Source organism: Loxodonta africana, chromosome 2 (genome assembly GCF_030014295.1).
Source record: "Loxodonta africana isolate mLoxAfr1 chromosome 2, mLoxAfr1.hap2, whole genome shotgun sequence".
Lineage (NCBI taxonomy): Eukaryota > Metazoa > Chordata > Mammalia > Proboscidea > Elephantidae > Loxodonta > Loxodonta africana.
In genome coordinates, this window is record NC_087343.1 from 13,243,122 (window position 1) to 14,396,554 (window position 1,153,433).

The window sequence follows — 1,153,433 nt, forward strand, 5'->3', positions numbered from 1 at the left end:
TAGGCTTAAGTCCATTGTTGCAGCCACTGTGTCAGTCCATCTTATTGAAGGTCTTCCTCTTTTTTGCTGATCCTCTACTTTACCAAGCATGATGTCCTTCTCCGGGGACTGGTCCCTCCTGACAACATGTCCAAAGCATGAGACATAGTCTCACCATCCTTGCTTCTAAGGAGCATTCTGGTTGTACTTCTTCCAAGACAGATTTGTTCCTTCATTTGGCAGTCCATGGTATATTCAATATTCCTCACCAACACCACAATTCAAAGGCATCAGTTCTTCTTCAGTCTTCCTTGTACGTCATCCATGCATATGAGGCGCTTGAAAACACCATGGCTTGGGTCAGGCACACTTTAGTCTCATCTTTAGTGACACATCTTTGCTTTTCAACACTTTAAAGAGGTCTTTTGCAGCAGATTTGCCCAACGCAATGTGTCTTCTGATTTCTTGACTGCTGCTTCCATGGGTGTTGACTGTGGATCCAAGTAAAATGAAATCCTTGACAACCTCAAACTTTTCTTTGTTTATCATGATGTTGCCTAAGGTCCAGTTGTGAGGATTTTTGTTTTCTTTATGTTGAGGTATAATCCATACTGAAGGCTGTGGTCTTTGATCTTCATCAGTAAGTACTTCAAGTCCTCTTCACTTTCAGCAAGCAAGGTTTCGTCATCTGCATAATGCAGGTAATCTTAATGAGTCTTCCTCCCATCCTGATGCCCCATTCTTGTTCATGTAGTCCAGCTTCTCAGATTATTTGCTCAGCATACAGATTGGATAGAAATGGTGAAAGGAAACAACCCAGACACACACTTTTCCTGACTTTAAACCTCAAAGAATCCCCTTATTCTGTTCGAATAGCTGCCTCTTGATCTATGTACAGGTTCCTCATGAGCACAATTAAGTGTTCTGGAATTCCCATTCTTCCCAATGTTATCCATAATTTGTTATGATCCACACATCTTTTTGGTATTCTCTGCTTTCAGCCAGGATCCCTCTGACATCAGCAATGATATCCCTGGTTCCATGTCCTCTTCTGAACCCGGCCTGAATATGGCAGTTCCTGGCCGACAAACTGCTACAGCTGCTTTTGAAGGAGCTTCAGCAAAATTTTACTCTCATATGATATTAATGATATTGTTTGATAATTTCCACATTCGGTGGGATCGCCTTTCTTGGGAATAGGCATAAACATGGATCTCTTCCAGTTGGTTGGCCAGGTAGCTGTCTTCCAAATTTCTTGGCATAGACAAGTGAGCACTTTCAGCACTGCCTCCATTTATTGAAACATCTCAATTGGTATTCTGTCAATTCCTGGAGCCTTGTTTTTCGCCAATGCCTTCAGTGCAGCTTGGACTTCTTCCTTCAGTACCATTGGTTCCTGCTCACATGGTACCTCCTGAAATGGTTGAATGTCGACCAATTCTTTTTGGTATGGTGACACTGTATATTCCTTCCACCTTCTTTTGATGCTTCCTGAGTCGTTTAATATTTTGCCCATAAAATCCTTCAATATTGCAACTTAAGGCTTGAATTTTTCTTCAGTTCTTTCAGCTTGAGAAATGCAGAGTGTGTTCTTCCCTTTTGGTTTTCCATCTCCAGATCTTTGCACATGTCATTATAATACTTTACTTTGTCTTCTCAAGCTGCCCTTTGAAATCTTCTGTTCAACTATCTTCATCATTTTTTCCTTTCGCTTTAGCTACTCTACATTCAAGAGCAAGTTTCAGTGTCTCTTCTGAAACTGTTTTGGTCTTTTCTTTCTTTCCTGTCTTCTCAATGACCTCTTGCTTTCTCCATGTCTGATGTTCTTGATGTCATTCCACAACTCGTCTGGTCTTCGATCGTTAGTGTTCAATGTGTCGAATCTATTTCTGAGATGGTCTCTAAATTCAGGTGGGATATACCGAAGGTCGTACTTTGGCTCTTGTCGACTTGTTCTAATTTTCTTCAGTTTCAACTTAAACTTGCATTTGAGTAATTAATGGTCTGTTCTGCAGTCGGTCCCTGGTCTTGTTCTGATGATATTGAGCTTTTCCATTTTCTCTTTCCACAGATGTAGTTGATTCTATTCCTGTATATTCCATCTGGCAAAGTCCCCGTGTATAAGTGCCATTTACGTTGGTGAAAAAATTATTTGCAATGAAGAAGTTGTTGGTCTTGCAAAAATTCTATCATGGGATCTCTGGCATCATTTCTATCACCAAGGCCATATTTTCCAACTACTGATCCTTCTTCTTTGTTTCCAACTTTTGCATTCCAATCTCCAGTAATTATCAATGCATCCTGATTGCATGTTCGATCAATTTCAGACTGGAGAAGCTGATAAAAATCTTCAATTTCTTGTTCTTTGGCCTTACTGGTTGGTGTGTAAATTTGAATAATACTCGTATTAACTGATCTTCCTTGTAGGCATATGGATATTATCCTGTCACTGACCACGTTGCACTTCAGGATAGATCTTGAAATTGTTCTGATGATGAATGCAACACCATTCCTCTTCAAGCTGTCATTCCTGGAATAGTGGAACTAAGATTGTCTGAGTCAAAATGGCCAGTACCAGTCCATTTCAGCTCACTAATGCCTGGGATATCAATGTTTATGTGTTCCATTTCATTTTTGATGACTTCCAGTTTTTGTAGATTCATCTTTGTACATTCCAGGTTCTGATTATTAATGGATGTTTGCAGCTGTTTCTTCTCATTTTGAGTCATGCCACATTAGCAAATGAAGGTCCATGGAATTATTCAAAATTTCCCATAGAATCCTTCAAAATTGCAACTCAAGGCTTGAATTTTTCTTCTTGAGAAATGCTGAGTGTGTTCTTCCCTTTTGATTTTCTAATTCCAGGTCTTTGCTCATTTCATTGTAATACTCTACTTTGGGTTCTCAAGGCACCCTTTGAAATCTTCTGTTCAGCTCCTTTACTTCAAAATGGATACCATATTTTTTATTGAGATAAAATTCATATAAAATAGCAACCATTTTAAGGTGTATACTTCAGCGGTTTTTAGTATATTCCCTATGTTGTGCAATAATTATCAGTATCTAAATACAGACATTTCCATCACCCCCAAAAGAAACCCCATACCTGTTAGCAGTTAGTCTCAATTTCCCTCTGCTCCCATTCCCTGGCAACCACTAATCCACCTTCTGTCTCTTTGGATTTGCCTATGCTGGACATTTCATATTAATGGAATCATACAAGATGTGGCATTTTTTGTCTGACTTCTTTCATTTAACATAATATTTTCACAGTTCATTAATGTGTCAGTGCTTCATTTGTTTTTATTGCTGAATAAAATTTCATCGTATGTATATACCACATTTTGTTTATCCATTCATCAGTTGATGGAATGGTCACCATTTTGAAAATTCTAAAAGTACTTTTGAATTCTTGGTCAAACATGTACCATATTTTACACCACCATAACCTATAATCATGGTCTATCTAGTGCTTTTTAAGTATGTTTTCCTTTAATATGATTAAAAACATTTTCTATATTTCAATATGGCCATCCCAATTACAATTTTAATAGGAACATAATTGTCTGTTATGCAGAAGCACCATCATTTATCAACCTGAACATTTATTTTATGCTTTTACCCCTTCTCAGTTTCCTTTTCTCCCCTAGTATTGACAAAACTTCAGTGAATAACTTCACATTGTTGTATTTTTTCCTCCTGTTGACATATGTTCTTGGATTATATTCTCTTGAGCGGATCAAAGGTACAGGAATGATTGGTGTTCTTTCAGTGTTGTCTCCTTTCTTTACAAAATGCTGCTCCTGTTTGCGGAGCTATCTTGGTGAAAAGGTTTAGCGCGTTATCTTTCTTTTTGGCTCTGTTGTGGGGTATGTTCTTTCTCTCCCTCTTTTATCTCGATACCTCTTTCTGTTCCTCAATCTTTATCCCAAGTTTGGGAAACCCTCTGCTTGGCAAGCATTTACAATATACCCATCTTTGGTTGCTAACCAAAAGTCGGAGGTTCGAGTCTACCTGGCGATGCCCCAGAAGAAAGGCCTGATGATCTACTTCCAAAAAATCAGCCATTGAAAACCCTCCAGAAGACAGTTCCACTCTGACACACATGGGGTCGCCATGAGTCAGAATCAACTTGACAGCAACTGGTTTTTGGTGTTTTTAACTCTCTGATGGGAGCATCGGATGAAGGGCAGGAGGGATGGCAGGCAACCAGAGGAAGCCGAGTGGAGGCTGGAGCCTGGCTGGGGTGCTTTCAAGGGAGAAGGGCTCTCACTCACATTGTGTATATCATATTCTCAGGCTCCCCCTGAACAAAACTGCATTGTTCACTAATGCCTGGTGCAGTCAGTTTTTCTTTTTGAGGAATGTGAGCACCGAATACAACTCTGGGTTGGCACCAGATGACATTGTGGGACAGCCACATATGGCTACATGGGTACATGCCCAGCCTCAGGAGCCCACATTGGTGCATGACCAGCATGGTAGAGTCAACAATACTGGTGGATTGGGAGGCTCTGCTTTGGATTTGCTATCATTCTTGTGAAATATTTCCCTTGAGTCTTTCCTATTTTTCTGCATTTAAATTCATTCTAATAGACATTTATTGAGTCCTTGCTATGTACTAGAAGCTGAAGGGATGACCAAGATAAAGGTAACTAATGCTTGTATTCGTCTTTAGAGCTTAAAAACGCTGTTGCATGTATTAATCCCTTGGATAGGATATGGGCTCTGCTCTCAAATAAATTATGGAGACATAATAAAAATGCGTTAATTCAAGTCAGGAGTTTGAGCAAAACGAAACCGTATTGAGAGGTATAGGTGTTAGCTTCATAATGACAAGAGGCTTTTAACTGAACAGAGCACCGTTCTTCAAAATGGCAGAATGGATTAACTGGTGAGACTTAATGCCTTGCATTAATGAAGGAATTCCAGAATAGAGGGCATATATGTTTTATAGACTAAGAACAATATTCTATTCAAACAATGAAGAATTAAAATGATTAACAGCCTTACTTGCCTAATTTTTGTCCTTTTGTAAATTTACTTCTTTATGGAGAGAAGAGCAGCAGACCCTCCAGAAAATGATGGGTCCTTGGGGTTAAATGGGTTTGCTTTGGGACTGCCAGGAAAGCTTTTGTGTGGATTTGCGGGTCTGGCCTGCAGCAAAGCAAGCCTGTAATTTTAGCTCTGGAAGAAGTGTTCAGTTTAAGGTAAGTAAAAAAAATATTATGCATTTTGTCTCTTCTGAATACATGCTTTTTTTTTTTTTTTACAAACTGTTCTCAGTTTTGTTTTTCAGATGTTCTTAGGTTACATGGAGCTACATAAAGGTCCTCGATATTCTTAAACTTTAAAGTAAATAAATGAAAAGAGGAAGTTCACAATGAAATGAGAGCAATATGGAAAGAATGTGTCTGCTCAGTGGCCCTTAGAATATATTTTTTTAATTGTTTTATAATATAAATGAAAGAGGGCATACCATGGCAATTTATCATAATGCTATTTCTCCGTAATGATGATGGGCTGTGTTTCAATTTTGAAATCTTCATGAGATTCTGGTCACAGGCTCCCAGACAGAATCCAGTGGGAGTGGCTGCCCCAAGAAAGGCTTCCGAATTGCTTAGCCCACTTGTAATCCAATGGCAATTTCCAGAAAACTTCAAAATCTGGGAACTCTGTTGAATATAGAAAAGGAGGAACACAATCAATTCCTCTGTGAGTTGGAAAACTCTCATAGTTACAATGTAAAGGGAATGCCATTTATATATTCTATATCTATCTTAAAAATTCTTCCAGTTTCAATATACCAACAAGAAAAAGATTCATTGATATGCTGATGACACCTGCTGAAAGTAAAGAGAACTTGAAGCACTTACTGATGAAGATCGAAGACCACAGCCTTCAATATGGATTACATCCCAGCATAAAGAAAACAAAAATCCTCACAACTGGCCAATAAACAACATCATACTAAAAGGAGAAAATATTGAGGTTGTAAAGGATTCCGTTTTACTTGGATCTACAATCAACATCCACGGAAGCAGCAGTCAAGAACCAAACAACTCATTGCATTGGGCAAATCTGCCACTAAAGATCTCTTTGAAGTGTTGAAAAGCGAAGATAACACTTTAAGGACTAAGGTGTGCCTGACCCAAGCCATGATGTTTTCAATAGCCTCATATGCACATGAACGCTGGACAGTGACTCAAAAAGACCGACGAAGAATTGATGCCTTTGAACTGTGGTGTTGGAGAAGAATATTGAATATACCACGGATTGCTAGAAGAACGAACAAATCTGTCTTGGATGAAGTGCAGCCAGAATGCTCATTAGAAGCAAGGATGGCAAGACTTTGTCTCATGTACTTTGGACATGTTATCAGGAGGAACCAGTCCCTAGAGAAGGACACTGTGCTTGGTAAAGTAGAGGGTCAGTGAAAGAGAGGGTGACCCTCAAGTAGATGGATTGACACAGTGCTTGCAACAATGGGCTCAAGCATTACGACGGCTGTGCAGGACTGGGCAGTGCGGGACTGGGCAGTGCTTCTTTGCGTTGTGCACAAGGTTGCTATGAGTCGGAACTGACAGTGGCACCTCACAACAGCACCTGACTAAATGGGAGACAAACAGAGAACTCGGTAAAAGGGAATCCAAGAGAGTTTCAGATATTATTCAAATGTCTATTGAGTGTTTTTCTACATCCAGCCTAACTTCAAACAAAGTACCAATATACTTTAGATACACTGAGATAGAATGCTTCTACAAGAACAGTGACTCACTCAACACCGCTACTATTCCTCTCAAGGCGACCTGAACATGAGAAAATCCACAATAATTCACCCCCACTCCCCATCTTCTAGCCTTCCAATTTGTTTCCCAAACAGTAACGGAAGAAGGAAGAGAATGAAGATTGCATTAAGAGATGCTATCATTATCAAGTGCTGTTGAGTCAATTCCATCTCACAGCAACTCTACATACAACAGAACAAAACACTGCCCAGTCCTGTGCCATGCTCACAATTGTTATGCTTGAGCTCATTGTTGCAGTCATGGTGCCAATCCATCTCGTTGAGGGTCTTCCTCTCTTTTGCTGACTCTCTACTTTATCAAGCATGATGTCCTTCTCGGGACTGGTTCCACCTGATAACAGGTCCAAAGTATGAAAGATGAAGTCTCACTATTCTTGCTTCCAAGGAGAACTTTGGCTGTATTTCTTCAAAAACAGACTTGTTCGTTTTTCTGGCAGTCCATGGTATACTCAATTCTTCACCAACACCATAATTCAAAGGTCTTTCTTATTCATTGTCCAGCTTTCACATGCATATGAAGTGACTGAAAATATGGCTTGGATCAGGGGCACCTTAGTCTTCAAAGTGACGTGTTTGCTTTTCCAAAGGTTAAAGAGGTCTTTTGTAGCAGGTTTGTCCAATGCATTAAGGGATAGATAGGTACAAAAATGAAAGTTAGAAAGAGGATGGAATGAAAGAGAAATCTTTCTGGGATCAACGGAGACCAGAGAGGAGGAGTCGTTGGCTTAAGAGGAATTGTTGTATCTGTCTGGGTTTGCCTCGCAAGTGTTACCCATTTCTTCTATGGGTCCTTTCCTGGCCAGCCCTTCTGTCTAAATTTTTTTCTTTTCAGAGAAATGCATGACTCCTCTGTAATAGTAGAGGAACAAGTCAGGATTGTTACAGAGTTTTGGTTGCTTAATTATCAGGCCGCCTCAGGTATTTCAGTGTTTCTAGTGTCAGCAATTCTGAGTACATTTTGCTTTTCTCACCAGGAGCAATTTTTTAATTAAGTTAAAGTTGTCCACTGCCTCATTGTTGCTTTCCCTTTTTTTAAATTATGCAAGGCTTCCTGTAAGCAACTTCAGAATCTTTTCACATTCAATGTGGCAGTCATTAGACCCAGATTTGCCAAGCCCGTGGGAATCTTGCAACCAAAGTCATCTTAATGGCGATTTAATGTCTGAACTCTTCTGTTCTTACGTGTGAGGTCACTAAGTTGATGAAAGAAATGGCTTTGACATCCTGGTGGTTATTGGAGTCTGGAAAATGCCCCTTAAAGGTGGAAGTTTTATGAGTTTCCCTTTGCTAATTGAGAGACAGTTAAACCACTGAACCTGTATTGGTACCCACAATCTGTTGTGTTTTTTGGTCTCTTCCTATTTCAGGTGCACTGAGGTGTTTTGGGTAAGCTCTTACATCTGAGGAAGCGCCAATCTTAATGGATGACAAGACCTTGAAAATCAGGATGGGGTGAAAAAAATGAAAGCACTCAATAGTCTATACTAGGAGGTATGTTGTGTCTTTAAAGGAGAGGTATGTATTCTCCAAATAGAGACAATGAGTAATGTTTTTGGCTTATTTGGTGATGCTTTAGTTAAGATTACTTTATAGACTCTTGTAAAAGAGCCAGTTCATAAAACGGAGGTCATTTTTATTGGTGTTACCCGTGCATATGATTTCTGACTGAGGGTCTGAGTAAAATGGAGAATGAGCCAAAAGAAATTGACCAAAGTTTTAAATCATCATTGTTTTAGACCATTTACCTTACTTAAAATCTCTCCTATTTTAGGGGCCCAGGAACTGTCACCTGGCCTTTCTCTGGAAGAATATCTCAGTCAACGCTGCTCCTACTCCCCATATCCTACAAAATTCCCTCTCAATTCACTAAGAGTAAAATTCTTCACTGATTGGTGCTCCTTTGATAAACCCAAGTCTTTTCCAAGTTTGAGATCATTTCTGAGCATAAACCCACCTCATTATAACCAGTCCATTATCTCAGTAACTCCCTTGCCCAGTAATTACATGGCACATATTGATACCACCATATTTATAAAGCACCCATTAAGTGCCAGACATTATGCCAGCAGCTGAAGACTTAAAGTTGCCCAGGATGGCGCTCAAGTTGCTGTTCTCTTTTGGGAAGTCTGCAAAGCAAACCAACAAATGATTATAAGACAGTGTAATGTTGACTTAATAGAGACATGCAGCAGGAGCTGTGGGAGTTGAGAGGAGAGGTAGCCGAATCAGATCGTAGCATCAGAGAACCCTCCCTAGAGGTGAGGATATTTAGTCTGAGCCTTGAGGGATGTGTAGGAATTAAACAGTGGGCAGTGTGCATGACAGATAGAAAGGAGAGTAGGTCACAAAGACTTTTTTTTTTTTAAGTAAAAAGAAAATTTTGTTTGGCATATATTCAAAAAGGCAAAAGTGGGAAGCAGACAACCATGCTTCCAGAGCCATGTCTGCCCGAGTCCAAAGAATGTTATAGAATAGATAAGAATGGGAAAACTGACAAGCATGCTGCCACAGCCATGTATGCCCGAGTCCAAGGAATGTTACAGAATCATCAGTATGTATTTACATTACAAATAGGCAAAACCACTGAAAACTTCACTTTTTCATACATTGGCTAGAAACTGTGATCCTACATTTTAAATTGCCTTTCTTAACAATCACTGGTACAGGTTTCAGTAATTACAGTCAGGAGGGTCTTCATTGGTCCAACGAAATTTCTATTCACTAAATGCTAATAGAAAAAGAGTGGAAAGTCTTTTGTGTTCTGTTTGATTGGCTTATGTGAAAGGTTTCCTAAAAGATATTTTCCAAGATTATCCTAGCTATTACTCTTTATTACTCTTTATACTTCAGGGCCCACTTGATGTGTCCTTATGAGTCTAGCTCCAGCTGGGTCACATTCCCTATGCTCAAGGACAGGGAATAATGATTCCAATATTATTTCATTAATCATTCCTTCCTTTTGATTGGCGATTAGAGATAACACGTCTGGATTTAGTTGAGCTCCTAAATGGCGTTCGTTGCAGGCTCTTTAAACTCATGGTGCTGATTTTCCACTGGATACCACCTGGTTCTTCACCGAGATCTTCATCGCATTGCTGAAGTAAGCAGACTCAATGTACATCAACATTTTAGCCCGAGGCTTTTTGCCTTTTAAGTGTGTAAGACAATAGAAGATAAGTTTTATTATGCCTGATACTGTCAGGATACAGACTAAAAATACTACCATCCCTTGCAATAGTGGTCTAGCTCATGTACTTACTGTTGATGATAACCAACCAAATAAATGTGGTGTTTGTACGAGTGTTATAGTGTGCAACCAAGTAGCTTGCTGTCTAATGCTGTATATATCTTGTTCTACTTCTCCTGGTCACAAAGACTTTATGTAATGGCCAGTAGTTTGAGATGGATGGAGGGGAAGGTATGGGCAGGAAGTTGCAGGAGAAACAGTGAAAGATCTTGAGGTCAAAACTTTATCTTGAAAGTTCTCAGGAAGGAACTGAATCAAGGCAGAATATGATTGGATTTATATTGGAAAAGGATGGACCTGGCAGAAGTGTGGAAGATAGGTTGGAGAGGGATTATTCTAGAGAAAGGGAAGCCACTGAGAATGCCATTGTGGTAATTCAGGTGAGAAGTAATAAGGGCTTGATCAAAGCAGAGATAGTAGGAAGAAAAGTTTAGAATGGAGGAATATCAAGGCAGTAGAATTGGTTACTGATATGGATGGACAAGGACTGGACGAGTTTAGAGTTACTCCCATTGCTCAGTGGGTTGTGGACCATATTCTGAGCTGGAGGATGTAAAAAGGGAGGTCAAAAGTGGACAGGAGGGGAATGAGCCTGATGTATACATGTGAGAGATTCATAGGGGGTGTTTAGAAGACAGTGTCACATTGAGTCTGAACTGCCTGTAGATACAGACTTGAGGGTATTCAGAAAACAAATGATGGTTGAAACCATTGATTTATATGAGGGGAAGGCATGGAGCAAGAAGAGGAGAGGACTGAAGAAGAGCAACATTTAGAGAGTGTCATGGCTTGAATTGTGTCCTCCAAAAAGTTACGTTGAAGTCCAAACTCCCAGCATCTGTGTGATCTCATTTGGAAACAGAATCTTTGAAGATGTTATCAGTTAATACTGGAGTAGGGTGTGTCCTAATCCAATATGACTAGTGTTCTTATAAAAGAGAAGAGACACAGGGAAGACAGTCATGTGAAGACTGAGGCACAGAGTGAAGTAACGAATCTATAAGCCAAGGAATGCCAAAGATTGCTGGAAATCACAAGAAGCTAGAAAGAGCAGAGGCATAGTGAGGGGGCGCAGAGGGAGGCGCTTGCCCCCAGGCGCAAGTCCAAGGGCGCACCAGAAGAGGCAAAGAATAACATTCTGCGTTGCCACAAATATGAAAGGCACCTGACTGAGGCAGCTGGACAAGAGAGGGGAAGGCATTTCTGCTGACTTGTCGCTACTATCAAAGTTTATTCATGCTGAAATTGGTGTGGGGTGGGGACAGAAGGAGAGGGAGAGGGGGCCACCACTTACAGACTGCTCCTGGGTGTTCAAACTAGGGAAGGGACACAACTTAGAGATTGTCTCTGGGCATTCAATACCCTCAGTACACCTCTCAGGAAGAGGCAAGGCAGGATTTTCCCCTAGACCCTTCAGAGGGAGGTGGTCCTGATGACACCTTGATTTCAGACTTCTGGTCTCCAGAAGGAGCCCTGGTGGCGCAGTAGTTAAGAGCTCAGCTACTAACCAAAAGGTTGGCAGTTCAAATCCACTAGCCACTCCTTGGAAACCCTACGGGGCAGCAGTACTCTGTCCTATAAGGTGGCTATGTGTTGACTCGACGCAATGGGTTTGGTTTTTGTTTTTTGTTGGCCTCCAGAACTGTAAGACAAATTAAGTCACTCAGGAAACTAATACAGAGACTGAACAGTGGAAGAAGAATCCAAGGCAGCACGAGGAAAGGAGTTGTCAGGGAGATGGAGAACTAAGATTGTTCCAGAATCCTTGCTTCACATCCCCTGGAGCTGATGTGCCTCTTCTCGCTGTTACCAGCTCCATCTTGTTTTCTAATAGGAGTTCCTTAGGAAGAATGGAAATAGTTCCTTCAGCTACAGAAGCTCCTCAACCTAGTAAACATTCCCAATAATGACAGACTCTGCGTTTGAATGACGTAATGAATATGCAGCTCCATATATTCCTGTGTCTTTGAGTTCAGTGCCCTGAAGACTATTTCTTCTTAGACTTGAGATGGAAATAAAATTAACTTCAACAGGAATAACCTAGACACACAAATTTCTGATTACCTATAAATGTTTTTTTAAAGTATGATGCAGCTTAGAGAAAATTTGAATAAAAACACTCAAGTGCAATTAGATATCTTTTCTATTTAACTTGTAAACTTTTCCAATCGCTATTCAACATATTCATTTTCAAGCAGGTTTATGAAGAATGGACCCTTGTATGATTTTACTCCTTAGTCTTTTATTGAATAATCCTAAATCAGTTTTTCAGGGTAACCTTTCATTTGCTTTCACCTGTCCTGATTTTTACTATATCAGGGAGCTCTCATTACATTATGTTGTAACTTCCTTGGGAACAGGCAACTTTCTTTTACTTCTTCCTTACATAACCCTTTCTGCTGATAAAGTAGTTGACTTCTCAGTGTTCTTTCTTGTTTCTCCTGTCTTTTAGTAAACAGTATAAATGGTCTAGTCCAATTCAAGGCCAATCACTTTTAAAATTTCACAAAGGCTCTGTGATGGGGAAATTTCTTCCCACGGTGATATTAATGAAGACAGGCACATACAAAAAATGGTCAACAAATATATACTGAAAAATTGACCACTAACAACTTACCAGGGAAATGACCAGTTGATCCTTGCAAGATTCCAACTCTTTCTCTACTTGCTGGTTCATTTTCAGACCCAGTGGAAACGTAATAGCAAAATCATACCTTAAGATCTGCTGGTTTATGTAAAAGGAGCCCTGGTGGCGCAGTGGTTAAGCCCTGGGCTGCTAGCCAAAAGGTCAGCAGTTCAAACCCACCAGCCACTCCACGGGAGAAAGGTGTGGGAGTATGCTTCCATAAAGATTTACAATCTTGGAAACCCTATGTGGCAGTTCTCTGTCCTATAGGGTCTTTATGAGTCAGAATGGACTCGACAGCAACAGGTTTGGTTTTTGGGGTTGGTTTATGTGAACATCCCCCAAAGAGTCTTTTTTCCAATAAGAATGGAGCTTCAGATGGATTTTACCAATTATTTTAAGGTTCTATCTCCTATTGATTAAAAAATTCCATAACGTTGTCCTTCAGTATTGGAGTCCACCATTTTGGGGTACATACAGAACTGACTTTGGAGGCTGGCATATTTTAAAGCTTGCTCCATCCTTTTCATAAAATGTGCCCTTTGAAAACATTTAACCTGAGCCTAGTATTTGGAACAGAGATATAAAAACATTTCCCACTACTACTTAATATGTTTTAATGTCCTCTAGGCAAATTATCAAAAGTTTGGCAGTTTGAATCCACCCGTTACTTCTTGGAAACCTTATGGGGCAGTTCTACACTGTCCTATAGGGTCACTATGAGTCAGAATCAACTCAATGGTAATGGGTTTGGGGTTTTTTTTAGGCAAATTATTAATGAAGACAGACACGCACATAAGGAGGTCTAATGAGCCCAGATGGAATGATGTCTGTATTCATTTCCTTCTGTTGCTGTAACAAACTACCATAAATTTAGTGGCTTAAAACAACGCGATTTATTATTTTATAGTTCTTGAGGTTGGAAGATTGAAATGAGTCTTACAAAGCTAAAATCAAGGTGTTGGCAGGGCCACCTTCCTCCTGGAGGCTCTAGAGGTGAATATTTTTCCTTCCCTTTTCCAGCTTGGAGAAGCTGTGGACATTCTTTGGTTCATGAATCCTTCCAGTCTACAACTGCATCACCCTGACCTCTGCTTAAGGAGCCCTGGTGGTGCAGTGGTTAAGCACTCACCTGTTAACTGAAAGATCGGCAGTTCAAAGCCACTAGCTGCTCCATGGTAGAAAGATGTATGATCTACTTCCGTATAGATCACAGCCTTGGAAACACTACGGGGCTATTCTGCTCTGTCCTATAGGGCTGCTATGAGTTGGAATCAACTCGATGGCATTGGGTTTGGTTTTGGGCTTCTGCCTCCATTGTTGTGGCTTCTTCTTTGACTGACGTTCCTGCCTTATATGGACTCTTGTGATTCTATTTGGTCCACCTGGATAATCCTGGCTAGACTTCCCATCGCAAGGTCCTTAACTTAATCACATCTATGAGGTCCCCTTTGTCATGGAAAGTAACATATTCACAGGCTCTGGGGATTAGGATGTAGAAAGCTTTGAGGGGGCATTTTCTAACCTACCACAATGCATTCGTGACAAGGGTCCCCAGTCAGAAGGCCCTCTGAAGCTGTGTTATGTGTGCCCAGAGTGGCCTGATCTACTCTATTCCCACGTTTCCCTCCTTTCTCCTTTTGTTCTACATCTGTTTCTCTGCTCCCACCTTTTACTTTTGCACATGCCCTGTTCTTAGTCATTTTAAAGGGAGTGGAGCAGGAGTAATGATTTTATGCTTTTAATGTATCAATGGAATGTACAATCTGTACATGATAACATGGGCTCTCATTTCTGGATGAGTTATGAGACAAGATAGGAGAGGATACAAGTGATCCTGGCAACCTGAAAAATGCCCCATTGTGCAGCTGGCAGCGGCTGTGATAAGTGGCACAATGTGAAGTCTCCATTGCTGTCCCAGAGTGAACTCATTGTATTGATCTTTAGCTTAAAAGTCTCATCTGTTCAAGTAGCATATTCAATGTTACAAGTAAGAGCAAAATAAGTTAAAACCCCAACAAACAAAATGAGTCCTACCATATATTGCAAAAGCTGGAGCAAACTGGGTAATTACAAGTTTATTGATAAGTTGACTTCTCAGCTCTCTTCCTTGTTTCTTCCCTCTTTTAGTAAACAACATAAATGCTCTGGTCCAGTTCAAGGACAATCACTTTTTAAATGATACAAAGGCTTCGTGCTGGGGACATTTCTTCCTACAATGATGATTTTAAGATATGAATTAATTTGTGAGAAAGACCTCGGTTAATAAATGTTTTTAAAAATCATGTATATCCACATTGAGAGATGATTGTCCCATTACCAACAATTTTAACAGGACATGCAAATCTCTATTCATCTATTATCCCCAAGGTTTGTCTTAAGCATAATGGTGAAGCACTTCCTTCTCTCTGTTCTCCTGCTTTTTCTGCCTCTTTGCAATTCACTGGGTGCCCAATGCGGTTATGCAGCCCCCAGGCTCTCAGAATCCCCGATGCAGTGCCTCAGCGGGGCTCACCCTCCTTAGACCCTACCTGCCTTCTGGCATCTTCCATGAGGAGGACCTTTTCTTGAGAGCAATGTCATCAGGTTCCTATCAGCTACCTGAAACCTCATAATCCAGTTCTTGCTAAAGTATCCTCTCGGGAATGACTGGAAATAAAATGCTTTAACCAGAATATCAAAGTGAATTCTTCAGAACACAAGTTTCATGGTATGTTAATAGTTGTTACTATTAAAGATATGGTCAGTTGCCAAGTAAACCTTGGAAATTCATTATTCATATTGGCATATGAGAAAACAAAATACCCATATAACATGTCTTAATGTGTCCAAGAGCCCTAGTGGCTCAATGGTTAAGTGCTCAGCTGCTAACTGAAAGTTTGACGGTTGGAACATACCCGGTGGCTCTACAGGAGAAAGACCTGAAGATCTGCTTCCATAAAGATTACAGCCTAGAAAGGCCCATGGGGAAGTTCTACTCTGTCACATGGGGTCGCTAGGAGTTGCAATTGACTTTATAGCACAACACCAACAATACAGCATTTCCCATGATATTGTCAACAGGATCCACAGGCAACCTGAGGCCATACTTAGAAGTAAGGATTGAAAAGATGAGTTGTCTTCCTCTGTGGGAAGCAGCAGTGAAACAGTTTGGGGAAAGTCAGCACAAAGAGGAGGAGAGAGGCTACTTACCAGGTAGGTATACTGGTAAGAACACTTTCAATAACAAGCATCAGAAAACTCATCCCAAACTTAGGCAGAAGAAAGGAAATTGTTGGTTCATTTATTGAAACTCAAGAATAGAAATGTTTCAGGTGGGCTTGGCCCTTCAATAACAAGTCATAGACAACTCAAATTTAGGCAGAGAAAGGGAAATTGTTGGTTCATTTGCTAGAAAACTGAAGGTGAAGCTTGGCCCAGGAACTCCAACAGTCATCAGGGCTGGCTGTCTCTCCAACTCCTGGCCCTGACTTCTGCCTCCTTGGCTTCATTCTCAGGATGCCACGTGGTGGTCTCTGTCAGCCCCTGATTCATATCCTCTTTGTTGTTGTTAAGTGCCATCTAGTCAGTGTAGACCCACAGCGACCCTATATGACAGAGCAGAACTGCCCCATAGGGTTTCCTAGACTGTAATCTTTACAGAAGGAGATCACCAGGTCTTTCCTCTGTGGAGTTGCTGAGTGGGTTCAAACTAGTAACTTTTGGTTAGCACCCAAACTTTAACCATTGTGCCATAATTTTCTTACTGCTAGGAAAAAGTCAGGAAAGCTCCCTTGTATTTCATTGGTTCTGACTGGATCATATGACCATCTCTGAACCAATCACAGTAACCAGAGTGCTGACATGTAGTGATTGGTTAGGTCTGAGTCCTGTGGTCAGGGAAGGGCCAAATGCCCCCACGCACATGGTAAAAGGGTGGGGGAGGCACTGGCTCACCAGAGAACAATTGTAGCATTATTGCCAGGCTCAACTGACCCCATGGCAATGTTTTTGTTTGTTTGTTTATTACCAGAAGCTGAATGAATAGGCACTTTGTGAACAGAACACAATGAATGTCCACTGACATCAAGAGGAAAATTAGCTGGCACGTGTCTTGGTCTCTACTTATTTAAAGCAATTCTATTTCCTATATGAGTACAAAGTTGTTACTGAAAGTTTTTGGAGTGGATTAGTTGGTTAGTGTGGCAGAGAGTCAAGATGCATGCAGTTATTATAGAAAATGCTACAGAAGAAAGATGTCCTTAGGTCATGGAGTGAAGGTTACCTCCTGAAAATGTGGCCTTCCAAAACTTGTCACAGACTAAGCTGCACCTGACCCAAGCCATGGTGTTTTCAGTTGCCTCATATGCATAGGAAAGCTGGACAATGAATATGAAAGATCAAAGATGAATTGATGACTTTGATTTGTGGTGTTGGTGAGGAATATTGAATACACCATGGACTGCCAGAAGAATGAACAAATCAGTCTTGGAAGAAGTACAACCAGAATGCTCCTTAGAAGCAAGGATGGCGAGACTATGTCTCATACTTTGGACATGTTGTCAGGAGGGACACAGTCCCTGGAGAAGGACATCATGCTTGGTAAAGTAGTGGCTCAGAGAAAAAGAGGAAGACCCTCAAAAAGATGGATTGACATGGTGGGTGCAACATGGTTTTAAGCAAAACAATGATTTGAGAATGGTGCAGGACTGGCCAGTGTTTCATTCTCTTGTTCATAGGGTTGCCACGAGTTGGAACCAACTCAATGACACCTAACAACAGCAACGAAACTTCTCACGTGCTGTGTGAGCCAGCTCTGTCTTCCTTGCTAGGTGACTTCCTTAAGGGGTAAGGACATCCCTTGACATCTCTATCACCTAGCATCAATGCTTGGTGCAGAAGAGCAGGCCAGACAACTGTTTTAGACTAACGTAATAAACTTGCAAAAAATACCTCCAGGGATGACTTTTAAAAAAATATGTACTCTAGGATGCTTGGGAAACACGCTTTTTCAATCAAAAGATGATTTTGGACTAGATGGTGCTAACTGGGGAACGTTGTTCCTTGTCATGTCTGATGATTGTGTGAAAATAAGGGTACTGGCCTATGAGGGGAAACCCTGGTGGCGTAGTAGTTAAGTGCTATGGCTGCTAACCAAAGGGTCGGCAGTTCAAATCCACCAGGTGCTCCTTGGAAACTCTATGGGGCAGTTCTACTCTGTTCTATAGGGTTGCTATGAGTTGGAATCGACTGGACAGCACTGGGTTTGGCCTATGAGGAGTCCAGGAAGAGCGGACAAAGGTCTAGAACTTTCCAGTATCAATGGGAGAGGGGTCTTGCACAGCTTCCTTTTCTCCTGTATCTGTTCCAAAAATCCAGGTGACCTTGGCCTTCTCACACTTTGGGCTCAATGTTTCCTTGATTCAGCAGGTTCTGTTTGTGTCCTTCTCTGCCTCCAGGCAGTGGGTGGGGCAACCACAGGGCTCAGACTCCCCCTATTTTCTTCCCATCAGGGGTCACAAACCTGTGCAACCCTTTGTCCAAAGCCTTGTTGTACATATTTTGTCCAGTGTTAGAGTTGTTTAAAGAGAGAAAATCCAGCCCATTACTTCATCTTGGCCTAGAACATGCACAGTGGAACAGTCAGTCTGGTTTGGGGTGAGGGCCAATGGAGAAGTGGAGAACGGGTGAAAGAAGAGGGAGAATCTGATTGGCTATAGAGCTCTGACTCCTGGACAACTTCCGCACAGCCTCTCCTGGTTATCTGGTGAATGTCCATGGATAAAATGCTGTTTTAATCCCCAGGGATGTCCTAGTGGACGTTTGTCATGTTTTCTGGAGACACAGCACAGTTAGGATATCTTGGCTGGTATTGGCCTAAGTCCAGCCTTCCAGGTAGACACCAGAACATCCGAATCTTCAGCCTTCTTTGAGACAGTGATGCAGACGTATGACCTGGGCTTGGCCAATCAGCCTCAGCTATGCAATACTGCAGTTCGGAAGTGGGTGACTTGGGGAAGGAGGTGGTGATGGCAGAACTGTCTGGCAAGATCCATTCCTGGAGTAGAAGTGGCTTTAGGTGGGCTGTGGCAGCCAAGGCAGTCTCCTCTGACACCCATGATGTAGCCACAGAGGCAGGATTTCCTCATCAGGGCAGCTCTGCAGCTGCTTTTAATGACTGTGCCTGGAAGCTGGACCTCTTGTCTGTTTCACCACCCCTCCAACAATTCTTAAAAACCTCCTTTTTCTCCCTAATCATCCAGAGCCAGCTACTCTTATTTGGAAGGCTCGTTATCTTGGTTGTATTATTTTTTACTAAGTATCAAAGTATTAGTTACTTTCCTCTGAGTATTAATCTGAACATTTAGGAAAGAATATGATGATCTGTTTTGCTTTGGTAAGAGAACGGGACGATTTTATATCATGGAGCAGGAAGAGGCCGGCAGGCCCAGGCTTGGCATATGGGATTTAGATAGCTACAGGAGAACGGTAGTCTTGGCTTCTTGGAGAACAGATTAACAATTTCAGGCAGCCATTCCTGAATGTGTGGGACAGGAAGGCAGGAAGGAAGGGGAAGTGTGTGAAATATACTTGCCTATCATGGAGATGGCCCTGGGTGGTACAAACAGTTAAGCACTTGACTACTAGCCGAAAGGTTGGTGGTTCCAATCCACCCAGAGGCACCTTAAGAGACAGGCCTGGTGACCTGCTTCCAAAAGGTCACAGCTTTAAAAATCCTGTGGAACAGTTCTACTCTGTACACATGGGGTCACCGGGAGTTGGAATAACCTCATGGCAATTAATAGCAGCAAATTACAACCAAAGATATAACTGAAAACTAAGATGTAGCTTTATCAACTAAAGGAATTTAAATAGCAGCTTCCAAGTAGATTGGAATACTTATGCGTCATCTGTGTGTGTGTCACGTCCTGATACCAAAGACCAGAAAAAAGCACAGGCATTCATTATTCCAGGTCTTATCTCTCCCTATTACTAACTATAACAATTTTTCTCTTTGAAAGAAAATCTTCTGTTAGTCTAGTGATTGCTATTGGGTATTTTAATGACCTGTGTCGGCACCATACAAATCATATATTTTCTGAACAAGTTTGCAGGCTTCGTCAACATTTCCATAGATGAACATTTGCCATCAAGGTATAGGATGTATTAAGTTGACAAATGGCTTTTTCTCGTAAGAGATTTAGAAACAGCATCTGGTTTCATTAATTTTATAACTTGCTATTCCTTTATAAGCCCACCATGTACCTGCTATACCTGTAATTCATTCTTTTGAGCGTTGAGTATGCTTGGCAGGGTGCAGAGAATACGGCCTTTTTTTATGGGTAAATGCGCATCCTTTTACAGCAGTGTGGGGAGTGGTAGATTACGACGGAAATTTTGATAGACTTGTGTGTCCAAGTGAGCCATGATGTTAGTGGAGAAAGTAGCTCCCAGGAGTCCAACTAGATAGGATGTGGTCATGGAAGATAGGAAATGCTATTTTACTAAAATGTCATTGGCTCCTTGTCTTTTTAACAGAAAATAGCCTATTCCTGGCCTATAATCAAAAGCATATCATTTGCAGTTTCTGGTGGGAATTGCTTAGAGTTGAAGTGTGTATTCAAATGTCTGTATGATTCACTTGACTCATCACAGAGAACTACCTGGTGAGATTTTTATGGACAGCCAAGAAGCTACTTTGCTGTACAAACCTTTTAAAAGAGGTGAGAGAGAATGGAAAAAAAAAAAAAAAAAGAAATCAACGAGCAAATAAAGGATGGCCTACGAAATAGGTAAGGCATTAAACTAGCTGTTGTTTGTCCTTGCAAGACATTTTGAGTGTGTTTTGAAAAAAGAGACTAGATTCAAAACCAAGCTCTTATAACAAGAAGTGGAAGCCTCTTTGAGTTTTTTGTTGTGTGAGAAGTAAGACTATAGACATCAGACAGTAAGGCTGCGATAAGGGGAGGCGCCCTAGATGCCATCTAGTTCAATACTCCCCTTTGTCAATGGGGAAACTGAGCTCCAGGCAAGAATGTGAGCTTCCAAGGTCGTTTTTTTAGGTGAGAGAGTGAGAGCTTAGAAGTCCCCTCATACAAAACAAAGCATGGTGAGAATTTTAAGACTGAGATGCTGATAGTTGTATGACGTGGCTATTGTGATGATTAAATATTTGGGGGCTATTTGTGAACTAAGGCACACCTGGCTCCTCCATGCTGCAAAAAGCACAGTAAGTAATATTCTCTGCAGATAAAATCGCTTGACTCTGAGATGTCTCCTGGATTTCCAGATCCCTGAATGGGCATCCTCCCTATTCAACATGGAACTTGGATGAAGCCCTATAATGAAGTGCTTCTTGCGCTGATCCCAAAAACCAGTGCCGTCGAGTCGATCTGATAGCCACCTCAAAGCTGGATCAAGATACAAAAAGGATAGAAGGCAGGGTTGGAATACCAAGATGAAATTCAAGTACAACTGAAAAGATCAAATGCTTAGATGCACTAAGAGACAGACCTAACAACAGTGATTCGTATCTACAAAAACAAAGAACAAAAATGATCCAGGGTTTTAGCTGACTCAAGCTCAGGAGACACCAAAAGAGTCACGTGGCTGTTGAATAAATGAACAGAAATCTTGGACTGAATTAATCAAGCTCCATGTGCAAGAGATTTATTGAGAGGAACCTGGGGGAGGAACAGATGCCAATACTGTTGTCATTGTTGTTAGGTGCCATCGAGTCAGTTTCGAGTCATAGCAATCCTATGTATAACAGAACAAAACACTGTCTAGTCCTGTACCATCCTTGCAATTGTTGTTATACTTGAGCCCATCATTGCAGCCACTGTGTCAATCCATCTCCTTGAGGGTCTTCCTCTTTTTCGCTGACTCTATAGTTTACCAAGCATGATGTCCTTCTTCAGGGACTGGTCCCTCCTGATAACATGTCCAAAGTATGTGAGATGCAGTCTCGCCATTCTTGCTTCTAAGGAGCATTCTGGCTCTACTTCTTTAAATGCACCTGAGTCCAGACCCCAGCATCACCCTCCAAGTCACCCACTTACTGTGCGACCTCAGGCACGTTATTTAACCTCTTTGAGCTTCTCTTTCCTTGGCTCTAACATCAGGAGTTGCTATCAGTCGGAATCGACTTATGGCAATGGGTTGTTTTTTTTTTTTTTTTAACATCAGGTGTATCGAACATATCTTTCAGGACTGTTTTAAAAATCCATTTCAGAAATGCACATTAAAGGGTATATTCTATCTATAAGAACTCATTCAGGGGTAAGCATGTGACCTCACAACAACTAATGAGATGCCCTGAGACATCTGCCGGGGCATCTTGGAGTTATTCTTGCCTATTTTTTTAATGGACTTAAGGACGAGAAGACAAACTTCCTGAAGATCTTATTAACCTGAACCAGGAAATCTCAGCCAGAGACAGTTGAGAGATGGAGAGAAACAGGCTCGTGATGACTTTGGTCCCTGAATCTCGCCATGCCTGAAGTCTGCTTTACTTCTAGATTTCTTATTTACATGAGTCAAATGATTCCATTTTGCTTACCACAGTCTGGGGCAAGTTTTAAGTCACGTGCGACAAAAGAACCATCACAGATACAGTCCTCTGGAGAGACAATCTTGCCTCTTTGTGTTTTTCTATTATTGTTTCGTATGAAGACCCGACCTGGCAGCTACTTTTCCTGTATCACCTAAAAGGAGCTATGGAACCATTGAGAACACTACTTTCCCCAAGCACCTCTGCTGAGAGCAGCTGACTTTGATACTCAAGGACACATTCACCTGAAAAGGCTACTTGTTACCTCTGGCAACTCTCAGCTTGGAGATGGCACCTTTAAAACCACAGCTGCTGCTTTAGCTCCCCCTTTCTGTGCCAAAAGCTTAGTCAATAATGAATACCTAAGTGTCTTCAAAACTAATGCAGCATCTGGCCTGAGGGGGTGACTGCCAAGTCGGGGTCTCATGACACGCCAACGTTGAACAAAAACAGCAATTGCTGAGGAACATTCAGTCACAATGGACGGTAATTCACAGGGGTTTTTCTTTCTGTTTTATGTCACAATTCTGCCATCACCTGCTTGCTAATTAAGTTAACCTTGTCAAAGGGTGCTACAAAATTGGGATAAGGCTGAAGTGAAATGATACCGAAGCTACGGTGACATCACTGAAAAAGCTTATTGAAGTCACTATTCCTGCTCTTTCTGATGTCAGTTGCCTGAATGGCCCCCAGAGACCTTGCTGAAGTACTTCAGAGCCACTGACGTGAATCTGAAGGTTGGTGACCAAGGTGCTCGAGGAAGACCTTTAAGAGCTGACTGGGTTCTGCAGATGTCTTTCAATATGGATGCTTTTTCTGGAGGTGCCTCTTGCCTCTGTTAGATAGAATCTCTCAATGAAGTTATTTATCAAATTAAAAAAAAAAATCATCTCTCTCCCACATTTATCAATTACTAAATTATTGCTGAGTCGTATTTTTTTAAGGTTTAAAATGCTTGGGTGAGTAAGTCCAGCTGCCCCTCAGAATCTTTTGTGGGTCTTGGGTGAACAGAACATCTGGTTGGGTTTCCTTGAGCATATCAGCTGCCTCAGTCAGCGAAGCCGGCAGTGGGTGGACGGATTCTAGCTCCAGGTGTTGGGTGTCTGGCAGTCAGAAGCCCCAGCCATTCTCAGGATGCAACCCTTCGTTAGCTACAGACGTTCTTTATGTTCAATGAAGCTGGAGGAACGGGGGCAATGACCTCACCTGAGAGGCTTCCCCTGTCTGCTGCGGAAGATGTGGGGCTGGGAACTGTGGACACAGAGATGGCTGTAATTACATCGCACTGATAATCTGGGTGGTGTGTATTAGCAGAAGAGGAAGGGATGAAGGACGATGTAATTTGAGATGTTAGAAACTCCTTATTGCTGAAGACAACCCAACTCAGAAGAAAGCTGTATCACTGCTCAATACACAAGGCCTGCCTTACCTCGTTTTTTCAATCCTTTGATCGTTTTTCATTTGCTCTTTTTTTTTTTTTTCACTCTCTTTCACCTCCTTTAAAAGTTTTGCACAGCAAAGTAGTGTCTTGCCTGTCCATAAAAATCTCGCTGGGTAATTCTTGGTGAGGAGTCTAGTGCATCAGGGATATCCAGGGCGGGGGGCCAGCGAAGACTTCCATCATTGCGGAGAGAAAGAAGCCACTTTCAAACGCAGCTGAAGCGACCTTTCCACCAGAGATTTTATTTTTTAAGAAATCAGTTTATCTGTTTTTTAAAAAATTAAATCTAATCCAACTTCTCACCTTGGGGTGTCTCTCTCGAGCAGAGGGTCCCACAGCTGCGCCCCTCAGGACTCACAGCGATGCCTTCTTGAACCTGACCTGCCACCACTGCTGCCTTGAGGCCCAAGACAGAGCGAGCTCCAACCACAAGCAGGCTTCCTTGTACCTTAAAACCCTGCATGGGGCGGTGCCGCCTGGCTGGTGTTGGGGGTGAGGGCAGGGCCGTGGCTCCGTGTCAATCACTTACTGACGCCTGGGAGTCTACAAGTGCCCCCACCCACCTGATTAATCAAAAGATGCAATTCCCCCTCCCCGCGGACCCCCATGGGCAAGGTGGCCGGCTCATCCTTGCCCTCTTGTGTGATACTTACGGTAGAGACAGCTGTGCCCAGCAAAACTTCCAGCTGACCAAATACTCTCATCTCTCTTCATTTACATGCAAAATAAATACTTGTAAGAAACATTTTATAGCAAGATCAAGAGGGTATATCTAAGCTTCCTGCTAGCGTTACCTTGCATTCTGTACCCTTATTCTTTGTAACTGAGAGACGTCACAGGCAGGAATCCCATTCCCATGGAGCAGACTGGGTGGGGCCAGTGCTATCTGGCCAGGGTCTCAGTGGCCTTATTACATATCTAACTTGTGATTTGCCTAGAGGTACAGTGTCCTTACACTTCTTCAGGATTCCTCCCCCTCCCCGCCCCTGGCAAATTGTGGACCAAAGTTGTTTTCTGTTGGCCTCAGTGCTAGGACCCAGACGGTGGGGGTGGAGGCCCTCCTCTTCACTGTCTGCCTGCCCCCTGGGACTTGCCCCTGCCTTGTGTTCTGGCGGCAGCAGGGACCTTGGGCTCTGCAATGGGGCGGGGGGAGGGGGGCTCTTAGTCATCTAGTGCTGCTGTGACAGAGATATCACAAGTGGGTGGCTTTAACAAAGGGAAATTCATTTTCTCACAGCCTACTAGGCTAGGAGTCCAAATTCAGGGCATCAGCTCCAAGGAAAGGTTTTCTGTCTCTGTCAGCCCTGGAGGAAGGCCTTTGTCATCGGTCTTCCTCTGGCCAATGAGCTTCTCAACGAAAGAACCTCGGGTCCAAAGGGGTCTTGCTTTCTTGGTAGTATGAGGTCCCCATGTCTCTCTGCTCCATTCTCTTTTATAACTCAGAAGAGATTGCCTTAAGACACTATCCAATCTTATAGGTCTCATCACTATAACTGCCATTAATCCATCTCATTACATCATAGTGATAGGGTTTATAACACATAGGGAAATCCCATCAGATGACAAAATGGTAGACAATCATACAATACTGGGAATCATAACCTAGCCAAGTTGACAGACATTTTTTGGGGGACACAGTTCAGTCCATGATAGGTGGTCTCTGAACCCCAAGGTTTGGTATAAGAAGTGTAACAAGGCTGTTGATATTTGTGACTTTTGTACCTGTAAGACAGGAGAGGCAGACAGCGTGGTTTTTTATGATGACACAGACGTATATTTTGATAGCAGCAATGACAGGCGCAGTATGGTCACCGGGCAGGGACGGTGACCATGGGGTATTCCAGTGCCTCCTGACGCTGGAGTGCATGAGACCGAATTAAACGATTTTATAACAAACTGTCCCTTTTCTGTAGACCTCTTTCTTTGCTGTTAACGTTGTAGAAGCCTGCTGGTCATCTATACTTGGACTTTGAGTAAATTTCTTCTGTATCTTGTGAAAAGGAAAAAAACCCAGACCTCACAAGAACATACGGCCTTGGCGAGCAGGCAGCCGGGTGCCTGGAGTTTCCCTTCATGAGCAAAGAATGCAAATGCTGAAGGAAGACGCTTGAGGAACTCCTTAACTGCAGTTGAAGTCACACCTACTCACTTCAGAAAACCATCTCCCAGAGTGGAAGGATTGGCCCTGCAACAGGAAGCCCCTGAGGCATGGGGACAAGACCCTGAGACCCGCGCTCAAGGAGCCGAGCCGGAGCCCGCCGGCTGGCCTGGGGTCAGGGTCCACACCCAGACTTCTTAAGCCAGGGCTACTTGCTATCTGCTTCCTAGATGCTGAAAACGCTCAGAAAGTTACAGCAAAGTTGGAAGAAGGCAGAAAGAGACTGGAGAAAGAGAAAAGAAAGGATTGGCCCAAAATGATGATGCTGAAAAAGTGGCTGAAGATTGGAGGAGAGCAAGGAGAACACCAGGCTCACGGCATCTGAAGGTGAGGGGGTCAAGGAGAAGACTCAAGAGAAGCAATACACTGTCTTATTTTCTTTTCCTTCCTTTCTTTTTCCTTTTGCCCCACCCCTTCTTTTTGGTTTATTTTTATTCTTTATATGAAGAACTAGAGCCCTGGTAGCAGTGGTTAAGAGCTCCAGCTGCTAACTAAAAGGTCAGCAGTTGGAATCCACCAGCCATTCCATGGAAACCCTATGGGGGCAGTTCTACTGTGTCCTGTTGGGTTGCTATGAGTCAGAATTGACTAGACGGTAATAGGTTTTTTTGTTTTGTTTTGTTTTTAGGGGAAAAACAACTCCAATTAAAAAGAAAGCAAGCCCTTATTTTGCTCAAGAATTTACAATCTGGGCAGAGCTTGGTGGGAGCAGCTCAGCTCTACTTCACTTAGCATCAGCTGAAAGGCTGGAGGTTGGAATCACTTGAAGTCTCAATCAGTTACATGTCTGGCACATGAGCTGGGAAGACTCAACTAGCTGTGGGTCAGAACAGCTGGAGCTCTTTGGCATCTCTCCACATCATTTCTCCAGCTGGGTGGCTTTAGAGTAGACCGACTTACCTATCATCTCAAGGATAGTGAAGTATATGTCCCAAAAGAAGGAGCCAGGCAGCAATGTCAGGAAGCATTCTTTTAGTCATGGCAGCCACAAAATATCCATGTTTCAGGAGGGCGGGGGTGGGAAATAGACTCCATTTCTTGATAAAGCAGTGGTTGGATTAGTGGTTGGATTCTGCAAGAGCATGCCAAATCAAACACTGCTGGGGGCTTTTTGGATACAACCTATCACAAAACTCATTATATTTTTGGCTTAGTAGGTTCAGCTTTCTCTATCAAACTTTTAGCCAGTATTTCTTAACAATTGCGAAAGTGATGAACTTTATTGTAAGATAAATATTTATAGGTAACAAAAATGGGAGAAAAAGATATCATTGTGTCAGAAGGAATGGTTTGGGGTCTTGGTCTTGTTTTTCTCCACAGCTGAATGCGAAAAAGGAGGCTTATCATGACTGCTATCTGGTAGTCATATCATGACCGTGAAGGGACCTGGAATAGACTGAAGCCACAGCCAAAGAGAGCAAACAGAGATGGAAAGAACCTGGGTCCTGTATAACATCACTGACCCTGAAGCTGGCCTAACTCTGGTCTTCCAGGGGTGTATAAAAAATTCCCTTACTGTTCAAGCTGCTTTAAGAATTTTATTTTACTGAGAACTGAGAGCACTCTCAAGGCACCAAATTCCCCAATTATGCCATGAGGGACAACTGTTAAGTATTCGTGCCCAATTTCTAGAACATTCCTCACAGACTCTCCCCTTCCGTCTCCTAGGAGATAATTGTAAGCAATTATCAACTGAACCAGACCGATGAAAGCAACCTCCATGCAAAGGGCTAAATATTCATATCATTATTTCCCTGGAGTAAGGACACAATGTTCTGAAGAGTTAGAAAAATGGAATTATTAAAAAAATAACCCCATACCAATTTTGGCAAACAAATGAGTTCCATATATACTTTCTCTTGCCATCATTTTAATGCATCTTATTCTTTCAAAAAAAATTTTTTTTTCTATTCTTTCAAGCACCAGTAAAATATGCTGTGAGTTCATAACAGAATGGGCCTGAAATTGTATCACTGCCTCAATAGATTATCAATATTACCATAATTTTAGGTTGCTAAGCAATTACTTTCCCCATCTGTTCACAATCCTTCACCGTGGAGGGCGAGCAAACAGCCTCTCTGAGCGGCAATCCTGGCTCCTTACCTCCGTGGGTGGCCCTGAGGCCTAACCCTGACCTGGCCCCGACTCTTGACCCTGCGACAGGAGAGGCCGCTCAGTTTCTTTACATGACCAATGATTTGGGTTGTAATTCTCCTAAAGGCCAGGTCACTTTGCTCTTTGACTTCAGTGTGTGATTACCTCATAAACGACTTCTCTAGGAAAGCATGAAGACTCTTTGCCACCATTTGGAAATGGACACCTGGCTTCTCTGTTGAGCTTGTGACTAAGGGAGACTGTGGCAATGGTGTGGACTTCCACCTGACCAAGAACCTCCTGAACAAAACCATAGTGTTGACCATGGAGGTCAGGCTTCAGGTAGTTAAAAATGAGGTGTAAGTAGCCTGCAGCAGACAGGGGTGCAATGGAGTGTTAAGGAAGAAGATCTGCAAGAGAAATGCTTAAAAACTGACATGGCAGGTACGGGTTGTGTAGGATGTGTGGTGAACAAACAGACTTCTTCGGGGAACCAGAAGACAGACCCATCCTTGCTAAGCTTCGTGTCCCATTGCCTGAGGATTGGACTTGTTCCATTCTTTCCCTATATACATCGTGATACTGGGTAAAGTGTGATGGACTTCTAATGCTCTCTTGAGATACTGCTCAATGGTTAATTTCTCTTCAGGTATTATGGTTCTGAGTTGAAATGCTTCAATTTGAGTTTCAGCTGCAAAATCGGCTAGCTATGTGATTCACTGTACCTTATTTCCCTCATCTCAAAAACAGGCCTGATTATAATACCTGTCGACATCATGTTGTTGTTGATAGGTGCTGTCAAGTTGGTCCCAACTCATAGCGACCCTATGTACAACAGAACAAAGCACTGCCTGGTCCTGTGCCATCCTCACAATCATTGCTATGTTTCAGCCCATTGTTACAGCTACTGTGTCAGTCCATTTCATTGAGGGTCTTCCTCTTATTTGCTGACCCTCTACTTTATCAAGCATGATGTCCTTCTCCAGGGACTGGTATCTCCTGAAAATATGTCCAAAGTACATGAGGTGAAGTCTTGCCATCCTCACTTCTAAGGAACATTCTGGCTGTACTTCTTCCAAGATAGATTTGTTCGGTTTCCTGGCAGTCCATGGTATATTCAATATTCTTCACCCACACTATAATTCAAAGGCATCAATTCCTTTGGTCTTCTTTATTCATTGTTTTGCATGCATATATGGCTATTGAAAATGCCATGGCTTGGGGTCAGGCGCACCTTAGTCCTCAAAGTGACATCTCTGACATTTTAACAAGATCCGCAGGTGATTTGTAAGAGCATTAAAGTTTGAAAACAATGATCCAGAAAACACATAAGGGTCTGAACTAAGAGAATGGCAGGTGAAGGGAACAAAACAAATGTGAAATAGTATAGACTTCTATGTCTTAGGTAGCAGGAAAAGGAAAGCAAACGTTAAAGCGTGATAATAGCAATAAAATGCTGTAAATATAAGGCATTGTCTTTGCACCATTTGCATGAGCATGGGCCATATTCTCCTTGGTTGACAAGTTTACTCTGCTGCCCTAAAATAATTTTTCATTTCATTTGCAATGTCTTGGGCCGTGGTCTCCCAGCAATTGATTGTCCATTGCCAAGCTTCTTGTAAGAGCAGGCTCTTCTCATGGCCTCTCCCTCCTTGACTTCACTCACCCTTACCTCCTTATCAGAACTATTCTCTAAGGCCCTGCATGGTCTTTTTATTAACCTATTCGAAGGTTTCTTCTCAGCTGTCTTCCTGCTCCTCACCCTCCTGATCACCAGGCAGCACTGGCTATTCTTTTTTTCCCCTGGCTTTGACAACAGCACACTCCACCTGTTCTTAACTTCCACCCTTACCCCTCCTTATTTGCTTTCATTTCTCTTCCAGACTCCTTTTCTGAAAGGTGCTATCATGGATTGAATTGTGTCCCCCCAAAATACGTATATGAATCTGGTTAGGCCATGATTCCCAGTACTGTGTGATTTTCTACCATTTTGTCATCTGATGTGATTTTCCTGTGTGTTGTAAATCCTATCTCTATGATGTTAATAAAATGGGATTAGTGGCAGTTACGTTAATAAGGCAGGATTCAATCTACAAGATTGGATTATACCTTGAGCCATTCTCCTTTGAGCTATAAAAGAAAGAAGTGAGCAGAGAGACATGGGGACCTTATACCATCAAGAAAGCAGAGCCAGGAGCTGGGTGTGTCCTTTGGACCCAGGGTTTCTGCACTGAGAAACTCCTAGACCAGTGGAAGATTAATGACAAGGACCTTCTTCCAATGCTGTCAGAAAGTCTTCCCAGGAGCTGATGCCTTGATTTTGGACTTGTAGCCTACTAGACTGTGAGAGAATAAATTTGTTTGTTCCAGCCATTCACTTGTGATATATTTGTTATAGCAGCACTAGATGACTAAGACAGGTGCTGCTTCTCCATGGGCCTTTTTATGGGCACTCTATCCACATCCATTTTTTCAACTCTCAACCCCAAATAGATGATCCCCAACTCTATGTTTCTAGTTCAGAGTCCCAATTGCATTGCTGCCTGCTGAAACATTCTCCCTGGATTTCCCATCAACATCTCTAATGTATGTCCCCAGTAGAGGGTTTTTGCCTTTACTGGAATGGTTCTTTCTTCTTATGGATGGGTATCCACTGCTAGACTTCCGGTTACCCAGGCCTCATGGCTCAGAGGACTCTTTGGGTCTCTCCGTCATTTACCAATTTTATCTCTACAGTATTTCACGTTTGTTTTGTTTGCTTCACCTGCCATTCAGATCCTTCTGTGTTTTCTGGATCATTGTTTTCAAACTGTAATGTTCCTATAAATCACCCAGGGATCTTGTGAAAATGCAGATTCTGATGCTGAGGGCTGGGTGCACCACATATTCTGGATTTTTAATAAGGTCTTATGTGATAGATGGCTCTGGTCCCTGGACTACTTTGAAGAGAGAGATTCTAGACTCATAAGTGACCTCTCTCAGACCAGTGACTTGCAAAGTGTGAGCAACATCGACGTTGTTTGGGAATTGATTAGTGTAGCAATAGTGTTGGACCTCGTCTCACTTTAGGCAGCATGAGAATCGGCATCAGCCCAAAGCTGATTCCTGTGAGGGGGAGGCCAGGCATACCTTTCCCAATTCTGACACCCCATGGCACTCTCTACTTCTCTGCTGGCTTCAATAATTTGTTATAATTGCCACGCAGAATTCACAGACCATACCACCGAAACCCACTGCCGTTGAGTCGATTCCGACTCATAGCGACCCTATAGGACAGAGTAGAAGTGCCCCACAGAGTTTCCAGGGAGTGCCTGGCAGATTTGAACTGCGAACCTCTTGGTTAACAGCTGTAGCACTTAACCACTATGCCACCAGGGTTTCCTCACAGACCATATTCACATTTATATAGTTTATTATGAAAGTAACATGGGATCAGGATTAACTTGGAAGTAACAGGAATAACTCAGGATACAGCTTTTCAATCAGGACAGCTCCTTCTTGGCTCCTGCCACTGGTCCCTTGATCTCAGCTTAGGCCCTGCCCTACCTCGCTTCTGCCCCTGCTTGGGTCTAACCTCTGCCCTGCTTGGACAAGTGTTACAGCTCTTTTAGCTCTACCCTAAAATGCCCGGATGTACCCCATTCTGCCAGCAAGCCCGCCCAAAGGCCCTCAGCTCTCTTGCTCGCTCCGTGGGTTGGTAAGCCCCTTTATCTTCTCCAACAAGTGCCCAAGACACCTCACTCCACCAGCAAGCCTCATGCCCAAAGGTGCTTAGCTCTCTTGGTCCATGTGTTGGCAAGCCCACTGTAGCCACCTCCCTCTGCGAGTTAGGAAGCTGACCATGCCATCTTGTACTGGTCTCCTGGTTCTTCTTCTACCACTCCAGTGTTAGAGCTCTGTCTGGCTCCTGGGTCTAAGAGCTTCTCAGCATAGGGACTCTAGGTCCAAAGGATAAGCTCTGCTCAGGCTCTTCTTCTTGATGGTAGTGAGGTCCCCCTAACCTCTGTGGGATGCATGCTTATATAGGCAAGTGGCTCAGTCCTACTGGGCAGATTTTATGTACTGTATTTGCATAATAACTGACAAATCCCCTGTCTGAACTAAACTGGCCAATCCCCTCACAAGTGGCTCCATCTATTTGCATAATAACTGACATTTTCTGCTGGCAGGGACTGGGTTCTACCCTGGGTAAAAGTTAACAAACTTCTCCTAAGAACTAGGGCAACTATAACAAGGGCAACTGTAACAACTCCTCAGGACCCAGGGGAAAAATCTCCCGAGCTGTTTTCTTTTTCTCTCTTTTTCACAGAACCAAGGCAGAAAGCCACATAAAGAAACTCATTTCCCTACAGTTAGGTGTGCAAATTCTCAGCCCATCCCAGCCCCATTGGATCAGCAACTCGGCTTTGAATGAGCCCTCCAGGTGACACTTCCCAGGTGATTCTGATGCATTCTACAGTTTGAGAACCATTGACGTAGACCTCACCATTTACAACCACCATGCACACCCCAGAATCTTGGCAAAGGTTCTGTGGTGAGATTTGTGACAAACCTTCAATATTCCCATAATATGGTTTTTAACCCCCAAGTGTCAGTTTGTTGTACTGTGGGGGCTTGTGTGTTGCTGTGATGTTGGAAGATATCAATCTGTATGCTGAGCAAATAATCTGAGAAGCTGGACTATATGAAGAAGAACAAGGCATCAGGATTGGAGGAAGAGTCATTAACACCCTGCGTTATGCAGATGACACAACCTTGCTTGCTGAAAGTGAAGAGGACTTGAAGCACTTACTGATGAAGATCAAAGACCACAGCCTTCAGTATGGATTACACCTCAACATAAAGAAAACAAAAATCCTCACAGCTGGACCAATGAGCAACATCATGATAAACGGAGAAAGGATTGAATGAAGTTTTCAAGGATCTCATTTTGCTTGGATCCACAATCAATGCCCATGGAAGCAGCAGTCAAGAAATCAAACAACATATTGCATTGGGTAAATCTGCTGCAAAGGACCTCTTTGAAGGGTTGAAAAGCAAAGATGTTACCTTGAAGACTAAGGCGCGCCTGATCCAAGCCATGGTATTTTCAATTGCATTGTATGCGTGTGAAAGGTGGCCAGTGAATAAGGAAGACCGAAGAAGAATTGTAGCCTTTGAATTGTGGTGTTGGCAAAGAATATTGAATATACCAAGGACTGCCAAAAGAACAAACAAATCTGTCTTGAAAGAAGTAAAACGAGAATGCTCCTTAGAAGCAAGGTTGGCGAGACTGTGTCTTACACACTTTGGACATGTTGTCAGGAGGGATGAGTCCCTGGAGAAGGACATCATGCTTGGCAAAGTACAGGGTCAGCGGAAAAAAGACCCTCAACGAGGTGGATTGACACAGTGGCTGCAACAATGAGCTCAAGTGTAGCAGCGATTGTAGGGATTGCGCAGGACCAGGCAGTGTTCTGTTCTGTTGTACATCGGGTCGCTATGAGTCAGAACCGACTGGACAGCACCTAACAACAACAACAGTGGTTTTCAAAGGCCTCAGAATTTTGTTCCCAGCCTGACTCCTCTCTCTTTACATCATCTCTCTGTTCCTAATTTCAGAGTTAAATTGGTTGCATGATGTTTTCTGCCCACTCCCTGTGTATCCCACATCTTCTCCTTCATTCTTGTTTCTTTTTCCCAAAATGACTTCATTATTGCTCACTGAAAGCCTATCAGTTCTAGTTCTAGCCAAACACTATCTCCTCTGTTGTATTCCTTAGGTCACCCAGCTACGAGCACTTTCGTTTGTTTGTTTGTTTTTGTCCTTCCTTGTGCTAGGTGGTGGTTAGCACATTGCATATTGCACTAAGCAACAGTTCTCCACCAGGCTGATTTGGCTGCCCAGGGACATTTGTCACTGTCTGAAGACATTTTGATTGTCACAACTGGGAAGATGCTACTGGCATCAAGCAGGTAGAGGCCAGTGTCTTAGGCTGAGTTCTCTAGAAAAGCAAAAGCAGTAAAGTATATAAATATAGATAGATAGACAGATAGATAGATGATAGATATCTAGATAGCTAGATGATAGATAGCTAGATGATGGATGGATAGATGGATGGATAGATGGATGAATAGATGGATAGATGGATAGGTAGAGATATTTATATCAAGGAAATGGCTCAGGCAGTAGTAGAGTCTAGAATGTTTCAAGTCCATGAATCAGGATAGAAGCTTCTCCTGCTTTACACAGCCACAGAGGCTGTTGAGCCAAATATTGTCAGGTTGGAGAGCAGAGCTCTTACTCACAGGCTGTGAAGATCGATGAATCCCAAGATTGGCAGGCAATACTGCAGGTAAGCTGCTAGCTCAAGTCCCAAGAGCCAGAGGTCAGATGAACAGGAGCCAGCTGTAGGATCCAGAACAAGCAAAAACCCAAAAGGCTTGCCAGAATATCCAGTTATATTCAATGCAGGCCACCTGTCCAAGGAAATTCCCTTTCAACTGATTGGCTACTCACAGCAGATCCCATCATGGAGGTGAACACATCATATCATATCAAATCTCAGAAGTGATCATGACATCATATGACTGTCAAACCACTGACAATCATGACCCAGCCAAGATGACACACAGCCTTAACCATCACAGCCAGGGATGCTGTTCGACATCCCACAATGCCCAGGGTGGCATCTTGCCCCCATCATTAACCAAAAAAAAACCGAACCCAGTGCCTAGTTTCCAGGGAGCGCCTGGAGGACTCGAGCTGCTGGCCCTTTGGTTAGCAGCCGTGGCACTTGGCCACTACGCCACCGGGGTTCCCCCCCTCCCCCGCCATCATTATACAAAGCATTATCTGGCTGAAAAAGTCAATAGTGCATCGGTTGAGAAACCCTGCCCTAGAGCAGCCCAGGCATATTGTATCTTCTCTAAAATATTGTTCGCAGCACCACCTGGGATCATACCTTTGTTATGCATGCAAGCTCCTGGAACTTCATCAAAGCTTTCTGGGTTTATTTTAGTGAAGTCCTGAGCAATTAAGGAGCCCTGCTGGCACAGTGGTTAAGAGTTTGGCTGCTAACCAAAAGGTCAGCAGTTCAAATCCAGGGACTGTTCCTTGGAAACCCCGTGGGGCAGTTCTGCTCTGTCCTGTAGGGTAGCTATGAATTTGAATTGACTCAGTAGCAATGGGTTGGTTTTTGGTTAAGCAATCAAATATTATAAAATATTAGTAAAATTTAAAAATGTGTGATTGATGCTAATATGGTCATTGTAGAAGCCTGTGTCAAGAATTCTGTTGTCTTACTGAGGGCCAAACCCTTGACTTTAAAGTCCATTTTCAGCATTTCCTGGTGGGCTGAGGGACTTGGCAGTGGGTTTTTTCCTCCTTCATCCTCTGTGGCTGATAAGACACTAGGTGCAGCCCAGGTGTTTCTTATTCAACTAAGGAGACTGAGGGTCAAGTGCCTGTTTGTCAGCTCTGAACAGGGTGTCTGTGTCAGGCACTGGCAAAGACCATGGATCGATTGTGCGTGTTCTATTTGTTGAGTGGTCTAGTTGTTGTTTATAGGCAACCAGAGGTCCCCATATTGCCATTTTGCAAAGCCAAGGGCTAGCTAGCACACTCCATGTTCTCCTTGCTATTTAACCCTACAGATTGCAAGGCGATATGTTGTATTGTGATGAGGTGATTTGCTCCAGGTTTGCTTGTCCACAGAGACCTCTCTGAGGGACAGAGGTCAGTGTACTTTAATAAAGATCCTAATCTGAGATACCCCACCTCTCTTCTGAAGGGCCAGAATCGCAGAACAAGAAGGAAATTCATTTCAAACCTGAACAAGGTCTTGGAAACTCAGAAGCCCCATTCTGTAAGTACACACACCTTGTTGTTGTTGTTAGCTGTCAACGAGGGGTTGTCAACTTATGGCAATGCCATGCACAATGGAACAAAATGCTGCTCAGTCCTGGATTCGTAAGGTTTTCATTAGTTGATTTTTGGAAGTAGTTTGCCAGGAATTTCTTCCTAGTTCATCTGACTTGGGAAGCTCTGCTGAAACCTGATCAGCATCACGGCAACATGCAAACCACCACCAACAGATGGGTGGTGGCTGTACATGAGATACATTGGCCGGGAATCAAACCTGCGTGGGAGGCAAGAACTCGACCACTGAACCGCCTGTGCTTCTATGCACATGTAGTAGTTCACTTTTCCTTGTATGAAACCCTTGGGGCAGACTGTATTCAGAAATCTCCAGATTTAAGAAGGCAAGACAGGTGTGCTCCGTAAATCCCAAAACACCCCAGCAGACTGTGGGTAGCACCAAGTGTGATAGAGACAATTAACAGTCATGTCAGTTCAGGTAGGTTTTGGCTGCCAAGTGAGTTATGCAAAATCTTTTGGTTTTTAGAGGTTTCTGGATTTCAGAATTGTAGGTGAGAGACCGTATACTAACACCCAGGGTTACTAGGCTGAAGGGAATTAGTTTGGCCTTGTTTACATGTGGGCTCACCATGAGTTTCAGTCCAGATGTTGTCCTGGGCACAGTTTTAAAATGAAATGTTCAGCCACCTAGGACAGCAGCAATTCTTGACATGGAATCTCTCAGCAGAAAACCTTATTGGGTTTCAGCAGGCGCCCATATATGATGTAGCGATCTCTAAAACACACCACGCGTCCTCCTGAGTTCATTTTTTTTTTTTTCTCCTTGTCTTACAGAGGTTCCAGAGTGGACCTCCTGGTCTTGAAATAAAGGGGTGGTGGTGAGGTCAGTTTTCCACTAACCGGCTGCCACAGCCTTCCTCTCCTGCTGACTGAGGTAGCAATAAGCAAAGTCGTCTGGGTCTTCATATTTGGTTGGGGAGAGACCTGGGCAGCGTGGAGGGAACTGTTTGTAAACAGCATGTTCTCAGACTTTCATTTCCTCTTCTCCTAACCTGTGGCCATAGAGTCGATTTCGACTTACAGCGACCCTAAAGGACAGAATAGGACTGTCCTGTAGGATTTCCAAGGAGTGCCTGGTGGATCTGAACTGCCAACCTTCTGGTTAGCAGCCATAACTCTTAACCACTATACCACCAGGGAAACCTCCTCTCCTAAGTGGGTAAAAATACTGTCTTCAGACAGTGGTACCTCACTTTGCAGGGGGTACAGTTCTCAGGGACAAGAGAGACAGCCTCAGACACTAAAGAAGAACTGAAGTAAGGGAAACACCATGACAAATAGAGTTTTTTTTTTTTTTTTTTTTTAGCAGCAGCTCCATACTGGGTTTTATTAACATGAAACTGGCCATCACTGGCGAACCTTCACCTAGGTGAGCACCAAGTAGGTTGTGGCATCTCATGCCACCCTAATTTTAGAACTTGTCTGGTATTGTATAGTCTAATGCATGATTGCTCACCAGAAGTGAAGCATTAACGTGTGGTGTTAACATTAATCAATATTAAAAGGTCATAGTGTAAAATGTTAATACTGTTCTTAGTAACAGTTTAAGTATTCTCTAATCAGTCCCTGGGGTGAAGCAGTCTCAGTTTTTTAAAACCGAGTCTATTTTTCACTCAGAATGCTTGGACTTTACATCCTATTAAATGCTTTGGGTGTGTTTATGGTTTACCACAGGGACTGAGTAGAACAAGAAATTTCAATTTTCTTTTCCTCTGAAGAACACCATCCCATCTCAGTAGGACATTCAAGGGTCTCGAGGCTCCTGTAGACCCCAGAGGTAGCCACTTGGGGGATTACACTTGGGCACTTCAGCACAGTGAAAGCAAGACAAACAAAATTCCTGCCACTTGCTGCTTTTACCTACTACATGCCACGGTTTGAATAATAAATCACCAGCTGATCAACCTTCATTTGAGGGCTTCAGGCCATTTCAGTTTCAGTAAAACCCTATCTATCATCTGTCTGTCTATCTACCTACCTGTCATCTTTCTGTCTATCCATCTATCTAAACACCCACCCACCCACCCACCCACCCACCCATCCATCCATCCATCCATCCATCCATCCATTTATCATTTGTCTAAGACAAAGTATTATAATGACATGGACAAAGACCTGGAGATAGAAAACCAAAAGGGAAGAACACGTTCGACATTTCTCAAGCTGAAGGAACTGAAGAAAAATTCAACCTTCGAGTTGCAATATTGAAGGATTCTACAGGAAAAATATTAAATGAAACAGGGAGCATCAAAAGGAGATGGAAGGAATACACAGAGTCACTATACCAAAAAGAACTGGTTGACATTCAACCATTTCAGGAGGTAGTATATGATCAGAAACTGATGGTACTGAAGGAAGAATTCCAAGCTGTACTAAAGGCACTGGCAAAAAACATGGTTTCAGGAATTGATGGAATACCAATAGAGATGGCTGTTAACCAAAAGGTCAGCAGTTCTAATCCACCAGGTGCTCCTTGGAAACCCTATGGGGCAATTCTGCTCTGTCCTTTAGGGTCACTATGAGTCAGAATCAACTCTACAGCAATGAGTTTTGGTTTGTTTTATTGTTAATATCACATGCAAGTAAAATTTTTCTGAAGATCATTCAAAAGCAGCTGCAGCAGTATATCGACAGAGAACTGCCAGAAATTCAGGCCGGATTCAGGAGAGGACGTGGAGCCAGGGATATCATTGCTGATGTCAGATGGATCCTGGCTGAAAGCAGAGAATGCCAGAAGGATGTTTACCTGTGTTTTATTGACTATGCAAAGGCATTCAACTATGTAGATCATAGCAAATTATGGATAACATCGCAAAGAATGGGAATTCCAGAACCCTTTATGGTGCTCATGAGGAACCGGTACATAGATCAAGAGGCAGTCGTTTGAACAGAACAAGGGGATACTGCGTGGTTTAAAGTCAGGAAAGGTGCACATCAAGCTTGTATCCTTTCACCATACCTATTCAATCTGTATGCTGAGAAAATAATCCGAGAAGCTGGACTGTATGAAGAAGAACGGGGCATCAGGATTGGAAGAACTCATTAACAACCTGCATTATGCAGATGACATAACCTTGCTTGTTGAAAGTGAAGAGGACTGGAAGCACTTACTGATGAAGATCAAAGACTACAGCCTTCAGTATGGATTACACCTCCATATAAAACAAAAATCCTCACAACTGGACCAATAAGCAATATCATGGTAAATGGAGTAAATACTGAAGTTGACAAGGATTTCATTTCACTTGGATACACAATCAACACCCACAGAAACAGCAGTCAAGAACTCAAAACACACATTGCATTGGGCAAATCTGCTGCAAAAGACCTCTTTCAAGTGTTGAGAAGCAAAAATGGCACTTCAGGACTAAGATGCATCTGACCCAAGCCATGGTATTTTCAATCACCTCACATGCATGTGAAAGCTGGATGATGAATAAGCCAGACCGAAGAACTGACCCCTTTGAATTGTGGTCTTGGTGAAGAATATTGAATATGCCATGGACTGCCAAAAGAATGAACAGATCTGTCTTGGAGGAGATACAACCAGAATGCTCCTTGGAAGTAAGTATGGCAAGACTATGTTTCACATATTTTAAACATTTTATCAGGAGGGATTAGTCCCTGGAGAAAGACATAAGGCTTGGTAAAGTAGAGGGTCAGCAAAAAAGAGGAAGACCCTCAATGACATGGATTGACACAGTGGCTGCAACAATGGGCTCAAGCATGATCATGAGGATGGTGCAGGACCTGGCAGTGTTTCGTTCTGTTGTACATGGCGTTGCTATGAGTCAGAACTGACTCGACAGCACCTAACATCCATCCATCCATCCATCCATCCATCCATCCATCCATCCATCCATCCATCCATCCATCCATCCATCCATCCACCCACCCATCCACCCATCCACCTTAATAAGAAAAGCCATTTTTTCTTCCCAATATATAACTGAGAAAAATGCTGGGTTTGCATAGCTATGAACACTTTTCTTTTCATTGCCTCTACCTCTTATGCCAGAGACTCCCAGCTGACTGAGCTCATCACAGCCTGATGTGATGCACTCTCAAAAAATCATGGCAGTCAAGATTCCCTTGGTCTCCAAGAATTGCAAATGTACAGCACACATTGAGACTCAGTCATTGCTAGAAGTGCTTTCTTAGGGCATGTGTTCATTTCCCCCTGCGTGGCTCAGTTCATGGAATGTATCCTGTTTACGTTTGGGAAGGTTAAACCAGCTATGCTATTAACCAAAACCAAAACCCAGTGCCGTTGAGTCGATTCCGACTCATAGCAACACTACAGGACAGAGTAGAACTGCCCCATAGAGTTTCCAAGGAGGAGCGCCTGGCGGATTCAAACTGCCCACCCTTTGGTTAGCAGCCAACCCTTTGGTTAGCAGCCGTAGCACTTAACCACTACGCCACCAGGATTTCTGCTATGCTATGAGGTTGTGGAAAAGTCATGTGTACACCAACATTTTTGCCTCAATGAACTTAGATTCTATGGTACAGATGACGTGCAAACATTTCCCTTGATGTTATGTATTTATTTCGCTATAGGGGCTGGAGAGAGGCTGTACAGCAGCATTCTCACGAAGGAATCCAGAAATATGGTGTCCTACAGCAAATGACACAACAAGGTTAACCTTTTATGTAATTTATGGGAAAATCCATATGTACATCTCTATCTATTGCTGTGTTCCAGAAATTAGCTTTTACTTTCCAAGCTTTGCATGAATTTAGTGTCTTTTGATTGTTGCTAAATTTGGAAAAAGAACCACTGATTTTAAAGTCTGAGCTTAATTAAACTATAGAGTGAAGGGCAGCAAGTTTTAAAGGAAGATGGCAGCCAATTTCTTTCATTACGTAATGTTTTATTTTTTTCCAAGAACAGTGAACATTTACTAGGCACCTATTGGCCTCAGTCACTTGTATCTAAAGAGCAAAGCTAATATACCCCCCTCCCGTGTTCTTTTAAATGGTTAGCCTTATTTCTCAGTTCTGTGAACCACTATTCTATCATTAGCTTCAAGTTTAATAATCTAATCCATTATTGTCAACTGCTCCCTGCCACATGAAAAAAAGAATTTGGGGGTGAGGGGTCGTCTGGTGAGCAGTTGATGTTTTCTGGGGATACTTCAAGTAATTGGCCCTAAAGTGAAATTATTGATTTGGCCATGGTTTATTATGTTCTGAGGGCATAAAATGTGGAAGAAGATGGCCCCATGGAAAGGGTTGGTATCGAAGAATGTGCGAATGCATGAAAATTCTATAACTTCACTTCAACCGGCCTGATATCCTGAGTCTCTAGATGGTCGAAGAGTAGAATACAGTACAAAAGGAACAAACCAATGTACATTTATGCTAAAAAACAAAAACAAAGTTTGTACAAGATGAACAGCAAATGAAATTACTTCTATGAAAAAAGAAATCCCATACAGGTTGTTGGTATACGTACGTGGACATACACACACTCACACACGCACAGACACACAAGCAAGAATGTGTATTTTGTCAGAGAGACCCTTGGAAATAGACATTCTTAGCAAATATGGATGACAGATCAATTGTAATTTATTTTCTTTTAACACTGTATCATCATAAAGAAAACTGGTATAAATGAAAAAATCTATTTCAAATATCTACATCTAAAATTTTAGGCAGTGAAAAAGCACTTGTTGACAAGGAGTGTGGAATGATGTATGTTAATTGTCAGAAACTGCTGAATGCCTTGTTTAGTTGCCACAAACAAATTCACATATCAGAACGAACAATACTGCTAAATATTCCTTTTTTTTTTTCCCCGATTTTTTTTTTTTTTTTTTGTTAAAACATACTGGGAGAAAGAAAAGAAAAGAAAAACTGGAAATCCATACATCTTTCAAAAGTCTGAAATCGAAGCAATATTTAGAACCATAGATGAGGAAACACGGTGGCATTGATGTAATATACACAATGCACTTTTCTTCTTTAATCTGTAATGTACATCAAATACTTTACAACAATGCATTAACAAAAGGCAAGAAACATCTTGCTGTACAGAGGAACCCCAATGCAACTTGAAGCCTAGAGTCACAACGGATGAAGAGGTTAAACAAAGTGTGAGAAGCCGTCCCCCATAAAGTGTGTAAACTATTCTGTGTCTTGTGCTTAACGATAACCTCCACGGCCCACCACCCAACCGTTTCCTCTCTCCTTCCTTCCTCCACGTCCGGTATAAAGCACTTCTTATACTCTACAGCTCAAACTAGAACGTCGTTGCACACGGTCCTATTCAGGATTGTTTTTGCTCTCTATTAGACTCCCAAGTTAACTTTCAATTCATTTAGCGCTCTAAAATAGCTCGTAAGATTGCCTTACTGGTTATCACGGCCTTCCTACGGAACAGGCTTTGACAAACTAAATTTGCAGGGAAAAAAGAAATGTCTCGTGATATGCATGCACATGCACGGCTCCCGGAGCGCCTCGTCCCACCCGCTCCTCACTCCTCACACCCAGGAGTCGGGGGACGCTGGGTAGTGGCTCGTTTCATAGTTCAGTTCGCTGTAGGGACGGGCAGCTGAGTAGAAGTCGACGTAGTTGCCAGTGGATTTGAGTCCCAGGTGCATGGTGTACTCGCTGGCGGGAGGGCGATGGTGAACCTGGTCCTCGAAGAAGGACTCGTCGTAATTTCTTGTGGAGTTCTGAAACGGCTGGTAGGTCTCGTAATCTTTTCTGCTGGGCTCCTGTGGGACTGGTTGTGCTGAAACCTACAAGGAAAAGAAGATCCGTGCTGGTTAGTTAGCTTCTCCTTCACCCAACCTTCCTTGTTGCCAAGGTACTAACCTTCCCTCCCAAGAAGACTAGCCTGCGTACGTCACTCACGCCTTCACAGCTGTGATGCTTTTCCTCCAAGTATTGTCAAATGCTTTTTGGTTTTCCTTTCAAAAACTGGTTCCTGGGTCTACTTACTATCATTCCAAATAATATTTCTTGATGAAAGAGGAGTAGACTAGCAGCTAGAGAACACAGTCATTTATTTTCATCTTTCCTGCATTTTCAGTATTACCCATAGGTGTTTGCGAGCTCAAAGAGACAACGAAGATGTACAAGATCTACTGGTCAGGCAGGTATCTTCCTGTCAGTGCAGAGGGCTGGGATCAATATGTCCCTGATCCACTTCCTGGTAGGAGGGTCATTCCATCACACCTACTTAAGTGACCAGGTACCAGATTCCTAGACAGATAAGCAGGTAAGCACAGGAGAAGAAGAGAGAGTCCGCTCAAAGCATTTTACACCCTGGAAAAGCAAAGTGTTTCCAGCCTTGGTTCAATTAAGCATTGCTTAAACCCAAGAATACTGCAATTATAATGTCTTTGATTATGTGAAACAGGTCTTTAAGAACTGTCTGGTGTCAGACTGAGTCCAGCACAACTAGATGGTACCTGGCTACTACCACTCACTGCTCTGTTAGGGATCCCAAGAGAGGGTTCCAGACAGAGCTGGAGAAAAACGTAGAACAAAATTCAAGCTCACAAAAAAAGACCAGACTTACTGGTGTAACAAAGACTGGAAACAAAGTATGGCCCCCAGACACCTTTTTAACTCAGTACTGAAGTCACCCCTGAGGTTCCCTCTTCTTCGAAAGATTAGACAGGCCCATAAAACAAGCAATAATACATGCAGCTCAACCATGTATACAAGACTAAACGGGCACACCAGCCCAGGGGCAAGGACAAGAAGGCAGGAAGGGACAAGAAAGCTGGAAGAATGGAAATAGGGAACCCAAGGTCGAGAAGGGGAAAGTGTTAACACATTGTGGGGCTGGCAACTAAGTCACAAAACAATGTGTATATTAATTGTTTAACGGGAAACTAATTTGCTCTGTAAACCTTCATCTAAAGCACGATTGAAAAAAAAAAAGAAAGAAAAAAGAATTGTCTGGTATCTCCAAGCCAATCTCAATGATCCTGTGACGGTTACAGTCTGATGTAGAGGGCCTTGAAGGGTTAAATTGATCATGGAAACCTTCGGGATATGTGAAGTCAAGGATTAGTTCTCTCTGCTTGGCTTCAGGATGGCAAGAAGAGTGTTCGAGGTTCATGATTATATACTTATTAGCATTAGTATTTGGGGGCCAACGTATCCCCATCCCATCTAATTCCCTCTGGGGTCCCTGCCCAGGCACCCTAGTCCTGCTGTGAACAGACCCTCTGCAGACATAGGGTAAGGCCCATCCCCAAGGCTAGCACACACCGGGATGTACAAAGCTCTGCTAATGTGCACTAACTGGGGAGGGAGCTGGTGTGAATTAGAAAACAGTGTTAAAAGAAACACCATTTGATCACTTTCCAGGAGATTTAGTAATTCCCTATTAATTTAACTAAAGATCAGCACGGCAATGTCCTGTAGAAACTGGTCTTAGTTAATAGATAATGATTTGTAATTAGCACATTGTGTGTAAATGAATGCCTTCTAATGGCCTGCGTATAATTCTTCCTTCGAGTACGTGAAAGTCCCTCCTTTATATGCCATTATTTACACTAGTAATCGACCTGTTCTTCACAGAAGTGGTGAACTTCATCATAGCTGCTGTCTAGTACGTCTCACGCTTTAAGTTAGTGGTGTCTGAACGAATGGGCTTTCTTTCTACCTGCTAAAGTCCTTAGAACATAGATATTTGTTGGCCTAAGAGCCTGGGGATGATAGGGATTTTTGGAACTCTGCAATTAAATTTTGCTAAGACCAGGTCTACCAAACCATGTGGATGGGCTGAGGTATTCCTTGCTATTCTTTGAACAGTTGTGTGCTGTGTCTGCCATCTTCCTCCTCCAGTACAACACTGCTACCCAAGTGCAAAGGATACCAAGGGTTAGAGTGAGAGGTTGGGAAAAATTACACAGGATTACTGTGTTCCTATTTCACTAGGCACCATGTTCGACAGTTCACAAATTCTTCTTTAACTCATAAATTAATATTCATGTATGTTTATATCTAATCTATCTCTACCACCCATCTGTTAGTTTGTGGTAGGGTGGTGGCCTGCGTGTTGCTGTGATGCTAGAAGCTATGCCATTGGTATTTCAAATACCATCAGTGTCACCCACGGTGGACAGGTTTCAGTGGAGCTTCCAGACTAAGAAAGCCTAGGAAGAAAAACCTGATGACCTACTTCCAAAAATTAGCCAATGAAAATATATGGATTACAACACCATATTGCCCAGTATAGTGCTGGAAGATGAGCCCTCTAGATTGGAAGGCAATCAAAATACACAGTGGCTGCAACAATGGACTTGGGCATTTACTGAGAATGTGACGGGAGTCCCAGGCAGTCCCATGGGGAGGGCTATACATAGCTGGAAAGCCACCTGGTCTCCCTTCTGCTGAGTCGTGAAAAGCCTGGTCTACTGCTCTGGTCCCAGTTCCTACCATACTTGGTGATCCACCCAGTGCTCTTGTCTCATTCTCAGGTTTAACTGTCTTTTGCTTTGTCTCAGAGATCCACTTGAAACGCTATTCCCTCAGAGAATCGCTTCTTCCCCAAGGTCAATCACTATCAATCCTTTGCTATGAAGTCCTTGAGGCCCCACTGGAAAGCTAAGACATCTAAAAGACTAGAGCACTCAGCAGAGGACAAGCTTGGGCACGGAAGCTGCATGGACCTTGCATACCCCTCTTGGTTAGACTGTTTATGCTTCAAGGTTGTGAGGTCACTTTTAGCCCAGAAAAGCTCTGAAACCAAAGCATTCCATCTGGAATGGCAAGCTATACCCACACGGCCAGAAAATCCAAATCACGGATGCCGTTTAAAAGGCCACCTTAGAACCACCCAACTGGGAGGAAAAAAACTCCTCTTTCAAATGGTCATGACGGTAGGAGTTTACTGAGCTCCAGAGAGGGAAAGACGCAAGTGAAGCCAAAATTTATTCCACTAACATAACTGAAAAGAAGTCAGGTGCTTTATTCCCTTCTCTCCAAGTTCACTGGAGTGTCATAATGATTCCCTAGGAAAAACCTCTTCCGCAGACGTTTTAAATGTTGGTTGCTATTAGGCTGGGATTAGCAATACCAAGACCCACTGGACCCCTCAGGGATAAATGACAGCACTGTACCATCACCATGGCTCAGCTCTGCCAGTGGCCTGCCTACAACATCTCCCTGATGCTAACAAGTGGGGCACAGTTTGCTCTCCATCCACACTGGGTTTCCTCACCATTCACCTGAGACCAAGTGGCCTTCAAGTTCCACACTGAGATGGAGTCCAGTACATTCTGGGGCATGCTGGGAAAAACACTACACAAGGCCGTGCTCAGTGATGCCACCTCGACGTATTAATTCTAATTTGCTGAAATGCTCAAAACATGTTTTGTTGTTGTTAGGTGCCATTGAGTCAGTTTCTGCTCTCATAGCGGCCCCATGCACAACAGAACAAAACACTGCCCGGTCCTGTGCCATCCTCACAATCGTTGCTATGCTTGAGCCCATCGTTGTAGCAACTGTGTCAATCTATCTCGTTGAGCATCTTTCTCTTTTTCACTGACTATGTTACCAAGTATGATGTTCTTCTCCAGGGACTGATCCGATCCCTCCTGATAACAGGTCTAAAGTATGTGAGACGTAGTCTCACCACCCTTGCTTCTAAGAAGCATGCTTAGGTCAAAATAATATGCCTCTTAGAACCATTATGGACTGCCCTCCAAATCTACTATGTCCCACATACTTTGGACATATTATCAGGAGGGATCAATCCCTGGAGAAGGACATCATGCTTGGTAAAGTAGAGGGTCAGCAAAAAAGAGGAAGGCCCTCAATGAGATGGACTGACACAGTGGCTGCAACAATGGGCTCAAACATAGCAACGATTGTGAGGATGGCACAGGACTGGGCAGTGTTTCGTTCTGCTGTACATGAGGTTGCTATGAGTAGGAACTGACTTGATGGCACCTAACAACATCTCTAAATCTAAATCTTAAGCCATCCTTTCCATCTAGTGCAGCTACACCTGTAAGATGCCAAGGATCCCTGGGCGGCACGGGGGGTTTCTTCACTGCCAACAGAGCGGTAGTCCATAGAGGTGAAGGCTGGTGCACCATAAGCTGGTGCTGGTGATGAGCTTCTGTCTACCTAGGGAGCCTAACGATGAGCCTTCCACTCTTGGATGAGCAATCGGGATCTGACCACACTCCCACAAGTAGCTAGAGATGGTTTGCTCCCTGCCCCTATAGAATTTTACGGCATTTGCTAAAAGAAAAATGGTTTATTTCAATAAACGGAGTTTGCTCTTCCAGTGCACGTTGCCTCTATTTTCTATTTGGAAAGACATGTCACATGAGTAGCTTGGGATCACCCCAGTGACCTTGTCTAGTGTTTATGACCCTATTTATTTGTTCATCGATCTCTTTGCTTTTAGCAAAGACTGGCACTGAATTGAGACCGATTAGGTGTTAGCAATGTGTCAGGCAGGCCATAGGGCCTGTATGCTCACCAGGGATTGAAAACAACACTGGATGTTGTCCAGTGTGGCTGCAGAAGAGCTGAGAAAACTGAGGGCAAGAGGAGAACTCCTCTGTGCACTACCATTTCTCCTGCTGATGGCTGATTAAAGAGAAAAATAATTTAAGGTGAGGAGATACTTTGTGTCTCCTCCTCCTCGTTCTTTCCTTAGAAACGGCCCCGCAGAGAGTATCTGCCCAGGATATTTCTACCCTCTAGAAGGGGGTTCCCTTTCCTTTTCAAAGATGCTCTCTGTTGGGTATTGAGAAATGTTCACAAACAACACTGTGCATATGAAGACATCACACTCTGTTTGCTATCCTAGGGGTATGGTGATCAAGCCAACAGCTTTCATGTTTCTTCAGCCCAACTGTCCTGATGCATGGCAGGAAATTTAAAGCCTCAGCAAAAGCCAGTTCTGGCAAGAGTTATTAGTAGCAATAAGGAGATAAGATAATAACAATGCTATGATAATATTAAACCAAAAAACAAAACAAACCCATTGCCATTGAGTCAATTCTGACTCATAGCGACCCTCTAGAGCAGAGAAGAGCTGCCCCATAAGGTTTCCAAGGAGCAGCTGGTGAATTGAAACGGCCAACCTTGTGGTTAGCATCTGCAGCTCTTAACCACTGGCACCACCAGGGTTTCCATGATAATACTAGTCTGACTGTTACAATACTATGGTATAGTCTATAATATAATCTCTTGGCAAAAGTACAGCCAGAATGCTCCTCTCAGAAGCGAGGATGGCGAGACTTCATCTTGCTTACTTTGGACATGTCAACAGGAGGGACCAATCCCTGGAGAGGGACATCATGCTTGGTAACATAGTCAGCAGAAAAGAGGAAGGCCCTCAACAAGATGGACTGACACAGTGGCTGCAACAATGGGCTCAAACATAGCAATGACTGTGAAGATGGCGCAGGACCGGGCAATGTTTTGCTCTGTTATACATAAGGTTGCTAGGAGTTGGACCTGACTCGATGGCACCTAACAACAACAAAACCATAGTATAGTATGATAATAACACTACAATAATTCCATGACAATAATAGTACCATGAGCATAACTCATAGTAGTTATGAGGGATGGCAGTCTTTCTGTGATGACCACCACTGGAGAGAAAAGTATAAACTTGTTGATCAGTGCAAGGGCACAGGCTGTGCCTTTTTGTTTTTAAAGTTCCCATGGAATCACTGAGATGACAAGCCTTCAATGAAGATTTGCTCAATAAAACAAACCAGCAAACTCAGATTGGTTCTTCTGTCCCAGCTGTCCTCAAACCTGACCTTGTACATGAAACACCTGGACTTCCTCTTAGATGAAACTGTTTCAGAAGATCCAGGTAGGCTGGGGAAGGCTTGCTCCTGTATTTTTAACCAGCTCCCGGGTGATGCTGATACTTCTGGTGCCCTGACCAGACTCTGCATAGCAAGGCACTCCACAATGCATTCAGCTTGCTGTTTATATTTAACTTGACGTCTCTGTTCTGTTGGTAACTGTGATGTATAATTGGTGCCTTAACTTAATCCCTGCTGAGTAATGATTAGAATCACACCCACATCTTACACTTGTTTATTTGGGACCTTCTTGTAGTTCTGCACCATGGCAGGAAACTTCCTTTACCACCAGATAAAGCGTGACATTATAGTGAAACCAAAGACTGTATTCAAATTGGAGGCTGTTCTGCCGACTACCATCACTCAACTGACACGTGTGCCATGTTACATGTAAAGGGAGAACGCCAGGAAACATCATCTTCTTTTCCAGCTCTTCACGTATGTGTCATGCGGCCAGCTGATGGCCTATATAGTTTGCTGCCCTGGCATCCAGGAATTCCTCCTAGTTGCCCTTTCACCTGTTTTCTAACATGGCCATTCCCATCCTGTCTCTCAACAGTTGTAGTTACTCCTTGCCCCTCCCCAGTCATGCCCCATCGGGGTTCCTTTTCCCAGCTCTGGTGACGCAGTGGTTAGGAGCCTGACTGCTAACCAAAATGTCAGCAGTTCAAATCTACCAGCCACTCCTTGGAAACCCTAGGGGGCAGTTCTGCTTTGTTCTATAGGGTCGCTATTGGTCAGAATTGACTTGACAGCAATGGGTTTGTTCTTGGTGTGTAGTGCACTAAAAATTTTTAAACTGACTAAAAGACTTCAGTGCAGTTACCCTGACACCCCACCCTGCTTGCCTACAGTCCAGCTTCCTATTTCCTTGTCCCACGTACAACATCCGTGTGGTCCTGCATTGACCGTACTGCAGTTTTCTCTTTGGGACCTCTGAGTACTAAATTCTGTTTGTTTTCTAGCCTTCCTGCATGAGTCTCACTTCCTCGATCCATAACATCACAGACCCCCTTTGAGTCATAATTAAGACAGTATGTTAGACATTTTACTCGACTCAAATGAACAAATGAAGCACAATGTGTTGCATGGACTTTACCTGGTTATGTTTGATGTCTTCAGCGGGCGCACCATATGAATTCCTATACAAAGTTGAAATTCCAGTATTTTGAGCTGAAAGCAAAAAGGGAACAAAACTATTAGCAACAAAAGCCAGATGCCAGATGAGGAGTCACGGTTTTCAAGGCACGTTCTTGTCCTAATGGAGCTTGGTTTCTGGTAATCCATGCCAAGTGGAAGAAATTTCTTGGCCCTGAACACTTCATTTTACATACAGATATGAAGAAAGAAGAACAGAGAATCTATAAAGTCCCCATGGTGCATCAGCCTCTCACCATAACGTGTGCGTTGTAGACAGGGTCAGGGCAGGTGCAGCAAACAGATGGTAATCTTGCAAGTTTTATTGCCTTTGGTGCTGGTGGAAGCTGGCAGATAATAAAAGCTTGTCACCTGCACTGAAGCATGAGGGAATCTGTATCAGCAGCTGAGTTTTTAGCTGGAGAATGACAAGAATAAATTTCTAATGTGAGCTCACAAAAGTGCTTGATCATCTTCCAGACAGTTCATTGCTCAAAGGCCCATGGAGGAACAGGAAGCACTCTCTCAATCTCCCCTTCGTGTCTGGAGCCTGTGGCTGTGGAATCCTGTTAGGTATAGAGACAGGAGCCCCCTCTCAGTCTTCTGACCAGCTTCTGGTCTGGTGGAGAGGAAGAGAGGCCTCCTCCATTTGCCAGCAGCTTCTAAAGGCCTGGTCAGCAGCGCCTCACTGCCTACTTCCTTACCTGGAACTCCAGAAAAAGGGCCCAGAACACCACTCTCCACATAGCTGCTAAATGGTCATGGATTTAAGGAGGATCTGTCAGTGGGGGTCTAAAACATTCTAGAAACAAGAAGGGCTTATATTTTGCTTTAGTATCTATGGGACCTACCACCTGTCTGTTAGTGTTGTCTTGCAGTGGCCTGTGTGTTGCTGTGATGCTGGAAGCCATGCCACTGATATTTCAAATACCAGCAGGGTCATCCATGGTGGACAGGTTTCAGCAGAGCTTCCAGACTAAGACAGAATTGGAAGAAAAGCCAGGTGATGAACTTCCTAAAGTTAGTTAATGAAAACTCTATGGATCACAACAGAATACTGTCTGATATAGGACTGGGCAGTATTTCATTCTGTTGGACATGGGGTTGCCATGAGTCAGAGCCAACTAAACATCAGTTAACAACAACTTCCATAGGATAATGAAATAGAATGACACTCCACTTATTGCTCATAGATCTAAGGCCAAGAGAGACACAAATCCAATGTAACCTAACAAGGTTTAAGTTTCCTTCGTTCATAATTATGACCTGTTATGGGTTGAATTGTATCCTCCAGAAAGATATATTGAAGTCCTAAGACCTGGTAGCTGTAATGGTGACCTTGTTTGGAATAGGGTCTTTGAAAATATTATTAGTTAACATGAGGTCATACTCCAAAAAAACCAAACCCATTACCGTCGAGTCAGTTCTGACTCATAGCGACCCTACAGGACAGAATAGAACTGCCCCATAGGGTTTCCAAGGAACACTTGGTGGATTTGAACTGCCGACCTTTTGCTTAGGAGCCACAGCTCTTAACCACTACGCCACCAGGTATGGTAAATCCTGATCCCATCTGAGTGGTGTCCTTATATGGGAAGAGAACAGACCCAGAGGGGCAGAGAGGGATGACGGCCATGTGAAAATGCATCTATACACCAAGGAACACCTGGGGCTACCAGAAGCTTGGAGAGACAAGAGAGGATTTTCTCCTACAGCTTTGGGAGAGAATGTGGCCCTGCTAACACCCTGAATTCAGATTCCTAGCCTCCAGAGCTGTGATATATTTCTGTTCTTATAAGCCACGTAGTTTATGGTATTTCGGTATGGAAACCCTAGGAAACTCATCTATTACCTAAAAGTACATTAATTGCTGTGCAATAAAACTTCTGTTGGAAAATTTTGCTTAGGAAGTGAGGGCTATGAGCCCCTTTTCAATTAAGAGAAAAAAAAAAAAATTCTGACATGCTTTCTGGTCTGAAAGCACACCCTGCCTGTCTCTATTATTGTGAACACCACCATCTCACCTGGACCACAGACTCCATGATCTCTGGGCTTCCCCTCTGCCAAGCCTTGTTCCACAGTCTAACCCACGCCCAACAGCCAGCGTGATGGCTTCATTGTGATTATGGTAAAACCCAAACTCCCCATTACGGTCTAGGAGGTCCCCATGATCTGGCCCCTTTCTGCCGCCTTGCCCACTCCCCTTTCCCTTGTTAATGGAGCCCTAGTTATGTGGCCTTCTCTCCTCACTGTAGTATACAGAGTTGTTTTGCTTCAGGATGTTGTATTTGCTGATCCCTCTCTCTGGGACTCACTTTCCTCAGACTTTGGACTGGCTGCCTCCTTGTTACTGTTGAGTTTTCAGTTCCTATGTCTTCTCCTTGACCACGTGAGCTAAACTGATGCCCTTCCATGCTCCATCACCCCCTCCACGCCACCATCATCTCCACCACCACCAACTCTGCTCATTACTTTCTTCATCATACTCAACACCATGCGACAGTACCCTGTTGGTAACCGTGTGTTCTATTTTTTCACTTGTGTCTTGCCTGTCTTCACCTACTAGAGTGGATGCTCCATGAGGGCAGAGATAGGTCTGTCTTGTCACCATCTGTCTCCCCAGAGCCTGGAACAGTGCCTGGTCCACAGTGAATACCCACAGATGGGGTGCTTTATTTCCTGAGTGAGTGAACCTTAAAATAAATCTGCTTTAAGAGCTGTAAAATGCTGATGAAAATGTCACTTCAAGGACAAGGTGAAGTTTTGTTTTTTCTGTTGCTTGGAATAAAAGGCATTTTTTGGGGAGTAGAAAACTTGCGTTAGCAAAGTCTTGGCCTCGCTTCCTGCCACGTTTGTGGTTTCAGAGCTAATGATGTTACTACTGGTTGGTTCGCTGCACCTGTTTACAGGCGGTGGTGTAGTTGAGATTGAACTTGTGACCTGTGCAGACACATAAGGCAGCCGCCTTCACAGATGCTCTGCCCTTAAAGGTCGGATCTGAGAGGAGACTCATTGAGAAGAAACTTTTTTTTCATACAAGTCCTCAAGCTCCCAATTTCAAACTTAATCAACGTTCTGAAGATTAACCCAAACCCAGTGCTGTCGAGTCGATTCCGACTCATAGCGACCCTATAGGACAGAGTAGAACTGCCCCACAGAGTTTCCAAGGAGTGCCTGGCGGATTCGAACTGCAGATTAGAACAGCTTTAAAAGGCCTAAGAGATACACTGACAAAATGGAATATACCATTTGATGAAAAGGCATTCAGGAAGCTCAGATGAGTGGGCAAAATTCCGCAGAGGCATTTAAAAGTCAGGCTGTGTAACTACTAGGATCCCCCTAGCCCTCCTCTATGCGTGCTTCTGAACATGTAATGTTCCTAGGGAACCATGACGGCAAGAAATAGCCATATGAGTCTGGCATGCCTGAATGAGCAGCTGACTTTGCTTTTTGAGAGCTCCTCAGTGGCTGAGAAACACTAATGAGAGATGGCATTTTAAAAGACTCTATCTAAGCTGGAAAATGGATCCAGAAAAGGTGGGTAGGGGAAAGCCTGGAATGAAAGCCTAGATGGATCTGAATTTCTAAGAGCTAAAAAATTTTTTTTAGGTAGAGGAGATGATCACCCAGGCAAGGAACTTATTGTGTTTTGAGGGTGAAGTTTCTCATGTTTCCCCTAGCAGAGGTGATGCTCCATTCGCCTTACAAACAAGGAAGATGGCAGTTTTTCAAAATTTTTCCAGTGCATTGAACTTTAAGTGTCCCCTGGCTTTATTCTCAAATGAGCAAAAAGTACTGTTTTTGATGTTGAGTCCCCAAGAAAGTTAATTTGCAAATAAACTCTGGAATGGTGGGTGTTTGTTAAAGTGTTGGAAAGTAGAGGTTGCCAACTCAACCTTTCCCTTCCTATATGCCATATGGGCTCCCCACTGGCTGGGGACTTACTTATCCTACTACAGAATGCAGTAAACACACCATCAGCCTGTATACCACCATTTACCCTCACCACCACAACCACCGTCACCTCCACTAATCTCACCACCACCTCCTCCATCCTCACCACCAAACCAGATTCACCACCACTACTGCTACCACCTCCATCACCCTCGCCACCACCATCACTAGTACCAACACCATCATTTCCACTACCGCCATCACCCTCACCATCATTGCTATTACCGCCGTCACTCTCATCACCACCATCATGCCTACCACCACCATCGCTACTACCACTACCCTCACCACTACCACTATCAGTTTCTCCACTAACATCACCATCATCACCACTACTACCTCCATCACCACGACCACCATCACCATCACCACCATCCTCACCACCGCCAAAACCACTCTGACCACCACTACCGTCTTCATCACCACCTCTTCCCCACACCATCCTCACCACCATCACTACTACCACCACCATTGCTGTGATAACAGGGCTTCGAACAAGTTCCCAGGAAGTTATACATAAGAATCACCTGGGGAACTTATTAAACTATGGATTCTGATTCAGTATATCTGGGGGTGGAAATGGAAATTCTCAGCAGGGAATCTGTTAGACATGCAAACTCTCAGCAGGGTTCTCAGTGTTTGAAGCCCTGGATAATAACAACTAACATTTACACGGCACTTGGAAACCCTGGTGGTGTAGTGGTTAACAGCTATGGCTCCTAACCAAAAGGTTGGCAGTTTGAATCCCCCAGGTGCTCCCGGAAACCGTATGGGGCAGTTCTACTCTGTCCTACAGGGTCACTATGACTTGAAATCGACTTGACAGCAGTGGGTTTTGGTTTTTACATGGCACTTACTGGCTAAAAAGGAATTTTGTTACGTGTACGTATTATTCAGTAAAGATCTCAATGTTCTCCTAGGCTTGCTTCATGATTGATATGGTAGTCTTGAATTTCATTTTTAACTAAGTTAGAGCAAAGCTGTTTAAGCCTCTAAACAAGTTTGAAAAATTACATGTATTTCAATAGGGGGGTTGTCAAGGTCCCCGGCATTTTCTAGGAAGATTAAACATCAGGACCATGTTAGGTTTTATTTTTTAATTTGTGTGCATAGCACAATCTTGCACCACTGGAATGATTTCAACGTAAACACACCCACATTTAAAAGCCTTAAGTAATCCTACTGGGCAAGAGAATGTGGGAGAAAAATTAAACTTAAATGATAATAACACAGTCGGTTTCACAATTCTTGTCATTACTGCCTCAATTTGTCGTCCCAGACTAATGGTGATATGTCTGCATGGGGCAATGCTAAGTGCAAAATTAATGGGTCAGGTGAACTGGGGTCATTCCTGCTTCCAAGTAATCAGTATAGATTAGATTCTCCACCAAATGTCTCGACTCTAGAGACTCAGCTTTCAGACTCCTAACTTTCTTTGTCCATGCTCATCTGGGTAAGGCAACACTTACGGGAAAAGCACCGGGAACGAGAATACTAAGCTACATCCCACATAGCGCGTCCAGGACTCCCATTCAGGGGCGTTTCAGGGGTCAGGGCAAGATGCTCCCTGTGGGTGCTGCATTGGAGGAGTGTCCTGACCCGGGGGGTGGGGATCAGAAATGTCTGTTTATTAGGCTTTGCTTTATTCAGCATTGTAGAGTTAAACACTGCTTCGGGGGTGGGTACATTTACCATTAGAAAAATATATCTCACATTTCCTGGGTCTGCAAGAGCTCTTAATAAATCGTCCCATTTTTCTATTTGGCTTCCCTGCAGGCCTACATGTCAATAATGTTAGAGTAAATATCCCCCATGCTTTTAAGATTCTTCTGACAAGCAGGGCTGCACTCTTTGCGCCCTGGTATTATGAATGACCTAATCTGACCCAGCTCTACTAAAGCCCTATCTCCTCATGGCCTATTATCAGGAGGGACCCATTCTCTATGTCCATATGGAGAAGAAGGGTGTGGAATCCCCCAGCATGGGTCCTGTTGGCTCTGGCATCACTACTTTCAAAGCATAACCCCCCTGTAGCAATACATCCAAGTCCAGCTTCTTGGAGGAGGAGCTGAACAGAGGGGTTGAGAGCCTGGTGGGGTCGTAAATGGGAACAGCAGCCCCTGCCCCAAGGAGAGTTGTCTGGAGTGTAAGGCAAGTTAAGATCAAGACAGGTTATTAGACAAGGTGGGTAGGGCAAACTGGAGGGGTAGCTGAGAGGCACCCATTATGGCCCCCACGGAGTCCCAGCTGATAATAAAGGAGATTCAATGGGTGTGGCTGAGGTAGGGATGGATGAAGGGCATAGAAGATCTTGCCTCCTTAGGGAAAGGGTGGGCATTGGGTCTAATGAAACTTCCTGGGAGTTTGCCCCAGTAAGGGGTTGGTATCACTGCAAGGAGAAAAACTGTCTCAACAGAAGTCTGTGGGTTTCCCTTGAATCTTTTTACTTTGCTTCAGTTCACTTCCCTTCCTTTCCCTTCTCTTCCTTCCTAAGAACAAAGCCTGGATATGTACCACCCACCATCTTGGGATCCCCTCCACCCTGGGCTATGTCAATGTTGACTTCTCTCTCAAATTTGATGGAATATTTGCAGCTGGGAAAGCAAGAAGGGGGAAGGTAAAGAAAGACTGAGGATAAAACAGGTGTTGAGAATATTTTCTCTCTCAGCTATTCTCAAGCTCTCAGTGACCCAAGAGCTGTGACATCCTGTTGAGCTGCAAAGGACAGCTTGAAGCCTGGCTGCCCCAGACCTTTGCCCCATCCCAGATCTAGTGGCCAACTCTAGGAGAAAGCTCACCTGTCATGGTGTCTTTTCGGGAGGCGTGTTCTCCTTTAGTTCCGTGGTAAGCGGCGTTACTGCCAGTAGATTCATAGTCTGTTTTCCTTTCCTTGAGGCTGATCATTTCCCGAGGTGAGGCTGGGGCACTTGCTAAAGAAAGAGATCAAAGGGACAGTTTCCATTTCTCATTGCACAACATGTCTGTCTTCTCACAAAAAGCATCGAGGTTGCAAACACTCACGTGTCAATATCTATGCGTGAACCTTGTGATTTTGGGGGGTAGATTTGGCTCTTGTCTTCACCCCCCTTCCCTTACACAGTGACATGTGGTGCTTTAGAGTTAAGGGGACATGCAACTTGGAGGCAGGTAATAAGAAATATATCTCAGGGCCTGTCTTTTTTAGAGACACATCCTTGGGGGAATATGACCTGCCCAAGGCATATGGGACAGTTTTAAGAAAGAGACTGGTCGTGGTTTCTTTCTTTCTCTTCTTTCCTTTTCCTTTCCCTCCTTCTTCCTTCTTTCCCTCCTACTTTCCTCTGTTAACTAGATGTGTTTCAGAGGTGGCATCACGCATACTGAGGAATCCCTCATTAAAATAAACGCAGTGCTACTTAGATATGGCGTCACCCAGAAACCGCCCTAGGGAAGGTGAGGAAGCACTTTCCACGTAGGGTGGTCTGTGCGGCTGAAATAACCAATTCTCCTGAGATCTTCTCCATCAGCCTGCTGGGGTGGGCTCAGGACAGGATGTAAAGACAGCTCCTTTTCCTGATAGGGCTTCCTTGCTTTAACTCTTTGGAAGAACGCCCCAATGACCTCTCACCACCCTACCACTTGCTGCCAATCAGACCCGGTGAATGAGCTCTGCCATCCCTGTGTGTCTCCATTCCTAAAATGTTGAGCTGCATTTGGAAGACTTGCCTAGGAAATTCCTAAGGACTCTAAGAAATTGGTACCAGAATAAAGGAAAAGCTGGACTTGGAGATAAAGAAGCACACTAAAAGAGGTTTAGTTCTCCTAAAAAATCAAATTGATTGGGAAACAACTGAACAGCCCTGCCAATGCAGAGATGTGTTGGGAGAAACAGGGTAGAACATATGATACAGTCGTGATAACTGTGTGTGCTGGTAATGAGACGGCCAGCCAGGCAACCCATCACGTCCGTCAGCTGTCCTCGTATCAATGTCCTTGCTCCTAGCTGATGCCACTTCTATTCAGAGGTTAGTCATTTGCATTCAACTCCACATGTGCTCAGGCACAGAAGTCCTGTGCCCCAAAGCCTTCCCTAGATTCTTGGCCCCACAGCAGGGTCTCCTAGATATGGTGAATCAGAAGACCCACCTGGGAATGCAGAGATGCCAGGGCCCCACAGATGCCTGGACATTGAGTCAGAATCTTCAGGCAAGTGGCCTAGGAATTTGTATTTGACAAGTATACCTGGCAATTATTAAGACTAGGAACCCGGAAGGAGCCTTGGTGGTACAATGGCTGCTAACCTAAAGGTTCTGTTCGAACTTACCCAGCTTCTCTGGGGAAGAAAGACTTGGCGATCTGCTCCCGTAAAGATCACAGCCTAGAAAACCCTACAGGGCTGTTCTACTCTGTCACGTGGGGTTGCTAGGAGTCTGCATGAAGTTGATGGCACCCAATGACAACAACCCCGGAATACTCTAATTTTTAGGATAAAGCCCACTTCCCTTTGCTAGTATGCAAGCCCCTCCCTGACCAGGTCTTAGTTTACCTTCCAGCTTATCTCTCCCATCTTCAGCAGAAGCCTACAGATCCAGTCACCTTGGCTTGCTTGTTTCCTGAAGGGACCCTCTTCTTTCACTTCCTGAGGCATTTGAATCACTTTGTCAAACTTAGCATCTTCTAGATGCAAACCCGTATGCTAGACACCTGGGAAGGAGCCCTGGTGGCCCAATGGTTAAGCACTCGGCTGCTAACCCTGGGCTCAAGCCCACCAGTGGCTCTATTCCTCTGGGGCAGTTCTGCTCTGTCACATGGGGTTGCAATGAGCAGGAATCAACTTGATGGCACCCAATGCCAACAACGACAGACATCCAGGAGACAGAATCTGAATTATGTCACTGTTTCTGAACTTTTTCTCTCAATCACATGCAGAAATGGATGTACAAATAAACTAGAGTAAGAGGCAGAGGGGAGTAAGTGCTCGGTAAGTCACGGCTGAGTGCTTTGAAAGTAAACAGACAGAGCTTTTGTCCACCCTTTTCTCATTTCTTATAAGGCCCTCCACCCACTTCTCAAAATGATCCAAACAAAACCCAGGCTCACTGCTCAGCATTCAAAGCCCTCCGAGGTCTCCTATCTTGGCTGCCCATTAGAATTAACTACCTGGAATCCTTTGAAAAATAGCAATGCTTTAGGTCCACCCCTAACTGGCTTAGCCCGATTCTCAGGGTATAGATCCGTGCAGCGGCCAGGGAAGAGGCCTACATCAACACAGACACCTTGCGGCTCTCATGGCTTGTGGACAAACCTCAAATCGCAATGCTAAGGACCAGTGTTTAATCTCCCTGCTATTTGATGAGCCTTTGCAGGTAGAGGAGAGAAGGCCAAAGCTTTGCTTTTAGGAAAGAGTACCACTGGCTGCAAGGACAAGACATAAAGATCTAAGGCATGTGCCATCTCTTTTCTTGATGGAGTAGGTATAGGGGAGGGTAACAATGACAGGGCCGGGGACATGTGTGGGGCGGCCACTGCAACTCATTAAGAGTTGAGGTTCTGGTGCTTAAAGGTGTGTCTCTGCAAAAACAACTGATCTCTTCACAAGCCCCCCAACTCAACTGTGCTGGGGGTCTGGCCCTACCTGCTCCCAGAACATCGCCGCCCATGGCTTGTTGACCTCCTCCACCTTCTGCCCCCTCCTCACAGTCTTGCTTCTTCCAGGAAATTCCCTTCTCCTGCCCTTGCTCTTTTGCTTCTGGGTCTTCTCACACAAAGGCTAGCTTTTTTAGAGACGCTGGCAGACAATCATGAAAGGACAATATATTGGAGTCTCTTGACCAAAGCTTTTAAAATTAGAATCTAATATTGCACAGACGGTGGTGTTTACTGAAGTACTTCAACTGTGTAATTATCTGCAGAGACCTGATACACAGTGCTGCCCTGGGTCTCCAGTCCACCAGCACGATGCTCTGGGAAAAATTGCATCACCTAAACAAGTGTCCATGTGGTGGCTTTGATGTGTCCAGCCCAGGAAACACCAAGGCAGCACTCTATCTGAGTGACTGCGTGGCAACAGCCCTCACTGTTCCCGACAGAGCGCTTTCTCTCCTTCCATGCATCTTCCAACCTATTATATTATTTCATTTTTGTTACACAGATTGGTTCACCGTAGTTCTTAGTAATTAGAGCTTTTAAAGAGGCACCCTCCTTGTGCTTTATCGACTCAAGGCTCTTTATCTTTTTAAGTCTGCTAGAATTATAGAAAGGAGCCCTAGCGATGCAACAATTAAGTGCTTGGCTGCTAATTGAAAGGTTGTTGGTTCAAACCCACCAGTGCCTCTGTGGGACAAAGACCTGGCAATCTGCTCTTGCAAAAATTACAGCCAAGAAAACTCTTTGGGGTAGTTCTACTTTGTCACATAGGGTCAGTATGAGTCGGAATCAATTCGATGGCACCTAAGAACAACAACAGAGTTACGGAAATAAGCAGAATAGGAGGCCATCGCCTCGATTCTCAGATAGGCAGAAGTTTCTCCACAGTCACCTGGGGTTTCTGGACTCCTGTCTAGTGTTGGACTTCATGTTATAAGCAATAATAACACACTGAAAACCCAAAATTTCATGTGGCTGGGAGAGGGGAATTTATTTCTGTCGAATGTCCTCCATTCATTTCTGATTTTCCTCATCAGTCAGACAGTAAAGTCTTGTGTAAATTTTTATGACAAACCTCAAGGGCAGAAAGGTCGCTTTGCTGGGAATGTTCTTTACCACGCTCCCTGAGACTTGGTTTCAGAAAATATTATTTCCTCAGTGAGCGGAGGGAAGGAAAAGGAGGGAGAAACCTTTCCTAAATAAAAGCTCATAGAGATAAGTGCATAGGGCTGTGTGTGCGTGCATGCATGTGTGTATATACTTATCCATCTGTCATGGATTGAATAACGTCCCCCCAAAATATGTGTCAACTTGGCTAGGCCATGATTCCCTGTTATTATGTGGTTGTCCGTTTTATGATCTGACATAATTTTCCTATGTGTTGTAAATCCTAATCTCTGCCTATGGTTAACCAGGCAAGATTGTGTTGTTGTTAGGTACCATCAAGTTGGTTCCTGGACTTGGTCATGTTAAAGAGGATTAGGGTGGATACAACATCCTTACTCAGGTCACAGCTCTGATCCGATATAAAGGAAGTTTCCCTGGGGTGCCACTTGTATCACCTTCTATCTTACAAGAGATAAAAGGAGAGAGAAGGAACAGAGAGAGGAACCTCACACCACTAAGAAGGAAGAGCCGTGAGCAGAGGGTGTCTTTGGACCTGAGGATCCTGTGTTGAGAAGCTCCTAGACCGAGAAAGATTGATCAAGGACCTTTTCCCAGAGCCAACACAGAGAGAAAGCCTTCCCCTGGAGGTGACACCCTAAATTTGAACTTCTAGCCTCCTCGACTGTGTGAGAAAATATTTCTCTTTGTTAAAGCTACCCACTGGGGTATTTCTGTTACAGCAGCATTAGATAACTAAGGCAGAATTATAACTAAGACACTATCCTTCACTTTCAGAACGCAAAAAATGCAGAAAAGATTTTTACAAAACGATGCCTTGAGCAAACAACTAAAAAACCCATGCCACTTGTATTATTAAACGATGTGTTCACAGTTTGCCTTTAATTTTTCTCTCTAGTCTTCAGCATTACTTAATATGACCAAAAAGGGTATTAAAAGAAAGTATGTCTTATACGTAAATAAAGAAGGAAACTCAACATTTAAGCAATAGGAATATGATAAAATGAGAAAAAAATTAAATTAAATGCCTTAAAAGAGTTGGTTGTATTAAGAATGCATCAACGATGTATCTGTTGGTTTACAGGTCATGGTAAAAGGCATTTGGGGTATGAACTACTGACCCAATCCTCAATGATATGTTTCTAACGTGCGTCACACTAAGCGAGGACAGAGCACACCCCCTCTCCACCGCTCTGGAATTGCTGGGTGCCGTCGCGTCGGTTCCGACTCACAGAGACCCCGTGTGACAGGGTAGAACCACCCACGGGGTTTTCTTCACTGTTATCTTTACGGAAGCAGGTCACCAGGTCTTTCTTCTACAGAGCCACTGGGTGGGTTTGAACTGCTGACCTTTCAGTTAGCAGCCAAGCACTTAACCATTGTGCCACCAAGGCTCCTTCCCTACTCTTTCACCCCGTTGATCATAAGCAAAACGCAACTCAAGTAATTTTAAGTTGGAAAAACCTCCATGGGAAGCCCTGATTTTCAGTTTTTTCAGTTTTCTTTATAATTCTCACTGAACCCAGATCCTGGGAACACCTAAGAAACTTGTTAGGGACATCTGGACTGTTCTGAGTCTGTGTATGTTGTTGTTGTGTGCCTTTGGGTCAATTTCAACTTATAGCAATCCCATGTCACAGAGTAGAACTGCCCCATAGGGTTTTCTAGGCTGTAATCTTTATGCCAGGTCCTTCTCCTGCGGAGCTGCTGGTGGGTTCGAACCGCCAACCTTTCAGTTAGTAGCCAAGCGCTTAACCACTGCACCACCAGGGTTCCTTAAGTCTCTGTATATGAAGCACTGAGTCGCCCCCACAGCAACAGGAGACAAGATTCATTGCATATTTTCAGCCAAAGTCTGGCTCAGGACCCCTCTCCTCCGTGTGGGGTCAGCTAAGGGGCCGGGAGTCCTGGCTGCCCCTGAGTCCTCTTACCTGAGCGGTTGTTGGGAGACACGCGCACCGGGGAGATGGAGGGCGTGCGGGAGGAGGAGTAGGGCCTTTGCCGATCCCTCTCGATGGTGGAAGATGAGGCTACAAAGTGATATTGTGACCATCCATCCTGCAAAAGACAGCACGCGCCTGGTAAGTGGGGAAAGCAGAGTGATTTTTCACCTCCTGACATTCTGAAGTTCCAAGCATTTGAATTTGCAAACCATTTCAGTGATATGTCAGAACGGCTCGGCACCATTGTCAAGGTTAACAGAGACAGGTGTGAGTTGATACACACCTCCTCCTGCCGCCAGACAGCGCCACAGGGAGGGCGGCTTTTAGTGCTGCGTTTTTGTTCCCAAATGTTGACTAAATGGTCTCTGTGCAATTTGCTTTGGCCAGATGCTTCTATTGAAATGAAAAGACGATGCTCAGAATGTTAGATGACCCCGAAGCTGTCTATCTTTTCCTACTCGACTCCAGTTCTGTCTGCCCGCTTTGCAAACGCCCTGCCCTGCAGGCTTCCAAAGCTTTGTTCGTTTGTTCCCAGGACCGATCTGCTAGCAATCAGAATAGCGTGCAGCACCCTCCCACCCTATTTATCTTGTTACATGGTTCAAACCTCCTTCTCTGCCCCAAATACCTGTCCCCAACTGTGTCTGGGTCCTCGGCGAGACTGTCGCCAAGTTCTCGCACCCAGACTGGTATGTGCTCTGGTTTGCCCTGAGAAGTACATGTTTCAATTTATAACATAAAAAAATGCATCCTACCAATCTCCCATTAGTCTTCTGACAACAGGCAGTATAGTAAAAACACATTTACTGTTTTTCATTATGAAAACCATATAAATACACTTTGGACCATTTTGTGTATTTAAAAAGTATAAGGAAAAAATTAAAATAGACAAAAATCCCAAGCCCCAGAGAGAGACCCGGTTAATAAGTCACTGTATCTCCTTCCAGTCCTTTTTCCTTTTTAGTGCCATTTCATTTCTATTAACGTAATATGTCAAATAGTACTGATGTTATAACACAGAGGCGCAAACACCTTCCCCTCCCCCAATGCCTGCTTAACAGAGACAAACATTTTCAACTTTTACATGTTTTTTTTTCCCTAATAATATTCAGACATTTAAGGGACTCAGTGCTCAATAAAGGGTTGAAAACATAAATAGATGAAAGTTATGAAATAAAAGAATTCAATATTTGAATTGCTTACAGTTACTAAAGAACACACTACAATATTTGTATCTGTTTATCTAGTTCTCATCATTATTCCTGGTCTATTTAACTGGTAGGATAAAATAAAGCCAAGGTAGAAGTATGTTATGTTAGAAGATGATGTTGTTAGTTGCCATCTAGTCAGCCCCCAACTTATGGTGACCCTACGCACAGGACTGGACTGTTCTGATCCACAAGCTTTTCACTGGTTGATCTCTGGAAGTAGATCACCAGGCCTGTCTTCCTAGTCCATCTTAGTCTGGAAGCTCTTTTGAAACCCGACAGATGAGTAGCGGCTCTGCTTGAGGTACACTGCCTATAAATCAAACCTGAGTCTCCCACATGAAAGTCAAGAATTCTACCACTGAACCAACACTACCCTCTTAGAAGACATTAAAACCCAAACCAAGCCCACTGCTGTTGAGTCAATCTCGACTCATGGAGACCCCATAGGGTTTCCAAGGCTGTAAATCTTTACAGAAGCAGACTGCCACATCTTTCTCCCATGGAGCTGCTAGTGGTTTCCAACCGCCTACCTTTTCGTTAGCAGTTGATCACTTTAACCACTGCACCACCAGGGCTCCTAGAAGACATTACCTAGCACTTACTGGGCACTGGTGGCAGAGTGGTTAAGCGCTTGGCTGCTAGCAAAAAGGTTGGCAGTTGGAATCCACCAGCAGCTCCTTGGAAACCCTATGAGGCAATTCAACTCCATCCTATAGGGTCGCTATGAGTCGAAGTCCACTCGACAGCAATGAGGAGTGGTGATGGGTTGAGCACTTACTACGTGTCAAGATTCTTTCAACCATCTTATGAGCTGAATCTTATTATTATACCCAATTTAGAGATAATAAACATGAGCCTTCGAAAGTTAACAGGCTGCCTGAAGTCAAACAGTAAGCAAATGAAAAAACATATAAACTTTAAAATTTGGTATAAGTACACTACAGAAAGAAAGGAAAAGCGAGAGGGAGAGGAAGAGAAGGGAGAGAACAAGACAGAATACAGAAAGGAAGGGAGGGAGGAAGGGAGGGAGGAAAGGAGGGAGGGACGGAGGGAGAAAGGGAAGAAGTCTGTCTAGAGAATAGAGAAAGGGAGGTTAGACAGTACTGGTGTTGCTATTCTATGGGGCGTGGTCAAGGAAGTGTTCTGAGAAGATTTCCGGTTTTAGCAGGGACTCGTGGAAGTCAAGGAGTGAGAAGACACAAGGTGGGGCTTCCAAGCCAGGGGACAGCAGACGTGAAGGTCCTGGGGTGGGAACAGACAGATCAACGTAAAGTTCACTGTGACTGAGGAGGGATGAGCAAGGGGAGACCAGGAAGACAAGAAGCCCTGTGATTGTCCAGGACAGTTTGGGGAGCATCAAATAGAAGCAGGAAGACCAGTTAAGAAGCTGGTTTGCAAGCTGCTGTGGTAAACAGTTTGGCAGTTCCTCAAAAAGTTAAACACAGAATTATCATATGATCCCATGATTTCACTCCTAGGTATCTACCCAAAAGAACTGAAAGCAGGGACTCAAAACAGACACTTGTACACCAATGTTTTTGGGGGCATTATTCACAGATGTCCATCCACAGATGAATGGATAGACAAAACATGGTATATATACACAACAAATTATTATTCAGCCATAAAAAGGAATGAAGTACTCATACATGCTAATGTAGATGAGCCTAAAAAACACTATGCTAAGTTAAAGAAACCAGACACAAAAGGCCATTATATGATTCTGTTTATATTAAATATAAATCAAAACCAAACCAGTTGTCATCAAGTCCATTCCAACTCATAGTGACCCTACAGGACAGAGTAGAACTGCCCCCATATAGTTTCCAAAGAGCACCTGGTGGAATCAAACTGCCAACCTTTTGGTTAGCAGCTGTAGCTCTTAACACTACACTACCAGGGTTTCCATATTAAATATACAGGATAGTTAATTCTATAGAGACAAAAAATAGATTCGTGGTTGCCAGGGGCTGGAGAATGAGGAGGGATGGGCAGTAGGTGCGTAATGGGTGCGGGTTCTCTTTTCAGGTGATAGAAATATTCTGGAACTAAATGGAGGTGATGATTGCATAATACTGAGAAGAAACTAAACGTCACTGAATGGTACACTTTGAAATGGTTACTTTTATGTTACGTGAATTTCATCTCATTTAAAAAAAAAAAGCAGAGGAAAAAAGGAAGCTATTGCACTAGAACGAGTGAGAGGCTGGCTTGGATGGGGTGTTGAGAAATGGGCAGATTTGGTATCCATTTTGGAGGATTTACAGATGACTTGTTATTGGGTGGAAACCCTGGTTGCGTAGTGGTTAAGTACTACAGCTGCTAACCAAAAGGTCAGCAGTTCGAATCTGCCAGGCGCTCCTTGGAAACTCTATGGGGCAGTTCTACTCTGTCATTATGAGTCGGAATCGACTCGATAGCAACAGGTTCGGTTCGGTTTGTTACTGGGTGCGGGAGAGAGGAATTAAACATTACTCTAGCACTTCTTGTATGAACAACAGAAGACTGGAGGTGCCATGTACAGAGATGGGGATACAGGAGGAGGAGCAGATATAGGAGATGAAATCAATGCTGCTGTTTGGGACACGTTGGGCTAGACATGCCTGTCAGACATGAAAGAGGAGAAGATGAAGAACAAAGCCAAATGTATAAATCGAGATCTCAGGGGTGATGTTTGAGCTAGAGATAAAATTTTGGAGTTCAGCATATAGATATTATCCAAAGTAGAGAATGGATGGGAACCTTACGAGTGAATGTGAACAACGGAAAGCAGAAGAGTGAGGACTGAGCTCTGGGACACACCAATATTTGGAGGTCACAAAGAGTAGGAGGAGCTTCAAAGGAGATGAGAAGGAATAGAGTAAGCTAGAGGGAAAAACAGGCAAGACTAACAGAGAGGTGCACAAAGGAGGAGAAAGAGGCCAACTGAATAAAATAAGGACTGAGAACTGACCATTGGGCTTGGGAACATGGATGTCGTCACGATTGGCACACTCTTTCTTTGGTCTGGCTAAGAAAGTCTAACTAGAGTGGACCCAGATAATAATGAGAATTGATGAGTACAAACAGCCTTTACCCATAAAAAACCAGGTGCTATTGAGTAAATTCCAACTCATAGCGACCAATAAAACATAGGTAAACATCTTTCTGGTATTCCCTGCTTTCAGCCAAGATCCATCTGACATTAAGCAGTGATATCCCTCTTCCCACTTCCTCTGAATCTGGCTTGAATTTTTGGCAGTTACCCGTTAATGTACTGCTGCAACCATTTTATTAATTACTTTCAGCAAATTTTACTTGCGTGTGATATTAATGATATCGTTCAATAATTTCTTCATTCTGTTGGATCATCTTTCTTTGGAATGGACACAAATATGGATCTCTTCCAGTTGGTTGGCCAGGTAGTTGTCTTCCAAATTTCTTGGCATAGATGAGTGAGCACCTCCAGACTTGAGTCTGTTTGTTGAAACATCTCAACTGGTATTCCATCAATTCCTGGAGCCTTGTGTTTTGCCAGTGTCTTCAGTGAAACTTGGACTTACTTCTTCAATAACATCAGTTCTTGATCATATGCTACCTCCTGAAATGGTTGAATGCCTACCAATTCTTTTTGGTATACTAACTGTGTATTGGAAACCCTGGTGGTGTAGTGGTTAAGTGCTACGGCTGCTAACCTAAAGGTTGGCAGTTCATATCCACCAGGCGCTCCTTGGAAGCTCTATGGGGCAGTTCTACTCTGTCCTATAGGGTCGCTATGAGTTGGAATTGGCACGGGTTAACTGTGTATTCCTTCCATCTTCTCTTGATGTTTCTTTTGTCATTCAGTATTTTGCCCGTATAATCTTTCAGTACTGCAACTCAAGGCTTGAATTTTTTCCTCTGTTCTTTCAGGTTGAGAAATGCTGAGCTTGTTCTTTCCTTTTGGTTTTCTAATTCCAGGTCTTTGCACATTTCTTTATAACATTTTATTTTGTCTTTCTGAGCTGCTCTTTGAAATCTTCTGTTCAGCTCTTATACCTCATCATTTCATCCATTCATTTTAACTACTCTGTTCACAAGCAAGTTTCAGAGTCTGTTCTGACATCCATTTTGGTGTTTTCCTTCTTTCCTGTCTCTTTAATGACCTTTTCCTTTCTTCATGCATGATATCCCTGATGTCATTCCACTACTCATCCGATCTTCGATCAGTAGTGTTCAATGCATCAAACTGATTCTTGAGATGGTCTCTAAATTCAAGTGGGGTATACTCAAGGTCATACTCTGGCACAACTCCAGTTTTGTTTTACCTACCTAGGTATCAATGGGTTACTCAGCATTTCTCCCCATGCAGGCAATTGGAGGTGCGTTTTGTTCAGCATTTCATATTTCATGATGCTTAGATTATATTGTGACCATGTGAGTATGTCTCTGGAAATGTCAGGGAAGTGGATGTAAAAATAAAACTGCTTGCAAAGGTGGTCTTATAAAGATGCATCAAAAAAGCTTTGAATCCTTTATCAGGACCCAATCCTGAAAATGTTAATACATGCCAGAAATGTGATGTTGCAGACGACTTGTTTATGGACGACGGGATTAGCAGAAACCTGACCATGAGAGAGAGAGGAGTGTGTAAGAGCCACTCAAAATGCCAGCCCTGGGTCAGACCCCTCTGTGTAGGGCCGGAAGCTTTGAATGGAAAGTCATAGAAAACAGCATAACACCAGCGTAAAAGCCCACCTCAAAGTAGATCAGGCCAGGGTATAGATCAATCAGTACTCATTAAACACTATTTATATTGAATAATTACTGTTAAGGATTGAATTGTGTCCCCCAAAATACCTGTCAACTTGGCTAGTCCATGATTCCCACTATTTTGTGACTGTCTACCATTTTGTCATCTCGTGATTTTCCTATGTGTTGTAAATCTTATCTCTATGCTGTTAACGAGGTGGGATTAGTGGCAGTCAGGTTAATGATGTAGGACTCAATCTACAAGTTTAAGTTGTATCTTAAGTCCATTTCTTTCGAGATATAAAAGAAGTGAGCAGAAAGACAGGGGTACCTCATATCACCAGGAAAGCAGCTCTGGGTGTAGAGCATGTCCTTTGGACCTGGGTTCCTGTGCTGAGAAGCTTCTAGATCAGGGGATGTTTGATGATAAGAAAGTTCCTCTAGAGCCGAGAGAAAAAGAAAGCGTGCCCCTGGAGCTGATGCCCTGAATTTGGACTTCTAGCCTACTAGATTGTGAAAGGATAACCTGCTTGTCGAAGCCATCCGCTTGTGGTATTTCTGTTATAGCAGCACTAGATAACTAAGACAATCACCTTGAAGATAAACTTCATGCCCCTCTATGTCTTTTGTTTAATGATATCTTTAGTCTTTCTATTGAACAAAATGTTTGGCTTTCTAATAAAAATGGAAATGAAGATATGTTTTCTTTGCGGTTCTTTATAGTTATTGCTAAGCTGATATCCCTTCGATATAATTAGCCATGTACATATGTCTTATCTACCCAGCTAGCGATCAATTTATGATTCATCCACTTCCCACCGGCACTCAGAAAGGCTCAAATGTTGTTGTTGTTAGCTGCCCTCCAGTCAGCTCTGACTCATGGCGACTCCAAGCACAAGGGAATCGGAGTGTTGTGATCTCTAGGGCTTGCACTTGCTGATTTTTTGGAAGCAGACCACCGTCTTTCTTCCTAGCCACCTTAGTCTGGGGAAAAATACCACCACCATCAAATCGATACTAACACACAGTGACCCTAGAGGACAGCATAGAACTGCTCCATAGGATTTCCAAGGCTGTAATCTTCACAGAAGCAGACCACCACATCTTTCTCTAAGTGGCTGGTGGGTTCAAACCACTGATCTTTTGGTTAGCAGCTGAGCTCTTTAACACTGTACCACCTGTGCTCCTGTCTTACTCCGGAAGCTCTACTGAAACCTGTTTAGAAGCATAGCAACATGCAAGCCTCCACTGACAGATGGTGGTTGGTGTACTTGAGGTACATGGCTGGGAATCAAACCCAGGTCTCTCGTGTAGAAGGTGAAAATTCTACTATTGAATCTCCACTGCCCCCTAGAAAAGCTTGAAAGATATAAATACAGACAACTTGGGGAAGTATCTTTTAAATCATTTCCATCTTTGATCATTTTTTTCTTGTTAAATTTTAACTCACTTCTGGCCAGGGTTTTTTTCCTGAACTCTATTACATTCAGTGCTTAACCATAGTCCCAGAGCCCTCATGGTGCGGTGGTTAAGAGCTCAGCTGCCATCTAACAGGTCAGCAGTTCAAATTCACCAGCTGCTCCTTGGAAACCTTATGGGGCAGTTCTACTCTGTCTTATAGGATCACTATGAGTCAGAATCGACTTGACGGGCAGTGGGTTTTAGGTTTCTAACCATAGTTCCCTCTTGCACCCCATCGCTAAGGCTTGCAGGGGTTAGATAAGAAAGTTCAGGGAAGAAAAACAGAGAATGAAGAATAGCCAGAGTTACCAGGGAAGGGCAGTTAATCCTTAATATCGACGATAAGGAACTCTTTTAATACCTCTCCTTCACCTCTACGGAACGGCCCAGAAGCAGTGCCCTTCAGCTCCAGACCCAGCCAAGCTGTCAAAAATGTGATATGATATCTGTGCCTCAAATTGGTTTTTATTTTTAACACATTAAACTTAAAACTGGAGGTTGTTAAACTGTTCCAAGTAGATAGAGATAGAAATCCAAAGGAGGAGTTCAAAGTCATTGAACTTTAAATTGCCACTAGGAATAATCTGATTTTCTTTATCTTACCCTTTTACTGTCCTTCCACTAGCTTCAGATTCTGTTTTAAAGTTTCAGACGTGTTTCTTTATGAACTTGTATTATCCCCCAAAGCTACTCTCCTCTACATTGGTGTTTTCAATGGCCCTAGTCAGAAAATCAAGGTCACGTTCTTCTTCACAGCCTCACAAGCATTGATCTTCTAGGCCCGTCTAGGTGGTGTCTATTTTGTTCCTACAGATGTCCCCCTTAAATATTTTGTTGTTGTTGTTAGTTGTGGTCGAGTTGATTCTGACTCATGGTGGCACGCACGTGCTCAGGGTAGAACTGCCATATATGGCTTTCAGGACTGTGACCTTTTAGAAGCAGTTGTCCAGGCCTGTCTTCCAAGGCAGTGCTGGGTGGGTTCAAATTGCCAACCTTTAAGCTAGTAGCTGACTGCTTAACTGTTTGCGCCACCCACAGACTCCTTAAATATTTTGAGGTACTAGTTGGCAGTTCCTCAATAATAGTAGGAGACTTCAATATACCACTCTCGGTAAAGAACACAACATCTAGAAAAAACTCAATAAAGATAGAGAAGATCTAAAGGCCACAATTAGCCAACTTGACCTCGTAGCCATATATACGACACTCCATCCAGCAGCAGCAAAGTACACATTCTTTACCAACACACATGAGATGTTCTCCAGCATAGATCACATCTTAGGCCACCAAGCAACCCTCAAAAAAATCCAACATCACTAAGATAATACAAAGCATCTTCTCTGATCACAATACCATAAAGTAAAAATTAAAATAGGAAAATAGTCAAATATGTGGAAACTGAATAACACCTTGCTAAAATATTTTGAAATACTAGAATTTCTAACAATCTCCATCTTATATTTTTTGGAAGTTCTGTAAACATCTTCAAGAATAATTCAGAGAGACTTTCATGAACAGAGTTTCGAAGAAGGGACAACCCTGCTTTCAGATTAAGTTTATATGAGGTCAGTAGAACTGTTTAGTAAATCTTGTTAGGTCCAAAAAGGAGTCATTCATGCTAAGCCCTACGTCAGCAAACTGAAATTTAACTTTCTGTTTCTTGTTAAGTCTCCACTTTCCCGGAAATGGAAACCCAAGCTAGCCAATCAGGACTTGCCTGCTTGGTTTAACCTAGTTCAAAATTTCCCCTGAATCCCAAATAAAGAAAGAAAATACCTGCCAGCCAATCGAAATTTGCCCAGTATAGCTTCCTCGTTCCTGTGTGTCTATGCTTAGATAAACCCTTCTGTTCTCTGAAGCTCCTGACTTCCAGACCAAACGCTTCCCAATTCAGGAAATGCAAGTAAAACTTAAGAGTTTGTATACAAATTCAATCTTGTGGAAATTTTATTTTTACCGTAAAACCTACACTCTCCTCACAGATTCCTACACAGGATTCAATTCAGGCCAGGCCATGAGCTTGTTAGGTTTGTGTGCTGAGAAGCTACAGCCGGTTGTCAAGGCTCGATGCCGCTTTCACGAAAACCTCACCGCCGTGACTTGCTGACTGGTTCCAGGTGTCTCTGTAGATGGAGTTGGAGTTAAAAGTTCTCGGGAGGCAGCCCTTCTCTCCCAATGCTGTAATTATTGGTAGACTGCATCTCAGCTTCTTTTCCAGAAATTAAAGGTGACGTGACTCAATCAGCTCGGGGAGTTGTAAAAATAGCAATGCCTGGGCCCCACTCCTTGAGATTCTGTTTAAATTGTTCTGGGTAGGTCCTGGACAGACTCCCTGGTGGTGCAGACAGTTAACATGCTCGGCTGCTCATTAAAAGGGTGGAGGTTCGAGTCTACTCATCAGAGCCTTGGGAGAAAGGCCTACCCAAACTCATCACCGAGTTGATTCTGACTCATACCAACCCTATAGGACAGAGCAGAACTGCCCCCATAGGGTTTCCAAGGAGTGGCTGGAAGATTCGCACTGCTGACCTTTTGGACAGCAGCTGAGCTCTCAACCACTGTGCCACCAGGGCTCCAAGAAAGGCCTAACAATCCATTTCTGAAAAATCAGCCATCGAAAACCCTATGGAGCACAGTTCTACTCTGTCACACGTGGGGTTGCCATGATTCAGAACCCACTCCACAGTACCATTACAGGAAACATCCTGGGCCTCAGTATTTTCAAAAGCCCCTGGGCGATATTAATGAGTAGCTTAGGCTGCAAACCACTGGCTTGGAGTTTCTCTGCATAGTGACAGTGATGAACGGGAATACGCAAATACATTTTTTAAAGTGCGAAGTTCTGGAAGACCTGGATGTCTCGTACTTCATTTGGGAGTATCAGATGAGGCATTTTTAAGATTGACTTCTATAGGAGCAAAAATAGATTACAACCTCAGGGCAGTGCGGAGCCCTGCTCCCCGAGCGCCAATCACTCCTGATTACCCAGTGCCCACCGGCTGTGTGATACAAGTTCATACTCCCACGCCATGATCAGGTACTACAGCGCTTCCCCTTTCTACCTGCCAAAATCTGCCTCCTGCCTCCTCCTGCTCAGCTCAGTGCTAGGGAAACGGTCCACACATGCTCATGAAATCACTACTGCTGAATGAATTATGCCTCTGAGGTTTTGGGGGGCTCTTTGTAATTAGCAACACCTTCTTCCCTTGCTACTAACAGAAATGCTTCTACACCACAATACAGTCTTTCGCGGAGATTCTGCATGGAACAAATGGTTAAGCGCTCAACTCCTAGCCCAAAGTTTGTAAGTTCGAATCTACCCAGAGGCACTTCAGAAGCTAGGACTGGTGATTTGCTTCCAAAAGGTCACTGCTTTTAAAACCCTATAGAGATGTCCTACTCTGCACAATGAGGTCCATATGGGTTGGCGTTGACTCGAAGGCAACTACAAAACTATCCTTTGCAATCCCAGCAAGCAGGCAGGGATGGAGCCTTGTTTACTTCTGAAGCCCTGGTACCTAATAAATGCTTGCTGGGTTCCCGGGTTTAAGAGGACTCTATTAGTGATTGTAAAATAGCATGACAATCAATTTCAGAGGTTAGCAGCTAGCCTCTACAATTCTTACACTCTGTTGTTCCATACAGAGCCCTGGTAGAGCAGTGGTAAGAGATAGGCTGCTAACTAAAAGGTCGGTAGTTTGAAGCCACCATCTGCTCCGTGGAAACCCTATGGGGGCAGTTCTACTCTGTTCTATAGGGTCGCTATGAGTCAGAATTGATGCAATAGCGAGGGGTTTATATAACAAATAAAGATTATGATTTTTTTTCATTTTAGCTTAGAGCAACCTCATCAGAATCATCTTCTGCTGTCGGTATTTCTGTCTTTTATGACATACTTGCAGCTGAGCTGAGGGCAATGTTAGTTTAGGCAAATGCCATCTTTTAAAAAAAAAAGTGACCTATGGTGTGCCTGCTCCATTTTAAATGGTGATCTATCTCAGCTGGCTGTGTTTGGATGTGAGGCGTATCAAATGGCTTTCCCATTAACCAATCTTGTAAATAGTTGTAAAGCATCATTGTACCTGCCACTGCCCCTGGATTGGTGCCATATCTCTTAGAGCGCCCTCCCACCCCCATCTCTACTGCTTCCTGCATCTTGAGGCTCAGAAAACACAAGCATCTGCCCATAGCAAAGACCCTGAGTTCTCCCCAAACACAAATTTTTAGGAGAGCCAGATAAAAAGAACGAGCAGAGAATACATCACATTTCCTGTTAGATACATTCGAATTTCTTTTAGGGCTGGGCACAGGGGCCACACCTACTGCCGGAAGGTGCCTGGACTGAAGGGGCTGGTTTCTGAATGGGTCCTGTGTCGGACCATGACGGAGCAGGAACACTGATGATGGGGTCACCACTCCAGAAAGGTGCAGTGCATTCCAGCAAGGTGTGTTGGAGAACTCAGGTGAGACGGAAAGCAAACGGTCCACATGCCATTGTCCACACTGCCCCCGACTGCCAGAGAAAACACTGTCATTGCCAGTTAAGCACATCCTTTCACTGCCCTCTCCCCCAAGGCTTGCCGTACTAAATCAGAGAAAGGATAGAAGAAGATGTTCTCAGAGGAAGCAGGAAGGAATGTAATCAGGGAGAGAAACTGGCTACACAATAAAGCCACCATCCCATGTGTCAGTTTGTCACACTGTGTGTGTTGCTATGATGCTGGAATCTATGCCACCAACATTTCAAGTATCAGCAGCTTCACTCATGGTGGACAGGCTTCAAAAGAGCTTCCAGACTAAGAGAGACTAAGAAGAAAGGCCTGGGGGTCTACTTCTGCAAATTAGCCAATGAAAACTCTATGGATCACAACAAAATGCTGTCCGATTAACTTGCTTTGGATGTGTCATTAGGAGGGATCAATCCCTAGAGGAGGACATCATGTTTGATAAAGCTGAGGGCCAATGAGGGCATGGGAGACCCTCCTGAGATGGACTGCCACAGCGGCCACAACACTGGACGTGAGCATGCTGGCAGTTATGAGGATGACTCAAGGCTGAACAACATTTTGTCCTGTTGTCATGAGTCGTGAATCAGAGTGAACTCAACTGCAGCTAACAATCTATGATAAAGAGGTTGGAGAGAAGGTGGGAAGGAAGAACACGTTATCTTGAGGGCTGGTGAAAAGCAAGGTTTGGAGGGACTTGGTGGTTACAGAGAGAACAAAGACGTTAAGACAATCTCCTTTAATGTGCTTCAGGAAACAGTATGGGTGTTGTTAGTCTCTGACCTCTGCTTCTAGAACAAGGCACCCTAGAAAGTAGACCAAGGTGGGGGGGGGGTCTTAGCTAATAGCCACAGCTATGATGATAAATTAAATTAATAAATGATAAATGAAATGTTGATGGTCCTATTTAAAATTCTGTTTCCAAAGCTAGTCTTGGAATTTTTGTCTCCTATACTTAGAATTTAGACTTAACAAATCTTTTCTAATTTGTGCCTCAGGCAAAGCTTTGATAAATAATTAACCTTGAAAATAAAGAATGATTATTTATTTGCAATGGGAATGTAACCTGGAACCCAAAACATATACTAGGAAACGGTTAGCCAATGTATGTCTGTTTTTTTTTTTTTTAATGCCCTGTTTTTTAAATAGCTCTGGAACTTCCTTCACCTGCTAAGATTGATTCCACCTCTAAGCAAGGATTTCTCAGTAGGCATACTGATGCGGAAGAAACAAATACACATTTCTGGTGTTAGCTGTCCTTGAAGGCTCTCCAGCCCATAAAGCTTGTCAATTATAATTTGCTCTGAGTGGCTGGAGTTGTAAGAGTGGCAAAACCCTTTGGGCGCTTTGGAGTCCAAGCTCGTTCATTCCTTTAACCTAGAACACTTACGGCTCACTGCTTACATTCACTAACAAGACTGCTTCGTCAGGAACCAATTCTTCAGCTGAAAGTCAAAACGTGGACCCTTGCCATATTCTGGAAAATGTAGCCACCTAAGGCATTAATGCTCACTGCCGAAAAACACGATTGCTTAGAATTGGGCTTCCAAACCGAAAACCCGAACCTATTGCCATGGAGTCAATTCCGACTCATAGCAGTCTACAGAACAGAGCAGAACTGCCCCACAGGGTTTCCAAGGCCGTCATCTTTACGGAAGCAGGCTGCCACATCTTTCTCCAGCATTGTGCTCCAGTCGTTTTTAAATGGAACGAACCTGTTGACGTAATCACATTAAGCAGAGACAGAAAGGATGCCAAGTAGTGGTAGCTATGCATATATCCTCTTTACTCCCATGCACAGTACGTGTGACTGAAGAACAAGCCAGACTCTGCATATCAATGACACCTTGGGCTCCTCTTTGTCGCAGTAAAACAAGCTTCCATCTATTTTTAAGGTAAACTGTTTGTTAAAGATCCATTAAAACTAATTCCATCAACAATTCTAAAAGCTATTATAGTTAAGTATTTAAACGAACTTTCAAGGGCCAAAAGGAAGGGCTTGCACCTTAATGCAGAAATAAATACCACCTGACACACCAGTTGCTGTCATGGCTTTGTTTCAGCTCCGGTGCTTCTAATCACATTTAATTAAATTGATTTGGATACTTCAAGGTACAGAATATATGAGGAGCTCCTGAAGAGCCATCTTTTCAAAGCGAAGACTGGGTAAATCCATTTCAGGAATCCAATTTACTGCCATTGGTCTAGTTCGAAAGAACCAGTATCACCAAGAAGACTTGACAATTGGAAAGAAATTATATATAATTTGGTTGCAGAAAGTATACCATTGTTAATTGCCAGGAGCTCACTGGTACCAGCCCAACGCAGAAAAACCACTACGGCAATTGAAACAAGACCAAATCCGTTCTCTTATCTCCCTGACTTCGTTTTTGAAGCTTTAACACAAAGACCTAGCTTAGCTGATCTTTCACAATGTCTTTTGTGTTCCAATTAGCACTGCAAAGTTACACTGGGGGTGAAACTAAACAACGCCCAGTCTTCAGGTTTATAAATCTAAATGTCTGTCTTCTAATACTGAAGTCATTGTGACATGTGACGTGTCAGGTATGGTACATACACAGTCAGCAGCAGCTCCTTAAGTTCAGAGCTCACCCTGGGTTCCGACTCAGAGGTCTGCACATTCAACCTTACTTCAAAATGCTCAGACAATGGAAACCAAGGCAGAGTCATGCGCATGTCCCCTAAGAAGCTAAACCCTGGCGTAGCTGCACTAATGCTTTGATTCGATAAACATTTACTGAATACCTGGCACTGTGCTGGGCACAGGGAAGAGAGGAAGGTAAGAGGCAGGCAAGAGAATGGAGGGGAGATGGATATTTAACAACTGATCAACACACATCAATAGCCGTATTGACATATTTGTGGTAAGGGCCACAAAGGAAAAGGACAGGCTGCGCTGAGGTGTCTTTACTAGCCTAGGAGAGTTAGGAAGATTTCCCTGAGGAAGCCATGGTTGAGCTGAGATATAAATAGCTGGGCTTGGAGGACAGAAGGGAAGGGGTCCCTGGCTGAGGTATTAACCTGTACTCATGCAAAGGCTTTGTCTTCATTTCCTAGGGCTGCCATAAAAAAGTACCACCAACTGGGGGACTCAGAACAACAGAAATTTATCTCTGAGTTCTGAAGACTAAGGGAAGAGCAGGGGAGGTAAAACTCATTGCTGTAAGAGGTACAATGTTGCTGTTGTTGTCAGGTGCCGTCGAGTTGGTTCCGACCCATAGCGACCTTATGTACAACAGAATGAAACCCTGCCAGTCCTGTGCCATGCTCACAATTGTTGTTATGCTTGAGCCCATTGTTGCAGCCTCTGTGTCAATCCATCTCATTGAGGGTCTTCCTCTTTTTCTCTGGCCTCCTACTTTACCCAGAATGATGTCCTTCTCCAGGGACTGATCCCTAGACGTCTAAAATCAAGATGTCAGTGGGACTATTCTCTTTCTGAACGCTCTAGGGTAGAATCCATCCTTTCCTCTTCCTTGCTCCTGGTCTTACATACTTTGGAAAAGTTGTCAGGAGGGGTCAGTCTCTGGAGAAGGGCATCATGCTTGGCAAAGTACAGGGTAAGTGGAAAAGAGGAAGACCCTCAACGAGGTGGACTGACACAGTGGCTGCAACAGTGAGCTCAAGCATAACGATTGTAAGGATGGCTCAGGACTGGGCAGTGTTTTGTTCTGTTGTGCACAGGGTCACTACGAGGTGGAACCAACTCGACAGCACCTAAGAACAACAACAACATATATTTGACCAGCAGGAATTCTGTCCTCTGGTTAAATGGAGCACTTCCGGCAAGTGTGGCATGAATGGCCCCTTCAATGGAGTACAGGGATCCTAGGAGTGAGGTCAAGTTTCAGTAGATGAAAACCATGGCAGCCTGTCAAAGGCAGCAAGCAATCACAGGGCAAGAAGCAATAACCAGAAACATCTGAGCTATGTCCACATTCCATCACCTCTTCTCTTGGTTTTAAGGTTCTTTATATTGTTCAAGCCTTAGAAAGTACACGGTCTGAAGATACACAGTTCTTCGTCTTTTACTAGTCAACTGGCCTCTCTGTATAAGACTAAGGAGTCGTGGATTTGGAATGGTTTTCAACATGGAAGCAAATTGGTAATGACTGTAGAAGCGTTTTCAATTAAATGAAAGCATCGCTGGCTCTCTCAATCATGTGGTTTCTATAAAAAGTGGGCCTGGATATTTGAAAAGAATATTGGTGTTAGTGTTTCTGCAACGTGATCACTGGGGGCATAAACCCCTTGATGGCTGTCGTTCCCCTTTTCAGCCTCGTCATGGAACCTCTGCTTGTCATTTGGACCCATTTCTCAGCCTTCCTTGCAGGGAAATTCAGCCACATGGCTAAGGTCTGGAAGTATTTACAAGGGTGTGCCCCTAAAAGGAACAGATGTGCCCTTCCAGACCTTTCCCCTTCCAGCTGGCTGGAATGTGGATGGATTGGGAGCCAATGTGGATAATGCAAATGGGGGCAACACTCTAGGGATGGTGAGCGTTGAATCGGAAGGGGCCAAAATGCCTGACTCGGGGAGGCATTATATCAGGTCTCGACTGCTTACACTAGACTCTTAAGTGAGAGGTGAGGTGGGCTGGGTAACAGCCCAAAGACCTCCACTTCCTAATCCTTGGGACCTGTGAACATGTCATCTAACATGTCACCTAACATGTTAAAGGGACTTTGCAGATGTGATTAAGGATCTTGAGACTGGGAGATGATCCTGGGTCATCCAGGTTGGCCTGATGTGATCACAAGGGTCCTTAGCAGAGGGAGGCAGGAGGGCCACACTTAGACAAGGAGATGTGATCACAGAAGACACAGAGCTGAAGATACTATGTGCTGGCTTTGAAGATGGGATAAGGGACCATGAGCCAAGCAATGCAGGTGGTCTCTAGAAGCAGAAAAGGCAAGGAAACAGATTCTCCCCTAGAGCCTGTGGAGGGCATGTCTCTGCCAACCTTGATTTTAGCCCCAAACCCATTGCCACCGAGTTGACTCCAACTGGAAGTGACCCTATAGGACAGAGTAGAACAGTCCCATAGGGTTTCCAAGGCTGTAATCTTTACGGGAGCTGAATCCCGCTTCTTTCTCCTATGGAGCACCTGGTGGGTTCAGACCACCAACATTCTGGTTAGCAGATGAGTGCTTAACCACTACACCACCAGGGCTCCTTTGATTTTAGCTCAACGACATCCATTTCAGACTTCTGACCTCCAGAACTGTAAGATAATTTATGTTGTTTTAAGCTACTGAATTTGTGATAATTTCTTATAGCAGCAATAAGAAATAAATACCGAGGGTAATATACTTCTACCTTTTTAAAGCCACATTTATTTTGGGTTCGCTGGACAAAATTTATTAGCCTTGTGGAAAACCTGTCTGTGATAAGGTACTAAGGCAGGATGCTAAATGGGGTTTTATCTAATGTCTCCCTTTTGGCTAAGGTCCTAAGGTAGAGAATAATAAATGCCCCTTGCTCTACTAACCTCACTCCCAGGATCCATCACTATGCTTTCTCCATCAAAGTAAATTATAGCTCTCACAGACATAACCCCATAGAATCTACCAAGGTCCACCAAAGAAGGAGGGGGTGAGTTTGAGTTATGCAATAGCCCAAAGTAACAAGAATAGCCTTACAACACACTTACTGAGTTTTCTAGATTTTGATCTAATCCTTTGTTTCTGCCTTTGGTCTCTGGGGTATTTTTGTAGGCTTTGATTTAAAACATTATGGGTAAGGGCTTGTTAAAGAGTAGAGGCAGAGAGGAAACATTTAGTTGGGCGCCGCTACAGGGGATTTCCTCTGACTTTGGGATCACTCCTAGCAATAACTGTAACTTAACCACTTCTTGTTTAGCAACTGCCATGGACATCGATTTCTACTTGTGCGCCATTGATTTTTCCTTCTGTTCCCATTCGTGCCTTTAATTTTGGACAGGTAGCACATGATGAATGTGTGAGAATTGTCTCAGGGAGGTCAGAGGACCTCATGAAGAAAGACTTCATTTTTCTATACCAATATCAACAAATATCCTGATTTATGGACGAGACAGGATTGTAGCTAAGTTTAACCTCAGCCTTTTAGTTTTCTACCCTAACTTGACATCAAGTGATTTAGAAGAGAAAGAACTTGAGGAACTACAGTTGTAAACCTGGAGAATACTTGACTGGGGGTTGTTTAGAATTGGGCCAAAAGTCCCTATGTTCTTCCAATCATTTCTTAGTGAAGAATATTCCAGCACAGTAGAAAGATTCGTAAATTCCTGGTAAGCAATTTCCTTGATAACATGACAGCTCTAAATTCAGTAGTTTAATTTATTTTTATAGAGGATTTACTACTTTTCCAACCCTATCTTAGATACCCAGAAAGTGAAATCTATTAATTTTCAAAATGGCAACATACCAAAAGAAGTATCAAAGTAGTTCTCACACCTCTTTTCTCAAAGCTTAAAGATCAAAATTTTGAATTTTGATCATGTTGTGGTTTTTTTTCTTTTCCTGAAAATGTTTCCATGTATTTTTCCAGTTCTCTTTGGAGTTCAGTATTGTTTTTTAAAATGTCCAGCCAATGAGAGTGATGAGGGATGTTAAACCTGAGTCCACGGCTTCAGTGGAGCTCTTGGCTCCAAGTTGGTATGATGGTTTTTCTTGAAACCAGGGCTACTGGCTGATCTGTGCAGAATGTCTAGTCTCCTGCAGATAGCATGAGACTATACTAGGGCTGTGTCCACTCTTTTGACCATTATGGTTTGGGCATTTGAAGAAATCTGAAGGCATTAACCTTGTCTATTTGTAATTACTTACTGATTTCTTGCTTTGAGAATACAGGGGTGGCAAGATCCAACACAATGACTACAGCAGCAGTAAGAAAAGAGCCCTCTGTGAGACAAGGAGTGAAGTGCATGACTCCACTCCTACCAAAGCTCATCATTCATCTGCTGAATGGTCCCTGCAACCTGACAGTCCTTCTTCCCAAACAAGGACATTTAAAAATTAGTCTCATGTTTTGTTTCTCTCATTAAAATGGCAATAACAAATACAGTATCTCTACCCAGGGAAACATGACCTTATTCAGTTGCAAGAGCAGGCTGCTTGGTATTGTTTGAGGCATCAGGTCCTTGCTCAAGATACCAAAGCTGCATATGGGTGCTGCGAGGGTGGAGGACACTCTTGGAACATAACAATAAAAACACTGGACCATGAACACAAGTGGGGAGGATTTGTCTCGTTCCTAACACAGCTGATTGTCAATAAGAATTTGATTCTGACCTCTGACCTATTGATTTGATCCCTGTATTTATGAACTAAAGATTTTGATTTAATCTTAGAGAGGGCTGCTTTCATAGAAGCATCGAATTTCTCAGAGCAAAATGATGAGTTTTGGAACCATCGGCCAAGCACTGGAAAAATCATCTTCACCCACTTGACAACAGGGACCGCCTAGTCCAAGGCCCAACATTTTTCCTAGGGATCAGCACCTGAAGATGCAAGTGAATCGAAGACAGAGGCAGCATCCCTTCCACTCTGAGTGCCTCTGTTGACACCCAACACTCAGATGCATTTTTATCCCAGTGCCCTGAGACTTCCTGTTTCTTCTGCTCTTGATCCCAGAACCATTCTGGTGCTTCAGAGGACCAAGAAAACAAAGGAAGTGCCACTGAGTCGATTCCGACTTGTGACGACTTCATGTGTTACAGAGAAGAATGCCCACAGGTTTTCTTGGCTGCCATCTTTAAGGAAGCAGATCACCAGGCTTTCCTTCTGTGAAGACACTGGGTGGGTTTGAACTGCCAACCTTTTGGTTTGCAGCCAAATGCAAACTGATTGTGCCACTCAGGGACATCTTCCAAGACAGAGCAAGGTTCATTGTTCCTGAAACTCCACAATTTCCCATAGATTAATTATGCTGAGAAGGTTCCCCATGGAATACACAGGATGGCCTGGGGTAACACCAACATGGGGTGAAGGGTTTTCTCAGAGCCCTCTGGGCTAGCCTGGAATTCCAAGAAGCTTTGGTGGGCAGAGAAGCCCCAGCAGCTGGGTCCCACAGAGATCCGGAGACCAGTGCATGGGTCTGAAGGAGCAAACGTAAGCTGGGGGACAGGGGAAGGCTGCTGTGTGGAGTGGTGCATTCACTTTGGGAATCTATGGGTCTGGGAATGGCATACAGAGACAGATGTGATGGGAGGGGACAGGGAACCTCCTGGAATGCAGCTTGAAATAGGGACAACTTGACCCCAATCCGGCAGAAATTAACCCTGGGCCAGTGAGGGCTTCAAAAGTGCCAAGTGTAATTCTTGAACGACAGATGGTTTTGCCCCAAGATAAGAGTGAGTATGAAGATCTTGTTTGCATTTTTTAATAATTAAAAGTTAACTTAGTACAATTAACTATAATTAAAGGAGTATTCTGAATCAAAGCCCAGAAACGTACTAAATCCTCATCCCATCTGAGTCCAAGTGATAAGCAAGTTCACATTTTAAGTGACTATTATTTAAATATGCACGCGAAAGCTGGACAAAGAATCAAGAAGACAGAAGAAGAATTGATGCCTTTGAATTATGGTGCTGGTGAAGAATATTGAATATACCATTGACTGCCAGAAGAACGAGCAAATCTATCTGGGAAGAAATACAGCCAGAATGCTCCTTAGAAAGGACAACAATACGAATTTGTCTCAAGTACTTGTCTCAAGTAATCAGGAGGGACCAGTCCCTAGGGAAGGACATCATACTTGGTAATGTATAGGATTAGTGAAAAAGAACAAGACACTCAACGAGATGGACTGACACACTGGCTGCAAGGATGAGCTCAAACATAGCAAAGATTGTGAAGACAGTGCAGAACCCAGGCAGCATTTTGTTCTGTCATACATAGGGTAGCTATGAGTTGGAACTGACCTGACAGCACCTAACAATAACTATTCAAATAGAACTTTGCAAGCAAAATGGACCACATAAATTTCAAAACCAAACCCTGTTATCAAATTTGTGTTCAGGAAGATCCACAAAATTGGTCATGAACCTAAGGCCTTATGAAGACCAATAAAATAGTGATCCTTACTGGCTGGTAATGAGATGAACTTCAATTTTCCACATCATTAAGCTGAGGTATGTCTAAAGCCTTTACAGACACTGGTATCCAAAAGGGGAATTTATAAGTTTGGGAAACAGTAATCAAAGTAGTTCAAGTAAATTAAAAACTTGTTGTTGTTGTTAGGTGCTGTCGAGTTGGTTCTGACTCATAGCGACCCTATGCACAACAGAACGAAACACTGCCCAGTCCTGAGCCATCCTTACAATCGTTGTTACGCTTGAGCTCATTGTTGCAGCCACTGTGTCGATCCACCTCGTTGAGGGTCCTCCTCTTTTCCGCTGACCCTGTACTCTGCCAAGCATGATGTCCTTCTCCAGGGACCGATCCCTCCTGACAACATGTCCCAAATATGTAAGACACAGTCTCGCCATCCTTGCCTCTAAGGAGCATTCTGGCCGCATTTCTTTCAAGACAGGTTTGTTTGTTCTTTTGGCAGTCCACGGTATATTCAATATTCTTCTTCGCCAGCACCACAATTCAAAGGCGTCAACTCTTCTTCAGCCTTCCTTATTCATTGTCCAGCTTTCGCAAGCATATGATAAGATTAAAAATACCATGGCTTGGGTCAGGCGCACCTTAGTCTTCAAGGTGACATCTTTGCTCTTCAACACTTTGAAGAGGTCCTTTGCAGCAGATTTGCCCAATGCAATGTGTCTTTTGATTTCTTGACTGCTGCTTCCGTGGCTGTTGATTGTGGATCCAAGTAAATTGAAATCCTTCACAACTTCAAACTTTTCTCCATTTATCATGATGTTGCTCATTGGTCCAGTTGCGAGGATTTTTGTTTTCTTTATGTTGAGGTGTAATCCATACTGAAGGCTGTGGTCTTTGATCTTCATTAGTAAGTGCTTCAAGTCCTCTTCACTTTTAGCAAGCAAGGTTGTGTCATTTGCCTAACGTAGGTTTTTAGTGAGTCTTCCTCCAATCCTGATGCCCTGTTCTTCATATAGTACAGCTTTTCATATTATTTGTTCAGCACACAGATTAAATAGGTGTGGTGAAAGAATACAACCCTGATGCACACCTCTCCTGACTTTAAACCAATCAGTATCCCCTTGTTCTGTCTGCCTCTTGATCTATGGAAAGGTTCCTCATGAGCACAATTAAGTGTTCTGGAATTCCCATTCTTCGCAGTGTTATCCATAGTTTGTTATGATCCACACAGTCGAATGCCTTTGCATAGTCAACAAAACACAGGTAAACATCCTTCTGGTATTCTCTGCTTTCAGCCAGGATCCATCTGACATCAGCAATGATATCCCTGGTTCCACGTCCTCTTCTAAAACCAGCCTGAATTTCTGGCAGTTCCCTGTCGATATACCGCTGCAGCCGTTTTTGAATGATCTTCAGCAAAATTTTGCTTGTGTGTGTATTAAAGGCATCGTTCTATAATTTCCACATTTGGTTGGATCACCTTTCTTGGGAATAGGCATAAATATGGATCTCTTCCAGTCAGTTGGCCAGGAAGCTGTCTTCCATATTTCTTGTCATAGATGAGTGAGCACCTCCAGTGCTGCATCTATTTGTTGAAACATCTCAATTCATATTCTATCAATTCCTGGAGCCTTGTTTTTTGCCAATGCCTTCAGAGCAGCTTGGATTCCTTCCTTCATTCAGTACCATCGGTTCCTGATCATATGCCACCTCTTGAGATGGCTGAATATCGACTAATTCTTTTTGGTATAATTGCTCTGTGTATTCCTTCCATCTTCTTTTGATGCTTCCTGCGTCATTTACTATTTTCCCCATGGAAGCCTTCACTATTGCAGCTTGAGGCTTGAATTTTTTCTTCAGTTCTTTCAGCTTAAGAAACGCCGAGCATGTTCCTCCCTTTTGATTAAAAACTTACAATTAAAAAAAAAAGATTAAAACTACTTTTGCTGAAGATATAAAAACCAGTTACCATCCAGTTGATTCCAACTCATGGCAACCCCACATGTGTCAGAGTAGAACTGTGCCCCACAGGGTTTTCAATAGCTGATTTTTTAGAAGTAGATCTTTCTCCTGAGGCACTTCCAGGTGGACTCGAACCTACAACTTTTCAATTACCAGCTGAGTGTTTTAACTCTCTGCACTTCCCAGCGACTCTGCCAAAGATTTATATATATGGTGGATTTCATTAAAGGTCCTTCTTCATTCCTATTTTTTAGCACATAGTAAGGCAGTCTCTTTCAGGCAACATTTCTTCATTTTGCATGACAATCATTTATGATACTCTTTAATTCAGAATTCTGTTAATAGGAATTAATTGTACCAGAGTTGGGGGCAAGTTTCTCATTGCTTTTTTTTAATAAAGACATTAATTGCTAAGGAAGTTCATTCTGTAAATCCTTTCACGATAAATATTTGAACCAAGAAAGGAGACAGTTTTCTAATTAAAGGATAAATAAAATTTATCTAAAACCCATTGCCATCCAGCCAATTCCAACTCATAGCGACCCTATAGGACAGAGAAGAACTGCCCCATATAATTTCCAAGGAGCACCTAGTGGATTCAAACTGCTGACCTTTTAGTTAGCAGCCATAGCACTTGACAATTATGCCACCAGGGTTAGCGCCATGACACTGTGACATTTTTAGCTGTGGCTGAAGCTATTCTTAATACTTAAACTTTTTTTTTTTAAATTAACCATTTGCATTTAAACGTCCTTATTCATTCAAACTAACCTGCTTTACAAGTATTTCAGATTAATAAGTGAGCTGTAACTTAGAATTGGGGAGAGGCTAGAAAAAGGTTTTTCAGGGGAAGTGAGATCTAAAATCTGTCAGGAAAAATGAAGGTTTAGATGAGCAGGTGTCCCTGGGTGGTGCAAACAGTTACCGTGGTCAGCTGCTAACCAAAATATAGAGATGGTAGTCAACCAGCCCCATTGCTGTCAAGTTGATTCTGACTCATAGTGACCCTACAGGACAGAATAGAACTGCCCCATAGGGTTTCCAAGGAATAGCTGATGGATTCGAACTACGAACCTTTTGGTTAGCAGCCGCAGCTCTTAACCGCCGTGCCACCAGGGCACCAGTCAACTCAGAGGGGCATGAAAAGAAAAGTTTGGTGACCTACTTCTGAAAAATCAGCCACTGAAAACCCTATGGAGCATGGTTCTACTCTGACACACATGGGGTCGCCATGAGTCAGAATCAACTGAATGGCAACTGGTTTTGTTAGGTGGGCAAGTGGGGCAGAGGTGTGTAGTCACAGAGGTACAGCCTTCTGGAAAGGCTTCAGAAGGTGGGGAGAGGAACAGTCGGCTGGTGGCTACAGTGCTGGCAGAAAGCAGGGGCCTCACCCAGAAAGACTGGCTGTGGCTGCTCTTGAAAAGTCTCCTGAGCTGTGCTAAGGTGTTTGCCCTCTATCCTGAGAACAATGGGGAGGCACTGAAGGGTTTGGTGCTGAGGAGTAATTTAACCAGATTTGCTTTCTAGAAAGTTCACCCTGGCTGCCCTTTGGAGAATGAAATGGAGGAGAACCAGCTTGAAGGTAAGGAGACCAGTGAGGAAGCTGAGCCAATAATCTGGAAGACAGAAGACAGCTGTTCATAGCCATGAACACAGAAGTGGATGGAGACAGAAGTTTGGGGTTTCCTGGTGGCTTGGATGTGAGTGTGTGAACGACAGGAAACAGCTGGGGATGGTCCCTGGGGACTGGTGTGGGGAGTGGGTGGACAGAGGTGCTGATCTCTGAGTGGTGGTGCCAGAGGAGGACCTGTATCCAGGGTGGTCTGTTGGCACCTGATTTCATCTGAGGTGCTGGGGACCTCTGAACAGGTTATCTGGCATGTGGCTAGATATATGGTGAGAGATGAGGGCTCAAGAAACAGATTTGGGAATCAAGCACATGGGGTTTGTAACTGAACCTGGGGGAAGAGTGGAGGTCACCCAGGAAAAGCCTGTGTGTGGAGCCAGAAAGAGCTAAACATGGAACCCTGGTGGACATCAGCTTTTAAGGAATGAACAGGAAGACGAGCATGTGGAAGGATGGAGAAGGACCAATCAGAGAGCTAGAAGGTGATGCAGGAGAGGGGATGTCACAGAAGTTAGGAGAGGACTGTTTTTGTGAATGATGTTATTTTACAATAACGTCTTCAAAACAGAAACATATGGGATCATGGGAGGCCTCTTATTGGAGAAGCATGGCATGTCATTTAGGGATCCAGGGCTCTACCTCTCGTCTTCTTATTCCAATCCTATCCTTCTCCATGATGCTCAATGTAACACACACTTTCAGCATACCCAACTTTCCACATACACAAACTAAACACTGGAATGAAATATAAGCATTCAAACCCCTTTTAAAACCAAGGGCAGAGCAATTAATTACTTTTCTGTGTGGCCTTTCTAACCATGGTCTTGTAACTTCCACCCAGGTGATTGGGCAGGACTGCGTGATAGGGTAATTGTGGCCTAAGGGGATTGGTCATTTTGCCTTAAAAAAGAGCCAATTCCAGAGCAGAGAGGAGGATTCTACCACCACCAAGGAAGAAGAGCCAGGAGTAGACAGCGCATCCTTAGGACATGAGATGACTCTGCTGAGGAGCTCCTGGAAGCAGGAGACTGACAGAAAGAGAGAGTGAGCTGTAACCTTGAAGACGGTGACAGGTGGTGGCAGGAGGGACCCAACAGTGGGAAAGGTGTGGTGGGCTTTCCCGGCCATGGAGAGAGAAGGCTGAGTGCCTCTGGGGAGAGGCTTAGGGCCAGGGAAAGGTGTGCCTGTGAGCACAGCTGGGGAGAGGCTATCCTGATGGAAGAACTATATCCTGACTGTTCCTGAGCCTGAATTTTAACTGTTACTTCCGTAATAAACCCCATAATTTGTGAGTATGGTCTGTGAGTTCTGTGTGGCCATTGCAATGAATGATTGAACCCAGCAGAGAAGTTAGAGGAGGTCTGACACTGCCCCCACACCGTTGTTACACTAAGAACGTGGAAGCTTTCATTGTCATTAATGGCCTTCTTCAGAAACCCTATGTTTGTAACTTGAATTACCTAAAGAAGAATGAACAAATCGTTTATGGAAGAAATACAACAGGAATGCTCCTTAGAAGCAAAGATGATGCGACTTTGTTACTCTGGGCACGTCATCAGGAAAGATCAGTGCTAGAAAAGAACATGTTTGGTAAAGTAAAAAAAGTAGAGGGTCAAAAGTAAGGGAAATCCTCAGTAAGATGGACTGACACACTGGCCTCAACAGTGGGCTCACACATTCAAAATGACAAAGATGGTGCAGGACTAGGCAACTTTTCATTCTGTTATACACAGAAGGTCGCCATGAGTTGAAGCCAACTCAGTAGCAACTAATGACAACAATACGCTCCACCCTGCAAGATTCTTCCTTTTGGGACTCTTTACTATGCAAACATCATTGGCAGACACAGCTGCTTTGGAGAAAAACTGTGGTACAGGGACTCTGGGTAGCACCTAGGGACTGCGAGGGACAGGGTAAAGAAACCAGTGGGAGACAGAGCCATAAAAAATGTATGTGGGAGCGAATAATAGTAATTATGGCAATAAAAGTGAAGCCCTTCTATCCAAACTTCCAGGTGCCTGAGGATGGATGGCAGACAGTGTTTGTCAGGCAAGTGATCTGAAAAAAAAAAAAGTTTTATAATCAACAGCAGCCATTCCCACCGGTCTATTACCTTCCGCTTTACAAAGCACTTTGATGATTGCTGTCACCCTTGAGACTATCAGCAATCCAGTGAGGCAGGTGTTATGGCTTTGTCTTCATGGATAAGAAAACCAAGCTGTAGGCATGGGATTGGTGGAGATGCCTGCGGTGCTGATGGAGGACGCGAAGGTTCTTTAAGGCCAAGGGTGGGAAAGTCCCGAACAGTCTGATGCGCCTCTCGGACCCACATTTGATGCTCAGCTTTATTAAGTGGAGTTGAGTGCCCTGCACCAGGAAAGCATAGTCTCACTCTGTTCTCCATTCCTTCAAATAAACTTGGAGGAATGTACTCATTTGGGGTTCTGGTTTATAAAAGGGATGCTGACAAACTCGCATGCATATGGTCAAAAGCGACAGCAAAGCTGAAGGCTGTGGACATGCTGATCTATCAGAACGGAGTACATCTGGCCGGGAGAAGGATGGCCTTGTGGAGACATGATGGCTAGTTTCAGAAAAGGGACAGCTGTCAAAGAGAGGAGTCCCTGGGTGGTGCAAACAGTCAACGCACTTGGCTACTAACTGAAAGGCTGGAGATTCGAAACCACTCAGAGGTGCCTTGGAAGAAAGGCCTGGTGATCGCCTTCCAAAAAATCAGCTATTGAAAAGCACACTTCTACTCTGACACACATGGGGCTGCCATGAGTGTCAATCGACTCAATGGCAACTGACTTTTGTTTTTGTTTTGTTTTTGTCTTCTGGTCATAGAGAAGAGAAATGAGACTTTCTCAGAATAGTGTTAGAGGGTAGACGCTGCAGATAGATTCTTTGCTTAATACAAGAAGTTGTGAACAATGACAGCCACCCTAAAATGCAACAGTATGCCTCATTAGGTAGCGATTGCTACAGACATTAAAGATATTTGAACAGACGGAAATGACTCCTGGAACGGAAATTGCCCTTCTTCTTTTAGTAAAACAGCCACCTCCCTCCTACCACAGTTTTCTTCTTGTTGTTGTTAGCTGCTGTTCACTTGGCCCCTGACTTGTGGTGGACCCATGTGTTACAGGGTAGAACTGCTCCATAGAGTTTTCTTGGCTGTAATTTTTATGGAAGCAGATTGCCAGGCCTTTCTTCCATGGAGCTGCTGGGTAGGTTGGAACCGCCAACCTTTAGGTTAGCTGCTGATTGCCGACAGCTTGCACCACCCAGGCTCCTCAGTTTTAGCAGGGTTCATGGCCACCGGCTTTTCCTATCCTCCTTTGCAGCTGGCTGTGGACACGGACCTGAGTTCTTGCCCCGGGCTGTGAGCGGAAGTGACGTGCCCAGCTTCTGTATCTCTTCCTTAAAATGACATTGCTTGCCCTCACGTCCCCCCTCTCTTCCTATGAGCTGAGATGAGGAAGAGGAAGGCCTAGCCAGCTTTGCCCTCGCAGGTGAGGGCAGTACCTGGTATGGATTGAATTATGTCCCCCAAAATATGGACTGTAAATCCTAACCTCTATACGGAGCCCTGGTGGCTCAGTGGTTAAGAGCTTGGCTGCTAAACAAAAGGTTGGTGGTTCGAATCCACCAGCTGCTCCTTGGAAACCCTATGGGGACAGTTCTACTCTGTCCTATAGGGTCGCTATGAGTCAGAATCTCAACTCAATGGGCAATGGGTATACCTGTGGTTATAATCCCATTTGGGAAAGGGTCTTCTTTATGCTAATGAGGCAGCATTAATGTAGGGTGTGTTTTAAGTCAGTCTCTTTTGTGATTAAAAAAAAAGAGCAGATTGACCAAGCAAGCAAGCAGAGATGGGGGAAGACGGATGCCATATCACATGAGGATAGCCAAGGAACCAAGGGACAGAAGCTTGAGAGACAAGGACCTCCCCCCAGAGCTGACAGAGAGAGAAGAGAACGCCTTCTTCTAGTGCTGGTGCCCTGAACTCAGACTTCTACCCTCTGAAACTGTGAGAAAGTAAATTTGTTTGCTAAAGCCACGCTCTTGTGCGATCCCTGTTATAGCAGCTCTAGAGAACTAAGGCAGCCCCCCAGTGGATGGCACAGCAGCCGGACAGGGCTCAGGAGGACCTGCTTCCCTGGGCCACCTGCCTACCCAGGTGTAGTTTCATGAGAGAAAAAGGAGGATCTGTTTAGTTTTAGCTTCTATATATTTAAGTCTCTTTGTTAGAGTGGCTTAGCCTGTATGCCAACCAATACGACTGTATCTTGAAGATGCTGTAGAGATTATTAAGGTATTACATGTCTGTATTCAGTGATTTCTATAATCTTATAATTCTATGCCCCCACCTCAAATTCATCGCTTTCTTCCAGAACCAGCTGTCACCAACAGTCCCCCACCATAGACAAACACATTGTTGTTAGGTGCCGTCGAGGCGATTCCGACTCATAGTAACCCTATAAAAGAGAGAACTGCCACATAGGGTTTTCTAGGCTGTAATCTTTACAAGAACAGACTGTCTGGTCTTTTTCTCCTGCGGAGCCGATGGGTGGGTTTGAACTGCCAATGTTTCAGTTACCAGCTGAGTGCTTAACCATTACACCACCAGGGTTGCACAACTGGGCTCCAGTCAAACTTAAGCACCCAGTTATATCCTTGCCTCCACTAAACTACCCAGGCTCTAAAGAGTCAAGCCTTTTTTATTTCATGCTTCTGTTTTACCCCTTATCCAGTTTACTACCAGGGCTCATCGTCTTTTCCTTGAGAAAACATGCTCTGCGACGACACAGATGATAATGACGTTTTAAAATTCTATTTGAGGTCATGAGAGCATAGGTGGTTCAGCGGTAGAAGTCTCACCTCCCACGTGGGAGACCTGGGTTTGATACCTGGCCAACGCACCTCGTGTAGCCACCGCCCCGTCACTGGAGGCTTGTGTGTTGCTATGGTGCTGAAGAGGTTTCGGCGGAGCTTCCAGACAAAGACAGCCTAGAAAGGAAGGCCTGGTGATCTACTTCTGAAACTCAGCCAGTGAAAACCCTATGGATCACGGCGGTAGGATTCACAACGGATCACAGGGATGGTGCAGGACCAGGCAATCTTTCATTCCTTTGAGCATGGGGTTGCCACGAGTCAAGGGCAGCTAGCAACAAATATAAGGATTGGACTTGAAAAGGTTAAACACTATTTTGCCTGCATGAGATAACATTCTTCTGTAATTGTTTATTTTCCCCTAGGGGAATAACCCAGAAGGCCAGGCCTCACTCAAGCTGAGGGTTTGGATAATGCAAATATGTTTCAGTTCAAAATGTATCATGAATCAAACATAATTTTTATTGGTCAGCACAGCCAACCAGAAGAACATCCTGATTTATTGAATGTGCCTCTTTAAGTAAAATAAAGTAGTTAGGCTAATGCAATGAGATTCCGGCTCCGTGCCTCGATCCTGGGAGGAAATCAGCCAGTGATAGATGGGCCCTTAATTCTGTCCCATAAACAGGCTGCTCTCATTGCAATTTGCATCTCTTTCCTCCCATTTTTCTCCTTACCCATAATGCCTTAGGCTTTCCCCTAATTTATACAAGCCCTATAAATCCTTCAAGATTCTGCCCTATGAGTTTCTTTCCCTTAATTCATCCTTTAAAATCTGTAGTACGTAACCCAGAATCTCAAGAAGCTGCAAATAATTGTTCGTATTTCCTTTTAATCACAGTAGCTGCTTCCCGTATCTTATGTTTTTTGGGGGAAACTCCTCCTTGGCTCAGCCAACAATAGGTGTTTCATAAATAGGTTTGAGGCATGGATAATTAAAAGATACGGATCAGACATTTGTTTTCAATGACGTATAAATTGTAAGGAGCAAAATAGAAATCAATTTCCCCGTTGAATTAAAAACAATTCACAAGCATGAATGAATTTGGTTTTCTCACAAACGGACTTTTCAAACGGAAAGATTTTTTTGATATTTGAGCTACGCTACTAGCAGCACTTCTGACCCTGAGCAGAAAGGTCTTCGTTCCATTTCACAACTGCATAATTTGGAAATTATTAAGAACAGCTCTTCATATTTTCTAATCACGGGTCAACAAAAACCATCCCCATGGGTTTCTCCAGCCCACCCTTTCTTGGATCTCCTCACATGAGTCACATTTTATGCCATCTTGAGCTCCTGAGTTCCAGTTCCATTAAATTCCTGCCAACACATTCTTTTTTTTTTCCCCATGGAAATAGAAAGACAATGACACTTTTTGAACCCTACTACCAACACAGAAAAACAGTTGGAAAGCTCAGGCTAGTATTCAACAAATAGTATGAAGCGTCTAGAAGATGTTTCCCTTCGATGCACACACGTGTCAGAAGGTGCATCTCAGCGAAGGAGAGCTGGGCAGGATCTGAGGGAAAGGGGTGTTCACTCGAGGGAGGCAGTGACACTTTACCCAGCTTCTGTAGCCACGGGTTCAGCTTCACCAGCTCCTTTCTAATTTATAGCCTGTTCAGCCTGTTCAGCTGCCTGGTTAACCCTTTCCTGGCAGAGGCTTCATTTGGCTTCTGCAGGAAACCAAGAAGGAGCTAAGTAGGCACACTGGGACATGAACTTCAAAAAAGCAAGATGGAACCCAAAGCAGCGTAGACAAAAGGCTTTGCCTAACGTGCAAAATACTTAGGAAAGCCTCTAATTAATCTAGAATCTTCTTCAAATACTTAATTTTGCAGTCTCTTTTTCAACTTCAACCTACCTCTTTCTCGGGAATAGGAACATTTTTGAAGGAGAAATACTTGGGCTAAGCTGTATAAACTTAAAGTGCAAAGTAACGAATGCGTACGGGAGTAGGAAGGCCTTGGAGAGATCTAGAAATAGATTAGAACTTAGTATAGACAGTTATGAAATATTTACTTATTCCCATTGGCTTGGGAACAGACAAATTTCCCTCAGGCAAGATGGGTCTCACTCATTATGATGTGAGCCTCTTGCTACCACCCTGTAACCCCCACTGCCCAGTCAGCCGGGAGCATACCAAAGCTGGTGGGTGGGTGGTGAAGGCCCCAACGGCCTTGGCTTCCTCTTCTCTTTGGGTTAGTAGCAAAGAGTTGCTGCAGGCAGTTGTTGATACAAGGCCATACTTCCCTGGCCTGATAACATGCCTTCTGAATCCCTGTCCTGCCATCAACACCTGCTCCATCCTTCCTGCAGATCAATAGTGTTCTCCACCCCCAATTGTTAACGTGAACCTGGTGGAATAGCCAGTTTCTGGATGAGGCTGTTAAAAGAATTCTCTCTTCTTAACACATGGGGTCTCCATGAGTCGGAACCAACTTGATAGCAACTAATGACAACAGCCAAAAAAGGGAGTCCCTGGGTGGTGCAAAGCTTTAACATGCTTTGTGGCTAACCAAAAGTTTGGAGGTTTGAGTCCACCCAGAAGCACCTCAGAAGAAGGGCCTGGAGATCAACTTCCAAAAAATTAGTCAGTGAAAACCCTGTGGAGCACAGTTCCACTCTGACACACAGGGGCTTGCTGTGAAAACCAGCTGACTGGATGGCAACTGGGTTTAGCAGCAACAAAGGAAGTTATGTAACTTTTATTTAGCAACATATAAAAGTAAGGTACAGAATCAAAATTTCTAGATGTGACATTTTCATCTTTAGGTTTTATTTTTAAGTCATTCTGGGGATGAAAAGTCCTTTGAAACCTATGCTGTAAATTCCTGCCTGCTTCGGGAAAGTGTATGGGGCAACTCTTCCTCCTGACCTACGGTCCTCACTGGGACCATCAGCTCCTTCATCCTGTGCAGTGGGGCAGTGGTAGAATTCTCACCTTCCATGTGGGAGACCCAGGTTCGATTCCTGGACAGTGTGTCTTATGAACAACCACCACCTGTCTGTCAGTGGAAGCGGTGTGTTGCTATGACGCTGAACAGGTTTCAGCAGAGCTTCCAGAATACAACAGACTAGGAAGAAAGACCTGATGATCTACTTCTAAAACCAGCCAATGAAAACACTGTGGATCACAAGGATCCGATCCCATTGTGCATGGGGTTCCCGTGAGTTGAGGGCAGCCAACAACAACAACACCATGCAGTGTCCCAGTGAGGGTCTTGGGGCCCGGTAGCCAGGGTCAGGCTGTGGGGTCTTCTACTCAATGTCCCTGAGATACTATACTTCTCTTCTTCCTGAATTACACTTCGTATTTCTTTGTCTCCTCTCCAAAATTACTTACTGACACTTTTTGATGCTTCTTTCTGACAAAATCTCTCAGTTCATTGTTTTTTAATCTACTGCAGACTAAGCCCTGAAAACCAAGCTCGTTTTCCTTTATGTAGAACGAGCGCACATAGGTCCAAGAATGTAGGTCCTTCTGGTCGTGAGAGTCCATGGGTCTCAGTGCACGTCAGGGACACTTAGCTCCTTTTGCTTCTTTGTTGATGCTCAAGTTTCAGTCGTGTTTCGGTTACTGAAGCTGTAAGACCTGTGCCCTCCTTATCTGTGATGTATCTCAGTGGGGCCGGCGGTGCGTCTCAGGGCTCCGCGTCTGTGTGTAACTCCTGAGCCACAACGGTGAAGCCAGCCTTACCTTTTTGTAGAGACTCCTCAGGTCTCGGTACTGCCACATACTGTTGAGGACCTGAGATGCTGCCTTGACCACCTTTGGAGAGTGTCTGGTGGAGAGAAGACAGAAAAGGCAAGGTGGTGAGTGGGCAGCTGGGCTCCAGTCTGACATAGTTTTTAGTCAAGAAACTTTTGGCTCTTTTCCTCTCTGCAAAGGTTTTGTCCTACTAGTCTCCAACCTCACTCTCATCGACACATTCATGAGGCTGAGAGACAGGGATGCATTACTCTCTGGGCAAAGTCTTTTCCAAATGCAAACCTAAGAGCATTTAGGGGCATCTGGTCAGAATGCAGGAGTTCTTGAGTGGAACACATGGTTAAGCACTCAGCTGCTAACCACGAGGTTGGAGGTTTGAGTCCACTCAGAGGCACCTTGGGAGAAAGGCCTGGCAATCTACTTCCAAAAAATTGGCCATTGAAAACCCCATGGAGCACAGTTCCACTTTGTTGCATGTGGGGTTGCCATGGGGGTTAGTTCCTACCTTCCTGTGTGAAGACAGGCACCTGAGATTGGCAGTGAATGCAGACGTGCACACGCTGACACACACACTGGCACACGCTGGCACACACTGGCACACATGCTGGCACACACACTGGCACACATGCTGGCATAGACACTGGCACACACGCTAGCAAACATGCTGGCACAGCCACTCTCTCACGAGCATCTGCACATAAAGCCCTGCAAACACTTTAAGTTCCACACTAGGAACTAGAGAGAGTAACCAGGGTCACATAAACCTTCAACTATAACTACTGTAAATATTTTGCCTTTTGGTTTGGTGCCGATCTACACCTTAAAAACAGAAACGTGTGTTGATGTAATTCATTCAAATTCTTGGAAGTCACTTCAACTGGTGGTCATGGAAACGCTTAGCTACTGGCTGATTCTGTGTTCCCGTGGGATGGCTTCACGGGGCGTCACACAGTGCTCCACTCTAGATGCTGCCATTCGCATTGTGGCTCTCCCGGGCCTGCAGCACGGCTTTTCCATAAAGAACCAGATAGCAAATATTTTTGGCTTTGTGGGCCATAAGGTCTTTGTGGCAGCTTCTGGACTCTGTCATTGCAGCAAGAAAGCAGCTGTAGACAAGACTACAGGGATGGGTGTGGCTATGTTCCAGTAAAACTTAATTTACAGAAAGAGGCAGTGGGTAATTTGTGGCTGTAGTCTGTCTGCCCCTGGTCTCTCTGAATGGTGACCCCTGGGGTTGGGCAGAATGCAGCCTTTCAGAGAGCCCCCAGTGTGAATGACAGCCCTTGAAACTGGTTAGGACAGTGACCCCCTGCAGAGAATACCTGCATTGAGACCAAAAAAGCCTTTGAAATAAAATGACCTTTGAAATAGGAGGTAAGTGTATGGTTAGATGGGGTGAGGTTGAGGTCGGATTTGAGAGCCAAAGTAATGGCTGCTGCAAGGACGTGCATTCCGCAATGAAATTACGGCATGAATTTGACTCCATGGCAACAGGCAATACATGGCAGATAAAGTGGCTATTTTTCTGGACCTTCACATTGGTAATTTAGACCAGCTAAGGTGGAGCCCTGGTGGCACAGTGGTTAAGAGCTCGGCTGCTAACCAAAAGGTTGGCAGTTGGAACCTACCAACTGCTCCTTGGAAACCCTATGGGGCAGTTCTACTCTGTCCTATAGGGTCACTGTGAGAGTCGGAATTGACTCAATGGCAATAGTTTTTGGCAAGCTAAAGGTTTTTTCATCCGTTCATTCCAGGACAACAGTACCAGTCATTTTTTTTTTTAAGGTGGAGCCCTGGTGGCACAGTGGTTAAGAGCTCGGCTGCTAACCAACAGGTTGGCAGTTGGAACCTACCAACTGCTCCTTGGAAACCCTATGGGGCAGTTCTACTCTGTCCTATAGGGTCACTGTGAGAGTCGGAATTGACTCAATGGCAATAGTTTTTGGCAAGCTAAAGGTTTTTTCATCCGTTCATTCCAGGACAACAGTACCAGTCATTCATTATTAGTATTATTGGGATGGAATTCAACTCTGGTTGAGTTTGAAAGTCTATTGGTTATATCAACTATTTTGGGGGAAAAAAAATACTTTGCAGTTCTTATAAATTCCAAAAAAAGTATCCCTGAAAGACTACCTATATGAAGGTAACATGTGTATTTTCTGTTAATAAAACTGACTTGCTAAATGACTGGCCAATTAGCAGTGGTGTTTTTAATGCAACACTGAATTCCTATGCCTTAAAGGCTGAAAGTTCTAGAATATGGGCATAGACACGTTATTCTTACAGGATCAACGCTGGACAATGGCTACATGCTACACGTTGCTGCATTTTAGATTTCTGAGCTCGATATTTGTCCATGAAAATAGTCAAGCAATTCTAGAGGCAGATGTATTAATATTCAGGTGGTGATAAGTGTAGCTGAAACGTATTTAGTATGCAGGAAGTCCTCTGACACAGAGTAATTTTTGTTTTTGCATTTTGCTTAGTTATGAAATAGAAAGAGGCTGTGAACATCTATTGAAGAGAAGGTTTGAACCTCTCAATTAAAATGCCCAGACATTGGAGTGTTACAATAACATTGGAGGTTAAAGAATTATTTGCTTTCTTTTCAGCCTTTAATTTTGATTCAACTAGATTGATACCATGGCAACTTCTACTTGAAGTACTGTAACTATTGACTAAAGGACTTTACCAACCGACTGTTTCTACTGTGACAAGCAATTATAATCCAAGCCACAATACACAGTTCCTGGCTGACAAGTCACAGTTGAGACTGTTAATAGCTTTTCTGTCTTATGACAAAATACAGTGACACATTCCATACTCTTTCGTATATAACTGTTAAAATAGAAAAAAAAAGTATACTTTTTGATGGATGTTACAGAATGTCTGTAACGTGTGTTTAAAATGATGAGAAGAAAATAATATAAAGTTATCAAGACTCTGAAGTGGTGAGTATAAGACTCCTGTAAGAGTCAGTAACGACTACACCATGCCTGGATCTTTGCCAAAGTTGTGCAATCAGGGTGACTGAAGGTGTCTGCTGGTACAATTCCTGGTGGTTTCTCAACACAGGTGTACCAGCAGCAGGGGATCCAAAACGCCAGGCCCAGGGGTTTCATTTTCAAGATTCAGTGAGATGGACTTTCCAACAGTCATCATCAGCAACTTGCCAGTCTGACCTGTTCATACCACAGAATGTTTACGCTTGTATGTGTTTAAAAATAAACGCATATAAATGCACAAAATGGAGAATCATAGCAAGGCACGTTTTTTCCACCTGTGTTTTCCTATGTTATCTCCAACAAAAATCAGGCTTGAACTACACTGATGGTTGGAAATAATTTTCCAAGAATGACTCAGGGAAGACGGCTTTGTAAGCATTTTATAAATTTATTAGGGCAAATGGATATTGCTCTTGTTTCCATATTAAATTATCCCCAATTTCAAAAATTCTATTCTCAATAAAGAACTTCTGTGATATTAAAACACATCTACAAGGCCATGGAGCCTCTTTGTCTACTGTTAAAACAGAGCTGAGTGATAAGTGGTAAGTCCACGGCTAAGACTGGGGGAAATTCTCCCAGGTGTAGGTAGGAGATCAGGGAATAATTTTGAGAATTTCTGAGGTTATAAAACCTTGTTTTGACCCCCAAATTAGTCAGTGTATAAAAAAGTGATATATTACATGAAATAACAGATGAGAATGACTAAGCAGTAAAATTAGAACTTTGAGGATGCTTGATTCAGCCCAATTCAACACTTCTTATTAAACTCATAAATCCAAGCTGTTGACATTTGGAAAAAAAAAAAAATAAAGGAACAATAAGATGAAAGAAACGACTGAAGAAATTTTCAGTCAAATTAAGGGTATTTATGAGCTCATCCGTAGGGGAAGAAGCCTCCCTTATCAACAATTGAGATTGGCCCCCATTTCCCAGGACCATTTTCTGGGTTGGCAATAAGGAAAAACATACATACAGATGATTTTCCCAAATGATTTTTAGTTAATTTCACCACGTAATTTTCTTTCACCATAGGGCTGATGAAAGCATCTTTTCTCTTGAAGGCTCATTTGGTACTTATTGGCGACTGGTTTTTGGAAGAAAGGCCTCGTAATCTATTTCCAAAAACTCAACCCCCGAAAACCCTATGGAGCACAGTTCGACTCCGACGCACATGGGGTTGTCGTGATCGGAAGTGGATGGACAGCAACTGGTTTGTGGTGGTTTTTAGTGATTCTTGCTGCATTAGGGATTTCCACGTAGTTGGAATATGTGAATACATCCCAAACCACCCTTCAAAGCTCCCTAGTCATACATTTTGATCTTCAAGTGACTCATAAAAATGGATAACTATATCAGAGGGTTGTGTGGACTATGTTTTTATTTTGTGTGTATGTGTCTACTTGTGTTTGCTTCAAAAACACTAACATATTAAGTTCCTAATACTCAAAATACATAAGCTCTTCAGTTAGAAATTTCAGAGGTCTTGGAAACTGTAGAAGGAAGAGAACCATATGGCTTCCTGCCTAAGCAGAATAGCATTTTATTGTAAGTTCAATAAACCAAACTCATTGTTCTCGAGTCGATTCCAACTCATAGCGACCCTATAGGACAGAGTCGAACTGCCCCATATAGTTTCCAAGGAGCACCTGGTGGATTCGAACTGCAGGCCTTTTGGTTAGCAGCCGAAGCTCTTAGCCACTATACCACCAGGGTTTCTGTAAGTTCACCACCACCCAGAAAGCCCTCAGTGGTGTAAATGGTTAACGCACTCGGCTGCTAACTAAAAGGCTGGAGATTGAAGCCCACCCAGATGTGTCTTGGAAGAAAGGGCTGGTGGTTGCCGCTGAAAAATCAGCGACTGAAAACCCTATGGAACATGGTTCTACTCAGACACACATGGGTTTGCCACGAGTTGGAATCGACTCAATGTCAGGTTTTTTGTTTGCTTGTTTTTTTTTACAATACCATAAAATATAATTCAAGCCAACAATCTACACTGTGAAATTATCACACCTAAGCCCAGTGGGGCTTCTCTACTTAACACAGAAAAGAACCGTATTTTTATGCAAATAATGCGTGTCTTCTGCGTTTGTTTGTCAGCTGCGCCTTCCCACCATGAGGCACCCTCACAAATGCTGCCAGGACATTTATCTTCTACATATTGCTACAAAAAAATGAGGATAGTGCACTTAGGAAAACACCTCCCAGGAGGAGAACGCAGTCGATAAACACAGAAGGTGCGCATCGTTTGCATAAAAATACGGTATTCAAATCCTAAAACTGAATTGTAGTTTGAACCTGTCTGGAGGTCTCAGAATACTTACCAGAAACCCTGAAACTTCTTTTATACTATGATGGTAAGAAATGGAATTAAATAAAAAGAATAAGAATTTCCAAAAGTCTCAAAGTGAATCCCTCACAGACTTTAATTATAAAGGAAAAATTATTTTGCCTTTAGATATAAAGGAACAGAGTGGGGAGAGGGAATGGAAATTCAAGAAACAGACTCTTGACAACTAAAGGTTTTACCCTTTTACTTTTCTTTGATTACATTGAGGGATTTCCAGGAGGCGAAATTTAATTAAGGTTAGTGGACGTTTCTGTTTGACTGACAGCTCCCTGATAAACTGACACTCTGTCTTGTGAAGATATTTTTCTGGGACATATAGGAAGATACCAGTGATTCTTGAGTCAAGCTGGGGAGACATTCTTATTTGGGGAGGTGCAGAGGCTTTGACATGGAGCCTTACCTCTTTTTATTCCATTCATGGGAATGCTCTTCTCCTCCCCACTCCCCACTGCCCTCTCTGCCTTCTTGTAGGAGGTATGACTGCCCCACTCTTATTTGGAGATTAGAATTTACAGGCATCATCACTTGTTAAATAATTTCCGCTACCCCGGGAGGGTGCCGGAATAGAACTTGGTTCTCTCTGATTCCAAATCAGAAACCAAACCAGCTGCTGTCGATTCCGACTCGGGGTGACCCCATGTGTGCAGAGTAGAACTGCTCCACGGGGATTTCAAGGCTGTGACCTTTTGTGACCTGTCTTCCAAGGCATCTCTGGGTGGGTTCGAACTGCCAACCATTTGGTTAGCAGTCAAGTGCTTAGCCATTTGTGCCACCCGGGGACCTCTGCCTCCAGTATGCTTCATTTTCTCCCTTATGCGTGTTGCACGCTGACTTGCTATGCAGAGCTGAGGAGGAGCACAGCAAAGGAAAGAGATATGTCAGTGACATGCGCACATGGAAACACAGAGGAACAAAAAATACCCTACTGTGTGCTGACTAAGCCGGTTGTCTTTTCCACATTGAAGGAATACCCTTAATATAGTCACTGGTTGTCGAGTCCACCAGCGCTGCAATGGTCTCCAAGTGATGAGCTATTTGTCCAATGAAAAGCCTAGTAAGATCAGTTTCACTGTTGGCGTGGAGACTGGAAACCAATTACTGGTTTCATTCTCTTGATTACCACAGACAAAGGCTTTTCAGTGACATTCAAGAGGTTACCCTTCACCAGGAGAGAGCAAGCAAACTTCGAACCGATTCTACTAAGCCAAGGCTATGAAGTCACCGCCTAACTTACTTGTCTCCTTTACTTTTGGAGATGCCGACCAACTTCTCGATGCCACCGGCGTCCCGTAAGGCCTTGGTGTTCTCCATGTTTTTGGTGATCACCTCGTGCAGGGTACAGCAGACAGCTGTCACTGTGTCATCCGACATGGCCTTGCTCGCAGCATTGTTACTGTTCCCGCCTGGCAGCCTGTGGACAAGGTCTCGCATGGCGTATTTGCCTTTGGAAAGAAAAGGAAGAGTTGAAATGAGGTCAAGGTGGAAGCAGAGGGCAGAGAAAGAGACAGTGACAGAGGAGCAAAGGAGAACAAGAGTCCATGTCCGTGCAGAGTGGCCTGTTCCTCAGCACTGGATGTTCTCCATTGGGTAACTAGACACATCAACAGAGAAAACAGTACTTCATTATGGTGAATGCATGGCCTTTGATGCTAGAAAAGGTGGGACTGAATGTCTGGGAAAATAACTTCACCTTCCTCAGCCTCGGTTTTTAATCTGTAAATCAAGAATGAGCGTGGTGCCCACCTTACAAAGCTATTGTGAAGGTTAAAGGAGCAAACGTGGGGAGGCATTTAACACACAGTCATTAACGGGGGAGTCCCCAGGTGGCGCAAATGGTTAACTTGCTGTGCTGTTAATGGACAAGAAAGGAGATGGTTTTATAAAAGGATAAATAAAATTTATCTAAAACCCATTGCCATCCAGCCAATTCCGACTCATAGCGACCCTATAGGACAGAGAAGAACTGCCCCATACAGTTTCCAAGGAGCACCTGGTGGATTCAAACCGCTGACCGTTTAGTTAGCAGCCATAAAAATAGCACTTAACAATTACGTCACCAGGGTTAGCACTATGACCTTGTGGCATTTTTAGCTGTGGCTGAAGCTATTCTTAATACTTAAACGTTATTTTTTTTTTTAACTAAATTAATCATTTGCATTTAAACGTCCTTATTCATTCAAACCAACCTGCTTTACAAGTATTTCAGATTAATAAGTGAGCTGTAACTTAGAATTGGGGAGAGGTTAGAAAAAGGTTTTTCAGGGGAAGTGAGATCTAAAATCTGTCAGGAAAAATGAAGGTTTAGATGAGCAGGCTTCCTTGGGTGGTGCAAACAGTTACCGTGGTCAGCTACGAACCAAAATATAGAGATGGTAGTCAACCAATCCCGTTGCCGTCAAGTTGATTCTGACTCATAGTGACCCTACAGGACAGAGCAGAACTGCACCATAGGGTTTCCAAGGAGCGGCTGGTGGATTTGAACTGCGGACCTTTTGGTTAGTAGCTGAGCTCTTAGCCACTGTGCCACCGGGGCTCCGAGGAGTTATTTATGTGTTCTTGCTTGATCAAGAAAATGTATGGTAGTTCTGCCACAATTTCAAAAATACTTTAAGGGGAGCTGTGTTGGTACCAGAAACCCTGGTGGCATAGTGGTTAAGTGCTATAGCTGCTAAACAAAAGGTCAGCAGTTCAAATCCGCCAGGCACTCCTTGGAAACTGTATGGGGCAGTTCTACTCTATCCTATAGGGTTGCTATGAGTTGGAATCGACTCGACGGCAGTGGGTTTTTTGGGTGTTGGTACCTGTTATTTAACAGGAGTTAAACCACAAACGCGCAGAGAAGAAGATCATACATCAGACTGCTAACTTCTTACCTCTCTGTGAGGCAAAGACAAACACTGAAAGCAGGGGAGAGGGGCTTTACACTTAAGATATAACTAGGTGTCCTCTGAGAGGGGGTCGGCTGAGGATCTGCTTGCCTCGGGATTTATTGCATGGCTCTACCATTTAACATTTACTAACTTGGCATGTTGTTCTTTGTGTGAAAAAATAAACTCCAACTCTGCTTCCTTAATTCACTTGATCAGTATTAATCTCGCCCCTCCCAGCGATAAAGGTTCTTAGGATGACCTATTCGTGGACTACTTTTAGTTTACAAGCACTTCCCACATTACCAATAATTCTGCAAGACAATTATTTCGGCCCACCTGCGGCCTCCAAGGCCAGTCCCTTCATTTACATCTGGAAGTAACTAAACAAGAGCCTATAACAAAGTCAGTTGTCCTAAAACTATCAGATGGAGCTGGCAAGTGTCCAAAGTTGAATTCCTTCCTCATTCCAGTCCTCCAATGAGATATATTTAGCTAGCTTCTAAAAGCTCTTTGAAATATTTTACCTCCGCACATATCTTTAAATGATTTCTTCTTTTGCTGTATAATTCTGCGGTGTCTGGCGCCCGGGGTAGGAAAAGGAGCCCCCAGGGAGAAGGTGAAGCTATCTTCATTTCAGGCAGTAATAAATAAAACCTGGGTCCTTTTAATTTTGGTATCTGCTCTTGTCCTATGTTTAGGTGGCTTATTTTAGCTTGGGCAAAAATTGCTGAGCTCTAAATTACTGAAATAGGGAAGGCTAAGTATCTTCACTGACTTGATGATAACTGAGGAAGTGGCTGACAAAAACGGTTTGCCTTAAAACCCCCAAATGTAGCATATTTATTTTCTAATGATGGCATTTAAAATAGTTTGGAGACGAGGCTTTGTACATGGAAGTCCTCTGACCAACTTGCTTTATCACTTTATCATTAAAGCAGACTTAAAGCCAGCCAAGATTACACTTTTGTTGAGCTCAGCATACTGGGAACTTTATCAGCTCATTAACCCCCATAAACCATTAGAAGACAAATCTGAGTTACACACAAGTGAGATGATGGATGCTCTCTCTCTTCTTTATAAGGGAAGTGATAAAAGAAGGGCAATGGAATTGAAAAAAGTATTTCATTTACTGTGCATATGGTGACAGTCACACTCTGATGGCATATGAAGACTGGTTCTGTGACCTTGGACATTTTCAAGGTTGAAAGCAAAAATGAGAGAGAGGACTGGCTGAAGCATCTTTTATTTTTATTTGTTAATACCCATCTTTTTAAAATTGTGGTAAGAATATATGTTTTGTTTTGCAAGAGAGAAATGAATGGAAGTGGCTGGGTCACCAGAAGGTTGCTGTCTTTGTACGAACCTGGAGGAGAAACAAACTGCAGGTTTTGCAAAGGGTCCTGGAACCTAAAGGGTGCTTGGGGCTCAGCAGTGCCCCCATGGTGGACTGCGACACTGGGTGGATTCAGAGGAGAATGTAGGAGCATACCTCACCCTGGGACTGAGCCTGGGCTAGAAAGAGCAGCTGCCCAGCTTAGAATGAACATCTAAAGCCCCAAAGTGACCACTGCAGATGGAAGGCCACTCTCCTTCTTTTGGGTATTATTTGGTTGAAAAATCGGAAAAGATAGGACATCTGCAACCTTAATTCTTTTTTGCTATTGCAATGTAACATGTTCACAGATTGTGGAAATTAAGATGCAGACATGAGGAGCCCTGGTGGCACAATGGTTAAGTGCCTGACTTCTAACTGTAAGGGTGGCTGTTCAAACCCACCGGGTGGTTCCAAGGGCAAAAGACCTGGTGATCTGCTTCCATAAAGATTACAGCCATAAAAACCCTGTGGGACAGTTCTGCTCTGTCACAGGGGGTTGCCATGAGCTGAAATCAACTTGACAACACCTAACACCACCAGCAACTCTGTCTACCACACTATACTAGGTACAACAGTTGCAAAAATTGAGTGTATCTACAATGTAATGGATGTGTTCCTGTCTATCAAGAGAGAAACAAAGTAAGCTTATCTTAAAATAAAAATGTCTGGTTGTGTGCTAGTATGTGAAGGAAGATAATAAAAGACACATTTGTAAGTTGATAAGTTTACAGGATTTATATGTTATATAGTTTATAACATTTATAAGTTGTAGAAAGCTTAAGGGAAGTAAACTTTATTTTTGTGAGTTTATAACACCTGCAAATAATGAATCTGAAAGAGTGAAATGTGTTGAAATTTTGACAATGTTCGCCTGATGTTGTTGATTGGTCTATCCACAGGATAGAGAAAAGGCTTGTGAACTCTTTACTGTGAATGTTACATGAGTGATGTATAAAAATAAGGAAGTTAGAATTTGCTTTTCTCCTTGTTAAAATGACAAACTGATCTTTGAATACACATTCTTTTCTTAACAAGAAACTGTGAAGAGTTTTCTGCATACAAATAGGAAAAGTTTTTTGTTTTTTTTATCCCCTAAGTACTCGAACTTGAAACTCTGTTCATGTTGGGTGCTTCTGTCGATTTCTTAGATCACTTTCAGCAAAAGTTCCTAACTTATGAAAATGCTAAAACAAACAAACTAACCAAAAAACAGTTGCCATCAAGTTGATTCTGATTCATGGTGACCCCGTGTATGTCAGATTAGCACTGTGCTCCACAGGGTTTTCAGTGGCTGATGTTTGTAAGTAGATTGCCAGGCCTTTCTTCAGGATCTGAAGAGTCCACCTCTGGGTGGACTCTAACTGACAGCCTTTTGGTTAGCAGCCAAGCCGGGATTCCTAATAATCGCTGTTTTTTGTTGCTCTATTATTTTAATTATGATCACTCTGAACGAAAACTTGGAGTTATTTCTTGTCTTTAAGCATTTGCAACTTACACTTATATCTGTGTTCTCTGGTAACTCTTTTTGGAATTGTCTCCCCAAATCTACACTCCGTATTCAAACTAATAAAAATTTTAAAACGTATTTCACATCTAAACTGTCTTTGAGGTTTCCCGGAAAGCTGCTGGGCAACACCAAAGATTTTTCTCCCTCATCTTATGAAAAGAAAAGATGCTAGAAATAATTAGATACCTTCAACCTTCTGCAGATTTTTAATTGGTTCAATACTACTGTGAGAGCTGCCCTGTTTATCAAGCCAGGGAGACAAAAACAGCTGGCAAATGAAAATAACAGGAAGCTCAGCCTCCACTTAATTATGACAAGTGAAATACTATCACAAAGATCGTATTTATGAACCTTTCCGTTTAGACAGAAGCACGCTCGCTTTCACATTATAGAACGGCATGGTAACGGTCAACAATATATTTTGAAAGGAAGAGTCCATTTCTACATCTGAGAGAGACTTTTCAGCTGGGGATAATGTCAAACACACTTTATGGGATACATTAAAAAGCTCTGGGGTTTTTCAGTGCCCTCATTACTCATAACGTGTTCTTACTCTCACGGTAATCGCTGACGCTGTATGAAAACTCACTCACCTCAATTTTGATATTATTGGTTATTATGATTCAATAACAGGAGCCCTGGTGGTGCAGTGGTAAAGCACTCGGCTGCTAACTGAAAGGTCAGTAGATCGAGCCCACTAGCCACTCTGCGGGAGAAAGATGTGGCAGTTTGCTTCTATAAAGACTATAGCCTTGGAAACCTTATGGGGCAGTTCTACGCTGTCTTGTAAGGGTTGCTATGAGTTGGAATCTTTTCGATGTGAGTGTTTTTCTTTTTAAGGTTCAATAACCAGAGCTCTTTGGTCATATCAACAGGTGGATCCTGAGATTGTCTCGCATTTGTCTGAAGTCCATTGCTACGGCCACAGATGAGCAATCTTGTCAGCTGGAAGGGACGTCAAAATAGCCTGGCAACAGGACATTAACAGTACGTTTGACGTTTGGTAGAAAACAGGCTCTGGTTTACAGGTGTCCCTAGGTAAGCTGATAAAAAATAGCATCTCACAAATGAACACCTCCCAGACTAGCAAGGGATTGAGGTGGGATGTCCAGAATTTACTGCAGAAGCAGGTGACTCTGAGATACGGCACAGCCAGCTAACCCAAGTCAGTAAAACAAGGATTAATTACCTAGGACTACATGAAACAAAGGAGCCCTGGTGGCGCAATGGTGAAGCACTCTGCTGCTAACTGAAATGTCAGCACTTTGAATCCACCAGCCATTCCATGGGAAAAGATGTGGCAGCCTGCTTCCGTAAAGATTTTCAGAACTATAGGGCAGGTCTACTCTGTCCTATAGGGTGGGAACCGACTTGACGGCAACGGGTTTGGTTTGGCTTTTTTTTTTTTTTTTTCCCTTAATGAAAAAAATTTAATTGTGGTTAATGTTATATTTTGGATTGGGCATATTCGAAAATTCTTTTTCTTTCTAGTTCCTCTATCTTTAACCCTTAATTTAACATGTGATGTTTGTAAAACGAGAATAAAATATTCTTCAGAATTCAGGAAAAAAATCCTTTGAAAATTCTTAAAATAGATTATAAGATAATCCATTACCAGGAAAAGTTAACTAATAATAAAAAAAATCCTGTAGTATGTAAACATGATAACATATTGATTGGTCTTGTCTACACAACTGAAAGGCATAGTCAAATATCACTCAAAGTGCCTTTGCCAGCCTGTTCACATAGGTTTTCGTGACATAGATTAAAGAAGCATCTGCCTCCCTTCCTACAAAAATATCACTGACTAAATCTAATCTGTACCCACGGCCATGCCAGAGATGTCACTGTAAAGGCAAATATAATTAGGTATGACAAGCCCACTGAAGAGCAAGAAGTGCATTTCACATGTGGAATTGACGTCTCCAGCATCTTCCCAGGACGCTGGCTTGGTTCATGCTGTATGGCTTGAGGAGTCCCAGCCCTATAGGTTGTTGAGCCAGGAGTGTGGTGAACTTGGGAAGCACAAACAGAAGAACCCCTGGGTTACAGGAACTGCAGGTGAGACCTGGTAGAGGTGAATCAGACAATTCTAGGATCCTGATCCCAGCGAAGGAGCTTAGAGAGAAAGAAAACATTTCTGCCCCTAAAAGTGATGACAGTGACCATCCTATGGGCTTTGTGGATGTTCCAGATAGAAATTAACCCATCACCCACCGCCTGCCTGTCAGTTTGTCATACTGCGGTGGCTTGCATGTTGCTGTGATGCTGGAAGCTAAGCCACTGGTATTTCAAATACCCCAGCAGGGTCACCCATGGTGGACAGGTTCAGCAGAACTCTCAGACTAAGGAAGACTAGGAAGAAAGGCCTGGCAATCTACTGAAAATTACACAATAAGATCCGTTATGGATCACAAGAGAATATAGTCTGATATAGTGCTGGGAGATGAGTCCCCTAAGTTGCTTGCAAAATACACAGTGGCCACAACAATGGACTCGAGCACACCAACGATTGTGAAGATGGCGCAGGACCAGGGGACATTTTGTTCTGTTGTATGTGGGGTCACCGAGAGTTGGAGCCCACATGATGGCAACTAACAATTAGCTTTGATAACCAGGCACATTGGTCTCTGTGAATTAATCAACACTGCTTGCTATACAGAGGCCTTGGTGGCGCAGTGGTTAAACATTTGACTGTTTGTCCACTGTGAAATGAATAATAACTCAGTGCTGTAAGTGAATAATACTACCTTACAAACCTTCCATTTTAAATGCGGAGAGCCAGTTCTTCTTCACTGGGCTCCTGCAACAGTTTGCAATTAAACAGCCCTGTCTCTTAGTCTTTTTAACAAATGGTGCTGGCATAACTGGATAACCATCTGCAAAAAATGAAACAAGACCCATACCTCACTCCATGCACAAAAACGAACTCAAAATGGATCAAAGGCCTAAATATAAAATCTAAAATGATAAAGATCATGGAAGAAAAAATAGGGACAATGTTAGGAGCCCTAATACATGGCATAAACAGTACACAAAACATTATAAAGAATGCAGAAGAAAAACTAGATAACTGGGAGCTCCTAAAAATCAAACACCTATGCTCATCCAAAGACTTCACTGCAAGAGTAAAAAGACTACCTACAGACTGGGAAAAAGTTTTTAGCTATGACATTTCTGATTAGCACCTGATCTCTAAAATCTACATGATACTGCAAAAACTCAACTACAAAAAGACAAATAACCCAATTAAAAGATGGGTAAAAGATATGAATAGACACTTCACTAAAGAAGACGTTCAGGCAGCTAACAGATATATGAGGAAATGTTCATGATCATTAGCCATTAGAGAAATGCAAATCAAAACTACAATGAGATTTCATCCCACTCCAACAAGGCTGGCATTAATCCAAAAAACACAAAATTATAAATGTTGGAGAGGCTGTGGAGAGATTGGAACACTTCTACACTGCTGGTGGGAATGTCAAATGGTACGATCACTTTTGAAATCTATTTGGCATTTCCTTAAAAAGCTAGAAATAGAACCACCATACGATCCAGCAATCCTACTCCTTGAAACATATCGTAGAGAAATAAGAGCCTTTACAGGAACAGATATATGCACACCCATGTTTATTGCAGCAGTGTTTACAATAACAAAAAGATGGAAGCAACCAAGGTGCCCATCAACGGATGAATGGATAAATAAATTATGGTATATTCACACAATGGAACACTACGCATCGATAAAGAACAGTGAGGAATCTGTGAAACATTTCATAACATGGAGGAACCTGGAAGGCATTCTGCTGAGTGAAATTAGTCAGTTGCAAAAGGACAAATATTGTATAAGACCACTATTATAAGAACTTGAGACACAGTTTAAACTGAGAAGAAAACATTCTTTCGTGGTTACAAGAGGGGGGATGGAGGTAAGGTGGGAGAGGGGGAATTCACTAATTAGATAGTAGATAGGAACTACTTTAGGTGAAGGGAAAGACAGCACACAATACAGGGGAGGTCAGCAAAACTGAACTAAACCAAAAGCAAACAAGTTTCCTGAACAAACTGAATGCTTCGAAGGGCAGCATAGCAGGGGCCGGGGTCTGGGGACCATGGTTTCAGGGGACATCTAAGTCAATTTGCATAATAAAATCTATTAAGAAAACATTCTGCATCCTACTTTGAAGAGTGGCATCTGGGGTCTTAAACACTAGCAAGCAGCCATCTAAGATGCATCAAATGGTCTCAACCCACCTGGATCAAAGAAGAATCAAGAACACCAAGGACACAAGGCGATTACAAGCCCAAGAGACAGAAAGGGCCACATGAACCAGAGACTACATCATCCTGAGACCAGAAGAACTAGATGGTGTCCGGCTATAAGTTATGACTGCCCTAACAGGGAACACAACAGAGAACCCCTGAGGGAGCAGGAGCGCAGTGGGATGCAGACCCCAAATTCTCATAAAAAGACCAGACTTAAGGGTCTGACTAAGACCCGGTGGTCATGTCCCCCAGACCTTCTGTTGGCCCAGGACAGGAACCATTCCCGAAGCCAACTCTTCAGACATGGATTGAACTGGAAAATGGGTTGGAAAGGGATGCTGGTGAGGAGTGAGCTTCTTGGATCAAGTGGACACTTGAGACTATGCTGGCATCTCCTGCCTGGAGGGAGATGAGAGGGTAGAGGGGATTAGAAGCTGGCGAAATGGACATGAAAAGAGAGAGTGGGGGGAGAGAGCAGGCTGTCTCATTAGGGGGAGAGTAATTGGGAGTGTGTAGCAAGGTGTATATGGGTTTTTGTGTGAGAGACTGATTTGATTTGTAAACTTTCACTTAAAGCACAATAAAAATTATTAAAGAAAAAAAAAAGCCCTATCTCTTCATAATGCTTTTGTGCCTGCCTCCTCCTTTTACAGATGGAAAAATGGCTGCCGCCACCCCCAGCTTCCGGTCTGCTCATGCCCGTCCTGTCTCCTTTTCCCCCAACCAGGTCTGCTCAGCTCCTCACTTGACCCTGTGCTCCTCCAGATCAGAGTCAACATTTCATGAGATGCACTGGTTTTTAGAAAATGAACCTTCTTTTCTGTATCTACCAATTGTTTTAATTGGTGAAAGATTTATCCAAATCGAGGAGGAAAATCAAAAACGGCCACACTAAGAGGGCTTCAGCCTTGAGCCAGGGAACCAAGTGCTTGCTGGGAACAGAAGTACTAGACAAATTGTCAAAGAAATATTAACGTGCCTTAAGCTTTTTTCCTTAGAACTATGATTTTTAAAAATTTGTCCAGCCTTCGACACATAGAAGAAATTTCACGGGGCAGGATTGCTAAGCAGTTGGTCCTAAGACAATGAGCCAAACAGTACCTCAGCTCTCAACAATACTGCACAAAACAGTCTTAGAAGTTTCCGGTACACGGTTCTCTCAAGAGTTAAAACCAAAAAAACCAAACCCAGTGCGGTCCAGTCGATTCCAACTCTTGGCGACCCTATAGGACAGAGTAGAGCTGCCCACAGAGTTTCCAAGGAGCGCCTGGCGGATTCGAACCGCCGACCCTTTGGTTTCATAGCACTTAACCACCACGCCACCACGGTTTCCCCTCAAAAGTTACCACCCCTAAATAAATAACCTATTCCATCTGTTAGGAGGACAAAAGGAATTGTGTTTTTCAGCATGTGAAGTCCTATCCAGAAGAATTCACACCATTTGATTCTTAGAAATTCTCACACCGCTGAGGTGTCAAGAAGTAAGGTGGAGACATGGGAGGACGTATCTCATATACGCACACACGGTCTGTAGAAGAATGACTGGCACTTCATTAACAGGAGGCTTGCCGAAGCACCTTTTTGAACTAGGAATAAATTGATTTTTGAGAAATATTGGAAGTGAGGCAAGCAACTGATACGAGACAGTTTAAGAGGATTTAAATAATTTGGTTGCTTATTAAGCCTGAGAGCCAAAAAATAATTATCTCAAGTCATTGCCTAACTTCAGAGGAAAGAAAAGGAAGGTGAAGACTTTAAACTTACGGATGCTATCTTCAGGGGAGAAACCTATGAAATACTCTTTTTTTAGGTCAAGATGGGTATGTAACAAAGACTCAAGACTCCTCTAAAATGAGATTTTCTGAAGACTGTGCTGGGCCTGAGACAAGAGCTCGGTGTTTCTTTAGGAAGAACATGTTTCCAGGAATGGAACCTGAAATTAGTCCTCCGGCCCGATGTTAGCCAACTGAGGTAAGAGTGGTAAGGTGATGAGCGCAAGTAGCCCGAGGGGAATCCACACTGCCTCCCTCCGTTCTTGCTTTCTCAAGCTGACCTATATATCTGCTCAAATAAAATTTAGCCTCAGTAAAGGGCACTCTGAGAGGGAGCTGGAGCCCTGGTGGTACAAAGGTTAAGCGCTCAGCTGCTAACTGGAAGGTTGGCGGTTCAAACGCAGCAGCAGTTCCACGGGAGAAAAGATCTGGTGATCTGCTCCCATAAACATTACAGCCTCGGCAATCCTACGGGACACTTCGACTCTGTCATATAGGGTCACTGTAAGTCCGAATGAACTCAAAGGCACACAACAATAACCACACAAGAGGGACCATCTACAGGTTTTCTTTATATGTTACTACTCACACGTTACGTTGTATAACAGCTTAGTTTTTAACATTCACATCTATTGTTTAATTTTTGCTTTGCAGTTCCCTAAAATATATATCGATATCTATATCTATATATCTATATATCTATATATCTATATATCTATATATCTATATATCTATATATCTATATATCTATATATCTATATATCTATATATCTATATATCTATATATCTATATATCTATATATCTATATATCTATATATACAGTTGCTGTGAGGTCAATTCCCATTCATGGCAACCCCACATGTTACCAAGTAGAACTCTCAATGAGATGGATTGACACGTGGCTGCAACAATGAGCTCCAAGCATAACAATGATTGTGAGGATGGCACAGGACCGGGTAGTGTTTCATTCTGTCGTACATAGGGCATGGGGTGGTACTGACTCAATGGCACCTAACATCAACAACAGATGTGGGAGACCTGGTTTCTATTCCTGGCCAATAAACCTCACGTGAAGCTACCACCCATCTGTCAGTGGAGGCCTGCGTGTTGCTATGATGCTGAACAAGTTTCAGAGAAGCCTCCAGGCTAAGATAGGCTAGGAAGAAAGGCCTGGAGATCTAGTTCCAAAAATCAGCCAATTAAAGCCCTGTGGTCACAGTGGCCCACAGCAGATCATGGCAATGGTGCAGTATGGTCACAGTGGCCCACAGCAGATCATGGCGACGGTGCAGTATGGTCACAGTGGTCCACAGCAGATCATGGCGACGGTGCAGTATGGTCACAGTGGTCCACAGCAGATCATGGCGACGGTGCAGGACTGGGCAGCATTTCACTCCCTTGGGCGTGGATCACCATGAGTTGGGCCAACGCACAGCGGTTAACAACAACATAATTATAAGCTAGGGGTTTGAACTTGTTTTAGGTATTATAAAATCCATCTCCACCATATGCTCTGGAAATAACCCTCTTCCCTAGATACAAAAGGATTTAGGGAGTTATTACTAACAAAAGTAATAATACTTTTTCTTTTAAAAAGTTATTTTCACCATTTGTCCACATTTTGGGATTGATTTTTAGTAATATTAGTTCATATAACTTGATGTCGAGGCCAGAGCTGGTATCTTATTTTTCGCTATAGATTTAATTGATTTTTTTCAGGATAAAAATATTTAGTATCTTTTGTATTTTTATAATACACATAATTTCTATTTCAAGAGTAAGAACATCAGAACTCTGAATATTGACAAATTATTTTAATAAAAACCGTTTGTGTTTTAGATATTTCTCCAAATTCCCTCGCAAGTTAGTGGGAACATTTCTTCTGTGAATATAAAAATATCCCAGGATAGATAATATTGACAGTTCATTAACTAACTACAGTGGGTATTTTATATGGAATCACTGGCATTATTAATCTATCCAGAATTCTAGTGTTTATATCATAGGCTTATATGTGTGTATAAAAGCAAAACGTAACTCATTGATGAGTTGAAACCTTTGTTGTGTGTCTTTGTGCTATACTAAAATAATAACTATCATAATTATGTGGACTAGTCACCAGTTGTCTTAGGCTGGGTTCTCTAGAGATGAGAAACCAGTAATGCGTATAAATATATAGAGAGAGAGATTTATACCAAGGAAACAGCTCACGCGATTGTAGGGGTTAGAATGTCCCAAGTCCTTGGATCAGGACAGAGTCCTTTCCCGATTCATGAAGCCGCAGAAGCTGGTGAACTCAAGGTGAGCAGGCTGGAGAGCAGGAATCCCTCTTACAGGCTGCAACAGCCGAGGAATCCCCAAGGTTGGCAGGCAAGACAGCAAGGTTTCTCCTGAGCCACTTAGCTGCAGCAGCTGGAGAACCCAAGATGGGCAGGTCGGGGAGCAGGGATCTTGCTCACAGGCTGTGAAGATTGCCGAATCCCAAAATGGACAGGTAAGCTGCTAGCTCAAGTTCCAAGAACCAGAGGTCAGACAAGAGACAGCTAGCTGCTAGATCCAGAACAACCACCTTGGCAAGGCGAGAAGGAAGGAAGTAGGTGGCAGAAGGTGGAGAGATGAAGGCTGAGGGGGCAGTGAGCTGCCACAGGCCCCACCCCCACCGGTACCACTCAGCAGATTCCATCATGGGGGTGATCACATATCAAATTTCAACAGGAAAGTGATCACAACATTGTACAACTGCCAAAACACTGAGAGTCATGGCCCAGCCAAGTTGACCCACAATCTTAACCATCATACAAGTAGATAGATAGAAAGCAAGAAAAGACATGAAGATAAAGAATACAGACCCAGTCGACATAAAGGCAGAGGCAAAAATGGAGCTTGGAATGTCAAAAATGGACCATCGTTTATTTCTGTGTATATTAATCAAAATTACTAAGTTACTAAATATTAGATCTGGTCCCAACTGGTGAATCGCTTATTACAAGCAATATTTAATACTGTGTAGTTCTACGAAAAGACAAGATGCTGGACAGTCCTTTGACAATTTCTTTATTGTGATGGGATTTGACTCGCAGCAGCGGAGAAACTTATTACGGCAAAGGGAAGAGACTGCATGGAAGATTAAAAAAAGCAGGAAAATAGGAGAAACAGAGTTTCACTACATCAGTGACACGAAGCCCAGCAAAGTGACTGGTGTTTGGTTTTTCTTACCTAAATAGTCCAGGGTTGGACTACTGTAGGAAGCGTGTGGCTGTCCCCATGGAGCCGAGGCAGGGGAGGGAGTCTGCCATACCAGTTTGTCTGAGTGTAATGGTCCAGCAGACGTGGGCCCTGACTCCTCCGAGAAGAGGCACAGGGTGACAACCGCTGCCACCCTGCAGGAATCTGATTTTCCTGGCAGTGGGCTCCTCACTGCAGGGGGGTACAATGACACGTCCACTCCTTTGGTAAGCGTGGCTTCTTAGCAGTGTTGCCTTCCAAAGGGTAGACACCAGGTGTTCACTGCAGGCTCTGCCCTGGTAGTCTGTGGAGCCCGATTCAGCATGATCAGAATATCTGCTATTTGACTGATGAGAACAAGGCAAGGTATTATCTGCATGGGTCACTCAAGAGCCCATACTGTGATCTACAAATTACCACCAGTTGCCTTCCAGTTGATTCGGACTTATGGCAACACCACGAGTGTCAGAGTAATGGCTGATTTTTCAGAAGCCATTGGGTGGACTTCAACCTCCAACCTTTGTTAGCAGCTGAGCACACTAACCATTTGCACTACTCAGGGACTCCAGTCTACAAACAGTTAATCTTTATGATTAGGTAAGGATTGTGGCCAGCGCTACCAAACCAAACCACGCGAATGCAAAGCAAGCATTTAGCAACGACAGTTGGGGATCTCTGCCTAATAGAAATGTTTATATGTTACTTTTTGTAATCAATGTGACAAGTCCCTACTCCCTTCCTTTAAAAATTGTTAGAAACTTTGCATATGTTTCCGAGATCTGATGGGCTGTTAGCTTGTTTGAAAGTACCAAGATTCAGTAATGTTTGCTTGGCCTAAGTTAATTCCATTAGCTAAACGGCTTTCTCGAAGCAACCATTTCCCACCTAGAGAGTGTGCGTGTGCTTGAATCTAGATACCAGAGCGAGAGGTGGGTGGAGGCTGGATCACAGAGGGATGTGGAGGGAAACTGAGGCTCAGAAAAGGGCACAGGAACCACGTGGGAGTTCCACGCTTCCTCACACGAGCTGAGCTACAGCAAAGCTGGAATGTGGGATTTGAGGCAGGGATGGATTAAGGCATGAGGGCCCTAAACATGATCATCTGTGGTGTCCCCTCTTCTGCTTACTCACGGATTGGAACAGGTATGTGAGTTAGACATGTACATGCATATATGTGTGTGTGTCTTAGCAATCCATGACGTAACTTCTTCTTAAAGGCCACTATACTATTAGCAATTGAACACAAAAGTGGCATATGCATTTTTAGCAAAATGAGATGAACTCGATTATAAAATTTTTAGTGGATGCGGGGTACTAAAATTTTTGCTATATACCACACTTTCTACAAAAACAATATCCCACATCTACGACAAAGAAAACAAGTCAGTGAACTTAGTGGTTTCAACAACCAGTGTTGTTGACTTTCACCAATGGCACTTTAAATGGCTCATACTTCAATTTTGATGCTTGTCTCGTAATAAATGCTATAATTATAAATGAAGAAATGAAGAGATGTCATAAAAGAAAATCTGATGATCAGAAAACAAATATTACAACAAATTACTATATTTTATTATTAGATAGATCTTTTACATCTAACATGTTACAATTAAAAATATTTTTCTTTATTCTTTGCTCTTGCAAATTCTTCAATGATTTTATCACAGTTAGGCTGCTGAACAGTATCTGCTTCCATACATAATAAAGATAATGAATCGAGTCTTTCTTGAATCATTGCACACTGTGATTTTTAAGTCTCTTTAGGATGCAAATGAGCATTCTGTTGTGCAGTTTGTGATCACTAATGTTAGTTGTCAGGTAAGAATGAAAGTGTTGCACTTCTCCATAAAGGTCTGCATTTAGGTCATTGTGATAAGCCTGCACTAACTTCTGCGATGTCTTCATGCATTCTTCATCAGGCATACCCACATTGTTTAAAAATGAAAATCCATCTGGAAGAACTTCATATACTTTTGCCCTTCTTTTCATGGAAGATTCATCATCGTTGCTATGCTTAAGCCCATTGTTGCAGCCACTGTGTTAATTCCTCTCATTGAGGGTCTTTCTCTTTTTTGCTGACCCTGTATTCTACCAAGGATGAAGACGGCTACCTGGCCAACTGACTGGAAGAGATCCATATTTATACCTACTCCCAAGAAAGGTGATCCAACCAAATGCAGAAATTATCAAACAATATCCTTTGTTATGTGATATTAAATGACATATGTTATATTAATGCTATCAGTCAATCATTTAGTGCCCAGCCAGTTCCCTTCCACTGCGGTGCTTGTTTTCCCTTGTGTTCTGTCTGCTTGATATCTATGGGTCTTTGCTTTAGACAACTGGTGCCCCTGTTTTGTTGATGCCCTAAGCACATGCTTACCTCGCTTATTGGGTTATCTGTCCCTGCCCTTAGGTAACACGCAGGATCCCTACAAATCGCACTTACTTCTGCATTCTGTATTACATTCCTGTGGCTGCTGTGACAAGACAAACTGGGTGGCTTAAAAAAAAACAACAGACATTTATCCTCTCACAGTCTTCGAGGCCAGAAGTCCAAAATGAAGGTATCAGCAGGACCATGCTAAGTCTAGAGGCTCTCGGGGAAAATCCTTCCTTGATCCTTCGGCTTCCGGCGGCTCCAGGTGTTCCTTGGCTTGTGGCTGCGTCACTCCAATCTCTACCTCTGTCTCCACACCACCTCCTCTTCCGTGTGTTTGTGTCTTCAGTCTCTCATAAGGACACTTGTCATTGGATTTAGGGTCTACCCAGTTAATCCTGAATGATCTCATCTCAAGGTCCTTGACTCAACTACATCTTCAAAGACCCTTTTTCCAAATAAAGAAATATTCACAGGTTCCAGGGACTTGGACATGGATATATCTTTTTGAAGGTCACCATTCAGTCAACTTAGTCTTCCTTCCCTTCTCCCCATCCCTCATTTTTCTTAGATAGTGTTCCTGTCCCCTTTCTGTCTTCTCTCCTTTCTTCCTCTCTTTAGTGTGAGACTCGGGCCTGTCCACCTTGCTGGCTTTAACAGAGATACAGAGTTGCTGACTGCATCCTGGGCAGAAGGGCAGAGTGGTAGCTTGTTTAGTGGCTTCTTAGTGTGAGGTGGGGTGAAAATGGAATCCCATTCCACATTTGGGTTTCAGGCCTTGTTGACAGCAGCTACTTTGAAAATGAGGCCACAAATAACCGTTAATCCTCTTCTGTTTTACTTGACAAATAATGACATATCATCACAGTCATATATAATTCCATGTAATCTGTAATGGCATTTTTAGCATTCTTAAAATCTCCATAAATGACATCCTCACCCACCAAGTTTCTCACATTTAAGATTAGTGTTTACGACAAAATTGTGGCTGTTGTTAGCTGCTATAAAGTCAGCCCCTGACTCATGGTAACATCATCTACAAAAGAACAAAACCCTGCCTCATCCTGTGCCATCCCCATGATCACTGTGGATTGGATAGCTGTGATTCACAGGCTTTTCATTAGATTATTTTCAGAAGTAGATCACTAAGCCTTCCTTCCTAGTCTGCCTTAGTCTGAAATCTTCCCTGAAAAATGCTGAGCATCACAGCAACACGCAAGCCGCCAGTGACCGATGAGTGGTGGCTGCACATGAGGTGCACCGGCTGGGAATTGAACCTGGGTCTCCTGCATGGAAGGCGGCCCAGTGAACTACCAATGTCCCCTGCGATAAAATAAGCAACAGCATATAAACTTTGTTTAAACAGAAACGGCAATGTCTCTCGATTCTGCTTTGTTCTAATCTGTTAAAAAGAAAACATGCTTTGGGTTCCTCAGCGTCAGCTAGGCACAGGCCCAGCACTGGCAAAAATGGCAGCACAAGGCCAATTTCTTTAGAACGTCCTTGACAGCGACATGAAGCCCAGGTGTTTTCATGGGGATAATTTCCAACATAACTGAGAATGGACAATAAAGTTTAAAATTCTGTCACAGGTGACTCCTCTCAATGGAGCCTTCACATGAATTTCCGGAGGGTTAATTACATAGGTTCATCACTGCTAATACTTTTTGGAGGAGCTGTGATTCTCTCAGGGCAATGAGCTTGCCTGCAGAGTCTTTATTTTGGAAATTACAGATCCCTTGCATACTGCACTCTGGCTGCTTCAGAGAAGCAGGGAAAACCACCAAGACACACCTGTACCTGTCTGAGCAAGATGATGTCCCAGGAAGGGGGGGGTACGGTGACATCGGTTATAAAGGATTACATGGAAATTAATTACATCACATACAGTCTACCAATAACAATGACAGAAAATGATTTTTTTCCACATGAAAGGCATTTATCCAGGCTCAGGGCTTATAACAAAGATAAACAATTATCCGTCAAAATGTTTACTGTCTGCTATGGATTAAATTGTGCCCCACTCCCCCACCCAGCCCCCCCCGCAAAAAAAAGAAGCATGTATGGGAATCCTAACCTCTCTACGTGTGGATGTGATCCTGTTTAGAAACAGGGTGTTCTTTGTTATGTTAATTAGATCATCTCGAGTTATCCTATCACGAGTTCTATGTCTTATCACTTCTGAGTTATAAGGAGAGCTGATTAAAACAAATGTGTACACGCAGGGGAAGACAAACCCCATGTGAACATCGGCTACAAGCCAAGGAACCAAGGAACACCCGTGGCTACCGACAGACACCATGTGAGCACTGCCTACAAGCCAAGGAACCAAGGAACACCGATGGCTACTGACAGACACCATGTGAGCACTGCCTATAAGCCAAGGAACCGAGGAACACCCATGGCTACTGACAGACACCATGTGAGCATTGCCTACGAGCCAAGGAACCAAGGAACACCCAGGGCTACTAATAGACACTGTGTGAGCATTGTCTACAAGCCAAGGAACCAAGGAACACCCACGGCTACTGACAGACACCCTGTGACCATCGTCTACAAGACAAGGAACCAAGACCCAGGGCTACTGACAAGAAAGAAATCGGCATGGCCAAGACCCTGATTTGGGCCTTTAGCCTCCAGAACTATGAGAAAATAAATTTCTGTTCTTTAAAGCCACCCAGGTGTGGTATTTGTGTTACAGCAGCACTGGGAAACTAATATGCTGTCTAGCTGAGGGAGGGACAGAAGTTATGCATGTTTAGATGTAAGGAGAATATACAGCTATATGCATGCATAGGAGCACTGAAGCGCTGGTGGTGCAGTGGTTAAGAGCTCGGCCGCTAACCAAAAGGTCAGCAGTTGAATCCACCAGCTGCTCCTTGGAAACCCTATGGGGCAGTTCTACTCTGTCCTACAGGGTCGCTGTGACTCAGAATCAACTCAATGGCCACAGGTTAAAAAAAATATGCATACGATATATAGGAGTATACATAAATGCTGTGACTTTTGTTCATTTACTGACTCCTTTTTTTTTAGTTGGTAAAAACAGAAAACTCGATATATTTCAGTGCTTCATACTGCGTTAATAAATACAAAGCAATTATATTTCAATCCTAGCAGAATTAAACCGAGTTGCGTGCGACCGTGTGTGTCACTCTTCTGCTGACCATATCCGTGGCTCCCCATCAACAGAATAAAGCCTGTGCTCTTTGGACTGCAAGAAGGACCACCCCCACATTCAATTCTGCAACAACAGTAAAAACAACCAAAAAATACATGCGTGGTTACATAGGTAGATACGGACGCATACGTGTGTATAGGAAGGCACATGCGAGTAAATGCATGTGCATGTACCAAATAAATAAAACCAAGCCCATTGGCTCGAGTCAATCCTGACTCATAGCGACCCTATAGGACAGAGTAGAACCGCCCCAAAGAGTTTGCAAGGAGTGCCTGGTAGATTCAAACTGCGGACCTTTTGGTTAGCAGCCATAGCACTTAACCACTACGCCACCAGGGTTTCCATGTGCATGTACAGGTGTATCTTTATGTATATACATTTTATGTGTGCTGCATATATATCCACACACATGATAAAACACATAGGGGACACGGTTACGGAGGCTTCCTAGACACAGCCGAACAACCCGTGGGACTGGTTTACTTGGTCAAAAGGCTTGGGACCACAGTCTCTGGGGACAACTTAGACACTTGGCATAACATAGTTCACAAAGATAATGTTCTGCATTCCGGTTTGGTGAGTAGCATCTGGGGTCTTAAAACCGTGTGAGCGGCCATCTAATATACAACTATGGGCCTCTACTATGGAGCAAAAGAGAACGAAGGAAACCAAAGGCTTGAAGAAACTAGCCCAGGAGCTAAAAGCCCACAAGAGCTACAATCTCTTCTAACCTGAGACCAGAAGAACTAGATGATGCCTGGCTACCACTACCAACCTTTCTGACCACGGACACAATAGAAGGTCCCGGATAGAATGGGAGAAAAAAGTAGAATAAAACTCAAATTCCTAAAAAAGGACAGAACTACTGGACCAATACAGACTAGAGGAACCCCAGAGGCTATTGCCCTAAGATACCCTTTGAACCTGGAACTGAAGCTATTTCTGCAGGGTACTTTTCAGGTAAATAATAGATTGGCATATAAAATTAAAAAAATCACCTGTGAGTAATGTCTTCCCTTAAACAATCAATTATATGAGACCAAATGGTCAATATTCACCCAAAAGCAAAGATTAGATGGCAAGGGGCGGGGGGGGGGGGGGGCAGGAGGCATAGAGAAGCTAGATTAAGGGGAACAGAACAAACAGAGTGGAAACAATGAGAATGTTGACACATTGCAAAAATTGTAACCAATGCCAAGGAACAATTTGTATAAAAATTGTTAAAGGGGAACTTAATTTGCTGTTTAAACTTTCACCTAAAACACAATAAAATATTATTAAAAAAAAAAAAGGAAGGACCCCTGCAGGTCTCAGGAGCCTCTTTCTTCCCACAAGGCTGCTCTGATTGTAATTTTGTGAATATTCCACAGGAGTTGAGGTTAACAACAACAACAACAAAGAAACACAAGCCCATTGCCGTGGAGTTGATTCCGACTCAGTGGCCCTATAGGACAGAGTAGAGCTGCCTCATAGGATTTCCAAGGCTGTAAATCTTTATGGAAGCAGACTGTCATATCTTTCTCCCACGGAGTGGCTGGTAGGTTTGAACCAATGACAATTACTCAGTTTTAACTCCTGTTGTTTTGCTTTCTGTACCGTTCTCTCCATTGTCTGGTTAACTCTGACTTCTCCAGGCTCAGCTCAAAAATCCATCCATTCATACATACATAAAACCAAGCCAGTTGTCACTGCGTCAACTCTGACTCATGGCGACCTTATGTGTGTCAGAGTAGAACTGTGTTCCATCCAGGGTTTTTGATGGCTGATTTTTTGGAAATAGATCTCCCCACCTTTCTTCCGAGCACCTCTAGGTGGACTCTAACGGCCAATCTTCTAGTTACCAGCTCAGCACTTAGCCGTTTGCACCACTCAGGAAAGACCAATCACTAGAAAAGGCTCAGCTCAAGGGTCACATTATTTTGGAAGGTTTTCCTAAATCTCTTCTTTCCAAAACTGCTTTAATTGCCACGCCTCTGCCCTCCTTTCCTCTCCTGCCCCGCCAATGTAGGTATGCTTCTATCAGAGTACTAGGGTCTTATTTGCCTCAGTAATCTCCCAGAGGCCAGGGGTATGGATGCTTATCCCCTTTAGTTCCTAGTACCTGGAACCGGCTTGGTTCAAATAAGCATTGTGCTAAACCATGCATCATCTATATCTAAAAAGTCACCATGAACAAACAAACCAGAAACCAAACGAAACAACAACAAAAACAAGTCAGACATCCCAAAATAATACTGAAAACTGAAGAGTAAGCTATTCCCTGAGCAAAGTCAGCTGCCTTCGGCAATTGAAATGATGTTCAATATTAGTCAGTCTTAAATTTAGCTTTCATCATACTTATTCAATCTGTATGCTGAGCAAATAATCCAAGAAGTTGAACTATGTAAAGAAGAATGTGGCATCAGGATTGAAGGAAGGCTCATTAGCAACCTGCGTTATACAGATGATACAACTTTGCTTGCTGAAAGCAAAGAGGGCTTGAAGCACTTACTGATGAAGATCAAAGACCACAGCCTTCGGTATGGATTATACCTCAACATAAAGAAAACAAAAATCCTCACAACTGGACCAATAAGCAACATCATGATAAATAGAGAAAATATTGAAGTTTTACCAAGGACTTCATTTTACTTGGATCCGTAATCAACAGCCATGGAAGCAAAAGACACATTGCATTGGGCAAATCTGCTGCAAAAGACCTGTTTAAAGTGTTGAAAAGCAAAGGTGTCACTTTAAGAACTAAAATGTGCCCGACCCAAGCCATGGTATTTTCAATAGCCTCATAACACATGCGAAAGTTGGACAATGAATAAGAAAAACTGAAGAAGAATTGATGCCTTTGAATTATGGTGTTGTGAAATATATTGAATATATCATGGATTGCTAGAAGAATGATCAAATCTTTCTTGCAAGAAGTACAGCCAGATTGCTCCTTGGAAGGGAGGATGGTGACACTTCATCTCATGTATGTGAGACATGTTATCAAGAGGGACCCGTCCCTGGAAAAGGACATCATGCTTAGCAGAAGGTCAGTAAAAAAGAAGAATATCCTCAGCAAGATGGAGTGACACAGTGGTTGCAACAATGGGCTCAAGCATAGCGACAATGTAAGGATGGTGCAGGACCGGCAGTACCTCGTTCTATTGTGCATAGGGTCACTATGAGTCATAATCAACTCGATGGCACCCGACAACAACAACAAATTTAACTTTAGGTTGCTTTATGTTCACCATAAAACTTCTGCACGCATACATTTTATGCTAATGCGGTTAGTTACCTGGGAAACCGAGAGGGTCTGTTCAGAGTGAGATAAATAGTTCTGAGAGAACTGACCACAGAAGCATTTCTGGAATATTTCTCTCATGGTGCAGTCATCTGCCCCACCAATGCACAGCATACAGAAGTGAGCAGCTAGAGCCTTCCCCTGCCTCCACCATGGCTCGCGTGCTGAGCCAACAGGTAGAGTCACCATGCCTCTAGAGCCATCGTTTGAAGGAATCGCACCGCAGCTATTTTGAACTAGTATCATCTGTTCCACCAGGTGCTTTGGGTTGATTTCCTACTTGTGATTTTCAGATGTATGTAGATGCATTTATGTCTGCTTTAAAAGATAGGAAAGGATAGTCCTGTTGAGGAGAGATGGAATTTGCCAGGTTTCCAGGGATTCTTGGGAGACATCTATGTGAGATCTAGAGAAGGTTCCTCAACTACTGACATTTGGGGCTATATAATTCTGTGTTGAAGTGGGGCTCTCCTGTGCACTGTGGGGTATTTAGCAGCACCCCTGGCCTCTGGATACCAGTAGCCCCCCATCCCCTAGTTGTGACAACCAAAAATGTCTTTTCAGGCATTGCCAAATGTCTCTTGGGTGCCAAAATCGTCCCCGTTCGAGGACTGTTCTAGAGGTTAGGAGTGAGGGGAGAACAAGTAACTGGAGCAACTGAGTTGAAGGCAAGTCCTTTCATAAAGGCACAGCGTATGGCTTCAAGGAACTAAAGGGAAGATCCTTCTTGCTACAGTCTCCCACGTCTACTCTGTGCTTCTCTTGGTGCTTCAGTAACCTCATACGCCTCTGGACCTTCATGCCTCGTGGGGTTTTGGAGGCTTTTGCACGATTACAGGGGCTAACTAGGGCTGTGCTTCAGTTTAGCAATACAAATTGGTTGTCACATTTCCCGTCTCACTGTCTGCAGAGTGCAACAGTGGGTACATGTGTGCAGAGAAAAAGAAATATCTAAATGTGTCTCAGCATGGATGGTACACTAACCCTAACCTGACGAGTGAGAACGTATGACTTGTCAAGTGTGTTACGATAACTTATTTGCTCACCATTGGCAAGGAAATGTAACCTCCCCATGGAGACGCTGGTAGGCCCTTGAGTTTGTACTATTCCTGGGGCGCACTTACCACGTACGGCTGCCCTGTAGTTGTACGATCCTTTATCTACCACAAAACCAAAAACCACATCTGTCATTGTTAAGTCGATTCCAACTCATAGTGACCCTATAGAACAGAGTAGAACTGCCCCATAGGGTTTCCAAGGAGCAGCTGGTGGATTAGAACTGCCAATCTTTTGGTTAGCAGCTGAGCTCTTAACCATTGAGCCACCACAGCTCCCTTATCTACCAGACTTCCTAAAATTCCTTTACGTCTGGAAATACTTTCCATTCTCCAGACACCCAAACCAGTCCCTTGTGCATGGTATGGGTTCAATAAATATTTGCTTTCAGTAAGTATTTTCCTTAAGAAGATAGACAGATAGGTAGTTAGGTAGGTAGACAGGTAGGTAAATAAAGTAGATAGCAACATGTTGTTGACAGTTGCCGTGGAGTTGATTCTGACTTGTGGTAACTCCATGTGTGCAGAGTAGAACTGCTCCACGCACAGCAAGATGGACAGCAGTGTAGACCTTCTGGTAGTTAGTCATTTATCTAAACACTAAGTTTGTGTGTTACTTTCCCAGGACTGCAATAACAAGGTACCAGAATCGGGGTGGTTTGAAATAAGAGGAATTTATTCTTTCATAGTTCTGGAGGTAAGAGGTCCAAATTCAGGTTGTCAGCAGGGCTATGTTCTCTCTGAAGGCTCTAGGCTCTCGCCTCTTCCTAGCTTCTGGTGGTTACTGACAATCCTCAGCATTCCTTGGTTTGTGGCAGCTCAGCTCCCATCTCTGCCTCCGTCTTCATACGGACCATCCCTTCATATGACCACCATCCCTCTGTGTGTCTGTCTCTGTGTTCTTCTCTTCTTATAAGGACACAGTCATATTGAATTAGGAACCATCCTAATGGCCTCATCTTAACTTCATACATCTGCAAAGTCTATATTTCCAAATAAGGTCACATTCTCAGGAATCAAGTGTTGGGACCTCAACATATTCTTTTGAGGGGGGGACATAATGCAACCCACAAGAGTTTGGAAGCCACAAGCAATTCACTTTCTTAGTGAAAATATATCCTATTTCTCCGCCCCCATGTAGTTATAGACTGCTGTTAACAAATAATAAAGATTTCCAGCGCTTATCACAGAGCCCAAGAAATGCTCAAAGAGTCTAGTGAAATGAATGAATTATTCTCAGCAATTTATTCTTAAAATAGTTTAGATTATTCAATTATACATGTATTTTTTTAGTCCATGGAATTTTAACTTCATCTTTTTTCTTCTTTCCTCCATACTAACTTCGATATATTTGCTTCCTCCTTCAGCTGTGTTCTTTCTCCACCTAAGTTCACAGGTCCCTGTATGCTTAGACTCACGGCGACCCCATATGTTACACAACCACTCCACAGGGTTTTCTTGGCTATAATCTTTACATAAACAGATCACCAAGTCTTTCTGCTGTGGCACCACTGGGTGGGTTCGAAGCTCCAACCTTTAGGTTAGTACCCAAGTGCAAACCGTTTGTCCTTATCATTTCCACAATGCTCTTCTTTATAATTAGAGCCCCTTGCTATGACTGGTCTCTACATTTAAATGCTGGAGGCAAAAAAACCTACAGAGAAAATTTACCCCAAATTACCTGGATCATCTGGTTTTATTGCAAATGTAACTAAAAAGCAATTTAAAAACAGCTTGAAATCAGACCTGTTACAATGTTTGCACACATCCTGCCCATGCCACCACAGTGAGAGTGTGCATCTCCCTGGCTTGTTGGTGGCTTTCCTTCTCAAGGGTCTCCAGGAGGTTCTTCATTAAAAACTCTTGCCATATCCAGCATGGAGCACATATGCTCAATGGCCAGAGCGCCATTGGGTACCATGGAGAGCAGAACACTCAGAGGGATGCAAGGGCTAATTGAAAGGGAGGAGAATTTTGGATGGGGGAACAGTAACTAGCTGTAATGGAATTTGGCCAGGGCAACGAGCTTGTGAAAAATGGAGACGCAACTCACTGGTTAATGACATGAATCTTGGAAGGAATTTGAGTTGAAATGACAAGAACCTTGGCCTTCACTGACAAGAGCTTTAACTAAGCCACTGATTCAATCTAGGGCATTTGGACCTTCTCTCGCTCTTGTCTGCCTCTATTAGAACAGTAAAGGAAGCAAGGGATAAAAGATATGGACATTCGTCACTAATAAATAGGATGCTCTTCTAAAAATTGGGAAATCAGAAATGCAAAAGATTGTGAGCTGAGTCATTTTCCTCCCACTTACTTAGACGTACACTTTTGTTATTCTTAGCTATTATGGAATAGGAGAATTAATAACAGATGCTTTACTTTGATTTTAAGGTTTTTCTTATCCAGGAAACTAAATATTAACCCTGAATAGCAGAACTGCAAAAGCCTGCCAGAGCTGCTCTATTAAAAACAAAAACAAACAAACCCTAAACCTGTTGCCATCCAGTCAATTCTGACTCACAGGGACCCTAAAGAACAGAGTAGAACTACCCCACAGGATTTCCAGGGAGCAGCTGGTGGATTCAAACTGTTGGCCTTTGGGTTAGCAGCCTTAGCTCTTAACCACAGCTACACCAGGGCTCCTACATTCTCTAAGGCAATGTAAACTTGCCTTATCCCACTAAAAAAGGATAGCTGTGAAACCATTACCTCCTAATTTAAATCTCAAAAAGCCTCATGGCTGCAGGTGGGTGGAGGGCCAAAGTATTACCAGCCACACCAGAAGTAACCTGATACGAGTGGATCTCAGTAAAGGAGGAAGAAGGTGCAAACAATCACGCTAAGATTAGCCAGTAGTTGATCTACACTTCTTCCTCCTGTTCTCTTTATAAGCCCCACTGTACCTAGATCCTTCTAGCAATTTGCTTTGCTGAAATCAAAATGACCTTCCTATATGCAGAGAATAACTGCTCAGAATAAACCTTATGTCCAAATTTCAATGATATTTTAATTATTTTTAACACTGTTAAAACAAAAACAAAAAAAACAATTGACATCGACTTGATTCCAGCTCGTGGTGACTCCGTGTGTGTCAGAGTAGAACTCTGCTCCACAGAGTGTTCAACGGGGCATTTTTTGGAAGCAGATCACTAGGACTTTCTTCCGAGGTGCCTCTGGGTGGACTCAAACCTCCAGTCTTTCCGTTAGCAGCCAAAAGTGTGTTAACCATTTCCGCTACCCAGGGACTCCTTGTTAGCTATAGATGTGTTCTCTATGACACTGAAATTCTTTCTCTCTGAGTGCAAAGCACAAATATCAACTGTTTAAACATTCAATAAATATTTGATACTGACATTTTGTAGCCCATCAAAGTGATTGGTCAGTTTTGCCATCTCACTGGCCTTGAAACGAGCCACCCCAGAGGTGGGGAAGGGAGCATCCCACTACCACCAAGGAACAGCCAGGAGCCAGCGTGTCCTCTGGACCTGGGATCCCTGCACTGAGAAACTCCTAGAGAGAGAGTTGTAACACTGAAGAAAGTGAGAAGTGGCAGCAGAGACCTGGCAGCAGAGACCTGGCAGCAGAGACCTGGCAGCAGGTGGGCTTCCTGGCCCACAGATCAAGGAGGCTGAGTGGCTTTGGGCAGAGGCCAAGGGCTAGGGAGAGGCATGCCTGTGAGCACAGCTGGGTAGCGGCTGTTCTGATGGAAGAACTGTATCCTGAATGTTTCTGAACCTGAATTGTAATGTGTTACTTCCCTAGTAAATATCATCATTGTGAGTATTGTCCGTGAGTTCCGTGTGGCCACTGCAAAGAACTATAGAGCCCAGCAGAGGAGTAGAGGAGGTCACCGGACGAACAGTTGGTGTCAGAATTGGTAAAGATGGCGGAGAGAGGAGGCATGTCCGAACTCTGCCTCAGAATCAGGAGCCTTGGGCTGTTGATCTTGATTCTCCTTCTACCTGGCGAAGTCAGAGGGGGTTGGACTCCACCCCCATGCCATTTTTTCTATGTACAAAAGCAACTGAGAATTGATAAGGAATAAAAACAAAACGGAGGCATCTGACCTATTTGCAAAATGACTGAACTAACTCTGAGAACTCAGTGTTACTTCTCCCCAGACTCTACCTGTGTTGCCTAGGAACCAACCCCTGTTATTGTTAAGGAAATGTTTCATTGTGATCAGGCTAAAGAACGTGAATACCTCATGGAAACTCACTTGTTTTCTGATGGAAACTCTTTGTTCCGATATCCTCTGGAGATTGACGCTGTGAGCAAGGTAACTTTCAACAGACCATTCCCGAAAATTTCCGTCAGGTCATTGCTTTGTAACCAATTTAAAGCCCCCCCTTAACCCCATGTCTTTCAATTACGTCTTTTAGCCAATCAATGTGTTCATGTAACCAACAGTGTCAAAGATTATGCTTTACTTTTTCTTGCCTTTAACTGACCTCAATCATTGTAAACCAATCAGTATACCGTGTTTTATACTTTCTTCTCCAGCCCTATCATCGCGGGCCCCCAGCTCACCCGTGGATTTGTGTGTTCCATTTGTTGGGACTCCATGTTTCCCCACTGCAATGTTCTTTTGTGCTGCACCTGTCTCTATTCCCTCAATAAAACTCCTTACTTTCACTTTTAACCAGCCTTTGTGATTTTACTCTACAACATTACTTGATGTCAGATACAAGGGATTTTGTATATGTCCTGCCTTCTACAACCCTGGGGACATAGAGAATGCAGGCCCAGCCAGCAGAGATTTTTGGATCACTGCCTCCCCAGATTCCCAGAGGATATCTAAGCTGAAGTCTGTCGAATCCAAGTTCCACCTCCATTTGCGTAGAGCTCTGTGACTTTTATTGATGATTTGTCTTTACTTTCATAATTCAGTTCACTCTGAACGTTCTGATGAATGTGTTGTGAAATTCTCTGGGGAGATCAAGGTTCTAGCCCACTGGTCTGAGTTCACTTTCTCTTTCTCAGTGCATGTGCTAGTTCAGCACGCGTTCTGGTTTCAGTGAACACTTAGTTCCCCGCCCCCCCCGCCCCCCCCGCCCCCCCCGCCCCCCCCGCCCCCGACAAGTTCAGGTTAGTTTGTTTGACCTAGATCTGAAACAGGCTGCTCAGCCATATCTTGAACAGTACCTGCTCCATTTTTTTTCTCCTCTTCTTTCTTTTCTTTCCTTTCCCTAGCGCATCTCTGTCTCCAAGTATGATTTTGCTGTTAACCCCTCTAAAAGTTAAATGTTAACCAATGTTTCCTCCAAGAACAGTAGAAAACAAGTGATATCAATCTATGCCTGTCAGACGAGAGGAAGGATGGCACCAGCCACCTCCTGGGCTGGCGAGATAGTGGAAGGAAAAGATCAACATGTTTGAGATACAAACACCAAAACCAAACAGAAAGAGAATGCACATTCCACAAGTTCCTTAAACCTATGGCCCCTCTTGCCTTTAAAACCCCAGCTGGACTGCAGTTCCTGGAGACAGACAGCTTTAGGAGGAGATCATTCCCCTCTATCTCCATTACCGGTATATATAATAAAGCTCTTGCTACCCACCTTGCCCGTCTCCAGGATTCACTGTTCGTGGCAGGCGGCTCTAACTGGCAAAATTGTGGTAACAGGTCTGGTGCACATTTGAGGTTGCTCCTTGCAACCTGGCATTGTGGAAGTATTTTAAAGGCTGAGAGACCGAAAGTAATTCTTCTCACAACCACTTATGTATTTGTTTTTTATTGTAATTTAGATGAAGGTTTATAGAACAAACTAGCTTTTCATTAAACAATTAATACACATACTGTTTTGTGACACTGGTTGCTAACCCCATGACATGTCAACACTCTCCCCTTCTTAACCTTAGGTTCTCCATTACCAGCTTTCCTGTTCCCTCCTGCCTTCTCGTCCTTGCCCCTGGGCTGGTGTGCCCCTTTAGTCTCATTTTGTTTTATGGACCTGTCTAATCTTTGGCTGGGGGGTGAGCCTCCGGAGTGACTTCATTACTGAACTAAAAGGGAGTCTGGGGGCTATTCTCAGGTTTTCTTCAGTCTCTGTTAGACCAGTAAGTCTGCTCTTTTTTTGTATGTGTGAGTTAGGATTTTTGTTCTACCTTTTTCTCCAACTCTGTTCAGGACCCTCTATTGTGATCCCTGTCAGACCCAGGCACCATTTAGTTGTGCTGGACTCAGTCTGGTAAAGGCTGTGGTAGTTCTGGTCCATTAGTCCTTTGGACTAATTTTTCCCTTGTGTCTTTGGTTTTCTTCATTCTCCCTTGCTCTGGGCAGAGTGACACCAGTGGAGAATCTTAGATGGCCTCTCAAAAGCTTTTAAGGCCCCAGACGCTACTCACCAAAGCAGAATGCAGAATACTCTTTATAAACTATGTTATGCCAATTGAGCTAGATGTTACCCAAGACCATGGTCCCCCCAGCCCTCGGCCCAGTAATTTGGTCCCTGAGGGAGTATGGATGTGTCTGTGGAGCTTCCATGGTTTTGCCTTCATCTAGTACTACCTCACCCTTTACAGAAGCTGCCACTTACTGTCTCGTTAGTATTTTTCCCTCCCCATGACTCCCCTCCCTTGTAACCATCAAAGATTGTTTCATTTTCTGTGTAGATCTTTTCATGAGTTTTTATAATAGTGGTCTCACATATTTGTCCTTTTGTGATTAACTTATTTCACTTAGCATAATGACCTCCAAATTCATCCATGTTGGGAAATGCTTCACAGATTCATCATCGTTCTTTGTTGTTGAGGAATATTCCATTGTGTGTATGTACACATAGTTTGTTTATCCATTCATCTGTTGATGGGCATCTAGGTTCACAACTACTTTGTTTTTCTGTGTACATATTTGTTCTTTATTCTACAAGTTTTTCAGGTTAGCTGACATTATAGACAATAAATTATGTAGTTTGTTTTATTTTAACTTGCTTCAAGTGTAATGTCTGGGTGTCTGTCTTGTGTCAAATTAAAAGTCATATCTAACAATTACTATTTTTTTTATAAAACAGTTTTTGCCTGCCCTATAATCTAAAAAAAAAAAAGGCAGCTACTCTAAGAAACTTCAAGATAAATTAGTCTATATGAAAAGTACACTGACCATTTCTGTGTTACCAAGCAACCAGGCTGAGCTCATGCTACTTGTGTTTGAAAGGTGGAGGTACAGCTCCACAAACGACAGCAGCTTTGCCAGCTTTGCCTAAATCTTCTAACTTTGAAAAATGAAAAAATTATGTCTTAGATACCATTACACAAGTGACTATAATTTTTATAACACCTGACACCAAGGAAACTTTTTAACTGAGGTAACCATTGAGTCCCTTGCCTAAACATGACTAGATAAGTCCCTTCCAAAACCTAACAAATCCCTTGGTATTCAGGATGTAATCTATTATCATATTATACACCTTTGTAAACTTTTGCCTCCAAGCCTTGATGAAAAGTGCTGCAATTAAAGTCATTTTTTTTTTTTTAGAATACGTAGAAACTGTAACATAGACCATAGCTAACAGCCTGGCCATTCAATCTGGTCACTAAGGACCCTCAGGCTAACATACAGAGCAAGCCCTTATGAGGATAAGACATATAGACAACAATCACTTCTGCTCCTGATAAGTTTTCGTTAGTCACATAGTCACCAAAAAGATTCCTAGAAACCAAATAAAAAAATTTTTTAACAAAAGAAATAATAAAAAATTATATAGAGATATAGATTGATTAGAGGAGCTTTCTTTCAACAGTGATTATGTTTTATAATATATATGCAAAAGAAGGAAAAAAAAAACCCATTGCTGTCACGTTGATTCCTACTCATAGCAACCTGATAGGACACAGTATAGCTGCCTGTAAGAGTCCAAGGCTGTACATCTTTATGGAAGCAGACTACCAGATCTCTCTCCTGTGGAGAAGGTTGGTGGGTTCGAATTGCTGACCTATCAGTTAGCAGCTGAGCACTTAACTGCTGTACCACCTGGGCTCCTTTTTATAATATATAGACAGAAACTAACTTCTATAATTTTTTGAGTAACTTAAATTGGGTTGGTGGATGTTCATTATAATTAAAATTTATAGCCTCTTACTTTTTATGTCACAGGGGAAGAATATATTCATTTTTACATAAATTTAAAAGGTTTATTAAAAATAAAATTTATTTGGAATGGTTAACGTTCTCATTCACTAAAGCTGAAAGTTTAATGAATTTGATTTATAAGAAATTTTAAGAGCTTTAACATTAAATAATATATAATCTAAGAATTGGGTTTCTCATTGTTAAAATAATAAAATTTCCTTTAAAACTAAAATATTAAATTTTTTAATGCAATCTGCCTCAAAAACAAAGGTTCAACAAAATGAATTCCTAAATCAAAAAAACCAAGCCACATGGCTCTGGAAAAACTAAGACTTTTATCTTTAAGATCTTTAATCAAATAACACAAATATTGTTTCTCAGTAGCCTATAATACTCTCCTGACAACTGAGAAACTTCATAAAAAGCCACAAAAGATTTATTTCAGTTTCATAAAGAGAAAAGGACTCCCCCAGATGCTCTGTTAACCCAGAACTAAAAGTATTCCCAAAGCCAACTCTTCAGAAAAATATTAACCTGGGGTACAAAACATAAAATAATACTTGTGAAGAGTGTGTTTCCTAGTTCAAGCAGATACACGAGACCAAATGGGCAGCTCCTGTCCGTCCGGAGGCAGGATGAGAAGACAGCAAGGGATAGGAGCTGGTTGGACGGACATGGGAAACCCGGAGTGGAAAGGGGGAGTGTGCTGTCACATTACAGGGATTACAACTAATGTCACATAATAATATGTGTATAAACTTTTGTATGAGAAATTAACTTGAGCTGTCAGCTTTCACCTGAAGTACAATAAAAAAAAAAAAAGAAAGAAGTAAGTACTAAAAAAGTTTATTTAATATAAGTTACACAAAACATGTTGTCAAATCAAGAGAAATGCCAAATTTTCTTTCGGTTAAAGTTTTATGTGTTGGTGTTTCCTCTTATACTTTTTGCCTGGTATTAGACAATAAGTTCGTTCTATCATATTAAAATTTTATATTCTTTCATTTATTAAGTTGGTCACAAATGTATTTCATTTATAATCTAGCATCATCAAAGCCAATAATTTTACCTATTGAGTATTTATTATTTATTCTTGGTACTGATTCTTTAAAAATGAGGTTAATCAATATTCTTAGAGATATTTTTGTCTCAAATTTTTATTAGACTTTAACTTTGCACTACTTTTGTAGTTAATTACCATCAAGTCTTTTCACTTTTAAAAATTATAAATTATTATAAGCTAAACATTTTTTTTTTTGTTTAAACATAGCCATTGGTTGATATTCAACCATTTCAGGAGGCAGCATATGATCAAGAACAAATGGTACTGAAGCAAGAAGTCCAAGCTGCACTGAAGGAATTGGTGAAAAACAAGGCACCAAGAATTGACGGAATGTCAATTGGTATGTTTCAACAAATAGATGCGGTGCTGCAGGTGCTCACTCATCTATACCAAGAAACCTGGAGGACAGCTGTCTGGCCAGCTGACTGGAAGACATCCATATTTGTGCCATTCCAAAGAAAAGTGATCTAGCAGAATGTGAAAATTATCATACAATATCATACACAATTAAAATTATGCTGAAAATCATTCAAAAATAGTTTCACAGCAGTATATCGATATGGACCTGCCAGAAATTCAAGCAGGTAGAGGGCCACTGGCACACAGCTTCCTGGAGTCTGCCTGCCCCCCGCCAAATCCTATGCCACCATTTTATTTACATTTTTTCCTTCATTCTTTTTTTTTTTGCTTCTGTTTCTCTTATTTCTCTTCTTTCTCTCAACCACTTAGCTCCACACATCATGTCCTCTTCTTTCCCTCCTATCTGCACCATGCACCAAGTGCTGCACCCCTGAGTGGCACCGGTGTGGACCCCGGGCCCCCGCCCTGCACTACTCCCCAGCCACACCCTGTCAGCCCCAGTTTGTGCTGCAGATGACCAGTCCTCACCTTTTCTCCTCTGCTGGACGTGCACTGCTGTACCATAGCTGAGCGACTGGGCCTGCCCATTTGGCTGAGGTAGTGAGAAGTATTGTGCCCACAGATTAGCAAGCAACAAAATATGCCCAGCCCACCTATGCAGACATAACCAAATAAAACAAAAAATGAAGGAAGAAACAAAGAAATCTACAATCAATAAACAAAGAAAGTAAATTCCTGAATGTCCTGGAGACAGCAGACAATATGAAAACACACAAAAACCAGGACAGGATGGCTCCAGAAAGTGGCCAGAATAAAACAACAGATGACCTTCTGGTAGAAGATAAGGCACTGAAACTAAATGACAGGGAATTCAAAAGTCTAATATTCAGGGCTGTCCAAGAGATTATGAAAGAGATGAAGGAAAACACAGACAAAAATAAGGAAAAAAAATAGGCAAAATCATGGAAAATACACACAAAATCAGGGAAAACACAGATAAAGCAATGGAAGAATTCAGGAAAATAATACAGGAACAAAAGGTCAAAATAAATAAAGAACTAGAAATCATACAAAAACAGCAATTAGAAATTCAAAATATAAACAAGATTTCAGAAAGGGACAGTGGAATAGAAGGTTTTAGGAGTAAATTTGAAACAATGAAAGACAGGATCAGTGAAACAAGACAAATCCTTGGGTACCACTTTGAGGAAAAATCAGAGAAAAGAATGAGGAAAAATTAAGAAAAACTGAGACCTACATGGGACACAATCAAAGGCAAAAATCTGCGTGAGATTGTAGTTCCAGAACAGGGGGTGAAAATGGAAAACACAGAGAGGATCATTGAAGATTTCCTCATGGAAAACTTTCTTAATATCACGAAAGATGAAAAGCTGACCATCCAAGAAACTCAACGAACCCCATACAGGATAGAGCCCAAAAGAAAGTCACCTAAACATATCATAATCCAAAAAACAAACAAACAAACAAACAAACCAAACCCCGCGCCATCAAGTCGATTCCGACTCATAGCAACCTCATAGGACAGAGTAGAACTTCCCCATAGAGTTTCCAAGGAGCGCCTGGCAGATTCAAACTGCCAACCCTTTGGTTAGCAGCCGTAGCACTTAGCCACTACGCCATCAGGGTTTCCATACCATAATCACACTTGACAAAACAAAAGACAAAGAAAGAATCCTGAGAGCAGCTCAAGAAAAACAAAATGTCACCTACAAAGGAGAAGCAATAAGACTAAGCTCTGATTACTCAGCAGAAACCATGCAGGCAAGAAGGCAATGGAAAGACATATAGAAAATCTTGAAAGAAAGAAAACTGCCAACCAAGAATAATATATCCTGTAAAACTCACACAAATATGACAGTGAAATTAGGACATTTACAGATAAACAGAAATTAAGGGGTATTTGTAAAAACCAGACCAAACTTACAAGAATTATTAAAGGGAGTCCTTTGGTTAGAGAACCAGTAACATCAGACAACAACCTGAATCTAGTACAAAAGACAGCCTTACCCAGATACTAACCTAGATAATGAACTCTAAGGATAAAACAAAACTGAAAAATTTACAACAGGGAACCACAGAGGTCAATTTGTAAATGACAATGTCAGAATAATAGAACTTTTAAATGGAGAGGAAGTCAAGGCATTATCAAATAATAGAAGACTTGTTTCAACTTAGGAAGATAGGGGTAAATGTCAAGGTACCCATGAAGAAAGTTAAAAAACCTACTCACCAAAATAAAGAAGAAAAACATAAAATCTCAGTAAATACAAAATCTGCAAAAATGAAACAAACAAAATCCATAAACAAAAGGAATTCAGCCCAGAAGAGTAAGAGGAACAAAGAAAACGTCAGCACCACACACAAAAAATGCTGTACAAAATGACAGCAATAATCTGTCAATAATCACCTGTCAATAATCACACTGAATGTAAATGGCTTATATGCACCCATAAAGAGACAGAATGGACAAAAAGAGAGGACCCATCAATACGCTGACTACAAGAGACATACCTTAGAACAAAGACATAAATATATTAAGAATCAAAGGATAGAAAAAAATATGTCAAGCAAACAGTAAAATGAGGAAGAGCAGGAGTGGCAATAATAACTTCAGATAAAATAGATTTTAAAAGAAAATCTACCATAAAAGACAAGGAAGAACGTTATATAACGATTAAAGGGACAATCTACCATGAAGACATCAAAAACAAAACCACAGTAAATATCTATGCACCCAATAACTGGGCTCCGAAATACAAAAAACATACTCTAACATCACAGAAAAGAGAAATTGACAGTTTCACAATAGCAGGAGAGTTTAACACACCACTCTGGGTAAAGGTCAGAACATCTAGAAAGAAACTCAACAAAGATACAGCAGATCTAAAGGCCATATTCAACCAACTTGACCTCATACGTATGTACAGAACACTCTACCCAACAGCAGCAGCAAAGTATACATTCTTTTCCAATGCACATGTAATGTTCTCCAGAATAAACTACATCTTAGGCTACAAAGCAATCCTCAACAAAATCCAAAAGACTGAGATAATACCAAGCATTTTTTCTGTTCATGACACCATAAAGTAGAAATTAGTAACAGGAAGTGTAAGGAAAAAAACCAAATACATGGAAACTGAATAACACCTTGCTTAAAAAACCACAGAATAATAAATCAGAGATGGTGTAAAAAATTCTTAGAATCAAAAGAAAATCAAAACACATGCCAAAACCTTTGGGACACAGCAAAGGCAGTGCTCAGAGGTCAATTTACAGTAATAGATATATACACATCAAAGAAGAAAGGGACATAATGAAAATATTTGCTATACAACTTGAACAAATAGAAAGAGAAAGCCAAACGAAGCCCATAGCTACCAAAAGAAAGGAAATAATAAAGATCAGAGCAGAAATTAATGAAATAGAGAATAGAAAAACAATAGAAAGAATCAACAAAACCAAAAGTTGGTTCTTTGAAAGGATCAAAAAAATAGACAAACAACTGGCCAAACTGACAAAACAGGAGAGAATGCAAATAACCCAAATAAGAAATGAAATGGGGACATTACAACAGGCCCAAATGAAATAAAAAGCATCATAACAGAGTATTACAAAAAACTATACTCCAACAAACTTGAAAACTAGAGTAAATGGACAAAAATCTGGAAACGTACTACCTACCCAAACTAACACAAAATGATGCTGAAAATCTGAACAGGCCCATAACAAGAGAAGGTATTGAAAAGGTAACAACAACAACAAAAAAAACTCCCAACAAGAAAAAAAGCCCCGGCCCAGATGGCTTCACTGGAGAATTCTACCAAACATTCAGAGAAGAGCTTATGCCAGTGCTACCAAACTATTTCAGAACATAGAAAAGGAAGGGATACTGCTGAATTCATTCTATGAAGCCAGCATAACTCTGATACCCAAACGAGGTAAAGACACCATAAAAAAAAAAAAAAAAATTATAGACCAATATCTTTCATGAGTATAGATGCAAAAATTCTCAACAAAATTCTGGCCAACAGAATTCAGCATCATATCAAAAAAAATAATACACCATGACCAAGTAGGATTCATACCAAATATGCAAGGATGGTTTGACATTAGAAAAATCAATCAACGTAATCCACCACATAAATAAAAAGAAAGAAAAGAATCACGTGATCATCTCAATCAATGCAGAAAAGGCATTTCACAAAGTCCAACAACCATTCCTGATAAAAACTCTCAATAAAATAGGTACAGAAGGGGAATTTCTCAACATAATAAAGGGCAACTAGGCAAAACCAATGGCCAACATCATTCTTAATGGAGAGAGGCTGAAAACATTCCATACTGAGAGGAGGAACAAGACAAGGATGCCTTTTATCACCACTCCTATTTAACATTGTGCTGGAAGTTCTAGCTAGAGCAATAAGGAAAGAAAAAGAAGTAAAGGGCATCCAAATTACTAATGAAGAAGTTAAACTATCCATATTTGTGGATGATGTGATACTATACATAGAAAACCCAAATAGAAAGATTCAGCAGAGTGGCAGGATACAAGATAAACACAAAAATCAGTTGGATTCCTATATACCAATAAAGAGAACGATGAAAAGGAAATCATGAAAATAATACCATTTATAATAACCCCTAAAAAAATAAAATACTTAGGAATAAATCTAACTGGGGATATAAAAGACCTATACAAAGAAAACTACAAAATACTACTGCAGGAAACCAAAAGTTACCTACATGAATGGAAAAACATACCATGCTCATGGATAGATAGAGTCAACATTGTGAAAATGTCAATTCAACCCAAAGCAATCTACAAATATAATGCAATCCTGATCTAAATACCAAAACCAAAAAACCCAGTGCCGTCGAGTCAATTCTGACTCATAGCGATCCTATAGGACAGAGTAGAACTGCCCCATAGCGTTTCCAAGGAGTGCCTGGTGGATTCGAACTGCCGACCCTTTGGTTAGCAGCTGTAGCACTTAACCACTATGCCACCAGGGTTTCCAAAGCATTGTTTAATAAGATGAAAAAGCTAATCATAAACTACATGGGAAGGAAGGAGGCCCTGGGTAAGTAAAGCACTAACGAAGAAAAAGAATAAAGTAGGAGGTTTTATACTACCTAACTTCAGAACCTACTATACAGCTACAGTAGTCAAAACAGCCTGGTACTGGTACAACAACAGACACCTTGACCAATGGAACAGAATCGAGAATCCAGAAGTAGACCCATCCACCTATGGTCTCCTGATCTTTGACAAAGGCCTGAAGTCCATTAAATGGGGAAAAGACAGTCTTTTTAACAAATATTGCTGGCAAAACTGGATGTGCACCTTCCAAAAAATGAAACAGGACCCATATCTCACACCATGCACAAAAATTAACTCAAAATGAATCAAAGATCTAAATAAAAAAACCAAAAACTATAAAGGTCATAGCAGAAAAAATAGGGTCAACACTAGAGACTCTCATACACAGCATAAATAGCATACGAACCAGAACTAACAATACTGAAACAGCAGAAGACAAGCTAGCTAACCGGAATCTTAAAAATTAAACACTTAATGACCATCAAAAGACTTTGCCAAAAGATTAAAAAGAGAACCTACAGACTGGGAAAAATTTTTGGCTATGACAAACTGACAAAGGTCTAATCTCTAAAATCTATAGGAAAATCCAACCTCTCTACAATAAAAAGACAAATAATCCAATTAAAAAATGGGCAAAAGATACGAAGAGGCACTTCACCAAAGAAGACATTCGGGCATCTAAAAGACACAGGAGGAAATGCTTGTGGTCACCAGCCATTAGAGAAATGCAAATCAAAACTACAATGAGATACTATCTCACCCTGACATTACTGACACAAATCAAAAAACAGAAAATAACAATGTTGGAAAGGCTGCGGGGAGATTGGAACTCTTATGCACTGCTGTGGGAATGTAAAATGTTACAACTATTTTGCAAAAAAATATGGCTGTTCCTTAAAAAGCTAGAAATAGAAATACCCTACAATCAAGCAATCCCACTACTTGGAGTATATCCTAGAGAAATAATAGCCATCACAGGAATAGACATATGCACACCCGTGTTCATTGCACCATTATTCACAATCGTAAAAAGATATAAATACCTACGTGCCCATCAACAGATGGTACATACACACAATGGAATACTATGTGATGATAAAGAACAATGATGAATCTGTGAAACATCTCACAACACGGATGAATCTGAAGGGCATTATGCTGAGTAAAAGAAGTCAATCACAAAAGGACAAATACTGTATAAGACCACTATTGTAAAAACTCATGAAAAGGTTTACACACAGAAAGAAACAATCTTTGATGTCTATGAGGGAGAGGAGGGGTGGGGAGAGAAAACACTAAATGAACAATAGATAATTGGTAACTTTGGTGAAGGGTGAGACAGTATACAATACTGAGGAGTTCAGAACAACTTGACCAAGGCAAGGTCATGGAAGAGTCATAGACACATCCAAGCTCCCTGAGGCACTGAATTACTGGGCTGAGCACTGGGAGGACCATAGTCTCGGCGGACATCTAATTCAATTGGCATAACATAGTTTATATAGAAAATGTTCTACATCCTACTTTAGTGAGTAGCGTCTGGGGTCTTAAAAGCTTGTGAGCAGCCATCTAAGATACTCCACTGGTCCCATTCCATCCAGAGCAAGGAAGAATGAAGAAAACCAAAGACACAAGGGAAAGATTGGTCCAAAGGACTAACGGACCACAACTATCACAGCCTCCACCAGACTGAGTCCAGCACAACTAGATGGTGCCCGGCTACCACCACTGACTGCTCTGACAGGGATCACAGCAGAGCGTCCTGCAAAGAGCTGGAGAAAAAAGCAGAACAAAATTCCAACTCACAAAAAAGACCAGACTTACTGGTCTGACAGATACTAGAGGAACCCCAAGAGTACAGCTCTCACTCTTTTAACTCAGCACTGAAGTCACTCCTGAAGTTTACCCTTCAGCCAAAGATTAGACAGGCCCATAAAACAAATAATAATACGTGCAGCTCAACCATGTATACAAGACTAAATGGGCACGCCAGCCCAAGAGCAAGGATGAGATGGCAGGAGGGGACAGGAAAGCTGGATGAATGGAAATGGGGAACCCAAGGTTGAGAAGCGGAGAGTGTTGACATGTCGGGGGGTTGGCAATCAATGTCAGAAAACAATATGTGTACTGTTTAATGAGAAATTAATTTGCTCTGTAAACCTTCATCTAAAGCATAACAATTAAAAAAAAGAGAAATTTAAGCCAGATTCGGAAGGAGACGTGGAACAAAGGATATCATTTCTGATGTTAGATAGATCATGGCTAAAATCAGGGAATACCATAAAGATGTTTACCTGTGTTTTACTGACTATGCAAAGGCATTTGACTGTGTGGATCATAACAAATGATGGATAACTTTGAGAAGAATGGGAATCCCAGAACACTTAACTGTGCTCATGCAGAACCTGTACATAGACCAAGAGGCAAATGTTCAGACAGAACAAGTGGATACTGCATGGTTTACAGTCAGCAAAAGTGTTATTCGGGGTTGGATCCTTTCACCATACCTGTTCAGTCTGTATGCTGAGCAAATAATCTGAGAAGCTGGACTACGTGAAGAAGAACGGGGCATCAGGATTGGAGGAAGACTCATTAACAGCCTGTGTTATGCAGATGACATAACCCTGCTTGCTGAAAGTGAAGAGAATTTGAAGCACTTACTGATGAAGATCAAAGACCACAGCCTTCAGTATGGATTACACCTCAATATAAAGAAAACAAAAATCCTCACAACTGGACCAATAAACAACATCATGATAAACGGAGAAAAGATTAAAGTTGTCAAGGACTTCATTTTACTTGAAGCTACAATCAACACTCATGGAAACAGCAGTCAAGAAATTAAAGGACACATTGCATCGGGCAAGTCTGCTGCAAAAGACCTCTTTAAAGTATTAAAAAGCAAAGATATCACTTTGAGGACTAAGATACGCTTGACTCAAGCCATGGTATTTTCTATCGCCTCGTATGCCTGGGTAAGCTAGACAATGATCAAGGAAGCCTGAAGAAGAATTGATGCTTCTGAATTAAGGTTTTGGTGAAGAATATTGAATACACCATGGACTGTCAGAATGAACAGACCTGTCTTGGAAGAAGTACAGCTGCAATGCTCTTTGGAATTGAGGATGGCAAGACTTCGTCTCACATATTTTGGACATGTTATCAGGAAGGATCAGTCCCTGGAGAAGGACATTGTGTTTGGTAAATTAGAGGGTCCTCCCAAAACATGAAGACCCTCAACAAGTAGCTGCAATGATGGGCTCAAGCATAAAAATGACTGTGAGTACGGCACTGGACCAGGCAGTGTTTTGTTCTGTTGTACGCAGGATCACTGTGAGTCGGTACTGTTTTGACAGCATCTAACAACAACGGTATTGCCACTTCTGAGCTTGTCATTCACAAAAAAGTTTACCTTACTGGCTCACTGAAAACCAACAAAAATAGACTATATCAGACTCATAAAAAGAACTAAAATATTCTGAATATAAATGCCATTGGGCTGAATCAGTATTTTTAAAACTCATGTAGAAATTGACAAGGTTTTTCAAGTTGTGACTGATCCAGAATAAAATGAAACCAAAATTGGCTACATATAACTAAGTAAACTGAAAAAGATTATTATAAGATTTATATAAGAATATCACTAATATATGCTATATTTCCTAGATATAAGAAATCATTTTTTTCTCTCTTCCTTCTTTACTTTTATTAATGTAATTAATAAAAGCTATTTCAGGAACTAATAATACTATACTGGTTATAGAATATCCTATTAATTAAAAAAAATGTTATAGCTCATGTCGAAGTTCTAACTAAAATATATTCAGGAATGCCACAGACCCTAAGAAATAAATACCTAAATAACTACGGTGAGAGAAGTAGTTTTTCAAAACCAAATGGCCCTCCCTTATTTTTTTTTTTTTTATATTACTTATACCAAGTCTACAAAAAAATAGTCATTCTTTAAACCAATACTCTAAGGAATGTTTTCACAGGTTAAAAGAGTCTTTGATGACTGAAAACCAAAATTCCAAAATCTGGCTGATATTCCAGGAGACTATATATATGTTAGAAAAAACATCAGCTAAAAAGATTCCCTTGAGCCTTGTTGGAAAGGACTCTATGTAGTGCTCCTCACTAATCCTTATACCGCTAAATTGCAGAGAGTTAAGACTTAGATATACCTCTCCCAATTAAAGAAGACTGTGGCTTCTTTATAAACTCTCCAGCCAAATAAAGCACTCAAACTGAAATTCATTCGCCCTGGTAGGCAGAAAAAAACGGCTGAGGCAGAAGCAAACAACTGTGACAGGAGCAAATTGTTCTTCCCAAGATTACAGAACAAGACTTCATACAACCAGCTAAGCTTTTTCTACAGTGCTTTATAATCTTAACTTTCCTATTTATCTTAATTATCCTTCACCAAGTTCATATCCTCCCCTAGTAAAATAGCTGCACAGAAACCTCTGAAGTAGTTACTCTTCATTTAATACTTACAACTTTTAAGGTGGCACTGTTTTATCAGCTGGGATTTATAGACTGGTAATTTGCCACCTGTTATTTTCTGATTTATATCCACTCCTTTCTTTCCCACATATATACAGGTTATTAAAAGTCGTTAAGGAGCCCTGGTGGCGTAGGGGTTAAGAGCTCAGCTGAAAACCAAAAGGTCAGCAGTTCAAATTCACCGGCTGCTCCTTGGAAACCCTATGGGGCAGTTCTACTCTGTACTATAGGGTCGCTATGAGTTGGAACCAACTCAATGGCACCTAACAACAACAAAGTCCTTGAACTTCTATTCTTATTGCCGTATGTGAATCTTATAGAATTACATTTAGATTGCCTTATCCCTCTATCGGGTAATTTTCCTCCATGGTGTTAATTCTTTGTTTCCACCAGGTGTCATTACCTCTGCCTAACACTTACAGCCTTTAAAACTGCCTTATTCTATACAATAAGATTCATAGATTAGAAATCTGTAACAAATTGTTTTTGTGCTAGATTTATTAGCAGACTAAAAAGGAGGAATTAAGGAGAATAAATTTAGGGTCTTCTGCCAATTTTTCTTCAAAATTTTCAAAGTTCAATTTCTTGAAAAAGATAAATCAAGTGAAGTTGAGCTTGGCAAAACTTAGCCCAATATTTCTTGATCTTTTCCATTTTCTATACAACCTTTGGAAGTAATAGGACTCATTCTATTAGTAGTTGGAGTCCTTATTTTGTCTAAATATTTATGGTATTGCTTGTTATATTTTTATAATGATCCCTGTTGTTGCGTTTATCCCGTATGGTTGTGCTGGTGCTAAGGAGGTGGATACTGACATTAAATGTAGAAACCAAGATTATATTGGGCAATACCCCTTTGTTAAACAATATTCTGAAGAAGCTGGATTATATTCTCCATCATATAATAATTACTTTGAGGCATCGAATAGAAGTATTAAACATTATGATAACCCGTGTACACAAAACTATACCCGGTGGGAATTAAACTTTGAAAGGTTATCAGTTTATAATAATGTCCACATAGAAGCTTGACTGGAAATGAAAATATATCTATCCCCAGTTCCTCTGATTTGAAACAGGCCCTGTGTGCTCTCCATGGTTACTTATTCCTCTGTGGAGGTTCACTATAGATGACCCCCACCCTAAAGATTTTCCTTATGCATAGGCCACATCATGCTTAGATAGTTGGAGAATAAAAGGTCAGTGTACACTGAGAATCTTGGGAGTTACTATAGATATTCACACCCATAATGAAAATCTTCATTGAGCCAGTGATTTAAAATTTCATTTCTTTAGCCCAATGTAGCCTAACACCAGCAATCCTACTGCTGACTGCCCTGGCTGGGACTGATCCTTTTTGCAAGCAACCATTCCTTGGTTTAGCACGATATGATTAGAACACTCTATCCGTAACCTGTCAGCTACCACAGCTAAAAGAGTTGACAATCTTGCAGATGGAATGGCAACACAACGTCAATCCCTTAATTCACTGGCTAAAGCAGTATTTAGTAATCCAGTAGTTTTAGATTTTTTACTAGCCCAGCAAAGAGGGATTTGCATCACTGCTAATATCTCCTACTGCTCTTGGATTAACACCACTGGAAAAGTTAAGCAAGATATTGCTAAGATTCATCAAAAAGCCATTTGGTTACATTCTATAGCCCCTATAAGTTACCATCCTTCTTTAATATCTTCAGTTGGCTACCTCATAGAGCAGATTAATAGTTACAGGCTTTGTTGCAAACCAGGTTGATTATATTAATATTAATAATCCTTATTATTGGAATTATAAAATGTGTCATAAGATACACACCTACTATAAAAATCAAATCCATTGTCGTCAAGTCGATTCCAACTCATAGCGACCCTATAGGACAGAGTAGAACTGCCCCATAGAGTTTCCAAGGAGTGCCTGGTGGATTTGAACTGCTGACCTTTTGGCTAGCAGCTGTAGCTCTTAACTACTACATCGCCAAGGTTTCCAACATCTACTACAGGAACTGGAAACTATGCTTCATCTCATGCTCAGAAAATTATGTATATCAACAATGCATTTGAAAACCCAAACTAGAGAAGCTTTATGACTTAGTTATTTGAAAGTAGGTCAGGATGTTCCTCCAACTTGGCCACACCCTATCTATTCCCCACACCAAGGACAATGAAGATGGCTGCTCAGCAATAGCTTGGTAAATTGAAACTGTCCCACTACCAGAAAAACCTTGCAGAAGATGAGTTACTCATTTGTGGGTGACATGAGACCAGCTCACGCTGAAGATGAGAACTCTCCTATAGCAAGACAAAAATACATAACGGTATCTAGCCACTTCTATCATGTAACATCTAGGGACTTAAATACTTGCTGGTTCAAGCAGCCATTAAGGACAATTTAAAGTCAAGCCCCTGTAGAAGAGAGTATGCCCACAGTGTGATCAAAGGATGTTCTTCAAAATTCTTGATTAAAAGGAGGGAATAAAGAAAACCTGTTGCCATCGAGTCAATTCTGACTCCTAGTGACTCTATAGGACAGAGAAGAACTGCCTCATAGAGTTTTCAAGGAGGAGCTGGTAGATTCAAACTGTCAACCTTTTGGTTAGCAGCCTGAGCTCTTAACCACCGTGCCACTAGGACCCCAGGGAATGATAAGGATAAAATAAAAAAAGGGCATCTGACCTATTTGTAAAATGACTGAGGTAACTCTAAGAGCTTAATGTAACCTTTCCCCCAGACTCTACCTTTGTTGCCTAGGAACCAACCCCTATTCTTATTGAGGAAATACATTTCATTGTGGTCAGGCTAAAGAATGTGAATACCTCATGGGAAATTCATTCATTCCCTGATGGAAACTCTTTGTTCCCAATATCCTCCAGATATTGACAGTCTGAGCAAGGTATCTTTTAACAGACCACTCCAGAAAATTCCCATCATGTCATTGTTTTGTAACCAACATGAAGCCCCCACCCCCTTGGTCTCACGTCTTTCAATTATGTCTTTTAGCCCATCAATATTCGTGTAACCAATAATGTCAAAGATTATGCTTTACTTTGTTATGCCTTTGACTGACATCAATCACCACTCAGAATATTGTTTTTATTTCCTCCTCCAGCCCTATAACTGTGTGCTCCCAGTTGTTCCCCTTTCGGTTAGTGTGTTCCATTTGCTGGGACTCTGTTTCTCCGTGGCAGTCTTTTGTGCTGCAGCTGTCTCTATTCCCTCGATAAAACTCTTTAGTTTCAATTTTAGCTAGGCTTCGTGATTTTGCTCTACGACAGAATAAACTTCAAAATAAAATATGATTAAAAATATACTCTATCTTTGCCTATTATTTCTGCATAACTTTCAGCTGTGCATTAGATAAGCATTCTTGTTCTGGTGTGCTTGTCATCTGCAAACCCCCACAGCACTCTCAGCGCATGCTGAGGTTTGAACGATTGTGCACATGTGTGTGGTTTCAAATGGACCAGTGCGTGGTCTCCAGATGAATGACTAGCTCCTTAAGAAAAGATCTCTCAGTAGAGACACCCTGTCCCAAGTGTGGGAGTAATTAAGTGAGGGTAAGGAGGTGAAGGCACTGAAGCCCAAATACTGTTAAAGTTAAAAGAAGTAAATTTTGGATAATTGATAGCTTTACATTGCCTATGCCTCTATTTCCACTCAATATTATCTGGCAACTTGACCATAATGAAATACAACCATTTTCAAGATGTGTTTTTCAGGCCATGGAGAACCAAAAACCATCTACCCACTCCAAAACACATGGCTTACTAACTTCATTAATGCTTCACTATTCCACTGTCCTCATTAACATTCATTAACACCACTTTATTATTCTAGGAGATTCCTGCACAGCCAAATACAGAAACTTCCATACAGAAACTTAAAGACCCATCAACTCTTCAGAAGAAAGCATCAACAGTTTATACCTGGAGACTCTAAATTTTTGTTTCTTCCAATCCTGGACTTTTGCATCACTGTAATCCTCAATCAGTTCTAACCAAGTCCCCTTCTAATCAAGACCTGCCTTAAACCAGACTTCAAAATCTCAACAACATCTGACCTTCCCTGATTCCCTTCAAGACACTACCAAAGCTCTGTTGAGTCGTGTTCTTCCTTACTGTTGATAACGTTGAATTTTACCTGAATCCTGTGATCTTGGAAAACAGTAACGATTAAAGAAACACCCTACCCTTTTGTGTTTCTGAAAAGGGTCTACTGCAAAGAACCACCCTTCCTTATATAAGTTATCTAAGACTGGTAGATGCCCCCTTGCTAACCCATGCCATAAGCCAGACACAGGTCCTCCAAATTCCCATTCTTAGCCCGTAAATGATTAACTGAACTGCTTGTCCTCACTGATCAATCAGGAGGAAAAAAAAAAAGCTTGTTAATCTAACTTTGGTTAGGCTTCTCTTCTTCCTCCAAATCCCTAAACTTTGCCCCCCTCCTGCCCCCTTAGCGTGAGCCAATTTACAACCCCTCCTTAAGGGCCTCTCAGTTAGAATGTTCTCTTATCTACTACCTGATCATGTCACCCTCGCAACCCACTTCCTCACACCTGGTTCTTTCTAGCCTTGTTTACTCTCCTCTATAAAGACAAAACATTTCCTACCTAACTCTTGAGATACTTGCTGATCTTACAATGACAGCATTCTCCCTATTGCAATAGTGCCCCATCCCTAGATAGCCCCTCCTCCCCCTCCGTAACAGTCCTCTGGAACAAAGCCTCTCTTTAAAAAGCCCAGATTTTTCTTTTTTAACCATCGTTATTAATAAACTCAGTTTTGTGTTGGTGATATTTTGGAAGGCAGCATTGGGCACCATTCAAGGACCTTTTTTTTTTTTTCCCGTTAGAAATAAGGGCATTTGAGGTGGCTAGGCTTTTGACCCTGTTCTTCATTAGATTTGCTATAAGAAATTACTACAAACACTTAACCAAACCAAGCCAAACCAAACCTATTACTATTGAGTTGATTCCAACTCATAGCAACCCTATAGAACAGAGCAGAACTGCCCCAGAAAGTTTCCAAGGAGCACCTGGTGGATTTGAACTGCTGTCCTTTTGGTTAGCAGCTGCAGCTCCTAACCACGATGCCACCAGAGTTTCTGTAAACAATTAAGGTTTGTATATTTAAATTAATAAGCCCATAATGCTTTTTTCCTCATGGGTTGATTACTTTTTTATTTTTTCTTATTTCAAATAAATAAGAAATAAGGCAGTAGCTAGTTCACCGTGAAATTCAGTCAGCCTCCCTTAATGACCTCACATAGGCAATTTACGTAAAAGTTTCAAAGAGAAATTAGAGTAAGAAAAGAAAGACCTGCCGTAAGATTACTGCCCAGTCAAGTTAATCTCAGATGACTAATCAATTTGGTCTCATTTGAAGCCTAAAGTAAATGTGCTTTTTCTCTTCTCTAATAATTCCGCCCCCCCCCCAACCAGGCTTTGAAGTTTTTATGAGGCAAGCTTATCAGAGAAGTCTAAGAGAAAAAAAAGAAAAAGCTTGAATGGGGTCATGAGTGAATAGATGAATTTCAATATCTATGGGAAGAGGTTGAGCTCTTCATTGTAAGGCAAAGCATATTCAATATCAAGTCCAAAGAAAGAATTCAACTATATTGGACTGTACACAGAAATCCTTTCTGAGAATGCTCATCTCAACGGATTTGCCTAAAAATGTAGTTTTTACCTGAGATTTTTCATGGTTTACTGGAAACAACATAAACTGGCCCTTTTCTGGTGCACCATTTAGACACTACTGGTGGCGCAGTGGTTAAGAGCTCGGCTGCCAACTAAAAGGTTGGCAGTTGAAATCTATCAGCAGCACCTTGGAAAACTTATGGGGCAGTTCCACTCTGTCCTACAGGTTTGCTATGAGTTGGAATTGACTCGAAGGCAACGGGTTTTATGGTGTAACACATATCAAAGAAGACAACATCATTACCACGGAAGATAGAGCCCCTTGGAGGGCAGGGCTTGCGTGTGTGTGCGCGTGCACTGGGTTGAAAACGTACTTGATCGTCTACTTTGTGTTCATGTGTTTTGAATTTGCTTAAAGCAAGCTTGTTTTAGTAACTGAAGCCTAGGGTCCTTGGCAATTTTTTCTTCTTAAAAATTAAGGAGTGACAAAACAGGTTCTCTCTCTCTCAGGACTTCTAACTGGTTCATTCTGGTTTGACCCCCTGCTGAGAACCTGCATTTGCACCCCAGATATACTGAATCAAAATCTACATTTTAACAAGACCCTCAGTTGATTTTTATGAATACATAAGAATTTTAACAAGCTATCCAGGTCTTGTTAAAATGTAGATTCTGATTCAGTATGTCTGGGGTGGAAATGCAAATTCTCAGCAACTGTAAATTCTCAGCAGGGGGTCAAACTGGAATGAACCAGTTCAAAGCCCTGCTCTTTATCAAATTCTGTACATGTGTAGGAGAATATAATCACAGGTACTTGGGATTCCAGCTACTAGTGTCATTGCAGGTAGCTCTTTATGGTCAACAGTGTCCTTCTTCGTTCCATTATTTACCAGTGGGCTTCTTGGAGGGATAAGATGTTCAGTTATAAAATCTTGGTGAAAGGAGTATGTTTCTTACTGGGAAAAAAATAGACATTTGCATAAAAAAGATTTGTGCCTGCAATAAAATGAAAAACATGCTTTGGGAAAAAAGGTCTCATCACAATAGGCTTGAGGTGACTTTAAATGTGCTAAAATTTTTAAATCACTTCCTCACATAAAAGAGGTATTGAATAACCTTTGCTTGGGAGCTACTAATACTGGTACTAGTACTACTGCTACAAAGCATAAGATTTATGATAGCAATGAGCGTTAACTCGACGCCTGTCTAGTCCCAAACACTGTTCTAATTACTCCGCGTATCTTAATTCATTTACTTCTCACAGCAGTCCTGTGAGGTCAACACTATTATTATTTCCACTTTTGGTATGGAGAAACAAAGTACAGAAAAGATAAATAACTTGCCCAAGGGATTCAAGCTGCAAACATGTACAACAATGCCCAATGCTAAGACAGAAATAAAAGGCAAGCAAGGTAAAAAGTACTAAAAGAAATATTTGTAATATAGAGGGAAAGAGTAAGATATTGTTAAAACAAAAATCATATAGGCCAATAATAGAAATTGATGGGAGTTTATTTAATATATAATTTGCAAATCCGGGCAGCACTTTGGCTAAAAAAAAAAAAAAAACCATTGCTGTCCAGTGGATTCCGACTCATAGCGAACCTATAGGACAGAGTAGAACTGCCCCATAGGGTTTCTAAGGAGTGTCTGGTTGATTCGAACCATTGACCTTTTGGTTAGCAGCTTGAGGTCTTAACCACTGTGCCACCAGGGCTCCGGTATTTCAACTAAAAAAAAAAATTTCAACTAGGGAGTCAAAAACGTTCCAAAGAGAAATGAACTTCCAAAAATTCTAATATCCCATCTTATTGACGTTGCCATGGGAATGGGACTAGAACAGTGTTTATACAATAACAAAATTTACCCTAAAACACAGTCCTAGTCTGACCTTGGAGTTTCTGCTTCTCGAAACTGACCACACACAGATAATTCTTTGAAAGTGCACAATGCCCAAAGCCAAAGGGGTGACTTTAGGAAATCAGTTCTCTGAAGGATCCAGTTTCAAAGCTCATCCCAAGGCGAAAGCTTGGGTGGAACATCCCAACTGCCACAGAACCCAGAAATCTGGATTTTACAAGAATTAAAACTTTGTTTCTCAAAATACATGTCATAGTACCCTCATCAATGGTTCTCTGCAACCCCAGCACATACTTGGGGTCCACTTATATCAACTCTCAAGCCCGTCATCCTTACGGCTGCACACGGATCCACACACGCTCTGGCTCCTCCTGAAGACAGTGCTTGCCCTGTACCTGGAGCTGTCCTCAGGGCAGTTCAGGTCACCTTCTCTGTGAAGGCGTGCTATACAGTAAATATAACTTAACATTTTCTCCGTAAGTCAGTGTGCTTGTTAGGAGCCTATTTATTGTTCTGAATTATAAACTATCCTAGATAGTTCTATGTTTATATTTAAAATCATTAAATTCCATCCTCTAATATTGCCTGGAAACCCTGGTGGCGTAGTGGTTAAGTGCTACGGCTGCTCACCAAAAGGTCGGCACTTTGAATCCGCCAGGCGCTCCTTGGAAACTCTATGGAGCAGTTCTACTCTGTCCTGTGGGGTCGCTATGAGTCGGAATCGACTCGACGGCCGTGGGTTGGGTTTATACTCTCCAGTGTAAACCATTAGACAGAGAGTGTTGGCGTGCCTTCTGAGAACACGTGGCCTTAGACAGAGAGTGTTGGCGTGCCTTCTGAGAACACGTGGCCTTCATGACAACTATCTGCCTGGCTGAAGTTTAGCAACTGTTTTAGTTTCCTAGAGCTGCTATAGCAGAAATGCCAAGAGTGGGTGGCTTTAACAAACGGAAATTCACCTTCTCACAGTTTAGGAGGCTGTATGTCTGGGCACTGGCTCTAGGGGGAGACTCTCTCTGTCTGTCCACTCTGGAGGAAAATTCTTGTCTCAGCTTCTCCAGCCTAGAGTTCTTTGGTTCCTTGGCAATCTCCATGTGGCATCTATCTTGCCATGACTTGTCATTGTTTGCTTCTGTGCCTAATCTGCTCTTTTTATATCTCAAAAGTGATTAGGCTTAAGATATACCCTATACCAACATGGCCTCATTAACATAACAAAGAAAACCCTTTTTCCAAATGGGATCACAATCACAGGTATAGGGGTTAAGATTCTAACACAGATTTTTGGGAGCACAATTAATCCATAATAGCAATGCTAAGGGTCATATTATCCAGCTGTCATCTGAATGCATGCTTGATGTCTGGCAAGGCCTAATTCATTTCTTATACTATAGACTTGCTTGAAGAATGAAAAAAGTAAAAAGGTCTCAGAAAGTAGGCACCAAGTCAAAGGACTGGGTGAGGAAGGCTACATAAACCAGTACTGTCGAGAACTTTAGGCAGATGCTGAGTGTGCCAGGGTGATGAGGGTCAAGGTAGCCAGTGCCGGCTGCTTTAGAGGTAAGCTGTGCTTTGTTGCACTGTGCTCAGTGGTCTTTGGATCTAGGTAGATAGAACACACACAGGGAGGGGCAAGGAATAGAGAGAACAGGCTACTGGCCTGCACCCACAATTGTTGTGTACAATGAGTCCTGACTAGAAGCACAGTGGAAGTGCCATGAACCACGTGGCCAACTAAAATTCAAATGAATTAAAAAAAAAAAAGTATAAAGGTATTCATTTTATAAGAAAAAGTACCACAAAAACTCTGCTCCTTCAATACTCATAAACAGAAATAGAATTATGGTCTTATTGAGCCTTACCTAGGACTGAAAAAGAAGAGGGAAGCAAAATATTTTTTCCTGCAAAGTAAGATGAGCTTGACTACGAGGTGTCCCTGATGGTCTTCTATCAATTAGATTTATATCTCCTGGAAGCATCTGCCTCACAGCAGGCTATCCTCACTTCTAAATGTTTGACAAAGTCTCCTGCCAAGACCAGCACATAGCTGAAAAATGGAAGACCGGTTCACTCTGTTTCGAGTGGTGGTAGTTACCCGTGCTGTGTTTACAAATGTACTAGGAAAGAAGCCTTTCCATTCATTTTAATTATAATATATTCCACGGATAAATAACTCGGCACTTCACATATGGGTCCCTAAAACAATTTCTGCCACGTGGAAACTTGATCAAGACAGAATGACTAGGTATGCTGGTGCATTCACAGGTATTCATCAAGTCCTAGAAGTGCTATAATAAGGATGACTACACACACACACAAATTATCTGACACATACAAATTTCAGTAGTAAAACGTAACCCTGCAGAATAACGAGCCTAAGGAAATAAAGGCAAAACAAATCATGTCCAACAAGAGAATCTGAACCAGTGGACGGAAATCGAGACTGCTCATCTGTCCACTGACTGATCCTTCCCATTCCTCTCCACCCCGTAATTTTTCCTGGGCCATGTAACAGACACATGGCTGAACTATAGCTCATGAATAGGCTGCAGTTTAAGCACTGTACTCAGGCAGTAAGGCAAATTTAAAAGTGCTTTGCAATCTGACCTACGGTTAGTTTCTAAAATTATTTGAACATACATGGTCTTATGTTTTTCAGTAGGACTTAACCAAGCAACATTATCTGCAGTCTGCTTTAAAGAAAAAAAAAAAAGAAAATTATGCAAGGAAACTGTCTTCGTTTAATGAGCCAGGAAATGCTTGCATACCTGTGGCTAGACATTTTATTTTAAGATTAGACTTCCTGTAGATGCTTCTGTATTTAGAAAATTAAAATAATTGAAGCATGACTATATGTGTTTTTTCTACTAATGGCATACTGATTAAGACCTCCATCTTAAGCTTCAAAACAATATTTCCTACTTCCTACCTGGTGTCTACCCATTCATGTCCAATAGACACTCAAACTTTCAGTCCAGAACTGAACTCCTGATTCTATCAGTACCTCCCCTCCTCTGTCCTTCTCCTATTTGTAGTATTTTCCACTCCAACCATTAGCAACTCAGCTGAATCCATCTTCAAAATACTTTTGCCCACTCCATCTGTTCTGGCTCTGGTTCAGGGAAGCACCACCTTCTTCCCAGTCTCTTAAAGTCAGGCCTCCCCTGTTCTTTCTTCTTATCTACAGTCTAGTCTCAAACCTGTACCTAGAGTGGACTTAATTGTTCTTGTTAGTTGCTATTGAGTGGGCTTGGATTCATGGTAACCTCATGTACAATAGAATGAACCACTGTTTGGTCCTGTGCTATCTTCAAGACTGTGAATTGAGTCCACTGTTGTGGGCACTGTGTATTTTCAGTACCTTTCAATGTAGAGGAGGTCCCTACGTGATGCAAAGGGTTTGCGCTCGATTGATAACCTAAAGGTTGGCAATTTGAACCTGCTCAGCAGTTCTGCAAAAGGTCTGGAGATCTGCTTTCACTAAGATTACAGCCAAGAAAACCCTGTGAAGCAGCTCTACTCTGTAACACATGGGGTTGCTATGAGTCGGAATCAGCTAAAGGACATCTAACAACAACCTCGGGGGCTCACCTTCCAGCACTATATCAGGCAGTAGTCGGTTGTGATCCACAGGGTTTTCACTGGCTGATTTTTAGAAGGAGATCACCAAGCCTCTCCTTTTTAGGCTGTCTTATTCTAGAAGCTCCACTGAAACCTGTCCCCATGGGTGACACTGCTGGTATTTGAAATACTGGTAGCATAGCTTCCAGAGTCACAACAACCTGCAAGCCATCACAGTCTGACAAACTGACAGACGGGTGATGGAATGTGAACTTTAAATAATGTCTTATCACACTCTTCCTGCCAAAACTCTCAGAGAAAAGTCCAAATTCCATATCTGGCTTTCAGGCATCCATTGTTCACCACGATCATCTCTGACCTTGCCCTGCCTGTCTACCAGCGGCAATGACACAGATGTTATTGCTGTTATGTCACCGAGATCCCTCAGAAGCCAGGGCTTTTCCCTTGCATCTCCATTCCCCCAGAAATCTCTTTCCCCAGAAGCTTGCATGGTGGCCTTCTTCCTGTCCAATACTCAGGATTCAGCTAGAATGTCATCACCTTATTGCCAGTGCCTGATCACCACATCAACCTCCTCACTTTGTAATTCATCCTTGCCCTACTTTATTGATATCCAAAGCCAGATGTAAATATTTGCTTATTACTTTCTTACTTTTTAGATTGTTTCCATTAATGAACCACAAGCTCCATGTAGCTGATACGTTGATGCCGTCCTGTGATTTGCACATAAAAAACCAAGCCCATTGCCCTCAAGTTGATTTTGACTCACAGCGACCCTATAGGACAGAGTAGAACTGCCCCATAGAGTCTCCAAGGAGCGCCTGGAGGATTTGAACGGCTGACTTTTGGTAAGCAGCCGTAGCACTTAACTACCACACCACCAGGGTTTCCTTGCACATAATAGGCAGTCAGTAATCATTGATCAAATGAATGAGGCAGCAAATTAATCCCACATCTTGCAAGTCTACAGACATGGAGAAAATTACACTAAACTCTTGAAGCAGCAGCTAGCTTTTAGGACAATATCTCGGCAACAGTATTAAACAATCACATTAAACTTTCTTTTACGGTAGGGGAGCTAAAATGGTGGGGGCTTCTGGTCTGAAAGCTGGACTTCTGTATATTTAATTAGTCCCCAGGAAGTTTTAAATACTGTACTCATTGTCTCAATAATGATACGCTATACGTAGATAAGGAATTATGATGCAGCATAAAATTCGTTCTGTAGTCTTAATTAGCTTCAAACCTAATCCCTAAATCTTGCCTACTGTTTCACACCATGCATTCGGCTGCTTTTCTCTGTGTGGTAAACTCTCTCCAGGGAAATGTAGCTCAAAAACTGGTAAGTGTGGAAATGGCTTGTGAAAGCCGTAGCTAAGTCACAGGAGAAATGCATTCTTCTAAGGTTAACCCTTGGTGTGGGGATAACAAGAAGGTGATAACGACATTCCGTCAAGGTCAGGCTACCCTAGGGCCGGTTAAAAAACCAGCTGCCGCAGAGTTGACTCTGACTTGTGGTGCCCCATGTGTGTCAGAGGAGAACTGTGCTCTAGACGGTTTTCAGTCGCTGGTTTTTTGGAAGTAGATCTCCAGGCCTTTCTTTTGAGGTGCCTCTTGGTGGACTTGAACCTCCACCCTTTCGACTAACAGCCCAGCGTGCTGTTTGTACCATCCAAGGACTCCTGGGGGCAGCAGTCTTCAAACAGGGCCCTGTATCACATGAAGACTTATTAAAGGGACTATATGAGGCCCTGGGTGGCTCAAACAGCTAAGCGCTCAACTGCTAGCCAATGGGTTGCAAGTTCGAATCCCCCAGAGATACCTCAGAAGACAGGCCTGGTGATCTGCTTCTGAAAGGTCACAGCTTCAAAAACCCAATGGAGTTGTTCTGCTCTGCACACAAGGGGTTGCCATTGAGTCGGATTCAACTCCATGGCAACTAATGACAACAGCAGGCTTCCCTACGCACCCTGACAGCAACACTGATCTGCTTGAAAATGTGCCTCTGTGACCTTTCACAGCCTCCAGGAGCCCTGGTGGCGCAGTGGTTAAGAACTCAGTTGCTAACCAAAAAGTCAGCAGTTCAAATCCATCAGCTGCTCCTTGGAAACCCTATGAGGCAGTTCTACTCTGTCCTACAGGGTTGCTATGAGTCAGAATCGACTGGATGGCAACGGGTTTTTTTTTTTCTCTCCGCCTTTACAAAGCAAAGGCGATGCTCTCCTCACTCCAGAATGCAAACATTCCTTGAGACCAAACCAAGGGGCACTGATTGCAAAATGCTGGTATCTGTGTTGAGAAGGAAATGACCTTAATGATGGGGAAATTCATCTTTTTTTCTTACAAAGGTAGTCTCTCAGTCTTTGCCTTCAGCAAACTGCGGGACGATGGAATCAACTTGCCTGTTGATAATTAAACGTAACTTCTGATGACAAGGAAACTCTGGTGGCTTAGCGGTGAAGAGCTACGGCTGCTAACCAAAAGGTCGGCAGGTCAAATCCAACAGGTGCTCCTGGGAACTCTATGGGGCAGTTCTGCTCTGTCCTAATAGGTCACTATGAGTCGGAATCGACTCAAAGGCAATGGGTTTTTTTTTTTTTTTTACGGTCTGATGATGAATCACAATGAGATTTTCAAAATAAGACGAAGAAAGAGTTCAAAGGATCCAGTAACAGAGTGAAGGTCCTTCTATTTTTACACCTTATGTACATGAATGTTGTTTCTAAGCATTTAAATCTATAAAAACAACAAAAAATGAGAATAGAATATGATACTGAACACTGTGCATTCAAGCAATAAGTAATACTCATTTTGGAATATATGAATTGATTAGGAAGAAAAGGCTCATCCATCTAACTCAGGGATACGTTTGCAATACAAGTTTTCTTTCTGTATTTCATCATTTTAATCAAGATTTATAATGCACATGTTTTCTGATGTACTGTTGTAATAACTCAATCCTTAAGAAATTTTTAACTTAATACCTAATAGTCATAAGAAATATTAAAAAAAAGAAATTGTACTTTGTATACATTTTGCTTGCAGAGACAGTGATCAATAAGAAACTTCCAAGCCTAACAATACATTTTATTAGGGTAAAATTCCTGGGGGATATGGAATGGTCCTTGATTCAAGGAGCAAGATGAACAATGTAACATACAGATTCTAACATTAGTGAAGGCCCTGTCGACATACTATTAAAAAGGATGGTGGTAGATATAACATCTCTGTGGTATTTAGATTTCTTAGATACATTTGAAAGAGAGGTGTATGGGTTTTCTTTTTAAAATGCCACACGGAAATCTTCATACTTGGCAACAATTTACACTTAAAAATGTGAGAGGAAGTACACAGTTTTCCAAAATTCTTTCAGAAAGTTCACAAGCAGTAATAAATCACAGACCACAGTTCTCAATAACTCTATGAATGATTAGCAATCACTGAGGCAATCAATCAACCTCCTCTAGCCCTGACATGGTCAGACCACGCTCAGGAGTCATACCGGGTTCTGCGTACCTGCACTTGGGGAGAATACCAGGGTGAGGAAAGGAGACCCAGCAAAGGCGAGCGGCAGTAGGAAACTGAGCAAAATCACTTCAGAATTAAGGGACCGTCAAGGGTAAGAGAAACTAAGTCCTTCCTCAGACAGTTAAAGGAAGGCCTAAGGGGAAGGCAGGCAGGTTTACTTCCATTTCATTCCCAAGCTTGCCTCCAAGTAAGGAAAGCTTGGTTCAGCTCAGTTACTGGGCTATTCTTATGCACATATTTGAGCCCTGTTTTTCTGTGTTTAAAACAAGGAATCTCACAGTCTTTGGATTTAGAAAGAAAACTGAGTAGAGGCTAGAAATCCAGTCTTCAGATAAGAGCTAAAGATTAGATAACCATCTAGACTATGAAAGGACACAAGCCCACAGGTATCAAAACAAACTACCGGTGGCTCCCACCATCCATAGACGGGAAGTGAGGAAGGAGGGACAATGGAAGGATGAGGAGATACAGGCTTGGTAGAAAGTAGAAGATCCACCAGAAGACTTGTCTCCATGATGAAAACAAACAAAACCAAACCTGTTGTCTGACTCATGACCACCCCATGTATGTCAGAGCAGAATTGAGCTCCGTTGGGTTTTCTTGTCTGTAATCGCTTATGGAAGCACATTGCCAGGCCTCTCTTCCACAGCACTGCTGGGTGGTTTGAAACACCAACCATTTGGTTAGCAGTTGAGCGTAAACTGCTTGTGCCACCGAGGGACCTTGTATCCATGACAAGCAAGTACATTTCCCATACTTCCTTTTCCTTTTCCCCTTCCTCCTTCCCCTCATATTGAGGAAGGGTTTCCTGGAATTGTTAATGAGTTCTCCCTGGAAGACAAGACCTTCTGTAGCTGTCCTCTGGCTGTCTAAATTCCCAACACCAAGCTGGGTCTACGTGGCTCTGGCTCCATGATCTATAATCGTCCCTCTCACTCTTAAGAAAGGAAAACAATGTCACAATCTTTCCTGAAAGTTCAGCTGAATTCTTAGAGTAACGACTTTAGCAAACTTATAGCAAAGTTTGGATGCATTTCAATCTCACGATTCCTAGTTAGACTAACTGATTTTTATGCCAGTTAAACTAACTGGTATTTTAGGCAGTTGACATATATATATATATCTTATTTTGCACACAGTCTCTTTTAGTTATCTAGTGCTGCTCTAGCAGAAATACCACAAGTGGGTGGCTTTAACAAACAGAAATTCATTTTCTCACAGTTTGTTGTTGTCGTTAGGTGCTGTTGAGTTGGTTCTAACTCATAGCAACACTATGTACAACAGAAGGAAACACTGCCTGGTCTTGCGCCATCCTCATGATCGTTGTTATGCTTGAGCCCACTGTTGCAGCCACTGTGTCAATGCATTAAGTGAGGGTCTTCCTCACAGTTTAGGAGGCTAGAAGTCCTAATTCAGAGTGCCAGCTCTAAGGGAAAGCTCTCTCTCTGTCAGCTCTGGAGGAAGGTCCTTGTTTCTTCAGCTTCTGCTCCCTGGTTCGTTGGAGATCTCCATGTGTTTTGGCATCTATCTTACCCCATCTCTGCTTGCTTGCTTGCTTGTTTAACATCTTCTATATCTCAGAAGAGATTCCTCAAAACACACCCAACACTAATCCTGTCTCATTAACACAACAAAGATAACCCACCCCCAAGTGGGGTTATAACCACAGGCATAGAGGTTAGGATTTACAACACATATTTTTCGGGAACACAATTCAATACATAACACAGCCTAAGCCAATTTCTCGGCTTCTTTCAAGCCTCCCTGGGAGCTGGCAGTTTATAGATTAACCAGTGGGAGTAGAGGCTGGGCTTGTTATCATTACTGTTATTAATATTATCTCTTGTCTGGAATTCTCCCTTACTCCCTCAGCACTGCTTTCCAAATATCACTCCTGTTTCACCATGCCTAAATCCTGCACCCCAGCCCTGCTTTGAGCCCACTAGGCTTGAGCTGTGCTCTTGGCAGCCAGCTGAGGGTAAAGTACAGGGCTGGTAACAGTGCCTTCAGCCCAAGTGGAAGAAGACAAGGCGTGACTCAGTCCGTCTGCCCCTTCCTACTTGTGCCTGATTACCTTGGATGCAGTCATGTTGATACATGCTGTGCCACTGCCCATTTAAGCTGGGCTTTGTGGCAAATGTACTTAATTATTGAATGCTTTTTTTTTTTTGGTATTCATTGATTGTTGCTCATAGTTCGTTACTATCCAATCAGGTAACATAGTCACATGGTTACAATTTAAACCACCGATCCAGAGGAGCCCCTCTACTCTGTAATTCAAATGACTTTTACCTAGTTCTAGTCCTTTGGGCAAGTTGTCAGGAAGGATCAGTCCCTGGAGAAGGACATCATGCTTGGTAAAGCAGAGGGTCTGTGAAAAAGAGGAAGACCCTCAACAAGATGGATTGACACAGTGGCAGCAACAGTGGGCTCAGGCATAACAATAATTGTGAGGATGGCACAGAACCCGGCAGTGTTGCGTTCGGTTGTACATAGGGTTGCTATGAGTCGGAACCAACTTGACTGTACCTAACAACATCTGTCCTTATAGAATGGAAAGAGGTAACGGAAAAATTCTTCTACTTTCCCCTATTATGATATACTAAAAACTTTACTTCTTATTCTTTAGTCAACAAATTATCCTCACCAATATTCATTGCCTATCCTACCTCTTTTTCTCCACTACTTTTTCTCCCTCGGTCTGGACCAATAGTGAGAACTAATGGGAGTGGAATATGATTCCAATATTGCTTTTTCGGGTAAATGAGATGTCATAGCATGATGATTTAACGCTTGTATTATGGACTGAATTGTATCCTTCCCTCCCCCCAAAATCTGTGTTGAATCCTGGCCTTTGTACCTGTGGATACTATCCTATTTGGAAACAGGGATTTTCTTTAGTTATGCTAATGAGGACATACAAGTGTAGGGTGGGTCCTAAACCTAATCACTTCTGAGTTATAAAAAGACCTGACTCGACACAGAGACCACACATGGGGGAGACAAACACCACGTGAGGAGGGTCTACAAACCAAGGAACGCCAAGAACCAAGGAATGCCCAGGGCTACTGACAAGGAAGAAATGTTAACACTGAGACCCTGATTTGGACTTTTAGCTCCAGAAGTATAAGTAATGACGTTTTGGTTCTTTAAGGCCACCCACTTTGTGGTATTTGCATTGTAGCAGCCCTAGCTAACTAAGAAAGCTTGGACGTCCCATTGTCTGGGATTCCTTAGCTCAATAAATTAGCATCCTGCCAAAAATCCTTGGTCGAAGGTTTGATTTTCAAGTGAACTAATCAGTATCTCCCAGTAGTTCGCACAGCCTCTACACCAAACCCCAAAGACACCCTGAACACAACGGGCACTGGCAGTCAGGGGTGAGGATGGAGGCAAGATGGAGGAGCAATGGAAACTCCTGCCTCAACAGATTCAAAAGCAGCTCAAGGCAGCTGCAGTCTAGCATCACCTCTGCCTATAAAAGACCAAAAACACTGTTAAATCACTCAGGCACAGGGTAGCATCAAAGAACAATATATTTGGGAAGTAGTAGGTAGCTTTAATTCAAGAATGGCAGCTCACAGAAATGTATTGCTGAATACCCTAGAGTTTTCAGAGAATGGTTGTGAGGCAGGTTTGTATCATAAAGTATTAATTGGTATGTTTTCTGCGTATTTTTCTTCTCTTCGGTTTGCCCACTGGTACCCCCAAAGGCATTTTTTAACCTTCCCATCCACACCTAAGTAGAGGCACAGTTTCAGAGAAGCCACAGGCTTCAATATGAGAAGGAATATTGGGATGCCTTGTGAAGGGCTGGGGTTTTAGGTCCCAGAGCTGAGCTAAGGCTGGAGCTGCGGGACGGTGGTACAGGGAGGAGAGCAGTGCTTGCAGCCCATGAAGCAAGGACAACCTGCCATATGACCTTGCTTGATACTAGTGTGTTGTTGTTAGTGGCCATTGAGTTGATTCCAACTCATGGCAACCCCACGTGTACAGAGTAGAACGGCTCCATAGGGTTTTCAAGGCTGTTACCTTTTGGACGTAAAGCAGATCCCATCCTTGTCTTCCAGGGCACCTCTGGGTGGTTTTGAACTGCCAACCTTTTGGCTAGTAGACGAGTGCAAATGGTTAATTTGTGTCACCTAGGGGCTCCCACTGGACACTCTTAATCCAAAACTCATTGCTGCTAAGTCTATTTTGAGTCTTAGCAACCCTATAGACCCAGTAGAACTGCCCCAGAGGGCTTCCAAGGCTGTAATCTTTATGGAAGCAGACTGCCACATCTTGCTCCTGTGGAGCAGTTGGTGGGTTTGAACCACTGACCTTTCGGTTAGCCGCAAGTGCTTAACCACTGTGCCACCAGGACTCCTCACAGGTCCCTGAATGGTGAGAAACTTAGATACGTTGAGTAGGGAAGGGAGGTGTCAAGGGGAACCTGTCTCCATTAAAGCCAATCGAGACATTCCCCGCAGCCTTCCCAGCACTGAACGCTCGTCAGTGTTACACCACATTTAATATTTTCAACAAGCTCTGCAAAATCGTCCTCTTGATTAAATCGGTCTTTAAACATAAGGGGCTTTATTAAGTGGAAAGGTAAAGTTAGAATCCTTTGCTAAACTGAAGAGGCTCCTGGTGTCTTCATGTAAGTGTGTGTTATGAAAGATTATAGTAAAACAAGGGACTAACAGCCACTTGACATTCCTACTATGCATACACATTTCTAACAATTTAAGCTTTGTTTTGAGTCTAGTGACAATGTTGGCTGAAATAGGCTATTCCATCAGAAACAATTACTCATTATGTATAACAATGTAAGGAGTTAAGTTTGGATTGGAATAATTTCTGGAGAAAAGTTTTTGTATCTGTTCCAACCAAAGAAATGGAGTATCTCCAGGAAACATACTTAGGTTTAAACGGTAATCATTTATAAAATATTTCAAAACTGGAAGAAGACAGTTCTCCAGGAGATTAGTAAGCTTTTTCCATTATAACAGGGCATACAGAGCTCCAAAGGGGGTACTTCTCAATCTTGATTATGTATCAGAATCCCACTGGGAGATTTTAAAATTGCCAACATGTGAGCAACTCTGGAGATGGGCTCAGGAGACTGGGATGTACAGCCAAGGCTAAGGACCACATTCTAAATGGTGCTCTTCCATTGCTTTGGTTTACGCAATAAAAATAAGGCCTGTGGTTCTATTTTGGGGGCATGATGGTGATGTTCACAGTAAGAAACGATGGAGAGGGAGGCAGGCATCAGACGTCAAAGAGGCTGTGGTACAGGTTACAACAGCACACCAACTGGGAGTAACTAGGTAAGTAAGACAGCGGGTATTGGTTTATGAAATCACAAGATGATGACTTCACTTTACTGTGCACTGAAATAAAACACAAAAGCACTTATATATGCCAGGACAGGCCCTGGTCCAAGAAGACAGCAGCCAGCAGGGACGATGGTATCATGGAGTTCATATTAGCATAACAGCAACTACACAACACCTGCCTGTGGCTCACATCACATCAACAATACGCTAGTCACAGCTGGGGCTCCTAAAGGAGCAAAAAAAGTAAAAATAGGGAAACGTATTTCCTTGTTCCTAAAGAGCTATCTGCTTAGCCGAGGAGACGACACTACTATCCCTGAAACATTATGGACTAATGTAAGTGTTGTGCCCAGCATTCCTTAAGTGGTAAACATCAGCAGTTGGCCCCCAACTCATGACCACCCCATGCACAATTGGCTTGCACTTGTTGTGATCCATGGGGTTTTCATTTGCCAATTTTCCTAAGTGGAACACCAGGCCTTTCTTCCTAGTCTGTCTTAGTCTGGAAGCTCTACTGAAACCTCTTCAGCATCCTAGCAACACGGAAGCCTCTACAGATGGGTGCTGGCAGTGCATGAGCTGCTTTACAGGAGTTCAAATGGGGGGCAATTAAATATAAAGTTACCCAGGAAAATTCTGTGGAAAGGGTGGGACTGAATTTGTCTTGAAATATGGGTAAGGAGTGGATAAGAAGGGAGATGAAAGAGCAATTAGGGTGGGGGAAATAGACTAGATAAAGTTCTAGAATTGGAGCAAGTGTGATATGAGAAGGGAAAGTGAAAGGGTGCTCAGATGGAAGGAAGGCTATGAACTTGGAAATGGTTAAGGATTGAGGTTGGCTTGAAATGGTGAGAGTGAAATTATTTAAGGTGTGAAAAATGTAGGTAGTACAATGATCCAAAAACCTGACAGCTAAGCTTCAAAGTAGAGAGAAAAGCGAGAGATTCTATGGCTCAGAAAACTGATAACCGGGCTACAAATAGAGAAATCTCTGGAATCGGAAGGTATCAACTCCCAAGCCCAATTGTACATTAAGTGCTGATCATCCTCTCAAAACAGCTGAAGTCAGTGTTAACCTGAGTTTAAATGAAGCAACAAAGCCCCAACCCAGCTTATCTATATATTGGATTAACTCAGCCCACCACCCTAGCAACCTGACAGAAGAAGTGGCACGCTCTTTGGGGGAGGTATGTGTTATCTGCTTCAGAGTATACAGGAAGTCCCTGAGTTAGAAACTTCTGACTTACAGACAATTCTTACTTGTTCTTTAATGTTCTGTGAAGTTGCCCTTGCTTGAAAAGACCGAACCAACCCCTACTCACAACAAATTCTTTATCACAGTCACCTTCACTTGCTGCACGTGAAGCTGTTAAATCTCAAAACACGGAAAAGGCTTCGAGCATATTCTTTCAGTAATAAAAACAAAAAAATCCATTGCCGTCAAGTCAATTCTGACTCATAGCGACCCTGTGGGACAGAACAGAGCTGCCCCATAGGGTTTCCAAAGCTGAAATCTTTATGGGAGCAGACTGCCATATCTTTCTCCTGCAGAGCGGCTGGTGGTTTCCAATGCTTGACCTTTCAGCTAGCAGCCAAGCACTTAATCACTGAGCCTCCAGGGCTCCCTTGCACTAAAGTAAGGCTAAATAACAACTGTACGCATCTGTTCTGACTTACCCACAAATTCTTAAAGACACACTCAGAAATGCATCTAGTGCTTAACTCAGGGGCTGCCTTTACTAAGCTTTAAAAAAAAAAAAGAAAAAAGTCTGACATACGATTAAAAAAAAATCAAAAGATAGGCAAGGAACTATAACATGTAACTAAAAATTAAGAGAAAAGACAGTCAATACAAGCAGATAATCCAGCTATTAGAAAAAGTAGATAAGAACTTTGACTGTGATATATTAAACTATCTTGCAGAAAAGATGAAAAACAAGCACGCATAAAATAGGCAAATTCAGCAGATAATAAAAACTCTAAGAAAGAACCAAAAAGGAATTCTAGAATGGGAAAATACAACATCAGAAGCAATGAATCTATACAGTGGCCTTTACAGCAGATTGAAAACAGCACAAGAAAGGACCAGTGAACTTGAAGACGGATTACTAGAGACAATCTAAATTAAAGCACAGAGAGAAAAGAAGAATGAAAAAACCCGAATGGCGCACGTCGGACCTGTAGGACAATGTCATACAGTTTATCACATAGGTAACTGGAGTCCTGGAAGGAGATGCAACAGGGACATGAGCAGAAGAAATATTAAAAAAAAAAAAATGACCAAGTACATTAAAAGCAGCCAGCATAAAAAGACAATGCATGTGGGCAACGGCAATGAGAATAATATCTGTCTTCTCATCAGAAACAGTGGAGACCATAAGACAATGAAATAGAATCTTTAAAGTGCTGAAATAAAAAAAATATATATATATGTGTGTATACATATATATGGAAACCCTGGTGGTGTACTGGTTAAGTGCTACAGCTGCTAACCAAAGGGTCAGCAGTTCGAATCCGCCAGGCACTCCTTGGAAACTCTATGGAGCAGTTTTACTCTGTCCTATAGGGTCGCTATAGGGTCGCTATGAGTTGGAACCAACTCGATGGCACTGGGTTTGGTTTTTGGTTTGGATATATATATATATATCATTTAGAATTCTACTCAGCAGACATATCCTTCAAGGATGATGGCATAATAAAGACATTTTTAGACAGAAAAATGCTGAGAGACTAATCTTCAGTAGGCCCGTAATGTAAGCATGCAGACGAGTAGTCATCAGGCGAAGGAAAATTATACCAGATGGAAGCCTGGATCAGCAGGAAGAAAAGAAGAGCATAAAAAATGAAATAAGGTGATGGGTGTCTTAGATATAGTGTACAGATGAGGAGAAGGGAAGGGGAGAGGAGAGAAAAAAACCCAGGACAGAACCTTAAGGAAAACTGAAGGAGAAAAAGCTCCCCCATTCCCCTAGCCTCCTGTCTCCCCCCACCCCCACAAAAGAAAAGAAAAAGGAGACAGAAAAGAATACGAAGAAAACTAGAAAATTTTATCCTAGCAACCAAGAGAGAAAAAAACAAAAATTAAGAGATAGGAGCATGTCAAATGCTGCTGGGAGGGTCGAGAAAGATTAGAAGGGACACATATTTATTGTACTTGCGTCATGAAGACTGTTTGGTGCCTTAATAAAAACTGTGTTGTTGAAAAAAATTTAAAAAACAGTGGAGTTCTTTTTTGTGTCATTCATATTGCGAGAACACTAAATATTGTTTATGTCCAGAATTCTACAAAGGTCACAGTGACAGCAGTCAGTGATGTGGGATGAAAATTTCAGAACGATGGGGAGGGGTGAAGAGAAGGGGCCCATTAAGAAGCCAGGGGTGAAACTGGACTTGACGTGCTTTGGACTGAAGTTGAAAGGCAAGAATGAGTGGGGAGAATTCAAGAAACTCCCTGAAGAAGTATCAACAAGGCTTCAAGAGGAATGTGCTGCATAGGAATAAAGAAAGAAAAAAACCCAAAGTTTCTGTCTATTACTATCACTAGAAAAGAGGGCAACTGAAAAATTAGGGTTTAGGTTAGGATTTGAGGAGCAAAGGAGATGATGACTTGAAAGTCAAGTCTCCTTAGTTTTAGTCAGAGCAACACAGTGAGGGTGTCTTGGATCTGGGAGTGTAGCTGGGAGACCTGTCTCGGGCAGAACTTCTCAGTCTTTTCCTCATCACAACAAATGTTATTTTTAGTTGCCGTTGAGTTAGCACTGATTCTTGGTGACCCACAGGCAACACAGTGAAACGTTGCTTGGTCCCGTGGCATCTTCAAGGTCTTTGGTATGCTTGAGTCCATTGTTGAGGCCACTGTGTATTTTGAGTACCTCCCAAGGGGGCTCACCTTCTAGCACTGTATCGGACTGTTCTGTTGTGATCCACACGGTTTTCATTGGCTATTTGCAAAGTGGATGGTCAGGCCTTTATTTCTAGCCCATCTTAGTCTGGAAGCTCCACTGAAACCTGTCCATGATGGGTGACCCTGCTAGTATTGGAAATACTGGTGTCATAGCTTCTAGCATCATGGCAACATGCAAGCCACCAAAGAATTGCAAACTGACAGAGGGGTCATACATAGAACATGGGGATTCCAGTAATGTGTCCTGGGGTAAGAGGCTGTGCCCTGTTGGTGACTACAGGTCCAGGTGCTTGGGCAGACGCAGGTGCTCCCTGACTCCTGGAGGATGAGGGCATGAAGATTCCAGCACACCTGTGACCCACTCATGGCACACTGCAAGGGACCTCCGGTTTACAGGAGCGAGTTGCGGTCTTGTTCTCTGCAGCATCCTCAATGGGACTGACCATGGGTGGGCACCATAAACAACTGCTGGTGAGAGAGACCTGTGGTCACCTCTTACACACAACCTACATTCTAATCTTTTAAGAGTAACAAGGGCATCTTCAAATAATTTGTCTTTCCTGCAGACACTAAGGTGCATTAGTCTGTGAAGCTAACATTCGATTAAAAAAATTTAATATCACCACTTTCCCTTTCCTTTCTGACTAGTAAATTAAACTGATCAAGCCTCAAGGTGAGGACCACGGACATTTCTATCCTTTAATTTATCTGGAATGCTGAATAACCTCTAATGTTGATGTTGGAATACTCTGAAACCCAAGACCCACTGTGTCGTGTTGATTCCCACTCACAGTGACCCTATAAGGCAGGATCTTCTGGCAGTCCACAGTATAGTCAATATTTTTTGCAAATATCATGGTTTGAATACAGCAATTCTTCTGTCTTTTTCATTGTCCAGCTTTCCCATGCACATGAGGAAATTGAAACAACATGGTGCCAGCCAACACCCTTCTTTTTAGTTGAGCCCCAGTTACAGCTGTCTTTGCCTATCCTGTCCTGTAATCTCAAGACCCAGCATAATAATATAGAATCAAACACCAGCCAGAACGGTTAGATCCTTAGTAATTCTTAATCCGTTATTTTAGCAGATTAGAGAGCAAAAATAACAATCTTTCCATAGGATTAAAACTATTTTTTTTTTTCCCCAAGAGAAAGATGACAGTCCGCATGTAGAAAGATATACAATTTAAAAATATCATCCTGCTAAAATCCTTGTTTCTATTCTTAGATTCTCAAATCTGGGATGTTTGAAGTGGGCTCTTTCATTTCTCACGCCTCATCTTCTCCAAAGCTTTGCCTTGAAAACTGTTTGGCCAGGAATAAAAGAGTACCTAAACAGTCAAAATAAAGTTAGGTGAGTTTTTTTTTTTTTTTTCCCCTTCTTTTCCTCTACTTTCTGAGGTCTTTAAACAGAGGTTCTGAATTTAAGTAAGACCGAAATTTCTTAAAACCCTCCTCCGTGTGGAGGATTTCCAAGGGGTGAATCATTATGTCTTGTTTCATAAAATAATAATTGGCTCTCTGATTGATTTACAACTCTCCTTCAAAGGAATTCTTATCTTGGAGACCCAGACTCTAAAAATCCCACAACAGGTATCTGAAGTTAATTAACAGAGAGCCCAAGGCTCTGCTGAACAAGGGCCGTGTTCATGGGATTAGGCCCTGGGGCTTGGGAGGCAGCTGGTCTAACGGGGCACCTGCTCTAAAGGTTCCAAGTTTCAGCCAGAGGACAGGGCTTTCCTTCTGTGCAGAATTTGGCTCGTAAAGTCAAGCTATTAGAGGGAGCCAACAGAGGGCGATCCCATACATCACCTTGTCTGGGAAATCAGGCTTCTTTTTAAAATACTAATTGAAATGGCTTGTGTTTTAATGAAAACAACATCTGCTTGGGTCTGCAGAAACATGTTTGGAAAAGCAGAGGTCTGTCTCTACAATCTTCTCAACAATATAGTGAAGCTTGCAAATTCTCAGGAATAAACATAACATATGGTCTTCCCGGTTTGCACTGAGAAGGTTTCAGGAGCCCCAGGTCTTTCCCTTGGTACAGGAAAACCACCCAGTGTCATGAGTGGCCTGCGAGAGCCGTGCTTCCAGAATGGGGTGTCTGTGTGCCAGCCACTGGCATGAGCTGAGAAAATAATCACACGCACACCTGATGGAGTCCTGGTACATACTTCAAGGTCCCTGGGTGCCACAAATGGTTTGCACTTGCCTGCTCTTATGGACTGAACTGTGTCCTTCCAAAAGATGTTTTGCAAATGCTAACCCCTATACCTGTGATTATAACCCCATTAGGGAATGGGTTTTCTTTATGTTTATGAGTCCGTATTAAATTAGGGTATGTGTTAAATCAATCTCTTTTGAGATGTAAAAGCAGATTAAGCAAGCAAGTAAGCACAAACCAAATGGGGGGGGGGGGTGGGAGGGAGAGAGAGAGGAGGAAGACAGATGCCAGGCCACATGAAGATCACCAAGGGAAAATGAGAGACAAGGACTTTCCCCCGAAGCTGACAGAGCGAAAATGCCTTCTGCAAGTACCAGCGCCCTGAATTTGGACTTCTAGCCTCTTAAACTAAATTTCTGTGGGTTAAAGCCACTAACTTGTGGTATTTCTGTTACAGTAGCACTAGATGGCTAAAATACCTGCTAATCTAAAGGTTGGCAGTTCGGATGCACCCGGTAGCCTGGCAATCTGATTCCATAAAGATTATAACCAAGAAAAGCCTACAGTTCTAATCTGTAACACATGGGGTTAACACATTGAGTCAGAATCAACTCAACGGCAAGTGGCTTGGTTAATGGTTAAATGTAACCAGCAATCATTGTCTCTAAACAATAAATGTATAGAGTGGCCAGAAAAATCTTTTATCTGAATATTTAAAACAGATTGTGGCAAGAGAAAAAATCTAGGACGGGATGGCCCTCCCCACCCCACTGTCCTCCCCACATCTCTTTTCACCCCAATAAATAAAAAAGGGAAATTTATAAGCCCCGTGTGGGAAAAGAAACAGCAATGGATTTTGTGCTTTAAAAAAACAAAACAAAACAAAACTAACTTCCAGGCAAGAAACTACCCTGATTTTGTTCATGATTCCATTAATTAATCTAGCAAAGCCTGAGATGCCAGGGTGCTAGGTACACCTTGAGGCTTGGGCTCTTTGCTCTTGCATCTCCTGGTGGACACCAATGTTTGGGAATCAGCAGATTCCCCTGGGAAATGACCCCATCCTGGGCCTAGAGAACATTTGGATTGTGTTTGGAGGTTCCCTTGAGGTTGGACTGGGGAGAGTGGCCAGTAGCTTGGACCAATGATCAGTTGATGAACTCAAAAGGTTAGGCAAATGCAAAGAACGGATCCTATAATATGAATGTATAGGGGCATCGATCAAAGGAAAATTCTTACAGATCATTCCAGATGTGGTGAGCCAACTATCCAATCACAAACAGGAAAGCTCTTAGCAGCGGCTCCTGTCTAATACAAGGAACACAGGGAAGTAGCAGGTAAAGCAGAGAAGGATGAGGCAAAGGACCCCCGAGTCTATTAGTGGGTACCATGGGCGTGAGGGAGGGGAAATGGAGAGCCAGTGCTTGGGTGCGCTGAGCTTCTGTTAATGGGGACAGAAAAATTTGGAAATGGATAGTGGTGATGGTCAAACAACACGATGAAAGTAATTTAATATCACTGAAATGTTTTGTTGTTGAGTCAAGTCGATTCTTACTCACAGTGGCCCTATGTACGGCAGAACGAAACACTGCCTGGTCCTGCGCCATCCTCACAATTGTTGCTATGTTTGACCTCATTGTTGCAGCTACTATGTCAATCTATCTTGCTGAGGGTCTTCCTCTTTTTCATTGTCCCTCTATTTTGCCAAGCATGACGTCCATCTCCAGGGACTGGTCCCTCCTGATAGCATGCCCAAAGTATGTGAGATGAAGTTTTGACACCCTTGCTTCTAAGGAGCATTGTGGCTGTACTTCTTGCAAGACAAATTTGTTCATCCTTCTGGCAGTCCATGGTACATTCAATATTCTTCGTCAACAGCATCATTCAAAGTCATCAATTCTTCTTCGGTCTTGCTTATTCATCGTCTACCTCACATTTGCATACGAGGTGACTGAAAATCCAAGGTTTGGATCAGATGCACCTTAGTCCTCAATGTGACATCTTTGCTTAAGAACACTTTAAAGCCGTCTTTTGCAGCAGATCTGCCCAAGGCAAAATGCCATTTGATTTCTTAACTGCTGCTTCTGTGGGCATTGATTATGGATCCAAGGAAAATGAAATCCTTGACAACTTTAATCTTTTCTTCATTAATCATGATGTTGACTATCGGTCTGGTTGTGAGGACTTCTGTACTGAACTGTACATGTAAAATATGTTGAAATGACAAATGTGTTATTTTATATATATACTCACCACAATTTAAAAAAAGGATGGGGGCAAATTGGATAAGGGCCAGGTTCACGAAGCCATGGTTAAGTTCTTCCCTTCAGCCTAAGGAGGGGTGTGAGGGTGTCTGGGGTGCTCACAGCATCCCAGACCTGGCTGGCCTTCCAGAGAGTGTGGCAAGCAGCTACCACCAGAAGGTGAAGGGGCGGGGCCCCGTCAGCTCTGCCAATGCAACCACGGGTGTGGCGGCTAGGCCAACACAAACCCTGGGCAACGAGCAAGTCACAGACAGAAAGTTACTCTTTCCTCCCTAGTCTCAAACTTTTCCCAAAGCGGCAGCAGAAGGGGTTTGATGGGAATCCTGGATTTGAAGGAGCATGTAACTTGTCTTTCCTTGATTCCCTGGACGCTGTAGAGAAATTGAAACAGACGTGGCCCTGTACTCCTTCACTGTCTATTTGGGATCCCCCAAACCTCGTCTTCACCACCCATCTGTCAGTTTGTCACAGTGCGGCCGCTTGTGTGTTGCTATGACGCTGGATGCTATGTCACCAATATTTCAAATACCAGTAGTGTCACCCATGCTGTAAAGGTTTCCGCAGAGCTTCCAGATTAAGAAAAACTAGGAAGAAACCCCTACTGATTATAAAAGGACATTGTCACATGCAGAGCTGGAAGATGAAACCCCTAGGTTAGAATGCACTCAAGATACACAGTGGCCGAAGACCGAACAGCACCAGGCAGTGTTTTGTTCTGTTGAACATGGGTTCACCATGAGTCGGAGCTGATTTGATGGCAACTAACAAACAACAAACCTCCCCTAGATCTGTTCTTCAGGATAAATAATATGTGTTATTCATTCATCAGTTAATTAGGTCAGCAAATATGTATTGAGTGCCTGCCGTGGGCATAGCAAAGTGCTGGGCATTATAGGACATGAAAATAAAGATGACACTTGATCCCTGCTCATCATCAGCTCGGAGGAAGATGTGATGCGCACACAACAGCGTAAAACACAACATAAGATTAAAACTACACAATGGCAATCCAAGATAAAAGATTTCTTATCAAATAGGTGCTACCACCCGAGCTCTGAGTTCAAACAGAAGCCTTCACTGGGAAAGCCACCCACACCAGCTGGGCTTTGATGCTGGCTGGTAGATCAGTGGAGTCCTGGTGGTGCAGTGGTTAAGACCTCAGCTGCTAACCAAAAGGTCAGCAGTTCGAATTCACCAGCTGCTCGTTGGGAGCCCTATGGTGCAATTCTACTCTGTCCTGTACAGTCGGTATGAGTCAGAATCAACTAGATGGCAATAGGTTTGGTTTGGGCTCAGTAGGTCAGTAAGTGCATGGAGATGCAAGGGCTTATTAGGGAGGGAAACAGCTTGGACAAAGGTTTAAAAGTGAGAATGATGGTACCAGCAGTACCAGTTCTGCCGAAGAATTCATGAAAAGGAGTAGTTAGAGATGAGAGGCAGGTTGGGATGAGCGTGGGCAGGGCTTTGAGTGTGATGGCAAGGCACTCATAGAACAGAAAATCTTGCTCATTGTGGAGATTTCCTGCAGTGCCCATATTATACTTAGTAATTGTTTTGATAGTCTTTTGATTTTCTGTCTGTCTGAAATTGCAGAAAAACAAAACAAAACAGCACATATCATAAAAGTCCTCTTATTGGGATTATTCTCCTAGGATAGGTTGCAATGGGTTCATGATCAGTATCTGCCAAGTGGAAGACATCTCTCCTCTCTAGTTTGTGTGTTGTTTTGTTGTTCATGTGGTTGTTTCACATTTATTTGTGTTTTGGTGGAGAGGAGGGGTTTGGCTAAAATGAATGTCTGCCATCTTGCTTGCTGAAAGTGAAGAAGACTTGAAGCACTTACTGATGAAGATCAAAGCCTACAGACTTCAGTATGATGTTACGTAACATAAAGAAAGCAAAATCCTCACAACTGAACCAATAAGTAACATCATGATAAATGGAGGAAATATCAAACTTGCCAGGGATTTCATTTTACTTGGATTCCCAATCAACGCTCGTGGAAGCAGCAGTCAAGAAATCAAACAGAAAACAAATTCGCATTGGGCAAATCTGCTGTGAAAGACCTCTTCAAAGCGCTAAAAAGCAGAGATGTCACTGTGAGGACTAAGGTGTGCCTAACCTAAGCCATGGTATTTTCAATTGTCTCATGTGCATGCAAAAGTTGGACAATGAACAAAGAAGAACAAAGAAGAATTGGTGCCTTTGAATTACAGTGATGGCGAAGAACATTGAACATACCACGGACTGCAAGAAGAACGAACAAATCTGCCTTGGAAGAAGTGTAGGCAGAATGCTCATTAGAAGCAAGGATGGTGAGACTTTGTCTCACAAACTTCAGACATATTATCAGGAGGCACCAGTCCCTAGAGAAGGTCATCGGGCTTGATAAAGTAGGAGGTCAGTGAAAAAGAGGAAGACCCTCAATGGGTGCAACAATGGGCTCAAGCATAACAACTATCATGAGGATGGTGAGTTGTTGTCTTCTGATGTACACAGAGTCATTACGAGTTGGAACTGACTCGATGGTACCTAACAACGACGACAACAACATCTTCATCAGGAACTACTGATATGCTTAAATGTATGGCACTTTGCTAAACTTTTTAAGGCCCTAAAATAATTTTTTTTCTTTTACTTAGTTAATTATTGCTATTATTTAAAAAACAAAACAAAAACTTTTTGAATGGTTAAATAACACCCTACTCAGAAGGGCAATTAATATTCTTTGAAAATTTCAAAGAAATGTATGATGTACATTACCCTTGACTTCTGTATCTTGTCATTAAGAACACAAAAAGCATACTTACCACCAGTTTGCTGAGACATACATAGAACCATGGAAACAGCCCAACGGGACAATAAAGTAGAGGCGAGCAGGTTACCTTCTTATAGTTCTACTGTATGATTCTCATTAGACCTAATGGGATAAGGGGATTATTGCTTAATAGTTTATTTGGGGTTTTCCTGACAATGGGGTCCAAAGAATATGAACCTTTCTTTAAGTGCAGTGTGTAGCCAACCACCAACCCCTAAATAAAGGAATGATCAAAGAAGCGTTGATTTGAACTGAAACCTTAAAGCCAATAATGGAAAAAAACTGGATTCCTTCTGAATTCTCAGTGTCTGTATACCTGTAGCCATTTTTAGTAGGAAATAAACAGTCTGTTTATTTTCTTTATTAGTATAAATTCTTTTCTTTAGAGAATGCTTTATTTAATTTGATTCCTTGATATTTTGATAATTTGGGTTTATTTTAAGGTGATAGTTAGACAGTAAAACTTTTAGTTCATTCATCATTCAGCAAATACATATTAAATCCTTACTATGTGTCAGGCACTAGTTTTTTTTTTTTTTTATGTGTCAGGCAGAGCCCCGGTGGTGCAGCGATTAAGAGCTCGGCTGCTAACCAGAAGGTCAGCAGTTTGAATCCACCAGCTGCTCCTTGGAAATCCTCTGGGGCAGTTCTACTCTGTCCTATAGGGTTGCTATGAGTCAAAATTGACTCGATGGCAAAAGGTTTGGTTTTTTTTGGTCTGATGTGTCAGGCACTGTTCAAAGAATGTGCGTTTATCCACAAACAAGACAGAGCTTCCTGTCTTCATGGAGCTTCCATTCCAAAGGGGAAAGATGGACAACAAACAGGATAATACATTATGTATTAGAAGGTGATTGGCATGGTGGAGAAAAATAAAACAGGGAAAAGAGTTGGGGGTTGTAATTTTAAAAAGGATGGTCAAATAAGGTTCTATTGGGAAAGTAGTATTTGATTAAACACCTGAGTAAAGTAAGGATTGAACCATGGGGACACCTGAAGGAGGAGGACTACAGGCAGAAAGAACAGCAAGTTCAAAGGTCCTGAGGCAGAACTGTGCCTCATGTGACCAAGGCACCACAGTGAACCAGTGACTGCAGCCAAGTCAGTAATGGCAAGAGGCAGAGAAGTTGATGGTGGAGTAGTAACAGAGACCTGGGTCCGGGAGAGCTGTATCTGCCTAGCAGACTTGATTTTACACCGAGCAAGATGAGGAGCCGTGGGAGAGTTTTGAGTACAGGAATGACATGATTTGACTAATGGTTCAACAAGACCATTTGGCTGCTGCACTGGGAGTAGATGGTAGGGGTGAGGCTAAAAACAGAAGAGAGAGGCCAAAAACACCAAACCCAGTGCCCTCGAGTCGATTCCAACTCATAGCAACCCTATAGGACAGAGTAGAACTGCCCCATGGAGTTTCCAAGGAGCACCTGGTGGATTTGAACTGCCGACCCTTTGGTTAGCAGCCGTAGCACTTAACCACTACGCCACCAGGGTTTCCAAACAGGGAGAGGCTATGGTAATTACCCAGTTGTGAGATGATGGGAGCTCTGGACCAGGGAAAGAGCAATGAAGATGATGAGAAGTGTCAGATTCTGGGACAATTTGAAAGAAAGAGGAGATTTGCGGATGGACTGGATATGGTGGGGAGGAGCCGAGGAGGACCCTGGATGTTTGTCCTGGGGCACTGCAAGGACAAACTGCCATCTGCTGTCATGAGGAAGACTGCAGAAGGCTCAGGTCTGGGGGGAAGATGAGGAATTCAGTTTCGGCTCTGCTATGATTGAGATGACCATTAGCTATCCAAGTGGACATGTTCAACAGGGAGCTAGACAAAAAGATCTGGAATTCACGCCAAACGAAAAAAAAAAAAAAAAACCCAAACACATTTCCATTGAGTCCATTGCCACTGAGCAACCCCAAAGGAAAGAGCTGAACTGCCCCATAGGGTTTCAAAGGAGTGGCTGGTGGCTTTGAACTGCCCACCTTTTGGTTGGCAGCTGAGGCATCTATCTGGGAGTCTTCAGAATACAGATCAACTTCAAAGCCAGGAAACCATGTGAGGTCACCAACGCTTTGAGTGAGATTTGATAGAAAGGAAAAGAGGTCTAGGTTTAATTTTTTTTTTGTTCTTAGTTCCAAGTCATTGCAGCTTTCTGTTCAATATATAAAGATCTGTGTAGCATATCCCTATAAAAATCATTACAACGTTTAAAGTGAAGGGGTTGACAAAATTTCTCTCTCTTTTCTCCTAAATAAAATGAAATACTGGCTTTGTAATTAAATTCTGCTTTTCTCATTCAAGAAAAAATTCATTGATGCCCATGACTCAGATATTTTCACTTCTGTTTTAAATGGTTGGCTCCATTTCCTGTCTGGTGACATTTGATGGTAAAGGCTGAATTTAACGCGGGCAGTATGGAACTCCAAATGTTCCTGCCTCGCACACACCAACAGATAACCACCTTCCGAGGAAGAAGGGATGCCTAGAAGCCACAAAGCCAATTGACAGTTCAGTATTTTGCTATATTTTAATCCACCACGAGAAATAAAACACGCAACCCCACAATGCCTAGTAGTTAGTATCCAGGCAGTAGACTGATTAGCTATTGATTTTTCCTCCACCTTATAGAGGAAGGATAAGATTTTATCGGAAGCCCCAGCACTGCTTGCCTGAAACAAAGGCACAAGAGAAGAAGTGAACATGGAGAGGATGTCTTGACCTTTTGAGGTAACAACCTAGCTTAAATATACAAAACCCATAAATAGTATTAAAATTAAATTCAAAATAAGTGTTGTTGTTCTTAGGTGCTGTGGAGTCTGTTCCGACTCAGCGACTCTGTGTACAACAGAACGAAACACTGCCTGGTCCTGCGCCATCCTCACAATCGTTGCTATGCTTGAGCCCATCGTTGTAGCCACCATGTCCATCTATCTCGTTGAGGGTCTTCCCCTTTTTCACTGACCCTCTACCTTACCAAGCATGATGTCCTTCTTCAGGGACTGGTCCCTCCTGATAACATGTCCAAAGTTCGTGAGACAGAGTCTTACCATCCTCGCTTCTAAGGAGCACTCTGGCTGTACTTCTTCCAGGACAGATTTGTTCATTCTGGCAGTCCATGGTGTATTCAATATTTTCGCCAACACCATAATTCAAATTGAGTATAAATGTTAAATTGTGAGTTCACTTCATGCCTTTTAATGTACTATAATTTACTGAAAATACATACATGTAGTAGACACCGGTTGAAGTCTGGTTTTTCTGTGAATAAATAAATGGCTGGGGACCTGTGAATAGTTTGGTTTTTACTGGAGGATAAGATGGGTATTGTGAAATGGCAGAAGAGACAGTGGCTGGTTCCATGATCACAGAAGCCTTAGTGTACCATGCTTAGGAAGTGGGAAAGCAGAAGCAGACCTATGTATCTATGAAAAATTGTGTATGAAATGTAGACCCATGCTGGCCATTCCAACTGGCCTTTCAATTGTCCCAGGAATGGAATCTTGCCCCTGTGCCCACTCCCATCTCATTTCTCCTGGTCCCCCAGAGTCTTCATCATCCTGGACCTTTGCCGTAGGGGATGGTCCAGTTGCCTGCTACCTGGCCTCCAGCGGCCATCCATCAATACCTGTTACCTACAGTCAGGCTTCATGACCTCATGTTGCCCCTGACCAATACACCCACCAACATCATCTTATACTAGTCTGGACATTCTGCTGGGAGGCTGATGCTGCTCCCCTGGCATGTCCCTGTGGGTTGTCAATCAGCCTTGACCTGGGCATTTTTCCATCTAGAAAGACAGGTACCAGGAAGCCTCTCTGACCTGGGCTCCCATCATTCACTCTGCACCAGGCACTCTAGGCTCCGTGAAGGCTGAAACCACTGGCCATTCCCAGCTCCCACTCCAGCAGACCATGAGCAGCTCAGAATGTTCTTCCCCAGATATCCACATGGCACGCTGCCTCCCCTCCTTCACGTGTTTCTCAAACACTACCTCCCCCAAAGCCCCTATCTTGACCACTCCTTTAAAATGGCAACCCCATACCCCACCAATTACAGTCTCCTTTACCCAGCTCTGTTTTCCTCATGGTGCTTTTCTAACACCACAATTCATTTCTGCTTATCATACAACTTCTCTCTCTCTTGAATGCAGACTTCACAAAGAAGGCTTTCTGTTTTGCTTACTGATACGGCGACAAGCCTAAAACAAATTGGGTCATGAATAAATATGTTTTGAATAAATAAATGAATGTATTACCTCTTTAATGCTTCATTAGTAAAAGAATCTCTGTGTTTCTTGCATATCAAACTAAAGGGATATAATTTTTTGAAAAAATGGGATTAAAGAGCCAGTATGGTGGTCTATGAGTTGGTATCGACTTAATGGCAACGGGTTTGGTTTTTTCATTATATGGTGGTTTAGTGGTAGAATTGTTGCCTTCCATGCTGGAGACCCAGGTTCAATTCCAGGCTAAGGCACCTCAGACACAACCACGACTCATCTGTCAATAGAGGCTTGCACGCTGTTATGCTGAACAGATTTCAGTGGTGCTTCCAGATAGACTGGGAAAAAAGGCCTGGAGGTCAACCTTCAAAAATCAGCCAATGGAAAGAAATTCTGTGGAATACAACAGTCTGATTTAAAACTAATCATGGGGATGGCACAGGACTGGGGTCACCATGAGTTGTGGATGGGGTCACCATGAGTTGGAGGCTGACTGGACAGCAGCTAACAACAGGAAGAACATGGTCTCATCCAAAGTAAATTTAACAGTAGAAAAGGGAAGAAGAATGTCACGGATCCCATTGTATTCCAAAGTTCACCACGTGGGGCGCAAACAGTCTAATAGAGACACAGAGGACCTTGGCGACTGTATCAAGTGCTGAGCATTTTTAATTTGCAAGGATTACTGATGTCAGCCTCTTGTTCCCCATTTTCCTCTAAATTCTACAAGACAAATCAGTGCATTGGATTTCAACTAGAAGGAGAGCTGGAGAAACGAGTCCTCTAGGAAAGACACTGTTTCCGTTCTGCGTATGCGCCCAAACATGCAGGCTGCAAAAAACAGTCTCATTTCAAAACTGAGCCAATATGAATCTTACCGATAAGTTCCTTATTTCTGACGTCCAAGGCCATGTTCCGCAGGGCTGTGGCCACGGCACACACCACACGATCATTGTCTATTCGCAGCAGCTCCACGAGGATGGGCAGCCCTTTCTCTTTCCGGACAGCAGCTCGGATGTACACTGACCACTGTAGAAAGAGGCAAAGGACATTAGAAACGGAGGCAGCAAATCCTGTAATAGTACACGACTGGGTTTTTAGATTGCTACTTATAGGAGCCACAAAGGTTGAATTACCAAGACCTAGTTGTCGGCTGAATCCCTGGGTGGTGCAAATAGGTAAGGTGTTTGGCTGCTAACTGAAAGGTTGGAAGTTTGAGTCCACCCATTGGTGCCTTGAAAGAAAGGCCTGGTGATCAAGTTCTAAAAAATCAGCCACTGAAAACCCTGTGGAGCACAGTTCTACTCTGATACACACGGGGTCTCCATGAGTGGGAACTGACGTCATGGCAACTGGTAACTTGTAGTCGTAGAATAGGTTGAATATGTTAGATATAGATTTAAAATTTTTAACTTTATTTTCTGTCTTCAACATATGATACAGGCTTCAGGGTTAATCGGCTAACCACAGTTAGCGTCTCTTGGGCCAGTGTTTTCAGTGCGTCAGCCTGAAAGCCATTTATGCGATCTGTATGCTTCATTCTTTAAGATATAGAGCTTCGGGACAGGAAGGATTGGGTATTTACATTAAGAGATATAAAAAAATATCTAAAAATAACCCTGAGAAAGTAGACAATGAGGAAAGGCTGAGTGCGGGTGATTTTTTTAAAAAAGGGATTTGAATTTGGAGGCAGGACATGGAGGAGGTTGCAGGAGATTTGTTAAGTCATTTGCTGAATAATAAAGAGTAACTGTGGCAGAGAAAGGCAGGGGTGAGGAGAGGAAAATATGGCCCTGAAAAGCAAGAATGCAAATTTTAAAAGACTTTGTAAAAAATTAAGATTAAAATGTATCATGTCTGGGTCATAATTCAATCTCTTATTTTATTGAGTAATATATGCCATTTGTTTTGGGATGGCAATCGCTGAACTTCACGGAACACAAACCATAAAATAAAAAAAACAAGCCAGTTGCCATCAAGTCAATTCCAACTCATAGCAACCCTACATGCTTCAGAGGAGAGCGGTGCTCCACAGGGTTTTCAATGGCTGTGATCTTTCAGAATTAGATTGCCAGGTATTTCTTCCAAGGTGCTTTTGGGTGGTGTCAAACAGCCAGCCTTTCACTTAGTAGCTGAGCACTACCTTTGCGACACCCAGGGACTCCTAATGGAACACAACTAATGCTCGATACGGAAATGTACTTTCAATTTTAGGATGAGGAAACATTCAGGTTCATTTAATGGAATGCAGTTAGCTATGCTTTATACTATTATGCAGTGTTCCAGAGGAGAGGGTGGGGTATAAAAATCAACGAATATAAGGGTCTAATCTATTGCAATTTCATTTACAATCTAAGAAAATTACACTCATGAAATGAGGTTTTGGGGTCTATGGCAAGGTCCTCCTGTGGACCACCTCTGGTGGAGCAGAGCCCTCCCACCCCTCCCCACTGGCCCTCTCCGCCTCCCCTTCCCAACAGGGCAGGCATCCCAGAGCTGGCTCTCACCTGTGGCAGGCAGGGAGCCCCCTCTGGCAGTGACCGTAGGGCATACGCCATGCCTGCCACATCCTCAGCCCAGCCCTGCATGAAATATGAGATTAAAAAAAAAACAAACATCTTCATCCCATCCTACATCAGAAGTTACATTCACATAGTTTCTCATCACCATCAACTCGCACCGAATACTTTCTCCAGCTCCTGCTTTGTGTCTCAAGCCCTAGAGAGCCTGAGGTGGTGGGGAAGAAGCTAGGACTCACTGAAGTATCTCTGGATTCCAGACCCACTCTCAGGGAGCAAAGATAAACATTGGAGCTTGGGTATCTGGATGTGATGTCCCTTCCCAGAAAGAAAGGTGCTTCCTGCCCACACCAAATGGCAATTTCCATCATTGCTCTTGACATGCTGAAACAGGATGTTCTCTTTACATATCTGCCTCCCCGCCCCCCTTGTGCCCACCCAATAAGGAATGGAAACCTGAGCTTACCCAGCCCTGGCATTGTTGGGTTCTTCCCTAAAGCTAAGGAAGGAATCTAGGAAAGTGAAGAGAGCAGAGTTCAGAGTATGGGGTCAACGTTCACATACTGGAAGAGGAATATCAACAATACATTTTAATACTTGGGAGATAGTCTTGGCCCTTTGAAGAGCCTTGGGGAATATTCTGGAGAATTTAGGCAGGCTGACACATGAGTTCTAAAGATGGCTTCCATCCAGTCACCTCTTTCCAAGCCCCAGCTACCGGCTTCTACATCTGTAACCTCTTAGCTCTTCAAATCCCAGCATCATTCTTATTTTATAGGCAACTGAAACACAAAGATGGTGAATAACCTGCCCCCAGAACTTCCGTTCCCCTTCTCCAGTCTCCAGCTCCTGTTACTCCAAATGGTTCTCTTTGTGCTGTTGACATTATTTCCTCCTCTGCCATCATCTTCTTCCCTCTCACGTAATCCTTTGTGCTCAGTCTTCCAGACATTGCCTGTCCCTCTCCCTCCATCCTTCCAAACTCGGACAGAGGAGAACCTGGTCACATCTGAATAAGCTTGGAAGGGCAGGATATGACTTTGTTTTTCCTTCTTAAAAGTCCAGCTATTACCTCCCCTTCACATTGGATGGAAAGAAGATTTTGGTGTTTGGAGAATAATGAGATGCCCTCAGCTGTGCTGGGAAATGACTTAAGAGTAACAACAAATGGCCACGTATAGCCGAAAATGCACACAAGTTATCAATACACATACTTGATATGAGGAAATGGTCAACAGTGATATGTTCTCCCGAAGTTAAAAGGAATAACCAGACAGTAGATGTGATACTGAAATTATTGATGCAGAGCAAAGGGGAAGTCTTAGGTAGGGGTGTGTGTGTGTGTGTGTGTGTGTGTGTGTGTGTGTGTGTGTGTATGGTGTATGGAAAACTTCCAATACTACCTCAGTATATGACTTGCTATGTGTTGGAATCGACTCGATGGCAGTGAGGTGAGGTTTTATATAACAGCTCAGAATAAATTATTTACATTTCATTCAAAAGATGTTGCAAGTTTCCACTGTTTTCTTGACCTGCATAGCCTACCAATCCTGGAGTAGGTCATGTGAATCAGGGCCCATGTGATACCCATGTGGAAGCCAGGAAGGAGTTCAAGGATAGACAAGATTTAAAGAGAGAAAGGCATGGCATGGACTAGGGTATCTGGGAAATGGAGGCCACTCAACATAGAAATCCAGAGGCTCATATGCAGTTCTTCCAAAGCAGAAGCCTGGTGGGAGTCTTTTCAATGAACCTTGGGCTTTTACAAGCTGAATGAGGGCACCATGCCCTGAGTACATCAGTTGCAGATGGGAGGGACAAGCCAGGTATGGACCAGGATGCCCTTCAGAAGAATGGTCCATGGGCTAAAGACAGGATGCTTGGTGACTCAAAAGGAGGAGAAAAAAGAGCAGGAGAAGGTGGGGGGAGGAGAGGAGGAGGAGGAGGAGGAAGATCTGGCCAGAAGAAGAAGACACAGAACCATGATCCAAGCTGTTCCTGGCTTTCACAATGAGGGTTTCAGGAGGCTTATGAACCCCAAAATAATCCCAGTTAACATTTACCTAACTTTTAACACTTGCTATGTGCTAATCAGTGTTCTAATTGTTTTACATTTATTGGTCCTTTTAATTCTCATATCAAGTCCTTGTGGTAGATACAACTGTATCTACCACAAGGACTTGATATGAGAATTACAACAGATGAGAAAACGGAGGCACAGTGAGGCCATACAGCCTGCAAATGTTCTCCCAGAGCCTACGTGCCTGACCACCATTCTGTTCATCTCTCAGAAAGACATACACTATAAACATCTGCACTTATAGCTGATAAAATCCCTGACAAATTAACCAATGAACCTTCGTCTAATAATTCATTTTATTGTTTTCATCCTGAAGTATCCCATTTGGCATTCCTCTGAGTTAAAGATGTTTTAAGTACTATTAACGGAGCTACTAGACATTTCAATCGTAAGCCTTAAGAAGAACTTGTCAGGATTTAGTATACTTCATACAAGAAGTCATGTACAACTGGAGTGACATGCAGGAAAAGCTTGTTTGTATCAGGAAAGGATGACTTCTATTTGTAGGTGATGGGACATGTTGAGATATCAGCTACTGTGTTTCTTCTTCTCCTCTTTGTCCATCCCTCTTCCTGGGGAGAGGCTTGCGGTCATCACTGGGGACAGAGGACAAAGCGGCAGACTCTGAGTGTTTAAAGTTAAAAGGCACAGATTCAGGTGAAAGATGGTATCTGCTTGTAAGGGGATGAGAATGGGCAGGAAAAATATTTTCCCTCAGGGGAGAAATTGGATAGAGTTTAGAGAGGAAGTAAGGGATGCAAAAAGCATTGTGGGGACCCCAGCAGAACCTTGAGTGCCCCTGGATAAGTGCCCCTGTATGTGTGAGGGGGCTAATGAGAAAGTCTCCACAAAGATGGGAGATCGGATAGTCAACAGAAACTCTGCTGCCCTTTGTAGAATACAGCGAGAGTCAGCAAAAGCCGCCATCATGGAGTGGCGGCCACAGAGCAGACATGGCAACATGGCTCACTGTCCGAGAGGGGAAGGGGCTCCTGGAACCCCCATGTGGCATAGGGAGCCCCTGAGTGTTTCTGTGGTCTTGTGTGCATGGGGTATATGTGAGTGGAGGAGGAAGGGCTAAGGACTGACTGTTGTGGAGCAGTTTCCTGGCCAGGATGTGGGATGTCCATCAGGATGATGGACATGGACAGTATCCAGCTGGGTAAAGAAGAGGATGTCACTGGCTGCATCTCAGGGAAGTTCCTGAGTGTTCCAGAGGGCAGGTGTGAGCCAAGCAAGCACCTGCAGATGATTCAGTCTCCAATCACCATGACCCCCGCTGAGAACCCAATAGGATGAAGAGGCGTGTCCCAGACAAAGGGCAGGATGGGAGAGAGATGATTCCAGAATAAGAAAGGGACATTCTGTCTGTACTCCCTCTGCGGAGATACTGTAAGGCCCACTGGGGGTCTTAGCACCAATTTTAGCGGGAAGGGGAGTATAAGGTAATTGGGAAATTACTATGTTCGATTAAGTTTACCTAGAAAAAAAATATATATATACATATTCTTTTCTGCATCAGGCAAAATGAAGGCTCAGATGAAATTAAACTGAGTTACAGAAAACAAAGAAAGTTAAGCTACTTGCACACAGGGTTGTGTCCCGAGGAGTTCCTCATTGTATGCATTAAAAAAAAAAAAAATAGGTTTGGTAATAAAGGGAAGTCAGTAACTTTTTAACCTCTCAAGCCTAGGCATTTTAATTTGGATCCTCAGGGCTTGACTTTAGGAACCCAGTCCAGCTGTGAAGAGGATTGGTAGCTATAGTTGTTTTAAAAGTTTCTCGCTGCCTAGGTTTAGGTGATTCACTTAAGGCTGACTTATGTTCCTAAATGGAGATTAACGTTGTAATTAAACTAGTTTTTCCCTCTTCAAAATCTTAATAGCTTGCTAAGTAACTAGAGATACAAACAAACAAAAAACGAAACCCATTGGTATCGAGTAATTTCCGACTCATAGCAATCCCGTAGGATGGAGTAGAACTGCTTCATGCGTTTCCAAGGCTGTGATCTTTATGGGAGCAGACTGCCACACCTTTCTCCTCCGGAGTGGCTGGTGGGTTTAAACCGTCCATCTTTCAGTTAGAAGCCAAGAGCTTAACCACTGGCCACCAGGCCCCCTAACTAGAGATAGTTATCTCTTGTAAGTACTGAATATTCCGTCATGAGGCGGAACCCATCATAGTGCTAAAATTCAGAATTTGTTAATATCTATATACTTTAAAAGTTTTCTTGCTGTACAAGTATGTTGTTGGCAGTTATCGTCGAGTTGGCTCTGACTCATGGCAACGCCACACACGGTGGAAAGAAAACAAATATTCTGTTGTGATCCACAGAATTTACATTGCCTGATTTTTTTTTTTTTTTTTTTTGGGAAGGTCTTTTTTCCTAGTCTGTGTTAGTCTGGGAGCTCCACTGAAAATTGTTTAGCAGTATAGCAACACACGAGACGAGTGGTGGCTCTGTATGAAGTATACTGGCCAGGAACCAAACCTGGGTCTCCCTCAAGGAAGTCAAGAATTGTACCTCTGATGTGCCAGTTCCTCACAGTCTACTATTAAATTATCAATTTCTCATTGACTTCCTTTATCAAATTAGCAATTTCCCCACCCTTCCTTTTGGTATGGTAAAGAAAAACAGCATTTTTAGACCAAACTCTTCCAAACATAATTGAACCTTACAGAAGGTACTCTGGCATCTTGTGGTGAACAGGGTCACAGCATGCTGAAAGTCCTACAGCTGCAAAATGACTAATTCATTAGCATGGACTGGGACAGACAGCATGAGATTCTAAATCCATTTGCAATACTGTATTATTTACTGTGGCATCTCATTCTCATGATGAGAGCAGAAACCAACTAAACAACCATGCTTACTTATTCAATCTTATTTTGCTGACAGTTTGCTGTAAAAATAATATTCAGAAATGTGCCTTTTGCTACGTTTCTCACATTATTCTCTTTAGGGTGGATTATTATCTGACTACCAAATTTGGCTTTAAAATATCTACTCAAGGAAAAACTTTGGTTGATGGCTCCAACAGGATTTATGGAAGAGATAGACAGTGTTGGTACACGGTCCTTGGAAAAACTTTGGTTGATGGCTCCAACAGGATTTATGGAAGAGACAGACAGTGTTGGTACACGGTCCTTCAAACACTGGGGTTACCATGTAATAGATTTAGGATATAGTTACCAGCTCTTTAAATTCAGAGTTGTATTACAGGATTATTTATTTTTATTTTCAAAATTTATTTTGGCAAGTGGTATTTCTAATCAAGAGGGCTGATGAAGAATTCTCTCATTTTAGTAAAGAATTCAATTAAATAAATAAATGTTTTGGTGAAGATAATGGTAGCCATTGCATATTTAAAATGGTTTTCCTTTTTTTTTTGGTTGTTTTTTGAAATTTAAGGTTAGTGCAAAGACTGAGTTTTATTGTATATGTTCATGTAATGCTGAAAATATGAATGTCCAAGCAAGAGAGTTTCCTGGGAGAAAAAGAATTTAAATGAGATTTTGTGGTAAGAAAAAACAAAGAAGGTCAAGCTCAAGTAAAAGTGACCTAGAGGACGCAATCACTAAACAAACAATAACAAATATGCCTACCCTCTAACTCTCAAACTATCTCCAGGATCAGTAATTTTCTATTAAAAAATGTGTCTTTAAAAATGAACATTTCTGAACACAGGAATAGTTTTTTTTAAATGTGAATATTATGAAATATTAGAGATGTCATTACTATGTGCAACTGGTATTTAGAAATGCCATTGGGGGAACTAAATATGGCCCTGTTAGATGAAAAGCATTGCACAATATGGGACTAAGACTGATGGAGGTCATAGTCTGAGACCTCTGCATGCTCCTTACTGACAGTGCCACATCCCCATACCACTGAGAAGGGAGACTGACAAGAAGAGAGGTTCAAAATGAAACTACTAATACCTGTGGCCTCTAACCAAGGAGGAGAGCGATCATGAAGTGCAGACTCTGCTCTTTTGGTACTGTGTTGCTGTTGCTGTTGTGTGATGTTGAGTTGACTCTGACCCATAGTGACCCTCTATGACAGTGCACAGCTGCCCCATATGGTTTCCTAGGCTGTAACCTATGAGTTGGAATTGACTCCATGGCAGCAGGTTGGTTTTTGTTTTTGTTAACCTTTACAGAAGCAGATCACCAGGCCCTTTCTCCTGTGGAGCTGCTGCTAGATTTGAACTGTGGATCTTTCTGACAGTAGCTGGAAATGGAGGCAGCAATCTTGCCATTTTCAGGGATTTTTAAGCAAGCAATTTCTTCCTTTTGGTGGTGGGGAGAAGGGAGTTTAAATTGATTTTTGGGACAGATTTTGGAAGGATCATATAGATGAGTCCTTTTTCATCTTGCAGGTATAAGCCATTAAAACAGTAAGATAACTCAAGTACAAGGATTTTTTATTAAGATATATTTTATTTAGTAATATAAATTGACTACGTTAGCAAAACTTTGTCCCTTTAAGATATAAAATTTTATTTTTCTTGAATCTGGATTTAGATCACCTCTGCCTACAAATTATTCTTTATTCTTGGTGGAGTATGGTGTTTTGAACATTTGTCCATTGGAGGCTAGAAGCTGACCTCAGGCTTGTAACAGGACCTGATAGGCATAATCTTGACTTTCATAGGAGAACATTTCTGGCCGTGTACTTGTGTTCCTTTCCTGCTTCCTGCTAGCTTCTTATCAGGGTTGTGACCACAACAGCAAAACCCATTGCCATCCAGTCAATTCCTACTCATATCAACCCTATAGGACAGAGTAGAACTGCCCCATGGGGTTCCCAAGGCGAGGCTGGTGGATTTGAACTGCTGACCTTTTGGTTAGCAGCCACAGCTCTTAACCACTGCACTACTAGAGCTCTGACCACAAGGGCAGCCTTGGAAATCACATGTTGAAGATGACAGAACAGTTGTCAGCCTGGGTGAATGCATTCACGGAGGGATCTGCCCTGCTTAAACACCTGCCCTTAACTGTTACGTCATGAGAAACTTCTATCCTGCTTAAGCCCTTGAATAGTTGGAGTCTCTGTTATAGTCCCTAGAATTGCCCTAAAAAATAATTTTGCTAATGTGTTTAAATGAACTCTAGATTACTGAATCTAAGGTTTCAACTGGGGATATTGGAGGTGTGCTTCCTCACCCTTCACCCCTTTCCTTGTACAAATGACTTAGATATCCCTGGGCCATGTACATATTTCCATCCTAGATCTATCATGATTTTTGAACTTCTTGTCTACACGTTTATAATACAGTAAGGTTCCTAACGGAAGAGACCAAGTAATTTTTCTTATCTCAATTGTCTTCCAGCTTCTGGCTTACAGTTGGAGATTAAAAAGTATCTAATTGATGAAATAAATGCCAGATGGATTTATAACATCAAGTGCTTATTATTTAAGAACAATGTTCTCTACTGAGGCAAATGATGCAAAAGAAACAAAGCAACTGCAGGGCCAGGGAGTTCTAACCATGCCCACAAAAGTGCTGTTAGGGTTTGAAGTGATGCCATGTTCCTTGGAGAATGTCTGCTGAAATCAAACTAATCTCTTAATTCTGTGGCCTCTGTGTGTGGTGCTAGCCTGGACTCAAGGCTTATGACTGCTTGCTTGTCCACAGGACTGGAAGAACGGAATATTAAGGCAGCACGTCCTGAGTTACTGTAGCTCTGATTATGTTGAGCTAATTCAACTGAACTTTTTATGTGAGAATTCCTCTCCGACTCGACTTCTCAGATAATTAACCATGCTGGTTCCAATTTTACAACTGCTGTACACGAAGTGCACTTGGTGACCTGGAAGTTTCTTTTGGGCATGGTTTTTCCGCTAGATACCAAACCAAAATCAAGTGAATACATGATTGGGCCAAGCCAGGTTCAGCTTTTTTTTTCAGTACTTTGAAGATGCTGTTCCATTGTCTTTTCACAGCATTGTTGCCCGCTAGAAATCCACTGTCATCTTTATCTTTGTACATGTCTTTTTTCCTCCGGTTGTTTTTAAGATTTTCTCTTTATTACTGATTTTGAGCAATTTGATTATCATGTGTTGGTACAGTTTAGTTCATGTTTCTTGTGCTTGGGACTCCTTGAGTAGCTTGGTTGGATCTGTGGTTTTATGGTCTTTATTACATTTGTAAAATTTTTAGCCATTATTTCATGTAATATTTTTTAGGTCCTCTTTCTTCTTTCTCTCTCTTCTTTGGGGATTCCAGTTACACATATATCAGTTCATTTGAAGCTCACTGATGCTCTGCTAATTTTTTTTCCCCTCTGTTTCATTTTGGATCATTTATATTGTTGTCTGTAAATTCATTAATCTTTTCTTCTGCAACATCTAATCTATTAATCTCATCATTTGTATTTTTCAATTCGGATATTGTATTTTCAATTCTATATGTTTTAGTTGGGTCTTTTATATATTTTCCATATCCTCTACTTAACTTTTTAAACATGGAATATAGTTACAGTAATGGCTTGTCTGCTAATTTTAACATCTGTGTCAGCTCTGTGTTTGTTTTGACTTTTTTTCTTTATTACGGATCATATTTTCCTGTTTATTGTTTGCAGAATAATTTTTGATTGGATGTCAGACATTCTTAATTTTAATTTGTTGTTTGCTGGATATTTTTGTATTCCTATAGTTTTAAGCTTTGTTCTGGGATGCAGTTAATTTACATAAAAACTTGGTCTCTTTTGGTCTTGCTTTTACAATTTTATAGTACGGACCAGAGCATTGTTAAGTTTGGGGATAATTATTTGCCACTATTGAGGCAAGACTCTTCTGAATAATCCACCCAATGGCCCATGACTTATGAGGTTTTCCTGTCTGACTGTTGGGAATATGCACTATTTCCACCCCTGTATGTGTGCTGAGTATTCTTCCCTCTAATCCTTTCTGACAGTTGTTTCCCAGGTCTTGGGTACTTCCCTCACACATGTGCTTATCAGTTCTCTACTAGATATTCAAGGAAACCTGTGCAGATTTATGGAGTTATGCAGCAGTTTCCTCTTTGATACTCTGATCTGTGAACTTTAGCTGCTTCGTTCTCTCTGAACTTTCAGCTCCATCTGGTCAACTCAGGGATCCTGCTGGGTTCTGGCTGGGCTACTCCCTCCACACTCCACGGCCTGGGAAATGCTCTCAAGTCAGTGAGGTGGGGCAGTTGCAGGGCTCACCTCATTTGTTGTCCTGTCTCTCAGAAATCACTATCCTTTGTTGCCTAATGTCTAAGGTTTTGAAATTCATTGTTTCATATATTTTTTATTTTTTGTTGTTGTTCCTTGAAGGAAGGTAAACCAGGCCCTAATACTCCATCTTGGCATCTTGGCTAGAAGTAGAAGTCTCTGAGGTGCAGCTGTTTGTACAGCCTCAGACTCAGGCTGGAGACTGTAATTTAGGACTGCAGAAATCAGACTGTTCAATTAAAAGGATTAAACACTAAACCATTGAATTACAGGTTTATTCTACAGTCAATTTGGATGCATATGGCATTTACAATATAGGTACAGTCCTTGCTAACAGGACTACTTACTGGGTCCTTATAGGTAAGAAATCAGTAAGTCATGTGTGATTAGGTCCCATGATGTGGCCATGACCCTACTCCTTTCTATCTCCTCTTTAGGTTGGGACCATCCTTGTCCTGCTTCAGGCTGGTCATCATCTCCATCTGAGTTTATTATTTCTAGGAGCCTATAGGGTTGCTATGAGTCACACAACAACAGCAACAGGAGCCTTCTGGTTGGGCAGAGTTCTCAGATAACCTCTGGTTTTAGTCAGACTCAATTTCTTATCCATTAGGCATTGGGCTTCATGCCCCATTTTCGGCGTAATCTTTAAAAACTCTGTTTCTTTGCATTTAAACTGTATGCCTTGCAGTGCACTGTTAACTAGGACAAAGACAATTCTCTTTTTCTTAGACGTCAAACCATGATTCTTACTTTTATTTGTTACACTCCACTAATCTTCCCTGATTCACTTTTACATGATACACTGACTGCTAAGCTACACTAAATTCGGTGTCCTTCTGGAGGCTGTGGCCCCTGTCTCTAGGGACAAGTTTCAAGTTTCCCAGTTATCTTTGATTACTTTGGGCCGCATGGTCAAATATTGTTTCCTTCTTCATTAAACCCATGTCAGTATCATGTTACCTCATTAAATATTAATAGATTAATATCCAAATATTGCTTTATTCAGTCTTATTTAAAAATAAATGGGTAATTAAATAGATTGAGAATAGTCAGATTTTAGGAGAAAACTGCCTATACAAAGATACCTAAAATAGGTCTGGTTTGCTAGCAAGTAAGACATATTTCTATAGTTTAAAACTTGGGTTTTCATCATGTTCAGTTACAACAGAATGAATTCATAAATGAGAGTTGAAAGCACATTTATTCAAGTTTTAGAAATCTTCAAATTATTACATCCAGTTGTTTTAGTATTATTCTGTGACCAAAAAAAGTACTGTAAATAAGAAAAATGTGGCTATGAAAACATCTGTCATTTGCTTCTGCATAATACCATTATGTTTTTGTGATGCTCATAAACCAAGTAACGAGTGTTTTAAAGTTTAAAAAGTATTTACATCCATTATGAAGATGCAGTTTGCTAGTCAATTTCCCCATGAAGAGTCCGTATGATCTTCCCATAAAGAGAAGTTACTGTTTCAGATGATGAGGTCTATAAAAAGCTGTCTCCCTGCAAAATTCTGGCGTTTTACCTCCACATCTCTGCTTCTGTTTTCGCCATAAAAAGCTAAGGATACTAAACACTACCACTACATTTCAACAGTTACCATAAGGACACATTTTTAGGACTCTAGATTTCAGATGTTAACGCTGTCCACGTGAAACATGATGTCACTGTGTATCTTAAATCAATCTTTTAATTGTTCAAGATTTTTCTAAAACCAAGTCTTTTTTAATTGAGAATTTCTCTAGTTGCTGGGTAAGTCATTCTGAAATATTTTTGAAGTTATAATAATCATTGCTTGGCTTAATGACAATCTTCTCAAATCTTCCCTAAGGATTATCCATCCTTCCTCCCCATATAATATGGCAAATTAATAAATTACACAATAGATTTAAAAGAAGTGATGAACTTTTATGTATGTTCGTGTATCTGTATTTTGATAAGAAAACTCTCATTTCTGTATGTATACTTATAACTACATAGAAATATGCCTTAGTGACGCCTTGCCTGGTCTGAGGACTATCTTATCTTCTGTAATTATTATGGAAGCCAGTACTTCTCATCAGTGAGGGTGACATCATGCAGAGTCAAAATTCTAACTTGCTGGGATGGAAATTTTTCTAAAATGCTTTCTGCCTTCTAAAATTACTAGCAGTGTTTTAGCCTTTTTTTTGTTGACAAAGGGTCAGCATTATAAATATCAGTTAGTATAATATTTGGGACAGTCAAAACAAGGAATACACTGACAGTTTTCTTTTTTTGCATCCTCATGTTTATTTTAGAAAATCTCCTCTTTTTTCTCTTTGCGGTCAGGGTACCCACTGCCCCTTATTATGGAATGTCTCTATGTCTGTATGTTTGCTTCTAGGAGGTGCTCCTCTGTTTTCTAATGTGTTGTCTGTAATTTGATGTGGACTGGGAGTGACCACGGTTGTTAAACTTTGCCTAAAACATTAATAACTGCATCTGGGGCGTGCACTGAGGGGTTTTCTGCATAAAGGAAGGCGCTTTAGTGAAAAGTTTTCATTTCACGATGTCGACTTTGGCTGTTCAAGGCCGTTCTGCTTCTTTCTTAGTAGTCTCTGTTGGTAATAGAAGAATTTACTAAGTAAAGTACTGTCAGGGGCTGAGCCGTAAGAGCTGAGATGGCACACCCAAGAAAGAAGGAAGTGCTACAGCTGGGACTGTAGCAATGCAAAAGATGGATGGCAGAAAGAGAGAGAGGAGACAAGAAGGCAGATTTGGGAAGGTATCATAAGAAGGGAGGGTGCAGTTCCATCACAACGCTGGGACCAGTATATGTGGTGCCTATGACACTGAGCTTCTGAGAATTCTCTAGCTATGTGTCTATATTAACATCGTTGTGAAGAAAGTGAGTATTAAAGAAAACTGAGTTATGAATTATTCCCAAGCCTCACTCTTTGATACTAATGAATGGAAAATGGATAGCAGAGGTCCAAGCTTTCTCTTTAGATATCTCCCCGTATGTCTTCATTCTTCTAGGAGGTTACATTTTTGTGTGCGTGCAAGAAAAGTCAGTGACCCAACTTTATAATTCTTCATTACAATGAATCTCTTTTTTTTTTGGAAAACTTTTTTTGCGGAAAAGTTTGTGGAAACTTTCCAGGAAAATCAATCAGGAATCAGTGTGTGCTTATAAGGACTCAGAGACAAAGGCCCTCCCAGGTTCCTCCCCAATCATATACATGGTTTACTTTAACATTTTTGCCAAGGATAACTAGCAGTACTAGTCTTCTCTGTAAGCCCATAATTCAAACATACATTGGGTTCTTTCCCTTTGGGGACCTTCAAACTATGGGGACAGAACTTCTCAAACTGTGGGGATGGAACCTGGTACAATATGATAAAGGTTCGCATCGACTTGTATACATCTTCACAGTCAATGATAGTGCTTTGAACAAATTCAACATGTTATAAGCTCCCCCTGAAAAAGAAGTGGGGCAGCTACACAAATGGAATGGAAAGCAAAGCCCAGCGTTTTCAATGACTATACTCACGTGTACTCCTCTGCGTTCTGCAGTGGTTGTCTTCAAGGACCCCCGAACCCTTAAGAAGATTTTTTTGGAAAGGAATACCTTTTAAAGTACAACAGTTCAGAATAATTGGTCTTCCTCTAGTATCCTTAAAAACTCTATTAGAACTGCATTTTTCAAAACTGGACGTCTATTATTTTCTAAGGACTGGGTCCTAATTCCAGATTTCTTTTTATTGCAACGAACTGGTCATACCTTCCAGCTCCCTGCAGCCAGGTTCTGCAGGGCGCCTGCCGCCCCCTCCAGCGTGTCTGGATTTGAGCACTCAGAGAGCAGTGTGAGGTAGGGTTTGACTATTGATGGGTGCCACAGCATCTGGATCCCTTTTGGTGGTTCTGCACAGTCTGGAAGAGGTCCTACTCCATCCCACTGGTGGAAGAAAAATGAGAGAGTAAACGCCTTTAACATTTTTACGTTTCTCAATATTGTCTTCTGCAAACATTAAAGATGAAACAAGAGCAGGTGTCATAACACTCGGTGAGCACGAAATGTACCGCATCAGCCATCCAAGGACCACTAAGAAAGGGGAGAGCCATTACTGCCCACTGAGTGCTTACGATCCAGGGTGGAGGGAGTTGGTATGTGGACAGAAGTTGAATGTAACTAGCAGTGAATAGTATAAGCTCTTTGAGAATGATACTAACACATTGCTGTAGGAAAGGAGGAAATAAAATGGATTAATTTTGATTGAGCAGGGTAGACGAAAGTCAAGATCATCGTAGGTTTTATAGTTAGTATACTTCAGGCATTACATACTGACTGTTGTTGTGTGTCACTGATTCAAGCTTATAGTGACCCTGTACCAAAAAAAATCAAACCCATTGCTGTCCAGTCAATTTTGACTCATAGCGACCCTACAGGACAGAGTAGAACTTCCCTGTAGACTTTCCAAGGAGCACCTGGTGGATTCGAACTGCTGACCTTTGCATTAGCAGCCAAAGAACTTAACCACTACACAATCAGGGTTTCCCCAGAGTGACCCTATAGACAGTGCAGAGCTCCCCTCTAGGGTTTCCTAGGCTGTAATCTTTATAGGAGCAGATCACCTGGTCTTTCCTCCTGAGGAGTCACTGGGTGGGTCTGAACCACTAACCTTTTGGCTAGCAGCTAGGCACTTAACCATGGAGCCACCAGAGCTCCTTAAACAGTGGCTACTAACAATCTAAGGCTCTCACTTACTATGTATAATTTTTAACTATGAGAAATTCCTATATAATTTATGAAGTACATGTTTGTTTAATTTGGGGTACTGCAGTTGCATATACGATCACCAAAGAAACAAATGACAGAATGGACAAGAGAGTGAAAATTGGTATAGTTTATCGTACATCCTGATACGAGCTGTAGTCGTATCTAGATCTTGCAGCAATCCTGAGAGTTACATTTGCTTTGAATTGAACCTAATGACTAACAGAAGGATGCGTTAAAAAAATGATGGCTTCTATATACAAAGGAATATCCTTCAACCACTAAAAACGATCGTTATGACGATTATGTAGCAATACGGACAAATTATTAGGATACAACTTAAATGAACAAAGCAGGTCGCAAAGTAGTATGGGGTTTGTGCTTTAAGCCAAGTAAAATGCATCATCAAAATATCTCATGGTAATAAAAATTAATGAAATTGTTTGCCTTTAATTTTTTCTATATTTCAAATTTTCTGTTCTCTAACATTTATAATTTTAAAACATTAAAAAATGATTCCAGTCTTTGATCACACAGTTTTTGTCTTTGGTGAAAAAGGAAATCAATGAGGATAATGAGGGTAGGAATGAAGAAGTAAACCATATGTTTATAAAAAATATTCCCATACTCACCTCTGAGTAAAACAAAACAAGTCCTTAATAATTTTTGAGTGGAGGTATTAAGCTATTAAACTGCTTATTTGTGTTTACAGATGATTTCTTAAAATAAGTATAGCCTAAATCACTACATACGCTAAGCTTTCTTGCAGATATTTTATGGACTTAGATACGTGTGTATGTGTGCATCTCTTTCTATATGTGTGTGTCTACATGTTTGTGCAAATATGTGTAGCTATATATATATTACTGTATATACATGGAAACCCTGGTGGCGTAGTGGTTAAGCGCTACAGCTGCTAACCAAAAGGTCGGCAGTTGGAATCCGCCAGGCGCCCCTTGGAAACTCTATGGGGCGGTTCTACTCTGTCCTATAGGGTCGCTATGAGTCGGAATCGACTCGACGGCACTGGGTGTGGGTATATGCATGTATATGTGTGTGTGCGTATATATATACACACACACAAATATCAGAATCTGAGTAAGTTCCTTTGTTCTAAAAATATTATTGTAAGAAAATAAAGGCTTACTTCGTATCTTTGCAGCATAAAAGATTGACATGTTGTTAGAGATAATGGAACTGTCACAAATAATTTCAAGAATTTCATCATTTATTTTTTGAGAAAAAATAAAAAACGCATGCCTTCTTCCTCTCAGTTGTGATACAGCTTGGTTTAAGTCACGGCTAAAGCTCAGAGATGAATGACAGATTGTTGGACATCCCATTCAAGGTCATTTTCAATGTGAGTGTCACTTAATCTCAGCTTTATAACAAGGACATTCATTGTGGGAATCTCTTTGTTCCTTTAACCAAAGCCACTTCTAAGCCATTCAATGATGTCTTTGCACCTGCGTACAGCCTCTCAATGAAACCACTGCATCGCTTTTAAATATAAAAAAACAGAATTGAAGGTGACCCAGCCTTGTCACCTTGCCCTTGGTTCATTATTTGAGAGAGGCTTGCTGCACTGGGTAGAATGACAGAACCAGGCAAACCTAACAGTCATTTTGTGGGTCTGTCAGCTTTGACAAAGCAGTAGTAATACTGGCTTCTTAAGGGACACCAGTTTGGGGTCCAGAATCTATCTGCGGGTATAACAGGAAATGGAAAGTTATTTCATTTATTGGGTTTTTTTTTGTTTTGTTTTCATTTTCCATTTTGTCAACTCCTTAAGAATTTTAAACTATCACTCCTGTTAACAATACTTGGAAATATCAGGGTATGAAATCTATGAAACTCAAGATGGATGAGATTTTCCTCTCATGTAAGAGCTAATGTAGTAGCGGGAGGTATACAGGGATCGTATCTACATACTCATTACAAAATGTGATAGCCAAAGTACAAAAACAGTGCAAAGCAGCATGTCATCTCTTTCTGGGTTTCATCTTCTTCTCCTTTCGAAACTTCTGCACCATAAAGTAGGATGAATGGTTAAGTCGGTAGACAATTTTCTTCTTCTCTGACATGTAATCTACCCAGCTCTTAAACACCTTTTATTACAATCCTTTCTTAATGGCTACAGAGAGAATCTGAAGGAAATAAAAGGACCACTGATGTGAATGCGGGTAATCTTTGATGGCACCTAGAGATGGAGTTCAAAGGGGCTCCTTTGTTATTTCATCACCTTGATGGCACCCTGGCACATTAACAATGAAGAAAAAGAACCTGTGCCAAAGCCTGTCAATGTATCTGACCTTTATGTCTGTATTTTATTCAAACTTTTATTGAGTTAATAGGAGGGAAAAGTATCAATTGTCCATTAAAAAAATACATTTTCACCACCTTTAAAATGACTGGGCGTCTTCTTTAAGAGTTCTGTTGCCATGCCTGGCATTACTTTGCCCAGCTTGGCATTACTTTGCCCAGCTCATCAATATCACCACCACTTATCTGTCAGTTGGTCATACTGTGGTGGCTTGCATGTTGGTATGATTACGGAAGCTATGCCACCAGTATTTCCAATACCAGCAGGGTCACCCACGGTGGACAGGTTTCAGCAGAGCTTCCAGACTAAGACAGACAGGGAAGAAAGGCCTACGATCAACTGCCAAAAATCAGCCAATGAAAACCCTATGAATCAGAACAGAATATTATCCAACATCCCAGTCAAACCCAGTGCTGTCGAGTCATAGTGCTGGAAGATACAAACATGCCAAGCATCCTAGGATGCCTCAGGACTGGGCAGCTTTTTCTGTTATAAATGAGGTTGCCATGAGTTGGAGTCAACTTGATGGCAACTAACAACAACAACCAACATCAACAGGGCTGTTGTGCAACAGTGATGTCAAGATCAAAATGAAGTAGGTGAAACAGTTCTGCACAGCAAGCCCTCAAGGCTAACCCTCTTCCAGAGTGAGGATCCATGGGGAATCATGGCATACGCAACTCTTTCACCAAAGAAGGGATACATCATTAACATATTTAAATATAAGGCACATCTATTCTAAAATTTCTGTAAAACTAGCATGCTGGTTGTAGGCAAGCAGCGGCTGAGTCTTTGGCACCATCAAAACACTGAGCTATAGTGATTTGTTCTTAACATTTATGAGCACTAGACTAAGTAGACAAACTTTGTGCAAACTGTGTTTGTTTGGAGCTATATCTTGAGGCATAATACCAAAAATTCTTCAACAGCTTGAAATGTGCAAATAACACATAAAAAAAGGAAAATGCACTCAAGACAGCAGCACCTATTTTCTAGGTAACAAAGAAAGGGCTCAACTGAGAAGACGAAATATTTCCACAAAACAAACATTTTGTACTAGCAGAGTCTTTTTTGATTATATTATCTACGTTATCACCAAATTTTGATATATGTACATTGGAGCCCTGGTCAGCAGTTCAAATCCACCAGGCACTCCTTGGAAACCCTATGGGGCAGTCCTACTCTGTCCTGCAGGGTCACTCTGAGTCAGAATTGACTTGAAGGCAAAGGATTTGTTTTTATACACAACACACACACACACAGACACACATAAACAAGTACGTGTGTGCATATGTATATATTTATACATCTTCATTCCTCAGGCTGAAGTTTAAAAATCAAGCAGAGATTAGCTAAAAGGAAAGCAAAAGAAAGAGGAAAAGGGCATTTGTTATTTTTAAAAGTTTTATTTCGGCTTGGGGATAATTTTCAGTGAAAAGGTGCTTCCTCCTCATAGTTTCACACCTCATGCTTGAGAGTTAAAAAAAAAAAAACAACAACATTGCTGTCGCGTCGATTACAACTCATAATGACCCTAGGACAGAGTAAAACGGCCCTATAGAGTTTCCAAGAAGCACCTGGTGGATTCGAACTGCTGACCTTTTGCTTAGCAGCCGTAGCTCTTAACCACTACACCACCAGGGTTTCCCTTCAGGATTAATGCTCCTAATTCTGTATGATATTTTTATTTTCCTCTGCCATATTTTAATAAGTAAAACTTGCCAAAGTTCTGGCAGCTCTCAGTTCTTAAAAGTATCACTTCAGTGTTTCAATTGTACTTTGGGCAAGTCATTCCTAGGCTGCTCAACAGGACAAAAATACAAGGGAATCTGTTTCTAGTGTTAATCCTCTTCTTATTAACTGTTTTACTTATAGGAACTTAAAAGTTCACATACATATGTAGGGTTAATGAAACTAACACGGAGTGAGTTATAATCAGTGTTTTTAAGGTTTTTTTTTTTTTTTTAATAACTTTTATTAAGCTTCAAGTGAACGTTTACAAATCCAATCAGTCTGTCACATATAAGTTTACATACATCTCACTCCCTACTCCCACTTGCTCTCCCCCTCTTGAGTCAGCCCTTTCAGTCTCTGCTTTCTTGACAATTTTGCCGGCTTCCCTCTCTCTCTATCCTCCCATCCCCCCTCCAGACAAGAGTTGCCAACACAATCTCAAGTGTCCACCTGATATAATTAGCTCACTCTTCATCAGCGTCTCTCTCCCACCCGCTGACCAGTCCCTTTCATTTCTGATGAGTTGTCCTCGGGGATGTTTCCTGTCCTGTGTCAACTGAAGGTCTGGGGAGCATGGCCGCCGGGATTCCTCCAGTCCCAGTCACACCATTAAGTTTGGTCTTTTTATGAGAATTTGGGGTCTGTATCCCACTGATCTCCTGCTCCCTCAGGGGTCCTCTGCTGTGCTCCCTGTCAGAGCAGTCATCGATTGTGGCTGGGCACCAACTAGTTCTTCTGGTCTCAGGATGATGTAGGTCTCTGGTTCATGTGGCCCTTTCTGTCTCTTGGGCTCTTAGTTGTCGTGTGACCTTGGTGTTCTTCATTTTCCTTTGCTCCAGGTGGGTTGAGACCAATTGCTGCATCTTAGATGGCCGCTTGTTAGCATTTAAGACCCCAGATGCCACATTTCAAAGTGGGATGCAGAACGATTTTATAATAGAATTATTTTGCCAATTGACTTAGAAGTCCCCGCAAACCGTGTTCCCCAGACCACCGCACTTGCTCCGCTGACCTTTGAAGCATTCATTTTATCCTGGAAACTTCTTTGCTTTTGGTCCAGTCCAATTGAGCTGACCTTCCATGTATTGAGTGTTGTCTTTCCCTTCACCCAACGCAGTTCTTATCTACTGATTAATCAATAAAAAACCCTCTCCCACCCTTCCTCCCTCCCCCCCTCGTAACCACAAAAGTATGTGTTCTTCTCAGGTTTACTATTTCTCAAGATCTTATAATAGTGGTCTTATACAATATTTGTCCTTTTGCCTCTGACTCATTTCGCTCAGCATAATGCCTTCCAGGTTCCTCCATGTTATGAAATGTTTCAGAGATTCGTCACTGTTCTTTATCGATGCGTAGTATTCCATTGTGTGAATATACCACAATTTATTTAACCATTCATCCGTTGATGGACACCTTGGTTGCTTCCAGCTTTTTGCTATTGTATACAGAGCTGCAATAAACATGGGTGTGCATATATCTGTTTGTATGAAGGCTCTTGTATCTCTAGGGTATATTCCCAGGAGTGGGACTTCTGAGTTGTATGGTAGTTCTATTTCTAACTGTTTAAGATAACGCCAGATAGATTTCCAAAGTGGTTGTACCATTTTACATTCCCACCAGCAGTGTATGAGAGTTCCAATCTCTCCGCAGCCTCTCCAACATTTATTATTTTGTGTTTTTTGGATTAATGCCAGCCTTGCTGGTGTGAGATGGAATCTCATCGTAGTTTTAATTTGCATTTCTCTAATGGCTAATGATCGAGAGCATTTTCTCATGTATCTGTTGGCTGCCTGAATATCTTCTTTAGTGAAATGTGTGTTCATATCCTTTGCCCACTTCTTGATTGGGTTGTTTGTCTTTTTGTGGTTGAGTTTTGACAGAATCATGTAGATTTTAGAGATCAGGCGCTGGTCGGAGATGTCATAGCTGAAAATTCTTTCCCAGTCTGTAGGTGGTCTTTTTACTCTTTTGGAGAAGTCTCTAGACGAGCATAGGTGTTTGATTTTTAGGAGCTCCCAGTTATCGGGTTTCTCTTCATCATTTTTGGTAATGTTTTGTATTCTGTTTATACCTTGTATTAGGGCTCCTAGGGTTGTCCCAATTTTTTCTTCCATGATCTTTATCGTTTTAGTCTTTATGTTTAGGTCTTTGATCCACTTGGAGTTAGTTTTTGTGCATGGTGTGAGGTATGGGTCCTGTTTCATTTTTTTGCAAATGGATATCCAGTTATGCCAGCACCATTTGTTAAAAAGGCTATCTTTTCCCCAGTTAATTGACACTGGTCCTTTGTCAAATATCAGCTGCTCATACATGGATGGATCTATGTCTGGGTTCTCAATTCTGTTCCATTGGTCTATGTGTCTGTTGTTGTACCAATACCAGGCTGTTTTGACTACTGTGGCTGTATAATAGGTTCTGAAGTCAGGTAAGGTGAGGCCTCCCACTTTCTTCTTCTTTTTCAGTAGTGCTTTTTGCTTATCCGGGGCTTCTTTCCCTTCCATATGAAATTGGTGATTTGTTTCTCTATCCCCTTAAAATATGACATTGGAATTTGGATCGGAAGTGAGTTAAATGTATAGATGGCTTTTGGTAGAATAGACATTTTTACTATGTTAAGTCTTCCTATCCATGAGCAGGGTATGTTTTTCCACTTAAGTATGTCCTTTTGAATTTCTTATAGTAGAGCTTTGTAGTTTTCTTTGTATAGGTCTTTTACATCCTTGGTAAGATTTATTCCTAAGTATCTTATCTTCTGGGGGGCTACTGTGAATGGCATTGATTTGGTTATTTCCTCTTCGGTGTTCTTTTTGTTGATGTAGAGGAATCCAAGTGATTTTTGTATGTTTATTTTATAACCTGAGACTCTGCCAAACTCTTCTATTAGTTTCAGTAGTTTTCTGGAGGATTCCTTAGGGTTTTCTGTGTATATAATCATGTCATCTGCACATAGTGATAACTTTACTTCTTCCTTGCCAATCCGGATACCTTTTATTTCTGTGTCTAGCCTAATTGCCCTGGCTAAGACTTCCAACGGGATGTTGAATAAGAGTGGTGATAAAGGGCATCCTTGTCTGGTTCCCGTTCTCAAGGGAAATGCTTTCAGGTTCTCTCCATTTAGAGTGACATTGGCTGTTGGCTTTGCATAGATGCCCTTTATTATGTTGAGGAATTTTCCTTCAATTCCTATTTTGGTAAGAGTTTTTATCATGAATGGGTGTTGGACTTTGTCAAATGCCTTTTCTGCATCAATTGATAAGATCATGTGGTTTTTGTCTTTTGTTTTATTTATGTGATGGATTACATTAATGGTTTTTCTGATATTAAACCAGCCTTGCATACCTGGTATAAATCCCACTTGATCAGGGTGAATTATTTTTTTGATGTGTTGTTGGATTCTATTGGCTAGAATTTTGTTGAGGATTTTTGCATCAATGTTCATGAGGGATATAGGTCTATAATTTTCTTTTTTTGTAATGTCTTTACCTGGTTTTGGTATCAGGGAGATGGTGGCTTCATAGAATGAGTTGGGTAGTATTCCGTCATTTTCTATGCTTTGGAATACCTTTAGTAGTAGTGGTGTTAACTCTTCTCTGAAAGTTTGGTAGAACTCTGCAGTGAAGCCGTCCGGGCCAGGGCTTTTTTTTGTTGGGAGTTTTTTGATTACCGTTTCAATCTCTTTTTTTGTTATGGGTCTATTTAGTTGTTCTACTTCTGAATGTGTTAGTTTAGGTAGGTAGTGTTTTTCCAGGAATTCATCCATTTCTTCTAGGTTTTCAAATTTGTTAGAGTACAATTTTTCATAATAATCTGAAATGATTCTTTTAATTTCATTTGGTTCTGTTGTGATGTGGTCCTTCTCATTTCTTATTCGGGTTATTTGTTTCCTTTCCTGTATTTCTTTAGTCAGTCTAGCCAATGGTTTATCAATTTTGTTAATTTTTTCAAAGAACCAGCTTTTGGCTTTGTTAACTCTTTCAATTGTTTTTCTGTTCTCTAATTCATTTAGTTCAGCTCTAATTTTTATTATTTGTTTTCTTCTGGTGCCTGATGGATTCTTTTGTTGCTCACTTTCTATTTGTTCAAGTTGTAGGGACAGTTCTTTGATTTTGGCTCTTTCTTCTTTTTGTATGTGTGCATTTATTGATATAAATTGGCCTCTGAGCACTGCTTTTGCTGTGTCCCAGAGGTTTTGATAGGAAGTATTTTCATTCTCGTTGCTTTCTATGAATTTCCTTACTCCCTCCTTGATGTCTTCTATAACCCAGTCTTTTTTCAGGAGGGTATTGTTCATTTTCCAAGTATTTGATTTCTTTTCCCTAGTTTTTCTGTTATTGATCTCTAGTTTTATTGCCTTGGGGTCTGAGAAGATGCTTTGTAATATTTCGATGTTTTGGACTCTGCAAAGGTTTGTTTTATGACCTAATATGTGGTCTATTCTAGAGAATGTTCCACGTGCGCTAGAAAAAAAAAGTATATTTTGCAGCAGTTGGGTGGAGAGTTCTGTATAAGTCAATGAGGTCAAGTTGGTTGATTGTTGTAATTAGATCTTCCGTGTCTCTGTTGAGCTTCTTACTGGATGTCCTGTCCTTCTCTGAAAGTGGTGTGTTGAAGTCTCCTACTATAATTGTGGAGGTATCTATCTCGTTTTTCAATTCTGTTAAAATTTGATTTATGTATCTTGCAGCCCTGTCATTAGGTGCGTAAATATTTAATATGGTTATGTCTTCCTGATCAATTGTCCCTTTTATCATTATATAGTGTCCTTCTTTATCCTTTGTGGCGGATTTAAGTCTAAAGTCTATTTTGTCAGAAATTAATATTGCTACTCCTCTTCTTTTTTGCTTATTGTTTGCTTGATATATTTTTTTCCATCCTTTGAGTTTTAGTTTGTTTGTGTCTCTAAGGTGTGTCTCTTGTAGGCAGCATATAGATGGATCGTGTTTCTTTATCCAGTCTGTGACTCTCTGTCTCTTTATTGGTGCATTTAGTCCATTTACATTCAGGGTAATTATAGATAAATAAGTTTTTAGTGCTGTCATTTTGATGCCTTTTTATGTGTGTTGTTGACAATTTCATTTTTCCACATATTTTTTTGTGCTGAGGCGTGTTTCTTAGTAAATTGTGAGATCCTCATTTTCATAGTGCTTGACTTTATGTTAGTTGAGTCGTTACGTTTTTCTTGGTTTTTATCTTGAGTTATAGAGTTGTTATACCTTTCTGTGGTTACCTTATTATTTACCCCTATTTTCTAAGTAAAAACCTAATTTGTATTGTTCTATATCGCCTTGTATCACTCTCCCTATGGCAGTTCAATGCCTCCTGTATTTAGTCCCTCTTTTTGATTATTGTGATCTTTTACCTATTGACTTCCATGATTCCCTGTTATGTGTATTTTTTTTTTTAATTAATCTTAATTTGTTTGTTTTTGTGATTTCCCTATTTGAGTTGATATCAGGACGTTCTGTTTTGTGACCTTGTGTTGTGCTGATATCTGATATTATTGGTTCTCTGACCAAACAATATCCTTTAGTATTTCTTGTAGCTTTGGTTTGGTTTTTGCAAATTCTCTAAACTTGTGTTTGTCTGTAAATATCTTAATTTCGCCTTCATATTTCAGAGAGAGTTTTGCTGGATATATGATCCTTGGCTGGCAGTTTTTCTCCTTCAGTGCTCTGTATATGTCATCCTATTCCCTTCTTGCCTGCATGGTTTCTGCTGAGTAGTCAGAACATATTCTTATTGATTCTCCCTTGAAGGAAACCTTTCTTTTCTCCCTGGCTGCTTTTAAAATTTTCTGTTTATCTTTGGTTTTGGTGAGTTTGATGATAATATGTCTTGGTGTTTTTCTTTTTGGATCAATCTTAAATGGGGTTCGATGAGCATCTTGGATAGATATCCTTTCGTCTTTCGTGATGTCAGGGAAGTTTTCTGTCAGGAGTTCTTCAACTATTTTCTCTGTGTTTTCTGTCCCCCCTCCCTGTTCTGGGACTCCAATCACCCGCAGGTTATCCTTCTTGATAGAGTCCCACATAATTCTTAGGGTTTCTTCATTTTTTTTAATTCTTTTATCTGATTTTTTTTCAGCTATGTTGGTGTTGATTTCCTGGTCCTCCAGATGTCCCAGTCTGCATTCTAATTGCTCGAGTCTGCTCCTCTGACTTCCTAGTGCGTTGTCTAATTCTGTAATTTTATTGTTAATCTTTTGGATTTCTACATGTTGTCTCTCTATGGATTCTTGCAACTTATTAATTTTTCTACTATGTTCTTGAATAATCTTTTTGAGTTCTTCAACAGTTTTATCCGTGTGTTCCTTGGCTTTTTCTGCAGTTATCCTAATTTCATTTGTGATATCATTAAGCATTCTGTGAATTAGTTTTTTATATTCTGTATCTGATAATTCCAAGATTGTATCTTCATTTGGGAAAGATTTTGATTCTTTTGTTTGGGGGGTTGGAGAAGCTGTCATGGTCTGCTTCTTTAAGTGGTTTGATATGGATTGTTGTCTCCGAGCCATCACTGGGAAACTAGTTTTTCCAGAAAATCCGCTAAAAAAAAAATGCAGTCAGATCCGTATCAGAGTTCTCCCTCTGGCTCAGGCTATTCAGATGTTAATGAAGCCGCCTGGGGAGGGTGGGGGAGGGAACAGAGAGATAGGAGAGTAGCACCTCAGAATATAGCCAGAGTTGCTTGTCTTGCTTGGAATGACTATTATATCTGAGATTCCCGTGGGGCACGTCGCCTATGTGTGCTGGCTGTGTGGAGATTGCCCCCGGGGAGTCTGGCCTGCTGGAGTCACGGTCAGATCCTCCGCTTCCAGCCCCACGCCCAGCGTCAAGGCTCCCGTACTGGGACGGTGCACTCTCGACTCCAAAATCAGTCGCTGCCTCCCGGGGACTTCTCGTCCCTCCAGCCGCGTGGCCGTGCCGCCTCCGAGAACCAGTTGGGCCTCCTCCCGGGGTTAGTTCAGATGGGTGGAGCAGCTCCCCGCGCTTGTGCCGTGACCGAGTGTCCCGGCTGGGACGCTGTTCTCCCCGCTCCAATACCAGTCGCTGCCTCCCGGGGACTTCTCCTACCGGCTGCGTCCCACGCCGCCCGCGCGACCCGGCTGGTCCCCTTCCCAGGGTTAGTTCAGGGGGGTGGAGCAACTCTCCGTGTTTATGCCGTACCTGCGTCCAGTCCAAATCCCTGCGGGACGGTTCCCCAGCTCGTACGCTGCTCTTCCTGCTCCAAGACCAGTCACTGCCTCCCGGGGACTTCTCCTACCGGCTGCGAACCGGCTGGTCTCCCTCCCGGGGTTAGTTCAGGGGGTGGAGCAGCTCTCTGTGCTTGTGCCGTACCTGACTGGTACGCTGGCTCCAGGCTCTGGAAACAATCGCTGCTTCCCCGTATTAGTTCGTTCTCCGTCTCTAAATCTGTGTTTGTTGTTCAGGGTTCGTAGATTGTTATGTATGTGATCGATTCACTTGTTTTTCCGTGTCTTTGTTGTAAGAGGGATCCAAGTAGCGTCTGCCTAGTCCGCCATCTTGGCTCCGCCCCTCCGTTTCAAGGTTTTTTTTTTTTTAATGGCTCTCATAGTGTGTGCTAAGATAACTTTGTCAGGAGGTCGCTTGAGCTCCACCATGGCCTTCTGGTCATGGAGCTCTCTTGGGGACTTGGGGACAAGCTGGCACCAAAGCAGAGTACGTGTGGCAGGAACATGTTGACAGTAGACAGGTCACAGAGCAAGCCAATAAATGGATTTGTTACCTCAAAATGTACCACATTCAATAACACATTATCTCATAATTTTTTCTGTACTGACTTTACATGTATGACCATACAGCTAAGTTCAATGAAAAAAAAAATACATTGAATGTTTTATATTGTCCAATTTCTACAACTCTACAGAACAGAAAATAGGTATTCTCTCTTCAAGAAGGTGAAGCTCAAATGCTCAAAACCTTTCTGAGAAGAGAATTAGCAAGCTCCCCATGTCAGAAGTCAACAGGCTGCTGAAATGTGGTCATGATGATTTTTGGTTCTGTTGTGGTCAGGGAAACCAAAAAAAACCAAACCCATTGCCGTGGAGTCTATTCTGACTCACAGTGACCCCACGGGACAGAGCAGAACTGCCCCATAGGGTTTCCAAGGAGCGGATGGTAGATTTGAACTGCTGACCTTTGATTAGCAGCCGGAGCTCCTAACCACTGCACCACAAGGGTTCTGTCATGGTCAGGGAAGAGGATGTCAAATGGCCACAGTGAGGAAATGTCAGCCTAGGAGGAAGATAGCACAGCTGTGGGATGTGTTCAGTGTTCAGTTAAAAGAAAAAAAATTAAATTAAAAAAATCTTTCTTTGGACTTGCTTTTAATACTTTTGCTTCCCCATGTTGTTGTTGTTGTTGTTAGGTGCCATCGAGTTGGTTCTGACTCATAGCAACCTTATGCACAGCAGAACCAAACACTACCCGGTCCTGCGCCATCCTTACAATCGTTGTTATGCTTGAGCTCATCATTGCAGCCACTGTGTCAATCCACCTTGTTGAGGGTCTTCCTCTTTTCTGCCAACCCTGTACTCTGCCAAGCATGATGTCTTTCTCCAGGGACTGATCCCTCCTGAAAACATGTCCAAAGTATGTAAGACGCAGTCTTGCATCCTTGCTTCTAAGGAGCATTCTGGCCACACTTCTTCTAAGACCTATTTGTTCGTTCTTTTGGCAGTCCATGGTATATTCAATATTCTTCGCCAACACCACAATTCAAAGGCATCAATTCTTCTTTCGTCTTCCTTATTTGTTGTCCAGCTTTCACATGCATATGATGTGATTGAAAATATCATGGCTTGGGTCAGGTGCACCTTAGTCTTCAGGGTGACATCTTTGCTCTTCAACACTTTAAAGAAGTCCTTTGCAGCAGATTACCCAATGCAATGTGTCTTTTGATTTCTTGACTGCTGCTTCCATGGCTATTGATTGTGGATCCAAGTAAAACGAACTCCTTGACAGCTTCAATCTTTTCTCCGTTTATCACGATGTTGCTCATTGGTCCAGTTGTGAGGATTTTTGTTTTCTTTAGGTTGAGGTGCTTCCCCATAGGGTTTAAATTCTATTTAAAAGATTTCTATCTTAGCGGGATAGACGATGGAAGAGTAGAACCTGTTTGCTTCTTATATGAAGAGAAAGATGTGATTTACAGATAAAAATCAGAAAGTTCAAAAAACCAGAAAGTGCTGAGAATGTCTACATACTTCGCAAAGAGACTCTGTAAACATGGGGTGCTTTAAGGAACAGAGACTCATGGGACTACTCTAATTATTTCATTCATATAGGACCCTATTGAATGAGTAGGGCAGACAAGAAAGAGAATTTCAGCTTCTCGCCCCAGAACCAGCTTACAATTGTCCCCGTCTCTGATCTCCAGAACACACTCCGCGGCACCATGGAGATATACACAAGAGCCTCACCACGTTCAGAGAGGAGTTTTGCATTTCAGGAGAAGTCCTACAATGCACTCCTCCTCTCCACATTATGTCATAGCCATCGTCACAGTCTCTGCCAGTCAACTCTAGATACATAGCTGAGCTGGTACTGCTGAGAGCTGTATCTTCAGAACATAAACAGAAAAGGCTGCTTCACCAGCTGAATGCCTCTCCATTATGGATGTTTCTCTACCAATTAGCAAGCATTCACAGCCATTACTCATTTGCAGGCTAACCAAAACCAAACCACCTGATTCCGACTCGCAGCGGCCCTATAGGACAGAGTAGAACTGCTCCACAGGCTGTAATCTTTGCTGAAGCAGACTACCACGTCTTTCTCCTGCTGGTGGGTTAGAACCGCCGACCTACCGTTTAGCAGTCTACCAGATAACTACTGCACTACCGGGGCTCTTGGGGCCATTGGTAGTTGAGAGGCAGAATTCTCACCTTCTGTGCAAGAGGCCCAGGTTTGATTCCTTGCCAATGAATTTCATACACAGCCACCTACCCATCTGTCGGTGTAGGCCTGTGTGTTGCTACGACGCTGAACAGGTTTCAGTGGCGCTTCCAGACCAAGAGAGACTAGGAGGAAAGGCCTAGTGATCTACTTCTGAAAATCAGCCAGTGAAAACCCTGTGGATCACAACAGTCTGATCTGTAAGCCACCTGTTGTGCATGGGGTCGTGTGAGCTGGGGGCCAACTCAATGACCACTCACAACAACAATTTTGTTTTTTGAGAGATTTCAGCTAGGTGGGTTTCATGTGGCTTCTCCTGGGTCACTAAAATTAACAAGAGACCAGAGACACTGATAAAGGGAGTGGAGCTGTGACAACAGGGAGAACGTCCTGTTTGGAAAATTCCACTCTCTTCCATGTGAAGTCACACACCACAACATGTCGGATGAGAAGACTCTAAGTTAGCGAACCTTCAGGGGATGTTCTTTGAAGCAGGGTTTGGTTTAATTAGGCTGCAGCCAGTCCTCACCACATTAAAAAGTAACACCAAAAACAGAAGCCAGCCACCTCCTGGCACCCCCCCCCCAGCTCCCTTTGAACAGCAGAATTACTAATTGATTTGCCTTTACAGCGTTTCATTATCATGTCTAGCTTTTTCTTGGTTTTGGGGAGGGGGGTGGTTGGGGAGGCGACAAGTGTTAAAAACTCCAGGCAATTGTAAAAAGCCAGAGGAGAAATGGTTCTTTGTGCTGACTCTTGGGAATATGGAAGAAAAGGGTAGCTTGAATGTCTCAACTCCCCCAGGAGCTGTTCAGAAGAAATTGGCTCCAGCTGGTGCTGAGTGGGACGAGGCGATGATGGCTATCAGCTGTATTTAGGTGGCACCGCGCTGTCTCCCGGCTCTCCCTCACAGCCTCCTTACTGAGGACGCCAGGGGTTTGCATTTGAGAGATTAGAAGTCTGAGTTAAAGAAGAGGCTGGATACAGTGGTTTCGGAGCAAAGCAAAGAGGTCACCTTCTCAGGTACGGCCTTGCTGGTTCACCTCCCTGGTATGATCAGGGGCTGTCAGCAAGTCCAATCCTTGGGAAAATGGTGAAGGGGGGCTGGGGATGCTGCCTGCTCCAGGGACTGCCACGATGAAGCACCTCTGTTGAACCCCACCTGGGAGCACCCCCAGGCTTGCCTGCCTCTCCTCGAAGTCGCTGTGATGGAACCAGGGGGAATGCCATGAATGTACATCTAGAATTCTCTCTGCTCCTAACTCTCCTGCACATCCAATGGGACCAGGGCCATGGTCCTCCCGTTACCTGCCTGCTGATGGGGTCTGATCCTAAGATGCCAACAACTTTCAGATACTCCTGTAGTCCTTGCTGGTTCATTTTTATCTTTGGTGATACCAAAACCCAAACCTGTTGCCGTCGAGTGGACTCCAACTCATAGCAACCCTGTAAGACAGAGTAGAACTGTCCCATATGGTTTCCAAGGCTTCCAATCTTTAGGGAAGCAGATTGCCACACCTTTCTCCAGCGGAGCAGCTTGTGAGTTTGAACCACTGACCTTTAGGTTAGCAGCTGAGTGCTTAACCACTACACCACTGGTGATATGTTCCTTCAAAGTATAGCCCAATTCTAGTGGTTTCCAACTGGGTGATTTTACTCCACAGGAGACATTTTTGGTTGTTAGATACGGGGTGGGGAGAGTTGCTTCTGGGAACTTGTGGATAGAAGCCAGGAATGCTGCTAAACACACTACAATGTACAGGGCAGCACCCCCCTCCTCCAATAACGAATTATCCACCCAAAATGTAACAGTGTGGAGGTTGAGAAACCCTATCTAGCAGTATAAGACACAGAGCACTGCCGCCGTGCGAGTTCCTAGGTGGTGCAAACGGTGTAAAGCACTTGACTGCTAACCGAAATGCTGGAGGTTCAAGTCCACCCAGAGGTGCCTCAGAAGAACTGCCTGGTGATCTACTTCCTAAAAGCCAAGCGCTGAAAACCCTGCGGAGGGTCGCCACCAGTCAGAATTGACTCGACGGTGCTGTTTTTCTGGTTTGGAGTACTGAATGGTAAAAGGCAATTAAGGCGACTAACAGAGAAGACTAAAAGTTCTGAGCCTGTCAACTCATGAAAACAAACGAGGAGCCGTCTTAGGTGACGAGCTCCATTTTATACCAGAGGTGAGGACGCAGCACAAGAACCGCATTCATTTATGGGTCTTGGCAAAATAGATTCACTACAAAAAACGGGCAGCGGCGACCTTTGCAGGCTTGTCTGATTTGCTGCTTCCAGGACATCAATATCCTGCCCTGGGACAAGTGGCTGGTGTGTGGCGAGGGGAAAGCAGGGAGTCTCCTGGAACCGCAGGGAGGAGAGAGCAGAGCTGAAACAAGCAGATGGCAGAGAGGAGATGGTATTCAGCAGCAAAAGAAGAAGTATGGTTACTAATAAGGAAACAAAAACTGTTGGGAAAGAAAAGAAAACAACCTGTGTTATTAGGAAATGAGAACTCGAAATCATCAAGAATGCCACGAAGGACTGATCTCCAATATGGTACTAAAAAAGAAAAATCGATTTAGGCACTTAAACTGTTATTTACATGTAGAGTGATTAGGCTAAATCGTGGTGCCTGTACCCAAAGCCTTAAAAACATTCGTTTGATCTAGATATTTCTCTGTGCTCTTCCAAGATCTCTCTATAGGGGATCAAATGAACAACAGCACCTCGAAAGATGACAGAGGAAAGCTAGGGGACAGTGGATTTACATTCACGGGGAAGGAAAACACTTGGGAGAGGAGGAGGAGAACGGCCGCACGACTCAGAGAACGTAAGCAGTATCACTGAATTGTACACGTAGAAATTGTTGCATTGCCGTGTGTTCTGCTGTGCGTATTCTCAAAAACAGAAATAAATTAAAAAAGAAAATCTATCCTTAGGAAGTAATTAAGGATGTAGGTGAGATTTAACTACACAGATGTTACAGTTTACACTAGTAACAAATTCGGAAACAACACAATTTTCTAATTTGTTGTTGTAGTTAGCCGTCGTTGCATCAGCCCCAAGTCGTGGGGACCCCGTGCACAGTGGAAGGAAATGCTACCTGGTCCTGTGGCGTCCCCACGATCTGCTGTGTACCAGACCATTGTAACCCACAGGATTTTCATTGGCTGATTTCCAGATTGCCAGGCCTTTCTTCCTAGTTCCTCTTACTTTGGAAGTGCTGTTGAAACGCGTTTAGCATCATAGCAACATGCAAGTCTCCACTGACAAGATGAATGGTGGCTGCACACGAGGTACCTTGGCTGGGAATCAAACCTCGGGTGAGAATCTACCCTGAACCACTACTGCCCTCATTTTCTGTTGTTAGGTTATTGTTAGATGCTGTTGAGTTGGTTCCAACTCATAGTGACCTGATGTACAACAGAACGAAACACTCCCCATCCTGCACCATCCTTACAATTGTTGCTATGCTTGAGCCCACTGTCGCAACCACTGTGTCAATCCATCTCATCGAAGGTCTTCCTCTTTTTTGCTGATGCTCTATGTTACCACGCGTGATGTCCTTCTCCAGGGGCTGGTCCCTCCTGATAACATGTCCAAAGTACACGAGATGAAGTTTGTCAATTTGTGGTACTGTGGCGGCTTGTGTGTTGCTGTGATACTGGAAAATTTGCCACCGGTATTTCACATTCCAGCAGGGTCACCCATGGTGGACAGGTTTCAGCTGAGCTTCCAGACTGTCTTAGTCATCTAGTGCTGCTGTAACAGAAATACCACAAGTGGATGGCTTTCACAAAGAGAAACCTATTTTCTCACAGCCTAGTAGGCTACAAGTCCAAATTCAGGGCATCAGCTCCAGGGGAAGTCTTTCTTTCTCTGTTGGCTCTGGAGGAAGGTCCTTGTCATCAATCTTCCTCTGGACTGGAAGCTTCTCAGTGCAAGGAGCCCAGGTCCAAAGGACATGCTCTGCTCCTGGTGCTGCTTTCTTGGTGGTACGAGGTCCCCCTGGCTGTGCTCATTTCTTTTATATCTCAACAGAGATTGGCTCAAGACACAACCCAATCTCGTACATTGAGTTCTGTCTCATTAGCATAACTGCCACCTATCCCACCTCGTTAAGAGAGGTAGGATTTACAACACGCAGGAAAATCATATCAGATGACAACATGGTGGACAATACTGGGAATCATGGCCCAGCCAAACTGATACACATATTTTGGGGGGACACAATTCGATCCGTGACACAGACTAAGACAGGCTAGGAAGAAGGACCTGGCAGTCTGCTGCTGAAAAAATTAACCAGTGAAACATGAGTTCTCGTTCTCTACTTTCTAATAACAACAACAACAACAAAAAAACAGATCAGTTAATTGCATGATCGTGTAGCCTGACAATTCATTTTTGGCAGTGCTTCAACATCCTGGTGGTAATAAGTACTCATGGGCAAGGAAAGAGGTTTTGCTGTGTTAAGTGATAAAAACCTGTTGCCATTGTGTCGATTCCCACTCACACCAACCCTACAGGACAGGGCAGAACTGCCCCACAGGGTTTCCAAGTCTCTAATCTTCACGGAAAAAGACTGCCCATCTTCCTCCCGCAGAGTGGCTGGTGAGTTCGAACCACCGACCTTTTGATTAAAAGCTGAACACTTAACCACTGAGCCACCAGGGCTCCTGCATTAAGTGATAAACTGTCATAAACCAGTATGTGGAGTGGGGCGGAGTGGGGGTTGTGCTCACACCTGTTCTCCCCGTCAGTGGGTGCCAAGGTGGGCACTGAGTGAAGGCAGAAAAGGGGCTGCATTGCTTGCAGAGAATTTATAAACAGTAACATAAATAAAAATCACTGTTCTTTTTTTTATGACAGTGTGCTATCAATTCCAAACAATTTCAGTGACAAAACATCCCTCTTTGTAGGGACAGAGGATGCCTGCCTTATCCTCTTAGTTTGCTACTGTTTCCCTTTCTCCTTCAGTTAAGAGAATGCCCGAAGTTTACCTACAGTCATGGTTCTGGATCATAAAGACTACACTTCTGTTATGGACTGAATTATTTCCCCTCAAAATATATGTTGAAATCCTAACTCCTGTACCCGTAAACTGGCCCTGTTTGGAAATAAGGGTTTTCTTTTGTTATGTGAATAGGATCATACCAGAGCAGGATGGGTCCTAACCTAATCACTTCTGAGTTATAAAAAGAGCAGAATAGACAGGGAGACACAGGGGGAGGGAGCCCATGAAGAAAGACAGACACACACACAGTGGAAAGACAGACATCAAGGAATACCAAGGATTGCCAAGGATGGGTGGCAGACGCAAGAAATTAGGACAGAGGCTCACAGGGTGAATCAACACTGCTGAGACCTTGATTTAGCCTTTTAGACTCCAGAAACGTAAGAAAATAAATTTCTATTCTTTAAAGGCATCCACTTGTGATATTTCTGTTATGTCAGGACTAGAAAACTAAGCTTCCCAGCCTCCCTTGCAGCTAGGTTTGGTCATATGATCAAGTACAGGCAAAATGGACGTAAGCAACAGTGATGTGTGTGTAACTTCTGGGCAGGTCCCTGAAGAAAGGGCACTTCCTGTCTTCTTTCTCCCTTTCTGCTCCTGGAATATGGATGTGGAGAGCCATCTTGGACAAAAAGGAGGAGGCAGCATCCTAATATGAGAGCATAATACCTTACAAGGAGCCCATCCCTGGTGACTCCACAGAGCAGGGCTCCAGCAGCTCACACTTCCGCATAGGTGGGAAATACACTTTTATCTACTCTGCAACACTATGAATTTGGCTGTCTGATGTGGTCTCTAACTCACACTCTAACCAACACAGGACAATTGAATTTTGAAGGGTTACACAGCACAATGCATAAAGGTGGACTAAAAAAGGTCTGAAAGATACATGCTAGAGTATTGTGACTCTTCCTATGAGGCGGATAACGGGTGTGTGTATTTTTTTTTTTCTCGTAGGTTATTGCAATTTTACTTATTTAGTATTTATATATCATATGTGTATGTATAGGTATATAGATATGTAGATTTATAATTAACATCTATCTTGTCTGAAATAAGGAGAAGCAGTTGTTTAAAATTCAAATCACTGGTAAGGTGATTTTAGCTGTTAATAAAAGTTCTTTTTGATGCTGTTTGGATTGGAATCTCATTTTTGGGCGTATAGTTTTCCTATGGTACTGTGTGAAATGTGTGACGCTCCTGAAGAAGTAATACCCAACAACAGAGCCCTAAATATCCAAAAACCTTTTAGGTGATGGGATTTCATGTGTTGTTGATGTTGTTAGAAGCCATTAAGTCAGTTCCAACTCATAGCAACCATACGACAAACAGAAGGAAACACTGCCTGGTCCTGTGCCATCCTTGCAATTGTTGTTATGCTTGAGCCCACTGTTGCAGCCACTGTGTCAATCCATCTCATTGAGGGTCTTCCTCTTTTTTGCCAACCTACTGCTTTACCAAGCATGATGTCTTCTCGAGGGATTGGTCCCTCATGATAACATGACCAAAGGACGAGAGATGAAGTCTTGCCATCCTCATTTCTAAGGAACGTTCTGGGCGTACTTCTTCTAAGACAGACTTGTTCATTCTTCCGGCAGTCCACAGTATATACAATATTCTTTGCCAACACCATAATTCAAAAGCACCAATTTTTCCTTATTCATTGTCCACCTTTCCTGTGCATATGAGGTGACTGAAAATACCATGGCTTGGGTCAGGTGCACCTTAGTCCTCAAAGTGACATCTTTACTTTTGAACACATTAAAGAGGTCTGTTGCAGCAGATATGCCCACTGCAATATGTCCTTTTATTTCTTGATTGCTGCTTCCATGGGCATTGATTGTAGATCCAAGTAAAATGAAATTCTTAACAATGTCAATCCTTTCTGTTTATCATGATGTTGCTTATTGGTCCAGTTGTGAGGATATTGGTTTTCTTTATGTTGAGGTGTAATCCATACTGGAGACTGTGTTCTTTGATCTTCATCAGTAAGTGCTTCAAGTCCTCTTCACTTTCAGCAAGCAAGGCTGTGTCATCTGTATAACACAGGTCATTAATTAGTCTTCCTCCAAACATCCTGATGTCACGTTCTTCTTCATATAGTCCAGCTTCTTGGATTATGTGCTCAGCATACAGATTGAATAAGTATGGTGAAAGGATACAACCCCGATGCACACCTTTCCTGATTTTAAACCACACAGTATTTCCTTGTTCTGTTCGAAAGACTGCCTCTTGATCTATGTAAAGGCTCCTCATGAACACAATTAAGTGTTCTGGAATTCCCATTCTTTGCAATGTTATCTATAATTTGTTATGATCCACACAGTCGACTGCCTTTGCATAGTCAATAAAACACAGGTAAACATCTTTCTGGTTTTCTCTGCTTTCAGCCAGGATCCATCTGACATTAGCAATGATATCCCTGGTTCCACGTCCTCTTCGGAATCTGGCTTGACTTTCTGGCAGTTCCCTGCCAATGTACTGCTGCAACCATGTTTGAATGATTTTCAGCAAAATTTTACTTGTGTGTGATTAATGATACTGTTCGATAATTTCGGTATTTTTTTAGTTGGATCACCTTTGTTTAGAATGGGCAAAAATATGGGCACAATCTCTTTCAGTTGGTTGGTCAGGTAGCTGTCTTCCAAATTTCCTGGCATAGATGAGTGAGTGCTTCCAGTGCTGCATCCATTTGTTGAAACATCTCTATTGGTATCCTGTCAATTCCTGGAACCTTGTTTTCTCCAACGCCTTCAGAGCAGCTTGGATTTCTTCCTTCAATACCATTGGTCTTGATTATATGCTGCCTCCTGAAATGGTTGAATGTCAACCAATTCTTTTTGGTGCAGAATACTCTGTGTATTCCTTCCATCTTCTCTTTGGTGCTTCCTACATCTTTCAATATCTTGCCCCTAGAATCCCTCAGTATTGCACCTTGAGGCTCGATATTTTTTTCTTCAGTTCTTTCAGCTTGAGAAATGCTGTGTTCTTCCTTACACATTTCATTATACTACTTTACTTTGTGTTATTGAGCAGTCCTTTCAAATCTTCTATTCAGCTCTTTTACTTCCTCATTTCTTCCATTCGCTTTAGCTACCCTAAATTCAAGAGCAAATTTCAGAGTCTCTTGTGACATACATTTTTGTCTTTTCTTTCTTGCCTCACTTTTTAATGACTTTTTGCTGTCTTCATGTTTGATGTGCATTATGTCATCCCACAACTCTTTGGTCATTAGTGCTCAATGAGTCAAATCTATTCTTGAGATGGTCTCTAAATTCAGGTGGGATATACTCAAGGTCATATCTTGGCTCTCGTGGACTTGTTTTAATTTTCTTCAGCTTCAATTTGAAATGGCCTAGAAGCAATTGATGGTCTTTCTGCAGTCTGCCCCTGCCCTTGTTCTGACCAATGATAATGAGCTTATTATGATTTGATTCCTGTGTATTCCATCTGGCAAGGTCCATGTGTGCAGTCACTGTTTATGTTGTTGAAAAAAGGTATCTCCAATGAATAGGTCGTTGGTCTTGCAAAATTCTATCACGCGATCTCCAGTGTTGTCTCTATCTATAATCAAGGCCATACTGTCCAACTGCAATCCTTCTGTTTCCAACTTTCACATTCCAGTCACCAATAATTATAAATGCATCTTGATTGCATGTTTGATCATTTTCAGACTTCAGAAGTTGGTAGAAATCTTCAATTTCTTCATCTTTGGCATTAGTGTTCGGTGCATAAATTTGAATAATTGTAGTATTAACTGGTCGTTTTTATAGGCATACAGAGATTATCCTATTACTGACCAGGTTGTACTTCAGGATAAATCTTGAAATGTTCTTTTTGACAATGAATACAACACCATTCTTTAATTTGTCATTCTTGGCATAGTAGACCCCTATATGATTGTCTGATTAAAAATGGCCAATACCAGTCCCTTTCAGCTCATTAATGCCTAGGATATAGATATTTATGTGTTCCATTTCATTTTGACGATTTCCAATTTTGCTAGATGGATACTTGGTGCATTCTAAACTCCTCTTATTAATGGGTGTTTGCAGGTGCTTCTTCTCATTTTGAGTCGTGCCACATCAGCAGATGAAGGTCCCGAAAGCTTTACTCCATCCACGTCATTAAGGTTGACTCTACTTTGAGGAGGCAGCACTATATCCGGCAACGTTCCACTGCTATTCATAAGGTTTTTACTGGCCATTTTTTAGTAGATCGCCAGATCCTTCTTAGTGTGTCTTAGTCTAGATGCTCTGCTGAAACTTATCCACCAGGGTGACGCTGCTGTTATTTGTAATGTTGGTGGGTGGTATGGCTTCCAACAACACAGCAACATGCAAGCCACCACAGTATGACAAACTGACAGACTAGTGGGGTGATGTCTAATACCATTTATGTATATCATATGTTAATATCTGCAGAACGAAGAATTATTTAGTTTGTAATGGTGAAAAGTACTGCTTCTCCAGGGAAACTCTGAGTTACATATCTTATGTGCATTTTAAGTTCTTAGATGATAATAGTGATTTAGAATGTCCATTAGGCTTGGTGGTGATTGCACATTCAGAATATTGATGGATAATATAATAAAATGCAAAATTCATGAGAAGGTTGAGAACAGTCTGGGTTATAAGAGGAAGGAGAAGGATTACGGAATACACTGGGTCACAGAGGGCCCTGGAGAAAAAGGATAAAGCTGAGACATATCACATCTGTGAATGTCTACCCAAAGTAACCCCATGACAGGAGCTAGAGGACACTGTGGACCAGAGACTGACCATCATTCAACATTAACTGGTGCCTGGCACTGGGCTATAAGTCAAAGACAAAAATAAGACCCACACAGTCCTTCCCTCAGAAATTTCACTCTCTATGGGTCATACTCATAACATGATAAAGATTAGAAGATACATTTCAATTTAATTAACCAGAAGTTTTTTTTTTTTTTTTTTCAGATTACCAAGGGGGGAAAAAAAAAAACACCAAAACAAACCAGTTGCCATCAAGTCGATTCAAACTCATAGTATTCGGAATAGAACCTCTCCATAGGGCTTTAAAGGCTGTGACTTCTCAGAAGCAGTTGCCAGACCTTTCATCCAAGGTGCCTCTGGGCGGCTTTAATCCACCCACCTTTGAATTAGCAACTGAGCGCTCAACCATTTGTGCCACCCTGGGAGACTCCAGAAGTAGATTAACCAAAACCACTGCCATCAAGTCGATTCTGACTCACAGCCAGCCCACAGGGTTTCCAATGCTGTAAATCTCTAGGGAAGCACACTTCTCCTGTGGAGCTGCTGGTTGTTTCAAACTGCTGACCTTTCAGTTAGCAGTTGATTGCTTTAACCACAGTGTACCAGGGCTCCTTAGAAGTACACTAGAGAGTGATTAATTTTCTACTTGGGGGAAATCTTGAAAGGTTGGAGGTGACATTTTATTGAAAGATGATTGTCCAGGCCATGGAAGGAGGGGAAGGGCGTGCCAGTCAGAGGGTCCAGAGGGTCGGCGTGGGCTGAAGCCTACAGGATGGACTACAGCCCCTTAGGGCGGCTGGAAACCTGTGCATGGAGAGAGCCATGGTGGCTCTGCTACTATGTGTCTGAGTATGGAGAGTAAGGGGACATTACAGGTTTACACAGAAGCCCGCTCCTATTGCTTTGTGTATAAAATATCACAGTAAGTATCCTACGTGAAACCTCCTGCTAATTTATGCATTTGACATCTGCAACTTAAGAAAGCGGAGAAGAGCAATTATATTTACTCTTAAATGGACTACAGCTCGTTAGGCTGTGAAACCAAGACCATCCTGAGAAGAAATCTATGTATCAAAATACTGGGTGAGAATCAGCTTTGTATATTCACCCATGTGAATACCCTGGAGATTGTTTTCATCCACATGAATCCACACATTCACCAGAGATTCACGAGTGGAAAGGAGAGATTTTGAGTTCTAGGGGATTCTGTTGGTTTGGGTTTTGTTTTTTTCTTGGTGGGTTTCCCTGTAGATGGTCCAGCTCCCACTGAGCAGGTCCTGAAGACTGGGTCTGCTCTGGCCAGCACCAGCTGGGCGGAAGTCCTGGTACTTCTAAGCCACATGTGAACACATCCCAGGAACCTTGGCCACTTTCCAAATTGGAAAACACAAATGTTTATTTCAACAAAAGGGGAAAAAGGAGGAAAAGCAATTTGTGTTCACCTATTTTTATTTCCCTGGACCCCAGTCTTCGGGCTGCCATCCCAGCCCTGCAGGGACAGTCTGTAGGCACACAGCCCTGCTGGAGACAACGAGGACCTCACCAGAGGCCATGCAAATGGCTTTGGGAGAGGTTTTACCAGAAAAAGGCTAGAGAAATGAAGACTTTCTTATAATTCAGCGACAGGCACTGAGCGCAGAGTCAGAAATAAATTTGCAAAGTCCTTTTTTTTTTTTTTTGAGATCAGAATGTGATACACGGAGGTGGGATGTGGGCCCCTAGTCTGATGGTTCTAGAACTTTCCAATCGCAACCACTTCTTGAAATAAGAGCATGTGTGCAACCTATCTTTGATCAGATATATTCTCGAATCATCCCTTTTGTTGGTTTAAAAGGTTTCAAAAATTTTTATTACAACTTCCTTTGACCTGCAAAGTGTTACAGTATTTTCCTATAAAGCACAGAATAAAAATGTCTAGGAGTCATAAATCCCTGAAAAATGGCAAGCTTCAGAGGAAGTTATTGAGCCAATGATGATTTTCCTCACTTTGGTTTCCTGTTAAAATCTTAATTCCTGCCTCCCTCTCCTCTGTCCTGAGTGGGCTTTGTTATGAAATAGAAAACCTTTCATTCTACATAGTCCCTTCTGCCTTTCTCTGTGGCGTCCTAAATTCAAGAGGAAAAAAAAAAAAAAAAAGGCATACATTTTTATAAGCAAACATTCACTTAGCCACTTAATGCCTCTTTGAATATTATTTTAGGTGACATTATAAAAGATTATACATGTCATGTCCAGGGTAGAAAACTTGTAAATACATAGTACAAAAAAGAATCAATCATTATATTCCCTCTTTGATGCTACCACACTTCTTCTAGAAACACATACATTTTATACAAGCATATATTTTATATGTACACTTTTCTATATCATCAGTATGTGTATATCTGTATCTCTCTCTCTCTATGAACTCCCTGGCTCTTGCAGTTACGTGTTTTGACTACTAGCTGAAAAGCTGACAGTTCAAACGACAGAGAGGTGCCTTGGAAGACAAGCCTGGCAATCGGCTTCTGGAAGGTCACAGCCTTGAAAACCCTGTGGAGCGGTTCTACTCTGCACACATGGGGTTGCATGAGTTGAAACCGACTGGACAGCATCCAGTAACAATACTTTTCTCCTCCAAGCTCCCTGATGAAAAACTCCAGGCTGGCTAGGATGCCAGCCTTCCCCAGTAGGTGGCGCCATCTGGACGTCCAGTGCGGAAGAACGGATGGTACCACCCGTTTCCCCTCTTTCTTCATCTAACGTTCTACCCCACCTTCCCTCCCTCCCCATCTCCCGCCCCTTTCTGCCTTGCCTCCCTTCCATCGGGCTTTAAATGAACACAGTTTTTACTTTTGACTGTTTTAAAATATACTGAACGTGACAAAAGACACTAAACAGCTTTTAAAACAAGCATAATTGTTATCTGTTCACATCCTCATTTTCCTTGACATTGCATTTCCTGGCACTAAAAAATATTTTTGTCTTATATTTAATATACACTTAGTTTACTTAAAAATTTTTTTTTTAAAGTATCCTGGCTGAGTCACAGCTTCAACACCTCTTTATAAATAAGAACATTCTGTTGCATTTTAACTATGGCAAAACTTTGCTAGGAAATCTTGCTTTTTCCTAAAAGAATACTGTACGAAAAAAAAAAAAAGGACATATTAACCATGTGTATTTTCATCTAGACTTTTGGCAAAATCATAAAACCTATCAATGATTTCACCTTAGTCAAATTAGAAAAGAGTGCCTAGGTGCCATAACATATGGTTCAAAGTGCAGCTTTCTAAGCAGAGGAAGTCCTCCACCACAACATTCGTGGAGGTAGGAACACCTGGGAAGAAGGGCTGGATTGCAATGGGGTGAAGTCCTTCTAGGAACCCAATCAATTCCTAATCTCAGCTGTCACTTGAAAGATTTAAAGCCACGATGCATTTTTGCAGAGCTGGGGAAAAGGTTCAGTGTTGGGGGAGGATCTTATTAAATAAGATCCCAGTGATGGGCGCAGGCCATCAGGGAGATGCAGCCCAGAATCTGAGCAATAGATCAAACGCTGAAGATAAAGCCTTGATATCAGAGTGAATTCAGTCTCAGATAAAAGTTTCTTCATCCCCATTGCCTGTCGAGTCAATTCCTACTCATCGTGACCCTACAGGATGGAGCAGAACTGCCCCATAGGGTTTCCAAGGCTGCAATCTTTACAGAAGCAGACTGCCCCATCTTCCTCCCTCAGAGCAGCTGGTGGGTTTGAACCGCTGACCTTTCAGTAGGCAGCTGAGTACCGAAGCACTTCGAGGCCAGGGCTCCTTAAAGTTTCCTTAGTCGAGGCTAATGTTGTATTAATGCAATGTCCCCACCCTGCCTTCTCAAGTCATCTGGGTTCCAGGAGCAGACTCTGAGTGCTTAGGTCCTGGGCCAGACCCCGTGGGGTTATCGCTACTGGGGGAGCTGGGAAGCACGGGATTCCTGCCCACAAGCCACTCTTCCTTCGCACCTTTGTTGTGCTGCATCGTATCTGCAGGTTTAAGCGGTAGGGCCTGGGTCCCGTGGTGAAATGCTGCAGCAAGAGGACATAGTGAAAAACCCACTACACCTTTGTCCAGCCATGTTTTGTCTGATTTCACACTGAAAATGCTCCCGGAAGTTGCCCTTGTTAGCCACCTTCGAGTACACCCTGCTGTATGGCCACCTCAAGCACGTGAGACGCTGCGGGATCCTCCACCATTCCCATCACCGCCTGCAGATCGGACCGCTATTATCCACAGGGTTTTCATTGGCTGATTTTCAGAAGCAGATTTCCAGGCATTTCTTCCTAGTCTATCTCAGTCAGGAAGCTCTGCTGAGACCTGTTCAGCATCCTAGCTCCCTCAGGTACCAGGTAGCAAAACTGAGCAATCAGGCAGCAGCTGGCACAATGCCTGGCACAGGGCAGCTGTCCGATAAATACCAGCTACCGAGCAGTGCATTCCCCTGGACAGTGGGCGAGTTAACAACCACAGCTCACTGCTTCCTAAAGGGGCCCTCCAATGCAGGGAGAGGACAGAAGACACGGCACTGACCTACGACAGAAGAAAAAGCCAGGCTGGGAATTTGGTTCTCCGAGTAGAAGACAGTGATCAGAGAGGAAACAGGCACCTATCTCCTAAATCATAGGCTCCTTTAAGCTGGGACACGTAGATACAGAAGTTGTAAAAAGTACAAACACCCAGAGAGCCAGAACCTAAAAGAAATTGTTAACATTGACACATTCAAGTACTACTTAGGAATTATATTTAAGAATGCATCCCCATTAATACTCATGAAACCCTCAATCAACACCCCTTCCCCTCCTTTCTTCGCCTTGCTAACCACGAGCCTGTTTTGAGCAACATTTTTCAGGAAATTGCAGCAGGTAGTGGCTCTGTCCACTAAACCGGCCCAAGCTAGACCTTGGAGCACGTGCAGATTGAGGAGATCCCCTTCTTCACCCAACCCCGGACCCGACTGTCACTGGAAAGAACACTATTTCCCAGCCCACAGTTTCATCAGATTCCATTTGAGAAGCGAGGGGTCCCACCACATCGACATCTGACAGAAGGTGATTTAACGTCCAGACCTCCAAGTATGGACATGGGAGGGCTAAGGGCAGAGAGTTCCGGGTACCAAACCCAACCCCTGGATGCCACTGGAAACGTAAAGTACCCCAGCCCCCTCAGATGGGGAACATGTGGTCGCTAGGCCCCGTGTTGCTCCTTGTCTACGCAGACAATTAACCTGCCACTTCTGTTTCCCTTGCAATGAGTGTCCGTCTTATTTCGACTGGCTAAAAGCACAGGACAAGAACCCGAGCAGTGTTCTGTTACAGTTACTCTAGGTAAAATACTTCCTTTATCCCTGACTTGAAGGAGCCCTGATGGTGCAGTGGTTAAGTGCTCGGCTGCTAATTGTAAGATCTGCAGTTTGAACCCACCAGCCACTCTGTGGGAGAAAGATGTGTCAGTCTGCTTCCGTAAAGATTTACAGCCTTGGAAATCCTGTGGAGCAGTTCTACTCTATCCTACAGGGTCACTATGAGTTGGACTCAACTCAACAGCAATGGGTTTGTTTGGTTTAACACTTACTGGAGATAAATTATTTCTAGAATACTTTAGAAAATAGAGCGCTGCAATCCAAACAAATACTTCTGCATGTTGACAATAAATTAAAACCAGGAGAGAGAGAGAAAGCCAGAGAGAGTGAGTGAGCGAGTTTTGGGTCCTGTCCCCCTTCCTCAGTGGTCTGTTCCCACCAACAGGCTGATCCTGAGTCTGTAAGACCCTCAGAAGCTGGAGGTCCGACCACAGTACCCAGGGGAAATGGGGAAAACCCTGGTGGTAGTGGTTTTCGGCTGGCGGCCCAATGGGCAGCATCCTCACACTACACTCATACCTGGTAGGGCAGTCTAGGTGAGAGGCTCACCTACCAGAGGCTCTGGGGAGAGGGGTGGAGGCAGTTCTGATCCCCCAGGGTAGAGAGAAGCTGCCTAGTGGCCTTTATGTCCCTGCAGAGCCACCTGTTTCCAGCTGCACCAGGTAAAAGGCCATCCTGTTTGGAAGGACTCTCTAGCTGGACATCTTCCTAAATCCACCTGAATTGCCCTAAAAGCCAGGCTTCTAATGGCATTCTGTTGGAACAGTTGTGAATTCTCAGATTGCTACCCCACTTCCAATGGTAAGTACAAGATTGCACATCCAAATGTCATAAAACACGCCATAAAAGGTGTGTTGGACTTGAATTTTGTGCTGCTCTCCTCAGCCTCCCTCCTGACACCACATCACCTACTTGGTGCATCCCTGCTGCTTGCATGGGGCCCTGGTGGGTGCCGACAAGGACCTCAATAAACCTGTGAACCGACACACAGAAGAATCACCATTGGGGTCTAACTTGATTCAAGTGGCTTTTTCTGTTTTTGCAATTTCCTATCTTGGCTCTCCTGCAAGACTTGGGGTGGGAGTGGGGGAGTCGTTGAACGTTCCACTGTCTCAGCTGTGAGATCCCCACAGGAAGACCACGCAGAGGAGCCAGCGAGGTTCACCCACGCTGCCGGGAACGCAGAGCCCTCTGCTTTGGCATGCAGACAAAGTGTTAATGCCGTAATTAGGGAAGGGGTGGCTGCATGCAGCTGCCGGTAGCCCGCATCACCTGGTCTTGGGACTTCTTCTTCTTCTTCTTCTTGCCCCAGCACCCAGAACTTTCCGTGTCTTTGCCACCAGCCTCGCCACACAGCAGCCCGTCCAGCTCATCCGTGCCCATGTGCTGTCCCTGAGTGGTCTCCGCGGCCAGCCGGTACGAGAGGTTCCTTAAGATGCACACACAGTTTTCAACGGTCTGAAGGACCCGGGGAAGGAGAAAAGGAACACAGGGGAGGAATGAATAAACACTTACCAGCACTGTGCTGCCTAGAAAAGCACTCAGTGCCCAAACATACACTCACACACACATGCATGCGTGCACGCACACACCCACACTCACACACAGTGGAAAGAATTTAGAAAAGCTTGGAAAGGTCTGAAGACCTCTTCTGCCCCAAAGAAACTACATATCAGCAACAGTTACTTCTATAAACATCTATCATTGTTAACTGAAATGCACTTGACATTGGGGGAAAAAGGTACGACCACAAGATGTTCCAAATGTCCGTCCATTTACAGACGGCTCCTGCTCGGGAACTGGGGCTTGGCGTCATGGAGAGGAGGAAAATCTCATTTCAGTCAGCTCTGGGTAGGTGACACTAACATTTGCCACTCACCAGGACAGTTCCTGGGAGGAAAACGGGGCAACAGGTACAAACAGGTGGTCCCAGGCACACCAGGAGCTGTGGTCACCCAGGGGCATCAAAGTTTTAAGCTCACTGTATTCTCTGGAGATGGCTGAGGCTCCTGTTTTTATTGCACGGGAGTCAGACAGAGGGTAAGGGCACATGCTGTAAAGCTCCGGGTCTGTGACTGATTGGCTGTGTTACTTTGGCTAACGCACTTAAACTCTCTGTGCCTCAGTCTTCTCCTCTGTAAAAGGGAGATGATCATAATAGCACCTGGATTTTTAGGGGTGTTGTGTGCATTATGTGAGCTAATATATGTATGTGTGGTAGGCAGGGCAATGCCCCTTCAGAGGTGTCCATGTCCTAATCCCTGGAGCCTGTGAACATGTTTCAGAGTAAGGGGGGCTTCACCTCGCAGGTGGAAGTAAGGCTGCTCTTCAGATGAACCTGAGATGGGGCAATGAACCTGGGTTATCAGGTGGGCCTAGTGTAATCACAGGGTCCTTATAGGTGGGAGAAGGAGGCAGGAGAGTCAGCGTCAGAGTCATTCGATGCGAGAAGCGCTTTGTGATGGTTAATGTTGTGTGTCAACTTGGCTAGGCCATGATTCTCAGTGGTGTGGCAGACACCGTGTAATCACCTTCCATTGTGTGATCTGATGGCAGCCAATTGAAAGTGGGGTTTCCTTCGGAGTGGGGTCTGCCTCTAGCATATAAACGGATGTTCGTACTTATATACAAAGCTTCCCCACTCTCTCTCTGGATCCCACTCCCTTCTCATCACCTGACCTCCGGTTCTTGGGATATAAGCCTGCAGAAGTTTCTGGCATGCCACCTGTCCGGCAGGTTATGGATTTGCCAACACCTTCAACCCCATGAGTCAGCAGACCTGCAGATTCTGGGTTCGTCAGCCCCTGCAACATGAGGCAGCAGGGGCCACCAGCCTGTCATCTGCCCCACAGATTTGGGACTAGCCAGACCCCAAACTGCATGAGCCATTTCTTCACTACCGAGTGAGCCATTTCCTTGAAGTAAATTTCTCTATGCATTTATACATGCATCACTGGTTTTGCTCCTCTGGAGAGCCCAGCCTAAGACAGACATGGCCAGCCACTGCTGGCTTTGAAGATGGAGGAAGGGCCATGAGCCAAGGAATGTGGGCGGTCTTTAGAACATGGAAAAGGCAAGGAAATGGATTATCTCCTAGAGACTCCAGAAGGAATAAGGCCCTGCTGACACCTGGACTTTAGCCCAGTGAGACTCATTTTGATTTTGGACTCCCAGAACTATAAGACGATGAGCTTGTGTTTCCAGCCACTAAGTCTGTGGTAACTTGTTACAGCAGCAAGGGGGACTCACAGAGTGTCAGTGCTGAGGAGAGGGCATGGTGCACAGTGTTACAGCAGCAAGAGGGACTCACAGAGTGTCAGTGCTGAGGAGAGAGCCTGGTGCACAGTGTTACAGCAGCAGTAGGAACTCACAGAGTGTGTAAGTGCTGAGGAGAGGGCTTGGTGCACAGTGTTACAGCAGCAAGGGGGACTCACAGAGTGTCAGTGCTGAGGAGAGGGCATGGTGCACAGTGTTACAGCAGCAAGAGGGACTCACAGAGTGTGTCAGTGCTGAGGAGAGGGCCTGGTGCACAGTGTTACAGCAGCAAGAGGGACTCACAGAGTGTCAGTGCTGAGGAGAGAGCCTGGTGCACAGTGTTAAAGCAGCAAGAGGGACTCACAGAGTGTGTAAGTGCTGAGGAGAGGGCATGGTACACAGTGTTACAGCAGCAGTAGGAACTCACAGAGTGTGTAAGTGCTGAGGAGAGGACCTGGTGCACAGTGTTACAGCAGCAAGAGGGACTCACAGAGGGTGTAAGTGCTGAGCAGAGGGCCTGGTGCACAGTGTTACAGCAGCAAGAGGGACTCACAGAGTGTGTACGTGCTGAGGAGAGGGCCTGGTGCACAGTGTTACAGCTGCAAGAGGGATTCACAGAGTGTGTCAGTGCTGAGGAGAGGGCCTGGTGCACAGTGTTATAGCAGTAGTAGGGACTCACAGGGTGTGTAAGTGCTGAGGAGAGGGCCTGGTGCACAGTGTTACAGCTGCAGTAGGGACTCACAGAATGTGTAAGTGCTGAGGAGAGGGCCTGGTGCACAGTGTTACAGCTGCAGTAGGGACTCACAGAATGTGTAAGTGCTGAGGAGTGGGCCTGGTGCACAGTGTTACAGCTGCAGTAGGGACTCACAGAATGTGTAAGTGCTGAGGAGAAGGCCTGGTGCACAGTGTTACAGCTGCAGTAGGGACTCACAGAATGTGTAAGTGCTGAGGAGTGGGCCTGGTGCACAGTGTTACAGCTGCAGTAGGGACTCACAGAGTGTGTAAGTGCTGAGGAGAAGGCCTGGTGCACAGTGTTACAGCAGCGAGAGGGACTCACAGAGTGTGTAAGTGCTGAGGTGAGGGCCTGGTGCACAATGTTACAGCAGCAAGAGGGACTCACAGAGTGTGTATGTGCTGAGAAGGCCTGGTGCACAGTGTTACAGCAGCAGTAGGGACTCACAGAGGGTGTAAGTGCTGAGCAGAGGGCCTGGTGCACAGTGTTACAGCAGCAAGAGGGACTCACAGAGTACGTAAGTGCTAAGGAGTGGGCCTGGTGCACAGTGTTACAGCAGGAAGAAGGACTCACAGAGTGTGTAAGTACTGAGGAGAGAGCCTGGTGCACAGTGTTAAAACAGCAAGAGGGACTCACAGAGTGTGTAAGTGCTGAGGAGAGGGCCTGGTGCACAGTGTTACAGCAGCAAGAGGGACTCACAGAGTACGTAAGTGCTAAGGAGTGGGCCTGGTGCACAGTGTTACAGCAGGAAGAAGGACTCACAGAGTGCGTAAGTACTGAGGAGAGGGCCTGGTGCACAGTGTTACAGCAGCAAGAGGGACTCACAGAGTGTGTACGTGCTGAGGAGAAGGCCTGGTGCACAGTGTTACAGCAGCAGTAGGGACTCACAGAGGGTGTAAGTGCTGAGCAGAGGGCCTGGTGCACAGTGTTACAGCAGCAGTAGGGACTCACAGAGTGTGTAAGTGCTGAGGTGAGGGCCTGGTGCACAGTGTTACAGCAGCAGTAGGGACTCACAGAGGGTGTAAGTGCTGAGCAGAGGGCCTGGTGCACAGTGTTACAGCAGCAAGAGGGACTCACAGAGTACGTAAGTGCTAAGGAGTGGGCCTGGTGCACAGTGTTACAGCAGGAAGAAGGACTCACAGAGTGCGTAAGTACTGAGGAGAGAGCCTGGTGTACAGTGTTAAAATAGCAAGAGGGACTCACAGAGTGTGTCAGTGCTGAGGAGAGGGCCTGGTGCACAGTGTTACAGCAGCAAGAGGGACTCACAGAGTACGTAAGTGCTAAGGAGTGGGCCTGGTGCACAGTGTTACAGCAGGAAGAAGGACTCACAGAGTGCGTAAGTACTGAGGAGAGAGCCTGGTGCACAGTGTTAAAACAGCAAGAGGGACTCACAGAGTGTGTAAGTGCTGAGGAGAGGGCCTGGTGCACAGTGTTACAGCAGCAGTAGGGACTCACAGAGTGTGTAAGTGCTGAGGTGAGGGCCTGGTGCACAATGTTACAGCAGCAAGAGGGACTCACAGAGTGTGTACGTGCTGAGGAGAAGGCCTGGTGCACAGTGTTACAGCAGCAAGAGGGACTCACAGAGTACGTAAGTGCTAAGGAGTGGGCCTGGTGCACAGTGTTACAGCAGGAAGAAGGACTCACAGAGTGCGTAAGTACTGAGGAGAGAGCCTGGTGCACAGTGTTACAGCAGCAAGAGGGACTCACAGAGTGTGTACGTGCTGAGGAGAAGGCCTGGTGCACAGTGTTACAGCAGCAGTAGGGACTCACAGAGGGTGTAAGTGCTGAGCAGAGGGCCTGGTGCACAGTGTTACAGCAGCAGTAGGGACTCACAGAGTGTGTAAGTGCTGAGGTGAGGGCCTGGTGCACAGTGTTACAGCAGCAGTAGGGACTCACAGAGTGTGTAAGTGCTGAGGTGAGGGCCTGGTGCACAATGTTACAGCAGCAAGAGGGACTCACAGAGTGTGTACGTGCTGAGGAGAAGGCCTGGTGCACAGTGTTACAGCAGCAGTAGGGACTCACAGAGTGTGTAAGTGCTGAGGTGAGGGCCTGGTGCACAGTGTTACAGCAGCACTAGGGACTCACAGAGTGTGTAAGTGCTGAGGTGAGGGCCTGGTGCACAATGTTACAGCAGCAAGAGGGACTCACAGAGTGTGTACGTGCTGAGAAGGCCTGGTGCACAGTGTTACAGCAGCAGTAGGGACTCACAGAGTGTGTACGTGCTGAGGAGAGGGCCTGGTGCACAGTGTTACAGCTGCAAGAGGGATTCACAGAGTGTGTCAGTGCTGAGGAGAGGGCCTGGTGCACAGTGTTATAGCAGTAGTAGGGACTCACAGAGTGTGTAAGTGCTGAGGAGAGGGCCTGGTGCACAGTGTTACAGCTGCAGTAGGGACTCACAGAATGTGTAAGTGCTGAGGAGTGGGCCTGGTGCACAGTGTTACAGCTGCAAGAGGGATTCACAGAGTGTGTCAGTGCTGAGGAGAGGGCCTGGTGCACAGTGTTATAGCAGTAGTAGGGACTCACAGAGTGTGTAAGTGCTGAGGAGAGAGCCTGGTGCACAGTGTTAAAACAGCAAGAGGGACTCACAGAGTGTGTAAGTGCTGAGGTGAGGGCCTGGTGCACAATGTTACAGCAGCAAGAGGGACTCACAGAGTGTGTAAGTGCTGAGGTGAGGGCCTGGTGCACAGTGTTACAGCAGCAGTAGGGACTCACAGAGGGTGTAAGTGCTGAGCAGAGGGCCTGGTGCACAGTGTTACAGCAGCAAGAGGGACTCACAGAGTACGTAAGTGCTAAGGAGTGGGCCTGGTGCACAGTGTTACAGCAGGAAGAAGGACTCACAGAGTGCGTAAGTACTGAGGAGAGAGCCTGGTGCACAGTGTTAAAATAGCAAGAGGGACTCACAGAGTGTGTCAGTGCTGAGGAGAGGGCCTGGTGCACAGTGTTACAGCAGCAAGAGGGACTCACAGAGTACGTAAGTGCTAAGGAGTGGGCCTGGTGCACAGTGTTACAGCAGGAAGAAGGACTCACAGAGTGCGTAAGTACTGAGGAGAGAGCCTGGTGCACAGTGTTAAAACAGCAAGAGGGACTCACAGAGTGTGTAAGTGCTGAGGAGAGGGCCTGGTGCACAGTGTTACAGCAGCAGTAGGGACTCACAGAGTGTGTAAGTGCTGAGGTGAGGGCCTGGTGCACAATGTTACAGCAGCAAGAGGGACTCACAGAGTGTGTACGTGCTGAGGAGAAGGCCTGGTGCACAGTGTTACAGCAGCAAGAGGGACTCACAGAGTACGTAAGTGCTAAGGAGTGGGCCTGGTGCACAGTGTTACAGCAGGAAGAAGGACTCACAGAGTGCGTAAGTACTGAGGAGAGAGCCTGGTGCACAGTGTTAAAACAGCAAGAGGGACTCACAGAGTGTGTAAGTGCTGAGGAGAGGGCCTGGTGCACAGTGTTACAGCTGCAGTAGGGACTCACAGAGTGTGTACGTGCTGAGGAGAGGGCCTGGTGCACAGTGTTACAGCAGCAAGAGGGACTCACAGAGTGTGTACGTGCTGAGGAGAGGGCCTGGTGCACAGTGTTACAGGTGCAAGAGGGATTCACAGAGTGTGTAAGTGCTGAGGAGAGGGCCTGGTGCACAGTGTTATAGCAGTAGTAGGGACTCACAGAGTGTGTAAGTGCTGAGGAGAGGGCCTGGTGCACAGTGTTACGGCTGCAGTAGGGACTCACAGAGTGTGTAAGTGCTGAGGAGAAGGCCTGGTGCACAGTGTTACAGCAGCAGTAGGGACTCACAGAGTGTGTAAGTGCTGAAGAGTGGGCCTGGTGCACAGTGTTACAGCAGCAGTAGGGACTCACAGAGTGTGTAAGTGCTGAGGTGAGGGCCTGGTGCACAGTGTTACAGCTGCAAGAGGGATTCACAGAGTGTGTCAGTGCTGAGGAGAGGGCCTGGTGCACAGTGTTACAGCAGCAAGAGGGACTCACAGAATGTGTAAGTGCTGAGGAGTGGGCCTGTTGCACAGTGTTACAGCTGCAGTAGGGACTCACAGAATGTGTAAGTGCTGAGGAGTGGGCCTGGTGCACAGTGTTACAGCTGCAGTAGGGACTCACAGAGTGTGTAAGTGCTGAGGAGAAGGCCTGGTGCACAGTGTTACAGCAGCAAGAGGGACTCACAGAGTGTGTCAGTGCTGAGGAGAGGGCCTGGTGCACAGTGTTAAAACAGCAAGAGGGACTCACAGAGTGTGTAAGTGCTGAGGAGAGGGCCTGGTGCACAGTGTTACAGCAGCAAGAGGGACTCACAGAGTACGTAAGTGCTAAGGAGTGGGCCTGGTGCACAGTGTTACAGCAGGAAGAAAGACTCACAGAGTGCGTAAGTACTGACGAGAGAGCCTGGTGCACAGTGTTGAAACAGCAAGAGGGACTCACAGAGTGTGTAAGTGCTGAGGAGAGGGCCTGGTGCACAGTGTTACAGCAGCAAGAGGGACTCACAGAGTGTGTACGTGCTGAGGAGACGGCCTGGTGCACAGTGTTACAGCAGCAGTAGGGACTCACAGAGTGTGTAAGTGCTGAGGAGTGGGCCTGGTGCACAGTGTTACAGCTGCAGTAGGGACTCACAGAGTGTGTAAGTGCTGAGGAGAAGGCCTGGTGCACAGTGTTACAGCAGCAAGAGGGACTCACAGAGTGTGTCAGTGCTGAGGAGAGGGCCTGGTGCACAGTGTTAAAACAGCAAGAGGGACTCACAGAGTGTGTAAGTGCTGAGGAGAGGGCCTGGTGCACAGTGTTACAGCAGCAAGAGGGACTCACAGAGTACGTAAGTGCTAAGGAGTGGGCCTGGTGCACAGTGTTACAGCAGGAAGAAAGACTCACAGAGTGCGTAAGTACTGAGGAGAGAGCCTGGTGCACAGTGTTAAAACAGCAAGAGGGACTCACAGAGTGTGTAAGTGCTGAGGAGAGGGCCTGGTGCACAGTGTTACAGCAGCAAGAGGGACTCACAGAGTGTGTAAGTGCTGAGGAGAGGGCCTGTTGCACAGTGTTATAGCTGCAGTAGGGACTCACAGAATGTGTAAGTGCTGAGGAGTGGGCCTGTTGCACAGTGTTACAGCAGCAGTAGGGACTCACAGAATGTGTAAGTGCTGAGGAGTGGGCCTGGTGCACAGTGTTACAGCTGCAGTAGGGACTCACAGAATGTGTAAGTGCTGAGGAGAGGGCCTGGTGCACAGTGTTACAGCAGCAAGAGGGACTCACAGAGTGTGTCAGTGCTGAGGAGAGGGCCTGGTGCACAGTGTTAAAACAGCAAGAGGGACTCACAGAGTGTGTAAGTGCTGAGGAGAGGGCCTGGTGCACAGTGTTACAGCAGCAAGAGGGACTCACAGAGTACGTAAGTGCTAAGGAGTGGGCCTGGTGCACAGTGTTACAGCAGGAAGAAAGACTCACAGAGTGCGTAAGTACTGAGGAGAGAGCCTGGTGCACAGTGTTAAAACAGCAAGAGGGACTCACAGAGTGTGTAAGTGCTGAGGAGAGGGCCTGGTGCACAGTGTTACAGCAGCAAGAGGGACTCACAGAGTGTGTAAGTGCTGAGGAGAGGGCCTGGTGCACAGTGTTACAGCAGCAAGAGGGACTCACAGAATGTGTAAGTGCTGAGGAGTGGGCCTGTTGCACAGTGTTATAGCTGCAGTAGGGACTCACAGAATGTGTAAGTGCTGAGGAGTGGGCCTGTTGCACAGTGTTACAGCAGCAGTAGGGACTCACAGAATGTGTAAGTGCTGAGGAGTGGGCCTGGTGCACAGTGTTACAGCTGCAGTAGGGACTCACAGAATGTGTAAGTGCTAAGGAGTGGGCCTGGTGCACAGTGTTACAGCAGCAGTAGGGACTCACAGAATGTGTAAGTGCTGAGGAGTGTGCCTGATGCACAGTGTTACAGCAGCAGTAGGGACTCACAGAGTGTGTAAGTGCTGAGGAGAAGGCCTGGTGCACAGTGTTACAGCAGCAAGAGGGACTCACAGAGTGTGTAAGTGCTGAGGAGAGGGCCTGGTGCACAGTGTTACAGCAGCAAGAGGGACTCACAGAGTACGTAAGTGCTAAGGAGTGGGCCTGGTGCACAGTGTTACAGCAGGAAGAAAGACTCACAGAGTGCGTAAGTACTGACGAGAGAGCCTGGTGCACAGTGTTGAAACAGCAAGAGGGACTCACAGAGTGTGTAAGTGCTGAGGAGAGGGCCTGGTGCACAGTGTTACAGCAGCAAGAGGGACTCACAGAGTGTGTACGTGCTGAGGAGACGGCCTGGTGCACAGTGTTACAGCAGCAGTAGGGACTCACAGAGTGTGTAAGTGCTGAGGAGTGGGCCTGGTGCACAGTGTTACAGCTGCAGTAGGGACTCACAGAGTGTGTAAGTGCTGAGGAGAAGGCCTGGTGCACAGTGTTACAGCAGCAAGAGGGACTCACAGAGTGTGTCAGTGCTGAGGAGAGGGCCTGGTGCACAGTGTTAAAACAGCAAGAGGGACTCACAGAGTGTGTAAGTGCTGAGGAGAGGGCCTGGTGCACAGTGTTACAGCAGCAAGAGGGACTCACAGAGTACGTAAGTGCTAAGGAGTGGGCCTGGTGCACAGTGTTACAGCAGGAAGAAAGACTCACAGAGTGCGTAAGTACTGAGGAGAGAGCCTGGTGCACAGTGTTAAAACAGCAAGAGGGACTCACAGAGTGTGTAAGTGCTGAGGAGAGGGCCTCGTGCACAGTGTTACAGCAGCAAGAGGGACTCACAGAGTGTGTAAGTGCTGAGGAGAGGGCCTGTTGCACAGTGTTATAGCTGCAGTAGGGACTCACAGAATGTGTAAGTGCTGAGGAGTGGGCCTGTTGCACAGTGTTACAGCAGCAGTAGGGACTCACAGAATGTGTAAGTGCTGAGGAGTGGGCCTGGTGCACAGTGTTACAGCTGCAGTAGGGACTCACAGAATGTGTAAGTGCTGAGGAGAGGGCCTGGTGCACAGTGTTACAGCAGCAAGAGGGACTCACAGAGTGTGTCAGTGCTGAGGAGAGGGCCTGGTGCACAGTGTTAAAACAGCAAGAGGGACTCACAGAGTGTGTAAGTGCTGAGGAGAGGGCCTGGTGCACAGTGTTACAGCAGCAAGAGGGACTCACAGAGTACGTAAGTGCTAAGGAGTGGGCCTGGTGCACAGTGTTACAGCAGGAAGAAAGACTCACAGAGTGCGTAAGTGCTGAGGAGAGGGCCTGGTGCACAGTGTTAAAACAGCAAGAGGGACTCACAGAGTGTGTAAGTGCTGAGGAGAGGGCCTGGTGCACAGTGTTACAGCAGCAAGAGGGACTCACAGAGTGTGTAAGTGCTGAGGAGAGGGCCTGTTGCACAGTGTTATAGCTGCAGTAGGGACTCACAGAATGTGTAAGTGCTGAGGAGTGGGCCTGTTGCACAGTGTTACAGCAGCAGTAGGGACTCACAGAATGTGTAAGTGCTGAGGAGTGGGCCTCGTGCACAGTGTTACAGCTGCAGTAGGGACTCACAGAGTGTGTAAGTGCTGAGGAGAAGGCCTGGTGCACAGTGTTACAGCAGCAAGAGGGACTCACAGAGTGTGTCAGTGCTGAGGAGAGGGCCTGGTGCACAGTGTTAAAACAGCAAGAGGGACTCACAGAGTGTGTAAGTGCTGAGGAGAGGGCCTGGTGCACAGTGTTACAGCAGCAAGAGGGACTCACAGAGTACGTAAGTGCTAACGAGTGGGCCTGGTGCACAGTGTTACAGCAGGAAGAAAGACTCACAGAGTGCGTAAGTACTGAGGAGAGAGCCTGGTGCACAGTGTTAAAACAGCAAGAGGGACTCACAGAGTGTGTAAGTGCTGAGGAGAGGGCCTGGTGCACAGTGTTACAGCAGCAAGAGGGACTCACAGAGTGTGTAAGTGCTGAGGAGAGGGCCTGTTGCACAGTGTTATAGCTGCAGTAGGGACTCACAGAATGTGTAAGTGCTGAGGAGTGGGCCTGTTGCACAGTGTTACAGCAGCAGTAGGGACTCACAGAATGTGTAAGTGCTGAGGAGTGGGCCTGGTGCACAGTGTTACAGCTGCAGTAGGGACTCACAGAATGTGTAAGTGCTGAGGAGAGGGCCTGGTGCACAGTGTTACAGCAGCAAGAGGGACTCACAGAGTGTGTCAGTGCTGAGGAGAGGGCCTGGTGCACAGTGTTAAAACAGCAAGAGGGACTCACAGAGTGTGTAAGTGCTGAGGAGAGGGCCTGGTGCACAGTGTTACAGCAGCAAGAGGGACTCACAGAGTACGTAAGTGCTAAGGAGTGGGCCTGGTGCACAGTGTTACAGCAGGAAGAAAGACTCACAGAGTGCGTAAGTACTGAGGAGAGAGCCTGGTGCACAGTGTTAAAACAGCAAGAGGGACTCAGAGTGTATAAGTGCTGAGGAGAGGGCCTGGTGCACAGTGTTACAGCAGCAAGAGGGACTCACAGAGTGTGTAAGTGCTGAGGAGAGGGCCTGGTGCACAGTGTTACAGCAGCAAGAGGGACTCACAGAATGTGTAAGTGCTGAGGAGTGGGCCTGTTGCACAGTGTTATAGCTGCAGTAGGGACTCACAGAATGTGTAAGTGCTGAGGAGTGGGCCTGTTGCACAGTGTTACAGCAGCAGTAGGGACTCACAGAATGTGTAAGTGCTGAGGAGTGGGCCTGGTGCACAGTGTTACAGCTGCAGTAGGGACTCACAGAATGTGTAAGTGCTAAGGAGTGGGCCTGGTGCACAGTGTTACAGCAGCAGTAGGGACTCACAGAATGTGTCTAAGTGCTGAGGAGTGTGCCTGATGCACAGTGTTACAGCAGCAGTAGGGACTCACAGAGTGTGTAAGTGCTGAGGAGAAGGCCTGGTGCACAGTGTTACAGCAGCAAGAGGGACTCACAGAGTGTGTAAGTGCTGAGGAGAGGGCCTGGTGCACAGTGTTACAGCAGCAAGAGGGACTCACAGAGTGTGTAAGTGCTGAGGAGAGGGCCTGGTGCACAGTGTTACAGCAGCAAGAGGGACTCACAGAGTACGTAAGTGCTAAGGAGTGGGCCTGGTGCACAGTGTTATAGCAGGAAGAAGGACTCACAGAGTGCGTAAGTACTGAGGAGAGAGCCTGGTGCCCAGTGTTAAAACAGCAAGAGGGACTCACAGAGTGTGTAAGTGCTGAGGAGAGAGCCTGGTGCACAGTGTTACAGCAGCAAGAGGGACTCACAGAGTACGTAAGTGCTAAGGAGTGGGCCTGGTGCACAGTGTTACAGCAGGAAGAAGGACTCACAGAGTGCATAAGTACTGAGGAGAGAGCCTGGTGCACAGTGTTAAAACAGCAAGAGGGACTCACAGAGTGTGTAAGTGCTGAGGAGAGGGCCTGGTGCACAGTGTTACAGCAGCAAGAGGGACTCACAGAGTGTGTACGTGCTGAGGAGAGGGCCTGGTGCACAGTGTTACAGCAGCAGTAGGGACTCACAGAGTGTGTAAGTGCTGAGGAGACGGCCTGGTGCACAGTGTTACAGCAGCAAGAGGGACTCACAGAATGTGTAAGTGCTGAGGAGTGGGCCTGTTGCACAGTGTTACAGCTGCAGTAGGGACTCACAGAATGTGTAAGTGCTGAGGAGTGGGCCTGGTGCACAGTGTTACAGCTGCAGTAGGGACTCACAGACTGTGTAAGTGCTGAGGAGAAGGCCTGGTGCACAGTGTTACAGCAGCAAGAGGGACTCACAGAGTGTGTAAGTGCTGAGGAGAGGGCCTGGTGCACAGTGTTACAGCAGCAGTAGGGACTCACAGAGTGTGTCAGTGCTGAGGAGAGGGCCTGGTGCACAGTGTTACAGCAGCAAGAGGGACTCACAGAGTGTGTCAGTGCTGAGGAGAGGGCCTGGGGCACAGTGTTACAGCAACAAGAGGGACTCACAGAGGGTGTACGTGCTGAGCAGAGGGCCTGGTGCACAGTGTTACAGCAGCAAGAGGGAGTCACAGAGTGTGTACGTGCTGAGGAGAGGGCCTGGTGCACAGTGTTACAGCAGCAGTAGGGACTCACAGAGTGTGTACGTGCTGAAGTGAGGGCCTGGTGCACAGTGTTACAGCAGCAAGAGGGACTCACAGAGTGTGTACGTGCTGAGGAGAGGGCCTGGTGCACAGTGAACAGCACACGAGGGCTCGGATCATGAGCACCGTGGCAGGCAGCATAGCCTCAGGTCTCTGACATGTGACCCAGAACTAGTTGGCTCTGTTTCGAGTCTGGTCTCTGCCACTTGATGAGGTGGGTGGGTAGTCTTGGGCAAAGTTCTAAATCTCTCCCCTAATCCTCAGAGCAACCCTGAAATGCAGATGCTATTATGATCATCTCCATTTTACAAAGGAGGAAACTGAGGCACAGAGAGTTACAGTGTGGTTCTAGTTCTTCATTTGTAAACCAGGGACAATGATAATAGTTCCAACTTCATAGGGCTATCCTGAGGATTAAATGATAAATTACACAAATAAACAAACAAACAAAGAAACAAACAAAACCAAACTCGTTGCCACTGAGTCAATTCTGACTCACAGAGACCCTACAGGACAGAGCAGAACTGCCCTGTAGGGTTTCCAAGGAGCGGCTGGTGGATTTGAACCGCTGACATTTTGGTTAGCAGCAAGCTCCTAAGCACGGTGCCACTAGGTCTCCATTCTTAGGACAGTACCTGATATATAATCAGTGCTGAGAAATTATTTGCTATTATCATCAGAAATAAAGTTTGCTATTCTGGAAATGGCCAGTTCTAACATCTCCTGATTGTAAAGGGCAGGGGTCAGCAAACCTTGGCTGCTGGAACAAATACAGCAGATAAAGTTCAGTGGGAAAACAGCCACACCCACTTGTTTATGCACCGCGTATGGCTACTTTCAAGGAGCCCTGGTACGCAGTGGTTAAAGGCTTGTCTGCTAACCAAAACGTCGGGGTTTGAACTCTCCAGCTGCTCCCTGGGAAAAAGAAGTGGCAGTCTGCTTCCATAAAGATTTACAGCCTTGGAAACCCTGTGAGGCAGTTCCACTCTGTCCCGTAGGGTCACTCTGAGTGGGAATCGACTGTACAGCAGCAGTATGGCTGCTTTTGAACGACAAGGGTAGAGTTTAGTTATGATAGACACTATATGGTCTAAAATATTTACTATCAGGCCCTTTACAAAAAAAAAAAAATTGTTGACCCTCCCAGATTAAGAGGGAAACTGACCTTTTACCATTTGTTCTGATTTGAAGAACCATGGGAAAAAGAAAAAAATCACCAACTTAAAGAAATGGGCAAAATAATGATGGAAGAAATTAAATTGCGCTAAGTTTTATTTTGGAGTCCTCGGGTGGTGCAAATGGTTAAGTGCATGGCTACTGAGAGGTTGGAAGTTCGAGTCCACCCAGAGGTGCCTTGGAAGGAAGGCCTGGGGATCTGCTTCTGAAAAATGAGTCATTGAAATCCCTCTGGAGCACAGTTCTACTCTGACACACATGGGGTCGCCAGGAGTTGGAATCGACCTGATGGCAACTCTTCTAAGTTTTATTTTTAAAATCATAACTTGACTATCACATTTTCTGGTAGTATATGGCAGCCACCCTTCAAGTCAGGTAACATAGTTCCATTTTACAGACAAAGAAAAGCAAGTCCAAAATTGAGGGTAACTTGCTCTAGGCTGTGCCATTTCTTTGTAGTCCTGGGGCCAGAGCTGAGGCCAAAGGGCTTGGTCTAGGGCCTGGACTGAGGCCAGGCTGCCAGAGTTCAAAGCGGACTCACGTTTCCCTCATATAACTGAAATCTAGTAATAGGAAGTTTATTTCCTTGACTTGATTACTTAAAACAACAACAACAACAAAACCCAAACCAAACCTGTTGCCATCAAGTGGATTCTGGCTCATAGTGACCCTATAGGACAGAGTTGAACTGCCCCATAGGGTTTCCAAGGAATGGCTGGTGATTTTATTAAAGGGAGTTTGCAAATCAATGAGGAAAACCAGTTCTCAGGATGGGTCTCTGGAGCCTTTCTGTTCCCGTCCTGTCTGTCAGCTCTTCAAGGTTTCATGGGCTGCTAACCCCATAGGCTTTGAGTCAACCTGATTTTCTATTTCAAGCATCCTCTCCCAAACCCACCTAGCATCCTCTTAGCATAAAAAAAAAAAAAAAAAAGGGTCCAGCATGAAAGCAGGTAAACACAGGACCACACATGAAAGAGAAAAACGTCTCTCTTTGAAATAAAACTGTTATGGCATAAGTCAGAACGATTTTTAAATCAGCTCAAACTGATTTTTCTTACATCAAAGACTTGGAAGGAAAAAAAAAAATCCTTTCTCATCCAGCTGTTCATGTTTTAACAAACGACAGCTGGGGAATAAACCCGCAGTTTCCAGTGCAATGCCTTATAATCTGTCTGTGGCTGGAGAGACAGTCTGGGGAGAGGAAGTGGGGTGGCGGGGAGGAGGAGAGAGAAGGGGCTGCACAGAGGCAGGCTGAGGGAGGGCCCAGGAATTTAACTGTCCCTCTCATGAAGCTTCCTGGAGCTTCGCACTCTGCCCTGGTTTGGGAAAGCTACCAATTCAAGGGTTTTTCTCTAAAGGGGTGGGGACAAAAGACAAGAAAAATACAGCCTCTCCCCTTCCTTGGGGTACCAGCAGAAGCCGGGTGGCAGGCAGCTGGTCATTTTGTTTTTGACATCCATTCATGTCATCGGCACTTTCAGCAGTCCTCTTGGTCACCGGGTCATTCTGATTCCTTTTTCTATTAGAAAGGGCTAATATGGAAGCTGTCTCTGGAGCACTCTACCATACTGTCTCCATTCAACAAACTGTCCCAATTACAGGAGCTGAGCAGGCGCTCCCTGGAATACGGGTTCTTTGATTCTTTAACTTTACTGGCCTTAAGGGGAACATGTACTCATTTTCCCCTCTAACTTGTCATTGTGAAAGCTCAGAAGTGGCCGGGCAGAGGGCTGAGTGGAAAACTATGGTACGATAATAACACATTAAAACTCAACAGCACTTTCTGGCCAACGAAGCACTGAGCAATTTATTACATTTGATCCTTTCAACAGCCTTGGGATTCAGCTATTATCATCCTCATAGTCTCAAAGTTGAGGTCCCTTGTGGTTGGGTCTATAACCAGCTGGAGGTGGGGCTGGCACGATCTACCAGTGCTATCCTGACTCTAAGTTCATTGTTCTTCCTACTCAATCAGGAATATTGAACTCCAGCCCTGAATAAAAAATAACTCCATCGCCTTTGAGCTGACTCCAACTCATGACGACCCCCTGTATATCAGATTTAGAACTGTGACTGATTTTCAGTGGCCGATTTTTCAGAAGTAGATTTCCAGGCCTCTAGGTGGTTTTTTTTTTTTAGGTGGACTTGAATTTCCAGCCTTTTTGTTAGCAGCTGAGCGTGTTAACCGTTTGCACTATCCTGGGATGCCTCCAACCCTAAAAGGTCCCAGTTATTTCAGTTTCTTCTTTGGAGGGAAATATGGACATTAAAAGGATGACCCCCAAAGTCTCCGAAAAGTTCTAGGAGTCTGGTCATCCCCGGGTGCTCTGCCAGGGAGCACTTTGGTCCCGAAACCTTTCTCCCAAAGGCTACTGTAACACCAGCAATGGCGGCGTGGGCTCTTGGCCAATGGGAGATCCTATCAACTCTTACTTTACTGTCATCTGCAAGGCCCACATTGTAGTAAAGCTCTTTTGGAATCCATCTTAGCCAGAGGCCTAGTGTCCCAGTGCCTCAGTCTGTATTATAATCTCTGAATATTAAGATTCTCAGCACTCCTGCTTCCGCGAATTTCCTTCAGCAGCCCTTAGCAAAATTATGTGTCTAATATGCTAACAGGCATCTGTAGGTACTCAAGACATCTTGACTGGACACTTTCTTATAGATTTAACTTTCCTGTCAATGATGTTAAAAAAACCTAAAATGGCCATGAAAGCCTTTTACAAGAGGGGTATGTTTAAGCCATTATCACATTATATTTGGTCTTTGAAATTGATAAAAATAGTAAATTAATGGATGTAAACTTAAAGAGTGTTCATGACTGGAGTAAACTCCTACTCCAAAGGCTGGAGTCCCAGCAGATATTGTAGACTGAATCCTAATCTTTGGCAGGTAGGTAGGGCTCCATCTTCAGTAATTTTCTGAGGCTCTCTGTAATCCTAATGCATAGTCAAGGCTGAGAAGCGCTATGCTAAATCATTCCCAGTGCCAACTAATAATGGAATGGATGAAATCACTCTTCTTCGTTCTTTAACTGACTTTACAACTAAACTATGTTCTACCAAATCTGCCCCAACTAAGTCAGCATTCTTAATCCAAAATGCACATCCAATCAACTACTGGACTTGAGCTAGATACTCGGGTTCAGACGGGCTGTGATGGGGTCTGGCACAGACATGCACTGAAGTCCTACCAGCATTTCTGATGCAGAGTTGGAGTTACAGACCATGGGGTTAAGGCAGTGGTTCTCAACCAGGGCCAACAGTGCCCCTTCTAGGACGTGTGGCAATGTCTGGAGACATTTTTGATTGTCATGGATGGTCGAGGGGAAGGGGGAGGAAGTTGCTCCTGGCATCTAGTGAGCAGAGGTCAAGGGTGTTGCCAAACATCCTACAATGCACAGGACAGCATCCTGCAACCAATAACATAATGGCCCAAAATATCAACAGAGCCACTCTTGGGAAACTCTGTACTGAAGCACCACATCTATCACAAAGATTACTTTCCACCTTCTGGTAAAGTCTGCATTTATATCAGGATATTATGAAATTACTGTGTACACTTATATTCAGAGTAGATTATAACTAACATAATTAAGATAAAATGAAATAGCTTAAGCACTAGCAAAGTCCACCTGATTCTGTTTTGACTGAGAACTAAAGTACTAAATAGACATTGATGCCCGAACAGTCTGGCAGCCTCATTTATTTAGATTTCGCCAGGTATTTTTAAATGGCGTTTGATACAATTGACGGTTGTTAAAAAGCTAACTTATAAAAATATTGGATTATTCAACTCTCAGGCAGCTTTAATATCTCTTTTTTCTTCTGAAAGTGCCTTCTGTAAAATAAAAACTAGAGACTTGTGGGTACTGTGGTATGAAAAAGTTAATATACTTCATCTGGGATGCCTGTGGTTTGGGTAACTTAATATAAATGATTACCAAAAACCAAACCAAACCCATTGCCGTCAAGCCAATTCCGACTCATAGCGACCCAGAAAGACAGAGTCGAAGGCCCCATAGGGTTTCCAGGGGGTGCCTGGTGGATTCAAAGTGCCGATCTTTTGGTCAGCAGCTGTAGCTCTTAACCACTACGCCACCAGGGTTTCCACTATTACTAATAAAGAGTTAGGGCATTACCTATCTGCTTACACGCTAGGATTGGCACCCCTGTCTGGAATATACTGGATGCACGCAGAGGAACTATGCGTAAAAGAAAAGTATTAAATATTACATTAGCTCTCCATTGTTGTTAGCCAGTTTAGTCCCTTGGGCACCCTTATTCTCACACATCCTCAATCCAGGCAAATACAACAAACCTTGCTATCGATCTCGCTGCTGCCCAGAGCCGACTGAATCACGTACAGCAGGGCGTCTGTGAGTCCATCACACTCCCGCATCCTCCGGCGGGCCTCCTCTCCAGCAGAACTCACGTTCCTGCAAAGCAAAAGGACGCATCGGCAGTCAGCGCATGCTCAGCTGTCACTGAAAAGAACCTTCTTCCAGACCTGCCCCTTCCAGATTTTGCAAGAAAACACTTTGTTTTTTCCGAAGGTTTATCAAGAATATAGTTGTGATGCATGTGATGGCTTCAACAAATACATCCTCGAGATGGCAAGCCTCGGTATCTCCAGCGCAACTCACAAAATGGAGAATTGCTAACAAGGAGACAGTTGCATCGCATATAGAAGGTTTCCACAAACACATCCTAGAAATGGTAAGACAGAGGTATCCCTAATGCAACTCGCAAAACAGTGAACGCAGACTTCCGAAGGAGAATACAGTTGTGATGTGTATGGACGGCTTCAGCAAAGAGTTGTGGCTGACCATCCCTGTATCCTCCTCTGGAAGTCTGCACTCTCCATTTCGAGAGTTGCGTTGCAGACACCTGTCGCTGTATCTCCAATGCAACACTCGAACGAGACGGTGCAGAATTCCTAACACGTGGTCTCTGAGCGCCCTGCTACCGCTGAGAACGGGAGACTTTCAGAAAGTCTTCAAGGTTTCCTCATTTACAATCGCCTGGGGAATCAGAAGCTTTTTGATTCAAAGGACTCTTCTTTGAGAAGTTTGAAACATTTTTCAAAGTGGAAGTTTCCAACTTACTGAAATATTTTAGAGATCTGAAATGCACCTGCCTCAAAAATTTTTGGGGCCCAGGCAAAAGCAGACTAACAGAAACTTGTAAGGACATAACCAGGTTTTGTGTGCGTGTGTGTGCATATGTGTTTGTTTTTGTGTGTGAAAATTTAGTCATTGGGGTGTGCATGGTACCCCTTATGGCAGAGGTGCCCCAAGCTCTTTCCTATGCTGACACAGGTTGAGCTAAAGGCAATATGAGGCAGCCTATTTTAATGGAGAGCATAGATGAGAAGCAAAAGTATCTTCTAGGCCTACCAAAGACGTGAGATAATCCTAGAGGAAGGGGAATCTTTTGTGTTTTTTTAGTTACTCCAACACCTGGGGTATCATTTTCCTCACCTCCTCATTGGTTAGGATTTGATTCCACTGGAAAATTACTTTGGGGGCTGACTTCTGGACAACATAACCTAGAGAAAAGATGCTAAAGGAGGTGGGTTAACGGAAGGTGGAAAGGGATTGAAGGAATTTAGAGACTCTGGGAAAGGTGCTAGAAAGAGAGAATGATCTAAATAGGGCAGTGGTTCTCAAACCTTCACGTGGAAGCCCTATTAAAGCACAGATTGCTGGGTCTCACCCCAGAGTCTCAGACTCTTGACAGTCTGAGGCAGAGTCAGAGAACTTGCATTTCTAGAAAGTTCCTTGTTGGTACTCTTGGAGTAGGGCTTGGTTTAGAAGAGGATGGTGCTCCTTGGTCACTGCTGGAGCAGACATGGGGCAGATCCTAAGAATGGTGATGTAGGACCCATTCTGGAGGAGATGCTGAATGGGATGACTCTCTACCCCTCACAAAGGAACAACATAGGTATTCCCATATGGTTGTTACAACATCCCCCTGCTGTTGTACTGAATTCTATTTTACAGGTGAGAGAATTGAGGTTCAGAGATGTTGTACGAGGGACGTAGCTAGTAAGCGGACGAACTGGAACAAACCCAAGCCTATGGGACAGGGGAGAGCAAGGGCTTCAGATATGATGTAGACTGGGGGTGGACTATATTTTTAGGAATTAAAATAAAATCAGCCTGATGCTAAAATGCAAACTCTCGTGGCGTAGTGGTTAAGTGCTATGGCTGCTAACCAAAAGGTCGGCAGTTTGAAGCCACCAGGTGCTCCTTGGAAATTCTAAGGTGCAGTTCTACTCTGTTCTATAGGGTCGCTATGAGTTGGAATCAACTCGACGGCAATGGGTTTTTTTTTTTTTTTAATGCTAAAATGGAGCCCTGGTGGCACAGCGGTGAAGAGCTCGGCTGCTAACCAAAAGGTTGGCAGATCAAATCCACCAGCCACTCCTTGGAAACCCTGTGGGGCAGTTTTACTCTGTCCTATAGGGTCGCTATGAGTCGAAATCGACTTGACGGCAAGGAGCTTGGGTTTATGGTTATAGGGTTGCTATGAGTCAGAATCTAAGAAAGGTTTTTTTTTTTTTAATGCTACCAAGCATAAAGGTGTTCTTTGATACCAAAAAAGTTCTACATAACGTGTTTAAAGAAGATTTATTGGCATTTTAACGAACACTGGGAGAGGCTGTTCAATTCAAATGAGCATTTTTGGCATTTGCTGATCTTACTGCTTTTGGAAAATAAACAGAATTCTTCAGTTCCTCAGATAATAATAACTATCGACAGTATTTTTATGTAAAGTGTTACAATTTCCACCTTGGGGTGGCCAACCTTCCTTTCTGACAGGATCTCTAGGGAGAGAAGAAACTACCTTTCTGCTAGGGACAAAGGATGAGAGGCGTATCATTCTGAACTAGGAGGCCGGCCTTTGTACAAGAGCATTTTTAGAGCACTGCTCCATGAAATGATTTTAACTAGGTTGAGCCTGGAAGCTATTATGATAACAGGTTTGCCAAAAATTCCGGTTAGAATACACTGGCTAGAAAAGAATACTGGGTGATTGTGTGAGATCCCGTTTCTTAAATCTGGACTCTTTGCACTTTGACGAGGCAGTATTTCCAAATGGGGAATCCTGGGATTTAGACGTGAAACAGCGTTAGGGATAGTTCATGTACACTATAGTCTGAAATATTCCTCACACACTTCTCTTAACTCATGCGAGCTCAGAGCTTCCTTTGAGTGATGGGGGTGGGCTGCCTCCCGATTCACAAATAAACTGTATAATGGAAATCAATGAATGGGCAGAGCTAACCAATAGGAAATAAAAGCAATTAACCACTTTATTGACATCATAAGCGTTCAATATTAATCTTAGCATTTTCCTTTATTCTAGTGTTTATTCAATTCTAGGATAACCTCCTCCAAATTAAGTTACTAATTGGCAAAACAAGTATTAATTGTCTGCTATATTAAAATGCCTAAGATTCTGAGAAATGAGAAAGATGAACAGGTTGGGATTCCAGGTGCGAGGGATACGGACAGACAGACAGACAGACAGACAGACACACACACTGAGGACACAGGACAGGAGGAAGTTATCATAGTATCTGTAGGTATAACAAGAGTAAATATATATATATCCATAAAATGACCGAAGTATGTACATATCTCTTTTTTGATGCACATTAATGTCCTACAAACCTTTGTGGTTGGATTCCCATTTTTAATCAACTGCTCTTAAATAAGTAGATACCCATCTTAACCCCCATGTGTCTGTCAGTTTGTCGTACTGTGGGGGCTTGCATGTTGCTGGAAGCTATGCCACCGGTATTCAGATACCAGCAGGGTCACCCATGGAAGACAGGTTTCGGCTGAGCTTCCAGACTAAGACAGACTAGGAAGAAGGACCCAGCAGTCTACTTCTGAGAAGCATTAGCCAGTGAAAACCTTATGAATAGCAGCAGAACATTGTCTGATATAGTGCTGGAAGATGAAACCCCCAGGTTGGAAGGCACTCAAAGATGACTGGGGAAGAGCTAGCTGCCTTCTCAAAGTAGAGTTGACCTTAATGATGTGGATGGAGTAAAGCTTTCGGGACCTTCATCTGCTGATGTGGCACGACTCAAAATGAGAAGAAACAGCTGCAAACATCCATTAATGATTGGAACCTGGAATGTACGAAGTATGAATCTAGGAAAATCAGAAATCTTCAAAAATGAAATGGAACACATAAACATCGATATCCTAGGCATTACTGAACTGAAATGGACTGGTATCGGCCATTTTGATAGTCTAACTGTGCTGGGAATGACAACTTGAAGAGGAATGGTGTTGCATTCACTGTCAAAAAGAACATTTCAAGGTCTACCCTGAAGTACAATGCTGTCAGTGATAGGAAAATATCCATACACCTTCAAGGAAGACCAGTTAATACAACTATTATTCAAATATAAGCACAAACCACTAGGACCAAGGATGAAGAAATAGAAGATTTTTATCAGCTGCTGCAGTCTGAAATTAATTGATCAAACACGCAGTCAAGGTGCATTGATAATTACTGGCAATTGGAATGCAAAAGTTGAAAACAAAGAAGATGGATCAGTAGTTGGAAAATATGGCCTTGGTGATAGAAACAATGCCGGAGGTCAAATGATAGAATTTTGCAAGACCAACGACTTCGTCATTGCAAATACATTCTTTCACCAACATAAACGGCGACTATACATATGGACCTCGCCAGATGGAACACACAGAAATCAAACTGACTACATCTGTGGAAAGAGACGATGGAAAAGCTCAATATCAACAGTCAGAACAAGGCGAGGGGCCAACTGTGGAACAGACCATCAATTGCTCATATGCAAGTTGAAGCTGAAACTGAAGAAAATCAGAGCAAGTCCATGAGAGCCAAAATATGACCTTGAGTATATCCCACCTGAATTTAGAGATCATCTGAAGAATAAATTTGACACATTGAACACTGGTGACCAAAGGCAGGACGAGTTGTGGAATTACATCAAGGACATCATACATGAAGAAAGCAAGAGGTCATTGAAAAGACAGGAAAGAAAAGACCAAGATGGATGTCAGAGGAGACTCTGAAACTTGCTCTCGAACTTTGAGCAGCTAAAGCAAAAGGAAGAATTGATGAAGTAAAAGAACTGAACAGGAGATTTCAAAGGGCAGCTCGAGAAGACAAAGTCAAGTATTATAATGACATGTGCAAAGAGTTGGAAATGGAAAACCAAAAGGGAAGAACACACTCGGTGTTTCTCAAGCTGAAAGAACAGAAGAAAAAATTCAAGCCTCGAGTTGTAATAGTGAAGGATTCTATGGGGAAAATATTAAATGACGTAGGAAGCATCAAAAGAAGATGGAAGGAATACACAGAGTCATTATACCAAAAAGAATTAGTAGATGTTCAACCATTTCAAGAGGCACCATATGATCAGGAACCGATGGTACTGAAGGAAGAAGTCCAAGCTGCTCTGAAGGCATTGGTGAAAAATAAGGCTCCAGGAATTGATGGAATATCAATTGAGATGTTTCAACGAACAGATGCAGCACTGGAGGTGCTCACTCATCTATGTCAAGAAATATGGAAGACAGCTTCCTGGCCAACTGACTGGAAGAGATCCATATTTATGCCTATTCCCAAGAAAGGTGATCCAATCGAATGTGGAAATTATAGAACAATAACATTAATATCACACGCAAGCAAAATTTTGCTGAAGATCATTCAAAAATGGCCGCAGCAGTATATCGACAGGGAACTGCCAGAAATTCAGGCTGGTTTCAGAAGAGGACGTGGAACCAGGTACCATTGCTGATGTCAGATGGATACAGGCTAAAAGCAGAGAATACCAGAAGGATGTTTACCTCTGTTTTATTGACTATGCAAAGGCATTCGACTGTGTGGATCATAACAAATTATGGATAATGTTGCGAAGAATGAGAATTCCAGAACACTTAATTGTGCTCTTGAGGAACCTTTACATAAATCAAGAGGCAGTCGTTCAGACAGAACAAGGGGATACTGACTGGTTTAAAGTAAGGAAAGATGTGTGCCAGGGTTGTATTCTTTCACCATACCTATTCAATGTGTATGCTGAGCAAATAGTCCAAGAAGCTGGACTATATGAAGAAGAACGGGGCATCAGGATTGGAGGAAGACTCATTAACAACCTGCGTTATGCAGATGACACAACCTTGCTTGCTGAAAGTGAAGAGGACTTGAAGCACTTACTAATGAAGATCAAAGACCACAGCTGTCAGTACGGATTACACCTCAACATAAAGAAAACAAAAATCCTCACAACTGGACCAATGAGCAACATCATGATAAACGGAGAAAAGACTGAAGTTGTCAAGGAATTCATTTTACTTGGATCCACAATCAACAGCCATGGAAGCAGCGTTCAAGAAATCAAAACACGCATTGCATTGGTAAATTTGCCACAAAGGACCTCTTTAAAGTGTTGAAGAGCAAAGATGTCACCTTGAAGACTAAGGTTTGCCTGACGTAAGCCATGGTATTTTCAATCACATCATACGCATGAGAAAGCTGGACAATGAATAAGGAAGGCCAAATAATTGAAGCCTTTGAATTGTGGTGTTGGTGAAGAATATTGAATATACCATGGACTGCCAGAAGAGCGAATAAATCTGTCTTGGAAGAAGTACAACCAGAATGCTCCTTAGAAGCAAGGACAGCCAGACTGCATCTGACATACTTTGGACATGTTGTCTGGAGGGATCAGTCCCTGGAGAAGGACATGATGCTTGGCAAAGTACAGGGTCATTGGAAAAGAGGAAGACCCTCAACGAGGTGGACTGGCACAGTGGTTGCAATAATGAGCTCAAGCATAACAACAATTGTGAGGATGGCACAGGACTGGGCTGTGTTTCTTTCTGTTGTGCATGGGGTCACTATGAGTCGGAATCGACTCGACGGCACCTAACAACAACAACCCATCTTAACTGTAAATTTGGTTTTCACTTTATAGGAGAGCAGGTTTCCTTTCCACCATCTTGCCCCCAAATACAATATCTAGTCTTTCAGTTATGATTTTCAACTTTGTGTGTGGTTTAGGACTTTTGATGAACATGTAATGTAAGCTCATGGCAGTTGTGATCAAAACATTATAACCATGTTAACAGCGCATTACGAAGCTATAAGCATAATGACTTCAATGCAGTTTGGTTTTTACATATTTATCTACATATTTACAATGAAACCTAACTGCATACTTCACTCTTCACAAATTAAAAATAAATAAATAAATAAATAACCTCCTGTGTTGACCGTGGAACAGTTAGTTTCAATCAGGATCCTAAACGAGTGTTATGGGTCAATGTCCAATCCATAAAGCTGTACCCCACCGTTGCAGTTAACACATCTTCTGCGCACCTCGAGGGAGGTGTTTTCTATGTACAGTTAGAAATCTGTGCCGCAAAACTCTTGACTAAACATAGCATTAAAATAAACACTTGAAGAGAACAGGTAAAAAGCACAAAGGTTTGTATAATATCTGTTCCTTATAAACCATCTTTACGATCTTGACTGAATTGTCCGTTGATGTGGCAATTGAAAGTGTCTGCTTAGAGTGGATTCTAAAATATTTTTAGCTAATGGTGAACGCATGAAACAAATTATTTTTATATCTTCCAATTAAAAAGACCAATCTCTTTTATTCAAAATGCAACTAGCTATACGGCTTTATTTCCTGTGTCTTCAGTGCTGGTTGACGTCTCATTTCTCGAAGTTTCCATCACTCACTGTGCTTATTTAAAACAAATTCAACATATAATGCTCTCCCAGGGTCCAAAGTGAAACTTGCATGATGTGTTCAATTGAATGACTACAGTATTTTACAGGAGCGAAGCAGTTCTCCTTCAGGTGGGAGATCAAATCACAGTGAAAACCAAAGGGTGAGATCTTAGGAACCAATCCATTTATAATTAGCTTCTCCCTTCTCTACACTAGGAGACCTGGTAGTGCAGTAGTTAAAGCATTCGGCTGCTAACCCAAATGTTGGTGGTTCAAAGCCACCAGCCGCTCCTTGGGAGAAAGATGTCGCAGTCTGCTTTCATAAAGATTTACAGCCTTGGAAACACTACAGGGCAGTTCTACTCTGCTCTACGGGGTTGCTATGAGTCAGAATTGACTCAAAGACAGTGGGTTTGGTTTTGAGCTTTTACACTGCCTTGGATATTTGAACCTCCATTATTGATCACCATCGATTTTAACTGGAATTATTTAGCCTGTGACCTTATCAGTGTTCTAGAACCGTCTGGAGGGTGGAAAACATGTCATATTCATATCTGTTATTTGTATATCCAGTATGCAGCTGAGTGCCTGACATGTAATATGTGCTCAATGCAAGTTGGTTTTGTATGTGCCGTTATGGATTAAATTGTAACTCACAGATACATGTGTCAGAATCCTAACCCTTATACCTGTGGATGTAATCCTCTTTGGAAATAGGATATTCTTTGTTACGATAGATCATACTGGAATAGGGTTGGTTCTAAATCTAATGACATCTGAATTAAAAAAGAAAAACAGAGATGCACATGCCATGCATGTGAGGACTAGTATACAAGCTAAGGAACCAAGTGACACCTGGGACCACCTACAAGGAGGGAATTGACACTGCTGAGACTGTGATTTGCACTTTCAGCTTCCAGAACTGTGAGAAAATAACTTTCTGTTCTTTGAAACTACCCACTTGGGGTATTTGTGTTACAGCAGCCCTAACAAACGAAGATGTGCCATCAGCTACCCCACTGGGTTGGAATTCAGGAAGGCAGGGGCATGCCTAGCCTCGTGTCTGAGTTCCCTCTGCATTCCACACGTGGAGGATGAGTGTTAGATGTTTGTGAAACAATCTGAATGCAGGCTTCTCATGCTGTGGTTTGTATTCTGAAACAACCACCACCTTACATTATCCAGGGAGCCTCAACTGGTAAAGAAAGAAAAGACACTTGGAAGGTAGTGTATAATATTGACAGCAAGCTTGTTTGGTTTAAGGTATGAACATTCCTGTAAACACTAATCAGGCACGCAGACACTGTTTTGTGGACAGGAGCCAACCTAGTATTCAGCTGTTTCATACCCTCCTTCACCTCCAGGCTCGGAGGGATAGTCTTCGGGCTCTGGTTCGAGGCTAATTTCTCTTTCCGCGCTCTCTGTTCTCCTCCCCTTTCCCCCTGACCTGCTCCTTTGCCTTCATAATCTGACCTCTGTGGGAGTTATTTTATCCCAGGCCTGCTCCACCCCCTGGAGACCTGGGTTCAGCCAGGCTGACTTGCTCACAGTCCTTCACTGGGCCTGGCTCTTCCACGTTCTGTCCTGGGCTCAGTGGGAGCCTCTGTCTCAGTTCTTAATTTATAATCAGCAGAGCTCAGACACTGGGTCTCTGCAGAACCTGGGCTGGATCTTGAGGCCACACTTTGGGGTGAGCGGAAGGGGTGAGGATGCCTAGAGGGCTGCACAGGGCAGAGCTGAGACTTTTCCAGAAATACAGTAGTCCTGAGACAAAGCTGCATGCTCACCGCAGCCTCCACACCAGCCCAGCGGGGTAGGCAGGGAGAGGCAGAATCCACCACAGGGTGGCAGCACAGATGGGGGGCCAGGCCAGGGCCTGGGGGCACCCCTGGGACCCTGTCTTGGATTCCTAGTGTGCCATAACAAACTACTACAAAGTGGGTGCCATAACAAAACACTACAAAGAACAGATATAGATTAATAAACTCAACTACTAACCAAAAGTTTGGTGATTCGAGCATACCCAAAGGCACCTTAGAAAAATGGCCTGGTGATCTACTTCCAAATAATCTGCCATTGAAAACCCTGTGAAGCACATTTCTACTCTGACACACACGGGGTAACCATGAGTTGAAAACTCTGTGAAGCACATTTCTACTCTGACACACACGGGGTTACCATGAGTTGAAAACCCTGTGAAGCACATTTCTACTCTGACACACACGGGGTTACCATGAGTTGAAAATCCTGTGAAGCACATTTCTACGCTGACATACACGGGGTTACCATGAGTTGAAAATCCTGTGAAGCACATTTCTACTCTGACACACACGGGGTTACCATGAGTTGAAAACCCTGTGAAACACATTTCTACTCTGACACACACGGGGTTACCATGAGTTGAAAATCCTGTGAAGCACATTTCTATGCTGACACACACGGGGTTACCATGAGTTGAAAACCCTGTGAAGCACATTTCTACGCGGACACACACGGGGTTACCAGGAGTTGAAAACCCTGTGAAGCACAGTTCCACGCTGCCACACACGGGGTCACCATGAGTTGAAAACCCTGTGAAGCACATTTCTACTCTGACACACACGGGGTTACCATGAGTTGAAAACCCTGTGAAGCACATTTCTACTCTGACACACACGGGGTTACCATGAGTTGAAAACCCTGTGAAGCACATTTCTACTCTGACACACACGGGGTTACCATGAGTTGAAAACCCTGTGAAGCACATTTCTACTCTGACACACACGGGGTTACCATGAGTTGAAAACCCTGTGAAGCACATTTCTACGCTGACACACACGGGGTTACCATGAGTTGAAAATCCTGTGAAGCACATTTCTACTCTGACACACATGGGGTTACCATGAGTTGAAAACCCTGTGAAGCACATTTCTACTCTGACACACACGGGGTTACCATGAGTTGAAAACCCTGTGAAGCACATTTCTACGCTGACACACATGGGGTTACCATGAGTTGAAAATCCTGTGAAGCACATTTCTACTCTGACAGACATGGGATTACGATGAGTTGAAAATCCTGTGAAGCACATTTCTACTCTGACACACACAGGGTTACCATGAGTCAGAACCGAGTTAGTGATAACTGTTTTTTTTCTGGAGGCTAGAAGTCCCGATTCAGGGTCTTGGCCATGTTGATTCCTTCTGTGGCCTCTCTCCTAGGTTCTGGCGGCTCCCAGCAACTCTTGGCGTTGCTTTGTTGCTTATAGATGCATTTGCCTCCTTCATTGCATGGCATGTGTCTCTCCCCTCCTCACTCCCACACTGTCCCCTCCCCCCCCTGGGTGTGACACCCTTTTTATAAGACACCACTCAGAAGGGGTGATTAGGAACAGGGCCCATGCTACTCTGGTATGACCTTGTTTAAATTAATGGATAATAAAAGAAAAATCCTATTTCCAAACAAAGTCACATTCAGAAGTGCCAGGGATTAGGACTTCAGCACAGCTTTTTGGGGGACACAAACCAGTCCATAACAGGCCCCAGAGGCAGAGCTGTGAGTCCCTGCAGCCTGGAATACAGATAAAGAGGGGACGTCCGGGATCTGAGGCTGCACTGATCCCGTGCCTGCAGTGTCCTTCCTTCTGTGTCTGAGCCCACCAACTCCGAGCAGGCCCAGTGCTGGTTCCCGTCTCAGCCTTGCCTTGGCCCCACAAGTTGCAGGGCCCCCCACCTCCCTCCCTCCTGGCCCCGACACAAGCTGCTCTTACAGCACTGTACATTGGATGTGTGAAGGGTGGAGGGTGGTCCCTCCCTGAGGTGAGGCCTTGGGAGGATCGTCTTGTTTTGTTACTTGCTCCCTACTGTATAGCACTTAGTAGGAACTTGGTGAGTGATTGCTGAGTGCCAGCGTGCATGGCTGTTTTCAGACCTGTTGCTCTCTAGGGCAGTGGTTCTGGGCCAGAGATAATTTTGGCCCTCAGTGTCTGGAGATTATTTGTGGTTGTCACAACTGAGGGGGTGCTACCGCCATCTACTGGGTGGAGACCAGAGATGCTGCTAAACATCCTATAATGCTCAGTACAGCCCCCACCATAAAGAATGTCAACAGTGCTGAGAACGAGGTCAGAGTGCTGCTCTAGGCCATCTAAGATACAATGATCTACCGTTATTTGCTGGGAGCGACAGAGGAAGGAGACCAGGAATCAGAGAAAGAACTTGACTACAGAGTTAACTGCATCCATGAACTACTGCCTCTTCTGTCATGAGACCAGAAGAACTGGATGGTGCCTGGCTACCATTACCAAACTTTTTGATCAAGGACAACGGATGGATTCTGATCGAAAGAGAGAAAAATGTGGAGCAGAATTTCAAATTCTTAAAGATTCCAGAATTACTGGATGCATGCAGACTAGAGAAACATCTGAATCTATTGCCCTGAAATATTCTTTAAGCCTTCAACCAAAACTATCCCCTGAAGTCACCTTTTAACTAAGCAACAGTTTAGCTCAATTAGTAAAGAATGTATACCTTGAATTGTGCTTTTATAAGACTATATATATATGAAGCCAAATGGACAATAATAACTCTAAAGCATAAATGAGAAGTTAGGGGGCAGTGAGTCTAAGTTAATAGTGGTGAAACAACTGGAGCAGAAATAGTGAGACTGTTGACACACAGCGAAGGATGTAACCAATGTCACCAAACTGTACGTATAGAAGTTATTCAGTGGGTGTCATGTTTTGCCCGGTATATTTTCATTCAAAAATAAAATAAATATTAAAAGAAAAAAGAGGGAGACAGTGCTGCTCTAGAGATTAGGCTCCTTGATGACCTAATTGATGTGTGTTTCCCCAACAGCCAATATGTGCTTAGCCCAGCGGTTCTCAAACCTCTGTCGAATAAGAATCACCTTTGCAACCTGACAAAAATACAATGGCCCAGGCCCTATCCTACTTCAATGACCCTGCGCCTCAGTGTGTTCTATTGGCTCTTCAGGTGGTATCGATACACACTAGACCGTGAGAACCAATGTTTCAGCCCGCAGTAGGAAATTAAACACATTTTATTGAAATATTTATTGAATGAACATAAAGTCACGTGTTACAGATTGAACTGTGTCCTCCCAATGTGTTGGAATCCTAACACCTACACATATGGATCTAGTCTAATCTAAATGCAATGTAATCACTTTCCATGACAAAATCTAATGAAATGTAATCAATCAGTCGAGGTCATACCAGTGTAGGGTGGATCCTAAACGTAATTGCCTCTAAGTTATGAAAAAACCAGAACAGACACAGAGACAAACACAGGGAGAAGGCAGGTGCCATGTGAGAGTCCTCTACAAGCCAAGGAACAGAGGAATGCCCAGGGTTACCAACAAGGAATGAATCCTCACAGTCAAAGCTGATTTGGACAAAATTGATTTTTAGCCGATTTGGCTAAAAAGCCTCCAGAACTGTGAGAAAGTACACTTCTGTTCTTTAAAGCCACGCTCTAGTGGTATTCCTGTTACCGTAGCGCTATGAAACCAAGACAGTATGTAATTGTCCACCATGCGCTACACTTTGTAGATTCAGGAGCCTAACACACTACTCACATCAAGGCCACTGCTTGATTGGAGGTTTGAATGGCGTCTACAGGCTCTTCACAATACTCAGTCATCTCTTGCTAACTGTGAAGGAGGCATTGTGGCCCCCACACATAACGGTGATGGCATTTTCCAGTTGGCTGTAGATTCCTAATAGGTACACTGTGAAAGACTACAAACAACACAGAATTTGTGGATCATCTTAATTCCTTGACCATGTAATTACCTCCTCAGGAACTAATGAAATTAGTGGTTTATCATAAATTATCTGATCTGAGTAAGCGTGGGAATGGGAAATTATACCAATCACGCTCTAGATTTAGCTCCCACGAAGTGTGCTCATTTCTGCTTTGGTTAAAAACACTATATTAAAGAGATCTTTCTATCAACGAACATCTAACTCAGGAGTCAAAAAACTTTTTTCCATAAAGGGTCAGGTAGTAAATATTTTAGGCTTTGAGGGCCATATCGGGTCTCTGTCTCTTCCTCTCCTTTTCCTTCTTCTGTTTTTGTCCCTTGCACCTCACTGTATAGCACTTAGTAGGAACTCAATGAATAATTACTCAATGTAGGCGTCCACAATTCTCTCCAAGCCCATGTCTGTAGAGCAGTGGTTCTCAACTAGGAGCGAATTTGGCTCCCCGGGCATATTCATCAATGTCTGGTTGTTTTACTTGAGGGTCAATGGAATTCTTCTCAACACCGTCTCTAAATGTTTCACTCCCCTATGCTCCTCATCCCAGAAAACTGTTTATTTGTAGGGGGTTTATGCACGTTTCAAGAAAGTATTTGTATACCACTGAATGACAGTATTGATTTGATCAAGACCAAAATGCCAACTATATAAGAAAATCGGAATTCTTTCTGGGATATGTGTAGCGGGTGGGTGATACCATACGAAGCAACTGCCTTCAGCTCTGCAAGGCCCTCTGCGTCAGAAACATTGACTTGATGTTCAGGTGATGCACTTAAAAAAAAATTATTGTGGTAAAATATATATATAATGAAACATACAGCATCTCAACAACTTCTACATGTACAATTCAGTGACACGGATGACATTTATCATGATGTGAAACTATTCTCACTATCCTTTTCCAAACCATTCCGCTACCAGTAACATAAACTCAATATTCCGTAAGCAAAAACTCCCCCTTCCCCCCTCTCACCTACTTCTGGTAACCACTAATAATCCATGATTTCTGTATGTTTGCTTATTTCATATCAGTGAGATCAGACAATTTTTGTCCCTTTGTGACTGATTTATTTTGTCCAGTATATTTTCAAGGTTCATCCATGTTGTGGCATGCATCAGGTCTTCATTTCATTTTTTTTTTTTAATAATAATATTTTATTGCATTTTTGGCAAATGCTTACACAGAAAGTTAGGTATCCATTTGACAATTTCTGGCACAAATTTTTCAGTGACATTCGTTACACTTATCACAATGTGTCAATATTCTCTTTGTGTTCTGTTTGTTCCATTTACAGTACTCTAATTTCCCTACCCTCATATCTTCTCATCTTTACTTTTGAGTAATTGTTGACCTTTTGGTTTTTAAGTAGAACTCTGATCTTATAGGTAATATTCTTTATTTGGTATACCACTCTGCTATTTTGCTAAAAGGTGATCTCAGGGGATAGGCTTGGTTCTAGGTTTGAAGAGTTCCTCAAGGTTGATAATCTCAGGGAGTCCTCTGTTCTCTACCATTCTAGTTTGCCTGGCTTTTTTTCTTTAAGAATTTGAGCTCTGCTCCACATTTATCTCCCATTCTATCCAGAACCATCTATTGTGACCCTGGTCAGAACAGTCAGTGCTGGTAGTTGGGCACCATCTAGTTCTTCTGGTCTCAGGGTAGATGAGGTCATGGCTTGGGTAGACTTGTTTCTTCTCTGAGCTTTTCGTTACCATCTTACTGTTTTATTCCTGGTGAGTAGAGAGCAGCATTTGTGCCTTAGATGACTGCTCACAAGCTTTGAAGATCCCAGACAGTACTCACTTCACTAGGATGCAGATCATGATTTTTGTGAACTATTAAAAAAAAAAAAAAAATTTTTTTTTTTTTTTTTTTTTTTTATGTCATGCCAGTTGACTCTGGGTTGTCCCATGAGGCTACAGTCCTAAGCTTTTGAACCCAGAAAACCAGTCTTGGAAGGTGTTTGGTTACGTCTGAGGAGTATTATGTCTTCAGTGCACCCACATCTTTGTATTTACACATACCTACAGATTTTTTTTTTATAGATACTCCTGTTTTCACCTATGTACACGCCTATACCTACCCACATACCCATACGCCTATATCCATCCATATGTGCTCAAACACTCATTTTTACTTCGGTTGTGCTGTGCTCACTAAATCCACATTTGGTGCCACTATTTCCATCACCAAAAATAACAAGTCTCTACAATCTAAAGTGTACCTTCCCCTATACCCCTCGTCTCCCCAGTACCCACCAATGAACACTGGTCTCTATCTTTTCTTGTCTTCTTATAAAAGAAGGATCGTACAATATTTGTCCTTATATGTTCGACTTATTTCACTTAGCGTTATACCCTCCAGGAGGACTTCATTTCATTTTAGGCTGCAGAGATGATACACTTTTTGAGGCAAACGTGTATTGCTTCAATTTATTCTCTCCAAACCCTCACCTTATTAGCCACAAGACTACCACCAGATTTATGGACACTGCAGTGGCTTTTTTTTTTTTTTTGCAGTGGTTTAGAAAGCTCTTCTGCTTGGTTGATATTTTCTGGTTCTGCCAGTTCTCTTTTTGACAGAAGAGGCTCTCTGAAACCCTCAGTCTTCATGGTTTCTGGTGAACCTGAAGTGCAGGCGCTGGTGTTCTCTATCTGTGTGAAAATGAGTATGCTGCTTTATAACCATAATAAACCCACTGCCGTCGAGTCGATTCTGACTCATGGTGACCCCAAAGGACAGAGCAGAACTTCACCACAGAGTTTCCAAGGAGCACCTGGTAGATTCGAACTGCCAAGCTTTTGCTTAGCAGCCATAGCTGTTAACCACTACGCCACCAGGGTTTCCCACTGGGTTATAAGGGGAGAGGAATGAGGCAGCTTCCTAGCTCTGGTTGAATGACATCTATAGTGCGGCCTCATTATTTAAGGGAATTCCTAGAACATTATCTAGAACACCGTCTAGACATACCAAAGGGTATTCATACTATTATAATTAACCACACCTCCGTAAGCTCTCACTGGGCACAAGTAATGGAGAGCTGAATTTATTTCAGAACGCTCTTGATGTTTCTCTCTACATACCTGATTTTAAAACTGGTTCATCATCACAGCCAAGTCAGAAACAATTTCCAGAGAAGTAAGTTTCCCCTTTTTTTTTTTTTTTTAATAGCACAGTCTTGCTGTCTGGACCACTGCTATGCACCTTCTCGTCTTCTCCCGAGGAAGGCAATTTCTTTATAAATCGGGACAGTGATGGCTTGGTAACTGCTTTGCAGAGCTGCAGGAACAGAATGCTTGAGTGGCTTAAAGATGAACTACCTACCAGGGCCGCCAGCAAACACCGCTGCTGTCCTGTGCTCGGCACGGTGGTAGTCCCCACATCAATACACACCCACTCCCACTCTTAAGTGTAAACCATCAGAAGGAGAGGGGTGAGCTCCTCTTCCATAGACAGCTCAAACTCACCCCTTTTTAGGAATGATGCATGCCTTCTAGAGTGAGCCACGCACCAGGGCACATTGTTCCGGAGGAGCCCAGAGCGGAACCAGAAATACCTGAGTTAAAAGATACCCTATGGCTGTCAAGTACTACCTAGGGTTTTAGCTACAGGATTCCAATTAAAATTGATGGATGCCACAGAGTTAACTGCTCTATGAAATGTCTGCTAAGTGTTTCCCATCAGGCTAAATTACAAGGAAATCAGAAGGAAACAAAGAGCGAATGTTGTGTGGCTAACACCATTAACTGTGAACCTAATTGTGCATGTGGTACTTTGTGTCACAAACATGCAATGGCTTCTGCAGCCTTTGCTTCCTAACTCACAGTACTCGGGGAGTGAACTATGTTCACCGTGCTTGATGCTTTAGTCACCAGACTACTTCTAGAACTTGTGGCAGTACCACATGGCCTAACCTCTGGGGCAATGCCCACCTCCCCTGTATTCTGCCAACACTGGTAACAATTTCTCTGACACATTTGGGGTGGGTTCCACTTTCTACTGTGCTAACTCAGAGACTTGAGGTGCATCCCATATTAACAGCCTCCATATTCAATACATTTGCACAGCTTGCAACTTTTGTACCCCAAGGGGGGCTATCTTACTTTCCCAGGGTGGCTGCAAAAAAATCCAACAAAGTCAGAGGCTTTAAAGGACAATAATTTCTTATCTCACAGTTCTGGAGGCTAGGAGTCCAAATCAGGGTATCAGCCATGTCAAATCGTCTGAGAGCTCTGAGAGAGGAGCTGTCCCAGGCGTCTCTCCTGGCTTCTGGCGGCGGCCAGCAATCCTTGGTGTTTCTTTGCTGCTTGTGTATGGAGCTTCACAAGGCAACTCTGCCTGTGTGTGACTCTCCATGTCTGTTCTCGCTTTATGTAAGACACCACTTTGAAGGGATTATAGCTAGGACCTACCCTATTCTGACTTAACTGATACCATCTTCAAAGAAAGACCCTACTTTTCCAAACAAGGTCGTATTCACAGCTGCAGGGGTTAAGACTTCAACATATCTTTTCGGAAGACAAAATTCAATCTGTAACAGGGCTATCCATCAAGTCTATCCAACTACCATCAGTGCTACAGCAACCCTCTTCATAAGACACACAAATTTGCCAGCCATGGTCCAACTGCAAATGCAACAAGAGCAAAATGAAAATGTCATGGGACAAAATGCAAATTAAGTTCAGAAATGAATGAAAACCAGCGTTTATTTTTCTTCTCTGCTAAACCAAATTATTCATCATCAACCAGACATGATTTAATATATCACAAAATCAGAGCTTTAAAATATGTATATAATAATGTGCTAGAAAACACTGTAAAATCACTTTCCCAAGCAGGTGGCTTCCAGGAAAATGAGCATTGTGGCTAAGTAAACAATGAGCAATACTGCCAATACGATATAATTTCTGACACTTTGAGTCCTCCATCTTCTCAGAAAAAGGAGAACAAAGCTGACTAATAAGGGATTATAGGTAGTTGGCTACCTGCCTTTTAAATGTCAGATTGTGGGTTTGAAGACTTTCAAGGTTTGGCATTATGTTCTATATTATTAATAGCTATTATTAAAACAACTAACTTTCATTCCAATTCATCACCTAATTCCCCACATGTAATCTTTCAATTTATTTACTTGCAAAAACTTCTAACAAATCATATTTCAAAGGCTTTTAAAAGCTGGGAATCCATGTGATTTGTTAAAAGCTCATTTATCTTATTTCAATGAGAAGTTTTCCTTGAGGTACATTTCTTGTTTTCTTGAATACTTTGATCCCTCACTGATAGCTTATTGAGTAGCAATAACAGCAACCAAAACATTGGCAATATCTTCATAGGCAATTGACTGCATTTTATTTCTGATTTCTGTTTCATTTCCTTCCTCTGGTTCTACCCCATTATGCTTTATGATTCCCAGCCCTTTCAAAATACTGTTTTATTCTGGGTCTTTACAGTAGGGCTGCTCCCATGAGCACAACTCTAAGCTGACCACTCATTTTCCATGCCCGGGAGAAGAGTGAAGTGACTGCAATAGGTAATGTCTTAAGCTGGGTTCTTTAGAGAAAACCAGTGAATTATACACACATACACACACAGACACAGACACACACACAAATTTATATGAAGGAAATGACTAGCACAGTTGTGAAGGCTAGCCAGTCCCAAATACATGGGTCAGGCATCAGGCTGGAGGCTTCTCCTGACTTGTGGTTGTAGGGGCTGACGAGCCTAAAATCAGTAGGTCAGATCATAGGCTGCTGGCTCATGGGGCTTCAGAGCTGGCAAATTCCAGAACTGGAAGGTCAGATGGCAGGCTGCTAGCCCACAGGATTGTAGAAGCTGGTGAATTCCAGAATTAGCAAGTCAGATGACAGGCTGCTATTGGCTCAAGTCCCAAGAACCAGAGGTCAGAAGATGACAAGCTGGATGTTGGATCTAGAGTGAGAGAGCTTTGCCTGAGCATCCACATGTACTGGATACAGGCCACACCCTCAAGGAAACTCCCCTTACATCAGATACTTGAGTAAGATGGTGACTTGAGTAAGGGTGTGACTCGAGATATACCCCACACTAATCCTGCCTCATTAACATATAGAAGTTAGGATTTACAACACATAAAATGGAAGATAATTACATCAGATCACAAAATGGAGGATGATTACATAATACTGGGAATCATGGCCTAACCAAGTTGACACATAACATTAACCATCACAAGTAGGCACACAACATTAACCATTACAGGTAGCTAGCAGTTGGGGAAGGAGGAACAGAACATTCACCCCTGCATCTCTGTGTGAGACTCCAGGCCAGCCTTGCCTGCTGGTATCCACCCTCTCTGCTACTTGGTCTTCTTACATGTCTTCCTTGGAATATTGTTGTTGCTGTCAGCTGCCTTTTAGTTGGTTCTCAGTCATAATGACCTTATGTATAACAGAATAAAACACAGCCTGGTCCTGTGCCATCTTCATGATCATTGGTATGTTTGAATCCATTGTTGTGGCTATAATCCATCTCATTGAGCGTTTCCCTTATTTTTGCTGACCCTCTACCAAAAATGATGCCCTTTGCTAGCGGCTGGTCTCTTCTGATGACGTGTTCAAAGTAAGCCAGCTTAAGTCCCTCCGTCCGTGCTTCTAAGAAGCATTCTGATTGTATTTCTTCTAAGACAGAGTTGTTCGATCTTCTGGAAGTCCATAGTATAATAAATAATCTTTGCCAACACCACAATTCAAATGTATCAGTTCTGTCTTCTTGTCTCATTGTCCAACTTCTGCATGCATATGAGGTGACTGAAAAGACCATGGCTTGGGTCAGGCACACCTTAATCTTCAAAGTGACATTTTTGCTTTTTAACACTTTAAAGAGGTCTTTTGCAGCAAAAAAAAAAAATTTTTTTTTTTTTTTTTTGCAGATTTGCCTAATGCAATGCATCTTTTGATTTCTTCACTGTTGCTTCCATGAACACTTAATTGTTGATCAAAGAGGAATGAAATTGTTGTCAACTTCAGTTTTTTCTCCATTTATCACGATGTTGTTTATGGGTCCAGTTGTGAGATTTTTTTTTTTCCCATATTCAGGCATAACCCATACTGAAGGCTGAAGTCTTTGACCATCATCAATAAGTACTTTGATTCAACTTTATGTTTGGCAAGCAAGGTTGTGTTATCTACATATCAAACGCTGTTAAGGAGTCTTCTTCTAATCCAAACACCTCATTCTTCATATAGTCCAGCTTCTCAGATCATTTGCTCCATGTACATATTGAATAAGTATGGTGAAAGGATACAACCCAGGCACACAACTTTTCTCATGTTAAAAAAAAAAAAAAAAAACAAACCAAACCCAGTGCCATTGAGTTGACTCCGACTCATAGCGACCCTACAAGACAGAGTAGAACTGCCCCATGGAGTTTCCAAGGAGCGCCTGGTGGATTTGAACTGCCGACCCTTTGGTTAGCAGCCGTAGCACTTAACCACTATGCCACCAGGGTTTCCTTCTGATGTTAAACCACACAATATCCCCTTGTTGTACTCAAATAGGGTCTTTAAATTTGCGGCAAAAATGCCAATAAAAACAGTCTGTGGATGACGAAAACACTTCGGATTGGCTAAGTGTGATGGCTGAACAACACGATCAGTAGAATTACTGTCACTGAGCTCTACATGTGAAGGCTGTAGAAACGTCAGATGCTTTGTTACATACATATTTGCCACAATAAAGAACTGTAAAAACAAAAACAAACAAACCAAAAAAATGGTCCCTGGATCAAAACAGCTTAAGCCCCATGCCAAAATTGGAAGGCAGTAATTAAAAATAAAAATCATCTTTCTTTTAATCTTTTAGAAACGTACCCATTTCTCCTAATTGCTACCTTACAAACTTAGAAGTTTTGATAACTTGGTTTTCTTTTACTTGGTCCGAAGAACATGAAAAAGGATGGAAAATCTAGACTCCAATGAACTTGGCCAGTGACTGTTGTGTGGTTGTAGTTAAGTGAGATTTGTATCAAAGAAACTTTATTATTATTATTTTTTTGGTTAAAGTTTAATTACAACTGCCAAGGGTGTCTGTGGGCTATTCTTCCTTGCTCCTTGTTTTTAAACAAAACTATCTGGTGTGGGGGTAGTGGAGGAGAGGAAGAAAGAAATAATAAGAATATATACATTACTTTGTATAACAAAATACACAAAAATGTTGTTGTCGGCTGTTGAGTTGACCCCAGATGAATGGCAACTCCACTCACAATTAAATGAAATGCTGCCAGGTTCTGTGTCATCCCCGACAAGTTGTAGATCAGAACACTGCGGTCCATGAGGTTTTCATTGGCTAATTTTGGAAGTAGATCTCCAGGCCTTTCTTCCTAGTCCGTCTTAGTCTGGAAGCTCTGCTGAAATCTGCTCAGCATCACAGCAACATGCAAGCCTCCACTTACAGATGGGTCGTGGCTGCACATGAGGTGTACCCTGGTCTCTCCTACAGAAAGCAAGGATCTCTACCACTGAACCATCAATGTCACCATATACAAAAATACGTAACTATAAACTAAAAGTGCATCTTAATTACCAGCAAAACTAAGATTACTTGACCTTTTTTCTCTTTCCTGTCTGAGCGGGAAAAGGGTTTACGTTTAATCTAATTACTGAAATGTATTAAAAATGTCTGTAAGAAATCTCTGGAAAACTTATAAAAGAAAGCAGGAACCAGTTTTGGCAAGGAGGAGTACTGATGAGATCTCTCAAGTTTATGCACTGGTCTTAGTTGCTGCTTGGGAATAATGTTGGAAAAGTTTGCACTAGAGCAGCTCAAAAGATTCTTTGCATGTACACATCAAGGGTGGTACCTATACATTTTAATCATCTTACTCTCTATTATTTTCACGACTGGACTTTTTCTTCTTCATCATTGTAGGCAGAATTCTAAAGACATCCCCTCAAGATTCCCATCCCCTGGATATTTAATCAAACACTAATCTCAGTACTGCTCTGAAGAGACTTTGCAGGAGGGATTAATGTTGCTAATGAGCTGACCTTAAAATAGGAAAATTGCCCTGGAGTATTCCGGTAGGCCCACTGTATCACAACCACCAGTGGTCATCACGTCAGACCTTCGGGTGACCTTAAGGTGCACTTTTCTCTTATTGATACTATCAGTTGCCATCAAGTCGACTCAGACTCATGTATGTCAGAGTAGAACTGGGCTCCACGGGGTTTCCAATGGCTGATTTTTCAGAAGTAGATCACCAGGCCTTTCTCCCAAGGTGCCACTGGGTGGACTTGAACCTCTAACCTTTTAGTTGACAGCTGAGTGTGTTAACTGTTCGCACCACCCAGGATGCAAACCTTAAAAGCAGAAGAGGAAGAGTGAAAAGTCATTCAGAGGGATGTTCCTGAAGAAAAAGCAGGAGAGTTGAGGTAGAGAGAGTCAAAATGTGAGAAGGACTCATGACTGCTGGCTGTAATGTCACATTTTGAAGGAAGGTAGCCACAAACCAGGGAATGTGGCATCTTCCAACCAAGAGCCAGCAAGGGCATGGAGACCTCAGCCTTTTGGAACCGAATTCTGCCAACAACCTGAGTGAGCCTAGAAGCAGACTCTTCTCAGAGCCTCCTAACAACTTGATCTCTGCCTTGTGACACGTGGAGCAGTGAACCCAGCTGGGCTCACCAGTCTTCAGACTTACAGAACTCTGAAACAATCAATTCGTGTAGTTTTAAGCCACTAAGTCTCTGGTGCTACAGTGCTTAAGTGCTCAGCTGCTAAACGAAAGGTGGTTTGAACCTACCAGCTGCTCAACGTGAGAAAGATGTGGCAGTCTGCTTCTGTAAAGATTTATAACCTTGGAAACTCTCTGGAGCAGTGCTACTTGGTACTGTAGGGTCACTGTGAATGGGAACTGATGGCAGTGGGTATGGTTTTTTGGTTTGGCAAGTCTGTGGCAATTTGTTATGGCAGCAATAGTACTACTGTATTTGTGGGAGAAAAAAAAAAAAAACTCTCCATAACATTTTTCATAAATGTTCTATTTTGGCAATTCTGCTAAAGCCTTTCAAAAATTTTGGATGAACTTTTTGCTTCTTCAAGTGGGGGTATTTTAGATGCTCTGAATGAGAAGATGTGCCATAGTCATAAGGACTTTTAGATGACTCTTATTGCAGGATTGGTAGGCTAATGAGTTTCTCATCAGCTCTAGGCAACACCTAAGAGTGACTTTTCCTGGTTTACTACTACCAAGTGGCTTGCACTCAATATGAACATAGCACAATCGCACCGCTGGGTGTACCATTTCTTTTTAGTGTTTCCGTTGTGACAGGAGTAATGCTTCACAAATCCTAGAATTATAACGCTGCACAGAAAGGTCAAATAGAAAAGGCACATCAAGGAGCCATGGCGTATCATTAAAAGCAGGTCGCAAGGTGGCCATGACGAGTTTACTTTCAGGGTCTATCCTCACTGCACTAAGTAAGGCTGTGACCCATGGGCTCTTAATCTCTTTGTGTCACTCCTGTGGTTTTGAGCAAGTGCTGAGGTTTTATTTAAAAGCTGGGCACTTAACCAGCTAGGTGGCCACCCTGAAAATGACAAGAAAACAAGAGAAAAGCCTTGTGCCCTCCACCATTAGCCCAGGGTACATTTCTCACTCTGACTTCACTGTTCTTCATAAATGATAAAGGTTCTGGGAAGTCTGGCACAAACTACATAAAAAGACTTCATGAGAAAAATGTCAAGATGTCAATTGTACTGATAAAAAAAAAAAAATCTAGAAAATGTAATCCAGAAACTCAAGAGTTTTGTCAAGCTCATCATATCAGAAACAATTACTCTTATTACCAGTCTTTTTATATGCGCTTTTTTTTTAATATGGAAAGGGAGTCTCTGGGTTGTGGAAACGATCAAAATGCTTGGCTGCTAAATGAAAGGTTGGAGGTTCGAGTCTACCCCGAGGTGCCTCAGAAGAAAGGCCTCGTGATCTAGGTCTGAAAAATCAGCCACTGAAAACTCTGGAGCACAGTTCTACTGTGGCACACGTGGGGTTGCCGTGAGTTGGAACTGACTCGATGACAACTTTTTTTTTTTTAAGTATGGAAAGATTTTGGAGATTTGTTGATGCGGTAAAGAAAGACCAGTTACAGAAAAGACAGTAGGATGATTCTGTACAAAACGGAGGTGGGAGAGGACTCTGATCCATCAAACAAATGGACAGCTACTACATCAGTGGGTCCAGGGACCAAACAGCTTCACTTAATTTAGTAATTCCCTAAAACTCTCCAAGAAACACACTGAAATACAGTATTTTCATGTTGGTCATAAATACTTGCCATGAAATGTTTTCATAGAATATGCTGAAATTAACACATATAGTGTAAGTTTATCCCAACTCCACAGAAATTTGGACTAGCTGCAGACTTCAAGTGATGGTTCTCTTTTCGCCACCTGGACACACCTGGAGGATGATGAGTTTGTGGCTGATGCTCCCCCAGCAGCACTGGCCACTCACGGGGGTGAGAGCTGGTGGGCTGTGGGTTACATGCAGCTATTAGCTAGCTAGCCAGAATCTCACCCTTGCTTTCCATTCAGTCCACGTGTGGTTAGGTGGAGACATCTAACTCTAAATTAGTCAGGTGGGTTTTTCTTTTTGTAATTCTGAATTTCCCTCCCTGAGGATGAATAGATATTGTATAGGATCTTTGCTTCATGTGTGTCTGACTCCACTCTGTCCTGTGTTTTATCTCACGTATACAACAAATGTTCCATATTCTGTTAGATTTGTAATTGTTGTTAGGTTAGGTGCCATCAAGTCAATATTCCACTCACAGTGCCCCCATGTGACAGGGCAGAACTGCCCTGTAGGGTTTCTAGTGCTGTAATCTTTATGGGAGCAGACAGTCAGGTCTTTCTCTCGAGGAACCAATGGGTAGGTTCGAACCACCAACCTTTTGTTTAGCAGCAGAGTACATAACCATTGTGCCATCAGGGCACCTTAGATTTGTAATTATGGATTAATAGTTTTTCCTAGAAGAGCTAGTTTTGCTAGCAGCCATACAGCAGGTCCAAGGCTTCTGTCTTACTCTATAATTTAGGTCATGAGATATTTCTAGGTAGACGTCTCAAGTACGGATTGAAAGGTGTGGTATTGCTGTTTTGATCAGCCATGGAGAAGTTTCTCCCTGTGTGTTCCTGCAAAATCAAACCATTAGAATCATCTCCCCAAGAATCTGGCATTGATTTTTCCTTCTCTGTCTTCTGAGGAGTCACGAAGTGAAGGAAATAATTCTCTCTGAAAACCAGAATTACCCAAGATGGGTGAAGTATCATATTACCCACGGAGCTTGTCAGTGTCCCACTATAATGTTGGAGTTAAGTACAGTGTACGAACTTACTGACAGTGGCTGGCCTCATTTCACATTTGTTTTCTCACATCTAAGACTAAAAAAACCCTCAAAACCAAACCTACTGCCATCGAGTCGATTACTACTCATAGTGGACCCACAGGACAGAATAGAACTGGCCCAAAGGGTTTCCGAGGCTGTAAAACTTCACAGAAGCAGACTGCCCCATCTTTCTTCTATGGAGTGGCTGGTGAGTTCCAACTGCCAACCTTTGGGTTAGCAGTCAAGTGCTTAACCACTGTGCTACCAGGGCTCTTACCTCAGACCAAACAAATTACTACAAACTTAGTGGCTTAAACAACATAAATTTATTATCTTACAGTCTTGGAGGTCAGAAGTCTGAAATGGATCTCACTGATTATTGTGGATTGAATTGTGTCCCTCATAAATATATGTTGTAAATCCTAACACCTATACCTGTGGTTATACTGTATTTTTATGCAAATAATGCAAACGCTCTACATTTTGTTGCTGTAAAAAATTTAGCATAACGTGCTTATAAAAATACCTCTCTGAGGGAGTATGTGTTTGGCAGAAAAAAAAAAAGTAGAATCCTAGTGACATCTGCATAAAAAAAGGTAATTCCTTTTGGGAGTGGGTTTGTTTTGCTATGTTAATGAGAGTATTAGTGTAGGGTTTATCTTAAGGAAATCTCATTTGAGATATAAAAGAGATTAAAACAAGCAAGTGAACAAGCAGAAATAGAGGAACAGAGATGCCAAGCCACTTGATGACTGCCCAGGAGCAGAAGCTCAGAAGAGACAAGGACTGTCCCTCAGGGCTGAGAGAGAAAGCCTTCCCTTAGAGCTGGCACCCTGAATTTGGACTTCTAGCCTCCAAATTATGGATAACATTGTGAAGAATGAGAATTCCAGAACACTTAATTGCGCTCATTACCCAGTGCCGTCGAGCTGTGCTCATTAAAAAAATTAGGAAGGGGCAATTGTTAGAACAGAACAAGGGATAAGGTCAGGAAGGGTGTGCATCCAGGTTGTGCCCTTTCACCATACCTATTTAATCTGTACGCTAGGCAAATAATCGGAGAAGCTGGACTATATGATGAGCAACCGGGCATCAGCATTGGAGGAAGACTCATTAACAAGCTTTGATATACAGATGTCACAACCCTGCTTGCTCTAAGTGAGGAGGATTTGAAGCACTTGCTGATGAAGATCACAGCCTTCAGTATGGATTACGCCTCAACATAGAGAAAACAAAAATTCTCACAACTGGACCAATAAGCAACATCATGATAAACGGAGAAAAGATTGAAGTTGTCGAGGATTTCATTTTACTTGGATCCACAATCAACACCCATGGAAGCAGCAGTCAAGAAATCAAAAGACACATTGCATTGGGAAAATCTGCTGCAAAAGATCTCTTTAAAGTGTTGAAAAATAAAGATGTCACCTTGAAGAGTGAGGTGCACCTGACCTAAGCCATGGTGTCTTCAATCACCTCATATGCATGTGAAAGCTGGGCGATGAATAAAAAAGACTGAAAAAGAATTGATGCCTTTGAATTGTGGAGTTAGCAAAGAATATTGAATATACCATGGACTGCCAAAAGAATGAACACACCTGTCTTGGAAGAAGTGCAATCAGAATGCCCCTTAGAAGCAAGGATGGCCAGACCATGTCTCACATACTTTGGACATGTTTTCGGGGGGCGGGGATCAATCCCTGGGGAAGGACATCACGCTGGTAATGTAGATGGTCAGAGAAAAAGAGGAAGACTTTCAATGAGATGGATTGACACAGTGGCTGCAACAACGGGCTCACGTATTTAACAACGATCGTGAGGATGGCCAAGAGACTGGGCAGAGTTTCGTTCTGTTGTACATAGGGTCACTATGACTTGGAACCTATTTGACAGCACCTAACGACAACATAACAAAATACCATAAATGGGTGGTTATAGCAGCACTAAACTGAGAAAAAAAAAACTGAGACATTGGGCGAAAGTCAAGGTGTCGGCAGGGCTACATTGCTTTTGGGTGCTCTAAGGAAGAGTTTGTTCTTTGGCTTTTCAAGCTTCTAGAGACCACCTGTATTCCTTAGCTTGTGACCCTTTCCTGTTTCAAAGTCAGCAAGGGCTGGTTAAGTCTTTCTTGTGATGCCATCTCTCTGGTTCTGGATCTTCTGTCTTTTCAAGATTTGGCACAAGTGGTTAAGCGCTTGGCTACTAACTGAGAGGTTGGCACATGGAATCTCCCCAGAGCCATCTCGAAAGAAAGTCCTGGTGATCTGCTTCCAAAAGATCACTGCCATTTGGAAACCAAGTTCTACTCCGATACGTGTGGGGTTGCCCTGAGTCAGAATCAGCTCGACAGCTACTAGTTTTTTTTTTTTTTTTTGTGTGTGTGTGTGTTGTTTGTCCTTACTCTGGCCACATCCAGATAATCCAGGATAATCTCCCTATTTTAAAATCAGCTGATTAGCAACTTGAATATCATCTGTAACCTTAATTCCTCCATCTCATGTAACATAAACATTTACAGATTTTGGAGATGAGGACACGGACATCATTCCAACCAAATCAAACCCACTGGCCATCAAGTGGATTCCAACTCATAACGACCCCATAAGGTTTCCAAGGCTGTAAATCTCTATGGAAGCAGACTGTCACATCTCCCTCCCGTGGAGCTGCTGGTAGTTTGGAACTACTGAACTTTCAGTTAGCAGTTGATCACTTAATGGACATCATTATGGGGTCACGATTCTGCCTACCACAGGAAGTCAGAATTTTTGCATCACAGTTGGGCATAAATTGGTACCCAAAGGAAACATGACAACCTCTTGCCTTTCTTCAGCATGTCCAGGGGAAAGAGGCAGGGTCAAGAGACCCCTACAAACAATGGATGTATTTTATAATTCAAAATATGATGGAGTGGAAAGGCTTTGGGGTCAAATTTCCACTCTGTCATCATCTGCCTGGCCTTGGGGAACACATTTAACCTTTCTGGCCCTCAGTTTCTTTATCTATAGTGAAATTGTAGAGGGGTGCCCTGCAAAGTACCCCCGGGTTCTTCTCTGAATACTTTTACTGAAAAAAAAAAGTGAAAGAAATTATCTGTTCTACTTATTAGTCTTGTATTGGTTAATCTGCATTCAATGTTATCTAGTTACATTATAGTAATTGTTTTTGGAAGCCAAGCACTGAAGTTGCCTTCTAACATTATACATGCTAATAAAGTGCAACCTTACTCGGAATGGTCTAGTAATGGTTCCACAGAACTAAGTGTTGAGTGGGCATCTGATTGTGTATTTTCCAACCATTCTATTTCCCAGTGTGAGGTAGATTCACAAATATCAAACACACACAGGAGGAAAGGACAGGAGGAGAGCCTATTTGCTCCCAGTTACAAAGAAATTATTGGATGCCACTTAGGATATGCAACAGAAGGAAGTATCTGGAAAACTCCCATCTCTGCCTAAAGCCCATGCAAAGTCTAGGAGAATCTATCTATGTGAAGAGCTGGAGAGAATATGTTCACAAATGTCAGTAGCTATACACTGGATTTGAAAATAAATAAACAAAAACATTTTTTGGAAGTAAACACAGTTTACTGTGTTCACCTTTGGGTGGGCCAGGGATGGGAGAAAGACTCATTTTAGTTCTTTTGTATTCTCGGATTGCTTTTGAAACCACATCCAAGACTTTTTCTTTTTTTTTCTCCTTCCAATTTTGTAGTGTTGGTGGACACAATAATAGAAAAGGTCAGAGTAATTAATGATAATTGCATGTTTAAAGTAATTAACTTTACCTCTCTCCTAGGTGTTCCAGAGTCTCCTTTTGAGGGTTCTTGATGAAAACGGGAGCTAAAGCTAGAAGTTAAAGGCCCCAGTCCTTAGAAAAGCATACAACCGTCTCTTGAAAGCATTCTTTAGAGGTGCTTAATTATTCTATGAGCAGCCACAGACCCAGTGGAAATTGTCTTTGAATAGACTGAGTTTGAACATGCAAGGCAAGCTGTGGGAAGAGTGGGCAACTATGCAAGCTGATAAAGTGGGGACAAACTTTAATTAGGGTTACAAGGAACCAGACAGGTGCCTTTGGCCAGCAGTGTCTACACTTAGGAGCCCAGGCTGGCAGCAGGCAGCGTTCAAAGCTTTCATATCTCCATCCATGAGCAATTGTGGTCTGAGTGAATACACATGGCTTCTTGCAAATGATTTCTTTGCCTGTCAAAGAGATGATAACTTGCTTAAATGGAAAGGAGACAGAAGGATTAAATGATACCAATACTAACATGCTCTAGTCACGGAAAGGCAACAAAACTGAAAGTCAGCAATAGAATGGTCTCCTACCACCTACTTCTTCTTTAGCCCTATCCCACTGAGAAATTAGAGACAGACCAGATAGCATTCTTATCTCAAGCCTGTGAAACGAATTTCAAGTAAGAGGCTTTGCTCTCCCTTGATTATTCCCAATAGCTCCCAAGACTTTGGTTATGATAACACAATGGCTGCCTCAGCAGAAAGGCTGTGGCCCAGTGCCAACAGCCCTAGTTGAAGACAGCTTCCTTTGGGCCAAGTCCTGTGCGAAGCAACTTACATGCATGACTGCAGGGCAAGGAGTAGGGTGAGCTGCTCACCTTGGTGCAAAATTAAGAAGGTGCCAATAAACCAAGTAATCAAAGTAAAACCAAAAAACAAAACCAAACCTGTTGCCGTTGAGTCAATTCTAACTCATAATGACCCCATCGACTGAGCAGAACTGCCCCACAGAGTTTGCAAGGCTGTAATCTCTATGGAAGCAGACTGCCACATCTTTCTCCCTTGGAGTGGCTCGTGGATTTGAACTGCAGACCTTCAAGTTAACAGCTGAGTGCTTAACCACTGTGCTACTAGGCACTGTCCTAATTAAAAACTAATGTAAAAGAAACCCATAATAAACAAAATACCAGAATTTTAAATAAAGATAGGATCCAAGCCTGCATAGCTTGGCCTCACTCACCTTGCCCTTGTTTTAGCCCCGCATCACTGACCCATACTTATTTACAGATGAAGAAACTGAAGGTCAGAGAGGTTACCTCAGTTACCCAAGATCACACAACTAGTGGGTGTTCCAGTTAGCTCTGGAGTTGAGTGCCAGCTCCTCTACATTTGGATTTCACACTGAAATGCTATCTCATCACAGCATCACATCTATCTTCGTTTGAAGCTCCTGGCACAACTCCTGGGACATGGTCAGGGATCAGCAAATGGAACCAGTACTATTAAGGCTCCACCTGCTCTTTCTGCCATGTTTTCAATCCCCTCCCTCTAGTCTCTTCTCCCCTCTCTAATCCTCCCTCCACACTGCAGCAGAGCTGCATTTCTGCAGCATGGGGAATAATGTGTCTCCTTGTTACAAAGCTTGTACGGTTCCATGTGGCTCCATAAATAATTAAAGAAAGGAACCTCCCAGCTCCCTAACACTCTTAACAGCCCCTCCCCTCTCAGGGACCTCTCAGGTTCTTCCCTGTCAACTGCCCCCTGGTTAGACACAATGAGCCACCTGCCCATCCCCAAATGTGCCTCATGTTCCTCTCGCATGTGGATCCTTTGGACCCCCCCCCCACTCTGCTCCTGCCCCTGAACCTCTCCCTCATCCTGTGGGACACATCTTGGGGGTCTTCCTTGAGTCTTTCAGGTACAGTCCACAGTTCCATCGCTGGATCCTTCTGTCAGTTCTGCACAGATTATCATGGTACCTAGTACATGCATTATGCACAGGGTTTGGGTTTTCTTCCTCTGGTCTTTTAGGCCATAAGCATCATACCTTATTCATCTTTGTTTCTCTGGTACCTAGCCAAGTCAGGGAACATGACAGAAGGTCAATATATGTTTGTGAATGAGACATGATCCACTTTTACCTAACCTGTTGATTGAGCGCTCGGCCAACCAAGAGATGATATGACAGTTATGGCTGGTCTAATTATTTACCAGAGGCTGACTGGCTTTGAGTTTAGTGCTGAAAGCTTAGCTCTAAGGCAGCAGCATGGTGGGAACAGAATTACCTGATAGGCCAGGTTTGAATTCTGGCCTGTAGATTTCTACTATGAAACTAAAGCAAACCTCTAAACCCCTCCAAGCTTCAGTTTTGTCATATTTGAAATTAGAGAAAAACATGTCATTGATAAAGCTGCTCTGAGAAATAAGTGATGAATAACAGTGTCAAGGATTTCATTCTACTTGGATCCACAATCAACACCCATGGAAGCAGCTGTCAAGAAATCAAAAGATGCATGGCACTGGGCAAATCTGCTGCAAAAGACTCTTTAAAGTGTTAAAAAGCAAAGATGTCACCTTGAAGACTAAGGTGCACCTGACCCAAGCCATGGTGTTTTCAATCGTCTCACGCACATGCGAAAGGTGGACAATGAATAAGGAAGACCGAAGAACTAACGCCTTCGAATTGTGATGCTGGTGAAGAATACTGAATACACCACGGACTACCAAAAGAATATACAAATCTGTCTCAGGAGATGTACAGCCAGAATGCTCCTTAGAAGCAGAGGTGGTGAGGCTATGTCTCGTGTACTTTGGACATGTTGTCAGGCCATCCCTGGAGAAGGACGTTATACTTGGTAAAGTAGAGGGTTGGTGAAAAAGAGGAATATCCTCAGTGAGATGGACACAGTGGCTGCAACAATGGGCTCAGGCATAACGACTGTGAGGGTGATGCAGGGCCAGGCAGCGTTTCGTTCTGTTGTACTTAGGGTCACTATGAGTCAGAACCGACCCAACAGTACCTAACAACAACAACAGCAACGGTATTAATGAGTTTGTTGTCCATAAAGTTCTGTAGCGGTATTACTTATTCATCATTTAACTGTGCTGACAAGTGGATAGCCCAATAATTTCTCCCAAATGAGGTAGATGACTCAGTGTCTTAAGAACCAGGGATAGTGCAAGCAAACAGCAAGAACGAAATGTACTAAACAAGCCAGCAAAGCTGGCCAACGAAAAAGACATTCTGCTGTTTGATAAAACTAACACAACAGTAGAAAGTGTTGATGCGGTGGCTTCAGAAATATCCCAAACACCCACACAGGAAAACAAATGAGTATATGGCTCTAACCGAGAAATTAAATTCCACGTAGACACTGATGATCACGCAAGTGAAGTTCTCCCTGCAACCAGGAAGGCTTTGTGAGTAACCAGGAGAGTTCCAAGTCTCCATGATTTGGTAGTAATTGGCAGAGCTCAGTTACCGGATGCCCATCATAGCAGCAGTTGGTGGGCCATTCATTTATTCATTCACTCATGCATTCATTCACTTAGGAGGTATTTATTAGTGGTCCACCAGGTACCCCCTGTTGTTCTAACAATGGAGGATTGGTGATAATAAGACAGATAAGATCCTCATGTGGATGGAGCACAGCTAGTACATCAACTGGCCTTAAGTAGCATTAGAGGAGGCCTAATTTATATTTGCGGGGTAGGGTGGAGGAAGGTCTCTCTGCATAGGAGACGTTTAAGCTGAGACATAAAAGGTAAAGGAGTCCCTAGGTGGTGCAAACGGTTAGTCCTCTTGGCTGCTAACTCAAAGGTTGGAGGTTCTAGTTCACCCAGAGGTACCTCAGAAGAAAGGCCTGAAAATCGACTTCTGGAAAATCGGCCATTGAAAACCTTATGAAACACAATTCCACTGTGACACATGTGGGGTTGCCATGAGTTGAAGCTGACTTGACGACAACAGATTCATGTAAAACTAGAGAGGAGAGAAGAAAGTTCTCCGAGTGCTAAGAGTCACATATGCAGATACCGAGGTAGGTAAAAAAACAAAAGTGAAAACAAAAACCTGAGTGTCTAGGGGAATGGAAAGGAGGCCAGTACCGCAGACCTAGTGAGTGGAGGCAGAGGGACTCCACATGTGGCATGAGACTCAGAGAGTTTGGCCAGCTTTGTCCACCCAGCTACCATGAGTGGACATCAATCCTCAGGGTTTTAAAATAAAACTGTAACATTCATGTAGTACCTTTCCCCTAAGGACTCGGCAGCGTAGTACAAACGGTCATAATAATTCAGGAAAAACCAAAATGCAAACTTGCTGCTGTTCAGTCCATTCTGACTCAGAGCAACCCAAGTTAGAGAGAAAACTTCTCGGCAATGAAGGAACAAAAGAAAGGGAAGAAAATGTGAGAAAACCAGAAATGTCTGCACCAGAAGATGTAATGGAGGTGGGCACACATTAAAAAGGGTAAGGAAGGGCTCCAGAAGACATTCTTGCGGTCCCTTAAAATGTTAAACAGATTTTCCACATAACCCAGCAAAAAAGGTATATACACAAAAGAATTAAAAAACATAGAATTAAAGGTGTATATACAAAAGAATTAAAAACAGATACTTGTACAGCACTGTTCACTGCAGCATTATTCACAATAGCCAAAAGGTGGAAACAATCTAAGTGTCCATCAGCATGAGACTGATGGACAAAGTGTGGGCTATCCATACAACAGAATATCACTCAGCTCTAGGAAGAGATGAAGTGCCAATACAGGCTTCGACGTGGATGAACCTCAAAAACATGCGGACTGAAAGAAGTCAGAAATGAAAGGTAACGTGTGATTCCATTTATATGAGATGTTCGGAATAGGCAAATGGATAGAGAGAGAACACAGGATGGTGGGTGCCAGAGGCGGGGGTGGGGCAGCAGAAATGAGGAGCTACTGTGTACGGGTACAGGGTTTCCTTTTGGGGTGATGAAATGCTTTGGAACTAGATAGTAGCGGTAGTTGCACAACACTGTGAACGTCCCAAATACCACTGCTCACTTTACAATGGCTAGTTTTACGTTACGTGAACTTCACCTCAATTTAAAAAGAGAGAGAGAAACAGAGAGTAGGGACAGAAATGCCTGGGAAGGTGGGGGTTATGCTACATCAAAACAGAAGGTAGGGTAGACTACCACCTGTCTGTCAGTTTGTCGTACTGTGTTGGCTTCTGTGTTGCTGTGGTGCTGGAAGCTATGCCACTGGTATTTCAAATACCAGCAGGGTCACCCATGGTGGACAGGTTTCAGTGGAGCTTCCAGACTAAGACAGGCTTGGCAGAAAGGCATGGTTACCTACTTCTGAAAACTAACCAAGCTTACAGATCACAACAGAACATCATCCAATATAGTGTTAAAAATGAGCCTCCTAGGTTGAAAGGCACTCAAAATACTCAGTGGCTGCAACAGTGGACTTGAGCATAGCCACAATGGTGAAGATGGTTCAAGAGGGGGCAACGTTTTGTTCTGCTGTACATGGGGTTGCCAACGAATCAGAGTTGATTCAACAAGTAGGGTAGCAGGACTTACTTTTGCTGGTAGTTAAACTGACTCTAAGGCTAGGTTTTTCTGATCTCTGTGGCTCATTGTGCTCTCTGGCCTTTGGCTTCACCTGAATTAATGTCCTGGAAGCTCAGTAAGTTTCTAAAGAAAAGAAGAGGAAGCCAACAGACCCTGAGAGCTGAGAGGTAAGGAAGACTCGCCTCTCAAACAGCCATTCCCGTCCCTGTAGTCACTCTGCTGCTTCGATGATGCCTTTTGAGCTGCTGTCCCCCGTGGGCTCTGTGGGAGGATGCTCAGACACGTTGTCTTCAGAGGTCTCTGTCTACACTCGCCTAGGCTGGCCAGTGCCTTGAGAAGAAATAGGAGGATAATCAGCCTCAATGATCTCCCCACAAATAAAAACAAGCCCTGGAAATCCGCAATAAACCCCAGTATCAGCTCCTTTGTGAATTAATCATGGCAGGTGCTGGCAAAGAAGCACAAATTGATCATGGCAGGTGCTGGCAAAGAAGCGCCGGGCTCCTAATCTACTTCAGCAGTTTAGGAGCGACAAAGGTCAAGGACGAACAGCATTCAATCATGCTTCCAAGCCAGGATGACAGAGCTGCCTGCAGAGGAGGAATACGCAAAGCTCCTTTGTGTTCTAGGAAGAAGCTTATCAGTACTCCTTTCATTCATGCTCAGAGAAATCTCTGCCCTTCAAGGTCTGTCAGGATTCTAAGCCAAGGACTGAAACTGGTTTCCTCTAAAACATGGGAGTCCTTACTCAATGCCACAGACCATAAATCACACTTTCTGTCAGGCCTGGAAAGTACACAGTTATGGGTTGAATTGTGTTCTCACAAAAGGTATATTCAAGCCCTAAATCCTGGTACCTGTAAATTGGGAACGTCTCTAGAAATCAGGTCTTTGCAGCTGTAATTCGTTAAGATGAGGCCATACTGGAGTACGTGGGCCCTAATCTGACTCATGTGCTTATAAGTAGAGAAGGGAAAAAATAGAGACACAGAGAGAAGACGGCCACATGAAGACAGAAGCGGAGAGTGGAGTGATGTTGCCATGGACCAAGGAGCTCCTGGGGCCACCAGAAGTTGAAAGAGATAAGGAAGGATTATCCCTCAAGCCTCCGTATGGAGAATGGTCCACTCACACCCTGAATTCAGACTTCTGGCCTTCAGAACTCTGAGAGAAGAAATTTGTTGCATGACGCCACCCTGTTTGCTCAGGCAGCCCACGGAAACCGTCCAAGCATGAAGCTCTTTGTTGCTTGAAATAATTATTTTTTGCAGTCAGCTCCATTTGCTCTAACCACTTGACCCAAATTTGTGCAAAATAGAGAGCTGTAAGAGCAGGAAGTCCCAGCCGTGGTGACAAGGCTTCCACTCGGCAGAGCCCTCCTTTGTTTATACAAATTAGCCCCCAATTAGCAATTACATTGTTTGTCCAAAATAAGGTCAGGCAAAATGGAACCCCAGGAAGAGCAGTGCTCTGGACATGAAAGTCTAGACAGGACTATTACGGAGAATTATGGGGGATGATTAATCAGCCTGCCTCTTCATGGGTATTGCCGTTCTCACATAAAGTCTCTGTGCTAACACAGCTACTTTCTGGTAATAAGTTACCTTCAGAGAAGTGTAATTAGCTGTTGGGAGATTCATTAACTCTAGCCTGAGCAGCAACAGCACACTCTGTTCCTTGCTAGTTTAGTGCCTGTTAACGGGGAATAATGGTGTATTTGCACCTCTGTGGCACAATTACAAAGGACAGAGAGTTAATCTGAAGTCCAGGAAGGTCTGTCCTTTTACTTACCAGACTGGCAAACTGAAAAGTGGATTTATGACACAGACAGGAAAGCCCAGTGTCCTGGAGATCCAGGGTTGAAGGCTGTCAACCTGTGAGCATGTGTTATTACTAAATATTGCTTCTTTCTTCTTAAACCTTTTGGAGATAAGACAACATAGAGATCAAGTATGAAACCTCCACAGGGATGCCCACCCTCTGGGTCTTCTTTGCTTTCGCAAAATATTTTAGTTGGTGCTTTTAGAAACCTCTGCCAGGTCAGAAGAACAACTTTCTGGTAAGAGCTAATGGATAATGATTTTTACTTTTAGTCATTTCCCAAATTCTCTTTGTTTCCAGGATGAGAAACTTCCTATGACATGATGAAGATTCCATCAGAGAGATGCGGCCAGGGGTTCCGTGATGAAGTACAGGGATGCTCCCTGCTCACCCCACCTGCATCGCTGCTTCTGATAACCCCCTGCTGCCAGCAGCATGCAGCGTTCGCAGACCCCACAGCTCATTCCAGGACCTGACTTCCTGATCTGCCTTCATCCAGCAGCTCACGTCAAATGCCCCGAAGTAAATAATCATGACCCAAGCCATGGTCTTTTCAATTGTCTCATATGCATGCAAAAGCTGGACAATGAAAGAATAATGATGTGATCGTTAAGACTGTGTGCCAACTTGGCTGTCCCATGGTTCTTAGTGTTTATATATGATCACTCCCATGATGGGATCTGCTATGAGTAGTCAAGCAGTTGAAAGGGAGTTTCCTTGGGGGTGTGGACTGCATCCGAATAAAAACAGACATTCTGGCTTTTTGCTTGCTCTAGGCCCTGTGGCTACCTCCTGTTCATGTGACCTCTGGTTCTTGGTACTTGAAGTTTCAGCTTATCTGCTGATCCTGGGATTCATGGATCTTCACAGTCTTTGAGTGAAGCCCTGCTCTCTGACCTGCCGATCTTGAGTTCACTGGCCCCTGCAGCTACATGAATCAGGAGAAACCCTGTGGTCTTGCCTGCCAATCTTGGTCAATATTCACGGCCTATGAGCAAGAGCCCTGCTCTCTGACCTGCCAATCTTGGGTTCACAAGTCCCTGCAGTTACGCGAATCGGGAGAAGCCTCTATCCTAATCCAGGGGCTTGGGACGTTCCAGCCTCTACAATCTCATGAGCCATTTCATTGATATAAATCTCTCTCTATAAATATTTATCCACTTTACTGGCTTTGCTTCTCTAGAGAACCCAGTCGAAGATAATTGAATATACTGTGGACTACCAGAAGAACAAATAAATCTGTCTTGGAGGATAAACAGCCAGAGTGCTCCTTAGAAATGAGGAGGGCGAGAGGGGGGCGAGACTTGCCTTACTTACTTTGGATCCGTCATCAGGGAAGACCAATCGCTAGAAAATGACATGTTTGGTAAGTAGAGGGTCAGTGAAAACGAGGGAAACCTTCTATGAGGTGGTTTGACACAATAGCTTCAACGATGGGCTAAAGCATACTAACAGTTGTGAGGATGGCACAGGACTGGGCAATGTTTTGTTCTGTTAAATGTAAGGTTGCATGAGCCTGAGCTGACTCTGTGGCAGTTAACAACAATAACAAATGATCATGGGCTTCTTATGGCTGCACAACAGTGTGATAAAGTCCTTAGCCCAGGAAAGGGGAACCAGTGGGAAGAGAATGGAAAATTGAGACTTTTCTACTCTTTTATTATTTCAAATATTCTTGGTCAACTAAGAAACAACTGAAATTTATTTTAAATATTCCTGGTTATTTATGAAACAAGAGAGGTGCCTCAGAAGAAAGGCCTGGCAATCTACGTTCAAAAATTCAGCCTTTGAAAACCCTATGGAGCACAGTTCTACTCTAACACATGTGGGGTCACCATGAGTCAGAGTCAACATGATGGTAACTGTTAGATTCAAGAAAAAGAAAGGGGGGGAAGAGAATTCAGAGATATGCTGTTCAATGCAAACATTGTTATATAGCTGTTGACTCTTAAGTGACAAGATGGTGGGTTGGAGGCATGTTCTCTGAATCGGTGCACCATGAATATGTTTTTTGAGGTTCTAATTGGTTATATTTCTCTTTCTTCCAAGAAGAATCATATCTGAGGGTTTGCTATTTTCATTTAACTCTAGACTTCCACCCAAACATAGCTAGCTGTCATGTGCCCTCTGTTGTGATCTTCTGTGGGCTATATGTATCTCGTTGGGGGTTTGTCCCAACTCTGGTAAATGCCAGCTTTACTATCTTTAAAATAAGTGCCACTTTGAAAAGGCAATGGAGGAATAGTATTAAAATCAATGTGTTGAAATATTGGAGAGACTTAGTACATAAGCAATAACTGACAATGCTTGGCTAGCTTCTCCTTCTCCAATTTATGGCTAATAGTTTTGTTTCACTGCTTCTCCTCCAGGGAAGTTACTTCTTAGGCAATGTAATGCAATTTGGAAGGCAGTGGGAGGAAAAGTTATTTTTTAATATCGAGAAGTTATGAAGACTTTTAAAAATGAGCCAACTCTTACAATTTGCATTTTGTTTATCAGGGAGCTAAAGCCCTGGAACCCAGTGTTTTAATTCTTTTATCTGATTTTTCTTTGAATGCATTGGTGCCAAGTGTTTTTTCTTCAATCTCACTAATTCTAACTTCCATTTCCTCAATTCTGCTCCTCTGATTTTCTGTTGAGTGGTCTAATTCTGAAATTTTATTGTTAATCTTCTGAATTTCTGTTTGTTGTCTCTCTATGGATTCTTGCAGCTCAGGTGTCCAGGTAGTCGGTCACCAAGTGTGTGGTGCAGGCTCTCACCTATGGTCTTGCAGGAGCAGGGTGATTCTTGTACACACAAGTATCTAGCTGCAGCAAGGGGTCACACTCTGAGCAAAGCAGGGGCCTGACAACCATCCCATCTGTGAGGAAAGTGTGTCCCTGTTCCCTAGAGCTCACAGGTGGGTGGGTTCTGCAGCTGAGCAGTGGGCACCCACCCAGTGCTTTTGGATGTAAGGACTGGGAGACACCACTTACCCCTGGAACCCTGTTATTGGTGGCTAGGTGGCATGGGTGGAGCCACCAGTCCTGAGGCCCCTGATGTGGGTAGGTAAGGACCCTGTTTAACAGGCAGAGCAGTGTCAAATGTCAAAAACCCGCCTCTCCACCACACAGCTGAAACAGTTAAAGTCAGACCTCGGGCACATACACGATTGCACTGTGCCAATGAGGGCCTAAACTGCTGAAGTGGGCCCACACAGGTCCATGCAGGGATGAAAGGCATTCAAAGTCCGTGGACTCCTTGTGCATGTGCCCAGGCAAAGGGGCCACTTCTGCCCTGAGCTCCCACCTTAGGGAAGCTGGCAGATTATTTTTTCCCCATTTGTTAATTTGTTCCTTCTCCAAAGCTGGGGGAATGGCTCAGGGCACACAGCAGAACCTATCTCAGGCCCAGAGAAAGCAACTGCCACTGAAGCCAGCTTGGGGGCTGAAGTAGAGGGGGAGGGATCAGATAAATGGGAGAGAGTTCCTTCAAAAAGGGTGCTTTTTGGTCCATGTGGTAAATTAGATGCAAGTACTTATCTTCTGCCGGGAGCGCTATCCTTTGCCGATTCCACAGGCATGAGTAGACTCTGTGCCACTGGCTACCACCCGCTGTGGAAAATGCATCCTAAGTGCTACCGTCAGCCCCGCCGCGGTCACGCCAGGGGATCGGCGCTGTGAGGTGCTGGTTCCCGCCAAATCAGGTCTGGCAGCTCCTTGTTGCTTCTGAACCGTCTCTCCTTCCACCTTTGGCTCAGTCCGATTACTGAACTTTGCCTTTGAAGTTCAGGGCTCTGAATGTTCATACATGCAATTGATTCACTTGTTTTTTTGGTTCTTTGTTGTAAGAGGGACTACTGGAAGCATCTGACTACCCTGCCATCTCTTGGCCCTGCCTCAGAACCCAGTGTTTTATAGGGATAAATATTAAATACCATTGTACACCAAGTGGGAAGTAATGAAACTTTTCCCTTTGATTATTTCTTAAAGGAAGTAATTTGCTCATACTAATGGAAGGATTTAAATATTCATATTCTAATAGAAAGGATGACTTTCTATATTGAAAAGATAAAACATAATATTTGCTCATCCTTTTAGAAATTATAGGATAAATAATTTAAAGCAATTTTTAGTTAAATCCTGAAAATTTTCATAATTAAATCGACCACACTTTGCAGAAACTTTAAGGGACAAGTGACAGAAACTTTCAGAGGGAATAACACAATTAGGTATTGTGATCATTTATATCAAAGATGAAATTATCATACTTCCACTTTATATAGGTAAGGAAAACACAATATTTGGGGAGATATGATTCCCCATTCCCATTTCATAAATGCCGGGAAGAGCTAGAGAAATTAGATTTAGTCCTCATGGGAGACAGAAAGGCCTTCAGAAAGAACTGGGAAGTGAAGGTTTTTTTTTTTTTTTTTTAACTCTTCCTAACAGAAAAGGTAAGAGAGATGCAAAACCCTGAAGAGACAGAAAGCTCAAAAGCTACAAGATAAAACTGTAAACCAATTAAAGGTAAGAAGCTTTTATATATAAAGAAAGAACATATCAGTAAGAGGGAGTTCGATCAGGCATGTTGTTGTGGTTAGGTGCCCGACTCATAGCGACGCTAGGTACAACAGAAGGAAACGCTGCCAGTCCTCCATCGTTCTCACAATCTTTGTGCTTGAGCCCATTGTTGCAGCCAGTGTGTCAACCCATCGCATCGAGGGTCTTCCTTTTTTTTGCTGGCCCTCTACTTTACCAAGCATGATGTCCTTCTCCAGGCACTGGTCCCTCCTGATAACATGTCCAAAGTATGTGAGACAGTCTCACCATCCTTGCTTCTAAGGAGCATTCTGGCTACATTTCTAACAAGGCAGATTTGTTCCTTCTTTTGGTAGTCTGTGGTATATTCAATATTCTTCACCAAAACCATAATTCAAAGGTGTGAGTTCTTTGGTCTTCCTTATTCACTGTCCATCTTTTACATGCATATGAGGCCACTAAAAACACCATGGGTTGGGTCAGGCATATCTTAGTCCTTAAAGTGACACCTTTTCATTAGAGAGATCTTTTGCAGCAGATTTGTCCAATGCAATGCGTTTGTTTGTTTTGTTTTGATTTCTTGACTGCTGCTTTATGGGTGTTGATTGTGGATGCAAGTAGAATGAGATCCTGGACTTGTGAATCTTTTCTCTTTTTATCGTGATGTTGCTGACTGGTCCAGTTGTGAGGATTTTTGTTTTCTTTATGTTGAGGTGCAATCCACACTGCGGTCTTTGATCTTCAGCAGTAAGTGATTCAAGCCCTCTTCATTTTCAGCAAGCAAGTTTGTGTTATCTGCATATCGATGGTTGTTAATGAGTCTTCCTGCAATCCTGAAGCCTCATTCTTCTTCCTACAGTCCAGCTTTTCAGATTATTTACTCAGCATGCAGACTGAATAAGTATAGTGAAAGAGATACAACCTTGACACACAACTATCTTAACTTTAAACCACACAATATCCCTTGTTCTGTTCGAATGACTGCCTTTTGATCTATGTACAGATTCCTTGTGAGCACAATTAAGCATTCTGGAATTCCCATTCTTCACAATGTTATCCATAATTTGTAATGATCCACACAGTCGAATGCTTTTGCATAGTCAATGAAACACAGGTAAACGCCTTTCTGTTATTCTCTCCTTTCAGCCATGATCCATTTGACATCAGCAATGTTATCTCTCATTCCATGTCCTCTTCTGAACTGGGCTTGAATTTCTGGTAGTTTCCTGTTGATATACTGCTGCAACCGCTTTTGAGTGATCTTCAGCAAAATTTTACTTACATGTGATATTAATGATATTGTTTGATAATTCCTGCATTCTGTTGGATCACTTTTAGAATAGGCATAAATATGGATCCCTTCCAGTTGGTTGGCCAGGCAGCTGTGTTTCCCAATTTCTTGGCACAGACAAGTGATCAAGCATGGAAAAAAAAAATTCTGGTCTTCTAAGCCATTAGTTAGGAAAAATGCACGCAGACTTGTCTTGTTGGGGGGCAGCCTAATGCGAACGTAGACCTATCAGGTTGTCTTTTTCTTACCAACAGGCTTTGCATTCAACTGCAGACTCTGTGAACTCTGCACATTTGCTCTCATTCTAGCACTAGGACCTACCACAGGACGTGGCACAGAGTAAAAAAAAATGTTACCATTGAGTGAACTCTGACTCATGGTGAACCTATGTGTGTCAGAGTACAAGTGCTCCAGAGGGTAGATGTCCAAGCTTTTCTTACAAAGCACCTCGGGGTGGACCCGAACCTCTAACCTCTGGGTTAACAACAGACCGAGCTAACCATTTGCGCTACCCAGGGACTGTGTAGTAACACCAAAACCAAACCCACTGCAATCAAGTTGGGTCCAACTCATTGTGACCCTGTAAGGCAGAACAGAACTGTGCCATAGGATTTCCAAGGCTGTAAACCTTTAGGGAATCCAACTGCCACATCTTTCTCCCATGGAGTGGCTAGTTGGTTTGAACCGCTGACCTTTTGGTTAGCAGCCAAGCTCTTAACCACAGGTCCACCAGGACTCCTAGACTCCATACTAGAGATTAAAATATATATATCTCGAGAGAATGAAACTTTCAGTTGATATAACTAACTCCTCTTGGCTGGATTCCATACCATCAATGACTTCCTGATTATAATATGATTTTTATATGGCTAGCCCATAGAGGATGAGAGCACTGGTGGAAGATTAGGCTTATGTGACGGCCATGATCATGCACCACTCAAAACCCTGACTACAAGGCATAGTACTACCAAAGCTCCTAGCTGTGGTTCCCTGAAATCCGCCACCATTCATCTTTATGCTGAGGTCTCATTTCCCACTGGCTCAGCAGCAATTCTAAGGTAGGCTCATTCCTCCAACTAGTAACTTGGGCTCAAGGATTCCCCCCCACCCCACCCCAAAGATCTTGATAATCTCTCTTAGTCTTAACATGTTTATACCCAACCTTTGCTTCTTCATTCTTTCCCTCTGTCCTTCACTGAGTTCAGACCTGCACTGAGGACTCTGATCTTCCCCTGCCCCTCTCCCATTTTCCCTCATGCTTGTTGCCCTAATTAAATCTCTGACATGGATTGCTAGTTCAGTCTTGTGTTGGCATTTCAGAGGACTGAGGCAGCCAGCCCTCCTGTACACCACCACCTGTTTGTCAATGTGTCATACTGTGGTGGTTTGTGTGTTGCTATGAGCTGGAAGCTATAGCATGGGTATTTCCAATACCAGCAGGACTGGCCATGGTGGACAGGTTTCAGAAGAGCTTCTTGACTAAGAAAAAATTGGAAGAAAGGCCTGGCACTCTTCTTCTGAAAATTAGACAATGAAAACCCTGTGGATCACAACAGGGTATTGTCTGATATAGTGCTGGAAGACGAGCCCCCAAGGTTGGAAGGCACTCAAAATGCACAGTACTGCAATGATGGATTCAAATGCACCAGAAATTATGAAGATAGTGCAAGACTGGGTAACATTTAGTTCAGTTATACGTGGGGTCGCCATCAGTTGGAGCTGGCTTAACAGCAACTAAACAACAATCTATACTTAGTGTTAAAAACATGTGGTCTGCTCCTCATGTCTGTCTTAGGGAATGTGGTGCAATGGAAAGAACCCAGCTTTGGAGTCACACAACCTGGGATTTATATCCCCACTTTTCCACTTGCTTGCTATATGACTAAGGCAAGTTACACTTATCCTAATGAGCATCAGCTTCCTGCTCTGTAACATAGAATAAGAATTCCTGCCTCATTGGATTATTGGACCAACTGCATTAAATAGCATGCATACTGAGGAAACTGAGCATTATAACTGGTTTATAGTAGGTGCAGAAACCCTGGTGGCATAGTGGTTAAGAGCTATGGCTGCTAACCAAAAGGTCGGCAGTTCAAATCCACCAGGAGCTCCTTGGAAACCCTATGGGGCAGTTCTAATCCACCAGGCACTCCTTGGAAACCCTATGGTGCAGTTCTACTTTGTCCTTTAGGGTTGCTATAAGTCGGAATCAACTCGACAGCAATGGGTTTGGTTTCAGTTATAGCAGGTGATACACCAGAAGTTAATTTCCTCCTGATGGTCTTTCACAGACCAGTTTCCAACCAAGTAAGGCCGAAGGCCAGGACTTACAGACTATGTATGGTGTTCAACGGTGTGATGGCCACTTGAGGAAGGTTGAAGGGTCAGCAAATTGGCCCCTTGCTTCTGCTCTGCACTTCCTCTCACATCTCATCAAGAACATCAAGCTCAAACCTGCTTATTATAGCCACTGTCTTAGTCCTCTAGAGCTGCTATAACCAAAATACCACAAGTGGATGGCTTTAACCAAGAGAAGTTTATTCTCTCACAGTCCAGTAGGGTAGAAGTCCAAATTGAGGGTGCTGGCTCCAGGTGAAGGCTTTCTCTCTCTGTCCACCCTGGAGGAAGGTCTTTGCCATCAGTCTTGATCTGGGAGCATGTCAGTGCAGGAACCTCAGGTCCAAAGGACAAGCTCTGCTCCTGGCACTGCTTTCTTGGAGGTATGAGGTTCCCATGTCTCTCTGTTTGCTTCTCTCTTTTATCTCTCAAAAGATTGGCTTAAGACACTATGTAATCTTGGATATCTCATCAATATGACTGCCACTAATCTATCTTATTTCATCACGGTGATAGAATTCACAACATATAGGGAAATCACATAAAACTGTGGACAATCACCCAATACTGGGACTCGTGGCCCTGCTAAGTTTACAGACATTTTTTGGGGACACATTTAAATCCATGACAGTTACAGAACCTGAGGCCAAGACGATATAGCCAATGGACAAGCTGGTAGCAGAATTAGGGCTCATTTCATATATACATTCAATAATTATCATCAAAGGTCATTTCATATACACATTCCATAGTTAGGACTGAAGATAAATATTTTTAGAGATATTCTAACAGCCAGTTTTTCTTGTTAAAAAAATTATGATTTCATCAAAGTATAAGACTTTAATATAGTCAACTATATGAACCACAATTCAAGAATAATTTATTTAATTAATTGACCTTTATAATTCTCGTGCTGCTATGTAGGGAATTTCTTGAAGTTCTGTTAGTATCTACCACTCCTTGGGAGGAAAAAAAAGGAGGGTGTCAGCCCGCATATTGAACATTTTCTATTGAATATTTTTGTGATCATCTCCACTTGGAAACAGAAGAAAAAAGTTAACAGTAGCTTTTTATTTTTAGATTAGGTAAGTGTTATAGATTGAACTGTATCCCACAAATACATGTTGAAATCCTACCCCCTGGACCTAAGGATGTAATCCTGTTCATAAACAGAGGCTTCCTTTTGTTACATTAATGAAGTCATATCCCAGTAGGGTGGGTCCTAAACCTAATCACTTCTGAGTTATAAAAAGAGCAGATCTGACACAAACACACACAGAGGGAAGACAGAGGACACACAAGGATCCTCTACAAGCCAAGGTACCAAGGAACACCTGCAGCTACCCATGAGGAAGAAATCAACATAGTCGAAACCCTGATTTGGACCTCTAGCCTCCAGAACTGTGAGAAAATAAATTTCTGTTCTTCAAAGCCGCCTACTTGTGGTATTTGTGTTACAGCAGCTCTAGGTAACTAAGGTAGGGGGTAAGTATTATTTTGATTTATATTGCACAATGAATCAAGATTTACTTCCTAAGAGAAAATATTCTTTGATGGTTCCAAGAGTGGGGAAGGAGGGATGAAGACAGTATTCACTAATTAGATAGTAGACAAGAACTATTTTAGGTGAAGGGAAAGACAACACACAATACAGGAAAGATCAGCACAACTGGACTAAACCAAAAGCAAAGAAGTTTCCTGAATAAACTGAATGCTTTAAAGGCCAGAGTAGCAGGGGCAGGGGTTTGGGGACCATGGTTTCAGGGGATATCTAGGTCAATTGGCATAATAAAATCTATTAAGAAAACATTCTGCATCCCACTTTGGTGAGTGGCATCTGGGGTCTTAAACATTAGCAAGTGGCCATCTAAGATGTATCAATTGTTCTCAACCCACCTGGAGCAAAGAAGAATGAAGAACACCAAAGACCCAAGGTAATTATGAGCCCAAGAGACAGAAAGGGCTACATAAACCAGAGACTACATCAGCCTGAGACCAGAAGAACTAGATGGTGCCTGGCTACAACCCATGGCTGCCCTGACAGGGAACACAACAGAGAATCCCTGATGGAGCAGGGGAGCAGTGGGATGCTGACCTCAAATTCTCCTAAAAAGGCCAGACTTAATGGTCTGACTGAGACTGGAAAGACCCCAGAAGTTATGTTCCCCAGACCTTCTGTTAGCCCAAGACAGGAACCATTCCCAAAGCCAACTCTTCAGACAGGGATTGAACTGGACTATAAGATAGAAGGAAACCCTGGTTGCATAGTGGTTAAGTGCTACGGCTGCTAACCAAGAGGTTGGCAGTTCAAATCCACCAGGCGATCCTTGGAAACTCTATGGTGCAGTTTTACTCTGTCCTGTAGTGTCGCTATGAGTCGGAATTGACTCTATAGCAATGGGTTTGGTTTTTTTTTTTTTTTTTTATAAGACAGAAAGTGATACTCGTGAGGAGTGAGCTTCTTGCTCAAGTAGACACATGAGACTATGTATACAGCTCCTGTCTGAAGGGGAGATGAGAAGGCAAGGTGAACAGAAGCTGGCTGAACGGATACGGGAATACAGGGTGGAGAGAAGGAGTGTGCTGTCTCATTAGGGGAGTATATTAAAAAAAACCCAGTGCCATTGAGTCGATTCCGACTCATAGCGACCCTGTAGGACAGGGTAGAACTGCCCCATAGAGTTTCCAAGGAGTGCCTGGTGGATTCAAACTGCTGACCCTTTGGTTAGCAGCTGTAGCGCTTAACCACTACGTCACCAGGGTTTCCAACTGGAGTAGATAGCAAGGTGTATATAAATTTTTGTATGAGAGACTGACTTGATTTGTAAACTTTCACTTAAAGCATGATAAAAATAAAATAAAAATTTACTTCATACGGGTCAATGTGACCTGGTTAGGAGAATGTACTAATTTATTAAAATTATTTCACTGAAGTGAGATAAATGGAGCCTGGTACAGTTCAAGCAACTATAACACAGTGAAACCTGTGAGAGCTGGAACTTGAAGGGGCTGCCTTGCTTTTCTGGGTTTTGAAAGTTTCGCGCCTTTGACAGGGTGTGGTCCTACCACTTTCCTAGCGCCCATTTTAATGGTAAATATTTGAGTTTTCCTTCTCTGACAAGTCTGCGTCTTACATAAGCCCCAGCTTTCGCAAGTTTTACTGTAGTATAAACTGCTACCTCCTTCTGGCTGGTCTGGGTGGAGGTGAGCTGGAAGTGCTGGGGCATACCAAGAGAGGTATGAGCCCTTGTCACCGATGGTGGGAAGCCCAACCATCCTCTCTGATGTGGCTCTAAGATGCTCTACTTCTGAACTCTTCTACTCCACTGCTCTCTGTTCCCTCCCTTCATCGCTGAGCCAGGATCCAAGGATACCACTCACGTCCCATCCACGACAGATACAGAGATCAGGAGCGGCAACCTGCTCAGGGAAGGAGTTTACTTTGTTTTGGAACCACGTTTGGGGACATGGGCTACAAGTGGGGTGAGTGAGTACAGTCTCATTTGTTCACAGCATCTGCATAGGCTAGGTCTCGACCTTTCTAAGTGCTTGGATAGAGAGTGTCCTTTCAGCCAAAACCCACCCCAGGGCAGGAGGAAACTGGGGTAAGCTACCTTTTAAAAATACTCCACAAAAAAATCCTTTTTAATAGATGATTCACGCTGGCAGCCAACTGAAGTTAATATAAAAATAATACCAACCCCTCTTCTTACCTGTGGCTAACGCAAGAGCAAAGCAGATAAAACAATGTCCTTGGCACTCTCCAGCCAGTGTGCTAGTCACTAGCGTTACTTTGTGATGGGGTTTTCCCAAGGTCACTCAGAGAATTAGTGGTGCTGTGGGACCAAGAGCTCATCCATTATATGGGTTAAAATGACTAATTGGGGGTGTGTGAGTTTAATTACACTCATAAGCAAAGGCGCAGTGCAGATCCTTTGGCAGGCTTGATAATATTCTTGTATGCACAAAGATAGATGGGAAAAATTAGGACTGTATATTGTTGTCCTTCAGGACAAGATGCTACAGTGAGAAGAGAATAATAAAAATAAATAAATGATGCAGCGGCGCTGGGAAACGAGCTGTGGAAGTTAGCAAAGCCAGTCTTATGCAAATACGGTGGCTGAAGATAAAGTCCTAAGTATCCTTGACTAAATATAACTCTACAGGGATGGAGACCAGATTGTCTTATTGAGCTAATGGTAGCCTACAAACTAAAAAAGGACGCTTAGAGGCCTTACCCAGCGCTCACTCTGAATCTTTAGGATATTAATTTGTGATATTTTAAATGGGAACCCCAGTCATGTTTCACAAGAAATACTGAAAGCGTTCATTCTGTAAACAGCTGCCCGAGTTAACTTCCTTCAATGACACTTGTACCACATCACATCCCCCGTTGACAAGTCCAGAATGACCTCTGACTACAAATCCACTCGAGGTTACCCAGGGGGATATTCAGAAGCTAGTCAAAGTCAGGAGGGACAGGAAAGCCTGGATCATAAACAAGAGCAGAATACGCAGAACTGAGTTCCACACAAAGAGCCTCTTGTTTAACTGCCACTCACGCGCAAGGTTGGATTTGAACCTTCTTTAGCTGAGGCAGGAACATCTGAGCTTGCAGAGCTCAATCCCCCTACAGGTAGTGTTTTGTTTTGTTTTATACCTATGATATGGAGGGACATTGGTGGTTCAGTGGTGGAATTCTCACCTTTCATGCAGGAGACCCAGGTTTGATTCCTGGTCAACACACAGCCACCAATGCAAGCCTGTGTGCTGCTATGATACTGTACAGGTTTCAGCAAAGCTCCTATACTTCTAAGATTAACATGAAAGGCCTGGTGATCTACTTCTGAAAATCAGCCAGTGAAAATGCTACGGATTACAGTGGTCCAATCCATAACCAATCACGAGGATGGTGTGGACCAGAGAGCATTTTGTTCCACTGTTCATGGGGTTGCCGTGATTCGGGGCTGGCTTGATGGCAGCTAACAGTAACAACAACATGGAGGGGAATAGCCTGTGCACAGAGACAACTCCCCCTCTGCGTTGTTTGGGAACACAGGGCTTCTGTGAGTTATTTATCCCTCTTCTCTCCCTGTCCTGTGTCCTCAGGTGGCTCCCCTGGCTTTGCTGGCTCCCTCTCCGTATCTTACTGGGTGACCTTAGCCAAAATCAGCTCGTCCATAAGCTGAGCCAGTCTGACTGGCACGAGCCAGTGTTCAGGCCGGGGTCTGTCAATACCCGATTTTGGTAAGCCAAGAAAGACATTTAATTGACCATTGTTCAATGAGACAATCCTGAGTCTAGTACTCACGCCATCTCAAGGTCTGAGGAGCCTGACTGTTGCTCTATGAAAGCAGTTTCTCTGGAGGAGTGGAGAAACTCTAATCACACAATGAAGAAAAGACAAACAAAATAACTTACTCATATTTATGCTCTAAGGCTTGCTAACACTGTACTACATTTATTTTAGATCATATTTAAAAATGGTCTTTATTAAAAATTAAAGCTTCTATGTGATAGAATTGGAGCAAAAGGCAAAATTAGAAAAGGGGGGGAATGAGGGAGACGGTGATAGAAGTGTGTGTGTACGTGCATGAGTGTATGTATATGTGTGCATGTATGTATGCGTGTGTGCATGTGTGTATGAGCGTGTACATATGAGTATATGTGTATGTGCATGCACACGTGTGTATGAGTGTGTGTGTACGTGTGTGTATGTGTGTGCATGTGTGTATGAGTGTGTGTGTATGAGTGTGTGTGTGCATGTGCATATGAGTGTGTGTAGGGGTGTGAGTGGACAACAAGGAAGATTCTAGAAAGCCTTTCCCCTTTCTACTCACCCACAGCTCTAACATCCATCGTCAGCACCTGCCAGCACTTCCTGGCATGCTACAATCTGGTCACCCTCATTCTTATCAACTCACTCCTCCAACAAGTGTTAAGAAATTTCATTTTTTTCATTTCTACCCTCTTTCCTCAGTGACAGACAGTTCAGAAACAGAGACACTTTTGAAAAATTCCATTTCCTACCCCAAAATGAATTTTAAATAGAAAAAGAACTAAGGGCATTGACTTTTCATTTTGTTTCCTATATACTTACATTTTTGCTATGTCAACACAGTATGACACCTTTCCGTGCAGATTTACCATGCCTACTTAGAGTGTCTGTCCTTCAGAAGGCTCCCCAGGAGTGGGCCCTCTTCTAGAGTCTATCTGGGGGGCACAGCTTTCGATTTTGGCACAACATCTACTGCCAAAGACAAGGCCCAAGAAACTGGACAGACCTTATGAAACTGTCTCAAGATGAGACCATGTCAGCTTTCCAGATTTTAGCTTACCATGTTTTAGACATATTTTACTAACTTCAATTTATCTTTGCTATGCTTTTGGACATTTAAGAGTGGTACGATCCACATACATAACATTTTTTTTTTCTTTGTGAAAAATAAAAAGGCAGTCTCCTTTAGGACGGCAGTTGCTCAAATTCATTATCTTGATTTTCCACCCTGAAATGCCACAAACAAGTCTGTATCCTGCTAGGAATAAAAATCAAAACCAGTAACTCTAATAACCAAAAACCAAACCAGTTGTCATCGAGTCGATTCCGACTCATGGTGATCCCCTGGGTTTCAAAATACAACTGTGCTCTATAGGGTTTTCAATGGCCACGATCTTTTGAAAGGCTAGGCCTTTCTCCTGAGTCGCCTCTAAGTGGATTCAAACTGACAACCCTTCAGTTAGTAGCTGAGTACTTAACTGTCTGTGCCACCCAGGGGTTCCAATAACTCTGATAACGCCCTGATAAATTTGCTTTTCCTGACCATAAGCTCTTTCTACTGGATTTATAAGCTACACTAGCTTAGGAAATACCATCCTAGCAAAAAAGTTTCATTTTCTTTCACATTTCATTTTCTTTATGTATTTCTGGTTACAGTTACAGAAACAAGCCAAAAATACCAACTCCTGTTAAAGAAATCAGTGAAAGAGTCTGAATACTGGAAAAGTATCAACTTCATCATCTAGAATAAAACTTAAAGATAATCTTATCTGAAAAAAAAAAAAAAGGGTACCAATAAGTCTGATTGTCTGAATCAAGATTTAAGATGGAGGTGGGCAGAAAGGTCTTATGGGGGGGCTACATGACTGTGCCCAGGCCACCTACCCAGCCCCTAATTGGGGCCTTAGGAGAGGAGGATGGGAAGTTAGAAAGGAGGGGAGGGAGACGACAGCTGGCAACTAAAGGCAAAGGGACGTTGGCCAAGTGGATGACGCCCAGTCAGTGGGTCCACAAGCAAATGAAAGGCAGAAATACAAAGGAAAGTGCTGTCACTCTTTATCTGGTTCCTTGCTGTTTTGTTCAACTATCTATACCATATAACATTGTGTTTCCTCCCTCTGCAGTCCGGATCGAGAGTCAGGATGAGGGCTAGAGTAACGGCTCCACGACTTCCTAAAGACAAGCTTACTGAGCTTATAATAAATATGAGAATAAACACTACATTTGAAGCAGAACTTTTAGCTCCTTGGAAGACAGGAGTTTTGTCACTGTAAACACTCATTTTAATTTTATTTAACAATCGAGTTTCTTGAGAATTATGAAATAATTTAATACACATCTATTATGTTGCTAGTTCAAACCCTGGAAAATATGAATGAATGAATAAATGAAGGAACACACACACACACACACACACACACACACACACTGTAATAAACCCCCACATATCCCTCCACTTTCAACAGTTCACAATTTATGGCCAGTCTTGTTTCACGTAGATCCTATCTACTTCCTCACTTTCCTCGTGATTTTGAAAATTTCATAAATTAGAGGCTTTCTCTACACTACTTGAGGAAGAAGACACTCTGTTCCAACCCAGTACCAGGAAAAACACCCCTCAGGACAGATACTGCATCCAATGTAACTCAAAACTCACATATCAAAAATATTTACATAGTGACCTTGTACTACCTTACTACTTTTTTTTTTTAATACAAAGAATTGTTTGATAGTGAATAATAATAAAAAAAAAAAACCAAACCCATTGCTGTCAAGTCGATTCTGATTCATAGCAACCCCATAGGACAGAGAAGAACTGCCCCATAGGGCTTCCAAGGAGCGCCTGATGGATTTGAACCACCGACCTTTTTTGATTAGCAGCTGTAGCTCTTAACCACTACACCACCAGGTAATGAAAAACACATAATCTCAAAACAAATTTATAAAATGTATAATTATGGCAAAGATTTACTCACAGTTAACTCCTAAGACTTAAACATGTATGTAGGAATTTCTATAAGCTGAAGTATAAAAAGGAAAATAAATGAAAATAAATATAACAGAATGGCCCTCAACAATAACACCTTAGTTTTTTTAAAATGTTTTCCTAATAAAGAATATACCTAAGAAAGAGAGGTTCACTACTTAAGAAACATTTTGTATTTTAGCATATATATTTAATTACTCATTTTCTTTGCTTCAGCACAGTAGAATCTCCATAAATCAAACCAAGGGACTTGAAGTATTTACCATTCATGACACTTAATTTGGTTTATATCAAACGAGTCATAATTCTCTCCAGAGTCTTATATTTTCTTACACACACACACACACACACACACACTTTTTCTCTGTTGGCCAAATACAACTTGTTCTCTGTTACAAAAAAAAAAAAAAAATCCTGAATCATATACTTACATTTCAGCCTGACTTCATAGGATATGGCATATTGGAAAAGAAATTATAACATGCAAATATGGGACTTTTATACAATTAAGGTAATGAGGAAGTCTGTCTTGGAAGTACAGCCTTAGTGCTCCTTAGAAGTGAGGATGGCAAGACTTGCCTCACATACTTTGGACATGTTAATAGGAGGGACCAGTCCCTGGAGAAAGACATCATACTTGGTAAGGGAGAGGGTCTGCAAAAAAGAAGGAGACCCTCAATGAGATGGACTGACACAGTGGCTGCAACAATGGGCTCAAACATAGCAACAATTGTAAGGATGGCACAGGCCTGGGCGGTGTTTCCTTCTATTGACTCCAAACTTGGTCAGGTACACTGCCCCCAGGGGTAGCTATTTCCTTCCCTTGTTCAGAGATTCCCCAGTAGCTCTCCTCACAGACTCAAGTCCATTCTCCTTAGCCTTGCTTTGATGGCCCTTCATCATCTGTGATGGAACTACTTTGCAAGCTGTATTTCCTGAAGACGCCCAGGGTCACAGAGCACATCCCCATCCTCCAATAGGGCACAACTTCTCTCACATCTGTGCGAGAGCCTGCCTGCCCCTCTTTCTGGCCATAACACTTTCCAGTGCACTATTCTTTGACTGATGAGGTCCTTTCTATGCTTATCCCCAATATCACCTGTTCTTTGAAGTCTTCTCTGACCACCTTGGCTGAGTTACTTAATCCTCACCCCCCAGCTTTTCCTTCTGTACTACCCTAATCATTTCACTAAAATACCACTAAGATTTTGAAGACTAAGGTGTTCCTGACCCCAAGCCTCATATACATGCAAGAGCTGGACAATGAATAAGGAAGATCAAAGAAGAATTGATGCCTTTGAATTATGGTATTAGTGAAGAATATTGAATATACCATGGACTGCCTGAAGAATGAAGAAACTTGTCTTGGAAGACATGCAGCCAGAATGCTCCTTAGAAGTGAGGATGGTGAGACCTCGTCTCATGTACTTTGGACATGTTATTGGGGGGACCATCCCTGGAGAATGACATTGTCATGGACTGAATTGTGTCCCCGCAAAAATATGTGTATTAACTTAGTTAGACGATGATTCCCAGTTTTTGTGGCTGTCTTCCATTTTTTTAATTGTAATTTTATGTTGAAAGGATTAGGGTGGGACTATAACACCACTCTTACTCAGATTCAGTGTAAAGGGAGTTTCCCTAAGGGTGTGGCCTGCACCACCTTTTATCTCTCAAGAGATAAAAGGAAAGGGAAGCTAGCAGAGAGTGGACCTCATAACACCAAGAAAGCAGCACCAGGGGAAGAGAGCGTCTTTTGGACCCAGGTCCCTGTGGCTGAGAAGCTCCTTGACTGGGGAAGATAGAGGACAAAGACCTTCTTCCAGAGCAGACAGAGAGAAAAAGCCTTCCCCTGGAGCTGACGTCCTGAATTTGGACTTGTAACCTATTAAAAATTAGACTGTGAGAAAATAAATTTCTCTTTGTTAAAGCCATCCACTTCTGGTATTTCTGTTACAGCAGCACTAGATGACTAAGATAGACATCACGCTCGGTAAAGTAGAGGGTCAGCAGAAAAAAAGAGGAACACCCTTAATGAGATGGATGGACACAGTGGCTGCAACAATGGGCTCGAACATAACAACTGTGAGGATGGCGCAGGACTGAGCAATGTTTTGTTCTGTTGTGCACAGTGTTGCTACGAGTCAGACCTGACTCAGTGGTGCCTAACAACAATGACAAATACTAAGATATTTTACTGGATAGGTCGCCGGGTGATGCAAGTAATTTATGATGGGTTACTAACCTAAGGGTTGGCAGTCCCAACCCACACAGCTGCATCATGAAAGAAAGGCCTAGCAACATGCTTATGTAAAGATTACGGCCAAGAAAACCCTACTTTTTGACACATGGGGTCACCATGAGTTGGAACTGACTCAACCACAATGGGTTTGATTTGTTTGGTTTTTGTTTTTCTTTTTTATTGGTTAATTGTACGGGTGTCATGTTCTTCTACTTGATTATGAGTTTCTGACAGGCAATGGCCACCATGTTTATTTCTGCTTCCCTGCATACAGCAGGCACTCGGCAAACCATCATGGGATAAAATGGGTGACAGGCAGAAGCAGCATAAGAGATAATTTCTTTAACATAAATAACGATCTAGGCTTTGTCAGATAAATCATGAATGTAAACAGTCCAGACTCTTCCATGATGATATAAACATCTGTGGTTATGGTAATGTGTTTCCAACACTGGTTCTAAGAATAAATGACGGATGATAGTGACAGCTCTTGAAACCTTTCATCTGCCAAGCCTTTATTTGATAAATGCATTTTAGCCCCATCTTAGGGCTGTCTCCTCCTCTCCTAGTCCAATTTGCTCATCAGTGTAGAATTATTTCATAAACATATTCAAATAAAAGGACAGGTGTTTGATGAATTAAGGGAGAAATTAAATATTCAGTATATGTGAATCAATTTTGCATTGTCACTCACATGATAAACTCAGAAAAGTAGGAAAATACTAAACCTGGTTGTACCCTGGTTAAAGAAACCTGGTTTGGGCAACATGTAACTCTTTCCAAACCACATGCCCTCCTTTTTTGTTTCCTATGATTTTTTTTTTATGATATAGGGTCACTATGAGTCGGAATCGACTCGACGGCAGTGGGTTTTTTGGTATGATGTGGCCACTCCTGGCCCGGTGCAGAAGACGCCAGGGAGGAGCCACTCTGTTTGTGAATAGGGAAGGATGGTTATTCATCCCGGTCTGCACTAACTTTGCTCTGGGTCATGTCCCAAACACCACACTCAGGCTGACAGCTTACAAAGGGGACCCAGGGAACTACACCAGTCCAGCTTCTTCATCTGACTTTTCAATAAATCATGTTGAATATACTCTCATAATGCTGGTGGCCTACACCTTTAAGCCAGACTTCATGAATATGTAATTACACTACTATATTATTCACAGAGGACTCTAACTATCAGAACTAACCAGGTCTTCACTGGCTATACTTCTATGATTGATTCGGTGGCACTCCCTCCCACGATCCTTGCCTTAGTACAACGCCTTGCAAGTAGGGGAAACTAGAAGGAGAAACAATACTCAGGGCAGTTGCAAATAACTGAAATAGAAAACCAGTTATGAAGTGTCAGAAGTGCCTAGTTTTAGCTTAACCTGTTGCCGCTGAGTAGATTTCGACTCACAGTGATCCTATAGGAGAGAGTAGAACCACACCATTGGGTTTCGAAGGAGTGGCCAGTAGATTCAAACTGCCGACCTTTTTGTCAGCAGCCAAACGCTTACCCACTGTGCAACTGTAGCTTTAGCTTAGGAAGAGTTGTATTTCATCTGACGGGGGAGGAGATTTCTGAGAGTCAATAGAATTTAAGAGATTATAAAATGGGTGCCTCAAGAGAGGGCTTGGGAGAACTGTAAATCTGGCTTATGCTATAGCCTGGTCCAGAGAAGTCATATCAGAGTTCATTATTTCCTGACCTGGAGGAGAAGTAATCTCGTCAGAAGTACCCACTGATACCCGGCCATGCCTACAGATATTTATGGTGGTAAACTCTTTCCTCATCTTGCTTGCATATACACATTCACAAACTCAGACACACCCAGCTCAAGAATGGAGCCCAGGACATTGTTCTACACAGTCATGAGCTCGTGATGATGAATGCCACTGATGGGACTGAGCTCCTTCTCAGGGGAGACTGGATTTACACCTAGAAACTGACCATCTACAGGACAAACTGCAGCCTTGAGCCACGAGCTAAAGCAATCACATACATTTTACTTCTGAAATACAGACTCTTTGACTAGGTGTTTTAAATTACACTCTTTTGCCCCAACCCCTTATTAAGTTTACCCAGCAGAGATTTCCAACTTTGGTACAAAATACAACACCCTTGGGTACGTAGTGTCCAGAGTTTAAGAAGCACTGAATCTTGATTATTGCTTTTTCTTTTTCTTTGTTAAGAGTAAAATTTAAATAAAACACTAAGATGACTCTAAGAAATCTTAACAGACTTTTGAGGAAGCATTTTTTTTTTCTTTGTAAAAATGCATTAGGAGAGAATTGCGGCACATATGCTACTTCCATTATTTAAAAAGGGCTGAACACAACCGGCCTTATGAAAGAGCTCTTTCTAAGAAGTAGAGGCTTTTGTAGTCACAGAGAGAATTACATGTAGGGTAGTAGAAGATGCCTATAGCTCTTTAGAACCTGATCGGAAGTTCTTTTTTGCTAACTTCTTATACTCCCTTGCCATACCCATATTCATCTCTGCAGAACAGTCTCGTCCTTAGTAAACCAGCGACAGAAGTTACGGAAGCAGAGGGAGTACGAGGTGACGGAACACCATGGGGAGCCTGTAGAAGGGGGCGTGTGGGCACGGAGCGGCTCCGTCAGGACCCTGAGGACTGACCTTAGGCACCCAGTAGCATTTCGCAGCACCTGTGATGAATGCAGCTGGATTTTCCGATCGTCCTGAAGAGCCGAGTGTTCCCAGCCGGAGTGGGGGATGATCACCGCGTTGGTCAGCACTGCCAGGGCATCCTGGATGATGGGCATCTTGAGAGCATCGCATGATGAGAGGTTCCAAAGGACTCCTGCAAGAGACACAGAGGAGCTTGTTGGTGGCCAGTATTTTTTCTCATCTCAAAACAGTTCTCCCTGTTCTAGTTAATGAAAGCTGGCAGGGAGGTCTAAGAGTGTGGATGGACATCCTAGTATGGGCCCTTAATTTTAGAGCATCTGTGTGCACCCACTGGAAACCAGACAAGAGGGCAGAGAACTTGTGATATGACTGTCTTTGTTTCAACACGGAGAGTAACCAAGGCTGAGAGATCTGATTGAACTGAGGGTACCAACCAAGTTTCCGTTTACCATTAATACGATGGATGCGAATTCCCAAATTCGAGCCAAGAGACTTAAGGGTCATTTGAAGCAGGCCAGAAAGGTCTGGTGATCTGTTTTCAAAAAACCAGGCACTGCAAACCCTATGAAGCAGAGTTCTACTCTGACACACACGGGGCGCCATGAGTTGAAATCAACTCAATAACCACTGGCTATTGAAAAAAAAAAAAAAAGTAGAGCAACGTGTACACGTGGTCTCTGTTTCTCTCAGCTTCCTTATTAAAGCAGCCGCCAACAGGGAGGACCTTAGAAGAACCAGCATCAGCTCTGATGACAACTGGCCCAATTAGAAATTAAAATTTACTGTCACTTTCAACAGCTTTGTCAGCTTTTCTCTGAAAGCAATGCTCCAAGAGAACCTATAGAATGTTCTGCCTTAAATAATTTCGAAGGGACCAGGAGAAAGTGGAGGGCATATTTGCAATGGACAGAGTATAACAATGATTGATATCGGCAGAGCAAAAGCAAAATTTTAGGCAAGATGAACTGTTCGAAGCCTAATTTTCTTAAAGAGAACTTATGATTGGACTAAATTGTGAAAAGGTCAAAAGTATTCCATACACATTATAACAACATTTGAAAATGCCTTTTTAGATAATCATTCCATATGTTGTTCAAAACAGTACACAAAATGGTAAAAAGACAGAATAACATTCTCTTTTCCCATGAAAGAAAGACTATATACTCCCTGAAGACCAACCTGAAAAGATACCATCACTGCAGCTATTGTGAATAAAATACTGCGGTTGTCTTTAGAAAGACACCTTCAAACTTATTTAACAAGCTTTCAATATATTCTACTCAGATGAGGTTTTGTTTCATCAACAGGAGTGCCATGGGTAAAATAAACAGCACGCATCTACTTCTGAAACTGTGTTATTAATTTCTGGTATTGCACATGGCGAGCTATCCAAAGGCCTTAATACTATGAAGTGGAAAGTTGATAGTGTTTGCCTGTTAATAACTAAATAAAGTGACTAACGGTGCCATGAGTCGGAATTAACTCGACAGCAACTGTTTTGTTGTTGTTGTTTGCTTGTCTTTGTACCCAGACTAGTTCCTAAACACTTTTGTGTGCGTTTTTGTATTGCTTTTAGCATCCTAAAGTAAGTATACGAAAACACTCAAGGATAAACAGAAGGTACTCAAACGTATATTCTGAGTTGGGCTGAACAGAAATATTAGAAATATTATCATAAGCAATTATTTTAAATAAAAAAAGAAGCAGTTTCTTTATTAATCCCACCAAGAACATTTTTACTAAATTTTGGAGAATTTAAATAATAACAGTGATGACCTTCATTCTTTTGTAGTCTCACAAAAGTGTTATTTTCTGTAGTAAACTAATCGGTTTTTCCTTTTTAAAAAGCACATTAAGGCTCTAAAGCAAGGTGGTAATGACAGGAGAGCCTGTCGAGGGAGGAACGGGCAAAGGAACTCTTTTCTGGGCAATGTTTCTATAAACTGAAATAGTTCTAAAAAATAAAGCCTATCAAAAACAAACAAATCACATTAAAATAAAATGAATGTCTACCCTAGCATTTTAGGATAACTTTTAAGAATATCATTTCAAAGTTTTTGTGTCTGTTCTAAGTATACAATGTAGGATATACAGAAACCAACCATGAGTTCTTTCGTTTCCAAACTATAATCTGAAAACACCCATACAAGAAAATTAGCCTCGTAGATGTTGAAAATATGTGTGATATGTTTACTGTAAGACACATTTCCTCTAAAAGCTAAATCAGTAAAATAGAAACGTTTAAATAAAATAGTTAAAATAGTGGCGTAAAGTAACACAAAGCCGTATCCTGAAGTTCTGGAGGTCAGAAGTCTAAAATGGGTCAATGCTGTGTTTGGCCAGGTCCGGCACCACCCCTGTGAACAGCTGTGGATTGGACCATCGTGATCCATAGCGTTTTCATTGGTTGATTTTTGGAAGTAGATCACCAGGCCTTTCTTTGTAGCACATCTTCGTCTGAAACCTGTTCAGCACCACAGCAACACGCAAGACTCCACTGACAGACAGGTGTTGGCTGCGCATAAGGTGCACTGGCTGGGAATCGAACTGGGGTCTCCTGCGTGGAAGGCGATAATTCTACCACTGGACCACCACTGTTTCCACATGCGGCCTTACATATGCTACAACTGGAGAAGCTTCTCCGAATTGGCAAGCACTCAGTCTAAACTATCTTCCCAGATACCTGCTGTCATATCTCCTATTTTCATTTTCAGCAGACCTTGTTGCTAGCTAACATTTCTCATGCTTTTTATTTACTTGTTTACTTTCTGTCATCTATTCCCTGCCCCCTCTCTAACATACAGACACATGCACAGGTCCTGCTCACAGAATGAAAGCTGGGATGTCTGTCATGTGCTCATCAGTGAATCCCCAGCATACTCCCTGACACCCATTATGTGCTCACCAAATAGGAGCCAAATGAATAGAAGCCATAATAAACGGATGATATAACCCTGACAGAATGCCATGGGCTCCAAGCATTAAACAAACATTCTTTGAATATTATGGCACTAGCAAAATAAGGAAACCCTGATGGCATAGTGGTTAAGAGCTATGGCTGCTAACCAAGAGGTCGGCAGTTCAAATCCACCAGGCGCTCCTTGGAAACCCTACGGGGCAATTCTACTCTGTCCTAAAGGGTTGCTATGAGTCAGAATCGACTCGATGGCAGTGGGTTTGGTTTTTTTTTTTTTTGCTTTAGCACAGTAAAGCAATGATTTGAAAGAATAAGAGAGCAGATGCCAGATGTGATGTTATAAATAATAAATCCAAATGAGAATAAAAAATGTTATTTAAATAGGATTATATACCTTGATTCTATAGAAAGTCTGTTTCTAGTTAGTAGAGAAAAGTGGAGGTCATTAGAAAACATTCATCAGTTTAGCATTGGAAGGCTTATCTTTGGTGTGACATTTGGGTGGTTGTCTTATATTAACTCGCTGATAATTCTAAAGGAGCCAAGGTAACGCTAAAGTTCAATTCATCAAAAACTGTGGAGTAAGTTGAGTTTGCACTGGCATTCAGCATTCCTAAAAAGCAAACCCTTTTATTCTTACCTGAAGGTAAAATAAAATATTTTAGTATTTCGGCTGGTGGTCACTAGCAAATTTTAATCTGCCTGATGAAAACATGCCAGCGTCTTCCAGATGACTGTCTGGGATATAATCTGCCAAATGCACGATTTTATTTTATTACTTGTATCAATAGCTTTCCCTTATCAAATGCAAAATTACTGCCGTTTCAAATATAATTTTGACAGTAGCTTTAGTTGAGAAGATATTTAAATAACTAATTATGTATATTAAATATATTTAAAACATAGCCAATTTTTGTTTCAGGCACAGGATGGCTCTTTTCCTTGTGATTATCCATATTCATGAGCAGTAATTGGCTCATTAAAATTGCTTTAATAAAATCTTAATTACTTTCATTTGATCCTTTACTTTGTTGTAGTAGAGGGTAATTGTGGTTTCTTTTATCCTGAAAGAGATAAAAACTATCTTTTAAAAAAAGATTAAGGAAAAAAAAAAAAGAATTTTAATAATAACCAGTAATCAGTTACCAGCGAGTCGATTCTGACTCATGTCAGAGTCGCACTGCACTCCATAAGGTTTTCAATGGGCGATTTTTTGGAAGCGGATCTCTAGGTCTTTCTTTTGAGGAGCCTCTGAGCAGACTTCTAACCTTTCCATTAGCACAAGCTGGTTAACAGTTTGCATGACTCACTTACTCTTACTTAATAATAAACTAAGCCAAACCCATTGCTGTCAAGTCAATTCCGGCTCATATTGACCCCATAAGGCAGAGTAGAACTGCCCCATAGGGTTTCCAAGGCTGTAATCTTTGTCCAAGCAGACTGCCACATCTTTCTCCTAAGGAGCGGCTGGTGGGTTTGAACTTTGGACCTGTCGGTGAGCAGCTGAGCACTTAACCACTGCACCACCAGGGCTCGATAACATCAAATATTGCCTTGTGGCCCTGCAATTCATTACCATAAGCCCTTGATTTGCTTTCAGCTTTTTGTTTCAATTTTTAGACCTAAACGCAATCTCCTAACATGGGTGATGCACATTCCAAAACCCACAGGAAAATGGCTTAATTTACGTTAAACGGATGTTTTTAAAATTTATTTTACATTAACCAATTAATTATAAATTAACTTAGTGTACTCATTGAGAGTTATTTTCAATAAATCAATCATTTATTATATTCAGAGCGTGATGGTTTGCGTACCTCAGGAAGAGTGAAAAGACAGAAAAAAAGTCAAGGTTAGGTCGGGTTGGAGGTGGAGGTGCCGTAAGATCAAGCACAATGCCCAGCACTACCTTCTTCCTCCCTACCTGTTTACACCTTGAGTCTGTCAATGGTGGGGGTGTCTGATCAAAACCTGGAACCCATGACACCCTGATTCCTGTTGGGCTGTGTGTGTGCCTGTTTATGCATACAACATTTGGGTACATGTATAGGGGTGCTTTCACGGAGGGGTCAGCTACGAGCATGCACCTAAGAAGTAATGACCTCTGGGGTGTGGCTATGAATTGGAACTGTCTCTGAGGGTCCTTCCAGATGGTTTGTACGCTACCCCCGAAAAGATCTGCATGCTACATAATCCGATGCTTTTAAACATAAAAGTGTTTATCTTGAGTCCATATTAAAGTTTACCAAAATGTTGCTAAAATAAGGAGTAGTCAATGAGGCCAAAACTCAGATTTCCTTTTTTGGAGTCCCAGTAATGTGGTGACCAGAACAAATACTGACAAGTTCTCCTCATAAATACTCCAGACGAGGAAGCTGCAGTGACTACAGGGGTTAGCTGAAGTTTTGACCTTTTGGGATTTGGACTTGCTGAACCATTCTGAGAGTCTTGCAGTGATGCTGATGAGATGATGCTAGGACTGGCACATGGGAAGGGAGGGAAAGAGGAATTGGATTGTGATAGTCAACCATACACCGGAGCCCTGGTAGCACAGTGGTTAAGTGATACAGCTGCTAACCAAAAGGTTGGCAGTTTTAATCAACCAGCAGCTCCTTGGAAACCCTATGGAGCAGTTCTACCCTGTCCTATACGGTCACACTCAATGGCAATGGGTTTATTTATTTATTATTTATGTCATCTTACTATGGCCGTTTAGAATTTCTTGTCCAAATGCAAAATACTTTTTAAAATAACCATATATACATAAATGCTGAGAATGAAGCAGAATTGTTCTCGTGTATATTCACAATGTGTACGGAATTTGGATAACACCAGTACAGACGGAGAGTGAGTTGTCCTTTAATTTGAAAGTTCATCTGATCTTTGCTGTTACACACCAGGCAAGTTCTGATTTAAGCTGACTAAATCCACCCGGGTCCCATGAGATGTTTTCATTTCTGAAGTTCAAGAAAAAACTTTGTTGTAAGATACAGCCATCGATATTGAGGTGTTGTCTGGTTCCAAAGCCAAAAGTGATCCCAGAAAGACTTTGATATTCAGATTTTAGCGCCAGAAACATACATTAAAAATCGAGACCAAGCTGGTATAGATTAGCATATATAAGAGGTCTATGTTCGACCTAAAGTTTTGATTAGATTTAAAAAATTGTCCTCAGTGTTGTTTTCAGAGCCTAGATTAATTTTACTTAGAACTAAGTTTAAAGGCAAAAGCTAACTTTCTTTGAAGAAACAATTAAAGCTCAGATAACGCTATGTATGATCTCTCTGTCTATTCTATATTGTAGTATGAAGAGTCAAATCATCTGCAAATCCTTCGATTAAATTTTCACAATAAAGGAGTAAGAGGGCAAATGTTAGTCATGGAAAACGATGCTCGTCACCAGCTGGGGACAAGGTAATACAGCTACTATCTAAGAAGGAAGGCACTCATCCTGTGTTAATTTTTTTTTTTTTTAGTGATTGCACTTGAAAATAATCTGGATGTCGCTGTCTGGTAGTAGCCATCTGTGAAAGTCATGGGTTCATCTTTAATCATGGCGTTTTATAAATGAACCATACAGTTCTGCAGTTCTCAATTCCCAGGAGACCAACAGCTAGGAATATAAAATTAGGTTTGCCTGGAACTACTGCCTTCTAAATGACCTTGGGTATGCCAGAACTGGAAAAAGTGTCATCAAAACACCCAGGCTGAGTTTTATACTCTCTAAAAACTAGCCCTGGTCTATTGTTATTTTTGTTATTAGGTGCCATTGAGTCAGTTCCAACTCATAGCAACCCTATGTACAACAGAACGGAAGACTGCTCTGTGCCATCCTCACATTCATTGCTGTGTTTCCGCCCATTATTGCAGCCACTGTATCAATCTATCTCATTGAGGGTCTTCCTCTTTTTTGATGACCCTCGACTTTATCAAGCATGATGTCCTTCACCAAGCATGGTGTCCCTCCTCATCAAAGTATGTGAGATGAAGTCTCACCATTCTTGCTTCTAAGGAACATTTTGGCTGTACTTCTTCCAAAGCAGATTTGTTCGTTCTTGTATTCTTTGACAACGCCACAATTCGAGTGCATCAATTCTTTTTCCACCTTCCTTATTCATTGCCCAGCTTTTGCATGCATATGAGGCGATTGAAAAAAAAAAAAACAAACAAACATGGTTTGGGTCAGACACAGCTTAGTCCTCAAAGCGACATCTTTGATTTTGAACACTTTTCAGACCTTTTTTGCAACAGATCTGCCCAATGCAATATGTCATCTTATTTCTTGACTGCTGCTTCCATGGGCATTGATTGTGGATCCAAGTAAAATGAAATCCTTGACAGCTTCCATCTTTTCTCCATTTATCATGATGTTGCTTATGATAAAGTCCCATTGTGAGAATTTTTGTTTTCTTTATGTTGATGTGTAATCTATACTGAAGGCTGTAATCTTTGATCTGTATCAGTAAGTGCTTCAATTCCTCTTTACTTTCAGCAAGCAAGGTTGTGTCATCTGCATATCACAGGTTGCTAATGAGTCTTCCTCCAATCCTGATGCAGCATTCTTCTTCACATAGTTTAGTTTCTCAGGTTATTTGCTCAGCATATAGATTGAGTAAGTATGGTAAAAGGACACAACCCTGACACACACCCTTCCTGATTTTAAACCATGAAGCATCCCCTTGTTCTGTTTGAATAACTGCCTTTCGGTCTATGTACAGGTTCTGCATGAGCACAATTAAGTGTTCTGGAGTTTTCATCCTTCACAATGTCATCCCTAAGTTGTTATGATCCATATAGTAGAATGCGTTTGCATAGTCAATAAAACACACGTAAAATTTTTCTGGTATTCTCTGCTTTCACCCATGATACATTTGACATAAACAATGATATCCCTTGTTCCATGTCCTCTTCTGAATCTGGCTAAAATTTCTGTCAGTTCCCTGCTGATGTACTGCTGCAACCATTTCTGAATGATCTTTAGCAAAATTTTATTTACGTGTGATATTAATGACACTATTCCATAATTTCTGCATTCTGTTGGGTCACCTTCCTTTAGAATGGGTACAAATACAGATCTCTTCCAGTTGGCTGGCCAGGTAGCTGCCTTCCAAATGTCTTGGCATAGATGAGTCAGCACTTTCCGAGTTGCATCCATTTGTTGAAACATCTCAAGTGGTATTTTGTCAGTTCTTGAAGTCTCGTTTTTTGCCAGTGCTTCTGTGGAGTTTGGACTTCTTCCTTCCATATCATTGGTTTTTGATCATATGCTACCTCCTGAAATGGTTGAAAGTCAACCAATTCTTTCTGGTACAGTGACTCTGTGTACTCCTTCCAATTTCTTTTGATGCTTCCTGCATCATCCAACATTTTGTCCACAGAATCTTTCAATATTGAAACTTGAGGCATTAATTTTTTTCTTCCATTCTTTCAACCTGAGAAATGCCAAGCACGTTCTTTCCTTTTGTTTTTCTAACTCCAAGTCTTTGCACGTGTCATTAAAATACTTTGTCTTCTTGAGTTGCCCTTTGAAATCTTTTGTTCAGCTCTTTTCTTCATTTCTTCCATTCACTTTAGCTATTCTATGTTCAACAGCAAGTTTCAGATTCTCCTCTGACATCCAATTTGATCTTTTCTTTCTTCTCTTTTTAATGAGCTTTTGCTTTCTTCATGTATGATGTCTTTGATGTCATTCCACAACTCATCTGGTCTTCTTTGGTCGTTAGTGTTCAATGTGTCAAATATACCCTTGAGATGGTCTCTAGATTAAAGTGGGATATACTCAAGGTCATATTTTGATTCTTGTGGACTTGTTTTAATTTTCTTCTGCTTTAACTTGTACTTTCACATGAGCAGTCGGGCCTGGCCTTGTTCTGGCTGATGATATTGAACGTCTCCATTACTTCTTTCCACCGATGAAGTCAATTTGATTCTTGTATATTCCATCCAGTATTCCATCCAGTGAGGTCCATGTGCAGAGTCGCTGTTCAAGTTGTTTAAAAATGGTATTTGCAATGAATAAGTCATTGATCTTCCAAAATTCTATCATGTGGTCTCCTGCACCATTTCTATCGCCACGGCCATATTTTCTAACTACTAATCCTTAATTGGAAACCTGGTGGCGTAGTGGCTAAGTACTACAACTGCTAACCAAAAGGTCAGAGGTTTGAATCTGCCAGGTGCTCCTTGGAAACTCTATGGGGCAGTTCTACTCTGTCCTATAGGGTCGTTATGAATCAGAATCGACTTGACAGCAGTGGGTTTAATCCTCCTCTGTTTCCATCTACTATAGTTAGCACATACACCTCATTCCACATGTTGGAGACAGCACAAGAACTGAAAATAAATTTTGAAGAGCATCCTTTGCTAAGAATCCTTGCTAAGAATGGAAAGAGGACAGCTGGGGACATTCTTTACTAATGAAGCCATTTTAATGAGCACTCTTGGTTCCCACTGCTGTCAAAGGACAGCAGGCATAAAGAAGACATGGTGGCAGAGTAGAAAGGGCCACAGTTGGGAAACAGTGAATGCGGTTTTAACTTCAGTGCTCACATAATCAAGATTAAAAATAGTTCAGAATTTAGAAGGCTATCAATAAGTGTTTACTGAATGGATGAACAATCAAATGAAAGAACCAATAAATGAATGAAGTTGTTTGGTCATGATAATGTTACAGTATGAAAATCTCAAATTATCACAGGGCATGCCTGAGCAAGGTTTCCAAAATAAGACCACACTGAAAATTAATAACAGGCCAAAATTCCTAATGTTTCTGAGTTCTTATTATGTACTAAGGTCTTTGCTAAGCATCTTACAGTAACTCTTCAACCAATCTCATTGTACAGATGAGAAAACTGAGACACAAAGATGTTCAATCACTTGTCCAAAGTCATTCAACTAGAAGACGAAATTGAAGGTTGGAGATAGTTTTGTCCATGGTGCCTATGAACAGTCAGACAAATGCCCAAACCCGAACACCAAATCCACTGCCATCGAGTTGATTCTGACTCACAGTGATCCTGTAGGACGAAGTAGAACTGCCCCATAGAGTTTCCACGCAGTGCCTGGTGGATTTGAACTGCTGACCTCTTGGGTGGCAGCCGCAGCACTTAACCACTACGCCACCAGGGTTTCCAGGCACATAAATTTGCTACTTAAAACTGGAGACAGGTGATGTGGTTCGTAATCCTTTGAAATAGAATCCATGAACACAAAAGGATGTTCTGCTTTTCATCTTTTGCCATTTTCTTTTTAGCCTTAGTTAATGTACCTTGAGAAATTTCAAGAAGTCATTTGAGTTTATAGAACGAATAACAGTCTGCTTTGAAACAACTTTTACAAATATTTTCTCTTGCAGTCAATTCTACTGAGCTCTACCAAAAAACAAAGCACAGCTACAATCTGTGAAAAACACTGAACAACACCAATTAAAAAAAATACACACAAATTGAGATGAAGGATAATTGTAAAACTAAATCCTTCTCTTATCCACCACCCTAATTTTAACATCAAGTCTCATTTTCAGTTAAAACAATGTTCGATATTGATATTCCATCATAATAACACCAGTCATAATCATAAACTCTCATTTACTGAGCCATTCTCATATTGTATGTATTATTTTGTTGGATCCTTCCTACCACCCCATGAGATAGGGACTGCTCCTTATATCCTGTTACAGATTCCTAGCTAAAGATTAAAGAGGTTACAAAGTCCTCCAAGGACAGGCAACATCTGTGAGAGGTGGGGCTGGGACAAAAACACAGGCTCTCATACTCCAAATGATCTTGTTTTCTAGAGACACTGTATTTAGAGGTTATTTTTTCATGGAAAATATGATGACAGTAGATAAGAAAATTAAGACTCAACTATAATCTCTGCTGATCATGCTCAAATTTAGATTTCTGAGCTTCCTTCTCAGAACTCCAAATGTGAACATCTATTCTTGCAGGTTTATTTTCTTTTGCCTCATATTCCCCAATCTGATCCACTATCCAAATTATACATTTGGGGAAAATTCTAACTACTTCCTTCTGCCACTTGCTGTAGTTTTAATTTCTCAGTAGATGTTTAGTGAGCGCCTATCAAAGCACAGTATCACTAGGCACTCTGGGGAGTATACAGTAAATTAAACAGAGTCCACCTGGGAAGCTAAAAAATAACACTTGCTCAATAAAAAATGAAACTAGCACTACCCAGTGTATATGATAAATTCCATTAACAGTCCAAAATGATATGATGTAAAATTTCAACAGAAGATCGCTGTGGGAGGGTGTTGTGGGTTGAATTATGTCTCCTAAGAAGGTATGTTGAAGACTCGACCTCCAGTATCTGTGAGCGTGACCTTATTTGGAACAAGGTCTTTGCAGATGTAATCAAGTTAAGATGAAATCATACTGGAATAGGGTGGGCCTTACACTCAGTTTCTGGTATAGTGGAGGACAGACATACAGAACACTGAAACACACACAGGGGAAAAAGGTGATGTTAAGACAATGGTAAAAATTGGAGGAATGCTGCCATAAGCCAAGGACAGCCAAGGATTGCTGGCAACCACCGGAAGCTCGAAAAGGCAACCGAGGATCTTCCTTAGAGCCTTTGGAGGTAACCAACCCTGTTGACACCTTGATTTCAGACTTCTGGCCTCCAGAGCTGAGGGAATCAGTTTCTGTTGTTTTTAGCCACCCAGCTTGTAGTGCTTTGTTACTGCAGACCGAGGAAGCTAATCTAGAGGGTATCATAGAAGGTTCTATGGTAGAGAGGGTGTGTTTGGCCCTTGAGTGGTGGATAGAACAAGCAGAGATGGGGAGAGAGGCATTCAGGTGTCCAGGAAGAGAGAGAAAAGGCTTGTTGGTATGAATGAGCAAAGGATGACTGTCTTAATATCCATGGACTTACCTGTGTAGTAAAAAAAAAAAGAGACCCACTAAAATGTTAATTCACGGAGAACACATTTCTCATCAATCAAAAGTGACTTAGCATTTGGACAACCACAGTTTTGCACTACAATAGTGGTTCTCATCCTATTCACCACAAAGAACTTATGAAAAATTTCCATGCTAATGCTCTACCCAAGATGTTCTGATATAATGATGTAAGTGGTCTGGGATGAGCCACCAGAGTGCTTTTCTCATTTTTTTTTTAAAGGGTAGTTGGAGTGAAGAACCACTGGGGTTGGAATTATTATAGCTTGTAGCATTAGCAGCTATATAACAAACCCCGATCTTGACAGCCACCTGCTGAATAACGTCCCCCTGCACTTAAGGATAACATTGAAACTTCTTATCCTGGCCGACGGAGTCCCTGAGTGGTACAAGTGGTTAACATACTCGGCTCCCAACCAAAAGGATGGAGTTGGAGTCCCCCAGAGATGCCTTGGAAGAAAGGCCTGGCGATCTACGTCTGACAGATCAGCCACTGGAAATCCTGTGGAGCACAGTTCTACTCTGACACACATGGGGTTGCCATGAGTTGGAACTGACTCCACGACAGCTGATTTGGTATCCTGGCCTAAAAAGTCCTTCAGGCTTTGCGTCCTGCTCACCTGCTCTCCTGAGGGTCCCAGCAGGACACAAAAGGCCCACCCAACTGGGATTCTGGAGAGAATATAATGAAGCAACTCTTCTCCTAGACGTGGGTAGAGCTCAGGGGCCTACCCCAGGGTAGTAAAGTATCTAGTGACCAGCAACAGTGGGAAGCCATGGCTGCCTGACTGGGCAAGGGCAGGACACGGTGTTTCCATCACCCTGGAAGAATGGGAGCCTCAGCAGGAGAGCCATGGTCACAAATGTTCTCAGCCCTGCTGGCAGGACAGAGGGGTGGGAGGGCAGGGAGGGGAAACACACCTCTCTCTCTTTCCTGGCGCTCTCTGGCTTATAGATATCTACCTCAGGTGTTGGCTTTCTTGTTTTGTCTCTCTCCACTAAAACCTCTTGAGGCTTGAGATCACTTCCGTTCTTTTTCATCACTGGCTACCCAGCTCTACAAAGTACCTGCTGAGCGTTTGTGGAACTGAATTCTTAGGTGGCTTGCTTGCTCAAATATATGAGAGATTCTGCAAGACAGAGAATATTGCCTCATATGAAGCTTACTAATCACGTCTCTCTTCTTCTATCCTATAGTTTATCTGTGTTCATCACAAGGAAACATAGTAGAGGGAGGTGGGGCCAAGACGGCAGAATAGTCAGATGCTTCCTGTAGTCCCTCTTACAGCACAGACCAAAAAAAAAAAAAAACAAGTGAATGGATTATATATGACAATCTAGGAGCCCGGAACATCAAAAACAAAGGTGAGGAGTTGGACTGAACAGCAGGGGGAGGGAAAGACAGTTCAGAAGCAGGGGGATTTGCCAGACCTGACCTGGCCAGAACCCTGCAGGGTGGATCAGCTGGCGCATGCAGGCTGAGGCAAATGGTAGCACTTGGGACGAATTTTCCGTATTGGGGGTAACCGAGCAGTGGAGAGTCTACACAAGCCCCCAGAGTCAGGGGAAGCCACCCTGGATCTGTTAAAATAAAATGCAAGCCTACCTACCTTGTGGGATCCAAACTACCATGTGGGATCCAAATAACCCTTCCTCCTCTGGGGAAGTGCCTCTTTTCCCTTTACCCATGACCTCCCTGCTCTGCTCTGGTCCCAGTCTGGCTTCAATGATTGCTGCATCCCCTGGGCTGGAAGTAGGACTTATCGTGCATGCCCAAGCCAGCCTCCTGGGTTTGGAGAAGGAACAAATAAAAAAACAAATAATAAACAGGAAAAAAAAATCTGCCATCTTCCCTAAGCCGGAACCTAAGGGCAGGCACTGCCCCTTTGCCTAGGTACAGACATAAAGGGTCCGGGGACTTCGAATGCCTTTCACTCCTGCCTAGAACTGTGTGGGCCCATTTCAACAGCATAGGCCCTCATTAGCATAATACAACAGGGTATATACCTGAAGGCTATTTTCAACAGCAATAGCTAAGGGGAGTGGCACATTTGTGACATTTGACACCACCCTGCCCATTAAGCAGGGTCCTGACCTACTCACATCAGTGGGCCGAGGACTGGTGGCCCCACTCATGCTACCTAGCCACCCACAACAGGGGTCCTAGAATAAGTGATGCCTCCCAATCATTACAGCCAACAGCATTGGGTACCCAAAGTCTGGCTTTAAAACACACTCACCTATGTGCTGCTCTAGGGAACAATGACATGCCTTCCACTTAGGCACTCAGGGTAGCTGTCAGCCCCCTACCTTGCTGTCAGATACCTGTGCCTACTCCAATCACCCCTATGTAGCCTTGCCTGTCTAGGACTGTAGGTGAGAGCCTGCACCACACCCTTGGTGACTGACGACCTGCACACCTGAGCTGAATCCACACAAAAAGTAAATGGACTCCTGGGCTCACATACCTAGTAGCAGCTCTAACTGCTTGGTGACAGGATGCAAGAGCTTCATAGACACCAACAATCAAAGCAACTCACATGAGCAGCCTACTTGGGCATATCAAAACAAAACAAACCAAAACAAGAAGCTAGGACACAGTAAGCCAACATAAAATAAACATAATAACTTGTCAATGGCTCGGAGACAACAGTCAATATCAAATCACATAAAGAGGCAGACCATGGTGGCTTCAGCAAGCGACCAAAGCAAAGAACCAGGAAATCTCTCAGAGGAAGAGAAAGTCTTGGAATTACCGGAGGTAGAATTCAAAACATTAATATACAGAGATCTTCAAGAGATCAGGAGGAAGATCAGGCAAAATGCAGACCAAGCCAAGGAACACACAGAAAAGCAATAGAGGACCTTAGGAAGGTTATATAAGGGAAAAACAACAAATTTAACAGGCTGCTAGAATCCATACAGAGATAGCAAATAGAAATCCAAAAGATTAACAATAAGATTTCAGAATTAGAAAACTCAGAAGAAAGTCATAGGGGCAGGATTGTGGCAATGGAAGTCAGAATTAGTGAGACTGAAGACAAAGCACTTGACACCAATTTTCTTGAGGAAAAATCAGATTAAAAACTAAAAAAAAAATGAAGAAACCCTAAGAATTATATGGGACTCTATCAAGAGGAATAACCTACGAGTGATTGGAGTACCAGAATGGGGGTGGGGGTGGGGCGGGGTGGGGAATAACAGAAAATGCAGAGAGAATTGTTGAAGATTTATTGGCAGAAAACTTCCTTGATATTGTGAAAGATGAGAAGATACCTATCCAAGAAGTTCATCGAATCCCACACAAGGTAGATCCAAAAAGTAAGTCACTGAGACATAATCAAATTTGCCAAAACCAAAGATAAAGAGAGAATTTTAAGAGTGGCTAAGGGTAAATGAAAAGTCACCTACAAAGGGGAGTCAATGAGACTAAGCTCGGACTACTCGGCAGAAACCATGCAGGCAAGAAGGCAATGGGATGAAATATATAAAGGCTTGAAGAAAAACAAAACAAAATAAAAAAACCCTGCCAGCCAAGAATTATATATCCAGCAAAATTTCTCTCAAATACGATGGTGAAATTAGGACATTTCCAGATAAACTGAAATCAAGGGAATTTGTAAAAATCAAACCAAAATTATAAGAAATACTAAAGGGAGTCCTCCGGTAAGAGAATCTATAACATCAGATAACAACAAAAGACTACAACACAGGACAGAGCAACCAGATATCAACCGAGACAGGGAAGCCACAAAAATAAGCCAAAGCACTGAAAATATGGGAACATAGACAACGATATGTGAAAGATGACAACATTACAACAAAAAGGAGGAACTAAATAGTGTAGTCACAGAACTTTCACATGGAGAGGAAGTTAAGGCGATATCAAGAAATAAAAGATCGGTTTAAAGGAAGAAAAATAGAGGTAAATATTCAGGTAACCACAAAGGAAACTAATAATCCTATACATCAAAATAAAAAAGAAGAAAAACATAAAGACTCAGTAAATACAAAATCAACACAGTGAAAAAGATGAAAAGAAAATACATAAAGAAAAACAACTGAGTACAGAAAATTAAGTGGAACAAAGAAACCATCAACAACATACACACACACACACACAAAACCATCAAAATGACAGCACTAAGCTCATACCTATCAGTAATCACACTGAATGTAAGTAGACTAAATGCACCAAAGAAGAGACAGAAAGTGGCAGAATGGATAAAAAACCATGATCCATCTATATGCTACCTACAAGAGACACACATTAGACTCAAAGACACTAAACTAACTAAAACTCAAAGGATGGTAAAAATATATCAAGCAAACAACAATCAAAAAAGAGCAGGAGCAGCAATGTGAATCTCTGACAAAATAGACTTCAAAGCAAAATCCACCAAAAGGATAAGGAAGGAGGTTATATAATGGTAAAAGAGTAAATACACCAGGAGGATATAACCTTAATAAATATTTACACACTCAATGATGGGACTCCAAAATACATAAAACAAATTCTAACAGCATAGAAAAGAGAAATAGCTCCACAATAGTAGTAGGAGACTTCAATACACTACTTTCGGTAAAGGACAAAACATCTGGAAAGAAGCTCAATAAAGACACAGAAGATCTAAATGCCACAATCAATCAACTTGATCTCATAGACATACATATGGCACTCCAGCCAACCGCAGCCAAGTATACTTTCTTTTCCAACACACAGGCAACATTGTCCAGAACAGACCACATATTAGGCAACAAAGCAAGCCTCAACAGAATCCAAAACACTGAAATATTACAAAGCATCTTTTCTGACCATAAAGACATAAAAGTCGAAATCAATAACAGAAAATGCAAGGAAAAAAAAAATCAAATACATGGAAACTGAACAACACCTTGCTCAAAAACTACTGGGTTGTAGAAGAAATCAAGGACAGAATTAAGAAATTCAGAGAATCAAATAAGAATAAAAACACATTCTACTGGAATCCTTGGGACACAGCAAAAGGAGAGATGGGAGGTCAATTTATACCAATAAATACACACATCCAAAAAGAAGAAAGGGTCAAAATCAAAACATTAACCCTATAACTCCAAGAAATAGACAGCAGCAAAAAGAAGCCCTCAGGTACCAGAAACAGGAAATAATAAAAATTAGAGCAGAAAAAAATGAAATAGAGAATAGAGAAATAACTGAAAGAGTTAACAAGACCAAAAGCTGGCTCTTTGAAAAGATCAATAAAACAGATAAACCACTGGCCGAACTGACAAAAGAAAAACAGGAGAGGAAGCAAATAACCCAAATAAGAAATGAGATGGGAGATACTACAACAGATCCAAATGAAATTAAAAGAATCATAAAAGAATACTATGAAAAATTGTACTCCAACAAATTGAAAACCTAGAGGAAATGGACAAATTTCTAGAAACACACTAACTACCTAAAGTAACACAAACTGAGGTAGAAAAACTAAGTAAACCTATAACAAAAGGAGAGATTTAAGAGGTAATTAAAAAACTCCCAACAACACCAACCAAAAGCCCTGGGTCTGACAGCTTCACTGGAGATTTCTACCAAACTTTCAGAGAATAGTTAACACCAGTACTATTAAAGATATTTCAGAGCATAGAAAAGATGGAATGCTCCCAAACTCATTCCATGAACCCAGCATAACCCTGATGCCAAAACCAGGTAAAGACACCACAAAAAAAAAAAAAAAAATATATATATATATATATATATATATATATTTTATATAGACCAATATCCTTCATGAATACTGAACAAAATTCTAGCCAGTAGAATTAAATAACATATCAAAACAATAACTCACCATGACCAAGTGGGATTCACACCATGTATGCAGGGATGGTTCAACATCAGAAAAACAATCAGTGTAATCATCAAAGGAATAAAACAAAACAATGACTGCATCTTATCACTTGATGAAGAAAAGGCATTTGACAAAGTCCAACACCCATTCACCATAAAAACTCTCACAAAACAGGAATAGAAGGGCAACTCCTCACCAAAATAAAGGCACTTATACAAAGACAATAGGAACATCATCCTAAATGGAGAGAGTCTGAAAGCATTCCCCTTGAGAACCAGAACCAGACAAGGATGCCCCTTATCATCACTCTTATGCAACATTGTGCTGGAGGTCCTAGCCAGAGCAGTTAGCCTAGATAAAGAAGTAACAAAAACCCCAAAAAAGGGCATTCAAATTGGTATGGAAGAAGTATCTCTGTAGATGATACGATCTTATACACAGAACACTCCCCAACGATCCACAAGAAAACTCCTTGGACGAATAGAAGATTTCAGCAAAGTATTAGGATACAAGAAAAACATACAAAAGTCAGTTAGATTCCTCTACACTAACAAAGAGAACTTCGAAGAAGAAATCACCACATCAACACCGCTTACAATAGCTCCCAAGAAGATAAAATACTTATGAATAAATCTTAACAGAGACATAAAAGACCTATACAAAGAAAACTACAAGACACTACTGCAAGGAACCAAAAGAGACCCACATTAAGTGGAAAAACACTTTGCTCACAGATAGGAAGACTCAACATTGTGAAGATGTCAATTCTACCCAAAGTGATCTATACATACAATGCAATCCTGATCCAAATTCCAATATTTTTTTTAACAAGGTAGAGAAACAAATCACCAGCTTCATATGGAAAAGGAAGAGGTCCAAGATAAGTAAAGCTTTACTGAAGAAGAAAAATAAAGTGGAAGGCCTGGCAATACCTGATTTTAGAACCTATTATACCGCCACGGTAGGCAAAACAGGCTGGTACTAGTACAACAGATATACAGACCAATGGAAGAGAATTGAGAATACAGATGTAAATTCATCCACCTATGAGCAGCCAATCTGTTTCAACGAACGAGTGCAGTGCTGGAAGTGCTTACTCATCTGTGCCAAGAAATCTGAAGGACAGCTACCTGGCCAACTGACCAGAAGAGATCCATATTTATGCCTATTCCCAAGAAAAGTGATCAAACCAAATGAGGAAATTATCAAAAAATATCATTAATATCACACACAAGTAAAATTTTGCTGAAGATCATTCAAAAGTGGCTGCAGCAGTATATCACAGGGAACTGCCCAAAATTCAAGCCAGATTCAGAAAAGGATGGGGAGCCAGGGATATCATTGCTGATGTCAGATGGATCCTGGTTGAAAGCAGAGAATACCAGAAAGACGTTTTCCTGTGTTCTATTGACTACGCTAAGGCATTCTACTGTGTGGATCATAACAAATTATGGCTAACATTGTGAAGAAAGGGAATTCCAGAACACTTGATTGAGCTCATGAGGAACCTGTACATTGATCAAGAGGCAGTTGTTTGAACAGAACAAGGGGATACTGAATGGTTTAAAGTCAGGAAAGGTGTGCATCAGGGTTGTATCCTTTCACCATACATATTCAATCTGTATGCAGAGCAAATAATCTGAGAAGCTGGACTATTTGAAGAAGAATGGGGCATCAGGATTGGAGGAAGACTCATTAAGAACCTGGGTTATGCAGATGACACAACATGCCTTGTAGAAAGTGAGGAGGACTTGAAGTACTTATTGATGAAGATCAAAGACCATACCCTTCAGTGTGGATTACACCTCAACATAAAGGAAACAAAAATCCTCACAACCGGACTAATGAGCAACATCACGATAAACAGGAAAAGACTGAAGTTGTCAAGGATTTCATTTTTCTTGGATCCACCGTCAACACCCATGGAAGTGGCAGTCAAGAAATCAAAAGACACGTTGCATTGGGCAAATCTGCTGCAAAAAACCTCTTTAAAATCTTGAAAAGCAAAGATGTCACCTTGAAGACTAAGGTGAGCCTGACCCAGGCCATGGTGTTTTCAATCATCTCATATGCATATGAAAGCTGGACAACGAATAAGGAAGACTGAAGAATTGATGCCTCTGAATTGTGGTGTTGGCAAAGAATATTGAATATGCCATGCATTGCTAAAAGAATGAACAAACCTGTCTTGGAAAAAGTACAAGCAAAATGCTCCTTAGAGACAAGGATTGCAAGACTATATACTTTGGACATGTTATCAGGAAGGACCAGTCCCTGAAGAAGGACATCATGCCTGGTAAAGTAGAGGGGTCAGCGAAAAAGAGGAAGATCCTCAACGAGATGGACTGACACAGCGACTACAACAATGGGCTCAAGCATAACAAGGACTGTGATGATGGCCCAGGATAAGGCAGTGTTTTGTTCTGTTATATTTAGGGTCACTATTGAGTCAGAACTGACTTGACAGCACCTAACAACAACTACAACATGAGCAGCTGATATTTGACAAGGGCCTGAAGTCTGTTAAATGGGGATAAGAGAGTCTCTTTAACAAATCAGGCTGGCATAACTGGATATCCATCTGCAAAAAAATGAAACAAGACCCACAGCTCACTCCATGCACAAAAACTAACTCAAAATGGATCAGAGACTTAAATATAAAATCTAAAACAATAAAGATCACAAAAGAAAAAATAGGGGCAGCCCCAGAAGCCCTAACACATGGCATAAATAGAATACAAGCCGTAACTAACACTGCACAAACACCAGAAGAGAAACTAGGTAACTGGGAACTCCTAAAAATCAAACACACTCATCAAAAGCCTTCAGTAAAAGAATGAAAAGACAACCCACAGACTGGGTGAAAAGTTTTGGCTGTGACATATCCGATCAGGGTCTAATGTCTAAAATCAACAAGATACTGCAAAATCTCAACAACAAAAAGACAAATAACCCAATTAAAAAATGGGCAAAGTATATGAACAGACAGTTCACCAAAGAAGACACTGAGGCCTCTAACAGATACCATCTTACCCCAACAAGGCTAGCGTTAATCCAAAAAACACAAAATAAGAAATGTTGAAAAGGTTGTGGAGAGACTGGAACACTTATACACTGCTGGTAGGAATGTAAAATGGTACAACCAATTTGGAAATCCTTTTGGTGCTTCCTTAAAAAACTAGAAAAAGAAATAGCATATGATTTAGCAATCCCACTCCTTAGAATATATCCTGGAGAAAAAAGAGTCATCACATGAATAGATATATGTACACCCATGTTTGTTGCGGCACTGTTCACAATAGCAAAAAGATGTAAACAATCTAGGTACCTGTCAATGGACAAATAAATTATGGTACATATACACAATGGAATACTGTGCAATGATAAAGAACAGTGATGAATCCTCAAAACATCTCACAATGTAGAAGAATCTGGAAGGCATTATGCTGAGTGAAATTAGTGAGTTGCAGAAGGAGAAATATTGTGTGAGATCACTATTATAAAAACGCAGGAAAAGGTTTAAATGTAAAAAAAAAAATTGATGGCTGTTATGAGGGTTAGTATCTAGTTAGTATTCACTAACTAGATAAAAAAAAAGATAGTAGACAAGAATTATTTTAGGTGAAGGGAAGGACAACACACAGTACGGGGGAAGTCAGCACAACTGGACTAAACCAAAAGCTAAGAAGCTTCCTGAACACAACCAAACACTTTGAGGAACAGAGTAGCAGAGGCTGCAGTCTGGGGACCGTGTTTTGGGGGGACATTTAGGTACACTGACATAACAAAGTTCATTAAAGTTTATTAAGAAAATGTTCACTTTGGTGACTGGTAGCTGGGGTCTTAAATCTTGCAAGCAACCATCTAAGAAGCATCAATTTGTACCAACCCACTTGGAGCAAAGGAGAATGAAGAACACTAACCACAGAAGCAACACATTAGCCCAAGAGACAAAACGGCCACAAAAACCAGAGACTCCATCGGCCTGAGACCAGAAGAACCAGATGGTGCCTGGCTACCACCAATGACCGCCCTGACAGGTAACACAATAGGAAGTCCTTGATAGGGCAGGAGGAAAAGTGTGGTGCAGAGCTGAAATACACGTTAAGACCAGACTTAGTGGTCTGACTGAAACTGGAGGAACCCTTGAAGCCATGGTCCACAGATGCTCTGTTAACCCAGCCTGAAACCATTCATGAGGCCCACTCTTCAAAGATTAGATTGGAGTATAAAACATAAAATAATACTCATGAAGAGTGTGCTTCTTAGTTCAAGCAGACACACGAGACTAAATGGGCAGCTCCTGTCTGGGGGCAGGATGAGTAGGCAGAAAGGGACAGGAGCTAGTTGGATGGACATGGGAAACCTGGGTGGAAAGAGGGAGTGTTCTGTATCTTATAGGGATTGCAACTAGTGTCACATAACAATATGTGTATAAATTTATATATGAGAAATTAACTTGAGCTGTACGCTTTCACCTAAAGCACAATTAAAAGAAGGAAATGTAGTGGCAGAAGTTAGCGCTTTACCAGGGTAAAGACAGTTCCACGGTAGAATTCTCATCTTTCACGCGTGAGGCCCAGGTTCCATTCCCAGCCAACGCACCTCATGTGCAGCCACCGCCCATCTGTCAGCGGAGGTCTGTGTGTTGCTATGATGTAAAGTAGGTTTCAGTGGAGATTCCAAACTAAGACACACCAGGAAGAGAGGTCTGGTGATCGACTTCCAAAAATCAGCCAGTGAAGACCCTATGGAGCACCACAGTCTGACCTGCAAGTGATCACAGAACCAGGCAGCATTTTGTTTTGTTCTACACGGTGTTTCATTCCTTTTTGGTACATCTATGGCACTACAAAGGATCCTTGGTAGATCAGTGGTTAAGTGCTCGGTTGCTAACCAAAAGATTGGTGGTTCCAACCCACCAGTTGCTCCATGAAAGATGTGGCAGACTGCTTCCTAAAAGACTACAGCCTTGGAAACCCTATGGTTCAGTTCTATTCTGTCCTATAAGATGACTATAGGGTTGTTTTGAGTCAGAGTTGGTTTGATTTGTTTTATCTGACACTAAAAAAAAAGTACAAGATAAATTTTCAGTTGGTCACCCAGCTACAAGGGCATTTTTTTTTTTAAATCTTTTTTTAATCAGCGGCATTTAGTACATTCACAATGCTGGGCAGCCATCCCATCTACCTAGTTCTAAACCATTTTTGTCACCCCAAGAAGAAGACACCCCTCTGGAGGCATTTGGTGAGAAGGGGCTGAAGCGAGGTGAGGAGAGTGAAGAGCCCAGTGAGAGTGCCACTCCAGAAACCCAGAGAAGATGTGACTGGGTCAGTAGAGATGGAACTGGTAGAGTCTGGATGAAACACTGTGTGGACTTGCACCTTGGCTGGATGTAGGGGTGGAGAGAAATGGGGACGCTCTGGCCATGAGCAACAGAGGTGAAGAAGATTGGCCAAAGGAAGAGGTTTGGAGAGGTTATGGATTCCCAATTTGGATGTATTAAACTTGAGACCCTGACTAGGCTTATTCAATGGAGATGTCCACTGGCAGCTGGATGCAGAAGTCTGGAGCACACTAGAACCTTAAATTTAGAGTCTGCCGCAAGTAGGTGGTATTTACAGCCGGGGTCTGAATGAGGTCACAGCAGTAGAGCTCAGCAGAGAACTGAGAGCCCAGGCCTCTTCCTGCGCACCCCTACTTTTCCAGTCGGCTGGTGAAGCGAGCTAGCATAAAGAAGAAAGACACTGTAAAAAACGTAGCTGTACAAACTATTAACCTTGGTGTACACTGCTCCCCCTGAGTCCCAGCTAACACTTTTCTTTTTAATTGCTGAGGATTTATTTATTGTTTTATATATCACAAGTAATCCGAAAGTTCAAGTTCTGTTTTTATTAGGTGCTCTCATGAAAAATTGAATTGCAGTTCTCATTTAAAAGCATCTGTTTTAGGACCATCAGTGGTTTGATGGAGGACAAATGAAAGTGAGTTTTTCAGTTGATCGTTACAGCATGTATTCAGTGACTATAAGCTGAACAAATGATGTCGGGGGTAAAATCACTTATTTTAGGCATTTCCTGAATCAAAGCGGTAGCGACATAAGCAGAGCGTGGCAAGGCATGCAGAATGGGGTGGCCTCTATTATGATTGGAATATAAAGTGTAATAGGATTTTCAGAAAACAATTTAGGAAAAGTGACAATCTTGCTTATTTAAATGCATGTGACAGTCGGTATTACTCCTTCAGGTAAAATTGCAAAAGTGATAAAATGACTTTTAGAGATATTGTTGAATATGCGCAACGCATGTAATGCATTTATCTGTTGACTAACCCTGAGGTACGTGTAACACCTACATTCTCTCCTGAGAACTAAAGGGGCTTTTACTGAGTCATTAAGCCAAAGCTTGGGAATTTCTACGCTTCATCTGTTAAAAAGCCAAATTACAGAATGCCATTATTTTTTGACACAGCGATTTCTCCATATGTGTATAAATGGTGTAAATTTCATTTTACAGAATGACAGATTTTTATCAAATTTTAAGTTCACAAAAAGTTCATGCTTTTATATATACATAATTTAATGTCTTCTAAGCAAAAAAATTTTTTTTCTGGTTATAAAATAATAGATGGTCTATGAGTTGGAATTTACTCAACAGCAACGGGTTTGGTTTTTCATTTTAACTTTAAGATCATTAATCTATTTTAGAAAAGTATAAAGCCCCAAATCAGACTTGTTGCCATTCAGTTGATTCCGACTCTCTTGCGACCCTACAGGACCAAGCAGAACTGCCCCAGAGGGTTTCCAAGGAGCGGCTGGTGGATTTGAACTGCCGACCTTTTGGTTAGCAGCCGAATGCTTAGCCAGTGCGCCGCCAGGGCTCCAGAAAAGTATAAAGGATAAAGTAAAACAAACAAATACCCAGAGATCATCAAATTTAGGGGCAGATTCTTTATACCTTTCTGTAGGCTTTGGCCACCATACTTTTTGGACAAGTCATCAGGAAAAGAACAATCGCTAGAAAAGGACATCATGGTTGGTAGAGTGTTAGCAAAAACTAGGGAAACCCTCAATGACATGGACTGACACAACAGTCAGAACAACAGACTGCAACATACCAATGATTTTTATTATAAATCGTATTATGTCCCTCCAAAATACTTACTGGAATACTAACCCCTATACCTGTGAATAAATTGACTCAACAACAACCAACAAAGATGACAGCAAAAACAACAATATACCTGTGGATATTCCACTTTGGAAGAGTTTTACTTGTTACTTTAATGAGGCCGTATCACTGTAAGGGTTGTCTTAAACTCAGTCGCTTATAAGATATAAAAAGAAGCTTAGGCATAGAAGCAAGAATGCATGGACAGGGAAAGGTAGATACCACACCACATCAAGTTCACCAAGGAATTGATAGTGTTTTTTTTTTTTTTTTTCATTTGATGTACTATTTTCATCCAATTGTATACTGATAGACTTTTACGTTGTTTCTAGGTTTTTGGCTGACACTGACTCTTTACTATACGTCAGAGACTGTTTTAAATGCCTTCCATGTGCTCTTTGAAGATTTTCTTATTAGTTCCTTAGTAAGTGTTTCCTAACACTTGAATCACTGGGTAAAGAGTTTGCGCAGTTTAAACATTGAAGCATATAGTCAAAATGCTGCCCAAAAAGCTTCTATTCCTCCTACTTTCAGTAAGCATACCGTTTGTGATTCCTCACCAACACTGGGCATTAGTTAGCAATTGTTTTCATGTGTGGACATCAGGTCACCATGGTGTCACCTTCCCATTGGCATTGCTGTCAATTAAACTTATTTTTATGATCCTATTAGCTGCCTTCATTTTCTGAAATGCCAGTCCAAATCTTTTGTTATTTTATTTCCCAACTGAGTCATGCATGGGGGACAGAATCATACACAGAGCTAGTAAATGTCGCAGAGTTGTAGAGACCCTAATGAATTTAGAAGGAATCAGAACAAGTATTGATGCCTACAATCATTATTTTTCCTTTTTTCTAATCCTCTCTGTGTGTGTGACAGTCTACTGACACCTACATTTCACTTTTTTAACATCTTGTTTTGTTTCCTATGATTAAGCCTCTTTTTAAAACCCAGATGACATTTATCTTTCTGCTATTGTTTCCCACAGACCTGATTCTTCTACCATGTGTTCTGGTAGGAGCAAGATTAAACAATGACAAACAGAATTTCAAAAAAAGGCTTTGGGAACGTGTGGTTTACAAAGACATCCGTTGCTGACAACGCACATTAACATTTACACACTGTTCCAATGACAAGCTCTCTTTTCTGTTGCTGAGGTGTAAGAATCTAAAGCTCTAGCCATTCGCTGTCGTGAGCACATGAGCGGCATTGTGCTTATAAGCCGAGGGTGGCACAACTACCAGTAGCTGAAGGGTAGGATGGATTTCCATATGGAATGAGCTCCGACTGCTCTATCTCACAATATCTACCTTCCCACCCACACCCCGGCCCTACTCTGTGAGGCCAAGTTTCACTTCTTCAGCCTGCAATAATGGTCTCCTCATGATCCAATGCTGTCCTAACTGGACTCTATTGCCACAACTCTGATTCATCATTTCTAGCTTGGTATACCACAATGATCCCCTAACTGTTCTCACCACCTGTTTATCCCATGTTGGGCTATTTATTCCAATCCATCACGTCACTGCTGTCAGACTCCTTTTCCTTCTAGGCAGTAGGGATTCATGCCCCCGCCCTCCTCAACAGCCATCTGTTTATCCCCATTATATACAGACTTATACACAAATGACACAAAGCAGAGCACATCAGAGACCCAGTTGGTAGAACTTGCTGATACGGTTTTCATACAAGTATCTTACATAAACACTTTATAAAAGTAGAAGTACTAAACATGAAAACACAACCTGTCTTCTGGGGGTTGTGCAATGAGGCACAGGTACATATTATCTTGTGATTGAACATTATAGACAGAAGGAGTTTGTAACATCTGCAAAAATGGATGAGTGTTATATCCCTTAGCTAGCCTCAGCAAATCCCAATGCGCTGAGCTGGGTTTTCAGCAAGGACTTTAAGCTGAAGTTAAGGCTCCCAGAGTCAAGTAGAGATATCCTGTTTTGGACACAAGTGAAATCCTTGTACTTTTGTTTCTAGGAGCCTGGATAGGAAAATGGATATCCAATTAGAAAATTCAAGGCATTTGATTATTAGTCTCCGATCAACTCCATAAGAAGCCCTAGTGGCACAGTGCTTAAAGCACTTGGCTGCTAACCTAAAGGTCAGCAGTTTGAACCCACCAGACACAACACAACACCGTCTGCTTCTATAAAGATTTACAACCTTGGTTGTCCGGGGTCTTAAAAACTTGCAAGCAGCCATCTAAGATACTCTACTGGTCTCGCCCTGTCTGGAGCAAGAAAGAATGAAGAAAACCAAAGACACAAGGGAAAGATTAGTCCAAAGGACTGAAGGACCACAAGCACGACAGCCTTTACCAGATAGAGTCTAGCACAGTTAGATGATCCCCAGCTACCACCACTGACTGCTCTGATGGCGATCACAACACAGGGTCCTGGACAGAGCTGCAGAAAAATGTAGAACAAATTCTACCTCACCAAAAAAAAAAAAAAAGACTAGACTTAGTGGTCTCACAGACACTGGAGAAACCCCAAGAATATAGCCCCCAAACTCCCTTTTAACTTAGTACTGAAGTCACTGCTGACGTTCACCCTTCAGGCAAAGATAGGCCAGGCCAATAAAACAAAATGAGACTAAATCCCAGGGGCCAAGATGAGAATGCAGAAGGGGACAGGAAAGGTGGTAATAGGGAACCCAAAGTTGAGAATGGGAAAGTGTTGACATGTCGTAGGGGTGGCAATCAATGTCACAAAACAATATGTGTATTAATTGTTTAATAAGAAACTAATTTGCTCCAGCAAGGCCACCCATGGTGGACAGATTTCAGCTGAGCTTCCAGACTAAGACAGACTAAGAAGAAGGACCCGACAGTCTACTTCTGAAAAGTATTAGCCAGTAAAAACCTTATGAATAGCAGCAGAACATCATCTAATATAGGGCTGGAAGATGAGCCCAACAGGTTGGATGGCACTCAGAAGATGACTGGGCAAGAGCTGCCTCCTCGAGGTAGAGTCAACCTCAATGACATGGATGGAGTAAAGCTTTTGGGACCATCATTTGCTGATGTGGCAAAATGCAAAATGAGAAAAAACATCTGCAAACATCCATTAATAATCAGAACCTGGAATGTATGAAGTATGAATTTAGGACAATTGGAAATCTTCAAAAATGAAATGCAACGCATAAACATCGATTATGCATTAGTGAGCTGAAATGGACTGGTATTGGCCATTTTCAGTCAGATAATCATATGGTCTGCTATGCTGGGAATGACAACTTGAAGAGCAATGACTTTGCATTCACCATCAAAAAGAACATTTCAAGATCAATCCTGAAGTACAACGCTGTTTGTCGGTGACAGGATAATATCCATATGCCTACAAGGAAGAACAGTTAAGATGACTATTATTCAAATTTACGCACCAACCACTAAGGCCAAAGACAAAGAAATTGAAGATCTTTATCAACTTCTGCAGTCTGAAATTGATCAAACATGCAATCAGGATGCACTGATAATTACTGGCGACTGGTGATGGGCTTAAGCATAACAACAATTGTGAGGCTGGTGCAGGACCAGGCAGTATTTTGTTTTGTTGTACACAGAGTCGTTATGAGTTGGAATTGACTTGACAGCACCTAACAACAACAACAATATCAGATAATGTATATAAGGTGGCACTTACTGATACCTGCTATGGTGCTGGTTGTGGCAGCTGGCAGAAGCGATGGTGAAATAAAGAAATAGAGAAGAAGTCTGAAGAAGGCAGTTGGCCTAAGATTTACTCTGGTCTTACATTGTGTGAGATGCAAACAATATCTCTTATTGCATGTGCTTGCAATGGTACTACGACATTCTCTACAGAAGCACTGATACACTGTCACCCATGACAACACTCATAGCAAGTTCTCACCATGAAATCAAACACAGATAGATGCGTGACACGTGAACACAAACAAGTCTGCCTTCTCAGCCTTCTTCTACAATTAGCTAAATGAGAACACAACAAAGGTTATTAATGGAGGGGTATTTCTGACCTCTAGACATGCAGCTTAGAAGGGGAAACTGGGTTAGAATTTATAATAAATTAATCCAAGAGGGACTGATGGAGCTCCTACTAGGGCCTAGGACGAGCACGTGGAACTATCTTGGCCCTCAAGAAGCTTAATGTTTGTGATAGATGGGATATCAAATCTCTGCAATACAATGTGAATAGAAGCCTGTCCTGTGAACATGATACCTCACAGAGAAAGATAAGCCAAAAAAAAAAAAACACCAAACTCATTGCTGTCAAGTTGATTCCGATTCATAGAGACTCTATAGGACAGAGTAGAACTGCCCCACAGGGTTTTCAAGAAGCAGATGGTGGATTCAAACTGCTGACCATTTGGTTAGCAGTTAAGTTCTTAACCACTACCTGACCACTGCCATGGTGAAAAGACAGTACCACGAAACTGAAGAAGAAGGCAGGCAGCTGAGGGAGACTGGAATATTTGAGCCTAGCGGAGTTTTACTCTTTATAAAAGTGCATATAAAACTGAAAATTTACAGTGCATAAATTTTTGTTGTTAAAACTGAGTAGGCTCAGAGGGATCACACATGTAATCATTTCAAGCCAGGAAAGAATGTAATGAATACTATCAACTTAGTGCACGAGGAAGAAAAACAGAAGATGCTCTTGACCCTGTATTTAAATTTAGTTGTTAGAAAGACATGTGTTTTAGTGGTCTTTTTAAAACTCGAAAAATACAATTGCTCAAAGCTAGATAAGTTTTACTTAAAACACTCCAATGAGATGACTTAACTCAGATAGTTTTATTTATTCATTATGGAGATGGTATGTTCAGCAGTGAACAGGCCATTTTTCACAGTTTGATGACATTTTCTCAGACGGCCACATTTTTGTGAATAGACACATTTCAAGACAGTGCAGAAATGATTCTTGTAAAATAGTAAAACTGAGTACAAGACCATACTTTCTAAAGCAAGGCTACCATTTAAACTACGGACTATGCACTTAAACATACCCAGTGCCGCTGACACATTTATATATACCTCACGCGGCCATTCTATAATGTCTCCACTGTTAATTCTTTCCCTCAAAGGGGTATTTTGTTATAGGAGATATGGTTAAAAAAATTATATCCTTATGTAAACTAATAAATGTTGCAGTCTGAGGTCCATATCATCTAATTTATATCCTTCTATTAAAGACTCAAATTACTCTTAGAATAGGTAGCCTGGAGAATGCGTGACTTTTATTTTTTTTAAGTATACATATGTAACTGATTTGGAAAATACTGCTGCAGAAAGCATTTATTTGTATTCTAAAATGATTATGTTTAAACAAAGAAGGACCTCTGGTTTGAGACATATGCCTTTAGCCTTTAAACGCTTCCTTCTCCTCCCAAGGTAGGGATCATGGCATTGACACTTTAATGGAAATAATGAACTAAAGGCTCTTTTGTTTGAGGAAACAACTGAGAGCAGTGACCTTCCTCAAGGGACATCAGTGCCTTGGGCATTAATTTTGTAACTAGCAAAGGGAATAGGGCCATGTGGGCTCAAAATACATTTATTTTGAAAAGAGAATTCTAGGTTGATTTTTAAAGCATTCATAAAAGATGACTGGGATTGGTTGAAAGTTCATTTTTTTAAAAATTGTGCATTAGGTGAAAGTATACAGAGCAAATTAGTTTCCCATTCAATAGTTTGTATATAAAGTGTTTCATGACCTTGGTTCCATTCCCCACAGTGTGTCAGCACTCTTGCCATTTTCCACCCTGGTTTACCCATTTTCTGTCTTCTTGATTCTCTACCCCTTCCTGCCTCCTCATTTTATAACTGATTGTTCTAAGGAGTACGTTCCTCTGGGGTGTTATTGTTATCTTACGTGGTGGTTTATTGGTCAGCTAGGAGGTGGTCTCCGGGAATGGCTTCACATTCAATTTTACATACTGAAAGCCTCAGTGACCTTCTAGTGCCTCACGTATTGTAGGATCTTAGCATAGTGGGGCCTGTAAGGAGAGGGGCTGCTCTGTTTACGTCCCTGGTCCCCATGGCAGGACTTAGGGCGAGACGAGACTTTCTGACATTGGGTACAAAAGAGGCCAGCAGCATCAGTCTCTTAATGATCTTCACCCAAGGGCTTACCGGGGCAACATGCTTTTGGTCCTGCTGTAGGGGGCAGGCATGGTTCAGTGGCAGAATTCTCACCTTCCATGTGGGAGACCTGGTTTCAATTCCAGGCCAATGGTCCTCATATGTAGCCACCACCCGCCTGTCAGCAGAGAGTTGCGTGTTGCTATGATGCTGAACGGGTTTCAGCAGAACTTCCAGCCTAATAGAGAATGAAAGGCCTGGTGGTCTACTTCTGAAAAATCAGCCAGTGAAAACCCCATGGATCACAGCAGTTCAATCTGCATGGATCATGGGGATGGTTAGGACTGGGCGGTGTCTCTTTCTACTGTGCGTGGGATCACCATGAGTCAGGGCCCAATTTGATGGCAGCTAACACAGCAAAAACAACTCATTAGCAAAGGTGAAAACGTGACCTGACTCCTCCGAGAACCCAGCTGGAATACGGCACTTTTATGATTTAAACTGGTACCTCGTGGAAAGAGCCCCAGATAGGTAGCAGGGAGGCCCGCTCAAACAGGAGCTGATAGCCACACGTGGTGCTGGAGCACGGCGGGACTGGGCACTCAGGGAACCTGGACAGAAGCGGCTGACAGAACCCACGTGGGCCTAGGAGGCTCTGTGGGGACCTGGATGTACTTGAGTGGGTAGGGGGGCTGGGGCAGTGGGCTGACAGGTGGGACAGAAGAGCCTCCCAGGAGAGAACTTACGGGAAGGAAAAACAGCAGCCAGGTACCACAGCTGGATGCAGAAGTGACCTCTTTATCACCAGAGGGGAGCGTGGATTCAGGGGAGGAAGCAGACCTATCTCCTCCATCTGTGCCCAGCCCTGCAACCCAGGGAGGCAGGCCTCCATCTCAGGGAGACAGTTATGCAGAGAAAAATGGAAACAGCTATGTTTGTAACACCCAGTGCACAAGCAACACTGCTCAGGAATTCCTGCAGGTTGTAGCACAAAGAGCAGTGGGCCATTCCTCCTCGCAGGGTCACAGGCTGCTTCACAGAGAGTTCAGGGCAGGCCCCTGCGAGGGGAGAGGGGTCTCTGCCTGGGAGCAGCAGGTGAGACTGTGATAACCAGCAGAGCAGCACATAGCACGTCCAGAGGAGCAGTGGTGAGCATTGATGGAGAACTGCAAGGCCTTGGTGGAGCACCAAGGAGGGGCCTGCCGTACCCGGTGTGTAAAAGGGATGCACCTAGGAGGCTGGGGACAGCAGTCCTTCTGATGCAGAACTGTGCCCGCCAGAGCCGCATCTAGGGCTGTGTGTGGGAGATATGTGTGCAACAGCCCTGGGAGTTTCCTGCATGCCGCATGCGTGCCTGTGTGCACGTGCATGCCTGCCTGTGTGTGCACGTGCCGCCTGCATGTGTGCACAGTTATGTGTGCATACCTGCCTCTGTGTGCATGTGCAGTGTGCACGTGTGTGCACAGCTGTGTGTGTATGCTTGTGTGTGTATATGCATGCTGACATGTGCACGCTGGTACCTTTCATTTTTCAGAGGAGAGGCGCGGGTGAGGGAGATTTAGTTTTTAAGTAAATTTGCCTTAACTTCTCCAATCTCTCTCTTCCTGCATCCATTTCTACGTAGTTTTATTTCTCTAAAACCCACAGATGTCCTCAAAACTCTTACTGCGGGTGACTGCCCTCAAACTTCCACTGCTGGGGACATGCTAGAGGATTCAATAGTATCATCTCTGTATAAAACAGATATAGCAGAAGGAATTGGGGAGCCGGAATGCCAAGGGTACCTGTGGGCTTGAGTCTTTGCAAATTTGAAATGTCAGATAAGACATTTTGTGGTCTAATGATTTCTTAAAACGTAATTTGCATACATATAGCTGTTTCCATAGCAACTCAGTATTACATGACACTGTGGCCCAAATGGAAGCTTTAGCAAAGCTATCTGGAGATGGCCAGGAGACTCACTGGAGGCCAAGGGCCTTCTAATCAGACCCTGGTGTTTCGAGGCCCATCAGCAAACCGTGGAGAAAGACTGCTTTCCATTCACAGATCACGTGGCTTACTTAATCAGCCTTAGTGCTTGCTTTCAGCAGAGTTCCCACTTTGGACTCACAGGATGCTTTCTTGCTTCTCACTCACATTTTCATTAGGTCCAAGTTACAAATACCTAGTCATACCCAATGTGAAGTTTATACACGACAATAAAATTTCACATCTGTGTTTACACACTCTGGTAACTAAGTTAATAGCCAGGGCAGTTTTGCAGAAAATTATTAAATTGATGAACTGCTTGAAATCCGAAATGATCTGTGTTTATCTTGTAACCAAGACTGAGTGTTAAATACAAACGTCTATTCCTGTTAATTTAAGAAAGCATTAGGAAGTCTCTTGGAAAATGGCAGGGAAGAGAAAACACTTTAACACCACTGCGCCCAGAAATATCGTTAATGAAGGACGGGTACATCAGGTCAAAGTCTCTCACTCAACACATCTCCAGGGTCGAGAGGAGAGAAGCCCTCTCCACCCACCTGGGAGACAGCCTGAGGCCGAGGCCCCACTGCCAAGGAAAAGCAAGCCATTAGTTTCTTTTTTGTTGGTGTTACTTTGATTTTTTTTAACTCTTTTCTTTCGTTCCCCACAGCTTGCACGGAACCCATATAAATTAAACATCTGCTCCAAGAAGACTATAAAACCACTCAGAAAGTAAAAGAAGAAATGAAACAAAACAAACACAGTTACAGTTACTGTCCAGGACCTCTTTTCATTAGTTTAAAAAAAAAAAATTCTGAATGCTTTGGAACCAGTATTTTTCAACCTTAGATTTCCAAGCCTATCATTGCCTCTCGCTATCTTTGTTGTTGCTGTTAAGTGGCAGGAGTCGATTCTGACTCACAGACACCCCACAGGGTTTTCTAAGCTGTAATCCTTAGGGGAGCAGATCACCGGGACCCTTCTCCTGTGGAGCTGTTGGGTGGGTTCCAACAGCCAACCTTTTGATTAGCAGCCGAGCATTCAACTGTTGCAGCACCAGGGATCCTTCTCACTATCTTTAGAGGCAAAGGATTTCAAATGAAGACTAAAACAACGGAGGATGGTGTTTTTTAATCTAAAAGCACAGTCTCTTGCATAAAATGTAAGGAACAGAAGTGGCTGTTTTACTACCGGAACTTAGGAATGCAAAATATCTTGAACTGTTAACTACATGTGGAAACCAGTGCACGCTCCTGTTTGCTTTTAATTACATGACTGCACGCAGCAGCTCTGGAAACTCTATCTGTGAACAGAACCGCTATGGCACTTGAAAATAACAAACAACAACAAAAAAGATGAGCTTATGAATTAAAATCCATTTCTTCCAAAAAGAAAAAAAAAAAGTTCAGCCTGCGTGGAAGCCAAATGGAATGGAGGACAAGCGACTGTTTTTTTTAATACATACCATTATTTTAAGTACTTTAAATGCGTTTGTTACAGGACTGCACTGAAGTACTGAATGCTCTTATGGCCAAGTGCCTATGGTTTTAAATTATTACTTGAAAAAATTCTCAAATTTTTAAGTTCAGTAGTTATCATTTAAGCAGTAGATTAGTCCCTGTTCACTGTGGGTTAATAGTGCGTGTAAATTTTTTCTCATCAAAGACAGCGTGGCTGACCCTGCCAGTGTTTCTAGCAGTAGCTCCATGAAATGAAACAAGTAATGCTGTGACTTATAAAGCATCACCTTTATTATTTCTTCCCTGAAAGGTGCTTGGCTTCCAGGGGTATGCAATTAAAAGACAAGTACGACTGGGAAGTGAAGACCAGAACTGCTGGAAGCAGGCAGTGTTCAGCTTTGATGCCCGGACGGTGACCGTAGTGGGTTGGATGGTGCCCCAAAAGATATGTCTGTGTTCCAACCCACAGAACCTGTGAACTAACCTTTTTGGGCAGAAATATGTTTGAGGATATACTTAAGTTAAGGAGCTCAAGAGGAGGTCATTCTGAATTACTCAAGTTGGTCCTGAATCCAATGACGAAGAGACACAAGAGGAGAAAACACAGACACAAAGAGAGAAGGCATGAGAAGATGGAGGCAGAGATTGGAGTGATGCAGCCTCAAGCCAGGGGACTCGTGACGACACCAGAAGCTGGAAGAGGCAAGGAGGATCCTTGCCTAGAGACTTCTGAGGGTGTGCAGCCCTGTTGACATCTTAATTTCAGACCTATCGCCTCCAGAACTCTCTTAGTTACCTATTGCTACTATAACAAAAACACCACAAGTCGGTGGCTGTAAGAAGCAGATATTTACTTTCTCCCAGTTTAGGAGGCTAGACTCTGAATTCAGAGCACTGGGCTCTAGGGGAAGTCTTTCTTGCTCTGTCGGCTCTGGAGAAGGTCCTTATTCCTCGGTGGCCTTCATGTGCTATATGGCATCTACTCCCATCTCTGCTTCTTTCCTTCCTTTCTTAATCTGCTCTTTTGTATCTCAAGAGAGATTGATACAAGACACACCATACATTAATACTGTCTCATTAACATAACAAAGAAAACCCATTTCCAGGTGGGATTATAACCACAGGTCTAGGGACAAACAGATGCAGCACTGGAGGTGCTCACTCGTCTATGCCAAGAAATATGGAAGACAGCTTCCTGGCCAACTGACTGGAAGAGATCCATATTTATGCCTATTTCCAGGAAAGGTGATCCAACCAAATGTGGAAATTGTAGAACAATATTATCACACACAAGCAAAATTTTGCTGAAGGTCACTCAAAAACGGCTGCAGCCATATATTGACAGGGAACTGCCACAAATTCAGGCAGGTTTCAGAAGAATACGTGGAACCAGGGATGTCATTGCTGATGTCAGATGGATCCTGGCTGAAAGCAGAGAATACCAGCAGGATGTTTACCTGTGTTTTATTGGCTATGCAAAGGCATTCGATTGTGTGGATGATGACAAATTATGGATAACACTGTGAAGAATGGGAATTCCAGAACACTTAACTGTGCTCATGAAGAACCTGTGCACAGATCAAGAGGCAGTTGTTCAGACAGAACAAGGGGATACTGATTGGTTTAAAGTCAGGAAAGGTGTGCGTCAGGGCTGTATCCTCTCACCATACCTATTCAATCTGAATGCTGAGCAAATATTCTGAGAAGTTGGACTCTGTGAAGACGAATGGGGCATCAGGATTGGAGGAAGACTCATTAACAACCCACGTTATGCAGATGACACAACCCTGCTTGCTGAAAGTGAAGAGGACTTGAAGCACTTACTAATGAAGATCGAAGACCACAGCCTTCAGTATGGATTACACCTCAACATAAAGAAAACAAAAATCCTCACAACTGGACCAATGAGCAACATCCTGATAAATGGAGAAAAGATTGAAGTTGTCAAGGATTTCATTTCACTTGGATCCACAATCAACAGCCATGGAAGCAGCAGTCAGGAAATCAAAAGATGCACTGCATTGGGTAAATCTGCTGCAAAGGACCTCTTTAAAGTGTTGAGGAGCAAAGATGTCACCTTCAAGGCTAAAGTGTGCCTGACCCAAGCCATGGTATTTTCAATCACATCATATGCATGTGAAAGCTGGACAATGAATAAGGAAGACCGAAGAAGAATGGATGCCTTTGAATTGTGGTGTTAGCGAAGAATATTGAATATACCATGGACTGCCAAAAGAACAAACAAATCTGTCTTAGAAGAAGTACAACCAGAATGCTCCTTAGAGGCAAGGATGGCGAGACTGCATCTTACATACTTTGGACATGTTGTCAGGAAGGACTGGTCCCTGGAGAAGGACATTATGCCTGGCAAAGTACAGGGTCAGGAGAAAAGAGGAAGGCCCTCAACGAGGTGGACTGACACAGTGACTGCAACAATGAGCTCAAGCATAACAATTGTAAGGATGGCCCAGGACCAGGCAGCATTTCATTCTGCTGTGCATAGGGCCGCTATGAATCAGAATCGACTTGACGGCACCTAACAAAAACAACAACATAGGGGTTAGGATTTATAACCCAGATTTTGGGGGGACACAATTCAATCCATAACAAGAACTGTGAGAGAGTAGTTTCTATTGTTTTAAGTTACCAAGCTTGTGGTTATTAGATCTGTTTCAGGGACGTATTCGTGTGTGTGTGTGCACATGTGTGTGCTGAGGGTACAGGCTCACGCGTGTACGCACAGGGATGCTTGATTTCAAATTCATTCCTATTTACTCTTGAGTGTGTATGGGGACTTTATCCTCAAGATTTTCTTTACTCGTGTTTTGTTCTCTTGTTACCATTACCTGGATGCCAAACCCACGTCTAAAAAAATATTAAAAAAAAAATTACTTACCAAATCTTTTTTGATCACCTTAGTTAAAGATTATGATTATTATTTTTTTTTCTCCTCTAAGCTCTTCTGGCTGTTTCTCTGTGTGTGCCTTGTAGAACGGCTACTCAGGTGTGCCTTCCCTCACTAAGGGCATTGGTGGTTCAACGGCAGAATTCTCTCCCTCCGTGAAGGAGACCTGGGTTCGATTCTTGGCCAAGGCACCTCATGCGCAGCTATCACCATCTGTCTTTGGTGGACTGTGTGTTGCTACGATGCTGAGCAAGTTTCAGCAGAGCTTTCAGACTAACATGGACTAGGAAGAAAGGCCTAGAGATCAGCTTCCAAAATATCAGCCAATGCAAACTCTATGGATCCCAATGGTCTGATTCACAACCAAACACGTGATGGTGCAGAACTAGGCAGCACTTTGTTCCGCTGCACACAGGGTCGCCATGAGTCAGAGGTCAACTTGATGGCAGCTAACAGCAACAAAGACAACACCTTCCCTTGTATTCCATTGACAGCTCACGGCATACAGAGCACGTGCTCATTTTTACATCTTCTGCCGCACTTTGCTAGGAGTGTGCTTTCCACATATATTGCAGAACAAAGGAACGAAGGCAGGTAGACAGGAGGCTGGCTAGTAAGAACGCTTTTCTTATATCTCTGTGATACAGGTTAAGAAATCATTTCACAGAGATGATACTGCTGGGCATTGCCTTGAGGAAGTGCACACAGCCAATGGCACTATAAGTCATCATGGGCAACCCACTGGAAGAGCGAGCTGCTAAGTGAAGATAGTCTCGCGTGTGCGAGACTCAACTGAAGCTTTTCTCCGCCAGGCTGAGTTTCAGCCTCTAGGGGACAACCAGGAAGAGACTTTATTTTGAACATTTCATTGGGAATAACAAATAAAAACATCTGTTGGAAAGGAAGCCAGGTGTTGGGCAAGGATACAGACATTCTTTAATTCTTCTGTCTCCTCTAGGATTCAGTGGGGAGTTCTATGTTGTGTTCGTTAACACTAGTTAATGTAATTTTTGTGATAATTGTAGAGCAAATAGAGCAAACTCTAAAATATAATTAGGGAAAAGTGTTTCTAATTAACTTGTAACTCATGAGTCGCAAAGTAGAGCCACGAATCAGTTATGCATTGTCAGACCTAACAAGTGAAAATGCACTGTACATTTCAATCTTGGCAAATAAAGAAAGCAAAAGGCCCCCCGGGGCAACTCTTTTCTTTGAAACTTTATCACATTTCGACATGGTTTGAAACTTAATTTTAGATAAATGCAGGTGTGTTGCACATCACCAGCACTAGTGCTCACAGAGATTTAAAAAAAGAAAAAAAATTGCAAGTATTCTCAGAAGGTTCAGGAATATCTAACATTTTACCTCGATGGAGTGTAAAATGGATGATGGCCATGCAACACACTCTGATGAGTAGACAGAGGTCAGGGTTCTCCATATGTCGGACTGTAAATCATTAGAAAAATCATGCAGTTCTTTTGGAACGTAGCTCACCTCCTCACAGGTCATACTTTGTACCTACCCTTCGGAGCCTCATGGGACTTGCATCTCTAAGTGGTGCAAACGATTAAGTGCTCAACTTCTAACTGGAAGGTTGGTGCTTCAAACCCATCCAGAGGTGCCTTGGAAGAAGGGCCTGGTGATCTGCTTTTAAAGGTCACAGCCTTGAGAACCCTATGGAGCAGTTCTACTCTGCATGTATGGTACTCACTAAAAGTCGGAACTGACTCGACAGCAACTGGTTTGTTTGGGAACTTGGGCCTAGTTATAGGTTTAGAAGCAAAGATGGGTGGTGGGGTGGATGGGTCCTGAGGACAGTCGTCAGTGTCTTGTTAGGCAAGTACCTCACGTGAGGCCATTACAGGTTCCTCATGCTCATCAGGTTAACCTCCTTAGATGGGGGTAGAAGGGCTGTGTCTACTGGCAAAGAAGATTCAGCAGAATTTAGGGATTCATCTGGACTAACCACTTGTCCCATTCCAATTTTCTGGATCCCATTCTTCCCAGATCAATGCCCTCAATTTAACATCAGACACTATGTGAGGTTGTAATTCAGCCACTTCCAGGATGACAGTACTTTGGTTTTCAGAAAGCTCAGTAGCTAGAGGAGATGTTTTCTTTCAGGGCAGATGTAGAAACTTCCAGTTAATTGATTTGCCACTTGAGCTGGGAATTTTTCTTTCCCACTTTGTCCAGTACAAATGGGAACAACAAGACCCTTTCATTCATTACACTTGTTAGTTTGAAAAAAAAAAATTCTAAGGTATAAAATACATGCTCACTCAGAACCTTGCCTCTTACAAGTATTTGATTAGGAGTGGCCGATGGTGATACTTTGCGTATCTCTACTGCCAAATTATTCCATGGACTATGTTGTTAGGTGCCATCGATTCAATTTTGACTCATAGCGACCCTATATACAGCAGAATGAAATACTGCCTGGTCCTGTGCCATCCTCACAATCCCTGTTATGCTTGAGCCCTGGACTATAGCGCCCTCTTTACTACTGGATACAGAGTCTTTAAAAAAACAAAACAAAACTAAACTAAACCCATTGCCATCAAGTTAACTCTGATTCATAGTGACCCAATGCACTTCAGAATAGAACTGTGTTCCACAGGGTTTTCTTAGCTGTAAATTTTGCGAAACAGTTTGCAGGCCTTCCTCCTACGGCACCACTGGGTGGATTCGAACAGCCAACCTTTCAGTCAGTAGCTGACAGCAAATGGTTTGTGTCACCAGGAACCTTAGAGTCATTAAAACAAAGACCCGTTGCAGTAAGTTGATTTTGACTCATAGCCACCCTATAGGACAGAGTAGAACTGCCCCATAGGGTTTCTAAGGAACACCATTAGTGCCTTGAAATCTAATCAGATAAATAACTAATTCCAGAAACCCCAGGTCCAATTCAGAAAACTCATCTCTAAGATCCTGTTCCTCTAGAACTGCTTTTAACACCGAACCTTTGATATGAAATCTCTATCAGTCAGGGTCTCCAGAGAAACACCTGCATGTGACTCCCTCTTTTCCTCTTATAAAAACCCCAGTGATGTTGGATTAGGGCCCATCCTACCCAAGCATGACCTCATGTTAACCTAACTAATTGCATCTGCAAAGATGCTATTTCCGAATCAGCTCACATTCACAGGTACTAGGGGTTGGAAGCCTAACATTTCTTTTCAAGGGGACACAATCAAACCCATAACTAGAGGTTTTAATGAAATCCCAAATGATTTTGTCCAGAAGTAGAGGGCTATGGGGTGGCTATGAGTCGGAATCAACTCGATATTATACAACAACAGAAGGCTAGCCCCTCTCCAATTAAGAGTAGCATCATTAACAGTTGCTTACAGCTGGTTGTAAGTTACGAGGTCCCTTATAGGTAAATTCTGCTACTTTTAAGTCACTCTTTTTTTTCTCTCTCTCTCAAACAAGTATATAGGAAAAAGAGGTGACTTCGAATTCATTCTGAATTGCAAAAATGATAAATTGGCCATACTTTTTGTTTTGATCATTTAACTACTATTATCAACAAATTACGTCGGTATCTCTGAAAGCCTATCAGCGTCTTTCAACCCGCACCACTCTGTTCCACAGAGTAACTGGTGCCCTCATGGAGGTAAAGTGGTGTTTCTCAAAGGGGCATGACCAAAGCACCACCAGCAGCTCTTGTTGAAAATATGGACACCCAGGCTTTTACCCTAGAGATGCGGGGCCCAGAAATCTGTATTGTTCATCAAGTGTTGATCCATTAGAATACCAATACTGTGTTAGCAGAAAATGATCCTTCCCCAGCTCTGCTGTCTTCTTCCTTGAATGGAACACTGTTGGCATAACTCCAGACCTCTACCATGCCTGCACTTGCTCTGCCCCTGGGAGGTGGATGGGCTTTTCTGAGGAACCCCTGTGCTGGTGTGGCCTGGTTTAACTCTGTTCTTCTTCCTCAAGGGAATGAGTGGCTTCAGGGAGCTCAGGTTCCCCCGGTCTTCACAGGATGTGCCCTGAGGGGTGGTAAAGGTGGAGGGAGGCTGCCCTCATCCAACTGGTACCTGTGCCATGGTGGATAAGGCTACCTCATTCAGGTTCTGTGTTAGCAAACTACTTGGCTGACAGGCCTAGAGCCTGGTCTTCAACTTGGCCTCTAGCAGTTGTTGTTAGTTTGCATTAAGTCAGTCCCCAACTAACCGCAGCCCCATGTGACAGAGTAGAACTGTCCGTAGGGGTTTCTTGGCTGTAATCTTTATGGATTGAAAATACCATGGCTTGGGTCAGGAGCACCTTAGTCCTCAAAGTGACATCTTTGCTATTTAACACTTTCAAGAGATCTTTTGCAGCAGATTTGTCCAATGCAATATTTAGTTTGATTTCTTGACTGCTGCTTCCATGGGCACTGATTGTGGATCCAAGTAAAACGAAATCCTTGACAACTTCAATCTTTTCTCCGTTTATCATGATGTTGCTCATTGGTCCAGTTGTGAGGATTTTTGTTTTCTTTATGTCAAGGTGTAATTTATACTGAAGGCTGGTGCTTTTGAATTATGGTGTGGGAGAAAAATATTAAGTATACCATGGACTGCCAGAAGAATGGACACATCTGTTTTGGAAGAAGTACAGCCAAGATGCTTCTTGAGATGGTTGAGAGTTGGCATTGGAAAAAAGAATCTTCTGAGGCCCTGAAACAACCTCACCAATTTCAGTGCAAGAATCCCTGGCTGCAGCTGCTGAAGGAACCAGAACCCCACAGAGGCACAGAGAACCCTGCTAGCTGAGATTGCGCAGAATGAAAAAAACAAAACAAAACAAAAACAAAAAACAGGGAAGATGGTTTTTACGCTTTAGCTAACTTAAGAATTGGGGACTTTGAACTTTAACACATAATGGCAAGAGATATTGATTTTTAGACTTTAATTCCTTTGAACTTTAATGTCTTTGGACTTCAACATGAAAGTGGATTTAAACTTTGATTTTTAATCTCTCCTTGGGAGTTTGATATTTGGAGGGGTTTACATTAAAATTCTAAGAATTTCTACATTGCTGGAATTTTATTACTAGAATGTATTCATTTTTATCTTTACAGTATTATTTAATCTGACTCTAGAATCTCTGATATGCTATGTTGGACAACCTGGTTGCACATTATTTGGGATGAGAAATATAATTGGGATCTAATTTTAAGTCTTAGGAACACTGTGATCTTGGATTTGATTTAAACAATAAGCTACTCTGGCCCATTCCAGAGGTCTTTGGTGTAAACTCCTGTCCACTAGGAGTTCCAGGTGGTCCTCCCAAATCCCCTGGAAGATGGGAGGAAGAGTATCCTGACAAACTCTCTTATCTTCTCCTTTGTAGCACAGTGGTTAAGAGCTCGGCTGCTAACCAAAAGGTTGGCAGTTTGAAACCACCTGCTGCTCTGTGGAAATTCTATGGGGCAGCTCTACTCTGTCCTATAGGGTTGCTATGAGTCGGAATAGACTCGATGGCAGTGGGTTTGGTTTGAGGAAATAAGCCACACCCCCGGCAAATAGGATAAGAGAGAAAAGAGGCTGGAGGTGTTAATAGGGGAATGCTTTCTCTCTGCTCCTGTATCTTCTTCTATAAAGGGTTTTCAGTTAACGATACTCTCAGACCGCTCTTGAATTAGCAAGCTCACTTGGTTAATAGGCCTAAAGTAATGCTATTAACTTAGCTTCTATCAGCAGCAGAAATAATATTTAGCGGTATTTATACTTTGTTTTATTTTTTGAATTGCTCAGAACTCATGTAGAGAGGTAGTTATTTATTAGAGACATATGGGAATAAAGAAGAGTGTGGAAGGAGTAACTCTCCAAGATGGGAACCCGATGGAGGTGGTTGGCTGGTAAATCTGACTGGAAGCCAGCACAGCCCTGGATATGCCCAGAGGGGAATCCGTGCCAATGAGTGGACTGACTCTTCCATCAGAGCCCCAGGAAAGAGCCATAGTCAGTGAAGGCAGGTGTATGGGATGCGGAAATGAGATGTAAGGCTAAAAATGGGTGATTGATTGAGTGGGATAGTTACTTACCCTTTCATTCTCCATTCCTACTTAGTTGGAGAGAAGAACCAGCAGCCAGAAATTACTGACCCCTATCCCCACGTCAGGCAAACAAACAAAACAAACTACTCAGAAGATTCTTCTACAAACAAATTGATTCCATTACAGGAGAACTAAAGAGCTAACTTGGATATATGAACCTTAGAGAAAAGCCTTCCTCATTAAGGTGTTTATAGGACTCCCCATTACAACAGCTCACTGCCACCTGCTCACACTGGATTAAAGCTTCACAGTTAACAAGCTTCACCCAGGGGCACGAAGCTCAGACAAATCCTATAACCCTTCAGTCTTACAAATGGGTAGAAAACTGAGGATCACCACACATTTAAATTAAACTGGCAAACTCACTGAGGAAGACCACCATAAGAAGAAACAGAAAAAAATGAAGCAGAGGAAAATAAAACAGATACAATTCAAAATAAAGAGAAAACAAACCCTATATCTAATAGCCTTAGAGAAATTCAAGAATATTTTACATTCACAAAACAAGAACAGAAGCTGTTAAAAAAAAAGCACAGCACAACACTGAATTCTTAAAATTAAAAATAAAAAGATGATTTCCCATGATGCCTTGCCAAACAAACAAATAAAACAACACTCATAATAAACAGGCTGGGGGAAAATACTGGCTATTGGAGAAATCTCTCAGAATGTATTACAAAAAGACAAAGGGTTCCAAACGATATAACAAAAGAAAAGAGATAGGAACAAATCAAGAGGTTCAAAATCTGACTAATAATAGTTCTAGATAGGGAGGGCAGAGAAAAGGGAGATATGAAAATTCTTTTTTAAATGATAAAAGACAATGTTCTAGGGCTGAAGAAGGTCATGGCTCTAAATCGGAAGTGTCCAACACCAATAACAATAAGACATACTACCAGATATATTATCATAGAACTTCAAAGTATCAAGGAAAAAATTACAGAAAATATTCCTAAGGAAAAAGATTTTCTATCTAGAATTATTATCTAGCAAATTATCTACCAGGTGTGAGGACTGAATACTGACATTTTCAGAATTTCATCTCCCAAGCACACTTTCGTAGAAGTTTTAAGGAAGTTAACCAAAAGAGAGGAGGGTATGGGATATACGGGATAGAGGTTCCAACCCAGGAGGCCTGTAGCAGCTCTAAAGACTAGTCACCCAAAAGGCAGAGGATTTTGGGAGGAATATCTACGGGGAAAAACCAACCCAGTTGCCTTTGTGTTGATTCCAACTCACAGCGATTCCATGTGCTCCACAGGGTTCTCAATGGCTGACTGTCCAGAAGTAGGTTCGCTAGGTCTCTCTTCTGAGGCACCTGTGGGTACTTCGACCTGGGTGAATCAAAACTCTAACCTTTGATGTACCAGCCAAACATGTTAACTACTCACTGAGGGACTCAATGAGGGAAGAAGGGAGAATTAATTACAACTGCAATGATGAAAAAGGTTGATGCTGTGGCCATAGCAACAGATAAGAGTGTAAAAACGGAGGGTCCATTCACATGTGATGCTGGAAACATTTTTCTTTGACAGATATCGTCAATGGCAACCCAGGGAAAAAGAAGAGCAATTGTAAAGTACCACATGTGACTGCTCTTCCATCGTGACTCCAGGGTTCTTCTCTAGCTTTCAATTTTTAGAATCAAGCAACAGAAAAACCTCGGGAAGGTTGACTATGGCTACATAATCAAGTGCACATATTTTCAACTCTGACAATGTAAAAGTGAAAGTATGATGACAGTTGATGAAGGAGAAAGGAGAAGAAATAGTGGGACTAATATCCTTATCTTACAAAATGGTTGGTCATGAGATAATGACTGTATTTGATGGGAGAAATGGAGGCTTATGTTTGAGGTTACTGACTAAAGTGGCAGAGGAACTAAGGATAATGATCCCATCATTTTGGATTTCACAAATGTGAAAAATCCTCCTCCATCATAATGGGATGCCAGTGCCTGTGATGGTTAATTTTATGTATCAACTTGGCTAGGCTATTGTCTTAGTCATCTACTGCTGGTATAACAGAAATACCACAAGTGGATGGTTTTAACAAACAGAAGTTTATTCTCTCACAGTTTAGGAGGCTGGAAGTCAAAATTTAGGGTGCCAGTTCTAAGGGAAGGCTATCTCTCTCTGTCAGTTCTGGTGGAATGTCCATGTTATCAATCTTCCCCTGGTCTAGGAGCTTCTTTGCACAGGAACCTTGGGTCCAAAGGACACATACTCCTCTGGCACTGCTTTCTTGGTGGATGAGTTCCCCCATGCCTCTCTGCTTGCTTCTCTCTTTTATGTCTCAAAAGAGATTTGCTTAAGACACAATCTCATTTTGTAGATTGAGTCCTGCCTCATTAACCTAACTGCTGCTAATCCCACGTCATTAACATTATAAAGGTACGATTTACAACACATAGGAAAATTACATCAGATGACAGAATGGTGGACAATCACACAATACTGGGAATTATGAACTAGCCAAGCTGACACACATTTTTGGGGGAACACAATTCAATCCATAACAGCTACCGTGCCTAGTCATTTGGTTCAACACTTGTTGAGACTGTTATGAAGTAGTTACATGTGATTAAATCAGTTGGACTAAGTAAAGGTAATTACCCTCCATGATGTGAGTGGGCCTCATCCAACAATTTGAAGGTCTTAAGAGCAAAATGAAAATTTTCTCTAGGGTGTATTTTGCCTCCAGACTACAAACAGACATTTTTCCAGAACTCCTTCACTCTTCCCTTTGCCTGACCTATGGATTTGGGACACAAAACTGTAGGGATCTTCAGCCTGTCACCTGACCTACAGATTTTGGACTTGCCAGCCCCTCTCTCCATAGTTGCATAAGTCAACTCCTTACAATCACTCAAACAGTTAGCGCTCTCTTTCTCCATATATGTAAACACACACATATATGTCTCACTGGTTCTGTTTCTCTGGAGAACCCTGACTAAAACAGTGTGAATAGCCTAAGATAATTGATTTGGATAGAATAAAATAAGCATTAGCATTTAAAGGGATGAAATAACCACAGGCAAACTAAGAAAAGCAAAACTTAACACTGACCGCCTCAGAGGGAATGGTGGGGAGGACAGGCAAGCCATGGGACCATCGCTTTCATTATAAGCATTTGTATAGTGTTTCATTTTTTAACCATATATATTTATCACTTTGATAAAAAAATTAAAAGAAAACAATACATTTAGCTATCATCCTTGCCAATTCCAATCCCCCACAAGTAGTTGCTTTAAGAAGATGAATTAAGAAACCAGGCCACTGAGGTCCTATGTATTTTAGACAGAGCAGCACTATTAAACCCTCATGCTTCTACACGTATTTGGACTGCTTTATTTCCCTGAACGATAGATGTGTTTCCTAACATCTGGGAAAGAGTGAAGGATTTGGGTCCTTTGGAGATTAGGCATTTAATCAACTGGCCTAATGCTGATAGGTGCTTGGCTGCTAACCGAAAGGTCAGCGATTCAAACCCACCAGGTGCTTCACAGGAGAAAGATGGGCCAGTATATTTCTGTAAAGATTTGTTGTTGTTCTTAGGTGTCATTGAGTCAGGACCAGCCAATAGCGACCCTAAGTGAAACAGAATGAAACGCTGCCCAGTCCTGTGCCATGCTCACAATCATTGTCACGTTCAAGCCTATTGTTACAGCCACTGTGTCAACCCATCTTGTTGAGGGTCTTCCTTTTTCTTGCTGATTCTCTTCTGTACCAAGCATGATGTCCTTCTCCAGGGACTGGTCCCTCCTGATAACATGTCCAAAGTACATGAAACGAAGTCTTACTATACTTGTTTCCAATGAGCATTCTGGCTGTACTTCTTCCAAGACAGATTTGTTCAATCTTCTGGCAGTTCATGGTATATTCAATGTTCTTCGTCAACACCGTAATTTGCAGGCATCAATTCTTCTTCAAGAATTTTCCTTATTCATTGTCCAGCTTTCACATGCATATGAAATGACTGAAAATACCATGGCTTGGGTCAGTCGCACCTTAGTCTTCAAAATGACATCTTCACTTTTCAAAACTTTAAAGAGGTCTTTTGCAGCAGATTTGCCCAATGCAACGCCTCTTTTGATTTCTTGACTGCTGTTTCCATGGTCATTGATTGTGGATCCAAGTAAACTGAAATCCTTGACAACTTCAATCTTTTCTCTGTTTATCATGTCCAGTTGTGAGGATTTTTGTTTTCTTTAGTTGAGATGTAACCCATATTAAAGGTTGTAAGATTTACAACTTTGGAAACCCTATAGGGCAGTTCTACTCTGTCCTATAGGGTCTCTAAGAGTTGGAATTGACTCAATGGAAATGGGTTTAGTTTTCTTGGTTTTTCAATAAAAATAAAGGTTTTCCGTTATTAGCTCACTTTGGACATATCATCAGGAAAGACCAATTGCTAGAAAAGGATATCATGTTTGGTAAAGTAGTAGTTGTTGTTGTTAGTTGCTGTCTAGTCAATTCTGACTCATGGTGACCCCATGTGTGCAGAACAGAACTGCTCCATAAGGTCTTCTTGGCTGTGAGTTTTTGCAAGCAGATTGCCAGGCTTGTCTTCTGTGGTGCCACTGGGTAGTTTGGAAAGACCAGTCTTTCAGCTGGTAGGCAAGTGCTTAACCGTTTGTGGCATCCAGGGACTCCGTGGTAAAGCAGAGGGCCAATGAAAATGAGGGAAAACTTCAATGAGATGGATTGACACGTGTCTTGGTCATCTAGTGCTGCTATAACAGAGATACCACAAATGGATGGCTTTAACAAAGAGAAATCTATTTTCTCACAGTCTAGTAGATTACAAATCTAAATTCAGGGCATCAGCTCCAGGGGAAGGCTTTCTCTCTCTGTTGGCTCTGGAGGAAGGTCCTTGTCCTCAATCTTCCCCTGGCTGAGGAGCTTCTCAGGTGCAGGGACCCTGTGTCCAAAGGACGTACTCTGCTCCTGGTGCTGCTTTCTTGGTGATATAAGGTCCCCCACTCCTGCTTGCTTCCCTTTCCTTTTATCTCTTGAGAGATAAAAGGCGGTACAGGCCACACCCCAGGGAAACTCCCTTTACCTTAGATCAGAGAGATGACCTGAATAAGGGTGGTGTTATAATTCTACCCTAATCCTTTCAACATAAAATCACAATGACAAAATGGAGGACAACCACACAATACTGGGAATCATGGCCTAACCAAGTTGATACACACATTTTTTGGGGGACACAATTCAATCCATGACAACACAATAGCATTAACAATGGACTCAAACATACCAATGATCAAGAAGATGGCTCCGGACTGAGCAACATTTCCTTCCGTTTTATACGGGGCTGCCATAAGTTGAAGCTGACTTGACGGCAACTAACGACAATAACAATGCCAAAAAGTAAAATAGTTAAAATGAAGCCTGCCTCCTTAATTAAAAGGAAAGATGGTTTGGACCTGTGAAGCTAAGATGAAAGAATACACTCTACGCTTGCAAAAGTAGAACTCTCAAGGACACTTGCTTTAATGGAAATACAACTTATTTATTAAGTTCTATGGTTTCATAAAAATGGTTTTATTATGATTTTAAAACATCCTGAAATCTTTAGTTGGGCATTTCAAAATTTAGGTTGATTATCTCCATATTTAGGGAGAGAAAAAACATATTAGGCAAGCCCAAAAGACTTGCAGCATTTCTAATCAAAGTTTATTTGCTTAGGAGGATTTCAAGTAATGGTGAGCATATAATAGCTTCAACTGGCTTTAAAAAAAATTCTGATCATCATCTCGTAGCAATTATTGCCTAGGAAGAAAATTATTTATTGAAAGGCCTGGCAGGCAATGGCTAAATATATTCTGCTGTGAATAGATCGTGCAGTGCAAACAGGCAGCTGCTGCTTTAAGCATGCGTGTTTATCGTGTTGAATGTCAGTGCATGTAAATACCTCGATTTTAACATTTTATTATTGTTCAAATGGTTTGCCAAGCAATATTCAATAAATAATTTAAATCTTTTGCAGGATCATTTCTTTTTGTGTTCTATTACTTATAACTCGGTGCTCTCGACACTGTCGGTCCTGCTGGATAGAAAGACTAGGTCTAATCTAAAATCGGGTAGATTTTTAAAAAAATCACGCTTCGCCTTTTAAAACATCTGTGAAATGCTTCTCTTGAATATTTGTTTACAAAACATCTTAGTGTGGAAACACCTACAGGATGTTATTCCCCCCATCCTTTCATATTGTTTCTCAGCACACTCATTTATTCTCATGCATTTGCTAACAGGCAGGAAAGAGAAATCAAGAAAAAATGCTTGTGTGCTGCTGGGGCTCCCTGTGGTGTATGAGGTGGCTCCTTGCTGAACTCTGTATTGTGTTCTCTGGAGAATCACAATGGAAGTCATTGCAATTAAGTCACTGTTTCATTTAATCCATGTATAAATATCTAAACTAATTCCAAAAAAAAAAAAGGATTCGAGACAAATACAAGTGGAGACACACTTCTCACTCATACATGCTCATCATCTGCTCCAGTGTCTAGTGCTCCAAGTCCTTGCTGCTGATGTAGTTAAGTTTCTAAAATGTAGACACACTTATCAGAGACATCACTCTAATTATTTAACAGCCAGTAAGGGCCTTTTTTTAAGGGCCAGGCAGTGATTTGTTCCATTAGGCATGGAGTTGCCATAAGTCGGAGGCCCACTCAATGGTAGCCAACCATTCAGAACCAGGGCTCTGACTCACTGCAATGGATGCTGGCTTAGCATCAAAGTGGCTGTGCTCATGGAGATCAGCTGAATGTCAAACCTGTCCATGAAGATGTCCCAGGCTTAGTATAGCACCTGACATCCTATAGAAATTCAAAGGGATTTGCTGAACATATGAGTAAAGAATGGAGCAAGTGCCTGAATTCACACAGAATGGCTTATTGTACTAGAAAGTTCATCAGACTTGAGCCTACAGGAGTCTTGGAGAAGGAGTGGAAAGAGAATAATAGAAAAGATGAATGGATTACCTTGAGGTTAAACTGGAGCCCTGGTGGTACAGTGGTTAAGAACTTGGCTGCTATCCAAAAGGCAGGCAGTTGAAATCAACCAGCCGCTCCTTGGAAACCCTATGGGGCAGTTCTACTCTGTCCTATGGAGTTCCTATGAGTCAGAGTTGACTCAACGGCAATGGGTTTGCTTTGATTTTGAGGTTAAACCAGATTACCTGCGCTAAAAACCAGATACCCAAACTGCCAGAGCTGACAGGACCCAAGCTTTCACAGCTCACTTGCTGGACAACCATGGACAGTGCTGAAGATTAAAAATAACTAATGTTCTTTGAAGTGTATGTATTTTGGCATATTTTATTTTTGCTTCAGTTTTTAGCAGGGCCACCTTTGGTTAGATGTGTACCATCGATGCTGTGTTAAAACAGTACCATCACAGTCCTTCAGGTTTCCCGGCATCCACACTTTTCTACCAGTATGGATATTTAGGATGAGAAGCAGCTCTGTTCGCAGCAGCAACTTCTTACTTGCTGGAATGTTCTCTTAGATGTCCGCTGCCGATTTCCTTTTCTAGAGTGGTAGCTTGATCGAGGTGCTTATTGTTTTTCAAGAGTACCCAGATGGCAACTCCAGAAACCATGAACTTCACCCTGGCAAAATTTTCTGGTGACACACTTTTTTTGAAAAAGGTGAAACTCATGCCAGAAGTTCAGCCAACCTCAACAAGGTCCCACCTCTAAGAAGGTAGAAAACACCTTTTAAAACTACAACCCCAGTAACTCTTGGTCAGTTCTCCTTTCTTGGTACACATACTGTGGCTCTGATGGTCTGGAAGGCATTTGTGGCAGAAGACAGCACTTCTTCTAGAAGGGGAGGTGGAGAGAGCGTCAGCCACCAGCCCATGTGCATAAAGAAACTTCAGGTCATGACATGACCATGGGTACAAAGACTGCCTCTTCTCAAAAGGAGCAGAAGCAGAGGTAAGCTCCTGCCTGTATATCAAGTACTAACATCTTTCCTACAGCCAACATGCTACCATGAAAATCTTGGCATTATGAAGAAGTTATCTGCCTTTGATGTGTCCAAAAGTGGCTCCCATAAAAATCCATGACATTGCCCAGGTGTACACAGATGACGCTCGGGTTTATCTAATGGATGACACCCAGGATCTGTCTGAACCCATACTCAAGGTAATAGAGTAGCTGACAGTTCCTTTATAGTTACTTCACATATGAGACACAGTGTGGGCCACGCTGCAGTGGGAGACGTCACAGAACAGGGGCGATGCTTCCATTTCCTTTCCATCTTAAAGCCATCAATCAATCATCTCAACCTTCTGCATGTGGCTGAGTTGTCTTGGCCATGAGATAAGTCATCAAACAGGAGGCTTCCACACAACGGTTTTGCATTGGAGAGGATTTAAATTTTGGTAAAATCCAAGTCTTTTGAATCATGACAAAGATGCATAAGACAAACAGAAGATAACTCCTTCAGTTCTGTTGACACCATATATCCACTGGCAAGATCTTAACACACAAGAAGCACCATAGATTTTTGTTTTTTTTCCATGACATTCAGTCAGTCTTTTATTTTGGGCATTTCCAACCTAAACCCACGGACCCACAGAGATGAGGACAGATGGATAATGGCAGGGTATGTTTCATTTATTTAACTCACTCAAAGTATCCCAGGCATCATGTGGGGATAATAACAGTTTTACCTTACCTGACCCATGTCAACCCACATTTGTTTAATGTAAAACACTACTTTAGTAGCATTGTAACCCTTTCTTGCTGTTATGTTGTTAGGTGTCATCGAGTTGGTTTTGACCCCTAGCAACCCTCTGTACAACAGAAGGAAACACTGCTCAGTCCTGTGCCATTCTCATGATCGTTGTTATGCTTGTGCCCATTGTTGTAACACACAACAATAACAATTGTAACTCACAAAGACAATTCTCCAGCTTACAGAAAGAATATAAGAAAAAAAGGAGAGGTCTGATTCTAATTGAACTAAGAATGTGAACGAGCTGTGACAACCATCCTGTCGAGTTGATTGTGACTCACGGGGACTCCGAGGACCCATAGGGTTTCCAAGGCTGTACATCTTTACAGAAGCAGACTACTACACCTTTCTCCCATAGAACAGCTGGGGGGCTCAAACCACTGACCTCTCGGTTAGCAGCTGAGCACTTAACCACTGCACCACCAGGGCTCTTGACAATAATCTTAAAGGTATAAATTTGAGATATGCTAAAGCTGGGAGCCTTGGCTCAGGAAAGAACAAACACTTATGACTCTCTGGCTTAAGTAGTATATTGTCTTAATAAACAAATCCACATATTGATCACCAGCATGGCTACAAGGAAATTTTAAGTTGAGACAAGGAGAGTAGAATCATGGATATTTAAAAAAAAGATCCTTGTTTGAGAGTCAACTTTGTAACCCATTTGGCAAATACCTGCTCAAATACTTGGATGAACCCCAAAACACTTAACACCTAGAATGGCAATAAGCATAATGAAAAAAGGGTAAACATTACAGTAATTTGAAACGTTATTTTGCAATCACTTATATCACTGGCACTCCAATAAGTGAGACTGCACATTTCAAAAGAAAAGGTTGGCAGCTAACAGCTACCAAGCACTCACACATACTCCAGTGAAGGCAGGTGCTAAGTGCTTGACACACTCACATTTATCAAATCCTCACAGCTCTATGAGGTGGGTATTATTACCTCCATCTACAGAACTCAAAAGTTCTATGGTCACAGAAAGGCTTTCTTTCCCGTTCAGCTTCGTAAACTTCTTCAACATTGAATAATGTAACTTTCTGACATTTAATAGGCATAAATATTTTATTCAAGAGATTAACTGTAATTCCCTTACGCTCTCTGCTGTGAGCCACACTATAACCAGAATTTATACCTTATTACCAATACCTCTAGTCTGCACGAGTCAGAATCAACTCGACGACAACTAACAACAACAAATACCTCGCACACCTCGTCCTTATATCAATACATGTGCTTTACATTCGATACCATTTTATTCACTTGTTTATTCATTTGTAAACACATAATGAGGCCCACTGCGATGTTAGCACTCTGAAAGGTCATGAGCCTAATACTCAGCACATCTGCTACCATGCTGGATAATGACACACTGATCTTGAGAGTCAACCACGATGTTAACAATGGTCTCTAACCTGTGACCAGCTCCCGGATCTCCAGGTCTGTGGTCTTGCGCAGCAGCCTCACCAGCGCTGGGATGCCACCGCAGTTTTTCAGGGCAATTTTATTATCGTCATTGGCCTTCCCATACACCAAGTTCCTCAGAGCTCCACAGGCACTACGGTGGACTTCCGTCATCCGGTGATCCAGCAGGTCCACCAGGAGCTGTATGCCTCCTTGTCGCCTTATCTGAAAGAGCAAAGACACCACTTTTGCTTTAGAGAAAAGGAATGAACAAATCAGCCTTAGAAGAAACACAAGCAGAATGCTCCTTAGAAGCAAGGAAGGCAAGCCTTTGGTTCACTTACTTTGGACACATCTTCAAGAAAGACCAATCACTAGCAAAAGGATATATTTGGTAAAGTAGAGTGTTGGTGGAAATGAGGGGAAACCCTCAATGAGATAGACTGACCCAAGAGCCACAACAATGGACTCAAGCATTCCAGTGATCACGAAGAGGGTGCAGGACCGGCAACATGTTGGTCTGTGATACATAAGGTTGTCATGAATCAAAGTGGACTTGACAGCAACTAACAACAACAATAAATAACATCTAAACCAAAACGTATTTTTCTTATATTTGCTACAATTAATTGCACTGAGTTGAATTAAGGGACAGAAAGGAAAAAAAAAAAAATGTTATCTTCAGCTTTCATTGCCTTTACTTTGCTTTAATATCCTACCAATAAAAATTCAAATGCATTTTCTTTTAAGCTATGGAATTTTGGAAAGGTGATTTTAACTTTTTGATGGGTGTCTTGGACATTTCTCTCCATAAAAATATGCCACCCACCTGTGGCATGAACCAGATGGAGGAGCAAAAGGCATCAGAGTCTTTCTCATTCCTTAGATTTATTAAATTTAACCAGTGTCTTAAAGGTCTGCAGGACTGATGTACAAAATGTGAAAATTATGCTTAATAGGGTAATACTTCAAACATTTCAAAGGAACTAGAAGCTAAATGAGAAACCAGAAGAACTGATACAAGGATATTCGTCCGAGAAGATATGGGAAAATAAGAAAGTCACTTGCAATGAGAGTCAAAATATTAAGACTAAGACATGCTATATGCTTATTTGATAACAAAAAATACGTTAAATTTTAGTGTTTTTTTAGACAGTATTTTTATCATAAGTGAATGAAAACCAAATGGCAGTATGCTTCCAGGTGCATGTCTTTCCTACTGTCCCTTGAATTTTAGATCAATTTTAAAACTTAAGTTGGAAACAAAAAAATAAAGTGGCTAGTTAACATGGAGTAATTCAACAAGTTTTTAACAGCATAGCTGCTTTTGAATAGTTCTGTGTTTTATATGAAAATGGAAACACTGGTGGCATAGTGGTTAAGTGCTATGGCTACTAACCAAAAGGTCGGCAGTTCGAATCTGCCAGGCACTCCTTGGAAACTCTACGGGGCAGTTCTACTCTGTCCTATAGGGTCGCTATGAGTTGGAATCGACTCGAGGGCAGTGGGTTTGGTTTGGTTTTTTTTTTAGGATGACTAGAATAAAAAAGTCAGATGATAACAAGTGTTGGCGAGGACAGAGGGCAATCAGAACCTTCACACACTGCTGACAGGAAGGTAAAATGGTGGTGCTGTTGCTTTAGACAACAGTCTGGCATTCCTCAATCGGCTAAACATAAAGTCACCATGTTTTTGTTGGTGTTGCCAGTTGCTGTTGATTCACTCATGGCGGCCCCACGTGTGCAGAGCAGAACTGCTCCAGGAGGTTTTCAAGGCTGTGACCTTTTAGAAGCAGATCACCAGGCCTGTCTTCAGAAGCGTCTCCAGGTGGGTTTGAAATGCCAATCTTTCGACTAGTAGTCAAGTGTTAACCGTTTACACCATGCAGCGACTCAGGCCCTATACGACACAGCAGAACTGCCCCATTGGGTTTCCAAGGAATGCCTACTGGATTTGAATTGCTGACCACTTGGTTAGCAGCCGTAGCTCTTAACCACTACACCACCAGGGTTTCCAGAGACCTTAGAGTTACCATATAACTCAGAAATTCCACTCCTAGGTATATGTCTATGAAAAAATGAAAATATATGTCTACACCTTTTGGTTAGCTGCCGAGCTCTTCTTAACCACTGAACCACGAGGGCTCCAACATGAAAGAATCTTGAAAACAATACCCTAAGTGAAAAAAGTCAAATACAAAAGACCACATATTGTATGATTCCAACCATAAACAATATCCAGAAGAGTTCAATCCTTAGAATTATAAAGTAAATTAGTGGCTGCTTAGGGTTTTTTTTTTTTTTTTTACGGTTAGGGAGGATGGGAGCTAGGGAGGTTAATGGACAAAGGGTATGGAATTTCCTTCTGAAGTGATGAAAACTGTTCTAAATTTGACTGTGGTGAGGTTGCACCTACCTGCAAAAATACCAAAACCACTGAATTGTAACTTTAAACGGAAAAAGTGTATGGTATGTGAACTATATCTCAATAAAGCTGTTAAAAAAAAGTAACAGTCTGAACCAAAGCTACTTTCCAATCCAGCATTCTTGTTTTATGTTAACCTGTTATAGAATTCTTCCATAGAAAGTAACACCTTGTAACTTGCTTATTTCTCATGTTTTTTGTTATGTCTTTTTCTTCTAGGGTATATATTCTGGGAGGGCAATCTCCGTGCTTTTTTCACAGATACATGCCTATCCCAAGTGCCTACAGCAATGCCTGGAACACAGAACTATTTGTTGAATGAATATATTTGCTGAATATATATTTGTTGGCTGAATGGGGGAGGATAATTCATAACCCGCCATAGTTAATATTTCTCAGATCAGCTAAAACAGTGCTTTTCAAAACTGAGTAACATCCCTCTTGAATGAAAAAAAGAATCCTTTTGTAAATGGAGAGAATGTACCCAGGGGCTAGGACAGCTCTTCCTGCATCAACTTACACACATAATGAGTCATTCACACTTGGTGGATACCTAGACGATTCGGAATATGCTTATAGGAATTAGTCTCCACTATCAACAAAATGTAAGCCTAAGAAGTTGAAATCCTCACAGAACTCATGGACGCTCCTTCCCTAACTTGCAGAACATGAATGTGTATATCCATGTTGCACCTCCTGTGAGAATGGGACCAGGACAGGAAGGGGAGGAGGACTCAGAGGAGGGACAGGGCTTGTAAGCAGGGCATTAATGTAAGCCTAAGAAGTTGAAATCCTCACAGAACTCATGGACGCTCCTTCCCTAACTTGCAGAACATGAATGTGTATATCCATGTTGCACCTCCTGTGAGAATGGGACCAGGACAGGAAGGGGAGGAGGACTCAGAGGAGGGACAGGGCTTGTAAGCAGGGCATTAGCTTTCTGTAAAGGAACTCTGGTGGTGCAGTGATTAAGTGCTTAGCTGCTAACTGAAAGGTCGGTGGATTCGCACCAGCAGCTTAGCAGGAGAAAGAGGTGGCAGCCTGCTTCGGTAAAGATTACAACCTTGGGAACACTATGGGGCAGTTCTACTCTGTCTTATTGGGTTGCGATGAGTCAGAATCAACTTGAAGGCAATGGTTTTCTTTTTTTTTTTGGTTTTAGCTTCCTATGGTGCCTGCACAGCCCGTGAGCAGTTAGGGTACCTGGAGAGGGAGGTGGCTAAAGGGATTATTGGGTCAATTAAAAAAGGATCAGAAAACAGTTTTGTCCAATTTACAGTTTCACCTAGGGCCTGCCTGGAAATCACCCAAGAGAAATGAAGTTTGTGTCTTGAACATAGAAATCTGAATTATAACAACATCCACTTCATTATAACACTTCAGAAGGGATATTCCATTCATATGAAAAGATTAAGACATGAATGTCATTTCTTCTTTGCCTGTGTATTTGCTTTAAAATTCTCGGGGTTTAGTTTTCTGAATAATGATGAAGCCATTAAAAAAGATAATAAATCCATCCTTACAGTGAACCTGTCAGTTATATACTTAAAAGTGGATGGTACAGGAAATCTATCTGTCCACCTATGCACTTATCTACCTACCTGCCTACCTATCCATCTGGTCTGTTCTATCCATAGATATATATTCTAGCTATACGTATAATTTAATTAATATTTCTAATTCATGATAATATAGATAATATATTCCATTCATATGTAATGAACTAAGCTATTAAAATATTATTCCAAAACATTCAAAGGGAAAATAAAATGACCGCAAAATGACCTCATAAATGTATAATGAGAACACAAGTTTTACATTGTGAGCCTAATTAATGTGATACGCCCAAATTTATAATGAGATCTTAGGTTCTATTTTAATCTATTTAGAGAAACACAAACATAACAACAAATCCTTCTGCTGTTGTTTTGAGTCACCAGATCACCTATATTAAAATCTTTTGGGTTCCTGGGGCTGAATTCTATCTAGTAATGTGAGACTCCTTCTTCAGTGTTCTAACCAAACACCTGTCAGAGTTGAGTTTTAAACATTCATATATATGAACTGCGATGATCTGGTCCTTGGCTCCCCCCGCTTCTCCTGTTGCCCCTCAGCAGGACTAGACCAGAAGATGTGAAATAGACTTTCACTTCTCTTATGCAGAGCCTTTATTGCATTGCAGGAGTCCCTGGGAGGTACAAACAGTTAACATGCTCAGACGCTAACCAAAAGGTTGGACGTTCGAATCCACCCAGAGGCAGCTTGTAAGCGGGGTGTTAGCTTACAAGAAAGGCCTAGTGATAAAGTTCCAAAAAAATCAGCCACTGAAGACCCTACGGAGCGCAGCTCTACACTGACACACAGGGGACTGCCATGACTTGGGATCGACTTGACAGAAACCGGTTTTATTTCATTGCAGGACTTCTGGGTGGCTGTGGCATGAGTCTGAACACTATCCTCTACATGTCCCCTCTGCCTTGCTTTTCTCCCAAATCCTGCTTGCTCTCCAGCCCCTCTAGTGTCTTCTCGTATCCAACCTTAAATCAATCTAAGCCTCCAAACCAGCATTTCTTAAGCATATGTAAAGTAAACCTTCTATCTGGAAAAATAACAGGGGAAACTATCTTCTTTGAAATGGTGTCTTTTCCTCCTCTCCCTCTAAATGAGAGAGATCCATTGCCTACTTCTCCTCCCCACTGATCCCTCTGTGTCCAACAGGCAGAACCCTCGTTTTGGTCCCCACACTGTCATTTCTGATGTGTTTAGCCTCTCACCTTACTCCCCTGCTCATCATTGTGCGGAATGACCCCAAACTCCAATCTTGCCACTTGTTCTTTTCCTTCTAAGACTGCCTGTGTGATTCAGGTTATATATGGCAATACAAATGATTTGAAAACAAAACAAAACAAAAAAACAATCAATGTTACCTTGTAAACATTATGCTAAGTGAAATGAGCCAGACACAAAAAGACAAAAATTGTGCTATTCTACCTACATGAAACATTTAGAACAGGCAACTGCATTACAACAGAAAGTGGATTGGTGGTTACTAACAGTTGGGGGAGGGAAAACGGGATGTTTAATGTGTTAATTGTTTGACGGGTACAGAGTTTCTGTTTGGGGTGTTGCAAATAGTTTAGAAAGGAATAGTGGTGATGTTTAAAAACAAAAGCAAAAATCCATGTTGACATACATATAGGAAAAGGGATAGCTGGGATTAAACCTAGAATAAATAAATTTCGTACCTGCTATTTTTCTGAATCTGACAGAATCTGAATAGACAGTCTTAAATTGGTTATCACATGATTCCTAAGATGATCCATGTTAGTCAATGGTCCTATGTCAATGGCTCATCTTTATTTTCTGCCTGGGTATGAACTTCAGAGATCTAGACGGAGAGACGGTCTATAAGGTGTAAGAAGATGGAGGCGGATAAAGCCCATCCACACCCAAGAGAAACCAAAGAAGATTTAATCAACCAAGTCGAGTAAAACCATGGCCTACTGCCTACCTGCCAGGTGCACTGCAGAGCAGGCACTGTTAACCCGAGTATAGACAATCTTGAGAAGCAGGCTGGGTGGACGTGCACAGAATTAGTGAGGGTCGCCCACTTTGCACTGGGGGATGGGGGGATGAAAACTGCTCTCCCCACTCTCCACATCATCCACGACTTTGAACTAATTTCCAAAGTCAAACTGCAGGACTGAAAGTATCTAAAAATCATCGAAAAGTAAGATGCAATAGGTGTTCCCTTGCCCTTTCCTTGCAAGGCAGAATGTGTATAAGTCTTTTAAATCAGAAAACAAGCGGGTGGGCAAGTAACACAACAGAAGGAAAACGCAAGGGATGCAGTATCACCCACTGCAAAGCACGGGGCCTCAACATTTCATGGATTTGTTGCTCTTAACATAACCTGCGTTTGCTGAAAATAAAAAAAATATTTGCCAATGAATTAGCTATTATCATTAATATCAACATCAATAAATAATTTATAACATACGCAATTATAATAATGTTTATATGTTCAGGAGAGTCTTCATAAAGTTATAATAATGATGATGTATATATAGTGGGTTAAAAAATGATTTTTACAGCTTATAACATGATTCCTCTTGGGAGGTACCTGTCTCCATTTAGAAAATACCATGAAAAGTTGCTTTGAGGATAGTGAGGCCCTGAGGGCATGGGCTGCTAACTGTTGATGGCAACGAATTATTTCAAAAATAATTTCAAAACCTGCAGCATCAATGTAAACCAATGAGACATTTTGCTCTGCATTTGAAAGGAGGAGGCATTTGGAACTGGGGGGTGAGGAGGACAAGAAGAGAGAAGAAACTAAAGTTTTGTCAGAAGACTTTGACTCAAGCCCTTTCATGTTTGTAAGAACTATATGATCTTTCGACACCAAATTTAGACAAGTGACCCAAGCTTTTTAAATATAGATATGTAAATCTTCCTAATGAATCATTTGAACAAGTACACTGGGTTATGGACTATAAGACATGTACATAAACTATATAACTGTTCATGACGTTAAATTTCAGCTGTGGTCTTTTTCATTCTTTCATTTGTTAAAACAAAGCCACCATGTAATGGACTAGCGACATCCTGAAATACCAAAGAACATACAGGAGATCAACAGTAAGAAGTGGCCATCTTTAAATGAAACGTTTTCAAACTAGTTTGATTACAAAAACATCAAAAAGACCTTGTTATTAAACAGTCTTACCTACTGGATGTGAAATAAGACCCTCAAAACAGTTATGGACCATTTCTATACCTCTCACTGATGGATTCATTTTAATCAAAATGGGCTTTGAGCTTTGGGCTTAGGGCTAAAAGAAACAAAACTGGATTTGAGACTCAGTAAGTTTAAATGAGTTTGCAGGAGAAACAGTATATACAGGTATTATGGACAACCAAGTCACAATGTCTGAGGACTGGTTTATAGAAAGAACTAATTAAAAAAAGAAGTGGATGGTGCCTGGCTACCATTATTGAGCATTTTGATCAAAGATTCTATAGAAGATTCCTGAACAAAAGGGGAAAATGTAGAAGAAAATTTCAAATTCTCATGAAATCCAGATAAGTTATTGCCCTGGGATAACCTTTAAACCTTAAAACAAAAACACCACTTGAAGTCTCCTTAAAACCAAACGATAGTTTAGTTTAACTAGTAAAGAATATCTGCCTTGAGCATTATACTCTTTTAAGATCTATTTAAAAAAAAATTATATGAGATAAATAGACAACAGCAACTAGAAAGAGTAGATAGGAAACTTACAGAGCAGTGAGTTTATGTCAATGGGGGAGGAACACCTCAGAGAAGGAGGGTGAGAATGATTGGACATCTTAAAGAATGTAATCAATGTCACTGAATTGTACCTGTAGAAATACCTGAAGTAGTGCATGTTCTGTTGTGTATATTTGCAACAACAACAAAAATAAAATAAATTAGAAAAAAAAATTAAAAAGCACTTGAGGACTCAGCGATTTTACTAAATTTCCAATTAACTGCTATTTTTCAATGGTGTCTACAAAATAAAGAGATATAATTGCTATAGATTTCTTATCAATACTTAAATAATTTTCTCTGCTTAAAAAGGTTATGGAACATACAAAATTTGTGGATGCAAAACTAGAGCTTTAACTTGAGGTAACTGAATATCACTTTCAAATTTAAGGTAGACCTTACAGTTATGTTTGTAAAATGCATATTTTTACCTCAGTGAATCACAACCGTTTCCCTTATAGTAAAGCCAATGGAACAATGAAGGTCTCCATATAATCTGAATTGATGTTTCTTCATGTAGCCACCCCTGAATAAAACGGAAGTACATTTCTACTGTAGTTTTAGAGTAGATACCTTTTTGAGAATTTTGAGAGGTAATATAACTGTCTCTGCAATCCCTGAGAAGGACATCATGCTTGGTAAAGTAGAGGGTCAACAAAAAAGGAAGACCCTAGACAAGATGGACTGACACAGTGGTTGCAATGGACTGACACAGTGGCTGCAACAATGGGATAAAGCATAACAACGACTGTGAGGATGGCTCAGGGCTGAGGAGTGTTTCTTTCTGTTGTATACAGGGTCACCATGAGTCAGAACCAACTTGATAGCACCTACCAACAATTTAACAATACGGTTTGCAGAAATACCTGCTCTCTACATTCAACAGAGGAACCAGGATGAACTATGCTTCATTTCTAGTTGTGTTTACAGAGGTAGGGTATCACAGTGGTTGCGGGGTGGGAACTCTGGAGCTGGATCACCTGGTTTCAGATCACAGCTTCTCCTCTTAAACCTGTGGCCATTCAGGCAAGTTACTTAAATGTCTATCAAACGTAAATAAGTGTGAGCCTACCTCCTCGGATTGTTCCGAGGATTAAATGAGACTTCAAATGCAAAGTGGTTAATAAAATGCTCAATAAATGTTATCTGTCAAGGAACTGCATCAACTTGTTAAAGAATAGTCTTAACTTATTACTGGGTCAAAATGCAAATTAATTTAATAATATGCTGGTACAGCATAGGATAAGGCCAGTGGAAGTGCACAGTTCAGAGTTATAACTTTGTAATAAGTCTCAAGTAGTGTGTAAACTATTACTTAACAGATCATGAATTCAATCTGGTAGATAATTAATGGGATTAAATAAGGGAAATATTTACTCTAGAATGAATTATATGGATTGTATAAAAATTCATATTTTTATATAAAAATTAAAAGCCTGGTGTATCATTATCACAACAATGACATATATTGCAAGATATATTTCCAGGACAAGTATAGTAAATGAATTACTGTAATTTCTATTTTTAAAAAGAATAGGCATGTAATTCAATGGGATAGTTTCTCTCAATTAACAAAAAAACAAGCATTCATAATGTAATAATTTTGAATTGATATTAGTACTTGGAAAAGAGGAATTATTCTTCTGAAATATATATAGTATTAATAGAAAAAAAGACAAAAAAAATTAAAAAATTTCATTAATAAAATTGGTCCTAACAGACAAAAAATGCAACTAGCAACAAAATATACAACCAGTTACCACTGAAACACGTGTGACTGGACACAACTTAAATGGCTCTGAAGGTTCCACTTGCACATAAATTTCCCAGATGCTGCTCACTCGCCATGATGTAGGCTATGTAAGCATTTTAGTTTGATCTATGTTTAGCAGGAAGCTACTCTGAAATATCCCCTGCCTACTTCCAAAAATTATTAAAGGGATAAATGACAACATATTGGAACTCATATGGAAAGGATAAAGAAGTCTACAAACACGTTGTTATTATTTTATTTCCCTTATTCTTTCCCTTAAGTGTCCAGTCCAAAGGCTTCCACAATTCCCCCAAACTTTCTCATCCTATTGTGGTTGTTGGGTTCCATTGAGTCTATCCTGACTCATGGCGACCTCTTGTGACCTTTTGATTAGGAGCAAGTGCTTAACTATTTGTGCCATGAGGCTCTTTTTTCTCATCCCATACAGATTTTAAAACCAGCTACCATTCAATTGAACATGGCCTTAGATGGCACTAAAGTTGGGTAAGACCACTTCAGAGGTGCCTACATGAACATATAACAAAATGAATATTACAAAGGAGGAAACTGGATTTTTTTCCAATCTTCAATTTAAGAGAAGTAGCTGATACTGTACTAATTATATGTGAGTCACAGGTTCTGTGGTTGAAGAAGGATCAGTAGTTGAAAAATATGGCATTGGTGATAGAAATGACACTGGAGATGGCATGAAAGTATTTTGCAAGACCAAGGACTTATTCCTTGCTAATACCTTTCTACAACAATATAAACTGGGACTATACCTGTGGACCTTGCCACATGGAATACATAGGAATCAAATCGACTACACCTGTGGAGAGAAAGGATGGAGAAGCTCAATATCATCAATAAGAACAAGGCCAGGGGCTGACTTTAGAATAGACTATCAATTATTCATATGAAAGTTTAAGTTGAAGATGAAAAGAATTAAAACAAGTTCATAAAAGCCAAAGTATGACCTTGAGTACATCTACCAGAATTTAGAGACTATCTCAAGGATAGACTTGACACGTTACCCAGTAACGACCAAGACCAGGTGAGTTATGGGATGACATCAAGGACATCATACATGAAGAAAGCAAAAGGTCATTAAAAGACAGAAAGAAAAGATTAAAATGGATGTCAAAAGAGACTCTGTAACTTACTCTTGAATGTACAGTAGTTAAAGCGAAAGAAAGAAAAGATGAAGTAAAAGAGCTAAACAAAAGATTTCAAAGAGCTGCTGGGGAAGACAAAATAAAGTATAATAACAAAACATGCAAAGACCTGGAGTTAAAAAACCAAAAGGGAAGAACACACCCAGCATTTCTTAAGCTGAAAGAACTGAAGAAAAAATTGAATTCTCAAGTTGCAATATTGAAGGACTCTACGGGTAAAAAATAAAATGATGCATGAAGCATCAAAAGAAGATGGAAGGAATACACAGAGTAACTGTACCAAAAAGTACTGGTCAACATTGAACGATTTTAGGAGGCAGCACATGATCAGGAACCGATGTTACGGAAGGAAGAAGTCCAAGCTGCGCTGAAGACATTGGTGAAAAACAAGGCTCCAGGAACTGGCGGAATACCAACTGACAACAAACGGATGAATTGGTGGAAATGTTCACCGATCTATGCTAAGAAATTTGGAAGACAGTTATCCGGCCAACTGATTGGAAAAGATCCATATTCGTGCCCACTCCAAAGAGAGGTCACCCAACAGGATGTGAAGATTATTGAACAATATCGTTAAATCACCCATAATTAAAATTTTGCTGAAAGAAATACAAAAATATTTGCAACAATACATAGACAAGGAATGGCCAGAAATTCAAGACAGATTCAGAAGAGGACACAGAATGAGAGATATCATTCTGATGTCAGATGGATCTTGGCTGAAAGCAGAGAATACCAGAGAGATTCATGGCATAGGCCAGTGAGCACCTCCAGTGCTGCATCTGTTTGTTGAAACGTCTCAATAGGTATTCCATCAATTCCTGGAGCTTTGTTTTTCATCAATGCCTTCAGAGCAGCTTGGACTTCTTCCTTCTGTACTCTTGGTTCCTGATCATATGCCACCTCTTGAAATGGCTGAACATCGACTAATTCTTTTTGGTATAATGACTCTGTGTATTCCTTCCATCTTCTTTTGATGCTTCCTGCATCATTTAATACTTCCCCCATGGAATCCTTCACTATTGCAACTTGAGGCCTAAATTTTTTCTTCAGTTCTTTCCACTTGAGAAATGCCGAGCATGTTCTTCCCTTTTGGTTTTCCATCTCCAGCTCTTTGCACATGTCATTATAATACTTTATCTTCTTGAGATGCCCTTTGAAATCGTCTGTTCAGTTGTTTTACTTCATCAATTCTTCCTGTTGCTTTAGCTGCTCGATGCTCAAGAGCAAGTTTCAGAGTCTCCTCTGACATCCATCTTGGTTTTTTCTTTCTTTCCTGTCTTTTCAATGACCTCTTGCTTTCTTCATGGATGATGTCCTTGATGTCATTCCAGAACTCGTCTGGTCTGCGGTCGCTAGTGTTCAATGTGTCAAATTTATTCTTCAGATGGTTTCTAAATTCAGGTGGGATATACTCAAGGTCATATCTTGGCTCTCGTGGACTTGCTCTGATTTTCTTCAGTTTCAGCTTGAACTTGCATATGAGCAATTGATGGCCTGTTCCACAGTCGGCCTCTGGCCTTGTTCTGACTGATGATATTGAGCTTTTCCATCGTCTCTTTCTACAGATGTGGTCAATTTGATTTCTGTGTGTTCCATGGCGAGGTCCATGTGTATAGTCGCCGTTTATGTTGGTGAAAGAAGGTATTTGCAATGACAAAGTCGCTGGTCTTGCAAAACTCTATCATTCGATCTCCGGCATTGTTTCTATCACCAAGGCCATATTTTCCAACTATTGATCCTTCTTCTTCATTTCCAACTTTCGCATTCCAATTGCCAGTAATTATCAATGTATCTTGATTGTGTGTTGGATCAATTTCAGACTGCAGCAGCTGATAAAAATCTTCTATTTCTCCATCTTTGGCCCTAGTGGTTGGTGCGTAAATTTGAATAATAGTCATATTAACTGGTCTTCCTTGGGGGCGTATGGATATTATCCTGTCACTGACAGCGTTGTACTTCAGGATAGATTTTGAAACGTTCTTTTTGACAATGAATGCAACACCATTCCTCTTCGAGTTGTCATACCAAGAAATATGGAAGACAGTTTCCTGGCCAACTGACTGGAAGAGATCCATATTTATGCCTATTCCTAAGAAAGGTGATCCAACCAAATGTGGAAATTATAGAACAATATCATTAATATCACACACAAGCAAAATTTTGCTGAAGATCACTCAAAATGCAGCAGTATATCGACAGGAAACTGCCAGAATTTCAGGGCAGTTTCAGAAGAGGATGTGGAACCAGGGATATCATTGCTGATATCAGATGGATCCTGGCTGAAAGCAGAGAATACCAGAAGGATGTTTACCTGTGTTTTATTGACTATGCAAAGGCATTCGACTGTGTGGATCATACCAAACTATGGATAACACTGTGAAGAATGGGAATTCCAGAACACTTAATTGTGCTCATGGGGAACCTTTACATAGATCAAGAGGCAGTTGTTCGGACAGAACACGGTGACACTGATTGGTTTAAAGTCAGGAAAGTTGTGCGTCAGGGTTGTATTCTTTCATCATACCTATTTAATCTGTACACTGAACAAATAATCCAAGAAGCTGGACTATATGAAGAACGGGGCATCAGGATTGGAGGAAGACTTATTAAAAACCTGCGTTATGCAGATGACACAACCTTGCTTGCTGAAAGCGAAGAGGACTTGAAGCACTTACTAATGAAGATCAAAGACCACAGCCTTCAGTATGGATTACACCTCGACGTAAAGAAAACAAAAATCCTCACAACTGGACCAATGAGCAGCATCCTGATAAATGGAGAAAAGATTGAAGTTGTCAAGGATTTCATTTTACTTGGATCCACAATCAACAGCCACGGCAGCAGCAGTCAAGAAATCAAAAGATGCATTGCATTGGGCAAATCTGCTACAAAGGACCTCTTCAAAGGGTTGAAGAGCAAAGATGTCACCCTGAAGACTAAGGTGCACCTGACCCAAGCCATGGTATTTTCAATCACATCATATGCATGTGAAAGCTGGACAATGAATAAGGAAGACCGAAGAAGAGTTGACTCCTTTGAATTGTGGTGTTGGAGAAGAATATTGAATATACCGTGGACTGCCAAAGGAATGAACAAATCTGTCTTGGAAGAAGTGCGGCCAGAATGCTCCTTAGAGGCAAGTATGGTGAGATTGCGTCTTACATACTTTGGACATGTTGTCAGGAGGGATCAGTCCCTGGAGAAGGACATCATGCTTGGCAGAGTACAGGGTCAGCGGAAAAGAGGAAGACCCTCAACAAGGTGGATTGACCCAGTGGCTGCAACAATGAGCTCAAGCAAAACACCGACTGTAAGGATGGTGCAGGACTGGGCAGTGTTCCATTCTGTTGTGCATAGGGTTGCTATGAGTCGGAACTGACTCGACGGCACCTAACAACAACAACAACCAGAAAGATATTAATCTGTTTTATTGACTATGCAAAGGGATTCAACTTGTGGATCATAACAAATTACAGATAACATTGTGAAGAATGGGAATTTCAGAATACCTAATTGCGCTCATATGGAACCTGTATATAGACCAAGAGGCCGTTGTTCAAACAGAGCAAGGGGATACTGCATGGTTTAAAATCAGGAAAGGTATGTGTGAGCTTCTATCCTTTCACCGTACTTATTGAATCGTATACTGAACAAATATTCTGAAAAGCTGCACTGTATAAAGAAGAATTTGGCAACAGTATTGGAAAAACACTCACTAACCACCTCCACTATGCAGATGACATAACCTTGTTTGCTGAAAATGAAGAGGACTTTAAGCACTTACTGATGAAGATCAACGACTACAGTCTTTAGTATGGATTACTCCTAAACATAAAGAAAACAAAAATTCTCACAAATGGACAATAAGCAACAATATGACAAATGGAGAAAAAATAGAAGTTATCACGGATTTCATTTTACTTAGATTCACAATCAGTGTCCACAGAAGCAGCAGTCAAGAAATCAAAGGAGGTATTGCATTGAGCAGATTTGCTGCAAAAGGCCTCTTTAAAGTATTAAAAAGCAAATGTGTCACCTTGAGGACTATTGTGAGCCTGACCCAAGCCATGGTGTTTTTAATCGCCTCATACGCATGCGAAACCTGAGCAATTAATAGGAAAAACTAAAGAAGAATTGATGCATTTGAATTATGGTGTTGGAGAAAGAATATTGAATATACCATGGACTGCCAGAAGAACAAACCTGTCTTGGAAGAAGTAGAGCCAGAACACGCCTTAGAAGTGAGGATGGCAAGACTTCATCTCATGTCTGTTGGCATGTTATCAGGAGGAACCAGTCCCTGGAGAAGAACATCATGCTTGGTAAAGTAGAGGGTCAGAAAAAAAGAGGAAGACCGTCAGTGAGATGAACTGACACAGTGACTGCAATAACGGGCTCAAATATAAGGATTGTGAAGATGGCACAGTACTGGGCACTGTTTCTTTCTGTTGTATACAGTTTTGCGGTGATTCGGAACTGAATCAACAACACCCAACAACAACATAGCCTAAAAAAAGTACTCATTGTCTACAAGGGTGGACATGGTTTAAAACATTTAAGGAGACCTGGGTGGTAAGTGCTAAAACTCCTTTTCTCTCACTTCTGTAGATCCTGGTCCTTTTGGCTTCTTTCCACAGCTGCTGGACAGCTCTCATCTTACCCCACTAACCAAGCTGTGGCCTTTCTTTGTTTCTGGTTGTGAGTACTTGCCTTCTAGCTAAATGAACATAGTATTTGAACTTGGCTCATAGAACCTCTGTGACTACAATGGCTCTAACACTAGAAAAAAGCCATTTAAATCCAGAATAAAGCAAGCACGCCAATTATTGGTCTTCTTGTTTTACTTGTGGCTGTTATGGTCAGTACAGTAAGACCAAAAACCAAAGTAGGGAGGTAAACCTACTGGAAAAAAAGACACACGGTTATCAAAATTGGCTGGAAATCTAACAGAATCAATAAAAGATTTCAGTACAATCTAAGCTAAATATTAAAATATTAGTTTCCATAGGAATATACATAAATCTATAGTTTTCTCATTATATGCTAAAAATAATCCATTAAAATGTGAATAGAAAAGTTTTCCATTCATTAACAGGAAGAAAGTATATAAAATGGGAAATAAACATAAAAAGAATTGCGGAGTTTCTGTCCAAGGAAAGTTGTATAACTTCAGTGAGGTACGTAAAAGCAGACCTGGGGAGATATAGAGGTAAGCCATGATCCTGCATAAGAAAATGCACCATCATAAAGATTCCTGTTGTCCAAAGATTAATTTAAAAAATGCAAACAGTTCCAATGCGAAAACCAATATGTTTTAAAGGCTTTTTTTGGACATGACTCCAAAGTTCATCCAGAAAATGAACCTGGGAAAAATCACTGCGTAATCAAGAATTACAGAAGAATGACTATCCTAAAGCACCAAAAATAGATCTATCTGTCTTGGAAGAAGTACAAATCTGTCTTGGAGGAAGTACAGCCAGGATGTTCCTTAGAAGCGAGGATGGCAAGACTTCGCCTCACATACTTTGGACATGTTATCGGGAGGGATCAGTTCCTAGAGAAGGACACCATGCTTGTTAAAGTAGAGGGTCAGTGAAAAAGAGGAAGACTCTCAATGAGATAGACTGACACAGTGGCTGCAACAGTGGGCTCAAAGATAGCAACGATTGTGAGGATGGTGCAAGACTGGGCAGTGTTTTGTTCTGTTGTACACAGGGCTGTTGTTAGTTGGAACTGACTTGCTGGCACCTAATAACTACAAAATAAATAGAACAATGAGGCAATGAATGGCTCAAGAATCAACCAACCAGAATGGAAGAAAAGAAGAAACCCAGCAAAGGTCTACCCGTCGTTTATGAGATTTTGGCGTACGATCATGAGACAGTGGGGATTCAGTAGCTAGAATTAGTGAAAACAGTCTCCTCTCATCAGGAGAGGATGGACATTTGATTCTTTTTTTACAACTACACAAAAATGAATTAAAGGTGGATTCGAAATTTAAATGAGAAATTTAAAACAAAGAACCAGAAGAAAGTATAAGTGGATATTCATACATTACTGGGATGGGAAGATCTAAGCCTGATAACAAAGTCATAACAATACAGACACACACACACACAGAGGTAAACACTGTGTGAAAAAACTATTAAAAAAATACCTTCAAAGTGAGTGACAAATTAAGAATTATCATTGGCATTGACCATTACAGAAAAAAAAGCTCACGTATTTTCTTTAGAGAGAAGAAACGAAGGCACAGAATGCTCAGGTGCTTGCCAATCTCAAGGCAACAGGCAGTAAAGCCAGCACCCAAACCCAGGTGAAGCCCGGCTCAGAGCTCATCACTGCCACACAACAGTGCCTTACTCTGCAAGTATTTATCCACACACGGTCCACAGAATGGGTGTGGATTTTTATAAGCTGTACAAGTGGTATCACACTGCATTTTTCCCTTCACTTGCTTTTATCACACAACATTAAGCTTGTGATATTGATCCAAGTTAATACACATAGCATTTGGTCACTCACTTTTACTTCTGGGAAGCATTCCTTTGAATGGACACAATTTACAGAACTTATTGACTACATTTTGTAACACAATTTATTTATGGAGTCTTATGTCAACAGGTATTTGGATGCTTCCAATAGTTTGCTTGTATCAGCAATGGCGCTGGGTCCGTTCTCAGGCGCAGTGTGGCAGTTCCTCTAGACAGATACTTAGGATTCCTGGGGCACAGGTCTTGCATGAATTCAACTACATGATATTGCCAAGGAGTCTGTACTAATTAACACCTGCACCAGCAGTGGATGAGTCCCCTTGCTGATCCTTGGCATTGTCGATTTTTTTTCTTTTATTTTTACCAATTTACCAAATGTAAAATGATGCCTCTTTTTACTTTCAATTTGCATTTTCTTGATTACTAGTGAGGCTGAATCTTTAAATAAACTCTTCACCAAAGAGGTGCAGCATCTACAGGGATGAAATTAGAGCACTTTACCAAGCAAGATATACAAAAAAATTAGTATCTTGTTCTTGAATGACAAGAATGAATACTGAAAAATTTATTTATAGTTTTAACTCAATATCAGTCAAAATTCAATAGGCATTTTTTTGGGGGAACATGACAAAAGGATTCTAAATTTTATCTGAAATTGTAAGTAACTGATAAAAGCTAAGAACATTTTGATAAGGCAGAATTTGAGAAGAAAATTATTTTATCTCAGACATAGATCTCACATAAAGCCTCAATAATTAAACCAATTTGATAATGATATGAAAATAGAAATAGCTCAATAGAACAGGTAACCAAGATAGATTCTAGGGTATTTAGAAATTTTCATGTGATAAAAATAATTAAAAAGCAATATCGAAGGGTTGAATTATAAGAGAAGCTCTTAAGGAAGTTGGCTATTCATCAAATACGTTCCAAGAATTTAAGAACTAAATATACCAATTAAAGGTAATAATATTTAAATGAATATTTGTATCATTTCAAAGATGAACGAAGTATCGCTGATCACAAACAACTTTTTTTTCAAAAATAATAATTATATACAGACAAAAGGTGTTTTTCCAGCATGAATGTCAGAGTTATATTTATTTTAGAAGTTATTTAGAAGTATTAATACCTACTTTTTAGATTAACAACTACAAATCTAAGTTTATCTCTTAATTTGAACAAATTTTGCAACACAATTTATATACAATTATATATACTATATATATATATATACATACATATATATATATATATATACCTAACACATAAAAAAAAAAGGGCAACACCAGTCCCTTTCAGCTCACTAATGCCTAGGATATCGATGTTTATACGTTCCATTTCATTTTTGGTGATTTCCAATTTTCCTAGATTCCTACTTCATATATTCCAGGTTCCGATTATTAATGGATACTTGCAGCTGTTTCTTCTCATTTTGAGTCGTGCCACATCAGCAAATGAAGGTCCTGAAAGCTTTACTCCATTGACATCATTATGGTCGACTCTACTTTGAGGAGGCAGCTCTTCCCCAGTCATCTTTTGAGTGCCTTCCAACCTGGGGGGCTCATCTTCCAGCACTATATCAGACAATGTTCCGCTGCTATTCATAAGGTTTTCACTGGCTAATGCTTTTCAGAAGTAGACTGCTGGGTCCTTCTTTCTAGTCTGTCTTAGTCTGGAAGCTCAGCTGAAACCTGTCCTCCATGGGTGACCCTGCTGGTATCTGAATACTGGCGGCATAGCTTCCAGCATCACAGCAACACGCAAGCTCCCACAGTATGACAAACTGACCCAAGCCATGGTATTTTCAATCGCGTCATATGTGTGTGAAAGCTGGACAATGAATAAGGAAGACCGAAGAAGAATGGATGCCTTTGAATTGTGGTGTTCGTGAAGAATACTGAATATACCATGGACTGCCAAAAGAATGAACAAATCTGTCTTAGAAGAAGTACAACCAGAACGCTCCTTAGAAGGATGGCGGGACTGCATCTTACATACTTTGGACGTGTTGTCAGGAGGGATCAGTCCCTGGAGAAGGACTTCATGCTTGGCAAAACACAGGGTCAGCAGAAAAGAGGAAGACCCTCAGTGGAGTGGATTGACACCGTGGCTGCAACAATGAGCTCAAGGATAATGATTGTAAGGATGGCACAGGACTGGGCATTGTTTCGTTCTGTTCTCCATAGGGTTGTTATGAGTCAGAACTGACTCGACGGCACCTAACAACAACAACCTAACACATCTGTGGCAAGTCTAAATTCATATATTGTTCAACATCTGAGAGAATTTTAGATGAGCTCACAAATTTTGAAAATACAAATCACTTCAGGTAGATATATAGTTTAATTATTTGAAAAAAAAATTAGAACATTTCATAATGTAAATAAAGATGCCAAAAAATATTACCCCAAAAGCCTCCATTTTTTTTAAGGATCAAACATCACTAATCCAACAAATATTTACTGAGTACTTAGTGTGTTCAAAGAGGTAGGGCTCAGAGGTGGACAAGACGGGCTAAGTCCCTCCTGGAGGGAGCTAATATACCCGTGGATGACTCAAAAATTAAGAAACCAACAAAATAATTATGACAGTTTCAAGAGTAAAAACCAGAGGTAGCTATATCTGGAAGAGGCCATTCCAATTTTTTATTTGGAATTTTGTATTCTTTTCCTTTAAGAGTGTATTAGTGTCCTGAGGCTGCCATAACAAATGACCACAAACTGAGGGGTTTAAAACAAACGAAATTTATTCTTGCATAGTTCTAGAGGCCAAGTCCAAAATCAAGATGTCAGCAGTGTTGGTTCTTTCTAGAGGCTCTGAGGAAGAATCCATACACGCCTTTCTTCTAGGTTACTTGGTATTATAGATTCAAGTGTGTCCCCTCAAAAGAAGTGTTGGAATCCTAACCACTATACCGGTGGGTGTGATCCTGTTCAAAAACAAGATTTTCTTTGTTATGTTAATTAGATCATACCCGAGTAGGGTCGGCTCTAAATCTAACACTCCTGAGTTTAAAAAAAAAGGCAGATTAGACAAGGAGATACACACACACACACACACACACACACACACACACACACACACACACAGAGGCAGAAAAATAGCCCATGAGGATAGCCAAGGAACCAAGGAATGCCTATGCCTACCAACAAGGAAGAAATCCACACAGCCTAGACCCTGATTTGGACTTTCAGCCTCCAGAACTGTGAGAAAATAAATTTCTGTTCTTTAAAACCACCCACCTGTGGTATTTCTGTTACAGCAGCACTAGAACAGTTGGTGTTCCTGGGCTTGTAGACGCATCACTGGACTCCATCTCCTCTGAGTCCGTCTTCAGACTGCATTCTACTCTGCCTCTCTTTGTGTCCTCTGCTGTCTTTATGGAAACCCTGGTGGTGTAGTGGTTTAGAGTTTGGCTGCTAACCAAAAGGTTGGTAGTTGGAAACCACCAAGCACTCCTTGCAAACCCCAGCAGTTCAACTGAACAACAGTCATTGGATTTATGGTCCACCCTAAATCCAGAATGATCTCATCTTGAGATCCCTGTCTTATTACACCTGTAAAACCCAATTTCCAAATAAGGTCACATTCACAGGTAGTCAAGATTAGGACTTGATATATCTTTTCTGGGGACACTACTACAAAAATTATGTAAGCTTTAGGCCCCTTAAAACCTAGATCCTTTCCAGTGACAAGGACTATAAAAAAGATGAAGCAGAAAAAATGGCTAGAAAGTGGGGGGTGATATTGTGGGGGGTCTTTTAGGTACCATGGTCAGAGGACATTTGAACAGAGACCCAATGACATGAGAGAGCAGGCCCTGTAGATTCTCAGGGTTTGCAGATGAGGATCCCCAAGGAAGAGCAAGAAGGCTGGTGTGGCTGTAACTGAGTAAATGAGGGGGTGAGTCAGAGGACATGAGGTGAGAGCATCTGGCCAGTGGGTGAGGGACTTGATCTCAGGGCTGTTTGCCCTGTACAGACTGTGGGTTTTACTTCGAGGAAGATGGGAATCAGAAGAGACCTAAATTACTTGTTAAAAGACTGACATACGTGGTATGTGAAGAACAAACAGTAGGGGCACAAAGGTAGAAGCAGGGACACCAGTCAGAGGCCACTGGAATTCTCCTGGTGAGAAAACATGGTGGCTTTGAAGCAGATAGGAGGAAGAGGGCGGTGTAAGTGCTGGGAAACAGTCAAGTTCTAGCTTTCTTGTTCAAGTTGGGCTGCAGATATGGGATCTGACTGAGGAAAAGGGATCAAGAAGGACTAAGATTTTTGGCCCTTCATTTTTAATAGGCAATACACTGATGATCAACACAACTGTGATTTTTGGTTGACTGACAGATGACAAATAATTTATGAAAGATGCAGCTCCTCATTTAAATTTCCATTTTATAGGCATTAAAAACCACACATTTAAAAAACTGCTGTTCTTTTGTTGTTGCAAAATGGGAAATAACACCTTTCTCAAATACTGTAAAATGATGCCAAATATGGGCATAGAAATAACAGAGAAATTGTTTTATATCTTAGATGGCCTACGGTTATGACAAATAATGAGCACTATAGTAATATATTCCATCGAAAGGAGTTATGACAGATATGTGGAGAAAAATTTTCTATTCATTTCTTTTAATTTTAAATTAAATATCTAAACTTTAAAAAAATTAAATCTACCTCAAATAAGACTTCCACTGTACTTAGGAAAATTGTACAGTATAAAAGATTTGCTTTATTATATGAATTTTTTGACAGAAGCTGTTTTCTTTTTTATGTACATAATTCTTTTTTTTCCTCCTATTTTTCAGTTATGAAGTCACCTAAATGTTCCAAAGATATATCTTCTCATACACTCTTCGGTGGTAATAGCCAATGCTTCTAAAGTTCAACTCTGGCTGAGAAAAACAAATCAGTTTTGTCTGGTTCAGCTGGTATTCATTAAGCATTGTTCTGTGTTCCCTGAGGACCTCACAGCCTAGTGAAGAAAACAAGGAAATAGACAGGAACAAATAAGATACTATGAAAGCCACAGGATGTCACGTAACCAGCTCCCCGAGGAAGTGGAGTAGGTCATCACTTCCAGAAGAAACAGTAGCTGAACTGATGTTTAAAGAAGTCTGAAAACTGATGAGCAGTACATGATTAAACCCTAAAACGTTTAGGGTATAGCAGATGCATGCTTTTGAAAGTGGGGTGCATTACAGCATGGTTGAGGTGATAGGGTGAGCATCAGTGTGTTAAGACGGTGGCACATCTTAGCCCTTAAATTTGCTCAAAGTTTGAGAGGTGGGGAAGCATTCTTCTTCTTTTTTTTTTAATAATCAGATCCGGACACTTATGAGGTAGAATGAAAGATTTGTAGGGCTGTTAAAGACAAAGCACACAATTTAAAGAACTGGCATGTTTGTAGAGAACTTCCTTGGCTAAAAGCCCATCCCTGCATCTCCATAGATGAAGATGAGCTCTGGAGAAAGGTCAGGAGTGGAAGGTTGGAGAGAAGATGGGAAGGTGGTATGGGGAAGGGCACTTGCCTGGAGGTGGAAAGACAAGGGAGAGACCAGACTAGGGCTGACACTCAAAGCCATGTAAATGAAGAAATATTTGAGGTGATAGGGTATGGGGACTATCATGGATTGAACTGTGTCCCCCAAATATATGTGTATCATTTTGGCTAGGCCATGATTCCCAGTATTGTGTGACTGTCCAACATTGTGTCATCTGATGTGATTTTCCTACGTGTTGTAAATCCTATCTCTGTGATGTTGATGAGATGGGATTAGCGGCAGTTATGTTAATAAGGCAAGACTCAATCTCCAAGATTGGATTTTGTCTTGAGCCAATCTCTTGAGATATAAAAGAGAGAAGTGAGCAGAGAGACATGGGGACCTTATACTACCAAGAAACCAACGCTGGAAGAGTTTGTGTCCTTTGGACCCAAGGTTCCTGCACTGAGAAGCTCCTAGGCCAGGGGAAGATTGAAGACAAGGGCCTTCCACCAAAACTGACACAGAGAGAATGCCTTCCCATAGAGCTGACACCCTGAATTTGGATTTTTAGCCTAAAAAAAATTTTTTTTTTTTTTTTTAGACTGTTAGAGAATAAATTTCTCTTTGTTAAAGCCATACACTTGTGGTATTTCTGTTGTAGCAGCACTAGATAACCAAGACAGGGACCTGCCCCGTGACTTTTGACTGGAGGAATGACATAGGAAGTGTGGCAATGGAGATTAGGGGATACGTTTGAGATACAGTTCAAAACAAAGACATTATGGAATGTATAAAAATATATATATTTCTACTCAGATCAACAATCAACATCCATGGAAGCAGCAGTCAAGAAATCAAACAACCTATATCATTGGACAAATCTGCTGAAAAAGACCTTTTTAAAGTTTTAAACAGCAAAGAAGTCACTTTGATGACCTAGGCGCATCTGACCCAACGCATAGTCTTTTCAATCACCTCGCCAGCATATGAAGTTGGATAGTGAAAAAGGAAGGCAGAAGAGGAACTGATGTTTTGAAAATGTGGTGCAGGTGAAGAATACTGTATATACCATGGACTTCCAAAAGAATGAACAATCAGTCTTGGAAGAAATATAACCAGAATGCTCCTTAGAAGCGAGGATGGTGAGACTTTGGATCATTTACTTCGGACCCATCATCAGGAAAAGACCAACCACTAGAAAAGAATATCACGTTTGGTAAAGTAGAGGGTCTGCAAAACGAAGGAACCCCTATGAGATGAATGGACACAATAGCCTCAGCAACGGACTCAAACATACCAGTGATCGTAACAATAGAGCAGTCTGGGAAATACTTGATTTTGCTGTATGTTAGATTGGCACGAGTCAGAACCAACTTGACGGCAACTAACAACAGAAACATATCTTAGGTATCGAACATTCTCAACCATTTTCCTGAGAGCTGGGAATTTACAGATGGTTTGACATGTATGTGCGGTTTTCCACACATCTTACTTGTTTGTTTAAATTGGCTTTGTACTTTCTTATTTTGCTGGCTTTGTGCTTAGAGCCTCGGGAAGGTAACTGGTGAAGCCCATCATGTGAATGACCGTAAATCAGAGGATTGAGGCTGCAGGGGAGCCCAGAGGCTATGCAAAAGGGAAAGCCTTAAGTCCTACCACTAAGAACTTCCTGGAGCTCCCCACAATGTCTGCCAGATTCTACCACTGCAACCAGCTCTTCTGAGAATCCACAAACTAGAACATGTCACCCTTATTTTCTCACGTTATTCCTGAGCCCAAAGAAAGCTGTTACTAGGCAAATCCGTCCTAGCAAGGGATCTTGAAATATGATACTGCTCTGCTGGCGAAATTTCATTCACTCTTCATTTTGTCCTTTGGCCCAAGCAGAACACTGACACGATGCTTGGATCTTGGTGTAAGAGGAAAGTACATCGTCTGGTGCCTCTGTGACCTTCGAAATTCTAAAAATTAAGCACTACGAAATTCCATCAAATATAATGTAGCACGTTCTCAACTGTACGTGCCATCTCCAATGGAGAAGGAGACTTCCTGCATCCTGTGAAAGGTTATCTCCAAACTTCTGAGAGTGTAACAGCTCGTCGAGCAATTTTTGTGAGTTAGTGTGCCACGTCACACAAATGTCTATAGTTAGATACAGATAGATATTGATGTATAATGATACATATATATGTATACATTATAAATACAGCAACAAGAACAGCAAAAAAATGGTAGTCGTTGAGTGCATTCTGACTCATGGCAACCCCACGTGTGTCACGGTAGAACTGTGTTCCAGAGAGTTTCCAATGGCTGATTTTTTTGGAAGTAGATTGCCAGGGCTTTTTTCCAAGGCACCTTTGGGTGGACTCAAACCTCTAACCTTTCTGTTAGCAGCCATTTGCACCACTCGAGGACTCCATTATAAATATATATAATCATATACATGATATAATGATACAATAAATAATATATATTTAAAATATTTATACAGTTTAAAAGAGAAAGCATTTCAGAAATTTCTCCTCCCCCATCCCTACCAAAATGGGTGTCATGGATTGAATTACGTCCCCCCAAAAATGTGTGTATTAACTTGGCTAGGCCATGATTCCTAGTTTTTTGTGGCTGTCCTCCATTTTGTGTTGTAATTTTATGTTGAGAGGATTAGGCTGGGACTCTAACACCACCCTTACTCAGATCTGTGTAGAGGAAGTTTCCCTGGGGTGTGGCCTGCACCACCTTTTGTCTCTCAAGAGATAAAAGGAAAGGGAAGCAAGCAGAGAGTGGGGGACCTCATACAACCAAGAATGCAGCACCAAGAGCAGAGAGTGTCCTTTGGACACAGGGTCCCTGTGCCTCAGAAACTCCTCGACCAGGGGAAGATTAAGGACAAGGACCTTCCTCCAGAGCCGATAGAGACAGAAAGCCTTCCGCCGGAGCCAATGCCCTGAATTTGGACCTGTAACCTACTAGACTGTGAGAGAATAAATTAAGCCATCCACTTGTGGTATTTCTGTTATGACAGCACTAGATGACTGAGACAATGGGATTCATTCAGTTCTTTAAGTTATTTTATTCTAATTTAAAATTTACAGCACTGATTTTTCTTTTATCTTATTACCTATCACTTGTGGGTTCAAAGAACTTGTCCCACAGGTCATTAACCTTCCAATTAAAAAGCCACAGATATTGAGAATATTGTTATTTCTTTAAAATAATAATTTCACTTAAATGATTTTCAGTTCTAGCGTGTACAGGATTAAAAGACTGGAAACTCTCAATGATAAATAATGAAAAGCTCTAGTTTTACTCTGTTTCGTTCAACATAGCTTATCAGTGAATTCTTTAAAATACGTTCAATGTGTGAAATATGAGGTTAAAATAATCAAGGTTTCTGACTTTCTGTCTTACTTACTGCTTATGCATTTAAAAGTACACTGGCCACTTGATAAATTGGTTTGCATTTTTAATTCCTTCAGAATTTTAAAATACAGTATGTGTGTTATTTCCTACACTTTGTTTTCCGGAACAGGAGGAAAGCATTGGTTCTACTTTCGGTTTTTAATGGGCTAACAAGCGCTGAGGACTGACAGCGAATCAGGAACTTAGGGAAGAGCTTTGTTTTGCTTTAAATTCTACACACACAGGTGTCAGAGTCAAGTTTTAAAAACACAAATTATCAGATCATGTCAATTCCAGCTCAAATCCTCTAACAACGTCGCTCAGGTTTAGATCATTAACCTTGGTCCTCAAGGCCCCAAATGAGATGTCCCTGTTTTCTCTGACCCCACCTCTCACCTCTCTTTCTCACCTCTGACTTCAGCCGCTCTGGGCTTCTGGCAGTTCCTGAGCAGCCCAGCATGTCCACCTCCACATCTTTTCTAGGTGGAATTCCAGACTCTGCAGCGTGGTTTCCTGCACATCGTCCAGTCTCCCCTCAACCTGATTAACCATCCAAAAGGGCACACCCACCTGTACCTCTTCCCCTCTTAGTCTGTCTCCCTTTCTTAGATGGATGACTCTTCACTCTCATTTGGGGGGGGGGGGAAGTTGCCCTTTCATCGGCTCCGATTCATGGGGACCCTACGTGTGTATGTGGATTAATTACTCTTGGATGTGGCCTTTCTAGCCAGGGACTTGTAATTCCTCCAGGTGATTGTGTGATAGGGTAACTGTAGCCTACCAAGGGGATTGATCAGTTTTGCCTTGAAAGAGAGCCAATTCCAGAGCAGGGAGGAGAAGTCCACCACCACCAAGGAAGGAGAGACCCAGCAGCAGAGACCCCACAGCTGGAGACAGCGCAGTGGGCTTCCTGGCCCATGGAGAGAGAAAGCTGAGTGCCTTTGGGCAGAGACTGAGGGCCAGGGAGATGCGTGCCTGTGAGCACGGCTGGGGAGAGGCTATCCTGATGGAAGAACTGTATCCTGAGGATTCTTGAGCCTGAATTGTAAGTGTTACTTCCCTAATAACCCCCCTAATTGTGAGTATGGTCTGTGAGCTCTGTGTGGCCACTGCAATGAATTATCGGACCCAGTAGAGAGTGCTATGGGAGAGATGGTCGGTGTCAGAGTTGGTAAAGATGGCGGAGAGGAGGCACGTCTGACCTCTGCCTCATAGGAATCAGACTTGGGCTGTGGATCTTGATTCTTCTTCCCCTTCCTGAAGTTGGAGGAGGTCAGACACTGTCCCCAAGCCATTTTTACAGAGTGTCACAGCAGAACTGTGCTCCACAGGGATTTAATGGCTGATTTTTTGGAAGTAGATCACCACGCCTTTCTTCTTAGGTGACACCGTGTAGACTCCAACTTCCAGCCTTTTGGTTAGCAGCTGAGTGCATTGACCGTTCACACCACCCAGGGACTTGCAGCTAGCTCTCTTCACCACCTGATAGGTTTTACCTGTCTATACTTGTCCATTTTCTGCACCCATCCACACCCAGTGGCGTATAAGTGCCATGAAGGCAGCAGGGATCCTACTGAATTTGTTCAATGTTGAAACCCAGGAGGACAGGAGCACCTAGCAGACAGCAGTGATTCACTGTTATTTTTTGACTGAATGCAATTTTGATGATGGACCCTGAAATCTCAAAATGAGGCCAATTGCACAGCCTGTCCTTCAGGAGAAATGTCATATGCCAAGCAAGTTACTGCTTGTCGACAAAGATTTCTGGTGCTTAAGAAGCTATCTTAAGATACCGTGAATATAATGGCACTAACTGCCCCCAAAACCAAACCCATTGTCCTGAGTTGTTTCCAACTCATAGCGACCTTACAGGACATAGTAAAGCTGCCCCACAGGGTTTGCAAGGGTGAAATCTTTACAGAATCAGACTGCCTTATCTTTCTCCTTCTGGAGGGTTTGAACTGCTGACTCCGGTAATGGCAGTAGAACAACAGAAGTATGCACATTTAAAAACAATTTCTTATAAATTTCTCTTTTCATTTCATGAAGTGAGAGGAACATTTCCCACAAATAAAAGCCAGTGCTACCCACAAACGCTTCAGCGCTACTTACACCTGCATTTTGTTTACGGGAGCCAGTGGTGAATATATTAGCTAATTATAGATATGCAAATATCTTGTTTTCCTTAATGCAGAAATATATAAAAGCATGTGAAATAGTGTAGCACTCAGGGCCATGGCTGAATATCCGATTTTCATTATATGAACTGGGGTTAAATGGTAAAGAGACGGATAAAAGGCAGAACAATGAGGAATATTATTCATAATTCACAATCTTTCCATTTTGCTGTCACTCTTCAGGGCTTAAGAAACCAAAATGGAAAAATCTAAATTGCAAAACAAATTATCATCTATTGATTCACTTCTTTGGGTGTTCATTACAGAAAAAATTAAATCTAGAACCTAAAAACCTAGCAAAAAGGAAAAAAAAAATTAGCTTTGTGAACTCTGAGACAATGTGAAAAACCATGAGGTCCTTAATAATACAAACATCCATGCTTATAGGTGTGGGGAAATGGGAAATTTGGATTACAAAATTAAGGAAATTAGTACGTACTAATAGCAAGAACTGAGACTTGTTCAACACTGAACACAAAATCAACACACTTGCTTTTGAGAGTTGCCGAGGGGACTCCTGGTGGTGCAATGGCTAAGCACTCTGCTTAACAGAAAGACTGTGGTTCAACCCCCCCACCAGGGGCTTCACAGGAGAAATACCTGGCAATCTGCACTTATAAAGATTACAACCTAGAAAACCCTATGGGGAAGCTCTACTTTGTCATGTAGGGTTCACTATGAGTTGAAGCAGACTTGACAACACCCAACAACAATGGCAAGGAGTGTAGAACTTTATATGCAGGGAGACAGCTACATAAAGCAGGAGAGAATGGGTAGCCCATAGTAGGAGGTACAGCTATCCAGGGTTTCTAAGCCCTAATAACAAAGAATTCTTGCTTTACTAGATTGTAGTCAGTAAAATAAGGCCTTCAGAGATGCACTGAACACTAATGACTGAAGACCAGACGAGTTGTGGAATGACACCAAGGATATCATACGTGAAGAAAGCAAGAGGTCATTAAAAAGACAGGAAAGAAAAGGCCCAAATGTATGTTAAAAGAGACTCAAAAACTTGCTCTTGATCACTGAGTAGCTAATGCAAAAGGAAGAAATGATGAAGTAAAAGAGCTAAACAGAAGATTTCAAAGGGTGGCTCGAGAAGACAAAGTATTACAATAACAGGTCCAAAGAACTGGAGATAGACAACCAAAAGAGAAGAACACGCTAAACATCTCTCAAGCTGAAAGAACTGAAGAAAAAATTAAAGCCTTAAGTTGCAATACTGAAGGATTCTTCAAGGAAGATATTAAACGACGCATGAAGTATCAGAAGAAGATGGAAAGAATACACAGAGTCACTATACCAAAAAGAATTGGTCGATGTTCAACCTTTTCAGGAGGTAGCATATGATCAGGAACCGATGATACTGAAGGAAGAAGTCCAAGCTGTACTAAAGGCATTGATGAGAAACGAGTCTCCAGGAATTGACAGAATACCAACTGAGATGTTTCAACAAACGGATGCAGCACTGGAAGTACTCACTTATGAATGTCAAGAGGTTTGGAAGACAGCTACCTGACCAACAGACTGGAAGAGATCCATATTTATGCCTATTCCCAAGAAAGGTGATCCAACTGAATGTAGAAATTATTGAACAATATCATTAATATCACATGCAAGTAAAATTTTGCTGAAGATTATTCCAAAGTGGCTGCAGCAGTGTATCAACAAGGAACTGCCAGCATTCAAGCTGGATTCAGAAGAGGACGTGGAACCAGGGATATCATTGCTGATGTCGGATGGATCCTGCCTGAAAGCAGAGAGTATCAGAAAGATGTTTACCTGTGCTTTATTGACTATGAGAAGGCATTCGACTGTGTGGATCATAAAAAAATTATGGATAACATTGCAAAGAATGGGAATTCTAGAAAACTTAAATTGTGCTCATGAGGAACCTGTACATAGACCAAGAGGCAGTTGTTTGAACAGAACAAGGGGATACTGTATGGTTTAAAGTCAGGAAAGGTGTGCGTCAGGGTTGTGTCCTTTCACCATATTTATTCAATCTGTATGCTGAACAAATAATCTGAGAAGCTGGGCTATATGAAGAAGAATGGGGCACCAGGATTGGAGGAAGACTTGTTAACAACCTGTGATATGCAGATGACACAACCTTGATTGCTGAAAGCAAAGAGGACTTGAAACACTGATGAAGATCAAAGACCACAGCCTTCAGTATGGATTACACCTCAACATAAAGAAAACAAAAATCCTCACAACTGGACCAATGAGCAACATCATGATAAACGGAGAAAAGATCGAAGTTGTCAAGGATTTCATTTTACTAGGATCCACAATCAACACTCATGAAAGCAGCAGTCCAGAAATCAAAAGACGCATTGCATTAGGCAAATCTGCTGTAAAAGACCTCTTTAAAGTGTCGAAAAGCAAAGATGTTACCTTGAACACCATGGTGTGCCTGACCCAAGCCATGGTATTTTCAATCGTCTCATATGCATGTGAAAGCTGGACGACAATAAGGAAGACCAAGAACTAATGCCTTTGAATTGTGTTGGTGAAGAATATTGAATATACCTTGGACTGCCAAAAGAAGAAACAAATCTGTTTTGGAAGAAGTACAACCAGAATGCTCCTTAGAAGCAAGGATGGTGAGACTATGCCTCATATACTTTGGACATGTTATCAGGAGGGACCAGTCCCTGGAGAAGGGCATCATGCCTGGTAAAGCAAATGGCCAGCAAAAAAGAGGAAGACCCTCAACAGATGGACTGACACAGTGGCTACAACAATGAGCTCAAGCATAACAAGGATTGAGAGAATGACACAGGAGCCGGCAGTGTTTTGTTCTGTTGTACACGGGGTTCCCATGAATCAGAACCAACTCCAGGGCACCTAACAACATCAACTGAGATACCCATGTCTTAATTCCTGGAATCTGTGAATATGTTATGTTACTTGACAAGGGGGGAATTCAGGTTGCAGATGGAAATAAGGTTGGTAATCAGCTGACCTTAAAATAATATCCCATTGGGGCCAATGTAATCACAGGGTCTTCAAACATGGAAGAAGGAGACAGAGAAATCAGAGCCAGAAAGATGGCATCCTGAGAAAGACTGGAATGGCCATTGCTGGCTTTGAAGATGGAAAGAGGCCCTGGGCCTAGGAGTGTCAGCAGCTTCTAGAAGCTGGAAAAGCCAAGAAAGTGGATTCTGCCCCAGAGCCTCCAGAAAGGAACGCAGCCCACCTGGCACCTCGCTTTTAGCTCAGTGAGACCCCTTTTGGGCTGCTGACCTCCAGAACTCTAAGAGAATGCATTTGTGTTGTTTAAGCTATTAAGTTTGTGGTAATTTGTTACAGCAGCTATAGGAGGTTGGTACACAGGCAGACCTGTCTATCTGCTGACAAGCTATGCACTCATGAGCAGCATTTAGAGCTTCACTGGATAACAAGGCAGCCACTTCTATTAGCCCACTTGCTGAACGAAGAGGCTGTTGCGTTCACCCCTTTCAGATGCCCAAGCTGCCTTCCTCATGGTCGTGACCAATAGACCACCTTCCTGCTCTAATCTCTTCCACACCCCCACCCCTCCCACCCCTCAAAAAAAAGCCCAATTCCTTCAAGTCGATTCCGATTCACAGTGATCCTATAGGACAGGGTAGAACTGTCAATCGGTAGAGACATCTCAGCTGGTATTCCGTCAATTCCTGGAGACTTGGTTTTCACCAACGCCTTTAGATTTACAAGGCTGTGAATCTTTACAGAAGCTGACTGCCACTTCTTTCTCCCGCTGACTGGCTGGTGGGTTTGAACCCCCGACCTTTCTGTTAGCAGCCAAGTGCTTTAACCACTGTATCACCAGGGACCCTCTGCTCTAACCACAGGGCTTATTCCTTGGGTGTGGCAGCTGAGGAGTCTGTAAGTCACCTGCCCAAATTTAAACGGGGTAGGACCAGGCATTCTTAGCATTTGCTCTCCATAAAGAGGTCTTAATGACTGGGCATGGCTGTGTGTCCACGTTCCCGCCTGAAGGGTCAGCGCTTTAGCCATTTCCCAGGAGTCAGTATTAAATGATCCTCTTTCAGGTCATTTCAATGAGGAAAGGCAGGAAAAGTCTTCCCCATGTGGCAGGTTGCACATGGGGTAGCTGACCTGCCTATACAACTAACAGATGACTCCGTATAACTAGAACTAGTACTTTTTTTGGATGTTTCATTGAAAAGAACCAACCTGACCAACTGAGATGGTTTGCTCTGGTGTTTTTGTGGTTTTGTTTCTTGTCCTCTCAACATCAATTTTTCTATAAATGAGGGTGGAAAGAGGCAGCCTTCCAAAAGTATCCCTTCCCCATAATTTCAGTACTTCTGTCTGCACGTTCTGCTATGTGGCCCTTGTTGTGATAAGGATTCATAGGATGGGTCCATTTCACTATCATAGAGGACAAAGGAGGCAGAAGGAAGGAGGCAGGGGACTTTGGCTTCTGAGGCTGCTTATTCATGCCTTCAGGGGTCACCTCCAGTTTAACCAGCCTTAGTGTGTTCTTGAGAACATCTCTGCACTTAATCAGAGAATTGTGGAGCAGACCCTTGCCTATGTCAGTGTTTTTGGATACCCCTAAGGTGTAACAGGAATCCCAGGACTCAAATGTCCTCCAGGGATATACACAATCTCTATCAGTGCCCGGAGCTAGCCATTAATTGCCCTAAATAAAGGGAAATATCTAGCGGTGGAGTATGGTAGTATGTTCATGACCTTCAGGTTGCCTTTCTGCTGACCCTACAGGCTTTTGTCACAAACTCCAATCTGTTTGGATATTTGTAGCTGATACCTTCAAAACCGAAGCACTGTGTGGATCACAGATATTCAAGGATGTGCCCAGAACTATTGTCCCTTGAAGACCTTGACGGTGTCACAGTGCTTGGGGTCACTTTCAAAAATGGCTTTCTTTCCTTTTTCTCTCCTCAGTAATATCCCAAACAGGAGAGATGATTTCTCCAGGATCCAAGGAATTCTACCAAGTATTATGCTTCTTGTACATTTCAGGGAGGCATCAGGGGAACTATTTTTCACTCCAGTTGAGAAATAGCCCTGATTCTTCAAGTTTTATATATTGGCCGACCCCTTATACTTCTGCAGAACTTTCTTGTCAGCCTCACCTTGTCACCTCACCTTATGTCAGTCTCACCATCTAGTTCCAATCCTCTCTCCCTGCTCTTTCTTAGGCCTGAAATCATCACATCATCAAACATCAGAGTATGTTTTATCAGCAGCACAGGTGGGTCCCTTCATATAAGTGTTGACAATGGGTAAGGGAATCAACATAACGTTGTGTGAAATCTACTAAGATAGATTGAACGGTCTCTCAGATAAGGGCAAATTGAGATGGGCTTTTCCCAGAAACAGGACTTGATAAAAAAAAAAAAAAAAAGAATTTTCCAGATCAATGACAGCAATATAAATCCCTGGTGTGTACTGAGCTTTTTATTAGCTGGAACTATACTGGGTACTATCAAAGCCACAGGTAGTGCCACTTTATTTAGGCCCTGATAATCTATAAAGTCAACCTAGAAAAGTCCATTGCTTTGGTCAAATAAGTCTTTTGTATAGAGAAGTGTTGTGAGCTGGGGACCCGTCTCTACTATTTTCTTTATTAAAATAGATACTTTGAGTACAACCCCAGGAAACCTATCCTATTTTCAGTTTTTAAACGTTTGGATGTTGGCTGGTCAAGAGGCTCCTATTTATTGCATGCAATTATAACTGGCATATGCTGGGTGTTCCAGCGTGGTAGAAAAGGTTAAGTGCTCAGCTACTAGCTGAAAGGTTGGCAGTTCAAACCCACTCAGAGACTCCTTGGAAGACAGGCCTGCCAATCTGCTTCCAAAAGGTAAGGGCCCTGAAATCCCTGAAGAGCAGTTCTACTCTGCAGTGTATGGGGTCGCCGTGAGTTGGATCTGACTCAGTGGCAAGTGCTTTGGTTTGTGCTGCCATTCTCACAACACATCCTCTTCTCATGAATTACGGGAGGGCCAACTCACCATGGTCTGCACATGGGGTATGTCTGGTGCAGTTGGATATGAAAAAAAAAAAAGGCCTTTTGCTTTTGAAGAGACGCCTTTCAATACTCCCTCCAGATACATTCTGATTCTTTAGTACAATGGTCAGATATAATCACACTGATTAAGTCCAGAGAATGGGATTTCCCAGTCTTTTGCCAATAAAGGCAGCATCAGCACGTGGTCCCAAATCTCCTAAACGGACTGTTCGGAGAGCAACCCAGCCAACTTCTCCACATGCCATGGGGTCACCTGGCTGCTCCTCCTCACCCCTTCACTGGTGTGATTCCTCTCACCTGTATCTGCTCCTTCAGCCATTACATGAATTGAATTAAAATCCTTTTCTCAAGATATCTTGCCTCATCTCTTCCTGAGCCTCCAAGGGAGTTGTTTTCAAATTGGATAAATCAAGCATAAATACTTCAAATTTCCTAGAACCCTGGTGGAGTGGGAAGCGTATGAACTCTAAGCGCCTCCCCTCACCCCGCAAGGTATTCACATTTATCTTATTAGCATCTACCTTCTGCTTCCCTTGAGCAACTGTTTTTCCATTTCTCTCTCAATGACCATACAAACGCCTCCCTTCAGTCTGATCTGTCGTAGGTTCCCCTGCCCATTATTGCCCAGTCTCGTTCCATTGTCTGTGACTCCTCATTTTCTTGTGGTCAAAAGACCTGAGCTAGTTTAATCATAGAATCCACCAGCCCCATCACAGACAGTCAGGCAGGAGTCTTCCAACTGCCTTCTGGACATTTCAGCTTATTTTAACACTAAAGAAATATGGGGTCCTCTCAGACAGGGCTTCCAAATCACATGCCATCCAATAGTTGAGTCGAAGTAATATCTGGTCCCATTTGATCTGGGACCAAATTGTCTTGATATGCCCCAAGTTGACTTCAGAACTGATTTCCCCCGAGTTGACTTCAGCAGTCAATATTGCTACTGCTTTATAGGCAATACTACGGGGTTGGAGGTAGTGTACATAATTACACCTTTTGGGGTAAGCATCACCTATCAAGGGTTTTCCCCAGGCCAGTGGATCATAGTCTTGGGTTAGAGGCAAACACATCAGCCTATAAAGCTACTATCTGTGAGTTAATTTATGCGTGAACTTGGCTAGACTATGGTACCCGGTTGTTTGGTCAAACACTAATCTAGATGTTGCTGTGTAGGTATTTTGTGGAGGTGACTAACATTTACTATCAGGTGACTTTAAGGAAAGGTGATTACGCTCAATCATGTGGGTGGTCCTTATCCAATCATTTAAAGGCCTTAGAACAAAAACAGAGGTCTCTGGGAGAAGAAGAAATTCTGCCCCAAGACTCAAACACAGAAATTCTGCCTGAGTTTCCAAACTTCTGGCCAGAGTTATAGATTTTGGACTTGCCAGCCCCCACAATCACATGCCTTAAAATGAATCAATCTGTCTGTATGTTGTCATTGTTGTTAGGTGCTGTGGAATCGGTTCCAACTCATAGCAACCCCATGCACAACAGAAAGAAACACTTTCCAGTTCTGCACCATCCTCACAATTGTTGTTATGCTTAATTAATTGTTGTTAAGCCCATTGTTGTTATGCTTAATTAATTGTTGTTAAGCCCATTGTTGCAGCCACTGTGTCAACCCATCTCGTTGAGGGTCTTCCTCTTTTTTGCTGACCCTCTATTTTACCAAGCATGATGTCCTTCTCCAGGGATCGATCCTTCCTGGTAACATGTTCAAAGTATGTGAGATGGACGAAGCCTCACCATCCTGGCTTCTAAGGAGCATTCTGGCTGTATTTCTTCCAAGACAGATTTGTTCATTCCTTTGGCAGTCTATGGTGTATTCAATATTCTTCACCAACACCGTACTTCAAAGGCTTCTTCTTCGTCTTCCTTATTCGTTGCCCAGCTTTCACATGCATATGAGGCTATTGAAAACACCTTTGCTTGGGTCAGGTACATCCTAGTCTTTAAGGTGACATCTTTGCTTTTTAACATTTTAAAGAGGTCTCTTGGAGGAGTGCCCAGTGCAATGCGTCTTTTGATTTCTTGACTGCTGCTTCCATGGGTGATGATTGCGGATCCAAATAAAATGAAATCCTTGAAAACTTCAATTTTTATGTTTGTCATGATGTTTACTGGTTCAGTTGTGAGGATTTTTGTTTTCTTTATGTTGAGGTGTAATCCATACTGAAGGCTGTAGTCTTTGATCTTCATCAGTAAGTGCTTCAAGTCTTCTTCACTTTCAGCGAGCAAGGTTGTGTCATCTGCATAATGCAGGTTGTTAACGAGTCTTCCTCCAATCCTGATGCCCCGTTCTTCTTCATACAGTGCAGCTTCTCGGATTATTTGCTCAGCATACAGATTGAACAAGTATGGTGGAAGGATACAACCCTGACGCACACCGTTCCTGACTTTAAACCACGCAGTACCCCTTGTTCTGCTTGAATGACTGCCTCTTAATCTATGAACGCAATTAAGTGTTCTAGAATTCCCATTTTTCACAATGTTATTCATAATTTGTTATGATCCACATAGTCAAAGGCATTTGCATAGTCAAGAAAACAGGTAAACATCTTTCTGGTATTTTCTGCTTTCAGCCAAGATTCATCGGACAGCAGCAATGGTATCACTCGTTTCACGTCCTCTTCTGTACCCAGCTTGAATTTCTGGGAGCTCCCTGTTGATGTACTGCTGTATATCTATATCCTATTGGTTCTATTCCTCTGAAGAAACCTGGGTAATACAGCCACATAAATCTTGACATCACTATTATTCACTGGGTGAGTACCAGTCTTTTGATCACTCAGTCTCAATATGCCTGGTCATAGCATTTTACCTGAATCATTGCTGACATTTATTGGAAAAATAACCCAGTTACTTTGCCCAAAATTCTCTACAGTCCTCTGACCATGGACATATCTAATAACTATAGAGATCAGACTAAGAGAAGACAGATTCTTCTTTGAAGAGAACATTCTACTAACAGGCAAGGTCACCCATCACATCTCTGCCCCATCTGTCTGCAGCCTGGATATTGGCATCCCAATTTCAGTTCTCACATCCTTCTTCAATCTTATTTTTTTATTGTGATAAAATATGTAACATACAATTTTCCATTTTAACAATTTCTAGGTGTACAATTTGGTGGCATTAATTCCATTCATCATATAGTTTTCATATCTTTTGTATATTAGATTTTATTTACTTGTTAAATATCCCAGGTATCTCTGATTTTTTCGTAAAAGCCACTGAAAATAACCCTTTCCTTCGGATTGTAATTCCTACACAGTAGAAAGTTACAAATTACTTTGAAACAAGGAGGCAATGGACATATTGTACCGAAATAGTTACTTATGTTTCAGACGTTAAGTTTGTCTGGTTTCATACCAAGAGTGGTCTGGCCACCATGATACTGTCTCCAATACTTTCAGTTTTCCTACGTGTTATGGATTGAATTGTGTCCCTGCAAAATATGTGTTTAAATTCTAACCCCTGTACCTATAAATAAGGAGCCCCAGTGGCACAGTCACTAAAGTGCTTGGCCACTAACTGAAACGTCGGCGGTTCAAACTCACTAGCTGTTCCACAGAAGAGAGATGTGGCATTCTGCTTCTGTAAAGATTTACAGCCTTGGAAACCCTATGGGGCAGTTCTACTCTGTCCTATAGGGTCGCTATAAATTGGAATGAACTCTACAGCAGTGGTTTGGTCCTTATGAATATGACCCTGTTTAGAAATAGGGGTTTCTTTTATGTTAATGAAGAGTAGGGTGGGTCCTAAACCTAATCATTTCTAAGTGATATTTCATAAAAACAGTAGAAGAGACACAGACACACAGGGGAAAGACAGTCACCATGTGAAAACCCGTCTACAAGCAAAGGGACATCAAGGACTGCCAGCAGGAGCAAGACCACAGAATGAATCAACAGGGCTGAGATCCTGATTTGGACTTCTAGTATCTAGGACTTTGAGAAAATTAATTCCTGTTCTTTAGAGCCACCCACTTTTGGTACTTTTGTTATGACAGTACTAGGAAACTAAGACACTCTGCCCCAAATCATCTTAATAAATAGTATATGAAGTCTGAGTATCAATCCCATTTTGGACACCTAACTGCATGGTTGTTATCAATAGCAGCTATGAGTGCCCATGAGAGACCAGGGAGCTTAGGACCAGTTCCAATAACTAGAAATGTGACACATTTTTCTTCTTTTTTGTGTGACCATATTTCTGTGCAATTAAAATAGATGTCAAGGAATTTCAGCTTAAATGGTGCCCACTGATGGTATTTAGACATATTTGGGTATGGTTGACACGATTTGGAGCCCTGGTGGTGCAGTGGTTAAGAATTCGGCTGCTAACCAAAAGGTTAACAGTTTGAGTGCACCAACTGCTACTTGGAAACCCTATGGGGCAGTTCTACTTTGTCCTATAGAGTTGTTATGAGTCAGAATTGACTCAACAGCAAGGGGTGTGTTTTTGTTTGTTTGTTTTTGGTAATAGGATTTAAGGGGTACGTTCTAAAACATGATTTGTAAGAGGAACTGAGAGAAGAAAGATTTAAGGAGACTAGCTGGACATAAGAAGCCTTGGTGGTGCGATGGTTAAGCACTCTGCTGCTAACCAAAAGGTCAGTGGTTGGAACCCACAATCTGCTGTGCAGGAGAAAGATGTGGCAGTCTGCTTCTGTAAAGATTTACTACCTTGGAGGCCCTATGAGGCAGTTCTACTCTGTCCTATAGGATTGCTATGAGTCAGAATTAACCTGATGGCAACGAGATTTTTGGGTGTTGGGTAGCTAGACATAGTACAAAGCTTTAACGGTTACAAAGACAGACAGAGCACGGTATTTAATCCTTGGATTCATCTCCCTATGAATCCTGTGTACCACACAGACAAAATATGTAGGCTACAAATAAAGTTTCCAGTTTCCTATACTGAAGGATTCTATGGGCAAAATACTGAAAGATACAGAAAGCATCAAAAGAAGATGGAAGGAATACACAGAGTCACTATATCAAAAAGAACTGATGGATGTTCAACCATTTCAGGAAGCAGCTTATGATCAAGACAGATGATACTGAGGGAAGAAGTTCAAGCTGCCCTGAAGGCAATGGCGAAAAACAAGGCTACAAGAATTGATTGCTGCAGTCAATTCCTGTAGCCTTGTTTTTTGCCATTAGCTTCAGTGCAGCTTGCACTTTTTCCTTCAAAAGTGGTTGCAGCAGTATATTGACAGGGAACTACCAGAAATTTAAGCAGGATTTAGAAGAAAATGTAGAACAAGGGATATCACTGCTGACGTCAAATGGATCTTGGCTGAAAGCAGACAATACTAGAAAGATGTTTACCTATGTTTTATTGACTGAGCAAAGGCATTTGACTGTGTGGATCATAACAAATTATGGATAACACTGTGAAAAATTGGATAACAATTGTGCTCATGAGGAACCTGTACTTAGATGAAGAGGCAGTCATTCGAACAGAACAAGGGAATACTGAGTGGTTTAAAGTCAGGGAAAGTGTGTATCAGGATTGTATACATTTACCCTTCTTATTCAATCTATGTGTTGAACAACTAATCTTAGAAGCTGGACTATATGAAGAAGAACATGGCATTAGGATTGGAAGAAGACTAATTAACAATCTGTAATATGCAGATGACACAACCTTGCTTGCTGAAAGCAAAGAGGACTTCAAGCACTTACTGATGAAGATCAAAGACTATAGCCTTCAGTACGGATTACTCTTCAACATAAAGAAAACAAAAATTCTCACAATTGGACCAATAAGCAACATCATGATAAACAGAGAAAATATTGAAGTTGTAAAGGATTTCAGTTTATTTGGATCCACAATCAAAGCCCATGGAAGCAGCAGTCAAGAAATCAAAAGACGCGTTGCATTGGGCAAATCTGTTGCAAAAGGTCTCTTTGAAGTGTTAAAAAGCAAAGATGTCACATTGAGGACTAACATGCTCCTGACCCAAGCTGTGGTATTTTCAGTTGCCTCATGTGCATGCCAAAAATGCCTCTGAATTATGGTGTTAAGAGAAAAATGGACTGCTGGAACATGGACTGCCAGAAGAACAGTCAAATCTGTCCCAGAGAAGCACGGCCAGAATGCAACTTGGAAGTGAGGATGGTGAGATTTTGTCTCAGGTATTTTGGACATGTTTTCAGGAGGGACCAGTCCCTGGAGAAGGACATCATGCTTGGTAATGCAGATGGTCAGTGAAAAAGAGGAAGAGCTTCCAAAAGATGGACTGACACAGTGCCTGCAACAATGGGCTCAAGCATAACAGCAATTGTGAGGATGGCACAGGACCAAGCAGTGTTTTGTTCTGTTGTACAAAGGGTCACTATGGGTCAGAACTGACTCAATGTCACCTAACAAGAGGAATTGATGGAATACCAATTGTAACGTTTCAACAAACGGATGCAACGCTGAAAACACTCACTCGTCTATATGCCAAGAAATTTGGAAGACAGCTACCTGGTCAACCAACCGGAAGCGATCCATCTTTGTGCCCATTTCCAAAGAAAAGTGATCTAACAGAATGCAGAAATTATTGAATAATATCCTTAACATCACACAGAAGTAAAATTTTGCTGAAGATAATTACAAACAGTTGCAGTGGAACATCTAAGGGAAGTGCCAGAAATTTAAGCTGGATTCAGAAGAGGATGTGGAATGAGGGATATCATTGCTGATGTCAGATAGATCTTGGATAAAGGCAGAGAATTACAGAAATATGCTTACCTGTGTTTCTTTTTACTATGCAAAGGCATTTGACTGTGTGGATCATAACAAATTATGGATAACTTTGCAAAGAATGAGAATTCCGGAATACTTGCGTTCACGTGGAAAGTGTACATAGACCAAAGGCTGTCATTTGCACAGAACGAGGGGATACTGAGTGGTTCAAAATCAGGAAAGGTGTGCATCATGGTTGTATCCTTTAACCATACTTATTCAATCTGTATGTTGAGCAAATAATATAAGAATATGAACTATATGAAGAAGAACAGGACATCAGGATTGGAGGAAGACTCATTAACAACATGGGTTATGCACATGACACAATCTTGCTTGATGGAAGCAAAGAAAACTGGAAGAATTTACTGATGAAGATCAAAGACTACAGCCTTCAACATAAAACAAAAATTCTCACAACTGGACCAATAAACAATATAATAACGGAGAAAAGACTGAAGTTATCAAGCATTTAATTTTACTTGGGATCCTCAATCAATGCCCATGGGGACAGCAATCATGAAATCAAATGATGTATTGCACTGGGCAAACCTGCTGCGAAAGACCTCCATAAAGTGCTGAAAGGCAAAGATGTCACTTTGAGGACTAAGGTGCGCCTGACCCAAGCCAGGGTATTTTCAATCGCCTTATGTGCATGCGAAAGCAGGACAATGAATAAGGAAGACCAAAGAAGAACTGACACCTTTGAATTATGGTGTTGAAGAATACTGAATACAACATGGTCTGCCAGAAAAATGGTCAAATCTGTCTTGGAAAAAGTGTACCCAGAATGCTCCTTGGAAGCAAGGATGGCAAGATTTCATCTCAGGTACTTTGGACATGTTATCAGGAGGGACCAGTCCCTGGAGAAGGACATCATGCTTGGTAAAGTAGAGGGTCAGGGAAAAAGAGGAAGACCCTCAGTGAGATGGATTGACACAGTGGCTGCAACAATGGGTTCAAGCATAACAGTGACTGTGAGGATGGTGCAGGACCAGGCAGCGTTTCGTTCTGTTGTACATAGGGTCGCTATGAGTCACAACTGGGTTGACGGCACCTAACAACAACAACATAAGTAAAACTAGATAACTTTTTTTTTTTTTTTTCACCCATAGGAAAACAGAAACACTAGATGAGAAGTGGTACAGAGGCATTCCCACCACTTTAGTGTAGTTTGCAGATTCACAGACTGTGATGGATTTTGAAAAGTCTACCACGCGTGTGGCAGGAGCCATGGTTCATGCAAAGAGAAGGTGGTATCCATTAGAAGGGGCAATGGTGCCTGGCAAGGGTTGCAGAGCTTGCTGTGATACAGTTTGAGAGTGTCAGATATGCTTGGTGTCCAAGTCAGGAAGGAACAGTTGGTGGGCACCACCATTCCCTACTGTGGGCATCAAGACCCTGTCTGTGCTAGCATTAGCAGCAATACAGGAAGGCAGTGGCACCTTCCAGACTAAAGCTTACAGGGCATGTGTGTGAACACATGGGAGATACTTTGATTGCGACCTCTGGCAATAACTGGATGTGTCAATGTTTGGGTATAGGGGATGATTCTGATACGTGTTTATGAGAATGTAGAGGGAATAGCCAGTGAAACAAATCCAAATACATCATTTACTAAAAAATCTTTGATATAAATTATTAAGCACCAAAAGTTAAAAGTCTCTATTGATAGAGTTCTTGTTTTTATAATTTTAGCATCATTAGAATAAGGGTAGGTGTTACAGTGTTAGCTGTGTCCCCCCAAAAGGTATTTTCATGTCATAATCCCCAGTACCTGTGAACATAACGGGAGGTCATACTGGGGGAGGGTGGGTTCTACTCCAATTCTAGCTAGCTAACCTGTTGTCCTCAAGTCAATTCAGACTCCAATGCTAGTGGTGTCCTTATAAAACACGAAGAGGCCCAGACAGACAGAGGAAAGACAGCCATACGATAATAGAGTTAAACTGCAGCTGCAAGCCAAAGAATGCCTGGGGCTACCACAAGCCAAGACGGGCCAGAAAGGATCTTCCCCTACAGCCTTGGGAGATAACTTGGCCCTGGTGACTGAATCTGGGCTCCTAACCTCCAGGACTGAGACAATAATTTCGTGTTCTTATGGTACCAATTTATGGTATTTTGTTATGGTAGCCCGAGGAAACTAGTACAGTAGGGTTATTGGAGCTTCCAAATACGGGATCCAGTTTTACTTCGTTACCCCACCTCCTCAGCTCCAACCAGCTTCTCACCAGGCGTCCCTAACCAGATCCATTTTGAAAGGTGAATTCAAGACAATCTGAGTGACCCTTTCTGCTTAAATGCACAAGCTACCACTTTATCATGTATATGTAGTATTATTTATGTCTTCAAGATAGAAGTGAAAAAACAGAAGGGTGATATTTATAAGGGCAACATTTTATTCCTGGTATGCTTCACCATCACCTGTGAAGGCAGTTAAAATCTTCACAAAATATCAAAACTGAGTGTTTGCATTACATATAAGAGAATGGGGGCATCTGGGAGATTCTTCCATGGTGGGTCAGGAAGAGAAAAACTGGCTTAAAAGCTACAAGTGGGAACAATGGAAAGAATAGTAGTTAATTTAGTAAAATTAACTAAGGGTGTGCCAGGGAATCAGAGAAGTCTGAGAAGATTCTTCGTGAGTTAAGAGTAACGCGGACAGGAGTCTCCACTCCTCACATCTTTTTATTCCCAAATCTCCTGGAATCTTCATCCCATCACTCTTCATTCAGCTCATATAATGGAGTCCTAAAACTGGAATCACTTCCCCAGTAACAGCACTATTATTGTCTCCTCACTGCCTTTCATTTGTCTCTATTTTCTTTCAGCCCTTGCCCCCCAGACAACAGATTCCATTACTTGAGGCTGGTAGCAAGGACAGTTCCCACTCCCACTCCAGAGCCCACAAGGAAGAGTATGAGCAGCGCTTCATTCTATGGAGGTGGAATGCTGAAGATGAGTTCCCAGCATTCCTAGTGAGTTCCCAGCATTCCTATTGGAACCACTGTTTGCCTTTCCTCAGTAATGCACAGAGATTGGGCATTACAGTATCATTCTCATGCTACACTAGTTCAGGGATATTTTGGGCTAAAGGGGCTTTTGTGAGCTGTTCTGTGGAGTCTGGTGTTTTCATACAGATCACTGTTTTAAGAGAAAATACATTCTGAATTGTAAGATTCTTTCTTTCAAACAATCTTTGAAAATTGGAGCCAGCCTGTATAGATCCAAAGGAAATACAGAAATCATTCTATACAATTAAATACAAATAATAAAAGAGCTAATGTCTACTCAGTACTTTACTTTTTATTCATGAGACAAATTAGTTAAGAAGGATGGTAAGTGTGGGAGGAGCCCCGGCGGCATAGTGCTTAAAGCTCTTGGCTGCTAAGCGAAAGGTTAGAGGTTTGAACCCACCGGCTGCTCCATGGAAGAAAGATTCTTTCGTAAAGATTACAGCCTTGGAAACCCTATGGGACAGCTCTACTCTTTGCTACAGGGTCTCTATGGGTTGGAATCCACTCGGTGACAGTGGGTTCGGTTTTGGTTTGCAGGAAGGCAATTTGAATTTTGAAGAGCTCTTAGCAAAATCAATGCTTTCCTTTCACTTTCATTAGGGATTTTGTTAAAAACTGCACTGGAACTACCAAATCAGAGTAGTCTTCATATAACGGTCACCTATGACTTTCCTTGCAACATTGAAAACAACATTCGCAATGATGGAGGACCCATGTGACAAAACATCTACAGCACAGTTTGGGTACAAAAAATCAGAATCTGATATGCAACAACTGAAATGTGGCTTACCCATAAATTTGCATGAATAAAAATAAGTCAATTGAGGCTCTTCTTCAAGTCAGGGAGGCTCCCGCACTTTATGATATCTGACTCCAACAATGTAGAACATTTCCAAGATGGTGCACACACGGGTGCAGAGAACAGCGTCATTATGCAGATGCAGGTGGCGAAGATTTGACACTTTGGATTTGGAATTAAATGGAAGAATGACCTCAGCGAAGTTGGAAAAGTCATCAGAGGTTCAAAGCGGCAAGCACAAGATCATTTACTCAGGGTGGATTAATGAAAAAGAAGTTGCAGAAATAGAGAAGCAGAGAGGTGCAATGAAATCTTAGGCAGCACCATCATAGAAAGAAGTGTGCATTATAATCTAGGTATGGAAATAATAAGAAATGTAGGATTCTCGTGTTGCTTCTATCAGTATTTTGACAAAGTGTTCTCTTGAACTCTGTGTCAGAAAACTAGGAGAATGTTTGGAAAGGAAAAGTCAAAAGGATGACAGGATAAACAAGATGACTCTTCCTCAGTTCAACGATGCAGAAATTTTTCATTTAGTAACACAGCCTAAAGACAGTGAGTCAGCGGCAGTGAAGAAGCAAAGTGTTACAGGGAGGACAGAGGCTAGACTTTTCCTGCCACCTCGCCTACAGACTGAAGAAAAGGAAATGATTGCAAATGTTAACTGAAGAAGTTTAGGTTGGATACAAAGTTGGGCTATTTCCCTGAGAGGGGGATTAGCTCTTCAGGTATAAGGCTTCGTTTCTAAAATACGAAGCTGGAAATTCCATTGAGAAACATGCCAAGAGAACCAAGTGTGGTGATAAATCACCGGACAGACCCAGGTCCTCTTCCTGGGATGCAGATGTGAAAGGGCCAATGATTTTAGACGGATCTAGTTATTAGAAAGAATTTGTTACGGATTGAATTGCCTCTCCCCAAAATACATGCTGAAATCCTTCCCCCCTGGTATCTCTGAATGTGACCTACTTGGAAACAAGGCCCTCAAAGAGGTAAGCAGTTAGGTTAACATGATGTCCTACTGGTGAAGGATTTTATGTGTGGAAGGGCCACTGGAATTTTGAAGAGCTCTTAGCAAAATTGATGTTTTCCTTTCACTTGCACTAGGGATTTTGTTGAAAAGTGCGCTGGGGCTACCAAATCAGAGTGGTCTTCATATAATGATCACCTATGGATTTTCTTGGAACATGCAAAAAACCATTTGTAATGATATGAGTAGCATCCTTATAAAAGAGGAGAGGAGACACAGTGACAGGAAATGGGAAGGGTGGTCATGTGACAATGGAGGCGGGAGCAGCTGCAAGCCCAGGAATGCCAATGATTGCCAGGAGTCACCGAAGCAAGAAGACAGGCATGGGATGGTTTCTTCCTAAGACCCCTTGGAAGCATCAACACGACTGACACCCTGATTTGGATTTCTGGTCTGCAGAACCGAGAGACAATCCATTTCTGTTCTTATAAGCCCGCTACTTTGTGGTGGCTTATACACACAGGAAACGAATACAGAATACAAACCATCTACTGCAGGGGTAGGGGAGACAGATTAAAAGGCAACCCATTAAAATAAAAGGAGAACATGGCCCAAGGAAGAAATAAAAATTAAAATAACCCAAAGTGAATTTTAGCAAACCAAGAAAAGAAACTTCAAAGAAATTAAAAAAAAAAAAAAAGCTGCTCCATTGTCCCGGAGTCATGACCCAGTTTCATAGATTGCACTCTCACCCATCACTCTCTCGCACAGAGAGCCTTCTGTACCTGGTGGTTTTAATCAGGAGTCTCGCTGTGGGACAGTGACATTTTATCATGGCATCCGTCTGATTCCTTGACTTTCATTCACTTTTCGTTATTAAAATGGTCTCATGCCAGTGCAGAGAATTAAGCCTGTGCATTTTACAACTTCAGCTCCTCGCCCTCATCCTACCACCCCAAGCAGCCACCTGGAGGGCTCCTCTCACCCTCTTCCTCCTTCACTGTTCTTCCTCCTCTGCCTTTGGGGGTGGGAGGGAGAAGGAGGAGATGTTTCCTTACAATTAGCTCATGTTCACAGGTACTGAGGGTTAGGATTGAACATATCTTTCTGGGGGACTCAAGTCAATTCCCAGTAGGAGGAGATGGAGCAGAAGGGCAGAGAGGTAGGTGCCACTAGGGAGTAACAGTGCCACCAGGGAGTACGGTGCCACCAGGCCCCAGGTGTTCTCACAGCCTCATCAGTCCCATCTACCTTTCGGTAAAACACGCCACCTAACACCACCTATTTGGTGTCTCTGTATAGTTTTGTCTCTGACTCTCTGTCCATATTCCAAAAGACCATGCTTCTGTCTTACCTTCCCACCGCATGGGAAAGAGGTTCACTTTCACATAGTATCAGTATATTTATTATTTAGGTCTTTTAATATTTTCTTTTATGTTGGCATGTGAGAATGGTTCATTGATTTCATCTTCCAACAGGCAGCGGCTCACTTGACTTCTTTAAACAATGGCCCAGCACAGAGCTATACACAGTGTGTACTTCTGACCTCCTTTAGATGATAAGGCCAAACCAAACCAGCTGCCACCAAGTCAGCTCTGACTCACGGCAACCCCGTATGTGTCAGAATACAGCTGTGCTCCTTACCGTTTTTAATGTCTGATTTTTTGCAAGTGGAGTGCCAGATCTTTCTTACAAGGAGCCTCTGAGTGGACTCGAACCTCCAACCTTTTGGTGAGCAGTGAGCGTGTTAACTGCACCATGCAGGAACTCCATAGACGACAATAGTAGATCTCAGAATGAACAGGATGAACAAGAAAAATAACGTGTAATACATAAAAATATTGTCTATAAAACTGAGATTGATTTTACATTTAACATTACTTTATATTTCCAATATATACTAGCAATAACTCACATTCCTTAACCACTTCTTTGTATTGATAATGTACGTGCTTTCTCTCTGCGTGACACTGATTCCCCATGATGGGCAGGCCGTTTTACAGACTGGGAGACTGAGGCTTAGAGAAGTAAAGCAACCTGCCCAAGGTCACAGAGCCAGAAAGTAATAGAGCATCCAGGTTCAAGTGCAGGCAGCCTGGCTCCAGAGCCTGACACACAGCCACATACTACTGTCTGCTGATCCCTAGCAATTAAACACGGTCTCTCTTTCAAAACAACGTGGAACAATTTATGATGCAGGAAAGAGAAGATATGCTTCAAAAGCCGTCAACTAAAGAGATGGAAAGCACCCTCTCTTGAACTACATGAGGCAGAAAGAGCCAAGAATCAAGCAGAAATTATGAGCACTTTAAATGCAGTAGACAGGAACAAGTTTGAATTTTTTTTAACATATGAAATACTCAAAATTGGTCTGAATAAAAGAAAAATTATGGATGAGGGAAAAGATGCATATCTTTACATAAAGTTGTCAACTTCTGTTTTCTAGTTAATATCACTAAAAAGAGAGAATACCATTTTGGAAAAATATTAGTATAAATGATACAAACATATTGAAACCTCACAGGCACGTGTACGTACGTACACACACACACACACACACACACACACACACACACACAGAGACAATTCTAAAGGACTAATACCCTTAAATCTGAGCCTGATTCCATCAATTCCAAGTGGGTGTGTCTGCTGTTACTCTCACGGCAACTTCTAATTTCAGATTGAGCACAGTCATCATGCAGGATGCAGGGAGCTTTCTCTGACTTGGTGAGGCCAGGTGTTATGCATCTTGTCTGCACTCTCACAGATTGTGGATTTCCTTTTCCGTTGTGATTATTTTATTAGCAAATGGCATTGTACTACTTGCTTTACACAGTGTCTGTCTAGCAGGTGGTAGACACCTTGATGGTAGAGACCATGTATTGCTAATATTCAGACCCCTCTACTAACAAAGAATATTGAGTACTGAATATACCATGGACTGCCAAAGGAACGAACAAATCTGTCTTGGAAGAAGTACAGCCAGAACGCTCCTTAGAAGTGAGGATGGCAAGACTTTGTCTCACATAGTTTGGACATGTTATCGGGAAGGACCAGTCCCTAGAGGTCATCATGCTTAGTAAATTAGAAGGTCAGCGAAAGAGAGGAAGACCCTCAAGAGACGGATTCACACAGTGGCTACAACAATGAGCTCAAGCATAACAGCAATTATAAGGAGGGCACAGGACCAGGCAGTGTTTCTTTTTGTTGTACACAGGGTCACTGTGAGTTGGAACCGACTTCATGGCACCTAACAACAACAACAACTACTAACACAAAGCCAGCTATCAATGATCACTGGAACAGGGACCTCCATTTCTTTAAAAACAAAAATACATTATAGGAGATAGGATGATAAGATGGTGCAAATGGTTAAAGAGCTTGGTTGCTAACGGGTTCACCAGCTTCTGTGGCTCCACGAATCGGGAAAGGACTCTGTCCTGACCCAAGGACTCCGGACGGTGCAACCCCTACAATTTCGTGAGCTGTTTCCTTAATATAAATCTCTCTCTCTATATTTATATGCATTACTGGTTTTGCTTCTCTAGAGAACCCAGCCTAAGACACTTGGCTTACATTTTATGAAAACAGTTATGTCCAAAGCACTGTAATAAGGAATTAGAAAAGCATGATTTATGGCCCTCTGCATATAGGAGATTTAATTCTGCCTTTTGCTCAATGGCCTATCCATTGTGTGAACAAAGTCAATATCAATAATGAAATGTAGACCGAAGGGCTAAATCAATTCAATAAAATGCAATAGAAAGACGAGAAGACTGAGTAAATTTGGGAAGGCTAGTGCTGGCAAGATTAGTATTTGGACAACAGGTAATTACAAAAATCAATACCTATATATGAAAACATGACAGGCAGCCATCTGCCAAGAAGGTAGAACCAATTACTAACAGTTTGGGGCCTGAGTTAGGATGAGACAACAAAATAGGCCTGTACAAAATCCCTATTAGAGGTTCTCTACCCATGTGTGTGTATCCGTGTGGGTCTATGCGTAAGAGTACATATGTGTCTCCCTGTGTGACTGGGGAAGGGAGAGAAAGGGAAGTCCAGATTCCTCACTGTGTATTTTATTTAGGCCTTTCACACTTCACCTGATTCTTTGGCTAACTTTTAGTAACTTCGATCTCACTTCGTCTGTGGTGTCAGGCTGTGTCCTCCAGCCTACTTTGCTCTTCCTGTCCCTCTCACCCAGCCTCCAGTGTACAGGTGACCCCATTCTCAAGAGGTTCTGGTGATGTCTGGAGCCTCTGAGAGCTGGAGGAGAATAGCATCCATAACAGGGACCATCTGCTCAGAGTTGGGAGAATCTTTGTAGTGAGAGGTGATATAGCCAATGTCAAGGACCAAACCAAAAACCCAATCAATTGCTATCGAATGGATTCTGACTCATAGTGACCCTACAGGACAGAGTAGAACTCCCCCATAGGGTTTCCAAGCCTATAAATCTTTATGGAAGCAGATTTCCAGGTCTTTCTTCCAAGGAGCGAATGGTATGTTCCAGCTGCCGACCTTCTGTTAGCAGCCAAGTGCTTAACCACTGCATCACCAGGGCTCCTTACCTCAAGGACACCCACAGCAAAAAAAAAAAAAAAATAAACATGCTTATATACATGAAACAAAATCATAACCTAAGAGTCTTAACTGTTTCCTGATTGGTAATTCTAACTAATATTCCAGTGCTACGCAGTTTTCATGCAGTTGCTGTTAGATGTTGTCGAGTCAATTCCGACTTATAGCGACCCCATGTGATAGCGGAGAAGCACCCCACAGGGCTTTCTTGGCTGTAATCTTTATGGGAGCAGCTCACCAGCTCTTTCTCCTGTGGAGCCGCTGGGCGGGTTTGAACTGCCAACCTTTTGGTAAGCAGCCAAGTGTTTAACCACTGCGCCACCAGGGCTCCTTGAGGTTTTCATACATTAACTTATTTAATTCCTATAAAGAATGTACAACAGAGGTATTATAACCTCCATTTAAAGATAAGAGCCTTGAGAGGACAATTAGCTTATTCAAGGTCACATTGCTATTGGTGGGGAGAGGGCATTGGGAGCTACATCTGTGGGACACTGATCTGTAAACTGCTCACCACTCTACTCACTGTCCCCCAGAGTGAGGGCAACCAGGGAATGGGGGAGTGGATGGGAGCTGGGGAGTGGGGGTGCTTCTGATGTAGCAACAAACAAGTCTATCACCTTCAGTCTGGGTGCCACCACTAATGAGAGGCCTTAAGGCCGCTGACTGCAAACTTCCCCAGGCTGCGAAGCTTGTACCGTCACTGGGCAAGTCCTAATAATAAACAGATGGACTCCATTTTTTTTTTTTAATTTTATTTTGACTGCTCACAGCTTTTAAGCCTCACCCATTCCTCTTCCCTCTTTATCCCACATCTGGGCAAGCAGGTAAGAAAGCCCAGATGCTCCCCCTGGGCAAGGGTTTCAAATCACGCAAGGTCCCGCCCACAAGCAGAAACCCTTTTCCTGGGGCCACCCCATAACCACCATCAAACTCCAAGCTGGCCTCCTTTCCTTGATCTCTTAAGACATGCTTGGGAACCACCCTGCTCTTCCCTGAAAGCCTTGCTATGTGAGCAATAAACTTTTGCATACCCTGTTGGTGCACGTGGTGGTGGTGTGATCAGTCTCAGCATCCAAAGCAAGTTTTAGGGGGGGTCCATCCCAGGGCTGCAGTGACCACCACACCCCTGAGTCGCCTTAGGCCAGCAGTACAAAGAAATGCTTCTGCGACTGTGACAGAAACCTTCAGAGTTGCAATCTTCAAAAAAAATGATCCCATAATCATAGTCAGTCCTTCATTTTGAATGGTCATTTTGCATTTCTATTAAAATCAGAGAATGGCTATGATGACTTTCATTTGGGACAGGAGCCACATAACTTTCACCTGTTTTTTGGTCATTTTAACAGTTAGCATTTTTTGACATTTTAGATTTATCTTAGATGGACTACACTGGAAACCCTGGTGGTATAGTGGTTAGTGCTACGGCTGCTAACCAAGAGGTTAGCAGTTCGAATCCGCCAGGCGCTCCTTGGAAACTCTATGGCGCAGTTCTACTCTGTCCTATAGGGTTGTTATGAGTTGGAATCGACTCGACGGCAGTGGGTTTGGTTTTGGTTTTGGACTATGTTATTCGATATCAGGATTTCTCAATCTTGGCATTACTGACACTTTGGGCTTCAAATTCTTTGTTTTGGGGGCAATCCTGTGCATTATAGTATGTATTGGGGTGTCCTTTGTCTCTACCCACTAGATGGCAGTGGCACCCCTACCTCCCAGTTGTGGTAACCAAAAATGTCTCCCCTGGGAGAAGAAATTGGACCTGGTTGAGAACCACTGTTCTATACTAATTCCACAAAGAAATATGGCTTTTCTGATAAGGAGACACAAGAACCACGTGCTTTGTGGTCCCAGTGGAAGAGAGAGAGAAAAAAAAAAGAGATAAAAAGCCACTAGGCTATATCCATCTCAGTGCAAGCAGGCAAAATCTATAATAAATTATAATTATATCTTCGGATGTTTTCTTTCCACTCCTAAACTAATTTAGACTCATCTTCAAAATTGCCTGCATGCTATGGAGATGATTCTTTATAGCTTACAAAATCTTTTTTAAAAATTTGACTACTCAGCCACTTGTATGCAAATACTAGTCTTTTGTCTGGAAAAGTAAAGTAAGCTGCACTGACCACTGGGATATTTCAGAAGTGTCGCACACCACAATGAATGCACTTTTGGAAGTTGCAAAAAGTTTAAGTGAGAGGCCACTGGGCCAGGACCAGAGGTGAGAGATAGCACTGTCTGTCTGGCATGTGACTAGCACAGAAAGCCAAGAGATCTGGCAAGGCAGGAGTTGGCCAGGTCCTGCAAGGCCAGGCAGCCACCAGAACAGTCGGGTCTTTATCCTAAAGACAGGCGGAGCCACTGAAGGGTTTTAAGTAGGAAAGGGACACCTTCAGGACTGTGTGTTTAGACAACTTAGATAGCGGAGGGTGGTGAGGTGGGAGGTGACTGACATGGTCTGGGGGTGAAAGGTGATTTACCAAAAACACAGAGCATCTTAACAATTATTTACATTCAGGTCACAGACAAGAGAGTCTTTAATGAAATACATACACCTGCATTATGTCTAATGGTACCTTTGTAAAGAACTCTGAGTGCTTGCCTGGAGCATGATTTCTGGTCTGAAGTCTCCTTCCCATCAATAAGCTTTCCAGGACGGAGAGGACAGACCATGTGCTGACCGTAATCATTTTGTTAAACTAAGAGATGTTTGTATTCCTGGAGAACTGAGGAACAGAGATGATTCCAAAGATGGGATACATCACGCCAAAAGTTTAGCATTTGACCAGCCAACCTCTCTCCATACTTGCATGTGTTTTTGGTCCTCTAATCCTCAGTATTCAAATATTTAAAAAATATCTGGATAGGCATGACAGATGAAAAGTGTATGTTTCAGTCTTAAATACAGATCTGCATTTTGAAAACACAGCTTTAGTTTTCCTACTTCTTTTCCCTTTCAATCTTACTCTAAAAAACCTAGGTGACTGCGATGGATTGAATTGTGTCCCCCCCAAAATATGTATTGTAAATCCTAACCCCTGTAGTAGGCAGAATCTCATTTGGGAACGGACTGATTTTCTTTGTTACGTTTATGAGACCTTGTTAGTATCGGGTGCATGTTAGGGCGATCTCTTTTGAGATACAAAAGGGGTTAAACAAGTAATCAAGAGAGCAGAGACGGGGGAAGACAGATGCCATGACAAATGAAGATCACCAAGGAGCAAAGGGATAGAAGCTGAAGAGATAAGGACCTTCTCCCCTAAGCTGTCAAGGAGAAAGCCTTTCCCTAGAGCCAACACCCTGAATTTGGACACCTAGCCTCCTAAACTGTGAGAAAATAAATTTCTGTTTGTGAAAGCCACCCACTTGTGATACTTCTGTAATAGCAGCACTAGAGAACCAAGACGGCGATCGTGAATCTGACTTCGGTCATTTCAGAATTCAAGTAGCACTTACCTCGGCTTTAATTTTATTGTCTCCAAAGCACAGGTGCTGTAAATAGGCTGCAGCATTCGACTGGACCGAGGGAAACTGATGTTGCAACATCTGGATCACTTCCGGCAGTTCCGGGTCTCTCCATCCAAACTCTCTGAACAAAAGGAAGGCGGGAGAATGTGAGAGAGACATCCCACCACACTGCTAACGTATGGACAACTCAGGGGAAATCACTGAGAGTTTACGTGGCAATGGTCCACAGATGACGGTGCTGGTGTTCTTACACACAAACCCACTTAAAAGAGGGTTTTAAAAAGGCTTCCTTGAGTAGACAGTTCAGAAGTTTATACATATGTACACATACATATATAAAGACCATATACATGTGTGTGTCCGAACTGACAGGTTTTTGAAGATTATGAAAATATAAATTTTTAAATGGTACATGATTTTATATACATTCATATATATGTGTATATACATATATATGTTTAATGCCACCAGGGTTTCCATATATACACACAGAGATATATAATTCATTTAGGATTAAATGGACTTTTTATGCCATATTAAATTTGTAATATATTATTTTGACAGTTTGACTCAGGTACAGCACTTAGTCAAAGTACCACAGTACAGAAAATATAACTGGAATCATCTATCCAAAACGTTATGATAGCTTTGCTGTTATTATTATTGCCCTTGTTATTATCATAACCACCTCTTTAAAAATAAACAGATTCCCTGAATGATTCTCTGGGGATAAAAGGATAAGAACAAGAAAACGTCATAAAAGAAAAACATTTATTTAAAGAGCTAGGCTTATTCGCGCAGTGTTAATAAATCTTACGCACTGCACATCCTTTTCCCACATCTTCCTTTTTAATCTGAGCTGCTCTAGGAAGCTTGTTGTCTACAGAACCTTAAGAAATATGCAAAAGACATTTAGGTCCATTTTGAAATACAAGCTTGATTGTATTATTATGCAAATAAATATCCTTTGATGAAATCAATCAGCTAAGTCTGTTAAAAAACGGTGCTAACGAGGCCAACTGTATTGACTTCATTCCTGGAGCAGGGAGCCATTTTTTAACAGATAAATAAAAAAGAAAGCAACCTCTGAGACTGCAGATAAAAACTTGACCCCACAAGCTATGAAAGGGCACCATTTATCTAAAGGATAGGCTGGCAGAGAAATGAGAAGGGTTTGCAACAACCCATCTCTCCTCCTGGTCAAACAACTCGGAAGCACAGACCCCACTGATGCCAGGTCAGTGTAGCTGCCTGGGAAGAGTAGTCATGAAAAATGGACAGAGACACAACAGGTAAAGGTTCAAAGTTTCTTCGTAGAGTCTAATGTGGCCTCTTCATCCTTCCTTTATTATAACTGGTAGTGTTGTCACGTAAACCTTGAATCATGTTGCTACTTCCCCTCATGGCGAATGGCGACACCACGACATCGGATGCCTTTTGAATTCGCTTGGTTTTTATTCAAAAGATAAAGCATTCCCATTTAATTTGCATTAAGTATTTAAAACATTTATATAAAATCTTAGGCAGAGACATACGTTTTCTTAAAAGGGCATACGGTATAGTGATACTGTTGCTACAAAATGTATTTAAGTGATTGCTGACAATGGATGACCCACTGAATTCTTCCCGGCTATGTGATCACAGCAGAAAACAATTATGGACTGAAAATCTCAAAACCTGTTTTTCTTTTTAATTTTCTTTTATTGCATGATTCTAAACTGCCTCTGCACCTCCTTATAACAGCACCCTACAATTATATTCCGTGTACAAATTAAATCAATACCTACAGAATAACTGTGGAAAGACAGTGGATGGTTAAGATAAATGTAGGCAAGCCTATGCTTTTGGAAAGCGATTAGTAAAGAATCCATTTCAGTCTATTTTATGAACCAGATGGTAATTGCTCTATTAGGGAAGGGTTTACATGGCATATATCAAGAGCATCTTTTTAACAAGAGCTCTAGAGAGACATTTTTAGGAACTTTTTACACATATGCATGCATGGGTGCGCACACACACGCACGTGTGCACACATACACACACAAATCACATCAAATACAATGAATGGGCATCTCAAAGAATCATGGGTCCAGGAGGGATCCAAATGGCCATCCCATCCAAAGCCAACTGCTTCTATCAAAGGGTCTGCTTGCAGACCTCCAGAGACAGAGGGCTCCCCACCTATCAAAGACAGGTGAGCGCTATGACCACTGACCGAACCAAAACACCAAACCGGTTGCCACTGAGTTGATTCTGACTCATAGCAACCCTATTGGACGGAGTAGAACTGCCCCATAAGGTTTCTAAGGAGCAGCTAGTGGATTCAAACTGCCTACCTTGTGGTTAGCAGCTGTAGCTCTTAACCACTGTGCCACCAGGGCTCCTTTTTACAGATTGGTAGATAACCCAGCACCACTGGGAGGGTCATATGCTCAACCTCCTTTGGGCAATCCAGGAAGGTAGGCCCAAACGGCAATTTTTAATTATAGGTTTTTAACTAATCAATTATAATCTTTAACATAAACCACAGAGCAAACTATTGTCAATCAGGGCACCTGTAGTCACCATCTGAATGATGGTAGAGATGGAGATAATGCAGCTTCTGGGTTTTTACCCTCTTCAGTAAGGGGCTGGACTAAGAATTTATCTTCCAGCCCTCCAACAAATTTACCATAAAACAACTGTTGTTAGATGTTGTCAATGCTGACTCATAGCAACCCTACAGGACACAGCAGAACCTCCCCATAGGGTTTTCTAGGCTGTGATCTTTACAGGAGCAGATCGCCAAGTCTTTTCTCCTGTAGAGCCACTGGTGGGTTCGAACCACCGACGTTTTGGTTGGCAACCAAGAGCTTAACCACTGCTACCAGGGCTCCTTATAAACAACTAGTAGGAACAAAAGAGAAGCAGTAGGGGCTTAGGGCAGAAGCCATAGTCCCTGAAGCCGAGTCCCGTGCTTCACGTGTCTGCAGGGGTGGCAACTTCCAAAGCCCAGGGGCCCTGATGGCCAGCTGAGTGCACCTGTCTCACCATCTACTAGCCCAGACCAAGCTGCCTCATAAATAAACTTCAACTTTTACTGACAAATTTGCTTTTGATCGGAGTCTTGCACATAATAAACCAGTTGTCACCCAGTCGACTTCGACTCATGACAACCCCACATGTGTCAGAGCAGGGCCATACTCACAGGGTTTTCAGTGGCTGATTTTTTCGAAAGTAGATCACTAGACCTTTCTTCTGAGGGCCTGTGGGTAGATTTGAACCGTCAACCTTTCGGTTAGCGGTACATAACGCTTTACACCACCCAGGGACTTCTGTATGTAAGAAGATCAATAACCATTTTGTGGTCTAGACTATGCTTTAATTCAACACTGATAGTTTATTTTGCTCCTTGCAAATCATCTTGTATTTTTCTTTGTTATTTCTACTGATCTGAACCTGCTAATTCATTGTCTTTTTTGGGGGAGAGGTTTGTTGGTTACACCAGTTGAGCTCTTTACCTCCATGGCTCCAGCTTCAGGAGGAAGAGGAAGCTGAGGTACAGGGTGATCTCCTAGTTGTTAGCACCCATAGCCTCTAAATCATAGGTCAAAAGAACGGCTGTTGTCAGCTTTTCCTAATGCCTATGGAGTCCCAAGCTTCCTCTCCAACCCCGCCACTATCCACCCAGACCTAGTTACTGCCTTTCACTCCACAGACCACGTCAGTCACCTCCCACCTCAGCACTCTCCCCTACCTAAGTCATCTAAACACACAGAACTGATGGTGTCACTTTCCTGCTTAAAATCCTTCAGTGGATCCCCCCGTCTTTAGGATAAAGACCAGACTGTTCCCATGGCTGCCTGGCCCTGCTTGACCTGGCCGACTCCTGCCTCGGCAGCTCCCTTGGCTCTCTATGCTAGTCACACGGGCAGATGGACAGTGCTCTCTCCCACCTCTGGTCCTAGCCTAGTGGCCTCTCAAACTCCTGGTGTCAGGCTCTTTGCAACTTCCACAGGGGAGCCTCCTGACTCCCAGACAAGCACTGTTGAGTTGGTAGATACACAGTTACATGGGCCATGAACCAGTATCATCTCTCTCCCACTCTGTGGACATTTGAGGGCAGGACTACCATTCTTTTGGTCATCTTTGTTCTGCAGCACATAGAACACTGCCTGGCACATAACAGACACTACACAAACATATTCTGAAAGAATGAATGGAGGAAGGAAGGCAGGCAGCAAGAGAGGGAGGAAGGGACCATCCAGGCAGAGAGTGCTCCCTGAACTCTACAGGAGATTATAGGAAAAGCAAGAATCGTCACTCTCTCCACGGGTTCTCCAATTAGTCTGCTACTGGCCTTCAATGGTCTCACCTACTCCTAGCATGATGTGTGCGCATGTACACGCATGCATACGCACCACGCATGCATATTCTCACACACACACGCACGCACCACGCATGCATTCTCCCTCTCACAGGCGTGCGCGCACACACACACGCACACACGCAGGCATTCTCTACACCGCCCCCTGCAGTATTTTCCACGCATCCATAGGATCCTATCACTCTATGGCTTAAGGCTTCCAGTGCCTTCTAACTACAATCAGAAAAATACCCACCTCCTCAGTCCAGCCTGTGGGGCCCACAGACGTGGCTCCTGCCTGTCTGACAGCCTCTCCTCACACCTCTGGGCCTCTTCACCAACCTCCCTGCCCTGGCTGCCCGCCCCCCCCCCCCCCCAGTACATTGGTCCTTTCTTGTGCCACAGGCAAGTCCTGGAGGCCTCTCCCTGGGGTCTATATCAGCCTCTTTTCTTCACTGGGTCTCAGCTCACATGTCCTGGAGGGAATCTCCTTGCAGCTCCCAGCCAAAGGAGCCCCACTGGCCTATTTCACCCACCATGCTGACTATTTTGTGAAATTCTCTTCTGTTGCCTTTATTATTACTACATATAGTTAGCACTCCTCCTCCCCCGCCAACAGCAATTTGAGCTCTAGGAGAACAAAGGCTTCCTGGCAGTGTAGATGAGTGCCCCCACCTGGGTGCCCCGTCCTCACTGTGTTGGTAACAACCTGGGAGGACGATGTGAAGGTGGGCATACACAGGTGAGCTACCCTGCAACAGACAGAAAGTGGGTGAGGGAGAGGAAGGAAAGTCTAGATCAAAAAGTGGATTAAGACAGAAGGCAAAAGTAAGTTAGCGTTTACAATGACTCAATTGTCCTCTTGCCTTGTGCCAGCTTTCCAGGAACGGGTGGCGGCTGATTTCCCCCAGGCATCTTACTTCTGGTTTATGCTAATCAGCATCTGGTGCAGGTCACAGCCACTGCAGCGTAGGAGGTATCCTCTAAGAAAATACTAAGGTTTTCAAAGGCCTCTCCTCTGTCCCACAAAATAGATGCTAAAGGAGTCCCCAGCAGAACGTTTGGGGGAATGATGCATCTCCTCCAAGTCTCTTCCTAGAGCGGTTCCATCTCAATTAGAAGAGATTTGGCTTGGAGTTTTTTCTTCCCATTGATGTGCCTCAGCAAAAGGTCTAGAACTCAGCGTATGATATGGCCACTTCACATAGGGCCTTAAACCTTAAAGACAAGGAGCCGCCTACCAGACAAGAAAATGCTGGAAGGACAAACGCTGGCCGATAAACGGCAGGTTCTCAGGCACGGAGTCACAAAAGGGGCTGCTGGATGTGTGAAGGGCAAGATGCTCCTCTTGGCTGGAAAGCAAGTTTGGGATGAAATCATAACAGGCTTTTATTCAAATGCAGAAAATATGGACCTGGCCTTTGGTTGGTATTGTGATAAAGAAATCTAAGGAAGGTTAGATTTGTTTAGATTTGTAACAGGTGGAATCCCTGGGAGATGCAAACAGTTAATGCGCTCGGCTGCTAACCGAAAGGCTGGAGGTTCCAGTCCACTCAGAAGTGCACTGGAAGGAGGTGGAGCCAAGATGGTGGAATAGACAAATGCTTCCAGTGAGCCCTCTTTACAACAAAGACTCCAAAAAACAAGTGAAACTAGTACATTTGTGACAAGCTGGGAGCTCTGAGCTTCAAAGGCAAGCTTAGAAAATGAACTGAGGGGCGGGGGGGCCAGGGGAAGAGACAGCTCAGAAGCGGAGAGGAGTTACCGGACCTGAATCGCAGGGAGCCCTCAGGCACCATTCCCAGAGCTGCGGTGGCAGCGGGCTGGTACTAGCATTCAGCCACAGTTTCTTAAGGGAGAAGCAGCCAGCCACACAGCCTACTCACACCTCCAGAACCTGAGAACAAAGGTGTTCTCGGCAAAAGCTAAGTGCTTGCATATATTTTACTGTGCCCCCCCCACCCCACCCCAAGCCGGCTTCAGCGGCTGAATTCCCTGGGCTTAAGATAGGCCCTGTTGAGCACCTAGAGCCATCCTCCCGGACTTGGAAAAGGAAAAAATTTGCAATTGGGGGAAAAGATAATTTGCCAGCTCCACTAACTGTTGGAGCTCAGGACAGAAGCGGCTCCTGTCCAGGCATAAACAGTACGTGGACTTTGAGCACCTTTCTCTTCTGCATGGACCTGTATGGGCCTATTTTGGGAGAATAGGCCTTGTTGGCAGACTCCAACCATTTCAGCTGTGTGGTGGAGAGGTGGGTGTTTGATGTTTGACATTGCCTATTAAACAAAGTCCTCACCTACCCACATCAGGGACCTAAGGACTGGTAGCTTCACTCAGGTCACCCAGCTACCTGCAGCAGGGGTCCAAGGATAACTGGTACCTCCCAGTCCTTACAACCAAAAACTTTAGGTGCTCATGGTCTGTCTGCAGAACCCACCCACCTGCATGCTCTAGGGAACAGAGAAGCACTTTCCTCAGAGACACTTGGGGGTCGGTTCTCAGTTCCCTGCCTTGTTCAGAGTGTGACCCCCTGCTGCAATCAGATACTGGTACATACACCTATCACCCCTGCCCCTCTAAGACGATAGGACAGAGCCTGTACCACACACTTGATGATAAGCTACCTGGACACCTGAGCTGAATTCATACAAGAAAACTGAATGGACTCCTAGGCTGATATACCTGATAACAGCTCTAGCCAGCTGGGGACAGGACACCACAGCTCCAAAGGCGAAAATAATCAAGCTAGCTCACTCAAGCAACCCATCTGGGTATATCAAAACAAAACAAAGCAAGCAGCTATGACACAGTAAGCAAGCATAAGCTAAAACAATAACTTATAGATGGCTCGGAGACAACAGTCAATATCAAGTCACATAAAGAAACAGACCATGATCACCTCAGCAAGCTCTTGAAACAAAGAATCCAGGGATCTTCTAGATGAAAGTGCTCTGCTGGAATTACCAGAGCCAGAATACAAAAGATTAATATACAGAGCCCTTCAGGACATCAGGAAGGAAGTGAGGCAATACACAGAAGAAGCCAAGGAACACACAGACAAAGCAAATGAAGAAATTAGAAAGATTATTCAGAAACATAATGGAAAATTTAATAAGCTGGAAAAATCCATAGAAAGACAGCAACCAGAAATTCAGAAGATTAACAATGAAATTACAGAAGTAGACAACTCAATAGAAAGTCAGAGGAGCAGAATTGAGCAAGTAGAAGCCAGAATTTCTGAACTCGAAGATAAATTAATTGGCACTAATATATTTGATGAAAAATCAGATAAAAGAATTTTTAAAAAATGAAGAAACCTTAAGAATCATGTGGGACTCTATCAAGAGAAATAGCCTACAAGTGACTGGAGTACTAGAACAGGGAGGTATAACAGAAAATACAGAGAGTTGTTGAAGATTTGTTGGCGGAAAACTTCCCTGATATTGTGAAAGATGAGAAGATATCATGCTCATCGAACTCCACATAAAGTAGATGTTAAAAGAAAGTCACCGAGACATACTGTAATCAAACTTGCCAAAACCAAAGATAAAGAGAATTTTAAGAGCAGCTAGGGATAAACAAAGAGTCACCTACAAAGGAGGGCCAATAAAAATAAGCTCGGACTACTCGGCAGAAACCATGCAGGAAAGAAGGCAATGGGATGACATATTTAAAAAACTGAAGGAAAAAAATTACCAACCAAGAATCACATATCCAGCAAACCTGTCTCTTAAATATGAAGGTGAAATTAGGAAATTTCAAGATAAGCAGTTTAGGGAATTCGTAAAAACTAAATCAAAACTACAAGAAATACTAAAGGGAGTTCTTTGGTTAGAAAATCAATAATACCAGGTATCAACCCAAGACTAGAACACTGGGCAGAGCAATCAGAAGTCAACCCAGACAGGGAAATAAAAAAAAAAAGCAAGATTATAAAAAAAGAGCTCAAAACAGGGTAACAGTGATGTAATTACATAAAAGTAGACAACATTAAAAGAATAAAGAGGAACTAAGAAATGTAATCATAGATCTTCCATATGAAGAGGAAGATAGGGTGACACAGAGAAATAAAAGTTAGATTTAAATTTAGAAAAATAGGGATAAATATTAAGGTAACCAGAAAAGAGACAAACTATCCTACTCATCAAAATAAAATACAAGAAAAACATAAAGACTCAGCAGAAACAAAATCAACAACAACAATATGAGGAAAGGACAATATATAAAGATAATCTACTCAGCACATAAAATTAAGTAGGAAAAAGAAACTGTCAACAACACACAAAAAAAGACATCAAAATGATAGCACTAAATTTGTACCTATCCATAATTACGCTGAATGTAAATGGACTAAACACACAAATAAAGAGACAGAAAGTGGCAGAATGGATTAAAAAACAAGATCCGTCTATATGCTGCCTACAAGAGACACACCTTAGACTTAGAGACACAAACAAACTAAAACTCAAAGGATGGAAAAAAACATATCAAGCAAACAACAATCAAAAAAGAGCAGGAGTAGCAATATTAATTTCTGACAAAATAGACTTTAAAATTAAATCCATCAGAAAGGATAAGGAAGGACCCTATATAACGATTACAGGGACCAAGAAGATACAACCTTATTAAATATTTATGCACCCAATGACAAGGCTGCAAGATACATAAAACAAACTCTATTGGCATTGAAAAGTGAGACAGACAGCTCCACAATTATAGTAGGAGACTTCAACACACCACTTTCGGTGAAGGACAGGACATCCAGAAAGAAGTTCAATAAAGACACGGAAGATCTAAATGCCACAATCAACCAACCTGACCTAACAGGCATACACAGAACACTCCACCCAACAGCAACCAAGTATACTTTTTTTCTAGTGCACATGGAACATTCTCTAGAATAGACCACATATTAGGTCATAAAGCAAGCCTTAGCAGAATCCAAAACACTGACATAATACAAAGCATCTTCTCTGACCATAAGGCTATAAAAATGGAAATCAATAACAGAAAAATCAGGGAGAAGAAATCAAATGCTTGGAAACTGAACAATACCCTGCTCAAAAAAGACTGGATTATAGAAGACATTAAGGATGGAATAAAGAAATTCATTCAATCCAATGAGAATGAAAACACTTCCTACCAGAACCTTTGGGATACAGCAAAAGTAGTGCTCAGAGGCCAATTTATATCAATAAATGCACACATCCAAAAAGAAGAAAGGGCCAAAATCAAAGAATTACCCCTACATCTTGAACAAATAGAAAGAGAGCAACAAAAGAAACCCTCAGGCGCCAGAAGAAAACAAATAATAAAAATTAGAGCAGAACTAAATGAAATAGAAAACGGAAAAACAATTGAAAGAATTAACAAGACGAAAAGCTGGTTCTTTGAAAAATCAACACAATTGATAAACCACTGGCCAAACTGACAAAAGAAAAAACAGAAGAGGATGTAAATAACTTCAATAGGAAATGAGATGGGCAATATTACAACAGACCCAACTGAAATGAAAAGAGTCATATCAGATTACTAGAATAATAGCACTCTAACAAATTTGAAAACCTAGAAGAAATGGATGAATTCCTAGAAACACACTGCCTACCCTAAACTAACACGAACAGAGGTAGAACAACTAAACAGACCCATAACAAAGGAAGAGATTGAAAAGGTAATCAAAAAACTCCCAACAAAAAAAAGCCCTGGTCCGGACTGCTTCACTGCAGAGTTCTACCAAACTTTCAGAGAAGAGTTAACACCACTACTACTAAAGGTATTTCAGAGCATAGAAGAGGACGAAATACTCCCAAACTCATTCTATGAAGCCACCATATCCCTGATACCAAAACCAGGTAAAGACACCACAAAAAAAGAAAATTACAGACCTATATCGAATCCGCCAGGCGCTCCTTGGAAACTCTTTGGGGGCAGTTCTACTCTGTCCTATAGGGTCGCTATGAGTTGGAATTGACTCGACGGCACCGGGTTTGGTTTTGTTTTTTTTATCCCTCATGAACTTAAATGCAAAAATCCTCAACAAAATTCTAGCCAAGAGAATTCAACAACATATTAAAAAAATAATTCACCATGACCAAGTGGGATTCATACCAGGTATGCGGGGATGGTTCAACATTAGAAAAACAATTAATGTAATCCATCACATAAATAAAACAAAAGATAAGAATCCCATGATTTTATCAATTGATGCAGAAAAGGCATTTGACAAAGTTCAACACCCATTCGTGATAAAAACTCTCAGCAAAATAGGAATAGAAGGAAAATTTCTCAACATAATAAAGGGCATTTATACTAAGCCAACAGCCAACATCGTCCTAAATGGAGAAAGCCTGAAAGCATTTCCCTTGAGAACAGGAACCAGGCAAGGATGTCCTTTATTACCGCTGTTATTCAACATTGTGCTGGAGGTCCTAGCCAGAGCAATTAGGCTAGACAAAGAAATAAAGGGCATCCAGATTGGCAAGGAAGAAGTAAAATTATCTCTATTTGCAGATGACATGATCTTATACACAGAAAACCCACAGGAATCCTCCAGAGAACTACTGAAACTAAAAGAAGAGTTCAGCAGAGTATCGGGATACAAGATAAACATACAAAAATCACTTGGATTCCTCTACACCAACAGAAAGAACATCGATGAGGAAATCACCAAATCAGTACCATTTACAGTAGCCCCCAAGAAGATAAAATACTTAGGAATAAATCTTACCGGAGACGTAAAAGACTTATACAAAGAAAACTATAATACACTTCTGCAAGAAACCAAAAGCAACCTATATAAGTAGAAAAACATACCTTGCTCATGAATAGGAATACTTAAAGTTATAAAAATGTCTTTTCAACCAAAAGCAACCTATACATTTAATGCAATTCCAATCCAAATTCCAACGATGTTCTTTAACGAGATGGAGAAAGAAATCACCAACTTCATATGGAAGGGAAAGAGGCCCTGGATAAGTAAAGCATTACTGAAAAAGAATAACAAAGTGGGAGGCCTTACTCTGCCTGATTTTAGAACCTATTATACCGCCACAATAGTCAAAACAGCCTGGTACTGGTACAACAGCAGATACATAGACCATTGGAACAGAATTGAGAATCCAGACATAAATCTACCCACATATGAGCAGTTGATTTTTGACAAAGGCCTCAAAAAACTTAAATGGAGAAAACACAGTCTTATTAACAAATGGTGCCGGCATAACTGGATATCCATCTGCAAAAAAATGAAACAAGACCCATACCTCACTCCATGCACAAAAACGAGCTCAAAATGGATCAAAGACCTAAATATAAAATCTAAAACAATAAAGATCATGGAAGAAAAAATAGGGACAACATTAGGGGCCCTAATATATAGCATAAACAGGATACAAAACATTATTAAGAATGTAGAAGAAAAACTAGATAACTGGGAGCTCCTCAAAATCAAACACCTATGCTCATCTGAAGACTTCACCAAAAGAATAAAAAGACTACCTACAGACTGGGAAAAGTTTTTAGCTATGACATTTCCCATCAGCGCCTGATCTCTAAATCTACACGATACTGCAAAAACTCAACTACAAAAAGACAAATAACCCAATTAAAAAATGGGCAAAAGATATGAACAGACACTTCACTAAAGAAGACAAGCAGGTAGCTAACAGATGCATGAGGAAATGCTCGTGTTCATTAGCCATTAGAGAAATGCAGATCAAAACTACAATGAGATTTTATCTCACTCCAACAAGGCTGGCATTATTCCAAAAATCACAGAATAAAAAATGTTGGAGAGGCTGTGGAGCGACTGGAACACTTCTACACTACTGGTGGGAATGTAAAATGGTACAACCACTTTGGAAATCGTTTGGGCACTTTCTTAAAAAGCTAGAAATAGAACAACCTCCTTATAAAGCTATAAACAACCACAGGATTCAGCAATCCCACTCCTTAGACTACATCCTAGAGAAATAAGAGTCTTTACATGAACAGATATATGCACATCCATGTTTATTGCAGCACTGTTTACAATAGCAAAAAGATGGAAGCAACCAAGGTGCCCATCAACAGATGAATGGATAAATTATGGTATATTCACACAATGGAATACTATGCATCGATAAACAACAGTCAGAACATTTCATAACATGGAGGAACCTGGAAGGCATTATGCTGAGTGAAATTGGTCAGTTGCAAAATGACAAATATTGTATAAGACCACTGTGATAAGAACTTGAGAAATAGTTCAAACTGAAAAGAAAACATTCTTTTGTGGTTAGGAGCAGGGGGAGGGAAGGGGGCAGGAGAGAGGTATTCACTAATTAGATAGTAGATAAGAACTACTTTAGGTGAAGGGAAAGACAACACACAATACAGGGGAGGTCAGCACAACTGGACAAAACCCAAAGCAAAGAAGTTTCCTGAAAAAACTGAATGCTTCGAAGGCCAGCGTAGCAGGGGCAGGGGTTTGGGGACCACGGTTTCAGCAGACATCGAAGTCAATTGGCATAATAAAATATATTAAGAAAACACTCTGCATCCCACTTTGAAGAGTGGCGTCTCTGGTCTTAAACACTAGCAAGCGGCCATCTAAGATGCATCAATTGGTCTCAACCCACCTGGATCAAAGGAGAATGAAGAATACCAAGGACACAAGGTAATTACGAGCCCAGGAGACAGAAAGGGCCACATGAACCAGCGATTACAGCATCCTGAGACCAGAAGAACTAGATGGTGCCCGGCTACAACCGATGACTGCCCTGACAGGGAACACAACAGAGAACTCCTGAGGGAGCAGGAGAGCAGTGGGATGCAGACCCCAAATTCGCATAAAAAGACCAGACTTAATGGTCTGACTGAGACTAGAAGGACCCCAGTGGTCATGGTCCCCAGACCTTCTGTTGGCCCAGGACAGGAACCATTCCCGAAGCCAACTCTTCAGATATGGATTGGACTGGACGATGGGTTGGAGAGGGGTGCTGGTGAGGAGTGAGCTTCTTGGATCAGGTGGACACTTGAGACTGTATTGGCATCTCCTGCCTGGAGGGGAGATTAGAGGATAGAGGGGGTTAGAAGCTGGTGAAAGGGACATGAAAAGAGAGAGTGGAGAGAGGGAGCAGGCTGTTTCATTAAATTTTTTTTTTTCATTAGGGGGAGGGTAGTTGGGAGTACGTAGGAAGGTGTATACAAGTTTTTGTGTGAGAGACTGACTTGATTTATAAACTTTCACTTAAAGCGCAATAAAAATTATTTTAAAAAGTGCATTGGAAGAAAGGTCTGGCAATGTATAGCCTAAAAAATCACCCATTGAAAACCCTATGGAGCACAACTGTACTCTGACACATGTGGGGTCACTGTAAGGTGGAGCTGACTCAACAACTGGTTTTTCTTACAGGCAGAATCATAAGCTTAATAACATAACATAAGCATGTACTAAAAGCCAGTTACAAAGTTTCCTTACTCACACGCTTTATCTCATTAACACTGAGCTAAACTTATGTGGCTGTAAGTATTATTATTTTTATTTTATGCTGTTATTATTGTTGTTGTTGTCAGGTGCCTTTGAGTTGGTTCCAACTCATAGCGACCCCATGTAGGACAGAATGAAACACTGCCCAGTCTGGCACCATCCTTGTGATCGTTGTTATGCTGGAGCCCACTGTTGCAGTCACTGTGTCAACTGATCTCATTGAGGGTCTTCCTCTTTTTCGCTGACCCTCTACTTTACCAAACTTGAGGTCCTCCTCCAGGGACTGATTCCTCCTGACAACATGTCCAAAGTATTTGAGATACAGTCTCGCCATTCTTGCTTCTGAGGAGCATTCTGTCTGTACTTCTTCCAAGGCAGATTTGTTCCTTCTTTTGGCAGTCCATGGGATAGTCAATATTCTTCACCAACACCACAATTCAAAGGTGTCAATTCTTCTTCGGTCTTCTTATTGTTCAGCTTTTGCATGCATATGAGGCGACTGAAAACACCATTCCTATGGTCAGGCGTCCCTTAGTCTTCAAGGTGACATCTTTGCTTTTTAACACTTGGAAGAAATCTTTTGCAGTAAATTTGCCCAGTGCAATGTGTCTTTTGATTTCTTGACTGCTGCTTCCATGGGTGCTGACTGTGGATCCAAGTAAAATGAAATCCTTGACAACTTCAATCTTTTCTCTGCTTATCATGATGTTGCTTATTGGTCCAGTTGTGAGGACTTTTGTTTTCTTTATGTTGAGGTATAATCCATACTGAAGGGTGGACTCAGAAATGTTAACTAGTAGGGCTGAAACAAAACCCTAGAAGTCTGATTGGAATCAATAAACCTAACCATATAACTACGTTACCTGCTGTAATAACTGTCTTAATATAATGTCTAAAACAGTGATTCTAAACTGGGGTGACTGTGCCCTCCAGGGGATTGGTTGGTAATGTCTGGGGACATTTTTGGTTGTCACAGCTGGGCAGTAGATACTACTGGCATCTCATGGGTAGAGGCCAGGATATGGTTAAGCATCCTACGACGCACAGGACTGCCCCCACAACAAAGAATTAACTGACACAAAATGTCTTTAGAGCCAGGATTGAGAAACTCTGGTCTACAAAAGGTACTGTATTTGATCTTTTTTACTGAACAAGCATGTTAGAAGTCTTTCACTACTTCATTATTGTAGCATAACAAGCCTAGGATTTGATATTGAGTAATTGGGTTCAAGTTCTAGCTTTATCCCTTCTAGACCATAAACACAGCATAATGCCTTGGTCTTAGCTGTCCTTAGCGTCCATGGATTCAATATAGAGAATAATATTAATTTAATGGGATTAAAAAAAAATGACAACATAAAATGGTATGTGTGACAGTGCTTGGTGAACTATTAAGAGCTAGATATATTCCAGGTGATACTACTCAAACACTGCTACGGGGGGCATCTTTTTCTTTGAAAAGTTATACAATACCATTTAAAATTTTAAAATCTCATAACCTTTTACCAGTGTGTACTCAATTGGAAATTATATTTATTTGAAGAAATTTAAACATAAGGAGAGACACCACTTTAGCCTGTGGTAAAAATTACGCATTAAACTTGGCATTTTTGAAACAATTTCCTCTCTCCCCCTTTTGGCAAAGCTCTTTGGAGGCAGCCAGACTGGGTTCAAACCTGCTCCACCATTAACTTCCACTGTAGCCTTGGGCACATGGGTGGCTTGTGTGCTGTTGACTCACCACTGCCTGGCATACCGTATATGTTCCATTGAGTCATCTGTCATATTGAGATGGTAATTTCTGCCTTGGGTATTGTTGGGACGATTAGAAATAATATACATGAATCCCTTAGAGTGTTGTTGTTAGGTGCCGTCAAGTCGGTTCTGACTCATGGCGGCCCTATGCACAACAGAATGAAACACTGCCCGGTCCTGCGCCATCCTTACAATTGTTGTTATGCTTGAGCTCATTGTTGCAGCCACTGTGTCAGTCCACCTTGTTGAGGGTCTTCCTCTTTTCCACTCACTCTGTACTCTGCCAAGCATGATGTCCTTCTCCAGGGATTGATCCCTCCTGACAACATGTCCAAAGTATGTAAGATGCAGTTTCACCATTCTTGCTTCTAAAAAGCATTCTGGTTGTACTTCTTCCAAGACAGATCTGTTCATTCTCCAAGGTGTATTCAATATTCTTCGCCAACACCACAATTCAAAAGCATCAACTCTTCTTCGGTCTTCTTTATTCATTGTCCAGCTTTCGCATGCATATGACGCGATTGAAAAATACCACAGCTTGGGTCAGGCGCACCTTAGTCTTCAAGGTGACATCTTTGCTCTTCAATACTTTAAAGAGGTCCTTTGCAGCAGATTTACCCAATGCAATGCGTCTTTTGATTTCTTGACTGCTCCTTCCATGGCTGTTGATTGTGGATCCAAGTAAAATGAAATCCTTGACAACTTCAATCTTTTCTCTGCTTATCATCATGTTGCTTACTGGTCCAGTTGTGAGGATTTTTGTTTTCTTTATGTTAAGGTGAAATCCATACTGAAGGCTGTGGTCTTTGATCTTCATCAGTAAGTGCTTCAAGTCCTTTTCACTTTCAGCAAGCAAGGTGGTGTCATCTGCATAACGCAGGTTGTTAATGAGTCTTCCTCCAATCCTGATGCCTTGTTCTTCTTCATATCATCCAGCTTCTTGTATTATCTGCTCAGCATACTGATTGAATAGGTATGGTGAAAGAATACAACCCTGATGCACACCTTTCCTGACTTTAAACCAATCAGTATCCCCTTGTTCTTCACCCCTTAGTGTCTGGTATATAGGGTAGGCCCTCAAGAAATGTCAGGTGTTACACTCAACTAGATGAAAAGGAGGATAAGAAATGAGAACCATCTACAATTTCCTACAGAAGCGTACCCACTGCTTTCACGTGTTATCAGGCTTCACTTGAGAAACATTAATGGAACTGGAGAATATGCAAACATAACCTTTTCTCCATTAAAGCCTGTCACATGGACCAACAATGTTGTGACTAAATCCTCAATTTTATAAGGACAACCTGAGTTGTGAAAATCCCACCGGTCAGTATAGGGCTAAACAGTTTGAAATTTGTTACTAGGTTGTGTTGATGCTGGAACCAAAGAGGTGACGGCTATCATAACATTCTGTCCAGTTTACCTGCTCTCTATACCTGCCCCAATATTTGTGTTAGCTCTCTGGGTAGGAGGCCGTGGTCAGTAAAGGAATGACAAGGATTGCAAACAATTACCAGAAACTAGGAAAGGCTTGGGATTGTTTCTCCCCCAGAATCTCCTAACCCTTCTGACTCCTCCATTTTGGACTTCTGGCCTCCTCAACTTGAGAGAATAAAATTATATAGTTTTAGGTAATCCAGTTTATAGGTAATTTGTTACAGCAACCTTAGGGAATTAATACAATTGTGATGGAAAAAAAATAAAGCAGGACAGAGAGAAGAAACACCAGAGTGCCTCTCTGTGGGGGGAAGGGGGAAAGGGGGTGTTATTATAAATACAGTGGCCAGCGAAGAAGAAGGTCTCTCTAAAAAGGTTGTCACCTTCTGCAGCAGGATGAAGTGTTCCAGACAAGGGTTAAAAAGGGAAAAATGATGTCAAATGATTACTTGGAATTTACACTATTAAACATTTTTAACCACAAGTAGCTTAAGTCCTAAAAATTTCTGCTTCTATTAAAAATATAAATATTCTAAAAGACCATTCAGTTGCAAAGGACATTATCAATTATATAAAAATACCCATGCAGTATCAATTCATTTTAAAATACTATTTATCTCTTAATACTAGACTTTTTGAATAAAAAGATGCACCACAATGAAAAAATCAACTTCATACATATAAGAACTTAATTGCCGTGAAATTCTAACAGGCTCTGTATAGTGGTAACAGCCCAAAGGGGAGAAAAACCCTGCAAATTAGTACTCATCAACTTTACTTTGTAAACCATAATGACTTTATGGAAAATGTTTATATTCTATGACTATGTTCCCATTTGAAAATCAACAGCCCCTGATGCTTCTTAGACCGTCACCTGGACTGGGGAACCTTGAGCAAGAGGGAGACATGGATTTGATGCTGAAGACCCTGCGTTTAGGAGTGCACGATTCGAATGTGTGTCAATCAGCAGCTTCTACTTTGCCGATATCAGAATAAGGTCAGGATTTTGCTTCAGGATTGGATTAGGAATTTCTCTGAGAAAATGCCACAATAGCCTTGGTCATCTTCAAAGGGTTTAATTATAGGTGTCTGAATCTCTTTATCTGTATGTGTGCCTAATATGTAAACTATATATGTATGGACATTTTATACATATATATACACACCCATATATATATATTACATATTTGTGGAGTACATATATGGAGATAGATATGTGTGTATATATATATTTTTAAGGGAATTTAATGCTAAGTAAACAAACAACCCACTGCCATCAAGTTGATTCTGACTCACAGTTACACTGTAGGACAGAGTAAAACTGCCCTAAAGGGTTTCCACAGAGCGGCTGGTGGATTCAAATTGCTGGCCTTCAATTAGCAGCCGAAGTTCTTAACCACTGTGCCAACAAGGCTCCTAATGCTAAGTAATAAAATCAAAACATGCTGTGTATAAACCAAAGGTTGGATTTTAAGGCATACACTTCCTTAAAAAATATGTAACCGTATCATTTGACTATTCTCTGTGGAAAAAAAAAAGTGTTGTTTTTGATGCTTATGAACGTCCGATAAAAGCCACCATTATATAGGTAGGTGTGTTCTAAACACAAGAATACCAACCCTTAAGAGTCCGTACAAGCTACGTGAGAACCTGCCCCCTGGTCCTGTCATGGTGTCTTCACAGCTTAGGCAGTAAATACATATTTGGGGGTTGATGGCTAACCAGACTCCAGTCTTGGCTATGACAATTACCTAACAATATTCATTGTTAATTTTAGTCCTGTAGTGTGCTTCACAATTTTATCATCTGATTTTCATTCTTCATATAACATCAACACCATTTATTCTAGATAACACTGAAGAGATACCTCCTTTAAAAAAAAAATCTTTACAGAATCTCAAAAAGTTAGTGTAAAAAATGTAACAGGTGAGAAAGATGTTTGAAGATGTTCTATAAAATGAGGTAACAAACTGTCTGAGAGTAGCACCCAAGCACTCTTGCCTTCCAGGGATGTTTGAAGTAAATGAATCAGGATATGTTCTAGTTCCTGGGAATACAAATATTGAGTCCTACCTTTAAACTGCTTACACTTCAGTGGAGGAGAAAGACCATAAATAGGCAATGACCAGTGACCATACGGAAACCCTGGTGACACAGTGGTTAAGAGCTATGGCTGCTAACCAAAAGGTGGCAGTTTGAATCCACCAGGCTCTCCTTGGAAACTCTATAGGGCAGTTCTGCTCAGTCCTATACAGTCGTTATCCGTCGAAATCAACTCGACAGCAATGGGTAATGACATGAGGTACGAGACATGATTCAAAAAGTGCTAGAGCTGTATTCAAAACCTGTTCAACTTATCTCTTGGCTTTTATAGTGCTGGATTCAAATCAAATGAAAGAATGGGGGAAAAATTACGGTTGTTAGATGCTGTCAAGTCTATTCTGATTCATAGCAACCCCATGTGACAGAGTAGAACTGCCCCGTAAGGTTTTCTAGGCTGTAATCTTTATGGAAGCTGGTCTTCAGGTCATTTTCCTGCAGAGCTACTGGGTGGATTTGAACAACCAACCTTTCAGTTAGCAGCTGAGCACCTACCCATTCTAACACCAGGGCTCCTGTCATCATGATTACTCATAATAATGGCTAATAACTTCCAAATATTTATATATATATTTTTTTACTTGATTTTCTCTAAATTGTAGAGCTGAAAGGGGCTTTAGCAGGCATCTCCCATCCTTACTGTGCAGATTAGCTCCGACAGTTTAGTTACTTGACCAACTAAAACCAAAAACTGAACCTGCTGCTGTTGAGACAATTTCAACTCATAGCGACTCTATATGACGGTGTAGAATTGCCCCCATAGGGTTCCCCAAGAGTGGGTGGTGGATTCGAACTGCCAACCTTTTGGTTAGCAGCTGAGCTCTTAACCAAGTAAATCAGTGCAAGGAACCTGATGATAAATTGTCAAGACTTGAAGCTTATTCAAAGTTACCTTTAACCAAAATGCCTCATCCATCAGTCTACTTCCTAGTGTGCTCAGCCTCCAGGTGCACACGTTCATTCTTGCCCTTGGGTTGCAGCGGGCAAGGAAGTGGGAGCAGAATTCAGAATCATCTAACAGAAAGAGCATGCTATCTAAGCAGGAAAAGAGCATTGAGGTTTCTCCTTATCATTTTATGGATTAATTTCCCAACCAACATAGGGTTATATGGTCTTAGCAGGTGGTATTCAGGACCAGTAAGCTTCAAAAAAGATGATGGTAAACACATCAGTGCTCTCCGGCCAAAGATTACATCTGTGGATGAAGAAAACTGGACTTTCAGCTCATAACAAGGAAGAGCCCCAACCATGGGGAAAATTAGGCATTTTTAACAAGATAGCTGTCATGGATTGAATTGTGTCCCCCCAAAAGTCTGTCAATTTAGCTGGGCCATGAGTCCCAGTATTGTGTGATTGTCCACCATTTTATGTGATTTCCCTATGTGTTGTAAATCCTATCACTACAATGAAATGAGATGGATTCGTGGCAGTTGTATTGATGAGATATACACAATTAGATAGTGTTAGAATAGACTTCCATCACATGCCTGTCAGCTTGTTGGAGTGTTGTGGTCTGTGTGTTGCTATGATGCTGGAGGGTCTGTCACCATTATTTCAAATACAAGTAGGGTTACCCATGGTGGACAGGTTTCAACAGAGCTTCCAACAAAGACAAAATAGGCAGAAAGGCCTGACGATCTCCATCCAAAGTAGAAAGTAACCAATGCAAACCCTAAGATTCACAACTGGACGTTGTCCAACTTGCTTGCTTTTGACACGTCATCAGGAGGGATCAACCACTGGAGGAAGACATCGTGTTTGGGGAAGTAGAGGGCCAGTAAAACTGAGAGAAACCCTTGGTGAGATAGCTTGGCACAAAAGCCACACTGATGGACTTGAACATGCTGGCAATTGTGAGGATGACACAGGATAGGGCAAAATTTTGTCCTGTTGCACATGAGGTTGAAATGAATCAGAGTCAACTCCATGGCAGCTATTTATTGATCTGAGAATGAAAAACCAAACCAAACCCATTGCTGTCGAGTCAATTCCAATTCACAGCAACACTGCAGGACAGAGGAGAACTGCCCCATAGGGTTTCTAAGGAGCAGCTGGTGGATTTGAACTGCTGACCTTTGGTCAGCAGCTGAGCTCTTAACCACTGTGCCAACAGGGCTCCTCAGAGTAGACTTACAGGATTTGGGCATGTGGAAGGTGCCTTTGGGAAGGATACAGGAAGCCTGGCTTTGTTCTAGATTGGATGCTACCAGAAAAGCCAAAAAGCCTGTTGCTCTCAAGTCAATTCTGACTCACAGCAACGCTGCAGGACAGAGCAGAACTGCCCCATGGGGTTTCCAAGGAGCCACCGATGGATTCCAACTGCTGGCCTTTTGGGTAGCAGCCAAGCTCTTAACCACTGTACCACCAGGGCAGGGCAAATCTGTGATTGGGCATCTCAGTGACCGTTATCGAGAAGGGAGGGATAAACAGACAAAGCTGAAGCTATGATTGGTAAAAAAGCAGCAGTCTTTCACATCAGCCAGGTTAGGGGCTGTCTGGTCATTTTTGTGGTTTGGAAAATATTCATGTTTTTTGCCTCTGCTCAGACATGACTACGAAGTGGTCTTGATTTTGTCACAACTGATCATGGTCACAGACGGCCTTGTCAGAGGTTGGTCACTGTGAGATAGTTTGTGCTCAACAGGGGGACATCAAGGGCCCAGTTGTGGGTGCCAGGCCAGCTCCTGGCTGCCAAGGGTTGCTTTTCCTTGTCTTCATCAGCCACAGGGCATGGAGCTGCCCAGTGAAGGGACCCAGAGAACCACAAAAAGGGAGCGGAAGCAGCCAAAGACAAACTTCCCATTCTGCCTCCGGCTGCCTCTGCAGAAGAAGTATCCTTCCGAGGGGTAAAATACCGTTCTTAAGCTCTGTCGACGTGGTACTAAAATTGCAAGTTAAAAAAAACAAAAAACCAGGCAGTTGTTTTGTCTACATGAAGCCAACACTCTGTTTGCCTAAGTCTCTATTTGTATAGCTGACTAGTTATTTTTGAATCTTGTCGACAGCCAAGTCTGACACTGGAATATAACTACTGAAGAATGACTTGGAGGATTGTGTCTCTCAGCTTTCTTATTTTTTTTAACTAAATGCATTTAGAATAGCAGGAAGCTTTTGGAGGATGGTGAGGGTGGTGGCAGTGTTTTGTACCAGAAAAGCAAAAAAAAAAAAAAAATGCAGCCACTTAGGTGTGACCTTATTAGAAAGAGCCCTGGTGGTACAGTGGTTAAGCTCTTGGCTGCTAACTTTTCGAAATGCTGGGGGTTTGAACCCACCAGCCACTCTGCAGGAGGAAGATATGACAGTCTATTTCCATAAAAATTTATGGCTTTGACCTCAAAGAGTTTGGAGAAACTCTGAGATTATGGCCCTGGACACCCTTTTGGCTCAGTAATGAAGTCATTCCTGAGCTCACCCTTCAGCCAAAGACTGGACAGGCCCATGGAACGGAACAAAACTGGAGGTGCACACTAGCCCAGAGGTGGGGACTGGAAGGCAGGAGGGGACAGAAGAGCTGGTAATAGGGAGCCCAAGGTCGAGAAGGGAGAGTGTTGACATTTCATGGGGTTGTTAACCAATATCATAAAACGGTATGTCTACTAACTGTTTAATGGGAAGCAAGTTTGTTCTATAAACTTTCATCTAAAGTACAGTTAAAACATTTATAGCCTTGGAAACCCTACGGGGCAGTTCTACTCTGTTCTGCAGAGTCGCTATGAGTCGGAATCAACTCTATGGCAGTGGGTTTGGTTTACTTTTTTGGATAGTTACTGGAAGGAGCCCTACTGGTGCAGTGGCTAAGCACTTGGCTGCTAACTGAAAGGTCAGCGGTTAGAACCCACCAGCTGCTCTGCAGAAGAAAGGTGTGGCAGTTTGTTTACAGCCTTGGAAGTCCATGTGGCAAATCTACTCTGTCCTATAGAGTTGCTGTGAGTCGGAATTGGCCTGATGGCAATGGGCTTGGCTTGGTTTTGGTTTATAGTTACTAGACTAGTCTTAGAAGAAATACAACCAAGATGTTCCTTAGAAGAGAGGATGGTGAGATCTCAACTCCCTTGCTTTGGAAAGACCAACTGCTAGAAAGGAACACCATGTCTGGTAAAGCAGAGGGTCAGAGAAAATGAGTGAAACCTTCTAGAAGATGGACTGACATAATAGCTTCAACAATTGAGTCAAAAAACCAATGACCATGAAGATGAGGCAGACCTTGGGAATGTTTTGTTCTGTTATATGAAAGGTTGCTGTGAGCCTGCACTGACTCAATGGCACGTTACAGAAAAACAAAAAACCAAAACTTCCTAGTGCCATGGCATTACAAATAGCCCAAACACACGTATCAAGGGCTATTGTTTCACTTGTGCTGAAAGGAATTCTAAAGAAAATAGGAATTCTTTGGGTATACTCTTAATGTTACAAAAAAGAGCTGCAGATTCCCAGTGCCCATTAACAATGATTTCTCATTATTAGACATTAAATGCAAAGATATTCCATAAAAATTTACCTTTATTACATTCCACAGTACTTGAGCTATTAATTTATCCTCCATTTATTAATTTACCTCCATTTCTGATGTCTGGATTTTTCTAAGTATAAAACATGAAGGATATTTTCACTTTCAGTTAGATACAACAACCCACAATGGGTATTTATTGACAGCTTTTGCAGACCATGGGTGGAAGCGGTGTGAAGGGCCAAGTGTATACCATTATGCTGGATGGTTCTATATCCGTGCAACTGAATACATGAGTAAGCTTCTTTTTAAAAAAGATATTGTCAAGAAAATAGTGTCCAATTACCTTTAATTTCTACCCACTGATAAAATCTTAGACTACGTTTTTATTACATCAGTGTCTGCCTAACTCTCGGAAGAATGGTTGTGATTAATTTGAAAATTAATTGAAAAGTTAGCAGTGAGTTTAAAGATGTTTTCTGTTACTGCTGCCACAAGCCTTTATAATTTAGACTGGAGTTGGAGACCAGACAGGACACAACGGATAGGTCTGATTGCAGTGAAAAGAGCAAGTGGGAAAGCCATAGTTTTATTGATGCAAATAATAAAAGCAAATTCTATTATCCTTTTCACTAATAAAGAAAGATGATCTTCATTAAGCATTTCTTTATTTCCGATAAAAGCACTGTTTTAAGTTCTATCTCCCCAGCAGCAAACTGAAGCCAGTGGGATAAAAATTTGGGTCTTTAAAAATAAATAACGCTGATTTAATATTTAATTCTTCCATGAGTTTATTTTTTTAATTAAGAACATTTTTTTTTTCTTTGTGAGAAGTGACCAAAAAGAGCAAGTGGACAGAGGTACTGCAGCTGTTTGAGTTTATATAACTTCGGTGGTACCCAAACTTGACCGGTACACAGTGCCCTTTCTGTCTCCATAAATTTTCACAGTGCCCTGGGCCACAAGAAATGCCTGAGCAGCCCATTTATTAAGTAGTTAGGTCCGAATGCCTTACGAATTATCTATGTGCTGACAAGTTAGCGTCTAGTGGGCACTGCACAACTTCTCAAATCTTGGAATCAAACACCTCCACGTTCATTTCCTTGTGTTCACTGATTGTCACACGGTACGTACTTTTTATCATGAAAGCTCTCAAAGTGTAGCTTTGCAAACATAGGGAATCATGAAAAGGAGTGTGACGCGATCTAACGTGGAAGCCGTGAACCACTTCGAGGTCTTACACGCAGGTCTGCAGGTGTCCGAAAGATGTTGTGTTTCCCTCGAACATTTAAAACGTCCTAGGGAACCCCTCTGAGATTGCTGTGTCACCTGGGGAACCCTGGCACACAGTTTGGGGACAGCAGTAAACGGTCTTTACAACAGCTAAGGAGCCCTGGAAGTGCAGTGGTTAAACGCTAAGCTGCTACCCAAAAGGCCAGTGGTTTGAATCCACCAGCCACTCTGCAGGAGAAAGATGTGGCAGTCTGCTTCTGTAAAGACTACAGCCTAGAAAACCCTAAGGGGCAGTTCTACTCTGTCATATAGGGTCGTTATGACTTGCAACCGACTCAGCGTCAATGGGTTTATGACCTAAACCAAAGAGCCCCAGTGGTACAACGGTTAAGAGCTCAGCTGCTAACTGAAAAGCAGGCAGTTCAAAGCCACCCAGTGGCTCCACAGGAAAAAGATCTGGCAACCTGCTCCCACAAAGATTTACAGCCGAGAAAACCCTATGGGATAGTTCTACCCTATCACATGGGGTTGCCATGAGTCGAAATTGACTTGACGGCACCTAACAATACAGCAATAACATGAACTAAGCCTAAGTATAAAACGTTAGCATCATGAACAATTGCTGTGGAAAGGGCAGGTCATACATACAGGAACAGGAAGTTTATCTTGTTAAGGTTTAAATTCAGAATTCCAATTAAGCGAGGTAGTAGATAAGTCAAAAATACTTGTCTCTGAGATAATAGATTCTTAGTCATTTCCAACAATTTTCTTTTGTAAATGTTTTATTTTATGACTTTTAAAAATGTAAATCACAGCACTCTTTAAGAGTTCTTTATGCATTTAAAAGATGCTTTCAGCAGAACTGGAGCCCTGGTGGTACAGTGGTTAAGGCTTGGCTGCTAACCAAATGGTTCGAATCCACTAGCTGTTCCTTGGAAAACCTACGGGGCAGTTCTACTCTAACCTATGAGATCGCTATGAATCGAACTCGCCTCAAAACCAACAAGTTTTGTTTCAACAGAATTTAGAGAAAATACCAATACTTAAAATTGCCTTCTCTTTTTATCATCTTAGCAATGGGATAGTACAGTAGACTCACGCAATGCTCTGAACAGAAATACTACTTCAGTGGCCTTACCGGCAATCATGCTTTCGTTATATTCAGCATGTTCCTCACTGTGTCAAATTGCTCTTAAGGTCTTTGGGCTTGTACTTGAACTTCAGGGACCTCCTTCATATCCATTTCTGCCCTTTCTCCAGGGCCTCTGTTGGGCTGCTATGAATTTAGGCTGCAGAATGAGCCATCAGCATGGGACATGAAAGTCACAGAAGGCAAAGAAATTCAGTGACGAGAAAACTCTGCTCTCTAGCGCATGGAGCTAGCACCTCTATCTAGATTTGACTGCACTAAGTGATCAGAAACTTTGAGGAGATCCTGGTTTACCCACACCTCCAGAGACAATCATAGACTTAATCATCACAGAGACTATCTCCTAAACTTCACATTGCTTTACAATAAGCACTGGATAAGTTCCATTACTACGGCTAGCAGTCAGTATACTAAGAACTGGTATTTGTTGAGCACGTCCTGGGTGCCAGAAACTGCTCTGGATGAATTTGTTGCTGTTAGCTGTTGTCAGGTCAGCCCCTGACCCATGGCAGCCCCACGCACAATGGAATAAAACGCTACCTGGTCCTGCACCGTCCCCGTGATTGCTTGCTGATCAGACCGCTGTTATCCATAGGGTTTTCGTGGGCTGATTTTCGGAAGCGGATCGTCAGGCCTTTCTTCTTAGTCTGTCTAGTCTGAGAGCACCGCTGAAACCTGTTTAGCATCTCAGCAACATACACGCCTCCACCGACAGATGGGTGGTAGCTGTGCATGAAGCGTAGTGGCCAGGAGTTGAACCCGGCTCTCCCGCATGGAAGGCAAGAATTCTACCACTGAACCACCAATGCCTCACCTGGATCAACTACCCAGGTGATACTCAGCACATTACCATCAGGGCAGTATCATTAATACCCCCATCTCACAGGTGTTGCAACTGTGGCCCAGGGAGGTTCAGTACCTTGCCTGAAGTCCCAGAGAAAACCACACGGTGGGGGCAGAATTAAAACTCAGATGGATGGTCTTCAGAGCCCACACTCTTAACCACTATGTTACGATATCTAACTAAACATTCTTCATTATCATTTTATACAAAATACTAGAAGTTAGGCACAAGAATGACTGTCTACCCCCTCAGAAATTTCATTAAAAAACAAATACAAGAAAAAAACAAACCAGTTGCCATCAAGTCAATTCCAACTCACGGCAACCCCATGTATGTCAGTACACAAGTGTGCTCCGTAGGGTTTTCAATGGCTGTGATCTTTCCAAAGTAGATCGACAGGCCTTTCTTCCGAAGCACCTCTGGGTAGACTTGAACCTTTTGGTTAATAACCAAAATGTATTTAACTTAGGACTAACACCATGTCTATTATGTAGCTTTCAAATGTAACTGCTTTCTCTCTTGAAATCAAGAGAGGAGTAATTAAAAAAAAACAATAACTAAAAAAGATTTTTTTATTATTTACTGCTGATGTTTAATAAGCAATAACACTGTTTTCAGACAAACGTTGCTGTCATGCCTTCTCCACTTGTAGTTTCAACACGCCTCACTCTAGGATTCCACGGTCCAGATAGGTGATGGATGACATCATCCACTGGAAAACCCTACAGAGCTCAGTTCTATTCAGACACACTTAGGGTTGCCATGAGTTGGGATCAACTAGACGAACACCTTTTTTTTTTTTTTTTTTTTTAAATAAATGAAGAGACTGGAGGTCAGAGAGCTTAAGCTACTTGCCCAAAGTTGGTAAAAGGAAGCCCCAAGAGTCAACCAACGTCTCAATGATTCTATACACCGTGTTCACTACAGAAAGCAGGGCCTACCCCAGCCTTGGCCATGGTTCTCAGGGATGGTAAAAGAAGCTGCCTATAACTCCTGAACTTGTCTGGGTACAAAGGAGTAATTTAATCAAAGGAAGTGAGAAGAACACTGCTCCTATGTGGCATAACAGAACTGAGTGCACTCCAATTTTCAGGTGCTCACCAAGGGGTTTTTGACTTCCACTTGAACAAGCATCAGAAGTGCAGGCTGTCCTGAGGCAAGATCTCAAGGAAGGCTCTTCTTCCACTAGGTCGCAGGAAACCCACATTTCCTGGAGTTAGGAGAGCACTCCCATGCGTTCTGTGCTAGTGGATGGAAAAATAAGAAGGCAGAAGACCAGGTCTTCATCATCTTTTTTCTTTTAATTTCACTTAGAAGTGTGAAATATCTTTATTTTTCTGAGCTAGCAGAAGTCAGCTCTCAAACTCAGCTGCAAACTAGAAAATATTTGATCAACTAAAATATTTCGAACATTTTAATAGCCCAGAATAAACACTGAACTGCAAGAGACACTACATTAAACCAAAATCCTAGTCGATTCAGCCCAATGTCTTCACGTCTCAGAGCAGTGCCAAGTGGTTTGGGTGGCTGTTGTCATTCCAAGTTTGTATCCCGGGGGATGCTAAGCGAAAAGCTTGGTGAAGCATTTTAAACACCTTCCCTTCATCATCTATTATGTATGTGTCAGCTGTGGGTTCTTCTAAATATTCCTTGACCTATTTCTGTTTTAATTCTCTGTAAGAGTTGAGATCTTAAGTTTCCTGCTTACTGTGTGATTTAATGCTTCCTTTAAATTTTTTTTTTTTTATTTATGGTTAAACAAAAAAAAGGAAAAGAGTCTTGAATTGGTAACACAGAAGGGAAAAATAAACGACTAAACCTTACTTCATGAAAAATGTCAGTCTATTCTGCTCCCAGTGGGGCTGCGCCAGGTCTGGGGTTGCACTGGCACCCAGGGGCCTCGTATCTACACAGTGGGCTGGACTCCAGTTGTTTCTGAGTGCCATTCCCAGAGCTGACTTTGTACTTGCTGGCTCTACACACAAGCCCACCAGTGCTGCACGGGCAAATGTGGCAAACGTCTGTGGATCCCAGCATTTTTCATGTTCGTTTAGTACCTAGGGAGGTTTCAAATACTTTTCCAAAAATATTTTCTTAAAATAAAAATCACTATAATATGGTAAAATAAAGAAACATTGTCTTGTCTCATTTTCCTGAAATGCAAAATCCTTAACGCTGTCAGAAGCATACAGATGATCAATCCAGCAAAGTGCCGATGAACGGAAAGCAGGCACTGGAATCTTGGACAAACACAAATATTTGTAAGGGACCATTTTTTTCATTAAGGAGTCCTGGTGACACAGGGTTACACACTCGGCTGCTAACCCAAAGGTCGTCGCCGTGAACTCACCCAGTGGCCCCACTGGGGAAAGATCTGGTGATCTGTTTCCATAAAGACGACAAAGAAAATCCTATGGCGCAGTTCTAATCTGTCACACAGGTCACTAAGAATCAGAATTGACTAGAAGGTACCCAACAACAACGTTTTTTCATTAATTGCCTGAAAAAAATTACTGGAAATAAAAGAGTGCTTTCGAAGTCCCTCCTTCTCCCTCAACAGCCCTGCATCCAACCGGCCACAATGATTATAATTTGATTTTCATAACATGCCAGTAGCTGGCGCCATGGCTCAGGGCCTCATTATCTCTTGCTTTGAAAACAAATAGTTTGTTGAAGGGGTCCCTGGCTCCAGGCTGTAACCCCCCTTCAGTTTATTGTGCACGCCATGGCCACTGCCATACTTGTCAATGCAAACCTGAGCATGTCACTAACCTTTAAAACCGCTGCTGTCACTCACCAGATTTGGCTCCCGAACAAGCTGTGCTGAACAGCCCTTACGTTCCAGCCCCTGCCTCTGGCAAAGCCACCACCTGTGTGTCAGTGGATGCTTGTGTGTTGCTACGATGCTGAACTGGTTTCAGTGGAGCTCCCAGGCTAAGACAGACAAGGGAGAAGGGCCTGGCAATCTACAGCTAAAAAATTAGCCAGTGAAGACCCTATGGACCCACAACCAATCATGGGGATGGTGCAGGACCAGGCGGCATCTCATTCCGTTGTGCATGGAGTCACCGTGAGTCTGGGGCTGACTCGACAGCAGCCAAGAATGAGAACCCTCCCCCTTCTCCTCTCGCTTTGCTGCTTGCTCTGTGGACCTTCTGTGCTCACTTTGTGTCCAGACTGAAGTCTTTGTGGGTCCCTACCTTGGTGGTGCGAAGGTTAAGCACTCAGCTGTTCACTGAAAGATTGGTGGTTTGAATCTACCCATCGGCTCCACAGAAGGAAGACCTGATGATCTGAAGATTACGGCCTAGAAAACCCTATGGGGCAGTTCCGCTCTGTCACACGGGGTTGCAATGAGGCTAAACCAACTTGACAGCACCTAAAACAGCAACACGCAAGCCAAGGAGTGTCACTTTCTCCTTTGCTGACTTGGCCCCATCCCTACCTGCCTGCCTGGAGATGCTGGCTCTTCTGAAGCATTCACACCTGCAAAAACCCGGAAGGTGAAAATACCCAGAGGCTAGATTAGTGTGTTAACGTAGATACTTAAAATACCATTCCCGGTGTCCAGCTACTCTAGAGAAAATGCTAACTAGTTCCTGATACCATGGGAACATCCCTGGCCTCTCTTGTGCAAGTGAGCAGAACTTGGAATGCTTGTCACACTAAAATTTTACCCTTTTGTGTGTAATTGCTCAATGACAGTTTCTTCCACTAGAGGGTGAACTCTAGGGAGCAGGGCTCATGCTATCTTTACTCATCACCACACTCCCCACCCAAGCACACTGCCTTGCATACAGTAGACAATAAATATATTTTTTTAAATATACAAATGAAACTATTCCAAGGTAAACACACCACACAGAGAAAGGCAACAACCATGATGGAAAGCGTATACATGTAAACGTTACAGGAGTGAAAGGCTTAACAGTCACTCACTTCTTTACTTACCATGCCTCCCTGACTCATTATTCATCCACTAACTAATTCTAGCAAGACAGAGTGAATAATACAAGGTCACTGGACCGCAGGCGCTACGGTCTGGGAGGCTGAGGGAGAGCATAAGGGGCATGGCTTGGTGTCAGGCAGGGACTCGCAACCTCAGCACTACTGACATTTGGGTGGAGTAATTTTTAGTTCGGAGGTGGTGGCTGTCCTGGGTATTGTAGGATGTGTAGCAGCATCCCTGGCCTCTACCCACTACATGCCAAGATCATCCCTTAGTTGTGACAACCAAAAACGTCTGCAGATATTACCAAGTGTCCCTGGAAAACCAAACCAAAAACCAAACCCAGTGCCAGTGAGTCGATTCCAACTCATAGCGACCCTAGAGGACAGAGTAGTACTGCCCCATAGAGTTTCCAAGGAGCGCCTGGCGGATGTGAACTGCCGACCCTTTGGTTAGCAGCTGTAGCACTTAACCACTACGCCACCAGGGTTTCCAGTGTCCCCGGAGTGGAGGACAAAATCACTTACGGTTGGGAAGCACTGGTGAAAGGTAGTATTTCTTTTTCTTTTATCGTGCTTTAGAAGGGTTAAAAGAGCAAACAAGCTTGTCATTAAAAACTAATACACGTATTGCTTTGTGACATTGGTTGCCAACTCCATGACATGTCAACACTCTCCCCTTCTCGAGCTTGGGTTCCCCGTTACTAGCTTTCCTGGCTTTCCTGGTCCCTCCTGCCTTCTCGTCCTTGCGGCAGGGCTGGTGTGCCCACTTAGTCTCCTTTTGTTTTATGGGCCTGTATAATCTTTGGCTGAAGGGTGAACCTCAGGAGTGACTTCATTACTGAGCTAAAACGGTGTTGGGAGGGGTGCCGTACTCTTGGAGTTTCACTGGTCTCTGTCAGACCAGTAAGTCTGGTCTTTTTAAAAATTTTTTTGGAGTTAGAATTTTGTTCTACATTTTTCTCCAGCTCTGTCTGGGACCCTCTATTGTGATCTCTGACAGAACAGTTGGTGGTGGTGGCCGGGTACCATCTTGCTGTACCGGACTCAGTCTGGTGGAGGCTGTGGTAGTTGTGGTCCACTAGTTCTTTGGACTCATCTCTCTCTTGTGTCTTTGGTAATGCGGCAAGAGGAAAGTCACAGGAAGTCAACTACCTCTAGCCACATTTCACAGGTTGCCTTCTCCTTCCTGCTGCTGATGGTTCCTCTGGTGGATTCCAGTGAGTTCTGGTCGACCACTGTGGGCGTCAATGGGAGAGCAGAAGGGCGGGCAGTGACCATGTCTGGTTACTTTTGGTCCAGGCACCTAAGGGAATGACTGGCAGCCATTTGGGCATAAGGCATAAAGAAAATCAAAAGCCATAAGGAGGCAGGTGGAAAGGGGAGGTTCCAGGCATTCATCAGCTGCCCTAATGGCAACCTGAAGGCGGAAGGAAGGGCCCCTCCAGCAAGTTGTACCTCTTAACTGGTACCAACCCATTACTCTTGAGTCAATTCTGACTCATGGCGACCCCAGGTGTGTCGGAGGAGAACTGCTCCACACGGTTTTCCGTGGCTTTGACCTTTCAGATACAGACCACGAGGTCTTTCTTCTGAAGTACTTCTGCATGGACTTGAACAGCCAACGTTCCAGCTAGTAGTTGAATGCTTAACCATTTACACCATCCAGAGTCTTCAGTGCCTTCTTAGTGCTCAGGAAGGCTCGTTCGGTGATTGGGTGGCTATTTTATTCTGCTTCTTGCAGGCTGTTCTGCAGTGCGTGTACCTGTTCGCGAGAGAACGTGCCTGAGAGCCCCAGCACCCGACTCTGCTCATGCATTTTAGCACTATCATCATTCTCTGGTTACCCCGGCAGGTCCTCTTACATCACAGAGTGGAGCTGGCAGAGCCTTGTCAATCGTTACGTTCCTGGGGACGATAATGCTCTTCAACGGACCAGGCGGTTCAATCACACTTAGGTTTTCTGAAAGTCAGATGCTTTTAGCACAGCTTTCAGGAGCCCAGAGACAGCAGGAAGCCAGACTTTTACCTTCGGCTTAATGGATTTCTTCTAATAAATCCCAGACACCATTGTGGTGCAAAACCCTTCCCGCTGGGGAGCCCAGCACATGCTGCATCTTCACAAGTCCACAGGCCAGGAAGGCAACAGACATAAGGCCCAAGTGGGGAGCGTGGGCCAGGCTGGAAGCCCGCAGAGGGCTGGCTCGGACTCCTCTCCTTTCCTCTATCTCCCTAGCAACACAGTGGCTTCCATCTGGTCACTCCAAACCTTGAAAACATTAACTCGTCAACACCGCAACTGTTCCTTCACAAGTGAATATTCAGGCACCAATTGGGGTGATTTCATGTCAAAGAGACACATCTTAAAAAGCTGGAAAAGACCTCCATGTTCCAATTCCTCCACAAAGGCAAGAAGGTCTGGCGCTCACTTCATCCTGATTAACATAAGGTGACCCCATCTTGGTAGGTCCCACTGTGGTTGACCATTTTCATGTTTGCACTAAAAAGGGTGCTCTTTTTTAATTTTTATTTGAAGAGGGTATGAAAAACACCAGTAAGTCCTGTTTGGGGTTAGAGAAGGTGATTTCATTTGGGGTGAAGAATACAGAAAGAATGAAGGTGACCATCTTGAAGCTCAAGAGAAAAGGCAGTTATGTTTCTGCAATTTGGGAAACTTGAATAAATAATAAAAATCCATGAATTTTAGGTAATTTTTAAACAGTGTTCCTGTTTTTAGATTTCATAAAGTTTTGTCCAAGGTGCATTTAAATAAGTGTAAATGTATATTCTCTTTAGATCATGTTGTTCTTGTTGTTAGTTGCCTTCAACTTGATTCCAACTCATGGTGACCCCGTGTGTGCAGAGTACAACTGCTCCATAGGGTTTTCTTGGCTGTGACCTTTCAGAAACAGATGGCCAGGTTTGTCTTCCGAGGCACCTCTGGGTGGGTTAAAACCACCATCCTTTCAGCTACTAGTCGAGCACTTCACCATGTGCAGCACTCAGGGATTCCAGTGGACATTCTGTATAATCAATTTTCTTTTAACTTCTTATTTCCCTTCACACAAAGAAGATCAGCCTATTAGACAATCCTTATCCCTCTCCCTTCCTCTTTTTTCTATTCCCAATATATGAATCAGTGTATTTTTTTTTTTATAGACATCCTTCTTTTAAACTTTTTTTTTTTCTTCTTTGTGGCAACTAAAAGAAATCGTTAAGAGAGACTAGGAGTCGTGTATCTTGGATCTCAAATAAATATCTCTGCTAGTTGTGGTATCTGGTAGGTAACCAAAGATGCTGTCACCAGTTCCTCCCCTTCCTGTCCTCACATGCTGTTCCTGACATCTAAAGGAGAAGCCTAATTCCCTCCCCATGAATCTGGCCTGGGCCAAGTGACCTGCCTGCACTAATAGAAAGTGGCAGAAGGAATGCTTTGGGACTTCTGAGGCCAGGTCAGAAGAAGCCTTGCAGCTCCCACCTGGATTTCTCAGAATGATGACTCTTGAAATCCAGCCATCATGCTGTGAGAGGCCCAAGCCATGTGGAGAGGCCAGGAGTAGATGCTCTGGTCAGTTGCCCCTGCTGAGCTCCCAGCTGACCACCAGCATCAAGGGCCAGCTGTGTGAGCACGCCATCTTGGATGTCCAGCCCTGCAGACCTTCTAGTTGACCACAGCGCTGCTGACATCTGACTGCATCCTCAGGAGACTGCCCAAGCAAGAACCCCTCACTGCCCAGTCAAACTCCAGGACCAACTGCCTCGAAGGCCTAGACAGGAGTTCATTTCCTATATTTCTTCACTATCTTTAATAAAGGGTAGACATACATTTTATATCAACTGGAAATTGTTCTAAAATGGAGATGCTGCAAATCCTAACTTCTCTGACTCAACTATGGCTCTCCCTGCGGGGCTTTGCATGTGGTGAGTGAAAGAACCTGTCCAGCTTTTTCATTACACGCTGAGACGATCCTTCCTGTTCATCTCTAAAACTGACTGCTCTGCAGTGACACAGATAGGAGTAAAGAGTAAAAACTAAGGATGAGAAGAAACATACAATGATAACTGCAAAGAAAAACAGAGCCCCAAGACCCATTACAAATTAAAAAAAAAAAAAAAAAACACATTGCTGTCAATTCCAACTCCCAGCGATCCTACAGGACAGCGCAGAACTACCCCAAAGGGTTTCCAAAGATTGGATGGTAGATTCGAACTGCTGACCTTTTGGTTAGCAGCCATAGCTCTTAACCTCTATAGCACCAGGGCTCCAAGATCCATGAAAAGAGGGTTAAAAACACAAAACAGCATCCTGGTGGTTAGACCTGTTTGTAAGGCTTGGTACCTAAGCTACCTTAAACAACAAATCATCACTGTAATGTACAAAATAATGGTACATCTTAAAACTGTCATATCTTCTAATAGATCTGCCTTATACACTAAGAAAAGGGCTTAAGAACACAAGGTCTCCAGGGAAAATCCAATGAGAAAACAATAAAATCATTTTTTGTAATATTTTTTATTTCCTATACGTATTTTTAACGTATAATAAAAAGAGCAATCAATGTTCTGGAAAATTAAGGTGACAAATAAAGATTATTATTTTATTGGCCATCATTTAACAAGTAACACTAAATTTAACTATTACTGGGAAGTATAAAAGAAAAACTAGTGGTCAAAGAACTAATCTGTAAGAATGGTATTAAGATGATTCTGAGTATCCATAATTACAACTGGCCCAAGGGCAGGACTGTAAGGGGTTCACCATTAAAACAAACATCTTGGAAGGATGAATCTGCTTCCACGTATGCAGGTTGATGTCAGCAGGAAGGGGGCTGACATTTTCAACATAATACAGAGCTGTAGGGTCAAACAAACACATGTATGTACTTACACTTCACCTTGGCCCAAAAAACACTGGAGGCATTTCCCTCCATGTCTTCGTTTCTTAGGGCTGCAGTAATAAAATACCACAAAGTAGGTGGCCTGAAGAGCAGACATTTATTGTCTCACTGTTCTGGAGGCTACAAGTCCAGATCAGGGTATCGGCAGTGTTGATTCCTTCTGAGGGCTCTGGAGGAGGAGGTGTGCCATATTCTCCGAGCTTCTGGTGGCTGCCTTAGCTGCTTATAGATGTTCATCTGTGTATGACTGTCTCTGTCTCTTCTCCCCTTTTACAAGACACCACTCAGAGGGGATAAGGACCTACCCTGCTACAGTATGACCTCTTTAAATTAGCTCATCCCATTTTCAAAAAAGGACTCTATTTACAAACAAGATCACACTCACAAGTACAGGGGTTAGGACTTCAACATATTTTTTTGTGGGGGGATACAGTTCAATCCGAGGAGCCCTGGTGGCACAGTGGTTAAGCACTTGGCTGCTAACCGAAAAGGTCAGCAGTTCGAACTCACCAGCTGCTCCTCACGAGAAAGATGTAGCAGCCTCCTTCTATAAAGGTAACAGCCTTGGAAATCTTATGGGGCAGTTCTACTCTGTCCTATAGGGTTGCTATGAGTTGGAATCGACTTGATGGCAGTGGGTTTGGTTTGGACAGTTCAATCCATAACACTCCCCTCTAACAAAAATTAAAAAAAAAAAATTAAAATTACGGCTCTTAATATGGGGCAAAATGGCCTAGTAAGGACTAGAGACAGTAGCACTAACTCGCCATCCCCCTGACCTTTTACTGATCCAGACTGCATCTCATGGAACTGCTTACGCAAAACAACGGGACAAGCCTGAGCCTCTTTACATTCTGGGAGTGCCTCCCATGGGCCCTGCTGACAAAACACTTTATTTGTTACTTGTTGCAGGCTGACACTGTGCCGAGGGCCTGGCAAGCTACCCAGTGTCCTCCTGGGAGGTTTGCAATCGAGACTGACAAATACCCAGTTATAAAATCCACCAGCTGAGAATGCAGTTAACTCTCCAGGGGACAGAGTTACTTAGCATTTTTGTTTGGCCTCCTTCTCAGACATTAAGCAGTCTCTCAGGAGTCTGTTCCAGATCCTGCTGGACAAACCAAGGGCCATTTGTTACTCCAGCTCCAGATGGTGGAATGCCCAAAGGGCAATGTGGGGGATGCCTGGGTCCCTGGTTTCCATGGGCCCTGAGGCAGACATAGGCTGTGGGGACCCCTCCATGACTAAGCCTGGGGCATTCCAACCTGTATCTAGTGTTGCTAGGGGAGAAAGGAAGCCAAAGCTTGGAGTCCAATTGATTTTTCAATTATACTTGTAAGTGACTGGACACTTGATCGTCCCTTCCTAAAGGCTGGCTTAGAGCCCTGAGTAATACAGAGGGTTAATGTGCTTGGCTGCTAATTGAAAGTTTCAAGGTTTGAGTGTACCCAGAGGCACCTTGGAAGAAAGGTCTGGAGATCTACTTCTGAAAAATTAGTCATTGAAAACCCTACGGAGCACAGTTCTACTCTGACACACACAGATTCTCCATGAGATGGTATTCCATCAATTTCTGCTTTTTGCCAATGCCTTCAGTGCAGCTTGGACTTCTGCCTTCAGTACCATCAGTCCCTGATCATATGTTACCTCCTGAAATGGTTGAACACTGACCAATTCTTTTCGGTATACTGACCATGTGTATTCCTGGCATCTTCTTTTGATGCTTCCTGTATCATTTAGTATTTCCCCTGTAGAGTACTTTAGTATTTCAACTCAAGGCTTGTATTTTTTCTTCAGTTCTTTCAGCTTGAGAAATGCTGAAATGTATTCTTCCCCTTTGGTTTTCTATCTCCAGGTCTTTTCACACGTCATCATAATACTTTACTTTGTCTTCTCGAGCTGCCCCTTGAAATCTTCTGTTTAGCTCTTTTACTTCATGATTTTTTCCTTTTTCTTTAGCTACTCAATGTTCAAGAGCAAGTTTGAGCGTCTTCTGACATCTATTTACGTCTTTTCTTTCTCTCCTATCTTTTTAATGACCTCTTGCTTTCTTCATGTATGATGTCCTTGATGTCTTTCCACAACTTGTCTGGTCTTTGGTCATTAGTGTTCAAAGTGTCAAATCTATTCTTGTGGTGGTCTCTAAATTTAGGTGGGATATACTCAAGGTCATATTTTGCCTCTTGTGCCTTGTTCTAGTTTTCTTCAGTTTCAACTTGAATATGAGTAACCGATAGTCTGATCTGCAGTCAGCCCCTGGCCTTGTTCTGGCTGATGATACTGAGCTTTTCCATAGTCTCTCCCCACAGATGTAGTTGATTTGATTCCTGTGTGTTCCATCTGGTGAGGTTCATGTGTGTAGTCGCCGTTTATGTTGGTGAAAAATGTATTTGCAATGAAGAAGTTGTTGGTCTTGCAAAATTCAATCATGCTTCCTCCAGCATCATTTCTATCACCAAGGCCATGTTTTCCAATTTCTGATCCTTCTTCTGTTTCCAACTTTCACATTCCAATCACCAGTAATTAATTATCAATGCATCCTGATTGCATGTTCGATCAATTTCAGACTGCAGAAGTTGGTAAAAATCTTCAGTTTCTTCATCTTTGGCCTTAGTGGTTGGTGTGTAAATTTGCATAATAGTCATATTAACTGGTCTTCCTTTTAGGCATATGGATATTACCCTATAACCTACAGCATTGTACTTCAGGATAGATCTTGAAATGTTCTTTTTGACAATGAATGCGCGCCATTCCTCTTCAAGTTGTCATTTCTGGCATAGTAGACGATATGACTGTCTGATTCAAAATGGCTAATACCAGCCGATTTCAGCTCACTAATGCCTAGGACACGGAAGTGTATGTGTCCCATTTCATTTTTTACAATTTCCAATTTTCCTAGATTCATAATTTGTACATTCTAGGTTCTGATTATTAATGGATGTCTGCAGCTCATTTTGAGTTGTGCCACATCAGCAAATGAAGGTCCTGAAAGCTTAACTCCATTCATGTCATTAAGATCAACTCTACTTTGAGGAGGTGGCTCTTTCCCAGTCGTATTTTGAGTGTCTTCCACCCTGAGGGGCTCATCAGACAATGTTCTGAATGCTATTCATCAGGTTTTCACTGGCTAATTCTTTTAGAAGTAGACTGCTGGGTCCTTCTTCCTAGTCTGTCTTACTCTAGAAGCTCAGCTGAAACCTGTCCTCCGTGGGTGACCCTGCTGGAATGTGAATACACGTGGCATACCCTCCAGCTTCACAGCAACACTCAAGCCCCCACAGTATGACAAACTGACAGACTTTCTAGCCACGATCTTGTAACTCCCACCCAGGTGACTGGGTGGGACTGTCTGATAGGGTAATTGTGGCCCACCAAGTGGATTGGACAGTTTTGCCTTAAAAGAGAGCCAATTCCAGAGCAGAGAGAAGAGCCCACCATGACCAAGGAAAGACAGACCAGCAGGAAAGACCCAGAAGCAGGAGACAGCATGGTGGGATCCCCGGCCACAGAGAGAGAGAAAGCTGAGTGCCTTTGAACAGAGACTGAGGTCCAGGGAGAGGTGCGCCTGCAAGCACAGCTGGAAAGAGGCTGTCCTGATGGAAGAACTGTATTCTGAGTGTTCCTGAGCCTGAATTGTAACTATTACTTCCCTAATAAACCCCATAATTGTGAAAACAAACAAAAACTTTTCAGATGCCTGTATTGTCTTTGCAAAAGAAATGCCATTGCCTTCAGTTAGAGGCTACATGGATGCCGTGGTGACTTAGTGGTTAAGCACTATGGTTGCTAACCAAAAGGTCGGCAGTTTGAATCTACCAGATGCTCTTTGGAAACTCTGTGGAGCAGTTCTACTCTGTCCTGTAAGGTCGCTATGAATCGGAATCAACTCGACAGCAACAGGTTTGGTTTTTTGATTCAGGTTTAGAGGCTAAACAAAGAAAGGCTAAATTTTAATAAGTCAAAAAGAAATTGCTGTAAATATTCTAAAACACATACACACAAATGTTTCAGAAAAGATTTAGGAAATTGAAATGAAAATTCATCTTAGTTTCTAATGTCTCAAAGAATCTGTATATAAGATCTGAGAAATTTATATATATTAGAAAGGGGAAAAGAAAATAGTTAAAGGAATCTGTAAAAACTAAATGCACATCTCAATGTTTCTTTTGGTTTTCTAGCTGAGAAATGAAATTAGAAGAATTTCTTTAAAGGTTCCTAAAAATAGAAGCAGCAATGGACTCAAGCATAACAAAGGTTGTGAGGATGGCACAGGACTGGGCAGTGTTTTGTCCCACTGTATACAGGGTTGCTATGAGTCGGAACCAACTCCAAGGTACCTCCCAACAACATCAACAAAAACAGGAAGGTAAAGTGTGATGCAGCATAGACGTGCTTCTTTATTTTAGAGTACAGTCATATTCTCTGTGAAGCTTCCCTCTGTACATCACAGATATGGCTGTACACCAGGTCAAATCACACCCTGTTTGCACTTAATAGTTGGCTTCAACTGTGTACCCCCAGAATATGTGCTGGAATCCTAACCCCTATACCTGTGGATACATGGAATCTAATGTAATCACCTTATATGTGATGTAATATAATCTTCCACAATGCAATCTAATGGAATGGAATCAATCCATCGGCCGAGGTCATACCAGTGTAGGGTGGGTCCTAAACCTACCAATCACTTCTGAGTTATATGAACAGCAGCACAGACATAGACACACACACAAACATGGGAAAATAGACACAATCCGATGGCAGAAGCAGATGTATCTATAAGCTCAGGAATGCCAAGGATTTTTGGGTACTAGCTGCAACTGTTATGTGCTAGGGTGCTAACTGAAAGGTTGGTGGTTCAAAGCCACCTAGACACTCCACAGGAGAAAGACCTAGTGATCTACTCATAAAGATTACAGCCTAGAAAACCCTATGGGGCAGTTCTACGCTGTCACAGGGGGTTGCAATGTGTCTAAATCAACTTGATGTCACCTAACAACAACAGAAGCTGAAATACACAAAACAGGATCTCCCCAGAGAACCATACCACGAATTCAGACTTTTAGCCTCCTGAATTTAGAGGAAATAAATCTCTGTTCTTTAAAGCCACCTACTGGTGCTATTTGTGTTACAGCAGCACTAAGGAGCTAAGGTAATAGTGCTTTGGGGAATACTTTGTTCTGTACTATGAAAATAGCCTAATGTCTTTAATGATGCTTGACTAGGTGTCAAACCCTTCTGCTTGGAGGACATGTGAACATTCCATTTTCTGATATTAGCTAAATATCACTCAACATCACAATATGCAGTTTCTGTGCTTAAATAAACGCACATTTTCAGTACAGGTGGCTTTGATCTACGTACACAAGATGCCCACTGGTATGGACTGTATTGTGTCTTCCCTCAAGCATGTGCTGGAATCCTAACCTCTATACCTGTGGATGTAAACCCAGTTGGGCGTAGGGTTTTACCTGTTTTGTTAATGAGGCAGGATCAGTGTAGAGCGTGTCCTAAACCTCATCACTCCTGAGTAATATAAACAGCTGACTATGCACAAAGGAAGCACATAATGGGAAGGCAGATGGAAGCAAACCACAGAACTCCTGGGCTACCAACAAGAGAGGAATCAACAAGGCTGACACCCTGATTTGGACTTAGGTTCCCAGAGCTGTGAGAAAATAAACTGCTGTGCTTTAAAGCTACCTGATTTTGGTATTCTGTTACAGCAGCACTAGGAAATTGAGACACCTGCCTTACTGAGAAACTTCAGAAATCTTTAGCTGAAAGGGACAACCACAATTCCAGCACTAGGCCCCTCGCGGCTACTGACGACAACAGTACGATGGTGCCTCTCCAATTCTCTGAAGCAACAACTTTGGAACAACAGGCATATAACCACCACTTGGGCTTGTTTAAATTCTAAGTAAAGAAGCATTTATTTCCCCAAATGCATCTCTGGTTGGGTATGGAGAAAGTGCATGAGAACAACGAATCCTTGCCTGATTTTCATAATTATCATAAATACACAGAAAAGTGTAAATAAAGAATAAAGAATTAACTCCACAAATAGTCTTGGCATAGGGCAGAAAGCTGCACGGTGCCGCCATATTTAACTCTCTGATGTAATAAATGCCACAGGCCAATAGAGTTAAATGGGTTAATTAGTCAGCGGTGGCTATTTTAATTGCAGTATGGAAAATGAGGGACAAATCCTGGAAGAATTCTCATTTCAGCGTTACCTAGGCTTTACCGGGAGAGTTCGCCTGGGACAGTGGCATCTCTAGGATGTCGGGGAACCGCTAACACCTCTTCCTCCCCTTTACCTTCCGTAATTAGCTGCACACTATCTACAACAGTTCAGACTGCGAAGGAATCTTTCTAGTCTATAATTACACTCCAGCTTAATGAGCATAATTTCCACTGCACATATTTTAATAAAGAAGCTGCCATTATGCGTTGGCTTCCCACGTGGAAACTCTTCCAGGGAACATCCCAAGGAGAGACAAATGCCTCCTACTTTTGAAGTGGCACGAATGCAGGAAGACAGTTTGAAGTCAACTCTCAACGAACAAGGGATGGGGATGGCAGGCTCCTCAAGGAGTGGAACCTGGTGGAATCTCCCCACCTGCCATTGCTCACGGAGGGTACAAGCAGCAGAGGGCTCCCCATCGACGGTTACTGTGGGCCCGGATGATGGGTGACTTGGCCGTCATGCCACGCAGTGCTGGGCTTAGAATTCATTAGTCTGTAAATGTCTAGTCTGAAATGAGAAAAATTCCTTTAAAGTTTATTTTGGATCAATATAAGGAGCCCTGGTGGCTCAGTGGTTAAGCCCTCAGCTACTAATCAAAAGGCTGTCGGTTAGAAACCACCAGCCACTCCACTCCATAGGAGAAAAAAAATGGAGATCTGCGTCCATAAAGATTACAGCCCAGAAACACCATGGGGCAGTCCTACTCTGTCCCATAAGGTCGCTATGAGCCAGAACGTATTCCACAGCACACAACAGCATTCCCACTGGAAAACCATCCAAGTGCTGAAATTCAGCCACCCACCACTAGATGTCACCAGTGATTAACTGGGACACAAATAAATGAGACCGTTGAAGGAATTTTATTAACTTGAAAGACAATAGGCAATTGAGTTCTTTCTCTACACCTGCCTGGTAAGAGACTGATGGACAATGAGAAGAATCCATCCTATTTGTCCAGCACTGGAATGGCCTACCATATGATTTAATAGGATAGTACATACTTTGCAAATATTACAAATTCGTCCTGCTAGTAAATAGAATTCCCCATTGAAAGGAAAATCTCTGATTCTAGCTTATCTTATTTTGTTCAGACATTCAACTATTAAAATGACTTCACAAAAGGTTTTCCTAATGTTGTTGGTGTTAACTTTTGAATAGGTCCCTCCGTGTGTGTCTCTCTCTTAGTTACTCAGAGAAAAGAATGAGAGGCATTCAACCCCTGAGTTTGCAACACTGAAGGGGAGTCAACAGCTCCTCACTGGAGAAGATGCCCAGGAAAGAGGGCGAGTCATAAAAGGAGTGAGACATCCACGTTGCCCTGCAGAGAACTTCTAAGTGAGAAAACTATAGAGGAAGGGAAGGTACCAAACCAAAGAGCAAAACTCAAGAGAACATTGCTTCTAACGTGAAAACTCCAATGGCAGAAGGTAAGATTCAGAGACCTTGTATGAAGCAGGTTTCTAGACACACTTGACCTCAGCATCTTTTCTGGAAAATCCATGAAGGCCATGTATCTCTTCTGCCTTAAACATTTCCTGTTTCCATATGTACGTTGGAAGCTTATAGCGCACGCACACACACACGGAACCCTGGTGGCTCAGTGGCTGAGAGCGCAGCTGGTAACAAAAAAGTCGGCAGTTTGAATCCACCAGCCGCTCCTTGGAAACCCTATGGGGCAGTTCAACTCTGTCCTATAGGGTCATTACGAGTCAAAATTGACTCTATGGCAAAAGGTTTTGGGTATACACCAAAACAAACAAAAAACCTCAAACCAGTTGCCTTGGAGTTGATTCCTACTCACAGTGACCTTAAAGGTCAGAGTGGAGCTACCCCATAGGGTTTCCAAGGAGCGGCTGGTGGATACCAAGTGCAGACCTTCTGGTCAGCAGTCATAACTCTTAACCACTGTACCACCAGGGCTCCTATGTGTATAAATATATATGTGTGTGTGTATATATACTCTGAGCTTAGAGAGTAATTTCAGCAAGGTATCCATTCACTTTCTCAGTCACCAAAGGCACAATTTTAAAATAACAAATGCATATAAAGCATTATCACATTATAAAAATTACATAAAGACGGCTCGTTCATACCGTTGCAATCTGCAGTTTCTTATATCGACACTTTTCTACCATTTAGGGCTCCTGTGCCTATGAAGCGTGACTTACATTTGTACTTATTTCTTCCAAATTATGGGTAATTTTTAAAATTCTTTTAAAACAGGATTTCTATAACAGTGAGCAATACACGTACCACACGGAGCCTTTACGGCTTCTGTACTGCTGACAAGGTCTCCCAACAGTATTCTCAGAGCCCCTAAAGGGATACAGGTCATTAGTTAACAAATCTGGCCTGTCCTCATGTCAGCCCTTGGCATTCATGCTCACTTTGTTCCCCTTCTTTTTTTATCAAAACATTTCATTTAAAAATACAACATCATGGCTCAGAGTGTGGCCTTGGGAGCCAGCCAGCCTGGGTTGAATCCCCGCTTCCCTGCTTACTGACTGTGAGACCTTGGTCAAGGTGGTTCGTCTTCCTGTGACTCAGTTTGCTCAGCTGCAAAACGGGGATGATAAGAATATCTAGCCTATAGGGTGGCAGAGGATTGAATCAGATAAGGCGGGCCAAGTGCTTAGAGCAATGTCCTCACCAAGCAAGCCCTCGGGAGTATGTTAGCTACTTACACTGAGTTACTGATTTTAATTGTTCCTTAGCCTTCAATACCCATGGAAGCAGCAGTCAAAAAATCAAACAATATATAAAAAAATAAAAAAACCAAACCTGTTGCTGTCGAGTTGATTCCAACTCATAGCTACCCTACAGAACAGAGTAGAATTGCCCCATAGCTGCCACTTAACCACTATGCCACCAAGCAACATAACAAAAAAATAAAATAAAAATAAACTCGTTGCACTCGAGTCGATTCTGGCTCATAGCCACCGTATAGGACAGAGCAGAACTGCCCCACAGAGTTTCCAAGGAGCCTGGTACATCCGAATGGCCAACCTTTTGGTTAACAGCCGTAGCTCTTAACCACTACGCCACTAGGGTTTCCAAACAGCATACAGCATTGAGCTAATCTGCTGCATAAGACCTTTTTAAAGGTAAAGATGTCACTTTAAGAACTAAGGTGCACCTGACTCAAACCATGGTGTTTTCATTTGCCTCACATTCATGAGAAAGCTGGACAATGAATGAGGAAGATTGAAGAAGAATTGATACCTTTGAATTATGGCATTGGCAAAGAATATCAAACATACCATGGACTGCCAGAAGAATGAACAAATCAGTCTTGGAAGAAATACAGCCAGAGTGCTCCTTAGAAGCAAGAATGGGGAGACTTCATCTCACATACTTTGGACATGTTATCAGCAAGGATCAGTCCGTGGAGAGGCATATCACCTTTGGTCTCTTGATCAGCAAAAGAGAGGAAGACCCTCAAGGAGATGGAATGACACAGGGGCTGCAACAATGGGCTCAAGTATAGCAACGATTGTGAGGATGGCGCAGCACCAGGCAGTGCTTCCTTGTGCTGTACACAGGGTCACTGTGAGTCGGAGCGGACTCGAAGGCACTTAACAACAACAACCGGCCTTCAAAAAAAAATATAAGAGAACAATTTCATAAGTTTGGGGCCCTGAAATCTGAAAACCGCATTTGAAATTTATTCAGTGCTATTATAATATAAAAAAAATGTTAGAAAATAGCTGTCTCTGATTTGTTGATTTGGGCCAAAATAGATACAATCTGCAATTTCAAAACAATACATCGTTTCTTGACTTAAGAAGGACTTAACTTTCAACCTAAATTCACACTGTGTCCATACCTTCTATTCAAATGACCACAACATATATATAACTCACTGCACCGCAATAGGGTCAAACGTTTAATATAAAGAAACCAGTAGTCCTGGTCTCTACAAGGACGCTATGGACAAGAAGTTCACAATATACATTTGGGATAAATGTAAATACTTACGAAAAAGGTGCCTCTTTTTGAAACTGTTGCCAGAATTCCTCTCTAGACTTGCCCTTTGGAACTCTGCAGAATGATTTTCACAGGAGCAAAGCCCTGCCCCACGGAACACGCAGGTTTTACAACAGCAATACTCACGTTAACATAACATACATCACAAGGAGACACGCCCAGAAAAATGCTTATCCATGAACTACAAAATACAGACAGCAGAAGAGTGATTGGAAAATTATAAAACATGGAGCCTCGAATTCTATGATTATGTTAACCTTGGGAATATTAATTACATGACAATTATCTTTCAAAAACTTACATGCTACTAAAACATCAATGTTCACAAATTGTATATTCCACTAAGCCTTCACTCCTAGTTGGACAGAAACAAAATCATGTGGTAAACTTGAATGAAATCTGTATCTAAACCCTCATTTTCAAGTTCGCTCCCCATTGATGTTGGAATTTACCAGAATGAATTCCTTCTTGAAGCACTTCCCATAAGTGGGGCTGTTTTTATGCTTATTTGGCTCAAAAACAAAAAAGTATGAGCATGGTAGGATTTTCCCTCTTTACGTTATTTCTAAAGATCTAACTTACTCCCTGAAGTTCTAATCCCTACGTCCAGGGACCGACACATTAAGCAATGCGTGTATGTGTCATTAACACATACTGACTAGTAACAACTGGTGAAATAGCACACAGACAACTACACAACTTGTCAGGTACATTGTTCTATTTCTATAAGCCTATTCTCAGTAAGTATACATTTCAAGGAAAACGATATGGTTAAAAAAAAATCCAGCCATCGTGTAACGTTTCTTCTGTGAGAATTCTCAGGCTTTTGAGTGTCAGATTTTTAATTGGCTTGGTTTTTATTCAGCAGAGACAATAGATTATGCAATGCTCATAAAAATGCAGGATTGCTGCCCGAACACATGGCACCATCAGACAGCATTAGCGAGGATCAAGCTTTTTCCCCCTAAATCAGTGTTCAACATTACACTTTTACACTATGTTTCTTAATACTTTCTTTGGTTTGCATTATTGGATTATAGGAACTCAATCCTTATCCTTTAGTGCTGCAAGAAAGCTTAAAATAGCTTTCTAGATAATAAACGTTCAATAACCAACGGATATAAGAAGCTAACAAAATAATAGTTTGTGTGAATGTCATGTGGAGCCAGTCATAAGAAATATTTATCCAAATTAAAAGTGTACAATGCGTTTCTAGTAAGTAACCTACTTATTACTATGCTTTAGGCACTTGGCAATAAACTAAAAAGTATCTAAGGAGAAAAAAGGAGAGTGTTAATCAATGCTGCCACTACGATTTAGCACCATTTTTTAAAAATTTTAACTAGGGGCCACAGTGTGAAATATTGACACTGCAACTCAATACATATACCTGCGCACACATAACTAAGTGGGGGGGGGGGAGTTATCCTTGCTAAAGTGGATATATTTTGATAGGTTCTTTTCTGCTCTATTCCATTCCATTTCAACATGTAAAAAATGCAGTTCGTAATCAATGAAAGTATTCTCTTAGGTGCTGTTGAGTCTGTCGTGACTGACGGTGACTCTCTGCACAACAGAAAGAAAGAACTTTACTACCAACTAATAAACTCACCTAGAGGCTCTAAGGAAGAGAGGCCTGGCAAACTGCCACTGTAAATACTACAGCTAAAATAATCCCACGGAGTAGTTCTACTCTGTGTAACACATGGGGGCACCATGAGTCAGGGGTTGACTCGATGGCAGCTAACAACAACAATGGTCGCAATCTGCATTAAGAAAAAAAGTGACTATAAATAAGGAGCTCTGCATATGGCTAAGTAAGCGCTCTGCTGCAAGCCAAAAGGGTGGTAGTTTGAAAGCCCTTAGCGGCTCCATGGGAGAAAGAGCTGGTGACTGCTTCTTTAAAGATTACAGTCAAGAAGACCCTATGCGTCAGTTCTATGCAGTCACGTGGGGACGCTAGGAGACAAAATCAGCTCGGCTGCACCCAACAACAACATATAGTCTATACATACACAGACACACACACACATATATAATAACCATGTTGTTGTTAGGTGCATCAAGTCAGTTCTGACTCACAGAGACCCTATGGGCAACAGAAGGAAACACTGCCCAGTCCGACACCATCCTCACAATCTTTGCTATGTTTGAGCTTATTGTTGCAGCCACTGTTATCAATCCATATCTTGTTGAGGGTTTTCTTCTTTTTGGTTCACTTTCTACTTTACCTAGCATGATGTCCTTCTCCAGGGACTGGTTTCTTCTGATAACATGTCCAGAGTACGTGAGATAAAGTCTCCCCATCCTTGCTTCTAAGGAGCATTCTGGTTGTACTTCCAAGACAGATTTGTTTGTTCTTCTGGCAGTCCATGGTATGTTCAACATTCTTCATCAACACCATAACTCAAAGGCATCAATCTTCTTCAGACTTCCTTGTTCACTGTTCAGCTTTCTTTTGCATGTAAGGCAATTAAAAGTACCATGGCAGGAGTGAGACCAGAGAGCTGTCTTCCAAATTTCTTGGGATAAACGGTGAGTGCTTCCAGTGCTGCATATGTTTAATGAAACATCTCGATTGGTATTCTGTGAATTTCTGGAGTCTTAGTTTTCCATCAATGCCTTCGGTGCAGTTGGACTTCTTCCTTCAGTACCACTAGTTCTTGACCATATGCTACTTCCTGAAATTGTTGAACACTGGCCAATTCTTTTTGGTACAATGACTTTGTATTTCTTCCATCTTCTTTTTGAGGTCTTCTGCACTGTTCAATTTTTTGCCTATAGAATCTTCAGTACTGCAACTCAAGGCTTGTATTTTTCTTCAGTTCTTTCAAATTTTGAAATGCTGAGTGTGTTTTTTCCTTTTGGTTTTCTAACTCCAAGTCTTTGCACATTTCATTACAATACTTTGCCTTTTTGAGCCACGCTTTGAAATCTTCTGTTCATGTCTTCTACTTAATTTCTTCCACTCAAACTATTTTACCTTCAAGAACAGGATTCAGAGTCATCATGGTCTTTTCTTTCTTTCCTGTCTTTTTAATGACCTTTTGCTTTCTTCCCGTATGATGTCCTTGATGTCATCCCACAATTCCTCTGGTCTTTGTTCATTAGCATTCAACACATCACATCCATTCTTAGGATAGTCTCTAAATTCAGGTGGGATTTACCCAAAGTTGCACTGTGGCTCTCATGGACTTGTTTTAATTTTCTTCAGTTTTAAGTTGAACTTCCATATGAGCAATAGATGGTCTGTTTCATAGTCAGTCCCTGGTCCTGATCTGACTGATGATGTTGAACTTCTCTATTGTTTCTTTCGACAGATGTAGTCGATTTGATTCCTATGATTCCATCTGGTGAGGTCCGTGTGTACAGTCTCTGTTTATGTTGGTGAAAAAGGGTATTTGCAATGAATAAATCATTGGCTTTGCAAAATCCCATCACGTGACCTCTGCCCAGCATCTTTTCTATCACCAAGGCTATATTTTCAACTACCGATCCTTCTTTGTTTCCAACTTTCGCATTCTAGTCACTAGTAATTATCAATGCATCTTGATTGCATATTTGACTAATTTCAGACTTCGGAAGCTAGTAAAAATCTTAAATTTCTTCATCTTTGACATTAGTGGCTAGCGCCTAAATTAGAATAATGGTTGGATTAACTAGTCTTTCTTGTAGGCGTATGGCTATTATCCCATCACTGACAGCGTTGTATTTCAGGATAGAGCCTAAAATGTTCTTTTTGACAGTGAATGTGGTATTGTTCCTCTTCAAGTTTTCATTCCCGGCTTGTAGACCATACGATTGTCCAACTGGAAATGGCTAATACCAGTCCATTTCAGTTCACACTGCCTAGGATATCTATCTTCAAGCGTTCCATTTCATTTTTAACAACTTCTGATTTTCCTTGATTTGTACTTTGTACGTTTCGTGTTCCGATTATTAATGGATGTTTGCAGCTGTGTCTTCTCATTTTGACTCATGCCACATCACAAATGAAGGTCTCAGAAGTTTTACTCCATCCACATCATTAAGGTCGACTCTACATTGTGGAGTCGCATTTTCCCCAGTTGTACTTTGAGTGCCTTTTGACCTGAGGGGCTCATCTTCCAGCACGGTGTCAGATGATGTTCCGCTGCTATTCGTAAGGTTTTCACTGGCCAATTTTTTCAGAAGTAGACCTCCAGGTCCTTCTTCCCAGTCTGTCTCAGTCTGGAAGCTCCACTGAAACCTGTCTACCATGAGTGACGGTGCTGGTATTTGAAATACCAGTGGCACAGCTCCCAGCATCATAGCAACACGCAAGCCCCCACAGTACCACAAACGGAAACTGACAGATGAGTGGTGGACTATAAACGCACATACCAAGCACATACATAAAGTACTGCCTACAAAAAAGTACTGCCTACAAAATATTAACTGTCTGACGGTTTGTATAATAATTAGCTTTAAAACAAACAAACATACAAACCCATTGCCATCTAGTTAACTCCAACTCATAGTGACCCCATAGGAAGAGTCCAACTGCCCCATAGGCTTTCCAAGGCTGTAAATTTTTGAGAAAGCAGTCTATCACATCTTTCTCCTGTGGAGCAGCTGTTGGGTACAAACCGCTGACCTTTTGGTTAGCAGCGGAAAGCTTCACTGTTGTGTCACCAGGGTTCCTAATAATTGGCTTTAAAGTCTAAAGTTGGACTGGGGGGAGGTTTTTTTTTTTTTTATGATTTTAATTTTATTTAAATTCCTGGTTTGCTCAGCTTTCCTTGCCTCTTCCTTCTTCCACATATATGGTATACTTTTCATACACACCTGAAGACGACAAGAATGCCAGCATTACTGAGAACATTACCCACTTTAATCTTGGCACTTATCTCAATTCTTTGGGTGAAACCACAACAGTTATGAAATATTTTACATTCAAACAAAGAGGGAACACTGGGCTTGGATCAGACCCTTTGAGTATCTCCTGTCACTTCCAAATTCAGTTCTAATTACCAGGTTCATCTTCATCAAGAAATGAATGGATCACTGACATAGAGAACATTAAAAAAAAAAAAAAAAAGATTTCATTCTGAGACATGAATCACCCCACTTAACATAAGGAGTAAATAATGTCTACTGGGAAGACTGTAAATTATGTAACATAAATTTCCAGAGCTGTTTTCATAATGCAAACTAACACAAAAATATTTTCTTTACAACTCTAGTCTTCCTTTTCCTAGTAAAATGTGCTGTCACAATTTTTAAAATACCAATTCTTGCAAAATCAACAGAGACAGAATTTTGATTACTTTTGCCCTAAAATTTGTGGATTAATTCAGATATCAATTGTAGCACTGTAAGGTTATCTTCCTCGCCACCTATCCTGAACCACACCACTCCACTGCCGTTCACATTTCCGATGCCCATCAGTTTCTTTTTTTTTTTTTTAATCAGTTAGTACATAACTGACTTGCATTGAACAGCTGTAGACATTTGACAATGTCGTTCTTTTGTTTGAGTCTAGGAGATAATAATAATTATTCTTATTTTTGGTATTTTTTAGGGGAAGGGTAAATTGTTCTAAATCAGTGTTTTTCATATATTTTGAATCAAAATACACATCTCAGACTCTCCACTCTAAAAAATAAATAGAACAAAACTTTCCTTAGTATGGGCATTATAATGTATTATATTCTCCTGTTCTGCTCTGTTTGGTTTCATTTTGAAAGTGTTCATCTAGACCTCTAAACTGGTTTTACTACTCACCGGTGATTGGGTCGTCCTAGAGCTCTGGTGGCATAACGGTTAAGAGCTACAGCTGCTAACCAAAATATTGGCAGTTCGAATCCACCAGTTGCTCCTTAGAAAGCATGAGGGGCAGTTCTACTCTATCCTACATGGTAACTATGAGTCAGAATACAGTCAACAGTGATGGATTTGGGTTTTTTAAAGAGCCCTGGTGGTTTAACAGGTAAGTGCTGCCTGCTAACTGAAAGGCTGATGGTTAGAATCCACCAGCCACTCAGAGGGAGGAAGGACCTGGTGATCTGCTCCCATAAAGATTACAGCTAAGAAAACACTATGGGGCAGTTCTATCTGTCACACGGGGTCATTGTGAGTTGAAATTGACTTAAAGGCGCCTAACAAGAACAACAGTAGGTGGTCCTAGTTAAAAAAAAAAAAAATGTAGTAATCCAATCAGTCATAGACACTTGAACTGTGATGTGTCTAGCTGATAGAGATATCAAAGAATTTAATTATTCTCACTTTGACTCAAAGGGGTATCTTACTGAAACATAGTTGGGCAAAATATCTGCTTTTTATATTCCAAAGAATACTAGAAATTAGAGAATACCCATGCCCACATAAAATTAACGACCTATGAGTACAGAGGTCACGAAACTACAGCTCCTGAGTCAAATTTGGCTGACCACCTCACTTTGTATGGTCCATGAGCTAAGAATGGTTTTCACATATGAATCACTTACAACTGATTTCATGATACAGATCACTAACTCAGGACCCTAATTAGGCAAAATGTTACCCCGGCCAAAAGAATTCCATTCTCACTAGCAGAAGTGTATTACAAATCAGTGCGCTCATTTATTATGATAGTTAGAATTTCACTAACTAAAACGTGCATGGGAATTTGTTTCTCTTATAAGTACTTAGAAACCCTGGTGGCATAGTGGTTAAGAGCTATGGCTGTTAACCAAGAAAAAGATCGGCAGTTGAAATCTACCAGGCGTTCCTTGGAAACCCTATGGGGCAGTTCTACTCTGTCTTACAGGGTTACTATGAGTTGGAATTAACTTGACAGCAATGGGTTCGGTTTTTTGGTTATAAGCACTTACGTAATAGCCTTGATTTTGCCACTCGGTCCAAAAGCCTAAAGTATTGACTCTTTGGCCCTTCTGCCAACCTATGTATAACAGCTTTAATTTAAGTTGCTATTATTGTTCTCACCTATCACATTAGAGGGGCATAGGGGTTCGATCTTAACCATACCCTGGAGCCCAGGTGAACCCACAGGTGATATGTACACCAGCTGTATGAAAGGCTGAGGGCTTGAGTCTTAACCTCCTCCTTGGTTTTAGGCAACACTGCTTCTTTGTTAAAAATAACTCTGCAGCTGTTTTATGTTAAGAGCCATAACAGAACTTTCAAAGGAAAATTGGGCTATTTATCCAATGAAATGGCTTTTCACCTAATTCCTGTGATGCCATGGGAAGGTGCACGGTGCTGCAGTGAGCGTATCCTACTTAATTGGCGTCCAGGTAAAGTGAGAACTTAACTGTGTCACTCAGATTCCAAAACTTTCAGTTTTCCGAAAAAGATTTTTTGCCCCTTTGGATATTAAGGATTTTAACATTTAGCACTGGGGGGAAAAGAAAAAATTGAACGAATAAATAGTCTTTCTAGGGAGTGTTACGCTTTTTGCTTTCTGAAATGAATTTTAACTTTTACCATCTTATCTTGCGTGCTGCTGCTTCTTTCCTGCCTTTTCTCCCACCCTCCTAAATGCTTCTCTCTAGTACAGGCTTAACTGAAAACCTTCAACAACGCTCCACATCAAGCAACCATCACTCGCTCTCACGTGAACTAGAGGATGAGCAAGGTTCCTCTCAGTGGTACCCAGTGCTGATAGCTGTGCTTATCATAGAAGTAACATTTTATGTGACATACATTAATCAAAACCCTGTTTCTTAAGGCCTCCGAGTTTATGTATACAAAGCAATTTGGATTACTGCTTTGCACCATTATTTAATTTGTTGACTCAATGTCTGTTTTAGCAATGACAAATAACTTTTCATATGAAACTCATTATGCGTTTAGAGTTGGGATGAGAGCTGAAAGGGAGGACTGTTGCACCCCTAAATAAATAAACCTAAGTGTGCTAAGATTAGGATGGAAACAAGAGTCTTCAACAGGGCTGGCTCAGTGCCAGGTACTGCTGTAACTGCTCTATGTAGGAATCACTTCATCTAATCCTCATACAACCATCTGAAGTAGGGGCTATGATTACCCCCACTTTATAGGTGGGAAAACTGCAGCAGAAAACAGTGAGTCACTGGTTCAAGGTCAAGCAGCTAGGAAGTAGCAGAGATGGGATTCAAACCCAGGGCATTTGGTGCCAGAGGCTGTGCTCTAACTACTTCACGGCATTGCCTTTTGAGCACTGCTGGAATGAACAGCTGGTGAGTGGCAAAGTCAGGGAACAGGCTCTTCTGGACTTCCTGAGGGAACAGGCTCTCCTGGACTCCCACTCTGTCTTGACACTCTGCCAGCCAGTGAGGTGACTGTACCAAGGCAATGGGATGAGACAGATACGCCGGGTTGAAATGCTACACCTATTTATTCCTCACTGCATGCTGGGGCATTTGATATATGCGTCCCATTCCTTAATGGCTTCAACAAAAAGTGAAGTGAAATCCAATCCACCTCTGTGGGTTATTCTGAAGACGAATGAGATTTCACCATGAGAGCAATTTTAATGAAGTTACCACCAGTTTACCAGTTGCTGTCAGTTCCAACTCATGGCGACCCCATGTGTTTCAGAGTAGAACTGGGCTCGATATGGTTTTCAATGGTGGATTTTTCAGGAGGAGATTGCCAGGCCTTTCTTCCAAGGCACCCCTGGGGGGACTTGAACTTCCAACTTTTCGTTTAGCAACCTAGCCTGTTAATTGTTTGCACCACCCAGGGATTCCTTTTAAGCAAGGAGATGCTTAATAAATATCCATTCCCTCCTTCACACCACTTTTCTTAAACCTTTGTTTCCAAATTACTCATAAACTCCTAAGACTTTATATTCAAGGGAAACAATAATTTGAAACAACTGGAATTAAAGTTTGTCATGACTTCAAATTAATCAGGATTCTTATATTGTGCCAATCCGTGGGGGAAGACATTAAACAAAATGTTATTTCTTCAAAAGACATTTTACTAATTGTGTTTTCTAGACAATTTGATGCCGGCAAAAGACGCAGACAATTTATAGATTGCTGAATATCTGATTTTAATTACCAAGTCATCCATTACTTGCACACAATCTAGAAAATACAATTAAAAAATCGCCTTAGTCGTTTCTTGGAAACTCAAAACAACTTTACTTACTAATGTGATTATTTTAAGTCATGCTACTTTCTAGAACACAAAATAATGGCTGCACTGCTTTAAAAAAATAAATGAATCATGCCTCAAATTACAAACTATGGAAGTGGGCTGAGCCCACTGCGGTCAAGTCAATTCTGACTCATAGTAACCCTATAGGACAGAGTACAACTGCCCCCTGGGGTTTCCAAGGCTGTAATCTTTACAGAAGCAGACTGCCACAGCTTTCTCCCGTGGAGCAGCTGGTAGGTTTGAACCGATGACCTTTTCAGTTAGCAACCGAGCGCTTTAACAACTGTACCACCAGAGTTCCTGGTGGGCTGAATACTGGTTCCCCAAAAGATATATCCATGTCCTAACCCCCTGGTACCAGTGAATGGAATCTTAATTGAACATTGAATCTTCACGGATATAGAAGTTAAGGATCTCAAGATAAGGTTATTCTGGATTTAGAGTAGGCCCTAAATCGAATGACTGGTGATCTTACAGGTGAAAGGCAGAAGGAAATTTGAGACACACAGGGGAGGTCCCTTTGAAGATGACACAGAGATGGGAGCCATGATGCCACAAGTTAAGAGATGCCAGGAACCACCAGAAGCTGGAGGAGACAAGGAAGGATTCTCCCCTTGGACCTCTGGGGGGACGCTGGCCCTCAGAAGTTTGGTGGAATAAGTTCCTGTTGTTTTAAGCCACAAAGTTTGTGGTAATTTGTTATAGCAGCTCTAGGAAACAAATAAACTATATTTTTAAGAAAAAAGAGAAAAGATGTTGAATAAAAAATGTTCCTTAATGTATAGAACCATCTGACAGAGCCTTCGATGGCCTCCCCCCGGCCCTTTTTTTTTCCTTTCTGGAGCAGTCATTGAAAACATTTTAAAGATAATTCTAAGAACATTATCTAAGTATACAACAGCTTAGTTCTGTAACATTACTGAATAAAATATAAGCTTTTAAAACTAACATTTTTATTAAGAACAACAGAAACCACTCTTTTATTTTTCAGATTTTAAAACTTCTTCAGTGAAGAATAAATAATTGATTGTCAGAAAAGTTCTATTTTATGCTCACTTGTTTATTAAAAAATAAAAGCTATTCCACAGCTCTTTTTTTTTGTTTGTTTATTAAAAAATAAAAGAGCTGTGGAATAGCTAGAGTCCAGGACACCCCATGGAAGTTTCTTCATTCTACTTCAGGACATTAGGAAGCTAGTCTGGAAAAATGGACTTTGGTCTGACTTGGAGGACAGCAGCTCCCTAGGGCACCTTCATACCCAGACTCCCAACCTCACCCAGGCTGTTCTCCCTCCGCACAAACTACCAAGTATACAACTTTGCGGCAAAGCTTCTTTCTCTCATTTCTATGTATCTCAATGCCTTCTGTCTTACTCCAACACTGTCCTAAAAAGATCCTGCAACTCCACAACCATATTCTATTCAACAATGATGACCTCATCAACTTCCTGTAAACCCTGTTCTCATGTACTGCACCTGGACGTCTCCATCTGGGGGCATGAGGTAGGTATCACTCGAACGGCTTCTAGTCAGTCCTCCTTCTACTCAACCGCTTGGCGACCCCCATGTCTGCCCCTGAACTGTTGCTGCCTCCCTCCTGCCTCTGACTGCTCACTTAGCTTCCTTCCCAGCTCCTGTTTCACCTTCTTTCACTTAGTAATTTGACAAGAATCATGGAGCACCTATTACAAAGCTTACATTTTATGGGGGAGCACTCTTTTTCTTTCATTGTGCTTTAAGTGACGGTTTACAATTCAAGTCAGTTTCTCATACACACGTTGTTATGTGACCCTAGTTGCTCTCCCTACAACGTGACAGCACACACCTTCTCTCCACCCTATATTTCTGGTGTCCTTTCAACCAGCTCCTGTGTCCCTCTGCCTTCTCATCTTGCCTCCAGACAGCAGCTGCCCACATAGTCTTACGTGCCTACTTCAGCTAAGAAGAATACTTCTCACCAGTACCATTTTATGTCTTATACTCCAGTCTTATCTTTGTCTGAAGAGTTGGCTTCGGGAATGGTTTTAGTTTCAGGCTAACAGCGAGTCTGGGGGCCATGATGTCTGGTGTCTCTCCAGTCTCAGTCAGACCATTAAGTCTGGTCTTTTTACTAGAATTTGAGGTCTGCATTCCACTTTTCTCCTGTTCCATCAGGGATTCTCTGTTGTGTTCCAGGGAAGGCACTCTTGAGACTGAAAGGGGGTGATGTTAATAATTACACTGGGAGAAAGGCATAGGAAGATCTGTGGTTACCCGATGCCATACTCAAGTGCCCCTAGAGTTTATATCTCCAATCCAGAACCCGCCCCTGTTTTCCGGACTTAGGTATCTGTGCCTGTGCAGTGTTTCCACATGGATGTCTAGAGACATTTCAACCTTAACAGGACCAAAACGGCAACAGTGATCTCCCCTCCAAAACGGATTCGCTCACCATCTTCAGGATCTCCGTTAATGGCAACTCCATCCTTGAAGTGTCCTGGATTAAGAGCTTCCATCCAACCATCAACAATTTCTGTCACCTCTATCTTCAAAATATATCTGTAATCTGACCTCTTCTGACTTCCATGCTCCCGGTCACACGCTGGACAAGCCACGGTCATCTCTCTCCTGGGTAACTGCAACCACCTCTTAACTGCTCACCCTGCTTCTGAACTTGCCCCCGTGACTTTACTTGTAAGACAGCAGCCAGAGTGATCCACTCAAATGCTGAGCTAGACGGTGCCACTCCGGGGCTGAAACCCTCCAGTGACTGTTACTCTCCCTTAGAGATAAGGGTCAAAGTCCTCGCCCTGGCCACACTTGATTTAAAGTCCGATGTTTGAAATTATATAATTTATTTGGATTTCTCTTCCTCTCCCCAGCTCCATAAACAGCATTTATTGGGAAGGTCAGACACTTAAAATCCAGCAATATGTTATCTCATATGGAAAGGGACACATGCCAGTAGGTCTTAACACCAACCTACTGAGACCAGACCAAATATCAGCATGGTGGGGTGCTATACTAAAGCATTTATCTGCAGGGTTCCCTCCTACCTACTCCCTTGCAATCACAGAAATCCTTTCAGCTTTGCCCTGAGGGCCTTTTTTTTTGCCCCTAGGTTTTCCCTGAAGGTTTCTTCCGGCCCCAGCCACTCAAGATTCTATTTATCCAGTCCAGTTTCCTCCCCACATCATAGACACCATTCAACAGTGTCATCGAATTCTTGCAAACAACAAACAACCAGAGGGTAAGGGCTGTGGGCGGTATGCGAAGCAATGGTGGTGAGTAGGGAAAGCCCCACTCCTGGCCAAGGTGGGGGGCAGATACAACAGCTCAGCCTTGCCCAAGGAATGGTGGCACTGGAAAAAGAGATTAAAATGAAAAAGCCAAAAGGAAAATCCTGGTGTGTTTTCATTGAGTTACATATACCAAAAAAAACCAAACCCGCTGCCGTCAAGTCGATTCTGACTCATAGCAGTCCTATTAGGACAGAGCAGAACTGCCCAATAGAGTTTCCAAGTAGTGCCTAGTGGATTCGAACTGCCAACCTCTTGGTTAGCAGCCATAGCACTTAACCACTACGCCACCAGGGTTTCCTGAGTTATATATAGGATGTATGTATATTATAAAAAATATATATATAATATAGTATATTATATACTATATATAATGAGAAACAGCTGCAAATATCCATTAATAATCAGAACTTGGAATGTACAGAGTGTGAATATTAGAAATTGTCAAAAATGAAATGGAACTCATAAAGATCAATATCCTAGGCATTAGTGAGCTGAAATGGACTGGTATTGGTCATTTTGAATCAGACAATCATGTGGTCTACTATGCTGGGAATGACGAAGAGGAATGGCATTGCATTCATCATCAAAAAGAACATTTTAAGGTCTATACTGAAGTACAGGGAACCCTGGTAGTGTAGTGGTTAAGTATTGTGGCTGCTAATCAAAAGGTCAGCAGTTCAAATCCACCAGGTGCTCTTTGGAAACTCAGTGGGGCAGTTCTACTCTGTCCTATAGGTCACTATGAGTCAGAATTGACTCAACAGCAATGGGTTTGATTTTTTTTTTTTTTTTTGGTACTGAAGTACAACACTGTTAGTGATAGGATAATATCCATATGTCCGCAAGGAAGACCAGTTAACATGACTATTATTCAAATTTACACACTAACCACTAAGCCCAAAGATGAAGAAATTGAAGATTTTTACCAACTTCTACAGTCTGAAATTGATCGAACATGCAATCAGGATGCCCTGGTAATTACTGGAGATTGGAAACAAAGTTAGAAACAAAGAAGAAGGATTGATAGTTGGAAAATATGACCTTGATGATAGAAACAATGCCAGAGATCGAATAATTGAATTTTGCAAGACCAACAACTTCTCATTGCAAATTCTTTCTCACCAACATAAATGGCGACTATACATGTGGACCTTGCCAGATGGAATACACAGGAATCAAATCGACTACATCTGTGGAAAGAGACGATGGAAAAGCTCAATACCATCAGTCAGAACAAGGCCAGGAGCTGTCTGCGGATCAGACCATCAATTACTCATTTGCAAGTTCAAACTGAAATTGAAGAAAATTAGAACAAGTCGATGAAAGCCAAAGTACGACCTTGAGTATATCCCACCTGAATTTAGAGACCCTCTCAAGAATAGATTTGAGGCACTGAACACAAATGATCAAAGGCCAGATGAGTTGTGGAATGACATCAAGGACAGCATACATAAAGACAACAAGAAGTCAAGAAAAAGACAGGAGAGAAAGAAAAGACATAAATGGATGTCAGAAGAGACTCTGAAACTTGCTCTCGAATGTCGAGTAGTTAAAGCAAAAGGAAACAATGATGAAGTAAAAGAACAGAAGATTTTGAAAGGCGGCTCGAGAAGACAAAGTATTATGATGACACGTGCAAAGACCTGAAGATAGAAAACCAAAAGGGAAGAACACTCTCGGCATATCTCAAGCTCCAAGAACTGAAGAAAAAATTCAAGCCTCAAGTTGCAGTAGTGAAGGATTCTATGGTGAAAATATTAAATGACACAGGAAGCACCAAAAGAAGATGGAAGGAATATACAGAGTCAGTACACCAAGACGAATTGCAACATTCAACCATTTCAGGAGGTAATATATGATCAGGAACTGATGGTACTGAAGAAAGAAGTCCAAGCTGCACTGAAGGCACTGGTGAAAAAAAAGGCTCCGGGAATTGACAGAATACCAATTCAGGTGTTTCAACAAATAGATGCAGCGCTGAAGTGTTCACTCGTCTATGCCAAGAAATTTGGAATACAGCTACCTGGCCAACCGACTGGAAGAGGTCCATATTTATGCCTGTTCCCAAGACGGGTGATCCAACTGAATGCGGAAATTATTGAACAATATCATTAATATTACATGCAAGCACATTTTTGCTGAAGATCATTAAAAAGTGACTGCAGCAGTATATTGACAGGGAACTGCCAGAAATTAAAGCTGGATTTGGACAAGGACATGGAACTAGGGATATCATCGCTGGTGTTGGATAGATACTGGCTGAAAGCAGAGAATACCAGGAAAATGTTTACCTGTATTTTATGGATTATGCTATGGCATTCACCTGTGCGAAACATAACAAATTATAGATAACATTGTGGAGAACAGGAATTCCAAAACACTTAATTGTGCTCATGAGGAATCTGTACATGGATCAAGAGGTAGTCGTTCAAAAAGAACGAGGGGATACTGCATGGTTTAAAGTGAGGAAAAGTATGTGTCAGGGTTGTATCTTTTCACCATACCTATTCAATCTGTATGCTGAGCAAATAATCCGAGAAGCTGGACTATATGAAGAAGAACGAGGCATCAAGATTGGAAAAAGACTCATTAATAACCTGTGTTATGCAGATGACACAACCTTACTTACTGAAAGTGAAGAGAACTTGAAGCACTTACTGATGAAGATCAAGGACCACATCCTTTAGTATGGGTTCCACCTCAACATAAAGAAAACAAAAATCCTGACAACTGGACCAGTGAGCAACATCATGATAAACGGAGAAAAGGTTGAAGTTGCCAAGGATTTCATTTTACTTGGACCTGCAATCAACAGCCATGGAAACAGCAGTCAAGAAATCAAAAGACACATTGCATTGGGTGAATCTGATGCAAAAGACCTCTTTAAAGTGTTGAAGAGCAAAGATGTCATCTTGAGGACTAAGGTGTGCCTGACCCAAGACATACTGTTTTCAATTGTGTTGTATGCATGGGAAAGCTGGACAAATGAATAAGGAAAACTGAAGAAGAACTGACACCTCTGAATTGTGGTGTTGGCAAAGATTATTGAATATACCATGGACTGCCAAAAGGATGAACAAATTTGTCTTAGAAGAAGTACAACCAGAATGCTCCTTAGAAGCAAGGGTGGTGAGATTGCCTCTCACATACTTTGGACATGTTGTCAGGAGGGACCAGTCGCTGAAGAAGGACATCATGCTTGGTAGAGTAGAGGGTTAGCGGAAAAGAGGAAGACCCTCAACGAGGTGGATTGATACAGTAGCTGCAACAATGGGCTCAAGCGTAGCAACAATTGTGAGGATGGCACGGTACTGGGCAGTGTTTTGATTCAGCGGCACCTAACGACAACAACATGTACATATATAACATAAAAAAACAAACAAAAAAAAAACCATTGCCACTGAGTTGATTCTGACTCACAGAGACCCTATAGGACAGAGTAGAGCTGCCCCACAGGGTTTCCAAGGTGCGCCTGGTGGATTTAAAATGCCAACCACTGAACTCTTAACCACTAAGCCACCAGGGTTTCCGTATTACATATAATATTTGTTGTATACAGTACTGTATGTGGAGCCCTGGTGGGTTCAAACTGCTGACCTTTTGGTCAGCAGCCAAATGCTTAACCACTGCACTACCAGGACTTCATATATTATATATAATATAATTAATATTATGTAGAATATTATATATGCAATATATAGTATATACAATTAATGTTTTATAAATAATATTGTATAAATGACATTATATATGCACAGTATATATAATGTGACTTATTCTATAATTACAATATATAATGTGTTCACAGCATGTCAAATCCTTAAGATAAATCAGAATAAATGAGTGTATAGCTAGTCTACTGCAAGAAACAATGTATCAAACATTTTATCTTACTGGACTTTTAACAGGAGATTTTTACTCATTGGGGCAAATGTTTTCTCCACCTTTTAAAAAGAATTACACAAGCCCAGTAAATTCCAGAGAAGACAAAGTACGTGAGTAAAAGAAAGGTAAGGTATGTTTACATTACTGGCTCAAAGAGGTTTGGATAATCATGTTTTAGGAAAAGTTTAAGAAATCCATCAGCTTTTAGAAAATGTTTCCTTTACCTGACTGAAGTTGTTAATCCCATGAAAGGAGTTAGTGCTACTGAAATCAAACAATCTTATAAATAATATTCTATGAAGCAGTAGGAAAATGATGGCCAATGACAAAAATCTGAAGGACTGTACAGAATAAAGCCAGCCCTTGGAGCTTGTATTTGTTGTCTATTAACGCTTAACAAACCACCCCAAAATTTAGCAGCTTGAAATAAATCACTTATTTTGCTCGCAGATCTAACTTGGGCAGGTCGTCCAGGTACGGCTCGTCTCTGCTCTGGGCAGTGTTATGTGGGGAGGTGCAATTGGGGAATGAAGGGATCCATTTTCAAGGTGGTTCAGTACCTTGGCTGACATACTGGTGACTGTCAGCTGAAAGCTCAACTGGGGCTAGGGGCTTGGGACCTCAGTTTTTCTCCACAGGGGTGGCTCCACATGCTGCTTGAGCTTCCTCACAGTATGGTGACTGGGTCCCAAGAACACGTATCCCAAAAGAACAACGTGTAAGTGTCATGACATTTTTATAGTCTAGCTTTGGAAGTGACATAGCATCACTCCTGCCATACTCTTGGTCAACGCAATCACAAAAACAAAATGAAGCAAACAAAAAAACACCAGATTAAGGGGAAGGGAAACAGGCTCCACCTCTTGAGAGTGCAAGGTTCTCGGTGAGCATGTGGTTTGGAACTATTATTTTGGCTATCTTTGAAAAATATATCTGCCCTTGAGATCAAGTCCGATTTTTGTCATGATGCTTTAGTTGACTAGTATTTATTTTAGCATTTATTATACCATCATCATCGACGTTAGGTGCCGTCGAGTCAGTTCCGACTCACAGCAACCCTGTAGGACGGCACAGAACTGCCCCATAGGGCTTCCAAGGAATGGCTGATGGATTTGACCTGGCAACCTTCTGGTTAACAGCTGAGCTCTTAACCACTATGCACCAGGGCTTCTTATTTTACCATAGAATATCCTACATGTTGAGACGTGAGATTTTAATCCAGCTCTGAATGTGTCCACTTTTCACTAAAAACAACAACAAAAACCAGACGGCAAATTGATTGATGACTCTCTACCTCCTTTAGAATCTCTTCCTTGTGTTTCAGCTTAAATGTCCCCTCTTCAGGGAGACCTGAACTGACTACCCAGTTTAAAGTAATGTTCTCTCATCTTGACACTCTTGTGTTTTAATTCTTTGCCATGCCCTAATCAGTATTATGTCTTACTCATAAACTAATTAAACAAAACTTATGAGGGTAGGGACAAATTTTATTTATAATATTTTACATTATACATTAAATTATTAAATAATATTATATTATTATTGAAACCTTTTCTAAATAAGACTAGAGGAAGACCACATATACACATTCAAATGGATAAAGCTCAACGACAATGGTTAGTCAAAAGAGCAAGTTTTAGATGGGTGTGTGTGTGTATATCTATATATCCATCTGTCTATCCATCTACCTGTTACGAATTGAATTACGTCCCCCAAAAACTATGTGTTGTAAATCCTAACCTCTATGCCTGTGGTTATAATCTCATTTTGGAATGGGGTGTCTTCATTATGTTAATGAGGCAGGATTTGTGTAGCCTTATCTTGAGTCAATCCCTTTTGAGATATAAAAGAGACTAAAAAAGCAAGCAGAAGGGAGATGGGGTAAGACAGATGTCAAGACACAAGGAAGCAGAAGCTAAAGAAACAAGGACCTTCCTGCAGAGTTGACAGAGAAGGCTTTCCCCTAGAGCCGGGACCCTGAATTCAGACTTCTAGCCTCCTAAACTATGAGAAAATATATTTGTTTCTCAAAGCCATCCACTTGTGGTATTTCTGTTATAGCACTAGATAACTATGACTCCATGTATCTGTCTATGTATCCATCATCTGTGTATCTAAGTAGGTATGTACGTATCTGTCTTAGTCATCTAGTGCTGCCATAACAGAGATACCACAAATGGATGGCTTTAACAAAGAGAAATTTATTTTCTCAAAGTCTAGTAGGTTACAAATCCAAACTCAGGGTGTCAGCTCCAGCGGAAGGCTTTCTCTCTCTGTTGGCTCTGGAGGAAGGTCCTTGTCCTCAATCTTCCCCTGGTCGAGGAGCTTCTCAGGCGCAGGGACCCTGGGCCCAAAAGATGCACTCTGCTCCTGTGCTGCTTTCTTGGTGGTATGAGGTCCCCAGCTCTCTGTTTGCTTCCCTTTCCTTGCATCTCTTGAGAGATAAAAGGTGGTACAGGCCACACCTCAGGGAAACTCCCTTTACCTTGGATGAGGGATGTGACCTGAGTAAGGGTGGTGTTACAAGCCCACCCTCATTCTCTTAACATAAAATTACAATCACAGAATAGAGGACAACCACACAATACTGGGAATCATGGCCTAACCAAGCTGATGGACGCATTTTTGGGGGGACATAATTCAATCCATGAGAGTACTCATCCATCCATCCACCCATCTTAGTATGATGCCCACGATGCAAACATTTAAAACACACGCAGGAGTTCAGGGGCACACCCATATGTGAACAACATTCCTTGGAGCTGTGCAATGACATCCTGTGTAATTCTAGATAAGCACACACAGTAGGACATATATAACCTTCACAGCACCACAGAAGGATGGTTTAAAAAGTCATATTAACATGCAAGCAGTGCTGACGGCCAGACTTAGACAATTCTGAGAGTTGCACTCAGAGTGAGTTTCATTCTCAGGAAAATGAACATGCTTCATTTTCTCATATAAGAAGATGAATTTATTTCCCTCAATTACAATTTGCATCTCTGGACCAGTTCTGAAATCTATACAGAACTGTTGTATCAGAATAAAAACCCACATCCATCAGTTGATAAAATAAATGCTAAATTACCCATTTTCCTGAGCTGTAGTTTTGTTTTTTTTTTTAAACAGCAAATGATTTATATTCTCATGTGCGTTATAATTTACAATGTGTTTTTTCATTATGAATTAGAGAAAAATAGGCTGTACTGATTTCTGGACCATGTCAGACATCACTCAGGTATGACACAAATAATTCAACGCATTCTAACTTATCATGCTATGGCAGGTAGACCTATGGCTGCCGGTTATTTCTCTTTTTGCGTGAAATATTATACCAATATTTTAAGGTGGTGTAGCAAGGGAACCATCTGCTGTATATTTAAAGTCCTACGAGACTAGGATTCCAGAAGAAACACAAATGTTAAACGACACTGATACATTAAAAATCAGCTACATTCCTGTGCTTTTCTTTGTATAGAAACGGCTCATAAAACGTTTCAAGTATTTTTTTTTAAGTATAACTTAGGAAAAACAATTGCTAATTAATTTTCACACCATGTCAAGTATGCTAACAAAATTTTAATTAAAACCCCCATAAATCAGTTTTTTGCGTATGTCTGCGTATGTGCATGTGTGTGCGTGCGTGCGTGTGTGAGTGTGAATTACGATATAGGTTGTGAGACACCAGGCCCTCCTTCCGAGGCTCCTTTAGGTTGACTTGCCTCTCTAACTTGTTGGTTAGCAGCCAAGCATGTTAATTTCAATGGCTGATTTTTCAGAAATAAATCGCTGGGTATTTCTTTCAAGACGTCTCTGGGTGGACTCAAACCTTCAACCCTTTGGTTAGCAGCCAAGCATGTTAACTGATTACATCACCCAGAGACTCCTAGTGTTTAGGGGAGGGACTTTAACAAGAAGAGAGGGTGAAAAGAGAAGCAGGAACAAAATTATGACTAGGCTTAAAGCCCATCTTAAGAAATGAGGATTTTAAGTTGAAAATTGTCCTGTTTTACGTGCAAAGGCATTTCTAAGGCACGGACTGGCCCTGGTTAAGGGGCAGTAACATTTGATTTCAGGGTCCTAGGCATCCACCCCCATTGTGTGGGATGGGGGGGTGGTGGCAGGATGGCAACATGGGCAGAAGGCCTGGTACTCCCAAAAGCAAACCCTTATATGGATAATTGGGTATCCATGTGGATGGAAAAAGTATTTATTTTTACATCCAGAACAGAAATCAACATAAACCTCAGCCTGCCACTGGTCCCAGGAGTCTTGGAGATACCGTAATAATGATACTAACCCCCCTGCTTCTCAGTTCTCTGAGTGCAATTAGTGAACCAAGCTCTGTCTAAAAAAGTGAGCTCCAGAAAAGTACCTACGACACACAGTTGCTTATAAATCTGAAAAGTCTATAATGAGGATTTTGCCACTTTCGAATTCTGCTGAGGGAAGGAGAAAGTCTGAAACCTAATCAAAAGCAGAGATGGATTCTAAGGCACTCAGACCCCTCTACATTTATGAAAACACTTGTGTTTGAGCCCTCATTTCACAATAGGGCGAGCCTGATGGATGTGTGCCCTGGGAAAGTCCACGTGAACACGGGCCTCGTAAGGACGAGGGGCTGGAGCACTGCTGGTTGGTGCTTCCTGCCCTTGGCACGTAGAACTTCCAGGCTGCCTGGATTCCTGAAGGGTTCAGTTATGGCAAGTTGGGGATGCACATCAAACTTTATGCTCAGCCATTCTTCAAAGAAAAATAAATAATTCAAATTGGACAGAAGGAATGGTTTTCTGTAGTAAAAAAAAATATATATATATATATATATTTTTTTCCCCTTGTAAATACAGTGTCCTGAGCCCTGGTGGCACAATGGTTAAGAGCTATGGCTGTTAACCAAAAGGTCAGCAGCTCTAATCCACCAGGAGCTCCTTGGAAACCCTATGGGGCAGTTCTAGTCTGTCCTGTAAGGTCACTATAGGTAGAAATCGATTTGACCACAATGGGTTTGGCTTTTTTTTTTTTTTTTGGTACTATAAAATGTAGATGCTGCTGTTTTTGTTGTTAGCTGCCGATGTGTTGGCCCCAACTCATGGCAACCCTACCATGCATGGTAGAACAAGTGCTGCCTGGTCCTGTGCCGTCTGCATGATCAGCTGCACATCAGACTGTTGTGACCCATAGGGTTTTCAATGGCTGATTTTTGGGAGCAGATTGCCAGACCTTTCTTCCTAGTCCATCTTAATCTAGAAGCTCTGCTGAAGTCTGACCAGTGGCTGGGCATGAGGTGCACTGGCCTGCAGATGAACCCTGGTGTCCTGCAAGTGGAGCCCTGGTGGCGCAGTGGTTAAGAGCTTGGCTGCTAACAGAAAGGTCCGTAGTTTGAACCTTCGAGCCACTCCTTGGAAACCTGATGAGACAGTTCTACCCTGTCCTGTAGGGTTGCTATGAGTCAGAACTGACTCAACAGCCACGGGCTTGGTTTTGGTTGTTTTAGTCTTGCATGGAAGGTGAGAATTCTACCACTGAACCATCACCGCCTCCATAAAACATACATACTCAAAGGAAAAATTAGTCTAAAAAAAGAGGAATAAGCTAAAAAATTCTCAACTGAAAGATATGGCAGCAGCATGTGAAAGCTGGACAATGAAAAAGGAAGACAGAAGAAGAACTGATGCATTTGAATTGTGTTGTTGGAGAAGAATATTGACTATATCACGGACTGCCAAATGAAGGAACAAATCAGTCAAGGAAGAAATACAATCAGAACGCTTCTTAGAAGAGAGGATGGGGAGACTTCAGCCTGCTTACTTTGGACCTGTCATCAGGAAAGACCAGTCACTAAATAAGTACATCATGCTTAGTCAACGAAAACAAGGGAAACCATCCATGAGATGGATTGACTCAACAGCTTTAACAATGGTCTAAAACATAACCAACAATCATGAAGACAGGGCAGGACCAGGCAACGGTTCACTCTATTATACATAAGGTCACCATCAGTCAGAGCCAACTTGACGACAACTAACAACATCTACAGCTGTGTGGAATAGTGGCAGAAGTATACCATGTTAGCAGTTGGATCCTGGACTCCACTCCTGGTTCTATCATTTCACTAGGTGAAGAGCACCCAAGTGCTAAACTGTGTGGCGGAGATTATGAGTGCAACAGGGGGAATTTACAGAAACTTTCTGGTGCCTCGTGGCCCAGCTATAATCTCTTCTGCTGCTGCCGGGGACCCATCCCCTAAGCTGAAGTGGACACTTCAAGCTCTACCATGGTCTGTTAGGTTTCTGCCTGGGCCTTTGCCAAAGCCATGGGAGTCCACTTGGCTGCAAGTAGGCACAGCCCAGAAGTGCAGGGAGGTTAATGTCCCCCAGGAAACCAGACCACTGGGAGCAGTCCACAGACAGTCCACCTCCCTGGACCGCTACACAGTCATTTCCGTGTGCTTCTGAGCAGTGCGGGCAGGATCAACTCCTCACTCTGCAATGACTTCCATGATGCATCCCTAAGTTATTTCTCCTCCTTCCCTGGCTCTCTCTCCCAGCTCCCTCTTCCTACTTCCTGGGATTCCTCCTACATACATGACTTGTCCCCAAGCCCTTGTCTTAGGTTCTGCTTTTAAGGATCCCAAATTAGGACAGAGCTAGAGATGAGAGTTGACAAAACTCGGCTAGTAAGGATGCATGGCAGAAGTAGGATGGTCAGGGCGGTGGGGGGGAGAAGGAATATCGACTCAAACAAAGGAAGCATTAAGAGAGGCTGCTGGGAGGTGCGGATGAAAGGGATGGGCTCCTGGGATAAGAAGGTGCCAGCCCGTGGGTGGCGTAAACCTTTAAGCACTGAACTACTACCCCAAAGGCTGGTGGTCTAAACTCACCCAGAGAAGCCCTGGAAGAGGAAGATAGGCCTGGCGACATGCTAACAGAGGGTCACAGCCTTGGAAACCCTATGGAGTGCAGTTCTACTCTGCTCACTTGTAGTAGTCATGAATCAGAACAGACTTGAGGGCAACTAAGAGCAACAACAGCTCGACTGCAATCAGAGCTCCCTCTAGACCACTGAGCATCCCCTTGGGTTCCTAAGGATTATGACACTTCCAAAGCAGCTGAGTGGCTGGAGGACGAAAGCTTCAGTTGGCACGCTGGGTCACGGTGCCCAGGCCATTTATTTTATTTTATTTTCTTGCAACCTCTAGCAAGAAATAAATTTTACTGTGCACCCAGAATGCACGTACATATGCATATCTGTATTTGCTATTGGATATATAAATGAAACAAAAAGTCATAAAAACATTACTTACTCTCACTGCAAGTTATACAACCTGATGTCTTCTGCCAAAGTCTTTTTTTTTTTTTTTTTTTTTAATGCTGGTTGTGTTTTATAAAATTGCTTTTGTAATTCTTACTAAGAGGTTGCAACTCACAGCTTGAAAATCACTAGCCTTGATTCATCTTCCTAGAAATCTGAATATGCCGTTCATCCTCTCTGGGCCTCACTGTCTTACTGGTAAAATTATAAAGAGAAGATGAAACGATGATGAAGTCCTTTCTGCCTTTCGGGGAATTTTCCCATTCCATGCCAAGTTCAGAAAAAAATGCTGCATCACATACTCCATATTTTAGTAGTTTTAATAATTAATGAAAGATACAATTTACATAGAAATGATGTTTTATTTTCCCAGAAAGTATGTTTACTATGATGTTATATGTTGCTGTTGTGTGCCATCCAGTTGATTCCAACTCACAGTAACCCTATAGGACAGAGTAGAACTGCCCCATAGGGTTTCCCAGGCTAAAATCTTTATGGGAGCAGACCACCACGGAGCTGCTGGTGGGTTCAAACTGCTGACCTTTCAATTCGCAGTGGAGTGCTTAACCATAGCACCACTAGAGCTCCTTATGATGTTGTATATCCTTTTAATAATATTATATTTTTACATTCAAAATTAGAATATAAGTAAAAAGTCATAAAACAGTTACAGAGATACAGCTTTAATTTGTCTTTTGGAGCCCTGGTGGTGCAGTGGTTAAGTGTTTGGCTGCTATCCAAACAACTGGCAGCTTGAATCCACCAGGCGCACCTTGGAAACCTTATGGGATAGTTCTACTCTGTCCTATAGGGTCACTATGAGTCAGAATTGATTTGACAGGGTTTGGCTTTTTTTTTTTTTGGTTTATTATATACTATAGACATTTTTTTTCTTTCAAATCATCGGTTCTTCAGCCTACACCACATTCTTCTTGCTCTATTACCCTAGGAGTAACTACTGATACATCTCTGCACCAAGAATTCCATCCTGCCCCTTGTCTACCTGTAGCGCCTAGTCAGTCCCGGCTCTGATGGTCCTCCCCCCAGAAGCCTCCTCCATGCTGCCCTGCTCCCTGCCCGGGTTCCCGTGCTATGGTCTGTGTGCCTCCAGCACAGGTCTCAGTAGGGCGCTGTGCAGTCGTTTGCGTGGATCTGAGCGCTTCAAGAAGAAATGCTTTATTCTTCTCAGTACCCACAGCACCTAACACGGTACAGGACACAACACAGGGGCTCATCGAATGTTGACGGTCTGAGTGAAACACATCTTTTACATCTTCCCTGGGGTGATCGTAGGAGCCCAAAGTCTGACCTCAGGCTCTGACGCCATTTCCCACACACAGGGCAATGAAGTGGTAGCACAAGTGAGCACGTCCTACACTTTCTCACTGCACCGCACATGGCACCTCTCCCTTGCCAAAGTGAACGTGGCCACAAGGACAGCAGTTGAGCACTGGGGAAGTCATTAATCATACATTCACAAATGACCAACTCTTAGCCCTCAAAATAGTGCTCTGCATGCTGAGTACACATGTCCTCTCCCGCTGGTCCGCTTTCTAAGGAATTCCTTTTCTATCAGGATCCTCTGAATGCAAGTGACAACAACCCAGGAGAAAATATACAAACAAGCAAAAAATCCAAATCCAAAACCAAAAAATGAAGATCAAAAAAGCCCCGGTGGTGCAATGGTTAAGTGCTCAGCTACTAACCAAAAAGTTGGTGGTTTGAACCCACTCAGTGGCTCCATGGAGAAAGACCTAGCCATCTGCTCTTGTAAAGATTACAGCCTAGAAAGCCCCATGGGGGTAGTTTACTCTGTCACATGGGGTTGCTCTGAGTCAGAATCAATGTGAAGGCACCCAACGACAACAAGAAGGCCCAGGGGAACTTATTAGAAGTCTCCTGTAACCTCTGGAAGAGCAGGAGCAGGGTCTCTTCCCCTACTTGGCGTCTCTGCTTCTCTCTGAATGCTGCTCCTAGTCTCTTCCGAGGCTGCTCAAGCTTCCAGTTCCTCAAATCTTTACCTCTAGTTCAAAAGGTCCAGGGAAGGACTCTCCTGGGCTCAGCATGGGAAGGGTGCTGAATCCTGGAGCAATGCTGATCACCAGAAGGTAGGGTGCTATGATAGGCCACCTCTATCTAGAAAGATCACTATGAGCAAGAAGTATCAGAAAATGGCAGCTCCCTAGCAACCACATGGATATGGTAATGGAGAAAAACATTTTCCAACAGACAAGGAGGCACTGTTCTGAACTCACAAACTGAAGGACGTCTATCTACTACACCCTCCTAAAGAATATCTCCATTTTTATATGGTTTCACTTTACTAATACGTAGCGACTTCCCTATTAGTGAGGAAAGATCCTTTCTCCTACCACGTAAGTCTCATTAAGTCACTTAAAAGCCTTTATATTCTGTCTTTTGAACTAGATTATAAGCTGTTTGAGAAGGTAACCGACTTTTAATGATCTTTATAACTACCTGTGAGGCACCTAACAGGATACTCCTTGCTCTGTAAGAGCTAAAGGAGACACACCTGCGGCCGTGTTGTCCTCTCAGCACTGCTGCTTTGCTTACACTAGTCAATGACACGGCGCATTCCGTACTCATCTTCTAATAATAAAATGATTGCATGCTCTTCTGGGTTGACCTGTGTCCCCCGCCCCCCGCCAAAAAAATTTAAGATATATTCAAATCCTAACACCCCCAGAACCTGTGGATGTGAACTTATCTGGAAATAGGATCTTGGCAGATACAATTAGTTACACTCACATGAGGTCATACTGGACTCGGGCGGGCCCTCATCCAACATGACTGGTGTCCTTATAAAAAGAGGAGAGGCACACACGGGAGATGGCCATGTGAAGATGGAGGCAGAGATTCGAGTTAGGCTGTCAGAAGCCAAGTGCAGGATACGGAAGCCCTTTCAATGAACGGAGTTCTGGTGGTGCAGTGGTTAACAGCTCTGCTGCTAACCAAAAGGTCAGCAGTTTGAATCCACCATCTGCTCCTTGGAAACCCTATGAGGCAGTTCTACTCTGTCCTATAGGGTTGCTATGAGATGGAATCGACTCCATGGCAACAGATGGCAATGAATGATTTGACCTTCGGTCCTGGTTCTGAAAGAGGACCACAACTGAGGCCAATGAGTGAGGACTGACCCAACTAAGAGGGACAACCTGGGGACCAATGCTAACTAAGCCTCGGGAGGTCCGCGAAGAGGCCAATAAAAGCCTAAGAAGCTGGAGGCTCACAGGCTAGACAGCCTAAACAGAAGTTCTGCCAAAAAACAACCCCTCTGTCCCAATTCTTGTCCCAGGAGATGAGAGACTGGAAGATTCACCAGAAGGGGCTGACACCAGAATGGCAGAAACCCTGGACCCAGTAAAATGCAGAGCTGGGACAAAACTGCGGGAGAGGCCAGGGGATAAAGCTGTCGTCTGCTGAGCAGAGAAGCGGCAGCAGAGGCATCTGAGGAGGGGGCTGAGAGCTGTAACAGCAGCATTAGAGGGAGCTGGGATCATGAACAGCCCGGCAGCTGCAGACACCCCAGCTGAGAGTGAGAGGACAGTGGAGGTGCTGGAGGGCCTGACCAAGGCTTGGTGGGAAGAGGCTGCCCACAGCACAGGGGGCATATCCGCCAAGCCTGGGTGCACTCTGCGTACAGGTTTCCCTCAGAGCAGTTCTGTGTTAAGAGATGCCAGTGCAGGACTGTCCCGAGGCTGGTGGTTGACAGCCAGAAACAGCAGCAAAGGGGGCAGAGCCAGGAGATGTGCCAGCCCGGTGATGTAAGAGAAAACCTCAACTCCTCACCACGGAACAGTTATTTATGTATTGTTTCCTACCTACCTTCCATGTGCTAACGCTCTGGGAGCATCTTGTGTGCTCTGGTTCTGATCCAATGAATGTGATATTCTTAGTGAACAACCTGTGTGTGCATCACAATAATAAATTTGTGTTGTTTAAATAACCAGTGAGTGCATCACAGATAGGGTGTGCGTGCACCGCACCAAGGAGTATTTGGGGCCATCAGAAGCTGAGAAAGACAGGAAGGACCTTCCCCTAGGAGATTCTGAGAGAGCCTGACCCTATCAATACCCCAGATTTGAACTTCTAGCTTCCACAACTGTGAGAAAATAACTTGTGTCATTTAAGCCACCCACTTTGTGGTGCTTTGCTACTGTAGCCCGAGGAAATGAGCACACTTGCTTTTGCTTCTTCTACCTCCAGCATGTCTTTATTCCTGTAACTATCATTCTTACATTGAGAATTATATTCTATCTATTTATAGATGCCACCATGCCTCTGTCAGTTTGTCATACTGTGGGGGCTTCCATGTTGCTGTGATGCTGAAAGCTATGCCCCCAGTATTTCAAAAGCCAGCAGGGTCACTCAATAAGCAACACCATGATAAACGGAGAAAACAGTGAAGTTGTTAATGATTTCATTTTACTTGGATCCACAATCAACACCCATAGAAGCAGCAGTCAAGAAATCCAGCGACATATTCCACTGGGCAGATCTGCAGCAAAAGACCTCTTTGAAGTGTTCAAAAGCAAGCTGTCACTTTGACGATGAAGGTGAGCCTGACCCTAGCTATGGTATTTGCAGCCACCTCATATGCATGCGAAAGCTGGACAATGAATAAAGAAGACCCAAGAAGAACTGATGTCTTTGAATTTACAGCGTTAGTGAAGAATACTGAATATACGGTGGACTACCAGAAGAACAAACAAGTCTGTCTTGAAAGAAATACAGCCAAAATTTTCCTTGGGAACGAGGATGGCGAGACTTCATCTCACATACTTTGGACAAATTATCAGGACAGACTAGTCCCTAAGAAGGACACCAAGCTTGGTAAGGTAGAGGGTCAGCAAAAAAAAGGAAGAGCCTTGACAAGATGGATTGACACAGTGGCTGCAACAATGGGCTCGAACACAGCAACAGCTGTGAGGATGGCACAGGACCAGGCAGCATTTCCTTCCGTTGTACGCAGTCACTATGAGTTGGAACTGACTCAACAGCACCTGACAACGACATATATGAATGACCTCATATCAACAAACACCATAATTCTATGGTTTCAGCTGAACAAGTGATCCTGAATGTAATCATAATTGACCTTCAGGGAGGGCTTTTTATAAACTATAAAAGAAATATATAAAAGGATGTGTTTCATTGAGAACATCTGTTTTATCCATTATTGGTCCTTTTACTTGATCTATGAAGCTGACTTAGAGCTTTGGTCTGAGTGTCAGGCTTTCTCAGATCCCTCTTTTACATGAAAAGAGATGAATCAAAATCTGAAACTTTAAAAAGACCCTATGGTTTAACAAAAACATTAGTTGTTTCTTCTTTAATTTAAAATAGTAAAGGCGACCACACCGGACCCCTGATAAGGGACATGGGATGGCAGTTGGTTTTGTGAAGTTTCATTAAACTGTTGATTTCAGCGGCTGTTATTGTTGTGTGCTGTTGAGTCGACTCTGACTCATAGTGACCCCGTGTGACAGAGTAGACTTGCCCTATAGGGTTTCCTAAGCTATATTCTTTATGGGAACAGACTGCCAGGTCTCTCTCCCACGGAGCCACTGGGTGGGTTCAAATTGTTGACCTTTAGGTTAGCAGCCTAGCACTTAACCGTTGCACCACCAGGGTTCCTGATTTCAGTAGAGTTCTACAGAATTAAATTTAGCCTGTATTGAGTCTTGACCTATGACTTCAGTCTTCTAGGGGAAAGAAGCTGGTTTCCACTGGGGAAACAGAAGAGAAGGTAAAATAAAGTGATCGTGTATTAACCATCTTCAAGGAATGGCATGTTCCCTCGCTGGTATAAAGTGCTTTCCTGCCATCAATATGGTGCCTCTCCTGTCCGAGGTCTACCTTGGGGATTCCTCCATCCAGTTTGGCTGTCGACTACACATAAGAGGTTTAAACTAAAAAATAACCACCTCTTCCCACAAAATCTCTTCCTCTCTGGATTTCCCTTTCCTTGTGTTTTGTCAATGATGCTGCCACGTTACCATGATCCTAAGCCAGAAACCTTACAGTAAATGTTGGTTGTCCTCTCATTGTTCACACCCAGTCTCCAAATATCATCATGTTTTCCTCCGTAATTTTTCTCCTTTCATTGTCCCAAAGTTTTATTATTTTCTGGTCCAAACAAACCCAGTGCCGTTGAGTCGATAGCGACTCATAGTGACCCTATAGGACAGAGTAGAACTGCCCCACAGAGTTTCCAAGGAGCGCCTGGTGGATTCGAACTGCCGACCATTTGGTTAGCAGCCACAGCACTTAACCACTACGCCACCAGGGTTTCCATATTTTCTGGTAGGTGAATGCAATCATCTTCTGGATTCACAGCATCCAGTTTCCATTGCTTCCTGTCCGTTACGCAATTACTTTCGGTATAAATCTTCCTAAAATGCAGCTGTGTACATGCTGTTTTTCTGCTCGAAAAGCCCCCACTCTTCCCATCATCTTTAGAAAAAAAACGAAAACTTTTTTTTTTCATTAATCCTGATATTTAAGATTCTCCTAAATCTGGCACCAGTCTATCCTTCCAGATGGATCTCTTGAGCTCCCTTGTGGCTCTTGTCAAACTAGTCTATTCCTTTTTCTCCAAACATCTCTCCTGCTTCATATTTGTCAGCTTTCAAAATCTCCCAAATAGCCAATCACTTAGAACAAAAATGACCTAAATATCTGGTACAAAATATAGCTAATTAATGTTTGGTGAATGAATGAAAATATACATAACTTTCAGACAAAGTATCTATTTTCTGATAATTTACAAAAATATATCTTAATCCTACATTTCTCTCCAGGTTTGCATTTACAATTTTTCCTTGGTATACCTACTGGATATGCAGTCTTCCCAAATTAACAAACAGGAAAAAGGCCACACCCTGATCCATCTTCCCCACAGACCCTGCTCCTCCTTCAGTTTCTTTCTCAGGAAATACAGCATTCTGTATCTATTCGGCTGTCAAAACTAGAAACTTCAGAACCGTCCTTAACTCCAATCTCTCCTACTCATCACTGTAGTTATCTGAATTGGTATATAACAACAACAACAAAACAATAATAACAAAAGCTTACCTTTACTGAGGGTTTCCTAAGTACCAGCCAGTGTGCTGATATCCTTTTCTGACTTAAAATCATTTAATCCTCACAGCAGCCATGGGGTCATCTAGGGTTAGAAGTCCATATAATTTTGTACCCTCTTGTACCACTGTGCAAAAAAAGGCTTAGAAAAATGAAGCTCCTTGCCCAAGTTCACCCAGATAATAAATGGCAGAGCTAACCAAAAATGCCTGTAATTCTACAGCCCAAACATGTAACCACTTTGTTCCCTGCCCTCTGGAGCACCTGTCCTACCTAACACCCTTGCAGGCTGGAACGGGTTATACAGGTGGCCCTCTTACAATTCCAGTGCACTTTTATACCTATAGAGTCGCTATGAGTTGGAATCGACTCAATGGCAATGGGTTTGTCTGTTTGGATACCATAGAGGTCCCACTTAAGATAGTCTTTGAGTTGCTAGCCCAGCCCTGTAGAAACAGGAACTTAAACATAATAATTCATTTTATTTTCGATCAGAATATGTTCCGAAAGGGTCTCAAAGGGGACCTTATTTTTATCTATTTATCAGAGCTGTTATTTAACATGAACTGACTCATAATCAAATCCAACACACTTGGCTGCACAATTTTACTGCTTCTTTTATGATGCAAACACGGGGTAACTATTGCTGAAAGACATTAAGATCACAGCATCAGGGAGTGCACAAATAATGAAAATTAAATTCTGAAAACATTTCAGACACTTAAATTTATATTTAATACACTGTGAGCAACTGAATGGAGAAGCATTCCACAACCCAAACATCTCTTGGCTGTTTCAAAGAGTGGGATTCTGTAAATCAATGAACGCAAAAACAACTTCCTTTTCTATGCTAACAGGTAAACACTGCTCTAAGAGACGCGTGTTGTTTTTGAAAAGTTACTATGAGCTGGGGTGGAGTTCAGAGTTGTCTTAGAGACTTGTCCTTGTATCTGAAGCAATAACTCAATCAGCACAGCCCAGGTCTGCTACTAGAACAGTGATTCTCAAAGTTTAGTCCATGGAGCCCTGGACTCATTCAGAGGCTTTACAGGTCAAAGCTATTTTAATAACGATACAAGATATTGCTTGTCCTATGAGCTGTGTTGACATTGTTTTGTGGAAGCAGAATAATGAGTAAAACCATGGTCAAGGTAGACACAACAAAGTGTACTCGCAGTCACTGTATTCTCCACCATCAAACCAAAAAAAAAAAAAAATTACCGAGTTGATACCGACTCACAGCGACCCCACAGGAAACAGTAGCTCTGTGCCACGGGATTTCCAAGGAGTGGCTGGTGGATTCGAATAGCCGACCTTTTGGGTAGCAACTTGGCTCTTAACCACTGTGCCCCCAGGGCTCATCTCCACTACCACGTACTTAAAATTTAAAACAAACAAAAAAAGCCAGTTTCAATGAAGAATGCCCTTAATATGACAGTAAAAAATGATTAATTTTACTAAATTTTGACTCTTGAGTGTATATTGTTTACATATTCTAAGGGGTGAGATGAAAAATACACATGGGACACTTCTGCTTTATGATGGCTTTCTCACAGAAGAGCACCCATGTGACGGAGCTGGGACTGGAAGTAGCCGAGTTTTTCATAGGACGCTTATTTTATTTAAAAGAATAATCAACTGTGGGTTTTCAATCTTGGGTATTTGCAGACATTTTCTTGAAAATGCACAAGGTGAGTTTGCTTCTTTAAAGAAAACAATTGACAGTATCTATCCACTGTAATGGTAAAATGTGAACTTTCAAGCAAAAACTATAAAGCTGGAAGACTTTTATCTGAAACCTTTAGCTTGAGCTTCCTAATGCTTGAAAGACTTCCAGATGAGATTGTTGGTAATATCAACAAACGTGACTTATAAAAAAATACATATTGTATAACGAAATGTGTCAACCTTTAGAAGGCCTGCATAACTAGTACATTGGAACATATATTTTATAGTACATAATGTGTTCACAATATGTCAATATATGCCCAAATCGCTCATGGGTAAAAGGTCCCTTTGAAGTGCAAGACAGAGCAAAGGACTTTAAAACAACGGTGCATGAAAAATTCATTGCTATACTTTTTAGGTTTCATGTTTCAACTGACCTTTAAGAGACTACAACTTAAAAAGTTTCGGTTTAGTATCAAAACCATCCACAATTACAGAAACAGTTACGAAAATACTCCTCCTTTTTCCAACTACAAATCTGCATGAGGACAGATTTTCCTCAAGCATTTGGAAACTCTGGTAGTGCAGTGGTTTAGAGCTACATCTGCTAACCAAAAGGTCAGCTGTTCAAATCCACCAGGAGCTCCTTGAAAACCCTATGGGGCAGTTGTACTGTGTCCTATAGGGTTGCTATGAGTTGGAATCAACTCGACGGCAATAGGTTTGGTTTTTGCGGTTTTATTTCAAAGCAAACAACATATTGCAGCAAACTGAAGACAGAAGCAGATATGAGAATGCAGTAGGCTTCCTATTAAACCAGAAAATAAGATTTCCAAAATCATAAAATAATGCCACCATTCTCGTGTTTTGAAAAATACAGCCATTTTTCATAAAATATGTCAGTATGTAATGAGTTTTTAGTGCCACTTTAAAACTAACACTGAATATACTAAATTAACAATTTAAACATTTTTCAGTTTTAATATCCAGTACAAGTCAATATTCCACCACCCGTCTCTCAGTTTGTCGTACTGTGGTGGCTTGCGTGCCACTGTGATGGTGGAAGCTATGCCACCGGTATTTCGAATATGAGCAGGGTCACCCACGGCGGACAGGTTTCAGTGGAGTTTCCAGACTAGGACAGAAACACCTGGAGATCTACTTCCGATGTACTTAGCCAAGGAAAACCTTATGGATCACAGCAAAATAATGCCTGATTTGCTTGCTTTGGATACATCATCTGGAGGTGCCAATCTTGGAGGAGGGTATCATGTCAGGTAAAGCAGAGGGCCGGTGAGGGTGTGGGGGACCCTCGCAGACATGGATTGGCACAACTGCCACAAAGATGAGGTCCAACATGCTGGCAATTGTGAGAAAATCACGGGACCAGGCAACATTTCTGTTGTACCTGGGGTTTTACCTGAGTCAGAGTTTATCTGTGGCAACTACCTATTTATCTACAGTAAATATTGATAGATGTAATCCAGATAGACAAATGCTCTCTGAAGCTTTCCCTAATTGCTAAGAGTGCAAAGAGACGTTGGAAGGCCTGTAAGTTGGAAAATCATGGCCCTAGAGACTCGTGAATGGGAGGAGTGGGTAAGATTGAATGATGGACCAAAGTGGGCATGCTTTTTATCCCCAAATGCAGAAATTTATCCCACCTACCATCTTCTAATACATTTCCAAAGGATCACATTTTTGGTTATTTTCACCTCAACATTCATGGTGATAACCGCAACAAAACGAAAACACCATCGTCCTAATGATAAAATACTAATTAGCACCTTAAGCGTGGTCTACGTTGGCTGATAAAGTATCACAGTAGTGAGCACAGCCTCCAAACATCCTCTTTGCTTAGTTCTTTCCAAATAACATCACATTTTCAACTTAGTAAATTCTACAAAGGGACCATGCGCCTGTAACTGTGTCACCATCAACGAAGTTTCATTCCTTACCAAGACTATGACGATTTTAGAATTATAACTAAATCCTCAGGAAGTGAATGGCCGTATTTTGTTTCATCACTAAATGCTAAAGTTTGGAAATGTATGTGTTCATCTGGATAACAATTTCTTTTCTCATAAACTCTGCTTTGAAAAGTCTAAATAATTGAGTTCTCTTTCATTTAGTTTTATCTCTCATTGAGCTAGTTCTATTAATTCTATATTCTTGGTTTCTGGGGATGGTATCTATAAACATACTCCCTAAGGGACATTTTTAAATTGCTCACTCACTTCTTATTTGAACAGTCAATACAGCAACGCAGTTCGGAGCATGGGCTATAACCATGAACCCAAACTCCGCCATTTACTACCTGGGTAATGCTGAGCAGGTTCCATATGCCTCAGTTCCCTCAGCTATAAAATGGGGCTAATGATAGTACTTCAGGGGGTTTCATGAAAATAAAATGAGTTATTTTTGGAAAACACTTTAGAACAGTGCCTGGTGATTGGTAACCATTATTATTACAATACGATTGATAAACACATTTATGTGGCTTATCCCTTTATTATCAATGTGCATAAACTCTTGTGGTACAAATGTATAAACACCCATTCTATATATGAGCTGAGGAGCTCCACCGTAGTGAGTACTTTTGCAGAAAATAAAATGACAGTAATGCATATCTGTCAACTCTTTAGATTATCTTTCCACTTGCATCTTTTCTTAACTTTGGTAAATATGTTGTTTATCTGTCAGTTCCTAGTGTTTGAAGAGCTTCTAGGCATTATTTTGTCTAAATATATCATTTCGATGCCCAACTTATGAAGGTTTAGCTGCCACTTGTGTATTTATCAGATGCCAAGCTTATGCCAAGCTGTTTTCTATATTATCTCAACAAGCTAAGACCTCAACACTGCCAGCCCCATTTTATAGTCAAGGAAAATGGGGCTTAGGAGATGCAGTATCTTGTCCACAATCACAAGGCTCAAAGTAGCAGGACTGGAACAGAACTTGGGCTCTCTGACTTTCAAATCCACAGCCACAAGGAAGTGTCCTTACCGTATGTTCTGACTGTACTCCTAAAGAGTAAAAATCATTCCTAATCACACCATTCTTGATCCCTCTGCAGATGTTTCTAATCTATGTGCTCATCGTTTTGAGAGAAATCACTTTCTACTAGCAGGTTCTTTGCGTTGTCCAGGGTAGAAGTGACTCCAATGACCACATTATCCCTCACCTCTGTGAACTCTTCTCTGCTGAGCTATGACTGGGGTGGTTGATTCCTTGCTGAGGGTGTTTCCAGGCTAAGCCCACTAAGGAAGACAACTGCAAAGCCACAGTACTTAGAACCTCTTGAGCCTTGGGCAGCCACAAAGAAACCTTGAGGTCTTGGACTTTCAGGCTGCTTGTTGCTGTTGTTAGGTGCCATCGAGTAGGTTCTGACTCACAGCGACCCTAGGTACCACATAACAAAATGCTGCCTGGTCCTGTGCCATCCTCACAATCCTCGTTATGCTTGAGTCCACTGTTGGAATCACTGTGTCAATCCATCTCACTGAGGGTCTTCCTCTCTTTTGCTGACCTTCTACTTTACCAAGCATAATGTCCTTCTCTAGGGACTGATCCCCTCTGATAACATGTCAGGTTGCTTGGCTCCTTAAATAATTGTGGGACTGGTGTGGGTGACTCAGGAAGGCTGGGTACCACCAGTGTGTCTTATTACTCTGACGTCTCACATAAAAACGGTGGCCATTTATATTTGCTAATTGATGGGCACGAAATGTATGTGTGGATACGTAATAATGAGACTTCCTGGGTGGTGGCTGTAGTTCATTTGCACACTTCTTAGTTTCATCATCTTAAGTGTTATGGAGTCTATAGCTTCTGGGGGAGCTTAGACCCTGCTTTTAAGTGAGATCCTCATTGCCCATGCCCATGACCGTGAACGCTGTGGATAACTCCAGGTTACCTGAATGGGGAAAACTTGTCGAGAAGGGACTAGAAGTGGTCTCTGCAGAAGAGAGCAGGCATTCCTGGAAATGGGAAAGTGGATAAGAACCAACCCTGCATCCACTGAAAGATAAATTAGAGGAGACACAAGGCTAAATAACAGCTTGAGAGGTTTGAAAACACAGAGGAAGATATTCTGGCAGCCTTCTGGTCTTTAGTCACCACTGGTAACCTCAGAGACGGCCACTGTTCATGCCTTCTTGATCCCCTGGGGTCTGGCCCAGTGCCTGGGGCTGCCTTCCTTAGGGCTCCAAACGGCTATTTCTCCTGAAGGTTCTGCTCCCTCTGTCTCACATGGAGGGTCAGGCTTGCGACTCTAGTGTGTACAGAACCTGAGATGTCTGCCCCTCCGGGGGTTTCCACACATAGCAAATAAAAATACAGGATGCTCAGCTAAGTTTGAATTTCAAATAAATAACAAACACACTTAAAAGAATTTTGTTGTTTATCTGAAATTCAAATTTAACTGGATGTCTGGTATTTTATCTGGCAACCCTAGTCCCTCCTCACTGTACCTTCTCAGCCTCTCCTCTTCTGAGAAGCCAAACCTCCCCTGAAGGTGTCCGACTTTCAGAAATGGAAAGGAGGAAGCTATCTTCAGACCATACTGGCTTTGAGCTTGCAGCACCATCTACCCCTGGGGTGAGAGCACAAGAGATGCTGGAGGGAGAAGAGAATGAAACAGCTCTAAAATCTCAGTACGTGATCCTTCTACTGCTATCTCTAGTTCCTTACTCTCATTGCTACTCTAGGGTGCCAATGATTCAATTCAAACTCATAATAACTCTACGTGACAGAGTACAGCTGCCCCATACTGTTTCCTAGGCTATAATCTTTACAGGAGCAGACTGGCAGTCTTTTTCCCCCATGGAGCCGCTGGGTGGGTTTAAACTCCTAACCTTTTGGTTAGCAGCCAAGCTTTTAAGCATTGCACAACCAGGGTTCCTCCAGGGTCTAGCAATCAGGAAGATGCTTTTCTCCTTAGATGGAGGAGCTGAAATGAACTAGGAGATAAACAAACACGGTAGATTCCAAAGCATGTGGTTCCAAGGCTATGGGGTGTGGTGTAGGCCATGATGGGTTTGTATCATTTTTAAATTTAATATGAGACCAGAAGAACTAGACGGTGCCTGGCTACCACCGATCACTGCCCTGACAGGGAACTCAACAGAGGATCCTTGATGGAGCAGGAGAGCAGTGGGATGCAGACCTCAAAAAAAGACCAGACTTAATGGTCTGACTGAGACTAGAGGGACCTTGGAGGCCATGGTCCCTGGACCCTCTATTAGCCCAAGACTGGAACCATTCTTGATGCCAACTCTTCAGACAGGGATTGGACTGGACTATATGACAGAAAATGATACTGGTGAGGGCTGAGCTTCTTGGCTCAAGTAGACACATGCGACTATGTGAGCAGCTCCTGTCTGGAGGAGAGATAAGGCAGAGGGGGACAGGTGCTGGCCGAATGGACATGGGAAATACAGGGTGGAGAGGAGGAGTGTGCTGTCTCATTAGGGGGAGAGCAGCTAGGAGCACATAGCAAGGTGTATATAAACTTCAGTATCAGAGACTGACTTGATTTGTAAACTTTCACTTAAAGCACAATTAAAAAAAAAAAAGACATATATTACAGACCAACTAAATGGAATAATCCAAAATGTTCCTAATTTAACTTAGTCAGAACTTCGAAAACCTACAAATGTAATCAGCTATGTACTAAATGCCACAGCAATGGAAAATATTAGTGTTTTGCTCTCAAATACATCTGTATTTGTAAGAGAGAAAACTAATAATTATATCAATATTTTAAAAAAAGTTTAATATGAACAACCTGAATGGCTTGTTTATGCAGCTCTGCCATCTTTCACTCTTTTGTTTCTCTCCATCACCCCCAAAATATCCAACAGGTCTTTTGTTTGCATATTTTTTCCCTAATGTTCATTGTCAAGAGAGAGGGAATCACAGCATTTCTAAATCCTCGCTCTCAATGCAGGACCAAAATAAAGGACACTTAGCAAGAAGGCAGGCAGCACTTTAAACCCATTTTTTTGTTTTAATCCTAAAATGTGCATTTTTACATTGAAGTCACATGCTACATCTCCACTATAACCACTGAAAATGGTACCCTTCTTTGCCCCTTCTACCCTGGGGAAAAAGGAAAGCTTCCATTCTTTGGAAACTCAATTGCCCTCATTTTTCCTTTCATCTCTACTTGGTAAATGACCCTTTTCCTGGAACATGCTGACATTTTTTTGCTCCTTTATTTTCTATTCTGGGTCAGTTTCAACTTGAATGACTGAGATGTGTCCTCAGGAAGAAGTAGGCAAACGAGAGGAGGGGAGGGACGATCATAAGAAGTAAGGTAGGCACCTGGGAGCCAGATCCCTGGAACACTGGTAGCTGAGACTGGTTTGGCAAGCACATCATTGTTGAATCAAAAACTTGTCCTGAAGGTTGCTTTCCTAAGCTTGTGATTCTTTGTTATTAATTGGTATCTGTTCTCTCTGTTGTTTTTGGAAAAAATTCTTTCTCTGGGTGGTGCAAATGCTTTGTGTTTGACTGCCGACCTAAAGGCTGGTGGTTTGCAAACACCCAGTGGCTTTGCAGGAGAAAGGCCTGGCAATCTGCTTCTTTTTTTTTTTTTTAATCTCGTAAAGGTCTTTAATATCCAGGGGAGAAGGGATGTAGGTAAGAGTCGCCAAAACCCTATAGACCTCAGTTCCACTCTATAACATGTAACACACAGAGTCGGTTGCCATGAGTTGGAATGGGCTCGTGGCAATGAGTATGTGTGTGTATCTGTTTGTTCTTTTGGCAGTCCGTGGTATATTCAATACTCTTTGCCGACACCATAATTTAAAGGTATCAATTCTTCAGTCTTATTCATTGTCCAGCTTTCACATGCTTATGATGCAACTGAAAATACCATGGCTTGGGTCAGGCATAGCATAATCCTCAAGGTGACGTCTTTGCTTTTCAACACTTTAAAGAGGTCCTTTGTAGCACATTTGCCCAATGCAGTGAGTCTTTTGATTTCTTGACTGCTACTTCCATGGATGTTGATCGTGGATCCAAGCAAAATGAAGTCCTGGACAACTTCAGTCTTTTCTCCGTTTATCATGATGTTGCTCATTGGTCCAGTTGTGAGGATTTTTGTTTTCTTTATGTTGAAGTGCAATCCATACTGAAGGCTGTGGTCTTTGATCTTCATCAGTAAGTGCTTCAAGTTCTCTTTACTTTCAACAAGCAAGGTTATATCATTTGCATAATGCAGGTTGTTAATGAATCTTCCTCCAATCCTGATGCTTTTTTCTTCATACAGTTCAGCTTCTCAGAATGTTTGCTCAGCAGACATATTGAGTATGGTGAAAGGATACAACCCTGACACACTCCTTTCTAGACTTTAAACCATGCAGTATCTCCTTGTTCTGTTTGAAAGACTGCCTCTTGATCTATGTACAGTTCTTCATGAGCATAATTTAGTGTTCCAGAATTCCCAATTTTTCAAAACATTATCCATAATTTGTTATGTCCCACATAGTCGAATGCCTTTGCATAGTCAATAAAACAGAGGTAAACATTTTTCCGGTATTCTCTTCTATCCGCCAGGATCCGTCTGACATCAGCAATGATATCCCTCATTCCATGTCCTCTTTCGAATCTGGCTTGAATTTCCGGCATTTCCCTGTCAATATATTCCTGCGGCAACTTTGGAATGACCTTCAGCAAAATTTTACTTGCCTGTGATAATAATGTTTTTGTTCAGTAAATTTTCACACTTGGTTGGATCACCTTTCTTGGGAACAGGCATAAATATGGATCTCTTCCAACTGGTTGGCCAGGTAGCTGTCTTCCAAATTTCTTGGCATAGACAAGTGAGCACTTCCTGCAGTGCATCCATTTGTTGAAAAATCTCAATTGGTATTCCGTCAGTTTCTGGAGCCTTGTTTTCCCCCAATGCCTTCAGTGCAGGTTGGGCTTCTTCTTTCGGTGCCGTTGGCTCTTGATCGTATGCTAGTTCCTGAAATGGTTGAACGCTGACCACTTCTTTTTGGTATAGCGACTCTGTGTATTCCTTCCATCTTTTTTGATGCTTCCTGCCTACAGCCTAGCAAAACCTGTGGGCAGTTCTACTCTGCCCTGTAGGGTTGCTATGAAAGGAGTCAAGTTAATGGTACCCGTCAACGAGAGGATGCTGTTCAGTGGCTGATTTTTCAGAAGGCAATCACCAGGCCTTTCTCCTGAGGTGCCTCAGAGTAGACTTAAACCCCCATCCTTTGGGTAGCAACTGAGCATATTAACTGTTTGCACCATACAGGGACTCCAATATCAGGTTAGTTTTTCTAGAATATCTAAAATTTCAGTGTTCTGCTCTCTAAAATGGGGATAACGCTGGTAAATCACCTATAGGTTGTCGAGTATTAACATTTTGCTAAGATGCTTTGTGAAATGTAACAAGCAATTTTATTAGTTTTTCTTTTTTTAATTGGCTTGTCTTAAACACGCACATGTGCACACACACACACACACAGGCACCCCTTCCAGACAGCACCCGCACACCACAGCTGTCTTCCCTTTTATTCCCTCAGGGTTGCTCAGCAACACATTTCTCATTCCACGCCCCCATGAAACTAGGTCTTTGTGGACCTGAAGTTTATACAATAAATTTAGATCTCTCTATAAAAAATACAGAACTACACACACTAAATTAATTTTTTAAATTTTTAAAATAAATTTTTATTTATTTAACATGAGAACAGGGGCAAGAGGTATTGATGGGAGAGTGGGTTTCTTGGAAGTGAGGGGACCTGCATTTTGGCTCCAATATGGTCCCCCATTCACCACGTGCTTATGTCTCCCCTTTTCTTCCAACCCCTGCCTTGTTCCTACTCGGCTCTGCCCCCTGCAGGTGAGCTGCCTCCTCCTGTTTGCTGAGATCAAGGATCAGTCAACCTCTTTTCCCTTTTTAACATGTTTCTTACATCCATCCATTCCCTTCACCCAATGGACATCTCACGTGCTTCTACTATTCCAAGCTCAATGATGATAAGGACTGAAGTTAAGGACCTCTGTATCCCTGCCTGGTCCCTTGTCCTGTGACGGGGCTACACTTGCCTAAGGAATGAATGAATTGTGTCCACTCAGGCAGCTGAGAAGCACCTCTGGTCCCCAGGATTGCTTGCACCAGCAGTCTGCTCCCTTACTTCTTTGCTCGCTTTCAGAGTTTGTGATTTATTAAACATACACTGACATGCTCTTACCACACAGGAGGCATTGTTCTCATGCCTTTCACACATTAACTGCTTTCATCTTTATAGCTAGCCACCTGACAGGGTACGGGCCATTATCATCACCTCCACTGTCTGACAGAAGAGGAACCTGGAGCCTACAGCATCTAAGTGAAGTCCCAGGATGGCACAGGAAGGCACGGAGCCACGTCACCACTACAAACACCTGCTGCCTGAGTCTCCAGTGCTGTGGCCCTCTCTGCTCCCTGTTTCACCCCACTCCTGTCACCCTTGGTCAGGTGCTCCAGCTTTCACCTATAGCATGGCACCACCTCTCAGCATGCCCTCTGTGAAGCCTGCCCTGCAGCCTCTTCCCCAGGTGGGTCAATGTGCCCTCATTATGTAGGAGGCTCTCATTGTCTTTACTGTATCCTACTGAGCTCTTTGTTTATGCATGTTTCCCATACTCAACAGCCTCCCTCCTACCTTCCCTTTCCTCCACAAATATGTCCTCAGGGTCTGCTCTGAGGCATGTGCAGACAGGTGACACCAACAATGAGGCACACATACCTTAATGTCTGACATCCCAGTTGACAATAAACGAAGGAATCTGAGGTACGTTTGGAGGACAGTCTTCAGCGAATGGTTGTTTTCAATAAATATATGTGATGGGAATTAAAGAATGCTCTCTTTGTTTCGTCTCTTCCTTCTTTAATCCACACCCTGTTCCTAGATTTCTAATTCTAAAACAGAAGTCTGATGATATCTCCATCTGCAGAATAACGTTCACGTTTCCTAGAATGACAGTATCTAAAATCTCAATGCTCTCCCCAACCCGTCCTGTCCTTCTTTCCCTTTATATCACTAACCACCCCCTACGCAAGCCATAGTTAAAACCCAAAACCCATTATCACCAAGTTAAGTCTGACTCGTGTCAAGCCCGTGTGTTACGGAGTAGAATAGCTCCACAGGGTTTTCTTGGCTGTCTTCTTTATGGAAGCAGATCTTCAGGTCTTCCTTCTGTGGCACCACCGGGTGGTTTCACTAATCATTAGGTTAACAGTCATACACAAACTATTTGTGCCACCCAGGGACATAAGCGATAGTTACTCACATAGAATTCCTCTAGTCGCTCTTCCACTGCCACCACTGACCACCTTTCTCACCAGTGCCTGTCGATTCTACCCATCCTTCAAGGCTCGGCTGAAGGGCTGCCTCACCTGTATCCTTTCTGGCTCAACAATGGGAATTACTTGCTCTCTCTCATCTTTCTTCATCAGCATATTTTCTCAAGGATGTATGAAGCGATTAAGTACGGCATTAGAACCAGTCCCATAATGCAGTATGATAATGCACTGTATACAGTTATCATTTTGGCTCTTTTTTCTGCCTTTTTTGGGGCAGCAGATCAGAAACTGGATGGTGTGTCCATCAATGTCGTAAGGTGATTCAGGAGGGCATGCTTTGGTTAGACTATCAGGAAAACAGCTCCTGGGGACAAAGTGAGGTGAATCCAGGGATGTCTATTTTCCTAGAGTCACTCATAATAGAAAATGTACCAGAATCATAGCATCCACTGGAGTTAAGAACTAAGCTATTTGTAATTCTGTTGCCTTGGAAACTGAAAGAATTTTGCTCTCTTGATCTGCTATCTCTTCAAAACCCACAGGTTCACTTTGGGCCCTGTTACACAAGACCCAGCTATCTTTAAAAGGTACGGCTGTACTTCCATGCACATGTATGCATGTGAGAGTCGGGTGCTTTGATCTTTGACCATGTTGTTGAGTCAAAAGGCCCAAATGCCTCAAAGATGGGGACTGAATTGTGCCCAAATGAAAAGGCCCAGAGAGCCGAGCTCAACCTGAAATCATGCAATCCAGTCTCTGTCCTTGGTGACAATGCCCACTGTCTGCCTCGAGGTAGGGGACTAGCACCTTCCTCAAGGCTGCACCCCTTCTGTGTATCATTCTGTGGGGAGGTCCATGGTTTGAATGCAGGGGTCAACTCTGGAGCCTAAAGACTGAGTGTTAGTGAATGTTCCAGGAGGCACTCGCTGGAGTGATGCTGTCCTTTCGATGGTCCTCCAAGGAGGCCACGTGCTGAGTTAAATGAGTTTACTTTGCTCAAAGTACGATTCCAATGCTTTATTTCCAAATTGCCTTCAGAGTCGCTTATCAGTCCCCAAGGTCAAATTAGTTTTTATGGCTATCGTAGTTCATTCCACAGGCCGCATCCAAATGGTTTCATCCCCTATTTCTCTGCTCTGGCGTCAGTAATGAAGTGAGAGTACATCAGAGGCCGGTTGTTGTGTGCTGCTAAGCTGATTCTGACTCAAAGCGACCCCACATGACAGTGACAGAGTAGCATTGCCCCATAGGGTTTCGTAGGCTATAATCTTTACGGGAGCAGATGGCCAGGTCTTTTCTTCTGTGGAGCTGCTGGTGGGTTTGAACTTGCTGGCCTTTCGGTTAGCAGCTGAGTGTTTAACCACTGTTCTTTCTGATCAGAGGTCTATGCCTCCTGAATAATGCCCAAACCACAAAGGGATGTGTGTGTGTGAGTGCCGTGTGCAGGTTGTGTGTGTGTCCTGTGTGCCACGTGGGTACCGTGTGTGTACCCTGTGTGTACTTTATTTGTGCATGCTATGTGTGTGCATGTATGTTTGCCATGTGTACTATGTATGTGCTGTGTGGGTCACATGTGGGCCATATATGTGGTGCGTGTACTGTGTGTGCATGTGTACAACCGGGGTGTGAAACATAGGGCCCAATTGGGGGAGGTGACCTAGTAGAAGAAACACCTTCTTATTCCCAAGATGTGACAGACCATGTGAGGACCACTTTCGAGACACATTGTAAAAGAGTAACAGGGGCCCAAGGGGCTCAGTGAAGACCTGCTAGTCCACCTCTTAATATGTTCTTACTGATAATAATTTGCATGACATTAACTCACTGTCTAATAGGACCATTTTAGGCTCATTTTAACTGGTGCTTACTAAGTGACTTTCTAGAAAAAAATCTTGGGTCCATAAGAAAACATCAGTAGTTTAGTCTAGCGATGTAAAAAGTGTGAATTAGAGAAGATTTTCAGAGTAAGTGGAATTGATGACGTTTAAGTTCAGCTATTCATGAGTACAAGAGATGCACCGTGCTGCCTAATAATGCACCGACTTTACCAGACACAGAGGTATCAACATTAGCCTCTGTTTAGATTACAATTACATGTCTTCTTTTTTTTCTTTTTTGAAGCAAGTGATCAATTTATTGCATTTGCAACCCTGCTCTTAGCTTATTAAATACTGTTTTAGAAGCAGGCACTGACAAACTTTTTCTATAAAGGGTCAGGTAGTAAATATTTCAGGCTTTGTGGGACAATCTCTCACAAATGCTCAACTGTGCCGTACTATGAAAGCAGCCACAGACAGTACATAAAGGAATGAGTCTGTCTGCGTTCCAATAAAACTTTACTTACAAAAACAAGTAGTGGGCAGGACTGAGTCCGGCGACCACAGTTTGCCAATCCTGACTTAGGGAATGTAGGTTCACTTCACTCTAGATTCCATTACTTACAAACTCAAAATTAGCAATGTACTACACTTAATGTGAAGTCTATACTCACTTCTTACATGTGTTTTATTTCTTTAAATAAATTTAGCTTCATTTAAGGCCAAAGCAACTGTTAGCTGTTGTTAGGTGTAGTTGAGTTGGTTCCAACTCATAGTGACCCTAAGCACAACAGAACGAACACTGCCCGGTCCTAAGTCATCCTCACAATTGCTATGCCTGAGCCCATTGTTGCTGCCGCTGTGTCAGTCCATCTCATTGAGGGTCTTCCTCTTTTTCACTGACCCTCTACTGTACCAAGCATGATGTCCTTCTCCAGGGACTGATCTCTCCTGATAATGTGTCCAAAGTATGAGACGTAGTCTTGCCATCCTAGCTTCTAAGGAGCATTCTGGTTGTACTTCTTCCAAGACAGACTTGTTCCTTCTTTTGGCAGTCCATGACATATTAAATACTCTTCAGCAACACCCCAATTCAAAAGCGTCAATTCTTCAGTCTTCCTTATTCATTGCCCAGCTTTCAAATGCATATGAGGAGATTGAAAACACCATGGCTTGGGTCAGGCGCACCTTAGTCTTCAAGGTGACATCTTTGCTTTTTAACACTTTAAAGAGATCTCTTGCAGCCAATTTTCCTAATGCAATGCACTTTTTTATTTCTTGACTGCTGCTTCCATGGGTGTTAACTATGGATCTAAGTAAAACGAAATCCTTGACCACCTCAATCTTTTCTCTGTTTATCATGATGTTGCTTATGAAGAAGCAATTAATACTGATGCAAATCCACGCAAGACTTCCAACTACTTAGACCTTTCCACATCTGTGCCACCATCTGTCTGTATCTGTCTTTACTGGTTAACAAATAGTTGAGGTCTTCCGCTGAGCTGGGTTCTGTACTAGACAGTGGCCAGATAGACAAAAGACAACTAACGCCTAATGGGGTCTTGCCTTCATGGGGTTTGACTACTTTCACGGTCTGGTTCCTTACAACTCCGGGGCTGAGCACAGGCCTGGCACCTAGTAGGTGTTCAAACAATACCTGTTGACTGAGTAAATGCCATATCATACTTCGCCACATGGAAAGTGAGTTCTTATCTTCCCCTCAAACTTAGTTCTCCTCCTGCTTTCATCATGCCTATTTATACTCCTATTTTATAATCGTGTTTTCTGAAGTTGAAAATTGCAGAGTCATCTTTTGTGACAGCCTGCAGATCCATTCCTTCACTCCCTCCTACACGTTATAATCACTGTAATCTTCCTAAAACTCAGATCTGATTCTGTCAGTCCTCGTCCATAAAACCTGGGGAGTTGTCCTGTACTTTCAAAAACAACGGCCATGCTCCTCCTGTGGAAGCCATGCATGAAGCCCAGACTTACCCTGTCTGTTTTCAAAGTCACTTTGTCCTATGACTTCCCCCAGCGGTCTCCCATCTCAAGGGGCCTCCTTCCCCACAAGACACACATGCACACACACACACACGGACACACATATATGTGTGCATACCTGTACATACCTGCACATATGCACATGTACATGCATGTGTGCACACACCAGTATACATTAAACACCCGCCACACTACCCTAGACAACTTGCTTTTTCTACATGAGCTTCTGCTTGTGGTGTTTCATGCTTCTAGAATACTTTTATCTGCATTTCAAAACACCATTAAAATCTACCAAAATCTTCCTTTCTGCAGAAGTGCAGGGCCCTGTTAAGTGCCTACAGGTTAGAGTTCCTCTGTTGTTGTTAGGTGCTCTCGAGTTGGTTCTGACTCATAACAACCCTATGTACAAAACAACATAACACTGCCCAGTTCTGCACCATCCTCACAATCATTGCTGTGTTTGAGCCCATTTTTTGCAGCCACTGTGTCAATCCATCTCATTAAGCGTCTTCCTATTTTTCACTGACCCTCTACTTTACCAAATATGACATCCTTCTCCAGGGACTGGTCCCTCCTGATAACATGTCCAAAGTACATGAGACAAAATCTCACCACCTTCCTTCTAAGTAGGTCACAAGCAAACTTTACCAATCTTCACTTTAGAAACAGAGCTTTTTTTTCTTTCTAACTCAACCCGTCCTTGTTCTGGAGCTTCTATTCACCTAGATCTGACACTTTCTTCCATCACATTCAGAATCCGGTGATTTTTCAGTTAGATATGACTCTGACAGACACGTCTCCTTTTAATCTCTGCCACGAAGAATCTTCACGTTGCTCAGAGAATCTTCCCCTCCCTCTTCCTTCCCTCTGCCTGAGTAGGATCTAGGTCAAGTGCAGGAAGCAGGCTGAGATTTGACAGGATCTTTAGGGCCCTCAGCCTTGGATGCTCAGGTCATCAGTCCTTCCAAAGACTCCAGGGACAAGATCCTTCCAGATCCTGAAATCCTCTTCCAGGTTCCTCACACTCCAGGGCTACCCACAGGTATCCTGTGGAAACATCTGAACTTGCTGCTTGTGAAGGGCAGCCTGAGGGAACCGGAGGTATTAGTTCAGGCTCCTCTCCGCTGAACAGCATCTCACTGGCTTCGTACTCACTTCTGGTGGGGCTGGTTCCCTGGAAGATGGGCCTCCCAGACTTCCCAGTGGAAGCAGCCACCAACCCCTTAATCAGGGTTCTAATCACTCAACTTCTACCTACGCTGGTTGAAACTCAAGAGGTGGGTCTGCTGGGCATCATGTTAGAGGCCCATTAGACATGTAGTTCCTTTGGACATGTTGTCAGGAGGTGTTAGTCCCTGGAGAAGGACATCATGCTTGGTAAAACAGAGGGTCAGCGAAACAGAAGAAGACCTTCAACGAGATGGACAGACACAGTGGCTGCAACAATGGGCTCAAGCTTAACAATGATTTTGAGGATGGTGCAGGACTAGGCAGTGTTTTATTCTGTTGTGCATGGGGTTGCTATGAGTTGGAACTGACTCAACGGCAACTAACAACAACAATAACAACAGCTTTCTGAATTTCCTGACTTTCTGACTACTGTTTGTTCCTTCCTCTTTTTTCCCCAAATTCAGAAAATCTGCTATTATGTTATGTCTGGATTCTTCCCTGCTCTCTGGTCAGCCTCCAAGCTGTGGTTCGTGCTACCCTGTTAAGTCTTCTTTCCCCACTGCCATCACTACCTGAATTTTTAAATCAAAGAATCTTGCTTTCATACCCAAATATGGCTACATGTTAGAAAATCTCTGTTTTGAAGCTCAAACCAGAAGTTGGTTCCCTCTCCCCCTGAAGAAATGAATGCATTGGCTGCAGTGACGGGAGAGGTAGACAGCAGTGGGTAGGGTTGCCAGATAAAATACCAAGCCCATAAAAAACCCATTGTTGCTGAGTCAATGCTGACTCCTAGTGACCCTATAGGACAGAGCTGAACTGCCCCATAGAGTTTCCAAGAGGCGGCTGGTGGATTCCAGTTGCCGACCTTTTGGTTGGCTGCCATAGCTCTTAACCACTGTACCACCAGGGCTCCAAAATACTTAACGCTTAGTTAAATTAGAATTTCTGATAAATGTTTCAATATTTGGGACATACTTACACCCCCTCAAAAATATTTCTTGTTTATCTGAAATTCAAATTGAACTGAGTGTCCTGCATTTTTATTTGCTGACAAAAAATTGTTATTTATTACAATTTCTCATTTATTAGGTTGTGCTAACAATGAGAACTCTAAATAAAAACTGGCAACCCTAGCAGGTGGAGGTGACCAGGAACAAAATGCATCAGCTTAACGTTTTCAAAACCACAACACTCTCTGCACCGTCTTGTACTCTGAGGAGTGAAGCAGATAAAGGAAGAACCCAATACGACAACAGACAATAAGTTAGAGGAGGACAGCTTTTGGTTATTATTTTCTTAGTTTAAAAATAAAGAGTGCGAATTGACTCGAAGGCAACAGGTATTAGTAAAGTGGAGCCTTGGCGGAGCAGTGGTTAAGAGCTACGGCTGCTAACCAAGAGGTCGTCCGCCAGTTTATCCACCAGCCGCTCCTTGGAAGCCCTATGGGGCAGTTCTACTCTCTTCTATAGGGCCGCTAGAAGTCGGAATCGACTCAATGGCAATGGATTTGGTTTTGTTAGTAATTTATGAATAATTCTTCTGATTCCTTTTTTTTTTTTCATTTCTCTAACTTTTACCAGTAAAAACTGATTCCAAGGCAGTTTTTATTTAGGGTTCTCAGCGTTAGCACAACCTGGTAGGGTAACTGGGAAATTTTAATCCATGCTATTTTTATTTAATGTTGTTGATTAATATACGAGGATATATTTTTTATGTTAAACACAGTGGATTTCAGGATCAATTGGTTTTTGTACTGGCTAATGGAAATGTAAGGAGCCCTAGTGGTGCAATGGTTAAGTGCTCAGCTGCTAACTGAAAGGTCAGCAGTTCCAACCCACCAGCGGTTGCACTGGAGTAGAGACCTGGTGATTGACTCCATTAAGGATGACAGCCTACGAGACCCTACGGGGCAGTTCTTCTCTGTCCTACTGGGTTGCTGTAAGTCGAAATCAACTCGACGGCACATGACGATGACAATATACAGCTTTTTGACTTTTTCCTCAACGGCTGTGAGAGCTAATGAACTTTGTGGAATGGGCGGGAGCTCAATTATTGACAAACTACTTGGGTTTTCAGTATTCTAGCTCAGCGACAAAGGCACTGGCCTAGGTGGGTAGGCTATGGGAATAAAAAAAAAAAAAAATGGGAATACGTGGTTAAAATTCCTAACCTTCAGCTGTTCCTACACGGTGAGTTTCGCAGCAGAGTTTGACTTGAATAAACCTGTAAATAGCATTGTGCTAGAATACCCAGATGTCTCATAGCTAGCACACAAAAATTAATTTAATATAATACCCTGAGAAGTTACTAAAAAAGACATCTTTGGGACATTACTGATCTAGCTTCCAGAGGTCAGGAGGTAAAAGACATTTGATTCCATTAATTATGATTTCTTTTTACAATCTTTTTTTTTATTAACAAAGTCTCTAAAAGTCAAAGCTGATTCCAGATCACAACTAAAAGGTTACATCTAAGAAAAAATAGAATAAAATATATGTACATATATATGTATATATATATATGTTACCACTGGAATATTAGTTTTTTGTTTTTTTTTTTTAAGTTTAAAGTCAGGATTAAGTTACCATTGCCTAAGACTTACATATATATATATATGTTACCACTGGAATATTAGTTTTTTTTTTTTTTAAGTTTAAAGTCAGGATTAAGTTACCATTGCCTAAGACTTACAAGCTTCCAGAAACATCCTAAGCACTTTGGATGTATTATCCCATTTAATCCTTAAAAGAGCTCCATGAGGTAGGTACTATTATCCCCATATTACAGATTAAGAAACTGAGGCTTACTGAGGTTTACTACCTAGAGGCACCCAGCTAGTTAGTGAGTAATGAGGATTGGAACTCAGTTTCACTCTAGATCACACAGTTTTAGCGTTTTTTTTTAATACTATAAACTACACTTCTCTTCACTGATAACAATGCATCATTGACTACCGTAATACATTGAGCAAAAAAAATAATATTTTTAACACCCAGAGAAAACACACTTAGGTAGGTACACACTTGCTTAATTTCTGAATATCAGTACATCTTGTTTTGCTTTTTCCCTACAGTAGACTCCAAATTATCCACTGGGCTGAACTCTGAACATCTTACAAACCTTCAGAGCATTCTATCTCTTTGTCTTCGTACTTACTTATTGTCTCTTCCCCCTACTATATAAGCACACTCCAAGAGAATACAAGCCTGGCTTGTTTTCCAACACCTACCACCGTGACAGATTCAGGGTTGATGCTCACTAAGTATCTGTTGAATAAAGAACATTAAACATCTACACCACGATTTTATTCTACATTTGGGTTTAAAAAAAAGTCTCCAAATAAATGTAAATTCCAACATATATTAAATGGCATATTATTTAAAATAGCCCTGTCAAATCGTCCACTAACTCTGTGTGTGACAAATCATAGAATAGGTCCATAGTCATGTTCTATTGTTCATGTTTGAATTTGATTGAACTGACATCAGAATCCCTTAGCATACCATGTTTGCCTCTGAAATTGATAACGTGTTTCCTTTTTCCACCAAGCTGCAGCAAGCTCACAAACGCAATCTGCACCCACACATGTACGGACCCAGTATTTTAGAACATCAATCACGTGTGCAATGGAAATGGCACTGAGTGGTTTTTACCATTCTACATGGAGTCTCCACTCAAGCTCATCAGTCATCAGGCGGGGCTATACTGCATTCCGCTGGCACAGTCCACTTAGAAGACAAATGCCACAAGGAAGTAAAATTCACGTCCAAATACATTTTGTTTAACTCTTCTTTTTCTTTAGTTTTTGTAAACTCGGTCGACAGATTTGGCAAGAAAAAGGTTCTTCTAGAATACTGATATATTTCAGTCTCATAAGTAGAGTTACTTCAGCTTTTTTTTTTCCCCCTTCTTTTTTAAATTTCACTGGGTGTTTTATTTACATATTGGTGCCCTCAGACAAACTGGCGACTATGTTACAGTTTAAAAAAAACCTCTGTGGGTGAGGAAACAGAACAGAAGATTAAGCACTTAATCAGCTGAGGAAACGAAAAAGGAAATATTATCTTAAAGCAAAGAGTCAAAAATGGCACTCTTTGATCTTCAATATTTCTGAAAAGTGATGTTAATTCCTAAGACGAAAGAAACAGAATTTAACACAACTTTATGTAATCTATGTTTTGAGCTTGACAAACATGAAGATGCTTTCAAAATCCTACATAATAAATTTCATGTTCTAAGTTAAAAATTCACAAACATTATTCTTTTTCCACCAGGTGCAGAATCAAGAAAGTGGGACATACTTGGTGTCTTTGTTGATGGGCTATAATGTATTTGTTTTTCAGACATGTTGGGTTTGAAGTGTCCGGAACAACTCACCAGTAGGCAACTGGCAGTGTGGATATAGCCTTCAGGAGGGAGCTGCTGTTGGGGAAATAGAGCTGGGCAGGTGGCATTGGGCAGGTAAGCAGAAGACATCAGGGAATTCTGACCTGCAAGTAGCAAGGTCCTAGCCAAAGACAGGATTCCTCCAGGGAAGAAGGGGAATCTCCAAGGCAGAGTGAGTGCCTTGCCTTCAGGGTGCAAGATCCTGGGGACTTTTCTTCGCAGCAGCTCAGATCTAGGGAAGCATGCTGGTATCTGGTCACCAGGTGTAAGTAACAAGATGGAAAGTGGCAATCCAGAAAAGTCAGAAGCCCAGGTCCTAGTGACAGGTGGACCAGCACAGGGTTGGAGTTGTGTCTTTGGAACAGAACAGTGACCTGCACTGTCTTAATGTTTTCTGAGTACAGTGTAGATTGAGTCCATGGCCTGGAGGGGGCTAAGCCCTCAGATGGGGGCAGAAGAGCCCTTGGACAGTCCCTGGAGACCCCTTTCTCCTGCTTATAAGCCAAACACCAAAATGACCAAAACAACAATCAAGAAGAATGACCAAACCATTTTACAAGAAACCATCCCTACCAGATGGAAATCCTGCTGCATAATACCAACGTGGGCTGCTCACCCGCAGGCACACAGTAGAAATTTTCTAAGGCACAGCCTGCATGTCTGTCTCCAAGTGCCACCACGTGAAACAGTAGGGAAGGCCTTGAGGAGCATATTTTACAAAGCGATCACATGCTCCTGTTTTGTTCAGAGCTACCAGAGAAACATTTCCCATCGACTGCAGTGATCATCGAAAGAAAACATACCCTCCACTTGTATTAGCAACCGGGAAAGTATCTGCAAATATTCTCCTTTGCTAATAATGACAAAAAAACTAAAAGGTGTCTACTCTAACAAGGTCAGGGGCGTATGAGGTTACTGGCCCGGGAGAATTCTGGCTTTCTTGAAAAGATGAAATGCCCAAGCCTTCTCAGCCCAAGGGCAGCCTGCCACTGCAGGGACAGTGTGCCATTGACCGTGGGAGGGTCACAGGATGGGAAAAAATATAGTTGGCCCATTGTATAAAAAGGACTCCAGACATCCTGACTTGCTGTGCATTAATTGAAAGAAACCGTTTGTTTTACAGCGAAAATAGTTTGCTTCCGAAATTTGCTACGAAATGGCGGCTAGTTTCTCAGAAAATTCAAGGCCAAGTTTGATTTTTCCAGCTTTCAACCTAACGTATTATCCTTTTTTTTTTTTTCTAAAGAGTGAAAGCCTTAAGTGGAAATCAAAGCCTGCAGCCCAAGAAGTAACCCTCTTTACCAGAACAGGGGATTAATAAGAGCCAAGATTCTGCATTCCAAGTTCGGAGAAACCGGTTCAAAGGTCAAGCCTAACGGAACTCTTCACAAGTTTTATTTTCCTTTGTAGGCTTAATGAAAGGTTCAGCGCTTGATCCAGGAAAATTCAGATTGTGAGGTGATCTCAGTTGTTAAACTTGCCTGGCTTTTCCCCTTAAAATACTCATATAAAGGAGATCAAATGATAATGCTATGATATTCATTAGAAAAACACAGGTCCACACCCATACTGACACCTCTCAGGCCCTAATAGTCACTTTTTTTTCTTTTAGATTGGGTTATCATCGTGGTTATTTATGAGTTAATTACGAGTACACAACCAACCACACTATGCAATTATTAAAACATACAAATGTTGACGCACAATTATTGGACATAAGACATAATTTTATTGAAAATGCATCTCTTTATGAGATGGATGTGGCTTTTGAAGATATTTAGTTTATGTCTCCATAAAGGCAGAGTCCCTGGGTGCTGCAAAGGCTTAGCACACTTGGCTGCTAACCAACAGGCTGGAGGTTTAAGTCCACCCAAAGGCACCTCAGAAGAAAGGCCTGGCTATCTACTTCCTGAAAACCAGCTGTTGGAAACACTACAGAGCACGGTTCTAGTCTGATACACATGGAGTCGTCCTGAGTAGGAGCTGACGTGACAGCAGCTGATAGGAGTCCTTGGCGGGGCGGGGCAGGGGTGTGTGCAAATGGCTAAGACACTGACTGCTAACCGAAAAGTCGGAGGTCTGAATCCTCCCAGAGGTGCCTCAGGAGCAAGGCCTGATGATCTAATGCCAAAAGATCGGCCCCTGAAAGCCCTACGGGGCCCAGTTCGACCCTGACACACACGGGGCTGCCCTCAGTCGGGGTCGACTTGACAGCAGCTGGTTTTTATATCTGTAGATGAATATTCCTTATTGTTAGAATGAGACGGGTCAGCAGCAGTCTATGGATTTCTATAGAAACCGACTATTTATACACTTGGTGTTTATACATTCAGGTATTGAGAAACTCTGCTCATATAAAATGCGGTGAGGTTCTGGATGAGTGAGAAGTGGCCTTTTTTTTGGGAAGTGGGTGAAGAGACCAGTGAGAGGCAGGTGGATTGGAGAATCAAGGAAAGGCAGGTAGATACCTGTGAAGGTGAGCACATTGAACTGGATTGCCTTGGAACTCTCAGAGCCCCTCAGTCCCTGGACACACAGCTGCATCTGAAAAGCCACTAGTCTAGAAATTAGGGGGTACAGTTCGTATGTAAACCCCAGGTAGCACTGTGACCACTGAACTTTCATCACTGCTGATTTCCAGGTGTGTCTGGCTTTCCTTCTCCTCCCACATCACTGCTACGATTAACTGTTCTCCAAATGCTTAGTCCCATGCGGGGTGCAGGGTGCGGGGCGGTCCACACAATGCCTAAGAGATGGTGAAGTGTCTTATTAACGAAGCAGGAGGGAAATGGCTGGGTAGATCAAAACTTCAGATAAGGGCTTCTTAAACTTTAAGTAGGTCTGGGGTGGGACCTGGGATTCTGCATTTCAAACAAGCTCTGAGCTGCCAGATGACACAGACTCATCACCTGGAATGTGCTTTGGCCACAGATAGTGGTCTGGCACTGGCCAGTAGTGGTCGGCACTGGTGAGGTGTGTATAACCCATGCACAGAGGAACCTCCCTCTGATTTGTAATGAGCACACACAATGCGTCATCAAGGTCATTACTGAGTGATAACAGCACAGAATACATACATACTCACTGGGGGATCTCAGGCTAGCGGGGATGCTATTGGCTGAAGTTAATCAGGGAAGACTCTTTGCATGTGGCTGAGTATTACGCAGGGTTCTGATGAAGGTCAAGGGTAGGCAAAGACAAAGAGAGGTAAAAGGTACTACATCCAGAGAAAGAACAAACTCGAGTCTCTGAGGCAAGTCTTGGCAATTCTCCACAATGAGTCCAGATCAGCTCGGTAGAAGAAAAGAGAGAGATGACATTAGAAGGACTTTGCTGGGGATACAAAAGGGGAAGTAATTGTTGAAAACTCTGAAAGTCAAGCAGAAAATTTTGACTGTTTAAAGGCAATAGATAATGTGCATTTTTAAAAGCAAATTATGTTTTCAAAAGTCCATACTGTAGCATTTCAGAAGTGATTTTAAATTACATAGATCATGTGATCAACTCTATTGGACACCTGGGCTCTTAAATTGACTTTTGATCATATAAAACAGACTTTGAAGACCACAAAAGTCAAATGACCACAGGGCTTTCTTGAGCCACTAATGTTTTAAAACAATAAAAAGCACAGTTGTGAGGTCAAATATGCTTAACATCTTAATGTCATAGCTTTCATCTCCAACTTCTGAAGGAAACCAGATGTGGTAGCTGGAAGAAGTTTTGATGACCGATCAGTGATTCTCTAGCTTCACTGTGCACACAAATCATCTTGGGATCTTGTCAAGATGCAGATTCCAGCACAGTAAGGGGGAGGTAGGGCCAGCCTTCTGCATGTCTAACAAGTGCCCAGGCTCCCAGACCACACTACGAACAACAAGGTCCTACAGAAGGTTCTAGCAAGCTCAAATGCTGGTCATTCCAGTATTTGTAATTTTTTTTAAGTACCATGGTATAATAATTTTAATATAAAACCCAAAATAGTGTAAACTGAAAGCTTTGCAGTAATTTTCAGGAATTAAAAACAGAATAAAGGAAGTGGAAGAGACAGCGATTCTTCTGTTGAAGAAATCATTCGTAAGTGGATGTGTCCAATTTATATACTAGCATTGTTTTATTATGTTAGGTTGATTTATTCATATGCTAATGATTTACGTGTAAAACTAGTAAAAAGACCTTTTTGTTTCAAATCTCATTTTCTGTAAGCTACGCAAACCTTTTCAAACTGAGAACAGAGATATGTACGTATATGCTGACTTGCATGTTATATTTTAAACACTACGCAAAACTCACCTTCAACAAAGTGACTGGCCAGCTAAAATGCCTCCCTATGGGACTCCCAAGAGTATCTCTCATACCCGCAATGGTCCCCCCTTAGGGACACTTGTGTATACATGATATAATAGTTTCTCAGTGCTACTATAACAACTATCACAACTGGGTAGCTTTACTGAACAGAAATTTATTTTCTCACAGTTTAGGACGGCAGAAGTCCAAACTGAGGGCGATGGCTCTAGAGAAAATCTTTCTCTCTCTTTTGGCTCTAGGGGAAGGTCCTCATCTCTTTTCAGCTTCTATTCCTCAGTTCCTTGATGATCTTTGCATGGTATCTATCTTACCTCATCTGTGCTTCTGTGACTAGTCTGCTCTTTTTCCATCTCAAAAGTGACTGGGTTTATGACACACCCTAACCGATATGGCCTCATTAACATAACAAAGAAAACCCTATTCCCAAATGAGATCATATACACAGGTATAGGGGTTAGTATCCCAACACATATTTTGGTGGTAGTGGTGTGGGGGGATAGGGACACAATTCAATCCATAACACATGATGACAGCAAAATCCTAGCACAGTTGAATGTCACTGGGTTCACCATTTACCCAACAGCAGCTATGCCTACCGGGGGTGGCAGATGAGGGAGTCTCTCCTTCAAGCAGCTCTAGCTCCAACATAGACTCTGAGAAAATCTGAATCCAAGACATTGTAGAGAGACAAGAAACCGGAGAGAGAAGCCGAGAAGCACAAGGCAGGAGCCCTGGGCAGCAGCAGCCCCGGCTAGATAGCTAGACAGCACTGATAGAGGAGGTGGAGGTGAGCGTGTACGGCACAGACGGGTGCAGCGTGGCCGAGACCCCACACAGCAAACTCTGCACTAGGGCCAGGACACGCTCACTTCTCAGCATCATGCTCTGAGTTCCTGTCATGGCCCCAAAGCAGCTTTTGTATCCAGGACTGTGATCTGGTTTTCAATGAGACCTGGCTGCGGCTGCTGAAACAGTTTCCTGTCTCTTTCATACCCTTCTAGAAACTTACAACAAACTCCTATTGACTGAGATAACTGGAGTGCATTTTTATTCCTTGCAACTTGTAAGTGCCTACTGCAGTGAATGAGCCGGCGCTGCTGTCTATGTGCAGGTGCTTTGGTGGGCACTACAGGCTTAAATGGTATGTGCCTTACACGAGGATACCCGTACGGGCACTAATACATGTTGAGTGTTTTGCCTTCATTTTTATTAAGGCAATACAGTAGGGTAAGCAAGCAGAAACTCCCTTCCTTCTAAGGGATAGAAATAAAAATTATAGTCATCAAGAGCTCAGAGATACTTGTACAGCGCAGGTCCAGGTTGTGTGCACCGCATGTGTGTGAGTGTATGCGTGCGTGTGAGTGTGCATGTATACAGGTGTGTATAGGTGCATGTGTATGTGTTTGGGTGCTCTACATGCGTGCAAGGACTTGTCTATCAGTTTGTCCTACTATGGTGGCTTGCGTGTTGCTGTGATGCTGGAAGCTATGCCACCGGTATTTAAAATACCAGCAGTGTCAGCCATGGCGGACATGTTTCAGCGAAGCTTCCAAACTAAGACAGACTAGGAAGAAGAACCTGGTGATCTACATCTGAAAAAACTGGCCAGTGAAAACCGTATGAATAGCAGCAGAACATTGATAACAGTGCCGGCAGATGAGCCCCTCAGGTTGGAAGGCACTCAAAATACGACTACGGAAGAGTTGCCTCCTCCTCAAAGTAGAGTCGACCTTAATGACGTGAACAGAGTAAAGCTTTTAAGGCCTTTATCTGGTGACTGACACAATACAAAATGAGAAGAAACAACTGCAAATATCCATTAGTAATCGGAAAGTGAAATGTATGAAGTATGAATCTAGGAAAATTGGAAGCTGCCAAAAATGAAATGAAACACTTGCAGGAAGCTATATTAGGCATTAGTGAGCTGAAATGGACTGTACTGGCCGTTCTGAATTAGACAATCATATGGTCTACTATGTCGGGAATGAAAGTTGAAGAGAAATGGCATCATATCAATTGTCAAAAAGAACATTTCAAGATCTATCCTAAAGCACAACACTGTCAGTGACAGGAATAATATCCACACATCTACAAAGAAGACTAGTTAATATGACTATTATTCAAATTTATGCACGAACCAGATTTTTATTAACTTCTGCAGTCTGAAATTGATCAAGCCTGCAATCAAGATGCATTGATAATTACTGGTGATTGGAATGTGAAAGTAAGAAACAAGAAGGATCAGTAGTTGAAAAACATGGCTTTGGTGATAGAAACGATGCTGGAGAACGCAAGACAGATTATTGCAAGACCAATAACCTATTCATTGGAAATATCTTTTTTCAACAACATAAACAGTGACTACACATGTGGACTTTGCTGGATGGAATACACAGGAATCAAATTGACTCCATCTGTGGAAAGAGACAATGGAAAGCTCAATATCATCAGTCAGGCCAAGGCCAGGGGCCGACTACAGGACAGATCATCAATTGCTCTTATGCAAGTTCAGCCCAAAGCTGAAGAAAACTAGTTCACAAGAGCCAAAGTACAACCTTGAGTATATCCCACCTGAATTTAGAGACAATCTCAAGAATAGATTTGAAGCATTGAACACTATGACTGAAGACTAGAAAGAAGAGTTGTGGAATGGCATCGAGGACCTCATACATGAAGAAAGTAATAGGTCATTAAAAAGACAGGAAAGAAAGAAAAGACCAAAATGTGTGTCAGAAGAGACCCTGAAAGTTGCTCATGAATGTAGAGTAGCTAAAGCAAAAAGAAATGATGAAGTAGAAAAGCTGCAAAGAAGATTTCAAAGGGCAGCTCGAGAAGACAAAATAAATTTTACAATGAAATGTGCAAAGACTTGGTGATAGAAAACCTAAAGGGAAGAACACACTCGGCATTTCTCTAGCTGAAAGAACTGAAGAGAAAATTCAAGCCTTGAGTTGCAATACTGAAGGATTCTAGCAGGAAAAAAAAAAAAAAAAAGATGCAGGAAGCATTAAAAGAAGATGGAAGGAACACACAGAGTCACCGTACCAGGAAGAATTGGTGGGTATTGAATCATTCCAGGAGGTAGCATCTGATCAAGGACTGATGGTACTGAAGGAAGAAGTCTGAATTGCACTGATAGCACAGGTGGAAAAAACCAGGCCCCAGGAATTGACGGAATACCAACCGAGATGTTTCAGGAAACGGATGCAGTGCTAGAAGCGCTCACTCTTCTATTGCAAGAAATTTCTGAGAGAGCTACCTGGCCAACCAACTGGACGAGAGCCATATGTGTGCCTATTCCAAAGAAAGGTGATCCAATGGAATGTGGAAATTATTGAACAGTATCATTAATATCATATGCAAATAAAATTATGCTGAAGATAGTTAGAAAACCTTGCAGCAGTACAGTGACAAGGAACTGCCATAAATTTAAGCTGGATTCAGAACAGGACTTGCGAGGGATATTGCTGACGTCAGATGAATCTTGGCTGAAAGTAGAGAATACCAGAAAGATGTTTATCTGTGTTTTATTGACTCTATAAAGGCATTCCACTTGTGAATCCTAAGAAATTATTGATTAACACTGTGAAGAATGGGAATTCCAGAACACTTAATTGTGCTTATGAGAAATCCGTATATAGACCAAGAGGCCGCTGTTTAAACAGAATTAAGGGGATGCTTCATGGTTTAAAGTCAGGAAAGGTGTGCGTCAGGGTTGTATCCTTTCACCATAGCTATTCAATCTGTACACTGAGCAATTAATCCAAGAAGCTGGACTATACGAAGAAGAACGCAGCATGAGGATTGGAGCAAGACACATTAACGACCTTTGATATGTAGATGCCACAACCTTGCTTGCTGAAAGGGAAGAGGACTTGAAGCACTTACTGATGAAGATCAAAGGCTACAGCCTTCAGTATGGATTACACCTCAACATAAAGGGAACAAAAATTCTTACAACTGGACCAATAAGCAACATCATGATAAACAGAGAAAATACTGAAGATGTCAACGATTTCATTTTACTTGGATCTATAAGCAATGCCCATGGAAGCAGCAGTTGAGAAGTCAAACTATGTATCACATTGGGGAAATCTGCTACAAAAGACTTCTTCAAATTGTTAAAAAGCTAAGATTTCACTTTGAGAACTAACATGCACCCGACCCCAAGCCATGGTATTTTCCATCACCTCATATGCACATGAAAGCTGGACAATAAATAAGGAAGACCAATGAAGAATTGATACATTTCAACTATGGTGTTGACAAAGAATACTGAATATACCATGGACTGCCAGAAGAAGGAATAAACCTGTCTTATTTTTACAAGAAGTACAGCTAGAGTGCTCTCTGGAGGCAAGGATGGTGAGGCTTCGTCTCACATACTTTGATAACATTATCAAGAGGGACCAGTCCCTGGAGATGGACATCATGCTTGGTAAAGGAGAGGGTCAGCAAAAACGAGGAAGATTCTCAAAGACATGGACTGACACAGTGGCTGAAATAATGAGCTCAAACACTGCAACAACTGTGAGGATGGCACAGGGCTAGGCAGTGCTTTGTTCTGTTGCACAAAGGGTCGCTATGAGTTTGAACTGATTCAATGGCACCTGAGAACAACAACACACGTGTGCACTTGTGTGTATGCATACATGTGTGCGTGTATGTGCATGTGTGTTGGTATGTACAGTCCTCTGTTTGGGTTCATGTGTATGTGTATATGTGTATGTATGTACACATACATGTGTGTATATGCATGTGTGTGTGCTCCTAACACAGTAATTGTGTTCCTAATGGCCACTTTTAATATATTAGCATTACCGTCCCTTATTTTCAAGCTGATTTATGATAAATTTAAATCTGTTAATGTTTCAGTAATTTTCAAAACCAAGGGCAGCAAGTAATATTGTAGGCTCCCCTGCAGAAACATTTCAGTTAATCTAAAAAAGCCTTGATTTATCTTCTTCTTTAATGTCAGAAGCACTTTTGCTGCAGTATAGATGTTAATTGCTACTTATCTTAATGAGCTCTTTTCTAATACAAAATAGCCTGGCTTGAACTACTGCAGACTTCTTTGCAAAGAAGAGATATAAAATGGGAGCCTTGTTAGTTCCTGGGAGAAATGGGATGCTTTCCTTTCTGTCCAGCTTTCTTCGTGCTGGTTGAAATCTTTTTGATTTAGGGGCACTGAGGTATAAGCTACTGTCCTCATCCTCAGTGTGAGGGGAAACTGACCCTAGTCAAATTCATGAAACAGAACTTTTACTCAGAAAATTAAAAAAAAAACAACAAAACACAGAAGGGCCGCCTCAGGTCACTAATGTACAAATGTGCAGTATAATCAGTGATGGGGGAGCAATTTTTAAAATAAAAATGTAGCAGAGAATTTTCATTTAAAGTTTGTTTTTAAATTTATGCTATTACCCATTATATTATTACTTATTTCACAGTCTTATGGAATGAAAAACCTGTGTTGTAAATCCTACTTTACCTGTGGTTATAATCCCACCTATGAAAGGTTTGGTTACGCTGATGAAGCAGTGTAAGTATAGGCGGTATTTTAGGTCAATCGCTTTTGAGACATGAAAGAGTAGATTAAGCAAGCACCAAAAAAGCAGAGATGGGGGAAGACAGACGCCGTGCCACACAGAGACCAACAAGGAGCCAAGACACAAGACACAGAAGCTGAAAAGAGCCAAGGACATTCCCTCAGAGCCAACGGAAAGTTTTTCCCTAGAGCTGGAGCCCTGAATTTGGACTTCCAGTCGCCTAAACAGTGAGAAAATAAATTTCTGTTTTTAAAGCTTCTCATGGAGCCTTGGTGGCACAGTGGCTCAGAACTCAGCTGCTAACCAAAAGGTCGGCAGCTAAAATCCACCAGCTGGTCCTTGGAAACTCTATGGCACAGTTCTACTCTGTCCTTTAGGGTTGCTAGGAGCCAGAATCGACTCGCCGCTAAGGGGTAAAGCTAACCCACTTGTACTGTTTCTGTTACAGCAGCACTAGATAACTGAGACACATAGCTAAAAACTCCTGCCTCATCTCCACTATCCAAAAAGTTTCCAGTGCACAGAAGAGTGCCTGGCTATTGCTACTCAATAATGTTTGCTGAATTAGGAAGGAAGGATGGAATGCAGGAAGGAAAAAAGGGAGAAACTTGCCAATGATCACCATAAGGCACAATTTCTCCAATAATGTTAATAACCATTTTTATCCTATGAAATCATACCGTGCCATCTAAATTAAAAAGCTACTTCACATTATTTTCACTGAGTCTTATAGTTAATATAGCATTGTAATATGTTGTTCACCTTTTACCATGAATAAATATGGGCAGAAGATTAAAGAAGTCTCTTAAGGTAGCATAGTTAGGAAGAAATACATGGGAAAGAACACTGCATATGTTCTCTTTAAAGGTGGGCTTCAAAGCTTCCTACAAAGTGGCTGACCATGCCTTTGAAAGAAGTCCTGCTCAGTATTCCTGGGGCCACTTCCATTTACTCTGTCCCCTGTGGCTCCCTTCTGCCGCTCCTCTGTATGGCCTGGATTTCTACCTATAAAAGTGGTGGCTGACCAGCCCTCAACTGGCTTTTTTTCTTTTTGGCAAGAAAAGAATAAGGGAGTGTCTTAGTTACCTAGTTCTTCTGTTACACAAATACCACAAGTGGGTGGCTTTAAAGAAGAGAAATTTATTTTCTCACAGTTCTGTAGTTTAAAAGCCTCAGCTGCGTCAATTCCTCCCTTTATGTAGCCCTGGGTGGCCCTTGGGTCCTTAATCCTCATCTGGCTTCTGTCTTGCCCAGTATGTGTGGCAGTGTCTAATGGGTTCTTTTAATAACTCAGAAGTGATTAGACTTAGAGCCCAATCTACACATCTATGATCTAATTAATTAACATTACAAAGAAAATCCTATATCCAAACAGGATTGCATCCACAGGTATAAAAAAAGAAAACCAAACCCCCGACATCGAGTCTATTGAGACTTACAACGATGCCATAGGTATTAGGGGTTGGGATTACAACATAATTCAGTCCCTAAGAGGGAGATCCACAGGACTTCGGAAGGAACTGTTGATAATACTGGTGAGATGACAACTCAGTGGTCGAAAGGAATAATCACCACTGTTTCTTTGCACAGGAATTGAAGACAAGGAGCAGTGGGGACAGCCTGTCTCTGCTCTACCTTATCTAGCGTCTAAGCTGGAATGCCTGAAGCCTTAGTCTTGACTGGTGCTGGAAGAACTGCTACAAAGCTGGCTCGCTCACAGCACTGGCAAGTTGGTTCCTCACCATGCGGCTTCTCTGTGGGGCTGCTGAAGTGTCCTTAGGACGCTGAACTGGCTTCCCTCAGAGTGAATGAGCCCATAAAACAAGGGGAAGAGGGGCTGCAACATCTCCAATGGTCTCAGAAGCCACCTGTCACTTCTGCAGTATTCTACGGGTTACATGAGTGGGGACCATACAAAGATGTGAGCACCAGGGGACAAGAGGCCAGTGGGGACCATCCTGAAGTCTGGATATCTCAAACCACAGGACTCTACATCCTGTGAGTATGATATATATATATATATATATATATTAAATGATGATGATTTTGAACGGTATTGCTGCTTTGAAGAACTTCAAAATATTCAAAAGAAATGTTATAATTCTAGTCTATTTACTCAGCAAATACATTCAAAACAGTACACAGAGGCAAAGTAAAAAAGGCCAACATTTCCTTTTCGAACTCATCAGGACATGTACGAATAAAAAAGGCTAATTTTATGTTACCAAGACTAAAACCAAACCCATTGCCATCGTCTGTTCCAACTCATAGCGACCCTAAAGAACAGCATAGAACAAACTCCACAGGGTTTCTAAAGCTATAAATATTTACAGAAGCAGACTGCCATATCTTATACTCGTGGAGTGGCTGGTGGATTCGAACTACTGACATTTTGGTTAGCAGCTGAGTGCTTAACTACTGAGCCGCCAGGGCTCCTTAATTCTACTTTAAAACAAAAAAGAACAAATCCACTGCCCTCGAGTGGACTCCAACTCGCAGGAACCCTACAGAGCTGAGTAGAACAGCTTCATAGGGTTTCCAAGGCTGTAAACCTGCCCAAGATGGCCACGTCTTTCTCTCACAGAGTGACTGGTGGGTTCCAACCACCAACCTCTGGTTAGCAACTGAGTGCTTTAACCCCTGTGCCACCAGGGCTCCCCGCTAATTCTACATTACTCGCAATACCAAGCATTCAGAGAGGCAGTCACTGCCTCATTATGGCTTTCTAAAAAAAAAAAAAAAAAACTAAGTAGTTTCAAAGCATTCCTCTGCAAATCAACTTTGATCTGTGTGTGTGTGGTTTTTTTTCATAAGGCCTCTTGGATTCAATTAGAAGGATTGTCCTATATTCTGAGGTTATTTCATGTCTGCTTTTACTTTGTATTAAAAGTGATTGGAGGTTCAAGAAAGTCTGGCCACCCTATGCTGGCACCACACATTTCTTGTGAAATGTAACTAGTGTTTAAATTCCGAAAACATTGGAAACCACTGTGCTACATTTCAAAATCAGGGGGACTGCCCCAGGGTCATGTTTTAGCACTCTTCAGGACACAGCAGCAGAGGGCAACTGAGGCCCTCCCTGCAGGGGTTTCGCTGCCAATGGCACAGTTATCCAACACAGTCCACGCTTTCTGAGTGTGCGGGCCCATCCGCATGGAGGCCTCCAAACTGGTGCCTTGTGAACATGCTCTAGTATGAAATTTCAAAAACTAGACAATTCAAAGAACAAAGCAGTTATTGGAATGTCCCTAGAAAAGGGAGTAAAGAAATGAAAAACTGAGGGTGTGTGTTTTATCTCACACTTGGATGCATTCTGGAGCCCTAGTGGTGCAGTGGTTAAGAGCCTGGCTGCTAACCAAAAGGTCGGCAGTTTGAATCCACCAGCCGCTCGTTGGAAACACATGGGCCATTCTACTCTGTCCTATACAGTCGCTAAGAGTCGGAATCAACTCGACAGCAACGGGTTTGGTTTGGTTTTTGATGCATTTTAGTACATAAAGCATTCTGTATGTGTAGGAAGACTGCCCATTCAATTTCCCACTAGAAATTCTCCTCATTCTTCCTCTTCCTCCTCTTTCTCTTCTTCATTCTCCTCCTACTCCTTCTTCTCTTTCCAGTAGAATTCAGTAAACGCTAGATCACACTTGTTTTGGCAACTCAGGGTAGCTGAACATGATCTTCAGTAGGTGAAAGAACTTAAGTTAATAAGCTTGTCACACTGTTCTGTGTCATGAGCAATGGAATTTCTGTTCAAAGGATTTTTTTGTTATTATAAAATGCTAATGCTCTCTCTTTAGATGTCGCACCTCCAAATTAATGACCACCATTAGCTGCAAAACATCTCAAGAAGCAATGGAAATTAATGTCCATTAGTTACAAATTGACCATCAACTACCATCTACCTTTAAGACAACAAAAATTTCAAGAGCTCCATTTTCATCAACAATTAAAACATTCAAAGTCAGACGATGAAGAAAAGTGAATTCTGACATTGAGCGAAATATCGAAGCTGGTTTACACATGTAATGACCAGAGAGGATTTCAGATTATGGCTTGTGGTGGAATACACAAGGAGGGCTGTCAGGATGGATTGATATATGCTGAAAATGAAATCGGTTTCCCATGGATACGGTGGCATAAGTTGAAAAATAAAGGAAGTCCTTTTAATTAGGAACTGACCAAGTTTTGTGAGAGGCACAGACCACTTTGAACAGCATGTGATTTCAAATCGTTGAGTATACCTATGTGGATGCCAATCAAATACATAGCCAACCAACCAACGAACCAGAAATGTGCTTTTCCATACCCTCATAGATACTATGCCTGATTCATAGTTGTGGAAGGGAAAGAAGTGTCTGATTTTATGAGTTTTTTTTTTACAATTTTACAAATGTTTCATTTGTAATATCCTATCAGAACAGATTTCAAGAATGCAAAATGTTCACCATGCCTTTAAAAAGAGTAAAAAAGGCAGAGTCTGATAAAACAGATAAATGGATAAATATATGAGAAAGAAAATAAGTATCTTGTTATTGTGTGTCTTTTGTCACATTGATAACTATGTAGTTATGCAAGTTTTGTACCCCCACATGTATGTTGGTTTGTCATACTGTGGGGGCTTGTGTGTTCCTGTGATGCTGGAAGCTAAGCCACCAGTATTTACACACCAGCAGGGTCACCCATGGACAACAGGTTTCAGCTGAACTTCCAGATGAAGATAGACTAGGAAGAAAAACCTGGCAGTCTACTTCTGAAAAGTATTAGCCAGTGAAAACCTTACGAATAGCAGCGGAACACTGTCTGATATAGTGCTGGAAGATGAAACCCCCAGGTTGGAAGGCACTCAAAAAATGACTGGAGAAGAGCTGCCTCCTCAAAGTAGAGTTGACTTTAATGATGTGGATGGAGTAAAGCTTTCGGGACCTTCATTTGCTGATGTGGCATGACTCAAAATGAGAAGAAACACCTGCAAACATCCATTAATGATTGGAACCTGGAATGTACGAAGTATGAAACTAGGAAAATTAGAAACTGTCAAAAATGAAATGGAACGCATAAACATTGATATCCTAGGCATTAGTGAACTGAAATGGACTGGTACTGGCCATTTTGAATCGGACAATCATATAGTCTACTATGCTGGGAATGACAACTTGAAGAGGAATGGTGTTGCATTCATCGTCAAAAAGAACATTTCAAGATCTATCCTGGAGTACAATGCTGTCAGTGATAGGATAGTATCCATATGCCTACAAGGAAGACCAGTTAATATGACTAATATTCAAATTTACGCACCAACCACTAGGGCCAAAGATGAAGAAATAGAAGATTTTTATCAGCTGTTGCAGTATGAAATTGATTGAACATGCAATCAAGATGCATTGATAATTACTGGTGATTTTAATGCAAAAGTTGGAAACAAAGAAGGATCGGTAGTTGGAAAATATGACCTTGCTGACAGAAACAATGCCAGAGATCAAATGATAGAATTTTGCAAGACCAACGACTTCTTCATTGCAAATACCTTCTTTCACCAATGTAAACGGTGACTATACACATGGCCCTTGCCAGATGGAACACACAGAAATCAAATTGACTACCTCTGTGGAAAGAGATGATGGAAAAGCTCTATATCATCAGTCAGAATAAGGCCAGGGGCCGACTGTGGAACAGACCATCGATTGCTCATATGCAAGTTCAAGCTGAAACTGAAGAAAACCAGAGCAAGTCCACGAGAGCCAAACTATGACCTTGAGTATATCCCACCTGAATTTAGAGACCATCTCAAGAATAGATTTGATGCATTGAACACTGGTGACTGAAGACCAAACGAGCTGTGTAATGACATCAAGGATATCACCCATGAAGAAAGCAAGAGGTCATTGAAAAGACAGGAAAGAAAGAAAAGACCAAGATGGATGTCGGAGGAGACTCTGAAACTTGCTTTCGAACGTCCAGCAGCTAAAGCAAAAGGAAGAATTGATGAAGTAAAAGAACTGAAAAGAAGATTTCAAAGGCCGTCTCAAGGAGATGAAGTATTATTAGGACATGTGCAAAGAGCTGGAAATGGAAAACCAAAAGGGTTGAATACGCTTGGTGTTTCTCAAGCTGAAAGAACTGAAGAAAAACTTAAGCCTCAAGTTGCAATAGTGAAGGATTCTATGGGGAAAATACTAAACGATGCACGAAGCATCAAAAGAAGATGGAAGGAATATACAGTCATTATACTAAAAAGAATTGGTCAACGTTCAACCATTTCAAGAGGTGGCATATGATCAGGAACCGATGGTACTGAAGGAAGAAGTCCAAGCTGCTCTGAAGGCATTGGTGAAAAACAAGGCTCCAGGAATTGATGGAGTATTAACTGAGGTGTTTCAACAAACAGATGCAGCACTGGAGGTGCTCACTCGTCTGTGCCAAGAAATATGGAAGACAGCTTCCTGGCCAACTGACTGGAAGAGATCCATATTTACCAAGAAAGATGATCCAACCGAATGTGGAAATTATAGAACAATATCATTAATATCACACACAAGCAAAATTTTGCTGAAGATCATTCAAAAACAGCTGCAGCAGTGTATCGACAGGGAACTGCCAGAAATTCGGGCCGGTTTCAGAAGAGGACATGGAACCAGGGATATCATTGCTGATGTCAGATGGACCCTGGCTGAAAGCAGAGAACACCAGAAGGATGTTTACCTGTGTTTTATTGACTATGCAAAGGCATTCGACTGTGTGGATCATAACAAACTAGGGTAACACTGCGAAGAATGGGAATTCCAGAACACTTAATTGTGCTCATGAGGAACCTTTACATAGATCAAGAGGCAGTTGTTCGGACAGAACAAGGGGCTACCAATTGGTTTAAAGTCAGGAAAGGTGTACGTCAGGGTTGTATTCTTTCACCATACCTATTTAATCTGTATGCTGAACAAATAATCTGAGAAGCTGGACTATATGAAGAAGAACGGGGCATCAGGATTGGAGGGAGACTCATTAACAACCTGCGTTATGCAGATGACACAACCTTGCTTGCTGAAAGTGAAGAGGACTTGAAGCACTTACTAATGAAGATCAAAGACCACAGCCTTTAGTACGGATTGAACCTCAACGTAAAGAAAACAAAACTCCTCATAACTGGACAAATGAGTAACATCATGATAAACAGAGAAAAGATTGAAGGTGTCAAGGATTTCATTTTACTTGGATCCACAATCAACAGCCATGGAAGCAGCAGTCAGGAAATCAAAAGATGCATTGCATTGGGTAAATCTAACGCAAAGGACCTCTTTATAGTGTTGAAGAACAAAGATGTCACCTTGAAGACTAAGATGCACCTGACCCAAGCCATGGTGTTTTCAATCGCATCATATGCATGTGAAAGCTGGACAATGAATAAGGAAGACTGAAGAAGAACTGACGCCTTCGAATTGTGGTGTTGGTGAAGGATATTGAATATACCATGGACTGCCAGAGAACAAATAAATCTGTCTTGAAAGAATGTTCCTTAGAAGCAAGGATGGCGAGACTGAGCCTTACATACTTTGGACATGTTGTCAGGAGGGATCAGTCTCTGGAGAAGGACATCATGCTTGGGAAAGTACAGAGTCAGCGAAAAAGGGGAAGACCCTCAACGAGGTGGACTGACACAGTGGCTGCAACAATGAGCTCAAGCATAGTAACGACTGTGAGGATGGCGCAGGACCGGGCAGTGCTTCGTTCTGTTGTGCATAGGGTCACTATGAGTCGGAACCAATTCGGCGGCAGCTAACAATAACAACCACCACAAGTTTTGTAGGTCTTTGGATACATGTGTGCAGAGGCAATAAACAGATGAGATGGATGCATGGATGGATGGATGGATGGATGGATGGATGGATGGATGGATGGATGGATGGATGGATGGATGGATGGATGGATGGATGACGGAAGGGTGGTTGGGTGGGTAGGTGGATGCATGGATAGATGGATGGATATAGAAGTGACCCACTACTTTTGACAGTCATCATACAAATGGATCACTGCATTTAACAAAATGCTACTTTTCTTAGTAAAATAATGTCTAGGATTGTCCTGACTACCCTTGAAGAAGAGAGCCCTTGTGGAATATTTCAACAAATCAGCCAACTCTGTCACCCTGAATTTCATCTTTTTGGGTTTTCTTTCCCTGGTGAGAACTCTCACTTGTGGGAACCAACATCATCATGAGCTATGGAATTTGAGTTCAAAACATGTTTTCTTACTATAAAATGCTAACTCTGTAGATGTCAGTGCCTCCAAATTAATGAGCACTATGAGCTTTTTTGTGGAGCAGTGGTTAAGAGCTACAGCTGCTAACCAAGAGGTGAGCAGTTCAAATCCACCAGCTGCTCCTTGGAAATCCTGTGGGCAATAGTACTGTCCTATAGGGTCGTCATGAATTGGAATTGACCAACAGCAACAGGTTTGCTTTTTGTGGTTTATGAGCTGTTTAATAATCTCACTAAAAATGGATCCACAAATCTTCCTTTCATTTATTTTGAAGCTGGACCTCTCAAAATCACTTCCCAGAACTCTAAAAGGTATCAAGTGGGTGAGAATGGCTGCAGAACTTGAAGAATATAATCAATGTCACTAAATTGTACATGCAGACACTACTGAATTGGTGAATGTTTTGCTGTGTATATTCCCGACAACAACAAAATAAATAAATAAATAAATAAGCATCAAGTGGCAAGTAAGCGGGAGTACATGGAATTTAAATAACTAGAGCATTTAGATTTTTGAGTTTTCTGTCTGGATTTGCAGGTCTCTAACTCTCCATGAGAATCCAGGGAAAGATGGTCCGTTCATTTTTATTCTTTAGTTCCCAGCTTTTTTCCAAGGGGCACCATTTTAATATTCATACTCTGTGTGCTTAAACATTCTGATCATTCCTTTCACAATGAAGATGAAGAGAGAGATTTGCTTTCCTCACCTACAAAGTCTCCTCCTTTCCATCTTCAGTGTCCTGCCTTAGAGATTTTCTTTATCCCTCAATGACTGGGGCAAGGAATGACTTCACCTGTAAGGTCCCACTCTCTTTCCATTATGAGGATGTCTAAATCCAGTTTAACGCTAACTGTCCTAGTTATCCAGTGCCACCACAACAGAAATACCACAAGTGGATGGCTTCAGCAAAGAGAAGCCCATTCTCTCACAGTCCAGTAGGCCAGAAATCCAAACCCAAGGCGCCAACTCCAGGGTAACTGTGTGTGTTAGGGACAATGAACAATACTGAGGAGAGGGACATATAGTGGATTTCTGCTCCTATGTGTTGGCTCAAGCAAGCTTGGATGTGGCTTTTTCCCCCAAATATTGTAGGAAAGTCCACAATGAACGTAGCCCACTTCAGAGAGCTTGGGCTTGGATGTGTCCGACTTCTTTATATACTCAGAGGCTTGGCTAGTGGATGGGAGCCCCTATGGTCAGCTCTTGAGACAGGTATGAGCTACCTTCTAAACTGGGGGTGGAAACCCTTGTGGTGCAGTGGTTAAGAGTTATGTCTGCTAACCAGAAGGTCAGCAGTTCAAATCCAAGAGGCACTCCCTGGAAAGCCTATGGGGCAATTCTACTCTGTCCTTTAGGATTGCTGAGTTGGAATTGACTTGACAGCAACAAGTTATTTTTTTAAACTTGGGGTAGTGTCCATTTTACCAAAAGTGTTTGAACTGAGGGGAAAGGAGTGGTTATTCCCTAGAGAAAAGTCTATAAACCAGGGAAAAACAAAACAAAGATCTTCACCATTGCAACAGATGGAGTACCTGCTAACGGCCAATTAACAAATTAGTACTCTGGGTATAGTTACTCATCATTCATGACTGCCTACTTTTGATCATTCTTACCTATAATGTCACGGAGGTCCCTATGCCAGAACCTACTTTAGTATAAACGATGTGAGTGTATAGTATTAGAAATGCGTCCGGATTTTAGAAATGCAACTGTTTCCTCATTCAAGTGATTTTAAAGATAGGAGGCAAATATGAATATCTCAGGTTGTGGGAAAATCAATACTGGCACAGTATTGTATGAACGTTACTTTAAACTGATGAAAGGACTCCTGAAACGTAGGCTTTTGTAAAACAAACCAAAATCTTTCTGCAGTGAAGCCCTCCACATCTATCTTTCAGTTCACTTTCTTGGGTGTGAGGACTGGCCCTCCAGTTAGCCTCCTCCCTGTTCCCCACTGACCCACGCTCTGGCCTCACTGGATCCCCTCCCACTGCTTGCCTCCCAACAGGGCATCCTCCGGGGTCTGCTGCTGGGGCTCTTTTTCTCTTTTCAACACTCATTCTAACAGATCCCAGCCTCGATGCCTTCCCCCATGTCTTCCATGCCTCTGATGCCCACATGCCCTTCTCAGCAGAAACGTCTGTGCTCAGGTGCTCCTGGTGGCAGCAGTAATGGGTGCCCCAGCAGTGGTGGCAGTGGTAGTAACTGCGGCTAACAACGACCCCTCCCCTACGCCTGGCACCCCCTGAGGACCTTACGCTATTAACATAATTCATCTTCACAACAATTTTATGAAGAATGTACATTAGTTCTAGTTTATGAACACAGACACTGTTGTTGTTAGGTGCGGTAGAGCCAATTTTTGACTTATAGTGATCCCATGTGACAGAGTAGAACTGGCCCATAGGATTTCCTAGGCTGTAATCTTTACAGGAGCAGATCATCAGGTCTTTCTCCCACCGAGCTGTGAGTTTGAACCTCCAATCTTTCTGTTAGCAGCTGAGCACTTAACCGTTGTACCACCAGGGTTCTTTTCATGGACACTGAGGGCCTTTAAAATTCTTTGCAAGTGACATGGAGCATTGAATTACAGCAATTATGCTGGATAACAAAATTAGGACCAATTTTGTAGCATCATATAATAGAAATAATAGAATTGCCCACCAAAAAGTGAATGTAAAGTTCCTCATTTATGACAAAAAGAAAATATGTAATTCAAGATAAAGATTATTTACTCACAGCGTTGCAGAAGCCACATGTGAAAAGACTTGGCAGAGTAAATATTGGTATCAATACTCACAGAGTTAGAAATTTAGGATTAGAAGTCAGATCGATTTGGTTCATTTTCTAGTTCTTTGAGTCTCAGTTTCCACGCATGTAAAATAACCCATTGCTGTCGAGTCGATTCTGACTCATAGTGACTCTACAGGGCAGAGTAGAACCGTCCCATGGTATTTCCAAGGGGCAACTGGTGGATTCAAACTGCCGACCTTTTAGTTAGCAGCTGAGCTCTTAACTGCACCACCAGGGCTCCCATATGTAAAACTGGCATTATAAAAATGTCATGTCATAGGAATTTGAAAAGGTTTAAATAATAAATATGAAAAGCTTAACACTGAGTATGGAACATATTAATTAATCTTATTTACCAGCGCTATCATCACCACCATCAACATTGTTCTCATTTCACTATCAAGAAAATCTACCAGGAACCCAGATAATGCTTGTTTTTCATTTCTGCACTTGCTGACAACATGTAAAAGGGGATTAGGAGAGAAACTGACCACCGCAGGGCTTCCAGAGGAGGGCACGGAGAAACGTCAGCTCAGAGAACCAGGTCAGCTAGCATGGGTAACAGGGCCCTGGCATTGGTGAGAAGTATAATAACTACCTTCAAAGGCTATCTTTGCAGAAGGGATAGGCTTATTCTTATGTGATCTCAAACATCAGAAACAAAGTCAGGGAATGAACTTACAAGGGATACAGATTTCATAGCAATACAGATGATTTTATAAGGTGGAACGCTTCAGGAAATAGTGAGTGGCCTGTTGCTAGAGGCACTCAGTAAGAGACCTCTGTTGGGCTTGCGATTAGTCTAACTAAATAAGTGACCTCCAAGTGCTCTTTGAATTGAGTGTCTTTAAGTTGGGAATTCAGGCATTTTCCCCTCTGACATTTCCACGATTAAATAAATGCTTATTCAGCATTTGAAGTTACAAGCAAACTCCTTAGGGATTTCTCACCCAAGAGAACTGACTATGAAGAATAATCTTCACAATTTTATTGCAAACCCTTCAGCCACATTACTGAAGTAAATTAAGTAACTAAGTTTCAAACTTTAAGATTGAAAAAAATATGTTTCAAATCTTTAACTTCTGAAAAGCATTTTGTAGTATATCCGAGCAGTCAACTGACTGTATGCTATATGTGTATATTTGGCAGGCAGGTAAACAAAGAAAAACAGCTTTTGGAACATGTTCTTTACCTAGATTTACCTGATGAGAAGATGTTTATAAGCAATTTTATTTAAAAATGCCTAATATTGTGCCTGACCCAAGCCATGGTATTTTCAATCACTTCATATGCACGTGACAGCTGGACAACGAATAAGGAAGATAGAAGAAGAATTGATGCCTTTAAATTATGGTGTTGGCGAAGAACATTGAATACGCCATGGACTGTCAGAAGAACACACAACTCTGTCCTGGAAGAATTACAGCCAGAATGCTCCTTAGATGCAAGGGTGGCAAGACTTCTTCTTACGTACTTTGGACATGTTATCATGAAGAATCAGTCCCTGGAGAAGGACATCATGCTTGGCCAAGTAAAGAGTCAGTAAAAAAGAGGAAGACCCTCAATGAGATGGACTGACACAGTGGGTGCAATGATGGGCTCAAATGTAGCAATGATTGTGAGGATGGCACAAGGCTGGGCCATGTTTCATTGTGTTGTACATAGGGTCGCTACGTGTTGTTGCACCTAACAACGACAACGTTATAACATCCAATAATAAACGACAACATTATAACATCCGATAATTTCTAGTAATATCTCATAGCATCAAATATAATGTAGCAGAAATGTATGATTCTTTAAAGCTTGTTTTTATATTATCAGTGAAATATTATACCTTAAAACAAAACAACTACACAGAGTACAAGTGTGATAGAGCCAACTTAAAAAGCTGCTGCCAATTTGAATCCTGAGATCAGCACCTTAAACAGTAAATTCTAAAGTAAATCTGTTTCTTCATCAAAAAAAAAAAAAGCTCCATTGACTGAATTTCTGTTAGGTTGAATAACAAACAAAGGTAGAGTTTTATTGTAAATAATTATTGTTTTAACATGACTGAAAAATTGCTTTTTAGATAATGTGTATCAGGGATTTTCAACATCTTATATGAAGCTAATCAAATGTAATTAAAGGTACTATTATTGCTACAACTTACACATTAAATTATGTCAGTAAATGTCTTAGCCACCACTTTTCTAGTTTTGTAGACAAGAATATTTATAGTGTGTTTAGCACATCTGGATAGATTGGTTCTAGTTCTTTCATCAATCAAATTTTGCAAATTAAGAATTACTCCCAACGTAACTGACACTTCTTTCATATAACTGAATTTCAAGGTTTATATTTTACACATATGGTAAAAATCAACTGTATACAGAGCTCAGTTTTGGGTGTGGCACCCAGAAATGTATTATCCATGTCAACAATCCTGAAGAGATGCACATTTCATGGAAGATTTTAATATATAAATTAAAAATAAAAAGTTTCTAGCAAATAGCTTTCTAAAATAAAATTTATATATAGTGCCTAAAAGCCCATTTTCCTTGTGATTGTTGACCTTAAAAGGAGGAAACTGGATTTTACCATTCGGATAAAAGGTTCACGTACCTTTTTTGCTAGAGTGCATCATGGGGACAGTTTTGAGCAAAGGTGTTGGAAAGGTAGAAATACCAAATTTTTGCCAAGATCCGTATGACTGAGTCAGGCATCAATAAGAAAATGCCAAGCCCTGGTGGTGCAATGGTTATGTGCTCGGCTGCTAGCCAGAAGGTCAGTGGTTCAAATCCACCAGCTGCTGCACAAAAGATCCAGTGATCTACCCCCATAGTTGGTGTTGTATGTGCCATCAAGTCGATTCTAACTCATAGTGACCCTGTAAGACAGAGCTGGCTGCTCTATAGGGCTTCTCAGGCTGTAATCTTTATGGGAGCAGATCACCAGTTCTTTAATCCTGCGGAGCCACTGGCAGGTTTGAACCACCAACCTTTTGATTACCAGCTGAGTGTTGAACGATTAAGCCACCAGAGCACCTTCCCATAAAGATTAACCTAGGAAACCCTATGGGGCAGTTCTACTCCGTACTATAGGGTCACTATGTGTCAAAATTGATTTGACAGCACACAATAGCAACCACCACCTATGGCTTAGACTGATTCAACATGATTTAGAATTCTTATTTCAATATGCAGTATTTGCTCAAAAACTCCCAATTGGATAATATTAAAAACCCTTTAACAGAGAAAAGATACTCGTCATTAATAAGATGAACATGGTAGAAACCCTGGTGGCCTAGTGGTTAAGTGCTACGGCTGTTAACCAAAGGTAGATATTAGAAAAGAAAAAAGAAAATTAAAAAGAAAACAAAGATCATATACCCAAGAAACAATTATCAGAAATACCAGATCTACTTATAATTTACAAATAAATATAATCTGTTGTTCTTCTCAAATCCTGCACACATATAACCAGTACTACCATTCACTCATCCTCAAGAAAAAAAATCATAAAAAATGTAAATGCTTCTTTTCCTTTTTTGCAAAGTAATTAAATGTTGATATGCCAATATGTGAGGTAATGTCCTCAAAGTGTGGATCCTAATCCAACTATCAGCACTGTGATCTTCAACAAACCATTTAAATACTCCATCTTCCCTTTATTTAAGGAACTAAATACAGGATGACATCAGTTTCTTCTCACAAAGGAAGATTACATAAAAGATATAAGTAAAAGTACTTTGAAAAATGTAATCTGCTACAAACACACATATATTTACATATTTTTATATACATGTATATACACATATATAAAATAGTGAAGAGCTACTTAATGATAGCTAATGATAAATAAAACCTTTTTAATTCTCTTAATTACATGTATGAAAGCTTAAAAGAAATCTGAAGTTTAAATTACAAGTCATAATGCTAGAATAATTTTGACTCCAGGAATTAAATATGTAAGTTCTAGCAAGATTCTTTTATGAAGAACCAAAATTTATTACTCTGAGGAGAATGCAAAAATGTTAAGTATTAGATTTGGGGATCACATTTTAAACTTGGGATATCTCTCAATTAAATGTGAACACTTTGGCATGTTCATTTGAATAAAACCCTCCATGAGAGGCACTGCTGCATGTTATATGCTCCATCTGTTTTATGTGATGCCAGGTTATCAGTCCCATTGAACGTTCTACCACAACGATCTAGTTCCGGTTCTAGGTCTGGTTAACTTTCAGTTTTTTTCCTAAATATCCGAGTTTAGAATGGTCATGTGATTTTGTTCAGATGAACGCAGATTAAGGCCAACGCCTAAGATTCGTGAAAAATAACCAGAACTTGTAATTCATATAGCACCGATTTGCATATAAATTTTACACACACAACCATTAGTGCTAGTATTTTTCACATTACCTTTAAAAAAGTCCCCTTTTCATTGTACCGTTTTTTATTGGTGCTTCTCTTTTTTTGGTTTATAGTAGGCACTCAATAACTCTAAGCGACATAATCCATAACTCGAAAAGGTAAGAGCTGTGACAATATACTGAAAGAAGAGAGGGCAGCTATGAAAGTGATAGCGATATAAAATGGAAAGGAGGCCCTTTAAGAAGATAAAATGCATTCAACGCACAGAATCAAGCACAGAAGGTAGGCTGTAGCTACAGAAACATCAAATTAGTTTCTTAGGAAGCCAAATTGCCCTAATCTGAAAATTTAAACCTTTCTGTTGGAGACAAACCATGTTCATTCTTGATTTAAACACACCGTGTGAAATACAAGCAACTGCCAATTCACTTACATAGATATTTTCAGTGTGGGTATTTCGTAAGAGTTTATTACTATTCTACTTCAATACCTTTTCAGTAGCATGCCAAGGAAAATGTTTCTAAACAGAGAATGCTGAGGTGTTTTCTGAAGAACATTTTATCCATACTTGCCAAGAACACTTAAGGATTTGGGGCCGATTTCATGGCCAAGACGGTAGAGACAGCTATTGAGATTGAAAACCTGGATCACCTGAGTGCGGTGCATTATAAATACACTTATTTCCAGTAGTTAAAAGTGAGCCTTTGTTATGATTCACTTTTACAATGGCGGTTATACTAAATATAAAACTTAACACAGACCCTCCAAGCAGGTCTGAATTGTGCTAAAGAAGCTATCTCAAAGAGCCATAAAATGATCCCATTCTGCTTTTTATATGCTTGCTGGATTTCGTTTTGCAGAAGAAGCTATACAAGCCGTTCCACAGAGTACATGCTCACTCGTGTGCTGTCCTCAAGATGAATTTTAAGTATACCTCCAGAGTCAAACCACAGGCCCTGCCTGTCACAAACAGAAAAAAAAAATAAAATAAAACTAGGAATCTGACATCTCCATCATGTTCACAGATGCAGATATATATTCATGGGGCTCTATCAGCATAAATCCAATGGCTATGAATAAAACATCCCTTAACTTCACAGAATTCAACTCCAGCTTCACAAGCAGTGCGTCCCTAAATCCCTTAACCCTGCTAAAAACGAAAGCACAAAAGAAACACACCTCAATAATAAGCACTTTCTTGACTACATTGTGTTCTGGTTTTTGTCAACCCCCAAGCAGCTGCTTCCTAATATTTATTCCCAGACCTACAGAAACGAAGGCAATATGGATTTTCTTCAGTGACTAGTATAAGCTGGTAGGTGAGCCGCTTTATACCCTGATATGGAGAAACATACGTGGCACCAACCATGCCTCTCCCGAGACAATAAGATACCTACCCCTTAATAGTTCGAAGTCAAACACATGTAGCCACTTCAAAGATGGACCATTCCCCCTCTTCAGTTTCCACTGCATGAGAGACAGCTGTTTGAGATCTTATCAAAGAGCGAAAATCTCAAACACCTGCAGGTCTTCTCGTGGAAAAAACATCTTTATTATTTGCTACTGAACCACAGAAGGTAGGAGGGACTCATGGTAAATACTCATATCCCAAACCAAACAACAGATCGTAAAACCCAAGCAAAGTCAACCCTTGAACAGTCAGCCAGTGATTGTAATAATGTAATGTAAAAACAAAACAACGTCACAACAATGCCAGCTTTAGACATCAGGCAAGGGAAAAGAAAAAAGGCCTTTACCCACCTGGGATCTTTCTGAATGCTATCAATGGACGGGGACCTGGCCAAGGTGCCTTCGGGTGGGAGGGCAGGGCCGGATTTGCTGTATGGAGACTCAACAGAAGAACAATACTGCAGCTGTCGGTAGGGGTCGGCGTAATTGGCGGCCGGGCCGGCGGCGTAGCTGGCTCTCTGGAAGGTGGCTGCGGCGGCATTCTGCTGGCCGTGCTGGCTGCCTGTGCGCTGCAAGGGGACGGAGTCGACACCGGGGGAAGATGGGGCTAGGACAGGAAAGTAGGGACAAAGTAAAAAATTGAGGACCTGCTCACAGAAACAGTTAACCAGGTCTAGGCAGGGGGAAAAATTTACACACATAAAAGAACAAGGGTTTGAAAGAATAAAAAAATAATAGTAAGTCATCTTGGAACCAAGGTACATTCAGTGCTATCCAGTAAAACAGAAATTCGCATGCTATTTCAGGAATAAACCTTGAAGATGTAGGGGATAACAAAACATCTGCTGGGAGAATATGGCTTACCAACAGCCAGTGTGTTAACCGTAATGTAACCTGCGTGCCAAGGTAAAACCCAGAAAAATTACTGTGCTTTTTTACAAAAGAAATCCAGGTGAACTGTTAGCTCTTTATTTTCAATTTGAGAAAATTCAGAAAGTGTTCAGATCAGGCTACATTAACTTTATGAAAAGGTGTACAACACATTTAGGCCTGTATTTACTTTTCCTGACAAGGAGAAGTAAGGGGTGGGGGTATGCATGGAGTGGGAGTGGGAGAGGTGGGCTCCTATTTCCATAACTAGCACTAAAACATGAAAAGCTGGGCTATTCCAAACCAAAAACCCAAACCCACGGCAGCTGAATTGATTCCGACTCATAGCAACCCTACAGGACACAGTAGGACTGTCCCACAGGGTTTCCAAGAAAGAGCAGCTCTGGTGGATTGGAATTGCCGACATTTTGATTAACAGCCTAGCTCTTAACCACTGGCTACTCCAGTCCCTGGGAAATCTCCCCAAAGATTTTTATATGCTTCTTTTTCAACTAAAGCTGTCATAGTAACAAATGTAGTGAAGGGTAGGCGTGTGGGAGAAAGCAGTGAGAATCAACCCAACCACACCACAGAACAAAGAGTGAGTGGACTGCTGTCCCAAAGGTATCTGCGTCTTTTCAATGGGTCTAAGTTATTTTCAGAAGATTTTACACCAGTTACCAAATCAGTTTGAACATTTCCCAAATGGATTTCAATTTTTTTTTTTCTTCCAGGGTTCTTTTTAGTTCATTTTATGTCAGTATTTTTATCTGGGTCTCAACGTTATTTGACTTCTAGGTTTTAGTTGATTAAAAAAAAAAAAAAAAATAGACAATGAAAATAGCATCTTTCTTATCAATAGAATGTACCTAGTTATTAACTACTCTGATTGTTATTAGCTATTGTCAGTATTAGACAGCAGGTTTACTTTTGGACTTTCTGGAACAGAGTATACACAGAGTACACCCAGAGTCCAGGTATGGCCATTATGAGGTGGAACTGAGTTCCAATTACAGGTAGTCCCCAACTTATGATGTATTCAAGTTACAATAAATTGCACTCATGATTCTGGTTTTCGGGTTTTTTGTACATCTTATTGTTAATAATATGTACTACATACTATGTTGTAGTGTGTAATTTGCTGATGTTATCATTCTCAGATGTTTATATGTAATGTTTCCAACCACCAAAGACAAACGAAGATGGAATTTATAAAGTTACTGATAACAGAACCTACTTACGATGGAGTCATCAGACCAGAGCCCCGTCCTAAGTAATGGACTGCCTGTATAAATCACAGCCAACACTTCTGACCTCCTCGGTGTGTCTTTGTGGACAACGGCAGAACAAAGCTTATTTTCTACTCTCTCATATTAGGGGACAAATGCCAAATCACACACAAAATAAATTAAACCACATTGAGAAAACAACTGTTAAAAGAAGTGAAGAAAATTGTGTTGAGATGATAAGAAGTTGCAAAGTGAACCAGAAAAAGACATTCTAATACTGAGAACTGGTTTTTTAATTAATAGTTCAGCCCTTCTCCTTTCCAATGGACTTCCAATGCTCTACCTTATACTGAGAAAAAATCAGAAATGTAGGCACTGTCACACGATCAAAACTACAAAGACAGTTAAGAAGGACCTTATAAATGGAAAGTCTGTGTATCAACAGAAGCAGTATTTTGAAATGGTGAAAGCTACCCTAATGTATTAAGTTTCAAAAAAATTTCTTTAGAGTAATAAATATTAAATGCACAGAGAATCTGTTTTATGTCTGTATGTAATTTCTTGAGGGTTTATATATATTCTCCAAAATATTACTGTTAACACATCTGAATTAAAATACACATTTAAAAACCTATAAACAATGCACTTTATATTATAATAAAAAGGGTTTAAAATTTAGGTCAGACAAAACTTGCCCTTGGAAGTATGATGCCGAGGGGTAAACAAAATTTCATTTTCTAGAAGAACTGTGATAAGCTAGCCAATGAATCAAGGGCAAAAGGAGAAAATGAATGTACCTGACATTTTTCATATAAATGCATTTTTTTCCTTTACCCACTGCCACTGGTTGACTCAGACTCTTAGTGACCCTATAGGACGAACTAGAACTGCCCCACAGGGTTTCTAAGGCTGTAATCTTTATAGGAGTAGACTGCCACATCTTTCTCCCACGGAGCAGCTGGTGGGTTCCAACCACTAACCTTTCTGTTAGCAGCTGAGCACTTTAACCACTGTGCCACTACGTCTCCTTATTTTTTCCTTCAGTGGGATCCAAATACCAACATTTAAGCTTGCTGAAAATGGTTACAAATATCAGAAAAGAAATTTCTTTCCATATAAGATTACATTATTAATATATTAAAATACAATGATTTTTCGAGGACAAAGTGTTAGAGATAAGGAGATAATGAAGAAAGCTAAATAAATATTCTTGTTAAAAAAAACAATGAACAAACAACAGGTAATAGGAGAACAAGCAGACTAACCACACAAAAAATTCTCAAAAGACCTCAAATTAAGAACAACAACAAAAAAGAATATAACAGGGGAAGTTGAAGAAAAAAACTGCCAGGTAGCAGGAAAAAAAAAAAAATTGAATTATAAGCACGATTGAGTCAAAAAAGTGAAAATAGAGTTGAAATTCAATTAATTATGCAAAAACAGAAAAGCAAAATCTCAGTATATGAAGAGGAGGAAAAGGTGAAGGGAAGTCGATGCACATTATCAGGCTTCTGTTTGTATCTTAGACATGTACATTTGTATTTGGACATGTACTTCAGACGTGTTATCAGGAGGGCTCAGTCCCTGGAGAAGGACGTCATGCTTGGTAAAGTAGAGGGTCAGCAAAAAAGAGGAAGACCCTCAACGAGATGGATTGACACAGTGGCTACAACAATGGGCTCAAACATAACAAGGACTGTGAGGATGGCACAGGACCGGACAGTGTTCCTTTCTGTTGTACATGAACTGACTAGACAGCACCTAACAACAAGAACAACATTTGTATTTTACTTTGGCCTTTTTTGGGGGAATTATCGTAGAGCTTCATTGGAGCTTGGCATCCCAGTTCAGAAAAGCTGGGTCCCCATCCTAGGTTTCTGGTGTATTCTAGCCTTGGACAAGTTAACTGGGCTTTCTAAACTCTAGTGCCCTAGGCTGTAAGATGAAGAGAACAAAATGACCTATGGGATCGTCTCTTGGTTTAAATGCATGAAAAGCTTGTAATACCTGTTACGTAGAAAATGCTAAACAAATGAGCTATTATTATTATTTACCATTAACAGCAATGGCATAAAGACTATTAGAAAAGGGGATCATGTTCTCTGGATTGGGGTGGAAGGCCCTGTGACTGTGTGCCAGGCATTAAAGCACCTTCTCTGTGTTGGGTACCGTTGCATTTTATCTGTATCACCTCTGATCACCCTATGAGAGGGTAAACACTTCATCCTTCTCACTTTACGGATAAGGAAACTGAGGCACAATGAGACGAAGTTACTTGCCTAAAGTCAGTGGTTCACTAATGGAGCGGGGGCTTAAGTCTCTGGCAGTTGGCTCCCAGAGTTTATGCTTATAACTACCATGGCAATGGGATGGGATTGAAAATCACAACCATTGCCATCCAACTGATTCTGACTCATAGCAACCCTACAGGACAGAGTAGAACTGCCCATAGGGTTTCCAAAGAGCAACTGGTGGATTCAAACTGCTGATCTTTTGGTTAGCAGCTAAACTCTTAACCACTGAGCCCCCCAGAAAAGGTGTACAATTACTGAATTACCTAACACAGCAGGAAATTTTAGAAAAAAATGAGAGGTCTGAAATGATGAGAAATGTCTGCTAAAAGTACAGAGATGGACTTATTAATGGGATTATCAATCCAAGTATCATTTTGGAAAAAAAAATCAAATTGGTGTATCTACTGATTTACAATATTTCTCGTTAAGTTGAATTTACTGAGATATATAGGAAAATATACAGAAAAAAAATTATGCAGAAAATCTAACTTCATTTCTAGGAAAAGCAAAGAATGGCAATACATACAATTACCTTAGCATTACTTTCAGGTAAGATGTAAGTCTTAGTTTAATCAATAATAGCGATATACTAAGAAAAGAAAAGTTGGGCTATAAAAAGTTAAGATGGATAAACCATTTTGAGAAAAATCATATTAAATCCCAATCGCGTTTGTGGTACTTGAGGAATAGCCCTTCAGAAGGAACCAGTAAATAAACGAGCTGATGAGAGTTTCAAAGTAAACTCAGAATTCAAATTGACACTACTAAATTGAATTGAGATAAAGAGTAAGCAATGCAATGAAAACAGTTAAAATACTAACACAAATGGGGGAAGAATACACTATTACACTATGTTAAAGAACAGGGTATACGTGGGATCACAGAGAAGAAAAAGGGTGAGAAGCTAATACGTCTCAAACCAACCATCAGTAATGGAATGGTTGTCTTTTTCTTTTTTTTTAAGTATGACATTAAAAAAATTACAAAATTTAGATTCAGGGTACTATTCTTCCATTTTTTACCCTCACTACTCAGACCTTTGAAGCCCTGGTGGTACAGTGGTTAAGAACTCAGCTGCTAACCAAAAGGTCAGCAGTTCAAATCCACCAGCCGTCCCTTGAAAACTTGATGGGGCAGCTCTACTCTATCCTAGAGGGTCTCTAAGAGTCTGAATCGACTCAGTGGCAACAGCTTCACTTTTTTTATGTTCAGACCGTGGTGAGGCTTATTCATTATTATGGATAACTGAATAATGGTCACCCTACTAAAAGACTTTCTTTTAATAAAATTCATTTTCCTTAATTTCTGTCCAGTTATACGATGTCTCTTATTTGAGTTTCAGAGCCAAGTTGACCAGATCGTCCTTCTTGTGGGATGGCTTTATTCAACTGAACATACTCATGACAAACATTTTAAGTGGAAGGTGCTTCATCAGCTCTGTAAACACACTGCTCTCTCTTCTCATCTGCTCTGCCAACAGCTCCTTCTCCCCTCAATAAGCTCTCAGAATTCAATGAACTGTATTGCACGTCTCCTGGGGAGACTGAAAAAGTAGCCTCTTCAGCAGCTGACTTGATCCTTCACCCAACACCTATGCTGCTCAGGAAACTGTTTTCTGTGGAACTACTCAAATAAAGGTCTGCACAAAGCAGGCGGAAGAAAGGGAGTATTCTGAGTCTTGTACCCATTTGGAAGAGTGGAAGGGACTTCATTTTTAATAATATGAAACATTCTGATTTATGAGCTGGATGGCTACGGGCATTATTTAGTGACAATGAAAAAAAGGAGAACAGAATAAAATACAAGAACCTGAGCACATAAAAAGAAACTTGGAGTGGGGGAAACATAACGTAGGGTTCAAGAAAAGGGAAGAAGAAACATTTGCTTCTGTTTGGGTATTATCTATCTTTGCTTTTATATAGATATATATGTGTGTGTGCATATACATGTATATACATATATAGAGAGAGAGATTTGCACAGATACATATGAAAACATCTTGCTGGCATAGGAACATCTTGCTGGCACAAATGGTTAAGTATTCTGCTAACTAATTGAGAGGTTGGTGGTTTGAATCTACCCAGAGGCACCTCGGCAGAAAGGCCAGGTGACCTACTTCAGAAAAATTAGCTATTGAAAACCGTATGGAGCCTAGTTCTACTCTGACACACACAGGGATGCTATGAGTCAAAATCAACTCAATGGCAACTGGTTTTTTGGTTTTTATATAGATTAATAAACAAGAAACACATAATAGAGTAATTAAATAATGTTCCCTCTAGAAGCTTGGAAATAAGGATGGCTAAGCTGGCATGACCTCCAAGGACATGGCCTATGCACTCTTCAACGGAGCTCTATTCCATTATTTCAGGGGTGAGGACACATTAGCTCCAAATCCAGAACATTCCCAAACAATATTATCATCAAGACCTGCATTACAAAGGTCTTCCAACTTTCTGCACACTGCACAAGCTGATCCAAGTTAAACTCAACGGCAAAATATTCGAGGGTAAATTTAACACAAAACTTTGACTTTGTATATAATTATCTCTGTGAGGCAAGACATTTAATGCATTATTAGTGATAATTAAATTGTTATTAATTGGTATTGATATTGTTTTCACTGCTATTATTGGAAGATAAGGCAGTGAAAACACCAGAGGAGGTCAAACCTACCTACAATGCTGGCTCTCAATCTAAATACAAGATCACGTGTTTGAACACATTCTAGATAGATTAGAGAAAATGAGGCAAAATCCCCTCCCTACGATGTTTCCAGTTTTCTTCTTGATACATTGCTCAAAAAGTTAAAAAAGCATGTCTTTCTTTAGGCCCTCAAAGTATAAATGAACTAACAGAAAACTCCAGTAATGGTTAAGAGAAATAGATCTTTGTCAACATTCAGCAACAGCTACTGTTTTAACTATGTAAATATATACTGTATGAGGGACTTCGTTAGATCTACAGACTTTAGTATAAACATTAAAAATATAAATAAGCAAGTGGATAAAATGGAGACCAACAAGATCTACATGCTAAGTCCGGTGTATGCATGACACATGGGGTCGTCATGAGTCGGAATCAACTCAACCACAACTAACATCAACATACATGACTATGCATACTTGTAAGTGCTGTCATGCTCTCCATGTTTATTTCCTTCTCATGTGCAGTGTGTGGAATGGTCATCACAATGTCTGAATGAGGGTTTTACAGTCATGCTTTTCAACATTCCAAGCACACTTTCAGTTTTTAGTGGGGAGGCCTACTTTTCCCAGATAGGTGAAAAGGATAGTATAAATACTAAATTTCATAGTGTTTCTGGTGTCAGCCACCATCATAGGTGCATATCTATATTGTCTCATTTAATCCTTACAATGGCCTACGTGGCAGGTACCACAATGACTACCATCTCAATCATCAGTTCACAGATGAGCAGTGAAGGACAGAAGGGGCAGAGCTGGGGTTGACACTTGGGCAGGCTGACAGCTCTGTGTGTTCACCTATCTGCCTCACTTTGTGGGTGCTGGAGGTGAGGGGGACACCTGGTTAATTCAGATGACGTATTTGGAAGTATAACCTGTCTGGTACAAATGCCAAAAAATTCTAAACATTACTGTGATAAACAGTTGTTGTTGAGCACCGTCGAGTCAGTTCCAACTCACATTAACCCATATACAACAAAATGAAACAGTTCTGCACCACCCCCATGATTGCTGCTACGCCTGAGCCCACTGTTGCAGCCACTGTGTCAACTCCTTTCACTGAGGGTCTTCCTCTTCTTTGCTGACCCTCCACTTTACCAAGCATGATGTCCTTCTCCAGGGACTGCTCCCTCCTGATAACAAGTCCAAAGCACGTGAGACGAAGTCTTATCATCCTCATTTCTAAGGCTGTACTTCCAAGACAGATTTGTTTGTTCTTTTTGCAATCCCTGCCACATTTGATATTCTTTGCCAACACCACAACTCGAAGGAGTCATGTCTTCTTCGGTCTTCCTTATTCATTGCCCAGCTTTCGCATGCACACGTGGTGACTGAAAACACCATGGCTTGGGTCAGGCACACCTCAGTCCTCAAGGTGACCTCTTTGCTTTTTAACACTGTAAAGAGGTCTTTTGCAGCAGATCTGCCCAGTGCAATGTGTTGTTTGATTTCTTGACTGCTGCTTCCATGGGTGATGGTATACATGGCTAAATCTCTGTTACCTAGATAACTCACTCTGTCTGAGTATCTCTCAGAATCCATATAGTCATTTTCTTTGGCTTCTGCCTCAGAAAGAAATACAGCACCATTTCCATCAACTGAAGACAGAATGGATAGGGATGAGGACGTCTGATGGAATTTTCCACAAGAATGGAAATGCTGGCGGTTGCTAGTGAACACTAATGCAATCATGGTGGACTCGCTTCCATTCCCAGGTATGATGAGAATTCTGTGCAAGTTTCTTGCACAGGTCATGAAGAGGAAGGCAGGAAGGAGTGGCTCAAGGGGCAACATGAGCACGTTTCATAGCTGCCTTTCTCTACAGGGTCAGACAGGACACATGATTCATGCTGCTTTACAGGAGGCTCAATCATCTGCAGAAGGTAGGTGTAGGACTAGATGGCTGCAGAGCAGAACTGGCTCTGGAAAAATTTTGCTGGACCTTCTTAAGCACCAAATGAGCTTGCATTAAGTACCTGGCAATACGGGGTTATGGATTAAAAGGTATACTATATTCTTTATGCAACTCTGCTTCCACCTGCTGAATAAAAAGACAATAAGAAACCCCAAGGAAGCTTAAGTGTTCAAACTACCTTAACTGACTCAGGTCCTGAAAGTCGGACCAGAGCCTGAACTAGGTGGATTTCTAACCACCGGTGCTGCAGCCCATTTTATTCTGTAAAAATAAGCTCTTCTACGAGAGTTGTGATCTATACTAAGGAGCTCTGGTGGCGCAAATGGTTAGGCACTCAGCTGCTAACTGAAAGACTGGCGTTTTGAACCCATCTTAATTATCCTTAAATTCTGACTCTTGGTAGGCTACATTCAATGTTCAATTGAAATCTCATCCTTGGCTTTTATTCTTCACAACATTGCTATGATTAGTGATGTAACTGAAAGAACAAAGGTGAAATATATTGCAAGGAATCAGAGTGTATCTCCAGGGTGGGGACAGTTGTGTTATTTATCAGAATTGCTGTTGCTGTTCTTAGGTGCTGTTGAGTCAGTTCCGACTCATAGTTACCCTATGTGCAACGGACCGAAACAATGCCTGCTCCTGTGCCACCCTCACAATCATTGTTATGCCTGAGCCCACTGCTGCAGTCACTGCGTCAATCCATCTCATTGAAGATCTTCCTCTTTTTCCCTGACCCTTGACTCTATCAAGCATGATGTCCTTCTCCAGGGACTCAACTCTCCAAACCAAACCCACTGCCATCGAGTCAATTCCGACTCCTAGTGAACCTATAGAATAGAGCAAAACTGCCCCAGAGGGTTTCCAAGGCTGTAGTCTTACAAAAGCCGACTGTTACATCTTTCTCCCATGGAGCAGCTGGTGAACTCAAAATGCTGATCTTTCAGTAAGGAGCTGAGCACCTAACCTCTGTGCTACTAAGGATCCTTACAAATACCTCTTGTTGTTGTTAGGTGCCATCGAGGCAGTTCCAACTCACAGCAACCATATGTACAACAGAATACAACACTACCCAGGCCTGTACCATCCTCAAAATCCTTGCTATAGTTGAGCCCTTTGTTGCAGCCACTGGGTCAATCCATCTTGGTGAGGGTCCTCCTCTTTTTTGCTGACCTTCTATCTTAACATAGATGATGTCCTGCTCCAAGGATTGATCCCTCCTGATAACAGGTCCAAAATACGTGAAACGACGTCTCACCAACCTCCCTTCCAAGGAACACTCTAACTGCACTTCTAAGACAGTCTTGTTTGTTCTTATGGCAGTCCGCAGTGTATTCAGTATTCTTTGCCAACACCATAATTCAAAGGCATCAATTCTTTTTCCGTCTTCCTTATTCATTGTCCAGCTTTCTCATGCATATGAGGTGATTGAAAATATCACGGTTTGGGTCAGGCAGGCCTTAATCCTCAAAGTGACATCTTTGCTTTTCAACACTTTAAAGAGGTCTTTTGCAGCAGATCTGCCCACTGCAATGCATCATTCGATTTCCTGGCTGCTGCTTCCATAGGTGTTGATTGTGGATCCAAGTAAAATGAAATCCTTGACAACTTCAATCTTTTCTCTGTTTATCATGATGTTGCTTATTGGTCCGGTTGTGAGGGTTTTTGGTTTTGGTTTATGTTGACGTGTAATCCATACTGAAAGCTGTAGTCTTTGATCTTCATCAGTAAGTGCTTAAGTACACTTTCGGCAAGCAAGGTTGTATCATCTGCATATTACAGATTGTTCATAAATCTTCCATCGATCTACCTTTTGCTGGTATTAATCAACACTGTCCTAATTTATTCATTTATATGAAACTATGACGATTACCATATTTTTAAATTTCACAAATGAACTATTCTACTAGCAAACACTCTTTCTTCAGCTGTAAAAAGATTTTTATTTTCCCCATCTTAGGTAAATTGACACAAGTAAGCATCTGCATATTGTTTTTATTTTCTTAAGACGGTATGGCATCAAAAGGCTCACTTAAAATTTCCCATTGGGTGATAATGTAGCCCCAACTTTTTAGAGTAAAAAAAAGGTGAAAGCATTAACTAAGAGTTCATGTAGGATCTAATTTTACTCACTGCAATAGAAACCACTCATTCTGACTGTTTGAAATAACAGCACTCACAAGTACTAAACTGCTAATATTCCACAGCTGTATGGACTCAAGTGATTCTTTTAATTGAAAATTCTGTGATAGCGGGGATATTATTTAAATATTACTCAGGAGTAATAAAATTTTATGAATGTGAAGGTCATATGTAATTCATCTATAACTTTATTAAATATTGGTTATTCTTGCAGAGCATTAACTGTTTCTTAAATACTTTCTTCATACATGCAAATATTTTTACCACCTCCTGTTTTCCTTCTATGCTGAAATACTTGTCAAACTCATGCAAAGATTCGGTGCGTTTTCTCCTTGCAGCCTATCTATATAGTTCTTTATTAAAGCTGCCACATGCATGACAGAAAACTTGTTTTCAATACTTGTTCAGAATCACATTTATTTGAAAGGAAATTCATAAGACTATCATCACAGCAGACATTGGCTATTTCACTAGTTTATAAAGACACATGTTGAGGTTGTCAGTGGCAAGTGCTGATCAAATGACTCATGAAGTCGAGATTCATTGACATGTTTGAGCTTGAAATCAAAATCTGTGTTATTTAGCGTCTGCTTAATAGACTCTAAAGAAAAAAAAAAAAAAGTGCTGTCGAGTCAATTCCGACTCATACTGGAAGCAAGTTCATGAGGATCAAATATTCCTTGTTTTGCTCTACTCCTTATCGTACAAGCTCTGGTTTTCACAAGCTGCATCCCAGATGAAATGTATGTTTTATCTACACCGACATTTTTGTTGAAATTGTACCTCTTTAAATTTTCATCTTGCAGGAAGTAAATCTCCAGACGCTGGAGTAATCATCCTGTAAAAGCAGGTGGGAATATTCACGCCACTGTCCAGCTCAGTAGTCTGCTGTTTCTGTCTTGGTTCATGAAATTCCAACCCCCACCCATGGCAGGAACACTGGTGGCCTGTCTCTCTCATGCCCCCTTATTTCCCAACCCCACAAGAAAGGAGGTGTGGAGCAGGGGTATGTCCAGTGACAGTGTGTGCTCTGTGGAGTCTGGTTGACCAGTTGACTGGCTCACTGCTTATTCAGGAAGTAACCCTTCAAATCCTTCTTATGTGCCAGATCTCAAGGCTGCAACAGAGGCTCATATCTCCCACTTCTTGTCCTCGGGCATACAGGCAGCTGCCGTAATTTTGCCTTCCCACTAAGAGCACCCACCAATTGTCTGTCAGTTTGTCATACTGCATTGGCTTGGGTATTTCTGTGACTCTGGAAGCTATGCCCCCAGTATTTCAAAAACCAGGAGGGTCAACCATGGTGGACAGGTTTCAGCAGAACTTCTAGGCTAAGACAGACTAGGAAGAAGGATCTGGAGATCTACTTCTAAAAACATCAACTAGTGAACACCTTATGAATACCAGCACAACACTGTCTGATACAGTGTGGGAAGATGAGCCCCTCAGGTTGGAAGGCACTCTAAATGCAACTGGAGAAGAGCTGCCTCCTCAAAGCAGGGTCAACCTTAATGACATGGATGGAGTCAAGCTTTCGAAACCTTCATTTGTTCATGTGGCACGACTCGAAATCAGAAGAAACAACTATAAGCATCCATTAAAAATCGGAACGTGAAATGTAAGGAGTATGAATCTAGGAAAATTAGAAGTCATAAAAAATGAAATAGGATGCATAAAGAGTGATATTTTAGGCATTAGTGAGCTGAAATGGACTGGTAGTGGCCATTTTGAATCAGACAATCATATAGTCTACTATGCCAGGAATGACAACTTGAAGAGGAATGGCGTTGGATTCTTCGTCAAAAAGAACATTGCAAGATCTATCCTGAAGTACAGCACTGTCAGTGATAGGATAATATCCATAGGCCTACAAAGACCAGTTAATATGACTATTATTTAAATTTACCTACCAACCACTAAGGCCAAAGATGAAGAAATTGAAGATTTTTACCAACTTCTGCAGTCTGAAATTGACTGAACATGCAATCAAGATGCATCGATAAATGCTGGTGATTGGCATGCACAGATGAAGAAAATAAGATCCACAAAAAATACTTTCTCAGTGTTGTTGTTAGGTGCCATGGAGTCGGTTCTGACTCATAGTGACCCTAGATACAACAGAAGGAAACACTGCCCAGTCCTGTGCTATCCCATAATTGTTGCTATGCTTGAGCTCATCTTTGCCGCCACTGTGTCAATCCATCTTGTTGAGGGTCTTCTTCTCTTTCTCTGACGCTCAACTTTACCAGGCATGGTGTCCTTTTCCAGGGACAGGTCCCTCCTGGTAACATATCCAAAGTATGTGAGACAAAGTTTTGCCACCCTCACTTCTAAAGAGCACTCTGGCTGTACTTCCATGACAGACTTGTTCATTCTTCTGGCAGTCCACGTTACATTCAATATTCTTTGCCAACACCATAATTCAAAGGCATCAGTTACTGCCTCCTTTATTCACTGTCCAGCTTTTACATGCATATGAGGCAACTGAAAATAGCATGACTTGGGTCAGGTGCACCTTAGTTATCAAGGTAACATTACTGATTTTTTTAAAACTTTAAAGAGCACTTTTGCAGCAGATTTGCCCAATATATCTTGTTTGTTTTGTTGACCTCTGCTTCCATAGGTGTTGATTGCTGATCCAAGTAGAATTAAATCCTTGATAACTTCAATTTTTCCTACATTTATCATGATGTTGTTTATCAGTCCACACGTGGTGAATATATGGCACCATCTAGTAATTCCCTAATTGTTTAGGCATCGGCACTTGTTTCCTCACTAAGTCTCAACACCTTGAAGGAAACAACTGGCCTCAATACCCCCTGCCCACTCTCCTTGCAGAATCATCTGGAAATATTTGTGGATTGAACTGAAGGAAATCCAGCCGATGGCCCGTTACCTGAGAGCAGAAAGATCTTAACCAGTTACTCAAGTCACGTGGCCACCAATCTGAGCCAACAGCCAGTGGTTTCCTAATCTTCAAGTCTAACAGGGTTCACATAAACCTAACACTTTCTCCCAAGGGACTGGGGTAATCCCTCTGGCCCTGCCAGCCTCTTCAGAGTCCATACCAGTGGTCTCCAGTGTGGGGGGTACAACAGAGGATGTGCAAGATGACCCCCTAGATACGGAGAAGCAAATATAGAACATTCCTTTATGTATACTTTTCATTTTTATTTGTATTTTTAGGTATGCCTTATACTAGATGTAATACTATTATATAATATGGATATAATTTATAAATCATAGAAATATATTAAAGGCATTGTCTCAAAACATGTGTGCGCTGCCAGAGACAGCTCCTGGAGTCTAGAGTTGGCTGGGAAGGTGTGAGGGCATGGAATGAATGGATGTAGAAAGGCAGAGCCCCTGGGCAGGTGTAGGGGAGAGAGCCCTGTAGTGTTATGCTTGGGATCCGACAAGAGGTGACTCTCCCATGCCTCTCTTCCTGAGACACCATCTATATGCTTCTGGAAATTTTTCCCTGGAGGTTGAGTAAGTCAGGATATTTGCTCAAAACTGCCTGAAGTTCAAAGGTGCAGGCTGTGATGGGGTCTTGGAGGTCTGACCATTACTGCCTTAGCAGATCTCTGCCACTGCAGAAAAGCCTAGACAACCAGGTTGTCCGCTTTAAAGGATTCAGAGGGCACTGCTGCCTTTCCTCAGAGGAGGTAACCCAAGCAAAGCACCTGTTCTTTCGGGATGGCAAGCTGTCGAAGGCATAGAGTAGGGTTCTGCAGACGTTTTCTGCAAACGGGCCCGATAGTAAATGTGTCTGGCTTGGCGGGCCATGTGCTCTGTCCCAACTGCCTGATTCTACTGACACAGTGCAGAAGCCACCATACCATACATGAATAAATCAGCATGGGTGTGTGTCCCAATAAAACTTTATTTACGGCCACTGAAATCTGAATTTCATATAATGTTCACATATCACAAAATATTATCTATCTTTTGATTTTCTTTTCAACAACTTAAACATTTCATGATCATTCTTAGCTCAAGGGCCCTACAAAAACAGACGGTGAGCCAGGTTTGACCCACGGGCCATAGTTTGCTGACCCCTGCCGACTACGATTTTGAAAAAAAAAGTTTGAACATTTCCCCTGCCTTTAATGTGGCATAGATGAATTACGTTTGTTTCTTATTGTAGCTATTTTTTAATTAAACCTCTACGAGCTTCTCGACAAGAGAGAATTCTAAGAGCATATGAACATGGAACAGAGAATCAACACAATCCCTTTTGTTGTCAGTTTTCACTAGAATTAGACATTGAATGTCACTGAGGCTGTTATTTTCTTGTAAAAGGGGTACATGGAAATAAAATAAACCTTCCTTAATAAGAGGCAAAAACTAAACATTAAAACAGCCCAAACTCCAGACAGGAATGGATCTAGCTGGCTGAAGGTGAGACAAATGCTAACAAAAGACTGAAAGCGTCTTCTTCATCTAAACACTGGAGGCATTTACAATATCAAAAATAAAGACTATTTTGTGCTTCCCTTCCTAGAAGGCAGTGAAATACTGAAATGTAAGTATCATGATCAGCTGTAAAAGCAACTTAGCCTGCCTCGATTTCAAAAGGTGTCATTTTGTCTCATGAAGCAGTCTTAGAAAATCGCTACACTCTACTTCACGGTCTCTGGAAGTTCTAACAGTCTGAGGACGTAGAGCCCTGAGCCAGGCTCTGGACCTGAGCTTCACCTCTCCTGCCTCAGCCCCTGCCCGTGGTAATATGCACCGTTAGGAAAAAAAAAAGAGCTGGCTCTATTGTCTGCACCCGCAACACAGTACCTTCTGAGTTTACTGAGCAATGTGGGGCTTTAGAACAAGTGCAATTCTTAGCTTGTTTTTAATGACGGTAATTTTGTAGTGTTCCTAGCACATTTCATCATGACATTCAACCAATTATTTTGCAAATGGACATATAATTTAGAAAATATGTGTGTTTTTTCATGAGGCATGTGGTAGTACTTGATTCATAATATGTATTTAATCCAGGAGAGCTATCTAGTTGATTGAACTCTATGAGATTGCCAATATTCAACCCTCACACAACAATTTCATATGATTCAAACTAATAGTGCGAATGAAATAAATTCTAAGTCCGTCTTTCAAAATATATGGTGCATTTTTAGTATATATACATATATATTTAGCTTGATAAATAGGCAGACTATATACCATTAAAAATCCATTACCAGCATTAGACTTTTAGTTCTGTATAATGATTGTCAGGAGAAAGATGTGACAGTCTGCTTCCATAACGATTTACAGCTTTGGAAACCCTATGAGGCAGTTCTAGCCTGTGCTACGGGGTCACTATGAGTTGGAATTGACTTGACGGCAGCAGGTATAATGACTACATTTTCTTGGAGTACTTATATTCATTAAATGCATTAACTCCGACATATTAAAAAATGAGTATTGTTTCCTCCACAATGCTTGAGTGGCAAACTCACTTTATAACCCCTACTGTACTCCTTCCCTTCAGACTCAGGGAGCTCAACTGGAGCCACATGCTGCTCCTACCATCGTCATTACAGACGTGATGAAGGTCATGATGCTTACAGGGAGAGAGGGTGGGCACAGAGCACGTCACACACACACGACACACCACACACACACACACACACGCACAACACGTGCCACATACACACACACACGTCACACATACCACACACATACACATCACATACCACACACCACACATATATACCACACACCACACATACACACAAAAAAACATAATACATACCACAAAAAACACCAGTCATACCACACACCATACACACAACACACCACAGACACACAACACCCATACATACAAAAGAAATCACACGCACACCACAAAAACACCAAACATACCACATACCATACACACAACACACGCTACACACACACACCACGCATACACAAAAAAATCACACGCACACCACAAAAAACACCAAACATACCACACACCACATCACACATACCACATAGTCCATACACAACACGTACTACATACACACACCACACACATCACACACAGACCAAAAACATCACACACACCACGAAATACACCAAACATACCACACCCCACACATACCACACACATCACATAGACATATCCCACAAAGCAAGCACACACACCAAATACTCCATGCATACTGTTCACACACCCCACAGCATACACCATGGAAACACACCACATCTCACACACACACACACACACACATCACACCACTCAAATGCATGCACACACACACACACACACACACACACCACACACTCTCTCCATGTCCGTCCTGAGGGAGCGTCACCTAAGCTCCCCAGCAGACGCACAGCTCGCCCCACCACAGCCAGGCCTCCGAGTGGGTGCTGGGTACACACCTGTGCTCGTGCGGTAGGTGCCCGTGTGTGCTGGCGGCAGAGGGTCCCCCTGGCTCTGGCTGAGACTCCTCATGGGGGGTTTCTGGTAGACGCGGTCTTCATAAATGGGGTCTATGTGGTGCTCTGGGGACTGCAGGGCCCGCAGCTCTGGGCCCAGGTGGCCGTGCTGGCTGCTGTAGGAGGCTCGGGACCCAGCTGAAACGAATGAACACAGAGCCATTAGGGCCAGATCACTGTGCAAGCAGCGCTTGTGTTATCAAAGGCACATTTGAAAATATTTTCTTTTAGGACAGAATTGTTGAAATCTGCAGAAAAGCAAACGAATAACACAAAATGGCAGCAATACATCAAGCTCATCGGCATCACCCAGCCACCCCGCTTTGCTCCCAAACCTGATCTCACTGTGAGGATGACAGCTTCCCAGACTAATCCACGCTGAACGAAGCCCCTGAAACCCCATCTTTCTCACAGCCTGATGAATGTAGCTGGGTCCCCCACGAAAGGAATTGGCCAGACGGTCAAACCCCAAACCTCCTAGTTATCCCATAGTCCTTGCACCTTCAACTTCACGACAGAAACGAAGTGAAGTGATGGGTCAGCGAGTGAATCACAATGGCAAGCCACCGTGATGTTGTCCCTGAAGAGTGGACCAGAAGGAGTTTTCCTCAGTAGTTTGTCCCTGGACTGTGAATCCACTGGAATATTCAGATGCCCAATAGTCTAAATCCCTCGGAGGAACAGATGTTAAAACAAAAGCTTTAAAGTTATATTTTCCTTTACTCCCATCCTCCAAATTGAAGCATTCACATTGTCTGCCATCTTCTGAAAAGATACATATTATTGTCACTAACTGGTGTAATTTAAACATTGAGGCCACCCTCACTCAGCTTCATAGTACTAGTAAAGTTCTACTTGGATCACTCCATATATAGCGCAGGAAGAAGCGTTATGTCGAAGCAACAGTGTATACCAGGGAACCATGGGTATCTCTGAAGAAGCAGAAAAACGGAGTTTTGTAGGGTTAAGAGATTGAGAGGGCAGATGGAAAAAAAGATAGATTGAGAGACAGTATTTCAGCTGAGGTACAGTTAGAACCTTTTCCAGCCATGTCCTTTTCTAGGGACTGTCTTTCCTGACGACGCACCCAAAGTAAGCGAGTCGAAGCCTCACTTTTCAAAGTCCTTTTTTTTTTTTTTTTAATTTTTACTGTGCTTTAAGTGAAAGTTTACAAACCAAGTCAGTCTCTCATACAAAAACTTATATACACCTTGCTATATACTCCTAGTTGCTCTCCCCCCAATAAGTCAGCACACTCCTTCCCTCCACTCTCTATTTTCGTGTCCCTTCGGCCAGTTTCTGCCCCCCTCTGCCCTCTCATCTCTTCTCCAGACAGGAGCTGCCCACATAGTTTCATGTGTCTACCAGATCTAGGGAGCTCACTCTTTACAAGTATCATTTTTCTATCCCATAGTCCAGTCCAGTCCCTGTTTGAAGAGTTGGCTTTGGGAATGGTTCCTCTGTTGGGCTAACAGAAGGTCTGGGGACCATGACCTCTGGGATCCTTCTAGTCTCAGTCAGTAAAAGTCCTCATTTTTAAGGAACATTCTGGATGCTTTTTTTCTAAGACTGATAGAAAAGGACATCATATTTAGTAAGTAAAACCCTAAATCCATTGCACTGAGTCAATTCCAACTCACAGCCGCCCTATAGGGCAGACTAGAACTGCCTCATAGGGTTTCCAAGTAGTGGCTGGTGGATTCAAACTGCCGACCTTTTGGTTAGCAGCCAAGTGCCTAACCACTGCATCACCAGGACTCCTTAGTAGAAGGCCAGTAAAAATGAGGGGCACCCTCATGAGATGGACTGACATAATAACCACAACGATGAACTCAAATACACCAGTGATCGTGGAGATGGCAGACGACTGGGCCACATTTTGTCCAGTTGTGCCATGAGTCGGTGCTGACGCAATGACAACTAACAACACCACCACAGTCAGAACCACGGGAGCAGAAATGCCAGGGGAGTCACCTCCCTAGGGGCAGAAGGGATGGTAGGCACCTACACACAATGAAGAAGACGAAGAATCAAGGCGGGTGGTCCTCGGTCTGTGGTGAGTACAGAACACATACAAGAACCAAACGAGGCTACAGCTGATTTTAGGGACGGCCCTTCAGCTAAACCACCAAAGCTAATAACAATGTGTCGCGTCGGGATTTAACAGTCGGTTGTCTTTGAACAGCCCCAATTCAAAACTCTCCATTTCAGCCTTAAGGGACAGCGTATCGGAATTCCTTAATCTTGGTGGGATTTGGGGACAGCTCTACCTCTGATGGGCTGATCCAGGGGTTCCACTCGTGGCTATTTTAAAGACAAAGTCTTCAAATACTCAAGAATTGGGCTACTTCTTCCAAATCACGTAGCCCCAAGGATTTTAATAGCCTTGCAGAGTATATTTGCACGCAGCATTGATGGCTCAGTGGTAGAATTCCCATCGCCCACGCGGGAGAACCGAGTTAGATTCCTGGCCAATACACCTCACACGCAGCCACCACCTTTCTGTCACTGGAGGCTTGCATGCTGCTACAATACTGGGCACGTTTCAGAGGAGCTTCTAGAGTAAAATGAACCAAAAAGGAAGAGCTGGTAATATACTTCCAAACATCGGCCACTGAAAATCCTCTGGAGCACAACGGTCCAGTCTCCACCGATCATGAGGATGGCACAGGAGAGGATGGCATTTTGTGTCCTTGTGCATGGGGTCACCATAAGTCAGGGACAAGCATGAGGGCAGCTACCAACAACAGCAGCAACAACAGAATAGTTGACAAAAAAGCCATTCAAAAGTTTTGAAATTTTAGACAGATAAACATCCTGCTGGTATTTTTAGCATAAGGAATATAAAAACCCACTGTCGTTGAGTCAATTCCAACTCATAGCAACCTTATAGGGCAGAGCAGAACTTCCCCATAGAGTTTCCAAGGTGGTAATTTTTATGGAACCGGACTGCCACATCCTTCTCCACAGAGCAGCTGGTGGGTTTGAATGGCTGACCTTTGAGTCGGCATCCAAGCGCTTAACCGCCGTACCACCAAAGCTCCTTATTTTTAGAATGAAAACAAACAAAAAAACTTGTTGTTGTCCAGTGGATTCCAACTCATAGCGATCCTATAGGACAGAGCAAAACTGTCCCATAGGGTTTCCAAGGAATGGCTGGTGGATTCGAACTGCTGACCTGTGGTTTGCAACAGAGCTCTTAACCACTGTGCCACCAAGGCTCCATCTTTAGCATAAAAACAAACAAACAAAAAAAACCTTAAATTTAAATAAACAGAAAATAGAGCATTTCTGAATGACTGGGGCAGTGCTCTATGAACTCAGTGTTAATAAAACTCACTGAATGTTTTCAGAAAAGGAAAGGAAGAGGGTAAGCAAGCTCCTTACGTTTCCCTTTCCTAGTAATTAAATAAGTCCTGACTTAGATAGCACTCACATGAATGATAGATTGTAAATGACTGTTTTGCATAATTAGGTTCATTGCATCTGATTTATCAAATGCCAACATCATACTGAATGTTATGCTCATATTTTTCAGGAATATATTTAAGTACAATCCACTTTGAGTTTCTGCTGTCAGTTTTTCTTTCTCCTGAAGGTTTTGATAATATTGCCAAGGAATTAAAACTTTAAAAAAAAGAGACAGCCATTATAACCAAATGTTGTACAGTCAAATAAGTTATTCATAGTTCGCTCATTTTGAGTAGTAACCTCATCATTTCTCGATTATTCAGCAATGGCCCCAAACATCCAGTAATAAACAACAAGGACTTACTGATCTCTTAAATGGTGACATGATCTCAGTGTACGTGTGAAAATGCTCTTATTATAATGATTTACCCAGCATTATAAAATTTTTACTAATACCGTGAATTATTAATTATTAAGGATCCTAGGCAAGAAGCAAAAATCTTAACATAAAGCTTAACTCCATGGATATCTGACTTTCAACGGCATTAATAAAAATATCAGTATAATTATTAAATATTTGCAGTCTATTATCCATTTTTTCTATTAGCATACTCTGGGTGAAAGCATATGGGTTTCTATAGGGAAACACTTGTGTAAAACATAGACACATATTTAAGAAGCAGGAACCCTTGGATGATACCCAAACCAAAATCAAACTCTTTGCTGATGGGTTGATTCCGACTCACAGCAACCCTAAAGGGCAGAGTAGAACTGCCCCATATGGTTTCCAAGGAGCAGTTGGCGGGTTCGAGCTGCCAACCTTTTGGTTAGCAGCCAAGTTCTTAACCACTGCACCACTAGGGCTTCCCTTGGGTAGTGGGTAATGGTTAATTTGTTGAGCTCCTAACCAAAAGGGACCTTGGAAGAAAGTCCTGGGGCTCTACTTCAGGAAAATCAGCCATTGAAAACCCTATGGAGGACAGATCTACTCTGACACACGTGGGGCTGCCCACGAGTTGAAATCGACTCCTTGGAAACGGGTTGGTTGGGTGTAAGTAGTATTCATAGCTACTAATGAGAAGAGGCATTTTAAAGGAGTATTGTTTATGCTCCTTTTTATCCTGTGATCAGGTTTCAATTGCTCTTGGGTAGGCAAGGTTATTGGCAAGAGAGACAGAAAGAGCTAAGAAGAGAGGCCAAGAAATCAAAGGTACAAGTGTGACTTCTAGAATTCACACATCCTACCACCCTTGCTCAAGAAAACGCATGTATACAAACAAGGACAACTGTATTTGGGGCAATTTTGAGAAAAAAATTTCTCATACAATCTCTTCGGGAATATATTCCAAATTGTCATTAGATGATGTACGTATGTGCCGATTTGCAGAAAATGTACCCTTGTTTAGAAGTAATGTTCTTTTACCATTACAGTCTATTTGACAGTGAGTCCTAATCATTACATGGGACTCAAAACACCATGAGCACTTACATCTTTGCCAGGAACTCAAACAATGCTATTATAACAGGAAAAAATGAGAAACATTGCCTTTGTCCAAAATGCCACAGATGTCAAGACCACATGTTCCTGCCATTCATGTTGGTGAAGAAACCATTCTGGGAGCATGAACTGGACCAAGCTGAGGGTCAGAAGCTCAGCATGGCAAAGTTCAGTAAAACATGGACGGGTCGGGAAAACAGATGCCATAGACCAGACCAACAGCATGGACTGTCCCCCAACCACGGCAGACATATTTCATGCAAGGATAACACCAGTGTTTACAAAGCACTTCATGGCCAATTTCTGCCACCATTTCCATATTGTCCAGCGTCAACACTCCAATTCCACCATGCAGCTCTGCTCTTCCTACGTCTACTGTTCACACAACAAAGTCAATCAAAATCAATTTACAGATTTCATATAAATTTTTTTTTAAAGACAAAGATTTTATTGATCATTTTGGAAAACACTTGCAAAATGTAAACGTTAAAGTTTTATTTTATTTTCTTAAAAAGCATTAGTTCTGTTTTCTACTGAAAAACCTATTGCCGTCCAGTCGATTCCAACTCATGGTGGCCCTATGGGACAGAGTAGAACTGCCCCATAAGGTTTCTAAGGAATGGCTGGTGGATTTGAACTGCCAAACTTTTGGTTAGCAGCCTGAGCGCTTAACCACTGTACCACCAGGGATCCTAATGAATAACTGTGAAAAATTCCAAAAGGAAAAAATACATATATCTTGAAATGACCAAGAAACGATTTTACAGAAAGGGATAGGGCATAAATTAAAACCTTCTAGTTGAAGATAACAAACGCTTGCTAATGCAGGAGGAAGCCAGAACAGGCTTGCAAGGAGTTCTTGACATGGAAGATCACAGGGATGCAGTGGAGGAGCTAAGCTGTGCTCCCCGCCTTGCTTGCCTCGCTCCTCCACACCAGGCTTTCACTGGGTCAGAGAATCTATCAGGCTGTTTTCATTTAACAGCAAGAAAAAAAAAAAAACCTTTGCCATTTCTGCAATGATTGGCAAAAAAGCTTCTATGCGAAAGTGAGCCCTGGCTGCACAATGGCTAAGTGCTTGGCTACTAATGGAAAGGCCAGGGCTTCGAACCCACCAAAGGCCCCACAGGAGAAAAAGATTGAGCAATCTGCTTCTGTAAAGATTATAGCCTTGGAAACTCTGTGGGGCAGTTCCATTCTGTCGCTGAGTTGGAATCCACTCAGTGGAATTGATTCTGACTCCTAGTGACCCCATATGTGCAAAGTGGAACTGCTCCATGGGGTTTTCAAGGCTGTGACCTTTTGGAAGCAGATCGCCAGGTCTGTCTTCCAAGGCACCTCTGAATGGGTTTGAACCATCAAACTTTTGGCTAGTAGTCGAGTGCCTAACCATTTGCACCACCCAGGGACAAATATGTACATATATACATACACACACATACATGCATATACATACATATACACACACACACAAGCTAATCAATATTGATCCATATATCACTCATGTGTTCATTCATTCAACACATATTTATTGAGTGCCTGGGCACACTGTTGGAGCTGAGAACACCATGCCCCTCTAGATAGATAAGGTCTCTAGCTAACAGAGCAAACATTCTGTGGGCAAAGTCAGAAAACAAATGTTATCACATTCAGGCAGGGAAGAGGGGACCAAGTGCCAGGGAGGTATATTATTTTAGATAGGGTGGTCAACAAGTTCCTTTGGAAGTCTGCCATTTTAGGGAAGAAGTGACTAAGGCTAGTGAGGCCAAGAGCCGTGCTGGAGGGAGACCTACAGGAAGGTTTCTAGGCCAAGGGGCCAGCACCAATATAGCCAAGGCCCTGTACAGGAGATCCACTGCATCACATTCATAGGTTGGCTTTGAGTATCTAATTAATCTGTATTGTCTTTTACAGGAAACATCAATTAGTATATGAACTCTTTAAGACTTCATACTACAATTGATTGAAATATTGAGCAGGAAATTTTTTAATTCAAAATCTCACTACTATAGCAACCGAATTGTCCATCAAAGGGATCTCAAATGCTCAACAGAAAATCTCACATAACAGCCTTGTAAAAACTGCACAACTGAAGATTCAGCTCAGGGTACTTGGTTTTTCCCCATGTGGTCTTCATTCCCTAGAATATGATTAGTTCTCACATCATAGTGCATTCCCCAGAGAACCACCTGGAGGATGGGCTAAAAATGCTGACTCCAAGACACAATCCCAAAGAGATTCTGATTGGGCCAGCATGAGAGGGGTGGGGCAATACACAAGTAACCAGTGACCCCAAATCTCCTGGTTCTAATGCAGGGGTCACATGATGAACCACTCTGTCACTGATAAACCGACATGGCAGGACACAGATACATTTAAAGGACACACACACAAAAAAACTATCTAACAAATGTGTTGCAATTCTCAACCATTCATTTCTGGCATTATTCACACCATATCATTTATTAGCATGTTAGACCAATTACTATAGTAAGCAGAATAAAACATGTCCGTTTTGTTTTATATGGGGACCCATTCACATTCTTTCATTTATATACTATATGATTTATGATTCTCTAAGGCAAATTCACCTGCTTTTGCAAAGAAATCTTTTTTTTACATTTTCATTTCAAAATTTCAATATTAAATTATTAAGCATGTACTGTCATTTACCCGGTTTCTTCAAATTTGGCGCCCAGTTTCAAATGCTCCTTTGCAGAGAAATAGAAGGAAAACAAGTGTCTAAATGGCAGAGCAGTCAGCCAGAGAGAGCAGACTAAATGTATCTATGTACAGGTTGCAGAGATAAGCCTTCTCGTTTCTGAGATAAAACGATGTCTCCAGAAGAAAAGGGATAACAAAAAAAAAAAAAAACAGCAATAAAACAAAACTATGAACTTCTTTTGCTCTGAAGGAAAGTCCAAAGTAAAATCTAGGAATTCAAGTTTGTTTATTTTATAAAAACGTACAATTGTTTCATACATCAACGTTTATTAATGAGACTACTTTTTTGAACAGCAAAGTAAGAACTTTAAAAGAGAAGCATAGAGTCTGGAATGGAAACAACTTTTCTCTGCAAATCCCTCCACTGCTCTTGGGTTTGCTGGCCACACTCATTGCCAGAGTATGTGCCCTGCTGACAGGCCGGCATCACTAAGCAACGTGGCCAGGCTGCATGACCTGGGCAGGGAGTTAGACTCTGCTCCGGGATAGCTCGTGGCTTTGACATAGTTATCTCCAGGACTTTGAACCTTTTAAAGTCTGGCTGGACATCCACTATCTTTAAATTTCAGGGAGGAAATGACATCAGTATATAAGCACTTTCAGAAATGCAAAAACGAATATAATTTTGGCTAAAATTGCTACCTCATCAATGTGTACTAGGTAAATTGCTGAGATGCAAATATTACATCTTCAATTTGAGAATGAGCTCATTGTAATAAAACTTCTGTCAAAGAAATGCACATTGAGGAAGCCACACTGAGTACTGCCGTTTTGGAAATAAATGTAAGGATGTCAGGATGTTCATGTTTTTCTCTCTGATTTCTGTACTCTGACACTAATTTTTTTTTTAATTCTTTTTTTGCTTTTGATTCAAAACAACTTTCAAGAAAACCTACTTTCTACTCCTATCCTGATTTCATTTTACTTGAATCCACAATCAACACCCATGGAAGCAGCAGTCAAGAAATCAAGACACATTACATTGGGCAAATTGGCTTCAAGAGACCTCCTTAAGGTGTTAAAAAACAAAGATGTCACCTTGAAGACTAAGGTGCACCTGACCCAAGCCATGGTGTTTTCAATCACCTCATATGCATGCAAAAGCTGGACACTGAATAAGGAAGACCGAAGAAGAATGGACGCCTTTGAACTGTGGAGTTGGTGAAGAATACTGAATACACCATGGACTGACAAAAGAACGAAGAGATCTGTCTTGGAAGGAGTACAACCAGGATGCTCCTTAGAAGAAAGGATGGCGAGGCTACATCTCACATACTTTAGGTGTGTTATGGGGGGGATCAGTCCCTGAAGAAGGACATTATGCTTGGTAAAGTAGACGCTCAGTGAAAAAGAGGAAGACCCTTGCTGAGATGGGCTGACACAGTGGCTGCAATGGGCTCAAGCATAGCAACGATTTAAGGATGGCGCAGGACCAGGCAGTGTTTTGTTCGGTCGTGTGTAGGGTCGCTATGAGTCGGAATCGACTCGACGGCACCTAACAACGATAACAACTCCTAGTTCACAAATTAATTTCAATAATTAAAGAACTCCAAAAGACTTCCTGTGTATCCTGAGTCAAATCCACAAACCAAATGTCATTTGCAAATGGTCCCTAATTCACTGAATTAGTTTGCTCTCTTACTTCACATTGTTATAAGTGTTAAAATATACAGACACACTTCTCCTATAGGCTAAGAGCTGTATTTCAGACTGATGTTTGAAAGGGTCATTATTAATTCAGATGTGTTCAATGATAAAACTGCATTTCAGCTCAATAATTTCAATGTAATAGGCCATGTGATGGTATAATTCCATGATAAATGTTTTGGAAAGCAAAACGCCCTCCTATTTTATCCATCTCATCAACCCTAGATTTTCACTTATTAGACTAACTTAAGGGAGCCCCTAGCGGTGCAAATGGTTATGTGCTCAACTACCAGCTTAGAGGCTGGCGGTTCGAACCCACCCAGAGGCGCCTTGGAAGAATGGTCTAGCGATCTGCTTCTGAAAAGGTCACAGCTTTGAAAACCTTATGGAGCGGTTCTACTCTACATATGTGGGGTCACCATGAGTGGGAATCTGACTCGATGGCAACTAATGATAACATCAACGACAATAAAAACACTGAAAGATTTGCTCCTCTTTCTTGATGAGGTTTCCAATATGATTTCTCGTAATTATTAAATGTCACTGCACCTTCCACCAAATGAACTCAGTAATCCACCGGCACTCAGATGCTTTCCAGTGAGAATAATATAATGATCAAAATGACCCGTCAGGATGCAGCAGTAGCGGTATCCCTGTGAACTTACCTCCTCCAAAGTATATCCTCCTTCTACTTTCTCTCCAGCCACAAGCATTTTCCCCTAAGCTGTCAGGGCATCAGGCTTCTTTTGTGCAATTCTTTGTGCGACGACAGCATTTAGGAAGTAACGAGATAGTGATGATGGAGATAATGCATCACATGCAGCCCAATATCTGCCTCCTTGGAATGGGCTATTTTCATTTTTTCAGCCAAAGTCTTACAGTTTCTGTGTCTACAGTGAAGTGGATGGTATATTACACCATGTCTCCGGCACAGCTCCAAGTTCGGGAAAAGGTTAGGGAAACGTATTTATCTAAGAGGTTAATAGTATAACTGAAACGCACTAGGTAAACAGTGGTGGTTTGGAACCTGTCCTCAGTACCTGCTTCTGACTTCCTATCTTAGAGCGGGGTGAAGTAGTGCTCAATGTACTAGTCCTGCGTTTCAATGTTTCTCAAAATGTATCCTGCCTATGAATCCCCTGATTAAGATTCAGGATCTGACTCTCTAGGTTTGGGGAGAAACCTGAGATTTTGCATTTCTAACAGGCTCTCCAGCAATCCTGGTCCTCTGGTCCTCATGAATCACCCTCTGAGAAGCAGGGTGTCAAAGCAGTTTTCGATTTGACACCTCTGCTGAGAATTTGCATTTACAGTCCAGATTTACTGAATCAAAATCTACAACTTAACAAGATGCCCAGGTGATTCTTAAATATGCAGATTCCTGTGTCTACATGAGAATCACCTCAGGATCTTATTAAAATTATTGTGTATACAGAAGAATCACCCAGGGATCTTGTTAAAATTCTTATATACATAAGAATCACCTGGGGATCTTGTTAAGCTGTAGATTCAGTAAATCTGGGGTAGAAATGAAAATTCTCAGCAGGGGGTTAAACCAAAAATGACCAGTTGGAAGACCTGCTGAGAAGCCAGGTGTCCTGGCCCAGCTATAAGCAGGTATCTGTTTGCTAAACACACACCCACACCCACACCCACACCCACACCCACACCCACATCCACATCCACACCCACACCCACACCCACACCCACACCCACAAAACCAGTTGCTATCGAGTTGATTTTGACTCATGACAAACTCATGTATGTCAGGGAAGAACGGCTCCATGGGGTTTTTAAGGCTGCAATCTTTCAGAACCAGACGGTCAGGTCTTTCTTCCGAGGCTCCTCTGGAAGAACTTGGACTGCCAACCTCTCAGGAGTTTAACCATGTGCACCACCCAGGGACTTCATCTGATCACTAGAGTACTTCAAATTTGCTTGCTAAAGAACCTGGAATCTGATACACTTCTGGAACCTAGGAGACAAATACATCATTGCCAAGCTCTCCCTTGGCATTAAACTAATGTGAGTGGTCTCAACAAAGGCCCAGGTGAGTGCATAGCCAGATGTTGGTAGTAGGGGTGGGACCTCAGCAGGTTCTTATCCACCCAGTACCAGAAGGCACCAGCCAACCATGCTGGCTCTGGCATGCGCATTGCTCTGGTAGCTGCCTTGGCCAGCAGGTAAGGCTTTGGCTCAAGGCTGCTGCAGCATGGCTGACCTGAGCTGCAGGTGTTCAGGCCACACTGTGGCCTCCCCACACACCAGGAGTGCAGAGAAGGCCTTAGTGATCAGGCGAGCTGCGTCATGTCTAGAGAAGAAAGTGTCTTTCCATATACCAAAAAACAAAACAAAACCCACTGCTGTCGAGTCAATTCTGACTCATTGTGACCCTATAAAGATGGAAGAGAATTATCCCAGTGTTTCCAAGGCTATAAATCTTTACAGAAGCAGACTGCCGCATCCTTCTCCCATGAAGCAGCTGATGGGTTTGAATCCCTGGCCTTTCAGTTAGCAGCCAAGTGCTTTAACCACTGCACCACCAGGGATCCCTATGGTTAGGTCCAGGCCTGGTAAATTTGAGGACAGAGGTAGGGTCTTGAGGAGCACACGTTAGAAATTAGGTCCTCACCAGGCCCCTTGAGATAAGAGTCTCAGGTCATCCACAGAAACTTCCATTCTTCAGTTTGGGGGAAAGATGGATCCTCTCTTTGGAGGGAGGTTTAGTTTCTGAACTTTGTAAGAAGGCTGTGATATCTTTGAGAGTAGGGAAAGTAGGAGGTGTCATTTGTATGAGGTGTGCTAAACACTGCAATAAGCTTCTTGTTGGAAAATTCCTGCTGAGTTCATAGATAGTGGATTCTGACAACTGGTCAGGCCTGGCTGGGGAGGCTAGACACCCACTTCCTACTTCTCTTTGTTCCCTTTGCCTCTAGGAGGCCCAAAGGCCTTTGAGCTGAACCAAGTGTCGATTCCTGGGGAAGGTAAATCTGCCAGGATGACAGTCACATGTACCTTATGAACTCTAAGGCATCTTCCTGAAGTGGGGTTCCCAAAGACCAGGATTTCAACAAATACAACTTCAGTACGTTTCTAGTGAGAGACAGTCTCAACAGAAGCTGGAGAAAGAAGCCCTGGAAAGATTCTACTTAGCACCCTGAAGCTGTCTCAAAAATTGGAGGGGGGAGAATTTTCAATTTTAGTATCTTTGAACAGAAAGACAAAAGAATTTGGTTTCAGATTTGGAACTAAAATCTTAGGAGATTAATTTGTAAAGAAGTCTAATCTGTGGACAATCATGTTTCCTGGGAGGGCCACGTCTTTACAATTTGCTTCAAACCTTGACTCCTAGCATCTTCTGGCAGCAGTGCCTGGGCTGAGTGGACCAGGAGATTGGCTCACCACTCCTTTGTTACTGCCCTAATTCACTATGGATACAAAACAAGCTATAATTTCTTGTGTTACTAATCAGTCATTTACCAGAGGTTTTAATTGCCAGCCTCTTCTTCAGCACCAAGGGGGATAAAACTCGATGAGTGTCATTTCATTTCTTAATACCTCGCCCAAGCAAGGCTCAAACAGGGGATCTGGAGCATAGCTTCTAGACCTAATTACCCTGGACAATTACAAGTAGCATCACAAGGTGCTCCCGCTTCATTGTTTTTGTTGTATTGAGATGGAAAGCAGGACAGACAGACAAGCCATGGCTCTTAGGGGACCAGAATCTTCCATCCAGCTTTCCAGAGTTGATTGCTGTTGTAACTAAGTTTTCCTTTTTGATCATGTGGCTTTGCCAGAGAAAGACAGAGCTGAAATCCTCCATATGTATGGACAAGGAGAGAATCCTAGGTGGTGCAAATGGTTAGCGCTCTCGGCTGCTAACCAAAAGGGTAGGGTTCGAGCCCACCCAGAGATGCTTCAAAAGAAAGGCCTGGCAATCTATTTCTGAAATATCAGCCATGAAAAGCCTACAGAGCACAGTTCTACACTGACACACATGCGGTCGCCAGAAGTCAGAACAGACTCCATGGCAGCTGGTCCTGATACTGACATGGATAAGGAGAAAGGTTTTATCAGACAAAAGTAGCTTAAACATGCAATTTTCTTTATAAATTGATTCAAATATTTTGAAAAATACGTGAAATAAGATTTTTATTTTACTCAACATCAGAGTTGGCGTATGTAAAAAGAGCCTGAGAAGAGAGGGATTCGGTTGTGTGCTTAAAGGTTCTGGAGATTAACATTTTCCCTTGATTATTTTCATGGTGAAAGCTTTAATATGGGCATCTGTGTATTTTAAAGTTCAATTAGTTACTGGATTATGTATGAGTAATTATCATTTGAATACCAGTTATACTGATTATGACATTAATTTCCTAACAATGAATGAGACTGCTCTACATTGGTAATTCCCCCTCGCCCCCAATCTTCCATTCCTTGTCTTTACCGGAGGAAGATACCACTAAATCACCAGGTGGCCCTTACACTAGAGACGTTAGTGATGATTCTGCAATACAGAAAGGCCATTTCTCTTGCCTCCTCCAGCGGAGAACAAACACCGCACACCTGCTGGAAGGTTTTCAAGTTGAAGGGGGCTGTTTGCGAACAACAGCCGCAACAAAAGCTGACTGACTCAAGTCACGGAGAGGCCTGTGGCATTACCTAGGTCTACCCAGCTGAGCTGAAGACTTGAATGAATACCTGTGTCTGTGTGTGTTTCATTCTAAAGAGAAACACACACTGCCTTTCCTTTTCTACATCAATTATCAAAAGGGAAACTTATCTCCTAAAGGAGGTTTCCACTTCTTTAACACTTTGCCAATTCATACGAGGAGTGCTGAGGTAGAAGCCAGAAAGAAACCTTGGCAAACGCAGCTATCACGTGGAGTTTAGTGTGGCTTTCCCTATTATGATACAGCACCTGTGGGCCCAGGTGCTGCCTAGGAAGCCAGACAGGAAAAATCAATCCCATAAATTCTGTTTGAACATATTACATGGCAAACAGAAATCAGACGGGCTGCCTCAACTACATTCCCTGGTCAAACTCATTAACAGTTTTCTTAAGCCTCCCTGTGCTAACAAGTGTCTACCCGTGGGTTCCTGAGAAGGTTCACAGTACACTGCACTGGGTTTGCATTGTCTGTTTTCACGATCTCTTCCTTCCCTAGAGCTAACATGGAGGGCTGCCAGCTCTACAGGTGAGCCTGAAACATCCGATGGGCAGCTTTCTCCTGGTAATACTGCAGAGATCCTGTGACGTGCAAATGGTTGATGTGCTCTGCTGCTAACCAAAATACTGGAGGTTCGAATCTACCCAGAGGAGCCTTGGAACAAAGGCCCGACAATCTGTTTCCAAAAAACCACCCATCGAAAATCCTATGGAAAACAGTCCTACTCTGACACTCATGGGATTGCCATCAGGTGGAGTCAACTTGATGGAAACTGCTTTGGTTAATACTGCTTGGTGAATAACTGAAGCTTAAGAAGTATAGGAAGCTATTCCCCAAAGCACTGTGAAACTTGAGTAGTGAAGGAGTAGACATTTTATCTTGCAGATTTCCAGTGCTCATTGAGTCAAGTTCTTCTCTGTTAGCTGTTGGTAATTCCTCAATATTTCATACATTTTGGGGAGTACCTGGTGTCTCGTTTTGTTCATGCTTCACTCTGTATTGATGACAACTTCTGGTTATCAATGGGCTATAACAGTTTCGCTCACTAGCTAGCCTTATGATACCAAAAACCAAATCCACTGGCATTGAGTCGATTCCGACTCATAGCAACCCTATAGGACAGAGTTGAACTGCACTGCTGCATAGAGTTTGCAAGGTGGATTTGAACTGCCAACATTTTGGTTACCAGCCAAATCCTTAACCACTGAGTCACCAGGGCTACAGTTTTATAATATTCAAAAATATCTCTTGGATATATACTAGACAAGGTGTGGCAGGGAGTTCTGAAATAGACAGGAGTCTCACTAGCTGCCCTCAAAACTAAAAACCCATTGCCATCAAGTCAATTCCGACTCATAGCGACCCTATAGGGGTCCCACATGTCTGTCTGCTGTTCAAATGCTCAGCCTCTTTTGACAGCAGGAAAATTCAGGATACTTTTTTCTTTCTAGCAAACTCAGTGCTTTGGTGATGTGCAGCAGAATAAATACACACAAATTTACTTGAGAGTTGCCTTTAGAGATCTTTAATATTTCAATTTATTTTATATATACATATACATACATGTATGTATACACACACATATACACACATGTATATACATATGTCTTATCTGTCATGTTCTTATAATATATGTAACAACCAGACATTATATATATAGTATATATATTCTGTGTAATATGAACTACATATATGACAAATTTAAAAAAAAATTACAAAATGCACACTGGTTAAATACAGTAGCAGGAGGGATTTTGATGCAGCCTTGGCAGCAAACTAACTACATTTTGAGACCCCTTAAGTTATTAATTATTTAAGGTTACTCATACAACTACTAAAAACAGTTGGGCTCCACATCATTCCAGTTGCTTAGCCAAAAAACAACGAAAAAACAAAACCCCCAAAACAAAAAACAAAGGTGATGTAGTTATCAAAGCAGAGATACTGGTAAACTATAATTACTGAACCTAAGGTGAGCAGCTAGCACACTCTCTAGAGATGCCTTTTCACCCAGATTAGCTAGCACATGTGACCTGAAATGAGTTATCTCTCAAAAGAGACCTGGAAATACTTTACCACTGGTGCCCCACCAACTTTAAGTTCACAGACATGGGGACCCGTGAGTGGCACAAGTCCACACCAGTGAGGCTGTCTCCAATCACTGGGTGCTGGGGACACGGCCATGGAGCCATAGTCCTTGCAGCTGACAAATGCAGAAATTAGAGGGGCCCCTCTAATTGTGAGGGCCACGTAGGTCTGCATGTTGCAGTCTTCCCATGTGCTGTTCCCTCCTCTGACTGTAGGTTGTATCTAAATGCAGTTCCAGAGAAGACTCTGGTTTCTACCATCCATCTATCTGATCATTGGCCCTGAAGAAAGAAGACACCGTCTCAAGTTCAGTTCCAGAAAACCATTCAGCTGTTCATAACCTAGGCCCATTTCTCAGAGAGGGAAAAGGAAATTGCCTGTGTGTTGGTTCATTTACGGGGTCGCAGAACTGGTTCCATTTTCTTCTATTCCTCTCCACACTTCTCACACACCCTCAGCTGGCCTCCAATCGCTGGTGTTCCAACTATTCATTCGCAGACTGGTTACAACGCTGATCCACTCATATAAAACCCCTCCCCCCACTGTACTCGCTCTTCCTATCTGCATCTGTCAAAACTGCACTTTGTTAGACCCAAACTCAAATGCTTCCTCCTTCATAAACCCTTGTCCCATCCTCCTTCTTAGAAAAACTCAGCCCTCGATACCCTCTCAAAGAACCTATCACAACTACTCAGTATGTCAAGCAACTTTTGAACTAAGGATATTCCTCCCCTTCTTCCAGTCAAACAAGACCCTTTGAGTCTGGGGATTCATCTCAGTAGAGCCCGGCTGATGTCATGACTCTGCCTATTAACAATCAAAACCCATTGCCATCGGGGTTGATTCTACTCATAGTGATTCTACAGGACAAAGACGATCTGCCCCACAGGGTTTACAAGGCTGTAATTTTCACAGAAGCAGACTGCCACATCGTTCTCCCGTCGAGTGGCTGATGGGTTTGAACTGCCAACTTTGTGGTTAGCAGTTGAGCACTTGGCCACTGTGTCACCAGGGCTCCACGTAGTAACAATAGTTATGATCTATTGAGCCCTTTTAATATGTGAGCATGATAGCAAACAATTGATAGGCATGATGCCATACAATCCTTGTAATAACTCTGTACAATTGTTGTAACACAATTAACCCCAACAAGGGATAAGCAATTGATCTCAGAGAAGCCCCTTTTAGTTCCCTGAATAGGCCAAGCATCATTTCACGTCAGAACCTTTGCCCTAGCTGGTCCCTCTGCCTGAATTGCCCTTGCCCAGATAACCACATAGCTCCCTCCTCCCTCCTATTAAGTGTTCACTCAAACGATACTTTCTCATTGACAGCCTCCCTGGTCACACTCCCTATTACACTGCCTCTTTCTCCCTCATGAATTTCTCACCCTTCAACATGCTATCTATGGTAGAACCCTAGCTCCAAGAGGGCAGGGCTTTTGCTTAGATTGTTCATGGGTGTGTGTCCAACACCTAAAATAGTGCCTGGTACAAATAAATATTTGTTGAATTGAACCAAATTTTCCAAGATCACAAAGCTAGTAAGTGACGGAACCAAGACACGTGCTCATATCTTTTTAGTCCCTAAGTCCATTCTCTTAACCTCAGCCTCCCCTCCTGTATTTGTGGAACTGGATGGAACCCAACAACAACTCTTTCACCAGCAGTGAAACTCACTGTTCTTTACTTGTTCTGCCCTGAGATGATGAAATTACTCAAACTTTTGGGACTCATGCCAACATTCTTGACTTTCCACATTCATGTGCTGAGTTTTACCTTTCCTTGTTTGCTAGCTAGTTGCCCAGTTGCCTTCCCCTATCCCCTGCCCCAGGCTTCCCTTCATTGCCTTTTTGTAGGTATATATATATACTGTTTCCCAGATTCTAACTCTTCCCCTTAATTGTTTTATGCCCTTATTTAGCTGGAAGACCAAAGAATTGATGTGTTTGAATTACGGTTTTGGAGAAGAATATTGAATATACCATGGTCTGGCAAAAGAATGAACAAATTTATCTTGGAAGAAGTACAGCCAGAATGCTCTTTAGAAGCAAGGATGTCAAGACTTTGTCTCATGTACGTTGGGCATGTTATCAGGAGGGACTAGTTCCTGAAGAAGGACATCATGCTTGGTAAAGTGGCAGCTCAGGGAAAAACAGGAAGACCCTCAACAAGATGGACTGACACAGTGGTTGCAACAACGGGCTTGAGCATAACAATGATCATGAGAATGGTGCAGGACAGGGCAGTGTTTTGCTCTGTTGTACATAGGCTGCTATGAGTTGGAACCGACTCAAAGGAACCTAACAACAACATACATCCTCCACGCACTGTTACTTTCTGGGAAAGTGTACAACGAAGGTAGTATTTCTAATTACTTGTGAGTCTGAATAGATTGTGATTCTCCCTTTATATTTAGTGGATAGTTTGGCTAGGCATAGATTCTAGATTGAAAATTCTTTTCCTTCAGAACTTTCAGAGCATTACCTCATTGTTTTCTTTTGTCCTGTACTTCTACTGCTAAGTCAGGTGTGTTATGTGTTGTTGTTAGGTACCATCCAGTGAATCTTTGACTCACAGCAATACAACATGACACAGCAGAACTGTCTCATAGAGTTTTCTTGGCTGTGACCTTTACGGAAGCAGGTCTTTTTCCCACAGAGCCACTGGGTAGATTAGACCTGCCAGCCTTTTGATTAGCAGTCAAGTGCTTAACCATTGTGCCACCTGGGCTCCTTATAAGTCAGGTATAGTCCACCTTTTTATCTGTCTCCAGAGGCTGCTAGTTTTTCTTTTTTTATCTTGGTGCTTTGAAATTTCACGATGTGGAATATGGACTATTTTCCATTCCTTGCATAGGGTACTTCCTGTGAAGACACATGCCCTTCAGCTCTGAGGAGTTCTCCTATATAACTTCCTTGATAATTTGCTCCTCCCCACTCCATATCAGACTCTGGGAAGATGTTACAGCCCCTGGATTTGTCCTTTATGGCTTTTATTCTATGATTCTCATATTTTCTGTCTCTCTGCCTCCAAGCTCCAACTTCTGTGTGACTTACTTGGCTATTTTCCAGTCATTCTATCACGTTTTTAATTTTGATAGGTGTAATTTTACAATTTCTTGTTCTCTCATCCTTTCTCATATCATCCAGTTTTCATTTAATGAACATAAGATCCTCTAAAAATTTTCTCGGTGCTAGACCTAAGACCATGGCTTATTTCTCTCATCTCCCCTATTCTATACATTATCTGTTTCCTCTGAGAGACAGTGGATCGTTTTTATCTTCGTTCTTCTTTTTCATGCCAATAATCCTCCTCATTCCCTCAGTGGTTTTTGAAATTTATCACATTTGGGAAAGAAAAACCTGGCAGCAGCAACTTTTGCTCTGTGGAAGCATCTCCCACAGTGTCACCCTGTGTTAGATTATGACAGGGAGGGTGGACACACAGGCTGGGCATCTTCCTTCAGAATGAGTGGGTGGGGGTGCAGGCCCCTGTCAACATACCACCCCCTGTGCCAGTAGGAAAAGGGCTGTATTCCAGGCCACCAACATTTGCAACATCCACAATATCCTAACATCTACCAGCATGTTCAGATTCCTCAAATGAGACCACTCCTGTTTTTCACCTTGGAATAAGTACTGGCTGCAGGTGCGTCATTTGCGTAAGGTAGTGGGCTTGCAAGTGGAAAGAGGGTGCCAACTTAGAATTGTCTCAACCACTGACATTCAATGAATTCTTCTGTCTTTAGCCCCACTTCTACCTCCAGCTACCCAGCTCAACTCGGACCCTTAAGCCTATCCAGGAATTAACTGAAGACAGTCACCCACCTTTTGCAGTCCCTATAAATTTTTGGTGGAACATATGGTTAAGCACTGGGCTGCTAACCAAAAGGTCAGAAGTTCAAATCCACCCAGCATCTCCGCTGGAGTAAGACTGAGTAATCTGCTAGCATAAAGACTGCAGCCTAGAAAACACTACGGGGGCAGTTCTACTCTGTCACATGGAGTCGCTGTGAGTCAGAATTGACTTGATGGCACCCAATGACAACAACAACAGATTTTATTTAATTGCTTATCTCACTCCTACCTACTTTGCTTTCCAGGAAATCCCTAATATGCCTTGCTTATTGGTGACACCCACCCCTTGGTCTCTGTAGTCTTGTCTCTTGTGTGACTTCACACCCCCCTCCCCCCCATATTACTGCACTTTTTTCAGTGGATCTGAGAAATACAGGAGGCAAATGTGTGAGCAGAACATGCTATCGTGAACAACTGTTTAAGATGCCTTTTCATTTTGTAATTTACAACTCTCGGTTATATGAAATCATGATCAAAGTAACAAATATCAATAATGTCGGAATGGCTCTAACAAATTCTACAGAAATATGCCACTTTCCTACAAAAGTACAAAAAAGATCCATTTATCCCATTTTATTTCACAAAGTTGCTATGTGATAGGAAGGGAAGGACAAGTATTAGTTTCTGTGAATCTCTAAAGAAAGATACCAGGAAGGCCTTTTGGACCACCTAGAATTTCTCAATTTCAGACTTGGGCCGCTAATGTACAGTGGAACAGGACATTAAAATGGTATCTCTGCCACAGATTTATCTGGGCATCAGTTGGACAGAAATCAGACACCAGTGGTTTTTGACCCACGTGCTGCATACAGCGGATCTGCAAAGGGTGTGCTTGGTCACCAGTCCCGACTCCCGCACGCCTAGGCAGATGAAGGCTATTAAATAAGGCACAGAATGCACAGAGGAGAGAGGGGAGGCTTGCAGGAGGGATTTCAGCACCTGCCCTTCCGAGGGTAGGGAGTAGGAGAGGAAAAGGGTTGCTGCCTCTTTTACTCCAAGCTGGCGAGCCTTGGCTTCAACAAGACCACTTGGATGTGAGTTTCCACCACAAGCTTCAGTTTGTCTACAGTCAGCTCTGCGTTGCCATGATGCTGGAAGCTATGCCACCAGTATCTCAAATACCAGTAGGGTTACCCATTGTCATGGACTGAATTGTGTTCCCAAAAAATGTGTGTCAACTTGGCTAGCCTAGGGGCCTCCACCCAGAATCCAGAGAGTGTGGCCAACACCCAAAGCCTGAAGTGCACAGCCATTGCCTAAATGGTCTCAGGGAACAGAGGATTATCTTAAAGCCTTGAGGGCTAATGTAATGTGTTCTGCTTACTTGCTTCATGCCTGTTATATCTTCTTTCTTTCCAATTTCTCCCATTTGTAATGGGAATGTCTAGCTTGTGCCTGCCTGTTGTGCCATTGTGCCTTTGGAAATTGATAACTTGTATTCTAGATTTCAAAGAATAAGAGGAATTTTTGATTGTGGACTTGGAGTTGATTTAAGACTTTTGCTATGACATGATGAGGTAAATGTTTTACATGTGGCTAGAAAATGAATTATAGGGGGCCAGAGGGTAGCATGTCATGGATTGAATTGTGTCCCCCAAAATATGTGTCAACTTGCCTAGGCCATGATTCCCAGTATTGTGTGGCTGTCACTATTTTGTCATCTGATGTGATTTTCCTGTGTTGTAAATCCTACCTCCATGATGTTAATGAGATGGAATTAGTGGCAGTTGTGTTAATAAGGCAGGACTCAATCTACAAGATTAGATTGTGTTTTGAGCCAATCTCTTTTGAGATATAAAAGAGAGAAGCAAGCAAAGAGATGTGGGGACCTCATACCACCAAGAAAGAAGCATCAGGAGCATAGCACATCTTTTGGACCTGAAGTCTCAGTGCTGAGAAGGGGAAGGTTGATGACAAGGACCTTCCTCCAGAGCCCACAGAGAGCGGAAGCCTTCCCCTGGAGCTGGTGCCCTAAATCTGACTTCTAGCCTACTAGACTATGAGAGAATAAATTTGTCTTTGTGAAAGCCACCACTTATGGTATTTCTGTCATAGCAGCACTAGACAACTAAGACAGCCATAATAAACATGTTTCAGCAGAACTCTGACACTAAGAATAGGAAAAAAGGACTGGTGATCAATGTTTGAAAGCTGGCAATTGAAGACTCTATGGATCACAGAACATTGTCAGAAGCTTTGATTCACTTAATTTGGACGTATTATCGGGAGAGAGGAAGATATCACACTTGGAGAATATCATTTTTAGTAAAGTGGAGGGCCAGTGAAGGTGAGGGAAACAATCAATGAGACAGACTGTACAATGGCCATAACAATGGACTCAAGCACAACAACAATTGTGAGGATGGCACAGGGCTCGGCAATGTTTTATTCTGTTATACATGGGGTCACCATGAAGCAGAGATGACTAGACAGCAACTAAAACAACAATTATAAAATTGGGTCCCAGAATTCTAGAGGGCAAAGAGATGATTAAACAAGCACTCCGTGAGCCTGTAAGGAATGGGCAGGGGCTGAGGGGCACGACCAGCTAGGGGAACGTAACAGATGACCTGTGGCTGGAGAGAAGTCCCCAGTGACACCTAAAGTATTAATATCACAGGCCCATCACATTCTATTTAGTGAATCTTTTTTTTTTTCCTTAACTTAAAGTGATGGTGGGGCTGTTCAGTGTTCAAGAGTGAGCAGAAGAGCCATAACCGTTACTCAAGTATGTGTTCACGGGCAGGAAAGATCAGCTTTGTGAAATAAAATTGAAAGACACAGTGGAGACAGACGGCACATTGCATTTGACCATACTCCAAGAGTTGTGTGTTAAATAAACCCATTCATCATGTGAGCAGATCTCATGTTTCCTTTAAGAAACTGACAGGAGGGATTACAAAGCTTTTATCTAGGATTCGGCTTTTTTGCTTTGTTTTCCCTTACAACAGGTACACCTGGAGGTCTTAATGAGTCAGAAATCTAATACGTGGAATCTGGAGTTTGTGATCCATTCAAAATACTGAGTAATATGTCCATTTGGCTGAAGTAAAAGGGGGCTATGCCTTGACCAAATTTCTCTCCATATTATGCCAGTTTTTATTGAAATGATTGGCTAAGGATCTTCATTTCATTTAGTCCTCAAAATAGCTTCTGATGTTGGCCTTAACTTTATTATATATTTACAACTCAGCTTACTACTGTTAACGGGATTAATTCTGATCTAAACCAAAAGACTGAGGATTTCATTTTACTTGGATCCACGATCAAAAGCCTTAGGAGCGGCAGTCAAGAACTCAAAAGACGCATTGCATTGGGTAAATCTGCTGCAAAGGACCTCTTTAAAGTGTTGAAGAGCAAAGATGTCTCCTTGAAGACTAAGGTGTGCCTGGCCCAAGCCATGGTATTTTCAATCAAATCATACGCATGTGAAAGCTGGACAATGAATAAAGAAGACTGAAGAATTGATGCCTTTGAATTGTGGTGTTGGCAAAGAATATTGAATACACCAAGGACTGCCAAAAGAACGAACAAATCTGTCTTGGAAGAAGTGCAACCAGAATGCTCCTTAGAAGCAAGGACAGCCAGACTGTGTCTTATATACTGTGGACATGTTGTCAGGAGGGATGAGTCCCCGGAGAAGGACATCATACTTGGCAGAGTACAGGGTCAGTGGAAAAGAGGAAGACCCTCAAGGAGGTGGACTGACACAGTAGCTGCAACAATGAGCTCAAGCATAACGATTGTGAGGATGGTGCAGGACTGGGCAGTGTTTTGTTCTTTCATGCATAAGGTCACTAAGAGTCGGTACCAACTTGACAGCACCTAACAACAACAACAAACCAGAAACTGAAAGGATCATCTTATTTTCTTTGCTAACCAAAAAACCCATTGCCTTTGAGCCAATTCCAACTCAGAGACACTACAGCCTATATGCTATAGGACAGAGTAGAACTGCCTCATATATACTACAGCCTATACACTATAGGACAGAGTAGAACTGCCTCATATACACTACAGCCTATATGCTATAGGACAGAGTAGAACTGCCTCATATGGTTTCCAAGGCTATAAATCTTTATTGAAGCAGAATGCCACATCTTTTTCCCACTGAGCAGCTGGTGGGTTCGAACCACTGACCTTTCAAGTAGCAGCTGAGCACTTTAACCACTGCATCACCAGGGCTCCTTTTCTTTACTAAAGTGAACCAAAATTGGTACAAGTGAAGTCATATTTAAAAGATGTTCACGAATATTTGATATATTTTTGCCATCTTCAAAATCACAAATGCTGTTGATGGGTTCCGTCGAGTTGGGTTCGACTCACACCGACCCCATGCGTAACAGAACGCAACACTGCCCAGTCCTGTGCCATCCTCACAATCATTTGCTTTGTTTGGTCCCATAGCTGCAGCCAGTGTCAATCTATCTTGCTGAGGGTCTCCCTCTTTTTCACTGATCCTCTACTTACCAAGCACTATGTCCTTCTCCAGGGACTGGTGCCTCCCAATAACATGTCCAAAGTATGTGAGATGAATTCTCATCATCCTTACTTCTAAGGAGCATTCTGGCTGTACTTCTTCCAAACAGATGTGTTTATTCTTCTGGCAGTCCATGGTATATTCATGGCTTGAGTCAGACACACCATAGTCCTAAAAGTAATATCTTTGCTTTTTAACACCTTAAAAGAGGTCTTTTGCAGCAGATTTGCCCAGTGGAATATGTTGTTTGAGTTCCTGACTGCTGCTTCCATGGGCGTTGATTGTGGATCCAAGTAAAAATGAAGTCCTTGAAGGATGGACAAAAGACTGAGACTGTCAAAGATTTCATTTTTATTTCAAACTTTTGTCCATTTATTCTGATATTCTCCCACGTGTCTGTCAGTTTGTCATACTGTGGGGGCTTGCATGTTGCTGTGATGCTGGATGCTATGACACTGGTATTCAAATACCAGAAAGGTCACCCATAGTGGACAGGTTTCAGCTGAGCTTTCAGACCAAGACAGACTAGGAAGAAGAACCTGGTGGTCTACTTTTGAAAAGAATTAGCCCCTGAAAACCTTATGAATAGCAGTGGAACATTGTCTGACATAGTGCTGGAAGACGAGCTTCTCAGGTTGGAAGGCACTTCAAAGACGGCTGGAGAAGAGCTGCCTCCTCAAAGTAGAGTCGACCTCAATGACTTAGATGGAGTAAAGCTTCTGGGACCTTCGTTGGCTGATGTGGCACGACTCAAATTGAGAAGAAACAGCTGCAAACACCCATTAATAATTGGAACGTGGAACGTAAAAAGTTTGAACCTAGGAAGATTGGAAATGGTCAAAAATGAAATGGAATGCATAAACACTGATATCATAGGCATTAGTGAGCTGAAATGGACTGGTGTTGGCCATTTTGAATTGGACAATCATATGGTCTTCTATGCCAGCAGTGACAAACTGAAGAGAAATGGCATTGCATTCACCATCAGAAAGAACACTTCAAGATCTATCCTGAAAGACAATGCTGTCAGTGATAGAATATTCATATGCCTACAAGGAAGACCAGTTAATATGACTATTATCCAAATTTACACACCAACCACTAAGGCCACAGATGAAGAAATTAAAGATTTTTACCAACTTTTGCAGTCTGAAATTGACTAAACATGAAATCAGGAGACATCGATAACTGCTGATGATTGGAATGTGAAAGTTGGAGACAAAGAAGAAGGACTGGTAGTTGGCAAATATGACCTTGGTGATAGAAATGATGCCAGAGATCGCATGATTGAATTTTGCAAGACCAATGACTTATTTATTACAAAGACCTTTTTTCATCAACATAAATGGAGACTATACATGTGGACCTCGCCAGATGGAACACACAGGAATCAAATCAACTACATCTGTGGAAAGAGAAAATGGAAAAGCTCAGTATCATCAGTCACTAAAAGGCCAGGGCCTGACTGAGGAAGAGACTATCAATTGCTCATACGCAAGTTCAAGTTGAAACTGAAGAAAATTAGAACAAATTCAAGACAGCCAAAGTATGACCTTGAGCATATCCAGCCTGAATTTAGAGACCATCTCAAGAACAGATTTGACACGTTGAACACTAACGACTGAAGAACAGATGAGCTGTGGAATGACATCAAGGACATCATACACGAAGAAAGCAAGAGGTCCTTAAAAAAAACAAAAAAGAAAGAAAAGACCAAAATGGACGTCAGAAGAGACTCTGAAACTTGCTCTTGAACTTAGAGTAGCTAAAGCAAAAGGAAGAAATGATGAAGTAAAAGAGCTGAATAGAAGATTACAAAGGGTGGCTCAAGAAGATGAAGTAAAGTGCTATAATGATATGCATAAAGACCTGGAGTCAGAAAACCAAAAGGGAAGAACACGATCGGCACTTCTCAAACTGAAAGAACTGAAGGAAAAATTCAAGCCTCGAGTTGCAATGCTGAAGGATTCTATGGGGGAAATACTAAATGACGCAGGAAGCATTAAGAAAATATGGAAGAAATACACAGGCACCATACCAAAAATCGGTCAACATCCAACCATTTCAGGAGGTAGCGTACGATCTGGAACCGATGGTACTGAAAGAGGAAGTCCAAGTTGCATTGAAGGCACTGGCAAAAAATAAGCCTCCAGGAATTGACGGAATATCAATGAAATGTTTCAACAAACACATGCAGCACTAGAAGTGGTCACTCGTCTATGCCAAGAAATATGGAAGACAGCTTCCTGGCTGACTGACTGGAAGAGATCCGTATTTTTGCCTATTCCCAAGAAAGGTGATCCCACCAAAAGCAGAAATTATAGAACAATATCATTAATATCACACGTAAGCAAAATTTTGCTGAAGATCATTCAAAAGCAGCTACAGCAGTATATCGACAGGGAACTGCCAGAAATTCAAGCCAGATTCTGAAGAGGATGTGGAATGAGGGATATCATTGCTGATGTCTGACTGATCCTGACTGAAAGCAGAGAATACCAGAAGGATATTTACCTGTGTTTTATTGACTACTACAAGGCATTCGACTGTGTGGATCATAACAAATTATGGATTACATTGTGAAGAATGGGAATTCTAGTAACACTTAACTGTGCTCATGAGGAACCTGTACACAGATCAAGAGGCAGTCCTTTGATCAGAACAAGGGGATACTGATTGGTTTAAGGTCAGAAAAGGCGTGCGTCAGGCTTGCATCCTTCCACCATACCTATTCAATCTGTATGCTGAGCAAATAACCCGAGAAGCTGGACTATATGGAGAAGAATGAGGCATCAGGATTGGAGGAAGGCTGATTAACAACCTGAAATACGCAGATGACACAACCTTGCTTGCTGAAAGTGAAGAGGACTTGAAATACTTACTGATGAAGATAAAAGACCACAGCCTTCAGTATGGATTACATCCCGGCATAAAGAAAACAAAAACATTCACAACTTGACCAATAAGCAACATCATGATAAATGGAGAAAAGACTAAAATTGTCAAGGATTTCATTTTACTTGGATCCACAATCAACATCCATGGAAGCAGCAGTTGAGAATCAAAAGACTCACTGCATTGAGTAAATCTGCTGTAAAAGACCTCTTTAAAGTCCTGAAAAGCAAAGATGTCTCCTTGAAGACTAAGATGGACCTGACCCAAGCCACAGTGTTTTCAATCACCTCATATGCATGGGAAAGCTAGATGATAAATAAGGAAGGCTGAAAAAGAACTGATGCCTCTGAATTATGATGTTGGCGAAGAAAACTGTATATACCAAAGACTGCCAAAAGAAGGGAGAAACCTGTTTTGGAAGAAATATAACCAGGATGCTCCTTAGAAGCAAGGATGGCGAAACTATGTCTCACATACTTCGGACATATTATCAGGAGGGATTAGTCCCTGGAGAAGGAGAGGGTCAGTGAAAAAGAAGACCCTCAACAAGACAGACTGGCACAAGGGCTGCAACAATGGCCTCAAGCATAACAACGATTGTGGGATGCTGCAGGACAGGCAGTGTTTTGTTCTGTCGTACATAGGGTTGCTGTAAGTTGGAATCGGCTTGATGGCACCTAACAACAACAGTATTTTGATGTTGCTTATTGCTCCAGTTGTGAGAAATGTTTTGTTTTCTTTATTTAAATAAGTTGAAAGTTGATGCAGCATTTCTGCATTTTTCTTCAATGACACAAAAATACTCTACCTCTCTCTGTCCACATGGCGGTATAAAGATGTTGGTGACAAAGAGATGAAATCACATCCCTGACAGCCAAGTAACTTCTCTGGGCAAGAAACTTAACAACACTAAGCCTCAGTTTTCTCATCTATAAAATGGGGGGTAAAAAAATCCCATCTATCTTTTTATGTTGTTGATAACTGTACGCAGTAGGGTTAGAAGCGTCTGGTATAACAACTAGCATCTAGCATGTACTCTATATTGCAATTTTTTAAATACAGTTTATATATCATACATGAAATGAATAAATACAACTTTTAAATTATAAAAAAAATAATGTTAAGCAACCTATTTGTCAGGAGTAAAAAGGAAAATTCAGATGATATCATTTACTTAGCCTTTTCTTCCTCTACTACTTATAATGATGACTTTTGAATTGTCCCATTTCAAAGCAAATTGAGGAATTTTGAATAAGCAGATCTGGGGGTAGGAAAGAGCTATATCAGGAACTTCCTAAGGGCTTCCTGTGCCTATTTTTTCTCCTGAAATCCATCCTCCATACAGCCCCCATAGAGAAGTTTCTAACACATAAACATGATCATGTCACTCCTCTTTGCCAAGGATGAAATTGCAAGCCCTTTACAATGGGATCAAGGAGCCCTAGTGGCACAACTGTTAAAGGCTTGGCTGCTAACCTAAAGGGTGGTGGTTCAAACCCACCCAGAGGCTCTGCTAGCAATCTGCTCCTATAAAGATTATAGCCAAGAAAACCCTATGGGGCGGTTCTACCATCACATGGTGACTCAATCAGGTGAAAACCAATTCAACGCCACCTAAAATCAACACCATGGGATCTACAACCCTTGTCTCCTCAGATGCCCTGATAGCTCGCCCCCTTGACCACTCACTGCTTAAAAAACACCGGTCTGCTACTAGTGCCAGATACATACTTTCTCAACTCTGTGACATTGTTCCAGCTACTCTCTGTTACCAGTTCCTTCTTTAAGGCTGTGCTATGTCCCTACTTCAGCAAAGAAGCATGCCAGCACCATCTAAGGTGCCCCTCTCATATGCTTCCCTAGTAATGGACCTCCTCTCCCTCTGGCATTGGGTTTATAATTATTCATTTACATACGTGTGTTGCCATGTTGCTGGAAGCTATGCCACCTGTATTTCCAACACCAGCAGGACCACCCAGGATGGACAGGTTTCAGCAGAGCTTCCAGAAGAAAGGCTTGGTGATCTACTTCTAAAAGCCAGCCAATGAAAACCTTATGGATCCCAATAGAACACTGTCAGAACTAGAAAGCAGGAGGGGACAGGAACGCTGGTAATAGGGAACCCAAGTTCGAGAAGGAAGAGTGTTGTCATGTCGTGGGGTTGTTAACCAATGTCATAAAACAACATGTATACAAAGATTTTAATGAGAAGCTAGTTTGTTCTGTAAACCTTCATTTAAAGTACAATAAAAAAAATTGTCAGAAATAGTGGTGGAAGATGGAAGTAGACCAACAATCATGAAGATGGTACAGGACTGGGTAATATTTCATTGTTATACATAGGTCACTGTGAGTCTGATTTGACTCGGTGGCAAATACCAACAACATCTTTGTATGCCTGATATAGAAACCAGCATGTTTGGGAGCTCAAAAAACCTGCTTTGTGTCTGAGCAAAAATGAATGAAGTCTTCCTAGAACATCCAAGGAAGTGCAGTTCGTATCACTGAATAATAATAATGGTGAATTTTATTGAGCCAGGAAATATGCTAGTCATTTATATTCATTATCTTATCTGTTTATGTCTGAAATTGTATCAGCAGATACAACCCTTATCCCCTAGATAAGGGAACAGATTTTAAGTGAGTGAGTAATGAACTTAACATTACGGAGTTCCAATAAGACAGATCTGGGTTTCTATTCAGGCACCAGGATATGTTGGAAAGAGACACCATTAAAAAGAAAGAAAGAAAAAAGAGAATACTAAGAGACCTCTGGATAAAAGCTATTTTCCGTCTTGATCTCAGCTGTACTCCTTCAATGAGCAAACCAGGTGGTTCATGGTGCCCCAAATGGTTGAAACCACACAGAACTGTGTGGGGTCAGAAAGCTCCAATATCCCTAATCTGTCTCAAACTACACTTTCCTAGTTTTCATCTCAATTGTGGAGTTTTCCCAGACAATTTGAGCCTGGAGATCTCTGAACAGACTTCATAAAGCTGTTCTCATTGGGAAGAAGGAGTGGAAAATGTAGATGTGTGATTCCTTACCAAGTGTCATGTACAACTGATGACCTGAAATTTCAAGCGAGAACTTCTAATTTCTGGGAATGTTTGTAGCTAAATTAGAAAAAAAAAAAAACTCCTTGAACACGTTATTCACATTGTCTGCCCCCACTTTTTCTCCTCCTGTTTTCTCTTGGGTCCACTTCAAGTAGGTTTTTATCACCACCACCCCACTCAAACTGCCCACTCCAAGGTCACCAGTGAATTAAATCCATTGCCACTGAGTTGATTCTGACTCATAGAGACCCTATAGAACAGAGCAGAACTGCCTCACAGGATTTCCAAGGAGCCGCTGGTGGATTCGAACTGCTGACCTTTTAGTTAGCAGTTGAGCTCTTAACCACTGTGCCACCAGGGTTCCACCGATGAACTACATCCTGCTAAATGCAACGCCATTCTCCATCTTCATTTATCTTGACTTCTTTATTGCACTCGACATAGTTTATTGCTCTGCCTACCTTGACACGTGCTCTTCTCTTGGCCTCCAGGACGTGACACTGACCTACATTCCTGCCTTACCTCTTTGTTTTGCTTTCCTTCTCAGCCCTCCAACCTCTAAATCTGCAGGCGGCACCAGGGCTCTAGCCTTGGATCACTTCTCTATTCTCTCTCTACTCACTTCCGAGGTAATCTCATCTAGACTCATGGTTTTCAATGCCACCTGGTGGCTCCCTCATTTTACCTCCAGCCTGAGCCTCTCCCCTGCACTCTGATCTGTGTATACAACTCTGTACTCAATGTGTACTTCAATTCTGATAGACACAATATGTCCGAAACTAAGTTCTCATTATTTACCTACACTGCTCCTAAACCCAGCCAGTTCCCTCTGCCACCTGCCCCATCTCAGGCAGTGGTGACTCCATTCTTCTGGTGGTTGGGTTGGTGACATCCTTGAGTTCTTTCTTTTACCACCCTCACCTCGTCCATGAGAAAATCCTGCCAGCTCTACCATATAAATACATCCAGAACTACACTACTTTTCATCAACTCCAACACCACCATCCTGGCCCACGCCAGTCATCTCTGGCTCAGACTATTGCAATTACCTCCGAACTGATGTCCCGGCTTTTGCCCTTGATCTCCTACAGTCCATACTCCACACAGCAGCCAGTGAACTTGTTACAACCTAAGTCAGACCACATTACTCGTCTGCTCAAACCCTCAGTGGCCCCCACGGGTTTAATAAAGCCAAAGTCCTTAAGTACTCACCAAGACTTACAAGGCCTTCCTCAATCTGGACTCCCACTCCCTTCCTTGCTGTCACCTCTCTGAACTCAGTCACTGCTCTGACCTCCTCTGTGGCCCAGCTGCACTGGTCTCCTTGCTGTTCTGCAAACATCACACATACCCTCGTCTCTGAAACTATGAATTTGCTGTTCCTTCTACTCAAAACACCCTTCCTCATTTATTCCTATGGCCAGCTCACTCATTTCCTTCAGGACTGACTCAAAAGTTGGCCTTCAAATCAAAGCCTTCCCTGGCCACCCTAACAAAATATTCATCCTTATTGTTTTCTGTCTTCTCTACTCAGAATGGGGGCAGGCATTTTTGTCGGTATTGATCACTAGACATCTCCAGCACCTAAACCATCGTCACTACGTAAGAGGGGCTCCACAGATAATTGTTGAAGAAATTAATTAATCAGGGAAAGTCACTACCGATTCTGTATTCACAAGCCCCTTGTTATCAGTGACCCACCTAAAAAATGACAACCCTACAAATCCAAAAGCTAATTTTCCATCTTGACTTTAGCCGTGCTCTTTCAACGAGCAAACCAGGTGGTTTGCGGTGCCTGGAATGATACAAAACACAGAGAGTTCTGTTTGGGGTAGAAAGCTCTAGTATTCCTAGTCTGTCTCAAAATTGGGAGTCTGTCCCTCATACCGTTCCCGGGCCAGAGTTTGCTAAGATCTAAATGGGGCATGCTATCTTATGTAACCCAGTGTTTATGCAGAGTTATGGAAGAAACTGAAGCTCAAAACCCACCAGCAGTGAGTTGTGTGAAATGAATATTTAAATGAATACTGAAGAGCATGCATTTTAAACAAACTAATCCGAACGTTAAAAGAATCCATTGGAGCTCTCAAGTTAAGAATCTTCAATGGCATATTGAATTTTTTCCTCTCAACAGGTAGCAAAAATGCAGTATGGGCAGAGAAGTGGAGGCGTGGATGGAAATGTGGTGCTGACCAGGCACCTGGGGATGTACGGATAAACTCAAGTTCTCATCGTCTTTCTGTCCAAAGAAGCACCACCCCCAAACAGACACACACATACACACAGGTGTCAAAACCTCTACAACATTCACTCCAGACATTGAAGCACAGGTTATTGTCGTAAGGTGTTTACTTATACATCTCTTCCTAAGTTCAATGGACACAAGTAGCTATTTGGCTTTTTTTTCGCCCCACTCCCACTCCGCAACCTTTCCACAACACCCAATATATGCAGCCTGTGTCCACACTCCTCATTTTCACTGAAGTGATAGTGGAACCACTAATTTTTACTAAAATGATAGTAGAACCCATGCACAAGTCTACCATGCATAATCTGTGATCGAAAGAGCTGGAGGTTAGCACTCCTGGCTCCTTTCCCCAGGTCTGTGCAGGAAACTAAGTGGCCTTACTAAGTCACTCAGTCCTGGGTCTCAGTTTCTTCTTTTCTGGGGCTGGCTGGGCTGGCTGGGGAGGGCATGATGGGGCTTAGTCTTCCATAAACTTCATCAGCTCCCTGCTCTTTGATATAATTCAGTAACTTGTTTTACAGACTTATGTGAAGTTTTAATACATGTTTTCTAGCTCACCCTCCTAGTCGGCCTGCTGTTCCTGAGTCCCAATATAATAGATAGTTTGGTGCTGCTCTGTTGGCGCTAACGGTCTTCTACTTCCAAAACTATTAAATAGAGGCAGGGAGTGAGAGGGCATATTTTCATTTTAGTAACTGTACCTAGCATAACTGGGGGCGGTAGGATTCCAGCCTGCATCCCGTTACGCCAGGCCAGCCCATGCTGGCAATTACTGTGCTGAATTAGAGAAGCCCCTTGGACACCTGGCTGCTTCATGCAACAAGTACCCTTTCTATCCTATTTATCTTCACAGCCATCTATTTGTGTCAAGAAAGGAAACATATGAGCACAGCATCTGTTACTACAGTGAAAGAATTACAGAACACTTTTATCTGACGGGAAAAATTCAACAATAAATCCCAGGAGTTGTCAGGTGTTTTAGGAGACAAAACATTAGTCTTTCAATCATGGTGTCTTGTTTAAGCTTCACCAGCTCAGCCTGGTCTGAGGTGGGCATAAGGACCACCGGAATGTCACCACCTCTGAGTTGGCCGAGGAAAGCAGGGCTGGGGGTCTCTTCTGCTGACCCCAGCCCAGCTGGGCTCCTCCCTCCCTACAATAAAGCTGGGAACAACCCAGGGACCTCATTATCAGCCCCTTTTCCCCTACTGCTGAACTCTATTTGAATTCTCTGGCAGGTATTGGGGATGTCTTTACTTTTCTCGGTGACTAAATTTAGATAACATTTAATAAATGTGAGCCACAAAAATAGTAAAAATTCAAAGCAATTCATTACTGGTTACTTTTTTACTACTGAAATCTATTTAAGTTGTATATCTGATTTGGGAAAAGCCTTTGCTTTTTCCTATAACTGACTGTAGACAAGTAAAGTTGATAATACAAATAACGTGATCCTTTGCTTTGCTCTCTTTCTGTGTATGTGTATGTGTGTGTGTGTGTGTGTGTGTGTGTGTGTACAATCAATAGGTCTACATGATTCTTTACTAAATTAACTTCATGGCTGTCTTGGTGTTTTGATCTTCAGATTGGAGAGAGAGAGAAGAAAGGGAGGGGGAGAGGGAGAGAGAGTGATTGGTTTTGAGAGGCTGCCTTAGTTGCAAAGAGAAGTAACTGGCATATCTCAGAAGATCCTGACATATTATAGGGAAGCTCTGGTATCCTATCTTGTAGATCATTAAAACTGGTCACACACATAAGCCCAGGTGGCTTTGGCTCAAGCCCTGCTGTTCTCCTCTGTCCTGCACATAATCCCACCGCGCGCCCAGGGGACCCCAGGACAGAGCGGGGCGCCGCGGAGGACAACAGTGAACTGGTGGTTACCTGCCAGGCTGCCCGGCCTCTGGAGCGTGGCCGTGGCATACAGCTCCTGCGAGTGCTTGCTGTACTGCTCGGACGCGTGGACCAGGCGCTTGGTGGGCGACAGGGTGGCGTAGGTGCCGATGGTGGAGCTCAGCTGGTGGATGGGCGAGGACGAGATGGTGGACTGCACGGTGGGGGGCGAGGTCACGCGGATTGGGGACAGGCCGGCCGAGGACACGACGATGTTGATGGGCGAGCTGGTGCTGTAGGACTTGGCCAGGCGGCTGGGCGACTGCTTGGGCGAGGAGCCGCGCGGCGCGGCGTAGGCGGCGCCCTCGGGGGCCGAGCCGCCGCGCTGCAGCTTGGTGGGCGAGCCGCCCGGGGGCGCGGTCAGCGGGGAGCCCCCGCGCGGCGGCGCGGGCAGCGTGGAGCTCGAGTAGTAGAGCGCGGCGGCGGCGGCGGCGGGCGGCGCGTCGGGCAGGTGGAAGGCGCTGCCCAGGCTGGGCGCGAAAGGCTCCCGCGGCGGCGGCGGCGGCGCGGGCTCAGGCCCCGCCAGGTGCGCCGCGCGGCTCGTCGTGCCCTGTGCCCGGGAGAGGAGAGAAGCGCACTTAGCGAGGGACAGCGATCGGGGCCCCCCGCCCGCGCACGGCCCGTCCCCTCGGCCAGCTCGGGAACCCACGCGCTCTAAGAGCACCGGGGCGGTGAGAGCACCGGGGCGCGTGGCACTGAGATGCACACGTCTCCTAATCGCTTTAAACGGGCCGGCTGGAGGGGGAATGGAAATCAAGGTTGACAACTGACACGCATTTGATTGATTTCTAGGATGTTTCTGGAATAACAGAGAGATCTGCATCAGGCGCATGAGGATTTTACAAGGCCATTCAACAGGACAGTCGTGATCTACCTGGATGCAACTGTTGTTAGTTTTCATGAGAAAGTCAAACATTGAACTCCCCTCACAAAATAAAACGGTCATTTCATTTGATACATTTTCCACCTCCAAAAGTGGCCAAGTTGCAATATTAACTGGACATCAATAAACACACTTCCTAGAGTTTATGTTGCTGTTATTATAGCAGTGTTCTTCTTTGTAGAAAAGACAAGTTAAAGGGGCAAAAAACATTAAATCACAAATACTCTTGGTCCTTCAGTATTTAAAAAAAAAAAAAAAATCTAGAAGGAATCAGCAATTGTGAAAAGAAAAGCCGGCTGAAAAGCCGCCCTTTTCTGGATTTTAAAACTCAGCTCCAAATTGCTCCCTCTCTCTCTCTCTCTAGCTGGCTTTTAAGAGCCCCCTGCAGCTGTGTCTTTAAATTGAAAACCAGTTGCCTCTCATTTATTTACAAGAACACAAAAGACAACAAGGGCCAGAGTGGAGCTGGAGAGAAGGTTGGAGGGGAAAGCACTTTCCTTGAATCTCGTCCAGAGACAAATTTGCATTCGAATGAAAACACTACATTGTCAACCACTTCTGGGCAGGAGGTCTCCGATCTACCAGGCTTTCCTGGTAGGGTAGAAAGGTTTTGAGAAAGGGCTGGCGGGGGTCAGATTGGACAGAAAGGGAAAGGGGAACTGGGAGGGCAGGTTTTTGAAATCAGGAGTGGGGGCTTGTGGGGAAGAGGGGGAGAGAGAGAAACCCTGAACAGATGTTCTCCATTAAAGTTTCAATTATGCCTCTCCACCCACTTTGGAAAGGCAATTGGCAAATAATAGACTGGCCACTTTGACCTGCACATCCACAGCACTGCAATTTCTCTCTGAGATGATGGGTTCATGTGAAGATCTGTGGAAGTTAACTCAACTCCAGAACACTCTAGCAACAGCAGCCTGGGTTGAAAGGGATAAGCATGTGATTGAAAGACATTCTCTGTGCTTCTTGTATGTGTGTGTGTGTGTGTGTATTTATATATATATATATGGAATAAATGAGTATATATATATCCTACCTAGACCCAGAAAAGGAGTCCCCTGGTGACTCAAACAGTTAAGCAGTTACCCGGAGGCACCTTGGAAGACAGGCCTGGGGATCTGCTTCTGAAAGGTCACAACTTTGAAAACCCTACGGAATACAGTTCTACTCTGCACACGTGGGGTTGCCACGAGTTGGAATCGACTTGATTTCAACTAACAACAACAAGACCCAAAAGTAAATATTTTGAATTTAGCGACAGGAATGAAAGTAAAATATAAGTTTGGTGAGGGTAGATTAGAACCTCTCTTTTCTGCAGTGACAAGACCCCAGCAACTAGAAGGAGGCCTAGAGTTCATGGCGTGGACTCCTAGCAGAGAATTCCCAGGTATTTGCGGAATGAATGGATAGTTGGTTAATACAGCTGGTCCGGACTCTGACAATGAAGGTTTCTGTGTGTCCAGGACAGTGGCAAAACACTGAGGAGCTGCTGTACTCACCCTGGGCCCCAGACAGATATTCCGGAACCATCCAGTCAGAGGAGGACTTCTTAGATCCCCGTTTGCTTTTCTCCTGGTAGAATTTCTGAGCACGGAAATGTATAGGCTGAGGTTCTCAAACTTGGCTGCACACTGTAATTGCCAGGGGAGCTTTGAAAAATCTTAATACACAGGTCATACCCTAGCCATTTAATTCAGAGTCTTGGGAGGTGGGACCCAAGAGCAGGCTTGTCGGAAGCTCAGCAGGTGATTCCAAAGTACAGCCAGATTTGAGAATCAGCTGTCCCTAGAGCTGTGCTTTTCAAAGCGTGGTCCCTGTTCCAGCAGCATCAGCTTCAGCTTCAGCAGCAGGGCCAGCACCGGCATCACTTCATCTTTACTGAGTCAGAATCTTGCCCTGGAGATCTGCTTCCATAGGGATTACAGCCAAGGACACCCTATAAGGACAATTCTACTCTGTAACACAGGGGCTTGCTATGAGGCGGACTTAACAGCAGCCAGGAAGGAGTTCCAGGTGATTAAAAAAAAAAAAAAAAAACTGCCACCGGGTAGATTCCAACTCATGGTGGCCCCTTGTGTCACAGAGTAGAACTTCTCATAGTGGCTATAATCTTTATGGAAGCTGATCACCAGGCCTTTTATTCCATGGAGCTGCTGGGTGGGTCTGAACCACCAATTATTGGGTTAGCAGCCAACTGCAGGCTGCTAGTGACACCCAGGCCCCTTTTTAGGTTAATAGTCACGTGCAAAACTGCACCACTCAGTGAGCTTCCTGGTGATGACAGGGCTCCATAAAGTTAGAATTTAGAGATGCTCTGCTCTTTTTTTTTTTTTTTTCTGCTCTAGACTCGGTTCTGATTCAGGTGGTCTGGCTTGGGCCTGAGAGTCTGCATTCTAACAAGCTCCCAGGGGAGGCAGCTGCTGCTGGTCTGAGAACTCCTGCTAAGCTGCAGGGAGTAAACACCTTCCTTTCCTTTTCTTCTGAAGCTCAAGTGGGGTGCCATATCAACTGAGGCCTGAGTGACATTCAGACGTGCAGAAGCAGCTGCCAAGTGACTGACAAGTCTGCAACAGGAATCCCTGAAAACCTTTCCAGTGGGTGCATGAGGGGGAGACAGTGTCCCGCAGGGTCTAAGGAGAGCCCCCTGCCTTCATCAAAACCAGTAACTTTTTGTTATATCTTTGTCATATCTTGCATATGTAACAAAAATTACCCTGTAGTACATTAAACGATGCTATTACCAAATTGCACCGTTGTTTTTAATAAAATAAATGCTAAATAACGTATACTACACCATTGTATCAGAGTTTATTCTAATATTTCAACATTAGCACCACAGAAATGTTCTGAACAAATTTTACAAAACTTATTTTTTTCTTTTTCCCTGCTGAAGCTTCTCATCCCAGCAGTGCTAACTCTGTTAATATTGTCTAAAAAGGTTCCTTACCAACCAGCTCACACTCGTCGTCATCGAGTTAATTCTCTCTCACATAGACTCTTTAGGACAGAGCAGAAGTGCCCTGTAGGATTTCCAAGGCTGTTTATTTTAATCTTTACAGAAGCAAACTACTATGTATGTCTTTCTCCCTCAGAGGAGCTGGTGGATTCGATCTGCTGATCTTTCGGCTGGCAGCCAAGCGCTTACCCGCGCCACCAAGGCTCCTTAAGGTTCCTTAAAGGGCCCCCAAATCTACGGACATTTTGAGAATTGTCACCCCACATCCAGACATTTGGGCACGCTAAAGCAGCCAATTCAAAAATCCTTTCAATACTATAGGATCTTAGTGAAATGTTGCCAATAGATTTAAAAAAAAAAAAAAATTTACATGAAAAAAGAGAAAAAAACAAACAATAAAATGTTAAATACCCTTTATAATATTGTTATTGGCTACAGAGTACCAAAATGCAGCTCCTACAAAAGGTTTTGAATCCATTTGTCAACAAAGCCGGCAACAATCAAGGAGCTTTCTGAGGGCACCAGGTATACCGGTGCAGTATCTGTACAGCAGGAGTGCCTGGTAGAGCTTTCCGAGGGCACCAGGTATACAGGTGCAGTATCTGTACAGCAGCACCGCCTGGTAGAGCTTTCCGAGGGCACCAGGTATACAGGTGCAGTATCTGTACAGCAGGACTGTACAGCTTGCCCTCGGAAAGCTCTACTAGGCGGTGCAGTCCTGCTGTACAGTCCTGTACAGGATCTGTACAGCAGGACTGTCTGGTAGAACTTTCCGAGGGCACCGGATACACCGGTGCAGTATCTGTACAGCAGGACTGTCTGGTAGAGCTTTCCGAGGGCACCGGGTATACCGGTGCAGTATCTGTACAGCAGGACTGCCTGGTAGAGCTTTCCGAGGGCACCGGGTATACCGGTGCAGTATCTGTACAGCAGGACTGTACAGCTTGCCCTCGGAAAGCTCTACCAGGCGATGCAGTCCTGCTGTACAGTCCTGTACAGTATCTGTACAGCAGGACCGTCTGGTAGAACTTTCCGAGGGCACCGGGTACACCGGTGCAGTATCTGTACAGCAGCACCGCCTGGTAGAGCTTTCCGAGGGCACCGGGTATACCGGTGCAGTATCTGTACAGCAGGACTGTCTGGAAGAGCTTTCCGAGGGCACCGGGTATACCGGTGCAGTATCTGTACAGCAGCACCGCCTGGTAGAGCTTTCCGAGGGCACCGGGTATACCGGTGCAGTATCTGTACAGCAGGACTGTCTGGTAGAGCTCTCCGAGGGCACCGGGTATACCGGTGCAGTATCTGTACAGCAGGACTGTCTGGAAGAGCTTTCCGAGGGCACCGGGTATACCGGTGCAGTATCTGTACAGCAGCACCGCCTGGTAGAGCTTTCCGAGGGCACCGGGTATACCGGTGCAGTATCTGTACAGCAGGACTGTCTGGTAGAGCTCTCCGAGGGCACCGGGTATACCGGTGCAGTATCTGTACAGCAGGACTGTCTGGTAGAGCTTTCCGAGGGCACCGGGTATACCGGTGCAGTATCTGTACAGCAGCACCGCCTGGAAGAGCTTTCCGAGGGCACCGGGTATACTGGTGCAGTATCTGTACAGCAGGACTGTCTGGTAGAGCTCTCCGAGGGCACCGGGTATACCGGTGCAGTATCTGTACAGCAGGACTGTCTGGTAGAGCTTTCCGAGGGCACCAGGTATACCGGTGGAGTATCTGTACAGCAGGACTGCCTGGTAGAGCTCTCCAAGGGCACCGGGTATACCGGTGCAGTATCTGTACAGCAGGACTGTCAGATAGAGCTTTCTGTCCACAAGCTGGAACTCTTCTGCAGCTGCACTCTCCAATATGGTAGCCCATAGCCGCTGTGCACGTGGAATGTGCCAAGTGCAAGTGAGGAACTGAATTTTAATTTGTCTTTAATGTTAACCAATTTAAATTTAAATAGCCACATGTGGGTGAGTGGCTACCATATTGGACATCACAGTTGTATAAACTTTACAATCCAGGGGTGCTAAACTCCATTCCTATGGCCTAACCAAAAAAAAAAAAAAAAAGCCTCATTGCCATCGAATTAATTCTGACTATAGTGACCCTCTAGAATGGAGTAGAACTCGCCCTAGGGGGTTTTCAAGGCTGTAATCTTTATGGAAGTAGACTTCCACATCTTTCTCCCATGGAGCAGCCAGTGGGTTTGAAGGGCCGACATTTCAATTGGCAGCCTAGGGCTTAACCGCTGTGCTACCTGGGCTCGATTCCAATGCCCTAGAGAGTAAGAAATGCATAAGGGAGATTCTCTGGCTAAAAAGAGAAATCTGTTGCATAGCATCAATTGGACAAAGGTGGGAATTTGTTTCCTCTCTTGTGCTTATGTTTTTCTTTTTTTTTCCCCCGTGGTGTAACTTGGCAACTCTTAGTCAGTTAGGGATACAAAAGGCTGTACTGAGAGCCTGCTGAGCAATTCATAGGATGGTTTATTACTATCTAGGTCATTGGACTGCACAGAATATGAACACATTTCAAGATGTACAGAATTTCATCTACTTTACCATCATAGAGACTCAATTCCACCTTAAAAGTATATTAGCAGTATGAAACTGTAAGTCCATTAAAAAAAAAAACTCCATGAAGTTTTAATTCAAAAATTTTTTTCTTTTTTTTTTAACTAATAACTGCTATAACCGCAGATATCTGGGAACGTGTGAGTACAAGCAATGAACATTGAAATATCTGCTATTGATGATGAGACCCTTAAAATAAAAATAATGATACAAAATGTTTAGAGATATTTGGGGCAGACTGGGCCCCCATACCGTCCTGTATCATATAATATGGGCTATTAAAAGGGATAATCCCTATTGATGTCTCTATCCTTGGCTGTTTTAATCAGTCTCAACCCGTGTTGTTGTTGTTGTTGGATGCCTTTGAGTAGATTCCGACTCACAGCGACCCTACAGAGTAGAACTGCCCATAACACTTCCTAGGCTGTATTCTTTATGGGAGCAGATCACCAGGTTTTTTCTTCTGAGGGGCTGCTGGCAGGTTCGAACTGCCAATCTTTCTTTTGTTTAGCAGCCAAGTGCTTAACCGTTGTACTACTACCAGGGCTGCTTTCTCAATCCACATGTCTACTTTATTTGTCTCTGTTATGCCTTCATAACGGAGGCCCACCTACAGGAAAATGACAAAGAGTCAGACTGTTCACAGATAAGGACCTTGTAGAGTTGTCCTGTTGTTAGGTGCCATCAAGTCAGTTCTGACTCACAGCAACCCGATGTACAACAGAACGAACCACTGCCCAGTCCTGTGCCCTCCTCACAGTCTTCCATGCTTGAGCCCATTGCTGCAGCCATTGTGTCAATCCATCTCCTTGAGGGTCTTCCTCTTTTTCACTGACCCTCTACCAAGCATGATGTCCTTCTCCAGGGACTGGTCTCTTCTGATAACATGTCCAAAGTGTGTGAGATGTAGTCTCACCATTCTTGCCTCTAAAGAGCATTCTGATTGTACTTCTTCTAAGACAGATTTGTTTGTTCTCTTGGCCTGTTAAAACCCATTGCCATCGAGTCGATTCCGACTCTAGTGACCCTACAGGACAGAGCAGAACTGCCCCATAGAATTTCCCAGGACCACCTGGAGGATTTGAACTGCCAACCCTTTGGTTAGCAGCCATAGCACCTAGCCATGGCAGTCCATGGTATATTGAATATTCTTCACCAATACCACAATTCAGAGTCCTCAAGATGCTCAAATAGCTTCTGCTAGGCAGAGGCTGGTATCCATTAAATGTAGTTCCTTCCTTGGTTCCCAATTCCAATTCCTATAGACAATTTGGGTACATTATACCACAAGTTAAAAAAAAAAGTAGGTGTCATGGATTTAATTGTGCTCCCCAAAAATATATGTCAACTTGGTTAGGCTATGATTTCCAGTGTTGTGTGGTTGTCCTCCATTTTGTGGTTGTAATTTTATGTTAAAGAGGATTAGGGTGGGATTATAACACCCTTACCCAGGTCATATCCATTTTTTTTTTTTTTTTTTACCCAGGTCACATCAAGGTAAAGGGAGTTTCCCTGGGGTGTGGCCTGTACCACCTTTTATCTCTCAATAGATAAAAAGGAAAGGGAAGCAAGCAGAGGGAGAGGGGACCTCATACCACCAAGAAAGCAGTGCAGGGAGCAGAGCCCGTCCCTTGGACCCGGGGTCCCTGCACAGAGAAGTTCCTAGTCTGGGGGAAGATTGATGAGAAGGCTGACAGGTTGAGAAAGCCTTCCCCTGGAGCTGACACCCTGAATTTGGACTTTTAGCCTACTTTACTGTGAGGAAATAACCTTCTCTTTGTTAAAGCCATCCACTTACAGTATTTCTGTTCTAGCAGCACTAGATGACTAAGACAGTAGGTTTTTTTTTTTTTTAATGAGGTATGAACAATATATATAACTCATCAAAGCTCTTATGAATTAAATCTGTATTTATAGCCTACATGTAAGTTTTTTTTTTTTTTTTGTAAGTTTTAGGTGGGTCAGATTTAGAATATAATGTAATTGTAAATTTTATGTTTGTGTGTGTGTGTGTGTGTGTTTTGTGACATATTGAGGCCTCTTGTTTAATAGTGCAGTGCATTTTTACCTATTTTATAGAACCGTTTAAGAGAAAGACATATTTTTAAGTATAATAGAAAGAATATTGGAAAGGGAATTCAGGCAATATCTACATTATTCCCAACTGCCATTAACTACCAGGATTCATTAATTCACTCATTAATTCACTCAAGCATTAATGAGAACCTGTATACTCCATGAGTCAGAACTGACTCTACAGCAGTGGGTTTTTTGGTTTGGTACTACACTCCAGGTGGAAATGAGGAGTTTGCTCTTGAAGATCTTGCTCTAATTCTATGATGTGGCATATCTTACCCTGACACTATTTTGTAGATGTACCGATGTTCTATTTTTGTTTGCACAGGATAATATCCAGCTCCCAGCTGTGACATCCTTCTTTTTGGAAAGTACGATCCTCTGTGTGATGTGACAGGTCACCTTTGTGGGGCCTTTCTAGTCATGATCTTGTAACACCCACCCAAGTGACTAAGCGGGACTGTGCAGATACAATAATTGTGGCCCATCAAAGACAGTGGTCCGTTTTGCCATCCACTGCGCTTGAAACAAGCCAACCCAGTGATGGAAAAGAAAACAGCCCACTACCACCAAGGCAGGAGAGACCTGCAGGAGACGGTGTGGTGGGCTTCCTGGACCACGGAGAGAGAAAGCTGAGTGTCTCTGGGCAGAGACTGAGGGCTGGAGAGAGGTATGCCTGTGAGCATGGCTAGGGAGAGGCTGTCCTGATGAAAGAACTGTATCCTTGAGTGTTTCTGAGCCTGGATTGTAACCTGATAAACCCCATAATCTTGCGTATGGCTTCTGAGTTCTGTGTGGCCATTGGCAATGAATTCTCGAACCCAGCAGAGAAGTAGAGAGTGCTGTGGGAAGGATGGTTGGTGTCAGAGCTGGTAAAGACAGCGGATAGAGGATGCATATCTGACCTCCACCTCATAGGAATCAGCCTTGGGCTGTTGATCTTGATTCTCCTTCCGCTTGTGAAGTTAGAGGAAGTCAGATGCTGCCCCCATGTCATTTTTACACTGATAACATGATGCACTTGGACTAGAAGGTAGTATGGACCTCAATACCAAGCTTATTGTTTCCGGATACCTTCACGTTGTATTTTCTGTAAGGGAGTCAGGGAAGTAGAGGGGAGGTAAAGGGAAGAAATTCTTTGACTTGGAAACATACTTAGCCTTCATTCTTCAGGGATTTCACAGTGAAAAAAAAAAAAAAAGCTTATAGCCAGTTCACAAGAGACTTGACAACCCGCACCCTTTAAGGAATCTTGACTTCAGATCACGAGGAAAGCAGTGTCACTAACCAAAGCCACACTTTATAAAGCTGGTCTGTGATTTACGGGCAGTCCTTGTGAGTTTGCATGGAGACCTGCCAACTCTCCCGGAACTGTCAGCCCTAACTCCGGGACAAGAGGAGCATCTGCCCAGAATGCTGGGCACCCAGGCCGACAATGTCAGGAATGGGGAGCTGCAGTCCTGGCTCCTTGGCTTCTCAGGGACGAGCTTAATGGCTTGCAATCCACCTCTGCTCACCCCCCTACTGGATTCATTGCTTTTCATTTTCCTGGGGTTGCAATCAGACTGGCAAACCCAGTAATGAATGACATCTTCCCCTCTGTAGACAATACAGCTCACTGCTGGTAATCTGGGTCCTGGGCAAACACAGTTGTCACAAAACGCTAAGCTGGAAGGCATGTGTCAAAGGGAGGCAGAGCCTCCAGAGTTAGGCCCTCAAAGGAGTCAAAGTATGTGAATATGGCCATTAGGCTTGGTGACCAAAAAGTTGTGGCTGGTGTTTGAGGGCACTGCCTCAATGCCAGGAGGATTAAGTGGCAGCTGAGGGGTGAGAAAAAAGAAGCAGTGATTGAAGAATATTCTTTCGATGAGTTAATAAACCCAGATTAAGTGTTGTTACTGAAAAACAGGGCATGGCTTTAAGGTGATTTTATGGCTTGAACTGTCTCCTCCCAAAATATGCATTGGAATCCTAACTCCTATTCCTATGGATGCAATCCTGATTGGAAATGGGGTTTTCTTTGTTATGTGAAAGGGGAAATACCAATTAGGGTGTGTCCTAAACCTACCTACTTCTGACTTACGAAAAGAGCAGATTAGACACAGATGGGGGTGCAGACTGAGGGAGTCAGATACCATGTGTGGATGGCCCAGAACCAAGGAATCAAGCAACATCCAGGGCTACCAACAAGCTGGGAATTGACATGGCTGAGACCCTGATTTGGGCTTTCAGCCTCCAGAACTGTGAGGAAATAAATTTCTGTTCTTTAAAGTCACCCACTTGTGGTATTTGTGTTACAGCAACACTAGCTAACTGAGACTGAGATGGTTAATGTTAGGTGTCAACTTGGCTAGGCCACGATTCTCAGTGGCTGGGCAGACCCTACGTGATCACCTCCCATTCTGTGGTCTGATGTGAGCAGCCAATCAGTTGGAAGAGAAGTTTCCTTGGGGGTGTGCCTTGTGCCCATTATATAAAAAAATGTTCTGGCAAAGCTTGCTCTCTTTCCAACCTGCACTTTTCCTGCTGCTTGACCTCTGGTTCTTGGGACGTGAGAAGCCTTCAGTCTGCTGCCTGGCCTGTGGATTTGGGACTCCCCAATTGCGTGAGCCATTTCCTTGAAGTCAATTTTTTTTGTCTATATATGTCTTTAGTTATGTCTATAAACACTTCACTGGTTTTGCTCCTCTATAGAATCCAGACTAAAATAATGACAGAGCCTATCTTTGAACAAATACATTTCTAAATATACTCTGGTAACAAATTTTAGTAATATCAGCTACATGCTATGGATTAAAACTTCTGAAAATGTGCTGAACTTTCCTAGGGTAAGTCTATATATGGCTTGAGGCTTGCATAAGCATAAGGTAAGGGCGTTTACTTTCACTACTTTAAAACAAGAAGAAATCGTTAACTCCAAAATGTAAACGACCTTTTTCGGGTATTACATGAAGTGTTTCTATAATATAATGCAATTAAAAAGAATTTACATATCAAGCTATATGTTATCTCCTTGAACTTACCCCCTGGGGATTTAATAAATTTGTCTGAACAAAACTACCACTGCTCACAAAATTTTGGTAACTTCTTTTTAGAAACTGTCTTCAGAAGGAATGTCACTCTTTAAAATAACTTCAAAGGTAGCTGTGGAGTAAAGAATTTAACATTGCCTTAGAGAAGGCTTGACGGCAGTGGGTTTGGTTTTTTTTTTATAGAGAAGACTAGCCTTTGTCCCTTTGCTCTTGAGAGGTGATCTCCAAGCTCTTGGAATGTCCTTACTCATCAAAAGGGCCTTTGTTTACCTGGGAGCCTGGGTCAGGTCAGCTAGTCTAACAATGTGATTTTTGGTAGGGGCTTTGTTTCTCATGGTATCAGCTTGACATCCAAAGGAGCTGGACACAGAGGTCAGCCACATGGGAAGTAAACATGTTTATGTGATGAAGCCCCAATAAAGACTCTGGGCACCAAGGCTTCGGTGAGCTTCCCTGGTTGGCAATATTCTATGTGTACTGTCACATATTATTACTACGAAGAATTAATGCTGTACATGATTTGACATTTGTATTGGGCAAATCTGCTGCAAAATATCTCTTTGAAGTATTGAAAAGCAAAGATGTCACTTTGAGGACTAAGGTGCACCTGATCCAAGCCATGGTATTTTTAATTGCCTCATACACGTGCAAAAGCTGGACAATGAATAAGGAAATCCAAAGAAAAATTGATGCCTTTGAATCACGGTGTTGGTGAAGAATATTGAATACACTATGGACTGCCAGAAGAACCAATAAGTCCGTCTTGGAAGAAGTACAGCTAGAGTGCTCCTTGGAAGGTAGGATAGTAAGACTGCATCTCACATACTTTGGACGTGTTATCGGGGGGACCAGTCTCTGGAGAAGGACATCATGCTTGGTAAAATAAAGAACCAGCGAAAAAGAGGAAGACCCTCGATGAGATGGATTGACATAGTGACTGTAACAATGGGCTCAAACATAGTAACAATCGTGAGAATGGTGCAAGGCTGGGCAGTGTTTTGTTCTGTTGTATGTAGGGTCGCTATGAGTCAGAACCGACTTGACAGCGCCTAACAACAACAACAACGTGGCTGCACCGGAAGGGGCCACATTTGTAAATATCCTGGACTCCACCCCATACTGCTCTCTTCCCGTGGCTAGTATTAATCTGTATCTTTTACTGTTAAAAACAAACAAACAAAAAACATAACCATGAGTATAGCAGCTTTCATTGAGTTTTGTGGGCCCTTCCAGTAAATTCTTGAAACTGAAGATGGACTTGGGGACCCCTAAACTTCAGCTGGTGTCAGAAGGGCACTGTTGTGGATTGTCTCCTAACTTTGCAGTAGTAAATTCTGGCACTGTGAGAAAGGTTTGATTTTGAAAATATGCCCCCCTTCAAAAAAAAAATCAAGAGCCTTGTCTGTTGAGTCTACTGAGGAGTACTGGCTTTGGTAAATACTAACTTGTAACACAAAGTCAAGTAGAAGGTCAGCAAAAAAGAAGAAAACCCTCGAGGAGATAGGCTGACACTATGGCTGCAACAGCGGGCTCAAACACAGCGATTGTGAGGATGGTGCAGGACCAGGCGGCACGTCATTCTGTGGTACACAGGGTCGCTACAAGGAGGAGTAACAACAACCACGTAAAGACACGGTGTCTGTTCTCACTTCACGCACCAACCCTGAAGTTACCACCACTAGAACAGTTATTGACGGTGAGGAAAGAAGGACTAGTTTACCAGGAGATGACTTCCTCACTAACATCAAAAGGTGGAGGCCAGGGCAAATTAAACTCACATAATTGAAATGCTAAGGCACAGGGAAGGAATTCCCTTCCTCAGATGAGTACAACTTAATTACAAAGACTATGAGAGTAACTATAACCTTGAGATAATAATGGAGACCATTGCTACTGCCTTCTATTTCACTGAGGGTCCCAGCATTAAAGGCCAGAGGGGAAAGGCAGAGGTAGGCAGGTAGGTGGATGAGGTGGGTGGACAGATGGATGGATGGATGGATGGATGGATGGATGGATGGATGGATGGATGGATGGATGGATGGATGGATGGATTAGATGGATTAGATAGACAGACAGACATAGACAGACAGATAGATAGCAATGAATGAATCTTGCAAATCCTGCTGTGCCTGCCACTTTACCTAGAAGCTAGAAGGTTACAGCAGATCCCCTGGTCTGTAAGCCACTAGTATAAACACGGTGGTATAGAATACTGTGTCCTTGGTTACTAGCTTTTCCTCCCTTTTGGCCTCCTTTTAATAAAATGTATGGTTAAGGTCATCATCAATAAATATCGTGAAATGTATTTCATACGGCCATTTCTACAGTCTATCAGTAGAAAGAAAAATAGATACGAAAGATATAAAACAATGACATAAATGTCTTAAGGAACACACACAGGAGGAATTTCTTGATGGCAACTTTTTCTTAAAAAGAACAAAAGCATTGCCAAAAATATACTAATAAAACTTATATTTCATCAAGAGATTCAAACTGTAGTACAACTAGTAACCCAATATTTGCTCAGAGAGGAAAAATTACAGTAAAGTACACGCACAGTCTCCCTGCACTGAGAAATGTTTCAATTATTGAAGCCATATAACATATCCTTAACCTGGAAAGGAGAAAGGAAGGCAGAAGATTTTAAAGCAAAGCAATGAATAAAAAGAACCCAAAAAGCCAACGCCGGTTGAGTCAATTTTGACTCATAGAGGCCTTCTAGGAAGGACAGAGCAGAACTATCCATGTGGTTTCTGTAATCTTTACGGAAGCAAATTGCCACACATCTCTCCTGCAGAGTGGCTGGTGGGTTCATGGAACTGCCAACCTTTCAGTTAGCACCTGAGCACTTAACCCCTGCACCACTAGAACTCCTTGTAAAGCAATGAATACCAAAACCAAAACAAAAAACCTCATAGCAACCCTATAGGACAGAGTAGAACTGTTCCTTAGGGTTTCCAAGACTGTAAATCTTTATGGAAGCAGACCGCCCCATCTTTCTCCCCCAGAGCAGCTGGTCGGTTCCAATCGTGGACATTTTAGTTAGCTGCTGAGCGCTTAACCACTGTACCACCAGGGCTCCTAAGGCAATGAACAGGGACTAAAACTAAGCAGTAATCTTAAATCTATTTTTAAAACAAATATATTGCAGTTTCCCACCAATACAGTACACATAAAACAGCCTGATTTCTACTCTGCTGCATTTTTGGGTTGCATAATGTATGCATTCCACACTAATAATGTCACTGCAATATTGTATCTTCCCAGTTCATTTGTGGTTTTTCTCTAACTACAACTTTTTTTGTAATTACAGTAAACTGGAGTGACGTCATGCTAGTCATCTCTATAATTCAGTCATGGGCTGAACTGTGTTCCCCCATAGATAAGCTGAAGTCCTAACCCCTGTCCCTGTGAACGCGACCTTGTTTGGAAATCGGGTTTTTCTTTCGTTATCACTTAAGTGAATATTGTCCTACCACAGCAGGGTGAGTCAGAATCCCAAGCCCTTTTCAGTGGTGTCTTATACAGGGGAGAACAAACACAGAAACAGTCAGACACCAGGGGGAAAGCAGACAACACAGGAAGATGCAGCTATAAGCCAAGGAACGCCAAGAAACACCCAGGGTTACCAGACACTGGGGGTGGCAAGGGGGGTCGTTCCCCTAAAAATGACAGAGAGTGAGAGAGTGTGGTCCTGCTGACCCCCTGAATTTTGACTTTCAGCCTCCTGAACTGTGAGAAAATAAATTTCTGTTCTTTAAAGCCACCCACCTTGGCAGCACAATGGGTAACCACTTGGCTGCTAACTGGAAGGTTGGTGGTTTGAACCCACCCAGCAGCTCTGTGGGAGAAAAGACCTGGGGATCCGCTCTGTTAAAATTGCTGTTGTTATTATGTGCTGTCAAATCAATTCTGACTCACAGCGACCCTACGGGACAGAGTAGAACTATCCTATAGGGTTTCCTAGGCTGTCACCTTCCTGGGAGTAGACAGCCTCATCTTTCTCCTGTGGAGCAGCTCAGCAGTCCAGCACTGTGCCAGGAAACTCTACGGGGCTGCTCTACTCTGTCGCTTGGGGTCACTATGAATCAAAAGTGGACTTGATGGCATCTAACAACAAAACTGCCTTACAGTATTTTGTGACAGCTGCGCTAGGAGACTAAAATAAAGTCTTTCCACTGTAACAATCAACTCAACAGTGGTTTATTGGAAACTTGCTCTTCATCTGCACCCCGTGGGTCTCTGCTGCCTACCCATACCATTCCCGGGGCTCCCCATCTCCTATCTTCACATCCACCCACAGGTGAGTGCGCTGATAAGCAATGCTCCCAAGGCAAGGAACCCACCGGTCTGTGGTAGAAGTAAGCAGATGGTGTATTTGTAATTATGATACAGCATCCATGAGTACTTCTTAAAGCATAAAGGTCAGTCCAACATTGACTAAACAGTCCAGATTGAAAAGAAATGGCAGTTTTGCTTGAGAAAAGCTGACTGTTTTTCGAGACTACCCACCAGTGTTCAGTGTTACTTTACAGAACTACCATATGATTCTTAATTTCCCACAGCCAGCAGCCCATTTCTCTGAGTGCGACCGAGTAGTGGCTTGCTTCAGCTCTGCTGGAGAACACGACAATGGTTTAAAAATCTTTAGGATCCTGTACTACTTTGACAGTGCCCCGTACACAGACCTACACTTCGATGTGTCTCGCATATTTTGTTTCTTTAATGGATGCAGTGCTTGGTGAGACTATGTTAAGCTTGGACATGGGGAAGAAACCAACATTTTTAGAGCAACAAATTTATGTGGAGTTTTATGTTTAGCATTTCACATAATCCATGAGAAATGACATGTGAATGTCCTAGAGGACAGCCAACTTCTTTATTCTCTAATCCAGCCTCGAGCCTCTGTAGAATAATTGTAAAGAATGGGGCCAGTTTTCAAAGAACCTGAAGAATATTTGGTGACCCCAGGGCGGCTTACTAGGGATAAGGAGATAAATTTTGCATGGTTTTTACTCTTGCAGCAAGGCAATGGAAACCCTGGTGGCGTAGTGGTTAAGTGCTACGGCTGCTAACCAAAAGGTCGGCAGTTCAAATCCGCCAGGCACTCCTTGGAAACTCTATGGGGCAGTTCTACTCTGTCCTACAGGGTCGCTACGAGTCGGAATCAACTCGACGGCAGTGGGTTTTTTGGGTTTTTAGCAAGGCAATGTAATGGGAAGAAACAGATTTACAGGCAATAACTAGGGTATCATGTGTGATATGACAGAACGATGCTTCTAACACATAAGTCAGATCATGGTATCCCCGTGCTCCACGTTCTCCATGGCTTCTCATTTCACTCAGAGTAAAAGACAAGATACTCACAGTGATCCACCTGGTCACCCGTCACCTCTCAAACACTCTCCTGCCACTTTTTCTCCCTGCACTTGGTTCTAGCCACCCTGCTGGCCTTGCCGCCTAGCCACATACCAGGCTGCCCCAACCGTGGCCCTTTGCACGTGCTGAGCCCCAGGGTGCCTCACAGCTCACTTCCTCTTCCTCATCTTTGCCGCCATGTCACCGTCCCCACAGCCTCTAAATCCTGCCATGCCCCAGCCTACACTGTGGCTGTCCATCATCCTATCCTGTTTTCCTTTCCTCCCTGTAACAACCATCGTCTTCTCACACACTGTGCAATTTACTTATTCATTGTGTCAATTTTCTGAGTCCCTGCTCTTTGCCGCTAGAATATAAGTTCCTCAAAGACAGGGGTCATTGTCTTTTTTTTTTTTTTTTTTACTACTACTATATCCTAATCACCTAGAATAGCTCATAACATAAAATGGACACGCCATAAATGTCCTGAATACACTAAAGTATAAACCAGAGGTATACAAATGGAGGGGGGCCTGGTGGTGCAGTTGTTAATGCACTCGACTGCTAACCAAAAGGTCAGTGGTTAGAAACCACTAGTGGTTCCATGGGAGAAAGATGTGGTAGTTCGCTTCTGTAAAGATTTACGTTCTTGGAAACCCTATGGAGTCGCTATGCGTTGGAATCAACTCAGTGTCCACGGGCATACAAATGGAACTGAAACCATCCTGTGTGGATTGGGGTACCTGGAAGAGTTAACACAACGGTGAGGGTTGACTTGGAGGATGAAGGGAAGGATGGAGGAGGAGTCTACACATCCCGTTAGAGAACAGGGCTTTCATCCCAGCTGAGCGGAGTGATGGTAAGGGGATGAGGAAAAGGATAATTTAAATCTGCTCCTGTCGCTTCCTGGGAAGGCCTGGGGTCTGATGGGAAGGGTCTTACACTCTCTCTCCTTCAGTCTATCCCCATGAACTCAGAGTTTTAGGTGAATCATGTACAAGGACGTTAGTTGGGGTAGTGGCAGAAAAACAGTATTTTTTGGCAGTTTCATGAGCCATTCTTTTTCCGTTCAGACTGGTATGGTTGTGCAACACAGGTTATGTGTGTTTTGTCAGGGCTGTGCAAAGAGCCTGGTGATGATTGCACAGTAAAGCCTTGCTACGTGAAATAAACTAGAAGATTTTTTCAGTTGCAATTAGTATCCTTGGTGTTCGTAATACTGCTGTGAAAATGCATTTGGAAATGATTTAAGAGCCAGGTAGAAAATCATTCGCCTCACTTTAGAATTATACTTTTTTCTCTTTGGCAAACAACTAGTTTCGTGTTGCTAGATCACTGTCCTTATGAACGGGGCCTGGCACCTGTTAACTATACTTTGAACTTCACTAGCTCTGTTGGCACCTTATGACTACAGGATATTCTAAAAATTAACCTAACCTTGAAGGAATGAGATTTAGCGCCATTCAGAATATTGAAGAGACTGTACGCCAGGCTCTAAAAAAGCACACAAATAGAGGTCTTGCATAGATGAACTGGACAAAGGAGACATTACTGGAATAGGATATGGTCTCCTCGCTTTCAAGGGTATAACACTACACTGAGATTAAAAATATTGGTTTGCTTGTTAAACATTTCTCTAACGTTTGAAGTCACATGTCCTACGTTGTTGTTAGTTGCCATCAAGTCAATTCCAACTCATGGCAGCTCCTTGTGTAGGGTGTTCAATAAAACATGTTTTTCCTACCGCACCACAAAAACCAAAAAACCAAACCCTTTGCCGTCGAGTTGATTCTGACTCATAGTGACCCTATAAGGACACAGTAGAACTGCCCCATAGGGTTTCCAAGGAGCACGTGGTGGATGTGAACTGCTGACCTTTTGGTTAGCAGTCTAAGCTCTTAACCACTACACCCCCCACTGCACCACATAGCTAAAGTAAGTCATGGTACCAATATTGGACACAGAGCTTAAATAATGAAGAACTGAAATATTCACCAACACCCACAGTCCTGTTAGCCCAGTGCACTGGAGCCACTTTTTAAATATTCAAGAATTACTGGTTTGGATATTCAGACTTCTTCATCCTACCCAGCTGCTAGAGAAATTAGGATCCCAGTACCCTTTGCCTCACACTTAAGGTATAATCTTGAATATTCACATTTATTGATAGCTTCAAACTATACCTCTGATGACTTCAACTGCATAGCTTTGATACTTTACAACTTAGTAACACTTCCTAATTAAACTTTAAAGTGGATTTGACTTTTAACGCAAGGCTCAGTCCTGTCTTTTCGAACTTCTGTATTTTACCCCCATGTCAATTAGCAGATGATAGAATGTCATTAACTTCTACTAGTGCAGGACTTTTATGGAAGTAGACAAATCGCCATATTGCTCTTCCACATTTACAGGCCTCTTAATAGGTGCAAGCTGTAGACATATTTTACTGGAATGGCCAATATCTAAATAGGAAGCCTACAAAATGCTCCCTCTTGGCACTCTTAGATTTCAGTTCAGTCAAGAGCATGTTCCCATTCTTACTGTTGCTGCCTTAAATGGTGCATGACAACTCTTCAAGCCCAGATAAGTTTGAGTCTTCTCATCTTTAAAATGTAGGTGTAAACACAACCCTCTTGAGAGGTTTAAATAAGAGAATGTATTCATACAGTTTACTTCTCAGTGCTCGATAAGTGGTAGCTAGTAATTTTATAAGAAGAAAGCCTTGATTTAATAGCTAGTGATTACATTTTTTTTTTTTTTTGATTACATAGCTATACGTGAATTTGGCTTGCAAAATGCTCACGTTGATATGCGGACTCATTTTTCATTTTATATTGATATTGCCATTTTCTATGATGCCCGGCCAAGGGTTCACTGATTTTTTTTTTTTTTTTTTTTTTTCGTTAACTCAGTGTATTGCACTCAAATTACAGGGGTCTTTGGTATTTATTGGAGCCCTGGTGGCATAGTGGTTAAAGGGTTTTACTGCTAACCAAAAAGTTGGCAGTCCAAATCCACCAGCTGCTCCTTGGAAACTCTCTGGGGCAGATCTATAGCGTCGCTATAAGTCGGAATTGACTTGATGGCAATGGGTTTGGTTTGGTTTTGGTTTGGTATTTATGAAAAAGGCCAAACATGAGCAACAAAAGAGCATAAAATACTCCTTTTTTCAAAATATAACCCGTTAGATCTAGAAGGCAGGCCAGATTTAAGGATAAAAGAAGGACTGTAATACATCTGTTTGCTTTCAAAAAAGTCCGAAGTGAATGTATTCTACCCATGAGCAGTTTACCATGGTCAGCGAATCAGTGTAGACAAAAAGAAGAAAAATAGTTCCACTTCATAATGGGATGTTTCTGAGAGCAAAACAGGCTATAGCTAGAGAAAGAAGTCATACAGCTTCCACTTCATCTTTAAAAAAAATAAAATTAGATTTAAAAAAATCTAATAATGTTTGCTACAATAAAAAGACCACCCTGTACTTAAAACATGATATAATGTACATGTGTAATGAATATACCATGGACTGTCAGAAGAATGAACAAATCTGTCTTGGAAGAAATACAGCCAGAATGCTATTTAGAAGCGAGGATGGCAAGACTTTGTCTCACACACTTTGGGCACTTGATCAGGAAGGACCAGTCCCTGGAGGACATCATGCTGGGTAAAGTAGAGGGTCAGCGAGAAAGAGGAAGCCCCTCCATAAGATGGATTGACATAAGTGGCTTCAACAATGGGCTCAAGCATAGCAACATTTGTGAGGATGGCGCAGGACCAGGCAGTTGGGAAGTGTTTCATTCTGTCGTGCACAGGGTCGTTATGAATCAGAACAGACTCGACGGCACCTAACAACAACAACGTATATAATGAAATGACAATTTGGTGTGTGTGATAAGTGTGTGTGTGTGTGTGTATCTCAACCTTTTTTCCAATGAATTAAAAATTATTTTTACACATTCCCTCATGTATCTTTTCAGATTCCTGTAAGGTAGATGGCATGGACCAACGTTCTCTAAAGAGTGGAGAGCCTGTAGCTAGGAAATAGAGCCATCCAGGCATATCCTCCGTGTCAGCTCCATACAATGAGAGACTTGGACTCGGCATCCAAGGCCCTTTCCCACTATCATATCTCCATTTCCTCCATTCCAGTGGGAGGATGGTGCACCCTTATTTCCCCTATTCATATGGGGTGGTCATGCACTGAGTCACAGTGAGAGGCAGACCCCTCTTCTCGGTGGGATGTTTTATTTATCACCCCCTTTTATCCACATATCCCACCACTCAGCATCAAGGGAAAGTAAAAAGTACAAACCACTGCTGCACAAGGCAATCATATTCTAAAAATACCGCTGGGTCAATAATTTAAATGTAATGGGACTTCTCAGCTTATGCTTGAATGACGCTCATGTTACATAAAATGAACATCTCCTGGCGACTACACTGTCCTAGACTAATTTTCCTTGCCTCCCGCCTTTCTGCAGCCACTTGTTGGGGGCCATGTGGTCTGCCAGGTGCTGCTGATACAAAGAGAGAAATGGCTGGTCGTTGTTCTCAAGTAGCTTTTAGTTTAGTTGGAGAAAATCACATGGATGAGCAATAACAAGAAATTCGTCTGAGCACAACTGGTGATAGAGGTGGGCTCTGGAGTTGAAGGAGCTGGGTGGTGGGTAGCGTGGATAGGGGAGGGTTTCTGGCAGAGGGATGGCCCAATAAATGCATATATGGTACGACCAAGCTGGTCAGGTGAAGGCACCACTTGAGACTGAAGGTTAGTCATTCCGGGAGCAAAAGCTCAGAGAGCCAGGCACCAGCATAAACAGTTCATAAGGGTCTCGTACGTTCAAAGATAAGTTTAAAATACCTTAAAACGAAATGGCTCTCCATTACGTTGGCTCTGGTGGGTCGATCAAATATAGCTTGTACCCCAAAATTAGAAAACCAAAATACTGGCTATATATTACAACTTCTGTGTCGTATCTATGTCTATATCTGTTTAGCTCAGCCGCTAAACAAATATTTGGCAGTTTGAACCCACCCAGTGGATCTGCTAGAGAAAAGACCTGGTGATCTGCTCCAGTAAAGACTGTAGCATAGAAAACTCTGGGGAGGGAGTTTACTGTCAGGTGGGGTCACTATGAGTTGAAATTGATTCAGTCGCACAAAATGACAACATCTAAATCTATATCTACTTTTATCTCTCTCTATATATTACAACTTTTAGATCTTTCTTGAAAAAAAATCATTCCCAGATTAGTATGCACTTCCTCCTGTAAAAGTGGGTTTTAACTGCAGCTGATGATACTGTAAGACACTATCAGATCTTATAGTATCAATGATAATATAAGAATAAGTGAATACCTTAACAAAACAATTATGGGCACATTTGAAAATCAGACTTGACAAAGTATAACTATTCCTAAATGAAGCACAACTATCTTCAGAAAAGTTTTGTATACTTGATTCTATATTTACGCTATGGTTATTTATAACATTAACCCAAGGAAACAATTTCACATCTTTAGGAGAAAAAAAAATACTCAGCGTATTTTTCAGGTACACTCACAAACTGAGAATATAAATCATGTTTGTATCACATATAGACAAAGATATACAGTACCTAGACACACACTGACATATTCACATGTGAATACATGCAAATACACAGAGCAAGTAACTCACAGATATTCCTAAACAAATATGTTTGCAATTCAGTTTTACTCTATCATTACAGTTTATTGCTCATTTCCTTCATTCGCAGCACCCAAGGCATTCTGAAGAACTTGTGAGACACACCTACTGAAAGTTGGAGTGGGCTCCCACATACATACCACCCTGGCACCCACGGATGGTCCCCACGCACATACCTGGCTGAAGCTCTGGGCAGCAGCTCGGCCCTGTGTGCTGCGGGTGGGGAGCTGTGCCGGGGCCGTTTCACCCAGGGCCAAGGTCTGGTTGCTATGGTAGCTGGCCGGATACTGGAAGGACCCTTCAGGTTTGGAATTGAGCTGAAGTGCACTCTGGGAGAGCAGGCTGGGCCCTACATTGAAAGTCATTTAGAGCAGTCAGTGATGGTCTCAGCGAAGCAGAAATGACATGTATTATTTACTGAAAGTAGCTGACAATTATCACACGCACATGATTCCAGACATCTATGCTTTGAATTCTGAGAACCAAAATGGCCATATAACTCAACTCCGGCTGGCAAATGAGATTTTTTTTTTTGGCAGTTTAAAAGTTCTCAAAAGAGTAGATTTTTCAAATGATCTCATCCTGACCTACCTAGAGACATTTCTTTCTATGAGACAAATTAATTAATCAAGTCAGTATTTTTGGAGCAGACAATATCGGAAACATTTGAAATAATTTAAAAGTCTACCTTTTGGTACTCGTTAATTGTGTTAGTATAATTACAATTTCTACTTAATTATCAGGATGTTAAAACATTCGAAACCTTCCAATCAGTGACAAATTCTATTGTCTAAATACTGATGTAATACCTTTGTGCCTGAAGGGTAGACAGTGTTTAAAATATTAATAGCTATTCATAGAATATAGAATTCACCCTGATCTCACATGATCTCAGATGACTAGCTATCTTGCCATCACAGTAATGGGCAGTAGGAGAACAAAGAGAAGACGCACTGTTAAAACTGGTGCTGCTAACGTGGATCATATCACAAGTGACGAGGAAATGACAATCAGTCCCCGGCCTTATAATTTAACTGCACTTTGCATAAGCAGTCTTGTTTATTTTCTTTGGTCTTGTTTAGGTAGGATTCTTTTCCTTTTAATCAAGTTTTCTTTAATCAAATTTAATACTCATTTTGGGGGTTAAAAGAAGGATAGAGAAGTGTAGTATAGTTGTTTTCCCTTGTGTGTTTGAAATGGGTTGCATTAAACAGAGTGGATTATAGGGGAAAAACTTGGCAACACAAGTTTTCTTATGTTATTCTTTTTTTTTTTTTTTTTGAACAGATAAATTTTATTGCACCTTAAAGATACCACCCATAGGTCTTAGGAACCATCTGGCCTTGTCTTCATAGCTGGATAACTCTTAGATCTTACTCGCCAGCCTACTGAATGGTTACTTTTTCAGAGGCATAGATACCATCTAAAATTTTCCATATACTCTTGTTTTTAAACTGTTGTGGCTTTGGTGAATTAAAAGCAGCTGAATTTGATACAAGTTCAGCGTTGTGTCCTTCAAGAATTAACTCATGTTTCTGGGCTTGGGAACCCCTGGTGGCGTAGTGGTTAAGTGCTACAGCTGCTAACCAAAGGGTCAGCAGTTCAAATCCGCCAGGTGCTCCTTGGAAACTCTATGGGGCAGTTCTACTCTGTCCTGTAGGGTCGCTATGAGTCAGAATCGACTCGACGGCACTGAGTTTGGTTTTTTGGTTTTTCTGGGCTTGAGATATTAAACAAGCAACATTTGGCCTCATCCAAACCCAAGAAGTTTCAGATTTCAACAACAGACCTGCTCTTCTGAATAACGGCATTGATGGGGAAGCAAGCACAGACTTACTCTTGTAATTGAAGCCCAGTGTAACACCCTTAATCATGTCTCGTACATGATGACAGATAGTTCGAACTGTAGCCAGTTCCTATCTATTTCCCTACAATTTGTCAAAGTGAAGCTACTTCTTTTTCTTTCTAAGGAGACCGAGTTCTACATTGATGTGATTGAAATCCCTCCACAAGGTTCTTCTGGGGCCTTTTACAATAACTGTGCATCCTTACAGAATGATGTCAGCAGTTTCTGGAACGTCTACGGACTAGTTGCTGAGAATGGTCTTCATTCTCACAGCAGACGGAGCAAAGAGGGCTCATGTTATCTTAACCACAGTACAAAGTCAATTTTTTGATGGAGAATAATTACAGCTATGCCACCCGTATTTCAAATACAAGCAGGGTCACCCATGGTGATGGGTTTCAGTGGAGCTTGCAGACTAAGAAAGACTAGGAGGAAGGACTTTGATGATCTACTTTAAAAAAAAACTGGTCAGTGAGAGCCTTATGAATAGCAGCAGAACATCGTTTGATCAGTGCTGGAAGATGAGCCTCTCAGGTTGGAAGGTGCTCAAAATAGGACTGGGCAAAGAAGAGCTGCCTCCTCAAAGTAGAGTCAACTTTATTGCTGTGGAATGGACTAAAGCTTTCGGGACCTTCGTTTGCTGATGCAGCACAACTCAAAATGAGATGAAACAGCTGAAAATGACCGTTAATAATTGAAACATAGAATGTATGAAGTATGAATAAAGGAAAACTGGAAGTCATCAAAAATGAAATGGAATGCATAAACATTATATATCATAGGCATTAGTAAGCTGAAATGGACTGGCACTGGCCATTTTGAACCAGACAATCATATGGTCTATTATGTTGGCAATGACACATAGAAGAGGAATGGCGTCATATTCATTGTCAAAAAGAACACTTCAAGATCTGCCCTGAAATACAATGCTGTCAGTGATAGGATAACATCCATATGCCTAGACGGAAAACCAGGTAATGCGGCTAGTATTCAAATTTACGCAGCAACCAATTAAAGCCAAAGATGAAGAAATTAAAGATTTTTACCAACTTCTGCAATCTGAAATTGATTAAACATGCAATCAAGATGCATTGATAATTACCGGTAATTGGAAATGTGAAAACTTAAAACAAAGAAGCAGCATCGATACTTGGAAAAACATGTCCTTGGTAATAGAAAGGACACTGGAGATTGTGTGGCCGAATTTTGCAAGACCAATGATTTACTCACTATAAATGCCTTTTTTTCAACAACATAAATAGCAACCATTCACTTGGACCTCACGAGATAGAATATACAGGAATCAAATCGACTACATCTGTGGAAAGAGACGATGGAAAAGATCAATATAGTCAGTCAGAATAAGGCCAGGGGCTGACTGAAGAACAGATCATCAATTACTCATATGTGAGTTCAAGTTGACGCTGAAGAAAATTAATACAAGTCCATGAAAGCCAAAGTATGACCTTGAGTATATCCCACTTGAATTTAGAGACCACCTCAAGATTAGAGTTGACATGTTTAACACTAACAACTGAAAACCAGACAAATTATGGGATAATATTGAGGACATCATACATGAAGAAAGGCAGAGGTCATCAAAAAGACAGGAAAGAAAGAAAAGACCAAAACAGACGTCTGAAGAGAATCTGAAACTTGCTCTTCAACTTAGGGTAGCTAAAGCAAATGGAAGAAATGATGAAGTGAAAGAGCTGAACAGAAGATTTCAAAGGACAGCTGGAGAGGACAAAGTATTATGATGAAATGTGCGAAGACGTGGAGTTAGAAAACCAATAGGGAAGAACACACTCAGCATTTCTCAAGCTGAAAGGACCAAAGAAAATGTTCAAGCCTCAAATTGCAATACTGAAGGATTCTACGGGGAAAATATCAAATGATGCAGGATGCATCAAAAGACGATGGAAGATATACACAGAGTCACTGTAGCAGAAAGAACTGGTCAACGTTAAACCATTTCAGGAGGTAGCATGTGATCAAGAACTGATGATACTGAAGGAAGAAGTAAGTCCAAGCTGCACTGAAGGCATTGGCTGTAAAACAACGGTCTAGAAATTGACAGAATAACAATTAAGATGTTTTGACAAACAGGTGTAACACTGGAAGCGATCACTCATCTACACCAAGAAATTTGGAAGACAGGTACCTGGCCAACTGACTGGAAGAAATCCGTATTTGTGCCCAATCCAAAGACAAGTGATCCAACAGAAGCCAGAAATTATCGAACAATATCATTAATATCATTGGCAAGTAAAATTTTGCTGAAGATAATCCAAAAACTGTTTCAACAGTACATTGAGGATGCAGAATGAGTAATACCATCGCTGATGTCAGATAGATCTTAGCTAAAAGCAGAGAATACCACAAAGACATTTACCTGTGTTTTACTGACTATGCAAAGACACTCGGGTGTGTGGATCATAACGGAAAATGGATAACATTGTGAAGAATGGGAATTCCAGACACTTAATTGTGCTCAGGAAACCCTGGTGGCATAGTGGTTAAGTGCTACGGCTGCTAACCAAAAGGTTGGCAGTTCGAATCCACCAGGCGCTCCTTGGAAACTCTATGGGGGTAGTTCTACTCTGTCCTATACATAGGGTTGTTATGAGTTGGAATGACTCGATGGCAATGAGTTTGGTTTCTTTCTTTTTTTTTTTTTCAATTGTGCTCATGTGGAACCTGTATATAGACCAAGAGGCAATCATTCAAACAGAACAAGGGGATGCTGCACAGTTTAAAATCAGAAAAGATGTGCATCAGGGTTGTATCCTTTCACCGTATTTATTCACTCTGTTTACTAAGCAAATAACCTAAGCTGGATTATATGAAGAAAATTATAGCATCAGGATTAGAGGAAGATTCATTAACAACCTGCGTTATGCAGATGATACAACCTCGTTTGCTGAAAGAGAAGATGACACAGTGGCTACAACAATAGGATCAAACCTAGCAATGACTGTGAGGATGACCCAGGACCAGGCAGCGTTTCATTCTGTTGTACATAGGGTTGCTATGAGTTGGAACATACAGTTTCTGGTAAAAAGTCAAGCAAGGAAATGAAAACGTATCCATCCAACCAACTTCATCATGAAGGGTATAACAAAAGTACTATTATAATCCTTTTTCTTTTAATTTAGAAAACAGTGTCCCGAGAAAATGATATATACCAGATGGGGAAGTTTCCAATAAGCTGCAGAAAATCATTTAATCTGTACCAATGGTGTTATTGGGCTAATCATCAGATATCCAATGTCTCCACTGGGAAGTGCATTTAGAGTTTCACTCTGGAAAGCCAGGAACATATTGGCCCCATTGCTGCTATGAAAACAGCCAGGCAGGAAGAGATAAGGGGTGGTTGCTGAAGCTCTGGTGGTGGGCTGACTTGGATATGGAATAGCCTCTGAAAGACAAGTGGAGGGCCTCTGATGGGGGCAGAGGAAGCTGTGGACTAGCCACAAGGGTAGAGGTAGGCAGTGAGGAATTACTGCTGTGGGCTTTATCCCTGGCTTCTGCCGAAGGGTGTAGCTTAACAGAAGAGAATGAGTTACAGCGGAAAGCAAAAGCCCTTTAAGATTAGTGGTCACCATTGTACCTGAAAATGGGTGGCTCCGCATTGATCCTTTCCTGGGATATTTCTTTCAGGACAGTCAATCCTGACTGTGATGGTGAATGTTATGTGTCAACATGGCTAGGCTATGATTCTCAGGGGCTTGGCAGATACTGGACCGGTTACTCTTCCATAATGTAACATATAGTGATCTGATATGATGAGCCAATCAGTTGGAAGGGGAGTTTCCTTGGGGGTGTGGGTTATCTCCAGTTTATAAATGGATGTTCTGGTAAAGCACATTCTCTCTTTACCTTGCACTCTGCTTGTTGCCTGACCTCCAGTTCCTAGGATGTAAGCCTGCTGAAGTCTCCAGCCTGCTGTCTGCCTTGAAGATTTAGGACTTGCCAGCCCTGACAACTGCATGAGACATTTCCTTGAAGTAAATCTCTACCTATCCATCCATCCATCCATCCATTCACCCATCCATCCATCTACCCACCCTTCCACTTATCCATCCATCCATCCATCCCTCCATCCCTCCATCCCTCCATCCCTCCATCCCTCCCTCCCTCCCTCCCTCCCTCCCTCCCTCCCTCCCTATGTGTCACTGGTTTTACTCCTCTAGAGAACCCATACTTAGACACCGACATAATGGCTCATGCAGGTGACATCCCAGTGACAGTGGATGTCAAGGGCAATAAAGGTTGAAGCAGACACAATAGGACTCAGATCTTTTAAAAACATCAATAAGACAAAATAAAATCTTTAATAGTTGGATGTCCTGATCATTTATCTATCTCCTGGCAATACTGTGTGAACGTGCTCTGAACTTTCTTGAATAAGTAGTCAGCAAGTTAAATAATTCTATAATATTCTAAAGAGATTCATAACACTATCTCCAGAATCCTCTCAGTGCACTCTAAGCAGGAGCTTTGTATGGCAATTCTCTTCAAAAGAATTTCAATTAAAGATATGATTTGTGTGCTCCCGAAATACATATCATGAAGTAATCAAGTCTATTCATCGTTTATAGAATCAGTTATGTATTTGATCAATACTCAACCAAAGCCAACCGAGATTCTCTATCTCATTATTTTGTTCATATATCTCAAGCACTGAGACCTAGATGCACTCTGACAAAGGCAATTGCAACAATGAGCAATGCATAATATTACTATGCTGACATCTCACCAGGTAAGGGCAAAACAGCCAGGACAATAGCTAGGACACTGTACACATTTCACAAAGACTCTTCTACTGCTCACTAGGTTTCAGAGCAATGTCGTTTACTCATTCCAGTTTTAGAGAGTAAAGCCATATGAAATTATGAAAATGGTTACAATTATAGGACAATTCTTAATTACTTTGTAATGGAACCAAAATTTACATATAACTCACTCTTCATTATCTGCATTAACGTTACTGTGCATTGAGGTAGAAAATTCAAATTTACCAAAGAATTCAGAAGCATTTATAATTTGGGGCTTTAAGTTATATATATATTTGGCTTTCCGTGATGTCTCGTTTGGGCTCTTGGTAAAATCAGGATGCAGTCCTGAGGGACTGGAGGATGTCAGCTGGAGCAAGGCTATAGGAGCATTTCCGTGGGCAGGAGAAAGGGCAAGGAAGAGGCTGGGCATTGGAATTCCATCTAGGAAAATCCAATGTTATCTTCAGTGCAATGGACTGATTCAGAAGAAACTTGAAATATGAGGAACAGTGAATCCTAAGGTCTTTCTTAGTATTAGGAAGTAGAAACCATGCTCTGGTCTATATGCCTCTAGGACACCAGCTGAGTGGTCACAGTGACTTCTTTGACCATGCTGATCAAAGAACATCCTCAAAGTGGATGTGCACAATGTTCTGGCTATTGCCAAGTGTATACAGTGATTTGGAAACCCTGGTGGCTTAGTGGTTAAGTGCTATGGCTGCTAACCGAAGGGTCAGCAGTTTGAATCCACCAGGCGCTCCCTGGAAACTCTATGGGGCAGTTCTACTCTGTCCTATAAAAAAAAGTCGCTATAAGTCAGAATCGACTCGACGGCACTGGGTACTGGGTTTTATGGACTGATTTGACTATTGTCCTGTTTTGTCATTACCTAGTGAGATGTCAATGTAGTAATATTATGATGCATTGCTCATCTTTTTCACAAAGAACATCCTAGGGTCTGCTCAGAACAACTCACCCATCTGGGCCAAGAAGAGGAGATGCAACCATTTTCTACCACAAATGAAACTCAAGACAGTCTTCTGCCCTTGGTCTGATTAAGAGCTGTGGTGAGGCAATGGTCCAGTGCTTGGCTGCTAACCAGAAGGCCAGTAGTTCAAATCCACCAGCAGCTCTAAGGGAGAAAAAACCTAGCAATCTGCTCCTTTAAAGTTTACAGCCTAGAAAACTCTATGGGGCAATTCTACTCTGGCCTATAGGGTAACTATGTGTTGGAATCAACTCTATGGCACACAACAACAACAAAACAGTCTCAGCTGAAGGAGTCCGTGGATGGTGCAAATGGTTAAGTGCTCAATTACTAGCTGAAATGTTGGTGGTTTGAATCCATCCAGAGGTGCCTGGGAAGACAGGCCTGGTGATCTGCTTCTGAAAGGTCACCGCCTTGAAAATCCCATGGAGCAGTTCTACTCTGTAACTTACGGGGTCATCACAAGTTGGAATCGACTCAACATCAGATGACAACAGCAACAGTCCCAACTGGACAGAGGGGAGAAATTCTAAGGGAACCACAGAGTTGAGGGATACAGAACCTACCACTAATCTTAAGAAGACACCTGAAACAAAGGATGTCGACTGTAATACCAATGTTTCAATGTGTTTTTCAAACACATGGATTGATTACAGACCTCACAGAAATCTATGAAATAAACTGTACTTGTATCCTTTGCATTATTCCTACAAGTGTAAACAAAGGTACTGACGTGTCGAGTGGTCAGCAAGGGCCCTATAGTTGGTGTATTAGTCTCTTAGGTCTTCTGTAACAAAGTACTACATACTGGGTGGCTTGAAGCAACAGGTATTTATTGTCTCACAATTCTGGAGCCCACAAGTTCAAAATCAAGGTGTCCATAGGGCCATGTTCTCTCTCTTTAGGGTCTAGGGGAAGATGTTTCTTTTCCTCTTCCTAACTTCTGGTGGTCCCTGGCAATCTTTGGCACTCCTTGGCTTATAGATACACTGCTCCAATCTCTGCCTCTGCCTTCACAGGACTTTCTCCTCTCTCTGTCTCTTCTCCTCTTTTAATAAGCACACCAGTCATATTGGATTAGGGTCCACCCTATCTAGTGTAATTACATCTTCAAAGATCCTATTTCCAAACAAGGTCACACTGGCAGATGTTGGTGGTTAGGACTCAAACATGTATTTTTGTGAGACACAATTTAACCCATAACACTTGCTGAACGTGAAAATGAAACTCAGATCTGTGTCTTTGATCTCCAAGTACAAGAGTTGTTGTTATTGTTTAACATCAGTGCAATATTTAGATAACTAATATATATCAGCATTTTAAGGTTGAAAAATTCTTCCTAATAAAAGCCAACTTGTATACAGGTACATTTGTAGGAGAAGTTCATTCCTCAGTTCATGGTGCCTCCAGTGAACTCGTGCTACCGTTCCACTTGTTGGCTAAGGGGAGTTTGCTGTTTACCGTTGCTGCGGAAAGCAGACTTACCCCAGAGAAGTAAAGGTCAAAATGTGAATTTTCTGCATTAAAAACACAAGATGACTTATAGGTCATATCAGCATGTAACTACAATAAACAGTAAGTGCCTCCTGATCACATTAACTAGACAGAGTTTTCACAATCATGTGCACTTGCTCTGTAAGTAAAGGTCTAAAGAGACTTTATCTGGAATTGCTAAGTCTTGCCTGCTTTAGCTGAACATCTGTCCTCAAACACAGTAAGCCTTAGTTAAGCTACTTTGCTATAACACAGAAAAGGCCAGAGGCCTACAATATGACATCACCAAGCCTTTATTTAAGTCACAATCATAACTATGTAGTGGCTAGGTGTGTGTCAGAAAAAATCCAGGATCAGAACTCGGAAGTTCTGGGCTGTAGTCCACCTCCCTATTCACTTAACTATAGGTGATGATGATGACAGCAATGCCAGATAGAGCTTATTGAGTGCTTATTAAATTCCAGGGATTGTTCTGAGCAGTTTATAGATATTAGCCCATTGATTCATCATGACATCTATGAAGAAGGCACCATCATCCCCATTTTACATGTGAGGCTCCTACTACCTGAGACAACACAGTAGCAGTGGAGCAGGGATTCAAACACAGCCAATCTGGCTTCAGAGGACATATTCTTTACTGTACTTCATTATTCTGTTTGCATAAAATTTAATCTCTATCAATTTGAAAAGCAAAGATGTCACCTTGAAGACTAAGGTGAACCTGACCCAAGCCATGGTGTTTTCAATCTCCTCATATGCATGAGAAAGCTGGAGTATGAATAAGGAAGACTGAAGAAGAATTGACACCTTTTAATTGTGGTGTTGGTGAAGAACATTGAGTGGACTGCCAGAAGAACAAACACATCTGTCCTGGAAGAAGTACAACCTGAATGCTCCTTAGAAGTAAGAATGGTGAGACTATGTCTCACATACTTCAGACATATTATCAGGAGAGATCAGTCCCTGAAGAAGGATGTCATGCTTGGTAGAGTAGAGGGTCAGCGAAAAAGAGGAAGATCCTCAATGAGATGGATTGACACGGTAGCTGCAACAATGGACTCAAATATAACAAAGATAGTGAAGATGGCGCAGGATCAGGAAGTTTTTTTTTTTTTTTTTTTAAATTTTTTATTGTGCTTTAAGTGAAAGTTTACAAATCAGGTCAGTCTGTCATACGAAAATTCACATACACCTTGCTATACACTCCTAATTGCTCTCCCCCTAAGGAGATAGCACAGTTCTTCCCTCCACTCTCTCTCCTCATGTCCATTTGGGTAGCTTCTGCCCCCCTCTGCCCCCTTGTCTCCCTTCCAGACAGGAGATGCCAACATAGTCTCATGTGTCTACTTGACCCAAGAAGCTCATTCTTCACTGGTATCATTTTCCATCCCATATTCCAGTTCAATCCCTGTCTGAAGAGTTGGCTTTGGGAATGATTCCTGTCTTGGGCTAACAGAAAGTCTGGGGACCATGGCTTCTGTGGTCCTTCTAGTCCCAGTCTGACCATTAAGTCTGGTCTTTTTATGAGAATATGGGGTCTGCATCCCACTGCTCTCTTGTTCCCTCAAGAGTTCTCTGTTGTGTTCCCTCAGGGCAGTCATCAGTTGTGGCTGGGCACCATCTAGTTCTTCTGGTCTCAGGCTGATGTAGTCTCTGGTTTATGTGGTCCTTTCTGTCTCTTAGGCACATAATTACCTTATGTCTTTGGTGTTCTTCATTATTCCTTGCTCCAGGTGGGTTGAGACCAATTGATACATCTTAGATGGCCACATGCTAGCATTTAAGATCCCAGATGCCAGGCAGTGTTTTGCTCTGTTGTACATTTTTTTTTTTTTACATAGGGTGCTATGAGTCAGAATCGACTCAGTGGCACCTAACAACAATAACAACATACATTTGAGAGCACCTAATGAGATAATAGATATGAAAGTGGAAACATACACTGTTTCATGTTATATGAATGCTAGTTATTATTATCATCATCATCTAACTATCTAATTGCATAGCCACATGGCCTGATAATAATAAAACTTTGATTGGGGTCTGCTGTCCTGAAAGATTCTTTACAGTACTGTCCCAGGTATCACTTAAGATTTCTTTTTCAATATTCTGTGAGCTTTCAGTGTAGGAGTGAGGACTCCAAGTCACAGATCATTAAAATGACTTGCTTGAAACAAAATAATAATCGTAACAACAATAATATAAAAACTCAAGTCTGAGCCAAAAGACAAGAAATTACAATCTTCTGACATTTTAAGAAGGTTCTTTCTGTTCCCGCAGCCTTAAATTCCTTTCTCTGTCCACCTCAGGACTCACTCTCAAACTTAAAGTGCTGGTTAAATGTCACCTCCTCCATGCTGCCTGCCTGATATCTGATTCCCCAGGCAAAATTAACCCTACCCACACCATGCTACTTTAACACTCTGAATACCAGACTTTGAAAATATTTATTCAATTGAAGAATTTCCACAGTATTACCCAGCAACAGGTTCTCTGGAAGGAAAACAAACTGATGAAAGCAGAGATTCAGGACATTTAATCTGGCAGCAGCAGGAGGCTGGGCTGAGATGTAGGAATGTCTTTGTATTTAGCTACTATCCACTTGGCTCTGTTTAATAGCGACCCTGTGGATAAAGGAGCAAAACACTGACCAGTCCTGTTCCATCTTCGTGATCGTTGGTATGTTAGAGTCCATTGTTACGGCTATTGTGTCACTCCATCTCACGGAGGTTTCCCTCATTTTTGCTGACCCTTTACCTTATCAAACACGATGTCTTTTTCTAGAGATTGGTCTTTCCCAGTGGCAGTCCAAAGTGAATAAGCTGAAGTCTCACCGTCCTTGCTTCTAAGGGGCATTTAGGTCTTACTACTTTTAAGACTGATGTTCGTTTTTCTGGTAGTCCACAGTATGTTCAATATTCCTCACCAACACAATTCAAATGTACTGATTCTTCCTCTGTCTTCCTCTTTCATTGTCCAGATTTTGCAGGCATATAAGATGACTGAAAAAACCCTCACTTGGGTCAAGCACAATGTAGCCATTAATGTGACATCTTTGTTTTTGAGACCTTTAAACGGGTCTTTGCAGCAGATTTGCCCAATGCAATACATGTGTCATTTGATTTCTTGACTGTTGCTTCCAAGCAACATTGACTGTTGATCCAAGTAGAACGAAATCATGGACAGCTTCAAGTTCTTTACCATTTATCAAGATGTTTATTAGGCCAGTTGTGAGCAGTTTAGTTTTCTTTACCTTTAAGTGCAATCCATATTGAAGGCTGTGGGCCTTTGATCCAACTGTATGCTAAACAAATAAACTGAGAAGCTGTACTATATGAAGAAGAACACGGCATCAGGATTGGAGAAAGACTCATTAATAACTTGCAATACACAGATGACGAGAATGACTAGAGACCAGGAATTTCCTGCAAGACCAGATGAAACCTACAGTAACTGAAGAAATCTTCACCGGAGTAGTGGCAGCATTAGGGATGCACAGAAAGGAATATATTTAAGAGAGATTTTAAAAGGAAAATTCATCAGGACTTGATGGCTAAGTGGACAGGAAATGAAGGAGAACCAAAATGACTCAATGATCTCCAACTGATCACCAGTAAGACAATGCTGTGGCAGTGCTGGTAGTGGGTGCTTAGGTGTTTCCTACAGAGCAGAGTTTAAGTTTCTTGCAAGCAAACTAAGCAGATGGTATGGCACAGTTATAACCAGGTGTATACTTTCTGTTTCCACAAACTTTAAGGTGATTTATTGGAATTGTTAATTCTGGTCTGCTTTAGTAGAAATCTGTCCCAAAACACAATAAACACTAAATAAAGGAGGACTGAAAAGCAGAGACTCTCATTGTGTGGCATTCCCAAAGGGAAGGACTGGCAGGACACACGTGTTGGAGGCTTGATGTTCTGGAGAGGATGGGCTTGATTATTAACTCATAGAATTTGAGAAGGTGGGAACTGATGTAGTTAAAATGGAGTCTGAGCTTGGTTTTTATACTGGTTCTAATGGAACCTGAGCTGTCCCTGGGTGGTGCAAACAGTTAAGTGCTCGGCTGCTAACCAAACAGTTGGCATTTCAAGTCCACCCAGAGGTACCTTGGAAAAAAGGTCTGGAGATTTACTTCCAAAAAATAAGCCAGTGAAACTCTATGGAGCAGAGTTCTATTCTGACACACATGGGATCACCATGGGTTGGAGTCAACTTGAGGGCAAATGGCAACAGAACCTAATGATCTTTCTAGGTCTTAAATAATTTTCTAAGGTGATATTTTGATGATATGTAAATGAAATATTAGGGCAGAGACACAGATTTTTCGCCAAAGTCATCAGTAGAAGAAGCTGAAGCCATGAGAATAAGATAAGGTCTCTAAAGGATCCCAGACGGATAGACTGTATAAATTTAATACCAAAGGAGTGTTTACTATTAAAAAAAAAATTAACAAGGACACAGTTAAAGGAAGCAGCTAATAAAACTGGGCAATGTCTTTAATAGATGCTCAATGAATGTTTTATGAGGTTGTCAATTCAGGATGATCAAAGAAATACTAAACACACAAATTGAAATAGACAAGTTCAGGTTCAGATCCTTAACAAGTGGCAGTTTTGTTTAAATTTAGTCAGAAAGTATAGAGACTTTTTTTTTAATTTACTCCTGTGCCAAGCTGATTCTTTCAAAATGACTTAAGCACTTATCTAAGCCTTTATACAGGCCACGAAAAATAACACTAACAAGATTCACACTCATCCGTAACGGACAGAAAATTGGCATTTGTTTCCACTTACTTGCTACCCAATTTTCATGGAAGGTTAGAGTTACCTGACATTAAGTCCTATTTTATTTTAAATGAGAGTAAATTCTTAGAGTAACATCAAATAAACAGAAAAGAGAAAAAAAATTTTAACAGAAAATACTAAGTTAAGAATAAATAAAATGAAGGATGGAAATTATATACAAAAGGAATATTACATATTACAAAAAAAAATGTGAAAAGTTATCCAGGTAAATAATAGGTTTTTTTTTTTAAATAAAAACTATAAAGTTATAATATGAAATTCTAACTTTAAACAAAAAAGATTCAAGTATTTGTAAATTATTGAGCTGATTTAAATCAAGCTTAAGGCACTTTAGTCATCTCTACCTATAACTTATCTCCATAAAATAACGATATTGACTCTCTTTTGCCTGAATTATACTACTGATAAATTCCATTTATAGAGGTAGTTTCTCCTTTATGGGCTCTGAAAGAGCTTGCCAATTTACAAACTTACTTGGAATATGGAGTCCCTGAGTGGTACAAGTGGTGAAGTGCTCTACTAACAGAAGGTACAGAGGTGCCTTGGAAGAAAGGCCTGGCAACGTATGAAGCTCCGTCATACTCTGAAACACACGGGGTCACGAGTAGGAAACAATTCACCAGAAAATGTTTTGGGTGCTGCAAACTTTTAAAGTGCTTGGCTGCAAACCGAAAGGTTGTAGGGTTAAGTCTACCCGGAGGCCCTTTGGAAAAATGGCCTGGTGATGACTTCCAAAAAATCAGTCACTGAAAACCCTGTGGAGCACAGCTCTACTCTGAAACAGTAGGAGTCGTCATGAGTTGGAATCAACTGGAAGGCAAATGGTAATCGGTAGTGACCACAAACTCCTTTCTGATCTTCATTAGCAACATGTCAAGCTCATTTGAAGGAGTTTCACTGAGAATTTCCCTGGAAATACCTCCATCATTCCAAAATGTACACAATAATGAAAACTCAGCATGATGGCATTAGTAGCCCTCAAGATGACTTATTATTTCAGCAGAGGGCTTTTGGCTTCTACTTTTTCTCAAACTTATGCCAGTCTGATCCAGTCCTCACTTTTACTGGGTTTCATTTGATTCTCACTATTTGTATTTTGGGCATTTAGGGTGCCTTGATAATTTCAAAATCCAATTAAGTTTTCATTGGAAATTTCTACCAGGCTCTAAACTTTGGGCTTGATCCCAGGAGACCCTGAAAACATAGGTGGAACTCCTTGTTTTAATGAGAAAATTGCATTCTTTTCTCTTGTTTTGAGAATGGATAAGGTGCTCTTTGTATTTTTTGTCTTTGCCTACGCCTTCGGATCTTAGGTTTGCCTCTGAGAAGGTTTGCCTCTTTGGAGAAGGTTCAACATGCTTCTTAAACATCTACACGCTAAAGCTAAATCTGAGAAAAAGAAACTGAACTTTTCAGCTGAAAAACAGGTTGAATACTCTCTGGAAGGGAAGATAATTACAGCTTCCTAGAGGATATTATTACTTTTTTTCCAATATGCCACCTGCGTGCTTTCTTTGGGCTTTTGCTCACACCTTCCATATCTGCTGCTGCTAACTTCCCACTGGCCTCATTACACCAAGGCTAGTGGGGAAAAAGAACATGAGTGAATTCTGAAAGGAAACCAAATGGACACGTTACCTTAGACAACTTCAGACCTGGACATCATGATGAACTTGACTTCTTTCTACTTCAAAAATTTAGACCAGAGGGCATATGATAAAGTGATTCCACAGGGAATGGACAACCCAAGGATAAGCTCTTCTCCTTGAATGGATGCATTTCTAGGAAAAGATGTGGGGTCACCAGAGACCAGGTGACCATCTCCAGGCTCTGGTGCAGTGAGGGGAGCTCTAACACTTGAATCGGGGTCTTCTGACCCCAAGAGCAGGCTGTCCTACCTTCTACCCCTACCTGGTGGTTCTTTATCTTGTCTTTGTCTAGTTGATCTGAGAACTTGGTTTCCATCTTAATAGAAAACAAATCGAAACAAATTCTTCTTTTCCTGAGAGTGGTTTGCATGTTTCCAGCACCTGATTAATATACAATCATTTAGATTATTGAAATTTTATGAAAAACCCATACTTTCTGCTTAGACTACTCCTGTACCCTTTGGTGCCATATTTATGAAGAACTATGAAAATACTTCACAAGGATGCCTCTCACCTTTCTTTATTATTATCATTTCATAAGAAACATATGGAATTACATTTCATACCATTTTCATAAACTGACCTCTCAAAGATTCCCTTGCCACCCAGAAATGAGTCTACTCACAGTGATTAAATGAAAATGATAGACTGTATCAAAAGTCAATAACATATTCATCTCCGTCAGACTACATCAAACTACATCTGATTACTCTATTTGGATTCCACCTGCTCAGAATGGCAACTTACATGATTGATGCCTGATCTTCTGAATACATTCTGATTAAAAAAGTCAGAAGACCATAACATGCCTTTTTTTTTTACAATACTCAGAATATATTAGGTCCTAAGATTTTCTTCCTCAGATGTATATGTTTCACCAGAGATGGTTAATTTCAATATTATTATTATATACTTAAATACTTAAAAATAGTTCTTTCTGTAGCAGAAATTCCACCATATTGTAGAAACTTCCAGCAGAAAGTTCTAAATCTGAGAAAAAGAAGCTGAACTTTTTAGCTGAAAAGCAAGTTGAAATATTCTCTGGAAGGGAAGATAATTACAGCTTCCTGGAGGACGCATACTTCCAGTATGCTATGCGTTGGAATCTACTTAGGATTGGAAGAAAAGAGTTTTAGTTTTAACAGAGATGTGTTAGAACCCTATCCACCAGGGTATAGGACCCCTTAATACTGTTTTGGGTTTTTTTGGGGGGGGGGGCTTTTTTATACTGTACATTGAAGCCCTGGTGGCACAGTGGTTAAGAGCTACGACTGCTAACCAAAAGGTCAGCAGTTTGAATCCACCAGGCACTTCTTGGAAACCCTATGGGACAGTTCTCTTCTGTCCTACAAGGTCACTATCAGTCAGAATTGACTTCACAGCAATGAGTTTGTTTTTTGGTTTTTTTATACTGTAGGCTGGAGTACTGGTAGTGCAGTAGTTGAAGCACTTGGCTGCTAATGTAAAGGTCAGTGGTTTGAACCCACCAGGTGTTCCTCGGGAGAAAGATGTGGCTGTCTGCTTCCATAAAGATTACAGCCTTGGGACCCCTATGAGGTTCGCTGTGAACTGGAATCGACCCGACGGTAGTGAGTTTATACTGTATGTTGAAGTACCCAGGGAGGAGCAACAGAAGCCTTTATTACTCTTAGGCCTGATGGGCAGAGAGAAAAACTTATCTTATCCAAGTCTAGTGAGAGCTGGAGACACCTGGAGGGGGCAGAGAATAAATGCCCCAACCTCTCTCCTCCCACCCTCTGTTCTCCTTCCTGTGCCTCCACGTGGCCAAACCCAATGGGAAGCCAAAGGGCAAGGGGCCCTGTGATGCAGCCTGTGAGGTGCAAAGGGCAGAGAATGAAGGTGGGAAGCAAAGACAGCATCATCACCCCAACATTCTACGAAATAGAACCATATTCTGTATTTTACATTCTTGATATATAAGCTGAACAGATAGATATGGAGTGGCTCCATGACACGTCATGTATGGCTAGGGGAAGCCCATCAGATTCTGCTAGTTCCTTGGTTTTCTGTGATTATTTAATCAGTGGGTTCATTAGCTAGAACAGACATGAAAGAGCTAATGCCAAATGGGAGCTGGTGCCCTGCCCTTGAGAGCCAGTCTCTTGGAACTAACTCAAAAGGGACTAGTGTAGCACTAAACACCTTCTAAAACAAAAACTCTGTTGCCATGCCTTTGTAAATAGTCCCTTAATTCAATTCACTTCCATTAAACACTTTTGAATAGAATCTATTTCCCTCCTGAACTCTAACAAATATTAATACACAGAGCAACTGAAATTTTAATTTTATAATTCCCAGCCATTTAAAATTAACAATAATTGATATCCAAAATAATAGTTATAGACTCAATATTTACTAAAATTGAACTCAATTACTTTATCCTCATAGTGACTTTGAAAAAGTCAAGAGCAACCACTTCTTAAAAAATACCAATATTCCCTATCCCACTGTGGCCCAGAATCCTTTGGAATAAAACTTGTTGGAGGTGCTTTCCTTGCCTGTTTTTTTTGTTTGTGTTGTTCTGTTTCATTTTCCTTTCTTTAAACCAGGAAGAAAAGCAGGGAGCTTACAAAAAGAATACTCACCGAAAATCTGAGGGGTTTTCTAAAAGGTAATTCAGTACATAATATAAACAGCTAATATTTCTGGTTAAACACAACAAGGGTTGTAAGGATAGTGCAGGATGGGGCAGTGTTTCATTCTGTTGAACATACAAGGTCACGATCAGTTGAGACTGACTTGACAGCACCTAACAACAACCATCTTTCTGATAAATAAAAATTTAGCAGTTACCAAATAGACTCTGAAAACCTGATTAGAGTTTTTATTTACCTATTAAAGATACATCTTTTGTAGGTAAATTGAAAACAAAAATGAAAACCACTAAAAGTATTGTTCATTTTCTGGTGTGTGCCAGAAATTCTCAATTAAGAAACTTCAGTATTAGTTGACTTACAGTAAAAAAAAAAAAGTTATTGTATGTGTGTGTGTGTTGGAGGCGCCCTGGTGGTACAGTGGTTAAGCACTCAGTGGCTGATAGATCAGCAGTTCAAACCCACCAGGTGCTCTGCGGGAGAAAGATGTGGCAATCTGCTTCCGTAAAGATTACAGTCTTGGAAATTCTAAGAGGCAGTTCTGCTTTGTCCAATAGGCTCACTATGAGTTGAAATCAAATTGATGACAATGGATTTTTTTTTCATACGTATACCTGTTGTTGTTGTTAGTAGCCATTGAGCCAATTCTGACCCATGATGATCCCATGTGTGCAGAGCAGAACTGCTCCATAGTGTTTCCAAGGATGTGACCTGTCAGAAGCAGATTGTCAGGTCTTGCTTAGAGGAGCCTCTTGTTGTTAGGTGCCATCGAGTCAGTTCCGACTCAGCAACTCTGTGTACAACAGAACGAAACACTACCTAGTCCTGCACCATCCTCATGATCATTGTTATGCTTGAGCCCATTGTTTCTGCTACAGTTTCAATCCACCTCATTGAGGGTCCTCCTCTTCTTTGCTGACCCTCTACTTTACTAAGCATGATGTCTTTCTCCAGTGGTTGGTCCCTCCTGACAACATGTCCAAAGTTTGTGAGACCATCTCTCACCATTCTCGCTTCTAAGGAGCACTCTGGCTGTACCTCCTCCAAGACAGATTTGTCTGTTCTTTCGGCAGTCCATGGGTATATTCGATATTCTTTGCCAACACCATAATTCAAAAGCATCAATTCTTCCATGGTCTTCCTTATTCAATGTCCAGCTTTCCTATGCAGATAGGGTATTGAAAACACCACGGCTTGGGTCAGGCACACCTTAGTCTTCAAGGCGGTATCTTTGCTTTTCAACACTCTAAAGAGATCTGTCGCAGCAAATTTGCCCGATGCAATGCATCATTTGATCTCTTGACTGCTGCTTCCATCGGTGTTGATTGTGGATCCAAGTAAAATGAAATCCTTGACAACTTCAATTTTTCCTCCATTTGTCATGATGTTGCTCACTGGTCCAAGAGGAGCCTCTGGGTGGGTTCAAACTGCCAAGCTTTTGGCTAATAGTCAAGGACTTAACCCTTTGTGACACCCTGGGATATATACATAGATACACATATATGTATATGCATTTATAATTTCTGGATTATATTTTTCTTATTTTAAAACTCCAATTTATTGTTATGAGAATTCTCTAATCTTACATTTGGGATATATTCATATACACTTAAATATAACCAAATATAAAAACAACATGCAGCCTTCCCTTACGTAAGAAACTGTCTACTCTCTCTATATTGATCGGCATCTATTCAGCACATCCAACCCTGGGCTGGTTCCTCCTGTTTTATTCTGGGATCTTCTTTCTTGCATCTGTAACTTAATTAGTGAGCCCTTCATTTTCACCTCATGCACTTGTAAGTATTGAGTCTCCTCAAGTTCTTTTTTTCCTTCTTCCTCGTCTTTCACTACCTCCAACCTCACCAGCGGCCACCACCTCTCTATTACCTCTATCAACATTAACAAGCTCCATTGTGTCTTTTCCTTTCCTTCTGCCCACTTATAGACTCATATGCCATGTTTCTGTCTTTGCAGCTTACTTATCTCATATAATAGTTCACTGTGAAAATCCACCCTAAACAGCTAGTATGTTGTTGTTGTTGCATGCTGTTGACTGAGTTCCGACTCACAGCAACCCTACAGGGCAGAGCAGAACTGTCCCATAGAGAAAACGGCTGGTAGAGACTTAATTCTTTCTAAGGATCCCATCATTTTCCGTGTTCTTCTATGATTCCCCTACTGATTCACAGTCACCCCTCCCACCACCTTTTTTTTTGGACAGGATATACTGACCTGCAGAAAGCAATCTATGGCTGAGGGTCTGTGTGCATAATGAAAAATACATGCAAATGTAAATATAAATATATTCATTTTTAATGACTGATGCTTTTATTTCCATGGAATAGATTCCCAAAATCAACGTGTCAAAGATGGATATATCTGCATTTTGGTAAAAGTTGACAGATGACTGTACAATAAGATTATAACAATTTATTCTTCGACCACCAATGCAGGAAGATAGCTTTTTCCATTCACCCCTGCCAGCAGATATTATTGGAAAAAAAATTTATTAATCTTATAGGTATAAACTTAGAAATCTTATTGCTATCTTAATTTTCATTTATTACTAGAGGGATTTAGTATCTTCTATGTTTTGTATCTTCATTTGCTTGGAAATTTTTTTTTTCTATTGAGACATTTATCTTACGATTATAAATTAGGTAATGTTTCCTTCTATTTCAATCTGTGTTCCTTTTATTTTACTCTTTGCTTTCTATCTCTCATTTCTCTCTCCTCTCACTCTCTATGTTTTGATCATTCTTTCCCCTCCCTCTTTTAATTTAGGAGTTCTGTCATTTATATTTATTGAAGGTTATCCCCCCTTCTAAGCTCATAATCAAATACTCGTTTCTCTATTATTACCTCAACAAGTTGATCTCCACACCACCTCTCTCATTCTCACAAGACACCCTATTCCATGTCTCCTTTCCTTACCCTTTAAGAAATAAATGCATGTATTTCAAGTATTAATTAAATCTAATTCTAATTGCAATTACTCCTACTAGAAAAACATACTTATTGACTCTTAAGGAGGTGACCATTCTACATTTTAAAATGTAAAATGTAGAGAGGAAGGATACCTTAATCATGAAGGGCCATACAGGGGTTTAAATAAACTTGGATAGTCACGACTATGCTATCCTAAGGGGAGTGGTATTATAAAGATCATAGAGAAAATGAGCTAATATGGAAATTAAATGGGTTTCAAGATCAGTATGCTATCTTACTCTTCTATCTTCCTTTTCTATTGCAGACCTCAACAGGTATTCAAGGATTTTATTTTTTTAAATTAAGGTATAAAATGCTTCACTGATTTTTGATGTAGAAATTACCAAGGTAATATCTGTTTTAATGATTTAATTTTTAGCCTTTTGTGGGGTTTTATTAAAATAGGCAAAGAGAATTTTATGATTTATTCAAAACAGGCTTATTTCAACTAGTACATTTTATTTCTAAGCTTCAACCACTCTCACTGAAAAATCTATAATTAAGTGGAGATAAAGAAGCCCTTGGTTATCCTATTGGACCAACACAGCAGTACAGGATGGTTAGGTATATAAATGGAAGGAGTAATTGCACAGAAAATATTTAGTACTTTCTGTATTACATCATTATTTTAACTTTTGTTATATAATTGCTATATTGTTTAAAAGATACGTCTAATGGTCTATACAAGTAAACTGACGATAGCTAATTTTACAGTCCATATAGTGATTAAACAGATACATATTGAATACATACAACGTACTAGTGTAGGTGTGGAAAAGGATACCAGGTATGTTAGAAATAGTTCATGATCTAAGAGAATTTATAATCTTATGTGAGTTGGGATGAGGTAAGGCAGGAAGTGGGTAGAAGGAGTGAAGTAAAATGGATAAAAGAAGCATAAAGATAATTTAAAATCCTAACTAGATATTGCACGTGGTATGAATTAATATTCCTATATTCTAACAACTTTAAGAGTAACGGTACCTGACTTACTTTCACTGGTTGCATAACCCTGTGGGTCAAGTATTCCTGATTCCTGCAGTGATCTAATACAGGAGTCCACCAGCTCAAGACCTGTTGTAAGTTCATCTTCGATGTCTTTTTGACCATCTGAAATACAATATTTTACAACGATGAACGAACACACCATAATCAAAGTCAGTATTATAGCTTTAGGTTCTCACCTGATAATCAATAGCATCGTAAACAGAGATATCAACACCATGAAGTTCCCATTATGTGTTGTAATCGTTGGCCAACTAGCATTAAAGTCAAGGCTGGCCAAATACGTACCCACGAAAAAAAACAAAAACCAAAAAAAAATCAAAGCAACTTAACTCCCATGAAATCATGAACTCTCATAACAACTTCATTTACATTTTATTTCCATGATGTTGTCATATTCACTTTGATAAATCTCTTTCTAAAGCTCAGAAGAGAATTAAATCAATAGAGACACATGTAGAAGGGTTCATCAAGAAGGTGTACTTTACCTTGTGATTGCCAATGAAACTGCTCTTCTGCTGAACTGTAAAAAAGAGAGAATACATAGGTGTAATGCATTGATTAGATAAGAAATAACCCTAGACTACAAGACACAAAGGCACATTAGGGTAGTCATGGTGACTCCTGGTATTTCCTTTTATGTCTTACGGACAAAAGGAATCCCATTTTGATACAATCTTAATTTTAATCCATTTGATGTATATTCTTTTGACTCAGAGATGCTAACATTTGCAAATGGTCATTGTCCAAATAATAATCGGACCAGAAGCTCATCTTTTACAAGACCCAACCTATTGTACTTATTCCTAACAATAACTTCTACATACATGCAGGCTTACCCAATTTTAGTTATTTTATAACACAAAAGTCTGAATAGCATCATGTAGACTTTATAAGTAAGCTAATAAATAATGTTCCGCTTTTTCATTATAAACCAAGATAAAATAAATCTGTGTATTCTTCTAGACATTTCATACGAATGGTTCCTTTGAGTTGGTTACTACAGCTTAAATTGAGTCTTTTAAAAATTATAACACTTTACTATCATTTGAATATACATTTCTGAAACTCTCACTTATAAAATGATCCAGGTAGAAAGGGTTATTCATATACATGACATGCCAAAGACATTGTGCAGAGTGGATCTATATGGGTGACACGAACTTTTTTTTGAACGATGTATTAAACATTAAATATATAAATTAATTTAAAATTTCTAAATAGGAGCAAGTCTTTTCTTGTATACACAAATACCTCCTTCATGGTGTTTCTTTATATGTCAGTGATTGGTGAGAAATCTCACTACCAGTTACTGACAGGCAGTTATTTGAGAATGACTCTCTACGCTTATTTCACCAGATCTTTTTTTTTGATCTAGCAGCTTCTATGAATAGCTCATCAGTTTCACAACAGTTAAGTGGATTTTAGACCTTTAATCTGTACTTTATACATGGCTTCTGAATACATTTATGGGGGAAAAAAGGCAATTCTGGTACAAATCAGCATTCAGAAAAGCTGTGATTGATGTCAATGAATTCAAGAGTAATCCCTTAAGAGACAGGTGACTGTTATGGGGTATCTTGCTCCTGAGCCCTTTCACTTCAGCAAACTGGGAAGAGGTTTTGCCATGAGCAGATTCTAGGAAGAATACATGAAGTAACTTTATGGATTCAGTCCAATGTGATACTATACCGTACATAACTACAAAGTTTAACATTTATCATAAAACACAATCCTAAACTCATTACTTTACAAATTGCAGGGCAGGGATGATGTGGCATTCAATATAAGACTGGCCCCTCTTAAAACTCAAGAATCACCCTAATAAATCAGAAGAAGCACAGTCACCCTTGATACACTGATATTCTAAGAAGGCTGTTAATCGTTATTTTTCAAAGATATGAATATCAAAATATCAGTGCTTAAAGAACTATTCTATCGGTCATTTGCAGAAGCTGGACTAGAATGCAGGCAAGCTGATTCTGAGTATTTCCAATTGCTTGCTTGCATCAGGGTTGCTTGTACCATTTCATAAATACACGTATTCTAGGCCACACCATGTATCTACAAAATCACAAAGCCCAGGGGCTAAGACGGGAATCTGCATTGTGCACCAAGCACTCCTGATGGCCCTCACGTGTAGCTAACACTGAAAAGCACTGGGTACTATTTTCGTTAACGATCCATATAAATTTATAGCTGATCCACAACTTTATCTTTCTATATTTTAAGGCTGGACAAACTCTCAAGGTGGAATAATTTTGTAAGCACTTATATGACATCCATGTATTGAGACAAAGAAACTACGTTCACCTTTTTCTGAAATGATATGAAAGTTCCCATGTTACATCCTCCAGGACTTCCTACTGCCTCTCAGTCATTAGATTCATTTTATTGTTGGTGGTAGTTGCCGCAGGGTTGATTCCAATGCATGGCAACCCATGTGTGCAGAGTAGTACTGCTCCACAGTGTTCTCAAGGCTGTGAGCTTTTGGAAGCAGATTGCCAGGGCTGTCTTCCAAAGCACCTCCGGGTGAGTTTGAAACACTAATTTTTCAGTTAGTAGCCATGCTCTTAACTATTTGCGCCACCCAGGGAACCAATTCCTTCTACTAGTATAGCAAAAACAAACAAACAAAAAAACAGTTGCTGTTGTGTCGATTCCGAATCATGGCAACCCCATGTGTTTCAGAGTAGAACAGCACATAGGATGTTCAATGGCTGCGATCTGTAGATCTCCAGGCCTTTTTTCCAAGGTGCCTCTGGGTGGATTCAAACTAACAATCTTTCGGTTAGTAGCTGAGCACTCAACCATTTGCAGCAGCCAAATTTCTTTTGATGGATTACTAACAGGCTTAGTAATATTAAATAAGTTGACCACACAGGTCACAAGGGAGTCAGTCGTGATTTAAACCCGTATGTCCAACTCCAAAGCTCAAATTCCTAACTCACAATCAAAAGACAAGGCAGGAGGAGAAGGAATCTCCCTTAAGCTACCATTCACCTCAAGCAGTAACAGTTAATGGAAGCCATTCTCAAGACTCATCAAAATCCAGCTCTCTTCTCCTTTCAGGGCCACTGAAGACCACACTGAGCAGCCCCTTGCACATAGATGGGGTTATGAAAGACTGTGACCAGAGCCACTTCCTGCCCTAAGCACGGGACAAGCATGAGACCTGCTAGCTATTTATTCTCCTTAAGCCCTGTGTTGAGATGTGTCCCTGAGTCACTCTGTGGAGCAAAGATGTCTGCCAACTGGTAGAGGACATGGAACTTGAGTAAACTATAGACCATAGCTGGGTTAACACTTTTTGGTTGGGGTTCTTTTTTTCTATAGAATACATGTCACACCAACTAATACAGAAATATATCATCATTTGAGCTCATAGGACATTTTCCACTTCCCTATCTTCTGTTCCCAAAGTCTAGAGATGGAACAAAATGTCCTGGGTGATGCCAGCACAAATGAGGTGGCAGAATTATTTTGCTCCTCCTTTGGCACTTGTCTGCTTATCTACAATAATGGATATATTTTGTGTAGGACTATCTATACATTGCATTATTCCATAATATTTTCTTGCTCATGTCTTTCAAAAGTGTTTGAATTTTATGATGCAACAGAAATAAGATGAAACACTGTTTATTACAATTGGAAAAATACCATTGACGCTGAACATAAAATGATCCTATTGAGGCAGAGACATCTTCCTTTTGGGCAGACAAAGAGTATTAATCACTTCAATGGTTTCCATAAGTCTTTTAGAGCAGTTAAAATGCATTAAAAGTATGATCGCAGAGAACAGAAGTCCCAAGAGAAATCTGGGTTGGATTTTATTTCCATCAAGTGCACATTCACTCGCTCTGTTAGGGAACTCTCTGCAATTGCATATTTTACACACTTGATTCCTCCTCTTAAAACTTGCTCTAAGATGGATGTTTTAAAATAGCAAACAGACTATTCCTTGGCAATAAACACGGACTATGCCTGTTTCTCACATATCAGGGTTCTAGGAATTAAAAAACCCAGTGTTCTAGGAATTACCCATGGTAAATGTTGACCCAATTATCTAATTCAATATTACAGAAAAGTCATTTTTGAAGCTATTCTAACTTAAATGTATTTTCCATTTCTGGACATAAGCGTTGCTTTTACTGCAGAAATGCTATTTCTTGAGATAGAAATCATCTCTAGAGAATTCAATTTACTATTATTTGCACCAACCACTAAGGCCAAAGATGAAGAAATTGATGATTTTTACCAACTTCTGCAGTCTGAAATTGATTGAACATGTAATCAGGATGCATTGATAATTACTGGTGATTGGAATGAGAAAGTTGGAAACAAAGAAGAAGGATCAGTAGTTGGAAAATATGGCCTTGGTGACAGAAAAAATGCAGGGCAACATATGATAGGATTTTGCAAGACCAACGACTTCTTCATTTCAATACCTTTTTTTCAACAACATAAATGGCAACTATACACAAGGACCTTGCCAGATGGAATACACAGGAATCAAATCGATTACATCTGTGTAAAGAGATGATGGAAAAGCTCAATATCATTAGTAAGAACACGGCCAGGGGCCAACTGTGAAACAGACCATCAATTACTCATATGCAACTTAAAGGTGAAGCTGGAGAAAATTAGAACAAGTCCATGACAGACAAAGTACAGCCTTGAACATATCCCATCTGAATTTAGAGACTATCTTGAGAATAGTTTTGATGTGTCAAACAGTAATGATTGAAGACCAGAAGAGCTGTGGAATGACATAAAGGAGATCATACATGAAGAAGGCAAGAGATCATTAAAAAAGACAAGACAGAAGGACCAAAATGGATGTCAGAACAGACTCTGAAACTTGCTCTTGAACATCAAGTAGCTAAAGCAAACAAAAGAAATGATGAAGTAAAAGAGCTGAACATAAGATTTCATAGGGCGGCTCCAGAAGACAAAGTATTATAATGACATGTGCAAAGACCTGAATTAAAAAAACCAAAAGGGGAGAACATGCTTGGCATTCTCAAACTGAAACAACCGAAGGAAAAATTCAAGACTTGAGTTGCAACACTGAAGGATTCTACGGGGAAAATATTAAATGATGCAGGAAGCATCAAAAGAAGATGGAAAGAATACACAGAGTCGCTGTACCAAAAAGAATTGGTCACTGCTCATTCATTTCAGGAGATAGCATATGATCAGGAACCAACGGTACTCAAGGAAGAGATGGAAGCAGCACTGAAGGCACTGGCGAAAAACAAGGCTCCAGGAACTGACAAACACCAATGGAGATGTTTCAACAAATGGAAGTGCTCACTGGCCTACGCCAAGAAATTAGGAAGACAGCTACCTGGACAACTGACTGGAAGAGAGTTGTATTTATGCCTATTCCAAAAAAAGGTGATCAAACTGAATGCAGAAATTATCGAACAATACCATTAATATCACAGCCAAGTAAAATTTTGCTGAAGATCATTCAAAAGAGGCTGCAGGAGTACATCAACAGGGAACGGCCAGAAATTCAGGATGGATTCATAAGAGAACATGGAACCATGGATATCTTAGCTGATGTCAGATGAATCCTGGCTGAAAGCAGAGAATACCAGAAGGATGTTTACCTGTGTTTTATTGACTGCAAAGACATTTGACTGTGTGAATGGCAATAAATTATGGATAACATTGCGAAGAATGCGAATTCCAGAACACTTAGATGTGCTCATGAGGAACCTGTACATAGATCAAGAGGCAGTAGTTAGAACAAAACAAGGGGATACTGCATGGTTTAAAGTCAGGAAAGGTGTGCGTTAGGGTTTTATCCTTTCACTGTATCTATTCAATCTGTATGCTGAGCAAATAATCCAAGAAATTGGACTATAAGATGAAGAATGTGACAGCAGGATTGGTGGGAGACTAACAACCTGCGTTATGCAGAGGACACAACCTTGCTTGCTGAAAGTGAAGAGGACTTGAAGCACTTACTGATGAAAATCAAAATCCACAGCCTTTAGAAGGGATTACGCCTCAATATAAAGAAAACAAAAATCCGCACAATTGGACCAATAATTGAAGACTAAGGTGCGCCTGACTGAAGCCATAGTGTTTTCAACTGTCTCATATACATATGGAAACTGATCAATCAATGAGGAAGACCCATGAAGAACTGACACCTCTGAATTAAGGTGTTGGTAAAGAATACTGAATATACTCTGCACTGCCAAAAGAAAGAACAAACCTGCCTTGGAAAAAGAACAACTAAAATGCTCCTTAGAATGTGAGTCAGATACATACATACCATCAGAGTACTTCTTAAAAACAAAATATAGAGTAAAAAATGGAAGCTGCATATATGTCATGCAGAAACAAAACCATGTAAATTTTTTTTTGTTGTTGTTCTTAGGTGCCGTTAAGTTGGTTCTGACCCATAGCGACCCTATGCACAACAGAACGAAACACTGCCCGGTCCTGAGCCATCACTACAATCGTAGTTATGCTTGAGCTCATTGTTGCAGCCACTGTGTCAATCCACCTCGTTGAGGGTCTTCCTCTTTTCCACTGACCCTGTACTCTGCCAAGCATGATATCCTTCTCCAGAGACTGATCCCTCCTAACAACATGTCCAAAGTATGTAAGACCCAGTCTCGCCATCCTTGCTTCTAAGGAGCATTCTGGTTGTACTTCTCCTAAGACAAATTTGTTCATTCTTTTGGCAGTTCATGGGATATTTGATTCTTCACCAACACCACAATTCAAAGGCATCAATTCTTCTTTGGTCTTCCTTATTCATTGTCCAGCTTTCACATGCATATGATGCAATTGAAAATACCATGGCTTAGGTCAGGCACACCTTAGTCTTCAAGGTGACATCTTTGCTCTTCAACACCTTAAAGAGGTCCTTTGCCACAGAGTTACCCAATGCAATGCATCTTTTGGTTTCTTGACTGCTGCTTCCATGACTGTTGATTGTGGATCCAAGTAAAATGAAATTCTTGATAATTTCAATCTTTTCTCCATTTATCATGATGTTGCTCATTGGTCCACTTGTGAAGTTTTTTGCTGTCTTTATGTTGAGGTGCAATCCATACTGATGGTCTTTGATCTTAATCAGAAAGTGCTTCGAGTCCTCTTCACTTTCACAGGCAAGGTTGTGTCATCTGCATAACACAAGTTGTTAATGAGTCTTTCTCCAATCCTGATGCCCTGTTCTTCTTCATATAGTCCAACTTCTCAGATTATCTGCTCAGCATACAGATTGAATAAGTAGGGTGAAAGAATACAGCCCTGACGCACACCTTTCTGACTTTAAACCAATCAGTATCCCTTTGTTCTGTCTGAACAACTGCCTCTTGATCTATATACAGGTTTCTCATGAGCACAATTAAGTGTTCTGGAATTCCCATTTTTCGCAATGTTACCCATATTTTGTTATGATCCACACAGTTGAATGCCTTTGCATAGTCAATAAAACAAAGGTAAACATCCTTCCAGTAATCTTTGCTTTCGGCCAGGATCCATCTGACATCAGCAGTGATATCCCTGGTTCCATGTCCTCTTCTGAAACTGGCCTGAGTTTCCGGCAGTTCCCTGTTGATATACTGCTGCAGCCGTTTTTGAATGATCTTCAGCAGAATTTTGCTTGCGTGTGATATTAATGATATTGTTCTATAATTTCTACATTCGGCTGGATCGCCTTTCTTGGCAATAGTCATAAATATGGATCTCTTATAGTCAGTTGGCCAGGAAGCTGTCTTACGTATCTCTTAGCACAGACGAGTGAGCACCTCCAGCGCTGCACCTGTTTGCTGAAACATCTCAATTGATACTCCATCAATTCCTGGAGCCTTGTTTTTTGCCAATCCCTTCAGAGCAGATTGGACTTCTTCCTTCAGTACCATTGGTTCCTGATCATATGCCACCTCCTGAAATGGCTGAACATCGACTAATTCTACTTGGTATAATGACTCTGTGTATTCCTTCCATCTTCTTTTGATGCTTCCTGTGTCATTTAATATTTTCCCCATAGAATCCTTTACTATTGCAACTTGAGAGTTTAATTTTTCCTTCAGTTCTTTCAGCTTGAGAAATGTCGAGTATGTTCTTCCCTTTTGGCTTCCCATCTCCAGCTCTTTGCACATGTCATTATAACACTTGACTTTGTCTTCTCGAGCCACCCTTTGAAATCTTCTGTTCAGTTCTTCTACTTCATCAATTCTTCCTTTTGCTTTACATGTTCGATGTATGAGGGCAAGTTTCAGAGTGTCCTCTGACATCCATCTTGGTCTTTTCTTTCTTTCCTGTGTTTCCAGTGACCTCTTGCTTTCTTCATGGATGATGTCCTTGATGTCATTCCACAACTTGTCCGGTCTTCGGTCACCAATGTGCAATGCATCAAATCTGTTCTTCAGATGGTCTCGAAATTCAGATGGGATATGTTCAAGGTCATATTTTGGCTCTCGTGGACTTGCTCTGATTTTCTTCAGTTTCAGCTTGAACTTGCATTTGAGCAATTGATGGTCTGTTCCACAGTCGGCCCCTGGCCTTGTTCTGACTGATGATATTGAGCTTTTCCATCATCTCTTTCCACAGATGTAGTCAATTTGATTTCTGTGCATTCCGTCTGGTGAGGTCCATGTGTATAGTTGCTGTTTATGTTGGTGAAAGAAGGTATTTGCAATGAAGAAGTCATTGGTCTTGCAAAATTCTATCATTCGATCTCTGGCATTGTTTCTATCACCAAGGCCATATTTTTCAACTACTGATCCTTCTTCGTTTCCAACTTTTGCATTCCAATCGCCAGTAATTATCAATGCATCTTGATTGCATGTTCGATCAATTTCAGACTGCAGCAGCTGATAAAAATCTTCTATTTCTTCACCTTTGGCCCTAGTGGTTGGTGCGTAAATTTGAATAATAATCATATTAACTGGTCTTCCTTGTAGGCATATGGATATTATCCTATCACTGAGAGCGTTATACTTCAGGATAGACCTTGAAACGTTCTTTTTGATGATGAATGCAACACCATTCCTCTTCAAGTTGTCATTCCCAGTATCGTAGGCTATATGATTGTCCGATTCAAAATGGCCAATACCAGTCCATTTCAGTTTACTAATGCCTACGATATCGATATTATGCGTTCCATTCCATTTTTGATGATTTCCAATTTTCCTAGATTCATACTTTGTACATTCCAGGTTCTGATTATTAATGGATGTTTGCAGCTGTTTCTTCTCATTTTGAGTCATGCCACATCAGCAAATGAAGGTCCCGAAAGCTTTACTCCAAATGGCAACCACATTATAAAATAAAGTATAATAGTATCTCTGCCAATAGGCATTCCATAAACTGGAATGTAGTAAGTTGCAATTCTGATTAGCATGGATACTGTTGACCAATTGGAGAGTATATAAAATTGTAAAGTACCCTCCAAACCATCACAAATGGAAAGTTTGCACAGTTCGTGTGTTCCGTGTATACCACTGTATTATACATCGTAACATTAATCATTCTTCTTTGGGGTTCATTACAATCTGCAATTAGTTGATTCATATGAATACTTCATTCCCTGGTCCTGTAAATGAATAGAAAGCTCACTGCATCTTGCAGCTTGATCATTCATGGATGATTTCCTAGGTGGGAGAAGGGTAGTGGTGTATTTGCTGATAGAACTGGCACCTATATAAAGGTCTGATGGTCCAGCTTTCAGCCTGTTGCATTAATGTCTTCTCTTAGAATTGGCCCTGTTAAGTTAGCTCTTCACCCTTGAGGCCATCTTTGAACAACCTCAGAGGATAGGCTTATCTTTCCCTTGGATTCTCGTGATTGTGTTTGGTGTATGGTACATATATGTGTGCATGAGCATATGTGCACGTGCGCGTATTTGTGAATGGGTGCGTGCCCATCTCATTCTTCCAAGATATGTTGATTTTTTTCACGTTCTTTCACCCGCACTATTGTTCCCTATTGCTACTTGCGTGGTCATTTGCCGTTAAGTGGACTATAACTCATGGCAACCCCACGTACAACAGAATGAAACGTTGCCCAGTCCTGTACCATCTTCACAATCATTGGTATGCTCGAGTCCATTGCTGAGGCTACTGTGCATTCTGAGTGCCTCACAACCTAGAGGGTTCATCCTCCATCAGAGAACACTCTGTTGGGGTCCGTAGGGTTTTCACTGGCTGGTTTTCAAAAGTAGATCACCAGGCGTTTCTTCCTAGTCTGTCTTGGTCAGGAAGTTCTGCTGAAATCTGATCACCAAGGGTGACCCGGCCGGTATTTGAAATACTGCTGGCATAGCTTCCAGCATCACAGTAACACACAAGCCACCACAGTGTGACAAAGTGACAGGCAGGTAGTAGATGGTTGCCTGTTACAGATATGTTAAAAGCTGAGTACTGAATTTACTACAACTGATAAGATTTTATTAATATAAGTGCAAGTAAAACCTCTTAAGTATTTAACACAAATAACCATTGTCTGTTTCACACAAAAGAATAAAACTGGATCTTTTGTTTTGTTTTTGAATACTAACAAATGATTCTGGGAAAAGAAGTTTCCACTTAAGGGCCCTTATAGGGCAGAAATCATTTAATGATCATTGTTATGAATTGAATTGCGTCCCCTGAAAATACGTGCCAACTTGGTTAGGCCATGATTCCCAGTATTGTGTGGTTGTCCTCCACTTTGTGATTTTCCTACTTGTTATAAATCATAATCTCTGCCTGTGGTTAAAGAGGATTAGGGTGGAATGTGACCCTTGCTCAGGTCACATCCCTGATCCAACGTAAAGGGCGTTTCCTGGGGTGTGGCCTGCACCACCTTTTATCTCACACGGGATAAAAGGAAAGAGAACCAAGCAGAGAGTGGGGGACCTCATACCACCAAGAAAGCACTGCCAGGAGAGGAGCGAACCCTTTGGACCCAGGGTCCCTGTGCAGAGAAGCTCCTAGTCTAGGGGAAGATTGATATGAAGGACCTTCATCCAGAGCCAACGCACAGAGAGAAAGCCTTCCCCTGGAGCTGACACCCTGAATTTGGACTTGTAACCTACTAGACTGAGAGAGAATAAATTTCTCTTTGTTAAAGTCATCACTTGAGGTATCTCTGTTACAGCAGCACTAGATGATTGTGTTAAAGCCACCCACTTGTGGTGTTTCTGTTGTAGCAGTACTAGATGACTAAGACAATCATGAACGACAAACCGTGCGGTAGTATAGATGTTTACTGCCTTATGAGCAGTGGTTTTTAAACCATTTGTAAGGTCAGTTAAAAAGTTTAGTAGGTATACAAATACTCATAGCAAGTTTATTCATGATCGCCCAAAATATCCCTCCCCAGGGGAATGGTTAAACAAACTGGTAATCCATATCATGGAATACTATGCAGCAGTAAAGAGGAATGGATTATTGACACAGGTAACAAGCAACAACTTGACATGATCTCAAGGAGACTAGGCTGAGTGAAAAAAGAAACAATTTGAAAAGGGCACATTGTGCATGATGCCATTTATGCAACATTTTTGAATTAACACAATTATAGAAATGGAGAACAGATTACTCGTTACCAGGCATTAGAGACTGGGGTGGGATGGGCATGGCTCTACAGGGTGAGCATGGGGAAGCCTCGTGGTGTTGGGGCAGTTCTGCATCTTGATTGTGGTGGTGGTGACACAAAGGAACACCCGAGACAGAACTGCACAGGACTAAACACACAGACACAAAGGAGGGCGTGTGAAACCAGGCAACTCTGAATAAGCTCTGTGGTTGCACCTTCTGCAGTCTCCTGACTGGGTTGGTGCATGACAGTTAGGCAAGACATTACCACTGGGGGAAACTGGTGAAGGGACTCCGTGTGTTTTTCTTTTCTATTTTTTATAACTTCCCATTTATTTATAACTATTTCAAAACAAAAAAGCTAAAAAAAGAAAAAGCTTTAGGCAGAAATTAGTTTTTTCTGTATGCTATATACTCGGTTGTTTTTTTTATATACTCGGTTATTCCTACATACTAATTAAACTTGAATTAAAAGGAAGGCAGGAAGAGAAGGAGGGAGGGAAGGTTGGAGGAAGGAAAAAAAAAGAAGGCAGAGAAATAGAAAGGCAGGCAGGGAAAAGGCAGCAAAGAAAGCAGAAAGGCAGGTAGGTAGGAAGGAATAAAAAAAGGAACAAAGAAGAAAAAGAAGGAAGGAAAAACTCAGTGTCACTTCTGATTATCCTTTTTGTGCCTCATTCTTACCAGCCAGAGGTCAGCTGACTCTGCTCTGGGCTCTTCTCTCTTCTATTCTGTGAATGAAGGAGCTCTCCCTGGAGCAGTAACATAACAACCATACTGCCCACTGACAATCCCTTGCAAGGACTTGTGCTGCTACTGAATGAAAACGTATCCATTCTGTCTCAGCTTTTCTGATCACCAGGACCCTGCCTTCATCTCCACTGTCATATTTCTTGGGGGAAATTAAAAACAGTATTTTGGCTTACAGTACTACAGGAAAGTGCAAGTCTTAACACATTCTATGTGAGTCCAAGATGCCTCAAGCAATGTAATTCATTGGCTCTCTGCGAGCATACTCATTCACGTTAGGCTTTGGCCTGGCACAGATACACTTCTGCTCCTCCTGCCAATTTGCAGGGGACCCACAGACACAATCTGCTTCCACGGACCCCTTTCTCAACTCTTAGAAACTGGTTTTCTGTGGTTACAGCTCTCTGCTGTTTTCCATATGGATTTTGGTTTAAAAAGTCAAACATTTTAATTTTAAAAAATTACTTTCTTCCAAACATTGAATATCTGGTATTTGAAACTGAAAAGATGGATCAGCGTCCCCACCTCCCCCATATTTACGACAGCTGTATTTGTCCTGGGGTTCTCCTTCTCAGAAAGCATGATGATTTGAGTGTGAGTTCTCACTCAACAAATATACGGCAAGTCTAATGCATAAAATCATTTAAAAAATCCATGAAATAAAATCTCTGCTAATTTCTCAGGATATTTAAAGTACATCTCTCCAGAAAATCATTTCTGACATGCTTAGCAGCCACCTAGATCTCTGGGTGGTGCAAACGGTTTACACTTGACTACTGAATTAACAGTTGATGGTTCAAACCCACCCAGTGGTGCCGAGAAAGAAAAGCTTGGTAATCTGCTTCCATAAAGATTACAGCCAGGAAAACCCTATAGAGCAGTTCTACTCTGACACAGATGGGGTTGCCGTGAGTTGGAATCAACTTGAGGGCAACGAGTTTGTTTTTGTTTTTTTATAGCATCCAGCTACCCATTCTCCATCCAAAATGACCCTTGAAACCCACTCCCCTTAACTGCCTTAATTGGAGCTCTGGGTTATCTTTTTCCTGGTGCTAGAGAGAGCTCTGCATTTGGAGGGTGAGTAACACTTTCCATCCCGGATGACCCACTGCCTGGGAGGAACACTGGGACAGTCCTGCCCCTCTGTAAACTCAGTCTCGGCATACATACTGAAATAACCACTTCAGGGCTAGCTTCATGGGTGGAAGAGTATGCTATTACCCAGGGTCCCACATGCAGAGGGCCCCTTGCTTGGTTTAATGGTCTGTTATTCTCATTATGGAATCTTGATACTTTCATCTTTGAACCTGTGTTTTGCAAGTGAAGTCTGATGGGCTCATGGATCGTGATGCACCATATGCCCGTGCAGTGCTCCTTGCTGCCCCATTCACACGGAGCATTGGCAACACCCTAGTGACCCCATGTGCTGTGAGAGTTCAGGAACACTCAAGGCCAGTACAAGGCCAGCTTGTCACGCCTGCATATAAGGAACCAGGAGTCCTAAGAGGTGACGCTTTCCTTTGAACCAGAACTTGCTTGGATTGCATAAAGGGGACAACCACAGGACCACACCATATCCTTTCTTACTCCGGTGACTTCCCTACATTAGCCAACTTGCTGCTGTTGTTGGGTGTCATAAAGTCGATTTTTGACTCATAGGGACCCCATTTGACAGAGTAGAACTTACCGATGGAGACCAAACATACAGCCTTCACTATGGATTATATTTCAACATAAAGAAAACAAAAATCATCACAACTGGACCAATAACCCACATCATGATAAACAGAGAGAAGATTGAAGTTGTCAAGGATTTCATTTTACTTGGATCCACAATCAACGCTCATGGAAGCCGCAGTTAAGAAATCAAACGACGTATTGCATTGGGCAAATCTGCTGCAAAAGACCTCTTTAAGGTGTTAAAAAACAAAAATGTCACCCTGAGGACTAAGGCGCATCTGACCCAAGCCATGGTATTTTCAATCACCTCATGTGCATGTGAAAGTTGGACAGCAAAAAAGGAAGGCTGAAGAAGAATTGATGCCTTTGAATTATGGTGTTGGCGAAGAATACTGATTATACAATGGACTTCCAGAAGAACAAACAAATCTGTCTTGGAAGAAGTATAACCAGAATGCTCCTTAGAAATGAGAATGGCGGGACTTCCTCTCACAAACTTTGGACATGTTATCAGGAGGGACCATCAGGGACCAGTCCCTGATGACTAAGAAGGACATCATGCTAGTAAGGCATAGGGTCAGCTAAAAAGGAGGAAGACCCTCAAGGAGATGGACTGACACAGTGGGTGTAATGATGGGCTCAAACAGAGCAACGATTGTGCGGATGGCAGGCAGTGTTTTGTTCTACTGCACTTAAGGTCTCTATGAGTTGGAACCAACTGAATGGCACCTAACAACAACAATCTTTAAGGGAACAAATCTACCCACGGTGAAATGATGAACTAGATGGAAAAGGAAAGCTACGGCAACCCATAGCCCTTCCTTATTTATCAGTAAGTCAGAGGTAGAGAATGTTAGTAGAATATGTGCATATAAAGACGTGAATTAAAACAGCTGAGTTAGTTTTGTGCAGCTATTCCTCTGTCCTAGTAGGAACAAAATACACTGCATCTCTGGGCTATCAGGCAGGAGGGGAACCGTATACTTTCAGTGATTCTGCATATGACTTCAATGCTTATATAGTTGCATTTAAAAATGCATTGCTGTTTAATAAGAACCTTATGTGCTCTGTAAACCTTCATCTAAAGCACAATAAAAAACAAACTGCATTGCACAATATAAAGATGAATAGTAAAATTTGTGCTAGTAATTAAAAATATTAATTTTTCTTTCCTCAGAATGGCATTAAATAGTAAACAAAAAGTGCTACAGGTTGAGAGAGAAAGGCTGTGGAGTGAAGGAAAAAAAGCTGTAGTATCTTTTTAGTACTTTCAATGGCATTTTTTTTTTCCTTCTTTTTGCACAAAAGTCCTTGCATTTCATTTTATACTATGTCCTGCCAATTATGTAGACAGCCCTGATCATTATCTACCTCAGAAGGACAATGTCAGGATTACATGAAAATGTCTATCAAAGTTCTGAGCATAGAGATAATGTGTATGACAGTTCCAAGCTTAGATATCAACAAATCCTCCCCTGGCTCTCCCCCTCTTCCCTCCATTCAGCTGCTTCTCTGCTATCCTTTATGCCTCCAGTGGTTCTTGTTCCAATAAATTACCAGCTGAAATTAATATCCTAAAGCAGAAGTCTGATGGTGGGAATCCCTGCTTCAAAAGCTTTCAGTGGTTTCCCATTGCCTGAGGCATCATGCCCAAGCTCCTTTGCAGGGCACGCTTGTTGTCCAAGGACCAGGCTGCTCTACAGTGGCCAGCCTATCTGGGATGCCTGCCTTGGCTGTCTAGGTGGATTGAGACCCTGCATCCTCTGAGACCCAGTAGCAGCCTTATAACTGAGCACAACATGCTAGGACAATTCGTTTGCTTTCAACGCTTGTTTTTGCTGGACAGTGAGCTCCTGGAGGACAGAGACCAAATAGCAGTCATCTTTTTTTTTTTTTTTTAATAATTTATTTTATTCTATTCTTATTGTTGGAAATAACACACAGCAAAACATACACTGGTTCAACAATTCTACATGCACAATTCAGTGACATGGATTACATTCTTCAAGTTGTTCGACCATTCTCATTCCCATTTTCTGAATTGTTCCTTCCCCACTGGCATAAACTCACTGCCCCTAAGCTTTGTATCTAAACTTTCAGGTTGCTGTTGTCAGTTTGATCCCATATAGGTAGATCTTGAAAGAGCACAATGCTCGATACAGACATTCTTTACTAGTTAAGCTAAACTACTGTTTTGTTTAAAGAAAACCTTAGGGGATATTTGTGGCTTAAGGTTCAAAGATTATCTCAGGGCAATAGTTTTGGGGATCCAGTTTCAATGGCTCCAGAAAGTCTGGATTTTATGAGAATTTTACATTCTGTTCTTCATTTCCCTCCTTTTGATCAGTATTCTTCTATAGAATCTTTGATCGAAACAGTCATGGTGGCTGGGAACCATCTACTTCCTCTGGTCTCATGGCGGAGAAAGCAGTTGTTCATGGAGGCAATCAGCCATGCATTCCATTTCCTCCTCCTATTCCTGACTCTCCTTTGTCCTCTGTTGTTCCAGGTGAATAGAGATCAATTGTTGTACCCCAGATGGCTGCTTGCAAGTTTTTAAGACTCCAGGTGCTCTGTAGCATTGTTCTCTGCATTCCGCAGGAGGAAGTGCTGTGCCTAGTACTCGTAAGCATCTGTGCGTGCATGGAGGTCATTTTCAGGGTATGGTGCAGTTAGTACAATGCTGGACTTCCATTTATATTCTAAGTATATCCTTTTATTTATTTCACTGCATTTCTCTTCTTTAGAATTTGTACTGTGAGTAGGAGGAACTACAACACTTGTAGTATACTTCTGTCACAGGCATCACGAGAATACGTAAATAATCTATGGAGTGAAGTTTTGATTTGTGCAACCTGGTTTGGAATAAAAACATTCACTAATGCACCTCAGATGCAGCCACCACCCCTCTGTCGGTGGGGACGTGCGTGCTGCCAGGACGCTGAACAGGTTTCAGCAGAGTTTTCAAACTAAGAAGGATTTGGAAGAAAGGCCTGGCAATCTTCTTCCAAAAATCACCCGATGAAAACCCTACGGATCAAAATGCTCAGACCTGCAACCAATCGCGGGGATAGTGTGGGCCATCGTGCATGGGGTAGCCGTGAGTCAGGGGTGCATCTGAGGGCAGCAAATGGCAACAACAATTGGCTGCTAAGGTATCAGTTAGGGAGCTTCATCATTCCTTTAAATATTCAATAGTCCAAGAGCACGTTGTTATTTAGTGATGTACCATGATGAAACCTTTTATAACAACAATGGTGCCTTCATTTATATATTTAATTTATCTAGATGTACCTTTGTATAGCAAGGTATGTAAAATACATCCTTTCAAAGTAACACTATGTTTTATGCCCCTATATGGTCTTTTTTCTTTTTTCAGTTGTTAAAATCCTATAGGCTTCACCGAACTAATTTTCCTCTCTATAATTAAGTCCATTGCCATTCACTCAAGTTTTCTGTTAAATGTAACATTATTTTCATTTATAAATGTTCCCTAATGTGTTCCCAGTGGCTTCTGATTGGGGACAATTATAAGCAGATAAATCAGAACTCGTCAGTGACAGCTGCCATTAGCCCACTCCTGGTTGGCTGCTGATGCCAGTAGGCTTGTTTAGAGCACCAGGGCAAAGCAGGACACAGCGCGGCTTGATGAGGAAGCTTAGGAAATTCAGTCAGCAAGAGCATCCTTTATTTTCAATTTGTTGATTTAATCTGACTAGAGAGGAACTGACAAAGTTCTCATCACCTAATGTGCTTAATGGTCTAAATGAAATGAGTTGGTGGTGTTGGTTTAATTCCTGTTGGACCCATTTCCAAGCCATAGGAGCCCCCGACAAATGGCTTTAATGAGCAATCCTCACAGAAAATGCACCACTAAAGTAGACTTGGGTATTCTGTACAGAATTTTCAAAAGCATCAGGAAAGTGATGTGATTAAAAAAACTCACTAGAAAGTGGGTTATCACACTCCTGCAAGATTTGGTCATTAACAACCTAGGAGAAAATGTTACCCTGACTGGTGTAAAGGTTCTCTTCATTTGCTTCTTCTCTTCAGAAAGAGACAACAAGGACAGCAACTGTCATTTTTGTTATTTGGTTTCACTCGTAATGGATGGGGGTGATTTGCATTTTCCTACTAGAAAATAAAATGGCTATATTTTATTATTAAGAGTTTATTAAAAACAAAACAAAAAACACCAAAAGGAGTAAAATGTTGGAACAGGCCACAAAACAGAATGACCTGATTTCTCCAGAGTCAGGGAAGATGTCCTTTCTTCTATGTATTGTATAGCTGGTCAATAGTTTAAAAATAATAGTGTAGGGAAAAGGGAATTTGGAATTAGGAAAAAAAAAAAAGACTGAAAGCAAAACAAGAATAAGAAACACTCTCCCTTTCTTTTGTTTTCTTTGACCCGAAAAAATACAGGAAAATAAATAAAATTCCATCAAACTCAGAATTTGATGTAATGAATACACTGCCCCAGGACATGACTCCACTTTCCTGCTTAGCGGCTGGACTAGCTGGACTCTGAGAGTCAACTTAGTAAATGGAGGAACACAGGTGCAGTCATCATCTAGATAGACGTCTTTCTCCTCAGCACACTTGTACACATGCATTTGTGTGCATGTACAAAGCACAAAGAGCAACATTCTTCTTGACCTAGCTGGTAGGTTGAGGCAGTATTTTGTGTCAGAGAACAGAAAAGAGAATGCTGGTATTGAAACCCTGTAGTTACTTATGGAAAATCCAACTTTAGTTTCTTTGCTGTTGTTGGTTACCGTCGAGTCTATTCTGACTCACAGTAACCCCATGTTAAATAAACTATACTTAAGAGCCATACTTGATACGTCTCTTTTTTTTCTCGTTTTCAGAGTCTAAATCAGGAACCCCAGTGCATCGTGCTGTTAAGTATGGACCATGCATTTGAAAGAGACTGAATACCATAATGAGATGGACTGGCACAGTGGCTGCGACAATGGGATCAAGCATAACAACAATTGTGAGGATGGCGCAGGGCTAGGCAGTTTCATTCTGTTGTACCTATGGTTGCTATGACTCAACGACAACCTAACAACAACAACAATGAATACCATAAAGGGATGGGTCAGTGAAGTGCTTCATCCCTGTCGGAAATAAAAATGATAAATACATATCACCTACTGAGAATGGGTCAGCAGAAATACCTTTATATAAAATAGAATGGTATTAGGCAGCTATTCCTTACAGAAGTTATGTCAGTTAGTTGAAAATTTTAATGGAAAACTCTTCTACTTTTCCTAGTCCTCTTTGGAACAAGGCACTGTACTGCTTGCCTGCCTAGAGCCTGTTCTGCAAATTGAAGTGACACGTGACAAAGCGTTCTGAGAGGGCAAACACAGATAAAACCACAGTAAGTCCATGGAGTTGTTAGAAAATCAGCAAAGAGCTGTTGGACTAATACCTTACAGCCCAAATGCAGCAGCTAATCTTGGATAACCAAGTCCAATCTAGCTAATTTAACAAGACACGCTTCTGTCAGTAATGTGTGTGGTTGATAAAGGACAGCCACAAATTCTTGACATTTTTCCCATCAAGAAGTGGTATCCATTTCCTTACCTCTCCTAGATCTTGGCTGGCCCATGACCCGCTTAGAGCAGTAAAATGTGGCATAAGGGATGCTATATAACTCTGTAACCATGTAACACTGGGTCTTAAGAGAGCTACAGCTTCCTCTGCAGGCTTGATGTTCTTTTTTGAAGGCCAGAGACTATATAAGAAGTTAGACTACATTGTGACAATCATGCTGTTAGGAAGCACAGGCTAGCCACATGAAAGGAGAGGTGTCACCTGGAGGGGCACCAAGATGCCAGATGTGAAGCCTTCTTGGGCTTTCCTTCTGAACCCAGCTGGCAGAATGAATAAATGGAATAGCAGAACCACCCACGTGAGCCCTGCCTGAATTTCTGACCCACAGGATCTTGAGCAAGTACAATCATTGGTGTTAAAGCCATTGAAGTTTCGGGAAGTTTGTTAAAGATCAAGAGATAATCAAACCAACTTGCTCCTTGGCAGCCAGCAATAGCAGAAACGGATCCAATGACTGACTTGTAAATTTACAAGACCTAATTTATGTCTGCATTCCATTTTGAAGAGGAAGATACTTGCAAAAACTCAATGTCAAATATTAAACTATTTGCTTTATGTTGTTCAGATTAAATTAAACTTCTATTTTATTTAGCTCTTAAATGAAATGCAGAACACACGCTGGATATACTGCACATTTTGGGTTTTTGGTACTGAGCTTAAAATAAACAAGTAAAATACTTAAAGCTTGTTACCTTGAAGAATAACATAGTTTGAAATGGAAACAATGTCTAAAACTATAAATCAATAGCTGGTAACATTTGAAGTGTTACAAGTTAGCATAAACTAGGCAGAGGACTTATTTTTCCATATGGATAGAAAAATAAAATAAAATGATCCAAATAAGGTGGACTTCACCAGGGAGGACATCAGGGCAGAGTGTGGTTGGAATCAGAAAAATGATAGGATAAACTGGATAGCAGAACGGAGGGGAAGCCCACACGGTCATAGACATGGTAGATTTCTAATATGAGATAAAGACGAAAGAAAACCACATCAGTAACTTATTTAAGTTGGTTTAACATTTCCAGACAACAACATAGCTAGGTGGCCATGGCCCTGCAGAATGTGACTCAGTCAAGCAGTATGTCATTGTCGCTGCTGTGGTTGAAGGTGAAAAATGAGAGTGGGGAATTGCTATTTCAACTGAACAGTGACATTTGAGGATCTACCAGAAGAAGAAGCAGTCTCCAAGAGAGAAGAAGTAACAAAATGACAGAAAAATTATAAACAAACAGACAAACAAAAAACAAAGCAATTAAATGAGGAAGCTCTGCAGGGACCCGTCGCTTTAGATTTGTCACTATAATTCTGTACATCTGTGTGTGTATGTGTGTGTGTGTATATTTTTAAACAGCAGATATCTTAGTACCTTAGGTGTCTATACAGAGAAGTGGGTTGAAATTAATTATTTCACATAATTTTAGGGGAAAAAACAAACTTCCGTAAAACAAACACAAAATGTATGTTTTCCCCACATTAAGTTTTTCACGAGTCTTGAAGACTGCTATGCTAGTAGTCAATACCTATGTTAAAATCATCTACAATAACATAAAAAAGGGTTCAGTATCACTGGTCATCAGGGAAATGCAAACTGAAACCAAAATGAGATCTCAATCTATACCCAAATGAAGTATCACTTTACTCCATCCTGAATGGCTATTTTTAAAAAGACTGACACTATAAAATGTTAAGCAAGGCTGTGGACCAAACGGGAGCTCTGATTCCACTCTTATTAGAGTGTAAAATTGTGCAAGTGCTTTGGAAGAAAGTCTAGCAGTTTCTTATAAAACTAAACATACACCTACTCAATGATCCCGAGATTCCAATTCTAGAAGTTTTCTCATGAGGGGAGTATAAACATAAATATACAAAAAGATTTGTAAAAGAATAGTCTTAGAAGCTTTAGTCATCATAGCACCAAACAGGAAAGAATCTAGATGTTAATCAAAAGGAGAATGGAGAAACAAACTGGTATATTTATATAATGGAATTGTTGTTAGGTGCTGTCAGGTCGATCAACTCATAAGGACCCCATGTGACAGAGTGGTACTGCCCCACAGGGTCTTCCGGGCTGTAATCTTTATGGATAGATGACCAGGACCTTTTTCTGCAGAGCCACTGGGTGCGTTTGAACCACCAGCCTTTTGGTAAGCAGGCAAGTGCTTAACATCTGTGACACTGGGGCTCCTTACGCTACTGCACAGCATTGAGAAGTAAAGAAGTATTAATATAGGCAATAGCATGGATGAATCCAACAATGTCATGCTCAGTGAAAGAAACTTTTCACAAAATAATGCATACTCTTAGTCCCATTAATTTAGAGTTCTCAGACAAGCAAAGCTAACTTAAACAGACTAATCTTAAAAAAAAAAAAAAAAAAAGAGCAGTGGTTGTCTTTGAGACAGTGGGGTTGCGGGGGGTGGGGACTTACTGAGAAGAACCATGAAGTACCTTTTAGGGGCGATGGGGAAACGTTCCATATCATGACAGAGGTTTAGGTTACACGAGTGTGTGTATTTGTTAACATCTGTTGAGTGGTACATGCAACATGTGTGCATTCCCTTGTATGCAGACACCTCAAAGGAAACATAGGACAGGAAGCAAACATTAAACTCTAGTTCTTGATACACGTGTACAGCAGTGAGGCGGGAAGGTTCTGGTAACGGTAACTTGCACTGAACCGCATCAGTGAATAAGATGAATTAGTGTGTCTAATTTTCCTTACGCTTCTTAATCAATCTACAGAAATGAATGAAGCATTTGTAAAGCAGCCATCCCTTTGTCTCATATTAGAGGTTAAAATATACAGATGTTTTACTTAGAATTTAGAAAAAAAAAAATCCACCCACTATTTTTTACTGACAGTTTTAAAATGACACAAATGAGATTTTGCTATTTCCAAGCTCTTTTAGCTTCCCGATATTTCCTTTATGAATTGAAAGATAAGAGTAATGAAAATTAAATAACTGTAGCATCTCTGAAAAGTTAACTTAAAATTATTATACTTTATTTATTAGTCATGCTTTAAAATGTTAATATACACATAAAAATGATGGATACCAAAAAAATATGGACCAGCCTACCCCACCAAACCTACTTATGTTTGAAGCCATACATTTTCCTAACATTTTGAAATAAACCTGTCACTTTGCAGAAAATGTTCTGAGGTAACAGCTGGAAATATATTTAAGTGCTCTAAAAGCTCAATAATACACTTTTCAATATATTCACATGGTTACTTAAGGGCCCATTTCACTATATTATTATTATGTATTTTAGTCCTTTTATGACGGAGCCAATTAAATTCCCTCCTATGTTTATGACTCCTTGAACTTTAAATTTCAGGAAATCTGTGTATTCGTGACAGCCATTCTCTATTCCTTGTATAAGAAATCGAGTTGGATTCAAGAGAGTCACAACATTCCCAAGATAGCGTTTTCTGAAGATTTAACAAATAGTAGTTCAGATCATATCAGCGCCATTTTTAATTGCCTACTCTGAGTAAGGAGTGCCTGGGTGGTGTAAACAGTTAATGGGCTCAGCTGCTAACAGAAAGGTTCAAGGTCCAAGGCCACTGAGGCACCTTGGAAGAAAGGTCTGGTGATCTACTTCCCAAAAGTCAGCCACTGAAAACCCTACAGAGCACAATCCTACAGTGACACACGTGGGGTCACCATGAACTGGAATCGTCTCTGCAGCATCTGGGGGTTTACCCTGCACACCGCTGTGCCAGGCACTGGAGGGTGCTACGGACTGAACTGTGCTCTCCCAGAAGGTATACTGAAGTCCTAACCTCTGTACCTGTGAATGTGACCTTGTTTGGCGACAGGGTTTTTCTTTTGTTACCAGTTAACCAGGTCTTAGCAGAGTAGTAGCATGGGTTCCAGTCCTCATCCTTCCTGGGTGGTGTCTTACGAAAGTGGGGAGCAGACACAGAGATAGGGTCACACACAGGGGAGAAGACGTCATATGAGTATCTGTCTGCAGCCAAGGAATGCCAAGGAACTGCTGGAGCCATGGAAGCTGGAGGAGACAAAGGAGAATTTTCCCCTACAGCCAACAGAGAGAGCAAGCACAGCCCTGTCTGCACCCTGAATTTTGACTTCTAGCCTCCAGAACAGTGAGAAAATAAGTTTCTATTCTTTAAAGGTATGCATTTTGTGGTGTTTTGTTACTGTGGCCCTTGGAGACTAAGACAGAGGATGAAAAGGCAAAGCCCTGGCCTCAGGTGCACTGGAACCCAGTGGCAAAGACAGGTATGTGAGCAGGAACTAAGTCAAAGATATGCTGGCATCAGGAACAGTGTTGGAATGATCTCATGTGAGGGAGAAATGGCAGAAATACCAAAGGAGAGATGATGTGTGAGCTGGACCTTAAAGGTGGAGGGTATTTGGTGAACAAATAGTGGGCGTGGGAGAGGAGTCAGAATAGGGTGCAGAGAGGGAGGGACTCTCTATTTCAGAATGAATAATGACACTCATTGGGAACCCAAAGCATAGTTTGGTACAGAGACAATAAGCTGGCCTTCTTGGTGCAAAGGAGGTGTCTTCAAGGAGAAAAGAGAGGAGGTGTAATGGGATATGGGCCCAGACTATACACTGGGGATAGCTTGTGAGAACCCTTCCCCTCCCCAATGCCATGGACATTCATTCTGGAAGCAGTTGGGTGTCACTGGAGGTTTCTGAGGAATGGGATAGCCTGATTAAGGAAGATAATGTGGAGATTTTCCCACAAACACCTTCACACGAGCATCAAAAGCTAAGGGGTGTCTGAGCTTCTTCTGAGATAGCACATCTCAAAATTAACACCTGTATGGCCCCCCACAGGTTCAGTATAGGCCGTTTTGTGCTATATCAAGTCAGCAGTCCTTGCGGGTGGGTTCACTGTGTGTGACAGTATAGGGGAAGACTCTGATAGTCTGGCCATAACTTATGCTGGTAACAGTTCTGGTACACAGAATTGCTAGCTGCTCACTGTTGGACTGGGTAGACGGAATTGGGCTGTGATGGCTAATGTTACGTGTCACTTTGGTTAGGCTATCATTCTAAGTGGTTTGGCAGACATCAGACTGTTTGCTCTTCCATATGTAATATAATCACCTCCATGACGTAATCTGATGTGATCAACCAATCAGTTGCAAGGGGGAGTTTCTTTGTGGGTGTGGCCTTCCTCCGGTACATAAATGGATATACCCACAAGGATCTCTCTTTCTCACTTTACCCTTTACTCTCTGTCTGACCTCTAGCTCTTGTGATGTAAGTCAGCAGAAGTCTTCAGCCTACCACCTGACCTGCCGATTTTGGATTCGCCAGCCCCCGCAACACTGTGAGCCAGCAGAGGCCTCCAGCCTGATGCCTGACCTGCAGATTTTGAGTTCATCATCCCCTGCAACCATATAAGCCAACAGAGGTCTTCAGCCTGCGGCCGGATCCATGGATTTGGGACTTGCCAGCCTCCACCATTACGTGAACCATTTCCCTGAAGTAAATCTCTCTATATATTTACATAAACACTTTACTGGTTTTGCTCCCTGAGAGAACCCAGACTAAGACATGGGGTAGGGGGCAGGATTTTCATCTTAAAAGGGTCCTCAGTATGCTAAAGGCAATCTCATAACAAAATACAACAATTTTTTTTTGTACTTTGATAGCAAAATACAAAATTGTTTTTCACTTCATTCATTCATTCAATCAACACATATGTTTGGGCACTCTTTTAGATGCTGGTGATGGTGAACACAGATGATGGTGCTGCTGTGAATATAGACTCCAGACGGATGGGCAGGATGAGCTGTCTCGGAAACGTTCCAGGAAGGGTCAGCAGGGAGTTTCCAAGTTCTCATACAGGAACTACACATGGTGTTGGGAGAAACATATGGTCTCACATTTAAACTCTGTATCTATTTTCACAATCAGGCTTGATAAAGGATTGCGAGTTTCTAAAAGGCTATTAGGTAGACTGTCACATTTGACGTTATAAGATAGAGTTTAAGAAGAATCAAAGTAGCAATCTTGAACACAATTGTTAATCTCAGTGATCTACAGTTTATAGAGGAAGGACAGTTGGACGGTCACATACAAGACAAATGGTTTCTTTGCATTATCTCTAATGTACTCATTATTTAGCCCTGTTGAGAATAGGCAACTTAATAAGTACAAAGGAAACATGATTTAGTCCTTTCCGAAAGACACGCTCTATTTTTAATTTTGTAAGGGACCTGCTTCTTTGATGGAAGGTCTAATCAACATGTAATTCTTCTCTTTATTTTTATTCTATTCCCTGGAGCAAGTGAATATAGCTACTAAAAATTGGTTATATCTAAAAGTTGCACATGTCCAATGATGTAAAACAGCTTTGATTTAAATATCTAAATGTTGATTTTGAGATGTAAATCTCACCCCTAGGACTGGTGTATATCTACAGCCAGTGCAGGCACACCTTTTTCCATATCTGGAATTTACCTGGTGGAGAGGGTGTCCAGCTCAGTAATGAGGACTGGGTTCTGTGCCAGCCCAAGGTGTGCTTTTCTCAGGTCTCTGGATCCAGCCCACCTTTTCACAGCGTTCAACACGAAGGCCGAAGCATACAACACTTTTCCCAGTCACAGTGGAGCATGCCTGAATTGGCAACGAATCAATTCCTCAGGGACAGCCCTAGAATACAGAGGGGCTCCTTGGGGGTTGCTGAGGTGGGAGTATCTATTCACATCTTAGCCAGAGGCATGGAAGCCTCCTAAGCCTGGGAAGGGGAAAACAAATACTCTTTCCCTTTGATTAATTGCTTGTTCATGGGTGTAACAGAATACACTGAAACCTGGGAAAGCTGGAACTTGACAGGACTGCCTTGTATTTCCTTCCGGGCTCGCATTTTTTCTGCCTTTGATAGGGTATAGTTTTATCACTTTTCTATCACTCCTTATTAGTGGAAAATATTTGAATTTTCTTCTCTGCCAGGTTTCTGCCTTATACAGGTTCCGGATTTCACAGGTTTTACTGTATTTCTCAAGTACTGTCTTGACCTAGTTCCAAGGCCTTGGTTTGATGGTGGCCAGTTCCCCTCCTTGAGCAGCTGATGAAGTTCACTCTCCAGCCATTTCCCTTACCTGGCTTTACACTAAGAATCTAACTGCCCCAGGGCCAGGTACCAACCAACTAGGGACAGCTTCAGAACATGAGGAGTTACTTACTCAAAATACCCAATCCCAATCCCCAGGAAACCGTGAAGCCCCATTCTACTTGCCATACATAAGCCCTCTGCTACATCTCCAGTTTACTGTTACCCTGTCCCCATTACGACCCCCATGTGGCCCTGACTGGCAGCCTTCTCTCCTTTCGAGCTGTAAGTAATGAATCTGCATTTCATCTACCCAAGTGTCTTGTGTTGTGCCCCATCATCCAAAGAACCGATAAAAAAAACAAAGTCAAACCAGTTGCCATCGAGTCGATTCCAACTCATTATGATCCCATGCACTTCAGAGTAGCACTGTGCCCCATACTGTTTTCAATGCCTTGGCTTTTTGGAAGCAAATCACCAGGCCTTTCATCTAAAGTGCCTCTGGGTGGATTCGACCTGCTGGCCTTCAGGTTTGCAGTCAAACTCTTAACGGTTTACACTACTCAGGGACTCCTAAAGAACCTGTAATTGTACCTACTAGTCCCTGAGTGGTACAAACAGTTATGCAAGAGACTACCAGCCAGAAGACTGGTGGTTCAAACCTACCCAGGGGCTCCTCGGAAGAAAGGTCTGGAAATCTGCTACCAAAAGATGACAGCCTTGAAAAAACCCTATGGAGCTGTTGTGGTCCGCACACTTGGGGTCACCAGGAGTTGGAATTGACTTGAGGGCAACTAACAACAACAACGACAGCATATGATTATGAAACAATGTGCTCCATGGGAGAAGATGGAATAAATCGATCTGAACCAGTTCCCCACGAACCATTTATTTTATAGTTCAAATTGGGACATTTCTTGAGGGAGACAGGCAAAATGTTGGGGGGGGGGTTGCTATCGATAGTTACGCCATGACAAATGGCATAGACCAGAACTGTTCAAGACAAACCAGGTATAGAATCTCCCTTTCCAAAATTAACCAGAAATCCAACGATTTCTTTTAATATTCAAATGAAAATATTGTTTCGACAATGACTTGCTCAGCCCCAACGCTCTTCTCTCCATGTCTCCGTAATCTGCTGGTTAATGACAAAGCGTGTTCAGCAGCGACTTGGCGTGTATCCGAGTTGACGGAGGAACGTCACTGGCTGCGTCAGAGCTCTCTGTGACCGGTGTTTCATCTTACCTCAAACTTAAAAAATAAATTATGTCTGTTTTTATCTTCCTCACGCTCAATTTCTACTTTTCCAGTCAAGGGATAGCCACAGGGCTTTAACTGCCATATGTTATGATCCCACTGTGTGGGGTTTTAAAACCTACTTAATAAGACAGATGATTTACCTTGAGAATAATCAATTTCTATGGAATGCTCTCAGGAACTAAAACATATTTCCAAATTCTTAAGTATAATTATTGGATGATAATAGATTGGCTGCAGAGAATCCCCAAATGGGAAATAATCTAGCCTTACATTCAGAAAATGAGATGGATTGACACAGCGGCTGCAACAATGTGCTCAAGAAAACGACGACTGTGAGCATGGCGCAGGACCCAGCAGTGTGCCGTTCTGCGGTACTCAGGTTTGCTGTAAGTCGGAACCGGCTTGATGGCACTGAACAACAACAACAAGGTGTATCTTACTTTCCAAATCCTATCCGAATATGCTTATAGTACCAGCATTATGAAATAATGTACCAAAATTCAATGCTAGAATGACACGAGTTAGGAGGCCAATAAATTTAGTTTTACATATTTATGATGAAGTAAGTCTATGTGGGAAAAATGTAATGTGACAATAGATATACTCTCCTGCAAAATTTAAATTTAACTTCCAGATAACATGGGTAGCATTCCTGAAGCTCTATTTGCTATAAGATGATCAAAGTATATTTTAGCTTTGATATGCTGAGCATATTTATAAAAAAAAAATTTTTTTATACGTGAACTTAAATACAATGTGAATACAATGTGCACAGAGAGAATATACCTCCATACACATGATTTGTTAACAACGTGACCTCTTTTCACGAAAAGACATAAACTATATAGAAAATACTGATGGTTGCCAGAAAGACAGAGTTTTGAATTTAGAAGGATGTGGTTTTGTCTATCTAAATAGCTGAAAACGTATGAATTACAATTACATTGATTCCCACCCCCCCCCCCCCAAAGAATAGTAGTTTTGCTGTGAGGTGAAGTTAAAAAAAAAGAAAATGACTACACCGGGATGATATTTCTTAATCTGTATTTGTGACTGATATGGGTGTCATAGCATTAATATGAAATAAACTAATATATTTTAGAATATTTCCTGCAACTATAGATAGTTTTACAATATACAATTTCACTTGCATAGAAGAGGGTTGATCTAAATGTAAAAACTGTTCACAAGCCATGATATTGTTGCACTCATATTTACAATTTGAAAAATGGGAACCATTCAAATTTCCAAGACAGTCTCTAACTAACTGCTGAACTCGGGGAGGCTGGTGGGTGTAACCGCAGCTCCGTTACTCTGTCTGGAGGGAAGTACATCCGTCAAACCGTCTTCTCCTTCATCGTCAGCTAATGTGACTATTATTTTTTTCCCCCAATATGTGCTTCCATTAGCATCATTCTAGGCCCTAATTACCCTATATATATTTTTTTAATCTTTAAATATCTGACATAGAAATTGCAGCAGAAAATAGGCCCATGTAGTATTCTAGTTTTTTTTTTTCCCCCAAACTTGGCAGATGATATTCTTTTCTGTGCCTTTTAATCTAGTTTCTTTTGATTACTTCTTAATTCTTTTTATTAAAAGTCATGCTTATTTTATTAAAAGTAATGCAAAGTTAGTGCAAATTTAAAAATTTCAGTAAAATAAAAAAAGTTTAAGTCATTTGTAAATGTGTAACTCAAAGATAATCTTTGTGAACATTCCATTGCATTTTCTTCCACTATTAGAATTAGTAAATATTCAACCACTTCAAGAGGTGGCATATGATCAGGAACCGTTGGTACTGAAGCAAGAAGTCCAAGCTGCTCTGAAGGCATTGGCGAAAAATTAGGCTCCAGGAATTGATGGAATATCAATTGAGATGTTTCAACAAACAGATGCAGCGCTGGAGGTGCCTGCTAGTCTATGCCAAGAAATATGGAAGACAGCTTCCTGGCCAACTGACTGGAAGATATCCATATTTATGCCTATTCCCAAGAAAGGTAATCCAAATGAATGTGGAAATTATATAACAATATCATTAATATCACATGCAAGCAAAATTCTGCTGAAGATCATTCAAAAATGGCTGCAGCAGTATATTGACAGGGAACTTCCAGAAATTCAGGACAGTTTCAGAAGAGAATGTGAAACCAGGGATATCTTTGCTGATGTCAGATGGATCCTGGCAAAAAGCAGAGAATACCAGAAGGATGTTTACCTGTGTTTTACTCATTATGCAAAGGCATTCGACTGTGGCGATCATAACAAATTACAGATAATATTGCAAAGAATGGGAATTCCAGAACACTTAATCGTCTCATGAGGGACCTTTCCACAGATCAAGAGGCTGTTGTTCTGACAGAACAAGGGGATACTGATTGGTTTAAAGTCAGGAAAGGTGTGCGTCAGTTATATCCTTTCACCATTCCTATTTAATCTATAACCGAGCAAATAATCCAAGAAGCTGGACTATATGAAGAAGAACAGGGCATCAGGATTGGAGGAAGACTTATTAACAACCCACGTTATGTAGATGACACAACCTTGCTTGCTGAAAGCGAAAAGGACTTGAGGCACTTACTGATGAAGACCAAAGATTACAGCCTTCAGTATAGATTGCACCTCAACATAAAGACAACAAAATCTTCACAACTGGAGCAATGAGCAATATTATGATAAACGGAGAAAAGATGGAAGTTGTCAAGGATTTCATTTTACTTGGATCCACAATCAACAGCCATGGAAGCAGCAGTCAAGAAATCAAATGACACATTGTATTGGGTAAATCTGCTGCAAAGGACCTCTTTAAAGTGTTGAAAAGCAAAGATGTCACCTTGAAGACTAAGGTGTGACTGACCCAAGCCATAGTATTTTCAATCACATCATACGCATGTGAAAGCTGGACAATGAATAAGGAAGACCAAAGAAGAACTGACGCCTGTGAATTGTGGCGTTGGCAAAGAATATTGAATACACCATGGACTGCCAGAAGAATGAACTAATCTGTCTTGGAAGAAGGGCAACCAGAATGCTCCTTAGGAGCAAGGATGGTGAGACTACGTCTTACATACTTTGGACAAGTCATCAGGAGGGATCAGTCCCTGGAGAAGGGCATCATGCTTGGCAAAGTACAGGGTCAGCAGAAAAGAGGAAGATCCTCAACGAGGTGGATTGACACAGTGGCTGCAACAATGAGCTCAAGCATAAAAATGATTGTAAGGATGGCACAGGACTGGACAGTGTTTCGTTCTGTTGTGCCATGGGGTCGCTATGAGTCGGAACCGACTCAAGGGCACCTAACTACAACAACATTAGCTGTTAATATAAATTTATTTTTTATTGTATTGTTTTACAAAATTAAAACTGTACCACTTTTGTACTTAAATCACCTATTATGAAGGTGGCATAGGACCAGGCAATGATTTTATGTTCTACATGAGTCAAAGCTAACTCAAAGGCAACTAACAACAACTTTGCACTCAACACTGCTTTCTTAGCATTTTGCCCTGTCTTTACTCCTCGAAGAAATAATTTATACTGGTTACATATCAAGCCATTATGTACATACTGTAATATTTTAAACAGCTACCTTATTTTTGATCATTTTTGTTTTTTTCCAATTTATTTTGATTTTATTAGATGTTGCAATAAATACCTTCCTAAAATTTTGTTTTATTTGACTAGATTCTAAGAAGTAGCATTACTAAGGCAAAGAATGAAACCATCTTCGTTTTTTTTAATTAATTTTCAGAAATACTGTTTACAAGCAGTCTGATAGAAGTTCAAGTATAAGTCATATACTACTTCTAACAAATAACCACATTTAATATTAAGATTTAACTATACAGTCAAATACAAACAGGAAATTCTCAATAAATTAGCTCCCTAATTGCATAGGAAATGCACACATATACATGATCAATAAGCTATATGCAGATTAAGGCCAAACAGATTGGAATATTGAAAAACACTCTGCCATTGACAAAGCACACCATGTGCACTTACTGATGAAGATCAAAGACCACAGCCTTCAGTATGGATTACACCTCAACACAAAACAAAAATCCTCACAACTGGACCAATAAGCAACATCATGATAAATAGAGAAAAGACTGAAGTTGTCAAGGATTTCATTTTACTTGGATCCACTATCAATACCCATGGAAACAGCAATGAAGAAATCAAAAGATGCATTGCATTGGGCAGATCAGCTGCAAAACATCTCTTTAAAGTGCTGAAGAGCAAAGAAGTCACCTTGAAGACTAAGGTGTGCCTGACCCAAACCATGGTGTTTTCAATGTCTTCATCTGCATGGAAAAACCTGACAATGATTAAGGAAGATTGAAGAACTGATGTCTTTCAATTATGGTATTGGCAAAGAATACTGAATATACCATGGACTGCCAAAAGAACGAAGAAATCTGTCTTTGAAGAAGTACAACCAGAATGCTCATTAGAAGCAAGGATGGTGAGACTGCATCTCACATACTTTGGACATGTTAGCAGGAGGGACCAGTCCCTGGAGAAGGACATCATGCTTGGTAAAGTACAAGGTCAGCAGAAAAGAGGAAGATCCTCAATGAGATGGACTGACACTGTGGCTGCAACAATGAGCTCAAGGATGATTGTGAGGATGGCCCAGGGCTGTGCAGTGTTTCATTCTGTTGTACACCTATCAGTCACAGCCGATTTAACAGCACCTAACAACAACAACAGTTTTCTCAAGAGAAGTATAAGAGCAGTTTCCCAAACATCATAAACCCACATGATTATTTACATTCAGCTTCATTTGGTTTGTTCTGATCAGATTCAACTTAATGTAGCCAGAGAGAATAACTAGATTTTTCAGTGTGGTACTGTTTCTCTGTTTAGAGTAGTGTTTATCATTTGACACAGTGCCATTACTTATTCCATCCTTTATGTTCTTAGAGGGGTTCCATAATTAAAAACACCTTAAATTTGAATCTGGAATTTATGACAGTATAAAACTCCTACAAATACTATCTCTTTTATTTATCAGTAGATCACATTCTCCCTCTCTTAGAGAAGAGATACCCAGGCAATCCTCTGCCACAGCTTCCAAGAAATAACCAGGCAAACGCAGCACAGCCCTACCAAAAAGACACGCTCCATGTAGGCACTAATATTTCTGTTTAATCAAATGTGGAAATAGAACCTGAGGATGTCATTACAATGGTCTGCATATGGATTTTTGTTTTCTAATTCATTTTGTATACAGAAGCACATAAACCAAACCAAATGAAACCGATTGCTGTTGAGACAATTCCGACTCAAAGGGATCCTATAGGATAGTAGAACTGACCCATCAGGTTACCAAGGAGCAGCTGGTGGATTTGAACTGCCAACCTTTTGTTAGATAGACATAAACATAGACATAGAGATCGAGCTATGGACATAGGTATAGATATAGATACAGATGTAGATGTTTTAACACTCTGACAGTTTCACATCTCTTCTTCACAATAACATTACAATACCAACATGAACTAATAGGAGGTAGACATTTGAGAAACATTAGTTTCCTTCTCATTAATTCATTTATTACACACCCACACCAACTGTTTATTGGCTTCTGAACAATGGCATGATTTCATTTATAAAAATAGGAATAAATACAAGGATTAGTTACTATCAATCAGTAGGGCAGAATATTGACTTAAAAAATTTTTTTTTAATTTAATTTGGATATAGTAACTAGAAAGAAAATAACTGGTTTACCCTGGCATTGACTTAGTGCCAGAATTCAGGAGAATTAAGACACAGGAAACTTAACAACTGATTTAATGCAGTGTGGAAGTGATATAGGCCCTGAATAAATTACTGGACTATGAATCTAAAGGCTAGTGATCTGAACCCATCTAGCAGTACAGCAGAAGAAAGGCCTGGCAATCTGCTTTCGTAAAGAGTACGGCCAAGAGAGCCCTGTGGAGCAAGTTCTCCTCTGTAACGTGGGGTCACCACGAGTTGGAATCAATGGCAATGAGTGTGGTTGGGATCACTTTGGGGACTGATTTGGAGAATACACAAAGCATCTCCTCTTCTTCAGATGTATATGTTTTGCAAATATGATTTTTCCACAATCACACACTTAAGTGACCCAAGGTGGGTGGGTGGGTGGAAAGAAGAAACTTGTGGATCCTCATATATACAAAGAACTTCTCTGAAAAACTGTTCACTTAAATGCTAAACGAGTATAAATGCTTTTGCTCTTAGGTACCAGTGACTACACAATAGGAAAATATGGAAGTACAAGGTGTGAGCCACTTGGTTTATTTGAAGTAGAGCACAGACAAGCAAGTAGCCTTTTCTGGGAACTTGATGGCTTTCAGAACTCTTGGCTTTCATCTTTTCCTGAGTTGGGTGGCTGCTAGGATTTGGGACAGGAGGGTGCGGGTAAAGTCCTGAGCTGCACTGAGGCCCTGTGGTGAGCACTGGGCACAGCCTGGAGTGTGTGGATCTGGGAAAAACTGCCATGCAGGGCTCTGCTGGGACTGGAGAAGATCCATTCAGCCCCAAGTAGGTATGAGGGGTCTCCTTGGCCCTAAAAGCCAAGAGGGAGGTAGATAGCAGGACAAGACTTCTCGTCCTCTGAGGTTATATGAGCAAAGAGGCTTCTGCAGATGCCTCAGCTGGGCCTGGCAGCCTGGCTTTACCACACAGGCTCACTGTCTTTTCTCCACCCATCTCTAGGATGACCCCATTCATGAGAACCGAACATCAAGACTTGAACCCCAGGGAACCAAAAGAAAAAAAAAACAAAAAACAAAAAACATTACGACTAGTAAAGGCCCACTTATGGGGGCCTTGTGGTCAGAGGGAGGACATTTTGACAGAGCTCTCAAATCAACGTGCCAGTGTGATACAACTGCTGGAAGCAACTGCTGGAAGATAGAATGGAAAATGGAACACGGGCGTTCTACAATATATAGTCTTTTTTTTGTTTGTTTGGTAGTAAATTCTAAAAATAATAACAAGAAAATACATTTTCTAAAACAAAATATCAGTCTGAAATACAGTCATTCTCAATCTTTAAATGTAAATGTAAGAGGGCGTTTATTTGCACATCCAGGCACGGATATAAGATCATATGTATCAAATACTGTTATGGATTGAGTCGGGATCCCCCAAATGCTATGTTGAAGTCCTAACCTGTACTTACGATGTGACCTTGTTTGGAAACAGGGTTTTTCTTTTGTTATCAGGTAAGTTAAACAAGGTCACAGGGAAGTAATTGTTGGTGCTATGTGCCATCCAGTCGGTTCTGACTCATAGCAATCCTATAGGACAGACTAGAACTGTCCCAGGGGATTTCCAAGGAGCAGCTGGTAGATTCAAACTGCCGACTTTTTAGTTAGCAGCCAAGGTCTCAACCACTGTGCTACCAGGACTCCCAGGGAGGTAGAGTAGGTCCTAACCCTAATCCCTTCCATGTGGTATTTTATGAAAGGGGAGAACAGAAATGGAAGCAGTCACCCAGGGGAAAGACGCCGCATGGAGATACATCCACAAGCAGTGAAGGGACACCAAGGTCTGATGGCGGCCACTAGACGCTAGGAGAGATCATGGAGACCAGAAGGAATCAATATGGCTGATACCCTGATTCAGACTTCTAGCCTCCAGAGCTGTGAGAAAATAAATTTCTGTTCTCTAAAGCCATACACTGTGTAGCACTTTGTTATGGTAGATCTAGGACACTAAGACAGATACCAAAGTGAGCTGCAGGTTTAGATGCAAGTTTTCAAAGAAACCGGCTGATGACTTGTGGTACCATTAGTAATGCTAAGGAGCATTCTAGCTCCCTCAGGCAGATGTGGGGGTGGCAACTTCCCAAGCCAACAGACTTAAGGGGAGTCATGTGACATCCTTTGGCCAATGAAATGTGAGCAGCACTCTTCTTTGTCACATGTAGAAGCTTCCGGAGCCAGTACGCAATTTGTGATGCTCATTTTTCTCCTGGGAAATGCTTCTGCATCCTTTCAGGCCTACTGAGACCATCTGAGCAGATGTGAGGGACTTGGATTCTGACTCTGAACTGGAAAATCTACAAGGGGTAGAAGACAGGGTGTCTGGCAGCTGACAGATGGGCTGAAGGAGAGCTTCCTGAGAGGGATCAACCTGCACACCAGAGCTGTTTGGGAAAAGACAGTGGATTCATTAGACCCGATGTGGGTTACATGAAAGACAGCCACGTTTAAGGGGCATCTTGCATTCTGTCCATTAGGACTGTTTGGAAGGGCAGGCAGGCTTTGGGGGAGATAAAGTGTGCTACAGAAGGGGTAGGCAATAAGGTGAGGGAGAGTGTGTCACCTGGGGCAAAGAAATTGAGGTCAGGGTTCTCAGCACTATAGGCTGTGGTGCTGGTCGGTGTTGGTGTTGAGAAACCACCTTACAACAGTGCCAACTGTCCAAGAACATTCCTGCCTCTATCAACAATCTGGTGTCCTTTATTCCCTACTCTCCTACCTCAATCACATACACATAACCGTGAAAGGGTCTGTAACCCCCTCCAACTGCCACAACAATGGACTCAAACATACCAACAGCGACACAGGACCAGGCAACATTTCGTTCTGTTATATGTAAGGGTACCATGAGTCTGAATCAACTTGAGGGCAACTAACAATGACAGATGGCAAATAAAAGACCCTCATAAAGGACACCTTATTTGAAGGGAGCTATAACTTTGAACGAATTTGGAAGCTTTAACTATCGTAAGGGAGGATTATAAGTATCAAATAAAGACTATATTTTAAAAAGTAAAGTAACTTTATTTGAATTTTTATTACCCAAATACCCAGAATATCTGACAACCAGTATGCTGCATGGGCACCAGTCAGTAAGGATCAATAAGCATGGCATCAGCAATGTTGGAACAGAGTCCTAGGGGCTATCTGTTGTGCCTTTTAAATGCCGGCTCCTGGAGAGTTGGGGGTAGTCACAGGGGAGAAGCCCCAGTGGCCTGTCATTGGGGATGGATGAGTGGGTGTACTCAGGGCACATGGCTGTTCATCAACAACTCTAGACCTATGGAGCTGACATGGGCTGCCCGAGAAGCAGCGGATGAGGAAGAGGTTCTCCCACTTAGTACATTTTAAGGGATAAAACCAACTAAACCCATCGCCATCGAGTTGATTTGGACTCTTAGCAACCCTGTAAGACAGAATAGAACTGTCCCCCAGGGCTTCCAAGGCTGGTGGGACTGAACAGCCAACCTTTTGGTTAGGAGAAGAAAGCTTAAAAACTGCGGCTTCCAGGGTTTCTATTTTAAGGGATAAACAAACAAAAAACCAGACCTGTTGTCATCCAGTCAATGCCAACTCATAGCGACCCTATAGGACCGAGTAGAAGTGCCCCGTAGGGTTTCCAAGGCTGTAATCTCACAGAAGCAGATTATCACATCTGTCACCCATAGAGCAGCTGGTGGGTTCCAACCGCCAACCTTCTGGCTACCAGCCAAGCTCTTAACCACTGCACCAAAAGGATAAATAAAGGTACTTTGTGATCTTTTCTGGGTTTGTGATCACATCCCATGACTCTTCACTCTTGGAAATACTAGTTACACATATTGACTAAGTTAACTGCTTAGAGAAGGTTTGATACAGTCATCCCTTGGTATCCTCAGGGGCTGGTTTCAGGACCCCTGCCGATACCGAAATCAGCGGATGCGCAAGTCCCTCACATAAAATGGCGTAGTATTTGCATATAACATATGCATATTCTGCCACATACTGTAAATCATCTCTAGATTACTTCTAATACTTAATACTATGTAAATGCTATGTAAATAGTTGTTATACTGTATTGTTTAGGGAATAACGGCTAGAAAAAAAAGTCTGTACATGTTCAGTCCAGACACAACCACCCTAGGCCTAACTACATAGTACAAGTCAGCAACAACGTAACTTTTTTTCCGAGTATTTTCGATCCCCAGTTGGATGAAACCTCGGATGCGGAACCCTCAGATACAGAGGGCTGTCTACAGAACTTGATATAGTTGTATTTGTATCAATTTCCCTGGTGATGTGGTTGTAGAAACGGGCCCCAAATCAAGCCTTGGATGGCTGTTCTGGGAAGCAACAGAAGAGAGAGAGGCAGCATCTTTTCATCTGAGTGGAGCTGAGGAAGGTGATAAATTAGTCAGCACGTGGGATCACCAAACTGGAATCTTATCCTAACTGTTCACACTCAAGTATTAGGCAGGCTTCCTGTTGCTGTTGATGCCGTTCATAGCAAATGGTTTATATGCAACTAAGGAAACTGTACAACTCTAATACTGATTGATATGTGGTCTAGGCTGTCATCAGTTGGGATGCGAAATTTATGGGTTTATATGGCAAGTTTATTAAAATAATTAGTTCATACTTGCAAAAAAAAAAATTAGTAGACAACAGATGGGCTACATCTATCCCTACCAAAAGCCAAGGGGGAAAAAATAAAGTGGACAGAACACTTTCATGATATTTCAATCTCTGTGCAGTTATAGGGTTTCTCAATTTCTTGTGGGACTTCAGAGAGTATAGATTTAATTGTCTTATTTTTTTTCCTCCCTGTTGTTTTAAGTAAAATAATTAGGTTCTGATACAAGGGCTACTACAAGAAAGCAAGTAGAAAAGACATAATTTCAGTCTTTAAAATTTTTATTCCATATGCCTTCAAAAAGTAGAAAATACTTGTCCTCCCATTCTTGTCTTGCCTGAAACACAATTTTTCTAATCCTAGAATCTGGGCTCTGATACTAATACAACCCAAATGACAAAAACAAAAACACAATTGTCTAGGGATCTAAACTCTTCCTTTCAAGTTAATTCTAATCAAAACACAAACCACCCATTCTTCTTGGCTATTATGAGGTCATATAAATAAGGGCTGTCAACACCATTACAAAAAATGCCATTCATTTATTTCAAGATTATTTACATATATAATTGTGTCTAACAGAACCCATGCTTCTGTCTCATTAGCATTACATTGCCCCTATATTTGAAAGCAAGTTAAGTAATTAACTGTATCAAATGAATAGTGAACTCTACGCTTTGTCAGTGGGATCCCTGGGTGGCACAAACAGTTGAGTGCTTGACTACTAGCTGAAAGGTTGGTAGTTTGAACCCACTCCAAAGTGCCTTGGAAGACAGGCCTGGCGATCTACTTCTGAATAGTCAGAGCCTTGAAAACCCTCTGGAGCAGTTATGCTCTGCACACATGGGGTCACCACGAGTTGGAATCCACTTGCCAGCAACTAAAAACAAGAACAGATTTTGTCAATAGCACATGTGGTTACATCATTCCAGCAAAAAAACACATTGCTATTGGATGTTCCAAGGTCCAGCAAGATTTGGGTCAGCTCTTCGTCCATAAGCTGGTCCCTCCCACCTAACGTGAACAATGAAGCCATGAGTCATCTGAGGACCACCGGTGTGGGGTACTGCATTCACGGGATAATATGGTGCATAGAAAAGCAGACTCTGAAAACACTTGTTCCCTAAAGACTCTGCTCACTGACAGCTATCCCTAAGTCTACCAACACTCGCCCGACAAGAGAGGCGAGGTAATAAGTTAATTTGCTGTGTTGGCTTTCTGCTACTTGCAGCCAAAAGTACATGGTATTACTGTCATTATTATTATTTACATATTCCTTATTTCTATGTGAAATGATTTATTGTTCACTTACCAATTATCTGTCTCCTTTATTAGAATATAACCCCATCAAGAGTGAAGACAGCTTCTATCTTGTTTACTTCTCTAGATTTAGTATCTATGACAGTGTCTGGCACACAGACGCTCAGTGAGTGTTGACTAAACATAAGACAGCTTTCATTGTTTCTCCTGAATATAACACCATTCCAAAGAATTCACCATCTTTATAGCTGCCAGATAGTATGATCTGCTACACCTATATTTCAATAAATTTTGAAAGAACTCTTCCTTTGACAGAATTTCCATAAACTTAAGTGATAGAAAAGACCTTCACGAGCTTAGCAAGGGCTGGTTTTTCTACACTGAAGTGTACATCTTCTCTTGCCAAATATCTTGCCTTCTGCAGATCCTGGCTTCAATAGCTTTCTCAACCTACATATCACTTTTATGATATTGGTTGCTTCTTACATTTCTGTGACATGTATTCTAAAATCTCATTAGTGAGACTCTTTCCTTGAGTCGCTATAATGTCAAACCTGCATCAGCCAAAGGTGCTATCGGCAAGTTCTACTATAAAATCTATATAAGACGTTCTTATGCATGTCAAGTTAAAAATTCCTGGAACAAGAGTGTTAAGATGTATGTCACGCTCTTCGATGGAACAGTTATGCCTAGAGTGATGGTGTCAATTGGTAAACCTAAATCTCTTAAAAATGACTGATGCCTTTGGAGGGAGCCATACCATCAATTGTCAGACCCATTCATCCAATATGTCAGCACAGTGGAAGCTAAGCCAGCACGTCCCTAGGCTTGCTCCGCTAACCGCCAATGCGTAGCTGGCTTCTTGGGCTGGCCTCGTACAACTTCAAGACATAACAAGGGTTTCTGGGGAGAGACTGACTTCAAATTTAAAACTCATCTTCCCAAGCAGCCATTTTCTGTGCAGGTTCTTTCACAAACTAGGACAGAAAATGTCAATCATCAGTATTAGAGTGAAGTTTGTTCTTTTATTCAGATTATAATATTAATACTTTTTTTGTTGTTGACATTCTAGCAAACAGAGTTATATTTTATAAAAAATTAGCCATAACCCCACAACCAATAGATATAAATACAAAATTTTACTAACAAAAACTAACCAGAGATGTTCTGTTTTTCATGTCTGTATGACAGCTGGCATACATGGTACTGTCTCCTAACAATATCATCAATGTTTTTCCTATGTTATCAATGTACTTGTTATCTGCTACCTAATATTCTAACTGGTAAGAAAAAAAAAAATATTCTAACTGGTACACTGTAATTTTTTTTAACTATGCACCTTTTGTTGGAGGCTGAGGTTAGTAATTTTCTTATTACATTATATCTAAATAAACTCTGCACATACATTTTCATTCATTTTTTCTTTAGGATTTCTACAAATTAAACAATAAATAAAAATAATAAAAATAGAACCATTTTTAAGGGTCCATAAAAGACAAATTGAAACAATTTTCCCTCCCTGTCTTCAGTTTATGAGTGTTAAGGGGCCACTACACCTCAGATAACACCTAATATTGTTGAGTGCCATAAAGTTGATTATGGCTCATGGCGACTCCACATGGCCAAGTATGGTTTCCAAGACTGTAATCTTTATGGAAGCAGACTGTCATATCTTTCTCCCGTGGAGCTACTGGGTGGCTTTGAACTACAGACCTTCTGATTTGCAGCAGAGCGTTTAACCGTCGCACAACTAGGGCTCCTCACACCTAATGTTACAACATAAATATTTCTCAATTTCATAGGAAAAAGTAGCACATCATTTATTTTTGTTTCTTTCATTTTCATGAAGTTTGACCCTCTTTTATACATCTTGTAACCATTTACTCTTTTCTTGGTAATTGTATGCTCATGCCCTTTGTTATGGATTGAATTGTGTCACCCAAAAATATCTGTCAACTTGGCTAGGTCATGATTCCCAGTATTGTATGGTCATCTACCATTTTGTCATCTGATGTGATTTCCCTATGTGTTGTAAATCCTCTCAATGTGATGTAATAAGATGGATTAAAAAAACCCATTAGTGGTGGTTACATTGATGAGATCTACAAGCTTAGTGTCTTAAGCCAATCTCTTTTGAGCTATAAAAGAGAGAAGCGAGCAGAGAGACACGGAGACCTCATACTGCCAAGAAAGCAGTGCCAGGAGCAGAGCATGTCCTTTGTTCCTAGGGTTTCTGCGCTGAGGTGCTCTCAGACAAAGGGAAGACTGACGAATCACAACCTTCCTCCAGAGCTGACAGAGAGAAAAAGCCTTCTCCTGGAGTTGATGCCCTGAATTTGGACTTCCAGCCTTCTAGACTGTGAGAAATAAATTTCTCTTTGTTAAAGCCATCCACTTGTAGTATTTCTGTTACAGCAGCACTAGATGACTGGGACACCCGTACACACTTTTCCATTAGGATTTTTCTATTGTTCTATTTTTATTTGTAAGTACTTTCTTCATGAATCATACTAACCATCCATGATCCTCATTTCAAATGTTTAGTTTCCCTTTTACACACTACTCTCATTGCTGTAAGTTGTCATACCCACTAACCCACTGCCATCGAGTCAATTCCAACTCATAGCGACCCTATAAGACAGAGTAGAACTGCCCCGTAGAGTTTCCAAGGAGGAATAAATAGGTGATGTAGGAGTAGTCTTTAAGACAAAGGGCTCTCTTATTGTTGCAATTCTCTGGGGTCTATAGCAACTGAAAAGAAGAAAAAATATTAGAACAGAGTCTTTTGCATAACACAGATTGGGCTTCTATATATGATGCCTATATAACTACTACGCCACCAGGGTTTCCCAGAAATATATTTTAAGTGTAATAATTACATCCTTGAATCCTATAAGCATTTAACCTTGCCAAAAGGAAAAAAAAAAGTAGGGGAAGGGGGGAGGTTTTATAGCTCACCTAATACAAAATCCGTATTTAACATAAAAGTTAAAGGCTTGTAGGCATCACATAGCACTTATTACTGAGTGGTACAGCTATAGCTAGAATCAGGTTTCTGGAAACATACCAACTACTTTATAATGCTCCTCCAACATCTGTCACCCAAAGACATACATATGGCTTTTATTCCTTGAAAAATTTCAACTGAAATTATGTTAACCTAACCTAGCCCATTGCCATCGAGGTGATTCTGACTCCTAGCGACCCTATAGGACAGAGTAAATCTGCCCCATAGAGTTTCCGAGGAGTGCCTGGTAGATTTGAACGGCCAGCCTTTCGGTTAGCAGCCATGGCACTTAGCCACTACACCACCTGGGTTTCCTGAGATTACAGCAGGAATGGTAATACTACAGTAGCTTCATGTTAACTTCTAAGGGCGTCTTATTTATGATGAGAGGCATATTTAACATTATTTTTAATCCGTATATTTTACACATTAAAAAAACTATGATGTATAAAGTGTTTGCCTAAATCCTATAACACACTTATTTTTAATTTGAAACAGAAAACCTATTAAGATTTACTCAGATTGAACAATAACATAGTCCTTCTTTCTCTCATTAAAAAAAAAAATCTATCTATCTATCTATCTATATATATATACACATACACATAATGGCAACTCCTTCTACTTAGCATTATCCTTTAGTTATTTATAACCAAATATATACAACTGGCAACTACACAATTCCGAAGACTGCTTTCCTATGCTGTTTGCACAACAGTGTTTTCTGTGGTGATCACAAGGATGACACCAGGCACGACTATAAATGTTAAGGCGAAACATGCTTCAGTGAGAAACTTTAAAAATAATGGATTCGTGCATCTTAATGGTGTTACGTATTTGTGTGAATAAGAATTATTACACCCCTCTGGGCTCAACAGCCAATGCTGGCATAGATAGGATGAAAAGCTAGGCTATGGAAAATCGATAAAAAGGAGCAAATCAAATTCAATATTTTCTGTTTTTATCTTAGTCTTTGAACTATTATGGCTGATAAGAGTTTCACTGCAAATCTCTGAATTAATGAAGAGACTATATTGGTAAACAGAAGTGTGTTTCATGTAGCACAAGGGGAAATCGAGGCGCTACAGAAAAAATACTCCAAAAGTAAGATAAAATGTTATGATTTTTCTAAAAATTATAACACAACAACAGCAACAACCAAAAAAAGAAATACAACTTCAACTGTTTTAAAATGCGAGCAAGTTTTAAGTTTTTCAGAAATGGAAATCTTTCAGATTATTAATTCTAACAATTCTATCACAGAATTTATATATATATATAAATAATACGAGAAGCTGGACTATATGAAGAAGAATGGGGCATCAAGATTGGAGGAAGACTCATTAACAACCTGCGTTATGCAGATGACACAACCTTGCTTGCTGAAAGTGAAGAAGACTTGAAGCATTTACTGACGAAGATCAAAGACCACAGCCTTCATTCATTATGGATTACATCCCAATGTAAAGAAAACAAAATCCTCACAACTGGACCATGATACACGGAGAAAAGGCTGAAGTTGTCAAGGATTTCATTTTGCTTGAATCCACAATCAACACTTATGGGAGCAGCAGTCGAGAAATCAAAACATGCATTGAATTGAGCAAATCTGCTGCAAAGGACCTCTTTAAAGTGTTGAAAAGCAAAGATGTCACCTTGAGGACTAAGGTGCATCTGACCCAAGCCATGGTATTTTCAATTGCACCATATGCATGTGAAAGCTGGACAATGAATAAGGAAGACCGAAGAAGGACTGACGCCTTTGAATTGTGGCGTTGGCAAAGAATACTGAACACACTATGGACTGCCAAAAGAACGAACAAATCTGTTTCGGAAGAAGTACAACCAGAACGCTCCTTGGAAGCAAGGATGGCAAGATTACCTCTTACATACTTTGGACATGTTGTCAGGAGGGATCAGTCCCTGGAGAAGGACATCATGCTTGGTAAAGTACAGGGTCAGTGGAAAAGAGGAAGACCCTCAATGAGATGGATTGACACAGTGGTTCTAACAATGGGCTCAAGCATAACAGAGATTATGAGGATGGTGCAGGACAAAGAGGAATATCATACTTTTTTGCAAATAAGGCACATGTTATAAAATTTTTTTGCCAACCCTGCAATCCCTGTGTATACTTTTTGTAAGTGCACTATGCCCTTTTTTTTATATATATGTTGCTGACTTCAGTTGACACTACCCACTGCCATCAAGTCAATTCTGACTCATAGTGACCATGTAAGGACAGAGTAGAACTGCCCCACAGGGTTTTCAAAGCTATTATCTGTATGGAAGCAGATTGCCACATCTTTCTCCCACAGAGTGGCTGGTGGGTTCAAGCCACTGGTCTTTCATTTAGCAGCTGAGTGCTTAACGACTGCACCACCAGGGCTCCGTCAATTGACACTAGGAACACATAATTACTTTATCCAATAAGCAGACCTAACTTGACCTCATGGTTTCACTTAAGACAATCTAATTAAGTTTTCACATTTGACTGTTGAGCTAATGTACTATAATTATCAACTGAAATTAACAGAAACAAATGCAGTTTTGATTGTTTATTTTCCAATTACCAGGGGATGACTGCACTCAATCCATGACCTCTTGAACATGGCTTATACCTTTATTATACAATTATGATCAAAAGTAACATTTTTGGAATATCTTTATACACACAAGCAGATGATGTAAGAAAATGAACAGAACGATATGATTTACCTGTAATTTGGTGAATGAACCTGAAATTCACTTCTAGAGATGTCACAAGACATGTGGTATATGCATGGGCTCACTATGCCAGATCCGTTTTACTTAATTGCATCATTTTCCTGCGTTATATGGGTGGGTGTGTTATTTGCCAAAAAAAAAAAAAAGGTAGTTTTTAATCTATGGAAGACTTTATGTTGGTTGTAGTACATTAAAAGAACATATAACCCAGTATCATCAGCCATGACCTCCGTGTCTCCCCCAAACATTATTAAAACTTATTAAAAACAAATTCAGAATTGCATGTGTGCAATTTAGGCTTTTTTTTTTTTTTTTAATCTGTTGAGGCGATAACATGCTATTCTTCCTTTTTCAGGTACGCTTTCATTCTTCTGTAAATCATTCTATTGGTTTCTGGTGGATTTATACTACTCTTTGTTTACAAGTGATTCATCGTATGAGGACCAGTAGCTGTTTTTAATAAATGGAAATAAGATTGCTTTAGGGAGAATTGAGACAGTCTTATGTAATACTGTAACAAACAAAAGTTTACTCTATCAACATTTTACAGGCTTCGACTTATTTAAAAGGAGCAACAGGTGGAATTTACCATTCTTAACAGCAAGCTATTTACTTTGTTTCTCTCCACATGCATTTTTCTGTGTTTTCTAAAATACTTCTTAGATGACATTAAACCAAAACAAAAAACCAAAATTAGGACGCATAAAAATGTAATAGGAAAAGCCAATAAAATCAGCAAGATATTTATTTTGTTTTTTGTATGTTCTCAGTAAACTTTATTTATATTCATATCAAATGCATAATTTGATTAGAGGGATCTTCTGGTTTCTACACGTGGTACACTCTTAAGATACACTGTATTGCAATATCTATGGCCTGCCTTTTTTTTTTTTTTTGGAAGAGTAATCTTTTGGATTTTTTCTTACAAATAGGAAAAATTTCTGAGTTTTAGGAAACTGAACTGGCAAATAATGTAACTCCCTTGCTTACACAGTCATCACACTGAACTTGGATAGGATAGGTGTGAACTGGTCTTTATATTGTTTTGTTTGGTAGACTGAGGAAGAATGCATGGAGCTTGATCTTTTAAATCATTCAAACACTGATCATAAAAAAAGACCAAGTGGAGCACTGAAAACTGGAATTGAAGTCAATTTAAAACACTGCTATATTCAGATGCATAGTGGGAAGGGAAAACCAGTATTACTTTCCCTCTTTGATTCCAACAGGAAGCAGAGTGCAAAGGAATCTCTCTGTTTTGGCGGGTACAGTGGAAATAATAGCATCCTTTGGACCCTCTTCTAATTTCTTTTTCAAGTTTACTTTATCATATAGTGCATGAGTTAAGCTCACAACCCTCCCAAAGTCAGTGGAAATAATTTGCCCAAACCCTGTATATATTTTGTGTGATTAAATGGCAAGAGGTGACCTTCAAAGTCTCTTTCTTTCCCAAGCCAGCTTAGAAAGTTCTGTGGGAATCATTCCTTTCTTCTCCCTCCTCTCTCCCCTTGTTTTTGATGTGTTCCTTTAAAATCAATCACTTTGTCATTCAAGAAAAGCGAGTGTTTCTCTAAGAGAAAATGAGAGCTTGGGAAAAATTTTTTTTTTTTTTACTCTAAATAATGGTAACGAATGCTTATCAAGGAAGGTTTGTTCTGCTCAGAATTAAAGTGATCATATATAATAAAACTTTAGCATTTTGCTTTCCATCCAAACCAAGAATGCTTGCTCAGGCGCCTTTGAGAAATAACTCAAGATTACTTATGCCATTAGATCACGTCAGCATAAATCTTTGCCATTGGCAACGGGAATATATTTATTTATTTAGTTTTGGAAAAAATGAAGCCTTTCATATGCCTTGAGAAAGAATGCAATTCAATCAGTATAATTAAAGGTGATGGGATTTTTATCCCTTATCACGAATTAGTCTTTTGCACTTAAAGCAACCACAAGACTACAAATTATATTCCAGTCTTCACCCACTTGGACAAATGCATACTTATTACCATCACTCATTTACGATTTAATTCAATCATCTGGGCAATAGATTTTAATGGGTTCTGCTACTTGTTGATATGTCCCAAGGGGAGAAGGATTGTGTGTGGTGTCCCTCCCCGCATCAGAGAGTAAGGGCTGGTTTCACCCTTGTATGAAGTGTCTGCAGCTCAGTCTGCTTGCCACGCAAGGCAGGGCGTGGTGAGCATGTTATAGAGAATAAATGCAGGGACGCCTCTGGCTTTACCTGATTTTCTACTTCTAGCAAGATGAAGTTACGTACAGATTTATGGTCTCATGCAATAAATGCTACTTCTAGCAAGATGAAGTTATGTACAGATTTATGGTCTCATGCCATGTGTAGACACAGGTGCTGGATCCTAGCAGTTTTATCCACTATTATGCCATACCTGTGAGTACAGCCATTTCTTCTTATGTGCATACTCTAGAAATGTACACTTCTACAATACCCTAATACCTGGGGGAAAAAAAAAAAAGCATTGCTATGGAGTCGATTCCAACTCATAGCCACCTTATACAGCAGAGTAGAACCGCCCCACAGGGTTTCTAAGGAATGCCTGTTGGATTTGACCTGCTGGGCTTTTGGTCAGCAACGGAACTCTTAACCACTATGCAACCAGGGTTTCCATACCTGGTAAAGTGATCTCAAATACGTTCTGTTACTTAAAATGTTTACCATAAATTTTATTTTCCAAAAAAAGGCTAAAATTTATAATCTCAAAGCATGCTATTTTCTAGAAGCAGGATTTGCATATAAATATATATACACACATCTGCCACATGTCTGTCAGTTTGTCGTACTGTGGGGGCTTGCGTGTTGCTGTGATGCTGGAAGCTATGACACTGGTGTTCTAATATCAGAAGGGTCACCCATGGAGGACAGGTTTCAGCTGAGCTTCCAGACAAAGACAGACTAGGAAGAAGGGCCCAGCAGTCTACTTCTGAAAAGCATTAGCCAGTGAAAACCTTAGAACAGCAGTGGGACATTGTCTGATATACTCCTGGAAGATAAGCCCTCCAGATTGGAAGGTACTCAAAAGATGACTGGGGAAGAGCTGCCTTCTCAAAGTAGAGTCAACCTTAATGACCTGGATGGAGTCAAGCTTTCAGGACCTTCATTTGCTGATGTGGCATGACTCAAAATGAGAAGAAACACCTGCAAACTTCCGTTAATAATTGGAACTTGGAACATACAAAGTATGAATCTAGGAAAATTGGGAATCATCAAAAATGAAATGGAACACATAAATATCGATATTCTAGGCATTAGTGAACTGAAATGGACTGGTATTGGCATTTTTGAATCAGACAATCATATAGTCTACTATGCTGGGAATGACAACTCGAAGAGGAATGGTATTGCATTCATCATCAAAAAGAACATTTCAAGGTCTATCCTGAAGTACAATGCTGCCAGTGGTAGGATAATATCCATATGCCTACAACGAAGGCCAGTTAATACGACTATTATTCAAATTTACGCACCAACCACTAGGGCCAAAGGGGAAGAAACAGAAGGTTTTTATCAGCTGCTGCAGTCTGAAATTGATCAAACATGCAATCAAGATGCATTGATAATTACTGGCAATTGGAATGCGAAAGTTGGAAACTAAGAAGAAGGATCAGCAGCTGGAAAATATACCTTGGTGACAGAAACGATGCCAGAGATCGAATGATAGAATTTTGCAAGACCAACGACTTCTTCATTGCGAATATTCTTTCACGAACATAAATGGCGGCTACACACATGGACCTCGCCAGATGCGATGCACAGAAATGAAACTGGCTACATCTGTGGAAAGAGACGATGGAAAAGCTCAATATCATCAGTCAGAACAAGGCCAGGGGCCGGCTGTGGAACAGACCATCAATTGCTCATATGCAAGTTCAAGCCGAAACTGAAGAAAATCAGAGCAAGTCCACGAGAGCCAAAATATGACCTTGAGTATATCCCACCTGAATTTAGAGACCATCTCAAGAATAGATTTGATGCACTGAACACTAGTGACTGAAGACCAGACAAGTTGTGGCATGATAACAAGGCCATCATCCATGAAGAAAGCAAGAGGTCACCGAAAAGACAGGAAAGAAAGAAAAGACCAAGTTGGATGTCAGAGGAGACTCTGAAACTTGCTCTCGAACATCGAGCAGCTAAAGCAAAACGAAGAATTGATGAAGTAAGAAGCTGAATAGGAGATTTCAAAGGGTGTCTCAAGGAGACAAAGTAAAGTATTAAAATGACATCTGCAAAGAGCTGGAGATGGGAAACCAAAAGGAAAGAACACACTTGGTGTTTCTCAAGCTGAAAGAACTGAAGAAAAAACTCAAGCCTCGAGTTGCAATAGTGAGGGATTCCATGGGGAAAATATTAAAAGACGCAGGAAGCATCAAAAGAAGATGGAAGGAATACACAGAGTCATTATACCAAAAAGAATTAGTTGATGTTCAACCATTTCAAGAGGTGGCATATGACCAGGAACCGATGGTACTGAAGGAAGAAGTCCAAGCTGCTCTGAAGGCATTGGCAGAAAATTAGCCTCCAGGAATTGATGGAATATCAATCGAGATGTTTCAACAAATAGATGCAGTGCTGGAGGTGCTCACTCATCTATGCCAAGAAATATGGAAGACAGCTTCCTGGCCAACTGACTGGAAAAGATCCATATTTATGTCTATTCCCAAGAAAGGTGATCCAACCGAATGTGGAAATTATAGAACAACATCATTAATATCACACGCAAGCAAAATTTTGCTGAAGATCCTTCAAAACAGCTGCAGCAGTATATCGACAGGGAACTGCCAGAAATTCAGGCAGGTTTCAGAAGAGGACGTGGAACCAGGGATATCATTGCTGATGTCAGATGAATCCTGGCTGAAAGCAGAGACTACCAGAAGGATGTTTAAAAAAAAAAGAAGGATGTTTACCTGTGTTTTATTGACTATGCAAAGGCATTCGACTGTGTGGATCATAACAAATTATGGATAACATTGCAAAGAATGGGAATTCCAGAACACTTAATTGTGCTCATGAGGAACCTGTACATAGATCAAGAGGCAGTTGTTTGGACTGAACGAAGGGATACTGATTGGTTTAAAGTCAAGAAAGGTGTGTGTCAGGGTTGTATTCTTTCACCATACCTATTCAATCTGTATGCTGAGCAAATAATCCAAGAAGCTGGACTATATAAAGAAGAATGGGGCATCAGGGTTGGAGGAAGACTCATTAACAACCTGCGTTATGCAGATGACACAACCTTGCTCGCTGAAAGTGAAGAGGACTTGAAGCACTTACTAGTGAAGATCAAAGACCACAGCCTTCAGTATGGACTGCACCTCAACATAAAGAAAACAAAAATCCTCACAACTGGACCAATGAGCAACATCATGATAAACGGAGAAAAGATGGAAGTTGTCAAGGATTTCATTTTACTTGGATCCACAATCAACAGCCATGGAAGCAGCAGTCAAGAAATCAAAAGACGCATTGCATTGGGTAAATCTGCTGCAAAGGACTTCTTTAAAATGTTGAAGAGCAAAGACGTCACCTTGAAGACTAAGGTGTGCCTGACCCAAGCCATGGTATTTTCAATCGCATCATATGCATATGAAAGCTGGAAAATGAATAAAGAAGACCGAAGAATTGAGGACTTTCAATTGTGATACTGGTGAAGAGTATTGAATATACCATGGACTGCCAAAAGAATGAACAAATCTGTCTTGGAAGAAGTACAACCAGAATGCTCCTTAGAAGCAAGGATGGTGAGACTGGGTCTTACATACTTTGGACATGTTGTCAGGAGGGATCAGTCCCTGGCGAAGGACATCATGCTTGGCAGAGTACAGGGTCAGCGGAAAAGAGGAAGACCCTCAACAAGGTGGATTGACACAGTGGCTGCAGCAATGAGCTCAAGCATAACAACGATTGTAAAGATGGCTCAGGACTGGCCAGTGTTTTGTTCTTTCGTGTATAGGGTCGCTATGAGTCGGAACCAACTCGACGGCACTTAACAACAACATATATATACATATACATGCACAGACGTAGGGTCGCTATGAGTGGGAATTGACTCAGTGCCAATGGGTTTGGTTTTTTGTGTGTGTATATATATATGAAACCCATTGCCTTTGAGTCAATTAGAACTCACAGCAACCCGACAGGACAGAGTAGAACTGCCCCCTGGGGTTTCTGAGATGCAGCTGGGGGATTCAAACTGCCAACCTTTTGCTTAGCAGCCAAGCTCTTAAGCACTGTGCCACCAGGGCTTGCTCTTTCTCTCTCCTTTTAGACACACACAGACAGATGTATACACACACACACACACACACACACACATACACTGTTGTTCCATGCTTTGAGTTCATTTCAGCTCATAAGGGCCCTACAGGACAGAGGAGACCTGCCTCAAGGGGTTTCCCAGGCTGTCATCTTTATGTGAACAAATTGCCAGGTCTTTTCTCCTGTGCAGCTGCTGGTCAGTTTGAACTGCCGACTTTTCAGTTAACGGCTGAATGTGTAACCTTTGGGTCACCAGGCCTCCTATATCTATCTATCTTTCTGTCTATAAATATTTAAGTAAAGCTTTATCTGTATTTGTATCTATACCTGTATCTATGAGCTTCACAGTGGAGAAACAGATTTATTCACGTTATATTTGTATGACAATTGGCATGAGTTGCCACATTAATTCATATGGCAGCCTCTGTAGTATTGTCTACATTTTTAGATGAAAACATTGTAGTTCTGAGAAATGATATAATTCATTCAAGGTCACAGAGGTAGTCAGTGTGGTGGTACCAGGATTCCTGGCTACACAGCTGGCATTCTTTTCATTTTATCTTCTTGAGAAATAGGGATACTCGTTCGATTTTTTGTTGGCAAGGGAGTGGTAACTTATCTGTGCCTCATTATTTCCAAGATGCAGGTATCTTTGACCATTCATATTCATGCAAAGGACACTGTTGTGTGGATCCCTCCGAGGAGATTCTTGCCATTATTCTGGGTGACTTCAAGGTCCAACAACAGGGCCCTTCAGCTCCTTGACTGCCTCTAACTCCAGTGGCATTCACTTCCTTCCATTAGTGCTGCCTACTGGGGGCCATTGTCTCTTCTCTGATCATACCTCTTAAATTCTAGATCCCTGAGGAAGTTAATAACCATGCCAGCTGACAAGGGTCAAAACAGTGCAGTCGTTACTTGCATGGGCTCCGCAGTCTCACCCCTGGACTTCAATCCAGTTTCAGTCCTGTATTTACTAGCTGGGCAGAGTTTCATATTATAACAGTACAGACCTAATGGAGCTGTTAAGACTAATTGAGTTCATGCATGGTAGGAGCCAAAAATGTATCTAGCATTTAGTTAGTGTTTAACGATAACATTATATGAAATCTCTCAATCCTTGATTCCCCCCTTCTCTACAGTCTTCACCAATATTTCCATTGGAAAAACTCCGAGAATTTGCTTACTTCAAAGCTCAAAAATATGACTGTGGGTTGAGAAGGAAAGACAGAGAGTTGCCATGAGAAATCTACAAAGTAACTTCCATGAAAGTAGTTCCCGAACCTAAGTGAAGGATTTGTCGTGGAGTTTATATGCACGGGGATGGAAGTGAAGTTTCAACTACCTGATGGATTTGAGTCGATGTAACAGAAGAAACCTGGGAACATTGTGATCCCAGAAAGTAGAATCAGGGATGAGTGGTCCTGAAGTACATTTTCACACAAGCATCATGGCTGGGGGAGTGCTAGGTAAACCTGTGAACACACAATCCCTTAATGGAATCAGTATCTGGGCAGACACCGTTGGAAAGGCTAGAAGGGAACCAGGGGAGAGAGCAAATCCTGCACCTCTAATGTAGCATTTCTCTATGGGAAATGGGGGGACAGTAGTTGTGCAACATGATAAGAATTGCACCCTAGAATGGCCAGGTCCATCCAGGAAACTCCAAAGGTTCTAGATCCTTCCTGGAGACTGACAAAGGATACTGAAGTTCCTTAGAATTCCTGCAGCAAACGCCGGGTTTAACTTTAACACCGGTTCTCCTAGTCCTAACTTTTACTGATCTTATTTTTGTCTTGTCTTCACCTAAATCTCGGAGATCAGCTGTGAGACTTTCACTGTGGAGAAGATAAAGGATGTTATATGAGACCATGTTAAAAAATTACCAGAGTGCACAATTCTAGGAACTTCAATTTTGCAGAGATCAGCTGGGTTTAAGGGTACACGTGCATAATGCAAAAAGCTCTAGGTTCCTCGGTTCCTAAAGCTGGCTCTTCTGCTACCTGGCTAGTGGATAAAGCCCCTTGTCTTAGTCATCTAGTGCTGCTATAACAGAAATACCACAAGTGGATGGCTTCAACAAAGAGAAATTTATTTCCTCACGGTAAAGTTGGCTAAGAGTCCAAATTCAGGGTATCAGCTCTAGGGGAAGGCTTTCTCTCTCTGTGGATTCTGGAGGAAGATCCTTGTCCTCAATGTTCCCCTGGTTGAGGAGCTTCTCCACCCAGGGATCCCAGGTCCAAAGGGCAAGCTCTGCTCCTGGCACTACTGCTTTCTTGATGGTATGAGGTCCCCTGTCTCTCTGCTCACTTTTCTCTTTCGTAGTTCAAAAGAGATTGCCTCAAGACACAATCCATTCTTGTAGGTTGAGTCCTGCCTCACTAACACAACTACTGCTCAATCTCCCTCACTGTCATCAGAGAGGCAGGATTACAACATACAAGAAAATCACAGGATATGGGGCATCAGGCCCCAGGCACACTGATGCACACATTTTGGGGGGGACATAATTCAATCCTTGACACCCCTAAACTGCTCCACCCCACTTTATTAATCTATGGAGATGATAAGGCTACTATAATTGAAAAAAGAAAAATTATTTTGAGGAAATAAATAAGGTAAAAAATATGGCAATATATTGAAAGCGCTTAGCAAAGAGCTTGACAAGGAGGAAGTGACTATTACAAGTTTTTATTTTTATTGGTGTTTTTATTTTACTACACAGTTTATAGAAAGTTAAAAAAAGTTTAAGCAATTTCCTACAGTGACACTGTTGATGATAAAAATGACTCTGTCTGCAAAATATGAAGACAGCAGCTCTAGACTTTCATTTAAAGCTTATCTCTGTAGAAAATATGCCAGTTTAAATTTGCCTCTTTGTGTGAAAAAAATCAGTTGTGCCTTACATTTTAAAACCCCACCATAATACAGTCTACTTGGCAGCATTCAATAGGTAGGCGTTGCTTTGTCTTATTAAGTGTAATACATTGACAGATAAAGTTCTTCACTTTTTGGCACGCTTTTTAGCCAAGAACAGAAATATCATGTAATATGACAGATTTAAATGTTGCCTGACCTTCACGTCCTTCATCAGTATACTCTGCTAAATACCCCTGTTCTCAGAATGGAAAATGCTTCCAGATAGATCTTTTATCTTTCTCCCAGGCAAGGAAAACATCTGTTTCCCAAATCATGAGTCCCAAAGGCTTCCAGAAAGATATTTTTAAAAATCTATGTAAATTTTCTCCATGGAAGGAGATGTACATATACTTGCCTGAGTATATGCAGTCAATTCTGTACTTCTGTTGAATATTTTCAGGATCTTACACATACACTTAGGCCACGATCACCTTTCAAATGCCCAGAAATGACTTCAGATCCTCCCTTCCTTTTCTCACACCTCACACCTGTGGTCTGTGTAATGCTAAAGGGCTGGATGGCGAATGTCTCAAGCAATCTGATTAAGTGACTCTTCTTATATTCTGAAATTCATGTGTAGAATTTTAATGAAGCTAAACCTTTCTCAATAATATTTACCCATCATTTTGAAAAGATCACCCAACTGGAATGGGCAGTGACCTTGGACCCATATGTGGAAGTCCTTATCCCTGGTACTTGGGAATATGACTTTATACATTAATAGGATCTTTACAGATGTAATGAAGTTAAGATAAGGTCATTATGGCGATAGGAAGAGGAGAAGAGACACAGAGACAAACTCGCAGAGGGGAGATGGCCATTTGAACTGGTGTCCCTATAAGAAGACATGAGACACAGAGACAAACACCAAGAGGGAAGATGGCCATGTGAACTGTGGTCCCTATAAGAAGACATGAGACACAGAGACAAACACACAGAGAGAAGATGGCCATGTGAACTGGCATCCCTATAAGAACACATGAGACACAGAGACAAACACACAGAGGGAAGAGGGCCATGTGAACTGGCATCCCTGTAAAAAGATTTGAGACACAGGAAGACAGATATACAAAGGGAAGACGAAGGCAGACACTGGAATGATGCATCTAAAAGCCAGGGAACAGCAAGAACTGCCAGGAACCACCAGAAGCTAGGAAGAGGAGAGGCAGGCTCCTCCCCTAGAGCCCTCAGAGAGAGCCTGGAGCTGCTGAAACCTTGATTTCAGGCTTTTAGCTTCCAGAACTGTGACACAATACATTTCTGCAGTCTTCAGCCACTTAGTTTGCAGTACTTGGTTATAGCAGCCCTAGGAAATGATTACATAGCCCTTCTAAAAGAACCTGAGATTAGATATAAATGTAAACAGGGAGGGAAGAATAGGCCAGGTGTGAGAGTTCCACTAAGGTTTAGGATCAGGGATGCCTTGTGAACCTCTCAGCTCTTAGAACTCGGCATGTTTCTATCCAGTCCAGCCTCAGGCACACTACAGTTGACATTTACTTGGGCGGACTAAGCCTAGAGACAACAGGTCAAGGCAGGGGCAGATTACCCGATGAGCAAGGTATGCTTGGGCTTACCTGTCCTTACTTACTCATCTGTAAAGCACAATTTCACCTGTTTTTCACCACATCTTTGATATGCACTAGAGATTTGTAATTAAATACAATTAAGCCCATGCATACCTTCCTTAAAAACCCTGGTAGTGTAGTGGTTAAGGGCTTGGATGCTAACCAAAAGGTTGGCAGTTCAAATCTACCAGGTGCTCCTTGGAAACGCTATGGGGCAGTTCTACTTTGTCCTATAGGGTTATTATGAGTCAGAATGAACTCAAGAGCACAAGAGTAGAACTGTCCCATAGGGTTTCCAAGGAGCGGCTGGTGGATTCAAACTGCCAACCTTTTGGTTAGCATCTGAGTTCTTAACCACTGACCCACCAGAACTTCGCTCCTCATAAATGAGGAAATGACAGAGTAACTAGAAAGCAAAAGTAAGTGTAACAGTAAAACAACAAAACAAAATCCAAGCACTTCCACTCCAGATGTGAGGAATTATTTTCCAAGAAATAATTTTAGATTACAAGGAAATAAGAATTTAGTCATTGCTTAGAGGGATACTGTGCAGTATCTATGTAAAAAATTCTGGGTAAAGCTTTAAAATGTACCCAGTGATAAGGGGATATTAACATTGCTTCTTCATTATTATTTTTTATTTGGTACTTGGCACCCAGGTTATATTGAGCCCTGCAGCCTGAACACCAACTGAACCAATAAAATGTAACAGGGCAAAGGTAGATGACCAAGGCTGCAGTGGCTTCCAGCTGCCACAGAGGGTCACTGAGATCTCTCTGGCCTTATCAGTGGGGAATGGATACTCTCCCTACTCACTGTAATCCAGTGACATCCAAAGGTACTTCCGCGAGTTTTGCCTCCTCATAGAACAAAGTGGGCATCATTCCTGGCCAACGGCAAACAGCTGAGGATCAGAGACATCCTAGCTCCAATTTAAAGTCTACGTTGTTCATTCCCTACTTCCAGTGACCTCACAGTGATAGGACTCAGAGAGCTGCCTCCCCTCCTTCTGGAACAGCCCAGCTTTCTAGAATTTACTTTGGACTTGACCTTTTGCAAAGATATCTGCCATGCCCCTCCTCTCAGCTGGGGCCCTGGCCTTGGTCTTGCCCTGCCCATTGCTGCCCATTCCCTGGCTGGCAGTTGGACAGATGTCAGATATTGACAGGGCTCACTCTCTGTGACCAAAGGGTTTAGTCTTAGGATAGTATAGGTGCACTGATGGAAGAAATATTCTGTTTAATTTTCTGTCTTCAGAACAATAAGCAGAACACAGATCTATGCTATGATAAGAAGAAAGAAAACAGGAGCAAAATAAATAAATAAAGAAAAGTAAAATTAGAAGTATAAATGGGAAATAAATTCCATTACTGAGGTTTGGAAAGTAATTGACTTTTACATTATATAACGTTTTGCTTAATTACAGTGGCCAACAAAGAAACGAGCTGCTACAATCCCAGGCTATGTGTTCCTTAACTTCAGTCGGCAGCAAATAAACCACCACGGTGTAAAGAACCAAAGAAAAGGGAAGCAACGTTAACCATCCAGAAACAGCCTCTTCCCCAGGCAGAGTTTCTCGAGACGCCCTGCCACCTCGCATTTGTAAACCCCTCAGCCTGGTTCCTGAATGTAGACCATCCGTCAATCTTAGCCCTGCATTTAAAACTCATTAAAAATCTGTTTGCCATTCCTCTCGAAGATTATTAACACAAGTCCAGCATAATAGCTTTGCCAATTTAAACGCTCCCACTTTAACATTTCATTTTAAAATACTGTCATTATATTGCTCCTGGCCAAGTTAGAAAATGTGTTCAAATAATAATCCTATTTTTGGTATATGGTACGCTATTAAGACTATTCCTCATGTTAATTACGTACACAACTGGGAAATGTATTTACAAGTGTCTACAGAACTAAGAGGTATCTATCCATCTATCTACTATCCATCCATTTACCTTGAAGAAAACCTGTTGCCGTTGAGTTGATTCCGACACACAGCAACACTACAGGACAGAGTAGAAAAGCTCCATAGGGTTTCCAAGGCTGTAAATCTTTACGCAAGCAGGCTGCTACATCTTTGTCCCTTTGAGTGGCTGGTGGGAACCACTGACCTTTCAGTTAGCTGGTGAGCACTTAACCACTACACCACCAGGGCTCTCTGAGTACAGGCAGAGATCCTCAAATGATCTCTCCTGGCACACCTTGCCCGCTCTTGCTTAAAGGATACTTCTCTCTTCTTCATAACCATCATAATGGTTTTTCGTCTTTCAGATGACACATTTTTCTTAAATAATAATGTTGAAAAGGACTAGAACAGTTTACATTTTCATGTAGTTATTGTTCCCACTGTTACTTATCTGCATAACTCTTGCCATTAAGCTGTATTAAAATATTGCCCAAAAGTTCTCAGCCTTTCACTGTGCTTACTCATTTGGAGTTTTTCTTTAAACAGTACAACATACCCACAACTAGACTGTTCTTTTTGGCGTGTTGTTCTGGTCCCTGTTGTTACTTTTGCGAACTAAGTACAGTTAATGGGTTACCCTCAATGACTGTGGATGGGTACACGTTTGGCCAATGTTAAAAAAAAAAAAAAAAAAAGTTAAACATAATAAATACAGCAACTGTGATCCTGTGCATTCTCACACGACTGGTGGACAAATTTTGAAATTCAAGGATTAAGCAGACAGATAAAAACTGAAATCACTTTCCTGTCACCGTTATTTTTGCCAAACTGACTCGAATGAAGATCACTGTGGACCGTGGGATTCCTGGTCTGCGATGACTTCAGCAACAGCTACCAAACACAGAGCACAACATGTGCTTCCCCTTCCAAAATGCCTCAGACCCTGAAAATATTAAAACCAATAACGGCGATTAAGTAAACTTAGCAGGTTGGTCCAGTTTGACCTCTCCACAAATATTGGCAGAAAAGATGACCAAATCCATCTGGAGTTTGTTGTTACATCTTGCAATTTCATTATAAAAATGTGGAGGCTGTCACAGCGGCATAGATTCCTCACAGAGGAACGTAGCCGAAGACAACAGTCGATTTCAGTCCACAAGGTGCACCGGTCATTTCTGGATAACATTCCCTAATGGCCCACATAGAAATGGATTTTATGGAATTTTTCTTTTTTAATTTAAAAAAGATTAAAAACAAAAACAAAAAAAAACCCTCACAAGAGACTGTTCTCTCCGACAGCCATTCACCTTGAAGGTAGCTCATTAGGAAGAGAAACTGATCAAGTTCTAAACCTTTTATCAGTATCCTGGGACTCATCTATCAATTTACTAATGAGTTTGTTTTACTCCATTTTCTTTGAAAATATATGGAAAAACAGATTCGCTAGCGTCTTCCAAATTCAAAGATCAAATCAACAGTAGACCGTGATGCTTTACATTTACGGGAAAGTCTGCAAAATGAAGTGACCTTCTGTTAAGGGCGATGGAAAAGTCTGGAAAAAGTGGTGATGGTCGCACAACATGCTGGACATAATTAATGGCACTGAATCACACCCATAAAAGTGTGGGAATGTCAACTGTTGTTTTTGTGTGTGTATATATATGTATTGGAAACCCTGGTAGCACAGTCGTTAAGATCCACCACTGCTAACCAAAAGACTGGCAGTTTGAATCCACCAGGCGCTCCTTGGAAACTCTGTGGGGCAGTTCTACTCCGTCCTATAGGGTAGCGATCAGTCAGGATTGACTCAACGGCAACAGGTATATATATATGTATATCTACATATCAAAATAATAATTAAAAAAAAAGCCCATTGCCGTTAAATTGATTCCACCTCATAGTGACCCTATAGGATAGAGTAGAACTGCCCCTTAAGATTTCCAAGGCTGTAATTTTAATGGAAGCAGGTTGCCACATCTTTCTTTTACAGAGAGGCTGGTGGGTTAGAACCACTGACCTTTCAGTTAGGAGCTGAGCATTTTAACCACTGCACCACCAGGGCTCCTTAATAAAAAAAATACCAAGAACAAAAATAAAATTTGATCTATTTCTTTCCCTTTTCCAAAGTCTTAAATATTGCCAGGTGCTCTCTCTCTTTTTTTCTATTTTGAAGTACTTTAAAAGAAATAATAACTAAAAATGACAATTAAAAAATGAGTTTCTGAAGAACATGTCCATCCCCTCCAGAGACTCCTGAGACACCGAAGAGGTGACAACCGTTTCCAAGGTCCACATAAATGCTGGGTCTGTAGGATCGGCATTACCAAAATCACTGATCCCATCTCATCCCCTGGTCTCCTGCTCCTCTCAAGTCAATTCCATGTCGCAAATATATTTTCCAGGGAAACAATGTTCTAGGTAATGGTGAGGCGTCCAGACGTCCATGCAGTGCAGCAGAAACGTTACACGGGCACAACTCACAATGAAAGAAAACGGCTATGACAATCTTTCCAGGGTGCCAGGGATCCTGAGTGGGGTCTCCAGGTGGGGGCTGGGCACAGGTACAGCACAGAGCCCATGACAGGGCCCTCTTGGCCAAGCCCCCCACGAGATTACTCACAGCAGGTAAGTACAGGAGTCACTAAAGTGTCTGGGGAAGCTGATCCATGAGGGCTGCACCACGTTACTGCTTGTAGGGGACCCACAGTATGGCCCTAGATGTACAGGGCATGTTCTAAAAGATAGCAGGCTAGCTCAGGGCTGGATGGTGCAAAGGTTTAAAGTGCTTGGCTGCTAACTGAAAGGTTGGGGGATCATGTCCATCCAGAGATGCTTTGGAAGAAATATCAGCCACCAAAAACCCTACGGAGCAAAGTTCTACTCTAACACACATGGGGTCGCCATGAGTTGGAACTGACTGGAAGGTAACTGGTTAGCTCAGGGCCATGGAGCCAGCATAGGCTGCAGACCTGATGAAGAGCCTGTTGTGATCAAGAGCCTGCAGAGTTAGGATTGGCCAGGCTGGCCTGCATGGACATCAAATATGATAGGTCAGCTTCACCATGTGATAGCTTCCTTCTTCACTCCCCATCTTCCTCTTCCTGGCTGGTTTCAGCTTCGTCTGGCTTTATTTGGGATGGGTCAGCCCTGAGATGGCCCCCTCTCCATCTCCCATGTTGGGGCCAGGCTTCATGCATGTCCAAGGCTTAGGAGGGCCCTGTTGTCTGTGAAGGTCTCTGGGCTAAGTGGCTAGTGTCTAAATTCCTGATCTCTCGGTGGGTCTGGTGTCTGGTCCTACCCAGACTATTCAGTGAGTAGAAATAACGTGTAACGTGTTCTCTGGCCTTTGGAATTTAATTCTGTTCGATTTCTCTGTGCACGTAAAAATAAATAAGTAAATAAGTAGACTAAATAAATACATTTTTAATACATTAAAAAATGGTGATTTGGTCCCAATCCAAATGCCAATGACTTTTTAAAATGAAACAGAGAAACAAACCACCAACTTCATATGGAAGAGAAACAGGCCCTGGATAAGTAAAGCATTACTGAAAAAGAAGAACAAAGTGGGAGGCCTTACTCTACCTGATTTTAGAACCTATTATACCGCCCAGTAGTCAAAACAGCCTGGTACTGGTACAACAACAGATACATAGACCAATGGAACAGAATTGAGAATCCAGACACAAACTCATCCACCTATGAGCAGCTGGTATTTGACAAAGGCCCCAAAACAGTTAAATGGGGAAAAGACAGTCTCTTTAACAAATGGTGCTGGCATAACTGGATATGTATCTGCAAAAAAAGGAAACAAGACCCATGCCTCACACCATGCACAAAAACTAACTCAAAATGGATCAATGACCTAAATATATAATCTAAACCGATAAAGATCATGGAAGAAAAAATAGGAACAACCCTAGGAACCCTAATACATGGCATAAACAGTATACGAAACATTACTAAAAATGCACAAACACTAGAAGAGAAACTAGGTAACTAAAAAAAAAAGAGCTCCTAAAAAATGGTGATTTGGGCTCCTATGTTTTTATATTTAAAGGCATTTTAATGTTATTTAAACAGCAGTTACTGGGGGTTTAATCATAGGGATAAGGGGGAAAGCCTCAAAATAAATTCCAATTAGCTCTGCTCTGCATTAACTGACATTCCTTCTCTTTCTCAGACCTGTAGAACTAATTAAAAATTTCATATCATTGAGCATCTAACACACACAGTACTTTTAGGGAACGCAATGATAAATAAGACAAATTTCCTACCTTTTAATTTAGTTCAAAAAAGAATACGACGAAAAGCACATGTTAACTTTTGGTGATACGGCATTACTTTTTCTCTTTGAACTAAAAGTATTTGCAAGTTTTCCCTTTTTTTTTTTTTAATTAAAATTAGAGAGTTAAAAGTGTGCCAATGGAAAATGCCAAGCTTGAGTTGTAACTCTCTAAACGACACCACGAAATGGCAAAGCAGAAGGGAGAAGAGGAGTTCGGGCCCGATTAACAATAAAAGAAAACTCTACCACTGCACTGTTTCCAGGGTGCCAGGTAGCCTGAGATCAAGGTGGTCCCCAGTCCCTGGAATCACAGCAGCTTAAGAAATAATATCTTTCAGAATCTGAGTCCCTAAGTATTGACCTGTCCTTCTGACCAACAAAGATGAATGTCAGGGGAGAAAAGTGATGTTTTCTTTTTTTTTTTTAATTTCATGACCATAGAATAGAAAATCATTAAGGTGAATAATGAACACACTTATGATGCTTTTAAGAAGTCCCGGGTTGTACACTTTTAAGGAGTCCTGGTGGCTCAGTGGTTAAGAACTGCAGCTGTTAACCAAAAGGCTGGCAGTTCAAATCCACCAACTGCTCCTTGGAAACCCTATGGGACAGTTCTACTCTGTCCTCTAGGGTTGTTATGAGCTGGAATTGACTTGACGGAAATAGGTTTGTTTGTTTATATTTTGTTTTGGGTTGTACAAACAGGTAAGCACTCAATTACTAGCTTAAAGGTTGGCAGTTTGAACTCACCCAGAGGTACCCCAGAAGAAAGGCCTGGTGATCTGCTTCTGAAAGGTCACCGTTTTGAAAACCCTATCAAGCAGTTCTGCTCTGCACACATGGGGTCGCCATGAGTTGCAATCAACTTGACAGCAAATAACAACAACAATGACGCTTTTGGTTAAAAAAAAGGCATTATGAGGTATTTTTCAATCAAAACACACTCACTCAGAATACCATTAGGCAGAGAGTGAAACCATCTCAACAGTTCCATGCTGTACACCCACAAGCAATGAGCCATCAATAGTGCCTTTTTAAGGTCACCCTGAGGACACTGTGTCCAAGGCACCTGTCAGACGCTTGAATGCTATCCAGAAATATCTAGGGAGTGTTTGGACAACACTGGAGTGAGTCATACATTCCCAAGAGGTTTTGATATTAGTGACTGTACTTGTTCATTTCTAGAAATTCTACCTGGGGTTCTTTTTCAAATTTATGGTCTGTATTATTTTTATTATATTTTCTTTCAGTTTGCTCTAATTTTTTTTATATTATATTTTCTTTCAGTTTGCTCTAATAATTTAAATGGTTAGGCAGTTAATCATTCTATTTACTCAAACAGCTTGACTTCTTCAGGCTAACATTCTTCTCTCAAATTTTTAAAAAAAAATTTTGTGGCCATAGAATAGAAAATCATTAAGATAGACGACGAATGCACTTACGATACTGTTAAGAAGTCCTGGGTTGTACACTTTTAAGGAACGCTGGTGGTGCAGTGGTTAAGAGCTATAGGTGCTAACCGAAGGGTTGGCTATGACTTCATTTTCAGTAATTTTTTTTTTTTTATTCTTGTTTTCTCTTTTTTTCCTGTGGGGTTCTTGCATGATCTGCTTCATGCAAGAGTTCCCCAGAGAAGATTCACTTAGAGTTTCAGGAGTGGTTAACAGTTGGAATTTTCAGCTTGGGTTTCTGCATGTGTTGTTGTTACTTCCTGCCGAATTGCCTCCAACTCATTAACAACTGACTCATGTAATAGATGAAACATTGCCTGGTCCTGCGCCACCTTCACAACTGTTAGTAGGTTTGAGTACATTGTTGCAGCCAGTGTTTATTGTGAATTCCTTCCAATGTATGGGCTCATCTTCCCACATGATATCGGACAATATTCTGTTGTGATCATAGGGTTTTCCTTGGCTAATTTTCAGGAGTAGATTGCCAGGCCTTTTCCCTAGAGTGTCTTAGTCAGGAACCTCCACTGAAACCTCTTCATCGTGGGTGACCCTACTAGTATTTGAAATACCAGTGGCATAGCTTCCAGCATTGTAGCAACACACCAGCCACCACAGTAAAACAAACTGATAGATGGGTGGTGGTCTGTACAGCATACCCAAACCCACTGCTGCTGAGTAAATTCTAACTCGTAGCAACCCTAAAGGACAGAGTAGAACTTCCCCAAAGGGTTTCCAAGACTGTAAATCTTTACAGAAGCAGACCACCGTATCTTTCTCTCACCTGTACAACTTATATAAATTCAGGTGCTACCGTCAAACAGGTCTGGAGTGTAGATTTCTCAGGGGTAGATGTTTTCTCTGCTCAAGGCCCCTGAGATGGTGAGCTTCTCTGTTGATATCAAACCAGTGGCCAGAGAGTTTCTAGCTCTTTCCGCAGTTGGCGCTGCCCTTTCTTTCTTCAGGAATATTGCAGAGAGTCTGTTCCAGTACCCGCCCCCCCATTCTGTCTAAAATTGTGTCCTCATCTCTGTGTGGACCTTTTGCATCTGGTCCTCTTCCCTCTTGGGTTATATCTGGGTCTATAACCACGAGTTTAATTGCGTTGGCTTTGATGTCTCTACTTCTCATGCCTAGAGATTTTCATTTCTTTCCTTGGAGCCCAGCTAAGTATTTAAAAAAAAAAAAAAATCTTTTTTTTTTTCGTTATATTTTACTGATGATTTTGAAGAGTTTCTTTTACATAGGAAGTGGGTCAGCCAACATCAGCTCAATCAGCCATGTGGCTGGAAGTCGGATAAATCAATACTGAAGTAAGTACACTCAACCCAGACTCCCCTTAATTCACTTTCAGCACAGGAAGGTGCAAAGTTGTTGCTTTTATTTGAGCAACAGGGTACTGAAACCTGGATTCAGTTTTGGAGAAGCCAGTCAGTCAACTGACACTCTCCATCGCAAATAGAAATGAGCACTTCATGACTGGTGACAAGGCCAGAAAACCCACAGCCACACACTGAAGGCCGGTTCCTTGCAGAGTTCTCCACCTGTGTGGTTCTCACTCATGACTTATATCAACAGATTTTTTTTTTCCTCATACATTTCTAAATCTCTAATGAGACCACTTTCCATTCGTGTGTAAACTTTAGCCTACACTGCTTTTGCAACCTGAAATCCATCCATCAGAGCTGAATTCTCCATCCCTCTACTGCCCATCCCCATTTAATCAGGGATTGTAAAGCAGGATATCCTTACTCTTCTAGTCTGCATCCTGGATTGTTAAGAAGCTTAACTCTTTCTAAAAAGATCTGGCATTAGTTTTTCTCCTACTGTGAATTGCCTAATCTTATACTTTGTCCTCAGAGCTGGACCAATGAGCAACATCATGATAAATGGAGAAAATACTGAAGTTGTCAAGCATTTCACTTTACTTGGATTCACAATCAACACCCATGGAAGCAGCAGTCAAGAAATCAAACGGTGTATTGCACTGAGCAAATCTGCTGCAAAAGACCTCTTGAAGGTGTTAAAAAGCAAATATATCCACTTTGAACCCCACGTGTCTTCAGTTTGTCATACTATGGGGCTTGTGTGTTGCTGTGATGCTGGAAGCTATGCCACCGGTATTTGGATACCAGCAGGGTTACCCATGGAGGACAGGTTTCAGCTGAGCTTCCAGACTAAGACAGACTAGGAAGAAGGACCTGGCAGTCTACTTCTGAAAAGAATTAGCCAATGAAAACCTTATGAAGAGCAGCAGAACACTGTCTGATACAGTGCTGGAAGATGAGCCCCCCAGGATGGAAGGCACTCAAAAGATGACTGGGGAAGAGCTACCTCCTCAAAGTAGAGACAACCTTAAAGATGTGGATGGAGTAAAGCTTTCAGGACCTTCATTTGCTGATGTGGCATGACTCAAAATGAGAAGAAACAGCTGCAAACATCGATTAACAACTGGAACCTGCAATGTATGAAGTATGAATCTAGGAAAATTGGAAATTGTCAAAAATTAAATGGAACACATAAACATCAATATCCTAGGCATTAGTGAGCTGAAATGGACTGGTATTGGCCATTTTGAATTGGACAATCATATAGTCTACTATGCTGGGAATGACAACTCAAAGAGGAATCGTGTTGCATTCATCGTCAAAAAGAATGTTTTAAGATCTATCCTGAAGTACAATGCTGTCAGTGATAGGATAATATCCATACGCCTACAAGGAAGACCAGTTACTACAACTATTATTCAAATTTACACACCAACCACTAGGGCCAAAGATGAAGAAATAGAAGGTTTTTATCAGCTGCTGCAGTCGGAAATTGATCAAACATGCAATCAAGACGCATTGATAATTACTGGCGATTGGAATGCAAAAGTTGGAAACAAAGAAGAAGGATCAGTAGTTGGAAAATATGCCTTGGTGATAGAAACAATGCCAGAGATCGAACGATAGAATTTTGCAAGACCAATGAATTCTTCATTGCAAATACCTTCTTTCACCAACATAAACGGCTGTTATACACGTGGACTTTGCCAGACGGAACACACAGAAATCAAATTGACCACATCTGTGGAAAGAGATGATGCAAAAGCTCAATATCATCAGGCAGAACAAGGCCAGGGGCCGACTGTGGAACAGACCATCAATTGCTCACATGCAAGTTCAAGCTGAAGCTGAAGAAAATCAGAGCAAGTCCACGAGAGCCAAAATATGACCTTGAGTATATCCCACCTGAACTTAGAGACCATCCCAAGAATAGATTTGATGCATTGAACACTAGTGACCGAAGACCAGACGAGATTTGGAATGATATCAAGGCCATCATCCATGAAGAAAGCAAGAGGTCACTGAAAACACAGGAAAGAAAGCAAAGACCAAGATGGATGTCAGAGGAGACTCTGAAACTTGCTCTTGAGCGTTGAGCAGCTAAAGCAAAAGGAAGAATTGATGAAGTAAAAGAACTGAACTGAAGATTTCAAAGGGCGTCTCCAGAAGACGAAGTAAAGTATTACAATGACATGTGCAAAGAGCTGGAGATGGAAAACCAAAAGGAAAAAGCACGCTCGGCGTTTCTCAAGCTGAAAGAACTGAAGAAAAAATTCAAGCCTCGAGTTGCAATAGTGAAGGATTCCATGGGGAAAATTATTAAATGACACAGGAAGCATCAAAAGAAGATGAAAGGAATACACAGATTCATTATACCAAAAAGAATTAGTCGATATTCAACCATTTCAAGAGGTGGCGTATGATCAGGAACCGATGGTACTGAAGGAAGAAGTCCAAGCTGCTCTGAAGGCATTGGCAAAAAATAAGGCTCCAGGAATTGATGGAATATCAATTGAGATGTTTCAACAAATAGATACAATGCTGGAGGTGCTCATTCATCTATGCCAAGAAATATGGAAGACAGCTTCCTGGCCAAATGACTAGAAGAGATCCATATTTATGCCCATTCCCAAGAAAGGTGATCCAACTGAATGTGGAAATTATAGAACAATATCATTAATATCACACGCAAGCAAAATTCTGCTGAAGATCATTCAGAAATGGCTGCAGCAGTACATCGACAGGGAACTGCCAGAAATTCAGGCTGGTTTCAGAAGAGGACGTGGAACCAGGGATATCATTGCTGATGTCAGATGGATCCTGGCTGAAAGAAGAGAATACCAGAAGGATGTTTACCTGTGTTTTATTGATTATGCAAAGGCATTCGACTGTGTGGATCATAACAAACTATGGATAACACTGTGAAGAATGGGAATTCCAGAACAGTTAATTGTGCTCGTGAGGAACCTTTACATAGATCAAGAGACAGTTGTTCAGATAGAACAAGGGGATACTGATTGGTTTAAAGTCAGGAAAGGTGTACACCAGGGTTGTATGCTTTCACCATACCTATTTAATCTGTATGCTGAGCAAATAATATGAGAAGCTGGACTATATGAAGAAGAACAGGGCATCAGGATTGGAGGACGACTCATTAACAACCTGCGTTATGTAGATGACACAACCTTGCTTGCTGAAAGTGAAGAGGACTTGAAGCACTTACTGATGAAGATCAAAGACCACAGCCTTCAGTATGGATTACACCTTAACATAAAGAAAACAAAAATCCTCACAACTGGACCAGTGAGCAACATCATGATAAATGGAGAAAAGATTGAAGTTGTCAAGGATTTCATTGTACTTGGATCCACAATCAACAGCCATGGAAGCAGCAGTCAAGAAATCAAAAGACGCATTGCATTGGGCAAATCTACTGCGAAAGACCTCTTCAAAGTGTTGAAGAGCAAAGATGTCACCTTGAAGACTAGGGTGTGCCTGACCCAAGCCATGGTATTTTCAATCACATCATATGCATGTGAAAGCTGGAAAATGAATAAGGAAGACCGAAGAAGAATTGACGCCTTTGAATTGTGGTGTTGGTGAAGAATATTGAATATACCACGGACTGCCAAAAGAACAAACAAATCTGTCTTGGAAGAAGTGCAGCCAGAATGCTCCTTAGAGGCAAGGATCACGAGACTGCGTCTTACATACTTTGGACATGTTGTCAGGAGGGATCAGTCCTTGGAGAAGGACATCATGCTTGGCAGAGTACAGGGTCAGCCAAAAAGAGGAAGACCCTCAGCGAAGTGGATTGGCACAGTGGCTGTAACAATAAGCTCAGGCATAACGATTGTAAGGATGGTGCAGGACTGGGCAGTGTTTCATTCTGTTGTGCATAGGGTCGCTTTGAGTCAGAACTGACTGGATGGCACCTAACAACAAAAAACAACAATCTACTTTGAAGACTAAGGTGCACCTGACCCAAGCCATGGTGTTTTCAATCACCTCCTCCACACGCGAATGCTGGACAACGAATAAGAAAGACCGAAGAAGAATCAAGGCCTTTGAATAATGGCATTGGCAAAGAATACTGAATATACTATGGACTGCCAGAAGAATGAACCAATCTGTTTTGGAAAAAGTAAAGCCAGAGTGCTCCTTAGAAGCGAGGATGGCAAGACTATGTCTCACATTCTTTGGACGTGTTATAAGGAGGGACCATTTCCTGGAGAAGGACATCATGCTTGGTAAAGTAGAGGGTCAGCAAAAAAGAGGAAGACCTTCAACAAGATGGATTGACACTGTGGCTACATCAATGGGCTAAAGCATAACAATTGTGAGGATGGCACAGGAAGCAGCAGTGTTTCCTTTTGTTGTCCATTAGGGTAGCTATGATTTGGAACTGACTCAAGGGCAGCTAACAACAAATCCTGTCTCCATTTTTGTTTTGCACATTGTTTCTTTCACTCCACAGATAATTTACAAGAGCTCTTTGTGTACTTCGGACACTAATCTCTCGTCAGTCTTCCATGTTGCAATTACCTTGTCTCAGTTGCCACCTTGTTTGTGATGCCCTTCAAACCAAAACCAAACCCACTGCCGTCGAGTCAATTCCGACTCATAGTGACCCTAGAGGACAGAGTAGAACTGCCCCATAGAGTTTCCAAGGAGCGACAGGTGGATTCAAACTGCTGACCCTTTGGTTAGCAGCCATAGCACTTAACCACTGCACCACCAGGGTTTCCATGATGCCCTTACTTATATAGAAATCTTTTACTTTAAAGTAGTCAAGTACCTCAAATTCTCCACTTACCGTTTGGTTTTGGGTGCCCTAATTAAGAAATATTTATTTTTCTTATGGTCACCAATATGCAATTCTAGATTTTAGACTGATATGATTTGATGTCAAGGTAAAGCTAATTTTTCAGCATGTGCTGAGTCAACTTGAAAAGTCATGTACTACACAGCCCATCCTTTCGCTTGTGACTTATGATGCCAAGAAAACTAAATACTAAGTTTTCTTACGTCTTCAGGCCTGATTCTGGGTGCTAGTTGGTTCTCTTTTTTATTTATCTATTCACTCATGAATATTCATTATATTCAATGTTGGTTTTAATGAAAACAACAGTTATGTATGTTATAGTCAAATGTATTATGTTTTTCCCATAGCCAATACTGTTTTTAAAAATCCAAGCATTCTGTAGATTTTTCCCCATCATCCATTTTAAGTGTTACATTTTCTGCATGCCTAAATACCTTATCTCCAAAGGAGAGGTAGCCATGCAGACAGAAAAGTGCCAGGTCTTTGACCTCAGAGACCTGGGTGAAATCTTTGCCACTTGCGAGCTGTACAACCACTGGCATGTAACTTATCCCTCAGAGCTGTGGTTTCCTCTTCATACAGGGAAAAATAAAACAACAGTATTAACAAGTACTGTTTCTTGCATGTCCTCAGTATGCACTATGAAGCTAGCAAGATCATCACCCTCATTTTACAGATGAAAATATGAAGCTTGTTTAAGCCTGCACAGCTAATAAGTCAGTGGCAAGATAGGGATTTGAATCCAGGATGTGCAAAGGCAAAACCTATGTGCCAATCAGGGTTCTCCAGGGAAACAGAACCAACGGGATATAAGGAGTCCTGATGGAACAGTGGTTAATCGCTCGGCTGCTAACAGGAAGGTCAGCAGTTCGAGCCACCAGCCACTCCACTGGAGAAAGATGTCGTAGTCTGCTTCCGTAAAGATTACAGCCTTAGAAATCCTACAGGGAAATTCTACTGTGTCCTATAGGGTTGTCATGAGTCAGAATTGACTGGAAGGCAATTTTAATTTTTTTTTTTTTTTAATGTCCATATCTCTATATACCTATGTCTGGTGTTTCTGGGTGGTGCAAACAGTTAAAGTGCTCAGCTGTTAACCAGAAGGTTGCAGGTTTGAGTCCACCCAGAAGCACCTCAGAAGAAAGGCTTGGTGATCTACTTGTGAAAAATGAGCCAGTGAAAACCCTATGGAGCACAGCTCTACTTTGACACACATGGGGTTGGCGCAACGGAACTGACTCCATGGCAACCGGTTATATTGACATCATCTATAAAAACCGTCTTGCCATTGAGTAGAGTCCAACTGATAGCGATCCTATAGGACAGAGTAGAACTGTTCCACAGGATTCTAAGGAATGGCTGGTAGTTCCAAACTGCTGACCTTTTAGTTAGCAGCTATGCTCTTAACCACTGCACCACCAGGGCTCCTACGTCATCTATGTTGTTGTTAGGTGCTGCTGACTCACAGCACCCTATGTACAATAGAATGAAACACTGCCCAGTCCTGCTCCATCCTTACAATCGTTGTTATGCTTCAGCCCAATGTTGCAGCTACTGTGTCAATCCATCTTGTTGAGAGTCTTTCTCTTTTTTGCTGACCCTCTACTTTACCAGCATGATGTCCTTCCCAGAGACTAATCCCTACTGATAACATGTCCAAAGTATGTGAGATAAAGTACTGCCATCCTTGCTTCTCAGAAGCATTCTATATCCATCCATCCATCTATCTAGATTTGTTTTAAGGAATTAACTCACTTGATTGTAGGGGCTGGAAAGTCTGAAATCTGTAGGACAGGTGAGCAGGTTGGAAACTCAGGCAAGACTTCTATGTTACAGTCTAGAGGCAGAATTCCTTCTTATCTGGGAATCTTCAGTTTGTCTCTTAAAGCCTTCAGCCATTTGGATCAGACCCATCTCCATTATTGAGGGTAACCTTTATTTGAAGTCATCTGATTGTAAATGTTAATCGCATCAACAAAATATCTTCACAGCAGCATCTAGACTAGTGTTTGGCGGAATAACTGGACACCACAGCCTAGGCAACGTTGTGTCATCTGCATAACGCAGGTTGTTAATGAGTCTTCCTCCAATCCTGATGCCCTGTTCTCCTTCATAAGATTGATACAACCTTGCTTGTGAAAGTGAGGAGGACTTGAAGCACTTACTGATGAAGATCAAAGACTACAGCCTTCAATATGAGTTACACCTCAACATAAAACAAAAATCCTAACAACTGGACCAATAAGCAATATCATGATAAACAGAGAAAAGATTGAAGTCATCAAGGATTTCATTTTACTTGGATCCACAATCAACACTCATGGAAGCAGCAGTTGAGAAATCAAAAGATGTATTGCATTTGGCAAATCTGCTGCAAGAGACCTCTTTAAAGTGCCTGACCCAAGCCGTGGTGTTTTCAATTGCCTCATTCATGTGAAAGCTGGACAATGCATAAGGAAGACTGAAGAAGAATTGATGCCTTTGAATTGTGGCATTGGCGAAGAGTATTGACTATATCATGGACTGCCCAAAGAAGTAACAAATCTGTCTTGGAAGTAAAACCAGAATACTCCTTAGAAGCAAGGATGGCGAGGCTACATCTTACATACTTAGGACATGTTGTCAGGAGGGACTAGTCCCTGGAGAAGGACATCATGCTTGGTAAAGTAGAAGGTCAGCGAAAAAGAGGAAGACCCTCAACAAGGTAGATTGACACAGTGGCTACAACAATGGGCTCAAGTACAGCAACGATTGTGATAATGGCACAAGACCAGGCCGTGTTTTGTTCTGTTGTGCATGGGGTCATTATGAGTTGGAACTGATTCCACAGCACCTAACAACAACATAGCCTTGCCAAATTGACACATAAAATTAACCGTCACAACATTTGTTTGCGCTTTTATGCTTTATTCCCTTTAGGAGAAACAGGTGAAATCTGTAAGGCATCTACCTGGATGCTCAGTAATGATTATTTGCCCAGCTCCTGAGATATGGAATAGAGAGCAACATACCTCACAACGTCAGCTTGTGCCAGTGGCTTTGTGACAGACAGTACAGATAGAACATTCCACCTGGAAAATAGGACATTCATTGTCTTTGTCTGAGCAGACACACTATTAAAGCAATAATCGTTTCCAGATACTGAGTGCTGACTTTGTTTGTAAGGCCCTGTAATGAACAGTTGGTTTCTTTAGTTCATTTAATGCTGATGGCTTCCCAATGTGGAAGATACTTTTATCCCAAGAATCTGACACTTGGTTGGGTCATATACTTACCCAAATTATACAAAGAGTATGGGCAAGGCCAGGTTACAACCCAGATTCCTCAGACTCCAAATTCTTGTATTTTAATTATTTCAGTCATATATCACTTGAAGTGCATGATACAGTCTGTGAAGTAGGACATTATGTGATTTGGACTCTGTGTGAACACCATATTACACACATGCAGTCGCCAGGTTAAATGTCCAGCCCTGCCTCTGTTCCACCCCCCTGAGGAGCATGATCAGCCCAGCTGTGGGGGGGCTCTGCTGGCAGCCACATTGGTTGGGACTTCGCACAAGGCCAGGCGCACAGCAGGGGACACACGGATGGCACAGACAGGCGGCCACAGGGACTGGCCAGTGAGTGCTGTGCAGGTGCTGGGAGCACACCTTGGCTGCCACTGTCCTATTGGCGCTGCTGCTTCCTGATCATGTGCGGCCACCACTGCCTTCTGGAGCCGGGAGCCCATGAGCGCCACAGGCTGGGTGGCACACCCACCAGCACCCACAGCAGGAGTGCGGGCCATGGCAGGCTCTGCTCTATGCTGGGAGTGAACTGCCCTGTGGGTGCTGGGCAGATGAATGAAGCCAAGAGGAGGGGAAGGAGGAGGAGAAGGCACTGAGGAGACTGGGATTCACCCCGGAGCCCACTGCCTGTTCACTCTGGGGGTTTTGGGTCTTTAAAACTATGAGGGAGAAATAATTAACACAAGGTGAGTGGATTTCTCTTTAAAACAAACAAACAAACAAACTCCTTCTGAGACCACGGACAAATAAGTGGTCGGATATTGCCCGAATGGTCATTAGGGGGAGCAAGACTTTATTTGATACAAAGTCCAGGATTTCCACGTATTTTGTAGATTTTAATTTCGTTTCCTATGGGTTTTTTTTTTTTATCTCATTTTAATATATAATCTTCTAGTCTAACAAAACAAATGAAACTAAAAACATTTGAATGATTTTCTAATGCATTAGAAAAGTTTCTTGTTTTTCTTGGTTGAATAAGGAGAAACAAGAACTGATTATACTCAGAGTGCATTCTTTGCTACTTATTTTTACAGCAGAGTTAGTGATGTCATCAATGTCTCTAAACAATAAATTCCAGGAAAAGAAGGCTGGTTTTGATAAAGCTATTCACTGGCAGTAAATGCTTAACAAATCGCGAGTACACGCTACTGACGAGTGTGTTCCTCCCTATCTGACAGAACGTATTGACTCTAACTTTTAAAAGCTCAGCCAGCTCATTCCATAAAGGCCAGAAAAAAAAAAAAAAAAAAAAAAGGTCCAGTAAATGCCGTGCCAAAATCGTTCTGGGAAAAATTGATTTGGGAACTTCTTGTCATTATAAAGATTTAATTTCTAAGAGCTACCAAAGCCAAACAGAATAACTATCACTGTCAAAAGAATAGCAATTACGTTTAATATAGTATTATATTAATGGAGTATTAATGGAGTATTAGTTCCTCAAGTAAAGCAACAAGGTACTGGACTTTGGTACTCTCTAAACATTAAAATCGGTAAGGTGAATAATAAAATGTATGATGGGTTCTGTTTTTTCCATAAGACAAGCTAGCAAAGCCAAGTGTCCTCCCTGTCTCTATACACAGAACAACTCAGCCTTTATATTCAGAAGCAAACATACTACCCAAAGATCAGTTTCAGGTCTTGCATTGAAAACTGAGTGCTAAAGAAGCAGAAACTATCACTGAAGGAGGCTTTCCTTTTATATAACCACTTATCTTGCTCATTGTAGGGCAGTTTTTCAATTAGTCCATATAATCCACTGGAAAAAGGCTGAACTTACACAACTCTTACAACCATATAGTTACTTTACAGTTGATGGGATAAGCACCCATTTCTTTCAATAGAATTCGCTCATGTTTCCCCGTATAATGTTCTCGGCATCACTACGACACAGGTTGAACTATTTTGGCATGTTATTTATTCTTTTTTAATTTAATTTATTTATTTATTAAACTTTAGATGAAGGTTTGTAGAACAGACAAATTTCTCATCAGTTAGTACGCTGTTGTATGACATTGGTTAACAACCTCACAAAATGTCAACACTCTCCCTTCTCAACCCTAGGTTCCCTATTACCAGCTTTCCTGTTCCCTCCTGCTTTCCAGTCCCTGCCCCAGGGCTGGTGCACCCCTTTAGTCTTGTTTTGTCCCATGGGGATGTTCAATCTTTGGCTGAAGGGTGAACCTCAGGACTGACTTCATTACTGAGCCGAAAGGGTGTCCGGGGTCCATAGTCTCAGGGTTTTTCCAGTCTCTGTCAGGCCGGCAAGTCTGGTCTTTCTTTTTGAGTTAGAATTTTGTTCTACATTTTTCTCCAGCTCTGTCTGGGACCCTCTATTGTGATCCCTGTCAGAGCAGTCAGTGACGGTAGCCAGGCACCAGCTCATTGTACTGGACTTAGACTGGTGGACGGCATGGTAGATGCGGATTTGGCATGTTATTTTTAGAACTGAAGAGAAATTTTCCCTCTCATTACTTTTTTCCTAAAATTTCTTAGTTTCACCCATTGATTTTTCCAGATAAACTTTAGATTTTCTTTCCTAGCTTCTTGCCTCATCCCATATGAATTGTTTTTTAACTGGAATTGTATTCAATCTAGAATTTGGGATGAACTGACGTCTTTTCAATGTTCAGTATTTACATCAAGGCTCTCAACTGATTGTAGCTTTATATTTTTCATCAGTTCTGTAAGTTTCTATGTTTAGATCTCAAGCATTTGTGTTTGTGATAACTTCTAAGAATGTTACAGGTTTGCTGCAGTCTTGAGATCTTGCAATGTTAAATTTTCTAACTGGTTTTTATGGATAGTTAGAACTGCTATTGATTTTTATACTATAGTACGTTTTCTAATTTGAGAAAGATGTACAGTATGAAAGTTGTAGACTGACCAGCAATTATATGATACCAAGTTTAGTACAGAGAGTAAAATGGATAAAGCTGCAATGTTTCCTAATCTCATCTAAGATGAATGATGTTTAGTAGTTAAATTTTAGCAGTGTCAACTGTACTCAAAATGTAGTAACAGGCTGAAATCGTCAGCTGTAAATACAAAACAGATTGCCAGACCTCAGGAGAAAGAAATGAGATTCATTTTATAGGCAGATCTTTTGAGTACAGGACTTAAGGAGAATGGATGACAATCACATTCTCAAAGATTTTATGGCACCCAGCACAGGAAAGCCAGTGGAGTGGGGACAAATGCAAATCAATAAGAAACAGCCTTGGCTTATAGCATCTTCTAACCTACTCCTGGCACTGCCTGTCCATGGAGTTTACTGTAAGTAATCAGCTTTCCCTAGACCAAGTAATAAAGACATAAGCAACACCTGTCATCCCAAGGGCATAACAGGTACAGCTGGCGAGGGGCTACTGAGTTCTGGGTAAGGTGGCATTTCTAGTGATTTCCAGAAGAAAGGAGGGAGCCCGAGCAGATTTACCCTCATTGCTTTCGAGAAGAATTGATTGGAGGAAATTCAATTGAAGGAAATGACTGCATTGCCTTTCCAGCTTCAGATCAAGGGACAGAGAAGGACACAGCAGGTATATGTGCCCACAAAATACTGCGACAAGACCAACAACCAAGTGAGGTAGTGAGAAGACGGGTTAGCAAGGCACATCCATGAATACTGGGAGACAGACTCAGAGATCACGGTATACAAGAGGAGTCTCTGTGAGCTGCTGCTATGCCAACTGAGGGCCTGGTCACAAACCCTCAGTGAGCAAAAGAACTGGGTCTGTCCTAGTGAAACTGCTGTGACAAGTTCCAACATCCCACCTGCCTCTCTTATTTTTATAAGCTCCTGCCTGAGCACGTGGCCAAATCCAGCTGGAATTAAAGGACTCTCTCCCTTAGTAAGCAACAAACCACTGCCCTACAAATAGCATCTACTGAAGCAGAGGGCATACAAAAGAGATATCTGTATAGGATCATTATTTGATTTACTTTGACATTTGTTTGTTTAAAGAAAAACTGAACTTTTTTAACTATAGATTTTTCCATTCTAGACTAATGAGATTTTTTAAAACTCCAACATGGTTTATATGGTTAAGGCTCTAATGCATTACCTGTATATTCCCCACTCCATACATTGGACAAGGTATTGTGGCTCCCTCCTCCTGCCCTTCTAACAATGAGCTAGACTTATCAAGGATCTTCACATCTACTTAAGGGGAACATAAAAGCATGTAAATGATACAATACAAAAAAGGTTTTTAGAAAAGAGCTTCAGAAATGCTACTATGAGAGCCCAGAGATGAGAGAATAATACTTGCTTGGGGAAGTAAACATTAAAAAAAAAAAAAATCACCTTGAAGGAGGTAATATTTGACCTTGGCCTTGAGCCATGGGTAACTCTCAAGAAACAGAGTTGGGGGATGCTGGTTTGCTTCAAGGGCAAAACAGAGAAAGGGCACCAAGACAGCAGAGGCCTTGGCATATGTCTACTTAAGAACAGCTAAAACACATGGTTTGGCTTGAAGTATCATTATGAATATTGGATGGGGATTTTTTTTTTTTTAAGGGTTACTTTTGAAGACCATGATAACTGGAATTTCTTGGTCTTGATGTCATTATACACATTCAAGCTGAGCCCCTTGGATTGACTCCATTAACTCAGCAAGCTGCCTATCCCTGCCTCCCAGTTCTCGTCATTGTGATTACAAATCACCATTCACGGCGCCCTGGAAGCACTCCCAACATCTGCCTGTGCACACCTATTGCCCACTGTGGTTCAGCATACTAGGGCCATGCTTCTGTGACATCTCATCGTCTCCCACTTCTACATCTGCCCAGCAAAGTGGAGGTGCAGTCAGAAGAGTTATGGTGCCTCCACAGTGATACTTTTCTGAAGCACAGTCAGGTTTTTATAGAAAGTTCTTTGAAGTTGAGATTATAATTTAAGCGGGTCTCACGTATTAGCACCATTCTCTCCTTACACTGCACGAAAGCCAATTTGGCTCGCCAACTTTATTTCACATTTACAGTCTATGTGCTATACTGGATATTGGCAAAAAGTGTGAGAATGTAGAATTGGTGATAGTTTTTTTTGTTTTGTGTTCTAGAGAAACCAACGGGTTAAATAGCCTGCCAAAAATTGCTCAAATAGTCATATTGGTTGGAATTAAATTTAGTACTCAAGGAGCAGTGGGTGACTAATTCTTACTGCCTTTTATCTACTTCCCTGCCCCATGAACAACTAATGGCATAAAAAACAAACAAACCAGTTGTCACTGAGTCAATTCCGACTTACAGCGACCCTATAGGACAGAGTAGAACTGGCCCATAGGGTTTCCAAGAAGTGGCTGGTGGATTCGAACTGCCAATCTTTTGGTTAGCAGTCAAACGCTTAACCACTGCGCCACCAGGGCTCCAATGAACAATATAAGAGATAAAAGTTTCCAGTCTGACATTTTTAGTTTGGGTTAAACAGCGTTAATCGTGTGCCTAATTTGGGTGTGCAAAAACCCTTTGTTAGATTCTTGCCATCAAGTCATTTAGAGGAGACACACAAGAGTAAACTCTAGTCCAGACCTAGATGTGTCTCACAATTCTAGAATGCTCTCCCCTGAGACCCAGAGGTGTGACTAAGAGGCCATGTAAAACGGTGCCATGCTAGGGGAGAGTCAATGCTATGGGAGGGTAAAGGCTGGCACAATTAAACCTTTATATTCTTCTTTCTATGTTTCATGTAGGTTCACTGCGCGCATGCTATGTCCTCTATTCACATAACAGAAAGAAATAGACGACTTCATGTTGCTAAACCTGGATGGACTAAACCAGATGATTCAAGAAACTAATTAACTTGGAAAATCCATTAAAGAACTTGTAACTCTATCAATAGTCTTACATTATTCATGACTTTTCTGAATTTCACAGTGTCTTCAAACTCCCACTTGACCTCTGGGTAAAAAAGTGCTCACCTATAATTACCAACAAGAGTTGTTATTTGGACTATTTACTGTGAGCCAGGCATCGTGCTCCGTGCTTTACACGCACGATTTCACTCAAACTTCTCAATACGACTTCTACTAATAATAATAACAACTAAAAAAAAAAAAAAAAAATTTTGTTCACATTTTTCAGAGGAGAAAAATAGTGGGTTAGGAACACAGCCAGCTGGAGACAGAGCTGACAAGTGAACACAAACATTGTACACAGGGTAACTATGAGTCGGAACCGACTCAAAGGCACCTAACAATAACAACATCAGCCTTGACACTATTATAAACCATCCCTTCTATGTTCCCACTATGGTTGTAATGGCTGAGGAAGATTTTCTTCTCATTAGGTCAAATCTTTCATTTTTGTTTAGAAAAAAGTTGGAGAAGAAGATAATGTTGTACTCTTGTGCTGTCAATCCAGCAGGTACAAACAGTTAACGCTCCACTGTTGATCAAAAGGCTGGAGATTGGAGAACACCTAGAGGTACCTCAGAAGAAAGGTCTGGTGATCTACTTCCAAAAAAAAACCAGGCATTGAAAACCCTATGGGGTACAGTTGTATTGTGACACACATGGGGTCGCCATAAGTTAGAATCAACATGCCAGCAACCGTACTTTTTTTTTTCTGAAAGGCCATACAAGTAAATATGACAGATGTCAAATTCTCAGAAGTTATTTTAAATCATCCAGCTTTGGGTAACAGGGATTTATCTCAAAGTACCTGACTCAGAGAAACCAATACAACGTCAGGAAAAAATTAAATTGTCTGCTGTTGAAAAATCCGCAAGAGGGATTTCTCATTAACTGCTCATACTCGTCTTTCACACTAGATTTTCTCTCTTGTGGGTACGTGCGTCTGTCTGTCCGTATCTATGTACATATGTGTGCATTTTTTTCCTTGTATTTCATGGAAGACTGCAATTTCTTTAAAACCTCTCCCACCGGATTTTACCAATTTGTTTCCATTTCCTCGTGGGCCCTGACGGTACCTGCGGGAGCCTGTGAATTTGATTGATGTCTATCTTACCAAAGCAGTTTTTCTAGCACAGCTGACTAAATGCAAAATCCTGCATTTCACCCAGGTCTCTGAAACGACCACGTCCTTTGCACTCTCATAAACTGCTTTCCTTTCCTGTGGGAGACCTGCGAAAGCTGGCGGTGTGGCTCTTAGAAGGCTTTTTAAGCAACATGTCTTCAGAGTACTTTGTCACAACACCTCATACCAGCCACATCTGTTCATTTATTTGAACCAGGGCAAACAGCTTTTCTTTTAAGATCTTCTTAAATCAAGCATATTGCGGCTTGGTTACCTCTCAGAGGTATACGCCATTGTTCCCCCTGACGGGCTGAACTTACCACCGGCCGACGATAATTATGCATTTTATTCCCCAGGCCTCTGAAGTAGGCACTGTTCTGTGAGAACCCCGTCTCCCTGAAAGCAATATCAGTCACCTCCAATACAATTAATTTTGAACTTGGAACTGTTTTAACACTGCCAATCTGCTGAGCTTAAATCTAAATATAAAGAAAAGGCGTACGAGGTTGGTTTTACTGCTGGGAGATAGTAGAGCCTATCTGCTCATTTTACCTCACTTAAAAAAAAAAATTTTTTTTTTTTTTTTAATGTCTCACTGTTGTCATAACAAGTAGAACAATAACAACATTTTAAAACCTGGCGGAGAATGTTCCATCGCACTAAACACCAGAAAGGGGGTACACTTGGAGTGTTAATCTTCCAGCCCCATCCTGAGCAACCCTGGCAGGGTAATCGCCTATTCCTGATTTAAGCTTCCCAACAGCAAAACACAGGCTGCATTAAGTTTGTATCTCCTGTGCTACGATTTTAAGCTACTCCCGGGTTGTAAGTTAAGTGCTTAAAAGAAGAACCTGGAAAACTCCCTCAGACTCCCAAGAGATGAACTCTTTAGAGCCAATTTCATACGAGTTCTTCATCCTGATTAAATGACTCAGACAAGTTTTTGTTAACCAAACCCAATATAAAACTTGCCTTCTGGCCTTCCATGACAGAGACATGGGTTCAATTCTTGGCCAACATACCTCAAGTACAGCTACCACTCGAATGCCAGAGCAGGCCTGCACGTTGCTATGATGCTAAGCAGCAGAGCTTCCAGACGAAGATGGAGGAGGAAGAAAGGCTTGGCGCTCCACTTCTGAATATTAGCCAATGATAACTGCATGGATCACAATGGTCTGATCCCAAACTGATCCTGGGGACAGCCTAGGAATCGGCAGCATTTCATTTTTCATTCTGTTGTGCATGGGGTTGCTGACTTGACAGCAGCAAACAACAATAAATACGTGTATGTGTGTAATTAGATAATTAAAAAAAAAACCTTGGAAAAGGTGTTACGCAGAGCTCCAGGCAGGTAAGTAGTCTCCAGCGTGGTAGGGTGCGCTGTGTAGAAGGCTGGGGGAGAGGGCAAGGTGTTGAGGTCAGGTGAGCGCCCCGCCGGCAAAACCCACAAACCCTAGGAAGGCAAGTAGCAGGCTAGGCTTGTTTTTTGCGTAAATCCATGTAGAGGGTAATCAAACATGGCACCCTACCAAGCACACTGGTGCCTAAAGCAAAAAGACAGATGCACATTTACATATACTTATCACAATATTCTCCCCCAATCTGAACCAAGCGAAAAAACTTAATAAAAGCTGTACAATCAGCAAGGAGCCTTGATCGCACAACGGTTAGATGCTTGCCTGCTAGCCAAAAGGTCGACGGTTCAAACCCACTAGCTGCTCCAAGTCGGGGGAAAGACCTGATGATCTGCTCCCTTAAAGACCACAGCCTAGGAAACCCAATGGGGAGGTTCTAGTCTGTCTTATAGGGTCGTTATGAGTACGAATCGACTCCAAAGAGCCCAACAACAACAACATATAAAGCCCTACCTTGCCTAACCTGTTTGCAAGCCACTGTCAACCCTCATGAACTCACCCAGGAGGGACGCTTTATCAATTATAAAGGACCATTCCCAGTACTGAAAACCCTGGTGGCTTAGTGGTTAAGTGGTATGGCTGCTAACCAAGAGGTTAGCAGTTCAAATCTGCAAGGCACTCCTTGGAAACTCTATGGTGCAGTTCTACTCTGTCCTTTAGAGTTGCTATGAGTCAGAATCAACTCGATGGCAATGGGTTTTGGTTTCTAGGGCACAGTAACGCCCATGGCAAAATGAGTACACAATAATCTGTCTTTACTTAAAATTTGATACCTTGTTCATCATAGACTGTTTAATTTTTGATTTTTAAAAATATTGTAGTAAAATATTATTTGTCGTGATTAACTGTGACTTTTGGCTCACCCTTCAATTTTGTGCCTTTGCTGAGTGCCTCTCTTGCCTTTCACAAGTCCCAGCTCTATCACCCAACCCTTTAAAAAATGTCATCGTTGTATGCCTTGAGTGGATTTTCAACTCATAGCAACCCCACGTGACACAGTAGAACTACCCCACAGGGTTTTCTTGGCTGCAGTCTTGATAGGAGCAGATCACCAGGCCCTTCTCCTGCAGAGCTGCTAGGTGGGTTCCTACTACCAAGCTTTTGGTTAGTGGCAGAACGCTTAACTGTTGTGCCACCAAATAATAGTAATAAAACAAAAGAGAACAAAAGAGGAATGAACTGGTGCATCACCCATGGGGAGGTTGAGTATTATTTATTTTTAATGGTCATATTTGTGAGAATGAGTTGTATATAAAATGGATTTATTTCAGCAGGTCACAGTCAGCCAGCCAAGTTGGTCAGCCACTGGCTGAGAGAGCCCAAAATCGGATATAGGAACCATTGACACATGCAGCTGGTGTCAGCACTGCTCACTGTTCAGAAAGCGTTTAGTTATGCAGTTTCCTTCTGCCTTCCTCTGCACAGTCTTTAGGGTTTGGGGGGACGTGCTTGAACCCTGCTATGCTTCCTTGCACCCAAGGAATGCGTCTTTGTACCAGTTCAGATGGTACTGTGAAGTCCAACTCGCTCCCATTACTGGAGCCCAGACTTGTACACAAACATCCTCATGCTCTGAGCTCTATGGCCCTGACCTCCAGAAACAGGAATGGGTGCTTTGTGCTTTCCCAAGGCCCTGGCTGTGCGTACTACCATGCATTGCATCCTTCTGGCAGCTCCCTAGTCTGGGGGGTTTGTATCCCTAATATTTTATATCTCTGTAGGTAAAGGTCCAGAGTGCAAGACTCCCTTGTGAAATGTCCCTCAGCCTCCCAACACAGTACACCATTGGAATAAGTGATTCTGAGCGCTGAACCCAAGAACATTCAGGATTCAGTATGTAGAGATCTCCCTGAATACATTAATTTACTAGTTCATTAAACAAACAATTCTTGAGAGATTTTTCTGTGTTAGACTGTTTTAGGTGTTGCCAGTAAGCAGGTGTCATGAATTGAACTGTGTCCCCAAATATATCTGTCAACTTGGCGAGGTCATGATTCCCTCGTATGACTGTATGATTGTCTGCCATTTTAGCATCTGATGTGATTCCCCTATGCGTTTTAAATCCTGTCACTATGACGTAATAAAATGGATTAGCAGCAGTTATACTGATAAGATCTATAAGGTTAGGTAGTGTCTTAAGCCAATTTCTTTTGAGATATGAAAGAAAGAAGTGAGCAGAGAGACTGGGGAGACCTCATACCACCCAAGAAAGCTGCGCCAGGAGCAGCGCGAGTCCTTTAGACCCGAGGTTTTTGTGCTGAGATGCTCCCAGACCAAGGGAAGATTGATGACAAGGACATTCCCCAAGAGCTGAGAGAGAGAGAAAGCCTTCCCCTGCAGCCAGGACCCTGGATTCAGACTTCCAGCCTACTGGACTGTGAGAGAATAAACTTCTCTTTGTTAAAGCCATCCACATGTGGTGTTCCTGTTGTAGCAGCACTAGATGACCAAAACAGCGGGGAACAAGGAGATCAGAAATCACTGCCCTCCAGGGGCAAACACTCCCGTGGTGGGAGGCTGCCAGTGAACAGACCCGTAAGCAAAAGAGCCATAAGCATAAGCATTGTCTATCAGAGGTTAGTGCTGGTGAGGACAATGAGGCAGGAATAGGAAGGAGAGACAGGTGGGTGGGAGGGTGGGTTTTAAGTAGGTTGGTCATAAAAAGGCACCCTGGCGGTGCAGTGGTTAAGAGCTTGGCTGCTAATCAAAAGGTCAGTATTTCGAATCTACCAGGCGCTCCTTGGAAACCCTATGGGGCAGTTCTACTCCGTCCTTTAGGGTCACTATGAGTCAGAATTGACTTGATGGCAATGGGCTTGGTTTTTTTTTTTTTTTTTTGGTCTGTTTTTGGGCCTAAAAAAGTATCTTGATATCTTGCTGAGAAGGTGATATTTGAACAAAGATTTGGAAGAAGGGAGGGAGTGAGCAGAAAACTGGGTGGGATGGGATGTTCTTGCAAAACGGAAGTTCCTGGAACTGGGGCTTGGCTAGGAGACCAAAGAATCAGCAAACAGACCGGTGTGCTGGAGCGGGTCTGGACTGGGTGCGGATGGCAGCAGGGCAAGGAATAGGAAAGGTGGAGGTCAGAGGATAATGGGGACAGGAAGGGAGCCAACAACATGTAGGGCCTTTCGGGCCATCGTAAAGACTCAGGCTTTTCTCAGAGATGGGAATCCATAGAGAAACTGGTAAATCCACTGCCTTTGAGTCAATTCTGACTCATAGTGACCCTATAGGACAGAACAGAACTGCCCCATGGGGCTTCCATGCAGTGGCTCGTTTCATGCAGTGGCTGCAGCTCTTTTGGTTGGTAGCCAAACACCTAACCGCTGCACCACCAGGACTCCTAAGAGGAGGGAAATGATTTGACTGCCTAAAGGATCCCTCTGGCTGCTACTGAGAAGAGATTTCCAGGTGACAAAGGTAGACGTACAGGAAGGGCAGTGGTGGCAGGGACAAAGCTGACAGCCGAGGAGGCAGAAAGAATTGGCTGGACTCTGGATAATTTTTGGAGTTAGAGCAAATGGGGCTGATGAACTGAATATGCAATGTAAGGACAAGTGAGAGTCAGAGGTAACACCCAAACCTGAGCAGTCGGAAGGATGGAATTGCCATTTCCTGACGTGCAGGAGCAGGTTTAAGTGTGGGTGTGACCCAAAGGCCACGTTTGGGCTGCTGACTGTGAGCTGCCTGTCAGACATCTAAGCAACCATGTCAGCTAGGCAGCTGGAAGGGAGTTGGGAGTTCAAGGGAGAATTCTGGTAAGGCGACAAGTACTTGGCAGTTGGCAGAGAACAGGTGGCATTTAAAATTGGAGTGGATCCAATGGCCAACTTGTTTCATTTTGCTGGCCAGTGTTTTAAAAGAGAGAATCTGTGTGCCTTCTGAGGGAGTAGATAGCCTCCAGTTTTCAAGGCTCACCTTCAGTCCCTTTTTGCTTCAATCACATCTGTCCTACTGTACCCACGGATGATCCCTGTGGCCCCCTGTAAGCTCCTCTAGAGTAAGGATCTTGGTGTTTGGCTCAGTGATGCACATTTCTGGCACAGAGTCAGTTCCCAGTAGAATGCTGGTGAACAAATGAATGGCTTCTGGTACAGAAAATGGAAAGTGCTCAACAAAATTAAAGAATGTCAACTCCTAGGAGAATGTTAGATTAGAAAGCGAGGCAGGAAGTAGGCTTGGAAGAAATGCCCCAGAACGAGCCTTTTCCTGCCACGCAGACCTGTGGTAAAGAACACTGGATTGGTAACTGGGAGGTATCATGAATGACAACCAAAACAGGTGTAGAAACATTAGCATCAGCGTGGACTAACCATTCTGTTGGCAACTTCATGAGATGTGGAGTCCATGGCTCATGTGTTCCCCTAGCCAGGCTTTCCAGTTGCATCTCGACCCCGCCCTCCGTGTCTTAGTAGCTGAATTGAGAACCACTCACTTTCTACAAACACACTGAGGAACGGTTTTAATTCTCCTGGAATCCAGATTTCTGGCTTTCATGGAGGTTGGGGTAACCCATCCAGGCCTTCGCTCACCCTTAGATGTCCTTTTGAACCTGGAGGCTTGAAGAAACTGGTTTCTAAGTCATCTTTGAGTCAAACAGTAGTCTAGAGAAACTAGGAAGACCGTTTTGCCTTGGGTATTGTGTTCTTTTGAGGAATTCCATCTGTTTCTAGAAACACAGACTCCAAAGGTCAGACTGGGAGCTATGTTTTAGGGTAAATCAGTAATTATTTTAATTGTTCTTCAAGACAGTGCTGTTTGAAGTCCTTCTGGACCACAAATTGTTTATTAGTTCTGCTCCAGCTCCTTTTCCATGACAATGTCAGTAAGATTTGGTGTAAGAGTCTTCTCATTGTAGGGACATTTTTGATTCCCTAGCCAAAATGTTAAAGCAATTTGCAAAGTGTAAAGTCAGTGAACTTCAATAAATTTCTATTATTGGCTCACTATGAGTTTTTGTTTTATGTAAAAGCTAGTAAATGTGTGTTGCATAGAAACAGAGAGCTGAAAAACAAGAAAGGGTCAGTCTGTCATGGGAGCGTGATGTATCCAAAGGGAACCACCATTTACTCACTAGGAAAGGCATTACCTATACCTCATGGAGACTAGTCCATGAGTCCCAACATGTTCCAGGTGAGAGGTCATTCCAGGCTTACTACTTCCTGCCCACATATTTCTTTTTTTTTTTTAATTTCATGTTCAAAAGACAATCTTTTGACTATACCTTTAACTTTTCATACCCAACATTGTAAAAGGACCAGCCCTAATTAAAGATAAATATTTGGTGACAAAACTCTCCGTTTTTCAAAGGCATTTAAAAACATGAGTTGTGGTTTAAATATTAGCTGTCAGGTTTTGGTTAGTTCAGCGGAGTTCACCGGAGTCTACTGATGTTCAGTGAATGAATAAAAACGAGCCTTTCTAGTACAATTAAGAATCAGAATATGGAACAGAAATAAGGATTAAAAAAAAAAATTTCTGAAATTCAAGGAATCAGAAAATACACTGCATGCTTCCTCTGTAGATTATAAATTGCAGGAGTCTCAAGTGTCTTAAAATCTAATTCAGAACAATAAAACTCTGGATATAGGACAGCAGGCAAAACTATTTCTGTGTTAGGGGGTGTGTTACCAAAGAGACAAGAGATAGTAGTTCAAAACACAAGGCAAAGCAGAGGAGCTAAGCTTGGAATTACAGGCATAAGGATGTCTTGAGATGGAGGGAATTCCAGAATATCTATGATGCTAGTAACTGTTGTTGTTAGCTGCCACTGGGTAGACTCTGACCCCTGGAGACCCATGTGTGCAGAGTAGAACTGCTCCACAGGACTGTCAAGGCCATGACCTTTCAGGAGCAGATGGCCAGGACTGTGTTCTAAAGTGCCTATAGGTGGGTTCAAACCACCAACCTTTAGGCTAGTAGTGGAACACTTAACAGTTTGTACCGCCCAGGGACTCCCCTGGATGCTAATAACAAGGTATACCAATGTTTACTCAGTGTCACACCCTGCGTTTTTCATATATTATTCAATTTAATCCTCACAGAATCCAGAAGAAATTTAAAGGTTTACAGTTGGACATGCATAAAACAAGGAGAACAAAGTAAATCAGACAGTCAATTTAGAAACTCAAAAAGAAGAAGAATCTTTAAGGAAAGCAATTTGTCAGTAACAACTGAAATGTAAGATGTGTATACTCTTTGGCCTAGAAATTCATTTTCCAGGGAGGAAGGAGAGAAAGTAGGAAGGAAGGAAGGAAAGAAGGCAGGAGGGAGGCAGGGGAGGAGAGACGGAGGGAGTAAGGGAGGAAGGAAAGACAGAGGGCAGGGAAGATGGGGAGGAGGGAGAGAGAGGAAGGAGGAAGAGAAAAAAGAGGGTGAGGAGGAGAAAGAAGAGAGAATGACAGAGAAAGAAACAATTCAACAATCAACACCAGTTTGTATCCAGCCACACCAAACCTAAATAGTCTTCATAGTATTATTACAGTTTGAAGCAGTAGGTCTTCATTTGAATTTGGGAAAATCTTACCAAGGCCATGTGCCAAATAATTTAAAATTAAATATAAATAATTAACTGTTGATTAGCTATTTTCTCCTATTTGTTGCATATAAACAGTTCTAAATATAGTTTATAATACCTATAATTTATTTGGAAGCAGTCGACCTGAAGTTTTGGACAATATGTAAAATTGCTCAATTCTTTTAATAGCCATGCTTATGTTCACATAAAAACAACTCTTTACTTAGTTCAGGGAGCCCCGGTAGCACAGAGGTTAAGTGCTCAGCTACTAACCAAAAGGTCAGTGGTAGAAAGATGTGGTTGTCTGTTTCCCTAAAGATTTACAGCCTTGGAAACCCTATAGGGCACTTCTACTCTGTCCTCCAAGGTTGCTCTCAGTTGGAATCGACTGGACAGCAGTGGGTTTGGTTTAGGTTATTTGGTTCAGTGAAAATACAAAACAAGTTGAATATTTTCTATTCACTTGTATGTTACTAAAATTTTATTTTCTTTATTGAAACATCCATAACCAAACAATGAATAAGGATATAAATGGTTGTGTCAGAAGGAACTTAAAATGGCTAAACTGAGGCAAAGGATTTATTTGGTCTTCTTACCAATACTATTAGTTTTTATTTTGCAAAAAGAAAAACTAGGTTTCTCACGGCTGGTCAAAACTTTACAGTTGGACATTATAACACATGCTCTCAGAGGCGCAAACACAGTTACTTTTAAACAATGGAAATTCTCAGTATAATACTCCATTCTACTTCAGAAACAAAATACTATTTTTTACTTACCTTGAAAATCTGATTATAGGTCATTTCTTTAAAACCTTTTCTTTCCTACTCATCTGATCTAAAAAGCCAGTTACTTCAGAACACAGTGATCTGGTTCAGTGTTCTACATTTCAGTCAATTTTCTTGGTTATCTTTGGATCATCCTTATTTATATAATTTTTAACTGAATTTAAAACATTCCGTCATTTTTACACTTAGCCTACTTTTAAGCAACACTATCCATGAAATTATGGGTTTGATGTGTTATTCACAATTTTCCATAACCCACTAAAATAAATATATAACTATTTTTTAAAAAGTATCCAACCATTGGCTAAGTGAAATCATCTCATATCATCACCATACCCACCCTACTTGAGAAACCACTGCCTAAGATGCAGCTGTTTTCACTTGACAAAGTCGATAAAGAACAAAAACGCTTCATGTTAACCAAAAATTTAAATTCATTAAGTGTTAAAATTTTTTAAATGCTCATTGCTTTGGCTTTTCCCAATGGGAATTTAGCTTCTTAAGCAGCTTGGAAAAATGCTAAACTACCATTAAAAAAAAAAAAATATATATATATATATAATATATATATATAAAAACCCAGTGCCATCGAGTCAATTCCGACTCATAGCAACCCTATAGGACAGAGTAGAACTGCCCCCAATTTGTATATATACATATATATATATAAAATTTAAAAACCACTTGCCATTGAGTCAATTCTGACTCATAGCGACCCTATAGGACAGTGTAGAGCTACCCCATAGAGTTTCCAAGGAGCGCCTGGTGGATTCGAGCTGCCGGCCTTTCAGTTAGCAGCTGTAGCACTTAACCACTACGCCACCATGGTTTCCATATATCAGATAGTAAAATTGATGTGTGTGTAGATATATATTTTCTTTTGGTGTTCAGTTCTGTAAATTCTAACACTTACACAACAGCGTGGTCAGGGTACTGAACAGTTCCGTCACCCAAAACCCTCTCCGGCGCAATCCTTTTGGTCACACCCTCCCCTCATTCACAACCTCTGGCAAACCCAGATCTGTTTTTCATCATTGTGGTTTTGTCTTTTCCAAAATGTCATATAAACACAGTCCTACACTGCATGACGTTTTGGGACTGGCTTCTCTCACTCAGCATAGTGTCTTTGAGATTTACCAAAGTTGTCCTGTGTATCAGTAGTTTGCTCCCTTTTACTGCCGAGTAGTAGTCCACGGTGTAGATACACCACAGTGAGTTTAAGCACTCACGCAGTGGTTAAGAGCTCAGGCTGCTAACCAAGAGGCCACCGGTTCAAATCTACCAGCCACTCCTCGGAAACCCTAGGGGCAGTCCTACTCTGTCCTGTAGGGTTGCTATGAGTTGGAATCAACTCTACAGCAATGATTTTAAGTGAAAGCCATTTCAGCTGTTCCGAGCTTTGGGCTATGACAGATAAAGCTACTCTGAACATTCACGTAGAAGTTTTGATGTAAATATAAGTTTTGATTCCACAAGGGTAAATATAAGGAGCTCTGGTGTTTCAATGGTTAAACGTTCAGCTGCTAACCAAAACATTGGCAATTCAAACCCACCCAGGGGCTCCACGGGAAAAATACCTGCCTTGACAATACCTAACAACAACAGCGTGAATATACTGCAGTAGAAGTCTGTCCCATATGGTAAGTGTATGTCTAACTATATAAAAGTGCAAACAGTTTCCCAGTGAGGCTGTGCCATTCTGCACTCCCATTGGCAATGCAAAGGTGTTCAGCTGGTCCACGTCCTCCTCAGAGCCTGGTGTTGTTGGTATTTTTTGTTTATTTATTTTTGACTTTTAGCCATTTTGATACGTGTGGACCAATATCCCAATTTTCATTTCCCCAGTGGTCAGTGATGTTAGCTATCCTGTCGTGTGTTTCTTTGGCCATCCTTCTATCCTCTTTGGTGAAGTGTCAGTTCAAATCCTTTGTGCACCTTCCACATGCAAGTCCATGGAGACTTCTTCTTGGGCATATTCCTGGACAAAAGGTACAGGATGGAAAAACACTGCTGGACTGGGCAATCCGTTTGCAGTTCTTATGCTGACAAGTCATCTTCCTTTTATAAATTCCATAAATGTGCACTGAACATCACTGAACAGAGGAGCTTTTCAACACACAGTTTTACTTCCGCCGAATGAAAGGAAAACAGACTGAGCTGGGGGGCATATTCTGGATAATGTCATCAAAGATGCAAAGAACAAAGCTAATGGCAGGCAGCTGTCTGCATAACTTTTACATTCCCATAACTTTATTCTCTATGCCTGTCCGGTGAGGTGTCCTACTATGCAGTCAATTGTTATTCATTTTATTGACAGGGTTTTTTTTTTTTTTTTAAACAAGATTTGTCGTGAGGCAAGCATTTCCATCATCTGCAGGCACAGCTGTGTGTGAAACAACATAGTGAACATGCTCCAGGCAGTCTGTGTCAACTTCCTTCTAGGTCTATTGCATTTGTCTGACTGCCTCCTGGCTTCACTGCCCTTGTCATGGCTCAGATTCACATTCTGGAATGTTCTGCCCAGCCAGCCCAGTGATAGCCCTGGCACACAGGGAGCGAGTGTAAAAACCCTGATAGGAATTCATGCTTCTGGATGGCACATGGAAACCTCAAGACCAAACAAAATCCACCTCTCCTTAGGGTCTTCCCGTTCCATGTTTACTGTGCAAATGTTTGACTTGTGGCAACACAGAGCTTATGACGGTAAGTTTTTAAATCCAATCTATGAGATTTTTTCCAAAATTTTCAACTGAAACAAAAATGATAAGCACATTTTTGAAGCCAGATATTAACAAAGAGAAAATGGTTCACAATTATGTTTTACCTATTAAAAATGATAATATATTTTGAGAAATATGCTGAATTTTCTTAGTGTTTTATTTATCAATCATAAACATCAAAACAAAATACAAACTTAGCTTCCCTAACCTTCATTCCATTCACAGCTTTTGAAATAGGCACATTTATCACACGTTATTTATTCTTTAGCAAGTATGGGCCAGGCACTGAGTATTATCCGTCACCGATCCAGAAAATACCAGACAGATTTAAAGAGTACTACTTCAATATCTCAAGCTATTTCAGTTTGAATTTTATATTCCAATCTTCTGTGCCTGACAACAAATATTGACTTTTAAAAACAAAACAAACAAAAAACATGCACATACTATATACAGAGAGGCAGAGGAGTTGTTGTTGTTGTTATTGGGTGCCACTGTGTCAATTTTGACTCATAGTGACCCCATGTGACAAAGTAGACCTGTTCCATAGTCTTCTCTTGGCCGTAATCTTTACAGGAGCAGATTGCCAGGTCTTTGCTCCTGTCGAGTGGCTGGTGGTTTGAATTGCTAACGTTTTGGTGAGTAGCCATGCACTTAACCATTGTGTCATTAGGGCTCTGTGTGTGTGTGTGTGTGTGTGTGTGTGTCTACACACATACACATATACACACATGATGTCGTAAACTGTCTCACTGCTTAGACAATCTGTATCCTCATATTCTTAAATGTTCATAAATACACCAGGATACACAACCACAGTAAATCAAAATCCCTGAATAATGGCTAGTAAACCCTACCCTTGATATAACCTGTTTGAAAGAGCTGCACTTTATAATAAAAACACAGGAGACTAGATACGAGGCAAATATTCACCATTATTAAGAATCAAGAACTAAGATGAACATGACTTTCGACTTCCGGATTTGGGAAAAGGCAAAAAGAATGAAGTGTTAGAAGGTTGGGAGCTTTTCAAACTCCATGGTGCTCCGTGATGATGCTGATGGTGACAGTTACTACCTAGGACTCATTTGTCCCGATGCTATCTGCAATGCCCCTTCCCCAGTGACGGCTGGCACCTGCATTTTCACACGCATGCTACCAGGGCACCATAACGAGTACAAACACTAATAGAATCTACTACGCACAAGGCATATTATATTCTAAGTGCTTTGCATGTATTATTCCATTTAATCCTCTCAACCACACTTGGAGGTAAACCAGTTGTTGTCCAGTAGATCCCAACTCACGGCGACCCCATGTGAGTCAGAACAGAACTGTATTCTATAGGGTTTCCAACAGCTCACCTTTCAGAAGTAGATCACCAGGCTTTTCCTCCAAGTTGTGTTTGGGTAGACTCGAACCTCCAATCTCTTGGTTAGCAGGTGGGGGTATTATTCATGTCGCCCAGGGATCCCTACACTATATGAGGTAGGTACCGTTATAAATATTATCCCCACTTTACAGATAAGCAAACTAAAAGGCATAGAGAGGTTAAATAATTTATTCAGAGTCCCAGAATAAGGAAGGGGCAGAGCTGTGATTCCAAGCCAGACAATCTGGCTCCAGAGTCCACAATCTTAACCCCAGCCCATCTCCTAGGAGAATAACAGTGCAGCATACCCTCATGGGGATGACAGACTGCAGGGCAACAATGGTTGCACTGGAAAGACTGAAGGCTCCTTGTATCCGTCACTACCGTAAACACCCCTCTTTGCACGTACCCTACTTCCCTGTCAAGAGCAGGAGACCCTTGAAGCAGTCACTAATGCCAAAATGAGAATATGCTAAAGTGACAAGTCTGATTTCCAAGCAGATCCACAGTCAACGTTTTAAATAACATGTTTCAGACAGAATCCAGAGGCTTAGCAACTACTTGTGACATGTTCTTTCTAATTACCACTCAACATTTGGTTCTCTCTAGACACTTTGCTGTCACCAAAACACTGCTGTTTCATGCATGAGCACTTGCTTAGCAAAATATTTTCAGAAAGAACAAGGACAGCTGTAAAAATCATCATAACCTTTGCAATGTGAGGAATCAAGAAATAAGCTTTTGGGTGTGTATATGTGTGAAATGGAAGCCAGGTATAAGTCTTGGGTATTTACCTCAAACGTCATAGATAATACTGTCTTGCACACATCCCGTGTATTGCTTTACAATATTGACAAAACATGCTCGTCCACGTTATTGTACATCCTCTCCTCAGCCACCACAAAGGGCAGGTAAACAGGCATTTTTATTGGCTTTTTTCTCAGAAAAGGTCATCAAGGTTTGAAGAGATAAAAATGTTAATCCAAAGAGTTACCACCATGTGGAATTAGCTCCTCAAGTAGTGTTCTTCTTTGACAGAATGCTATGTTCACTCTTTATACCCTGATGTCTTGGAACTAGGCCAGCTGTATTCCACGGTGTGGGTATAGTCTAATGCATATTTATGAGCACGTTTAAGGATCAGAAAGTGTGTATGTAGACATCGACACATAAACATGGAATCCCTGGGTAGTACAAACAATTAAGTGCTGGACTATTAGCCAAAAAGCTGGCAGCTTGAACATACCCTGGGGCACACTGGAAGAAAGTCCTGGCAATCTGCTTCTGAAAGGTCACAGCCTTAGGACCCTACGGAGCAGTTCTAGTCTGTATGCATGGAGTCGCCATGAGTTGGAGGTGACTTGATGGTAATTAACAACAACAACAACGAGAAATAATACATATATATATATTTGTTGTTAATTACCATATATTTGCTGTTGTTAGGTGCCATCAAGTCAATTCGGACTCGCAGTGACCCTATGTACAACAGGAGAACACTGCCCAACCCTGCATCATCCTAAGATCATTGTTATGCTTGATCCACTGTTGCTGCTGTTGTGTCAATCCATCTCGTTGAGGATCTTCCCCTTTTTCACTGACCCTCTACTTTACCTAGCATGATGTCCTTCTCCAGGGACTGATCCCTCCCGATAACATGTTCAAAGTATGTGAGACAAAGTCTCACCATCCTCACTTCTAAGGAGTATTCTGGCTGTACTTCTACCAAGACAGATTTGTTCCTTCTTTTGGCAGTCCACGGTATGTCCAGTATTCCTCACCAGCACCGTAATTCAAAGGCATCAGCTCTTCTTCCGTTCCCCTTACTCACTGCCCATCTTTTGCATGCATATGAGGTGACTGAAAACTCCACGGCATGGGCCAGGCAAACCTTAGTCTTCAAGGTGACACCTTTGCTTTTCAACACTTTAAAGAGGTCTTTTGTAGTCGATTTGCCCAATGCAATGTGTCTTTTGATTTCTCGACAGCTGCTTCCATGGGTATTGACTGTGAACCCAAGTAAAATGAAATCCTTGACAACTTCAGTCTTTTCTCCGTTCATAATGTTGTTGCTTATTGGTCCAGTTGTGAGAATTTTTATTTTCTCTATGTTGAGGTGTAATCCATAGTGAAGGCTGTGGTCTTTGATCTTCATCAGTAAGTGTTTCCAGTCCTCCTTCAGCAAGCAAGGTTGTGTCATCTGCATAATGTAGGTTGTTAATGAGTCTTTCTCCAATCCTGATGTGGCTTTCTTTTTCATATAGTCCAGCTTCTAGGGTTATTTGCTCAGCATACAGATTGAATAAGTAGGGTGAAAGGATACAGCCCTGACGCACACCTTTCCTGGCTTTAAACCAAGCAGTATCTCCTTGTTCTGTTTGAACAACTGTCTCTTGATCTATGTACAGGTTCCTCATGAGCACTATTAAGTGCGCTGGAATTCCTATTCTTTGCAATGTTATGAATAATTTGGTATGGTCCACACAGTTCAATGTCTTTGCACAGTCAATAAGAAACAGGTAAACATCTTTCTGGTATCCTCTGCTTTTAAGTAGAATCCATCTGACATCAGCAATGATATCCCTGGTTCTACGTTCTCTTCTGAATCTCGCTTGAATTTCTGGCAGTTTCCTGTCAATATACTGTTACAATCCCTTTTGAATGATCTTCAGCAAAATTTTACTTGTGTGACATTTCCCCAGTCTGTTGGATTACCTTTCTTCGGAATAGGCATAAATATGGATCTCTTCCAGTTGGTTGGCCGGTAGCTGTCTTCCAAATTTCTTGGCATAGATGAGTGAGCACTTCTGGCTCTGTATCTGTTTGTTGAAACATCTCAGTTGGTATTCTGTCAATTCCTGGAGCCTTGTTTTTTGCCAATGTCTTCAATGTAGCCTAGAGTTCTTCCTTCAGTACCATCAGTTCTTGATCATATGCTACCTCTTGAAATGACTGAATGTCAAACAATTCTTTTTGATACAGTGACTCTGTATAATCCTTCCATCTTCTTTGATGCTTCCTGAGTTGTTCAGTACTTTGTCAATAGAATCCTTCACTACTGTAACTTGAGGCTTGAATTTTTAGTTCAGTTCATTCAGCTTGAGAAACGCCGAGTGTGTTCTTCCTTTTTGGTTTTCTAACTCCAGGCCTTTCCACATGTCATCATAATACTTTACTGCATCTTCTCAGGCTATCTTTTGAAATCTTCTGTTCGCTTTTTTATTTCATCATTTCTTCCATTAGCTTTAGGTGCTTCACATTCAACAGCAACTTTCAGAGTCTCTTCTTAAATCCATTCTGGTCTTTTCTTTCTTTCCTGTCTTTTTAATGACCTCTTGCTTCCTTTGTGTATAATGTCCTTGATGTCATTCCACAACTCATCTGGTCTTCAGTCCTTAGTGCTGAATGCTTCAAATCTATTCTTGAAATGGTGTGTAAAGTCAAGTGGGATATATGCAAGGTCATATTTTGGCTCTCATGGACTTGCTCTAATTTTCTTCAACTTCAACTGGAACTTGCATATGACCAAATGATGGTCTGTTCCACAGTCGGCCCCTGGCCTTGTTCTGAATGATGATATTGAGCTTTTCCATTGTCTCTTTCCACAGATGTCGTTGACTTGATTCCTGTGTATTCCATCTGGCAAGGTGCACATGTACAGTCACTGTTAATGTTTTTTTAAAAAGGTATTTGCAACGAAGAAGTCGTTGTCTTGAAAAACTCCATCATGCGATCTCTGGCATCATTTCTATCACCAATGCCTTATTTTCCAACTACAGATCCTTCTTTTTTGTTTCCAACTTTTGCATTCCAATACACCCTGATTGCTTGTTTGATCAATTTCAGACTGCTATATATAAATATGGATACACATATGTTTTCTGTGAATTATTTTAAAATATCTCTATCTATATCTGCATTTATACTTAGATTTTCTCTTCTCCTACCAACCATTTTTTAAACAAATAAATGGACTGCTATAAGATCTGGTAAAATAAAAAAGAAATATATATATTTTTATCCATACAGGTATTCTTATACTAGGTTTGAATGAATGGCTTCCATGACCTTGGGCCAGTCAATTAAATAATGACATCGGACTTGTCATTTTGCAAAGCAAAGGGATGGGATGAATGGGTGGGACTACACTTTGTCCTTCAACCTGAGGTCTGCAGAGTCCCAGAGGTTAAAGTCTCTGGGATAACTGTGATGCAGCGGAAGGAGGTGAGACCCCTGATACCACACCCATCAAACAATTCAAACACCATCTCTCGGGGCTAAGTTACAGGCTGGACTTCTGAGGATGACTTCAGAATGTCAAGATCAAAACTGATGTGAAAACCTATCATCTTTAAGGCCCCTCATACCTATACATACTTGTAACTTAGTTCTTTAAAGAGATAAACTAATGTTGACATTTACCACAGTCTTCTTTTACCAGCATCTTCACTCAACATACACCTGTGTAAAACACAGAATAGTAAAATATCGATGCTTCAGTGCAGCTGACAATCTAATTATCTAGAAGTCATTTATACCTACCTATTCTTTTTTTCTATTCTTTATATCAAAGCAAGACTTTGACAAGAGTTGTTGCCTTACCTAGCTTCATTTCAGTTAACTATGAGCACTCAACAGTAATGGAATTCCATTTAACAGAATTTTAACATTCAGACTTGATTTTATCTGGATCAAGGCAGAGTGTTACTTTACATCTCATTTCAAAAGGAGCTATTATTTCAAAAAAATTCTGAATTTGTCTTTGCTAATTTTCTCTATACGTATTCATTATCAAAACAAGTTTAGGGATCTGAAAAGAGTGAATCTAGGATAAATTCAGACCTTTAGTTGGAATACTTTAGAATTATGAGTAAGTCAGAATTATTCTTAAAAATATTTTAATATATACAACATTAGAGTGCCAAATATCATCAAGTTTAAAAAACTGCCATGAAAATATTTGGTAGAATTTTAGTATTTTAGATTTAGAGCACTGTTAGTTCATCGCAAACTATGCCAGGAATGAGAATAAATACCTATTTGTGGTCAGTAAGAATACAGTGAACCCATGGCCGTCCAGTGGATTCTGACTCACAGAGCAGAACTGTGCCAGTTTCCTAGGCTGTAAATCTTTACAGAAGCAGAATGCCACATCCACATCTGGGTCCTGCAGAGAGATCTAGTGGGTTTCAAACACTGATCTTCCTGTTAGTAGCGGAGCATTTGACCACTGCGCCACCAGGGCTCCTTTAGAATACAGTAATTTGCATATTCCTCCACTTGTCTGTCAGATTTTTGTACTGTGTTGGCTAGGGTGTTGCTGTGATGCTGAAAGCTATGCCACTATTATCTCAAATACCAGCAGGGTCACCCATAGTGGACAGGTTTCAGCTGAGCTTCCAGACTAAGACAGACTAGGAAAAAGGACCTGGTGATCTAATTCTAAAACACTGGCCAGTGAAAACCTTATGAATAGCAGTGGCGCACTGTCTGATATCAGGCCAGAAGATAAGCCCCTCAGGTTGGAAAGCACTCGAAACATGACTGGGGGAGAGCTGCCTCCTCAAAGTAAAAAAAAAAAAGTAGTCGACCTTAATGACATGGATGGAGTAAAGCTTTTGGGACCTTCATTTGCTGATGTGGCACAACTCAAAATGAGAAGAAATAGCTGCAAATATCTATTAATAAATTGGAAAGTGGAATGTATTAAATATGAATCCAGGAGAACTGGGAGTTGTCCAAAAAAAAAAAAGGAACACTTAAAGGTAGGCATTAGTGAGCTGCAATGGAATGGTAGCGGACATTCTGAATCAGACAATCACATGGTCTACTATGCCAGGAATGAGAAACTGAGGAGCAATGGCATCACACTCATTGTAAAAAGGAACATTTCAAGACACATCCTCAGGTGCAATGCTGTCAGTGACAGGGCAATACCTTTACACCTACAAGGAAGACCAGTTAATATGACTATTATTCAAACTTACACAACAAGCACTTATGCCAAAGATGAAGAAATTGAAGATTTTTAACAACTTCTGCAGTCTGAAATTGATCAAACATGCAATCAAGATGCATTGATAATTACTGATGATTGGAATATGAAAGTTAGAAACAAAGAAGAAGGGTTGGTACTTGCAAAATATGGCCTTCATGACAGAAACGAGGCCAGAAGTTGCAAGACAGAATTTTTCAAGACCAGCAACCCGTTCATTGCAAATACCTTTTTCAACAACATAAACAGTGGCTACACGTATGGACCTCACCAGATAGTATAAACACGAATAAAATCCACTATGTATGTGGACGGAGACAATGGAGAAGCTCAATATCATTAGTCAGAACAAGGCCAGGGGCCTCTGTGGAACAGATGAACCATCAATTGATCACATACAAGTTCAAGTTGAAGCTACAGAAAATAAAAACAAGTCTATGAAACCAAATTACAACCTTGAGAACATCCCACCTGAATTTAGAGACCATCTTAAGAGTAGATCTGACACATTACACATTCATGACCAAAGACCAGACGAGTTCAAGGATACCAGAAGTGAAGAAAGCAAACAGTCATTCAAAAGACAAGAAAGAAAAGACCAGGATGGACGCGAAAGACTCTCTAAAACTTGCTCTTGCATGTAGAGTAGCTAAAGCGAATGGAAGAAATGGTGAAGTAAAAGAGCGAAACCGAAGATTTCAAAGGGCAGCTGGAGAAGACAAAGTATCATAATAAAGTGTGCAAAGACCTGGAGTTAGAAAACCGAAAGGGAAGAATACACTCGTTAATTTCTCTAACTGAAAGAACTGAGGAAAATTTAAGCCTTGAGCTGCAATACTGAAAGATTCTACATGGAAAATATTTAATGACACGGGGAACATCAAAAGAACATGGAAGAAACATACAGAGTCACAGTACTAAAAATAATTGGTCGATGTTCAACCATTTCAGGACGTAGCATGTGATCAAGAACCTATGGTACTGGAGGAAGAAGTCCAAGCTGCACTGAAGACACTGGTGAAAGACAAGGCTCTAGGAATTGAAGGAATACCAATCGACACGTTTCAACAAAGGGATGTAATGCTGGAGCACTCACTGGTATACGGCAGGAAATTTGGAGGATCGCTACCTGGCCAACCAACTGGAAGAGATACATATTCGTGCCCATTCCAAAGAAAAGTGATCCAACAGAATGTGGAAGTAACTGAACAATATTATTAACATCACACACGCAAGTAAATTTTTGCTGAAAGTCATTCAAAAATGGTTGCAGCAGTACATCAACAGGTAACTGCCAGAAATTCAAGCTGGATTCAGAAGAGGACATGGAATGAGGGATATCATTGCTGATGACTGGTGGATCTTGAATAAAAGCAGAGAATACCAGAAAAATGTTTACCTGTATTTTATTGACTATGCAAAGGCATTTAACTGTGTAGATCATAACAAATTACGTGTAACATTGTGAAGAATGGGAATTCCAGAACTAAATCTTGCTCAGGTGGAACCTGTACACAGACCAAGAAGCAGTCATTCGAATAGTAAAAGGAGATACTGTGTGGTTTAAAATCGGGAAAGGTTTGCATCAGGGTTGTATTATTTTACCATACTTTTTCAATTTTTATCCTGAGCAAATAATCTGAGATGCTACACTATATGAAGAAAAACGAGGCATCAGGATTGGAGGAAAATTCATTAACAACCTTCGATATGCAGATGACATAACCTTGCTTGCTGAAAGTGAAGAGGACTTGAAATACTGATGAAGACCAAAGACTACAGCCTTCAGTATGGATTACATCTCAAAAAAAGAAAAATCCTCACAGCTATACCAATAAACATCATTTATCAATGCAGAAAATTTTGAAGTTGTCAAGGATTTCTTTCTACTTGGATTCCCAATCTGCACCCAAGGATGAAGCAGTCAAGAAATCAAATGATGTGCTGCACTGGGCAAATCTGTTGCAAAAGGCCTCTTTAAAGTGTTCAAAAGCAAATATGTCATTTTGAGGGCTAAGGTGCACCTGACCCAAGCCATGGTATTTTTAATCACCTCATATGCTTGCAAAAGCTGGACAATGAGTAAAGAAGACCAAAGAATTGATGCATTTGAATTATGGTTTTGGCAAGAATATTGAGTATGCCATGTACTGCCAGAAGAAGGAACAAAACTATCTCCGGAGACGTACAGCCAGAATGGTCCTTAAAAGCAAGGATGGCAAGATTTTATCTCATGTACTTTGGACATGTTATCAGGAGGGTCCAGTCCCTGGATAAGGACATCATACTTGGTAAGGCAGAGGGTCAGTATAAAAGAGTAAGCCCTCCCAGGAAATGGATTAACACAGTGGGCCCAACAATGGGCTCAAACATAGCAACGATTGTTAGTGTGGTGCAGGCCTGGGTAGTGTTTGGTTGTATTGTACGTAGGGTAGCTATGCGTTGGAACCAAGTTGAATGCACCTAACAACAACAAAATTTGCATAATAACCTAATAAGCAAGATTCTATACCTTCCAGGAGAGTCATAGCTAATAGATTAGGTGAGTCCCTGAACCTATTCTGAGTCTGGACATGGACAGGGCTTTTTGATACAAAGTCAAATATGATGAACCATTTGGTCTCATATAGCTAAAGAAAAAGACAAATCTTCATTGGAAACAAGCCTTGTTTGATGTTGAATTTTATCAAGTTGAATTTTAGCTATTACTGCATTCATCTTTTTTGCAAAGGAAGGGAGATTCCTGATTGGAATTATTACAAATGCCTACTAAGCCTGGCTCAAATACGTGTCAGTGATATTTGAAATAAAAAGAAATGTTGATATGAAATAAATATAAATAACTTTTGAAGAGGTGCTGCCACCTTTTGGTTGCTCCTTCATGAAGCATTCTCTCATTCCTGAAGTTTGCAGAGCCCATGAGAAATGCTTAATGCAAGGATTAGGAGCCTATCAGAATCATAAGCAATTCTATTATGTCACTATTTCATATCTGGATGGCTCCAACTATTTTTGATAGGTTTCAGAAAAGACTCGTGGTTATGAAGTAATTTTTCCTAATGTTAATAAAAAGCAATAGAAAATATCCATTTCAAAAATGGAGAAATGTTTCATGCTTTATTGAGGTCAGATATATTTATAGTGTGCCTATGATATCAATCAAGATGATGAGGAATAATTTTTATTGTACTGAACAAAAGACGTTCTCTGTTCTGGGCATTCCATTCAGACTACATGTCTGATCACTTCATCACTGATTCTCTCTTGGATTTGCAAATTTCATCTTTTAATACAGTCTCTACATATAGAAGGAGCCATGTTTCTCTCCCCTGCTTTCTTCATAAGTTTTTTGTTTTGTTTTGTTTTGTTTCCCATTCTTAAGGAATTAATCTGTTTTTAAGTTGAAAGAACAGAAGCCCATAAAGACATAACTTACTCCCTGTGGTTACTGCCATTAGTATCTGATCGGTAACTATAATAAGAATGGGTTTCATATTTTGTTTTGTTTTGTCTTGTTTTTTTTTGAAAAGCTTCATTTAACCAGACCTGGTTTGAAGTTCGAAATCCTGTTGGAGTCATGTGATTATCTTTGTTACTTAACAAAATATTTTTACTAATTGAAATATTAATCATGGTATCACTAAATGCTGATTATTGTACTTTTGAGACAGAGCAGTTGAATTAAGGAATATTCAACTGCACTGCTGATATTTACAGCATTTCTTCCATGCCTCTGAAGTAGTTATTTATTCAAGTCAATGTCTTAAATACCAAAGATTTAAAGAGTTTTTATTTTCCAAAATGTATCTGCAGCCTGAAGGACTGACTGGTGCCCAACCAAAGGACCCAAAAGACTCAAGGGAACTGAGACTGAATCCTGTTGTTTTTCATACCAGCATCAACTTCTGAATGTCCCTCAGTGTCTAGCCCAGAGATAGGCTGAGACTCAGTGCCCATGAGGTCTGCCGGGCAATGCTTTGGACCCTTTGACTGCGTGTCTTCTGTAGATGGGCACCCAAGTTCCTCACGGGGATACCTGCACATTCCATGAGTAGAGGCAGGGGGCAGGCTCCCTCCCGTGGCTCCTCTTCCTCTTGGACTTCTGTTTTCCCACTATTCCTCGCCCCCAGCCCATGCAGACCAAGATGTGAATCTCACCCTTCTGTGACTTCTGCAACAGGCAATCACAAGAGTTCTGATTTCAGCCACCCCTGCTAAGGCCTCAGGAAGGTGGAGACATACAGAGCCCAGACCCCAGCTCCCTCTCTAACCAACTCCTCTCACACCTACTCTTCAGTCCTTCAATCCCAATGTCCCCAAAGGTACTTCTCTCCCCAAGAGGAACGTGCAGCCAGCAGTGTCTCCAAGATTTCCTGTTATTATATCGCTTCCTCTCCTCTTCCTACCCCATATATTGCTTCACATCTCTTCCTTATTAACTCACTTACTCAATATCATTTATCATATTTCTTCTGAACTTAGAAGGCTGGCATTCAACTATATTCACCATTCATCTATCAGTTTGTCATAATGGGGGCCTGTGTGTTGCTATGATGCTGGAAGCTATGCTATCAGTATTTCAAATCCCAGCAGAGTCACCTATGGTAAATAGGATTCAGTGGAGCTTCCAGACTAAGACTAGGAAGAAAAGCCTCGTGATCTGCTACTGAAAGTCAGCCAACGAAAAACTTATGGATCACAAGAGAATATCGTTCAGTATAGTGCTGGAAGATGAGCCCCCCAGGTCAGAAGGCACTCAAAATACACAGTGGCCATAACAACGGACTCGAGCACACCAATGATTGTGAAGATGGTACAGGACTGGGCAACGTTTTGTTCTGCTCTGCATCAGGTCATCATGCGTTGGAGCTGACTCAAAGGCAACTAAGAATGATAACATAAAAACACCAGTTAACACACTCCCCAAAATATCTTCCCATTTGTCTCTCCTTACTTGGGTTAAATGGCACCTTGAATAGTCTAAAAAGACTATTTTTTTTTAAGTTTATTTATCTACTATTGTTATCGTTGCAAGGCATGAAAAAATAGGGGGGACCATAAAAGTGCATGTGGTAACTTTAGAAAAATCTCAGTAGATACACTGGAGAAGTGCCTCCTTGCTCTGTAAGGCACACAGTCTGCATCTTTGTCTATGAAATCACTCGTGGTAAGAGCGGTCACAATGAGAAGTCTCATCCGTGGAATGATTCTCGTAGTCAGTGTTCTTATTGCGAGGTTTTTTTCATGGGCTTCGCCCAATTAGAGCTGCTCTTGAGGCCCCTGTTGGATAAAACACAAGTCTCCTGGGAAAGGGGCTGCTGGTTAGGTTACATTCCAGCAGAAAATGTAGTCAGGGCTTTCAAGACTTTGTTGCTGTTTGCTTTTTCTTTCCCAAGTTAGGAACCTTGATGAAATGCTACACAACTAAATGGTAAACTTGGGAAAGGTCTCTGCAAGGAGGGGGAGCACAGAATTCCCTCACTATGGTCAATAAGGAGAACTCACCACAAACGGAAGTTTTTCTATATATGTGCTGCATTCCAAAAACCAGCCTCAGTGGCTCAGGGGTTAAGCTCTTGGGGGCTAACCAAAAGGCCGGCGGTTTGAACACACTAGGGGTTCTGCAGGAGAAAGACCTGGCGATCTGCTCCCATAAAGACGACAGCCAATAAAACCCTATGGGGCCACTCTACTCGGTCACATGGGGTTGTTATGAGTTGGAATTGACTTGAGAGCACACAACAACAACATATTCCAAAAGCCCTTTCCTCATTCCACCCATAGAGATGTTACATAGGATTCTTGCTTCCAAGTTCTGCTCATAATACTACTTTACTACAGAATTATAAGTAATACTTCCAAACCCAAACCAAGCCACTTGGTGTCAAGCCGATTCTGACTCACAGGGACCCTGCAGGACACAACAGAACTGCCCCATAGGGTTTCTAAAGCTGTAAATCCTTATGGAAGCAGACTGCCACATCTCTGTGCTGAAGAGCAGCTGGTGGGTTCAAACCGCGGACCTTTTGGTTAGCCGCCTAGCAATTACACAGTAAAACCTGTGAAAGCAGGAACCTGTGTAAGGCGGAAACCTATCAGAAAAGGTAAACGCAAGTATTTACTACTAAAACAAGCAATAGAAAAGTGGTAAGATTGCACCCTGTCAAAGGCAGAAAACTTGCAAGACCTGGAAAAACAAGTCAGTCTCACCGAGTTCCTGCTCTCACAGGCTTCACTGCAATCTATACAGTATGGAAGTATATAGATAATTATAGGGCCTATATGCGCCTATTGACTATAGAATCTATGGTAACTATAAACACTCTACTAACCAGAAAGTGTGACAAGGTCTCTAAAACGCTGCTAATTCTGTGTGAGAACAGGCCTGGGACACCACTGTCAGGGGAGCACATAGAGAAAAACCATCCTGAATGTAGACTGCCTGATGTATTCACAGCACTGGCCTAGGCACTTCGTACCCTCTATCTCATTTAATCTTCCAAAACACCCTCAGAGTTAGTAATTGCAGTTAGTGAACCAAGGCTCAGAGAATTCAAGGCTTCGGTAAAGGATAGAGGTCTAGTAAACTAATAGAGCTGGAATTCAAATGCAGGCCTGCCTCTGGGTCTCCAAACTTGTAAGCTTAGTGCATTTCAAAAAAGGAATTCTCCCTCCAGGGTTCTACTTGTGTTCACACATTCATTTGGTAACAGTTTTTTTTTTTGGACTACCAGGCTGGGTACACCCAATGACTTCTGTGTCAGTTAGACTTTGGTCTGATGCGATGGTGGATGGATGTGATCATACAAAAAACCTTGTAAGCAGAAATTATGATGGAAGGAGCCCTGGGAGTTCAGTGGTTAAGCACTCAGCTGCTAACTGAAAAGTCAGCGGTTCTTACCCACCAGCTCCTCCTCGGCAGAAAGATGTGGCAGTCTGCTTCCGTAAAGACTACAGCCTTAGAAACCCTGTGGGGCAGTTCTACTCTGTCCTATAGGGTTGCTATGAGTCAGAATTGACTTGGTAACTTTTTTTTTTTTAAATGAAGGAAAGGAACAGGGTACTCCTGAGCATAGTGGGAGCCATGTTAGATTAGATGGTCTGAGAAGATCACTTTGAGAAGCCACACTTAGCTGAGACAGGAAGGCTAACTAGGTATTTACATGCAAAGATTTATGAGTAAAGCAGAAGGCTCAGTATGTACAAAAGCCCTGAGGTACAAAAGGCCTGGTGCATTAAAAAAAAATGAAAGAGCTGCTAGAGGACAGAGAGCATGGGGGCTGGAGTGGTACAGAGAGAGTTTGAGGAGACAGATAGGAATTAAACAAGGAATAACTAGAGAGGGAAGAAGAATTTTATTTTAGGAAATAAAAGACAGTTGACCAACAAAGGATCTGGGCTCTGGATCTTGGGTTCTTTTTTTTTTTTTTTACCATTACACTGTGTGTGAATCATTCATAAATCTAACCAAAAATTACCTGTAAACCGTGCAAGAAATTTTAAATATATGTCCCTAAAATGATACACAAGGATACCTTCAATTTTTCTTGCTCAGTAAATCTGGAATCCTTTCCTCCCCACTGGGGTATAATAGCCTTCCTTGCCCTTGTCTTTGGGCTTTGCTAGGTGCCTGATTCAGCCAATGCGAGATGACAGTGTGTGATGTAAGCATCAGATGTTCTGGGGATCCCTCTGGAGAAGCACAGGCCCTACATGCAAGACCAACCCAGAATGAGGGCGCACATAGAACTGATCTGACCTGCCTGTAGTTTGGAGCCAGGCCAGCCCGGCCTGATCCTAGCTCGTGAGCAGTGTGAGAACCCTGAGCGTGCAAAGAAAAGCTCCCTGCTACAGGTCACCAAATTTGAGGGTGGTTTGTTATGAAGTTTTATTGCAGTAATAACTGACTAATACAAATATTTAACATAAAAAATTATCTCTCAACCCACCTGGAGAAAAGGAGAATGAAGAACACCAAAGACACAAGGTAATTATGAGCCCAGGAGACAGAAAGGGACACTTAAGCCAGAGACTACATCAGCCTGAGACCTGAAGACTAGATGGTTCCCAGCTATAACCGATGACTGCTCTGACAGGGAACACAACAGAGAACCCCTGAGGGAGCAGGAGAGCAGTGGGATGCAGGCCCCAAATTCTTTTAAAAAGACGAGACTTAATGGTCTGACTGAGGCTAGAAGGACCTTGTAGGTCATGGTCCCCATACCTTCTGTTAGCCCAAGACAGGAACCATTTCCAAAGCCAATTCTTCAGACAGCAATTGGACTGGACTATGGGATAGGAAATGATACTGGTTAAAATGAGCTTCTTGGATCAAGTAGATACATGAGACTATGTGGGCAGCTTCTGTCTGGAGAGGAGATGAGAGGGCAGAGGGGGTCAGAAGCTGGCCAAATGGACACGTAGATAGGAGTGGAGGGAAGGAGTGTGCTGTCTCATTAGAGGGAGAGCAACTAGGAGTATATATAAGCAAGGTGTATATAAATTTTTATATGACAGACTGACTTTATTTGCAAACTTTCACTTAAAGCACAATAAAAATTAAAAAAAAATTATCTCTATTACCACGCACAAGCACACATACAGTCACAGACACACACCACACAAAAACACAAACGTACAAATACACAGCATATACACATGTAAACACAACACATAAACTCACACTGCATACATCACACACACACTATGCACATTACACAAAAGTACAAACACACACATACACACAATCACACACACAGATGTACAATCAATCACACACAGACGCACAGGCAGACACACTATCTGCTCAGCCCCGCTCATCGCCAGACGAACCTACAGCAGGAGAGACTAGGAGTCTGCAGTGTATGAAGCTCAGTCAGGCTCTCTAACACACTTGATGGTGTCCACTTAGGCCATGATTTCTTCACTGAATTAAAAGCAGACAGCTACAATGGACTGTGCTGCCCCGGCTTTATTACAAACCCTTTATACAGCATAGTTATCATTTTCTGCAAAATAATTTTATGAAAGCAAGAAAGAAAGAGACAGGGAGAGAGAGAAGGAGGGAAAGAAAGAGGAAGGGATGGAGGGAGGGAAGAAAGAAGGAAATAAAGTAGGAGGCCAGAGCAAGGCAATGGCGAGAAGAACTGCCTTGACCAGCTACTGCACACGTGATCTTTTCCTGCTGAAAAGCCTCTCTATCCCAGCACGTTTCTGTCTTATACCCAATGACATGCAGGCACTGAAAGGCACTGCATCTCTCCCTTGTGTATAGCTGCGGGATTTTTATGTAGCCAAAATGTCCCCCACTTTCTAAGGGGTGTTTGGAAAACAAATCGTTTAACACTGAGGTTTTACTGCGTAGACTCTGGGATGACACTGAAGGGGACTGAAGATAAAGAAAAGGTCTTATGATGAAGGCTGAAGCTGTCTAGGATCTGCATGCAATTAAAAAAAAAAACAAACAAATATATATGATCCACCACTAATCTGTCAATTTTGTCATACAAAAATCCTCACAACTGGGTCAATAAGCGACATCATGATAAATGGAGACGAGACTGAAGTTGTCAAGGATTTCATTTTACTTGCATCCACAATCAACACCTATGGAAGGAGCATTCAAGAAATCAAACCATGTATCGCACTGGGCAAATCTGCTGCAAAAGACCTCTTTAAAGTGTTCACTTTGAGGACTAAGGTGCAACTGACCCGAAATACTCATAGTATTTTCAGTGGCCTCATGTGCATGTGAAAGCCGGACAATGAAAAAGGAAGCCTGGAGAAGAACTGATGTCTCTGTATTACGGCGTTGGCGAAGAATATTCAATATACCATGGACTGCCAAGAGAACCAACAAATCTATCTTGGAAGAAGTACAATGAGAATGTTCCTTAGAAGCAAGGATGGCTAGACTTCATTTCACATACTTTGGGCATGTTATCAGGAGGGTCCAGCCCCTAGAGAAGGACATCACGCTTGGTAAAAGACAGTGAAAGAGAAGAAGACCCTCAAGAAGATGGATTGACCCAGTGGCTACGATAACTGGCTCAAGCACAGCAACGATTGCCAGGATGGTGCAGGACTGGGCAGTGTTTTGTTCTGTTGCACATAGGGTCCCTGTGATTCACAACTGACTAGGCTGCACCTAACAATGACAACATAAATGATAGCGTTTAAACATTATCGTACACTAAGAATATAAACACATTCAAAATGAAAAATCCATGAAATACAGAGCACTTCCAGTTGTGCAGCAAGTTCTCATAACAGGACAATTATATTTCTTATTCTTAGATATACTAGTTTATAGAAATTTAGAGCAGGTGAAGGTTTTAGAAATCTCCTGTCTTGAACTTTTATGGGTCAAGCATGGCTTTGAGGATCTAGTGAAACCTATAAAATAGCACCCAGAAAAAATTTCAGTTCAAAATTTTACATATCCTTAGAGAGAGGTCTGCCCCTCCTAAAACCTATCCATGCACATCTTACGTGTTGATGGTCTCCAGGATCAGAGCCCTGATGTTGTCCACATCATAGGCGAGAATCACTGTTCCTGCCCCATGTACTAGCCCTCCGGTAACCAGCCAGCTTGGTGGGGGCCAAAAGCAGCTGGAAAGCTGTGGAATTACTACTTAAATCATCAACTTGCCTCTGGTTTATTAATTTTTATTACGAAAAATACAAACAATTGTAGAGAGGTAGGTTCATGTATCCATCCCCCACCTTCAGTGACTGTCAACGTGTGGCCATCCTGTTTAATCTATCCCTGTCTCAACATTTGTGGTTGAAGTACCTGAGAACAAATCTAAGACACCACGTCACCCCAGGATACTGGAGCATGCATCACTGAAAGATAACAGTAAACAATTATTCCAATTAATAAAAATCCCTTAATATCATCTAATTCTAAATTCATATGGAAATTTCTTAATGTTTCAAAATTTTTTTTTACACTTTATCTGTTCAAATCCAGATTAAAAGATCTTCATATTTCATCTGCTTGTTATATCCCTTAACTCTCTTTTACTCAATAGTCTCCTTCTGATCCAGATGCTTACTGTTTTTTTTAAAAAAGAATTTTTGTTGTTGTTGAAGAAAATATTTGGCCAAGTATTTCCTTGTGATAGCATCTAATTTGTTCCTCCACCTCTAATTAAAATAATAATAATAATTAAACAATGCAGAACCATCAAAAGAAGATGGAAGAAATATACACAGTCATTATATCAAAAAGAATTGGTCGACATTCAACCATTTCAGGAAGTAGCACGTGATCAGGAACTGAAGGTACCGAAGGAAGAGGTCTGAGCTGCACTGAAGGCGTTGGTAAAATCCAGGCTCCAGGAACTGACAGGATACCAACTGAGATGTTTCAACAAACAGACGCAGTGCTGGAAGTGCTCGATTGTCTATGGCAAGAAATTTGAGAGACAGTTAGCTGACCTACCAACTGGAAGAGATCCATAGTTATGCCAAAGCCGAAGAAAGGCGATCTAATCGAATGCGGAAATTATACAACGATACCGTTATTATCACAGGGAAGTAAAATGTTGCTGAAGATCATTCAAGAGCAACTGCAGCAGCACATCGACAGGGAAGTGCCAGAAACTCAGGCCACATTCAGAAGAGGATGGGGAATGAGGGACATCACTGCTGATGTCAGACGGATCGTGGATGAAAGCAGAGGATGGAACCAGAGAACACCAGAGAGATGCTTACCTGTGCTTTATTGACTATTGTTACGGATTGAACTGCCCCCCTCCCCCCAAAATGTGTCAACTTGGCTAGGCCATGATTTCCAGTATTATGTGATTGTCCACCATTTTGCCATCTGATGAGATTATTCTATGGGTTGTAAATCTTACCTCTGTGATGTTACTGAGGCAGGATTAATGAGGCAGGACTCAATCTACAAGAGTGTCTTCAGCCAATCTCTTCTGAGATATAAAAGAGAGAAGCTAGCAGCGAGACATGGGGACCTCATACCACCAAGAAACTAGGGCTAGGAGAATAGCAGGTCCTTTAGAGCTCGGGTCTCTACACTGTGAAGCTCTTGGACCAGGGAAAGATTGATGACAAGGACCTTCCTCCAGAGCTGACAGACAGAGAAAGCCATCCGCTTGTGGTTTATTTCTGTTATAGCAGCTCCAGATGACTAAGACAACTATGTAAAGGCATTTCACTATGTAGATCACAACAAATTATGGATAACATTGCAAAGAATGAGAATTTCAGGACACTTAATTGTGCTCATGAGGAACCTGTACATAGATCAAGAGGAAGTTGTTAGAACAGGACAAGGGGATATTGCACGGTTTAAAGTCAGGAAAAGTGTGCACCAGGGTTGTATCCTTTCACCATACTTATTCAATCTGTATGCAAAGCAAATAATTTAAGAAGCTGGACTATATGAAGAAGAATGGGGCATCAGGATTGGAGGAAGACTCATTAGCAACCTGTGTTGTACAAATGACGCAAACTTTCTTGCTGAAAGTGAAGAGGACTTGAAGCACTTACTGATGAAGATCAAAGACTGTAGCCTTCAGTATGGACTGCACCTCAACATAAAGAAAACAAAAATCCTCACAACTGGACCAGTGAGCAACATCATGATAAACGGAGAAAAGATTAAAGTTGTCCAGAATTTCATTTTACTTGGATCCATAATCAGTGACTATGGAAGCAGCAGTGAAGACATCAAAGGATACAATGCTTTGGGAAAATCTGCTGCAAAGGACCTCTTTAAAGTGTTAAGGAGACTGATGACACCTTGAAGACCAAGGTGTGCTGGATTCAAACCATGGTTGTTTTCAATCGCCTCATATGAGTGTGAAAGGGAGATGATAAATAAGGAAGACCAAGAAGAACTGATGCCTTTGAATTGTGGTGTTGGCAAAGAATATTGAATACACCATGGACTGCCAAAAGAACAAACAATGAACTACATCTCACACACTTTGGACATGTTATCAGAAGAGATCAGTCCTTGGGGAAGGACATCATATTTGGCAAAGTATAGGGTCAGCGAAAAAGAGGAAGACCCTTGAAGATATGGTTTGACAGAGTGGTTGCAACAATGGGCTCAAGTGTAACAATGATTATGAAGATGGTGCAAGACCCAGCAGTGTTTTATTCTGTTGTACATAGGTCACTATGAGTCAAAACCAACTCGACAGCACCTAGCAACATCTCTAATTTGTTCTTACAGATAAAATGATCATATATATATATGTATACACACATATATACATATATGTATATATAAACAAGTATATCGAAAAAATTCAAGCCTCGAGTTGCAATAGTGAAGGATTCCATGGGGAAAATATTAAACGACGCAGGAAGCATCAACAGAAGATGAAGGGAATACACAGAGTCATTATACCAAAAAGAATTAGTCGATATTCAATCATTTCAAGAGGTGGCATATGATCATGAACTGATGGTACTGAATGAAGAAGTCCAAGCTGCTCTGAAGGCATTGGCAAAAAACAAGGCTCCAGAAATTGATGGAATATCAATTGAGATGTTTCAACAAACAGATGCAATGCTGGAGGTGCTAACTCATCTATGCCAAGAAATATGGAAGGCAGCTTCCTGGCCAACTGACTGACTGGAAAAGATCCATATTTATGCCTTTTCCCAAGAAAGGTGATCCAACCGAATGTCGAAATTATAGAACAATATCATTAATATCACACGCAAGCAAAATTTTGCTGGAGATCATTCAGAAATGGCAGCAGCAGTATATTGACAGGGACTTAGTCCAGATTCAGAAGAGGACGTGGAACCAGGGATATCACTGCTGATGTCAGATGGATCCTGGCTGAAAGCAAAGATTACTGGAAGGATGTTTACCTTTGTTTTATTGACTATGCAAAGGCATTCAACTGTGTGGATCATAAAAAAATATGGATAACATTGCGAAAAATGGGAATTCCAGAACACTTAATTGTGCTCATAAGAAACCTGTACATAGATCAAGAGGCAGTTGTTGGACAGAAAAAGGGGATACTGATTGGTTTAAAGTCAGGAAAGGTGTGCATCAGGGTTGTATTCTTTCACCATTGCTATTCAATCTGTATGCTGAGCAAACAATACGAGAAGCTGGACTATATGAAGAAGAACGGCACATCAGGATTAGAGGAGGACTCATTAACAACCTGCGTTATGCAGATGACACAACCTTGCTTGCTGAAAGTGAAGAGGACTTGAAGCACTTACTGATGAAGATCAAAGACTGTAGCCTTCAGTATGGATTACACCTCAACATAAAGAAAACAAAAATCCTCACAACTGGACCAATGAGCAACATCATGATAAACGGAGAAAAGATGGAAGTTGTCAAGGATTTCATTTTACTTGGATCCACAATCAACAGCCATGGAAGCAGCAGTCAAGAAATCAAAAGACACATTGCATTGGGCAAATCTGCTGCAAAGGACCTCTTCAAAGTGTTGAAGAGCAAAGATGTCACCCTGAAGGCTAAGGTGCGCCTGACCCAAGCCATGGTATTTTCAATCGCATCATATGCATATGAAAGCTGGACAATGAATAAGGAAGACTGAAGAAGAACTGACGCCTTTGAATTGTGGTGTTGGCAAAGAATATTGAACATACCGTGGACTGCCAAAAGAACGAACAAATCTGTCTTGGAAGAAGTGCGGCCAGAATGCTCCTTAGAGGCAAGGATGGCGAGACTGCGTCTTACATACTTTGGACATGTTGCCAGGAGGGATCAGTCCATGGAGAAGGACATCATGCTTGGCAGAGTACAGGGTCAGCGGAAAAGAGGAAGACTCTCAACGAGGTGGACTGACACAGTGGCTGCAACGAGCTCAAGCATAACAACGACTGTAAGGATGGCACAAGACCGGGCAGTATTTCATTCTGCTGTGCACAGGGTTGGTATGAGTCAGAACCGACTCAACGGCACCTAACAACAACAACAAACAATTATATATGTTATATATAAGTGATTATATATATATTTATCTATTCTGTTTAATATAAAAAGGGAGACGAGAACATGAAATTTCACTCATCCTGTGGAAAATGGGATCAATGGAAGACATTATCCATTTCAACCTGAACTTCTCTCATTCATTCTATAATACAAGCTGCTTCATTATTTTGGTGACTTCTCTCCTAAGGAACAGGAATTCCTGATATAGGTACCCTCATCTTCTGCATATTTTCCTGACCTGAGAAGCAGGTAGGCTATATTGAAATACTTTCAAATATTGCACTGAGACAATATGGAGGAAAGCATCTAGTGCAGTACCCAACGCAGGTCAAGCTTTTAATTGTGCTTAAAGTTGAATCGACATAAATCTGTTCTCTCACGCAAAAGAACTGTTTGCCAGTTACAAAATAAATAGGAATTTTCTGGGTTGAGGCAAACCAAATTCTGTACAATCCACCACAATATTAACCATGCAATCTAAACTCTGTATTTAGGATGAAATAAGAATACCTCTACCTAGTCATTGGCAAAGATAATTTCAGCTTCTAGAGAATTTTTGTGATTAGCTGGTATCCCAAAACTGATGGTCGAAAGCAAACAAATAACAGTAAAAAGAGCCAGTCAAAAGGCTGAAGACTCAGCATACAACTTACAAGGGTGGAGTCAGTGGCTTAGTTGGCTCACATCTTACAGTTGCAGTAAAAATGAATCCTCCATGTAATTACCACCGGTTTGTCATTATACACATTGATCAGCTTATTACTCCAATAGCTACATCTTCTAAAATACATATTGAACATCAGGCTGTGAAGTATGCAATGTTCAAGGCATCTCACAGTAGATTATGATCTTATCTGAAGAACATAAATAGAATTGATTTTTTTCTTTTTGTATTCTCAGGTAGAGCCAAAACCTGCCACTTGCAGAAAACGAAGGATTATGAATATCACTGTACAGACACAGCCTAACGAACCCTGATGGCAGGAATGCATCTGGCAGAACATAAGCATGTCAGCCGTCAGCGCCTCTTATTTTGCAATTAATCAACCACTGCTTTGTAATATCTCTTTTATTGCATTTTCTTGTTGAATTTTTTGTGCTTCCCAAGCATCTTTCTAACTCCCTTAAAGGCAGAGACTAGCGGAGTCACTTGAGGAAGATAGGGGTTGTCTGATATTTCATTCTTTCATTAATTAACTTGTTAAAGAAATATTGTTACAAGCTCAGCTGGTGCTACAGAGAAAGATGAAAAGGCACAGGTCTTGTCCTCAACAGGCTTACTCCTTTGAATCCTTTATCAGTCCACTCCTGGTTGCTGAGGGAGAGCCCCAGAGCTTTACGTGTTGCAGCACAAAGCAGGAGCCCCGAGACCAGCTTTCAGATAAGACCCCATTGCCCCAAGGGGAGTGAGGAAGACACTCTAGATCTCTGTGTACTCCTGGCAGCAGCTCCCCTCCACTTACCAAGAGCCAGGTCTCTCAGACCACCACGAGCAAAAGCCACTGAAGCCACGCCTCTAGAGAGCTTTATAAAATAATCTGAAAGTCAATGGCCTACTAATGGTTCATTCCAATTCAACAAATATTTATTAAGCAATTACCACGTGCCAGGCATTTAGGCGTGTTTCTAGGTACTGGCTACACAGCAGAGTCCCTGAGGCCGCAAACAGTTAAGCCCTCGACTACAAACCAAAAGATTGGTGGTTCGAACCCCCCCAGAAGCACCTCAGAAGAAAGCCCTGTTGACATGCTCTTAAAGGTCAGAGCCTTGAGAACCCCATGGAACGCAGTTCCAGTCTGCACACATGGGGTTGCCACAAGTCAGAATCGACTCCATGGCAACTGGTTTGGGTTTTTTGTTTGTTTGTTGGCCGTATATATTAGTAAACTCATTGATACTTTTCCTATAGGAAACCATAGTCTGGTGAGGGAAACAAAATCCTACATAACCAATAATTCTCCATTAGCTCTAGCTGATGGTGGCTTCAAGTTTGGAGATGGAAGACTGACCAAGAGATGTAACACCATCTGCTCCAGGAGCAGGATCTAAGGGATGGCTAGCTACTTGGCTACTGCAGCAAGTGGTAGAGACCATTCGTGCCTGTGACCTTATATAAATAAATTTTATGTGCATACCATGAGACTTAAACAAGAATAGGAGGGAGGGAGGGATGGAGGGAGAAAGGAAAGAAGGAAGGAAGGAAGCAAAGAAGGAAGGAAGGAGGGAGGGAGGGAGGGAAAAAGGGAAGGAAGGAAGGAGGGGGGAGGGAAGGAGGGGGAAGGAAGGAGGGAAGGAAGGAAGGAAGGAAGGAAGGAAGGAAGGAAGGAAGGAAGGAAGGAAGGAAGGAAGGAAGGAAGGAAGGAAGGAAGGAAGGAAAGGAGGGAGGAAAGGAGGAAGAAGCTCGCACCCTTGCCTTCCATGCCTTTCATGCTACCACTCCATCCTCCCCACGACTATCTATCTTAATTCCCCTAGGAATAACCTCTCTGTGCGTTTTATCTCAGCTCTTATCAGTCAACACAAAAAGCCCACGAAGCCTGGGCCCCGTCAGCTCCTAGACCTTCATCTTCATAGGGCTTTCACTAACCTCCTTTCTAAGTCCATGTTCCACCCTCCGCAACCCTGCAACTCTTCCACTGTGCTCTCTCCCATGTGTCAGCATAGAAAGCTGAAGAAGGACACCCTTGATTCCAAAGAAGTGTACTAAGGAAAACACCAACAGCAAAGCTGGGCATTCAGGTACAAATTTTACGGTCAGAAAAGGAAGCAGAGAGTATTTCTCACCCAGTGGAATGTGAACATTAAGTGTATGATTTGGGTTTTAATATCAAATATGAACTCAAGATGAAAATGTTATTAATAGTCACAGCTAGTCTTTGAAAACCTAATTGACATGTGGATTGTTATACTCTCATTAGCAACAGTGTCAATAAATATATCTGTACGTAACCACGGAAATAAGCCTAAAAGTTGCAAGGAGAAAGTACTGATGAGGTCATAGGGGTGAGGCTGGAGGATTTCAGTGCAGCTTTTTTTTTTTTTTTTTTTGTATCTGCCCCTTGACAATCCCACAAAGAAAGTCTGCAAACACACATGCCCTGCAGAGACAACACAGCTTAGTTTAGCTCCCTCACTACAGAATGTCTGAACAAAGGGAGAAAATATTTTCACGTTTAATAAGAGTTGCAACTCTTACTTTCTCTGCATACACTGCTCAGAAGAAACAAGTTATAACTATAAACACATTACTTTTTCTAGGCTATGATACTGAGTTTGAGAATATTGCCCTCAATTGAAAGATCAATTGCCTATGCAATCCCAAATGCCACAGGTAATGTCTTTAGGTATTCATATTATTACATTAAACTTTTGTTTCCAGCTTTTATTTTGAACAAATATCATCACTTGTTAATCACATGGCAATGAGCTTTCAAAAAGTAATAAATGCATCTTTGTTAAGGATGCAAATGGCACCAGGAGGTCCCTTATGATGCTGCTTAGATTTGACAATATCAAATCAGGTTAATTAACTCCCACAAAGGCAGCTTCAGTCAGGAGAATGTGAGCACAAAGAGCACCCACCCAAACTCCAGGTAAGAGAGAGGGGGCTTAAGAGCCTGACATTTTCTCTAATGAAACCGGGCATTATTTTTCTTTCTGTAATTTTCATATGCATGTATCCTTCGTGATGACTTGAATATACCTTGTGACAATGATTTACAGAACAAGTCAAAATGGGATCTTGAATAGGAGGCAGAAGAAAACAACTACCCCTAAGTACGGTCTCCTTAAATCTCCATGTGCAATCCCTGATCCTGGGCAAAGGAGCCATTCAGAGAATAGAGCAACATGGAAATTACTCACAGAGAAAAACTGCATGAATTTTATCAAATCAACATTTCCATTTAAATGACTTTACTATAACCTCATTCTGAAGGATAATTATCATAGCACAAAAGATAAAAATGAGGGTGCAAAAATATCATTATATTTATAATGGACATTCTCTGGAAGCTGAAATACACTTTTGATTACCATTTGCAACTTTGGAGCCTAGCGGCACAGTGGTTAAGAGCTTGGCTGCTAACCAAAGGGTAAGCAATTTGAATCTACCAGCTGCTCCTTGGAAACCCTACGGGGCAGTTCTACTCTGTCCTACAGGGTCACTAAAGTTGGAATCCACGGCAACGGGTTTTTGGTTTATTTGCAACTTCTACCTGTGATTAGGATAACCACACAGGGAACAAGGCGATTACCTGATTCTCCCACCACTCCTCCCCCACAAGCTTCCTGAGGACCAAATCCATGACAAAATAATAGGCAGGTATTATTACTATTTATTGTTGTAATTATTTTTATTACTCTTGTTGTTGTTAGGTGCTGTCAAGTTGATTTTCGACTCATGGCAACCCCAGGTGACATAGCAGAACTGCCTCATAGGGTATTCTTGGCTCTAATCTGTACCGGAGCAGATCACCAGGTCTTTTCTCCTGGGTGCTGCTGTTGGGGTCGAACCAACAACCTTTCCATTAGCAGCCGAGCACTTAACCACTGGATCACCAGGGCTCCTTTCATTACTCTTAGATATGATTTAAAAAAAAAAAAAAGTCCACTGGTCACTAGTAATTATAGAAGCAAGATAATTGCACTACAGGTGGTCCCTGACTTACGAGTATCCGAGTTACATCGAATCGCAGTTACCGCTGTCTGTCTGACTTTGTTTTGTGTGTGCATCTTATCATTAGTAACGTGTACTACAGGTAGTCACTAACTTAGGACATATTCAAGTTTTTTTTTTTTTTTTTGGTACTTGTTAGTGTTAGTAATATGTACGACATATAACGTTGCAGAATACAATTTGCTGATATTATCATTCTCGTGCCAATCCCCAAAGACAAATAAAGATCAGATTTATAGAGATACTAATATAAAAGGCAATAATCATGAAAACTAAAAAAAAAAAAAAAAAAGATGAGGTATTCGACTTATAATGGAGTTGCTGGAATGGAACCCCATCACAAGTTAGGGACTACCTGTAATTAAAATATGTAGTCTCTTTAAATAGTCAAAATTCCAAAGTACATATAAAACATAAAATTTAAACCTAGTCCCTGCCTCAGTCCAGACCTACTTAGGTTGGAATCCTCTAGTGGTAAAGAGAAGGTGAGGTTGGCTTCTGGTCAATTTCCCTACCTTGCAATTCCTGTCCTTCACACCTGAGCCTGTTGGCTGGGCTCCACAAGCCTCCAGGACCAGGTGGGTGGGGAGGGTTGGGATAGGAGTCTTGAGGAACAGTGGCATACAGTGACCCTATGTTTTCTGGTGTGAATGGCTGCAGAGAGAGAGCTGTTCTTTCTTAGGTGGGATGGATTTCCTTGTGATTTCCCCACTGGGAACATCTAATGGCCATTCCCCAAGTTTGGGACCTGGGTAACCCCTGTCCGCTGCTGTTTCTCACCTAGACCTACCTCAACCCCAGTTTCATTCAGCAACTGAGAGTGCTCTTCAGCCCACTTAGCTGAGGTTTCTCTGCTCCCAGCACTTCTCTTAATAAGGCCCCTTTCCAGGAACCACAGGAAAGTTCCCACCCACCCGTGCAGTCCACTTGGAGTCCCCTTTCACCTGTAGTCCTGAAGTAGAAGGGGAATTCTCCTCCCCTGTCCGCTCCCTCCCTCTGTCCTCACCCTGCCAAGGGTCCCTGCAGCCAGGCTCCTGCCTCAGGGCCTGCTATAGGCTTGAGCCATGGTATAAACTGGTAAAATATTTCTGTGCAAAAAAGATTTGATGCTTGTTTGGAAACTAGGTCAAAGGCTTTGGAAACACATTATCAAAAATCATTGAATTTTGTGTGAGGAAGAAAATGGCAAAAGATTGAAATAAACCATAACAAACATATCAAGAAGGTCTCCGTATTCAAATTTCTGCACCAGTGACTCTAAGTCTTGCTTCTCTTAAGAGAAATCCAAGCTGAAAGTGGCAGAGCGTGTCTGAGGGTACAGGCTACACAGGACAGCCAGGAGGAAGTGCCATCAGCAGGGCCTCTTGCAATGAAAAGGCCCAGGCTCCTCAGCAAAGGACTGGTAAACCAGTGAACATTTACATGTTTTATGTTAAAAGAAAATGCTTAAAGTCCACATGTATCGTTAGTTGTAGTTTTCAGTTTGAACCAATAGTTTCAATCGACTGACCAACCATCTACCCACAAATTCAAATTTTGTAGGAAAAGGTGCTTTCACTTTATCATATTGTCTCCTTCCCTCAGGTTGTAGAGTCAGGAAGAAAAAAAAGACAAAAAAAAAAAAAACTTTCTCCTTAAGCCATCTCTTTCATGCCCTCAAAATATGTTAGCTTACATAAATCTACCCATTCACATTCCCACAAGAAGTCACTAGAAGCCAGTTCAATGAAGGTTGTTACTCCCCAGTTGTAATCTCGATGGCTCTTGCCAATCTCATTACTTTCTGGAGTGCTGACATAGTCACCCCATTTCCTTGTTCACGTGCCACCTGCTTGGCTTTTCCTCCTGTTTCTCCAACTACTTATTTTCCCTCTTCTTCGCTACACCTGGGTCCCTGGTGGCACAGTTGTTAAGCACTTGGCTGTTAACCAAATGGTCGATGGTTCGAACCCGGTAACCACTCCTTGGGAAAAAGTTGCAGGAGCTGTCTGCTTCCATAAAGATTTACAGTCTTGGAAACCATATGGGATAGCTCTACTCTGTCCTATAGGGTCACTATGAACCGTAATTTGACACGATAGCAATGGGTTTACTATAGAGGAATAGCCAAAAGGGTAGGCCACAGGGTCAGGCTTTGTCAGTTCAAATCCTGGCTCCTATACTAGCAAGTTGAGTGGCTTAAGGAAAGTACTGAGCAGTTCTAAGACTCTGTCTTTATAATATAACCAGTTACCATCAAGTCGACTTCAACTCATGGCAACTTCACGTGTGTCTGAGTAGAACTGTGCTCCATAGATCACTGGGCTTTTCTTCTGAGGTGTCTCTGGGTAGACTCAAACCTCCAACCTTTCAGTTAGCAGCCAAGTACATTAAATGTTCGTACCACCCAGGGGCTTCTCTTTGTAATATGGAGATGATAAAAAGACCTACTCTATTAGCTTCCCAGAGCTACTGTTAACAAAATACTACTAATTAGGTGGCTTATTAGAAGAAAAATTTATTGTCTCACATTTCTGGAGGCTAGTAGTCTGAATTCAGGGTATCAGCAGGGCCAAGCTCTCTCTGCAGGCTCTCGGGGAAGGTCCTTTCTTCTCTCTCCCAGCTTTTGGTAGTCTCAGGAGTTTCTTGGTGTTCCTTAGCTTGCAAATGTATCTTCATATGCCCTTCTTCCTCCTGTCTGTCTCTCCTCTTCATTTATATGGACACTACTCAGATGGGATTATTCTATTCCTGTATGGCCTCATGTTAACTAATAATATATTCAAAGACCCAGTTTCCAAATAAGGTCATGTTCACAGGCACAAGTGGTTAGGACTTCAACATATCTTTCTAAAAGATACAGTTCAACCCATAATACCTCCCTCATCCTTCATAAAGGTAAGTTTATAAACATTATAATGCATGTAAAATGCTTAGCCAAGGGTCCCACATAGCAAGTCCACGTCAATGGTAGCTTTCTTTAATCGCTTTCTAGGTATTGCCTCATGGTTGTCTCCCCAACACCTCAAATTTGTGCAAGATGTAATCCATTACCTTCAACTCAAAAAGTGCTTCTCCTCCACTGTGCCCCACTTCACATAAAGAAGTTACCCTTGTTTGGGCCACAGAAGCTAGTAATCAATTTCTGAGTCACTGTCTACTTCCTTCTCCACCCTCATCTCCAGTCAGTTGCCAAACCTTGTTCAAAAAAACAAACAACAACAAAAAAAATCTGCAAATTAAATTTTAAAACTGAGCTGTGCCCTTCTTTCTTTTCACACAGCCATTGACCTAGTTCACGCCCTCATCATGAGCCTTTCATCTGGACCACTGCGGTAGGCCCCTAACTGGGATATTGTACCTGGATTGCCTTGTAGAGTACTTACCCATAATAGTTCCCCTTTGCCTCTAATACTTCAAACTGCTGCCAATTATGTTCCTACATAATGATGCCTTTAAATGGCTCAGGCAATTTCAGTGCTCCTTACTGCCTGCAGAATCAGCCCCAGGCTGCTAAGCACTGACTGACCTAACCCCAACCCACCTGCCTCATCCCCCCTCCCACTGTGCAGGCTTCAGGTGCGGCGCAGGCACCTGTGATTCCCTGTAGATGCACACTTTTCACCGCCCCAGTACTCTACCCGTTGTGTTCCCTTGGTATGAAATATTCTTTACTTCATTTCTAACCATACATGACTACCTATATTTCAAGGTCCATCACTTTTTTTGTGTTCTCTTTAATCAACTTTTTTTTTTTTTTAATAGCTTCCCTCTCCATACTTCCATAAAATTTCCTCACAACCGTCTAAAAACCTTTATTTTTCAATGCCTGATAATCGTTTGTGCCCTCTGCTTCTTAGAAGGGCTCAAGGTCAGCAAGCAACCACATATGGGAGTACGTAAGGCATTTTCCATGTGGGGTTCTCCCCAGGTCTCCAGCAAGGTCTTTACAGTGCTCAGCTTCGTGTAATCTGGATGATGAGCGGCCACCCATAGCGAAAGATGGACAGTGGTGCCCAGATCACACACCGCTAAGCCTTATCGTGAGCAACAGAGGCCCAGGAACAAGAGTAGAAGGCGAGCAATGGAGTGATTTTCCAGAGCCCAGGCAAGGAGGTACCACATGCAATGCTCAGGAATACTGGTTGAAATCAAGACAACTTCAATTCATGGTGACCCCACGTGTGCCACAGTGGAACTGTGCTCCACAGGGATTTCAATGGCTGATTTTTCACAAGTAGATCTTCAGGCCTTTCTTTCCTGGTGCCTCTGGGTGAACTGGAACCTCCAAACTTTTGGTTAGCAGCCAAGCACATTAACCATTTATATCTTCTAGGGACTCCAAGGCTTAGGAGTACTTGGTGGTAACTCTTTTGAGTGGGCTGAACTACAACAAATAAGGATGGGTAACTCTTATGCTATGATGCTCTGGGCATGTAAAGAATAATTTTACTTTATAGACATCAGCTACTGAAGTTAGGCAGTTATATTATTTATTATATTACTTTGTCTTAAGGTCCAAATTTTTATGTTATGGTTGTTAGGATTAAAATTACTTTAAATTGATCAAATACTAGTTTACAAAGGTTGGTGGTTTGAACCCACCCAGCAGTTCCATAGGAGAAAGATCTAGCAATCTACTCCTGTAAAGACTGTTGTTGTTAGGTGGTGTGAAGTCAGTTCCAACTCACAGCAACCCTACGTACAACAGAATGAAACATTGCCCAGTCCTGCACCATCCTCACAATTGTTGTTATGATTAAGCCCATTGTTGCTGCCACTGTGTCAATCCACCTCATTGAGGGTCTTCCTTTTTTTGCTGACACTCTACTTTACCAAGCATGATGTCCTTCTCCAGGGACTGATCCCATCTGATAACATGTCCACAGTATATGAGACATAGTCTTGTCATCCTTGCTTTTAAGGAGCATTCTGGTTGTGCTTCTTCTAAGACAGATTTGTTCACTCTTTTGGCAGTCTATGGTATATTCAATATTCTTCACCAACACCGTAATTCAAAGGCATCAATTCTTCTTCGGTCTTCCTTATTTATTGTCCAGCTTTCACATGCATATGAGGCAATTGAAAACACCATGGCTTGAGTCAGGCGCATCTTCAAGGTGGTATCTTTGCTTTTGAACACTTTAAAGAGGTCCTTTGCAGCAGATCTGCCCAATGCAATGCGTCTTCCACGGGTGTTGAGTGTGGGTCCAAGCAAAATGAAATCCTTAACAACTCCAGTCTTTTCTCTGTTTATCATGACAGCCTAGAAAACCCTATGAGGCAGTTCTATTCTGTCACATGGGGTCAAAATGAGATGAAATCAACTTGATGACACCTAACAAGAATAAGGGAATAATTCACTAGAAATATCTGCCTTCCACCTCTGGCCAGAAGAATTTTGCTCATAAATCTCTTCTTGTGGACAAAATTAGGAATCTGCTTTGTAGTAAAGATTCTCTCTTCCACTATACATTGGAATAAAAAAAAAGGCATATGTGGGATCTGACTTTTTTCCTTGCGTTTAGTGGATGGTGATGTCCCTGAGAGCTCAGGTCTAAATAGCAAATATCGAGCTAGGGGGGCATGGTGTTTCTCTCCTCCTTCTGACATGATAAAGCACACAAGAAAATTGGTTTTCTTTAATGTGGCCTCAAACACCATACATCAACACATTATCCAGGGAAATAATCTCTTTTATGTTTCACCCTGAAACAGTTTTAATATTCACATGGAAATAAAAAATGCTTAGAGTTAGAAAAAAGTAAATGTAACATAAAATATTTCCCTAGGATACAGCACAGTTTCCAAGTCCTCATTAAAACTACATGATGGGAAATGTTAATGTGTGAATTGAAGAGAAGCATCAGACATATAATTGAGGTGAAATGACATTAATATGACGTTAACAAGATTTGCCTTTGACATAGGTAACTTTTCAATACTTTTGGGGTATTATTTTTTTTAGACAAAAAGCAATCACTGCTTTCAAATATTAAACGTTAATAAAACACATTTCCAGCACTTTAAGGTCTAGCAAAGGGGGCTGGTGATGCAGTGGGTAAAGCGCTTGGCTGCTAACTGAGAGGTCAGGGGATCAAACCTATCAGCCGCTCTGCTCCGAGGGAGAAAGATGTGGTAGTCGGCTTCCGTAAAGGTTACCGTCTTGGAAACCCTATGAGGCAGTTGAACTCTGTCCTACAGGGTCGATATGAGTGGGAATCAACTCCAGAGCAACGGGTCTGTTTTTTTTTCCCAAGATCTAGCATTGCCTTGTTTTTCCTAAGGTATTACATCGTTGAGCAGATCTGTAAATACAGGCACTTAGACTTATACAAGGTGCCTTTAAAACAGACAGAAGATGCCAGAAATTACACACATTATGGAACTACTCAAAAAAAAAAAAATTTCCATAGGCTGTTTTATAACATCTACCGAGTTCAAAACAGTTTTATATTTCCCATTTCTCTCATCGAAAAATAGATGTTTGGGGGGAAAAAAGGAAAGAAAAGAAAGTATGTGGGGTAGAGTGTACTAGAAAGAAGGAATCTGAAAGCAGGGCAATACTTATAACTATAGAATGGAAACACTGGGCAGTCAGGAAAGAGGCCACAGATAATCCCCAAGAAACATGAAAGGTAAGTAAAGAAAGAATCCATATTCTGTTAATAAGAATGTATAATTCAAAAGTAGGAAAAATATTGAAATCTCCGAGGTAGGAAAAAAAACGAAAGAGAATCTAGTCTCTTTACTTTTCTTTCAGCAGAAATGCATGTAAATATCAGCACGCACAGAGCTGTCTTTTCTTTTTTACTTCAGCATCTTGAGAAAAGTATACAAACACATATTCTTGGGGTCTGTGTTCAAGTTTCTCACCTGTTTTGAGAGAGCTTTTTGTTTGCTTTTCCCTTAAGGTGTAAATGCTTACTGGAATTTTTAGAAATAGACTCAATGTTTCACAATGCAGAAAAGGGAAAACTTGAAAAAAGAAAAAAAATGCTGCATTTTGCCCCAAGACCTAAATCTTTGCACTTCAAATGTGGCTCATGGACCTACAATAGGGGCATCACCTAGGAGATTGTTAGAAAGGCAGGCTCTCAGGCCCTAGCCTGGGCCAACTCAGTCTAAATCTGCAGTTTAACAAGATCCCCCGGTAAATCCCATACTCATTAAAGTTTGAGAGCAAGTACTCTAAATAGCTGCTTCAAGAGATAAATTGAGTTTGTTTAGTTTCATTTCTGACAACTTTTACCTGGTGGTTATGTCTGTGAAATCAAAGGACTTCAAGTTGCACTTTTATTAACGAATACTAACAGTTGATGCTGAGTTTACTTGGACTCAAGGTGATTCTATGTGTGTCAGAGTAGAACTGTGCTCCATAAGGGTGTTCAGCAGCTGATTTTTTAGAAGTAGACCCTGGGTGACTCTGGGTGGACTTGAACCTCCAATCTTTGAATTTCCAGCTGCGCACATTAACTGTTAACATCACCCAGGGACTCCAATTAATACTAGAACTCTCTATAATTGCCCATGTTTTGATTGGCATAGACAGTTTAAAAAATTTAAGAGACCGAATTCAAAGCAATGATAAAGTAAATACACTCACATTTAAAATGCATTTGAATAAAAATTCCTTCTCTAGCTTTCATCATAATATCATGAAAGAAGAACATGTAGCCGATTTTCTATGTGACAAAACAGGGAACTTGGATACTGTGGTAGGATGTTCAAGAATTTGAACTTTATGATAATAAGGACTTCCACAGTATAGACCCCGTGGCATTTCACGTTGTCCTGCTGAGAGCTGATCGGAGTTATTCTTCAAAGGAATCATTACTCTTAGCATTTCTGTCATGTTTTCTAAGAAAATGTTAAAGGTCACCTCACTTTCTTAAGAAAAAAAATCTAACATATAATGAATCAAAGATGTATCATTCCATTTGGTTTCTATCTGTAGTAGGCAAAGATCAAAACCAAAGTTTTAACCCAGGATGTGTCAGGAAATTAGAATAACTGATCTAGAGCCATGACTCTGGGGAAGATCAGAGACTGTGGGGATCCCTCACTAAGGCCGTGGTTATATCAAGGAGGGAGCAGAGGTCAGGAGAGGTGACGATGCACCCAAGGTAATGAGTGGCAACCAAACTACAAAGCCAGGACCCTTAACTTCCATTGTATTTTCCCCGTATCTGAATGAAGGGTGATGAAAAGTCCAGTTGGAGACATTCGGTGGATGGGTTATCTAGTTTCTAGGAATGTACTGAAAACATGCACTTTGTCTGAAGTAATTATTTTGTCTTTCATTTTGCTCCTGTCCATTAATTTCTTCTTTATATGATATAAAGGAGCCCCGATGGTGCAGTGGTTAAGTGCTTGGCTGCTTGGCTGTTAACTGAAAGGTTGGCAGTTGGAATCCATCAGCCTCTCCACAGAAGAAAGATGTGGCAGTCTGCTTCCATAAAGATGTGCAGCCTTGGCCATCAGCCTGAGACCAGAAGAACTAGATGGTGCCCAGCTACCACCAGTGACTGCCCTGATAGGGATCACAACAGAGAATCCCTGATGGTGCAGGAGAAAAGTGGGATGCAGACCTCAAATTCTAGTAAAAAGACCAGACTTAATGGTCTGACTGAGACTGGAGAGACCCCAGAGGTCATGGCCCCCAGACTCTCTGTGAGCCCAAAACTAAAACCATTCCTGAAGCCAACTCTTCAGACAAAGATTAGACTGGACTATAAGACAGAAAATGATACTGGTGAGGAGTGTGCGTCTTAGCCCAAGCAGACACATGAGACTATGTGGGCTGCTCCTGTCTGGAGGCAAGATGAGAAGGCAGCCAAGGACAGGAATGGGTTGAATGGAGACGGGGAATACAGGGTGGAGAGAAGGAATGTGCTGTCACATTGTAGGGAGAGCAACTAGGGTCATATAACAGTGTGTGTGTGTAAGTTTTTATATGAGAAACTGACTTGAATTTTAAACTTTCACTTAAAGCAAAATAAAAAAAAAATTATCTTACACATTAAAAAAAAAACAAAAACTCACAGCCTTGGAAACCCTATTGGGCAGTTTTACTCTGCCCTACAGGGTCTCTGTGAGTCGGAGTCGACTTGATGGGAATGAGTTTTTAATAGGTATTGAAAACATGCATTTTGTCTCAAATAAGTATTTTATTTTTCATTTTGCTCCTGCCCACTAATTTCCTTTTTATATGCCAAGCACTCAGCTTGAGGACAGAATGTTGTTGTTGTTGTTAGTTCCCATCAAGTGGGTTCTGACTAATGGCAGTCCCAGGCATAACAGAATAAAACACTGCCTGGTCCTGCACCATCCTCACGATCACGTTTGAGTCCCTTCATTGTTGCAGCTATTGTGTCAATCCATCTCACTGAAGGTTTCTTTCATTTTCATGGGCCCTCTATTTTACCGAACATAATGTCCTTTGCTAGTGATTGGTCTTTCCTGATGACGTGTCCAAGGTAAGTGAGCCAAAGTCTTGTCATCCTAGCTTCTAAGGAGCATTCTGGCTGTACTTTCTTCAAGACTGATTTATTTCTTCTTCTGACAGTCCATGGTATGTATATTCAATATTCTTTGTCAATACCACAATTTTTAATGCACCAGTCCTTTTTGTCTTCCTTTTTCATTGTTTAGTGTTTGCATGCATATAAGGCAGTTACTGAGAGGAAAAGGCATTTTAAAAAGATCTTCCCCCATTTGACTTCTGGTATTCCATTGGTTCTGTCCTTGGTCACCTATACAATCACATAAGAACCCAGGGCTCTTCACTCTCATTCATTTTCCCTGTACTCTAAGGGAGGCTGATGAAAAATCCATTTGGAGACATTTAGTTGATGAGTTATCTAATTTCTAGAAATGTATTAAAAACATGCATTTATATATGATATTATTTATTTTTTGTTAACACTCAGCTCTTTATTTCAAGATCTTGCCTCTCTTCTGAGCTCCAGATTGGTATTTCTGACTGCCCCTAGACATTATCAAAGACTACTTCTGAAGTCAGCCCAAGATGACCAGGGCAAACCCACTTTGCAACCCCATGAACCAGATTTCCTCTCTGAATTAAATTCTCATACAATAGGACATGGGCATCTTCATTCACTCAAATAGAAATGCGGAAGCATTCTATACTTCTCCCTCCTCTCCTGATGCCCCAATCAGAGCTGGCTTCCTGGGCACACGACTTGTGCAGCTACAAAGGTCTCCATACTTGGCTTAATGTTCTGTTGTTACCATCTTATAATTCTTGATGACTTTTGTAACCAGGGGCCCCACATTTTCATTTTTAACGGTGTACTGTAGATTATTTAGCTGATCCCATCCCCAAATCCTCTAAATTCTGCCCTTCTCTCTGCCTCTCTATAATCCATCCTACAAATTGCTGCTGGAGTTATTTTCCTAGATCAAATATAGTCAAATAGTACCTCCATTTAAAAAAAAAAAAAAGTGAAACTTCCACTGTCTACCAATTTCCAAAAGAGTAAAATTAAAACAAGTGTCTTAGGCCTTGAGTGCAATGAACTCACCAGCATAAATTCCTTTGTAGCTTTACTTACACCTCAAGAGGCATCCTCCCTGGTTTTCACCTGTTTGTGTCAACATCACATGGACTGTACTCTGGTAGTGCAACTGTCAAGCACCAAAATGTTGGTGATTTGAACCCACCCAGTAGCTCTGTGGAAGAAAGACCTACCAATCTGCTTCTGTAGAGATTACAGCCAAGAAAACCCTATGGGGGCTGTTCTACTCCATCACATAGGGTCTCTACGAGTTGAAATCAACTCAAGGGCACCCAGCAACATTAACAACAATATGGGGCAGATTCTACTCATCCTACAAGATTCAATTTTACTCATTTGGCACATGTTTCTTCTTTCCCTCTCATCACCCTCTTTGGTTAGACCCAAACCCCTGGTCATTGGCATTGGCATGGGAAGTTTACTAGCTGATTTCCACAGGCACTCCAGAGGAATAAGCAATGACTCTCTTCTAGTCCATGATTGCTTCTGGTAGCATCGCTGATGATGAGAACAGGTGAGACAAACCAAACCCATTGCCATGAAGTCGATTCCGACACATAGTGACCCTACAGGACAGAATAGAGCTGCCCCATAGAGTTTTCAAGGAGCGCCAGGTGGATTCAAACTGCCGACCTTTTGGTTAGCAGCTGTAGTTCTTAAGCACTGAGCCATCAGGGTTTCCGGTGAGAACATGGACCTGTAATTGCCTGGCCCCTTCATTACACTGGCTTTCACCAGTGTCAGCAGGAGAAGAACGGGTACGCTTCCACAGCATACATTCTCTACAGCGGGTAGGCTCAGATTAGTCTTTTCCTACAAATCCCTCATGAGTTCATTCCTTTTCTGTACCACTAAACTCTCCCATGCTCCTTCCAGAGGTGGAACTAACTCTTCCACTTCTAATCATGGCCTCCTGCATTGTCATTCTTGTTTCTTTCCATAAAGGCATTAGCAGAGGTCCAGCACCAGGGGCAGCCACTGCCAGGGTATCGAGGGATGGCCATGTGGGACATGTGCGGTCCAGCACCAGGAGCAGCCCCTCGTATCACCCCTGTGGACTGCAGGGCTGGCAACGTTCTGCAGTCCCTCCTCCTTGTTTTGTTTTTCTCTCCGTAAGTTGTCCAGGACTTGAGCACATTCCCCTGAATTCACCATCTAACACCTTGCTTGTTCTAAAAAACAGTCCTAACTAATAGGTTAACCAGTAAAATAATAGATTAACCAGGGACAAAGTCTGCTGTTTTTTAATCCTCCCAAGCTGTTTTCACATCGGCTTCACAGGATAGGCTACAAAATGTTTGGTCAATATGATAAAGGGTTAGCATTTTGTTACAATTTCCTGTTCCTACCCGAACTTAAGCTCACTTGTTGTTTCCGCATTTAACTATTTCACTTTAAAAATCACAATTTTCACTATTAAGTTAAAATCCAGTTCTTTGAGAGGAAAGAAGAGAGGTGAAAGGAAGCTAGACGGAAACATGTAACTGAAGATAACCAAATACGTATCAATGATTTAAATATCTTTTCAAATTTGATTCTCTAACAATTCAGTTCTGTAGTAGTTTTTGATCTCTTTAGCACTCATATTCCAAATATGCCTAAGTATAAGTAGAACCATTCACTTCTGAGGTCCATAGTTTATATTGTGCCTGGTCCGGACACATGTAGCTCAATAATCCAATGAGGAGGGAGATACATTAACACATATGTTACAGGACAATAGAAGGTATATACAAGTATCAAAAGCACTAAAGACATCCATGCCTTTGACTCAGCAAGTCAACCCCCATGTATTTATAGTAAGGGTACAATTTAGGAACCGCACTAACATTTAGTACAATAGTCTTGACTGATGCATATTAAAAGCTTTGAAATAGAACCTACTAGCTGTCTACGTATATGAGAGAATACAACCTTTAACAATGATATTCTAGAAGCATACATATGTCCTGGAAAGAAGTATACCTTTCTGAGTTAGTTATGTTCTTTTTCTGACACCTGACTGTATCCACACTAGAGGTTTTGAGTTACAGATATGTTTAAGAGAATGAATATAATACAAATATTTGAAGACAATTTCCTCTCTATATAATTGCACAGCACATTTCAAGGGTGATCGGCTGCCAAGCTTATTTTACTGTGTCCTTTAAACTGTCTACAATATGAGGCTGTTTCTCATCTGTAAATGGCATAGTGTGACCCCCAAAAGCAGTGCTGCATGAATGTACATCTGACAGTTTACACCCAGGCACCGGCATTTTAGGACTACTCACAGGAAATATTAAAACAAACCTCTCAGGTCCCCATTTGCTTAGACGCCTCTGAACATCTACGTAAGATGCATGCGTGCATGTGTGCACACACACCTGTGCTCCTCAAACAATCCTATGCAATGACATTTCTCCAGAAAAGATTCAAATACCTTTGCATTGCAGTAAAAAAAAAAATTGTGCTCTAACGTGTGTGCCGCTCAGCAAGAACATCAAACAATGCATCAATTCTTTTTTCCTTAAAGGCAGGACCAATATAAACAAAAAACCCTGCATACCACTAATTTTGTCCAATAAAATAGAATCTCTAATGAGAAGGGGGTGCTTTTCTCAGCTGAAGCGTCTTGGCCCTCACGCACCGAAAGCATCTTTTCTCAGCATAGGGAATACCCAGTGCTTTTCCTCAAATATTAGTCCATTCATTTTCCTCGTCTAATAAAAGTGACACTGGAAGGTTAATGATGTGAAACCCTGCAGATAAAATGAAGCTGCTAGACTCCTTCTGCTGACAAGACCACGGGAACGCAATATGAAAAATCAGAAAACAGAGGAGAGACGGTTCACACGGGAATTCGTCTTAGGATGGATTTTTTTTTTTTTTTTTTTTTTTTTACCAGTAAAGGCTCAACTTTACTAGATAGCATGAAGAAATCCATAGAGGTAATTTATGGCTAAGAAAATCCAAGATGTTCTAATCAGGCAGAAACTAGGTAGTTACAGCATATTTTAAGCCATAATTTATCTTTCACTTTCTTTATATTTGATAAACTTGGACATAAAAGCAAACCGCAAATACGCAATTATGTGATTTTTACAACACTACAAAGTATGCCTTTTTATGAACATAGCACCATCTTGGGTTTTAAAATAACACTCATGTTTCGATTTCAGCTGAAGGGCGTGTGCTGTACTTATGAGAAACCTAAATATTCAGTGATACAATTTCCCCTCAGAAGGCTTTAAAACAGCTGTAGCTGTAAGAAAATCTTTAGATATAGCTAACAGAAAACTTCATAGTTTAAGCCAAACTACTATTTCGGTACAACTATTTATTCAGTACAACTACTTATTCGGTAAAACTATTTCATTAATATTACTCTTGTAATGGAATTTTCAGAGTCACCAACCCATATATTACACTAGAGGTAGACATGTGTGAAAACAAATTAAAAAAAAAAAAAATAGGAACAGGATAAGGATCTCCACTTTCACCACTTCCATTCAACACCATACTAGAGGTCTGAGCAAAGTCAATTAGGCAAGAAAAGAAGCAAATAAATAAAAGGTACCCAGATTGGAAAGGAAGAAGTAAAACTATTTCTATTAGCAGATTACATGATCTTATATATAAAGAAAATCCAAATAAAACCACCAAAAAAAATTACAACTAATAAATGAGTTCAGCAACACTGCAAGATACAATAAATTATTTCATTTCTATACACTAGCAATTAACTATCTAAAATGAAATTAAGAAATCAATTTAAATAGCACAAAAAAATACTGAAATCCTCACAATTAAATTTAACACAAGAAGTACGAAACATGTATTCTATAAACTTTAAGACACTGCTGAAAGGACTTAGAGAGGGGCTGAATAAATTAAAAGGTATTCTATGTTCATGGATTAGAAAAGCTGATATTATTAACATGGCAATATTCCACAAATTGATCTACAGATTTAACATAATCCCTATCAAAATCTCAGCTGTCTTTTTATTATTATTTGCAGAAATTGACAAGCTGATCCTAAAATTCATATGAAAATTCAGTGGCATGAAATAGCCAAAATAATCTTGAAAAAGAGCAAAGTTGGTAAACTCACACTTCCTGATTTCAATCAAAACTTACTACAAAGCTGCAGGAGTCAAGACAGTATGGTACTGTCATAAGGATAGACAAATAGATTAATGAAACAGAATTTAAGAGTACAGAAATAAGCCGATATGCTTATGATAAGTTGATTTTTTACAAGGATGCCAAGATAATTCAAAAGAGCATAGTCTTTCAAGAACTGGTAGTGGGAAAACTGTATATTCCCACCCAAAAGAATGAAGTTGCACTCTGACCAAACACCAAAATAGATCATAGGCCTAAACGTGAGAGCTAAAACCATAAAAACTTTAGAAGAACAACAGAATAGATAGTATGGACTTCAGCAAAATTAAAAAATGTATACATGAAAAGAAAACCCACAGAATGGGGAAAAAACACTTGCAACTCAATAATACAATGAAAAATAACCCAATTAAATAACCAAATTAAAAAGGATTTGAATAGACATTTCCCCAAAGAAGATCCACAACAGCCAATAAGCACATGACAAGGTGCTCAACATCGTTAGGGAAACACACATCATAACCACAATGAGATATCATTTCACACCCACTTGTAGTTGCGCAGAGCACTTCTGCTCTGTCACATGTGGGGGCCACCATGATTTGGAATCAATCCAACGGCAATGGGAAAATGGCCAAAATAAAAAGGTGGTGAATAACAAGTGTTGGAGAGGATGTGGAGAAATTGAAACTCTCACACATTACTGGTGGTACTAGAAAACGCTGTACCATTTGGAAAACAATTTGGCTGTTCTCCAGACTCTTATGCGTAGAGTTACCACATGATCCAGCAATTCCAGAAATCCAAGAGAAACAAAAACATACGTTCACGCAAAAAATGTGTGTGTGAATGATCAGAGCAGCCTTATTCGTAACACATAAAAAGTTGACACAACCCAAATGTCCATCAACTAATGAGTGGATACACAAAGGGGGGTGCAGGGGAATACTGTTTGTTAGTAAAAAGGAGTGATGTACTGACACACGCTACAACATAAATGAGCCTCGAAAACACCACGCTAAGTGAAAGGTGTCAGTCAAAAATGAACACATGCTGTATGATTCCTTCATAGGAAAGTCCAGAACAGGCAAGGTGCAGCAGATTAGCAGCTGCCATGGGAGGAGGGAGCAGGAAACGGGGAGTAACCGCTAACGGGTACAGGGTTCCTTTGGAGTGATGAATATATTCTAAAATTAGACAGGGACACAACTATTTCAATAAATTAAAAATCACTGAATTGTATATTTTTTAAGGGTGGGTTTTATGACATGTGAATTACATCTCAATAAAGTGTGTGTTTTCTGTTTTAAATCACCTTTACGGCCACAGAAGTACTTTTTCTTTTTCTTTTTTTGCATGAGGGAATGTATGCCTATCGCTATAATATTCAATTTCTGATCCCTGGAGAACTATACAAATTGAGTCAGAGAGGTTTTGCTTGATATTAACAAGTATTTAGAAAGGAGACCAACTACTTCCACAATGGTTTAATGGTTTAGGCTGTGTCTGAAGTTTTCTCCTGTGTCTGAAGGTTTCTCATCCGCATAAGCATCAGTCTAACTATGCTGATGGTTCACCAGAAAGGCAAGCACCATGCTGACTGTCAGAAAGCTTTGCTTTAATCATATCTCTACGACCACATGATTACCGCAAGTTACTTACGCTTTCATGTTTAGAAACTGGGGATTTTATTTTAGCATTCCTACCTCAAAAGGTTGTTACAATTTTAAAACAAGATATACTTAGATGCATTACACCCTTGTATAAATACAATAACTAGAGTTAATAAAAAGGAGCCCTCGTGGCCCAATGGTTATGCACTCAGTTGCTAACCAAAATGTCCGCAGTTCGAACCCGCTATCAGCTCCAACCCACCAGCAGCTCTGTGGGAGAAAAGACCTGGCAATCTGCTCCTGTAAAGATTACAACCTAGGAAACCCTATGCGGCAATTCTACTCTGTCATATATGGTCTCATGTGCTTTTCTAAACAGATCTAAACAGATTTCTCTAGAAAAGAAAATAAACTAGAATATCATCATAATACAATAATATTAACAGGTTCAATTCAAAAATGACAATGCAGTATGAGCATACATATAAAGAGGCAGATTTAAAAGCTCCCAGGGGCTTATCCGTCAATGTCATGTTCACAGTCGGTCCCTAAGCCCCAGCATCTCATACAGGGGCTTATCCGTCAATGTCATGTTCACAGTCGGTCCCTAAGCCCCAGCATCTCATACAAGGTTCAGGAAGAATGAACATATTGTCACTCCTGCGATGGCACTTGGTGTCAAATGACAATACCATCCATCAAGGAGGCACTGTCGGTGACTCTAAGCCCAGCCTGCCTGGAGCTCTGTGCAGGGAGGCTTTGGGGAACACTGGGACTGTCCTCGAGGGCCTGAAAGCTAGGCTCTTAAAGAAGGACTCGCTGGTGTATCATTTGTACACTTGCTTTGGGTTCATTAAGGAAAACACGCCAACCCATGCAATGAACAGTTTTTATTCCTGATGGTTCACTTAAACATGCAATTTCTTCTGCTGTACCTTCAGGAGCTAGTCCTCCATCTGATGGGGATTTCAGGGAGTCAAAGTAATTAAAAGGTATCAGAGGGGTTGGAGCAGCAGAGTTCCAAGAGGAATGGGAAGATGGTTCCTTGGAAACCACCAACGAGCAGGACCCAGGGCATCAGTGACACGTGGATGCAGAGCCCCCAGCCCAGCCTGGGGATTCATCTGGGAAATAGCTTTGGGGAACTGAAAACGTCATCATTCCAAGCTGGACATCTGGAGAGAGACTAACCAGGGACCACATAGGTAGGAAATGAGTAGTGACCACCTGCGCAACCAAAAAATGCACCTAGGTGCTGTGGCAGGCATTTCTTTGACTTAACCTGGATCTGCCCAATTTCAGGCTTCCACTTACCAGCAGCAGGGAGGTAGCCCCAGAAGCTTCTGGGACCCAGCAGAACTGTGTGTAGGTTGGAATTTATGGTATTGTCTTCAAGGGGGCACGCCTGAGTTTTTGATCTTCTGAAAGGGGGCAGTAGGCATGTGCTGACCACAGTAGGGTAATGCAAACATTCAGGAAGGAAAACTCCAGGATCACACTGCGCTCTCCTGGACAGAGGGTGCATGCAGTGAAGAGCAATGGGGAAAACAAGGGCATGTGGCTGCATTTTGCAGTCACTGGCTGTGAAGTGGGAGGATGTAAGGGTTACTTCAAAAACCCCAAACCAAAGTGCTGTGGAGTCGATTCTGACTCACAGTGACCCTACAGGACAGAGCAGAACTACCCCACAGGGTTTCCAAGGAGTGGCTGGTGGATTCCAACTGCCAACCTTTTGGTTAGCAGCCACACTCTTAACCACTGAGCCACCAGGGTTCTGAGAGTTACTTACACCTGGCCAAAACGAGGCTGAAATCAAGGCTTAAACCCAAAGGCAGGGCTGTTTCCAACTTATTAAGCTGTGTTCGGAGTCCCTGGGTATTGAAAATGGTTAATGGACTCGATGCTAACCAAAAAGTCAGAGGCTTGACTTTTTCCAGAGGAACCTTGGAAGAAAGGCCTGGTGATCTATTTGGGAAAAAGCAGCCATTGGAAACCCTATGGAGCACAGCTCTACTCTGACACACGTGTGGTCATCAGTTGGAGTGGACTGCTTGGCAACTGGACTGGACAGGCAGCTGTGTTCACTAGTGAAAGGTGGAATATTAACTATGTGGAAACCACAAAATAAGGAAACAATAGTTAGCTATAAACCCAATCAGATGTGTAAAACACAAAGGCTTTTTTTTAACAGATATTGTTATATCTACAAAATGCTAGTAAACTATTATTTCAATGAAGAGATCAAATGCTCTATAAAATAAATTAAAGCCTTCTTCCAGTCAGGGCTTTGAGCCGGTTCCTTCCAGTTGTAATCCCTGCTGAGAATTTGCATTTCCACTCCAGATATACTGAATCAGAATCTACAGTTTAACAAGACCCCCAAGTGATTCTTATGTATAACAAATTTTGAGACCCGCTGCTCTACTAGGGTTTCTCAGAATTGGTCCCTAACCCCTAACCAGCAGCATTAGCGACACTGACAGGGGAAGCTTGTTAGAGATGCAAATTCTCAGCAGGGGCTTGACCCGGAATGAACCAGTTTGAAGCCCTGCTTTCAGTGAAGTGCTTTTACGTAGATACTCAGAGAAAAAGACAAACAGAAAATTCTTCTATAATTCATAAATAAGAAATACATGCTAAAAAGAAAAAATGCTAAAGCTCTACCTAATTCAAGCCATTTTGATCTATTTTTAACCCTGCTTTTGTGCTCAAGAGAAATTCACAGGGAAAAATGATCCAATAAAAAGCAATATCCTCATGGGAACATAATCAAATTGACCTTAGTTTGGAAACTGGATTTGTGATCTCCTAAATACCCAGCACGCAATGGGTTTACTAGACCTTTGGCATAATCCTCGGCATAAACATGAATATGAATGGGAGCTTCAGAGTTAACTCAAGTTATGCAGATAGCATAAGCTTTACTCAAGCAACATTTCAAATCAATTTAGAAATATTTTCATAAAAAGGGGCTGTGAAAAGATTAATCATATTTTTCAAACAATCTAACAATCACACTTTGAAAGGCCTTGCCTGAGTTTATTGTTTTTAAAATTACTCAGTATGCACTGAGGTGTCCAGGACAGAATGATCAAAAACCTTCTGTACTGATAACTCCATCATTCCTAAATTATTTAGAAATAGTAATTTATCCTAAAAATTGTACACTAGATGCCATAAGATTGCTTTTTTACCCTTTCCTATTCTGAACTTAGCTCTGTAGCTAGCTTAGCTTCAGATACCAAAATGTTTCTATCAAATGGGCATCCTGGAATCTCCTCAAGTATAGTATCCTTTTGTCTTAACTCTCCAAGTGCCCACCTCAAAGTTTTCATCATCAAAATAGTTTATATGGCTGAGAAGCAAGTGTGAGGTGAGGATTCCAGACTGACTCATAGTATCTCAATACATGATCAATATACCAATGTCAAAAATTCATCAAATCTCAAAGAAATTGAAACATAAGGCTTATTCTGAGCAGTTATTCTATATGCATATAGGGAGGCCATTCTGATTCCAGAAAATGCTTATGGCTCCAAGAACCTAGATACAATGAGGCTTATAAAGAGAAGAGGAGGAAGACAGAAGATCAATCATTGGCTAATCTTAACATGATTGATTGAACCCTGCCCTCCCCCCTTTTACTGAGATCAACTGATATCAATCAGGTCACAAGATGGTCTCTGGCTCTTCACCCAGCCATAACTTTCAAAATTCAAATTCAGTAAGCCTGGCTTGGAACAGGGAAGATTAGCAACTTTTGGTGAAAGAAAAGCCACTGGCAGATTAATTTCTCTCAGGAATATTTTTCCAGTGAATATTTGGTTATGGGAGTAAGAAAACCCCCAAGTAAAGGTAAGATGTCTGTTACTCATTTTTCTCCTTGACATCTGTTATCGGATTGTTTTGGTAAATGTTAAAATCCTCAGATGGTTAGAAATGGCAGGGATGAACAATTCTGTCCCTATAAAATTCATGTACTTTATTCAAAAGAAATAAGTTCTAGACAAAATCCAGCCTCATGTCACATTATTTACTGCTCACCAAGCACAAAAAAGTCACACAGTCTTTGTGGTTTCAGTTTGTGCCCTGTAGCTGGCACCTTCCAGAAGAGGTTCACTCCAAGATGGACACACAGTATTTTGATGGCAGGAACAGCTCATCTTCTAGTCAGTTCAGGGGACCCAGCCCACTGGAGGTGTGATACACACAGGCTTTAGACCATGGACACTGAGCACTGTTCTCAAAATACTACAGTGTGCAACTGGCCAGAATCTGACACCTCAAGGGTGGTAGGGCCATGACAATATTTCTAACCACACTTATATCTTGACATCACTCATTTCATCAAAGACTGTCTCTAGCATCCCTAATGCCAGTTAGCAAACCCTGTGGTTTTGGTGTTAGCAAAGAATATTGAATATTCCATGAGCTTCCAGAAGAACAAACAAATCAGTATTACAAGAAATACAATTGGAATGTTCCTTAGAAGCCAGGATGGAAAGGCTTCAGCTTGCTTACTTTAGACATGTCATCAGGAAAGACCAATTGCTAGAAAAGGACATCATGTTTCTAGAGAGGGTCAGTGGCAACAAAGGAAATGCTGAATGAGATGGATCGGCACAAGCAATGAAACTCGAATGGACCAACGACACACCAGGAAACCTTAGCAAGAAGATATAAAGTAACTTGCCCAGGAGGGCTATCATCAAGATGGTGCAGGACCAGCAACATTTCGTTCCCTTATACATACATAAGGTCAACTCAATGGCAAATAACAGTAACAATGGATTTAAGTTCTAATTACTGATGGGTCAAGTAACCAAATTGAGACCATGGACTTCTGATTTCGGTTTTTCAACTGCTCATTATTCATTCCTAGGGTAGAGAAAGGAGCCCTGGTGGTGCAGTGGTTGAAGTGCTCAGCTGCTAACCAAAAGGTCAATGGTTCGAACCCACCAGGCACTCTGCAGGAGAAAGATGTGGTAGTCTGCTTCCATAAAGATTACAGCCTTGGAAACCCTATGGGGCAGTTCTACTCTGTCCTGTGTGTTGCTATGAGCTGGAATCCATTCAATGGCAATGCTTTTTGTTTTTTGTTTTTTTTAATGAGTTTTAGAGTGAAGAATAAAGTTAACTTGCAAAAACACACATATAGCACACCATTCACATGGAAGTATCTTTAACGTTAATTACCTTACATACAATGTAACACATGGCTTTCTTTCAGCTCACAACAAAAATAACAGCCTCCAGAAGTAACCATCATTACAGGTTGGGTTTACCGAACTCATAGCAGATTTCCGTCCTCTGACAATGTGCCCATCCCCACAAAAGGGTGGGATCTGTCTCTTCATAAAATGTCTGAATTTATGAAAAGGTTGTCACGAGCTTTTTCAATATAGGAGAACTGTTAGTAAGTTTCACAAAAGATGATAATTATGTGGTTATGTGGGAGACGATGTTAAATAAATCCAGTGTGGTCTGGTCACAGGCGAATGGTGCAAGGCTCACCAAAACAGCAAGATTGGTGCTGAGGAGATTAGGTGTGGGGCCATGACCACACTGTGAGTGGAAAAACCAAAGCACACAAGAAGGAGAGGCTTAGACACTACACAGTGACACTTAACTTTCCATGCCCACTTAAAGGATATAGAACAGGAAAGACAGAATGAATGTTTTGATGTTTTTCAGGGAGAGAACAGGATCCATATTGCAGAATAGAGAGAAGAGTGTGGGAATACTGAATCCCCTAGGCCACAGTGGCTCAGGATAGGCTGTAAGGTCAAGCACTGGGCCAACTCACACTACCTTTCATTGAGCACATAGTCTATACCAGGTATTGTGCTTAGTCTAATGTATTATTGCACCTAGTCATCGTGACAACCTTGTGAACTAAACACATTTATAATTATGTTCGGGACTGCCCTTGCTTACCCACATCCAGTACTCACTTTCCTGTGTACACAGATGCATTGAGTTTCCCAAAAACCCTTGCATGTAGTGATGATAAGCCTCTGTCTGGGTTGGTGTAATAGAGGTGGATGTGACATACGTCACTGCTAGGGGCAGCCATCAAATGTCTGCCTTCCTCCTCCTCTTTCTTCCTATTCATTTCCATCTGGAAGGAAAAGCGTGCAAGATGGTGGAGCCACAGAGGTAATAAGCCTAGATCTTTGGGTTTCCTTCGTAGGAGGGCTGTTCTGAGGAAACACCCAATAAGAGACACCTGTGTTGGAATTTTGGGGCCCTAGTTTTTTTTAGTGGTTTAGTGGTGAAGTGGTTAAGAGCTACAGTAAATGATGGCTGGTAACCAAAAAGTCAGCAGTTGGAGTCCACCAGCAACTCCTTGGAAACCCTATGAGGCAATTCTACTCTGTCCTACAGGGTCACTATGATTCAGAATCTACATGACGGCAATGGGTATGGGTGTTGGAATTGATCCGTAAGGGCTACACCTTTGTCATGAGATGCAGCTGAGATACTGGGATTGGTTGTCATAGCAGCTACCATTATTTATACTGACAGTTACAACAGTATTCCAATTTACACATGAGGAAACCTTAGCAAGAAGATATTAAGTAACTTGCCCAACAGCACATGCCAGGAAGGGCAGACCCATTCTCTTAATCCCTATGCCACAGTTCCTCATCAGTCCAAGGAGTCCCACCTAGATAGTCCTTATAGGGATGAGTTCACACATCCATAAACCCTGCAGAGCTCCAGAGAGAAGCCCCACCATGTACAGTTAACACCAACACGTTCTCAATCCCAGAGCTAATTTTAGACATGCAACACACAAAACGGTTGCTTTGCAGAGCTGGGCAAAGCAGAGTCAAAGAGAACAGGAAAGTCTAGACCTCAAGGGTTACAAGGCTGAGTAGAAAATTTTCCCTTTTCCTGCTAAAAATAAGCAATGCAAATTTCAAATTCTCATGGAATCCAGATTTTCTAGAGCCACTGAGGCTAGATGAACCCCCAAAACTGTTTCCCTAAGATGATCTTTAAACCATAAACCAAGTCTTCTTTGAACCAAACATTAGGTTAACTTATTTAGTAAAGAATGTTTGCCTTGAGCTTTGTGCTTCCTTGAAGAACTACCTATATAGGAACAAACTGACAACAGCAACTGGAAAGGTTAAATGGGAAGCTTAGGGGACAGTGAGTTCATGTTAATGGAGAGGAACGATTTGGAAAAAAAGAGTGAGAATCACAACTTGAATAATGTAGTCAATGTCACTGAATTGTACACGAAGAAACTGCTGAATTGGTGTATGCTTTGCTGGGTATACTTTCAACAACAATTTAAAAAAATGACAAAGAGATAAGAAACCTTTGTTTTGGGGCTAGCGAAGGAGTTAAACGGGAGAAGGTACATTCTGTAACTGCAGTAGTAATTTTGGGGCTAATGTGACCTGTGTGTAGAAGGTTACTGGTGGAAAGGACCTTGCAGAGTATGGAGCCTGATCCTCCCATCAGACCAGGTGAGTAACTGTATGAGTAAATTCCAGACTCCTCTTGGCCTCCCACTGTAGCCACCTCCTGGTGACCGAGCCAAGTCAACCTCCTTGCTACCTTGAGTTCATCCCCTCCATGACAGGCTCATGGGTCAAGGGCAATAGAGGGGGTCAAAGAGACTAAATAAATGATGGAAAACTACACAGGTGAGCAATGAGGGCATGGGGAAGGCTAGGAGGGAAGGCAGGGGATCGTGGCCTCAGGGAAACTCAAAAAGTTAGGGTAAGTAATTGGCAAGGGGGGGCTTTTTATTGTAAAGTAGTAAGTATCAACTACTAAAAATGGGGCAACTCAGAAAGAGCAAAACAGAAACCACCCAAAGAACATGCACCCTTTTGAAATATGCCTTTCCAGGGTTCTCACCGATGAATATTTTCCACAGTTGATACACTGCATATACACATTTGTGTTCTGCTGTTTTCACTACTTTTGATGAGTATCATTTAACAATGATTTTGATTTGGCTTGCCCACTATGTAGTCCATTTATTACCAAACACAGAAGCAGCGGTGGGTGCCCCCCTCACCTCAGGAACTTGTACCAGAGCCAGATGCCATCCAGCTGACCCAAACTCATGGTGCGTCCGAGCAGAATCTGCCCCAGAGAGTTTTCCATGGCTGGTTTTCCAGACGCAGGTCGCCAGGCCTTTCTGCTGAGATGACTCTGGGTGGACTTAAATATCCAACCTTCTGGTTTACAGCTGAGCATGTTAACTGTCTGCACCACTCAGGGACTCCTCACCTCAGGAAGGAAGGACTTCTTCCCCCAGCTGCTGGGAGTGTATCCCCAGACAACCCTAAGCTGTCAACCTCTCAGAGAGTGTCTCAGCTGAAGAGTGACCAGGCCCAAGGTTAAGCTTTCTTCCTGGGGCAGCCTCCACCCCATGACTGGTTGGCTGTGCCTCACCTTCGCACAATCCTAAAGGGCCATTCCAGCTCTAGAGCTCCCCTGTGGGGCTGACCACGGTCTCCACCGCACCTGAAACAGCTCAAATTCTACCGCTGCCCAATCTGCTTCCTTCCTTCCCTTCGACAGGTAAGGACCCTAAGAGCACCCCCCACCCCCGCCAATATGCCTCCTGTCTGCCACTGTCCATATCAGAGTCTGCCTCAGCAAACCCAACCTGGAACAATAATATTTATTAGAAACATAAGGTGTTTAATCTCCAGCTGTTTATGAGGGAACACCTACAAGCCAATGTCAGTTCCGAAATTATAAAATCTCTCTTAATCAAAAGGATATTAGACACCTTTAAATGAGAAAGCAGATTTTTATTAAGCCTCTGAGTGCCTACTGTAGGGTGTCCACCTTGCCAAGTGCTGAGAATATGTAAGACAGGCTGTCCTTGATCTATAGGTTCTATGGGAAGACTTACTGTAATCACTGGTTAGTCTGTTTTGCATGTATGTGTGTACTATGTGTGTGTACGTGCATGGTGTGTGCTGTAGGTGATGTGCATATGTGTGGTATGTGTGTATGTGTGTTGGGGGAAGCAGTCTACAGAGAAGAGAAGAATTTGAAATATGGAATGAAATTGTTGAAATTAGGAGGGAGTATGAAAACCACCATGTACAGAAATATTTTGTTCTATCACTTTGTCTCACTTACTTTGGACATGTCATCAAGAAAGACCAACCATTAGAAAAGGACATCATGTCTGGTATAATAGAGGATCTGTGAAAACAAAGGAAACCTTCATTGAGATGGCTAGACACAACAGCCCCAACAATGGACTCAAGCATACCAATGATCATGAAGATTGCGCAGAACCAGGCAAGGTCTCATTCTGTCATACATAAGGTCACCATGAATCGGAGCCAACTCACAGCAACTAAAAACAACAACAGTCATTTCAGATTATTTCTAAGGGCTCACGATAACCAAAGAAAACCTTCAAGAAAGGACTTGGAGAAAATGGACATCTGCTAGCTAAGGAAATAAACTTTAAACCATATTTCAGGGAATAAATGCTTACACTATGAAGACAGCATCAGACTCCATGGAAAATCTGCCTGTTGTCTCTCCACTGACTGGGGGAGGGGAGAGGAAGGAGAGGAGGCAAAGAAAAAACCTGGGGAGAGGAGTGGAAGAGAGTTTGAAGTAGTCGCTTTGCATAAAAGGAGTGTGCAATTCAGAGAAAGGGGGAAATTATGTTAGCAATCAATGCCTCTTTATGAAATGATAAAGCAATTAGTGGGAACTTTTTTTTAGCACCTTTTTTAGCACCAGCCACTAGTGTTCATGTGAAGTGGCAGCCCCAGGAGGGCTGAGAAGGGAAAGGCGGAAACGCTTGTTCACATAGACACTCAGGCTCAGAAGACAGACTCTAAGAAGAGTCGAGAAGCAGAACACGTTGGTTAAGAGGTCACCATCTTTTCCAAAAACGTCAAATTTACATTCATTCTTGCATCAGATGAAAGACGTTTAATGCAAGGTAGTCTGCTTTGATGTTTCTGAGACATCAGCTAACTGCCTTCACCAGTCTTGTAAACCACAGGCAGGAATGGTCGCTGAAATCCTAAGAAGACTGGACCTTCTAACCCTCCCACCTGCAGTGAAGTTGTCACCCACAGCTGCCCCAGGGATAAGATGTTTTCCCAGGAGACTCCACCGGGAAGCACGAGAAAAGCCAGCTGAACCTCAGGCAACCAGTGCTCTTTGGCTTTGACGATTTGGACGTCCGGCTGGCGTGTGGCAGCGGCACAACCCAAGCCAGCCCTACGCAGCCATCTTCCCGGGGCTGCCCTTCCTTCCTGTCCTTCCTATAGTGGCTTGTGAGCTTCCTTTATAGGGTAAATGACTCCCCTCCCAACATCAGTATTCTCCCAAAGGCAGCTCCGCTCCACTGAGGCACTGATTTTTACAATTAGTAGACCATTCAGGGCAGCTTTTCCCAAGCCCTAATGTGCACTCGAGAGTCCTTGGGTGGTGCAAACAGTTAAGTGCTCGACTACTAGTTGAAAATTTGACAGTTTGAACCCACCCAGAGGAGCCTCAGAAGAAAGGCCTGGTGATTTACTTCCAAAAAATCAACCACTGAAAGCCCTATGGAGAAAATTCTACTCTGACACAATGGAGTTGCCACGAGATGAAGTCACCTTGACAGTAAACCTTTGTTGTTGTTGTTGTTAAACATGTATTCACACTGAAGGTGTGCAGGGCCAGGCAACATTTCATTCTGTTATAGATAAGGCCTCTATGAGTTGGAGTCAATTTGATGGCAACTAACAACAGCAACAACATGCATTCACCACAACTCATGTGTCAATCTATCCGACTGTGGTGGCTTGTGTATTGCTACAGTGCTGGAAGCTATGCCACCAGTATTTCAAATACCAGCATGGTCATCCTGGGTGGACAGGCTTCAGTGAAGCTTCCAGACTAAGACAGACTAGAAAGAAAAGCCTGGCCAACTACTTCTGAAAATCAGCCAATGAAAACCTTATGGATCACAACAGAACATTTTCTGATACAGTGCCGGAGGATGAGCTCCCTAGGGTGGAAGGCACACAAAATACACAGAGGCTGCCACAGAGGACTCACGTATACCAACAATCCTGAAGATGGCGCAAGACCGGGCAATGTTTCCTTTTATTCTACAGGGGTCACCATGAGTTGGAACAGACTGGACGGCAACTAGGAACAACAACATGTATTTAAACCACACCGGGCTCTTGCTAAAGTGCGGATACTGGTAAGAGAGTTCTGGGATTGGCCTAAGACGCTGCCTGTCTATCAAGCCCCAAGGCAGTGTTGAAGTCCTTGGGCCTGGGACCTGACTTGAGAAGCCAGGGCTTAGGGATCCAGACTCTGGAGGGTAGGAAGCCTTCACATCACTGAGAGAGCTTTCTGTATTCACATGGTTTCTAGGAATCAGCCCGTTCACAGCACAGGGTACTGCAGTGACCTTTACAGGCTCATCTCCTGCAAACAGTTCTCACCCTCACTGCCCCCGCAAAAATCCACATCCTTTTCTTCTCAAGTAACAGAAAAACTGCCTCCTTTCCCCTCCATTTTCATGCGGCTTTTCATATTGTAAACTATTTCACCTTCCTTAGCTAATTTGATAACCAGGAACATCTTGTGGATAAATCAAAAACCGCAAGGCTGTTGCAAATAACCACTAACCCCCGTGGTTTCCCCAGCTTGCTGTAGGCACTAGAATCTTCATTTCTTGGAGGGAAACACAGGATACTGCAGAGCGGAATGGAGAGCCTGCCGTGTCCTGGGGCTGATTCTCTGCCGTGGGGTCTGCAGACCTTCCTTTCATCTGAGTCTCAGTTTCCTTGTCTGAAAATGGGAGTGATGCTGCGAGCCTGGCAAAATGAACTGAAGTACGGGGACCTGTCTGTGAGCTAAACGTTGCAAGACACACATCAGCTAGCTTTTCCTCAAAGACATTTGTTACAACACATTCTGTCTGCTCTTTTATTCTGCTGTGAACTTGGGTAGAAAGATAAACACTTGAGGAAAAAAACAAATGAAACACCTTCTAATTCTTTCGGAACATTAATCTAAAATGCAAAAGTAATTCTGATAAAATGATTCATTTTCTTACTCTATTCAACTATAATGTATGTGTTAGTTCTTGTTGCTAAGTCTGCAAAATATGTAATATATGTAATATATTAATTACATGCAATATATTACATATATGTAATATACATAAAATTGCCTCAAAATATTCCACATGATACATAACACACTTTCTTGTGTGTGCTAGATTTATGGTATATTTTTTTTCCAATGTTTGTTTGTTTTCTCTACTTAATTTTTTCCCATAGGTTGTATCATGCTGAACACAAAGTATCTTACCCTGCTTTTTTTACTCTCTGTTGTATGAACATTTTAATAGACGTAATCCGGTAAAAGGCAGGTTTCCTCCTTGTTCATTCCTTGATGTTTTTAGGTTGAAGGAAAACCAAGAGCACCACTGCATCTTCAATCTTACAAAATATTACCGAAAAGACGGCATTCCCATGCTTGACCTGTCTCAAGGAGATGGAGTTGGTGAAATACAACCAGTGTGCCCTGGGAAAATGATACCGTTAGTAAATATGTAAAAGGGGTTGACTTACAAAGATCGTGTTTCTCCCGGTATCACAACATGAGCTCTGGGTCTACATTATTGAATTCAACTACCAAATGTGCCACTTACTAGTTACATGATTTAGCAAGGTCTCCTGAACTCCGGCCTTCCATTTCTTCATCTGTGAAATAGGATTAAGAGCAGAATGTACCTCACAGGGTTGTGCCATTCAACATGTAAAGTGTCTGATAGAGCTCCTGGTCCACAGTAAGTACACAATAAATATTCTTGTTATTGTTAGCTGCAATGGAGTTGGCCCCAATTCATGGCAACCCCATGTAGAATGGAATGAAACCCTGCCCAGTCCCAAGCTATCCCCATAAGTGTCTGCAGACAATGAATCAGACCATTGTGCCCCATGGGGTTTTCACTGGCTGATTTTCAGAAAGAGATCACCAGGCCTTTCCTCCTAGTCTGTTTCCATATTATTTTAAAACGCATTTAGTAGGTTAGAGCATTAATTCTCAAAGAATAGTCTCCAGATTCTCAGTATCAGTATCACCTGGAAGTTTATTAGACATACAAATTGTTGGAACCCACCTAAGCCCAACTGAATCAAGATCTTGGGCAGGGACTGGGTAAGGGGGATAGCAATTTGTCATTAATAAGCCTTCCAGGTCATTCTGATATATTCTCCAGGTTTGTGAACCATTGGGAAGAGATAATACCATTGACAATTTTTATAGATGTGAATCCCCAATGGTTTTCCAATTTTACTTTATTAACAACCTGTGTTATGCAGATGATACAACCCTGCTTGCTGAAAGTGAAGAATACTTGAAGCACTTACTGATGAAGATCAAAGATTACAGCCTTCAGAAGAGATTACACCCAGCATAAAGAAAATAGATACCCTCACAAATGGACCAATAAGCCACATCATGATAAATGGAGACAAGATTGAAGTTGTCAAGGATTTCGTATTACATAGATCCACAGTCAACACCCATGGAAGCAGCAGGCAAGAAATTAAAAGATGCATTGTATTGGGTAAATCTGCTGCAAAGGGCCGAGCAAAGATGTCACCTTGAAGACTAAGGTGCACCTGACCCAAGCCATGGTATTTTCAATCTCATCATATGCATGTGAAAGCTGGACAATGAATAAAGAAGGGCGAAGAAGAATTGACACCTTTGAATTGTGGTGTTGGCGAAGAATATTGAATATACCATGGACTTCCAAAAGGATGAACAAACTTGTCTTAGAAGAAGTACAACCAGAACGCTCCTTAGAAGCAAGGATGGTGGGACTGTGTCTTACATACTTTGAACATGTTGTCAGGAAGGATCAGTCCCTGGAGAAGGACATCATGCTTGGTAAAGTACAGGGTCAGCACAAGAGAGGAAGACCCTCAACGAGGTGGACTGACACAGTGGCTGCAACAATGGGCTCAAACATAACAACAATTGTAAGGATGGCACAGGACCGGGCAGTGTTTTGTCCTGTGGTACCTAGGGTCGCTATGAGTCGGAACCAACTCAACGGCACCTAACAACAACGACAACAACACTTTACGTATTAATCAGTTTGAGGAAGAAAGGGACAGGCTGGTTAACAAGTAAAGAGCAATACTGAGAAATGACCCAAGCATTCTTTGTGACATTTAGGTGTACTAAAACAAAATTCTCCCTCAGATTGACAAATTTAATATCTAAAAAACAATGTTGACACTATCCTTTTGTTATAGTACAAAATTAAAAGCAATTTACATCAAAAACCTTATTCCAATCATAAAAAAATATTGTAAGATTGAGCAGAACTTATACACACTGTACAACTTATAGCTTTGAAAATCGTTTCATTCTCAGATATGGAACAATTGTTTTGAGTTGGACATTAGTATCTCAGAGTCACATAGTATATCCTTACCTTAAAAATGTTTTTCCTTCCTGTTCTGCTTTGACATAGAAAAAAGAAAGCAATGACAAAATAATAAAGACATTCTCACTTGGGTTGGGAAGTGGGCATTCTTTCAAGGTGGAGAACAGAAGGATAATTGAGAAGAAGGCTACTCTTCCCATGAGCAAGAGCCAGCTATATACTTAACACATAATGCTGGCTTTAGTAAATAGGATTATAGAAAACATATTTTAACATAGTATTTAAAAACAGATGGAGTAAAAGCAAAATGTTTAAAACAGTTAGTCACGCACTATTTTATGAATGTTCTTCATTACACCCTCATAGAAAATAAGATTATAGAGTGTGAAATCCTAAGCGTTAATTTTGAGTTCATTGATCACCATTTTTAGACTCTAGATTAATCCATAATGTTTCTAGAATATTCCAAAAGAACTCTAGAGCCCATCTAACATTTGGGGGATTCAACATGAGCTGAATCTGAAGAAACCCTTCCAGCATGAGTGCCATTTTGGAATGGATTTCTCATGCTCATGCTGGTTGATTTCAAGTAGCGAAGTAGCAGAGCACCTATAAAATCAACTCCTTCCCTGAGACTACCCAGCTGACTGTGGCCTCAGGTCCAACAGGAACTGCATGAACTCGGTTTCCAGTTTTACTGGGGTAGTTTAGAAGTCAGGATTTTCATCTAAAAGAAGAGTGGGAGAAAGGAAAAAAAACGCACGGATCTCTACAGTATACTCGGCGAAGCACACGAACCTCTGCTTATCATGTGAAAATTTTCTGTCAACAAGAAATACCCACCTGAAGGGGGCAGAGTTATAACTTGTACTCATTTAGGCACTTGCGTCAACCGAGTAGTTTGCTCATTTAAGCAATACTCACTGTCTTTAATAGTATTCTTAGCGTTTAGAGCATAAGGAACGCTGTATGAACAGGCCAAAGATTTATTATAACATTTTTTTTTCTACTCTTAATTCCAAAGATTAATTCCTGCTGCTATTGCTGCTGCTGGTACCCTTTTTATAATATTTTCTGGATGTCTATGGACTTGATAACGTGGCAGTTCAACAGCTTTATTCTGTATACTCCATCATTACTCAGTGACACTCTACTTGAGAGAGAGAGAGGCTCAGCAAAGACAAATACAAGTAGTGTATTTCTTGGTGTCTTGCTAGTTATTTTTTTGTGAAGAGCTCTTTCCTAATCAGACGGCCGGGGAACACCAGGTCGATGCATTCTGTTTTGTAGGGCTCTCCAAGTCACAGGATGTTATTTTTAATGACAAAGATCTCATAAACAACTCTCATAGTTTTCCAATAGCCTAGTAAGATTTTTCATCTGGTTGTGAATGAAAAACCAAAACCCACTGCTGTTGAGTAGATTCCAACTCATTGCAACCCTACAGAACAGAGCAGAACTGCCCCATAGAGTTCCCAAGGAGTGCCTGTGGATTCTTAGTATTCTTAGCATATCAAACATAAGGAATACTGCACAAAAAGACTTAAATGGAATCAAGAAAAGCCACAAGTAATTCTTATAAAAACGATGGGTAGCATGTACATAGAATTTTTTTTAATCCCTAAATTATTGCTATTAAGCTTAATTAAAATTGTTGCTATTAACACTTTGGTTCCACCTCCTAGTTAGTAGCACAGTGTTTGGGGTCTTAAAAGCCTACAAGCAGCCACCAAGGGACAACATTCGCTATCTAGTCTCCTGAAGCCAACAGAGGAAGAAGAGTCAGGAATAAGAGGAGGATATGGAATGTGTGATTACTTGCCTCCACAAATAACTGCCTTCTTTGCCATGAGAGCCAACGAATGGGATGGTGCCCTACTAACTGATCATTACTGAATGTTTTAATCAAAGACTCTAAAGAATAGTCCTGATCTAAAGGGGGAAAACATGGAACAGAATTGCAACTGTCATGGAATCCAGACTTTCTGGAGCCACTGAAGCTAGATGAACCCCTGAAACTACTGTCCTGAGATAACATTCAACCCTGAAACCATAAACCAAAAATACCCCCTAAAGTTTTCTTTAAACCAAGTAACAGTCCAGCTTAACTAGTACAGAATGTCTACCATGAGCATTGTGCTCTTTTAAAGAACCAACAATATGGGATCAAATTGTTAGTAACAATTCAAAAGGCTAGATAAGAAGCTTAGGGGGCAGTCAGTTTACATCAATATGGAAAGAATAAATCAGAAAAGGAGGGTGAGAACGGCTGTACAATTTGAAGAATGTAATCAATGTCAATGCATTGTACATGTAGAAATTGTCGGATTGGTGTTATGTTTTACTATGTATATTTTCAACAATAAAAATTTGTTGTTATTAATATTAATTGTTGCTTCCCAGATGTGTAGCATTTGTTGTTGTTAGGTGCTGTTGGGTCAGTTTCAACTCACAGTGACTCTCTGTACAACAGATTGAAACACTGCCCAGTCCTGTGCCATCCTCACAGCCGTTGCTATGTTTAAGCCCATTGCTACAGAAACTCTGTCAATCCATCTCACTGAGGGTGTCTCTCTTTTTCACAGACTCTCTACCAAGCATTATGTCCTTCTCCAGGGACTGGTCCCTCCGGATAATACATCCAAAGAACATGAGACAAAGTCTCATCATCCTCTATCCTAACGAGCATTCTGTCTATACTTCTTCCAGGATAGATGTGTTCATTCTTCTGGTAGTCTGGGGTATAGTCAGTATTCATCCCCAACACCATAATTCAAATGCATCATTTCTTCTTTGGTCTTCCTTATTGTCTAGGCTTCATTAGCATATAAGGTGATTGAAAATCCCATGCCTTGGGTCAGGTGCATGGCATGTAACTTCGGTTAATTCACCTTTGTTGCTGTTGTTGGCTGCTGCCGCGTTGATCCCAACTCATAGTAACCTCATGTGACAGAGTCGAACTGCCCCACAGGGTTTCCTAGACTGAAATCTTTATGGAAGCAGCTCATCGCCTCTTTCTCCTGCAAAGCCAATGGGAGGGTTCGAACAGTTGGCAGCCAAGTGCTTAACTATCGTGCCACGAGGGCTCCTTCCATTCGACTTAGGAGGAGTGTTCAGTGCTTACTAGTGTCTAATATTCAGACTCTGGAGATTCAGAGATGAAAGTATCAGAGTGTTCCCCAAGGCAGACATGAGATGAGAGATTCTACGAACAGTACACACATATGAAGGTGGTTGTTTGCTTTGAAAGGTACTCTGACCGACTACAGAATGCATCCATGTTGGAGCTCTTACCCCTTCCAGGCAACTGGTGTTTGGGAACCAGCTCTCTTGTCTCTGAGGCCCAGGACTAACCCCTGGTTAAACTCGATCTTTTTAGTCCTGTACCTCTTTTCCACACTCCCTCAAGCTATGAGATTGTCAGTCCTAATGAAGCTTGCCTCCACCTGTATTCTGATCACCTACTCTCACTTGTTAATTGCAAGTTAATCAGGTTGCTGTTGACTCATGGTGACCCCATGTGTGCAGAGTAGAACTGCTCCATAGGGTTTTCATGGCTGTGACCTTCTGGAAGGAGATTGCCAGGCCTTTTTTCTGTGTGGGTTTGAACTACCAACCTGCCCATTGGTAGCCCCGTGCTTAAGCACTTGCACCACGCAGGACCTCCTTCATTACAAACTATTTAGTGGTATCTGAGTCACTCTATGCTGCTCTCGTATTGGGGTGGGAAGGGCATCGGTCCAGATCCCTAGTCCAGGTCATAGATGAAAAAGTCATGTAGTAGCAAGGACTACCCGATGCAACACTCAGGCAGTTAGTAAGTCACGGATGATGCCGATGGCAAGTGGAATTCGCCGTCGTTCTTCAGCAACTCCAGTGCGTCACTGTCCACACGGGCTCTCGTACCACTGCCACGGGCTCCTCCCTCTACCTGGCTCTCCTTCCCTGATGGCTTGAGTCATATGAAATTGCTGTTGTGTAGGTCAAGTGGTTGAAGATTAGCAATTTCATATGTTTAACCTCATACGTTTACAAATCCACACTCTCAGTAACCAGGCCCAGTTTAAAACTGAACTACAAATTCCTCGACATTGCTGTTCACTTCAGCTACAGGAAATCTCTCTTTCCTCTGAAGTCCCTGTGTAGAGCATTCACTTTGCACTCAGCAGCCGAGCTCTGTACAACACATCTCGCCTGTTAGAATGCTGAGCCCCTGTCCTCCTGAGCGCAAGGCCCATTCTCTGTCATTTGCATATCTTCCACAGTCCCACGCTCCTTATAAAAAAAAAAAAAAAAAAAAAGTGCCTGATAAATATTCACAACAGTCAATGGGAACCTCAGGAGTTGCAGAGCATCATGGCTCCAACCCAGGTCTGGGGTCAGCATGCCCTTATTTAAACCCCAAGAATTCGTTCCTACTGGTATACCCCACCAGAAAATGGAAATAATAATTCTGATTTATAGTGACCTTATAAGACAGGGTAGAACTGCCCCATAGAGTTTCCAAGGAGAGCCTGGTGGATTTGAACTGCCAATCTTTTGGTTAGCAGCTGTAGCTCTTAACCACCACTCCACCAGGGTTTCCTGAAATAATAATCCCACCCACCAAAAAAAATAGTATATACTTATTTCACTGTTTTGTATGAGAATTAAACAAATCAAAACATGCTTAGAATACGCAAGATTTCAGTGAATATCAGCTATTATTATTATCTCGAAGTGCCGTAAACCGGTCTCAGTAGTCCCTGGGTAGTGCAAATGGTTAACACACTTCACTGCTAACTGAAAGGTTAGAGATTTGAGTCCACCCAGAGGTGTCTTGGAAGAAAGACTTGGTGATCTACTTCTGAAATATCACAGCCACTGAAAACCCTACGGATCACAGTTCGACTCTGACACCTGGGGCATCTGGAGTCCCCAGGTGGCACAAATGGCTACTGCTGGACTACTACCGGAAAGGTTGGTGGTTCAGATGCACCCAGAGGCGCCTAGGAAGACAGGCCTGGCAGTCTGCTTCTGAAAGCCACGGCCTGGAAACCCCTATGGAGCATTTCTACTCTGCATGCATGGGGTCTCCATGAGTCGGAACTGACTCGACAACAACAACTACAACAGGCTCCTACATGACCAAGTTATATCAGACTCTCTGAGGGTGGGGCCCAGACATCAGTATTCTTAAAAGTTCCCCACCAAAAAATAAATAAATAAATAAAAACCAGTTGCCATCAAGTTGATTCCCACTCCATGTGCTTCAGAGCAGAACTGTGTTCCACAGGGTTTTTAACGGCTGGGACCTTGTGGAAGTAGACTGCCAGGGCTTTTTCCTAAGGTGCCTCTGTGTGGATTCGAACAGCCAACCTTTCAATCAGCAGTCAAACGCTTAACCTTTTGCACCGTCCATGGACTCCAAAAGCTTTGCAGGTGGTTCTGATAGCACAGCCAGGCTGGAAACCATTGATGAGGTCGGGCTACACTGAAATACTACTTTCAGGAGTTTGGTACCAGTTTCTGAGATGAAGGTAAATAACCACAAAGAAAAGCCATTTGGTGTAAAACTTCTTTTCCAAGGTTATCACAAATCCAATTAGGAGAGTATCACTATTTATGTCCCCCTTTTTTCTCTCAAACAGTGGCTGCCGCCATAACAGTACATCAAAAAATAGACAACATTTCCTAAATTAAACTAAAACCTAGTGACAGGAGTTTAGGGGTCCGGGAAAAACGTTACCTAAGCCTCTACTGTTAGAGATGCACAAGCATGTTTGCATTTTTTATAAAGTGCTACAAGTTAGGGATTAAAAAAAAACCTCCTTGTCGCTGAGTCAATTCCAACTCATGGTGACCTAGGAAATAATTTCCTTCTCTTTAATAAGGGAGCATTCGGATACAACACCTAAACTAACCTAATTCTGTTAACTACCCACACTCAACTTCTCAGGGCGCATGAATCCAAATGGGTATCAGGCCCAGCAGTCTGCATTCTACATCCGACAAGACTCCAGGTCCCTGTAATCCAGTGCTTCTCATTATCTGTCATGGAAGGTGCCTTTAAGGAGCCCCTGTGGCACAAGGGTTAAGCACTAGGCTGCTAACGGAAAGGCTGGTGGTTTGAAGCCCGCAGCTGCTCTGCAGGAGAAAACACCTGGATATTCGCTTCTGTAAAGATTTCAGCCTAGGAAACCCTATGGAGCAGTTCTACGACTCGGAATCGACTTGACAGCACACAATAACAACAAGGAGCCTTTTTGTTGTCGTTGTTAGTTGCTCTTGAGTTGATTCCGACTCACGGCAACCTGTGTGTGCAGATAAGAACTGCTCCATGGGGTTTTCAAGGCTGTGACATTTCAGAAGCAGATTGCCAGGCCTGTCTTCCAAGGTACCTCTGGGTGGGTTTGAACTACCAACCTTTTAGCTAGAAGTAGAGCACTTAGCCATTTGTACCACGATTTTTAGATTTTTTTAAAATCACCCCATCCCATAATATTTTAATACCACAGAAATACTGTGTATCTGTATATGTACCATAGCCCCATGGAGGACTACAAAGCATAGTTATATATTTAACATCTGTTGCCTCCTTCCAGTAAGAAATCATTTTTGTCCCCTTGGGGACATTATATCCCCCACTGAGAACACATGCCGTAACCTAAATGGCTCTATCAGTGAAGAACAGGAGCTGTAGGAGGTCGCTTCAGAGGCAACCCAAGAGGACAAATCAAGTCTCAGAATCAGTAAATAATCACAATCAACAATGAATTGTGTCAAAGAGTCTACAGAGAAATCCTGATCAAAAGGTGAACATTGTAGAACAGAATCTTAAATTCTCATGGAATCCACATTTTCTGATGTCATGGAGGTTGGATAAAAGCCTGACTTTATTGCCCTGAGCTCTACTTAAAACCAGACAATAACATAGCTTAACTAGTAAAGAACATCTGCCTTCAGCACTGTGCTCTTTTAAGATCTATCTATATGGGATCAAAGTAACAGAACCCAGTGCCGTCGGATCTATTCCGACTCATAGCAACCCTACAGGACAGAGGAGAACTGCCCCATAGAGTTTCCAAGGAAAGCCTGGTGGATCTGAACTGCAGGCCCTTTGATTTGCAGCTATAGCACTTAACCGCTACGCCACCCGGGTTTCCTTAGAGGACAGCGAGTTTATGTTAATGGGGGGGAACAATTTGGAAAAGGAGGGTGAGAAGGTTACATAACTTGAAGAAGGTCATCAATGTCACTGACTTGTACATGTAGAAATTATTGAACTGGTGTATGTTCATTGTATATATTCTCAACAAAAACAATAAAAATAAATCTAAAAATAACAATAAAAATGAATTTTTCCAAATGCCAGTCCCTTATCATGCTGCAGAGTTCCACTGTATGTTTGGAGAAAACAACCTTCTCGAGGGGGAAAAGTAAATATATTGGTAATTGTAAAATGAAAATGACCTAATTTGAGTATGTATTCATTATTTCAAATGTCCTTTTAATTAATCATTCCAAATTTCTCAGCTCATTTTCTGGGTAAACTTTCAGAATGAGAATTCTGGTATTAACTTTTAGTTTTAAAATAAATGGTTGGATGGTTACAGCTGTTCATGTCAGCTGGTGACAGACAGCAGCCAGTAATGCAATATGTTAGTACTAACTATAATAACTTCCCGTTACAGAGGACCTTACCATTTAAAAATACTCTCACATACACTGTCTCATTTAAATAAGAGGCAGGTGGTGAAATGATGTATAAATTTAATAATAAACCTAAGAAGGCATATAATCCAGGCAAGTTTACTTATAATTGTGCTTTTAAAAGGAAGGAAAACATTGCTATACAGCTCTTAACTCAGGCAATTTCTTAATAAACGTAAGAAAGACAATGGCTTCTGTTTTTATTCTTAAATTGTCTATGAACCAAACTGCCATGTCCTTTGTTGATTACCACAAAGCCTTGATAAAGCATCACCCCAGCTCTGCTGTATGCTGGCCATGCCAAGCCAAAGAAATATGGAACCTTAGAGGGGAAACCGACTCTCCCTACTCTTCATTCCTGAATTCTACCACTATTATTTTCTAACGTCATGTTTACACATTGGAATCTCAGAAGAGGCAAACTCTGTAATCGTCTGCCATCTACAGAGCACAGATAAATACATGTACATCCCCTCCAGCTGTGCTCTGGGGGTAACATACAGCCACTGCAAGCAAATGGAATCGACATTTGTCTCTGAGACCACTTGATCCACTGCATTCAAAACCATTTAATTCTTTACTTGTCTAGCTTTAAAAAGTGTTCAGGGACAGCCCAAGGGGCAGGGTCCTCTTATCATGTTCAATGAAGCACGAGCCTGCAAACATTTCAGGCCCTGCATCTCCTTTACAGGGAAATATAACCAAATTTGATCAGAAAGGTTACGGAGGTGTGTTTTCCACCCCACATTTACAGGAACTCCATGATGTAAGGATGGGTCAACAGATGAAAAAAGGGTTTGAGGCCAAAGATATTTCTTCTATCTGAATACTTACAAATATAAACCAACTCTATATTGTTCATCCAATTTATGTTCGTAGCTACTAGGTAGTTTGGGGGTTTATTGTTTTTTATTTATTTATTTGCTTTGTCTTATTTTTTTTTTTGTTTTGCCCACTCACTGGTAGAAAGATGGACAGTGTCCACAACTTCTGTTTGAAGCCCGAAGTATGTACTGGAGCAATCCGACAAGGATGGCATGCATCGTTTGCTCGGCCGAAATATAAAGGATCACAGGCATACCAGGACAGAAAGGTCCTCACACATGCACGCTGAATGCCGTGTTTATAGTACTTCTGATGCGCCTTCAAAGTTTAGGCCGATATTTCAGTTTAAAGTGGCCCTAAATCAGTAGCTTTTCCATGACCTTAGCAGAAGAAAAGACACATCTTCCATGGAAGACCACACCTTAAACTCAGGCCTCAAGGCAGTCCCACAAATAAATTCTAAAGAACACGAGCCCACAATTAGAAGTCTCGGACACAGGAGAAAATAAGCACCACCCCCCCCAACACGATTCATTAGAAGCAGTACACTGAAGCAGCAAACTCACAAAGTTTGCAGATAGCCAAAATATCAGATTCAAAATACGAAAAAGCATATTTGATATGTTTAGTGGTATAGAGGGAGACTTTGAAATTAAGACTAAGAAGAAGTCAGCCAATATTCCAACGCAGATTTGAATAAGAACAAACAGAACTTGTAGAAATATAAATTAGCATATTAGAAACAGCTGACTAGAACTCTCATCCACTGTAGGTAGAAAGGATTCGAAATGAGATACAGCTTGACAGCTTCTTTAAAAGTTAACCATATGCTTGCCATACGACTCAGTCATTCCATATCTAGATATTCACCCCAGAGAAAAGAAAGCATTAGTCATACAAAGACTTGTACACATGGCACACGCATAGCATCTCTAACTACTGACTGCATAGCAGCAGAAGCTATAAGCAACCCAAATGCCCATCAACAGATGAATGAATACACCAACTGTGGTGCGTCCATGCAACGGAAGATCACTCAGCAATAAAAATGAATGAACTATTGATACGTGCAACAACTAAAATTTAATAGCTCTTAATAATGCAAAAGGAAATTAGAAATAAAAGGGATTGTTCTTAACTAGATAAAATGAGCCTATGTATCAACTTATATTAAACATAGAGCTACCATATGACTGAGCACTTTCACACCTAGGTATAGTCCCAAAAGAAATTAAAACATTATGTCCACATAAAAAGTTGTACATGAATGCTCTCAGTAAGCAGCTTTCATTACAGACAAAATTGAAACAACTCAAACGTCCAACAACTGACTAATGGATAAATAAAATATGATACACCCGAACAAATTCTCTGGCAAAAAAAAAAAAATTAAAAAGTTACTATAACTTATACATGGTACAATATGAATGAACCTTGATAATGTTATGCTAAGTGAAAGAAGCCAGTGATAAAAGACCATATATTGCATGATTCAATTTATATGAAATGTCCAGAATTGGCAATATAGAGGCAGAAAGTCTAGGGCCGGGAGGATTGGGGGAATGGGGTATGACTGTTAAAGGTTATAGGGTTTTTAGGGGGTAGTGGGTGATGAAAACGTTTTAAATTGATCATGGTGATGGTTGCACAACTCCGTGAATAAACTGCTAACCATTAAATAGCACATTTTAAATGGGTGAATTGTATGGTTTGTGAATTATACCTCAAAAAACAGTTAAAAAGAGCCCTGCTGGTACAATGATTAAGTGCTTGGCTGATAACCAAAAGGTTGGCAGTTCAAACCCACCCCGCGGCTCCGCAGGAGCTCCACAGGACAAAGACTTGGCAATCTGGTCCCGCGAAGATTACAGCCTACGAAACCCTATGGGGCAGTTCTACTCTGTCATGTGGGGTCGCTAGGAGTCAAAAATTGACCCGATGGCACCTAACAACAGCAACAAATTTGTTGCAAAAAAAAATTAAAAAACCTGTAACAATTTTTATAACCATGAAGGCTAAGGAAGGCCATTAATAACAAAAGATTGCCTAACCTCTAGTCAGTACAAAAAAACAAAACAAAACCAAGTTATAAGATTTAAGATGGAAGAAGTAATAACTCATTTTCAAGGGCTGCTGACATACAAACCCTACAGAAATCTACAAATTATTAGAAGTAATTAGAAAGTTTAGAAAGTTTGCTTGGTATCAAATCAATATACAAAAACCAAGTACATTCCTAAATAAAACAGAAATGTTTTGAAAGTGCATCTTATGTAAAATGTACCATTTGCAAGAGCAACAAAGAAACCAAGATGCTTAGAAATGAATGACACGAAGAACTGCCCAGGCCTTCAAGGAGAAATGAATAAAATGCCACTGAAAGACATTTTAAAAAGCTAAATAAATGGAGTGACATCAACCCAATACAGATGCAATTATCCCCAAAGTTCTCTAAAACAGACCACACACATGCAAACCTGTGACATATGACAGGAATGGGATGGCAGTTTACAGACAAATCAGAGTCTAATCAGTAACAGGTGTTGGGACAACTGGTTATTTCCATGGAAAAAAAGGAAAATTGAGCTTCTACGTCCTGCCATGCCATAAATATATTGACTGAAAATGGATTAAAGACTTTAACGTAAAAGATAAAACTTTAGCATTATAAGAAGAAAGCAGATTCTTTTTATGCCCCTTTATAGTAGGTATGATTTTTTTTAAACAAGATTCCAAAAACCAGAAATCTTAAAGAAAAAAGATGGATCAACATGGTAGCATGAAACAAGGCACTTTTGGTCCTCAAACTACCCATAGAAAAGTCCTCCCCCAAAAAAGCCACAAACTGTATGGAGATGTTTGTAACAAGAACAATTAATTGAAGGTTAGTATTTTTTTTTTTACCGAAATACATTGAGAATGAAGATAACTAAGAAAAAGACAAACCGCCCAACATAAAAATGTATAAAATCCATAAACAGGCATTTAACAGGAGAATAAATATAGAAAAAAAATGTGTAAGTTCTATTAATGTACAAATCTGGGAAGCGAGAACTTCCTACCCACCAGATTTGGGGGGAAAAATGGAAACTATCACGTTTTGCTGACTATATGAAATGATGGATGACACATTGCTGATGCTAACATAAATTTGCACAATCACTTTCGAAAGCTCTTTGGCATGACAGAGAAAAGTTAAAGATGTCCAAATCTTACAGCCAAGCCATTGCTCTTTTGTGCAGACACCGGGGAACACTTGCCCACCCCACGAGGAGACCCTGATAACCCTGTCCCAGGCCATGTGTGTATGTGTGCAAATTTCGCAAATGTTCTTCTGCAGGAGAAAGGATCAGTGCATTGTGGCAGGCCATCAGGCAGAAAGAGAAGACATCAGTTAAAAAAAAAATGCATGAGCTGCAAACACCCTTGTCAACATGGGTAAATCTAAAAAGCACACAGTTGAGTAAAAAAGGCAAGTTGCAAAGAATACATAACACATCTAGGTAAAATTCAAAACCAGGCAAACCAAATAATGTTTTCCATAGTGGGATGTGTGTGTTTGTGTGTGAAAATATCTTTTAATAAAATTAAGGGAGTAAATAAACACAAAAATCAGAAAAAGGTTTATCTCTGGAGCAGTGAGGAAATATCATGGGAGAGAAGCAGTCAGGGGGCCCCCAAAATTACTGCTCAAATTCTATTTTCTCAGCAGAACTGTGACGTCTTTAAAACCATGCATATACACATACCACATATTCTCCATTATATACGTCATAATGAAGCCCTGGTGGCACAGTGGTTAAGAATTCAGCTGCTAACCAAAATGTCAGTAGTTTGAACCTACAAGCTGCTCCTTGGAAACCCTAGGAGGCAGTTCTACTCTGTCCAATAGGGTCGCTATGAGTCGGAATCAACTTGAAAGAAATGGGTTTGGTAGTTTTTTGTTTCTTTGCTTGTTTTTATACTTCATAATACTATATTTAGTATAGTATTATACCCTGGTGTCCTAGTGGTTAAGCGCTATGGCTGCTAACCAAAGGGTCGGCAGTTCGAATCCACCAGGCGCTCCCTGGAAATTCTATGGGGCAGCTCTACTCTGTCCTATACGGTCGCTGTGAGTCGGAATCGACTTGACAGCATTGGGTTTTTTGGACTAATACTATATATGCCACTATCTTCAAACATAAAAATTTGTTTCCAAAGATTATGGGTGCATAGCATAATCTTAAAAAAAAAAAATTCATCTATACTTTATAACTAAAGCCCTATTAATAAATAATATTTTTAAAATAGGCTATTATTTTCTCCTTTTAATACAATCTTTTAAAGTTTATTTGGAAGTATCTTATTTCCATTATTCAATTAGCATCTTAGAGTTTAAATTGGTTTTGTATTTTTCTTACTTTTAAAATGAAAAGAAATTCTCCCTGGGAATAATGAGGCAGGTTAAATCTCCTGTGAATAATGGCACACCCTGTCCCTTGGCAGAACCACGACTCGTTCCTTTATATTTTATTGCCTCCAATACCCTTATTTTGTAGTTCTCCATATTTCTTTAAAGCCTTTTAAATATTCAGTGGAGCTTTATTTCTTCATTAGCTTATCACTCCTTTGTTCTGACTCCAGGAGTTGCACAGGGACTGTACTCTGATTAATTCTCTCCCTCTGGAATGCTAGCTCATTAGCCAAACATAATAAGTGTTTGAAGTGGTCAGGTTTAAGCTTAAAATACAGGAGTCCCCAGGTTACAAACCTAAGAATGGACTGCCATAAAGTCTATTATATTGAAATTTTGAGTTAAATATAACAGTTCCTAATAAAGAACCTTGCACACACTACTTTGTGATGTTCATGAAAACGCTGTGCAGTGTGGCAGGTTTTTTTTTTTTTTTTAAGTATTTTATATGCTTTTATGTTTCCAAGGAGTGTCTCGTGGATTCGAACTGCCAACCTTTTGGTTAACAGCTGTAGCACTTAACCATGCCACCAGGGTTACCTTTATGTGCATACCCAGGCATAGAAGGGTAAAATATATACTATGAACCAAGACAAACTTTTGACTGATGGTAAATAAGAACAGTGCGTACTTGTTCCAACTCACCTACAAACGTGACTTAAAGACAGACTCAGGAAGGGATCTCGTTTGTAACCAGGGACTGCCTGTAAACATTTGCATCCCCACCTCAGAGGGTAGTTTAAATAGGGTTGAGATAATTTAATTCTCTCCCCTGAAATGTGATTTTGCACATGAATTTTTACATGGAGCTGACTTGACATCCGGGGTCTTAAAAGCCTATGAGCGGCCATCTAGGATACTCCACTGGTCTCACCCCTTTGGGAGCAAGGAAGAATGAAGAAAACTAAAGATACATGGGAACGATTAGTCCAGGGGAGTAATGGACCACATCTACCACTGCCTCCACCAGACTGGTTCCAGTACAACTAAATGGTGCCTGGCTACCACCATTGACTGCTCTGACAGCGATCACAATAGAGGGTCCTGGACAGAGCTGGAGAAAAATGAAGAACAAAATTCCAACTCAAAAAGAAAACCAAACTTGCTGGCCTGATAGAGACTGGAGAAACCCTGAGAGTATGGCCCTTGGACACCCTTTCAGCTTAGTAATGAAGTCACTCCTGAGGTTTACCCTTCAGCCAAAGACTAGACAGGCCCATAAAAAAAATGAGACTAAAGGGGGACACCAGCCCCAGGGCAAGGACTAGAAGGTAGAAGGGAACAGGAAAGCTGGTAATAGAGGAACCCAAAGTTGAGAATGGAGAGTGCTGACATGTCGTGGGGTTGTGACCCAATGTCATAAAACAATGTGTATACTAACTGTTTAATGAGAAAGTAGTTTGTTCCATAAACCTTCATCTAAAAAAAGTTAGCTTGATATACATTTTGTGATAGATACTAGAGAGAGCAGTTTAACCAAGAAAATATCAAATTATCATACTTACAAAGTAAAGTAATATCCTTATGGTAGCACTAAGACTGTAGGTTGCTTAAAAAAACTGCAGGTTGCTTAGGGGCAAGCAATAAGCTTTACTTAGAGCTATATCTCCAGTGCGCATTATATTGTGTGGCACACAGTAGGTCCACAATTCATATGTTTTAAATGAATTAATGACATTCTGCACTCCTTCTTGTCATTGGCTTTGGTTTTTGGTTTCCTGTCATAAGGGAAACCCGATGCCATGAAGTTGATACCGACTAATAGTGGCCCTATAGGACAGAGTAGAACTGCCCCGTAGAGTTTCCAAGGAGCTGCTGGTGGATATAAACTTCTGGTCCTTTGGTTAGCAGCCAAGCTCTTAACCACTGCACCGCTAGGGCTCCAGTCGTAAGGGTAGACGTTGCAAATCCATGCTCCTATACATTTATTGTTGTTGGTGGTGACCACAGCAACCAACCCACACAGCCATAGGTGATACTTCTCAGAATTCTACGCCAGATTGGCTGACTCCAGCTTTTAGACACAAGCCCCAGGCGATCCCACTGGTTTCCACAACCCCTCAAATATATCTCAGGCTTTACAAGAAGGCTAACAATCCCAATCATTATGGATTGAATTGTGTCCTCCAAAACTATGTTGGAGTCCTGACTCCTATACGTGCAAATGTAATCTTATTTCAAATAAGATTTATTTATGTAACCAGTACCATATCAGTGTAGGGTGTTTCCTGAATCTAATCACTTCTGAGTGATAGAGAGAACAGCAGAGACACAGAGACAAGCAGACACGGGGGAGGAAGTGTGATGATTACAAAGGCAGATGAATCAGGAGTCTAGGAACCTCCACCAAAAGCTGAAGTAGACAAGGACCTCTCCTTAGAGCCACACCCTGAATTCACACTTCTAAAAAAAAAAAAAAAAATGTGAGAAACTAAATCTGTTTTCTTTAAAGCCATCCACTTGTGGTATTTCTGTTACAGCAGCACTAGATAAGCAAGACACCAATACTGAGAATTTTCTCTAGTCCTAAACTCATTTCTTTGGTAAAATTTTTTTCTAGTATCAGGAAACCAAGTAATTGAATGAAGCTTGCTGGTAGTAAGACATAGACTCAAAATTACAGAACCTTGAGCAACTATGAATGGGATGGCAAATGCAGTTTTCATGGTGGAGAGACCAAGTCCTAAACAGTAAGATCTTGTAGGACAGCAAGGCTGTGTGATCACAAACGTTGTTGTTGTTAGGTGCCATCAAGTTGGTTCCAACTCATAGCGACCCTTTGTACCACAGAACGAAACACCACTAATTCCTGCACCATGCTCACAATCATTGTTATGCTTGAGCCCACTATTGCAACCGCTGTGTCAATCTATCTTGTTGAGGGTCCTTCTCATACTACTCAAACATTAACGTAAAAACTTTGTTTTACTGTGGTGCTTCCTGGCAGAGAATGGCAATAGTTAGTTGAGTCTGTTTGGTTAATTTGCTATCACCATGATCGTAAACTAAATAATGGGAAAAGAAGGAGAAGGATAAATAAATTTGTCCATGCAAATGGGGAAATTTCCTATTTATTTCTGCATGCAACGAGTGAATAAGAGTTGTAGTATTTATAGAAATTAATATGTAGGAAGAAGACAAGCCTCATGTATAGCATATTTTCTATGTGTAAACCTTTCCATGAGTTTTCACAGTAGCGGTGTCACGGTATTTGTCCTTTTGTGATTGACTTATTTCACTCAGCATAATGCCCTCCAGATTCCTCCATGTTACAAAATGCTTCACAGATTTCATCCTTGCTCTTTATTGTTGTGTAATACTCCATTATGTATATACACCAGTTTGTTTATCCATTCCTCTGTTGAAGGGCATCTAGGTTGTTGCCATCATTTGAACAATGCTGCAGTGAACATGGGTGTGCATATATCTGTTCATGTGACGACTCTTATTTCTCTAGGATATATTCCTAAGAGTGGAATTGCTGGATCTTACGGTATTCTACATTTAGCTTTCTAAGGAAGCACCATATCGTTTTCCAAAATGGTTGTATCATTTTGCATTCCCACCAGCAGCGCATAAGAGTTCTAATCTCCCTGCAGCCTCTCCAACATTTGTTATTTCCTCTTTTTTGATTCCTGCCAGTAATGCTGGGATGAGATGGTATCTCGTCGTGGTTTTGATTTGCATTTCTCTAATGGCTAGTGATCGCAAGCATTTCCTCATGTGTCTGTTGGCTGCTTGAACGTCTTCTTTGGTGAAGTATCTGGTCATTTCCTTTGCCAATTGTTTAACTGGATTTTTTGCTTTTGTTGTCATACAGGTGTTGGATTTTCTCGCAGATTTTAGAGATTAGACCTTTGTCTGATTTGTAAAAGTCAATTTTTTTTGCCAGTCTGTAGGTTCTCTTTTTACTCTTTTGGTGAAGTCTTTTAATGAACATAAGTGTTTGATTTTTAGAAGACCCTCAACAATATGGATTGACGCAATGGCTGCAACAGTGGGCTCAAGCACAACAACAATTGTGGGGATGGCACAGGACACGGCAGTGTTTCATTCTATTGTACATACGGTCGCTATGAGTCACTATGCAGACTCAATGGCACCGAACCACGACAACAGAGGACTGGTACATTTCCCAGTGTCATACTGTTCGCACACAGCAGAGCTGAGAATCAAATCCAGGACTTGCTGGTTCCAAACTCTGTTGTCTTAACACCACCTATTTTGTACCTTAAATTAGGGCTTCAGTATTTGTCAGGTATTTATGATATGACAGGCAATAAGTGAGCCCCAAACGCAGAATTAAACTCTTGAAATGAGGCGTGTCAAAATGGCAGCAAACTCTCAACAGGTGGACGCCATCATTCACACACTGGGGAGAGAAGGTTAATTGCTAAATTTTGAGTAAAGTTGGCAGTCAAGCCCGTGGATAGATCGCTTCAGTAAAATCTTACTGAATCTTCCATTCTCAAACAAGTGTGTACGACTCAGCAACAACGTGTGAAGTTTTTTAAATTTCCACAGCTCTTCAGGTACTAAACAAGCAGATGTTTGAGGAGCCTGCAGCTTATGAACACAGCTTTACCGCCAACAAATTAGGCAACATCTTTGCTGCTTGCTGCTAACACAGCAATCTCTAAAATTTAAAATTGTACAATCGTTTCTCCTGCATACAAAGCCATTAGGGTACATTCACATACCATGAAATAAAAAAAAAAAATCAAAGGTTTCTTGTTGAAATGGGTAATGCTTATGATAAAAGCTAAGCTCACAGTACTCGCTTAATTTACCAATTTTTTTATTTTTTTTTAATAAATAATAATTTCACAATCCTAGCCTGATTCCTCTGACACAAATGACCCTCCCAACTCTGAAATCTCTATAGGCACCCACTACTCTGGTTTAACTTTGAATGACCTATCTTCTGGACCCCCCCTCAAAAAAGAAAAACAAACCTGTTGCCATTGAGTTGACTCCGACTCCTAGTGACCCTACAGGACAGAGTAGAACTGCCCCACGGAGTTTCCAAGGAGCGTCTGGTAGATTTGAACTGCCAACCTTTTGGTTAGCAGCCGTAGCATCTAAGCACTATGTCACCAGTCACCATCTCTAATTTGAGCTGCTGTCACCAGTCTTGGGGCTTTCAATCCATTCTCTCTATATCTGCTAGCACCATAGCTGACTGCATCACTTCGTTGCTTAAAACTGTCTTCCATGCTCGACTGCCTACCCAACAAAATTGGAACTCTCTAGCCTGACGTATATGGCTGCCCACAGAATGGTCACGTCGTCTTCTCCATCCTTATCTACATGCCTTCACCCCACGGACTCTGTATTTCAACCATGCTGATTCCACATCAACCCTTGTTCCTCCTACTCTGCACTTTCTGTCTGAAAAATACCCAAAGCCTAAGTCTTGCCCTGCCAATGGTTTACACCACTCCACGCACAAATATCCCTCTGAAACCACTCCTGCTTCCTGCATTCCTCACACCACCAACGTCATTCTCGTAGGGGACATACCTGTGTGTGTATGTCTTTCTCTCCATTTGTTAGGAAATCCCTGCACCCTAGAAGCCCCACCATATTTATCATTAAAGCGCAGGGAATGTTTTCTAACATACTGGTCCTATGGAAGCCCATACTTAATACTTTTTTTAAAACAGAACAAACCAAACCTGTTGCTGTCGAGGTGATTCTAATTCATACCAACCCTACAGGACAGAGTAGAACTGCCCCACAGGGTTTCCAAGAAGCAGCTGGTGGATCCCAACTCCAGGCGTTTTTGGTTAGCAGCTGAACTTTTAAGGGCTGTACCATCAGGGCTTCAAAATGTAACAGTTATTTCTTAAAAAGCTCAATCTGAGTAATCTCTTCATTTGAAACTTTGTTCCAGCTCTTTAGCCAAACTAGACAGTATCTACACTACTTGAGGTTGTTTACAATATAATGTTGTTGTGTGCAGTTGTGTCACTTTTTGGCTCATAATGACCCCATGTGACAGAGGAGAACAGCCCCACAGAGTTTTCTAGCTGTATTCTTTATAAGAGCAGATTGCCAGGTCTTTTCTCCCTCAGGGCTGCTGAGTGGGTTCAAACAGCCAACTTTTCCGTTAGCAGCCGAGCACTTAACCATTGCACTACCAGGGCTCCTTTATAATACAATAAACCTCCTTTAAACTGTGTTTACCCATATATAAAGTCTATGCTTTGACCTAACTGGAGAATCCTGTACTGGAAAAAAAAATGTTTAAATAACTACAGAGATATCTAATCTGCCTTTCTTCAAAGTATCAAATCTATTTGGAAATATCTTGCTATCCTCATTATATAATTATTCTGACTCATTACTCAAGTTCAAGAACTGTTCCCACATTAAAACATTCCAGTGTGACTTACTGCCTTTCACAAAAGGTTCAAATGGGATGAAGAGCACAAGGGCAGGAAGGTGAGCAAACCTAGGTACTCGTCATTTCCTACTCTACAGTTGAGGAAACTGAGGCCCAAACAACCCAAGTGACTTGCCCCCAAGTCTCACCCTGGCTGTGTCAGTGCCAAGGCACTGACCTCCTGACACTACAATGCTCTCTCTGCTCACCCCGCTGCCTTTTCTATCTGAATAATTAGAACACACAATGTCTGTAGGGTTTGGCAAGCCTGTGGTCATTCCAGCGTTCCCTGATTGAAGTTCTTTCCTCTTGAGCTGGTCAAGTGCTCATAGTTATTTTCTCAGAAGTATCATTGGCTTCTAGTCCCCCATAATGGCCATCCACCACCCGTCAGTCAGTTTGTCGTACTGTGGTGACTTGCATGTGGCTCTAATTCTGGAAGTTATGCCACTGGTATTTCAAATACCAGGAGAGTCACCCATGGTGGACAGGTTTCAGCAGAGCTTCTGTACTTAGACTAGGAAGTAAGACCCAGTGATCTACTTCCAAAAGTTGGCCAATGAAAACCCTATGGATCACAAGAGAATGCTATCCAATGTAGTGCTGGAAGATGTGCCCCATAGGTTAGAAGTCACCACACGATCACCACAACAGTGGGCTTAAACATGTCAATGATCACGAAGAAGGCATAGGACTGGGCAAAATTCTGTTATGTTATAGATGGCATTGTCATGATTTGAGGCTGAATCAACAGCAACTAACAGCCACAATAACATAATGACCTTAAACAAAACACAACAATATACATAAGTCAATGGGTGAAAGCTCTTGGAACCTCAACATCTGAACAAAGGTAGAGTGGACATTGGGGATGCACAAACGGCCTTCATCAACAGACCTCTCAGCATTGTTATACATTTATATACACTAGGATTCTCGCCTTCCACGTGCAAGACCCTGGTTTGATTCCCAGCCAATGCACTGCATAAGCAGCCACCACCCGTCTGTAGTGAAGCCTTGAGTGTAGCTATGATGCTGAACAGGTTTCTGCAGAGCTTTCATCCTAAGACAGACTAGGAAGAAAGGTCTGGCAATCTACTTCCAAATATCAGCCAATGAAAACCCTATGGATCACAATGGTCCTACTGGCAACCAACCATGAGGGTGATGCAAGCCCTGGCAGCAATTCGTTCCACTGTACTTGGGGTCACCACGAGTCTGGGCCAACACGACCATATTTAAAAACAACACCACACTAGGAAGAGTAATTCACGTGGATCTTTTGGTCAATGTATTTATTCTTGCTGCTTCCAGGCGGAATAATATATACTCAAAGAGTCTCTGGTTTCTATATTGTAATTAACTGTATATTTCCTGTTAGATGTAAGTTAGCAATGCACCATTGCTCTTCTGTGAATGACCATACAATATCCGAAGTCCTGTTTCCTGCACCAGCAGTGGTTCCAGAGGCATAGCAAATTTGGTCTGTGTCAAAGGGAAACGGATTTGAGCAGTATTCCATTTCATCTTGTCAATTTCTGAGTGGTTGTCTAGTCTACGTTATGAAGGGAACAAATGTCAAGCTATTTACTGATACATCTTTTTAGCCCACAGTGAGAGGAACCACTTAATAACTTTTAGGTTGTGGTCATTGTTAGGTGCTGTCAAGTTGGTTCCGAAGCATAGCAACCCTATGTAAAACTGAATGAAACCTTACCCAGTCCTGTGCCATCCTCGCAATCCTTGTTATGCTTGAGCCCATTGTTTCAGCTAGTGTGTCAATCCATCTTGTTGAGGGTCTTCCTCTTTATCACTGACCTTCTACTTTACTCGAGCATAATATCTTTCTCCAGGCAGTTATGCCTCCTGATAACATGTCCAAAGAATATGAGACATTCTCAACATCCTTGCTTCTAAGGAGTGTCCTGGTTGTGCTTCTTCCAAGACACATTTGTTCCTTCTTTTCGCAGTCCATGGTATATTCAATACTCTTCAGCAACATCACAATTCAAAGCTGTCATTTTTTCTTTGGTCCTCCTTATTCATTGTCCAGCTTTCACATACGTATGAGTCTTCAAGGTGACATCTTTGCCTTTCAATACTTTAAAGAGGCCTTTTGCAGCAGATTTACCCAGTGCAATGCGTCTTTTGATTTCTTCATTGCTACATCCATGGATGTTGACTGTGGATCCAAGTAAAATGAAATCCTTGACAACTTCAGTCTTTTCTCCATTATCATGATGTTGCTTATTGGTTCAGTTGTACCTTTTGTTTTCTTTATGTTGAGGTGTAATCTATCCCGAAGGCTGTGGTCTTTGATCTTCATCAGTAAGTGCTTCAAGTCTTCTTCACGTTCAGCAAGCAAAGTTGTGTCATCTGCATAACGCAGGTAGTTAATGTATCTTCTTCCAATTCTGATGCCACGTTCTTCTTCACAGAGTCCAGCTTCCTGGATTATCTGCTTACCATGCAGATTGAATAGGTATGGTGAAAGGATATAACCCTGACGCACACCTTTCCTGACTTGAAACCACACAGTATCCCCTTGTTCTGTTCAAACAACTGCCTCCTGATCTGTGTACAGGTTCTTCATGAGCACAATTAAGCGATATACTGCGGTACCCACTTTTGAATGGCCTTCAGCAAAATTTTACTTGCATGTGATGTTAATGATATTTTTCGATAATTTCCTCATTCAGTTGGATCATCTTTCTTGGGAATAGGCATAAACACGGATCTCTTCCAGTTGGCCAGGTAGCTGTCTTCCAAATTTCTTGGCATAGATGAGTGAGCACTTCCAGCACTGCATCCATTTGTTAGAACATCTCAATTGGTAATTCCATCAATTCCTGGACCCTTGTTTTTCGCCAATGCTTTCAGTGCACCTTGGACTTCTTCCTTCAGTACCATCAGTTCCTGATCATATACTACCTCCTGAAATGGTTGAACATCAACCAATTCTTTTTAGTATTATAATGACTGTGTATTCCTTCCATCTTCTTTTGATGCTTCCTGTGTTGCTTAATATTTTCCCCACAGAATTCTTCACTATTGCAACTCGAGGCTTGAATTTTTTCTTCAGTTCTTTCAGCTTGAGAAATGCCGAATGTGTTCTTCTTTTTTTGTTTTTCTATCTCCAACTCTTCACATATGTCATTATAATACTTTACTTTGTCTTCTAGTGCCACCCTATGAAATCTTCAGTTCTTTTACTTCATCATTTCATCCTTTTGCTTCAGCTACTGGATGTTCAAGAGCAAGTTTCAGCGTCTCTTCTAACATCCGCTTTGGTTTTTTACTTCTTCTGTCTTTTTACGACCTCTTGTTTTCTTCATGTATGATGTTCTTGCTGCCAGTCCACAACTTGTCTGGTCTTCAGTCCTATGTGTTCGACATGTCAAATCTATTCTTGAGATGGTCTCTAAATAATTTTTATAGAAACTATATAATAGTATATTATAGTATGCAAATATTATTATAATTATATTATAAATAGAATAATTTTTAGGAAGGAGATGTCAATGAAAAGGTTCTCTGTATATTCACCAAGAAGGAAAATATATATGTATGATGTGTACAGTAGCCACTGGTCTGTTAGATCTTTTACTTACATTTTTTCATTTAATCTTTGCATAACAATAGGAGAGACTATTCTAATTTTATAGATGAGAAAAATTCAGAGAAATTAAGTATATTTTCCAAAGTAAACCTAGGAAATATCATAAAAAGACTATGGTGCAATTTAGCTGTAATTTCTGGAAATAAATCTCTATTTTTAAAACCTATAAGTAAAAAAAAAAACAAAAAACACCTATGAATAAGGGAAAAAAATGCTATTAGAATAAGAAAACGAAAAAGAATCTCTGGTGTACTTAAATATATAAAGAGTCCCAGTTCTCTACTGATCAAAATATAAATTTTAATATTCATTAGTTTTCATAAAATATTTGTTTTAAATAAAATCTGATTTTTTTTTGATACAAAATACATACTAGATTTTGAAATAAAATGTCATTTGGAAAAGTCAACCTTCAAATTTGACAGAAAAGTGTTAAAATGTAGTAGTTCTATAAGCAAACATATCAAATGATTTTGTTGTTTTTAGATGTCATATACAACAGAACAAAACACTGCCTGGTCCTGCATCATCCTCACAATCGTTGCTGTTTCAGCCCATTACTGCAGCGACTGTGTCAACCCATGTCGTCAAGGGTCTTCTTCTTTTTCACTGACCCTCTACTTTGCCAAGCATGATGTCCTTCTTCAGGGACTGGTCCCTCCTGATAACATGTCCAAAGGGAAGTCTCACCCTCCTCACTTCTGAGGAGCATTCTGGTTGTACTTCTTCTAAAATGGATTTGTTCATTCTTCTGGTGGTCCATGGTGTATTCAACATTCCTCACCAACACAATAATTCAAAGGCATCAATTCTTCTTCCATCTTCCTTATTCACTGTTCAGCTTTCACATGCATGTGAGGCAATTGAAAATACCATAGTTTGGATCAGGCGCACCTTAGTCCTTAAAGTGACATCTTTGTTTTTTAACAGTTTAAAGAGTTCTTTTGCAGAGGCATTTAATATTCAACCTTTTTAAAGACTCACATCAAATTATTAGGAGACTTGACTATCTGTTATTTGAAATACAGAACAATGTCTTTAATATGATAACTAGTATTTTATAAAAATAAATGTTAGTATAATTTGTCCATCAGTAATTTGCAAAAGAACATTGAACACGTACTATGGATGTATTTAATAGCAATGATTACTTACATACTATTAACACTGTTTACCTCATCTTTGTAAGAAGGAATCTCAGAAACATACTCAAATGGACAATTTCAAAATGGCTATAATCGTTGGGGCGGAGGGAAAGGAAAAGTAGAAGAAATTCGGTTTAAAAATGTTTGCACCCCCAGGGTGAAAATGAATAGGAGGCATTTAGATGGATGTTTAGAACATGATTCAAGATACTATCTGCCACTGATTAAACAGTACCCTGTGTGGTGTTTTAGCCTGTGTTCTTGGGGAGTAAATATGCCTTGGTTTGAAGATGATTGCTTGATTTTGGGAAACAACTTCCCTCTCTGAATCTCAGGTTTCTCATCCACAAAATAGTAAGACGTGACTTACAGGGTTAATTAGGGGCAAATGGCATGATCTATGGTAAAGCAGTTTAAAATCGTGCCTGGCATATGGGAAGTACTTTAGTAAATACTATTGTTATTATCATATTTTTGGGTTCTGGGGGTCGTTATTATTACTACTATTACTGCTACAGTTGTTATCATTATCACCCTCCAAGGAATTAGGGTACTCATCAGAGATGGCTCCGTATTGTCACCCTGGTCCCTAAGCTAGGCAGGAAAGCCTGGAGGACTGAAGGGCTGGGACGAAAAAGAGGGCTGGGGAAATGCATGCGTCCCTGATAAATAAACAACAGCTATAAATGTTCCTGCTATTTCTGGAAGAAAAGAGAGCCAAAAAGGAAACCTGAGCAGAAATGATGGTGCTAGGAAGCGCAGAGATAGAGCTTGACGGACCAGAAAGTATTCTGGAATACTCCTCCTAAATTATGTAGGGAAAAAAAAATTACAATAGAAAATTCTAAAGGAATAATCTTGACATTAAAAGGCCAGTTATAAGCAGCTTCAAATCTGAGATAAACAATTGTGATCATGTGACAGACAGTGGTAGAGAAGGCAAGATAAGAACTTAGGAAAATAAAGAACATTTCTGAGGGAGCTTTCTGCTCTGAAATTTTGATTGGAAGAAGATAAGAGAGAAAATACTTCTGTTATTACTATTATTATTATTTTTTTAAATTGGCAACCCAGAAAAATAGCTCCAAAGTGTGTCTACGTTCCCTCTATTTTTACCATGTTTTCTGTTTTCACAATAAAGCAGGCATATTATAAAAGTCTCTTAGGAAATGACTTTTGCAAGGTTAATTCTGAAGGGCAATTCAGTAAAACTAATTGTTTTGTTTAAAGAAATAAGCATGGTTTTATTGGAGGAGTAATACTTGAGCCCCATGAGAAATTATTATTTCTTAGCATGGAAATCAACAGTTATTCTCATTGTAATTTTAAAATAAAAATTAAATCCAGTGAAAAATTCAAACAACAAGAAGAAATCAATCATAAGTAATTGGAAAATCTATCTAATTGTTTTCCAGCTGGCAAGCAAGTATTCACTAACGGTAAATGTCTAGACTCTTATGGCTCTATTTTTGCTTTTGGCTAAATGAACGTGTTTCAGGATGCGTATATGTGTAGAAATATCTACATAACAAAAAGCCCTATTTGAAAAAAATTAAAAATAGTTATTTAAAAATCTGAGATGTTTAGCTTCCAAAATAAAACATTTTGGCAAATACGTTCCTTCTTTATTTAAAAAAAAAATAAATGTAACCATCTATTCGTTTCAATTTGTTCTGTTCTACATGGGGTCACTACGAGTCAGAACCAACTTGATAGCATCTAACAACAAACAACAACATTGTATCCTGCAAGATAATGAAAAAACGGACAAAACTGTCTTCCTTTGGGAACAATTATATTTATACATGATTTGTTTCTTTAAGAAAATTCATAGAACATGTTTTTAAATAAACATATTTCATTCAGATAAAAAAAATGTGGCAATTTGACCTTCGTTTCTTGAAATAGTACTGTTAACTAATTCAACTAGGAATCAGTGTTTTCTCTTAAATAAGCTACATTTTTTAACTCTGCTTATGGAATTGTTGGCATTTTTGCTAACTGAAGGTAGTTATTAAAGAGAATGGCCTCTGTAACATTTATAACATTTACTTCTTTTGCAACCAATTCTCCGATATATGGCAGACTTTTGTGGAAACTTCCATTTGGAAGAAATTAAACAATTCATCTGTGGGAAAGAAACAGTGTCACCTTATTTGAAGCAATCAATTTATATATTTTTTTCTTTTCACATTTTGTCTTTTCAAATCAGAGCCTTGACTAACTATATTATAAAAGCAGGGACTAACGTGATGGCTTTATTTAGCTGTTCTTATTCGACAATAAATAAAATATATCATGATATATGAAATTAATTATAATTAACTGGTAATACATATAAAAATTAGGGTCACTATGAGTTGGAGGAAACCCTGGTGGCCTAGTGGTTAACTGCTACGGCTGCTAACCAAAGGGTCGGCAGTTCGAGCCTACCAGGTGCTCCTTGGAAACTCTATGCGGTAGTTCTACTCTGTCCTATACGGTCGCTATGAGTCGGAATCGACTCGACAGCACCAGGTACTGGGATGACAACCTGACAGCAACGGGTTTGGTTTGGTTTGGGGTATATATATATAAGTTAGACCAAACCCACTGCCGTTGAATTGATTCCAGCTAATCGCAACCTTGCAGAACAGGGTAGAACTGCCCCACAGGGTTTCCAAGGGCTTTAAATCTCTGCAGAGGCAGGCTGCCACATCTTTCTCCTGCAAAGCCACCTTTCTGTAAGCACTCAAGCTCTTTAGCCACTGTGCCACCAGAAATCCTCATAATAAGTATAATATATATTATGTAATATGCAATTAGAACTGATTGATAATAAGTAATTAATATAATTGGTTCCATCTTTCTTAAATATCCTTTTTTCCTCACTAACTGGATTAGTCTATCACCCTAATGAAGATTTGAATTTCTAAAGATGCATTTCTGAAGCTAATCAAACAATTTGGCTATGACAGAAAATAATAGTGAAAGCTATATACTGATTTTTTTCTAATGAAATACCCGTATATTGCTTGTATTATGCAAGGCAAGATTCATACACTAGAAATTTCCAAAATATAAAATAATTAAAACTGATATTATAGCTAAATATGGTAAGAGGAATTAATTACCATATACAGCTATATAACAGTCTTAATTATTTTATATTTTAGAATTAATTGGAGCCCTGGTGGCATAGTAGTTAAGAGCTATGGCTGCTAATCAGAAAGGTCAGCAGTTCAAATCCAGCGGCTGCTCCTTGGAAACCATACGGGGCAGTTCAGCTCTGTCCTACAGGTTTCGCTATGAGTTGGAATCAACTCAATGGCAATGGGTTTGGTTTTTGGTTTTTATAATGCATATTTGACACAGAATTATTGGATACAGGATACATTCCAGAGAGGGACAGGCAGGTCAGCATTCACACCAGGTGTAAAGAATCAAAAGTTGTCATGGGTTATTCTTCTCATTCTGCTTTGGTAGCGCACACACGGACGTGTTTTAGTCAAGAAACGCTGGGCATAAGAAATCAACTCGAGGTAAATCAAATCAAAGTGAGGGAAGGAGGAAGTTTCTAAGAACCCAACAGGTAATCTCACAGTTGCAATATCTGAAATACAGCTAGTCCTAATGATAACCAAACCAGTCCCTTGACTTCGAGGGGCCATATGGTGTCTCTGTTGGGTTTCTCTCTGTCACCGCAGCTTCCTCCACTTGCACAGAAGCCAACACAGCTATCATTCCCTTGTGCCCATCATTGGACATCACAGATCTGTCCCTTATTGCACATTTTCAAGAGTAACAGCCTATTTCTTACAGGCTGATCACTGGATCAATCACCTTGGACCTGATCTCTGTTACTGACCCAAACAGACATCGGGGGTTGAAGTGCTGGGTATGACATGGTTCTTGAGACCTGAAACTCCCAGGAGTTTGGGGTGGGTGGAATAATGTAAAAGATGTACTTTGTGCAAAAATATCAAACAAAAAGATTAGGAATATGAATTGAAAAGGTAACCAAACCCATAGTGAAACAGAGGGCTTCAAAGCAAAAGAGATGGCAGCTCCATGGTGCATATGGACCTGAAAAACCAGATGTGCTTAACTCCCCATGTGGTGTTCATTGTCAACAAGAAACTTCAAATAAGTACAACCAAATGTAGCAATACAAACACATACTTGGAAATATTACTTTTCTACCTACCTTAGATACACCCTGGTGGCACAGTGGTTAAGAGTTTGGCTGCTAACCAAAAGGTAGGAAGTTTGAATAGATCAGCTGCTTCTTGGAAACCCTATGGGGCAATTCTACTCTGTCTTATAGGGTCACTATGAGTCGGAATCGACTAGATGGCTACTGGTTTGGTTTTGGTTTTTTAGATTCACCAACTTCAACCAGTCAACCTTATAAAAACAACATCAAGTGAATGTAATTCATTTTTTTTTTTTTTTCCTTATCTATCCTGTTTGGTGGAAACCCTGGTGGCATAGCGGCTAAGTGCTACGGCTGCTAACCAAAGGGTCGGCAGTTCAAATCCGCCAGGCACTCCTTGGAAACTCTATGGGGCAGTTCTACTCTGTCCTATAGGGTCGCTATGAGTCGGAATTGACTCGATGGCACCGGATTTGGTTTGGTATCCTGTTTTGTCAATTTGGATATTTACAAAAGTCTGGGATAAGTTTGCAATCACAATGTACTAATTTGCAGTTACTTATAGCCTAAATACTTGGATGCAGAAGCTGATATGCTCCTAAATGAGACTCTGTAATTGAAAATAATATTCTATTGAAGTAACGCAGTACATAAAAGCATAGAGTGCTATCATTTTCATTTAAAAATGCACCACTGTTCAACAAAGAAAAGAACCATGTTAAGAGACTAAAGGCAGGGGGCTCTGAGAGGAAGCATGTCAACTACTAATTTTCTCTTGCAATGACAAAATATGTTAGAGCAACAGGTACACAGATGCTTTAATTCTTCTATGGAAACAGAAGGTCAAGAGTCCACCAAACTCATGCTCCTAGTTCCAGAGTGCAGTGGCTGTATATCTCAGGATTGAGGATCCCTGCTATACCAAGTGACTAGCCTCACCAATGGACCGAGTCCACTGCACTCACAGTACAGGGATGTAACTGACAACGCAGTTGGCAATGAAGCCTTAGAGGTTGGCAGAGCCTCAAGATAGAAGGAGCCTGGGTCCTTAATCACTTCATGGAGGGAAGCTGACCTCTGACCAGCACCTCCTTGTATCTGGCTGTTGCAGAAATGAGACACAGACTGCTCTTGTGTTAAATCATTGAATTTTTAGCATTTATTTGCCACAGTAGCTATTGTTTCCTCAAACAGGAGACCTCTCTAAGTCTGTTGGATGTCAAGAACGTAATATCAAACAAAATGATGGAGAAGTGCAATGTATTAGTGAGAACTGAAAGTTAAGCCTTATGCAGCTTCATTTACTCACCCCCACCCCTAAATTCTTAAATATGAGAACAGGATCCTCAGGACTTAGTGGTCAAGTAACTAAGAGGTTGTTTGCTTGTTGTTTTTAACATTTGCACCATCTCAAACCAACACCTAATAGAATCATCATGTCTATCTATGGGTCAAGCAATATTTTTACATGTGGGGAACTGCCTGTGTGTTTGGTATTTGAGAAGTAATCTTATAATTGAGCATCACATAACAGCAAACAATATATATCCCACTAAAATGCACTGTGACTTTCATTTCCGAAACCTGCAAGTCTGAGTGATTTCTAGAAAACAGAGCCAAACTAGGAGATTGGGATTTGGCAGCTCCTGATTTCCAGCAAGTTGACTGAAAGCAAAACTTCCTTTTGTGGGAGATGATGCACAGTTTGCATTCGGGGCATGCACTAATTTTGTTAAAAGAGTTTCAAGTGCAAATCAGGCCATTTCTGACACTTTCTGAACATTTTAAATCAGGCCAGTTACTATTCCTTTCCAACATCTGACTGAATGTTCCAATTGCAAAGCCAGGTTTGTAAGGAGAAGATCAAGACCAGGTTTACTTCCAGTGGCGCTCCGCGCAGAGACAATGAAAAGAGCAGGGTGTCCAGTACCTGATGCTGCTCATGCTGCCGGTCTCCGACCCCAGCTTGCATCGCTCCAGTTGGCTGGCGACGATCTGGCGTTCAGCCTCCAGCTCTCGGGTCAGTCTTTCAAACTGTAATTCCTGAAATAAAACCACGGGAAAGATTAATTCTATCATCTACATGAAAAGGAAAATTCAGACCAAAATGACACAGCAGTCAAAAGGGAACAAGTATGATGGCGGAGATGTCCACTTTAAGAAATATAGATGATTGGTGTGAAATAAAATAGGCTCAAACTTCAGACAGAATTTATATCACAGTTCTGTGATCCACAGGCTAAGAGACCTTATTTATTCCAAGTATCAGTTTCATCATCTCTAAAATGGGTTTAAGACACATATTTCATAGGGTTGAAGTGAGGATTAAATGAAAAACTGTAGATGAAAAACTAGCCAGTGGTACGTTTAGCAGATGGTCAGGACCCAACAGATGTTAACACTCTTGGCACCATAACACTTAATGTAGAAATAATTCGTTTTCATTATCACTTGGGGCATTATGTTATGCCCTACCGGTCTTCTAGCTGGCTCTCTCTCTATTTTATACATATGTGTAGAGCCCTGGTGGTGGAATGGTTAAGCAATTGCCTATTAACTGAAAGTTCTGTGGTTCAAACCTACCAGCTGCTCCACAAGAGAAAAGATCTGGGGATCTGCTCCCGTAAACATTATAGCAACCTACAAAACTCTATAGCACATAATAAGAACAACTTATATGTATATAGATATAGACATACATGTAGTTATTATGCTTCAGATACATATAGTATCTATATACATATATACGTATTTACATACATATAGAGAAAGCATCTGTCAGTTTGTAATACTGTGGGGGCTCATTTGTTTCTGCGACGTTGGGAGCTATGCCACTGGTACTCAAATACCAGTAGGGTCACCCATGGTGAACAGGTTTCAGCTGAGCTTCCAGACTAAGACAGAGTAGGAAGAAGGACCTGGCAGTCTACTTCTGAAAACAAACAGCCAGTGAAAAACCTATGAATGTCAGCGGAACATTGTCTGACACAGTCCAGGAAGATGAATCCGCAAGGTTGGAAGGCACTGAAAATACGACTGGGTGAAAGCTGCCTCCTCAAAGCAGAGTTGACCCTAATGACATGGATGGAGTCAAGCTTTCAGGACCTTCATTTGCTGACGTGGCATGATTCAAAATGAGAAGAAACAGCCACAAACATCCATTCATAATTGGAACACAAAATGTTCGATGTATGAACCTAAGAAAACTGAAAATCATCAAAATTAAATGGAACACATAAAAATCCATATCCTAGGCATTACTGAGCTGAAATGGACTGGTATTGACTAGTCTGAATCAGAGAATCGTATGGTCTACTACGTCGGGAATGACAACTTGAAGATATATTGCGTTGCATTCATTGCCAAAAAAAAATTTCAAGATCTATACTGAAGTACAATGTTGTCAGTGATAAAATAATATCTGTAAGCCTACAAGAAACACAAGTTAATACAACTATTATTCAAATTTATGCACCAACCACTTAAGGACAAAGATGAAGAAACTGAATATTTTTACCAACTTCTGCAGCCTGGAATTGATTGAACATGCAATCAGGATGCATTGATAATTACTGGCGATTGGAATGTGAAAGCTGGAAACAAAGAAGAAGGATCGGTGGTTGGAACATAAGGCCTTTGTAACAGAAATGATGCCGGCGATCACATGATAGAATTTTGCAAAACCAACGTCTTCTTCATTGCAAATACCTTTGTTCACCAACATGAATGGTGACTATACACATGAAACTTGCTCTTGAACATCAAGTAACGAAAGCAAAAGGAAGAAATGATGAAGTCAAAGAGCTGAACAGAAGATTTCAAAGGGCAGTAGCAGAAGACAAAGTAAAGTATTATAATGACATGTGCAAACACCTGGAGATAGAAAACCAAAAGGGAAGATAACGCACGGCATTTCCCAAACTGAAAGAATTGAAGAAAAATTCAAGACCTGAGTTGCAATAGTGAAGGATTCTAGAGTGAAAATATTAAACAACACAGGGAGGATTAAAATGAGATGCAAGGAATACACAGGGTCACTATACCAAAAAGAATTTGTCAACGTTCGGCCATCTCAGGAGGTGTAAGCAGCAACCTATAGGACTAAAGCAGGAAGTCCACGCTGCACTAAAGGCAGACAAAAAACGAGGCTCCAGGAACTGACAGAAGAGCAACTGAGATGTTTCAACAAACAGATGCAGTACTGGAAGCGCTCACTCATCTCTGCCAGGAAATTTGGAAGACAGATACTTGGCCAACTGACTGGAAGAGATCCATATTTATGCCTATTCCCAAGAAACATGATCCAACCAAATGTGGAAATTATCAAACAATATCATTAATATCACACCCAAGTAAATTTTTGCTGAAGATCATTCAAAAACAGCTGCAGCAGCATGTTGACAGGGAACTGACAGAAATTCAAGACAGATTTAGAAGAGGACGTGGAACCAGGGATATCATTGCTGATGTCAGATGGATCCTGGCTGAAAGCAGAGAATACCAGAAAGATGTTGACCTGTGTTTTTACTGACTATGCAAAGGCATTCGACTGTGTGGATCATAACCAATTATGGATAACATTGCAAAGAATGGGAATTTCAGAACACTTAATTGTGCTCATGAGGAACCTGTACATAGCTAAAGAGACAGTCATTTGAACAGTACAAGGCAATACTGAATGATGTATAGTCAGGAAACGTGTGTCAGGGTTCTAGTCTTTCACCATACCTATTCAATCTGTATGCTGAGAAAACAATCTGAGAAGGGTGGACTATATGAAAAAGAACAAGGCATCAGGATTGGAGGAAGACTTGTTAACAACTGCCATTACGCAGATGACACAGCCTTGGTTGCTGAAACGGAAGAATACTTGAAGCACTTTCTGATGAAGATCAAAGACCACAGCCTTCAGTACTGGTTAAACCTCAACATAAAACAAAAATTATCACAACTGGACCAATAAGCAACATCATAATAAACAGAGAAAAGACAGAGGTTGTCAAGGATTTCATTTTACTTAGATCCACAATCAACACCCATTTGAGCAGCATTTGCATTGGGCAAATCTGCTGCAAAAGATCTCTTGAAAGTGTTGAAAAGCAAAGATGTCACCTTGAAGACTAAGGTACAACTGATCCAAGCCGTGATGTTTTCAATTGCCTTATATGCATGTAAAAGCTGGAGGACTTATAAGGAAGGCTGAAGAATTGACACCTTTGAATTGTGGTGCTGGAGAAGAATATTGAATATACCATGGACTGCCAAAAGAACAAACAAATCTGTCTTGCAAGAAGTACAACAAGAATGCTCCTTAGAAACATGGATGGCGAAACTTTTTCTAACACATTTTAGATGTATTATCAGGAGAGATCCGTCGCTGGAGAAGGGCATTGTGCTTGGTACAGGAGAGGGTCATCGAAAAAGAGGAAGACCCTCAGTGAGATAGATTGACACAATGGCTGCATCAATGGGCTCAAGCATAACAGTGATTGCAAGGATTGTGCAGGACCAGACAGTTTTGTTCTGTTGTACATGGGGCAGCTATGAGTCGGAACCAACTCAAAGGCACCTAACAACAACAACATATATATGTATATATACAGTTTTAGATATATCTATATCTGTGTCTGTATCTATATATCTAAATCTACTTTTATATCTATATGTATATATCTACATACAACTATGCAAACCCCGGTGGCATAGTGGTTAAGTGCTATAGCTGCTAACCAAATAGTCGGCAGTTCGAATCTGCCAGGCACTCCTTGGAAACTCTATCGGGCAGTTCTACTCTGTCCTCCAGGGTCTCTGTAAGTCAGAACTGACTCGACAGCCATTTTTTTTTTTTTTTTAATATACAATTATATTACTTAGGACTTCATATTACTTACATATTATATATATAAGAAAATAATACTTCAAGTATACTTCTTATAATTTAAATTACTGCAGAATAACAATGATTCTGTGCAGCCTAATTACGAAGTGAATAATCTTCGAGATATTTTATACGTTGTTGCTGCTGTTGTTGGGTGTTGTGGAGTTGATTCTGACTCACAGAGACCCCATCTGTCAGAATAGAACCACCTCGTAGGGTTTCCCAGGCTGTACAAATTGCCAAGTACTTCTCCCCCAGAATATCTGGGTGGGTTCAATCTGCCAACCTTTCTATTAGCAGCTGAGTGCTTAACCATTGTGACACCAAAACAAACAGCAAAAACTTGTTGCCATCCAGTTGATCCCGACTCATGGCAACCCTATAGGACATAGGAGAACTGCCCCATAGAGTTTCCAAGAGCACCTTGTGGATTCGAACTGCAGACCTTTTAGTTAGCAGCCGTACCTCTTAATCACTAAGCCACCAGGGTTTCCATGTGACACCAGGGCTCCTTATATTGGATATATCACCTTAAAAAACAGGTAATTAAACCAATGAAGGTACATCAAAAAGCTGCTTACAATCCCCTGTTAAAGGATTAATTTTAGCGAAAAGCAATTCAATCACAACTTCAAAAGATTCCACAGTTCCAACTACAGGACTTTGTACCATATTTTAGTCCACACACCTAAGTTTTATTTTGTTTTTAATATGTGTAACTATAAGGAAATAAGTACTTTGAAAATTTCAGAAAAATTGTATGCAATGTCTCATCTAACTCATTAAAAAAATTACATTCACAGGTCTGTTTTTGGAATGAGAAGACAAGAATGCTTTTTCAAGCTGAAAAACACAGAAGGGATCAGTTTTGGAGAATTCATATTGATAAAAACTTCCAAAATTTCAGGGATTTGTTTTTCCAGAAGAGAAAAAACCAGCTGCCATTGAGTTGATTCCAATTAATAGCGTTATTTGCTCTCTGGGACATTCTGGGACAAGGGCTTTAAAAGGCAGACTTTGATGTGCTCTCTATGTATGTTAAAAATACCCTGACTCTTCTCCATAAAAGCAGGGTTTTTTGTTTTGTTATGTTTTTGTTTTTTTTAATGTTGGCCTAATTACGGGAATCTAAGGAAGGAACACTTTGCTAATGAGAGGTCATCTTATCCCTTTAGGGGGCTAAACTGAGGTAGCGTGTAGTTTTTAACTTCAAAATGTTTTTTTTTAGATACTATGAAGGACATCAAGTATTATTTGGAAGGAGTGAATACTAAGGCCTGTCTCAAATGCATTTTATGTATCTAATCCCCCCTCTTTCTTCCTGAAAGTTCTGCCTTGCTTCATTTGGCAGATCCTTTCCCCAGAAATACCTAAGTTCTCAAGGATTTTTCATGTCCAGGCTTTATCCTATGTTTTATCTGAATGTGTCTGTATAACAGAAAAATACCATACCTAGTATGTCGTGTGTTATACATTCTGCTGTTTTCCTAAGTGCTTCATGGGTGTTGTATGTGTGGGCACGTTATTTGCGAAAAAATACAGTAACTCATATATTTGATTGGGTAGCTCCTTAAAAACACAGTATTTAAATACCATACAGAACTTATCACAGGTTCATTGAAATTCATATTTTAAAAGCGCATTAAAGGATAATTAAATTTTTGAGGGATTAATTATTTGTAAAAAATGACTGAGAAAGAGCGACCTCCTCAAAGTAGAGTCAACCTTAACGACATGGATAGAGTCAACCTTTCAAGACCTTCAATTTGCTAATGTGACACAACTTGAAACGAGAAGAAACGGCTGCAAACATCTATTAATAACTGGAACGTGGAACATATAAAGTATGAATCCAGGAAATTTGGAAATCATCAAAAATGAAATGGAATGCATAAACATTGATATCCTAGGCATTAGTAAGCTGAAATGGACTGGTATTGACCATTCTGAATCAGACAATCATATGGTCTACTATGCCAGGAAAGACAACTTGAAGAGGAATGGCACCGCATTCATCGTCAAAAAGAACATTTCAAGATCTATCCTAAAGTACAATGCTGTCAGTGATAGGATAATATCCATATGCCTACAAGGAAGACCAGTTAATACAACTATTATTCAAACTTACATACCAATCACAAAGGTACAAGACATTGAAGATTTTTACCAACTTCTGAATAATTGACGCCTTTGAATTGTCAAAAAAAAATTTTGTTTTTGAATTGTGGTGTTGGCAAAGAATATTGAATGTACCATGGACTGCCAAAAGATCAAATCTGTCTTAGAAGAAATACAACCAGAATGTTCCTTAGAAGCGAGGATGGCAAGACTATGTCTCACATACTTTGGACATGTTATCGGGAAGGATTAGTCCCTGGAGAAGGATATCATGCTTCGTAGAGGGTCAGTGAAAAAGAGGAAGACCCTTAACAAGATGGATTGACCCAGTGGCTGCAACAACGGGCTCAAGCATAACAACAATTGTGAGGATGGCGCAGCACCAGGCCTTGTTTTATTCTCTCGTACTTAGGGTCGCTATGAGTAGGAACTGACTCCTCGGCATCTAACAACAACAACACTTATTTGTATCAAGTCCCTGGTGATGCAAACAGTTAAGCACTCAACTACTAGCTGAAAGATTGGCAGTTTAAACCCATCCAAAGGTGTCTCAAAAGACACATCTGATTTGCTTCTGAAACGTCACAACCTTAAAAACCCTAAAGGGTAGTTCTACTCTGCACACATGGGGTTGCCATGAGTTGGAGTCAAATTCACAGCAACTAACAACAATAATTTGTATCGTCTAAAATACTATGTTGTTGTTAGATGCCTTCAAGTCAGTTACAACATATAGCGACCCTATATACAATAGAACTGAACATTGCCCAAACCTGTGCTGTACTCATAATCCTGGCTATGTTTGAGGCCATTGTTGCAGCCAGTGTCATTCCAACCCATTGAGGGTCCTCCTCTTTTACGTTGAGCCTCTACGTTACCAAGCATGATGTTCTTCTCCAGGACTGGTCCCTCCTGATAACATGTTTGGTGTGTGAGAGGTCTTACCATCCTCGCTTCTATGGAGTATTCTGGCTGTACTTCTTCCAAGTCAGATTTGTTCATTCATCTGGCAGTCCATGGTATATTCAAAATTCTTCACCAATACCATAATTCAAATGCGTCAATTCTTTTCAGTCTTCCTTATTCACTGTCCAGCTTTCCCATTCATATGAGGTGATTGAAAATACCATGGCTTGGGTCAGGCGCACCTTAGTCCTCCTGATGACATCTTTGCTTTTCAGCACTTTAAACAGATCTTTTGCAGCAGATTCACCAAATGAAAGAGTCCTTTGATTTCTTGACCGCTGCTTGCATGAGAATTGATTGTGGATCCAAGTAAAATGAAATCCTTGACAACTTAAATATTTTCTTCGTTTATCAGGATTTGGCTTATTGGAGCAGTTGTGAAGACTTGTTTTCTTTATGGTAAGATGCAATGTATACTGAAGACCATAGTCTTTGAGCTTCATCAGTAACTGGTTCAAGTCCTCTTAGCTTTCAGCAACCAAGGCTGTGTCATCTGCATATCACAGACTGTTAATTAGTCTCCTTCCAATCCTAATGCCCCATTCTTCTTCATACAGTCACTGTTTATGTTGTTGAAAAAAGGTATTTGCAATGAATAGGTTGTTGGTCTCACAAAATTCTTTTGATCACTAGCACCAAAGCCATTTTCCAACTACCGATCCTTCTTCATTTCCAACAATCACATTCCAATCACCAGTAATTATCAATGTATCCTGATCACATGTTCAATCAATTTCAGATTGCAGAAGTTGGTAAAAATCTTCAATTTCTTCATCTTTCGCCTTAGTGGTTGGTGTGTACTTTTTCAGTCCGTGTTTAGCTGAAGATTACATAGTAAAAGTCAAGGTCCTTCAGAGATTCCATCAGCCTGAGACCGGAAGAACTAAATGGTGCCCAGCTACTACCAAGGAACACAACAGAGAATCCCTGACGGAGCAGGAGAAAAGTGGGATGAAGACCTCAAATTCTCGTAAAAAGACTGGACTTAATGGTCTGACTGAGACTGGAGAGACATCAGAGGTCACGGACCCCGGACCCTCTGTGAGCCCAAAACTAAAACCATTCCCGAAGCCAACCCTTCAGACAGAGATTAGACTGGACTATAAGACATGAAATGATACTAGTGAGGAGTGTGCTTCTTAGATCAAATAGACACATAAGACTCTGCGGGAAGAGACAAGATGAGAAGGCAGAGGGGTTCTGGTTGAATGGAGACGGGGAATACAGGATGGAGAGAAGGAGTGTGCGGTCCCATTGTAGGAAGAGCAACTAGGGTCATACAACAATGTGTGTATAACTTTTTGTATGAGAAACTGACTTGAATTGTAAACTTTCACTTAAAACACAATTTAAAAAAAAAAAGGCAAGGTCCTTAGAAAGCAAGGAGGTTTTTTCTCCTTCATCTAAAATCCTATGATTTATTTACATAACACAACACATAATAATAATATTGCAGACTAAAATTTTTATTGAGCACTTGCTATTGAGTGCTTACTTACTGAGGTAGCAAGTTATCTCTGCAAGACAGAAACTTTGTTGTCACTGTAGCTTTAGCATTTATGGGAGTCCTGGCATATAGTAGGTGCTCAATAAATATTTATTGACTAAATGTACTTGGGACTGAACTGTATTATTTTGTGTTATCATCATAAACCTGTTTTTCCTAAGTTCTGTTGTTTCATCATTTTACAATTTAAAAGATGAAGGGATTAGCATTAGCCAGGAAAATAAATTTTGCCTTCAAAAACGAGGAGAATGAGATCAATGATGGGGTTTTAGGAGGTGTTGGTGAAGAATACCCAATATACCATGGACTTCCAGAAGAACAAACACATCTCTCTTGGAACAAGTACAGCCAGAATACTCATTAGAAGCGAGGATGGCAAGACTTCATCTCAAATACTTTGGACATATCAGGAGGCAACAAAGGACATCATGCTTAGTAAAACAGCAAACCAAACCAAACTCAGCGCCGTCGAGTCGATTCCGACTCATAGTGACCCTATGAGTAGTAAAATAGAGGGTCAAGGAAATACAGGAAAACCCTCACTGCTGACACAGTGGCAGCAATGATGGGCTCAAGCATAGCAACGATCATGAGAATGGCGCAGGATTGGGCAGTGTTTCGTTCTGTTGTGCATAGGGTCGCTGTGAGTTGGAATCAACTTGAAGGCACCTAAGAATAACAATAACTGGAAATTAGAGAGGGGAAGTGTCAAAGGTATTAAGGTTGGTTGGCCTGTAAGTGCCCAATACTTTTACATTATTTAGTTTTAGAGACCTAGTTGTTGTGTTAGTTGGAGTCGAGTTTGCTCTGACTCATGGCAAGCTGATGTATAACAGAACGAAACATTACCTGGTCCTGGACCATTTTCATGATTGTTGGTATGTTTGAGTCCATCGTTGTGGCCATTGTGCCAATCCTTCTCACCAAGGGTCTCCCTCGGCCTCACCGGCCCTCTATTTCACCAAACATGATGTTCTGCTCCAGCTATGGATCTCTGCTGATGTTGGGTCCAAAGTAAGAGAGTTGGGAAATAGTCTGTTGTGATCCATAAGATTTTCACTGGCTAGTCTTCAGAAACATAGAGCCAGGGCTTACTTCCTAGTAAAGCCTTACAGCACTATCACATTACAATCATTAGCTACCTGTGTAAGGGCACCTTAAAACTGAGATGCCTGGCATGACTAAGTGGCTGACACAGGTATGAATCATACTGTCCCTTTTACCCTAAATCCCTGCTCCTGCTTTCAAACTATGTGTACCACCTCCCCTTGAATGAACAGGTATATGGTTATACTTACTTAAGATTGTTATAAAAATGTTATGTTCTCAGAAAGAATGCTTATAGGCAAACCTATAGTTTATGGTTAAGCAAGTGATAGGAATGTTCTGGAAAGGGAAGGATGAGACTATTCCCCCAAAAGATGATTATATAAATTTGTTCTCAGGAAATTGGTTATGCAAAGCCTGTGAAACCAATACTGTGAAAAGTTTACTTGTGATTCATGTTTAATCCCCAGCCCTCTCTGTAAAAATCCTTCTCCCCTTTCAGACTTCGCAGCACTTGGTATTTTTCCAAGTGTTTGCTCAGCTTCGGCTGTAAAGAATTCACAATAAAATTCTATCATTTCTTTCCTTACAGAGGTCTTGTTATTTTTACACTGTAACATATCTAACCCCCTCCCCAGGGTCATATGGGTGGACTGTTTTTGCCACAGCATGTTTACAGCTGGGAACTCTCAGGAAATAACAACCCTGGAAAGCATTATACTTGGAATTAATAAATGGGCCTGTGACAGAAAACTAGAAGAGCTACAACTGAGGTCCTCGCACTTAGGATAGTCCTATAACCGAAAGGCATCTAGCACAGTCAGGCCATAATCACAGCAGTAGATGAGCTTCTACTGCACTGGGGGATATTTAATATGGATAATGTGGACATATTGCACTGGGCAAATCTGCTGGAAAACACCTCTTTAAAGTATTAAAAAGCAAAAATGTCACTTTGAGAGCTAAGGTGCACCTGACCCAAGCCACAGTATTTTCAATCATCTCATATGCATGCGAAAGCTGGACAGTGAATAAGAAAGACTGAAGAAGAATTAACACATTTGAATTATGGTGTTGCCAAGAATTCTGAATATACCATGAACTGCCAGAAGAATGAACACATCTGTCTTGGAAAAAGTACAGAGAGAATGCTCCTTAGAAGTGAGGACAGTGAGACTTTGTCTCATGTACCTTGGACATGTTAGCAGGAGGTAGCAGTCCCTGGAGAAGGACATCATGCTTGGTAAAGCAGAGGGTCAGTGAAAAAGAGGACGACCCTCAAAGAGATGAAATGACACAGTGGCTGCAACAAAGAGCTCAAATATAGCAAAGATTGTGAGGACGGCATAGGACTGGGCAGTGTTTCCTTCTATTGTGTGTAAGGTTGCTGTAAGTTGAAAATGACTTGTTGTCATCTAACAACAATAAAGTGGATAAAAAGATGACACTCTCCAGTTCTAACTCAGTTTGGTGTTGGAAGGAAGACAGACAGACTTCTCAGGACTAAATAAACCCCATGTTTTTTAGAGAACTTGAGATTGAAGAGTGCTCGAGAGAGATGTTGTTAAAGAGGTGACTACAGAAGAAATCAATGGGAAAAACAGAAGTGTGTGCATGCATTTCGCAAAATGAGTAATACTGGCTGTAAATGAAGATGTGGTATTAAATTACCACAGTGAAGTTGAGATTGTAAAGAGTGATGAAGAGATAGATGCATGACGGAAGATCTTTGAGGGTTATCTGAATTTGGAGGGTAGAAGGAACCAGAGAAGGCAGCAAAATAAATAGGAGTGCAATGGGAGAGAAGGCAGCAAAATAAATAGGAGTACAATGGAGGGGCGGGGAGAATTCCATTGATAAGGCTTTCTCCTGGACAGTTTCAGTGGAGAAGAGATGATACAAAACAGGAAATAAGAATACTGAAACCATCTAAAGGAAACAGGATTTAATGGGAATTAGGAGCACGGGTGGGAGTATTTAAGAAGATATTCTCCAGTAAAGTAAGTTTTGAGGGAAAAAAAAGTAGTGCTAGAGAGCCTAAATCTCCCCATTATTGTTTTAGAGACCATAGCAATTTTTTAAATTAGTGGGTATATGATTCCAAAGCTCATTAAAATTTATTGAGAGACTGATTTAAATGTTTTTCATTCCCAAAATGGCATATCTTTGAATCACATAATAAATTAGGATTATTATAAGAAAAATTATCATGTTTTTATAACTTTTTTCCTAAAGAGACTAAATTAATAATTTATTTGATGTAATTAAATGGTGCTTATTAAGTGTTTTTAAATGGGGAAGAGCAACTACAGTCTCTTGAGGAGGCTCATCTAACTCAGTATGAAAACTGAAATCAGAAACACATACTTGTCATTTCATTAATTCCTTCAATAAACATTTTATTTAACATGGTGGTGGAGCATTGATTGGGATGGTACAAGCTAGATTTGAAGAAGTGGGCAAGTTAGACTAAATAACGATGAAAATAAAAACAGATTTGTCGTGATTTTACTAATATGAGAAGAAGAAAAGAGACTGGACTCTAGAATTGGAGAATGGTGAAGATGGGTGATGGACTAGATCATGGAAGCCAAGGCTACTTCTACAGTGCAGACTTGACTAATATAACACAATGACGTGAGATTCAAGCTGATCATTCCCCAGCTTATAGATGCATGAAGTAGGAAGATGGCTCCAAAACATATCCTGAGCTTCTTTCTGTGTAATATGCATGCTTAGGCTCCCATGTTTTCTTTGATAATTTCCCTTCCTGTTGGAGAAAAGAACACTGTGTAAGAGAAGAAGCTGGGGGTGGTGGAAGGTGCTATTAAAATCCAGTAGGTAACATCTCACTTATTCCCACTGCCAGCTTTCAACACCATACTCTCCACACTCTTCTCTGTGGGTCCTGAGTCAACAGACTCTTAACGTCACCCTCTCCGGAGATAAACCTCTTATCTTTGCCATGGTGGGAGAGGGGCAGGCATTCATCTATGTATGGTGGGGTATAGGATTTGGGGGTCTAACTGATATTTAAACAGATTTTGAGTTAGTCCTCCACACACCTTTGGAAGATTTTCCTGTGTAAACTGGCCTAAGTTTTTACTTTCCTCACTGATTTGAATTCCATTTTCGTGGGTGTTGTGACAAGTCAGTTACCACTTTGTCCACTGGTAGATTTTATCAATATTTCATCAATTCTTAGCCACACATTTTATACACTTTAGTATCTCCAAGTTTACTATCTCTCATATTGGGCTGGCTTAGATCTGATAAGCATGTGGTAATTTAATCAGAAGCGTTGTTCCTTTCTTCATAGTACATGAAGTAATTCTAACAATTGATCTCTTAAATTTGGTGGCATTTGATACTTAATTCACCCATTCTTTCTGTTTACAGGCTTATCCATTTTAAACAGGTTCATGGTTTTTTGGTGAGGATCCAGGAGTGAGCAGGAGCTAACGCAAGGGTTTAAACCACCATTTATATTTGGAGATCAGCCCATTTTCTAAAAGAACTTGGGGACCCCAGAGCAAATGATGACATTCCAGAATGAGAGTGAATAACCCAGAAACATAAAGTTATTGAAACAAAATAAAGGAGTAAAGCTATAGGACCTAATTTTTTTCTTTTTCTTTTTCAACAATAGATTATAAAACACATCAAGGAATGCACGAGCATCAAAAGACCAAACAGGTAACTGGGACCTCATCAAAATTAAATACTTATGGTCATCAAAAGGCTTTACCAAAAGGGTAAAAATACAACCTACAGACTGGGAAAAAATCTTCAGGAACCATATATTTGATAAGGGTCTAGTACACAAAATATATATGACTTCTACAACTTAACAAAAAGACAAACCAACCAAAAAATGGACAAAGGACACGAGTAGACATTTCACCAGGAAGGTTCTTCAAATGGCCAACAAACACATGAAAAGTTGCTCACTGGCATCACTAGTGGGATACGGGGGTGTGGGCCACACCGGGTGACACTATCAGAGGAGGTGACACCAAAATGAGTGTCTATAGAACTTTGGTGCAGAAACTTACTATTTTTTATAAAAATATCCCTGTACTTAATTATAACAACAAAAACACGTTTTGTAAGCCCAGCTTACACGCATTAATATACCTACAAGGCTAAAACCCTATGCTAATTTACTTTTTGAACCTTCTAACGCACTTGGGTCAGAGCTGTCGTTATTACCCAATTACGATGCTTCAAATCACATAGTTTTGTCTGCACCCACTACAAGCACACGCTGTGATTTTCCTTGCTGCTGGTACTTTTATAGTTGCTGTTTTTTGTCAAATTTTCTGGTGTTCTAGCTACAATACTGTGGTAATTAGTATTTATGAACCTATGTCAACAACTTTTTTGAGAATGAAGTAGTAACTAAAGGAAAAGAAAAAAAATGAAAAAAGGCTTCTGCTCAGTTACTAGCAATGTTGTAACTAATAATGTAATCCGATGCAGAGATTTTACAAAACTACTTAGTATTCATATACTCTAAGAAATATTACGTTTAAGCAATCTACAACTATATATATCACATATTATATGATGAAAATTGATAATAAACCTCACTAAGGATTCTGGTCTGGTTTGGGAGGAGGTCCATGTGTTGGGGGGATGAGGAGTGGATACCATGAGTTAGCACACTGGGTGACACCAACCCTAGTGATACCACTAAAGATGCCCAATGTCTTTGGCCATCAAAGAGATGCAAATCAAAACCACAGTGAGGTACCACCTCACTCCCACGAGGATGGCTAAGATAAAAAAAAAGGAAAATAACAAATGTTAGCAAGGATGGGGGGAAACTGGCATTCTTACCCATTCCTAGTGGGAATGCAGAGGAAGAGTGAATCTAACATGCCCTTGGCCTCTGTACCCTCTGCTGACTTCCTGATCTAGAATCCTCTAAGCTGCACAAGTTTGTCCCCTGTCTCATCTGTTGAAGCATGACCACATCCCACGGTTCAGGGCTAGTTTCATTCTTGTTGGGAAGATGTAAAGCATATCTGAAGTTTGTTATTTCAAGGTTCAGTCAACTTTCCTGCTGTGCCCTCTTTCTGGATTTTGGCTTCATATCCAATTTTTTTTTTTTTTAAACAAGTCCCTAGGTCAGTAGTAACTATAGCAAGCATCCTCCAAGTCTGTTACCATTATAGGCTCATTTTGTTACAATTAAATCTTCTTGGGGACTGACGTCCTGTTTCTCTCTATGCCATTTCTGTTCCTGCTGTTGGCTTTACTTGATGGTTTCTCCACATGCCTGAGGAGCCATCCACTTGATACATTCCTCTGGTCCACCCTGATCTCTTCTCCTACTTGCCTAAGATTGCCCATTGCCTAATATCTCCACTGCACCCTGCTGGAGTCTCAGAAAATTATCTATTCATTCCACAGGCTCTCTAAAGCCTCCATATTTCACTCCTCCCTTGTCTTTTCATCCTATATGTAGAGGAGACCTGGTTCTCAGAAGCAAAAATGCCAACACAATCCGGTTACACATAAAAGGAGGGCCAGGAAAGATCATCGCTTATTTCTCTTCAGGCTCTAATATTCAGTGATTTTAGGTAGTCTGACTAACTGTTCTTGCAATACTGGAGCCCTGGTGGTTCAGTGGTTAAGAGCTTGGCTGCTAATCAAAATGTCAGTAGTTTGAATCTACCAGCTGCTCCATGGTAAGCCTACGTGGCAGTTGTACACTGTCCTACAGGGCTGTTGAGTCAGAATCAACTCAATGGCAATTTTTTTTTTTTCTCTCGCAATACTAGCCCAAAATGACTGTTCATGTGTGTTGGAGATATTTTATTAGAAAGTAAATTAGGGTCAGCAGATGTAATTAGTCATTATTTTAATATGTTCTTCCAGCCAAGAGAAAGTCAGAGTCCAGGATTGTGGCTTTTATGAATTCTGGCTTCAGTTTCTTCAGGGAAGATGAAATCCAGTAGAAGACCCTGGAGAAAATATTTTGTCCCACAGTTGGAGGGATCAGGCCCTGGGCCTCTAAGAGACTAAATATCCCAGGAGAAAAAATGGGAAAACTGAGGAGTCTATCCATGGGAGAAGTAAGTAGGTCAGGCTCTAAGGGCAGAGCAAGGGATTAGACTTGGAACTCTTGCTGCTCTGTTTTATCCTTTCCTCCCCAAGAACTTTGCAAAGGACCTCTTCAAAGTGTTGAAGAGCAAAGATGTCACCCTGAAGACTAAGGTGTGCCTGACCCAAGCCATGGTATTTTCAATCACATCATATGCATGTGAAAGCTGGACAATGAATAAGGAAGACCGAAGAAGAGTTGACGCCTTTGAATTGTGGTGTTGGTGAAAAATATTGACTATACCATGGACTGTCAGAAGAACGAATAAATCTGTCTTAGAAGAAGTACAACCAGAATGTTCCTCAGAAGCAAGGATGGCGAGACTGTGTCTTACATATTTTGGATATGTTGTCAGGAGGGATCAGTCCCTGGAGAAGGACATCATGCTTTGCAGAGTACAGGGTCAGCAGAAAAGAGGAAAACCCTCAACGAGGTGGATTGACACAGTGGCTACAACAATGAGCTCAAGCATAACAACAATTGTAAGGATGGCTCAGGACCAGGCAGTGCTTTGTTCTGTTGTACATAGTGTTGCTATGAGTCGGAACTGACTCAACGGCACCTAACAGCAACAACCCCGAGAACATTTTTTCATCACATAGATGACCTTTTGTTCCCTGATGCCCCTCACCTCTGCACCCATCAAGCATTTGTACCATCCAGTAATGCAAGGTGATCTTTTTTCTAACAATACTTTTAATTCCCCTTTCACATGAATGAGTCGACTTCACAGCCACACTTGGCAACGTTAATTTCATCCCCCCGAGACAGGTTGCAGAGCCAAATCTGAAGGGAAGGTGGTGCAAATGACAGGGTAATAATAGCAAGCCAACAGCAAAATGTCCAACAAATCTGAGAAGAACAAACCATGATGTCAAGATAAAATGGAACAAATCAATGTCAACTGTAAAACTATGTAGACCTCACTGATGAGTCAAAAACCATGGCAACAAGCTGTCCGTGAAAGTTTACAAAACTGACAGATTAATGTTTTAAACAACCACAGTGTCATCCTGGGTCACCTAGCAAGACGGCAGATGACAGGAATCAGCACCCTGAAGCAGAATCATAGGCACCTTTGCAAAGCAGTTTCAATAAAAAATATAAATAAATGAAACAAAATGCCTCTTTCCAACCAACTCCTTCACTCTGGGGGTTCCATATGCTTTGTCCTACCACTTTATTCTGCCAAGTGCCTTGTTATCCAAATAAAGTATGTTTACCACAGTTTTCTTAATTCATCTACATGACAGGACTTCATGAAATAACACGGCCAAATTTCTCTGTAGCTTAAGATGATGTGAGAAATCCATTACGTTTGATTACAAGTTTAGTGGTACTACTATACTGGTGACTCTTAAGTACATCATAATACTTTCTAGAGCTTTTTAAAAATGCCTGGCACATTCCCCAGAACTAGGGAACAAAAATACTCAGACAATGGGGCCTAACCCAAAACCCACTGCCGTCGAGTTGATTCCGACTCATAGCGACCCTATAGGACAGAGTAGAATTGCCTAGCCATGTGCATTCTGAAATAATTTCTACTAGGGATTCTTACACTTATACCCACTTGGAAAGACAATTCTATTTATGAAATAATATGAGATGAGATAATAGCAAATAACGATAGCAGTTAATTAAGTACTTATTTGCCGTGTATGGGGCATGTATTTACCCTATGGGGCAGTTCTACTTTGTCCTACAGGGTCGCTGTGAGTCAGAATTGACTCAATGGCAAGAGGTTTGGGTGATGGGTTTTATCATGTACCAGACTCTCATCAGTGCTTTACACGTATCCACATATTCATTCCTTACAGTGATTCAATAATGTAGACATTTTGTCTCCACTTTATAGATGAAACATCTCAGAGTTAAAGATGTTAAGTAGCTTCTTCAAAGATTACCTGGAACTGGAACTAGAATTCTAACCCAAATCAACTGCTCAAAATCTCCTTGCCACAAATTTCTAGGGCTGTTTGCTAATCGTTACTTTAATGGTGGCCAAAGAAGCAATCATAACACAGTCAAACTAATAACACAGGTTTCCTTAATGTAGAATAACCATGGCTTATCATTTCATGTCCTCTAATTTCAGTTTTCTTTGTCTGCCTGGAAATGAAATATTGCAATCATTATGTCCAACCGTAGGAAGAATTATACTCATGGTACTGTTCCAACTGAAGTTACAACTGAAATATTTCCTTCTAATAATGGTCCTTAACTTTTAAGAGGGTTACTGCCAAGTTCAAATACATTCTAAGAGGGCAATGAGCATAGCGAGGAGTCATGCTCCAATGCCCTTCCATAACTTACACCATAGGAAAGAAAGTAGCCTTCCCGTACGTAAAGGGAGAAAAAGAAAGTACTAGATGCCTAGTCTCAGCCAAGATTGATGATCTACAGTCTCCCACATAGGCTTTATTTATGCTCACTTTGCTCTGAATAACCACTTCCTCTTCCCACCTTTCCCTTTTTCCTCAAGTCTAGGGAAAATGGCCTTGCCTTTCAATTTTAAGGTGATGAATCTCACCATCACCTCATTTAATTACCATCTGTTCCCTATGAGTACTTTCCTGACCTCATCCTCCTATGGCCAGGAAGAAACAACCACACTCACATGGCACCAACAACTCTTTATTGAATTCATTTAATTACATACCTGCCATCTTACTCAATTGTACATGGCTTCATTTTTTTCATGGCAGAGACCATACCTTTGCACTATCACCTTCTTCTCACCTAATTGAGAGTGCACTCAACAAAGGATAAATGAATGGAAGGAAGACTTCAAGTGTGACCTCAATAAATAATTTTCAAGGGGGTTATATTTTGGGTCAATATGAGTAAGTGGGCATTAGTGTGTCTACGTTGAGAAAACCCACTAGATGCAGCTGAGAAGAGGAGATTAAATTACTTTTGTGGCCCTGTCGATGCAAAAATTCTATGATTTTTTCCCCCAGGAATTCTCATACCCTCCCTCTCTCATCACCATATGCCTGTTGTATCATTAGCCAGCTTTAGGAAGAATTCTGTATAGAACAGAAATACCTGTGTGACAAGAGGACAATCGTTACCCTTCCTCACTTAATGCTCTTTGTTAAGATTTAAATAGCTAAATATTTTTAAATGGCAAACACTCTGTTATATATATTTTTCAAAAAGAAAACATAGCTAAATATTCATATCAGTGAAATAATTACATATGCTCTTATCATCAAGCTTTTCATGAGGTTTTCACTGGCTATTTCTTTTCAGAAGTAGACTGCTAGGTCCTTCTTCATTCTGTAGTACATGGGGTCACTACGAATCAGAACCAACTCAACGGCACCTACAACAACAACAACATCACCAGGCACTAATGATACTGACTTGACTTACTGTTAGTCTTCTACCCCTTTTACTCTCTTTTCTGCCTGGAACAAAGTTTTCTTATGATTGCCAAGATATCTCTCTCCTGCTTTTCTTCCTCTCTCTCCAGATGTACTTTTATTCTCCTCTTGGGCACCTCTTCCTCTCTTCAACTACCACTTTCCTTCGGGTTTTGTTTAGTTTCCATTTTTCTTGTACCTTCTCTGAATAAGCTCATCCATTCTCATGGCTTCAGTGACCAGCTTTCAATGTATATTCAACCGCCTGCTAACATCCATTCCAGAAAACCCAGAGGTTCATATCCAAAGTGAAATCATAGTGCTCAACCTGTTCCCACTTCTTTGTTTTCTGTTTCAGTAAATTGTACCATCATCTACCCAAGTTGCCTAATTTGAAAACTGATACATCAACCTGAATTCTGTCCTCTCCAGGTATACACAGCAAATTATTAAAACTAAAAACCAATCCCATTGCAACCCAGTCAATTACAACTCTTAGCAACCATATATGACAGAGTAGAACTGCCCCATAGGATTTCCAAGGCTGTAATCTTTACAGAGGAGCCCTGGTAGTGTATTAATTAAGAGGTCTCAAAAGGTAGGCAGTTCGAATTCACCAGCTGTTTCACGGAAACCCTGTGGGGGCAGTTCTACTTTGTCCTATAGCATTGCTATGACTTGGAATCAACTCGATGGCAACAGCTTTGGTTTGGTTTTAATGTTTAGGGAAGCAGATCACCACATTTTTCTCCCGCAGAGCTGCTGCTGAATTCAAATAGCCAACCTTTCAGTTAGCAGCCAAGCACTTAACCCACTGTGCCATGAGGGCTCCCTTTAGAAACCATTAAACACCACCAATTCCACTCTAACCAAAAGGTCAGCAGTTTGAACCCACTAGCCACTCCCTGAGAGAAAGTTGTGGAAGTCTGCTCCCATCTCCCATGAAGATTACAGCCTTGGAAGCCCTATGAGGCAGATCTACTCTCTTCTACAGGGTTGTTATTAGTTGGAAATGACTCAGGGTCAATAGGTTTTGTGTTTTTAATCTGTCCACTATCTCCACTGGCATCATTCCATTTCTGAGCATTAACATTTCTTGCCCAGATACTTAAACCCTTAATTAGGCACTATACTTCTGGCCATGTCTACTTTCAATTTGTTCTCCATATTATAGCCAAAAACTCTCTTAAGAAACAATAACAAGTGTGATGATGGTAGTTATCTGCTTAGAACCTTTCAGTGGCTCCTTATTGCCTAAGGGAAAAAAAACGAATAGTCATTAACATTTAACCCTTCAATGGCTCAACATTTTCTAACTTTAAAGGACATATCTCAACCATAAGAATCACGACCTCCATCTCTTAACTCGTGCTAGTTATTTGGAAGAATTAAATGTGTTATGCAAATGTTACTGGGTATCTTTATTAATTTTGTTGTTGTTGTTCATACAAGAACAGAGAATTCTGAATGTTAATACAGTATTATTAATTTGCAGTTCTAGACACAACCTAAAGTAATTGCTAAAATTTATTTAATCCTGTCAACTCTTCTTCCCAGCTTTATTACTGTTTCATGGCTCCATGCGTTAGTGACAATCCAGGTACTCCCAGGTTCAAAGACAGTCTTCCTTTGCTTGGCCAAAAAAGAGGTGTATGCAATGCTTCTCAGAGTGAGGAAGGACACTGCTCTGCCTTTTAGATGGCCATCAGGAGATACTTACTTTCCATTGATCTAGCCTCGAAGTCATCTTGCCAAACCCTGAAATACAGGCTTTTTTATTTTTTTTTTTTAACATAAATTTAATTTTAAAACTTGTTTTTTCCAAGATATTTTTATATGACATCATCTGCATGGCAGAATAATCAATTTTCACAAGCTAACAAAAATTTGGTAACAAAAAATTCTCTAATGGATTCAACTAGTGGTTCTTTGAGAGCTGAACATCTGTCAGTATGTCAGGACTATGAAATGTCTCAAGTCCCTTTGATGGCTCCACAATGCCCAGAAAGTTTTTCCATTCGATTGTTTGAAATCTTAAAAAAAAAAAAAAAAATCCCCAAATATGGTGAAAACCAACCAAATCAAACCCGTTGCCATCTAGTCAATTCTGACTCATGGCGACCTACAGGACAGAGAACTGCCCCATAGAGATTCCAAAGTATGCCATGGCAGTGTTTAATTTTTCTTCAACATTATAGCAAAATTTTCTAGTACATAACTGAAGTACAAAAGGAATATCACCTTCTCACTAACAGCAACCACTGTGTTAAACCATTCAGGCTTCCATGCCTGGCAATAAACCATAAATTATAATTTTTATTAGAATTATTATTATCACTGTTTTATTACAAGGCAAGGACAACACTGCCTTGCTCACCCAAATGTCCAGTACCTAACATACCAAACCAAACCCGTTGCCGCTGAGTCAATTCCAACTCATAGCAACCTTATAGGACAGAGTGGAACTGTCCCATAGGGTTTCTAAGGAGTGCCTGGTGGATTTGAACTGCTGACCTTTTGGTTAGCAGCCACAGGTCTTAACTGCTACCCCACTAGGGTCTCTACCTTACAGTAGGAATCAAATAAATGAAAAAAATAAGAGTAGGCAACAGATATTTATATGGCAAGCATTTTCTGCAGGGTAATGGTGATATAGGTAGGGAAGATCTAGATACAAAATTAACTCAGGAAAGGGTCCTGCTGACAGTTTCAAATCTAGTAAAAAATTTGAAATATGTTCATCATTATCCAGAACACAAAGTAAAAAGCTTAACTATGATATACATATAAGGAGCCCTGGTGGCACAGTGGTTAAGAATTAGGCTGCTAACCAAAAGGTCAGCAGTTTAAATCCACCAACCGCTCCTTGAAAACCCTATAGGTCAGTTCTACTCTGTCTTATAGGGTCCTTATAAGTTGGAATTAACTCAACGGCAATGTTTTTTTTTTTCTTTTCTTGATATAAATGTATATATACCAAATACAGTATGTTTGTATATATGTATATGTAGATACACAGAATCATTTCGATGGCAATGGGTTTTATATCCATAAACAGAAATTTCAAAGACCACTTCCAGTTGGGGAAGATGGAAGAGGGTGGGGAGAAGGAAGAAGCAAAGGACAGGATGGGTGGCATTAGAAATGGAGCTTGAGAAGGCTTAATATTTGACTATCTGCATGGGTGAAAACCAGCATTACAGATGGTAACAACAGCAAAATTGAAGGCTCAGAATTGGGTACTTATAGTGTACGTGTGTGTGTTTCGGGAAATAGTGACCTATCACTTGGAGTGCGGGGCCAGATTGAATTTCAGGCAAACCCAGTTTAAAGTTCTGATTTAAGGAGAAGGTTAACATTAACAAATCAGCTTGCTATTCCTCACCTACTCGATGTGATGCACCATCTCATCTATGTCCACCCTCAAAGAGTAAGGAACTCGTTGAAATTTTATTGAACTCATTTGTTTGACTGACTAGACCGTAATTAACACAATTAGCCATCTTTTGAAATTTGAGGGTCAACAACTGGAACATGAGTTTTGTGCTGTATTGCAAGAATGCTGCACTGCCAGGATGTCAGTTTGCCTATCGCTAAAGGTCCCTGTCAATCGTAGAGCTTTTTCATAATTAGATGGACACAGTCAGGGCCTCTGGAGTTGCAGACAGAGCTATTGGTTCTTATCAACAAAAGAAAACGTCTCATTTCTCTTCTGCTGTGTTCATCTTGTCAACCTTTTTTCCCAGTGATTCTTGGTATAGCTTTCAGGGTTCTTGTTCCTCATTGCCCCAAGAACTGCTTTGAATTGCTACTACCACACCCACTGTTGACTGAGGATGCTGAGGTTACCAAAGGGCTGACATTAGGTTAGAGGAAGTTATTATAGCAACTTACCCTAATATAATGTCTATCAGTTTGTCGTACTCTGGGGGCTTGTGTGTTGCTGTGATGCTGGAAGCTATGCAACCAGTATTCAGATACCAGCAGGGTCACCCACGGAGAAGAGGTTTCAGCTGAGCTTCCAGACTAAGACAGACTAGGAAGGAGGACCCGGCAGTCTACTTCTGAAAAGTATTAGCCAGTGAAAACCTTATGAATAGCAGCGGAACATGGTCTGATATGGTACTGGAACAGGAGCCCCCCAGGTAGAAAGGCACTCAAAAGATGAATGGGAAAGAGCTGCCTCCTTAAAGTAGAGTCAACCTTAATGACATGCATGGAGTAAAGCATTCGAGACCTTCATTTGCTGATGTGACATAACTCAAAATGAGAAGAAACAGCTGCAAATATCCATTAATAATCAGAACCTGGAACGTATGAAGTATGAATCTAGGAAAATTAGAAATCATCAAAAATGAAATGAAACACATAAACATCGATATCCTAGGCATTAGTGAACTCAAATGGACTGGTATTGGCAATTTTGAATCAGACAATCATATAGTCTACTATGCTGGGAATGACAACTTGAAGAGGAATGGTGTTGCATTCATTGTCAAAAAGAACATTTCAAGATCTATCCTGAAGTACAATGCTGTCAGTGATAGGATAATAGCTGTAAACCTGCAAGGAAGACAAGTTAATACGACTATTATTCAAATATATGCACCAACCACTACGGCCAAAGATGAAGAAACAGAAGATTTTTATCAGCTGCTGCAGTCTGAAATTGATTGAACATGCAATCAAGATGCATTGATAATTACTGGTGATTGGAATGCAAAAGTTAGAAACAAAGAAGGATCAGTAGTTGGAAAATATGGCCTTGGTGATAGAAACGATGCTGGAGATTGAATGATAGAATTTTGCAAGACCAATGAATTCTTTATTGCAAATACCTTCTTTCACCAACATAAATGGTGACTATACACATGGACCTCACCAGATGGAACACACGGAAATTAAATTGACTACATCTGTGGAAAGAGATGATGGAAAAGCTCAATATGATCAATAAGAACAAGGCCAGGGGCCGAGTGTGGAACAGACCATCAATTGCTCATGTGCAAGTTGAAGCTGAAACTGAAGAAAATCAGAGCAAGTCCACGAGAGCCAAAACATGACCTTGAGTATATCTCACCTGAATTTAGAGACCACCTGAAGAACAGATTTAATGCATTGAACACTAGTGACCAAAGACCAGACAAGTTGTGGGATGACATCAAGGACATCATCCATGAAGAAAGCAAGAGGTCACTGAAAACACAGGAAAGAAAGAAAAGACCAAGATGGATGTCAGAGGAGACTCTGAAACTTGCTCTTGAGCATCGAGCAGCTAAAGCAAAAGGAAGAATTGACAAAGTAAAAGAACTGAACAGAAGATTTCAAACGGCTCTCGAGAAGACAAAGTAAAGTATTATAATGACATGTGCAAAGAGCTGGAAATGGAAAACCAAAAGGGAAGAACATGCTCAGTGTTTCTCAAGCTGAAAAAACTGAAAAAAAAGTTCAGGCCTCGAGTTGCAACAGTGGGGAAAATATTAAATGACACAGGAAGCATCAAAAGAAGATGGAAGGAATACACAGAGTCATTATACCAAAAAGAATTAGTCGATGTTCAACCATTTCAAGAGGTAGCATATGATCAGGAACCAATGGTATTGAAGGAAGAAGTCCAAGCTGCTCTGAAGGCATTGGTGAAAAACAAGGCTCCAGGAATTGATGGAATATCAATTGAGATGTTTCAACAAATGGATGCAGTGCTGGATGGAGGTTCTTGCTCGTCTTTACCAAAAAAATATGGAAGACAGCTTCCTGGCCAACTGACTGGAAGAGATCCATACTTATGCCTATTCCCAAGAAAGGTGATCCAACTGAATGTGGAAATTATAGAACAATATCATTAATATCACACGCAAGCAAAATTTTGCTGAAGGTCATTCAAAAACTGTTGCAGCAGTACATCGACAGGAAACTGCCGGAAATTCAGGCTGGTTTCAGAAGAGGACATGGAACGAGGGATATCATTGCTGATGTCAGATGGATCCTGGCTGAAAGCAGAGAATACCAGAAGGATGTTTACCTGTGTTTTATTGACTATGTAAAGGCATTCAACTGTGTGTATCGTAACAAATTATGGATAACATTGCTAAGAATGGGAATTCCAGAACACTTAATTGTGCTCATGAGGAACCTTTACATAGATAAAGAGGTAGTTGTTCAGACAGAACAAGGGGATACTGATTGGTTTAAAGTCAGGAAAGGTGTGCGTCACGGTTGTATTCTTTCACCATACCTATTCAATCTGTATGCTGAACAAATAATCTGAGAAGCTGGACTATATGATGAGGAACGGGGCATCAGGACTGGAAGAAGACTCATTAACAACCTGCGTTATGCAGATGACACAACCTTGCTTGCTGAAAGTGAAGAGGACTTGAAGCACTTAGTAATGAAGATCAAAGACCACATCCTTCAGTATGGATTGCACCTCAACATAAAGAAAACAGAAATCCTTACAACTGGACCAATGAGCAACATCATGATAAATGGAGAAAAGATTGAACTTGTCAAGGATTTCATTGTAATTGGATCCACAATCAACAGCCATGGAAGCAGCAGTCAAGAAATCAAAAGACACGTTGCATTGGGTATATCTGCTGCAAAGGACCTCTTTAAAGTGTTGAAGAGCAAAGACTTCACCTTGAAACTAAGGTGTGCCTGACGCAAGCCATGGTATTTTCAATCACATCATATGCATATGAAATCTGGACAATGAATAAGGAAGACCAAAGAAGAATTGATGCCTTTGAATTGTGGTGTTGGCGAAGAATATTGACTATATCATGGACTGCCAGAAGAACGAATAAATCTGTCTTGGAAGAAGTACAACCAAAACGCTCCTTAGAAGCAAGGATGGCAAGACCGCGTCTTACATTGGACATGTTGTCAGGAGGGATCAGTCTCTGGAGAAGGACATCATGCTTGGCCAAGTATAGGGTCAGCAGAAAAGAGGAAGGCCCTCAATGAGGTGGATTGACACAGTGGCTGCAACAATGGGCTCAAGCATAACAACGATTGAAAGGGTGGCAAAGGATTGGGCAGTGTTTCGTTCTATTGTGCGTGGGGTCGGTATGAGTTGGAACTGACTCGACGGCACCTAACAACAACAAGAACAACTCTAATATAATAGTACAATAGTTTCACTTTGTGTAGTAATAGCTGCATTGTTGCTCTAATGAGTTTATCTTCTCAATGACCCATGAAATATGATCCATTTGTCTAAAGACAAGGGAATGAGCAATCAGAGGAGCCAAGTAAATAATTCAGGATTACTGTCTCAGTGATACGGTGAAGGCTATGGCACAGACAGCCAGGATAGCCCGTACAGTGCACATTCCTATTCTTGATAAGGCAGGCATTATGCATATATGTATCAACTCTTTGTTTTCACCTGTGATACATATTTCCCTACTGCTTGCGTAGCAACATATTCAATGCATAAATACTCCTACATTGTTTAAATCCAAATAGGACAACATGCCATTCTAAAGTTCATTTCGTATAACGTTGTGTTCAATGAAAAAAAATAAATAACTCTCTTTACTAGAGTAGCTTCATGCTTCATGATTTCAACATTTCAGTGTGATCCACTCTCAAATCAATTTCAGAAGACTGAACTGAAACCTGTCCTCAAGCTGTCAAGGGTTTAGTTCCTTCTTTCTCTCTCTCCATGTATCTATATCTTTATCTGTATCTATAGAGAGATATTTGACAGACAGACCGGTAGACAGGTACACAGGTAGGTGGGTCGGTGGGTCGGTGGGTCGGTGGGTAGGTAGGTAGATATGTTTTCCTTTGTGAAATTCCCCACTGGGAATGAGTCAGTACAGTCTAACCAAGGATACACCCACATTTGCATCCTGACAATCAAACAAGAACTTGTAGAAACGTAGCACTGATGAATGTACCACCTCTGGAAGAGTTTATATAAGTCAGAGCACAATGAACTGTGACTAACGAATCCCTTCCCTGGTCACCATCCTACCGTATTTCCCTAATATGTGGAAGTGCCTTCATGATTATGTATTATCAGGTTTCCAGGCTCATTTTCAGTCATAAAGAACAGTGTACCAGATGCTTTCGGTACCCTGAATTTGTCACACTCTAGACAAGCTAATATCATTATGTGACACCATGGGGGAAAAAAAATAAAAGATTCACATTTAATCCATATTAACTACCAGAAGGCCCATCAAGGCAGTTGGGCTAGCTCATGATACAGCAGCTTCAAGTGAATTAGCAGCCCATAAAAACTTAGTTATAATGAGCCTGCAAGATTTTACACCGTAAGCTGAACTCCATTAAAGTGAATTCAAGTACATGAATTCACGTACAAAGTGTAACCCTAACATCTGTCTGTGCTCAGCCAACATTTTGTTTATGCCTTTTTAGGAACAGCCAAATTATCCTTGGATCCCCTGAAACTAGGCACTATAACTGCAGTTTCACCTGATGGGGGGCAGAGCTGATCAACACTAGCCTCCCTGGCTGTGGAGTTGGGCAGCCACCTGCTCCAGATTCCAACATCTGTTTCTCACATATTAGGCCAATTTTTCCCAAACAATTTTCCCTTCCTAATCAAGTGGGAAAAGTAGTAGGTTTTTTTTTTAATCAAGTGGGAAAAGTAGTAGGTTAGGCAGAAACAAAATAGTCAACAATACATAAACATCTAATAAATATCATAGAACGCAGATTTAGTTAAGCCAAGTGACTGAAATTGTAGCCTATTAAAATTAAGCATGGAAAATCCTATTTCAATAAACTAAAGGCTTTTTTTTTTTTTTCCTATCAATGCAATGTCCTTTTTGTCTTCCCATTTAGGAACTCAGGAAATATTGATGGTGATATTGATGATGACGCTATGATAATGATGATGATAATACTATTATTATCATTTTACGGATGAGGAAAAAGGCGGATGGAATGTCCACAGTTAGGCAGCTGGAAAGTGTGGGAAAGAGATGCTCAACATATGTTGCTGCTATTATTGTTAGGTGCAGTGCAGTTGGTTTTGACTCATAGTGACTCTGTGTACAACAGAACAAAACACTGCGCCATCCTCACAATCACTGTTATGTTTGAGCCCACTGTTGCAGCCACCATGTCAATCCATCTCACTGAGGGTCTTCCTCTTTTTTGTTGACCCTCTATCAAGCATGATGTCCTTCTCCAAGGACTGGTGCCTCCTGATAACACGTCCAGAGTACATGAGACAAAATCTCACCATCCTTGCTTAAACATATAGTTTAAGGTGTTTCCAACGGAGTTTTGTTTGGAGGCTGAATAAATACATATTTATATAAAGAATCTAAGTTCTTTATTCCTATTCTGTCTTAAACAGTGGGTGTACAGGAATCACTTGGTAGTGTTGTCAAAACTCACATCCCTCCCCTACCTCTGGGAATCTTAGCATGCAGAAAAAGGGTGCCGCAAATACTATTATGGGTATTCTAGATATTTATACCCCTAAACTGCCTCTAATCCTAATAAATCTAGATGCAGTGCCTTTAAAGCCTCATAGAATTTTATATGTAAGCGGAATCTCGGAGGTCATTTAATTCATCATTCCTCCTTCTTAAACAGTCAGCCTCTTGGCCAGTCCCTTCCAGAAAGCTACCATTGACAGCTGCTCAAAGTCTGAAGGCACCCTTCCACTCAAGGGTCATGCTGGCCATCCAAACCACAGTATGCCTTCTTATCAAAATTCACTAACTGATTCTGGCTTCTAGTTCTGTCTTCTGATTCAACAGACCATTAAATTTATTCTTTTTTTACTGATAAAATTGACCAACTGAAATCTGAAGACCATACCTTCTCTTCCATGATTTAAATAGGGGTAGTTTAGAGGTATTATTGTATCTAGAGGTCTCATCATTCTGGCCACACTTTTGAATTGTGTTTCTGGTTCACTGATGTGCTGTCTCTTAAATCGTAAACCAAAAAAACTAAATCCGTTGCCACCGAGTTGATTCCAACACATAGCGACCCTACAGGACAGAGTAGAACTGCCCCACAGAGTTTCCAAGGAGCACCTGGTGGATTTGAACTGCTGACCTTTTCGTTAGCAGCCATAGCACTTAACCACTATGCCACCAGGGTTTTCCTCTTAAATCACAGCACCCAACATTTCACACGCTATTCCAAATATTATCTGAAAAGTGCCACGCACATAAAAATTACCTCTCTTGTTGCATGGAAACTCAACTTCCATTAATATAACCAAAGTTTACATTAGCTGTGTTAACCATCCTGTCATAAGACCGCCTCATGTAAAACTGGAATTCAAATTCAAACTTTTTCCCCCAAAGAGCTGCCAAACCAGACACCCATACACCGCATATCTCTGCAGCTGGTGCCTTTGACCCTACAGACAGGGTTGGACATGGACATGCACCACATGTTTTTTTCTTTTTTATCCCATATTTTTCAGCATTTTAGATTCTTCTTAAAACCTGATTCTGTATCAGACATATGGGTAGTTCCCCAGTGCTGTGTAATCTGAAAGTTCTATAAACTTGACTTCTCAGATTTTAGTCCATCTCTTAAAGTTCTGAATAGAAGGTACATCCTCCAAGATTCTCTGCTAAGATTCTTCACATTGCTAATGATACATCGAACAGTATATCTAAAGTGATTCATAAACATATGATTAATATGTGTGATCAGCATACAAAGGCCAGCATGCCCCTTGCGTTGTTTTCAGTTCCTTGATGGAGTTCACTGTGATTTCAACACACACTGTCTTACTGGCCTCATATCTGCAGAATGGCTGCTGGTTATGATGTGCTCATTAGCAAATAAGACACAAGCATTTAACTATTGTATGATCATCTTCGTAAGTGAGCCAAACTCCAGTTATAACCATGACTAAGCTTCACCACTATAACTCTTTGTGATCGCCTAGGTTTTGAATCTATTAACTTTCCTACCTATCTTTTTCTGTGCTGAGAGGGGCAGCTTGGTTAAGGTAGCATTTATCTCTGAGGTGGGCAGCACAAAATAATCCACTGGGGTATGGAGGGAAAGGTTTGAACTTAAATTTATTATTCTCATCTTTAAAAATTACATTTTATATTTTCTAACATATAAATATTGGTAAGGTAGTACATTTATATCATGTAAAAACAAATAAATAAGCACTTAATGGATGTACTTCCTCAAAAGATGTTTACTGGTCGAGGTGTGAAACTAACAAATGACACCCCTGGATGAGAGAAGTACACAAGGTAGACCCAGCACCCAGGTGAGAGCCCACAGCTCAACAGCTAAAAAGTATTCCCGTAGCCCAGCACTAGGAAGCCCACCAGAGAAGAGAAAATAAAATCCTATTAATTTGGAAGGGATCACGGAGTCGAAGCCTTTCATTTTACAGGTATGGAAGCTGACATGCAAAGGGATTAACTGACTTGACTAAGCTGCATTAAATCCCTTTTGGAACATGCCAGGGAAGAAGGAAATGAAATGAAATAAAGTTGGTCCCAGAGCTCAACATGTTTCCATTCCACTGGTCTTACTCAAAACATGTTGTCCCCCAAAACCTAAAAAACATAAAATGAAGGAGGGAAGGAAGGAAGGAGGGAGGGAGAGAGGGAGAGAGGGAGCGAGGGAGGGAGGGAGGGAGGGAGGGAAGGAGGAGAGAAGGAGAGGGGAGTTAAACAAAAAGAAAAAACTAACTGGAGAGTGACAGTCTCCTAATTACATCTATACATCCTGCACTTCTCTTGCCCTTTTTCCTGATGAGGGCAGTAAGCACAGTGAAATAGCACTGTTGGTGAATTTTCAGAAAGCCTGCTACATCCCTAGTGCAGAACAGTAATCTTCTGACTTTAAATTCCTTTGGAATTCTGCCTTCCTAAGTAACTAAGGGTTGATAATACAGAAACACACACTTCTAATCTTGATCCAGTAAAACGTTCCTCTATGGATGGAAAAGGAAGACGCCACACGCCTGTATAGATGGCATCACATTGCATCAGCCCGGCAATGATCAGAATATCTGCATCTTTACTGAGAGAATGTCATGCTCAAAGTGCTCCCCATTTCCTTAAAATACACGATGGGTATGCACTGGGGCTCACACATGAGCCCATGTCAAACCTGGTGAAATAAACTAAGAAATTTTGTCTCCAGTGAAAACTCACATTTTCTCAAGGTTTCTGGAAAACACTAGGTTACCTGTAAATACAGATAAGAAAGCTGCCCTGACCTCTTCTTAAAAATGAAAGCAAAATGTGAACTGTTATAGAAAATTGGTAGTGGCAAACTGGTTTGGTCTTCTTAGGAGGGATGGGACCTCTCTATAGCTATCTGGCACTCTACTGGGGGGAAGGAGAGGGTAATAGTAATACTCATTGATTTACTGACTTTTGAACAAGGAAGATCAAAGAAGAATTGACACCTCTGAACTGTGGTGTTGGTGAAGAATATTGAATATACTGTGGACTGCCAAAAGAATGAACAAATCTGTCTTGGAAGAAGTACAATCAGAATGCTCCTTGGAAGGATAGCGAGACTGTGTCATACATACTTTGGACATGTTGTCAGGAGGGATCAGTCCCCGGAGAAGGACATCATGCTTGGTAAAGTAGAGGGTCAGCGAAAAACAGGAAGACCCTCGCTGCAACAATGGGTTCCAGCAAAGCAACAATTGTGGGGATGGTGCAGGACTGGGCAGTGTTTTGTTCTGTTGTGCATAGGGTCACTATGAGTTGGAATCGACTTCAAAGCACCTAACAACAACAACTAGGATGTTGGAAACCCTGGTAGCATAATGGTTAAGAGCTATGTCTGCTAACCAAAAAGTCAGCAGTTCAAATCTACCAGGTGCTCCTTGGAACCTCTATGGGGCAGTTCTACTCTGCCTTATAGGGCCACTATGAGTCAAAATTGACTTGACAGCAATGGTCTGGTTTTGGTTTTTGGTACTAGCATGTCAGCTCCATGCGGACAGGGGCTTTGTCATCTCTCTAGTTCTAGCTTTTAGAACAGTGACTGGAAATGCTAGGAGTTCCACAGTGTCGAAATAATGGTTATGCTCTGCCACTGATTGCAAAATATTCCTATGAGGTACTTTTGGGCCCTGGTGGTGCAGTGGTTAAGTATTTGGCTGCTAACCAAAAGGTCAGCAGTTTGAATCCACCAATACCAGCTGATCCTTGGCAACCACATGGCACAGTTCTACCCTGTCCTATAGGGTCGCTATGAGTCAGAATTGGCAGCAGGTTTGGTCTTTTTATGATTTGCTTTGGAAATGTTAAGCATCCACACACTTAATAGAATGAAAACAATAAACAAGTTGTGTGCAGTCAAAAACAGGCCACATACACCTGGGATCTTAAACACTAGCAAGCGGCCATCTAAGATGCATCACTTGGTCTCAACCCACCTGGAGCAAAGCAGAATGAAGAACACCAAAGACATATAGTAAAGAGACTACATCTGCCTGAGACCAGAAGAACTTGATGCTGCCCAGCTACCAGTGATCACTGCCCTGACAGGGAACACAGTAGAGAATCCCTGATGGTGCAGCAGAAGAGTGGGATGCCGATCTCAAATTCTCATAAAAAGACCAGGCTTAATGGTCTGACTGAGACTAGAGGTGCCCTGGAGGTCATGGTCCCCGGACCCTTTGTTAGCCCAAGATTGGAACCATTCCCAAAGCCAGCTCTTCAGATAGGGATTGGACTGGAATATAAGATAGAAAATGATACTGGTGAGGAGTGAGCTTCTTGGCTCAAGTAGAAACATGAGACTATATGGCCAACTCCTGTCTGGAGGTGAGATGAGAAGCAAGAGGGGAACAGGAGCTGGTTGAATGAACATGTGGAATACAGGGTGGAGTGGAAGAATGTGCTGTCTCATTGGGGGAGAACAGCTAGGAGTACATAGCAAGGTGTGTATAACTTTTTGTATAAGAGACTGACTTGATTTGTAAACTTTCACTTAAAGCACAATAAATAAATAATTAAAAACAGACAGACAAACAGGCCACACAATGGCTGGTAATGAAAGCAGCAAGGAAGAAGGGAAGAAGTAAACAGGCAAATGAGGAGGATGTCATGGGTTTATGCCTTGACCAGCATGTCTAACACTCGCTTTTTTAGCACTGAGTGGCTTACCTGTTATCACATGCTAATAGTAATTTTCCCTTTTCTGCCAATGGTGTAGATCAAATTGTGCCTCCCTCCCCCCAAAAATACCTGTTGGAATCCCATCCCCTATACCTGTGGATATAACCCCATTTGTTGTTGTTGTGTGCCATCAAGTTGATTCTGACTCATGGAGACCCTATCAGATAGGATAGAACTGCTCCATAGGGTTTCCTAGGCTATAATCTCTACGGAAGCCGATTGCCAGGCATTTTCTCCCACTGAGTGGCTGGTGAGTTCAAGACGCTGACCTTTTGGTTAGCATCCAAACACTTAACCATTGTACGACCAAACCAAAACCAAACCACACTCATTGCCATCGAGTCGATTCCCACTCATAGCAACCCTAAAGCACAGAACAGAACTGCCCCATAGGGTTTCCAAGGAGCATCTGGTGGATTCAAACTGCCAACCTTTTGGTCTGTACCCATAGCTCTTAACCACTACGCTACCAGGGTTTCCACTGCACCACCAAGGCTCCCTAATTCCATTTAGGGATAGGGTCCCTTTATCACCTTAATGAGGCCATATTAGTGTAAGGTGGGTTCTAAACCTAATCACTTTTGAGTTACAAAAAGGGCAGATTAGACACAAAAGGAAGTACAAATCCAGGGAAATAGATGCCAGCTGAAGGTTGCCAAGGAACATTGGGGCTACAGAAGCTGAAAAAGACAAGGATTTTCCTCCAAACCTACAGACAGAGAGCCTTCTCCTATAGCCAGTGCCCTGAATTTGGACTTCTCGCCTCCTAAACTGTAGGAAAATTAATTTCTGTTCTTTAAAGAGACCCACTTGTATTTCTGTTCCAGCAGCACTAGATAACTAAACATCTCTCTCTTCCCCCATGTGTGCATGTATATGGCATGAAGTAAAGGATGGTGGCAGAGAGTGAGCCTGGGATAATAAGGCTGAGATTCATCACATGTGTACTGACACCTCCAAACTCTTTTCACCTTGAACCTGGTACCTGCACTCATCTCCAAAGATGCCTGCCTGTTCTCAGTCTATCCTTTCCCCAACTTTCTGCAGAGAGCTCTGAGATCACCCTTGAACCTTCCCCTCTACTTCTCTCACCGCCAATTCCTGCATTCACACAGCCCCTTAGGTGGTTCTCAAAGGCTAGTGGGTCTAGAAACCCCTCAGGGAATCTACCAGAAATGCAGATTTCCAGTCCCCACCTTTGTCAGGAAGTTGTATGTATTACAAGCACCCCATGGATTCTGATACAGGTAGTTCTCACAGCACCCCATGGATTCTGATACAGGTAGTTCTCACAGCACCCCATGGATTCTGATACAGGTAGTTCTCACAGCACCCCATCACCAATACCTGAATTCCTCACATTGGTCCAGACTCCTGAACAGAAACATGCTGAAAAATGGGCCAAAAATTGTGCAGCAGGGAGAACAGCCTGGAGCACCCAGCTGGAAGTGAACAATGAGCCTACACAGAGGAAGGGATATACAGTGAGGAGGTCTGTAAACAGGCGGGAATCTATGAAGGTTCATCCAAAGCTAAGCGAGATGGTTGAACCGAGCAGTGCCAATGACAGAAGGATAAAGAGGGTGAGCTTTGCAGCTGAGCAGATACGGGTTCAAAATCTAGCACTAACTTATTTCTACGATCACAGAAATACCATGTCATGAAATAATTACTCTGAGCTTAAAGTTTCCATTCTATAAGATCAGGATGATATCTAACACATAGGACCCTCGGGTGATGCAAATGGTTTGCACTCAGCTGCTAACTGAAAGTTAGGCAGTTTGAACCCACCCAGTGGTGCCACAAAGAAAAGCTTGGCAGTCTGCTTCCCTAAAGATAACAGCCAGGAAAATTCTTTCGAGCTTGGTTCTACTCAACAGCTCCATAGCAGCTGCAAAGGACAATCTAACACATAGGGTCCTAGTGAGGATTTAATGACATATTGAAAATACGTAATTTGGAGCATACTGGACACGCTTAATAAGTGTATTATTATTTCAGAGCAAGAACAAAATAAAAGATGGGGTCAGGCTGACAAATTTTAAAATGAGGAAATGCAAAGTTCCAGCTTAATTCCACATACTCAGGGAGACTAAATTAGGACCTCAATGCCAAAATCCATGACATTTTGCCAAACGGTGTAACCTGCATTTGCCAAATATATGCCAAAATGTACCAGCATCTGCAAATTAATGTCAGGTCCATGACAGCCCCAGACTACGCTGCCAGCTCCCAACACTGCGAACAGAGCACAGGGCATGGCCAGCCAAAGGGCAAACCCCACATCTGTCTGATTCTACAGATGCAGCCTCACAATTAACTGGAAGCCTCCTTCTTTAATTCTTTTTCATCCTCACCTCATATTTACCGTGTCCAGTGTTTGCAGAAGTGTTCCATGATACTGTGGGTAGTTAATCCCCAACCTCAGCAACTAAATTTAATTACAGTTAACATTTCAACGCTGAATATAGTATCTCTCGCAGAAGCTCTCTCAATGTTGATGAAAATGACCAGAATCGGCTCGGAAGCACAAGAGTGCTTGAAAATGAGCTGAAGCTGATGAAATTTGTGAGGACAGAGAGTGTGATTAATGTGGAGGTTATGCAATAAATAACCATATTCAGTGTTACTCTGTGTGATCGTATATTCAAACGTTAGTTTCCTTGCAAAACAGAAGCTGTGGTTTACAAGGTACAACGGGTTCCAATAGCCTGCTTGCTTCCTACTGAAACAGACATTTGACCAACATCTTCAATCACTGTATCTTTTTTTAAAAAAGAGCTAGTACTGATCATAGCCATGGACTAATTTGATACTTTGATTCCTACAGCAAGCAACTCTCCTATCTTTGAAAAATATTTACACACTGGAGAATGTCACTATGTAATTAGGCAGAATGCAGTGTCTATTAAACTCCTAAACCCTGCTAGAGTTTATTTTTAATCCCACATGTGCTGAGTTTAACTAAACATGTCATATGGAGGATTAACTTGATGGGACAAGAATAGGTGCACTGTTATATATGCTTCCACGTGAGACAGAGTTGTTGTTATTGTTGCTGGGTGCCTTGGAGTAGATTCCAACTCAGAGCAACCCCATGTGACAGAGCAGAAGTGCCCCACAGGGTTTCCTGGGCTGTGATCCTCAGCTCCTATTCATAAGGTTTTCACTGGCTAATGCTTTTCAGAAGTAGACTGCCGGGTCCTTCTTCCTTCAAAAGATTGAAGTTGTCAGGGATTTCATTTTGCTTGGATCCACAATCAACAGCTATGGAAGCAGCAGTCAAGAAATCAAAAGACACTTTGCACTGGGCAAATCTGCTGCAAAAGACCTCTTCAAAGTGTTGAAGAGCGAAGATGTCACCCTGAAGACTAAGGTGCGCCTGACCCAAGCCATGGTATTTTCAGTCACATCACATGCATGTGAAAGCTGGACAATGAATAAGGAAGACCGAAGAAGAGTTGACGCTTTTGAATTGTTCTGTTGGAGAAGAATATTGGATATACCATGGACTGCCAAAAGAATGAACAAATCTGTCTTGGAAGAAGTGCGGCCAGAATGCTCCTCAGAGGCAATGATGGCGAGATTGCGTCTTACATACTTTGGACGTGTTGTCAGGAGGGATCAGTCCCTGGAGAAGGACATCATGCTTGGCAGAGTACAGGGTCAACAGAAAAGAGGAAGACTCTCAACGAGGTGGATGGACACAGTGGCTGCAACAATGAGCTCAAGCATAACAATGATTGTAAGGATGGCACAGGACCAGGCAGTGTTTCGTTCTGTTGTGCATAGGGTCGCTATGAGTCGGAACCGACTCGATGGCACCTAACAACAACAACAATCTTCAGCTCACCAGGTCTTTTCTCCCATGAAGCTGCTGGGTGGGTTCCAATTGTAGACCTTTTGGTAAGCAAGCAAGCACTTAACCATGGTGCCACCAGGTCAAATTATCTGAGATGCAGTCATGGACATGATCAATGCTGATCTATAACTTTTAGGATACTGAGAATGATTTTCTTTTTTTTTTAGTAGAACTTACACACAGCTACTGACTGAAGGTCATCATATTAGTAATTTACGCCATTGAACCATTTTTCTTGTGTTAATGGTGGTTAGAAACATGAAGAAATACATGGTTTTAAAAGAGACTGCATATACATCTTTGGGTAGTCTTGAAAAAATACTCTGGAGAAAATACAGATAAATTAAAGCACCATAGGGAGAGCTGAGGTGTTAACAGCTGAAAAACATAACTACGAAGCTGAGGCCATTTTATCACTAGAAGGTGATTAAAAAAAAAAAAAAAAAGACAAGGTTATGGGTCTTCTAAGGGTCTGCTATATATAGTAAACTGTGTCTCCCAAAGAGTATGTGGAAGTCCAAATCCCCAGTACCTTTGAACCTGACCTTGTTTGGAAATAGAGTCTTTGGAAGATTTTATCAATGAACTTAAGGTCATACTACAGTAGGGTGGGTCCTAACCCCATATAAGTAGTGTCCTTATAGAAGAGAAGAGACAGAGACAGGCAGAGGAATGAGGGCCATGTGATGATGTAGCTACAAGCCAAAGGATGCCTGAGAGGTGGAGTGATAAGAAAACAATCTTCTCCCAGAGCCTTTGGAGCAGGATCTGCAGACAACCAGAATTGGGACTTCTGGCTTTCACAACTATGAGGCAATACATTTCTGTCTCTCTAAAGCCACCCGGTTTGTGGCATTGCATTACTTGAGCCCTTGAAAACTAATGCAGGGTCCATCTGATGCCACATACCACACCACAGAAGGCTACGATACAGGAGAGCCGGCTAAGCACCTTGGTACCTAGGACATTATGCGTGGATCGGTTGCCTGTAATCATACCACTTTTTCTTTCATTTTAGAAAGAATAATGGATGTCATGTGATAACCTTAAAAACCTTAAATAGTCACTACTTTATTAAAAAAAAAAATTGTCTAAACAATAGTAAAACACTGAATTTTTGGTGTCGAGAAACTTCTATTCATATCCTCATTTGTTCATTGAGCAAACAGGCCAGGCATGAGCCTGTTGCTGTTGTTATAGTTGCCATGGAGTCAATTCCTACTCAAGGCGACCCTCTGTCTGCAGAAGAGAGCTGCTCCACAGTGATTTCAAGTCCGTGACCTTTCAGAAGCAGATCTTTAGGCCTGTTTTCTGAGGTACTTCTGGGTAGGTTTGAACCTACCCGTCTGTGCATGGGTCTAGGTTTGTACATAAGTAGGGCTGTCAGAGAGGGCCTCAATGACAAGGCAGCATATGGGCAAAGATATGAAAGAAGAGAGAAAGCGAGTCCTGCGCATTTGGGCAGTGGGGTAGGGGAAGAAGATGGAGTGTTTGAAGCCAAAAGAAATAGCACAGGCAAAGACCCTGAGCTAGAAGCATGATCTAGCACAGGCAAGGAATGAAATGCTGCTGGAGCAAAGTGAGCAAGAGGGAAGAATCTTAGGAGATGAGAGAGAGGCAGGGTGTGGCAGTTGGCACACCATGGAAGGCCTTGGCAGCCACTGTAAGGGCTCTGACTTTGATTAGGGTAGCAATATCATAAGATTCCACTGACTATCATTTGGCAATAATCTTTATGGTCATTTGTTATAGGCTGAATTATGTCCTCATGAAATATGTGTTGAAATCTTAACCCTTGTACCTATAAAAATGACACTGTTTGGAAAGAGGTTTTTCTTTTGTTGTGTTAATGGGTCTTACCAGAATAAGCTGGGTCCTAAATCTAATCACTTCTGAATTACAAAAAAAGAATAGACACAGAGACACACACAGGGGAATAGGAAAGAGACAGATGCATCTACGAGCCTAGAAACTCCAAGGATTGCCAGCAGCTGCTAACCCACCACCTTCCAGTTGATTCGAACTCATACCAACCCTAGAGGACAGAGCAGAGCTGCCCCACAGGGTTTCCAAGGAGCGGCTGCTGGATTGGAACAGCCGATTCTTTGGTTAGCAGCTGAGCTCTTAATCACTGCACCACCAGGAGCCCCCAGCAACTACTAGAAGCTGAAATAGACCAGGAAGGACCTCCCCTTGGAGCGTTGCCCTGAATTGGGAGTTCCAGCCTCCTGAGATGTGAGAAGATAAATCTTTGTTCTTTAAAGTCATCATTTATGGTGTTTCTGTTATGGCAGCTTTAGGTAACTAAGACATAACTTCTTGACCGCTCTGTTGTGCAAGTCACAACCTTCCTCTGTCTCAAGCTGGGAGGATCAAACATAACCAAAACGTTAATTCACTGTATAAACTGTGGCCCTTTTTCAGCTCTCCTTGGCCATGCTTCCATTAGAGCGGCTATTTTACTGCGTTAATCTAGCAGTTCTCCATCTATATCCCCTCCTGATTTCTGAGCTCTTGGGCTAAGTGCTATGGCTGCTAACCAACAGGTCGGCAGTTCAAATCTGCCAGGCGCTCCTTGGGAACTCTATGGGGCAGTTCTACCCTGACCTATAGGGTCGCTATGAGTTGGAATCGACTTGACAGCAGTGGGTTTGGTTTTGGTTTGGTTTGGGCGCGCCCCTTTTCATTCCGAAAAACAGAACCTCAGATAACGTCTAGCATGTCCTATGGAGGGCTCATCAAACATATGTTAAATATAAAGCTATAAAACAGAACTCTGCTTCAGTGATCAGGATTCACATGTTAACACACTGCTTGTAGAAAGTAGAAATCCCCAGGCATTTTCTTCCTAAATCATTCCAAGTGGAGCTTTTGATCAGACCTATTAGCTATAATTCTCCACTGCGAATATATCATCAGCAGGGTTGGACCAGACCTGGAACTGTCTGGGCAACTGTTAAATTCAAATAATTTTTTTTCTTAATTGTGTGGGTAAAATTTATGAGAATAGTTCAAAAAATGTTTTGAAACTTAGCATTTGGAAACTATCAGATTTTTTTCTTTTTAAATCAATTTGTTTGAGTTTTTGTTTACGTTTCAGAATGCCATTTGAAGAAGCTAATGTGTCTTCAGACATATCCACAGGATAATAAATATCTGGATAAAAAATAAAACTTAATAAAGAGTTCTATTTTTCCTCCTTATATTATACATTTACATCCTGAGATGTGGGGTACTAGGCAATCATACCATTTGGTTAGTTAACCGACTTTAAAGAAAAAAAAAACTTTATTTATATCACATGCATATGGTATGTCCGATGGTGTCAAGGTTTAATATCACTTAAATTCAGACAGCATCAGGGTCTAGACACTATATTCCTAAAGTCAAGCTTCACAGTCATTTACCTTTATATTTACGGCAGTGCTATTCAATAACAAGCCATATGGAAAACACTTCCAAAGGTCAAAGTTCTCTGAAATCATTATCCTCAATCTATACCATTGGGATTTAATTGCTTCCTTCAAAATAAAAGGATTTCTTAGCCTTGATATGATTAACACACCAATTTAACTTCTAATTTAGTAAGAGAGGTGCCCCACAGTATATTCCAGCTTTCCTTTGTTAGCTTCTTTAAAATGAAATATATCCATGGCTAAGCAATTAAAATACTGAAACACCGGAAAATACGCTTTTAATAAAAATAAGCCATTTCTGTAAATCAACTTGGTCATGATCCGCACTTAGTATCTGAGTAAGAAAGTCATTCAAATTTCAAATAGTCATCATCTCGCAGAAACCATATCTTGTGATTGTCATCATTAGCTAGAAAATCATTCCCTGTTGTTATTATCCATTAGAAAACATCCTAACATTATAGATAAAAACCTAACAACTTCCTGAGGCTTTCCATTTTACTTCCGCCTCTACAACAGGCACCACTTTGCAAATATATAACAATCCAATACACAGTTCACATAGAAAGACTGCTGTTCTGTTGATCCACTAGCTTTCTGAAACCCATCTCTTTCTCTCATGGTTTGAACACCACAAATATTTTCTGAGCAACGGTGGGAGCACAAGCAAACTCTATGAAGTCATCATCAATTTTGGTCAATGACACTCAACGAGTCACCTGAATAAAAGCACTCTGGAAACACTTGGATAGTGAAGGTTTTCTGTAATTACAGGCTGTGCGCATCCCATTTACACCTGCACCATTTAGAATGATGCAAACACGTAATTAGTGTATTCTGGTTCTCCTATCAAGCTAATCACTGAGGACCAAATAATTTCTGTACAAAAGAGAACAGAATGCAACAAGTGAACTGTCCAATATATTGAATCTCCCCAGTTACTTGACATACAGACACTGGTGGGGTGATTTTTATGCCTTCACAGTCTATGAGCAATTTCTTTCTGGGTGGAGTTATTCATTATACACTGACGAATTTAAAAAACCCACAATTTCCAAACCAACTCTTTTTACTGCATTATAAATGGCTGCTTAACCATGAGTAATCAGAACTTGGGTAAAAATCTAAAGCACGAATCTAAGGCACACCAAGTTTTACTCAAAACAATAATTAAACGGTTACGACGGTTAGTTTGAGAAAACCGGCCAGTCTTGATCCTTACAACCGGTCTCTGTACAATAGGGTTGTCTTTTACACTTTCAATATTTAATTCACTCAATAAAGTAACCTGACAACTGTGAGGCCAGAAATAAACATTACCTTGTTCTCTACCCAGAACTCGCAACCGGCAGTTTAAAAACTTTAGCTAACGTCATCACAAAAACAACATTAACAACAAAAGCATTTTAAAAAGAAATACGTTTCGTTTTCACTCGTTTCTTTTACCTTTTGTGTACCGTTTGCCGATAACTGATCCTGAAATGCTTCAAAACTGTGGTCTAGGCAAACAAGTCGGCTGGTCACAAAGAGGAAGGGTTACTTTTCCCTCCCTCGGTGCGCGCAGTTCCCAGCCTCTCTCTACCCACCTGCTCCTCCCTCCCAGCACGGAGGCTAAAAAGAACCACAGATGCACTCAGAAATCACGAAGGGAGGATCAATCTAGAAAAAGTCAGGACGCTGAATTATCATAGTTTAATTTCTGCTCTCCTGGCGTACAGTTTAAGAGAAAGCAAAGCAAGAGGCGTCAGAGTTACCATAAGCCTAGCGGTTGCCTTCTTAAAAGAGAAAAGAATAGAGTTCAGCCAGGCACAAAGGTCTCCATGGCAACAGTGAATTTAGACCCCCATCGACATTATTTATGCAACATTTCATCACAAAAGGACCCTCCCACTAGCTCGCCTAGCAAATTCTAGTTTCCTAATCTTCCATGCCTTTGCCGTGAATTTGTATCGGAACTATCTACATTGCAACATGAAAAAATCCCAGAAAATCCTAAAACGATTATCCAACTGAATCTAGACTGCTTTTCTTGAATTCAAGGGCAAAAGAGAAATTCAAGATTGTTTAGGGCTCATATTCAAAGAGAGTTCAGGTTTTATTTCTAAGACAGTTAGCCAACAAACATGAGTCTTATTCAAATTATTTCACTTTTTTTATAAATGAGGCTGCAATTTAAAAGAAGTGTAAAATGTAGTAAAAGCTAACCAAGACAAAAGGTTCACAGAAAACAGGACTTGTTTAGAGGCTGAATTTAAAGCTAAATTTTATATAGAGATACCCACCTCCACCCACACCCAGATATTACAGGACCTCAAAGATCTCATTTTAGTCTTTTGCTTAATTCTTTGATTTTATACAAAACTTTCCAAATCATAAATTCTGCAAAATATGTTAACTTTTAATTCACTATTTTTTTTTCAATTGAACTGTATAACAAATGGGTCCAGAATCAAAAAAAAAAAAAAAAAGACCATTGCCATCGAGTCTATTTCAACTCATAGCAACCTTATAGGACAGAATAGAACTGCGCATAGAGTTTTCAAGTAGCACCTGGTGGATTTGAACTGCCGACATTTTGGTTAGCAGCTGTCGCTCTTAACCCCAGGACCACATTTTATAGCTAAATATCCTAAAGCATATTATTCAAAACAGATAACACACCAATGCAATTAACACCAAACCAACCCTTTTGCCATTGAGTTAATACCCGAGTCATAGCGACCCCATAGGATAGGGCAGAACTGCCCTATAGGGTTTCTAAGGAGCAGCTGGTAGATCTGAACTGCTGATCTTTTAGTTAGCAGCCAAGTTCTTAACCACTGTGCCACTAGGGCTCCCCAATGCAATTAAAAATAATACATTCAAAAGTATGCTTTTCAACTGTAAATAATATACAAATATAAGTTTTTTAGGACCATACTTGATAACGTTGAAAGAAAAAATACTACTCTTCTTTTGAAAAGGGTTGTAGTTAGTATTAGCTCAAATAAGAACTAAATGAAGTGACTTCTAAAAATTAGACTTTGATTATAAAAGAACATAAGCTTATAAAAAAATTTAAGCAGTATACACTTTTTATAAAGATTGCTGTTTATTCCACACATTCCCAACCCAATCCCATTCTCATTTTAATATATCACTATAATATTATTTAATATATAGTATATTATTTGTCTATTCCTAAGTCATTCCCCTTGATTTAGGTCTTGACTGACATTTAAGACAACAGATTGACTTCAAGATAATTTTGCAAGAAAAGTTCATGAACCGGAGCCTGTATTTCCTTCCAGTGCATATATATGAGGTTTTCTGTTGCCTGCCAGAAAGACAGAAGTCCCTGTCATTTATCCCACCGGGGCATTATCCACCTGAAATGGGCTGTGCCTCAAAATCAAAGGTCACCTTGCCTTCCCTGCAAAGATGCTCCTTATAGCTGTGTAACTCACGGCTCTGCTTATATGTTATACAATTTTTGCATCACAAATTCTCCCCTCCTAATTCGGAACACATCATTCAGACGCCTTTTGGCACTGAAAACTGCAGGACAGAATTAAAAAGCCAGCCTAATAATTTTCCCCATTGTAAGGAAATTTCTTTTCCAGGAAAGAATTATTATGAGAATAACAGCAAATTAGCTTTCAGTTGTCACTCTTCAATTTCTGTTGCTGCCTTTTTTAGCTGCTTTAAGTTCACTTTTGTATTTTGTTTGATTTCTTCCTACCAGTCGTCTTTTTTTCTGCACTACCTCTTCTGCTTTTTGATGCTTCTAATGTTTTCAGCATAACAGCAATAAAGAAATGAAAATACCAATACTAGCAATAATGTGATAAAAAAAAAAAATACGTAAGCAGAAATCTACTAACAAATCTGTCTTGGAAGAAGTACAGCCAGAATGCTCCTTAGAAGCAGGGATGGCAGACTAGGTCTCCCAGACTTCGTACATGTTGTCAGGAGACCAAGCCATGGAGAAGATCATCACTCTTGGCAAAGTAGAGGGTCAGCCAAAAAGAGGGAGACCCTCAATGAGATGGACTGACACAGTGGCTGCAACAACGGGCTGAGGCAGAGCAACAACTGTGAGGATGGTGCAGGACCGGGCAGTGTTTCATTCCACTGCGCACAGGGCCGCCATGAGTGGGAAGGGACTCCAGGGCATCTAACGACAACAACGTTCTTTCCTTTTAGCAATGGTTTTACTTTTCCTATTTTTCCAGGAGCCTTGTCAGCTCACAACTACTTCTTTTGTGCCTTCTTTTGCTTATCATCTCTTCTTTGACTTTTTTTAAATGTTAAATTTCTTCATAATTAATTTTTTCATAATCATAAATTTCTTTAAAGAATTCATATTTCTCTAGAAAGAAGACTATAGCTAACTTTCTCTTATATTACCTGGGGGTAACTTTTTCTGTTTTTGAGTTATACTGTTTCTGACTTTTGTAGAATACCATTGTGTTACTTTTTCCTTTTTGATTTCTTCATTTCTTTTTTCTGATAGCGTCCTTGGTCTTATATTTAAACCTTTCTGTTTACAACTTAGAAACCCTAGTGCCGTAGTAGTTAAGCACTACGGCTGCTAACCAAAAGGTCGGCAGTTCAAATCCATCAGGTGCTCCTTGGAAATTCTATGGGGCAGTTGTACTCTGTCCCGTAGGGTTGTTATGAGTCGGAATCTACACAACAGGTTTTTTTTTTTTTTTTTTTTTTTTTTTGAGGCGGGGGGATTTATGACTTGTTTTTGAATTGAGGCAAACGTATTTTGACCTGGCATTTGCTTAATGGTAGATTGGGGAGAGGAGGGGCACCGAATGTAAGAGAAGTGAAGACAGCTGGTCCTAAAAATGCAGTTGTTGTGCCAGTCCGTCCCCCTACGCCACTCCATTACTCTCTTGTTGGAGCCAGCTCTCTGTAGGGCCACCTGCCTCTCCTGCGTCCCCTCGCATCCTCAGAACTCGGTATTCTGGTGAAGGACTCTGGGTCATGACCATGTCTTCCACCCTTCTTTTTTTTTAAATGGAATCTGGACATTGTATGACTTCTGAAGAGAGATGTTTCAACTCTGCATACCTCATTTATACACATCTGTGGCTGACTCTGTTCCTAGTGTTATTGTAAACAGAATTCTATTCTCTCTCTCTCTTTTTTTTAATTTTTGGTTCATTTTAGTGTTTCCAGGTAAGAAACAGAATAAACTCAGCATAATGAGATGTTTATATTAATGGTTTAGACTAAATCCTAATGAGGTATAAAAATTGCTTGACGAAAGCCAACGGTCATTATTGATTCAAAAAAAAAAAGGCTTTGTGAACTAGCATAAAGAGGGAAAAACTTCAATTTGATAAAGAATAACCATGTCAAATTTACCTAAAAATTATAACCATAGTTAAATACTGAAAACTTCCCCTTTAAATATAATTTATTTAAAAACCCCTGCTATCATCACCTCCATTTAGCATTGTACTGGATGTCTTAGGCAAAGAAATGAACAAAAAGTCATTGCACAAAATCATCAATTCTATCTCTTCATACCAGCAATAAAATTAAAATACCAGTACTAATGATAATAGCATCTAAAAACAACAAATACTTAGGCATAAATCTATGAAAATGGTGCAAGACCTCCTCACTAAACACTGTACAACACTAGAAACTAAAACCAAAGCAAACCCCTTGCCCTCGAGTCAATTCCAACTCACAGTGACCCTACAGGACAGAGTAGAACTGCCCATAGAGTTTCCAAGGAGTGGCTGGTGGATTCGAATTGCTGACCTACTGTTTAGGAGCAGAACTCTTAAGGACTGCACCACCAGAGCTCCTAGAAACTAAGGTAGACCTAAATGATTGGAGGAAATACTGTGTTTACATATTGGAAGATTTAATAATATAAAGATTCAATATTCCCAGATTAACTGATAGATATAACACAATTACAATCAAAGATCTAGTGTATGTTTTTTCTTTGTTTTTTGAGAGGGAAGATTCATGGGGAGGCTGAGATAATGTGTAACTCAAACCTGTTTCTGTCACGTCAATTTTGACTCGTAGTGACCCCATAGGATGCAGCAGGATTGCCCATTAGATTTCCAAAGAGTGGCTGGTGGATTCCAACTGCTGACCTTTAGATTAGCAGGCAAGCTATTAACCACTGCACCACCAGGGCACTGCGATAATTATCGAGTAGATACTAAAATCCATATGGAAATGTGGAAAGCCAAGAAATGCAGGCAGTTTTGAAGTGAAAGATCAAATCTGAATGACTGGAACACCAGATAACAAAGCACACTGGGAGGCTGTGGTAATTAAAAAGTGTGGTATCCATGTCAGGATGGACAAACAGAGCAAGGGAGTCAGATGGAAAGTCCAGAAGCCAAGATACACACATTCCTAACTTATCACAAATGTGACCCTGCAGTGCAGTGGGAAAGATGATCTTTTATGTGGATACCTACAGGCTGATAAATGTACCTTGATTCTCATTTCAAAAAAATCCACAAAACACAACAATTGTCGGTGAGATAGTGGAGAAACTGGAATTCTCATCCACTGCTGGTGGGAATGTGAAAAGGCACAATCACTGTGGAAAACATTTTGAGAGTTCCTCAAAATACTGGGTGCAGAATTATCATGTGACCCTGATTCTAGGTCTGGACCCAAAAGAAGTGAAGGCAAGAATGCTAACAAAAACCTGACCACCAATGTTCATTTTGGCACTTTTCACAATAGCTAAAAGGTGTAAATAACGGAAATGTCCAACTACAGATGAATGGCTAAACAAAATGTTATGTAGACATACAATGGAATATTATGCAGCTATAAAGAGAAATGGAGTCTGGATGCATGTCACAACACGGATGAATCTTGAAAACATCCTGCTGAGCAAAATAAGCCAGTCACTTGTGTGATCTCACTTACACAAAATATCAAATATATAGAAACCAAAGATTATTTTTTTTTTTTAGGGGTAGGAGAGCTATGGCTGCTAACCAAAATGTCAGCAGTTCAAATCCACCAGGTGCTCACTGGAAACTCTATGGGACAGTTCTACTCTGTCCTGTAGAGTCACTAGGAGTCGGAATCATTAGGGATATGCAAATTTTAAGCACCATGGGGTACCAGTACACATTCATCAAAACGGTTAATTTTTCGTAAAAAAGAGAAAATGCCAACTATTGGCATTCAAAGTTTCATAAATTCTGAATTAGAGTGTAAAATAAAGCTGGTGTTTGTCAATCTCTACTAAAGCTTTGTATAAATACAACCACTGCCATCCAGTCAATTCCAACTCTTAGGGGCACCATAGGACAGAACAGAACTCTGGAATTCTAATGTGTAATCATTGTGGAAACAGACTGCCACATCTTTCTCCCACGAAGCCCCGGAGTGGGTTTGAACTGCCAACCTGCAGTTAGTAGCCAAGCACTTAACCACTGCGCCATCAGGGATCCATACAGAACGGGTATATTACGGTATGTTTACACAATCAAAGGAAAATAATCAACAACTACATGCAATATTATGGATGAGTTTTCATACACGTAATAACGAGCAAGCTCTCCTTAAGGACATAAGTATTTTTCTGTACGTATATATAAAAAAAAAAAAAACCCAGTGCCCTTGGTTCTGGGTTTTTTTTTTTTAATATACATAATATACACATACATATACATAATATAGAGAAGTATTTTTCTGTATGCATATTACACTTAGAAAAATATAACCTAAAATTATTTTTAACCCTGGGTTTTTGGAAGACATATCGGCATGCACGTATGGAAACAACATTATCAACTTACTAAATACAACAATTTAGTAATTACAACAACTAAATAGCAACAACTAAAAAATACCATTGTAATTTCAGAGGTTTCTAGTGATATCCTTGTCAATTTCCAAGGAGCAGCTGGTGGATTTGATCCGCCAGCCTTTTGGTTAGCCGCCGTAAGAGCTCGCTGTAGCTCTTAACCACTGTGTCGCCAGGGCTCCAAAAGAAAAGAAAGGATTTTGAAATCTTAGAAAACAACTTTTGAACCTTACACGATTTGGTGTATCGTTAATTTTAAAACAATTCACTCTGTTGTAGCTTTTTGGACAAATAACCTGATTTCTCGGTCAGAAAAGAAGAAAAACTATATTTTAATGCCCTGGCCACTTTCATCTATAAGTGGGAATGCAATGGAAGAAACAGTCACACTAATATTGGGAAGATTTAACACCAGGAATAAGTGACAGGCTTGGGAGTGATTGCCAAATAAGTTTAATGTGTGAATAGTATATTTTGACCTTATTTTAATAAAACTTGATCTTCATAAGAGAGTTTCAAAGACCCAACTGTTTCCTGAAATTTTGGCTTTTCCTTTTCTGAGAATCAGCAGTCCAGTGTAAAACTCTGTAATTCTATTCATTATCATTACAGGCTCTAAGGTATAAAATTACCATTGATCGACAGCCAAATTCCTGAGGCTGCCTTCTCAGGGGCCTGGTGAAGATCCAGCACTAAGATTCTTTCGCCACAGTTACAAGGAGTAAAATTTTTAGAACGAGTGCAGCTTTTCATTTGTCGTTTAGCAGTTCAGTTATCTCCGCTGTCCACAGCCAGAATGGATTACAGGAGGCAGTAAATGCAAGGAGAGGAGAAAGAGGAAGGAAGCTAAACAAACAATGCTGGACTTGTGCCGAGGGCCCTGGTAAGTGACAGCCGCTCAGATAAAACTGAAACCCCCATGCTAACTGTTCCTGCCAAAAACTCTTGTGACTTGGTGTTGAACACGCTCAAAAATAGGAAGCTTGGTGGTACTAAGATGCTTGAAATACATGTCATAAAATACTAGTTTGCACGCATGAATCAGTGCAAATTCGAGCCCGTAAGTGGAGTGTAGCCTATACTATAACCTATTAATAAATACATTGGTTAGTATTTGCCCTGTCTTGCTATAAGCCTCTTATGTGGGAGCTTCCACACTGTAGAAGCCACATGCTTTCCTTCACTCTATGCCTCAAACTGAAAGCTCATGCAATAACAGCTTAAGAAGACAAAATCCTTTCAGGGGCAACTCTCTCTCCTGGCATGAAATTAATTTCATAGTATTCAAAGCACCCTTGGTTTCTCAAATAGGATGTGGATTTGACCATCCCAGTACTAACTCACCAAAGCCCTTGGCATGCCTAATTGCAAATTTTCAGGCCATGAAATTCACCCGAATTTATTTATTTGCCATAAACAAAGCTTGAAGGTGGGAATCACCAGTTTTCAAAGACATGATTGCAATGGCTGCCAAGAGACTGAATTTAGATCACAATTTTTAAAATGCATTAAGTAATTAGAGGTAAAGAAACACATAGCTACACGGAATCCTTGCAAATCCTTCGTAAACAACACAATGCACCGATTTTGCTATGAAGACCCACAGTCTCTACGTAATATTAATGATAACAAACGCAGAATCCCCATTTTTAAAGCAAACTCTCTCTGTCTCACATACACACGCACACACACAGGCCCACCTTGGCAAGAATGCAAAATGTAAAATTACAGAGGAGCGTTCCCTTATGGCAGAAGTTGGGCCGTTACTGTTTACTACCAAAGCTAAAGTGTCTATCAGATTTTACCCTTTTCTATATCTCAAGCACATATGTAAGGCATAATCTTCTAAGAAATAACTCATCTAACTACTTAGAATATTACATCTTAATCCCCAAGTACTAAGAGTGACATTTCTTTCTTTTTTGCCTAAGCGACACATGTCTTTATTCCATATCCTTTAGCATTTATGTAAAGTGCTGATCATGAATAATGCTCTGTCAAAACAGAGTGGGCCTTGTTTCTTTGGCTGGACTTAGGTATTACGTCATTGCCCTCCACTGGGGCACCTAACGAATACCAATAGCAAATGCACAGGACTAAGCATTTTAAATCCTTCCCACAACGTGTTTGGCTAAGAGACTAGCCAAAGAGAAGATTTTAAAACTATTTCAATGCAAATATGGAAGCAACCAAAAATGGTAACAGTTGCCTATAAATCATTTATAGACACACACACACAAATACTATTTTTTAAGCACATTGGAGAGGTACGTTTAAAACAAGTGTGAGTGAATTCCTGAAAACATACCACATTTAAATAGATCAAATCAAAGCCGTATAAATATTTTGGTATAATTAGTCTCTTTGAGATATATTATCCATGGGTATTATCCTATGTTCTAATGTTTAGCCTGGAGAATTCACCCCTCTAAAGATTTAACTTGTGCCTTGGAAGTTAAGATACAGAGAATAATGGCTACTGGTACTCTATCATGGAGATGGAGGATTACAGGTAGATTAATAGTCACTTGGTGATGCAAACAGTTAATGCACTCAGTCCACCCAGAGGCACCTCGGAAGAAAGGCCTGGTAACCTTCTTCCAAAAACAATCAGTCATTGAAAACAGTATGGAGCACAGTTCTACTCTGACGCACATGTGGTTGCTATGAGTCCCTGTCAGCTCACTGGCTACTGTCTTTTTGCTTTAAAAAAATAGGCTAAACATGACATTCCTATAATTGTATAACTGTAATGTTCTCTTTGTGGTTTTTGCTTGTTGGCATTTTTTCAAGCTATCATTTTAAAAATACACTAAAGTAAATAGTTACCAATAGCGTTATTTAGCTTAGGTCAGCGATCTCATATTTGTCACATTTTTCCTGTAAGTGTAAGGGAATAGTATCCAAAGTCATTATTTTTACTAAAGTAGGCCTGGGTGTGGATACAGGGAGTCACCTATGTAAGGTATTATGGATTCAATTGTGTCCTCGAAAAGGTTACGTTCAAGTCCTAATCCCTGTACTTGTGAACATGACACTGTTAGGAAAGAGGGGTTTTCTTTCGTTATGTTAATGAAGCCATTGCAGAGGAAAGTGGCTCCTCAACCTCGTCCCTTCTGAGGAGAGATTTATAAAGAGAGCGGAACAGACATAGGCACACACAGGGGAAGATGTCACAGATGCACCTATGAGCCACAAAGGAACACCAAGGATCACAGGCAGTCACCAAAAACTAGGAGAGAGGCCCACAGAAGGAATCAACATGGCCAACACACTGATTTGGACTTTTAGCCTCCAGAACTGTGAGGGGGAAAAAAAAAAATCTGTTCTTTAAAGCCACCCACTTGTATTTCTGTTACAGCAGCTCTAGGAAGGGAAGACACAAGGCCAAATCGAACTCTAATGAAAGGACTTTGCTCACAAATATTTAAACACTGGATATTAAATGGGTGTAAACTGCAACAGGCTTGGTGATTTAATATTTGCCAAAATATTATCTTTTCAGGATTGTGAAGACTTTTCTAGGGGACATTTTGAAAATACCTCTTTCTCCTTCTGAACATTTCCCATATTCTGCATCTTAAAAACATGAAAATGACTAAACCCTTTCGTGACCCAATTATTTTTCCCTTTTAATCTTTGGTTGATACTATGTGTTTTCAGTAATGGAGGGCATGCTGAATCATTGAGTGTATCTGTTGTTTTGACAGGTTATATAGTTTTTGTTCTATGCCTCATTCCACAAACTGTACCCTTGGATTCCAGAGGTACATATGTGTACCCCTGTGAACACAAATTCTACACCCAGAGTCCCAAGGTACATATGTGCACCTAATAAAAAATTTCCAAAATTCATGAGGCATATGTCTGTTTTTTTGGTTTCAATCTTCTATATAGGACCCTGCCTGCCAGCCCCACATACCATCAGTGGGACAGGAGCTTCCCAATAAACCCCAGAAAGACAAAAAGTAAGTGGTAGCTACATATGCCACCAGTCCTTCAAGGTTTAAGTTGTTCTAAAATCCATATTGCTTCATCTGAACTACGCGTTTGCTGAGGTGTTGATAAGCTTTGCTTACAGCACTTAGAAGCTCCTACAAGTGGAGGTTGCCCTCTCCATAGCTGTAGTCCATCTGGAATGAAATGATTCCTTGGCAACTGCAAACCTTCTCACACCATTTGATGGGCTGGATGAAAAGTTAAAGCTCACTCAGCTCTGTGGATTTATACGATGTTCCCCTATTTCTCACTCAAAGTGTACAATATGGTCTCAGGAATGACATGCTTTCTTTATTTCACAAATGAGCACACTGGACTGAGGAATTTTTTTTTTTTTTTTTAATGACAACAAGAAGAGTTGTGGGGTAGGGCCAAGATGGTGGAGTAGTCAGATGCTTCTGGTGGTCCCTCTTACAAAAAAGCACCCCCCCAAAAAAAGTGAATTGATTATATATACGACAAGCTAGGAGTCCTGAACATCAAAGCCAAAGTTAAGAAATAGGACTGAGTGGCACGGGCAGGGAGAAATGGTTCAGAAGCAGTAAAGAGTTGCCAGACCTGACTTGGTGGGAATGGCGCCCCTCGGCCCTGATCCCTTGGCGCAACTGAGGTAGGGCTGGTGGTAGCATTTGAGATGTGGTTTCCTTAGCCGCAGAGTGCCAGCAGCACAGAGGCTACCCACACCTCCAAAATCGGCAAAGAACGGTGCTTTTGGCATAACATAAGTGCTTGTGTCTGATTTACTACACAGATCAAATACCTCCCCTTTCAAAAGAACACTCTCCTGTTTATCGGACCCCTCCTCCCACTGTCAAAGACCCTGAACAGGCTTCAGTGACGGTCAGCTTTTCTGGGCCTGAGATAGGTTCTGCTGTACACCCTAAGCCATTCTCCCAGCTTTGGAGAAGGAATAAATTAACAAATGGGGAAAAAATAATCTGCCGGCTCCCCTAAACTTGGAACTTAGGGCAGAAGTGGCTCCTGTCCAGGTACAAGCAGTCCACGGACTTTGAGTGCCTTTCACCCCTGCATGGACCAGTGTGGACCCATTGCAGCAGCCAGGCCCTTGTTCTTACACTGCAAGGGGCCTGAGGACTGGTGGTTCCACCCGTGCCACCTAGAGACCCATGACAGGGGTCCAAGGATGAGTGATGCCTCCTAGTCCTTATGGGTAAAAGCACTGGGTGCCTATGGTATAGCTGCAGAGTCCACCCACCTGTGCACTCTTGAGAATAGGGATGTGCCTCCCTCACAGAAACTTAGAGGACAGTTTTCAGTCCCACTGCCCTGCTCAGAGTGTGACCCCCCTGCTCCAGCCAGAAATCTGTGCATACAACAATCACCACTGCTCCTCTAAGACCGAAGGTGAGAGGCTGCACCACACACGGTGACTGACTACCTGGACAACTGAGCTGACTTCATATAAGAAAAGTGAATGGACTTCTAAGCTCATACACCTGGTAAAAGCTCTAACCATTTGGTGACAGGACATTAGAGCTCCAATAATCAAGCTAATTCACTCGAGCAGCCTATTTGTGTATATCAAAACAAAACAAAGCAAGAAGCAAGGATACAGTAAGCAAACATAAAATAAATTAATGCAATAACTTATACATGCCTTGGGGAAAACAATCAATATCAAATCACATAAAGAAGCAAACCATGATCACTTCAATGAGCTCCCAAAACAAAGAATCAAGGAATCTCACAGATGAAGATGTATACCTGGAATTACTAGAAAAAAAAAAAATTTTTTTTTTTTTTTGGAATTACTAGAGGTAGACTATAAAACATTAATATACAGAACTCTTGAAGAGATCAAGAAGGAGATCAGGCAAAACACAGAAAAAGCCAAGGAGCACAAAGATAAATCAGTCAAGGAAATTAAAAAGGATATTAAAGAGCATAATGAAAATTTTAATAGGCTATAAGAAACCATAAAGAGAGAGCAATCTCAAATTGAAAAGAATGACAAAAAAAATCTCAGAATTAGACAATTCGATCAAAAGTTAGGGAAGCAGAATTGAGGAAATGGAAGTCAGAATTGGTGAGATTGAAGATAAAACATTCGGCAAAAATACAGTAGAACAAAAAAACAAAAGAATTAAGAAAAAAAGAAGAAACCCTAAAAATCGTGTGGGACTCTTTTCAAGAGAAATAACCTATGAATGATTGGAGTACCAGAACAGGGAAGGAAAACAGAAAATACAAAGAGAATTGTTAAATATTTGTTGGCTGAAAATGTCCCTGATATCGTGAAAGACAAGAAGACATGTATCCAAGACGCTAATCGAATCCCACAAAAGGAAGACCCCAAAATAAAGTCACCAAGATGTATTATAATCACACTTCCCAAAACCAAACATAAAGAGAGAATTCTAAGAGCACCTAGGGATAAACAAAGAGTCACCTACGAAGAGAATCAATGAGAATAAGTTTGGACTACTCAGCAGAAAACACACAGGCAAGAAGGCAATGGGATGACATACATAAGGCCTCGAAGGAAAAAAAAAAAAATTGTCAGCAAAGAATCCAGCAACAATGTCTCTCAAGTATGAAGGCGAAATTACGACAATTCCAGATTAAAAAAAGTTTGGGAACGTGCAAAAACCGAACCAAAATGACAAGAAATACTAAAGGAAGTCCTCTGGTTAGAAAATCAGTAACATCATATAACAACCCAACGCCAGAACACAGGACAGAGAAACCAGATATCGACCCAGATAGAGAAATCAAAAGAACAAATCAAGATTTAAAAAAATGCTCAAAACAAGGAAACAAAGACAACATTATATAAAAGATGACAGCATTAAGTCAATAAAAAGGAACTAAAAAATGTAGTCATAGATATTTCATGTGGATAGGAAGTCAAGGCAACATAAAAGATAAAAATTTGATTTAAACTTAGAAAAATAGAGGTAAATAATAAGGTAACCACAAAGGAGAGTAACAATCCTATACATCAAAATAAAATACAAGAAAAACACTAAGACTCAGCAAAAATGAAAAAAAGAAATGACAGTATATAAAGAAAAAATACTCAGTACAAAAAATTAAGTGGAAAAAAGAAGCTGTCAACAACACATAAAGACAGACATCAAAATGACAGCACTAAACTCATACCTATGCATAATTACGCTGAATGTAAATGGACTAAATGTACCAGTAAAAAGACAGAGAATGCCAAAATGGGTTTAAAAAAACATGATCTCTCTATATGCTGCCTATAAGAGACACATCTTAGACTCAAACTAAAACTCAAAGGATGGAAAAAAATACATCAAGCAAACAACAATCAAGAAAGAGCAGGCGTAGCAATACTAATTGCTGACGAAACAGACTTTAAAGTTAAATCCACCAGAAAGGACAAGGGAAAATAATGATTAAAGGGACAATATACCAGGAGAATATAACCATATTAAATATTTACACAGCCAACGACAGAGCTTCAAGATACATAAAACAAACTCTAACAGCATTGAGAAGTGAGACAGACAGCTCCACAATAATAGTAGGAGATTTCAACACACAACTTTTGGTGAAGGACAGAACACCCAGGAAGAAGCTCAATGAAGACACAAAACATCTAAATGCCACAATCAACCAGCTTGATCTCATAGACATGTGTAGAATACTCCACCCTACAGCAGACAAGTATACTTTCTTTTCCAATGCACATGTAACTAGAATAGACCACATATTAGGTCATATGGCAAGACTTAACAGAATACAAAACATCAAAATGCTACAAAGCATCTTCTCTGACCATAAAGCCATAAAAGTAGAAATCAATAGCAGAAAAAGCAGGGAAAAGAAATCAAACACATGCAAACTGAACAACGCCTTGCTCAAAAGTGACTAGGTTATAGAAGACATTAAGGATGGAATAAAGAAATACATAGAACCTAATGATAATGAAAACATTTCCCATCAGGATCTTTGGGGCACAGACAAAGCAGTGCTCAGAGGTCAATTTATATCAATAAATACGCATACAAAAAAGAAGAAAGGGCCAAAATCAAGGAATTATCCCTACAACTTGAACAAATAGAAAGAGAACAACAAAAGAAACCCTCAGGCACCAGAAACCAAAAAAAAAAAAATACACCCACTGCCATCGAGTCCACTCCGACTCATAGCAACCCTATAGGAAAGAGTAGTACTGCCCTATAGAGTTTCCAAGGAGCGCCTGGTAGATTCAAACTGCTGACCCTTTGGTTAGCAGCCGTAGCACTTAACCACTACGCCACCAGGGTTTCCAGAAGAAAGCAAATAATAAAAATTAGAGCAGAATTAAATGAAATAGAGAACAGAAAAACAATTGAAAGAATTAACAAGACCAAAAGCAGGTTCTTTGAAAAGATTAACAAAATCGATAAACCACTGGCCAGACTGCCAAAAGAAAACCAGGACAAGAAGCAAATAACCGGAATAAGAAATGAGATGGGTGATATTACAACAGAACCAACTGAAATTAAAAGAATCATATCAGATTACTATGAAAAATTGTACTCTAACAAATTTGAAAACCTAGAAGAAATGGACAAATTTCTAGAAACACACTACCTACCTAAACTAACACAAACAGAGGTAGAATAACTAAATAAACCCATAACAAAAAAAAAAAAAGGAGATTTAAAAGGAAATTTAAAAACTCCCAACAAAAAAAGCCCAGGCCCGGACTGCTTCACTGGAGAATTCTACCACACTTTCAGAGAAAAGTTAACACCACTACTATTAAAAGTATTTCACAGCACAGAAAAGGGTGGAATACTCCTAAACTCATTCTGTGAATCCAGAATTTCTCTGATACCAAAACCAGGTAAAGACACCACACAAAAAAGAAAATTACAGACCTATATCCCTCATGAACTTAGACGCAAAAATCCTCAACAAAAAAAATCTAGCCAATAGAATTCAACAACATATCAAAAAATAATAATAATAATTCACCATGACCAAGTGGGACTCATACCAGGTATGCAGGGATGGTTCAACATTAGAAAAACAGTAATATAATCCACCATATAAATAAAACAAAAGACAAGAGCCACATAATCTTATCAATTGGTACAGAAAAGGCATTTGACACTTACAATGAAGGCAACACCCTTCATCATAAAAACTCTGAGCAAAATAGGAAGAGAAGGAAAATTCCGCAACATAATAAAGGGCGTTTATACAAAGCCAACAGCCAAAATCATCCTAAATGGAGAGAGTCTGAAAGCATTCCCCTTGAGAACAGGAACCAGACAAGAATGCTCTTTAACACCACTCTTATTCAACATTCTGCTGGAGGTCCTCGTCAGAGCAAGTAGGCTAAATAAAGAAATAAAGGGCAATCAAATTGGCAAAGAAGACTAACAGTATCTCTATTTGCAGATGACATGATCTTGTACACAGAAAACCCTAAAGAAAACTACTGATACTCTGCTAGAAGAGTTCAGCAGAGTACCAGGACATAAGATAAACACACAAAAATCAGTTGGATTCCTCCACACCAACAAAAAGAATGTTGAAGAAGAAATCACCAAATCAGTATCATCTACAGTAGCCCCCAAGAACATAAAATACTTAGGAATAAATTTATCCAGAGACGTAAAAACCCTATACAAAGAAAACTGTGAGAAACTACTGCAAGAAACCAAAAGAGAACTACATAAGTGGAAAAATATACCTTGCTCATGGATAGGAAGACTCAACATTGTAAAAATGCCTATTCTACCCAAGCAATTTATAGATACAATGCAATCCCAATCCAAAAACCAATGACATTTTTTAATGAGATGGAGAAGCAAATCACCAACTTCATATGGAAGGGTAACAGGCCCCAGGTAAGTAAAGTATTACTGAAAAATAAGAATGAAGTGGGAGGCCTTACACTACCTGATTTTAGAACATATTACATCACCACAGTAGTCAATACAGCCTGGTACTGTTACAACAACAGATACATAGACCAATGGAACAGAATTGAGAATCCAGACGTAAATCTATTCACATATGAGCAGCAGATATTTGACAAAGGCCTAAAGTCAGTTAAATGGGGATAAGACAGTCTCTTTAACAAATGGTGCTGGCATAACTGGATATCTATCTGCAAAAAAATGAAACAAGACCCATACCTCATTCCATGCACAAAAACTAACTAAAAACGGGTCAAATACTTAAATATAAAATCTAAAACAATAAAGATCGTGGAAGAAAAAAAAGAGACAACGCGAGGAGCCCTAATACATGGCATAAACAGTAGACAAAACATTATTAATGCATAAACACCGGTAGAGAAACTAGATCACTGGGAGCTCCTAAAAATCAAACACCTATGCTCATCCAAAGACTTCACCAAAAGAGTGAAAAGGCTACCTACAGACTGGGAAAAAGTTTTGGGCTATGACATTTCAGATCAGGGTCTGATCTCTAAAATCTACATGATACTGCAAAAGCTCAACAACAAAAAGACAAATAACCCAATTAAAAACTGGGCCAATGATATGAACAGGCACTTCACCAAAGAAGACATTCAGGTGGCTAACAGGCATATGAGTAAATACTCATGGTCATTAGCCATTAGAGAAATGCAAATCAAAACTACAGTGAAATACCATCTCAATCCAACAAGGCTGGCATGAATCCAAAAAACACAAAATAATAAATGATGGAGAGGTTGTGGAGAGACTGGAACACTCATACTCTGAAGGTGGGAATATAAAATGGTACAACCACTTTGTAAATCAATTTGGCACTTCCTTAAAAAGCTAAAATAGAACTACCATACAATCCAGCAATCTCCACTCCTTCAAATATATCCTAGAGAAATAACAGTCTTCACAGGGATAGATATATACACACCCTTGTTCATTGCAGCACTGTTCACAATAGTAAAAAGATGGGAGCAACCAAGGTGCCCATCAATGTATGAATGGATAAATTATGGTACATTCATATAAAGGAATACTATGTATTGATAAAGAATGATGAATCTGTGAAACGTATCATAACACAGAGGAATCTGGAAGGCACTATGCTGAGTAAAATTATTCAGTTGCAAAAGGACAAATATTATAGGAGACCACTACTATTACAAGAACTCAAGAAAAAGTTTCAACACAGAAGAAAACATTCTTTGATGGTTACAAGGGTGGTGAGAGAGGGAGAGGGGTATTCACTAATTAGATAATTAACAAGAGCTATTTTAGGTGAAGGGGAAGTCACACAATACAGGAGAGGTCAGCACCACTGGACTAAACCAAAAGCAAGAAAGTTTCCTGAATACGACCAAACGCTTTGAAGTCCAGAGTAGCAGGGACAGGGGTTTGGGGATCACAGTTTCAGCGGACATCTAGGTCAACTGGCATAACAAAGACCAAACCAAACCAAACCCAGTGCCCTCGAGTCGATTCCGACTCATAGTGACCCTACAGGACAGAGTAGAACTGCCCCATAGAGTTTCCAAGGAGCGCCTGGCGGATTCGAACTGCTGACCCTTTGGTTAGCAGCCGTACCACTTAACCACTACGCCACTAGGATTTCCGGCACAACAAAATGTGTATTAAGAAAATATTCTGCATCACACTTTGGTGAGTGGAGTCTGGGGTCTTAAACGCTAGCAAATGGTCATCTAAGATGCATCAATTGGTCTCAACCCACCTGGAGCAAAGAAGAATGAAGAACACCAAAGACATAAGGTAAAGATGAGCCTAAGAGACAGAAAGGGCCACATAAAGCAGAGACTACACCAACCCGAGACCAGAAGAACTAGATGGTGCCCGGCTACCACCAATGATAAAAAAAAAAAAAAAACTAATCCCTGATAATCCATGATGGAGCAGGAGAACAGTGGGATACAAACCCCAAATTCTCGTAAATAAAGGAGAACAGTGCATGGCTGTATTCAGGAACCTTTTTTGCTTTTGGTTTAGTCCAGTTGTGCTGACCTCTCCTGTACTGTGTGTTTCCCTTCACCTAAAATATTTCTTGTGTATCATCTAATTAGTGAACACCCCTCTTCCTCCCTCTCCACCCTCCTAACCATCAAAGAATGTTTTCTTCTGTGTTTAATTGTCTCACCAATTGGTCTCAACCCACCTGGAGCAAAGGAGAAGAACGCCAAAGACATAAGGTAAAGATGAGCCCAAGAGACAGAAAGGGCCACATAAACTAGAGACTACATCATCCTGAGACCCGAAGAACTAGATGGTGCCTGGCTACCACCAAGGATAATCCCAGATAATCCCGGATGGAGCAGGAGAACAGTGGGATACAGACCTCAAATTCTTGGTTTGAGACTAGAGGAACCCCACAGGTCATGGTAACCACGCCCTTTGTTAGCCCAAGACTGGAACCATTCCCGAAACCAACTCTTTAGACAGTGATTGCACTGGAGTATAAGACAGAAAATGATTCTGGTGAGGAGTGAGTGAGCTTCTTGGCTTAAGTAGACATATGAGACTATGTGGGCAACTCCTGTCTGGAGGCAAGATGAGAAGGCAAAGAGGGACAGGAGCTAGCTGAATGGATATGGGGAATTAGGGGTGGAGAGGAGGAGTGTGCTATCTCATTAGGGAGAGAGCAGCTAGGAGTACATAGAAAGGTGTGTATAAGTTTTTGTATAAGAGACTGACTTGATTTGTAAACTTTCACTTAAAGCACAATAAATAATAATAATAATAAAAAGAAGCACTGTTATTTTTTTGAGCAGGTAACTCACCATCAAATAACAAAATAATTCACTTTCCCACCTCTGAAATGGCCTTTGTCTATATCCTCCTGTGATAAGAAATTCCTGTGTTTTTTGTTGTACCCTAAAAGCAGCTTAGGCAGAAGGACTGGAATTTACCTTTTTTTTTTCTGCCTGCACCTAAATGGAACAAGTCTATTTTGTAGAAGAGGAAACAGATTCAGAGAGAAGAAATAATTTGCATCAAATCCACAGATTTGAAATGATGGAACCTGTATTTGAATCGAAATATTTTGACTTGAGAATTTGTATTCTTAACCACTAACCAGTTGCTTTCAAATCAATCCTGACTCATTGTGACCCCACATGTGTCAGAACTGTGTTTCACAGGCTTTTCAATGGCTGATGATTTGGAAGTAGAACACGAGGCCCCTCTTTCAAGGCACCTCTGCGTGGACTTAAACCTCTTAAGTTTTCGGTTAGCAGCCAAGTGTGTTAGCCTTTTACAGCACCCAGGGACTCCTCTTAACCACTAGAGAAACCTACGATCACTTACAAAGTTCTAGATTTTGTTACTAGGAGTCACGCTTAACCAACACCCCAGCATCACTGCCTAATGGGATTTGCATAACACTGAAGAATCTGATTCTCTACTCTTCTCCTCCTTCCAAGGAAGAAAGTTCTGATGAGGAGAAATTTCAGCCCCTTTAGGAATCAGTCCAGTTCCTAGGCGACCCAGCACCCCAGGGCTTCGTCTCACCCAATCCACCTCCCATAGTAATCCTTCATCAACTTTGGTTCTGCCAAGCACTGTAAAGCTAATAAGGTGATACTAAAGAGCCCTGGTGGCACAATGGTTAGGTATTCAGCTGCTAACCTAAACGTTGGTGGTTTGAACCCACCCAGTGGCTCCACAAGAGAAAGACCTGGCGATCTGCTTCTGTAAACATTACAACCTAGAAAACCCTACAGGGCAGTCCTGCTCTGTCACACCGGGTCGCTATGAGTTGGAATTGACCCAACAGCACTCAACAACCACAGCAACAACAAGGTGGATACTATATATAGAATTTTCTAAATCCTTTATCTTTTCATTTAAATTGGTTGTACCTCTTTCAATAAAGGAAACAATTGTTTTTATCTTCATTATGGGAAGGTTAACAAGTTAAGGAAACGTCTATTGAAAGTGTCTCTTCATATGGTTTGAACACCAAGAGCTGAAACAAACATGTCCTCGGTCACCATGATAATTTATGAAATGCCTGGAATGTTACCAAAACATCTGACTGAGTGCAAGTGTGAAACTTGAATATGAAGGCCTCATTCAAAAATATCAAAAGGAAGTACAGCATCCATTGCGACAATAAAAATGTATCAGAAAATCAGCTTTCACAGGTCGTGATGCCACTGCAGTATTTCCTAAAAAATCAAAAAAAAAAAAGAGCATTAACGGAGAAAAGTAAACTACCATAGCTTTAGCTTTGGGCAATATGATTTGTTTTGGAAGCATGCATCTCCTAGAATGTTTTTACACTCACTCTTCTAATGACATGTATGATTTTTCATTAATCCCTCTCTTGTATGAAATCTTGATCTTGCCAACAGTAGTTGTTGCCAAATACAGTATTTTTTTTTTTTTTCTCAAATGCGGCATTCATGGCTGGTATCTTTTTGTTTTGGTAGTTCCTGAAGTCCAAAAAGATGGTAACCTCTACTTATCCATGAGGTTGATATGGATCAAAGGTGAGGCTTACGCCTGGGAATGCAATCGAGTGAAGAGACAGAGTCAAGTGAACAGGGATTCATACAATATAGTTTAGACTTTCCATTGGGGGATCAAAGGTTTATTATTTTGTTGATGAAAAATGGCCAAGGAATATGGCTCTCCAGTTTCTTGAGAGTCTTACTGCACACCCCAGAAGCTTAAAGGCATAGATGTTTTTTCTGATCTAAATATTCTACTGCTTGAGTCAAGTGCTGAGAAATTCCAGGGTTAAGAAGTGGCTCAAAAATTCACCTGTGTTCCTACTTCCAGGTTATCCCAAATATTGGAGAACATGGAACCACCAACAGACTTTATCCAGTTCTGAAGCACAGATATAAAAATGGATCTGAGCTCAGATGATCTGTGATTAACCTGCGTGACTCTGTCTCAGTCACCTAGTGCTGCTATAACAGAAATGCCACAAGTGGTTGCCTTTAATAAAGAGGAATTTATTTCCTCACAGTAAAGTAGGCTAAAAGTCTAAATTTGGGGCGTCAGCTCCTGGGGAAGGCTTTCTCTCCGTGTTGGCCTTTTCGTCAGTCTCCTCCTGGACTAGGAGCTTCTCAGTGCAGGGACCCTGGGTCCAAAGGATGCGTTCTGCTTCTGGCACTGTTTTCTGCGTGGTATGAGGTCCCCCATCTCTCTGCTGGTCTCTCTCTTTTATGTCTCAAAAGAGATTGCCTCAAGACACAATCCAGTCTTGTAGGTTGAGTCCTGCCTCTCTAACACAACTGCTGCTCATCCCCCTCATTAACATCAGAGAGTCAGGATTTACAATGTATACAAAAATCACACAATACCAGGAATCATCGCCCAGCCAAAATGATACACACATTTCGGGGCGGATACAATTCAATCCATGACAGACTCCAACTTCCACACCCCCACCTATCACTACGTGTTCCTCCTCTAACACTGTTGGATGTCCCAGACAACCACCGAGGTATTTATCCATTTACAGCGTTACATATCTGATTGTTGTTTTTGGGTGCTGTCAAGCTCATTCCCACCCATACCCACCCCACATGACAGAGTAGAACTGCCTCCTAGGGTTTTATAGGCTATAATCTTTAAGGGAGCAGATCACCAGGTCTTTCCCTCTCAGAGTGATTGAGTAGGTTCAAACCATCAACCTTTCGGTTAGCAGCCAAGCATTTAAACTTTGTGCCACCAGGGCTCCTTACCCCATTACCCTTGAGTCAATTCTGACTCATAGCGACCCTATAGGACATAGTATAACTGCCCCATAGAATTTCCAAGGAGCGCCTGACAGATTCGAACCATGGACTCTCTGGTTAGCAGCCACAGCACCTAGCCACCACGCCACTGGGGTTTCCAGGGCTCCTTAGGGTTACATATATATGCTAATATAGTGAATGGGAGGGACATTGTTTTCATAGCGGCATGTGAAAAACACTTGCTGACATCTGAATTCTATGCACTCACTACCCGAGGCACACTAAAAAAAAAAAAAAAAAAACTATGTATAATATATATAAAAAATTCTTACAGATGTATTATGCACAGTAATTTATTATAATATTTTATAGCTACATTATGCATAGCATGTGTTTTATTTTTCTACATAGACTAATATGCCAACCACTGAACCAACACATGGCATGCACACCTTTTAAAACAAAGACCAGCCCAGGAAATTATATTTCAAAAATTATTAGGCAGAACATTTCCAGACAATGATGTTGGTAATGAAATGTTTGATCTGGAAAGAAATGTCAGCAATTAGCTCAACAGTAATAGCACAGAGTTGGAAGGTAATGAGAGTATTGGTGGTAAAAATTACAACAAGAAGAACGTGTGAGCAGGCGTTGTCAGTTCAGCCTTGAGTGCTTGTCTACTGACGGGATGGAGAGTCCACAGATAAACAGCTGAATTAATGAAAAGATTTTAAGGAATACTTGATCCAACAATAACTGCAATTCAAGTTGCTTAAAGCACCAAGGACATTTTTTTATGAGTGACGCACTCAATTAGTAAAACTATCTATATAAAAAAAAAAAAAAACTATAGATGTAGAAATATTTCAGAACGCCTCATCTCTGACAAGAAAGAAGGGCTGAGGAATGTGTGAATATGTATTTATATCGATATATGCACAAATGAGAAAACGCACACATTTTCACATACACCTAATATTGACCATTTGAGGGTAAAAGGAAAGCTATTACCACAATGTTTTGTTTTTTTCATAGAATTTTTTTTGTTGTTGTTTATGACCTAATTTAAATGATAGCCTCCCTCCCATTTTACACATTCTTTTTGATGTTGCTATGGAAAACGGTATATTACTACACATGCATTTTAATTTTTGTCCAGAAAATCTCCTGAAAGGAAGAGTTATCATATTAAGTCATAAATAACTGGAACCAATTTAATCCAGGTCATTTCAAATAACACAGAAATCTCCAAATCCTATGTTCTCTGGGACAATCCCTAATCATTGTAAATGTACTAAAATTATTTCATTAGACTTAATTGTTAATATTTTATTCATATCTCACACACTCATTAAGATTTTAATAAAGCATTCTTTTCTAAATGAGAAAATACATCCTAATGACAACATAAAACATATGTAATGCCTTATGGATTACTTAATGGTTTCACATAAATTATCTCTTTTGATCTCCTTAATAATTCTTCAAGTAGGTATTAATGTGCAAAACCTGAAAGATATTGTGAATTTAACAACAGGAAGCTAATTTGTATCAAAATTCTTTATTTGGGAAGTTAAATTACCAAGCTAATTACAAAAAATACTCGGGCAAATATTAAAATATATTTAGGTAGTGCTCATTAAAGACAGTACTTAGATGCGACTATGTCTCAAATTTTCAAATGAAGCTCTGCAAACCCTACTCTCCCAACTCTCCAGGGAGTTTCCCGAAGTGGGGAAAGGTGAACCCTCCCTAATGCCCTGTATTCCAAGCTCAGGCAGGCTGTAGTCATTAATAATAAAGGTATGTAACGGACTATGAGATTCAGCTCCGCTTCTCATGGAAACTAAAGCTAATTTCTTTTTTAAAAATCTATTTTATGACTGCAAAACACCCTATCATAATAATTTAATTTTTAACAACACAAATTGCTCGTGACAATACATCAGCCTTGCTGCTTCAGTGTTAATCATCTCACAATTAAGAAATTATAGGGAGAGAGATAGTACAGCTTTTATTTTTTTCATGGTTGGAACCAAAAATAGCCAATGTTTTTTGTCATCTGGGAAGATCTGAGAATCCAAAATGAAGTTTTTTCAGGCTAGTTCCCCATGGACATGCGTCACTATGTGTAATGAACACGGTGACATTAGATAGCGCTATCCAAACACTTTCTTGGCAGTTGCAGCAAGAAACCAGGGCATTGTCCTTTAGCCATGGACACCAGAATGTTTGGCCGAGGCGTCTGTCCAGATGGAAGACTGACATGTGGAGCCAGTGGGGGGCACTAATGGATAACCCTATAATATTCACGTTTGAACCAAGAGACACTTTCTTTCTCTTTCAATATTAAAAAAAAAAAAAAAAAATCAACAATCTAGAATTCTGTTTTTCATTCTCCAAGCTCAAAATATTAGTGTACAACATGGATTGAAGCAGTTTTTGTCCTAGAATCCCACTGTACTGGTGGTAGCCTATAATCAATGAGGGGATAAATCCAGTATTTTACAACACTCTGAGATAATTTATTCAGATATTTTCATAAACATAATGAATCACTTGGTAATTTAAAAGAAGATGTTCCTTTGGGCTCTTCTGTACATTATTACAGAGAAAAGAGGCAATTGGGAAAAGAATCCCTCACTACCAGCATCTTACCAACAACCAAAACAAACTGTTGGCCTTTTATGGCATGTCCTCCCCACTGGTATGTACGTATGTGTCTTAGTCATCTAGTGTTGCTGTAACAGAATTCCATAAGTGGATGGCTTTAGCAAAGAGCAGTTTACTCTCTTACAGTCCAGGGCTCTGGCTCCAGGGGAAGGATTTCTCTCTGTGTTGGCCCTGAAGGAGAGTCCTTGTGATGCATCAGTCTTCCCTTGGTCTTGGAGTATCTCAGCACAGGAACCTCGAGTCCAAAGGACACACTCTGCTCCCAGCACTGCTTTCTTGATGGTATGAGGTCCCCATGTCTCTCTGCTCGCTTCTCTCCTTTATATCTCAAAAGAAATTGGCTTAAAACACTACCTCATCAGTATAATCGCCACTAATCCACCTAGTTCATAGTAGTGGCAGGATTTATAACACGTAGGGGAATCACATCAGAAGATAAAATGGTAGACACTCACGCAGTCATACGAGGGAATCATGACCTCGCCAAGCTGACAGATATTTGGGGGACACAGTTCAGTTCACCACAGTATGCAGCCTCATTGTCTCACAGGTCTATTGAACAAATGTTCAGCTGCATTTAGTATATTAAAAAGTTGGTTACCAGCTTTTGCAATATGAAAGTTGTCAGCTCCAGCTTCCAAAAGGGATTCTAACTATATGCATTTAACACAACCCACCCTGGTAAAAAATATAATTAGATTATGCACATTTTAATTTTAAATGCCATGGTTGCAGTGGCTGATGGTTTTTCATTTTTGTGCCTCTTGCTGGAGATATTATCAGGCCTTCCCATGCTGTGCCAGGACTCTGGGAAGAACCTTCCCTGTCCTTAAGTCACCAAGATTATACCGGCGAGTACCTGTTTTGAAAGCAAAATAGACCAGAGGCCCCACAGGAATCTAGAGTAATTGGGTAATTACCGAGTTGCTGCATTCAGCTTTATTACCATATTATTTTAATGGACAACGCAAAACCCAGGAAAATTATTTTCCCCCAAAACAAAAGGCAATACCGATGGATGGAGGTTGAGGTTATGCGAGATGATAAATATTGCAAAGTCGATTACTTAGCTCAACAAATTATTAGAGGAGTTTCTGGTTTTGATGAGCATTCGTTCATTTGGTCATTCATTTAATGAATAGTTATTAACACCTATCACATTCTGGCACTATTCGAAGAGCAGTGAAATAGATAGCTGTGGTCCCACCCTCACATAACTTACAGTCCAGCTTTATTTTGGAAACACTCAGTATCTTGAATCTGCTCCTGCTGCTTCTAGAAACTCAATTTTATCTCTGTAAACAAATCAGTTTATTTTTGTCCTGCAGTGACTCGCTCATAGCAAGCGCTTACTCACGGGCTGACAGTTTGAATGAGTATTTTCTTTTTTAACTAATAATTGTATAGGATTAAGGCATATCCCAAAACGTCAGTGTTGTTACCACACTATCACACTCAGGGGGTGGAAATAGGAACACAGAAATATACTGTTGTGGGGTATTGTCAGAATTCACGTTCATAGGCTGGTTGTCCTTTTATAGTTGAGGTCTCAGTTGTTGGGATGTGGTCTCCAGGGGTCAGGTTTTGGAATAAAGGAAACGTTTCTTTTACGCAGCATTCAGCTAAAGGCAAGTCATGATCTCATTTCTTCAAAGTCATCCAGTTGGCCTGGAAAACTGACGAACACTCTACTTGTTATCATGAGTTACTGTGATTTAGACATTCTGCAAAATTCTTTTTATCAATAACTTCACCACGGCCAAGAAGGTACTACTGACCTCTTTTAAAGAAGAGAAAAATCCAGGAACCAGAGTGACTTGACCCAGGCCATCGATCCTGGAACAAGAGTTGAGCACAGGTCTGACCCCAAGGCCTGGAGTCTTCTACCTCAGCATGTTACCCCAAGCTCTGCAAGCTTCCCACCCTCTTTCTGTGTGCAGTTCCTGTTCACCTGCCTCCTCCCTGGATGTTCTCAGCTTTCCAAATGTCAGTTCTTCTCTCCCCTGGGAAGCCTGTGGTTCACTTTTTCCAGATGCACCCAATTCTCTAATATTATCTGATGCCCAATTAAACACCTGTGTCCCAAGGTCTCAGGCAGGATCTCGTTAAAATAAGTCACCCTAGTATCATTGTGTTGTTGTTGTTGTCGGGTGCCATCAAAAGGATTCCAACTCTTAGTGACCCTATAGGACAGAGGAGAACTGTCCCACAGGCTTTCCTAGAGTGTAATCTTTATGGGAGCAGATTGCAAGCTTTCTCCCATGGAGCCGCTGGGTGGGTTCAAACTGCCAACGGCAGCCACGCAGCCAACCAGGGCTCCTTAGTATCATCGTACTGAACGGAAAACTACACGAAGCCTCTATAATCTCAAGCACATTTGTGGAGGGATGACGGGGAGATTTTCACAAGAATTTTGGTTGGTTTTTTGTATTAGAGTTTGGAGATTTCTCTGTAACTTTGTCCCACAAAAAGAAGAAAAGAGAAAATAGAGGAGAGAGGAGAGGAGAGAAGAGAAAAGAAAAGAAAAGAGGTAGGCAAAATTCTAAACATGGTTCCCCAAGATTCTAGTTCCCTGGTTATTCAAGCAAACATTCATCTAAATATGCTGTAAAGGGACTTCATACATGGAATCAAGGTTACTAGTCAGCTGACATGAAGATAAAGAAATTTCCTGAATTATCAGTGTCTGCCCAATATTATCACATGAGCTGTTAAAAACCAAGAACTTTCTCCCACGAGAGTCAGAGAGATACAGCAGAAAAGGCAAGAGATGAAGCAGAAGGACAGGTCAGAGTTCTGAAATGTGAGAAGACTCACCCCACCACTACTAGCTTTGAAGGTGGAGGAAGAGGGCCAGAGCCAAAGAATATGTTTATACTCTGGAAGTTAAGGACAGCCAGCAAGAACACAGGGACTCCAATTCTACTACTTCATGAAACTGAATTCCCCCAACAACCTGAACAAGCTTGGAAGCAGATTCTTCCCAGAGCTTCCAGTAGGGAATTTAGCCCTGCTGATACCTTTCTTTTAGGCCAAGAAGATTGTATTGGACTTTTGGCCTACAGAAATGATAATAAATTTGTGCTGTTTTAAGCCACTAAGTTTGGTAATTTGCTATGACAGCAATCACAAACTCATACAGTAATAGAACAAGTATTAGAAGGGAGTAAGGAAAAGTACCACCACTTGTCTGTCAGTTTGTCATACCGTTGTTGTTTCTGTGCTGCTGTGATGCTGAAAGCTATGTCAGTGGTATTTCAAATACCAGCAGGTTCACCCATGGTGGACAGGTTTCAGAGGACTTCCAGACTAAGAAAGATTAGGAAGAAAGGCCTGGTGATATTCCAAAACTTCCAAAAATTAGCCAACAAAAACCCTAAGGATCACAACAGAATACTGTCCAACAGACTGCTAGAAGATGAGCTCCTTAGGTTGTAAGACTCCAAATATGCAGCGATGGTCAACAATGGTCTCAAACATATCAAAGATGGTGAAGATGGTACAGGAGCAGGCAACATTTCATTCTGTTGTACCTGGTGTCACCATGAGTCAGAGCTGACTCAACAGCAGCTCACACCACCACCAAGGGAAAGAGCCACACTAAGGCTGACTCAGCTTTTTGGACAGAGTTTAGGTGAATGGAGAGGTCATTTACTGAGACACAAAAGAATGATGGAAGAACACTGGGGAAGCGGATTAGAAAACAAAGATGAGTTTTGAACATGTTAAGAATAAGATGTCTATGATACACCTAACTGGAGGTGACAAGTCCAAAAAACCAAAGCAAACTCACTGCCATTGAGTTGATTCCAACTCACAGTGACCCTAACGGACGGACAAAGAAGAACTGCCTCATAGGGTTTCCAAGGCTATCATCTCTACGGATGCAGCCTGCCACACCTTCCTCCCATGGAGCAGATCGTGGGTTCAAACCACCAACCTTTTGGCTATCATTCAAGCATTTAACCACTGTGCCACCAGAGCTCCTCTGAGGTGACAAATAAAATAGGCAGATGCAAATAGAGGTCTGGAGCTCAGTGAAGGGGTCAGGCTGTTTAATAAAGGTGTCATCAGCATATAAATGGTATTTAAAAAGTGGAACTAAAGGTGTGCTCCTAGGGATATAAACAGGTAGTTATAGCACCTTCAGGATTTGTTCATTAATGGTATCTGAGGAAAAACAGGAACGTTGGGATGGAAAAGAGATTACACACTTAATACTATGAGGTTGACTATGGAAGCAGCAGCAGAGATATATTTTGAGTAGTTTTTGGTGGGGTCTCCATCTGGCATATATCATATTATCAACCATTTTAAAATAAAAAAATGGAAAAAATACAGCACAAAAAATGATCTATTAAAATAATTATAACAGCACCCGTATGTCCAGTTTTTAAGAAGCAGCAAGCACAAATTAATTATCAAGAACAAATTCACTCAGAAATTAAAGTTTCTTTTATTAGATAATCATAAAATACATTGCAATTCATTAGAGACAAATTATTGTTATTTGGATATCAACTTCCATGAAAAATTCTTGGAAAGGTGCTCAGTAGTCTTCACTATAATCCACGTCTCCATGATGGTTCTTGGGTTTATTCAAATATTGTTTTATTTTATTGGTTGTTGTTGTTAGGTGCCACTGAGTCAGTTCCGACTCATAGTGACCTCATGTACAACAGAATGAAACTCTGCCCAGTCCTGCGCCACCCTCACGATTGTCATTATCCTTGAGCCCATTGTTGTAGCCACTGTGTCAATCCATCTTATCGAGGGTCTTCCTCTTTTTTGCTGACCCTTTACCATGCATGATGTCCTTCTTCAGGGACTTAGACCTTTTAAAAAGGTCAAGCTATCAACATCCCAAATGAAGAAATGCAATACTTGGGCTGAGTGTGAATGGGGCAGGTGTCAAACCCCATCCAACTTTACAAGGAGCGTGCCTTGTGCTATAAGCAGAAATTTATATGTAATGAGGCCCCATGCAAGCAATGTGCTTATGCCGGACACTATGCGTTACAAGGAAATCTCAAGTTCATTAACAACCATGAGAAAAGAACACGGGACATAATACTCTTCTAAAAGATAGTACTTCTGTATTTTACCAGCAATTTACAATAAAGTTAGAAATAGAAGCTGCCAACTTAATCTTTTATGCTAAATTTAGTAAGACCATACCTAGAGCAATGGAAGCTATGAAGAAAGAGTCCTGCCACATTCTGAAACACTACGATTCACAGAAACCCAGAAAACACATGGGTGGAAGTGGAAAATTAAAGCTGTGTTGTCTCATCCAGGCCCAAGGCTTTAAGTACCATCTACATGCTGATAATTCCCAGTGCTTTCATCTCCAGCTCTGCCCTCCCCACTGAGCTCCAGCTTCAACTCCTCAACTACTTACTTCCCATTCCACTTAGGGATTTGCTAGACTTCTCTAAGTTCATACACTCAGAAAAGAATTTTTCATTTCTTCCACCATCGCCATCCCATCACCCTCAGTCTTCTTCTTTCCCAGTCCTCTTATCTCTGTAAGTGGTACCCCCATCTATCCAGCCCTAGAGGACAACCTAGGAGAGATTTTAGACTGGTCTCTTTTCCTTATAAGCCACAACAAATACATCATTGGGTTTCTGTTGGTTCAACTCTCTTGTAAAATATATCCAAACCTCTCCACATCATCTCTACTGATGCCAACTAGTCTACAATCTCTATTCTGGATGACTGCAATAGCTTCTTAATTGGTCTCCCTGCTTACATTAGCCCCCTCCACCACCATCTTTATTCTTTGCAAAGCAGCCAGAGAGTTTTTTCCAAGTTTTAATCATATCATTTCACTCCTTCTTTTAAAGTGTCCAAATGGTTTCCCATTAAGTCATCATCATCATCATCATCATCATCATCATCATCATCATCATCATCATCATCATCATCTATGGTGCATGGGGTCTTCCGGACATGATCCCTGCCTACTTCTCTGACTCTGTTTCCACTCTTCCCTCTTTTCACTAAGTCCCAGCCACACTGGCCTTTTTTATTCCCCAGGTCCATGAAGCAATTCCTTTAACCTGCATTGTTTCCCCAGATCCTCTCATAGTTGCCTTCTGATCTTGCTTTAAGTCTTAGCACCAGTACCAATACCAATGACCATCAAATCAATTCTTACTCAGGGTGACCCCATGTGTATCAGGATAGAACTGTGTACCACAGGGTTTTCAGTGGCTACTTCGTCAGTAGTGGATCTCCAGGCCTTCCCTCCAAGGTGCCTCAGATGGACTCAAACCTCCAACCTTTCAGTTAATACTCAAGCTTGTTAACTGTTTGCACCGCCCACGGACTCCAAGTCTTAACCACCAAGCAAACCAAACCAAACCCGTTGCCACTGAATTGATTCCAACTCAGAGTGACTCTATAGGACAGAGGAGAACTTCCCCATAGGATTTCTAAGGCTGTAATTTTTATGGAAGTAAACTGCCACATCTTTCTTCTGAGGAGCAGCTGCGGGTTTGAATTCTCATCCTTTCAGTTAGCAGCTGCGTGTTTAACCACTACACCACCAGACCTCTTTGGTCTTAGTGCAGATTCCCTTTAAACAGGAAAGCCTTCCCCTCAGCTACAACTGCCCTCCCTCTCTCCAACTCAATCTCATTGCCCATATAGTTTATATTTTTCATACCACTCTTCACTATATGAAGCTACATATTATTTACCTATTTATCTTCTTTATTTGTTTACATATTTATTATTCATTTCCTCCAGTGAGTTAATACAATTCGAAAATGAGTTCCTTTTATTTTCCACAAGATTTTTTTTTTGATAAATTATGAGTAGTTGACGTACCACTGCTTTCCTTTTTCTCTTCTACTGAACAGAGAAGAGTTGTGTTCTTTAAGAGCATGAATTTCTTTTCAAATAGTGGATCTCAGTAGCCTCTCTGTCACTATACAGGTAGTCCTAAATGAGGGAGATTTATTAACCACTCATAGACACCCTAATGGAAGAATGACATTTCTGGTACGTTGGGGAGGACAATAAAATCGATTTTATGAAACTGAGAACAGACAGAATTCCAAAACTTATTTTTTGGTCCAATAAGACCGATGTCCAACACTAACCAGTGAAGTATTAGAAAGGAACGTCTTGTCTGTCAGTCTGAATATGCTCTATCCCAGGACAAATTTATCTAGAGAAAGCCTGTTCTGAGTCAGGTGTCCTGCCAAAGGGAGGCTTGAACCTGAGCACCCTCGCCAGCAGAATACCACAGTTGGGACTTTAACCTCACCACTAAGTGATAATGACCTTCCTCCCCTGGCCAAACTCTATTAACCTTCTAACTCTGCAGTTTCTTTCTAAAAAAATCACACTGAGAACACTATAACCTCCGCAATGACCTACTTTCATGATGAGAAGAAATACAGGACTGATTTATTTGACAGCAATTTGGTTTGGGTCCTAGTATATGTGATGTTGATTTATGATAATTGTGTAAGTGATGTGACAAACAGTATTATGGCTACTTCCTGACACAAAGTTGGACTTGTGATACCCACGCACTGAGCTCCCCCTAAAGGCACAGAGCAAAGTCAATGGGCCATTTCATTGAGGTGGAGAGAAGTGGCCAGCGAGCCAGCTGAAAGTAATGACCTTCATACAAGCATCCTCAGCAAAAAGCCAAAGCCTTGTTTATGTTGGAAAGGACAAACAATTAGTTTCTATCATCAAGGAAATAACATTTAGTGGCTTCATCTTGTGTTGTATATTGAATTTTGAGATATAAAATATTTCAAACTATTTAGTTGAAATATTATTCAAGAATTTATTTAAAAGAATAGCTGAATAATCCAAAACAACCTGTTAGGTGTCGTCAAGTTGGTTCCAGCTCATAGCGACCCTATGCACAACAGAAGGAAATGGTGCCCAGTCCTGTGCCATCTTCATAATCATTTCTATATTTAAGCCCATTGTTGTAGCCACTGTGTCAATCCATCTGGTTGAGGCCCTTCCTCTTTTTCACTGAACGTCTACTTTACCAAGCATGATGTCCTTCTCCAGGGACTGGTCCCTCCTGATAACCCAAAAAACAAACCCATTGCTATCAAGTCGATTCCAACTCATAGTGACACTATAGGACAGAGTAGAACTGCCCCACAGAGTTTCCAAGGAGCAGCTGGTGGATTCGAAATGGCGATTGTTTGGTTAGCAGATGTAGCTCTCAATATTTATGCCACCAGGGTATCCTCCCACCTGATAACACATCCAAAATACGTGAAAGGAAGTCTTGCCATCCTCACTTCCAAGGAGCACGCTGGCTATACTTCTTCCAAGGCAAATTTGTTCATTCTTCTGGCAGTCCATGGTACATTCAATATTCTTTGCCAACATCAAAACAACTTAAAAGATAACTGTTGCCATATAGTTGATTTCGACTCATGGCAACCCCATGCACGTCAGGGTAAAACTGTGCTCCATTGGGTTTTTAATGGTTGATTTTTTCAGGACTTTCTTCCGAGGTGTCTCTGGGTAGACTCAAACACTCAAGTTTTGGGTTAGCAGTCAAGTACCTCAACTTTTTGTACCACCCAGGGACCTTATAAACCTGTGATAATCTGATTTGATTTTCACCATAACCCTGTAAGGCAAGTAGGATAGCAAGAGTATCCTCATCCTGGAAGTGGGCAACCAAGACCCAGAGAGGTGAAAATATTTTCCCAGGTTTATAAGCCACTGAGTTTCAATGCCAAAGGGCTGCACTGATTTTTCTCTCAGCCCAGGGCATCTACCTTCCAATAAGCCACTCTCCTCCCCGTGCTGATCAAAGCAAACCCTCTGGGTTCCAGTTGATACTGCATGACTTATAAGTAAGAGGACTTTTTTTTTTTTAATTATAAATGTTATCTGAGTCAATCATAGCAAATTTATATTGATTTTTAAACCAGTCTTCCAAATAATTCTATTTATCTTAAAGAAGTGAGATAAATTCGTATTTCTGAGAAGAATATGTGGCATATCATAGGTTTGATACAATCCATGCCTCATTGAAGTTCTAAGTGACCTACAGATATGTTTCAGGAGAAATCACTATTGCTCAGCATCAAAGAAAGCCTTTCTCTGCTGACATGAGAAGAGTTACCTTGGCACCCTGCCACTCGCCAGCTGCCATCGGGCTGTCTCTGACTCATGGCAAGTGCATGTGTGTCAATATAGAACTGTGCTTCATAGGATTTTCAATGGCCGACTGTTCACAAGTACATTACTAGGTCTTTCTTCTGAGGTGCCTCTGGGTGGACTTAACCTCCAACCTCTCGGTTAGCAGCCGAGTCCACTAACAGTTTGTGCCACCCAGGAACTCTTAAAGCAAAGAGATTTACTTGATAGACTCCAATTTCCAGACAGTCATAGGACTAAGACTGGGATATGTGGTTGGATTCTAAGCCCGTAGAAAATTATCTTTAACAGTAAAGCCTGTGAACTATAAAACCTTCAATGTTCCATTTTCAGCAAGATTTAGGACCATCCTTGTTAGTATTCATGTAATTAAGAACTCTACTCTACACCATATTTATCTGGATGCAGTGGTAAATGTGCCCTTGAAACCAGAAGAGATGAGGTAGAAACACCTACCAAGCCTTCCCTCCTGTTCCCTGCCTAGCACACAGGCCCTGAGGACCCAATCCTAACTCTATGTTGAAATCATCACACTCAAGAACACTTCAGCCTTGCTTTGTCATCTTTGCACTTGCAGATCCTTGAGTCTTAACATCCCCTAACCATCACCGCCCCCCTTCCCTTGGTCTGGAAAACTCCATTCATCCCTAGCTCAAGGGCTACCTCCCACATTAAGCTCTCCTTGCTCCTCCCAAGGAGCTGGACCATCACATGTCCTCATAGCACCAGACAGATGTTCTATTCCAACCACCATTCTAATGTATTACAAACGTTTGTCTCTATGGCTGCCAGCCCCCTCTAGACTCTAAGCTCCATGAGGACAAGGATTAGATCTTATTTCTTACGGAGCTGCAAATACAAATAAGTGATCAAGGAGTATTTAACTTTATAAGCAGAAAATCACATCATCTTAATTTTTATTGGCAGAAGTCCCAATATTAAGTACTTACAAAGACTAGACTGCAAGTGAAAGCCACAAAAGGTGAAGACTATAGACCTTTAAAACTAACAATGTGCATGTAGGGGCATGTCTGATAGGAAAACGCCAGATAGAAGAGAGTGGGCAAGCCATTCTATTGCTTAAATCGTGTCAACAGCAGGTACTAGCAAAAGTATGTGAAAGTACAAAAAAAGTGTGAAAAAGACACTTCCTGTCTAGTTCTCACTCCTTTCTTTCAGCAGATTATTACTCATGCCTTCTGACTTGGGAGTTTTGCCTTCATAGAAATAAAAAAAAAAAAAATCAGAAATAGCAGTTAATCATTTTCAAAGAATAATATTAAACAATTTAGTACCCTTGAAATATATTTAAATTACTAAATCAGTAGATTTATATAAAGAACATGGAATAAGGATTCGAGGAAAACTCATTAACAACCTGTGTTATGCAGATGATACAACCTTGCCTGCTGAAACATGAAGCACTTACTGAAGAATATCAAAGACCACAGGCTTCAGTATAGATTACACCTCAACATAAAGAAAACAAAAATCCTCACAACTGGACCAATAAACGGCATCGCAATAAACAGAGAAAATACTGAAGTTGTAAAGGATTTCATTTTACTTGGATTCACTATCAACACTCATGGAAGCAATAGTCAAGAAATTAAATGACATACTGTATTGGGCAAGTCTGCTGCAAAAGACCTCTTTAAAGTGCTAAAAAGCAAAGATGTGTCTCTGAAGACTAAAGTGTTCCTGACCTAATCTCTAGTCTTTTCAATTGCCTCATACGCATATGAAAGCTGGACAGTGAATAAGGAAGACCAAATAAAAATTGATGCCTTTGAATTATGGTGTTCGTAAAGAATACTGAATATACCATGGACTGCCAGATGCCAAACATCTGTCTTGGAAAAAGTAGAGCCAGAATGCTCCTTAGAAGGGAGGATGGCGAGTCTTCATCGCACGTATCTTGGACATCTTACCAGGAGGGATCAGTCCCTGGAGACGGACATCATGCTGGGTAAAGTGAGGGTCAGTGAGAAAGAGGAAGACACTCAATGAGATGGAATGACACAGTGGCTGCAATAATGGGCTCAAACACAGCAATGACTGCGAAGATGGAGTGAGACCTGGCAGCACTTTGTTCTGTTATACAGAGGGTCACTATGAGTTGTAATCAACTGGATAGCACCTAACAATAGTAACAACAACAGCAAAGTGCTTAATACTTCCAAAAATAAATAAATGAAATAACCTTCCCACATACTCTTCTAAGGGTCAGTTAACAAAACTTAAATTAATTCCCATATTTAATAGTCACAAAACCTCTGTCCTTGGTGCTGACATCAACTTCATGAGCAATCTCTCATTTTGGACTAAATAATATTGCCAATGAGGCACACGGGTGTTCCAACCAGCTTCTTCGTGACATTTTCTAGTAAGTTTTTGTCAATGTCAAGATTTCTTAATTAGAATTCATTTTACTTTGGAGTTGTGTTTGTTTTAATGTCAAGATAGCATTTACATAGCAATTATCCTGTTTAAAAACACTTGTATAAGTAATGGAAGTTATGCATTAACTTGCTTATATCCCAGAATTCTATAGATGTATGTGTGTTTGTATATGCCCCTTATTCAAACTTCTTAAATTAGAATCATCTTTTTAAAAATCCTTCTTAAAACCTCTTACTGACATTCATGAAAGACATTAGCAAACCCTGATGCTGCCTTCAAAATGATAAGAAAACTTCACAGGCAACTACCATAGTATACAGAACTTGAGAGATAAACCACGGCCTTTTTTAACAGTTACAGCCAAGCTGAGTCCACCTTGTGGTCACCCAATGTGTGTCAGAGTAGAACTGTGCTCCATAGGGTTTTTGGCGGCTGATAATTTGGAAACAGGTTGCCGGGCCTTTTTTCCAAAGCTCCTGTGGGTGGACTGGAACCTTAAACCTTCAGGTTAGCAGCCAAGTGTATTAGCTGTTCAAACTACGATATTTAAAAAATTTAACTGACGTGTTCTGAATGTGATACAATTTTATCTTTCTGTTTCAAGTGATTTTTTGCTTCAGGGTTTAATCAAATACTGGTGTGCATACATTCCCAGCGATAACTATAAGTAAACAGCTCATGGAATTAGGTGAGTGGCCTCCTTTCCCCCAGCGCCCTGATTCTCCACATCTGGATTTCCTAATAGTTAGTGTAAATCTATAGCTTAATATTAACCTCATTGTTGTTAGGTGACACCGAGTTGTTTTAGATTCATGGCGACCCCATGTGAAAGAGTAGAATTGCTCCCATAGGGTTTTCTAAGTTTTAATCTTTAGGGAAGGAGCCCCGGTGGTGTGGTGGTTAAGTGCATGGCCGTTAGCCAAAAGGTTGGCGGTTCAAACCCACCAGCCACTCCACAGGAAAAAGATGTGGCGGTCCGCTTCCATAAAGATTACAGTCTTAGAAACCCTGTGGGGCAGTTCTACTCTGTCCTATAGGGTCACTATGAGTCAACGTCGACTCAACAGCAAAGGGTTTGAGTTTTTTTTTGAATTTTTAGCAGAGCAGATCACCAGGTCTTTTCTTCTGTGGAGATGCCTGGTGGGTTCAAACTGCCAACCTTTCAGTTAGCAGCCAACCACTTAACCCTTGCACCACCAGGGCTCTTTTAGTCTCAACCTACCAGAGAATTGTAACAGTGTTCTGTTCCTCTGTTCCCCTGACAAAACGCCTGTTACCACTTTATCTGATTTATCAACTCCTTTAAATCTTATTCATTTTTACATCAACAGTGACTGGACAGAACTGTATTAAATACATATATGTATGTCCCTGGATGGCACATAAGAAGCTCAGGCGGCACAGTGGTCAAGCTCTCGGCTGTTAACCAATAAGGTCAGTGGTTCAAACCCACCAGCCACTCCACAGGAGACAGATGTGGCAGTCTGCTTCCGTAAGATTACAGCCTTGGAAATCCTATGGGGGCAGTTCTACTCTGTCCTGTAGGGTCTCTATGAGTTAGAATCAACTGTATGTCAGTGGGCTTGGGTTTCAGTGGCACAAATCATTAAGCACTTGGCTACTAACCAAATAGTTGGCAGTTTGAATCCACCCAGAAGCATCTCAGACGAAAGGTCTGGGGATCTATTTCTGAAAGACGACAGCCACTGAAAACCCTATGGAGCACTGTTCTACTCTGACACACATGGGTTCATGAGGTGGAGTTAACTTGACAGCAGCTTTTTTTTTTTTTTTTAACAACTGATATTAAAAAAAAAAAAAAAATCCACTGCTGTCGAGTGGACTGCAACTCATAGCAACCCCACAGGACAGAGCAGAACTGCCCCATAGGGTTTCCAAAGTTATAATCTTTATGGAAGCTGACCGTCACATCTTTCTTCTGCAAAGCAGCTGGTGGCTTCAAACTGTTGACCTTTTGCCTAGGAGATGAGCGCTTTAACCACTGCACAACCAGGTCTCCACCCAAAAAAAAAAAAAAAAAACCCTGCTGCCGTCGATTCTGACTCATAGAGGCCCTACAAGACAGAGCAGAAAAGCCTCATAGGGTTTCCAAGGAGCGCCTCGTAGATTCAAACTGCTGACCTTTTAGTAAGCAGCTGCACCTCTTAACCACTAGGCCACCAGGGTTTCCAAAAACCCATTACCCATTAACATTGAGCTGGTTCCCACTCATAGTGACCCTATAGGACAGAGCAGAATTGTCCCATAGAGGTTCCCAGGAACACCTGGTGTATTCAAACTGCCGACCTTTTGGTTAGCAGCCACTGCACTGCCAGGGTTTCCTTACATACATATATATACATTTATCACATAAACATACACGCACACGCGCATAAATATATACACACATACACGCACACAAACACATATATATTTTTGCGTAGTGAAAAACAGTGTGTGACTATTGAAAAGTTCAGATAATTTCCTTAAAAATCTTAATTTCTTGCTTGTCAATGGACCTTTTCCCAATACTTTTGTTTCTAAATGACAGCATAATTATTTTAAAGGAAAATTACTTCTTATTCAGAGTACAATTATACTTATTTTTTTCTAAACCAACAGTGTAATTATTGTGAAGGAAAATTACTTCTTCAGAGTACAATTATACAGAAATAATTCTGGGACACACTGGGTCAAAGATAAACAAGGGTCTTTATTACACAATTCTCAGAGCCATTAATATACTAACAGACATTTGTAAATTTCTCAGGAAGGGATCAGGATACAGAACTACCAACTTATCACACGGGTTTTGTTTGCCATTATTTGCATGCCATTCACATTTTAGTGAACTTGTGCTAAATGCCTGTTACATGGAGACTATGCTTAACGGGTTCAATATCTTTAATTTATAGAAGTGCACAATGATATTTGGAAAGGTTTAAAATTTGTGCCAGAGGTCTGACTTATGAGAAGTCTGAACAACTACATTTCAAGCATATGTTAGATTCTAGAGCCTTCTCTTCCTTCTGTAGCAAATACTGCCTCCCTTATTCCCAAGTGATGAGTTATTTCCACTCGGGTTGTAGACGAGTTATGTTAGGAAACCAACATGATGCAGAGAATATAGATCAAGAGAGTTTCCTCAGTTGCTGTATCATCCTCCTGACCATTTCTTGTCCCATATTTTCTATGACACTCTACAAGACCATTTCCCACTGAGTGTTACCCCATGAATGACCATGTGGTAACAAAAATCCTGTTCAGAAAAATGCTTTTTTCCCTTCCACACAAGCTCCTACTTAGGACATAACATTCTTGCTGCCATCCAGACTCAAAACCCTGGTGTTAATTTCAATAACTCCTACATTCGCAGCTCCCAGACTGTGGACCATAACCCTTCTCTCATGACTGCTGCACTGTCTTCATTATCTTCACCCTCAATTATATTCCTCCTACCATCCAGCCTCACCTGCCATAACACCCACAATGCACTGGGCCTCATGCTCCCTAAATCTGAGTCATGTCCACTTCGATGCTACCATTTTTAAATTCCTCCATCATTCATTCATTGACCCTGCACAGGCAGTCCCCAGGTTACAAATCTTCAGCTTACGTACAGCCTGTAGGTATAAACAAATTCCCATAAAACCTATCGTATTAAAAATCTGAGGAGGGCGGAGCCAAGATGGCGGACTAGGCAGACGCTACCTCGGATCCCTCTTACAACAAAGACACGGAAAAACAAGTGAATTGATCACATACATAACAATCTACGAACCCTGAACAACAAACACAGATTTAGAGACGGAGAACGAACTAATATGGGGAAGCAGTGATTGTTTCCAGAGCCTGGAGCCAGCATACCAGTCAGGTACGGCACAAGCACAGAGAGCTGCTCCACCCCCCTGAACTAACCCCGGGAGGGGGACCAGCCGGTTCCACAGGCGGTGTGGGATGCAGCCGGTAGGAGAAGTCCCCAGGAGGCAGTGACTGGTCTTGGAGCAGAAAGAGCAGTGTCCGAGCCGGGGAACCGTCCCGCAGGGATCTGGACTGGACGCAGGCGGCTTCATTAACATCTGAATAGCCTGAGCCAGAGGGAGAACTCTGATAGGGATCTGACTGCATTTTTTTTTAGCGGATTTTCTGGAAAAACCAGTTTCCCAGTGATGGCTCGGAGACAACAATCCATATCAAACCACTTAAAGAAGCAGACCATGACAGGTTCTCCAACCCCCCAAACAAAAGAATCAAAATCTTTCCCAAATGAAGATACAATCTTGGAATTATCAGATACAGAATATAAAAAACTAATTTACAGAATGCTTAATGATATCACAAATGAAACCAGGATAACTACAGAAAAAGCCAAGGAACACACTGATAAAACTGTTGAAGAACTCAAAAAGATTATTCAAGAACATACTGGAAAATTAATAAGTTGCAAGAATCCATAGAGAGACAACATGTAGAAATCCAAAAGATTAACAATAAAATTACAGAATTAGACAACGCACTAGGAAGTCAGAGGAGCAGACTCGAGCAATTAGAATGCAGACTGGGACATCTGGAGGACCAGGGAATCAACACCAACATAGCTGAAAAAAAATCAGATAAAAGAATTTAAAAAATGAAGAAACCCTAAGAATTATGTGGGACTCTATCAAGAAGGATAACCTGCGGGTGATTGGAGTCCCAGAACAGGGAGGGGGGACAGAAAACACAGAGAAAATAGTTGAAGAACTCCTGACACAAAACTTCCCTGACATCATGAAAGATGAAAGGATATCTATCCAAGATGCTCATCGAACCCCATTTAAGATTGATACAAAAAGAAAAACACCAAGACATATTATCATCAAACTCACCAAAACCAAAGATAAACAGAAAATTTTAAAAGCAGCCAGGGAGAAAAGAAAGGTTTCCTTCAAGGGAGAATCAATAAGAATATGTTCTGACTACTCAGCAGAAACCATGCAGGCAAGAAGGGAATGGGACGACATATACAGAGCACTGAAGGAGAAAAACTGCCAGCCAAGGATCATATATCCAGCAAAACTCTCTCTGAAATATGAAGGCGAAATTAAGATATTTACAGACAAACACAAGTTTAGAGAATTTGCAAAAACCAAACCAAAGCTACAAGAAATACTAAAGGATATTGTTTGGTCAGAGAACCAATAATATCAGATATCAGCACAACACAAGGTCACAAAACAGAACGTCCTGATATCAACTCAAATAGGGAAATCACAAAAACAAACAAATTAAGATTAATTAAAAAAAAAATACACATAACAGGGAATCATGGAAGTCAATAGGTAAAAGATCACAATAATCAAAAAGAGGGACTAAATACAGGAGGCATTGAACTGCCATAGGGAGAGTGATACAAGGCGATATAGAACAATACAAGTTAGGTTTTTACTTAGAAAAATAAGAAAAATAGGGGTAAATAATAAGGTAAAGGTATAACAACTCTATAACTCAAGATAAAAACCAAGAAAAACGTAACGACTCAACTAACATAAAGTCAAGCACTATGAAAATGAGGATCTCACAATTTACTAAGAAAAACACCCCAGCACAAAAAAAGTATGTGGAAAAATGAAATTGTCAGCAACACACATAAAAAGGCATCAAAATGACAGCACTAAAACCTTATTTATCTATAATTACCCTGAATGTAAATGGACTAAATGCACCAATAAAGAGACAGAGAGTCACAGACTGGATAAAGAAACACGATCCATCTATATGCTGCCTACAAGAGACACACCTTAGACTTAGAGACACAAACAAACTAAAACTCAAAGGATGGAGAAAAGTATATCAAGCAAACAATAAGCAAAAAAGAAGAGGAGTAGCAATATTAATTTCTGACAAAATAGACTTTAGACTTAAATCCACCACAAAGGATAAAGAAGGACACTATATAATGATAAAAGGGACAATTGATCAGGAAGACATAACCATATTAAATATTTATGCACCTAATGACAGGGCTGCAAGATACATAAATTAAATTTTAACAGAATTGAAAAGTGAGATAGATACCTACACAATTATAGTAGGAGACTTCAACACACCACTTTCGGAGAAGGACAGGACATCCAGTAAGAAGCTCAACAGAGACACGGAAGATCTAATTACTACAATCAACCAACTTGACCTCATTGACTTATACAGAACTCTCCACCCAACTGCTGCAAAGTATACTTTTTTTTCTAGCGCACATGGAACATTCTCTAGAATAGACCACATATTAGGTCATAAAACAAACCTTTGCAGAGTCCAAAACATCGAAATATTACAAAGCATCTTCTCAGACCACAAGGCAATAAAACTAGAGATCAATAACAGAAAAACTAGGGAAAAGAAATCAAATACTTGGAAACTGAACAATACCCTCCTGAAAAAAGACTGGGTTATAGAAGACATCAAGGAGGGAATAAGGAAATTCATAGAAAGCAACGAGAATGAAAATACTTCCTATCAAAACCTCTGGGACACAGCAAAAGCAGTGCTCAGAGGCCAATTTATATCAATAAATGCACACATACAAAAAGAAGAAAGAGCCAACATCAGAGAACTGTCCCGACAACTTGAACAAATAGAAAGTGAGCAACAAAAGAATCCATCAGGCACCAGAAGAAAACAAATAATAAAAATTAGAGCTGAACTAAATGAATTAGAGAACAGAAAAACAATTGAAAGAATTAACAAAGCCAAAAGCTGGTTCTTTGAAAAAATTAACAAAATTGATAAACCATTGGCTAGACTGACTAAAGAAATACAGAAAAGGAAACAAATAACCCGAATAAGAAATGAGAAGGACCACATCACAACAGAACCAAATGAAATTAAAAGAATCATTTCAGATTATTATGAAAAATTGTACTCTAACAAATTTGAAAACCTAGAAGAAATGGATGAATTCCTGGAAAAACACTACCTACCTAAACTAACACATTCAGAAGTAGAACAACTAAATAGACCCATAACAAAAAAAGAGATTGAAACGGTAATCAAAAAACTCCCAACAAAAAAAAGCCCTGGCCTGGACGGCTTCACTGCAGAGTTCTACCAAACTTTCAGAGAAGAGTTAACACCACTACTACTAAAGGTATTCCAAAGCATAGAAAATGACGGAATACTACCCAACTCATTCTATGAAGCCACCATCTCCCTGATACCAAAACCAGGTAGAGACATTACAAAAAAAGAAAATTATAGACCTATATCCCTCATGAACATTGATGCAAAAATCCTCAACAAAATTCTAGCCAATAGAATCCAACAACACATCAAAAAAATAATTCACCCTGATCAAGTGGGATTTATACCAGGTATGCAAGGCTGGTTTAATATCAGAAAAACCATTAATGTAATCCATCACATAAATAAAACAAAAGACAAAAACCACATGATCTTATCAATTGATGCAGAAAAGGCATTTGACAAAGTCCAACACCCATTCATGATAAAAACTCTTACCAAAATAGGAATTGAAGGAAAATTCCTCAACAAAATAAAGGGCATCTATGCAAAGCCAACAGCCAATATCACTCTAAATGGAGAGAACCTGAAAGCATTTCCCTTGAGAACGGGAACCAGACAAGGATGCCCTTTATCACCGCTCTTATTCAACATCGTGTTGGAAGTCTTAGCCAGGACAATTAGGCTAGTCAAAGAAATAAAAGGTATCCGGATTGGCAAGGAAGAAGTAAAGTTATCACTCTTTGCAGATGACATGATTATATACACAGAAAACCCTAAGGAATCCTCCAGAAAACTACTGAAACTAATAGAAGAGTTTGGAAGAGTCTCAGGTTATAAAATAAACATACAAAAATCACTTGGATTCCTCTACATCAACAAAAAGAACACCAAAGAGGAAATAACCAAATCAATACCATTCACAGTAGCCCCCAAGAAGATAAGATACTTAGGAATAAATCTTACCAAGGATGTAAAAGACCTATACAAAGAAAACTACAAAGCTCTACTACAAGAAATTCAAAAGGACATACTTAAGTGGAAAAACATACCCTGCTCATGGACAGGAAGACTTAACATAGTAAAAATGTCTATTCTACCAAAAGCCATCTATACATATAACGCACTTCCGATCCAAATTCCAATGTCATATTTTAAGGGGATAGAGAAACAAATCACCAATTTCATATGGAAGGGAAAGAAGCCCCGGATAAGCAAAGCATTACTGAAAAACAAGAAGAAAGTGGGAGGCCTCACTCTACCTGATTTCAGAAGCTATTATACAGCCACAGTAGTCAAAACAGCCTGGTACTGGTACAACAACAGACACATAGACCAATGGAACAGAATTGAGAACCCAGATATAAATCCATCCATGTATGAGCAGCTGATATTTGACAAAGGACCAGTGTCAGTTAATCGGGGAAAAGATATTCTTTTTAACAAATGGTGCTGGCATACCTGGATATCCATTTGCAAAAAAATGAAACAGGACCCATACCTCACACCATGCACAAAAACTAACTCCAAGTGGATCAAAGACCTAAACATAAAGACTAAAACGATAAAGATCATGGAAGAAAAAATTGGGACAACCCTAGGAGCCCTAATACAAGGTATAAACAGAATACAAAACATTACCAAAAATGATGAAGAGAAACCCGATAACTGGGAGCTCCTAAAAATCAAACACCTATGCTCATCTAAAGACTTCTCCAAAAGAGTAAAAAGACCACCTACAGATTGGGAAAGAATTTTCAGCTATGACATCTCCGACCAGCGCCTGATCTCTAAAATCTACATGATTCTGTCAAAACTCAACCACAAAAAGACAAACAACCCAATCAAGAAGTGGGCAAAGGATATGAACACACATTTCACTAAAGAAGATATTCAGGCAGCCAACAGATACATGAGAAAATGCTCTCGATCATTAGCCATTGGAGAAATGCAAATTAAAACTACGATGAGATTCCATCTCACACCAGCAAGGCTGGCATTAATCCAAAAAACACAAAATAATAAATGTTGGAGAGGCTGCGGAGAGATTGGAACTCTCATACACTGCTGGTGGGAATGTAAAATGGTACAACCACTTTGGAAATCTATCTGGCGTTATCTTAAACAGTTAGAAATAGAACTACCATACAACCCAGAAATCCCACTCCTAGGAATATACCCTAGAGATACAAGAGCCTTCATACAAACAGATATATGCACACCCATGTTTATTGCAGCTCTGTTTACAATAGCAAAAAGCTGGAAGCAACCAAGGTGTCCATCAACGGATGAATGGGTAAATAAATTGTGGTATATTCACACAATGGAATACTACGCATCGATAAAGAACAGTGACGAATCTCTGAAACATTTCATAACATGGAGGAACCTGGAAGGCATTATGCTGAGCGAAATGAGTCAGAGGCAAAAGGACAAATATTGTATAAGACCACTATTATAAAATCTTGAGAAATAGTAAACCTGAGAAGAACACATACTTTTGTGGTTACGAGGGGGGGAGGGAGGGAGGGTGGGAGAGGGTTTTTTATTGATTAATCAGTAGATAAGAACTGCTTTAGGTGAAGGGAAAGACAACACTCAATACATGGAAGGTCAGCTCAATTGGACTGGACCAAAAGCAAAGAAGTTTCCGGGATAAAATGAATGCTTCAAAGGTCAGGGGAGCAAGTGTGGGGGTCTGGGGAACATGGTTTGCGGGGACTTCTAAGTCAATTGGCAAAATAATTCTATTATGAAATCATTCTGCATCCCACTTTGAAATGTGGCGTCTGGGGTCTTAAATGCTAACAAGCGGCCATCTAAGATGCATCAATTGGTCTAAACCCACCTGGAGCAAAGGAAAATGAAGAACACCAAGGCCACACGACAACTAAGAGCCCAAGAGACAGAAAGGGCCACATGAACCAGAGACCTACATCATCCTGAGACCAGAAGAACTAGTTGGTGCCCGGCCACAATCGATGACTGCCCTGACAGGGATCACAGCAGAGGACCTCTGAGGGAGCAGGAGATCAGTGGGATACAGACCCCAAATTCTCATAAAAAGACCAAACTTAATGGTCTGACTGAGACTAGAGGAATCCCGGCGGCCATGGTCCCCAGACCTTCTGTTGGCACAGGACAGGAACCATCCCCGAAGACAACTCATCAGACATGAAAGGGACTGGTCAGCGGGTGGGAGAGAGATGCTGATGAAGAGTGAGCTAATTATATCAGGTGGACACTTGAAAGTGTGTTGGCAACCCTTGTCTGGAGGGGGGATGGGAGGATAGAGAGAGAGGGAAGCCGGCAAAATTGTCAAGAAAGGAGAGACTGAAAGGGCTGACTCAAGAGGGGGAGAGCAAGTGGGAGTAGGGAGTGAGATGTATGTAAACTTATATGTGACAGACTGATTGGATTTGTAAACGTTCACTTGAAGCTTAATAAAAGTTATTAAAAATAAAAAAATAAATAATAATAATAATATAAAAAAAAAAGAATATAACCACTGTCACAGAATTGTACATGTAGAAATTGTTGAATGAGTTTGTTTTGCTGTATTATATTTTCACCAAAAATAAAATAAATATTATTTTTAAATGCCTAGCCAAAAAAAAAAAAAATCTGAGGTACCTATAATGGTTCATAATAACAAATGGATGCTACTTTGCAACGTGCATCAAAATATTATTACTATATTATGTTAAAGGTGTTTCAGTGTATTTGAAAGTGCTTCTTTAATATTTTTTATGCATAGAAAGGTACACTACATACTTTACACAAAGCCAAACATCTGACTAACTGACATTAGATATGCACCGCACCTAACTGTTCTGACTTACGTACAAATTTGACTTAAAGACAGACTTAGAAACGGAACTCATTTGTAATCCAGGGACTGCCTGTATACTGCAACAGGTACTTTGATTTTTTTTTTTTCATGTGATCATTCAACAAACAGTGAACAGCTATTATTCTATGCTCTTTGTTAAGCCAGGAGCATATGAATATGAACATGAATGATGCTTAGCTGTTTACATTAAGCAGACCCTATGTAATATCAGTGGGCTGATGAATGTAAACTGTTGCCCAAAATGTCTTCTAAGGAACAATACTTCCATGGGTGGTATATGGAAATAATTCTGGGACACACTGGGTCAAAAATAAACAGGAGTCTTTTTTTTTTTTTTTTTTTAACACTTTAAGTGAAAGTTTACAAATCAAGTCAGTCTCTCATACAAAAACTTATATACACCTTGCTATGTGCTCTTAGCTGCTCTCCCTAAACAGGGGTCTTTATTGTACAATTCTAAGAGCCACTGATATACTAATAGGCCTTTTTAAATTTCTTACAAAGGGAATGGGGAAACAGAACCACCAATTTATTACAAAGGTTCTGCTCCACTGGCACATGGAATGAGCCCAGACTGGTAAAGTAGTCTATTGGCAGTGCAGAATAACTCACTGATTAACACTGTTTTTGCCACTGAGCAAAACCCTCCCTGACTGTTTTTTCACATCTTTGCAGATGGTGCTGACTCATAGCAACCATATAGGACAGAGTGAAGATGCCCCATAGGGTTTCCAAGGAGCAGCTGGTGAATTCAAACAGCCAAGCTTTTGGTTAGCAGCTGAACACTTAACCACTGCACCACCAGGGCTCCTGAATCATTCTGGCTCATTGTAATTCCTACAACATTGGTAGACTCCTTGTAATTGTGCAATTATTGCTAAGCAGAGTTTGTTTCCATTTGTAGCTCTTCATTCATATCCTTTTACTCTTACTCCATGAATCGAATCTAAACGTGTTTGACTCACATAAGCAGCAGATACACGTAAAGGCTTTTCATGTAAATATCTTTTATTTGTAGTTCTACTTCGCAACCCATTCTTACATTTGATCACACCTCTATAGAATAAGAATATTATTGATCATTCGTTATATGGCATACTATTCTAGGTATTTTTCTAAATCAGTCCTATCCTCTTTTAATCTTAATAACAACTATATAAGGTATGAATGATTGCCCACATATTATGAATGGGTAAATAAACAAACAAAAAGCATGGGTAAACAGAAATAAAGCTCTTAAAATTATTATTTTCTATAGCAATTTATATTGAACAGTTTATATTTCCTAAGCTAAGATTTATTTTAAATGAAAATCTCAAAATAAATTATTTTCTTACTATCCTAAATCATAATGAATATATCATTAATTGAAGGTAAGAGACTAGCCGTTTAATATAAAGCATCAAGAAGAAAGCTAATATATTTAAGATGTTTTGCAATAAACATAAAAACAAAATAAGATAGTTTTGACTATTATCTTGAAAAGAATCCTTGTCAAAAATAGATATCTCAATTGTATTCACACAGGTTTATGACATGAACAGTTTTCTGTCATTAGGTTTTATCCCACACATCCTAAATGGCACAATTGACCGGACTAACGTTATAGTTAAAATGGCTGAAACGATCATATTTGACTACGGCTCTGTCTGATCTTTTCTAGAAAAGACATACCTTAAAGAGGCAAAACAGTCCCCACAAAGCAAGGCTCAGAAAACTTTTCCACCTTCATACAAGGTCGGACCCTTTACAACACCTTCTGAAGCATTTATTTATATCCTATCTGTTTCAGAGTGGAGTAGAGATGGTTAGAGCAAAGAATTGGCTTCCTTTCCAGGTGACTCTAGGGGTGTGTGTGTGCGTGCATGTGTCTGTGTGTGAAGGGGGTGGGGGGCCTAATGGGATAAAAACCAAACAAGCAAATGAAGCTAATACCTTTCACATTCATTTCTGAATGATTAGTACATCCACTTTACCGCCCTCATACATAAGGTTTCCACTTTGTAAAATCTTCTTTCATTGTTGACATTTTTCGTGTACTATGTTTTTTTTTTTTTTATGTTTACATCCTTCAAAACAACATTAATGAAATGACAGGTTTGTTTTTGGTAACCACAAGGAGAGTATTTACGCTCTCACTGAATAAGAATTAGAAACTTAATTACCTTGGTAGACTGAAAAATTTCCAGTGGAAACAGATCTTCCTCCATAGTATGTGAGAATTTTTCCCTCCAAGGAGACTACGTCCTGTATTACAGGAAAATATGGAGCAGTGTACGTTCATGAATTTGATTTAGATTATTTTTTATTTTATTTCCTTATAGGCTGGCAAAAGAATGGAATATTGAGGACCTGCAACCTCACATGTATCATTGATAAGGTATAACCTTTGCTGAACGCCATTGTTCTATTTCTTTCTAGTTGCCCTTTAATTGTATTTAAGAATAACAGATTAACTTTGTTTAACAAAATAAAACAGTGTATTTTGACTGATCATTGTCAACAATACAATCACACTATTGTCACCAAAGTATTAAAGAGCTTTAAGATAACCTCTTATTTGATCCTCAGGCTAAGTCTATTTTTCTCTCCATTTCACAGATAAAGATACTAAACCTCAGAAAGTATACATGTGTTGGCCAAGACAGTACACTCAAAATATGGAAACTCTCAGGTCATCTCTTTTATTCTAAAGAAACAGCCCTGACTTGTGGAGAGCAAAGAGAGACAAATAAGAAATGCGACCATCTCTAGTGATGAGTAATAATGTCGAGAAACCCCACTGTCTTCATTTACAGAAGACAGCATGGGATTTTTCTTACTATTTTGGTGACGACAGTGTCATTATATTCATTGACAAAAATCAATCAAAATATAATCTGTAAGTTTTATTTTGTTAAACAGATTTAAGCCATTATCAAAGAAAAACTAAAAGGAAAGCTGAAAGAAATGGAACAGTAAAATTCAGCAAAGTTTATCTTTATCAAGACTCATTAAAGGAAAGTGTTCTCTGTAATTTTGATATTCAAAAGGGTAGTAAAAGAAAATAAAACAAAATGATTCTTTCCTAGTAAAGGAAAATTACCAGTAGGAACTCCCAGAATGATAGCCCATTTTTCTTTCCCCAAATTACGACTGTTTCAAATTTTTACAATAAAAAACTGCAAAATAAAGTGTAATGATATAGCCATAATGCTAAAACTGTATCTATCAATTGTGCATTCATTCAACAAACATTTATTTAGAGTCTCCTATACGTATGCCAGTTGCTCTGCGTGAAGCTACATGGAATCTAGTGTAACTTGTGCTTCATATTTTAGAATCAGCTATTTGTAAAACAAAACAAAAAATCCAGCAACAATAGGAAAATAAAAAAACTTTATCAAAACGCATTGGGAATAGCATGCAGAGAAACTACTACACACTAAAATTATGAGAACACAGTAGGAGATTAAAATATGTAATCAATAGCATTTATAATACAGCTAGGGATTATCACTATGTCTTTTGTTTCTTGCTTCTAGACTTCTTAGAGAAGTGAACTCGTCTTCAAAAATTCACCCCACCCAATACCTTTGTTAGAATGACTTGGGGAAAGTATTTGGTCTAAAACACACAAAGAACACCACATATGCACAGTCAATTGATTTACACAAAGAAGTCAAGTAAATACAATGGGGAACCAAAACCAAACCAAACCTGTTGCCGATAAGTCGATTCTGACTCATAGTGACCCTACAGGACAGACTAGAACTGCCTCATAGAGTTTCCAAGGAGCCTCTGGTGGATTTGAACTACCAACCTTTTGGTTAGCCACTGGAGCCCTTAACCAGTATGCAACCAGGGTTTCCACAATGGGAAAAGGATTATGTTTTCAACAAATGGTGCTAGAACAATTTGGTAACTATACGCAAAAAAAGGGAAAGATAATAAATCTCTACCTTGTTTCACATCATCTACAAAAATTAACTTGAGAGGAATCATAGGCTTAAGCGTAGAACCTAAAAGTAAAAACCTTACACACACACAAAAAAAAAAAAAAAAAAAAATAGAAGAAAAATCTTTGTAAACATGAATTACACAACGATTTATTTAAAATGCATAAAAAGAGGTGGGGCTGAGATGGTGGAGTAGTCAGACACTTCCTGTGGTCCCTCTTAAGACCCAAAAAACAACTGAATTCATTATATATGACAATCTAGGAGCCCTGAACATCAAAGACAAAGTTGAGGAGTGGGATTGAGTGGCGGGGGAGGGAGAGAGAGAGAGTTCAGAAGCAGTGAGGATTTGCCAGACCTGATCTGGCCAGCACCCTGCAGGATGGATTGACCAGAGCAAGGGCTGAGGTGAGCATTAACGCTTGGGACAAGTTTTCCACACTGGGAGAAACTGAGTAGTGGAGAATTTACGCAAATTTTCGAAACCAGGAAGAAGGGACACTGAACAGATGGAAGCTAAGTGCAAGCATCTAACTGACTGTCTGGGAACAAAAAAAAGCCTTTCCCCCTCTCGGAAGTACCTCTCTCCCATTTACTTGCTCCCACCTCACTCTGCTCCCATCCGGTTTGGCTTCAGTAATTGCTGCGCACCCTGGGCTGGAAGTGGGACCTTCGCATGCCCCAACCCATTCTCCCGGCTTTGGAGGGGAAGAAATTAACAAACAGGAAAAAATAATCTGCCAGCTCCCCTAAACCTGGAACTTAGGGCAGGTACAACCCCCTTGCCTAGGCACAGGCATAAGGTGTCCACAGACTTCAAAAGCCTTTCACTCCTGCCTAGACCTGTGTGGTTTTAATAGCATATGCTCCCGTTAGCACAGGTATATACCTGAAGCCTGTTTTCAACTGCAACAGCTAAGGGGAAGTAGCAGATTCATGACATCTGACATAGCCCTAGGCATTAAGCAGGATTCTCACCTACCCACATCAGGGACCTGAGGACTGGTGGCTCCACCCACTTCACCTAGCCACCTGCAACAGGGATCAGAGAATAAGTGGTGCTTCCCAGGCCTTACAGCCAACAGGATTGGGTGCTTAATGTCCGGCTGCAAATCCACCCACCTATGTGCTCTAGGGGACAGGGACACACCTTCACCCAGGCACTCAGGGGCAGCCCTACCTTCCTCAGCACATAACCCCCTACTGCAGCCAGATACCTGTGCCTACTCTAATCACCCTTAGGTAGCCCTGCCTGTCTGGGACTGTAGGTGAAAGCCTGTACCACACACTACATGACTGATGACCTGGACACCTGAGCTGAATCCACACAAGAAAAGTAAATAGGCTCCTGGGCTCACATACCCAATAACAGCCCTAACCACCCGGTGACAAATGTCAGAGCTTCAAAGACGCCAAGAATCAAAGATCACACAGCCTATTTGGTCATATAAAAAGAAAACAAAACAAGTGAGAAACTAGGACAATGAAAATCAGGAAACAGAGATGTCAATATGCAAACGATGACAACAGTAAAACAAAAAGAGAGATGAAATAATGTAGTCATAGAACATTCATATGGATAGGAAGTCAAGGTGACATCAAGAAATAAAAGATTGGTTTAAACTTAGAAAAATTGAGATAAATTTTAACGTAACCACAAAGGAAACTAACAATCCCACACATCAAAATAAAAACAGGAAAAACATAAAGACTCAGCAAATACAAAATCAACAATGATGAAAAGAAAATACATAGAGAAAAACCAATCAACACAGAATATTAAGTGGAACAAGGAAACTGTCAACAACACACACACACACACAAACGTCAAAGTGACAGCAATAAACTCATTCCTATCAAAAATTATGCTGAATGTAAGCGGACTAAACCAAAAGCTAAGAAGTTTCCTGAACACAATAAAACACTTCGAGTGACAGAGCTGCAGGAGCGGGGGTCTGGGGACCATGGTTTCAGGGGACATCTACATCAATTGGCATAATAAAGTTTATTAAGAAAATATTCTGCATCTTACTTTGGTGAGTGGTATCTGGGATCTTAAAAGCTAGTGAGCAGCCATCTAAGATGCATTAATTGGTCCCAACTCACCTGGAGCAAAGGAGAATGAAGAACACCAAAGACATAAGGAAAATATTATCCCAAGAGACTAAAGGGCCACATAAACCAGAGACTCCGTCAGCCTGAGACCAGAAGAACTAGATGGTGCCCAGCTACCACCAATGACTGCCCTAACAGGGAACACAACAGAGAGTCCCTGACAGAGAGGGAGAAATTGTGGTACAGAACTCAAATTCACGTGAAAAGACCAGACTAAATGGTCTGAGACTAGAGGAACCCCAGAAGACATGGCACCCAGACTCTGTGTTAACCCAGAACTGGGATCATTCCCAAAGCCAACTCTTCAGACAAAGATTAGACTGGATTATAAAACATAAAATAATACTCATGAGGAGGGTACTTCTTAGTTCAAGTAGATACATGAGACTAAATGGGCAGCTTCTGTTCGAAGGTGGGATGGGAGGGCAGAAAGGGATAGGAGCTGGCTGAATGGACCCGGGAAACCCGGGGTGGAAAGGCGGAGTGTGCTGTCATATTGTGGGGAATGCAACTAGAGTCACATAACAAGGTGTGTATAAATTTTTGTATGAAAAATTAACTTGAGCTGTAAACTTTCATCTAAAGCACAATAAAAATAAAATAAAATGACATAAAAAGCATTAACTCTCAAATAAAATGGTTTTCACTGACTAATACTTTTCAGAAGTAGGCTGCCGGGTCCTTCTTCCTAGTCTGTCTTAGTCTGTTGTGCACAGGGTCGCTATGAGTCAGAACTGACTCGACGGCACCTAACAACAACAACAACATAAAATAAAAAGATGGAGAGACTGGAACACATCAATTTTTCAAATGTTTGCTTTTGAAAAGATACTTTTTAAAAAATGGAAAGTGAGCCAGATTGGGAGAAAATATTTGTAAAGCACATATCTGACAAATAAATTTGTCTCCAGATTAAGGGCTTCTATGACTCAGTAATAAACAACCTGATTAAAAAAAGAAAATGGACAAAAGATTTGAACTATCACTTCACCAAATAAGATACAGAGATGGTAAATAAACATATGAAAAGTTCCAAACCGTATTTGGTCATTAAAAAAACCCAAACCAAATCCATTGCCACTGAGTCGATTCCAACTTACAGCGGCCCTATAGGACAGAGGAGAACTGCCCCACAGGGTTTCCAAGGAGCAGCTGGTGGATTCCAACCACCAACCTTCCAGTTGGCAGTTGAACACTTTTAACCACTTCACCACCAGGGCACCGTTTGGTCATTAGAGAAATGCAAATTAAAACTACAGTGAAACACCACAGCATTTCCAATTTAGAATAGCTAACGTGGAAAAGACTGATAATACCAAGTGCTGACGAGGATGTGGAACAACTGAAGCTCCCATACAATGCTGGTAGGAATGCAAAAAGGAAAAGCCACTTTGCAAAACAGTTTGGTAGTTCTTACAGAGTTCAACATGCACTTATATGATCCAGCCATTCCACTCCTAGGTATCTACTCAAGAGAAGTGAAAATATATGTCCACACAGAGATGTGTACTTGAACGTTCACAGCAGCTTTATTCATCATTAGACAAAAATGGAAATAGCTGTTAGTATTTAAGTGTTCACAGCAGCTTTATTTATAATCAGACAAAAATGGAAATAGCTGTTGATTTGGATAAACAGATACAATAAGGCACTATTCAGCAATAAAAAAAAGGAAAACATCACCGATAAACTCGGTAAAATGGACAGATCTCCAAAGCAATATACCAATTAAAAGAAGTCAGACACCAACAACTAAGTACTCTGACTCTATTCGTAGGAAATCTTACAAAAGACATAACAATAAAAAAGGAAAGATCAGTGGTTGGGGGAGTGATTGCTTACAAAAAGGCATGAAGGAACTTTTCAGGGTATTGGGAAGGTATCCCTATGTTGGTGGTTTCATGACTGAATACAGTTGTCAAGACTCATCCAATTATACCCTTAAATTTGGTCAGTTTTGTAATTTGTAAATTATATGTCAATAAAGCAAACACAAATGTTAACAGCACAGTTTTTTGCTACAGAGTTTTGATAGGGATTATAAATTAAATAAAAATGATAAGTAGATTCTTTTTACTCCAAATATATATTCCACAGCAGGACAATAAATACAGTTAAATTCATTCTGAGTAAAATATTTGCTGTCGTTTGTTTGAACATAGCTTGATATCCAAATTCTCCTAGCATGTATATTTCCTCTGTGGAGGTATCTTCTTCTCGGTCAGCTACCGCAAAAGGAAGGAGGACCGTTGGAAAAGTTAAAGCTTCTTTCAGCAACACAGGATATAGAAGGAAAAAAGGGCAAAATACAAATAGCCGGAGAGCTAGGAATTAGCCTCACTGAAGTAAGGTGCTTCAGATTTATAGCCCAGCCACAGCAAGAAAAGAGCCGGATGAGCATGCTGACCACCTGGGGATCCTTTACAATTACCCCACTGCAGGGTCTCAGGTGTGGACTTGAAAGGTGCCTTAGAATGCTGTGATTATTTGCAAACATGTGGAGGACCAGCAATGAGGATGGAGACAAGACTGAGTAATGCCAACCAGTTAACCTCAGCAATGAGGTCAGAAACTTCAGAATAAGACTGCATTAGCCTCTTAAGAATCCCTGGTGGCACAACTGTTAAGTGCTCAGCTGCTAACTGAAAGGTTGGCGGATCGAACATGCCCAACGGTAGAGTGGACAGAGACCTGGTGATCTGCTTCCGTAAAGATTACAGCCGAGTAAACTTTATGGAGCAGTTCTACTCTGTCATATAAGGTCACTATCAGTCGAAATCAACTCGAGGACATCTAACAACAACAACATCGGTCTCTTTGGTTAATATTAGAAAACGGGTTTTCATCTCTTTACGGGTCTGCTTCAAGAAGCTGGCATCTCCAAGTTTCCATACTTAGAATTCAAGGTCTTGCTTGTGACATCACCATAGGCAGAACTGTCCTCACCCATGCTGAAAAGAATCAAGTTATCCTTCTCAGGTTCCCTTCATTTGATTTTAGCTTCTGCGACAAAAATGAACTAACCATCCCAAGAAGCTTTTGAAATAAGACAACTAACTTTCAAGATTTTTGCTAGGAGTTCACTGCTTTGAAACATTATTGATCGCAGCCAAAAATCTAGATACAATACAAAAGGGCTGAGGAGTCAAAATGGATCTTGTCATTCTCCCTGAAACTAGACTCTCTGGAGCCACTGAGACCGAATGACCCCTCCTCCCCAAAAATAGTACCCTGAGAAAAATTTTAAACCATGGACCAAAACTATCCCCTAAAGTCATCTTTGAACCAAATAATAGTTTAGTCTAATTAGAAAAGAATGTCTGCTTTAAGCATTACAATTTTTCAAAGAATTATCTATGAGTGATCAGATTGACAACAGCAACTCCAGAGGACAGATGAGAAGTTTAGGAGGCAGTGGGTTTGTGTAAATGACGGTGAAATAGTTTGAGAAAGTTGTGGAGACAGGTGGCATTACTTGAAGAATGTAACCGATACCACTGAATTGTATGTGTAGAAATTGTTGAAATAGTGTATGTTTTGTTGTGTGGATTCTCCAAGCATTAAGGATATGTAAGCTTTAGGTCAGTCTATCAGACCCTCCCATGTGCACAATTTTTCTTGTAGAAACATTCCAACAAGCTCTGTCATCTCAGGCCCAAGCTACCAATGACCAGGGTGCATAATCCGTGATGCTTATAAGAAGCAGCAAGATGTAACATTATGAATGAGGAAAACAAAACAAGAGTGCAAAGCCAAAAACTAGCAATACAGAACAACATGAAGCCGAAGGACACCCAGAGTAATAAATACTCTGAAATGTTTAAAACCAGTATTTGGCTAACGCTCAATGGCGTTATCAGTATCTTTCAAAGCTTGAGTTACAAAGTCCTACGTCCATCATACAACCGTTACCGTTAGTTGTCACTGATTCTGACTTACGACAACCCCATGTGTGCAGACTAGAGCTGTTCCAAAGAGTTTTCAACGGCAATGACCTTTCAAAAGCAAATGGCCAAGGCTGTCTCCTGAGGAACCTCCGGGGGTTTTCGAACCACCAACCTTTCAGCTAGTAAAGGAGAGCTAAACCGTAATGTGAAATGAACCAAAGACCCACGCTGAAAATGCAACTCAACTCAAATTCAACAAACCATTTGGTTATAGTTCTTCATAGGTCAACGATAGCAAAGGTACACTTATTTTCTGACTCCCCCTCAAGTTTTTTTTTTTTTTTCGTATGTTGATATCAACATTTCTACCTTCCCTGAAACCCTCAGCAGTATTTATGTCTTGTTCCATTTGATTGCACATTTAAGGCTGATTGCTTATTGTGGCCTCCCGATTGTCTCATTTAAAGGTTTTAACTGCATTGTCTTAAATATGAACACTTAAAGGTGAACACTATGCTGTGTGTGATGTTTAGTAAAGGGTGAAAAACTAAAATACAAACTTTCAGGTAAGGGATCTGCATAATTCATTGAGATTACATAAAACACTATCATATTAGAAATGTACACATTGCTAATTACAGAATTATATTCCAGCAACCAGCACAAATTGAAGAGCCAGGGTGTTTAAGTCTCTTCACAAGGTGTTAAACGGCTGAGTCTTGGAATGTGTTTTCAGTTTTGCTAGACACTCTAACTTTGTCTCTGGTGGCTGTCAGTGTAATTAATGTTCTCTCTTCAGGGTAGCAAAAACAGTGAGATTTATGCTCTCCCTGACATAAGACACTATGATATGATAGATCTCAACCACAAAATACATTGATTCATGCTTTTTACAAACTGAAGTATCTCTCCTAGGCTATACATTAAACTTTAGACGCTAAGAGTAAAGTATTAGAATAGCTACACACACCCGTATGTAAAATGTTGAAGAACCCACTGGTGTTTTAATTTTAACTTCTAAAAATTGTGGCAAATTGCTCTTTTTTCTTCCTCTTTGTGTACTGGAGACTAGTTCACTATTTCCACTAAGCCAGTAATCTTTCTTTTATCTCTTTTTAGCTGCCAGCTAGAGGAAAGATGCTGAATAAACTCTGTGTTAATTTACAGAGATGTTGGGAAAGCATTTGAAAAATTACTGTGATCACTCGGCTCCACTACTGGGTCGTGAAGAGCAAGCTCCCTATGACAGATATTTTGTCTTTTTGATAGATTGGTGCTGGAGGAACTAGGGAATTCTGTGAAAACAATGTTCCCAGACCTCAGTCAAATATCTCAAAAGGCTGTTCACAGTATCCTGGAATGCCCTCCCGCCACTCATCATTCCTGGTCATTCTTCAGAGCCCATCCAGATGTTATCAGCTCTGCAAAACTGACCCTAGCCCTCCACACGGAGTCGTCAGCAGCTATTCTGTGGATCCACAGAACAGATGGTATCTAAACCAAAAAGAAAAAAAAAACATTGCCGTTGAGTTGATTCAGACTCATAGCAACCCTATAGGACAGAATAGAACTGCCCCACAGGGTTTCCAAGGAGCAGCTGGGTGATTTGAACTGCTGACTTTTTGGTCAGCAGCCATCCCTCTCAGCCACTTATCTACTGTGCCTTTTATCAGGTGAGTATCATGGTGTTTTTAACACTTTATTTTAGCACCAGCTCCCTCTACTGGAACATGATCCCATAATATAGCACAATATATAAACATATATATTATTAAGACAATATATAACATAATATAACACAATGTTTGGTCGGCATGTTTGATGAAAGCTGTAGTTGAAGTTCTATAGACAATACAGAAACAATTGGTATGTGTAACAAGAGATATGGGTAAATTCTTTGTAAGGTTGTTTTATTGTGGTAAAAATATATATAACAAAACATATGCCAATCCAACATTTTTTACATGTACAATTCAGTGACATCGGTTATGTTCATCACATTGTATAGCCATCTCCATTATCTTTTTCCAAATTATTCCACCATCATTAACAGAAACTCAGTGCCCCCTAGGCAATGACTCTCTCCTTTCTCTTCCTTCCTGTCCATGTTGTTGTTGTTAGGTGCTGTCCAGTTGGCCCCAACTCATAGAGACCTTATGTGCAACAGAACGAAACACTGCCCAGTCCTGCGCCATCCTCACAATCATGCTTGAACTCATCGTTGCAGCTACTGTGTCAATCCATCTCGTTGAGGGTCTGCCTCTTCTTCACTGGCCCTCTACTTTGCCAAGCATGATGTCCTTCTCTAGAGACTGATCCCTCCTAATAACATGTTCAAAGTATATGAGACATAGTCTTACCATCCTTGCTTCTAAGGAGCATTCTGGTTGTACTTCTTCCAACACAGATCTGTACATTCTTTTGGTATATTCAATATTCCTTGCCAACACCACAATTTAAAGGCATCAATTATTTGTTCTTCCTTATTCATACTCCAGCTTTTGTATGCATATAAGGTGATTGAAAACGCCATGATTTGGGTCAGGTGCACCTTAGTCTTCAAGGTGACATCGTGCCCACGGTAACCATTAATAAACTTTGGTCTCTCTTTCATACAAGTGTGATTATACAATATTTGTCCTTTTGGGATTGACTCATTTAATGCAAGGTAATGTTTTCAAGGCTCATCCATGTTGTTGGCTCAGGACTTAATTTCCCTTCAGGGTAGAGTAATATTCAATGGTATGTCCATGTACAGATGGACAAACAAAATGTGGTACATGCATAAAATGAGTTAGATCCTTAATGACCATGAAAATAGTATTTATTATTTCAAACTAAGGGGAGTTCTCTTAAAGCATCTTATAAAACTTGTGATTTGGAGAGAAATAGCCATTGGTTGATTGACATATATAAATCAAGTTTTCAGCATGCTAGTACAAGGGGTTAAAACCTTTAAGATGAAATTTAATTGGGACAAATAAAAAAGTCCTAATTTCAGCTTGGAGGCTTGGTGGCAGAGTAGTTAAAAGCTTGGCTGCTAGAAGCACTCCAAAAAGTTGTTGCTGTTAGATGCCATTGAGATGGTTCTGAATCACAGGGACCTTATGTACAACAGAATGAAACACTGCCCGGTCCTGTGTCCTCCAATCCTGAAGCTGCTTTCTTCTTTACACAGTCCACCTTCTCAGATTATTTGCTCAACATATCAAATGAATACGTATGGTAAAATGATACAACCCTGATGCACATCTTTCCAGATTTTAAACCATGCAATATCACCTTGTTCTGTTCAAACGACTGTATCTTTGTCTACGTACAGGTTCCACAGGAACACAGTTAGGACTTCTAGAATTCCCATTCTTCACAAAGTTATCCATAATTTGTTATGATCCACACAGTCGAATGCCTTTACATAGTCAATAAAACATAAGTAGACATCTTTCTGGTATTCTCTGTTTCAGCTAAGTTTCATCTGACATCAGCAACGATATCCCTCATTCCATGTCCTCTTCTGAATACAGCGTGAATTTCTGGCAGTTCCCTGTCAATGTACTCCAGCAACTATTTTATGAATGATCTTTGGAAATAATTTTACTTGCATGTGATATGAATAATATTGTTTTATAATTTCCATATACACCTTTCTTTGGAATAGGTACATATATGGATCTCTTCTGGTCAGTTGGACACGTAACTGTGTTCCAAATTTCTTGGAATAGACAAGTGAGCGCTTCAAATGTTGCATCCATTTGTTGAAACATCTCAATTGGTATTTCATCAATTCCTGCAGACTAGTTTTTCACTAATGCCTTCAGGGGAGCTTGGACTTCTTACTTCAGTACCATTGGTTCTTGATCATATGCAACCTCCTAAAATGGCTGAACATCAGCCAGTCATTTTTGGTATAGTAACTTTGCATATTTCTTCCATCTTCTTTTGATGCTTCCTGTGCCTTTAAAGTTTTTATCCATAGATTCCTTCAATATTGCAACTCAGGGTTTTGATTTTTTCTTCAGTCCTTTCAGCTTGAAAAATGCCAAGAATCTTCTTCTCTTTTGATTTTCTGACTATAGGTGTTTATACATTTTATTATAATACTTTACTTTGTCTTCTCGAGCCACCCTTTGAAGTCTTCTGTTAAGCTCAAGAGCAAGTCTGAGAGTCTCTTCTGACATTCATATTTGTCTTTTTCCTTTTCTGTCTTTTCAATGATCTTTTCTTTTCTTTATGTATGATATCCCTGATGTTATCCCACAACTCATCTGGTCTTCAGTCACTGGTGTTCAATGTATCAAATCTATTGTTGAGATAGTCTCTAAATTCAGATGAGATATACTCAAGGTCATAATTTGGCCTTCATGGACTTGTTTTAATTTTCTTCAGCTTCAACTTGAATTTGTATATGAGCAAATGATGGAATTTGTTTCATAGTTGGCCCCTGGCATTGTTCTGAGAAATGATACTGAGCTACTCCATTGTCTCTTTCCACAGATGTAGTTGACTTGATTCCTTTGTTTTCCATCTGGCGAAGTCCACGCCTATAGTCACCATTCATGTTGTTGAAAAAAGGTGTTTCCAGTTTATAAGTCATTGGTCTTGCAAAATTATATTGTGATTGCCCTTGTTGTTTCTATCACCAAGGCCAAATTTTCCAACTACTGATCCTTCTTGGTTTTCAAATTCTGCATTCCAATCACCAGTAATTATCAATACATCCTGACTGAATGCTCAATCAATTTCAGGCTGCAGAAGGTGGTAAAAATCTTCAATTTCTTCATCTTTGGCCTTAGTGGTTGGTGCATAATTTTGAATACTCATATCCACTGGTCTTCCTTACAGGTGTATGGTTATTATCCTATCACTCACAGCACTGTACATCAGCATAGATCTTGAAATGTTCTTTTAGACAGTGACTGTGATGCCATTCCTCTTCAATTCCCAGCATTGTAGACCATATGGCTGTCTGATTCAAAATGGCCACTACCAATCCATTTCAGCTCACTAATGCTGACCATATAGTCTTCAAGTTTTCCATTTCATTTTTTGACCACTTCCAATTTTCCTTGATTAATACTTTGTACATTCCACTTTCTGATTATTAATGCATGTTTTTAGCTGTTTCTTCTCATTTTGAAATGTGTCACATCAACAACTGACCATCCTGAAAGTTTTATTCGATCCACATCATTAAGGCCAACTTTACTTCGAGGAAGCAACTCTACCCCAGTGGTATCTTGAGTGCCTTCCAACCTAAGGGGCTTACCTTCCATCACTATATCAGACAATGTTCCACTGTTATCCATATGTTTTCACTGGCCAATTTTTTCAGAAGTAGATCACCACGTCCTTCTTCTCAGCCTGCCTTAGTCTGCAAGCTCCTCTGAAACCCGTTTACCATAGGTGACCCTGCTGATACTTGAAATATCAGTGGCAAACCTTCTGGCATCACAGCAACACACAAGCCTCTATAGTACAGTACAACACACTGATAAATTGTGAGATGATGTGTCCAAAGTAAGCAAGTCAAAGTCTCATCAGCCTCACTTTGAAGGAGCATTCTAGATGTATTTCTTCTAAGACTGATTGTTCATTTTCTGGCAGTCCATGATATTTTCAATATTCTTCACCAACACCACAATGCAAATGCCATCAATTCTTCTGCTGGACACGTCATCAGGAAAGACCAGCTGCTAAAAAAGGACATCATGGTTGGTTAGCAAAAAACAGGGGAACCCTGAACGAGATGGACTGACACAGTAGCCCCAACAATGATGAAGATGGCCCAAGACCAAGCAATGTTTCATTCTGCTATACATATGGTCACCATGTGTAGAAGCCGACTCAACAGCTACTAACAACAATAATTCATGAGACAATCATATCCTCTGTCTATGCAGGAGAGTCTTCATGTGCAAAGTGGATGTTGTATTGTCAGGAGTGCGGGCTGCGGTAGCAGATTTCACCAGGTGACCACAGCGACCCTTCCTGCTGTATCTCAGTATCTGTAACTCTGTATTTGTCAATGACATAGCAGAGCAAATGAAAATGTTAAAGCTGTGATTTTATAACTAAGTTCCATGTTGATTTTTTTGAATTATGCATATCAAGCATTTCTTTGAATTACTGAGCATTAGTTATGCTCCCACCGTCTAACCCAGAAAAGCACAAAATGCATATGAGAGCCAGCAAGCCTGAAGCCAATAAAGACGCAGAAAGAGACAGAGCAGGTCTATTTAGTGTACAGTATGATAGCTGTTCTCCACAGGTGGCTCGTGAACCCCCAGCACCTTGTGAAATTTCTCTAAGGTGTTCAAATCACGAAAAGTGAGAGTAGGATTTGTTTAGAAATAAGTATTTCCACCTCGAAAACAGAACAGTTTGAACTTTATCAGATAAAGAACAGCAGCATAAAGGAGTCCTGGTTGCACAGTGGTTAGGTGCTCAGCTACTAATCACAAGGTCAGGAGCTCGAACCCACCAGACACTCCATGGGAGAAACTTGTGGCAGTCTGCTTCCATAGAGATTAGTCTTGGAAACCCTATGGGGCAATTCTACTCTCCTATAAAGTTGCTGTGAGTCAAAATTGACTCGATGGCAATGGGTTTGGGTTTTGGGTTTTGGTGATATTGTAACCAGGTACAGAGTAACACTACTAGCTGCTTTTGACCATCTACAGTGTTACTCATTTTATGTTTTATTTTTAGGCACATGTTATTTCTATCTCAATACCAGTTCAATTTCTATTTTAATATATAGTTGGTCCCTAAATAAATTGGTTATATGTCATGCTTTCATTTAATAGTTGAAAATTAAAATGCCTTATTTTTTATTGTGCTAAGTAAAATATATGTGTAAAAAAAACACTTGCCATTTCAATAATTTTCACATGTACAATTCAACAACATCAGTTATGTTCATTACGTTGTACAACCATCACCGCTATCCACTTCCAAATTTTTCCATCACCCTTTGTCTCAAACTTAAGATATGTAAACCATCTGAAGATATACCATCCCTGGTAGCCACTAATATTTGTCTAGTCAAGATATTTCATACTAGTGGGATCATACCGTATTTGTCCTTTTGTGGCTGACGTATTTCGTTCAGCATAGTATTCTCAAGGTTCATCCATGTGGCATATGCATACAATGGAAGGATGTCCTAATACAGGCTACAATAAAAATGTCTCATTTTTTATAGAAGACAAAAGAGAAATTTATCTCTATTTTTTCCATCAGTTAAACTCTTATTGTTGGTCCATAAGGGTCACTTGTCTATTGTATTTTTGCTTTTGTCTGATTGCTTATTGTTTTGTTTTGTTTTGTTTTGTTTGTATCCCTCCCTTAATCTCCATCCTCTATTCAATCCCTACTCCCTCAGTCACTCACTCTTATATATCTAATATGTGTCCTTCTAGTTCATCCTCTCTAAGGTTATCTGCTTATATGCATATATTTGAAAAAGAATATATTATGACTTTTTAATTCTAATTCTGTTCCTCATTTTTTAACCCAAAATCATATTTTTGAGTCCCCGTACCTGTATAGAAATGTAATTGGTTACTTTAGGCCAACGCAAAGTTCTCCATACACCACATTTTACTTATCTGCTCCTCAACTAGTCTTGCCCATTCTCTGCTACCCAAAGCATCCTCTGATGGGCATGTGATGAATGTCTCCTTGTGACTTGTGGGAGAATCTCTCTGGAAGCATCCTCCAGGGTTGGACACCTACACGCTAGGCAACATCCAGACTGAATGTCACCAAGTACAGTCAGACAAGCTTCTGGAGGGGCTGACCAGCACACACACCAACCAGGAGTGCAGGCAAGTTTCTGAGTTCTCCTGCTATTCCTGACAGCACTTGATATCACCTGGTTTTTGCCAAACTGGCTGGTATGAAAAGCTAACTCTTTTTCTTATATTGCACACACAGATTACTAAGAACGGTGAGTGTCTCTCCTTCTATATAATGACAACAATAATATTAATAATAATAATAAACAGTCACTATCAGGTCAATTCCAACTCATGGCAACCCCATGTGTGTCGGAACAGAACTGTACAACATATGGTTTTTCAGTGGCTGATTTTTGGGAAGTAGACCACCAGGTTTTTCTTCTAAGGTGCCTATGGGTGGACTTAAACCTCCAACCCTTATTTTAGAAGCTAAATGCTTTAACCATTTGCACTATCCAGAAACTCTTTCCATATACTTGTAGGCAATACTAGTTTTTAACTCTGTGATTTGTCTAGTATGTGTTTTACCCATTCTTCTACTAGGATACTCTTCATTTTCCATCTTATTTATATTCCTTCCATATAATTTTCTTATAATAGCTCTGTGTCACGATTGTATCATTTCATCATACTTCATCAATCTGTATATCAATCTGTATGCTGAGCAAGTAATCCAAGAAGTTAGACTATATGAAGAAAAATGGTATCTGGATAAGTGAAAGACTCATTAACAACCTGCGATATGCAGATGACACAACCTTGCTTGCTGAAAGTGAAAAGGACTTCAAGTACTCACTGATGAAGATCAAAGACTATAGCTTTCAGTATGAATTAAACTTTAACATAAAGAAAACAAAAATCCTCACAACTGCACCAATGAACAATAACAGGACAAAGAGAAAAGATTGAAGTTGTCAAGGATTTCATTTTACTTGGATCCACAACACCTATAGAAGCAGCACTCAAGAAATTAAACAATGCATTGCACTGGGCAAATATGCTGCAAAAGAACTCTTTAAAGTGTTGAAAAGCAAAGATGTCACCTTGGACTAAGGTGCGTCTGACGCAAGCCATGAAATTTTCAATTGCGTCATATGCATGGGAAAGCTGGACAACGAATAAGGAAGACTGAAGAATTGACGCCTTTGAATTGTGGTGTTGGTGAAGAATATTAAATATACTAAAGAAGGAACAAATCTGTCTTGAAAGAAGTACAATCAGAATACTCCCTAGAAGGGAGGATGGCAACACAGCATCTCACACACTTTGGACATGTTATCAGGAGGGATCGGTCTCTGAAGAAAGACATCACACTTGGTAAAGAGTCAGTGAAAAAGAGGGAGACCCTTGATGAGATAGATTGACACAGTGGCTGCAACAATGGGCTCAAACATAGCAACAATTGTGAGGATGGCTCAGGACCAGGCAGTATTTTGTTCTGTTGTACACAGGGTCACTATGAGTTGGAACCAACTGGATATCACCTAACAACAACAACAATTTTCTTATATCGTTATACTTATATATTCTGGGCATTACTTCTCTGCTGGTAAGTAAGCATTATAAATTTCTTCTTCCAGTCACCTATTTCATACATCTCTTACATTTCTTCATGTTACCCTTCACCAAACAGAAATACTAATTTTGATGTAGTCACATCTGTCCGTTTTTTCCTTATTACTCATGCTTCTTAGGACTTGTTTAAGAAAGCTTTTCCTATCCTGATACCATAAAGATATTCCCTAACATTTTATTCTATATATTTTATAGGGTTATCTTTGACATTTGGTCTTCCCATAGTAAGCCAAGCTTCCCTTCACATTGTACTACCTTTATTTAACATGTCAATGCAGCACTGGACACTTCTGCAGCAAAGATCTGTCTGTCTGTTCCTTCACAAGTACACATGGATTGTATTACCATGGACTCTTTTTCTTCTGTTTGGTACTCTTAACATTTGAAACAATCCACTCTGTATTTTTCAGCATCCAATAAAAACGTTAAATAATTGATGATATTCACACCATATTAAATGACACATTACCATGTTACCACAAAGACATTCAAATATTGTCACTGATGAAGACTCTGTTCACCATGTTCAAGCTGAACAACAAAGTTTTAAAAAAAATATAGCGGACACTTTTATAAGGCACAAAGATGTTTTAACACTAAAATCTGACGCCAAGTCACAGTGTTCTCATTTCCAAAACAAAATGGATGGACAGGACAATGCTGAAGGTCTGTTTAAGCTCTAAAATTTTTATGAGCCTATAAAAATCAGCCAAATAGAAATTCAGCTTAAAAATGCAATCACCACATCTCCACTTCTGAACAAAGTTCCTAGAAGGTAGGCTTTCACTCATGCATTCACCTTCACGCTTTGCGTCAAACTGAAGATATATAAACCAACTCAGAATACAGAAACATCCTTTGTTCCAAAGTAGCTTACTTAAAAATTAAACAGAAAAAACAGCAAAGAACAATGATTTCTGCATTAAATTACTACTTGAAATTTTAACATGCTTCAAGACTGAAGATGAGCAACTTCATAATATATGAGCTAAACAGATCAGACACCCCCCATCAACCAAATCAATATTTCTCAAATTACATTGCCTAAATATGTATTTAAAGATCAATTTTACATAGGAACAAAAATACACTTTCCTCCATCTGAATATTTTAGAATATTTCATTGAACTATTTCTACATCATATTGAGGAGAAAATGGTACATCATTTTTTAGTACATACAGCTGTTTCAGTAATGTTAATATGACACTCCTTAAAAAAAATACTGGTATCTTATAATCATGCCAGTCCCCATCCCCTGGGGTAAATTGTGCTTTTTTCAGATATGTTGGAGGAGTTTTACTGTAATTTTCCAAAAGGTTTAAGATTATGCTTAGGAACAATAAGAAAAAAAAAAATCTATTTCATTATTACAATTTAAAAATGAGTTTACATTACTACAAAGACTGCAGTAAAAAATACAAGCCATAACAAATGTTGTTGAGGATGTAGTAAAACCCTCATATATTGATGATGGGAATCTAAAAGGATACAGCTTCTTTTGAAAATAGTTTGGCAGTTTCTTAAAAGTTAAACACAAACTCACTATATCCAGCAATTCCACTCTTAGGAATCTACCCAACAAAAATAAAAATTTATGTTCATGCTAAGATGTGTATCCAAATGTTCAGAGCAACGTTATTCATAATAGCCCGAAACTAGAAATAATACAAAATGCCCATCGACTGGTGCAAATGCCCCAGGTTGCACCCTCTGAAGACTGTCATCAGGTGCTGAACACTGCAGGGAAAACAGACTTCACTTAATCAGTCCAGCCAAGTCACTAAATAAATTAGCAAACAAGCAGCAACAGAAAAAATAAGCCTTGAAGAAGAGATGATTAGTGTCCAGGCTTGTTACAATACATCATCTAGAATGTTCAGTTTTCAACAAAAATATTATGAGCTATTCAGAGAAAACAGAAATGTGACCCATTCACAAGAAAAAAAGAAAAATTAACCAATAGAAACAACAGATTTATCCGACAACAATTTCAAAGTCAGTGTTTTAAATATGTTCAAAAACTAAAGGAAACCATGCTTAAATAATTAATGGAAGTTAGTAAAATGACAATGTCTCATCCAGTAGAGCAAATCAATCAATAAATAGAAATTATAAAAAATGAACAAACTGAAATTCTAGAGTTGAAAAGTATAATAACCAAAATAAAAAAATCACTAGAGGAGATCAACAGTGGATTTAAGCTGGCAGAAGTAAGAATCAATAAACTTGCATATAGATCAAAAAGGTAATCCTATGCAATATGAAAAACAGAGAGAAAAAATTAATAAAATTGAACAGATCCTCCGCGAAATGTGGGGCACCATTAAACATAATAGCATTCATGTACTGGGGATATGACTCCTCATTTACAACTATACGTCAGTAAAATCAACAGCTGACTTCTTATCAGAAACAACAGAGGTAAGAAGGTAGTGGAATGAAATATTGGAAGTACAGAAAGGAAAATAAAAGTGTCAACCAAGAATCTTATATTCAGCGAAACAGTCTTTTCCAAATGATAGTGAAATGAAGATATTATCAAATAAATAGAAACTGAGAGACCTTGTTGCCATGAGCTCCATCTTACAGAAAATACTAAAAAAAAGTTCTTCAGGTTAAAAGTATGTAACTTTAGACAATAATTTATATCCACATGAAAAACAAATAGCACTGGTAAAAGCAATTACAGAATTATAAAGGACAATGTGAGCATATATTTCTTCCCTTAACTAATATTAAAAGTAATTACTGTGAAACCTGTGAGAACCACAACTCAAAGAGACTGCCTTGTTTTTCCCAATCTCACAAGTTTTCCACCTTTGACAGGTTCCTCTTCTCACTTTTCTATCTCTCTCTATTAGTGGAAAATATTTGAGTTTTCCTTCGCTGACAGGTTTCCACCACGTACAGGTTCTGGCTTTTGTAGGTTTTACTGTACAGAAAACAATGCATATATAATTCTATTATTTGTCCTAGACCATACAGAAACATATTTGACTAAAACAGTACAAAGGAACTCCATGGGAGCAAAGTAGTATCAGAGTAAAGGAATGGCACAAAATGGTTACTTGAATACACAGGAAGAAATGAAAGTAACCACAAATGGTAAATAAGAAAGTTAGTATTACAAATTCCATAAATATTTCGTGCTGCCCTTTTTTCTCAGTTATTTTAAAAAATAAAATTATGTAAAGTCAATTATAATAATGCATTGTTGCTTTCATAGCCACAAGGATGTAATATACATGACAATAACAGCACAAAAGAGGGAAGAAGGAAATGAGCTGTACAAGAAAAACTTTTATATATCTCATTGCAATCAACTTAGCATAGATATGAAGATTTTGATAAGCTAATGTGTGCATTGAAGCCCTAAATCAACGATGAACAAAATAACTCGAAAATGTAATACGAAAGAATTATTAAAAGTTAAAATGCTACGCTACAAAATACTTAACGCAAAAGAAAGCAGGAAAGGAAAAACCGAGAATATGAACAGGTTGTGAAGGATTAGTGATACGTTTCAGTTTCATTCTAACAAATTAAAGCTAACAACATATAAAAAGGATTATACCCCATGATCAAGTAGAATTTATCCCAGGAATGGATAGTTGGTAACACACCACATCAAGAGAACAGAAAAACAAAAACAGTATGTTCATCTCAGAAGATGAGGAAAAAGCATTTGACACAATTCAACACACTTTCATGATAAAACCAACCTGTTGTCATCAAGTCCATTCCAACTCATAGCAACCCTATAGAACAGAGTGGAACTGCCCCATAAGGTTTCCAAAGAGTGGCTGGTGGCTTCAAACTGCCAACCTTTTGGTTAGTAGCTGAGCTCTTAACCAATGCGCCCCCAGGGCTCCTTCAGGATAAAACACTCAACGAATTTGGAATAGACGAGAACATCTTCAACCTGACAAAGGGGGTCTATAAAATCCCACCGGTAACATCATGGCATGATCTCATACACGTAGAAAACCCTAAGGAATTCACTTAAAAATATGAAAACTAATAAAAACAAGTACAGCAAAATTGAAGTACAGACTATCGATATATAAAAATTATCGTATTTCTATACACGAGCAATCAACAGTCTCAAAATTGAAGAACAATTCCTCAGATAGCAGCATAAAAAATAAAATACTTATGAAGAAAATTGTGAAAAGAAATGCAAAACTTTTACTCTGAAAACTGTGAAACATCGTTGAAATAAATAAGACTTAAATAATTGGGATACCATCCCATTTTCAAAAATTGGGAGGCTAAACATTACTGAAATGTCAGAATTTCCGGTTTTGCCATTTGACATACGGATTGATCTAGCGATTCAACAAAATCGCTATCAAAGTCTCAGTATCTTTTTTTTTTTTTTTTTGCAGAAATTGGTTTCTGATTGTAAAATTCATATGGAAGTGTAAGGGACCCAAGATAGTCAAGCCAATCTTAAAAAAATAACAAAGTTGGAAGGTTTATACTTGACAATTTCAAACTTCCTGTAAGACTACAGTAACCAAGACAGTGAAGCACTGGCCTAAGAGTAGAAATACAAATTAATGGAATAGAATTGAGAGTCCAGAAATAAACCAGTACATTTCTAGTCAATTGATTTTTGATAAAAGTGTTAAGAAAATTCAATGGGTAAAGACTAGGCTTTTCCACAAATGGTTCTGATATGAGTATATAACCACGTGCCAAAGAATGTAGGTGGACCTCATCCTTATACTGCACACAAAAATTTACTTAAAATGGGTGACAGATCTAACAACTCAAACTATAAAGCTTTTCTAAGAAAACAGGAATAAACACCCTTGACTTCAGTTCAGGCAGAGTATCCTTAGATGTAATGCCAAAAGCACAAGCACCCAACACCACCACCACCAACAAATAGATAAACTTTATTTCATCCAAACCAAATTTTGTTGCAACTGATTTAATAAAGTAAAAAAACAACCAACCCACAGAATGTGAGAAAAATATTTGCAAATCATATAACTTATAAAGGTTCTCATATCTAGAATCTATTAAAAAAAAAACTCTTACGATTCAATAATAAAAAACAATTAAAAATGAGCAAATAATCTGAATTGATATTAATCCAAAGAAAAATGTACAAATGGCCAATAACCACATGAAAAGACGGTCAACATCATTAGGCACTAAACCACACACACACAAAAAAAAAAACCCGTTGCCGTTGGGTCAATTCTGACTCATAGCAAACCTATAGCGGCCCTATAGGACAGAGTAGAACTGCCCCATAGTTTCCAAGGAGCACCTGGTGGATTCCAACTGCCATCCTTTTGATTAGCAGATGTAGCTCTTAACCACTACACCACCAGGGTTTCCTCATTAGGCACTAGGGAGATACAAAATAAAACTATAATTAGATACCACTTCACATTCATAAGGATGGCTATAATCAAAAAGAAAGTTAATAACCAGTGTTGGCAAGGATACAGAGAAACTGGAATCTTCATACATTGCTAGTTGAATATAAAATGCTAAAATGCCAAGAGCTTCGCAGGTCTTCAAAATGTTAACGTAAAGTTACCAGCAATTGCACTGTTAGGTATATATCCAAGAAAAATGAAAGCACACATTCACACAAAAACTTGTACATAAATTGTAGCAGTCTCACTCTTAATAGCCACAATGTGGAAGCAACCCAAATGTCTAGTAACTGAAGAATGGAAAAATCAAAATCCATACCATAAATTAAAAAAAAAAAAAAAACTAAAAACAATCAAAGACGTTTCTTCCTCCAAGGAGTGCTAGATTGGAAGCTTCTGGGATTTTTGAGTAGGTTAGGGCGTAGTCCACCCTCTTATACACTCTTCTTTCTGATTTTTCTCTTTGGATGTTGACCAGTGATAGAAGGTAAGAAAGAAGTTTCTTCAAGAAACTATCCTTGACTAGTAGGCTGTCTTTGTGTTCACTGTTTGAAAACACACAAACAATTCCACCATGGTAGTGGTTAGATGGACACCCATTGGTGCTGGTCACCATGTCACATGAGGCATCTAGAGAAAAGTCTCCATGTGAATGCGTACAGGCGGAGAGCTCCTGAGAGACACAATCCCAGGCAGCACTGGCTGAAAGGGCCTTGTGACACCTGTTTGCATTTTCAGTCCAACAGCCAGCTGACAGACTCAGCATCATACTTCTAGAATATGCACGATTCTTTCCCCTATGCTGTGTAGGACAGCTGCCTCAATCTTATCTATCGATCACCCTTTTCACAATCTTTGAGGCTTTGGACACAATGTAATCAGCCTTCTCTACTTCTGAGGGACCAAAAACTTGCAGGAAGGCGATAACTTTACCCTTCTTTATCTGTTATTGTTTGTTGTTAGGTGCTATCAAGTTAGGTGCTATCATAGTAACCCTATACACAACAGAACAAAACACCGCCTGGTTCTACACATCCTCACAATCAGTGTTACGCTTGAGCCCACTGTTGAGACCACCTGTCAGTCCATCTCATTGAGGGTCGTCTTCTTTATCTGGTTATACATAATACCATCTTTTCCTAATGTTTTCTTTTTTTTAGCCCCAATAGAATCTGAGCAGGACTGAAGCACACACCCAGTCATGGAGCAGATTATCTGTCTCTCCTTGAGGGTACTCACAGTCTTCACAACTGATTCTCTTGAGACTTCAAAGTTCTGAACTTTGGGGAGCAGAAACTGCGCAAGTTCCTCTCTTTTATCTTCCATATGAATGTAAAGGGAATGGATCGTGACCCAAAATGTGACTTTCTTCTCAATCTCAAACCCATGCAATATCTTTCCCATTCTGTGTCTAGCTCCTGCACTTGGGGGAAGAAAGATGACAAACAAGGAGTCTCACAAAAGAATATGGGCTCTTGGGAGGTTACAGTTTGTATGCAATCTCATACTGAATCCTGAAATGCAGATCAGGGAAGTTGAATCTTTTACCACTTTGAGTCGGTGGCACCTGAACACAATATAAGATGGAATGGCACAGAAAGTATGTGAAGAGTGAGAAGAGGATTCGGAGTAGAACTACACAGTATGGAAATATTTTTTTTTAAGATGGAAGAAAATGAGCCAAAGACGGAAATGAGAAGAATCTTAGAAAAGAGGGAGAGCAAGAAGAGCGGTGCCAGAAAATTCAGAGTGAAAAACAGTTTTTGAAGTGTGCAGACCACAGTATCAAATGCTATGAATACATTAAGTAGGTTAAGAAATGAAACTTGGCAGCTATTTTTGGCAGCCTGGAGATCATGAGACCTTGAAGCAACTTTAACATCATCTTGCGGGAAGAAGATATAGTCAGTGGGTTGACAGACCAATGGGAAATGAGAAATTAGAGATACAGATTGCAGAGCAGCCTTTCAAGACATTTCGTGGTAAAGAAAAGGGAAGGACAGATTGGGAAAAAAATTCAAAAGCAAAAAAATTTTTCTTCAAATTTAGGATGGGAGAAATGACAGGGGCGTGTTTGTAGGCAAATACTATGGAGCCATGGAAAGGCAGTTACTAAAAATTTGAGAAAGAGGATAGGCTAGGAAGCAAAATTCTGAAGAATATGGAATAGAAAAGAGTAACAGCAAATGCAGTTAAATGTATCTCTAGAAACAAGAAGGTACCACCCATGTGAGAAGGGTAACAACCAGTTAGAGGGGGGAAACTGGAGATGTAAAGCCACCTACTAAGCATGAATGTTTTAGCGACAGAATTCTCTCCTCCATTCAGGAGACCTGGGGTTTGATTCCCAGCCAGTGCACCTCAAGTGCAGCCACCACCTGTCTGCCAGTGGAGGGTTGCCTATTGCTATAATGCTGGACAAGCTTCAGCAGAGCTTCCTGACTAAGACAGACTAGGAAGAAATGCCTGAAGATCTACTTCCAAAAACCAGCCAGTGAAAATCCTAGGGCTCACAAAGGTCTGAACCTATCGTGCCTGGGGTCACCGTGAATCACGGGCCAAGTTGATAGCAGCTAACGGTAACAATAATTGGTTAAGTCTATTTAAAATCCTTTACAAGTCTGTAGGTGGTGCAGATGGTAATGTGTTCAAGCTGCTAACTGAAAGGTTAGAGGTTCAGGTCTGGTGGCACAATGGTTAGCTAACCAAATGTTGCTAACCAAAAAGTCAGCAGTTTGAACCCACCCAGCAGCTCTGAGGGAGAATGACATGTAATCTGCTCTCATAAAGATTACAGACTCGGAAATCCTATAGGGCAGTTCTACTCTGTCACACTGGGTCACTATGAGAAATGGCTCCAAGGCACACAACGACAAAAAAAACATGGAAGACCTTATAGCTCTCTCTGCTGCCAGTCTCAAACCTATGCTTGCCCCAGGACCACCCTACAGGTAGACGTATCTGGAAATGTCAGCATTGACTTGTCCTTCCTCCAGTTCAGGGATAAAATACCTATTAAAGTAGAAGGTAATTTCTGGAAGGAACATAGTGCTTTGTTATATTCGTCCAAGTCCATGTCATAACAGAGACTTCATGTCCTCAGTAATTACGGAAATAAACTTCTACTATAAAGAAAATATGAAATTGGGGTGGGGAAGTTCATACAAATGGCTAATACACACTAATGGCAAGGCAGTTGGAGAGTGAAGGCAATCTTCTGTATTTCCACCACTCTCGATGGTTTCCCACTCTTTGGTACAATTTAATACACTACCTCCATTGCCTGAAAAAGTGGAGTGCTGTTAATCACAGGGAATCAGGTCCAACGCACAAATCTCAAAGACACTCCCTAAACATTATAAAGTGTGTCATCCTGGCAACCAGCTGGTGTGCAACCACTGGGGGCAGATCTATTTATCAATACGTGCAGAGAGCAAGTTTAAGGCTTGCAAGTTTAAGGCTTGCACATTGGTGCTGAATGGAGCATGAAGAAAGGAGAGTGGAGACCACATCAATATGAAGCAATGACCTTCCATTTGGAAGTTAGAGGCAATTCCTCACCAGGGCTTTTATGCATTTAGAATTTATTTCTCTGGATTCCAAGGTGCAGGCGGATTGTAATGGGAATAAATAATGTTATGATGCAGCAAACCAAAAAAGAAAAAAAGCTGACAGCAAAAAAAGAGTTACCGCTCCAAGTGGACAATTCCAGAGTAACAAGTCAGTCATTTCACTTGGCAGTTGTAAAGTTTTAAAAGAAGAAAAATCACACCTCCACAATGCCATGGTGACCTTGGGAAATGTTTACTTAAAATTCTTCTACTTCTAAATGCCCACTGAGTGTGTAACTGACTAGTAGAGAAAACGAGTGCTCCTGAATGAGCTGAGCTCTTGCTGATGCAACTATGTTAGTAGAACACACCTTAGAGGTATCTTGTTGTTGTTGTTGTTGTTAGGTGCTGTCAAGTTGGTTCTGGCTCATAGCAACCCTATAGGACAGAGTAGAACTTCCCTATAGGGTTCCAAGGAGCGGCTGGTAGATTTGAACTGCTGACCCTTTGGTTAGCAGCCGAGCTCTTAACCACGGCACCACCAGTGACCACTTAGAGGTATACCAAAACAAAAAACCAAACCCACTGCCATCGAGTCAATTCCGACTCATAGCGACCCTAGAGGACAGAGTAGAACTGCCCCATAGGGTTTCCAAGGAGCACCTGGTGGATTCGAACTGCCAACCTTTTGGTTAGCAGCCGTAGTTCTTAACTACTACACTGCTAGGGGTTCCCTCAGAGGTAGAGAGACGTATTATTAAAAGGCTGTCTTCTGAACAAATCAGTACAAATGCTCCAAAGCAGTTGAGAAGCTGTCTTTTGCCCCAACCCAATGTTTGTAAATATTCAGATACCCTGTGCTTATGTCTGCCCCCACCCCCCAGCAATTACCTTTGTAGCAAAATTGTTTATGATAAAGTTACTCCTATTTGAACTGCTTCTTACAAAATCTCTTAGCACAAAATTCTAGATTCTTAGGTGCTAGACAATGCAACAGAAAATTACACAAGCCCACACAAATGTTCCCCGCTATCAATTTCTAATGCATATGTTTCAGAACTCATTTTGAATATTATGACATGATAAATCATAAAAATATCATAAACATTCCTTAAAAACCTGCCCCTCTCTCCATTCACCAAATAATAACTTCTTGTAAGATATACACATTATTGTTATTATTTATCATTCACTTTTCAAACCCACTTTGGTTTCTCCTCCTTCCATTCAAAATCTATTCTACAATTATTGAATCATGACATTCTGAAACTGGTTGGACCTTTGAGATCATTTCATGTAAAGACTCACTTTACAGATGAGGACATTGAGGCATGGAGAAGTAATAGAAATTGGATACAGAAGAAATCTTTTTTTAAGAAAAGCAATACCTTATAACAAGCCATCGGGAAAATTGAACTTAAAGGGCTAGTCTCCAGAGTCTTTGATTTTAGTGAGAACGACAACAGCCTCCTGTTTCAGTTAAATGACTTTGTTTCAGACTTATTAAAGCTTTGTTAAGACATTCTTAGACCTTTAGATTAGTTGCAGCAGATGAGGGGACGACTTTTCCTGTTACTAGCTGCCCCTCCGGGAGATTAATGGCCCGTGTCTGCGCCCGACTTCAACGCAACTCTTCTCTTTGGATCCAGAATGTCTTTGCCTCCTGACTGAGTTCCCATTTCCCAGACATCCTGCCCATGGCTCTCTGACTAGAGAATTCAGCTCCTCAGAAAGCCGGCAACACTTATTTTTGGTATTTTATTTTATTTTTACCAATCTTTTATTTACACCTTCAGTCTACTTTAATTTCCGAAAATAATAATAATAATTAGCAAGAACACTAGCCTCAGTCTGGGAAATAAATAGCTGGTGCTCTCAGGGACCGGCCGCTGGACGCCTCAACTGTCCTTGTTAGCTACACAAGGGCCCTTACATTCTCTGAAGCCCATTTCCCTCTCTGGCTCTAGACAGTTCTCCTGTATTATAAACATGCTTCGGGAAAAAATCAGTTAAGTCCACACCAACTATCCCTATAACTCAAAAAAACAAGACTCCCACCACTCTCTTTCCAGCAATACCAAGTTTAGAACAAAGCTACTTTCTTATTTCTTTATAATTAATATATTTTCCTAATCTATGACAGCTTAAATATTCTTTGGAGTGTGGCCAATCTTTTTCTATCAGAACTGAAATGAAATACTTAAGACAGGACATCTCAGTGCAAAACATCTAAATTAGTGGTTCTCATCTGGGGGTAATTTGGTCCCCCAGGGGACATGTGGCAATGTCTGGAGACATTTTTGTTTGTCAGAATGGGGGATGGTACAGTCATCTAGTGGGTGGAGGCCAGGGATGCTGCTAAACATCCTATAATGCACAGGGTAGCCCCACCATAAAGAATGATCCAGTCTATAACATCAGTACTCATGACTGTGAGAATCCTAATCTAAATACTTGCTACTCAGAGTGTTGTCTTCAGACCAGCAGTTTGGGCTTTCTCTAGGAGCTTGTTAGAAACTTAGTTCTAGCTCAGACCAACTGAAACAGAAACTACGTTTCAACAAGATTCCCAGGTGATGCATGTGGACAAGTCAAGACTAAAAAGCACTGATATACAAGACTTAGGCAATCTTGAAATGGTCTAAAAATGTCATCTGTCTCATAGCCCCAAAGAATGCCCTTAACTTAAATAGCAGGCTCACTGTTATGACACCCAGCGCTTATTACAGTGTTCTCAAGAATGTACCATCAGGTACACAACCTCCACTGAATACTAGTGTTACATTTGCATGAAAAATTCTGTGTAGGGCAAATTTAAACTTATCAAACCCCTAACAGACTAGTGCACCTTAAGAATCTCTAAGAAAAGGATAACATGTGTACCATTTTCAGAAGTTATTTAAATAATCTATTTTTTCATAGGATCTATAATAGGCTCAAGCTTCCACAGAACACATTTTCCTTTTCTCAGCACCAGAACCAAAGAGAAACACATTCAAGTTCAAATCGTTCCACAGAGTCTTGAATTAGAGTTATTAGCTATGATACGGCATTGAGGCATTGGTGGTTTGGGGTGGAATTCCTGCTTTCCGTGGGGGAGATCCAGGTTCTGTTCAGGACCAGTGAACCTCGTGTGCAGCCACCTGTCAGCGGAGGCTTGTGTGTTGTGATGATGCTAAAAGGTTGCCACAGAGCTTCCAGAGTAAAAGGGACTAGGAAGGAAGGCCTGGTGATCTAATTCCAAAAATCAGCCAGTGAACACTCTGTAGATCTGAGTGGTTCACTCAGCAACTGATCATGGGGACAGCGCAAGACCAGGGAGTGCTCCGCTCCATTTTGCACGGGGTGGCCATAAGTAGGCGGGCTGAGTAGACAGCAGCTAACAACGACAAGAATCCGTGACACATCTAGCTTCAACAAAAGAAAAACCCGAGACTGGCCTTCACCCTGGAAGTCTGATTGGACTCAATCACACCAAAGTACAATCTCGCCGATGAAATTTCTTAAACATCAAAACCCAAGTGAGAAAAAATCTCTTCGGTACTGTTGCATGTTGAAAAGGCAAACAAAGCTTAGACCTGAAGCTAAATTCTAGACCTGACGCTAAATTCTCCTTATTTGAAAATCATATTAACATGACACGTTTTTCTCACATTATATAACTGCTTTACTAATACAACACTTTCTCCAGTATGTAGTAAAAAAAAAAAAAAAATAGGAAACAAAAATTCATTAGGCAGGCAACTCTTGGGAACAATTGCAAAATAGAAAAAAAAAAAAACATAATTTCAATGTCAGTGGTGACTTTATTATGCACATAAATTATATGGAGGCAAAGACTGTCTCTTTCATCACTAATTATATTAAGGGTTATTTAAGGTTCACTTAATGAACAGAATTGCCATGATGTGGACAGCTTCGAGAATCTGTGAACATTTCACAGCAATTAACAGTTCCTTAGTGTTGCCACAAACTGAGCATGAAGGCCTGGCGTTTAATGTTGACATGTAGAGCCCAGTCAACTCTGCCGATCGATGCAGGGATAACTGTCACAGCCACAAAATATCAAGATCATACATACGTTCAAAGCACTTAACTTTTACCGAGTGTACCATTCACTAAGGAAAAAATATATATGTAAAAGAAAAAATTAAATTACTTCCTATGAATCCCCAGGTAGGTGTAAAGGGTGGGGAAGAGGCTTCTGAGAATTTAGCCAGGCATACATTCATGGCAACTGAACGGAGGATTTTGGAAAAGCTGAGCCATCCTCTTTATGACTACAGGTGAAATTATCACAGTGTCCTGTTTATTAAATTCACTGGCATAGGGTATCAGAAATGTACATTATTAATTCTCCCAGAGATTTTGCCGGAATTGTACAATGTAAGAGTTAAATGAGTATAACCGATGCCTCACTTGTAGGAACTGGGCAAACCACACAGGCTAAGCTCACATCTACCACAACTATTCCTGTCCCATTAGAAAAGCCCCTTAACCTCTGTCAGCATCCACTTCCTTTTCAGAACAAGAGTAAAAGGAAATCTTTTTTTCAGCTTTGCTCACATATTTATTGAAAGATTTCATTTACACAGGATAAAACAATTTATATATTAGATAATGATAAATCTGAATATTGATTCCATCCTATTCCCAAGCCTTTTCTTTATGGCGTATAAGACAATAACATCGTTCTTCTACACTGCCTAGGGACATTGCTGTTTTTTGGTCCCAATTCATATTAAGTTGTATAAGCTTGACATATAAAATTAGGGGAACAGTTTCTTAAAAGAGAAGGAAAAAACAAAGGACACAAAGTTTGAGAAATGACATTGAACCTCAATTATATATGATAAAAAGGTAGGTATATCCACTCATTAGTTATCGAGTGCCTATTATGTGTCAGGTATTGCCCAGGTGTTTGAATATATCAGCACCCAAAACACACAAAAATCCTTCTCCTCCTGGGACTTAGGTTCCAGCAACGGGAGGCAGAAAACAATTAATGAATACATATAATAAATCCACAAATTATATATTCTGTTATCCATTGGCGTCAAGTCAATTCTGACTCATAGCAACCCTACAGGACAGAGCAGAGCTGCCTTATAGGGTTTCTACGACTGCAATCTTTACAGACACAGACTGTCACATTTCTCCTGGTGAGCAGCCAGTAGGTTCAAACCACTGATTTTTTTCATTAGCAGCCAAGCACTTAAATACCACACCACCCACCAGGGATCCCATATATTCTGTTAGAGGATGATAATTACAAAAAAAAAAAAAAAACATCGACGAGGAACTGCCAGAAATTCAAGCCAGACACAGAAGAGGACATGAAATGAGGGATATCATTGCTGATGTCAGATGGATCTTGGCTAAAAGAAGAGGATATCACAAAGATGTTTACCCATGTTTTACTGACTGTGCAAAGGCATTCAACTCTGTGGATCATAACAAATTATGGATAACACTGCTAAGAATGGGAATTCCAGAACACTTAATTGTGCTCATGAGGAACCTGTACTTAGTCAGACCAAGAGGCAGTCACTAGAACAGAACAAGGGGATACTGCATGGTTTAAAGTCAGGAAAGGTGTGCATTGAGGCTGTATCCTCTTACCACTATTAAATTTGTACACTGAGCAAATTATCTGAGAAGCTGCACTATATGAAGAAGAACATGGCATCAGAATTGGAGGAAGACTCATTAACAACCTGCATTATGCAGATGACACAATCTTGCTGGCTGCAAGTGAAAAGGACTTGAAGCACTTACTGATGAAGATCAAAGTCTACAGCCTTTAGCATAAACAAAAATTCTAACAACTGGACCAATAAGCAACATCATGATAAATGAAGAAAATGTTGAAGGTGTCAAGAATTTAATTTTAATTGGATCCACAATCAATGCTCATGGAAGCAGCAGCCAAGAAATCAAACAATGCATTGCATTGGGCAAATCTGCTGCAAAAAACCTTTTTAAAGTGTTGAAAAGCAAAGATGTCATTTTGAGGACTAAGGTATGCCTGACCCAGGCCATGGTATTTTCAATCACCTCATATGCGTGCAAAAGCTAGACGATGAATAAAGAAGACTAAGGAAAAATTGATGCCTTTGAATTGTGGTGTTGGAGAATAATATTGAATATACCATAGGCTGTCAAATGAACGAACAAATCTGTCTTGGAAGAAGTACAGCCAGAATGCTCCTTAGAGGCAAGGATGACGAGACAACATCTCATATACTTTGTACACGTTGTCAGGAGGGATCAGTCCCTGGAGAAGGACATCATGCTTGGTAAAGTAGAGGGCCAACTAAAAAGAGGAAAACCCTCAGTGAGATGGATTGACACAGTGGCTGCAATGATGGGCTCAAACATAACAATTGTGAGGATGGCACAGGACTGTGCAGTGTTTCATTCTGTTATATATAGAATAATAATAAATTGATGGGATGTCAGTCTGCTTTTATTATCACCCTGTGCCAGGGATCCTAAGCAATGTCAGGGGTAAAATATCTCTCCACCCCCCATTTCTTGTTGTTTAAGTTCTAAATAATTGCTGTGGGTACTGTTAAGTTGCAATTGTATATTTTACATGTACACTCAATGTTAGCACTTAGAATTTTGTGTTTCACATTTAAAACAAAGAAATAGAGAGCAAAGCACCAAGGGTTATATTTTTTCGCATGTGTTGTGGAAATTTTAGTTCATATGTGTAATATTTTACTGGTTTTGAGTAAAATCTTTAAAGGGGAAAATTATTACTTTTTTAAAAAATTGTTATTCTTTTATAATTGTAAATTGTAATGTTGTTACTCATTACCATGAGAGACCAAAAGGTAATTATATAGTTTTTTTTTTTTCAAAAAAATGCATTTATGTAGCTAAGAAAAATTAAGCCATTATTTATTTCCTTTTGGGGACTGTGATATTTGTTTTCACCAGCCTGAACACATCAGGGATTCAATCCAGTTCTTCCAGTTTGAAGCCCAGCTAAGAATGTGCACTTCTAACGAGTTCCCAGGAAGTTACACATAAGAATTACCTGGGGGACTTGTTATAATTTAGATTCTGATTCAGTGTATCTGCAGTACAAATGCAAATTCTCAGGGGTGGTTCGAACTGGAACGAACCCGTTCAAAGCCCTGGAATAAATCTGCAAAGTACAAGAAAACTTCACTATCAATTTTCATTTCTGGTCATTATTACTGTTTGTATCAGTTCATGATTACTGTTGAAAATAACTTTTTGTACTGAGGAGAAGATGTTTAAAAATGACTCAAACAGACAAGGTAGGGCAGGGACCGGAAGCAACCTCTTGATCTTGTAACTTCAATATTCAGGGCATGAAGTATAATAAAATCACTTCGTCTAGAAGCCAACTTTATTACTTTTGGCTGTTCTCCACAGTGGGCAACTTTCATTAATAGCTGAATCAATAAGCAGATCAATAAGAAAAAGTGAAAACAACCTACGTAACAGGATTTGAAAACCTGACAGGAACAAGTCACACCAGATGTAGGACACAGATACTAAGGTATCACTTTATGGAATATGTGTGGAAATAAATTAGCTTATTTTCTTGTTTTACACATCTACAACATATTTTAGGCAAACAACAGTAATTCTTATTTCCAACTACAGTAACAGTGTAACATGGTGAAAGATATACAGTAAAATATATACATACAAAAAGTTCGGCAGTTCGAATCCACCAGCCACTCCCTGGAAACTCTATCGGGCAATTCTACTTTGTCCTACATGGTCACTATGAGTCAGAATCGACTTAACGGCAACTGCTTTGGGTTTTGGATTATATGCATATGGAGCCCTGGTGACATAGTAGTTAAGAGCTCAGCCGCTAACCAAAAGGTCAGCAGTTCAAATCCACCAGCCACTCCTTGGCGACCCTACGGGACAGTTCTACTCTGTCCTATAGGGTTGCTAAGAGTTGGAACTGACTAGACAACACCTAACAACAACAAATATATATTTTTTTATAGTTATATATATATATAAATAAAATGAATGGAAACCCTGGTGGTGCAGTGGTTCAGAGTTCAGCTGCTAACCAAGAAGTCAACAGTCTGAATCCAACAGGTGCTTCTTGGAAACCCTATGGGGCAATTTTACTCTGTCTTATAGGGTCACTTATGAGTTAGAATTGACTCAATGGCAATGTCCCCAAAAAACATGTGTTGTAAATCCTAACCTCTAGGTCTATGGTTAGTGTTTCGTTCTGTTGTGCATAGGGTCACTAGGAGTCGGAACCAACTCGACAGCATCTAACAACAACAAGGTCTATGGTTATAACCCCATTTGGGAAGGGGATGGTTTTGTTCTGCTACTGAGGCAGGATTAGTATAGGGTGCATTTTGAGACAGTCTCTTTTGAGACATAAGATTCAACAAGAGAATGGCAGAGATGGGGGAAGTGAAATTGGAAGCAACGTGAAGACTGCCCAGGAGCAGAAGCTGAAGAGACAAGGACCTTCCTCCAGAGCCATTAGGGAGGGAAAGGCTTCCCCTAGAGCCAACACCCTGCATTTCGACTCCTAGCCTCCTAAACTGTGAGAAAATAAATTCCTATTTCTTAAAGCCACCCACCTGTGGTATTTCTGTTACAGCAGCTCTAGATAACTAACACAAAATTTGGTATCAGGAGTGAGGTGCTGCCCTAACAGATACCTAAAATGTGGAAGTGGTTTTGGAATTAGGTAATGGGTAGAGGCTGGAAGAGTTGTAACTGCATCTTACATACTTCGGACATGTTGTCAGGAGGGATCAGTCCCTGGAGAAGGACATCATGCTTGGTAAAGTACAAGGTCAGCAGAAAAGAGGAAGATCCTTAATGAGGTAGATTGACACAGTGGGTGCAACGATGGGCTCAAGCATAATAACAACTGTAAGGATGGCGCAGGACTGGGCAGTGTTTCATTGTGTTGTGCATAGGGTCTCTATGAGTCGGAACCAACCCAATGGCACCTAACAACAACAACAATAGTAAAAGCCTAGATTGCCTTGGAGAGACTGTTGATAGAATTATGGACATCAAAGCCAGTTCTGGTGAGGGCTCAGAAGGAAATGAGGAGAGCTATAAAGTCTCTATCGTCTTAGAGAACACATGTGGTCCCAGCAACGGAATGCTGCTAGAAATGTGGATGTTAAATGTGCTTCTGGTGAGGCTTTAAAAAAAAATGATGATCATGTTATTGGACAATGGAAGAAGGGAGATGCTTTTTATACAGAGGCAAAGAACTTGTCTGAATGATCTTCAAATGTTTGGTGGAAGGTAGAACATGCAAGTAATGAATTTGGATATCTGTATGATAAGATTTCTAAGTTAGATCTTAAAGGAGCCATGTGGTTTCTCGTTGCCACTTATAATAAGAGGGAAAATAGAAGGACTTAAAAATGAACTGTACAAAATGAAAACAAAACTTAAAGATTTGGAAAATTCTGTTGCATCAACTAAGGACACATGTCCTAGAATTTTCACCAAGGACGTGGCCATACAATCTTTTGATAAAGTGATTATGCCTGTGACTGATGGATCTAACCAACCATCACAGCAGAAAACTGTGTGTACACCAGCCATTCAGTTTGGCCAAGAGGATGGGGCCACTGTCCAAAGCTGAGGAGGCAGGGCAGCCATGTCCAAGGGGCAGAAGAATGGGGCCTGCTGGGGCCAAAGGGGTGAGGTCGCCACTTAGATGGACAAGGAAAATGGGGCCACCTAAGCCAAGGGAGCAGAGTTGCCACCCCAGAGGGCCTGAGAGGCAGAGCTGAAGCCCAGGGCCAAGGAACCTCACCCAGAATCCAGAGGGTGTGGCCAACACCCAGAGTCTGAAGGGCAGGGCCATTGCCCAGGTGGTCTCAGAGAAGAATTATTTTCAAGCTTTGAGAGCTAATGCAATTTGTTCTGCTCAGTTTTGGACTCACTGGATGACTCTTATCCCTTATTTCCCTCCAATTTCTCCCATTTATAATGAAAATATCTACCTTGTACCTATTCCACCATTGTACTTTGGAAGCAGATAGCTTGTATTCTAGATTTCACAGGTCCACAGATGAAGAAGAATTTTGCCCCTGGTTGGAATATGCCTAAAGTCTTATCCATATTTGATTTATATAATTCAGAAGATGAGATTTTAGACTTGGACTAAATCTAAGACTTTTGGGATGATGTGATGGGGTGAATGTGTTTTGCATGTGGCAAGGACACGAATTTTGGGGGGCCAGAGGGTGGAATGTTATAGATTGGTTGATGTGCCCCCAAAATATGTGTTGTAAATTCTAACTTCTATGCCTACGGATATAATCCCATTTGGGAATAAGTTGTCTTTGATATGTTAATGAGGCAATGATTAGTGTCCAGGGTAAAGTCAATCTCTTTTGAGACATAATAGAGATTAAACACGCAAGCAGCAGAAAAGGGAGAAGAGACATGCCAAGCCACGTGAAAATCGCCCTGGAGCCGAAGCTCAAAGAGACAAGGACCTTCCTCCAGAACCCACAGGGCCAGAAAGTGTTCTCTAGAGCTGGCGCCATGCATTCAGACTTATAGCCTCCTAAACTGTGAGGAAATCAGTATCTGTTTGTTAAAGCCACCCACTTGTGGTATTTCTGTTACAACAGCACTAGATAACTAAGACAATATATATTTAATTCTGCTGGTTTTATAAAAATCTAATAGCAGAGGAAATGAGTTATGACTGTCCATCTCATTGGCCCCTTCATAGATAAAATAACAAAACTGATATATGTCATCTACAAAGTACACCAAGGATAAATATGAAAATAAGTTCATTTTAAAGGAATTTTTTTTTTCAAGTAGAGACACGAGAGAAGTTGATTTGATGGCAGATACCTATTCAGTGTGTTCTAAAACCATCAAATAACAAAATATTAATGTATCCTGATATATAACAACAAACTTCGAGTTACAATGATTCCCTCCATGTATTTATTATATTAGGACCCAATAGAATAGGGAACAGGTACATGTAACAGAAAACTATATCCCAGAAATTTCCCCACTTTCATATCACTTTTTAAAAGAAAAAGGAGCCCTGGTGGTGTAGTGGTTAAGCGCTCAGCTGCTAAGCTGACAGGTTGGTGGCCTGAACCCACCAGTCGCTCCACAGGGAAAAGATGCAGCAGTCTGTTCCCATAAAGATTACAGCCCTGGAAACCCTATGGGGCAGTTCTACCCTATCCTGTAAGTTCCCTATGAGTCAGATGCAACTCCAAGGCAACGTGTTTTGGGCTTTAAAAGAACAGACATTGAAAAGGCTTTCTAAAGTTCTTTAACCATGCATTACCAACTCTCTATCAACATATCTAAATATTATCAATAAATTATTGTGGTATTTCAACAAATTGGGCCCCCTCTTAGTGCAAAAATTAAGAAAGAATTAATATCACTTCCAGGCATATTTACTGTATTACTTGTACACTTGTAGGTGTTTCCTTTTAAAGAACAGAAAATAAAAATTTATTGAGTTCACTGATTATGAATTACTTCCTTATCATAAAATACTAAAAAAAATTAAACAATATAAGGAGAAAATAATAATCACATCATCTGTAGAAAAAATACAGTTGGCAACTTGATCTATTTTTATTATTTTATAAAAATTAATAATGTACAACTTTTAAACAAAAATAATACCACACTATCTGGTCTCAGAATCTTTTTAAGATTTAAAATCCTATTGTTCATTTTTCTTGTCAGTGTGTCTCGATATAGCTAGGTGGTCCCACACTTATGACAGGCTTCCATTCTGACGATGCCATTGTAAATCGGTTCTGATATGAGTCGAATATCTCTTTTGTTTTTAGTTTTCATTATTTCCTGCTATATGGCAGTGTTTTGAACAACAAATTATAACATTGAACATGTGTGAGTAAACATTTGAGAATGATAACATCAGCAAATTACACACTGCAACACTGTATGCAGTACGTATTACTAAGGATAATATGTTAACAACAACAAAAAAAAAAGATGGTCCTAAGTGCAGCTCATTGTAACTAGGATACACAGGAAGCTGGGAACTACGCACGATATAATTTAAATGGCTACATAGTATCTCACCCTATAGATACACTGTATTTTACTTCCCCAGTCTGTTGTGAATGATCTTTTCCTTTTTTTCCCCTCCTCCCCTCCTCTCTTCTTTCTTCTCTTTTCCTTCCTCCCTCTTTCTTTTTCTCTTCCTTTTTTTTTGGATTGTGGTTAAAATTTACTGACCTTCCTTTACGGTCTGGCTCCAGATACTAAGCTCACGGTTTACATGTGTCACTGCATTAACCTCTCACAACTTTCTGGGTAGTTATTATTAGTGCCTTTATTTTACAGATAATGAAAAGCGAGGCTTAGAGAGACTGAGGAGTTGCCTAAGGTCATCCAGGCAGTAGATGGCAAAGCTGGGATTCAAATTCAGGTGGGTCTTTTTCCAGAGCCTGGACCCTAACAACGGCACTCTAATAGACACCAAAACACACACGCTCAAGCATGCGGCATCGTGTTTTTGTCTGAACATTCCCTTGGAATAAGTCTCTATTTTCTGTCGATGGGACTACTCAACTGCCAACTCAAAAACTCTGATACACATTTTCCAAGTTCTCTTCAATACACGTTTTACCAATGGTACATGAATATTCCAGTCTTTCCACTTCTTAGAATTCAACTATGTTTGTTCAATATTTTCAATTTTTTTTTTTAATTTGTCAATTTTTTTCCCATCTGCTACGGTAGGAATCCTCTTCCCCCTCTCCCCTCACACCCCACCCTATACTTCCTGAGCATCTCAGAAGGTGCATCCCCTGTGTGCAGGAACAAGCCTTCAGACCCTGCCTCCCTGCGATGCCTGCTGATGGTGAGTTTCCTTAGAGTGCCTGACCTGCTGTGGTCGAAGCTCTCACGTGAGAATGCTGCATTCTGGTCAAGGGTGTCGTCCTTCAGCACTCACAAAGCTGCTGCCACTTGGGGTGGCTTCAGTCCCGATGCTCACACCAGGCTGCCCTTGGATCTGAAGACCAGACCATCTTCCCCATCAGCCTAACAACTATGCCAGGACTGCAGAGGGGCCCAGGGTACAGGCCACAGAGTCTCAGGAGATCCTCATGGAAATGGTCTTCTCCATTTCTATCTCATATTCCATTTCAGCTTTCTACTCTCCCAGCACTTTCATTAAGTTATAACCAGTAAAATTATACTTATAGTCACAGGGCACTCAACCCATGATGGTGCCCTGTGTCCATCCCCATCTGCTCATTTATCCACACCTAGCACTCCTTACTCCCTTCCTTCCTCAGCTGGCCTTCATGTTGTATTAAAGAAACCCAGCCAACCTTTCTCGAATACCTCCAACTCCTTTTTCCATCTTGCCCTCATCACTAGCCCGGAAAAATTCCAACCCTGCATCACTTGGGTTGTCTGCCTTCTACATGTAAAGTTCCAACAAAATGAATTCTGCTGGAAAAAGAGCCCAATCGAACAGACTGAAAAATCCATGTTCAATCCAACCTCAACTGGTCCCGCTTCAATGCCACCCACAGATTTGTGTCTCCTTAGTGGCTGCTCTCTCTCACCTGCATCAATTATACCACCCATTGTGCTCTGGCTTCTATGCAAACTACCTATTAATAGTGACCTCATCTGCCTGCTTGTCTTTCTGCTATCACTTCACCTCTCCTGTGCTCTGAAATAATCTTCCGCTTGGTTCTATGACACAACATTCTCCTAGTTTTCTCCAAGTATTATTCATTCCCTTTCTCACTTGCCTTTCCGTGCTTCTCCGTCTGTCCCACTCCTCTTGGTGATCTTCAGGGTGTTGAATAGGACTTGTGCTATCACTACATTCTGTCTTTTCACACGATTTCCATCACTAGCTGCTTGCTTGATGATACCTTGGTTCTACACATCCAGCCATGATACTGCTCCTTATTCCAGACACATACATTTAACTGATTGCCTATTTCCTTTCCAGAAAAAAACCCAGTGCCCTATTTCCCTAGCAGTCAAGAATTCTGTCCTCACCACCTGAATGAAATACCATCCATTTGCCATGTTCACAAATACAGACACAGGAAGAGAAACATGTTTGCTTCACTAAATCTTACTCGACTTTCAGGAATTAATCTAGATACTACTTTTTGTGGGCGGCCTTCCACAAGCGCTAAGACTGGATCACGTGGCCTTGCTAACCTACAGCACCTGAAGTCCCATCATTTCACTTACCACACTGTATTACGACGTCTTATACAAGCATCTTTCTCCTATAGTTGACTGTAAACTGGCTCCAAAAGGACAGAGGTAACATTGTTTTTCTTTTTCTCACCATTTTATTTTCAGTACTTTGCACAGTACACCCAGCAAGTTCTGAACTGAAATGAATTAAAATCTACTTTGGTTCTCTCTCTGTATTTAGGTCACAAAAGCTTGCCTGTATTGTCCTGTCCTGTTCATCCCCATGTTACCTACCAGCTGTCACTTTTCAGGGATTACTGAACAGACTTCATCCTGAAAAGCCCCTTTTCTCCAAGCTTACCAACTCTTACTACCCAAATAGATGCCAATTGCAGCCACCTAGCCAACCATTTTCAGAGAAGAGGAAGCTACAGATCAATTTAGACCTTGCTGACACCACCTACTCTTCTGAAAGGGAACCCGGCCGGTGCAGTGTTCGAGTGCTCAGCTGCTAACCCAAAGGTCAGCAGCTTGAACCCACAGCTGCTCCGAGGGAGAAAGATGTGGCCATCCGGTTCCATAAGGATTTACAGCGATGGCAACCTTACGGGTCACTATGAGTCAGAACAGACTTGAGGGCAGTGGGTTGTATTCTTTGAAAAGTCCTCCCTATATTATTTTCCAGTTAAGCTTATTTTGATTTATTCATCATATTGAAATTTTTAATCAGCGTGGAATTTGTTTTGCTGTCAATAGGGATATATTTTCTTTCCCACTTGGTTAGTTATCCTAGCTCTATTTTTATGCTTCAGATATTCTCTGGTGATCTGACATTTCAACTCTAGGAAACACTAAATTCTCCTAGTGCCATATCCTAGAGCCAGTTGCTGGGATCCAACACCAGTGCTGACACTCACTTGAGTTTCAGTAGGTCACTTAACCTGCATGTACCTCTGAATTTCAAGGGTAACAACAGTTGCTACCTCATAGGGCTATGGCTAATTTATATGTAAAATGTGAAAATACTGATATACAGCAGGTTCTCATGTGTTGCTTTGTATTACTGCTGCAGTCTTTGTACCTCAATCCCATTCATCTTTTTATTGTTGAACTTGTACTACATTGCTCTAATTGCTGTATAAATGAATAACGTATTTATTGACAAGAAAGATAATCCCGAGTCATCAACTCTCCCACTTCCTCTTAACAAAAAAAAAAATTACTTTGCTACCCTTGTGCAATTATTTTTCGAGTAAAAACCATTTTACCCAAAATATTAATAATAGCCAAATATTACTTATGTTACCTATGGGTCAGGCACTGTGCTAAATAAAGGCTTTATTTACATGAATTATGCTATTTAATCCTACGAGTTAAGCTTTATTATTATATTTCCTTTACAGAGAAGGAGGCTGAGGATTAGAAAGATGAAGTAACCCAAGTTGTCTGATTCTAGCACTTGTACTGTAAACGACCGCAGTGTATTGCTTTATTTCAAAAAACAAAAATTCTTTTAGGATTAAGCTCAAACTTGGATCGAACATGTATTCATTTGGGAGAATTGACAATTTTGCAATACTAAGTCTTCCTGTTCAGCACGGCAACTATTCTTAAACAATTATTTACTTGTGCTCTTCATTAAAGTTTTATATTGCTAATATAAATTGTATTTATACATATATTGTTGCTGTCAGTTGTCATCGAGTCGGCTTTCACTCAGGGCGGCCTTATGTATTACAGCATGAAACACTGCCCAGTCCTGCGCCATCTTCAGGGTCACTGGTATATCTGAGACCATTGCTGTGGCTATCGTGTCAATCCATCTCATCGAGGGGTTGCCTCATTTTCACTGGCCCTCTGCTTTACCAAACATGATACTCTAAATCGTGAGCACTGTTCTGAGCATTTTACAAATATATTAACTAATTTAAATCTCACCCTGACCCTATGACATTGGTATACTATTATTCCCATCTCCCAGATGGAAAACCAAGGCACAGAGAAGTTGAATGACTTAATATCACCTGGGGAGTGAATGGCAAAGCTGGTATGATTTTATAATGCTCTGCAGACTCGGACTTTAGTCACTAAGCTCTCAAGATAATTTTCAAATCTCTGGCAAAGTATTTTTCTAACTTTTCATATTTCAGTGGTATTGCAAATGGAATATTTTCTCACTCTATGTTTTAACTTGTCATTGCTGGGCTACAGGAAAAAGCGCATGTTTTATATTTATCTTATCGCCAGCTCTTTAATTCGAGTTGTTTATCAGTCCATTATCCTGGGTTAATTAGGGGGGAAACATCAAATAAACCCAGATTTTATTTCTTAATATCCAAAATTCACCGTTGTTGTATTGTTTCAAATAAATGTTTCATTAGTACTTCCCAAACAATTTTAAACAAACAGATTTTCTATTAGACATATAGGTCTTATCCCCAACTTTAGTGGGACTGGCTCTAGGTTTTCACCAGTAAGAGAGACGTTTCCAACTTTTTTCCCCCCCTCAGGTGGATACTGTCTACCCTGTTAAGGGAACACTGGGCTTTAAGATTCTTACATACAGTCGCTCAGTGATTGGCATTTCCTGGGTATTCCACCATTAAAGCCTGAAAAATCTCTTCCACATCCAACGAAACAGGGCAGTACATTCTGTTGAGAAGGCAGCTATGCCACCCAACACAGACCTCTGCTTTCTGGAAAATGGGCACACTAAAACTGGTACAGTAAAATCTGCGAAAGCTTGAACCTGTGTAACGTGGAAACCTGTCCGAGAAGGAAAAATCAAATATTCTCCAAATATTCTCTACTAAGACAATGATAAAAAGTGATAAGACCACACCCTCTCAAAGGTGAAAAACCTGTTGTTGTTGTTAGGTGCCGTCAAGTCGGTTCTGACCCATAGAGACCCTATGCACAACAGAACAAAACACAGCCTGGTCCTGCACCATCCTTACAATCCTTGTTATGCTTGAGCTCATTGTTGCAGCCACTGTGTCCATCCACCTCGTTGAGGGTCTTCCTCTTTTCCGCTGACCCTGTACTCTCCCAAGCATGATGTCCTTCTCCAGGAAATGATCCCTCCTGACAACATGTCCAAAGTATGTAAGACGCAGTCTTGCCATCCTTGCTTCTAAGGAGCATTCAGGTTGTACTTCTTTTAAGACAGATATGTTCATTCTTTTGGCAGTCCATGGTATAGTCAATATTCATCGCCAACACCACAATTCAAAGGTGTCAACTCTTCTTCGGTCTTCCTTATTCACTGTCCACCTTTCACATGCATATGATGTGATTGAAAATACCATGGCTTGGGTCAGGTGCACCTTACTCTTCAGGGTGACATCTTTGCTCTTCAACACTTTGAAGAGGTCCTTTGCAGCAGATTTGCCCAATGCAATGCATCTTTTGATTTCTTGACTGCTGCTTCCTTGGCTGTTGATTGTGGATCCAAGTAAAATGAAATCTTTGACAACTTCAATCTTTTCTCTGTTTATCATGATGTTCCTCATTGGTCCAGTTGTGAGGATTTTTGTTTTCTTTATGTTGAGGTGTAATCCATACTGACAGCTGTGGTCTTTGATCTTCATTAGTAAGTGCTTCAAGTCCTCTTCACTTTCACCAAGCAAGGTTATGTCATCTGCATAACACAGGTTGTTAATGAGTTTTCCTCTAATCCTGATGCCCCGTTCTTCTTCATTTAGTCCAGCTTCTCGGATTATATGATCAGCATACAGATTGAATAGGTATGGTGAAAGAATACAACCCTGATGCACATCTTTCCAGACTTTAAACCAATCAGTATCCCCTTGTTCTGTCCGAACGACTGCCTCTTGAGCTATGTAAAGGTTCCTCATGAGCACAATTAAGTGTTCTGGAATTCCCATTCTTCGCAATATTATCCATAGTTTGTTATGACCCACACAGTCGAATGCTTTTGCATAATCAATAAAACACAGGTAAACATCCTTCTGGTATCCTCTGCTTTTAGCCAGGATCCATCTGACATCAGAAATGATATCCCTGGTTCCACGTCCTCTTCTGAAACCAGCCTGAATTTCTGGCAGTTCCCTGTCGACATACAGCTGCAACCGTTTTCGAATGATTTTCAGCAGAATTTTGCTTGCGTGTGATATTAATGATATTGTTCTATAATTTCCACATTCAGTTAGATCACCTTTCTTGGGAATAGGCATAAATATGGATCTCTTCCAGTCAGTTGGCCAGGACGCTGTCTTCCATATTTCTTGGCATAGACAAGTGAGCACCGCCAGCGCTGTGTCTGTTTGTTGAAACATCTCAATTGATATTCCATCAATTCCTGGAGCCTTGTTTTTCGCCAATGCCTTCAGAGCAGCTTGGACTTCTTCCTTCAGTACCAACGGTTCCTGATCATATGCCATCTCTTGAAATGGTTGGACATCAACTAATTCTTTTTGGTATAATGACTCTGTGTATTCCTTCCATCTTCTTTTGATGTTTCCTACGTCATTTAATATTTTGCCCATAGAATCCTTCACTATTGCATCTCAAGGCTTGGACTTTTTCTTCATTTCTTTCAGTTTGAGAAACACTGAGCGTGTTCTTCTCTTTTGGTTTTCCATCTCTAGCTCTTTGCATGTGTCATTATAATACTTTGTTGTCTCGAGCCGCTCTTTGAAATCTTCTGTTCGGTTCTTTTATTCATCAATTCTTCCTTTTCCTTTAGCTGCTCAATATTTGAGAGCAAGTTTCGGAATCTCCTCTGACATCCATCTTGGTCTTTTCTCTCTTTCCTGTCTTTTCAGTGACCTCTTGCTTTCTTCATGGATGATGTCCTTGATGTTATTCCACAATTTGTCTGGTCTTCGGTCACTAGTGTTCAGTGTGTCAAATCTATTCTTCAGATGGTCTCTAAATTTAGGTGGGATACACTCAAGGTTATATTTTGGCTCTCGTGGACTTGCTCTGATTTTCTTCAGTTTCAGCCTGAACTTGTATATGAGTAATTGATGGTCTGTTCCACAGTCGGCCCCTGGCCTTGTTCTGACTGATGATATTGAGCTTTTCCATCGTCTCTTTCCACAGATGTAGCCAATTTGATTCCTTTGTGTTCCATCTGGCGAGGTCCATGTAGTCACTGTTTATGTTGGTGAAAGAAGGTATTTGCATTGAAGAAGTCGTTGGTCTTGCAAAATTCTATCATTTGATCTCCAGCATTATTTCTATCACCAAGGCCATGTTTTCCAACTACTGATCCTTCTTTGTTTCCAACTTTCTCATTCCAATTGCCAGTAATTATCAATACATCTTGATTGCACGTTTGATCAATTTCAGACTGCAGCAGCTGATAAAAATCTTCTATTTCTTCATTTCTGGCCCTAGTGTTTGGTGCACATATTTGAATAATAGTATTAACGGGTCTTCCTTGAAGGCGTATGGATATTATCCTATCACTGACAGCATTGTACTTCAGGATACATCTTGAAATGTTCTTTTGACGATGAATGCAACACCATTCCTCTTCAAGTTGTCATTCCCAGCATAGTAGACTATATGATTGTCCAATTCAAAATGGCCAAAACCAGTCCATTTCAGCTCAATAATGCCTAGGAGACATGGAAAAACAGGGTCCTTCCATGGAGTTACGGCTCTCACAGGTTTCACTGTATTTGTAAATAAAATGGCCAAAATGAAGAGGGACTTACTCCTCTTATTCATCTCATGATAAATCCTTCCAAGTTGATTTAAACTCATTCTGTAATGAAAGATATTAAGTAATTGTGAAGGAACACATGCTTGTGTAGCACAAGGCCATGTGTTTTGACTGAAAGAAATCACAACAGAAATGGCAAAAAGCTTTTCCTGTATCAATTGATTATTTTCATTCCGGGCTTAGGAATCTAAGTGAGATCAACCCACGTGCACTGGAAGCGGCACTAGGTCGCTTTCAGGCATTTCATGTACCGTTACCCAGGAAGCAAACATCACACACACTTGTGGTTTCCGTAATTGAAATGGCTGCTCTATGGTTTCCAAGTAGCAATTGTTCTCTCTCAATGATGACACAAACACATTTGGTTTTTAGTACGGGAGGTACTGAGTCAAGGGCTTCTGATGTATTTCTCTAACAGAGTTGTAAAGGTTATACCTGCAGCAGGCTGCTCTTTGATTTAGTTGAAAATTAAATTAGTTTGATTTTAAATAGCTCAGTATAATTTCATTCCAAATCTTTTCCAGCATTTTAGAACCTGGACAGAGTCATATAAAATGTGCTCGTCTATAAAACAGAATGAGACTAAATTGCTGTCAAAGATGACAAAATACCAAATAAGATAAATCTGGATCTTTTCATCTATATTCATATGTGTTTTTTCAATTTTAATTCATATACATATTACCAAGAAATATAATCAATATGTGGTTTTATACCTCTGTTCTTTCCATTATTGTGTCTGCAATGTTGCTTTGGCTATGACCTTGTAAAACACTCAAGAAAACGAGCAGGATGGGTCTTTGGAGGGTTTTCTACTAAGCTTGCTCTATAAATCCCTTACCTTAGAGCAGCCCAACCTTACACCATCTCTGCTTCTCCACCCTCTATTGAATGCAGTCAGAGAATCTTGCATGCTCATGTGGATTAGTGTGCCACTAGACAAGATTTTGCTCGTTTTTTAAATTTTTTTTCCTGAAGATTCTTTCAATTCCAGATTCTCCATCCCAGTCCCATCCCGACCCCCACCCCCCCGAGGTTCCTCCACAATCTTCATCGCAGTTTACTGCCAATGAACCGACTAGCCAAGGAACTGTCACTCTCCATCTCGAGAGAGAACTTGGGCTCTTCTTGACGATGAACTGTAGAGCCCAGCAGATGAGAAAGCCCTCAACCTCTCTCCTGTCTCAGGTGAGCTTCAAAGTGAAGCCTCAGATTAACGTCTTTGAATTCAACTATACAAGGTCAATAATCACGATAAAAAGAATAATCATGATAAAATAGTGGATTTCATTGACTGCAGATGTGCACATTTCACATTTTAACATCTCTGAAATTAGAGTGCAACTAATAGCTTCTTTTAATCACTGTCAGCCAGGTGGTGGCCTTGGCACAGTTTTCATTGCTAGCATCTGTGGAAACTTGGCCAGGTAAAGATTATAAGGTCTCTGAAAGCACAGGTAACTCGGTAATCACCCCTAGTGGCTTGCCTTGGCACATTCAACTTTATGTTTCAATCAGAAGTCCTGGAGTGGGAAAAATAGTTAAACACTGGACTACTAGCCAAGAGGTTGGTGGGTCAAACCCACACAAAGGTGCCTTGGAATAAAGGCCCGGCAAGCTGCTTTCAAAAGAACTCAGAGCAGGTCTATTCTGCACACATGGGGTCGCCATGAGTTGGAATTAACCCAACAGCAACTAACAACATGTTTGAGTAAAAACACTCTTTAAGGACTTTGAGGAAAAGATATTAGTTCTGGCTGTTGTTGAAAATCTACTATTGACACATTCAGCCAAAATCAGGAAACCAACTTGCAGGATGTGTTGCAACAGCTGGAACGAAAATCAGAAAGGCAATTGTGAAGCACTTCTTATAGATGTGCTATGCCGCCATCACTTTAGACGACACAGAGGACTGCAGTGCGTGGAAAACTTTAGGATGCTGACGAAGCAGCATCAAACGTGAATCAAAATGGAAAGACTGGAAAAGTTGTGGGAATACTCAACCAACTTATTGAACTTGTACTTTCATTTTTTAGGAAGGTATAATAATAATAGTACATGATTTTACAAATCTATATCTAGATGGAAGCCCTGGTGGCACAGTGGTTAAGAACTCAGCTACTAACCGAAAAGTTGGCAGTTTGAATCCGCCAGTTGCTCCTTGGAAACTCTATGGAGCAGTTCTACTCTGTCCTATGGGGTCCCTGAGTCACAGATGAGTCTAAAAGAGCTTTTCCAATAAATATAAAAGACCTATGGAACAACAAAGCATTTTGTCCTGGTTTATTTGATTTCTCCTTCCCTCCTTCCCTCTTTCCTTCCCTCCCTCCTCCCTTCTTCCTTCCCTCCATCCTTTCCTTTCTTCCTTCATTTCTTTGACAAAACACAGCAATAGGGTATCTTAAATTTAGAGAGTATCATTCCATTAAATTTGGCAATAATTTAAATAGTTCCAGTGATTCTGACAATTTATATACAATTAGTGACAATTCATTTAAAGACTGACGATAGAGAAAGCAATTTTTCAGGTTAACATATTTTTTACAAGTACATCTTAAATGCCATTATTTTTGTTAGCACACTTATCAGAATATCTTTTAAAATTAATTTTGACAAACCTATTGTACATAAATTTCATTATCATAAATTTACGGCTTTATATTTTGAATAAAAACCAGGTTGTTTCTTGCTAACCCTGTGACTTTTGTCATATAGGAGATGTTATACTAATTAACTTTCAAGTGGCTGAAAAGCATCCTCTCATTATATATAATGTTAAATTTTAATATGATATAATTTTATTATATTAAATATATATTATGAAATAATATATTAAATCATAATATTAATATACATTATATCATATCATATTAAATATTATTCTCATATATATTTATATATACATACATAATATATCCATATTTATGTTATATGTCACATAAATATGGATATATTATATATATACTTTTACTTATTCATTAGTTACTAAAAAAAAATTTCCTACATATCTATACACATGAATTACAGTAAACTTCCTTTTCGGGTTTTACAAAGATTGTGAAACTTGTATTATTATATCTATTTCACCAAAGGAGAATACGAAGTACATCCTGAAAATATCTTACGCGTACACGTGTGTGTTGAAATTTAAAACAAATTCACAGCATGAACCTGGTCTGAATAACCTTTCACAGATCATGAAGAATATAACCCCTGAAAGGGGAAGAGAGGAGCAAGAGTGAAAAAGAAGAAAAAAATACTCCTTAGGGAGGGCCCATCTGAACATCAGGGATATTAAGGTAGCTCGACGGTTGCGCTGCCTTCCAAATCTCTCTGCCCTTCTCCAGTGGATCCGAAGTGTCCGGTCAAATTACTGACAGCCAACAAATAAATACAATCCATTACTGCAGAGCTCTTGTTTCCTGACTTCCTGTGCTATTCTGGTTTGCTGTATTCAGTGGGAAACTCACTAAACTGAAAAAACCTGACAACGCTCATCTTTGTCAAGGCCTTAAAAACATTACACTCAATGTCTTGAAGTTACTTAAGCCCTCTGACTCCGTGCACTCAGCTTGTCAATAAATGATGGCTGATTGCTGCTGGGAGGAAGTGACAAATTAGTGAATTAAAAATTTACACTGGGCTATACAAACACATTTCCTGACAATTAGCCTTATTGCCTGCTACTCTGTGTTTCGAAATGAGGTAGAGAACTTGAAATTTTCTAAGTCAAGGTGCTTTCAGTAATGAGAACAAATTACTCTTTCATTTAGTTTTAAAGGAAAAGAATTTAGAGACATTATGAATTAAATGTTATCATAGATGGTGATTATAACTAAATAGCATGCAGGAATCCTTAAACATTGTAGTAACATTTTCAAAGTTCATTTGACTGGATTGTGCACAAATAGTAGGTTATTTTCTTGCAAATCTTTTTTAACACAGTACACGCTGGTAGAATAGATCCTTAATTCCTGTAGAAGAATAAGCTTAGGAGTGGGGAGTGGACTCCAGCTTTCCCAGCATAATGCTCTTATCTGTCTAGTGCATTATAGCTTTCGAGAGTTGTCATGTACATGAATACACGGGCACCCAGCTGGTAGATGGTACCACCGCCAGAACTGGAAACAAAAACTGGAGCGTGAGCAAGAACTTGTGCCGAAGGAAGCTTAATCTGGCTGAGCTTTGCCAGGTGACTGGTAATGGGAGGAGATCGGCATAGCAACCAGTGAAGACCTTGTACCTGAGTTGATGAGGTCAGGGACAAGGTTGAAGTCAGTGCCAAATGTAATGACACAACGGAAATAAACTAACTTATGAAGGTCTATTATTCAATTTTAAAAAAAAGCCAGTTGCTATCGAGTTGATTCCAACTCATGGCAACCTCATGTGTGCACAGTAGAGCTACTCCGTAGAGTTTTCAATGGCTGTGATCTTTCAGAAGCAGATTGCCAGGACTGTCTCGCAGGGCGTCTCCAGGTGAATTCAAACTGCCAACCTTTCGGTTAGTAGCCAAGCAATTAAATGTTTGTGCCATCCAGGGACTCCAGTGGATTAGTGTGGTACAAAGAAAGTATAAATCAAGGAGTAATCAAAAGTTTTGAGCCTGCATGATTTGGAATACAAAAGTCCAATAGCTGGAAACAAGGGATTCAGGGAGAGAAGCTGATTTCAGGAACATTTTATATAAACTATGTCATTTTGAGGTATGAAGTTCAGTAAAGTCATCAAACATTGCAAGAGGAGATATCCAGGTGGAAATGACTAGTAGACGATTGAAAATACAGATCTAGAGCCACTCAGGCCTAAGATCTGGGTAAAACTGGAGAATGTCTGTATATCTGTAGGAAACCCTGGTGGCATAGTGGTTAAGTGCTACGGCTGCTAACCAAAAGGTTGGCAGTTTGAATCCAACAGGCGCTCTTTGGAAACTCTATCGGGCAGTTCTACTCTGTCTTATAGGGTAGCTATGAGTCATAATCGACTCGAAGGCAATGGTTTTTTTTTTGCTGGGGAGGTGGATGAGTTGTACAAGCAGAGAAAATGGGTTTAAGAAAATTTGAGGAGAACCTGAAATTGGGTGATGAAATTTACGAGTGTTTCAATTTTTCACACTTTGGTATTATTAGAAATATTTGAATATTTTTAAAAATACATGGGTTTTTTTTTTTTTTTTTCTTTTCATCACAAGTTGAGCCATTACACCTTAAAATTTGCTTGATTTTAATGGCAAAAAATTATCCAGGTGGTAAAGTTAGAAAGCATAAATCTCTGTAAGATCAAGATAATTAAAAGTGAAATTTTGATTTAAAAAAAAAATCTAGAGAAAACAAATGAAACTTTTTTAAAAAATTTTTACTGAGAGTTAAAAATCTGCCTGAATTTCTGAAATATGGGAACTCAGCAGCTGAATCAGATAATTACTTCAGTAACACTTTGTCTTATCTAGTGCTGATAGATATATAACAGAAATACTACAAGTGGACGGCTTTAACAAACAGAAGTTTACTCTCTCACAGTCTAGTAGGCTAGATGTCCAAATTCAGGGTATCAGCTCCAGGGGAAGGCTTTCTCTGCTCTGGAGGAAGGTCCTTGTCATCATTCTTCCCTGGACTAGGAGCTTCTCCATGCAGGAAACCTGGGTCCAAAAGCTGCACTCTGCTCCTGGCACTGCTTTCTTGGGGGTATGAGGTCTCCCTGTCTCTCTGCTTGCTTCTCTCTTTTATATTTCAAAAGAGATTGGCTCAAGACACAGTCCAATCCTGTAGATTGAGTCTTGCCTCATAAACATAATTGCCACCTATCCTACCTCATTAACCTCATAGGGGTAGGATTTACAACACTCAGGAAAATCTCATCAGATGACAAAATGGTGGACAATCACACAATACTGGGTATCATGGCCTAGCTGAACTGATATAAATATTTTTGGGGGACACAATTCAATCCATGACGCACTTATTTAATAACAATGATATTATTTTCCCAATGAACTATGTCAAATCAGGGAGAGAGAAAAAAAAAAAAAAAAACCAGTCCAGCTTATCTAGAAAACAAACTCCTGGAGAATGGAAATACAACCATGTGATGATTTGTTTATTTTTTTTACCAAGCCCAAAGGATGTAGTTGTTAGAAAAGTCGCTGGGAAAATCAGTGATTTTTAAGTGATCAATTGCAATTACAGGGAGAGTTTATATATGAGGATGAGCCTCTGAGTGGCACAAAGAGTTACGTGCTCCACTACTAAACAAAAGGTTGGCAGTTGGAATCCACCTAGAGGTACCTTGGAAGAAAGGTCTGGCAATCTTCTGAAAGATCATAACCATTGAAAACCCTATGGAACAAAGTCCTACTCTGACACACAGGTTATAAGCTTCTAGCTTTGGCAAGAGCACTAGACTAAGTTAAGAATGCTCTCTATTTTGCCACACAAACCATAACATATCACTTGGAAGGTACCTTAGAAATCGCTCACTTATCACGGAGATGAAAACCTGAGATTCAGAAAGGTAAAAAGATTTTGCAAAAGTTGGCACAGAGAAAAAGTAGAAGAACTGGAATTAGAATTCTCACTTTGCTACTAATTGCTTCTTGGGACACATCAGAAACGTAGATTCCTGATTTGTTAAAAGAAGATCGCCAAGTGTTGTGGACTCCATTGCTTACATACCTGTTGAAATGTCGACTTGTTTTGAATCATTGTGATTTTCTTGAGTGTGATCTTAGAAACTTATATTTATCAAAATCCACTTTGCCAAAATATTTTTAAATCGTCTCAAAAGTGCTCCTAAAACTACATAGGTAAGAGAGTTTAATAAAAGCATGTGTCTACAGTGGTTGGTAAACTGTAGCTTTGTTAGGTCATTGCAAAAGCCAGTCATTGTGGGTACTAAAAATGGAAACAGTGCTATTTCTGATCAGAAAGACTAATTAATAAAGAATTTTAGACTTCTTGTTCAGAGATGAAAATATATACTTTTATTTTATTATTACCTTTTGGAATCGAAAAAAGTGGTTTCAGGGTGAAGAGTAATTGCTAATTGCATGTAATTGATGTTGGCAATAGGAAGATTAAATTAAGGTTCTCATTTTAATTCATTCTAAAAGTCTAAACATGATTACTATAAAATTACTTAGACAAAAGCCACCAGCAAACTAGCCAAAATATTTTTATTCTGCACTCACCTGAGAAGGAGAGCACCAGAATATTATATCAAGACCAAGACCGGATTAAGTCATGAGTTAATGGAGGTTACGGAAGTGAGGAGGGTCAGCGAAAAAGAGGAAGACCCTCAATGAGATGGACTGATACAGTGGCTGCAACAATGGGCTCAAGCATAACAATGATCGTGAAGATGGTGCAGGACCAGGCAGTGCTCCATTCTGCTGTACATAGGGTGGCTATGAGTCAGAACTAACTAGACGGCACCTAACAACAACAGTGGAAGTGAGGGAGGCACCAAAAAGCTCCTAAAAAAAAAAACACCCATTGCCCCATTGCTCTCGAGTAGACTCCAACTCATAGAGACCCTAGAGGACAGAGTAGAACTGCCCCATAGAGTTTCAAAAGACTGCCAACCTTTTGGTTAGCAGCCATAGCTCTTATTTACTATGCCACCAGGGTTTCCAAAATGGCTCCTAGCTATTTTTAAGATGTTAATTTTAAAGAAACTTTCCAATTCACTTCTTCTGTATTTTATATCTTTGCCCATGTAGAAATAGGTAACAATGCTTCCAATCTGGGACTCAGAGAAGGTAAGACTCAACAAACACAGTATCCACCAGGTCACTGCAGAAGGACTTCCATGCTCGTAAACTCTCTGTAGCCAAAGCATCCATGCCATTGTCTAAAATTTGTCTGCATAGCTGATCTGAAATATAAACTTTTAATTAAAATTAGATTATCCTAATATTCTCCACTCGTCCACAGATTCATTTGAGGTGAAAAGACTCAAATCTTCCCACTGAAGAGGAAGTACTCAACCATGAACTTTTTTTCCATTCGTATAATTATCTGCCGTCAACTTTTTAATATATACAGCCTGTCAAGATGTGCAGTGGAAAACAGACTTAAAGTAACTATTATGGTGGTTAACGAGTAAGATGAAGATATTCTTGGAAAGAATATTTCTGGAAGAAAAACATATCTAGTCCTGGAAATCCAACTAGTCTTTTTCTTTGCAGTGACAAGCAGAAAAAGTATTAAAATATGATGTACTCCTAACACCATGAATTAGTGTTACGTGTGTGTGTATATACAATATATGTGTTTCCAATTAATACAGAATAAAAATTCATTTTAATTACCATACTAAAGTACTGTACTGTTAAAGCATTTACTGATAAAGATCAAAGACTACAGCCTTCATTATGAATTACACTTGAACAAAAAGAAAATGAAAATCCTTACATCTGTACCAATAAACAAGATCATGACAAATGGGGAAGAAACTGGAGTTGCCAAATATTTCATTCTATTTAGGTCAACAATCTACTCCCATAGAAGTGGCTAAGAAATCAAAGGATGTATTGCATTGTGCAAATCTCCTGCAAAAGACCACCATAAAGTTCTAAAAAGCCAAGATGTAACTAAGGTTCACCCAACCCAAGTCATGATCTTTTCAATTGCCTCATCTATATTCAAAAGCTGAACAATGAAAAAAGAAGACTGAAGAAGAATTGATGCATTTGAATTGTGGTATTGGCAGAGAATATTGACTATACCATGGTCTGGCAGAAGAACAAACCAGTCTTAGAGAGAGTACATCCAGAATGCTCCTCAGAAGCCAGGGTGGTGAGACTTCATCTTACTTTGGACACGTCATAAGCAAAGACTGATTGCTAGAAAAGGATATCATGTTTGGTAAAGTCAGCAAAACGAGGGGAACTACATGAGATGGATTGACACACTGGCTGCAGCAATGGGCTCAAACATACCAACGGTTGTGAGGGTGATGCAGGACCAGGCAACGTTTCCTTCTGTTATACATAAGGTCACCATGACTCATAGCCCACTTGACAGCAACTAACAACAACCAAGTACAGTATTTAAAAGCAGGAGATTAATAACTCAAATTTTAAACTCACAAAAATCCTTAAAACATATTTATTCTATTCAAAGTCTCTGTAAAACTCAAAGATTATTTCTAATAAAATAATCCAGGAAGCAGTTATAATGTGATGTAGGAAGAATCAGGAAATAAACTGTGTTACATGTATAACACTTAAGGCTATTCTTTATTTTCCTCTGTATTCATGGCCAATAGCATTAAGTAACTTAGGTTATTATGTCCTTAAACTTTTATTTGTTTATGGAATTAATTTCAATGATGGAAGAAGGGACTGGGTTGGCAACACTCCAGAGTAAAATTTCTTAGGAAGCCAAGAAGAGAAAAACCATCTCAAGACCAGATGCCGTTCTATCTTCAAATTCTGTTAGCAGCCAACATATCTCAAAGCCACAGAGGAGGTAATTAAAAAGGCTTATTCTTGAAATTCATTCAGATCTGAACGTCTCAGTTGAAGCTGCTAAGGAAAATGTTATTCCGTAATAACACAAATCAGCTGCTAACATTGATATCTTTATTGAAAATGTCGTATGTCTATCAACTTCTTACGTACATACCATATTATTATCAAAAAAGCACTTATAAAAAATTTAAATACATACCTTATTTTCAATCTCACAACATAAACTCATGAAACCACTGAAATAATGACATGAAAACATTTGCTTGTTTCTTAAGTCTCAGACGGCCTTTGTGCTGAGATCATTTCCATCCAAACTATTAGCTTCAATTCATCAGACTTGCTATTTCCCCCCATGGATACTTATCAGGGAAAGCTGGAATTGATGACTTAGTCTTCCATTTTCCACAGAATGAACTGCTCCAAAAATAGCTCTTGTTCAGGGAATGAAGTATGAAGTGGCTGTTCATTGTTGGGTTAAGTATGTAATTGCAGAAAGAAAGCAAATTAATCTCCTTGTGAAATAAGCGCTTTGAAGCAAGAACACAAGGTAAAGAAATGGCTCCTTTGGATGAGAAATTATTGAAGTTTTCCTATTTGGTGTCACCCCAGCTTTCCTGGCCCTCTTCAGATAATGAGTGCTAGAGTGAATCAAGAAATTAACTTCTCCAGCCAGATTTCCTCTGAATAACAGAAGTCATGCTTGAGTTTACAGATCACCCAGTTAATAGTATCTGTGATTAGTGCACACTGTACCCCAGACCAGAGTTCAATGATGCAATAGTGTAGTGGGTGCAGGTATATGGCAGTGAGTCCACGGGCTGGCTGGGAACCTTAACTGTGGATCTCAGCTCCACTTCTTACCAGCTTTGAGATCATAACCAAGTTATTTCAGCTCGCTCCTTCGCTGCTCGAATGGGGTCAATGATATCTACTTTAAATAGTTATTGTGCAGGTTTATATAGATTGTTCTGCACAGCGCCTAGTTCTAGTATACGACAGGTTACTTAAAAACACCTATTATCAGGAGAATGAGAACACCTGAGATCTGTGTATAATTCTTATCTCATTACCACAAGCCCAATGTTAATGTCTTTAGGGATTTCGCTGGAGGAGAGAAGAAACTAAGCAATATACAGGCTTTCTTTTTCAGCTATTGCAACTTGATTTCATATTTCACTGTTACATGGGATGGTACATTTAAGCATGGTTATGTCCTGGATAGTTTTAACATTCCAAAATAACTGATTCACATAATGGCTCATGGTATAAAAACATTTTCAAAGATGGGATAGTTTCCATAGTCAGATATTACAAAAAACTTTTTTAAAACACTTTTTCCTGGACTAAGTTGGAGAAACATATTTGCATAAAAATAAAAGTGCACTGTAATGAGATCATAAAATGCACTAATTGTGCCTCATCATTGGAATTGTTCTTGTTTGGCATCAGAGAAGTAGAGACAGCTTGGCCCCTCTGTACTGTACAAAGGAAGGAAAGCACTTGAGATGCGTAACTACCCCTTTGTCATGTAAAATGATGAATTCTTCTACTCTTTAAATTGAAAAAATCTTACTTCTGTGAAACTGACGTGCAGTCCACAAAGGTGGAATGCAAACATAGCCAAATGTCTTTTAATTTTCTAATTGATCACTTGAAGACAGGAGTCATACGTCGGGAAATCCAGGGTCTCTGTTTTGGGAACATTTCACTCCTTCTGAATTGTCCTGGAGGTGATACAGTGATTACATGAGATGAAAATGCTGAATTTTACCTGAACCCTGTGATACTGGCAAACAGCAAAGGTTAAAGAAATCCTCCCACCCTGTGTCTTCAGGGAAATGGCTTCCTGTAAATGGCCACCCTTCTCCCCTTCCCACTTGACTTAGATAAGACTCACAAATGCCTCCTTCTTTACCTGTGACAAGGCCAGACAAAAGAAAAACAAAACAAAACAAAACAACTAAGCCCATTGCCTTTGAATCTATTCCAACTCAAAATGACCCTGTAGGACAGGGTAGGCCTGCCCCACTGGGTTTTCTAGGCTGTAATCTTTATTGAAGTAGACTGCCACATCTTTCTCCCATAGAGCTGCTGGTAGTTTTGAACCACCGACTTTTCGGTTAGCACCCAAGCTCTTAACCACTGTGCCACCACAGCTCCTTAGGTCGGACACACACACACACACACAAAAAAAAAAAAAAACCAAACACATTGCTGTAAACCAATTCTGACTCATAAGACAGAGTAGAACTGCCCCATAGGGTTCCCAAGGAGCGGCTGGTGGATTTGAATTGCTGACCTTTCGGTTAGCAGCTGTAGCTGTTAACCACTGTGTCACCAGGGCTCGAGGCCAGACACCCAAAGCAAAAATCAAAACCAAATCTTATTGCCGTTGAGTTGATTCCAACCCACAGCAACCCTATACCACAAAGTTGAACTGCCCCATAGTATTTCTAAGGAGTGGCTGATAGATTTGTAAGGGGAGGGGGAGAGCTTGCACTGGGAAAGAAAGAGAAGAAATGGTCCTTACAGGGATCCCAGACTCAGCAGTTAAGCATTAATAGAAAGTCAACAAAAGAGAAGAACTTGTACTCCAGGTAAGAAAAAGAGGAAATAGTCCCTACAGGGGTCCCTGACTTGACAGTTAAACATTAAGCCAAGGAAACAGTCTTTACAGAGGTCCCTGACTTGGCACTTGGGGGTGGGGGTTAGGAGAAAAAGGGTATAAAGCCCCCAAGAAAACGACTGTATCCGGGCACTCAGACTCTCTCTCTCTCTCTCTTTTTGAGTAGCCTGCTTGACATTCCCTAGTCAAGTGTACTTTCACTACTAATCCTCCGCCAGCTAATAAATGTCTGCTCCCTTGGCACTACATGTCTCAGTGTTTGAATTCTTTCCTACCCCAATGACAAGAACCGAAGGCATTCTCTTCGGTAACAGGTTCAAACAGCCAACCTGGTTAGCAGCCAAGCTCTTAACCACTGCGCCACCAGGGCTCCTTAGGGTAGACACAGACCCTCCAAATTTCCATTCCTTGTACTTTAAATGAGTAACTGAATCTCTTCTCCACGGATAAATCAGAAACAAAATACTTTTTCACCAAACTTCGGTTAAGCTTCTCTCCTTTCCCCAAGTCCCTGAACTTTGACCCACTCTCAACCTGAGCTAGCACACTACCCCTCTTTAAGGGGCCCTGCCAGAGAATAGGAACCCTGGTGGCATAGTGGTTAACAGCTTGGCTGCAAACCAAAAGGTCGGTAGTTTGAAGCCACCAGCTGCTCCTTGGAAACCCTGGGGGGCAGTTCTACTCTGTCCTATAGAGTCACTAGGAGTTGGAATCCAGTTGATGGCAGTTGGTTCCCTTACCCCAGCTCCCCCGCCCCCGCTCGGGGAATAGGCTGATCTCAATGTAAAACTCTTTCATTACCAAATTTTTATTCAAAAAAATTTTTTTTGATGGCATGTTTTCAGTATTGCAACGCATGCTTACTGAGTGTGTTCTAAATACAGAATTTATTGTGGTCATCTTTCTATTCGCTCTGCTTGAAGGCAATGGGTCTGGTTTTTTGTTTGTTTTCTATTAGGCTACATGGGGAACCTCTGGTTTTCCAAATATGACACAGAAAAAACAAAACAAACTCACCAGGGTTCCCTATCACATAGGAAAGCCAAAATTATGCTTGCAAGCCTTATCTCACAGAAATAAAGGAAAAAAAGGCAAAAGTTTACAAAACTAACATATCCAGGAAGCACCATCTAAAAGAACGCTCAACGTACACAACGATGAGGCCCCAACTCTGGTCTGCTGAGCTTCATGCATTTCCGAAGGGACCCGCCTTGATGCTGAATGCATCAGAACCAGGATCAAGTACTGCCTAGAGGTCCAGGGAAACCAGCAGTGCTTAAGTACTAGGGCTGCTTAACCAAGAGGTCTGCAGTTCCAATCCGACAGGCGCTCCTTGGAAACTCCATGGGGCGGTTGTACTTTGTCCTATAGGGTCCTATGAGTCGGAATCCACTCGACAGCAGTGGATTTTTTTTTTTTTTTGGTAAGAGGTCCAGAGGCAGAAAAAGTGGCTGACAGACCTTTAAATCAATAGTAACTAGAGTTCAAACATTTTGATTTACTCTCAGATGATGTCACCCTTTCATGCCATTCCCCACACCTGGTTTATCTTCTAGCTGTGTTACTCTCAGTCTCTAAAAAAGAGAAAATCTTTTTCCCTGATTCCTGAGACACTTTTTCATCTTGCGGTCCAGCGTTCTCCCTATTGCAATGGACCCGTCCTCCCTTCCCCCTTGTCTTTCTGAATAAAGCTTCTCTTTATCAAAAAGTGAATTTGTTTTGTGTTTCTGTGTGTTGACAGGGATCAATCTGATTTTCCCACGCAGGCAAGGCGAGCTAGAGAGGGTAGAAGCTACGTGCTGCTGATTTGTGCTGCCTGTAGTTTCTATGGAAACCCTGGTGGCATAGTGGTTAAGTGCTAGAGATGCTAACCAAAAAGTCAGCAGTTCAAAGCCACCAGGCGCTCCTTGGAAACTCTATGAGGTAGTTCTACTCTGTCTTATAGGGTCAACTCGGAATCAACTTGAAATCAACTCGACGGCAATGAGTTTGGTGTTTTTGGTTTGGTAGTTTCTATATATTTATCTATTTATAGATCTAGCTCTATCTATAGGTATGGCACGCCCCCTCTGTTTCCCACCTCTCTCCCTTTACATATATATACACCAATCACTGTATTACAGATGCATCTTTTTGGCTTTTGTATTCTTTTAGTTATTTTGAAAAGCTGCTTTAAACATTCAGCAAAGATTTATTTCAGGCTGCAGTTGGTTTTTATGAGTTAAAATTACCTTGGGCTGTTATATATTTGGGTATTCAGTCTACTCCTTTTTTCATATTTTAAAATCTTACTGAAGGCGGCTATGTTTTCCTTTTTTTTTTTTTTTTGTATTCTGGAAGTTTCACAGTGGCCTCTAGACAAAAGCATCCAAGATTTGAGTTAACATCAGCATGCTGATTTACTTATTCAATATAAGGCATTTAGCTGATTTTTGTATTAAAAGTGAGTGACAACTTAAGTAGGACTTTTTCATAACTTCATATAAAAGAAGAAATACGATACCTGCCAGAAAAAAAAAATATATATATATACATATATATACACACTCACACACACACCAGTGTTTGTCAGGGACCCCATCACTGACCCATACACGAGTCCTCAAACAGAATCACAGAAAGGGAGAGTGAAGGTCCCAGGTATTGCCTCTGGAGCAAGGGTTATGATTGGCCATATGCATTCCCAGAACCGTAATTGTGACTTGAGAGTTTCAGACTTAAGGGTAAACAATTCAATTTATACCATATTGATCAGACTTGATCATTTTCATCCCCATTAAATAGACAGGAGAGAGAAAGATACCAAAAAAAAAAAAAACAGCTGCCATCCAGTCGATTCTGAACCATACCAACCCTAGAGGACAGAGTAGAACTGCCCCATAGGGTTTCCAAGGAGCAGCTGGTAGATTTGAACTGCCAACCCTTTGGTTAGCAGCCGTATCACTTAGCCACTGTGCCACCAGGGTTCCAGACAGATAAACAGACAGACCTCCAAAGAAAACCAAACCCATTGCCACCAAGTGGATTCAAACTCATAAAAAAAAAAAAAAAAATTAGAGATAAACAAACAGTGAGTAGCCAAATGCTTGTTTGCACCACTCAGGGACTCCAAGTCCCTCTCAACTGGGTCACAATTATTGAGAAAAGAAGTGGGAAATTCTCTGAGTGTCATAAAAGATGGTGGTGGAACAAATGTTTCCCACATCTTCCTCACTGTCAATCCTGGGTATTTAGAGCCCCATTTATGGGGCAGGCAGTGTGGAGGGCTGAGGTGAATGGGTGGAATTCAGTGATTATGCACAGTACTGAGTTGGGGTGGGGGGAAGCTCATGAATTGAAAACTGATTGGTGTTTATGCCTGATACAAATTCCCAATGTTCAACAACAGCAAGCGTCACTGTCTAAATAGTCCTTTGGAGCAGATAAAAGTTACAGAAGGTAAGACATTTACCTTTAAGAGCTAATTTTTCAACACCTGAAAAAAGTCTTTTAATTCCATGTCCATGCCAGATTTTATCATTCCTTCAAAAATTTTTTATCTCAAGGTTAGACACTCCTTAAGCCATTCTTCTTTGGGGCAGATAAAATGTATTTTGTGTTCTACTTAGGTTTTCTATTCTTTTTTATTACTTCCAGTTCTTCAGTCTGGAAAGACTGTTATAAAATGCACTACTCTGATTATATGACATCTCTTTCACTTTTGTGTAAATTCATGTATTTCTAGTAAATGATATTGAGTTTACCAATCATTTCACTTTCTCAAAATTATTTCACCTCCCTCTAAAAGGTAACCTAAACCTTGGTGCTCAATTAGATGTTTTCTATTGTAGACCAATCTTCCTTAGCTGCTTGCCCAATTGATCAGATGCTTGTTTTTCGGTACTAAGTGGTTTTCCAATAAGGTGACACAATATGAACTATTAAAGTGACTCCCATTCCCTAGAAATATGGGTGAATCCGAAAAATTGTTAAGAGGCAGAAAAGGAACTAGCTTTGAGTAGAAGTATTTAAAACATTGATGTATAATAATGCATTTCAGGAAGGTGAGCAATACATGGTCATGAAACCCTGAAATTCATGAATGTATGCAGAATTTTATGCAAATCTAAGTAGTCAATTTTTTTCAGTCAGTGTCATTCATAAATGTGAAAGGAAATAATACAATTCTATTTTGATGAGAGGTGTGTGTAGTTTCCTCACAAAACACCTAGTTTTTGTTGGTTTCTATTCAATAACATGATTGACATTTCTAATAAGAAGCTTCAATTTGTGGAAATGGCCAAGTTAATCAGATCCGGGAGGAATCTAGTAGAACACTGCAGGGATTCTGTTTATGTTGGAAATGTTATGTTGTCCCTATTTTCTACCCTGTCAAAATATTATTTTGGTCCAATATTACATAAATAGGCAATGAACTGAAAAGAAGGGAGAAAAAGCTTTCTTGGTCACAGCAGAAAAAACAGCCACTCTACCATTGGCCATTGTTGTTGAGTCCATTCTGACTCATGGCGACTCCAGGTGTGCAGAGCAGAACTGCTCCGTAGGGTTCTCAAGGATGTGTCCTTTCAGGAGCATCACCAGCCCTGTCTTCCGAGGTGGCTCTGGGTAGGTTCAAACTGCCAAATCTGGGGCTAGTAGTCGAGCATCAACCATGGATTATAAAATATTAGACCAGACCTTTAACAATGAACAGACACTTATTTGGCTCTGACCTAAAGTAAATATGTAATGTGAGAATCTCCTTTACCTTTACAAGCAGGGAGATAACCTGCTTAGACATTTTAGAAAACTATTAGACCAATCCACTGTATGCCACCTTGGGGAAAGAAAAAAGGCAGTTGACTCTGTCTACTCTGACTCATGGCGACCCTATCACAGTAGACTCTGTGTGACCCTACGTGCATCACAGTAACAGTAGACTGTGTGCAATAGGGTTTTCAATGGCTGATTTTTCAGAAGTAGATCACCGGGCCTTTCTACTGAGGTAACTTTGAATGGCCTCAAACCACCAACCATTTGGTTAGCAAGGAGTGCATTAATCATTTGCATGCCAGAGAGTCCTCATACTAAATTGGAGTTATTTCTTATTCTGATGTAAATTTGCTTTAATTTACTATTAAATTAGCTGCAGCTTAACAAATCCAATCTCTACTAGGAGGAGAATGGATTTTCTGAAGTGGTGGCTAGTACCTGTGTATTATATTAATAGAATTGGCTAGAGCTATGGATCTACTGAGTGGACAGTAAAATAAAAGTCTCCAACCAGGGATCCTTCACTTGGATGCCACAGGTGGCCTCTGGGCTGATGGTGGAGCCTTTGACAGGTTTCCTGCGAAAAAAGGAGGATTAATTACTGCCTAGAACAATATCTTAGCTGGTACCTATCAGCCTTGGTTAAGGAAATTAAATATTATTAAGGCAAAGACTCTAGCATTATTGGCAGTGGATTGAACTGAACATGAGGTACAGAGTCCTTTGAATTCACTCCACAAATTAATATGACTCAAATAATGCAAGCCAGGCAGATCATGAGAAATTAAGACCAATCTTCCCTTGGTAAAAAGTAATAGACAGTATTTGAAAATATTATGTTAAGACTGTGGCAAATTACAGATTACCCTAAAGAATAAAGTAAAATGTGCTGGCACACATAAGTGAGACGTCCAGGGCACACTAGTTTCAGACACAGTTGGCTCCAGGAACAAAAGATGGGTGTGGGTGGAGAAGAAAGGGTCTCTGTGTGATGTTCCTTTTTTCCCTCCATTCCTCATTTCCACTGCTTTTCTTTACTCACCTCTGCTTGGTCACATTGACTGATACACATTATCTACATGGTAGCAAGATAGACACCACTAGGTCTGGGGTTATCGCACCTTAACGTTTGAGATCGCAGAAGAGGAGAGGAACTTTGTTTTTGCAGCATCTTCTATATCCCATTCCATGGAGGGACTCTGAACGGCCCTTCCTGGAATGATGCCAATAGAAGGCCCAATCACTCTAAACAGGGATGAGGTCCTGGGTCAGCCAGGCCAGAGTTATTATCCTGGACGACTAGAATCAACCATCCCAACAGAACTATGTGGAATGAATAGTTACTCAAATAAAAGGGAGGTGTACAAACACCATACACCTACTGAAAAAAAAAAATCCAAAACCCATTGCCGTTGAGTTGATTCTGACTCATAGCGACCCTGATAAGACAGAGTAGAACTACCCCATAGAGTTTCCAAGGAGCGCCTGGTGGATTCGAACTACCGACCTCTTGGTTAGGAGCCATAGCACTTAACCACTACGCCACCAGGTTTCCATATACCTACCAAGGATGCATTATTTATTCAATCCATTCAGTTAGTATTTATCAAGTATCTCGTATGGGTCTGGGCTCAAACATGTCAAAGATCACAAAGATAGCGCAGGACCAGGCAATGTTTCCTTCTGTTATCCATAAGGCCACCATGAGTCATGCCTAGAGGTACTGAAGCCTGCTTGCCAGCTCCTTAATACTGAGACAAAGAACAGAGGAAGGCAGTGCTAAAAGAACAGCAGAGAGCTGAATCTAGAATCCAACATAACTATATTTCCTGCTTCGGGGAATAATACATTTCCTTGTTGTTTAAGCCAGTTTGATATGAGGTTCTCTGTTATTTGCAACCTAAACATTCTGACCGTAACGTGCTCTAAGCCCATAGTGCTGCTCTTTCCCATTCCTTTTCTCTGCTCCTATCCCTCATGAACTCACCTCCTGTTACGGATTAGATTGTGATCCCCGCCAAGAATGTTGAAGCCTTAACCCTTCTACCTGTGAATCTGATCCTGTGTGAGAATAGCTTTTTTTTTTTTTTTCTATGTTAATAGGTCTTGCTAAAGTGGGCCCTAAACCTAATCCTTTCTGAGTGGTTCTTTATAAAAAGAGTAAAATAGATGCTGAAACACCCACAGGGGGAGACAGTTACCATGTGAGGTTCTGTCTATGAGCCAAGGAATACCAAGAAATACATGGGGCTACTGAAGCTGAATAGACAAGAAAAGATCTTCTCTTAGACTGAAGAGTGAGAGAGCATAGCTCTGCCGACACCCTGAGTTTGAACCTCTAGCCTCCAAAACTATGAGAAAATTAATGTCTGTTCTTTAAAGCCACAACTTGCAGCATTTCTGTTATAGGAAGCTTTACCAAACTAAGACACCCCCCTCCAGTCTTAAGCTTGTTAACTCCCTGGATACAGGGTCTCCAGGTCATGGCTCCCTGAGCAGCAGCTGCCTTTGTTACTTCTGGACATCTATATCTGCATGTCCATATTCCCAATCTCCTTCTTCCTAAATCTTCATTTCTCTAATAGACCCCTATGGGATGATTAATTACTTTTGCTTGTGGTCTTTCTAGCTATGGGCTTGTGACTGTCACCCAGGTGATTGGGTGGGGCTGGCCCACCGAGGGAATTGGTCAGTTTTGCCTTAAAAGACAGCCAATTTCCAAGCAGGGAAGACAGCCCACCACCACCAAGGAAGGACAGACTGGCAGGAAAGACCCGCAGCAGAGACCCGCAGAAAACAGTGCAGTGGGCTTCCCGGCCCATGGAGTGAGAAGGCTGAGTGCCTTTGGACAGAGACTGAAGGTCAGGGAGCAGTCTACACCTGACCCACGAATTTGCCAGGCTTCACAACTGTGTGAGCCATTTCCTTTATATGTTTCGTGAGTTCTGTGAGACGTTGTAGTGAATTAGGGAACCCAAAGACAGGAGGGAAAGTAGTAAGGGGAGAGGGGGTAGCTGATGTTAGAAACAATAGAATGGTACAGCAGCTTGGAAAAGGTGGACATTTGGGACATCTTTAATCTCTGTCTCACAGGAACCAGCTTTGTGCTGATCCTTCTAAAAGAAATTACTTATTTAACCACCCTCCCCGCCCCCATTTGGTAACGGCATTAATTCCTTTGTTTTCCTGACCTTTCATTATATTTTTGCAGCTCTGACTTCCAAAATGTCTCTCGAGTTGTCCTTTGGTTTTTATTTTGCCTGCAAGAATTAACTAGGGCAAGGGAATGGGATGAAGAATCAAGAAGAATGTTCCAAACAAGAAGAAAAAGCTCTGTGGTTTAAAGGCCATAGTATGAATGCTGAGAGATAGCAAGAAGGCCAAAGTGGGAAAAATGAGGAGAGCAGTGGGATGGCATGAAATAAGAAAGGATGAGACCAGGTAGGGACATGGAGTTAGCTGAAGGAGATTTTGTCCCCCAGGGGACACTGGTCATTATTGTATGGAGACATTTTAGTTGTCACAACTGCAGAGGGGCAAGGTGTTACTGAAATATGTAGAGGCCAAAGATGCTGCTAAACATCTACAATACACAGGACAGCCCCTCACACAAAAGAATGACCTTGCCCAAACACCAGTAGTGCTGAGGTTACCAAAAAAAAAAAAAAAAAAAAACCTGCCTTAGAAAAATGAGAAGAAACTTAAAGGTCTTAAGAAGACAAATACCATGTTAAATTAAAACAATCGAAATACTGAAGATCAAACAGGAAACCACTCCAGGAGGACAAGATAGACATGATGACTCAACACGTGGGGGCTATAGAGGTGGGATAGTATGGACATATTCAAGAAATATGGTGGAGGGAAAAGTGACAGAGTTGTTAATGTGACCATGAAGGGAGCAAGGAAGGGACGGTTACAAGAATGATGTCCATGACTGTGGCTTTTGCAACTTGACAGGTAGAGATGCATTCACTAACAACAGGTATGTTATAGAAGGACCAGGATTTGGAGAGAAAACCATACGTCCAGTTTTGGACAGGTTGAGTTCGAGTGCCCACAAAAGACTCAAGTGGGAATTTCAAGGAAGTAGAGGGAAGACTGAGCTGCTGATGCAAACTGAGAGATGTCAGTGATAGACATGGAAGAGGTCCTCTCTCAAAAGGATAGAAGGACAAGAGAAGACAGTCTCAGGTTGAGCCTTGACGAACTCTTAGCACATCTAAAAGTTGGGTAGGGAAGAATGAGTTAGCAGAGGAGACAGGGGCAGCCATTTGGGTAGGAGGGAAACCAGAGAAGAAAAATATGTTGTACTCAAAGAGAAAACTATTTCAAGCAGGATGGGGTGTCCAATAGTGCTAAATAGAACCTGCAGATAAAGGAAAACAAGAACAGTCAAGTCCATGGTTGGCACTCAAGAAGCACTTGAATGAATGTATCTAACTGACCGCGGATTACAGACTTAAACTTAATAAAAGGTTTTCTTTTTCTTTTTGAAGTAGAAAGCTTGTCTGCACTGATATTTGAGTCTGCCCTTTCAGGTTACCTTTCCCTGTCTTTGTATGACTTCTTAGACAAACCTGATCTTGCTTTATATCCCACATGGCTTTCACTGTTGACCTGTTAAAGTACTCTCTCTAAGCAATCCTGGCTCTTGAGAAGAGAAAACATTCTCTTTTCATTTCTAACAGGGAAAGTTAAAGAAGGGAGAATAAATGGAGCAGAAGGTATAGAGACGGATTTAACTGTATACGCCACAACTTTACGTACCGTCGTATAACCTCAGTTATAGATCCACTCATTACAATGTGTTCACCATTGACCATTCCATGTCGATACAGGATATATTCTTATGAAGACACCCTGGAAACAAATCAGCTTACACCTTCAGAAAGGCTGAGCTTGCCAGCTATCTGCAAGTTTACTAATTACCTGTTATGAAAATCTACTGACCTATCAGGAAAGTGTTAAATTTTCTCAGCGGCAGACCCGCTGTCACCATTTGAAGTAATTATCACAATCGAGCAGGAAACAGACAAGCTGTCTACATACAAAATGACTAGAACAGCTTTCTGGCCTTCTGTGCAGGTAAGCATGCTGCCTGTTCTTCCCCAGGTAGCTGGGAAGAGCACACTGGCCTATCTGTAACTCCTGTCACTGAGTCACAGCACAGAGTCATGTAGCATTTCGATCATCTCTGATTTCTATGGAGAAGACACATATCCACAGGCTGCAGTCCAGTTTAACGTACGGCAGTTTGATACTCTCTTCCTAGACCCTCGGAACTTTGTATTAAGATTATTCTTCATGTGCCTGCAGCCCTGGGCACATTTTAGAAATTTATAAGAAGCTAACAGATGGAAGCAAGATGATATAGGCAGGCCCAGGTGTTGAGTGTCATCAGGGGCAAAGGGAGGGTAAGGAGCATCCAAGGGTACTTTAGAAATTGTGGCCCTCCCCCAAATGTGCGCACCCAGGGGCAATCTCTCAGTTACATGCCCCTCCATATTTCCAGATGAACAGACACTGACAGCAGTAAAGAAAAGGAGAAGCCAAGCAGGCCCACCACGTGCTTGCGATTTCCCACCAGGCCCACATCCTGGGCAGCAGGTAGGCTGACAGGTGGGCTCTGGAGGCGCCCAGGCCTTGGCAGCATGAGCAGTGCCTCCGGACTGGTGAATCATCCCGGTAGACGCAGAGAGCCCAGAGAGCCATGGCACCAGAGAGCAGAGCCCAAACACGGCAGAAGCGGGCACAGGCTTTCTGGAGCAGCTTGAGTCCTGCATGGTTTGGTCTTGGGCTTATCTCTGGACCTTGTGGGCTCACTCCCTCTGACAGTGTCACCTGGTGTGGCCCGCACCACCGCACCCCCTGGTGACACCACTGGTGCCTCAGAATGTCATTCTGTGCCTCATCTGGTGCCCTCCTAGACCTGTGCCCAGGACAAGATCCTCCCTCTACTCCCTCCCACCCCCGCCCCCCACCCCTGGCTATACCTCTGAGTGTCATTGAAGTTAAACATGCAATATTCCATAGGTGATGCCAACACAATTTACAAAAAGCCATTTGCACATTATACCAATGACAGCAAGAAGCCCTGGTGGTGCTCAACTGCTAACCACAAGGTTGGCAGTTCAAAACCACCCTGCAGCTTCATGGGAGAAAAAGCTGGCAATCTGCTCCTGTAGAGATTACAGCCTAGAAAATTCTATGGGGCAGTTCTACTCTGTCACATGTGGTTGCTAGGAAGTAAAACTGACTCGATGGCACCTGACAACCGATAATATCTGGACACTCTCATAAAGATGTAAGTACTTCTACTCTACACAATAAGCGTATTCAAAATAAAATGATTTTATCAAATGTATACTGAAAGGACATTTCTGTTTATAAATCCAAAAACTTAAAAAACTAAATACTCTCCTTTAGTTCCTAACTTAATTATACGCAAAGGCACTAGACTGTGTGGATCTTAACAAATTATAGATAACATTGTGAAGAACGGGAATTCCAGAGCACTTAATTGTGCTCACACAGAACTGTACATGGACCAAGAGGCAGTCACTTAAGAAGAACAACAGGATACTGCATGCTTTAAAGTCAGGAAAGGCTGTATCCTTTCACCATACTAGCTCAATCTGTATGCTGAGAAGCTGGACTACATGAAGAAGAATGTGGCATCAGAATTGGAGGAAGACTCACTGACAACTTGTGATATGCAGATGATACAACCCTGCTTGCTGAAAGTGAAGAAAACCTGAAGATCAAAGACTACAGCTTTCAGTATGCCTCAACATGAAGAAAACAAAAATTCTCACAACTGGACCAATAAGCAACATCATGATAAATGGGGAAAAGACTGAAATTGTCAAGGATTTCATTTTACTTGGATCACAGTCACCGCCCATGGAAGCAGCAGTCAAGAACTCAACTGATGTACTGCATTGCAGTTCTACTCTGTCCTACAGGGTCTCAATGGAATCAACTCGACAGCAATGGAAAAAAAAAAAAATTACTTCCTAATAACCCTTTTCTTATGTTTGTAAAGATGCAACAAATATGGAGCTATGTACATCATAACACATTTCCTGACACACAGCAGATGGACAGAAGAGACTCAATGGCAGCAGTAAAATCACTAAGCCCCTAAACTGTACCAGGAACTCAGCTATGTGCACATGCAAAGGGTTCTTGCTCTTGCATAGAGATGTAAGCAAGAACTAAGCCGAGATGCTAAATATGCCGGCTTGTAGTCTGCTGTTCAGAGTGGAATTAAGGAAAACCAGATTTACTATTTGAAATATCACAGAAATAAACAAACTTCTATGAATAAAGAAAAGAAAGGAAGAAGGCCCGGCTACAACCAATGACTGCTGGGACAGGGATCACAGCAGAGAATCCCTGATGGAGCAGGAGAACAGTGACACGCAGACCTCAAGTTCTTGTAAAAAGACCAGACTTAATGGTTTGACGGAGACTGGAGGGACCCCGTAGGTCATGGCCCCCAGACCCTCTGTTTGCCCAAGAATGGAACCAGTCCCGAAGCCAACTCTTTAGATAGGAATTGGACTGGACTATAAGATAGAAATGATACTGGTGAGGAGTGAGCTTCTTGGCTCAGGTAGACACAGGAGACTATGTGGGCAGCTCCTGCAGGAGGTGAGATGAGAAGGCAGGGGAAGATAGGAGCTGGTTGAATGGATACGGGAAATACAGGATGGAGAGGAGGCGTGTACTGTCTCATCAGGGGGAAAGCAGCTAGGAGTACATAGCGAGGTGTGCATAAGTTTTTGTATGACGGACTGACTTGATTTGTAAACTTTCACTTAAAGCACAATAACTAAAAAAAAAAAAATTTAAATTTACAAACTAAATATGGGGAAAACATAATAAATAAGAACAATTTTTGCATTTCTTAGAACAGAACACACAGACACATGACACAATTTAAATCACATTTTTCTACATCGTTTATCTGGCAATCGATTATGCATCCATTTATAGTATTTCCTGTATTTTTTATGGTTCAGTTTGTATGACTAACTTATCATAGGCTTGCCATTTCTCTAACTAGCTCCTAGCATATCTTACCTTCTCTGTATATCACTTTAAAATTCACATAATAGAGGCTGAAGACATTTAAACATTCTTTTAAATGCAGAGGGTTTAAAGAAAACATCCAGCTTCTATTCCAGGCTGTAAAGCCAACGAGGTGGTGGAAGTTCTACAGCGACGATTTTAAGTATGCTGAGGATCACACACACTGCTCATCGAGCAGCAACAGAAAATGAACAGGTTTCATTTGCTCCTAATGGTCCCCCTGTTCCTAAATCACAAACATAAACTGTAATTTCTAACCCACATCAACAGGACACTCATAATCCAGACAATGACTTTTTTCATTAATTTAGATGGTACTATGAACCATTATTAATGTCATCTTTTTAATGGTTCACAGTACCATCTAAGCTAATGGGTTCTTAATTGTTGAAGACAGCCTTTGCCTTTACATAGTACTTTGCCAATAATTAAGGAGCCCTGGTGGCACAGTGGTTAAAGCCCCTGTCTGCAAACCGAAAGGTTGGCGGTTCAAAACTACCAGCAGGTCCATGGGAGAAAGATGTGACAGCCTACTTCCGTAGAGATTTATAGCCTTGGAAACCCCACACGGTCGAAATGAGTCGGAATCGACTAGGCAGCAACGGTTTTGGTTTGGTTTTGCCAGTAATTAGTCTACTTCAGTTCTTTTCCTCAACACTGCTATTTATAAAGTGCTCAGACAGGTAATGAATGTATACTTTCTGAAATCATTAACTGAAGATGAATCTGTGCTGGAATGTGGAAATGTCCTGGGATGTTCATGGCTAAAATTACCCAAGGGACGGATTGCCCTAATCAGCTACAACCATGAGGTTCCAGTCTTACACCTAGAAAAAAAAGCTATTTGGAATCCTGTAAGGTAAATCAGAAATCTCTGCCGAAGCCCCATGGAGGAACAGTGTATAGAGCTCCAGGCAGGATAACAAACTGTTTTCCTCAGGATGATTGAGCGACAGACTCAAGGTCAAAGCCCCAAGTCACTATGTCTCTGTTCCCTCAAGCGTAACATGAAGGGTTTGGAGGAAATAAACTCTAGGCTCTCAACGGCTCTAAAATGCTCTGAGTTTAAAACTGCTAGGCCTGCAAGATTTCATGGAAGAGATAATATAAAACGGTTTCTCAGCTGCACTCCAACTGGGAAAATGAATAGGCAAAGGTATATTGCCTTTTTTGTTTGTTTGTGTGATTGATTGGCTGTTTCACACTGACTTGAGTTCAACTCAGTAGAGAAGAACATGTCCAATAAAAAGAAGTACTTTCCATGGCAATTTTGCTTTCAGAGTAAAGTTTTGGTCTTAGAGTTTTTGCTGGATGCCAACAGAACTTTAATTCTTAGAGACATTTGTTGTTGTGTGCCACCGAGTTGATTCCAACTCATAGCAACCCTGTAGGACAGAGGAGAACTGCCTCATGGGGTTTCCTAGGCTGTAATCTTTACAGGAGCAGACAGCCAGGTCTTTTCGCCCGTGGAGTTGCTGGTGGGTTTGAACGGCTGACCTTTTGGTAAGCAGCTGAGCGCCTAATCGTTGCACCGCCAGGATTCCTCTTAGAGACATAGAAGTATGCTTTTTGGCTTTGTTTTGTTTTCCAGAAAGGTCCTTTTTAAATATAAATGTCTTACAAACCACAATTATGTTTGTTGTACTGAGCAGGGGAATCAGGAGGAGCGATTAACAACTGTCTTATATGTTCACGGAATTGATTTTGCTAAGTGGTGCATCTGAACAGAAGGACAGAATGAAGACTGAAGAAGATACCCCTAGTAAAGAAGCAAAAACTGTATACAGACAAAAAAGAAGGGAAAAATAAAACGCATATTGAGCTAAAACATTATCAAAGGCTAGTTGTGGAGGAGACTCTGGGTAGCGCAAACAGGTAAGCACTCAATTACTAACTGAAAGGTTGGCTGTTTGAGCCCACCCAGAGGTGCCTCAGAAGAAAAGCCTGGCAATCTGCTTCTGAACGGTCATAGCCTTGAAAACCCTACGGAGCACAGCTCTACTCTACACTTTGGGGTTACTATGAGTTGGAATCAACCAGATGGCAACTAACAATAATAACAAAAGTAGTTCCATTACATAGTAAATTACTGTATTTTTGCAAATAGCATGCCCACATAAATAATATGCACACACATATAACATGTGGAAATGACAAAATTATGTAAAAACTTCTGGAATAACACGTTCATGCATATACCATGCATGTCTCATGGCATTTCCAGAAGTGAATTTCAGCCTCAATCACCCTCATTCAATAGCCCAAAAATGTTACTTTTGATCATATTTGTATAATAAATGTGTAACCCATGATCTGCAAGTCATGGATGGAGTTTGGTAGTACCCTAGTAATTGGAAAACAAACAACTGAAAGTATGTATTTGCTCTGGAGCAGTTTGCAGCCGGGCCAGAGAGCAGTGGAGTTCCTTGTAGCCGATTTGCACCCAGGTACCTCATGCTGAAGACAGGCAGAAGGGCAGGTGCAGGGCTTTATAGAGCTGCCACAGTGGGAGCATGGGCTGGTCCTGAGACAGGTGGAGGCCGTTGCCCATGTGCATCCATGTACCATGGTGCCAGCCCCACGTGAAGCCCAGCGGCAGGAAGGTATGGGTGCTGGCACGCACTGCCCGGCCCCACAGGGACTCTGGGCGGCCAGTCAGATCAGTCTCATCTGAGTGAAGGACATGTGCAACCCCTTTGCACCCGCGGTTCTCACACCCACCCCGTGGTGTCAGCATGGGACTCAAACAGCCTGAGCGTTGTAGCCGGCCACCCAGAAAGCAGGGTAGATTGCGCAGGGCTGCACCACTCAGACCTCACCCACCTGAGTGGCCTCCCCTGGGCTGGGGCCTGCTGCCCTGGCAAGGGCTGTTTCTGGGGCAATAAAAGCGATTTCTTTCTGTAGGTTTGCAGAGCAGGGAAGGAATCCTGCCAGGAGAGGGGCTGCTTTAGAAACTGCGGGTAGGCTGGTGAGGTTCTGTGGCTGGGAACAAACCTCTGTATCCGCAGGCACCAAGATGAAGACTTAACGTTAAATCCATTGCAAAAAATGAAATTGAAGTCAGAAGCATGTAAAAAAATATCAATATAGTACATTTATGAAAATAATGTGCGGAATGGGGGTGTTGGGTGATATGCAAAATATCACGTAACACGCCCATTATTTGTATAAAAATACAGTATTATAAAAAAATGTAATTATTACAGAAACTAGATGATAGTGCACAGGAATGTGACTACTACGCTGACCTCTAAGGCATTTTTCTCCGTCTATTTTTTTTTTTTTTTTTTATACCTGGATTCAGAAATTCAAAGAGGCAGCTGATGAAGTAAATGCGTGAAGGGGCTGGACATCAGAACTCAGGGAGTCATGGGGACAAAGGGAACCGAGAAACCCATGTGTCATGGATTGAATTATATCCCTCAAAAAATGGGTGTATCAGTTGGGCTTGGCCATGATTCCCAGTATCGTGTGATTCTCCTCTGTGCTGTAAACTCTGCCTCTATGATGTTAATGAGGGAGAAAGGGCTGCAGTTGTGTTAGTGAGGCAGGACTCAATCTACAAGATTACGTTGTGTCTTGAGGCAATCCCTTGTGATATAAAAGATAGAAGCAAGCAGAGAGACAGGGGACCTCATACCACCAAGAAAGCAGCACCAGGAGCAGAGTGCATCCTTGGGACACAGCGTCCCTGTGCCTGAGAAGCTCCTCGACCAGGCGAGGCCTTCCTCCAGAGCCAATACAGAGAGAAAGCCTTCCCCTGGAGCTGACGCCCTGAATTTGGACTTGTAACCTACTAGACTGTGAGAAAATTAATTTCTCTTTGTCAAAGCCATCCACTGTGGTATTTCTGTTATAGCAGCACTAGATGGCTATGTTGGGACAAAAGATACCATGCTGGGACAAAATTGGCTCAAATTTTTTTTTTTAATTAAAGCAAAGCACTTGGCCACTAACTGAAAGGTTGGTGGCTCAAACCCACAGCCACTCTGCAGGAGAAAAATACGGCAGTGAGCTTCCGTGAAGATTACAGCCTAGGAAACCGTAAAGGGCAGGTCCACTCTGTCCTACAGGGTCGCTGAGAGTGGAAATCGACATGAAGGCAATAGGTTTGATTTGATTTTGGTTGGTAGTCATCATAATAAACAAACACATATGCAGTTAGCAATCTCGCCTTCTAAGACTTCCCCACAACAAATGTAGGATTACTTGAGGGATCTGATCATTTGAGTGTTCAGGTAATATTTACTTATATGCAAATTTATACCATTATGGCCTACCAGTTGCTGCAGCATAGACTTAGGGTTTCAGAAGTATAAATTAATTTAAATTTAGCAATTTCTTCTAGTACAACCAGAATGCTCCTTAAAAGCAAGGATGGAGTAAGATGTATATAAACTTATATGTGACAATCTGACTTGATTTGTAAATGTTCACTTGCAGCTCAATAGAAGTTAATAAAAAAAAAAAAAAAAAAGCAAGGATGGAGAGACCATGTCTCACATACTTTGGGCATGTTATCAGGAGGGACCAGTCCTTGGAAAAGAACATCATAGTTGGAAGGCAGAGGGTCCACGCAGAAGAGGAAGACCTTCAATGCTGCACAGTGGCTGCAGCAAGGGGTCTCAAACATAAGAACAACTATGAGGATGGTGCAGGACCAGGCGACGTCTTATTCTGTTGTACACAGGGTTGCTATGAGTAGGAACCAACTCAATGGCACCTAACAACAACAACAATTTCTTCTAGCCATGGCTTATATTTCCAAATGTAAAGATTATATTCTTAAATTCAACCTTTAATATCTTAATATGGAAACCCTGAAAGCAGAAAGCTTGCACATAAACGCTGAAAGGTTTTTCTAGGCTAACTTCCATCAATAAAGAATAATCATTCCAACGACAATACTGATGCTACCACTACTAATTGCTATTTGATGAACTCCTGAAACACTACTGATCTCCGTTACAAGAAATTCACAAACACCATAGTTTTTGTTAGGTGTCATTGAGTCGATTCGGATTCATAGGGATACTATGCACAACAGAACAAAACACTGCCTGGTCCTGTGCCATCCTCACAATCATTGTTATACCTGAGCCCATTGTTGTAGCCACTGTGTCAATCCACCTCACTGAGGGTCTTCCTCTTTTTTCACTGACCTTCTGCTTTACCAAGCATGGTGTCCTTCTCCAGGGACTGGTCCATCCTGATAACATGTCCGAAGTATGTGAGACACAGTCTCACCATCCTCACTTCCAAGAAGTATTCTGGCTGTACTTCTTCCAAGACAGATTTGTTTGTTCTTCTAGCAGTCCATGGTACATTCAATATTCTTCACCAACACCATAATTCAAAGGCATCAATTCTTCGGTCTTCCTTACTCACTGCCCAGCTTTCACATACATATGAGGCAACTGAAAATACCATGGCTTGGGTCAGGTGCACCTTAGTCCTCAAGGTAACATCTTTCCTTTTTAACACTTTGAAGCGGTCTTTTGCAGCAGATTTGCCCAATGCAAAAAGCCACTTGATTTCTTGACTGCTGCTTCCATGGGCTTGGATTGAAACTTGTCCACCATGGTTGATTCTGCTGGTATTTGAAATACCCGTGGCATAGCTTCTAGCATCACGGCGACACTCAAGCGGCCACAGTATGACAAACTGACAGATGAGTGGTGGCAACAGGCATTTTCTCATGTAATCCCACACATCAAACCTATATGACAGTTATTTTCCCAGGTTAGAGAGAGGAAACAAGGATCAGAGGTAGTTTAACCTTAAATCCTCAAATTCCCTAAAAAGAAGCCCCCTTAGCATTCAAATCTATTATTTTAATTGTGATAAATATATATATAAAAAAAACTTGCCACTTCAATATTCTTCACACGTACAATTCAGTGACATTAACTGTGTTTATCATGTGTAACACCACCACTTTCTGTTTCCAAATTTTTCCATCACCGTGGAAGAAAGGCCTGGTGATCTGCTCCATAAAGATTACAGCCAAGAAAATCCTATGGATCCGTTCCACTCTGTAACACGTGGGAATGCCAAGAGTTAGGACTGACTTGTTTTGTTTTGTTTTGGACATGTCATTAGGAAAGGTCGATTGCTAGAAAAGGAACATCCCATTTGGTAAACTAGAAGGTCAGCAAAAATGAGAGATCCTTCATGAGATGGACTGACACAGTGGCTGCAACAATGGGCTCAAACACGCGAGTGATCATGAAGATGGCACAGGACTAGGCAGTGTTTCCGTCTGCTGTACCTAAAGTTGCCCTGAATCAGGGCTGACTCGGTGGTAACAAACAACACAAAAATGGCAACAATGTAATGTAGCAAGGCTAAAGAATAAAGGAAACATTCAGTTGAAGCAATCTAAGTTGGAAAACTCTTCTATTGTACAACAGGTAAGACATATAACAAGAGACCACGATAACTTTGTTCTGCCTAGAAAGCACCTGCCAATGCCAGGCAACTAGCTTTGACATCAACATTATCCTTCCTTCACTTTCTGTAATCTTCCTGTTCCAGGCAGGGTGGTTGCTGTCCTTAGGTGCTGCCGAGCCCATTCCTACTCATAGCAACCCAGTGTGACAGAGTAAAACTGCCCCATAAGGTTTTCTAGGCTGTAATCTTTATGGGAGCAGATTGCCAGGTCTTTCTCCCACAGAGTCGCCGGGTGGGGCGAAACCACCAACCTTTAGGTTAACAGCCAAGTGCTTAGCCATTGCACCACCAGGGCTCCTTTAGGCAGGGTTAGAAAGGTGAACTTTTGGAGAAATTATTGGTTGGGGATGGGTATCATTAAATGATAAAATAATGATAATAAACAATTACTAATAAACTGTATTTTTTATTTTTGACATATTCAAAGGGCTCTCCCAGGGGCATCTGTGAGTTCCTGGCTCCTCCTTAAGGTGGGGCTGTCTCACGATTTGTGCGAGGGTAGGAAACGTAGTATACTGCTAAGTGTTGGCACATGAGAATGTGTAATGATACGGTTTATTACTGGAAGTAACATATATATTTTTAAATACATAGAGAAACAGAAAACCAAGAAGGTAAATAAATGGACCTTTTTCTCTTCCATCCCTCTAGAAACATCTCGACCTAGCCTCTACTCACACATGGGGTTCATATCTACCTTTACTAGAACTCAGCCCATTTGCCTCCAAAATGTCTTTCAAACCTACCCCTTCTCCCCACTGCCCTCCCACTTGTTAAGTTCTTTGCCTTTTTTTTCTTTTTTGGCATGGGCTACTCTGAAAACCTAACTGGTCTCCTTCAGTTTATTCTTTACGCTACTGCCAGAGTGATCTTTCTAAAACATAGGTCTGATCATGTCACTCCCCTGCTTCACATCCTTCAGTAACTGTCACGAGTGCTCAAGATAAACATTAAACTATGCGGCCAAGCAAACAAAGGCCCTTATCATCAGCCTCCTGCCTGTTTTCCCAGCCTCCGCTCCTCGCACTCCTGACCCACAGCCATCACAGCAATCATTCAGAGCCATTCCCACGTTCCCAAATGCACTCAGTTCTCTTTCCTATCTTGGACCTTAAGTACCTTGCTCTGGGTTGCCCTTTGTTTTTCAATACTAAACATTACTTAGATTCCAGGGTAATGAGAAAGTTAAGCAAGTGGATTCTAGCAGCAGTCTACCAAGAGTCAAACCCAACTTCTACCTTGCACTAGCTGTGCCTTAGGTTAAGCTACTGTCTTGGTTACCTAGTGCTGCTAAAAGAGAAATTCCACAAGTGGATGGTTTTAACAAAGAGGTATTTATTCTCTCACAGTCTAGTAGGCTACAAGTCCAAATTCAGAGTGTCAGCTCCAGGGGAAGGCTTTTCTCTCTCTGTCGGCTCTGGAGGAAGGTCCTCGTCATCAATCTTCTTCTGGGATAGGAGCTTCTCAGTGCACAGAACCTGGGTCCAAAGGACACGCTATGCTCCTGGTGCTTCTTTCTTGGTGGTATGCGGTCCCCATGTTTCTCTGCTCGCTCTCTTTTTTATATCTTAAAAGAGATTGTTAAAGATGCCATCTAACCTTGTAGATTGAGTCTTGCCTCATTAACATAACTGCCACTAATCCCACCTCATCACCATCATAGAGATAGGATTTACAACACACAGAAAAATCACATCAGATGACAATATGGTGGACAATCACACAACACTGGGAATCACAGCCTAGCCAAGTTGACAGATATTTTCGGGGGACACAATTCAATCCATGACCGCTACTATACTTTTTCAAGCTGTAGTTCATAGCATGTGCTATGGAAGATGCAACTGGATCTAAATCATACCTGAGCTGTAAGGTTCAAATGAGATAGCTCATGGAAAGACTTTTACAATATTTTATTTTTTGGCTCATGCATGGGAATTAATATTCTACCAAATCATAAATCTCTCAGATCACAGCATGAGCCCTATTCTGAGAGCTGAGAATGCATTATACTTAACAAACTAAGGAAAATATATGCCCTCTTCAAGCACGTATTCTAGTGGAGATAGCCAATAAACAAAATTAACAAGGATATTATATTAAATAGTGTGTTAGTTTGTTATGGATTGAATTGTGTCCTCTCAAAAGATATGTTTAAGTCCTAACCCACATACCTGCAAATGTGACCCTATTTGGAAATGCGGATTTTCTTTGGTTCTGTTAACAACGTCATGCTGGAAAAGTATGGTGCTTTCTAATCCTAGTACCTCCTGAATGGTGTTTTATAAGAAGAGAAAGTGGATGTCAAAGGACGCATGCACAAGGGAAGATGCCACGTGACGATCCATCTATAAGTCAAACACCAAGAAACATCCAGGGCAGCCAGAATCGGAAAGAGGCAAAGAAGGGTCTGCTCCTGGAGCCGACAAAGGCAGAGTGTAGTCAATGCCCTGGCTTCAGCCTCCAGCCTCCAAAACTATGAGACAATACATCCTGGTTATTTAAAGCCGTCCACCTGTGGTATTTTTGTTACGGCAGCACTAGGAAACTAAGATAGAAGGTAAAAACTCCAATGAAGAAAACTAGCGTGGAGCAGGCCGGGGATGTTGTCTGAAGGACGGACATCGGAAAGGCACTGAGAAAGTGGCACTGGTCCAGAGCCTCAGAGGAGGTGAGAAGGTGGGCCACATGGACATCTGGAGAAACACTCGAGGCAGAGAAAACAGCAAGAGCCTAGACCCCAAGGAGGTGATGGGCCTGGCGAGTTTGAGGAACAGCAGGGAGATGTGCATGGCTGAAGCCAAGTTTGCATGGGTGAGTGAAGTCAGAGAGAAGTGTGGTGAAGTGAGGCTGTAGTGGTTTTGGGAGCCGTTTTATGGATGTTGTCTTTTATTATGTGTGAGATAAAAAGTATATGACTGCTATTGACTATTACTTATTAAACATTTTGGGAAATTTTACCCAAACCTTCCAAGCTGGGCTAGGAACCCTTTCTCTGCACTCCTATAGGAGCACATGATACTTTATCATGATACTTATTACAGCAGCCCCCCTGGCCCCCAACGGAACACGGGATGGCAAGGCTCGGCTACTCACCTCATACTTCTAGTGCTCTGGGTGGTGCTTCCTATGCAATGAGGGGTTGATAAAGAACAAAAGAAAAAATGTTGAAAGAACGAAGGAAAAATGAGCAATGAGCTTTTAGAAGACCAGCAAAAAGTGTCACTGCCATCCTGAGTTGTCTCTCCCATGCAAGGTTTTCAGAAGATTACCTGGAAACAAACGTATGTCTTCCACTGATGACATGTTTGAATTTTCGCTAGCTGACTTTGCTAAAATTATTTCATTTCATAATTTTCAGAATTCTTGCCAGTGTTGCCTAAGTCTGTCTCAACAATATATTAAAAATCAAACAGGTGCTGTTGAGTCAACTCCAACTCATAAAGCAACCCCATATGTATTAGAGTAGAACAGTGCTCCATAGGTTTTTCAATGGTTGATTTTTTAGAAGTAGATTGCCAGGCGTTTCTTCTGAGGCACATCTGGGTGGGTGGGCTCAAACCACCAACCTTTTGGTTAGCCATCGAGAGCTTACCCGTTTGCACTACCCAGGGACTCCTGTCTCAGCGGCAACTTGGGCTTTTCAGATCTAAGTATTTTTATTTTTCAAATAAAGAAACTGATGCCCCCAAAGTGAAGGTAATGGTTGCAGAGCCAGTCGTGGAATTCAGGACCCCACGCTCCCATGGTCAGGGCCCTCCTGCTGTAGGGAGTAGCGAACAGTGCTGTTTGGTGCAGCTCAGAACGTGTGGTGGAGCAGCTAAACCGGAATGGGTGACAGAGGCAGAAGAAACTGTAGCAGCGGACTGAGGTACTGCAGCAATACACAGGGGGATTGGAGAAGAACACAGCAGAAAATAACGCCATTCTGAATTCACTCATCACAGACGGCATCGCCCTTTTGATGAATGAGTCAGTAAAGATCACAAAATAAGAGGTGTTGTCAACACTGCCAGGGTGACCTGCAATATATTTACAGCAAAGTGCCTACAGACAGTATCTTTCTCCACAGAGCTGTTTCATTATACTGTATTTTTGTCAAGTTCTAATTCTTGAGTAGCAGAACCACCCATAATATATAAAATAGAGCAGCCATGGCATCAAGCAAATACTAATGGACGCTGTATTTCTGTGCACTTGGATCCTTAAGAAACTTGGTATTTACTGCATATGAGATTTTGGACATTCTTTCCCCCTCCCTCCTCCTGGGACTCAGATTTTAATCTGTAAAATGGGGATACAGATTTGTTACAGGATGAACACTATGGGAGAACATTAGAAATGGAGTAGTCGCCTTTTAGATAAATAACAGATTGGCTCAGAAAGTAAATATTATCACCTGTGAGTACCATGCTCCTTCAAATAATTATCTTTTTGTGGTTACAAGAAGTGGGAAGGTGCAGAAGAGAGGGGGTTAATGGTGACAGAAAAATTGAATTGATTAAAGGTAGTGTGCATAGTCTATTGTAATAGCTGTCAATAAGTTGTAAAACAAAAAACAAATCCATTGTATTCAAGCTGATTCCAACTCACAGTGACCTTATAGGACACTATAGGTTTCCAAGGAGTAGTTGGTAAATTCGAACTGCCGTCCTTTTAGTTAGTAGCTGAGATCTTAACCCCTATGCCGCCAAGTTGAACTGGCAAAAACTGTGTGATACATTTACAACAATGACAAAAAAAAAAAAAAAAAGAGTAGCTACAAAGGTTGCTTATACACAACCAGATATCTCACAGGATTTTAGTTGTTTGGTTTGGAGGTTTAGGGTCATGGTTTCATGGGACATCCCAGTTAACTGGCCTAATAATGTGTTTAGTGCTTCTGTCCTACCTCCTAGTTCACTGGGTAGTGCCTGGGGTCTTAAAAGCTTGCAAGTGGCCATCCAAGGCACAACAACTGGTCTTTATTCCCCTGGAGCAACAGAGGAAGAAGAACAGTCAGGAATAGGAAGAAGATATGGAATGTTTAACTAACCGCCTCCATGAACAACTGCCACCTTTGCCATGAGGCAAGAAGAACTGGATGGTGCCCGGCTACCACTACTGAATATTTTGATCAAGGACTCTGTACAGAAATCCTGATCCAAAGGGGGAGAACCCAAAACAGATTTTCAAATTGTCATGGACTCCAGACTTTCTAGAGCTGTGGTGGCCAGATGAACCTCAGTAGCTACTGTTCTGCAATCATCCTTAAACCTTAAAAAAGAAATATCCCCTGAAGTCTTCTTAAAGCCAAACGAAGTCTTCTTAAAGTCAAACAATAGTTTAGCTAAACTAGTAAAAAACGTCTGCCATGAGCATTATACTCTTTTAGGAACTATCTATGCGGGATCAAATTGACAACAGCAACTCAAAAGATTAGACAGGAACCTTAGGAGGCAGTGAGTTTATGTTAATGGATGAAGAACAACTCAGAAAAGGCAGGTAAGAATGTCTGCAAAATTTGAAGAATGTAAGCAATGTCACTAAACTGTACATGTAGAAGCTGTTGCATTGGTGTATGTTTTGAGTGTATACTCTCAACAACAACAAAATTAATTTCAAAAATCATCTATATGAAACCAGTCAACAATTACTTCAAAACCAGGGCTTTGAACCAGTTTGAAACAGTTCAGTTATGGCCGATGGAAACAAGGACATTTATGTTGCACAGCAACCAAATATCTTGTGCCCTGGATTTTGACCCGAGTAGGAAACAACCAGCATGCACCACTCAGAGATGGCAGCCAACCACTCCACTGTGAATTTGAGTCGTGGTACAGTTGGCTTCCATCTTTGAGTGGGGCAGCCCTGCCTGTTTCCTACTTGGGTCAAAACCCAATATGCAAGAGATTTGGTTGCTATGCGACATGAACGCTGACCTTATTTCTGTCGGTCATGACTGAACTGTTTCAAGCCAGTTCAAAGACGAAAATGTAAGGGGGCAGGAAAATTAGATTAATGGGAAAGGAACAACCAGAATGGAAATAATGAGAATGTTCACACATTGTAAAGAGTATAACCAATGTTACTGAACAATTTGTGCAGAAATTGTTGGATGGGAACCTAAACTGCTGTATAAACTTTCACCAAAAACACAATGAAATATTATTAAAAAATAAAATAAAATCACACAGAGCTGGGCAACAATTAAAAAAGAAGAAAAAAAAAAAAAGGAGTGATCTATGAAGTAAGAGATAATTAAAATTGTGCTTTCTCTTCGTATATATTTGTAGATTAGGTGTGTTGCTTTATACGGTGCAGTGAATTACTTTCTGTGGCTCTTCTTTCTTTTTTTTTTTTAGTAACTCCCATAAAATGACTGGGTGGGACTATGCAAGTAAGGTACTTGTGGCCTACCAAGGGGATTGGACGGTCTGTTAATAATGCCAGTAAGGCTTGGAACCCTTGCAGGGGATTGGTCAGTTTTGCCATCCCACTAGGCTTACAGAAAGCCAGTCCTAGAGGCTGAGGGGGACCTCATTACCATCAAGAAGAACAGCCAGGAGTGGAGTACATCTTTTGAACCCAAGGTCCCTGCAGTGAGAACCTCCTAGACCCAGCAGACAGAGAGGTGTAACACTGGAGATGGTGTGAGTCAGGGAGAAACGATAACAAGCACAATAAGGTACAGTAGCAGAGAAGTGGCAGCAGCAGAACCAAGAGACCAGCGCAAGATGGAGGTGGGCTTCCTGGCTCATGGAACTAGGTGGCTACAGTAGGTTTGCTGACTGCTGGAGCACAAGACCTGAGCACCTTCGGGTAACAGGCTTGCTGGCAGGGTGGGGTGCCTCCAGGCACTTGTTGGCAGAGTTAAAAAGCTGTAACACTTGCCCGAGCAGGGCAGAAGCCAGGCCTGAGTGGAGGCCCAGGCAGAGAAGGCGGGGCCCAGGCCCCAGAGTAAGGTCCCAGTGACAGCAGCCAAGAAGCTGTCCTGACAGAAGAACTGTATGCTGAGTTGTTCCTGTTACTTCCAAGTCGATCCTGATCCTAAATTATAACCTGTTAAAAAAAAAAACCTCATAATCATGAGTACAGTCTGTGAGTTCTGTGTGTCCTGTCCATTGAGACCAATTATTGAACCCGGCAAAGGAGCAGAGAGTTCCACGGGAGGCACGGCTAGTGTCGGAGACGGTAAAAACAGTTGAAGAGTGAAGCTATGTCTGAGCTCCCCCCATAGGCATTTGCCTTGGGCTTATGTCGATCTCGAATCTCCTCTCTTCCCCCAAAGTTAGAGGGGGTCCTATGCCACACCATGTTTACATCTGAAACTCATTCAGTAACATTTTACTAGGATCTTTTAAATCACAATTACGAAGTAGATAGTAAAGAATTTTTCTACCAACCACTTAAATCCTACCAGTGCCTAAACACAGGATCACTCTATACACCGTTCCATAGTTTAATGTCACTTTTGAAAAAATAAATAAACCAGTGAACGCCACTATAGAAAGTATTGAAACTTCTTTTTTCCCACATAGACTGGATAATTCATTCTTCTGCCACAGTTGCCTGCTGTTAACAGTCGCCACATGACAGAGATAGTCTAATAAGTATATTATTCAGCAGCCCCACTTGTATGTTTTGTTATGGTGATACTGTGACGTTTGGTAAGAAGCTGTAAGAGTCTGCTGCCATAAGAAATCAGGGATCGGCTACATCAAATTACCTTGGAAGCTGAAGTAACGAAATTGATTTCCTCCAACTTAATAGGAGAGTACCGATCCTATGGTCTGTCTTCAACAGGGTATGATGTAACTAACACAGTGAAGTTATTTTGCCGCAGAAGCGCTGAAATCTGTGGCCTTGGACGGTAGTAAATGAACAAGGGGAATAAATCATCATTCTCCTCCCTTTCTCCACAAAATTGTGAAGAACATTTAGGGTTCGCCAAATAATGGGAGGAATCTGTCCTGTTGTTTTAAAAAGAATAACCCGGATATAAACTTTAAAAGATGATCATTGCAAATCTGGAGATTTTCCAATTGCCGCAACTGCAAAATGACTTAAAGGAAAAGTAAGAGTCAAAGAAAATTGCAGTCTGCGGGGGAGATGCAATCACCACCAGGAATGGGTCAGAAGAGAGGGAATCTCATGTTTCAGCCTACCAGCACACTAACAAAAAATATGCAACTGTTCACAAATATTTTAGCAACAGTTTAAATGTGTAACCAAAAATAAAACTAAACAAAAAAATCTGCCCAAGAATGTTACAAACAAGTAAGACAGGCTATTTATTGAAAATCACTTGGTATTCAAACGTTGCTTCATTTCTATTGTCATTGTTGGGTGCCATAGCGTCATTTTTGACTCACAGTGACCCCGTATGACGGAGTAGAACTTCTTCATAGAGTTTTCTAGGCTGTAATCTTTAAGGGAGCAGATCACCAGGCCTTTTTCCCACTGAGCCGATGGGTGGGTTTGAACCGCCAGCCTTTGGGTTAGCAGCCAAGCCCTTAACGGCTCCATCACTAGGGCTTCTTGCTTCATTTCTATAGCCACTGTGCCACCAGGGCTTCCTTTCCTGTATCTCAGGAAGGACCAATTCCTGGAAAGGGAAACCATGCTTGGTAGAGGGTCAGCAAAAAAGGGAAAGGCCCTTGCCCCAGTCATCTAGTGCTGCTATAAGAGAAATACCACAAGTGGATGGTTTTAACAAAGAGAAATTTAGTCTCTCACAGTCTAGTAGGCTACAAGTCCAAATTCAGGGTGTCAGCTCCAGGGAAGACTTTCTCTCTCTGTCAGCTCTGGAGAAAGGTCTTTCTCATCAATCTTCCCCTGGACTAAGAGCTTCTCCACACAGGACCCTCAGGTTCAAAGGGCACTCTTTCCCGTGTTGCTTTCTTGGTAGTATGAGGTCCCTGTGTCTCTCTGGTCACTTCTCTCTTTTATATCTCAAAAGAGACTGGCTTAAGGAAGTATCTAGTCTTGTGGATCTCATCACTATAACTGCCAGTAATCTACCCCCTTACGTCATAGTGATAGGATTTACGACACATATGGAAATCTCATCAGATGACAAAATGGCAGACAATCATACAATACTGGAAATCATGACCTAGCCGAGGTAACATATATTTTGGGGGGATACTATTCAATCCATGACAACCCTCAATGAGACAGGTTGAAACAGGAGCTGCAGCAACAGGCTCAAACATAGCAATGATGGTGAGGATGGTACAGTACAGGGCAGTGTTTTCTTCTTCTGTACATAAGGTCGCTAGGAGTCATAACCAACTCGATGGCACCTAACAACAACATATCTGTGGTTATAAACCCATTTGGGAATGGGTTTTCTATGTTATGTTAATGATTCAGTATTAGTGCAAAATGTGTCTTCAATAGATCTCTTTTGAGACATAAAAGAGCAGATTGAGCAAGCAAGGAAGTAGAGATGAGGGAAGAGAGATGCCAGGCCATATGAGATTACCGAGGCAGAAAACAAAGCTGAAAGAGATAAAGACTTTCCCCTAGAGCCAACAGAGACAGAAAGCCTTCCGGAGGCGACCTAAATTCACACTTCTAGCCTCCTTCACTGTGAGAAGATAAATTTCTGTTCATTAAAGCCACCCACTTGTGGTATTTCTGTTACAGCAGCACTAGATAACTAAGACACACAGAAAGTGTCTAAAAAAGGCCCTGAGAAATCAATAAATCTTAACTATAATTGGAAACTCAATGAGGGAGGGATATTTGTAGCTAATGATCACTGCTGTATGCCTGGCTGACAGAAATATTCAACAAATATTTGTTGAATGAATGCATAACTACTGTTACTATCAGTAATTATTTCAGTAATTTTCAAAAAAACTTATGTAGTTTCCTGAACACCATCAACGTAACAAGAAATAGGTGGTCCTTCCACAAGGACTCGACAGCAGTGGGTCTGCGTTTTATATGTAAGGACTGCACTTTCTAATTCTGTGTATCTTTCCTCTCTCCCCCTATTCAAGAATGTCTTGGTTACACAGGAAACAATCAATGCCTCCTGAATAGGAGAAGGAGCACGCCATGTGGGGGATTCATCCAAGGGAGACTCAACACACAACAGGACAAAGAACCGTGCAACTCTGTTGCCCTGAAAAAATATAGTAGTGATTCAAAAAATATTGTATAGAGTATGTCACTTTTGACATACCTGCCAAATTATGGCATTGAATGAATGTTATCAGGCTGGGGAGGAATTACAAGGATCCCTGGTGCACAGTGGTTAAGGGCTTGGCTGTTAACTGAAAGGTGGGCAGTTGAACCCATCAGCCACTCTGCAGTAGAAAGCTGTGGCAATCTGCCTCCACAGAGGATACGGCCTTGGAAACCCTATGGGGAAGTTCTGCTCTGTCCTATACGGTCACTATGAGTCAGAATCGACTGGAAGGCAATGGGTTTGGTTTTTCATTTTGGTTTGGAGGAGTTACAAGATTACCGAACTCTGTTAGATAAACCAAAAAAAAAAAAAAAACCCAAACTTGTTGCCATCGAGTCGATTCCAACTCATAAGCCATAGGACAGGGTACAAATGCCCCACAGAGTTTCCAAGGACCAGCTGGTGGATTTGAACTGCCGACCCTTTGGTTAGCAGCCATACCACTTAACCACTATGCCACCAGGGTTTCCTATGTTAGATAGGCTGACTAAATAGAAAGTAGATGGAAAACCCCAAGGTTCAGCCAGGGGTGATAGGAGGTTATAACTGGAAAACAGCCAGATTGGGAAGAAATAGCCTGGAAGTTGAGGGATCAAGCAATGCAGGAAATGCTGATTTCTGTCATATTCTGTCACGTCACTTATTATTCAAGACAGGTAGCTGGAAACTGGCCTTGAGGAAATTAATACCCTCTCATAACCTATCCGATCCTTTGTGCAGTGGCAACCACGGAGGGGAAAATAGTTGTCTTGACAGCTTTGACCTGTGTATGGGTTTAGGACTTTTTGTTCCATTGAAACTCAGAGTTAAATTATTCCCTATAGAATAGTCCAGAGCTAAGGACACAGTGCCCCGCCGCTTCTATTTTCTTCTTTGTAATGGAATGGATAAATAACAAGCTATTCAAAGACGTTTTTCTATTTATATATTGTAACAATGCTTTCCTATTGCTCGGGAATCAAAGAAATATTTTTTATGCCATAATAACAGAACACTGCTGTTTACTTCACTGAAGAAGAAGCCTATGCAAACTTCCTTTTATTCTCAGCTTTGGTATGACTTTGATACATTGGATTATACATTATATTATATTGGATGGTCTTGTTATTTTAAAAGCGATGCATGCTTAGTTAGAGGTGCTAATAAACACAGAAAAGTAAAACATTATTACTAACCCTCAATGTGATTCACTTCTCTCCTGATATAAGCATATGTAATATTACATAGGCATATACTGAATATTAACATTGTGATCACATTATCTATGATGTCTTCATTGTTTGTAATCACTTAACACATACTGAGTATCGTTACACAAAACTATTTTCAAAAACGTTTCACATTACCTGTAATGGATGAATGAATTAAACATTTACCACATTTATTGCCATTTTTTTTTGCACTTTTTATGATTATCTATAATATACCCTGAAATGTTTAGCATGGGTAATGTGATATTGTCCGTATGTTGGTTTCAGTCAGGGATCAGCAAGCGTTTTCTGGAAGAAAATCTGTTGCCTTATAGTCAGTTCCAACTCACAGCGACGCTGCAGGACAGAGTAGAGCTGCCCCGCACAGTTTCCAAGGAGCGCCTGCTGGATTCCACCTGCAGACTTTTTGGTTAGCAGCCGTAGCTCTTAACCACTAAAGCCACCAGGGTTTCCTTTTCTGTAAAGGCCAAGATAATAAATATTTTTGGCTTTTTGGCCCTACAGTCTCTTTTGCAGCTATTCAACTCCACCACAGTACCACCAAAGCAGTGACATGTGAATGCATAAATGAATGAGTACGCTGCATTACAATAAAACTTTATTTGTGTGTATTAAATATTTAATTTCAGATAATTTTTCACAGGTCATAGAATATTATTCATTGCTTTTCTTCAAACATTTACGAATATAAAAATCATTCCTAGTTTACGCTGTTAATCTGTCGTTGGGTCAGCTCCGACCCTACGTGGTAATACCACGTACAACAAAACAAAACGTCACCCGGTCCCGTGCCATCCTCACGACCATTGGTGTGCTCAAGTCCACCGCGGCCACTCTGTATCTGACTGCCCTCCAACCGAGGGGACTCATCCCGCAGCACCGTATTACACGATGCCATGTTGTGATCCACAGCGTCTTCACTGGCTAAATTTCCAAAGTAAATCACCAGGCCTTTCTTCTTTGTCTTAGTCTAGAAGCTCTGCTGAAACCTGTCCGCCATATTGTGACCCTAGCTGGTATCTGAAATACCAGTGGCACAGCTGTCAGTATCACAGCAACACACAAGCCACCACAGTATGATAAGCTGACAGACGGGGGGTGATACCAGCTTATGTACAGGCCATAGAAAAACAGGCAGCCAGCTGGATCTGGGCCACGGGCTGTAGTGTGAAAACCTCTGGTTTAACATACACCAAAGGTTTAGTCAATTGCCCTAATGAGGATACATAACTCCAGGACTGGTCAACTCCATTTCAATTAGAAGCCCCTTCCACAGGGTTTCAATGGATGATTTTTTTTGGAAGAAGATTGCTAGATCTTTCTTCCGAGACATCTCTGGGTGGACTCGAACCTCCAATCTTCAGTAAACAGCTGAGCTTGTTAACCATCTGCACCACCCAGGGACTCCTGGGACGCAGCTAAACCTCACACTTATTCTAACCATTGTTGTTGTTGTGTGCTATTGAGTTGCTTCTGACTCATAATGACCCATACAGGACAGAGCAGGTCTGTTCCAAAGGGTTTCCTAGGCTGTAATATTTACGGGAGAAGATCGTCAAGTCTTTTCTCTCACGAAGCTGCTGGTGGGTTCTAACTGCTGATCTTTTGGTTGGCAGCTGAGCACTTAATCACTGCACCACTAGGGCTTCTTATTCTAACCATCAGCACTTGCTATTCCATTGTCTATCAAAAAAAAAAAAGTTGCGTCTCAAAAATCCAATTTAGTTTAATTCACAACAGTTTGATTTCAGTTCAGTTCTTCAATAAAATGTGTTCTAAATTTCTCTTACGTGCCAGACATAACTGGGAACGCAGTGGTGAAAAAAAGGTATACATGGTCATTGCCCTGGCATTGTTACTGTGGTAGAAGGAATAAAATAAATAAGCAATTACAATGCTTATTTATTTTATTGGAAACCCTGGTGGCGCAGTGGTTAAGTGCTACAGCTGCTAACCTAAAGGTCGGCAGTTCAAATCCGCCAGGTGCTCCCTGGAAACTCTATGGGGCAGTTCTACTCTGTCCTATAGGGTCGCTATGAGTCGGAATTGACTCGACAGCAATGGGTTTTTATTTATTTTATTAATAACAATGTGTACAGCTTCCTGTGTGCCAGGCACTTGTCTTAAGCGCATGACCTATATCAACCCGTTCAAAACCACAACCTTATGAGATAGATACTATTATTATCCCCACTTTTCGGATGTGGGCAATGAGGAACAGAAAGGTTAAGGAACCTCTTTAAATGATACAAGTTTTTTTTTTATATATAAGTGGCGGGTTTGCATTTGAATCCACACAGTTTGGGGCCTGAGTCTGAGCTCTTAACCTCATACATCACAGTGAGATGGCGTAACTTTGATGGATGAAGGGATACCCGAGGTAGGACCATTACGGAAAGCTTGTCGTTATGTTGCTGTTTGTAGTGGTCAAGTTGATTCCAATTCATGGCAACCCCATGTGTACAAAAGAGAACGGCTCCACAGGGCTTCCAAGGCTGTGATCTTACCATCGTTGTCTGTGGGTGGGTTTGAACCATCAACCTTTCAGGTAGTACTCCAGCACTTAAACCTCTGTGTCACCCAGGGACTCCTAAAGCCTGTCTTCCAAAAGATCATTGCCATCAAGTTAGTTCTCACTCACAGTGACCCTATAGGACAGAGTATAACTGCCCCATGGGGTTTCTAAGGCTGCAATCTTTATGGAAACAAAACTACCACCTCCTTCTCTCCTGGAGTGGCTGGCAGGTTCAAACCACTGATCTTTTGGTTAGCAGCTGAGCACTTAACAATTACGCCATCAGGGCTCCTCTATACAACAGTATGCCCATTGCTGCTGAGTCGATTCTGACTCGTAGTGATCCTATAGGACAGAGTAGAACTGCCCCAGAGGGTTTCTAGGGAAGCAGGCTGCCACATCTTACTCCCTTGGAGTGGCCGGTAGGTTCGACCATTGGACCTTTTGGTTAGCCTCAGAGCTCTTAGCTACTATGCCACCAGGGCTCCTTAAGCCTTAGCCAATTAAAAAAAAAAAAAAAAAGCAAAACCAAATCCATTGCCTTCAAGCCAATTCTGACCCACAGCGATCCTACAGGACAAAGTAGAACTAAGCCCATAGGGTTTCCGAGAAATGGCTGGCGGTTAAGCCTGTCTTAGGGATCACTGAAGCAGAAGCTTGAAGGATGGGAAGGAATCAGCCACACAAAAAGCCAGGAAGGAGATTTCTCTGTTTCAGGAACAGAAAGGAAGCTGGTATGGCTGGAACACAGGGACCATAGTTAGGAGTTTAGCTTTTGTTCTAAGGCAATGGAAAATCACTGCTGATTTAAAGTAGGAGGTTTACAGATCAGATTCAATGTTTTAAAATCACTTTGCTTTGTGGTGCTGTTGTTAGCTGCCATTGATTCAGCTCCCGACTCACGGTGGCCTCATGCACAACATGGCAGGACTGTTGTAATCCATAGGTTTTCAATGGCTTGCTGTGTAGAAATTAGATAATGGGGCAGTGGGGGGAACAAGTGTACAAAAGGGGAGATTAGCTAGGAGCTGTGAAGATCTGAAACAATGGTGGCTTAGAGCAGGAGAAGTGGCCATAGGCCATTTAAGAAAGATTTCTAAAGCTCCCACACAAAGCTTGCCGACCTAACCCTCCATGAAATCTACTTGATACTGAGGATAAATAATGGTATTTCTCATGTTAACATAATACATTATCCTAAACTAAATCACACACTTCCTTTTTTTTTTCAGTCTTATCTCTCTCTGTGGAGAACTGTCTTAAACCCAGTCACTGTGGAGATAATAAAAACGGCAGATTAGACACAGAAGCAAGCAAGCATTGATGGGGAGTGACTGACGCCACAGGGAGATCTCCAAGGAATGCCAAGAAGAAGGCCAGTAAAGCTGAGACAAGGATTTTCCCCCAGAGTAGACAGAGATGCCCTTTCCCTCAATTCAGACTTCTAGCCTTCTAAACTGTGAGAAAATAAATTCGCTTGTCGGGGTCACTCATTTGTGGTATTTTTGTTATAGCAGCACTAGCAATCTAAGACATTGTCCATTCCCGCTTTGATAGGATCTGAATCTCCATGGGGAATTCTCCTCAGAGGAGCTCCCAGTCCTACCCCTTTGGCTAGAATCTTTCCATGCCGAGAACTGTATCACTGGAGGTAAGAGGCAATGGCTGCATTTCACTTGGACTGCTGGGCACACAGGAAGTGCCAGCTGAATGCTCAGGATAAATGTGTGTAAAGTATAAACTCAAAGTGTATGTAATTGGCAGTCTAAGGATAACATCAAGTGCAGTCAAAAAGACATACTGCACAAAGTCACTATGCAAACTCCTAAAACTTTCTATACACTCAATATTTATATTTTACTATGAGCCAAACTGCTAGAATTTTGAGATACGATATAGAAATTTTTTGTTGATGGCTTTTACGCATGACTGTTCATGTGATAAAGATGTCTGAGGACACAACTCTACGCACTTCATTTATTATAACCTAATCGCAGTGGTTAAGAGCTTGGCTGCTAACCAAAAGGTCGGCAGTTTGAATCCACCAGCTGCTCCTTGGAAACCTCTTGGGCAGCTCTACTCTGTCCTATAGGGTTGCTATGAGTCGGAATCAAACTCAAGAGCAATGTTTTGTCTTTTTGGTTGGTTGTTTTGTAATCTATATGTTAAAACTCGAAAAGATGTATACCTCCATATGCATCTAAGAATGAAAGTACGGTATAATATGAAATACTCCTTCATATCAGCTCAGGGTCATAAAGGTAAATTCCTACAGAGTCAGGCAGGAAATCCTCTTGGGTAATGTGGCTTGGCTAAGATTGAATTGACTAGTCTGCGAGCTCCATGCAAAGGAAGTAAGAGCTTCTCAGCTCATGTCAATTCTTCCCAAGAAGGATGCAGCCTCTATTTTCCAAGTATCCAAAGAAATTAAAAATAAAAAAAAAAATGTAGTTGGCAACTAATTTTAAAAAACAAAATTATAGTATAGTTCAAACAAAATATATATCTAGGCTACAATCTGGCTGCCTTTGCATCAGAAAGGTTGGTGGATTTTTGCACAGGGAAAACTGTTTTTGCAATCAGGAGACCTGTGTGGTACCTGAGCCATGTTTTTTTTATTAAGAACAACAGTGCTGTGATCTTGCCTTTAACTGGGTTTTGCAGATTCTGAGCGTAACTAGAGTGCGTGGGGCCACACTGGAAAAGCTGGTTTGTCACTGCTGTTACGACTTCTGCCTGCATCAAGTACATCTTGAAATAACATCTTAACCCTCATTCTAATGTTTACTGACCAAACGCTACGTTCAAAGTGCTGCTTTAGCTGTTTCGGAAATTTAGAGTGGATTTAAATATTGCCTCTGTCTTCAGGGAGTAGACAGATAACCTCAGAGGAATACTTATTAAATAAACAGCCAAATGGCTTTGTCTTGTAGTCTCATAAAGATAATTTAAAAAGGGGGAGAGGGGCTTGAATTACTTCTCTTGATAGTGTGTATATTTGCCAAAGAATTAGAATTTGGAATAAAGATACAAAATACATTTGGATCACAACCAAGTGTCTCTTTATTAGTAATGAAATAGCTTAGAAGGGGCAAAGGAATGCTATCTGGGAGATAGAAAATTAATCATCTCTTGTCTGAGGAGTTCTTACATAATCTTAAAGGACCATATGGTATCTTAACAATACGTGTGCCAGAACCATCATCTTAAAGCATCATTAATTCATAATCTTTGTATCTCTCATGAGGACAGACAGGAAAAAAGGAAATGATTTCCACATCAAATTGGTGAACTCTGTTTTAATAGCAGTAACTAGAAGACCAGATGTAAGTCCAACTCCTTTGGAATCAATTATCTAAGACGCCTTGCTCACACTCGTCCTATCAATCTTGTTGGGGCCTGACCTCAGAGGACCACCTACAAAGGCGGGAAGACAGCTCACACTTCAGCACAACCTGGTGCATGGCCTTTGCTGACACTCACTATAGGAAGATTAATTAAGAAGACTTCTCTGAATACAGATGCCTACCTAATGGGAACGGAAGTGACACACGCCATTTTCACTTAGGTCAAAAAACAGACAATAGGGAAGAGCAGGTGGTTAATTTTAACGTGGATACCACGATGACAACATGAGTGAGTGCCTCTTAGCTTCCATGTGGTAGAGTGCTGAAGGCGCCCCAGCCACACACAGGGCTCCTGGACCCAAGCCCTGAGCATCAAGGAAGCAACGTGAGTTCTGGTTTCCAGATGCTAGCAAATATCAGTGGAGGTCACTGAGGTTTAGAACTGAAGGTGCTGGTCCTGGAGGAGTCCATTTATATGAGCTCTAATGGATGCACCCTAAGCTTTAACTTATAATAAGACCAATGCACTTAAGCTCACATCTGAAATAAATACACATTCGGCTTGTTCCTTTGGAGACCCTATATCCAGCTTATTTATGATACAGATGTGGCAGCTGCAACTCAGAATTAGGAAAAGGGGAAAGTTGCTTAATAAAGTATATCTACTTGGCCCCCTTCCCTGAGATCAACTGAAATGAAGGAAATCATCAAAATAGTCACATACAATATAAATAGGAGATAGCTTCCATCCCAATGAAAACCCAGTGAAACTCAACTGGGGATACATAAAGCCAATGTGTTTCTCCCCAGCGCTCGGGAAGAGGGAATATTTCTCTGTAATGATATGAAAGAATCCTGACAGTCTCAACCAGTGATCCTTTACTCTGACAATTAAACCAGAGAAACTGCCTGGAGATGAAGCCAGAGGAAGAAGAAAACAAAAAGAGCTACAAGCATTTGAAAGCTGACGTGAGTCAGTGGTGCAGAAACAAATCATCTGAAACAGCCAACCAAGACATCCGTGAGGGGCAAATGTCATACTGGCCCTCTGCTGTGGGGACTGGCCCCTTTGCTGGGGAAGATGTCCCCAGTCTAAATGATACTAAGGACTGGGTCCTAAGGAACAGAATTTCTCTGCACAGCAAGTCACACTAGGGTCCCTTACCCACTCAACTCTATTCTTCAGCAAATCATGGGCCAGACCTCTATTTAAAGAAAAATAACAACAATTATTAGAAAAAGGATGAAAGGATTATAAAATGGAAAGAGCAAAAGGCAGATGAGATAAATATTTCAATACCCTGCAAAACAATAGCCTGTTCCCACCGAGGTAAAAATACAGTGAAACCTGTGACAGCTGGATCTTGACGGGGCTGCCTTGTTTTGCCAGGTCTTGCAAGTTTTCCGCCTTTGACAGAGTGCAGTCACCACTTTTCTGTCAATTTCTATTTTGTGGAAAATATCTGAGTTTTCCCGCTCTGGCAGGTTTCCGCCTTACATGGGCTCTGGCTCTCGCAGGTTTCACTGTATGTACATATGTGGGCATATAGATAATGTCTGGGATGATATATCTGAAAATGTAAACAACAGACATCTCAGTAGTGAGCTGGAAGGGGAATGTGAATTTTTTTTTTTTTGGTTTATTCATATGTACACATTTTGAATCATTTGAAAAATCACAAAAAAGAAAATTTTTTGATTGTGAGCTTAGTCTTGAGAGAGTGGACATCGCTCCAGGGGAGTATTGAAATGCTGTGTCATACTTGAACTTGTACCCAATTCATTCTCTGCCAAACCCTCATCCTCATTTTCTCAATACTTCCTTGTCCCTGCTCCATCTTACAGATTCCCCTGTGTGGTAGCGTATATGGCTGCCATAACAAACAGCACACTTTGGTGGCTTCTAAGAACAGAAATGTATTGTCTCCCAGGAGACTATTAGTCTGAGTCCAGGGTGTCAGCAGAACCACGCTCTCTCCGAACTCTCCAGGGAAAGATCCTTTCCTGTCTCTCCCAGCTTCGGTGGCCCCAGGCGTTCCTTGGCTCGCGGGTGCAGCATAGCCCCATTGCCACATGACTACCTTCCCTCTGCCTGTGTACTCACCCTTACTCTGGTATGACCTCAAGTGAACAACTACTAGCAGCTTCAAAGAGCCTATTTCCAAACAAGATTACATTCACAGGTCCCAGGGATTAAGCCTTCAGCATACCTTTTTTGGGAAAGCAATTCAATCCACAATGCCCCATCACCCAACTCTTCCCATCTCCCACTCCTTCCACCATGCCCCATAGTAACCAGCAAACTCTCCTATGTGCTCCCTTGACTGTAGCAGACTCTAGGGTGACCCTCCATGACCCCTGCTTCACGGTGTTTACATCTTTGTGTAATCTCACCCTGTGTGAACTGTGGCTGTCTACTCTCTGAAAGAATATGGAAAAAGTGATGGGATGTCACACCTGTAGTTATGCTACATTATGAGTCCATCTTGCAAGCAGACTTGCTCAACAGACTCTGTTAGCTGGACTGATGAAGTAAGTGGCCATGCTGGAAAAGTGCACATAGTGGGTGGCCTTGAGGAAACACGGGCAGCCTCAAAGAGCCAAGGTCAGCACATAGCCTCTAGCTAGCAAGGATCCAGGTCCTCAGACCTACCGGTAAAAGGAACTAAATTCTGCCAACAACCTAAGTGAGCTTGGAAGCAGATTCTTCCCCAATTGAGCCTGCAGGTGAGAACAAAACCCAGCTGACATGACTGAAGCCCTGGGAGCCTGGTGACATAGTGGTTAAGAGTTTGGTCACTAACCAAAAGGTCAGTAGTTCCAATCTACCAGGTGCTCCTTGGAAACCCTACGGGACAGTTCTACTCTGTCTTAATCTATAGGATTAGGTTGTATCTTCAGTCAATCTCTTTTGAGACATAAAAAGACAGAAGGGAACAGAGAGGAGTGGGACCTTATACCACCAAGAAAGAAAAGCCAAGAGGGGAGTGCGTCCTTGGAACTCAGGGTCCCTAAACTGAGAAGCTCCTAGACCAGGGGAAGAAGATTGATGACAACGGTCTTCTCCCAGAGCTGACAGAGAGAGTAAACCTTCCCCTGGAGCTGACACCCTGAATTCAGACTTCTAGACTCCTAAACTGTGAGAGAATAAATCTCGGTTTGTTAATGCCATCCACTTGTGGTATTGCTGTTATAGCAGCACTAGATAACTAAGACAGAAACCTAACCTCTACACTTGTGAATGATTAGAAATAGGCTTTTCTTTGTGATGTAAATTAAATTATATCCCAGGTAGTTCTAAATCTAATCACTTCTGAATTATAAAAAGAATCAATTAGACACAGAGATACGCACACAGAGGGGAAGACAGATGCCATGTGAGGACTGTCTATAAGCCAAGGAATCAAGGAACTCCCAGGACTGCCCACAGGAAAAGGAGGGATGAACATGGCTGATATGCTGATTAAACCCTGGACTTTTAGACTCTACAATGGTGAGGAAATAAATTTCTGTTCTTTGAAGTCACTCACTTTTAGTATGTCTGTTGTAGCAGCACTAGGTGACTAAGACACCTGACTGAGAGATCCTGAATGGAGGATGAAGCTGGGTTGTGCCCAGACTCCTGACCCACGGAAACTGAGAAATAGTAAATGTGTGCTGTTTTAAGCCAAAAAATAAATAAACAAAAACAAAAAAGAACCCTGGAGCTTTTTCCACTGCTATGCTCTGAACCATGGTCATAAAACACGGGCAGGCAGGACATTGGGTGGTGAGGTCATCTAAACATCTGTGATTGCCAAACTTTTTTTTTTTTTAAGTCAAGTAAACTGAGGTAAAATTTACTTTCAGTAAAATTCACCTTTCTGAGGTACAAAGGTCCACAAATTTTGACAAATGTATGTAGTCATTTGAGCATCACTACAATCAACACCCATGGAATCAGCAGTCAAGAAATCAAAAGACGCACTGCATTGGACAAATCTGCTGTAAAAGACCTCTTTAAAGAGCTGAAAAGCAAAGATGTCACCTTGATGGCTAAGGTGTGCCTGATCCAAGCCATCGTATTTTAGTTGCCTCATATGCATGGGAAAGCTGGACGACGAATAAGGAAGACCGAAGAAGAATTGATACCTTTGAATTGTGATGTTGGCAATGAATATTAAATATATCATGGACTGCCAAAAGAACAAATAAATCTGTTTTGGAGGAAGTACAACCACAATGTTCCTTAGAAGCAAAGAGGGTGAGACTAAGTCTCACATACTTTGGACATGTTATCAGGTGGGATCAGTCCCTGGAAAAAGACATCATTCTTATTAAAGTAGAGGGTCAGCGAAAAAGAGGAAGACCCTCGACGAGATGGACTGACACAGTGGCCGCAACCATGGGCTCAGGCATAACAATGATTGTGAGGGTGGCTCAGGACGGCGCAGTGTCTCCTTCTCTTGTGCATATGGTCGCTCTGACTGGGAACTGACTCAACTCAACTACACCTAACATCAACAACATCTTCACAGCAATGACAGTCTTTGATACCTCCTACCTCCCCCTTCATCTTCTTCTTCCCGGAACCACCTTTTTTTTGTTGTTTTCTTGTCTATGTGGACTTCTCCTCCACTGGAGAGTGACATTCAGAGATTGGGAATCTGGTCCTGTTTGCTCCCTCCATTTGCCCAGGGTTCCACTTGGTGGCAGACGTGTTAGCTTGACACTATGAATGAATAAACAGCATCTGTCTACTTCCCTGAGGCCCCTAGGTGATGTCCCCCAGGTTCCTGCCAAGGATGAAGCAGCTCTCAGTTAACCCCTAGGTTATGTACGGCTTTGTAGTCAGACGAGCTTGCTGGATTCGAATCCTGCTCTTTCACTCCTGCCTACGAACCCAAGCCCATACTGCTTGACCTCTCTTGCTCTGTTTCCAGCTGTGCAAACTGGGGGTAGAAATGGCCCGGCTCACCGGTTTTAAAACAAACAGTTGCTGTGGAGCCTGTCCTGACTCATGGCAATCCCACGTGCGTCAGAGCAGAACTGTGCATCATAGGGTTTCCAGTGGCTGATTTTTTGGAAGTAGATCACCAGGCCATTCTTCTGAGATGCCTCTGGGTGAATTTAAACCTCCAACCTTTAGGTTAGCAGCCAAGCATGTTAACTATTTGTAACACCCAGGAGTTAGCATCATCTATAATGGATGTACGTATCATGTAGTGGGCTCTCAATCGGAAATAGCTATCGTTATCATTATCACCCTGGTATTCACACTCCCAGGCACACCTGCTCTTTAAACGGGGATAAGCTCTGTCTTACTGACCTCTGTCTACTCAGCTTGTACCACATGTTTGGGACTAAATAAGCATTTCCTGAATGAATGAAAAAAAAAAAAGAAATCAAAAGACGCATTGCATTGGGCAAATCTGCTGCAAGGACCTCTTTAAAGTGTTGAAAAGCAAAGATGTCACTTTGAAGACTAAGGTGCGCCGGACACAAGCCATGGTATTTTCAATCACATCGTATGCATGTGAAACCTGGACAATGAATAAAGAAGACCAAAGAAGAACTGATACCTTTGAATTGTGGTGTTGGGGAAGAATACAAAATATACCATGGACTGCCAAAAGAACAAACAAATCTGTCTTGGAAGAAGTACAATCAGAATGCTCCTTAGAAGCAAGGATGGCGAGACTGCATCTCACATACTTTGGACATGTTGTCAGGAGGGATCAGTCCCTGAAGAAGGACATCATGCTTTGTAAAGTACAGGGTCAGCGGAAAAGAGGAAGACCCTCGATGAGATGGGCTGACACAGTGGCTGCAACAATGGGCTCAAGCATAACGATTATAAGGACGGCCCAGGACTGGGCTGTGTTTTGGTCTGTGGTACTTAGGGTCGCTATGACTCAGAACTGACTCAATGGCACCTAACAACAATAACAACAACAATCAAGATATAGAATGTTTTTATCACCACAAAGAGTATCTTCCTGTTTCTTTGTTGTCAGCCCCCAACCCTATCTGCAGACATCCACTGATATGATATCCGTCTATAGTTTTGTCTTTTTGTGAATGCCATATAAGTGGAATCATATATTAGGTAGCTAATTATAGACTGAATTGTGTCCTCCAAAAAACAAATGTGTAAGACTTAACCTCCGTACCTGTAAATATGACCCTGTTTGGAAAAAAGGTTTTTTATTTCATTAATGAAGTCATGTCAGAGTAGGGGAGGTCCTAAACCTAATCACTTCTGAGTGCTATCTTATAAAAAGAGCAGAATAGATACAGAGAGACATAGCGGGGAAGACACTTCAGGTGCATCTATAAGTAGCAAAGGAATGCCACGGATTGTCAGCAGTTATCAGAAACTAGGAGAAATGCCCACAAAAGGAATTAACATGGCTGACATCCTGATTTGGACTTTGAGCCACCAAAACTGTAAGAAAAAACTGTAAGAAACTGTAAGAAAATAAATGTCTGTTCTTTGAAGCCACCCCCTTGTGGGTTTTTTGTTTGTTACAGCAACACAAGGTAACTAAGAGAGCAGTCATCTATGTCTGTCTTCTTCCGCCTTCACTTAAGGCTTTTGATATTATTCATCAAAGACATTGCAGGTATCAGTAGTTAGTTCCATTTTATTTTTGAACATGCTCATCAGGAAGGCTACTGCAGTAAGAAGATGAGAAAACAGGTGTCCCAACACTGTGAATTTTAATGAGTCTGATTTCAGAATAAGGCAGGCATGCTAGATTCTTGTCGCCTCAAGACCTACAAACTTAATGATGCTCCTGAAGAAAATTTCTAATCTCTATTCAGAGGTAGAACAACAGCCTCCATCTCATTTCTGCCTTCCAAACCCTGGAAACCTTGGTGGTGTAGTGGTTAAGTGCTACAGCTGCTAACCAACAGGTTGGCAGTTCAAATCCACCAGGCGCTCCTTGTAAACTCTATGGAGCAGTTCTACTCTGTCCTATAGGGTCACTATGAGTCGAAATCAACTCAACGGCAGTGGGTTTGGTTTGGTTTTTTTTGAATCTCATGCAAGTGATCTAACTGGTGAAACCTAAAAGTTGGCAGTTCAAACCTATCCAGTGATGCTGTGGAACAATCTGCTTCCATCAAGATTATAGCCAAGCAAACCACAGAGAACACAGTTCTTCTCTGTAACACAAAGGGTCACCATGACTCACCATGAATTGGAATTGATTTGATGGCAATGGGGGTAAATGGAAAGGGGTCTGGGAAACGTGCTTTTTACCTCTCTGGCCTCTGTAGCCCAGGAAGATAACCCAGAGAGAGGCTATGATAGATGATGAATGCCGACTTGCCATGCCCAAAGCCAGAAACCCAGGTTATGTGACTGCCACAGGATACACTCATTATTAAAAGTTCAATTATTTTTAGATTAAGGCTAAATGTAAGTACAAATTTAACATTTCCTTCCCAGTGTCTCTGTTACGGAAACCACATTTTATAATATTTTAGACTAGCAACAACTGAAAAAGAGACTTGAAGGTCTTCAAAGGTAGATAACTCTCACTATTTGACTTTAAGTAACTTCTTGGAGCCCCCATTTCTACCTCTTTAAAGCAAAGAGATAAAGTTAAATATTTCCAGGAACTTTCAACTTCTAAATTTCTTCATTTTGCTAATTCTAGGGCATTAAACATGACAGGAAGGTTAATTCATATATGTTCAGAAGAAATACACTTAACACGATCAAATATGTTTTTAAAAAGTGATTTTTTTTAACCTAAGAATTGTTGGGAGCCCTGGTGATGAAGTGGTTAAAGAGCTTGACTGCTAACCAAAAGGTCAGCAGTTCAAATCCACCAGCTGCTCTTTGGAAACCCTATGGGAGAGTTCTGCTCTGTTGGAGCCCTGAGGGCACAGTGGTCAAGCGCTACGGCTGCTAACAAAAAGGGTAACAGTTCAAATCTACCAGCCGCTCCTTTGAAAGCATATGGGCAGTTCTACTCTGTCCTATAGGGTCTCCATGAGTCCGAATTGACTCCATGGCAAGGGGTTTGGGTTTTTTTTTTGGTTTGGTTGTCTTCAAGTCTATAAAAACTCAGAGTGACCTTATAGGACAGAACAGAACTGCCCCATAGGGTTTCCAAGGAGCGGCTGGTGGATTTGAACTGTCGACCTTGTGGTCAGCAGCCGAGTTCTTAACCAGTGCTTCACCAGGCCTCCAGAAAAATATCCAGTGGAGAGTATAATCAGTTGTACTTTATTTCTAGAATAATATGAAGTGTGCTAATCTTATTAAGAAGTGAAACCATTAAACAAATTACCAAAGGAGGCCAAAAAATCTACAATGAAAGGCTTTAAGTGAGAAAAGATTACATCCTTCTACATGGGTTTAATTATGATTCTATCTAGACATTAGCGAGGTTTGAGTATTTCTAATAATTATAATAATATTAATCACAATTATTTTATTTACATATTATTGTATCTGCTAGGTCTGTCTTCAACCTGAATAGCAATTCCTAAAAAAAGAGATTTATTTTAATATTTTATTTATTTTTGGTGGCAATGTACACAACTATGCACAATTTCTATATGAACAGTGCAATAACATTGTTTACATACTTCACATTGTGTCACCCTTCTCACTATCTCTACCCATATTGTTTCATCACCATTAATTTAGGCTCTCCACCCCTTAAAGTTCTCATCTGTACTTTAGATTAGCTGTTGTCAGTTCAAACTCAAATAGATAATTGTTTATAAGTGCACTATGCTCAAGGCAACCATTCTTTATTAATTAAGCTAAACTGTTATTTTGCTTAACAGCAGCTTCATGGGATAGTTTTGGTTCAAAGTTTAAAGATTATTTCTGGGAATTACATTCAGAGGTTCCTCCAGTCTCAGTGGATCTAGTAAGTCTGGCTTCTATATGGGTTTGAAGATCTGTTCCACACTTTTCCACCTTTCCTCCTTTTCATCAGGACCCATCCATTGGATCTTTGATCAGACTGTTCAGTTATGGTAGCCAGGCACCATCCATTTCTTCTGGTCTCATGGTAATGGCAGCAATAATTTACAGAGGCGATTAAACCTGTAGCCCATTTCCATCTCTGATACCTGAGTCTCCTTCTTCCTCTGCTGTTCCAGGGGACTACAGTCCGACTGTTGTATCTTGCATGGCCTCCTTCAATCTTTTAAGATGCTACTGGGCATTACTAACCCAACTAGGAGATAGAACAGAAACTCTAAAAATGACATTATTAGGCCAACTGACTGGCTAGATCCACAAAGCCATGACCCTAAACCTTCAAACCAATAAAATTAATCTCATGAAGTGTTTAGTTGTTGCTAAGTAGTATCAGCAAGTGCAGTCTTTTTTTAGGGGCGGGGGGGTTGCTGTTGTAGTTCTAAAATTATATAAAATACTTTTATTTGCCATTTCGCCCTTTCTGCCCCCGGTGCACAGCTTAATGGTAACAACTACATTAGTCTTGTTGTATAATCATTGCCCATAAAAAATTAAATACTTATGTTCATGAAAAGACTTTATCAAAAAAGGTAAAAAGACAACCTACAGACTGGGGAAAAAATCTTCAGAAACGATATATCTGATAAGGGTATAATATCCAAAATATATATACAAATTCTATGACTTTACAAAAAGACAAATAACCCAATCAAAAAATGGGCAAAGGACATGAACACACAATTCACCAAAGAGGACATTCAAGTAGCCAAGAAATACATGAAAAGATGCTCCTTGCCATTTGCCATTAGAGAGATGGAAATCAGAACCACAATGAGGTGCCACCTTGCTAAAATGGCATTGATCAGAAACAGAAAACAACAAAAGTTGGTAAAGATGTGGGATAATTGCAACCCTTACCAACTGCTGGTGGGAATGTAAAATGGCACAACAGTATTCCTTCAAAAAATTAGAAACAGAATCACCATATGATCCAGCAATTCCACTCCAAGTTATATACCCTAGGGACTAAAAAAAACAATGACTTGAACAGACATATGTACACTGATGTTCACTGCAACATTATTCACAACAGCAAAAAGGTGGAAATGACCCAAGTGTCTATCAACAGACAAATGGATAAACAAAATGTGCTACATACATACGACGGAATACTACAGAAAAACGAGGTCCTGATACTTGCTACAGCATGGCTGGACCTCAAAGACGTTATGCTGAGCAAAACGAGTCAACCACAAAAGGACAGATACTGTACAGTCTGACTTATATGAAATGAAAATAGGTAATCATATAGAGAACAACAGTAATTACTGGGTATTGGCGGGGAGGGGGAATCACTCACTGGGAATTAGTGAATTTTTATCTACAGTGATGGGAAAATTGGCATAGAGAGATGAGTCTGGAGGAGCTGAGTTAAGCACTTGGACTGTGTGGCTCAGGAATGCTGAAGATCTTTCTTGATTCTTCCCCAACTGGATGTTGGCTTGTCATATCAGGGTCATGAGCTATTGTACTTGCAGACATGTGTCCACATTTAAGGCACGAAGAGAGGGGAAGGAAGTGCCTCAACTGTTTTCAAGAAAGCGAGAACTGCCTTAGAAAACTCAGTAGCTATCTGCTTTAAATTGTCAGATCTATGCCTCAAGACCCATCTGGGAAAAGAAGAGGATGGGAAGGTGAAATTCAGCTTTCCCATTTTTGCAGCAGAGGCCGAAAAGGGAGAAGGTGGTTGAACTTGGCCAACCTGCAGTACCTGGCAGAGACTTTACAAGTTCAAGGTGCTTTCCTAGCTGTTATTCTTTAAGGACATTAGCTGTAACTTCCAGGCCCAGTTTACACAGGCATGAATCATCTCATATTCGATTACTGACTCTCGGAAAATCTCAGCTACACTGTGACACGCTCTGTGTGTGTGTGTGTGTGTGTGTGTGTGGCTGTGTGTGTGTGACTATTGTGTCACTGTGTGTGTGAGTGCGTGTGGGCTTGTGCCTGTTTTCTGAGTATAATCATGCAAATGCCTTTCTTTTCACAGAACTGTTAAGACACTTGTCAAAATGTCATATATAATAAGATGATAAACTAATGCTGTGTTTTAAAATTGTACACAATGATGCCAAACGCTTTCTGAGCTATCTTAATTTCATTTTTTCTCTGTTTACTAAGAACATACACTGATTCACAAAAAACAGCATGGGAAGCTAAAAGTTACTCAGAAAGCAAAAAGAGGAGCAGAAAGGGAAGTGCTTCCATCATTTTAAAAACAGTAGCCAAAGTACTGCGATGACTTAAAAAGAATGCAAATGATGTCAGTAAGTAGAAGACAGAGCTTGGTTTAAGATGCAGAAATTTTGCAAAGAACACTATTTTAATATTAAACTCATATTTGTTTGTTTCTGTCAGCTATAATATCCTATACTCAAACTGTCACATAAATTCATCCGGAAAAATAGAAAACATGTTCATTGAAATAAAATTAAATGAAGGTAGCATAAAACTCTTATCTCTAAGAAGTGGTTATTTAGAAAAATGCCTGTGCTGCTCCGTTTACATGATCTCTCTGTGTTCTGTGCTAAAAGGAATATAAAGACATTCTGAACATAAGAGGCTTCACCTAAGCCCACAGTGATCCTGGAACACAGTGAGGGAGAGGAGACATATACACAGATAACTTTCCAACCAGTTAGAAAGTACTAAGGGTCCCAAGAGAGGTAGAGGTTAAGAAAAGATGATTTTTCCCTGGGGAGGATCCCTACAGCCAAGAGCAATTAATTTGGACCTTGACCTGCTTTCCTCTGTCTCTGTTTCCTAAATCAGATAAAGATTTCAACAACCCCTCAGTCCCTTAGGTGAGAACCTTCACAGAGCTCAGGGAATCCTCCCTGTGACTGTCAACTCCAATTGAAAGCCAAATCCTTGAAGGCTCCTGGCCCTCCCTGAAAGATGGCTTCTCCTCCATTCCCCAGGCACTGCCTTAGGCAGGGCTATTGTTTTCCCTTTCCTGGAGTTTTGCGAAAACGTTTGAACCTCTCTATTTTACAGGTAAATTTGGAAGGTACAACGGCCACTTCATTCACGGTCTTCCCTTAATTTTGTACCTTCTTTTTACTCAGTCTTCAAGGCCCAGATTCAATCCAGGATAGGGTTAACCACTTCTTCTTCTATGGTGTCATACAGCACATTAGTTTTAGTTTTTAATCATACAATGCTATAAGTTGTAACATATATGTATTTTTTTTTTTTCTGTTCTACCATTATAAACTTCTTGGAAGAAACATGATTTTTCGTTCATCTTTCCTGTTTTGGCATATAATAGGTGCTCAGTAAATGCTTGTTGATTAGGTAAATCAACTTACCTACCTACCCACCTATCACTGAATGAAAGGATAAATCAAAGAATATTCTGAAGACCCTATTTTCCACCTAAACCGCCAAACCCTTTCCTATGATTTCAATGATCCCATTTAACCTGCCTCTTGTAATGGTCCTCAAACTTTGTCCTCAAAAGACCAGTCCCAATATACCTGAAGAGATAGAGGGGTTAAGACTCCTTTTTAACTGGATGATGTCTTCAGTAGTTGTAGGGAATTTAAATTCCAGCTGTGAGATATGAAAGTCAAAAGAAAAACGCAGTTGATAATAGCTGTGAAGATGCCTGACATACATTCCCTGGAAACTGATCACAGATGAAGCTAAACCAGCACGGAGGATGGCCAAGCTTTCTCCTTCGTTGGCTTGGAAGTGGAAATCCTCAAGGGCAGATCTGGAGAAAGGGAACTGAGGAGGAGCAATCACAGAAGCGAAGCCTACGCACCGAGTGTTTTGCCCTAAATGCAGCAGTCGCTTGTCCGCTCGCAGCAGCTACACCTGGAGTTGGGGCAGTGGCCCACCGAGGCAGCATGTTCAGTGGGTGAAAGCAGGTTAGGGTTGAGCTAACTGCTGCCATTAAAGTCTTGTTCAACTCCTATTACTCTTTGTCATGCCGAAACAAAGTTCTCTTTGCAATCTGATTCTTTGCCTATCAATTTTAAACAGATGGAGGGGAAGAGATTTTAACCTCCTGTCGCTCCACATTCCCTGTGCAGATACATGTTTAACTGTTAACTGCCTTCAAGTGGTTTTCTTATTGACTTTGCTCTCAAAGGAGAAAATTTATTTAAAAGCATCAGGGAGAATCACTGAGATTCACATACTTCTTACCAATGACTGGCCTTTTCTGATGACGTTGTTTTTAACTTAACTGGCATCTTCCTAATTTTAACATGTAAGACACTTCCATCATAGAACATTTGCATATGCAAGGTTCACTATTACATAAAGACTATATTCTTGTACATAAAGATTAAGCATATATACTTAGGCTAATATCACATAAGAATAATGCCAAACCAAACCAAACCCACTGTCCTCAAGTAGATTCCAACTCAGAGCTACCCTATAGAACAGAGTAGAACTGTTCCATAGAGTTTCCAAGGAGCGCCTGGTGGATTCAAACTGCCGGCTTTTGGTTAGCAGCCATGACTCTTAACCACTATGCCACCTGGGTTTACATATGAATAACAGCTAATATTTATTATGTGATTGCAACGTGTCATGTACTATTTTAAGCTCTTCCTATATATTAACTTTCAAAATTCTTACAATAGCCCTCTGAGGCAGATATTATTAGTACTATTTTAACAGGTAAGAAAACTAAGGCAAAGAAAGGTTGTATTTTTGGGTGTAATTGAAATGAAAGTAGGTATAGTTCCTTATTACGGATAACATCCACATGGTGAGCATTCATGCTTTGCCCCATATTAGGTGCATGGCCTTACGCAACTTATCTCTCTAAACCTCAGTCTCCTCATCTGTCAGATGGGCACTTTAATTGTATATTCTACCCTCAGAGGATTAATATGAAAATATGTGTGGCACAGTGTCTAGCTCAGAGGAAGTCCTCAATGATTGGAAGCTAATGCTATTTTTATCAGGAGTTTACACTCTGGCTTCTAGACTTGGATCACAAGTTTACCGTTTTTATCACGTTACAGAAGGGACTCAAGCCCACTGCTTCCCCAGTTTCTGTACCTGTGCTGTGAGATTAACTGTCTCCTGCTTACATCATAGCACAGTTCAAGGTCAAGTCAAACAATGTTCACAGAAGTAGTTGGTAAACTGTAAAGAACTGTACACATACAAACTACTGCTTTTATTAAAACAACTGGGAGATTATAGGTTTGACCTTGTGTAACACAATTACCACATCAGGAAGTTTCAGGGTCCCTGAGTTCACACAGCTAAATGTGTGTGTGTATTTTTTTAAATGGCAAAGTGGCAAATGATTTAAAAAAAAAATTTAGAAATATTTTCAAAGCAAGTCTCAGAGATTTTCTTGGGATTCAGATCCATCTCCTCAAAGCTTCACAGCCCTTGCTTCTATAATTATGGATGAAACCCTATAAATTTACCGTTCTCACTAGTAACACCAAGGTATCTAGAAAATATTGAAATGTTTTCTGTAGTTTGTTCTTGATTCACTAAAGGACACACAGGAATGCTAAGATAAAAATAATTTTATAAGGATAATTTAAATAAAAACAGTATAGTGCTTACAAAGGTAAAACCCTGAATACATGTAAAATTGTCTTATTTATTTGAAACTCCTTGTTTTCAATGATGCCAGATAAACAGGTACACTTTAAGTGACATTTTTGTAAATTGTGGGCTGCAAGGATTGCTTTTGCATATAAAGCAGAGGGTAAAATGTCACTGAACGATCATCATTCGTTCTAGAAATCGGAGTAGAGTACCTTTCCATAGTTGTCATTCCTCATTGCTTAAAATATGCTTTAAAAATAACAAATACATTAGTTTCAAAAGAAAAGTTTGTAGAAGGCTAACATTACAGATGCAGTTGTACCCTCCTTCCCATTGAAGTCTTAATCCCTATACCTGTGAATGTGACTCTTTTTAGAGATAGGGTCTTTGAAGACCTTACCAGTTAGGTTAACAGAAGGTCATACAGAGGTAGGGTAGGTCCTAATCCTGTATGACTGGTACCCTTATAAAAGTGGAGGAGAGACAGACAGACAGACAGGAAGGCAGAGGAAGACCACCATGAGATGCTACGCCTGCGAAAAGAGCTGCTGGAAACTCGGAGACAGGCACAGAGCAGGTTCTTTCACAGAACCCTCAGAAGGAATCAACTCAGCAGATGGCCTGCTTACAGACTCCTAGCCTCCACAGCTGCAAGACAGTACGCTTCTGTTCTCATAAGCCACACAATTCGTGGTATTTTCTTACAGGAGCCCTAGGATACAAACACAGCTCACTTTTTTATTAATCGTATGCCAGAGTGAAAATGGGGAAATGGTGTCCACAGCAGCATATGCGAGAAGAATTATGTCTTGTGACTAAAGCCTCCTGTATGACCCTGGGGGTCGTACTGAAGAGAAAAGAAAATAAAGTAATAAAGTTACAGTCTCAGCCACTGCTAAAAGATATGTGCACAGGTGCTGCAAATTGGGTAGATGACAGACAATAGGAGAAAATAAAATATTTACAAGTTTACATGCACCAGGGCGCTCCTTGAAAACCCTATAGGGCAATTATACTCTGTCCTATAGGGTCACTATGAGTCGGAATCAACTTGGTGGCAACGGGTTTGGTTTCCATTTTGTTTTTTGTTTTTTTTTTAATAAATAATAATACTGATTATGACCAGATGAAAATAGTAAATATGGTTAGCATTATATTTGCTTATTTTGGAATGAGGGATCAGGAAAAATGGACTTCGAAGAAGGTAAAGGGGCAATTTCTCCAGCCACTTGTTATCATTGTTATTGTTAAGGCTGAATTAAACATTATTCATTCTCTGTAGAGCTATTTACCACCCATCACATAGGAAAGGCAAAGCACATACACAGAACGGTTCTTTCACTAGGATTTCTTCCAGGAACATCAGATTTCCACACCAACAACCTTCTCATCATCAGAATATTTAAAAATCAGCTCCATATCAATCAGGAGAAATACATCCTAACCTAGAGCTATAATTTTGCATCCAAGTGAGAATAAAAAATACAATGAAACTGATGGATTTGAAAACTAAAATAAGTAGTTTGAAAAATCAAGCAATAAAATCCAAACTTACTATGTCCAGTGATGAAAACACCATGACCTACTAGTCCAGAGATGTGGCAGAGGCACCAGGAAGGCACCCCAAGATCATAAAGTCACCCCCATTCAGACATACCAGGGCTCTCACATGCCTACAGCTCTGACAGCAAGTTAAGTATTAGTCTAATTGTAAATGACACTCTATATTGAATTCTGTAGCATGGGGAGTGCAGGTTTGCTTTGAGTGATGGCTTAATTTATTTTTAAAAAGAAGTTGAAAGATTTTTTCTGGCAATTGTAACTGAAAACAAAACAAATGGAGTATTCCTGGGGAGCCAAAACTGGTAGAAAATGAAGACGAGAAACCCAGCAACAATTTGCCAGTGAACCTCGTGGAAAATCTTTAAATGTCTACATCTTCCTAGGGATAACCATCTGTTCTCCTTTTATTTTTTATGAAAAAGTCCATATTTTTCTTAGGACTGTAGTGTGAATCTCTCTCTCTCTCTGGCCTAACATCTTTTTCAGGTAAAGTTGCAGAGTGCGACACTGCTGTCTGGGTCTCATCTTTCATTTAGAACACTTTTATAAAGTAGTGTGCAAGCAAACTCACTTTAAATGCAGGATAGTTAGGGTTCAAATCCCACTCTGAAATGTAGTAGTTCTCTGATTCTGAGCAAGCTGAAAAGTCTTCCAGCCTCACCTTCTTCACAGAAACTCTGGTGGCATAGTGGTTAAGAGCTACGACTGCTAACCAAAAGGTTGGCAGTTCGAATCCACCAGGCGCTCCTTGGAAACTCTATGGGGCAGTTCTACTCTGTCCTATAGGGTCACTATAAGTCGGAATCGACTCGATGGCCATGAGTTTTTGGTTTTCACCTTCTTCACTTTAACACGGAGATAACAAGACCTTCCTTACATGTAAGTTTTAAGGATTCAGGAAGATAAAGAATGAAAACTTACTTGCATTGTGAAATACCACAGTTAGTTGTTATTACAATCATCATCATGAAGAGCCCTAATATCAAAAACCAAACCACACCCATTGCCATTGAGTCGATTTCAACTCCTAGAGACCCTATAAGACAGACTAGAACTGCCCCACAGGGTTTCCAAGGAGTGCCTGGTGGATTCAAACTGCCAGTGTTTTAGTTAGCTGCCAGAGCTCTTAACCACTACGCCACCAGGGTTTCCTTAAGAGCAGTAACAGCTCTGTAAAAATAGTTTGAACTTTTGGGAGGCAAAGTCTCTGCTTTAGTTTGAATTTTCTCCCACTAACATAAATCCAGGCAGAGTGATGGGGGTAAAAAGTACCCCAATTTAGTATCCAATTGGTGGCGTAGTGGTTAAGAGCTACACGGAGCTTCAGGTGCTAACCAAAAGTTTGGCAGTTTGAATCCACCAGCCGCTCCCTGGAAACCCTGTGGAGCAGTTCTACTCTGTCCTAGAGGGTTGCTATGAGTCAGGATCAACTTGATGGCAACAGGTTTAACTGTCTTTATCAATTTCATTTGCACTGTCAGAGCAAATATGGACTTTACTATAGTACGTGAGGAGCCCTGGTGAGGCAGTGGTTAAGAGCTCAGGCTGCTATTCATAAGTAAGACAGTTCAAATCCACCAGCCACTCACCGGAAACCCTACGGGGCAATCCTACTCTGTTCTATAAGGTTGCCACGAGTCAGAATCGACTGGGCGGCAATGAGTTTGCTTTTTTTGTTGTTATACAATACAAAACTCCTTATTTACTCATTTTACAGAAGGCTATCACTAAAGACTGCTCAATCCTTTATTAAGAAGCACGATCTCCTCAGAACATCACTGCTCTATTGGAATCTACTGGAAAAACAGCAAAACAAAGGGACAAAAACTAGGCATTTGGTAGTGATTCCTCCTTAGTGAACCCAGACTGGCTCCTTGAGATGACTTTTTTTCTTTTACAATATATTCACAAAAAGTTGCTTTTATAGTTAATTCCATAACTCTTGTATAACTCTTTTCAGCTAAGAAAAAAGGTTCCCATAACCAAGTGGTGGGTCAGTGGTTAAGTGCTCAGCCGCTAACAGAAAGATCAGTGGTTCAAATCCACCAGCTGCTCTGCAGAACACAGATATGCTGATCTGCTTCCGCAAGGATTACAGCCTTAGAAACCCTGTGAAGCAGTCCTACTCTCTCCTGTAGGTTCGCTATTACTTGGAACCGACTCAATGGCAATGGGTTTGCTTTAGTTTTCTTTGTTTTCGTTTTAACCAACTGCAGAGTGCTGTCAGAATCACTGCTGCACTTAGAAAGCAGATTCCCTACCCGACTCTTTACTGGGTGTTCAGTTCCAGAAGCTCTTGCCAAAAGTCAGTATTCTGGAATGCTTCAAGTCATTAATAGTTCTTCAAAAGCACCTAATAGATGTACTTTAAAATAGAAATGAAAAAGGCATGGGCTTGTCTTGTATAGCTTACCCTTAGTTCCAGGTTCATGATTTAGCTAGGACTCCTATGGCTGTGACAGAAACCCAACTTGAACTAGTTTAAACGGATGAATGTATAAATACAAAAGCAAGAACACAACAACAACAAAAAGAATTTACAGGAAGGAGGCTGGGGTATCTCGCTGAAGCTCTGGAAAACTTGAAGCACCAAGCATTGGACAGTGGAGGGTTATAGAACACGAAGCAAGCCATGAATCACAGAGCATGAGTCAAGGGCTCCAATTATCCAAACTTTATGTTTTACAACATCAGCCTCCACAGAGAAACAATCAGTACTTGGTTCTGAGACAAAACAGCACATGAAAACACACTGATGTGTTCACATCTGTTCAAGTGACCACTCCAAGGCCATTGACCCTCCAGGGCCAGAGCACAAACGCTGGGTATAGGGGACTGCATACAGAGTGGGGAACTCGTTGAGGTTGGCAGCTACCCTAAGGTACCTGTTGTCAGTGCACTTCTCGACTCCTTTATACCACGCCCAATGTGACAGTACATCATTATAAAGTCACAATGCTTCTTAAATATAAATCCTAGCAACAAAAAGAATAGCACTTTAGTTACGCACACAGTTAGCTGAATAGTTTAAATAATGAAATCATAATGAGTCAACCAGGTGAACAAGTAATCTCTCATCCATTGACTGATGTGCACAGAGTATCAAAAAGGTCCCATTCAAGGTAATACCCAGGGATATAACATTATGGTGAATAAGGAAGATGATTTTTCTGGGTTAAATTACCTTAAAAATACCTGCCAAGTTTTACTGCTCTTGAAATATTCCTATCATGATCTTGCAACATCTGAATCTATCTAAATACATCAAATTTATTAGTTTTCTCTCTACTTGCTACTCCTAGCATTTGTTATTTGTTATTATTCAGTCATTCGTTCCACCTAAAGTTGAAGACGATGAAAGGAATTTTGTTACCAAATAGAAATTTTTGGAAAAGGCTTAAAGTGAGTTTCATGGTACTCACTATTAACACTTTCTTAAATATTCCATTAATTTAAATGAATTCACTTCCATAAAACAGTGTGATGGTGACAAAACATGAGTACTCCCGGAATATATTTCATACAATCAATTCAGTCATTGGTTGAGATGGAAATTTACAAATATTGTTCCTGTGATCATTCATTAACACAATATTTCTAATTTTCTTCATTGAAATGACTACACAAAGAGCAGCTTCCTTATTCCAGACACTATGATGGGTCCTTCCCATAGCAGACAAAAGAAGCGGGAATGTGTCAAGGGAGCACAGGAGCCCTTTTCATATCGTAACACAGGCCAAAGCTTTGAGATTTAATTAGGACTAGCCTGGAGTTTCCTAGCTCCCATGGTGTGAGAATCCCCATTTCCCCAAATGGGCACAGCCCTATGAAAGATCTCTTTTCTCACAGACCGGAAGGCGCCTATGTGCAGACTAAGATAAAGAACGTGACTTGCTTTCTTTGATCTCCTCCAAACTCCTCCTTGACACAGGGCTCTGGCACGTGCTGGGACTTGTCTGCACGCTTAAGGTTTCACAGGATTTTAAGTCACAGCAACACATATAGCCTGACTGTCAAGGGTTCTAGACACATATGTTTATTACTTTACAAAAAGCTTAAGAAGGAGAGGAAAAATTATGTACATAATTTCCCAGAAAGTTAAAACATAAGAATGAAGCATAATCAATAAGCTTCGAACACCTCCCACACTCTCTCTTCAGCATTTTATTTATAGCTCACCTCACATGGATAATCCATCAATAGGTAAAATTCTAAAGCCTTATTTATCGTCCCCCCACCACCCCCAGCCAAATATTCTCCTCATCTCTCTCAGTTTTCTAAGTAATTAGAGAAACCCCAGATTCATCTTTGGGTTCCAAGAATTTGTCCCAAGATCGAGATTGCATATATGTTTAATTGTCTAAGAAAGACTGGTGAAAAGCAATTCATCAAGCTGATGTAAACTAATTACTGGGCATAGATTTCCACAGATATTGCATTAAGCTCATTAACTAACACGTGCTTGTATAATTGGGGTTATAATTTGCATACATTCCATCATAACTCTGAGATCTGTTTGTCTTCATTTTACTGGAGAATCAAACAGAGTGTCAGATGTTGCATTACTTACACCCTGCTGGAGGGAGATGAATCAAGTCTAGTGATGCCAAATACAAAGGAGATTAAGCCCCATTACCTACTTATGAATAAACCCCTAAGCCTAGGTGACATACTGCACCTTTAGGAACCACTACTAGCTGTATACTCTGCACCACAGAGGAAGCTCTGAAATCTAACTTGTTGAAACTGGAAGAACAGTGTTCAGCCCAGTAGTACTAAGTGACTTTCCCCCCAATTATCAAAGGTTCATCACATGTCCTAGTTCAAGTTCTTGACTGGACCCTCTATGGAAGCAGAGTTTCTAAACCTACTTGCTAATAACTGGTCTGTTGATCAGATACCAAATATGCAGAAACTGTTAGTATTTCAGACCACTGATAAAAGACTCTTAAAACCAAAAAACCAAACCTGTTGCCACTGAGTCAATTCCAACTCATAGTGACTTCACAGGACAGAGTAGAACTGCCCCATGGAATTTCCAATGCTGCAACCTTTACAAAAAGAGATTGCCACATCTTTCTCCCGTGGAGCAGCTAGTGGGTTCCAACCCCTGACCTTCCAGCTAGCAACCAAGCACTTTAACCACTGCACTACCAGGGTTCCTAAGGACTCTTAGGAGATTGAAAAATCTGCATATATTTCAACCTTGCCAATATTAACAAATAATTCAAAATAGTTATCATTAGGTATGGAATACTAATAAGCAAATTTTATTGACTAACAAGTTGAATGTCAAACTTCAAAAATATTTAAACTTTAGAGGAAACCTGAGTTCATTTAGTTAAGTCCCCTCTCCAATGTGGTGCCTGGCAGATATTCATTCAGATTCTCCTCACTTACTTCAAATGGCTATTTTCTTCCTAGAATTCCCTTGAATTTGTGGGCCACTCTAACCTAATGGTACAGTACACAAACCAATACTTCAGAGGTTTTTCACATCCTTGTAGAGACAGAGGAAACCCTGATGGAATAGTGGTTTAGAGCTACGGCTGCTAACCAAAAGGTTTGAATCTACCAGGCGCTCCTTGGAAACCCTATGGGGCAGTTCTGCTCTGTCCTATAGGGTCGCTATCAGTCGAAATAGACTCGACAGGCAGTGGATTTGATTGGTTTTGGTTTGTAGAGACAGAAGAACATAATACTTTCTAAGCATGTTGTGGAAAGGTAATGGATGAGGTTGCCACCAAAGGGTCCACCAGTCACACCCAGAGCTGCAGGGATTAGATCTCAGCTCATCTATGGGCCAGAAGCGTGCACCTCTGCACTGCCCCACACTGGTCAAATGGTCGCCATAGTTCATCACCTATTAGCAAAGAGACAACAGTAACCAGGTATACTTTTTCGTACTTTCCTAAACTTAAACATTTAATCATGGAGTCCCTGGAAGGTACAACTGGTAAAGCAGTCAATTACTAGTCAAAAAGTCAGCGCTTCAAACTTACCAAGAGGTACCTCGGAAGACAAGCCTGGTGATCTGGTTCAGAAAGATAACAGCCTTGAAAACCTTACGGAGCAGTTCTACTCTGCAGACATGGGGTCACCATGAGTCAGAATCAACTCAATCGCATCTAACAACAAGTACTGCATCATTTGTCATTTAATCATCTGTCATTTGCCAGCATCTTTGAAAACTTTCACTCCATTTTAGAAATTTTGGAAACCCTTTTGAGTCCCTTTTCAAGGTAGAGCTGATATAAAACTGGCCATTGTCCTGATTATTTGGCCCTTCCAAAGATTTTGTTGAGTTACCTAAGTCTTTCACCTAATTTCTTTTCAACTTAAACTTGTTCAAGTTTGCAACTAAGAATCATGTCTGACACAAAACTGAAGTCTGCCTCCCTAAAATTCTGATTCTTTCTCCAATTTTATCTTCTCAGTCATCCAGTACTGTCCAACAGAAGTTTTCTCCTTCTTTTAGATAACAAGTATCTGAAGGTAGCTCTTAATAGCCCTCCTCATCCCGCTCCACCCATACTGCCAAAACTCAGGATAAATTTTAGGTTATTTCCCTAGCACCATAGTTTGCAAGCCAAACATCATTGGTTATTCCACCCGTAACTCACATAACCAGGCAACCTTTTGTTCTGTTATATATGGGGTCGCCATGACTCAGAGCTAACTTGAAAGCAACTGACAACAGTTCATACAACTTGGCTTTAGACTCTTCACAGGCCTGGGTATGTTCTCAGAGAAATATTGGGCATATTGGGCCTTACAATAATTTGCTGAAGGATTTTTAGTGTATTGTTAGGCTCTGGTTTGAGTAACTAATTTCAAAAAGCCACCTCAGCCCCCTAGGATGGCTGTCATCCAAAAGGCAGACAATAACCAGTGTTGCCAAGAATGTGAAAAAAATGGAACCCTGGTACATTCATAGCAGTATTATAAGGAGCCCTGGTGGCACAGTGGCTGCTCATCAAAAGGTCCAGGGTTTGAACCTACCTGCCACTTCTTTGGAGAAAGATGTGGCAGTCTGCCTCCATAAAGATAACAGCCTTTGAAACCCTATGGGGGAGTTCCCTGTCCTACGGGTTAAGAGCTACAGCTGCTAACCAAAAGGCTAGCAGTTCGAATTCACCAGGCGCTTCTTGGAAACCCTATGGGGCAGTTCTACTCTGTTCTATAAGGTCACAATGAGTCGGAATCAACTCGACGGCTTTTTTTTGGTGGGGGGGGGAGGGTTATGTATAGATAGACAGATAGATAAATCACTAAAACGTTTCATCTCATTTTAAATAAATTGACCATAGTGGGGTAATTGTTTTCACGCAATCCAGAAAAGCTCCCATTATGGCAATTCCTTATCTCGGGCCTCCATAAAGGTGGAGTCGCCATATTACTGCAGCATTATTGCAGTCACATTCATTCACAGAAGGCGTTCCTGTGGAGGGCTGAGGTACTTACTGTTCCTGATAGGAGCAGAGTTCCCAAACTAGAGAGAATTTACGCTCTAGATTGTTGATGAAGAATAATTGCTCTGGCTTTTGACAGGAGATTTACAGCAGGCAACCCAGGTCTGACAAGTTCTTGGAGTGTGTGCTATTGCTTATCAAAACTGTCTGGTTTAATTGAACTGAAGCTATCTCCTGAGATCATCTTTTAACAGAAAAGCAGAGTGACACACAAAATAAAGGATATCACCTGCTAGATTGGTACGCTACTAAAAAGCCATCTGTATGAGTCCAAAATGTCAACATTTCATCCAAAGCAAAGATGAGAACATCAGGGGGCAGGGAAACTAGAATGCAGGAAATGGAACAACCAGAACACAATTAATGAGAATATTGACATGATGTGAAAAATGTACATAATCAATTTGTGTGGAAACTGTCAAAAGGGAACCTACCTTGTCGCACAAACTTTCACCAGAAACACAAGAAAACGTTATTTAAAAAGAAGTTGCTGGTTGAGCTAGTAGGTGGCTAGGTAGAGAGTTGATATTTTGTTTGGGCGAGGGCTTCTGCTCTGTTGTGGACGTGGTGAGCATGGTGCATACCAATAGCATTAAAACCGTACTTCAAAAGTTTCACATCAACTCAAACACTTAAGCACACTTGGTTGATACCCCAGAGTTCTTTGTCCAAGTGCAGAAGAGAGGGCTGTGCTGTCAAAATTACCCATGGATTTTATGTAATTGCCTGGACTAACTAGGGAATAACCTTAGCTTGACTCTTAGGTCATTTTAATTTTGATCATCGCTTCTTCATCTAGCAGACCTTCCAGGATGTGTAAACTGCAAAATGCCTCCCCAGGTAACTGAATCTATCAACTTGCGGAATGGCGCTATTTAGTATTGTCTATCTAAACGTTGCAGATTACCTGCCGAAAGCAATGTTGTGTGTGTTGGCTTTATTGATATTGAGTCCTTCTTCCTGATAGTAATTAGGCAAGTGGCCAAGCTGCTTCCTGAGGTCCTTAGTGGGAAGCGAGAGTCAGAACTTGTCAATAGTAAGCAAGGAGGATGCTGACCTCCACCTTTCTCTGGTAGCAAGTCACAGGGCTACCTCATTTAGAGTCAGGACGTGACCTTGCACATGCCTTTTATGACTGCTGCCGAGTGACGGCAACTTGAAAATGATGGATGGGCTGCCTCAGGTTTACCTGTGTCACTGATGCCTGCTAAGAGAACGCTGGTCCCAGAGACTGGCTCTTAGTGACGGGAACATTCCACCAGTGGCACCTTACCCCACCATATCCTTTTTGCACTGCGTTTTCTCTACAGGCACCACTGAGTAACAATAAGGTTCACAGGCACTTTGATGGCATTTTACTTTGGAGTCTCATTAACAAATTGTTATGGGTTGATTTGTGTTCCCCCCGAAAGACACCTTCAAGTCCTAGCCCTGAAACCTGTGAAGGTGACCTTATCTAGAAATAAGGTCTTTACAGATGTACTTAGTTAAGTTCACATGAGGTCAGACTGGAGTAGGGTGGGCCCTAATCCAACATGACTGGTGTCCTTATAAAAAGGGAAGAGACACAGACAGTCAGACACACAGGAAGATGATCACGTGAAAAAGGAAGCAGAGACTGGAGTTAAAAACAACAACAAAAAACCAAACCCTCTGCCACTGGGTTGATTCTGACTCATAGTGACCCTACAGGACAGAGCAGAACTGCCCCATAGGGTTTCCAAGGAGCACTGCCGACCTTTTGGTTAGCAGCCATAGCATTTAACCACTGCCCCACCTGGGTTTCCTCACCCTCTCCAATGCCCTATAAACCCTAACAACTAGCACCATCAAAGGAATCAAGCAGAAGGCCACTAAATGAGTTAACCCTTAGAATGGAGTTTGGGGTTATTAGAAAGACGGTTAAATACATAGTGTCTTAAGAAGAGTTACGAACTAAAATTTTAAAGTTAAAATTCATTTTTGGGGGAAGGGGAAGTCAAAACAACATATAAAAAAAAAAACATATAGGGAAGAATAAAACATACATACGTGTATATGCATGAAGCAGAAAGAGAGAACCTACCCAACAGTATTCCAGAATTGTTCACCTGTGACTGAAATATTCATTCCCAATAACTTATACATGTATTTATGGGTTTTCTCTTTGATCTCTAGATTCAACCTTCATTTTTCTAATGCAAAAGTTCAACATGGAAACAGACCCACCTCAAACCCTGCCAATCCCATCAGTCTGCGCGACCTGACCATCCCTTTCCCTCCTACATGGAATCCCAGGACTCTATACACCACTCGTGTTCTTTCTGTGCCCTGCTGGAAGTCTAAAGACCCAATCTGGTCAGTCTATCTACCCACCAAGTGCTTAGACTAAGGTGTGCCTGACCTAAGCCATGGTCTTTTCAATCACTTCATATGTATACCAAAGCTGGACAATGAAAAAGGAAAACAGAAGAATTGATACATTTGACCCGTAGCGTCTGGAAGAATACTGAATGTACCATGGATAGCCAAAAGAATTAGCAAATCATTCCTAGAAGAAATACAACCAGAATGTTCCTTAGAAGCAAGGATGGTAAGACTTCATTTCACTTACTTTGGACATGTCATCGGGAAAGACTAATTGCTTGAAAAGGACATCATGGTTGGTAAAGGAGAGGTTCAGTGAAAAGGAGGAAACCCTCAATAGCCACAACAATGGGCTCAAATATTCCAGTGATCATGAAGATGGTGCAGCACCAGGCAACACAAGGTTCCTATGAGTTGGAACCATCTGGATGGTAACTAACATTAGTGCCATCCTCTGCATGTGATATTTGCAAAGCTTTCTGATCCTTGCTGACCCTAAAGCTCTAGCCTTCCTCACCTGGAACCCCCACTTATTATGAACTACGCAATCTGCTGTGATCCAGTTCTAAACCCTCCTGGACCTGTGCCTTACCATCTCGATTCACATCCTGAAACAATCATTGTTCTTAACACAGCCTACCATCTATCACTGAAAAGTAAAGGGAAATCATGCTTGTTTTTTTTTAATTTATTTTCAATCCATATTTGGCTTGAAACAAGAAATACATTTAAAAATCAGCAATTCAGTAATACTGACTTTAATTTTGAAATATGGAGAAAGTTCAACTTGTGGCATTAAGATATGTCTAATTCTTTTCTTCTCTGAATAAATGAGTATAAAGTTCACTGGTCTTTGCAGATAACCTTCTCTATGTTCTCGACCTTTCCTACAGATGCTATAATTTCCTCTTTTTCATGGGTAATAGTTTCCTCATTACTTCCATTACATGCTTTTCCAAAATACGGTCTGAACATTGATTAATAGTTTATAGGTCGTTTTCCATGTTGTGTTATCAGAAACTATTGTTGCGAGCAATAGTAACACTAATAAAGGTGAAAAATTTTGCAATGATACGTGGCCCTGGAAAAATATTAACTAAGGGAACATTTAATGATGTGCTCTTTCTCAGTAATATTTGTGTTATACAGGGTCAGTGTAGGAGCTAACTAAAAATATGTTATCATCATACATGAATCAACGTAAAAGAACAAGATTTCTTTAGATTTTATACAACATACATTTTTTAAAATACTTTCTTAGTTTATTCATATAACACAACATGAAAATAAAACAAAAACCCTTGCTGTCCAGTCGATTCTGACTCATACTGACCCTACAGGACAGAGTAGAACTGCCCCATAGGGTTTCCAAAAGCAGCTGGTGGATTTGAATTGCCGACCTTTTGGTTAGCAGCCAGGGCTCCATAGCACATAAAGTGGGCAGTATAGTGGTTTGGCCCATCGTAGAAGCTCAGACATGCCATTATTCCTACAGCCCTATATTAAGTATAATAACAAAAATTAATAAAAGTGAGAATTTTTATTTGACTACATTGAAATTACCTGTATTCTAAGTATTGGTACTTTATAAAGTTCCTCTAATGATGACTTACAATTCTTATGGAATTTAAAGAATAAGAGTAATTAGAGTAGCAATGGAGTGTCTGCAGTTATAAATGGCGTCAATCGTAAGCACTGTGTTATCTGTACAAATCTATGGAATTTGATAATATATTCATAGAGATTTTTCTTAAAAATTTGTATCCTATTGTTTACATTGTATAACTTTTTTTATTATACTTTAGATGAAAGTTTACAGAACTAACTAGCTTCTCATTAAACAGTTAGTACACATATTACTTTATGACACTGGTTAACAACCCCACAACATGTCAACACTCTCCCTTCTCTCCTTGGGTTCCTCGTTACCAGCTTTCCTGTCCCCTCCTGCTTTCTAGTCCTTGCCCCTGGGCTGGTATGCCCCTTTAGTCTCATTTTGTTTTATGGGCCTGTCTAATCTTTGGCTGAAGGATAAACCTCAAGAATGACTTTTATTACAGAGCTAAAACAGTGTCCGGGGTCCATATTCTTGGGGTTTCTCCAGTCTCTGTCAGACCAGTAAGTCTGGTCCTTTTTTTTGTAAGTTAGAATTTTGTTCTACATTCTTCTCCAGCCCTGCCTGGGACCCTCTGTTGTGATCCCTGTCAGAGCTGTCAGTGGTGGTAGCTGGGCACCATCTAGTTGTGCTGGACTCAGTCTGGTGGAGGCTGTGGTAGTTGTGGCCCACTGGTCCTTAGGACTAATCTTTCTCTTGTGTTTATAAACTCTTTTTACATCTTTGTCTTGTAGTTTTAACTCCAGTACTAACTACATGGAGCCCTGGTGGTGTAGTGGTTAAAGACTGAGAGCTGCTAACAAAAAGGTCAGCAGTTCCACCCACCAGCCACTCCCCAGAAGCCCTGTGGGGCAGTTCTACTCTGTCCTAAAGGGTCTCTATGAGTGAGAATCAACTCCACGGCAAGGGGTTTTAGTAAGCACCTGAAGATAAACTCTAGCATCTGTGTATCACCTGTGGAAACACAGTTCTAGGCACACTGAAGGCACTTCATAAACACAAATAAATGCAACAAAAATGACACGTTGGCATATACTACTGTACACCTAGATATGTTCCATTTCATCTATTTATTATCAAAATGTATTTGACTGGTGGAATGATGTACCTGAGCCACAGCAATTGACAAAACTCAATTAACTATATGAGATCTAAAGGTTCTAAAAATACCCCAGTAATTTTGGAACTTACATAAGAAAGCTTTTTAAATGCTAACTCTTGGTAGCATAGGGTGATCAAATGACACACTGGTCAACTGAAAGAAAATAAATATTATTTTGAGACAGAAATATATGTCTAGAAAAGTCATGGTTTTCATAAGTGCAAAGCCTTACTCATACTGATTTAAGATAAAACAAGCACAAACTTTATATGATATGATTGGATGGAATTTTTTTTCTAACAGCATAGCCCAACGTTTCATTACCAAAAAAAAAAAAACTTTCAATGAAAACAAATAAATGAGTATCAGGGTGGCTATTCTCAGCTCACTCACAAGCAAACATGCTTGTACTTATCACAATCAAGAAACAACTTCTGGTCCCTCCTCCCCACCCTTTGGTGACTTGAGCCACAGCTCACTCTCTTGCTCATCACCACTGCTCCTGTCATCACTCTGTCATCATTGCCAGCTTTCATGGTTGAACTAGACAACAAGCTCCTTCTCAGTTTTTGATCTTTTATTTCCGAAAGTCATAACCTAAGTCTTGACATTACCAAGAATCCCAAATTTTTAAGTATGCCCATCTCAAGCTATAACTATCAATATGGCAAATTTATTGAAAACTCCAATGCCAAAAATCTTCATATTCACTCTGATCACAAATCCATTGCCCCTACCAAGTTTTCTGTCTTCTACTCCCTTTCTTTTTTACTCAATGTCAATTCTAAGATTCAGCATTACCATTACTAACTTGCATCCCTCAACTCCAATGCCTCTCTCCCTCTTAATCTCGACAAAGCCCGGCTCTCCATGGACTCCAAAAATGCTTCAACTCAGAACAAGCTGTGTCCACCTGATGACTAGTCCTAAGGTACCAGCCTACCTGAATCTTTGTCCTCACTCCTGCTCTAATCAATAAACTGTCTTTGCTCCAGAGGCCAGTCAGTCTATTTGCACACTGGATCCCAATTGTACTCATCTACTCACCAGTTTTTCCCATGTAATTATTCCCTCTCTATCAAGCGTCATTAAATTATCTTTCTCTACTGGAATATCTCCCATCAGTAAAAGAAGGAACCCTTGACCCTTCTCACCCCTTTAACCACACACCATTCTTGTCTCCTCTTTATAATCATGGCTACCAATCCACTCTCTCAATTGTTAGTCCAAATGCTCTGACTGAGGCATCCACGTGGCCAACCTCCATCCTCTCTCCCTCTTCTGGTGAAGGACACTCACTCATGGCGAGGAAGTGGGGACTAGGTGTCTCTCTCTTAATGCTACATAGGAGGAGTGACTTGATAAATGCTGGATGAAACAGATGTGTCTGAAATACAGAAAATTACCTATAGATTGCAGCATAAATCATGGTTCTGTTCATGATAACATAAAAGTGTTAAGATTACCAGTTAAAGAGTTAATCAAAATGAACATTTAGAGCGAAGAAAAAAGCCATGAAGACCTTTTCATTGAGAAGTACATGACTATTGTGATCAAGCATTCGGTCAAAAAATACTTCAGCCATAATGTGTGCTACATGCAGCTTACTTCACTTGATTGGCATGACTTAAGCTTCAATCTATGGTTATAAACTAGAAATCCCTTCTATGAAATATTGACTGCCAAAGGACTTGTGTTCTAAGTCCTATTAACAACTTATTCCAATGAACTCTATCAGACAGGCTTCTCATTACATATGTATTTCCTTAATCACACTTTATTGTGTCGCTCCTATACAAGGTGCTCCATCTGGTTATTGAATGAGTAATTAGGCAATCTATTACATGGCAGTCAACTCAGGATATTTGCCTTCTATGACAAAGGAATGACTTCCCTCCTTCAGCACTGACTTCCCAGGACACAGACAGGACTACAGTAGTACAACTATGTGACGCCGTCAAATTTCTCCCTGGAAACTCCTTAACTTAATGATAAGAATTTTTAACTCAAGAAAGCTTATTTCCATTAGCAACCTAAATAGGACAAAGACAGTTATCTTCTTTATGTGAACAGATCCGTAAATATATTATGCATATAATTAAGAATCATAGAAGACATTAATTTTTTAAAGTCACTTTTTCTTAATCTTGGCATATGTATATTTACACACACATTTTTCTATTCCAACTTAGCTTTAACTCCACAGATAATATTCTGTACCTGAGAAAAAGAGAGAAATAAAATCTTAACAATAACTTAGGACAAAAATCCCCCAATGAAGCAACAGGTTGGTTGACCGCATGAGGCCATGGCAAGGAAGTTCATGGAATTTTCTGCTTGTTGATTTCTGCGTTCATGGAGGCAGACGCCACACTAAGGACTCAACACCCAAGCCTCACACCTGGGCAATTCAACTCGTTCTATCTCTAGTCCCAGGACAGGCTTCCATTCCTCCCCACATTAGCTTTCTGCCACAAAGAATCTCACCTCTGCTGCTCAAAAATGAACCATGAATCCCAAAGCCCACTCTTCAGACAAAGATTAGACAGGACTATAAAACAAAAATAATCCACGTGAGGAGTGTGCTTCTTAGTTCAATCAGATACACAAGACCAAATGGGTGGCTCCTGTCCGAAGGCAGGATGAGAAGGCAGGAAGGGACAGGAGCTGGTTGAATGGACACAGGGACCCCGTTTCCCTGTGTGGAATGGAAAGGGGGAGTGTGCTGTCACAGTGTGGGGATTGCAACTAATGTCACAAAACAATATATGCATAAATTTTTGTATAAGAAATTAACTTGAGCTGTAAACTTTCACCTAAAGCACAACAAAAAAATAAACAATGAATTTTTATAATTGGAAAAAAAAATCTTTTCATAATAAATTTTCATAAACTTCTCATCAAGGGTTTCGAGGAGCCATCTTACATTTAAATTTTGTCATTATTGTAATTAGTGGCCTAACGAGACTTCCAGATCACACCAGAACAAGAAACCATGTCAAAACCCAACTATGACAAAACAGTATTTTGAGTATAAGAGAGAAAATATGAGATGAACCTTCGTCTTCCACTATCCCTCAGAAGTATTCCAAAAATTCTCGTGGATGGACTTTTGGAAGCCAACTACTCAAATAGTAAAGTCTAAGCCTCAGTCCAATTTTTCACTTGTCATTTTCACAAACTAGACATTCCAACCATTTAACTCTCTTCTGTCTACCCACTTATCCGCACACTTCCAGGTCTAGTGGCACACTTCCAACTAATCGCACTATTTCTGTCTGCGGGATCTTCCCTTAGCTACTCTACTGATAGCTTCGACATTTAGGCTGAATCCTATTCTTGCCTAACTCAACTCCTACTTACCAAACAAAACCAAGCTCCTCTAGAGCCCCTGTTCTCCTTGAGCAGCTGACCATAATTGGCCCATTTTAGGCTACTGCTCTGTTGAGACCCTTCCTAGAGATGAGCGAAGTGATGTCACTTTCGCCCACTTACTGTTGCTACTTCAGCATCACTGGACCACAAAACCAAAACACAGGATACTTTTGCTTTTTTAAAGAAATACTGATTTCTATTCTAGACCGAGCCTAGAAGAAGTAAATTAATCTTAATCTTCCAGCTTTTCTATAATTGTTGAAGCCCCTTCCATTTACAGGGAACGTGATTCTCAGGAAACCATTTCTTTTAAACCTAAAATTATTTATTTATTCATTTTTTATGACAAAATTATGTTGGGAGGGTAATCATTCAGACATTGATTAGTTCTACGGGGACAATTTTAAAATAATATTCTTTCAGATCCATCTTAGAAACACTGGGAAGACCAATTTTCCTTGACCTAATACGTATTCTCGCAATGAGTCGGAATTGACTCGATGGCACCGGGTTTTCTTTTTAATATGTATTCGACCTGTGTAACACATACTGATTTTTCAGCCTCCTGGGTCTATCTGGACAGTTTACTAGGCTTTATATTTTCAAAAAACCAATTCTTTAGCTCCATCAATTAAGTGGTATAAATGCTAAGTCCAACAAGGAACCTACCCATATTTTACCTAAGGAGAATTTTTTTTTTTGTCTTCTAAAAAGTATTTTTTCAAGGGAAGCTGCCTAAGCCATGAATTGAAAGACAAGAGTCAAAGCATTTATAATCACCTTTTAATATTAGCTATCTAGTGAGTTCCAACAGCCCCCAAAATCATAAATTTCTTCCAACGTAATGTAATCACTACCATATACCTAGGAAAATCCATTTTTAAAATCTGCTCATAGGTACATAATAAAAATGGAAAGTTTCTACCTGTTCTTTAACTGACGCAAGAATGGCAGAGGTGGTTTCCGTTTCTGAGCCATCCCCGTTGGAGGTGTTCAAGCCAGGGCTCAGGGAACTGGTCTTCTCTGAGGCTGATGAAGGCTGGTCTGGGACAGGCATAGCTCCTGCAATGTAAGGGGACAGGCTTAATATCATCAGATGTCATCATTGTAAACATACAAAATGACAATGGAATTCTGGCAGTACGCTTTGGAAAAATAAAAATTATGAACTGCAGTGAAAGAACGTGACATAGTTATAGGAGGAGAACAGTATGAATAAGTGAAATGTTTTTTCCTACATCATAACCAGCTGCCATCAAGTTGATTTCAGCCCATGGCAACCCTATGTGTGTCAGAGTAGGACTGTGCTCCATAATGTTTTTAATGGCTGATTTTTAGGGAGTAGTGAACTATGCCTTTCCTCCAAGGTGCCTCTGGGTGAACTCGAGTCTCCAACCTTTTGATTAACAGCTAAACACTTTTATCTTTATACTACCGGGGGACTCCTCCAATACCAACCCCAACCAAATTCCATAACACATTCTCAACTCTGTGCTTTGTCTTTGAGGTAAGAGGGGACAGAAAGGATGAGAAGGGAAGTACAAGTAAGATTGTAAGAAAGAGTAGAGAGGTAAAAAATTATTGGGTCTGACACTAGTCAAACTACCATGTTATATCTGTTTTAGATAAATTTACTCTTGGCATACCGCCATATTTCACGTCAAAAGGAAATCTATCGGATATTCTTCTTTGTAAGGAAATCACACAAAATAAACTGTTACAAATTTATCGATAATTAAGGAAATGCCTTAATAACAAGATACTTAACACTGTGAAATATATTAAATAACTAGTCCACTCCACAAATATTTACCACATTCCTACTCTGTGACCAATGAGAACTCAAAGCTGGCAAGAACCATCTGCTGAAGTTTCTTTTGTCTGAGTTTATTTATGAAATAAAGGACAAACTCAAATAACAATAGCCCCAATTCACAAAGAGACGTGCATGTTAAAGACGGGATGTTCGAAAGTTATTTTGTTCAATATGTACTTGTCTTTCTCACGCAAATAAATGGATAGAAGTATTTATTACATTTGGCATTAATTGCCAGAGGAAGCAATAATTAACGAATGGAGGGCAATTTTTACTACAAAAATACCACCTGAAAAAAAGACTAGAATAAAGGTTATTTCCTTCCCTAAAACTACTACACATTACATGCAACTCCAGGAACTAGTGGTGTGTGAATATTAAAAGATATTTCCTGCTATATTGTATCTGATCATCTCGGGTTTCATACCAAGTGACATAATTTTCATAGCAGTCCTTGCACTATGTTATTAGCCACATTTACATAATAATTTAGGGATACACTGAACTAAGAGGGCTCCATCACAGAATTTTATTGAAAATGTTTCTCATTGAACAGTCTAAGTTTCTATTTTTAGAAGTAAATTACTTATAATATTACCAATAGGAATTATAATAGCATTTGAAAAATAAATATCTCACAAACATAAAATATGGGAGAGTTTGGGGAAATAAAATTTAAGGAAGAATGAGCAAAGAATAAGCATCAAATTAAATATGATTTGGCAAAAGATAACCACGGCGAAAAGCTCAAAGTATTTCAGGTGATGGATACCAACAGGATGAAAGGAGTATATTTAAATAATTATACTGCTGTGGTTGGGAAGACAATACTAGAGTATATTTGCATATTCAACTTTCCTTTATATGTGGATTTCTAATTTGACAAAGCCTGATAATTACATAGGATATGGATCAATGATTGCTCTGCACAGATAAAATAGCTTGAAACCCATGAACTTCAATTTAGGATAAGCTTGAGATAAGGGGGAAGAAAGCAGGGGAAGAAAGTGAGAAGGAAAGTAGCAGCTTATGTGCATAGCTGAAGTCCCTTGGCAGGACAAATGGTTAATTCATTTGGCTGCTAATCAAAAAGTTGGAGATTTGAGTCCACTCAGAGGCTCCTCAGAAGAAATGCCAGGCAATTTACTTCTTCAAAATCAGCCACTGAAAACCCTATATACAAAACACAGTTCTACCTCAGGCAACTGGCTGGCTGGTACGCAGAGTCAATAGGACACCTACCCTTGGCCTTTCATCTCCAGTTATACTGGTGCCAACAGCTTGCCAAGGGAGCTCCACACAAGGAGAGCCTCAAATTGAGAACGGAGAAGGCATACATATTTTAAATTACTATTTTAATTTTTGTGATCTCTAAATTTTATTGGGCCTTTGCTAATTCAAGCTCTGGGCCAGTAGTATTATCAACATATTTTTTTAGATAAATTGTCTAAGGCCTCAAAGTTATTACGGAATACAAGTGGGCCTAAAACTCAGGCCTTTGGCATTTTTATTCTTATTTAAGTGTTCTTTGATTTGTTTGTTTTTTTCTCATAACCTGTATTGGCCCCTAAACACTATTCTACACACAAAAAAAATTTCTTTATAAAATATAAAAGGAAAATAAAGGAAGAGCAATTCTCAGTAATAATCTGTTATCCCACATAATGACATTTACTTTGGTAAAAATTTTTCTTTCTACTATATTATTCTGTATACCTGACTTTTACATAATGCGGTACTAATGTAGTGTTTCTGAACTTTCATTTTTGCTCAATAATATACCATGAACAGAGGCAGGGCCAAGATGGCGGAGTAGTCAGATGCTTCTATATGTTGCCTATAGAGACACACCTTAGACTTTAAGACACAAACTAAAACTCAAAGAACAGGAAAACTGTATCTAGTAAACTACAATCAAAAAAGAGCAGGAGTGACAATGTTAATCTCTGACAAATAGACTTTAAAGTAAAATCCACCACGAAGGATATGGAAGGACACTATATAATGATTAAAGGGATAAATATTTATACATCCAATGACAGGGCTCCAAATATATAAAACAAACTCTAACAGCACCGAAAAGAAGAGAAATAGACAGCCCCACAATAATAGTAGAGGCTTCACCACACCACTTTCAGTGACGGACAGGACATAAACTTTCGGTGACAGACAGAAACGCAATAAAGACAGAAGATCTAAATGCCACAATCAACCAACTTGATCTCACAGACTTATACAGAATACTCCACCCAACAGTAGCAAAGTATACTTTCTCTTCCAACGCACATGGAACATTCTCCAGAATAAACCACATATTAGAACATAAAGCAAGCCTTAACAGAATCCAAAGCATTGAAATATTACAAAGCATCTTTTCTGATCATAAAGCCATAAATGTAGAAATCAATAACAGAAAAAGCAAGGAAAAAGAAAAATCAAACACATGGAAACTGAACAACACCGTCCTCAAAAATGACTGGGTTATACAACAAACTAACAGCAAAATAAAGAAATTCAAAGAATAAAATCAGAATGAAAATACATTTTACCAAGACCTTTGGGACACAGCAAAAGCAGTGCTCAAAGGTAAGTTTATAGTAATAAATGCACACATCCAAAAAGAAAGCCAAAATAGAAACATTAACCCTACAACTTGAAGAAATAGAAAGAGAGCAGCAAAGAAGCCCTTGCGCACCAGAAGGAAGCAAATAGAGGAACAGAGAACAGAAAAACAATCAAAACAGTTAACAAGACCAAAAGCTGGTTCTTTGAAAAGGTCAATAAAATCGATAAACCACTGGCCAAACAAAAAACAGGAGAGGAGGCAAATAACTCGAATAAGAAATGAGATAGGCAATATCATAACAGACCCAACTGAAACTAAAAGAATCATAACAATACTACGAAAAATTGTACTTGAACAAATTTGAAAACGTAGAGGAAATGGACAAATTTCTAGAAGCACACTACCTACCTAAACTAACAGAAACAGAGATAGAAGAATTAAATAAACCTATAAAAAAAGAAGAGATTGACAAAGTAATTAGAAAACTTCCAACAAAAACAAACCCTGGCCCTGACGGTTTCACGGAAGAATTCTACCAAACTTTCAGAGAAGAGTTAACACCTCTAATGCTAAAGGTATTTGAGAGCATAGAAAAGGATGGAATACTCCCAAAATAATTCTATGAAGCCAGCATAACCCTGATACCAAAACCAGGTAAAGATACCATACAAAAAGAAAATTACAGACCAATATTCCTCAAGAAAACAGATGCAAAACCCTCCACAAAATTCTAGCCAATAGAATTTAACATCAAAAAAATAATTCAACATGACAAAGTGAGATTCATACCAGGTATGCAGGGACGGTTCAACATAAGAAAACAATCAATGTAATCCATCACATAAATAAAACAAAAGAGAAGAACCACATGATCTTATCAATTGATGCAGAAAAGGCATTGGGCAAAGTCCAACACCCAAGCATGATAAAAACTTCCAGCAACATAGGAATAGAAGGGAAATTCCTTAACATAATAAAGGGCATTTATACAAAGCCAACAGCCAAAATCATTCTAAATGGAGAGAGTCTGAAAGTATTCCACTTGAGAATGGGGACCAGACAAGGATGCCCTTTATTACCACTCTTATTTAACACTGTGCTGGAGGTCATAGCCAGAGCAATTAGGCTAGAAAAAGAAATAAAGGGTGTCTAAATTGGTAAGAAATAAGTAAAAGCATCCCTATTTGCAGATGACATGATCTTCAGGTTGTATGTAGAAAACCCTGAAAAATCCACAAGAAAAGTACTGGAACTAATAGATTTCAGCAAAGTATAAGGATACAAGATAAACGCACAAAAATCAGTTGGATTTCTCTACACCAACAAAGAGAATGTCAAAGAGGAAATCACCAAATCAATATCATTTACAAGAGTCCACACGAAAATAAAACACTTAGGAATAAATCTAACCAGAGATGTAAAAGACCTATAAAAAGAAAACTACAAGGCACTACTGTACCAAAAGAGACCTACATAAGTGGAAAAACATACCTTGCTCATGGATAGGAAGATTCAACATTGTAAAAATGTCAATTCCACCCAAAGTGATCTACAGATACAATGCAGTCCCGATCCAAATTTCAATGGCATTTTTTAATGAGATGAAGAAACAAATCATTAACCTCATATGGAAAGGGAGAATGAAGAACACCGAAGACATAAGGAAAATATTAGCCCAAAAGACTGAAAGGGCCACATAAACCAGAGGCTCCATGGGCCTGAGCCCAGAACAGATGGTGCTCGACTACCACCAATGACCACCCGGACAGGGAACACAACAGAGTCTCTGACAGAGCAGGAGAAAATTCTAGTAAAAAGACCAGACTTAATGGTCTGCCTGAGACTAGAAGGACCCAGGAAGACATGGCCCCAGGACTCTCTGTTAGCCCCAAACTCCCAAAGCCAACTCTTCAGACAAAGATTAGAGTGGACTTAAAATGAGACTCATGAAGAATGTGCCTCTTAGCTCAAGTAGACACATGAGACTAAATCTGCAGCTCCTGTCCAGAGGTGAGAGCAGAAGGCAGAAAGGGACAGGAGTTGGTTGAATGGACGCAGGGAATACAGGGTGGAGAGGAGGAGCAGGCTGTCACAGTATAGGGAGAGCAACTAGGGTCACATAACAACATGTGTATAAATTTTTATATGAGAAACTAACTTGAAGTGTAAACTTTCACTTAAAGCACAATAAGAAAAGAAAAAAAATAAATGCCACGAACAATTTATCATGTCAACAAAAATCATTCTACAGTGCAATTATGTAATAAGTACTTAGCAGTGAATAATGTGTGGTTAAAGCATACAGCTGATAACTGAAAAGTCAGTGGTTCGAACCGACCAGCCAGTCCGTGGTAGAAAAGGCTTGGCAATCTCCTGTAAAAATTACACACTAGAAATCCCTACAGAGCAGTTCTACTCTCTCCTGTAGGGTTACTAAAAGTCAGAACTAACTCAAAGGCACACAACAGGAACAACAACAATCTATATGTATCATCAAAAACCAAACTCATTTCCACTGAGTCGATTCTGACTCATAGCGACTGTCTTAGCTAGTACTGCTATAACAGAAACAGTTCAAGTGGATGGATTCCACAAACGGAAGTTTATTCTCTCACAGTCTAGCAGGCTAGAAGTCTGAATACAGGGCACCAGCTCCAGGGGAAGGCTTTCTCCCTCTGTTGGCTCTGGAAGGTCTTTGTCCTCAATTTTCCCCTGGACTAGGAGCTTCTCAGTACAGGGAGCCAAGGTCCAAAGGACACCCTCTGCTCCTGGTACTACTTTCTGGGTCGTATAAAGTCGCCGAGTCTCTATGCTTGCTTCTCTCTTTTATATCTCAAAGGAGATTGGCTTAAGACACAAACCTAATCTTGTAGATTGAGTCCTGCCTCATTAACATAACTGCCTCTAATCCTGTCTCATAACATCCTAGAGACAGGGTTTGCTACACATAAGGACATCACATCAGATGACACAATAGTCAACAAACACCTAATACTGGGAAACATGGCCTATCCAAGTTAACACACATTTTTGGGGGGAGGACACAATTCAATCCATAACAATGACCCTGTAGGACAGAGTAAAACTGCCCCGTAGGGTTTCCAAAGCTGTAAATCTTTACATAATCAGGCTGCCACACTTTTCTCCTAAGATGTGGCTATTGGGTTCCAATCGCCTGCTGTTCTAGTAAGCAGTCGCGTGCTTAACCATTTTACCCCATTTTTACATTTACTAAAGGGATAGGGAACCTGTGTGTTTTTCTGACTTTTGATCCCCACAGGCAAACCCTCCTGCTACCGGCTCAGCCAGCAGGTCTGTGCACCAGTGTCAGGAGAGTGTCCCCTCCCCAAAACCTCAATAATACTGGCCTTTAATATCCATTTGAATTTTTACCAACTCAATATAGAAAAATGCAGGTCTTTGTATTTTATATTTCTTTGACTATGAGTAACATCATTGGTTTATTTCCCACTGGTTTATTAGTCCTATTGCTTCTTTAGAACCTCTTCAATATCTCATACAATTACCCCATAAGAAGTCTTTATGCACGTGATGTTGTTAGACGCTTTTGAGTCAGTTCTGACTCATAGTGACCCTATGTATAACAGAACTAAACACTGCCCAGTTCTGTGCCATCCTCACAATCATTGTTATGCTTGAGCCCATTGTGGCAGCCACTATGTCAATCCAGCTCATTGAGGGTCTTCCTCTTTTTCGACGTCCCTCTACTTTAGCAAGCATGATGTCCTCCAGGGACTGATCCCTCCTAATAACATATCCAAAGTATGTGGGACGTACGTAGTCTCGCCATTGTTCCTTCCAAGGAGCATTCTAGTTGTACTTCTTCCAGGACAGATTTGTTCCCTTTTTTTTGACAGTCCATGATCTATTCAATATTCTTCACCAATACCACAATTAAAAGGCATCACTTCTTCAGCCTTCCTTATTCATTGTCCTACTTTCGCAGGCATATAAAGCCATTGAAAATATCATGGCTTGGGTCAGGCGCACCATAGTCTTCAAGGTGACATCTTTGCTTTTTAATAGTTTAAAGAGGTCTTTTGCAGCAGATTTCCCGAATGCAATGCATCCTTTGATTTCTTGACTGCTGCTTCCATGGCTGTTGATTGTGGATCCAGGTCAAATGAAATTCTTGACGTCAATCTTTTCTTCATTTATCATGATGTTGTTTATAGGTGCAGTTGCGAGGATTTTTGTTTTCCTTATGTTGAGGTGTAATCCATACTGAAGGCTGTGGTCTTTGATCCTCATCAGTAAGTGCTTCTAGTCCTCTTCACTTTCAGCAAGCAAGGTCATGTCATCTGCACAACACAGGTTGTTAATACATCTTCCTCCAATGTTGATGCCATGTTCTTCTTCATACAGTCCAGCTTCTCAGATTATCTGCCCAGCATATGGATTAATAATTTTGGTGAAAGGATACAACCCTGACGCACACCTTTCCTGAGTTTCAACCATGTAGTATCCTCTTGTTCTATTCAAACCACTGCATCTTAATCTGTGCACAGGTTCCTCGTGAGCACAATCAAGTATTCTGGAATTCCCATTCTTTGCAATAGTATCCATAATTTGTTATGATCCACACAGTTGAATGCCTTTGCATAGTCAAAAAACACAGGTAAATATCACTCTGGTATTCTCTGCTTCCAGCCAGGATCTGTCTGACAGCAGCAGTAATATCTCTGTTTCCATGTCCTCTTCTGAATTCCACTTGAATTTCTGGCAGTACCCCGCCCACATACTGCTGCAGCCACTTTTGAAAGATCTTCAGCAAAATTTTACTTGCACATGATACTAATGGTATTGTTTGATAATTCCCACATTCAGTTGCATCACCCTTCTTGAGAATAGGCATAAATACAGATCTCTGCCGGTCAGTTGGCCAGGTAGCTGTCTTCCAAATTTCTTGGTATAGATGAGTAAGCACTTCCAACGTTATATTCCTTTGTTGAAACATCTCAATTGGTATTCCATCGATTCCTAGAACCTTGTTTTTCGCCAATGCCTTCAATGCAGCTTGGACCTCTTCCTTCAGTACCACTGGTTCCTTATCATATGCCATCTCCTGAAATGGTTGAACACTGACCAATTTTTTTTGGTATACTGTGTAGTTCCTTCTATCTTCTTTTGATGCTGCCTGCGTTTTTCAAAATTTTCTCCCTAGAACCTTCAATACTGCAACTTGACGAATGAATTTTTTCTTGAGTTCTTTCAGGTTAAGAAGTGCTGAACATGTTCTTCCCTTTTGGTTTTCTAACTCCAGGTCTTTGCACATTTCATTATAATACTTACTTTGTCTTCTCAAGCTACCCTTTGAAATCTTTTGTTCAGCTCTTTCACTTCATCATTTCTTCCATTCACTTTAGCTACTCAAAGTTCAAGAACAGCTTTCAGAGTCTCTTCTGACATTCATTTAGGTCTTTTATTTCTCTCCTGTCTTTTTAATGACCTCTTGCTTTCTTCACGTAGGATGTCCTTGATGTCATTCTACAACTTGTCTGGTCTTCGGTCATTAGTGTTCAGTGCATCAAATGTATTCTTGAGATGATCTCTAAATTCAGCTGAGATTACATTCAAGGTCGTACTTTGGCTCTCATGGACTTGTTCTAATTTTCTTCAGTTTCAACTTGAACTTGCATATGAGCAATTGATGGTCCGTTTCACGGTCGGCCCCTGGCCTTGTTCTGACTGATGATACTGAGCTTTTCCATCATTTCTTTCCACAGATGTAGTCAATTTGACTCCTCTGTATTCTATCTGGGGAGGTCCACGTGTATAGTCACCATGTATATTGGTAAAAAATGTATTTGCAATGAAGAAGTCATTGTCTTGCAAAATTCCATCATGAGATCTCTGGCATCATTTCTATCGCCAAGGGCATTATTTTCCAACTACGGATTCTTCTTCATTTCCAACATTCTCATTCCAATCACCAGTAATTATCAATGCATCCTGATTGCATGATCCATCAATTTCAGACTCCAGAGGTTGGAAAAAAATCTTCAATTTCTTCATCTTTGGCCTTAGTGGTTGGTACATAAATTTGAATTATAGTTTTATTAACTGGTCTTCCTTGTAGGTGTCTGAGTGTTATCCTATCAATGACAGCGTTATATTTCAGGATAGACCTTGAAATGTTCTTATTGACAATGAATGCAATGCCATTCCTCCTCAAGTTGTCATCCACTTCAGCTCACTAATGCCTAGGATATCAATCTTTATGAGTTCCATTTCACTTTGAACAATTTCCAATTTTTCTAGAATCATACTTCGTACATTCCACATTCTCATTATTAATAGTGCTTGTAGCAGTTTCTTCTCATTTTGAGTTGTTCCACATCAGTAAATGAAAGTCCCAAAAGCTTGACTCCATCCAGGTCATTAAGGTCTACTCTACTTTGAGGCAGCTCTTCCCTAGTCGTCTTGCGAATGCCTTCCAATGTTGGGGACTCATCTCCCAGCACTATAGCAGACAACCTTCTGCTGCTATTCATAAGGTTTTCACTGGCTAATGCTTTTCAGAAGTAGACCGTCTTCCTAGTCTGGAAGCTCAGGTGAAATCTGTCAGCCATGGGTAATCCTGCTGGTATTTAAATATAGGTGGCACAGCTTCCAGCATCATAGGAACACACAAGCCTCCGCAGTACAACAAACTGACAGACATATGGCAGCTATGGATATTTATGCACATAGTATAATTATATTCTGCAATTACCCAGACTACATTTTAGACAGACCTACCTCCAACACGAGAAAAAGTTATAATAGTGTGGGAGGAACTGTTCCAGCTTTTAGGTAGGTTAGCTCTCCGGCAGAAATTGACACTGTCAAAGTCTATGTCCAGAAAGAAGAAAACAACACAACTAGCAGTTCTTGGGCCCAAGTGGTCCTGCTCTGTACCCACATCTATGTGAACAGATTCGATTTCAAGTTGGCTTCCACTCATAATAACCCTATGTACAAAAGAAGGAAATGCTGCCCGGTCCTGTGCCATCCTAAAACTCATTGTTATCCTTGAATCCACTGTTGTAGCCACTGCATCAATCCAGCTCATTGAGGGTCTTCCTCTTTTTCGATGACCCTCTACTTTACGAAGCATGATATCCTTCTCCAGGGACTGATTCCTCCTGATAACATGCCCCTAGTATGGGAGACAAAGTCTCACTATCTTCACTTCTAAGGAGTATTCTGGGTGTAATTCTTCTGAGAGAGATTTGTTAATTCTTTTGGCAGTCCATGGTATATTCAATATTTTTTGCCAACACCACAATTCAAAGGTGTCAATTCTTCTTCAGTCTTCCTTGTTCATTGTCCAGCTTTCACATGCATATGAGGTGATTGAAAACATCATGGCTTGGGTCAGGTGCACCTTGTCCTTAAAGTGACTTTTTTGGTTTTTTTTAATGACTTTAAAGAGGTCTTTTGCAGCAGATACGCCCAATGCAATATGTAGTTTGATTTCTTCACTGCTGCTTCCATGGGTGTTGACTGTGGATCCAAGTAAAATGAAATCCTTCACAACTTCCCAAACATCAGTCAGTATAATTTTACATTATATTTGACTACACATTAAAATCTTTTCTGCATTTTGGAAGGCCAAAGTCTTTCACTCTCAACTCAGGGACCACATCCAATGTCACACTGTGCTGACTTCTTCCCATCATTCTCAAAACCTTTACTCTGTTTTTCAGTATTCAAACTTGCTTCTTCTCTAGCAGAGTCTCCAGGCACCTCTTCCCTGGAACTGATGACTTTGGTTTCAAGACATAACCGTCCTCCACAATATAACTGATAGGCACTTGTGTCAAACAGTCATCCCTGTGTCCTTCCAGCATCCTTATGACACTGTTACCTGACCTCCTTCTCTCCATTTCAGCAACAAGCTCTTTTGGTCATAATCCAATGTTTGCTACTCCTGAGCTACTTGTTCTTCCTTGTAACTATCCTCTCTTATCCTCTTTACTCTCTCCTCATTCTGCCACTCCCATGGTCCTTGAGCTTTGACACTATACAGGACGGTTTCTTCCTCTCCCCAGGTTAACAGGTCCCACCTCTTTCAAATTTCAGAGTGTAGACTCTTTGAATCCCACTGGAATTAATAACTATTTCATTAGCTAGACCTGCACTGTCCAGTACAGTAGCCCCTAGCCACATGTGGCTATTTAAATTTTAACCAACTTAAATAAAATAAAAACGCAGTTCCTTAGTTGCACTATCCATATTTCAAGGGCTCCATGGCAACATGTAGTGCATGGCTACTGTTAATGGATAGTGCATCTTTGGATTTCCATCACTGCAGAAATGTATATTGGTGGTGCTGACTGACTCGTAATAGTCAACTCTGCAGTGTAGTCTTTCACTCAGAGATTTACTCCTGGACAGGAGAGATGGTGAAAAGCAATTAGCTTCTGAATATAATCTGAAGGGAGAACCATCTGGGTTGCTGATAGATTGCATGTTGCGTGTAAGCCAAAAACATAGGAGTCCAGATGCTTACAATGGTCTGATCTGGATGAACAGCCATCAGTCAAGACGCGGAGACTACAGATGAAACAGATTTGGGAGAGGAGAAAGTGATCTTCCCTGCAAACCTTCAACCCAAGGTTTACCCACCTCTGACTCTTCATTGATTTTTACATCTGGGCAGCTGAGAACTCCAGTCAGAAATTACACTTTGATGTCAGTTGGGGAACATAAAGATTGATGACTTAAGCATTGCTTCTCAAATCTTTTTTTTTTTTAATTATCTCTTCAAGGAAGTTCCTTTGACCTTTTATTTTAGAGATGCTAGAAACTTTTATTACCCTTCTCACACCTTTTCCCTTATGTTTACCCAATGGCCACTTCTAAAGACTCTCTTATGTCAATTTCCTCAACTTCCTGCCACCTGTGTGCTGCCAGACCTAGCCTTATGTCTTTCACTCAGGCTCCCACAGAACAAACAAATGCTTCCCGTCCTCATAACAGAGGCAAATGGTAGTTCAGTGGTAGAATTCTCACCTACCATGTGGGAGACTTGGGTTCTATTCCTGGATTATGACCAAAGGAACTTGTTGCTAAAATGGAGAACAGAAGGTCAAGTAACAGTGTCACAAGAACGCTGGATGAATACATGGATGATTGACACAAGAGCCTCCAGCCATGTGTCACTGGAGGCTTGCAAGTGGCTATGATAAAGAACAGGTTCCAGCAGAGCTTCCAGACTGACAGACCAGGGAGAAAGGCCTTGTGATCTGCTTCTGAAAATCAGCCAGTGAGAACTGCATGGATCGTAATGGCCCATTGAGTACAGCATTGCCATAAGTTGAGGGCCAACTCAACAGCAGCTAATAATGACAACAATCTCGTTTAAAACAATCCCCCTCCCTGCTCCATGACCCTACATTTTAAAACACAAAAATATTATGACAACAGGTTTACTTTTAGCTTTATTTCCAAAATTATCACTTTCATAATTTTCCATCATTTTACACCCAAGGGAATAATGAAACTGGCCATCAGAATACTCCAAATATTGCTATTTAAAATGTATGTTTCAATATGAGCAACCTAATGTTTTAAAAATAAGTATAACATACTTGATTTTTATAATATTCCAGGCCACAGGCGATATTTAAAAGGCATCAATTATATAAAATTAAAGAATAAGCATAAAAACTTATTATTAATATTGGGGCAAGTAGAAGGTGTGGATTTTTACAAATTAGTGTCACGGAGAACAATACTGAGCACCTCACTTGCGTAATCATGCTGGTCACTAACTCGTGAGTCTCTGTTTGTGACTTGTATGCCATCACCAAGAGAAATCTGCAGAGCGTCACTCTCGCTCGGACGCACTACACACACATAAAAACAAAGCCATCCTGACTTCTTCCTTTTTAAACAGAAACGTAAAATTACAGCTTGTCACAATAATATACACAATATAATAATTAATAGTTGTCAATACTAAATACAATTAGGGCAGAAACTCAGTCTGTCTTGGTCTACATTCAATTTTCCACACCTACCTTAGTACCCAACATATAGCAGTCAGTTTACAAATATTTGTTGGGTTAATGGATGAACTATTAGTGTAAAATCAATAATGGCTGCTTACTGGAGCATGCAACGTGAGTAAAGTGGGCTTCACATTTTGAGCATTTCTCTGTGTATAATTTGAAATGCCACCCCTCCATTTTCACTCCAGAAATGTGCTTGTCAGAAATCCCAGGACCCATCTAAGGCTTTTGTCCTGCTCAAGCCTGAGAATGTACACCCTGGGTAGCTTGCTTCTAAGGCGCAGCCATCAATCAAACAGGCTCTTGGGCTTCTGGTAGTTGACATTTGCAACTAGATACCTGCAAATTGAATCTCACGAAATTTATGGGATGCATCACACAAGCAGAGGAAGAAGCACTGAGCCCTATTCTAAGCATGCAAAGGCACCAGCAAGGCACAGCCATAAAGAAGCTGGAGAAATGGCCAGTTCTACACAATACCTTGGGGGTGCAGAGTGAGCCATCACTTGCAGACCCACAGACACAAGGTCATCTGTTGCTGTGGTGGAAGGTATGACAGCAGAGCTGTTGGGACCTGAGTGTTAGGTTCCCATGTGACCCACAAGGGTAGAATTGTTCTTCCTGCGTGTTCAGAGCATCGGGAATGGTAGGAGGCTGCATACATTTCGATGGTCTGCCAACCCGTTCGGCATCATTGCATGAACTACTTACAGCTGAGGGGGAGGCAGCCAACCTAAACATCACACAGACTTAAGGGCCACCTGAATTATTATTATCAGTGATGTCAGCTATGACTGAGGGTAAAAATGTAGTGGCCATCCCAACTACTCACACCAATGTCTACATTTACAATGGCAATATGGCTGGTTAAAATTAATTCATGATAAGACAGTACAAAATTTCAAGGTTTATCTGAAATAAAAAAAAAAGTGATAGCAGCCCACTTCTGAAATTGATAGCCAGTCCAGTCACCCCATCTACTACAGCTGCTTCAACAGATGATTAATGACTTGCCTAAGCTATAGGGACACCTCCCTTTATACCAAAATCTGGGATTCTGCAACTTAAGAGAAGCATCCCAATGACTGTAAATTGAACAGACAGTGAAATGGGCACAGTATTTTAAATTTGACTTTCCTAAATATGAAGGAAGTCCTAACACATTCTATAATGAACAGGCTGGGTGGTAGAATGACTACTTTTTGGCTCAAACTTCAATGAAGCATGCTCAGCACGGCTCCTAATACAGTGCTCATTGCTCCTAGTGAGTGGCCAGAACAGGCTGCCTCTGCCAAATGTCGCAGGTGCTGGGGTTTCCCTTCACGCTGTTCTGAAAGACGTACCATCCTCTCATACATCAGCGTCTGTGTGCAAGATGGTCAGCAACAGCAAAGTTTCTATGTTAAAAACAACCTGCCTCCCCAAATAGCCTCCCTAATAATATTTTAGACAAATACGCAGCTGTCCATTTTATATGCCTCTACTTCATCACAGACTTACGTGACAAAATCTGGCACAGAATAAAATGATGGCCGAATGCACAGCCACAGCAATTTGACCACTGTGAATTACCAACTCCAACTGTCACAATCTGTTAAGCAGAATGCCCCAAACTGCCAGCCACACACTGGCCCGCGACATGTTCTTACTTCTGAGTACTTGAAAGTGTCCACTCAAATTACGGCAATTTACCCTTCATGCTGATTGCAAATATCTATCTGTCACTTCACAAGTTCTCAGGATACTGGTACCCAAGCACACATTTCTTTTTTTCCCCCCAGAATTGCTATCAATGGGCAGTCAAGGACAAAATCTCACACCGTAAATATTTATCTGCATTTCTTAGTATGTTTAACCCATGACTGCAGGAAGGTTTCCAGTCAGTGTTTTCAATTTAATTATAGGATTCAGTCTTTCAACCATTCTTATACAACTTCAATAGCTCCCACTGATTTGGAAATTGTCCAAATAAATCTCTCTACTGACCTGAAAGGAACAAAAATCAAACAACAGGACAGATCCATAATAATTTTTTTAGATTGCCAAGAAATGTTAACATTCTTTATACACAGACAAGAAATTTTAAAATTTTAAGTGATATAATTCACTTATTATAACACAACTTTAAGAAAAAAAGTAAAGCTTCGCTTAAGCATTGAATCTAAATTGTATGTGCACAAAAGGGTTTACTTGTGAAGGTTACATAGCCAAGAGCCTCTCTTCTTTTATGTATATACATACACATATATACTCATTAAATATACTTTGGGGTTCTAACATCCTACTATATGATAATAGTTTTTAAATGAATGAATGATTAGGTAATATGAAAAGGTGGTTATGAAACTCTAACCCTACTTTTGCCAATTTATTTTCTGTTTTAACTTTTAATTTGTACAAATAAAAACATTCCCCCATCAAGCCAAAATTGCAGTATTTTTTTATTATCAATTTTCTTTTTCTCAAAATAAGACTCCTAGATTTTTTTTCCTCTTTCAATTACCTCTTAATGAAAACACTTTATTTCTAGCCTGCATATGCATTCTACCTGCTTGTTCGTTTTAACTACCTTTGTGTCCTTTTAGGCTTGGTTTGGGAGAGTGCAATGATTTTAAATTCCATTCACAATTTCATTGTCTCTCTGCCCTTCCAGAAGTAGGGCTTAGTTCTTCTCCCCTTGAGTGTGGGCTAGATCTAGTGACTTCTTACAAAAAGATTATGGAGGAAGCTGTGGCAGATGGCTTCTGAGACCAGGTCATAAAAGACAACTTCCATCTTCACCTCTCTGGTGTGACACACTCTGCAGGAAGCAGGCTACCACGTTGTGTGAACTCAAGCAGCCGTATGGAGAGGTTCATGTGAAGAGAAACTGAGGCCTCTGGCAACAGGCAGCAAGTGGCTAGGGTCTACAACCAATAGCCATGTGAATGAGCTATCCTAGGAGTAGTTCTTCCAGCCCAGACAAGTCTTCAGATGAGGCAGGCCTGGCTGATGTTTTGACTGAAACATCAGATACCCTCAGACAGGGCCATCCAGTTAAGCTGCTCCTGGATTCCTGACCCTGAAATAATAAATATTTGTCATTTTAAGGTGCTTAGTTTCAGGGTGGGGAGGCCTGGTGGCACAAGAGTTTAGTGCTCAGCTGCTAACCAGAAGGTCAGTGGTTCAGACCCACCAGCCACTCTGTAGGAGTAAAGACCCAGTGATCTGCTTCTGTAAAGGAAACCCTATGGAGCAGTTCTACTCTGTCCCATAGGGTCACTACAAGAGAGAATCATTCCATAGCACACAATGACAACAGTTTTAGGGCAATGGGCTGTGCAGCAGTAGGTAACTAATATAGGGTTTAGTGATAATCTTCGTGTTCTCTTACGGTTCATTACATAATTCTGAGCCTACAGGGATTTTATGATGATCTTTCAGATAGTCACAGGGATCAATCAGACAGGCCACAGGGCCTGCCCTAGCCCCATGACTTACTCAATCTTGACCCTGACAGTGGAGTCCCCGAGTGGTATAAATGGTTAACATGCCTGGGTGCTAACCAAAAGATTGGAAGTTAGAGTCCAGCCGGAGACAACTCAGAAGGCCTGGCAACCTACTTCTGAAAAATTCAGCCATTGAAAACCCTGTGGAGCACAGGTCTACTCTGACACACACGAGGTGACCATAAGTTGGAACCAGCTGTTATTTATGTTGGTTTATATTGGTCCCTCAGAGTCTACAATTTGTCACAAACCCCTAGTGTTCTTGGGCAACCATCTCCAAATCATGTTCAAAGCTACTAAGAAATTAGAGAAAAGAATACATTGCTGATTTAGCGTAGGTGCAATCACAAGACTTCGAGATAAATTTTGTCTCTTTCACGATGTTTAAAGGCTTGCTGAACAGGGCGCAGCGATACAAAAAATCAAGCACTTCATAAGCATTACAGGAAGGTGAGGGTGCTATTTTTGGATACTGTGTTGACTTGGATAGCTTTTTCTTGATAAACCAAAAAAAAAATTTTTTTAAACCATTGCCACTGAGTCGATTCTGACTCATAGCAACCCTATAGGACAGAGCAGAACTGCCCCCTGTGGTTTCTAGGGAGCGCCTGGTGAATTCGAACGGCCGACCTTTTGTTTAGCAGCCATAGCCCTTAACCACTACGCCAACAGGGTTTCCTTTTCTTGATAGTTTCCATAAAATATAGATGAAATAATAGTCTTGCATATGGGAATGAAGATGAGGGTGCATTTAATGTTTTAATATCATAAAACAATTCAATCTTATTCATATTCTGCACCAAAGATTTTTTTTAATATAGATCTTTGTACATTATGGTTTAAAAAGGTCTCTATTACTAAATGTCCATTATAACCCATAGTTACCTAGCTATGACTGGTGCTAAGTTCCAAATGATTCATTTTCTGACCAAATTACTGCAAGATTCTCTTGGCAAGTCCTTTTCATTTATTAATATGTATTCCCAATCAAGTCAGTACTCTGGCACTTGACTTTATTCCCAGACAACCTTCCAGTCTTAATATGAACCAAGTGCATTCTTCTTCCAACTTCAGGTGGATAGAGTTGACCCGATCTGGCTAGATATTAATGCTGCTTACCAGTTTTCCATTTCTCTTTTTCACCTGGGAAAGCATCACTTGAAATCAGCCCTGCTGTTATGACTTGTTTTGGCCAATAAACTATGGCTGGTTGCATGCGTTTAAGAGTCAGTGCGTGCTTCTCTAGAATCCCTTGGTGGCGCAAATGGTTATGCATGGGGTTACCAACCAAAAGGCTGGGGGGTTGAACCCACTTAGAGGTGCCTCAAAAGAAAAGGCTGGAGATCTGCTTCCTTCCAAAAGGTCACAACCATGAAAAAACCCTATGGCGCAGTTCTTCTCTGACACGCATGGTATCACCATGAGTCAGAACCAACTCAATGGCAACCGATTTGCTTTTTGGGAGGCGTGTTCCTCCATTCTCTGTTTTCCCTGCTTTGGGATCAGGACAGCAGAAGTATGGCAAGTTGTGTACTCTGTGGAACGGGATGCCAGGAAGCATGAGAGGTTGAGTCAACTTTGCTTGGAGTAAGCCACTGAAAACGTTGGTATTGTTTGTTACTGATGGTCCACACGAGACATAGTTACAAGAGTCTCTCAGGAAAAACATAGTAATCTCAATTTGTCTTGGGAAAGAAATTTCGTTCTGTCCCATTTTTCACCTATTCTCTTTTCATCCAGGACACTGGAAAGCTGAGGCAGCAAAGTGTGACTGGCCTAACAGTCAAGAGCATTCAGGTTTAATCACAGTGCCATGGGGAAAGTATTTTTTTGGATCTCATCTTCCTCAACTGTGCAGGGATTCTCAGTTCCAGGTGTTTTGGAAAATTTCAACAATGTTAATCATTACTTTCACACTTTGAAAATTATAAATCTCTTGCCAAGGCATTTTCAAAAATTATAAAATTGATGTTTCACTTCTAAATTATCTTTTGCTCTAACACACAAAGATGTGATCAATAATATGAAATCCTGGATGAACTGCATTCGCAAACATTTACATTTTGCTACAGTGCACTTTCTGATTTGATGCCATGAATTTGTAAAATAAAATAAAATAAAATGCATTTCTTAACTTCTTAAAAAAATTCAGGTCACACAGACACCCACCTGTTCAGGATCAAATTACCATGCTTCCTTATGCTATCAGGTAAGGAAAGAAGCACACCACTAAAATGTATACCTGAAATCTCTACTTAGCGAAATAATCGAAGGGGGATTCAAAAGAGATTTAGCAGTGTATTTTATTGATGAGCTTACAACATAGGCAAATATTAATCACCTTTACCATCACTCTTTCTAAAATTTCTCATGTATAAAGTAAAAGACTGTTTTTATCCGCTACCATTTTTGTACCTGAACCCACAATGAAATCCATAAAAGGTAAGCAAAGTAATTTTAAAGGGTTTAGACAGCACTATAGGCACTACGAAATTATTAGTAGCAAGAGCCTGATCTGGGGGTACAGGAAAATAAACCAATATTATTACTACTATATTCCCGTGATCTGAGTAAAAGAATACAGTATTCAAAAACAGAAAATTGTAAAAACATTGCTTTTTTAAAACTTGTTTTACAAAAAGTCAATACACCAACTTTAAATATTTTAAACATATATTTAAAACAATGGAGTCTCTGGGTGGCTCAAGTGGTTAGGCGCTCCATTACCTGCCAAAATATTGGTGGTTCGAACCCACCCAGATGCCCCTCGAAAGAAAAGCCTGACAATCTGCTCCCGAAAGGTCACAGCCACGAAAACCCTATGGAGCAGTTCTACGCTGCACATGTGGGGTCGCCACGAGTGGGAACTGACTCAAATAATAACAACATTTAAAACAGTAAGTTAAAGGAGTTGTAACTATAAGATCCAATTGTTTAGAGCCATACACAATGCTGTTTAGTACATTTTAAAATTATACAAGTAATACCAATCTTCAAAAGATGATTGATAGATGTAATTTCAATCATTTAAGGATGATATTAAAAAAAGAAAAGAAAAAAATTTTAAGTTCTGTCTGATGGGATAACCTCATTAACCTACAAAGGCTATTAACAAGTACAGTACCAAGCACTTGATACAAATTTCAAAAGGCCTTGAGAAAATAATACTGAGTGATAAATCAACATGATTATTTCTAAAAAATTTCAATTATGGGAATACATAGATTTTGCTTAGACCACCCAAATATTCAACTATAAAAAATTTTCTCTTACATTTACCTCTCCCACAATCAAATTTTCTATTAATTATTTTCTATATTTTGTAAATGAAAATAACAATAAAAATGCTATCAGTCCCACGCCATTCTTAGCAGGAATAGTAAAGAATGACGTTTAACACAACAGCAAATATAAATAGATAGCTGTGCAAATGAGGGAATAGTCATGAAGGCATTTTTTAAAATTTAACTTACACATAAATATTTTCATAAGACAGTATAACAATAACACTGTCTACTTACTTACTATGTAACGGGCACTATTGTAAGCCCTTCACCAGTACTGACTCAATACTCACAACAACCCTATGCTGTACTCTATTATTATCTTCATTTTCCAGATGGTGAAACTGAGGTCTCGAGAGGTCAGCTTCCCTATGATAGCAAAGAGTGACTACTACTTAAACCCACTTAGTTACCTGGTGCTGCTGTAACAGAAATATCACAAGTGGATGGCTTTTACAAACAGAAATTACTCTCTTATAGTCTAGGAGGCCCAAAGTCCAATTAGAGTGACAGCTCCAGAAGAATGCTTTCTCTCTCTGTTGGCTCTGGGCAACACTGTCATCAATCTTCCCCCTGGTCTAGGAGCTTCTCAGTGCAGGGACCCCAGGTCCAAGGAGGCACTGTTTTGGCTCTTCTTTCTTAGTGGTATGAGGTCCCACAAAGGGGCTATAGTGCTGCCACTGTCTCCTTTTGAGTGATGCCTACATATGGCGCAGAACCACCTGTAAACCAGGTACAAGTTTGTCTTCCTCATTCAATTGATCTTAAGGAACTCCTCATGAGGCCATAGGTGCAGACTGGGAGTTGGGAGATAATATGACAGGAACGGAGACCACAGGCATTTGGGCTACCTCCTCATGCAACTTACTTGTGCCTTCAGGTCCTCCTTGGGCAATCTCGTATGTACCACTTCCATTTAACGGCGCAGTGCTACTGTGCATGTTTAACTTTATGACTCTGTGGTTTAGACAACACTCAGTTCATGACGGGCAGCTCAGGTCTCATGGTGACTTGGTGGACTCCTTTTTAGGTGCTGGAGGGGCCCGATGCAATAACATCCTTCACTTTAAAAGGAATATCTCAGCATGTCCCACACACCACTGGACACATACAAGTTTCATTGAGGTAGAGGGCACCTGAATTTCTGTGGGACTAATTTCCCACCCTCTAGCATGTAAATATTTTACCATTAAGCCCAGAGTCATTGACACTTCTTCCTCACTAGGTCCAATCAGCATAATGTCATCAATGTAATGGACCAGCGTGACATCTTGTGGAAGGGAAAGGTGAACAAGGTCCCTGAGGACTAAATTACGACATAGGCTAGAGAGTTGATATAGCTCTCAGGTAGGACACTGAAGGTGTATTGTTGGCCTTGCCCTAGAGTCCATCTATACTGGACATAGGCCATACCCACAAGGAAACTCTCTTTCAAATGACTGGCTACTCACAACAGATCCTATCATGGAGGTAATCACATCGTATCAAATCTCATCAGGGATGTGATCATATCACCATACAACTGCCAGGCTACATCATAACTGCCAAACCAAAAGAATCATGGCCCAGCCAAGTTGACATACAATTTTAACAATCACAGTTCTCAACCACCACATTGTGTTGTTGTTATGTGTGGCTGAGTTGGTTCCAACTCTTAGTGATGTACAACAGAGCAAAACACTGCCCCGTCCTGTGATATTCTCAAAATCATTATCACACTTGAGCCCACTAAAGCAGCCACGGTGTCAATCCATCTTGTTGAGGGTCTTCCTCTTTTTCAATAACCATCTACTTACCTATCTTTGGTTTTCCTTATTCATTGTTCAGCTTCCGCATGTATATAGGCAATAGAAAATATCATGGCTTGGGTCAAGTACACCTGATTCCTCAAAGTGACTTCTTTGCTTTTTAACTTTTTAAAGAACTCCCTTTCAGCAGATTTGCCCAATGCAATACATAGTTTGATTTCTTGCCTGCTGCTTCCATGGGCACTGATTGTGAATCTAAGTAAAATAAAATCCTTGACAACTTCAATTGTTTCTCCATTTATCATGAAGTTGCTTACTGGTTCAGTTGTGAGGATTTTTGTTTTCTTTGTGTTGAGGTGCAATCCATACTGAAGGCTGTGGTCTTTGATCTTCACCAGTAAGAAAATCTATGGTATGCCTTTAAATACCAATGTCAATTTAGAAAATAACTCATCAATTCGAAAATGATTCACTGACCACAGACTATGCCAGGTCCACTACTAGACACTGAGTACTATGTGCAAAAGTGGGTAAATAGGAAATGGCTTCTTCTCATTTAAAAAGAGCCCCAGGGAAAAGTAATGAATATAGAGATCAGAAATAAAGTATGGATTTCTGCTGTGAAGAGGGGCAGTTTCTAAATAGGAATGTCTTCAGTTTCTTTTTTACTTTGATGTCTCAGTGCCTAGCACAATGGCCAAAACATATCCTACAAGCTCTCTTAACTGGCTCCATTCCATAATCCTCACCGATTGGTGCCCACCGTGCCTGTGGTCAGCTATCCACTGCCTCCTGCCCTCACTCGTGAAGGGCAGCTTACTGGGAGTCAGCTATGTTGCTTCCAAATCCATTCATTCCCATTTAACTTCTAATTATTTCATTTAATTAAATGTAATGCAAACCAACGAGATGATCGTAATAGGCTAGGGAAAAATTATCAACATCTACAAGGATTCTTCCTTCAGAATCCTTCAGGACTTTCTAAAATATCTTACTCCACTTTAAAGAAACAAATGGAAAATCACAGGGGATGCAATGCAGGGAGGCTGAGGTGGGAGGTTACAAGGATATTTACTTGGAACTTTTGTGAGCAGATGTAAAATTAAATAAATAATCCAGGTCCTATGTGATTACTGAACATAGGCACATTTAGATTTTAAATTAAAGTAAAATTAACACAGCATTTATGTAGTTTTTTATAATTCTTTATTTTAAATGACTTCACTTAATAGACTAGTCCCAATGTCTTGATTGAGAGTTTTTACCAACTAGTCTTACATATACATTTATCAAATGAATGAATGATTGAAGAGGTAACTGATACGTTTAACCTACTCTGTTTGTTATATGATTGTTATATGATTATTGTATGAACACTTCTTTTGCTTGCAATCGTTGGCTTACTGAATCAATGAGTCATCTAAGAAACAAGTGACAACTGGTACTTATTTATATCAATAATTTCACACACAAAAAAGTTGCCGGGTTTTGAAAGGACATCTTGTTTTACTTGGAATCCGCCTCTGTTCCCTTGTGATTTTGGGGTCTGTACAAGGCATGCACATGTGCAAAGACCTGGAGAAAGAAAACCAAAACGAAGAACATGCTTGGCACTTCTCATGCTGAAAGAACCGAAGAAACCATTCAAGCCTCAAGTTGCAATACTGAAAGATTCTATGTCCTTTCAAAACAAAGACCTCAACATGAAAGAAAACAAAAATCCTCACAACGGGACCAATAAGCAACATCATGATAAACAGAGAAAAGACTGAAGTTGTCAAAGATTTCCTTTTACTTGTATTCACAATCAATGCCCATAAAAACAACAGCCAAGAAATCAAATGAGGTAGTACATTGCGAAAATTTAATGCAAAAGACCTCTTTAAAGTGTTAAAAAGAAAAGACGTCATTTTAAAGAGTAAGGCATGCCTGATTCAAGCCGTAGCATTTTCAATCACCCTATATACATCCAAAACCTGGACAATAGGTAAGGAAGACCGAAGAAGAATTGACGCCTTTGAATTATGGCGTTGGTGAAGAATATTGGATATACCGTGGGATCCCACAGGAACAAACAAATCTGTCTTGGAAGATGTACAACCAGAATGCCCCTTGGAAGCATGGACGGCAAGACTTGGTCTCACATACTTTGGACATGTTGTCAGGAGGGACCAGTCCCTGGAGAAAGAGATCAACCTTGGCAAAGTAGAGGGTCAGCGAAAAAGAGGAAGACCCTCAATGAGATAGACTGACACAGTGGCTACAGCAATGGGCTCGAGCATAGCAACGACTGTGAAGGTAGTGCAAGACCAGGCAGTGTTTTGTTCTGTTGTACACAGGGCTGCTATGAGTGAGTACTGACCTGATGGCACCTAACGACAACATGGCATCCACACGAGCCAATGAAGTCTGACAGACTGTTTTATGGAACAGTAATTACTCTGAGAACGAGGCTAAATTTAAATCGTACAAGTGACTGAATTTTAATTTTGAATAACAAATCTATGCATCATCCTGTTGGAAAATCATTATCTAATTTCTGTGCACCACACGCATATTTTGCACAAGTGAGAAAAAATGTTTCTCAATTAACTGTTGATTTTTAAAAGCAGAACTCTTAAAACACAGAACTAAAGCTCCATTCATATACTGAACAAATTGAACAAAACGGGATGAAGGTTATTAATCAGAAAATAATTTGCAGGATGTATTTGCAAAATGACATTATCCCTAGTCATGATTTAATCATTGCATACTTACCTGGAGAAAAGCTGAACCATAAAGTATTGAATTTTAATTTTATATACTTAAATTTTTAATCACACAGCACAAATACGCTACTCAATATTAAGTTATTAGAACTACTACATAATGATTTAGGTGCAAACAAATGCAGTGTTGATCATGAGCCTGATCTTAATATTCCATTTGGATGCAAAAGACCTCATCATGTTGCCACTTAGCACTCACAGGGTCTAAAATCCATGTCTCCAGTGTAGACTATGTTATACCAAAATAAATAAATAAGTGTAGCTTATATTGTTCACCAAGAAAAGTTCTGAATTGAAATTTAAATGTACCACATTCATTAACCTGATAGAAAGATCTGGAACACTGTATCCTATCAGGATTAGATAACCATCCAAAAAAACTCGTTACTGTCGAGTTGACTCCGATTTATAGTGAACCTGCAGGACAGAGTAGAACTGCCCCATACGGTTTCCAAGAAGCACCTGATGGATTTGAGACTGCTGACCTTTTGGTTAGCAGCTGTAACTCTTAACCACTGCACCACCAGGGTTTCCTAGACAACTATGGGAATGGGAAAATCAGGACAGCGAATCACATGTAGATGAAGTGGTACCGGCGGAATGAGTAAGAAAAAAAACCATGTAATGTACATGCCTACGTGATTTCTAATATGCTTCGCTTTTAGTCATGTGGAAGATTAAATGTACCTTTAAATATGAAAAATATACTTATAACTAAGTGAAATTAATTTATTTCAATTTTGCTTTCTCAGTCCCAGACTCGCCTACAATAATGACATCCATTCTAGATGCACAGAGCAAAATATACAGAAGCTGGTGAGCAGCCCTGGAGCAGCTCAAGGGAGAGAAAGAACCCTCTGCCCATGCATTTTATCAATGGGAAGGCAGTGAGGCATACAGGAAGTAAGTTATATTTTCAAGGTCATACCCAAAGTCTTTAATAGGGCAGAGAATGAAACCATAAGTTTTGGCTATTAGATACATATTGTAATGTCTAGAGCACATTTCCAATCTTGTACAATGAGCCAAGATGAAGTATCTTGCACTGGACAAACCTCATATGTGTAATGTGAAATACTTGCTTATCCAAGAATCTAAATGATCCAAAAAAGAATTATTTCCAAAGGTAAAAGAAAGGTGAAATAAAAGTGCATTGCGATATCCAAAAAGACAGATGAGCGTGTTCTAGCCTACTTCTCCTTTCCTGCTTTTACTTACGCACTATTGCAATGACCTTGTGAGCTTAACCTAGGGCACCCTGAAGTGAAGAGGTTAGCAACCTCAGAACCGCGTGGGGCACCGCCATACAGGAAGTACAGCTCTGTATGGGGCCAGTCAAGCCCAAACGGTCGTCTCTGCTGTGTTTTTTCTCCTACTCATCTCTGAGTTTAAATCTGAAAGCAAACATTATTACCTTGCAAAGGAAAGAAAATTCATGGACTGATTCTTGCCTCTATAACTGTTCTTAATTTAGGATAAACAACAACACCACACCCAGTTATCACTGAGTCAGTTTTGACTCACGGTCACTCCATGCGTTTCAGAGTAGAACTGCGCTCTGTAGTGTTTTCAGCGGCTGAGTTTTTGGAAGTAGACTGTCAGGCCTTTCTGCCAAGGCATCTCTGGTTGTACATGAACAGCCATCTTTTCAGTTAGTAGCCAAGTACTTACCCATTTACGCCATTCACTTGCTGCTAGTAAAGGCTTATTTACAAGAGGCAACTGAAATGGGAGAAACACATTCTTTTATTTCATAGCTATTATGTCTCCTACCCAGTTATCCAAACCAAAGTAAACACAGGAAAATAAGCTAGGTAAAAATCCCTTCGGTCATTTCATTGTATGATGGATGACCCATTCTGTACTAATTATTTGGTTTATTAATGTCCCACCGACCTATGGTCCAACCGACCAGGGCCAGTCTTTCATAGAGGAAATGCTCCCATGGCTGTAACTGTCTGCCACACTTGGTCAGTGAGCTTTATAAGAGGCTCCAGAGTGAATAATGGAAAATTAAGAAAGGGAGTTCAAAATCAGGAAAGGTGTGTGTCAGGGTTGTATCTTTTCCCCATACGTATGCAATCTGTATGCAAAGCAAATAATCCCAGAGGCTGGACTACATGAAGACGGCGGCATCAGAATTGGAGGAAGACGAATTAACAACTTCAGATGTGCAGATGACACCAGGGCTTCCAATTGATTCTTCCTGGTTCAGTCATTGCCAATGGAGCGAAATGAGAACAGACTCAAAATTTTTAAAATTTGGATGATCCAGAATCATAACTGATGCATGAAAAATTAAGGGTCGAAGCCCTAGAATAGGAGACTGAGAAGAGGTGTACTATTATTAGGTGCCAACCAGTTGCTTCCGACTCATAGCAACCCTACGTACAACAGAACAAAACACTGCCCCATCCTGCGCCATCCTCACAATCGTTGTTATGCTGGAGCCTATTGCTGCAGCCGCTGTGTCAATCCATTTCATTGAGGGTCTCCCTCTTCTTTGATGACCCTCTACCAAGCATGATGTCCTTTTCTGGGGACTGATCCCTCCTGATAACATGTCCAAAGTATGTGAGATGAAGTCTTGCCATACTTGCTTCTAATGAACATTCTGGCTATACTCCTTCCAAGACAGACTTGTCCATTCTTCTGGCAATCCATGATATATTCAATATTCTTCAGCAACACCACAATTCAAAGGCATCAATTCTACTTCGGTCTTCCTTATTCACTGTCCAGCTTTCGCATGCATATGAGGCAACTGAAAACACCATTGCTTGGGTGTAATGAAGAGGTATAGTGAGCCCTTTTGGGAGTCTGAGGCATGAGAATGGATTATTACCATGACTGAAGAGGGTGACACACATTCAAAATGGCATGGCTGATGCCACCTTTGAGCAAGGCACCACTGTTTCCGACTCTATGCAAAATCTGACAGGAAAGAGATTTGGTTGTTTTACAGCACATATGCCCTTGTTTTCGAAGAGGGAGATTAATTTTCCAACAAGGCTTAGACCCATGATTTTTCCCCTTCCAGTTATGGTTCTGGTTCACCTCAACTGTAAAAATTCAGGTCTTTTCCAGTGTTGCTTCCTTGGCCGTGACTGAACTGGGAAGAGCTGGTTCAATGATCTGGATGACACAACCTTGCTTACTGAAAGTGAAGAGGACTTCAAGCACTTACTGAAGAAAATCAAAGACTACTACAGCCTTCAGTATGGATTACACCTCAACCTAAAGAAAACAAAAATCTTCACAACTGGACCAATAGACAACATCATGTGAAACAGAGAAAACATGGATTATGCCAAGGATTTCGTTTTACTTGGATCCACAATCAAAGCTCATGGAAGCTGAAGTAAAGAAATCAAACAACACAGTGCATTGGGCAAATCTGCTGCAAAAGACCTCTTTAAAGTGTTAAAAACCAAAGATGTCACTTTGAGGACTAAGGTGCACCTGACCCAAACCATGGTATTTTCAATCAACCCATATGCATGTGACAGCTGGGCAATGAATAAGAAAGACAGGAGAAGAACTGATGTCTTTGAAATGTGGTGTTGGCAAAGAATACTTAATATACCATAGACTGCCAGAAGAATGAACAAATCTGTCCTGGAAGACGTGCAGCCAAAATGCTCCTTAGAAGTGAGGGTGGTGATACTTCATTTCATGTACTTAGGACATGTTGTCAGGAGGGACCAGTGCCTGGAGAAAGATATCATGCTTAGTAAAGTAGAAGGTCAGCAAAAATGAGGAAGATCCTCAATGAGATGGATTGACAAAGTGGCTGTAATAATGTGCACAAATATAGCAAAGACTGAGAATAGCGCGGGACCAGGAAGTGTTCCATTCTGATTTAGACAGGGCCATTATGAGTCGGAACAAACTCTATGGGACTTAACACCACCACCACCAAGGGATTTGTGTGTTTGAATGCTATTTTAAGCATTTCATATTGGGAAATTCACTCATCCAAATTCAGATCTTCTCACTGCACACAGACACGTTGTTAGCACGCACGTTTTAGTGCTAAAAAATGATAATATGAACTTCAACATGTACAGTGGAAAGCTGCTGTTTTTGTCTGCTCTGTAGTCTTGCTCTTTGCTTTTGTTAACCGAAGCTTGATTTTCCTTGAGAGAATTATCCAGTTTACATTGCATCAGGTTTCTTGGAGTCCCAATCAGGGTTTCCCATCTGTGGGCAGCAGAATAATAGAACAAAAGTGTCCGTATCCTAATCCCTGGAACCTGTGAATATGTTTCAAAGCAAGGGGGGCTTCGGGTTGATGATGGAAGTGAGGCTGCTTGCTCATCAGCTGACTTTGAGATGGGGAGATTATCCCGGATTATCCGCGAGGATTTAACTGTAATCATGTTGTTGTTAGGTACTGTCCAACCAGTTCCAACTCATAGTGACCCTATGTACAACAGAATGATACGCTGCCCAGTCCTGTGCTATCCTCACAATCGTTGTTAAGCTTGAGTCCGTTGTTACAGCCACTGTGTCAATCCATCTCACTGAGGGCCTTCCTCTTTTTCAAGTCCTTCTCCAAGGACTGGTCCCTCCTGATAACATATTTGAAGTATGTGAGACGAGGTCTCCTCATCCTCACTTTTAAGAAGCATTCTGGGTATACTTCTTCCAAGACAGATTTGTTTGTTCTTTTGGCAGTCTATGGTATACTCAATACTCTTCATCAACACTGTAATTCAAAGCCATCAGTTCTTTTGTCTTCCTTATTCATTGTCCAGTTTTCACAAGCATATGAAGAGTGTGAAAACATCATGGCTTCAGTCAGGTGCACCTTAGTCTTTAAAGTGACATCTTTGCTTTTTAACTTTTTAAAGAGGTCTTTTACAGAAGACTGGCTCAATGCAATGCATTGTTTGATTTCCTGACTGCCGTTTCCATGGGTGTTGATTGTGGATCCAAGTAAAATGAAATCCTTGACCACTTCAATTTTTTCTCTGTTTATGTTGCTTATGGGTCCAGTCGTGAGAATTTTATGTTTTCTTTACGTGGAGATGTAATCCATACTGAAGGCTGTGGTCTTTGATCTTCATAAAAATCCACATAAATGAAAGTGAAAGAGGGAGAAAGAGTCAGAGAAGCAGATGTGACAAAGGAAGAAACTGGTATCATGTGATTGCTAACTGAGATGCTGAGGGGCCAAGGAACGTGGGCAGCCTCAAGAAGTCGAAAAAGGCAGGGAAACTGATTCTCATGTAGAGCCTCGGGAAGCAACGCAGCTCTGGCAACACTTTGATTTCAGCCTTCTGAGACCAATTCTGGGCTTCTGACTTGCAGGGCTTTGAGATAAGTTATGTTGTTTTAAGCCGATAAGTCTGTGGAAATTTGCTATGGCAGCCACAGAAAACCAATACATTGATATATCACAGACTGGCCAGTTGCAGACATGTCTCTAACTTAATGGGCTCCTTTGGGGAGCTGAATCTTAAGGAAATGATGGAAACAGTTTTAATTTTATTCTGCTAATAGGGGCACCTGAAAGTCCCTGCCTACTAGTGACTGCTGCTTACATCCCTGGAGCTCTACTGGGAGCTGCCCTTCCCCAAGTCTGTCTATTGGGCATTTTCTTTTATTTATGAGATTCTCATACAGTTCCAGCAAATTATTTCCCCTCCTTTAAGCAAAACAATGGTTTCTCTGACTTCCACCCAAAGACCCTTCAGATACATTGCATTGTCATTTAACCCGCTGCAATGGTCCCACTGGTTCGCTGTGCTATTCCAACTGTATTTTCTGAGTGCCAGGCACCGCTTAGTGCTAAGGGCAAAGAAGTCAACAAAACCAGCAGCTCCTGCTACACAGCACCTACAAGCAGGCAATATCACAGATCCCAGTCACAGGAATAAAAGCTATGCTAAGAAAAAAATGTCTGGATGGAAAGCAAAGAAGGTTATCTAGCTGGCACAAACTCCAAGTGCAGACAGTCAAGATGCTCTTGGCTATGTGGCAGAGACTGTTAATGTTGTAAGATCTGTCTATATTGCTGTGTGGTCCTCACTACTTAAGGCGGTCAGAATACTGTAAGATCTGTCTACATTGCTGTGTGGTCCTCACTACTTAAGGCAGTCAGCATACCAGCAGCACTGGCTGTTGGTTAAAATAGCCAATTTTGCATCTTTCCAGACTGACTGAACGGAATCTGCATTGTAAAAAGGTTTTAAACACATCTGCAGAGCACAGATGGATATGAATGGCATCTCCTAGAATCGTGCAGTGTACAGCCTGTACCACTGTATACAGAAGCCATGATACCACCACTGCTTCACTACTGCTCTGGTGTTCGGAAGACCAATGATGCACAATGTCCCTTAATTACTAACATGCTGTATGATCGAAGGTGTGAGGGTGTGTGTGAGGGTGTGTCTACCTCTGTGTCTGTTAATATTGACCAGTTGCTACAGACTCACTTCTGACTCATTGCAACACCATGCCTGTCAGAGTAGAACTGCGCTCCATAGAGTTTTTCATGTCTGTATCTTTTAGAAGTAAATCATCGGTCATTTTTTCCAAGGCACCTCTAGGTGGACTCGAAACTACAACTTTTTGATTAGCAGTCAAGCACACTAACCGTTCGCACCACCTAGGGACTCCATCTGTTCACATACACACTGAATTTTCCCAATCCCCCTTCCAAAGATACAGAACTCATGCCTGGGCACTCTGCTTCTAAGACAAAGACCAGTAAGCAGATGCTACACTCAAGAGGTGATTCAGAAATGAGGCACAAACAAGAAGCGCATCCCCCTGAGCAGCGAGTCAGATGAGCATCGAATGGCCGGGCACAGATGACTACTTTTGAGGGAGTACCAAACGCAACGGGAAGTAAGCTTGGTTTTTGGCAAATACCTAATAAACACTGGGAAGTCTGTTGACAGAACCTTCGTTGCTTTCTCTCTCCCGGCTACTTCATTGTGCATTCTTTGGGTATTATTTGTCAAATTACATGAGAAAGAAAAATATCTGACAGCTGCAAATAGTATGCATGATATTCCACAGCTTTGTCAATAAAGACCACATTTCAATAACGTTTCACTACGTTCTTAGAGAAAACGGAAAAAGTCTAGGTTAAAATGACAACTCCATTTCCATTAAGAACCCAAAATGTGGGCTGACATGCCTTGTCATACCCATTTTTTCCCCCTAATTACAGTATTAAGCATGAAAAAGCTCTTGTGTGACACTTCACAAAAGTAAATGAGCCAGGTTTTCTGTGGTCTCTCATTACTCTATTGCCTACCCGACAACCACCGTATGGTATAATGGGCATAGCATACTAACTTGTGGGCAGCAAGGGCTACCGAGAGCACAAGGGGCTTCCCCGTAAATTGGGATGTTATTAAAGAGCCAAGGTACCTGGGCCCCTAAGAGACATTTCCTAAGTTATGCAAGCAACGAGTGTCTAAGCCAGACCATACACAACCTAGGCTGCCTGACTAGTCATTTAGCGCCCTCAACAGCACTCTACCCTGTACCCTGAAACTCCTAACACCCCGACTCATTGACCCAAAACTGTCTGCAGCCATTTCTGAGGATGAACCCATGCAAGAGCACTGTGATGCTCCCGAGAGAAATAGGTTGACCCTAAATGCCCTGATTCTCAATGTTTTCCAGACCCCAGGTCCTCTTCCCATCCTTTGGACATCAAGAGAACTCAAGGGTAGAATGTTACAAGGAATTAATCTGCCCAGACTCATCATTCTCTAGGAAAGAGGTCACTCAGCAAACATAATAAAGTCCATTTCTCTTAAAGGAGAGACTAGCTTCCCATTCTTTGTCTCCCATACATTACGTAACGGATGCTTTTCCCCCCGAGGTACATCACTGGCTCTTAAACATCAATATGCACCAGAATCTCCTGGAGACCTAGTTAGAAACATAGAATTCTAGGCAGCACTCCCAGAAAACCTGATTCGTGAGTTCTGAAATTCCTTCAGGGCGCTGCCCTGGATCTTTCTGGGGACTACTTGCCCTGTACCTTGCTATGAGAAACCCAGAAACAGAAACCACTGTAAGGCCGAGTCTCCTGAGACAACTTTGTGGGGTGCAGTGGTGGGCCTCTGATGTGTCCCACTGAAGGCTGATGACACCAGGTCCTCAGAAGGATTAGCAGGAAGCAATATGAATAGCACACTTACATTTGTACCTAAGTACGATAAAAATACAACCATTTCACAATTATGAGCATAATACTAAATCCCTAAAGGGACTTAGCCGAATATGGTCTTTGAACAATTGACACAATATAAAGTATATATTATTATACATAAATATTAAAATGCTATAAAACATAACATTTCTCTAAAGCTTAAAAATGATTATTATACTAATAATTCTGTATAATACCCATTTGCATATCGCACCAAAGCCAACACTTAATTCTCCGAAATCTGAAAAATGTTAACGATGGTTTAGGGATCAAACAACAAAGTACCAAAAGATACTATGCAGTGGACAGTGTGTATATATATGTTCACACAAAAATTAAACATGTTCCCTAAGATAATGCATTCAATTCAAATCATCATATGATAAATGATTAATAATTAGATATTCGAATTCCAGTAATAAGATGAATTGGCCATTCATAAGGATGTAGGATTTTTCTGTACCAACATTGTGGCAAACATAACTTGTTCTCCAACCACATGATTTTCTCCAGGCAGATGTATCATTTTCCAATTATGAAATTAAACATTCGGTTTAAAAACATGTTGGCAGTCTAATTCTAGGCTTAATAACTTTCTGTATATTTTTAGGAATATATTCTGTGAAAACTCATGGGGAGAAAGGACGAACTTCAAAATAGCTAGTAAATTTAAAATAAATTTAAAAGAATGTAATCAGCTTTTGAGAACTATTTAAGTAAAAAAAAAAAAGTGTTAATAATAGCATAAACTTCTAGGGTTAGAAAAGTCTTTGGGTGGGATAAGCCAAGTCACATGTTTGAAAGGAAGGCACATCGGATCCCTGAGCTTTGGAGACCTCGTCAGCTTCCCGGACTTAGGAGATAAAGAGGAAGAACTGAAAGCTGGTCTGTGGACCTTCTAAGACACAGAACCAGTATTCACGGAATTTGTTAGCAATTGATTATTCCGATCTTAATCAGAATAATCAGTACTGAATAATACTATGTGAAGTAAACAGAATTAGGATATATGTTGCTGTTGATAGGTTCTGTTGAGTCGATTCTGACTCATAACTTCCCCATGTGATAGACTACAACTGCCCCACAGGGTTTCCTAGACTGTAACCTTTGCAGAAGCAGATTACCAGGTCTTTTCTCCAGTGGAGCTGCCTTTTGGTTGGGGCCAAGCACTTATCCACTGCACCACCAAACCAAAAAAACCAAATTTGTTGCCATCCAGTGAATTCTGACTCATAGCAACACTATAGGACAGAGTAGAACTAACCCAGTCGTATTTTCATTGAAACAAATGGGAATTCCAGAACACTTAATTGTGCTCATGAGGAACCTGTATATAGATCAAAACGCAGTCGTTCAAACATAACAAGGAAATACTGTGTGGTTTAAAGTCAGGAAAGGTGTGTGTCAGGGTTGTATCTTTTCACCATACTTGCTAATCTGTATGCTGAGCAAATAATCCCAGAAGGTGGACCATACGAAGAAGAATACGGCATCAGGACTGGAGGAAGACTAATTAACAACCTGCATTACAAAGATGACAAAACTCTGCATGCTGAAAGTGAAGAAGACGTTAAGCACTTACTGATGAAGATCAAAGATCACAGCCTTCAGTATGGATTGCATCTCAACATAAAGACAACAAAAATCCTCACAACTGAACCAATAAGCAACATCATGATAAACAAGGACTGAACTTATCAAAGATTTCATTTTACTTGGATCCACAATCAACACCCATGGAAGCAGCAGCCAAGAAATCAAAAGACACATTGTAATGGGCAAATCTGCTGCAAATGACTGCCTTAACATGCTAAAAAGCAAAGATTTCACCTTGAAAACCACAGTGCAACTGATCCAGACCACGGTGTTTTCAGTCGCCTCATACGCATGCAAAAGATGGACAATGAATAAGGAAGATCAAAGAAGAACTGACACCTTTGACTTGTGGTGTTGGCGAAGAATAATGAATATACGATGAACTACCAAAAGGACAAACGAATCTGTCTTGGAAGAAGTACAAACAGAATATTCCTTAGAACCAAGGATGGTAAGACTATGTCTCACATACTTTGGACATGTTATCAAGGAGGGATCAGTCCCTGGAGAAGGACATCACACTTGGTAAAGTAGAGGGTCAGCAAAAAGAGGGAGACCCTCAACGAGATGGACTGACACAGTAGCTGCAACAATGGGCTCAAGTGTAACCACTGTGAGGATGGCACAGGACCAGGCAGTATTTCCTTCTGTTGTACACAGGGTCACTGTGACAGTTAAGATTCCGTGTCAGCTTGGCTGGGCCGTAATTCTCAGTGTTCTGGCAGTGGTATAATGTTGTGATCACTTCCCTGTCAAAATTTGATATGTGATCACCCCCAAGATGGAACCTGCTGAGTGGCAGCAGTGGGGGTGGGGCCTGTGGGGGCTCCCCACCCCCTCAGCCTTCATCTATCCATCCTCGCCGCCTACTTCCTGCTCACCTTGCCAAGGCTTTTAGCTTGTTCTAGATCTGACCTCTGGTTCTTGGGACTTGAGCTAGCAGCTTACCGAACAATCTTGGGATCATCTACCTTCACAGGCTGTAAGCAAGAGTCCTGCTCTCTGACTTATCAATCTTGAGTTTGCCAGTGCCTGCAGCTTCGTGAATCAGGAGAAGCCTTGCGATCTTGCCTGCCAATCTTGGGATTCATCAACCTTCGAAGCCTGTGAGCAAGAGCCCTCCTCTCCAACCTGCTGATCTTGGGTTCACCAGCCCCTGCAGCTACATGCATCACGAGAAGCCTCTATCCTGATCCATGGACTTGAACAGTCCAGCCTCTACAATCACATGAGCTGTTTTCTTGATATAAATCTCTCTCTATATATGTATATTTATAAACTTTACTGGTTTTGCTTCTCTAGAGAACCCAGCCTAAGACGTTGCTATGAGTTGGAACTGACTTGAGTGAAACTAACAACAGAACTGCCCCATTGTGTTTCCAAGGAGCAACTAGTGGATTTGAACTGCTGATACTTTGGTTATCAGCTGTAGCACTTAACCACTACACCACCTGAGTTTCCATTACACCAACAGGGCTCTTTAATTAGAAAACATAAGGATCTTGAAATATGATTAAAAATTTGTATTTAACACGCACAAAAATAAGACTGTTCAGTGTGCTGGACATCTTTTTTAATTTGGTTAAATATTTCTGTATATTTAGAGAACTGCTCCTGTCTGAACTTTGATACCCACAGAACAGAACAGAGAGTTGGCATGGTTATACAGCATCCCACACCCCTCCTGAGAGCCAAACGTCTGGCCATGGGCATCTGTCACACACTAGCACAGACAGAACCTGACCTGGCATTGTGCACCTGAGGCACAGATGGGCTACTTGGTCTTTCTACAATTATCAGTGCTGCAAGATGAAAAGCAGGAGAGTTGTGTTTCCCAAAATGTAGACAACAAAGTCAAAGAGCAGGAACAAGCAGATGACCATAATGGAGCAGAAAGGAGAGTAGGAGATGACTTTGGTTGTTCCTTGAGGCTCAGTCACATTCCTTTTTTTGGGTAATGGGAGACACAAATATAACCCTCATAAAACAAAACACTTCTTAAATTTGTATGGAATCAAAATAGTCCTACTAATACACTCATAAAATCACAATATATATTTCATGGTGGGAGCCCTGGTGCACAGTGGCTAATAGCTCGGCTGCTAACCAAAAGGTTGGTAGTTCAAATCTACCAGCTGCTCCTTGGAAACCCTATGGGACAGTTCTACTCCGTTCTATAGAGTCATTATAAGTTGGAATTGACTTGATGGCAATGGTTTTTTTTTGGGTGGGGGGTGGTTTACATCATGGTGATCTCATGTGTTACAGGGCAGAACTGCTCCATGGGGTTTTCATTGCTGTAATCTTAACAGAAGTAGATTTCCAGGCCTATGTTCCTCAGTATCACTGGGTATGTTCAAGCTGCCAAACTTTAGATTAGCCATTGAGCACAAACTTTGCGCTAAGGTGATGATTAATGCTATGTGTCAAGTTAGGCGGGCCATGGCCCTCAGTGGTTTGGCAGACATTCTGTGTCATCCTCCATTTTGTGATCTGATGTGAGCAGCCAATCAGCTGAAAGGGGAGTTTCCTTGGGGGTGGGGCCTGCCTCCAATATACAATGAATGTTCTGGCAAAGCTTGCTCTTTCTTGATGCTGCACTCCACTGACCTCAGTTCTTGGGACATGTGAACCCTTCAGCCTGCCAGCCCATGCAACCCTGTAAGCCAGTAGCATGCTGTCTGACCTGTAGACTTTGGCTTCGTCAGCCCCTTCAACCACATGAGCCAAAAGAAGCCTTTGCCTAGCCTCCTGACCTGCAGATTTTGGACTTGCCAGCTCCCAAAATTGCATAAGCCTTTTCCTCAACATTATATGAACCATTTACTTGAAGTAAATTTCTCTTTATGTATATCCATAAACACTTCACAGGTTTTGCTTCCCTAGAGAACCCAGCCTAAGACAGCCATCTAGACACATGGGATCATCGTGACTTAGAATCAATTCTATCGTAACTAACAATAACAATGACAAAGATGTGTATATTTTATTTATCTACCTATGTACCCTTAGGAAGAACAGTGGAACAATGTCCAATATAGGGCCAGAAGATGAGTCCCTCAAGTTGGAAGGCACTCAAAATACAACTGGGGAAGACCTGCCTCCTCAAAGGAGAGTTGACCTTAATAATGTTGATAAAGTCAAGCTTTCAGGACCTTCATTTGCTGACGTGGAGTGACACAAAATGAGAAGAAACAGCTGCAAACATCATTAATAATTGGAACATGGAATGTATGAAGTATGAATCCAGGAAAACTGCAAACTGTCAAAAGTGAAATGGAAAGCATAAACATCAATATCCTAGGTATTAACCCACTATCATCGAGTCGATTCCAACTCATAGAGACCCTATAGGACAGAGTAGAATGGCTCCGTAGGGTTTCTAAGGAGCACCTGGTGGATTTGAACTGCCAACCTTTCAGTTAGCAGCTGTAGCTCCTAACAACTATGCCACCAGGGTTTCCATCCTAGGCATTAGTGAGCTGAAATAATCTGGTAATGGCCACTTTGAATGGAACAATCATAGGGTCCACTATGCTGGGAATGACAAATTGAAGAGGAATGGCATTGCATTCATCATCAAAAAAGCACTTTTCAAGAACTATCCTGAAGTACAATGCCATCAGTAATAGGATAATATACAAGGAAGATCAATTAATATGACTATTATTCAAATTTATGCACCAACCACTAAGGCCAAAGATGAAGAAATTGAGAGTTTTACCAACTTCTGCAGTCTGCAATGGATCGAACATGCAATCAGGATGCACTCATAATTACTGGTGACTGGAATGCGAAAGTTAGAAACAAATAAGAAGGATCAGTAGTTGGAAAATATGGCCTTGGTGATAGAGATGATACCAGAGATCGCACAATGGAATTTTGCAAGACCAAGGGCTTCTTCATTGCAAACACCTATTTTTCAACAACATAAATGGCAACTATACATGTGGACCTCGCCAGATGGAATACATAGGAATCAAATCAACTATATCTGGGGAAAGAGACCATGGAAAAGCACAATATCATCAGTCAGAACAAGGGCAGGGGTCGACTGCAGAACAGACCATCAATTGCTTATCTGCAAGTTCAAGATGAAACTGAAGAAAATTAGAAAAAGTCCACCAAAACTATAACCTTGAATATATCCCACCTGAATTTATGGACTATCTCAAGAATAGATTTGATGTGTTGAACATTAATGACCAGAGAATTGTTGAGTTGTAGAATGATATCAAGGACATCATACACAAAGAAAGCAAGAGCCCATTAGAAAGGCAGGAAAGGAAAAAAAAAAAAAAAAAGACCAAAATGGATGTCAGAAAAGACTCTGGAACTTGCTCTTGAACGTTGAGTAGCTAAAGTGAAAGGAAGAAATGATGAAGTACAAGAGCTGAACAGAAGATTTCAAAGGGCAGTTCGAGAAGACAAAGTAAAGTATTATAATGACATGTGCAAAGAGCTGGGGATAGAAAACCAAAAGGGAAGAACATGTTCAGCACTTCCCAAGCTGAAAGAACTGAAGAAAAAATTCAAGCCTTGAATTGCAATATGAAGTATTCTAAGGGGAAAATATTAAACAATGCAGGAAGCATCAAAAGAAGATGGAAGGAATATATAGAGTCACTATACCAAAAAGAATTGGTCACCATTCAATCATTTCAGGAGGTAGTATATGATCAGGAACCAATGGCACTGAAGGAAGAGGTCCAAGCCACACCAAAGGCATTGGCAAAAAACAAGTCTCTAGGGACCAGTGGGATACCAATTGAGATGTTTCAACAAATGGATGCAGTGTGGGAAGTGCTCGTTCATCTCCGCCAAGAAATTTGGGAGACAGCTACCTGGCGAACCCACTGGAAGCGATACATATTGATGCCTATTCCCAAGAAAGGTGATTCAACCGAATGTAGAAATTATTGAACAATATCAATATCACGCACAAGTAAAGTTTTGCTGAAGATCATTCAAAAGCAGCTGCAGCAGCATATCGACAGGGAACTGCCAGAAATTCAGGCCGGATTCAGAGCAGGACGTGGAACCAGGGATATCATAGCTGATTTCAAATGGATCCTGGCTGAAAGCAGACAATACCAGATGTTTACCTGTGTTTTACTGACCACACAAAGGCATTCAACTGCGTAGATCATAAAAAATTGTGGATAACACTGCAAAGAATGGTAATTCCAGAACACTTAATGGTGCTTGTGAGAAACCTGTACATAGATCAAGAGAGGCAGTAGTTAGAACAGAACAAGGGGATACTGCTTAAAGTCAGGAAAAGCGTGCATCAGGGTTGTTTCATTTCACCGTGTCTATTTAGTCTGTACACCGAGCATAATCCAAGAAGCTGGACTATTTGAAGAACAGGGCATCAGGACTGCAGGAAGAGTCATTAACAACATTCGTTATGCAGATGACACAATCTTGCTTGCTGAAAGTGAAGAGGACTTGAAGCACTTGATGAAGGTCAAAGATCACAGCCTCCAGAATGGATTAGACCTTAACATGAAGAAAACAAAAATCCTGACAACTGCACCAATGAGCAACATCATGATAAACGGAGAAAAGATTGAAGTTGTCAAGGATTTCATTTCACTTGGCCCCACAATCAACAGCCATGGAAGCAGCAGTCAAGAAATCAAAAGACACATTGTACAGTGCAAATCTGCTGCAAAAGATCTCTTTAAAGCATTGAAAAGCAGGGATGTCACCCTGAAGACTAAGGTGTGCCTGACCCAAAGCATGATGTTTTCAATCACCTCACATGCATGTGAGAAAGCTTGACAATGAATAAGGAAGACTATAGAAGCACTGATACCTTTGAATTAACAGCGCTGGCGAAGAATATTGAATATGCCATGGTTTGCCAAAAGAATGGACAAATCTGTCCTGGAAGGAGCACAACCAGAATATTCCCTAGAAGCAAGGACTGTGAGACTACGTCCCTCATACTTTGGACATGCTAAAAGGAGGTATCAGTCCCTTGAGAAGTACATCATGCATGGTAAAGCAGAGGTCAGCAAAAAAGAGGCAGACCCTCAACAAGATGGACTGACACAGTGGCTGCAACAATGGGCTCAAGCACATTAAGGATTGTGGGGATGACGTAGAACCAAGCAGTGTTTCGTTCTCTTGTACTCAGCATCTCTATGAGTCAGGATCGACTCAACAGCACCTAACAACACGACAACACCTATGTATTTATTCGTATTTACATAAAAAGGAAAGAGGTGAGGCTTTAACATCATAGAAGTATCCACATTTCTCTAGGTCTACATTATTATCACTACTTTCAGAACTGATTTGAATATGTTTTATTTTAGAATTATCCAATTAATTCATGACTAGGAGTCCCTTGGTGCAACAAGCCAGTAAGCCCTTAACTACTAGCTGAAAGCTTGGCAGTTTGAACCCACCCAGGGGCAGCTCTGAAGACAGGCCCGTAGGTTCGTTTCAAAAAGATTATAGCCATGAAAACCATATGGAGCAGTTCTACTATGACACACATGGGGTTGCCATGAGTTGGAATCGACTCCACAGCAACAATACAACAAAAATAATGTATGATTACAGTAGAAAACAGAAAGTATAGACAAACAAAAGAACAGAAACACCACCACTGAGATAATACCACTATTAACATGTTGAGCTAAATATCTGGTATTTTCACAAAGACACAAATAGGATCTCTATGCGTGGCCTTGTAACATGCAATCTTCGATTAATACTCTTCCAACCCCTTCTGTATCAGTCATTTACCCAGTGTCATTTAAATGACTGCAGAGTGCTTATTACCTGATCTATCAAAATCTATCCACCTGACCCACTGTTTTCAGTATTTTGTTTCCAATTTCCCACTATTAAAAGACTTGGCTATGGAAACTTTTGCTCACTTGTCCATTTCCTTAAGATAAATTCCTTAAGATTACTGCCTCAAAGGCACATACTATTTCAGGGTTCTTGAAACATATTGTAAAATTTTACTTTGAGTAGAGATCTTATTCATGGGATCAGTAGCAAAATCAAACCCATTGCTGTAGAATTGATTCTGACTCTTAGTGATCCTATAGGACAGAGAAGAACTGCCCCATAGGGTTCCCAGGGAGCAGTTGGTAGATTCGAACTGCTGACCTTTTGGTTAGCAGCCAAGCTCTTAGCCACTGTGCTACGAAGGCTCAGAATTCCAGGCTGGGTAGCAGGAGTCCTTTGTCAAGGTTCCTGATATAAAGGACAAGGGGTTACTTCATTGCTTTAATTTCTAGTGAAAAGGACACTTTCCCGTTACAATTAGCCCGTTTTTTCTACTGTGTAGATAGTGATTTTCTTATAGACTGTTCCTTCTATGAAGCCCTGGTGGTGCAGTGGTTAAGCATGTGGCTGCTAACCAAAAGGTCGGCAGTTTGAATCCACCAGCTGCTCTTTGGAAACACTACAGGGCAGTTCTACTGTCCTATAGGGTTGCTGTGAGTTGGAATCAACTTGACTGCAAAGGGCTTGGGCTTGGTTCCTTCTACAGGTGAGATGTTAACTCTCTAATAGCATATACTTGTACTAGGTCATTTTTTGTTTGTCATATGTCTTATATTTCATTGTGCCTTATAGAAATTAAAAATTTTAATGTTAGTTAAATCATTGATTCTTTCCTTTATTGGTTCTGCCTTTGCTTCCCCCGAGATTATATAGCTTTGTAAATTTTTAAAACTATTTCTAAAGCCTTATATTTAGACTTAAAATTATGTCTTTGCTGAATTTATTTTGGTTAAGAATATAAAGTCAAATGGTAGTGCTTTTTATCTCAGGTTTTCTGGTGGCAGAATAACAATAATACAAAGCTTAAATAGGGCTTGACCTGGGATCCCAGGAAGGACTTACCAACCAAGAGCTTTGGTTATTCCTAACAGTCTATGAAAAATAGATTGTGCATTTGTCAATTTTACCGAGAAGTTCAAAAGTTTATATAAAATTCTCAAAGAGGTACAAACAACAACAACCCACTGCCGTCAAGGTAATTGTGACACATAGCAACCCTACAGGACAAAGTAGAACTGCGCCATAGGGTTTCCAAGGAGCTGCTGGTGGATCCGAGCTACTGACCTTTAGGTTAGCAGCTGAGCTCTGAACCACTGCAATGTGAACTATAAACGGTGAAGAACTTTGCGTTAAGGAGTAAGATACAGATTATGCCCACAGAGGTCATCTTCTTTAAAAAAGGTGGTAAATCCCTTTGAATTTCCACAGAGTAGACAGAGCTCTATGATATTTTAGCCATTCCGTCCTTTGTTTCAATGAAATGTCACACAAAACCTAACAGATTCCAGTGAAACTCTTCTGTTGGAGCAGGAGTTGGGGAGCCTGGAAGCTTTGGAAATTCTGTACAAGAATATCGTTCAAAATAGCAAAATATGTATCGTATGACTCCACCTTCTACCTCTCCAAACAAAGGCTGCCAGAATGACTCACCATAACAAATGCTGCTCTAGTTACAGAATTTGAAATAGATTTTGTAGTTGACTACTAAGATAGCTGCCATTGAACAGGCTCTGACTACTGTATGTACAACAGAAACGTGGCCCATTCCTGCGACATCTTCATAATCACCAGCATGTTTCAGTCCACTGCTGTAGCCACTGTGCCAATCCATCTCATCGAGGGTCTCTGTCACCCTCATTTGCCATCCACTTCAACAAACATGAGGTCTTCCTCCAGTGATCAATCGCTCTTGATAACACGTCCAAAGCAAGCAAGCTGACAGTGTTCTGTTGTGATCTATAAGGTTTTCATTGCCTAATTTTTTGATAGATTACAAGGCCTTTCCTCCCCGTCTGTCACAGCCAGGAAGCTCTGCTGAAACCCGTCCACCATGGGTACCCTGCTGGTATTTGAAATACCGATGCATTGCTTCCAACATCATAGCAACACACAAGTCACCACAGTACAACAAACTGACAGACGGGTGTTGGTATAGTGGGCTAGTTAAAGGAAAATGACTCTTTCCTCAAAGAGCCCAATACAAAATGACCCAGATCACCATCCTGTAGCAGATGGCCTGGCTGGTAGCACAAAACTGGCAAAATAGTGTCACAGAGGTAGCTTTTTGTGCTGAACAGTTATTGTCGTCGTTAGGTGCCTGATATCAAGTCAGTTCGGACTCATCCTGCACCATCTTCACAATCCTTGGTCTGTTTAAGCTCATTATTGCAGCCACTGTGTTAATAATACATCTCATTGAGGGTCTTCCTATTTTTCGCTGACCTCTACCAAGTATGATGCCTTTCTCCAGGAATGGTCCCTCCTGATAACATGTCCAAAGTACATGAGATAAAGTCTCCCCATCCTCGCTTCTAAGGAGCATTCCCAGATAGATTTGTTCATTCTTCTGACAGCACATGGTATATTCAATATTCTTCGCCAACACCACAATTCAAATACAGGAATTCTTCTTCAGTCGTCCTTATTCATTGTCAAGCTTTCTCATGCATAAGAGGTGGCTGAAAATACCATGGCTTGGGTCAGGTGCACCTTAGGCCTAAAAGCGACATCTTTGCTTGGTTACTGCCTGCTATGAAATCAACCTCGAACACCAGCAAAGGCCACTGAATGCCTGACTGCCTCCCAACAACCTGTTAGAGTTCACTTACCCTCTTGTGAATGTGATGGAAAAAAGACATCCTCACACAAATTTAAACATAGGTCATACCATGAATTTTTAAACAGTAAAATTAAGGTTTTCAAAATCATTTTTGATTGTGTTCAATATTAATAATATTGCTGTAACCAGTTGTTGTTTAATGAGTAATACTGCCAATTGATTAGAAAACTATAGTAATGAGGAATTAGTTACATCCAACTTAGCCTTAGCCCTAGGCACTGAGGACAGAACTTAGATAATTTCCTTTTGCTTTGTAACAAGTTTCTACGTATCAGGATCGAATAAACAAAAGCATATGACAAATGCAAGTTCATAACCACTCCATTTCAAAAGGAAATCATCTTGTAAAGGTTTTTTTTTTCTTTTTTTGTAACTAAGAATTAGGAATAGGGGTGATCCATAGAAATGACCTTTGAAAACTGGTTTTTGCTGTTGTGAAAAATTCTTTAGAGGAGACCAAATACTGACCACGTGGTCAAGCAAGAACAGAGAGTGCATCAATCTGTAGGGCTGGAAATGGTTATCAATAATATTGACCAGAATGATGGAGTTGGTTGACTGGTGAGGCATCAGCCAGAGTACCACTCCTGAACACTGGGCAGAGGTCAGCATAAACACTGGGAGGGGGTGCTTTGCTAATAAATATAGGGGACTGTGCCTGAATGCTTGGTATTCAAAGCAACAAGCATCTTCCACAGACAAATTATCCTGCATCCAACCTTTTCATTTTCAGTTCTCAAACCTTGGTGTTATCAGAATCACCTGGAAAACTTGGGTAAAAATACAAATGTGTAGGCTCTGGCTCTTTCTATGACCCCAGTCCTCGGGCCCTTTTTTAGCCCTTCTAGGTGATTTTGATACACCGAAATGTTTAAGAACCACTGGTCTAGTCCTTTGGAAGCCATGGTGGTGTACTGGCTGAGAGCTATGGCTGCTAACCAAAAGCCTGGCAATTTGAATCCACCAGGCGCTCCTTAGAAACTCTGTGGGGCAGTTCTACTCTGTACTATAGGGTCGCTACGACTATGACTAGGAATTGACTTGTCGGCAACGGGTTTGGTTTTGGTTCTTTGGGGGGTCTAGTCATAACTTATCCATTTTAGTACCTAGTATTTGGTTCTGAGATGATCTCAGAATAAAAAAATTTCAAAGTCAGAAGAGTTCCTGATAGTGTATACTGCGTGCCAGTTCTTGGACTATTTGTATGAGAACTACCTGTGATACCAAAAAACCAAACCCATTGCCATCAAGTTGATTTCAACTCATTGCAACACTACAGGACAGAGTAGAACTGCCCCATAGGGTTTCCAAGGAGTGGCTGATGGATTCGAACTGCTGACCTTTTGGTTAGCAGCCAAGCTCTTAAACACTGCACTGCCAGGGCTCCAATAAAGTATGACTGTCAGGAGTGGGATTCAAACGCATGCCTCAATCCAGAGACCAGAAGCCCCAGTGGAGGGAAGTGAAAGCTTGAGTCTGGTGCCTTAGACAACTTGGCCATCCTGACACACCTACCTGTGATATATATGTTTAAATTTTGCCATCAGTATTTCCAGACCAAGGATTTCCACTTGCAGCATGTTCTCCAGCTGGCTCTGATCATCAGCTCCATCCATCAAGATCACGAAGGTCAATAACAACACTGGTGAATCATGTTGATAGTATGTTACTTTTGATATGATGGGATAAGAATGGCACTTCATTCTGTTGTCTTTCTGCCAAAACCCATACTTTCAGTCTAACCATGAGAAATACATCAGACAAATTCTGATAGAAGCAGCCTACAGTATACTTCACCAGGACCCCTCAAAACTGCCAAGGTCATCAAAAACAAGAAAAGCATGAGAAAGAGTCACAGTAAAGAGGAGCCCAAGGAGAAAGGGAAACCCTGGTGGCATAGTGGTTAAAAGCTACAGCTGCTAACCAAACTGGTCGGTAGTTCAAATCCACCAGGTGTTCCTTGGAAACCGTATGGGGCAGTTCTACTATGTCCTATAGGGGTCTCTATGAGTCGGAATTAACTCAACGGCAATGGGTTTGGTTTTTTAGGACACCATAACTAAATGCAATGTGGTGTCCTGGACGGGGTCCTAGAATGGAAAAGGTATATTAGGGAAAAACTGAGGAAATCTGAATATGGACTTTAGTGAATAATAATGTCTCAGTATTGGTTCCTTAATTTTGACAAATGTACCATAGTAATAGATGATGTTAAGAATAGAGTAAATGGGTTTTGGGTACAGGGGAACTGTGTATTATTTTTATAGAAATTCTATAAATCTAAAATAAAAAAAAAATGCCAAAAATCAGTTAAAAAAAAATGTATACATCCTTGTTTTGAACTGAACTGTGTTACTAAAAAAGATATGCTATAGTCCTAACTACTGTGCCAATGAAAAGGACCTCATTTTGGGAATTATCGCCTTTCTTTGGAGATATTATCAGTTACCCCACACAGGAATAGGGTGGGTCCTAGTCCTAATACCTTCTGAGTGTTATAAGGGGAAGAGCAGACATGGAAACAGTCACACACAGGAGGAAGACACCATGTGAAAATACAACTACAATGCAAGGAATTCTAAGAGGTGCCTGGGGCTATCAGAGTTAGAAAAGCCAAGGAAGGATCTTCCCCCTAGAGCAGATAGAGAGAGCATGGTCCTGCTGGCACCCAGAATTTGGACTTCACCTCCAGAACTATGAGGAAATAAATGTCTCTTCTTTAAAGCCCCCCACTTTGTAATATTTTGTTACTACAATCCTCGGACACTAAGTCAATCCTTAAACTTAGACCTAGCCCTCATCTTTTCACAGTGGGGCAGGCCCTTTTCGGTCTGACTCCTCAGATCAGAGGTCATATTACCCTTCTTGCACAAACCTATCCATGGTGCCTCCTCCATGAATTCATGTTTCAGTTGATTTAAAGAGGTAGTGGGAATTTATAAACCAAACTCTGAAACTGAGTGCTGACCAATATTAGATTTTTATTATTACTTTTGATGGTATGTTTTACTGCTTTCTCACATACCTCACTCCAGCAGCTACCTTCACTTTCACCTTCGACATTTATCGTAGCTTTCACAGAAACAACGGTTGTCTTTCACTACACCCTCGTAGTCCACTGACTTACAGGCTATTTAGCTGAATCACCTACTTACGATAGCAACAGGCACAACCAGGTGTGGAAACAAACACCACTGATTCCATCTCACCGGGTGGGGGAGAATTACAGGCTGCCTCCTGGAGAGCGCTCACATGCTGTTGGTATGGTCCATATACACAACCCAAAACGCACCGCTGTCCAGTCAATATCAACTCACAGCGACCCTACAGGACAGAGCAGAACTGCCCTGTAGGGTTTCCAAGGCTGTGAATCTTTATGGAAGCAGATTGCCACATCTTTCTCCCACAGAAGGCTGGTGGGTTCAAACCAGTGACGAAGGGCTTTAATCGCTGTGCCACTAGGGCTCCTTATGGCCCATACACAGCAGGCATGTAACATGGCTGTACCATGGTGTGGCTGACCTGGGAAGTCAGTTAGAGGGAGGTCAGCTGCCATCACTGCTTCTATTGCACTTCCAGTACCTACCCTGGTTATGTGAGGAGCCTGCACTTGCTGGTGTATACATATTGCATAGTTGATTTTTTTCCAGTACCTGCTACCTGCTGTGATTGGTTAAATCTCCCTTTCCTTCAGGAAGGCAGGTTTCCATCAGGATTGTGTGCTGCTGATGGTTACCATGGAGTCAGCTCTGACTCCTGATGACCTTATATATGACAGAACAAAACGCTTTCCGGTCCTGTACCATCTTCATGTTCCATGACCACCGGTATGTCTGAGTCTGCTGTTGTGGTTATCATGTCAGTCCACCTCACTGAGGGTTTCCCTCGCTTTCAGTGACACCCTGCTTTACCAAACGTGATGCCCTTTTCCAGCGCTTGGTCTTTCCTGATGACGTGTCCAAAGTAAGCGAGCTGAAGTCTCGCCATTCTCACTTTTAAGGAGCATTCTGGTTGTATTTTTTCTAAGATTGCTTTCTTCATTCTTCTGGCAGCCCCAATTATATTCACTATTCTTCACCAACACCACAATTTGGACACATCAATTCTTCTATACTCAAAAGATATTTCAGTACAATTTGTTAAATTCTCAGTGAATACTGGTGACTAAAACTGTCTCGTTTCAATTAGTAAGACTGACGCCTGTTGATTTTCAGACTCCAACATCACTGTCAATGCAATTCACCCCCCACCCCCACCCCCAGTCCATGGAGGGGCTACGACCCCACACCCTTCCTTTCTCTTCTCTCTCTTGGATTGGGCATAGTCTAGAGATCAAGAAAAAGAGGGGTCTTTATGTGACTCCCCTTCCTGGGAGGGTCCCCCCATCTAATTCACAGGAAGACACTGCTCCTCTGAGAGGAGCATCCTCCTAAACATGTGCCTTGGGCACAAGTGGACCCTTTGGTCCTCCAGCTGACCCCCTTCTATGACTTCGAGCCACATATTTGTGAGCACAGCACTGTGGTGGTGCCCAGGACGCTGACAGCGCCCATCTCATCCAGCCTCTGTAGCCCATCCTGCACCCCTGGAGCAGGTTGGATCCACCTTTCATACTTCTCAGAAACCAGGAATTCCATGCCGGCCGTTCCACCACACCATTTATCTCCACAGTCAAATTCAGGAAGCCTCAAGGAGATGTTGCCGCTCCCTGATGGCAACCCCAAACTTCGCAGCGAATGTTCTAACTACAGAAAGGGGACACAGTCTAGTCTTCCCTCAGCCTCCCCTCTATTATGGACTGAAAGTGTCCTCCCAAAAGATATGCTGAGGTCCTGACCCATATACCTGTGAACGTGACCCTCTTTGGAGAAATAGGGTTTTTTTTTTTTTTTTTTTCCTTGCAGATGTTATCAGCTAGGGTAATGAGGTCATACAGGAGCAGAGTAGGTCCCAATCCTAAATGAGCGGTGCCTTACAATAGACAAAGTCCCCGGGTAGTACAAACGGTTAATGCGCTGGGCTGCTAACCAAAAGGCTGGAGATTTGAGTTCACTCAGAAATGCGTCTGAAGAAAGGCCTAGAGATCTACCGCCAAAAACTCTGTGGAGCACAGTTCTACCCTGACACACAGAGTTGCCATGAGTCAGAGTGCATTTGACAGCAACTGGCTTATAAAACAGGAGAACAGACCCAGAAAGAATCACACACAGGGGAAGACTGCACATGACCATCAGTCTACAGGCCAAGAATCACCCAGGGCTACCAGGCCCTGAAGGAGATGAGAAAGAAGCTTCTCCTAGAGCTGTCAGAGAGAGAACTTGGCCCTGTCGACACCCTGAATTCTGACTTCTAGCCTCCAGAACTACGAGAAAATACTTGTCTGTTCTTTGAAGCTACCACTTGAGGGTATTTTCTTACTGCAGCCCTAGGAAACAAACAACGGCACTGGGTTTTTTTTCCCCCACCCTGGGAAATGAGAGTGATGCCTCCCCTCATCCTGCCTTCCCCTGAAAGCTACCCTCCACCCTCCTCCTGCTTTCTCCCCTGGAGAGTGGTGAGGTCATGGCTCTGTGAAATGGTATTCCCCACAGATGGCAAGCCATTGCAGTTGGAATGTGATTTAATCCCAAATCCAGAAATTAGAAGAGCCTACATACTCTCCCCACCCCTAGTGACACGGACATTTTCCAGCTGGATAATGACAGGTGGGGGCGTGAGCGGGGGTGGGCGGGAGAGGCTGGCACAGCTTCCTCTGTAGAGCCTCGGAGGTGGCACAGACAGCTGAAGCTGCAGGTGCTCACAACAGATGGTGCCTTCCTGTATGACTTCACCAGACCAGGCCCGAGAAGAAGACATCACCAACCACCCCACCAGGCCACCAAGGGCTTCCAGTGATTTCTGTGTTTGGGTGGAGACTAAGTAAAGTAACATGCCTGAGGCTGTGGGTTTCTACAAGAATTTCTTTAACCAGTAATGGGCTCTCCAATTTCCTTCAAAAGTAAATGTTCTAACACCCTTAACGTTGGTTCTAATGTCACCTATTATATTTCTTTTATATAAACACTGCTTTGACAAAATACCTTTATAACCTGTTTTCAAGCCAGGTGTGGCAGTCATCAAGTGTTTCACAAATAGTATCTTATTTAACTTTCCCAGCAAGCACTGCAGCAGAGAACACCACTCCAATTTATAGAGGCAGGGACTAAAGAATGTTGTTGTTGTTGTTAGCTGCTATCAAGTCAGCTCCACTCTTGGTGACCCCACGCACAATGGAATAGGACCCTTTTGATCCATGGAGTTTTCATTGGCTTATTCTTGAAAGCAGATCACCAGGCCCTTCTTCCTAGTCTGTCTTAGTCTGGAAACTCTGCTGAAACCTGTTCAGCATCATAGCAACACGCAAGCCTCCACTGACGGACAGGTGGTAGGTGGGCACAGGTGCACTGACATGGAATCAAACCTGGGTCTCCCATATGGCGGGCGAGAATCCTACCACTGAACCACCACTGCCCCCTAAAAATACTAGGAGGATCCAAGTTCGAGCTCCAGCCCAGGTGAAGAAAAATAGTCTATACCTTTCCAACTTCATATTGCCTCCTTCTGTTACAGCATGGTAATCCACACTTCTTTAACATGAACCTTTTCCAAATACTGGGAGTTCTTTAACAAAGCCACAACCACATATCGAATGATTCTGAGGAATGCCAAGAAATGAGCAACACAGGGCCCCGTTCTCAAGGGGCTTATCATTAAATGCTGAGGACCACTTTCCCAAGAGACACTTGCTGCTGCTTCTCTATTGCATTTCAATGGTTTTTCTTTTTTGCAATAAGATGTACAATTTGAAGAGTATTTGATACAACTGCAGAGTACTCTATGAATGCGAAGTATATTAAGACAGGTTTTTAATGGAGAGTAGCATTCAACAGTGAACATTTTGCTTGTCTCTGAAATATACTTAACACATAACAATCGATAAAAATACTTAAGTTTACAACTGATTTATCATCTGTGCACACGGGCAGAATAGACATTTATGTGTGTTCTTTTCTCCCTTAAATTTTTTCCACACTGAATTGTGATCAGAGTGATTCAAAATTACCACATGTTGATCATCACCCAGTGTATCTGATACTACCCCATCCCTCTCTCACAGTTCTAAACTGTACGTGTAACGTACCACTTTTAAAGTATTCTTAACCTTGGCTGTAATTTGCAAGTAACAAGAGTTTTTTTTTTTTTTTTTTTTTGCTTTTGCTTTTTGTTTTTTAATATATTGATACCTGGGTATCTGTCCCTCCTCCAATTCTGATGGAACTGGGCTAGGGTGGGGCCTGGGCTTTGGGAGTTTTAAAAGCTTCCTACTTTTAATATGCATTAAAGCTTGAAATCCACTAGTCTACTAAATAGTAAATAGTGAAGAGCTGTCTAGAAAATTATTATATTTAGGATTTTCTTTAAGAAATGAGACTGAAGATGAATTTATCCCTAAATTGCCCACTGCATACACATATTAAGCATACTTCTCACCCTATCATGCTCGCCACTGGTAACTGCCAAATGTAGTTGTTGTTAGGTGCCGTCGAGTTGGTTCCAACTCACAGCAACCCTATGCACAATGAACAAAACACTGCCCGATCCTGCGCTATCCTCACAATTGTTGCTATGCTATGTAATCGCTGCTGTGTAACTGCCAAATATGTGCCATTATTTCACCTTGTCAGGTCGTCACATTTCCCACCTGCAATTATGTCATCTTCTCTGTTTCTGAAACCATGACCCTGCCCGACTGCCCAGGGAACTCCTGGCTTTCCTTTCATGGACCACCAAGGAGTGGAGCCCTGACCACCAGGGTTGCAAGGCTCCTTCCTTAGGACATCACATCTGATGAGTCCCCATGGCTCCCTACAGAGCAGGGCCCCCAAGCCAGGGTCAGTAGATGGTGTACATACCACTTCCACAAAGTTGCTTTTGCAAAACTAAGGCAGAATAGAAACAAGAGCAACAAAAAGTTTACAAAACGACTAAGGAACAAGGAGACTTTTTACTAGGATCAGTGGAGAGATACTGATTTGATACTGAAGAAGAGTTACTGTTGCCTTCTTGAAAATGAGATAAGCTAGGGGAAAAAGATAACAGTTGAACACACAGGAGAAACGTAACATCAAAAAATGTGCACTGAAGTTAAATGGGCAGTGGGAAAATAAATATGAAAAACAGGTAACATTAAAAATTTTTTTTATGAAATATAATTTGGTTCTAAGGGATTAATAAATGGAAATAATACAGGGCCTATCATTAAAGAGGAAACCTGGTGGTATAGTGGTTAAGTGCTATGGCTGCTAACCAAAGGGTCGGCAGTTCGAATCCACCAGTCACTCCTTGGAAAACTCTATGGGGCAGTTCTACTCTGTCCTATAGGGTCACTCTAAGTCGGAATCGACTCTACGGCACTGGGTTTTTTTTGTTTTTGTTTTTGTTTTTTTTATCATTAAAGACCTCTTTAAAGTTTTAAAAAGCAAAGCCGTCACTTTGAGGACTAAGACGCACCTAACACAAGCCATGGTGTTTTCAATTGCCTCGTATGCATGCAAAAGCTGGACAATGAATAAAGAAGACCAAAGAAGAATTGATACCTTTGAATTATGGTGTTGGTGAAGAATATTGAATAATACCATGGACTGTCAGAAAAATGAACAAATTTGTCATGGAAGAAGTACAGCCAGAATGCTCCTTAAAGGCAAGGATGGCAAGACTTGGTCTTATGTACTTTGGACATCATATCAAGAGGGACCAGTCCCTGGAGAAGAACATCGTGCTTGGTAAAACAGAGGGCCAGCGAAAAAAAAGGAAGACCCTCAACGAGATGGACTGATGCAGTGGCTGCAACAATGGACTCAAACATAGCAACAGTTGTGAGGATGGTGCAGGACTGGGCACCATCTCACTCTGTTGTACCTAAAAGGGTCACTATGAGTCGGAACCAACTCAATAGCACCTATCAACATCACATATCAGTAACTCAAAGAATGTTTGTAGTAACTGAATTTGGGAGGTTTTTCTTGGGGGTAGGGGATGTGCTAGACAGAATTCAAAAATGGCCCCCAATGACCTACACCCTTATAAATTCCCCTCCTCTTGAGTGTGGGCAAGACCGTGAACACCATGGCTGCCACTCCTGTGATTAGTTTACGTCACATGGCAAAGCAAGAGGGATTTCATCACGTAGAATGAAGGTCTCTACTCAACTGACTCTCAGTTAATCAAAAGGGAGATTATCTGCGTGGGCCTGGCTTAATCAGGTGAGCTCTTTAGAAGAGGGTTTAGGAATGAGACTTCTGACACACAGAAATTGTGAGGTAACAGATGGGTGCTGTTTTAAGCTGCTAAATTTGTGGTAATTCATTATGCAGCAATACATACAGTTTTCTTCAGTCATGTATGTAATTTAAGCAGCTACATGGTATATCTAATTTGCTTGTATGTGCGCATAAAAAATAAAACAAATTCTTTTGATCATACTTTTTAATTGCAACATCTTATACATAAAAAAGTAGCAAACCCATTGCCATCCAGTCGATTCCAACTCATAAAAAAAAAAAAAAACTCATAGTGACCCTATAAAGTTCTTTTTTTTCTCTTAACAAAATATCAGTGAGTTACAGTGTATCCTAGGGATTATACTGTAACAAGTAATGTATCCCAATTGGGAAGTATAACAAACTGATTACATTATAATCATAATTACTGTACCCCAATTTTTCAGTATCCGTATATACCTAGAAGATGATTATAATAGTGTGTTGGTCAGAAACAGTCACTATTTTGCAAGCCATCTCTTTGGAATTATGACAGGTAGAGAGATTTTTGAAAGAAATATAAACAAGGAAAAGACTGAAGTAAGGAAAGTGTGATCAATGTTTTGTAAAATGATAACCATTTTTAAACACTTTGCAATAATTTGAAAGTCAAATACAAAAAGGGATTGAGGAAAAATAGAATGATTTAAATTCTAATGAAAGTGAATCAAATCTGAATGCGTTTCCTAATGTACATTGTATCAAATTAAATGAATGCTATTTAGCACAGTTAGGAAGGAGTGAGATGGAAATATACAACCAACATGTTGTTAATTGGGTAAAAAGGCAAAGTGCATAACCGAATATGTAAGAGTACCCCAAACCTGCAGGCTGCAGAGTGAAAAGAATCTTATCAGCTCATATCAGAATTCAGCCCAGGGAAGAAAGTGCCTTGGCTGAGTGTCAGGGATGGCTGTTAGCCTCTTCCCCACTTTCTCAGAGGGGAGAGATCCCCATCCCATCTTCTCTCCTTGCTCTTCCCTCCATGTAGGGGGACATGTCGGAGAGTATGGAACAGGTTCTTGCACTTGAGCCCTTTCCTAGCTCACAGATACCAGGACATGGACAGGAAAGGCCGCTGCAACGTGAACAGAGTCCTTACCACTCACGTGGACAATGAGATGCTCCAGGCACCATGGGTGTGTCTCCCTGGCTACTGCCACTCTCACCAACTGTGCCCTCAGGGCATTTCCTGCGTGCCAGGCTCAGTGCCCAGCCTACCTCACACTACTTAACCAGCACACCCATCTGAATTTTTATGCACAACAGGTGAGCACCAAGATGTGACAGGCCAGTTCACTGCAACACCAAGGTGGCTGAGAGTACCAGGCTAACTCACAGCAACACCAACATGGCAAGGAATACCAAACCAGTTTACCACAACACCAACGTGGCTGAGAGTACCAGGCCATCTCACAGCAACACCAAGGTGGCTTAGAGTACCAGGCCAGCTCACAGCAACATGAAGGCCTGGCTGTGGGTGCTAGTTCAGCTCACAGCAACACCAAGATGTGCCTGAGAGTACCAGGCCAGCTCACGACAACACCAACATGCAGAGAGTACCAGGTTAGCTTAATAGCAACACCAACGTGGCCAGGAGTACCTGGTCAGCTCATGGCAGCACCAATATGGCGGGGAGTAGCAGGTCAGCTCATGGCAGTACCAACATGGCAGGGAGTACCAGGTCAACTCATGGCAGCACCAAGGTGGCTGGGAGTACGAGACCAGTTCAAGGCAGTACCAGGCCCTGGCTGGTGGTACCAGGCCAGCTCCCAATGTCAGGGGCTGCTTTTTCTTTCTCCATAAACACAATTCACTTCTACAGCTGGCATAATTCTACATCAGAAAAGTAAAATGTAAGATAGCCCTCAACCAAGAAAACTCTTCAATTTGCATGTTTCTGGAGACTTCTTTCTGCTACTTTACTAATTCATTAACACATTTTAAAGTGATATGGTTTCCCAGAAGACTCTCTGCACATAAATCATTGAGGTGCTTATAAATAAAGCATCACACCGTACGTCCCCCTGGTACCAAGCCCAGAACACTAAACGCTTCTGATTTTCCAGAGGTATATTACGAAAATTAATAGGTGTTGATAATTCAATTCTCTTCCAAAGTTAGGAAAGGCTGGAGCAAGGTGGACAGATAAAATGGCTTCAGGTGTTAGAACAACAATGGCAAACACAATAACAAACTACCTAGGACTATTAAAGCAAAACAAACAAACAAAAATAGTCGCCATTGACTCCAAATCATGGCGACCTGGCATGTGTCAGAGTAGGCGTGTCTAATGGCTGATTTTTGGAAGTAGATCACCAAGCTTTTCCTCCCAGGCACCTCTGGGTAGACTCCGACCTCCAGTCTTTTGGTTAGTAGCTGAGCTCTTAATTCTTCATGTCAACCACATACTGCAAGTTGTAGCTTATTTTGGACTAAAGAAAACTAAAGTAGAAAATGAAGGCCTTTTACTCAAGGTTTCTTTTCTTCTAAGTCAACTGAACTAAGTTTGCAATGTTTTCCTTAAAACTCTCATGAATAAATATTCATACTCAATTGTTCTAAGTTCTGACATTGTGCTAAATTATACATTGAGGGAGTGATTCCCAGTGAAATTTTAGGGCTTACCCATTTTTTCTCTTTTTTTAAATTGCACTACAGCTTCAACATGTTCTCTGAGTGTTAGATTACAGTTGGAGGCCAAATGTCCTAAAAGTCATAGCAACGGCAGAGGAAAGGAATCTTTCCCTTCCTACTGCTTGGCCTCCACAAAGATCTAAAATTGTTTAAACAATAAAGTGACTCCTGTCAACAGCTTAGATGTCCTCCAGAGCCAGAATCAACTGTACATTTGTGATATATAGGCAGGGCAATACCACAAACGTGATGCAGGACTTCTAGTCTACACAACAGTGGGCACATGGTTAGCACCCTGAATGTAAAACTGTGCAAGCTTTTTTATTAACATATATATATATATATATATATATATTTAACTTAAACAAAGGTGTCCTTGCACAGTGTTCTGGTTAAATAGTTAAGTTGTTGAATACACAATAGAATCTTTAAGCAATATTCTGGTTCGAAAGGGCTAAACAAAACTGTTAGGCCCATGTACACCAGACTGAACAGCCAAGACACGATGTTTCCAGCTATATCACTAACTCACCTAAATACACGAAAGTGAAGTCACGGGTAAAATAAAAGAAACAATAATAACCATCATAATTCATGATTTATTAAACGCTTATAATTCAGCCACTTTTCTAGAGAATTTCTTGCTAACTAGCCACACAGTGAAGTAGGTCCTACATTTATGACTATTTTAATCTGTACTCCATCCAGCTCCTATGTAGAGCATCCGTAAACTTTATTTTTTATGTTTTAATATGAAGGAATTTGAGCTTTAAGGTTATTAACTAACACAGAGGATTACTGAGGTTCCATGTGTGTTTTTGGCTGGTTATGGTGGAAATCGCAGACTTTATTCTAATTCCCTTCTTTTAATACAGAGCTGTGTGTGTGTACATGTGTGTACGTGTATGTGTGTGTATATATGTGTCTCTGTATGCGTATGTGTATGTGTGTGTTTGTGTGTATGTGTGTACATGTGTGTCTGTGTGTGCCTGTATGTGTCTTCGTGTGTCTATGTGTTTTTGTGCCAGATTCTAGATTTAACATGAGTTAGGAAGTAACAATGGGCTCAAACATAGAATGATTGTGAGGATGGTGCAGGACCCAGCAACGTGTCGTTTTGTTACACATAAGGTTGCCATGAGTCCATGCCACCTCAACAGCACCTAACAAAAACAACACCAGAAGGATTATTTCTAGGAAAATTTTACACAACTATTGTTAAAGTTTCACTGAGATACCAAAAAAAAAAAAAACCAAAAACCAGCACAAACCCATTACCGTCGATTCAGTTCCGACTCATAGCAGCCCTATAGGACAGAGTAGAACTTCCCCAGAGTTTCCAAGGAGCACCTGGTGGATTCGAACTGCTGACCTTTTGGTTAGCAGCTGAAGCACTTAACCACAATACCACCAGGGTTTCCTCAATGAGAACGGTGACAGTAAATCCTAAAACACAGCTGCTTAGGGAAGATTTCTACTTCATATTGCAAATGTGTTCAGTTTCGAATGCACTCTTACAAAATGGTTAAGTGCTTGGCTGCTAACCAACAAGGCTGGAGGTTAGAAGCCACCCGATGGCTCTGTGGGTGAAAGACTTGGCAATCTGCTTCTGTAAAGATTACAGCCAAGAAAACCCTACGAGGTAGCTCTACTCTGTCACATAGGATCCCTATGAGTTGAAAATGAGTCAGCAAGCAACAATGACACAAAAAAATGTGTATGTATCAACAAGGCGTTATAAATTAATAAGACTGATTTCCCAGCAAAGACACAGTAGATACTCTTTTGTAGAACACTTTTCCTTTCAAGCTTACCACATTTAGAAAAGCTATGCTTAATGGCCAATGATATTTTTCTTCTTCAAATCCTATTTGAAAGAGACTTTTGGAAATTTCAAAGCTGAATTAATACCTGCTGACTGTACCTATGAGTCAGAATCAACTTGATGGCAATGGGTTTGGTTTGGTTTGAACCATATCTAATTTTTAACTCTAGTTAGTTTTGCTCAGTTTGATTATCCATCTTTTTAACCAGTTTTAATTTTAAATAACATTAGTTAGGTTACAAAAATAACTCTATATCTAAATAGATAAAAATATATTTTTAGCACGGTATTCGGGACTTTTATGATCCAGCTATTAAGTATATTCCCACATATTAAATCAGTCTAGTAATTTCATGCTCATGCAGCAGTTAAGTGCTCACTTGCTAACTGAAAAGTCAGTGGTTCAAACCCACCAGTCTCTCTGTGGGAGAAAAGACCTGGCGGTCTGCTCCTGTAAAGAATACAGCCTAGGAAACCCTATGGGGTAGTTCTACTCTGTGCTATAGGGTTTTTAGGAGTCAGAATCTACTCGCAATAGATTTTTAAAGATCACAGGCTAGAAAACTCTATGGGGCAGTTCTACTCTGCCACATGGACCCCCTATGAGTCAGAATCAGCTCAATGGCACACAACTGCAACAATAAGACAATGCTGAGGGTCCTTAGTGTTTATGCCCAGATCTGCAAGAGGGCTGCCTTCAACTCCAGCAAAGACCAAGACCTGGAAATGATAAACTGAAGAATTCAGTGGATTTATGTTGAAACAGATTAGTGTCAACGAAGCAAGGCCAGGTGCTATCAAATGAGCGTAAATACAGACAACCCCACAGACCAAATTCTCAGCCTCTCAGAATGACTGGGTCTTGTAAAAAATACAGTGCCTGAAGCCCTCACCTCAAGTTTCTAATTCAGTCGTATCCAGTTGGGTCCCAGACAATTCTGATACACTGCCAAGGCTGAGAAACACAAGTTTATAATTTGGTGATTAAAAACTGCTTAAAAGCAAGAGATCTGATCAGCTGCTGACATGAAAATGATCTGTCCTGGCCCCACTCACTGGTCCAGCCTTGTCTCCGGCCACACTTCAGCCCACACTTTGTATCAGAGAAAAGCAAACTGCTATGATTTTCCTCTAAGCTATACGTTTTTCACGATCCTGCCTTTGTTGTTGCTAGAATATCTTCCAGCTTCCTCGTAGACAATCCTACTTCATGAATTATCAGCTCTTCTAGGACATTTTCCTTGATGTCTTTCTCCTGGATTGTTGCCCATTGCCACTGAGTCAATTCCCACTCATAGCAAACCTACAGAACAGAGAGGAACTGCCCCATAGATTTACGAGGCTGTAATCTTTACTGGGAAACCCTGGTAGCATAGTGGTTAAGTGCTAAGGCTGCTAACCAAGAGGTCAGCAGTTCAAATTCACCAGGCACTCCTTGGAAACTCTATGGGGCAGTTCTACTCTGTCCTATAGGGTTGCTAGGAGTCGGAATCAACTCGACGGCAGTGGGTTTGGTTTCGGTGGGAATCTTTACTGAGGAAACCCTGGTGACTGGCAGTGGGTTTCGCTGGGTTAATCTTTACCAAAGCAGAGTGCCTCACCTTTCTCCCATGGAGAGGCTAGTGGGTTCAAACCGCTGGCCTTTCAGTTAGTAGGCAAGTGCTTAACCATTGTACCACCAGAGCTCCTTCTTGGATATGTCAGGTAAGCCATATCTTCCCCAGCCTATCTCCATCACTATGCACTCAGCACATTGTACTCTGCCAGTTTTCCCCTCCCCTTAGATTACTGGTTCTTTTGGGTGAAGGAACTGTATTTTGTTCATCTTGGGTATGCAAGCGCCCAGTAAATGTGTGTGTTTGTTTAAAAAATGGATGAATGTAATAATCCTCATGAAAAAAACAATTATTGTGTCCTACACGGGATGCATAACATGAAATGGGATGTTCTGAAGCCCTGACAGGTGGCCACATTGCTCCTCGGACTGACTTGACCACAGTGCAGCAATATTCTTTAAACAACCTCTACAAAGAGAGCTGAAGTGGGGAACAGTGAGTAGGACTAGCAAGGAATGCAAAGAGGAGCTTTGTGAAGACTGAGCACAGAAGGACAAGCACCGAGTACTGAAGAGGATAGCAGAGTACAAGCCTGACTGCAGAGAAGGTGAAAACCAGGCAGCAATCAGAGATGGGGGCTCCTTTTATGCACATGCTCGATTAATTACATTTGTAATTCACTAATAATAATCAAATTTTATTACTAATAATTGATTAATATATTAATCAAAATGGAGCTCTGGTGGTATAGTAGTTAAGAGCTACCGCTGCTAACAAAGGGTCAGCAGTTCGAAGCCACCAGGCGCTCCTTGGAAATCCTATGGGGCAGTTCTGCCCCGTCCTGTAGGGTTGCTAGGAGTCAGAATCAACTCGATGGCAGTGGGTTGGTTTGGGTTAATATCAATCAAAGCTCTTCATTTCTAGATATTAAATTACAGGATGATTTATAAATAGATTTAGCTCCCTTTTGGTTATATTAAATTGTGTTCTCAACCATGATTTAAGCTTTGGTTCTGTGCTACCACAAGGTATTGCCAGGATAGGTTTTGAAATTATTAAAACAGAAATATACCCTAAATAGAGTCATTCCATTCCGTTCCCGTTGCCATCAAGTTGATTCCAATCAAAGCGACCCTAGAGGACAGAGTAGAACTGCCCCATGGGGTTTCCAAGGAGTGGCTGGGGGATTCGAACTGCTGACCTTTTTGGTTAACAGCCAAGTTTTTAACCACTGTGTCATAGGGTCAGATCACTTTAATTTAAAATCTTTATAGCTTGCTTTGTTGACCAACAATGTACCCTGAGGCAAAGTATAGATGTACCCATTTTTTCTTCATTGCCACACAGTCTTCCATTGCGTGGCTCTGCCATCTCTTATTATTGCCCCAATCTGGGCCTTAATAATGGTTCTTAAACTCTGGCATGTACATGGACCACCTGGGGGGCTTGCTACAACGTGGATTACTGACATGGTATACCTGGCGTGGGGCCTGGGACTGTGAATTTCCAACTGTTGCCTGCTGAAATGGGGGTACACTTTGAGAACCACTGATGTAGAGAAGAGACAATGACGATGAGATGCAGATATTAAGTTTAAAAAATATTGCCAAATCATCCTCCCAAACATTTGTTCTGAATTATATGCCCATCAGCAATCACTATGAGTACCTGTTTTTCTACACACACATCAAACCTTGATATTAGCCAACTTATTACTGTAAATTTGATGGATAAACATTGCATACCCTTCGATTTGCACTTCGTGAGTGCAAGTGGGATCAGGCATCTCTTCTTAAGTGCACTGACCATTTCTGTTTCCTTTTTTTTTCCCCCTTTCCTCGTCATATTTTCTGACGTTTTACAAGATTTGACTTTTTAAAATTCATCCGTGGTGGTTCTTTCCATATTCATGATATTCATTCTTTGCTTTGATAAATGTTTCTGCCCAGACTGTAACTTGACTTTCATTTACGATGACTTTTTTCTCCCTCCAGAAGACTTAAAGATTGATACATACAAATTTATCTATACTTTCCTTTATCTGGCTTTTCATTTCATGTTTAGTAAGGACATTAAACCAAGTTCATAAATATTTTCATAATTTTCTCTAATATTTTATACTTTATAAAAATTTAAGCCTTTAACCATCTTGGAGATTATGTTTGTGTATAGTGTGTCCAACCCCACCGTGTAGACAGAAATATTTTGAATTTTATTTAATTTTTGTGTACACAGAGTCAACAACACAACATTCAGACAATGCCACTGACTGAAAAAGCCCCTGCTTTCTCTCTCCCATATATGAAAATCTCATGTACATAGGAGTCTATCTCTAGATTTTATATGATTGTTTGGAAACCCTGGTGGTGTAGTGGTTAAGTGCTATGGCTGCTAACCAAAGGGTCAGCAGTTCGAATCTGCCAGGTGCTCCTTGGAAACTCTATGGGGCAGCTCTACTCTGTCCTATTCTGTCCTGTAGGGTCGCTATGAGTTGGAATCGACTCGACGGCAGTCGGTTTGGTTTTGGTTTATATGATTGTTTTAAGGCTTTAATGAGATGATTCATGTAAAACACTGCACAGTGCATGTATGCACATTGTCTTATTATCATTATTATTTTGTAAATTGTCTTATTTTGTTCACTTACGTTTACATGGGAATTTTAGAGTCCATTTTTTATGACTCCTGAAAAATCCTGTTGGGGTTCTGAGTGAGAGAATGTTAAATTTGCATATAAGGAAGAATTCTCTCCTTTACATTCAAGACTTTATAGGCAAGGCTTCTATAGTAATCCCTCCCATTCAGGAACCCAGCATGAATGCCCTTTTCCTCTGGACATCTTCATCAGCCCTATAAAAAGTTCTCCTATTATGTCTGCATAGTCTTGTTAGGATCTTACGTGCGTATCTTATTTTTTATTGCTATTGTGGATGAAACCGCCTTTCCTAACACATTTTTCTAGTTATTTATGGCAGATGTATAGGAACACTATTGATTTTTGTATTTTGAGATTGGATCTGGACATCTTAATGGATTCATTTTGTTTGTTATTACAGTTTGTCAGTTATTTCCTTGGGTTTTCTAGGTACATGATTGTATAGTCCACAAGTAATGACATGTCTCTTCCTTTCCACCCCTTTTACTCCCTATGTTTAGGATCAACTAGCATCTCAAGTACAATGTTGAATATTACAGTGACAAAAGGCACATTAGCCCAGATTTTAATACGAGCTGTCTAATATGTCACCCTTAAACATGTTATTTCTGTCAGCAACTCTTTAACAAGTTAACAAACTTCCCTTCTATGTTATTACGCTAAGAGTTTTTTTTAAACATGATTACTATACTTCGTCAAATATTTTTTAGGCACCTGTTGAGATGTTAGTGGTTCAGCAGTAGAATTCTCACCTTCCATGTGGAAGACCTGGGTTCAATTCCCAGCCAATGTGACTGCACAACTCACCTGTCAGTAGAGACCTGTGTATTCCTATGATGCTAAACAGGGTTAACAGAGCTTCTGGACTAAGATGGAGTAGGAGGAAAGGCCTGGCAATCTACTTCTGAAAATCGGCCAATGAAGGCTCTGCACATCACAATAGTCCAATCCACAAGTGACCACAGGGACAGCGCAGGGCTGGTCAGCATTTTGTTGCACTGTGCGTAGGGTCACCAAAAGTCGGGGGCCAATTGGACAACAGCTAACTGCAATGACAATGTCAAGGCATCCTTGCATATCTGGAACAAAACTCACTTTGCTATGATTATTTTAACATTTATACGGATAAATTTTATTTGGGGGTTTTGCTACCATGTTTAAAAGTGAGGTTGACCTGTAATTTCATTTACTGTTTTGCATTTCTATAATGGCAATTGGGTCCTGCACTTCTAATGTAAACACTAAGTTTCTCTAATCTTCCCTTGGACAACCAACTGGAACTGCATCATGTCACAGGCATGTACACCTTCCCATTCTGCCCCACCCCACACTGTATTTCACCCACCAAAAGCCCACCATACTCCTGTCACTGTTAGAAGAAGATTTTAATACACAGTCCTGGGGTCTTCTGTGTTAAACAGAAATGTCATATAGTGGCAAGCAAACATTGACTTTTAAGACAAATTTGATTAGGGCTAAACAACAACAAAACAAACCTTTTGTCTAAAACTTGATTCTGACTAATGGCAACCCCATGTGCTACAAAACAGAACTGCTCCCTAGGGTTTTCCTGGCTGTAATCTTACAGAAGCTGGTTGTCAGGCCTTTCTTCTGCAGCACCATGGGTGGATCCACACCGCTGATCTCTTGGTTAGTAGCCAAGAGTAAAACATTCACACCACCCAGGGACCTCTCACATGACAGACCAATACTTCCCTTATCTGTACAATGGGTATGATACCTACGCTGCATGCTGCTGTAAGGACTGAATAGGGCAATGTACACAGAGTACCTGGTATATGCAAGGATTCCTATGGTGATGAAGATTTTTTATTGTCCGTAGGGTTTTTTTAGACTAAAGTTTACAGAGCTAGCTTCTCATAAAACAGTTAGTACATACGCTGTTTTAGGACATTGGTTAACAACCCCATGACATGTCAACACTCTCCCTTCTCAACCTTGGGTTCCCAATTAGCAGCCTTCCTGTCCCCTCCTGCCTTCTAGTCCTTGCCCCTGGCTGGTGTGCCCCTTTAGTCTCCTTTTGTTTTATGGGCCTGGCTAATCTTTGGCTGAAGGGTAAACCTCAGGAGTGACTTCATTACTGAGCTGAAAGGGTGTCCGGGGGCCATACACTCAGGGTTTCTGCAGTCTCTGTCAGGCCAGCAAGTCTGGTCTTTTTTTGTGAGTTAGGATTTTTTTCTACATTTTTCTCCAGCTCTGTCCAGGTACCTCTATTGTGAGCCGTGTCAGAGCAGTCAGTGGTGGTTGCCAGGCACCATCTAGTTGTACTGGACTCAGACTGGTGGAGGTCATGGTAGTTGTGGTCCATTAGTCAAAGATTATTCTTAATGGAACTGGACATAAGTGTTTGTTTTTGCCAAGATGTTAGTTTTGATCTCTGCATGCCAAGTGATGCATAGGGGTTAATCAGGAAAGGCACAAATGTGACTCACACAGAAAGGCCTGCTGGGAGCCTTGTGAGAGTAAATTCTATCAGAAATCAAAGATCCGGGGACAGTCCAACAGTGGAGGGAATGAAAACTACGTTGTAGGGTTACGCGCCCACAGAGGCAAACAAGTTACTGCACGAAGAGGAGGTTCCGATTGTCTATAAAGTAAATTGAGAGGAAGATGACACAGCAAAGGAAACAAGAAAACTTTGATATTAAATCAAATGTTACCTGAGATAGGAGTAGGAATGTACCTGAACTGTGCCCTAGCCAGAGAAAATGGGGGCACATGGCCAGAAGGGGGCAGAGAATGCAGCTATTTATGCCAAGATGGAGACTGTGGTGAAGACTTTCTAAAATGATATCAGATGGTCCTTTTTTTTCACTGTGTAGTTGGTGCAATCATAACAATTAGAATTTATTTGATAATGTGCTTAGCAAACGTTGCCAGGGAAATACAATTTCATGGTACAGAGTAACACTAACCAGGTCCTAATCTCTAATATAAAAGAGCCCTGGTGGCGCAATGGTTAAGCGCTTGGTTTCTAAGTAAAAGGTTGATGGTTCAAACCCACCAGTCACTCTGCAGGAGAAAGATGTTACAGTTTGCTTCTGAATTCGTTCTGGGGTTTCTGAAATTAGTTCTTTAATCTGATTAGATTTAAAGGCACTAATGGTGTTCCTTGGAAACCCTGGTAGCATGGTGTTTAAGTGCTATGGCTGCTAACCAAGAGGTCAGCAGTTCAAATCCACCAGGCGCTCCTTGGAAACTCTATGGGGCAGTTCTACTCTGTCCTATAGGGTCGCTATGAGTCCGAATCGACTGGACGGCAGTGGGTTTGGGTTTGGTTTAATGGTGTTCCTTAGAAACCCTATGGGGCAGTTCTACTCTGTCTATAGGGTCACTAGGAGTTGAAATTGACTCGATGGGAATGGGTTTGGTTTTTGGTTTGGAATCTCCAATAATTTTCCTATGAAAGTGGTTCATGAAAAAGCATCTATGGAAAAGACTCTTTCTACTCTCATAACCCATACAAGTCTTATCAATCGACTACCACTAAACTTTGTGATCCACAACCTTTCTTGGATTGCACCAATTGCAATCTTCACAGGTCATCCCCCTTGTCCCTCCCTATTTTCTGACTGAATAGTATATAGTAAAAGCCGATCACTACTGTATCTGATCAGATATTCTATACAAGCAAAATGTAGTCACCTGGTTTCATTCTGGTCAAACAGGATCAAAGATATGGGCTGCCACAAGAAGAGCTGGTGGCTGCATTTAGCATTCTACAAATAGAATTAACTCACTTGCTCTCCAAGTCATATGATGGAGCTATTCTACATCTGGGAAAGAACCCAGAATTTCTCCTCATCAATTCTCTAGTCCATGCAGTCTCAAAGTTTTTATTCTCCAATGATAGTCTAAATGAGAGAATTTCTTGCCAAACCCAACAGTCTAATTACATAGTTAGGAAGAACTGATGATAATTATTACAATGTTCTACCATCAAAAATTGTCAGGCAATGCTTATTGATTTAGATACCAAGATCTAATTTCTTTTAAAATACAGATCAAAAAAGTCTAAGCATGTATATATTAAAAAATAGTCATCATTAATGACTGCTAGCACAAATATTTAACTATTAAGATTAGTTCTGAGGCTGATACTTTGTTTCCCCTTTTTAGATAACCCGGAAAATATTGGCTATTTGAATGAACACATGAATATTTTATTACCACATAGTCTGCTATTATAAAAGAGAGAAAATGTACTGAGACACTTCTTCCCCGTATCTTTTTATGCAAGCGTGAAAGCTTTCAGATGTTTAAATGCAACTTCAGCAGGGGTTTAAGGGGAAGCATATCAAGGCCAATGAATTGAGTGTTCAAGATATTATTCATGCTTGACATGGCTTTTTATAAAATTTTCACTTCTTGTCGCCTAGAGTTTTGCTTATTCTTTCGTTTAATTATCAAATTCCATGGTTACTTCCACCAATAAAACAGCAATGTCCTCTTAAAAGAAAAAAACTCTAGCAGTACACAATGCATCTATTCTGCTTCCATTTCCTCATTCCCTAAGGAATGCTTCCTTGCCAGATCCTATTCTCAGTCACTGAACTCTTGCCAAATAGGCTTGAAATGATAGATTAACTCAGTGACAAAATGCAGAGGCTGCATTCACTTAGGGGAAAAAAAGAAAAAAGGAAACGCAGCCCACATTTGCAAAGTCCTTTAATATATATCAGGATTGACTAGTGGTGCATATTAAGAAAAATTAGAAATGCTTTGGATTGTTAAAAATTATCTTATGCAAACAACTTCAAAATGTTTTATTTATACATTAGATGTTGAGTTATTGTTACAAATTTCCAGAGAAAGAGAATTAGATAAATATTTCATGGTTTATTGTTTTATGGTTCCTAGACCTTCAACAGAGCCCTGGTGGCATAGTGGTTAAAAGCTTGGCTGCTAACCAAAAAGTCAGCAGTTCAAATCCACCAGTCACTCCTTTGGAAATCCTATGGAGCAGTCCTACTCTGTCCTAAAGTGTATCTATGAGCCGGAATCCATTTGACAACAATGAGTTTGGTTTCGGCTTTTTAGACCTTCAATACACTTCACTTGGGACCACCAAAATCAACCTTTCTGGGGCCATAGACACATGCTCCTCCCAGTTTTCCTTATCTCAGTGAATTCCATTCTAGTTATTCAGTTCAAGTCACCTGGAATTATCTTTGAATCCTTAACTGCTCTTACTATCAACATGGTATTCTACCTGCCAGCCAATCCTACTGGCTCTCAATAACCATGAAATTATTTGCAAATATTTTCCTTCTAACACTGGAGTTATTCCTAGATTTCACTTCTCATGAGGAAGTTTTAGTAGAAATAGTATTAGTTTCACCTGGACTCCGAAACTCTTAGAATATCCCTTTCTACGAATACACACACACACACACGAATACATGCTCATTAAGCTTATTTTAAATTTACTGACGAGAAATATGATGAAAGTTGGGGAGTGTGTGTTTTGTTTTCTCTACTCTTGCTAGCTAACTAGGGAAGCATAACCATCCACTGCATCAATGAACACACCATGGGGAGGAAGCTCCCTGTGTTAGTTCTACCCCTGATAGTAGTATTCCTCTATCCACAGTCAAGCTTCCAATATTAATTCCTTCTGGAAGTAAGATGGGCAGAACAGCCAACTGGAGTCCTTAAAATTGTTGTTAGCTGCTACTGAGCCAGCCAGACACATGGTGACGTCATGCACAACAAAACGCAACACTGCCGGGGCCTGCACCATCCCCATGATCAGTTGCGGACTGGACCACTGTGATCCACAGGGTTTTCATTGGCTGATTTTCAGAAGCAGACTGCCAGGCCTTTCTTCCTAGTCCATCTTAGTCTGGAAGCTCAGCTGAAACCTCTTCAGCATCACAGCAACATGCAAGTCTCCACCGACAGACAGGCGGTGGTCACCCATGAGGTGCATTAGCCAGGAATAAAATCCGAGTCTCCCACAAGGAAGGAGTGAATTCTACCCCTGATCCACCACTGGCCCCTAAAAAAAACAAAAACAAAGCTACCCGGGATTATCATTTCCCACTGTACTGGAATCCATTCATTGGGTGCGTATGTTTTTAACAGTCTGTTAAAAGTTTAGGAACTGAGTTAAACTTGGAAAAAAAAAATTGTGAAGCTGAAAGGCAATAGCTGCCAATACAAGGCACTTTGGAATTAGGTGCTAAATTGTGTGCACACCAGGCTGTAAGGGATCATAAGAGCCTGAGATCAATGAGAGCTCGCCCGAGGACCAAAGTTTTGCCCTGTGAGGGTGTGTTTCTCTCGGATTTGCTTTGTCATCTGCCGACTTATCTTTGTTTTGGCTGTTTTAAAAGCATTTAGAATTAATTTACAATACAAAAGCGTACTCAAACATCTTTGTCCACAAGGAACGCTGATTTTTCAACAGGACTGCAAGATAGTAACTTGCAAAAACCGTGGGGAGCAAGAATTAGAAACACCAGTCATTTTCAAAATTAGATTTTGTATCATCTTTTCTCCAGTGTACGAGTGATTGACAGGGAATGAAATAACTGCTTGGGACCCAAGCAGATGGGCTCTCCCCACTTGCATGGCTGGCAGTCTTTCTGGGTGAGGAATACTCACTTGAGCACCTCTTTGCATCTGTAAGGGTTTATGCTTTTGTATTCATTATCAGGAAAATTCCTGTTATTAAACAAACAAAAAAAACAGTGCTATCGAGTCGATTCCAACTCATAGCAACCCTATGCAATGCCCCATAGGGTTTCCTGTTATTAGCCCCACAGAAAACAAACTTGCTAACGACCCCTTCCAAACACAACTATACTTGCACTTACCATTCTTATATTTCCTTCTGTATTTTTGACTTTCCTCTTTCAGGACCTCATGCAACTGGGTGAAAAAATAATAGATTCATCTTCAGAGATCATCAGTATTCATTTATTTATTCATAACTCACTTGGTTTGAAAACAAATACTGAGTGACCACCCTGTGTGCTAGACAGCAGTGGTGAGCAGGTAAACCTTCATGTCCACCACCATGGGGAATTAGGTACATGTAATAAATGCCACCAAGGTGCCCTGGTGGTGCAAGCAGGTAAGTACTTGGCTGCTAACCAAAAAGTTGGCAGTTCAAACCCACGCAGCTGCCCTGCAGGAGAAAGACCTGGTGACCTGCTTCCGTAAAGATTTCAGTCAAGAAGACCCTATGGGACAGTTCTACTCTGTCACATGGGGTCACTATGACTCAAAAATAATTTGATGGCATCTAACAACAATAACATCAATAAATGCCATCACCACCCATCTGTCAGTTTGTTGTATTGTACAGGCTTACATGTTTCTATGATACTGGGTGCTATATTCTGGTACTTCAAATACATGCAGGGTCACCTATGGTAGACAGGTTTCACTGGAGCATTCAGACTAAGACAAACTAGGAAGAAAGGCCTGGTGATCTATTTCCAAAAATTAGCCAATGAAAACGCTTTGGATCACAGAATATTGTCCAAGACATCAACTCCCTTACTTTGGATGTGTTCTCAGTTGGGACCAGTTGCTGAAGGACATCATGTTTGGTAAAGCAGAGGGTCAGCAAAGGAAAGGAAAACCCTCAATGAGATGGACTGAGAGGATGGCCATAACAAAGGACTCAAACATACCAGCATTCATGAAGATGGTCCAGGACCAGGCACATTTCTGGTTACCCAGGGTTGCCATGACTGAAGAGCAAACTCAACGGCAACTAACAACAACGAATGCTGAGTATATCTCTATTTAGACTGTAAAGCAAGGTCTCCAGAGGAAGTGATATTTAAGCTTAACACCGAAGAATAAACAGGAGTCACCAATCCAACAAGAAATGAGACCAACTGCAGGGAATGAGTGAAAGTCTGGGAGCAAAGTTTAATATGTTTTAAGGAGTTTTGAACATAAAACAAAAATATTTACAACTGGACCAATAGCAACATCAAGATAAATGACAAATTGAAATTGTCAAGGATTTCATTCTTCTTGGACCTAAAGTCAATGCCCATGGAAGCTGCAGTCAAGAAATCAAGCGATGTGTTCACTGGGCAAATCTGTTGCAAAAGATTTCTTTAAAAACTTAAAAAGCAACAATGTCACTCTGAGGACTAAGTTGTGCATGACCCAAGCCATGGTATCGTTAACCACCTCATATATATGTGAAAGCTGGACAATGAAAAATAAACAAAAAACTTAAGAAGAACTGATGCATTCAAATCGTAGTGCTGGTGAAGAATACTGAATATACAATGGACGGCCAGAGGAACGAACAAATCTGTCTTGGAGGAAGTGCTGCCAGAGTGTTCTTTAGAAGCAAGGACAATGAGACTTCATCTCATTTACTTTGGACATGTCATCATCAGGAGGGATTGCCAGAGAAAGACATCATGCTTGGTAAAGTAGAGGGTCACCAAAAAAGTGGAAGATCCTTAATGAGGCTGGCTGACACAGCAGTTGGGCGGATGACGCAGGACCGGGCAACATTTCGTTCTATTTGACATAAGGTGGCCATGAGTCAGACCCCACTCAAGGGCACTCTAACAACAACAATAAACCCAACCCAGTGCCATCAAGTCGATTCCGACTCAAAGCGACCCTACAGGACAGAGTAGAACTGCCCCATAGAGTTTCCAACCGACCCTTTGGTTAGCAGTTGTAGCACTTAACCACTACGCCACCAGGGTTTCCGACAACAACAATAAGGAGATTCTATTTCTCCTATGTATAATGAGAAACCACTGAAAGGTTTTAACTTGAAGAATGATACCATACAGTTTGTGTTACGACCCTCTGACTCCAGATTTAGTGGGTGGAAGGAAGTGGGGTGAAACCTGATACTGAGAGACCAGTTAGGAGGCAGCTTCAACAACCTAGATTACAAATGCGGTGGCTGGGATAGAGCAGTGGCAAAGAGGAACAGAAAGAACCAAACTGACCTATGCCGGATTTAGAATGTGCGATGGCCTAGACATGGTGACTGATGGTACATGACAGCTGACAAAGGAGAAGACAAAGTTATGATTCTTTTAAATCCAAAATGTTAATCATCTATGAGAAGTTACTGTTCAACATGGAAGGTCTGACATGTCCACCTGACTGTATTAATCTTCTATTGCTGCTGTAACAAATTACCACAAGCTTAGTGGCTTAAAACAACACAAAGTGAGTTTCCTACAGTTCGTCAGGGCAGAATCCAACCCAGGTCTCACCAGGCTAAAATGAAGGTTACCAGTTGGCCCACATTCCTTTCTAGAGGCTCTAGTGGAGAATCCATTTCCTTGCTTTTCCAGCTTCTAGTGGCCATCCGGAAACCCTGGTGGCATAGTGGTTAAGTGCCGTGGCTGATAACCAAAGGGTCAGCAGTTTGAATCCACCAGGTGCTCCTTGGAAACTCTATGGGGCAGTTCTACTCTGTCCTATAGCGTCACTGTGAGTTGGAATCAACTCGATGGCAATGGGTTTTTTTTTGGTTACTGGCCATTCACGTTCCTTAGCTCATGGTCTTTGCCTCCATTTTCAGAGCCAGCAACAGCAGGTCAAGTACTTCTTTGACCCTTCTTCCATTGTCATAACCCTCTCAGACCACAGCCAGGAAAGGCTCTGGGCAGGTAAGGACCCATGTGATTACATTAAGCTCACCAGGATAATCTCCCCAACTCAAAGTCAGCTGATTAGCAACCTTAATTCTATTTTCAATTCTAATCCTTTCTGCAATATGACCTCAGATATTCACAAGTTCCAAGGACTGAGACGTGGGCATCACAGGAAAAGGGCATTCTTCTGCCTATCACTTAGTGCAGTGTTTCTGCCTGCACATCCTAGTTTACATCCATTCCAATTAATTCTTAGAATTAGTTATACACTATTTTGTTTCGAATGGAGCAGATTGTGGGCCATTTTCTTCTCCATGAGCCTTGTGTGAGAGACTTTCATTCACAGTAATATTTCAGCATAATCCTCCCAAAATAATTCCCCCAAAACATACACTTCGTCCTTCTGTATCTACAACATTGCTAAAACCCAGTCTCTTTCCGTAAGTGGCTTAATTTACTTCTTACAGCTTCCTTTCATGGGCTCGTACATGTTTTGGATTGCCCCTCAACATAAAGAAAACAAAAATCCTCACAACTGGGCCAATGAGCAACATCATGATAAACGGAGAAAAGATTGAAGTTGTCAAGGATTTCATTTTACTTGGATCCACAATCAACAGCCATGGAAGCAGCAGTCAAGAAATCAAAAGATGCATTGCATTGGGTAAATCTGCTGCAAAGGACCTCTTCAAAGTGTTGAAGAGCAAAGATGTCACCTTGAAGACTAAGATGCACCTGACCGGCCATGGTATTTTCCATCGGATCATATGCATGTGAAAGCTGGACAATGAATAAGGAAGACTGAAGAAGAATGCACGCCTTTGAATTGTGGTGTTGGCAAAGAAAATTGAATATACCATGGACTGCCAAAAGAATGAACAAATCTGTTTAGGAAGAACAACCAGAATGCTCCTTAGAAGCAAGGATGGTGAGATTGCATCTTACACACTTTGGACATGTTGTCAGGAGGATCAGTCCCTGGAGAAGGACATCATGCTTGGCAGAGTACAGGGTCAGCGGAAAAGAGGAAGACCCTTAATGAGACGGACTGACAAAGTGGCTGCAACAATGAGCTCAAGCGTAACAACAATTGTAAGGATGGCACAGAACTGAGCAGTGTTTCCTTCTGTGGTACATAGGGTCGCTATGAGTCGGAACCAACTAGACAGCACCTAACAACAACTGTCCTATAGGGTCGCTATGAATTGGAATCAGCTCAACAGCAATGGGTTTCTGTTGATGAAACTTAAAAAGCAAAATATCAAAGAGTAGTATTTAATCATCCTCACCGTTGGCATTTGACTTGGCACAAGAGTAAGCATTTTTACGGAATCAACACCTACAAATGCTGGATTTGTGTCTGTATTTATCTCATACTGACTAGTAATCAAAAGGCAAATGAACCAGGAAATGAAACGTCATTAATGAACCTGAAATGACATAATAAATCGAGGAAAAAAAAATTTACACTGATTTCACATATTTGCTTCTTAAGTGAGAACTCTCGATGAAACAACTGCAAAGACTTACGATGGACTAACACTGGCGCCATACACCGCACTTGAATACATGGTCCCCCACCATCTCAGTGCTAGTAGCCTGGCTGCCCACACGGGGCAAGAGGGGCACTTTGCATTCCTGTCATCATCCCAGCCCTACACCCAGCTGCTTCTCCCCACAGGCTGGTGAATGACCCTGGTCCCCGGCCACAGCCTGCAAAATGGAGCAAGCAGAAGAGGGATTAATTTTTCTTTCTTTTCAAATGTATCCCAAAATTTGGGGTTCAGGGGTGTTAATATTATAAGTTTAAGGTCAAAGATGAAAATGTAGTAATAAATTATTTTATTTCACAATCAATTATAAACATAAGCACCCAAATTAAAATGCCTGGTAATAAGTATATTTCACATTCTCAATTAACTAATCTGTACAGTCACATTATCAACATTACTTACCTGAATCACTTTTAAATACAAGCACATATAGCTATATTTTGTTATATAGAATTTTTACATAAGTAAAATTATGAAATAATAAATAAAATAATTTTCAAATGTGTTTGGCAATTAATATTTGCCTGGTGGCGCAGCGGTTAAGTGCTACAGCTGCTAACTAAGAGGTCAGCAGTTCAAATCTGCCAGGCACTCCTTGGAAACTCTATGGGGCAGTTCTACTCTATCCTATAGGGTCACTATGAGTCGGAGTCGACTCAACGGCAGTAGGTTGTTTTTAATATTACGCTTTTTATATTAATTTTAATTATTTTCCTTTAATTTAATGGAATAAAATATTTACTCGGATATAGTCACACATTTTTAGTTTCCACGTACAGCACAACTGCTATCCTTACAAAAAACTGATGTCATGAATTGCCTTTTCCTTGAGTAACCAAGAATACAGTATTTTATTTTTCTGTATATTTATAACTAAATTTTATTAAATATTTTGGATGTGATATAAATGTACTACACAACAAAAGTGAAAAGAGGAATTACTTTATTAGCTAGTATTTCTTTAAACCAAGATATTAATTTACCTCATTTATTTTTAGAAGGGGCCCTAGTTGCTCAGTGGTTAAAGTACTTGGCTGCTAAATGAATGGCTGGCAATTCAAACCCACCTGTCGGTGTGCAGAAGAAAGATGTGGCAGTCTGCTTCTATGACGATTACAGTCCTGGAAACCCTACCGGGCAGTTCTACTCTGGCCTATAAGGTCGCTATGAGTTGGAATCAACTTGATGGCAACGGGTTTGTTTTTTTGGTTTTACAGGGTCACTATGAGTCAGAGTCGACTCAATGGCAACAGGTTTTCAAGTATTTTAACTTCTTGTTTTTTAAAACTGGGAACTACTTTCTCGTCTGTTAGTATGTTTCATTCTATTCTTGTGATAACCACAGACTCTGTGTGTTTCTGTGTGTGTGTGTGTAAAGTGATACCACATGCTTAACGATTTTTTTCTACAGAGGATTTATATGTTCTCAAATATTTTACAACAAATATTCCGCAGAAAAAGTTTTGCTTTAAAAGGTTTTACATTAACTCAACCACAAAAAGACAAACAACTCAGTTAAAAATTGGGCAAAGGATATGAACATGCACTTCACTAAAGAAGATATTCAGGCAGCTAACAGATACATGAGAAAATGCTCTCGATCATTAGCCCTTAGAGAAATGCAAATTAAAACTACGATGAGATTCCATCGCACTCCAACAACAACAAAAAAAAAAACTCCAACAAGGCTGGCATTAATCCAAAAAACACAAAATAATAAATGTTGGAGAGGCTGTGGAGAGATTGGAACTCTTATACACTGCTGGTGGGAATGTAAAATGGTACAACCACTTTGGAAATCTATCTGGCATTTTCTTAAAATGTTAGAAATAGAACTATCATACAACCCAGAAATCCCACTCCTCGAAATATATCCTAGAGAAATAAGAGCCTTTACACGAACAGATATATGCACACTCATGTTTATTGCAGCTCTGTTTACAATAGCAAAAAGCTGGAAGCAACCAAGGTGTCCATCAATGGATGAATGGATAAATAAATTATGGTATATTCACACAATGGAATACTACGCTTTGATAAAGAAGTGACAAATCTGTGAAACATTTCATAACATGGAGGAACCTGGAAGGCATTATGCTTAGTGAAATTAGTCAGAGGCAAAAGGACAAATATTGTATAAGACCACTATTATAAGATCTTGAGAAATAGTATAAACTGCGAAGAACACATACTTTTGTGGTTACGAGAGGCGGGAGGGATGGAGGGTGGGAGAGGGTTATTTACTGATTAGTTAGTAGATAAGAACTACTTTAGGTGAAGGCAAGGACAATATTCAATACAGGGAAGGTCAGCTCAACTGGACTGGACCAAAAGCAAAGAAGTTTCCAGGATAAACTGAATGCTTCAAAGGTCAGCGGAGCAAGGGCGGGGGTTTGGGGACTATGGCTTAAGGGGACATCTAAGTCAATTGGCAAAATAATTCTATTAAGAAAACATTCTGCATCCCACTTTAAAGTGTGGCGTCTGGGGTCTTAAATGCTAACAAGCAGCCATCTAAATTGCATCAATTGGTCTCAACCCACCTGGATCAAAGGAGAATGAAGAACACCAAGGTCACATGACAACTAAGAGCCCAAGAGACAGAAAGGGCCACATGAACTAGAGACTTACATCATCCTGAGACCAGAAGAACTAGATGGTGCCCGGCCACAACCGATGACTGCCCTGACAGGGAGCACAACAGAGAACCCCTGAGGGAGCAGGAGAACAGTGGGATGCAGACCCCAAATTCTCATAAAAAGACCAGACTTAATGGTCTGACTGAGACTAGAAGAATCCCAGTGGTCATGGTCCCCAAAACTCGTGTTGGCCCAGGACAGGAACCATTCCCGAAGACAACTCATCAGACATGGAAGGGACTGGACAATGGGTTGGAGAGAGATGCTGATGAGGAGTGAGCTACTTGTATCAGGTGGACACTTGAGACTGTGTTGGCATCTCCTGTCTGGAGGGGAGATGTGAGGGTAGAAAGGGTTAGGGACTGGCAAAACGGTCACGAAAGGAGAGACTGGAAGGAGGGTGCGGGCTGACTCATTAGGGGGAGAGTAAGTGGGAGTATGTAGTAAGGCGTACATAAGTTTATATGTGAGAGACTGACTTGATTTGTAAACTTTCAGTTAAAGCACAATAAAAAGTATATAAAAAAAGGTTTTACATTAAAATATACTGAATACATTTTATACAGCTTTAAAAAAGATAGTATAAATCATTAGAAAACCTTTATGCCTCTCATGGTATAAATGATCATTATTTCAATATGCAGAATTTTGAGGGAGTTAACAGGTGTTTCATTTGTCAGTAAGAGCGTTGTCTCAGATATCTGAGGCTGAATCCTGGATTTTCAATGCCCCCTTTGGGATAAATTAACCTCTATAAACATCCATTTCCTTATCTGTAACATGTAATTTTCTAGTATTCATTTACAAATGTGAAGTAATAATGTGAAAGTATTTCAAGAGAGAATTATTAGGTAATATGAATTACAGAATATATTATCCTAATATATTCAAATAAAAAGAAAATGCTTTTTTAGGTTTATTTTTACAGTACGTATTTGCAACATTTTCATGAAATAATAACTTTTAAATGTGTATACTAATTAGAATATCACTAACAAATATGGACAACAGAACTGTGCAGGCAGACTCAAATGGCAAAATGAGTAGATTAGAACATAAATTATTTATCCAGAACTATCTGGGTAAACTAGAAACCCTGGTGGCATAGTGGCTAAGTGTTACAGCTGCTAACCAAGAGGTCAGCAGTTAGAATCCACCAGATGCTTCTTGGAAACTCTATGGGGCAGTTCTACTCTGTTCTATAGTGTTGCTATGAGTTGGAATCGACTCGACGGCAGTGGGTTTGGTTTGGTATCTGGGTAAATTATTCTATTGAATATAAAGGGTTTTAAGTAAGAACTCAGAGGAAGAGAAGAAAAAAAACCTTCAATAAAATCCACTAGAGGTAGACTTCAACTTCTGATAGATATTCCTGAGAAACTGATCAATGTATTTTCAAACTGTCTTATATTTACAAAATATATTGCAACAGGAAAATAATCTTATCTGAATTTTTTTCAAATCAATACATTTTTAAACCACTGAAAACAAACGCCCTCATAAAACATTCATGTTGTTGTTATTATGTGCCATCAAATAGATTCCAACTCATAGAGGCCCTCTTGGACAGGGTAAAACTGCCCCATGGTGTTTCTAAGGCTGAAATCTTTACAGGAGGAGATCACCAGGTCTTGTCTCCCATGGAGCAGCTGGGTGGGTTTAAACCATCCACCTTTACTAGCTCAGTGCTTAACCACTGTACCACCAGGGCTTCTTGAAACAGTAATAGCAGCGTTAAATATAAGTTTGTTAAATATATTTTTATCATTGTTGCATGAGGAACTTAGCGCTCTATACACTAAAACTACTGCTGCACATTTCAATTAAGCAACATGAATAAATAGTAAAGATACAATCCCTCTCGAAGCAACAAGGTTTGGTTTCAACACAGCATGTTTTAAAATTTAAATACGCAAGCTCTCCATATTGTATCGCTTTCCTTAAGAGGGATACTTAATACTGTTGGCAAAGATTAGGCACTACCAAAGAGCCCCTGCGTGGCACTTGATTACTAGTTGAAAGGTTGGTGGTTCAAACCTACCCAAAGGCCCTCAAAAGACAGGCCTGGCAATCTGCTTCAGAAAGGTCACAGCCTTGAAAACCTTATGGAGCACAGTTCTACTCTGCACACGTAAGTCAGAATCGACTAGAGGGCAACTGACAGCACGCACCAGCGACCGCAGTAACTGGTTCTTAAAATCACTACATGTGTGTTACGAGCAAATGAGGTCCAAGGATTGCTTGGAAAGAAAAACAAGGGTGAACCCATGCAGTTCGCTTGAGAAACAGTATCCACGGGAAAGGTGAGTGTTGGGTCACAGCCTCTACCCAGTCACTCAGTAAATACTTCTTGAGCACAAGAGTCCACCTATTTTTCACAGCACATAAAAGTGCATAGCATATTTGGTTATAAGTCCAAATGGTATAGACCACAAGAAAAAATTACTACAAAACTAATATACACATATTTTCCAATAAAATTTATTACTTTTCTTCAAGCAAGCCACATGTATCCTTGCATTAAAATTTACCACCAACAGCTTCATATTTTAGTTGTTATTATGGGTGAATTTTCTTTCCTTCTTTCGCAGGTAACGCCTCTATTGATTCACCGTTACACTACTTTTCTTCAGACAGAAGGATCACGCTTTTTTCATGCCCTTGTTGTTGTTGTTAGGCATCCTCAGGTCAGTTCCTACTCACAGTGACCCTGCATACAACAGAACGGAACACTGCCTGGTCCTTACGATCAGTTAGGCTTGAGCCTACTGTTGCAGCCACTGTGCCAATCCATCTCGTTGAGGATCTTCCTCTTTTACACTGCCCCTCTTCTTCACCAAGCCTGACGTCTTTCAGAGGCTGGTCTCCTGATAACATGCCCAAAGTATGTAAGACAAAGTCTCACCATCCTTGCCTCTAAGGAGCATTCTGGCTGTATTTCTTCCAAGACAGATTTGTTCATTCTGCTGGTAGTCCACGTTATAATCAATATTCCTTACCAACACCATAATCCAAAGGCATCAATTCTTCTTCGGTCTTCCTTATTCATTGTCCAGCTTTCACATGCATATCAGGCCACTGAAGATACCATTACTTGGGTCCCAAGCCCAAGCCAAGCCCCGTGCCGTGGAGTCGATTCCGACCCATAGCGACCCTATAGGAGAGAGTAGAACTGCCCCATAGAGTTTCCAAGGAGCACCTGGTGGATTCGAACCACTGGCCCCTTGGTTAGCAGCCGTAGCACTTAACCACTGCACCACCAGGGTTTCCCATTACTTGGGTCAGGTGCACCTTAGTCCTTAAAGTGACATTTTTGCTTCTTAACACTTTAAAGAGTTCTTTTGCAGGAGATTTATCCAATGCGAATGCATTGGTTGACTTCTTCACTGCTGCCTCCATGGGTGTTATGTGGATCCAAGTAAAACAAAATCCTTGACAACTTCCTTCTTTTCTCCATTTATCATGATGTTGCTTATTGGTCCAGTTGTGAGGATTTCTGTTTTCTTTATGTTGAGGTGCAATCCATACTGAAGGCTGTGGTCTTTGATCTTCATCAGTAAGTGCTTCAAGTAAGTGGTCCATATCCCTTTTGCAGACAAACTGAGTTTTCTTCCTTTCTTTCCTCTCTTAGGGTGAGAATGGTTTATTGTTGAACATTGAGCATTTACGACATTGTTAAATTAGAGGGTTTTTTTTTTTAAGTATTCCATTTGTTCCCTCATGTTCTTATTTAACTAACAGTATCTTTACAGAAGTTGCCTGAATCACTAATAGTCACCATGCTCACAGTTCCACAACACCACCATGGCTCTCTGCTCAAGCATAAAACTGATCCTGAATCTTTGGAAAAACTTTTGGGTGAATTTTTCACCTTTATTACGTCAGTTTATGTCAGTAAAACAATATTAAAACATATATGTGCATATAGGGAGATAGAGATCTCATATACATAATTACTCATCTATGTATATACACTTGTCTTCCCTGCAGGAGACCTGGGTTCTAGTCCTGCACAACGCACTTCATGCACGGTAACTACCCATTTGTCAGCGTCTGCTGCTATGATGCTAAACGTGTTTCAGTGGAGCCTCCAGACTAAGAGACAAGGAAGAAAGGCTTGGAGATCTCTTTCCAAAAAGCCGGCCAATGAAAACCCTATGAATTACATTGGTCTGATTCCACTGCACATGGGTTGCCATGAGTCAGGGGCTGACTGAACAGCAGCTAACAACAACAACACGTATGTATTAAAAAATACATATATATTACTTTGTGATATATATTACTTTGTGATAAATTAATTATTGTCAATGCATTTATTTTCTTTGAGATAATTTACAGTCCTGCTGGAGCAGTGGTTAGAGCTGAGCTGCTAACCAAAAGGTCAGCGGTTTGCCCATCAGCCTCTCCACGGGAGAGAAAGATGTGGCAGCCTCCTTCTGTAAAGATTGACAGCCTTGGAAATCCTCTAGGGCAGTTCTACTCTGGGTTAACTCGAGTCCGGGTTAACTCACTGGCAATGGGTATGTCACGTACAAACTGAAAAGACTGTTATGTGTATAAACCAATTATTTCTGATTTTTTCTCTGCCTCACTAGAAAGGGGTGATATATATGCACATACAAACACGTATACGAAGGAAAAAAGCTGAACACAAGATTTCAAACAGCAGTTACAGAAGACAAAATAAAGTATTATAGTGACCTGTGCAAAAAGACCTGGAGTTAGAAAACAAAAAGGGAAGAACGCGCTCGGTGTTCTTCAAGCTGAAAGAGCTGAAGAAAAAATTCAAGCCTCAACTCACGATAGTGAAGGATTCTATGGGGAAAATACTGAGCGACACAGGAAGTATCAAAGGAAGATGGAAGCAATACAGAGTCACTGTAACAAAAAGAATTGGTTGACATTTAATCATTTGAGGAGGTAACACATGATTAGGAACCAACGGTACTGAAAGAAGAAATCCAAGCTGCACCGAAGGCACTGGCGAAAAACAACCAAAAACCAAAACCAAACCCAGTGCCATCAAGTAGATCTCGACTCATAGCGACCCTCTAGGACAGAGTAGGGCTGCCCTGTAGAGTCTCCAAGGAGCACCTGGCAGATTCGAACCGCTGACCTTTTGGTTAGCAGTCGTAGCACTTAACCACTACACCACCAAGGTTTCCGGTGAAAAACAAGGCTCCAGGAATTGGCAGAATACCAACTGAGATGTCTGAACAAATGGATGCAGTGCTGGGAGTGCTCCTCTATGCCAAGAAACTTGGAAGACAGCTACCTGGTGAACTGACTGGAAGAGAACCATATTTATGCCTATTCCAAAGAAAGGTGATCCAACCTAATGTTGAAATTATCAAACAATATCATTGATATCACACACAAGTAAAATTTTGCTGAAGATCATTCAAAAGCAGCAGCAGAAGTACATCAACAGGAAATGACCAGAAATTCAAGCTGATTCAGGAGGACGTGCAACCAGGGATATCACTGCCGATGTCAGAACCCGGCTGAAAGCAGAGAATACCAGAAAGATGTTTACCTGTGTTTCGTTCACTATGAAAAGGCATTTGACTCTACGCATCACAACAAATTACGGATAACACTGCAGAAACCGGGAATTCCAGAACCCCTAATTATGGTCATGAGGAACCTGTACATACACCAACAGGCTGTCGTCCAAACAGAACAAGCAGATGCTGCATGGTTTTAAGTCAGGAAAGGTGTGTGTGAGGGTTGTATCATTTCACCATACTTATTCAATCCTAATCCAGGAAGCTGGACTGTATGAAAAAGAACACAGCATCAGGATTGGAGGAAAACTCATTAACAACCTGTGTTATGCAGGTGACACGACCTTGCTAGCTGAAAGCGAAGAGGACTTGAAGCACTTACTGATGAAGATTAAAGACTACGGCCTTCAGCATGGATTGCATCTCAGCATGAAGAAAACAAAAATCCTCACAACTGGACCAATAAGGAACATCATGATAAATGAAGAAAAGATTGAAGTTGTCAAGGATTTCATTTTACTTGGATCTACCATCAACACTCATAGAAGCAGCAGTCAAGAAATCAAATGATGCATTACATTGGGCAAGTTTGCTGCAAAAGACCTCTCTGAAGTGTTAAAAAGCAAAAATGTCACTTTAAGGACTAAGGTACACCTACCCCAATCCATGGTGTTTACAATTTCCTAATATGCATACGAAAGCTAGGCAATGAATAAGGAAGACCAAAGAAGAATTGACACCTTTGAATTATGGTGTTGGTGAAGAATATTGAAATACCATGGACTGCCAAAAGAACAAACAAATCTGTCTTGGAAGTACAACCAGAATGCTCCCTACAAGTAAGGGTGGCGAGACTACGTCTCACATACTTTGGACCTGTCATGACGAGAAACCAGTCCCTGGAGAAGGGCATCACACTTGGTAAAGCAGAGGGTCAGCAACAAAGAAGGAGACCCTCCATGAGATGGACTGACACAGTGGCTCCAACAACGGGCTGAAACATAACAACAATCATGAGGATGGTGCAGGATCAGGCAGTGTTTCGTTCTGTTGTATACAGGGTCACTACACATCAGAACCAACTCGAGGGCCCCCAACAATAACAACAACAATATATCCATAAAAACTCATTGCCATGGAGTCGATTCAGACTCATAGCTACCTCCAGAAACAGAATACAACTGCCCGAGAGGTTTCCCAGGCTATAATCTGTACGAAAGCAGGCTGCCACAGCTTTCTCCCTTGGATTGGCTGGTGAGCTCACACCGCCGACCTTTGGGTTAGCAGCGGAGCACTTTAGCCACCATATCACCAGGACTCCTTTTCAAATTTATACCATATACTAATTCACATTCCCCTCAAGTTTATAAACTTTATGAATAATTATCCTTGTATTTTTTAAATTTTTTATTGGGACTTCATAGTATCTGTCAAATTCAATTCAATTCCTCCTTCCATTTTGGAAATACGTGGTTATTTTGTATGAACATACATTCTGATTATGAAAACTATTGCCGTATTTTTAAGCAAATAAGGCGCATATTCTACCTTTGTTTAGAACCATGCCCTCCCTCAGGTGTCTTGGGAAGTGCCTATGCCATTTTTTTTTTAACATGCTGCTGTTAAAAAAAAAAATTGCACAGCACAGTTATGAAAATACCTCGAGGGGTGGAGGGTGGGCTGGTACGCTTGGCAAACAAACTTAGAACATGTGCGTTATGTGCGTAAAACTGCGGGGCGGGGGATGTCTCTAGTTTGGATTTATGCATTGTTTTCAGGTCTCACAGCTTCCATTGCATATTTGTTCATGTCATTAGCAAGTTTTCCATGTTCTCCAGTTGTTTCATGACTTTATCTTTCTGCTCCCTTGATTTGTTTTCCCATTTTGTGACTCCACTTACCTTTAATTTCTAGAGTGGTTTTATGTCAATGGCAGGGTTTTTAGTCCTACATTATTTTTGTTTAATGCACGCTTTGTCTTTGTATGTCTTGGAGTGAAGACCTGGGTTTTCTGTTGGTCCTATGTCTTGTTTTGTGGCTGAATTCCATGGCTTAAAGCTCACCTCCAAACCCTTCTCCCCACACACCCCCTTCTTGTGTGTGTATGTGTATTCAAAATCCTTTTTAATCATTTCATATTGCTTTTTATAAACTTCTACACCCTTTTCTAATGTACATTACATTCTTGTCAATGCATGTATTTTCTTTGAAATAATTTATAGGCATTTATGCAAGATTTTAATGAGACAAGATAGCAGATACTATTGCTACCACTGCAATTAAATGTCCCTCTTTTCTGTGTCCACATTCCCAAAGACAACTCATCAGACATGGAAGGGACTGGACAATGGGTAGGAGAGAAATGCTGATGAAGAGTGAGCTACTTGTATCAGGTGGACACTTGAGACTGTGTTGGCATCTCCTGTCTGGAGGGGAGATGGGAGGGTAGAGAGGGTTAGAAACTGGCAAAATTGTCACGAAAGGAAGGGCTGACTCATTAGGGGGAGAGTAAGTGGGAGTGTGGAGTAAGGTGTATATAAGCTTCTATGTGACAGACTGACTTGATTTGTAAACGTTCACTTAAAGCTCAATAAAAATTATTAAAAAAAAAGTCCCTCTTTTCTGTGTCCACATCTTTACTAGGATAGACAGAGGTTTTTGATGTTGTGTTCATCTTAGCAGCACTTTTAAAATGAAAAGAAACACTATTCTAACAGCATAGATAGCCACAGATATTATTTACAGGACACTTACTTTGTGCCAGGCAAGCTACCGTCTACAGATGAAGGAAACGAGACTTGAAAAGTTTATGTAGCTTACTCAAAGTCATACAACCAAGAAACAGCACAACTAGGACTCGGATGCATGCCAAAACACTCTGTGTGTTTTCTACAACACTAAACTCACTCTTACATCATTCCAAGTAGCAACAACCTAAGGTGTGTGAAAGAGTTCAACGTTACACCATCACAGACTGGCTGCCCACTCGGCACCTTGCTGAGGGACCTAAGTTGATGCAATTACTTTCTCTGAGCCTTACTTGTACTTTCCCCAAAATCTGAGTAGTAATATCAACTTCTTGGGTCACTGAGATGATTACATGTGATAAAGTATATGAAACATCCCACACATAACAGGTGCTGAGTAAATGTTTATCGACTAGAATTGAAATTTTGAAATAATGACTCATTACTGAACATCAACCTTGGCTTTCTCTCTGTGGTTAGATATCTACAGATGGGGGGCTCTAGAGAGGATGTAAAGGCAAAGATGATTCAAAATGATATGGCAGAAAGAGATGTGGGCTCCGAACCCGGGAGCCTGCATGATTCAAAATGCTTAACTGCAGAAAACACAGGAAGGCATATGTTTTCAGCTTCAAGGTAGATGGGATGTACCCAGATGTAGATGGGGCTCAGAATCACAACCATGTAGTCGGGACGTTATTGGGTCTGGTGATCTACGTAGCAAAGCTAATAAAGAGAAACTGATCAGTACTAAGTTCTTAAATTTATTTCTCAATGTGTCACACATTTGTTTCGGTTCCATTACGTGTATGACACTCTGCTGGGTCCCAGGGTTACCGTGGAGAACGCATCACATCCTTCACTTAACTAAAGAAAAGCTTTGACAATCATTTTTCATTTGCTTGTTCTATAATATATGAAATAATTGATGAAAATGGACTCAACTGACAGCATCAGGTAGAAACAGTTCCTTTAGTGAACAGTAGCATTTCTTACAATGTTTCCAGCTATGGGGAACTCCTGCTCATTCTCAGTTAAAATTAAGTCTTACATTTAAAGCCCAAGTGTAGAGCAGCAGACATTTTACGGTATTTGTAAAAGCATAAAATACACTTGAGAATTTCCTTCTCTTGCTTTTAATACTTTCAGAAAATACTGTTGTTGACTGGTAGTAACATGCTAATTTTCTAATGAGGAGGCGCCTACAGTGTTTCGTGACTCATGTTCTTTGCCTTTATCGGTGATAAAAGAAAGAAGGTATTTAACAAGCTAATTTCCTACAGGAATAATAGATAGTTTAGACGTGTTCGGGGGTGTTCTTCCATCATTATCTTTTACAATCTTCCAAAATGAATACATTCTTTTGTTGTTGTTGCTCCCTTGGTTAAATAGCACACTGGTGAAACGTCTCTGGTAGTTGATAGGTACCAGTTAAGCACGGTGCTGTTGTGTAAGTTTGCAGTGTGGTTTTATTTCCTGAGCCAAGACAGAACAAATGTAATACGGAGCAAACCTTCCTCGCCTAAGGTGCTAACAGCGATTGCTACATTTACTAAGTACAAAGCTTGGAGCCGTTGATACGATTGCGATTGCGTTTCCTTCTCTCTTAAATCTCACATCTGCTCTGGCGTTTCCCCAGTTGTGAGCGACCTAATTTGAGTAGGCACAGAGGTGTGTAAAATCGGCACTGACTTTTCCTTACCTACGATAATTCAGCAATTATAGTTTCCATTTTTGCAATGCTTCTGGGAGGACATTGTAGCTCAGAGCATTTAAAATAAAAGTGGTTGGCACCTTCCAGAAACATAATTGGAGGCTGTGTATAAGCAACAACTTATTTATTTTACATCTGCTTCCATGATCTCAGCTGTATTGTATTTTTCAGAATTGGAACTTCTATGTGCATAAGCATAAAACTAGAACTTTTTTTATCGTCAAAATTAAGTTAATCCTACATCAAATTACTGGATAATAGTTCTTTTGAGTTGAACACACTGATCTAGATAATAAAAGTATATTTGATTACGAATTTTAAAAAATTGCATGATTAACTATAGAATATTTGGAAAACAAAGAAAGAGCATCAAAAAGGAATAATATTGCCTCTTTGAGATATTAACATTTTTGTATGTTTTTTCCAAACTTTTCTGTATGCAGGTGTGTGTCCGTTAACGATACTGGAATCGGAATATATAAACAGTGTTATTTACTACATCTTGTTACAACGTATGTGCTCTGTTGTTGTGCAGTTATCGAGCGCCCTCCAGTCAATTCCGACTCACGGAGACCCCATGTGACAGAGTAGAACTTCCCACAGGGTTTTCCTGGGTTGTAAACTTTACGGAAGCAGATCACCAGGTCTTTCTCACCCAGAGCCACTGGGTGGGTTCAAACCTTCAACCTTTTGGTTAGCAGCCAAGTGCTTAACAGTTGTACTACCAGGGCTCCTTTTATGTACTTGTCCAGGATAAATACAATCAAAACATCATTTTAACTGTTACATAGTGGTCCGCTATATAGTTCCACCTTAATTTATTTAACAATTTCCTATTATTATCTATGACAGTGGTTACATTTCTATAGATACAGAGATAGAGATAGAGGTGGTAGGTTTATCATTAACTGTATTAGAACGAATATCATTTTATCAAATATATTCTCATTCAACTAATAACTTTAGAGTCCCTGTTATAAACAGGTACCTAACAAATGTAATCTTTGCTCTCCAAACCTTACAGTCTGGTGGCCTAGATACCAGAAACACCACACCAGCTATCGGGAATCCTGACACATTTCAAGATCCCTAGGGCATAAAGGGGAAGGAGTGAATTATCTTAACTTAACAAACTTTTTTTTTTTTTTTAAGAAAGGTTTGTTAACAAAGGATGATTCCACACATGACCTTTAACCCACAGTAATAAGTTTCAACTTTCACGGAAAGTGGAGCCACTGGGGAAACAGAACTTTGTGTTTCTGAAAGATTATTTTGTCCCCAGTGGGAAAAATGGATCCAAAGTGTACAAGATGGAATAGATGGCTGTCGCCATCATCCAGTTATGGACTGGGTGGCATAAATGAGGCCACTGAGGGTATTTCAGATGTAGACTTAATGGGATTTAGTGATCCAATCTGTTGAATTAGGAGTAAAAGAAAGACCAGAGTCACAGAATTAAAAGGCTATTTAAACTTGAAGGAGATTAACCCTCTTCCTGCCATGCGTGCTCAACACTTGCAGGTTCTGTGGGCACTCCTCACCTAGCACTCCTCCAGAGTGAGATGAGCATGCTTTCAAATGGGGATCCCAGCACTCATATAATTTTACCACTTTTCCTCGAATTCAGTGTTCTACCTCCAGTGTCTGCCCTTCCCTATATCTGGCCCTGCTCTCTTGCTGTGTTTGTTTTTCTGTCTGTTCATTTGCTTTTGCTCCAAACTAATCAGGAGAAAATCTTACCAAACTCTAGTTTCAGTCCAAAGCTGCTGGTCTTGGTTCTGAACAATCACACGAGTTCTCTACTTTTTCAATGTCTTCATATTTTTATGGGTAAGATTTACAAAGACTCTAATTGAGAGACTTCTAGGTCCCTGGGTGATACAAACAGTTAAGCGCTCAACTACTAGCTGAAAAGTTGGCGGTTCTAACCCACCCAGAGGCATCTCAGAAGACAGGTCTGGCAATCTGCTTCCAAACAGTCACAGCCTTGAACACCCTATGGAGCAGTTCTACTCTGCATACACAGGGTGGTCATGAGTCAGAATCTACTCAACAGCATCTAACAACAACAAGGCTGATGCTAAAATAAAAAACTGATGATGCCAATTGCCAGTGAGTACGCAGAGAAACAGGAAGTTTCATCCCCTGCTGGTGGGAATGGGAACTAGCATGATCCCGTTAGGAAACAGCCTGACATTTGCTTCTAAAGCTAAACACAGCGCTACCATACAATTCAGCAACTACACGCCCAGGCATTTGCCCATTCAAAACATGTCCACACAGAAACCTGCATGCAAACGTTTACAGTAGCTTTATTCATAATGGCCCAAAACGAGAAGCAACCAAGGGCTCCTTCAAAAAGTGAATGGATAAACAAACTGCAGCACATCCATGCAAAGGAATACTATTCACGGATAAAAGAAATGAGCGCTCACGGCATGAAAAGACATTGAAGAAGCTTAGGTGAACACTGCTAAGTAAAATCCAGTCTGAAAAAGTAACATACTGTATCATTCCAAATATTTAAATACCTTCCAGAATATATGACATTCTGGCAAAGGTGAAACTACAGAAAGAGTTAAAAAGATTACTGGTTGCCAGGGGCTCAGAGGAAGCAAAAAGAGATGAATGGGCAGAGAACGGGGTATGTGTATGGATAGTGATACTAGTCTATATGATACTTTCAGGTACAAACATGACACTATGCATTTGTCAAAACGCACAGAAATTTACAGAACAATTCATCTTACTGTATGCAAATTTTTAAAAAATCATCCAGAGATCCAAGGATGGAACACCGGATGTGAAAAGGTAACATAACTGTATTGCACATGCAGGAAACCACTCTCAGTGAAGGGAGTGGTGATGGGCGATATTGAGTTGGGTAACTCTGGAAATGAGTGCAGGCTGTAAGACTAAATGGAAAAGAAGCGGTACTTAAGAACTACACTCTGGTTGATAAAGTTCCTTCCCACAGCAATACAGGTTAAAACATCTGACAGTTACACGTGTCTACTGGATTTGAACAATTAAGTAAATGGACAATAGTCAAGTTTCTCACTGTTGATGTCGAGTGACAGGTAAGCAAGAGGAGGAAGCTACAATGATTCACGTGGCAATGAACTAGAAATGGAGACATCAGTAGAACGCACATGTATCTTAATATAGATAACAAGAAAAAGTCCATTGCTATCGAGTTGATTCCAAATCATAGCAACCCTATAGGACAGAGTAGAAGCCCCATAGGGTTTCCAAGGCTGTAATGTCTATGGAAGCAGACTGCCACATCTTTCTCTTGAAGAAAAGCTGGTGGGCTTAAACCACTGACTTTTCAGTTGACAACCTACCTCTTAACCACTGTACCACCAGAGCTCCTCCCACAGACAGACAGTTACATATAAAAACATTCTAGATATATGTATAAACACAGGTTGGTATGCACACGTATATATTCCCTTGTTCTGTTAGCAGAGAGGGCCTAGAGACAAAGATACCCCAGCAGCGTTGAATGCACCTACCACCTAGATCTTGGTTTCTAACACCACTCTCCAGTAAAAGGTACCAGGGATCCTTGGAGGAATGGCTGATTCTAGGACAGAGGCAAGGAAAATACTAGATGAATCTGGAGCATCCTGTAGTGCCAGAAAGTGTGGAATTGCTCAAAGAAACAAAACAAAACCACAATTTCTGTGTTATGTCAAAGGGACACAGGAACCACTGAAAGAGCTCCTAAGGCCAAAGTTGAAAAAATCTGAGCAACAAAATGAAGTAGTACTGGATTATAACCCAAAGTATAAAATACATATCCTTGAGTCCATACTGGCAGAAACATATCACTTATTGAATGAATGAATGCATGCGTGCATGAATGAATGAATAAAAAAGGTAAATCTCCTATGCTTAAGAATTCCAAATAATTCATGCAGAGACCCCCAAAAAAAAAAAAAACGTTGCTGTCCAAGTCGATTCTGACTCATAGCGACCCTACAGGACAGAGCAGAATTGCCCCATAAGGTTTCCAAGGAGCTAAAGGCCTAACCACTGCACTACCAGAGAGTGGCTTCAAAAAAGTGGAGCATTACTGCCCTCTCCTTAAGTGTGGGCTGTGCACAGTGACTTCCTGCCAAAGATCCAGTAAAGAAGGGAAAAAAAGCAACTCCACAGTGAAGACAACTGAAAAACATTACCTGCCACATGGTGACAATAGTTTGCACAAACTCCATCTACTCATGAGGAGCCCTGGTGGCGCAGTGGTTAAGAGCTCGACTGTTAACCAAATGGTCAGCAGTTTGACTCCACCAGCCACTCCCTGGAAACCCTAAAGGGCAGTTCTACTCTATCCTATAGGGTCGCTATGTATGAGTTGGAATCAGCTGGGCAGTAATGGGTTAATCATGAGGAAAACATCAGACAAATACCAACAGAAAAATATTCTACAAACTCCCCGATCACAACTCATCAAAACTGTCAAGGTCCTCAAACACAAGGAAGGTCTGGGAAACTGTCACAGCCAAGAGGAGTGTAAGGGGACATGATGATTAAATGTAAAGTGGTATCCTGGACGGGATCTTGAAAATAGTAAAGGGCCATTAGGTGAAAACCAAGGAAATAAGAATAAAAAGCACAGAGTCTAGCTGTAACAATATGAACAATAAAGGATAGAGTCTAACGTAACAATACGGTTTCATCAACCGTAACAAATGTATATAAAAAATATACTAACATTAAATGTTCATAATACGAGAAACTGGGTTTAGGGTGTACGGGAACTATCTATACTATCTTTGCCATTTTTCTGTAGGTCTAACACTGTTCTAAAATAAAAAAAGTTTACATGAAAAGTAGCTTAAATCTCTAAGAATTAAAAGCAAATAAAATCAGTAGGAACTGATAATCAGAGCCCACGCCTTAAGCTGAATATAGACTAAATACCTCAAGGAGTTTTAAAGTGATCAAAGATATCACAGCATCCACTTGATCTACAAGCAAGAGTCAAGCAAACCTTGGCTGACAATCTTCTGTTATTTCTGTTCGTTCATCACCGGAGTTCATTTTCTGAGTACACCATCTACAAGCGATGTCCCTTAGGCAATTACTCTACACTCCGAATTGTGGTTACTTCCAACGAAACACGGAGAAAGCACTTATCTCCCAGAGTTGCTGGGGAAATTAAAGAGATTCATACATGTAAAACACCTAAGAGGACGCCAATCATAGTAACACAGATGTGAGCTACTGTTACAATTATGTTTATTATCATGAGGAAGTTATCTGAAAAAAAAAAATCATGATCACTAATTATTCCCTTAATTCTATCTTATTAAGTAAACTGTGCAGGTCTGGGATCTTAGAAAGATAGACACCAAACTGCTAGTAGCAATTATCTTTGGAGAGATCACAGGTGATTTTCTTTTTCTTTATGCTCTTCTGTATTTCCCAAACTGATTAAAATGTCTATTAATTAGTAATAAAAATATATATTTAAAATCCTGAATCGATTTGTTATATTAGGCCAATGCTTATAACACATCATTTAAAATTTCATATTATTAAAACAATACACGCGCATAGTTAAATAGGGGCGCTCTGAGTCAAAATCAATTTGACAGCAATGCATTTGGGTATAAACAGTTAAGAAGGATTTATACTGAAAGGCAACTCTTTCCCACCTCATCACTTCACTTTTGTATTTCCTTCTTTATTGCTGGCTGCTCTAACACATTCCCATTTGTGCTTTTCCTAGTGCTGACGTTGTATCGCTAAATAATGAACTTATATCAGGAATGATGGAAGTATCCAATTAGACACTGTCTTAGTCATCTTTTTTTCTAGTCATCTAGTGCTGCTATAACAGAAATACCACAAGTGATGGCTTTAACAAAGAGAAGTCTATTTCTTCACAGTAAAGTAGGCTAAAAGTTCAAATCGAGGGTGTCAGCTCCAGGGGAAGGTTTTCTCTCTCTGTTACCCTTCTCATCAATCTACCCCCAAACTAGGTGCTTCTCCACGCAGGGACCCCAGGTCCAAAGGATGCCCTCTGCTCCCGGCACTTCTTTCTTGGTGATACGAGGTCCCCAACTCTCTGCTTGCTTCCCTTTCTTTTTTATCTCTTGAGAGATAAAAGGTGGTGCAGGCCACACCCTAGGATAACTCCCTTTACATTGGACGAGAGCTGTGACTTTAGTAAGGGTGTTACCAAACCAAACCAAACCCAGTGCCGTCGAGTCGATTCCGACTCATAGCGACCCTATAAGACAGAGTAGAACTGCCCCATAGAGTTTCCAAGGAGCGCCTGGCGGATTTGAACTGCCGACCCTTTGGTTGGCAGCCGTAGCACTTAACCACTATGCCACCAGGGTTTCCAAGGGTGTTACAATCCTATCCAAATTGTCTTTCATATAAAATTACAATCACAAAATGGAAGACGACCACACAATACTGTGAATCATGGTCCAGCCAAATTGATGCACACATTTTTTGGGGGGACACAATTCAGTCCACGTCAGACATCCTCTACTGACTCCCACTTTGATAAATAAAGGCTCCACTCATTTAAACCACCCCTACTACAGTCTGTCTCTCAGTTTGGGCAGGTCATATCCTAACTTCAAATCCCTGCAGTGGTCAGTTGTTTTTTTTAATTTAAATACTATTCATATGCCTTTATTTCTTTTTCCATAAGTTTTCCACCTTTCATAACACCCATTACTACTTCCACAAAGTTCTTACATGGTAACAAGGTCACTAAATTCACAGGAATGGGGGTATATAACAAACAATTCAGAGTTGCGGCCTACGTGTTAGAATTTTTTGGTAATCTGGGAAAATGTAGATTTAATGTTAACGTTTTTTTTTATAACCTTTTTTTTGGTAGCAGTGTGATCTTTAAATGGATTTGGATTTACAAAGCCAACTCTAAAAACATTTCATTCATATTCCTCCTTGGGACTTGGTCTACAATTTGCATGTGCCAAGACCAGTGAAAGGAGGCCCACCAATTATGTCTGCATGCTCCCACAGGCTCATATAACCCAAGGAAATGCATGGCATGGTTCTTCTCTCAAAGGAGTACAAAAACAGCCACCCCTATTACAACAGCTAAGCTGATAAATTAACTTGATTATCTATGATTGTGTCTGCGTAGGTTACATGCTATTTGTTACAGTAGTCCTTGCCCTTATTCTTACTTTTCACCATGATAAGAAAGAGGAATAGGGAATACTCCATCAAGAATGGAAGCTCCCCACAACAGAAATTCTCAGTAGATGGACAGTCCCATAACATATGAGAATTTAGATGGCTGGGCATGAGCACTGTAGTTTGACTATAATTCCCAGTACTCTATCCCAAGGGATCCTGTGACAATTTCTAGAAGCACATGGGCACTTACTTCTTCCTCCCCAACTTTACCAACCACACCACATTAAGCACCACAGATATAAAACATAAGGTGCACACTCACAGTTGTTCATGCATAATTACACATACTTCATTCACTTATTGGCAAATAGTTATTGAACATCCACCACCTGGTCAACCATGTGTGAGGAGCTAAAAACCCCTCCAACAACAATACAGATAGAAACTGCTACGCTCAAAGAGTTTACAACCCAGAGAGTGGTATGGAGATATAAACGGGCAATTACAATGCAGTGCAATAAGTACTAAGATCAGTCATTACTTAAACTCACCCTAACTTTCACTGGGAATTCCTTCATTTATAATCAGGTTCTCTCAGGACTTTTTAATAGGTCTGGGTCTTCAAGCAGTTTCCTGCCAACTGTTCTGTGGTGCTTTTCCTAGGTGCAAGAAGTCTATTTCTGTGACAACTATATGGTTTCTATTTTAAACTTTTCCCATTCTACTTGGTTTTTATCTGCCTTGAAGAAAGACAACCAAAAGGTTCTCAACACGAGGAGGATGGACAGACTTTAGCTAGCTTATTTTGGACCTATCATCAAAAAAAAAGACCAATTGCTACAAAAAAAAAAAAAAAACTCATGGTAGGTTACATTGAGGGTCAGTAAAAATGAGGAAAACACTCAGTGAGACAGACTGATGTAACAGCCACTACAGGGTGTCAAACACACCGACAATCACGACGATTACAGGGTGTCAAACACTCCAACAATCACGACGATGATGCAGGGCACGGCCATGTTTCCTCTGTCACACAAAAGGTCACCATGCGTTACAGTGGATGGCCAGGTCCTTCTTCCTAGTCTCTCTTATTCTGGAAGCTCCATTGAAACCTGTCTTACTGTGGGTGACCCTGCTGGTATCTGAAATACCAACTGCAACTAACAGCAACAGCCAGATTTTGCATCACCTTGCGTTCACCTGCATTTGATTTCTTTCTATCTCTCAACCTCAGGCACAGACACTGGAAAAAACATCAATCGAAGTCATTGAATACAGAGTTCTGTTTGCAACTTGAACCAAAACTTCTGGATTTTCTAACTATAGTAACTTTTTTTTTTATGCCTAGTAATACCTCCATAATTTTCTCGGTGAAAACTACGAAAGATCGTCCCTTTTACCATCTCCCTAGTTTGTAGTTTGTCGTACTGTGGTGACTTGAGTGTTGCCATGATGCTGGAAGCTACGCCAACGGTATTTCAAATACCAGCAGGGTCACCCATAGTAAGACAGGTTTCACTGGAGCTTCCAGAATAAGAGAGACTAGGAAGAACGACCTGGCCATCTACTTCCGAAAAAATTAGCCAGTGAAAACCTTATGAATAGCAGCAGCGCACTGTCTGATACACTGCTGGAAGCCAAACGCCTCAAGTTGGAAGGCACTAAATATACGAATGGGAAAGAGCTGCCTCCTCAAAGTACAGTGGACCTTAATGACATGGACGGAGTGAAGATTCTGGGACCTTCATTTGCTGATGTGGTATGGCTCAAAATGAGAACAGCTGTAAACATCCGTTAATAATGGAACACGGAATGCACAAAGTATGAATCTAGGAAAATTGGAAATTTTCAAAATTGAAGTAGAAGGCTTGAAGATAAATATCCTAGGTATTAGTGAGCAGAAACGGACTGGTATTGGCCATTTTTTTTTTTTTTTAATTTTTATTGTGCTTAAAGTGAGTTTACAAATCCAGTCAGTCTCTTACACAAAAACTTATATACACCTTGCTACACAGTCCCAATTACTCTCCCCCTGATGAGACATCCCACTCCCTCCCTCCACTCACTCTTTTCGTGTCCATTTCGCCAGCTTCTAACCCCCTCTACCCTCTCATCTCCCCTCCAGGGAGAAGATGCCAACATAGTCTTAAGCGTCCACCTGATCCAAGAAGCTCACTCCTCACCAGCATCCCTCCCCCACGCACCGTCCAATCCAATCCCTGTCTGAAGAGTTGGCTTCGGGAATGGTTCCTGTCCTGGGCCAACAGATGGTCTGGGGGCCATGACCACCAGGGTCCTTCTAGTCTCAGACCATTAAGTCTGGTCTTTTTACGAGAATTTGGGGTCTGCATCCCACTGCTCTCCTGCTCCCTCAGGGGTTCTCTGTTGTGTTCCCTGTCAGGGCAGTCATCAGTTGTAGCCAGGCATCATCTAGTTCTTCTGGTCTCAGGATGATGTAGTCTCTGGTTTATGTGGCCTCTCGTTTTTCTGTCTCTTGGACTCGTAATTACCTTGTGTCCTTGGTGTTCTTCATTTCTCTTTTGATCCAGGTGGGTCTAGACCAATTGATACATCTTAGATGGCTGCTTGCTAGCGTTTAAGACCCCAGACGGGTATTGGCCATTTTGAATTGGACAATCATACAGTCTACTATGCCAGGAATGACAAAATGAAGAGGAATGACATTGGATTCACTGTGAAAAAGAACGTTTCAAGATCTATCCTGAAGTACAACATTGTCAGTAATAGGATAATATACATACGCCTACAAGGAAGTCCACTTAATATAACTATTATTCAAATTTACACACAAACCACTAAAGCCAAAGATAAATTGAAGACTTCATTAACTTTTGCAATCTGTGACTGATCAAACATTCAATCAAGATGCATTGATAATTATAGAGGATTGGAACGAGAAAGGTAGAAACAAAAAAGGATCAGTATTTGGAAAATACGGTCTCGATGATAGAAAGGACTCTGGAGATCACATGATAGAATTTTGTAAGACCATTGCCCTATTCATTGCAAATATCTTTTTTCAACAACATAATCAGTGACTAGACACATGAACCTTGCCAGATGGAATACACAGGAATCAAACCGACTACATCTGTGAAGACTATGGAGAAGCTCAACATCATCAGTTAGAATGGGGCCGGGGCCAACCATGAAACAGACCATCAATTGCTTATATGTCAGTTCAAGCTGAAGCTAAAGAAAATTAAAACAAGTCTACAAGAGCCAAAGTATGACTTTGAGAATATTCTACCTGAATTTAGAGACCATCTCAAGAATTGTTTTGATGCACTGAACACTAATGACCTAAGACCAGACAAGTTGTGGGATGACATGGAGGGCATCATACATGAAGAAATCAAGAGGTCATTAAGGACAGGAAAGAAAGAAAAGATGAAAGTGTATGGCAGAAGAGAGTCTGAAACTTGTTTTTGTATGAAGAGTAGCTAAAGCAAAAGAAAGAAATGATCAAGTAAAAGAGCTGAGCAGATTTCCAAAGGCAGCTCAAGAAGACAAAATAAAATGTCATAATGATGTTTGCAAAGACATGGAATTAGAAAATCAAAACGAATGAACACACTTGGCATTTCTGAAGTTGAAACACCTTAAGAAAATATTTAAGCACTGAGTTGCACTACTGAAGGATTCTATGAGCAAAATGTTAAATGAAGCAAAAGCATCAAAAAAAAAAAAAAAAAGATGGAAGGAATACAAAGAATCACTGCACCAAAAAGAACTGGTTGATGTTCAACCATTTCAGGAGGTAACATATGATCCAGAATCGATGGTATTGAAGGAAGAGGTCCAAGCTGCGCTGAAGGCACCGGAGAAAGCAAGGCTCCAGGAATTAGCTGAATACCAATTGAGATGTTTCAACAAACCTGTGCAACACTGAAAGCGCTCACTTGACTATGGCAAGAAATTTGAAAGATAGCTACCTGGCCAGCCAATTGGAAGAGATCCATATTTATGCCTATACCAAAGAAAGACGACCCAACAGAATGTGGAAATGATCGAACGATATCATTAATTTCACAGGCAAGTAAAATTTTGCTAAAGATAATTCAAAAAGGGTTGCAGCAGTACATCGACAGGGAACTGCCAGAAATTCAGATGGGATTCAGAAGAGGATGTAAAGAAAGGGGTACCGTTGCCGATGTCAAATGGATTGTGGCTGAAAGCAAAGAACATTAGAAAGATGTTTACCTTTTTTTTATTGACTATGCAAGGCATTCAACTATATGAGTCATAACAAATAAGGGATAACATTGCGAAGAATGGGAATTCCAGAACACTTAATTATGCTCATGAGGAACCTGTACTTAGATGAAGAAGTAGTCATTCGAAAAGAACACAGGGATACTGAGCCATTTAAAGTAAGGAAAGATGTGCATTAGGGTTGTATCCTTTCACCATACTTATTCCATCTGTATACTGAGCAAATAATCCAAGAAGCTGGACTATATGAAGAAGAACATACGTTAAAATTGGAGGAAGACTCATTAACAACTTGCGTTATGCAGATGACACAAACCTTGCTGGCTGAAAGCGAAGAGGACTTGAAGCACTTACTGATGAAGATCAAAGACCACAGCCTTCAGTATGAATTACACTTCAACATAAAGAAAATAAAATCCTCACAACTGGACCAATAAGGAACATCTGATAAATGGAGAAAATATTGAAGTTGTCAAGGATTTCATTTTACTTGGATCCATAACCAATGCCCATGGAAGCAGCAGTCAAGAAATCAAATGACCTAGTGAATTGGACAAATGTGCTGCAAGAGACCTATTAAAAGTGTTAAAAAGCAAAGACATCACTTTGAGGAGCAAGGTGCACCTGACCCAAGCCATAGTATTTTCAACTGCCTCACATGCATGGAAAGCTGGAAAATGAATAAGGAAAACCAAGGAAGAACTGATGCCTTTGAATCATGGTGTTGGCAGAAAAAAATGGAATATACCATGGACTGCCAGAAGAATGAACAAATCTGTGTTGGAAGAAGGACAACTAGAACACTCCTTAGAAGCAAGGATGGCAAGACTTCATCTCACATACTATGGACATGTTATCAGGAGTGACCAGTCCCTGAAGAAGGGCATAATGCTTGGTAAAGTTGAGGGTCAGCAAAATAGAGGAAGATCCTCAACAAGTTGGATTGACACAGTGGCTGCAACAGTGGGCTGAAACATAGCAACGACTGTGAAGATGGCCCAGGACTGTGCAGTGTTTCGTTCCGTTGTATAGAGGTCATTATGGGTCAGATCCTACTCATTGGCACCTAACAACAACCAGTTTGTTATTTCAATCTTTAGAATCATATGTTTTCATGCCTGAAATTTTTGGAATTTGGAAAGGTGCACCTATCGTGTTTTAATGTAATGCTCCCAGCGGGTCTTGTGGCAGAACTCTGTATTCAATCACATAAATCAATTTCTAAGGCTAAATATATGAATACTCACATGAAGTGGGATAAACAAGGACTATAATAAGTATAAATCAGTTCAGGTCAGACTTTGCTCCCAAGTGACTTTGCCGTGAACACATGAAAGTGCTTCTGATTTTCAGGGCTTTTTCTCATCTCCAATTTGCAGGTAAAGCCTGAGAACTGCATCGTCTACACTAGCTGGGGAGCCCTGGTGGCACAGTGGTTAAGAGCTTGGCTGCTCACCAAAAGGTGGGCAGTTCGAATCCACCAGCCACTCCTCGGAAACACTATGTGGCAGTTCCACTCTGTCCGATAAGATCGCTACGTAGGAGTCGGAATCAACCCGATTGATGCCAACGAGTACACAGCTTTAAAAGTCAAACTCTGCTATAGGGTTGTTTTCTTTAGAAGGATTATACCTTCCTTCAGTTCTTGATTCCAATCCATCAGAACACGAATCCACCAGAACAGGGTTTATAAACGAATTTATACAGAGCTAATTCACACAGAAATTCCATGCGTGTTTCATTGCAATATTCACGTGATCAGAAACTCAATGGTTAAAAATAAATTTCACTATACAAATTATTGAAAAAGATGTTGAAAGTGGAAAAAAAAATTTTTGACAACCACCAGTAAAACATCAAAGAAGATACTACGTAAATCAATTTGAGCCACTAATGGCGTCATTCCAATGAGACAGGAATGCTGCCAACAGGATTGCCCGGGAGGCTGCCTGGGAATACTTCAACCTGTGGGCTTAACCCTCTGGTTATCAATTATTTATTTATTTATTTTGGATGGCATGTGTTTTCAGTATTGGAACGCATGCTTACTAGCAGAGTGTGTTTAAATTTTTGGTTGGTAATATGAGTTTTAGATACCCTGGTGGTGTAATGGTTAAGTGCTACAGCTGCTAACCAAGAGGTCGGCAGTTCAAATCTGCTAGGTGCTCCTTAGAAACTCTATGGTGCAGTTCTACTCTGTCCTATAGGGTCACTATGAGTCGGAATCGACTCAACGCCAGTGGGTTTTTTAATATGAGTTTTGAGAAATATGATCTGGCAATACAATCTTCCAATGAGGTGAGTGGAACTTTGGTGCCATCGACCTGTGACATGACAATATGCCACTGAGAACTAGGTAGACAAGTTATTGCTGGTACCTTTCCATGAGGCTACATGGGGAACCCCTGGCTCTCCAAATATGACAGAAAAACCAAGGGAAACCCATCAGTGCTCCCTAACTATCACATAATGATGCCTACAATCCTTATCTCATAGAAATACAGGAGAAAAAAATCAAAGCAAAAGCTTACAAAATTGACGTACCCTGGAAGCATCACATAATAGAATGCTTAACCTACACAACAATAAGGCTCCAGCTCTAGTTGGCTGAGCTTCACGCATTTCGAAAGGGATCCACCTTGATGCCAAATGCATTAGAACTAGAATAAGGCTTTACCTCTAAAATCCAGAGGCATAAAAAGTGGCTGGCATGCTGTTTATGCCAATGGCAACAAATTAAAAGAAAGAGGATTCGCGGAATTTAATTCCTTGGTAATGATGCAGTTTGAGCATTCTGTTAATTCTAAATGTTTTTGTAAATCTTAAAAGAAGAACTTTTCTGCAAAAAAGGGGTAACTGAATGTTTTCATAATTAGATTTTTAACAATGACTGCCTTATTTTATGCCTCTTAGGACAAGTGAACCACAGGTCCTGAATGGGCTATCCTTTTATTCAAGCATTGCATGGGATTGTGTCACTTTAGAAGTCACGTAAAGCCATACATAAAACAAGGAATATAAAAATGAATTTTGAATGACTCTTAAGGAGCTAGTAAGCTCCAAATTCTCAAAGCATACATGTATCACAGTAACTTAGCAGGATTCTAACTTAGTCATCTTAACTTGGAGTAGGTATTGAGAAGGTTATTTCAAAAATCAAGGCACTGATTTACACTTTCATTACCTAATTCTGAATTCGGTCACCTCCATTGGCTACCCACAAAGCATGAATCAATGTTTAGGCACTCGGATGCTAACTAATAGGTTGGCAGTTCAAACCCACCCAGTGGCTCTTTGGGAGAAAGACCTGGCAATCTCTTCCGTAAAGATTACAGCCAAGAAAAATCTATGGGAGAGTTCGATTCTGTCACATAGGGTCTTTATGAGTCGGAATCTACTTGAAAGCACACGACGATAATAACAGAGAAAGAGTAGGTCACAGCAGATATTCACATCATGCCAAGGAAAGAAATAACCAACTCAGGGTGGGCTCACAGATCTCCAAATATCAAGGGGCTCTTCCTCATCATCACCCAGTACTGACGTATCACCAGGCTTACACAAACTGGCTTAAACCCTGTTCTATGGCAGGTCACCACACCTAGAAGACTCAATTTAGTTGAGAAGAACCAAAAAAAAAAAACGAAAAACTGTAAATAATGATTAATGGTAGCTTTTGTCAGATGTATGGTGTAATCAGTAATGACTACAAAGGAAGAGGGCATAAGGGAGGTCGCTGGAGTGCTGGCTAAAAGGCATTGCATCAGGAGGGAGGACTGGTACCAGTTCTCAAAGGAAGGGTAGAACTTAAGCAACAACATCAGCTCTAAATGCTGTCTTCAGTGATCCAACAAACGTATCAAAGAAAGTATCCGTATCTCTGAAGCAAAAGCACTGACTGTGACATTACCCTATTTGTTTAAATATGGAGAAAAACATGTCCCCAAATAGAAAAAATTGTCAACCTAAATATAAGAAGTAAATATAAGAAGATGATAAACACCCAAGTTGAACTTCAAATTTCTGAATACGTCGAATATCTGCATATGTTATTTTTTAATGTACAGAATCCATAGCTGGTATCGACTGTGGTAGTTTTAAATGTTGTTATTTAAGTCCATCTCCTCAGCATTGGCTGAGGTTACCATCTCAGCTATAAAGTTAATTTGACTCAAATGGCTATGATTATATTATTACACAAGCTTGAAAAGTAATTAACAAAAACTATGCCACTCCTTAGGAAAAAGAAGGCCTTAATTAAGGATGGTTGTGGACTTTGGGATGATACTTATAATTTTTTTTCAAGAATTTACTATACAAATTCATGTTCTAGCTTAATCTTGAAAAGCAATCTGATAAATTATAAGAAAATGTCAACCATTGCCTCAAGCAATGGTTTTAAAATTAAATGTGCACTGCATTAAATTTTAAAATGTGGATTACCGCTTTTTAATAAATGTTGATTTCAAAATTAAAAATAAGCATTTTTCCACTTACTATAAAACTTGCTTTGCAATTACATCAATTGTGTTGTGTCAGAAAAATCATTAATGTGATAAACAACTTTGTTTCTAATGCTTATTATAATGCATGATGATAATGTGGAAAGCAACCAAATTACTGGTGTGTGTATGTGGGTGTGCATATGCACACAGGTATGCCGTTGATTAAAATAAAAACAGTGAACCTCTTAAATCAGTTAATTAAGTATTGTCATAGTACGTTAAATGTGAGCTTAAAATCATTGGGCAAATTAGTCAACATTTGGATTTAGAGCTTAAGGATCTGTTTTTTAAAAAGTCATACTTGGTGACATGTGATGAGGAAACTGGTTCTTAGGTCTATATCCATAACATTATATTTTACACGGATCATTTGAACTTCACTAGAGTTTGTGTTATGGACTCAGTAGGCTCATTATACTTTTAAGCCATAGAAATAATCTTAAAAATGAAAAGTCCATACTTAAAACCACTGTTGTTGCTGCTGTTGTTAGGTGTCAATTTTCCATTCGTAGTGACCCCATGTGATAGAGCAGAACGGCCTCATAGGGTTTTCCGGGCTCTAATTTTTACAAGAGCAGATCACCAGGTCCTTCTCCCACAGAGCCACTGGGTGGGTTCAAACCTTGAATCTTTTAGTTAGCAACTGAGTAATTAACCATTGTGCCACCAGGGTTCCTTACTTAAAAACCGTTACTATATGAGGATTTTACATTCGTTCAACAAATATATATTGAACTTCCTAAAAACAGGGCAACAATGCACTCCGTGAGAGGTAGTGAGGAAATTGGGCATGACGGCATTGAATGCGTAAGTTCTACAAACTTCTTCAACTGTTTACAGCCAACCTAAAACTTGACGTTGGGCCTTCTGACTACAGTCTCATGTTCCATCCATTGCTGCTTAACTGAGAACTGAGAACTTGGTAGGCATGTTAATACGGGGAAGGTGGTTAACAACTGTTTTAGGAACCTGAAACACCAACTCCAGTGCTCATTGTAGCAGATCAATATAATTGCTGATAGGATTTGGCTATTTCATTGCCACCTTGATTTCCCTGATTGTGTGAACCTATGCCTAAAACAATTTGATGTTATGGTGTGCCCTCAAGTCAATTTCTACTCATAGCTACTTCCTGTGACAGAGAGCTGCCCCATAGGGTTTCTCAGGCTATAATCTTTACGGGAGCAGATCAACAGGTCTTTTCTCCAGCAGAACCGCTAGGTAGGTTCCAACTGCCAACCCCTCAGTTAGCAGTCAAGTGTTTAACCATTGCTCCACCAGGGCTCCTTATAAAATAGCTTCAAAAAAAAAAAAGCAAACCCATTGCCGTCGAGTCGATTCTGACTCATAGCAACCCCATAGGACAGAGCAGAACTGCCCCACAGGGTTTCCATGGAGTGGCTGTGGATTCTAACTGCTGACCTTCTGCTTAGCAGCCAAGCTTTTCACCACTCGCTGTGCCACCAGTGCTCTGTAAAACAACTTACTCACCCTATATTGCCCAGCCAAAGACTGCCATGAAATGAGATGCTATATTAACACAAATACATCTAATAAGATATTAGAAGTTCTCTTGTATAAGCAAGATGTCATAAAGGTGACAAAAACTTTCTACTTTGTATATTTAAAATCTAGATTACACCCGATTCCAACTTGTCTTAGGCATGGCCCAATAGATGCCCTAGTTTTATATTATGCAATGCTTGTAAAGTGCTAAACAGTGAATCCAGTTTCTGAGCTCTTTTCGTTTTGGCACTTGGAGACAAAGAGGTAGAATTATTCAGGAATTCACCATTTCGATACTGGGAGGATCTGAGGTCCTATGACACTGAATTCCACTGCCACTCCAGAATTTCTGCTTTGGGAGCCCAGCCCTTGGACACCAGATCTACAGGTGGGCTCTCCTTGGCTGAGTGGTGGGAACTTGGCAATGTCTTATATTAGGAACGATGTCACACACTGCATCCTGAGAAAGGTATGTGTTTTCCTATTCAATTATCGTCTTCAATCATTTTTATTAAAACAGTCATCTTCATAAGCTTCAAGAGCTACTAAAATGTAATAAAAGGAAACAGGTAATGCAGTCATCCAATGTTTATTAAGCACCTACAAAATGGAAGCATTATTCCATTCAAGGTCGAAAACAGAAATCCCTGCCCTTAAGGGGCTTATCTTCTACAGGAGAGAAACAATAAACAGGCAAACAAATTAGTAAAATACAGACGTCCAGGGGAGGGAAATCAAAGCAGGGAAAGTGAGTCGGATTTGTTGGGCTACATGTGGGTCAGGGTGGCCTCAGCGAGAAAATGAAAAAAGAAGAGAAGGCATCCGAGGGGCCAGACTCAAATAAAGTAATTGCAATTGTGTATCATTATCATTACTCTTTTTATTTATACCCTTGCCTAATCTAGCCCTATTTTTATTCTCATGTTAAATCAGGACATTTTGAACTGCTTAGAAAACATTTTATGGTTAAAAGGTGAGTCTGGAAGTAGGTCCCAGTCCCTCCCATCCCTTAAAACCACAAGTCTTCAAAGTATTATGAGGCTGACATTTCATGACCCTTATGGACACTCCCAGCTTCCTATCTCACATCCCCCTGAATAGCGTGCACTGTAGGGTTCTCCTAGAATCTATTCCTTTTCTATCTTATTTGTCAGTGGCCATGGCTTTTGTCAGAGCCTTGGCAGCACAGTAGTTAAGTGCTTGGCTGCTAACTGACAGGTCAGAAATTCAAACCCACTGGCAGCTCCACAGGAGAAAGAGGTGGTTGTCTGCTCCCTGAGATATTATAGCCTTGGAAACCCTGTGGGGCAGTTCTACTTCCATCCTATGGAGTCGCTGTGAGTCCAGCACTGACACAGCAGCAACGGGTTTATGGCTTTCGGATAGAATTGACTTGATCATGCAACAAAACTTGGGTTAATGAAAAGTAGGTACCCCAGGTCTAAACTAATTCAAGCTGGCCAGTCCACTGACCTCAGTGAATGGTTCAGATGTGGGCAAAGCCTAAGATTGGAGAATAAAACTCAAGACTTTTGCTGGAGGAAAGTCCCTTTCTCCGGAGGATGATGTATTTGGTAATGTGAGATTGCTGTAGAACCTTTGTCTTCTGATAAAGAAAGACAGCCTGAGATCAAATGAACTCTTAAGAGAAGGTAAAGTGAAGACAAGCAAATAGAAATGCCACTAGTGCCCTGATCAAACCCTGCTTGAAGCTACAAAACCAGCAGACTTTTCAGTTACGTCAAACGATGAATCGCCACGATTATTTAATCCCTCTTATTTATTTTTTCCTTCTGCTTTATGGAACGAAAAGCATCATGAAACCCTGCCCCTCACCCCCTACACACAAACAAAACCAAAAAACCCACTGCCGTCGAGTCGATTCCAACTCATAGCAACCCTATACGACAGAGTAGAACTGCCCCATAGGGTTTCCAAGGAGCACATGGTGGATTCGAACTGTGAACCTCCGGGTTCCCAGCTGTAGCTCTTAACCACTACGCCACCAGGGTTTCCAACACACACACACAGGTATGCATATACCCACACACACAGCATGTATTTGTGCTATATTCCCCCAGATCACGGTGAAACAGTATAGCTCTGCCGCAGCTACCTGAACCCTGGAATGTTCTCACAGCCTGAAGCGTTCTCTGGGAATTTATCATCTCAGAACTTGAATAGCCCTCTTCTCCCCTCCGCTTGTTGTTAAAGAAACCCATTTAATGATTTCTGCTCTTAATTGGAACTATATAAACTGAAATGCATATCCAAGTATCTCCATAGCAACCAATATTTTTGGCGATACCCATATCTCAATTTATATCACCATCCATTTCCTAAAATAGCCCACCTCTGTTTCAGAGGAAACACTGTAACAAGTATTTTAACTAAAACATTAACAAGGCTTTAAAACCAAGCTATAGTTTTCATGCTTTAACACAAGTCATTGGTGGGCACTCTTATTCACTGCTCTAGGGAAATCCCTTAAGAATTTGAATAATTATTTGGAAGTTTAATCTCTTACAGCTACCATAAAATTGCTAATAGAATTGGACTATTCACTTAATTTTTAGATGTATTTTCTTCTTAGGTGTTTATGTACTTGATATACACTTTCATCATCGATATAGTTTATCGTTCTATTATTTCCAGCATAAATCACTTAAACAATGGTAAAAGCTCTACTATATTTCAAAGTTCGATGAGTAGGTAACAAAAACATTTTAAATCAGGCCAATGGAGATTTTGAAATGAGTCGACATTTTGAAACAGAATACATATTTGTGTACCGACAGAGAGCAATTAGGAATCTCACTCATCAGTGCGAGGGCATCTTGACCTTACAGCACACAGACTTCCCAGAGGACTCGCATTTAATTAACAGATGCGGAGGCAGGGCAGTTCCAGTGCACGTGGGCGGGATATCACTGGTGGGTGTAGTAGCATCGTAATGGATCCCTAACTTCAAGAACTTCTATGACTGGAAGGCAGGTCAGTCTAAAATGTACCTTAAGGATGGCAAGCAATGGAGACCACACATAGGCTGATGGGGATGGCGAGCCTCACAGCACATGTGGAAAAGCAAACTAAATGGCTTCCGGCCAGTTGCAAAGAGCAAGCAACTCAGCAAACATTGAGCTGCTATTGGGTAAGGCTTATCCTTTGAAGCACATCCAAGCTGCTGTTTTAATCGGCAAACATCAAGGATCTTGCTAGCAGTCCTCCGGTTTCACTCGGAAGAAGACTTCAGTGTCACCCAAGCACAGAGCATTCTCCACTTATTGCCCACACATGCAACAAAAGTAGAGCCTCAATAGCACTGCATTTCCCGTTGTGAGGTTACCATGCAGACTGATAGTTCAGATTTCTAAGCAAGGTGAGTGAGTTGGTGTCTCCATTGCTATAACCAACTGGAGCTAAGTTATAATTGATCACTGCAGACTTAATAGTGAATTTACATTCTAGAAGGTAAACAAACACTGTCTGAAGAATTGATTCGGGAGCTCTTCTCTCATTTCCTAGCATTCTCATTAACGAGAATTTTATGGATGCCAGGGTCCTAGTTGCTAAAGGCATTATATCTATAATTTACATCTAAAATTCCGAATCCCTACAAAATGCAGGTTCACTAAGGGAAGACAGGTATCATTAAGGAGTGATAAACAGCCAGATGCAGAAATGACATGAAACTTCCAAAAAGTTTAAATTAATTCAAAACCATAGAGAAATTTGAAATTTCTGAACCAATGACTTAAAATCAAACTTAACACTAAATGTTAATTTAATGTTCATTAAAATAAACATTGATATAGACTTTTCACTTTTTTTTTTTTTTTTACTTACTCTACTAAATCTGGAAGGAATGTTGCTATCACTATGTCTACTTTCATAATAACATTAATAATAGCAAATGATTAAATAAAACAGCATTTGACAAGTACTGTTTTAATCACTTGACAGCTATTAATGAATTTTATCTTATAAAATTCTTACAAGATTCAAACCGAGTTCTAACTACACATCAGTTGCTTTTCATCCAGGATAACAAACATCAACTGGATTACAATCCCAAAATATTTGCTTCTAATTCTATTAAATGGTAAATATGCACCCTTACATGAAAAAAAAAAAAAAAAAAAAACATGAAAGCAGTGGTATTTACTGACACTTCTGGTCAAATCAAGTTTACCCTTCAGGCACAGGGCTTGTGCTGGTGTAACAGAAAAGATGTGGGATGAGGTTCTTATTGTCCTTACATTTTAGCAGAAGCCCAATGCTGGTTCACATGCCAAGGAGAGCAGAGAAGAGGAGCTGCTATGACTTGCTAAGAGGTGGAGGATGAGGTCCTTCTAACTTGGGGAGAGCAGAGAAGACTCCTTCCCCAGCCCCAAGACACCAACAGGAGCCCCAAAACAGCCTCTGAGACGCATGAAGGTGCCTGTAAGAACAGGAGGTGGCATCTCATTGTCCCCTGTTCGCCAGCTGAGCTGTAGAACCTACAAGCCCACCCTGGTGCCCCAGGACAGAGCACTGTTAGGGTGGTTCCTGAGAAAGCCTGGCAAGTGTGCCCGGGTGGCACCTGCCTTCCTGCCTGGAGAAGGCATAATCTGAGGCATAAGCAATGTGGAGCAGCCCTCACTGGCAGGGTGAAAGGGGCAGGTGGGCTGGAGTAGGTTGGGAATGCTGATCCTTTCTTTGTTGAGTCAAGTACTATAAGTGTGATACTCCCATGGGCCTCCCGACAACACAAAAGGAAGCTGAGCTTGAGACTTCTGGAGACCCTGTCCCAAAGGACTGCCTGCTGGGGCTAGGAGACTGCAGAATTAAGATGTGGTTGGGGGTCTTTGTGCACCAGGGCAGTTTGTGGAAAGGCATTTCAAGAGATCAGCCAATGAGTATGCCCATCGTGCAAACTGCACAGCCAGGGGGCCCTATAAACAAACCCGTTGCTGTCAAGTCAATTCAGACTCATAGCGACCCTATAGGAAACAGAGTAGAACTACCCCATAGAGTTTCCAAGGACCACCTGGTGGGTTTGAACTGCTGACCTTTTAGTTAGCAGCCTTAGCTCTTAACCACTACGCCAACCAGGGTTTCCAGGGGGCCCTAAAGAACCTCTGAAACACACATGGCGGCAATCTAATAGAGAGAATCAGCATTTAGGATGTATACATATTGCAGAGTCTATACTGGGTTGGTTTTTTGGGTTTTACAGCTAGCTACGTCAATACCATCACTTTTCCTCTCACACCCTTCCCCCTTGCCCAGTCATTGAAAAGCCGAGAGCGGCAGAGAGAAGGGGGCGTAACAGCAGGGCCAATACCTCCTGCACAACTCCATTCTCCAGGACAAGTCCCTCAGCCTCAGGTCAGGTCCAAGGGACAGGACAGGGCAGCTTTGACTTGAAACCCCAGTTTTTAACACGTAAAAAAATGTGTGTGATGCTTAAAATCAGACTACTTTTCTATCTGAAAAGGATCACCAGGCCAGAGAGTCTCCATGTTACATCTACACAGGATAGAGAAGGCAGATTTGCCATCGTCTGCATGGTTTGCCATGGGCCATTGATACACTGCGGCCTTGTAGAATAGAGTCCATTCAGTAAGCTGGATAACAGGATTCCGTGATTCCGTTCAATCAGGCCTAACAATTTATGTAGAAGAGCCGTAGAGGTGCATTTTACACTTAAGAAAAACACTATTATAAAAAAAGAAAATGAATGCTTGGGAAGAAGGATACAATTTAAACAGAGTTAAGAAACTGGAGATATAAAATAAATTCTAACTTCATTCAAAAACTCTCAGTGGAGTTTCAAAATATGATTCTGTGCATATACACAGTATTTTGTATTTCACTTCTCCTGCAACCAATATCAAAATCCTACATTTCCACTCAGAGTGAAAGAGTGTCATTAATTTGGTAGATGACGATGGTTCTGAAACCCATGCGTATGTACTGGATAGCATGGAGATCCACTAGTAATAATAACAAAGGTCAGAGAAAGGGAAGGGTGACAGACAGACAGAAAGAAGGAAATGTATTGATTACAATGTGCCCGGACACTACTGTAAGGGCTGTAACATTAATTCATTAATGTTCATGAATTCATTAATAAAATACATTAATTCATGTAACGATGACATCAGCCCCGTGACTCACAGGGTGTTTCAGTCCTCTGCCCAGTGATGCAGGGAGTGAGGTGTGACTCTCTTTTGAACCAGGCTGGCCAGCTCCAACACCTGCACACTTCATCTCTATGTCCTGTTGCACTGAAATGGCAAGGAAATATTGGAATAAGCAAGTTTAACAAAATACAAGAGTGTGCCAAAGAGTTACGGATAAGAGAGAGAATTGTATACAGCCAAAAGGAAAATCTCTTACACCAGCTAAAATTAAGCTTTAAATATGAGAAACAAGCAGAGTCAACTTATGAATGAAAATGGCAGCTGTCTGGTAATAGGACATTTTCTCTCTCCAGCAGAATTGTGGCTGTGTGCGACAGGTGGAAGGAAGGAGATGCCATTTTTCTTAAAGAGCTATTGGTTTTCCTTTCCAGAACCTGCTGAGAGTCTTATAAATGTTTTTTTTGTTGTTGTTGTTGTTTCCTTTCCTCTTACACTTTGTGGGTAGGGGCTGGGTGCAGTTCTCTGAAGACCCTACTTAGAACAATGTCTATAGAGTAGGAATTCAATAAATATTTAACAAATACTATTAAACCTGTCTTTGTGACTTTAAAGCAGCAGAAGGTATAAGGAATTTTTAAAAAGACTCTTTTCTTAATGGAAAAAATAACAGTGAATCCTCAAGTCATTTCTTTCCTAATACTTATGGGAAGGAGCCCTAGTGAGTCAACAGTTGAGTGCTGGGTTGTTAACCGAAAGGTTGGCAATTCAAACCTACTCAGCGTTTCCACAGGAGAAAAGACCTGGCGATCTGCTCCCGTATAGATACAGCCTAGAAAACCCTGTGAGGCAGTTCAACTCTGTCACATGGGTCGCTATCAGTCGAAATCGACTCCATGGCACCTAACGGCAACAATACTTACAGCAAAGCAGAAACTAGTCCATTAAGTCCATCTCTGTAAAGGGTTTTAAGAAAGCAGCACCCAACGAGATTTTTTTTTCCCCCCACTCAATAAGATTTTAATATTTTCCTCTTCATCTGGGTTTTCCCTAAGACATACTAAGGAATAAGGAAGGGAGAAAAAAGAAATTCAAAAGGATTTTCCTTTGTGTCTTCTGGACTGTCAGTGTATATATGTAATATACTAGCTACTTTTTATTTATAATACAATAAAAATACTTTTGAATAATATAACCAAAAAAAACACAAAGTGACCCCAGAAAAAATACTACAGCGAGGTCTCAGATTTACTTGTGTCATATGCCAATATAAAAAAAATATATATCTCTTATTTTCCCTAATGATTCTGATTTTCTTGTGCTGAAGTCATTAGTGTTATTGCAATGGGATGTCCCTAGCCAGATTAAATAATTTAATCAGCCTAATTCAGTCTTTGCCTACGTGTCTTAAATCACTGCCCAGTATTTCAGAGTCTGTCCTTCTCCTGCTCCTTCCCAAGATGGCGCCCAATTCTTACATGGCCTGTATGAGGGAGAAGGAAGTAGAGTCACTGAACACTTTGATGTTTTCTGCTCTAGGCTGTTTGCTGCCTTGTGGACAGCTGAAGGGTTGCTGGTCCGCTCCCTCGGCATTGTTTATTTCTGCTAGAGAAGATAGAGGTTGGTGTAACTTTACAGTCTCTTCTCTCTCCCAGGCTAGTCAGGGTCAAGTAAGTTTCCCTGAGGACTCACTTGAGCCTAACACATGCTTTCAATACTCAACATTTGCATCAATCTAGGCTTCTGGGTAGGCCAAAGCAGTCTTTCCTGCATCCTGAACTACATGGCCCTTTGCCATAGCTATGGCAACATCTTTGGCAAACTCTTCAGGAAGATTCTCAGCTAACTCCTGGGCCCGGTCTTGAAGGCTTGAGGAATATTCTCTGCTACCCTGAGCAGTGGTTAAGAGCTTAGCTGCTAAACAAAAGGTCAGTAGTTCAAATCCACCAGCTGCTCCTTGGAAACCCCATGGGGCAGTTCTACTCTTTCCTATATGGTTGCTATGAGTCAGAATCAACTCAATGGTAACAGGTTTGGTTTTTTTGGTGTAGTGGTTAGGAGCTCTACTGCTAACCAAAAAGTTGGCAGTTCGAATCTACCAGCTGCTCCTTGGAAACCCTATAGGGCAGTTCTACCCTGTCCTATAGGGTTGCTATGAATCAGAATCGACTGACTCAAAGGCAATGGGCTAAGGAAATCTAAGGGTGGCATGAGAGAGCTAAACACAGACCTGTTCTCTGTCTGGGAAACATCTCAGAATTTACTGTGATGAGTCCGCTCTTACTTGGTAGCACACAAAGCAAGCTCTCCTCTAGCTCCTACGTGAAAGCCCTTCAGAAGTCTTCAGCCTTTGGCTTTCCTCCCAATTTATCTAAAACTCCTCCCGCATTCCTTGCTTCAGGTTGGAAGAGAAGACAGAAGGCCACATGTCAGAGTGTCAGCTTCCCCTACTTTTTTCTCCCTTCTTTCTAACATCCCCAGGGACGTGAGGGGTGTGTTTCCCTCTTCTTGTCTGACCTGGACTCAGCTATTAAAGTCGATGGTCTCTTAATCCTGGTTAATGATATGGTACATGGGATGTTAACAGAACGTGTGTGTGTGCACGTGTCTGTGAGTGTATGTGTGGGTATGTAATTCAAAACCACTGCAATTTTTTTTTAAATATAGCGTTGGAAAAATTACATATTTTAGAAAGTAGAAAAACCAAACCTAAAATTAAAATATATGACCAGAGTAATCGCAATAAAACATGGGTCTCTTTGCAGTGTACAATTGAGTAACTGATTAATACCCTGAAATTTAAATTCTATTTTCACTAAAGTACAGATTTTCAATAAATTATCATACCAGCAAAAGTGTACCCAGTTAGGCAAACAAGAAATCCTGTTTTCTAAGGAAAAGTTACTCATTTTTTTCATCAACAGGACAGGGAGTCCTCATCGAGTAATGTAACCTTAAATCTCAATTATTTAGCACTTACTGTGTTCATTTCCAGAACCTGTTGAGAGGCTCTGTACCATGTACCATATTAAGTGCTTTAATATTATTATTACCTTATTTAAACAGTAAAAAACTATTGAATAGGGTGGGATTGTTATCCTCATTTGGAAAAGAAGAAATTGAGCCTCAGCATCATGAAGAAAATGGTGAGCAAGAATGCGAATAAAATCCTATCTTGATCTCTATACATTTTCTAGTAACTGGCTCTCTCTATTCCTAACTCTGTCTTTGGCAGAGATATCATAAATAATTGCTTAAAAATAAATTTTGTTGAGATGGTTTAAAAAAATACCATATGGGGTAAAAATTTCAAATCTTCAAAGTAATTTAATTCTAGGGTAAAAGACTTCAGTTATTCCAATGAAAGAGTCAAACATAACTGGGTTCATTTAACAGTTGATTATTTTAACGTGACAACAGGCTCCCTAAGGTGGCACCAGTGATCCTCACCTCCTGGTATTCACGGCCTTGTGATATTCCTTCCCCTTCAGTCATGTGTTTCAAACCAATAGGAACAGCAACACTGAAGGGATGACATTGGATTAAGTTGTAAAAAATTTTGACTTCTGCCTTGGTAGTGGATTCTTACTATTGCTTTCTTGGCTTACACAATTTGATGAGGTAAGCTGCCATGCTGGAGAGGCCAATAGGGAAAGGAACTGAAGGTGGCCTTTGGCCAACAGCCAGAGAGGAAACGAGGCCCTCAGTCCAATAGCCTTCAACGACCAGAATGATGCTAACAACCACTGAGTGAGCGCAGAAGCGGACCCTTCCCAAGTCAACTGTTCAGGTGTATCTGAAGACCTTGAATGAGCCACTCTGAGTGGCTGTGAAAGAGAAAGTCCATCTAATCCAGGTCTAGATTCCTTACTCTCTGGATGAAAAATGGCCACTCAAAGATAGAAGGTCCTCATACCTGAAACCTGTGAATACTCCCTTAATTGGAGAAAGGGTCTTTGCAGATGTGATTAAATTAAGTATCCTGAGATGGAGAAATTATCCTGGATTATCTGGGTGGCCCTTCATTCCATCACATGTACCCTTATAAGAGGGAGGCAGAAGGAGACTTGGCATGCACACAGAGGAGAAGGTGATATAAGGATCAAACAGAGATGGATTTGAAGGTACTGGCCTTGAAGGTTGGAGTGATGCACCTACAAGCAAAGGAATGCTGGCGGCCACCAAAAACTGGAAGAGGAACATTGTCCCCTAGAGTTTCTGGAGTCTTCAGAAAAAGTGCAGGCCTACAAACACCTTAACTTTGGCTCAGTGATACTGATTTTGGACTTCTGGCCTCTTGAGCTATGACAGAATAAATTTTCCTTCTCGTAAGACACCAAGTTTGTGGTTGTTACAGCAGCCACAGAAAACGAATATACTCACAGAAACCATGAGGCGGTGAGTATGTGTTGTTTTAAGTCACTAAATTTTGTAGTAATTTGTTATGCAACAAAGGATAATACATTCAATGTTGACTATTTTTAAAAGACTCAATCAAAGTAACTATTGATAAACCAAACCCGTTGCTCTTGAGTTGATTTCCAACTCATAGCAACCCTATAGGACAGAGTAGAACTTCCCACAGGGTTTCCAAGGAGTGGCTGGTGGATTCAAAATGCCAACCTTTTGTTAGCAGCCCAATGCTTAACCATCAAACCACTGACAATCTGTATTTAATTCTAATTTCCCAGAGTCCACATTTTGAGCATAATTTTACTACTAATATGAACAATTCAAATACAACTTCAACTCAATTAGTGGGAATTATGTTCATAAATGAAACATCAAATGCAATCAGAAGAAATAAAGAGATACCCATGGTGAAGATTTAAACATCTGACATTCTGTGCCCTCCGAAAAGCAGATGAAAAGATCAAATCAAGTAAAGTTGCTAATCGTGCATGCAATTTTTTCCAATTACAGTGTTTTAGGATTTGTGTTGGGTGCATATTGGGAGGATTGTTAAAATCAATCAAGAAATTTTATCTAATCAATTTTGTTCTCAAACATTTTCAAAGAAAACCTCTATTTTTTAGTTTTATTCTAAACCGCTAACAGCCACAGTTACAGAAACACTTTGGAGATCTACCAGAATTAGTCAACATGGAGAATATTTTTATTTCTGAAAATAATAATGATGAAAGTGTAAATATCAGTCATTATAAAACCAGTGAACCTTTAAATGTTTCGCCACTTATTTTCATTAACCAAATCGGTGCTGTATATTTTATTTACACGACAAATATCTCATAAGGTAGGTCAGCATTCCAATATTATTGATAGTTTTAGAGAAGTGAATACTTATGATAATATGTAAAAGGTTTCTAGGCCACTTTAGTGCCATATTATACAGTGCCACTTTACAAATCAAATTGGAGAAAGTATGAATGACATCCAGAAAAACGCTTATATGAAAAATGTAATACACAACATAAGGCACCTCAAAGCAGTAAAATCCTAAGATTATAACCTGATGCCCTCGCCGCCAGCGTCACTGTCACAGATTTCTTTATTAGAATAGACATATGCATGAGCATAACGTTACAGAGTTTAAGACAGTTTTTGCTCTCTAAAGCACATTGCACAATAGAATCATTAGAAAAATAATAAAGTGAGCTAGTTGTTGTTAGGTGTCATCGAGCCAATTCCAACTCCATGTGACCAAGTACACTTGCTCCATAGGGTTTTCTAGGCTGTATCTTTATGGAAGCAGACCTCCAGGTCTCTCTTTTGGGGAGACCTAGGTAGGTTGAACTGCCAACCTTTCGGTTAGCAGCCAAGCAACTTAACCACTACACCACCAGGGCTACTTAAAGTGAGTATGGGTAAGTTAAATAAAGGAAGTTACTAAGTTGCTAAGCATACCCATTCCAACCTGGACACCTGACTAAACAAGCTAAATAGAAATGGTCCCTGTTCTTGACAAATTTACAGAGAAGCATTAATGGGCTTTATCATTTTGTGTAGGTTTGTTGGATTTTTGTATATAGTTAATTGCTGAGTTATAATTATTATTTCTAAGTACAGAAAGCTGAAATAAAAAGAAATAACTTAAAATGATAAAAATTATAAAATGATTGATGTATGCAGGTTTATTAAAGCTACTCATGAAAAAACTGTATAAAATATGTCAGGTTGGCTCAGTGGAAGGGTTAGGACAGGTAAGGAAGTGGAATAAGCTGTTACCTCAAGAAGAGGTTAACCAGTTGTCATCAGTTCGACTCCAACTCACGTTAAACCATCATAGGTAGGGAAATAGGGTTGCTCCACTTATAAAAACCAATTCATTTGACTTTCAATATTCTTTCAAAATATGAATAGTTTCACCTCAAGTATACATTTTAGGTATTTTAGGAAAACTTTATAAATGTCAGCGGTATTTTTTAAATGTTTAAAAAAAATTTTTTTTTCACTGACATAAGACAGATGGTCCCTTCGCCAGGTCCGTCAGCATCTGTCCAGTCTTGAACAGAAACTTCTGCCAATGAGAGGTCATTTCATAAATACCCCTAGTAACAGAGTGAAAATGTCCATCATCAGGCATGAAACATGGCCCTTTTCTCTAGACTCTTCTCTCACCGGAAGTAAAAGCATTAAACCACTGGAGGAGAATAAGCAAACCCTTTCACCTCAGGAGGTAAGGGAACAAAGTAGAAGTAAAACATGTCTCTCTTGGGAAGGGAAAGGAAGAAACCCACCTTCACACCTTAAGTAGAGAAAAAGATTCACTGCCTCTGAGTGAAGGGTAGACTCAAATACTGTCTGCCTTTATTAGGGAAGCCCTGCTGGCATAGTGGTTAAGTGCTATGGCTGCTAAACAAAAGGTTGGCAGTTCGAATCCACCAGGCGCTCCTTGGAAACCCTATGGGGCAGTTCTACTCTGTCCTATAGGGTCGCTATGAGTCGGAATTGACTCGATGGCAACAGGTTTTTTAGTAGAGGGGAAGGAAAAGATTTAAGCTCCGGATTCCTCACTGACACAAAGAAGTTTGTTACCACTAGGAGGTGGACAGGAAGCTCTCCTACCTAAGACCAACCACAAAGTCAAGGCAACAGAAAGCAGAAATGCTAAAAATGCTCTGGAGGACAGGCTGAGGCTAGACCTAGAGAATGGGAATACTTCTAGCCTCCACCACAAGTCTATCATCAACTAACAAGCAAAAATAGATTATTGCTACTGAAGGACAAGAGCATGGAGAGAGACTCTCCCTGGTGCAGGTGGGCAGAGCATGCTGAAAGATGAGCATAGAGAAAGAGAAGTGGGGAAAAAAACTCTCCATCATCCTAGACCCCACATTAAGCACAACATAATGGGAATCTATCAATGGATAAATATGAAGACTATGGTGCACTAACAATAATAATAACTGCAGAACTCAAACCAAGCTAAACTACTGATGAATGGTTTAAATCTCAACACTAACGGCCTGATAAAAGAACAGGCATTCAATTCCCAGGTGTATATAACAGTTACCATTACTTTTACTGTTCTTCTACACTAGATGTCCAGCAGTCAAACAAAAATTGACAGATACACAAAAGTGAAGTGGGGAGGGGTTCTTAAAAAACAAAAGAACCACCAGAATCAAACTTAGAAATAACCCAAGCATTGAAACTATCAGAGACTTTAAAATCACTGTGATTAACATTGAAACGTTGGTAAACATGCATAAAGAGATGGGGAATTTAAGCAGATATACAAACTATGAAAACAAAAAAACTAATGACAATGTGAAAAATCAAAACACAATACATCAGAGATTAAGAATTCCTTCATCATGCTTATTAACAGAAAGCTTACATTCAGAGGAACCAAGCTAAGCTTTTTTTTTTAAGCTAAGGATTAAGCAAACTCCTCAACAAAAGCTGCAAGCGCTATTGAGCAAAACTGTAAAGAGCTGAAAGAAATAAACTGCCAATCAAGAATTCTACACTCAGTGGAAATATGTTTAAAAATTGAAAACAAAGATATTTTTCAAGAAACAAAACCTCAGACATTTTATTGCCAGCATACCTGCGTTATACAAAACATTAAAGGGAACTCTTCAGGCAGAAAGAAGATACTAAATGGTAATCTGTATTTACACAAATAAATTAAATAAACAGCACTGGAAATGATAAGACAGAGTACATGAAACAGACCTTTCAATCTTTTTATTCATTTTAGAAAATGATTTACAAAAGTAAAAACAAAAAACAATTATTTTGGAGTCCATAAGATATGCAGAAGAGAAGCATATGACAATTACAGCGCAAGGTATAGGAAGGATAAAGTAGAAGTATACTATTTTAAGTTTCTTAAAACATCCATGAAGTACTGTAATATATCTTAAAGTAGACCAGAACAGAAATGTGTGTGTATATATATACATGCACACACATACCCACAGAAAGATAGATACATACATTGCAAACCCAACAACCACCAGTAATAAAAATTCGTGATTAATAAGCCAATAGTGGAGATAAAATAATACTTTAAAAAAGAATTTCAATTAATCTGAAAGAATGCAGAAAACAGGTAAAAAGAAATAAGTAACAGAGGGGACAAACATAACACAAGAAACAAATCACTGACTTGAACTCAAAGTCTAATAGTAATTAAATATACATGATCTAAATATTCCAAATTAAAGTTGAAGGTTTTCATATTGGATAAAGAAGTGAGATCGAACTACTTGCAATCAACATATTATCTGAATGACAACCACAAACAGGTTAAAAGTGAAAGGATGAAAAATAGATAACATAAAGTAACAATCAAAAGAAATTCAGAGATATTTATTTTTATATCAGATGAGGTAGTCTTCAAAGTAAGGAATTAAATGGACTAACTAGGCACATTCCAAATGGTAGAAAGGTCAATTCATTAAGAAAAAATAAGATTCCTATCTGTATATTGATAAGCAACATTCAAAATGCATTAGATAAAATTTATAGATTGTTTATAGAAGAGATAGTTATAAAGCTCAGTAAATAATAGAAGTGGACAAAAAAATCCGTAAGAATGCATAAGACCTGAACGACATTATCAATAAACCTGACATAACTGGCATGTATAAAACACTCTATACAGAAATAACAGATACAAAAATACCAGAGTAAACATTATTTTCATGGAACACTGACCAAGGTAGATCAAATTTTAGTGAAATTAAAAAAAATTAAAATTGTACAAAATATGCACTCTAATAGTTATGGAATTAAACTAGAAATCCATAAGAGAAACATATCTGCAAACTCCCCAATACATAAAAATACAAAAGACAAGTCTAAACAGCTCATGGATCAAGGAAGAAATCAAAGAGAAATTAGAAAATACCTTGAGTTAAACGGAAATGAAAGCACAACATAGCACAACGCACGGGACTCGGCCCACGCACTGCAATGAGCAAGTGGTTTAGCCTTAAATGTTTATGTTAGAAACATAAAATATCAATAATCTAAGCTTCAACCTTTAAAAATACAAAAAGAAAAGCAAATTAGATCCAAAGTAAATAAAAGGAAAGAATAAAAAAAAAAAGATATCAATGAAATTAAAAACAGAAAAACCATAAAGCCAAATCCATGTAAGTAAAAGCTGGATCTTTGGAAACAATAAAACTGATACAACTCTAGACACACTGAGCAAGGGAAAAAAGAAAACACAAAATGCTGATATCAAGAATGAAAAGGGTTCATCACTACAGATCCCACGAATATTAAAAGGAAAATGAGAATATACTATTATTAATTTTATGTCAATTATCTATGATAACATACACAAAATTGCACTCACTGAGAGACACAAACCACCAAAGTTCACTCAAGAAGAATTATATAACAGGACTAGCTGTATGTCTCTTACAAGACTGAATTAATTGTTAAAACCTTTCAAAGAAAACACCATGCCCAGATTGCTTCAATGGTGCATTCTACCAAATATTGAAGAATAAAAAGCACCAATTTTATACAGTTTTTCTAAAATACAGAAAAGGGTTGAACATTTCTTAAATCATTTTATAAGACAATCTTTACTATGACACCAAAACTAGATAAAGACATTGCAAGAAAACTACAGTTCAATATTGTACATCAATATAAGTGAATAAACCTTAAGAGAATATTAGCATGTTGAATCCAGAAATATATAAGGAAAACTGTATTATGACCAACTGGAGTTTTTCCTAGGATTTAATATCTGTTCAATATTCAAAAAACAATAAATGTAATTCACAATACCCACAAAAAAATAAGACCACATGATTATCTCAATAGATGAAGAAAAACACTTCATCATATTCAACATCATGGTAAAAACTCTCAGCAAATTAGGAATGGAAGATAAGAAATATCTACCAAAACCTACAGCTAAAATTGAGTCCTGGTGGCCCAATGGTTCAGTACTTGGCTGCTAACCAAAATGTCAGTGCTTGAAACCCACCAGCTTGCTCCATGAGAGAAAAGACTTGGCAATCTACTCCAGTAAAGACTACATTGTAAAAAATTCTATGGGCCAGCTCTACTCTGTCCTACAGGGTAGCTTATAAATTAGAATGGGCTCAGTGACACACAATAATAACAACAGTATCGAAGCATATGAAATATGTAGGGACAAGTGTAATAAAATACTTCAAAGATTTGTGAGGTGAAAATTATAAACCAATGATGTGAAAAATTTTTTAAAGTTCACGGACTGGAAGACTCAATATTGTTAAGATCCAATTCTATTCAAATTGATCTGCAGATTGAATACAATACCAATTAAGTTTCCAGGATGCATCTTTGTAATAACTGACAAAAAAAACTGAGAAGCTGATATTAAATTTTATACGGAAAATGAAGACATAGAAAAAAAAATTGAATAATGAAAACAAAGTTGGAGAACTTATACTACCTCATTCGAAGTGTATTATAATGCTAAAGACATCAAGACAGTGTCATTTTAACATAAAGAATCAGTACATAGAATGAGGGAACCGAAGGGCGCTCAGAAATATGCCCACTCATATATAAGGGTCAATCGCTTTTGGGTAATGTAATTCAACGGGAGAACGGAAAGCTTTTCCAACAACTGGCACTGAAACACCTGAATATATTTTTGGACATGTGGATAAAAATAACCTTTCATACTATAAAAAATTGCAATGGATCACAGATCTAAGGTAAAATATAACATGTAACATTTTGAGAAGGAAAAAAATTTCAAATGCATTTACTGCATCAATTGCTACGATCGTGTAATTTTTCTTCTTTATACAGTTAAAATGGTAGATTGCACTGGTCAATTTTCAAAAATTGAACCAAACTTGCATTCCCAGAATAAACCCCAGTAGTTATTTTTATATATTATTTGATTTGATAATTCTTGAGGATTATTATATCTATATTAATTAGCAATATTCGTCTGCAGTTTTATTTCATTTTAAGAGTCAGTGTCAGGGTAATATGGTCTGACAAAATGAGTTGGGAATGATCTCCCTTCTTCTGCACAAACAGGAGATACTATGTAGAAATGGTGTTATTTTGTCTTTAAATGCTTTATAGAATTCTGCAGTGAAGCCATGTAGGCCTGGAGTTTTCTCTTTTGGATGGTTTCTGACTGTAAATTCAATTTCCTTAAGAGTTAAATGTGTATCCAGGCTATCTATTTTATTTTAAATTTGCATTGATAGTTCATTTCGGGGGGATTTGACCATTTTACTGAAGTTGTCAAATTAATGTGTATAGAGTTGTTTATAGTATTTCCGTATTATCCTTTGAATGTCTACGGGGCATTTCATGATATCCCACGTTTCATTTCAGACATTGGTAATTTGTGCCTTTTCTCTTTTTATCAGTCTTGCTAGAGTTTTGTCAATTTTATTGACCCTTCCAAAGAGGCACCTCTTTGTTTCATTGATTTTTCTCTATTATTTGTCTCTTAAATTTCATTGATTCCTGCTAACCTTTCTATTATTTTCTTCTCTGTTTGCTTTGGGTCTCTTTCCCTCATTTCTACTAAGTTCTTTATGGGAGCTTTGATTACTCTTGGAGGCTTTTCCTTTTTTCTAATGTATGCATTAAGTGCTATAATTTCCCTCTCAGCATTGCTTTAGCCAGTCCCACAGATGTTGGTGTGTTACAATTTCATTTTCATTCAGTTCAATGCTTTTTATCTGAACTTCCTCCTTGACTCATGGATTCTACAGAAGTGTGTTGATTTGTTTCCCAATGTTTGCAGACCACATCCTTTTAAAAATCAACAAATAATCCCTCTATGTTCACTGTACCGTAACATGAATGGATCAGAATGTTTTATCGGGGGCAGCTTTTTACATGCAATTTATAGAGAAGAGCTTAGAGAAGCAGTGGGGACAAGAAGAGAGAGTTAAGACGATGGCTTTCCTAGATTCAAAGACCAAATACCAACGCAATATGGAGAATAGGCTTCTCGGGTGAAATCTGAGAATAAGCAGCCCAGATATTAGTCTTTGATAGCAACTACTACTTAGTTAATTGGAAAACTTCGGGATGAAGAAATGAGCAGCTGAAACCGTCTCCTGTCCTCGTTTCATGACACCAGGACTGATTCTGTAAAGTCTGATCCTATTCTTATATTAAAACATGAGATAATGCCACTAAAGAGAGGTAAATATGTTAAAAAATATGTTAAAAAAAGAAACCAAACCCTTTGCTGTCGACTCAATTCCAACTCATAGCGACCCTATACGACAGACTAGAACTGCCCCATAGGGTTTCCAAGGAGCGCCTCGTAGATTCAAACTGCTGACCTTTTGGTTAGCAGCCTCAGCTCTTAACCACTGCACCGTCAGGGCTTCCTCATCTTTACTTTATATTTCCGATTAAGCAAGCATTATACAATTCAAAGTTTAAGCAAAGAAATAAACTGCCCCTAAAGAAAATCTCTGCATTTGAAAAAAGGACGTATAAAAACCCCCCTGAAAATAATTTGCTAAAAATTCCCCAAAACATCAAATTTAAAGTTTTAGGATAGATGTTTTTAAACTAACATCTCTCTTTGCTAAATTACATTTAGCTTTAACAAAGGTAAGTATATTGGCAATGCTAACATCTGAGACAGAGATCACAAAAGAGCTGACGAATTTTCTCTGCTTTTCTGCACCTATTCAGGAGAGTGGGAAGAAAAGAATCGTGGGGGAGGATATCCATTGCCACCAGTGGTCTAAGTCTAAAAGCCCACAGCTCTAGGCAGCGAAGGTCTGGGAAAGGTCGTAAGCAGCAGGAAGTAGAAGTGGCAAAGAGGGTAACTGCCAAGATCTGAGAACGGAAGGAGGTATCAGTTCACACAGAGTAACTGAGGGATCAGCAGCAGATCTGCCTCAGTAACCTGATATTTGACTTTGGTCAAACCCCTTCACGTCACAGAGTATCATTTCCCCGGGTCTGGAGTACTAAGAAGGGACTACACACATCTATAGCTTCCGTTCCAGGTTAAAAACACAACGATGCTCGGGTCCCAACATTTATTAGACATCTACTTCAAAGGATGAGGAAATAAAGCTGGTGGGGGAGGATGGGGAAAGGACAAAGCATTTGAACCAAAACACCTGGGAGCAGATCTTTGTTTTCCTTTTTACTATCTGTGTGACTTCAGCTAGCCACTGACAGGACATGAACTGCATCCTACTCAACACTGAAGGACAGCTTGAAAAATAAATGTCATGATGTGACCTAAAATTCTTTACAAAGCGTAACTGTCCAGAGGATATTATTACCAGTGATTAATA

The 1,153,433-nt window shown here is 41.3% G+C and overlaps 1 protein-coding gene across 2 annotated transcripts; it reads right to left on the minus strand.

The window, feature by feature from the left end:
- Window positions 1-42,294: 42,294 nt before the first annotated feature.
- Window positions 42,295-812,022, minus strand: CTNND2 (catenin delta 2). 2 transcript variants are annotated; one of them, XM_064270645.1, is made up of 20 exons: window positions 811,488-812,022; window positions 632,537-632,571; window positions 632,037-632,153; window positions 610,051-610,223; window positions 587,309-587,867; window positions 552,791-552,985; window positions 535,615-535,870; window positions 410,673-410,805; window positions 356,892-357,105; window positions 303,399-303,582; window positions 245,425-245,542; window positions 227,185-227,370; window positions 195,811-195,984; window positions 181,131-181,281; window positions 102,142-102,349; window positions 95,538-95,622; window positions 62,394-62,520; window positions 56,511-56,642; window positions 49,721-49,794; window positions 42,295-42,555 (listed from the first exon to the last, which is right to left on the minus strand). In XM_064270645.1, exons 1-20 carry the CDS (start codon window positions 811,634-811,636, stop codon window positions 42,295-42,297), a joined length of 3,531 nt encoding a protein of 1,176 aa, XP_064126715.1. In that variant the 5' UTR covers window positions 811,637-812,022. The 2 variants fall into 2 exon arrangements, with proteins under 2 accessions (XP_064126715.1, XP_064126719.1); XM_064270649.1 differs by lacking the exons at window positions 587,309-587,867; window positions 610,051-610,223; window positions 632,037-632,153; window positions 632,537-632,571; window positions 811,488-812,022 and adding an exon at window positions 182,760-182,834 and having other exon boundaries at window positions 552,791-552,878.
- Between the last annotated feature and the right edge of the window lie 341,411 nt (window positions 812,023-1,153,433).

Coding starts and splice junctions, on each gene's coding strand:
- CTNND2 (XM_064270645.1), bottom strand. CDS start 811,636: ATGATAGAATTAATCTTTCCCGTGGTTTTATTTCAGGAATTACAGTTT. Junction 587,868..610,050: donor CTGCCCAGAGCTTCAGCCAG/GTATGTGCGTGG, acceptor TCCCGGGCACAG/GGCACGACGAGCCGCGCGGC. Junction 227,371..245,424: donor GCAGCGAGATCGATAGCAAG/GTTTGTTGTATT, acceptor CGGGTCCTTCAG/ACCGTTGAAAACTGTGTGTG.